Source organism: Lepisosteus oculatus, chromosome 9 (genome assembly GCF_040954835.1).
Source record: "Lepisosteus oculatus isolate fLepOcu1 chromosome 9, fLepOcu1.hap2, whole genome shotgun sequence".
Taxonomy (NCBI): domain Eukaryota; kingdom Metazoa; phylum Chordata; class Actinopteri; order Semionotiformes; family Lepisosteidae; genus Lepisosteus; species Lepisosteus oculatus.
In genome coordinates this window covers 23,444,143-24,597,575 of record NC_090704.1, presented here as the reverse complement: position 1 = coordinate 24,597,575, position 1,153,433 = coordinate 23,444,143, and the positions used below count along the sequence as shown (strand labels likewise).

Genomic DNA, 1,153,433 nt, shown 5'->3' with positions numbered 1-1,153,433 from the left:
CCAGGCCCCAAACCCTTTGAATAAAAATATGCATTTCCCTGTTTGGTAGATTATTTAAACCTATTATATTTTTTTAAAAATCCAAATAGTTTCCCCTAGTTCGTGTTTCACTACTCAATCTTATGAAGTGCACTAGGTCAGTAGCTTTGAGGATTTTGAATGCTTACAGTAAATCAGGTCTTGCTATAACTATGAATAGAATTATGAAGGCTAAGAATGTCTTATTTTTTTAATGGTGTAGTACACCAATAAGATATTTACAGACAACATTAAAACTAACATACCATTTTGTGATTTAGTTGAAAAGTGTCTGGTCATGGATGTGGTAGTGTGCTCACCTATTTGAATAACACAACTTTATACAAAAACATGAATGCAATTATTTTTATTTCAGAAACAGTAGTTCCCATCATTAAAACTCCTTTTTTGATTTTGCATTGCAAGGAGTTTCCCCTCCATGTTAAACATGTTTGATGGTGGCAGATGGATTATTACAGAAAGGCTCTGGATAAAGCAGTCGACATCTTCGACAGCAAAGATGGTTTTTTTGGCATCTTCCTGGAGTTTGGAATTCCAGGGATCCCTGGAAACACAGAGTGGTTTGACATGTCACTGTTCCAGTTTCTTTATTCCATGGCAGCAGGTCAGATAGACTTTGGATACAGTTCTACCCAGAGGCATCTTAACGTCAGGTTTATTCAATAAGAAGCTATTTGATTAAAGGTGTGTGATAATTTGGCTATTAGACAACTGTTTTTCAGTCATTTCAATCACATTCATAACTATTATTCCTGTCATCTTCTATTGGACTATTCACCCCTGATCTGTACTATTACCTGTCCCTTAACCAGTTCAATACACAAATTTCCCTAAATGCCTATTGCCTTTAATTTAAGAAGAAGATTACCAAAAGCATCTTTAAAATCTAATCATATCATTTTGTACGTTCTGTGTGTTTAGTGCTGTGACTTGTTTGAAGAATTTTAACAAGTTGGTAAAGGAAGAATGACCTTTTCTAAAACCATATTGACTACTGCTTGGGTCTTATTTTCATATGAGCGATCCTGTTGTTTAGTTCTAAAGTGGTTTTCATAACTTTACTTGTAAAAGAAGATGTATTAGCTTATATCTTGTCATATAAGTCACATTTAGTCATATTTACTAAACCGAGAGATACTGTAGAAGGGAATGAGGGAGGGCACTGAAAATGGAGAAAATAGAGTACTGTTGAAGAGGACTGCCAAAGATTGATGCACTGGACAATGGACTATTTAGAAGAAGAGAGATCAGGGTAGAGTAGAGGTGCACAGTTAACCACTTGATCAGAGTGGAGTTTGGAGTTCTGCCTCACCATTCCTATGGAGGTAGCAGTGTCAATAAAAAGTGACGTTTGCAGAAGTTTAAGGCCAATTTGTATAAAAATCAGTTTGTTTTTTAAAGGATTCTAAACTTAGATGAATTCCCCCATTCTACATAAATTCCATCCAATGTCTAATTCTGAACCACACTTGTCACTAATGTGCTACACAAAATAAAATCACAGTCACAAACTAAATACTCACCATCTGGAGTGTTCTGAGGCTTGTTCCTACTGAATCTGTCCAAACTAAAAACTTCTTTTTTGAAGAACTATGAGCACACAAAGAAAACAATTTAGGAATATTTCTTCCACAGGTATTATACTTGAACTGTTACGTACTGTATTGATCTTGATAAATTTGTAGTCATTATTCACACAGAACATTCAGCATTGGCCACCATTGCAGTTGCTATTCTTGTTGATTGCAATTAATAGGAATGTCTTCTAGAATGTTATTTGATGTACAAATGAGCATTCTATTCAAATAATTTCTGTAGTGTTAATATTAAAAACACAATAATGTCCAAATTAATTAATAATTAAAGTTTGGGTATCTAATCCATACCTTGTGTTTTTGAGGCTCGGTGTACTCATCAGGCACTTTAAATGGTCCAAAGCTTTCACAGCTCCCGCGTCCACTGGATGTTCCCTGGGCTCTTAAGTTTTCCAAAGATGGATTTGTTTCATTCTGAATTCTGACATCTTTTGACCTATTACCCATGATCTTATGCTTTAGCATGGAGCCAAACTTTTTCAAAGGATGTTTCTTGACTTTTTGGCTCACATTCACATCTTCATCCGGCGTATTAACTGCAAAGGGGATGTTGCTGTGCGAGAGAAGCCCTTTGCTCTCAGATGTTTTGGTCAGTTGCACTGGGGTCATGTAATGTTTTGCTATGTCAATGCGCAGACCACTCTTGCTTTGGGCTGGACTGAGATTTTTGTCCTTATTAAGGCTGGGAGTGTACACATACCAAGATGAGTGTCCGGGCAACTCCTGTCACAAAAAAAACAAAAAGTTACAGTTCAGTGATTGTTGTTTCATTTTTAAAAGTAAATCAAAACAAGTAACACTTCTCTTACGGAAAAGAAGATAAGGATTATGGGGTGTGTATATGTTTTTAGCACTGACGTTAACACTAGAATAAAGGCAGACAATGAAATATAAAATAAGAAATCAATGTGAATGTTTACAATTGCATGTATAGAAAATAATGCATCTCAATTTTTTTTATGATGCAGATATCAGTTTGGAAATGTAGACAATACTGTGAGCAAGTCTCTCCATAGTAGCATTAACTCACCTGATTGCTCTTGTACTAATTGAGTGATTAAGCTGACATCCACAGACAGGTGAGTTTAGTACGTATGCTATGAACTGACAATAGGGATATTTCTGAGATGTTATACAGTATTAGGGAAAACAAATCTGGATTTGTAGTTTTATTGTAAAGGAAAATGCACAACAAAACTATCATCATATTTACAAAATAAGAGTTCCATTTTCCAGTACTTTCTACACAAATGTCTGTTAATTAGGTACAGAACAGGTCCATCCTATTTTGATAAGAAACATTTTTACAGGTTTGGAACTGTTGGTCATACCTCATCAACCACATCATGCGAAGACGACTCCAGAAGTCGTGTTTTCATACAGTCTGGCCTCGAGGAGCTCTTCATAGTTTTCTTAACTGTCTTCCCTGAAGCCTTACACTGCTGTACTCCTTCTACATCCTGGACTCCTTGAGCCAAATAATCTCCAGGCTTCTCTGGGGTCTCAGAAGCAGAACAACCTTTTTTCTTATTAGAACAAGGTGTCACACCAACAGCTTCTCCTACGGAACGTGATGAGCAGGGCTTATCCATAGTGTCTTCTGGCTGGAAACTGTTTTCAAAAACACTTTGGACTGTTGGAGAAAAGCCCTTTGGAGACTTTTTCATAGAAGACTGTAGTTTTTTACCTCTGACTGTAGTTACGTTTGTGTCCACAATTTTGTCCTGTGTGGACTTACTGGTTTTCTGAGAAATGAGAGATTGTGAAGATGGAATTGAACACCCGCTTCGTAAACCATAATTTGCAATAGTTTCTTTAGCCACACAACAGGCCATTTCCTTGATCATTTCTGGATTCTGTGAGGCAATTCCTACTTGTAATACTTTCTTGCTGCCAATGGATTCCATCAGTTTGCTGTAAACAGAGCTAACGGTTTTCTTGATGGCTTGCTGTAATGGAAGATGTTCTTCAGCCTTTGGTTCACTGATGGTTAGAGTGGAAACCTTTGTCAATTCCTTCAGCGCATCTTTGGTGAGTTTCAGTGCCAGGTCCCTGACCTGAGACTCGGACAGCTCTTCCAGTTCCCCAGAATAATTTTCTGGGTTGGGGAATCCAGGGCGAATTTTCAAAAGCAGTTTTGCCATGATATTTTTCACTGCATCTGTTTGACACATAACAGGTGAAGGTTCTAACTGGTCCATTTTGGTGCACATGAGCTGCTCAGTGCTCAGGGTTTCCATATCAATGGCAGCTTGAGGAGCATCTGAAGACTCGATATCTGAATGCTGGAACTTCATAATTTCTCTCACAAGAGAATCAACTATCTTTTGGGCCAGGGCCTCACTCTTGGCTGCTACTGCTTGTTGTAAATTGTCTTTGGAACCAGCACTCTGCAGCAGTTCTCTGTAAATACAGCTGGCCACTTGTTTGACAGAAACCAGCTCACATTGGATATTGCTTCCCATTGTTGGATTACATTCTGAGGTATCTGGGGCTGTAAATAGTTTCTTCAGCACATTGTCAATAATGCCCACAGCAAATTCACTGAGCTCCCAACAAGATAAACTATCCATAATCTGTTCTTGTTTCTTCTCCCTCTTTGGAGAAACAGGATGAATTCTTAAGAGCAGCTTAGTTACAATTTTTTTCACAATATCTGAATATGGTAGGGGAATATCAGAAAGTGGTTGAATATCAGAAGCGGGCTCTGGAGGTGACATTCCCTTTTCTTGGCAACCAAGGTTAAAGGTGTCATTTTCACTGCTGTTCACATCATTAGTGGCTTCGTTTGTAATGAAGGAAGGAGAAGGACCTAAGGCTGAAGACTCAGCTGTTGAAAAGTAGAGCTTTGAGAGCTCTTTAACCAAAGATACAATAATGGCTTTGGACACTTCCTGATTTTTGGACATTATTGCATCGTTTAATGCAATAAGGGAGCCACTTTCTTGCAGCAAGTCATTGTACACTTTTTCAGTCATTTGGTCTGCATCCAAAGGCTGAATAAAGATGCATCTGTCATGGTCAGGTGTGCCTATAGTAATTCCTGGAACAGCTGACAACTGCATGATCACAGATTCAGTAATACTTATAACCATTTCACTCAAGGTTTGCAGAGGTCTCTTCAGATCTTCAGCACTGGACTCAGGGCTGGAACAGTTAAGCTGAATTTTCTTTAGCAGATTATCTGTGACTCCATGTACTATTTCAGAAGAAACAAGGGAAACTTCAGAAGACTGTGCTATGGGTGTTGCCTCTTTGTTGTGCTCACTACCGATTCTAATATCACTCATCAGCTCATCAACCTTCACATCATGCGAAGAGGACTCCAGAGGTTGTGTTTTCATACAGTCTGGGCTTGAGGAGCTCTTCTTAGTCTTCTTAACTGTCTTCCCTGAAGCCTTACACTGCTGTACTCCTTCTAGACCCTGGACTCTTTGAACCAGATAATCTCCAGGCTTCTCTGGGGTCTCAGAAGCTAAGCAATCTTTTTTCTTATTAGAACAAGGTGTCACACCAACAGCTTCTCCTAGGGAACGTGATGAGCAGGGCTTATCCATAGTGTCTTCTGGCTGGAAACTGTTTTCAAACCCACTTGGAACTGTTGGAGAAAAGCCTTTTGGAGACTTTGTCATAGGAGGCTGCAATTTTTTACTTCTGACTGTTCGACCAATAACAGGTGAAGGTTCTAACTGGTCCATTTTGGTGCACATGAGCTGCTCAGTGCTCCGGGTTTCCATATCAATGGCAGCTTGAGGAGTACTGGACTCAGGGCTGGAACAGTTTAGCTGAATTTTCTTTAGCAGATTATCTGTGACTCCATGTACTATTTCAGAAGAAACAAGAGAAACTTCAGAAGACTGAGCACTGGGTGTTGCCTCTTTGTTGTGCTCACTACCGATTCTAATATAACTCATCAGCTTATCAACCTTCACATCATGTGACGAGGACTCCAGAAGTTGTGTTTTCATACAGTCTGGGCTTGAGGAGCTCTTCTTAGTCTTCTTTACTGTCTTCCCTGAAGCCTTACAATGCTGTACTCCTTCTAGACCCTGGACTCTTTGAACCAGATAATCTCCAGGCTTCTCAGGGGTCTCAGAAGCTAAGCAATCTTTTCTCTTATTAGAACAAGGTGTCACACCAACAGCTTCTCCTAGGGAACGTGATGAGCAGGGCTTATCCATAGTGTCTTCTGGCTGGAAACTGTTATCAAACCCACTTGGAACTGTTGGAGAAAATCCTTTTGGAGACTTTGTCATAGAAGACTGCAGTTTTTTACTTCTGACTGTTCGACCAATAACAGGTGAAGGTTCTAACTGGTCCATTTTGGTACACATGAGCTGCTCAGTGCTCCGGGATTCCATATCAATGGCAGCTTGAGGAGTACTGGACTCAGGGCTGGAACAGTTTAGCTGAATTTTCTTTAGCAGATTATCTGTGACTCCATGTACTATTTCAGAAGAAACAAGGGAAACTTCAGAAGACTGAGCACTGGGTGTTGCCTCTTTGTTGTGCTCTCTAGCAATTCTAATATCACTCATCAGCTCATCAACCTTCACATCATGCGAAGAGGACTCCAGAGGTTGTGTTTTCATACAGTCTGGGCTTGAGGATCTCTTCTTAGTCTTCTTAACTGTCTTCCCAGAAGCCTTACACTGCTGTACTCCTTCTAGACCCTGGACTCTTTGAACCAGATAATCTCCAGGCTTCTCTGGGGTCTCAGAAGCTAAGCAATCCTTTTTCTTATTAGAACAAGGTGTCACACCAACAGCTTCTCCTAGGGAACGTGATGAGCAGGGCTTATCCATAGTGTCTTCTGGCTGGAAACTGTTTTCAAACCCACTTGGAACTGTTGGAGAAAAGCCTTGTGGAGACTTTGTCATAGGAGACTGCAGTTTTTTACTTCTGACTGTTCGACCAATAACAGGTGAAGGTTCTAACTGGTCCATTTTGGTGCACATGAGCTGCTCAGTGCTCCGGGATTCCATATCAATGGCAGCTTGAGGAATACTGGACTCAGGGCTGGAACAGTTTAGCTGAATTTTCTTTAGCAGATTATCTGTGACTCCATGTACTATTTCAGAAGAAACAAGGGAAACTTCAGAAGACTGAGCTCTGGGTGTTGCCTCTTTGTTGTGCTCACTACCGATTCTAATATAACTCATCAGCTCATCAACCTTCACATCATGCGTAGAGGACTCCAGAGGTTGTGTTTTCAAACAGTCTGGGCTTGAGGAGCTCTTCTTGGTCTTCTTAAATGTCTTCCCTGAAGCCTTACAATGCTGTACTCCTTCTAGACCCTGGACTCTTTGAACCAGATAATCTCCAGGCTTCTCTGGGGTCTCAGAAGCTAAGCAATCTTTTTTCTTATTAGAACAAGGTGTCACACCAACAGCTTCTCCTAGGGAACGTGATGAGCAGGGCTTATCCATAGTGTATTCTGGCTGGAAACTGTTTTCAAACCCACTTGGAACTGTTGGAGAAAAGTCTTTGGGAGACTTTGTCATAGGAGACTGCAGTTTTTTACTTCTGACTGTTCGACCAATAACAGGTGAAGGTTCTAACTGGTCCATTTTGGTGCACATGAGCTGCTCAGTGCTCCGGGTTTCCATATCATTGACAGCTTGAGGAGTACTGGACTCAGGGCTGGAACAGTTTAGCTGAATTTTCTTTAGCAGATTATCTGTGACTCCATGTACTATTTCAGAAGAAACAAGGGAAACTTCAGAAGACTGAGCACTGGGTGTTGCCTCTTTGTTGTGCTCTCTAGCAATTCTAATATCACTCATCAGCTCATCAACCTTCACATCATGCGAAGAGGACTCCAGAGGTTGTGTTTTCATACAGTCTGGGCTTGAGGAGCTCTTCTTAGTCTTCTTTACTGTCTTCCCTGAAGCCTTACAATGCTGTACTCCTTCTAGACCCTGGACTCTTTGAACCAGATAATCTCCAGGCTTCTCAGGGGTCTCAGAAGCTAAGCAATCTTTTCTCTTATTAGAACAAGGTGTCACACCAACAGCTTCTCCTAGGGAACGTGATGAGCAGGGCTTATCCATAGTGTCTTCTGGCTGGAAACTGTTATCAAACCCACTTGGAACTGTTGGAGAAAATCCTTTTGGAGACTTTGTCATAGAAGACTGCAGTTTTTTACTTCTGACTGTTCGACCAATAACAGGTGAAGGTTCTAACTGGTCCATTTTGGTACACATGAGCTGCTCAGTGCTCCGGGATTCCATATCAATGGCAGCTTGAGGAGTACTGGACTCAGGGCTGGAACAGTTTAGCTGAATTTTCTTTAGCAGACTATCTGTGACTCCATGTACTATTTCAGAAGAAACAAGGGAAACTTCAGAAGACTGAGCTCTGGGTGTTGCCTCTTTGTTGTGCTCACTACCGATTCTAATATAACTCATCAGCTCATCAACCTTCACATCATGCGTAGAGGACTCCAGAGGTTGTGTTTTCAAACAGTCTGGGCTTGAGGAGCTCTTCTTGGTCTTCTTAAATGTCTTCCCTGAAGCCTTACAATGCTGTACTCCTTCTAGACCCTGGACTCTTTGAACCAGATAATCTCCAGGCTTCTCTGGGGTCTCAGAAGCTAAGCAATCTTTTTTCTTATTAGAACACTGAATTTTCTTTAGCAGATTATCTGTGACTCCATGTACTATTTCAGAAGAAACAAGAGAAATTTCAGAAGACTGAGCACTGGGTGTTGCCTTTTTGTTGTGCTCACTAGTTATTTTAATATCACCCATCACCTTATCAATGATCTCACTTGCTTCTCTGCTAATACTGGTCTCTGGTGAAAGGGATGAACATTGGGAAGCTGAATGTGTCAGCTTGGAAATGTTGGTCACCATAGAACTGATTATGGTTTTGACCACTGTCTCATTTCTGGTGGCTACAGCTTTCTGTAGAACCTGTTGGGATCCAGTTTGACATAGCAATTCATTGTGAACAGAGCTGGCAACCTGCTGAATCTTGTGTGGTTCATGAAACACATCATTATCCTGTTTCACAACTGTTATCTCCTGGTTTTTGGACAAGTCCTGCAACACACTGTCAAAGAGGTCCACAGCTATCTGACTCAGCAAAGACACAGACATCTTCCCTGGGATTTCTGTAGAAGTTTCCTCTTTTATCAAAGTAGGGTATATCTGCAATAGCAGCTGTGTTATGATGTTTTCCACAGTCTCAGTACACACTAAAGTCATATTAAGTGATTCTGTTGATTTAGCCATAGAAATTTCCTGGAGCCCAACTGAGGAAACCGGTTCAATATTCAACATTTCTACAGGGACACTGAGTGGTTTGATTTCAGAATTGTTTTCAAGGTGGGAGTCTCTTTTCAGTTCCTCAGAAGAACTCTTCTCAATTTCTGATGTCACCCTGGCTGCTGGTATATTACCTATGTTAACAAAGAGCTTTTCATTTAATGATAGTGAAGCAAAATATCAGAAAGCATGAAACAAAAACTAAATTATATTGAGAAGTAACGAATGACAGGCATCACAAATTATTTGAGTATAAAGCTTCATGTTCCTGTAAAACTATTACATCTTGGAGCTCAGATAACTACAAACAAAGAAGCAGCCATATTCACAGATACGTTATATATGGCTTCTGAATATATGGCTATATTCACTCATTCTCTCATTCATAGTCATGGCCTACACTATATTGGTCTAAATACGTCAAAAACCTTTAAAAGATACAACAGATAGAAAATCAAGGTACTGTATATTTATATACAGTCACTACAGTTTTTAACTTGTACTTCATAGCAACTAAAATGTTAATACACTTTTAAATGATTTGATTTGATTTCCTTCTTACCTTGATTTTCACTCTCTTCAGGCTCCATTGATAAATCACATGCAGCAGACAAAACATCCATGACAGACTTTACAAGCAAGCTGGAAAGCTGATTAATTGCATCATGGTACATCTGTGAACTGGGCACTGATGGTTCAGTACTTTTCTGTGGTCTGTGATCCTTGACAGTCAGAGACACTTTCTCTGAAATCCTTTGGGAAGACTTCAATTCCGTATTTGTATCACAGTCTTGAAAAAGTGAAACATCCTTCTCATTTGTGTCAAACGTTGGAGAATCGGGAAAACTGAGGCACTGCTTCAACAGCCTTTTCACTGATTTCTCAGTAAATGAATACAACAACTGCATAGAAAGCTCCGGGGACTTTGGATGGGATAAATCCTGAACTACTAGGGGGCTCTTTAAAATTGGATCTGAATTAGATTTGTGAGCTGTGCCCAATTGTACTGCAATTCCCGATTTCAAAATTAAATGGAAAACATTTTTGACAAGTTCTTCTGAAAATACACGCAGAGATCCACTCGAGACAAGTTGTTCCACTTTCCTTTCAATAGGACTCATTGTAGGACTCTCTGTGGAGGTCCTGACTTGGTCCTTAGGCTCGTCTGAAACCCTTGTCTGCAGTGGGGGGAGATTGTGCTTTGCTGTGGCTCCTGGTACTTGAGATGCCCAGGACGCCTCTTCAGCTGAAAGCTTTTCAATGTTCAAATTAACATTATTGGAGTGGGTTTGAAATGCTATATTCTCAGTGACGAGACCAGCAGCACACTCCGATTTCTTTTGGCTTGCTCTAGACTTGCTTTTTGTATCTGAGGCCACCGTTACATCAAGTTTGCCCATAATAATGTCAACAATACCCATGGCAACAATTTCAATGTCAGACACTGCACACTCTGCACGGGCTATGTGTTCTGCTGAGAAGTCAAGCTTTGGTGAAATGAGAGGGCTTGGCTGGTCTCCTTCCTCAACATTGTCAACTGTTGTTTTCTCTGAGCCTCTCTTTTGTTCTGCAGCATTTAAGCTGTTTTGAGCTGTAAATGAATCATCTATCACATTGCTTCTGCAAGGAAGTTCCATGAACTCTTGTTCACCTAGTCCCATGTCATTTGCAGTAGAGGGTTTCTTCCAAACACGGGACCGGGGAACTCGATTGCTTTTACATGTCAATTCATTTTCTTGTTCTGCTGTAGGTGTAGGTTGATCCTGAAGCTTTGATGAAGCATCAGTCAAGGTTCTATAGGGAGTGTCCCGAGTCATGACTTCTGTGTCATCTGTATAAGAATCAATCACCATCCCAGGCACATTTATGGGTGGGAAACGTTGAACAGAATATTCTCTACGGTTACTTTTAGTGTATTCTTTATGGACAGTGTCTTCTGCACTAGACATCCTGTCTTTCCCATATTTTTCACCAGAGAGGTGCATTGTTTCATAATCTGGCTTTAAGACCACATCTGAAACTTTAAGATTTTCAAATGTAGATAAAACAGAATCCACCAGTTCACTTGCTTGAAGGGTTTCTTCTGAGGGTTTTGCTCTTGCTCCTGAGCAACATCCTTTGTCATCACCCCTATTTATTTCACTCCTGATTGTTTGCAATATCTGACTGCCAACATCCTTGGCACAGATGATTAAATTTGCCTGATTTTCCTGAGTAGTCCTGCTTTGCCTTGAGAAATCAACGTTCATTAACACACCTAAAGGTTCTGAATCTTCACTAAGATGCTTACGGGGTGCCGAGTTTGGTACTGACATGCTTTTCTTAGTCAAGTGTGGTTCACTAAAGCTCAGGTGTGAAACCTGGACTGAAGGAGGAAACATCTCAAGTGAATCTGCTGATCTCTGCTCTTTAGCAGATAAAACTTTCCTTGCTTTGAACAAAGACAGGCTCTTCTGATTCCAAAAGTGTTTCAGTTTGTTCTTCACAGTTTTGAAGAGTTCCTCAGTCATTGTCCTAAGGTGCTCAGCTCTTCTAGTATCAGTTTTAATTTCTGATGTTCCTGGTAACAGGGCTGTATCAGAACTTTCTAATTTATCTTTGTAGTCTGTTGAGAAAGAAATCTTCTCAAAGCATGTAGCGTAATGTAGTTTTTCTAAAACATCAACAACAATATCTGAAGCCAGTTCAGTGGTTTGCACATGAGAAGAAGAGTCTGAGGACATTGCTTCTTGAGCATGTTTTGTTGCATCCGGTGTTTTACATACATCATCAGCTGTACTGTTTGGTTGCTCTGGGAGATGGGCAAGTCCAGAAGATATAAATTTTGCAGCTGCTTTTTCAATAATTTCACTTATTATCCTTGTTGCTGTACGATGGAATACAGAGCTGGAGGTCCTCGGCATCTTCTCTGATCCTTCTCCATCTGATATGATGCTTTCTCCAGAAGAGGAAACACTCAAATTATCCTCAACCAAGTTCATGTCCATTTGCCCAATTTGCTGTTTTGAAGAAATGTTCTCAGATGACACCACCTTTGGAGGATATCTACAAATCTCCATTGTAATTTGATTAGGGACTTGTCCTGTTGCCTTATCAATATCAGATAATATGATTTCTTCAACAGGAGATATCTGGGATTTTGATTGATCTTGAATACTCTCCTCTCTTATAAATGTAGAAGCATCTCTCTCCCAGTCTTTAGGATATGGTGAAGGGCTTTTAATGGTGTCTAAAATATATTGCTCTTCAAGGTACTCCAAAACTGAAGTAACAACCTCTCTAGCCAGAAGGCTTTCATCTGAAGCCTTCTTTGCCACTGTTGTGCAATAAATCTCCTGGTCTAACTCTTTTTTCATTGCTTCACAAATGGCTCCAGCAGTTTCTACTGTATAGGTGCACAAATCTGAAATATCTGACACAGAATCAGAAAACACTGAAGTTTTTGATGAAGAGCTGACGCTTGAGCTCTTTGCATTGATTTGAGCAGGAGAACTGGAACTAGATACATCTTCTTTAGTCTGGGTGAGTAAAGACTTGAGCTTTCCAAATATAGTCCTTACGATGCCTTTTGCAACTGAACTAAAGTTAAAAGTATGATCAATGGATCCTCTTTCTGTGCTGCCTCTAGAAGTTTGAGGAGCAGCAGCAACATTTTTATTGGATTCTTGCAGATATTTATTTGTTTCAATACAATTCAGTGCAAACAAAACATTTTCAAAAACAGAATTTACAATGTCCTTGGCAATAACAGTGACCCTATTGTTGGGAATCTGAGATTTTGGACTTATGTTTTCCAAAATGGAGATTTCTGCAGCTTCTGGGAGCAATAATGACTCTTTTGAGTTACTCTCATGTAAATTGTTACCCACAGGGGTGAAATCCCACTTTGTTTTTTCAATGATCTGAGATACTATCTGCTCAGCAATTTCAATGATTTTGGCTTTAGAGATCCCAAAAGCAATATCACTGTTTGCTCTTTCCATTCCCACACTTGATTCCGAGGAGTGAGACTTTAATTTGAAAGATGGGGGGCTACTGCCATTTGTTCTTTTCTTAGTCACTTTTGCCTCATCTCTCTCATTCTGCTGGGCATCAGGACTCTGAAGAAGGTAGTTCTTCTCCACAGATAAGCTGGAGGAGGGTGAAATCGTTTCTAAATTTTTCAGAATTGCTGACACAAAGTCACTAATCGATTGGTTATCGCCTGAATATGTTTCTTTCACGTCACTCATCTTATTTTCAGTATTTGCTTTGCAGAATTCACTCTTGACTTCTTGTAAGACAGTACTGATTATTTCTGTTGCCGTGACAGCTAACTCCGCCTCATCATATTGTTCTGAGTGGAGTCTCTGGGATTGTCCTATGGCATGTAGGTCACCACCATGGCCACCCAGGAGTCTACAGGTTGACCCTGACTCAACAGCGCTTGTGAAAAAAGGCTGGAGTCTTCCAGAGACAACTTGTATAATCTCACTGGCAACCTCTGAGGCTACAGATTCTGTCTGTGCTTCTAGATTAACACGCACAGTCTTAGGGGTGGGAATTCTTTGCTTATTTTCTGACAAGGCAGAGATGACAAGTCCAAGAACAGCATCCACAAGTTCAGTGGCAAGGTTATTCGATCTGCAGCGGGTAATCAAGACACCTAACGCACAACACTGGGGTTCCATCAGCTGAGCAGGAAGCTGTGCTTCAATGAGGGCTCTGCTAAGGACATCCTGTACTATACGTTCTGCTTTTGTAATTATACTTGACTTAGTTATTCCAAAAAGGTCCTTCAAAGGTTCTGAGAGGGGCTTTCCAGCATCTTCTCCTCCATCAGCAACCACAATCTCCTTCGAGGGTGTTCTGGATTTTAAGCAGGGTGTATTTTTCCCTGTTTCTTCTCCTGAACTACCCGAGGACGAGAGGGGTGAAGGGAAAGGAGTGGAGATCCTGCATCTCGTTGACCAGAAGCTACTGCTCCTACTCTGGGACTGCCATGTGGACCCTGACTCAGTACCAAGCAGAGAATGAGAACTCAGGGTGGCCTCCTCACTACTGCTGAAGTAAACCGGGGACTCAAAGGAGCAGTGAGACACGCTCCTGCTCCTCTCTTCACTGTAAAGCGAGATGGCTGGAAGCAGCACTCTGATGATAGACGCTGCCACCCACACCACTATATTCTCCGCCATTTCGTTAAGCTCTTCTGTTGTTATCTGTTTTAAAGCAATAGTACAAAAGTAACCACAGAGCACGAAAAATGTTCAATATACAGTACACCTATCAATATAAGACCTACTTTTACTTACTTGTCAGGGTTCATTGTTTCCCATGTTAACATTTAGAAATTTGCAACCAAATTTTGAATGCCAGCACAGACGCAACTAATACAAATATACTGTTGTCTATACAGTATAGTAAATATCTATTATAGATATACTGTTGTATGTCTAGAAAAATATATACAGTACAGTATTTCTAATATATAAATGAAGCAAGAACAACAGAATACCAGTCTAACCAAAGAAATAGAATGGTCAGTATTGCATATTTTAAGTGGATCCCTTAATTTATAAATAATTAAATGTGCAGACCCCTGTTTCATTCCAGAGGAGGCAGTGTCAAAGGGTTCTTTTGGCATCGAGTCTATGGTAGAAAGTGGAACCTGGACAGCTTAATATTCTCTGGCAAAGAGGCGCAGACCTTTGGCATAGTGGAATATCTCTGCTCTGAGGAGTGGCTATGTGGCTCTGACGCCAGGGCAGCCACAATCAAAACCTAGTGGGAGCTGAGCTGAACATGTCAGGGAAGGAACCACTAAGCAACAGCAAGGTGGAGTAAATTTCAGGATTTACTGTACTGAAGGAACAAATTAACATATTTCTTTACATTTGTTCTTTAGTTATGACACTGTGCATTTTAACCTCAAGGAGCTATCTGGAAAAATAAAATGCATCCATTACATTCAGATAAGCAGTGTACCTTACCTGTCCATATAAACTTTTCTCAATCACCTTCCTTTCACTAAAAAACATTATGATAAAAATTAATTAGTGTGACATTGCTACTACATGGACAAAATACGAACTATATTTTGCAATATTAAAAAATGGTGACTAATTAACAATATATAGGCATCTTTTCTAGTGGCAGAACAATTAATCTATTTTAAAGCATATTCCTGTGTAAAAAAGATGGCCTCCTAACCACGATTGTGTTCGTACTTTTTCAATTTACCTACTGGATGTCTAAAACTTGCTTAGGTTTTTACTTTAATATGAGAGGCTTATAAAATAAAAATCACCACAACAAAATAGCACATTGGAAATGATAAATCTTAAACTTCAAACTGCAACTGTTCCATAACACTTTAGCGAGTATGGTATAATCGTGTTCCTATGTGAAGCAAGATCACTGGTAATTTACATCATTGTGTTTTCAACAACAACTACTTGGTCAGGCGCAATGTATCTAACCAGTTTCATACTGGGTACCTCATAACTGACACATGACAAATACAGTTCAATTCAGAAAATAAATAGTAATTCTGCATTGAAATGTGCAGAAATATGTCATGTTTGTACCCTGTTAACTTCATAGAGATTAGACCTTAGAGAATTTAAAGATTCTGTGAAACAGGCAGTTTGACCAGAGGTGCCCAAACGTTTGCATACAACTGTGTGTTGTTGCTGCATCTTTCAGGACAAAGCCCAAAATGCGTTTCCAACACATTTGATGACTTAGTGTTACTTAGTTGTTACTGCCCTCTGGTGGTTGTTGATTGAAACATAACATCCATTCAAACACGACCAGACATTTCTCCCACTGTCAATACTTCAGCAAAACTTCACATTTTATACCGGTGCCACAACAAATTGTTATAATGATAGAAATTTGTTTTAATATGACTAATATATTATTGTTGTAATGCAGTATGATCAGAGTTATACATAAGCACAATACAACAGTTTATTTTTGCGAAGGTTCAGTGTTCAATGTCAATGTTCTAGTCATTACAACAAAGCCAGTCTATGGTAAACTATATCTAGGATTTGGAAAAATGCACATGAGTTAACACAAAAATATGCACATGTTCTGTACTGTTAACAGACTGATTCATGCATTCGCAAAGAGAGAAAAAGCAATTTCACGAACTCAGCTGGGGAAGTGAGCTCAAAATAGAAAACAGTTGCTCTTTAAACATTTACGTATCACCATACTTAAAATGCTTAAAATAAAAACTTTATGTAAGCACTGATGCTTAACATACCACAACTGCAGAATGTAGGACTTACCCATCAGACAGCTGACTGATCAGAGGGACTTCATGAAACCATTTGGAATCAGTAGTCACCTCTTCAGTGGAGAGAAAAGAATTATTGTCGCATTAGAATTCTCATGGCATGCATAAAAAAGTGATCAATCCAATTAACATCCAAAAAAGGCAGAAAACATGTATTTATTCATAGATACAATTAGGATGCTGATTAAGATTTATTTATCTGTTTACCCATATAATTTAAATCATTTTCACACCTTAGCTCACAACACTTTTACTGCACCAGACTGTGGCACAATGGCTGCCCAGAGATCCCCAGACTTAATTGGAACCTTTTTCAGCCTTAACAGTAGATGTTACCAAAGCTTTCAAAACCCAACACTTGTGCATTAATCATTGACATGTTTTTATCTGAATTAGCTATACAAATAAAACTGAATTGAACTAAACTGATTTTTTGGATTATATGTTCCATTGTCTTTCACAATATCTTTCAGTATCTCAGCACCCACTGAATTTCTCTGCAGCTGCATTGGAAAATTTGTCAAAACATAACTTTTTTCAAAACCTTTATTTTTTCTAGAAACAAATGAAAATACTGACCTTTGGTGATTTTAGAACTTTTCTCATTAGCAATGGTAACATCTCTATTCTCCGTGCTAATGATCTCAGTAGAAGCTGTGCCACAAAGAAAACATCCTTTTAGTTGAATAGTTATTTCAGATAGTTTAGATCAATAGATACTGTAAATGTTTTTATAACAAAATGTGGATTACAGAAATGTTGAATATAATGTATGTACATGTTGTGGCTGGAAATTAAACAATCTGAAGATAATGAAGGATTCCTTCTTAATGTATTATTTTATGATACCTGCAACTTATTGCGTGTTTCCCTTTAAAACGTTTTGATCTCAGTACATACATATTATTCTTTTCATACAGACATATGATTGAAAAGCTTTGGAATTTTGTAATTGTAGGTGTTTATTAAACAAATTCTACAGTTCTGTAATCAGTAGTAAACCTGAAGATGTTGTCAACCTGCATCATTCTTTCTAGCCAACAAACTAAAACACATTAAATTGTGAACTTAATCATAGTTGCACCACTGCAAATTATTGGATCTAGAAGCTTACCTTGTTTTCCAGACTGAAGTATTTCATTAAAATATTGCCTTTTAATACGGTCTTGCATTTCTCTCTCAAAATCCTTCCTTTCCTGTAAACTCTCATTTAGCTTTTGCTGCTGGAGAGCAACCTTCCTTTTATAATATTCAAATGCCTGAGAATGACAGAAAACCTTTCACAAGTGGCTATTCTTTAATGAAAAAGGAAAGCCTCTCAACAAAAGATGAAAAGGTCCATCTCATTGTTGAACATCTTGTTGCTAGTAGAAAACTTCCCGTCCATAAGGTCACTACAGGAGACTCCAATCTCATCTCAATCTACAGCACCCTGAAGCTGGGAAGCTGGGTCTGGTCAGAGCTCAGAAGAAGAAAGGCTGGGTCCGACATTACTTGGATGAAAGACTCTGTGTGTAGTTCAGAACCTTGCAGGCTGGGTATAAGAGATTGAAGCAGCAATGTCTCTCCTCTAATGCTTGGGTAATGAAGAGGAGAGATCATCAACCACCCTCTTGGATCCTCTTGGGGAGATACCCCTGAGGGATACTTTAGAACAGCCAATTATGCAAAGCAGCATGTCTCTGGGATGTTACTTGGAATTAAAACCCACAACACACAGAATAAATGCCACACAGGGAGTTGCCCAAGGCTGGAGATAAACCATGGGCTTTGGAGATGCAGTGCTATAACCATGAATTGGAGGCACCAAACACTACCAGAATATGGTGTTTTGGCACCTCTGTAGCATATCTTGGCATAACCACCCTAGAGTAGATGCACAATATAAGAGGTGCCAACATACCATGCTCATTGTGGTCACCGAGGATCCAAAGGTATTAGTTTAGGTTATTAATTTAAACCTATAGGTGCTCATCTTGGAAATACAACAAAATATAGCTGCAAGGTCAGTGTCAAGTCCGGAATTTGCATGAAGAAAAGTTCACCTTAAGAGGATGAATCCAAACATTCATTACTCCAGTACCTTTTTGTGCCTTCTAGCTCTGGTCTGATTCTTCAGCTGGGCCTGTCGCACCTCCCTCCGGGCATCTTCCTCTATTCTCATATGTAAAGCCCTTTCTCTGATTTTCCACATCTGTAGAGCCGTCAGTGAAAAGGCAAAGCCGATGAGAAACAGCAGAAAGCTAGATTGTGTTGAGCACAGAACAGCTACGCTACTAGACATTTATATTTATATATGTCACCTGCTTATAGGTGGTACATTAAATATTGAGGAATCTGTTAGATCATTGAGGAATCTTTGGGCATTTTTCAGCATATTAGGAGCATTCAGCAGCTGAATGTGGTCTGGGAAGCCCAAAGACAAAATAACTGGGAAAATAACATACCATACAGCAATGTACAGTGAGAATGTGAAAAAAAAACAAGAAACATGATTAAGCTGATGTAGAAAACCGATGAGGCTAAATACTGTATATTGATAATGCCGGTGATCTGAAAGCTGATAAATCAATGAAAGGGGTGAATAAACTATGTGTTTCAAAAGTGAGTTAAGCTACAGTGTGAAATGTAAGATTCATAAAAGCGTATGAAAAGTGTCTGAAGTCTAAGTGTGACAATACAGTAACATGATTCACTAAGGGTATCCACTCTGCAGAAATCTGTTCGGCTGGAAGAGGCGTATACACTATAAGGTGAGATAATTTTTTTAATGAGCATTTTGCAACATAAATGCTTAATTACTTGTCAGAAACACAACATCTTTTAAAACAGTTATGCTAGAGATCCTGTTATCTTTTGCTTGCTCCCCAATCATGCTGTATTTACAGAGGTGTCACAAGGTCACTTGCCAGAGTGGATATAAATGTCTCTAATCAGTTTAAGATGCAGAAGGAAACCAGCTATTAAAGATCTCCCATCCAGGTGATGACCAGGAGCAGCCCTGGGTCAAAATAAATCAAACTGTATTCTCATACCTCAGCCTGTCTGCATATCTCCTCTGTTTTCGGAGCTCCTGCCTGGTGCCTTCATAAACAACAACAGCAAAGAAAGCTTCATCCACAAGGCAATCTCAGACAGCAGCAGAGGAATTTGTGAATGTGGTATTTCCGTAGAGCAGATGTTCATCTTTTGGAAAACTTTGACTCAGTCAAGACTTCCACTTGCTTGCACAATTAATTAACTTAAGGCAAACCTTTACTTACAGTTGTATTCTTGACATCTAATGTTTAAACATAACAGTAAAATATTTACACATATTTACAGCGAAACAAAAAAAAATGTGATACAAATACAACAAATCAGGAATCCAAAAGGCAGGAACTTGCTGTTAAAGAGTGAGGAGCTTCTGTATGTTATTACCTGTCTCTGGTAGCCATAAACTGGTCTGAAATATTCTTGGATCCTTCCTCCAGGAGCCATTCCCTCACATCGGTGAAGCTGATATCCCTGGGAATCTCGTTCTGCTCCTGGAGCTCCAAGAACTTCTTCACTATTGTTTTCTGAAAGCCAGCACAGCCTTTTACTAGAGTGCCACACTCCCTTCATTGCAAGGTTCTCCTAAGCACTATTATAGCCGAGTGTTCACTTCAAAACCAACACTGACTTTTTCCATTAGATTTTTAATTTGAACTCACACCGATAGAATGTGTTTGCATATGTATAAGAGTGAAGGCTGAGCTACTGTAGTTTGTTGATCTAAACATTTCAATTTAAGATGTACATCTTGGATACAGTGGTTAACCTTGTTATCTCGCAACACTGGTGCCAGGGGCTCTATTCTGGGCCTGAGGTGATTTATCTGTGTGGAGTTTGTATGGTCTCCCCATATTCACATGGGTTTTTCACGGTTTGCTCTGGTTTGCTCCCGCAGTCCAAAGCCATACTATACTGGTAGAAAAAAAGGTTTCTAGGAAAATTGGTTCTAGTGTGAATTTGTGTCTGTGTGTGCCTTGCAATGGACTAAATTCTGGTCAAGGGTGTATATCGTCTTAAGCCCGTTGCTTTCTGGGATAGGTCCCGGCTCCCTGCAGCCTTTAGATGAGGCAGTTAGATTAGATGACGTGGATGGAAAGGGATGGATGGAAGTTCAAGTCGTTTTTCAGCCTTGTCTGGCAAAGAAGACTTATAAATTCTGTTTTGGACTACACACAAAAGCTGCCTGTATTAACATGTGTTTGGAAAAATACATTTTTTTGCACTGAAAATGGATTAAAGTCTACAGAGCAGTACAGATAAGCAGTGAATGCTCCGATTCGGGTGGTACAATTAGTGGTTTTCCACAAAGAAAAACATCCAGATATATTGCCCAGCCTCAATGAATAAAAAAACTATCTTTTTTTAACTCTGTTATCGTGAACAGAGAAGACTACAAGGCGACCTGTTTCAAATATTCAAAATCCTCACAGTCAAGTCTGCTTGTTGAATGCTGACTTCTTTCAAGAAACAGCTGGATGAGACTCACAGACCAATTAGCAAGTAATTACCAAACAGGCTAAAGAGCTTCCTCTCATTCGTAACTTTTCTTATGATATGAAACCCATATCCTGCATGCAGAAAGGACTATATGGGCTATAAACAACACAAAGTATCATGAAAAGATATACAGTATGGCTGAACTAACAAGAAGAAGCTAAAATAGGCTAGAGCAGTGACAAACATAAGCAACAACATCGTCAGCGTCAAAACACTAAAACAGAAATGAGCTTCATAGCAATTAGAGAAGAAACTGAAAGAAAACATTGAAATTGATCCTTAGAATACAAACACAGTCAAGGTAGAGACTTCCTTGAAGATGACATGATGACAGCAGTATATTCAAAAGTGCATAATGGAGAGATCTTATGGAAGCCTTCATCTAGAAACGTTACTGATTGAGGGCTGGATAAAGGCAGAAGTCTATGATGAAGAGTCAGAATCAGATGGACGGTTGTTTAAAAACATCACACTTACCTGTTTAGTCACATAATTTTTGTCATACTGCAACTTCACATTGCTAAGGTAGTTATGATATTGATTGTATTCTTTCAAAGAGCAGAGGACCTGAAAACAGACAAAACATGTTTCAAGTACTGTCTAGGAGGTTAAATGTTTTTATTTTTATTTTACAAATCTAGAGCACAGTCAAGTACTCTGTGTTTGAATATCTATTGAGCATAAGGACTTTAGCACAAACCATAGGCCTGCTTTGATTACATCTACTATTACATGCTTTGATTACAACCAAAGGCCTGCCCACCGAATACATCTATGCTGGAGTGCAGACATGAGTTAAATCACGCTACTGGAAACTATTACAGCTAAATGAGCTAGAACCTGGTCTATTTTTTTTGACAACACCTCACTCCTTCACCATACCAAAAAAGCCTCATTCTTTGCACAAACTCCAAACAGCCTTACTTTCTTCTGCTCATTGATTAAGCCTCTGTTCTGCAGAGACTCCTGCATGCCCTTGCGATGGTAATAGGTGCGCAGGTGGGGGTCATGGAGGCTGTTGTACTTCGAATCCAAAAGGAAACCACGGGGATCAGTCAGAGTGAAGTCAGGAGATGGCTGGTGCAGCTGAAATAGAAGGTAAGTATTTTATTAAAGCATGATATGTACAGGTAAACACAGATATGTATCCCCCTATGTTTCTGAACATAAAAATGAGAATGTTTTTTTTCTCCCCCCTCTGAAGGCTGTCGCCAGTTTCTTGGAAGACTACTCCAGAATCGCTGTTATCATTTTTCCTACGTTCTTGAAAATCAAATTCCAATTTCTCAGTCATTGTAGCCAACTAAAAATATCTACATTGCAAAAAGACAGTAAGCACAATAAGCTTTAAGGCATACAGTACAGCTGAATTTCAATAATGTGATCAATATACTGCGTCTAGAAAAATATATAACCTTACTCCTGATGTTATATGCACAAAGATGTCAAGGGAAGACAGTTTGCTTACAGTTTAATCATTACAGCAACCACATTATACTAACACACACAGAAATGTGTTAATGTGTCCCAGGTATCATTTCATATTATACAATTTTACATGTTGGTTTACCCCTAAAAAGAAAGAAAACCATGAATAAACATGTCATTTTTTACAATTTAAATGTTTGGATTTAAATAAGAATAAATGTATTCATGCTTTTCATTTTAGGTTGCACTTACTTTCTCCGAAAGAGCAGTCCTGCAAAATTGAGGTTTAGACCCTGGGATTAACGGCAGTTTAGTGCCGACGGGTCTCTCCAACAGCTGCTGCTCTCCCTGCAGTGCATACAGCATGGTGTAGCAGCCCTGAAACACAGAACATAGCTATCGTACCTCACAGAACCACAGCCAAAACGCCAGAAAAAACAAGCAGAGCTGATGGCAGAAATGATTTCATCTGTCACAGAGTGAAATAAAATGGGTGTGGGGGCAACAGCAGGTATCAAGGACAATGTTGACTTTGCATAGAAGTTTGTATAGAATGACCAGTGACTTCAATGAGGGTGGTAATATGTGTCTTTCTTTGTTCTGGGGCTTCCTACTGATCAAAGATGCTATTGCAAACATTGTTAATTACCACACAGTTCAGAGAAGACACATGGCATGTCAAAACTGGCCTAGCCGAGCCTCAGACTGAGGAGGTGGATCTAGAACATAACAATTCTAGAAAATCTAGAATGTTCTAGAGCAATCTTACACCTGGCCATCTGTATATAGCCATTTGATCAATGAGCCCCAAGAAGTTAGCTCTGCTTACACCCAAAACTATCAACCCCCCCCCAAGAAAGGTAGGGGGGCTTTAATAACCCCAGTGACAGAGCACACAAAAACAGAAGAAACAGGAATAACCAATTTGTACCACAGCACCCAGGAGAGGGTTTGGACACCAGGGACTCTCTACAGTGAGCAAGGGAGGAAGGCTTTAGCATTTTCTTCCTCCCCTCTCTACTCAAAAAATTGACTCAGAGACAAATGGGGGGGGCATATTAAAAAACAGACTCAGTCGGGACTGAGGAGGATCCCTAAGACTACACAGAGTTTCTTTGCTATGACAGAAGCAGGCACACCAGGTCTCCAACTGGGGCTGGGTTTGGGAGAATATTTGCAGCTGGACTTTTCCTTTGGAACTCTGGTTTTGGTAACTGGGGTCAAATGGGGCTCTTGAGCTGGTCTGCAATGTGTTCTGTGAGTAAGTAAGTACCTCTGGTGGATAAGTTGTAATATTTGTTCTGTGGATTAGGCTATAATAGATACTGGAATTGCAAAGTACTGTAATAAAAATGTAAATGATGTAGGATGACTGTGTTCTCTGGTCTGTGGATGCACTAGTGGTTCTGGAAGATAAAAAGAACTTGTTGCTGGGGGAAAAGGTGTTTAGAATTGCTAGGTGGCATAATCAGCTACAAAACTAACTTTTAAAAGCAGTCCCTGCATTTAAAGGCCACGGTTCCTGACATATCTTTTTATAGATAGGTAAGAAGAGTTACCCTAGGGTGTTCAGAGGGCTAAATCAGTTCATAAGATTCTTTTTTTTTTCTTCTGCACAAACGAGTTGATTCTCTAAGTCTGTTTAGAGTTTTAGATTGGGAAGGCATATTCTCACCCAAGACATCTTAAGAGAACAAAAGAAAAGTACAGTACGTATATTCCCATAAAATACAGAAAGGGTTAACAATAAATTATTAACCCACGATTTCAGAAATAGAACACATAGCTGGAATTTTAAAATCATGTTCCATTTATTTTACCTTCTAGAGCTTTTAAAACAGTATTAGAAATATTACTACGAGGTGTACGTTTTTACTGTTTTACTAAACCTTACATTTTAAAGCTAAACTAATGCTGATTTTTTTTTTAAATTCACTACCTAAAAGTTCAAATATATAAACGTATGGATAGTACACTCACAGCTCCAGATCCCGGTTTCTTTCTCTCCATTTTTATCCCTGATCTCGTTCCATTAATCAATTAATCTATTTTGAAAACAAATCCGTCGTGTTCGTGAGCGGTAAAACTTTATTTTGTATAATACGGACTTGAGCATAAACCACGGTATAACCAAAATGTTGTCTATTACGTCAGATCTGCAAAGCAGTTGCCTTATCTGACGTATCCAGCGTGTACAAGTAAAGACGTCATTAAAAGCTGCAGCAGGGAAGCTACAGTATTCGTCCCTGTACGGACTTGTTTTATTATGTATATACTAATAATTAGGTTTTAATGAGAAAATCCAGACAAAAGGGCGATGTCCGATTTAATGTTTAATTTGAATGTCGCCATTCTAACTCAAAGCCTTCACGGTATCAAACCTGTGTGGTCACACGTCCCAAACAGTCTGGCTCTGCCAGTGGAGCCTAGAGACCCCAAAAATATAACACACGGTTTGCCTTTTAATAATTTACACCTCTAATCCTTTGGGATGGAAAAGAAGTGTAGAAATGCAATTTTAATTATGGTCAATTCTGGTATTGTAGCCATATATAGTTATACAGGTCTTGTCCTCAACAACTCAGGAGCTGGGTTCGAGCCAATGCAGTGAGGTACGAACTAGGGTGGGAGCGGCGAGGGCACAAGCCCTAGAACCCGAATCCGTTACAATAACAAAAGGACAGACAATGAAATATGGGCTATTTCGAACTCGCAAATGTGAGATATAAAGAGTTACTAAGTCAGAATTCAGAGTTGCTAAGTTGCAATTCTGAGATACCATAGCGCGTTTTTTTTTACTCCCTGGCGGAAACGGGCTTCCATAGAAAAGCCTGGAATGCAAGTGTAATCCTTACTTAAGGGGAGCCGGGTTTTAGAACTGGCTATAGTTGCTCACGGACATAGCGTTGGCTTTATGAACTACAACTCCCATAACGCACTACTCAAGTTTACGTCACAGTCCCTATTCTGCCTGGCTGTGGTGACCTCTAGCGGGTCCCTCTCAGTTCTGGCAGCTTTACCGTTGATCTTGTGCACTCACCGGCGTGCGCAAGAGGAGCTCATACACGGCTCCCTTTTTTAAAGTTTATTTTCTAAAAAATAGAAGAAAATAAGGGAGCGTTTCCAGAAATACGTACAAGTCAGGTTTACAGCAGGCTGGTAGCAAGAGTCTGACTCCTACCCTCGTACATGTTGTTTTCCCCTGTTTACTATAACACCATTTAAACGCGACACAACATAACAACTCAACTCACTAAGAAATTAACTCACAACACACAGACAGTTTTCATCTAGCGACTTAACACAGTTAGCTAACGAAGTTCAATTTCGTCTCTGATAACCCGCAGAGCCCGAATACACTTTTGATACTCTTAAAACAAATATAAACGAGTAAACCTTAAACCGAAACTATGACATCAGTAAACATAAATTTACAGACCTTTTAAAAAAGCCTTATTACTTCAGATCTTACCTAACAAATTAGAAAGAACCATGGGAGAGAAAGTCAGGCGGACAGCAGGCTGGAAGCGAGGGTCTACCAGCCCGCACGAGGCGCTGTTCCCGATTCCCGTGCCCAGCTGCACATCACCTGGTTGCACAAGCTTGACTTTTCATTTTCATTACTATATTTTCAGGTTGTGTTTTTCATACCACTACCGAATAAAAAACATATTTTAGAGGAAGATGTCAGCTTGATTAAAAAATATTGCTCCTTAAGCCTAGTCCCTTACTGTACTAATTCTGCCACCTACTGGACAAGGTAATAAATAAAACAAGAAGAAAATCATAGAATATAACACCCACATTACAGGCCAGCCAAGTAAAGGGTGTAAGATGACCAGGGGAAGGGTCATTCATAACAGGTATTTTCAGAATGACCTAGTTAAAATACTAGATATGGACCTGAGCAAAATGGCTGCCAAAAAGAATCAGCTGACCCGTATATGGAAAGGGTCTACCCTGAGAAACAATGAGACACAGCTGAGCCGCATCAGGAACCGAAATATAAGTGCCCCGGAGGCAGTGAACAGGGTGGAAGTCGATAAGGTGAATGCGGTTTGGAGGAAGAGAGAAGAAAGAGGTTTATGTTAAAGATTGGACTAAGGAATAATGGACTACTGAAATGAGAAAAGGTTTATGGTTTTTGGATTGCAGATATTGGATAAGGATACATCGCGGATTGGCTTTATTACGGACTTTTGGAACTCGGATCGGAACAGGATTAAGAGAGCGGATTACGGACTGGATTTGGAAGATAGTTGGAGGAAGAAACGCCACGAAACTCAGGAAAGAAAAGTGTGGTGTGAGTACTTCTCTCATTTGCATAAGCTTTCCCCCGGAGACACCACAAGGGATATCTGAAGGACTGAAAAGTGCACTGATTGTCACATTATCTAAGGTTGTCTTTTAAAATGTACTTGTATTCCATTAATAGCATCTATTGCATTGCCCGAGAAAATCAGAAATTACTGTATGTAAATTGTTGGAATTGGGTTCCTATGAAAGACATGTGAAGAAACCCAGCTGGGACTCAAAACCCTTGGTATCTCTTCAGAAGAAGAGAATGCAATGTGCCCCAAGCAGTATGATCTTCGAAACACGGATTTAGTACCAGAAACCAATTTGTAGCTATTTTGTGACCCAGTGGTGAATAGCGGAGTTATTCCAAATCCACTAGATGGCGGTTCCTGACGGTTGAGTCCAGCGTTCTGCGCATGGGCAGTAGGGACTAAGAAGCAGTGAGTTACCGTTAAAAAGAACCCGTAACTTCTACAGAGTCGTAACGGTAAATACGGTGTCATTTCCCTAAATGAGTATAGAGGGGTATTTCATAGGATTGAGACAAGATTAGCAAGATGGATATTGGATTTTAACGGAGTACACTGAAGCAGTAGAGTATTTAGGCAACTAACCGGGCTGGGGATATCTGTTTATTGGTTTGTTAGTAATGGGTTTCACATGCTCCTTGTATTTTCTCTTCCTTCATTCTTTACAGGGACTTATGTTTAGCACCGTGTAAGTGTTCGCAATTGTAGGTATCGTACTAATTATCGTAATGTAGTTCTCGGTGAGGGCTGAGAGGTGAGCGGCTTATTTCTGAACGCGCTGCGTGAACCACTGCCGTATTTTGTGTATATAGAAATATCGTTATGTCTTTTATTTTTTTAAACCAAGAACATATCAGACCACATAGTCGCCTAGAAATAAAGAACCCAAAATGTGTCCTGTGCTAATTATTCTTTGCCAGGCTACATTTATAAGAACCTTTCGTCTTGTGTTTTAATTGTAATACAGTGTATTAAAATGCACAATGCTTTGGTTTTGGGAGAGAGGTAAGAAGGGAAAGCAAATGGAAGAAAAGTCCAGAATAGGCTTCTAGGCTGTAGAAAAAATGAGAATAGAATATGACGTATTCCAAGGAGAAGTCGGGGAAAAATAAGACCTTAAAAGAAATCAGCCTATCACTGTTTGCTGGGAGAATGGATGAATCCTGTCTAATGCTCAGCTGACACCCTGTTAAAAGCAATAAAAGACAATGTTAGTCCTCCGTGGTTAACCTACATTTGTTGTTGCTTTAAAACAGATAACGATGGAAGAACTGAATGACATGGTGGCGTGGGTGGCAGTGTCCATTATCCGAGTGCTGCTCCCAGCCATCTCCCTGTATGATGAAAAGAGGAGCCGGAGGAGAGTCTCCTAATCACCTTGCCTCTGAATTGTGGATGGTGTTCTTGAATGTGTCAACTCTCCCTTATCGGCAAATAAGCCAAGAAGAAAGAATTCCCACCCCAGAGACTGTGCATCTTAATCATTCTGCAGACTCGGAGACTGACAGTGAGACTTTACAGGTTGTCTCTAAAAGCTTGAACCACTTTCACTGGATGTATTGAGTCAGTGTCAGTCTATGGTCTCCATATTAAATGAGATGTAAAGTCTCAAATTGTGCTTAATGAGTGTTTTCTTTAGTGTTTTAATGATCCTTTCTGGTAACCGAATGGATGTAGTGTTTTTTGCATGGAATGCGCAGCAGCACTGTTTCAGGAGGATATACAAAAGGTAAAATAGTTCATAGCTGAATGGATATGACTTAAAATTGCAGTGGTTTCCAGTACTAAAACTAGTGGTAAAAGGAAATAATTCTATAAAGGTTATGAAGGCTTTAATCCATCCATTTTCTAACTGCATTATCCAATACAGGGTTGCAGGAAAGCCAGAGGCAGGATTCACTCACACCAGGGACAATTTTCACAAAAGCCAATTACTTGAAGACAACCCAAGCAAACACTTGTAGAACATACAAGCCCCACGTCTGAGGATGAACTCATGGCCCCAGTGCTCTGAGACAGCACCACTGTGCCACTTCTTATGCTACTATATTCCAGTTAAATACCAGTGTTTACTGTTGCTTATTTTAGCCTGGAAGAGATGCATTATGATCATTTGATACTGGCAAATATTCTTGTAGCACAAGGAAAGCGGTGCAAACATATTTCCACTAGGGGGAACTGTCCTGCTTTGGCAACACAGTAAATTTATGGTATATATATTTATTATTTCTGGATAACCACTGTAAATATAATTTGTCTTCTATTTCCTAAAACAATTCCATATTCCCACTGTACTGCACACAGTATTTAGCCTTTAGAATGTAATTTGCTCAATGTTAGTCTTGAAGCATGTAGTTAATACGGTAGAGGTACTATCATTTAACAGCATTCATGAGATACATTCAAACAGAATATTAATTCCATTGGAAGAGGGCCAGGGGAAGGGTCATTTATAACTGGTATTTTCGTAACGAAACGCTGTCTATACTACTGTATAGACCTAGGCAAGATGGCCGCCACGGATACCCGGCTGACCCGCTGTTGGAAAAGATATATACGGCGAAACAATGAGACACAGGTGAGCTCCGTCAGGAAACGGAATAGAAATGCCACAGAAGCACTGAGCCGGGCGGAAGCTGGTAAGGTGAGAGCGTTTTGGAGGAACGAGAGATTTAGGAGTGTACTGGAAGGAATTTAAGAATAACGGACTATTGGATATGGGTTTTGGATACGGCGCGGAGAAGTGTGGACATTCCCATTTGGGAACTTAAGGATACTGGCAACGGATTGCGGAACGGATTTGGAGAGACAAACGGACGAAGAACACAGGTTCAGTGTGGTGTGAGTTAAATGTCTTTTACACCTATTTTCCCCTGTCGACGCCACACCATATATTCAATTGAATCTTTCAAAGAGAACAACCATTTCCCTGCAAAATTAGGCTTTTCTCTGTCACTTCTCAGGTGGCTCTGACAATCAGCTGCCGTTAAATTGTGGCTGGGGGCATCTGTTTCAATGGAGTTTGTACTCCCTCTTTAAGTGTGATATTAGAAATACATTTTTTTTTGCTAAAAAACTGCTCTTTACAAATTAAAGATACGGCTATAAACTAATATGACGTTTTTGTTGTGAAGCCTTCTTCAGGTGTGTGGAGACACGTATATTTTTAGACACATTTATTTAAAAACTAAGAGCTTTTTTTTAAATGGTAAGAATGGTAAATTGTGCCATGTGAAGTTCATTTTTCAGTTTCCACTGTCTACATTCCCGGGCACAGCTTATATGTGGGTTAATATTTACCTATCGGATTAGCAAAGGTTAAAATAAAACAATTGAAACAGGATGAGGAAATGTGCACACACTCCTCTGACATACTCATGAGAGAGAGTCTTTCCCCGCTTGACATGCTTTGAGCTTATAAAGAGAGATCACCCACTGGAGAAGAACACGACTGTGAGTGACATCACTGTGAGGTCACAGGCATTGAGCAGGTCAGAAAATCAAGACTTCAAGGGGAAACTCAATACTACCCAACATTAGAGACATGCCTACTTTTGCAAGTGCCAGCTTGATAATGGTTTAAGTTCCTCAGATATTTTTTAACTTCAGCTAGGTGTATGGCCTTTGACTTAAAAATCAGTAAATCATTAAGGAATGCTGGAAGGTTTAATAGAATTAAGATATTCTTACCGGATCGAAACACCAGCACGGCACTGTAACCTTATTCTTTATAAAAATGTGACTATAAACTCTCTCTTTTAAACTGTACAGGCCTATTACAAAGCCAGTCGAAGTGGACAGCTCCACAGAGTAAACAGTCATATAATCCAATGCTTCTAGTTGATCAATTATGTAGTAACTGTACTGTATATGAAGATGTGGTGATTGTTTTTATTTAACCTTATCCACCTGTTGCATAGGTTGTCTTGTGTTTTGCAATACGTAGTCTGTGGTGTTATTGATTTAGCTAGTAAAAATATATATATATTATTCATCCATTGTGTGGTTTCTGCGTAAAAAAAACCCCGCATCCACAGAAACAAAAATCACAGATATGTGCCGAACAGGACTACTAGTATCAATATAACGGCAGCGGCAGTTTTTGTGCTTGATATGAACTGCCTAATGGGGCCACAGGAATAATGGAAGGCAGGTCAGATCCAGCACTTTTATTACAAACAAGCCTTTAAAGAAACACAAACAGAAAGTACTTTTATGATTTGAAATATTTGTATATCGCCTCAGCAAAAATAATTTGCCTCCCCCCCCATATATTCAGTACTTAATTCAAAAAATGTTTTTTTAGATGCATGACTTTCTCATGATACATATCCTTCCAAAATACATTTTACTTTTGCTATTAAGGTCAGTAGTGAATAGTTTAGGAACATGTAAAGGTTTATTCCATGCTGAAAAAAGAAAAGAAACATTTCAGCTGTAGAGTCTTCTTCAGGTGTCCGTTCCCGTTTCTTTTCTTCTCCTTTGCGGCCTACGCGTGTTGACGCACTACCTACTTGAGCTACTGCAGAGTTTTTTTACATATTACTTACCACCATTTGCTTTGACTTGGAAAAACTATGCAGTATCTTTTGAAAACAGCCCTTTCTTGTTCGTCTATTTCTGCCAGCCACGTGTTACTGGCAGTCCTCAAATGTGTCAACTACTGTGAGGAAGGCCTTCCACACTCCAGGCCTGCTTGTGCACACAGCCCCGCCTCCTCTTCTCGTTTGACCGATCTCTCGGTTCGTGTCCGCGATGCAGGTCCAGTGCGGACCCCCACCCTTCGTCACACACCACTTGGAGTGGTCCACCATGATGCCGAAAGGCCTGGCCTCGGGCAGCTGCATCGTCTTCACGTTGTACACCTTGTGCGCCACAGAGCAATTTGACGGCAGAGGCTGATGAAGCTTCCCCCAGCTTTTGGCAAAGAAGTCGTCTCCTAAATAGTTAACCAGCAAACCTGAATAGAGATCTGAAATGGAACAGTGTCACAGGTTCCATGTTAGAATCTGTCCCAGACACACTTTCTACCCAACCAAAAACAGGAAGTGCACTTGCTACCAAAACGTCAAACTGGAACAGAGAACAAGTGAATGTGTATTTCTTCCCCCCCTCTCTGAATGCTGTACTGTATTGGTTGCTACCCAGAACGTTCTTTTTTAAATCAGCACCACCAATATACAGTAGATCAAGTGTGAAGTGTGACATATTGCTTTTGAAGGGCAGTGTTTGAAACTTACTGGATTGTTCCTTTTCTACATAACCTTTTTTTAAATATATTTAAATGACAACCGTTTCCAATAACCTTTAAAGTAACAGCAGAATGAGATCCTTGGATCAATTAATCAATTTATTTTCAAAACTAGTTGATTAATGGAACAAACTGCACATGTTATTTAAGTCCTGGTTCCTTTCAAGAAACAGCAGGATGAGATCCTTGAATTAACTACTAAGAAATTAGCTAAATGGGCCAAATGTAACCTCTCGTGTTCTTAGGTATTAAATGGTATCTAAAGAAGCTACACAAGTTATATTTTTATCCTTTCTTATGTTTAAATCAACATACCAAGAGAAAAACATTTGATTTAAATTGTTGTATAAATAAAAGATTGAAATATTCTATTAATCAATTTGTTCAAGAATTGGGCTTTACAGAATGTTAATAAAGCACCTACAAACTACCTCAGACACAAATCCTAAACCTAAATTACTACTGAATATAAATTGATGCTTTACTAACATCCCATAAAATCTCTTTTGAAAGAAAGCGATGCTATGAAACCTTAAATCTAAAGTGTAACCGCAGAAACATGTAGGAAAGTTCAGTTGCCAGGTGGCAGATTGAGAAAGTTTCACCAAAACAAAGTATGCTTTTTTATATAAATACATCTTCAATTGGGAAAGGCTTTGAGTAAAAATAAACTGGATATTGTTCCACAAAATCTTTGTGAGAAAGTGGGTCTTGCTGGCTAGAAACAGCCAACATACAATAGAGTTAGAATTTGTAAAAATTAAATAAATTCAGATTCTGAGAGGCTCAATAAGTGCTTGTTCAGAGTAAATCAGACATCGTTGTCCAAGTTTCAGCAGTGATACATAATTCACTGAATACCAACACCAACAGGGTTGGACACTTTGGGATATCCAAGCGATCTCAAACGCGTCCGATAACTGCAACCTCTATGACCAGCTGGGCACCAGTGCTCTTGTACTGTTGTCAGTGAAAGAAAAACCATTAGTACAACTTATGCCAACTCTGACACTTAGCATCACTGTGGGGCTGTTAAGCACATATTTTGAAGAAATAAGTACATTTCGTCATCTCTTCCAAGCTGGTTCAGGTCTGGAACTGTGATAATTAATTTGTGATTTTAAAATGTAGAGACATGCAAAAAATTAACTATTGATTCCAAATATCTAAAATGAGAAAAATAGCTGATGTGACATTTTCACTTCCCAGGAACAAACTGCAATAATGAAGCACAGAGATTGTTTATGGATCATGGCAACTGTGTTGTTCAATACTGTTTCTGTATTTTGAATTGGAGAATAGTTTCTAAAGAAGCAATCAGTTGGGAAACAAACGTGATCCATAGACTTTACTGATTTTTTTTTCTGCAGACTCTAGCTCTGCCTTGAGTGGTGCTCACCGTCATTAAATCTAGAGCATTTTGCAAAGCTGGTGAAAGTTTACCCTGCTAAAGATGTCAGGGGCTGCTGCTTAAACCAAGGCTCTTTCCTGGGATAGCATGTTCTCTGAGCCACACACTGAAGGTCTCTGTGGAAGGTTTGGGGGACGTGATAGTCAAAAGAGTATACATGGATATACTGGAGTTGCACAGCTGTAGAGACAAGAATGAAAAATAACCAAGAGTAAGCATGGCATTTTCATACATCCAGGTCAAATGCCCCCTTTCTTTTTCCATTAGTCTGGAGAGTTTCCTTTATTTATTTTCACTTGTTAAACTATCCTCCAAGTTCTAAAATGTTGACATACATTTTCAGCAGCCACAATACACATCATTTAGATTTAATTAGAAAGTCTAAGGCTATTTTGGTATTTATTTTCATCTGTATACACAATGAGGTGTAAGTCTATTAGTGTCCACCTATTCTCAGGGTTATATTAAGCTTGCATATGAAATTGAACCACCAACAGAAAATAACAGAATAGACTGGTTTTTGCCCACAGGTAAATTTAGAATAGGAAAAGAAAAGGTGCTCCAAACCAGAACAAGAACTGCAAATAACCAATACTTGAATCTTAAAATCTGGAAAAATTGTACCAAAGGCTTTCAGAAAGTGATAAACAGCTGTGATGTCAATGCCATGGACATACTAAAGCTCAGCAATCAAACTTGTTCAAGAAAAGGTTCACACAGCTGTATGTACATGTGAACGCCTACCTATGTCCTTGAAGGTGCTGTATGTGTAAGTCCCGCAGAAGAAGGTCTGTGCATTTTCATGCCCACTGGAGGGCAAGAATGATGTAGAATGATTTTGCACATCTGGAAGTTCTGGGGTGCTGTGAACCAGCCACACTCCTGTCTGTAACATCACAATCCCTGAAAAAGGTCACACAAGATATATTCAAATCTCTTATCGTTTTTGATCCGTCTGGTTTTTCAGTTTCAATGTTTTTAAAGGACAAGTCTGCTCTTTTTGAACAGAGTCCATTATCAAGCCTGCTTCCAGCTGACGAAGTCAATTAATCAATTAAGTTCAAGAATCAAACAAGAACTGTATAATTGATCAAACTAAACAAAAAATCTATTTTTCAGTTCTCTTAATCTGACTTTTGGCTTTTTTTGTCCAACCGAATTAAACTGAACATACTTCATGGCCAAAAATCAGATTAAGAGAATTGAAAACCATAGTCCAAAATAGGACTATTCTTAGTCCTATTAATTGTTTTCATTTCTATTCAACTGACAATTGGCCATGAAGTATGTACATTTATCTCTTAATCTCAACAGTTTAATTTACTGTATTCATTTAGAAATGGGCTACTGTAAATTCAATTCAATAGAGCCCACAACAAGCATCTTTAGTTTTGTTTTACCCAGCAGATGAATTTTTTATTATAAACATCAGTATTATATTGACTTACAGAAGTGTTTTTAAACTCAGTGATTTTCACCAGGAGAAAAAGCTTTGAAGGCAACAGATTTGTTCTTAGCTTATGTGATGCCTCAAAGAAATGTAAATGGGGAAAAAAAATAATGAACAAAAACAAGATGGAAATATATACTTTAAAGCTTTATGATTCAAGTTTTAAAACCAGAAAACACAGAAAGCTGGTGTTGGTATTCTAAAGACACAGTATATACTTCGGACGTGCCATCATGTCTTGACCATACACAGTAAATCCTAAAATAAATGTTTTCTACTGAATCAATGATTTGGACAACATCTGCAGAATCACACGTGTAAATGTTCTACCCTGAAATAGTGTAAATGTTAAAATATTTTATTTTAGATATATATAAAATGAACAATTCACATCCTGCATATGTAGCAAACATTGCACTTGGCTTTAATCATAGGAATAAGCAAGCAAACCCAGCAAGTATTACAGATACAATTCTATTGTTTGTTGTGCTGTCTATGATGTTTTTTCCCCCCCATTTTCTGTGACCTTCTGTCTTGTACATTATAAAATGTTACTTACCTTAAAGTTTGTATTTGTATTGCACAAAAGGCTTTTGAATTATAAGAGAAACCTGTGAAAATAAACAAATCGAAAAGACAATGTATATCCTGACCTCACTTTCTGGGAGATGACACAAATAATAAATAAAGGTTTCTTACCTTTTTATGAATGTAGGACAAAAAAGGCTGCAAAGTCTGCCCCATTGCACTCTTGGAGTCATTCACCAATTTCTTCCCATACACCCAGCCATTGGTATGGTCATCCATGTAGAGGTATCGCAGACCTCTTCCTTCATCGTGGTCTGGCAGCTTATACAGAAGAAACCTGTATGATTCCAAAAACACATAAAAGAGTATCACATCCTGTATACTGCTCTAGAACTGTGACACTGTACAATGTGTCCTGGGTGTTGGACAGTGTTAACTGTTGAGATCACTAGAAAATAAAAAGGGCACTTAAACAATACTAGTGTCTGTTGCCAGTCTGTGGGTGCACTGGTGCTTCTGGGACATGAACAGAACCTGTGGCAAGAGAAGAAGGGTCAAGCAGCCTTGATCATTTCTAGGTGATGTAGTGGCCTACAAAGCAAAAATAGCTCTTGTTTTTAGGGGTCGCCCATGTTTGACATGAGCATTGTGGCAAAACTGGAATAATCTTATGTGATTAGAGCTCATTTTCTGCATTTTAAACCAGCAGAGCTCTGTAGAACTGAACTGCAGCAGTTGACAAAGAGTCAACAGTTGACTAAAAGAAGCGAGGCAAGGCAAGCATCTCACAAACATTACTCTCCTCAAGAATACATTCTGGTGAATCGTTTCAAAACGAACTATTGAAAGGAAAAAAAAAACTTTCAAATCCAATAGTAATTTTTTTATGACAAAAAAATCAGACGTTGTACCCTGGATTTACAGATGCAGCCATTCAAAGTGCGCGGCCCAGGCACGTACCGGGGGTAATTGGCTATGTCATCGCGCATCGTGACGCGAGATGATGCAAAATACCGCGGTACGTGATTGGTTGACCGACGGGCACTCGTGGTGCGTTGATCGGTCGTAGAAAGATTTAAATGTCTTTACTGTGCCAGTTTAAGTATTGAATATCTATATGGAATTTTACCACTGAAGGGAAATCTTAGTAGCTGAGCATAAAAAGAATAGGAGCATACTGTAACGTCTGTGAAGGCCATAAATGATATTAATTTTGGAACATAAACATACAGTATATGGCTGGTCTCGGTACTAAACAATACACACCAGTATTTTTTCTCCCTAAACATTTTAAGCTTCGAAGTCTTTAACTAATGTGATACTGGAGTCAACAAGCATACTTTTAGAATTTGATTAAAAGGGAATATAATATGGAATTGTGTATCTAAAGAAATTAATAACGATATCAGTATATTCATATACCGCAACACAAGAATAGTACACGCTGTACATTGTCTGTTGATAATGTTTCTGTAGTGCTTTTTCAGCACTCTGCATATGACCTTGCCGGTGGCGCTGTGGGTTAGGTTCCTGACTCCCACTCTGATCGAATTTAAGTAATTTTAATAACAATGAATAGTCACCTATGCGTTACAATATAAACATTTATATTGATTTAAATCACGTTTTGATTTAAATCGCAAACGCGGGTTTCAATACATGTTTTGTGATTCACAATCAGACAAATGCAACATAAATTGATATCTTTGTCTTCTAAGTATCTTAATAAACTTTCAGCATAGCTTTCTCCCCGTTTAGATTCATTTTTTCTTGGGATCAAATGTGGAAAGATTATATTGTAACCATTTTTATTTTTTAAATACATTTTAGAAAAGTGTATTCTATACTAAAAAGCTGTACACCACCTCCTATAAAGATACATATTGTAATACTTTCGGGTTCGGATAGGACAGACACAAGAACTCAGACTTGCGGAGTCAAAGCAAGTTAAAGCCTTGATTTTATATATCACCTTTAAAAGTGGCATCTCAAAGCAAAGTAAATACCCAACACTGATTGTACCCATCTGTCCCCATTGTACCCAGAGAGCACAGCCAGGACAGACAGACAAATAAGATACACTCCACAGACATTCACAACAGCGAAATATCATAAAACGTTTGCACATGTAGTTTAATTATCTGTTTTTCAGGAAGTTAAAAAAACACTTGAATTACTTATCCAGTCTCTCGAAATAAAATTATTTTTCAAGCAATGCAACTAACGTCAGGCAACGTGTTTTTTTTAATCCAACATTGACAGCCACATCTTAAATCTTGTCATTCAGTTCTTTTTTCTCTATTTGAATTGTGGCGATTCAAACAACCTGGGATAACAAGTGGTCTCAAAGTCACCTAGCTCACAGAGCTTCAACAACAGATGACAATTCCCTTAGTCCTACCTTAGTCTTCCTGAAATTGTCAGATTATGAGTGAATAAAAGCATTTTATTAAAAACGTTTTAATCGCGTATCTAAGGAACTAGCAGTATAACCTTGTTCATGCACAAACAGTGGCATGTGACATTATTAATTTGGGTGTCTCCTCTTGCCAGAAAGCTCTAAATTGCATTTTGAGTGCGGTTTTTGACTTTTTTTAAATTGCAACCCATAAATAAAGCTGATACTGTTTAGACTTTTAATTATTTTAAACTGTATTACAGCAGCACAATGCACAATGCAACGTAAATCGCTATCTTTGTCTTCTGCGTAATAATGTTCACCTCTCTGTCCAGCAAATTAACAATAGTAATAATAATGAACTTTATTGTATATGGCGCCTTTAAAGGTGGCTCCTCAAAGCGCTTTACAGGATAAAAACAATAACAACAATAGTGTCAGGCTGGGCAAACGATTTTTTTATAGAAATACAAAATGAGATATAATGATGTGTTCCGGTTTAGACATTAACGAGTACAACCCCCCTCTCTGCGGGAGTGCTGGCTGTGACGAATTAAACCGGTTTCACAGGTATTTTCAAAGTAGAAGGGGGCAAGATTTCCAGCGAAAGACACCTCCCCCCCTCCAAAAGTACAGTTGTTACTAGTTAAGAAAGCTAGGCTCCTCAATGAAATCGCTTTAACATGCTAATACGTTGGTGTAACAGTCCGGGCGTGGCAAGCTTGTAATGTCAACCCGACATTTACGGCGAAAGGAACTTCTTTCACTGGAAGACAATGAACATATTCTGGCCCTAAATGAATTAATAGCAAATATGGTTTACATAAAAGACATTTTTCCAAGAAAGTTTAGCCTTTGTCACTAATGAAACCACTAAATAAAGACATAAATATAGAAATCTTAAGATTTTTAAAATACATGACTTTGCTAAACTTATTTAAAAATAAAAACGATTACAAAGGCCAGCGGAGAGAGACAACAGGGGAGGGATGTTGGTTTTACATAAGGGGCGGGGCTATGGAAATTAGGTCTATTTGGGAATGTGGAGTTACATGTTCTGGCTGTTTGTGAATTATCGTTATTGAGTATAGAGTGTTGATGTATTGATTTTGTGTAATGCTGTATGTTGAAAATTGGATTTTGAGGAGGGTTTAGTTTTGCATAAGGGGCAGGCTATGCTAATTGTAGGAATTTGAGAGAGTTTTTGGTTTGTATTACAAATAATTCGTACTAGATATTGAGATTTGTTGTTGTTTTGTTGAGATTTAACTCCGCAAATCTGAGTTCGTGTCCGTCCTATCTGAGCCCGAAAGTATTACAATATGTATCTTTATAGCAGGTGGTGTACAGCTTTTTAGTATAGATTACACTTTTCTAAAATGTATTTAAAAAATAAAATGATTAAAATCTAATCTTTCCACGTTTGATCCCAAGAAAAATAAATCTAAACAGAGAGAAAGCTATGCTGAAAGTTTATTAAGATACTTAGAAGACAAAGATATCAATTTATGTTGCACTTGTCTGATTGTGAATAAAAAAACACATAAATTTAAACCCTCGTTTGCGATTTAAATCAGTATAAATGTTTATATTGTAACGCATAGGTGACTATTATTATTATTATTAAAATGACTTAAATTCGATCATGTTGTGATATTTAGAAATATAAAAGTCAATTAATTGTCCATAATATTGCTATTCTATTTTTTCAAAGAAATGTCGCAATACACGAATATAATCATATCGTTACATCAGAAATTGAGAACAGTTCTTCTGAGGAACTGAAAAGAGACTCCCATCTTGAAAACAGTTCTGAAATCAAACCACTCAGTGTCCCTGTAGAACCGTTGAATATTGAACCGGTTTCCTTAGTTGGGCTCCAGGAAATGTCTATGGCTAAATCAACAGAATCACTTAATATGACTTTAGTGTGTACTGAGACTGTGGAAAACATCATAACACAGCTGCTATTGCAGATATACCCTACTTTGATAAAAGAGGAAACTTCTACAGAAATCCCAGGGAAGATGTCTGTGTCTTTGCTGAGTCAGATAGCTGTGGACCTCTTTGACAGTGTGTTGCAGGACTTGTCCGAAAACCAGGAGATAACAGTTGTGAAACAGGATAATGATGTGTTTCATGAACCACACAAGATTCAGCAGGTTGCTAGCTCTGTTCACAATGAATTGCTGTGCCAAACTGGATCCCAACAGGTTCTACAGAAAGCTGTAGCCACCAGAAATGAGACAGTGGTCAAAACCATAATCAGTTCTATGGTGACCAACATTTCCAAGCTGACACATTCAGCTTCCCGATGTTCATCCCTTTCACCAGAGACCAGTATTAGCAGAGAAGCAAGTGAGATCGTTGATGAGGTGAGGGGTGATACTAACATAACTAGTGAGCACAACAAAGAGGCAATACCCAGTCCTCAGTTTTCTGAAGTTTCTCTTGTTTCTTCTGAAATAGTACATGGAATCACACATAATCTGCTAAAGGAAATTCAGCTAAACTGTTCCAGCCCTGAGTCCAGTACTCCTCAAGCTGCCATTGATATGGAAACCCGGAGCACTGAGCAGCTCATGTGCACCAAAATGGACCAGTTAGAACCTTCACCTGTTATTTGTCGAACAGTCAGAAGTAAAAAACGACAGTCTTCTATGACAAAGTTTCCAAAAGGCTTTTCTCCAACAGTCCCAAGTGGTTTTGAAAACAGTTTCCAGCCAGAAGACACTATGGATAAGCCCTGCTCATCACGTTCCCTAGGAGAAGCTGTTGGTGTGACACCTTGTTAGCTTCTGAGACACGAGAGAAGCCTGGAGATTATCTGGTTCAAAGAGTCCAGGATCTAGAAGGAGTACAGCAGTGTAAGGCTTTAGGGAAGAAAAGCTCCTCGAGGCCAGACTGTATTAAAACACGACTTCTGGAGTCCTCTTAGCATGATGTGGTTGATGAGGTATGACCAACAGTTCCAAACCTGTAAAAATTTCTCTTATGAAAGTAGGATGGACCTGTTCTGTACCTAATTAACAGACATTTGTGTAGAAAGTACTGGAAAATGGAACTTTTATTTTGTAAATATGATGATAGTTATGTTGTGCATTTTCCTTTACAATAAAACTACAAATCCAGATTTGTTTTCCCTAATACTGTGTAACATCTCAGAAATATCCCTACTGTCAGTTCATAGCATACGTTCTAAACTCACGTGTCTGTGGATGTCAGCTTTATCACTTTCTTATTCAATTAGTACAAGAGCAATCAGGTGAGTTAATGCTACTATAGAGAGACTTGCTCAAAGTATTGTCTACATTTCCAAACTGATGTCTGCATCATAAAAAAAACTGAGATGCATTATTTTCTATACATGCAATTGTAAACATTCACATTGGTTTATTATTTTATATTTCATTGTCTGCCTTTATTCCAGTGTTAACGTCAGTGCTAAAAACATATACACACCCCATAATCCTTATCTTCTTTTCAGTAAGAGAAGTGTTACTTGTTTTGATTTACACTGAACAATCACTGAACTGTAACTTTTTGTTTTTTTGTGACAGGAGTTGCCCGGACACTCATCTTGGTATGTGTACAATCCCAGCCTTAATAAGGACAAAAATCTCAGTCCAGCCCAAAGCAAGAGTGGTCTGCGCATTGACATAGCAAAACATTACAGGACCCCAATGCAACTGACCAAAACTCTAAGAGCGAAGGGCTTCTCTCGCACAGCAACATCCCCTTTGCAGTTAATATGCCGGATGAAGATGTGAATGTGAGCCATGTAGAGAAAAGTGGTTCAGGGACGCCAAATAACGTAGATTATAGTGGCTCTCTGAAGGCACCAGTTCTGTAGGGTTTGGGCATGTACTGAGACAATTATTAATTGTAGCAGTAAATCACAAAGTTGATTCTTTTGGTGGCTTTAGAATCCAACCATGCGACATAACTCAAACAACGCGCACACACAGGTACTAATACACGAGGATACATTTATTAATACATAGAATATGCATATAAACCTAACAGATCTTATCGAGAGGGTTATCAGAATACAAAAGATATATATTCAATCAGTTACAAAGAGTTACACATCAAGAGGAAATACGTTCAGTATATCATTCATTAAGACCGTTTCGTAAAGTGAACTTGGTTACAACTTCTACATTAGATACTCAAACAAGTACATAACTCTTAGGAATTAAATTGATATCAACTGGTTTGGATAACAATTGAATTCTCAAGCTGTAATGCATTGAAGTTGAATACTCATCCAATCTCTGGGGATTCAGATCTCCTGCGGGCACAAAGAAACAGTTGCAGGCTGTTGCTGTCCAATCCGCGCTCTCTGGCTCGGTGCCAGGCTGTGCTGTGCGGCTTGCGACGGTGCGCTGCTGGTGCTCATTGTTGGCTTTAACTAGCAAAGTTTGTGCACAGGAGAAAAGATGACTGTGGGTCCCAGCAAGTCAGGAAGAGGACCGGTTCGTTCCTGATGAAGAGCTAGTTCTGAATAGCAATTCAGCTGTCCACAGTTCCGACCTGTTCACGAGGCCTGCTGCTGGTTACTCTCTGGCAACCTCCACTCTAGACTCTTAGAACAAAGGAAAGTTCTGGCACTCGGACACACTGGCCGTTCCGTGGTTGTCCGGGCTGAGTCTCAGGATGGTCAGGAGGCGCGCTGCGAGAATGTCCTGCCCTTGGGATTCTCCTTTGAATTCCCTTTAGAATTGTTGAATCTGAATCTGAATCTTGTTGAATCACTCAGGCTCTCTGTGTTGCCTGTTTTTACCTGGAGGAACTTCAGCTCATTGATTGGCTGAAAGTTCCATGGGCATCAGAGTCCCACGTGGGTTACTCGGCCCTACCAGTCCCTGATTGGTTGATCAAGGTGAGATATGAGTCACTTAGTCCTGACACTTAGGAATGCAATCCAGATGTCCAACTCGCACTCCCTAGACAGATAGGCACCAATGGATGACCATTGATCATGATAGCCAGGCTTAGCTAAGTGCATCCCCCTTTGGGAGCTGTCCTTGGACCTTAAATCACCTTGCATGAATGGTTTCTCTGTGGCTGCACCACAGAGATGAACAGAGAAATGAGGCCTAATTTGGGAAAGCTCAGAAACACTTAATTCTGCCTTATTATTAAGCCTCGCCGCTACATATCCCCCCTTTTTGAAGGTCACGAGGTCCTGAGGCGTTGTTGCCTTCAAAACAAAACAGAGTTAAGTGATGTCCCTTGCCATTAGAACATTAATCTTAAATGTCTACATTACTCCTCGAGAATTCATACCGGAACCAGCATTGGATACAAACAGGATGAATAACATCTGGAGTATGTATAAACACGGTAGGAGACATTATCTCAGTCTAGGAATTACACATCAGGAAGTTCACTGTCAATATCTGATACCTCTGTGGTAGATATTTGGGGAGAAGTCACTTCCTTTCTTTTGACATGCTACCTTTGACTCATTCATGCTACCCAGAGTACATCTTGATGTGAGAGTACATCATTCAGAGTACACTGTCAGTCATGATCCAGCTACCTGGCAGTAGTGTTACAATAACAACAGTTCCTGTTCCCAGCCCCCGATAAACCACAACACCTGTGTTGGGTATCTCCTAGGGTGGTTTGGAGGTTTGTTCCATTAAAGCAAACTAACTACCTGTCCCTCTTCAGGGCTTACTGTTTCTTGGATTTCTATCCAATTGAATAGTGTGGCACCTGAAGGCATCTTAGACCTCAAGTTTGGTCTTATATTGTCTGGTTCCAGACCGTACAGTGTTAAGTTACCATGCTGTACTATGGCCTCCTCGGGAACTTACAGGAAAACTATTGGTTAGATAGCTGCATTGTGGTAGCTGTATCATGCCCGTCACAAGTCATAGTGTCAGTTAAATGTGGTGTGCTGACCAGCCATTTACTTCCCACCTGCTCTTCATGGGGTTCATTAACCTCCCTCTGCTCATTAGTAGCTTTACACCCTTCATTGGTGAATCGTTTAGACACAGCCAATGGATAGCTTTGGTAGCCATACCCATCTCAAGATTTGGAACCGAATTCAATCTTGGATTGCCTTCTGGGTGAGCTATGAGCGATGGGGTTAATGTCACACACTCCTCTACTGAGAAGAGTGGAATCAAGTGGGTTGGGATTTGTGCCGTGGTTAGACTGGCTACAGTGGCACTAAACTCCCTTAACAGGTCTTGTGTCAACATTCTGGCCTGTTGCACACAAGCATATACCCACTGTATAACACCAACAATCATGTCCACTGTTTGGGGAATAAGGTTTAACCCTGTTGCATAGGAAGTTGCCTGTAGGGTTTTCCCTAAGCTTTCCAACTTTTGCTGCTGTCGATACAGTCTGTCACTACCCTCTGGCATCTCTGACACCTGCCTTCTTGGGGCAGTCAGGGTGAGAGTGCCAGTAGCACACAAACCTACCAGAAATAGCAAATGCACAACAGTGGTGGCAGCAATCAGTCCTCCCAAAAGTCTTTTCGGGTGGCTGATCCCAGTCATCTCCTTCTGAGTGACTGTTGCCTTTCTAAGCTGGCGCAGCATGTACATGGTGTCTTTCTCAGTATGCCCTGTGGCATCTTGGGCACCAACATCCTGGAAATCTGGGGAGATCTGACGCAGCGGCTGATGCTGCTCCTCCGTTTCCAGGGCATCTGCTTTTTCGATTTGTTCATGCCTGTGCTCTAGGAACCCTGCAGGGGGCGGTGCAGCGGTGGAGCATGCCTGACCCTCGGCTGAGTGGTCATCTGGAGCACCTGAGTGATCTGGGATTGTTATCCCATTCTCACTGTTCAGGTCCACCCTGCACACTTCCTGATTGAGGAATCCCTCTATCGGCATGTTTACAATCGTTCGCTGGGGGTAGGTGTAGGACACCTGCTCGCTCCCCCCTTCCCTCGCTAGGGGTTCAGGGAGCTGCCTCAGCACTGGGATAGCTAGTTCACTGTCTTTGAACTCACTATCACTCACCAGGCCCATGTCAGTGCATACGGGGATTCTGACACCTCTCTTTGCGATGTCCTGCACTGGCAGGCGGGTGACTTTACCATCCAGCTCCAGTCTGGCTGAACCACTGTTGGTCAGACTCAGACTGACAGACTGAGCTGGTGGCTGTAAGAAAACCGGCTCGGCTTTCATTCCCTGTCCCTTCTGGGGGACTGGGTGTGTTGGCAACCCTGCCGTTGAGGAAGGAGCAATCAGGTCAGTCTTACTCACTACCTGGTAGTTGTGAGAAATAATGTTACCTGACTGCAGGTTCCCTGGGTCACAGCAGAGGGAATCGGCATCTGGGATCAGGTGTGTCCACAGCGCAGTAGTCTCAGCGTCCAGCTGGACCTCCTGTCTAACCTGTGAATGTTGCACCAGGGGCACCTGGCGGTGGCCCTGTGACAGCTGCTCAAGCAGATCCTCACTAATAGAGGACCTCTCAGCGCTAAGGGTGAGGGCTACATCACCAACCTGCTCTCCTGCCATCTGGATCCCTTCCACCACTGCGGGGTGGTGTTCCTGAACCCTCTTGGGTGCCAGGGTGCACAGGGAAAGCTCCTTCTCATCGCCAGGTGGGGAGATCTGCTCCTCTTTAGGGATGTAAAAGGGGTGTGCTTTACCTGGTGGATCAGGCGGCTGCTCGGAGCAGCGCTCCTGTGGCATGGAGGCTGTTGGGACCTCAGCCGGAACACGACTTCCCTGTATATCTGGGGAACAAGGAAATATTTTTATTTCTTGTCCAGAGGGAACAGAAGGAATCTCCGCATGGGCTTCTGTGTTCGGTGGGCACTGTGTGAGCACAGTCTGCCTCTTGGCCCCCCTTTCCTTCTGTACAGAAGACTTAGGAGCCTTGACCTGTTTCCACACTTTGCCTTTCTGGTGATCCACCAAAGGTTCCTCTCTGAGTCGCATGCCCTTTTCTTTTTCTACCCGTTTGAGCTTGCCGTGTGACATCAAACACCTTTCAACCTCAGTGTCAATCAGTGTCTCACTGGGTAAGACATCTCCCATGGCAGCCTTGAGGTAAAAGCTTCTTGCTTTTCCTCTGCGTTTTACTGCCTGCTCTGTGACTTCAGGGGTGGAGTCAGCACTCACTTGGGAGTGGCTGACCTCATCCAGGCAGGAACTATTCCGCTCAATCAGATAGACTGAGGGAGGGAGAGGGGGCGGGTCTCCGCCTCCTCCATTGGAGAGTATCAGCTCATTCACGCTTCCGGCAGCCTTGGGGAGCGGTTGTCCCTGTCCTAATAAAGGTTGTTCAAGCCTGGCCAGGCGGGCGGCTACTGAATCCTTTTGTTCAGCTTTTTCTAGCCCTTTCCCTCCCCCGGTGTTCTCATGGCACTTAGGACGCTGGGTGCGGTCCTGTGTGAGTGCTTTGGAACGGGGCTTAGCCAGCTCAGGAGCCTGTGCTCCTTCGAGCAGGGGGGAATTAACCCTGCTGGCTCTGACGGTGAACGCAGTCGCTTTAGCAACTCTTTGCTCAGAGCGACTTTGGACATCATACTCCCAGGCTTTCTGCACGAATCTCTTGATATCAGTCATTTTCATGGTCTGTGCATCTGTATGCATTAAGATCATCTTTCTGACTGACGGGTGGAGATTCGCAATGAATAAACCCTTGAAATGTGTGTTCTCTTCGCAACCCTCATCATTTCGCCCTGCAAAATAAGTTCGTCTAAGTCTCTCGTAATATTCGCGAGGGGACTCTGCTCTCTCGTGCTTAATGTTAAGAGCGGCGGCTATCACAGCAGTCGGGTCAATAAACGCACTGTATTCTTCGATAAGTGCTTGACAAAGCTGCTCAAAATCATTACAGACTTCTTTCATCTGCCTAGCCATCCACTCATGTACAGCTCTGCTGGTAGTTTTTCTAACCAGAAACACTTTCTCCTGTTCTGTGGCGTTTGGCAGGTACTGCAGGTAATACCTGAGGTCTTGAATATAACTCTCGATATTATTCTCTGACACTGCGGGGTCAAATCTCTCTATGTCCTTCGCTAGCTCTCTCAGAGAATGGAGATTTATTCTCCTAGCTTCTCCGCTGACGGAGATATGGAAGAGATCGTGGTCAGACCTGTCGCTGCTAGAGAGAGTGCTTAATAGCGACTCGAATTCAGACCTTTTAGCAACCATCGTTAAACTTAAAGAGTATTACTTTTAAGTACGAAATCACAGTTTTACCACAGAAAACCACAAGATCATGTATGCAATCAACCCGGTAGATCGCAAAAGATCACAAAACAATCAAGCACTGCTTAAAGAGCAAGGGGAACTTTTTCTTTCGGCTTTCAGCACACTGTATTGTCGTGTATGAAACCCGCGGCGTTTTATATTGAATTATTCCGCTTGGTTGACTCATTTCAGTCTTGCCACGCCCACCCAGGGACGCCAAATAAATGTAGAGAAAAGTGGTTCAGGGACGCCAAATAACGTAGATTATAGTGGCTCTCTGAAGGCACCAGTTCTGTAGGGTTTGGGCATGTACTGAGACAATTATTAATTGTAGCAGTAAATCACAAAGTTGATTCTTTTGGTGGCTTTAGAATCCAACCATGCGACATAACTCAAACAACGCGCACACACAGGTACTAATACACGAGGATACATTTATTAATACATAGAATATGCATATAAACCTAACAGATCTTATCGAGAGGGTTATCAGAATACAAAAGATATATATTCAATCAGTTACAAAGAGTTACACATCAAGAGGAAATACGTTCAGTATATCATTCATTAAGACCGTTTCGTAAAGTGAACTTGGTTACAACTTCTACATTAGATACTCAAACAAGTACATAACTCTTAGGAATTAAATTGATATCAACTGGTTTGGATAACAATTGAATTCTCGAGCTGTAATGCATTGAAGTTGAATACTCATCCAATCTCTGGGGATTCAGATCTCCTGCGGGCACAAAGAAACAGTTGCAGGCTGTTGCTGTCCAATCCGCGCTCTCTGGCTCGGTGCCAGGCTGTGCTGTGCGGCTTGCGACGGTGCGCTGCTGGTGCTCATTGTTGGCTTTAACTAGCAAAGTTTGTGCACAGGAGAAAAGATGACTGTGGGTCCCAGCAAGTCAGGAAGAGGACCAGTTCGTTCCTGATGAAGAGCTAGTTCTGAATAGCAATTCAGCTGTCCACAGTTCCGACCTGTTCACGAGGCCTGCTGCTGGTTACTCTCTGGCAACCTCCACTCTAGACTCTTAGAACAAAGGAAAGTTCTGGCACTCGGACACACTGGCCGTTCCGTGGTTGTCCGGGCTGAGTCTCAGGATGGTCAGGAGGCGCGCTGCGAGAATGTCCTGCCCTTGGGATTCTCCTTTGAATTCCCTTTAGAATTGTTGAATCTGAATCTGAATCTTGTTGAATCACTCAGGCTCTCTGTGTTGCCTGTTTTTACCTGGAGGAACTTCAGCTCATTGATTGGCTGAAAGTTCCATGGGCATCAGAGTCCCACGTGGGTTACTCGGCCCTACCAGTCCCTGATTGGTTGATCAAGGTGAGATATGAGTCACTTAGTCCTGACACTTAGGAATGCAATCCAGATGTCCAACTCGCACTCCCTAGACAGATAGGCACCAATGGATGACCATTGATCATGATAGCCAGGCTTAGCTAAGTGCATCCCCCTTTGGGAGCTGTCCTTGGACCTTAAATCACCTTGCATGAATGGTTTCTCTGTGGCTGCACCACAGAGATGAACAGAGAAATGAGGCCTAATTTGGGAAAGCTCAGAAACACTTAATTCTGCCTTATTATTAAGCCTCGCCGCTACAGCCAGAAAGTCAAGAAACATCCTTTGAAAAAGTTTGGCTCCATGATAAAGCATAAGATCATGGGTAATAGGTCAAAAGACGTCAGAATTCAGAATGAAACAAATCCATCTTTGGAAACGTTAAGAGCCCAGGGAACATCCAGTGGACGTGGGAGCTGTGAAAGCTTTGGACCATTTAAAGTGCCTGATGAGTACAACAAGCCTCAAAAACACAAGGTATGGATTAGTTACCCAAACTTTAATTATTAATTTGGACATTGTATTTTTAATATTAGCACTACAGAAATTATTTGAATAGAATGCTCATTTGTACATCAAATAACATTCTAGAAGACATTCCTATTAATTGCAATCAACAAGAATAGCAACTGCTACTGTATGGTGGCCAATGCTGAATGTTCTGTATGAATAATACAAATTTATCAAGATCAATACAGTACGTAACAGTTCAAGTATAATAGCTGTGGAAGAAATATTCCTAAATTGTTTTCTTTGTGTGCTCATAGTTCTTCAAAAAAAGTTTTTAGTTTGGACAGATTCAGTAGGAATAAGCCTCAGAACACTCCATATGGTGAGTATTTAGTTTGTGACTTGGATTTTATTTTGTGTAGCACATTAGTGACAAGTGTGGTTCAGAATTAGACATTGGATGGAATTTATGTAGAATGGGGGAATTCATCCTAAATTTAGAATCCTTTAAAAAACAAACTGATTTGTATACAAATTGGCCTTGGTGTTCTGCAAACGTCAAGTTTTATTGACTCTGCTACCTCCATAGGAATGGTGAGGCAGAACTCTAAACTCCACTCTGATCAAGTGGTTACCTGTGCACCTCTACTCTTACCTGATCTCTCTTCTTCTAAATAGTCCATTGTCCAGTGCATCAATCTTTGGCAGTCCTCTTCAACAGTACTCTATTTTCTCCATTTTCAGTGCCCTCCCTCATTCCCTTCTACAGTATCTCTCGGTATAGTAAATATGACTAAATGTGACTTATATGATAGATATAAGATTTAAGCTAATACGTCTTCCTTCTTTTACAAGTAAAGTTATGAAAACCACTTTAGAACTAAACAACAGGATCGCTCATATGAAAATAAGACCCTAGCAGTAGTCAATATGGTTTTAGAAAAGGTCATTCTTCCTTTACCAACTTGTTAAAATTCTTCAAACAAGTCACAGCACTAAACACACAGAACGTACAAAATGATATGATTAGATTTTAAAGATGCTTTTGGTAATGTTCTTCTTAAATTAAAGGCAATAGGCATTTAGGGAAATTTGTGTATTGAACTGGTTAAGGGACAGGTAATAGTACAGATCAGGGGTGAATAGTCCAATAGAAGATGACAGGAATAATAGTTATGAATGTGATTGAAACGACTGAAAAACAGTTGTCTAATAGCCAAATTACCACACACCTTTAATCAAATAGCTTCTTATTGAATAAACCTGACATTCAGATGCCTCTGGGTAGAACTGTATCTAAAGTCTATCTTACCTGCTGCCATGGAATAAAGAAACTCGAACAGTGACATGTCAAACCACTCTGTGTTTCCAGGGATCCCTGTAATTCCAAATTCAGGAAGATGCCAAAAAAAACATCTTTGCTGTCGAAGATGTCGACTGCTTTATCCAGAGCCTTCCTGTAATAATCCATCTGCCATCATCAAACATGTTTAACATGGAGGGGAAACTCCTTGCAATGAAAACTCAAAAAAGGAGTTCTAATGATGGGAACCTCATTTGCCTAGCTGATCTACTGTTTCTGAAATAAAAATAATCGCATTCATGTTTTTGTATAATGTTGAGTTATTCAAATAGGTGAGCACACTACCACATGCATGACCAGACACTTTTCAACTAAATCACAAAATGGTTTGTTAGTTGTCTGTAAATATCTTATTGGTGTACTATACCATTAAAAAAATAAAACAGTCTTGGCCTTCATAATTCTATTCATAGTTATAGCAAGACCTGATTTACTGTAAGTATTCAAAATCCTCAAAGCTACTGACCTACAGTAGTGCACTTCATAAGATTTAGTAGTGCAGCACGAACTAGGGGAAACTATTTGGATTTAAAAAATATAAGAGGTTTAAATAATCTACCAAACAGGGAAATGCATATTTTTATTCAAAGGGTTTGGGGCCTGGAACAAACATCCCAACTATGATGTGGACGCCGATATCCTGACGTCCTTGAGGAAAGGGTTAGACTAGATACATGAATGAATTGGCTACTGAAAAACCAGGCAAGCCAGATGAACTATCAACGTTCTACTGTGCACCAACAAGTGCACCTAATGAACTTTCGTGTGATTGGCAAGTTGCAATGCCTCACTGCACAAGCTGTATTGCCGGTCAGAGGGCTTAAAACAAATTGGCAATTTATCTACTCTGTGTTTTTGGTTTCCCTTCGGACCGCTTAGGGGAGCGAACCGTTAACGGACCGCGGTGAGCAACAAGTCCCGAAACGGTTAGCCAGCATCTTGATACTGTCTGCAGGAGAGAGTAATTTTAATATAATTTGTGTTCCTGGAGATCGATTTAGATTATTCGGGAAATACAAACCACGATCATAACATTTATATTTATAGACATACTCCAATATGGCGTCTCGCTCTCCATTGTCTTCCCCCGACTCTGCTACGGGTTCAGGTACCGACCCGGCTCGGCCAGACACAGGAGAGCCGCTCGGTGGGTCAGATTCGGATTCAGACTTGGGTCTCGGGGAGGAAGGTTGCGGTGCTGGTGACCTGGGGTATCGCCTGGAAGAGACGGAGCTCGAAGCCGAGTTTGAAGCGGCAGCTGAGCGGCTCCGTGGACTGGTGCAGACAGCGAGCAGAGAACAGCTGCTTTACCTGTACGCCAGGTATAAACAGGTAAAGCGACCCCAAACCTTTGGCAACTCTTTAATAAACTGAAGCAAAGACGTGTTTGATGTGTTTTCGGGCTCAAGATCAATTAGTTTGAAACCTTAAAAATGTGCACTCAGCATGTGCATAATCAGCTGCTGTCATGTAGTTGGTGACCTTCGTGTTTATAAAGTACTGAGTACGTTTGGATGAAGAAACCACTAGCAATATTTTCTAGTTCCCCAAGGGATCGTTTTAACTGACGAATGTTGAATAGAAGTGTACAAAACGACTTTTCTGCTACTCTCCAAACATTTTGTATTACTGACAAACCTACTGGCCACGTATACTGAGTTATATACATTATTTATATGCAAAATTTAGAAATAAGCAGTTGGCATAAATGAACAGGGTAATAAAATATATATCAATATATATATATATCATATCTAGCACATTTAAAAAATAAATTGAATCATTTTCCACACAGTGAGCATATTGCCACTGTGAATTTAAAATAGGAATACAGTTAAATTCCAGTGGATTTGCTGTTTGAAACAGCCATTGTTATCCTGTGTTCACATGATGACTAGCTAATCATATTCTTAAAGTTTGCTTCTTCTCATTGATACCTTTTCAGTTGTTGAATATGTATTCCTTTTAGAAAGCGATAGCTAAAGTATTGTGCACAAACTCATTTTAAGTTACACAAGGCAAGAGACAAATCTGTGCGACTCCACAAACCCACACTAAATATAGGTTTCAGTGTTGTCCAGAAAAAAAGAAAGGTAAATGTGTGAACTTTCACAGATATTGTAAGAAACCCAACAGACCAGGGAGTGTAAGTAGGATTTCAGTTGTTAAAGGGTAAATAACATCCTAGGCAAGTAAGATCTGTCAGTCAACTTATGGGATAGACTATGACTAAATTACATACCCGAGAAGCTGAGTTCTAGCATTCACAATCTCCTTGCCGAACTGTATTAAAAATAAAAAACAAAACATTTGCCCTACTGAAAAGCGGTTAAGAGTTTCTACCAGCTGGGCTCTGTAAGGCTGCTGATGGGTTACACATTGTGCTGTGATGCTGCAGGCAGGCCTGGAAGCAGCTTGGGGACATGAGCAAAGAACAGGCCATGCAGGAGTATGTAGCGTGTGTGCATTCGCTGGACCCAGAAGGAGGCCAGAAGGTAGGGACTTCTGACTCAATTTCACTTAAACCTGCTATTTGTTTGGTGTCAGCTTTTGGGCGCCAGGATGATGTCATGCATTGAGAGGGCGAACTGTCTCTGGGACAAGCTGTCAGATTTGTTCTAGAGATAAACCTGTTCCTGGGATTCCTACAGTACAAGAGACAGTTTCACATGATTCATCAGTAAACTACTAGCTACTAGCAACCTAATGAATACGGTCACTTGAGCAGCCCACTTGTGTCTGTAACCTCTCTTGCGTTTTTCAGTTCTTGGCAGTTTGTATACTGAAGTAATTCTGGCAGTAATTTGTAACATTAACCTCTCTCAACACAGCACCGTCATCTTACCTAAACAAAACATGAATATTAATGATCAGAAACTAAGGCCCACTTTAAAAATCACAAATATGCTCCTTAAAAAAATCACAGAATCGGGTTCCAGATAGCTGCATGTTTTGCTTACTCAAAGAGCAAAAGGTCTGTTTTCTACCAAATGTTACCAAAAACATCCCTGCCCACTTGCAGCTGACAGGACTTGGCTGTTTCCCCATATATACTGTATGCCATATACAGTGCCTTGCGAAAGTATTCGGCCCCCTTGAACTTTTCAACCTTTTGCCACATTTCAGGCTTCAAACATAAAGATATAAATTTTTTATTTTATGTGAAGAATCACCAACAAGTGGGACACAATTGTGAAGTGGAACGAAATCTATTGGATTTTTGAAACTTTTTTAACTAATAAAAAAAATGAAAAGTGGGGCGTGCAAAATTATTCGGCCCCCTTGCGTTAATACTTTGTAGAGCCACCTTTTGCTGCGATTACAGCTGCAAGTCGCTTGGGGCATGTCTCTATCAGTTTTGCACATCGAGAGACTGAAATTCTTGCCCATTCTTCCTTGCAAAACAGCTCGAGCTCAGTGAGGTTGGATGGAGAGCGTTTGTGAACAGCAGTTTTCAGCTCTTTCCACAGATTCTCGATTGGATTCAGGTCTGGACTTTGACTTGGCCATTCAAACACCTGGATACGTTTATTTGTGAACCATTCCTTTGTAGATTTTGCTGTATGTTTGGGATCATTGTCTTGTTGGAAGATAAATCTCCGTCCCAGTTTCAGGTCTTTTGCAGACTCCAACAGGTTTTCATCCAGAATGGTCCTGTATTTGGCTGCATCCATCTTCCCCTCAATTTTAACCATCTTCCCTGTCCCTGCTGAAGAAAAGCAGGCCCAAACCATGATGCTGCCACCACCATGTTTGACAGTGGGGATGGTGTGTTGAGGGTGATGAGCTGTGTTGCTTTTATGCCAAACATATCGTTTTGCATTGTGGCCAAAAAGTTCGATTTTGGTTTCATCTGACCAGAGCACCTTCTTCCACATGTTTGGGGTGTCTCCCAGGTGGCTTGTGGCAAACTTTAGACGAGACTTTTTATGGATATCTTTGAGAAATGGCTTTCTTCTTGCCACTCTTCCATAAAGGCCAGATTTGTGCAGTGTAAGACTGATTGTTGTCCTATGGACAGACTCTCCCACCTCAGCTGTAGTTCTCTGCAGTTCATCCAGAGTGATCATGGGCCTCTTGGCTGCATCTCTGATCAGTCTTCTCCTTGTCTGAGCTGAAAGTTTAGAGGGACGGCCAGGTCTTGGTAGATTTGCAGTGGTCTGATACTCCTTCCATTTCAAGATGATCGCTTGCACAGTGCTCCTTGGGATGTTTGAAGCTTGGGAAATCGTTTTGTATCCAAATCCAGCTTTAAACTTCTCCACAACAGTATTACGGACCTGCCTGGTGTGTTCCTTGGTCTTCATGATGCTCTCTGCGCTTTCAACAGAACATTGAGACTATCACAGAGCAGGTGCATTTATACAGAGACTTGATTACACACAGGTGGATTCTATTTATCACCATCAGTCATTTAGGACAACATTGGATCATTCAGAGATCCTCGCTGAACTTCTGGAGTGAGTTTGCTGCACTGAAAGTAAAGGGGCCGAATAATTTTGCACGCCCCACTTTTCATTTTTTTATTAGTTAAAAAAGTTTCAAAAATCCAATAGATTTCGTTCCACTTCACAATTGTGTCCCACTTGTTGGTGATTCTTCACATAAAATAAAAAATTTATATCTTTATGTTTGAAGCCTGAAATGTGGCAAAAGGTTGAAAAGTTCAAGGGGGCCGAATACTTTCGCAAGGCACTGTACATTGTCTTTTCGATTTGTTTATTTTCACAGGTTTCTCTCATAATTCAAAAGCCTTTTGTGCAATACAAATACAAACTTTAAGGTAAGTAACATTTTATAATGTACAAGACAGAAGGACACAGAAAATGGGGGGGAAAACATCATAGACAGCACAACAAACAATAGAATTGTATCTGTAATACTTGCTGGGTTTGCTTGCTTATTCCTATGATTAAAGCCAAGTGCAATGTTTGCTACATATGCAGGATGTGAATTGTTCATTTTATATATATCTAAAATAAAATATTTTAACATTTACACTATTTCAGGGTAGAACATTTACACGTGTGATTTTGCAGATGTTGTCCAAATCATTGATTCAGTAGAAAACATTTATTTTAGGATTTCCTGTGTATGGTCAAGACATGATGGCACGTCCGAAGTATATACTGTGTCTTTAGAATACCAACACCAGCTTTCTGTGTTTTCTGGTTTTAAAACTTGAATCATAAAGCTTTAAAGTATATATTTCCATCTTGTTTTTGTTCATTATTTTTTTTCCCATTTACATTTCTTTGACTGAGGCATCACATAAGCTAAGAACAAATCTGTTGCCTTCAAAGCTTTTTCTCCTGGTGAAAATCACTGAGTTGAAAAACACTTCTGTAAGTCAATATAATACTGATGTTTGTAATAAAAAATTCATCTGCTGGGAAAAACAAAACTAAAGATGCTTGTTGTGGGCTCTATTGAATTGAATTTACAGTAGCCCATTTCTAAATGAATACAGTAAATTAAATTGTTGAGATTAAGAGATAGATGTACATACTTCATGGCCAATTGTCAGTTGAAGAGAAATGAAAACAATTAATAGGATTAAGAATAGTCCTATTTTGGACTATGGTTTTCAATTCTCTTAATCTGACCTTTGGCCATGAAGTATGTTCAGTTTAATTCGGTTGGACAAAAAAGCCAAAAGTCAGATTAAGAGAACTGAAAACTAGCCCAAAATAGAAGATCTTTTGTTTAGTTTGATCAATTATACAGTTCTTGTTTGATTCTTGAACTTAATTGATTAATTGACTTCGTCAGCTGGAAGCAGGCTTGATAATGGACTCTGTTCAAAAAGAGCAGACTTGTCCTTTAAAAACATTGAAACTGAAAAACCAGACGGATCAAAAACGATAAGAGATTTGAATATATCTTGTGTGACCTTTTTCAGGGATTGTGATGTTACAGACAGGAGTGTGGCTGGTTCACAGCACCCCAGAACTTCCAGATGTGCAAAATCATTCTACATCATTCTTGCCCTCCAGTGGGCATGAAAATGCACAGACCTTCTTCTGCGGGACTTACACATACAGCACCTTCAAGGACATAGGTAGGCGTTCACATGTACATACAGCTGTGTGAACCTTTTCTTGAACAAGTTTGATTGTTGAGCTTTAGTATGTCCATGGCATTGACATCACAGCTGTCTATCACTTTCTGAAAGCCTTTGGTACAATTTTTCCAGCTTTTAAGATTCAAGTATTGGTTATTTGCAGTTCTTGTTCTGGTTTGGAGCACCTTTTCTTTTCCTATTCTAAATTTACCTGTGGGCAAAAACCAGTCTATTCTGTTATTTTCTGTTGGTGGTTCAATTTCATATGCAAGCTTAATATAACCCTGAGAATAGGTGGACACTAATAGACTTACACCTCATTGTGTATACAGATGAAAATAAATACCAAAATAGCCTTAGACTTTCTAATTAAATCTAAATGATGTGTATTGTGGCTGCTGAAAATGTATGTCAACATTTTAGAACTTGGAGGATAGTTTAACAAGTGAAAATAAATAAAGAAAACTCTCCAGACTAATGGAAAAAGAAAGGGGGCATTTGACCTGGATGTATGAAAATGCCATGCTTACTCTTGGTTATTTTTCATTCTTGTCTCTACAGCTGTGCAACTCCAGTATATCCATGTATACTCTTTTGACTATCACGTCCCCCAAACCTTCCACAGAGACCTTCAGTGTGTGGCTCAGAGAACATGCTATCCCAGGAAAGAGCCTTGGTTTAAGCAGCTGCCCCTGACATCTTTAGCAGGGTAAACTTTCACCAGCTTTGCAAAATGCTCTAGATTTAATGACGGTGAGCACCACTCAAGGCAGAGCTAGAGTCTGCAGAAAAAAAATCAGTAAAGTCTATGGATCACGTTTGTTTCCCAACTGATCGCTTCTTTAGAAACTATTCTCCAATTCAAAATACAGAAACAGTATTGAACAACACAGTTGCCATGATCCATAAACAATCTCTGTGCCTCATTATTGCAGTTTGTTCCTGGGAAGTGAAAATGTCACATCAGCTATTTTTCTCATTTTAGATATTTGGAATCAATAGTTAATTTTTTGCATGCCTCTACATTTTAAAATCACAAATTAATTATCACAGTTCCAGACCTGTACCAGCTTGGAAGAGATGACGAAATGTACTTATTTCTTCAAAATATGTGCTTAACAGCCCCACAGTGATGCTAAGTGTCAGAGTTGGCATAAGTTGTACTAATGATTTTTCTTTCATTGACAACAGTACAAGAGCACTGGTGCCCAGCTGGTCATAGAGGTTGCAGTTATCGGACGCGTTTGAGATCGCTTGGATATCCCAAAGTGTCCAACCCTGTTGGTGTTGGTATTCAGTGAATTATGTATCACTGCTGAAACTTGGACAACAATGTCTGATTTACTCTGAACAAGCACTTATTGAGCCTCTCAGAATCTGAATTTATTTAATTTTTACAAAGTCTAACTCTATTGTATGTTGGCTGTTTCTAGGCAGCAAGACCCACTTTCTCACAAAGATTTTGTGGAACAATATCCAGTTTATTTTTACTCAAAGCCTTTCCCAATTGAAGATGTATTTATATAAAAAAGCATACTTTGTTTTGGTGAAACTTTCTCAATCTGCCACCTGGCAACTGAACTTTCCTACATGTTTCTGCGGTTACACTTTAGATTTAAGGTTTCATAGCATCGCTTTCTTTCAAAAGAGATTTTATGGGATGTTAGTAAAGCATCAATTTATATTCAGTAGTAATTTAGGTTTAGGATTTGTGTCTGAGGTAGTTTGTAGGTGCTTTATTAACATCCTGTAAAGCCCAATTCTTGAACAAATTGATTAATAGAATATTTCAATCTTTTATTTATACAACAATTTAAATCAAATGTTTTTCTCTTGGTATGTTGATTTAAACATAAGAAAGGATAAAAATATAACTTGTGTAGCTTCTTTAGATACTGTACCATTTAATACCTAAGAACACGAGAGGTTACATTTGGCCCATTTAGCTAATTTCTTAGTAGTTAATTCAAGGATCTCATCCTGCTGTTTCTTGAAAGGAACCAGGACTTAAATAACATGTGCAGTTTGTTCCATTAGAAATTGATTAATTGATCCAAGGATCTCATTCTGCTGTTACTTTAAAGGTTATTGGAAACGGTTGTCATTTAAATACATTTAAAAAAAGGTTATGTAGAAAAGGAACAATCCAGTAAGTTTCAAACACTGCCCTTCAAAAGCAATATGTCACACTTCACACTTGATCTACTGTATATTGGTGGTGCCGATTTAAAAAAGAACGTTCTGGGTAGCAACCAATACAGTACAGCATTCAGAGAGGGGGGGAAGAAATACACATTCACTTGTTCTCGGTTCCAGTTTGACGTTTTGGTAGCAAGTGCACTTCCTGTTTTTGGTTGGGTAGAAAGTGTGCCTGGGACAGATTCTTACAGGGAACCTGTGACTCTGTTCCGTTTCAGATCTCTACTCAGGTTTGCTGGTTAACTATTTAGGAGACGACTTCTTTGCCAAAAGCTGGGGGAAGCTTCATCGGCCTCTGCTGTCGAATTGCTCTGTGGCGCACAAGGTGTACAACGTGAAGACGATGCAGCTGCCAGAGGCCAGGCCTTTCGGCATCATGGTGGACCACTCCAAGTGGTGTGTGATGAAGGGTGGGGGTCCGCACTGGACCTGCATCGCGGACACGAACCGAGAGATCAGGCAAACGAGAAGAGGAGGCGGGGCTGTGTGCTCAAGCAGGCCTGGAGTGTGGAAGGCCTTCCTCACAGTAGTTGACACATTTGAGGACTGCCAGTAACACGTGGCTGGCACAAATAGACGAACAAGAAAGGGCTGTTTTCAAAATTTACTGCATAGTTTTTCCAAGTCAAAGCAAATGGTGGTAAGTAATATGTAAGAAAACTCTGCAGTAGCTCAAGTAGGTAGTGCGTCAACACGCGTAGGCCGCAAAGGAGAAGAAAAGAAACGGGAACTGACACCTGAAGAAGACTCTACAGCTGAAATGAATTTTTGAATTAAGTACTGAATATATGGGGGGTGGGGGGGGGAGAGTCAAATTATTTTTGCTGAGGCGATATACAAATATTTAAAATCATAAAAGTACATTCTGTTTGTGTTTCTTTAAAGGCTTGTTTGTAATAATGGATGGATATGACCAGCCTTCCATTATTCCTGTGGCCCCATTAGGCAGTTCATATCAAGCACAAAAAAGGACGCTGACGTTATATTGATACTAGTAGTCCTGTTCGGCACATATCTGTGATTTTTGTTTCTGTGGATTTTTTTTTTTACGCAGAAACCACACAATGGATGAATAATATATATATTTTTACTAGCTAAATCAATAACACCACAGACTACGTATTGCGAAACACAAGACAACCTATGCAACAGGTGGATAAGGTTAAATAAAAACAATCACCACATCTTCATATACAGTACAGTTACTACATTATTGATCAACTAGAAGCACTGGATTATATGACTGTTTACTCTGTGGAGCTGTCCACTTCGACTGGCTTTGTAATAGGCCTGTACAGTTTAAAAGAGAGAGTTTATGTTCACATTTTTATAAAGAATAAGGTTACAGTGCCATGCTGGTGTTTCGACCTGGTAAGAATATCTTAATTCTATTAAACCTTCCAGCATTCCTTAATGATTTACTGATTTTTAAGTCAAAGGCCATACACCTAGCTGAAGTTAAAAAATATCTGAGGAACTTAAACCATTATCAAGCTGGCACTTGCAAAAGTAGGCATGTCTCTAATGTTGGGTAGGATTGAGTTTCCCCTTGAAATCTTGATTTTCTGACCTGCTCAATGCCTGTGACCTTACAGTGATGTCACTCACAGTCGTGTTCTTCTCCAGTGGGTGATCTCTCTTTATAAGCTCAAAGCATGTCAAGCGGGGGAAGACTCTCTCTCATGAGTATGTCAGAGGAGTGTGTGCACATTTCCTCATCCTGTTTCAATTGTGTTATTTTACCCTTTGCTAATCCGATAGGTAAATATTAAACCACATATAAGCTGTGCCCGGGAATGTAGACAGTGGAAACTGAAAAATAAACTTCACTTGGCACAATTTACCATTCTTCCCATTTAAAAAATGGCTCTTAGTTTTTTAATAAATGCGTCTAAAAATATACCCGTCTCCACACACCTGAAGAAGGCTTCACAGCCAAAACGTCATATTAGTTTGTAGCCGTATCTTTAATTTGTAAAAAGCAGTTTTTTAGCAAAAAAATATATGTATTTCTAATATCACACTTAAAGAGGGAGTACAAAATCCATTGAAACAGATGCCCCCAGCCACAATTTAACGGCAGCTGATTGTCAGAGCCACCTGAGAAGTGACAGAGAAAAGCCTAATTTTGCAGGGAAATGGTTGTTCACTTTGAAAGATTCAATTGAATATATGGTGTGGCATCGCCGGGGGAAATGGGTGTAAAAGAGATTTAACTCACACCACACTGAACCTCTGTGTTCTTCGTCCGTATGTCTCTCCAAATCCGTTCCGCAATCCGTTGCCAGTATCCTTAAGTCCCCAAATGCGTATGTCCACACTTCTCCGCGCCGTATCCAAAACCCATATCCAATAGTCCGTTATTCTTAAATTCCTTCCAGTACACTCCTAAATCTCTCGTTCCTCCAAAACGCTCTCACCTTACCAGCTTCCGCCCGGCTCAGTGCTTCTGTGGCATTTCTATTCCGTTTCCTGACGGAGCTCACCTGTGTCTCATTGTTTCGCCGTATATATCTTTTCCAACAGCGGGTCAGCCGGGTATCCGTGGCGGCCATCTTGCCTAGGTCTATACAGTAGTATAGACAGCGTTTCGTTACGAAAATACCAGTTATAGATGACCCTTCCCCTGGCCCTCTTCCAATGGAATTAATATTCTGTTTGAATGTATCTCGATGAATGCTGTTAAATGATAGTACCTCTACCGTATTAACTACATGCTTCAAGACTAACATTGAGCAAATTACATTCTAAAGGCTAAATACTGTATGCAGTACAGTGGGAAATATTGAATTGTTTTAGGAAATAAAATTTGTCTTCTATTTACAGTGGTTATCCAGAAATAATAAATGTATATACCATATATTTACTGTGTGGCCAAAGCAGGACAGTTCCCCCTAGTTGAAATATGTTTGCACCGCTTTCCTTGTGCTACAAGAATATTTGCCAGTATCAAATGATCATAATGCATCTCTTCCAGGCTAAAATAAGCAACAGTAAACACTGGTATTTAACTGGAATATAGTAGCATAAGAAGTGGCACAGTGGTGCTGTCTCAGAGCACTGGGGCCATGAGTTCATCCTCAGACGTGGGGCTTGTATGTTCTACAGGTGTTTGCTTGGGTTGTCTTCAAGTAATTGGCTTTTGTGAAAATTGTCCCTGGTGTGAGTGAATCCTGCCTCTGGCTCTCCTGCAACCCTGTATTGGATAATGCAGTTAGAAAATGGATGGATTCAAGCCTTCATTACCTTTATAGAATTATTTCCTTTTACCACTAGTTTTAGTACTGGAAACCACTGCAATTTTAAGTCATATCCATTCAGCTATGAACTATTTTACCTTTTGTATACCCTCCTGAAACAGTGCTGCTGCGCATTCCATGCAAAAAACACTACATCCATTCGGTTACCAGAAAGGATCATTAAAACACTAAAGAAAACATACTCATTAAGCACAATTTGAGACTTTACATCTCATTTAATATGGAGACCATAGACTGACACTGACTCAATACATCCAGTGAAAGTGGGTCAAGCTTTTAGAGACAACCTGTAGAGTCTCACTGTCAGTCTCCGAGTCTGCAGAATGATTAAGATGCAGTCTCTGGGGTGGGAATTCTTTCTTCTTGGCTTATTTGCCGATAAGGGAGAGTTGACACATTCAAGAACACCATCCACAATTCAGAGGCAAGGTGATTAGAAGACTCTCCTCCGGCTCCTCTTTTCATCATACAGGGAGATGGCTGGGAGCAGCACTCGGATAATGGACACTGCCACCCACGCCACCATGTCATTCAGTTCTTCCATCGTTATCTGTTTTAAAGCAACAACAAATGTAGGTTAACCACGGAGGACTAACATTGTCTTTTATTGCTTTTAACAGGGTGTCAGCTGAGCATTAGACAGGATTCATCCATTCTCCCAGCAAACAGTGATAGGCTGATTTCTTTTAAGGTCTTATTTTTCCCCGACTTCTCCTTGGAATACGTCATATTCTATTCTCATTTTTCCACAGCCTAGAAGCCTATTCTGGACTTTTCTTCCATTTGCTTTCCCTTCTTACCTCTCTCCCAAAACCAAAGCATTGTGCATTTAAATACACTGTATTACAATTAAAACACAAGATGAAAGGTTCTTATAAATGTAGCCTGGCAAAGAATAATTAGCACAGGACACATTTTGGGTTCTTTATTTCTAGGCGACTATGTGGTCTGATATGTTCTTGGTTTAAAAAAATAAAAGACATAACGATATTTCTATATACACAAAATACGGCAGTGGTTCACGCAGCGCGTTCAGAAATAAGCCGCTCACCTCTCAGCCCTCACCGAGAACTACATTACGATAATTAGTACGATACCTACAATTGCGAACACTTACACGGTGCTAAACATAAGTCCCTGTAAAGAATGAAGGAAGAGAAAATACAAGGAGCATGTGAAACCCATTACTAACAAACCAATAAACAGATATCCCCAGCCCGAGTAGTTGCCTAAATACTCTACTGCTTCAGTGTACTCCGTTAAAATCCAATATCCATCTTGCTAATCTTGTCTCAATCCTATGAAATACCCCTCTATACTCATTTAGGGAAATGACACCGTATTTACCGTTACGACTCTGTAGAAGTTACGGGTTCTTTTTAACGGTAACTCACTGCTTCTTAGTCCCTACTGCCCATGCGCAGAACGCTGGACTCAACCGTCAGGAACCGCCATCTAGTGGATTTGGAATAACTCCGCTATTCACCACTGGGTCACAAAATAGCTACAAATTGGTTTCTGGTACTAAATCTGTGTTTTGAAAATCATACTGCTTGGGGCACATTGCATTCTCTTCTTCTGAAGAGATACCAAGGGTTTTGAGTCCCAGCTGGGTTTCTTCACAAGTCTTTCATAGGAACCCAATTCCAACAAATTACATACAGTAATTTCTGATTTTCTCGGGCAATGCAATAGATGCTATTAATGGAATACAAGTACATTTTAAAAGACAACCTTAGATAATGTGACAATCAGTGCACTTTTCAGTCCTTCAGATATCCCTTGTGGTGTCTCCGGGGGAAAGTTTATGCAAATGAGAGAAGTACTCACACCACACTTTTCTTTCCTGAGTTTCGTGGCGTTTCTTCCTCCAACTATCTTCCAAATCCAGTCCGTAATCCGCTCTCTTAATCCTGTTCCGATCCGAGTTCCAAAAGTCCGTAATAAACCATAAACCATAAACCATAAACCATAAACCATAAACCATAAACCATAAACCATAAACCTTTTCTCCCTTCAGTAGTCCGTTATTCCTTAGTCCGACCTTTCACATAAACCTCTTTCCTCTCTATCTTTCTCCCTGTTCACTGCCTCCGGGGCACTTATATTTCGGTTCCTGATGCGGCTCAGCTGTGTCTCATTGTTTCTCAGGGTAGACCCTTTCCATATACGGGTCAGCTGATTCTTTTTGGCAGCCATTTTGCTCAGGTCCATATCTAGTATTTTAACTAGGTCATTCTGAAAATACCTGTTATGAATGACCCTTCCCCTGGTCATCTTACACCCTTTACTTGGCTGGCCTGTAATGTGGGTGTTATATTCTATGATTTTCTTCTTGTTTTATTTATTACCTTGTCCAGTAGGTGGCAGAATTAGTACAGTAAGGGACTAGGCTTAAGGAGCAATATTTTTTAATCAAGCTGACATCTTCCTCTAAAATATGTTTTTTATTCGGTAGTGGTATGAAAAACACAACCTGAAAATATAGTAATGAAAATGAAAAGTCAAGCTTGTGCAACCAGGTGATGTGCAGCTGGGCACGGGAATCGGGAACAGCGCCTCGTGCGGGCTGGTAGACCCTCGCTTCCAGCCTGCTGTCCGCCTGACTTTCTCTCCCATGGTTCTTTCTAATTTGTTAGGTAAGATCTGAAGTAATAAGGCTTTTTTAAAAGGTCTGTAAATTTATGTTTACTGATGTCATAGTTTCGGTTTAAGGTTTACTCGTTTATATTTGTTTTAAGAGTATCAAAAGTGTATTCGGGCTCTGCGGGTTATCAGAGACGAAATTGAACTTCGTTAGCTAACTGTGTTAAGTCGCTAGATGAAAACTGTCTGTGTGTTGTGAGTTAATTTCTTAGTGAGTTGAGTTGTTATGTTGTGTCGCGTTTAAATGGTGTTATAGTAAACAGGGGAAAACAACATGTACGAGGGTAGGAGTCAGACTCTTGCTACCAGCCTGCTGTAAACCTGACTTGTACGTATTTCTGGAAACGCTCCCTTATTTTCTTCTATTTTTTAGAAAATAAACTTTAAAAAAGGGAGCCGTGTATGAGTTCCTCTTGCGCACGCCGGTGAGTGCACAAGATCAACGGTAAAGCTGCCAGAACTGAGAGGGACCCGCTAGAGGTCACCACAGCCAGGCAGAGTAGGGACTGTGACGTAAACTTGAGTAGTGCGTTATGGGAGTTGTAGTTCATAAAGCCAACGCTATGTCCGTGAGCAACTATAGCCAGTTCTAAAAGCCGGCTCCCCTTAAGTAAGGATTACACTTGCATTCCAGGCTTTTCTATGGAAGCCCGTTTCCGCCAGGTAGTAAAAAAAAACGCGCTATGGTATCTCAGAATTGCAACTTAGCAACTCAGAATTCTGACTTAGTAACTCTTTATATCTCACATTTGCGAGTTCGAAATAGCCCATATTTCATTGTCTGTCCTTTTGTTATTGTAACGGATTCGGGTTCTAGGGCTTGTGCCCTCGCCGCTCCCACCCTAGTTCGTACCTCACTGCATTGGCTCGAACCCAGCTCCTGAGTTGTTGAGGACAAGACCTGTATAACTATATATGGCTACAATACCAGAATTGACCATAATTAAAATTGCATTTCTACACTTCTTTTCCATCCCAAAGGATTAGAGGTGTAAATTATTAAAAGGCAAACCGTGTGTTATATTTTTGGGGTCTCTCGGCTCCACTGGCAGAGCCAGACTGTTTGGGACGTGTGACCACACAGGTTTGATACCGTGAAGGCTTTGAGTTAGAATGGCGACATTCAAATTAAACATTAAATCGGACATCGCCCTTTTGTCTGGATTTTCTCATTAAAACCTAATTATTAATATATATATAAAAAAACAAGTCCGTACAGGGACGAATACTGTAGCTTCCGTGCTGCAGCTTTTAATGACGTCTTTACTTGTACACGCTGGATACGTCAGATAAGGCAACTGCTTTGCAGATCTGACGTAATAGACAACATTTTGGTTATACCGTGGTTTATGCTCAGGTCCGTATTATACAAAATAAAGTTTTACCGCTCACGAACACGACGGATTTGTTTTCAAAATAGATTAATTAATTAATGGATTAATGGAACGATATCAGGGATAAAAATGGAGAGAAAGAAACCGGGATCTGGAGCTGTGAGTGTACTATCCATACGTTTATATATTTGAACTTTTAGGTAGTGAATTTAAAAAAAAAATCAGCATTAGTTTAGCTTTAAAATGTAAGGTTTAGTAAAACAGTAAAAACGTACACCTCGTAGTAATATTTCTAATACTGTTTTAAAAGCTCTAGAAGGTAAAATAAATGGAACATGATTTTAAAATTCCAGCTATGTGTTCTATTTCTGAAATCGTGGGTTAATAATTTATTGTTAACCCTTTCTGTATTTTATGGGAATATACGTACTGTACTTTTCTTTTGTTCTCTTAAGATGTCTTGGGTGAGAATATGCCTTCCCAATCTAAAACTCTAAACAGACTTAGAGAATCAACTCGTTTGTGCAGAAGAAAAAAAAAAGAATGTTATGAACTGATTTAGCCCTCTGAACACCCTAGGGTAACTCTTCTTACCTATCTATAAAAAGATATGTCAGGAACCGTGGCCTTTAAATGCAGGGACTGCTTTTAAAAGTTAGTTTTGTAGCTGATTATGCCACCTAGCAATTCTAAAGACCTTTTCCCCCAGCAACAAGTTCTTTTTATCTTCCAGAACAACTAGTGCATCCACAGACCAGAAGTCATCCTACACAATTTCCATTTGTATTACAGTACTTTGCAATTCCAGTATCTATCATAGCCTAATCCACAGAACAAATATTACAACTTATCCACCAGAGGTACTTACTTACTCACAGAACATATTGCAGACCAGCTCAAGAGCCCCATTTGACCCCAGTTACCAAAACCAGAGTTCCAAAGGAAAAGTCCAGCTGCAAATATTCTCCCAAACCCAGCCCCAGTTGGAGACCTGGTGTGCCTGCTTCTGTCATAGCAAAGAAACTCTGTGTAGTCTTAGGGATCCTCCTCAGTCCTGGCTGAGTCTGTTTTTTAATATGCCCCCCCCCATTTGTCTCTGAGTCAATTTTTTGAGTAGAGAGGGGAGGAAGAAAATGCTAAAGCCTTCCTCCCTTGCTCACTGTAGAGAGTCCCTGGTGTCCAAACCCTCTCCTGGGTGCTGTGGTACAAATTGGTTATTCCTTTTTGTTCTGTTTCTGTGTGCTCTGGCTCTGTCACTGGGGTTATTAAAGCCCCCCTACCTTTCTTGGGGGGGGGGGTTGATAGTTTTGGGTGTAAGCAGAGCTAACTTCTTGGGGCTCATTGATCAAATGGCTATATACAGATGGCCAGGTGTAAGATTGCTCTAGAACATTCTAGATTTTCTAGAATTGTTATGTTCTAGATCCACCTCCTCGGTCTGAGGCTCGGCTAGGCCAGTTTTGACATTCCATGTGTCTTCTCTGAACTGTGTGGTAATTAACAATGTTTGCAATAGCATCTTTGATCAGTAGGAAGCCCCAGAACAAAGAAAGACACATATTACCACCCTCATTGAAGTCACTGGTCATTCTATACAAACTTCTATGCAAAGTCAACATTGTCCTTGATACCTGCTGTTGCCCCCACACCCATTTTATTTCACTCTGTGACAGATGAAATCATTTCTGCCATCAGCTCTGCTTGTTTTTTCTGGCGTTTTGGCTGTGGTTCTGTGAGGTACGATAGTTATGTTCTGTGTTTCAGGGCTGCTACACCATGCTGTATGCACTGCAGGGAGAGCAGCAGCTGTTGGAGAGACCCGTCGGCACTAAACTGCCGTTAATCCCAGGGTCTAAACCTCAATTTTGCAGGACTGCTCTTTCGGAGAAAGTAAGTGTAACCTAAAATGAAAAGCATGAATACATTTATTCTTATTTAAATCCAAACATTTAAATTGTAAAAAATGACATGTTTATTCATGGTTTTCTTTCTTTTTAGGGGTAAACCAACATGTGAAATTGTATAATATGAAATGATACCTGGGACACATTAAGACATTTCTGTGTGTGTTAGTATAATGTGGTTGCTGTAATGATTAAACTGTAAGCAAACTGTCTTCCCTTGACATCTTTGTGCATATAACATCAGGAGTAAGGTTATATATTTTTCTAGACGCAGTATATTGATCACATTATTGAAATTCAGCTGTACTGTATGCCTTAAAGCTTATTGTGCTTACTGTCTTTTTGCAATGTAGTCATTTTTAGTTGGCTACAATGACTGAGAAATTGGAATTTGATTTTCAAGAACGTAGAAAAAAATGATAACGGCGATTCTGGAGTAGTCTTCCAAGAAACTGGCGACCGCCTTCGGAGGGGGGAGAAAAAAAACATTCTCATTTTTATGTTCAGAAACATAGGGGGATACATATCCTGTTTACCTGTACATATCATGTTTTAATAAAATACATACCTTCTATTTCAGCTGCACCAGCCATCTCCTGACTTCACTCTGACTGATCCCCGTGGTTTCCTTTTGGATTCGAAGTACAACAGCCTCCATGACCCCCACCTGCGCACCTATTACCATCGCAAGGGCATGCAGGAGTCTCTGCAGAACAGAGGCTTAATCAATGAGCAGAAGAAAGTAAGGCTGTTTGGAGTTTGTGCAAAGAATGAGTCTTTTTTGGTATGGTGAAGGAGTGAGGTGTTGTCAAAAAAAATAGACCAGGTTCTAGATCATTTAGCTGTAATAGTTTCCAGTAGCGTGATTTAACTCATGTCTGCACTCCAGCATAGATGTATTCGGTGGGCAGGCCTTTGGTTGTAATCAAAGCATGTAATAGTAGATGTAATCAAAGCAGGCCTATGGTTTGTGCTAAAGTCCTTATGCTCAATAAATATTCAAACACAGAGTACTTGACTGTGCTCTAGATTTGTAAAATAAAAATAAAAACATTTAACCTCCTAGACAGTACTTGAAACATGTTTTGTCTGTTTTCAGGTCCTCTGCTCTTTGAAAGAATACAATCAATATCATAACTACCTTAGCAATGTGAAGTTGCAGTATGACAAAAATTATGTGACTAAACAGGTAAGTGTGATGTTTTTAAACAACCGTCCATCTGATTCTGACTCTTCATCATAGACTTCTGCCTTTATCCAGCCCTCAATCAGTAACGTTTCTAGATGAAGGCTTCCATAAGATCTCTCCATTATGCACTTTTGAATATACTGCTGTCATCATGTCATCTTCAAGGAAGTCTCTACCTTGACTGTGTTTGTATTCTAAGGATCAATTTCAATGTTTTCTTTCAGTTTCTTCTCTAATTGCTATGAAGCTCATTTCTGTTTTAGTGTTTTGACGCTGACGATGTTGTTGCTTATGTTTGTCACTGCTCTAGCCTATTTTAGCTTCTTCTTGTTAGTTCAGCCATACTGTACATCTTTTCATGATACTTTGTGTTGTTTATAGCCCATATAGTCCTTTCTGCATGCAGGATATGGGTTTCATATCATAAGAAAAGTTACGAATGAGAGGAAGCTCTTTAGCCTGTTTGGTAATTACTTGCTAATTGGTCTGTGAGTCTCATCCAGCTGTTTCTTGAAAGAAGTCAGCATTCAACAAGCAGACTTGACTGTGAGGATTTTGAATATTTGAAACAGGTCGCCTTGTAGTCTTCTCTGTTCACGATAACAGAGTTAAAAAAAGAGTTTTTTTATTCATTGAGGCTGGGCAATATATCTGGATGTTTTTCTTTGTGGAAAACCACTAATTGTACCACCCGAATCGGAGCATTCACTGCTTATCTGTACTGCTCTGTAGACTTTAATCCATTTTCAGTGCAAAAAAATGTATTTTTCCAAACACATGTTAATACAGGCAGCTTTTGTGTGTAGTCCAAAACAGAATTTATAAGTCTTCTTTGCCAGACAAGGCTGAAAAACGACTTGAACTTCCATCCATCCCTTTCCATCCACGTCATCTAATCTAACCGCCTCATCTAAGGGCTGCAGGGAGCAGGGGCCTATCCCAGAAAGCAACGGGCTTAAGACGATATACACCCTTGACCAGAATTAAGTCCATTGCAAGACACACACAGACACAAATTCACTCTAGAACCAATTTTCCTAGAAACCTTTTTTTCTACCAGTATAGTATGGCTTTTGACTGTGGGAGAAAACCAGAGCAAACCGTGAAAAACCAATGTGAATATGGGGAGACCATACAAACTCCACACAGACAAATCACCTCAGGCTCAGAATAGAGCCCCTGGCCCCAGTGTTGCGAGATCACAAGGTTAACCACTGTATCCAAGATATACATCTTAAATTGAAATGTTTAGATCAACAAACTACAGTAGCTCAGCCTTCACTCTTATACATATGCAAACACATTCTATCGGTGTGAGTTCAAATTAAAAATCTAATGGAAAAAGTCAGTGTTGGTTTTGAAGTGAACACTCGGCTATAATAGTGCTTAGGAGAACCTTGCAATGAAGGGAGTGTGGCACTCTATTAAAAGGCTGTGCTGGCTTTCAGAAAACAATAGTGAAGAAGTTCTTGGAGCTCCAGGAGCAGAACGAGATTCCCAGGGATATCAGCTTCACCGATGTGAGGGAATGGCTCCTTGAGGAAGGATCCAAGAATATTTCAGACCAGTTTATGGCTACCAGAGACAGGTAATAACATACGGAAGCTCCTCACTCTTTAACAGCAAGTTCCTGCCTTTTGGATTCCTGATTTGTTGTATTTGTATCACATTTTTTTTTGTTTCGCTGTAAATATGTGTAAATATTTTACTGTTATGTTTAAACATTAGATGTCAAGAATACAACTGTAAGTAAAGGTTTGCCTTAAGTTAATTAATTGTGCAAGCAAGTGGAAGTCTTGACTGAGTCAAAGTTTTCCAAAAGATGAACATCTGCTCTACGGAAATACCACATTCACAAATTCCTCTGCTGCTGTCTGACATTGCCTTGTGGATGAAGCTTTCTTTGCTGTTGTTGTTTATGAAGGCACCAGGCAGGAGCTCTGAAAACAGAGGAGATATGCAGACAGGCTGAGGTATGAGAATACAGTTTGATTTATTTTGACCCAGGGCTGCTCCTGGTCATCACCTGGATGGGAGATCTTTAATAGCTGGTTTCCTTCTGCATCTTAAACTGATTAGAGACATTTATATCCACTCTGGCAAGTGACCTTGTGACACCTCTGTAAATACAGCATGATTGGGGAGCAAGCAAAAGATAACAGGATCTCTAGCATAACTGTTTTAAAAGATGTTCTCTTTCTGACAAGTAATTAAGCATTTATGTTGCAAAATGCTCATTAAAAAAATTATCTCACCTTATAGTGTATACGCCTCTTCCAGCCGAACAGATTTCTGCAGAGTGGATACCCTTAGTGAATCATGTTACTGTATTGTCACACTTAGACTTCAGACACTTTTCATACGCTTTTATGAATCCTACATTTCACACTGTAGCTTAACTCACTTTTGAAACACATAGTTTATTCACCCCTTTCATTGATTTATCAGCTTTCAGATCACCGGCATTATCAATATACAGTATTTAGCCTCATCGGTTTTCTACATCAGCTTAATCATGTTTCTTGTTTTTTTTTCACATTCTCACTGTACATTGCTGTATGGTATGTTATTTTCCCAGTTATTTTGTCTTTGGGCTTCCCAGACCACATTCAGCTGCTGAATGCTCCTAATATGCTGAAAAATGCCCAAAGGCCTCATTTGCTAAATTGTAAAAAGGGGAGAGATTCAGCTCCACATGATCTAACAGATTCCTCAATATTTAATGTACCACCTATAAGCAGGTGACATATAAATATAAATATCTAGTAGCGTAGCTGTTCTGTGCTCAACACAATCTAGCTTTCTGCTGTTTCTCATCGGCTTTGCCGTTTCACTGACGGCTCTACAGATGTGGAAAATCAGAGAAAGGGCTTTACAGATGAGGATAGAGGAAGATGCCCGGAGGGAGGTGCGACAGGCCCAGCTGAAGAATCAGACCAGAGCTAGAAGGCACAAAAAGGTACTGGAGTAAGGGATGTTTGGATTCATCCTCTTAAGGTGAACTTTTCTTCATGCAAATTCCGGACTTGACACTGACCTTGCAGCTATATTTTGTTGTATTTCCAAGATGAGCACCTATAGGTTTAAATTAATAACCTAAACTAATACCTTTGGATCCTCGGTGACCACAATAATCATGGTATGTTGGCACCTCTTATATTGTGCATCTACTCTAGGGTGGTTATGCCAAGATATGCTACAGAGGTGCCAAAACACCATATTCTGGTAGTGTTTGGTGCCTCCAATTCATGGTTATAGCACTGCATCTCCAAAGCCCATGGTTTATCTCCAGCCTTGGGCACCTCCCTGTGTGGCACTTATTCTGCGTGTTGTGGGTTTTAATTCCAAGTAACATCCCAGAGACATGCTGCTTTGCATAATTGGCTGTTCTAAAGTATCCCTCAGGGGTATCTCCCCAAGAGGATCCAAGAGGGTGGTTGATGATCTCTCCTCTTCATTACCTAAGCATTAGAGGAGAGACATTGCTGCTTCAATCTCTTATATCCAGCCTGCAAGGTTCTGAACTACACACAGAGTCTTTCATCCAAGTAATGTCTTTCTGTCATGTTTTCTGTCATTCTCAGGCATTTGAATATTATAAAAGGAAGGTTGCTCTCCAGCAGCAAAAGCTAAATGAGAGTTTACAGGAAAGGAAGGATTTTGAGAGAGAAATGCAAGACCGTATTAAAAGGCAATATTTTAATGAAATACTTCAGTCTGGAAAACAGGGTAAGCTTCTAGATCCAATAATTTGCAGTGGTGCAACTATGATTAAGTTCACAATTTAATGTGTTTTAGTTTGTTGGCTAGAAGGAATGATGCAGGTTGACCATCTTCAGGTTTACTACTGATTACAGAACTGTAGAATTTGTTTAATAAACACCTACAATTACAAAATTCCAAAGCTTTTCAATCATATGGCTGTATGAAAAGAATAATATGTATGTACTGAGATCAAAACTTTTTAAAGGGAAACACGCAATAAGTTGCAGGTATCATAAAATAATACATTAAGAAGGAATCCTTCATTATCTTCAGATTGTTTAATTTCCAGCCACAACATGTACATACATTATATTCAACATTTCTGTAATCCACATTTTGTTATAAAAACATTTACAGTATCTATTGATCTAATCTATTGATCCAACACATTCTTAGATTTCTTTAGTTCTAAGATTGACAACATCCGGCATCACATTCTCTCCACTACGGATATAATTTCCACACCTCCTCCCTCCTCATCCAACTTCTCTGGTTCCCGTCTCTCCAGCTTCTCTCTTCTTGACTCAGCATCCCTAAACAAACTAGTTACGCGCATGAAACCCACCACATCTATTTTAGATCCCATTCCCACCACTTTATTCCAGTCCTGTTTCTCTTCTCTCTGTCCCATTGTCCTCAATATAATACATGAATCCTTGAGCACCGGCATTGTACCAACGGTCCTCAAAACTGCTGCTATTACCCCAGTGCCAAAGAAGCCTAACATGGCTCTCGACAATCTTAACAACTTTCGCCCCATCTCCAACTTACCCTTTCTCTCTAAAATTCTAGAACGTGCTGTCACACTTCAGTTACATAACCACTTCATGACAAACAACCTTTTCGAACCCCTCCAATCTGGCTTCCGTCAACTTCACAGCACAGAAACCGCCCTAGTCAAAGTCACCAACGATCTCCTAATAGCTTCTGATTCTGGTTCTCTTTCCATACTCATCCTTCTTGATCTCAGTGCTGCCTTTGACACTGTTGACCATAACATCTTGCTTTCTCGTCTCGAGACTGTGTTTGGAGTCTCTGACACTGCCCTCAAATGGTTTAAGTCTTACCTCACTGATCGCTGTCACTTTGTCTCTCTCAATGGGTACAGGTCTGAAATTGGTCTTGTCAAGTCTGGTGTCCCTCAGGGCTCAATACTGGGCCCCTTGCTCTTCAGCATTTACATGTTCCCACTTGGTCAGCTTTTAAGATCACATGGCCTCAGCTTTCATTTTTACGCTGACGATACTCAAATATACATCCATACCAAACCCGACACTGATGTGGCTGTCTCTATTCTATCTAATTGCATCTCTGACATAAAAATGTGGATGACTCAAAACTTCCTTCATCTTAACTGTGACAAGACTGAAGTCATGCTTATTGGTACCCCCCATCAACTTCGTAAAGCCAGTCCTGTAACCCTGTCTGTAGATGGCTCTGTACTTGAGCTCCAATCAAAATTGAAAAACCTTGGGGTTATATTCGATTCTGGCTTAACATTCGACCCACATGTACAGCATACTGTCAAAACATCTTTTTTTCACCTTAGAAATATCGCAAGACTACGCCCTATGCTATCATTAACTGTGGCTGAAAAGCTGATCAACATATTTGTATTCTCTCGAATTGACTACTGCAATGCTCTGCTCCCTGGGGTATCTAAATCTACTCTGAACAAGCTGCAGTATGTCCAAAATTCAGCAGCCAGAATCCTGACCAGATCTAGTGCAAGTGTTCACATTACTCCTATCCTGGAGTCCTTGCACTGGCTTCCGGTCAAATTCTGCGTAGACTTTAAAATCCTCATGCTCACCTACAAGGCTTTACATGGCTTGGCACCTCAATACCTGTCTGAACTTTTATCGCCCTACTCCCCACCTCGCAACCTCCGCTCTTCAAATTCTGCCCTCCTTACTGTCCCCCAAGCCCGTCTACATTGTATGGGCGACAGGGCCTTCTCCTGCTATGCCCCCAAGCTCTGGAACTCCTTGCCCAAGGATATTAGAGAGTCACCTTCTCTAAACTCCTTCAAATCCAGACTCAAAACCCTCCTTTTCAGAAAAGCCTTTACTTAACTGCTTCCATTCTTCACCCCTCTGCTCTTCTTAATACCATCTTCCACGGTCTCCTCTATTGTTATTGTTGTATTGTTGTAATTATAATTGTGTCCTGTCTTGTGAAATTTTCTTATTTATTGTTGTAGTCTTCTTATTTATTGTTATTGTCATCCTGTAAAGCGCTTTGAGAAGCCACCTTTAAAGGCGCTATATAAAATAAAGTTTATTATTATTATTATTATAAACTATCTGAAATAACTATTCAACTAAAAGGATGTTTTCTTTGTGGCACAGCTTCTACTGAGATCATTAGCACGGAGAATAGAGATGTTACCATTGCTAATGAGAAAAGTTCTAAAATCACCAAAGGTCAGTATTTTCATTTGTTTCTAGAAAAAATAAAGGTTTTGAAAAAAGTTATGTTTTGACAAATTTTCCAATGCAGCTGCAGAGAAATTCAGTGGGTGCTGAGATACTGAAAGATATTGTGAAAGACAATGGAACATATAATCCAAAAAATCAGTTTAGTTCAATTCAGTTTTATTTGTATAGCTAATTCAGATAAAAACATGTCAATGATTAATTCACAAGTGTTGGGTTTTGAAAGCTTTGGTAACATCTACTGTTAAGGCTGAAAAAGGTTCCAGTTAAGTCTGGGGATCTCTGGGCAGCCATTGTGCCACAGTCTGGTGCAGTAAAAGTGTTGTGAGCTAAGGTGTGAAAATGATTTAAATTGTATGGGTAAACAGATAAATAAATCTTAATCAGCATCCTAATTGTATCTATGAATAAATACATGTTTTTTGCCTTGTTTGGATGTTAATTGGATTGATCACTTTTTTATGCATGCCATGAGAATTCTAATGCGACAATAATTCTTTTCTCTCCACTGAAGAGGTGACTACTGATTCCAAATGGTTTCATGAAGTCCCTCTGATCAGTCAGCTGTCTGATGGGTAAGTCCTACATTCTGCAGTTGTGGTATGTTAAGCATCAGTGCTTACATAAAGTTTTTATTTTAAGCATTTTAAGTATGGTGATACGTAAATGTTTAAAGAGCAACTGTTTTCTATTTTGAGCTCACTTCCCCAGCTGAGTTCGTGAAATTGCTTTTTCTCTCTTTGCGAATGCATGAATCAGTCTGTTAACAGTACAGAACATGTGCATATTGTTGTGTTAGCTCATGTGCATTTTTCCAAATCCTAGATATAGTTTACCATAGACTGACTTTGTTGTAATGACTAGAACATTGACATTGAACACTGAACCTTCGCAAAAATAAACTGTTGTATTGTACTTATGTATAACTCTGATCATACTGCATTACAACAATAATATATTAGTCATATTAAAACAAATTTCTATCATAATAACAATTTGTTGTGGCACCGGTATAAAATGTGAAGTTTTGCTGAAGTATTGACAGTGGGAGAAATGTCTGGTCGTGTTTGAATGGATGTTATGTTTCAATCAACAACCACCAGAGGGCAGTAACAACTAAGTAACACTAAGTCATCAAATGTGTTGGAAACGCATTTTGGGCCTTGTCCTGAAAGATGCAGCAACAACATACAGTTGTATGCAAACGTTTGGGCACCTCTGGTCAAACTGCCTGTTTCACAGAATCTTTAAATTCTCTAAGGTCTAATCTCTATGAAGTTAACAGGGTACAAACATAAACATGACATATTTCTGCACATTTCAATGCAGAATTACTATTTATTTTCTGAATTGAACTGTATTTGTCATGTGTCAATTATGAGGTACCCAGTATGAAACTGGTTAGATACATTGCGCCTGACCAAGTAGTTGTTGTTGAAAACACAATGATGTAAATTACCAGTGATCTTGCTTCACATAGGAACACGATTGTACCATACTCGCTAAAGTGTTATGGAACAGTTGCAGTTTGAAGTTTAAGATTTATCATTTCCAATGTGCTATTTTGTTGTGGTGATTTTTATTTTATAAGCCTCTCATATTAAAGTAAAAACCTAAGCAAGTTTTAGACATCCAGTAGGTAAATTGAAAAAGTACGAACACAATCGTGGTTAGGAGGCCATCTTTTTTACACAGGAATATGCTTTAAAATAGATTAATTGTTCTGCCACTAGAAAAGATGCCTATATATTGTTAATTAGTCACCATTTTTTATTATTGCAAAATATAGTTCGTATTTTGTCCATGTAGTAGCAATGTCACACTAATTAATTTTTATCATAATGTTTTTTAGTGAAAGGAAGGTGATTGAGAAAAGTTTATATGGACAGGTAAGGTACACTGCTTATCTGAATGTAATGGATGCATTTTATTTTTCCAGATAGCTCCTTGAGGTTAAAATGCACAGTGTCATAACTAAAGAACAAATGTAAAGAAATATGTTAATTTGTTCCTTCAGTACAGTAAATCCTGAAATTTAGTCCACCTAGCTGTTGCTTAGTGGTTCCTTCCCTGACATGTTCAGCTCAGCTCCCACTAGGTTTTGATTGTGGCTGCCCTGGCGTTAGAGCCACATAGCCACTCCTCAGAGCAGAGATATTCCACTATGCCAAAGGTCTGCGCCTCTTTGCCAGAGAATATTAAGCTGTCAAGGTTCCGAGGGGGTGACTTCACTTTCTACCATAGACTCGATGCCAAAAGAACCCTTTGACACTGCCTCCTCTGGAATGAAACAGGGGTCTGCACATTTAATTATTTATAAATTAAGGGATCCACTTAAAATGTGCAATACTGACCATTCTATTTCTTTGGTTAGACTGGTATTCTGTTGTTCTTGCTTCATTTATATATTAGAAATACTGTACTGTATATATTTTTCTAGACATACAACAGTATATCTATAATAGATTTTTACTATACTGTATAGACAACAGTATATTTGTATTAGTTGCGTCTGTGCTGGCATTCAAAATTTGGTTGCAAATTTCTAAATGTTAACATGGGAAACAATGAACCCTGACAAGTAAGTAAAAGTAGGTCTTATATTGATAGGTGTACTGTATATTGAACATTTTTCGTGCTCTGTGGTTACTTTTGTACTATTGCTTTAAAACAGATAACAACGGAAGAGCTTAACGAAATGGCGGAGAATATAGTGGTGTGGGTGGCAGCGTCTATCATCAGAGTGCTGCTTCCAGCCATCTCGCTTTACAGTGAAGAGAGGAGCAGGAGCGTGTCTCACTGCTCCTTTGAGTCCCCGGTTTACTTCAGCAGTAGTGAGGAGGCCACCCTGAGTTCTCATTCTCTGCTTGGTACTGAGTCAGGGTCCACATGGCAGTCCCAGAGTAGGAGCAGTAGCTTCTGGTCAACAAGATGCAGGATCTCCACTCCCTTCCCTTCACCCCTCTCGTCCTCGGGTAGTTCAGGAGAAGAAACAGGGAAAAATACACCCTGCTTAAAATCCAGAACACCCTCGAAGGAGATTGTGGTTGCTGATGGAGGAGAAGATGCTGGAAAGCCCCTCTCAGAACCTTTGAAGGACCTTTTTGGAATCACTAAGTCAAGTATAATTACAAAAGCAGAACGTATAGTACAGGATGTCCTTAGCAGAGCCCTCATTGAAGCACAGCTTCCTGCTCAGCTGATGGAACCCCAGTGTTGTGCGTTAGGTGTCTTGATTACCCGCTGCAGATCGAATAACCTTGCCACTGAACTTGTGGATGGAGTTCTTGGACTTGTCATCTCTGCCTTGTCAGAAAATAAGCAAAGAATTCCCACCCCTAAGACTGTGCGTGTTAATCTAGAAGCACAGACAGAATCTGTAGCCTCAGAGGTTGCCAGTGAGATTATACAAGTTGTCTCTGGAAGACTCCAGCCTTTTTTCACAAGCGCTGTTGAGTCAGGGTCAACCTGTAGACTCCTGGGTGGCCATGGTGGTGGCCTACATGCCTTAGGACAATCCCAGAGACTCCACTCAGAACAATATGATGAGGCGGAGTTAGCTGTCACGGCAACAGAAATAATCAGTACTGTCTTACAAGAAGTCAAGAGTGAATTCTGCAAAGCAAATACTGAAAATAAGATGAGTGACGTGAAAGAAACATATTCAGGCGATAACCAATCAATGAGTGACTTTGTGTCAGCAATTCTGAAAAATTTAGAAACGATTTCACCCTCCTCCAGCTTATCTGTGGAGAAGAACTACCTTCTTCAGAGTCCTGATGCCCTGCAGAATGAGAGAGATGAGGCAAAAGTGACTAAGAAAAGAACAAATGGCAGTAGCCCCCCATCTTTCAAATTAAAGTCTCACTCCTCGGAATCAAGTGTGGGAATGAAAAGAGCAAACAGTGATATTGCTTTTGGGATCTCTAAAGCCAAAATCATTGAAATTGCTGAGCAGATAGTATCTCAGATCATTGAAAAAACAAAGTGGGATTTCACCCCTGTGGGTAACAATTTACATGAGAGTAACTCAAAAGAGTCATTATTGCTCCCAGAAGCTGCAGAAATCTCCATTTTGGAAAAAAGAAGTCCAAAATCTCAGATTCCCAACAATAGGGTCACTGTTATTGCCAAGGACATTGTAAATTCTGTTTTTGAAAATGTTTTGTTTGCACTGAATTGTATTGAAACAAATAAATATCTGCAAGAATCCAATAAAAATGTTGCTGCTGCTCCTCAAACATCTAGAGGCAGCACAGAAAGAGGATCCATTGATCGTACTTTTGACTTTAGTTCAGTTGCAAAAGGCATCGTAAGGACTATATTTGGAAAGCTCAAATCTTTACTCACCCAGACTAAAGAAGATGTATCTAGTTCCAGTTCTCCTGCTCAAATCAATGCAAAGAGCTCAAGCGTGAGCTCTTCATCAAAAACTTCAGTGTTTTCTGATTCTGTGTCAGATATTTCAGATTTGTGCACCTATACAGTAGAAACTGCTGGAGCCATTTGTGAAGCAATGAAAAAAGAGTTAGACCAGGAGATTTATTGCACAACAGTGGCAAAGAAGGCTTCAGATGAAAGCCTTCTGGCTAGAGAGGTTGTTACTTCAGTTTTGGAGTACCTTGAAGAGCAATATATTTTAGACACCATTAAAAGCCCTTCACCATATCCTAAAGACTGGGAGAGAGATGCTTCTACATTTATAAGAGAGGAGAGTATTCAAGATCAATCAAAATCCCAGATATCTCCTGTTGAAGAAATCATATTATCTGATATTGATAAGGCAACAGGACAAGTCCCTAATCAAATTACAATGGAGATTTGTAGATATCCTCCAAAGGTGGTGTCATCTGAGAACATTTCTTCAAAACAGCAAATTGGGCAAATGGACATGAACTTGGTTGAGGACAATTTGAGTGTTTCCTCTTCTGGAGAGAGCATCATATCAGATGGAGAAGGTGAAGGATCAGAGAAGATGCCGAGGACCTCCAGCTCTGTATTCCATCGTACAGCAACAAGGATAATAAGTGAAATTATTGAAAAAGCAGCTGCAAAATTTATATCTTCTGGACTTGCCCATCTCCCAGAGCAACCAAACAGTACAGCTGATGATGTATGTAAAACACCGGATGCAACAAAACATGCTCAAGAAGCAATGTCCTCAGACTCTTCTTCTCATGTGCAAACCACTGAACTGGCTTCAGATATTGTTGTTGATGTTTTAGAAAAACTACATTACGCTACATGCTTTGAGAAGATTTCTTTCTCAACAGACTACAAAGATAAATTAGAAAGTTCTGATACAGCCCTGTTACCAGGAACATCAGAAATTAAAACTGATACTAGAAGAGCTGAGTACCTTAGGACAATGACTGAGGAACTCTTCAAAACTGTGAAGAACAAACTGAAACACTTTTGGAATCAGAAGAGCCTGTCTTTGTTCAAAGCAAGGAAAGTTTTATCTGCTAAAGAGCAGAGATCAGCAGATTCACTTGAGATGTTTCCTCCTTCAGTCCAGGTTTCACACCTGAGCTTTAGTGAACCACACTTGACTAAGAAAAGCATGTCAGTAACAAACTCGGCACCCCGTAAGCATCTTAGTGAAGATTCAGAACCTTTAGGTGTGTTAATGAACGTTGATTTCTCAAGGCAAAGCAGGACTACTCAGGAAAATCAGGCAAATTTAATCATCTGTGCCAAGGATGTTGGCAGTCAGATATTGCAAACAATCAGGAGTGAAATAAATAGGGGTGATGACAAAGGATGTTGCTCAGGAGCAAGAGCAAAACCCTCAGAAGAAACCCTTCAAGCAAGTGAACTGGTGGATTCTGTTTTATCTACATTTGAAAATCTTAAAGTTTCAGATGTGGTCTTAAAGCCAGATTATGAAACAATGCACCTCTCTGGTGAACAATATGGGAAAGACAGGATGTCTAGTGCAGAAGACACTGTCCATAAAGAATACACTAAAAGTAACCGTAGAGAATATTCTGTTCAACGTTTCCCACCCATAAATGTGCCTGGGATGGTGATTGATTCTTATACAGATGACACAGAAGTCATGACTCGGGACACTCCCTATAGACCCTTGACTGATGCTTCATCAAAGCTTCAGGATCAACCTACACCTACAGCAGAACAAGAAAATGAATTGACATGTAAAAGCAATCGAGTTCCCCGGTCCCGTGTTTGGAAGAAACCCTCTACTGCAAATGACATGGGACTAGGTGAACAAGAGTTCATGGAACTTCCTTGCAGAAGCAATGTGATAGATGATTCATTTACAGCTCAAAACAGCTTAAATGCTGCAGAACAAAAGAAAGGCTCAGAGAAAACAACAGTTGACAATGTTGAGGAAGGAGACCACCCAAGCCCTCTCATTTCACCAAAGCTTGACTTCTCAGCAGAACACATAGCCCGTGCAGAGTGTGCAGTGTCTGACATTGAAATTGTTGCCATGGGTATTGTTGACATTATTATGGGCAAACTTGATGTAACGGTGGCCTCAGATACAAAAAGCAAGTCTAGAGCAAGCCAAAAGAAATCGGAATGTGCTGCTGGTCTCGTCACTGAGAATATAGCATTTCAAACCCACTCCAATAATGTTAATTTGAACATTGAAAAGCTTTCAGCTGAAGAGGCGTCCTGGGCATCTCAAGTACCAGGAGCCACAGCAAAGCACAATCTCCCCCCACTGCAGACAAGGGTTTCAGAAGAGCCTAAGGACCAAGTCAGGACCTCCACAGAGAGTCCTACAATGAGTCCTATTGAAAGGAAAGTGGAACAACTTGTCTCGAGTGGATCTCTGCGTGTATTTTCAGAAGAACTTGTCAAAAATGTTTTCCATTTAATTTTGAAATCGGGAATTGCAGTACAATTGGGCACAGCTCACAAATCTAATTCAGATCCAATTTTAAAGAGCCCCCTAGTAGTTCAGGATTTATCCCATCCAAAGTCCTCAGAGCTTTCTATGCAGTTGTTGTATTCATTTACTGAGAAATCAGTGAAAAGGCTGTTGAAGCAGTGCCTCAGTTTTCCCGATTCTCCAACGTTTGACACAAATGAGAAGGATGTTTCACTTTTTCAAGACTGTGATACAAATACGGAATTGAAGTCTTCCCAAAGGATTTCAGAGAAAGTGTCTCTGACTGTCAAGGATCACAGACCACAGAAAAGTACTGAACCATCAGTGCCCAGTTCACAGATGTACCATGATGCAATTAATCAGCTTTCCAGCTTGCTTGTAAAGTCTGTCATGGATGTTTTGTCTGCTGCATGTGATTTATCAATGGAGCCTGAAGAGAGTGAAAATCAAGGTAAGAAGGAAATCAAATCAAATCATTTAAAAGTGTATTAACATTTTAGTTGCTATGAAGTACAAGTTAAAAACTGTAGTGACTGTATATAAATATACAGTACCTTGATTTTCTATCTGTTGTATCTTTTAAAAGTTTTTGACGTATTTAGACCAATATAGTGTAGGCCATGACTATGAATGAGAGAATGAGTAATATAGCCATATATTCAGAAGCCATATATAACGTATCTGTGAATATGGCTGCTTCTTTGTTTGTAGTTATCTGAGCTCCAAGATGTAATAGTTTTACAGGAACATGAAGCTTTATACTCAAATAATTTGTGATGCCTGTCATTCGTTACTTCTCAATATAATTTAGTTTTTGTTTCATGCTTTCTGATATTTTGCTTCACTATCATTAAATGAAAAGCTCTTTGTTAACATAGGTAATATACCAGCAGCCAGGGTGACATCAGAAATTGAGAAGAGTTCTTCTGAGGAACTGAAAAGAGACTCCCACCTTGAAAACAATTCTGAAATCAAACCACTCAGTGTCCCTGTAGAAATGTTGAATATTGAACCGGTTTCCTCAGTTGGGCTCCAGGAAATTTCTATGGCTAAATCAACAGAATCACTTAATATGACTTTAGTGTGTACTGAGACTGTGGAAAACATCATAACACAGCTGCTATTGCAGATATACCCTACTTTGATAAAAGAGGAAACTTCTACAGAAATCCCAGGGAAGATGTCTGTGTCTTTGCTGAGTCAGATAGCTGTGGACCTCTTTGACAGTGTGTTGCAGGACTTGTCCAAAAACCAGGAGATAACAGTTGTGAAACAGGATAATGATGTGTTTCATGAACCACACAAGATTCAGCAGGTTGCCAGCTCTGTTCACAATGAATTGCTGTGCCAAACTGGATCCCAACAGGTTCTACAGAAAGCTGTAGCCACCAGAAATGAGACAGTGGTCAAAACCATAATCAGTTCTATGGTGACCAACATTTCCAAGCTGACACATTCAGCTTCCCAATGTTCATCCCTTTCACCAGAGACCAGTATTAGCAGAGAAGCAAGTGAGATCATTGATAGGGTGATGGGTGATATTAAAATAACTAGTGAGCACAACAAAAAGGCAACACCCAGTGCTCAGTCTTCTGAAATTTCTCTTGTTTCTTCTGAAATAGTACATGGAGTCACAGATAATCTGCTAAAGAAAATTCAGTGTTCTAATAAGAAAAAAGATTGCTTAGCTTCTGAGACCCCAGAGAAACCTGGAGATTATCTGGTTCAAAGAGTCCAGGGTCTAGAAGGAGTACAGCAGTGTAAGGCTTCAGGGAAGACAGTTAAGAAGACTAAGAAGAGCTCCTCAAGCCCAGACTGTATGAAAACACAACCTCTGGAGTCCTCTTCGCATGATGTGAAGGTTGATGAACTGATGAGTGATATTAGAATCGCTAGTGAGCACAACAAAGAGGCAACACCCAGTGCTCAGTCTTCTGAAGTTTCTCTTGTTTCTTCTGAAATAGTACATGGAGTCACAGATAATCTGCTAAAGAAAATTCAGCTAAACTGTTCCAGCACTGAGTCCAGTACTCCTCAAGCTGCCATTGATATGGAAACCCGGAGCACTGGGCAGCTCATGTGCACCAAAATGGACGAGTTAGAACCTTCACCTGTTATTGGTCGAACAGTCAGAAATAAAAAACTGCAGTCTCCTATGACAAAGTCTCCAAAAGGCTTTTCTCCAACAGTTCCAAGTGGGTTTGAAAGCAGTTTCCAGCCAGAAGACACTATGGATAAGCCCTGCTCATCACGTTCCCTAGGAGAAGCTGTTGGTGTGACACCTTGTTCTAATAAGAAAAAAGATTGCTTAGCTTCTGAGACCCCAGAGAAGCCTGGAGATTATCTGGTTCAAAGAGTCCAGGGTCTAGAAGGAGTACAGCATTGTAAGGCTTCAGGGAAGACATTTAAGAAGACTAAGAAGAGCTCCTCAAGCCCAGACTGTATGAAAACACAACCTCTGGAGTCCTCTACGCATGATGTGAAGGTTGATGAGCTGATGAGTTATATTAGAATCGGTAGTGAGCACAACAAAGAGGCAACACCCAGAGTTCAGTCTTCTGAAGTTTCCCTTGTTTCTTCTGAAATAGTACATGGAGTCACAGATAATCTGCTAAAGAAAATTCAGCTAAACTGTTCCAGCCCTGAGTCCAGTACTCCTCAAGCTGCCATTGATATGGAATCCCGGAGCACTGAGCAGCTCATGTGCACCAAAATGGACCAGTTAGAACCTTCACCTGTTATTGGTCGAACAGTCAGAAGTAAAAATCTGCAGTCTCCTATGACAAAGTCTCCAAAAGGCTTTTCTCCAACAGTTCCAAGTTGGTTTGAAAACAGTTTCCAGCCAGAAGACACTATGGATAAGCCCTGCTCATCACGTTCCCTAGGAGAAGCTGTTGGTGTGACACCTTGTTCTAATAAGAAAAAAGATTGCTTAGCTTCTGAGACCCCAGAGAAGCCTGGAGATTATCTGGTTCAAAGAGTCCAGGGTCTAGAAGGAGTACAGCATTGTAAGGCTTCAGGGAAGACATTTAAGAAGACTAAGAAGAGCTCTTCAAGCCCAGACTGTATGAAAACACAACCTCTGGAGTCCTCTACGCATGATTTGAAGGTTGATGAGCTGATGAGTTATATTAGAATCGGTAGTGAGCACAACAAAGAGGCAACACCCAGAGCTCAGTCTTCTGAAGTTTCCCTTGTTTCTTCTGAAATAGTACATGGAGTCACAGATAATCTGCTAAAGAAAATTCAGCTAAACTGTTCCAGCCCTGAGTCCAGTACTCCTCAAGCTGCCATTGATATGGAAACCCGGAGCACTGAGCAGCTCATGTGCACCAAAATGGACCAGTTAGAACCTTCACCTGTTATTGGTCGAACAGTCAGAAGTAAAAAACTGCAGTCTCCTATGACAAAGTCTCCAAAAGGCTTTTCTCCAACAGTTCCAAGTGGGTTTGAAAACAGTTTCCAGCCAGAAGACACTATGGATAAGCCCTGCTCATCACGTTCCCTAGGAGAAGCTGTTGATGTGACACCTTGTTCTAATAAGAAAAAAGATTGCTTAGCTTCTGAGACCCCAGAGAAGCCTGGAGATTATCTGGTTCAAAGAGTCCAGGGTCTAGAAGGAGTACAGCATTGTAAGGCTTCAGGGAAGACAGTAAAGAGGACTAAGAAGAGCTCCTCAAGCCCAGACTGTATGAAAACACAACTTCTGGAGTCCTCGTCGCATGATGTGAAGGTTGATGAGCTGATGAGTGATATTAGAATCGCTAGTGAGCACAACAAAAAGGCAACACCCAGTGCTCAGTCTTCTGAAGTTTCTCTTGTTTCTTCTGAAATAGTACATGGAGTCACAGATAATCTGCTAAAGAAAATTCAGCTAAACTGTTCCAGCCCTGAGTCCAGTACTCCTCAAGCTGCCATTGATATGGAAACCCGGAGCACTGAGCAGCTCATGTGCACCAAAATGGACCAGTTAGAACCTTCACCTGTTATTGGTCGAACAGTCAGAAGTAAAAAACTGCAGTCTCCTATGACAAAGTCTCCAAAAGGCTTTTCTCCAACAGTTCCAAGTGGGTTTGAAAACAGTTTCCAGCCAGAAGACACTATGGATAAGCCCTGCTCATCACGTTCCCTAGGAGAAGCTGTTGGTGTGACACCTTGTTCTAATAAGAAAAAAGATTGCTTAGCTTCTGAGACCCCAGAGAAGCCTGGAGATTATCTGGTTCAAAGAGTCCAGGGTCTAGAAGGAGTACAGCAGTGTAAGGCATCAGGGAAGACAGTTAAGAAGACTAAGAAGAGCTCCTCAAGCCCAGACTGTATGAAAACACAACCTCTGGAGTCCTCTTCGCATGATGTGAAGGTTGATGAGCTGATGAGTGATATTAGAATCGGTAGTGAGCACAACAAAGAGGCAACACCCATAGCACAGTCTTCTGAAGTTTCCCTTGTTTCTTCTGAAATAGTACATGGAGTCACAGATAATCTGCTAAAGAAAATTCAGCTTAACTGTTCCTGCCCTGAGTCCAGTGCTGAAGATCTGAAGAGACCTCTGCAAACCCTGAGTGAAATGGTTATAAGTATTACTGAATCTGTGATCATGCAGTTATCAGCTGTTCCAGGAATTACTATAGGCACACCTGACCATGACAGATGCATCTTTATTCAGCCTTTGGATGCAGACCAAATGATTGAAAAAGTGTACAATGACTTGCTGCAAGAAAGTGGCTCCCTTATTGCATTATACGATGCAATAATGTCCAAAAATCAGGAAGTGTCCAATGCCATTATTGTATCTTTGGTTAAAGAGCTCTCAAAGCTTTTCTTTTCAACAGCTGAGTCTTCAGCCTTAGGTCCTTCTCCTTCCTTCATTACAAACGAAGCCACTAATGATGTGAACAGCAGTGAAAATGACACCTTTAACCTTGGTTGCCAAGAAAAGGGAATGTCACCTCCAGAGCCCGCTTCTGATATTCAACCACTTTCTGATATTCCCCTACCATATTCAGATATTGTGAAAAAAATTGTAACTAAACTGCTCTTAAGAATTCATCCTATTTCTCCAAAGAGGGAGAAGAAACAAGAACAGATTATGGATAGTTTATCTTGTTGGGAGCTCAGTGAATTTGCTGTGGGCATTATTGACAATGTGCTGAAGAAACTATTTACAGCCCCAGATACCTCAGAATGTAATCCAACAATGGGAAGCAATATCCAATGTGAGCTTGTTTCTGTCAAACAAGTGGCCAGCTGTATTTACAGAGAACTGCTGCAGAGTGCTGGTTCCAAAAACAACTTACAACAAGCAGTAGCAGCCAAGAGTGAGGCCCTGGCCCAAAAGATAGTTGATTCTCTTGTGAGAGAAATTATGAAGTTCCAACATTCAGATATCGAGTCTTCAGATGCTCCTCAAGCTGCCATTGATATGGAAACCCTGAGCACTGAGCAGCTCATGTGCACCAAAATGGACCAGTTAGAACCTTCACCTGTTATGTGTCAAACAGATGCAGTGAAAAATATCATGGCAAAACTGCTTTTGAAAATTCGCCCTGGATTCCCCAACCCAGAAAATTATTCTGGGGAACTGGAAGAGCTGTCCGAGTCTCAGGTCAGGGACCTGGCACTGAAACTCACCAAAGATGCGCTGAAGGAATTGACAAAGGTTTCCACTCTAACCATCAGTGAACCAAAGGCTGAAGAACATCTTCCATTACAGCAAGCCATCAAGAAAACCGTTAGCTCTGTTTACAGCAAACTGATGGAATCCATTGGCAGCAAGAAAGTATTACAAGTAGGAATTGCCTCACAGAATCCAGAAATGATCAAGGAAATGGCCTGTTGTGTGGCTAAAGAAACTATTGCAAATTATGGTTTACGAAGCGGGTGTTCAATTCCATCTTCACAATCTCTCATTTCTCAGAAAACCAGTAAGTCCACACAGGACACAATTGTGGACACAAACGTAACTACAGTCAGAGGTAAAAAACTACAGTCTTCTATGAAAAAGTCTCCAAAGGGCTTTTCTCCAACAGTTCCAAGTGGGTTTGAAAACAGTTTCCAGCCAGAAGACACTATGGATAAGCCCTGCTCATCACGTTCCATAGGAGAAGCTGTTGGTGTGACACCTTGTTCTAATAAGAAAAAAGGTTGTTCTGCTTCTGAGACCCCAGAGAAGCCTGGAGATTATTTGGCTCAAGGAGTCCAGGATGTAGAAGGAGTACAGCAGTGTAAGGCTTCAGGGAAGACAGTTAAGAAAACTATGAAGAGCTCCTCGAGGCCAGACTGTATGAAAACACGACTTCTGGAGTCGTCTTCGCATGATGTGGTTGATGAGGTATGACCAACAGTTCCAAACCTGTAAAAATGTCTCTTATCAAAGTAGGATGGACCTGTTCTGTACCTAATTAACAGACATTTGTGTAGAAAGTACTGGAAAATGGAACTCTTATTTTGTAAATATGATGATAGTTTTGTTGTGCATTTTCCTTTACAATAAAACTACAAATCCAGATTTGTTTTCCCTAATACTGTATAACATCTCAGAAATATCCCTATTGTCAGTTCATAGCATACGTACTAAACTCACCTGTCTGTGGATGTCAGCTTTATCACTCAATTAGTACAAGAGCAATCAGGTGAGTTAATGCTACTATGGAGAGACTTGCTCACAGTATTGTCTACATTTCCAAACTGATATCTGCATCATAAAAAAAAATTGAGATGCATTATTTTCTATACATGCAATTGTAAACATTCACATTGATTTCTTATTTTATATTTCATTGTCTGCCTTTATTCTAGTGTTAACGTCAGTGCTAAAAACATATACACACCCCATAATCCTTATCTTCTTTTCCGTAAGAGAAGTGTTACTTGTTTTGATTTACTTTTAAAAACGAAACAACAATCACTGAACTGTAACTTTTTGTTTTTTTTTGTGACAGGAGTTGCCCGGACACTCATCTTGGTATGTGTACAATCCCAGCCTTAATAAGGACAAAAATCTCAGTCCAGCCCAAAGCAAGAGTGGTCTGCGCATTGACATAGCAAAACATTACATGACCCCAGTGCAACTGACCAAAACATCTGAGAGCAAAGGGCTTCTCTCGCACAGCAACATCCCCTTTGCAGTTAATACGCCGGATGAAGATGTGAATGTGAGCCAGAAAGTCAAGAAACATCCTTTGAAAAAGTTTGGCTCCATGCTAAAGCATAAGATCATGGGTAATAGGTCAAAAGACGTCAGAATTCAGAATGAAACAAATCCATCTTTGGAAAACTTAAGAGCCCAGGGAACATCCAGTGGACGCGGGAGCTGTGAAAGCTTTGGACCATTTAAAGTGCCTGATGAGTACACCGAGCCTCAAAAACACAAGGTATGGATTAGATACCCAAACTTTAATTATTAATTAATTTGGGCATTATTGTATTTTTAATATTAACACTACAGAAATTATTTGAATAGAATGCTCATTTGTACATCAAATAACATTCTAGAAGACATTCCTATTAATTGCAATAAACAAGAATAGCAACTGCTATGGTGGCCAATGCTGAATGTTCTGTGTGAATAATGACTACAAATTTATCAAGATCAATACAGTACGTAACAGTTCAAGTATAATACCTGTGGAAGAAATATTCCTAAATTGTTTTCTTTGTGTGCTCATACTGTAGTTCTTCAAAAAAGAAGTTTTAAGTTTGGACAGATTCAGTAGGAACAAGCCTCAGAACACTCCAGATGGTGAGTATTTAGTTTGTGACTGTGATTTTATTTTGTGTAGCACATTAGTGACAAGTGTGGTTCAGAATTAGACATTGGATGGAATTTATGTAGAATGGGGGAATTCATCTAAATTTAGAATCCTTTAAAAAACAAACTGATTTTTATACAAATTGGCCTTAAACTTCTGCAAACGTCACTTTTTATTGACACTGCTACCTCCATAGGAATGGTGAGGCAGAACTCCAAACTCCACTCTGATCAAGTGGTTAACTGTGCACCTCTACTCTTCCCTGATCTCTCTTCTTCTAAATAGTTCATTGTCCAGTGCATCAATCTTTGGCAGTCCTCTTCAACGGTACTCTATTTTCTCCATTTTCAGTGCCCTCCCTCATTCCCTTCTACAGTATCTCTCGGTTTAGTAAATATGACTAAATGTGACTTATATGACAAGATATAAGCTAATACATCTTCTTTTACAAGTAAAGTTATGAAAACCACTTTAGAACTAAACAACAGGATCGCTCATATGAAAATAAGACCCTAGCAGTAGTCAATATGGTTTTAGAAAAGGTCATTCTTCCTTTACCAACTTGTTAAAATTCTTCAAACAAGTCACAGCACTAAACACACAGAACGTACAAAATGATATGATTAGATTTTAAAGATGCTTTTGGTAATGTTCTTCTTAAATTAAAGGCAATAGGCATTTAGGGAAATTTGTGTATTGAACTGGTTAAGGGACAGGTAATAGTACAGATCAGGGGTGAATAGTCCAATAGAAGATGACAGGAATAATAGTTATGAATGTGATTGAAATGACTGAAAAACAGTTGTCTAATAGCCAAATTATCACACACCTTTAATCAAATAGCTTCTTATTGAATAAACCTGACGTTAAGATGCCTCTGGGTAGAACTGTATCCAAAGTCTATCTGACCTGCTGCCATGGAATAAAGAAACTGGAACAGTGACATGTCAAACCACTCTGTGTTTCCAGGGATCCCTGGAATTCCAAACTCCAGGAAGATGCCAAAAAAACCATCTTTGCTGTCGAAGATGTCGACTGCTTTATCCAGAGCCTTTCTGTAATAATCCATCTGCCACCATCAAACATGCTTAACATGGAGGGGAATCAAAAAAGGAGTTTTAATGATGGGAACTACTGTTTCTGAAATAAAAATAATTGCATTCATGTTTTTGTATAAAGTTGTGTTATTCAAATAGGTGAGCACACTACCACATCCATGACCAGACACTTTTCAACTAAATCACAAAATGGTATGTTAGTTTTAATGTTGTCTGTAAATATCTTATTGGTGTACTACACCATTAAAAAAATAAGACATTCTTAGCCTTCATTATTCTATTCATAGTTATAGCAAGACCTGATTTACTGTAAGCATTCAAAATCCTCAAAGCTACTGACCTAGTGCACTTCATAAGATTGAGTAGTGAAACACGAACTAGGAAAACTATTTGGATTTTTAAAAAAATATAAGAGGTTTAAATAATCTACCAAACAGGGAAATGCATATTTTTATTCAAAGGGTTTGGGGCCTGGAACAAACATCCCAACTATGATGTGGACGCCGATATCCTGACGTCCTCAAAGAAAGGGTTATAACCTCATAGTTATTGTTTCATTTCAAATCCAATGTGCTGGAAAAGAGCCAAAACAGCAAAAAGTGTGTCACTGTCCAAATACTTATGAACTACACTGTATATTGGTTTTCTTTCTCACCGTACATCAGTTAAATATATAGTGTTTAAATGTCTTGGGTAATGTGTTGTGTCTATAAATGTATTATGTGTTATGTCTTTACCAGCCTGCAAAGCAAATTTCCCATCTGTGATTAAGTAAGAGACAGAAATCAAATTGGTTTCCGTAATGAACAAGTGCATTACTGGGACAAGTAATAGGTTTATTCCATGCTGAAAAGAGAAGAAAGAAAACAACATTTCGACCCTGAAGCCTTCTTTAGGTGTGACTTCAGGTGTGAGCAGGTAGCACCTGAAGAAGGCTCCACGGCCAAAATGTTGTTTTCTTTCTTCTCTTTTCAGCATGGAATAAACCTATTACTTGTTCCTTTGCAGCCTACGCATGCTGACGCAGTTACCCACCTGAACTACTTCCAGTACATTACTGTATGCACAAAAATCTTTCTTTAGAAAATAAAATCATGTTTATTTAACGGTTTATGTATATAGTGCCTTTTTCCCTCCAGTGAATGAGAAAAGAAAAAGATGATCACTTTATGTGGAATGTCTCCTCCGTGAATTTTTGTTTTTCAGTGAAATTAAATGTTCATTTTTGTACCTAAGAGCAAGGCTCCCTGAAATGGCATTAACTTCCATTTTAACAGTAACATTAGCAAATTACAGGACAGCTACTTTCATAGACTTTTTCTGAACAATACAATAATACATCATAATAGCCAAATGAAACATGCTTAATTGAACTAATTATTTCTAGTTTAATTCAATTTCAATATTTCATTCATTTTTAGTTCAATTTAGTTTATTTTAGTTGATTTAAAGAGATCTCTAAAAATGCCTGAGCTGTATCACACAACAGGAGTGAACCTGGCTGAGTGGGGAAGATCCAACCTTTCCAGCACAGGTTTTGCCAGCAGGTGGCAGTAAGTCACAAGACATGAAAACAATGTTTAACTACAGCAAAACACATTAACAATAGTAATGACAGAAAGACTTAGAACTATTGCTTAGATTCTCTGAGACCCATGATGTGATTTGACTTCATTTGGCTGGTGTCTTAATTTCAAAGTAACAATTTTACATTTCAAAATGAAAAACTAATTGAATACAGATGCAGCCATTCAAAGTTCGCGGTACAAACCCCATACCGCACGCAACTAAGCCCCCGCGCCGTACCGCGGTACGTGATTGGCTGGCCAAAATGATGACAGGGGCACTCGTGTGCATTGGTCGGTAGTGAAAAGATTTAATCATTAAATCTCTTTACTGTGCACGTTTCAATCCGCTTAGTATTGAATATTTATATGGAATTTTACAACTAAAGGGAAATTTTAGTAGCTGAGCATAAAAAGAATAGGAGCATAACGCATCTGAATGTCATAAACGATATTAATTTAGTAACATAAACATATTATGTAAACTGTATATTGCTGGTATTGGTAGTTTAAAGAAAAAATACACACCAGTATTCCATTTCTCCCTAAACATTTTAAGCATCAAAGTCTTACATGTGTTTATTTCGGAAATGTTTTTACGTCCTCCTTCTGACCATATTGCTGTGTGTTTATGTACTTTGTGAAAATGGATTGTTTTAACCTTTTCTGAGAACACGCTCGTTTCGGAGTAAACAAAAGCATACTTTTAGAATTTGATTAATAGGGAATATAATATGAAATCGGATAGCTAGCTAAAGAAATTAATAATAATATAACTATATTCATGTACTGTTGCACAAACAGTAGTATAAGACTTTCTATTGATATGTGTATGGCTGTTTCAGTACGTGATACGTGTCTGTTTCTGTTGCGTGATGGCTGAAATGACTGGCTTATAAGCCTGAGGGTGAGTGTTCAAATCCAGCCGTTGCTGTGAATTTTCATTTAACAAATAAACATTTATGAAAAACTAAAATATCAAATATTATGGGCACTATATTGTCTCTGTCTCTATCTCTGTCTGTCTTTCTGTGCTGGCTGTGCCAAATTTCAATCCACAGTCTGAGTCTCTGTGTCTACATTGTTTGTTAACAAACTGGTTTCACAAGCCTTTTTCAACTTATTCATTTTCAAGGTAGAATAGGGCAAGTCTTCCAATGAAAGACAGTCCACTTTCCCCCCACGGACAGACTGACACATGTTTTCTTAGAAAAATAGATCACAACGTGAACCTCTGTCAGTCTTCTGTGTAAAAAAAAATCGTCTTGAACAACGTGGGTGCTGTTTTTAATAAGCTGCTGAGTAAAGAATAGGAATTTTCCTGCTGTCAGCAGTATTGTGTATATAGCTTTATGTACAGGCTGTGAAAAGTTTCACAAGTAGAGGTCTTTAAAATTACGTGGGTTTGCGCCCTACAACCTGCAGTACCACTGTGTACATACTGTACAGTATGAACATGTTGTGATATTTAGAAATATAAAAAATTTCAATATAATGACAATAATATTTGCTATTTTAGTTTTCCAAAGAAATGTTTATTTGTTAAAAGAAAATTCATGTTGACAGCTGGGATCATACCTCCAACCTCAGCCTTATAAGTCAGTCACTTAAGCCATCACACCACAGAAAGTGACAGGTCATGCAGTGTAACAGCAATACAGATATCAATGGAAAGTCTTATACTACTTTTTGTGCAACAGTACATTAATATAATTATATCGTTATTAATTTATTTAGATATGCGATTCCATATTCTATTCCCTATTGATCAAATTCTAAAAGTATGCTTTTGTTTACTCCGATAACAAGCTTATTCGCAGAAAAGGTTAAAACGATCAATTTTCACAAAGTATATAAAACTACAATAATATGGTCAGAAGCAGCACATAAAACCGTTTCTGAAATAACCACATGTAAGACTTTGATGCTTAAAATGTTTAGGGAGAAATGGAATACTGGTGTGTAGTTGTTCTTTAAACTACCAAGACCAGCCATATACAGTATAGTTTACATACAGTGATCTGTTTATGTTCCTAAATTAGTATCTTTTATGAGCACGTGAAAGGCATAGTGAATCGGTGATTCTCAAGACTTTGTATGATTGAAAACGAATGTGTGATCGGATCAACGAAATGCTGTGGTGTTACTTTTTGTCAATGAAAAAATAAAGTCTTTTCGTTTACAAAGACGATTACAAAGAATGTGGACCAGGGTAATACTTTGAGTTTAAAGCTTGTCCGAAGTCATTCATTATTACTATTAGTAATATCTTGGTAAAGACTTTGATTAATAAAATATTTCTGCATAATTAAAATATTTATTATAAAGGTGGTAGACTGCGTACTCTTGTCCAACTGACCAATCTTGCTTTCATAAAATATACCAACTTTTTAATGTCTAATGATTAACATGCTGTAATACACAGTTTATATTTGAAAGTCTAAAGAGTATACAACTTAAATTCTTAACTGAGTAAAGATTGTCCTTCAGCAGTGAGCAGGATTCGAAACCAGTTTTTTTCTGGTGACAACTCAAATGCTGTACATGAAAGTTTTATTAGCTCCACCTGCCAGTTTTACAAGGTGATTCTGGATACTATTAACATAATATAATTTGCATACAGTAAAGGGCGGTATGACGCGAAATGACGTGTTATGACGGTATTTGATGCGATATGTCTACCGCGTTGTACCGCAGCGTACCCCGCTCATTTTGAATGGCTGCATCTGTAGTTATATAAATCACCTTTTGTCATGTGCCATAGTCCATTAGGATTGTATTGCCTTTTGAGCACTATTTAATTTTGTTTTACAAAAGGGAACAATAAAAACAAAAAAAAGTTCTGGAGCTCAGTTTTAAAAAAGCAAAAAGTTCTATTCTATGAGAACCAATGTAGACAAAAAATATACAAATTAGTCACATTGTGCAATGAAGTTCAGATTGCACTTAGTGATATACTGTATACTGCACATCAAAAGACAAATATGATAAATTGCATGTTTTAGAAAAAGTGTATAGAATTTGGATATTGAATAAATCTTTTGTATTATCGACTTCAGTGATCATGAGTAACCGTGAACACAGTTGAATCATGGTGACTGCTGCATAACCATTAAGTTGTCTCTATCTGAAAAAAACATATATAAAAGAACCACTGTGTCTAGCTTATGAAATTTATTGACAAGCTGGGCATAATGCCGAAGTACAGAGGCACCTTTGTGTCAGCAGTATATTGGGAGATGGATTAAGTAAGTGCATTTTAAACTGTAAGTAAACAAAAGGTATCTAACCTGGCAAGATCTTACAGTGAAATGAAGTCCATACAGTGATAGGCTACCATCATGCAGACTACGAGTCACACATCTTGCCAAGAGTTGCTCATCACTATCAACTGTGCTGGTCTGGAGAGGAGTGTCTAGTCACTACAGAACTCCACTTGTAGGAACTGATGCCAGCTTGACTACATGGACATGATACAGCATTGATGAAGTCCTGGCATCACACTTGCTTCCCCTCCAGTGACCTCAATCTGATGCGATCTGTTGTCCTGCTGGAATGTCATGTCCTCGTGCTGCTCAGGGAGCGTCTGTTTTCTCAAGTGCTGGGAATTGGACTGTTATTCTGTGGATGCCTTTCTCCCCAGACCCATGGAGCCCCATGGAACATCTGTGGGATGACTTTAGCATCCAGGGCAACAGAGATCAATGAACGGGCACATGCTTTTCCAGGTATTATGTGAGGAATGGGACAAAATCCCACAACACACCACCAGGAGCTGGAGCAAAGCATTGTCTTCAGCTCATTTTGCTTTCAACAGCACCAACACTCCTGTATCCCGAGGCTTAACAGTAGACACCCTGTTGATCAACCCAATTGGTTACAAATATTAAACAGCATAATTTGTAAATCCATAAATTGTCATTTTACTTAATACAGAATTTTTGCAATAACTTTAACATGAAAGTGTACATTCCAAAAAAATATATACAGTCGTTATCTACAACAAAAGCCATGAACATGACAAATGAATATTACAAAGACAACAACCCAGTGGTGTCAGATTTATTACTGTAGTGGGCTAGATTTGATTGATGTGCTTCAAGCAGGTCACACATACAATACATTAATGAAGTACTAGGTACCATTACATTATATTTGTCATGATTTGTGGTTTTAGTGTTTATACAATGACATACCCACCTTTTAAATCCTATTAGACGTCAGTGTTTGTTACATGCTAATTTAGAAAAAGTTACTCATTCTTCAGGTATGAGTAACTGAAGTTTTTTTAGCTTTATTCACTGTAATTATTTTAAATGTTAAAGTCATGATAAAGTTTGGTAATTCAGGAGCCTCATTCACAGTGCTTTAGTGTTGAAGTCAACGGTTTCTGTGACATGAAGACATATACAGAGGTTTGTCGTTTCCAGCATTTTTCCTGGAGATGACATGTGGTGAAGATAGATAGATATGACTTTATTGAACCCAAAGGCAAATTGATGTGTTACAGCAGTCCAGCCCAAGACAAGCAAAAACAGACATCAGAATAGTTATAAAACAAAAGACAACAAAATCAATAAATAAAAAATAAATACATAGGTGTGTGCAAAATGTGATGATCATAGTCACTGTAAAAACAATAAAATATGTGCAAAATGTGCATAGGTTTATACAGACTGATTGTCCAAAAAGTACAATGGAGCAAACATGCTGTCCATAGACGAGCAAATGAAGGGCTAACAGTCCTAGCCTAGGGCAGCGTTATACACCCTGACAGCCGCCGACCTGCGGAAACGTTCCCTTGAACACCGTAGCTGGAGCAGTCTGTTGCTAAAAGTACTCCGCTTTTAATAACAGTCCCATGAAACTGATGAGAGGCGTCGTTCATGATGGCTGTGAGCTTGGTCAGCATTCTCCTCTCAGCCACCACCTCCATGGGGTCAAGGCTCATCCCCAACACAGAGCCAGCCTTCTTGATAAGTTGATAAGATCAAGTCAGTTGTGCCTCTTGATGTTATAACTCTACACTGAAGCTCAACCAGGCATATTGTGAGTAAAGGTGTAGTGCTAGGGTGCACAACTACTAGCTGGAGATCCACAGTCCACCTGTTCTTTTTCAGTAGGTCTCTTTAAATCACCACCGAAACACCTGGGCACAGGGGTTAATCTGGTTTGTTTAGGCAAATAATTATGGCAATTTGCTAGTTAGGAAATGAAAGCCTTTAGACATTTCAAACCTTCAAGGCTGGAATTGTGCTCCCCTGGCACAGAAACTTAAGTGTTATAAGGAGAAAATGAAAACAAGCATTTTGAAAAACAAAAAAGGGTCCCTCTTATTTGGATTAATAGTTTCAAATACAAATGTTTTACCTTTGTAGTTTTTAGCCTGATTGAAAACTAGATATTTAGGAAAACATGAGACGTGTTACTGGAGTGCTGGGAATACTCTTTCTCTGGAACAGGCTGCCCTGCCAGATTAATGAGGCTGCTAAGCAAATAAATGCTCTGGGTGGGCCAAATGATTTCCTCATATTCGTGACTTTCCTTACATTGTCCAGAACCTGATGAAAACCATTAACATTTCCTAGGTGCCCAATTCAAAATCTTATTAGCCTGGAGTAAAGCATTCTGCATTTAAAAGAGAGAATAGAAGAAAACGTTTTAGCCCAAGAGTCAATACATGTATTACAATGTATTTTTTTAATCAAAGGGTTGCTATAAGAAGAGATCTGTCACAATAGTAAGGTTCATAAATAACAGTAGGTTTTACATAGTCCTGAATATAGGGATCTATCCTCTTTCTCTATCACAAGTGTGTGTGCAGCCTGGGCATTTTTGTTCCTTTCCATTCCCTAGTCCTTGTTGATGCAGATCCTTAATTCTTTAAGCAGTGAGTTAAAGAGTTAATCAATGGTCAGCTAAGTAAATCAAACAGGATGCAGTTGTTCATCCTTGCTATAGGAAGGAGGGGCACAATAGCTGCAAACCACAGTGATGCTGATAAGTCTTTAACACCTAGTCTTATTGTTAATGAGACCAAAATACCTGTAAATGTAACAAGAACCCACAAAAGAATGCATTAAACAGAAAGGTCTCCAGTTAAAAATGATTTTGCATCAGGTGGTTTCACCCTCAAATGACAGCTTGGAATCACTGGGCTTTGGAGGATCCCTTGGTGGTCTGTGATTAAAACAAAACACAACCACCCAAAACAACAGTCACAAGTGTGCTCTTTACATACCAAACTGCCCCCTGCATGGGCTGATGGGATTTCATGGCTCATCAGCCCTCCTGTCAGAGAGAGATCCTTTGTGGTGAAGCTCCCTCCCACCCTCTGGGAACCCCTGACCACCTGCAAACACAGCCCACTCCCCTGACACCAGGCTGCCTCCTGACTCCCTTTGCCACTGAACGCAATTAACACTCTCCTAATCTCCTGCCTGCTGTATGATTGTGCCTGTCGAACACAATTAGCATCTACAGGTCTTTGTCCTGACCAGAGCTATAAGGCTGGGGGCTTGCTGACAGAGTGTTGTGCTGTCAGGTCGCAGGGACGGTACACATTTCCTCCCCAGCAGATCAGAACCTGGCCGTTTTTCTTCTTGACCTGTTAACAGATTGACGTTATCTGTAGAGGCCCAAACAGAGGAAAAGGTGTAAATGCATTGTGCAGGTTCAGTAATTCACCTGTTAAATCTCAACGAAGTTCACCTTGGCGGATTTATTGTGGTTTTTGCACTTGCACTTTGGTTTTAAATCGTTTTGCTTCTGTTTCCTGTGGTTCTGACAAGGTTTCACAGTGCTTTATTATATTGGTCCATGGTATTACTACAGAGCACATTCCTTAAAAAAGTATACTATAGCATGGTATTCCCATAGTTCTGTGTAGGAAAGCACCATTCCGCATATTAAAACTACTCCAAAACTATAGTGAAGCCATTATTCTATTACAGCCTCTCTCATTTAATGCTAACCCTCCGCATTATGTCTGAACAATATTTCTTAAAATCAAAGTTTTAGTGAGAACTAATTAACCTTGTTTAATGGCTGCTTTTCTCAGCACTAGGCTCACACAGAAGTCAGGAATATTCCTGACAGGAATACACTATTAGGCATAAAATGTATATTGATGGAGTTGTGTTGACGTTGACAGAGCTATGAAAATGAGTGTCCACATGTTGCATCACATATTGTTTAATCCACTATGCAGTATAGATATAAAAACATGAATGGAAACAGATACCATTGTGAAATAACTTATGTTTATGTAACATTGTTTATTATACTTTATAAATTAGAGAATAACATTGCTGGAGGTGGAAGGGAACGATGATAATGTGAATGACGGTGACTGTGTGTCTATCTTTCTCTGGCATATAGATGACAGTTGCTAGGGGAAAATTGTATTTGTTTAAAAGTTAGCTGTGTTAAGCCTAGGACACAACCTGTTATTTTCTGTACCGTCGTGCTGGCACAGAGTAAAAAAAAATGGATGCAGTCTCTTTCTCTGTCTGAGGATGCATACTCGAAGTTATTTATCAAGAAGTCCCAATAACGATGTCTCTGAAGTGCTGACTTGTAGAGTAGAAGCAGGGTAGTTCTGATTTTGATCCAGAGGAAGATGAGGGAACATCAGTAAGCCGTGAAGTTAAAACCTTTTCTGGATTCTCCCTTTGCTTGAGGGCTAACCCCCACATTTGTAAATGGTAATATATGAATCTGTGGTGCCCAAAATGTGGGTCGATCCTTGGTTTAAAGTCTCATCCAAAATACGGCTTCTTCTGCAGCGTTGTACCTTGTAAATCTGTGAAGAAAAGGGTTTGAAATTTCTGAACCAGAAGAGTGCATCACACAGTGCATCACACCATCAGCAGTGGTGGATCGATCCCAGTATTGTCTAGTTGGATCCTTGCTTGCTTTAAGAGATCTGAGGATATCTGGCTCTATAACAGAATAAGCTGATGACTACTGTAGTTGTGTGTGATGTCTCCAGGTACACGCATGGTAGAAACATGCCACTGAAACCCCCTCTGTGTGCGATTCTGAAGGTTTTGAGGAAGTGCTTCGAGTCTCTTTCTTTCAGTTGTGTTGAGCAACTGCCTTGTTGTCATGCATGCTTGGGCTTGCTTTCATTTAGAGCTTTGCTTTGAAATCATTTATCCGGTAAATAATTCACCATTATTATAACAGCTTCTCAGCTGAGACTGGCGATACAGTAACAGCTGACAATTATACAGTTACAGGAAAGGAGCAGAGGCTCAGAAAATAAAGAATGACGCTTTGCTTCTCGTTTTCCATTCCAGCCGCCAGAGTGGGTGCTTTTGTGAACAGTGGGCCACAGACACAATAGACTGAATTTCACTGCCATTGTGCTTGTGTTTTGTTTCTTTGGTGTTATTGAGGTGTAAAGTTGTAAATGGGTATTTTTGGAATGCCACATGAGGGATATGGAAATAGGGTCTGAAAACAAAGATCTAATTTCAGATCGCTGACTGCTATAGCAATGGATTTGTTTTGATTTTTGCCCCAGAAAAGTAGAGGGGAATTTTCCCCTAGAAAGATACAGTTCCAGGCTCAACTTTATAAGATCACAGTGTCCTTACCACCACATCATGTCGTCCATTTTTGTCTTTTAACAGTTTTTCAGTTATGCCTTTGTGCTATGTTCAGTGAACTGAATTTGAGATAATGATGTCAATATAAATATACTCAACATAATTAATGCATAATGTTATTTTAATTTGTTAATTTAAAAAAAGGTGTATTGAAACACCTCTTATTCATATTCATTAATGAAACCCTATACTGACTTTAGAAGACCTTGCCACTCATTTCAGGATATTGTTAAGAAATGCATTTATTTGCATCCCAGCCTGAAGTGGTGAATGGACATTGATGTAAAGCATTTAGACATAATGCCAAAAACAATTGAAGACTTAAGTACTGTATCTAAGTCCTACTGTCATCTGAACTGTGCCATGCTTCTAAGCTTGCAAAACATTTCATGGGTATGGTAGTTCAGGCTTTGACTCTGTCTGCATTACCTTTGGAATACATCATTCCTGTGAATTTCAATTTCTATGCTGCCCAAGAATGCATTGATCTAATTTGGTGCATTATATTATGCATTATATGCACCAAATAATGATACATGTTCTTCCAACAGTCCTGTTTGTTGTGGTAATTTACAGGCAATGATTGGCAATCCACCCTGAAGCTTTTTCTATGTATTATTTCGCTTATATATTAGATATAAGCAGTTAGTCCGTTACAGTCAGTGCTAATTAGTGCTTATTTTCACAGATAGAAGCATAAACATCTTAAGTTGTAAACTAGGGCTCAGATTAAGTGAAAGCATTATGTTTGAGACTTGGTGGTCCTAAATTTGTTGTAATCTGCACTCAGTGGTGCACAAAATCACTAGACGTAGTTTTAACTAACATTTAAAATTGACATCCCTTAATGTGACCTTTACCGTTGCTGGCGCAACTCGCGTTTTATTTCCACTTCTACCAGCAGGTGGCAGTAGCCATAACAGACAGGAGTGAGATCTGCAGATACCAACTGCAAGGATTCATTGTACCAAGGCAACAGGTATTTCTTTTTTCTGTGTTGTTGTTGTGTGTTCCTTGTGGATACCTATATTTTTGCTCCTTTATCTACATTTATAGTGATGCTATCCTTTTTGTAATTGTGAGTAGCTATCGGAGTAATTCTGCATTTTTGACGAGCTGACTTTTTTGTCCGTAGTTGCATTGTTTACACGTTTAGGAGTCCCAAAAAAGGAATTATTAGTCTTTGGGCATAATGTAAACGTTCTTTCCTGTGTGCTGACCTCAAACTGCGCCTCTTCAGAAGTTTTATCTGTACAGCTGATGATTTCCTGCGGTCTCTGTACCGTCCATCTCTATTTTTGGAATACGTGTGTGTGGTATTAGTTGAAATGTACAGCTCCAGCATTCAGGTCTAAGCACTAGTGTTAAAAGTCCTTAGAAATAGGGTTTCATTCTTCCTTTTCTTTTCTCCTTTCTTCAGCCTGGACAACGGCTTCCACGTTTTCTCGCAGAGCTGCACACTATGGAACATCCTGTGGTCTACATCGTCGTTGGGAAACACAATTCCGGGATGTTTTAGGACGTTTATGCACTGGTCACACCTGCACTTTACATGAAATCTGTGTTTTTATTTATGTTTTGCATGTATTGCTGCTCGATTTCGTTACGTTTTCTGTGACAATGGAATCTATTTGCACACTTCTGTGTTAATTGTTCTTTCACAAATGACGGACTGATGACTTTGCAAGCTTTTCATTTTGCTTGCCTTTTGGAAGTTTCTATCTGTGATACATCGAGAAAGACCTTTATTTTTTAACATAAACCAGGAATCTTGTATGCCTACTAAATTCTGTCTCTAATAATTTCTTCCAACGACAGATTCGTTTACAGTGGTTTTCAGGTTTACTGTGTGCAGATAGGTAATGCTCTCCGCCTTCTTTCAGCGTTTATTAAACTTGTCATGTTCATGTACTGTAACATTGTGTTTTACTCACAAGGCCTTTAATTCATTGTCATACCTTTGTTTTATTTTTCTTCAGACAATATGAGTTTATGCAGGATACAGGAGCATTACCCTTCATGATGTGAATAATGTTGGTGTGCGTGGAACCTGTTAACCATGCCTGTTGCAATTCTAAATCCTCTAAAGCTCAGAAAAATTAAGACTGCCCAAAAAGATATGCTCCTTTTCATTTGTTTTGTGTGTTATGACAGTTTATTAATGCCACTAACCTGCAGGTTTGCAGGAATCCTTTATTTTGTATTTAGTTTCAGTATAATTTAGTTTCAGGCTTTATCCTTTGTGGTGTGTTTAATTTTCTCCTCTGGCTCCTCTTCTTCTTGCCATATTTTACCTATGTAATTTTGCTGACCTTGCCTCTGCTAATTAAATGGCAACCATCTTCAGCATTCTCTCATACAACTGTTGGTCAGGCTTGTATTTTAGAGGTGCTGACATTCAAATTCAAAGTAACAGGGAAATGTTAATTCCATCAAGAAAGGTAAAGAAAAGAAACACAAGGTTTCAGCTGTGGAGCCTTCTTAAGATGTGAGGGAGAGAGGGAAAGTAGCAGATAAATGAGGCGCAGGAGAAAACAAGACAGAGTAGGCACAAAGGGGTAGACAGCTGAGGGAAAATGAGCACAAAGCAGGTGAAAAACAGTGTCCAAACTCAGGTATAACAAGAGGAGATGTGTGGAAAGCCAAAATCTGCAAATTAATAATTTTGGTTTTGGGTATCTTTCTGCAATAGAAGTTCTAAAACATAAAACTGAAAGATTGTGTCTTTGATACTCACAGCTCTGACATGTTCCTTAAATGTATTAAAATTCAGACTCTTATTGAAATAACCTATGGATTACAGTATTGCCAAAGCATTAATATTTAACTAAACATCGACAAATCTAGTACAATAAATCTACTAAACTAAACTATTTGGAGGTTTATTCCCCAGTAGGATTGATAGCTGTTCTGATTTTGGGGAAGTACTGTATGTTTCTCTACCAGTGTAGCAGCACGTTTCTCTCCATCTCTGCTTCTCTCTGCCAGCAGTGGGAGCACTAAACATCTTCTTGCACTACGGCTACAATTAACCATTTTATTGCATCTCAATACACAATACAAGAAAAGTCAACCATGCAGGACTCAGACAGGGTGCATGGCTCCATTTAGCATGTTGTGGAAGGAATATTACTGAATGAAAATCCATTGTTTTGCCTCATAATTCATTCATAATATAGACAAAAGCAGGCTATTTCTGGTTAACCTTACCAGATTTTACAGTACAATAAGGGTTTTTCCTTAACTTTTGCATCATACTTTGTAAATGCATAATTATCTCATCTGATTGGTACTGTACACATGTGTACAAATTATTTATTTTATTAGCCTGTTTAAAGTTAAAAAAAAGTTATGAAACTATTTTTTACAGAGAATGATGACAATGTTATGTATTTATATTTAATCTTTTATATCAAGCCACAAAAATGTCATTTGTTTTAAGGCAATAAATGCCTTAGAAAGACAGTTATATGTTTTTAAATGTTTTTTTTTCCTGTTAACTGATTACAAATTCTTTGCACAGTATGTAAAATAAACTTTCAGATGATACTTCAAAGTTGTTCTTTTCTATTTCTCTGTGCATATCCTGCTTCTATATGTGATTATATCTAATTTCTTTGTAGCCTGAGGGATGTTACATTTACCAAAAGGATTTTTGACACTTAATAAAAATGGAAACATATTATATACACCATATTGATCTACATTTTTGAAAACCTACACCTATATTGAGCAGTAGTGCTTCATAAAATATTGAGTTCCAACATTTAAACATTGGACTCCTTTAAGCGATACACGTAAAAATGAAATATTCCAAAAAGCTGAAAGGTTTAACTACTAAAATAGAATTGTCCAATATGCACATCATAGTATTAATATTCAAATATTTTTTCCACGCTGAAAACATCCAGCATCTACACTCATTTTTTGTATCAAGACTGATTTTGCTGGACATTGCAGTTAAATACAAGCAAAGTTAATATTGTGTGAAATCTAAGGTATAGTAACATAATGTTACTTTTTACTCCACTGTGTAATTTGAGCTTTAGAATTCTGAATCCTGCAGTTTTTAGATATTCTAAGTATTGCAGTATGGTTTTAGCTTCATGTGAATTTAATAGTACTGTACTATTTATTAATACAGCTTCTAACTACTAATTAATACAGCTTCTAAACAGCTTAAACAGCTTCCTTATTGGGTATTAATAGTTGAAAGCAAATTTACAAATATGACACAAAAAAATAGAATTCAGCAGAACTCAGCTAACCTGTGATTAAGACCTTGGGTTCTTCCAGGACAAGGGAAGACAACCACTCTATTTAGTCAGCTATTGCTGTGCTTTTATATTTGCTGAATATCAGTAGAAGGAAAGAACTCTTGTACTATTTGGATTATGTTCTGGGAAAAGCAGCAGTTTGAGACTCTAGGAAAACCAATCCAACGCTGTGAAAAGCCACAACCTTTTTAATCATACACAGTACCAGTGTAATTAAAAGCAGCACCAAATTGCCTCTTTCAAACTGCTTAATCCATCTAATTAAAATCTGCTTTGAATTTCTCTTGCTTTTAGTCTGCCATGTCTTATATTTTGTATACCTGTAATTACTGTTTTCATTATAGTAGGGTATTAACACTCTCCATAAAGAGGCAGCAGGTTGCAGTTGTTGATGTGGACTAAAGGAGTGCCGGTCAGATTGAGAGAACCTTCCTCGCTCACAGACATCACTCTTCATCTGTTCATGAAGGCAGTGTTCTTGCACAGACCTGAAGCTATGCGGGGTGGTGCCACTACTCCACTGAGCCCATCACAGTATCCATTCTGGTAGTGATGAGCCCAACTAAGCTTGTGAGAGTCCTGTAGCTACTATATATTCGGCCCAATTACAGAAATATGAACACTTTTAAAAGGTTGAGGTGCACAACTCTAGTCATCAGGAACCACAATGCAACAGATTTTCCAGGCATTCTTAAATCAACAGCTGGAGACCTTGCTGGAGCAGTTATTATCCAAATGTTGAATCCTGCATCATATTTTGAGATGTCTAAAGTCAGAGCATGTTTTGAAGTTAAGAAGGGAAGGGAGTTACACAGTACTAAGATGAAATAATACATCTTGCATACATTAAAATAATCCACTTTATTGAACTTTACCTCTTTTATATTTACAACACTTAGAACTGTGTCCATGACAGTATCTTCTTGAAGGTTAAAAGAAAAACAAGGCAGTGAAGCAGTGTAATAACCACAGTACGTAACGGAAAGGAAAATAAAAACATTTGAGCTTACGATATTTTACACGCTAGTAATATCTTTCAAGGAATCATTCAAATATATTGAGCACACAAAAATATTTCAGAGAATTTCACATCTGATGTTCTATTATTTGGTACATTAGCATGTTCTTGCGAATATCCTTACTGAAAAAGGCCACTTAGAAAAATGCACGTCTTTCAAGTTGAGGCCACAAAACTCATTTCATATTCTGAGGCCCTCTAATAAATATAACAGTTCAAAAAAGGCATATTCACACCAGGTCATTATCTTGTCACTACTATGCCCTAGTTTGAACAGCATATTTTTTGGTCCTGTGCACTTTGTCTTGAGCTTCACAGTTGCATGATGCTGCACAACGCCTAGCTCTATGTTCAGATAAAGGTTCTTGAGACACAAACTACATGAGCCCCCAGCAATCCCCACCCTCTTGGTGGGCAGAAGCTTACTTGCAACTGAAACTGTGAAAATGGGAAGGTAGTCAGAAACTGAGACAGCACTGCATGCTGCAACTGCTTGATATGAACAGAAAAATGAAGATGTGTAGAACAAGCGAAGTTCCAAGTCCTTTTCACTTTTCAATGATAACAAAGCCGCAAAAGAATGAACTGTTCTTGACCCACTGCATGTTGCTTTTGCACCCAAGAGCATCTATTAAGGCCTTGTCATGTACAAGCTTAAGAGGCCACACCACTTTTTTCTGTACATCATTCTGACTTTTAATAAAGTCTGTCTTGGGTCAAAAGAGAAAAAGAGGTAAAGCTCTTAATGGGCTGAGTGTTCTCTAGTGAACCGATTGCACTTCAACCCATATTATCACACCGCTTCAAAGCAGGATGACTGACAAACACACTGTGTTCAGTAACATTCCAGTTCTACAAGGCACAAGTCCCTGGGTAAGCCATGCCGATGTAGAATTTATGACAAAAATGTATAAAAAATCCTCTCTAACTATATTGAATTCAATAAATAGAGCTATTGCAATAGTGCCTTTGGACAATTTTTAAATATATTACAAAATGGTACTCTTAACACTCGTGTTGAATTTCCATTACCTGGCATCTCCATAAATAAATAAAAAATGGCAGAATGATGTATCTAGAAACCGCCTGAGAAGCAACAGCGGTCATACGTTGCTGTCTTGTAAGAGTGGCTCCTTGGCCTCCCCAGGTGCCTGGGGGCTGTGGGGGTGGCTGTGGGCTGACAGATGCTTCTTCCAGGTGCTGCTCCGCGGGGCCATGTTAGTGTGCTCAGGGATGAACAGCGCCACCAGCAGGGCGAGCAGCACAGCACATGCCCCAAACAGGAACGGAGGACCAGGGATTATTGAACTCTGCGTGGACAGAAATAAATCACAAAGGGACGGTAATTAAAAAGTGCAGAATGAAGCCCGCCAAACCCAGGATTTTTAGGGGTATTATATATCTTAATCTTGAGACATTCAATGTGCTATGTGAAATGAAATATCCCCTGAAGACGTCTCAGCAGCTGAAATGTTGGATTTACCCCTGTTTTTCAGGCTGGGATTAACCAATACATGTCTCCTTGCAGCTAACACATACCAACGCAGCTACTCACTTGACCACAGTTTAGGTAAGACTGCACAGGGGGACCATGAGAGTGTGACCTGTACCCATACACTCCACAGACATCACATTTATAACTCCTGATACCAGCTATTAGTTGGCCAACATCAACTGCAAAAAAATGTTAGTGCCTCACTAAAAGTATCTGATCAACAGCAAAATCTGCATCCAAGTGTGTTAACCTAACCATTCTTACAATGTACTGCAAGTCATGAAAGACTCCTCTGGGATACTGGCATGACAGGTAACATGTCCTGCGAAGAATGATATTCCCTTTTATAAGATAGAGACAAGTTCTATGGTTACATAGAAACTGAACATCAAAATCCTACCTGTCTGGTTTCATATTTGTTTCACCATATACCATTTTGACTACATTTCACATTCCAGAGCATAATTCTGAGAGACTGACACCCAAACCTAAAGATGACGAGTTTCAATGACAATTCCATGAAGCTGAACACTGTACGTTACCTGATGATTGTGTTGAGAGTGATGTGATGATTCAGACTCAGCTCCTAGGCCACTGTTACTCACTGGGAGTTCATTAAGCTCCACATGGAATATATAGAAAATTAACCCGTACAGCGCCGGTCCCAGGCCATTACACAGCCCTCGAATCCCAGTGATCATCCCCTGAACCACACCTATAAGAGAACGAGACCGTCAGCCTTCCACACACCATTCACAAGAAGACTTAGGTAAGCAGAAATCTAGCAGGATCACATGAAGATACGTACAGGACAAACATGTAGGGTACATTTTAGTTTATTTTAAAAAGTCTTAACCCCCAATGCTGGCATTTAGCACAGGACAAGACATGGAACAGCCCCCTGACTAAAACTGCACCTAACCTCACTGACTGACTGCAAACATGTTGTGCTTCTCTTCACTGTCTCGCCAGTTCTAATGAGCAGGGAGAGCTAAGAACGCACAAGCACAGCACAAACATTAGATTAGCTAGTGCAACGATCAAGACAAGATCTTCTGCTCCAGCTCTCAAGGCCAAAAAGATTTCTGGGTTTTAGATCCCTAAAACTCCTAGTTACTGTATTAACAACTAATTACTAGCTTAAGCTAATTTAATTAGTTTCACAGGCCAATCTTTTGACAATCAAGAAACATACTGGATGCCCTCTAATCTAGCCATTACACTTAAGACTACTGAGCTCTCTCTTAGTGGATGGAGCATTGGATATTTATGAGCTTTTCAAACAGAACTGTCAAACCAAATGGGTGAAAGAATAGATCTGTCTGACTTCACGACAAAGCTTTGTGGCATAACAGAGAAGTTGCAAGATTACAAGTACAAGAAATACATAGTGCTTTCATTTTCAGATGGATGACAGAAACCAACAGCTGAGTTTCTGTACAAAGCGACTTTTTTCTTGCCCTGGGTACCTTGCTGGTCTGCTTCAGCTGTCCTGGATACAAGAGCACTGACTGCTGGGAAGGTATAGCTGCATAGCTGCAACTGCACCAGCAGCCCACATCATCCTGAGGAGAAACCAAGAAGGAAAACTAGTATCAAACTAGAAATATGCATAAAACAGCGACTGTATTTCAGGTTTATAAGATTAAATGTTTGGTTTAATAGTGACAGTACCTGCTTAATAATTTTAAATAACTCAAAATAGGACTGATATTAAAGGTTCACAAATTATGTTTGATGATCTGTGACCTACAGTGTCTGTTAGGAAAAGCTCCTGGGTTTTCTACTCCTACAGAATACAAGGCACATACCAGGGTTCTGATCCAAAGCCGTACCAAGCAAGTTGCAGAATCTGGAAGCCCAGGCCAAGTAAAATAGTGTTCTTGTTCCCAATGGACCGCATCAGTAAACTCAAGACTACAGTCTGTGAAGAGAAAGAGGCAAGAAATCAATACTTTTTTACCTTGTTGAGCCACATGTTTGCAGAGAAAACCTCATGTTTTACCTGTGTTTCAGTGTTACTGCTCTGTGAGGAATGCTAAACTGATGCCATGATTTCATTAAAGGGAACCTCTTATTGCATCCACCCCTGAGAGGGGGGAGAAATACACATTCACTTGTTCTCAGTTTCAGTTTGACGTTTTGGTAGCTACTGTAGTGCACTTCCTGTTTTTGGTTGGGTAGAAAGTGTGCCTGGGACAGATTCTAACATGGAACCTGTGACACTGTTCCATTTCAGATCTCTATTCAGGTTTGCTGGTTAACTATTTAGGAGACGACTTCTTTGCCAAAAGCTGGGGGAAGCTTCATCAGCCTCTGCCGTCAAATTGCTCTGTGGCGCACAAGGTGTACAACGTGAAGACGATGCAGCTGCCAGAGGCCAGGCCTTTCAGCATCATGGTGGACCACTCCAAGTGGTGTGTGACGAAGGGTGGGGGTCAGCACTGGACCTGCATCGCGGACACGAACTGAGAGATCGGTCAAACGAGAAGAGGAGGCGGGGCTGTGTGCACAAGCAGGCCTGGAGTGTGGAAGGCCTTCCTCACAGTAGTTGACACATTTGAGGACTGCCAGTAACACGTGGCTGGCACAAATAGACAAAGGGCTGTTTTTCAAAAGATACTGCATAGTTTTTCCAAGTCAAAGCAAATGGTGGTAAGTAATATGTAAGAAAACTCTGCAGTAGCTCAAGTAGGTAGTGCGTCAACACGCAGAGGCTGCAGAGGAACAAGTAAAGGTTTATTCCATGCTGAAAAGAGAAGAAAAGAAACTCAATGTTTCAGCTGTAGAGTCTTCTTCAGGTGTCAGTTCTTGTTTCTTTTCTTCTCTTTTCAGCATGGAATAAACCTTTACTTGTTCTTAAACTATTCAGTACTGACCTTAATAGCAAAAGTGAAATGTATTTAGAAAGGATATTTATCATGAGAAAGTCATGCATCTAAAAAAACATTTTTTAAATGAAGTACTGAATATATGACCCTCACTGTTGCTTAAGATCCAAAAGTCAGGAAACAACTTTGAACCTATACAGTCAAAGCCTAAAGTGGAGGGGGGGAAAAAAGTCAAATTATTTTTGCTGAGGCGATAAACAATTATTTCAAATCATAAAAGTACATTCTGTTTGTGTTTCTTTAAAGGCTTGTTTGTAATAAAAGTGCTGGATCTGACCTGCCTTCAATTATTCCTGTGGCCCCATTAGGCAGTTCGTATCAAGCACATTATATTGATACTAGTATTCCTGTTCGGCACATATCTGCGACTTCTGTTTCTGTGGATGCGGCTAAAGGGTTTGTTTATCAGGAGGACTGACATCGCGCAGTTTAATAATGGAATGGTTATGCTGTATTTTGATTTTACGACTCAAATCCGACTCCTTGGAGTTAACAGTATACACCCATGGATAGGTATATCCAACTACACGTGTGTATTAGCTTTCAACGCTACACTTTTCTCAAAATATGGCAAATCCAAGTGATCTCCAGTGTCTTTTAAACATAATCATTTAGTTTGTTTTCACAGCAGTTTTGTAATAAATTAATAGTATAATGCTGACAGCACTTTACACAGAAACCACGCAATGGATGAATATTAAATATATATTTTTACTAGCTAAATCAATAACACCACAGACTACGTATTCCAAAACACAAGAAAACCTATGCTTTTCAGAACAGGTGGTTAAGGTTAAATAAAAACAATCACCACATCTTCATATACAGTACAGTTACTACATTATTGATCAACTTGAGCATTGGATTTTATGACTGTTTACTCTGTGGAGCTGTCCACTTTGACTGGCTTTGTAATAGGCCTGTACAGTTTAAAAGAGAGAGTTTATGGTCACATTTTTATAAAGAATAAGGTTACAGTGCCATGCTGGTGTTTCGATCTGGTAAGAATATCTTAATTCTATTAAACCTTCCAGCATTCCTTAATGATTTACTGATTTTTAAGTCAAAGGCCATATGCCTAGCTGAAGTTAAAAAATATCTGAGGAACTTAAACCATTATCAAGATGGCACTTGAAAAAATAGGAATGTCTCTAATGTTGGGTAGTATTGAGTTTCCCCTTGAAGTCTTGATTTTCTGACCTGCTCAATGCCTATGACCTCACAGTGATGTCACTCACAGTCGTGTTCTTCTCCAGTGGGTTATCTCTCTTTATAAGCTCAAAGCATGTCAAGTGGGAAAAGACTCTCTCATGAGTATGCCAGAGGAGTGTGTGCACATTTCCTCACCCTGTTTCAATTGTGTCATTTTAACCTTTGCTAATCCGATAGGTAAATATTAATGCACATATAACCGTGCCCCGGAATGTAGACAGTGGAAACTGAAAAATGAACTTTTCATGGCACAATTTACCATTCTAGACTATTTTAGACAATAGTCTAGTTTTTATATAAATAAAGGTAAATGTAAAGGTGCTTTTTTTCCTGCACGAAACTGTCTTTCATAATGTAATATTATGCTGTGGATTAAAAACAAAAGATTCTTTAAGTATAAGTTGTTATAATTAGATGCTATATTCGTTTATAGCAGTGCAGATGGGTAGCTGTGTCACCATGCGTAGTCTGTAAAGGAACAATAGGTTTATCCCATGCTGAAAAGAGAAGAGAGAAAACACAAAGTTTCGGCTGTGAAGCCTTCTTCAGGTTTGTCTCACAGACCTTAAGAAGGCTTCACAGTCGAAACATCATATTAGTTTATAGCTGTATATTTAATTTGTAAAAAGACGTTTTTGAGCAAAAAAATATGTATTTCTAATATCACACTTAAAGAGGGAGTAGAAACTCCATTGAAACAGATGCCCACAGCCACAATTTAACGGCAGCTGATTGTCAGAGCCACCTGAGAAAAGACAGAGAAAAGCCTAATTTCGCAGGGAAATGGTTGTTCTCTTTGAAAGATTCAATTGAATATATGGAATTAATATTCTGTTTGAATGTATCTCATGAATGCTGTTAAATGATAGTACCTACACAGTACTAACTACATGCTTTAAGACTAACATCGAGCAAATTAAATTCTAGAGGCTAAATACTGTATGCAGTACAGTGGGAAATATTGAATTGTTTTGGGAAATAAAAGAAAAATTATATTTACAGTGACTACTGTTCAGGGGATAAAGTGAGCTCCTGAAGTGATTATCCAGAAATAACTAATTTATATACCATAAATATAGTGTTGCCAAAGCAGGACAGTTTAGTCCAAAAACCTACTGTTCCCCCTAGTGGAAATATAATGTTTGTACCGCTTCCCTTGTGCTACAAGAATATTTGCCAGTATTAAATGATCATAATGTATCTCTTCCAGGCTAAAATAAGGTCACTAGTCACTAGTCAGCTAGTAATAATAATAAATAATAATTGCTTACACTTATATAGTGCTTTTCTGGACACTCCACTCAAAGCACTTTACAGGTAATAGGGACTCCCCTCCACCACCACCAATGTGCAGTATACACCTGGATGATGCGACAGCAGCCATAGTGCGCCAAAACGCTCACCACACATCAGCGGGGAGGAGAGCAGAGTAATGAAGCCATTTCATAGATGGGGATTTATTAGGAGGCCATGATTGGTAAGGGCCAATGGGAACTTTGGCCAGGACGCCAGGGTTACACCCCTACTCTTTTCGAGAAACGCCCTGGGATTTTTAATGACCAGAGAGAGTCAGGACCTCGGTTTTTGGTCACAAATCCGAATGCAGATTATGTCCAAAAGAAAGGATAATCCTCTTGCAACTAAACAGATAAGCAGTATAATTGTTGATGACTGTAATTTTCTTTGCTCTCACACTGCAACAGAAATGAAGAAACTGACCTCTGGTAATTGCAGAGCCCTTCTCCACAGCATTGAATTGGATCAAGTGATTAGACAATGGATGGGTAATATTCCATGTGTCATGCTGCTGTGACTGAGAATATTGAGGACAACACCTGTATAACTATAAATGGCTACAATACCATAATTTACCATGATTAAAATTGCATTTCTACACTTCTTTTCCATCCCAAAGGATCCCAAAGTCCGTCACGCATTGTTCACCATTATACCAGCAGTTCCTCGGAGCTACAGATGAAAAGTGGTTGAAAAGTGAGAAATTTCTTTACCAATTATTTTAAGGAAAAACTTTAGGTAGGCCAGATTAAGAATTCCTGAGTGAAATCTAGCCAGAATATAGAGGGGTTAACACACCTATTCATATAAACGAGGATCTTAAATAACCAAGTATGAAATTTAAAGCACGGCATTGCTACCGTACAAATACCTTCAGCCAAACCGAAAACAACCAGAACACATCTCGAGACTGAAGAATTAAGAACCTCGTGAAATGGCCGTTCCGCTGTGACGTCATCCTACCGTCGCACCCAAAATGATGTCTGTACGTTTTCAATCCCTTTCTGCAGCTACCCAGCTACAGATACCATCTTACCAATTTAACAGCTTCTTCCTGCATATTAGGTGTCGTTTTAGACATATCTAGAAAAGACACATACAGACACATCAACCGCCAAAAAGCAAGACTGGGCAGAGAGAGGATGTTTTCATCCTTATTTCACCGGTGAAGCCCAACTGAAAGGAACTAGGAGACAGCAGAGTGCAAGAGTAGCATTATAAAACGCTTTAAAAAAAGGGTTTTATAAGACTATAAAACCTACTGTACATACAATATACTTCTATAGGAAATTAAGTCTGAAGGTGAACCGGACCCCTCGTCACATTACGAACACTACAAAAAGTAGTTATTTTTAGGATATTTTCTTCAGCAGCTCCACTTGCTTTCTATAACAAAGTTAGGAAATGGAAGGGCACATCGCAGTAGTCACTGAAAACTAGGTCTTGATATACAGAAAAAAGATATAGTTTTTAAATATAGTACAGTTGGAGATTTCCGTATGTACTGTGGCCACTGTCTTGTTATGTTGCTCTGTACAAATGACTAATCAGTCCGCGCTTTTAAAACAAGTGTTTATTACTTTGTATTATTATTATTATTATTATTATTATTATTATTATTATTATTATTATAGGTGTCAATTATTAAAAGGCAAACTGTGTGTTATATTTTGGGGTCTCTAGGCTCCACTGGCAGAGCCAGACTGTTTGGGACGTGTGACCACACAGGTTTGATACCGTGAAGGCTTTGAGTTAGAATGGCGACATTCAAATTAAACTTTAAATCGGACATCGCCTTTTTGTCTGGATTTTCTAATTAAAACCTAATTATAAATATATATAAAAAAACAAGTCCGTCCTGGGACGAATACTGTAGCTTCCCTGCTGCAGCTTTTAATGACGTTTTTACTTAACTTGTACACGCTGGATACGTCAGATAAGGCAACTGCTTTGCAGATCTGACGTTATCATAGACAACATTTTGGTTATACAGTGGTTTATGCTCAAGTCCGAATTATACAAAATAAAGTCTAAACGCTCACGAACACGACGGAATTGTTTTCTCAAAATAGATTAATTGATTAATGGATTAATGGAACGAGATCAGGGTTAAAATGGAGAGAAAGAAACCGGGATCTGGAGCTGTGAGTGTACTATCCATACTTTTAAATATTTGAACTTTTAGGTAGTGAATCGTAAAAAAATCAGCATTAGTTTAGCTTTAAAATGTAAGGTTTAGTAAAACAGTTAAAACGTACACCTCGTAGTAATATTTCTAATACTGTTTTAAATGCTCTAGAAGGTAAAATAAATGGAACGTGATTTTAAAAATTCCAGCTATGTGTTCTGTATTTTATGGGAATATATGTACTGTACTTTTCTTTTGTTGTCTTAAAATGTCTCGGGTGAGAATATGCCTTCCCAATCTAAAACTTTAAACAGACTTAGAGAATCAACTCGTTTGTGCAGAAGAAAAAAAAAAGAATGTTATGAACTGATTTAGCCCTCTGAACACCCTAGGGTAACTCTTCTTACCTATCTATAAAAAGATATGTCAGGAACCGTGGCCCTTAAATGCAGGGACTGCTTTTAAAAGTTAGTTTTGTAGCTGATTATGCCACCTAGCAATTCTAAAGACCTTTTCCCCCAGCAACAAGTTCTTTTTATCTTCCAGAACCACTAGTGCATCCACAGACCAGAAGTCATCCTACATAATTTCCATTTGTATTACAGTACTTTGCAATTCCAGTATCTATTATAGCCTAATCCACAGAACAAATATTACAACTTATCCACCAGAGGTACTTACTTACTCACAGAACATATTGCAGACCAGCTCAAGAGCCCCATTTGACCCCAGTTACCAAAACCAGAGTTCCAAAGGAAAAGTCCAGCTGCAAATATTCTCCCAAACCCAGCCCCAGTTGGAGACCTGGTGTGCCTGCTTCTGTCATAGCAAAGAAACTCTGTGTAGTCTTAGGGATCCTCCTCAGTCCTGGCTGAGTCCGTTTTTTAATATGCCCCCCCCATTTGTCTCTGAGTCAATTTTTTGAGTAGAGAGGGGAGGAAGACAATGCCTTCCTCCCTTGCTCACTGTAGAGAGTCCCTGGTGTCCAAACCCTCTCCTGGGTGCTGTGGTACAAATTGGTTATTCCTTTTTCTTCTGTTTCTGTGTGCTCTGGCTCTGTCACTGGGGTTATTAAAGCCCCCCTACCTTTCTTTGGGGGGGGGGGTTGATAGTTTTGGGTGTAAGGAGAGCTAACTTCTTGGGGCTCATTGATCAAATGGCTATATACAGATGGCCAGGTGTAAGATTGCTCTAGAACATTCTAGATTTTCTAGAATTGTTATGTTCTAGATCCACCTCCTCAGTCTGAGGCTCAGCTAGGCCAGTTTTGACATTCCACATGTCTTCTCTGAACTGTGTGGTAATTAACAATGTTTGCAATAGCATCTTTATCAGTAGGAAGCCCCAGAACAAAGAAAGACACATATTACCACCCTCATTGAAGTCACTGGTCATTCTATACAAACTTCTATGCAAAGTCAACATTGTCCTTGATACCTGCTGTTGCCCCCACACCCATTTTATTTCACTCTGTGACAGATGAAATCATTTCTGCCATCAGCTCTGCTTGTTTTTTCTGGCGTTTTGGCTGTTTTTCTGTGAGGTACGATAGCTATGTTCTGTGTTTCAGGGCTGCTACACCATGCTGTATGCACTGCAGGGAGAGCAGCAGCTGTTGGAGAGACCCGTCGGCACTAAACTGCCGCTAATCCCAGGGTCTAAACCTCAATTTTGCAGGACTGCTCTTTCGGAGAAAGTAAGTGTAACCTAAAATGAAAAGCATGAATACATTTATTCTTATTTAATCCAAACATTTAAATTGTAAAAAATGACATGTTTATTCATGGTTTTCTTTCTTTTTAAGGGTAAACCAACATGTAAAATTGTATAATATGAAATGATACCTGGGACACATTAACACATTTCTGTGTGTGTTAGTATAATGTGGTTGCTGTAATGATAAAACTGTAAGCAAACTGTCTTCCCTTGACATCTTTGTGCATATAACATCAGGAGTAAGGTTATATATTTTTCTAGACGCAGTATATTGATCACATTATTGAAATTCAGCTGTACTGTATGCCTTAAAGCTTATTGTGCTTACTGTCTTTTTGCAATGTAGTCATTTTTAGTTGGCTACAATGACTGAGAAATTGGAATTTGATTTTCAAGAACATAGAAAAAAATGATAACAGCGATTCTGGAGTAGTCTTCCAAGAAACTGGCGACAGCCTTCGGAGGGGGAAGAAAAAAAACATTCTCATTTTTATGTTCAGAAACATAGGGGGATACATATCTGTGTTTACCTATACATATCATGTTTTAATAAAATACTTACCTTCTATTTCAGCTGCACCAGCCATCTCCTGACTTCACTCTGACTGATCCCCGTGGTTTCCTTTTGGATTCGAAGTACAACAGCCTCCATGACCCCCACCTGCGCACCTATTACCATCGCAAGGGCATGCAGGAGTCTCTGCAGAACAGAGGCTTAATCAATGAGCAGAAGAAAGTAAGGCTGTTTGGAGTTTGTGCAAAGAATGAGGCTTTTTTAGTATGGTGAAGGAGTGAGGTGTTGTCAAAAAAAATAGACCAGGTTCTAGCTCATTTAGCTGTAATAGTTTCCAGTAGCGTGATTTAACTCATGTCTGCACTCCAGCATAGATGTATTCGGTGGGCAGGCCTTTGGTTGTAATCAAAGCATGTAATAGTAGATGTAATCAAAGCAGGCCTATGGTTTGTGCTAAAGTCCTTATGCTCAATAAATATTCAAACACAGAGTACTTGACTGTGCTCTAGATTTGTAAAATAAAAATAAAAACATTTAACCTCCTAGACAGTACTTGAAACATGTTTTGTCTGTTTTCAGGTCCTCTGCTCTTTGAAAGAATACAATCAATATCATAACTACCTTAGCAATGTGAAGTTGCAGTATGACAAAAATTATGTGACTAAACAGGTAAGTGTGATGTTTTTAAACAACCGTCCATCTGATTCTGACTCTTCATCATAGACTTCTGCCTTTATCCAGCCCACAATCAGTAACGTTTCTAGATGAAGGCTTCCATAAGATCTCTCCATTATGCACTTTTGAATATACTGCTGTCATCATGTCATCTTCAAGGAAGTCTCTACCTTGACTGTGTTTGTATTCTAAGGATCAATTTCAATGTTTTCTTTCAGTTTCTTCTCTAATTGCTATGAAGCTCATTTCTGTTTTAGTGTTTTGATGCTGATGATGTTGTTGCTTATGTTTGTCACTGCTCTAGCCTATTTTAGCTTCTTCTTGTTAGTTCAGCCATACTGTACATCTTTTCATGATACTTTGTGTTGTTTATAGCCCATATAGTCCTTTCTGCATGCAGGATATGGGTTTCATATCATAAGAAAAGTTACGAATGAGAGGAAGCTCTTAAGCCTGTTTGGTAATTACTTGCTAATTGGTCTGTGAGTCTCATCCAGCTGTTTCTTGAAAGAAGTCAGCATTCAACAAGCAGACTTGACTGTGAGGATTTTGAATATTTGAAACAGGTCGCCTTGTAGTCTTCTCTGTTCACGATAACAGAGTTAAAAAAAGATAGTTTTTTTATTCATTGAGGCTGGGCAATATATCTGGATGTTTTTCTTTGTGGAAAACCACTAATTGTACCACCCGAATCGGAGCATTCACTGCTTATCTGTACTGCTCTGTAGACTTTAATCCATTTTCAGTGCAAACAAATGTATTTTTCCAAACACATGTTAATACAGGCAGCTTTTGTGTGTAGTCCAAAACAGAATTTATAAGTCTTCTTTGCCAGACAAGGCTGAAAAACGACTTGAACTTCCATCCATCCCTTTCCATCCACGTCATCTAATCTAACCGCCTCATCTAAGGGCTGCAGGGAGCAGGGGCCTATCCCAGAAAGCAACGGGCTTAAGGCGATATACACCCTTGACCAGAATTAAGTCCATTGCAAGACACACACAGACACAAATTCACTCTAGAACCAATTAGACACCTTTTTTTCTACCAGTATAGTATGGCTTTGGACTGTGGGAGCAAACCAGAGCAAACCGTGAAAAACCCATGTGAATATGGGGAGACCATACAAACTCCACACAGACAAATCACCTCAGGCTCAGAATAGAGCCCCTGGCCCCAGTGTTGCGAGATAACAAGGTTAACCACTGTATCCAAGATATACATCTTAAATTGAAATGTTTAGATCAACAAACTACAGTAGCTCAGCCTTCACTCTTATACATATGCAAACACATTCTATCGGTGTGAGTTCAAATTAAAAATCTAATGGAAAAAGTCAGTGTTGGTTTTGAAGTGCACACTCGGCTATAATAGTGCTTAGGAGAACCTTGCAATGAAGGGAGTGTGGCACTCTAGTAAAAGGCTGTGCTGGCTTTCAGAAAACAATAGTGAAGAAGTTCTTGGAGCTCCAGGAGCAGAACGAGATTCCCAGGGATATCAGTTTCACCGATGTGAGGGAATGGCTCCTTGAGGAAGGATCCAAGAATATTTCAGACCAGTTTATGGCTAACAGAGACAGGTAATAACATATGGAAGCTCCTCACTCTTTAACAGCAAGTTCCTGCCTTTTGGATTCCTGATTTGTTGTATTTGTATCACATTTTTTTTTGTTTCGCTGTAAATATGTGTAAATATTTTACTGTTATGCTTAAACATTAGATGTCAAGAATACAACTGTAAGTAAAGGTTTGCCTTAAGTTAATTAATTGTGCAAGCAAGTGGAAGTCTTGACTGAGTCAAAGTTTTCCAAAAGATGAACATTTGCCCTACGGAAATACCACATTCACAAATTCCTCTGCTGCTGTCTGACATTGCCTTGTGGATTAAGCTTTCTTTTCTGTTGTTGTTTATGAAGGCACCAGGCAGGAGCTCCGAAAACAGAGGAGATATGCAGTGGTGAAATACAGCGTATGAGAGGTCTGCAGTACAGCAGACAGGATGAGGTATGAGAATACAGTTTGATTTATTTTGACCCAGGGCTGCTCCCGGTCATCACCTGGATGACAGATCTTTAATAGCTGGTTTCCTTCTGCATCTTAAACTGATTAGAGACATTTATATCAACTCTGGCAAGTGACCTTGTGACACCTCTGTAAATACAGCTTGATTGGGGAGCAAGCAAAAGATAACAGGATCTCTAGCATAACTGTTTTAAAAGATGTTCTCTTTCTGACAAGTAATTAAGCATTTTATGTTGCAAAATGCGAATTAAAAAAATTCTCTCACCTTATACTTTATACGCCTCTTCCAGCCGAACAGATTTCTGCAGAGTGGATACCCTTAGTGAATCATGTTACTGTATCGTCACACTTAGACTTCAGACACTTTTTATATGCTTTTATGAATCTTACATTCCACACTGTAGCTTAACTCACTTTTAAAACACATAGTTTATTCACCCCTTTCATTGATTTATCAGCTTTCAAATCACCAGCATTATCAATATATAGTATTTAGCCTCATCGGTTTTCTACATCAGTTTAATCATGTTTCTTGTTTTTTTTCACATTTTCACTGTACATTGCTGTATGGTATGTTATTTTCCCAGTTATTTTGTCTTTGGGCTTCCCAGACCACATTCAGCTGCTGAATGCTCCTAATATGCTGAAAAATGCCCAAAGGCCTCATATGCTAGATTGTAAAAAGGGGAGAGATTCAGCTCCACATGATCTAACAGATTCCTCAATATTTAATGTACCACCTATAAGCAGGTGACATATAAATATAAATGTCTAGTAGCGTAGCTGTTCTGTGCTCAACACAATCTAGCTTTCTGCTGTTTCTCATCGGCTTTGCCTTTTCACTGACGGCTCTACAGATGTGGAAAATCAGAGAAAGGGCTTTACAGATGAGGATAGAGGAAGATGCCCGGAGGGAGGTGCGACAGGCCCAGCTGAAGAAACAGACCAGAGCTAGAAGGCACAAAAAGGTACTGAAGTAAGGGATGTTTGGATTCATCCTCTTAAGGTGAACTTTTCTTCATGCAAATTCCGGACTTGACACTGACCTTGCAGGTATATTTTGTTGTATTTCCAAGATGACCACCTATAGGTTTAAATTAATAACCTAAACGAATACTTTTTGGATCCTCAGTGACCACAATGAGCATGGTATGTTGGCACCTCATTCAATTCATGGTTATAGCACTGCATCTCCAAAGCCCATAGTTTATCTCCAGCCTTGGGCACCTGCCTGTGGGGCATTTATTCTGCGTGTTGTGGATTTTAATTCCATGTAACATCCCAGAGACATGCTGCTTTGCATAATTGGCTGTTCTAAAGTATCCCTCAGGGGTATCTCCCCAAGAGGATCCAAGAGGGTGGTTGATGATCTCTCCTCTTCATTACCTAAGCATTAGAGGAGAGACATTGCTGCTTCAATCTCTTATACCCAGCCTGCAAGGTTCTGAACTACACACAGAGTCTTTCATCCAAGTAATGTTGGACCCAGCCTTTCTTCTTCTGAGCTCTGACCAGACCCAGCTTCCCAGCTTCAGGGTGCTGTAGATTGAGATGAGATCGGAGTCTCCTGTAGTTTTTACTTGAGCTGGAATTTCAGTGGTGCCCAACAGCTTCTGTCTGATACTAAATTAAAATGTGACCTTATGGACGGGAAGTTTTCTACTAGCAACATGTTGGGTTGCAAGCTAGTTCATTTGTCATTAAATACTAGAGTAATGGAAAAACATGTGCTTTTTAATACAAGATGTTCAACAATGAGATGGACCTTTTCATCTTTTGTTGAGAGGCTTTCCTTTTTCTTTAAAGAATAGCCACTTGTGAAAGGTTTTCTGTCATTCTCAGGCATTTGAATTATATGAAAGGAAGGTTGCTCTCCTGCAGCAAAAGCTAAATGAGAGTTTACAGGAAAGGAAGGATTTTGAGAGAGAAATGCAAGACAGTATTAAAAGGCAATATTTTAAAGAAGTACTTCAGTCTGGAAAACAGGGTAAGCTTCTAGATCCAATATTTTGCAGTGGTACAACTGAGATTTAGTTCACAATTTAATGTGTTTTAGTTTGTTGGCCAGACGGAATGATGCAGGTTGACAACATATTGATCTAAACTATCTGAAAGGACTATTCAACTAAAAGGATGTTTTCTCTGTGGCACAGCTTCTACTGAGATCGTTAGCACGGAGAAAAGAGATGTTACCGTTGCTAATGAGAAGAGTTCTAAAATCACCAAAGGTCAGTATTTTACTTTGTTTCTAGAAAAAATAAAGGTTTTGAAAAACGTTTTGTTTTGACAAATTTTCCAATGCAGCTGCAGAGAAATTAAGTGGGTGCTGATATTGGGTGAAAGATATTGTGAAAGACAATGGAACATATAATCCAAAAAATCAGTTTAATTCAATTCAGTTTTATTTGTATAGCTTACTCAGATAAAAACATGTCAATTGTTTTGTGTCATTTAATCAATATTAAATGATTAATGCACAAGTGTTGGGTTTTGAAAGCTTGGTAACATCTACTGTTAAGGTTGAGGAAGGTTCCAATTAAGTCTGGGGATCTCTGGGCAGCCATTGTGCCACAGTCTGGTGCAGTAAAATTGTTGTGAGCTAAGGTGTGAAAATGATTTAAATTATATGGGTAAACAGATAAATAAATCCTAATCAGCATCCTAATTTTATCTATGAATAAATACATGTTTTCTTCCTTTTTTGGATGTTAATTGGATTGATCACTTTTTTATGCATGCCATGAAAATTCTAATGCGACAATAATTCTTTTCTCTTGGGTCAGTTCATATTTCACCTGACTCCACTGAAGAGGTGACTACTGATTCCAACTGGTTTCATGAAGTCCCTCTGATCAGTCAGCTGTCTGATGGGTAAGTCCTACATGCTGCAGTTGTGGTATGTTAAGCATCAGTGCGTACATAAATTTTTTATTTTAATCATTTTAGTATGGTGATGTGTAAATGTTTAAAGAGGAACTGTTTTCTATTTTTAACTAACTTCCCCAGGTGCGTTCGTTAAATTGCTTTTTCTCTCTTTGGAAATGCATGAATCAGTCTGTTAACAGTACAGTACATGTGCACATTTTCGTGTTAGCTCATGTGCATTTTTCCAAATCCTAGATATAGTTTACCATAGACTGGCTTTGTTGTAATGACTAGAACATTGACTTTGAATATTGATATTGACAATGACTAGAGCAGCAGTCAAAATACACTAACTGAACCTTCGCAAAAATAAACTGTTGTATTGTACTTATGTATAACTCTGATCATACTGCATTACAACAATAATATATTAGTCATATTAAAACACATTTCTATCATAATAACTAACAATATGTTGTGGCACCGGTATAAAATGTTTAGTTTTGCTGAAGTATTGACAGTGGGAGAAATGTCTGGTCGTGTTTGAATGGATGTTATGTTTCAATCAACAACCACCAGAGGGCAGTAACAACTAAGTAACACTAAGTCATCAAATGTGTTGAAAACGCATTTTGGGCTTTGTCCTGAATGATGCAGCAGCAACATACAGTTGTATGCAAAAGTTTGGGCACCTCTGGTCAAAGTGCATGTTTCACAGAATCTTTAAATTCTCTAAGGTCTAATTTCTATGAAGTTAACAGGGTACAAACATAAACATGACATATTTCTGCACATTTCAATGAAGAATTGCTATTTATTTTCTGAATTTAACTGTATTTGTTATGTGTCAATTATGCAGTACCCAGTATGAAACTGGTTAGATACATTGCGCCTGACCAAGTAGTTGTTGTTGAAAACACAATGATGTAAATTACCAGTGATCTTGCTTCACATAGGAACACAATTGTACCATACTGGCAAAGTGTTATGGAACAGTTGCAGATTGAAGTTTAAGATTTATAATTTCCAATGTGCTATTTTGTTGCGGTGATTTTTATTTTATAAGCCTCTCATATTAAAGTTAAAAACCTAAACAAGTTTTAGACATTCAGTAGGTAAATTGAAAAAGTACGAACATAATCATGGTTAGGAGGCCATCTTTTTTACACAGGAATATGCTTTAAAATAGATTAATTGTTCTGCCACTAGAAAAGATGCCTATATATTTTTAATTAGTCACCATTTTTTAATATTGCAAAATAAAGTTAGTATTTTGTCCATGTAGTAGCAATGTCACACTAATTATTTTTTATCATAATGTTTTTGAATTAAAAATTTACAATAACAATAACAATAACAATAACAATTTATATGGACAGGTAAGGTACACTGCTTGTAATGTCTGAATGTAATGGATGCATTTTATTTTTCCAGATAGCTTCTTGAGGTTAAAATGCACAGTGTCATAACTAAAGAACAAATGTAAAGAAATATGTTAATTTGTTCCTTCAGTACAGTAAATCCTGAATTTTAGTCCTAGCTGTTGCTTAGTGGTTCCTTCCCTGACATGTTCAGATCAGCTCCCACTAGGTTTTGATTGAGAGAATATTAAGCTGTCCAGGTTCCAAGGGGGTGACTTCACTTTCTACCATAGACTCGATGCCAAAAGAACCCTTTGACACTGCCTCCTCTGGAATGAAACAGGGGTCTGCACACTTAATTATTTATAAATTAAGGGATCCACTTAAAATATGCAATACTGACCATTCTATTTCTTTGGTTAGACTGGTATTCTGTTGTTCTTGCTTCATTTATATATTAGAAATACTGTACTGTATATATTTTTCTATACATACAACCTATATCTATAATAGATTTTTACTATACTGTATAGACAACAGTATATTTGTATTAGTTGCATCTGTGCTGGCATTCAAAATTTGGTTGCAAATTTCTAAATGTTAACATGGGAAACAACGAACCCTGACAAGTAAGTAAAAATAGGTCTTATATTGATAGGTGATAAATGTTTTGTTTGCACTGAATTGTATTGAAACAAATAAATATCTGCAAGAATCCAATAAAAATGTTGCTGCTGCTCCTCAAACTTCTAGAGGCAGCACAGAAACAGAATCCATTGATCGTACTTTTGACTTGAGTTCAGTTGCAAAAGGCATTGTAAGGACTTTATTTGGAAAGCTCAAATCTTTACTCACCCAGACTGAAGAAGATGTATCTAGTTCCAGTTCTCCTGCTCAAAGCAATGCAAAGAGCTCAAGTGTCAGCTCTTCACCAACAAATTCAGTGTTTTCTGATTCTGTGTCAGATATTTCAGATTTGTGCACCTATACAGTAGAAACTGCTGGAGCCATTTGTGAAGCAATGAAAAAAGAGTTAGACCAGGAGGTTTATTGCACAACAGTGGCAAAGAAGGCTTCAGATGAAAGCCTTCTGGCTAGAGAGGTTGTTACTTCAGTTTTGGAGTACCTTGAAGAGCAATATATTTTAGACACCATTAAAAGCCCTTCACCATATCCTGAAGACTGGGAGAGATATCTTTCACTGCATCTGTTCGACCAATAACAGGTGAAGGTTCTAACTGGTCCATTTTGGTGCACATGAGCTGCTCGGTGCTCCGGGTTTCCATATCATTGTCAGCTTGAGGAGCATCTGAAGACTCGATATCTGAATGTTGGAACTTCATAATTTCTCTCACAAGAGAATCAACTATCTTTTGGGCCAGGGCCTCACTCTTGGCTGCTACTGCTTGCTGTAAGTTGTCTTTGGAACCAGCACTCTGCAGCAGTTCTCTGTAAATACGGCTGGCCACTTGTTTGACAGAAACCAGCTCACATTGGATATTGCTTCCCATTGTTGGATTACATTCTGAGGTATCTGGGGCTGTAAATAGTTTCTTCAGCACATTGTCAATAATGCCCACAGCAAATTCACTAAGCTCTCAACAAGATAAACTTTCCATAATCTGTTCTTGTTTCTCCTCCCTCTTTGGAGAAATAGGATGAATTCTTAAGAGCAGCTTAGTTAAAATTTGTTTCACAATATCTGAATATGGTAGCTGAGTATAGTGAGTAGACATCGCGAGACAACGGAACGGGAGAGTAGAAGGCGGGAATATATGGTGTAAGGGAGTGATCTGTGTAGTTAATAAAATAGTTAAAATAATATAAGAACGACTCTTTATTAAGTTACACAACATTTATTGCGACGAGAGATGAGTGCTTGGCGAACTCAAAGCGAGCAGAACACTGCAGATTTTAGTTCTCGTGCTGGTTGAAACGAACTCTTGAATTTTCGGACTGTTCGTTAAGCTTGCGCCATGGAAGATACGGCCGCCGCGCCGAGAAGTTTTGCTTATGCCCAGCTTTCTCCACCGCTTCCACTGAACCTCGGAGCTCCGGATTTGTATACGGAATACAAGACATGGATGAAGTCGTACAGATGTTTTGAAATAGCCAGTGGATCTACAGAAGCTCCGGATGCCTGAGACGGGCTGCATTACTGCACTGCATCGGGGCGCCCCTGCAGCGGATTTTCGCCAACCTCGCTGGAGAAAAAGGTACATATGAACAGACTAGCTGCCTTAGACGCTTACTTTACACCGCGGAGAAATGTGGTTTTGGTACGGCATAAATGTAGGAATTCGTCTCAGGACGAATCTGTTGATGCTTTTGTGAATTCACTAAGAGAACTGGCTAAATCGTGTGACTTGGGAGTATTGGAAGCTGACATGTTAAGAGATCAACTTGTGGGAAAATGTGCACATAAGAGACTGCGTGATAAATTGTTGTAGGAGGGCTGACTTTAGAAAGAGCTCTTACAGTCGCTTACAATTCATGAAGCTGCTCAAGCAGAATCAAGAAATGCTTTCTGACCACAGTGAGATACCATAGCGTGTTTTTTTTACTCCCTGGCGGAAACGGGCTTCCATACTTTTCAACCATCTTTTCCTTTTCCAACATTTCCTAAAAATTTGATTTTTTGTTAGTGTTTGATTGAAACAGTTCTTACATAAAAATAACACCATTTTTAAAAATCATTTAGAATAATATTTCAATAAACACGAAGGTGCATTCATCATTTATCATCATGCAGAAAGTTATCTTTTTAGAAATAAAATTGGTGAACGTGTTTGGGGGTCATTTAATTTGATTCCAGACGTGTGCACCTTATGTAGGGGGTTTGCGTGTTCTCCCTGCTTTCACATAATCTTTCTTTGGGTGATTCCCTTCAACTTCCATCTTCAACACATGCTTGTTCAGTTCACTGGAATGTCTATATCGCCCTGTGTGTTTGTGTATGTACCCTACAAGAGGACAAGTATACTACTAATGCTGAGTTACACCTCTGGGATTCTGGAATAGACTCCTGGTCAGCTAAACCCTTAAACAGGAATAAGTAGCCTTCTGATAAAGGGTGGATAAAAGACAATTAATCAAATAGATCTTAATTTCACAACCTGTTGTTCACCAGACTGCAGAATAAACACAAGCAGGACTAACAGTTCCCAACAGACAGTCAAGTAATGAAAGAGACTACTGGAAATGAATCAGATGCCAGTTCTTCAAAAATAAAATATTATAGAAACTGAGTTCTCGTATCCTGCAGGTGATCAGACCAGCAATGTGATTGTCAGCGGGACTAGGCTAAAAACAAGCATGTGCTCATTTCATACATTCAGGGTATTAGAATAATAATAATAATAATAATTACTTACACTTATATAGCGCTTTTCTGGACACTCCATTCAAAGCGCTTTAAGGTAATGGGGACTCCCCTCCACCACCACCAATGTGCAGCATCCACCTGGATGATGCGACGGCAGCCATAGTGCACCAGAACACTCACCACACATCAGCTGTCAGTGGGGAGGAGAGCAGAGTAATGAAGCCAATTCATAGATGGGGATTACTAGGAGGCCATGACTGGTAAGGGCCAATGGGAAATCTTACACCCCTACTCTTTTCAAGAAACGCCTTGGGATTTTTAATGACCACAGAGAGTCGGGACCTCGGTTTTATGTGTCATCCAAAGGATGGCGCCTGTGTACAATATAGTATCCCCGTCACTATACTGGGGCATTAGGACCCACATGGACCGCAGGGTGAGCGCCCCCTGCTGGCCCCACTAACACGTCTTCCAGCAGCAACCTTAGTTTTTGCCAGGAGGTCTCACAACCAGGTTCTGACCAGGATCACGCCTGCTGAGCTTCAGTGGGTTGCCAGTTGTGAGTTGCAGAGTGATCAAATGGATTGTATTCTCTTTATTTACTAGGGATGTGAATTTGAAGGACTGTATCCACATCTTATTGCACCCAGCCTGACCGTGTGGCTCTGCAGATCAATCAGTGAACACACATTTAGTTAGCTAATTTGATCCCTCTTTCATCCACTGAGTCTTTTTCAGACGTTCCAAGCTTTGGCATTTGTATTATGTAATCTTGGTCACAAATCCGAATGCAGATTCTGTCCAAAAGAAAGGATAATTCTCTTGCAACTGAACAGATAAGCAGTATAATTGTTGCAAATTTTCTTTGCTCTCACACTGCAACAGAAATAAAGAAACTGACCTCTGGTAATTGCAGAGCCCTTCTCCACAGCATTGAATTGGATCAAGTGATTAGACAATCGATGGATAATATTCCATGTGTCATGCTGCTGTGACTGAGAATATTGAGGACAACACCTGTATAACTATAAATGGCTACAATACCAGAATTGACCATAATTAAAATTGCATTTCTACACTTCTTTTCCATCCCAAAGGATCCCAAAGTCCATCACGCATTGTTCACCATTATACCAACAGTTCCTGGGAGCTACAGATGAAAAGTGGTTGAAAAGTGAGAAATGTCTTCACCAATTGTTTTAAGGAAAAACTTTAGGAAGGCCAGATTAAGAATTCCAGAGTGAAATCTAGCCAGAATACAGAGGGGTTAACACACCTATTCATTTAAACGGGGATCTGAAATAACCAAGTATGAAATTTAAAGCACGGCATTGCTACGGTACAAATACCTTCAGCCAAACCGCAAACAACCAGAACACATCTCGAGGCTGAGGAATTAGGAACCTCGTGAAATGGCCGTTCTGTTGTGACCTCATCCTACCGTCGCACCCAGATTAGTTTTTAAAAAGTTTCTGTCTGTACGTTTTTAATCCCTTTCTGCAGCTACCCAGCTACAGATACCATCTTACCAATTTAACCTTCTTCCTGCATATTAGGTGTCGTTTTAGACATATCTAGAAAAGACACATACAGACACATCAACCGCCAAAAAGCAAGACTGGGCAGAGAGAGGATGTTTTCATCCTTATTTCACCGGTGAAGCCCAACTGAAAGGAACTAGGAGACAGCAGAGTGCAAGAGTAGCATTATAAAATGCTTTGAAAAAAAAGTATTTTATAAGACTATAAAATCTACTGTATATACAATATACTTATATAAGAAATTAAGTCTGAAGGTGAACCGGACTCTCGTCACATTACGGACACTACAAAAAGTAGTTATTTTTAGGATATTTTCTTCAGCAGCACCACTTGCTTTCTATAACACAGTTAGGAAATGGAAGGGCACATCGCGGTAGTCACTGGAAACTAGGTCTTGATATACAGAAAAAAGACATTGTTTTTAAAAATAGTAATGTTGGAGATTTCCGTATGTACTGTGGCAACTGTTTTGTTATGTTGCTCTGTACAAATTACTAATCAGTCCATGCTTTTCAAATAAGGTGTTTATTACTTTGTATTATTATTATTATTATTATTAGGGGTGTAAATTCTTAAAAGGCAAACCGTGTGTTATATTTTTGGGGTCTCCAGGCTCCACTGGCAGAGCCAGACTGTTTGGGACGTGTGACCACACAGGTTTGATACCGTGAAGGCTTTGAGTTAGAATGGCGACATTCAAATTAGTATCCAAGATGTACTTCTTAAATTGAAATATTTAGATCAACAAACTACAGTAGCTCAGCCTTCACTCTTATACATATGCAAACACATTCGATCGGTGTGAGTTCAAATTAAAAATCTAATGGAAAAAGTCAGTGTTGGTTTTGAAGTGCACACTCAGCTATAATAGTGCTTAGGAGAACTTTGCAACGAAGGGAGTGTGACACTCTAGTAAAAGGCTGTGCTGGCTTTCAGAAAACAATAGTGAAGAAGTTCTTGGAGCTCCAGGAGCAGAACGAGATTCCCAGGGATATCAGCTTCACCGATGTGAGGGAATGGCTCCTGGAGGAAGGATCCAAGAATATTTCAGACCAGTTTATGGCTAACAGAGACAGGTAATGACATACGGAAGCTCCTCACTCTTTAACAGAATGTTCCTGCCTTTTAGATTCCCTGATTTGTTATATTTGTATCACATTTTTTTTTCGTTTCGCTGTAAATATTACTGTTATGTTAAAACATTGGATGTCAAGAATACAACTGTAAGTAAAGGTTTGCCTTAAGTTAATTAATTGTGCTAGCAAGTGGAAGTCTTGACTGAGTCAAAGTTTTCCAAAAGATAAACATTTATAATAATAATTGCTTACACTTACTGTATATAGCGCTTTTCTGGACACTCCACTCAAAGCGCTTTACAGGTAATGGGAACTCCCCTCCACCACCACCAATGTGCAGCATCCACCTGGATGATGCAACGGCAGCCATAGTGCGCCAGAACGCTCACCACACATCAGGTATCAGTGGGGAGGAGAGCAGAGTAATGAATTCATAGATGGGGATTATTAGGAGGCCATGATTGGTAAGGGCCAATGGGGAATTTGGCCAGGATGCCGGGGTTACACCCCTACTCTTTTCGCCCTGGGATTTTTAATGACCACAGACAGTCAGGACCTCGGTTTTACGTCTCATCCGAAGGACGGTGCCTGTTTACAGTATAGTGTCCCCGTCACTATACTGGGGCATTAGGATCCACATGGACCACAGGGTGAGCACCGCCTGCTGGTCCCACTAACACCTCTTCCAGCAGCAACCTTAGTTTTCCCCAGGAGGTCTTCCATCCAGGTACTGACCAGGCTCTGCCAGTTGTGAGTTGCAGAGTGATATGGCTGCTGGCATTTGCTCTACGGAAATACTACATTCACAAATTCCTCTGCTGCTGTCTGACATTTTGACCTTGCCTTGTGGATTAAGCTTTCTTTTCTGTTGTTGTTTATGAAGGCACCAGGCAGGATCTCCGAAAACAGAGGAGATATGCTGTGGTGAAATACAGCGTATGAGAGGTCTGCAGTACAGCAGACAGGATGAGGTATGAGAATACAGTTTGATTTATTTTGACCCAGGGCTGCTCCCGGTCATCACCTGGATGAGAGATCTTTAATAGCTGGTTTCCTTCTGCATCTTAAACTGATTAGAGACATTTATATCCACTCTGGCAAGTGACTTTGTGACACCTCTGTAAATACAGCATGATTGGGGAGCAAGCAAAATATAAAAGGATCTCTAGCATAACTGTTTTAAAAGATGTTGTCTTTCTGACAAGTAATTAAGCATTTATGTTGCATAATGCGAATTAAAAAAATTCTCTCACCTTATACTGTATACGCCTCTTCCAGCCGAACAGATTTCTGCAGAGTGGATACCCTTAGTGAATCATGTTACTGTATCGTCACACTTGGACTTCAGACACTTTTCATATGCTTTTATGAATCTTACAATTGTCATGGAAATATTAATTTTCAAGGAAGCCACAAGAGAGAGTTCTCACCTGAGTAAGGTCTTTATTTCAATATTGCAATATTGGGAGCCCTGTTGCCACTCTGCAAAGTGCATCAGAGACTCAATTTGTTACAAGCAGTACAGGGTTTTAATAAGATGTTGCGCTGTAAGAGAAAGCTCAACACTTTGTCCCTTCTAACACTTCCCCTTTCCCTAAGACCAAACAGATTACATCATAAAACGAAAGAAGCACCACTAGATTTGTTTTTCAAAGTTTATCAGTTACTTTCAGCTAATCTAATGACCCAGACAGCATATATTGTTTTGGTACACTGTCTTCTAAAGTAACCTAAACAAGGCGTACTTTGTTGATGCACTGTTTTCTAAAATTCTGCCCGTACCTCAGCGGTTACATCCTTGAAATGTACTTTCTAAAAGCACCAATATATATTTTTTGCAAAGCTCTCTACATTTTAAGAATCAATTTACTTATTAGATTTCCATTTCACATTCCACTCTATAGCTTAACTCACTTTTAAAACACAAAGTTTATTCACCCCTTTCATTGATTTATCAGCTTTCAAATCATCAGCATTATCAATATATAGTATTTAGCCTCATCGGTTTTCTACATCAGCTTAATCATGTTTCTTGTTTTTTTTCACATTCTCACTGTACATTGCTGTATGGTATGTTATTTTCCCAGTTATTTTGTCTTTTGGCTTCCCAGACCACATTCAGCTGCTGAATGCTCCTACTGTAATATGCTGAAAAATGCCCAAAGGCCTCAATTGCTAGATTGTAAAAAGGGGAGAGATTCAGCTCCACATGATCTAACAGAATCCTAAATATTTAATGTACCACCTATAAGCAGGTGACATATATAAATATAAATGTCTAGTAGCGTAGCTGTTTTGTGCTTAACACTATCTAGCTTTCTGCTGTTTGTCATCTGCTTTGCCTTTTCACTGACGGCTTTACAGATGTGGAAAATCAGAGAGAGGGCTTTTCAGATGAGGATAGAGGAAGATGCCCGGAGGGAGGTGCGACAGGCCCAGATGAAGAAAGAGACCAGACCTAGAAGGCACAAAAAGGTACTGGAGTAAGGGATGTTTGGATTCATCCTCTTAAGGTGAACTTTTCTTCATGCAAATTCCGGACCTGACACTGACCTTACAGCTATATTTTGTTGTATTTCCAAGATGACCACCTATAGGTTTAAATTAATAACCTAAACTAATACTTTTTGGATCCTCAGTGACCACAATGAGCATGGTATGTTGGCACCTCTTATATTGTGTGTCTACTCTAGGGTGGTTATGCCAAGATATGCTACAGAGGTGCCAAAGCACCATATTCTGGTAGTGTTTGGTTATAGCACTGACTCTCCAAAGCCCATGGTTTATCTCCAGCCTTGGGCACCTGCCATTTATTCTGCGTGTTGTGGGTTTTAATTCCAAGTAACATCCCAGAGACATGCTGCTTTGCATAATTGGCTGTTCTAAAGTATCCCTCAGGGGTATCTCCCCAAGAGGATCCAAGAGGGTGGTTGATGATCTCTCCTCTTCATTACCTAAGCATTAGAGGAGAGACATTGCTGCTTCAATCTCTTATACCCAGCCTGCAAGGTTCTAAACTACACACAGAGTCTTTCATCCAAGTAATGTCGGACCCAGCCTTTCTTCTGAGCTCTGACCAGACTCCAGGAGTCTCCTGTAGTTTTTACTTGAGCTGGAATTTCAGTGGTGCCCAACAGCTTCTGTCTGATACTAAATTAAACTGTGACCTTATGGATGGGAAGTTTTCTACTAGCAACATGTTGGGTTGCAAGCTAGTTCATTTGTCATTAAATACTAGAGTAATGGAAAAACATGTGCTTTTTAATACAAGATGTTCAACAATGAGATGGACCTTTTCATCTTTTGTTGAGAGGCTTTTCTTTTTCTTTAAAGAATAGCCACTTGTGAAAGGTTTTCTGTCATTCTCAGGCATTTTTAATTCTATAAAAGGAAGGTTGCTCTCCAGCAGCAATAGCTAAATGAGAGTTTACAGGAAAGGAAGGATTTTGAAAGAGAAATGCAAGACAGAATAAAAAGGCAATATTTTAATGAGATTCTTCAGTCTGGAAAACAGGGTAAGCTTCTAGATCCAATGGTGGTACAACTGAGATTTAGTTCACAATTTAATGTGTTTTAGTTTGTTGGCCAGAGGGAATGATGCAGGTTGACAACACCTTCAGGTTTACTACTGATTACAGAACTGTAGAATTTGTTTAAATTATATGGGTAAACAGATAAATAAATCCTAATCAGCATCCTAATTTTATCTATGAATAAATACATGTTTTCTGCCTATTTTGGATGTTAATTGGATTGATCACTTTTTTATGCATGCCATGAGAATTCTAATGCTGCAATAATTCTTTTCTCTTGGGTCAGTTCATATTTCACCTGACTCCACTGAAGAGGTGACTACTGATTCCAAATGGTTTCATGAAGTCCCTCTGATCAGTAGGCTGTCTGATGGGTAAGTCCTACATGCTGCAGTTGTGGTATGTTAAGCATCAGTACGTACAGAAAGTTTTTATTTTAATCATTTTAGTATGGTGATGTGTAAATGTTTAAAGAGGAACTGTTTTCTATTTTGAGCTCACTTCCCCAGCTGCGTTCGTTAAATTGCTTTTTCTCTCTTTGCGAATGCATGAATCAGTCTGTTAACAGTACAGTACATGTGCACATTTTTGTGTTAGCTCATGTGCATTTTTCCATATCCTAGATATAGTTTACCATAGACTGGCTTTGTTGTAATGACTAGAACATTGACATTGAATATTGATATTGACAATGACTAGAGCAGCAGTCAAAATACACTAACTGAACCTTCGCAAAAATAAACTGTTGTATTGTACTTATGTATAACTCTGATCATACTGCATTACAACAATAATATATTAGTCATATTAAAACACATTTCTATCATAATAACTAACAACATGTTGTGGCACCGGTATAAAATGTGAAGTTTTGCTGAAGTATTGACAGTGGGAGAAATGTCTGGTCGTGTTAGAATGGATGTTATGTTTCAATCAACAACCACCAGAGGGCAGTAACAACTAAGTAACACTAAGTCATCAAATGTGTTGGAAACGCATTTTGGGCTTTGTCCTGAATGATGCAGCAGCAACATACAGTTGTATGGAAAAGTTTGGGATCCTCTGGTCAAACTGCGTGTTTCACAGAATCTTCAAATTCTCTAAGGTCTAATCTCTATGAAGTTAACAGGGTACAAACATAAACATGACATATTTCTGCACATTTCAATATAGACTTATTATTTATTTTCTGAATTTAACTGTATTTGTTATGTGTCAATTATGAAGTACCCAGTATGAAACTGGTTAGATACATTGCGCCTGACCAAGTAGTTGTTGTTGAAAACACAATGATGTAAATTACCAGTGATCTTCCTTTACATAGGAACACGATTGTACCATACTTGCTAAAGTGTTATGGAACAGTTGCAGTTTGAAGTTAAAGATTTATAATTTCCAATGTCCTATTTTGTTGTGGTGATTTTTATTTTATAAGCCTCTCATATTAAAGTTAAAAACCTAAGCAAGTTTTAGACATCCAGTAGGTAAATTGAAAAAGTACGAACATAATCATTGAAGTAGAAAAACACACATATTGATGGAAAATATATATATATATGTATTCAACACTACAGTGTTGGTTCAGGCACATTGTGTAATATGTCGGGTGTTTTAACATTTCTTAAGCAGCTCCAACAATTACAGCTACGCATCAAAGGACAGGACTTCAGACAGGACCAACCGGTCAACTCATGCTACATATCAAAGGGCAAGACGAATACACATGAAGCTATGAAACAAAACAACTTCCTGAGATCATACTGTATATAAGAGCTGGGAAACCCTTGCGGTTCGTCTGTCCTGCAGGGCAGACCCAACGCGCGTTGATGTCATTATTGAGCTCAATAAAACAACTGAATTCCCAAAGACTGTGTCCTGCTCCTTGGTTGAAGGATTTCCCACAACATCATGGTTAGGAGGCCATCTTTTTTACACAGGAATGTGCTTTAAAATAGATTAATTGTTCTACCACTAGAAAAGATGCCTATATATTGTTAATTAGTCACCATTGTTTAATATTGCAAAATCTAGTTAGTATTTTGGCCATGTAGTAACAATGTCACACTAATTAATTTTTATCATAATGTTGTTTAGTGAAAGGAAGGTGATTGAGAAGAGTTTATATGGACAGGTAAGGTACACTGCTATCTGTGGAGAAGAACTACCTTCTTCAGAGTCCTGATGCCCAGCAGAATGAGAGAGATGAGGCGAAAGTGACTAAGAAAAGAACAAATGGCAGTAGCCCCCCATCTTTCAAATTAAAGTCTCACTCCTTGGAATCAAGTGTGGGAATGGAAAGAGCAAACAGTGATATTGCTTTTGGGATCTCTAAAGCCAAAATCATTGAAATTGCTGAACAGATAGTCTCTCAGATCGTTGAAAAAACAAAGCGGGATTTCACCCCTGCGGGTAACAATTTACATGAGAGTAACTCAAAAGAGTCATTATTGCTCCCAGAAGCTGCAGAAATCTCCATTTTGGAAAAAAGAAGTCCAAAATCTCAGATTCCCAACAATAGGGTCACTGTTATTGCCAAGGACATTGTAAATTCTGTTTTTGAAAATGTTTTGTTTGCACTGAATTGTATTGAAACAAATAAATATCTGCAAGAATCCAATAAAAATGTTGCTGCTGACTTCCGGTTAGAATGCGGATGGGAAAGGCAGCATAAATACGGATCTCCCAGCAACTTTGTAATAAAGCCCTGAAAAGTGTTTTTTTTTCTACATTACGTTTGAAAAAATAATAACTATGGCTGAAGGGGCTGTCAGGAGAAGCAGGAGAAAACTAACGACCGTGGAAAATGTCGAAATTGCAACTTCGGACCATAGTCGAAGTAGCTCAACGGACTCTGAACAAGATGGCGCAGACGCCAGTCTTCAGAAAATATTATACGAACTTAGAGACTTCAGATGGGATAATAAAGAGCAGCTTATGGATATTAAACAGGAGCTGAGCAAGGTTAATAAGAGACTGGATAAAGCAGAGGGACGAATCGAAGAAGTGGAAACAAGGGTCTTAACAAGAGAAACTGCGATAAAGAAACTCTTGCAACGACAAATTACTTTAGAAACTAAATTAACAGACCAGCAAGGAAGATCGCGCAGAGAAAACATTCGGATTTACGGAATCCCTGAAGAATCGGAGGGTCGCTGCATGGTCACCTTCCTTGAAAATCTGCTAGGGGGGGAACTTGATTTACCGAAGGACGTGGAACTGGGAATTGAAAGGCCGCATAGAGCGTTAGCGCCGAGACTTAAAGGCCCTGACGCCAAACCGCGCTCCATTGTCGCCACGTTTTTAAGCTACAAGATAAAAGAGTTAGTGTTGCGTAAAGCTTGGCAAAAGAAAGAACTCTTCCACAATAACAAACACTTTTAGGGTGATAATGATTACCCCCCGACAGTACTAAAAAAACGTATGGAATATTCTGAAGTAAAAAAGGAGCTGAAATCGCCGAAAATTAAATTTCAGACTCCATTTCCAGTGAGGTTGCGGGTGTTTTACGAAGACGGCACCTGCCTATACCATTCAGCAGCATCAAGCAACTGTTTACTTGGCAGAAGGCTGGAAGACAGGGTGGTCCTGGGAAAGACCATTCCTCAAAACAGCAATATCAGGAGAAATTACAGAGTTTCAGGAGAAGACCCCCCTCGCAAGATTGAAGAAATTTGATACAGTGAGTTGGTCGTGATTTAATAGTTAAGGGTTTTTATTTTTTAAATAAGTTTCCTGCGATGTTTTAAGAGAATTTGTACATATCGGGACAGATACTTGGTGATTACGACCAGAGTGACTTTTTATTTTTCTGGTTACACACCTTTTTTTTTCTCTTTATAATATAAGTTCGGATTTGCCACCGCCCCCTACTTAAGGGCCCTCCTCCAGAGGAGAAGGAGGATTTCCCTAACGGAGAGAAGCCCACATAGGGTTCGTTTGAAAAGAACCGCACAGTTGGAAGAAAGTACTCTGAAAGAGACGGAGATGGATACAGTTTTGTTTAAGATTGTTTGGTTAATGTCTTTGTTTATTGTGTTTTTTGATTGTGGTGCATTATTAGAAAAAAATTATAGGAAGAGGATGTTTAACAATATGAAACATATGTTGTATGGGAGAGATTTTGAAAGTTTTACCATTTACATAAAGTATGTCCAAGCAAGACCTTACAATAGTTACATTTAATGTTAATGGAGTGCTTAACCCTCTTAAGAGGAGTAAGATTTTGTCTAAAATGAAGAAAGGGGCTCATATTGCTTTTTTACAAGAAACACATTTGAGTGTATTGGAACATGAGAAATTAAGGAGAATGGGTTTCTCAAAAATCTATTTCTCCTCATATAAATCTGGCCATAGGAGAGGAGTGGCTATACTGATATCTCAAAAGGTTCAATTTGAGTTGCTTACAGAAGTTAAAGATAAGGAGGGGAGATATGTATTAGTATTGGGAAAAATTGAAGGGGAATTACTAACATTACTTAATGTATATGCTCCACCTGGTAGTGATTTTAATTTTTATTAAAAAATGGTCGATTTGATGGTTAATGCACAAGGGATACTGATTTGTGGGGATAATTGGAATGTGCGTCTTAACCCCAGGCTTGATTCTACAAATATACCTTCTCAGAGAGATTAGTCACTGTATAAAAAGATTAATGTACTGATGGGGGAAATGGGAATAATACATCTTTGGAGAGATTTCTATCCAAGTGGGTGGGATTACACTCACTATTCCTTCCCTCATTTGGAATATTCAAGGATTGATTATTTTTTTTTATACACAAGAGAGATAGACATAGGATCCAAGATTGTGATATTGGTAGAAGTAATTTTTCAGACCATGCTCCTATGTCATTGTCCATACGATTAAGTAATAATCGGGAAAATACAACATGGAGGATGAACTCAAGTCTGTTGAACAATCCACAATGTAAAGAACAGATAAAACAAGAAATAAAACTATTTTTGGAGGAGAATGATAATGGGGAAGTGAGACCAGAGATGATATGGGATACATTAAAGGCAGTTATAAGGGGGGAAATTATTGCTCTGAGTAGTCATAAGAAGAAGGTAAAGCAACTACAATTATATCATCTGACTATAAAGTTAAAAGAGTTGGAGAAAAAACATCAAGAAAAACAGGATTCACAAATCATGAAAGAAATAAAGAAGCTTAGAAACAAAATAGATGTCTTACATACACAGGAAATTGAAAAAAATATATATTTACTTGACAAAAATATTATGAATCAGGGTCAAAATCACTAAAGCTGTTGGCAAGAAAATTAAAAAAACAACAGACCGATAATACAATATATAAAATAAGGGACCAGAACTGTAATGGTGTATTATATAAATGGGAAGAAATTCAAAACACTTTAACACATTTTTACAGAAAATTATATACACAACCCCATTCAGAAAGTGAAGAAAAGATGGATACTTTTCTGGAATCTCTCAGTTTACCAACTCTTACGGAAGATCCAAATAATATATTAAAAACGACTATAACACGAGAAGAACTGAATTCAGTGATTACGAGCCTCAGAGCTAATAAATCACCTGGAACTCATGGTTTTAATTCAGAATGGTATAAAACCTTCCGAGCTGAATTGATATCAAATCTTCTTTCTGCTTGTAATTCGGTATTAATTGATGGGAAAATGCCCCCATCATGGAGAGAGGCTATCATCTCCGTTATCCCTAAGGAGGGGAAAGATAGATTGGATTGTGGATCGTTCAGACCAATCTCAGTCCTTAATGTGGATTATAAAATGTATACAGCAATACTGGCTAAAAGAATTGAAAAGATTCTCCCTCATTTGATACACTATGATCAAACAGGGTTTATTCAAAATAGACAAACCCATGATAATATTCGACACACATTGCATATCATATTCAGCAACATAATTTAGAAGCTTCTTTGATGAGCCTAGATGCTGAGAAAGCTTTTGACTCTGTTAGTTGGAAATACCTTTATAGGGTTTTAGGTAGGTTTGGGTTTTGTGAAAATATTATTAAAGGTATTCAAACTTTATATGATAGCCAACAGCACGAATTAAAATAAATGGTTATTTATCCGATAGAATAACTTTAGAAAGAGGGACTAGACAAGGCTGCCCTTTATCTCCATTGCTTTTTGCTCTATATATAGAGCCACAAGCCCAGTGGATACGACAAAATAACAAAATAAAAGGTATTTCTATACAAGGTAATGAGCAAAAGATAGCACCGTAGGCAGATGACGTTTTATTATATCTGGAGGATCCCACTAGTTCATTTCTAGAAGTAATGAAACTCTTAGATAGCTTTGGCTTGCTGGCAGGCTATAAGTTAAATGTTCAAAAAACACAAATTCTAACTTTTAATTACAACCCTCCTGATTTTTTAAAAGGCAAATACCACCTTAAGTGGGACCCAAAGTTCAATGAGATATTTAGGAGTCTATTTACCAAAAGATATTTCGGTATTATAATTGAATCTGTAAAAATGAATCTGCTGCCTCAGTTACTCTTTCTATTTCAAGCTCTCCCTGTAAAACTCTCTACAAAACAATTTTCGGAATGGGATAAGATGATTTCTAGGTTTATTTGGGAGGGGAGAAAATCTAGAATTAGTTTCAAAACATTGCAACTTTCAAAAGATAAAGGGGGTATGGCTTTACCAAATTTAAAAGATTATTATTATGCATCTCAGGTTAAACCTCTCATTAATTCCTGTAATCCAGAATATCAAGACAGATGGAAAGATATTGAATTGTCCCTTGTAAATAGCCCCCCAATTCAGACACTATTAGGTAATAGAAATTTAGACAAAATTACTGAAAAAATATTCAATCCATGGATAAAGTTTCAATTAGGACATGGAATATGATCACAAAAGAGTATAATTTAGGTGAGGCAATAAAGATACTCAGATGGTGCGCCTATGATACAGAGTTTAAACCAAATAAATTGGATAATAGATTTAAATTTTGGATTACAAAAGGAATAACTGCATTTTGTAATATAATGGATAAGAATCAGCTACAAAGTTTTCAGTTTGTAGCCATTATTTTAATAAGGAGATTATAAGGGGAGATTTAGATATTGTTAATGATGGAGTAGTGAAAATAGTTATAGAAGCCTACAAATCAGAATTAGGCAAAGGTATTAAATCTAGATTATATAAAAGTTTTATGGAAAAGAAATCATATTCTACAGAGAATATAAAAGATAAATGGGTGAAAGAAAGTGAAGTTAGAATTTCGAATGAAGAGTGGCTTAAAATTTGTGAATTTCAATGGAGATGTACTAACTCGCATTTATGGAGAGAGTTTTGCTGGGAAAACATTGTTCGATTTTTCATTACTCCGGGTCAGAAGGCGCACCATACTGAGGAAAACTCTAAGTGTTGGAGACAGTGCGGAAACCAAGGTAATCATTGGCATATATTCTGGAACTGCCCTAAAATAAGGCTTTTCTGGAATGAATTACATGAGGCCCTGGAAACTATATTTGAAAGGAATGTACCCTTTACATTTGAGGCTTTATATTTTGGTAAACTGGATTTTGATTGGAGGGGAACAGATGAATATTTGTTTGGAGTCCTTATATCAGCAGGGAAGAAAGCTATAACAAGAAAGTGGCTTCTCACAGATCTACCAACAATGAATGATTGGATTGAATTAATAAAAGAAATATATCTAATGGAAAAAATAACATTTTCTCTAAAATTACAAATGAAAAAAATGGTCAAATATTGGTTTAGATGGGTTCAGCACATTAAACCTTTAAGGTCAGATTTTGTTGAGATACAGAATAACTGAAATGTAATAAGATACATTTATATAGTCTACTTCCTTTTCATATTCATAAATGTATACATCTTCCTTCTTTTGAATGTATATAGTTTTGTTAAAAAGTTATGTAACTGTAAAAATTAGGGGAACAAACAGGAATTTGTGCCTGCAATGTAAGGCTGAATAATGGATGTTCATATATAAAATGGTTTGGTTTTGTTCTCTAAAAATAAAAAAATAAAAAAAAATGTTGCTGCTGCTCCTCAAACTTCTAGAGGCAGCACAGAAACAGGATCCATTGATCATACCTTTGACTTTAGTTCAGTTGCAAAAGGCATTGGAAGGACTATATTTGGAAAGCTCAAATCTTTACTCACCCAGACTGAAGATGTATCTAGTTCCAGTTCTCCTGCTCAAAGCAATGCAAAGAGCTCAAGTGTCAGCTCTTCACCAAAAACTTCAGTGTTTTCTGATTCTGTGTCAGATATTTCAGATTTGTGTACCTATACAGTAGAAACTGCTGGAGCCATTTGTGAAGCAATGAAAAAAGAGTTAGACCAGGAGATTTATTGCACAACAGTGGCAAAGAAGGCTTCAGATGAAAGCCTTCTGGCTAGAGAGGTTGTTACTTCAGTTTTGGAGTACCTTGAAGAGCAATATATTTTAGACACCATTAAAAGCCCTTCACCATATCCTAAAGACTGGGAGAGAGATGCTTCTACATTTATAAGAGAGGAGAATATTCCAGATCAATCAAAATCCCAGATATCTCCTGTTGAAGAAATCATATTATCTGATATTGATAAGGCAACAGGACAAGTCCCTAATCAAATTCCAATGGAGATTTGTAGATATCCTCCAAAGGTGGTGTTATCTGAAAACATTTCTTCAAAACAGCAAATTGGGAAAATGGACATGAACTTGGTTGAGGACAATTTAAGTGTTTCCTCTTCTGGACAGAGCATCATATCAGATGCAGAAAGTGAAGGGTCAGAGAAGATGCTGAGGACCTCCAGCTCTGTATTCCATAGTACAGCAACAAGGATAATAAGTGAAATGATTGAAAAAGCAGCTGCAAAATTTATATCTTCTGGACTTGCCCATCTCCCAGAGCAACCAAACAGTACAGCTGATGATGTATGTAAAACACCGGATGCAACAAAACATGATCAAGAAGCAATGTCCTCAGACTCTTCTTCTCATGTGCAAACCACTGAACTGGCTTCAGATATTGTTGTTGATGTTTAAGAAAGACTACATTACGCTACATGCATTTTGAAGATTTCTTTCTCAACAGACTACAAAGTTAAATGAGAAAGTTGTGATACAGCCCTGTTACCAGGAACATCAGAAATTAAAACTGATACTAGAACAGCTGAGCACCTTAGGACAATGACTGAGGAGCTCTTCAAAACTGTGAAGAACAAACTGAAACACTTTTGGAATCAGAAGAGCCTGTCTTTGTTCAAAGCAAGGAAAGTTTTATCTGCTAAAGAGCAGAGATCAGCAGATTCACTTGAGATGTTTCCTCCTTCAGTCCAGGTTTCACACCTGAGCTTTAGTGAACCACACTTGACTAAGAAAAGCATGTCAGTAACAAACTCGCCAGATTATGAAACAATGCACCTCTCTGGTGAACAATATGGGAAAGACAGGATGTCTAGTGGAGATGACACTGTCCATAAAGAGTACACTAAAAGTAACCGTAAAGAATATTCTGTTCAAATGTGCCTGGGATGTTGATTGATTCTTATACAGATGACACAGAAGTCATGAGTCGGGACGCTCCCTATAGAGTCCTGACTGATGCTTCATCAAAGCTTCAGGATCAACCTACACTACAGCAGAACAAGAAAATCAATTGACATGTAAAAGCAATTAAGTTCCCCGGTCCCATGTTTGGTGTGCTGCTGGTCTCGTCACTGAGAATATAGCATTTCAAACCCATTCCAATAATGTTAATTTGAACATTGAAAACCTTTCAGCTGAAGAGGCGCCCTGTGCATCTCAAGTACAAGGAGCCACAGCAAAGCATAATCTCTCCCCACTGCAGACAAGGGTTTCAGAAGAGCCTAAGGACCAAGTCATGACCTCCACAGAAAGTTCTACAATGAGTCCTATTGAAAGGAAAGTGGAACAACTTGTCTCGAGTGGATCTCTGCGTGTATTTTCAGAAGAACTTGTCAAAAATGTTTTCCATTTAATTTTGAAATCAGGAATTACAGTACAATTGGGCACAGCTCACAAATCTAATTCAGATCCAACTTTAAAGAGCTGTCTAGTAGTTCAGGATTTATCCCATCCAAAGTCCTCAGAGCTTTCTATGCAGTTGTTGTATTCATTTACTGAGAAATCAGTGAAAAGACTGTTGAAGCAGTGCCTCAGTTTTCCCGATTCTCCAATGTTTGACACAAATGAGAAGGATGTTTCACTTTTTCAAGACTGTGATACAAATACGGAATTGAAGTCTCCCAAAAGATTTCAGAGAAAATGTCTCTGACTGCCAAGGATCACAGACCACAGAAAAGTACTGAACCATCAGTGCCCAGTTCACAGATGTACCATGATGCAATTAATCAGCTTTCCAGCTTGCTTGTAAAGTCTGTCATGGATGTTTTGTCTGCTGCGTGTGATTTATCAACGAAGCCTGAAGACAGTGAAAATCAAGTTATGAAGGAAATCAAATCAAATCATTTAATAGTCTATAAACATTTTAGTTGCTATGAAGTACAAGTTAAAAAATGTAGTGACTGTATATAAATATACAGTACCTTGATTTTCTATCTGTTGTGTCTTTAAAAAGTTTTTGATGTATGTAGACCAAGATAGTGTAGGCCATGACTATGAATGAGAGAATGAGTAAATAAAGCCATATATTCAGTAGCCATACAGATGCAGCCATTCAAAGTGCGCGGCACAGACACGTACCGGAGGTAATTGGCTACGGCGTCGCGCATCGATGACGCAAAAAAACATCATCGGTACTTGAATGGTTGACCGAAAGGGGCACTCGTGGTCCATTGGTCGGTCGTAGAAAGATTTACAGTAAATGTCTTTACTGTGCCCGTTTTAGCATCCGTGTCACACCTGAAGAAGGCTCCACGGCCGAAACGTTGTGTTCTCTTTCTTCTTTTTTTCAGCATGGAATAAACCTATTACTTGTTCCTTTGCAGATACAATTCTATTGTTTGTTGTGTTGTCTATGATGTTTTTTTCCCCCCCATTTTCTGTGTCCTTCTGTCTTGTACATTATAAAATGTTACTTACCTTTGCTGTGTCCAAAAGATGAAGGAGCAGGTTTAAATGACTTTGGAGGTTGATCGTTGTATAGAAGATACCCAATGTCCACAGTCTTTTAGGAAGGAATATAAAAAATCCCAAAACAAAGTTTGTATTTGTATTGCACAAAAGGCTTTTGAATTATAAGAGAAACCTGTGAAAATAAACAAATCGAAAAGACAATGTATATCCTGACCTCACTTTCTGGGAGATGACACAAATAATAAATAAAGGTTTCTTACCTTTTAATGAATGTAGGACAAAAAAGGCTGCAAAGTCTGCCCCACTGCACTCTTGGAGTCATTCACCAATTTCTTCCCATATACCCAGCCATTGGTATGGTCATCCATGTAGAGGTATCGCAGACCTCTTCCTTCATCGTGGTCTGGCAGCTTATACAGAATAAACCTGTATGATTCCAAAAACACATAAAAGAGTATCACATCCTGTATACTGCTCTAGAACTGTGACACTGTACAATGTGTCCTGGGTGTTGGACAGTGTTAACTGTTGAGATCACTAGAAAATAAAAAGGGCACTTAAACAATACTAGTGTCTGTTGCCAGTCTGTGGGTGCACTGGTGCTTCTGGGAGATGAAGAGAACCTGTGGCAAGAGAAGAAGGGTCAAGCAGCCTTGATCATTTCTAGGTGATGTAGTGGCCTACAAAGAAAAATAGCTCTTGTTTTTAGGGGTCGTCCATGTTTGACATGAGCATTGTGGCACAACTGGAATAATCTTATGCGATTAGAGCTCATTTTCTGCATTTTAAACCAGCAGAGCTCTGTAGAACTGAACTGCAGCAGTTGACAAAAAGTCAACAGTTGACTAAAAGAAGCGAGGCAAGGCAAGCATCTCACAAACATTACTCTCCTCAAGAATACATTCTGGTGAATCGTTTCAAAACGAACTATGGAAAGGAAAAAAAATTTTTAAATCCAATAGTAATTTCTTTATGACAAAAAAAAATCATAGACACTGTACCCTGGATTTACAGATGCAGCCATTCAAAGTGCGCGGCACAGGCACGTACCGGGGGTAATTGGCTACGTCATCGCGCATCGTGACGCGAGATGATGCAAAATACCGCGGTGCGTGATTGGTTGACTGACAGGGGCAATCGTGGTGCGTTGATCGGTCGTAGAAAGATTTAAATGTCTTTACTGTGCCCGTTTAAGTATTGAATATTTATATGGAATTTTACCACTGAAGGGAAATCTTAGTAGCTGAGCATAAAAAGAATAGAAGCATACTGTAACATGTGTGAAGGCCATAAATGATATTAATTTTGGAACATAAACATACAGTATATGGCTGGTCTCGGTACTAAAAAATACACACCAGTATTTTATTTCTCCCTAAACATTTTAAGCTTCGAAGTCTTTAACTAACGTGATACCAGAGTCAACAAGCATACTTTTAGAATTTGATTAAAAGGGAATATAATATGGAATTGCGTATCTAAAGAAATTAATAACGATATCATTATATTCATGTACCGCAACACAAGAATAGTACACGCTGTACATTGTCTGTTGATAATGTTTCTGTAGTGCTTTTTCAGCACTCTGCATATGACCTTGCCGGTGGCGCTGTGGGTTAGGTTCCTGACTCCCACTCTGATAGAATTTAAGTAATTTTAATAACAATGAATAGTCACCTATGCGTTACAATATAAACATTTATATTGATTTAAATCACGTTTTGATTTAAATCGCAAACGCGGGTTTAAATATATGTGTTTTTTGATTCACAATCAGACAAATGCAACATAAATTGATATCTTTGTCATCTAAGTATCTTAATAAACTTTCAGCATAGCTTTCTCCCCGTTTAGATTTATTTTTCTTGGGATCTTGGGATCAAACGTGGAAAGATTAGATTGTAATCGTATTTATTTCTTAAATACATTTTAGAAAAGTGTAATCTATACTAAAAAGCTGTACACCACCTGCTATAAAGATACATATTGTAATACTTTCAGGCTCGGATAGGACGGACACAAGAACTCAGACTTGTGGAGTTAAATCTCAACAAAACAACAACAAATCTCAATATTTTGTACGAATTATTTGTAATACAAACCAAAAACTCTCTCAAATTCCTCCAATTAGCATAGCCCCGCCCCTTATGCAAAACCAAACCCTGCTACTGCAGATATACCCGACTTTGATAAAAGAGGAGGAGTGTCTTTGCTGAGTCAGATAGCTGTGGACCTCTTTGACAGTGTGTTGCAGGACTTGTCCGAAAACCAGGAGATAACAGTTGTGAAACAGGATAATGATGTGTTTCATGAACCACACAAGATTCAGCAGGTTGCCAGCTCTGTTCACAATGAATTGCTGTGTCAAACTGGATCCCAACAGGTTCTACAGAAAGTTGTAGCCACCAGAAATGAGACAGTGGTCAAAACCATAATCAGTTCTATGGTGACCAACATTTCCAAGCTGACACATTCAGCTTCCCGATGTTCATCCCTTTCACCAGAGACCAGTATTAGCAGAGAAGCAAGTGAGATCACTGATGAGGTGATGGGTGATATTAAAATAACTAGTGAGCACAGCAAAGAGGCAACACCCAGTGCTCTGTCTTCTGAAGTTTCTCTTGTTTCTTCTGAAATAGTACATGGAGTCACAGATAGTCTGCTAAAGAACATCCAGCTAAACTGTTCCAGCCCTGAGTCCAGTACTCCTCAAGCTGCCATTGATATGGAAACCCGGAGCACTGAGCAGCTCATGTGCACCAACATGGACCAGTTAGAACCTTCACCTGTTATTGGTCGAACAGTCAGAAGTAAAAAAACGACAGTCTTCTATGACAAAGTCTCCAAAAGGCTTTTCTCCAACACTCCCAAGTGGTTTTGAAAACAGTTTCCAGCCAGAAGACACTATGGATAAGCCCTGCTCATCAGCTGTTGGTGTGACACCTTGTTAGCTTCTGGGACCCGAGAGAAGCCTGGAGATTATATGATTATATGTCAGCCGTCCCCTGTTCTTCTATATCTCTAGCTTGACTGCGTCCGGCTGCTCGGCTTTTGTTTGTAAAGTTTGAACGAGCGCCCCGTTCACTGTTTCTTGTGAAGTAAACATGACTCTCTCTGGCTTTGTCACTGTGGTCAGAAAGCATTTCTTGATTCTGCTTGAGCCGCTTCATGAATTGTAAGCGACTGTAAGAGCTCTTTCTAAAGTCAGCCCTCCTACAACAATTTATCACGCAGTCTCTTATGTGCACATTTTCCCACAAGTTGATCTCTTAACATGTCAGCTTCCAATACTCCCAAGTCACACGATTTAGCCAGTTCTCTTAGTGAATTCACAAAAGCATCAACAGATTCGTCCTGAGACGAATTCCTACATTTATGCCGTACCAAAACCACATTTCTCCGCGGTGTAAAGTAAGCGTCTAAGGCAGCTAGTCTGTTCATATGTACCTTTTTCTCCAGCGAGGTTGGCGAAAATCCGCTGCAGGGGCGCCCCGATGCAGTGCAGTAATGCAGCCCGTCTCAGGCATCCGGAGCTTCTGTAGATCCACTGGCTATTTCAAAACATCTGTACGACTTCATCCATGTCTTGTATTCCGTATACAAATCCGGAGCTCCGAGGTTCAGTGGAAGCGGTGGAGAAAGCTGGGCATAAGCAAAACTTCTCGGCGCGGCGGCCGTATCTTCCATGGCGCAAGCTTAACGAACAGTCCGAAAATTCAAAAGTTCGTTTCAACCAGCACGAGAACTAAAATCTGCAGTGTTCTGCTCGCTTTGAGTTCGCCAAGCACTCATCTCTCGTCCCAATAAATGTTGTGTATCTTAATAAAGAGTCGTTCTTATATTATTTTAACTATTTTATTAACTACACAGATCACTCCCTTACACCATATATTCCCGCCTTCTACTCTCCCGTTCCGTTGTCTCGCGATGTCTACTCACTATACTCAGCTACCATATTCAGATATTGTGAAACAAATTTTAACTAAGCTGCTCTTAAGAATTCATCCTATTTCTCCAAAGGGGGGAGGAGAAACAAGAACAGATTATGGAAAGTTTATCTTGTTGGGAGCTTAGGGAATTTGCTGTGGGCATTATTGACAATGTGCCGAAGAAACTATTTACAGCCCCAGATACCTCAGAATGTAATCCAACAATGGGAAGCAATATCCAATGTGAGCTGGTTTCTGTCAAACAAGTGGCCAGCTGTATTTACAGAGAACTGCTGCAGAGTGCTGGTTCCAAAGACAACTTACAGCAAGCAGTAGCAGCCAAGAGTGAGAACCTGGCCAAAAAGATAGTTAATTCTCTTGGGAGAGAAATTATGAAGTTCCAACATTCAGATATCGAGTCTTCAGATGCTCCTCAAGCTGACAATGATATGGAAACCCGGAGCACCGAGCAGCTCATGTGCACCAAAATGGACCAGTTAGAACCTTCACCTGTTATTGGTCGAACAGATGCAGTGAAAGATATCTCTCCCAGTCTTCAGGATATGGTGAAGGGCTTTTAATGGTGTCTAAAATATATTGCTCTTCAAGGTACTCCAAAACTGAAGTAACAACCTCTCTAGCCAGAAGGCTTTCATCTGAAGCCTTCTTTGCCACTGTTGTGCAATAAACCTCCTGGTCTAACTCTTTTTTCATTGCTTCACAAATGGCTCCAGCAGTTTCTACTGTATAGGTGCACAAATCTGAAATATCTGACACAGAATCAGAAAACACTGAATTTGTTGCTGAAGAGCTGACACTTGAGCTCTTTGCATTGCTTTGAGCAGGAGAGATGGAACTAGATACATCTTCTTCAGTCTGGGTGAGTAAAGATTTGAGCTTTCCAAATAAAGTCCTTACAATGCCTTTTGCAACTGAACTCAAGTCAAAAGTACGATCAATGGATCCTGTTTCTGTGCTGCCTCTAGAAGTTTGAGGAGCAGCAGCAACATTTTTATTGGATTCTTGCAGATATTTATTTGTTTCAATACAATTCAGTGCAAACAAAACATTTATCACCTATCAATATAAGACCTATTTTTACTTACTTGTCAGGGTTCGTTGTTTCCCATGTTAACATTTAGAAATTTGCAACCAAATTTTGAATGCCAGCACAGATGCAACTAATACAAATATACTGTTGTCTATACAGTATAGTAAAAATCTATTATAGATATAGGTTGTATGTATAGAAAAATATATACAGTACAGTATTTCTAATATATAAATGAAGCAAGAACAACAGAATACCAGTCTAACCAAAGAAATAGAATGGTCAGTATTGCATATTTTAAGTGGATCCCTTAATTTATAAATAATTAAGTGTGCAGACCCCTGTTTCATTCCAGAGGAGGCAGTGTCAAAGGGTTCTTTTGGCATCGAGTCTATGGTAGAAAGTGAAGTCACCCCCTTGGAACCTGGACAGCTTAATATTCTCTCAATCAAAACCTAGTGGGAGCTGATCTGAACATGTCAGGGAAGGAACAACTAAGCAACAGCTAGGACTAAAATTCAGGATTTACTGTACTGAAGGAACAAATTAACATATTTCTTTACATTTGTTCTTTAGTTATGACACTGTGCATTTTAACCTCAAGAAGCTATCTGGAAAAATAAAATGCATCCATTACATTCAGACATTACAAGCAGTGTACCTTACCTGTCCATATAAATTGTTATTGTTATTGTTATTGTTATTGTAAATTTTTAATTAAAAAACATTATGATAAAAAATAATTAGTGTGACATTGCTACTACATGGACAAAATACTAACTTTATTTTGCAATATTAAAAAATGGTGACTAATTAAAAATATATAGGCATCTTTTCTAGTGGCAGAACAATTAATCTATTTTAAAGCATATTCCTGTGTAAAAAAGATGGCCACCTAACCACGATTGTGTTCGTACTTTTTCAATTTACCTACTGAATGTCTAAAACTTGCTTAGGTTTTTAACTTTAATATGAGAGGCTTATAAAATAAAAATCACCGCAACAAAATAGCACATTGGAAATTATAAATCTTAAACTTCAATCTGCAACTGTTCCATAACACTTTAGCGAGTATGGTACAATTGTGTTCCTATGTGAAGCAAGATCACTGGTATTTTACATCATTGTGTTTTCAACAACAACTACTTGGTCAGGCGCAATGTATCTCACCAGTTTCATAGTGGGTACTGCATAATTGACACATAACAAATACAGTTAAATTCAGAAAATAAATAGTAATTCTTCATTGAAATGTGCAGAAATATGTCATGTTTATGTTTGTACCCTGTTAACTTCATAGAAATTAGACCTTAGAGAATTTAAAGATTCTGTGAAACATGCACTTTGACCAGAGGTGCCCAAACTTTTGCATACAACTGTATGTTGCTGCTGCATCATTCAGGACAAAGCCCAAAATGCGTTTTCAACACATTTGATGACTTAGTGTTACTTAGTTGTTACTGCCCTCTGGTGGTTGTTGATTGAAACATAACATCCATTCAAACACGACCAGACATTTCTCCCACTGTCAAAACTTCAGCTAAATTTCACATTTTATACTGGTGCCACAACATATTGTTTGTTATTATGATAGAAATGTGTTTTAATATGACTAATTTATTATTGTTGTTGTAATGCAGTATGATCAGAGTTATACATAAGTACAATACAACAGTTTATTTTTGCGAAGGTTCAGTTAGTGTATTTTGACTGCTGCTCTAGTCATTGTCAATATCAATATTCAAAGTCAATGTTCTAGTCATTACAACAAAGCCAGTCTATGGTAAACTATATCTAGGATTTGGAAAAATGCACATGAGCTAACACGAAAATGTGCACATGTACTGTACTGTTAACAGACTGATTCATGCATTTGCAAAGAGAGAAAAAGCAATTTAACGAACGCAGCTGGGGAAGTGAGTTAAAAATAGAAAACAGTTCCTCTTTAAACATTTACACATCACCATACTAAAATGATTAAAATAAAAACTTTCTGTACGCACTGATGCTTAACATACCACAACTGCAGCATGTAGGACTTACCCATCAGACAGCTGACTGATCAGAGGGACTTCATGAAACCAGTTGGAATCAGTAGTCACCTCTTCAGTGGAGTCAGGTGAAATATGAACTGACCCAAGAGAAAAGAATTATTGTCGCATTAGAATTCTCATGGCATGCATAAAAAAAGTGATCAATCCAATTAACATCCAAAAAAGGCAGAAAACATGTATTTATTCATAGATAAAATTAGGATGCTGATTAGGATTTATTTATCTGTTTACCCATATAATTTAAATAATTTTCACACCTTAGCTCACAACAATTTTACTGCACCAGACTGTGGCACAATGGCTGCCCAGAGATCCCCAGACTTAATTGGAACCTTCCTCAACCTTAACAGTAGATGTTACCAAGCTTTCAAAACCCAACACTTGTGCATTAATCATTTAATATTGATTAAATGACACAAAACAATTGACATGTTTTTATCTGAGTAAGCTATACAAATAAAACTGAATTTAATTAAACTGATTTTTTGGATTATATGTTCCATTGTCTTTCACAATATCTTTCACCCAATATCAGCACCCACTTAATTTCTCTGCAGCTGCATTGGAAAATTTGTCAAAACATAACGTTTTTCAAAACCTTTATTTTTTCTAGAAACAAATTAAAATACTGACCTTTGGTGATTTTAAAACTCTTCTCATTAGCAACGGTAACATCTCTTTTCTCCGTGCTAACGATCTCAGTAGAAGCTGTGCCACAGAGAAAACATCCTTTTAGTTGAATAGTCCTTTCAGATAGTTTAGATCAATATGTTGTCAACCTGCATCATTCCCTCTGGCCAACAAACTAAAACACATTAAATTGTGAACTAAATCTCAGTTGTACCACTGCAAAATATTGGATCTAGAAGCTTTCCCTATTTTCCAGACTGAAGTACTTCTTTAAAATATTGCCTTTTAATACTGTCTTGCATTTCTCTCTCAAAATCCTTCCTTTCCTGTAAACTCTCATTTAGCTTTTGCTGCAGGAGAGCAACCTTCCTTTCATATAATTCAAATGCCTGAGAATGACAGAAAACCTTTCACAAGTGGCTATTCTTTAAAGAAAAAGGAAAGCCTCTCAACAAAAGATGAAAAGGTCCATCTCATTGTTGAACATCTTGTATTAAAAAGCACATGTTTTTCCATTACTCTAGTATTTAATGACAAATGAACTAGCTTGCAACCCAACATGTTGCTAGTAGAAAACTTCCCGTCCATAAGGTCACATTTTAATTTAGTATCAGACAGAAGCTGTTGGGCACCACTGAAATTCCAGCTCAAGTAAAAACTACAGGAGACTCCGATCTCATCTCAATCTACAGCACCCTGAAGCTGGGAAGCTGGGTCTGGTCAGAGCTCAGAAGAAGAAAGGCTGGGTCCAACATTACTTGGATGAAAGACTCTGTGTGTAGTTCAGAACCTTGCAGGCTGGGTATAAGAGATTGAAGCAGCAATGTCTCTCCTCTAATGCTTAGGTAATGAAGAGGAGAGATCATCAACCACCCTCTTGGATCCTCTTGGGGAGATACCCCTGAGGGATACTTTAGAACAGCCAATTATGCAAAGCAGCATGTCTCTGGGATGTTACATGGAATTAAAATCCACAACACGCAGAATAAATGCCCCACAGGCAGGTGCCCAAGGCTGGAGATAAACCATGGGCTTTGGAGATGCAGTGCTATAACCATGAATTGAATGAGGTGCCAACATACCATGCTCATTGTGGTCACTGAGGATCCAAAAAGTATTCGTTTAGGTTATTAATTTAAACCTATAGGTGGTCATCTTGGAAATACAACAAAATATACCTGCAAGGTCAGTGTCAAGTCCGGAATTTGCATGAAGAAAAGTTCACCTTAAGAGGATGAATCCAAACATTCATTACTCCAGTAACTTTTTGTGCCTTCTAGCTCTGGTCTGTTTCTTCAGCTGGGCCTGTCGCACCTCCCTCCAGGCATCTTCCTCTATTCTCATATGTAAAGCCCTCTCTCTGATTTTCCACATCTGTAGAGCCGTCAGTGAAAAGGCAAAGCAGATGAGAAACAGCAGAAAGCTAGATTGTGTTGAGCACAAAACAGCTACGCTACTAGACATTTATATTTATATATGTCACCTGCTTATAGGTGGTACATTAATTATTGAGGATTCTGTTAGATCATGTGGAGCTGAATCTCTCCCCTTTTTACAATCTAGCAATTGAGGCTTTTGGGCATTTTTCAGCATATTAGGAGCATTCAGCAGCTGAATGTGGTCTGGGAAGCCCAAAGACAAAATAACTGGGAAAATAACATACCATACAGCAATGTACAGTGAGAATGTGAAAAAAAACAAGAAACATGATTAAACTGATGTAGAAAACCGATGAGGCTAAATACTATATATTGATAATGCTGGTGATTTGAAAGCTGATAAATCAATGAAAGGGGTGAATAAACTATGTGTTTTAAAAGTGAGTTAAGCTACAGTGTGGAATGTAAGATTCATAAAAGCGTATGAAAAGTGTCTGAAGTCTAAGTGTGACGATACAGTAACATGATTCACTAAGGGTATCCACTCTGCAGAAATCTGTTCGGCTGGAAGAGGCGTATAAAGTATAAGGTGAGAGAATTTTTTTAATTCGCATTTTGCAACATAAAATGCTTAATTACTTGTCAGAAAGAGAACATCTTTTAAAACAGTTATGCTAGAGATCCTGTTATCTTTTGCTTGCTCCCCAATCATGCTGTATTTACAGAGGTGTCACAAGGTCACTTGCCAGAGTGGATATAAATGTCTCTAATCAGTTTAAGATGCAGAAGGAAACCAGCTATTAAAGATCTGTCATCCAGGTGATGACCGGGAGCAGCCCTGGGTCAAAATAAATCAAACTGTATTCTCATACCTCATCCTGTCTGCTGTACTGCAGACCTCTCATACGCTGTATTTCACCACTGCATATCTCCTCTGTTTTCGGAGCTCCTGCCTGGTGCCTTCATAAACAACAACAGAAAAGAAAGCTTAATCCACAAGGCAATGTCAGACAGCAGCAGAGGAATTTGTGAATGTGGTATTTCCGTAGAGCAAATGTTCATCTTTTGGAAAACTTTGACTCAGTCAAGACTTCCACTTGCTTGCACAATTAATTAACTTAAGGCAAACCTTTACTTACAGTTGTATTCTTGACATCTAATGTTTAAGCATAACAGTAAAATATTTACACATATTTACAGCGAAACAAAAAAAAATGTGATACAAATACAACAAATCAGGAATCCAAAAGGCAGGAACTTGCTGTTAAAGAGTGAGGAGCTTCCATATGTTATTACCTGTCTCTGTTAGCCATAAACTGGTCTGAAATATTCTTGGATCCTTCCTCAAGGAGCCATTCCCTCACATCGGTGAAGCTGATATCCCTGGGAATCTCGTTCTGCTCCTGGAGCTCCAAGAACTACTTCACTATTGTTTTCTGAAAGCCAGCACAGCCTTTTGCTAGAGTGCCACACTCCCTTCATTGCAAGGTTCTCCTAAGCACTATTATAGCCGAGTGTGCACTTCAAAACCAACACTGATTTTTTCCATTAGATTTTTAATTTGAACTCACACCGATAGAATGTGTTTGCATATGTATAAGAGTGAAGGCTGAGCTACTGTAGTTTGTTGATCTAAACATTTCAATTTAAGATGTATATCTTGGATACAGTGGTTAACCTTGTTATCTCGCAACACTGGGGCCAGGGGCTCTATTCTGAGCCTGAGGTGATTTGTCTGTGTGGAGTTTGTATGGTCTCCCCATATTCACATGGGTTTTTCACGGTTTGCTCTGGTTTGCTCCCACAGTCCAAAGCCATACTATACTGGTAGAAAAAAAGGTGTCTAATTGGTTCTAGAGTGAATTTGTGTCTGTGTGTGTCTTGCAATGGACTTAATTCTGGTCAAGGGTGTATATCGTCTTAAGCCCGTTGCTTTCTGGGATAGGCCCCTGCTCCCTGCAGCCCTTAGATGAGGCGGTTAGATTAGATGACGTGGATGGAAAGGGATGGATGGAAGTTCAAGTCGTTTTTCAGCCTTGTCTGGCAAAGAAGACTTATAAATTCTGTTTTGGACTACACACAAAAGCTGCCTGTATTAACATGTGTTTGGAAAAATACATTTGTTTGCACTGAAAATGGATTAAAGTCTACAGCGCAGTACAGATAAGCAGTGAATGCTCCGATTCGGGTGGTACAATTAGTGGTTTACCACAAAGAAAAACATCCAGATATATTGCCCAGCCTCAATGAATAAAAAAACTATCTTTTTTTAACTCTGTTATCGTGAACAGAGAAGACTACAAGGCGACCTGTTTCAAATATTCAAAATCCTCACAGTCAAGTCTGCTTGTTGAACGCTGACTTCTTTCAAGAAACAGCTGGATGAGACTCACAGACCAATTAACAAGTAATTACCAAACAGGCTAAAGAGCTTCCTCTCATTCGTAACTATTCTTATGATATGAAACCCATATCCTGCATGCAGAAAGGACTATATGGGCTATAAACAACACAAAGTATCATGAAAAGATGTACAGTATGGCTGAACTAACAAGAAGAAGCTAAAATAGGCTAGAGCAGTGACAAACATAAGCAACAACATCATCAGCGTCAAAACACTAAAACAGAAATGAGCTTCATAGCAATTAGAGAAGAAACTGAAAGAAAACATTGAAATTGATCCTTAGAATACAAACACAGTCAAGGTAGAGACTTCCTTGAAGATGACATGATGACAGCAGTATATTCAAAAGTGCATAATGGAGAGATCTTATGGAAGCCTTCATCTAGAAACGTTACTGATTGCGGGCTGGATAAAGGCAGAAGTCTATGATGAAGAGTCAGAATCAGATGGACGGTTGTTTAAAAACATCACACTTACCTGTTTAGTCACATAATTTTTGTCATACTGCAACTTCACATTGCTAAGGTAGTTATGATATTGATTGTATTCTTTCAAAGAGCAGAGGACCTGAAAACAGACAAAACATGTTTCAAGTACTGTCTAGGAGGTTAAATGTTTTTATTTTTATTTTACAAATCTAGAGCACAGTCAAGTACTCTGTGTTTGAATATCTATTGAGCATAAGGACTTTAGCACAAACCATAGGCCTGCTTTGATTACATCTACTATTACATGCTTTGATTACAACCAAAGGCCTGCCCACCGAATACATCTATGCTGGAGTGCAGACATGAGTTAAATCACGCTACTGGAAACTATTACAGCTAAATGAGCTAGAACCTGGTCTATTTTTTTTGACAACACCTCACTCCTTCACCGTACCAAAAAAGCCTCATTCTTTGCACAAACTCCAAACAGCCTTACTTTCTTCTGCTCATTGATTAAGCCTCTGTTCTGCAGAGACTCCTGCATGCCCTTGCGATGGTAATAGGTGCGCAGGTGGGGGTCATGGAGGCTGTTGTACTTCGAATCCAAAAGGAAACCGTGGGGATCAGTCAGAGTGAAGTCAGGAGATGGCTGGTGCAGCTGAAATAGAAGGTAAGTATTTTATTAAAACATGATATGTATAGGTAAACACAGATATGTATCCCCCTATGTTTCTGAACATAAAAATGAGAATGTTTTTTTTCTCCCCCCTCCGAAGGCTGTCGCCAGTTTCTTGGAAGACTACTCCAGAATCGCTGTTATCATTTTTTTCTATGTTCTTGAAAATCAAATTCCAATTTCTCAGTCATTGTAGCCAACTAAAAATGACTACATTGCAAAAAGACAGTAAGCACAATAAGCTTTAAGGCATACAGTACAGCTGAATTTCAATAATGTGATCAATATACTGCGTCTAGAAAAATATATAACCTTACTCCTGATGTTATATGCACAAAGATGTCAAGGGAAGACAGTTTGCTTACAGTTTTATCATTACAGCAACCACATTATACTAACACACACAGAAATGTGTTAATGTGTCCCAGGTATCATTTCATATTATACAATTTTACATGTTGGTTTACCCTTAAAAAGAAAGAAAACCATGAATAAACATGTCATTTTTTACAATTTAAATGTTTGGATTTAAATAAGAATAAATGTATTCATGCTTTTCATTTTAGGTTACACTTACTTTCTCCGAAAGAGCAGTCCTGCAAAATTGAGGTTTAGACCCTGGGATTAACGGCAGTTTAGTGCCGATGGGTCTCTCCAACAGCTGCTGCTCTCCCTGCAGTGCATACAGCATGGTATAGCAGCCCTGAAACACAGAACATAGCTATCATACCTCACAGAACCACAGCCAAAACGCCAGAAAAAACAAGCAGAGCTGATGGCAGAAATGATTTCATCTGTCACAGAGTGAAATAAAATGGGTGTGGGGGCAACAGCAGGTATCAAGGACAATGTTGACTTTGCATAGAAGTTTGTATAGAATGACCAGTGACTTCAATGAGGGTGGTAATATGTGTCTTTCTTTGTTCTGGGGCTTCCTACTGATAAAGATGCTATTGCAAACATTGTTAATTACCACACAGTTCAGAGAAGACACATGGCATGTCAAAACTGGCCTAGCCGAGCCTCAGACCGAGGAGGTAGATCTAGAACATAACAATTCTAGAAAATCTAGAATGTTCTAGAGCAATCTTACACCTGGCCATCTGTATATAGCCATTTGATCAATGAGCCCCAAGAAGTTAGCTCTGCTTACACCCAAAACTATCAACCCCCCCCCAAAGAAAGGTAGGGGGGCTTTAATAACCCCAGTGACAGAGCCAGAGCACACAGAAACAGAAGAAACAGGAATAACCAATTTGTACCACAGCACCCAGGAGAGGGTTTGGACACCAGGGACTCTCTACAGTGAGCAAGGGAGGAAGGCTTTAGCATTGTCTTCCTCCCCTCTCTACTCAAAAAATTGACTCAGAGACAAATGGGGGGGGCATATTAAAAAACGGACTCAGCCAGGACTGAGGAGGATCCCTAAGACTACACAGAGTTTCTTTGCTATGACAGAAGCAGGCACACCAGGTCTCCAACTGGGGCTGGGTTTGGGAGAATATTTGCAGCTGGACTTTTCCTTTGGAACTCTGGTTTTGGTAACTGGGGTCAAATGGGGCTCTTGAGCTGGTCTGCAATATGTTCTGTGAGTAAGTAAGTACCTCTGGTGGATAAGTTGTAATATTTGTTCTGTGGATTAGGCTATAATAGATACTGGAATTGCAAAGTACTGTAATACAAATGGAAATTATGTAGGATGACTGTGTTCTCTGGTCTGTGGATGCACTAGTGGTTCTGGAAGATAAAAAGAACTTGTTGCTGGGGGAAAAGGTCGTTAGAATTGCTAGGTGGCATAATCAGCTACAAAACTAACTTTTAAAAGCAGTCCCTGCATTTAAGGGCCACGGTTCCTGACATATCTTTTTATAGATAGGTAAGAAGAGTTACCCTAGGGTGTTCAGAGGGCTAAATCAGTTCATAACATTCTTTTTTTTTTCTTCTGCACAAACGAGTTGATTCTCTAAGTCTGTTTAGAGTTTTAGATTGGGAAGGCATATTCTCACCCGAGACATTTTAAGACAACAAAAGAAAAGTACAGTACGTATATTCCCATAAAATACAGAACACATAGCTGGAATTTTTAAAATCACGTTCCATTTATTTTACCTTCTAGAGCATTTAAAACAGTATTAGAAATATTACTACGAGGTGTACGTTTTAACTGTTTTACTAAACCTTACATTTTAAAGCTAAACTAATGCTGATTTTTTTACGATTCACTACCTAAAAGTTCAAATATTTAAAAGTATGGATAGTACACTCACAGCTCCAGATCCCGGTTTCTTTCTCTCCATTTTAACCCTGATCTCGTTCCATTAATCCATTAATCAATTAATCTATTTTGAGAAAACAATTCCGTCGTGTTCGTGAGCGTTTAGACTTTATTTTGTATAATTCGGACTTGAGCATAAACCACTGTATAACCAAAATGTTGTCTATTATAACGTCAGATCTGCAAAGCAGTTGCCTTATCTGACGTATCCAGCATGTACAAGTTAAGTAAAGACGTCATTAAAAGCTGCAGCAGGGAAGCTACAGTATTCGTCCCAGGACGGACTTGTTTTTTTATATATATTTATAATTAGGTTTTAATTAGAAAATCCAGACAAAAAGGCGATGTCCGATTTAATGTTTAATTTGAATGTCGCCATTCTAACTCAAAGCCTTCACGGTATCAAACCTGTGTGGTCACACGTCCCAAACAGTCTGGCTCTGCCAGTGGAGCCTAGAGACCCCAAAATATAACACACGGTTTGCCTTTTAATAATTTACACCTATAATAATAATAATAATAATAATAATAATAATACAAAGTAATAAACACTTGTTTTAAAAGCGCGGACTGATTAGTCATTTGTACAGAGCAACATAACAAGACAGTGGCCACAGTACATACGGAAATCTCCAACTGTACTATATTTAAAAACTATATCTTTTTTCTGTATATCAAGACCTAGTTTTCAGTGACTACTGCGATGTGCCCTTCCATTTCCTAACTTTGTTATAGAAAGCAAGTGGAGCTGCTGAAGAAAATATCCTAAAAATAACTACTTTTTGTAGTGTTCGTAATGTGACGAGGGGTCCGGTTCACCTTCAGACTTAATTTCCTATAGAAGTATATTGTATATACAGTAGGTTTTATAGTCTTATAAACCCTTTTTTTAAAGCGTTTTATAATGCTACTCTTGCACTCTGCTGTCTCCTAGTTCCTTTCAGTTGGGCTTCACCGGTGAAATAAGGATGAAAACACCCTCTCTCTGCCCAGTCTTGCTTTTTGGCGGTTGATGTGTCTGTATGTGTCTTTTCTAGATATGTCTAAAACGACACCTAATATGCAGGAAGAAGCTGTTAAATTGGAAAGATGGTATCTGTAGCTGGGTAGCTGCAGAAAGGGATTGAAAACGTACAGACATCATTTTGGGTGCGACGGTAGGATGACGTCACAGCGGAACGGCCATTTCACGAGGTTCTTAATTCCTCAGTCTCGAGATGCGTTCTGGTTGTTTTCGGTTTGGCTGAAGGTATTTGTACGGTAGCAATGCCGTGCTTTAAATTTCATACTTGGTTATTTAAGATCCTCGTTTATATGAATACACTATATTTATGGTATATAAATTAGTTATTTCTGGATAATCACTTCAGGAGCTCACTTTATCCCCTGAACAGTAGTCACTGTAAATATAATTTGTCTTTTATTTCCCAAAACAATTCAATATTTCCCACTGTACTGCATACAGTATTTAGCTTTAAGTTTTTCCTTAAAATAATTGGTAAAGAAATTTCTCACTTTTCAACCACTTTTCATCTGTAGCTCCGAGGAACTGCTGGTATAATGGTGAACAATGCGTGACAGACTTTGGGATCCTTTGGGATGGAAAAGAAGTGTAGAAATGCAATTTTAATCATGGTAAATTATGGTATTGTAGCCATTTATAGTTATACAGGTGTTGTCCTCAATATTCTCAGTCACAGCAGCATGACACATGGAATATTACCCATCCATTGTCTAATCACTTGATCCAATTCAATGCTGTGGAGAAGGGCTCTGCAATTACCAGAGGTCAGTTTCTTCATTTCTGTTGCAGTGTGAGAGCAAAGAAAATTACAGTCATCAACAATTATACTGCTTATCTGTTTAGTTGCAAGAGGATTATCCTTTCTTTTGGACATAATCTGCATTCGGATTTGTGACCAAAAACCGAGGTCCTGACTCTCTCTGGTCATTAAAAATCCCAGGGCGTTTCTCGAAAAGAGTAGGGGTGTAACCCTGGCGTCCTGGCCAAAGTTCCCATTGGCCCTTACCAATCATGGCCTCCTAATAAATCCCCATCTATGAAATGGCTTCATTACTCTGCTCTCCTCCCAGCTGATGTGTGGTGAGTGTTTTGGCGCACTATGGCTGCTGTCGCATCATCCAGGTGTATACTGCACATTGGTGGTGGTGGAGGGGAGTCCCTATTACCTGTAAAGTGCTTTGAGTGGAGTGTCCAGAAAAGCGCTATATAAGTGTAAGCAATTATTAATTATTATTATTACTAGCTGACTAGTGACTAGTGACCTTATTTTAGCCTGGAAGAGATACATTATGATCATTTAATACTGGCAAATATTCTTGTAGCACAAGGGAAGCGGTACAAACATTAGATTTCCACTAGGGGGAACAGTAGGTTTTTGGACTAAACTGTCCTGCTTTGGCAACACTATATTTATGGTATATAAATTAGTTATTTCTGGATAATCACTTCAGGAGCTCACTTTATCCCCTGAACAGTAGTCACTGTAAATATAATTTGTCTTTTATTTCCCAAAACAATTCAATATTTCCCACTGTACTGCATACAGTATTTAGCCTCTAGAATTTAATTTGCTCAATGTTAGTCTTGAAGCATGTAGTTAGTACTGTGTAGGTACTATCATTTAACAGCATTCATGAGATACATTCAAACAGAATATTAATTCCATATATTCAATTGAATCTTTCAAAGAGAACAACCATTTCCCTGCGAAATTAGGCTTTTCTCTGTCACTTCTCAGGTGGCTCTGACAATCAGCTGCCGTTAAATTGTGGCTGTGGGCATCTGTTTCAATGGAGTTTCTACTCCCTCTTTAAGTGTGATATTAGAAATACATATTTTTTGCTCAAAAACGTCTTTTTACAAATTAAATATACAGCTATAAACTAATATGATGTTTCGACTGTGAAGCCTTCTTAAGGTCTGTGAGACACACCTGAAGAAGGCTTCACAGCCGAAACTTTGTGTTTTCTCGGTTCTCTTTTCAGCATGGGATAAACCTATTGTTCCTTTACAGACTACGCATGCTGACACAGCTACCCATCTGCACTGCTATAAACGAATATAGCATACAATGGCATTTAATTATAACAACTTATACTTAAAGAATCTTTTGTTTTTAATCCACAGCATAATATTACATTATGAAAGACAGTTTCGTGCAGGAAAAAAAAGCACCTTTACATTTACCTTTATTTATATAAAAACTAGACTATTGTCTAAAATAGTGTAAATTGGTAAATTGTGCCATGAAAAGTTCATTTTTCAGTTTCCACTGTCTACATTCCCGGGCACGGCTTATATGTGCGTTAATATTTACCTATCGGATTAGCAAAGGTTAAAATGACACAATTGAAACAGGGTGAGGAAATGTGCACAAACTCCTCTGACATGCTCATGAGAGAGAGTCTTTCCCCTCTTGACATGCTTTGAGCTTATAAAAGAGAGATAACCCACTGGAGAAGAACACGACTGTGAGTGACATCACTGTGAGGTCATAGGCATTGAGCAGGTCAGAAAATCAAGACTTCAAGGGGAAACTCAATACTACCCAACATTAGAGACATTCCTATTTTTTCAAGTGCCATCTTGATAATGGTTTAAGTTCCTCAGATATTTTTTAACTTCAGCTAGGCGTATGGCCTTTGACTTAAAAATCAGTAAATCGTTAAGGAATGCTGGAAGGTTTAATAGAATTAAGATATTCTTACCAGATCGAAACACCAGCATGGCACTGTAACCTTATTCTTTATAGAAATGTGACCATAAACTCTCTCTTTTAAACTGTACAGGCCTATTACAAAGCCAGTCAAAGTGGACAGCTCCACAGAGTAAACAGTCATAAAATCCAATGCTTCAAGTTGATCAATAATGTAGTAACTGTACTGTATATGAAGATGTGGTGATTGTTTTTATTTAACCTTAACCACCTGTTCTGAAAAGCATAGGTTGTCTTGTGTTTTGGAATACGTAGTCTGTGGTGTTATTGATTTAGCTAGTAAAAATATATATTTAATATTCATCCATTGCGTGGTTTCTGTGTAAAGTGCTGTCAGCATTACACTATTAATTTATTACAAAACTGCTGTGAAAACAAACTGAATGATTATGTTTAAAAGACACTGGAGATCACTTGGATTTGCCATATTTTGAGAAAAGTGTAGCGTTGAAAGCTAATACACACGTGTAGTTGGATATACCTATCCATGGGTGTATACTGTTAACTCCAAGGAGTCGGATTTGAGTCATAAAATCAAAATACAGCATAACCATTACATTATTAAACTGCGCGATGTCATTACTCCTGATAAACAAACCCTTTAGCCGCATCCACAGAAACAGAAGTCGCAGATATGTGCCGAACAGGAATACTAGTATCAATATAATGTGCTTGATACGAACTGCCTAATGGGGCCACAGGAATAATTGAAGGCAGGTCAGATCCAGCACTTTTATTACAAACAAGCCTTTAAAGAAACACAAACAGAATGTACTTTTATGATTTGAAATAATTGTATATCGCCTCAGCAAAAATAATTTGACTTTTTTCCCCCCCTCCACTTTAGGCTTTGACTGTATAGGTTCAAAGTTGTTTCCTGACTTTTGGATCTTAAGCAACAGTGAGGGTCATATATTCAGTACTTCATTTAAAAAATGTTTTTTAGATGCATGACTTTCTCATGATAAATATCCTTTCTAAATACATTTCACTTTTGCTATTAAGGTCAGTACTGAATAGTTTAAGAACAAGTAAAGGTTTATTCCATGCTGAAAAGAGAAGAAAAGAAACAAGAACTGACACCTGAAGAAGACTCTACAGCTGAAACATTGAGTTTCTTTTCTTCTCTTTTCAGCATGGAATAAACCTTTACTTGTTCCTCTGCAGCCTATGCGTGTTGACGCACTACCTACTTGAGCTACTGCAGAGTTTTCTTACATATTACTTACCACCATTTGCTTTGACTTGGAAAAACTATGCAGTAAATTTTGAAAAACAGCCCTTTGTCTATTTCTGCCAGCCACGTGTTACTGGCAGTCCTCAAATGTGTCAACTACTGTGAGGAAGGCCTTCCACACTCCAGGCCTGCTTGTGCACACAGCCCCGCCTCCTCTTCTCGTTTGACCGATCTCTCGGTTCGTGTCCGCGATGCAGGTCCAGTGCTGACCCCCACCCTTCGTCACACACCACTTGGAGTGGTCCACCATGATGCTGAAAGGCCTGGCCTCTGGCAGCTGCATAGTCTTCACGTTGTACACCTTGTGCGCCACAGAGCAATTTGACGGCAGAGGCTGATGAAGCTTCCCCCAGCTTTTGGCAAAGAAGTCGTCTCCTAAATAGTTAACCAGCAAACCTGAGTAGAGATCTGAAATGGAACAGTGTCACAGGTTCCATGTTAGAATCTGTCCCAGGCACACTTTCTACCCAACCAAAAACAGGAAGTGCACTACAGTAGCTACCAAAACGTCAAACTGAAACTGAGAACAAGTGAATGTGTATTTCTCCCCCCTCTCAGGGGTGGATGCAATAAGAGGTTCTCTTTAATGAAATCATAGCTTCAGTTTAGCATTCCTCACAGAGCAGTAACACTGAAACACAGGTAAAACATGAGGTTTTCTCAGCAAACATGTGGCTCAACAAGGTAAAAAAGTATTGATTTCTTGCCTCTTTATCTTCACAGACTGTAGTCTTGAGTTTACTGATGCGGTCCATTGGGAACAAGAACACTATTTTACTTGGCCTGGGCTTCCAGATTCTGCAACTTGCTTGGTACGGCTTTGGATCAGAACCCTGGTATGTGCCTTGTATTCTGTAGGAGTAGAAAACCCAGGAGCTTTTCCTAACAGACACTGTAGGTCACAGATCATCAAACATAATTTGTTAACCTTTAATATCAGTCCTATTCTGAGTTATTTAAAATTATTAAGCAGGTACTGTCACTATTAAACCAAACATTTAATCTTATAAACCTGAAATACAGTCGCTGTTTTATGCATATTTCTAGTTTGATACTAGTTTTCCTTCTTGGTTTCTCCTCAGGATGATGTGGGCTGCTGGTGCAGTTGCAGCTATGCAGCTATACCTTCCCAGCAGTCAGTGCTCTTGTATCCAGGACAGCTGAAGCAGACCAGCAAGGTACCCAGGGCAAGAAAAAGTTGCTTTGTACAGAAACTCAGCTGTTGGTTTCTGTCATCCATCTGAAAATGAAAGCACTATGTATTTCTTGTACTTGTAATCTTGCAACTTCTCTGTTATGCCACAAAGCTGTGTCGTGAAGTCAGACAGATCTATTCTTTCACCCATTTGGTTTGACAGTTCTGTTTGAAAAGCTCATAAATATCCAATGCTCCATCCACTAAGAGAGAGCTCAGTAGTCTTAAGTGTAATGGCTAGATTAGAGGGCATCCAGTATGTTTCTTGATTGTCACAAAATTGGCCTGTGAAACTAATTAAATTAGCTTAAGCTAGTAATTAGTTGTTAATACAGTAACTAGGAGTTTTAGGGATCTAAAACCCAGAAATCTTTTTGGCCTTGAGAGCTGGAGCAGAAGATCTTGTCTTGATCGTTGCACTAGCTAATCTAATGTTTGTGCTGTGCTTGTGCGTTCTTAGCTCTCCCTGCTCATTAGAACTGGCGAGACAGTGAAGAGAAGCACAACATGTTTGCAGTCAGTCAGTGAGGTTAGGTGCAATTTTAGTCAGGGGGCTGTTCCATGTCTTGTCCTGTGCTAAATGCCAGCATTGGGGGTTAAGACTTTTTAAAATAAACTAAAATGTACCCTACATGTTTGTCCTGTACGTATCTTCATGTGATCCTGCTAGATTTCTGCTTACCTAAGTCTTCTTGTGAATGGTGTGTGGAAGGCTGACGGTCTCGTTCTCTTAAAGGTGTGGTTCAGGGGATGATCACTGGGATTCGAGGGCTGTGTAATGGCCTGGGACCGGCGCTGTACGGGTTAATTTTCTCCATATTCCATGTGGAGCTTAATGAACTCCCAGTGAGTAACAGTGGCCTAGGAGCTGAGTCTGAATCATCACATCACTCTCAACACAATCATCAGGTAACGTACAGTGTCCAGCTTCATGGAATTGTCATTGAAACTCGTCATCTTTAGGTTTGGGTGTCAGTCTCTCAGAATTATGCTCTGGAATGTGAAATGTAGTCAAAATGGTATATGGTGAAACAAATATGAAACCAGACAGGTAGGATTTTGATGTTCAGTTTCTATGTAACCATAGAACTTGTCTCTATCTTATAAAAGGGAATATCATTCTTCGCAGGACATGTTACCTGTCATGCCAGTATCCCAGAGGAGTCTTTCATGACTTGCAGTACATTGTAAGAATGGTTAGGTTAACACACTTGGATGCAGATTTTGCTGTTGATCTTCAGATACTTTTAGTGAGGCACTAACATTTTTTTGCAGTTGATGTTGGCCAACTAATAGCTGGTATCAGGAGTTATAAATGTGATGTCTGTGGAGTGTATGGGTACAGGTCACACTCTCATGGTCCCCCTGTGCAGTCTTACCTAAACTGTGGTCAAGTGAGTAGCTGCGTTGGTATGTGTTAGCTGCAAGGAGACATGTATTGGTTAATCCCAGCCTGAAAAACAGGGGTAAATCCAACATTTCAGCTGCTGAGACGTCTTCAGGGGATATTTCATTTCACATAGCACATTGAATGTCTCAAGATTAAGATATATAATACCCCTAAAAATCCTGGGTTTGGCGGGCTTCATTCTGCACTTTTTAATTACCGTCCCTTTGTGATTTATTTCTGTCCACGCAGAGTTCAATAATCCCTGGTCCTCCGTTCCTGTTTGGGGCATGTGCTGTGCTGCTCGCCCTGCTGGTGGCGCTGTTCATCCCTGAGCACACTAACATGGCCCCGCGGAGCAGCACCTGGAAGAAGCATGTCAGCCCACAGCCACCCCCACAACCCCCTGGCACCTGGGGAGGCCAAGGAGCCACTCTTACAAGACAGCAACGTATGACCGCTGTTGCTTCTCAGGCGGTTTCTAGATACATCATTCTGCCATTTTTTATTTATTTATGGAGATGCCAGGTAATGGAAATTCAACACGAGTGTTAAGAGTACCATTTTGTAATATATTTAAAAATTGTCCAAAGGCACTATTGCAATAGCTCTATTTATTGAATTCAATATAGTTAGAGAGGATTTTTTATACATTTTTGTCATAAATTCTACATCGGCATGGCTTACCCAGGGACTTGTGCCTTGTAGAACTGGAATGTTACTGAACACAGTGTGTTTGTCAGTCATCCTGCTTTGAAGCGGTGTGATAATATGGGTTGAAGTGCAATCGGTTCACTAGAGAACACTCAGCCCATTAAGAGCTTTACCTCTTTTTCTCTTTTGACCCAAGACAGACTTTATTAAAAGTCAGAATGATGTACAGAAAAAAGTGGTGTGGCCTCTTAAGCTTGTACATGACAAGGCCTTAATAGATGCTCTTGGGTGCAAAAGCAACATGCAGTGGGTCAAGAACAGTTCATTCTTTTGCGGCTTTGTTATCATTGAAAAGTGAAAAGGACTTGGAACTTCGCTTGTTCTACACATCTTCATTTTTCTGTTCATATCAAGCAGTTGCAGCATGCAGTGCTGTCTCAGTTTCTGACTACCTTCCCATTTTCACAGTTTCAGTTGCAAGTAAGCTTCTGCCCACCAAGAGGGTGGGGATTGCTGGGGGCTCATGTAGTTTGTGTCTCAAGAACCTTTATCTGAACATAGAGCTAGGCGTTGTGCAGCATCATGCAACTGTGAAGCTCAAGACAAAGTGCACAGGACCAAAAAATATGCTGTTCAAACTAGGGCATAGTAGTGACAAGATAATGACCTGGTGTGAATATGCCTTTTTTGAACTGTTATATTTATTAGAGGGCCTCAGAATATGAAATGAGTTTTGTGGCCTCAACTTGAAAGACGTGCATTTTTCTAAGTGGCCTTTTTCAGTAAGGATATTCGCAAGAACATGCTAATGTACCAAATAATAGAACATCAGATGTGAAATTCTCTGAAATATTTTTGTGTGCTCAATATATTTGAATGATTCCTTGAAAGATATTACTAGCGTGTAAAATATCGTAAGCTCAAATGTTTTTATTTTCCTTTCCGTTACGTACTGTGGTTATTACACTGCTTCACTGCCTTGTTTTTCTTTTAACCTTCAAGAAGATACTGTCATGGACACAGTTCTAAGTGTTGTAAATATAAAAGAGGTAAAGTTCAATAAAGTGGATTATTTTAATGTATGCAAGATGTATTATTTCATCTTAGTACTGTGTAACTCCCTTCCCTTCTTAACTTCAAAACATGCTCTGACTTTAGACATCTCAAAATATGATGCAGGATTCAACATTTGGATAATAACTGCTCCAGCAAGGTCTCCAGCTGTTGATTTAAGAATGCCTGGAAAATCTGTTGCATTGTGGTTCCTGATGACTAGAGTTGTGCACCTCAACCTTTTAAAAGTGTTCATATTTCTGTAATTGGGCCGAATATATAGTAGCTACAGGACTCTCACAAGCTTAGTTGGGCTCATCACTACCAGAATGGATACTGTGATGGGCTCAGTGGAGTAGTGGCACCACCCCGCATAGCTTCAGGTCTGTGCAAGAACACTGCCTTGATGAACAGATGAAGAGTGATGTCTGTGAGCGAGGAAGGTTCTCTCAATCTGACCGGCACTCCTTTAGTCCACATCAACAACTGCAACCTGCTGCCTCTTTATGGAGAGTGTTAATACCCTACTATAATGAAAACAGTAATTACAGGTATACAAAATATAAGACATGGCAGACTAAAAGCAAGAGAAATTCAAAGCAGATTTTAATTAGATGGATTAAGCAGTTTGAAAGAGGCAATTTGGTGCTGCTTTTAATTACACTGGTACTGTGTATGATTAAAAAGGTTGTGGCTTTTCACAGCGTTGGATTGGTTTTCCTAGAGTCTCAAACTGCTGCTTTTCCCAGAACATAATCCAAATAGTACAAGAGTTCTTTCCTTCTACTGATATTCAGCAAATATAAAAGCACAGCAATCGCTGACTAAATAGAGTGGTTGTCTTCCCTTGTCCTGGAAGAACCCAAGGTCTTAATCACAGGTTAGCTGAGTTCTGCTGAATTCTATTTTTTTGTGTCATATTTGTAAATTTGCTTTCAACTATTAATACTCAATAAGGAAGCTGTTTAAGCTGTTTAGAAGCTGTATTAATTAGTAGTTAGAAGCTGTATTAATAAATAGTACAGTACTATTAAATTCACGTGAAGCTAAAACCATACTGCAATACTTAGAATATCTAAAAACTGCAGGATTCAGAATTCTAAAGCTCAAATTACACAGTGGAGTAAAAAGTAACATTATGTTACTATACCTTAGATTTCACACAATATTAACTTTGCTTGTATTTAACTGCAATGTCCAGCAAAATCAGTCTTGATACAAAAAATGAGTGTAGATGCTGGATGTTTTCAGCGTGGAAAAAATATTTGAATATTAATACTATGATGTGCATATTGGACAATTCTATTTTAGTAGTTAAACCTTTCAGCTTTTTGGAATATTTCATTTTTACGTGTATCGCTTAAAGGAGTCTAATGTTTAAATGTTGGAACTCAATATTTTATGAAGCACTACTGCTCAATATAGGTGTAGGTTTTCAAAAATGTAGATCAATATGGTGTATATAATATGTTTCCATTTTTATTAAGTGTCAAAAATCCTTTTGGTAAATGTAACATCCCTCAGGCTACAAAGAAATTAGATATAATCACATATAGAAGCAGGATATGCACAGAGAAATAGAAAAGAACAACTTTGAAGTATCATCTGAAAGTTTATTTTACATACTGTGCAAAGAATTTGTAATCAGTTAACAGGAAAAAAAAACATTTAAAAACATATAACTGTCTTTCTAAGGCATTTATTGCCTTAAAACAAATGACATTTTTGTGGCTTGATATAAAAGATTAAATAAAAATACATAACATTGTCATCATTCTCTGTAAAAAATAGTTTCATAACTTTTTTTTTAACTTTAAATAGGCTAATAAAATAAATAATTTGTACACATGTGTACAGTACCAATCAGATGAGATAATTATGCATTTACAAAGTATGATGCAAAAGTTAAGGAAAAACCCTTATTGTACTGTAAAATCTGGTAAGGTTAACCAGAAATAGCCTGCTTTTGTCTATATTATGAATGAATTATGAGGCAAAACAATGGATTTTCATTCAGTAATATTCCTTCCACAACATGCTAAATGGAGCCATGCACCCTGTCTGAGTCCTGCATGGTTGACTTTTCTTGTATTGTGTATTGAGATGCAATAAAATGGTTAATTGTAGCCGTAGTGCAAGAAGATGTTTAGTGCTCCCACTGCTGGCAGAGAGAAGCAGAGATGGAGAGAAACGTGCTGCTACACTGGTAGAGAAACATACAGTACTTCCCCAAAATCAGAACAGCTATCAATCCTACTGGGGAATAAACCTCCAAATAGTTTAGTTTAGTAGATTTATTGTACTAGATTTGTCGATGTTTAGTTAAATATTAATGCTTTGGCAATACTGTAATCCATAGGTTATTTCAATAAGAGTCTGAATTTTAATACATTTAAGGAACATGTCAGAGCTGTGAGTATCAAAGACACAATCTTTCAGTTTTATGTTTTAGAACTTCTATTGCAGAAAGATACCCAAAACCAAAATTATTCATTTGCAGATTTTGGCTTTCCACACATCTCCTCTTGTTATACCTGAGTTTGGACACTGTTTTTCACCTGCTTTGTGCTCATTTTCCCTCAGCTGTCTACCCCTTTGTGCCTACTCTGTCTTGTTTTCTCCTGCGCCTCATTTATCTGCTACTTTCCCTCTCTCCCTCACATCTTAAGAAGGCTCCACAGCTGAAACCTTGTGTTTCTTTTCTTTACCTTTCTTGATGGAATTAACATTTCCCTGTTACTTTGAATTTGAATGTCAGCACCTCTAAAATACAAGCCTGACCAACAGTTGTATGAGAGAATGCTGAAGATGGTTGCCATTTAATTAGCAGAGGCAAGGTCAGCAAAATTACATAGGTAAAATATGGCAAGAAGAAGAGGAGCCAGAGGAGAAAATTAAACACACCACAAAGGATAAAGCCTGAAACTAAATACAAAATAAAGGATTCCTGCAAACCTGCAGGTTAGTGGCATTAATAAACTGTCATAACATACAAAACAAATGAAAAGGAGCATATCTTTTTGGGCAGTCTTAATTTTTCTGAGCTTTAGAGGATTTAGAATTGCAACAGGCATGGTTAACAGGTTCCACGCACACCAACATTATTCACATCACGAAGGGTAATGCTCCTGTATCCTGCATAAACTCATATTGTCTGAAGAAAAATAAAACAAAGGTATGACAATGAATTAAAGGCCTTTCAACGCCTTGTGAGTAAAACACAATGTTACAGTACATGAACATGACAAGTTTAATAAACGCTGAAAGAAGGCGGAGAGCATTACCTATCTGCACACAGTAAACCTGAAAACCACTGTAAACGAATCTGTCGTTGGAAGAAATTATTAGAGACAGAATTTAGTAGGCATACAAGATTCCTGGTTTATGTTAAAAAATAAAGGTCTTTCTCGATGTATCACAGATAGAAACTTCCAAAAGGCAAGCAAAATGAAAAGCTTGCAAAGTCATCAGTCCGTCATTTGTGAAAGAACAATTAACACAGAAGTGTGCAAATAGATTCCATTGTCACAGAAAACGTAACGAAATCGAGCAGCAATACATGCAAAACATAAATAAAAACACAGATTTCATGTAAAGTGCAGGTGTGACCAGTGCATAAACGTCCTAAAACATCCCGGAATTGTGTTTCCCAACGACGATGTAGACCACAGGATGTTCCATAGTGTGCAGCTCTGCGAGAAAACGTGGAAGCCGTTGTCCAGGCTGAAGAAAGGAGAAAAGAAAAGGAAGAATGAAACCCTATTTCTAGGGACTTTTAACACTAGTGCTTAGACCTGAATGCTGGAGCTGTACATTTCAACTAATACCACACACACGTATTCCAAAAATAGAGATGGACGGTACAGAGACCGCAGGAAATCATCAGCTGTACAGATAAAACGTCTGAAGAGGCGCAGTTTGAGGTCAGCACACAGGAAAGAACGTTTACATTATGCCCAAAGACTAATAATTCCTTTTTGGGACTCCTAAACGTGTAAACAGCCATATCACCCTGCAACTCACAACTGGCAACCCACTGAAGCTAAGCAGGTGTGAGCCTGGTCAGTACCTGGTCAGTACCTGGATGGGAGACCTCCTGGGGAAAAACTAAGGTTGCTGCTGGAAGAGGTGTAAGTGGGGCCAGCAGGGGGCGCTCACCCCGTGGTCCACGTGGGTCCTAATGCCCCAGTATTGTGACGGGGACACTATACTGTAAAAAGGCGCCGCCTTTCGAATGAGACGTAAAACCGAGGTCCTGACTCTCTGTGGTCATTAAAAATCCCAGGGCGCTTCTCGAAAAGAGTAGGGGTGTAACCCCGGTGTCCTGGCCAAATTTCCCCCCTGGCCTTTACCCCATCATGGCCTCCTAATAATCCCCCTCTATGAATTGGCTACATTACTCTGCTCTCCTCCCCACTGATAGCTGATGTGTGGTGAGCGTTCTGGCGCACTATGGCTGCCGTCGCATCATCCAGGTGGATGCTGCACATTGGTGGTGGTGGAGGGGAGACCCCATTACCTGTAAAGCGCTTTGAGTGGAGTGTCCAGAAAAGCGCTATATAAGTGTAAGCAATTATTATTATTATTATTAAACAATGCAACTACGGACAAAAAAGTCAGCTCGTCAAAAATGCAGAATTACTCCGATAGCTACTCACAATTACAAAAAGGATAGCATCACTATAAATGTAGATAAAGGAGCAAAAATATAGGTATCCACAAGGAACACACAACAACAACAACACAGAAAAAAGAAATACCTGTTGCCTTGGTACAATGAATCCTTGCAGTTGGTATCTGCAGATCTCACTCCTGTCTGTTATGGCTACTGCCACCTGCTGGTAGAAGTGGAAATAAAATGCGAGTTGCGCCAGCAACGGTAAAGGTCACATTAAGGGATGTCAATTTTAAATGTTAGTTAAAACTACGTCTAGTGATTTTGTGCACCACTGAGTGGAGATTACAACAAATTTAGGACCACCAAGTCTCAAACATAATGCTTTCACTTAATCTGAACCCTAGTTTACAACTTAAGATGTTTATGCTTCTATCTGTGAAAATAAGCACTAATTAGCACTGACTGTAACGGACTAACTGCTTATATCTAATATATAAGCGAAATAATACATAGAAAAAGCTTCAGGGTGGATTGCCAATCATTGCCTGTAAATTACCACAACAAACAGGACTGTTGGAAGAACATGTATCATTATTTGGTGCATATAATGCACCAAATTAGATCAATGCATTCTTGGGCAGCATAGAAATTGAAATTCACAGGAATGATGTATTCCAAAGGTAATGCAGACAGAGTCAAAGCCTGAACTACCATACCCATGAAATGTTTTGCAGGCTTAGAAGCATGGCACAGTTCAGATGACAGTAGGACTTAGATACAGTACTTAAGTCTTCAATTGTTTTTGGCATTATGTCTAAATGCTTTACATCAATGTCCATTCACCACTTCAGGCTGGGATGCAAATAAATGCATTTCTTAACAATATCCTGAAATGAGTGGCAAGGTCTTCTAAAGTCAGTATAGGGTTTCATTAATGAATATGAATAAGAGGTGTTTCAATACACCTTTTTTTAAATTAACAAATTAAAATAACATTATGCATTAATTATGTTGAGTATATTTATATTGACATCATTATCTCAAATTCAGTTCACTGAACATAGCACAAAGGCATAACTGAAAAACTGTTAAAAGACAAAAATGGACGACATGATGTGGTGGTAAGGACACTGTGATCTTATAAAGTTGAGCCTGGAACTGTATCTTTCTAGGGGAAAATTCCCCTCTACTTTTCTGGGGCAAAAATCAAAACAAATCCATTGCTATAGCAGTCAGCGATCTGAAATTAGATCTTTGTTTTCAGACCCTATTTCCATATCCCTCATGTGGCATTCCAAAAATACCCATTTACAACTTTACACCTCAATAACACCAAAGAAACACAACACAAGCACAATGGCAGTGAAATTCAGTCTATTGTGTCTGTGGCCCACTGTTCACAAAAGCACCCACTCTGGCGGCTGGAATGGAAAACGAGAAGCAAAGCGTCATTCTTTATTTTCTGAGCCTCTGCTCCTTTCCTGTAACTGTATAATTGTCAGCTGTTACTGTATCGCCAGTCTCAGCTGAGAAGCTGTTATAATAATGGTGAATTATTTACCGGATAAATGATTTCAAAGCAAAGCTCTAAATGAAAGCAAGCCCAAGCATGCATGACAACAAGGCAGTTGCTCAACACAACTGAAAGAAGGAGACTCAAAGCACTTCCTCAAAACCTTCAGAATCGCACACAGAGGGGGTTTCAGTGGCATGTTTCTACCATGCGTGTACCTGGAGACATCACACACAACTACAGTAGTCATCAGCTTATTCTGTTATAGAGCCAGATATCCTCAGATCTCTTAAAGCAAGCAAGGATCCAACTAGACAATACTGGGATCGATCCACCACTGCTGATGGTGTGATGCACTGTGTGATGCACTCTTCTGGTTCAGAAATTCCAAACCCTTTTCTTCACAGATTTGCAAGGTACAACGCTGCAGAAGAAGCCGTATTTTGGATGAGACTTTAAATCAAGGACCGACCCACATTTTGGGCACCACAGATTCATATATTACCATTTACAAATGTGGGGGTTAGCCCTCAAGCAAAGGGAGAATCCAGAAAAGGTTTTAACTTCACGGCTTACTGATGTTCCCTCATCTTCCTCTGGATCAAAATCTGAACTACCCTGCTTCTACTCTGCAAGTCAGCACTTCAGAGACATCGTTATTGGGACTTCTTGATAAATAACTTCGAGTATGCATCCTCAGACAGAGAAAGAGACTGCATCCATTTTTTTTTACTCTGTGCCAGCACGACGGTACAGAAAATAACAGGTTGTGTCCTAGGCTTAACACAGCTAACTTTTAAACAAATACAATTTTCCCCTAGCAACTGTCATCTATGTACCAGAGAAAGATAGACACCCAGTCACCGTCATTCACATTATCATCGTTCCCTTCCACCTCCAGCAATGTTATTCTCTAATTTATAAAGTATAATAAACAATGTTACATTAACATAAGTTATTTCACAATGGTATCTGTTTCCATTCATGTTTTTATATCTATACTGCATAGTGGATTAAACAATATGTGATGCAACATGTGGACACTAATTTTCATAGTTCTGTCAACGTCAACACAACTCCATCAATATACATTTTATGCCTAATAGTGTATTCCTCTCAGGAATATTCCTGACTTCTGTGTGAGCCTAGTGCTGAGAAAAGCAGCCATTAAACAAGGTTAATTAGTTCTCACTAAAACTTTGATTTTAAGAAATATTGTTCAGACATAATGCGGAGGGTTAGCATTAAATGAGAGAGGCTGTAATAGAATAATGGCTTCACTATAGTTTTGGAGTAGTTTTAATATGCGGAATGGTGCTTTCCTACACAGAACTATGGGAATACCATGCTACAGTATACTTTTTTAAGGAATGTGCTCTGTAGTAATACCATGGACCAATATAATAAAGCACTGTGAAACCTTGTCAGAACCACAGGAAACAGAAGCAAAATGATTTAAAACCAAAGTGCAAGTGCAAAAACCACAATAAATCCGCCAAGGTGAACTTCGTTGAGATTTAACAGGTGAATTACTGAACCTGCACAATGCATTTACACCTTTTCCTCTGTTTGGGCCTCTACAGATAACGTCAGATAACAGGTCAAGAAGAAAAACGGCCAGGTTCTGATCTGCTGGGGAGGAAATGTGTACCATCCCTGCGACCTGACAGCACAACACTCTGTCAGCAAGCCCCCAGCCTTATAGCTCTGGTCAGGACAAAGACCTGTAGATGCTAATGGTGTTCGACAGGCACAATCATACAGCAGGCAGGAGATTAGGAGAGTGTTAATTGCGTTCAGTGGCAAAGGGAGTCAGGAGGCAGCCTGGTGTCAGGGGAGTGGGCTGTGTTTGCAGGTGGTCAGGGGTTCCCAGAGGGTGGGAGGGAGCTTCACCACAAAGGATCTCTCTCTGACAGGAGGGCTGATGAGCCATGAAATCCCTTCAGCCCATGCAGGGGGCAGTTTGGTATGTAAAGAGCACACTTATGACTGTTGTTTTGGTTGGTTGTGTTTTGTTTTAATCACAGACCACCAAGGGATCCTCCAAAGCCCAGTGATTCCAAGCTGTCATTTGAGGGTGAAACCACCTGATGCAAAATCATTTTTAACTGGAGACCTTTCTGTTTAATGCATTCTTTTGTGGGTTCTTGTTACATTTACAGGTATTTTGGTCTCATTAACAATAAGACTAGGTGTTAAAGACTTATCAGCATCACTGTGGTTTGCAGCTATTGTGCCCCTCCTTCCTATAGCAAGGATGAACAACTGCATCCTGTTTGATTTACTTAGCTGACCATTGATTAACTCTTTAACTCACTACTTAAAGAATTAAGGATCTGCATCAACAAGGACTAGGGAATGGAAAGGAACAAAAATGCCCAGGCTGCACACACACTTGTGATAGAGAAAGAGGATAGATCCCTATATTCAGGACTATGTAAAACCTACTGTTATTTAAGAACCTTACTATTGTGACAGATCTCTTCTTATAGCAACCCTTTGATTAAAAAAATACATTGTAATACATGTATTGACTCTTGGGCTAAAACGTTTTCTTCTATTCTCTCTTTTAAATGCAGAATGCTTTACTCCAGGCTAATAAGATTTTGAATTGGGCACCTAGGAAATGTTAATGGTTTTCATCAGGTTCTGGACAATGTAAGGAAAGTCACGAATATGAGGAAATCATTTGGCCCACCCAGAGCATTTATTTGCTTAGCAGCCTCATTAATCTGGCAGGGCAGCCTGTTCCAGAGAAAGAGTATTCCCAGCACTCCAGTAACACGTCTCATGTTTTCCTAAATATCTAGTTTTCAATCAGGCTAAAAACTACAAATATATACAGTCGTTGTTGTAGATAACGACTGTATATATTTTTTTGGAATGTACACTTTCATGTTAAAGTTATTGCAAAAATTCTGTATTAAGTAAAATGACAATTTATGGATTTACAAATTATGCTGTTTAATTTGTATTTGAAACTATTAATCCAAATAAGAGGGACGCTTTTTTGTTTTTCAAAATGCTTGTTTTCATTTTCTCCTTATAACACTTAAGTTTCTATGCCGGGGGAGCACAATTCCAGCCTTGAAGGTTTGAAATGTCTAAAGGCTTTCATTTCCTAACTAGCAAATTGCCATAATTATTTGCCTAAACAAACCAGATTAACCCCTGTGCCCAGGTGTTTCGGTGGTGATTTAAAGAGACCTACTGAAAAAGAACAGGTGGACTGTGGATCTCCAGCTAGTAGTTGTGCACCCTAGCACTACACCTTTACTCACAATATGCCTGGTTGAGCTTCAGTGTAGAGTTATAACATCAAGAGGCACAACTGACTTGATCTTATCAACTTATCAAGAAGGCTGGCTCTGTGTTGGGGATGAGCCTTGACCCCATGGAGGTGGTGGCTGAGAGGAGAATGCTGACCAAGCTCACAGCCATCATGAACGACGCCTCTCATCCGCTTCATGGGACTGTTATTAAAAGCGGAGTACTTTAAGCAACAGACTGCTCCAGCTACGGTGTTCAAGGGAACATTTCCGCAGGTCGGCGGCTGTCAGGGTGTATAACGCTGCCCTAGGCTAGGACTGTTAGCCCTTCATTTGCTCGTCTATGGACAGCATGTTTGCTCCATTGTACTTTTTGGACAATCAGTCTGTATAAACCTATGCACATTTTGCACATATTTTATTGTTTTTACAGTGACTATGATCATCACATTTTGCACACCTATGTATTTATTTTTTATTTATTGATTTTGTTGTCTTTTGTTTTATAACTATTCTGATATCTGTTATTGCTTGTCTTGGACTGGACTGCTGTAACACATCAATTTGCCTTTGGGTTCAATAAAGTCATATCTATCTATCTTCACCACATGTCATCTCCAGGAAAAATGCTGGAAACGACAAACCTCTGTATATGTCTTCATGTCACAGAAACCGTTGACTTCAACACTAAAGCACTGTGAATGAGGCTCCTGAATTACCAAACTTTATCATGACTTTAACATTTAAAATAATTACAGTGAATAAAGCTAAAAAAACTTCAGTTACTCATACCTGAAGAATGAGTAACTTTTTCTAAATTAGCATGTAACAAACACTGACGTCTAATAGGATTTAAAAGGTGGGTATGTCATTGTATAAACACTAAAACCACAAAACATGACAAATATAATGTAATGGTACCTAGTACTTCATTAATGTATTGTATGTGTGACCTGCTTGAAGCACATCAATCAAATCTAGCCCACTACAGTTATGAATCTGACACCACTGGGTTGTTGTCTTTGTAATATTCATTTGTCATGTTCATGGCTTTTGTTGTAGATAACGACTGTATATATTTTTTTGGAATGTACACTTTCATGTTAAAGTTATTGCAAAAATTCTGTATTAAGTAAAATGACAATTTATGGATTTACAAATTATGCTGTTTAATATTTGTAACCAATTGGGTTGATCAACAGGGTGTCTACTGTTAAGCTTCGGGATACAGGAGTGTTGGTGCTGTTGAAAGCAAAATGAGCTGAAGACAATGGTTTGCTCCAGCTCCTGGTGGTGTGTTGTGGGATTTTGTCCCATTCCTCACATAATACCTGGAAAAGCATGTGCCCGTTCATTGATCTCTGTTGCCCTGGATGCTAAAGTCATCCCACAGATGTTCCATGGGGCTCCATGGGTCTGGGGAGAAAGGCATCCACAGAATAACAGTCCAATTCCCAGCACTTGAGAAAACAGACGCTCCCTGAGCAGCACGAGGACATGACATTCCAGCAGGACAACAGATCGCATCAGATTGAGGTCACTGGAGGGGAAGCAAGTGTGATGCCAGGACTTCATCAATGCTGTATCATGTCCATGTAGTCAAGCTGGCATCAGTTCCTACAAGTGGAGTTCTGTAGTGACTAGACACTCCTCTCCAGACCAGCACAGTTGATAGTGATGAGCAACTCTTGGCAAGATGTGTGACTCGTAGTCTGCATGATGGTAGCCTATCACTGTATGGACTTCATTTAGATACCTTTTGTTTACTTACAGTTTAAAATGCACTTACTTAATCCATCTCCCAATATACTGCTGACACAAAGGTGCCTCTGTACTTCGGCATTATGCCCAGCTTGTCAATAAATTTCATAAGCTAGACACAGTGGTTCTTTTATATATGTTTTTTTTCAGATAGAGACAACTTAATGGTTATGCAGCAGTCACCATGATTCAACTGTGTTCACGGTTACTCATGATCACTGAAGTCGATAATACAAAAGATTTATTCAATATCCAAATTCTATACACTTTTTCTAAAACATGCAATTTATCATATTTGTCTTTTGATGTGCAGTATACAGTATATCACTAAGTGCAATCTGAACTTCATCGCACAATGTGACTAATTTGTATATTTTTTGTCTACATTGGTTCTCATAGAATAGAACTTTTTGCTTTTTTAAAACTGAGCTCCAGAACTTTTTTTTGTTTTTATTGTTCCTTTTTGTAAAACAAAATTAAATAGTGCTCAAAAGGCAATACAATCCTAATGGACTATGGCACATGACAAAAGGTGATTTATATAACTACAGATGCAGCCATTCAAAATGAGCGGGGTACGCTGCGGTACAACGCGGTGGGCATATCGCATCAAATACCGTCATAACACGTCATTTCGCGTCATACCGCCCTTTACCGTATGCAAATTATATTATGTTAATAGTATCCAGAATCACCTTGTAAAACTGGCAGGTGGAGCTAATAAAACTTTCATGTACAGCATTTGAGTTGTCACCAGAAAAAAACTGGTTTTGAATCCTGCTCACTGCTGAAGGACAATCTTTACTCAGTTAAGAATTTAAGTTGTATACTCTTTAGACTTTCAAATATAAACTGTGTATTACAGCATGTTAATCATTAGACATTAAAAAGTTGGTATATTTTATGAAAGCAAGATTGGTCAGTTGGACAAGAGTACGCAGTCTACCACCTTTATAATAAATATTTTAATTATGCAGAAATATTTTATTAATCAAAGTCTTTACCAAGATATTACTAATAGTAATAATGAATGACTTCGGACAAGCTTTAAACTCAAAGTATTACCCTGGTCCACATTCTTTGTAATCGTCTTTGTAAACGAAAAGACTTTATTTTTTCATTGACAAAAAGTAACACCACAGCATTTCGTTGATCCGATCACACATTCGTTTTCAATCATACAAAGTCTTGAGAATCACCGATTCACTATGCCTTTCACGTGCTCATAAAAGATACTAATTTAGGAACATAAACAGATCACTGTATGTAAACTATACTGTATATGGCTGGTCTTGGTAGTTTAAAGAACAAATACACACCAGTTTTCCATTTCTCCCTAAACATTTTAAGCATCAAAGTCTTACATGTGGTTATTTCAGAAACGGTTTTATGTGCTGCTTCTGACCATATTATTGTAGTTTTATATACTTTGTGAAAATTGATCGTTTTAACCTTTTCTGCGAATAAGCTCGTTATCTGAGTAAACAAAAGCATACTTTTAGAATTTGATCAATAGGGAATAGAATATGGAATCGCATATCTAAATAAATTAATAACGATATAATTATATTAATGTACTGTTGCACAAAAAGTAGTATAAGACTTTCCATTGATATCTGTATTGCTGTTACACTGCATGACCTGTCACTTTCTGTGGTGTGATGGCTTAAGTGACTGACTTATAAGGCTGAGGTTGGAGGTATGATCCCAGCTGTCAACATGAATTTTCTTTTAACAAATAAACATTTCTTTGGAAAACTAAAATAGCAAATATTATTGTCATTATATTGAAATTTTTTATATTTCTAAATATCACAACATGTTCATACTGTACAGTATGTACACAGTGGTACTGCAGGGTGTACAAACAAACCCACGTAATTTTAAAGACCTCTACTTGTGAAACTTTTCACAGCCTGTACATAAAGCTATATACACAATACTGCTGACAGCAGGAAAATTCCTATTCTTTACTCAGCAGCTTATTAAAAACAGCACCCACGTTGTTCAAGACGATTTTTTTTTACACAGAAGACTGACAGAGGTTCACGTTGTGATCTATTTTTCTAAGAAAACATGTGTCAGTCTGTCCGTGGGGGGAAAGTGGACTGTCTTTCATTGGAAGACTTGCCCTATTCTACCTTGAAAATGAATAAGTTGAAAAAGGCTTGTGAAACCAGTTTGTTAACAAACAATGTAGACACAGAGACTCAGACTGTGGATTGAAATTTGGCACAGCCAGCACAGAAAGACAGACAGAGATAGAGACAGAGACAATATAGTGCCCATAATATTTGATATTTTAGTTTTTCATAAATGTTTATTTGTTAAAAGAAAATTCACAGCAACGGCTGGATTTGAACACTCACCCTCAGGCTTATAAGCCAGTCATTTCAGCCATCACGCAACAGAAACAGACACGTATCACGTACTGAAACAGCCATACACATATCAATAGAAAGTCTTATACTACTGTTTGTGCAACAGTACATGAATATAGTTATATTATTATTAATTTCTTTAGCTAGCTATCCGATTTCATATTATATTCCCTATTAATCAAATTCTAAAAGTATGCTTTTGTTTACTCCGAAACGAGCGTATTCTCAGAAAAGGTTAAAACAATCCATTTTCACAAAGTACATAAACACACAGCAATATGGTCAGAAGGAGGACGTAAAAACATTTCCGAAATAACCACATGTAAGACTTTGATGCTTAAAATGTTTAGGGAGAAATGGAATACTGGTGTGTATTTTTTCTTTAAACTACCAATACCAGCAATATACAGTTTACATAATATGTTTATGTTACTAAATTAATATCGTTTATGACATTCAGATGCGTTATGCTCCTATTCTTTTTATGCTCAGCTACTAAAATTTCCCTTTAGTTGCAAAATTCCATATAAATATTTAATACTAAGCGGATTGAAACGTGCACAGTAAAGAGATTTAATGATTAAATCTTTTCACTACCGACCACGAGTGCCCCTATCATCATTTTGGCCAGCCAATCACGTACCGCGGTACGGCGCGGGGGCTTGTGCATAGTTGCGTGCGGTATGGGGTTTGTACCGCGAACTTTGAATGGCTGCATCTGTATTCAATTAGTTTTTCATTTTGAAATGTAAAATTGTTACTTTGAAATTAAGACACCAGCCAAATGAAGTCAAATCACATCATGGGTCTCAGAGAATCTAAGCAATAGTTTTAAATCTTTCTGTCATTACTATTGTTAATGTGTTTTGCTGTAGTTAAACATTGTTTTCATGTCTTGTGACTTACTGCCACCTGCTGGCAAAACCTGCGCTGGAAAGGTTGGCTCTTCCCCACTCAGCCAGGTTCACTCCTGTTGTGTGATTCAGCTCAGGCATTTTTAGAGATCTCTTTAAATCAACTAAAATAAACTAAATTGAACTAAAAATGAATGAAATATTGAAATTGAATTAAACTAGAAATAATTAGTTCAATTAAGCATGTTTCATTTGGCTATTATGATGTATTATTGTATTGTTCAGAAAAAGTCTATGAAAGTAGCTGTCCTGTAATTTGCTAATGTTACTGTTAAAATGGAAGTTAATGCCATTTCAGGGAGCCTTGCTCTTAGGTACAAAAATGAACATTTAATTTCACTGAAAAACAAAAATTCACGGAGGAGACATTCCACATAAAGTGATCATCTTTTTCTTTTCTTATTCACTGGAGGGAAAAAGGCACTATATACATAAACCGTTAAATAAACATGATTTTATTTTCTAAAGAAAGATTTTTGTGCATACAGTAATGTACTGGAAGTAGTTCAGGTGGGTAACTGCGTCAGCATGCGTAGGCTGCAAAGGAACAAGTAATAGGTTTATTCCATGCTGAAAAGAGAAGAAAGAAAACATTTTGGCCGTGGAGCCTTCTTCAGGTGCTACCTGCTCACACCTGAAGTCACACCTAAAGAAGGCTTCAGGGTCGAAATGTTGTTTTCTTTCTTCTCTTTTCAGCATGGAATAAACCTATTACTTGTCCCAGTAATGCACTTGTTCATTACGGAAACCAATTTGATTTCTGTCTCTTACTTAATCACAGATGGGAAATTTGCTTTGCAGGCTGGTAAAGACATAACACATAATACATTTATAGACACAACACATTACCCAAGACATTTAAACACTATATATTTAACTGATGTACGGTGAGAAAGAAAACCAATATACAGTGTAGTTCATAAGTATTTGGACAGTGACACACTTTTTGCTGTTTTGGCTCTTTTCCAGCACATTGGATTTGAAATGAAACAATAACTATGAGGTTATAACCCTTTCTTTGAGGACGTCAGGATATCGGCGTCCACATCATAGTTGGGATGTTTGTTCCAGGCCCCAAACCCTTTGAATAAAAATATGCATTTCCCTGTTTGGTAGATTATTTAAACCTCTTATATTTTTTTAAAAATCCAAATAGTTTCCCCTAGTTCGTGTTTCACTACTCAATCTTATGAAGTGCACTAGGTCAGTAGCTTTGAGGATTTTGAATGCTTACAGTAAATCAGGTCTTGCTATAACTATGAATAGAATTATGAAGGCTAAGAATGTCTTATTTTTTTAATGGTGTAGTACACCAATAAGATATTTACAGACAACATTAAAACTAACATACCATTTTGTGATTTAGTTGAAAAGTGTCTGGTCATGGATGTGGTAGTGTGCTCACCTATTTGAATAACACAACTTTATACAAAAACATGAATGCAATTATTTTTATTTCAGAAACAGTAGTTCCCATCATTAAAACTCCTTTTTTGATTTGGCATTGCAAGGAGTTTCCCCTCCATGTTAAACATGTTTGATGGTGGCAGATGGATTATTACAGAAAGGCTCTGGATAAAGCAGTCGACATCTTCGACAGCAAAGATGGTTTTTTTGGCATCTTCCTGGAGTTTGGAATTACAGGGATCCCTGGAAACACAGAGTGGTTTGACATGTCACTGTTCAAGTTTCTTTATTCCATGGCAGCAGGTCAGATAGACTTTGGATACAGTTCTACCCAGAGGCATCTTAATGTCAGGTTTATTCAATAAGAAGCTATTTGATTAAAGGTGTGTGGTAATTTGGCTATTAGACAACTGTTTTTCAGTCATTTCAATCACATTCATAACCATTATTCCTGTCATCTTCTATTGGACTATTCACCCCTGATCTGTACTATTACCTGTCCCTTAACCAGTTCAATACACAAATTTCCCTAAATGCCTATTGCCTTTAATTTAAGAAGAACATTACCAAAAGCATCTTTAAAATCTAATCATATCATTTTGTACGTTCTGTGTGTTTAGTGCTGTGACTTGTTTGAAGAATTTTAACAAGTTGGTAAAGGAAGAATGACCTTTTCTAAAACCATATTGACTACTGCTAGGGTCTTATTTTCATATGAGCGATCCTGTTGTTTAGTTCTAAAGTGGTTTTCATAACTTTACTTGTAAAAGAAGATGTATTAGCTTATATCTTGTCATATAAGTCACATTTAGTCATATTTACTAAACCGAGAGATACTGTAGAAGGGAATGAGGGAGGGCACTGAAAATGGAGAAAATAGAGTACTGTTGAAGAGGACTGCCAAAGATTGATGCACTGGACAATGGACTATTTAGAAGAAGAGAGATCAGGGAAGAGTAGAGGTGCACAGTTAACCACTTGATCAGAGTGGAGTTTGGAGTTCTGCCTCACCATTCCTATGGAGGTAGCAGTGTCAATAAAAAGTGACGTTTGCAGAAGTTTAAGGCCAATTTGTATAAAAATCAGTTTGTTTTTTAAAGGATTCTAAATTTAGATGAATTCCCCCATTCTACATAAATTCCATCCAATGTCTAATTCTGAACCACACTTGTCACTAATGTGCTACACAAAATAAAATCACAGTCACAAACTAAATACTCACCATCTGGAGTGTTCTGAGGCTTGTTCCTACTGAATCTGTCCAAACTAAAAACTTCTTTTTTGAAGAACTATGAGCACACAAAGAAAACAATTTAGGAATATTTCTTCCACAGGTATTATACTTGAACTGTTACGTACTGTATTGATCTTGATAAATTTGTAGTCATTATTCACACAGAACATTCAGCATTGGCCACCATAGCAGTTGCTATTCTTGTTGATTGCAATTAATAGGAATGTCTTCTAGAATGTTATTTGATGTACAAATGAGCATTCTATTCAAATAATTTCTGTAGTGCTAATATTAAAAATACAATAATGCCCAAATTAATTAATAATTAAAGTTTGGGTATCTAATCCATACCTTGTGTTTTTGAGGCTCGGTGTACTCATCAGGCACTTTAAATGGTCCAAAGCTTTCACAGCTCCCGCGTCCACTGGATGTTCCCTGGGCTCTTAAGTTTTCCAAAGATGGATTTGTTTCATTCTGAATTCTGACGTCTTTTGACCTATTACCCATGATCTTATGCTTTAGCATGGAGCCAAACTTTTTCAAAGGATGTTTCTTGACTTTCTGGCTCACATTCACATCTTCATCCGGCGTATTAACTGCAAAGGGGATGTTGCTGTGCGAGAGAAGCCCTTTGCTCTCAGATGTTTTGGTCAGTTGCACTGGGGTCATGTAATGTTTTGCTATGTCAATGCGCAGACCACTCTTGCTTTGGGCTGGACTGAGATTTTTGTCCTTATTAAGGCTGGGATTGTACACATACCAAGATGAGTGTCCGGGCAACTCCTGTCACAAAAAAAACAAAAAGTTACAGTTCAGTGATTGTTGTTTCATTTTTAAAAGTAAATCAAAACAAGTAACACTTCTCTTACGGAAAAGAAGATAAGGATTATGGGGTGTGTATATGTTTTTAGCACTGACGTTAACACTAGAATAAAGGCAGACAATGAAATATAAAATAAGAAATCAATGTGAATGTTTACAATTGCATGTATAGAAAATAATGCATCTCAATTTTTTTTATGATGCAGATATCAGTTTGGAAATGTAGACAATACTGTGAGCAAGTCTCTCCATAGTAGCATTAACTCACCTGATTGCTCTTGTACTAATTGAGTGATTAAGCTGACATCCACAGACAGGTGAGTTTAGTACGTATGCTATGAACTGACAATAGGGATATTTCTGAGATGTTATACAGTATTAGGGAAAACAAATCTGGATTTGTAGTTTTATTGTAAAGGAAAATGCACAACAAAACTATCATCATATTTACAAAATAAGAGTTCCATTTTCCAGTACTTTCTACACAAATGTCTGTTAATTAGGTACAGAACAGGTCCATCCTACTTTGATAAGAGACATTTTTACAGGTTTGGAACTGTTGGTCATACCTCATCAACCACATCATGCGAAGACGACTCCAGAAGTCGTGTTTTCATACAGTCTGGCCTCGAGGAGCTCTTCATAGTTTTCTTAACTGTCTTCCCTGAAGCCTTACACTGCTGTACTCCTTCTACATCCTGGACTCCTTGAGCCAAATAATCTCCAGGCTTCTCTGGGGTCTCAGAAGCAGAACAACCTTTTTTCTTATTAGAACAAGGTGTCACACCAACAGCTTCTCCTCCGGAACGTGATGAGCAGGGCTTATCCATAGTGTCTTCTGGCTGGAAACTGTTTTCAAAAACACTTTGGACTGTTGGAGAAAAGTCCTTTGGAGACTTTTTCATAGAAGACTGTAGTTTTTTACTTCTGACTGTAGTTACGTTTGTGTCCACAATTTTGTCCTGTGTGGACTTACTGGTTTTCTGAGAAATGAGAGATTGTGAAGATGGAATTGAACACCCGCTTCGTAAACCATAATTTGCAATAGTTTCTTTAGCCACACAACAGGCCATTTCCTTGATCATTTCTGGATTCTGTGAGGCAATTCCTACTTGTAATACTTTCTTGCTGCCAATGGATTCCATCAGTTTGCTGTAAACAGAGCTAACGGTTTTCTTGATGGCTTGCTGTAATGGAAGATGTTCTTCAGCCTTTGGTTCACTGATGGTTAGAGTGGAAACCTTTGTCAATTCCTTCAGCGCATCTTTGGTGAGTTTCAGTGCCAGGTCCCTGACCTGAGACTCGGACAGCTCTTCCAGTTCCCCAGAATAATTTTCTGGGTTGGGGAATCCAGGGCGAATTTTCAAAAGCAGTTTTGCCATGATATTTTTCACTGCATCTGTATGACACATAACAGGTGAAGGTTCTAACTGGTCCATTTTGGTGCACATGAGCTGCTCAGTGCTCAGGGTTTCCATATCAATGGCGGCTTGAGGAGCATCTGAAGACTCGATATCTGAATGTTGGAACTTCATAATTTCTCTCACAAGAGAATCAACTATCTTTTGGGCCAGGGCCTCACTCTTGGCTGCTACTGCTTGTTGTAAGTTGTCTTTGGAACCAGCACTCTGCAGCAGTTCTCTGTAAATACAGCTGGCCACTTGTTTGACAGAAACCAGCTCACATTGGATATTGCTTCCCATTGTTGGATTACATTCTGAGGTATCTGGGGCTGTAAATAGTTTCTTCAGCACATTGTCAATAATGCCCACAGCAAATTCACTGAGCTCCCAACAAGATAAACTATCCATAATCTGTTCTTGTTTCTTCTCCCTCTTTGGAGAAATAGGATGAATTCTTAAGAGCAGTTTAGTTACAATTTTTTTCACAATATCTGAATATGGTAGGGGAATATCAGAAAGTGTTTGAATATCAGAAGCGGGCTCTGGAGGTGACATTCCCTTTTCTTGGCAACCAAGGTTAAAGGTGTCATTTTCACTGCTGTTCACATCATTAGTGGCTTCGTTTGTAATGAAGGAAGGAGAAGGACCTAAGGCTGAAGACTCAGCTGTTGAAAAGTAGAGCTTTGAGAGCTCTTTAACCAAAGATACAATAATGGCATTGGACACTTCCTGACTTTTGGACATTATTGCATCGTATAATGCAATAAGGGAGCCACTTTCTTGCAGCAAGTCATTGTACACTTTTTCAATCATTTGGTCTGCATCCAAAGGCTGAATAAAGATGCATCTGTCATGGTCAGGTGTGCCTATAGTAATTCCTGGAACAGCTGATAACTGCATGATCACAGATTCAGTAATACTTATAACCATTTCACTCAGGGTTTGCAGAGGTCTCTTCAGATCTTCAGCACTGGACTCAGGGCTGAAACAGTTTAGCTGAATTTTCTTTAGCAGATTATCTGTGACTCCATGTACTATTTCAGAAGAAACAAGGGAAACTTCAGAAGACTGTGCTATGGGTGTTGCCTCTTTGTTGTGCTCACTACCGATTCTAATATAACTCATCAGCTCATCAACCTTCACATCATGCGTAGAGGACTCCAGAGGTTGTATTTTCATACAGTCTGGGCTTGAGGAGCTCTTCTTAGTCTTCTTAAATGTCTTCCCTGAAGCCTTACAATGCTGTACTCCTTCTAAACCCTGGACTCTTTGAACCAGATAATCTCCAGGCTTCTCTGGGGTCTCAGAAGCTAAGCAATCTTTTTTCTTATTAGAACAAGGTGTCACACCAACAGCTTCTCCTAGGGAACGTGATGAGCAGGGCTTATCCATAGTGTCTTCTGGCTGGAAACTGTTTTCAAACCCACTTGGAACTGTTGGAGAAAAGCCTTTTGGAGACTTTGTCATAGGAGACTGCAGTTTTTTACTTCTGACTGTTCGACCAATAACAGGTGAAGGTTCTAACTGGTCCATTTTGGTGCACATGAGCTGCTCAGTGCTCCGGGATTCCATATCAATGGCAGCTTGAGGAGTACTGGACTCAGGGCTGGAACAGTTTAGCTGAATTTTCTTTAGCAGATTATCTGTGACTCCATGTACTATTTCAGAAGAAACAAGGGAAACTTCAGAAGACTGAGCACTGGGTGTTGCCTCTTTGTTGTGCTCTCTAGCAATTCTAATATCACTCATCAGCTCATCAACCTTCACATCATGCGAAGAGGACTCCAGAGGTTGTGTTTTCATACAGTCTGGGCTTGAGGAGCTCTTCTTAGTCTTCTTAACTGTCTTCCCTGAAGCCTTACACTGCTGTACTCCTTCTAGACCCTGGACTCTTTGAACCAGATAATCTCCAGGCTTCTCTGGGGTCTCAGAAGCTAAGCAATCTTTTTTCTTATTAGAACAAGGTGTCACACCAACAGCTTCTCCTAGGGAACGTGATGAGCAGGGCTTATCCATAGTGTCTTCTGGCTGGAAACTTTTATCAAACCCACTTGGAACTGTTGGAGAAAATCCTTTTGGAGACTTTGTCATAGAAGACTGCAGTTTTTTACTTCTGACTGTTCGACCAATAACAGGTGAAGGTTCTAACTGGTCCATTTTGGTGCACATGAGCTGCACAGTGCTCCGGGATTCCATATCAATGGCAGCTTGAGGAGTACTGGACTCAGGGCTGGAACAGTTTAGCTGAATTTTCTTTAGCAGACTATCTGTGACTCCATGTACTATTTCAGAAGAAACAAGGGAAACTTCAGAAGACTGAGCTCTGGGTGTTGCCTCTTTGTTGTGCTCACTACCGATTCTAATATAACTCATCAGCTCATCAACCTTCACATCATGCGTAGAGGACTCCAGAGGTTGTGTTTTCATACAGTCTGGGCTTGAGGAGCTCTTCTTAGTCTTCTTAAATGTCTTCCCTGAAGCATTACACTGCTGTACTCCTTCTAGACCCTGGACTCTTTGAACCAGATAATCTCCAGGCTTGTCTGGGGTCTCAGAAGCTAAGCAATCTTTTTTCTTATTAGAACAAGGTGTCACACCAACAGCTTCTCCTAGGGAACGTGATGAGCAGGGCTTATCCATAGTGTCTTCTGGCTGGAAACTGTTTTCAAACCCACTTGGAACTGTTGGAGAAAAGCCTTTTGGAGACTTTGTCATAGGAGACTGCAGTTTTTTACTTCTGACTGTTCGACCAATAACAGGTGAAGGTTCTAACTGGTCCATTTTGGTGCACATGAGCTGCTCAGTGCTCCGGGATTCCATATCAATGGCAGCTTGAGGAGTACTGGACTCAGGGCTGGAACAGTTTAGCTGAATTTTCTTTAGCAGATTATCTGTGACTCCATGTACTATTTCAGAAGAAACAAGGGAAACTTCAGAAGACTGAGCACTGGGTGTTGCCTCTTTGTTGTGCTCTCTAGCAATTCTAATATCACTCATCAGCTCATCAACCTTCACATCATGCGAAGAGGACTCCAGAGGTTGTGTTTTCATACAGTCTGGGCTTGAGGAGCTCTTCTTAGTCTTCTTAACTGTCTTCCCTGAAGCCTTACACTGCTGTACTCCTTCTAGACCCTGGACTCTTTGAACCAGATAATCTCCAGGCTTCTCTGGGGTCTCAGAAGCTAAGCAATCTTTTTTCTTATTAGAACAAGGTGTCACACCAACAGCTTCTCCTAGGGAACGTGATGAGCAGGGCTTATCCATAGTGTCTTCTGGCTGGAAACTTTTATCAAACCCACTTGGAACTGTTGGAGAAAATCCTTTTGGAGACTTTGTCATAGAAGACTGCAGTTTTTTACTTCTGACTGTTCGACCAATAACAGGTGAAGGTTCTAACTGGTCCATTTTGGTGCACATGAGCTGCACAGTGCTCCGGGATTCCATATCAATGGCAGCTTGAGGAGTACTGGACTCAGGGCTGGAACAGTTTAGCTGAATTTTCTTTAGCAGACTATCTGTGACTCCATGTACTATTTCAGAAGAAACAAGGGAAACTTCAGAAGACTGAGCTCTGGGTGTTGCCTCTTTGTTGTGCTCACTACCGATTCTAATATAACTCATCAGCTCATCAACCTTCACATCATGCGTAGAGGACTCCAGAGGTTGTGTTTTCATACAGTCTGGGCTTGAGGAGCTCTTCTTAGTCTTCTTAAATGTCTTCCCTGAAGCATTACACTGCTGTACTCCTTCTAGACCCTGGACTCTTTGAACCAGATAATCTCCAGGCTTGTCTGGGGTCTCAGAAGCTAAGCAATCTTTTTTCATATTAGAACAAGGTGTCACACCAACAGCTTCTCCTAGGGAACGTGATGAGCAGGGCTTATCCATAGTGTCTTCTGGCTGGAAACTGTTTTCAAACCCACTTGGAACTGTTGGAGAAAAGCCTTTTGGAGACTTTGTCATAGGAGACTGCAGTTTTTTACTTCTGACTGTTCGACCAATAACAGGTGAAGGTTCTAACTGGTCCATTTTGGTGCACATGAGCTGCTCAGTGCTCCGGGATTCCATATCAATGGCAGCTTGAGGAGTACTGGACTCAGGGCTGGAACAGTTTAGCTGAATTTTCTTTAGCAGATTATCTGTGACTCCATGTACTATTTCAGAAGAAACAAGGGAAACTTCAGAAGACTGAGCACTGGGTGTTGCCTCTTTGTTGTGCTCTCTAGCAATTCTAATATCACTCATCAGCTCATCAACCTTCACATCATGCGAAGAGGACTCCAGAGGTTGTGTTTTCATACAGTCTGGGCTTGAGGAGCTCTTCTTAGTCTTCTTAACTGTCTTCCCTGAAGCCTTACACTGCTGTACTCCTTCTAGACCCTGGACTCTTTGAACCAGATAATCTCCAGGCTTCTCTGGGGTCTCAGAAGCTAAGCAATCTTTTTTCTTATTAGAACAAGGTGTCACACCAACAGCTTCTCCTAGGGAACGTGATGAGCAGGGCTTATCCATAGTGTCTTCTGGCTGGAAACTTTTATCAAACCCACTTGGAACTGTTGGAGAAAATCCTTTTGGAGACTTTGTCATAGAAGACTGCAGTTTTTTACTTCTGACTGTTCGACCAATAACAGGTGAAGGTTCTAACTGGTCCATTTTGGTGCACATGAGCTGCTCAGTGCTCCGGGATTCCATATCAATGGCAGCTTGAGGAGTACTGGACTCAGGGCTGGAACAGTTTAGCTGAATTTTCTTTAGCAGACTATCTGTGACTCCATGTACTATTTCAGAAGAAACAAGGGAAACTTCAGAAGACTGAGCTCTGGGTGTTGCCTCTTTGTTGTGCTCACTACCGATTCTAATATAACTCATCAGCTCATCAACCTTCACATCATGCGTAGAGGACTCCAGAGGTTGTGTTTTCATACAGTCTGGGCTTGAGGAGCTCTTCTTAGTCTTCTTAAATGTCTTCCCTGAAGCATTACAATGCTGTACTCCTTCTAGACCCTGGACTCTTTGAACCAGATAATCTCCAGGCTTGTCTTGGGTCTCAAAAGCTAAGCAATCTTTTTTCTTATTAGAACAAGGTGTCACACCAACAGCTTCTCCTAGGGAACGTGATGAGCAGGGCTTATCCATAGTGTCTTCTGGCTGGAAACTGTTTTCAAACCCACTTGGAACTGTTGGAGAAAAGCCTTTTGGAGACTTTGTCATAGGAGACTGCAGTTTTTTACTTCTGACTGTTCGACCAATAACAGGTGAAGGTTCTAACTGGTCCATTTTGGTGCACATGAGCTGCTCAGTGCTCCGGGATTCCATATCAATGGCAGCTTGAGGAGTACTGGACTCAGGGCTGGAACAGTTTAGCTGAATTTTCTTTAGCAGATTATCTGTGACTCCATGTACTATTTCAGAAGAAACAAGGGAAACTTCAGAAGACTGAGCACTGGGTGTTGCCTCTTTGTTGTGCTCTCTAGCAATTCTAATATCACTCATCAGCTCATCAACCTTCACATCATGCGAAGAGGACTCCAGAGGTTGTGTTTTCATACAGTCTGGGCTTGAGGAGCTCTTCTTAGTCTTCTTAACTGTCTTCCCTGAAGCCTTACACTGCTGTACTCCTTCTAGACCCTGGACTCTTTGAACCAGATAATCTCCAGGCTTCTCTGGGGTCTCAGAAGCTAAGCAATCTTTTTTCTTATTAGAACAAGGTGTCACACCAACAGCTTCTCCTAGGGAACGTGATGAGCAGGGCTTATCCATAGTGTCTTCTGGCTGGAAACTGTTTTCAAACCCACTTGGAACTGTTGGAGAAAAGCCTTTTGGAGACTTTGTCATAGGAGACTGCAGTTTTTTACTTCTGACTGTTCGACCAATAACAGGTGAAGGTTCTAACTGGTCCATTTTGGTGCACATGAGCTGCTCAGTGCTCCGGGATTCCATATCAATGGCAGCTTGAGGAGTACTGAACTCAGGGCTGGAACAGTTTAGCTGAATTTTCTTTAGCAGACTATCTGTGACTCCATGTACTATTTCAGAAGAAACAAGGGAAACTTCAGAAGACTGAGCTCTGGGTGTTGCCTCTTTGTTGTGCTCACTACCGATTCTAATATAACTCATCAGCTCATCAACCTTCACATCATGCGTAGAGGACTCCAGAGGTTGTGTTTTCATACATTCTGGGCTTGAAGAGCTCTTCTTAGTCTTCTTAAATGTCTTCCCTGAAGCCTTACAATGCTGTACTCCTTCTAGACCCTGGACTCTTTGAACCAGATAATCTCCAGGCTTCTCTGGGGTCTCAGAAGCTAAGCAATCTTTTTTCTTATTAGAACACTGAATTTTCTTTAGCAGATTATCTGTGACTCCATGTACTATTTCAGAAGAAACAAGAGAAATTTCAGAAGACTGAGCACTGGGTGTTGCCTTTTTGTTGTGCTCACTAGTTATTTTAATATCACCCATCACCTTATCAATGATCTCACTTGCTTCTCTGCTAATACTGGTCTCTGGTGAAAGGGATGAACATTGGGAAGCTGAATGTGTCAGCTTGGAAATGTTGGTCACCATAGAACTGATTATGGTTTTGACCACTGTCTCATTTCTGGTGGCTACAGCTTTCTGTAGAACCTGTTGGGATCCAGTTTGACATAGCAATTCATTGTGAACAGAGCTGGCAACCTGCTGAATCTTGTGTGGTTCATGAAACACATCATTATCCTGTTTCACAACTGTTATCTCCTGGTTTTTGGACAAGTCCTGCAACACACTGTCAAAGAGGTCCACAGCTATCTGACTCAGCAAAGACACAGACATCTTCCCTGGGATTTCTGTAGACGTTTCCTCTTTTATCAAAGTAGGGTATATCTGCAATAGCAGCTGTGTTATGATGTTTTCCACAGTCTCAGTACACACTAAAGTCATATTAAGTGATTCTGTTGATTTAGCCATAGAAATTTCCTGGAGCCCAACTGAGGAAACCGGTTCAATATTCAACATTTCTACAGGGACACTGAGTGGTTTGATTTCAGAATTGTTTTCAAGGTGGGAGTCTCTTTTCAGTTCCTCAGAAGAACTCTTCTCAATTTCTGATGTCACCCTGGCTGCTGGTATATTACCTATGGTAACAAAGAGCTTTTCATTTAATGAGAGTAAATCAAAATATCAGAAAGTATGTACAATTGAAACAAAAACTAAATTATATTGAGAAGTAACGAATGACAGGCATCACAAAATATTTGAGTATAAAGCTTCATGTTCCTGTAAAACTATTACATCTTGGAGCTCAGGTAACTACAAACAAAGAAGCAGCCATATTCACAGATACGTTATATATGGCTACTGAATATATGGCTATATTCACTCATTCTCTCATTCATAGTCATGGCCTACACTATATTGGTCTAAATACATCAAAAACTTTTAAAGATACAACAGATAGAAAATCAAGGTACTGTATATTTACATACAGTCACTACAGTTTTTAACTTGTACTTCATAGCAACTAAAATGTTAATACACTTTTAAATGATTTGATTTAATTTCCTTCTTACCTTGATTTTCACTCTCTTCAGGCTCCATTGATAAATCACATGCAGCAGACAAAACATCCATGACAGACTTTACAAGCAAGCTGGAAAGCTGATTAATTGCATCATGGTACATCTGTGAACTGGGCACTGATGGTTCAGTACTTTTCTGTGGTCTGTGATCCTTGACAGTCAGAGACACGTTCTCTGAAATCCTTTGGGAAGACTTCAATTCCGTATTTGTATCACAGTCTTGAAAAAGTGAAACATCCTTCTCATTTGTGTCAAACGTTGGAGAATCGGGAAAACTGAGGCACTGCTTCAACAGCCTTTTCACTGATTTCTCAGTAAATGAATACAACAACTGCATAGAAAGCTCCGGGGACTTTGGATGGGATAAATCCTGAACTACTAGGGGGCTCTTTAAAATTGGATCTGAATTAGATTTGTGAGCTGTGCCCAATTGTACTGCAATTCCCGATTTCAAAATTAAATGGAAAACATTTTTGACAAGTTCTTCTGAAAATACACGCAGAGATCCACTCGAGACAAGTTGTTCCACTTTCCTTTCAATAGGACTCATTGTAGGACTCTCTGTGGAGGTCCTGACTTGGTCCTTAGGCTCGTCTGAAACCCTTGTCTGCAGTGGGGGGAGATTGTGCTTTGCTGTGGCTCCTGGTACTTGAGATGCCCAGGACGCCTCTTCAGCTGAAAGCTTTTCAATGTCCAAATTAACATTATTAGAGTGGGTTTGAAATGCTATATTCTCAGTGACGAGACCAGCAGCACACTCCGATTTCTTTTGGCTTGCTCTAGACTTGCTTTTTGTATCTGAGGCCACCATTACATCAAGTTTGCCCATAATAATGTCAACAATACCCATGGCAACAATTTCAATGTCAGACACTTCACACTCTGCATGGGCTATGTGTTCTGCTGAGAAGTCAAGGATTGGTGAAATGAGAGGGCTTGGCTGGTCTCCTTCCTCAACATTGTCAACTGTTGTTTTCTCTGAGCCTCTCTTTTGTTCTGCAGCATTTAAGCTGTTTTGAGCTGTAAATGAATCTTCTATCACATTGCTTCTGCAAGGAAGTTCCATGAACTCTTGTTCACATAGTCCCATGTCATTTGCAGTAAAGGGTTTCTTCCAAACACGGGACCGGGGAACTCGATTGCTTTTACATGTCAATTCATTTTCTTGTTCTGCTGTAGGTGTAGGTTGATCCTGAAGCTTTGATGAAGCATCAGTCAAGGCTCTATAGGGAGTGTCCCGAGTCATGACTTCTGTGTCATCTGTATAAGAATCAATCACCATCCCAGGCACATTTATGGGTGGGAAACGTTGAACAGAATATTCTCTACGGTTACTTTTAGTGTATTCTTTATGGACAGTGTCTTCTGCACTAGACATCCTGTCTTTCCCATATTGTTCACCAGAGAGGTGCATTGTTTCATAATCTGGCTTTAAGACTACATCTGAAACTTTAAGATTTTCAAATGTAGATAAAACAGAATCCACCAGTTCACTTGCTTGAAGGGTTTCTTCTGAGGGTTTTGCTCTTGCTCCTGAGCAACATCCTTTGTCATCACCCCTATTTATTTCACTCCTGATTGTTTGCAATATCTGACTGCCAACATCCTTGGCACAGATGATTAAATTTGCCTGATTTTCCTGAGTAGTCCTGCTTTGCCTTGAGAAATCAACGTTCATTAACACACCTAAAGGTTCTGAATCTTCACTAAGATGCTTACGGGGTGCCGAGTTTGGTACTGACATGCTTTTCTTAGTCAAGTGTGGTTCACTAAAGCTCAGGTGTGAAACCTGGACTGAAGGAGGAAACATCTCAAGTGAATCTGCTGATCTCTGCTCTTTAGCAGATAAAACTTTCCTTGCTTTGAACAAAGACAGGCTCTTCTGATTCCAAAAGTGTTTCAGTTTGTTCTTCACAGTTTTGAAGAGTTCCTCAGTCATTGTCCTAAGGTGCTCAGCTCTTCTAGTATCAGTTTTAATTTCTGATGTTCCTGGTAACAGGGCTGTATCAGAACTTTCTAATTTATCTTTGTAGTCTGTTGAGAAAGAAATCTTCTCAAAGCATGTAGCGTAATGTAGTTTTTCTAAAACATCAACAACAATATCTGAAGCCAGTTCAGTGGTTTGCACATGAGAAGGAGAGTCTGAGGACATTGCTTCTTGAGCATGTTTTGTTGCATCCGGTGTTTTACATACATCATCAGCTGTACTGTTTGGTTGCTCTGGGAGATGGGCAAGTCCAGAAGATATAAATTTTGCAGCTGCTTTTTCAATAATTTCACTTATTATCCTTGTTGCTGTACGATGGAATACAGAGCTGGAGGTCCTCGGCATCTTCTCTGATCCTTCACCTTCTCCATCTGATATGATGCTCTCTCCAGAAGAGGAAACACTCAAATTGTCCTCAACCAAGTTCATGTCCATTTGCCCAATTTGCTGTTTTGAAGAAATGTTCTCAGATGACACCACCTTTGGAGGATATCTACAAATCTCCATTGTAATTTGATTAGGGACTTGTCCTGTTGCCTTATCAATATCAGATAATATGATTTCTTCAACAGGAGATATCTGGGATTTTGATTGATCTTGAATACTCTCCTCTCTTATAAATGTAGAAGCATCTCTCTCCCTGTCTTTAGGATATGGTGAAGGGCTTTTAATGGTGTCTAAAATATATTGCTCTTCAAGGTACTCCAAAACTGAAGTAACAACCTCTCTAGCCAGAAGGCTTTCATCTGAAGCCTTCTTTGCCACTGTTGTGCAATAAATCTCCTGGTCTAACTCTTTTTTCATTGCTTCACAAATGGCTCCAGCAGTTTCTACTGTATAGGTGCACAAATCTGAAATATCTGACACAGAATCAGAAAACACTGAAGTTTTTGATGAAGAGCTGACGCTTGAGCTCTTTGCATTGATTTGAGCAGGAGAACTGGAACTAGATACATCTTCTTTAGTCTGGGTGAGTAAAGATTTGAGCTTTCCAAATATAGTCCTTACGATGCCTTTTGCAACTGAACTAAAGTCAAAAGTATGATCAATGGATCCTCTTTCTGTGCTGCCTCTAGAAGTTTGAGGAGCAGCAGCAACATTTTTATTGGATTCTTGCAGATATTTATTTGTTTCAATACAATTCAGTGCAAACAAAACATTTTCAAAAACAGAATGTACAATGTCCTTGGCAATAACAGTGACCCTATTGTTGGGAATCTGAGATTTTGGACTTATGTTTTCCAAAATGGAGATTTCTGCAGCTTCTGGGAGCAATAATGACTCTTTTGAGTTACTCTCATGTAAATTGTTACCCACAGGGGTGAAATCCCACTTTGTTTTTTCAATGATCTGAGATACTATCTGCTCAGCAATTTCAATGATTTTGGCTTTAGAGATCCCAAAAGCAATATCACTGTTTGCTCTTTCCATTCCCACACTTGATTCCGAGGAGTGAGACTTTAATTTGAAAGATGGGGGGCTACTGCCATTTGTTCTTTTCTTAGTCACTTTTGCCTCATCTCTCTCATTCTGCAGGGCATCAGGACTCTGAAGAAGGTAGTTCTTCTCCACAGATAAGCTGGAGGAGGGTGAAATCGTTTCTAAATTTTTCAGAATTGCTGACACAAAGTCACTCATTGATTGGTTATCGCCTGAATATGTTTCTTTCACGTCACTCATCTTATTTTCAGTATTTGCTTTGCAGAATTCACTCTTGACTTCTTGTAAGACAGTACTGATTATTTCTGTTGCCGTGACAGCTAACTCCGCCTCATCATATTGTTCTGAGTGAAGTCTCTGGGATTGTCCTATGGCATGTAGGTCACCACCATGGCCACCCAGGAGTCTACAGGTTGACCCTGACTCAACAGCGCTTGTGAAAAAAGGCTGGAGTCTTCCAGAGACAACTTGTATAATCTCACTGGCAACCTCTGAGGCTACAGATTCTGTCTGTGCTTCTAGATTAACACGCACAGTCTTAGGGGTGGGAATTCTTTGCTTATTTTCTGACAAGGCAGAGATGACAAGTCCAAGAACAGCATCCACAAGTTCAGTGGCAAGGTTATTCGATCTGCAGCGGGTAATCAAGACACCTAACGCACAACACTGGGGTTCCATCAGCTGAGCAGGAAGCTGTGCTTCAGTGAGGGCTCTGCTAAGGACATCCTGTACTATACGTTCTGCTTTTGTAATTATACTTGACTTAGTGATTCCAAAAAGGTCCTTCAAAGGTTCTGAGAGGGGCTTTCCAGCATCTTCTCCTCCATCAGCAACCACAATCTCCTTCGAGGGTGTTCTGGATTTTAAGCAGGGTGTATTTTTCCCTGTTTCTTCTCCTGAACTACCCGAGGACGAGAGGGGTGAAGGGAAGGGAGTGGAGATCCTGCATCTCGTTGACCAGAAGCTACTGCTCCTACTCTGGGACTGCCATGTGGACCCTGACTCAGTACCAAGCAGAGAATGAGAACTCAGGGTGGCCTCCTCACTACTGCTGAAGTAAACCGGGGACTCAAAGGAGCAGTGAGACACGCTCCTGCTCCTCTCTTCACTGTAAAGCGAGATGGCTGGAAGCAGCACTCTGATGATAGACGCTGCCACCCACACCACTATATTCTCCGCCATTTCGTTAAGCTCTTCCGTTGTTATCTGTTTTAAAGCAATAGTACAAAAGTAACCACAGAGCACGAAAAATGTTCAATATACAGTACACCTATCAATATAAGACCTACTTTTACTTACTTGTCAGGGTTCATTGTTTCCCATGTTAACATTTAGAAATTTGCAACCAAATTTTGAATGCCAGCACAGACGCAACTAATACAAATATACTGTTGTCTATACAGTATAGTAAAAATCTATTATAGATATACTGTTGTATATAAAAATATATACAGTACAGTATTTCTAATATATAAATGAAGCAAGAACAACAGAATACCAGTCTAACCAAAGAAATAGAATGGTCAGTATTGCAGATTTTGCAAATGGATCCCTTAATTTATAAATAATTAAATGTGCAGACCCCTGTTTCATTCCAGAGGAGGCAGTGTCAAAGGGTTCTTTTGGCATCGAGTCTATGGTAGAAAGTGAAGTCACCCCCTTGGAACCTGGACAGCTTAATATTCTCTGGCAAAGAGGCGCAGACCTTTGGCATAGTGGAATATCTCTGCTCTGAGGAGTGGCTATGTGGCTCTGACGCCAGGGCAGCCACAATCAAAACCTAGTGGGAGCTGAGCTGAACATGTCAGGGAAGGAACCACTAAGCAACAGCTAGGTGGACTAAATTTCAGGATTTACTGTACTGAAGGAACAAATTAACATATTTCTTTACATTTGTTCTTTAGTTATGACACTGTGCATTTTAACCTCAAGGAGCTATCTGGAAAAATAAAATGCATCCATTACATTCAGATAAGCAGTGTACCTTACCTGTCCATATAAACTTTTCTCAATCACCTTCCTTTCACTAAAAAACATTATGATAAAAATTAATTAGTGTGACATTGCTACTACATGGACAAAATACGAACTATATTTTGCAATATTAAAAAATGGTGACTAATTAACAATATATAGGCATCTTTTCTAGTGGCAGAACAATTAATCTATTTTAAAGCATATTCCTGTGTAAAAAAGATGGCCTCCTAACCATGATTATGTTCGTACTTTTTCAATTTACCTACTGGATGTCTAAAACTTGCTTAGGTTTTTAACTTTAATATGAGAGGCTTATAAAATAAAAATCACCGCAACAAAATAGCACATTGGAAATTATAAATCTTAAACTTCAATCTGCAACTGTTCCATAACACTTTAGCGAGTATGGTACAATTGTGTTCCTATGTGAAGCAAGATCACTGGTAATTTACATCATTGTGTTTTCAACAACAACTACTTGGTCAGGCGCAATGTATCTAACCAGTTTCATACTGGGTACCTCATAATTGACACATGACAAATACAGTTCAATTCAGAAAATAAATAGTAATTCTGCATTGAAATGTGCAGAAATATGTCATGTTTATGTTTGTACCCTGTTAACTTCATAGAGATTAGACCTTAGAGAATTTAAAGATTCTGTGAAACAGGCAGTTTGACCAGAGGTGCCCAAACGTTTGCATACAACTGTATGTTGTTGCTGCATCATTCAGGACAAAGCCCAAAATTCGTTTCCAACACATTTGATGACTTAGTGTTACTTAGTTGTTACTGCCCTCTGGTGGTTGTTGATTGAAACATAACATCCATTCAAACACGACCAGACATTTCTCCCACTGTCAATACTTCAGCAAAACTTCACATTTTATACCGGTGCCACAACAAATTGTTATAATGATAGAAATTTGTTTTAATATGACTAATATATTATTGTTGTAATGCAGTATGATCAGAGTTATACATAAGTACAATACAACAGTTTATTTTTGCGAAGGTTCAGTGTTCAATGTCAATGTTCTAGTCATTACAACAAAGTCAGTCTATGGTAAACTATATCTAGGATTTGGAAAAATGCACATGAGCTAACACAAAAATATGCACATGTTCTGTACTGTTAACAGACTGATTCATGCATTCGCAAAGAGAGAAAAAGCAATTTCACGAACTCAGCTGGGGAAGTGAGCTCAAAATAGAAAACAGTTGCTCTTTAAACATTTACACATCACCATACTTAAAATGCTTAAAATAAAAACTTTCTGTACGCACTGATGATTAACATACCACAACTGCAGCATGTAGGACTTACCCATCAGACAGCTGACTGATCAGAGGGACTTCATGAAACCATTTGGAATCAGTAGTCACCTCCTCAGTGGAGTCAGGTGAAATATGAACTGACCCAAGAGAAAAGAATTATTGTCGCATTAGAATTCTCATGGCATGCATTATAATGTGATTAATCCAATTAACATCCAAAAAAGGCAGAAAACATGTATTTATTCATAGATACAATTAGGATGCTGATTAAGATTTATTTATCTGTTTACCCATATAATTTAAATCATTTTCACACCTTAGCTCACAACACTTTTACTGCACCAGACTGTGGCACAATGGCTGCCCAGAGATCCCCAGACTTAATTGGAACCTTTTTCAGCCTTAACAGTAGATGTTACCAAAGCTTTCAAAACCCAACACTTGTGCATTAATCATTGACATGTTTTTATCTGAATTAGCTATACAAATAAAACTGAATTGAACTAAACTGATTTTTTGGATTATATGTTCCATTGTCTTTCACAATATCTTTCAGTATCTCAGCACCCACTGAATTTATCTGCAGCTGCATTGGAAAATTTGTCAAAACATAACTTTTTTCAAAACCTTTATTTTTTCTAGAAACAAATGAAAATACTGACCTTTGGTGATTTTAGAACTTTTCTCATTAGCAATGGTAACATCTCTATTCTCCGTGCTAATGATCTCAGTAGAAGCTGTGCCACAAAGAAAACATCCTTTTAGTTGAATAGTTATTTCAGATAGTTTAGATCAATAGATACTGTAAATGTTTTTATAACAAAATGTGGATTACAGAAATGTTGAATATAATGTATGTACATGTTGTGGCTGGAAATTAAACAATCTGAAGATAATGAAGGATTCCTTCTTAATGTATTATTTTATGATACCTGCAACTTATTGCGTGTTTCCCTTCAAAAAGTTTTGATCTCAGTACATACATATTATTCTTTTCATACAGCCATATGATTGAAAAGCTTTGGAATTTTGTAATTGTAGGTGTTTATTAAACAAATTCTACAGTTCTGTAATCAGTAGTAAACCTGAAGATGTTGTCAACCTGCATCATTCCTTCTAGCCAACAAACTAAAACACATTAAATTGTGAACTTAATCATAGTTGCACCACTGCAAATTATTGGATCTAGAAGCTTACCCTGTTTTCCAGACTGAAGTATTTCATTAAAATATTGCATTTTAATACGGTCTTGCATTTCTCTCTCAAAATCCTTCCTTTCCTGTAAACTCTCATTTAGCTTTTGCTGCTGGAGAGCAACCTTCCTTTCATAATATTCAAATGCCTGAGAATGACAGAAAACCTTTCACAAGTGGCTATTCTTTAATGAAAAAGGAAAGCCTCTCAACAAAAGATGAAAAGGTCCATCTCATTGTTGAACATGTTGCTAGTAGAAAACTTCCCGTCCATAAGGTCACTACAGGAGACTCCAATCTCATCTCAATCTACAGCACCCTGAAGCTGGGAAGCTGGGTCTGGTCAGAGCTCAGAAGAAGAAAGGCTGGGTCCGACATTACTTGGATGAAAGACTCTGTGTGTAGTTCAGAGCCTTGCAGGCTGGGTATAAGAGATTGAAGCAGCAATGTCTCTCCTCTAATGCTTAGGTAATGAAGAGGAGAGATCATCAACCACCCTCTTGGATCCTCTTGGGGAGATACCCCTGAGGGATACTTTAGAACAGCCAATTATGCAAAGCAGCATGTCTCTGGGATGTTACTTGGAATTAAAACCCACAACACGCAGAATAAATGCCACACAGGGAGGTGCCCAAGGCTGGAGATAAACCATGGGCTTTGGAGATGCAGTGCTATAACCATGAATTGGAGGCACCAAACACTACCAGAATATGGTGTTTTGGCACCTCTGTAGCATATCTTGGCATAACCACCCTAGAGTAGATGCACAATATAAGAGGTGCCAACATACCATGCTTATTGTGGTCACCGAGGATCCAAAGGTATTAGTTTAGGTTATTAATTTAAACCTATAGGTGCTCATCTTGGAAATACAACAAAATATAGCTGCAAGGTAAGTGTCAAGTCCGGAATTTGCATGAAGAAAAGTTCACCTTAAGAGGATGAATCCAAACATTCATTACTCCAGTACCTTTTTGTGCCTTCTAGCTCTGGTCTGTTTCTTCAGCTGGGCCTGTCGCACCTCCCTCCGGGCATCTTCCTCTATCCTCATATGTAAAGCCCTTTCTCTGATTTTCCACATCTGTAGAGCCGTCAGTGAAAAGGCAAAGCCGATGAGAAACAGCAGAAAGCTAGATTGTGTTGAGCACAGAACAGCTACGCTACTAGACATTTATATTTATATATGTCACCTGCTTATAGGTGGTACATTAAATATTGAGGAATCTGTTAGATCATTGAGGAATCTTTGGGCATTTTTCAGCATATTAGGAGCATTCAGCAGCTGAATGTGGTCTGGGAAGCCCAAAGACAAAATAACTGGGAAAATAACATACCATACAGCAATGTACAGTGAGAATGTGAAAAAAAAACAAGAAACATGATTAAGCTGATGTAGAAAACCGATGAGGCTAAATACTGTATATTGATAATGCCGGTGATCTGAAAGCTGATAAATCAATGAAAGGGGTGAATAAACTATGTGTTTCAAAAGTGAGTTAAGCTACAGTGTGAAATGTAAGATTCATAAAAGCGTATGAAAAGTGTCTGAAGTCTAAGTGTGACAATACAGTAACATGATTCACTAAGGGTATCCACTCTGCAGAAATCTGTTCGGCTGGAAGAGGCGTATACACTATAAGGTGAGATAATTTTTTTAATGAGCATTTTGCAACATAAATGCTTAATTACTTGTCAGAAACACAACATCTTTTAAAACAGTTATGCTAGAGATCCTGTTATCTTTTGCTTGCTCCCCAATCATGCTGTATTTACAGAGGTGTCACAAGGTCACTTGCCAGAGTGGATATAAATGTCTCTAATCAGTTTAAGATGCAGAAGGAAACCAGCTATTAAAGATCTCCCATCCAGGTGATGACCAGGAGCAGCCCTGGGTCAAAATAAATCAAACTGTATTCTCATACCTCAGCCTGTCTGCATATCTCCTCTGTTTTCGGAGCTACTGCCTGGTGCCTTCATAAACAACAACAGCAAAGAAAGCTTCATCCACAAGGCAATGTCAGACAGCAGCAGAGGAATTTGTGAATGTGGTATTTCCGTAGAGCAGATGTTCATCTTTTGGAAAACTTTGACTCAGTCAAGACTTCCACTTGCTTGCACAATTAATTAACTTAAGGCAAACCTTTACTTACAGTTGTATTCTTGACATCTAATGTTTAAACATAACAGTAAAATATTTACACATATTTACAGCGAAACAAAAAAAAATGTGATACAAATACAACAAATCAGGAATCCAAAAGGCAGGAACTTGCTGTTAAAGAGTGAGGAGCTTCCGTATGTTATTACCTGTCTCTGTTAGCAATAAACTTGTCTGAAATATTCTTGGATCCTTCCTCCAGGAGCCATTCCCTCACATCGGTGAAGCTGATATCCCTGGGAATCTCGTTCTGCTCCTGGAGCTCCAAGAACTTCTTCACTATTGTTTTCTGAAAGCCAGCACAGCCTTTTACTAGAGTGTCACACTCCCTTCATTGCAAGGTTCTCCTAAGCACTATTATAGCCGAGTGTGCACTTCAAAACCAACACTGACTTTTTCCATTAGATTTTTAATTTGAACTCACACCGATAGAATGTGTTTGCATATGTATAAGAGTGAAGGCTGAGCTACTGTAGTTTGTTGATCTAAACATTTCAATTTAAGATGTATATCTTGGATACAGTGGTTAACCTTGTTATCTCGCAACACTGGGGCCAGGGGCTCTATTCTGAGCCTGAGGTGATTTGTCTGTGTGGAGTTTGTATGGTCTCCCCATATTCATATGGGTTGTTCACGGTTTGCTCTGGTTTTCTCCCACAGTCAAAAGCCATACTATACTGGTAGAAAAAAAGGTTTCTAGGAAAATTGGTTCTAGAGTGAATTTGTGTCTGTGTGTGTCTTGCAATGGACTTAATTCTGGTCAAGGGTGTATATCGTCTTAAGCCCGTTGCTTTCTGGGATAGGCCCCTGCTCCCTGAAGCCCTTAGATTAGGCGGTTAGATTAGATGACGTGGATGGAAAGGGATGGATGGAAGTTCAAGTCGTTTTTCAGCCTTGTCTGGCAAAGAAGACTTATAAATTCTGTTTTGGACTACACACAAAAGCTGCCTGTATTAACATGTGTTTGGAAAAATACATTTGTTTGCACTGAAAATGGATTAAAGTCTACAGAGCAGTACAGATAAGCAGTGAATGCTCCGATTCGGGTGGTACAATTAGTGGTTTACCACAAAGAAAAACATCCAGATATATTGCCCAGCCTCAATGAATAAAAAAAACTATCTTTTTTTAACTCTGTTATCGTGAACAGAGAAGACTACAAGGCGACCTGTTTCAAATATTCAAAATCCTCACAGTCAAGTCTGCTTGTTGAACGCTGACTTCTTTCAAGAAACAGCTGGATGAGACTCACAGACCAATTAGCAAGTAATTACCAAACAGGCTAAAGAGCTTCCTCTCATTCGTAACTTTTCTTATGATATGAAACCCATATCCTGCATGCAGAAAGGACTATATGGGCTATAAACAACACAAAGTATCATGAAAAGATGTACAGTATGGCTGAACTAACAAGAAGAAGCTAAAATAGGCTAGAGCAGTGACAAACATAAGCAACAACATCGTCAGCGTCAAAACACTAAAACAGAAATGAGCTTCATAGCAATTAGAGAAGAAACTGAAAGAAAACATTGAAATTGATCCTTAGAATACAAACACAGTCAAGGTAGAGACTTCCTTGAAGATGACATGATGACAGCAGTATATTCAAAAGTGCATAATGGAGAGATCTTATGGAAGCCTTCATCTAGAAACGTTACTGATTGAGGGCTGGAGAAAGGCAGAAGTCTATGATAAAGAGTCAGAATCAGATGGACGGCTGTTTAAAAACATCACACTTACCTGTTTAGTCACATAATTTTTGTCATACTGCAACTTCACATTGCTAAGGTAGTTATGATATTGATTATATTCTTTCAAAGAACAGAGGACCTGAAAACAGACAAAACATGTTTCAAGTACTGTCTAGGAGGTTAAATGTTTTTATTTTTATTTTACAAATCTAGAGCACAGTCAAGTACTCTGTGTTTGAATATCTATTGAGCATAAGGACTTTAGCACAAACCATAGGCCTGCTTTGATTACATCTACTATTACATGCTTTGATTACAACCAAAGGCCTTCCCACCGAATACATCTATGCTGGAGTGCAGACATGAGTTAAATCACGCTACTGGAAACTATTACAGCTAAATGAGCTAGAACCTGGTCTATTTTTTTTGACAACACCTCACTCCTTCACCATACCAAAAAAGCCTCATTCTTTGCACAAACTCCAAACAGCCTTACTTTCTTCTGCTCATTGATTAAGCCTCTGTTCTGCAGAGACTCCTGCATGCCCTTGCGATGGTAATAGGTGCGCAGGTGGGGGTCATGGAGGCTGTTGTACTTCGAATCCAAAAGGAAACCGTGGGGATCAGTCAGAGTGAAGTCAGGAGATGGCTGGTGCAGCTGAAATAGAAGGTAAGTATTTTATTAAAACATGATATGTACAGGTAAACGCAGATATGTATCCCCCTATGTTTCTGAACATAAAAATGAGAATGTTTTTTTTCTCCCCCCTCCGAAGGCTGTCGCCAGTTTCTTGGAAGACTACTCCAGAATCGCTGTTATCATTTTTCCTACGTTCTTGAAAATCAAATTCCAATTTCTCAGTCATTGTAGCCAACTAAAAATATCTACATTGCAAAAAGACAGTAAGCACAATAAGCTTTAAGGCATACAGTACAGCTGAATTTCAATAATGTGATCAATATACTGCGTCTAGAAAAATATATAACCTTACTCCTGATGTTATATGCACAAAGATGTCAAGGGAAGACAGTTTGCATACAGTTTAATCATTACAGCAACCACATTATACTAACACACACAGAAATGTGTTAATGTGTCCCAGGTATCATTTCATATTATACAATTTTACATGTTGGTTTACCCCTAAAAAGAAAGAAAACCATGAATAAACATGTCATTTTTTACAATTTAAATGTTTGGATTTAAATAAGAATAAATGTATTCATGCTTTTCATTTTAGGTTACACTTACTTTCTCCGAAAGAGCAGTCCTGCAAAATTGAGGTTTAGACCCTGGGATTAACGGCAGTTTAGTGCCGACGGGTCTCTCCAACAGCTGCTGCTCTCCCTGCAGTGCATACAGCATGGTGTAGCAGCCCTGAAACACAGAACATAGCTATCGTACCTCACAGAACCACAGCCAAAACGCCAGAAAAAACAAGCAGAGCTGATGGCAGAAATGATTTCATCTGTCACAGAGTGAAATAAAATGGGTGTGGGGGCAACAGCAGGTATCAAGGACAATGTTGACTTTGCATAGAAGTTTGTATAGAATGACCAGTGACTTCAATGAGGGTGGTAATATGTGTCTTTCTTTGTTCTGGGGCTTCCTACTGATCAAAGATGCTATTGCAAACATTGTTAATTACCACACAGTTCAGAGAAGACACATGGAATGTCAAAACTGGCCTAGCCGAGCCTCAGACTGAGGAGGTGGATCTAGAACATAACAATTCTAGAAAATCTAGAATGTTCTAGAGCAATCTTACACCTGGCCATCTGTATATAGCCATTTGATCAATGAGCCCCAAGAAGTTAGCTCTGCTTACACCCAAAACTATCAACCCCCCCCCCCAAAGAAAGGTAGGGGGGCTTTAATAACCCCAGTGACAGAGCCAGAGCACACAGAAACAGACGAAAAAGGAATAACCAATTTGTACCACAGCACCCAGGAGAGGGTTTGGACACCAGGGACTCTCTACAGTGAGCAAGGGAGGAAGGCTTTAGCATTGTCTTCCTCCCCTCTCTACTCAAAAAATTGACTCAGAGACAAATTGGGGGGCATATTAAAAAACAGACTCAGTCAGGACTGAGGAGGATCCCTAAGACTACACAGAGTTTCTTTGCTATGACAGAAGCAGGCACACCAGGTCTCCAACTGGGGCTGGGTTTGGGAGAATATTTGCAGCTGGACTTTTCCTTTGGAACTCTGGTTTTGGTAACTGGGGTCAAATGGGGCTCTTGAGCTGGTCTGCAATATGTTCTGTGAGTAAGTAAGTACCTCTGGTGGATAAGTTGTAATATTTGTTCTGTGGATTAGGCTATAATAGATACTGGAATTGCAAAGTACTGTAATACAAATGGAAATGATGTAGGATGACTTCTGGTCTGTGGATGCACTAGTGGTTCTGGAAGATAAAAAGAACTTGTTGCTGGGGGAAAAGGTCTTTAGAATTGCTAGGTGGCATAATCAGCTACAAAACTAACTTTTAAAAGCAGTCCCTGCATTTAAAGGCCACGGTTCCTGACATATCTTTTTATAGATAGGTAAGAAGAGTTACCCTAGGGTGTACAGAGGGCTAAATCAGTTCATAACATTCTTTTTTTTTTCTTCTGCACAAACGAGTTGATTCTCTAAGTCTGTTTAGAGTTTTAGATTGGGAAGGCATATTCTCACCCAAGACATCTTAAGAGAACAAAAGAAAAGTACAGGACGTATATTCCCATAAAATACAGAAAGGGTTAACAATAAATTATTAACCCACGATTTCAGAAATAGAACACATAGCTGGAATTTTAAAATCATGTTCCATTTATTTTACCTTCTAGAGCTTTTAAAACAGTATTAGAAATATTACTACGAGGTGTTCGTTTTTACTGTTTTACTAAACCTTACATTTTAAAGCTAAACTAATGCTGATTTTTTTTTTAAATTCACTACCTAAAAGTTCAAATATATAAACGTATGGATAGTACACTCACAGCTCCAGATCCCGGTTTCTTTCTCTCCATTTTTATCCCTGATATCGTTCCATTAATCCATTAATTAATTAATCTATTTTGAAAACAAATCCGTCGTGTTCGTGAGCGGTAAAACTTTATTTTGTATAATACGGACTTGAGCATAAACCACGGTATAACCAAAATGTTGTCTATTACGTCAGATCTGCAAAGCAGTTGCCTTATCTGACGTATCCAGCGTGTACAAGTAAAGACGTCATTAAAAGCTGCAGCAGGGAAGCTACAGTATTCGTCCCTGTACGGACTTGTTTTTTTATATATATATTAATAATTAGGTTTTAATGAGAAAATCCAGACAAAAGGGCGATGTCCGATTTAATGTTTAATTTGAATGTCGCCATTCTAACTCAAAGCCTTCACGGTATCAAACCTGTGTGGTCACACGTCCCAAACAGTCTGGCTCTGCCAGTGGAGCCTAGAGACCCCAAAAATATAACACACGGTTTGCCTTTTAATAATTTACACCTCTAATCCTTTGGGATGGAAAAGAAGTGTAGAAATGCAATTTTAATTATGGTCAATTCTGGTATTGTAGCCATATATAGTTATACAGGTCTTGTCCTCAACAACTCAGGAGCTGGGTTCGAGCCAATGCAGTGAGGTACGAACTAGGGTGGGAGCGGCGAGGGCACAAGCCCTAGAACCCGAATCCGTTACAATAACAAAAGGACAGACAATGAAATATGGGCTATTTCGAACTCGCAAATGTGAGATATAAAGAGTTACTAAGTCAGAATTCTGAGTTGCTAAGTTGCAATTCTGAGATACCATAGCGCGTTTTTTTTACTCCCTGGCGGAAACGGGCTTCCATAGAAAAGCCTGGAATGCAAGTGTAATCCTTACTTAAGGGGAGCCGGGTTTTAGAACTGGCTATAGTTGCTCACGGACATAGCGTTGGCTTTATGAACTACAACTCCCATAACGCACTACTCAAGTTTACGTCACAGTCCCTATTCTGCCTGGCTGTGGTGACCTCTAGCGGGTCCCTCTCAGTTCTGGCAGCTTTACCGTTGATCTTGTGCACCCACCGGCGTGCGCAAGAGGAACTCATACACGGCTCCCTTTTTTAAAGTTTATTTTCTAAAAAATAGAAGAAAATAAGGGAGCGTTTCCAGAAATACGTACAAGTCAGGTTTACAGCAGGCTGGTAGCAAGAGTCTGACTCCTACCCTCGTACATGTTGTTTTCCCCTGTTTACTATAACACCATTTAAACATAACACACAACATAACAACTCAACTCACTAAGAAATTAACTCACAACACACAGACAGTTTTCATCTAGCGACTTAACACAGTTAGCTAACGAAGTTCAATTTCGTCTCTGATAACCCGCAGAGCCCGAATACACTTTTGATACTCTTAAAACAAATATAAACGAGTAAACCTTAAACCGAAACTATGACATCAGTAAACATAAATTTACAGACCTTTTAAAAAAGCCTTATTACTTCAGATCTTACCTAACAGATTAGAAAGAACCATGGGAGAGAAAGTCAGGCGGACAGCAGGCTGGAAGCGAGGGTCTACCAGCCCGCACGAGGCGCTGTTCCCGATTCCCGTGCCCAGCTGCACATCACCTGGTTGCACAAGCTTGACTTTTCATTTTCATTACTATATTTTCAGGTTGTGTTTTTCATACCACTACCGAATAAAAGACATATTTTAGAGGAAGATGTCAGCTTGATTAAAAAATATTGCTCCTTAAGCCTAGTCCCTTACTGTACTAATTCTGCCACCTACTGGACAAGGTAATAAATAAAACAAGAAGAAAATCATAGAATATAACACCCACATTACAGGCCAGCCAAGTAAAGGGTGTAAGATGACCAGGGGAAGGGTCATTTATAACAGGTATTTTCAGAATGACCTAGTTAAAATACTAGATATGGACCTGAGCAAAATGGCTGCCAAAGAGAATCAGCTGACCCGTATATGGAAAGGGTCTACCCTGAGAAACAATGAGACACAGCTGAGCCGCATCAGGAACCGAAATATAAGTGCCCCGGAGGCAGTGAACAGGGAGAAAGATAGAGAGGAAAGAGGTTTATGTTAAAGATCGGACTGAGGAATAACGGACTACTGAAGGGAGAAAAGGTTTATGGTTTATGGTTTATGGTTTATGGTTTATGGTTTATGGTTTATGGTTTATGGTTTATGGTTTATGGTTTATGGTTTATTACGGACTTTTGGAACTCGGATTGGAACAGGATTAAGAGAGCGGATTACGGACTGGATTTGGAAGATAGTTGGAGGAAGAAACGCCACGAAACTCAGGAAAGAAAAGTGTGGTGTGAGTACTTCTCTCATTTGCATAAACTTTCCCCCGGAGACACCACAAGGGATATCTGAAGGACTGAAAAGTGCACTGATTGTCACATTATCTAAGGTTGTCTTTTAAAATGTACTTGTATTCCATTAATAGCATCTATTGCATTGCCCGAGAAAATCAGAAATTACTGTATGTAATTTGTTGGAATTGGGTTCCTATGAAAAAGACTTGTGAAGAAACCCAGCTGGGACTCAAAACCCTTGGTATCTCTTCAGAAGAAGAGAATGCAATGTGCCCCAAGCAGTATGATTTTCGAAACACGGATTTAGTACCAGAAACCAATTTGTAGCTATTTTGTGACCCAGTGGTGAATAGCGGAGTTATTCCAAATCCACTAGATGGCGGTTCCTGACGGTTGAGTCCAGCGTTCTGCGCATGGGCAGTAGGGACTAAGAAGCAGTGAGTTACCGTTAAAAAGAACCCGTAACTTCTACAGAGTCGTAACGGTAAATACGGTGTCATTTCCCTAAATGAGTATAGAGGGGTATTTCATAGGATTGAGACAAGATTAGCAAGATGGATATTGGATTTTAACGGAGTACACTGAAGCAGTAGAGTATTTAGGCAACTACTCGGGCTGGGGATATCCGTTTATTGGTTTGTTAGTAATGGGTTTCACATGCTCCTTGTATTTTCTCTTCCTTCATTCTTTACAGGGACTTATGTTTAGCACCGTGTAAGTGTTCGCAATTGTAGGTATCGTACTAATTATCGTAATGTAGTTCTCGGTGAGGGCTGAGAGGTGAGCGGCTTATTTCTGAACGCGCTGCGTGAACCACTGCCGTATTTTGTGTATATAGAAATATCGTTATGTCATTATTTTTTTTAAACCAGGAACATATCAGACCACATACTCGCCTAGAAATAAAGAACCCAAAATGTGTCCTGTGCTAATTATTCTTTGCCAGGCTACATTTATAAGAACCTTTCGTCTTGTGTTTTAATTGTAATACAGTGTATTAAAATGCACAATGCTTTGGTTTTGGGAGAGAGGTAAGAAGGGAAAGCAAATGGAAGGAAAGTCCAGAATAGGCTTCTAGGCTGTAGAAAAAATGAGAATAGAATATGACGTATTCCAAGGAGAAGTCGGGGAAAAATAAGACCTTAAAAGAAATCAGCCTATCACTGTTTGCTGGGAGAATGGATGAATCCTGTCTAATGCTCAGCTGACACCCTGTTAAAAGCAATAAAAGACAATGTTAGTCCTCCGTGGTTAACCTACATTTGTTGTTGCTTTAAAACAGATAACGATGGAAGAACTGAATGACATGGTGGCGTGGGTGGCAGTGTCCATTATCCGAGTGCTGCTCCCAGCCATCTCCCTGTATGATGAAAAGAGGAGCCGGAGGAGAGTCTCCTAATCACCTTGCCTCTGAATTGTGGATGGTGTTCTTGAATGTGTCAACTCTCCCTTATCGGCAAATAAGCCAAGAAGAAAGAATTCCCACCCCAGAGACTGTGCATCTTAATCATTCTGCAGACTCGGAGACTGACAGTGAGACTTTACAGGTTGTCTCTAAAAGCTTGAACCACTTTCACTGGATGTATTGAGTCAGTGTCAGTCTATGGTCTCCATATTAAATGAGATGTAAAGTCTCAAATTGTGCTTAATGAGTATGTTTTCTTTAGTGTTTTAATGATCCTTTCTGGTAACCGAATGGATGTAGTGTTTTTTGCATGGAATGCGCAGCAGCACTGTTTCAGGAGGGTATACAAAAGGTAAAATAGTTCATAGCTCAATGGATATGACTTAAAATTGCAGTGGTTTCCAGTACTAAAACTAGTGGTAAAAGGAAATAATTCTATAAGGGTTATGAAGGCTTTAATCCATCCATTTTCTAACTGCATTATCCAGTACAGGGTTGCAGGAGAGCCAGAGGCAGGATTCACTCACACCAGGGACAATTTTCACAAAAGCCAATTACTTGAAGACAACCCAAGCAAACACTTGTAGAACATACAAGCCCCACATCTGAGGATGAACTCATGGCCCCAGTGCTCTGAGACAGCACCACTGTGCCACTTCTTATGCTACTATATTCCAGTTAAATACCAGTGTTTACTGTTGCTTATTTTAGCCTGGAAGAGATGCATTATGATCATTTGATACTGGCAAATATTCTTGTAGCACAAGGAAAGCGGTGCAAACATATTTCAACTAGGGGGAACTGTCCTGCTTTGGCAACACAGTAAATTTATGGTATATACATTTATTATTTCTGGATAACCACTGTAAATAGAAGACAAATTATATTTCCTAAAACAATTCAATATTTCCCACTGTACTGCATACAGTATTTAGCCTTTAGAATGTAATTTGCTCAATGTTAGTCTTGAAGCATGTAGTTAATACGGTAGAGGTACTATCATTTAACAGCATTCATGAGATACATTCAAACAGAATATTAATTCCATTGGAAGAGGGCCAGGGGAAGGGTCATTTATAACTGGTATTTTCGTAACGAAACGCTGTCTATACTACTATGTATAGGCAAGATGGCCGCCACGGATACTTGGCTGACCCGCTGTTGGAAAAGATATATCGGCGAAACAATGAGACACAGGTGAGCTCCGTCAGGAAACGGAATAGAAATGCCACAGAAGCACTGAGCCGGGCGGAAGCTGGTAAGGTGAGAGCGTTTTGGAGGAACGAGAGATTTAGGAGTGTACTGGAAGGAATTTAAGAATAACGGACTATTGGATATGGGTTTTGGATACGGCGCGGAGAAGTGTGGACATACGCATTTGGGGACTTAAGGATACTGGCAACGGATTGCGGAACGGATTTGGAGAGACAAACGGACGAAGAACACAGGTTCAGTGTGGTGTGAGTTAAATCTCTTTTACACCTATTTCCCCCGGCGATGCCACACCATATATTCAATTGAATCTTTCAAAGAGAACAACCATTTCCCTGCAAAATTAGGCTTTTCTCTGTCACTTCTCAGGTGGCTCTGACAATCAGCTGCCGTTAAATTGTGGCTGTGGGCATCTGTTTCAATGGAGTTTGTACTCCCTCTTTAAGTGTGATATTAGAAATACATATTTTTTTTTCTAAAAAACTGCTTTTTACAAATTAAAGATACGGCTATAAACTAATATGACGTTTTGGCTGTGAAGCCTTCTTCAGGTGTGTGGAGACGGGTATATTTTTAGACGCATTTATTAAAAAACTAAGAGCCATTTTTTAAATGGGAAGAATGGTAAATTGTGCCAAGTGAAGTTTATTTTTCAGTTTCCACTGTCTACATTCCCGGGCATGGCTTATATGTGGTTTAATATTTACCTATCGGATTAGCAAAGGGTAAAATAACACAATTGAAACAGGATGAGGAAATGTGCACACACTCCTCTGACATACTCATGAGAGAGAGTCTTTCCCCGCTTGACATGCTTTGAGCTTATAAAGAGAGATCACCCACTGGAGAAGAACACGACTGTGAGTGACATCACTGTAAGGTCACAGGCATTGAGCAGGTCAGAAAATCAAGATTTCAAGGGGAAACTCAATCCTACCCAACATTAGAGACATGCCTACTTTTGCAAGTGCCAGCTTGATAATGGTTTAAGTTCCTCAGATATTTTTTAACTTCAGCTAGGCGTATGGCCTTTGACTTAAAAATCAGTAAATCATTAAGGAATGCTGGAAGGTTTAATAGAATTAAGATATTCTTACCAGGTCGAAACACCAGCATGGCACTGTAACCTTATTCTTTATAAAAATGTGAACATAAAATGTGTTTCTGCATAAAAAAAAAAACCCCGCATCCACAGAAACAAAAATCACAGATATGTGCCGAACAGGACTACTAGTATCAATATAACGTCAGCGTCCGTTTTTGTGCTTGATATGAACTGCCTAATGGGGCCACAGGAATAATGGAAGGCTGGTCATATCCATCCATTATTACAAACAAGCCTTTAAAGAAACACAAACAGAATGTACTTTTATGATTTTAAATATTTGTATATCGCCTCAGCAAAAATAATTTGACTCTCCCCCCCCCCCCCACCCCCCATATATTCAGTACTTAATTCAAAAATTCATTTCAGCTGTAGAGTCTTCTTCAGGTGTCAGTTCCCGTTTCTTTTCTTCTCCTTTGCGGCCTACGCGTGTTGACGCACTACCTACTTGAGCTACTGCAGAGTTTTCTTACATATTACTTACCACCATTTGCTTTGACTTGGAAAAACTATGCAGTATTTTTTGAAAACAGCCCTTTCTTGTTCGTCTATTTGTGCCAGCCACGTGTTACTGGCAGTCCTCAAATGTGTCAACTACCGCGAGGAAGGCCTTCCACACTCCAGGCCTGCTTGTGCACACAGCCCCGCCTCCTCTTCTCGTTTGCCTGATCTCTCGGTTCGTGTCCGCGATGCAGGTCCAGTGCGGACCCCCACCCTTCGTCACACACCACTTGGAGTGGTCCACCATGATGCCGAAAGGCCTGGCCTCTGGCAGCTGCATAGTCTTCACGTTGTACACCTTGTGCGCCACAGAGCAATTCGACGGCAGAGGCCGATGAAGCTTCCCCCAGCTTTTGGCAAAGAAGTCGTCTTCTAAGTAGTTAACCAGCAAACCTGAATAGAGATCTGAAATGGAACAGTGTCACAGGTTCCCTGTAAGAATCTGTCCCAGACACACTTTCTACCCAACCAAAAACAGGAAGTGCACTTGCTACCAAAACGTCAAACTGGAACCGAGAACAAGTGAATGTGTATTTCTTCCCCCCCTCTCTGAATGCTGTACTGTATTGGTTGCTACCCAGAACGTTCTTTTTTAAATCAGCACCACCAATATACAGTAGATCAAGTGTGAAGTGTGACATATTGCTTTTGAAGGGCAGTGTTTGAAACTTACTGGATTGTTCCTTTTCTACATAACCTTTTTTTAAATGTATTTAAATGACAACCGTTTCCAATAACCTTTAAAGTAACAGCAGAATGAGATCCTTGGATCAAGTAATCAATTTCTAATGGAACAAACTGCACATGTTATTTAAGTCCTGGTTCCTTTCAAGAAACAGCAGGATGAGATCCTTGAATTAACTACTAAGAAATTAGCTAAATGGGCCAAATGTAACCTCTCGTGTTCTTAGGTATTAAATGGTACAGTATCTAAAGAAGCTACACAAGTTATATTTTTATCCTTTCTTATGTTTAAATCAACATACCAAGAGAAAAACATTTGATTTAAATTGTTGTATAAATAAAAGATTGAAATATTCTATTAATCAATTTGTTCAAGAATTGGGCTTTACAGGATGTTAATAAAGCACCTACAAACTACCTCAGACACAAATCCTAAACCTAAATTACTACTGAATATAAATTGATGCTTTACTAACATCCCATAAAATCTCTTTTGAAAGAAAGCGATGCTATGAAACCTTAAATCTAAAGTGTAACCGCAGATACATGTAGGAAAGTTCAGTTGCCAGGTGGCAGATTGAGAAAGTTTCACCAAAACAAAGTATGCTTTTTTATATAAATACATCTTCAATTGGGAAAGGCTTTGAGTAAAAATAAACTGGATATTGTTCCACAAAATCTTTGTGAGAAAGTGGGTCTTGCTGGCTAGAAACAGCCAACATACAATAGAGTTAGACTTTGTAAAAATTAAATAAATTCAGATTCTGAGAGGCTCAATTAGTGCTTGTTCAGAGTAAATCAGACATTGTTGTCCAAGTTTCAGCAGTGATACATAATTCACTGAATACCAACACCAACAGGGTTGGACACTTTGGGATATCCAAGCGATCTCAAACGCGTCCGATAACTGCAACCTCTATGACCTGCTGGGCACCAGTGCTCTTGTACTGTTGTCAATGAAAGAAAAATCATTAGTACAACTTATGCCAACTCTGACACTTAGCATCACTGTGGGGCTGTTAAGCACATATTTTGAAGAAATAAGTACATTTCGTCATCTCTTCCAAGCTGGTACAGGTCTGGAACTGTGATAATTAATTTGTGATTTTAAAATGTAGAGGTATGCAAAAAATTAACTATTGATTCCAAATATCTAAAATGAGAAAAATAGCTGATGTTACATTTTCACTTCCCAGGAACAAACTGCAATAATGAAGCACAGAGATTGTTTATGGATCATGGCAACTGTGTTGTTCAATACTGTTTCTGTATTTTGAATTGGAGAATAGTTTCTAAAGAAGCGATCAGTTGGGAAACAAACGTGATCCATAGACTTTACTGATTTTTTTTCTGCAGACTCTAGCTCTGCCTTGAGTGGTGCTCACCGTCATTAAATCTAGAGCATTTTGCAAAGCTGGTGAAAGTTTACCCTGCTAAAGATGTCAGGGGCAGCTGCTTAAACCAAGGCTCTTTCCTGGGATAGCATGTTCTCTGAGCCACACACTGAAGGTCTCTGTGGAAGGTTTGGGGGACGTGATAGTCAAAAGAGTATACATGGATATACTGGAGTTGCACAGCTGTAGAGACAAGAATGAAAAATAACCAAGAGTAAGCATGGCATTTTCATACATCCAGGTCAAATGCCCCCTTTCTTTTTCCATTAGTCTGGAGAGTTTTCTTTATTTATTTTCACTTGTTAAACTATCCTCCAAGTTCTAAAATGTTGACATACATTTTCAGCAGCCACAATACACATCATTTAGATTTAATTAGAAAGTCTAAGGCTATTTTGGTATTTATTTTCATCTGTATACACAATGAGGTGTAAGTCTATTAGTGTCCACCTATTCTCAGGGTTATATTAAGCTTGCATATGAAATTGAACCACCAAATTGAACCACTAAATTTACCTGTGGGGCAAAAAACAGTCTATTCAGAAAATAACAGAATAGACTGTTTTTTGCCCCACAGGTAAATTTAGAATAGGAAAAGAAAAGGTGCTCCAAACCAGAACAAGAACTGCAAATTAACCAATACTTGAATCTTAAAAGCTGGAAAAATTGTACCAAAGGCTTTCAGAAAGTGATAGACAGCTGTGATGTCAATGCCATGGACATACTAAAGCTCAACAATCAAACTTGTTCAAGAAAAGGTTCACACAGCTGTATGTACATGTGAACGCCTACCTATGTCCTTGAAGGTGCTGTATGTGTAAGTCCCGCAGAAGAAGGTCTGTGCATTTTCATGCCCACTGGAGGGCAAGAATGATGTAGAATGATTTTTCACATCTGGAAGTTCTGGGGTGCTGTGAACCAGCCACACTCCTGTCTGTCTAACATCACAATCCCTGAAAAAGGTCACACAAGATATATTCAAATCTCTTATCGTTTTTGATCCGTCTGGTTTTTCAGTTTCAATGTTTTTAAAGGACAAGTCTGCTCTTTTTGAACAGAGTCCATTATCAAGCCTGCTTCCAGCTGACGAAGTCAATTAATCAATTAAGTTCAAGAATCAAACAAGAACTGTATAATTGATCAAACTAAACAAAAGATCTTCTATTTTGGGCTAGTTTTCAGTTCTCTTAATCTGACTTTTGGCTTTTTTGTCCAACCGAATTAAACTGAACATACTTCATGGCCAAGTCAGATTAAGAGAATTGAAAACCATAGTCCAAAATAGGACTATTCTTAATCCTATTAATTGTTTTCATTTCTCTTCAACTGACAATTGGCCATGAAGTATGTACATCTATCTCTTAATCTCAACAATTTAATTTACTGTATTCATTTAGAAATGGGCTACTGTAAATTCAATTCAATAGAGCCCACAACAAGCATCTTTAGTTTTGTTTTTCCCAGCAGATGAATTTTTTATTACAAACATCAGTATTATATTGACTTACAGAAGTGTTTTTCAACTCAGTGATTTTCACCAGGAGAAAAAGCTTTGAAGGCAACAGATTTGTTCTTAGCTTATGTGATGCCTCAGTCAAAGAAATGTGAATGGGAAAAAAAATAATGAACAAAAACAAGATGGAAATATATACTTTAAAGCTTTATGATTCAAGTTTTAAAACCAGAAAACACAGAAAGCTGGTGTTGGTATTCTAAAGACACAGTATATACTTCGGACGTGCCATCATGTCTTGACCATACACAGTAAATCCTAAAATAAATGTTTTCTACTGAATCAATGATTTGGACAACATCTGCAGAATCACACGTGTAAATGTTCTACCCTGAAATAGTGTAAATGTTAAAATATTTTATTTTAGATGTATATAAAATGAACAATTCACATCCTGCATATGTAGCAAACATTGCACTTGGCTTTAATCATAGGAATAAGCAAGCAAACCCAGCAAGTATTACAGATACAATTCTATTGTTTGTTGTGTTGTCTATGATGTTTTCCCCCCCATTTTCTGTGTCCTTCTGTCTTGTACATTATAAAATGTTACTTACCTTAAAGTTTGTATTTGTATTGCACAAAAGGCTTTTGAATTATGAGAGAAACCTGTGAAAATAAACAAATCGAAAAGACAATGTACAGTGCCTTGCGAAAGTATTCGGCCCCCTTGAACTTTTCAACCTTTTGCCACATTTCAGGCTTCAAACAAAGATATAAATTTTTTATTTTATGTGAAGAATCACCAACAAGTGGGACACAATTGTGAAGTGGAACGAAATCTATTGGATTTTTGAAACTTTTTTAACTAATAAAAAAATGAAAAGTGGGGCGTGCAAAATTATTCGGCCCCTTTACTTTCAGTGCAGCAAACTCACTCCAGAAGTTCAGCGAGGATCTCTGAATGATCCAATGTTGTCCTAAATGACTGATGGTGATAAATAGAATCCACCTGTGTGTAATCAAGTCTCTGTATAAATGCACCTGCTCTGTGATAGTCTCAATGTTCTGTTGAAAGCGCAGAGAGCATCATGAAGACCAAGGAACACACCAGGCAGGTCCGTAATACTGTTGTGGAGAAGTTTAAAGCTGGATTTGGATACAAAACGATTTCCCAAGCTTCAAACATCCCAAGGAGCACTGTGCAAGCGATCATCTTGAAATGGAAGGAGTATCAGACCACTGCAAATCTACCAAGACCTGGCCGTCCCTCTAAACTTTCAGCTCAGACAAGGAGAAGACTGATCAGAGATGCAGCCAAGAGGCCCATGATCACTCTGGATGAACTGCAGAGAACTACAGCTGAGGTGGGAGAGTCTGTCCATAGGACAACAATCAGTCTTACACTGCACAAATCTGGCCTTTATGGAAGAGTGGCAAGAAGAAAGCCATTTCTCAAAGATATCCATAAAAAGTCTCGTCTAAAGTTTGCCACAAGCCACCTGGGAGACACCCCAAACATGTGGAAGAAGGTGCTCTGGTCAGATGAAACCAAAATCAAACTTTTTGGCCACAATGCAAAACGATATGTTTGGCGTAAAAGCAACACAGCTCATCACCCTCAACACACCATCCCCACTGTCAAACATGGTGGTGGCAGCATCATGGTTTGGGCCTGCTTTTCTTCAGCAGGGACAGGGAAGATGGTTAAAATTGAGGGGAAGATGGATGCAGCCAAATACAGGACCATTCTGGATGAAAACCTGTTGGAGTCTGCAAAAGACCTGAAACTGGGACGGAGATTTATCTTCCAACAAGACAATGATCCCAAACATACAGCAAAATCTACAAAGGAATGGTTCACAAATAAACGTATCCAGGTGTTTGAATGGCCAAGTCAAAGTCCAGACCTGAATCCAATCGAGAATCTGTGGAAAGAGCTGAAAACTGCTGTTCACAAACGCTCTCCATCCAACCTCACTGAGCTCGAGCTGTTTTGCAAGGAAGAATGGGCAAGAATTTCAGTCTCTCGATGTGCAAAACTGATAGAGACATACCCCAAGCGACTTGCAGCTGTAATCGCAGCAAAAGGTGGCTCTACAAAGTATTAACGCAAGGGGGCCGAATAATTTTGCACGCCCCACTTTTCATTTTTTTATTAGTTAAAAAAGTTTCAAAAATCCAATAGATTTCGTTCCACTTCACAATTGTGTCCCACTTGTTGGTGATTCTTCACATAAAATAAAAAATTTATATCTTTATGTTTGAAGCCTGAAATGTGGCAAAAGGTTGAAAAGTTCAAGGGGGCCGAATACTTTCGCAAGGCACTGTATATGGCATACAGTATATATGGGGAAACAGCCAAGTCCTGTCAGCTGCAAGTGGGCAGGGATGTTTTTGGTAACATTTGGTAGAAAACAGACCTTTTGCTCTTTGAGTAAGCAAAACATGCAGCTATCTGGAACCCGATTCTGTGATTTTTTTAAGGAGCATATTTGTGATTTTTAAAGTGGGCCTTAGTTTCTGATCATTAATATTCATGTTTTGTTTAGGTAAGATGACGGTGCTGTGTTGAGAGAGGTTAATGTTACAAATTACTGCCAGAATTACTTCAGTATACAAACTGCCAAGAACTGAAAAACGCAAGAGAGGTTACAGACACAAGTGGGCTGCTCAAGTGACCGTATTCATTAGGTTGCTAGTAGCTAGTAGTTTACTGATGAATCATGTGAAACTGTCTCTTGTACTGTAGGAATCCCAGGAACAGGTTTATCTCTAGAACAAATCTGACAGCTTGTCCCAGAGACAGTTCGCCCTCTCAATGCATGACATCATCCTGGCGCCCAAAAGCTGACACCAAACAAATAGCAGGTTTAAGTGAAATTGAGTCAGAAGTCCCTACCTTCTGGCCTCCTTCTGGGTCCAGCGAATGCACACACGCTACATACTCCTGCATGGCCTGTTCTTTGCTCATGTCCCCAAGCTGCTTCCAGGCCTGCCTGCAGCATCACAGCACAATGTGTAACCCATCAGCAGCCTTACAGAGCCCAGCTGGTAGAAACTCTTAACCGCTTTTCAGTAGGGCAAATGTTTTGTTTTTTATTTTTAATACAGTTCGGCAAGGAGATTGTGAATGCTAGAACTCAGCTTCTCGGGTATGTAATTTAGTCATAGTCTATCCCATAAGTTGACTGACAGATCTTACTTGCCTAGGATGTTATTTAGCCTTTAACAACTGAAATCCTACTTACACTCCCTGGTCTGTTGGGTTTCTTACAATATCTGTGAAAGTTCACACATTTACCTTTCTTTTTTTCTGGACAACACTGAAACCTATATTTAGTGTGGGTTTGTGGAGTCGCACAGATTTGTCTCTTGCCTTGTGTAACTTAAAATGAGTTTGTGCACAATACTTTAGCTATCGCTTTCTAAAAGGAATACATATTCAACAACTGAAAAGGTATCAATGAGAAGAAGCAAACTTTAAGAATATGATTAGCTAGTCATCATGTGAACACAGGATAACAATGGCTGTTTCAAACAGCAAATCCACTGGAATTTAACTGTATTCCTATTTTAAATTCACAGTGGCAATATGCTCACTGTGTGGAAAATGATTCAATTTATTTTTTAAATGTGCTAGATATGATATATATATATATTGATATATATTTTATTACCCTGTTCATTTATGCCAACTGCTTATTTCTAAATTTTGCATATAAATAATGTATATCTCAGTATACGTGGCCAGTAGGTTTGTCAGTAATACAAAATGTTTGGAGAGTAGCAGATAAGTCGTTTTGTACACTTCTATTCAACATTCGTCAGTTAAAACGATCCCTTGGGGAACTAGAAAATATTGCTAGTGGTTTCTACATTCAAACGTACTCAGTACTTTATAAACACGAAGGTCACCAACTACATGACAGCAGCTGATTATGCACATGCTGAGTGCACATTTTTAAGGTTTCAAACTAATTGATCTTGAGCCCGAAAACACATCAAACACGTCTTTGCTTCAGTTTATTAAAGAGTTGCCAAAGGTTTGGGGTCGCTTTACCTGTTTATACCTGGCGTACAGGTAAAGCAGCCGTTCTCTGCTCGCTGTCTGCACCAGTCCACGGAGCCGCTCAGCTGCCGCTTCAAACTCGGCTTCGAGCTCCGTCTCTTCCAGGCGATACCCCAGGTCACCAGCACCGCAACCTTCCTCCCCGAGACCCAAGTCTGAATCCGAATCTGACCCACCGAGCGGCTCTCCTGTGTCTGGCCGAGCCGGGTCGGTACCTGAACCCGTAGCAGAGTCGGGGGAAGACGATGGAGAGCGAGACGCCATATTGGAGTATGTCTATAAATATAAATGTTATGATCGTGGTTTGTATTTCCCGAATAATCTAAATCAATCTCCAGGAAGACAAATTATATTAAAATTACTCTCTCCTGCAGACAGTATCAAGATGCTGGCTAACCGTTTCGGGACTTGTTGCTCACCGCGGTCCGTTAACTGTTCGCTCCCCTAAGCGGTCCGAAGGGAAACCAAAAACACAGAGTAGATAAATTGCCAATTTGTTTTAAGCCCTCTGACCGGCAATACAGCTTGTGCAGTGAGGCATTGCAACTTGCCAATCACACGAAAGTTCATTAGGTGCACTTGTTGGTGCACAGTAGAACGTTGATAGTTCATCTGGCTTGCCTGGTTTTTCAGTAGCCAATTCATTCATGTATCTAGTCTAACCCTTTCCTCAAGGAGGTCAGGATATTGGCGTCCACATCACAGTTGGGATGTTTGTTCCAGGCCCCAAACCCTTTGAATAAAAATATGCATTTCCCTGTTTGGTAGATTATTTAAACCTCTTATATTTTTTAAATCCAAATAGTTTCCCCTAGTTCGTGCTGCACTACTAAATCTTATGAAGTGCACTACTGTAGGTCAGTAGCTTTGAGGATTTTGAATACTTACAGTAAATCAGGTCTTGCTATAACTATGAATAGAATTATGAAGGCCAAGACTGTTTTATTTTTTTAATGGTATAGTACACCAATAAGATATTTACAGACAACTAACAAACCATTTTGTGATTTAGTTGAAAAGTGTCTGGTCATGCATGTGGTAGTGTGCTCACCTATTTGAATAACACAACATTATACAAAAACATGAATGCGATTATTTTTATTTCAGAAACAGTAGATCAGCTAGGCAAATGAGGTTCCCATCATTAGAACTCCTTTTTTGAGTTTTCATTGCAAGGAGTTTCCCCTCCATGTTAAACATGTTTGATGGTGGCAGATGGATTATTACAGGAAGGCTCTGGATACAGCAGTCGACATCTTCGACAGCAAAGATGTTTTTTTTGGCATCTTCCTGAATTTGGAATTACAGGGATCCCTGGAAACACAGAGTGGTTTGACATGTCACTGTTCGAGTTTCTTTATTCCATGGCAGCAGGTCAGATAGACTTTGGATACAGTTCTACCCAGAGGCATCTGAATGTCAGGTTTATTCAATAAGAAGCTATTTGATTAAAGGTGTGTGGTAATTTGGCTATTAGACAACTGTTTTTCAGTCGTTTCAATCACATTCATAACTATTATTCCTGTCATCTTCTATTGGACTATTCACCCCTGATCTGTACTATTACCTGTCCCTTAACCAGTTCAATACATGAATTTCCCTAAATGCCTATTGCCTTTAATTTAAGAAGAACATTATCAAAAGCATCTTTAAAATCTAATCATATCATTTTGTACGTTCTGTGTGTGTTTACTGCTGTGACTTGTTTGAAGAATTTTAACAAGATGGTAAAGGAAGAATGACCTTTTCTAAAACCATATTGACTACTGCTAGGGTCTTATTTTCATATGAGCGATCCTGTTGTTTAGTTCTAAAGTGGTTTTCATAACTTTACTTGTAAAAGAAGGAAGACGTATTAGCTTAAATCTTATATCTATCATATAAGTCACATTTAGTCATATTTACTATACCGAGAGATACTGTAGAAGGGAATGAGGGAGGGCACTGAAAATGGAGAAAATAGAGTACTGTTGAAGAGGACTGCCAAAGATTGGTGCACTGGACAATGGACTATTTAGAAGAGAGATCAGGGAAGAGTAGAGGTGCACAGGTAACCACTTGATCAGAGTGGAGTTTAGAGTTCTGCCTCACCATTCCTATGGAGGTAGCAGAGTCAATAAAACTTGACGTTTGCAGAACACCAAGGCCAATTTGTATACAAATCAGTTTGTTTTTTAAAGGATTCTAAATTTAGGATGAATTCCCCCATTCTACATAAATTCCATCCAATGTCTAATTCTGAACCACACTTGTCACTAATGTGCTACACAAAATAAAATCCAAGTCACAAACTAAATACTCACCATATGGAGTGTTCTGAGGCTTATTCCTACTGAATCTGTCCAAACTAAAAACTTTTTTTGAAGAACTATGAGCACACAAAGAAAACAATTTAGGAATATTTCTTCCACAGCTATTATACTTGAACTGTTACGTACTGTATTGATCTTGATAAATTTGTAGTCATTATTCATACAGAACATTCAGCATTGGCCACCATACAGTAGCAGTTGCTATTCTTGTTGATTGCAATTAATAGGAATGTCTTCTAGAGTGTTATTTGATGTACAAATGAGCATTCTATTCAAATAATTTCTGTAGTGCTAATATTAAAAATACAATGTCCAAATTAATAATTTAAGTTTGGGTATCTAATCCATACCTTGTGTTTTTGAGGCTTGTTGTACTCATCAGGCACTTTAAATGGTCCAAAGCTTTCACAGCTCCCACGTCCACTGGATGTTCCCTGGGCTCTTAAGTTTTCCAAAGATGGATTTGTTTCATTCTGAATTCTGACGTCTTTTGACCTATTACCCATGATCTTATGCTTTATCATGGAGCCAAACTTTTTCAAAGGATGTTTCTTGACTTTCTGGCTCACATTCACATCTTCATCCGGCATATTAACTGCAAAGGGGATGTTGCTGTGCGAGAGAAGCCCTTCGCTCTTAGAGTTTTGGTCAGTTGCATTGGGGTCCTGTAATGTTTTGCTATGTCAATGCGCAGACCACTCTTGCTTTGGGCTGGACAGAGATTTTTGTCCTTATTAAGGCTGGGATTGTACACATACCAAGATGAGTGTCCGGGCAACTCCTGTCACAAAAAAACAAAAAGTTACAGTTCAGTGATTGTTCAGTGTAAATCAAAACAAGTAACACTTCTCTTACTGAAAAGAAGATAAGGATTATGGGGTGTGTATATGTTTTTAGCACTGACGTTAACACTGGAATAAAGGCAGACAATGAAATATAAAATAATAAACCAATGTGAATGTTTACAATTGCATGTATAGAAAATAATGCATCTCAGTTTTTTTTATGATGCAGACATCAGTTTGGAAATGTAGACAATACTTTGAGCAAGTCTCTCTATAGTAGCATTAACTCACCTGATTGCTCTTGTACTAATTGAATAAGAAAGTGATAAAGCTGACATCCACAGACACGTGAGTTTAGAACGTATGCTATGAACTGACAGTAGGGATATTTCTGAGATGTTACACAGTATTAGGGAAAACAAATCTGGATTTGTAGTTTTATTGTAAAGGAAAATGCACAACATAACTATCATCATATTTACAAAATAAAAGTTCCATTTTCCAGTACTTTCTACACAAATGTCTGTTAATTAGGTACAGAACAGGTCCATCCTACTTTCATAAGAGAAATTTTTACAGGTTTGGAACTGTTGGTCATACCTCATCAACCACATCATGCTAAGAGGACTCCAGAAGTCGTGTTTTAATACAGTCTGGCCTCGAGGAGCTTTTCTTCCCTAAAGCCTTACCACTGCTGTACTCCTTCTAGATCCTGGACTCTTTGAACCAGATAATCTCCAGGCTTCTCTCGTGTCTCAGAAGCTAACAAGGTGTCACACCAACAGCTTCTCCTAGGGAACGTGATGAGCAGGGCTTATCCATAGTGTCTTCTGGCTGGAAACTGTTTTCAAAACCACTTGGGACTGTTGGAGAAAAGCCTTTTGGAAACTTTGTCATAGAAGACTGTCGTTTTTTACTTCTGACTGTTCGACAAATAACAGGTGAAGGTTCTAACTGGTCCATTTTGGTGCACATGAGCTGCTCAGTGCTCCGGGTTTCCATATCAATGGCAGCTTGAGGAGTACTGGACTCAGGGCTGGAACAGTTTAGCTGAATTTCCTTTAGCAGATTATGTGTGATTCCATGTACTATTTCAGAAGAAACAAGAGAAACTTCAGAAAACTGAGGACTGGGTATTGCCTCTTTGTTGTGCTCACTAGTTATGTTAGTATCACCCCTCACCTCAACGATCTTACTTGCTTCTCTGCTAATACTGGTCTCTGGTGAAAGGGATGAACATCGGGAAGCTGAATGTGTCAGCTTGGAAATGTTGGTCACCATAGAACTGATTATGGTTTTGACCACTGTCTCATTTCTGGTGGCTACAGCTTTCTGTAGAACCTGTTGGGATCCAGTTTGGCACAGCAATTCATTGTGAACAGAGCTAGCAACCTGCTAAATCTTGTGTGGTTCATGAAACACATCATTATCCTGTTTCACAACTGTTATCTCCTGTTTTTCGGACAAGTCCTGCAACACACTGTCAAAGAGGTCCACAGCTATCTGACTCAGCAAAGACACAGACATCTTCCCTGGGATTTCTGTAGAAGTTTCCTCTTTTATCAAAGTAGGGTATATCTGCAATAGCAGCTGTGTTATGATGTTTTCCACAGTCTCAGTACACACTAAAGTCATATTAAGTGATTCTGTTGATTTAGCCATAGACATTTCCTGGAGCCCAACTAAGGAAACCGGTTCAATATTCAACGGTTCTACAGGGACACTGAGTGGTTTGATTTCAGAACTGTTTTCAAGATGGGAGTCTCTTTTCAGTTCCTCAGAAGAACTGTTCTCAATTTCTGATGTAACGATATGATTATATTCGTGTATTGCGACATTTCTTTGAAAAAATAGAATAGCAATATTATGGACAATTAATTGACTTTTATATTTCTAAATATCACAACATGATCGAATTTAAGTCATTTTAATAAACAATGAATAGTCACCTATGCGTTACAATATAAACATTTATACTGATTTAAATCGCAAACAAGGGTTTAAATTTATGTGTTTTTTTATTCACAATCAGACAAATGCAACATAAATTGATATCTTTGTCTTCTAAGTATCTTAATAAACTTTCAGCATAGCTTTCTCTCTGTTTAGATTTATTTTTCTTGGGATCAAACGTGGAAAGATTAGATTTTAATCATTTTATTTTTTAAATACATTTTAGAAAAGTGTAATCTATACTAAAAAGCTGTACACCACCTGCTATAAAGATACATATTGTAATACTTTCGGGCTCAGATAGGACGGACACGAACTCAGATTTGCGGAGTTAAATCTCAACAAAACAACAACAAATCTCAATATCTAGTACGAATTATTTGTAATACAAACCAAAAACTCTCTCAAATTCCTACAATTAGCATAGCCTGCCCCTTATGCAAAACTAAACCCTCCTCAAAATCCAATTTTCAACATACAGCATTACACAAAATCAATACATCAACACTCTATACTCAATAACGATAATTCACAAACAGCCAGAACATGTAACTCCACATTCCCAAACAGACCTAATTTCCATAGCCCCGCCCCTTATGTAAAACCAACATCCCTCCCCTGTTGTCTCTCTCCGCTGGCCTTTGTAATCGTTTTTATTTTTAAATTAGTTTAGCAAAGTCATGTATTTTAAAAATCTTAAGATTTCTATATTTATGTCTTTATTTAGTGGTTTCATTAGTGACAAAGGCTAAACTTTCTTGGAAAAATGTCTTTTATGTAAACCATATTTGCTATTAATTCATTTAGGGCTAGAATATGTTCATTGTCTTCCAATGAAAGAAGGGTTCCTTTCGCCGTAAATGTCGGGTTGACATTACAAGCTTGCCACGCCCGGACTGTTACACCAACGTATTAGCATGTTAAAGCGATTTCATTGAGTAGCCTAGCTTTCTTAACTAGTAAGTACTGTACTTTTGGAGGGGGGGAGGTGTCTTTCGCTGGAAATCTTGTCCCCTTCTACTTTGAAAATACCTGTGAAACCGGTTTAATTTGTCACAGCCAGCACTCCCGCAGAGAGGGGGGTTGTACTCGTTAATGTCTAAACCGGAACACATCATTATATCTCATTTTGTATTTCTATAAAAAAATCGTTTGCCCAGCCTGACACTATTGTTGTTATTGTTTTTATCCTGTAAAGCGCTTTGAGGAGCCACCTTTAAAGGCGCCATATACAATAAAGTTCATTATTATTACTATTGTTAATTTGCTGGACAGAGAGGTGAACATTATTACGCAGAAGACAAAGATAGCGATCTACGTTGCATTGTGCATTGTGCTGCTGTAATACAGTTTAAAATAATTAAAAGTCTAAACAGTATCACCTTTATTTATGGGTTGCAATTTAAAAAAAGTCAAAAACCGCACTCAAAATGCAATTTAGAGCTTTCTGGCAAGAGGAGACACCCAAATTAATAATGTCACATGCCACTGTTTGTGCATGAACAAGGTTATACTGCTAGTTCCTTAGATACGCGATTAAAACGTTTTTAATAAAATGCTTTTATTCACTCATAATCTGACAATTTCAGGAAGACTAAGGAAGGACTAAGGGAATTGTCATCTGTTGTTGAAGCTCTGTGAGCTAGGTGACTTTGAGGCCACTTGTTATCCCAGGTTGTTTGAATCGCCACAATTCAAATAGAGAAAAAAGAACTGACTGACAAGATTTAAGATGTGGCTGTCAATGTTGGATTAAAAAAAACACGTTGCCTGACGTTAGTTGCATTGCTTGAAAAATAATTTTATTTCGAGAGACTGGATAAGTAATTCAAGTGTTTTTTTAACTTCCTGAAAAACAAATAATTAAACTACATGTGCAAACGTTTTATGATATTTCGCTGTTGTGAATGTCTGTGGAGTGTATCTTATTTGCCTGTCTGTCCTGGCTGTGCTCTCTGGGTACAATGGGGACAGATGGGTACAATCAGTGTTGGGTATTTACTTTGCTTTGAGATGCCACTTTTAAAGGTGATATATAAAATCAAGGCTTTAACTTGCTTTGACTCCGCAAGTCTGAGTTCTTGTGTCTGTCCTATCCGAACCCGAAAGTATTACAATATGTATCTTTATAGGAGGTGGTGTACAGCTTTTTAGTATAGAATACACTTTTCTAAAATGTATTTAAAAAATAAAAATGGTTACAATATAATCTTTCCACATTTGATCCCAAGGTCCCAAGAAAAAATAAATCTAAACGGGGAGAAAGCTATGCTGAAAGTTTATTAAGATACTTAGAAGACAAAGATATCAATTTATGTTGCATTTGTCTGATTGTGAATCAAAAAACATTTATTTAAACCCACGTTTGCGATTTAAATCAAAACGTGATTTAAATCAATATAAATGTTTATATTGTAACGCATAGGTGACTATTCATTGTTATTAAAATTACTTAAATTCGATCAGAGTGGGAGTCAGGAACCTAACCCACAGCGCCACCGGCAAGGTCATATGCAGAGTGCTGAAAAAGCACTACAGAAACATTATCAACAGACAATGTACAGCGTGTACTATTCTTGTGTTGCGGTATATGAATATAATGATATCTTTATTAATTTCTTTAGATACACAATTCCATATTATATTCCCTTTTAATCAAATTCTAAAAGTATGCTTGTTGACTCCAGTATCACATTAGTTAAAGACTTGGAAGCTTAAAATGTTTAGGGAGAAAAAATACTGGTGTGTATTGTTTAGTACCGAGACCAGCCATATACTGTATGTTTATGTTCCAAAATTAATATCATTTATGGCCTTCACACACGTTACAGTATGCTCCTATTCTTTTTATGCTCAGCTACTAAGATTTCCCTTCAGTGGTAAAATTCCATATAAATATTCAATACTTAAACTGGCACAGTAAAGACATTTAAATCTTTCTACGACCGATCAACGCACCACGAGTGCCCGTCGGTCAACCAATCACGTACCGCGGTATTTTGCATCATCTCGCGTCACGATGCGCGATGACGTAGCCAATTACCCCCGGTACGTGCCTGTGCCACGCACTTTGAATGGCTGCATCTGTAAATCCAGGGTACAACGTCTGATTTTTTTGTCATAAAAAAATTACTATTGGATTTGAAAGTTTTTTTTTTCCTTTCAATAGTTCGTTTTGAAACGATTCACCAGAATGTATTCTTGAGGAGAGTAATGTTTGTGAGATGCTTGCCTTGCCTCGCTTCTTTTAGTCAACTGTTGACTCTTTGTCAACTGCTGCAGTTCAGTTCTACAGAGCTCTGCTGGTTTAAAATGCAGAAAATGAGCTCTAATCACATAAGATTATTCCAGTTTTGCCACAATGCTCATGTCAAACATGGGGGACCCCTAAAAACAAGAGCTATTTTTGCTTTGTAGGCCACTACATCACCTAGAAATGATCAAGGCTGCTTGACCCTTCTTCTCTTGCCACAGGTTCTGTTCATCTCCCAGAAGCACCAGTGCACCCACAGACTGGCAACAGACACTAGTATTGTTTAAGTGCCCTTTTTATTTTCTAGTGATCTCAACAGTTAACACTGTCCAACACCCAGGACACATTGTACAGTGTCACAGTTCTAGAGCAGTATACAGGATGTGATACTCTTTTATGTGTTTTTGGAATCATACAGGTTTATTCTGTATAAGCTGCCAGACCACGATGAAGGAAGAGGTCTGCGATACCTCTACATGGATGACCATACCAATGGCTGGGTATATGGGAAGAAATTGGTGAATGACTCCAAGAGTGCAGTGGGGCAGACTTTGCAGCCTTTTTTGTCCTTCATTCATAAAAAGGTAAGAAACCTTTATTTATTATTTGTGTCATCTCCCAGAAAGTGAGGTCAGGATATACATTGTCTTTTCGATTTGTTTATTTTCACAGGTTTCTCTTATAATTCAAAAGCCTTTTGTGCAATACAAATACAAACTTTAAGGTAAGTAACATTTTATAATGTACAAGACAGAAGGACACAGAAAATGGGGGGAAAAAACATCATAGACAGCACAACAAACAATAGAATTGTATCTGTAATACTTGCTGGGTTTGCTTGCTTATTCCTATGATTAAAGCCAAGTGCAATGTTTGCTACATATGCAGGATGTGAATTGTTCATTTTATATATTTCTAAAATAAAATATTTTAACATTTACACTATTTCAGGGTAGAACATTTACACGTGTGATTCTGCAGATGTTGTCCAAATCATTGATTCAGTAGAAAACATTTATTTTAGGATTTACTGTGTATGGTCAAGACATGATGGCACGTCCGAAGTATATACTGTGTCTTTAGAATACCAACACCAGCTTTCTGTGTTTTCTGGTTTTAAAACTTGAATCATAAAGCTTTAAAGTATATATTTCCATCTTGTTTTTGTTCATTATTTTTTTCCCCTTTACATTTCTTTGACTGAGGCATCACATAAGCTAAGAACAAATCTGTTGCCTTCAAAGCTTTTTCTCCTGGTGAAAATCACTGAGTTGAAAAACACTTCTGTAAGTCAATATAATACTGATGTTTGTAATAAAAAATTCATCTGCTGGGTAAAACAAAACTAAAGATGCTTGTTGTGGGCTCTATTGAATTGAATTTACAGTAGCCCATTTCTAAATGAATACAGTAAATTAAATTGTTGAGATTAAGAGATAAATGTACATACTTCATGGCCAATTGTCAGTTGAAAAGAAATGAAAACAATTAATAGGATTAAGAATAGTCCTATTTTGGACTGTGGTTTTCAATTCTCTTAATCTGACTTTTGGCCATGAAGTATGTTCAGTTTAATTCGGTTGGACAAAAAAGCCAAAAGTCAGATTAAGAGAACTGAAAACTAGCCCAAAATAGAAGATCTTTTGTTTAGTTTGATCAATTATACAGTTCGTTTGATTCTTGAACTTAATTGATTAATTGACTTCGTCAGCTGGAAGCAGGCTTGATAATAGACTCTGTTCAAAAAGAGCAGACTTGTCCTTTAAAAACATTGAAACTGAAAAACCAGACGGATCAAAAAGGATAAGAGATTTGAATATATCTTGTGTGACCTTTTTCAGGGATTGTGATGTTAGACAGACAGGAGTGTGGCTGGTTCACAGCACCCCAGAACTTCCAGATGTGAAAAATCATTCTACATCATTCTTGCCCTCCAGTGGGCATGAAAATGCACAGACCTTCTTCTGCGGGACTTACACATACAGCACCTTCAAGGACATAGGTAGGCGTTCACATGTACATACAGCTGTGTGAACCTTTTCTTGAACAAGTTTGATAGCTGAGCTTTAGTATGTCCATGGCATTGACATCACAGCTGTCTATCACTTTCTGAAAGCCTTTGGTACAATTTTTCCAGATTTTAAGATTCAAGTATTGGTTATTTGCAGTTCTTGTTCTGGTTTGGAGCACCTTTTCTTTTCCTATTCTAAATTTACCTGTGGGCAAAAAGCAGTCTATTCTGTTATTTTCTGTTGGTGGTTCAATTTCATATGGAAGCTTAATATAACCCTGAGAATAGGTGGACACTAATAGACTTACACCTCATTGTGTATACAGATGAAAATAAATACCAAAATAGCCTTAGACTTTCTAATTAAATCTAAATGATGTGTATTGTGGCTGCTGAAAATGTATGTCAACATTTTAGAACTTGGAGGATAGTTTAACAAGTGAAAATAAATAAAGAAAACTCTCCAGACTAATGGAAAAAGAAAGGGGGCATTTGACCTGGATGTATGAAAATGCCATGCTTACTCTTGGTTATTTTTCATTCTTGTCTCTACAGCTGTGCAACTCCAGTATATCCATGTATACTCTTTTGACTATCACGTCCCCCAAACCTTCCACAGAGACCTTCAGTGTGTGGCTCAGAGAACATGCTATCCCAGGAAAGAGCCTTGGTTTAAGCAGCTGCCCCTGACATCTTTAGCAGGGTAAACTTTCACCAGCTTTGCAAAATGCTCTAGATTTAATGACGGTGAGCACCACTCAAGGCAGAGCTAGAGTCTGCAGAAAAAAAAAAATCAGTAAAGTCTATGGATCACGTTTGTTTCCCAACTGATCGCTTCTTTAGAAACTATTCTCCAATTCAAAATACAGAAACAGTATTGAACACAGTTGCCATGATCCATAAACAATCTCTGTGCTTCATTATTGCAGTTTGTTCCTGGGAAGTGAAAATGTCACATCAGCTATTTTTCTCATTTTAGATATTTGGAATCAATAGTTAATTTTTTGCATGCCTCTACATTTTAAAATCACAAATTAATTATCACAGTTCCAGACCTGTACCAGCTTGGAAGAGATGATGAAATGTACTTATTTCTTCAAAATATGTGCTTCACAGCCCCACAGTGATGCTAAGTGTCAGAGTTGGCATAAGTTGTACTAATGGTTTTTCTTTCACTGACAACAGTACAAGAGCACTGGTGCCCAGCTGGTCATAGAGGTTGCAGTTATCGGACGCGTTTGAGATCGCTTGGATATCCCAAAGTGTCCAACCCTGTTGGTGTTGGTATTGGTATTCAGTGAATTATGTATCACTGCTGAAACTTGGACAACAATGTCTGATTTACTCTGAACAAGCACTTATTGAGCCTCTCAGAATCTGAATTTATTTAATTTTTACAAAGTCTAACTCTATTGTATGTTGGCTGTTTCTAACCAGCAAGACCCACTTTCTCACAAAGATTTTGTGGAACAATATCCAGTTTATTTTTACTCAAAGCCTTTCCCAATTGAAGATGTATTTATATAAAAAAGCATACTTTGTTTTGGTGAAACTTTCTCAATCTGCCACCTGGCAACTGAACTTTCCTACATGTTTCTGCGGTTACACTTTAGATTTAAGGTTTCATAGCATCGCTTTCTTTCAAAAGAGATTTTATGGGATGTTAGTAAAGCATCAATTTATATTCAGTAGTAATTTAGGTTTAGGATTTGTGTCTGAGGTAGTTTGTAGGTGCTTTATTAACATCCTGTAAAGCCCAATTCTTGAACAAATTGATTAATAGAATATTTCAATCTTTTATTTATACAACAATTTAAGTCAAATGTTTTTCTCTTGGTATGTTGATTTAAACATAAGAAAGGATAAAAATATAACTTGTGTAGCTTCTTTAGATACCATTTAATACCCAAGAACACGAGAGGTTACATTTGGCCCATTTAGCTAATTTCTTAGTAGTTAATTCAAGGATCTCATCCTGCTATTTCTTGAATGGAACCAGGACTTTAATAACATGTGCAGTTTGTTCCATTAATCTCAACTAGTTTTGAAAAGAAATTGATTAATTGATCCAAGGATCTCATTCTGCTGTTACTTTAAAGGTTATTGGAAACGGTTGTCATTTAAATACATTTAAAAAAAGGTTATGTAGAAAAGGAACAATCCAGTAAGTTTCAAACACTGCCCTTCAAAAGCAATATGTCACACTTCACACTTGATCTACTGTATATTGGTGGTGCTGATTTAAAAAAGAACGTTCTGGGTAGCAACCAATACAGTACAGCATTCAGAGAGGGGGGGGAAGAAATACACATTCACTGGTTCTCGGTTCCATTTTGACGTTTTGGTAGCAAGTGCACTTCCTGTTTTTGGTTGGGTAGAAAGTGTGCCTGGGACAGATTCTTACAGGGAACCTGTGACTCTGTTCCGTTTCAGATCTCTACTCAGGTTTGCTGGTTAACTATTTAGGAGACGACTTCTTTGCCAAAAGCTGGGGGAAGCTTCATCGGCCTCTGCCGTCGAATTGCTCTGTGGCGCACAAGGTGTACAACGTGAAGACGATGCAGCTGCCCGAGGCCAGGCCTTTCGGCATCATGGTGCACCACTCCAAGTGGTGTGTGACGAAGGGTGGGGGTCAGCACTGGACCTGCATCGTGAACACGAACCGAGAGATCAGTCAAAGGAGAAGAGGAGGCGGGGCTGTGTGCACAAGCAGGCCTGGAGTGTGGAAGGCCTTCCTCGCGGTAGTTGACACATTTGAGGACTGCCAGTAACACGTGGCTGGCACAAATAGACAAACAAGAAAGGGCTGTTTTCAAAAGATACTGCATAGTTTTTCCAAGTCAAAGCAAATGTAAGAAAACTCTGCAGTAGCTCAAGTAGGTAGTGCGTCAACACGCGTAGGCCGCAAAGGAGGAGAAAAGAAAAGGGAACGGACACCTGAAGAAGACTCTACAGCTGAAATGTTTCTTTTCTTTTTTCAGCATGGAATAAACCTTTACATGTTCCTAAACTATTCACTACTGACCTTAATAGCAAAAGTAAAATGTATTTTGGAAGGATATGTATCATGAGAAAGTCATGCATCTAAAAAAACATTTTTTGAATTAAGTACTGAATATATGGGGGGGGAGGCAAATTATTTTTGCTGAGGCGATATACAAATATTTCAAATCATAAAAGTACTTTCTGTTTGTGTTTCTTTAAAGGCTTGTTTGTAATAAAAGTGCTGGATCTGACCTGCCTTCCATTATTCCTGTGGCCCCATTAGGCAGTTCATATCAAGCACAAAAACTGACACTGACGTTATATTGATACTAGTAGTCCTGTTCGGCACATATCTGTGATTTTTGTTTCTGTGGATGCGGGTTTTTTTTTTTTACGCAGAAACCACACAATGGATGAATAATATATATATTTTTACTAGCTAAATCAATAACACCACAGACTACGTATTGCAAAACACAAGACAACCTATGCAACAGGTGGATAAGGTTAAATAAAAACAATCACCACATCTTCATATACAGTACAGTTACTACATTATTGATCAACTAGAAGCACTGGATTATATGACCGTTTACTCTGTGGAGCTGTCCACTTCGACTGGCTTTGTAATAGGCCTGTACAGTTTAAAAGAGCTTATGGTCACATTTTTATAATGAATAAGGTTACAGTGTCGTGCTGGTGTTTCGACCTGGTAAGAATATCTTAAGTCTATTAAACCTTCCAGCATTCCTTAATGATTTACTGATTTTTAAGTCAAAGGCCATACATGTCTCTAATGTCGGGTAGGATTGAGTTTCCCCTTGAAGTCTTGATTTTCTGACCTGCTCAATGCCTGTGACCTCACAGTGATGTCACTCACAGTCGTGTTCTTCTCCAGTGGGTGATCTCTCTTTATAAGCTCAAAGCATGTCAAGCGGGGAAAGACTCGCTCTCATGAGTATGTCAGAGGAGTGTGTGCACATTTCCTCATCCTGTTTCAATTGTGTTATTTTAACCTTTGCTAATCCGATAGGTAAATATTAAACCACATATAAGCCATGCCCGGGAATGTAGACAGTGGAAACTGAAAAATGAACTTCACATGGCACAATTTACCATTCTTACCATTTAAAAAATGGCTCTTAGTTTTTAAATAAATGCGTCTAAAAATATACGTGTCTCCACACACCTGAAGAAGGCTTCACAGCCAAAACGTCATATTAGTTTATAGATACCAAGGGTTTTGAGTCCCAGCTGGGTTTCTTCACAAGTCTTTTTCATAGGAACCCAATTCCAACAAATTACATACAGTAATTTCTGATTTTCTCGGGCAATGCAATAGATGCTATTAATGGAATACAAGTACATTTTAAAAGACAACCTTAGATAATGTGACAATCAGTGCACTTTTCAGTCCTTCAGATATCCCTTGTGGTGTCTCCGGGGGAAAGTTTATGCAAATGAGAGAAGTACTCACACCACACTTTTCTTTCCTGAGTTTCGTGGCGTTTCTTCCTCCAATTATCTTCCAAATCCAGTCCGTAATCCGCTCTCTTAATCCTGTTCCGATCCGAGTTCCAAAAGTCCGTAATAAAGCCAATCCGCAATCGAAAAACCATAAACCTTTTCTCCCTTCAGTAGTCCGTTATTCCTTAGTCCGACCTTTCACATAAACCTCTTTCCTCTCTATCTTTCTCCCTGTTCACTGCCTCCGGGGCACTTATATTTCGGTTCCTGATGCGGCTCAGCTGTGTCTCATTGTTTCTCAGGGTAGACCCTTTCCATATACGGGTCAGTTTATTCTTTTTGGCAGCCATTTTGCTCAGGTCCATATTTAGTATTTTAACTAGGTCATTCTGAAAATACCTGTTATGAATGACCCTTCCCCTGGTCATCTTACACCCTTTACTTGGCTGGCCTGTAATGTGGTTGTTATATTCTATGATTTTCTTCTTGTTTTATTTATTACCTTGTCCAGTAGGTGGCAGAATTAGTACAGTAAGGGACTAGGCTTAAGGAGCAATATTTTTTAATCAAGCTGACATCTTCCTCTAAAATATGTTTTTTATTCGGTAGTGGTATGAAAAACACAACCTGAAAATATAGTAATGAAAATGAAAAGTCAAGCTTGTGCAACCAGGTGATGTGCAGCTGGGCACGGGAATCGGGAACAGCGCCTCGTGCGGGCTGGTAGACCCTCGCTTCCAGCCTGCTGTCCGCCTGACTTTCTCTCCCATGGTTCTTTCTAATTTGTTAGGTAAGATCTGAACTAATAAGGCTTTTTTAAAAGGTCTGTACATTTATGTTTACTGATGTCATAGTTTCGGTTTAAGGTTTACTCGTTTATATTTGTTTTAAGAGTATCAAAAGTGTATTCGGGCTCTGCGGGTTCTCAGAGACGAAATTGAACTTCGTTAGCTAACTGTGTTAAGTCGCTAGATGAAAACTGTCTGTGTGTTGTGAGTTAATTTCTTAGTGAGTTGAGTTGTTATGTTGTGTCGCGTTTAAATGGTGTTATAGTAAACAGGGGAAAACAACATGTACGAGGGTAGGAGTCAGACTCTTGCTACCAGCCTGCTGTAAACCTGACTTGTACGTATTTCTGGAAACGCTCCCTTATTTTCTTCTATTTTTTAGAAAATAAACTTGAAAAAAGGGAGCCGTGTATGAGTTCCTCTTGCGCACGCCGGTGAGTGCACAAGATCAACGGTAAAGCTGCCAGAACTGAGAGGGACCCGCTAGAGGTCACCACAGCCAGGCAGAATAGGGACTGTGACGTAAACTTGAGTAGTGCGTTATGGGAGTTGTAGTTCATAAAGCCAACGCTATGTCCGTGAGCAACTATAGCCAGTTCTAAAACCCGGCTCCCCTTAAGTAAGGATTACACTTGCATTCCAGGCTTTTCTATGGAAGCCCGTTTCCGCCAGGGAGTAAAAAAAAACGCGCTATGGTATCTCAGAATTGCAACTTAGCAACTCAGAATTCTGACTTAGTAACTCTTTATATCTCACATTTGCGAGTTCGAAATAGCCCATATTTCATTGTCTGTCCTTTTGTTATTGTAACGGATTCGGGTTCTAGGGCTTGTGCCCTCGCCGCTCCCACCCTAGTTCGTACCTCACTGCATTGGCTCGAACCCAGCTCCTGAGTTGTTGAGGACAAGACCTGTATAACTATATATGGCTACAATACCAGAATTGACCATAATTAAAATTGCATTTCTACACTTCTTTTCCATCCCAAAGGATTAGAGGTGTAAATTATTAAAAGGCAAATCGTGTGTTATATTTTTGGGGTCTCTCGGCTCCACTGGCAGAGCCAGACTGTTTGGGACGTGTGACCACACAGGTTTGATACCGTGAAGGCTTTGAGTTAGAATGGCGACATTCAAATTAAACATTAAATCGGACATCGCCCTTTTGTCTGGATTTTCTCATTAAAACCTAATTATTAATATATATATATAAACAAGTCCGTACAGGGACGAATACTGCAGCTTTTAATGACGTCTTTACTTGTACACGCTGGATACGTCAGATAAGGCAACTGCTTTGCAGATCTGACGTAATAGACAACATTTTGGTTATACCGTGGTTTATGCTCAAGTCCGTATTATACAAAATAAAGTTTTACCGCTCACGAACACGACGGATTTGTTTTCAAAATAGATTAATTAATTAATGGATTAATGGAACGATATCAGGGATAAAAATGGAGAGAAAGAAACCGGGATCTGGAGCTGTGAGTGTACTATCCATACGTTTATATATTTGAACTTTTAGGTAGTGAATTTAAAAAAAAAATCAGCATTAGTTTAGCTTTAAAATGTAAGGTTTAGTAAAACAGTAAAAACGTACACCTCGTAGTAATATTTCTAATACTGTTTTAAAAGCTCTAGAAGGTAAAATAAATGGAACATGATTTTAAAATTCCAGCTATGTGTTCTATTTCTGAAATCGTGGGTTAATAATTTATTGTTAACCCTTTCTGTATTTTATGGGAATATACGTACTGTACTTTTCTTTTGTTCTCTTAAGATGTCTTGGGTGAGAATATGCCTTCCCAATCTAAAACTCTAAACAGACTTAGAGAATCAACTCGTTTGTGCAGAAGAAAAAAAAAGAACGTTATGAACTGATTTAGCCCTCTGAACACCCTAGGGTAACTCTTCTTACCTATCTATAAAAAGATATGTCAGGAACCGTGGCCTTTAAATGCAGGGACTGCTTTTAAAAGTTAGTTTTGTAGCTGATTATGCCACCTAGCAAGACCTTTTCCCCCAGCAACAAGTTCTTTTTATCTTCCAGAACCACTAGTGCATCCACAGACCAGAAGTCATCCTACATAATTTCCATTTGTATTACAGTACTTTGCAATTCCAGTATCTATCATAGCCTAATCCACAGAACAAATATTACAACTTATCCACCAGAGGTACTTACTTACTCACAGAACATATTGCAGACCAGATCAAGAGCCCCATTTGACCCCAGTTACCAAAACCAGAGTTCCAAAGGAAAAGTCCAGCTGCAAATATTCTCCCAAACCCAGCCCCAGTTGGAGACCTGGTGTGCCTGCTTCTGTCATAGCAAAGAAACTCTGTGTAGTCTTAGGGATCCTCCTCAGTCCTGACTGAGTCTGTTTGTTAATATGCCCCCCAATTTGTCTCTGAGTCAATTTTTTGAGTAGAGCGGGGGGGAAGACAATGCTAAAGCCTTCCTCCCTTGCTCACTGTAGAGAGTCCCTGGTGTCCAAACCCTCTCCTGGGTGCTGTGGTACAAATTGGTTATTCCTTTTTCTTCTGTTTCTGTGTGCTCTGGCTCTGTCACTGGGGTTATTAAAGCCCCCCTACCTTTCTTTGGGGGGGGGGTTGATAGTTTTGGGTGTAAGCAGAGCTAACTTCTTGGGGCTCATTGATCAAATGGCTATATACAGATGGCCAGGTGTAAGATTGCTCTAGAACATTCTAGATGTTCTAGAATTGTTATGTTCTAGATCCACCGCCTCGGTCTGAGGCTCGGCTAGGCCAGTTTTGACATGCCATGTGTCTTCTCTGAACTGTGTGGTAATTAACAATGTTTGCAATAGCATCTTTGATCAGTAGGAAGCCCCAGAACAAAGAAAGACACATATTACCACCCTCATTGAAGTCACTGGTCATTCTATACAAACTTCTATGCAAAGTCAACATTGTCCTTGATACCTGCTGTTGCCCCCACACCCATTTTATTTCACTCTGTGACAGATGAAATCATTTCTGCCATCAGCTCTGCTTGTTTTTTCTGGCGTTTTGGCTGTGGTTCTGTGAGGTACGATAGCTATGTTCTGTGTTTCAGGGCTGCTACACCATGCTGTATGCACTGCAGGGAGAGCAGCAGCTGTTGGAGAGACCCGTCGGCACTAAACTGCCGTTAATCCCAGGGTCTAAACCTCAATTTTGCAGGACTGCTCTTTCGGAGAAAGTAAGTGTAACCTAAAATGAAAAGCATGAATACATTTATTCTTATTTAAATCCAAACATTTAAATTGTAAAAAATGACATGTTTATTCATGGTTTTCTTTCTTTTTAGGGGTAAACCAACATGTAAAATTGTATAATATGAAATGATACCTGGGACACATTAACACATTTCTGTGTGTGTTAGTATAATGTGGTTGCTGTAATGATTAAACTGTAAGCAAACTGTCTTCCCTTGACATCTTTGTGCATATAACATCAGGAGTAAGGTTATATATTTTTCTAGACGCAGTATATTGATCACATTATTGAAATTCAGCTGTACTGTATGCCTTAAAGCTTATTGTGCTTACTGTCTTTTTGCAATGTAGATATTTTTAGTTGGCTACAATGACTGAGAAATTGGAATTTGATTTTCAAGAACGTAGAAAAAAATGATAACAGCGATTCTGGAGTAGTCTTCCAAGAAACTGGCGACCGCCTTCGGAGGGGGGAGAAAAAAAACATTCTCATTTTTATGTTCAGAAACATAGGGGGATACATATCTGTGTTTACCTGTACATATCATGTTTTAATAAAATACTTACCTTCTATTTCAGCTGCACCAGCCATCTCCTGACTTCACTCTGACTGATCCCCACGGTTTCCTTTTGGATTCGAAGTACAACAGCCTCCATGACCCCCACCTGCGCACCTATTACCATCGCAAGGGCATGCAGGAGTCTCTGCAGAACAGAGGCTTAATCAATGAGCAGAAGAAAGTAAGGCTGTTTGGAGTTTGTGCAAAGAATGAGGCTTTTTTGGTATGGTGAAGGAGTGAGGTGTTGTCAAAAAAAATAGACCAGGTTCTAGCTCATTTAGCTGTAATAGTTTCCAGTAGCGTGATTTAACTCATGTCTGCACTCCAGCATAGATGTATTCGGTGGGCAGGCCTTTGGTTGTAATCAAAGCATGTAATAGTAGATGTAATCAAAGCAGGCCTATGGTTTGTGCTAAAGTCCTTATGCTCAATAGATATTCAAACACAGAGTACTTGACTGTGCTCTAGATTTGTAAAATAAAAATAAAAACATTTAACCTCCTAGACAGTACTTGAAACATGTTTTGTCTGTTTTCAGGTCCTCTGCTCTTTGAAAGAATACAATCAATATCATAACTACCTTAGCAATGTGAAGTTGCAGTATGACAAAAATTATGTGACTAAACAGGTAAGTGTGATGTTTTTAAACAACCGTCCATCTGATTCTGACTCTTCATCATAGACTTCTGCCTTTATCCAGCCCTCAATCAGTAACGTTTCTAGATGAAGGCTTCCATAAGATCTCTCCATTATGCACTTTTGAATATACTGCTGTCATCATGTCATCTTCAAGGAAGTCTCTACCTTGACTGTGTTTGTATTCTAAGGATCAATTTCAATGTTTTCTTTCAGTTTCTTCTCTAATTGCTATGAAGCTCATTTCTGTTTTAGTGTTTTGACGCTGACGATGTTGTTGCTTATGTTTGTCACTGCTCTAGCCTATTTTAGCTTCTTCTTGTTAGTTCAGCCATACTGTACATCTTTTCATGATACTTTGTGTTGTTTATAGCCCATATAGTCCTTTCTGCATGCAGGATATGGGTTTCATATCATAAGAAAAGTTACGAATGAGAGGAAGCTCTTTAGCCTGTTTGGTAATTACTTGCTAATTGGTCTGTGAGTCTCATCCAGCTGTTTCTTGAAAGAAGTCAGCATTCAACAAGCAGACTTGACTGTGAGGATTTTGAATATTTGAAACAGGTCGCCTTGTAGTCTTCTCTGTTCACGATAACAGAGTTAAAAAAAGATAGTTTTTTTTATTCATTGAGGCTGGGCAATATATCTGGATGTTTTTCTTTGTGGAAAACCACTAATTGTACCACCCGAATCGGAGCATTCACTGCTTATCTGTACTGCTCAGTAGACTTTAATCCATTTTCAGTGCAAAAAAATGTATTTTTCCAAACACATGTTAATACAGGCAGCTTTTGTGTGTAGTCCAAAACAGAATTTATAAGTCTTCTTTGCCAGACAAGGCTGAAAAACGACTTGAACTTCCATCCATCCCTTTCCATCCACGTCATCTAATCTAACCGCCTCATCTAAGGGCTGCAGGGAGCCGGGGCCTATCCCAGAAAGCAACGGGCTTAAGACGATATACACCCTTGACCAGAATTAAGTCCATTGCAAGACACACACAGACACAAATTCACTCTAGAACCAATTTTCCTAGAAACCTTTTTTTCTACCAGTATAGTATGGCTTTTGACTGTGGGAGAAAACCAGAGCAAACCGTGAACAACCCATGTGAATATGGGGAGACCATACAAACTCCACACAGACAAATCACCTCAGGCTCAGAATAGAGCCCCTGGCCCCAGTGTTGCGAGATAACAAGGTTAACCACTGTATCCAAGATATACATCTTAAATTGAAATGTTTAGATCAACAAACTACAGTAGCTCAGCCTTCACTCTTATACATATGCAAACACATTCTATCGGTGTGAGTTCAAATTAAAAATCTAATGGAAAAAGTCAGTGTTGGTTTTGAAGTGAACACTCGGCTATAATAGTGCTTAGGAGAACCTTGCAATGAAGGGAGTGTGGCACTCTATTAAAAGGCTGTGCTGGCTTTCAGAAAACAATAGTGAAGAAGTTCTTGGAGCTCCAGGAGCAGAACGAGATTCCCAGGGATATCAGCTTCACCGATGTGAGGGAATGGCTCCTTGAGGAAGGATCCAAGAATATTTCAGACCAGTTTATGGCTAACAGAGACAGGTAATAACATACAGAAGCTCCTCACTCTTTAACAGCAAGTTCCTGCCTTTTGGATTCCTGATTTGTTGTATTTGTATCACATTTTTTTTTGTTTCGCTGTAAATATGTGTAAATATTTTACTGTTATGTTTAAACATTAGATGTCAAGAATACAACTGTAAGTAAAGGTTTGCCTTAAGTTAATTAATTGTGCAAGCAAGTGGAAGTCTTGACTGAGTCAAAGTTTTCCAAAAGATGAACATCTGCTCTACGGAAATACCACATTCACAAATTCCTCTGCTGCTGTCTGACATTGCCTTGTGGATGAAGCTTTCTTTGCTGTTGTTGTTTATGAAGGCACCAGGCAGGAGCTCTGAAAACAGAGGAGATATGCAGACAGGCTGAGGTATGAGAATACAGTTTGATTTATTTTGACCCAGGGCTGCTCCTGGTCATCACCTGGATGGGAGATCTTTAATAGCTGGTTTCCTTCTGCATCTTAAACTGATTAGAGACATTTATATCCACTCTGGCAAGTGACCTTGTGACACCTCTGTAAATACAGCATGATTGGGGAGCAAGCAAAAGATAACAGGATCTCTAGCATAACTGTTTTAAAAGATGTTGTGTTTCTGACAAGTAATTAAGCATTTATGTTGCAAAATGCTCATTAAAAAAATTATCTCACCTTATAGTGTATACGCCTCTTCCAGCCGAACAGATTTCTGCAGAGTGGATACCCTTAGTGAATCATGTTACTGTATTGTCACACTTAGACTTCAGACACTTTTCATACGCTTTTATGAATCTTACATTTCACACTGTAGCTTAACTCACTTTTGAAACACATAGTTTATTCACCCCTTTCATTGATTTATCAGCTTTCAGATCACCGGCATTATCAATATACAGTATTTAGCCTCATCGGTTTTCTACATCAGCTTAATCATGTTTCTTGTTTTTTTTTCACATTCTCACTGTACATTGCTGTATGGTATGTTATTTTCCCAGTTATTTTGTCTTTGGGCTTCCCAGACCACATTCAGCTGCTGAATGCTCCTAATATGCTGAAAAATGCCCAAAGGCCTCATTTGCTAAATTGTAAAAAGGGGAGAGATTCAGCTCCACATGATCTAACAGATTCCTCAATATTTAATGTACCACCTATAAGCAGGTGACATATAAATATAAATGTCTAGTAGCGTAGCTGTTCTGTGCTCAACACAATCTAGCTTTCTGCTGTTTCTCATCGGCTTTGCCTTTTCACTGACGGCTCTACAGATGTGGAAAATCAGAGAAAGGGCTTTACATATGAGAATAGAGGAAGATGCCCGGAGGGAGGTGCGACAGGCCCAGCTGAAGAATCAGATCAGAGCTAGAAGGCACAAAAAGGTACTGGAGTAATGAATGTTTGGATTCATCCTCTTAAGGTGAACTTTTCTTCATGCAAATTCCGGACTTGACACTGACCTTGCAGCTATATTTTGTTGTATTTCCAAGATGAGCACCTATAGGTTTAAATTAATAACCTAAACTAATACCTTTGGATGCTCGGTGACCACAATAAGCATGGTATGTTGGCACCTCTTATATTGTGCATCTACTCTAGGGTGGTTATGCCAAGATATGCTACAGAGGTGCCAAAACACCATATTCTGGTAGTGTTTGGTGCCTCCAATTCATGGTTATAGCACTGCATCTCCAAAGCCCATGGTTTATCTCCAGCCTTGGGCACCTCCCTGTGTGGCATTTATTCTGCGTGTTGTGGGTTTTAATTCCAAGTAACATCCCAGAGACATGCTGCTTTGCATAATTGGCTGTTCTAAAGTATCCCTCAGGGGTATCTCCCCAAGAGGATCCAAGAGGGTGGTTGATGATCTCTCCTCTTCATTACCTAAGCATTAGAGGAGAGACATTGCTGCTTCAATCTCTTATACCCAGCCTGCAAGGTTCTGAACTACACACAGAGTCTTTCATCCAAGTAATGTCGGACCCAGCCTTTCTTCTTCTGAGCTCTGACCAGACCCAGCTTCCCAGCTTCAGGGTGCTGTAGATTGAGATTAGATTGGAGTCTCCTGTAGTGACCTTATGGATGGGAAGTTTTCTACTGCTAACAAGATGTTCAACAATGAGATGGACCTTTTCATCTTTTGTTGAGAGGCTTTCCTTTTTCATTAAACAATAGCCACTTGTGAAAGGTTTTCTGTCATTCTCAGGCATTTGAATATTATAAAAGGAAGGTTGCTCTCCAGCAGCAAAAGCTAAATGAGAGTTTACAGGAAAGGAAGGATTTTGAGAGAGAAACGCAAGACCGTATTAAAAGGCAATATTTTAATGAAATACTTCAGTCTGGAAAACAGGGTAAGCTTCTAGATCCAATAATTTGCAGTGGTGCAACTATGATTAAGTTCACAATTTAATGTGTTTTAGTTTGTTGGCTAGAAGGAATGATGCAGGTTGACAACATCTTCAGGTTTACTACTGATTACAGAACTGTAGAATTTGTTTAATAAACACCTACAATTACAAAATTCCAAAGCTTTTCAATCATATGGCTGTATGAAAAGAATAATATGTATGTACTGAGATCAAAACTTTTTAAAGGGAAACACGCAATAAGTTGCAGGTATCATAAAATAATACATTAAGAAGGAATCCTTCATTATCTTCAGATTGTTTAATTTCCAGCCACAACATGTACATACATTATATTCAACATTTCTGTAATCCACATTTTGTTATAAAAACATTTACAGTATCTATTGATCTAAACTATCTGAAATAACTATTCAACTAAAAGGATGTTTTCTTTGTGGCACAGCTTCTACTGAGATCATTAGCACGGAGAATAGAGATGTTACCATTGCTAATGAGAAAAGTTCTAAAATCACCAAAGGTCAGTATTTTCATTTGTTTCTAGAAAAAATAAAGGTTTTGAAAAAAGTTATGTTTTGACAAATTTTCCAATGCAGCTGCAGAGAAATTCAGTGGGTGCTGAGATACTGAAAGATATTGTGAAAGACAATGGAACATATAATCCAAAAAATCAGTTTAGTTCAATTCAGTTTTATTTGTATAGCTAATTCAGATAAAAACATGTCAATGATTAATTCACAAGTGTGGGTTTTGAAAGCTTTGGTAACATCTACTGTTAAGGCTGAAAAAGGTTCCAATTAAGTCTGGGGATCTCTGGGCAGCCATTGTGCCACAGTCTGGTGCAGTAAAAGTGTTGTGAGCTAAGGTGTGAAAATGATTTAAATTATATGGGTAAACAGATAAATAAATCTTAATCAGCATCCTAATTGTATCTATGAATAAATACATGTTTTTTGCCTTTTTTGGATGTTAATTGGATTGATCACTTTTTTATGCATGCCATGAGAATTCTAATGCGACAATAATTCTTTTCTCTCCACTGAAGAGGTGACTACTGATTCCAACTGGTTTCATGAAGTCCCTCTGATCAGTCAGCTGTCTGATGGGTAAGTCCTACATTCTGCAGTTGTGGTATGTTAAGCATCAGTGCTTACATAAAGTTTTTATTTTAAGCATTTTAAGTATGGTGATACGTAAATGTTTAAAGAGCAACTGTTTTCTATTTTGAGCTCACTTCCCCAGCTGATTTCGTGAAATTGCTTTTTCTCTCTTTGCGAATGCATGAATCAGTCTGTTAACAGTACAGAACATGTGCATATTGTTGTGTTAGCTCATGTGCATTTTTCCAAATCCTAGATATAGTTTACCATAGACTGACTTTGTTGTAATGACTAGAACATTGACATTGAACACTGAACCTTCGCAAAAATAAACTGTTGTATTGTACTTATGTATAACTCTGATCATACTGCATTACAACAATAATATATTAGTCATATTAAAACAAATTTCTATCATAATAACAATTTGTTGTGGCACCGGTATAAAATGTGAAGTTTTGCTGAAGTATTGACAGTGGGAGAAATGTCTGGTCGTGTTTGAATGGATGTTATGTTTCAATCAACAACCACCAGAGGGCAGTAACAACTAAGTAACACTAAGTCATCAAATGTGTTGGAAACGCATTTTGGGCCTTGTCCTGAAAGATGCAGCAACAACATACAGTTGTATGCAAACGTTTGGGCACCTCTGGTCAAACTGCCTGTTTCACAGAATCTTTAAATTCTCTAAGGTCTAATCTCTATGAAGTTAACAGGGTACAAACATAAACATTACATATTTCTGCACATTTCAATGCAGAATTACTATTTATTTTCTGAATTGAACTGTATTTGTCATGTGTCAATTATGAGGTACCCAGTATGAAACTGGTTAGATACATTGCGCCTGACCAAGTAGTTGTTGTTGAAAACACAATGATGTAAATTACCAGTGATCTTGCTTCACATAGGAACACGATTGTACCATACTCGCTAAAGTGTTATGGAACAGTTGCAGTTTGAAGTTTAAGATTTATCATTTCCAATGTGCTATTTTGTTGTGGTGATTTTTATTTTATAAGCCTCTCATATTAAAGTAAAAACCTAAGCAAGTTTTAGACATCCAGTAGGTAAATTGAAAAAGTACGAACACAATCGTGGTTAGGAGGCCATCTTTTTTACACAGGAATATGCTTTAAAATAGATTAATTGTTCTGCCACTAGAAAAGATGCCTATATATTGTTAATTAGTCACCATTTTTTATTATTGCAAAATATAGTTCGTATTTTGTCCATGTAGTAGTAATGTCACACTAATTAATTTTTATCATAATTTTTTTTAGTGAAAGGAAGGTGATTGAGAAAAGTTTATATGGACAGGTAAGGTACACTGCTTATCTGAATGTAATGGATGCATTTTATTTTTCCAGATAGCTCCTTGAGGTTAAAATGCACAGTGTCATAACTAAAGAACAAATGTAAAGAAATATGTTAATTTGTTCCTTCAGTACAGTAAATCCTGAAATTTAGTCCACCTAGCTGTTGCTTAGTGGTTCCTTCCCTGACATGTTCAGCTCAGCTCCCACTAGGTTTTGATTGTGGCTGCCCTGGCGTCAGAGCCACATAGCCACTCCTCAGAGCAGAGATATTCCACTATGCCAAAGGTCTGCGCCTCTTTGCCAGAGAATATTAAGCTGTCAAGGTTCCAAGGGGGTGACTTCACTTTCTACCATAGACTCGATGCCAAAAGAACCCTTTGACACTGCCTCCTCTGGAATGAAACAGGGGTCTGCACATTTAATTATTTATAAATTAAGGGATCCACTTAAAATGTGCAATACTGACCATTCTATTTCTTTGGTTAGACTGGTATTTTGTTGTTCTTGCTTCATTTATATATTAGAAATACTGTACTGTATATATTTTTCTAGACATACAACAGTATATCTATAATAGATTTTTACTATACTGTATAGACAACAGTATATTTGTATTAGTTGCGTCTGTGCTGGCATTCAAAATTTGGTTGCAAATTTCTAAATGTTAACATGGGAAACAATGAACCCTGACAAGTAAGTAAAAGTAGGTCTTATATTGATAGGTGTACTGTATACTGAACATTTTTCGTGCTCTGTGGTTACTTTTGTACTATTGCTTTAAAACAGATAACAACGGAAGAGCTTAACGAAATGGCGGAGAATATAGTGGTCTGGGTGGCAGCGTCTATCATCAGAGTGCTGCTTCCAGCCATCTCGCTTTACAGTGAAGAGAGGAGCAGGAGCGTGTCTCACTGCTCCTTTGAGTCCCCGGTTTACTTCAGCAGTAGTGAGGAGGCCACCCTGAGTTCTCATTCTCTGCTTGGTACTGAGTCAGGGTCCACATGGCAGTCCCAGAGTAGGAGCAGTAGCTTCTGGTCAACGAGATGCAGGATCTCCACTCCCTTCCCTTCACCCCTCTCGTCCTCGGGTAGTTCAGGAGAAGAAACAGGGAAAAATACACCCTGCTTTAAATCCAGAACACCCTCGAAGGAGATTGTGGTTGCTGATGGAGGAGAAGATGCTGGAAAGCCCCTCTCAGAACCTTTGAAGGACCTTTTTGGAATCACTAAGTCAAGTATAATTACAAAAGCAGAACGTATAGTACAGGATGTCCTTAGCAGAGTCCTCATTGAAGCACAGCTTCCTGCTCAGCTGATGGAACCCCAGTGTTGTGCGTTAGGTGTCTTGATTACCCGCTGCAGATTGAATAACCTTGCCACTGAACTTGTGGATGCTGTTCTTGGACTTGTCATCTCTGCCTTGTCAGAAAATAAGCAAAGAATTCCCACCCCTAAGACTGTGCGTGTTAATCTAGAAGCACAGACAGAATCTGTAGCCTCAGAGGTTGCCAGTGAGATTATACAAGTTGTCTCTGGAAGACTCCAGCCTTTTTTCACAAGCGCTGTTGAGTCAGGGTCAACCTGTAGACTCCTGGGTGGCCATGGTGGTGGCCTACATGCCATAGGACAATCCCAGAGACTCCACTCAGAACAATATGATGAGGCGGAGTTAGCTGTCACGGCAACAGAAATAATCAGTACTGTCTTACAAGAAGTCAAGAGTGAATTCTGCAAAGCAAATACTGAAAATAAGATGAGTGACGTGAAAGAAACATATTCAGGCGATAACCAATCAATGAGTGACTTTGTGTCAGCAATTCTGAAAAATTTAGAAACGATTTCACCCTCCTCCAGCTTATCTGTGGAGAAGAACTACCTTCTTCAGAGTCCTGATGCCCTGCAGAATGAGAGAGATGAGGCAAAAGTGACTAAGAAAAGAACAAATGGCAGTAGCCCCCCATCTTTCAAATTAAAGTCTCACTCCTCGGAATCAAGTGTGGGAATGAAAAGAGCAAACAGTGATATTGCTTTTGGGATCTCTAAAGCCAAAATCATTGAAATTGCTGAGCAGATAGTATCTCAGATCATTGAAAAAACAAAGTGGGATTTCACCCCTGTGGGTAACAATTTACATGAGAGTAACTCAAAAGAGTCATTATTGCTCCCAGAAGCTGCAGAAATCTCCATTTTGGAAAAAATAAGTCCAAAATCTCAGATTCCCAACAATAGGGTCACTGTTATTGCCAAGGACATTGTAAATTCTGTTTTTGAAAATGTTTTGTTTGCACTGAATTGTATTGAAACAAATAAATATCTGCAAGAATCCAATAAAAATGTTGCTGCTGCTCCTCAAACTTCTAGAGGCAGCACAGAAAGAGGATCCATTGATCATACTTTTGACTTTAGTTCAGTTGCAAAAGGCATCGTAAGGACTATATTTGGAAAGCTCAAATCTTTACTCACCCAGACTAAAGAAGATGTATCTAGTTCCAGTTCTCCTGCTCAAATCAATGCAAAGAGCTCAAGCGTCAGCTCTTCATCAAAAACTTCAGTGTTTTCTGATTCTGTGTCAGATATTTTAGATTTGTGCACCTATACAGTAGAAACCGCTGGAGCCATTTGTGAAGCAATGAAAAAAGAGTTAGACCAGGAGATTTATTGCACAACAGTGGCAAAGAAGGCTTCAGATGAAAGCCTTCTGGCTAGAGAGGTTGTTACTTCAGTTTTGGAGTACCTTGAAGAGCAATATATTTTAGACACCATTAAAAGCCCTTCACCATATCCTAAAGACTGGGAGAGAGATGCTTCTACATTTATAAGAGAGGAGAGTATTCAAGATCAATCAAAATCCCAGATATCTCCTGTTGAAGAAATCATATTATCTGATATTGATAAGGCAACAGGACAAGTCCCTAATCAAATTCCAATGGAGATTTGTAGATATCCTCCAAAGGTGGTGTCATCTGAGAACATTTCTTCAAAACAGCAAATTGGGCAAATGGACATGAACTTGGTTGAGGACAATTTGAGTGTTTCCTCTTCTGGAGAGAGCATCATATCAGATGGAGAAGGTGAAGGATCAGAGAAGATGCCGAGGACCTCCAGCTCTGTATTCCATCGTACAGCAACAAGGATAATAAGTGAAATTATTGAAAAAGCAGCTGCAAAATTTATATCTTCTGGACTTGCCCATCTCCCAGAGCAACCAAACAGTACAGCTGATGATGTATGTAAAACACCAGATGCAACAAAACATGTTCAAGAAGCAATGTCCTCAGACTCTTCTTCTCATGTGCAAACCACTGAACTGGCTTCAGATATTGTTGTTGATGTTTTAGAAAAACTACATTACGCTACATGCTTTGAGAAGATTTCTTTCTCAACAGACTACAAAGATAAATTAGAAAGTTCTGATACAGCCCTGTTACCAGGAACATCAGAAATTAAAACTGATACTAGAAGAGCTGAGCACCTTAGGACAATGACTGAGGAACTCTTCAAAACTGTGAAGAACAAACTGAAACACTTTTGGAATCAGAAGAGCCTGTCTTTGTTCAAAGCAAGGAAAGTTTTATCTGCTAAAGAGCAGAGATCAGCAGATTCACTTGAGATGTTTCCTCCTTCAGTCCAGGTTTCACACCTGAGCTTTAGTGAACCACACTTGACTAAGAAAAGCATGTCAGTAACAAACTCGGCACCCCGTAAGCATCTTAGTGAAGATTCAGAACCTTTAGGTGTGTTAATGAACGTTGATTTCTCAAGGCAAAGCAGGACTACTCAGGAAAATCAGGCAAATTTAATCATCTGTGCCAAGGATGTTGGCAGTCAGATATTGCAAACAATCAGGAGTGAAATAAATAGGGGTGATGACAAAGGATGTTGCTCAGGAGCAAGAGCAAAACCCTCAGAAGAAACCCTTCAAGCAAGTGAACTGGTGGATTCTGTTTTATCTACATTTGAAAATCTTAAAGTTTCAGATGTGGTCTTAAAGCCAGATTATGAAACAATGCACCTCTCTGGTGAACAATATGGGAAAGACAGGATGTCTAGTGCAGAAGACACTGTCCATAAAGAATACACTAAAAGTAACCGTAGAGAATATTCTGTTCAACGTTTCCCACCCATAAATGTGCCTGGGATGGTGATTGATTCTTATACAGATGACACAGAAGTCATGACTCGGGACACTCCCTATAGACCCTTGACTGATGCTTCATCAAAGCTTCAGGATCAACCTACACCTACAGCAGAACAAGAAAATGAATTGACATGTAAAAGCAATCGAGTTCCCCGGTCCCGTGTTTGGAAGAAACCCTCTACTGCAAATGACATGGGACTAGGTGAACAAGAGTTCATGGAACTTCCTTGCAGAAGCAATGTGATAGATGATTCATTTACAGCTCAAAACAGCTTAAATGCTGCAGAACAAAAGAGAGGCTCAGAGAAAACAACAGTTGACAATGTTGAGGAAGGAGACCAGCCAAGCCCTCTCATTTCACCAAAGCTTGACTTCTCAGCAGAACACATAGCCCGTGCAGAGTGTGCAGTGTCTGACATTGAAATTGTTGCCATGGGTATTGTTGACATTATTATGGGCAAACTTGATGTAACGGTGGCCTCAGATACAAAAAGCAAGTCTAGAGCAAGCCAAAAGAAATCGGAGTGTGCTGCTGGTCTCGTCACTGAGAATATAGCATTTCAAACCCACTCCAATAATGTTAATTTGAACATTGAAAAGCTTTCAGCTGAAGAGGCGTCCTGGGCATCTCAAGTACCAGGAGCCACAGCAAAGCACAATCTCCCCCCACTGCAGACAAGGGTTTCAGACGAGCCTAAGGACCAAGTCAGGACCTCCACAGAGAGTCCTACAATGAGTCCTATTGAAAGGAAAGTGGAACAACTTGTCTCGAGTGGATCTCTGCGTGTATTTTCAGAAGAACTTGTCAAAAATGTTTTCCATTTAATTTTGAAATCGGGAATTGCAGTACAATTGGGCACAGCTCACAAATCTAATTCAGATCCAATTTTAAAGAGCCCCCTAGTAGTTCAGGATTTATCCCATCCAAAGTCCCCGGAGCTTTCTATGCAGTTGTTGTATTCATTTACTGAGAAATCAGTGAAAAGGCTGTTGAAGCAGTGCCTCAGTTTTCCCGATTCTCCAACGTTTGACACAAATGAGAAGGATGTTTCACTTTTTCAAGACTGTGATACAAATACGGAATTGAAGTCTTCCCAAAGGATTTCAGAGAAAGTGTCTCTGACTGTCAAGGATCACAGACCACAGAAAAGTACTGAACCATCAGTGCCCAGTTCACAGATGTACCATGATGCAATTAATCAGCTTTCCAGCTTGCTTGTAAAGTCTGTCATGGATGTTTTGTCTGCTGCATGTGATTTATCAATGGAGCCTGAAGAGAGTGTAAATCAAGGTAAGAAGGAAATTAAATCAAATTATTTAAAAGTGTATTAACATTTTAGTTGCTATGAAGTACAAGTTAAAAACTGTAGTGACTGTATGTAAATATACAGTACCTTGATTTTCTATCTGTTGTATCTTTAAAAGTTTTTGATGTATTTAGACCAATATAGTGTAGGCCATGACTATGAATGAGAGAATGAGTGAATATAGCCATATATTCAGTAGCCATATATAACGTATCTGTGAATATGGCTGCTTCTTTGTTTGTAGTTACCTGAGCTCCAAGATGTAATAGTTTTACAGGAACATGAAGCTTTATACTCAAATATTTTGTGATGCCTGTCATTCGTTACTTCTCAATATAATTTAGTTTTTGTTTCATGCTTTCTGATATTTTGCTTCACTATCATTAAATGAAAAGCTCTTTGTTAACATAGGTAATATACCAGCAGCCAGGGTGACATCAGAAATTGAGAAGAGTTCTTCTGAGGAACTGAAAAGAGACTCCCACCTTGAAAACAATTCTGAAATCAAACCACTCAGTGTCCCTGTAGAAATGTTGAATATTGAACCGGTTTCCTCAGTTGGGCTCCAGGAAATTTCTATGGCTAAATCAACAGAATCACTTAATATGACTTTAGTGTGTACTGAGACTGTGGAAAACATCATAACACAGCTGCTATTGCAGATATACCCTACTTTGATAAAAGAGGAAACGTCTACAGAAATCCCAGGGAAGATGTCTGTGTCTTTGCTGAGTCAGATAGCTGTGGACCTCTTTGACAGTGTGTTGCAGGACTTGTCCAAAAACCAGGAGATAACAGTTGTGAAACAGGATAATGATGTGTTTCATGAACCACACAAGATTCAGCAGGTTGCCAGCTCTGTTCACAATGATTTGCTGTGCCAAACTGGATCCCAACAGGTTCTACAGAAAGCTGTAGCCACCAGAAATGAGACAGTGGTCAAAACCATAATCAGTTCTATGGTGACCAACATTTCCAAGCTGACACATTCAGCTTCCCAATGTTCATCCCTTTCACCAGAGACCAGTATTAGCAGAGAAGCAAGTAAGATCATTGATAGGGTGATGGGTGATATTAAAATAACTAGTGAGCACAACAAAAAGGCAACACCCAGTGCTCAGTCTTCTGAAATTTCTCTTGTTTCTTCTGAAATAGTACATGGAGTCACAGATAATCTGCTAAAGAAAATTCAGTGTTCTAATAAGAAAAAAGATTGCTTAGCTTCTGAGACCCCAGAGAAACCTGGAGATTATCTGGTTCAAAGAGTCCAGGGTCTAGAAGGAGTACAGCAGTGTAAGGCTTCAGGGAAGACAGTTAAGAAGACTAAGAAGAGCTCCTCAAGCCCAGACTGTATGAAAACACAACCTCTGGAGTCCTCTTCGCATGATGTGAAGGTTGATGAACTGATGAGTGATATTAGAATCGCTAGTGAGCACAACAAAGAGGCAACACCCAGTGCTCAGTCTTCTGAAGTTTCTCTTGTTTCTTCTGAAATAGTACATGGAGTCACAGATAATCTGCTAAAGAAAATTCAGCTAAACTGTTCCAGCCCTGAGTCCAGTACTCCTCAAGCTGCCATTGATATGGAAACCCAGAGCACTGGGCAGCTCATGTGCACCAAAATGGACCAGTTAGAACCTTCACCTGTTATTGGTCGAACAGTCAGAAATAAAAAACTGCAGTCTCCTATGACAAAGTCTCCAAAAGGCTTTTCTCCAACAGTTCCAAGTGGGTTTGAAAGCAGTTTCCAGCCAGAAGACACTATGGATAAGCCCTGCTCATCACGTTCCCTAGGAGAAGCTGTTGGTGTGACACCTTGTTCTAATAAGAAAAAAGATTGCTTAGCTTCTGAGACCCCAGAGAAGCCTGGAGATTATCTGGTTCAAAGAGTCCAGGGTCTAGAAGGAGTACAGCATTGTAAGGCTTCAGGGAAGACATTTAAGAAGACTAAGAAGAGCTCCTCAAGCCCAGACTGTATGAAAACACAACCTCTGGAGTCCTCTACGCATGATGTGAAGGTTGATGAGCTGATGAGTTATATTAGAATCGCTAGTGAGCACAACAAAGAGGCAACACCCAGAGCTCAGTCTTCTGAAGTTTCCCTTGTTTCTTCTGAAATAGTACATGGAGTCACAGATAATCTGCTAAAGAAAATTCAGCTAAACTGTTCCAGCCCTGAGTCCAGTACTCCTCAAGCTGCCATTGATATGGAATCCCGGAGCACTGAGCAGCTCATGTGCACCAAAATGGACCAGTTAGAACCTTCACCTGTTATTGGTCGAACAGTCAGAAGTAAAAAACTGCAGTCTCCTATGACAAAGTCTCCAAAAGGCTTTTCTCCAACAGTTCCAAGTTGGTTTGAAAACAGTTTCCAGCCAGAAGACACTATGGATAAGCCCTGCTCATCACGTTCCCTTGGAGAAGCTGTTGGTGTGACACCTTGTTCTAATAAGAAAAAAGATTGCTTAGCTTCTGAGACCCCAGAGAAGCCTGGAGATTATCTGGTTCAAAGAGTCCAGGGTCTAGAAGGAGTACAGCATTGTAAGGCTTCAGGGAAGACATTTAAGAAGACTAAGAAGAGCTCTTCAAGCCCAGACTGTATGAAAACACAACCTCTGGAGTCCTCTACGCATGATTTGAAGGTTGATGAGCTGATGAGTTATATTAGAATCGGTAGTGAGCACAACAAAGAGGCAACACCCAGAGCTCAGTCTTCTGAAGTTTCCCTTGTTTCTTCTGAAATAGTACATGGAGTCACAGATAATCTGCTAAAGAAAATTCAGCTAAACTGTTCCAGCCCTGAGTCCAGTACTCCTCAAGCTGCCATTGATATGGAATCCCGGAGCACTGAGCAGCTCATGTGCACCAAAATGGACCAGTTAGAACCTTCACCTGTTATTGGTCGAACAGTCAGAAGTAAAAAACTGCAGTCTCCTATGACAAAGTCTCCAAAAGGCTTTTCTCCAACAGTTCCAAGTGGGTTTGAAAACAGTTTCCAGCCAGAAGACACTATGGATAAGCCCTGCTCATCACGTTCCCTAGGAGAAGCTGTTGGTGTGACACCTTGTTCTAATAAGAAAAAAGATTGCTTAGCTTCTGAGACCCCAGAGAAGCCTGGAGATTATCTGGTTCAAAGAGTCCAGGGTCTAGAAGGAGTACAGCATTGTAAGGCTTCAGGGAAGACAGTTAAGAAGACTAAGAAGAGCTCCTCAAGCCCAGACTGTATGAAAACACAACCTCTGAAGTCCTCTTCGCATGATGTGAAGGTTGATGAGCTGATGAGTGATATTAGAATTGCTAGAGAGCACAACAAAGAGGCAACACCCAGTGCTCAGTCTTCTGAAGTTTCCCTTGTTTCTTCTGAAATAGTACATGGAGTCACAGATAATCTGCTAAAGAAAATTCAGCTAAACTGTTCCAGCCCTGAGTCCAGTACTCCTCAAGCTGCCATTGATATGGAATCCCGGAGCACTGAGCAGCTCATGTGCACCAAAATGGACCAGTTAGAACCTTCACCTGTTATTGGTCGAACAGTCAGAAGTAAAAAACTGCAGTCTCCTATGACAAAGTCTCCAAAAGGCTTTTCTCCAACAGTTCCAAGTGGGTTTGAAAACAGTTTCCAGCCAGAATACACTATGGATAAGCCCTGCTCATCACGTTCCCTAGGAGAAGCTGTTGATGTGACACCTTGTTCTAATAAGAAAAAAGATTGCTTAGCTTTTGAGACCCCAGAGAAGCCTGGAGATTATCTGGTTCAAAGAGTCCAGGGTCTAGAAGGAGTACAGCATTGTAAGGCTTCAGGGAAGACAGTAAAGAAGACTAAGAAGAGCTCCTCAAGCCCAGACTGTATGAAAACACAACTTCTGGAGTCCTCGTCGCATGATGTGAAGGTTGATGAGCTGATGAGTGATATTAGAATCGCTAGTGAGCACAACAAAAAGGCAACACCCAGTGCTCAGTCTTCTGAAGTTTCTCTTGTTTCTTCTGAAATAGTACATGGAGTAACAGATAATCTGCTAAAGAAAATTCAGCTAAACTGTTCCAGCCCTGAGTCCAGTACTCCTCAAGCTGCCATTGATATGGAATCCCGGAGCACTGAGCAGCTCATGTGCACCAAAATGGACCAGTTAGAATCTTCACCTGTTATTGGTCGAACAGTCAGAAGTAAAAAACTGCAGTCTTCTATGACAAAGTCTCCAAAAGGATTTTTTCCAACAGTTCCAAGTTGGTTTGAAAACAGTTTCCAGCCAGAAGACACTATGGATAAGCCCTGCTCATCACGTTCCCTAGGAGAAGCTGTTGGTGTGACACCTTGTTCTAATAAGAGAAAAGATTGCTTAGCTTCTGAGACCCCTGAGAAGCCTGGAGATTATCTGGTTCAAAGAGTCCAGGGTCTAGAAGGAGTACAGCATTGTAAGGCTTCAGGGAAGACAGTAAAGAAGACTAAGAAGAGCTCCTCAAGCCCAGACTGTATGAAAACACAACTTCTGGAGTCCTCGTCGCATGATGTGAAGGTTGATGAGCTGATGAGTGATATTAGAATCGCTAGTGAGCACAACAAAAAGGCAACACCCAGTGCTCAGTCTTCTGAAGTTTCTCTTGTTTCTTCTGAAATAGTACATGGAGTAACAGATAATCTGCTAAAGAAAATTCAGCTAAACTGTTCCAGCCCTGAGTCCAGTACTCCTCAAGCTGCCATTGATATGGAAACCCGGAGCACTGAGCAGCTCATGTGCACCAAAATGGACCAGTTAGAACCTTCACCTGTTATTGGTCGAACAGTCAGAAGTAAAAAACTGCAGTCTCCTATGACAAAGTCTCCAAAAGGCTTTTCTCCAACAGTTCCAAGTGGGTTTGAAAACAGTTTCCAGCCAGAAGACACTATGGATAAGCCCTGCTCATCACGTTCCCTAGGAGAAGCTGTTGGTGTGACACCTTGTTCTAATAAGAAAAAAGATTGCTTAGCTTCTGAGACCCCAGAGAAGCCTGGAGATTATCTGGTTCAAAGAGTCCAGGGTCTAGAAGGAGTACAGCATTGTAAGGCTTCAGGGAAGACAGTTAAGAAGACTAAGAAGAGCTCCTCAAGCCCAGACTGTATGAAAACACAACCTCTGAAGTCCTCTTCGCATGATGTGAAGGTTGATGAGCTGATGAGTGATATTAGAATTGCTAGAGAGCACAACAAAGAGGCAACACCCAGTGCTCAGTCTTCTGAAGTTTCCCTTGTTTCTTCTGAAATAGTACATGGAGTCACAGATAATCTGCTAAAGAAAATTCAGCTAAACTGTTCCAGCCCTGAGTCCAGTACTCCTCAAGCTGCCATTGATATGGAATCCCGGAGCACTGAGCAGCTCATGTGCACCAAAATGGACCAGTTAGAACCTTCACCTGTTATTGGTCGAACAGTCAGAAGTAAAAAACTGCAGTCTCCTATGACAAAGTCTCCAAAAGGCTTTTCTCCAACAGTTCCAAGTGGGTTTGAAAACAGTTTCCAGCCAGAATACACTATGGATAAGCCCTGCTCATCACGTTCCCTAGGAGAAGCTGTTGATGTGACACCTTGTTCTAATAAGAAAAAAGATTGCTTAGCTTTTGAGACCCCAGAGAAGCCTGGAGATTATCTGGTTCAAAGAGTCCAGGGTCTAGAAGTAGTACAGCATTGTAAGGCTTCAGGGAAGACATTTAAGAAGACTAAGAAGAGCTCCTCAAGCCCAGACTGTATGAAAACACAACCTCTGGAGTCCTCTACGCATGATGTGAAGGTTGATGAGCTGATGAGTTATATTAGAATCGGTAGTGAGCACAACAAAGAGGCAACACCCAGAGCTCAGTCTTCTGAAGTTTCCCTTGTTTCTTCTGAAATAGTACATGGAGTCACAGATAGTCTGCTAAAGAAAATTCAGCTAAACTGTTCCAGCCCTGAGTCCAGTACTCCTCAAGCTGCCATTGATATGGAATCCCGGAGCACTGAGCAGCTCATGTGCACCAAAATGGACCAGTTAGAATCTTCACCTGTTATTGGTCGAACAGTCAGAAGTAAAAAACTGCAGTCTTCTATGACAAAGTCTCCAAAAGGATTTTTTCCAACAGTTCCAAGTTGGTTTGAAAACAGTTTCCAGCCAGAAGACACTATGGATAAGCCCTGCTCATCACGTTCCCTAGGAGAAGCTGTTGGTGTGACACCTTGTTCTAATAAGAGAAAAGATTGCTTAGCTTCTGAGACCCCTGAGAAGCCTGGAGATTATCTGGTTCAAAGAGTCCAGGGTCTAGAAGGAGTACAGCATTGTAAGGCTTCAGGGAAGACAGTAAAGAAGACTAAGAAGAGCTCCTCAAGCCCAGACTGTATGAAAACACAACTTCTGGAGTCCTCGTCGCATGATGTGAAGGTTGATGAGCTGATGAGTGATATTAGAATCGCTAGTGAGCACAACAAAAAGGCAACACCCAGTGCTCAGTCTTCTGAAGTTTCTCTTGTTTCTTCTGAAATAGTACATGGAGTAACAGATAATCTGCTAAAGAAAATTCAGCTAAACTGTTCCAGCCCTGAGTCCAGTACTCCTCAAGCTGCCATTGATATGGAAACCCGGAGCACTGAGCAGCTCATGTGCACCAAAATGGACCAGTTAGAACCTTCACCTGTTATTGGTCGAACAGTCAGAAGTAAAAAACTGCAGTCTCCTATGACAAAGTCTCCAAAAGGCTTTTCTCCAACAGTTCCAAGTGGGTTTGAAAACAGTTTCCAGCCAGAAGACACTATGGATAAGCCCTGCTCATCACGTTCCCTAGGAGAAGCTGTTGGTGTGACACCTTGTTCTAATAAGAAAAAAGATTGCTTAGCTTCTGAGACCCCTGAGAAGCCTGGAGATTATCTGGTTCAAAGAGTCCAGGGTCTAGAAGGAGTACAGCAGTGTAAGGCATCAGGGAAGACAGTTAAGAAGACTAAGAAGAGCTCCTCAAGCCCAGACTGTATGAAAACACAACCTCTGGAGTCCTCTTCGCATGATGTGAAGGTTGATGAGCTGATGAGTGATATTAGAATCGGTAGTGAGCACAACAAAGAGGCAACACCCATAGCACAGTCTTCTGAAGTTTCCCTTGTTTCTTCTGAAATAGTACATGGAGTCACAGATAATCTGCTAAAGAAAATTCAGCTTAACTGTTCCTGCCCTGAGTCCAGTGCTGAAGATCTGAAGAGACCTCTGCAAACCCTGAGTGAAATCGTTATAAGTATTACTGAATCTGTGATCATGCAGTTATCAGCTGTTCCAGGAATTACTATAGGCACACCTGACCATGACAGATGCATCTTTATTCAGCCTTTGGATGCAGACCAAATGATTGAAAAAGTGTACAATGACTTGCTGCAAGAAAGTGGCTCCCTTATTGCATTATACGATGCAATAATGTCCAAAAATCAGGAAGTGTCCAATGCCATTATTGTATCTTTGGTTAAAGAGCTCTCAAAGCTCTACTTTTCAACAGCTGAGTCTTCAGCCTTAGGTCCTTCTCCTTCCTTCATTACAAACGAAGCCACTAATGATGTGAACAGCAGTGAAAATGACACCTTTAACCTTGGTTGCCAAGAAAAGGGAATGTCACCTCCAGAGCCCGCTTCTGATATTCAACCACTTTCTGATATTCCCCTACCATATTCAGATATTGTGAAAAAAATTGTAACTAAACTGCTCTTAAGAATTCATCCTATTTCTCCAAAGAGGGAGAAGAAACAAGAACAGATTATGGATAGTTTATCTTGTTGGGAGCTCAGTGAATTTGCTGTGGGCATTATTGACAATGTGCTGAAGAAACTATTTACAGCCCCAGATACCTCAGAATGTAATCCAACAATGGGAAGCAATATCCAATGTGAGCTGGTTTCTGTCAAACAAGTGGCCAGCTGTATTTACAGAGAACTGCTGCAGAGTGCTGGTTCCAAAGACAACTTACAACAAGCAGTAGCAGCCAAGAGTGAGGCCCTGGCCCAAAAGATAGTTGATTCTCTTGTGAGAGAAATTATGAAGTTCCAACATTCAGATATCGAGTCTTCAGATGCTCCTCAAGCTGCCATTGATATGGAAACCCTGAGCACTGAGCAGCTCATGTGCACCAAAATGGACCAGTTAGAACCTTCACCTGTTATGTGTCAAACAGATGCAGTGAAAAATATCATGGCAAAACTGCTTTTGAAAATTCGCCCTGGATTCCCCAACCCAGAAAATTATTCTGGGGAACTGGAAGAGCTGTCCGAGTCTCAGGTCAGGGACCTGGCACTGAAACTCACCAAAGATGCGCTGAAGGAATTGACAAAGGTTTCCACTCTAACCATCAGTGAACCAAAGGCTGAAGAACATCTTCCATTACAGCAAGCCATCAAGAAAACCGTTAGCTCTGTTTACAGCAAACTGATGGAATCCATTGGCAGCAAGAAAGTATTACAAGTAGGAATTGCCTCACAGAATCCAGAAATGATCAAGGAAATGGCCTGTTGTGTGGCTAAAGAAACTATTGCAAATTATGGTTTACGAAGCGGGTGTTCAATTCCATCTTCACAATCTCTCATTTCTCAGAAAACCAGTAAGTCCACACAGGACACAATTGTGGACACAAACGTAACTACAGTCAGAAGTAAAAAACTACAGTCTTCTATGAAAAAGTCTCCAAAGGGCTTTTCTCCAACAGTCCAAAGTGTTTTTGAAAACAGTTTCCAGCCAGAAGACACTATGGATAAGCCCTGCTCATCACGTTCCATAGGAGAAGCTGTTGGTGTGACACCTTGTTCTAATAAGAAAAAAGGTTGTTCTGCTTCTGAGACCCCAGAGAAGCCTGGAGATTATTTGGCTCAAGGAGTCCAGGATGTAGAAGGAGTACAGCAGTGTAAGGCTTCAGGGAAGACAGTTAAGAAAACTATGAAGAGCTCCTCGAGGCCAGACTGTATGAAAACACGACTTCTGGAGTCGTCTTCGCATGATGTGGTTGATGAGGTATGACCAACAGTTCCAAACCTGTAAAAATGTCTCTTATCAAAGTAGGATGGACCTGTTCTGTACCTAATTAACAGACATTTGTGTAGAAAGTACTGGAAAATGGAACTCTTATTTTGTAAATATGATGATAGTTTTGTTGTGCATTTTCCTTTACAATAAAACTACAAATCCAGATTTGTTTTCCCTAATACTGTATAACATCTCAGAAATATCCCTATTGTCAGTTCATAGCATACATACTAAACTCACCTGTCTGTGGATGTCAGCTTTATCACTCAATTAGTACAAGAGCAATCAGGTGAGTTAATGCTACTATGGAGAGACTTGCTCACAGTATTGTCTACATTTCCAAACTGATATCTGCATCATAAAAAAAAATTGAGATGCATTATTTTCTATACATGCAATTGTAAACATTCACATTGATTTCTTATTTTATATTTCATTGTCTGCCTTTATTCTAGTGTTAACGTCAGTGCTGAAAACATATACACACCCCATAATCCTTATCTTCTTTTCCGTAAGAGAAGTGTTACTTGTTTTGATTTACTTTTAAAAATGAAACAACAATCACTGAACTGTAACTTTTTGTTTTTTTTGTGACAGGAGTTGCCCGGACACTCATCTTGGTATGTGTACAATCCCAGCCTTAATAAGGACAAAAATCTCAGTCCAGCCCAAAGCAAGAGTGGTCTGCGCATTGACATAGCAAAACATTACATGACCCCAGTGCAACTGACCAAAACATCTGAGAGCAAAGGGCTTCTCTCGCACAGCAACATCCCCTTTGCAGTTAATACGCCGGATGAAGATGTGAATGTGAGCCAGAAAGTCAAGAAACATCCTTTGAAAAAGTTTGGCTCCATGCTAAAGCATAAGATCATGGGTAATAGGTCAAAAGACGTCAGAATTCAGAATGAAACAAATCCATCTTTGGAAAACTTAAGAGCCCAGGGAACATCCAGTGGACGCGGGAGCTGTGAAAGCTTTGGACCATTTAAAGTGCCTGATGAGTACACCGAGCCTCAAAAACACAAGGTATGGATTAGATACCCAAACTTAAATTATTAATTAATTTGGGCATTATTGTATTTTTAATATTAACACTACAGAAATTATTTGAATAGAATGCTCATTTGTACATCAAATAACATTCTAGAAGACATTCCTATTAATTGCAATAAACAAGAATAGCAACTGCTATGGTGGCCAATGCTGAATGTTCTGTGTGAATAATGACTACAAATTTATCAAGATCAATACAGTACGTAACAGTTCAAGTATAATACCTGTGGAAGAAATATTCCTAAATTGTTTTCTTTGTGTGCTCATACTGTAGTTCTTCAAAAAAGAAGTTTTTAGTTTGGACAGATTCAGTAGGAACAAGCCTCAGAACACTCTATATGGTGAGTATGTAGTTTGTGACTGTGATTTTATTTTGTGTAGCACATTAGTGACAAGTGTGGTTCAGAATTAGACATTGGATGGAATTTATGTAGAATGGGGGAATTCATCTAAATTTAGAATCCTTTAAAAAACAAACTGATTTTTATACAAATTGGCCTTAAACTTCTGCAAACGTCACTTTTTATTGACACTGCTACCTCCATAGGAATGGTGAGGCAGAACTCCAAACTCCACTCTGATCAAGTGGTTAACTGTGCACCTCTACTCTTCCCTGATCTCTCTTCTTCTAAATAGTCCATTGTCCAGTGCATCAATCTTTGGCAGTCCTCTTCAACGGTACTCTATTTTCTCCATTTTCAGTGCCCTCCCTCATTCCCTTCTACAGTATCTCTCGGTTTAGTAAATATGACTAAATGTGACTTATATGACAAGATATAAGCTAATACATCTTCTTTTACAAGTAAAGTTATGAAAACCACTTTAGAACTAAACAACAGGATCGCTCATATGAAAATAAGACCCTAGCAGTAGTCAATATGGTTTTAGAAAAGGTCATTCTTCCTTTACCAACTTGTTAAAATTCTTCAAACAAGTCACAGCACTAAACACACAGAACGTACAAAATGATATGATTAGATTTTAAAGATGCTTTTGGTAATGTTCTTCTTAAATTAAAGGCAATAGGCATTTAGGGAAATTTGTGTATTGAACTGGTTAAGGGACAGGTAATAGTACAGATCAGGGGTGAATAGTCCAATAGAAGATGACAGGAATAATAGTTATGAATGTGATTGAAATGACTGAAAAACAGTTGTCTAATAGCCAAATTATCACACACCTTTAATCAAATAGCTTCTTATTGAATAAACCTGACGTTAAGATGCCTCTGGGTAGAACTGTATCCAAAGTCTATCTGACCTGCTGCCATGGAATAAAGAAACTGGAACAGTGACATGTCAAACCACTCTGTGTTTCCAGGGATCCCTGGAATTCCAAACTCCAGGAAGATGCCAAAAAAACCATCTTTGCTGTCGAAGATGTCGACTGCTTTATCCAGAGCCTTCCTGTAATAATCCATCTGCCACCATCAAACATGTTTAACATGGAGGGGAAACTCCTTGCAATGCAAAATCAAAAAAGGAGTTTTAATGATGGGAACTACTGTTTCTGAAATAAAAATAATTGCATTCATGTTTTTGTATAAAGTTGTGTTATTCAAATAGGTGAGCACACTACCACATCCATGACCAGACACTTTTCAACTAAATCACAAAATGGTATGTTAGTTTTAATGTTGTCTGTAAATATCTTATTGGTGTACTACACCATTAAAAAAATAAGACATTCTTAGCCTTCATTATTCTATTCATAGTTATAGCAAGACCTGATTTACTGTAAGCATTCAAAATCCTCAAAGCTACTGACCTAGTGCACTTCAAAAGATTGAGTAGTGAAACACGAACTAGGAAAACTATTTGGATTTTTAAAAAAATATAAGAGGTTTAAATAATCTACCAAACAGGGAAATGCATATTTTTATTCAAAGGGTTTGGGGCCTGGAACAAACATCCCAACTATGATGTGGACGCCGATATCCTGACGTCCTCAAAGAAAGGGTTATAACCTCATAGTTATTGTTTCATTTCAAATCCAATGTGCTGGAAAAGAGCCAAAACAGCAAAAAGTGTGTCACTGTCCAAATACTTATGAACTACACTGTATATTGGTTTTCTTTCTCACCGTACATCAGTTAAATATATAGTGTTTAAATGTCTTGGGTAATGTGTTGTGTCTATAAATGTATTATGTGTTATGTCTTTACCAGCCTGCAAAGCAAATTTCCCATCTGTGATTAAGTAAGAGACAGAAATCAAATTGGTTTCCGTAATGAACAAGTGCATTACTGGGACAAGTAATAGGTTTATTCCATGCTGAAAAGAGAAGAAAGAAAACAACATTTCGACCCTGAAGCCTTCTTTAGGTGTGACTTCAGGTGTGAGCAGGTAGCACCTGAAGAAGGCTCCACGGCCAAAATGTTGTTTTCTTTCTTCTCTTTTCAGCATGGAATAAACCTATTACTTGTTCCTTTGCAGCCTACGCATGCTGACGCAGTTACCCACCTGAACTACTTCCAGTACATTACTGTATGCACAAAAATCTTTCTTTAGAAAATAAAATCATGTTTATTTAACGGTTTATGTATATAGTGCCTTTTTCCCTCCAGTGAATGAGAAAAGAAAAAGATGATCACTTTATGTGGAATGTCTCCTCCGTGAATTTTTGTTTTTCAGTGAAATTAAATGTTCATTTTTGTACCTAAGAGCAAGGCTCCCTGAAATGGCATTAACTTCCATTTTAACAGTAACATTAGCAAATGACAGGACAGCTACTTTCATAGACTTTTTCTGAACAATACAATAATACATCATAATAGCCAAGTGAAACATGCTTAATTGAACTAATTATTTCTAGTTTAATTCAATTTCAATATTTCATTCATTTTTAGTTCAATTTAGTTTATTTTAGTTGATTTAAAGAGATCTCTAAAAATGCCTGAGCTGTATCACACAAGAGGAGTGAACCTGGCTGAGTGGGGAAGATCCAACCTTTCCAGCGCAGGTTTTGCCAGCAGGTGGCAGTAAGTCACAAGACATGAAAACAATGTTTAACTACAGCAAAACACATTAACGATAGTAATGACAGAAAGATTTAAAACTATTGCTTAGATTCTCTGAGACCCATGATGTGATTTGACTTCATTTGGCTGGTGTCTTAATTTCAAAGTAACAATTTTACATTTCAAAATGAAAAACTAATTGAATACAGATGCAGCCATTCAAAGTTCGCGGTACAAACCCCATACCGCATGCAACTATGCACAAGCCCCCGCGCCGTACCGCGGTACGTGATTGGCTGGCCAAAATGATGACAGGGGCACTCGTGTGCATTGGTCGGTAGTGAAAAGATTTAATCATTAAATCTCTTTACTGTGCACGTTTCAATCCGCTTAGTATTGAATATTTATATGGAATTTTACAACTAAAGGGAAATTTTAGTAGCTGAGCATAAAAAGAATAGGAGCATAACGCATCTGAATGTCATAAACGATATTAATTTAGTAACATAAACATATTATGTAAACTGTATATTGCTGGTATTGGTAGTTTAAAGAAAAAATACACACCAGTATTCCATTTCTCCCTAAACATTTTAAGCATCAAAGTCTTACATGTGGTTATTTCGGAAATGTTTTTACGTTTTTACGTCCTCCTTCTGACCATATTGCTGTGTGTTTATGTACTTTGTGAAAATGGATTGTTTTAACCTTTTCTGAGAATACGCTCGTTTCGGAGTAAACAAAAGCATACTTTTAGAATTTGATTAATAGGGAATATAATATGAAATCGGATAGCTAGCTAAAGAAATTAATAATAATATAACTATTCATGTACTGTTGCACAAACAGTAGTATAAGACTTTCTATTGTTATGTGTATGGCTGTTTCAGTACGTGATACGTGTCTGTTTCTGTTGCGTGATGGCTGAAATGACTGGCTTATAAGCCTGAGGGTGAGTGTTCAAATCCAGCCGTTGCTCTGAATTTTCTTTTAACAAATAAACATTTATGAAAAACTAAAATATCAAATATTATGGGCACTATATTGTCTCTGTCTCTATCTCTGTCTGTCTTTCTGTGCTGGCTGTGCCAAATTTCAATCCACAGTCTGAGTCTCTGTGTCTACATTGTTTGTTAACAAACTGGTTTCACAAGCCTTTTTCAACTTATTCATTTTCAAGGTAGAATAGGGCAAGTCTTCCAATGAAAGACAGTCCACTTTCCCCCCACGGACAGACTGACACATGTTTTCTTAGAAAAATAGATCACAACGTGAACCTCTGTCAGTCTTCTGTGTAAAAAAAAATCGTCTTGAACAACGTGGGTGCTGTTTTTAATAAGCTGCTGAGTAAAGAATAGGAATTTTCCTGCTGTCAGCAGTATTGTGTATATAGCTTTATGTACAGGCTGTGAAAAGTTTCACAAGTAGAGGTCTTTAAAATTACGTGGGTTTGCGCCCTACACCCTGCAGTACCACTGTGTACATACTGTACAGTATGAACATGTTGTGATATTTAGAAATATAAAACATTTCAATATAATGACAATAATATTTGCTATTTTAGTTTTCCAAAGAAATGTTTATTTGTTAAAATAAAATTCATGTTGACAGCTGGGATCATACCTCCAACCTCAGCCTTATAAGTCAGTCACTTAAGCCATCACACCACAGAAAGTGACAGGTCATGCAGTGTAACAGCAATACAGATATCAATGGAAAGTCTTATACTACTTTTTGTGCAACAGTACATTAATATAATTATATCATTATTAATTTATTTAGATATGCGATTCCATATTCTATTCCCTATTGATCAAATTATAAAAGTATGCTTTTGTTTACTCAGATAACGAGCTTATTCGCAGAAAAGGTTAAAATGATCAATTTTCACAAAGTATATAAAACTACAATAATATGGTCAGAAGCAGCACATAAAACCGTTTCTGAAATAACCACATGTAAGACTTTGATGCTTAAAATGTTTAGGGAGAAATGGAATACTGGTGTGTATTTGTTCTTTAAACTACCAAGACCAGCCATATACAGTATAGTTTACATACAGTGATCTGTTTATGTTCCTAAATTAGTATCTTTTATGAGCACGTGAAAGGCATAGTGAATCGGTGATTCTCAAGACTTTGTATGATTGAAAACGAATGTGTGATCGGATCAACGAAATGCTGTGGTGTTACTTTTTGTCAATGAAAAAATAAAGTCTTTTCGTTTACAAAGACGATTACAAAGAATGTGGACCAGGGTAATACTTTGAGTTTAAAGCTTGTCCGAAGTCATTCATTATTAATACTATTAGTAATATCTTGGTAAAGACTTTGATTAATAAAATATTTCTGCATAATTAAAATATTTATTATAAAGGTGGTAGACTGCGTACTCTTGTCCAACTGACCAATCTTGCTTTCATAAAATATACCAACTTTTTAATGTCTAATGATTAACATGCTGTAATACACAGTTTATATTTGAAAGTCTAAAGAGTATACAACTTAAATTCTTAACTGAGTAAAGATTGTCCTTCAGCAGTGAGCAGGATTCGAAACCAGTTTTTTTCTGGTGACAACTCAAATGCTGTACATGAAAGTTTTATTAGCTCCACCTGCCAGTTTTACAAGGTGATTCTGGATACTATTAACATAATATAATTTGCATACAGTAAAGGGCGGTATGACGCGAAATGACGTGTTATGACGGTATTTGATGCGATATGCCTACCGCGTTGTACCGCAGCGTACCCCGCTCATTTTGAATGGCTGCATCTGTAGTTATATAAATCACCTTTTGTCATGTGCCATAGTCCATTAGGATTGTATTGCCTTTTGAGCACTATTTAATTTTGTTTTACAAAAAGGAACAATAAAAACAAAAAAAAGTTCTGGAGCTCAGTTTTAAAAAAGCAAAAAGTTCTATTCTATGAGAACCAATGTAGACAAAAAATATACAAATTAGTCACATTGTGCAATGAAGTTCAGATTGCACTTAGTGATATACTGTATACTGCACATCAAAAGACAAATATGATAAATTGCATGTTTTAGAAAAAGTGTATAGAATTTGGATATTGAATAAATCTTTTGTATTATCGACTTCAGTGATCATGAGTAACCGTGAACACAGTTGAATCATGGTGACTGCTGCATAACCATTAAGTTGTCTCTATCTGAAAAAAACATATATAAAAGAACCACTGTGTCTAGCTTATGAAATTTATTGACAAGCTGGGCATAATGCCGAAGTACAGAGGCACCTTTGTGTCAGCAGTATATTGGGAGATGGATTAAGTAAGTGCATTTTAAACTGTAAGTAAACAAAAGGTATCTAACCTGGCAAGATCTTACAGTGAAATGAAGTCCATACAGTGATAGGCTACCATCATGCAGACTACGAGTCACACATCTTGCCAAGAGTTGCTCATCACTATCAACTGTGCTGGTCTGGAGAGGAGTGTCTAGTCACTACAGAACTCCACTTGTAGGAACTGATGCCAGCTTGACTACATGGACATGATACAGCATTGATGAAGTCCTGGCATCACACTTGCTTCCCCTCCAGTGACCTCAATCTGATGCGATCTGTTGTCCTGCTGGAATGTCATGTCCTCGTGCTGCTCAGGGAGCGTCTGTTTTCTCAAGTGCTGGGAATTGGACTGTTATTCTGTGGATGCCTTTCTCCCCAGACCCATGGAGCCCCATGGAACATCTGTGGGATGACTTTAGCATCCAGGGCAACAGAGATCAATGAACGGGCACATGCTTTTCCAGGTATTATGTGAGGAATGGGACAAAATCCCACAACACACCACCAGGAGCTGGAGCAAAGCATTGTCTTCAGCTCATTTTGCTTTCAACAGCACCAACACTCCTGTATCCCGAGGCTTAACAGTAGACACCCTGTTGATCAACCCAATTGGTTACAAATATTAAACAGCATAATTTGTAAATCCATAAATTGTCATTTTACTTAATACAGAATTTTTGCAATAACTTTAACATGAAAGTGTACATTCCAAAAAAATATATACAGTCGTTATCTACAACAAAAGCCATGAACATGACAAATGAATATTACAAAGACAACAACCCAGTGGTGTCAGATTCATTACTGTAGTGGGCTAGATTTGATTGATGTGCTTCAAGCAGGTCACACATACAATACATTAATGAAGTACTAGGTACCATTACATTATATTTGTCATGTTTTGTGGTTTTAGTGTTTATACAATGACATACCCACCTTTTAAATCCTATTAGACGTCAGTGTTTGTTACATGCTAATTTAGAAAAAGTTACTCATTCTTCAGGTATGAGTAACTGAAGTTTTTTTAGCTTTATTCACTGTAATTATTTTAAATGTTAAAGTCATGATAAAGTTTGGTAATTCAGGAGCCTCATTCACAGTGCTTTAGTGTTGAAGTCAACGGTTTCTGTGACATGAAGACATATACAGAGGTTTGTCGTTTCCAGCATTTTTCCTGGAGATGACATGTGGTGAAGATAGATAGATATGACTTTATTGAACCCAAAGGCAAATTGATGTGTTACAGCAGTCCAGCCCAAGACAAGCAAAAACAGACATCAGAATAGTTATAAAACAAAAGACAACAAAATCAATAAATAAAAAATAAATACATAGGTGTGTGCAAAATGTGATGATCATAGTCACTGTAAAAACAATAAAATATGTGCAAAATGTGCATAGGTTTATACAGACTGATTGTCCAAAAAGTACAATGGAGCAAACATGCTGTCCATAGACGAGCAAATGAAGGGCTAACAGTCCTAGCCTAGGGCAGCGTTATACACCCTGACAGCCGCCGACCTGCGGAAACGTTCCCTTGAACACCGTAGCTGGAGCAGTCTGTTGCTAAAAGTACTCCGCTTTTAATAACAGTCCCATGAAGCTGATGAGAGGCGTCGTTCATGATGGCTGTGAGCTTGGTCAGCATTCTCCTCTCAGCCACCACCTCCATGGGGTCAAGGCTCATCCCCAACACAGAGCCAGCCTTCTTGATAAGTTGATAAGATCAAGTCAGTTGTGCCTCTTGATGTTATAACTCTACACTGAAGCTCAACCAGGCATATTGTGAGTAAAGGTGTAGTGCTAGGGTGCACAACTACTAGCTGGAGATCCACAGTCCACCTGTTCTTTTTCAGTAGGTCTCTTTAAATCACCACCGAAACACCTGGGCACAGGGGTTAATCTGGTTTGTTTAGGCAAATAATTATGGCAATTTGCTAGTTAGGAAATGAAAGCCTTTAGACATTTCAAACCTTCAAGGCTGGAATTGTGCTCCCCTGGCACAGAAACTTAAGTGTTATAAGGAGAAAATGAAAACAAGCATTTTGAAAAACAAAAAAGGGTCCCTCTTATTTGGATTAATAGTTTCAAATACAAATGTTTTACCTTTGTAGTTTTTAGCCTGATTGAAAACTAGATATTTAGGAAAACATGAGACGTGTTACTGGAGTGCTGGGAATACTCTTTCTCTGGAACAGGCTGCCCTGCCAGATTAATGAGGCTGCTAAGCAAATAAATGCTCTGGGTGGGCCAAATGATTTCCTCATATTCGTGACTTTCCTTACATTGTCCAGAACCTGATGAAAACCATTAACATTTCCTAGGTGCCCAATTCAAAATCTTATTAGCCTGGAGTAAAGCATTCTGCATTTAAAAGAGAGAATAGAAGAAAACGTTTTAGCCCAAGAGTCAATACATGTATTACAATGTATTTTTTTAATCAAAGGGTTGCTATAAGAAGAGATCTGTCACAATAGTAAGGTTCTTAAATAACAGTAGGTTTTACATAGTCCTGAATATAGGGATCTATCCTCTTTCTCTATCACAAGTGTGTGTGCAGCCTGGGCATTTTTGTTCCTTTCCATTCCCTAGTCCTTGTTGATGCAGATCCTTAATTCTTTAAGCAGTGAGTTAAAGAGTTAATCAATGGTCAGCTAAGTAAATCAAACAGGATGCAGTTGTTCATCCTTGCTATAGGAAGGAGGGGCACAATAGCTGCAAACCACAGTGATGCTGATAAGTCTTTAACACCTAGTCTTATTGTTAATGAGACCAAAATACCTGTAAATGTAACAAGAACCCACAAAAGAATGCATTAAACAGAAAGGTCTCCAGTTAAAAATGATTTTGCATCAGGTGGTTTCACCCTCAAATGACAGCTTGGAATCACTGGGCTTTGGAGGATCCCTTGGTGGTCTGTGATTAAAACAAAACACAACCACCCAAAACAACAGTCACAAGTGTGCTCTTTACATACCAAACTGCCCCCTGCATGGGCTGATGGGATTTCATGGCTCATCAGCCCTCCTGTCAGAGAGAGATCCTTTGTGGTGAAGCTCCCTCCCACCCTCTGGGAACCCCTGACCACCTGCAAACACAGCCCACTCCCCTGACACCAGGCTGCCTCCTGACTCCCTTTGCCACTGAACGCAATTAACACTCTCCTAATCTCCTGCCTGCTGTATGATTGTGCCTGTCGAACACAATTAGCATGTACAGGTCTTTGTCCTGACCAGAGCTATAAGGCTGGGGGCTTGCTGACAGAGTGTTGTGCTGTCAGGTCGCAGGGACGGTACACATTTCCTCCCCAGCAGATCAGAACCTGGCCGTTTTTCTTCTTGACCTGTTAACAGATTGACGTTATCTGTAGAGGCCCAAACAGAGGAAAAGGTGTAAATTCATTGTGCAGGTTCAGTAATTCACCTGTTAAATCTCAACGAAGTTCACCTTGGCGGATTTATTGTGGTTTTTGCACTTGCACTTTGGTTTTAAATCGTTTTGCTTCTGTTTCCTGTGGTTCTGACAAGGTTTCACAGTGCTTTATTATATTGGTCCATGGTATTACTACAGAGCACATTCCTTAAAAAAGTATACTGTAGCATGGTATTCCCATAGTTCTGTGTAGGAAAGCACCATTCCGCATATTAAAACTACTCCAAAACTATAGTGAAGCCATTATTCTATTACAGCCTCTCTCATTTAATGCTAACCCTCCGCATTATGTCTGAACAATATTTCTTAAAATCAAAGTTTTAGTGAGAACTAATTAACCTTGTTTAATGGCTGCTTTTCTCAGCACTAGGCTCACACAGAAGTCAGGAATATTCCTGACAGGAATACACTATTAGGCATAAAATGTATGTTGATGGAGTTGTGTTGACGTTGACAGAGCTATGAAAATTAGTGTCCACATGTTGCATCACATATTGTTTAATCCACTATGCAGTATAGATATAAAAACATGAATGGAAACAGATACCATTGTGAAATAACTTATGTTTATGTAACATTGTTTATTATACTTTATAAATTAGAGAATAACATTGCTGGAGGTGGAAGGGAACGATGATAATGTGAATGACGGTGACTGGGTGTCTATCTTTCTCTGGCATATAGATGACAGTTGCTAGGGGAAAATTGTATTTGTTTAAAAGTTAGCTGTGTTAAGCCTAGGACACAACCTGTTATTTTCTGTACCGTCGTGCTGGCACAGAGTAAAAAAAATGGATGCAGTCTCTTTCTCTGTCTGAGGATGCATACTCGAAGTTATTTATCAAGAAGTCCCAATAACGATGTCTCTGAAGTGCTGACTTGCAGAGTAGAAGCAGGGTAGTTCTGATTTTGATCCAGAGGAAGATGAGGGAACATCAGTAAGCCGTGAAGTTAAAACCTTTTCTGGATTCTCCCTTTGCTTGAGGGCTAACCCCCACATTTGTAAATGGTAATATATGAATCTGTGGTGCCCAAAATGTGGGTCGGTCCTTGATTTAAAGTCTCATCCAAAATACGGCTTCTTCTGCAGCGTTGTACCTTGCAAATCTGTGAAGAAAAGGGTTTGGAATTTCTGAACCAGAAGAGTGCATCACACAGTGCATCACACCATCAGCAGTGGTGGATCGATCCCAGTATTGTCTAGTTGGATCCTTGCTTGCTTTAAGAGATCTGAGGATATCTGGCTCTATAACAGAATAAGCTGATGACTACTGTAGTTGTGTGTGATGTCTCCAGGTACACGCATGGTAGAAACATGCCACTGAAACCCCCTCTGTGTGCGATTCTGAAGGTTTTGAGGAAGTGCTTTGAGTCTCCTTCTTTCAGTTGTGTTGAGCAACTGCCTTGTTGTCATGCATGCTTGGGCTTGCTTTCATTTAGAGCTTTGCTTTGAAATCATTTATCCGGTAAATAATTCACCATTATTATAACAGCTTCTCACCTGAGACTGGCGATACAGTAACAGCTGACAATTATACAGTTACAGGAAAGGAGCAGAGGCTCAGAAAATAAAGAATGACGCTTTGCTTCTCGTTTTCCATTCCAGCCGCCAGAGTGGGTGCTTTTGTGAACAGTGGGCCACAGACACAATAGACTGAATTTCACTGCCATTGTGCTTGTGTTGTGTTTCTTTGGTGTTATTGAGGTGTAAAGTTGTAAATGGGTATTTTTGGAATGCCACATGAGGGATATGGAAATAGGGTCTGAAAACAAAGATCTAATTTCAGATCGCTGACTGCTATAGCAATGGATTTGTTTTGATTTTTGCCCCAGAAAAGTAGAGGGGAATTTTCCCCTAGAAAGATACAGTTCCAGGCTCAACTTTATAAGATCACAGTGTCCTTACCACCACATCATGTCGTCCATTTTTGTCTTTTAACAGTTTTTCAGTTATGCCTTTGTGCTATGTTCAGTGAACTGAATTTGAGATAATGATGTCAATATAAATATACTCAACATAATGAATGCATAATGTTATTTTAATTTGTTAATTTAAAAAAGGTGTATTGAAACACCTCTTATTCATATTCATTAATGAAACCCTATACTGACTTTAGAAGACCTTGCCACTCATTTCAGGATATTGTTAAGAAATGCATTTATTTGCATCCCAGCCTGAAGTGGTGAATGGACATTGATGTAAAGCATTTAGACATAATGCCAAAAACAATTGAAGCCTTAAGTACTGTATCTAAGTCCTACTGTCATCTGAACTGTGCCATGCTTCTAAGCCTGCAAAACTTTTCATGGGTATGGTAGTTCAGGCTTTGACTCTGTCTGCATTACCTTTGGAATACATCATTCCTGTGAATTTCAATTTCTATGCTGCCCAAGAATGCATTGATCTAATTTGGTGCATTATATTATGCATTATATGCACCAAATAATGATACATGTTCTTCCAACAGTCCTGTTTGTTGTGGTAATTTACAGGCAATGATTGGCAATCCACCCTGAAGCTTTTTCTATGTATTATTTCGCTTATATATTAGATATAAGCAGTTAGTCCGTTACAGTCAGTGCTAATTAGTGCTTATTTTCACAGATAGAAGCATAAACATCTTAAGTTGTAAACTAGGGCTCAGATTAAGTGAAAGCATTATGTTTGAGACTTGGTGGTCCTAAATTGTTGTAATCTGCACTCAGTGGTGCACAAAATCACTAGACGTAGTTATAACTAACATTTAAAATTGACATCCCTTAATGTGACCTTTACCGTTGCTGGCGCAACTCGCGTTTTATTTCCACTTCTACCAGCAGGTGGCAGTAGCCATAACAGACAGGAGTGAGATCTGCAGATACCAACTGCAAGGATTCATTGTACCAAGGCAACAGGTATTTCTTTTTTCTGTGTTGTTGTTGTGTGTTCCTTGTGGATACCTATATTTTTGCTCCTTTATCTACATTTATAGTGATGCTATCCTTTTTGTAATTGTGAGTAGCTATCGGAGTAATTCTGCATTTTTGACGAGCTGACTTTTTTGTCCGTAGTTGCATTGTTTACACGTTTAGGAGTCCCAAAAAAGGAATTATTAGTCTTTGGGCATAATGTAAACGTTCTTTCCTGTGTGCTGACCTCAAACTGCGCCTCTTCAGACGTTTTATCTGTACAGCTGATGATTTCCTGCGGTCTCTGTACCGTCCATCTCTATTTTTGGAATACGTGTGTGTGGTATTAGTTGAAATGTACAGCTCCAGCATTCAGGTCTAAGCACTAGTGTTAAAAGTCCCTAGAAATAGGGTTTCATTCTTCCTTTTCTTTTCTCCTTTCTTCAGCCTGGACAACGGCTTCCACGTTTTCTCGCAGAGCTGCACACTATGGAACATCCTGTGGTCTACATCGTCGTTGGGAAACACAATTCCGGGATGTTTTAGGACGTTTATGCACTGGTCACACCTGCACTTTACATGAAATCTGTGTTTTTATTTATGTTTTGCATGTATTGCTGCTCGATTTCGTTACGTTTTCTGTGACAATGGAATCTATTTGCACACTTCTGTGTTAATTGTTCTTTCACAAATGACGGACTGATGACTTTGCAAGCTTTTCATTTTGCTTGCCTTTTGGAAGTTTCTATCTGTGATACATCGAGAAAGACCTTTATTTTTTAACATAAACCAGGAATCTTGTATGCCTACTAAATTCTGTCTCTAATAATTTCTTCCAACGACAGATTCGTTTACAGTGGTTTTCAGGTTTACTGTGTGCAGATAGGTAATGCTCTCCGCCTTCTTTCAGCGTTTATTAAACTTGTCATGTTCATGTACTGTAACATTGTGTTTTACTCACAAGGAGTTGAAAGGCCTTTAATTCATTGTCATACCTTTGTTTTATTTTTCTTCAGACAATATGAGTTTATGCAGGATACAGGAGCATTACCTTTCGTGATGTGAATAATGTTGGTGTGCGTGGAACCTGTTAACCATGCCTGTTGCAATTCTAAATCCTCTAAAGCTCAGAAAAATTAAGACTGCCCAAAGAGATATGCTCCTTTTCATTTGTTTTGTATGTTATGACAGTTTATTAATGCCACTAACCTGCAGGTTTGCAGGAATCCTTTATTTTGTATTTAGTTTCAGTATAATTTAGTTTCAGGCTTTATCCTTTGTGGTGTGTTTAATTTTCTCCTCTGGCTCCTCTTCTTCTTGCCATATTTTACCTATGTAATTTTGCTGACCTTGCCTCTGCTAATTAAATGGCAACCATCTTCAGCATTCTCTCATACAACTGTTGGTCAGGCTTGTATTTTAGAGGTGCTGACATTCAAATTCAAAGTAACAGGGAAATGTTAATTCCATCAAGAAAGGTAAAGAAAAGAAACACAAGGTTTCAGCTGTGGAGCCTTCTTAAGATGTGAGGGAGAGAGGGAAAGTAGCAGATAAATGAGGCGCAGGAGAAAACAAGACAGAGTAGGCACAAAGGGGTAGACAGCTGAGGGAAAATGAGCACAAAGCAGGTGAAAAACAGTGTCCAAACTCAGGTATAACAAGAGGAGATGTGTGGAAAGCCAAAATCTGCAAATTAATAATTTTGGTTTTGGGTATCTTTCTGCAATAGAAGTTCTAAAACATAAAACTGAAAGATTGTGTCTTTGATACTCACAGCTCTGACATGTTCCTTAAATGTATTAAAATTCAGACTCTTATTGAAATAACCTATGGATTACAGTATTGCCAAAGCATTAATATTTAACTAAACATCGACAAATCTAGTACAATAAATCTACTAAACTAAACTATTTGGAGGTTTATTCCCCAGTAGGATTGATAGCTGTTCTGATTTTGGGGAAGTACTGTATGTTTCTCTACCAGTGTAGCAGCAAGTTTCTCTCCATCTCTGCTTCTCTCTGCCAGCAGTGGGAGCACTAAACATCTTCTTGCACTACGGCTACAATTAACCATTTTATTGCATCTCAATACACAATACAAGAAAAGTCAACCATGCAGGACTCAGACAGGGTGCATGGCTCCATTTAGCATGTTGTGGAAGGAATATTACTGAATGAAAATCCATTGTTTTGCCTCATAATTCATTCATAATATAGACAAAAGCAGGCTATTTCTGGTTAACCTTACCAGATTTTACAGTACAATAAGGGTTTTTCCCTAACTTTTGCATCATACTTTGTAAATGCATAATTATCTCATCTGATTGGTACTGTACACATGTGTACAAATTATTTAATTAGCCTATTTAAAGTTAAAAAAAAGTTACGAAACTATTTTTTACAGAGAATGATGACAATGTTATGTATTTTTATTTAATCTTTTATATCAAGCCACAAAAATGTCATTTGTTTTAAGGCAATAAATGCCTTAGAAAGACAGTTATATGTTTTTAAATGTTTTTTTTCCTGTTAACTGATTACAAATTCTTTGCACAGTATGTAAAATAAACTTTCAGATGATACTTCAAAGTTGTTCTTTTCTATTTCTCTGTGCATATCCTGCTTCTATATGTGATTATATCTAATTTCTTTGTAGCCTGAGGGATGTTACATTTACCAAAAGGATTTTTGACACTTAATAAAAATGGAAACATATTATATACACCATATTGATCTACATTTTTGAAAACCTACACCTATATTGAGCAGTAGTGCTTCATAAAATATTGAGTTCCAACATTTAAACATTGGACTCCTTTAAGCGATACACGTAAAAATGAAATATTCCAAAAAGCTGAAAGGTTTAACTACTAAAATAGAATTGTCCAATATGCACATCATAGTATTAATATTCAAATATTTTTTCCACGCTGAAAACATCCAGCATCTACACTCATTTTTTGTATCAAGACTGATTTTGCTGGACATTGCAGTTAAATACAAGCAAAGTTAATATTGTGTGAAATCTAAGGTATAGTAACATAATGTTACTTTTTACTCCACTGTGTAATTTGAGCTTTAGAATTCTGAATCCTGCAGTTTTTAGATATTCTAAGTATTGCAGTATGGTTTTAGCTTCACGTGAATTTAATAGTACTGTACTATTTATTATGAATAGTTATCCATTAAGCCTAATTAATACAGCTTCTAAACAGCTTCCTTATTGGGTATTAATAGTTGAAAGCAAATTTAAAAATATGACACAAAAAAAATAGAATTCAGCAGAACTCAGCTAACCTGTGATTAAGACCTTGGATTCTTCCAGGACAAGGGAAGACAACCACTCTATTTAGTCAGCTATTGCTGTGCTTTTATATTTGCTGAATATCAGTAGAAGGAAAGAACTCTTGTACTATTTGGATTATGTTCTGGGAAAAGCAGCAGTTTGAGACTCTAGGAAAACCAATCCAACGCTGTGAAAAGCCACAACCTTTTTAATCATACACAGTACCAGTGTAATTAAAAGCAGCACCAAATTGCCTCTTTCAAACTGCTTAATCCATCTAATTAAAATCTGCTTTGAATTTCTCTTGCTTTTAGTCTGCCATGTCTTATATTTTGTATACCTGTAATTACTGTTTTCATTATAGTAGGATATTAACACTCTCCATAAAGAGGCAGCAGGTTGCAGTTGTTGATGTGGACTAAAGGAGTGCCGGTCAGATTGAGAGAACCTTCCTCGCTCACAGACATCACTCTTCATCTGTTCATCAAGGCAGTGTTCTTGCACAGACCTGAAGCTATGCGGGGTGGTGCCACTACTTCACTGAGCCCATCACAGTATCCATTCTGGTAGTGATGAGCCCAACTAAGGTTGTGAGAGTCCTGTAGCTACTATATATTCGGCTCAATTACAGAAATATGAACACTTTTAAAAGGTTGAGGTGCACAACTCTAGTCATCAGGAACCACAATGCAACAGATTTTCCAGGCATTCTTAAATCAACAGCTGGAGACCTTGCTGGAGCAGTTATTATCCGAATGTTGAATCCTGCATCATATTTTGAGATGTCTAAAGTCAGAGCATGTTTTGAAGTTAAGAAGGGAAGGGAGTTACACAGTACTAAGATGAAATAATACATCTTGCATACATTAAAATAATCCACTTTATTGAACTTTACCTCTTTTATATTTACAACACTTAGAACTGTGTCCATGACAGTATCTTCTTGAAGGTTAAAAGAAAAACAAGGCAGTGAAGCAGTGTAATAACCACAGTATGTAACGGAAAGGAAAATAAAAACATTTGAGCTTACGATATTTTACACGCTAGTAATATCTTTCAAGGAATCATTCAAATATATTGAGCACACAAAAATATACAATTTCAGAGAATTTCACATCTGATGTTCTATTATTTGCTACATTAGCATGTTCTTGCGAATATCCTTACTGAAAAAGGCCACTTAGAAAAATGCACGTCTTTCAAGTTGAGGCCACAAAACTCATTTCATATTCTGAGGCCCTCTAATAAATATAACAGTTCAAAAAAGGCATATTCACACCAGGTCATTATCTTGTCACTACTATGCCCTAGTTTGAATAGCATATTTTTTGGTCCTGTGCACTTTGTCTTGAGCTTCAGAGTTGCATGATGCTGCACAACGCCTAGCTCTATGTTCAGATAAAGGTTCTTGAGACACAAACTACATGAGCCCCCAGCAATCCCCACCCTCTTGGTGGGCAGAAGCTTACTTGCAACTGAAACTGTGAAAATGGGAAGGTAGTCAGAAACTGAGACAGCACTGCATGCTGCAACTGCTTGATATGAACAGAAAAATGAAGATGTGTAGAACAAGCGAAGTTCCAAGTCCTTTTCACTTTTCAATGATAACAAAGCCGCAAAAGAATGAACTGTTCTTGACCCACTGCATGTTGCTTTTGCACCCAAGAGCATCTATTAAGGCCTTGTCATGTACAAGCTTAAGAGGCCACACCACTTTTTCTGTACATCATTCTGACTTTTAATAAAGTCTGTCTTGGGTCAAAAGAGAAAAAGAGGTAAAGCTCTTAATGGGCTGAGTGTTCTCTAGTGAACCGATTGCACTTCAACCCATATTATCACACCGCTTCAAAGCAGGATGATTGACAAACACACTGTCTTCAGTAACATTCCAGTTCTACAAGGCACAAGTCCCTGGGTAAGCCATGCCGATGTAGAATTTATGACAAAAATGTATAAAAAATCCTCTCTAACTATATTGAATTCAATAAATAGAGCTATTGCAATAGTGCCTTTGGACAATTTTTAAATATATTACAAAATGGTACTCTTAACACTCGTGTTGAATTTCCATTACCTGGCATCTCCATAAATAACTAAAAAATGGCAGAATGATGTATCTAGAAACCGCCTGAGAAGCAACAGCGGTCATACGTTGCTGTCTTGTAAGAGTGGCTCCTTGGCCTCCCCAGGTGCCTGGGGGCTGTGGGGGTGGCTGTGGGCTGACAGATGCTTCTTCCAGGTGCTGCTCCGCGGGGCCATGTTAGTGTGCTCAGGGATGAACAGCGCCACCAGTAGGGCGAGCAGCACAGCACATGCCCCAAACAGGAACGGAGGACCAGGGATTATTGAACTCTGCGTGGACAGAAATAAATCACAAAGGGACGGTAATTAAAAAGTGCAGAATGAAGCCCGCCAAACCCAGGATTTTTAGGGGTATTATATATCTTAATCTTGAGACATTCAATGTGCTATGTGAAATGAAATATCCCCTGAAGAAGTCTCAGCAGCTGAAATGTTGGATTTACCCCTGTTTTTCAGTCTGGGATTAACCAATACATGTCTCCTTGCAGCTAACACATACCAACGCAGCTACTCACTTGACCACAGTTTAGGTAAGACTGCACAGGGGGACCATGAGAGTGTGACCTGTACCCATACACTCCACAGACATCACATTTATAACTCCTGATACCAGCTATTAGTTGGCCAACATCAACTGCAAAAAAATGTTAGTGCCTCACTAAAAGTATCTGAAGATCAACAGCAAAATCTGCATCCAAGTGTGTTAACCTAACCATTCTTACAATGTACTGCAAGTCATGAAAGACTCCTCTGGGATACTGGCATGACAGGTAACATGTCCTGCGAAGAATGATATTCCCTTTTATAAGATAGAGACAAGTTCTATGGTTACATAGAAACTGAACATCAAAATCCTACCTGTCTGGTTTCATATTTGTTTCACCATCTCATACCATTTTGACTACATTTCACATTCCAGAGCATAATTCTGAGAGACTGACACCCAAACCTAAAGATGACGAGTTTCAATGACAATTCCATGAAGCTGGACACTGTACGTTACCTGATGATTGTGTTGAGAGTGATGTGATGATTCAGACTCAGCTCCCAGGCCACTGTTACTCACTGGGAGTTCATTAAGCTCCACATGGAATATGTAGAAAATTAACCCGTACAGCGCCGGTCCCAGGCCATTACACAGCCCTCGAATCCCAGTGATCATCCCCTGAACCACACCTATAAGAGAACGAGACCGTCAGCCTTCCACACACCATTCACAAGAAGACTTAGGTAAGCAGAAATCTAGCAGGATCACATGAAGATACGTACAGGACAAACATGTAGGGTACATTTTAGTTTATTTTAAAAAGTCTTAACCCCCAATGCTGGCATTTAGCACAGGACAAGACATGGAACAGCCCCCTGACTAAAACTGCACCTAACCTCACTGACTGACTGCAAACATGTTGTGCTTCTCTTCACTGTCTCGCCAGTTCTAATGAGCAGGGAGAGCTAAGAACGCACAAGCACAGCACAAACATTAGATTAGCTAGTGCAACGATCAAGACAAGATCTTCTGCTCCAGCTCTCAAGGCCAAAAAGATTTCTGGGTTTTAGATCCCTAAAACTCCTAGTTACTGTATTAACAACTAATTACTAGCTTAAGCTAATTTAATTAGTTTCACAGGCCAATCTTTTGACAATCAAGAACCATACTGGATGCCCTCTAATCTAGCCATTACACTTAAGACTACTGAGCTCTCTCTTAGTGGATGGAGCATTGGATATTTATGAGCTTTTCAAACAGAACTGTCAAACCAAATGGGTGAAAGAATAGATCTGTCTGACTTCACGACACAGCTTTGTGGCATAACAGAGAAGTTGCAAGATTACAAGTACAAGAAATACATAGTGCTTTCATTTTCAGATGGATGACAGAAACCAACAGCTGAGTTTCTGTACAAAGCGACTTTTTTCTTGCCCTGGGTACCTTGCTGGTCTGCTTCAGCTGTCCTGGATACAAGAGCACTGACTGCTGGGAAGGTATAGCTGCATAGCTGCAACTGCACCAGCAGCCCACATCATCCTGAGGAGAAACCAAGAAGGAAAACTAGTATCAAACTAGAAATATGCATAAAACAGCGACTGTATTTCAGGTTTATAAGATTAAATGTTTGGTTTAATAGTGACAGTACCTGCTTAATAATTTTAAATAACTCAGAATAGGACTGATATTAAAGGTTCACAAATTATACTTGATGATCTGTGACCTACAGTGTCTGTTAGGAAAAGCTCCTGGGTTTTCTACTCCTACAGAATACAAGGCACATAACAGGGTTCTGATCCAAAGCCATACCAAGCAAGTTGCAGAATCTGGAAGCCCAGGCCAAGTAAAATAGTGTTCTTGTTCCCAATGGACCGCATCAGTAAACTCAAGACTACAGTCTGTGAAGATAAAGAGGCAAGAAATCAATACTTTTTTACCTTGTTGAGCCACATGTTTGCAGAGAAAACCTCATTTTTTACCTGTGTTTCAGTGTTACTGCTCTGTGAGGAATGCTTAACTGAAGCTATGATTTCATTAAAGGGAACCTCTTATTGCATCCACCCCTGAGAGGGGGGAGAAATACACATTCACTTGTTCTCAGTTTCAGTTTGACGTTTTGGTAGCTAGTGCACTTCCTGTTTTTGGTTGGGTAGAAAGTGTGCCTGGGACAGATTCTAACATAGAACCTGTGACACTGTTCCATTTCAGATCTCTATTCAGGTTTGCTGGTTAACTATTTAGGAGACGACTTCTTTGCCAAAAGCTGGGGGAAGCTTCATCAGCCTCTGCCGTCGAATTGCTCTGTGGCGCACAAGGTGTACAACGTGAAGACGATGCAGCTGCCAGAGGCCAGGCCTTTCAGCATCATGGTGGACCACTCCAAGTGGTGTGTGACGAAGGGTGGGGGTCAGCACTGGACCTGCATCGCGGACACGAACCGAGAGATCGGTCAAACGAGAAGAGGAGGCGGGGCTGTGTGCACAAGCAGGCCTGGAGTGTGGAAGGCCTTCCTCACAGTAGTTGACACATTTGAGGACTGCCAGTAACACGTGGCTGGCAGAAATAGACGAACAAGAAAGGGCTGTTTTCAAAAGATACTGCATAGTTTTTCCAAGTCAAAGCAAATGGTGGTAAGTAATATGTAAGAAAACTCTGCAGTAGCTCAAGTAGGTAGTGCGTCAACACGCGTAGGCCGCAAAGGAGAAGAAAAGAAAAGGGAACGGACACCTGAAGAAGACTCTACAGCTGAAATGTTTCTTTTCTTTTTTCAGCATGGAATAAACCTTTACATGTTCCTAAACTATTCACTACTGACCTTAATAGCAAAAGTAAAATGTATTTGGAAAGGATATGTATCATGAGAAAGTCATGCATCTAAAAAAACATTTTTTGAATTAAGTACTGAATATATGGGGGGGGAGATATACAAATATTTCAAATCATAAAAGTACATTCTGTTTGTGTTTCTTTAAAGGCTTGTTTGTAATAAAAGTGCTGGATCTGACCTGCCTTCCATTATTCCTGTGGCCCCATTAGGCAGTTCATATCAAGCACAAAAACTGACGCTGCCGTTATATTGATACTAGTAGTCCTGTTCGGCACATATCTGTGATTTTTGTTTCTGTGGATGCGGGTTTTTTTTTTTACGCAGAAACCACACAATGGATGAATAATATATATATTTTTACTAGCTAAATCAATAACACCACAGACTACGTATTACAAAACACAAGACAACCTATGCAACAGGTGGATAAGGTTAAATAAAAACAATCACCACATCTTCATATACAGTACAGTTACTACATGGCCCCATTAGGCAGTTCATATCAAGCACAAAAACTGACACTGCCGTTATATTGATACTAGTAGTCCTGTTCGGCACATAGAAGCATTGGATTATATGACTGTTTACTCTGTGGAGCTGTCCACTTCGACTGGCTTTGTAATAGGCCTGTACAGTTTAAAAGAGAGTTTATGTTCACATTTTTATAAAGAATAAGGTTACAGTGCCGTGCTGGTGTTTCGACCTGGTAAGAATATCTTAAGTCTATTAAACCTTCCAGCATTCCTTAATGATTTACTGATTTTTAAGTCAAAGGCCATACACCTAGCTGAAGTTAAAAAATATCTAAGGAACTTAAACCATTATCAAGCTGGCACTTGCAAAAGTAGGCATGTCTCTAATGTTGGGTAGGATTGAGTTTCCCCTTGAAGTCTTGATTTACTGACCTGCTCAATGCCTGTGACCTTACAGTGATGTCACTCAGTCGTGTTCTTCTCCAGTGGGTGATCTCTCTTTATAAGCTCAAAGCATGTCAAGCGGGGAAAGACTCTCTCTCATGAGTATGTCAGAGGAGTGTGTGCACATTTCCTCATCCTGTTTCAATTGTTTTATTTTAACCTTTGCTAATCCGATAGGTAAATATTAACCCACATATAAGCTGTGCCCGGGAATGTAGACAGTGGAAACTGAAAAATGAACTTCACATGGCACAATTTACCATTCTTACCATTTAAAAAAAAGCTCTTAGTTTTTAAATAAATGTGTCTAAAAATATACGTGTCTCCACACACCTGAAGAAGGCTTCACAACCAAAACGTCATATTAGTTTATAGCCGTATCTTTAATTTGTAAAGAGCAGTTTTTTAGCAAAAAAAATGTATTTCTAATATCACACTTAAAGAGGGAGTACAAACTCCATTGAAACAGATGCCTACAGCCACAATTTAACGGCAGCCGATTGTAAGAGCCACCTGAGAAGTGACAGAGAAAAGCCTAGTTTTGCAGGGAAATGGTTGTTCTCTTTGAAAGATTCAATTGAATATATGGTGTGGCGTCGCCGGGGGAAATAGGTGTAAAAGAGATTTAACTCACACCACACTGAACCTGTGTTCTTCGTCCGTATGTCTCTCCAAATCCGTTCCGCAATCCGTTGCCAGTATCCTTAAGTTCCCAAATGCGTATGTCCACACTTCTCCGCGCCGTATCCAAAACCCATATCCAATAGTCCGTTATTCTGAAATTCCTTCCAGTACACTCCTAAATCTCTCGTTCCTCCAAAACGCTCTCACCTTACCAGCTTCCGCCCGGCTCAGTGCTTCTGTGGCATTTCTATTCCGTTTCCTGACGGAGCTCACCTGTCTCATTGTTTCGCCGTATATATCTTTTCCAACAGCGGGTCAGCCGGGTATCCGTGGCGGCCATCTTGCCTAGGTCTATACAGTAGTATAGACAGCGTTTCGTTGCGAAAATACCAGTTATAAATGACCCTTCCCCTGGCCCTCTTCCAATGGAATTAATATTCTGTTTGTATCTCATGAATGCTGTTAAATGATAGTACCTCTACCGTACTAACATTGAGCAAATTAAATTCTAAAGGCTAAATACTGTGCAGTACAGTGGGAAATATTGAATTGTTTTAGGAAATAGAAGACAAATTATATTTACAGTGGTTATCCAGAAATAATAAATGTATATACCATAAATTTACTGTTTTGCCAAAGCAGGACAGTTCCCCCTAGTGGAAATATGTTTGCACCGCTTTCCTTGTGCTACAAGAATATTTGCCAGTATCAAATGATCATAATGCATCTCTTCCAGGCTAAAATAAGCAACAGTAAACACTGGTATTTAACTGGAATATAGTAGCATAAGAAGTGGCACAGTGGTGCTGTCTCAGAGCACTGGGGCCATGAGTTCATCCTCAGATGTGGGGCTTGTATGTTCTACAAGTGTTTGCTTGGGTTGTCTTCAAGTAATTGGCTTTTGTGAAAATTGTCCCTGGTGTGAGTGAATCCTGCCTCTGGCTTTCCTGCAACCCTGTATTGGATAATGCAGTTAGAAAATGGATGGATTAAAGCCTTCATAACCTTTATAGAATTATTTCCTTTTACCACTAGTTTTAGTACTGGAAACCACTGCAATTTTAAGTCATATCCATTGAGCTATGAACTATTTTACCTTTTGTATATCCTCCTGAAACAGTGCTGCTGCACATTCCATTGCAAAAAACACTACATCCATTCGGTTACCAGAAAGGATCATTAAAACACTAAAGAAAACATACTCATTAAGCACAATTTGAGACCTTACATCTCATTTAATATGGAGACCATAGACTGACACTGACTCAATACATCCAGTGAAAGTGGTTCAAGCTTTTAGAGACAACCTGTAGAGTCTCACTGTCAGTCTCCGAGTCTGCAGAATGATTAAGATGCACAGTCTCTGGGGTGGGAATTCTTTCTTCTTGGCTTATTTGCCGATAAGGGAGAGTTGACACATTCAAGAACACCATCCACAATTCAGAGGCAAGGTGATTAGGAGACTCTCCTCCGGCTCCTCTTTTCATCATACAGGGAGATGGCTGGGAGCAGCACTCTGATAATGGGCACTGCCACCCACGCCACCATGTCATTCAGTTCTTCCATCGTTATCTGTTTTAAAGCAACAACAAATGTAGGTTAACCACGGAGGACTAACATTGTCTTTTATTGCTTTTAACAGGGTGTCAGCTGAGCATTAGACAGGATTCATCCATTCTCCCAGCAAACAGTGATAGGCTGATTTCTTTTAAGGTCTTATTTTTCCCCGACTTCTCCTTGCAATACGTCATATTCTATTCTCATTTTTTCTACAGCCTAGAAGCCTATTCTGGACTTTTCTTCCATTTGCTTTCCCTTCTTACCTCTCTCCCAAAACCAAAGCATTGTGCATTTTAATACACTGTATTACAATTAAAACACAAGACGAAAGGTTCTTATAAATGTAGCCTGGCAAAGAATAATTAGCACAGGACACATTTTGGGTTCTTTATTTCTAGGCGACTATGTGGTCTGATATGTTCCTGGTTTAAAAAAATAAAAGACATAACGATATTTCTATATACACAAAATACGGCAGTGGTTCACGCAGCGCGTTCAGAAATAAGCCGCTCACCTCTCAGCCCTCACCGAGAACTACATTACGATAATTAGTACGATACCTACAATTGCGAACACTTACACGGTGCTAAACATAAGTCCCTGTAAAGAATGAAGGAAGAGAAAATACAAGGAGCATGTGAAACCCATTACTAACAAACCAATAAACAGATATCCCCAGCCCGAGTAGTTGCCTAAATACTCTACTGCTTCAGTGTACTCCGTTAAAATCCAATATCCATCTTGCTAATCTTGTCTCAATCCTATGAAATACCCCTCTATACTCATTTAGGGAAATGACACCTTATTTACCGTTACGACTCTGTAGAAGTTACGGGTTCTTTTTAACGGTAACTCACTGCTTCTTAGTCCCTACTGCCCATGCGCAGAACGCTGGACTCAACCGTCAGGAACCGCCATCTAGTGGATTTGGAATAACTCCGCTATTCACCACTGGGTCACAAAATAGCTACAAATTGGTTTCTGGTACTAAATCTGTGTTTTGAAAATCATACTGCTTGGGGCACATTGCATTCTCTTCTTCTGAAGAGATACCAAGGGTTTTGAGTCCCAGCTGGGTTTCTTCACAAGTCTTTTTCATAGGAACCCAATTCCAACAAATTACATACAGTAATTTCTGATTTTCTCGGGCAATGCAATAGATGCTATTAATGGAATACAAGTACATTTTAAAAGACAACCTTAGATAATGTGACAATCAGTGCACTTTTCAGTCCTTCAGATATCCCTTGTGGTGTCTCCGGGGGAAAGTTTATGCAAATGAGAGAAGTACTCACACCACACTTTTCTTTCCTGAGTTTCGTGGCGTTTCTTCCTCCAACTATCTTCCAAATCCAGTCCGTTATCCGCTCTCTTAATCCTGTTCCGATCCGAGTTCCAAAAGTCCGTAATAAAGCCAATCCGCAATCGAAAAACCATAAACCTTTTCTCCCTTCAGTAGTCCGTTATTCCTTAGTCCGACCTTTCACATAAACCTCTTTCCTCTCTATCTTTCTCCCTGTTCACTGCCTCCGGGGCACTTATATTTCGGTTCCTGATGCGGCTCAGCTGTGTCTCATTGTTTCTCAGGGTAGACCCTTTCCATATACGGGTCAGCTGATTCTTTTTGGCAGCCATTTTGCTCAGTTTCATATCTAGTATTTTAACTAGGTCATTCTGAAAATACCTGTTATGAATGACCCTTCCCCTGGTCATCTTACACCCTTTACTTGGCTGGCCTGTAATGTGGGTGTTATATTCTATGATTTTCTTCTTGTTTTATTTATTACCTTGTCCAGTAGGTGGCAGAATTAGTACAGTAAGGGACTAGGCTTAAGGAGCAATATTTTTTAATCAAGATGACATCTTCCTCTAAAATATGTTTTTTATTCGGTAGTGGTATGAAAAACACAACCTGAAAATATAGTAATGAAAATGAAAAGTCAAGCTTGTGCAACCAGGTGATGTGCAGCTGGGCACGGGAATCGGGAACAGCGCCTCGTGCGGGCTGGTAGACCCTCGCTTCCAGCCTGCTGTCCGCCTGACTTTCTCTCCCATGGTTCTTTCTAATTTGTTAGGTAAGATCTGAAGTAATAAGGCTTTTTTAAAAGGTCTGTAAATTTATGTTTACTGATGTCATAGTTTCGGTTTAAGGTTTACTCGTTTATATTTGTTTTAAGAGTATCAAAAGTGTATTCTGGCTCTGCGGGTTATCAGAGACGAAATTGAACTTCGTTAGCTAACTGTGTTAAGTCGCTAGATGAAAACTGTCTGTGTGTTGTGAGTTAATTTCTTAGTGAGTTGAGTTGTTATGTTGTGTCGCGTTTAAATGGTGTTATAGTAAACAGGGGAAAACAACATGTACGAGGGTAGGAGTCAGACTCTTGCTACCAGCCTGCTGTAAACCTGACTTGTACGTATTTCTGGAACGCTCCCTTATTTTCTTCTATTTTTTAGAAAATAAACTTTAAAAAAGGGAGCCGTGTATGAGTTCCTCTTGCGCACGCCGGTGAGTGCACAAGATCAACGGTAAAGCTGCCAGAACTGAGAGGGACCCGCTAGAGGTCACCACAGCCAGGCAGAGTAGGGACTGTGACGTAAACTTGAGTAGTGCGTTATGGGAGTTGTAGTTCATAAAGCCAACGCTATGTCCGTGAGCAACTATAGCCAGTTCTAAAAGCCGGCTCCCCTTAAGTAAGGATTACACTTGCATTCCAGGCTTTTCTATGGAAGCCCGTTTCCGCCAGGGAGTAAAAAAAAACGCGCTATGGTATCTCAGAATTGCAACTTAGCAACTCTGAATTCTGACTTAGTAACTCTTTATATCTCACATTTGCGAGTTCGAAATAGCCCATATTTCATTGTCTGTCCTTTTGTTATTGTAACGGATTCGGGTTCTAGGGCTTGTGCCCTCGCCGCTCCCACCCTAGTTCGTACCTCACTGCATTGGCTCGAACCCAGCTCCTGAGTTGTTGAGGACAAGACCTGTATAACTATATATGGCTACAATACCAGAATTGACCATAATTAAAATTGCATTTCTACACTTCTTTTCCATCCCAAAGGATTAGAGGTGTAAATTATTAAAAGGCAAACCGTGTGTTATATTTTTGGGGTCTCTCGGCTCCACTGGCAGAGCCAGACTGTTTGGGACGTGTGACCACACAGGTTTGATACCGTGAAGGCTTTGAGTTAGAATGGCGACATTCAAATTAAACATTAAATCGGACATCGCCCTTTTGTCTGGATTTTCTCATTAAAACCTAATTATTAATATATATATAAAAAAACAAGTCCGTACAGGGACGAATACTGTAGCTTCCCTGCTGCAGCTTTTAATGACGTCTTTACTTGTACACGCTGGATACGTCAGATAAGGCAACTGCTTTGCAGATCTGACGTAATAGACAACATTTTGGTTATACCGTGGTTTATGCTCAAGTCCGTATTATACAAAATAAAGTTTTACCGCTCACGAACACGACGGATTTGTTTTCAAAATAGATTAATTAATTAATGGATTAATGGAACGATATCAGGGATAAAAATGGAGAGAAAGAAACCGGGATCTGGAGCTGTGAGTGTACTATCCATACGTTTATATATTTGAACTTTTAGGTAGTGAATTAAAAAAAAAAATCAGCATTAGTTTAGCTTTAAAATGTAAGGTTTAGTAAAACAGTAAAAACGTACACCTCGTAGTAATATTTCTAATACTGTTTTAAAAGCTCTAGAAGGTAAAATAAATGGAACATGATTTTAAAATTCCAGCTATGTGTTCTATTTCTGAAATCGTGGGTTAATAATTTATTGTTAACCCTTTCTGTATTTTATGGGAATATACGTACTGTACTTTTCTTTTGTTCTCTTAAGATGTCTTGGGTGAGAATATGCCTTCCCAATCTAAAACTCTAAACAGACTTAGAGAATCAACTCGTTTGTGCAGAAGAAAAAAAAAGAATGTTATGAACTGATTTAGCCCTCTGAACACCCTAGGGTAACTCTTCTTACCTATCTATAAAAAGATATGTCAGGAACCGTGGCCTTTAAATGCAGGGACTGCTTTTAAAAGTTAGTTTTGTAGCTGATTATGCCACCTAGCAATTCTAAAGACCTTTTCCCCCAGCAACAAGTTCTTTTTATCTTCCAGAACCACTAGTGCATCCACAGACCAGAAGTCATCCTACATAATTTCCATTTGTATTACAGTACTTTGCAATTCCAGTATCTATCATAGCCTAATCCACAGAACAAATATTACAACTTATCCACCAGAGGTACTTACTTACTCACAGAACATATTGCAGACCAGCTCAAGAGCCCCATTTGACCCCAGTTACCAAAACCAGAGTTCCAAAGGAAAAGTCCAGCTGCAAATATTCTCCCAAACCCAGCCCCAGTTGGAGACCTGGTGTGCCTGCTTCTGTCATAGCAAAGAAACTCTGTGTAGTCTTAGGGATCCTCCTCAGTCCTGACTGAGTCTGTTTGTTAATATGCCCCCCAATTTGTCTCTGAGTCAATTTTTTGAGTAGAGAGGGGGGGAAGACAATGCCTTCCTCCCTTGCTCACTGTAGAGAGTCCCTGGTGTCCAAACCCTCTCCTGGGTGCTGTGGTACAAATTGGTTATTCCTTTTTCTTCTGTTTCTGTGTGCTCTGGCTCTGTCACTGGGGTTATTAAAGCCCCCCTACCTTTCTTTGGGGGGGGGTTGATAGTTTTGGGTGTAAGCAGAGCTAACTTCTTGGGGCTCATTGATCAAATGGCTATATACAGATGGCCAGGTGTAAGATTGCTCTAGAACATTCTAGATTTTCTAGAATTGTTATGTTCTAGATCCACCTCCTCAGTCTGAGGCTCGGCTAGGCCAGTTTTGACATTCCATGTGTCTTCTCTGAACTGTGTGGTAATTAACAATGTTTGCACAAGCATCTTTGATCAGTAGGAAGCCCCAGAACAAAGAAAGACACATATTACTACCCTCATTGAACTCACTGGTCATTCTATGCAAACTTCAAGTCAACATTGTCCTTGATACCTGCTGTTGCCCCCACACCCATTTTATTTCACTCTGTGACAGATGAAATCATTTCTGCCATCAGCTCTGCTTGTTTTTTCTGGCGTTTTGGCTGTGGTTCTGTGAGGTACGATAGTTATGTTCTGTGTTTCAGGGCTGCTACACCATGCTGTATGCACTGCAGGGAGAGCAGCAGCTGTTGGAGAGACCCGTCGGCACTAAACTGCCGTTAATCCCAGGGTCTAAACCTCAATTTTGCAGGACTGCTCTTTCGGAGAAAGTAAGTGTAACCTAAAATGAAAAGCATGAATACATTTATTCTTATTTAAATCCAAACATTTAAATTGTAAAAAATGACATGTTTATTCATGGTTTTCATTCTTTTTAGGGGTAAACCAACATGTAAAATTGTATAATATGAAATGATACCTGGGACACATTAACACATTTCTGTGTGTGTTAGTATAATGTGGTTGCTGTAATGATTAAACTGTAAGCAAACTGTCTTCCCTTGACATCTTTGTGCATATAACATCAGGAGTAAGGTTATATATTTTTCTAGACGCAGTATATTGATCACATTATTGAAATTCAGCTGTACTGTATGCCTTAAAGCTTATTGTGCTTACTGTCTTTTTGCAATGTAGATATTTTTAGTTGGCTACAATGACTGAGAAATTGGAATTTGATTTTCAAGAACGTAGAAAAAAATGATAACAGCGATTCTGGAGTAGTCTTCCAAGAAACTGGCGACCGCCTTCGGAGGGGGGAGAAAAAAAACATTCTCATTTTTATGTTCAGAAACATAGGGGGATACATATCTGTGTTTACCTGTACATATCATGTTTTAATAAAATACTTACCTTCTATTTCAGCTGCACCAGCCATCTCCTGACTTCACTCTGACTGATCCCCGCGGTTTCCTTTTGGATTCGAAGTACAACAGCCTCCATGACCCCCACCTGCGCACCTATTACCATCGCAAGGGCATGCAGGAGTCTCTGCAGAACAGAGGCTTAATCAATGAGCAGAAGAAAGTAAGGCTGTTTGGAGTTTGTGCAAAGAATGAGGCTTTTTTGGTATGGTGAAGGAGTGAGGTGTTGTCAAAAAAAATAGACCAGGTTCTAGCTCATTTAGCTGTAATAGTTTCCAGTAGCGTGATTTAACTCATGTCTGCACTCCAGCATAGATGTATTCGGTGGGCAGGCCTTTGGTTGTAATCAAAGCATGTAATAGTAGATGTAATCAAAGCAGGCCTATGGTTTGTGCTAAAGTCCTTATGCTCAATAGATATTCAAACACAGAGTACTTGACTGTGCTCTAGATTTGTAAAATAAAAATAAAAACATTTAACCTCCTAGACAGTACTTGAAACATGTTTCGTCTGTTTTCAGGTCCTCTGCTCTTTGAAAGAATACAATCAATATCATAACTACCTTAGCAATGTGAAGTTGCAGTATGACAAAAATTATGTGACTAAACAGGTAAGTGTGATGTTTTTAAACAACCGTCCATCTGATTCTGACTCTTCATCATAGACTTCTGCCTTTATCCAGCCCGCAATCAGTAACATTTCTAGATGAAGGCTTCCATAAGATCTCTCCATTATGCACTTTTGAATATACTGCTGTCATCATGTCATCTTCAAGGAAGTCTCTACCTTGACTGTGTTTGTATTCTAAGGATCAATTTCAATGTTTTCTTTCAGTTTCTTCTCTAATTGCTATGAAGCTCATTTCTGTTTTAGTGTTTTGACGCTGACGATGTTGTTGCTTATGTTTGTCACTGCTCTAGCCTATTTTAGCTTCTTCTTGTTAGTTCAGCCATACTGTACATCTTTTCATGATACTTTGTGTTGTTTATAGCCCATATAGTCCTTTCTGCATGCAGGATATGGGTTTCATATCATAAGAAAAGTTACGAATGAGAAGAAGCTCTTTAGCCTGTTTGGTAATTACTTGCTAATTGGTCTGTGAGTCTCATCCAGCTGCTTCTTGAAAGAAGTCAGCATTCAACAAGCAGACTTGACTGTGAGGATTTTGAATATTTGAAACAGGTCGCCTTGTAGTCTTCTCTGTTCACGATAACAGAGTTAAAAAAAGATTTTTTTTTATTCATTGAGGCTGGGCAATATATCTGGATGTTTTTCTTTGTGGAAAACCACTAATTGTACCACCCGAATCGGAGCATTCACTGCTTATCTGTACTGCTCAGTAGACTTTAATCCATTTTCAGTGCAAAAAAATGTATTTTTCCAAACACATGTTAATACAGGCAGCTTTTGTGTGTAGTCCAAAACAGAATTTATAAGTCTTCTTTGCCAGACAAGGCTGAAAAACGACTTGAACTTCCATCCATCCCTTTCCATCCACGTCATCTAATCTAACCGCCTCATCTAAGGGCTGCAGGGAGCAGGGGCCTATCCCAGAAAGCAACGGGCTTAAGACGATATACACCCTTGACCAGAATTAAGTCCATTGCAAGACACACACAGACACAAATTCACTCTAGAACCAATTTTCCTAGAAACCTTTTTTTCTACCAGTATAGTATGGCTTTTGACTGTGGGAGAAAACCAGAGCAAACCGTGAAAAACCAATGTGAATATGGGGAGACCATATAAACTCCACACAGACAAATCACCTCAGGCTCAGAATAGAGCCCCTGGCCCCAGTGTTGCGAGATAACAAGGTTAACCACTGTATCCAAGATATACATCTTAAATTGAAATGTTTAGATCAACAAACTACAGTAGCTCAGCCTTCACTCTTATACATATGCAAACACATTCTATCGGTGTGAGTTCAAATTAAAAATCTAATGGAAAAAGTCAGTGTTGGTTTTGAAGTGAACACTCGGCTATAATAGTGCTTAGGAGAACCTTGCAATGAAGGGAGTGTGGCACTCTATTAAAAGGCTGTGCTGGCTTTCAGAAAACAATAGTGAAGAAGTTGTTGGAGCTCCAGGAGCAGAACGAGATTCCCAGGGATATCAGCTTCACCGATGTGAGGGAATGGCTCCTTGAGGAAGGATCCAAGAATATTTCAGACCAGTTTATGGCTAACAGAGACAGGTAATAACATACAGAAGCTCCTCACTCTTTAACAGCAAGTTCCTGCCTTTTGGATTCCTGATTTGTTGTATTTGTATCACATTTTTTTTTGTTTCGCTGTAAATATGTGTAAATATTTTACTGTTATGTTTAAACATTAGATGTCAAGAATACAACTGTAAGTAAAGGTTTGCCTTAAGTTAATTAATTGTGCAAGCAAGTGGAAGTCTTGACTGAGTCAAAGTTTTCCAAAAGATGAACATCTGCTCTACGGAAATACCACATTCACAAATTCCTCTGCTGCTGTCTGACATTGCCTTGTGGATGAAGCTTTCTTTGCTGTTGTTGTTTATGAAGGCACCAGGCAGGAGCTCTGAAAACAGAGGAGATATGCAGACAGGCTGAGGTATGAGAATACAGTTTGATTTATTTTGACCCAGGGCTGCTCCTGGTCATCACCTGGATGGGAGATCTTTAATAGCTGGTTTCCTTCTGCATCTTAAACTGATTAGAGACATTTATATCCACTCTGGCAAGTGACCTTGTGACACCTCTGTAAATACAGCATGATTGGGGAGCAAGCAAAAGATAACAGGATCTCTAGCATAACTGTTTTAAAAGATGTTGTGTTTCTGACAAGTACTTAAGCATTTATGTTGCAAAATGCTCATTAAAAAAATTATCTCACCTTATAGTGTATACGCCTCTTCCAGCCGAACAGATTTTTGCAGAGTGGATACCCTTAGTGAATCATGTTACTGTATTGTCACACTTAGACTTCAGACACTTTTCATACGCTTTTATGAATCCTACATTTCACACTGTAGCTTAACTCACTTTTGAAACACATAGTTTATTCACCCCTTTCATTGATTTATCAGCTTTCAGATCACCGGCATTATCAATATACAGTATTTAGCCTCATCGGTTTTCTACATCAGCTTAATCATGTTTTTTGTTTTTTTTTTCACATTCTCACTGTACATTGCTGTATGGTATGTTATTTTCCCAGTTATTTTGTCTTTGGGCTTCCCAGACCACATTCAGCTGCTGAATGCTTCTAATATGCTGAAAAATGCCCAAAGGCCTCATTTGCTAAATTGTAAAAAGGGGAGAGATTCAGCTCCACATGATCTAACAGATTCCTCAATATTTAATGTACCACCTATAAGCAGGTGACATATAAATATAAATGTCTAGTAGCGTAGCTGTTCAGTGCTCAACACAATCTAGCTTTCTGCTGTTTCTCATCGGCTTTGCCTTTTCACTGACGGCTCTACAGATGTGGAAAATCAGAGAAAGGGCTTTACATATGAGAATAGAGGAAGATGCCCGGAGGGAGGTGCGACAGGCCCAGCTGAAGAATCAGACCAGAGCTAGAAGGCACAAAAAGGTACTGGAGTAATGAATGTTTGGATTCATCCTCTTAAGGTGAACTTTTCTTCATGCAAATTCTGGACTTGACACTGACCTTGCAGCTATATTTTGTTGTATTTCCAAGATGAGCACCTATAGGTTTAAATTAATAACCTAAACTAATACCTTTGGATCCTCGGTGACCACAATAAGCATGGTATGTTGGCACCTCTTATATTGTGCATCTACTCTAGGGTGGTTATGCCAAGATATGCTACAGAGGTGCCAAAACACCATATTCTGGTAGTGTTTGGTGCCTCCAATTCATGGTTATAGCACTGCATCTCCAAAGCCCATGGTTTATCTCCAGCCTTGGGCACCTCCCTGTGTGGCATTTATTCTGCGTGTTGTGGGTTTTAATTCCAAGTAACATCCCAGAGACATGCTGCTTTGCATAATTGGCTGTTCTAAAGTATCCCTCAGGGGTATCTCCCCAAGAGGATCCAAGAGGGTGGTTGATGATCTCTCCTCTTCATTACCTAAGCATTAGAGGAGAGACATTGCTGCTTCAATCTCTTATATCCAGCCTGCAAGGTTCTGAACTACACACAGAGTCTTTCATCCAAGTAATGTCGGACCCAGCCTTTCTTCTTCTGAGCTCTGACCAGACCCAGCTTCCCAGCTTCAGGGTGCTGTAGATTGAGATGAGATTGGAGTCTCCTGTAGTGACCTTATGGACGGGAAGTTTTCTACTAGCAACAAGATGTTCAACAATGAGATGGACCTTTTCATCTTTTGTTGAGAGGCTTTCCTTTTTCATTAAAGAATAGCCACTTGTGAAAGGTTTTCTGTCATTCTCAGGCATTTGAATTCTATAAAAGGAAGGTTGCTCTCCAGCAGCAAAAGCTAAATGAGAGTTTACAGGAAAGGAAGGATTTTGAAAGAGAAATGCAAGACAGAATAAAAAGGCAATATTTTAATGAGATTCTTCAGTCTGGAAAACAGGGTAAGGTTCTAGATCCAATAATTTGCAGTGGTACAACTATGACTTAGTTCACAATTTAATGTGTTTTAGTTTGTTGGCTAGAAGGAATGATGCAGGTTGACAACATCTTCAGGTTTACTACTGATTACAGAACTGTAGAATTTGTTTAATAAACACCTACAATTACAAAATTCCAAAGCTTTTCAATCATATGTCTGTATGAAAAGAATAATATGTATGTACTGAGATCAAAACTTTTTAAAGGGAAACACGCAATAAGTTGCAGGTATCATAAAATAATACATTAAGAAGGAATCCTTCATTATCTTCAGATTGTTTAATTTCCAGCCACAACATGTACATACATTATATTCAACATTTCTGTAATCCACATTTACAGTATCTATTGATCTAAACTATCTGAAATAACTATTCAACTAAAATGATGTTTTCTTTGTGGCACAGCTTCTACTGAGATCATTAGCACGGAGAATAGAGACGTTACCATTGGTAATGAGAAAAGTTCTAAAATCACCAAAGGTCAGTATTTTCATTTGTTTCTAGAAAAAATAAAGGTTTTGAAAAAAGTTATGTTTTGACAAATTTTCCAATGCAGCTGCAGAGAAATTCAGTGGGTGCTGAGATATTGAAAGATATTGTGAAAGACAATGGAACATATAATCCAAAAAATCAGTTTAGTTCAATTCAGTTTTATTTGTATAGCTTATTCAGATAAAAACATGTCAATGATTAATTCACAAGTGTTGGGTTTTGAAAGCTTTGGTAACATCTACTGTTAAGGCTGAAAAAGGTTCCAATTAAGTCTGGGGATCTCTGGGCAGCCATTGTGCCACAGTCTGGTGCAGTAAAAGTGTTGTGAGCTAAGGTGTGAAAATGATTTAAATTATATGGGTAAACAGATAAATAAATCTTAATCAGCATCCTAATTGTATCTATGAATAAATACATGTTTTTTGCCTTGTTTGGATGTTAATTGGATTGATCACTTTTTTATGCATGCCATGAGAATTCTAATGCGACAATAATTCTTTTCTCTCCACTGAAGAGGTGACTACTGATTCCAAATGGTTTCATGAAGTCCCTCTGATCAGTCAGCTGTCTGATGGGTAAGTCCTACATTCTGCAGTTGTGGTATGTTAAGCATCAGTGCTTACATAAAGTTTTTATTTTAAGCATTTTAAGTATGGTGATACGTAAATGTTTAAAGAGCAACTGTTTTCTATTTTGAGCTCACTTCCCCAGCTGAGTTCGTGAAATTGCTTTTTCTCTCTTTGCGAATGCATGAATCAGTCTGTTAACAGTACAGAACATGTGCATATTGTTGTGTTAGCTCATGTGCACTTTTCAAAATCCTAGATATAGTTTACCATAGACTGGCTTTGTTGTAATGACTAGAACATTGACTTTGAATATTGATATTGACAATGACTAGAGCAGCAGTCAAAATACACTAACTGAACCTTCGCAAAAATAAACTGTTGTATTGAACTTATGTATAACTCTGATCATACTGCATTACAACAATAATATATTAGTCATATTAAAACACATTTCTATCATAATAACTAACAATATGTTGTGGCACCAGTATAAAATGTGACGTTTTGCTGAAGTATTGACAGTGGGAGAAATGTCTGGTCGTGTTTGAACGGATGTTATGTTTCAATCAACAACCACCAGAGGGCAGTAACAACTAAGTAACACTAAGTCATCAAATGCGTTGGAAACGCATTTTGGGCTTTGTCCTGAATGATGCAGCAGCAACATACAGTTGTATGCAAACGTTTGGGCACCTCTGGTCAAACTGCCTGTTTCACAGAATCTTTAAATTCTCTAAGGTCTAATCTCTATGAAGTTAACAGGGTACAAACATAAACATGACATATTTCTTCACATTTTAATGCAGAATTACTATTTATTTTCTGAATTTAACTGTATTTGTCATGTGTCAATTATGCAGTACCCAGTATGAAACTGGTTAGATACATTGCGCCTGACCAAGTAGTTGTTGTTGAAAACACAATGATGTAAATTACCAGTGATCTTGCTTCACATAGGAACACGATTGTACCATACTCGCTAAAGTGTTATGGAACAGTTGCAGTTTGAAGTTTAAGATTTATCATTTCCAATGTGCTATTTTGTTGTGGTGATTTTTATTTTATAAGCCTCTCATATTAAAGTTAAAAACCTAAGCAAGTTTTAGACATCCAGTAGGTAAATTGAAAAAGTACGAACACAATTGTGGTTAGGAGGCCATCTTTTTTACACAAGAATATGCTTTAAAATAGATTAATTGTTCTGCCACTAGAAAAGATGCCTATATATTGTTATTTAGTCACCATTTTTTAATATTGCAAAATATAGTTCGTATTTTGTCCATGTAGTAGCAATGTCACACTAATTAATTTTTATCATAATGTTTTTTAGTGAAAGGAAGGTGATTGAGAACAGTTTATATGGACAGGTAAGGTACACTGCTTATCTGAATGTAATGGGTGCATTTTATTTTTCCAGATAGCTCCTTGAGGTTAAAATGCACAGTGTCATAACTAAAGAACAAATGTAAAGAAATATGTTAATTTGTTCCTTCAGTACAGTAAATCCTGAAATTTAGTCCACCTAGCTGTTGCTTAGTGGTTCCTTCCCTGACATGTTCAGCTCAGCTCCCACTATGTTTTGATTGTGGCTGCCCTGGCGTCAGAGCCACATAGCCACTCCTCAGAGCAGAGATATTTCACTATGCCAAAGGTCTGCGCCTCTTTGCCAGAGAATATTAAGCTGTCCAGGTTCCAAGGGGGTGACTTCACTTTCTACTATAGACTCGATGCCAAAAGAACCCTTTGACACTGCCTCCTCTGGAATGAAACAGGGGTCTGCACATTTAATTATTTATAAATTAAGGGATCCACTTAAAATATGCAATACTGACCATTCTATTTCTTTGGTTAGACTGGTATTCTGTTGTTCTTGCTTCATTTATATATTAGAAATACTGTACTGTATATATTTTTCTATACATACAACAGTATATCTATAATAGATTTTTACTATACTGTATAGACAACAGTATATTTGTATTAGTTGCGTCTGTGCTGGCACTCAAAATTGGGTTGCAAATTTCTAAATGTTAACATGGGAAACAATGAACCCTGACAAGTAAGTAAAAGTAGGTCTTATATTGATAGGTGTACTGTATATTGAACATTTTTCGTACTCTGTTGTTACTTTTGTACTATTGCTTTAAAACAGATAACAACGGAAGAGCTTAACGAAATGGCGGAGAATATAGTGGTGTGGGTGGCAGCGTCTATCATCAGAGTGCTGCTTCCAGCCGTCTCGCTTTACAGTGAAGAGAGGAGCAGGAGCGTGTCTCACTGCTCCTTTGAGTCCCCGGTTTACTTCAGCAGTAGTGAGGAGGCCACCCTGAGTTCTCATTCTCTGCTTGGTACTGAGTCAGGGTCCACATGGCAGTCCCAGAGTAGGAGCAGTAGCTTCTTGTCAACGAGATGCAGGATCTCCACTCCCTTCCCTTCACCCCTCTCGTCCTCGGGTAGTTCAGGAGAAGAAACAGGGAAAAATACACCCTGCTTAAAATCCAGAACACCCTCGAAGGAGATTGTGGTTGCTGATGGAGGAGAAGATGCTGGAAAGCCCCTCTCAGAACCTTTGAAGGACCTTTTTGGAATCACTAAGTCAAGTATAATTACAAAAGCAGAACGTATAGTACAGGATGTCCTTAGCAGAGCCCTCACTGAAGCACAGCTTCCTGCTCAGCTGATGGAACCCCAGTGTTGTGCGTTAGGTGTCTTGATCACCCGCTGCAGATCGAATAACCTTGCCACTGAACTTGTGGATGGTGTTCTTGGACTTGTCATCTCTGCCTTGTCAGAAAATAAGCAAAGAATTCCCACCCCTAAGACTGTGCGTGTTAATCTAGAAGCACAGACAGAATCTGTAGCCTCAGAGGTTGCCAGTGAGATTATACAAGTTGTCTCTGGAAGACTCCAGCCTTTTTTCACAAGCGCTGTTGAGTCAGGGTCAACCTGTAGACTCCTGGGTGGCCATGGTGGTGACCTACATGCCTTAGGACAATCCCAGAGACTCCACTCAGAACAATATGATGAGGCGGAGTTAGCTGTCACGGCAACAGAAATAATCAGTACTGTCTTACAAGAAGTCAAGAGTGAATTCTGCAAAGCAAATACTGAAAATAAGATGAGTGACGTGAAAGAAACATATTCAGGCGATAACCAATCAATGAGTGACTTTGTGTCAGCAATTCTGAAAAATTTAGAAACGATTTCACCCTCCTCCAGCTTATCTGTGGAGAAGAACTACCTTCTTCAGAGTCCTGATGCCCTGCAGAATGAGAGAGATGAGGCAAAAGTGACTAAGAAAAGAACAAATGGCAGTAGCCCCCCATCTTTCAAATTAAAGTCTCACTCCTCGGAATCAAGTGTGGGAATGAAAAGAGCAAACAGTGATATTGCTTTTGGGATCTCTAAAGCCAAAATCATTGAAATTGCTGAGCAGATAGTATCTCAGATCATTGAAAAAACAAAGTGGGATTTCACCCCTGCGGGTAACAATTTACATGAGAGTAACTCAAAAGAGTCATTATTGCTCCCAGAAGCTGCAGAAATCTCCATTTTGGAAAACATAAGTCCAAAATCTCAGATTCCCAACAATAGGGTCACTGTTATTGCCAAGGACATTGTAAATTCTGTTTTTGAAAATGTTTTGTTTGCACTGAATTGTATTGAAACAAATAAATATCTGCAAGAATCCAATAAAAATGTTGCTGCTGCTCCTCAAACTTCTAGAGGCAGCACAGAAAGAGGATCCATTGATCATACTTTTGACTTTAGTTCAGTTGCAAAAGGCATCGTAAGGACTATATTTGGAAAGCTCAAATCTGTACTCACCCAGACTAAAGAAGATGTATCTAGTTCCAGTTCTCCTGCTGAAAGCAATGCAAAGAGCTCAAGTGTCAGCTCTTCACCAAAAACTTCAGTGTTTTCTGATTCTGTGTCAGATATTTCAGATTTGTGCACCTATACAGTAGAAACTGCTGGAGCCATTTGTGAAGCAATGAAAAAAGAGTTAGACCAGGAGATTTATTGCACAACAGTGGCAAAGAAGGCTTCAGATGAAAGCCTTCTGGCTAGAGAGGTTGTTACTTCAGTTTTGGAGTACCTTGAAGAGCAATATATTTTAGACACCATTAAAAGCCCTTCACCATATCCTAAAGACTGGGAGAGAGATGCTTCTACATTTATAAGAGAGGAGAGTATTCAAGATCAATCAAAATCCCAGATATCTCCTGTTGAAGAAATCATATTATCTGATATTGATAAGGCAACAGGACAAGTCCCTAATCAAATTACAATGGAGATTTGTAGATATCCTCCAAAGGTGGTGTCATCTGAGAACATTTCTTCAAAACAGCAAATTGGGCAAATGGACATGAACTTGGTTGAGGACAATTTGAGTGTTTCCTCTTCTGGAGAGAGCACCATATCAGATGGAGAAAGTGAAGGATCAGAGAAGATGCCGAGGACCTCCAGCTCTGTATTCCATCGTACAGCAACAAGGATAATAAGTGAAATTATTGAAAAAGCAGCTGCAAAATTTATATCTTCTGGACTTGCCCATCTCCCAGAGCAACCAAACAGTACAGCTGATGATGTATGTAAAACACCGGATGCAACAAAACATGCTCAAGAATCAATGTCCTCAGACTCTTCTTCTCATGTGCAAACCACTGAACTGGCTTCAGATATTGTTGTTGATGTTTTAGAAAAACTACATTACGCTACATGCTTTGAGAAGATTTCTTTCTCAACAGACTACAAAGATAAATTAGAAAGTTCTGATACAGCCCTGTTACCAGGAACATCAGAAATTAAAACTGATACTAGAAGAGCTGAGTACATTAGGACAATGACTGAGGAACTCTTCAAAACTGTGAAGAACAAACTGAAACACTTTTGGAATCAGAAGAGCCTGTCTTTGTTCAAAGCAAGGAAATTTTTAATTGCTAAAGAGCAGAGATCAGCAGATTCACTTGAGATGTTTCCTCCTTCAGTCCAGGTTTCACACCTGAGCTTTAGTGAACCACACTTGACTAAGAAAAGCATGTCAGTAACAAACTCGGCACCCCGTAAGCATCTTAGTGAAGATTCAGAACCTTTAGGTGTGTTAATGAACGTTGATTTCTCAAGGCAAAGCAGGACTACTCAGGAAAATCAGGCAAATTTAATCATCTGTGCCAAGGATGTTGGCAGTCAGATATTGCAAACAATCAGGAGTGAAATAAATCGGGGTGACGACAAAGGATGTTGCTCAGGAGCAAGAGCAAAACCCTCAGAAGAAACCCTTCAAGCAAGTGAACTGGTGGATTCTGTTTTATCTACATTTGAAAATCTTAAAGTTTCAGATGTGGTCTTAAAGCCAGATTATGAAACAATGCACCTCTCTGGTGAACAATATGGGAAAGACAGGATGTCTAGTGCAGAAGACACTGTCCATAAAGAATACACTAAAAGTAACCGTAGAGAATATTCTGTTCAACGTTTCCCACCCATAAATGTGCCTGGGATGGTGATTGATTCTTATACAGATGACACAGAAGTCATGACTCGGGACACTCCCTATAGAGCCTTGACTGATGCTTCATCAAAGCTTCAGGATCAACCTACACCTACAGCAGAACAAGAAAATGAATTGACATGTAAAAGCAATCGAGTTCCCCGGTCCCGTGTTTGGAAGAAACCCTCTACTGCAAATGACATGGGACTAGGTGAACAAGAGTTCATGGAACTTCCTTGCAGAAGCAATGTGATAGAAGATTCATTTACAGCTCAAAACAGCTTAAATGCTGCAGAACAAAAGAGAGGCTCAGAGAAAACAACAGTTGACAATGTTGAGGAAGGAGACCAGCCAAGCCCTCTCATTTCACCAAAGCTTGACTTCTCAGCAGAACACATAGCCCGTGCAGAGTCTGCAGTGTCTGACATTGAAATTGTTGCCATGGGTATTGTTGACATTATTATGGGCAAACTTGATGTAACGGTGGCCTCAGATACAAAAAGCAAGTCTAGAGCAAGCCAAAAGAAATCAAGAGTGTGCTGCTGGTCTCATCACTGAGAATATAGCATTTCAAACCCACTCCAATAATGTTAATTTGAACATTGAAAAGCTTTCAGCTGAAGAGGCGTCCTGTGCATCTCAAGTACCAGGAGCCACAGCAAAGCACAATCTCCCCCCACTGCAGACAAGGGTTTCAGAAGAGCCTAAGGACCAAGTCAGGACCTCCACAGAGAGTCCTACAATGAGTCCTATTGAAAGGAAAGTGGAACAACTTGTCTCGAGTGGATCTCTGCGTGTATTTTCAGAAGAACTTGTCAAAAATGTTTTCCATTTAATTTTGAAATCAGGAATTGCAGTACAATTGGGCACAGCTCACAAATCTAATTCAGATCCAATTTTAAAGAGCCCCCTAGTAGTTCAGGATTTATCCCATCCAAAGTCCTCAGAGCTTTCTATGCAGTTGTTGTATTCATTTACTGAGAAATCAGTGAAAAGGCTGTTGAAGCAGTGCCTCAGTTTTCCCGATTCTCCAACGTTTGACACAAATGAGAAGGATGTTTCACTTTTTCAAGACTGTGATACAAATACGGAATTGAAGTCTTCCCAAAGGATTTCAGAGAAAGTGTCTCTGACTGTCAAGGATCACAGACTACAGAAAAGTACTGAACCATCAGTGCCCAGTTCACAGATGTACCATGATGCAATTAATCAGCTTTCCAGCTTGCTTGTAAAGTCTGTCATGGATGTTTTGTCTGCTGCATGTGATTTATCAATGGAACCTGAAGAGAGTGAAAATCAAGGTAAGAAGGAAATCAAATCAAATCATTTAAAAGTGTATTAACATTTTAGTTGCTATGAAGTACAAGTTAAAAAATGTAGTGACTGTATGTAAATATACAGTACCTTGATTTTCTATCTGTTGTATTTTTAAAAGTTTTTGATGTATTTAGACCAATATAGTGTAGGCCATGACTATGAATGAGAGAATGAGTGAATATAGCCATATATTCAGTAGCCATATATAACGTATCTGTGAATATGGCTGCTTCTTTGTTTGTAGTTACCTGAGCTCCAAGATGTAATAGTTTTACAGGAACATGAAGCTTTATACTCAAATATTTTGTGATGCCTGTCATTCGTTACTTCTCAATATAATTTAGTTTTTGTTTCATGCTTTCTGATATTTTGCTTTACTATCATTAAATGAAAAGCTCTTTGTTAACATAGGTAATATACCAGCAGCCAGGGTGACATCAGAAATTGAGAAGAGTTCTTCTGAGGAACTGAAAAGAGACTCCCACCTTGAAAACAGTTCTGAAATCAAACCACTCAGTGTCCCTGTAGAAATGTTGAATATTGAACCGGTTTCCTCAGTTGGGCTCCAGGAAATTTCTATGGCTAAATCAACAGAATCACTTAATATGACTTTAGTGTGTACTGAGACTGTGGAAAACATCATAACACAGCTGCTATTGCAGATATACCCTACTTTGATAAAAGAGGAAACGTCTACAGAAATCCCAGGGAAGATGTCTGTGTCTTTGGTGAGTCAGATAGCTGTGGACCTCTTTGACAGTGTGTTGCAGGACTTGTCCAAAAACCAGGAGATAACAGTTGTGAAACAGGATAATGATGTGTTTCATGAACCACACAAGATTCAGCAGGTTGCCAGCTCTGTTCACAATGAATTGCTATGTCAAACTGGATCCCAACAGGTTCTACAGAAAGCTGTAGCCACCAGAAATGAGACAGTGGTCAAAACCATAATCAGTTCTATGGTGACCAACATTTCCAAGCTGACACATTTAGCTTCCCGATATTCATCCGTTTCACCAGAGACCAGTATTAGCAGAGAAGCAAGTGAGATCGTTGATGAGGTGATAGGTGATATTAAAATAACTAGTGAGCACAACAAAGAGGCAACACCCAGTGCTCAGTCTTCTGAAGTTTCTCTTGTTTGTTCTGAAATAGTACATGGAGTCACAGATAATCTGCTAAAGAAAATTCAGCTAAACTGTTCCAGCCCTGAGTCCAGTACTCCTCAAGCTGCCATTGACATGGAAACCCGGAGCACTGGGCAGCTCATGTGCACCAAAATGGACCAGTTAGAACCTTCACCTGTTATTGGTCGAACAGTCAGAAGAAGATAACTGCAGTCTTCTATGACAAAGTCTCCAAAAGGCTTTTCTCCAACAGTTCCAAGTGGGTTTGAAAACAGTTTCCAGCCAGAAGACACTATGGATAAGCCCTGCTCATCACGTTCCCTAGGAGAAGCTGTTGGTGTGACACCTTGTTCTAATAAGAAAAAAGATTTCTTAGCTTCTGAGACCCCAGAGAAGCCTGGAGATTATCTGGTTCAAATAGTCCAGGGTCTAGAAGGAGTACAGCAGTGTAAGGCTTCAGGGAAGACAGTTAAGAAGACTAAGAAGAGCTCCTCAAGCCCAGACTGTATGAAAACACAACCTATGGAGTCCTCTACGCATGATGTGAAGGTTGATGAGCTGATGAGTGATATTAGAATCGGTAGTGAGCACAACAAAGAGGCAACACCCAGAGCTCAGTCTTCTGAAGTTTCCCTTGTTTCTTCTGAAATAGTACATGGAGTCACAGATAGTCTGCTAAAGAAAATTCAGCTAAACTGTTCCAGCCCTGAGTCCAGTACTCCTCAAGCTGCCATTGATATGGAAACCCGGAGCACTGAGCAGCTCATGTACACCAAAATGGACCAGTTAGAACCTTCACCTGTTATTGGTCGAACAGTCAGAAGTAAAAAACTGCAGTCTCCTATGACAAAGTCTCCAAAAGGCTTTTCTCCAACAGTTCCAAGTGGGTTTGAAAACAGTTTCCAGCCAGAAGACACTATGGATAAGCCCTGCTCATCACGTTCCCTAGGAGAAGCTGTTGGTGTGACACCTTGTTCTAATAAGAAAAAATATTTCTTAGCTTCTGAGACCCCAGAGAAGCCTGGAGATTATCTGGTTCAAAGAGTCCAGGGTCTAGAAGGTGTACAGCAGTGTAAAGCTTCAGGGAAGACAGTTAAGAAGACTAAGAAGAGCTCCTCAATCCCAGACTGTATGAAAACAAAACCTCTGGAGTCCTCTTTGCATGATGTGAAGGTTGATGAGGTGATGAGTGATATTAGAATCACTAGTGAGCACAACAAAGAGGCAACAACCAGTGCACAGTCTTCTCAAATTTCTCTTGTATTTTCTGAAATAGTACATGGAGTCACAGATAATCTGCTAAAGAAAATTCAGCTTAACTGTTCCTGCCCTGAGTCCAGTGCTGAAGATCTGAAGAGACCTCTGCAAACCCTGAGTGAAATGGTTATAAGTATTACTGAATCTGTGATCATGCAGTTATCAGCTGTTCCAGGAATTACTATAGGCACACCTGACCATGACAGATGCATCTTTATTCAGCCTTCGGATGCAGACCAAATGATTGAAAAAGTGTACAATGACTTGCTGCAAGAAAGTGGCTCCCTTATTGCATTATACGATGCAATAATGTCCAAAAATCAGGAAGTGTCCAATGCCATTATTGTATCTTTGGTTAAAGAGCTCTCAAAGCTCTACTTTTCAACAGCTGAGTCTTCAGCCTTAGGTCCTTCTCCTTCCTCCATTACAAACGAAGCCACTCATGATGTGAACAGCAGTGAAAATGACACCTTTAATCTTTGTTGCCAAGAAAAGGGAATGTCACCTCCAGAGCCCCCTTCTGATATTCCCCTACCATATTCAGATATTGTGAAAAAAATTGTAACTAAGCTGCTCTTAAGAATTCATCCTATTTCTCCAAAGAGGGAGAAGAAACAAGAACAGATTATGGATAGTTTATCTTGTTGGGAGCTCAGTGAATTTGCTGTAGGCATTATTGAAAATGTGCTGAAGAAACTATTGTAGATTAAGCCAGTTCAGGGACGCCAATTATGTAATCATAGTGGCTCTCTGAAGGCACCAGTTCTGTAGGGTTTGGGCATTTACTGAGACAATTATTAATTGTAGCAGTAAATCACAAAGTTGATTCTTTTGATGGCTTTAGAATCCAACCATGCGACATAACTCAAACAACGCGCACACACAGGTACTAATACACGAGGATACATTTATTAATACATAGAATATGCATGTAAATCTAACCAATCTTATCGTGAGGGTTATCAGAATACAAAAGATATATATTCAATCAGTTACAAAGTGTTACACATATCAAGAGGACATACGTTCAGTATATCATTCATTAAGACCGTTTCGTAAAGTGAACTTGGTTACAACTTCTACATTAGATACTCAAACAAGTACATAACTCTTAGGAATTAAATTGATATCAACTGGTTGGGATAACAATTGAATTCTCGAGCTGTAATGCATTGAAGTTGAATACTCATCCAATCTTTGGGGATTCAGATCTCCTGCGGGCACAAAGAAACAGTTGCAGGCTGTTGCTGTCCAATCCGCGCTCTCTGGCTCTGTGCCAGGCTGTGCTGTGCGGCTTGCGACGGTGCGCTGCTGATGCTCATTGTTGGCTTTAACTAGCAAAGTTTGTGCACAGGAGAAAAGATGACTGTGGGTCCCAGCAAGTCAGGAAGAGGACCGGTTCGTTCCTGATGAAGAGCTAGTTCTGAATAGTGATTCAGCTGTCCACAGTTCCGACCTGTTCACGAGGCCTGCTGCTGGTTACTCTCTGGCAACCTCCACTCTAGACTCTTAGAACAAAGGAAAGTTCTGGCACTCGGACACACTGGCCGTTCCGTGGTTGTCCGGGCTGAGTCTCAGGATGGTCAGGAGGCGCGCGGCGAGAATGTCCTGCCCTTGGGATTCTCCTTTGAATTCCCTTTAGAATTGTTGAATCTGAATCTGAATCTGGATCTTGTTGAATCTGAATCTCACAGGCTCTCTGTGTTGCCTGTTTTTACCTGGAGGAACTTCAGCTCATTGATTGGCTGAAAGTTCCATGGGCATCAGAGTCCCACGTGGGTTACTCGGCCCTACCAGTCCCTGATTGGTTGATCAAGGCGAGATATGAGTCACTTATTCCTGACACTTAGTAATGCAGTCCAGATGTCCAACTGGCACTCCCTAAACAGATAGGCGCCAATGGATGACCATTGATCATGATAGCCAGGCTTAGCTAAGTGCATCCCCCTGTGGGAGCTGTCCTTATCAAAAGAAAACATCTTGCATGAATAGTTTCTCTGTGGCTGCACCACAGAGATGAACAGAGAAATGGGGCCTCGTTTGGGAAGCTCAGAAACACTTAATTCTGCCTTATTATTAAGCCTCGCCGCTACACTATTTACAGCCCCAGATACCTCAGAATGTAATCCAACAATGGGAAGCAATATCCAATGTGAGCTGGTTTCTGTCAAACAAGTGGCCAGCTGTATTTACAGAGAACTGCTGCAGAGTGCTGGTTCCAAAGACAACTTACAACAAGCAGTAGCAGCCAAGAGTGAGGCCCTGGCCCAAAAGATAGTTGATTCTCTTGTGAGAGAAATTATGAAGTTCCAACATTGAGATATCGAGTCTTCAGATGCTCCTCAAGCTGACAATGATATGGAAACCCGGAGCACCGAGCAGCTCATGTGCACCAAAATGGACCAGTTAGAACCTTCACCTGTTATTGGTCGAACAGATGCAGTGAAAGATATCTCTCCCAGTCTTTAGGATATGGTGAAGGGCTTTTAATGGTGTCTAAAATATATTGCTCTTCAAGGTACTCCAAAACTGAAGTAACAACCTCTCTAGCCAGAAGGCTTTCATCTGAAGCCTTCTTTGCCACTGTTGTGCAATAAACCTCCTGGTCTAACTCTTTTTTCATTGCTTCACAAATGGCTCCAGCAGTTTCTACTGTATAGGTGCACAAATCTGAAATATCTGACACAGAATCAGAAAACACTGAATTTGTTGGTTAAGAGCTGACACTTGAGCTCTTTGCATTGCTTTGAGCAGGAGAACTGGAACTAGATTCATCTTCTTCAGTCTGGGTGAGTAAAGATTTGAGCTTTCCAAATAAAGTCCTTACAATGCCTTTTGCAACTGAACTCAAGTCAAAAGTACGATCAATGGATCCTGTTTCTGTGCTGCCTCTAGAAGTTTGAGGAGCAGCAGCAACATTTTTATTGGATTCTTGCAGATATTTATTTGTTTCAATACAATTCAGTGCAAACAAAACATTTATCACCTATCAATATAAGACCTATTTTTACTTACTTGTCAGGGTTCGTTATTTCCCATGTTAACATTTAGAAATTTGCAACCAAATTTTGAATGCCAGCACAGATGCAACTAATACAAATATACTGTTGTCTATACAGTATAGTAAAAATCTATTATAGATATAGGTTGTATGTATAGAAAAATATATACAGTACAGTATTTCTAATATATAAATGAAGCAAGAACTAACCAAAGAAATAGAATGGTCAGTATTGCATATTTTAAGTGGATCCCTTAATTTATAAATAATTAAGTGTGCAGACCTCTGTTTCATTCCAGAGGAGGCAGTATCAAAGGGTTCTTTTGGCATCGAGTCTATGGTAGAAAGTGAAGTCACCCCCTTGGAACCTGGACAGCTTAATATTCTCTCAATCAAAACCTAGTGGGAGCTGATCTGAACATGTCAGGGAAGAAACCACTAAGCAACAGCTAGGTGGACTAAAATTCAGGATTTAATGTACTGAAGGAACAAATTAACATATTTCTTTACATTTGTTCTGTAGTTATGACACTGTGCATTTTAACCTCAAGAAGCTATCTGGAAAAATAAAATGCATCCATTACATTCAGACATTACAAGCAGTGTACCTTACCTGTCCATATAAATTGTTATTGTTATTGACCAACAGTTCCAAACCTGTAAAAATGTCTCTTATCAAATTAGGATGGACCTGTTCTGTACCTACTGTAATTAACAGACATTTGTGTAGAAAGTACTGGAAAATGGAACTCTTATTTTGTAAATATGATGATAGTTGTGTTGTGCATTTTCCTTTACAATAAAACTACAAATCCAGATTTGTTTTCCCTAATACTGTATAACATCTCAGAAATATCCCTATTGTCAGTTCATAGCATACATACTAAACTCACCTGTCTGTGGATGTCAGCTTTATCACTCAATTAGTACAAGAGCAATCAGGTGAGTTAATGCTACTATAGAGAGACTTGCTCACAGTATCGTCTACATTTCCAAACTGATATCTGCATCATAAAAAAACTGAGATGCATTATTTTCTATACATGCAATTGTAAACATTCACATTGATTTCTTATTTTATATTCCATTGTCTGCCTTTATTCTAGTGTTAACGTCAGTGCTAAAAACATATACACACCCCATAATCCTTATCTTCTTCTCCGTAAGAGAAGTGTTACTTGTTTTGATTTACTTTTAAAAATGAAACAACAGTCACTGAACTGTAACTTTTTGTTTTTTTGTGACAGGAGTTGCCCGGACACTCATCTTGGTATGTGTACAATCCCAGCTTTAATAAGGACAAAAATCTCAGTCCAGCCCAAAGCAAGAGTGGTCTGCGCATTGACATATCAAAACATTACATGACCCCAATGCAACTGACCAAAACATCTGAGAGCGAAGGGCTTCTCTCGCACAGCAACATCCCCTTTGCAGTTAATACGCCGGATGGAGATGTGAATGTGAGCCAGAAAGTCAAGAAACATCCTTTGAAAAAGTTTGGCTCCATGATAAAGCATAAGATCATGGGTAATAGGTCAAAAGACGTCAGAATTCAGAATGAAACAAATCCATCTTTGGAAAACTTAAGAGCCCAGGGAACATCCAGTGGACGCGGGAGCTGTGAAAGCTTTGGACCATTTAAAGTGCCTGATGAGTACACCGAGCCTCAAAAACACAAGGTATGGATTAGATACCCAAACTTTAATTATTAATTAATTTGGGCATTATTGTATTTTGAATATTAGCACTACAGAAATTATTTGAATAGAATGCTCATTTGTACATCAAATAACATTCTAGAAGACATTCCTATTAATTGCAATCAACAAGAATAGCAACTGCTATGGTGGCCAATGCTGAATGTTCTGTATGAATAATGACTACAAATTTATCAAGATCAATACAGTACGTAACAGTTCAAGTTTAATACCTGTGGAAGAAATATTCCTAAATTGTTTTCTTTGTGTGCTCATAGTTCTTCAAAAAAGAAGTTTTTAGTTTGGACAGATTCAGTAGGAACAAGCCTCAGAACACTCCAGATGGTGAGTATTTAGTTTGTGACTGTGATTTTATTTTGTGTAGCACATTAGTGACAAGTGTGGTTCAGAATTAGACATTGGATGGAATTTATGTAGAATGGGGGAATTCATCCTAAATTTAGAATCCTTTAAAAAACAAACTGATTTGTATACAAATTGGCCTTAGTGTTCTGCAAACGTCAAGTTTTATTGACTCTGCTACCTCCATAGGAATGGTGAGGCAGAACTCTAAACTCCACTCTGATCAAGTGGTCAACTGTGCACCTCTACTCTTCCCTGATCTCTCTTCTTCTAAATAGTCCATTGTCCAGTGCATCAATCTTTGGCAGTCCTCTTCAACAGTACTCTATTTTCTCCATTTTCAGTGCCCTCCCTCATTCCCTTCTACAGTATCTCTCGGTATAGTAAATATGACTAAATGTGACTTATATGATAGATATAAGATATAAGCTAATACGTCTTCCTTCTTTTACAAGTAAAGTTATGAAAACCACTTTAGAACTAAACAACAGGATCGCTCATATGAAAATAAGACCCTAGCAGTAGTCAATATGGTTTTAGAAAAGGTCATTCTTCCTTTACCATCTTGTTAAAATTCTTCAAACAAGTCACAGCAGTAAACACACACAGAACGTACAAAATGATATGATTAGATTTTAAAGATGCTTTTGATAATGTTCTTCTTAAATTAAAGGCAATAGGCATTTAGGGAAATTCATGTATTGAACTGGTTAAGGGACAGGTAATAGTACAGATCAGGGGTGAATAGTCCAATAGAAGATGACAGGAATAATAGTTATGAATGTGATTGAAATGACTGAAAAACAGTTGTCTAATAGCCAAATTACCACACACCTTTAATCAAATAGCTTCTTATTGAATAAACCTGACATTAAGATGCCTCTGGGTAGAACTGTATCCAAAGTCTATCTGACCTGCTGCCATGGAATAAAGAAACTGGAACAGTGACATGTCAAACCACTCTGTGTTTCCAGGGATCCTTGTAATTCAAAACTCCAGGAAGATGCCTAAAAAAACATCTTTGCTGTCGAAGATGTCGACTGCTTTATCCAGAGCCTTCCTGTAATAATCCATCTGCCACCATCAAACATGTTTCACATGGAGGGGAAACTCCTTGCAATGCAAAATCAAAAAAGGAGTTTTAATGATGGGAACTACTGTTTCTGAAATAAAAATAATTGCATTCATGTTTTTGTATAAAGTTGTGTTATTCAAATAGGTGAGCACACTACCACATCCATGACCAGACACTCAACTAAATCACAAAATGGTTTGTTAGTTTTAATGTTGTCTGTAAATGTCTTATTGGTGTACTACACCATTAAAAAAAAACAGTCTTAGCCTTCATAATTCTATTCATAGTTATAGCAAGACCTGATTTAGTCTAAGTATTCAAAATCCTCAAAGCTACTGACCCACAGTAGTGCACTTCATAAGATTTAGTAGTGCAGCACGAACTGTTCCGATCCGAGTTCCAAAAGTCTCTGTGCGAGTTCCTCTTGCGCACACCGGTGAGTGCACAAGATCAACGGTAAAGCTGCCAGAACTGAGAGGGACCCACTAGAGGTCACCACAGCCAGGCAGAATAGGGACTTGAGTAGTGCGTTATGGGAGTTGTAGTTCATAAAGCCAACGCTATGTCCGTGAGCAACTATAGCCAGTTCTAAAACCCGGCTCCCCTTAAGTGAGGATTACACTTGCATTCCAGGCTTTTCTATAGAAGCCCGTTTCCGCCAGGGAGTAAAAAAAAACTCGCTATGGTATCTCAGATTTGCGACTTAGTATCTCAGAATTGCGACTTAGTAACTCAGAATTGCGACTTAGCAACTCAGAATTGCAACTTTATATCTCACATTTGCGACAGCGGCGAGGGCACAAGCCCTAGAACCCAAATCCGTTACAAATCAAAAGGACAGACAATGAAATATGGGCTATTTCGAAGTCGCAAATGTGAGACACTAAGTCGGAATTCTGAGTTACTAAGTCGCAATTCTGAGATACTAAATCGGAATTCTGAGATACCATAGCGCATTTTTTTTTTTACTCCCTGGCGGAAACGGGCTTCCATACTTTTCAACCATCTTTTCCTTTTCCAACATTTCCTAAAATATTGGGGTTTTTTTTAAGTGCGTTTGATTGAAACAGTTCTTACATAAAAATAACACAATTTTCTAAAATCATTTTGAATTATATTTTAATAAAAACGAAGGTGCGTTCATCATTTATCATCATGCAGAAAGTTATCTTTTTAGAAATAAAATTGGTGAACGTGTTTGGGGGTAATTTAATTTGATTCCAGACGTGTGCACCTTATGTAGGGGGTTTGCGTGTTCTCCCTGCTTTCACATAATCTTTCTTTGGGTGATTCCCTCCATCTTCCATCTTCAACACATGCTTGTTCAGTTCACTGGAATGTCTATATGGATTGTATTCTCTTTTTTTACTAGGGATGTGAATTTGAAGGACTGTATCCACATCTTATTGCACCCAGCCTGACTGTGTGGCTCTGCAGATCAATCAGTGAACACACATTTAGTTAGTAAATTTGATCCCTCTGTCATCCGCTGTGTCTTTTTTAGACGTTCCAAGCTTTGGCATTTGTATGATGTAATCTTGGTCACAAATCCGAATACAGATTCTTTCCAAAAGAAAGGGTATCTTGCAACTAAACAGATAAGCAGTATAATTGTTGATGACTGTAATTTTCTTTGCTCTCACACTGCAACCGAAATGAAGAAACTGACCTCTGGTAATTGCAGAGCCCGTCTCCACAGCATTGAATTGGATCAAGTGATTAGACAATGGATGGGTAATATTCCATGTGTCATGCTGCTGTGACTGAGAATATTGAGGACAACACCTGTATAACTATAAATGGATATAATACCAGAATTGACCATAATTAAAATTGCATTTCTACACTTCTTTTCCATCCCAAAGGATCCCAAAATCCAGCACGCATTGTCCACCACTATACCAGCAGTTCCTCGGAGCTACAGATGAAAAGTGGTTAAAAAGTGAGAAATGTCTTCACCAATTGTTTTAAGGAAAAACTTTAGGAAGGCCAGATTAAGAATTCCAGAGTGAAATCTAGCCAGAATACAGAGGGGTTAACACACCTATTCATATAAACAGGGATCTTAAATAACCAAGTATGAAATTTAAAGCACAGCATTGCTACCGTACAAATACCTTCAGCCAAACCGCAAACAACCAGAACGCATCTCGAGGCTGAGGAATTAGGAACCTCGTGAAATGGCCGTTCCGTTGTGACCTCATCCTACCGTCGCACCCAGATTTGTTTTTAAAAAGTTTCTGTCTGTACGTTTTTAATCCTTTTCTGCAGCTACCCAGCTACAGATACCAGCTTACCAATTTAACAGCTTCTTCCTGCATATTAGGTGTCGTTTTAGACATATCTAGAAAAGACACATACAGACACATCAACCGCCAAAAAGCAAGACTGGGCAGAGAGGACGTTTTCATCCTTATTTCACCGGTGAAGCCCAACTGAAAGGAACTAGGAGACAGCAGAGTGCAAGAGTAGCATTATAAAACGCTTTGAAAAATATTTTATAAGACTATAAAACCTACTGTATATACAATATATTTATATAAGAAATTAAGTCTGAAGGTGAACCGGACCCCTCGTCACATTACGGACACTACAAAAAGTAGTTATTTTTAGGATATTTTCTTTAGCAGCGCCACTTGCTTTCTATAACACAGTTAGGAAATGGAAGGGCGCATCGCGGTAGTCACTGGAAACTAGGTCTTGATATACAGAAAAAAGACATAGTTTTTAAAAATAGTATAGTTGGAAATTTCCGTATGTACTGTGGCCACTGTTTTGTTATGTTGCTCTGTACAAATTACTAATCAGTCCGCGCTTTTCAAACAAGGTGTTTATTACTTTGTATTATTATTATTATTATTATTATTAGAGGTGTAAATTATTAAAAGGCAAACCGTGTGTTATATTTTTGGGGTCTCCAGGCTCCACTGGCAGAGCCAGACTGTTTGGGACGTGTGACCACACAGGTTTGATACCGTGAAGGCTTTGAGTTAGAATGGCGACATTCAAATTAGTATCCAAGATGCACTTCTTAAATTGAAATGTTTAGATCAACAACCTACAGTAGCTCAGCCTTCACTCTTATACATATACTGTACAAACACATTCTATCGTTGTGAGCTCAAATTAAAAATCTAATGGAAAAAGTCAGTGTTGGTTTTGAAGTGCACACTCAGCTATAATAGTGCTTAGGAGAACTTTGGAATGAAGGGAGTGTGACACTCTAGTAAAAGGCTGTGCTGGCTTTCAGAAAACAATAGTGAAGAAGTTCTTGGAGCTCCAGGAGCAGAACGAGATTCCCAGGGATATCAGCTTCACCGATGTGAGGGAATGGCTCCTGGAGGAAGGATCCAAGAATATTTCAGACCAGTTTATGGCTAACAGAGACAGGTAATGACATACGGAAGATCCTCACTCTTTAACAGCAAGTTCCTGCCTTTTAGATTCCCTGATTTGTTTTTTTTTTCGTTTCGCTGTAAATATTACTGTTATGTTAAAACATTGGATGTCAAGAATACAACTGTAAGTAAAGGTTTGCCTTAAGTTAATTAATTGTGCAAGCAAGTGAAAGTCTTGACTGAGTCAAGTTTTCCAAAAGATAAACATTTGCTCTACGGAAATACCACATTCACAAATTCCTCTGCTGCTGTCTGACAATTTGACCTTGCCTTGTGGATTAAGCTTTCTTTGCTGTTGTTGTTTATGAAGGCACCAGGCAGGAGCTCAGAAAACAGAGGGGATATGCAGTGGTGAAATACAGCGTATGAAAGGTCTGCAGTACAGCAGACAGGATGAGGTATGAGAATACAGTTTGATTTATTTTGACCCAGGGCTGCTCCTGGTCATCACCTGGATGAGAGATCTTTAATAGCTGGTTTCCTTCTGCATCTTAAACTGATTAGAGACATTTATATCCACTCTGGCAAGTGACTTTGAGACACCTCTGTAAATACAGCTTGATTGGGGAGCAAGCAAAAGATAACAGGATCTCTAGCATAACTATTTTAAAAGATGTCTTTCTGACAAGTAATTGCAATATTGGGAGCCCTGTTGCCACTCTGCAAAGTGCATCAGAGACTCAATTTGTTACAAGCAGTACAGGGTTTTAATAAGATGTTGCGCTGTAAGAGAAAGCTCAGCACTTTGTCCCTTCTAACACTTCCCCTTTCCCTAAGACAAAACAGATTACATCATAAAACGAAAGAAGAAGCACCACTAGATTTGTTTTTCAAAGTTTATCAGTTACTTTCAGCTAATCTAATGACCCAGACGGCATATATTGTTTTGGTACACTGTCTTCTAAAGTAACCTAAACAAGGCGTACTTTGTTGATGCACTGTTTTCTAAAATTCTGCCCGTACCTCAGCGGTTACATCCTTGAAATGTATTTTCTAAAAGCACCAATATATATTTTTTGCAAAGCTCTCTACATTTTAAGAATCAATTTACTTATTAGATTTCCATTTCAATTCCCTCCTTTTTATTCTTAAAATGTTTAAAAGTTAGATTCTTCATACGGATTCCCAGGAGGATCCCATACGTCGGATTCTTGCGTTCTTATCAGAATATACTGATGCGTAAACATATTCATTACCGTATTTCGAAGGATTGGAATAATACATGTCATACAGCAACATTAAAACAGGAAGACAAGTATCACAGCCCGTATAATCGGTGTTAGTAACTTAAAGAAAAACAATCCCCCTGGCCCAAACAGTGATTCTAACCAGGAGAGAAAAGCCGGTGTATCTTTAATGCCTCTCTCTTTACTCACCTAGTCTTTTAGTTCTTTCAAATGCTGAATAGCGAGCGTAATATTTCCGTAATCATCGTCATTAGCTGGAATATATGTACAGCAGGAGTCTCCTACTAAAGCACAGACTCCTCCAGATGCTGCATTTAGAAGGTCCAGCATGAACCTGTTCTGGAGTGCCATTAATCTAACTCCCCTTTGAGTAGGTTAAATATGTTATGGTAAAGGTGGGAAAAGATCTAGGGTCTGGCTTTGGAAATCCTGCCACTAGACTTATACATTCAGAAATGTGACTACCAACTGGTCGGGGGAAAAAGTCACATGGGTGAGGCTGTAGAATGAGGCATTAAAGCACATACATAACAAGATGCATTACATTTCTTTAACTTTACAGTATGATTTATAAATTTATACCACAAATTACTCATATCCCCCTCATTATCAGTTTCATTCAGCCAGTTTGTATACAAAGAGGCTTTGCATTTAGATTCTTCCTCTTTTGGGGTGGTGACAGGCTTCCACATAAAAAGGAAAAAGGCTGTGCACATCAGTCCCAAGCAGGTGATCCCCATCTGTCCTTGTGGAGACATCACTCCTGCGCTTTGCTCAGTTCGTTTGTGACCTTTTTACAGTGGGAAGCATGAATCCAGGGCATCCTTTCCGTGACCTTCACAGCAGTGGCAGTGGTCAGCAGCACCTGGTACGGTTTCTTTTTCCTGAAGTCTTTCACCAGAATCCAGTCTCCTTATTCACTCATCAGTTCTTACAGCACAGGTAAATCCTTGTGGGCTGGAGCCCAGCATAATCTTATGATTTTTTACAAGATTGGTCAACAACTGGGTAATAACTCTTAGAAAAATCTACACATTGTTCCCCTGCCTCAGCTGTGCCGTTTTGCAGAACAATTCTAGCTGAAGTTGTAAAATTTCTCTTTGTTCCGTTCCTGCAAAACATCTTATTATGAACAAACAAACCACAATAATCATTTGCATCTGAGGGAATCACACCCAAGGGTAACCCCCCTTAAAACTATATTGTTCTACCCATCAGGTTCTGCCACTAGATAAGAGAACCTTTCCCATGAAATCATTTTTTGACCTTCATGATCCCTTCAGGGCATACAATTAGCACAGAAGCAGCAGCTTAAGTCCAGATGTTTTTCAAGCAGGATATTAGCAATATGATCATAACGAATAATACCAGACCCACAAATATGTATTGAACCAGAGACCCTCTCCATGTTCCTAGCACAGACTGTAGCCATGCACCAATGCCCCAATCATCTGGATTATAATTATGATTTATATTTTTTCTTCATCATAGATGTGCTTTGCTAAGTCATTAATTTGCTCATAATTGTCTAGAATACAATTAGTACAAATATTACTGTTTAGTCTTTGCTCACCTAAATCACCCTAATAGAGAATGGCCTAGAACTGTGATTATAGCGAGGAGCATACAGTTCGTTCCATTCTAATACATTTGAGTTACCCATGCCAATAAACATAAATAATCACCTCTATCAAAGGGGATTACTTCCATGAGCATCTTTTATAGCAATACAAACCCAACATGAGCTCTGATTATTATTTGTGTTTTACTGATAAAGTATTGATTCCATATCCCCATATATCAAAGTAAAACTCCTTTTACTTAATACCCACACTGTCGCCCCCCCTCAGGAAGCTAGACAAACACAGAAACAGTAACAATATAATAATTAATGTTCACTCAGTCTCTGGTGCAGTGGTTCGGTGTCAGTGCAACGCGTAGATCCAGCGATCTTATCCTGTCACTCAGATGGCAGAGTCGGTAGTCAGTTGCACTTGATATGGTCCCTCCCCAGCGGGGTTGCAACATCTGGCAGGGTATATCATCCTCACCCACACCCACTCGCCAGGTATCAGGTCATATCTTCCCTCTACTGGAGGTCTCCAAGCGTCCAGCACCTGTCCACCACTTCAATTAACAACCTACAATACTACAATAGAGAATCAGCAAATTCAACATCCCATTAGCCAAATTCGTCCCTCCAGGAAGTTTCGTTGATTGGCCCGTGATGATATCAAACAGGCTCTGTTACACAGTTCTGTTTGATCCAGCCCGCATCCCATGGCGTTCCTTCAGTCTGATGTCTAGTCGATCTTTCAGAGTTTTGTTCCTTCATTCCACTGTTCCAGCAGACTGAGGGTGATCTCAGTCCATCTCACACCGAACAGATTATAAGAGCCAAGGTTTCCCTTTACAATTGTCAATTTGCCAGTGCATGAAAGGTTCCTCAGGAGCAGGCCTTTTGAGATGTAGCACCCGCACCTGAACTGTTGAGTTGAGTTCCTTCGATAAGCGTCACATTGAGATACCACATAAGTGGCTACTGCTTCAAACCCGGTTCTCACCCAGTTTTGGGTAACCGGCACACCATTTCTCACACCCAGGTGTCCGACAGAGTGCATTTGTCGAGCTACAAAAGGCATTAGGCTGTGAGGGCATGCAGGGCGTCCAGTGTGCTGGGAGCACCACATTCTTTTCTAACCATGTCCTTTTCTCTGCTTCAGAGCCTGAATATTTTTATGTAGCTGTCCCCTTTTCACTAACAGAGGTTTCACAGGGGTCTCAGACTCCTGTTCTACAAGTACTGCTCACCTGACAGCTGCATCTGCAAAGTTGTTCCCTCGAGTTACTGGAAACATTTCTTTATTATGTGATTTACACTTTACCACAGCTACTTCAGTCAGTAGCTGCAAAGCTTCTAACAGTTCAGAGACAAACCCAGCATTCTTAACTGGAGTCCCTGCCGTGTAGAGGAAATCCCTATTCCTTCACCGCCATCCAATATTGTGGCATACACCAAATGTATATTGTTACAACCCCAAGTGTCTAGGGGTAAAGGGGTGTAACATTTAGGATAATTCTTTTGGAAGCAGGGGGATTCTGGTGAGGGACTAGGAAGCGTGATAACAAGGGTAAGAAACTAGAGTGGTGCCAAAGGAAAGAAAATAACAAACAAAATGGAGCTGGCTAGGACAGTGAGGGAAAGCTAATCTGACTACAAAAGAAAACCCGAAACACACGGTCTTCGGCGTCTTCAACACCCTAGCTAACCTGCACTGACTACCCAAAACCATACCAGACAAATGGCACTCACCCGTACTAAACTAGTGTAATAATACAAAATCAACTAAGTGTGTAAAGTGTACCCAACAACCTAAACTAACCTTATATACAAAAGTTCACACAAAAACACAAGTGAACCAGGAAGACAAATAAGGGAGAACAAGAGTAATAAACAGGAGCAGGGTACAAAAGAACACAAAAGTTGAACATGTAACACTGGGGCAAGGAAATGACAAAACAAGGATGAACACACAAACGAAAGTACAAAGAAACTAACAAAAAACCAACAAAACAACAAAGCCGAAGCTATACGAAAATACACACACATACAAAGAAAAACAAACCAACAAACGAAGCCGAAGCAATAACCAGAAGCGAAGCAAAGCAAAGCGAAGCGAAACGGGACCAAAGTCAAACAAAAGGCCCCCTCTTCCTGAAAGCCTCCATGTTAAATAGTGAATAAGATGTGGAAACAGTGGAGTGATGGTGGGCCAATGGGGAAGGGAGAACAATCAAGGGTCACCAGTGTGGAACAATAGAAAAATAGAGTCTATATAAATCGCTACAATTTTCCATTTCGCATATTTACAAGTTTCAATTAAATCTTTTCATTCGGTCTGCTAGTTTTACACCAGATTATTCAGTTTATACAGCCAGGCAGGTAGCCTGCACAACACATAAACACGGCCCCTTGGCCACTGCATCAAGGGGTCCTGAATAACAATAACCCACCAGACGATGCCTATCTCCATGCTCCTGTACCAGCACAACAGCTCACAACCCATTTCTTTCACTTACATACAGATTACATACAGATGTCTGAGGGAATCCAGTCCAGGGCCAGTGCCTGCAAGAGCTTGTTTCAAAACATTAAAAACGGTTTCTGCTACAGGGGTCAAGGCAATTTTGTCTTTACACTGCACTAACCCCCTAAAGCCAATGCGTCACCAGACGAGCTCGTTCTGAGAGGGCATTCACCCTGGCTTTATCATGTAGTTGGTTTTATACTCCTTTTTTTCGTCTGAAGATCTAATACTTGGAGTAGCCCGGCCTTATGGATTCCCTCATTAGGTAAAACAATCACAATATCACATAACTCTATTGAGTTAGTTTACATAAATGCTATTTCATACAGGAATTCCTTATAAATGCTGCAGGACATCCCAGCCCAATAGGTCTGGGGTGTCCCCCACCCACATCAGTAGTTGAAACTGTACATCTTTTGCCAGGCAAACTGTGACAGCTTGTATCTGCTTTAAACACAACCCTTGCCCCCCCTTCTCCTGTAGCCTCCTGCTACCCGTTAGAAAACTTTATATCACATCTTTATGCTGTTTTAGTCTAAAAACAGGACAGCTGTGCTCCTGTCTCCCCCAGTTCCCGCACACTGTAAGATTATTTCACTTTTATTTAAACCCTGAGATACATTTAGGAAGGCTACAAAGGGGTTTACTAGATTAAATCTGTTAGTTCACGCATGGCTCTCGTTTCAGCTTCTGACATGTTCTTTAATTGTGAAATCAAGCCTCTTTCTTACAATTTCTCCAAAAAACACCCTTTTTTTTAGTAACTGCACACCAGCTTGTTCGTAGTTTTGTCTTTGGGGTCTTGCCCCCCTTTCCCCCAGGGCTAGTTAACTCACCCCCCATCTGGATATACCCAATCAGGGGATTTATCCCAGTCCTCATTATTTTCTTGAAGGGGTCTTATATCTTGGTATAATATTAAAGTCACACAATAATTGCGACAAACTGGCGGCTCCTTTTTCTCCTCCTTGGGAGTCTTTTTACCTCCCATTTGCAGCGCTAAATTCCGTCTGATAGTCCATATTTCTTTTTAAGTTTCACTTTGCATTAATCTAATTTTTTTTCTTCACACAAAACCATTATCACGTCTCCCACGCGCCCCGAGGAATCCCCCAGTCGAGACAAACTGACGAACTCTCACAATTCAGGAACACGGACCAGGTTCCAAATCCTGGCTTTAAACACACAACCATGTTCTTCTGCGAGTACAGTTCTAGTTACTACCTTCAGCCGTACTGCAGTCATGTACCAGGATGCAGCACCTGGATTTTTTCGCACAGGCAGGGCGAGACGCTATTCCTTCAGCCATCCCTCTTTTTCTACCCCACCTTCACAAAACAGGCATCTACAAACACATACACCATAAACTCACTTTTCTGTTGTACTCGCTTCAGCTTCAGAAAAACCCTGAACCCACCACAGCAACATGGAGAGGACAAGGGACTTTTTAGAAAAGAGGAGTCCTTACCTCTTTTTAGAAGCAGCCGCCTAACTTTTCCTCTCCATTTCCGTGTGGTTTAATTTAGATGGATACTTCTTCATCATTTGGGTCATGTATCCGCCAATCTGCCTCCTCCTTGTTAGAGGACATTGTAAACCTTTAGGAACAATGTGATCTAGCAACAAGGTTATGTCACTGTAATTAGGCTTAAGACAATCAAGAACAAGGCTTGCCTTTCTTTTAAATTCTTTATGATCATCAGGCAATTTAGGAAAAGGCTTGACTAATGCAAATAATTCACTAGGAGACCAAGGTCAATGTACATATGCTGGAGGTCCTTCTGGACCTGGAAAAGTGCACATTGGCATTTCACGAACAAGTCCAATTCACTTTCTTTCCTTTCTTCTACTTCTCTTCTAATTTTCCTGTTCTTCAGGAAACTTCTTTTTCCTAATTCCACTTTCCTCTGTCCATTCTGATTCACTTACAAAGATCCTTCATAGTTATGTGCCCCTAATTATCATATATAATTTATGTGCAAGTTCCCTTACACCTATTACCCTAGCTTTACAGTTCATGAACATACACATTTTTCCTTCTGCCGGGACTCTAACCCGGGCTATAATCGTTTACACCTATTCCTGCGTCTCTGAATTTGTCGTACATGTACTTTTGCTGGACTGCTCGGTCCCATTTTCGTCTTTGAATTTTCATTCCCCATTTTTACCGATCGGTGCCTTACTTAGAACCTTATCACAGTAACTACTCCGCAGAGCAAAAACCACACGTCTGTGTTAAGATATGTTCATTTCACGAGTCCCAGACTCGCCGGGTCCCAGACCCGTTATACTGTAAGTCCCTGACTTATCGAAGAGAACACCCCTGTGGCTCGCTTTTCAAACTATTAACTTTTTAAGGATCACTTACTGACGTCAGACAGCTGCCAATTCTCCAGACGCATCTCTGGAAGGATAAACAGTTTATCCCCCTGGGTTCGTCCAAATTGCTAAAATTGTCCGGGTCCAGATGGAGTTTCAGCAGCCGTCCGCACTCAGGTTTGTGATCCTGGACAAGCCCCCAAATTGTCATGGAAATATTAATTTTCAAGGAAGCCACAAGAGAGAGTTCTCACCTGAGTAAGGTCTTTATTTCAATATTGCAATATTGGGAGCCCTGTTGCCACTCTGCAAAGTGCATCAGAGACTCAATTTGTTACAAGCAGTACAGGGTTTAATAAGATGTTGCGCTGTAAGAGAAAGCTCAGCACTTTGTCCCTTCTAACACTTCCCCTTTCCCTAAGACAAAACAGATTACATCTTAAAACGAAAGAAGAAGCACCACTAGATTTGTTTTATTATATATATATAACATTACTTTATTAACCCTTTACAATTTCTTGCATTAGGAATTATCTTTTCGCATACCCCAGCTTGCTCTCCATGAGACACACAGACACACAGACAGGGAGAGAGCATGGGGTCAGAGCACAGGGTCTGCCATAGTACAGCGCCCCTAGAGCAGTTGGGGTTAAGGGCCTTGCTCAGGAGCCCAGCGGAGTAGGATTCCTCTGCCGGCTGCGGGCAACCTTCCAGCCACAGGCGCAGATCCTTAGCCACAGAGCCACCGCTCCGCCCTTTTTCAAAGCTTATCAGTTACTTTCGGCTAATCTAATGACCCAGACAGCATATATTGTTTTGGTACATTGTCTTCTAAAGTAACCTAAACAGGGTGCACTTTGTTGATGCACTTTTTTCTAAAATTCTGCCCGTAGCGGTCACATCCTTGAAATATATTTTCTAAAATATATTTTGCAAGGCTCTCTACATTTTAAGAATCAATTTACTTATTAGATTTCCATTTCACATTCCACACTGTAGCTTAACTCACTTTTAAAACACATAGTTTATTCACCCCTTTCATTAATTTATCAGCTGTTAAATCACCAGCATTATCAATATATAGTATTTAGCCTCATCGTTTTCTACATCAGCTTAATCATGTTTCTTGTTTTTTTTTCACATTCTCACTGTACATTGCTGTATGGTATGTTATTTTCCCAGTTATTTTGTCTTTGGGCTTCCCAGACCACATTCAGCTGCTGAATGCTCCTACTGTAATATGCTGAAAAATGCCCAAAGGCCTCAATTGCTAGATTGTAAAAAGGGGAGAGATTCAGCTCCACATGATCTAACAGAATCCTAAATAATTAATGTACCACCTATAAGCAGGTGACATATATAAATATAAATGTCTAGTAGCGTAGCTGTTTTGTGCTCAACACAATCTAGCTTTCTGCTGTTTGTCATCGGCTTTGCCTTTTCACTGACGGTTCTACAGATGTGGAAAATCAGAGAGAGAGCTTTACAGATGAGGATAGAGGAAAATGCCCTGAGGGAGGTGCGACAGGCCCAGCTGAAGAAAGAGATCAGAGCTAGAAGGCACAAAAAGGTACTGGAGTAATGGATGTTTGGATTCATCCTCTTAAGGTGAACTTTTCTTCATGCAAATTCCGGACCTGACACTGACCTTGCAGCTATATTTTGTTGTATTTCCAAGATGACCACCTATAGGTTTAAATTAATAACCTAAACTAATACTTTTTGGATCTTCAGTGACCACAATGAGCATAGTATGTTGGCACCTCTTATATTGTGTGTCTAATCTAGGGTGGTTATGCCAAGATATGCTACAGAGGTGCCAAAACACCATATTCTGGTAGCGTTTGGTGCCTCCAATTCATGGTTATAGCACTGCATCTCCAAAGCCCATGGTTTATCTCCAGCCTTGGGCACCTGCCTGTGTGGCATTTATTCTGCGTGTTGTGGGTTTTAATTCCAAGTAACATCCCAGAGACATGCTGCTTTGCATAATTGGCTGTTCTAAAGTATCCCTCAGGGGTATCTCCCCAAGAGGATCCAAGAGGGTGGTTGATGATCTCTCCTCCTCATTACCTAAGCATTAGAGGAGAGACATTGCTGCTTCAATCTCTTATACCCAGCCTGCAAGGTTCTGAACTACACACAGAGTCTTTCGTCCAAGTAATGTCAGACCCAGCCTTTCTTCTTCTGAGCTCTGACCAGACCCAGCTTCCCAGCTTCAGGGTGCTGTAGATTGAGATGAGATTGGAGTCTCCTGTAGTTTTTACTTGAGCTGGAATTTCAGTGGTGCCCAACAGTTTCTGTCTGATACTAAATTAAAATGTGACCTTATGGACGGGAAGTTTTCTACTAGCAACATGTTGGGTTGCAAGCTAGTTCATTTGTCATTAAATACTAGAGTAATGGAAAAACATGTGCTTTTTAATACAAGATGATCAACAATGAGATGGACCTTTTCATCTTTTGTTGAGAGGCTTTTCTTTTTCTTTAAAGAATAGCCACTTGTGAAAGGTTTTCTGTCATTCTCAGGCATTTGAATTCTATAAAAGGAAGGTTGCTCTCCTGCAGCAAAAGCTAAATAAGACTTTACAGGAAAGTAAGGATTTTGAAAGAGAAATGCAAGACAGAATAAAAAGGCAATATTTTAATGAGATTCTTCATTCTGGAAAACAGGGTAAGCTTCTAGATCCAATAATTTGCAGTGGTACAACTGTGATCTAGTTCACAATTTAATGTGTTTTAGTTTGTTGGCCAGAAGGAATGATGCAGGTTGACAACATCTTCAAGTTTACTACTGATTACAGAACCGTAGAATTTGTTTAATAAACACCTACAATTACAAAATTCCAAAGCTTTCCAATAATATGGCTGTATGAAAAGAATAATATTTATCAATTTACTTATTAGATTTCCATTTCACATTCCACACTGTAGCTTAACTCACTTTTAAAACACATAGTTTATTCACCCCTTTCATTGATTGATCAGCTGTTAAATCACCAGCATTATCAATATATAGTATTTAGCCTCATCGGTTTTCTACATCAGCTTAATCAAGTTTCTTGTTTTTTTTTTCACATTCTCACTGTACATTGCTGTATGGTATGTTTTTTTCCCAGTTATTTTGTCTTTGGGCTTCCCAGACCACATTCAGCTGCTGAATGCTCCTAATATGCTGAAAAATGCCCAAAGGCCCCAATTGCTAGATTGTAAAAAGGGGAGAGATTCAGCTCCACATGATCTAACAGAATCCTTAATATTTAATGTACCACCTATAAGCAGGTGACATATATAAATATAAATGTCTAGTAGCGTAGCTGTTTTGTGCTCAACACAATCTAGCTTTCTGCTGTTTCTCATCTGCTTTGCCTTTTCACTGACGGCTCTACAGATGTGGAAAATCAGAGAGAGAGCTTTACAGATGAGAATAGAGGAAGATGCCCGGAGGGAGGTGCGACAGGCCCAGCTGAAGAAAGAGATCAGAGCTAGAAGGCACAAAAAGGTACTGGAGTAATGAATGTTTGGATTCATCCTCTTAAGGTGAACTTTTCTTCATGCAAATTCCGGACCTGACACTGACCTTGCAGCTATATTTTGTTGTATTTCCAAGATGACCACCTATAGGTTTAAATTAATAACCTAAACTAATACTTTTTGGATCCTCAGTGACCACAATGAGCAAGGTATGTTGGCACCTCTTATATTGTGTGTCTACTCTAGGGTGGTTATGCCAAGATATGCTATAGAGGTGCCAAAGCACCAGATTCTGTTAGCGTTTTGTGCCTCCAATTCATGGTTATAGCACTGCATCTCCAAAGCCCATGGTTTATCTCCAGCCTTGGGCACCTACCTGTGTGGCATTTATTCTGCGTGTTGTGGGTTTTAATTCCAAGTAACATCCTAATTTTATCTATGAATAAATACATGTTTTCTGTCTATTTTGGATGTTAATTGGATTGATCACTTTTTTATGCATGCCATGAGAATTCTAATGCTGCAATAATTCTTTTCTCTTGGGTCAGTTCATATTTCACCTGACTCCACTGAAGAGGTGACTACTGATTCCAACTGGTTTCATGAAGTCCCTCTGATCAGTCAGCTGTCTGATGGGTAAATCCAACATGCTGCAGTTGTGGTATGTTAAGCATCAGTGCGAACATAAAGTTTTTATTTTAATCGTTTTAGTATGGTGATATGTAAATGTTTAAAGAGGAACTGTTTTCTATTTTGAGCTCACTTCACCAGCTGAGTTCATGAAATTGCTTTTTCTCTCTTTGCGAATGCATGAATCAGTCTGTTAACAGTACAGTACATGTGCACATTTTTGTGTTAGCTCATGTGCATTTTTCCAAATCCTAGATATAGTTTACCATAAACTGGCTTTGTTGTAATGCCTAGAACATTGACATTGAATATTGATATTGACGATGACTAGAGCAGCAGTCAAAATACACTAACTGAACCTTCGCAAAAATAAACTGTTGTATTGAACTTATGTATAACCCTGATTATACTGCATTACAACAATAATATTTTAGTCATATTAAAACAAATTTCTATCATAATAACTAACAATATGTTGTGGCACCGGTATAAAATGTGAAGTTTTGCTGAAGTATTGACAATGGGAGAAATGTCTGGTCGTGTTTGAATGGATGTTATGTTTCAATCAACAACCACCAGAGGGCAGTAACAACTAAGTAACACTAAGTCATCAAATGTATTGGAAACGCATTTTGGGCTTTGTCCTGAATGATGCAGCAGCAACATACAGTTGTATGCAAAGGTTTGGGCACCTCTGGTCAAACTGCATGTTTCACAGAATCTTTAAATTCTCTAAGGTCTAATCTCTGTGAAGTTAACAGGGTACAAACATAAACATGACATATTTCTGCACATTTCAATGCAGAATTACTATTTATTTTCTGAATTTAACTGTATTTGTCATGTGTCAATTATGAGGTACCCAGTATGAAACTGGTTAGATACATTGTGCATGTTTAAGTAGTTGTTGTTAAAAACACAATGATGTAAATTACCAGTGATCTTGCTTCACATAGGAACACGATTGTACCATACTCGCTAAAGTGTTATGGAACAGTTGCAGTTTGAAGTTTAAGATTTATCATTTCCAATGTGCTATTTTGTTGTGGTGATTTTTATTTTATAAGCCTCTCATATTAAAGTTAAAAACCTAAGCAAGTTTTAGACATCCAGTAGGTAAATTGAAAAAGTACGAACATAATCATTGAAGTAGAAAAACACTTATATATATCATAGATGGAAAATATATATATATAATTTATCTGTATTCAACACTACAGTGTTGGTTCAGGCACATTGTGTAATATGTCGGCTGTTTTAACATTTCTTAAGCAGCTCCAACAATTACAGCTACACATCAAAGGACAGGACTTCAGACAGGACCAACCGGTCAACTCATGCTACATATCAAAGGGCAAGACGAATACACATGAAGCTATGAAACAAAACTTCCTGAGATCATACTGTATATAAGAGCTGGGAAACCCTTGCGGTTCGTCTGTCCTGCGGGGCAGACCCAACGCGCATTCATGTCATTACTGAGCTCAATAAAACAACTGAATCCACAAAGACTGTGTCCTGCTCCTTGGTTGAAGGATTTCCCACAACATCATGGTTAGGAGGCAATTTTTTTTACACAGGAATGTGCTTTAAAATAGATTAATTGTTCTGCCACTAGAAAAGTTGCCTATATATTGTTAATTAGTCACCATTGTTTAATATTGCAAAATATAGTTCGTATTTTGGCCATGTAGTAACAATGTCACACTAATTTTTATCATAATGTTTTTTAGTGAAAGAAAGGTGATTGAGAAGAGTTTATATGGACAGGTAAGGTACACTGCTTGTCTGAATGTAATGGATGCATTTTATTTTTCCAGATAGCTCCTTGAGGTTAAAATGCACAGTGTCATAACTAAAGAACAAATGTAAAGAAATATGTTAATTTGTTCCTTCAGTACAGTAAATCCTGAAATGTAGTCCACCTAGCTGTTGCTTAGTGGTTCCTTCCCTGACATGTTCAGCTCAGCTCCCACTAGGATTTGATTGTGGCTGCCCTGTCGTCAGAGCCACATAGCCACTCCTCAGAGCAGAGATATTCCACTATGCCAAAGGTCTGTGCCTCTTTGCCAGAGAATATTAAGCTGTCCAGGTTCCAAGGGGGTGACTTCACTTTCTACCATAGACTCGATGCCAAAAGAACCCTTTGACACTGCCTCCTCTGGAATGAAACAGGGGTCTGCACATTTAATTATTTATAAATTAAGGGATCCATTTGCAAAATATGCAATACTGACCATTCTATTTCTTTGGTTAGACTGGTATTCTGTTGTTCTTGCTTCATTTATATATTAGAAATACTGTACTGTATATATTTTTCTATACATAACAACAGTATATCCATAAGAGATTTTTACTATACTGTATGGACAACAGTATATTTGTATTAGTTGCGTCTGTGCTGGCATTCAAAATTTGGTTGCAAATTTCTAAATGTTAACATGGGAAACAATGAACCCTGACAAGTAAGTAAAAGTAGGTCTTATATTGATAGGTGTACTGTATATTGAACTATTTTAGTGCTCTGTGGTTACTTTTGTACTATTGCTTTAAAACAGATAACAATGGAAGAGCTTAATGACACAGCGGAGAATATAGTGGTGTGGGTGGCAGCGTCTATCATCAGAGTGCTGCTTCCAGCCATCTCCCTTTACAATGAAGACAGAAGCAGGAGCGTGTCTCACTGCTCCTTTGAGTCCCCGGTTTACTTCAGCAGTAGTGAGGAGACACTACAGGCCACCCTGAGTTCTCATTCTCTGCTTGGTACTGAGTCAGGGTCCACATGGCAGTCCCAGAGTAGGAGCAGTAGCTTCAAGTCAACGAGATGCTGGATCTCCACTCCTTTCCCTTCACCCCTCTCATCCTCGGGTAGTTCAGGAGAAGAAACAGGGAAAAATACACCCTGCAGATTAAAATCCAGAACACCCTCGAAGGAGATTGTGGTTGCTGATGGAGGAGAAGATGCTGGAAAGCCCCTCTCAGAACCTTTGAAGGACCTTTTTGGAATCGCTAAGTCAAGTATAATTACAAAAGCAGAACGTATAGTACAAGATGTCTTTAGCAGAGCCCTCATTGAAGCACAGCTTCCTGCTCAGCTGATGGAACCCCAGTGTTCTGCGTTAGGTGTCTTGATTACCGCTGCAGATCGAATAACCTTGCCACTGAACTTGTGGATGGTGTTCTTGAACGTGTCAACTCTGCTTTGTCAGCAAATAAGCAAAGAATTCCCACCCCAAAGACTGTGCGTGTTATTCTAGAAGCACAGACAGACTTTGTAGCCTCAGAGGTTGCCAGTGAGATTATACAAGTTGTCTCTGGAAGACTCCAGCCTTTTTTCACAAGCGCTGTTGAGTCAGGGTCAACCTGTAGACTCCTGGGTGGCCATGGTGGTGGCCTACATGTAATAGGACAATCCCAGAGACTCCACTCAGAACAATATGATGAGGCGGAGTTAGCTGTCACGGCAACAGAAATAATCAGTACTGTCTTACAAGAAGTCAAGAGTGAAATCTGCAAATTGAAAATAAGATGAGTGACATGAAGGAAACACCTTCAGGGGATAACCAGTCAATGAGTGACTTTGTGTCAGCAATTCTGAAAAATTTAGAAACGATTTCACCCTCCTCCAGCTTATCTGTGGAGGAGAACTACCTTCTTCAGAGTCCTGATGCCCTGCAGAATGAGAGAGATGAGGCAAAAGTGACTAAGAAAAGAACAAATGGCAGTAGCCCCCCATCTTTCAAATTAAAGTCTCACTCCTCGGAATCAAGTGTGGGAATGGAAAGAGCAAACAGTGATATTGCTTTTGGGATCTCTAAAGCCAAAATCATTGAAATTGCTGAGCAGATAGTATCTCAGATCATTGAAAAAACAAAGTGGGATTTCACCCCTGTGGGTAACAATTTACATGAGAGTAACTCAAAAGAGTCATTATTGCTCCCAGAAGCTGCAGAAATCTCCATTTTGGAAAAAAGAAGTCCAAAATCTCAGATTCCCAACAATAGGGTCACTGTTATTGCCAAGGACATTGTAAATTCTGTTTTTGAAAATGTTTTGTTTGCACTGAATTGTATTGAAACAAATAAATATCTGCAAGAATCCAATAAAAATGTTGCTGCTGACTTCCGGTTAGAATGCGGACGGGAAAGGCAGCATAAATACGGATCGCCCGGCAACATTGTAAAAAAGCCCTGAAAAAGTGTTTTTTTTTTTCTACGTTACGTTTGAAAAAATAATAACTATGGCTGAAGGGGCTGTCAGGAGAAGCAGGAGAAAACTAACGACCGTGGAAAATGTCGAAATTGCAATTTCGGACCATAATCGAAGTAGCTCAACGGACTCTGAACAAGATGGCGCAGACGCCAGTCTTCAGAAAATATTATACGAACTTAGAGACTTCAGATGGGATAATAAAGAGCAGCTTATGGATATTAAACAGGAGCTGAGCAAGGTTAATAAGAGACTGGATAAAGCAGAGGGACGGATCGAAGAAGTGGAAACAAGGGTCTTAACAACAGAAACTGCGATAAAGAAACTCTTGCAACGACAAATTACTTTAGAAACTAAATTAACAGACCAGCAAGGAAGATCGCGCAGAGAAAACATTCGGATTTACGGAATCCCCGAAGAATCGGAGGGTCGCTGCATGGTCACCTTCCTTGAAAATCTGCTAAGGGGGGAACTTGATTTACCGAAGGACGTGGAACTGGGAATTGAAAGGCCGCATAGAGCGTTAGCGCCGAGACCTAAAGGCCCTGACGCCAAACCGCGCTCCATTGTCGCCACGTTTTTAAGCTACAAGATAAAAGAGGAAGTGTTGCGTAAAGCTTGGCAAAAGAAAGAACTATTCCACAATAACAAACGCTTTTATGGTAATAATGATTACCCCCCAACAGTACTAAAAAAACGTATGGAATATTCTGAAGTAAAAAAGGAGCTGAAATCGCCGAAAATAAAATTTCAGACTCCATTTCCAGCGAGGTTGAGGGTGTTTTACGAAGACGGCACCTGCCTATACCATTCAGCAGCATCAAGCGACTGTTTACTTGGCAGAAGGCTGGAAGACGGATTCGTCCTGGGAAAGACCAATCCTCAAAATAGCAATATCAGGAGAAATTACAGAATTTCAGGAGAAGACCCCCCTCGCAAGATTGATGAAATTTGATACAGTGAGTTGGTCGTGATTGAATAGTTAATGGTTTTTATTTTTTAAATAAGTTTCCTGCGATGTTTTAAGAGAATTTGTACATGTCGGGACAGATACTTGGTGATTACGACCAGAGTGACTTTTTATTTTTCTGATTACACACCTTTTTTTTTCTCTTTATAATATAAGTTCGGATTTGCCACCGAGGAGAAGGAGGATTTCCCTAATCGACTTCCCCCTTTTTTTTTTGTTTAAGAAAAAAAAGGAGAGAAGTCACATAGGATTCGTTTGAAAAGAACCGCACAGTTGGAAGAAAGTACTGTGAAAGAGACGGAGATGGATACAGTTTTGTTTAAGATTGTTTGGTTAATGTCTTTGTTTATTGTGTTTTTTGATTGTGGTGCATTATTAGAAAAAAATGATAGGAAGAGGATGTTTAACAATATGAAACATATGTTGTATGGGAGAGATTTCGAAAGTTTTACCATTTACATAAAATATGTCCAAGCAAGACCTTATAATAGTTACATTTAATGTTAATGGAGTACTTAACCCTCTTAAGAGGAGTAAAATTTTGTCTAAAATGAAGAAAGAAGGGGCTCATATTGCTTTTTTACAAGAAACACATTTGAGTGTATTGGAACATGAGAAATTAAGGAGAATGGGTTTCTCAAAAATCTATTTCTCCTCATATAAATCTGGCCATAGGAGAGGAGTGGCTATACTGATATCTCAAAAGGTTCAATTTGAGTTGCTTACAGACGTTAAAGATAAGGAGGGGAGATATGTATTAGTATTGGGAAAAATTGAAGGGGAATTACTAACATTACTTAATGTATATGCTCCACCTGGTAGTGATTTTAATTTTTATTAAAAAATGGTCGATTTGATGGTTAATGCACAAGGAATACTGATTTGTGGGGGTGATTGGGATGTGCGTCTTAACCCCAGGCTTGATTCTACAAATATATCTTCTCAGAGAGATTAGTCACTGTATAAAAAGATTAATGTACTGATGGGGGAAATGGGAATAATACATCTTTGGAGAGATTTCTATCCAAGTGGGTGGGATTACACTCACTATTCCTTCCCTCATTTGGAATATTCAAGGATTGATTATTTTTTTATACACAAGAGAGATAGACATAGGATCCAAGATTGTGATATTGGTAGAAGTAATTTTTCAGACCATGCTCCTATGTCATTGTCCATACGATTAAGTAATAATCGGGAAAATACAACATGGAGGATGAACTCAAGTCTGTTGAACAATCCACAATGTAAAGAACAGATAAAACAAGAAATAAAACGATTTTTGGAGGAGAATGATAATGGGGAAGTGAGACCAGAGATGATATGGGATACATTAAAGGCAGTTATAAGGGGGAAAATTATTGCTCTGAGCAGTCATAAGAAGAAGGTAAAGCAACTACAATTATATCATCTGACTATAAAGTTAAAAGAGTTGGAGAAAAAACATCAAGAAAAACAGGATTCACAAATCATGAAAGAAATAAAGAAGCTTAGAAACAAAATAGATGTCTTACATACACAGGAAATTGAAAAAAATATATATTTACTAGACAAAAATGTTATGAATCAGGGTCAAAATCCCTAAAGCTGTTGGAAAAAAAATTAAAAAAACAACAGACCGATAATACAATATATAAAATAAGGGACCAGAACTGTAATGGTGTATTATATAAATGGGAAGAAATTCAAAACACTTTAACACATTTTTACAGATAATTATATACACAACCCCATTCAGAAAGTGAAGAAAAGATGGATACTTTTCTGGAATCTCTCAGTTTACCAACTCTTACGGAAGATCCAAATAATATATTAAAAACGACTATAACACGAGAAGAACTGAATTCAGTGATTACGAGCCTCAGAGCTAATAAATCACCTGGAACTCATGGTTTTAATTCAGAATGGTATAAAACCTTCCGAGCTGAATTGATATCAAATCTTCTTTCTGCTTGTAATTCGGTATTAATTGATGGGAAAATGCCCCCATCATGGAGAGAGGCTATCATCTCAGTTATCCCTAAGGAGGGGAAAGATAGATTGGATTGTGGATCGTTCAGACCAATCTCAGTCCTTAATGTGGATTATAAAATTTATACAGCAATACTGGCTAAAAGAATTGAAAAGATTCTCCCTCATTTGATATACTATGATCAAACAGGGTATATTCAAAATAGACAAACCCATGATAACATTCGACGCACATTGCATATCATGAACCATATTCAGCAACATAATTTAGAAGCTTCTTTGATGAGCCTAGATGCTGAGAAAGCTTTTGACTCTGTTAGTTGGAAATACCTTTATAGGGTTTTAGGTAGGTTTGGGTTTTGTGAAAATATTATTAAAGGTATTCAAACTTTATATGATAGCCAACAGCACAAATTAAAATAAATGGTTATTTATCCGATAGAATAACTTTAGAAAGAGGGACTAGACAAGGCTGCCCTTTATCTCCATTCCTTTTTGCTCTATATATAGAGCCACAAGCCCAGTGGATACGACAAAATAACAAAATAAAAGGTATTTCTATACAAGGTAATGAGCAAAAGATAGCACCGTAGGCAGATGACGTTTTATTATATCTGGAAGATCCCACTAGTTCATTTCTAGAAGTAATGAAACTCTTAGATAGCTTTGGCTTGCTGGCAGGCTATAAGTTAAATGTTCAAAAAACACAAATTCTAACTTTTAATTACAACCCTCCTGATTTTTTAAAAGGCAAATACCACCTTAAGTGGGACCCAAAGTTCAATGAGATATTTAGGAGTCTATTTACCAAAAGATATTTCGGTATTATAATTGAATCTGTAAAAATGAATCTGCTGCCTCGGTTACTCTTTCTATTTCAAGCTCTCCCTGTAAAACTCTCTACAAAACAATTTTCGGAATGGGATAAGATGATTTCTAGGTTTATTTGGGAGGGGAGAAAATCTAGAATTAGTTTCAAAACATTGCAACTTTCAAAAGATAAAGGGGGTATGGCTTTACCAAATTTAAAAGATTATTATTATGCATCTCAGGTTAAACCTCTCATTAATTCCTGTAATCCAGAATATCAAGACAGATGGAAAGATATTGAATTGTCCCTTGTAAATAGCCCCCCAATTCAGACACTATTAGGTAATAGAAATTTAGACAAAATTACTGAAAAAATATTCAATCCATGGATAAAGTTTCAATTAAGGACATGGAATATGATCACAAAAGAGTATAATTTAGGTGAGGCAATAAAGATACTCAGATGGTGCGCCTCTGATACAGAGTTTAAACCAAATAAATTGGATAATAGATTTAAATTTTGGATTACAAAAGGAATAACTGCATTTTGTAATATAATGGATAAGAATCAGCTACAAAGTTTTCAGTTTGTAGCCATTATTTTAATAAGGAGATTATAAGGGGAGATTTAGATATTGTTAATGATGGAGTAGTGAAAATAGTTATAGAAGCCTACAAATCAGAATTAGGCAAAGGTATTAAATCTGGATTATATAAAAGAAATCATATCTACAGAGAATATAAAAGATAAATGGGTGAAAGAAAGTGAAGTTAGAATTTCGAATGAAGAGTGGCTTAAAATTTGTGAATTTCAATGGAGATGTACTAACTCGCATTTATGGAGAGAGTTTTGCTGGGAAAACATTGTTCGATTTTTCATTACTCCGGGTCAGAAGGCGCACCATACTGAGGAAAACTTAAGTGTTGGAGACAGTGCGGAAACCAAGGTAATCATTGGCATATATTCTGGAACTGCCCTAAAATAAGGCTTTTCTGGAATGAATTACATGAGGCCCTGTAATATAATATAGTGGAAACTATATTTGAAAGGAATGTACCCTTTACATTTGAGGCTTTATATTTTGGTAAACTGGATTTTGATTGGAGGGGAACAGATGAATATTTGTTTGGAGTCCTTATATCAGCAGGGAAGAAAGCTATAACAAGAAAGTGGCTTCTCACAGATCTACCAACAATGAATGATTGGATTGAATTAATAAAAGAAATATATCTAATGGAAAAAATAACATTTTCTCTAAAATTACAAATGAAAAAAATGGTCAAATATTGGTTTAGATGGGTTCAGCACATTAAACCTTTAAGGTCAGATTTTGTTGAGATACAGAATAACTGAAATGTAATAAGATACATTTATATAGTCTACTTCCTTTTCATATTCATAAATGTATACATCTTCCTTCTTTTGAATGTATATAGTTTTGTTAAAAAGTTATGTAACTGTAAAAATTAGGGGAACAAACAGGAATTTGTGCCTGCAATGTAAGGCTGAATAATGGATGTTCATATATAAAATGGTTTGGTTTTGTTCTCTAAAAATAAAATAATAAAAAAAAATGTTGCTGCTGCTCCCCAAACCTCTAGAGGCAGCAAAGAAACAGGATCCATTGATCATACTTTTGACTTTAGTTCAGTTGCAAAAGGCATTGGAAGGACTATATTTGGAAAGCTCAAATCTTTACTCACCCAGACTGAAGAAGATGTATCTAGTTCCAGTTCTCCTGCTCAAAGCAATGCAAAGAGCTCAAGTGTCTGCTCTTCACCAACAAATTCAGTGTTTTCTGATTCTGTGTCAGATATTTCAGATTTGTGCACCTATACAGTAGAAACTGCTGGAGCCATTTGTGAAGCAATGAAAAAAGAGTTAGACCAGGAGATTTATTGCACAACAGTGGCAAAGAAGGCTTCAGATGAAAGCCTTCTGGCTAGAGAGGTTGTTACTTCAGTTTTGGAGTACCTTGAAGAGCAATATATTTTAGACACCATTAAAAGCCCTTCACCATATCCTAAAGACTGGGAGAGAGATGCTTCTACATTTATAAGAGAGGAGAATATTCCAGATCAATCAAAATCCCAGATATCTCCTGTTGAAGAAATCATATTATCTGATATTGATAAGGCAACAGGACAAGTCCCTAATCAAATTACAATGGAGATTTGTAGATATCCTCCAAAGGTGGTGTTATCTGAAAACATTTCTTCAAAACAGCAAATTGGGAAAATGGACATGAACTTGGTTGAGGACAATTTAAGTGTTTCCTCTTCTGGACAGAGCATCATATCAGATGCAGAAAGTGAAGGGTCAGAGAAGATGCTGAGGACCTCCAGCTCTGTATTCCATAGTACAGCAACAAGGATAATAAGTGAAATGATTGAAAAAGCAGCTGCAAAATTTATATCTTCTGGACTTGCCCATCTCCCAGAGCAACCAAACAGTACAGCTGATGATGTATGTAAAACACCGGATGCAACAAAACATGATCAAGAAGCAATGTCCTCAGACTCTTCTTCTCATGTGCAAACCACTGAACTGGCTTCAGATATTGTTGTTGATGTTTAAGAAAGACTACATTACGCTACATGCATTTTGAAGATTTCTTTCTCAACAGACTACAAAGTTAAATGAGAAAGTTGTGATACAGCCCTGTTACCAGGAACATCAGAAATTAAAACTGTTACTAGAACAGCTGAGCACCTTAGGACAATGACTGAGGAACTCTTCAAAACTGTGAAGAACAAACTGAAACACTTTTGGAATCAGAAGAGCCTGTCTTTGTTCAAAGCAAGGAAAGTTTTATCTGCTAAAGAGCAGAGATCAGCAGATTCACTTGAGATGTTTCCTCCTTCAGTCCAGGTTTCACACCTGAGCTTTAGTGAACCACACTTGACTAAGAAAAGCATGTCAGTAACAAACTCGCCAGATTATGAAACAATGCACCTCTCTGGTGAACAATATGGGAAAGACAGGATGTCTAGTGGAGAAGACACTGTCCATAAAGAGTACACTAAAAGTAACCGTAAAGAATATTCTGTTCAAATGTGCCTGGGATGTTGATTGATTCTTATACAGATGACACAGAAGTCATGAGTCGGGACGCTCCCTATAGAGTCCTGACTGATGCTTCATCAAAGCTTCAGGATCAACCTACACTACAGCAGAACAAGAAAATCAATTGACATGTAAAAGCAATTAAGTTCCCCGGTCCCATGTTTGGTGTGCTGCTGGTCTCGTCAATGAGAATATAGCATTTCAAACCCATTCCAATAATGTTAATTTGAACATTGAAAAGCTTTCAGCTGAAGAGGCGCCCTGTGCATCTCAAGTACAAGGAGCCACAGCAAAGCATAATCTCTCCCCACTGCAGACAAGGGTTTCAGAAGAGCCTAAGGACCAAGTCATGACCTCCACAGAAAGTTCTACAATGAGTCCTATTGAAAGGAAAGTGGAACAACTTGTCTCGAGTGGATCTCTGCGTGTATTTTCAGAAGAACTTGTCAAAAATGTTTTCCATTTAATTTTGAAATCAGGAATTACAGTACAATTGGGCACAGCTCACAAATCTAATTCAGATCCAATTTTAAAGAGCCCCCTAGTAGTTCAGGATTTATCCCATCCAAAGTCCCCGGAGCTTTCTATGCAGTTGTTGTATTCATTTACTGAGAAATCAGTGAAAAGGCTGTTGAAGCAGTGCCTCAGTTTTCCCGATTCTCCAATGTTTGACACAAATGAGAAGGATGTTTCACTTTTTCAAGACTGTGATACAAATACGGAATTGAAGTCTCCCAAAAGATTTCAGAGAAAATGTCTCTGACTGCCAAGGATCACAGACCACAGAAAAGTACTGAACCATCAGTGCCCAGTTCACAGATGTACCATGATGCAATTAATCAGCTTTCCAGCTTGCTTGTAAAGTCTGTCATGGATGTTTTGTCTGCTGCGTGTGATTTATCAACGAAGCCTGAAGACAGTGAAAATCAAGTTATGAAGGAAATCAAATCAAATCATTTAATAGTCTATAAACATTTTAGTTGCTATGAAGTACAAGTTAAAAAATGTAGTGACTGTATATAAATATACAGTACCTTGATTTTCTATCTGTTGTATCTTTAAAAAGTTTTTGATGTATGTAGACCAAGATAGTGTAGGCCATGACTATGAATGAGAGAATGAGTGAATAAAGCCATATATTCAGTAGCCATACAGATGCAGCCATTCAAAGTGCGCGGCACAGACACGTACCGGAGGTAATTGGCTACGGCGTTGCGCATCGATGACGCAAAAAAACATCATCGGTACTTGAATGGTTGACCGAAAGGGGCACTCGTGGTCCGTTGGTCGGTCGTAGAAAGATTTACAGTAAATGTCTTTACTGTGCCCGTTTTAGCATCCGTGTCACACCTGAAGAAGGCTCCACGGCCGAAACGTTGCGTTCTCTTTCTTCTTTTTTTCAGCATGGAATAAACCTATTACTTGTTCCTTTTCAGATACAATTCTGTTTGTTGTGTTGTCTATGATGTTCCCCCCCCCCCCCATTTTCTGTGACCTTCTGTCTTGTACATTATAAAATGTTACTTACCTTTGCTGTGTCCAAAAGATGAAGGATTTAAAGGTTTAAATGACTTTGGAGGTTGATCGTTGTATAGAAGATACCCAATGTCCACAGTCTTTTAGGAAGGAATATAAAAAATCCCAAAACAAAGTTTGTATTTGTATTGCACAAAAGGCTTTTGAATTATAAGAGAAACCTGTGAAAATAAACAAATCGAAAAGACAATGTATATCCTGACCTCACTTTCTGGGAGATGACACAAATAATAAATAAAGGTTTCTTACCTTTTAATGAATGTAGGACAAAAAAGGCTGCAAAGTCTGCCCCACTGCACTCTTGGAGTCATTCACCAATTTCTTCCCATATACCCAGCCATTGGTATGGTCATCCATGTAGAGGTATCGCAGACCTCTTCCTTCATCGTGGTCTGGCAGCTTATACAGAATAAACCTGTATGATTCCAAAAACACATAAAAGAGTATCACATCCTGTATACTGCTCTAGAACTGTGACACTGTACAATGTGTCCTGGGTGTTGGACAGTGTTAACTGTTGAGATCACTAGAAAATAAAAAGGGCACTTAAACAATACTAGTGTCTGTTGCCAGTCTGTGGGTGCACTGGTGCTTCTGGGACATGAACAGAACCTGTGGCAAGAGAAGAAGGGTCAAGCAGCCTTGATCATTTCTAGGTGATGTAGTGGCCTACAAAGCAAAAATAGCTCTTGTTTTTAGGGGTCGTCCATGTTTGACATGATCATTGTGGCACAACTGGAATAATCTTATGCGATTAGAGCTCATTTTCTGCATTTTAAACCAGCAGAGCTCTGTAGAACTGAACTGCAGCAGTTGAAAAAAAGTCAACAGTTGACTAAAAGAAGCGAGGCAAGGCAAGCATCTCACAAACATTACTCTCCTCAAGAATACATTCTGGTGAATCGTTTCAAAACGAACTATTGAAAGGAAAAAAAACTTTTAAATCCAATAGTAATTTCTTTATGACAAAAAAAAATCATAGACACTGTACCCTGGATTTACAGATGCAGCCATTCAAAGTGCGCGGCACAGGCACGTACCGGGGGTAATTGGCTACGTCATCACGCATCGTGACGCGAGATGATGCAAAATACCGCGGTGCGTGATTGGTTGACCGACGGGCACTCGTGGTGCGTTGATCGGTCGTAGAAAGATTTAAATGTCTTTACTGTGCCCGTTTAAGTATTGAATATTTATATGGAATTTTACCACTGAAGGGAAATCTTAGTAGCTGAGCATAAAAAGAATAGAAGCATACTGTAACATGTGTGAAGGCCATAAATGATATTAATTTTGGAACATAAACATACAGTATATGGCTGGTCTCGGTACTAAAAAATACACACCAGTATTTTATTTCTCCCTAAACATTTTAAGCTTCGAAGTCTTTAACTAACGTGATACCGGAGTCAACAAGCATACTTTTAGAATTTGATTAAAAGGGAATATAATATGGAATTGCGTATCTAAAGAAATTAATAACGATATCATTATATTCATGTACCGCAACACAAGAATAGTACACGCTGTACATTGTCTGTTGATAATGTTTCTGTAGTGCTTTTTCAGCACTCTGCATATGACCTTGCCGGTGGCGCTGTGGGTTAGGTTCCTGACTCCCACTCTGATCGAATTTAAGTAATTTTAATAACAATGAATAGTCACCTATGCGTTACAATATAAACATTTATATTGATTTAAATCGCGATTTGATTTAAATCGCAAACGCGGGTTTAAATATATGTGTTTTTTTTATTCACAATCAGACAAATGCAACATAAATTGATATCTTTGTCAACTAAGTATCTTAATAAACTTTCAGCATAGCTTTCTCCCCATTTAGATTTATTTTTCTTGGGATCAAACGTGGAAAGATTAGATTGTAATCGCATTTATTTTTTAAATACTTTTTAGAAAAGTGTAATCTATACTAAAAAGCTGTACACCACCTGCTATAAAGATACATATTGTAATACTTTCGGGCTCAGATAGGACGGACACAAGAACTCAGACTTGTGGAGTTAAATCTCAACAAAACAACAAATCTCAATATCTTGTACGAAGTATTTGTAATACAACCCAAAAACTCTCTCAAATTCCTCCAATTAGCATAGCCCCTTATGCAAAACCAAACCCTGCTACTGCAGATATACCCGACTTTGATAAAAGAGGAGGAGTGTCTTTGTTGAGTCAGATAGCTGTGGACCTCTTTGACAGTGTGTTGCAGGACTTGTCCGAAAACCAGGAGATAACAGTTGTGAAACAGGATAATGATGTGTTTCATGAACCACACAAGATTCAGCAGGTTGCCAGCTCTGTTCACAATGAATTGCTGTGTCAAACTGGATCCCAACAGGTTCTACAGAAAGTTGTAGCCACCAGAAATGAGACAGTGGTCAAAACCATAATCAGTTCTATGGTGACCAACATTTCCAAGCTGACACATTCAGCTTCCCGATGTTCATCCCTTTCACCAGAGACCAGTATTAGCAGAGAAGCAAGTGAGATCATTGATGAGGTGATGGGTGATATTAAAATAACTAGTGAGCACAGCAAAGAGGCAACACCCAGTGCTCTGTCTTCTGAAGTTTCTCTTGTTTCTTCTGAAATAGTACATGGAGTCACAGATAATCTGCTAAAGAACATCCAGCTAAACTGTTCCAGCCCTGAGTCCAGTACTCCTCAAGCTGCCATTGATATGGAAACCCGGAGCACTGAGCAGCTCATGTGCACCAACATGGACCAGTTAGAACCTTCACCTGTTATTGGTCGAACAGTCAGAAGTAAAAAAACGACAGTCTTCTATGACAAAGTCTCCAAAAGGCTTTTCTCCAACACTCCCAAGTGGTTTTGAAAACAGTTTCCAGCCAGAAGACACTATGGATAAGCCCTGCTCATCAGCTGTTGGTGTGACACCTTGTTAGCTTCTGGGACCCGAGAGAAGCCTGGAGATTATATGATTATATGTCAGCCGTCCCCTGTTCTTCTATATCTCTAGCTTGACTGCGTCCGGCTGCTCGGCTTTTGTTTGTAAAGTTTGAACGAGCGCCCCGTTCACTGTTTCTTGTGAAGTAAACATGACTCTCTCTGGCTTTGTCACTGTGGTCAGAAAGCATTTCTTGATTCTGCTTGAGCAGCTTCATGAATTGTAAGCGACTGTAAGAGCTCTTTCTAAAGTCAGCCCTCCTACAACAATTTATCACGCAGTCTCTTATGTGCACATTTTCCCACAAGTTGATCTCTTAACATGTCAGCTTCCAATACTCCCAAGTCACACGATTTAGCCAGTTCTCTTAGTGAATTCACAAAAGCATCAACAGATTCGTCCTGAGACGAATTCCTACATTTATGCCCTTCCAAAACCACATTTCTCCGCGGTGTAAAGTAAGCGTCTAAGGCAGCTAGTCTGTTCATATGAACCTTTTTCTCCAGCGAGGTTGGCGAAAATCCGCTGCAGGGGCGCCCCGATGCAGTGCAGTAATGCAGCCCGTCTCAGGCATCCGGAGCTTCTGTAGATCCACTGGCTATTTCAAAACATCTGTACGACTTCATCCATGTCTTGTATTCCGTATACAAATCCGGAGCTCCGAGGTTCAGTGGAAGCGGTGGAGAAAGCTGGGCATAAGCAAAACTTCTCGGCGCGGCGGCCGTATCTTCCATGGCGCAAGCTTAACGAACAGTCCGAAAATTCAAAAGTTCGTTTCAACCAGCACGAGAACTAAAATCTGCAGTGTTCTGCTCGCTTTGAGTTCGCCAAGCACTCATCTCTCGTCGCAATAAATGTTGTGTATCTTAATAAAGAGTCGTTCTTATATTATTTTAACTATTTTATTAACTACACAGATCACTCCCTTACACCATATATTCCCGCCTTCTACTCTCCCGTTCCGTTGTCTCGCGATGTCTACTCACTATACTCAGCTACCATATTCAGATATTGTGAAACAAATTTTAACTAAGCTGCTCTTAAGAATTCATCCTATTTCTCCAAAGGGGGGAGGAGAAACAAGAACAGATTATGGAAAGTTTATCTTGTTGGGAGCTTAGTGAATTTGCTGTGGGCATTATTGACAATGTGCTGAAGAAACTATTTACAGCCCCAGATACCTCAGAATGTAATCCAACAATGGGAAGCAATATCCAATGTGAGCTGGTTTCTGTCAAACAAGTGGCCAGCTGTATTTACAGAGAACTGCTGCAGAGTGCTGGTTCCAAAGACAACTTACAGCAAGCAGTAGCAGCCAAGAGTGAGAACCTGGCCAAAAAGATAGTTAATTCTCTTGGGAGAGAAATTATGAAGTTCCAACATTCAGATATCGAGTCTTCAGATGCTCCTCAAGCTGACAATGATATGGAAACCCGGAGCACCGAGCAGCTCATGTGCACCAAAATGGACCAGTAAGAACCTTCACCTGTTATTGGTCGAACAGATGCAGTGAAAGCTATCTCTCCCAGTCTTCAGGATATGGTGAAGGGCTTATAATGGTGTCTAAAATATATTGCTCTTCAAGGTACTCCAAAACTGAAGTAACAACCTCTCTAGCCAGAAGGCTTTCATCTGAAGCCTTCTTTGCCACTGTTGTGCAATAAACCTCCTGGTCTAACTCTTTTTTCATTGCTTCACAAATGGCTCCAGCAGTTTCTACTGTATAGGTGCACAAATCTGAAATATCTGACACAGAATCAGAAAACACTGAATTTGTTGGTGAAGAGCTGACACTTGAGCTCTTTGCATTGCTTTGAGCAGGAGAACTGGAACAAGATACATCTTCTTCAGTCTGGGTGAGTAAAGATTTGAGCTTTCCAAATAAAGTCCTTACAATGCCTTTTGCAACTGAACTCAAGTCAAAAGTACGATCAATGGATCCTGTTTCTGTGCTGCCTCTAGAAGTTTGAGGAGCAGCAGCAACATTTTTATTGGATTCTTGCAGATATTTATTTGTTTCAATACAATTCAGTGCAAACAAAACATTTATCACCTATCAATATAAGACCTATTTTTACTTACTTGTCAGGGTTCGTTGTTTCCCATGTTAACATTTAGAAATTTGCAACCAAATTTTGAATGCCAGCACAGATGCAACTAATACAAATATACTGTTGTCTATACAGTATAGTAAAAATCTATTATAGATATAGGTTGTATGTATAGAAAAATATATACAGTACAGTATTTCTAATATATAAATGAAGCAAGAACAACAGAATACCAGTCTAACCAAAGAAATAGAATGGTCAGTATTGCATATTTTAAGTGGATCCCTTAATTTATAAATAATTAAGTGTGCAGACCCCTGTTTCATTCCAGAGGAGGCAGTGTCAAAGGGTTCTTTTGGCATCGAGTCTATGGTAGAAAGTGAAGTCACCCCCTTGGAACCTGGACAGCTTAATATTCTCTCAATCAAAACCTAGTGGGAGCTGATCTGAACATGTCAGGGAAGGAACCACTAAGCAACAGCTAGGACTAAAATTCAGGATTTACTGTACTGAAGGAACAAATTAACATATTTCTTTACATTTGTTCTTTAGTTATGACACTGTGCATTTTAACCTCAAGAAGCTATCTGGAAAAATAAAATGCATCCATTACATTCAGACATTACAAGCAGTGTACCTTACCTGTCCATATAAATTGTTATTGTTATTGTTATTGTAAATTTTTAATTAAAAAACATTATGATAAAAAATAATTAGTGTGACATTGCTACTACATGGACAAAATACTAACTTTATTTTGCAATATTAAAAAATGGTGACTAATTAAAAATATATAGGTATCTTTTCTAGTGGCAGAACAATTAATCTATTTTAAAGCACATTCCTGTGTAAAAAAGATGGCCTCCTAACCATGATTATGTTCGTACTTTTTCAATTTACCTACTGGATGTCTAAAACTTGCTTAGGTTTTTAACTTTAATATGAGAGGCTTATAAAATAAAAATCACCGCAACAAAATAGCACATTGGAAATTATAAATCTTAAACTTCAATCTGCAACTGTTCCATAACACTTTAGCGAGTATGGTACAATTGTGTTCCTATGTGAAGCAAGATCACTGGTAATTTACATCATTGTGTTTTCAACAACAACTACTTGGTCAGGCGCAATGTATCTAACCAGTTTCATACTGGGTACTGCATAATTGACACATAACAAATACAGTTAAATTCAGAAAATAAATAGTAATTCTTCATTGAAATGTGCAGAAATATGTCATGTTTATGTTTGTACCCTGTTAACTTCATAGAAATTAGACCTTAGAGAATTTAAAGATTCTGTGAAACAGGCACTTTGACCAGAGGTGCCCAAACTTTTGCATACAACTGTATGTTGCTGCTGCATCATTCAGGACAAAGCCCAAAATGCGTTTTCAACACATTTGATGACTTAGTGTTACTTAGTTGTTACTGCCCTCTGGTGGTTGTTGATTGAAACATAACATCCATTCAAACACGACCAGACATTTCTCCCACTGTCAATACTTCAGCTAAATTTCACATTTTATACTGGTGCCACAACATATTGTTAGTTATTATGATAGAAATGTGTTTTAATATGACTAATATATTATTGTTGTAATGCAGTATGATCAGAGTTATACATAAGTACAATACAACAGTTTATTTTTGCGAAGGTTCAGTTAGTGTATTTTGACTGCTGCTCTAGTCATTGTCAATATCAATATTCAAAGTCAATGTTCTAGTCATTACAACAAAGCCAGTCTATGGTAAACTATGTCTAGGATTTGGAAAAATGCACATGAGCTAAAACGAAAATGTGCACATGTACTGTACTGTTAACAGACTGATTCATGCATTTGCAAAGAGAGAAAAAGCAATTTAACGAACGCAGCTGGGGAAGTAAGTTAAAAATAGAAAACAGTTCCTCTTTAAACATTTAAACATCACCATACTAAAATGATTAAAATAAAAACTTTCTGTACGCACTGATGCTTAACATACCACAACTGCAGCATGTAGGACTTACCCATCAGACAGCTGACTGATCAGAGGGACTTCATGAAACCAGTTGGAATCAGTAGTCACCTCTTCAGTGGAGTCAGGTGAAATATGAACTGACCCAAGAGAAAAGAATTATTGCCGCATTAGAATTCTCATGGCATGCATAAAAAAGTGATCAATCCAATTAACATCCAAAAAAGGCAGAAAACATTTATTCATAGATAAAATTAGGATGCTGATTAGGATTTATTTATCTGTTTACCCATATAATGTAAATAATTTTCACACCTTAGCTCACAACACTTTTACTGCACCAGACTGTGGCACAATGGCTGCCCAGAGATCCCCAGACTTAATTGGAACCTTCCTCAACCTTAACAGTAGATGTTACCAAGCTTTCAAAACCCAACACTTGTGCATTAATCATTTAATATTGATTAAATGACACAAAACAATTGACATGTTTTTATCTGAGTAAGCTATACAAATAAAACTGAATTTAATTAAACTGATTTTTTGGATTATATGTTCCATTGTCTTTCACAATATCTTTCACCCAATATCAGCACCCACTTAATTTCTCTGCAGCTGCATTGGAAAATTTGTCAAAACATAACGTTTTTCAAAACCTTTATTTTTTCTAGAAACAAATTAAAATACTGACCTTTGGTGATTTTAGAACTCTTCTCATTAGCAACGGTAACATCTCTTTTCTCCGTGCTAACGATCTCAGTAGAAGCTGTGCCACAGAGAAAACATCCTTTTAGTTGAATAGTCCTTTCAGATAGTTTAGATCAATATGTTGTCAACCTGCATCATTCCCTCTGGCCAACAAACTAAAACACATTAAATTGTGAACTAAATCTCAGTTGTACCACTGCAAAATATTGGATCTAGAAGCTTACCCTATTTTCCAGACTGAAGTACTTCTTTAAAATATTGCCTTTTAATACTGTCTTGCATTTCTCTCTCAAAATCCTTCCTTTCCTGTAAACTCTCATTTAGCTTTTGCTGCAGGAGAGCAACCTTCCTTTCATATAATTCAAATGCCTGAGAATGACAGAAAACCTTTCACAAGTGGCTATTCTTTAAAGAAAAAGGAAAGCCTCTCAACAAAAGATGAAAAGGTCCATCTCATTGTTGAACATCTTGTATTAAAAAGCACATGTTTTTCCATTACTCTAGTATTTAATGACAAATGAACTAGCTTGCAACCCAACATGTTGCTAGTAGAAAACTTCCCGTCCATAAGGTCACATTTTAATTTAGTATCAGACAGAAGCTGTTGGGCACCACTGAAATTCCAGCTCAAGTAAAAACTACAGGAGACTCCAATCTCATCTCAATCTACAGCACCCTGAAGCTGGGAAGCTGGGTCTGGTCAGAGCTCAGAAGAAGAAAGGCTGGGTCCAACATTACTTGGATGAAAGACTCTGTGTGTAGTTCAGAACCTTGCAGGCTGGGTATAAGAGATTGAAGCAGCAATGTCTCTCCTCTAATGCTTAGGTAATGAAGAGGAGAGATCATCAACCACCCTCTTGGATCCTATTGGGGAGATACCCCGGAGGGATACTTTAGAACAGCCAATTATGCAAAGCAGCATGTCTCTGGGATGTTACATGGAATTAAAATCCACAACACGCAGAATAAATGCCCCACAGGCAGGTGCCCAAGGCTGGAGATAAACCATGGGCTTTGGAGATGCAGTGCTATAACCATGAATTGAATGAGGTGCCAACATACCATGCTCATTGTGGTCACTGAGGATCCAAAAAGTATTCGTTTAGGTTATTAATTTAAACCTATAGGTGGTCATCTTGGAAATACAACAAAATATACCTGCAAGGTCAGTGTCAAGTCCGGAATTTGCATGAAGAAAAGTTCACCTTAAGAGGATGAATCCAAACATCCATTACTCCAGTACCTTTTTGTGCCTTCTAGCTCTGGTCTGATTCTTCAGCTGGGCCTGTCGCACCTCCCTCCGGGCATCTTCCTCTATCCTCATCTGTAAAGCCCTTTCTCTGATTTTCCACATCTGTAGAGCCGTCAGTGAAAAGGCAAAGCAGATGAGAAACAGCAGAAAGCTAGATTGTGTTGAGCACAAAACAGCTACGCTACTAGACATTTATATTTATATGTCACCTGCTTATAGGTGGTACATTAATTATTGAGGATTCTGTTAGATCATGTGGAGCTGAATCTCTCCCCTTTTTACAATCTAGCAATTGAGGCCTTTGGGCATTTTTCAGCATATTAGGAGCATTCAGCAGCTGAATGTGGTCTGGGAAGCCCAAAGACAAAATAACTGGGAAAATAACATACCATACAGCAATGTACAGTGAAAATGTGAAAAAAAAAACAAGAAACATGATTAAACTGATGTAGAAAACCGATGAGGCTAAATACTATATATTGATAATGCTGGTGATTTGAAAGCTGATAAATCAATGAAAGGGGTGAATAAACTATGTGTTTTAAAAGTGAGTTAAGCTACAGTGTGGAATGTAAGATTCATAAAAGCATATAAAAAGTGTCTGAAGTCTAAGTGTGACGATACAGTAACATGATTCACTAAGGGTATCCACTCTGCAGAAATCTGTTCGGCTGGAAGAGGCGTATAAAGTATAAGGTGAGAGAATTTTTTTAATTCGCATTTTGCAACATAAAATGCTTAATTACTTGTCAGAAAGAGAACATCTTTTAAAACAGTTATGCTAGAGATCCTGTTATCTTTTGCTTGCTCCCCAATCAAGCTGTATTTACAGAGGTGTCACAAAGTCACTTGCCAGAGTTGATATAAATGTCTCTAATCAGTTTAAGATGCAGAAGGAAACCAGCTATTAAAGATCTGTCATCCAGGTGATGACCGGGAGCAGCCATGGGTCAAAATAAATCAAACTGTATTCTCATACCTCATCCTGTCTGCTGTACTGCAGACCTCTCATACGCTGTATTTCACCACTGCATATCTCCTCTGTTTTCGGAGCTCCTGCCTGGTGCCTTCATAAACAACAACAGAAAAGAAAGCTTAATCCACAAGGCAATGTCAGACAGCAGCAGAGGAATTTGTGAATGTGGTATTTCCGTAGAGCAAATGTTCATCTTTTGGAAAACTTTGACTCAGTCAAGACTTCCACTTGCTTGCACAATTAATTAACTTAAGGCAAACCTTTACTTACAGTTGTATTCTTGACATCTAATGTTTAAGCATAACAGTAAAATATTTACACATATTTACAGCGAAACAAAAAAAAAATGTGATACAAATACAACAAATCAGGAATCCAAAAGGCAGGAACTTGCTGTTAAAGAGTGAGGAGCTTCCGTATGTTATTACCTGTCTCTGTTAGCCATAAACTGGTCTGAAATATTCTTGGATCCTTCCTCAAGGAGCCATTCCCTCACATCGGTGAAGCTGATATCCCTGGGAATCTCGTTCTGCTCCTGGAGCTCCAAGAACTTCTTCACTATTGTTTTCTGAAAGCCAGCACAGCCTTTTACTAGAGTGCCACACTCCCTTCATTGCAAGGTTCTCCTAAGCACTATTATAGCCGAGTGTGCACTTCAAAACCAACACTGACTTTTTCCATTAGATTTTTAATTTGAACTCACACCGATAGAATGTGTTTGCAAATGTATAAGAGTGAAGGCTGAGCTACTGTAGTTTGTTGATCTAAACATTTCAATTTAAGATGTATATCTTGGATACAGTGGTTAACCTTGTTATCTCGCAACACTGGGGCCAGGGGCTCTATTCTGAGCCTGAGGTGATTTGTCTGTGTGGAGTTTGTATGGTCTCCCCATATTCACATGGGTTTTTCACGGTTTGCTCTGGTTTGCTCCCACAGTCCAAAGCCATACTATACTGGTAGAAAAAAAGGTGTCTAATTGGTTCTAGAGTGAATTTGTGTCTGTGTGTGTCTTGCAATGGACTTAATTCTGGTCAAGGGTGTATATCGCCTTAAGCCCGTTGCTTTCTGGGATAGGCCCCTGCTCCCTGCAGCCCTTAGATGAGGCGGTTAGATTAGATGACGTGGATGGAAAGGGATGGATGGAAGTTCAAGTCGTTTTTCAGCCTTGTCTGGCAAAGAAGACTTATAAATTCTGTTTTGGACTACACACAAAAGCTGCCTGTATTAACATGTGTTTGGAAAAATACATTTGTTTGCACTGAAAATGGATTAAAGTCTACAGCGCAGTACAGATAAGCAGTGAATGCTCCGATTCGGGTGGTACAATTAGTGGTTTACCACAAAGAAAAACATCCAGATATATTGCCCAGCCTCAATGAATAAAAAAAACTATCTTTTTTTAACTCTGTTATCGTGAACAGAGAAGACTACAAGGCGACCTGTTTCAAATATTCAAAATCCTCACAGTCAAGTCTGCTTGTTGAACGCTGACTTCTTTCAAGAAACAGCTGGATGAGACTCACAGACCAATTAACAAGTAATTACCAAACAGGCTTAAGAGCTTCCTCTCATTCGTAACTTTTCTTATGATATGAAACCCATATCCTGCATGCAGAAAGGACTATATGGGCTATAAACAACACAAAGTATCATGAAAAGATGTACAGTATGGCTGAACTAACAAGAAGAAGCTAAAATAGGCTAGAGCAGTGACAAACATAAGCAACAACATCATCAGCGTCAAAACACTAAAACAGAAATGAGCTTCATAGCAATTAGAGAAGAAACTGAAAGAAAACATTGAAATTGATCCTTAGAATACAAACACAGTCAAGGTAGAGACTTCCTTGAAGATGACATGATGACAGCAGTATATTCAAAAGTGCATAATGGAGAGATCTTATGGAAGCCTTCATCTAGAAACGTTACTGATTGCGGGCTGGATAAAGGCAGAAGTCTATGATGAAGAGTCAGAATCAGATGGACGGTTGTTTAAAAACATCACACTTACCTGTTTAGTCACATAATTTTTGTCATACTGCAACTTCACATTGCTAAGGTAGTTATGATATTGATTGTATTCTTTCAAAGAGCAGAGGACCTGAAAACAGACAAAACATGTTTCAAGTACTGTCTAGGAGGTTAAATGTTTTTATTTTTATTTTACAAATCTAGAGCACAGTCAAGTACTCTGTGTTTGAATATCTATTGAGCATAAGGACTTTAGCACAAACCATAGGCCTGCTTTGATTACATCTACTATTACATGCTTTGATTACAACCAAAGGCCTGCCCACCGAATACATTTATGCTGGAGTGCAGACATGAGTTAAATCACGCTACTGGAAACTATTACAGCTAAATGAGCTAGAACCTGGTCTATTTTTTTTGACAACACCTCACTCCTTCACCATACCAAAAAAGACTCATTCTTTGCACAAACTCCAAACAGCCTTACTTTCTTCTGCTCATTGATTAAGCCTCTGTTCTGCAGAGACTCCTGCATGCCCTTGCGATGGTAATAGGTGCGCAGGTGGGGGTCATGGAGGCTGTTGTACTTCGAATCCAAAAGGAAACCACGGGGATCAGTCAGAGTGAAGTCAGGAGATGGCTGGTGCAGCTGAAATAGAAGGTAAGTATTTTATTAAAACATGATATGTATAGGTAAACACAGATATGTATCCCCCTATGTTTCTGAACATAAAAATGAGAATGTTTTTTTTCTCCCCCCTCCGAAGGCTGTCGCCAGTTTCTTGGAAGACTACTCCAGAATCGCTGTTATCATTTTTTTCTACGTTCTTGAAAATCAAATTCCAATTTCTCAGTCATTGTAGCCAACTAAAAATGACTACATTGCAAAAAGACAGTAAGCACAATAAGCTTTAAGGCATACAGTACAGCTGAATTTCAATAATGTGATCAATATACTGTGTCTAGAAAAATATATAACCTTACTCCTGATGTTATATGCACAAAGATGTCAAGGGAAGACAGTTTGCTTACAGTTTAATCATTACAGCAACCACATTATACTAACACACACAGAAATGTGTTAATGTGTCCCAGGTATCATTTCATATTATACAATTTTACATGTTGGTTTACCCCTAAAAAGAAAGAAAACCATGAATAAACATGTCATTTTTTACAATTTAAATGTTTGGATTTAAATAAGAATAAATGTATTCATGCTTTTCATTTTAGGTTGCACTTACTTTCTCCGAAAGAGCAGTCCTGCAAAATTGAGGTTTAGACCCTGGGATTAACGGCAGTTTAGTGCCAAAGGGTCTCTCCAACAGCTGCTGCTCTCCCTGCAGTGCATACAGCATGGTGTAGCAGCCCTGAAACACAGAACATAGCTATCGTACCTCACAGAACCACAGCCAAAACGCCAGAAAAAACAAGCAGAGCTGATGGCAGAAATGATTTCATCTGTCACAGAGTGAAATAAAATGGGTGTGGGGGCAACAGCAGGTATCAAGGACAATGTTGACTTTGCATAGAAGTTTGTATAGAATGACCAGTGACTTCAATGAGGGTGGTAATATGTGTCTTTCTTTGTTCTGGGGCTTCCTACTGATCAAAGATGCTATTGCAAACATTGTTAATTACCACACAGTTCAGAGAAGACACATGGAATGTCAAAACTGGCCTAGCTGAGCCTCAGACCGAGGAGGTGGATCTAGAACATAACAATTCTAGAAAATCTAGAATGTTCTAGAGCAATCTTACACCTGGCCATCTGTATATAGCTATTTGATCAATGAGCCCCAAGAAAGGTAGGGGGGCTTTAATAACCCCAGTGACAGAGCACACAAAAACAGAAGAAACAGGAATAACCAATTTGTACCACAGCACCCAGGAGAGGGTTTGGACACCAGAGACTCTCTACAGTGAGCAAGGGAGGAAGGCTTTAGCATTTTCTTCCTCCCCTCTCTACTCAAAAAATTGACTCAGAGACAAATGGGGGGGGCATATTAAAAAACAGACTCAGCCAGGACTGAGGAGGATCCCTAAGACTACACAGAGTTTCTTTGCTATGACAGAAGCAGGCACACCAGGTCTCCAACTGGGGCTGGGTTTGGGAGAATATCTGCAGCTGGACTTTTCCTTTGGAACTCTGGTTTTGGTAACTGGGGTCAAATGGGGCTCTTGAGCTGCTCTGCAATGTGTTCTGTGAGTATGTAAGTACCTCTAGTGGATAAATTGTAATCTGTGTTCTGTGGATTAGGCTATAATAGATACTGGAATTGCAAAGTACTGTAATAAAAATGGAAATGATGTAGGATGACTGTGTTCTCTGGTCTGTGGATGCACTAGTGGTTCTGGAAGATAAAAAGAACTTGTTGCTGGGGGAAAAGGTCTTTAGAATTGCTAGGTGGCATAATCAGCTACAAAACTAACTTTTAAAAGCAGTCCCTGCATTTAAGGGCCACGGTTCCTGACATATCTTTTTATAGATAGGTAAGAAGAGTTACCCTAGGGTGTTCAGAGGGCTAAAGCAGTTCATAACATTCTTTTTTTTTTCTTCTGCACAAACGAGTTGATTCTAAAGTCTGTTTAGAGTTTTAGATTGGGAAGGCATATTCTCACCCAAGACATTTTAAGACAACAAAAGAAAAGTACAGTATGTATATTCCCATAAAATACAGAACACATAGCTGGAATTTTTAAAATCACTTTCCATTTATTTTACCTTCTAGAGCTTTTAAAACAGTATTAGAAATATTACTACGAGGTGTACGTTTTAACTGTTTTACTAAACCTTACATTTTAAAGCTAAACTAATGCTGATTTTTTTACGATCCACTACCTAAAAGTTCAAATATTTAAAAGTATGGATAATACACTCACAGCTCCAGATCCCGGTTTCTTTCTCTCCATTTTAACCCTGATCTCGTTCCATTAATCCATTAATCAATTAATCTATTTTGAGAAAACAATTCCGTCGTGTTCGTGAGCGTTTAGACTTTATTTTGTATAATTCGGACTTGAGCATAAACCACTGTATAACCAAAATGTTGTCTATGATAACGTCAGATCTGCAAAGCAGTTGCCTTATCTGACGTATCCAGCGTGTACAAGTTAAGTAAAAACGTCATTAAAAGCTGCAGCAGGGAAGCTACAGTATTCGTCCCAGGACGGACTTGTTTTTTTATATATATTTATAATTAGGTTTTAATTAGAAAATCCAGACAAAAAGGCGATGTCCGATTTAAAGTTTAATTTGAATGTCACCATTCTAACTCAAAGCCTTCACGGTATCAAACCTGTGTGGTCACACGTCCCAAACAGTCTGGCTCTGCCAGTGGAGCCTAGAGACCCCAAAAATATAACACACGGTTTGCCTTTTAATAATTTACACCTATAATAATAATAATAATAATAATAATAATAATAATACAAAGTAATAAACACTTGTTTGAAAAGCGCGGACTGATTAGTCATTTGTACAGAGCAACAGTTTTTGTACTGTGTTGTTCTGTACAAATGACAGTGGCCACAGTACATACGGAAATCTCCAACTGTACTATATTTAAAAACTATATCTTTTTTCTGTATATCAAGACCTAGTTTTCAGTGACTACTGCGATGTGCCCTTCCATTTCCTAACTTTGTTATAGAAAGCAAGTGGAGCTGCTGAAGAAAATATCCTAAAAATAACTACTTTTTGTAGTGTTCGTAATGTGACGAGGGGTCCGGTTCACCTTCAGACTTAATTTCCTATAGAAGTATATTGTATATACAGTAGGTTTTATAGTCTCATAAACCCTTTTTTTAAAGCGTTTTATAATGCTACTCTTGCACTCTGCTGTCTCCTAGTTCCTTTCAGTTGGGCTTCACCGGTGAAATAAGGATGAAAACATCCTCTCTCTGCCCAGTCTTGCTTTTTGGCGGTTTATGTGTCTGTATGTGTCTTTTCTAGATATGTCTAAAACGACACCTAATATGCAGGAAGAAGCTGTTAAATTGGTAAGATGGTATCTGTAGCTGGGTAGCTGCAGAAAGGGATTGAAAACGTACAGACATCATTTTGGGTGCGACGGTAGGATGACGTCACAGCGGAACGGCCATTTCACGAGGTTCTTAATTCCTCAGTCTCGAGATGTGTTCTGGTTGTTTTCGGTTTGGCTGAAGGTATTTGTACGGTAGCAATGCCGTGCTTTAAATTTCATACTTGGTTATTTAAGATCCTCGTTTATATGAATACACTATATTTATGGTATATAAATTAGTTATTTCTGGATAATCACTTCAGGAGCTCACTTTATCCCCTGAACAGTAGTCACTGTAAATATAATTTGTCTTTTATTTCCCAAAACAATTCAATATTTCCCACTGTACTGCATACAGTATTTAGCTTTAAGTTTTTCCTTAAAATAATTGGTAAAGAAATTTCTCACTTTTCAACCACTTTTCATCTGTAGCTCCGAGGAACTGCTGGTATAATGGTGAACAATGCGTGACGGACTTTGGGATCCTTTGGGATGGAAAAGAAGTGTAGAAATGCAATTTTAATCATGGTAAATTATGGTATTGTAGCCATTTATAGTTATACAGGTGTTGTCCTCAATATTCTCAGTCACAGCAGCATGACACATGGAATATTATCCATCCATTGTCTAATCACTTGATCCAATTCAATGCTGTGGAGACGGGCTCTGCAATTACCAGAGGTCAGTTTCTTCATTTCTGTTGCAGTGTGAGAGCAAAGAAAATTACAGTCATCAACAATTATACTGCTTATCTGTTTAGTTGCAAGAGGATTATCCTTACTTTTGGACAGAATCTGCATTCGGATTTGTGACCAAAAACCGAGGTCCTGACTCTCTCTGGTCATTAAAAATCCCAGGGCGTTTCTCGAAAAGAGTAGGGGTGTAACCCTGGCGTCCTGGCCAAAGTTCCCATTGGCCCTTACCAATCATGGCCTCCTAATAAATCCCCATCTATGAAATGGCTTCATTACTCTGCTCTCCTCCCCGCTGATGTGTGGTGAGCGTTTTGGCACACTATGGCTGCTGTCGCATCATCCAGGTGTATACTGCACATTGGTGGTGGTGGAGGGGAGTCCCTATTACCTGTAAAGTGCTTTGAGTGGAGTGTCCAGAAAAGCACTATATAAGTGTAAGCAATTATTAATTATTATTATTACTAGCTGACTAGTGACTAGTGACCTTATTTTAGCCTGGAAGAGATACATTATGATCATTTAATACTGGCAAATATTCTTGTAGCACAAGGGAAGCGGTACAAACATTATATTTCCACTAGGGGGAACAGTAGGTTTTTGGACTAAACTGTCCTGCTTTGGCAACACTATATTTATGGTATATAAATTAGTTATTTCTGGATAATCACTTCAGGAGCTCACTTTATCCCCTGAACAGTAGTCACTGTAAATATAATTTGTCTTTTATTTCCCAAAACAATTCAATATTTCCCACTGTACTGCATACAGTATTTAGCCTCTAGAATTTAATTTGCTCAATGTTAGTCTTGAAGCATGTAGTTAGTACTGTGTAGGTACTATCATTTAACAGCATTCATGAGATACATTCAAACAGAATATTAATTCCATATATTCAATTGAATCTTTCAAAGAGAACAACCATTTCCCTGCGAAATTAGGCTTTTCTCTGTCACTTCTCAGGTGGCTCTGACAATCAGCTGCCGTTAAATTGTGGCTGTTGGCATCTGTTTCAATGGAGTTTCTACTCCCTCTTTAAGTGTGATATTAGAAATACATATTTTTTTGCTCAAAAACGTCTTTTTACAAATTAAATATACAGCTATAAACTAATATGATGTTTTGACTGTGAAACCTTCTTAAGGTCTGTGAGACACACCTGAAGAAGGCTTCACAGCCGAAACTTTGTGTTTTCTCTCTTCTCTTTTCAGCATGGGATAAACCTATTGTTCCTTTACAGACTACGCATGCTGACACAGCTACCCATCTGCACTGCTATAAACGAATATAGCATACAATGGCATCTAATTATAACAACTTATACTTAAAGAATCTTTTGTTTTTAATCCACAGCATAATATTACATTATGAAAGACAGTTTCGTGCAGGAAAAAAAGCACCTTTACATTTACCTTTATTTATATAAAAACTAGACTATTGTCTAAAATAGTCTAGAATGGTAAATTGTGCCATGAAAAGTTTCCACTGTCTACATTCCGGGGCACAGTTATATGTGCGTTAATATTTACCTATCGGATTAGCAAAGGTTAAAATGACACAATTGAAACAGGGTGAGGAAATGTGCACACACTCCTCTGGCATACTCATGAGAGAGAGTCTTTTCCCACTTGACATGCTTTGAGCTTATAAAGAGAGATTACCCACTGGAGAAGAACACGACTGTGAGTGACATCACTGTGAGGTCATAGGCATTGAGCAGGTCAGAAAATCAAGACTTCAAGGGGAAACTCAATACTACCCAACATTAGAGACATTCCTATTTTTTCAAGTGCCATCTTGATAATGGTTTAAGTTCCTCAGATATTTTTTAACTTCAGCTAGGCGTATGGCCTTTGACTTAAAAATCAGTAAATCATTAAGGAATGCTGGAAGGTTTAATAGAATTAAGATATTCTTACCAGATCGAAACACCAGCATGGCACTGTAACCTTATTCTTTATAAAAATGTGACCATAAACTCTCTCTTTTAAACTGTACAGGCCTATTACAAAGCCAGTCAAAGTGGACAGCTCCACAGAGTAAACAGTCATAAAATCCAATGCTCAAGTTGATCAATAATGTAGTAACTATACTGTATATGAAGATGTGGTGATTGTTTTTATTTAACCTTAACCACCTGTTCTGAAAAGCATAGGTTGTCTTGTGTTTTGGAATACGTAGTCTGTGGTGTTATTGATTTAGCTAGTAAAAATATATATTTAATATTCATCCATTGCGTGGTTTCTGTGTAAAGTGCTGTCAGCATTACACTATTAATTTATTACAAAGCTGCTGTGAAAACAAACGAAATGATTATGTTTAAGAGACACTGGAGATCACTTGGATTTGCCATATTTTGAGAAAAGTGTAGCGTTGAAAGCTAATACACACGTGTAGTTGGATATACCTATCCATGGGTGTATACTGTTAACTCCAAGGAGTCGGATTTGAGTCATAAAATCAAAATACAGCATAACCATTACATTATTAAACTGCGCGATGTCATTACTCCTGATAAACAAACCCTTTAGCCGCATCCACAGAAACAGAAGTCGCAGATATGTGCCGAACAGGAATACTAGTATCAATATAATGTGCTTGATACGAACTGCCTAATGGGGCCACAGGAATAATTGAAGGCAGGTCAGATCCAGCACTTTTATTACAAACAAGCCTTTAAAGAAACACAAACAGAATGTACTTTTATGATTTGAAATAATTGTATATCGCCTCAGCAAAAATAATTTGACTTTTTTCCCCCCCTCCACTTTAGGCTTTGACTGTATAGGTTCAAAGTTGTTTCCTGACTTTTGGATCTTAAGCAACAGTGAGGGTCATATATTCAGTACTTCATTTAAAAAATGTTTTTTTAGATGCATGACTTTCTCATGATAAATATCCTTTCTAAATACATTTCACTTTTGCTATTAAGGTCAGTACTGAATAGTTTAAGAACAAGTAAAGGTTTATTCCATGCTGAAAAGAGACGAAAAGAAACAAGAACTGACACCTGAAGAAGACTCTACAGCTGAAACATTGAGTTTCTTTTCTTCTCTTTTCAGCATGGAATAAACCTTTACTTGTTCCTCTGCAGCCTACGCGTGTTGACGCACTACCTACTTGAGCTACTGCAGAGTTTTCTTACATATTACTTACCACCATTTGCTTTGACTTGGAAAAACTATGCAGTATCTTTTGAAAACAGCCCTTTGTCTATTTGTGCCAGCCACGTGTCACTGGCAGTCCTCAAATGTGTCAACTACTGTGAGGAAGGCCTTCCACACTCCAGGCCTGCTTGTGCACACAGCCCCGCCTCCTCTTCTCGTTTGACCGATCTCTCGGTTCGTGTCCGCGATGCAGGTCCAGTGCTGACCCCCACCCTTCGTCACACACCACTTGGAGTGGTCCACCATGATGCGGAAAGGCCTGGCCTCTGGCAGCTGCATAGTCTTCACGTTGTACACCTTGTGCGCCACAGAGCAATTCGACAGCAGAGGCTGATGAAGCTTCCCCCAGCTTTTGGCAAAGAAGTCGTCTCCTAAATAGTTAACCAGCAAACCTGAGTAGAGATCTGAAACGGAACAGAGTCACAGGTTCCATGTTAGAATCTGTCCCAGGCACACTTTCTACCCAACCAAAAACAGGAAGTGCACTAGCTACCAAAACGTCAAACTGAAACTGAGAACAAGTGAATGTGTATTTCTCCCCCCTCTCAGGGGTGGATGCAATAAGAGGTTCCCTTTAATGAAGTTTAGCATTCCTCACAGAGCAGTAACACTGAAACACAGGTAAAACATGAGGTTTCCTCTGCAAACATGTGGCTCAACAAGGTAAAAAAGTATTGATTTCTTGCCTCTTTATCTTCACAGACTGTAGTCTTGAGTTTACTGATGCGGTCCATCGGGAACAAAAACACTATTTTACTTGGCCTGGGCTTCCAGATTCTGCAACTTGCTTGGTACGGCTTTGGATCAGAACCCTGGTATGTGCCTTGTATTCTGTAGGAGTAGAAAACCCAGGAGCTTTTCCTAACAGACACTGTAGGTCACAGATCATCAAGCATAATTTGTGAACCTTTAATATAAGTCCTATTCTGAGTTATTTAAAATTATTAAGCAGGTACTGTCACTATTAAACCAAACATTTAATCTTATAAACCTGAAATACAGTCGCTGTTTTATGCATATTTCTAGTTTGATACTAGTTTTCCTTCTTGGTTTCTCCTCAGGATGATGTGGGCTGCTGGTGCAGTTGCAGCTACTGTATGCAGCTATACCTTCCCAGCAGTCAGTGCTCTTGTATCCAGGACAGCTGAAGCAGACCAGCAAGGTACCCAGGGCAAGAAAAAAGTCGCTTTGTACAGAAACTCAGCTGTTGGTTTCTGTCATCCATCTGAAAATGAAAGCACTATGTATTTCTTGTACTTGTAATCTTGCAACTTCTCTGTTACGCCACAAAGCTATGTCGTGATGTCAGACAGATCTATTCTTTCACCCATTTGGTTTGACAGTTCTGTTTGAAAAGCTCATAAATATCCAATGCTCCATCCACTAAGAGAGAGCTCAGTAGTCTTAAGTGTAATGGCTAGATTAGAGGGCATCCAGTGTGGTTCTTGATTGTCAAAAGATTGGCCTGTGAAACTAATTAAATTAGTTTAAGCTAGTAATTAGTTGTTAAGTACAGTAACTAGGAGTTTTAGGGATCTAAAACCCAGAAATCTTTTTGGCCTTGAGAGCTGGAGCAGAAGATCTTGTCTTGATCATTGCACTAGCTAATCTAATGTTTGTGCTGTGCTTGTGCGTTCTTAGCTGGTCTCTCTCTGCTCATTAGAACTGGCGAGACAGTGAAGAGAAGCACAACATGTTTGCAGTCAGTCAATGAGGTTAGGTGCAGTTTTAGTCATGTTCCATGTCTTGTCCTGTGCTAAATGCCAGCATTGGGGGTTAAGACTTTTTAAAATAAACTAAAATGTACCCTACATGTTTGTCCTGTACGTATCTTCATGTGATCCTGCTAGATTTCTGCTTACCTCAGTCTTCTTGTGAATGGCGTGTGGAAGGCTGACGGTCTTGTTCTCTTATACAGTGCCTTGCGAAAGTATTCGGCCCCCTTGAACTTTTCAACCTTTTGCCACATTTCAGGCTTCAAACATAAAGATATAAATTTTTTATTTTATGTGAAGAATCACCAACAAGTGGGACACAATTGTGAAGTGGAACGAAATCTATTGGATTTTTGAAACTTTTTTAACTAATAAAAAAATGAAAAGTGGGGCGTGCAAAATTATTCGGCCCCTTTACTTTCAGTGCAGCAAACTCACTCCAGAAGTTCAGCGAGGATCTCTGAATGATCCAATGTTGTCCTAAATGACTGATGGTGATAAATTAGAATCCACCTGTGTGTAATCAAGTCTCTGTATAAATGCACCTGCTCTGTGATAGTCTCAAGGTTCTGTTGATAGCGCAGAGAGCATCATGAAGACCAAGGAACACACCAGGCAGGTCCGTAATACTGTTGTGGAGAAGTTTAAAGCCGGATTTGGATACAAAAAGATTTCCCAAGCTTCAAACATCCCAAGGAGCACTGTGCAAGCGATCATCTTGAAATGGAAGGAGTATCAGACCACTGCAAATCTACCAAGACCTGGCCGTCCCTCTAAACTTTCAGCTCAGACAAGGAGAAGACTGATCAGAGATGCAGCCAAGAGGCCCATGATCACTCTGGATGAACTGCAGAGAACTACAGCTGAGGTGGGAGAGTCTGTCCATAGGACAACAATCAGTCTTACACTGCACAAATCTGGCCTTTATGGGAGAGTGGCAAGAAGAAAGCCATTTCTCAAAGATATCTATAAAAAGTCTCGTCTAAAGTTTGCCACAAGCCACCTGGGAGACACCCCAAACATGTGGAAGAAGGTGCTCTGGTCAGATGAAACCAAAATCGAACTTTTTGGCCACAATGCAAAACGATATGTTTGGCGTAAAAGCAACACAGCTCATCACCCTCAACACACCATCCCCACTGTCAAACATGGTGGTGGCAGCATCATGGTTTGGGCCTGCTTTTCTTCAGCAGGGACAGGGAAGATGGTTAAAATTGAGGGGAAGATGGATGCAGCCAAATACAGGACCATTCTGGATGAATACCTGTTGGAGTCTGCAAAAGACCTGAAACTGGGACGGAGATTTATCTTCCAACAAGACAATGATCCCAAACATACAGCAAAATCTACAAAGGAATGGTTCACAAATAAACGTATCCAGGTGTTTGAATGGCCAAGTCAAAGTCCAGACCTGAATCCAATCGAGAATCTGTGGAAAGAGCTGAAAACTGCTGTTCACAAACGCTCTCCATCCAACCTCACTGAGCTCGAGCTGTTTTGCAAGGAAGAATGGGCAAGAATTTCAGTCTCTCGATGTGCAAAACTGATAGAGACATACCCCAAGCGACTTGCAGCTGTAATCGCAGCAAAAGGTGGCTCTACAAAGTATTGACGCAAGGGGGCCGAATAATTTTGCACGCCCCACTTTTCATTTTTTTATTAGTTAAAAAAGTTTCAAAAATCCAATAGATTTCGTTCCACTTCACAATTGTGTCCCACTTGTTGGTGATTCTTCACATAAAATAAAAAATTTATATCTTTATGTTTGAAGCCTGAAATGTGGCAAAAGGTTGAAAAGTTCAAGGGGGCCGAATACTTTCGCAAGGCACTGTAGGTGTGGTTCAGGGGATGATCACTGGGATTCGAGGGCTGTGTAATGGCCTGGGACCGGCGCTGTACGGGTTAATTTTCTACATATTCCATGTGGAGCTTAATGAACTCCCAGTGAGTAACAGTGGCCTGAGAGCTGAGTCTGAATCATCACATCACTCTCAACACAATCATCAGGTAACGTACAGTGTCCAGCTTCATGGAATTGTCATTGAAACTCCTCATCTTTAGGTTTGGGTGTCAGTCTCTCAGAATTATGCTCTGGAATGTGAAATGTAGTCAAAATGGTATGAGATGGTGAAACAAATATGAAACCAGACAGGTAGGATTTTGATGTTCAGTTTCTATGTAACCATAGAACTTATCTCTATCTTATAAAAGGGAATATCATTCTTCGCAAGGACATGTTACCTGTCATTCCAGTATCCCAGAGGAGTCTTTCATGACTTGCAGTACATTGTAAGAATGGTTAGGTTAACACACTTGGATGCAGATTTTGCTGTTGATCTTCAGATACTTTTAGTGAGGCACTAACATTTTTTTGCAGTTGATGATGGCCAACTAATAGCTGGTATCAAGAGTTATAAATGTGATGTCTGTGGAGTGTATGGGTATAGGTCACATTTTCATGGTCCCCCTGTGCAGTCTTGCCTAAACTGTGGTCAAGTGAGTAGCTGCGTTGGTATGTGTTAGCTGCAAGGAGACATGTATTGGTTAATCCCAGCCTGAAAAATAGGGGTACATCCAACATTTCAGCTGCTGAGACGTCTTCAGGGGATATTTCATTTCACATAGCACGTTGAATGTCTCAAGATTAAGATATATAATACCCCTAAAAATCCTGGGTTTGGCGGGCTTCATTCTGCACTTTTTAATTACCGTCCCTTTGTGATTTATTTCTGTCCACGCAGAGTTCAATAATCCCTGGTCCTCCGTTCCTGTTTGGGGCATGTGCTGTGCTGCTCGCCCTGCTGGTGGCGCTGTTCATCCCTGAGCACACTAACATGGCCCCGCGGAGCAGCACCTGGAAGAAGCATCTGTCAGCCCACAGCCACCCCCACAACCCCCTGGCACCTGGGGAGGCCAAGGAGCCACTCTTACAAGACAGCAACGTATGACCGCTGTTGCTTCTCAGGCGGTTTCTAGATACATCATTCGGCCATTTTTTATGTATTTATGGAGATGCCAGGTAATGGAAATTCAACACGAGTGTTAAGAGTACCATTTTGTAATATATTTAAAAATTGTCCAAAGGCACTATTGCAATAGCTCTATTTATTGAATTCAATATAGTTAGAGAGGATTTGTTATACATTTTTGTCATAAATTCTACGTCGGCATGGCTTACCCAGGGACTTGTGCCTTGTAGAACTGGAATGTTACTGAACACAGTGTGTTTGTCAGTCATCCTGCTTTGAAGAGGTGTGATAATATGGGTTTTAGTGCAATCGGTTCACTAGAGAACACTCAGCCCATTAAGAGCTTTACCTCTTTTCCTCTTTTGACCCAAGACAGACTTTATTAAAAGTCAGAATGATGTACAGAAAAAGTGGTGTGGCCTCTTAAGCTTGTACATGACAAGGCCTTAATATATGCTCTTGGGTGCAAAAGCAACATGCAGTGGGTCAAGAACAGTTCATTCTTTTGCGGCTTTGTTATCATTGAAAAGTGAAAAGGACTTGGAACTTCGCTTGTTCTACACATCTTCATTTTTCTGTTCATATCAAGCAGTTGCAGCATGCAGTGCTGTCTCAGTTTCTGACTACCTTCCCATTTTCACAGTTTCAGTTGCAAGTAAGCTTCTGCCCACCAAGAGGGTGGGGATTGCTGGGGGCTCATGTAGTTTGTGTCTCAAGAACCTTTATCTGAACATAGAGCTAGGCGTTGTGCAGCATCATGCAACTCTGAAGCTCAAGACAAAGTGCACAGGACCAAAAAATATGCTGTTCAAACTAGGGCATAGTAGTGACAAGATAATGACCTGGTGTGAATATGCCTTTTTTGAACTGTTATATTTATTAGAGGGCCTCAGAATATGAAATGAGTTTTGTGGCCTCAACTTGAAAGACGTGCATTTTTCTAAGTGGCCTTTTTCAGTAAGGATGTACCAAATAATAGAACATCAGATGTGAAATTCTCTGAAATGGTATATTTTTGTGTGCTCAATATATTTGAATGATTCCTTGAAAGATATTACTAGCGTGTAAAATATCGTAAGCTCAAATGTTTTTATTTTCCTTTCCGTTACGTACTGTGGTTATTACACTGTTTCACTGCCTTGTTTTTCTTTTAACCTTCAAGAAGATACTGTCATGGACACAGTTCTAAGTGTTGTAAATCTAAAAGAGGTAAAGTTCAATAAAGGGGATTATTTTAATGTATGCAAGATGTATTATTTCATCTTAGTGCTGTGTAACTCCCTTCCCTTCTCAACTTCAAAACATGCTCTGACTTTAGACATCTCAAAATATGATGCAGGATTCAACATTCGGATAATAACTGCTCCAGCAAGGTCTCCAGCTGTTGATTTAAGAATGCCTGGAAAATCTGTTGCATTGTGGTTCCTGATGACTAGAGTTGTGCACCTCAACCTTTTAAAAGTGTTCATATTTCTGTAATTGGGCCGAATATATAGTAGCTACAGGACTCTCACAAGCTTAGTTGGGCTCATCACTACCAGAATGGATACTGTAATGGGCTCAGTGGAGTAGTGGCACCACCCCGCATAGCTTCAGGTCTGTGCAAGAACACTGCCTTGATGAACAGATGAAGAGTGATGTCTGTGAGCGAGGAAGGTTCTCTCAATCTGACCGGCACTCCTTTAGTCCACATCAACAACTGCAACCTGCTGCCTCTTTATGGAGAGTGTTAATACCCTACTATAATGAAAACAGTAATTACAGGTATACAAAATATAAGACATGGCAGACTAAAAGCAAGAGAAATTCAAAGCAGATTTTAATTAGATGGATTAAGCAGTTTGAAAGAGGCAATTTGGTGCTGCTTTTAATTACACTGGTACTGTGTATGATTAAAAAGGTTGTGGCTTTTCACAGCGTTGGATTGGTTTTCCTAGAGTCTCAAACTGCTGCTTTTCCCAGAACATAATCCAAATAGTACAAGAGTTCTTTCCTTCTACTGATATTCAGCAAATATAAAAGCACAGCAATAGCTGACTAAATAGAGTGGTTGTCTTCCCTTGTCCTGGAAGAACCCAAGGTCTTAATCACAGGTTAGCTGAGTTCTGCTGAATTCTATTTTTTTTGTGTCATATTTTTAAATTTGCTTTCAACTATTAATACCCAATAAGGAAGCTGTTTAGAAGCTGTATTGATTAGTAGTTAGAAGCTGTATTAATAAATAGTACAGTACTATTAAATTCACGTGAAGCTAAAACCATACTGCAATACTTAGAATATCTAAAAACTGCAGGATTCAGAATTCTAAAGCTCAAATTACACAGTGGAGTAAAAAGTAACATTATGTTACTATACCTTAGATTTCACACAATATTAACTTTGCTTGTATTTAACTGCAATGTCCAGCAAAATCAGTCTTGATACAAAAAATGAGTGTAGATGCTGGATGTTTTCAGCGTGGAAAAAATATTTGAATATTAATACTATGATGTGCATATTGGACAATTCTATTTTAGTAGTTAAACCTTTCAGCTTTTTGGAATATTTCATTTTTACGTGTATCGCTTAAAGGAGTCCAATGTTTAAATGTTGGAACTCAATATTTTATGAAGCACTACTGCTCAATATAGGTGTAGGTTTTCAAAAATGTAGATCAATATGGTGTATATAATATGTTTACATTTTTATTAAGTGTCAAAAATCCTTTTGGTAAATGTAACATCCCTCAGGCTACAAAGAAATTAGATATAATCACATATAGAAGCAGAATATGCACAGAGAAATAGATAAGAACAACTTTGAAGTATCATCTGAAAGTTTATTTTACATACTGTGCAAAGAATTTGTAATCAGTTAACAGGAAAAAAAACATTTAAAAACATATAACTGTCTTTCTAAGGCATTTATTGCCTTAAAACAAATGACATTTTTGTGGCTTGATATAAAAGATTAAATAAAAATACATTACATAACATTGTCATCATTCTCTGTAAAAAATAGTTTCATAACTTTTTTTTTTACTTTAAATAGGCTAATAAAATAAATAATTTGTACACATGTACAGTACCAATCAGATGAGATAATTATGCATTTACAAAGTATGATGCAAAAGTTAAGGAAAAACCCTTATTGTACTGTAAAATCTGGTAAGGTTAACCAGAAATAGCCTGCTTTTGTCTATATTATGAATGAATTATGAGGCAAAACAATGGATTTTCATTCAGTAATATTCCTTCCACAACATGCTAAATGGAGCCATGCACCCTGTCTGAGTCCTGCATGGTTGACTTTTCTTGTATTGTGTATTGAGATGCAATAAAATGGTTAATTGTAGCCGTAGTGCAAGAAGATGTTTAGTGCTCCCACTGCTGGCAGAGAGAAGCAGAGATGGAGAGAAACGTGCTGCTACACTGGTAGAGAAACATACAGTACTTCCCCAAAATCAGAACAGCTATCAATCCTACTGGGGAATAAACCTCCAAATAGTTTAGTTTAGTAGATTTATTGTACTAGATTTGTCGATGTTTAGTTAAATATTAATGCTTTGGCAATACTGTAATCCATAGGTTATTTCAATAAGAGTCTGAATTTTAATACATTTAAGGAACATGTCAGAGCTGTGAGTATCAAAGACACAATCTTTCAGTTTTATGTTTTAGAACTTCTATTGCAGAAAGATACCCAAAACCAAAATTATTCATTTGCAGATTTTGGCTTTCCACACATCTCCTCTTGTTATACCTGAGTTTGGACACTGTTTTTCACCTGCTTTGTGCTCATTTTCCCTCAGCTGTCTACCCCTTTGTGCCTACTCTGTCTTGTTTTCTCCTGCGCCTCATTTATCTGCTACTTTCCCTCTCTCCCTCACATCTTAAGAAGGCTCCACAGCTGAAACCTTGGGTTTCTTTTCTTTACCTTTCTTGATGGAATTAACATTTCCCTGTTACTTTGAATTTGAATGTCAGCACCTCTACAATACCAGCCTGACCAACAGTTGTATGAGAGAATGCTGAAGATGGTTGCCATTTAATTAGCAGAGGCAAGGTCAGCAAAATTACATAGGTAAAATATGGCAAGAAGAAGAGGAGCCAGAGGAGAAAATTAAACACACCACAAAGGATAAAGCCTGAAACTAAATTATACTGAAAATAAATACAAAATAAAGGATTCCTGCAAACCTGCAGGTTAGTGGCATTAATAAACTGTCATAACACACAAAACAAATGAAAAGGAGCATATCTTTTTGGGCAGTCTTAATTTTTCTGAGCTTTAGAGGATTTAGAATTGCAACAGGCATGGTTAACAGGTTCCACGCACACCAACATTATTCACATCACGAAGGGTAATGCTCCTGTATCCTGCATAAACTCATATTGTCTGAAGAAAAATAAAACAAAGGTATGACAATGAATTAAAGGCCTTTCAACGCCTTGTGAGTAAAACACAATGTTACAGTACATGAACATGACAAGTTTAATAAACGCTGAAAGAAGGCGGAGAGCATTACCTATCTGCACACAGTAAACCTGAAAACCACTGTAAACGAATCTGTCGTTGGAAGAAATTATTAGAGACAGAATTTAGTAGGCATACAAGATTCCTGGTTTATGTTAAAAAATAAAGGTCTTTCTCGATGTATCACAGATAGAAACTTCCAAAAGGCAAGCAAAATGAAAAGCTTGCAAAGTCATCAGTCCGTCATTTGTGAAAGAACAATTAACACAGAAGTGTGCAAATAGATTCCATTGTCACAGAAAACGTCACGAAATCGAGCAGCAATACATGCAAAACATAAATAAAAACACAGATTTCATGTAAAGTGCAGGTGTGACCAGTGCATAAACGTCCTAAAACATCCCGGAATTGTGTTTCCCAACGACGATGTAGACCACAGGATGTTCCATAGTGTGCAGCTCTGCGAGAAAACGTGGAAGCCGTTGTCCAGGCTGAAGAAAGGAGAAAAGAAAAGGAAGAATGAAACCCTATTTCTAGGGACTTTTAACACTAGTGCTTAGACCTGAATGCTGGAGCTGTACATTTCAACTAATACCACACACACGTATTCCAAAAATAGAGATGGACGGTACAGAGACCGCAGGAAATCATCAGCTGTACAGATAAAACGTCTGAAGAGGCGCAGTTTGAGGTCAGAACACAGGAAAGAACGTTTACATTATGCCCAAAGACTAATAATTCCTTTTTTGGGACTCCTAAACGTGTAAACAATGCAACTACGGACAAAAAAGTCAGCTCGTCAAAAATGCAGAATTACTCCGATAGCTACTCACAATTACAAAAAGGATAGCATCACTATAAATGTAGATAAAGGAGCAAAAATATAGGTATCCACAAGGAACACACAACAACAACAACACAGAAAAAAGAAATACCTGTTGCCTTGGTACAATGAATCCTTGCAGTTGGTATCTGCAGATCTCACTCCTGTCTGTTATGGCTACTGCCACCTGCTGGTAGAAGTGGAAATAAAACGCGAGTTACGCCAGCAACGGTAAAGGTCACATTAAGGGATGTCAATTTTAAATGTTAGTTAAAACTACGTCTAGTGATTTTGTGCACCACTGAGTGCAGATTACAACAAATTTAGGACCACCAAGTCTCAAACATAATGCTTTCACTTAATCTGAGCCCTAGTTTACAACTTAAGATGTTTATGCTTCTATCTGTGAAAATAAGCACTAATTGAAATGACTGTAACGGACTAACTGCTTATATCTAATATATAAGCGAAATAATACATAGAAAAAGCTTCAGGGTGGATTGCCAATCATTGCCTGTAAATTACCACAACAAACAGGACTGTTGGAAGAACATGTATCATTATTTGGTGCATATAATGCATAATATAATGCACCAAATTAGATCAATGCATTCTTGGGCAGCATAGAAATTGAAATTCACAGGAATGATGTATTCCAAAGGTAATGCAGACAGAGTCAAAGCCTGAACTACCATACCCATGAAATGTTTTGCAGGCTTAGAAGCATGGCACAGTTCAGATGACAGTAGGACTTAGATACAGTACTTAAGTCTTCAATTGTTTTTGGCATTATGTCTAAATCCTTTACATCAATGTCCATTCACCACTTCAGGCTGGGATGCAAATAAATGCATTTCTTAACAATATCCTGAAATGAGTGGCAAGGTCTTCTAAAGTCAGTATAGGGTTTCATTAATGAATATGAATAAGAGGTGTTTCAATACACCTTTTTTTAAATTAACAAATTAAAATAACATTATGCATTAATTATGTTGAGTATATTTATATTGACATCATTATCTCAAATTCAGTTCACTGAACATAGCACAAAGGCATAACTGAAAAACTGTTAAAAGACAAAAATGGACGACATGATGTGGTGGTAAGGACACTGTGATCTTATAAAGTTGAGCCTGGAACTGTATCTTTCTAGGGGAAAATTCCCCTCTACTTTTCTGGGGCAAAAATCAAAACAAATCCATTGCTATAGCAGTCAGCGATCTGAAATTAGATCTTTGTTTTCAGACCCTATTTCCATATCCCTCATGTGGCATTCCAAAAATACCCATTTACAACTTTACACCTCAATAACACCAAAGAAACACAACACAAGCACAATGGCAGTGAAATTCAGTCTATTGTGTCTGTGGCCCACTGTTCACAAAAGCACCCACTCTGGCGGCTGGAATGGAAAACGAGAAGCAAAGCGTCATTCTTTATTTTCTGAGCCTCTGCTCCTTTCCTGTAACTGTATAATTGTCAGCTGTTACTGTATCGCCAGTCTCAGCTGAGAAGCTGTTATAATAATGGTGAATTATTTACCGGATAAATGATTTCAAAGCAAAGCTCTAAATGAAAGCAAGCCCAAGCATGCATGACAACAAGGCCGTTGCTCAACACAACTGAAAGAAAGAGACTCAAAGCACTTCCTCAAAACCTTCAGAATCGCACACAGAGGGGGTTTCAGTGGCATGTTTCTACCATGCGTGTACCTGGAGACATCACACACAACTACAGTAGTCATCAGCTTATTCTGTTATAGAGCCAGATATCCTCAGATCTCTTAAAGCAAGCAAGGATCCAACTAGACAATACTGGGATCGATCCACCACTGCTGATGGTGTGATGCACTGTGTGATGCACTCTTCTGGTTCAGAAATTCCAAACCCTTTTCTTCACAGATTTACAAGGTACAAAGCTGCAGAAGAAGCCGTATTTTGGATGAGACTTTAAACCAAGGACCGACCCACATTTTGGGCACCACAGATTCATATATTACCATTTACAAATGTGGGGGTTAGCCCTCAAGCAAAGGGAGAATCCAGAAAAGGTTTTAACTTCACGGCTTACTGATGTTCCCTCATCTTCCTCTGGATCAAAATCTGAACCACCCTGCTTCTACTCTACAAGTCAGCACTTCAGAGACATCGTTATTGGGACTTCTTGATAAATAACTTCGAGTATGCATCCTCAGACAGAGAAAGAGACTGCATCCATTTTTTTTTACTCTGTGCCAGCACGACGGTACAGAAAATAACAGGTTGTGTCCTAGGCTTAACACAGCTAACTTTTAAACAAATACAATTTTCCCCTAGCAACTGTCATCTATATGCCAGAGAAAGATAGACACCCAGTCACCGTCATTCACATTATCATCGTTCCCTTCCACCTCCAGCAATGTTATTCTCTAATTTATAAAGTATAATAAACAATGTTACATAAACATAAGTTATTTCACAATGGTATCTGTTTCCATTCATGTTTTTATATCTATACTGCATAGTGGATTAAACAATATGTGATGCAACATGTGGACACTCATTTTCATAGCTCTGTCAACGTCAACACAACTCCATCAATATACATTTTATGCCTAATAGTGTATTCCTGTCAGGAATATTCCTGACTTCTGTGTGAGCCTAGTGCTGAGAAAAGCAGCCATTAAACAAGGTTAATTAGTTCTCACTAAAACTTTGATTTTAAGAAATATTGTTCAGACATAATGCGGAGGGTTAGCATTAAATGAGAGAGGCTGTAATAGAATAATGGCTTCACTATAGTTTTGGAGTAGTTTTAATATGCGGAATGGTGCTTTCCTACACAGAACTATGGGAATACCATGCTACAGTATACTTTTTTAAGGAATGTGCTCTGTAGTAATACCATGGACCAATATAATAAAGCACTGTGAAACCTTGTCAGAACCACAGGAAACAGAAGCAAAATGATTTAAAACCAAAGTGCAAGTGCAAAAACCACAATAAATCCGCCAAGGTGAACTTCGTTGAGATTTAACAGGTGAATTACTGAACCTGCACAATGCATTTACACCTTTTCCTCTGTTTGGGCCTCTACAGATAACGTCAGATAACAGGTCAAGAAGAAAAACGGCCAGGTTCTGATCTGCTGGGGAGGAAATGTGTACCATCCCTGCGACCTGACAGCACAACACTCTGTCAGCAAGCCCCCAGCCTTATAGCTCTGGTCAGGACAAAGACCTGTAGATCTTTGTCCTGTAGATCTTTGTAGATGCTAATTGTGTTCGACAGGCACAATCATACAGCAGGCAGGAGATTAGGAGAGTGTTAATTGCGTTCAGTGGCAAAGGGAGTCAGGAGGCAGCCTGGTGTCAGGGGAGTGGGCTGTGTTTGCAGGTGGTCAGGGGTTCCCAGAGGGTGGGAGGGAGCTTCACCACAAAGGATCTCTCTCTGACAGGAGGGCTGATGAGCCATGAAATCCCATCAGCCCATGCAGGGGGCAGTTTGGTATGTAAAGAGCACACTTGTGACTGTTGTTTTGGGTGGTTGTGTTTTGTTTTAATCACAGACCACCAAGGGATCCTCCAAAGCCCAGTGATTCCAAGCTGTCATTTGAGGGTGAAACCACCTGATGCAAAATCATTTTTAACTGGAGACCTTTCTGTTTAATGCATTCTTTTGTGGGTTCTTGTTACATTTACAGGTATTTTGGTCTCATTAACAATAAGACTAGGTGTTAAAGACTTATCAGCATCACTGTGGTTTGCAGCTATTGTGCCCCTCCTTCCTATAGCAAGGATGAACAACTGCATCCTGTTTGATTTACTTAGCTGACCATTGATTAACTCTTTAACTCACTGCTTAAAGAATTAAGGATCTGCATCAACAAGGACTAGGGAATGGAAAGGAACAAAAATGCCCAGGCTGCACACACACTTGTGATAGAGAAAGAGGATAGATCCCTATATTCAGGACTATGTAAAACCTACTGTTATTTAAGAACCTTACTATTGTGACAGATCTCTTCTTATAGCAACCCTTTGATTAAAAAAATACATTGTAATACATGTATTGACTCTTGGGCTAAAACGTTTTCTTCTATTCTCTCTTTTAAATGCAGAATGCTTTACTCCAGGCTAATAAGATTTTGAATTGGGCACCTAGGAAATGTTAATGGTTTTCATCAGGTTCTGGACAATGTAAGGAAAGTCACGAATATGAGGAAATCATTTGGCCCACCCAGAGCATTTATTTGCTTAGCAGCCTCATTAATCTGGCAGGGCAGCCTGTTCCAGAGAAAGAGTATTCCCAGCACTCCAGTAACACGTCTCATGTTTTCCTAAATATCTAGTTTTCAATCAGGCTAAAAACTACAAAGGTAAAACATTTGTATTTGAAACTATTAATCCAAATAAGAGGGACCCTTTTTTGTTTTTCAAAATGCTTGTTTTCATTTTCTCCTTATAACACTTAAGTTTCTGTGCCAGGGGAGCACAATTCCAGCCTTGAAGGTTTGAAATGTCTAAAGGCTTTCATTTCCTAACTAGCAAATTGCCATAATTATTTGCCTAAACAAACCAGATTAACCCCTGTGCCCAGGTGTTTCGGTGGTGATTTAAAGAGACCTACTGAAAAAGAACAGGTGGACTGTGGATCTCCAGCTAGTAGTTGTGCACCCTAGCACTACACCTTTACTCACAATATGCCTGGTTGAGCTTCAGTGTAGAGTTATAACATCAAGAGGCACAACTGACTTGATCTTATCAACTTATCAAGAAGGCTGGCTCTGTGTTGGGGATGAGCCTTGACCCCATGGAGGTGGTGGCTGAGAGGAGAAAGCTGACCAAGCTCACAGCCATCATGAACGACGCCTCTCATCAGCTTCATGGGACTGTTATTAAAAGCGGAGTACTTTTAGCAACAGACTGCTCCAGCTACGGTGTTCAAGGGAACGTTTCCGCAGGTCGGCGGCTGTCAGGGTGTATAACGCTGCCCTAGGCTAGGACTGTTAGCCCTTCATTTGCTCGTCTATGGACAGCATGTTTGCTCCATTGTACTTTTTGGACAATCAGTCTGTATAAACCTATGCACATTTTGCACATATTTTATTGTTTTTACAGTGACTATGATCATCACATTTTGCACACACCTATGTATTTATTTTTTATTTATTGATTTTGTTGTCTTTTGTTTTATAACTATTCTGATGTCTGTTTTTGCTTGTCTTGGGCTGGACTGCTGTAACACATCAATTTGCCTTTGGGTTCAATAAAGTCATATCTATCTATCTTCACCACATGTCATCTCCAGGAAAAATGCTGGAAACGACAAACCTCTGTATATGTCTTCATGTCACAGAAACCGTTGACTTCAACACTAAAGCACTGTGAATGAGGCTCCTGAATTACCAAACTTTATCATGACTTTAACATTTAAAATAATTACAGTGAATAAAGCTAAAAAAACTTCAGTTACTCATACCTGAAGAATGAGTAACTTTTTCTAAATTAGCATGTAACAAACACTGACGTCTAATAGGATTTAAAAGGTGGGTATGTCATTGTATAAACACTAAAACCACAAAACATGACAAATATAATGTAATGGTACCTAGTACTTCATTAATGTATTGTATGTGTGACCTGCTTGAAGCACATCAATCAAATCTAGCCCACTACAGTAATGAATCTGACACCACTGGGTTGTTGTCTTTGTAATATTCATTTGTCATGTTCATGGCTTTTGTTGTAGATAACGACTGTATATATTTTTTTGGAATGTACACTTTCATGTTAAAGTTATTGCAAAAATTCTGTATTAAGTAAAATGACAATTTATGGATTTACAAATTATGCTGTTTAATATTTGTAACCAATTGGGTTGATCAACAGGGTGTCTACTGTTAAGCCTCGGGATACAGGAGTGTTGGTGCTGTTGAAAGCAAAATGAGCTGAAGACAATGGTTTGCTCCAGCTCCTGGTGGGTTGTTGTGGGATTTTGTCCCATTCCTCACATAATACCTGGAAAAGCATGTGCCCGTTCATTGATCTCTGTTGCCCTGGATGCTAAAGTCATCCCACAGATGTTCCATGGGGCTCCATGGGTCTGGGGAGAAAGGCATCCACAGAATAACAGTCCAATTCCCAGCACTTGAGAAAACAGACGCTCCCTGAGCAGCACGAGGACATGACATTCCAGCAGGACAACAGATCGCATCAGATTGAGGTCACTGGAGGGGAAGCAAGTGTGATGCCAGGACTTCATCAATGCTGTATCATGTCCATGTAGTCAAGCTGGCATCAGTTCCTACAAGTGGAGTTCTGTAGTGACTAGACACTCCTCTCCAGACCAGCACAGTTGATAGTGATGAGCAACTCTTGGCAAGATGTGTGACTCGTAGTCTGCATGATGGTAGCCTATCACTGTATGGACTTCATTTCACTGTAAGATCTTGTCAGGTTAGATACCTTTTGTTTACTTACAGTTTAAAATGCACTTACTTAATCCATCTCCCAATATACTGCTGACACAAAGGTGCCTCTGTACTTCGGCATTATGCCCAGCTTGTCAATAAATTTCATAAGCTAGACACAGTGGTTCTTTTATATATGTTTTTTTCAGATAGAGACAACTTAATGGTTATGCAGCAGTCACCATGATTCAACTGTGTTCACGGTTACTCATGATCACTGAAGTCGATAATACAAAAGATTTATTCAATATCCAAATTCTATACACTTTTTCTAAAACATGCAATTTATCATATTTGTCTTTTGATGTGCAGTATACAGTATATCACTAAGTGCAATCTGAACTTCATTGCACAATGTGACTAATTTGTATATTTTTTGTCTACATTGGTTCTCATAGAATAGAACTTTTTGCTTTTTTAAAACTGAGCTCCAGAACTTTTTTTTGTTTTTATTGTTCCTTTTTGTAAAACAAAATTAAATAGTGCTCAAAAGGCAATACAATCCTAATGGACTATGGCACATGACAAAAGGTGATTTATATAACTACAGATGCAGCCATTCAAAATGAGCGGGGTATGCTGCGGTACAACGCGGTAGGCATATCGCATCAAATACCGTCATAACACGTCATTTCGCGTCATACCGCCCTTTATTGTATGCAAATTATATTATGTTAATAGTATCCAGAATCACCTTGTAAAACTGGCAGGTGGAGCTAATAAAACTTTCATGTACAGCATTTGAGTTGTCACCAGAAAAAAACTGGTTTCGAATCCTGCTCACTGCTGAAGGACAATCTTTACTCAGTTAAGAATTTAAGTTGTATACTCTTTAGACTTTCAAATATAAACTGTGTATTACAGCATGTTAATCATTAGACATTAAAAAGTTGGTATATTTTATGAAAGCAAGATTGGTCAGTTGGACAAGAGTACGCAGCCTACCACCTTTATAATAAATATTTTAATTATGCAGAAATATTTTATTAATCAAAGTCTTTACCAAGATATTACTAATAGTAATAATGAATGACTTCGGACAAGCTTTAAACTCAAAGTATTACCCTGGTCCACATTCTTTGTAATCGTCTTTGTAAACGAAAAGACTTTATTTTTTCATTGACAAAAAGTAACACCACAGCATTTCGTTGATCCGATCACACATTCGTTTTCAATCATACAAAGTCTTGAGAATCACCGATTCACTATGCCTTTCACATGCTCATAAAAGATACTAATTTAGGAACATAAACAGATCACTGTATGTAAACTATACTGTATATGGCTGGTCTTGGTAGTTTAAAGAACAAATACACACCAGTATTCCATTTCTCCCTAAACATTTTAAGCATCAAAGTCTTACATGTGGTTATTTCAGAAACGGTTTTATGTGCTGCTTCTGACCATATTATTGTAGTTTTATATACTTTGTGAAAATTGATCGTTTTAACCTTTTCTGCGAATAAGCTCGTTATCTGAGTAAACAAAAGCATACTTTTAGAATTTGATCAATAGGGAATAGAATATGGAATCGCATATCTAAATAAATTAATAACGATATAATTATATTAATGTACTGTTGCACAAAAAGTAGTATAAGACTTTCCATTGATATCTGTATTGCTGTTACACTGTATGACCTGTCACTTTCTGTGGTGTGATGGCTTAAGTGACTGACTTATAAGGCTGAGGTTGGAGGTATGATCCCAGCTGTCAACATGAATTTTCTTTTAACAAATAAACATTTCTTTGGAAAACTAAAATAGCAAATATTATTGTCATTATATTGAAATTTTTTATATTTCTAAATATCACAACATGTTCATACTGTACAGTATGTACACAGTGGTACTGCAGGGTGTAGAAACAAACCCACGTAATTTTAAAGACCTCTACTTGTGAAACTTTTCACAGCCTGTACATAAAGCTATATACACAATACTGCTGACAGCAGGAAAATTCCTATTCTTTACTCAGCAGCTTATTAAAAACAGCACCCACGTTGTTCAAGACGATTTTTTTTTACACAGAAGACTGACAGAGGTTCACGTTGTGATCTATTTTTCTAAGAAAACATGTGTCAGTCTGTCCGTGGGGGGAAAGTGGACTGTCTTTCATTGGAAGACTTGCCCTATTCTACCTTGAAAATGAATAAGTTGAAAAAGGCTTGTGAAACCAGTTTGTTAACAAACAATGTAGACACAGAGACTCAGACTGTGGATTGAAATTTGGCACAGCCAGCACAGAAAGACAGACAGAGATAGAGACAGAGACAATATAGTGCCCATAATATTTGATATTTTAGTTTTTCATAAATGTTTATTTGTTAAAAGAAAATTCACAGCAACAGCTGGATTTGAACACTCACCCTCAGGCTTATAAGCCAGTCACTTCAGCCATCACGCAACAGAAACAGACACGTATCACGTACTGAAACAGCCATACACATATCAATAGAAAGTCTTATACTACTGTTTGTGCAAAAGTACATGAATATAGTTATATTATTATTAATTTCTTTAGCTAGCTATCCGATTTCATATTATATTCCCTATTAATCAAATTCTAAAATTCTCAGAAAAGGTTAAAACAATCCATTTTCACAAAGTACATAAACACACAGCAATATGGTCAGAAGGAGGACGTAAAAACATTTCCGAAATAACCACATGTAAGACTTTGATGCTTAAAATGTTTAGGGAGAAATGGAATACTGGTGTGTATTTTTTCTTTAAACTACCAATACCAGCAATATACAGTTTACATAATATGTTTATGTTACTAAATTAATATCGTTTATGACATTCAGATGCGTTATGCTCCTATTCTTTTTATGCTCAGCTACTAAAATTTCCCTTTAGTTGTAAAATTCCATATAAATATTCAATACTAAGCGGATTGAAACGTGCACAGTAAAGAGATTTAATGATTAAATCTTTTCACTACCGACCAATGCACACGAGTGCCCCTGTCATCATTTTGGCCAGCCAATCACGTACCGCTGTACGGCGCGGGGGCTTGTGCATAGTTGCGTGCGGTATGGGGTTTGTACCGCGAACTTTGAATGGCTGCATCTGTATTCAATTAGTTTTTCATTTTGAAATGTAAAATTGTTACTTTTAAATTAAGACACCAGCCAAATGAAGTCAAATCACATCATGGGTCTCAGAGAATCTAAGCAATAGTTTTAAATCTTTCTGTCATTACTATTGTTAATGTGTTTTGCTGTAGTTAAACATTGTTTTCATGTCTTGTGACTTACTGCCACCTGCTGGCAAAACCTGCGCTGGAAAGGTTGGATCTTCCCCACTCAGCCAGGTTCACTCCTGTTGTGTGATACAGCTCAGGCATTTTTAGAGATCTCTTTAAATCAACTAAAATAAACTAAATTGAACTAAAAATGAATGAAATATTGAAATTGAATTAAACTAGAAATAATTAGTTCAATTAAGCATGTTTCATTTGGCTATTATGATGTATTATTGTATTGTTCAGAAAAAGTCTATGAAAGTATCTGTCCTGTCATTTGCTAATGTTACTGTTAAAATGGAAGTTAATGCCATTTCAGGGAGCCTTGCTCTTAGGTACAAAAATGAACATTTAATTTCACTGAAAAACAAAAATTCACGGAGGAGACATTCCACATAAAGTGATAATCTTTTTCTTTTCTCATTCACTGGAGGGAAAAAGGCACTATATACATAAACCGTTAAATAAACATGATTTTATTTTCTAAAGAAAGATTTTTGTGCATACAGTAATGTACTGGAAGTAGTTCAGGTGGGTAACTGCGTCATCATGCGTAGGCTGCAAAGGAACAAGTAATAGGTTTATTCCATGCTGAAAAGAGAAGAAAGAAAACAACATTTTGGCCGTGGAGCCTTCTTCAGGTGCTACCTGCTCACACCTGAAGTCACACCTAAAGAAGGCTTCAGGGTCGAAATGTTGTTTTCTTTCTTCTCTTTTCAGCATGGAATAAACCTATTACTTGTCCCAGTAATGCACTTGTTCATTACGGAAACCAATTTGATTTCTGTCTCTTACTTAATCACAGATGGGAAATTTGCTTTGCAGGCTGGTAAAGACATAACACATAATACATTTATAGATACAACACATTACCCAAGACATTTAAACACTATATATTTAACTGATGTACGGTGAGAAAGAAAACCAATATACAGTGTAGTTCATAAGTATTTGGACAGTGACACACTTTTTGCTGTTTTGGCTCTTTTCCAGCACATTGGATTTGAAATGAAACAATAACTATGAGGTTATAACCCTTTCTTTTAGGACGTCAGGATATCGGCATCCACATCATAGTTGGGATGTTTGTTCCAGGCCCCAAACCCTTTGAATAAAAATATGCATTTCCCTGTTTGGTAGATTATTTAAACCTCTTATATTTTTTTAAAAATCCAAATAGTTTTCCTAGTTCGTGTTTCACTACTCAATCTTATGAAGTGCACTAGGTCAGTAGCTTTGAGGATTTTGAATGCTTACAGTAAATCAGGTCTTGCTATAACTATGAATAGAATAATGAAGGCTAAGAATGTCTTATTTTTTTAATGGTGTAGTACACCAATAAGATATTTACAGACAACATTAAAACTAACATACCATTTTGTGATTTAGTTGAAAAGTGTCTGGTCATGGATGTGGTAGTGTGCTCACCTATTTGAATAACACAACTTTATACAAAAACATGAATGCAATTATTTTTATTTCAGAAACAGTAGTTCCCATCATTAAAACTCCTTTTTTGATTTTGCATTGCAAGGAGTTTCCCCTCCATGTTAAACATGTTTGATGGTGGCAGATGGATTATTACAGAAAGGCTCTGGATAAAGCAGTCGACATCTTCGACAGCAAAGATGGTTTTTTTGGCATCTTCCTGGAGTTTGGAATTCCAGGGATCCCTGGAAACACAGAGTGGTTTGACATGTCACTGTTCCAGTTTCTTTATTCCATGGCAGCAGGTCAGATAGACTTTGGATACAGTTCTACCCAGAGGCATCTTAACGTCAGGTTTATTCAATAAGAAGCTATTTGATTAAAGGTGTGTGATAATTTGGCTATTAGACAACTGTTTTTCAGTCATTTCAATCACATTCATAACTATTATTCCTGTCATCTTCTATTGGACTATTCACCCCTGATCTGTACTATTACCTGTCCCTTAACTAGTTCAATACACAAATTTCCCTAAATGCCTATTGCCTTTAATTTAAGAAGAACATTACCAAAAGCATCTTTAAAATCTAATCATATCATTTTGTACGTTCTGTGTGTTTAGTGCTGTGACTTGTTTGAAGAATTTTAACAAGTTGGTAAAGGAAGAATGACCTTTTCTAAAACCATATTGACTACTGCTAGTGTCTTATTTTCATATGAGCGATCCTGTTGTTTAGTTCTAAAGTGGTTTTCATAACTTTACTTGTAAAAGAAGATGTATTAGCTTATATCTTGTCATATAAGTCACATTTAGTCATATTTACTAAACCGAGAGATACTGTAGAAGGGAATGAGGGAGGGCACTGAAAATGGAGAAAATAGAGTACTGTTGAAGAGGACTGCCAAAGATTGATGCACTGGACAATGGACTATTTAGAAGAAGAGAGATCAGGGAAGAGTAGAGGTGCACAGTTAACCACTTGATCAGAGTGGAGTTGGAGTTCTGCCTCACCATTCCTATGGAGGTAGCAGTGTCAATAAAAAGTGACGTTTGCAGAAGTTTAAGGCCAATTTGAATAAAAATCAGTTTGTTTTTTAAAGGATTCTAAATTTAGATGAATTCCCCCATTCTACATAAATTCCATCCAATGTCTAATTCTGAACCACACTTGTCACTAATGTGCTACACAAAATAAAATCACAGTCACAAACTAAATACTCACCATCTGGAGTGTTCTGAGGCTTGTTCCTACTGAATCTGTCCAAACTAAAAACTTCTTTTTTGAAGAACTACAGTATGAGCACACAAAGAAAACAATTTAGGAATATTTCTTCCACAGGTATTATACTTGAACTGTTACGTACTGTATTGATCTTGATAAATTTGTAGTCATTATTCACACAGAACATTCAGCATTGGCCACCATAGCAGTTGCTATTCTTGTTTATTGCAATTAATAGGAATGTCTTCTAGAATGTTATTTGATGTACAAATGAGCATTCTATTCAAATAATTTCTGTAGTGTTAATATTAAAAATACAATAATGCCCAAATTAATTAATAATTTAAGTTTGGGTATCTAATCCATACCTTGTGTTTTTGAGGCTCGGTGTACTCATCAGGCACTTTAAATGGTCCAAAGCTTTCACAGCTCCCGCGTCCACTGGATGTTCCCTGGGCTCTTAAGTTTTCCAAAGATGGATTTGTTTCATTCTGAATTCTGACGTCTTTTGACCTATTACCCATGATCTTATGCTTTAGCATGGAGCCAAACTTTTTCAAAGGATGTTTCTTGACTTTCTGGCTCACATTCACATCTTCATCCGGCGTATTAACTGCAAAGGGGATGTTGCTGTGCGAGAGAAGCCCTTTGCTCTCAGATGTTTTGGTCAGTTGCACTGGGGTCATGTAATGTTTTGCTATGTCAATGCGCAGACCACTCTTGCTTTGGGCTGGACTGAGATTTTTGTCCTTATTAAGGCTGGGATTGTACACATACCAAGATGAGTGTCCGGGCAACTCCTGTCACAAAAAAAAACAAAAAGTTACAGTTCAGTGATTGTTGTTTCATTTTTAAAAGTAAATCAAAACAAGTAACACTTCTCTTACGGAAAAGAAGATAAGGATTATGGGGTGTGTATATGTTTTTAGCACTGACGTTAACACTAGAATAAAGGCAGACAATGAAATATAAAATAAGAAATCAATGTGAATGTTTACAATTGCATGTATAGAAAATAATGCATCTCAATTTTTTTTTATGATGCAGATATCAGTTTGGAAATGTAGACAATACTGTGAGCAAGTCTCTCCATAGTAGCATTAACTCACCTGATTGCTCTTGTACTAATTGAGTGATAAAGCTGACATCCACAGACAGGTGAGTTTAGTATGTATGCTATGAACTGACAATAGGGATATTTCTGAGATGTTATACAATATTAGGGAAAACAAATCTGGATTTGTAGTTTTATTGTAAAGGAAAATGCACAACAAAACTATCATCATATTTACAAAATAAGAGTTCCATTTTCCAGTACTTTCTACACAAATGTCTGTTAATTAGGTACAGAACAGGTCCATCCTACTTTGATAAGAGACATTTTTACAGGTTTGGAACTGTTGGTCATACCTCATCAACCACATCATGCGAAGACGACTCCAGAAGTCGTGTTTTCATACAGTCTGGCCTCGAGGAGCTCTTCATAGTTTTCTTAACTGTCTTCCCTGAAGCCTTACACTGCTGTACTCCTTCTACATCCTGGACTCCTTGAGCCAAATAATCTCCAGGCTTCTCTGGGGTCTCAGAAGCAGAACAACCTTTTTTCTTATTAGAACAAGGTGTCACACCAACAGCTTCTCCTATGGAACGTGATGAGCAGGGCTTATCCATAGTGTCTTCTGGCTGGAAACTGTTTTCAAACCCACTTGGAACTGTTGGAGAAAAGCCCTTTGGAGACTTTTTCATAGAAGACTGTAGTTTTTTACTTCTGACTGTAGTTACGTTTGTGTCCACAATTTTGTCCTGTGTGGACTTACTGGTTTTCTGAGAAATGAGAGATTGTGAAGATGGAATTGAACACCCGCTTCGTAAACCATAATTTGCAATAGTTTCTTTAGCCACACAACAGGCCATTTCCTTGATCATTTCTGGATTCTGTGAGGCAATTCCTACTTGTAATACTTTCTTGCTGCCAATGGATTCCATCAGTTTGCTGTAAACAGAGCTAACGGTTTTCTTGATGGCTTGCTGTAATGGAAGATGTTCTTCAGCCTTTGGTTCACTGATGGTTAGAGTGGAAACCTTTGTCAATTCCTTCAGCGCATCTTTGGTGAGTTTCAGTGCCAGGTCCCTGACCTGAGACTCGGACAGCTCTTCCAGTTCCCCAGAATAATTTTCTGGGTTGGGGAATCCAGGGCGAATTTTCAAAAGCAGTTTTGCCATGATATTTTTCACTGCATCTGTTTGACACATAACAGGTGAAGGTTCTAACTGGTCCATTTTGGTGCACATGAGCTGCTCAGTGCTCAGGGTTTCCATATCAATGGCAGCTTGAGGAGCATCTGAAGACTCGATATCTGAATGTTGGAACTTCATAATTTCTCTCACAAGAGAATCAACTATCTTTTGGGCCAGGGCCTCACTCTTGGCTGCTACTGCTTGTTGTAAGTTGTCTTTGGAACCAGCACTCTGCAGCAGTTCTCTGTAAATACAGCTGGCCACTTGTTTGACAGAAACCAGCTCACATTGGATATTGCTTCCCATTGTTGGATTACATTCTGAGGTATCTGGGGCTGTAAATAGTTTCTTCAGCACATTGTCAATAATGCCCACAGCAAATTCACTGAGCTCCCAACAAGATAAACTATCCATAATCTGTTCTTGTTTCTTCTCCCTCTTTGGAGAAATAGGATGAATTCTTAAGAGCAGTTTAGTTACAATTTTTTTCACAATATCTGAATATGGTAGGGGAATATCAGAAAGTGGTTGAATATCAGAAGCGGGCTCTGGAGGTGACATTCCCTTTTCTTGGCAACCAAGGTTAAAGGTGTCATTTTCACTGCTGTTCACATCATTAGTGGCTTCGTTTGTAATGAAGGAAGGAGAAGGACCTAAGGCTGAAGACTCAGCTGTTGAAAAGTAGAGCTTTGAGAGCTCTTTAACCAAAGATACAATAATGGCATTGGACACTTCCTGATTTTTGGACATTATTGCATCGTATAATGCAATAAGGGAGCCACTTTCTTGCAGCAAGTCATTGTACACTTTTTCAATCATTTGGTCTGCATCCAAAGGCTGAATAAAGATGCATCTGTCATGGTCAGGTGTGCCTATAGTAATTCCTGGAACAGCTGATAACTGCATGATCACAGATTCAGTAATACTTATAACCATTTCACTCAGGGTTTGCAGAGGTCTCTTCAGATCTTCAGCACTGGACTCAGGGCAGGAACAGTTAAGCTGAATTTTCTTTAGCAGATTATCTGTGACTCCATGTACTATTTCAGAAGAAACAAGGGAAACTTCAGAAGACTGTGCTATGGGTGTTGCCTCTTTGTTGTGCTCACTACCGATTCTAATATCACTCATCAGCTCATCAACCTTCACATCATGTGAAGAGGACTCCAGAGGTTGTGTTTTCATACAGTCTGGGCTTGAGGAGCTCTTCTTAGTCTTCTTAACTGTCTTCCCTGATGCCTTACAATGCTGTACTCCTTCTAGACCCTGGACTCTTTGAACCAGATAATCTCCAGGCTTCTCTGGGGTCTCAGAAGCTAAGCAATCTTTTTTCTTATTAGAACAAGGTGTCACACCAACAGCTTCTCCTAGGGAACGTGATGAGCAGGGCTTATCCATAGTGTCTTCTGGCTGGAAACTGTTTTCAAACCCACTTGGAACTGTTGGAGAAAAGCCTTTTGGAGACTTTGTCATAGGAGACTGCAGTTTTTTACTTCTGACTGTTCGACCAATAACAGGTGAAGGTTCTAACTGGTCACAGAAACATGATTAAGCTGATGTAGAAAACCGATGAGGCTAAATACTATATATTGATAATGCTGATGATTTTAAAGCTGATAAATCAATGAAAGGGGTGAATAAACTTTGTGTTTTAAAAGTGAGTTAAGCTATAGAGTGGAATGTGAAATGGAAATCTAATAAGTAAATTGATTCTTAAAATGTAGAGAGCTTTGCAAAAAATATATATTGGTGCTTTTAGAAAGTACATTTCAAGGATGTAACCGCTGAGGTACGGGCAGAATTTTAGAAAACAGTGCATCAACAAAGTACGCCTTGTTTAGGTTACTTTAGAAGACAGTGTACCAAAACAATATATGCTGTCTGGGTCATTAGATTAGCTGAAAGTAACTGATAAACTTTGAAAAACAAATCTAGTGGTGCTTCTTTCGTTTTATGATGTAATCTGTTTGGTCTTAGGGAAAGGGGAAGTGTTAGAAGGGACAAAGTGTTGAGCTTTCTCTTACAGCGCAACATCTTATTAAAACCCTGTACTGCTTGTAACAAATTGAGTCTCTGATGCACTTTGCAGAGTGGCAACAGGGCTCCCAATATTGCAATATTGAAATAAAGACCTTACTCAGGTGAGAACTCTCTCTTGTGGCTTCCTTGAAAATTAATATTTCCATGACAATTGTAAGATTCATAAAAGCATATGAAAAGTGTCTGAAGTCCAAGTGTGACGATACAGTAACATGATTCACTAAGGGTATCCACTCTGCAGAAATCTGTTCGGCTGGAAGAGGCGTATACAGTATAAGGTGAGAGAATTTTTTTAATTCGCATTATGCAACATAAATGCTTAATTACTTGTCAGAAAGACAACATCTTTTAAAACAGTTATGCTAGAGATCCTTTTATATTTTGCTTGCTCCCCAATCATGCTGTATTTACAGAGGTGTCACAAAGTCACTTGCCAGAGTGGATATAAATGTCTCTAATCAGTTTAAGATGCAGAAGGAAACCAGCTATTAAAGATCTCTCATCCAGGTGATGACCGGGAGCAGCCCTGGGTCAAAATAAATCAAACTGTATTCTCATACCTCATCCTGTCTGCTGTACTGCAGACCTCTCATACGCTGTATTTCACCACAGCATATCTCCTCTGTTTTCGGAGATCCTGCCTGGTGCCTTCATAAACAACAACAGAAAAGAAAGCTTAATCCACAAGGCAAGGTCAAAATGTCAGACAGCAGCAGAGGAATTTGTGAATGTAGTATTTCCGTAGAGCAAATGCCAGCAGCCATATCACTCTGCAACTCACAACTGGCAGAGCCTGGTCAGTACCTGGATGGAAGACCTCCTGGGGAAAACTAAGGTTGCTGCTGGAAGAGGTGTTAGTGGGACCAGCAGGCGGTGCTCACCCTGTGGTCCATGTGGATCCTAATGCCCCAGTATAGTGACGGGGACACTATACTGTAAACAGGCACCGTCCTTCGGATGAGACGTAAAACCGAGGTCCTGACTGTCTGTGGTCATTAAAAATCCCAGGGCGAAAAGAGTAGGGGTGTAACCCCGGCATCCTGGCCAAATTCCCCATTGGCCCTTACCAATCATGGCCTCCTAATAATCCCCATCTATGAATTCATTACTCTGCTCTCCTCCCCACTGATACCTGATGTGTGGTGAGCGTTCTGGCGCACTATGGCTGCCGTTGCATCATCCAGGTGGATGCTGCACATTGGTGGTGGTGGAGGGGAGTTCCCATTACCTGTAAAGCGCTTTGAGTGGAGTGTCCAGAAAAGCGCTATATACAGTAAGTGTAAGCAATTATTATTATAAATGTTTATCTTTTGGAAAACTTTGACTCAGTCAAGACTTCCACTTGCTAGCACAATTAATTAACTTAAGGCAAACCTTTACTTACAGTTGTATTCTTGACATCCAATGTTTTAACATAACAGTAATATTTACAGCGAAACGAAAAAAAAATGTGATACAAATATAACAAATCAGGGAATCTAAAAGGCAGGAACATTCTGTTAAAGAGTGAGGAGCTTACGTATGTCATTACCTGTCTCTGTTAGCCATAAACTGGTCTGAAATATTCTTGGATCCTTCCTCCAGGAGCCATTCCCTCACATCGGTGAAGCTGATATCCCTGGGAATCTCGTTCTGCTCCTGGAGCTCCAAGAACTTCTTCACTATTGTTTTCTGAAAGCCAGCACAGCCTTTTACTAGAGTGTCACACTCCCTTCGTTGCAAGGTTCTCCTAAGCACTATTATAGCCGAGTGTGCACTTCAAAACCAACACTGACTTTTTCCATTAGATTTTTAATTTGAACTCACACCGATCGAATGTGTTTGCATATGTATAAGAGTGAAGGCTGAGCTACTGTAGTTTGTTGATCTAAATATTTCAATTTAAGAAGTACATCTTGGATACTAATTTGAATGTCGCCATTCTAACTCAAAGCCTTCACGGTATCAAACCTGTGTGGTCACACGTCCCAAACAGTCTGGCTCTGCCAGTGGAGCCTGGAGACCCCAAAAATATAACACACGGTTTGCCTTTTAAGAATTTACACCCCTAATAATAATAATAATAATAATAATAATAATACAAAGTAATAAACACCTTATTTGAAAAGCATGGACTGATTAGTAATTTGTACAGAGCAACATAACAAAACAGTTGCCACAGTACATACGGAAATCTCCAACATTACTATTTTTAAAAACAATGTCTTTTTTCTGTATATCAAGACCTAGTTTCCAGTGACTACCGCGATGTGCCCTTCCATTTCCTAACTGTGTTATAGAAAGCAAGTGGTGCTGCTGAAGAAAATATCCTAAAAATAACTACTTTTTGTAGTGTCCGTAATGTGACGAGAGTCCGGTTCACCTTCAGACTTAATTTCTTATATAAGTATATTGTATATACAGTAGATTTTATAGTCTTATAAAATACTTTTTTTTCAAAGCATTTTATAATGCTACTCTTGCACTCTGCTGTCTCCTAGTTCCTTTCAGTTGGGCTTCACCGGTGAAATAAGGATGAAAACATCCTCTCTCTGCCCAGTCTTGCTTTTTGGCGGTTGATGTGTCTGTATGTGTCTTTTCTAGATATGTCTAAAACGACACCTAATATGCAGGAAGAAGGTTAAATTGGTAAGATGGTATCTGTAGCTGGGTAGCTGCAGAAAGGGATTAAAAACGTACAGACAGAAACTTTTTAAAAACTAATCTGGGTGCGACGGTAGGATGAGGTCACAACAGAACGGCCATTTCACGAGGTTCCTAATTCCTCAGCCTCGAGATGTGTTCTGGTTGTTTGCGGTTTGGCTGAAGGTATTTGTACCGTAGCAATGCCGTGCTTTAAATTTCATACTTGGTTATTTCAGATCCCCGTTTAAATGAATAGGTGTGTTAACCCCTCTGTATTCTGGCTAGATTTCACTCTGGAATTCTTAATCTGGCCTTCCTAAAGTTTTTCCTTAAAACAATTGGTGAAGACATTTCTCACTTTTCAACCACTTTTCATCTGTAGCTCCCAGGAACTGTTGGTATAATGGTGAACAATGCGTGATGGACTTTGGGATCCTTTGGGATGGAAAAGAAGTGTAGAAATGCAATTTTAATTATGGTCAATTCTGGTATTGTAGCCATTTATAGTTATACAGGTCTTGTCCTCAATATTCTCAGTCACAGCAGCATGACACATGGAATATTATCCATCGATTGTCTAATCACTTGATCCAATTCAATGCTGTGGAGAAGGGCTCTGCAATTACCAGAGGTCAGTTTCTTTATTTCTGTTGCAGTGTGAGAGCAAAGAAAATTTGCAACAATTATACTGCTTATCTGTTCAGTTGCAAGAGAATTATCCTTTCTTTTGGACAGAATCTGCATTCGGATTTGTGACCAAGATTACATAATACAAATGCCAAAGCTTGGAACGTCTGAAAAAGATGAAAGTGGATGAAAGAGGGATCAAATTAGCTAACTAAATGTGTGTTCACTGATTGATCTGCAGAGCCACATGGTCAGGCTGGGTGCAAAAAGATGTGGATACAGTCCTTCAAATTCACATCCCTAGTAAAAAAAGAGAATACAATCCATTTGATCACTCTGCAACTCACAACTGGCAACCCACTGAAGCTCAGCAGGCGTGATCCTGGTCAGTACCTGGTTGTGAGACCTCCTGGCAAAAACTAAGGTTGCTGCTGGAAGAGGTGTTAGTGGGGCCAGCAGGGGGCGCTCACCCTGCGGTCCATGTGGGTCCTAATGCCCCCGTATAGTGACGGGGATACTATATTGTACACAGGCGCCATCCTTTGGATGACACATAAAACCGAGGTCCCGACTCTCTGTGGTCATTAAAAATCCCAAGGCGTTTCTTGAAAAGAGTAGGGGTGTAGGATTTCCCATTGGCCCTTACCAGTCATGGCCTCCTAGTAATCCCCATCTATGAATTGGCTTCATTACTCTGCTCTCCTCCCCACTGACAGCTGATGTGTGGTGATTGTTCTGGTGCACTATGGCTGCCGTCGCATCATCCAGGTGGATGCTGCACATTGGTGGTGGTGGAGGGGAGTCCCCATTACCTTAAAGCGCTTTGAATGGAGTGTCCAGAAAAGCGCTATATAAGTGTAAGTAATTATTATTATTATTATTATTATTATTATTTTAATACCCTGAATGTATGAAATGAGCACATGCTTGTTTTTAGCCTAGTCCTGCTGACAATCACATTGCTGGTCTGATCACCTGCAGGATACGAGAACTCCGTTTCTATAATATTTTATCTTTGAAGAACTGGCATCCGATTCATTTCCAGTAGTCTCTTTCATTACTTGACTGTCTGTTGGGAACTGTTAGTCCTGCTTGTGTTTATTCTGCAGTCTGGTGAACAACAGGTTGTGAAATTAAGATCTATTTGATTAATTGTCTTTTATCCACCCTTTATCAGAAGGCTACTTATTCCTGTTTAAGGGTTTAGCTGACCAGGAGTCTATTCCAGAATCCCAGAGGTGTAACTCGGCATTAGTAGTATACTTGTCCTCTTGTAGGGTACATACACAAACACACAGGGCGATATAGACATTCCAGTGAACTGAACAAGCATGTGTTGAAGATGGAAGTTGAAGGGAATCACCCAAAGAAAGATTATGTGAAAGCAGGGAGAACACGCAAACCCCCTACATAAGGTGCACACGTCTGGAATCAAATTAAATGACCCCCAAACACGTTCACCAATTTTATTTCTAAAAAGATAACTTTCTGCATGATGATAAATGATGAATGCACCTTCGTGTTTATTGAAATATTATTCTAAATTATTTTTAAAAATGGTGTTATTTTTATGTAAGAACTGTTTCAATCAAACACAAAAAAACAATATTTTAGGAAATGTTGGAAAAGGAAAAGATGGTTGAAAAGTATGGAAGCCCGTTTCCGCCAGGGAGTAAAAAAAACACGCTATGGTATCTCACTGTGGTCAGAAAGCATTTCTTGATTCTGCTTGAGCCGCTTCATGAATTGTAAGCGACTGTAAGAGCTCTTTCTAAAGTCAGCCCTCCTACAACAATTTATCACGCAGTCTCTTATGTGCACATTTTCCCACAAGTTGATCTCTTAACATGTCAGCTTCCAATACTCCCAAGTCACACGATTTAGCCAGTTCTCTTAGTGAATTCACAAAAGCATCAACAGATTCGTCCTGAGACGAATTCCTACATTTATGCCGTACCAAAACCACATTTCTCCGCGGTGTAAAGTAAGCGTCTAAGGCAGCTAGTCTGTTCATATGAACCTTTTTCTCCAGCGAGGTTGGCGAAAATCCGCTGCAGGGGCGCCCCGATGCAGTGCAGTAATGCAGCCCGTCTCAGGCATCCGGAGCTTCTGTAGATCCACTGGCTATTTCAAAACATCTGTACGACTTCATCCATGTCTTGTATTCCGTATACAAATCCGGAGCTCCGAGGTTCAGTGGAAGCGGTGGAGAAAGCTGGGCATAAGCAAAACTTCTCGGCGCGGCGGCCGTATCTTCCATGGCGCAAGCTTAACGAACAGTCCGAAAATTCAAAAGTTCGTTTCAACCAGCACGAGAACTAAAATCTGCAGTGTTCTGCTCGCTTTGAGTTCGCCAAGCACTCATCTCTCGTCGCAATAAATGTTGTGTATCTTAATAAAGAGTCGTTCTTATATTATTTTAACTATTTTATTAACTACCCAGATCACTCCCTTACACCATATATTCCCGCCTTCTACTCTCCCGTTCCGTTGTCTCGCGATGTCTACTCACTATACTCAGCTACCATATTCAGATATTGTGAAACAAATTTTAACTAAGCTGCTCATAAGAATTCATCCTATTTCTCCAAAGGGGGGAGGAGAAACAAGAACAGATTATGGAAAGTTTATCTTGTTGGGAGCTTAGTGAATTTGCTGTGGGCATTATTGACAATGTGCCGAAGAAACTATTTACAGCCCCAGATACCTCAGAATGTAATCCAACAATGGGAAGCAATATCCAATGTGAGCTGGTTTCTGTCAAACAAGTGGCCAGCTGTATTTACAGAGAACTGCTGCAGAGTGCTGGTTCCAAAGACAACTTACAACAAGCAGTAGCAGCCAAGAGTGAGAACCTGGCCAAAAAGATAGTTAATTCTCTTGGGAGAGAAATTATGAAGTTCCAACATTCAGATATCGAGTCTTCAGATGCTCCTCAAGCTGACAATGATATGGAAACCCAGAGCACCGAGCAGCTCATGTGCACCAAAATGGACCGGTTAGAACCTTCACCTGTTATTGGTCGAACAGATGCAGTGAAAGATATCTCTCCCAGTCTTCAGGATATGGTGAAGGGCTTTTAATGGTGTCTAAAATATATTGCTCTTCAAGGTACTCCAAAACTGAAGTAACAACCTCTCTAGCCAGAAGGCTTTCATCTGAAGCCTTCTTTGCCACTGTTGTGCAATAAACCTCCTGGTCTAACTCTTTTTTCATTGCTTCACAAATGGCTCCAGCAGTTTCTACTGTATAGGTGCACAAATCTGAAATATCTGACACAGAATCAGAAAACACTGAATTTGTTGGTGAAGAGCTGACACTTGAGCTCTTTGCATTGCTTTGAGCAGGAGAACTGGAACTAGATACATCTTCTTCAGTCTGGGTGAGTAAAGATTTGAGCTTTCCAAATAAAGTCCTTACAATGCCTTTTGCAACTGAACTCAAGTCAAAAGTACGATCAATGGATCCTGTTTCTGTGCTGCCTCTAGAAGTTTGAGGAGCAGCAGCAACATGTTTATTGGATTCTTGCAGATATTTATTTGTTTCAATACAATTCAGTGCAAACAAAACATTTATCACCTATCAATATAAGACCTATTTTTACTTACTTGTCAGGGTTCGTTGTTTCCCATGTTAACATTTAGAAATTTGCAACCAAATTTTGAATGCCAGCACAGATGCAACTAATACAAATATAATGTTGTCTATACAGTATAGTAAAAATCTATTATAGATATAGGTTGTATGTATAGAAAAATATATACAGTACAATATTTCTAATATATAAATGAAGCAAGAACAACAGAATACCAGTCTAACCAAAGAAATAGAATGGTCAGTATTGCATATTTTAAGTGGATCCCTTAATTTATAAATAATTAAGTGTGCAGACCCCTGTTTCATTCCAGAGGAGGCAGTGTCAAAGGGTTCTTTTGGCATCGAGTCTATGGTAGAAAGTGAAGTCACCCCCTTGGAACCTGGACAGCTTAATATTCTCTCAATCAAAACCTAGTGGGAGCTGATCTGAACATGTCAGGGAAGGAACCACTAAGCAACAGCTAGGACTAAAATTCAGGATTTACTGTACTGAAGGAACAAATTAACATATTTCTTTACATTTGTTCTTTAGTTATGACACTGTGCATTTTAACCTCAAGAAGCTATCTGGAAAAATAAAATGCATCCATTACATTCAGACATTACAAGCAGTGTACCTTACCTGTCCATATAAATTGTTATTGTTATTGTTATTGTAAATTTTTAATTAAAAAACATTATGATAAAAAATAATTAGTGTGACATTGCTACTACATGGACAAAATACTAACTTTATTTTGCAATATTAAAAAATGGTGACTAATTAAAAATATATAGGCATCTTTTCTAGTGGCAGAACAATTAATCTATTTTAAAGCATATTCCTGTGTAAAAAAAGATGGCCTCCTAACCATGATTATGTTCGTACTTTTTCAATTTACCTACTGGATGTCTAAAACTTGCTTAGGTTTTTAACTTTAATATGAGGGGCTTATAAAATAAAAATCACCGCAACAAAATAGCACATTGGAAATTATAAATCTTAAACTTCAATCTGCAACTGTTCCATAACACTTTAGCGAGTATGGTACAATTGTGTTCCTATGTGAAGCAAGATCACTGGTAATTTACATCATTGTGTTTTCAACAACAACTACTTGGTCAGGCGCAATGTATCTAACCAGTTTCATACTGGGTACTGCATAATTGACACATAACAAATACAGTTCAATTCAGAAAATAAATAGCAATTCTTCATTGAAATGTGCAGAAATATGTCATGTTTATGTTTGTACCCTGTTAACTTCATAGAAATTAGACCTTAGAGAATTTAAAGATTCTGTGAAACATGCACTTTGACCAGAGGTGCCCAAACTTTTGCATACAACTGTATGTTGTTGCTGCATCTTTCAGGACAAAGCCCAAAATGCGTTTTCAACACATTTGATGACTTAGTGTTACTTAGTTGTTACTTCCCTCTGGTGGTTGTTGATTGAAACATAACATCCATTCAAACACGACCAGACATTTCTCCCACTGTCAATACTTCAGCAAAACTTCACATTTTATACCGGTGCCACAACAAATTGTTATTATGATAGAAATGTGTTTTAATATGACTAATATATTATTGTTGTAATGCAGTATGATCAGAGTTATACATAAGTACAATACAACAGTTTATTTTTGCGAAGGTTCAGTTAGTGTATTTTGACTGCTGCTCTAGTCATTGTCAATATCAATATTCAAAGTCAATGTTCTAGTCATTACAACAAAGCCAGTCTATGGTAAACTATATCTAGGATTTGGAAAAATGCACATGAGCTAACACGAAAATGTGCACATGTACTGTACTGTTAACAGACTGATTCATGCATTTGCAAAGAGAGAAAAAGCAATTTAACGAACGCAGCTGGGGAAGTGAGCTCAAAATAGAAAACAGTTCCTCTTTAAACATTTACACATCACCATACTAAAATGATTAAAATAAAAACTTTATGTACGCACTGATGCTTAACATACCACTGTTCGGCTGGAAGAGGCGTATAAAGAGGCGTATAAAGTATAAGGTGAGAGAATTTTTTTAATTAATTTAATTAATTTAATTAATTAATTTTTTTAATTCGCATTTTGCAACATAAAATGCTTAATTACTTGTCAGAAAGAGAACATCTTTTAAAACAGTTATGCTAGAGATCCTGTTATCTTTTGCTTGCTCCCCAATCATGCTGTATTTACAGAGGTGTCACAAGGTCACTTGCCAGAGTTGATATAAATGTCTCTAATCAGTTTAAGATGCAGAAGGAAACCAGCTATTAAAGATCTGTCATCCAGGTGATGACCGGGAGCAGCCCTGGGTCAAAATAAATCAAACTGTATTCTCATACCTCATCCTGTCTGCTGTACTGCAGACCTCTCATACGCTGTATTTCACCACTGCATATCTCCTCTGTTTTCGGAGCTCCTGCCTGGTGCCTTCATAAACAACAACAGAAAAGAAAGCTTCATCCACAAGGCAATGTCAGACAGCAGCAGAGGAATTTGTGAATGTGGTATTTCCGTAGAGCAGATGTTCATCTTTTGGAAAACTTTGACTCAGTCAAGACTTCCACTTGCTTGCACAATTAATTAACTTAAGGCAAACCTTTACTTACAGTTGTATTCTTGACATCTAATGTTTAAACATAACAGTAAAATATTTACACATATTTACAGCGAAACAAAAAAAAATGTGATACAAATACAACAAATCAGGAATCCAAAAGGCAGGAACTTGCTGTTAAAGAGTGAGGAGCTTCCGTATGTTATTACCTGTCTCTGTTAGCCATAAACTGGTCTGAAATATTCTTGGATCCTTCCTCAAGGAGCCATTCCCTCACATCGGTGAAGCTGATATCCCTGGGAATCTCGTTCTGCTCCTGGAGCTCCAAGAACTTCTTCACTATTGTTTTCTGAAAGCCAGCACAGCCTTTTAATAGAGTGCCACACTCCCTTCATTGCAAGGTTCTCCTAAGCACTATTATAGCCGAGTGTGCACTTCAAAACCAACACTGACTTTTTCCATTAGATTTTTAATTTGAACTCACACCGATAGAATGTGTTTGCATATGTATAAGAGTGAAGGCTGAGCTACTGTAGTTTGTTGATCTAAACATTTCAATTTAAGATGTATATCTTGGATACAGTGGTTAACCTTGTTATCTCGCAACACTGGGGCCAGGGGCTCTATTCTGAGCCTGAGGTGATTTGTCTGTGTGGAGTTTGTATGGTCTCCCCATATTCACATTGGTTTTTCACGGTTTGCTCTGGTTTGCTCCCACAGTCCAAAGCCATACTATACTGGTAGAAAAAAAGGTGTCTAATTGGTTCTAGAGTGAATTTGTGTCTGTGTGTGTCTTGCAATGGACTTAATTCTGGTCAAGGGTGTATATCGTCTTAAGCCCGTTGCTTTCTGGGATAGGCCCCGGCTCCCTGCAGCCCTTAGATTAGGCGGTTAGATTAGATGACGTGGATGGAAAGGGATGGATGGAAGTTCAAGTCGTTTTTCAGCCTTGTCTGGCAAAGAAGACTTATAAATTCTGTTTTGGACTACACACAAAAGCTGCCTGTATTAACATGTGTTTGGAAAAATACATTTGTTTGCACTGAAAATGGATTAAAGTCTACAGAGCAGTACAGATAAGCAGTGAATGCTCCGATTCGGGTGGTACAATTAGTGGTTTACCACAAAGAAAAACATCCAGATATATTGCCCAGCCTCAATGAATAAAAAAAACTATCTTTTTTTAACTCTGTTATCGTGAACAGAGAAGACTACAAGGCGACCTGTTTCAAATATTCAAAATCCTCACAGTCAAGTCTGCTTGTTGAATGCTGACTTCTTTCAAGAAACAGCTGGATGAGACTCACAGACCAATTAGCAAGTAATTACCAAACAGGCTTAAGAGCTTCCTCTCATTCGTAACTTTTCTTATGATATGAAACCCATATCCTGCATGCAGAAAGGACTATATGGGCTATAAACAACACAAAGTATCATGAAAAGATGTACAGTATGGCTGAACTAACAAGAAGAAGCTAAAATAGGCTAGAGCAGTGACAAACATAAGCAACAACATCGTCAGCGTCAAAACACTAAAACAGAAATGAGCTTCATAGCAATTAGAGAAGAAACTGAAAGAAAACATTGAAATTGATCCTTAGAATACAAACACAGTCAAGGTAGAGACTTCCTTGAAGATGACATGATGACAGCAGTATATTCAAAAGTGCATAATGGAGAGATCTTATGGAAGCCTTCATCTAGAAACGTTACTGATTGAGGGCTGGATAAAGGCAGAAGTCTATGATGAAGAGTCAGAATCAGATGGACGGTTGTTTAAAAACATCACACTTACCTGTTTAGTCACATAATTTTTGTCATACTGCAACTTCACATTGCTAAGGTAGTTATGATATTGATTGTATTCTTTCAAAGAGCAGAGGACCTGAAAACAGACAAAACATGTTTCAAGTACTGTCTAGGAGGTTAAATGTTTTTATTTTTATTTTACAAATCTAGAGCACAGTCAAGTACTCTGTGTTTGAATATCTATTGAGCATAAGGACTTTAGCACAAACCATAGGCCTGCTTTGATTACATCTACTATTACATGCTTTGATTACAACCAAAGGCCTGCCCACCGAATACATCTATGCTGGAGTGCAGACATGAGTTAAATCACGCTACTGGAAACTATTACAGCTAAATGAGCTAGAACCTGGTCTATTTTTTTTGACAACACCTCACTCCTTCACCATACCAAAAAAGCCTCATTCTTTGCACAAACTCCAAACAGCCTTACTTTCTTCTGCTCATTGATTAAGCCTCTGTTCTGCAGAGACTCCTGCATGCCCTTGCGATGGTAATAGGTGCGCAGGTGGGGGTCATGGAGGCTGTTGTACTTCGAATCCAAAAGGAAACCGTGGGGATCAGTCAGAGTGAAGTCAGGAGATGGCTGGTGCAGCTGAAATAGAAGGTAAGTATTTTATTAAAACATGATATGTACAGGTAAACACAGATATGTATCCCCCTATGTTTCTGAACATAAAAATGAGAATGTTTTTTTTCTCCCCCCTCCGAAGGCGGTCGCCAGTTTCTTGGAAGACTACTCCAGAATCGCTGTTATCATTTTTTTCTACGTTCTTGAAAATCAAATTCCAATTTCTCAGTCATTGTAGCCAACTAAAAATATCTACATTGCAAAAAGACAGTAAGCACAATAAGCTTTAAGGCATACATACAGCTGAATTTCAATAATGTGATCAATATACTGCGTCTAGAAAAATATATAACCTTACTCCTGATGTTATATGCACAAAGATGTCAAGGGAAGGCAGTTTGCTTACAGTTTAATCATTACAGCAACCACATTATACTAACACACACAGAAATGTGTTAATGTGTCCCAGGTATCATTTCATATTATACAATTTTACATGTTGGTTTACCCCTAAAAAGAAAGAAAACCATGAATAAACATGTCATTTTTTACAATTTAAATGTTTAGATTTAAATAAGAATAAATGTATTCATGCTTTTCATTTTAGGTTACACTTACTTTCTCCGAAAGAGCAGTCCTGCAAAATTGAGGTTTAGACCCTGGGATTAACGGCAGTTTAGTGCCGACGGGTCTCTCCAACAGCTGCTGCTCTCCCTGCAGTGCATACAGCATGGTGTAGCAGCCCTGAAACACAGAACATAGCTATCGTACCTCACAGAACCACAGCCAAAACGCCAGAAAAAACAAGCAGAGCTGATGGCAGAAATGATTTCATCTGTCACAGAGTGAAATAAAATGGGTGTGGGGGCAACAGCAGGTATCAAGGACAATGTTGACTTTGCATAGAAGTTTGTATAGAATGACCAGTGACTTCAATGAGGGTGGTAATATGTGTCTTTCTTTGTTCTGGGGCTTCCTACTGATAAAGATGCTATTGCAAACATTGTTAATTACCACACAGTTCAGAGAAGACACATGGCATGTCAAAACTGGCCTAGCCGAGCCTCAGACTGAGGAGGTGGATCTAGAACATAACAATTCTAGAAAATCTAGAATGTTCTAGAGCAATCTTACACCTGGCCATCTGTATATAGCCATTTGATCAATGAGCCCCAAGAAGTTAGCTCTGCTTACACCCAAAACTATCAACCCCCCCCCAAAGAAAGGTAGGGGGGCTTTAATAACCCCAGTGACAGAGCCAGAGCACACAGAAACAGAAGAAAAAGGAATAACCAATTTGTACCACAGCACCCAGGAGAGGGTTCGGACACCAGGGACTCTCTACAGTGAGCAAGGGAGGAAGGCTTTAGCATTGTCTTCCTCCCCTCTCTACTCAAAAAATTGACTCAGAGACAAATTGGGGGGCATATTAAAAAACAGACTCAGCCAGGACTGAGGAGGATCCCTAAGACTACACAGAGTTTCTTTGCTATGACAGAAGCAGGCACACCAGGTCTCCAACTGGGGCTGGGTTTGGGAGAATATTTGCAGCTGGACTTTTCCTTTGGAACTCTGGTTTTGGTAACTGGGGTCAAATGGGGCTCTTGAGCTGGTCTGCAATATGTTCTGTGAGTAAGTAAGTACCTCTGGTGGATAAGTTGTAATATTTGTTCTGTGGATTACGCTATAATAGATACTGGAATTGCAAAGTACTGTAATACAAATGGAAATTATGTAGGATGACTTCTGGTCTGTGGATGCACTAGTGGTTCTGGAAGATAAAAAGAACTTGTTGCTGGGGGAAAAGGTCTTTAGAATTGCTAGGTGGCATAATCAGCTACAAAACTAACTTTTAAAAGCAGTCCCTGCATTTAAGGGCCACGGTTCCTGACATATCTTTTTATAGATAGGTAAGAAGAGTTACCCTAGGGTGTTCAGAGGGCTAAATCAGTTCATAACATTCTTTTTTTTTTCTTCTGCACAAACGAGTTGATTCTCTAAGTCTGTTTAGAGTTTTAGATTGGGAAGGCATATTCTCACCCGAGACATTTTAAGACAACAAAAGAAAAGTACAGTACGTATATTTCCATAAAATACAGAACACATAGCTGGAATTTTTAAAATCACGTTCCATTTATTTTACCTTCTAGAGCATTTAAAACAGTATTAGAAATATTACTACGAGGTGTACGTTTTAACTGTTTTACTAAACCTTACATTTTAAAGCTAAACTAATGCTGATTTTTTTACGATTCACTACCTAAAAGTTCAAATATTTAAAAGTATGGATAGTACACTCACAGCTTCAGATCCCGGTTTCTTTCTCTCCATTTTAACCCTGATCTCGTTCCATTAATCCATTAATCAATTAATCTATTTTGAGAAAACAATTCCGTCGTGTTCGTGAGCGTTTAGACTTTATTTTGTATAATTCGGACTTGAGCATAAACCACTGTATAACCAAAATGTTGTCTATTATAACGTCAGATCTGCAAAGCAGTTGCCTTATCTGACGTATCCAGCGTGTACAAGTTAAGTAAAGACGTCATTAAAAGCTGCAGCAGGGAAGCTACAGTATTCGTCCCAGGACGGACTTGTTTTTTTATATATATTTATAATTAGGTTTTAATTAGAAAATCCAGACAAAAAGGCGATGTCCGATTTAAAGTTTAATTTGAATGTCGCCATTCTAACTCAAAGCCTTCACGGTATCAAACCTGTGTGGTCACACGTCCCAAACAGTCTGGCTCTGCCAGTGGAGCCTAGAGACCCCAAAAATATAACACACGGTTTGCCTTTTAATAATTTACACCTATAATAATAATAATAATAATAATAATAATAATAATAATAACAATAATAATAATACAAAGTAATAAACACTTGTTTTAAAAGCGCGGACTGATTAGTCATTTGTACAGAGCAACATAACAAGACAGTGGCCACAGTACATACGGAAATCTCCAACTGTACTATATTTAAAAACTACATCTTTTTTCTGTATATCAAGACCTAGTTTTCAGTGACTACTGCGATGTGCCCTTCCATTTCCTAACTTTGTTATAGAAAGCAAGTGGAGCTGCTGAAGAAAATATCCTAAAAATAACTACTTTTTGTAGTGTTCGTAATGTGACGAGGGGTCCGGTTCACCTTCAGACTTAATTTCCTATAGAAGTATATTGTATATACAGTAGGTTTTATAGTCTTATAAACCCTTTTTTTAAAGCGTTTTATAATGCTACTCTTGCACTCTGCTGTCTCCTAGTTCCTTTCAGTTGGGCTTCACCGGTGAAATAAGGATGAAAACATCCTCTCTCTGCCCAGTCTTGCTTTTTGGCGGTTGATGTGTCTGTATGTGTCTTTTCTAGATATGTCTAAAACGACACCTAATATGCAGGAAGAAGCTGTTAAATTGGTAAGATGGTATCTGTAGCTGGGTAGCTGCAGAAAGGGATTGAAAACGTACAGACATCATTTTGGGTGCGACGATAGGATGACGTCACAGCGGAACGGCCATTTCACGAGGTTCTTAATTCCTCAGTCTCGAGATGTGTTCTGGTTGTTTTCGGTTTGGCTGAAGGTATTTGTACGGTAGCAATGCCGTGCTTTAAATTTCATACTTGGTTATTTAAGATCCTCGTTTATATGAATACACTATATTTATGGTATATAAATTAGTTATTTCTGGATAATCACTTCAGGAGCTCACTTTATCCCCTGAACAGTAGTCACTGTAAATATAATTTGTCTTTTATTTCCCAAAACAATTCAATATTTCCCACTGTACTGCATACAGTATTTGGCTTTAAGTTTTTCCTTAAAATAATTGGTAAAGAAATTTCTCACTTTTCAACCACTTTTCATCTGTAGCTCCGAGGAACTGCTGGTATAATGGTGAACAATGCGTGACGGACTTTGGGATCCTTTGGGATGGAAAAGAAGTGTAGAAATGCAATTTTAATCATGGTAACTTATGGTATTGTAGCCATTTATAGTTATACAGGTGTTGTCCTCAATATTCTCAGTCACAGCAGCATGACACATGGAATATTATCCATCCATTGTCTAATCACTTGATCCAATTCAATGCTGTGGAGAAGGGCTCTGCAATTACCAGAGGTCAGTTTCTTCATTTCTGTTGCAGTGTGAGAGCAAAGAAAATTACAGTCATCAACAATTATACTGCTTATCTGTTTAGTTGCAAGAGGATTATCCTTTCTTTTGGACATAATCTGCATTCGGATTTGTGACCAAGATTACATCATACAAATGCCAAAGATTGGAACGTCTGAAAAAGACTCAGTGGATGACAGAGGGATCAAATTTGCTAACTAAATGTGTGTTCACTGATTGATCTGCAGAGCCACACGGTCAGGCTGGGTGCAATAAGATGTGGATACAGTCCTTCAAATTCACATCCCTAGTAAATAAAGAGCATACAATCCATTTTATCACTCTGCAACTCACAACTGGCAACCCACTGAAGCTAAGCAGGGACACTATACTGTAAACAGGCGCCGTCCTTCGGATGAGACATAAAACCGAGGTCCTGACTCTCTCTGGTCATTAAAAATCCCAGGGCGTTTCTCGAAAAGAGTAGGGGTGTAACCCTGGCGTCCTGGCCAAAGTTCCCATTGGCCCTTACCAATCATGGCCTCCTAATAAATCCCCATCTATGAAATGGCTTCATTACTCTGCTCTCCTCCCCGCTGATGTGTGGTGAGCGTTTTGGCGCACTATGGCTGCTGTCGCATCATCCAGGTGTATACTGCACATTGGTGGTGGTGGAGGGGAGTCCCTATTACCTGTAAAGTGCTTTGAGTGGAGTGTCCAGAAAAGCACTATATAAGTGTAAGCAATTATTAATTATTATTATTACTAGCTGACTAGTGACTAGTGACCTTATTTTAGCCTGGAAGAGATACATTATGATCATTTAATACTGGCAAATATTCTTGTAGCACAAGGGAAGCGGTACAAACATTAGATTTCCACTAGGGGGAACAGTAGGTTTTTGGACTAAACTGTCCTGCTTTGGCAGCACTATATTTATGGTATATAAATTAGTTATTTCTGGATAATCACTTCAGGAGCTCACTTTATCCCCTGAACAGTAGTCACTGTAAATATAATTTGTCTTTTATTTCCCAAAACAATTCAATATTTCCCACTGTACTGCATACAGTATTTAGCCTCTAGAATTTAATTTGCTCAATGTTAGTCTTGAAGCATGTAGTTAGTACTGTGTAGGTACTATCATTTAACAGCATTCATGAGATACATTCAAACAGAATATTAATTCCATATATTCAATTGAATCTTTCAAAGAGAACAACCATTTCCCTGCGAAATTAGGCTTTTCTCTGTCACTTCTCAGGTGGCTCTGACAATCAGCTGCCGTTAAATTGTGGCTGTGGGCATCTGTTTCAATGGAGTTTCTACTCCCTCTTTAAGTGTGATATTAGAAATACATATTTTTTGCTCAAAAACGTCTTTTTACAAATTAAATATACAGCTATAAACTAATATGATGTTTCGACTGTGAAGCCTTCTTAAGGTCTGTGAGACACACCTGAAGAAGGCTTCACAGCCGAAACTTTGTGTTTTCTCGGTTCTCTTTTCAGCATGGGATAAACCTATTGTTCCTTTACAGACTACGCATGCTGACACAGTTACCCATCTGCACTGCTATAAACGAATATAGCATACAATGGCATCTAATTATAACAACTTATACTTAAAGAATCTTTTGTTTTTAATCCACAGCATAATATTACATTATGAAAGACAGTTTCGTGCAGGAAAAAAAAGCACCTTTACATTTACCTTTATTTATATAAAAACTAGACTATTGTCTAAAATAGTATAAATTGGTAAATTGTGCCATGAAAAGTTCATTTTTCAGTTTCCACTGTCTACATTCCCGGGCACGGCTTATATGTGCGTTAATATTTACCTATCGGATTAGCAAAGGTTAAAATGACACAATTGAAACAGGATGAGGAAATGTGCACAAACTCCTCTGACATACTCATGAGAGAGAGAGTCTTTCCCCGCTTGACATGCTTTGAGCTTATAAAAGAGAGATAACCCACTGGAGAAGAACACGACTGTGAGTGACATCACTGTGAGGTCATAGGCATTGAGCAGGTCAGAAAATCAAGACTTCAAGGGGAAACTCAATACTACCCAACATTAGAGACATTCCTATTTTTTCAAGTGCCATCTTGATAATGGTTTAAGTTCCTCAGATATTTTTTAACTTCAGCTAGGCGTATGGCCTTTGACTTAAAAATCAGTAAATCGTTAAGGAATGCTGGAAGGTTTAATAGAATTAAGATATTCTTACCAGATCGAAACACCAGCATGGCACTGTAACCTTATTCTTTATAGAAATGTGACCATAAACTCTCTCTTTTAAACTGTACAGGCCTATTACAAAGCCAGTCAAAGTGGACAGCTCCACAGAGTAAACAGTCATAAAATCCAATGCTTCAAGTTGATCAATAATGTAGTAACTGTACTGTATATGAAGATGTGGTGATTGTTTTTATTTAACCTTAACCACCTGTTCTGAAAAGCATAGGTTGTCTTGTGTTTTGGAATACGTAGTCTGTGGTGTTATTGATTTAGCTAGTAAAAATATATATTTAATATTCATCCATTGCGTGGTTTCTGTGTAAAGTGCTGTCAGCATTACACTATTAATTTATTACAAAACTGCTGTGAAAACAAACTGAATGATTATGTTTAAAAGACACTGGAGATCACTTGGATTTGCCATATTTTGAGAAAAGTGTAGCGTTGAAAGCTAATACACACGTGTAGTTGGATATACCTATCCATGGGTGTATACTGTTAACTCCAAGGAGTCGGATTTGAGTCATAAAATCAAAATACAGCATAACCATTCCATTATTAAACTGCGCGATGTCATTACTCCTGATAAACAAACCCTTTAGCCGCATCCACAGAAACATAAGTCGCAGATATGTGCCGAACAGGAATACTAGTATCAATATAATGTGCTTGATACGAACTGCCTAATGGGGCCACAGGAATAATTGAAGGCAGGTCAGATCCAGCACTTTTATTACAAACAAGCCTTTAAAGAAACACAAACAGAATGTACTTTTATGATTTGAAATAATTGTATATCGCCTCAGCAAAAATAATTTGACTTTTTTCCCCCCCTCCACTTTAGGCTTTGACTGTATAGGTTCAAAGTTGTTTCCTGACTTTTGGATCTTAAGCAACAGTGAGGGTCATATATTCAGTACTTCATTTAAAAAATGTTTTTTTAGATGCATGACTTTCTCATGATAAATATCCTTTCTAAATACATTTCACTTTTGCTATTAAGGTCAGTACTGAATAGTTTAAGAACAAGTAAAGGTTTATTCCATGCTGAAAAGAGAAGAAAAGAAACAAGAACTGACACCTGAAGAAGACTCTACAGCTGAAACATTGAGTTTCTTTTCTTCTCTTTTCAGCATGGAATAAACCTTTACTTGTTCCTTTGCAGCCTATGCGTGTTGACGCACTACCTACTTGAGCTACTGCAGAGTTTTCTTACATATTACTTACCACCATTTGCTTTGACTTGGAAAAACTATGCAGTATCTTTTGAAAAACAGCCCTTTGTCTATTTGTGCCAGCCACGTGTTACTGGCAGTCCTCAAATGTGTCAACTACTGTGAGGAAGGCCTTCCACACTCCAGGCCTGCTTGTGCACACAGCCCCGCCTCCTCTTCTCGTTTGACCGATCTCTCGGTTCGTGTCCGCGATGCAGTTCCAGTGCTGACCCCCACCCTTCGTCACACACCACTTGGAGTGGTCCACCATGATGCTGAAAGGCCTGGCCTCTGGCAGCTGCATAGTCTTCACGTTGTACACCTTGTGCGCCACAGAGCAATTTGACGGCAGAGGCTGATGAAGCTTCCCCCAGCTTTTGGCAAAGAAGTCGTCTCCTAAATAGTTAACCAGCAAACCTGAATAGAGATCTGAAATGGAACAGTGTCACAGGTTCCATGTTAGAATCTGTCCCAGGCACACTTCCTACCCAACCAAAAACAGGAAGTGCACTATAGTAGCTACCAAAACGTCAAACTGAAACTGAGAACAAGTGAATGTGTATTTCTCCCCCCTCTCAGGGGTGGATGCAATAAGAGGTTCCCTTTAATGAAATCATGGCATCAGTTTAGCATTCCTCACAGAGCAGTAACACTGAAACACAGGTAAAACATGAGGTTTTCTCTGCAAACATGTGGCTCAACAAGGTAAAAAAGTATTGATTTCTTGCCTCTTTATCTTCACAGACTGTAGTCTTGAGTTTACTGATGCGGTCCATTGGGAACAAGAACACTATTTTACTTGGCTTGGGCTTCCAGATTCTGCAACTTGCTTGGTACGGCTTTGGATCAGAACCCTGGTATGTGCCTTGTATTCTGTAGGAGTAGAAAACCCAGGAGCTTTTCCTAACAGACACTGTAGGTCACAGATCATCAAGTATAATTTGTGAACCTTTAATATCAGTCCTATTCTGAGTTATTTAAAATTATTAAGCAGGTACTGTCACTATTAAACCAAACATTTAATCTTATAAACCTGAAATACAGTCGCTGTTTTATGCATATTTCTAGTTTGATACTAGTTTTCCTTCTTGGTTTCTCCTCAGGATGATGTGGGCTGCTGGTGCAGTTGCAGCTATGCAGCTATACCTTCCCAGCAGTCAGTGCTCTTGTATCCAGGACAGCTGAAGCAGACCAGCAAGGTACCCAGGGCAAGAAAAAAGTCGCTTTGTACAGAAACTCAGCTGTTGGTTTCTGTCATCCATCTGAAAATGAAAGCACTATGTATTTCTTGTACTTGTAATCTTGCAACTTCTCTGTTATGCCACAAAGCTGTGTCGTGAAGTCAGACAGATCTATTCTTTCACCCATTTGGTTTGACAGTTCTGTTTGAAAAGCTCATAAATATCCAATGCTCCATCCACTAAGAGAGAGCTCAGTAGTCTTAAGTGTAATGGCTAGATTAGAGGGCATCCAGTATGGTTCTTGATTGTCAAAAGATTGGCCTGTGAAACTAATTAAATTAGCTTAAGCTAGTAATTAGTTGTTAATACAGTAACTAGGAGTTTTAGGGATCTAAAACCCAGAAATCTTTTTGGCCTTGAGAGCTGGAGCAGAAGATCTTGTCTTGATCGTTGCACTAGCTAATCTAATGTTTGTGCTGTGCTTGTGCGTTCTTAGCTCTCCCTGCTCATTAGAACTGGTGAGACAGTGAAGAGAAGCACAACATGTTTGCAGTCAGTCAGTGAGGTTAGGTGCAGTTTTAGTCAAGGGGCTGTTCCATGTCTTGTCCTGTGCTAAATGCCAGCATTGGGGGTTAAGACTTTTTAAAATAAACTAAAATGTACCCTACATGTTTGTCCTGTAAGTATCTTCATGTGATCCTGCTAGATTTCTGCTTACCTAAGTCTTCTTGTGAATGGTGTGTGGAAGGCTGACGGTCTCATTCTCTTATAGGTGTGGTTCAGGGGATGATCACTGGGATTCGAGGGCTGTGTAATGGCCTGGGACCGGCGCTGTACGGGTTAATTTTCTACATATTCCATGTGGAGCTTAATGAACTCCCAGTGAGTAACAGTGGCCTGGGAGCCGAGTCTGAATCATCACATCACTCTCAACACAATCATCAGGTAACATACAGTGTCCAGCTTCATGGAATTGTCATTGAAACTCGTCATTGAAATTGTCAGTCTCTCAGAATTATGCTCTGGAATGTGAAATGTAGTCAAAATGGTATGAGATGGTGAAACAAATATGAAACCAGACAGGTAGGATTTTGATGTTCAGTTTCTATGTAACCATAGTACTTGTCTCTATCTTATAAAAGGGAATATCATTCTTCGCAGGACATGTTACCTGTCATGCCAGTATCCCAGAGGAGTCTTTCATGACTTGCAGTACATTGTAAGAATGGTTAGGTTAACACACTTGGATGCAGATTTTGCTGTTGATCTTCAGATACTTTTAGTGAGGCACTAACATTTTTTTGCAGTTGATGTTGGCCAACTAATAGCTGGTATCAGGAGTTATAAATGTGATGTCTGTGGAGTGTATGGGTACAGGTCACACTCTCATGGTCCCCCTGTGCAGTCTTACCTAAACTGTGGTCAAGTGAGTAGCTGCGTTGGTATGTGTTAGCTGCAAGGAGACATGTATTGGTTAATCCCAGCCTGAAAAACAGGGGTAAATCCAACATTTCAGCTGCTGAGACGTCTTCAGGGGATATTTCATTTCACATAGCACATTGAATGTCTCAAGATTAAGATATATAATACCCCTAAAAATCCTGGGTTTGGCGGGCTTCATTCTGCACTTTTTAATTACCGTTCCTTTGTGATTTATTTCTGTCCACGCAGAGTTCAATAATCCCTGGTCCTCCGTTCCTGTTTGGGGCATGTGCTGTGCTGCTCGCCCTGCTGGTGGCGCTGTTCATCCCTGAGCACACTAACATGGCCCCGCGGAGCAGCACCTGGAAGAAGCATGCCACCCCCACAGCCCACAGCCACCCCCACAGCCCCCAGGCACCTGGGGAGGCCAAGGAGCCACTCTTACAAGACAGCAACGTATGACCGCTGTTGCTTCTCAGGCGGTTTCTAGATACATCATTCTGCCATTTTTTATTTATTTATGGAGATGCCAGGTAATGGAAATTCAACACGAGTGTTAAGAGTACCATTTTGTAATATATTTAAAAATTGTCCAAAGGCACTATTGCAATAGCTCTATTTATTGAATTCAATATAGTTAGAGAGGATTTTTTATACATGTTTGTCATAAATTCTACATCGGCATGGCTTACCCAGGGACTTGTGCCTTGTAGAACTGGAATGTTACTGAAGACAGTGTGTTTATCAGTCATCCTGCTTTGAAGAGGTGTGATAATATGGGTTGAAGTGCAATCGGTTCACTAGAGAACACTCAGCCCATTAAGAGCTTTACCTCTTTTTCTCTTTTGACCCAAGACAGACTTTATTCAGAGTCAGAATGATGTACAGAAAAAGTGGTGTGGCCTCTTAAGCTTGTACATGACAAGGCCTTAATAGATGCTCTTGGGTGCAAAAGCAACATGCAGTGGGTCAAGAACAGTTCATTCTTTTGCGGCTTTGTTATCATTGAAAAGTGAAAAGGACTTGGAACTTCGCTTGTTCTACACATCTTCATTTTTCTGTTCATATCAAGCAGTTGCAGCATGCAGTACTGTCTCAGTTTCTGACTACCTTCCCATTTTCACAGTTTCAGTTGCAAGTAAGCTTCTGCCCACCAAGAGGGTGGGGATTGCTGGGGGCTCATGTAGTTTGTGTCTCAAGAACCTTTATCTGAACATAGAGCTAGGCGTTGTGCAGCATCATGCAACTGTGAAGCTCAAGACAAAGTGCACAGGACCAAAAAATATGCTGTTCAAACTAGGGCATAGTAGTGACAAGATAATGACCTGGTGTGAATATGCCTTTTTTGAACTGTTATATTTATTAGAGGGCCTCAGAATATGAAATGAGTTTTGTGGCCTCAACTTGAAAGACGTGCATTTTTCTAAGTGGCCTTTTTCAGTAAGGATATTCGCAAGAACATGCTAATGTACCAAATAATAGAACATCAGATGTGAAATTCTCTGAAATTGTATATTTTTGTGTGCTCAATATATTTGAATGATTCCTTGAAAGATATTACTAGCGTGTAAAATATCGTAAGCTCAAATGTTTTTATTTTCCTTTCCGTTACGTACTGTGGTTATTACACTGCTTCACTGCCTTGTTTTTCTTTTAACCTTCAAGAAGATACTGTCATGGACACAGTTCTAAGTGTTGTAAATCTAAAAGAGGTAAAGTTCAATAAAGTGGATTATTTTAATGTATGCAAGATGTATTATTTCATCTTAGTGCTGTGTAACTCCCTTCCCTTCTCAACTTCAAAACATGCTCTGACTTTAGACATCTCAAAATATGATGCAGGATTCAACATTCGGATAATAACTGCTCCAGCAAGGTCTCCAGCTGTTGATTTAAGAATGCCTGGAAAATGTGTTGCATTGTGGTTCCTGATGACTAGAGTTGTGCACCTCAACCTTTTAAAAGTGTTCATATTTCTGTAATTGGGCCGAATATATAGTAGCTACAGGACTCTCACAACCTTAGTTGGGCTCATCACTACCAGAATGGATACTGTGATGGGCTCAGTGGAGTAGTGGCACCACCCCGCATAGCTTCAGGTCTGTGCAAGAACACTGCCTTGATGAACAGATGAAGAGTGATGTCTGTGAGCGAGGAAGGTTCTCTCAATCTGACCGGCACTCCTTTAGTCCACATCAACAACTGCAACCTGCTGCCTCTTTATGGAGAGTGTTAATATCCTACTATAATGAGAACAGTAAATACAGGTATACAAAATATAAGACATGGCAGACTAAAAGCAAGAGAAATTCAAAGCAGATTTTAATTAGATGGATTAAGCAGTTTGAAAGAGGCAATTTGGTGCTGCTTTTAATTACACTGGTACTGTGTATGATTAAAAAGGTTGTGGCTTTTCACAGCGTTGGATTGGTTTTCCTAGAGTCTCAAACTGCTGCTTTTCCCAGAACATAATCCAAATAGTACAAGAGTTCTTTCCTTCTACTGATATTCAGCAAATATAAAAGCACAGCAATAGCTGACTAAATAGAGTGGTTGTCTTCCCTTGTCCTGGAAGAACCCAAGGTCTTAATCACAGGTTAGCTGAGTTCTGCTGAATTCTATTTTTTTTGTGTCATATTTTTAAATTTGCTTTCAACTATTAATACCCAATAAGGAAGCTGTTTAGAAGCTGTATTAATTAGTAGTTAGAAGCTGTATTAATAAATAGTACAGTACTATTAAATTCATGTGAAGCTAAAACCATACTGCAATACTTAGAATATCTAAAAACTGCAGGATTCAGAATTCTAAAGCTCAAATTACACAGTGGAGTAAAAAGTAACATTATGTTACTATACCTTAGATTTCACACAATATTAACTTTGCTTGTATTTAACTGCAATGTCCAGCAAAATCAGTCTTGATACAAAAAATGAGTGTAAATGCTGGATGTTTTCAGCGTGGAAAAAATATTTGAATATTAATACTATGATGTGCATATTGGACAATTCTATTTTAGTAGTTAAACCTTTCAGCTTTTTGGAATATTTCATTTTTACGTGTATCGCTCAAAGGAGTCCAATGTTTAAATGTTGGAACTCAATATTTTATGAAGCACTACTGCTCAATATAGGTGTAGGTTTTCAAAAATGTAGATCAATATGGTGTATATAATATGTTTACATTTTTATTAAGTGTCAAAAATCCTTTTGGTAAATGTAACATCCCTCAGGCTACAAAGAAATTAGATATAATCACATATAGAAGCAGGATATGCACAGAGAAATAGAAAAGAACAACTTTGAAGTATCATCTGAAAGTTTATTTTACATACTGTGCAAAGAATTTGTAATCAGTTAACAGGAAAAAAAACATTTAAAAACATATAACTGTCTTTCTAAGGCATTTATTGCCTTAAAACAAATGACATTTTTGTGGCTTGATATAAAAGATTAAATAAAAATACATTACATAACATTGTCATCATTCTCTGTAAAAAATAGTTTCATAACTTTTTTTTTTACTTTAAATAGGCTAATAAAATAAATAATTTGTACACATGTACAGTACCAATCAGATGGGATAATTATGCATTTACAAAGTATGATGCAAAAGTTAAGGAAAAACCCTTATTGTACTGTAAAATCTGGTAAGGTTAACCAGAAATAGCCTGCTTTTGTCTATATTATGAATGAATTATGAGGCAAAACAATGGATTTTCATTCAGTAATATTCCTTCCACAACATGCTAAATGGAGCCATGCACCCTGTCTGAGTCCTGCATGGTTGACTTTTCTTGTATTGTGTATTGAGATGCAATAAAATGGTTAATTGTAGCCGTAGTGCAAGAAGATGTTTAGTGCTCCCACTGCTGGCAGAGAGAAGCAGAGATGGAGAGAAACTTGCTGCTACACTGGTAGAGAAACATACAGTACTTCCCCAAAATCAGAACAGCTATCAATCCTACTGGGGAATAAACCTCCAAATAGTTTAGTTTAGTAGATTTATTGTACTAGATTTGTCGATGTTTAGTTAAATATTAATGCTTTGGCAATACTGTAATCCATAGGTTATTTCAATAAGAGTCTGAATTTTAATACATTTAAGGAACATGTCAGAGCTGTGAGTATCAAAGACACAATCTTTCAGTTTTATGTTTTAGAACTTCTATTGCAGAAAGATACCCAAAACCAAAATTATTCATTTGCAGATTTTGGCTTTCCACACATCTCCTCTTGTTATACCTGAGTTTGGACACTGTTTTTCACCTGCTTTGTGCTCATTTTCCCTCAGCTGTCTACCCCTTTGTGCCTACTCTGTCTTGTTTTCTCCTGCGCCTCATTTATCTGCTACTTTCCCTCTCTCCCTCACATCTTAAGAAGGCTCCACAGCTGAAACCTTGGGTTTCTTTTCTTCACCTTTCTTGATGGAATTAACATTTCCCTGTTACTTTGAATTTGAATGTCAGCACCTCTAAAATACAAGCCTGACCAACAGTTGTATGAGAGAATGCTGAAGATGGTTGCCATTTAATTAGCAGAGGCAAGGTCAGCAAAATTACATAGGTAAAATATGGCAAGAAGAAGAGGAGCCAGAGGAGAAAATTAAACACACCACAAAGGATAAAGCCTGAAACTAAATTATACTGAAACTAAATACAAAATAAAGGATTCCTGCAAACCTGCAGGTTAGTGGCATTAATAAACTGTCATAACATACAAAACAAATGAAAAGGAGCATATCTTTTTGGGCAGTCTTAATTTTTCTGAGCTTTAGAGGATTTAGAATTGCAACAGGCATGGTTAACAGGTTCCACGCACACCAACATTATTCACATCACGAAGGGTAATGCTCCTGTATCCTGCATAAACTCATATTGTCTGAAGAAAAATAAAACAAAGGTATGACAATGAATTAAAGGCCTTTCAACGCCTTGTGAGTAAAACACAATGTTACAGTACATGAACATGACAAGTTTAATAAACGCTGAAAGAAGGCGGAGGCACACAGTAAACCTGAAAACCACTGTAAACGAATCTGTCGTTGGAAGAAATTATTAGAGACAGAATTTAGTAGGCATACAAGATTCCTGGTTTATGTTAAAAAATAAAGGTCTTTCTCGATGTATCACAGATAGAAACTTCCAAAAGGCAAGCAAAATGAAAAGCTTGCAAAGTCATCAGTCCGTCATTTGTGAAAGAACAATTAACACAGAAGTGTGCAAATAGATTCCATTGTCACAGAAAACGTAACGAAATCGAGCAGCAATACATGCAAAACATAAATAAAAACACAGATTTCATGTAAAGTGCAGGTGTGACCAGTGCATAAACGTCCTAAAACATCCCGGAATTGTGTTTCCCAACGACGATGTAGACCACAGGATGTTCCATAGTGTGCAGCTCTGCGAGAAAACGTGGAAGCCGTTGTCCAGGCTGAAGAAAGGAGAAAAGAAAAGGAAGAATGAAACCCTATTTCTAGGGACTTTTAACACTAGTGCTTAGACCTGAATGCTGGAGCTGTACATTTCAACTAATACCACACACACGTATTCCAAAAATAGAGATGGACGGTACAGAGACCGCAGGAAATCATCAGCTGTACAGATAAAACGTCTGAAGAGGCGCAGTTTGAGGTCAGCACACAGGAAAGAACGTTTACATTATGCCCAAAGACTAATAATTCCTTTTTTGGGACTCCTAAACGTGTAAACAATGCAACTACGGACAAAAAAGTCAGCTCGTCAAAAATGCAGAATTACTCCGATAGCTACTCACAATTACAAAAAGGATAGCATCACTATAAATGTAGATAAAGGAGCAAAAATATAGGTATCCACAAGGAACACACAACAACAACAACAACACAGAAAAAAGAAATACCTGTTGCCTTGGTACAATGAATCCTTGCAGTTGGTATCTGCAGATCTCACTCCTGTCTGTTATGGCTACTGCCACCTGCTGGTAGAAGTGGAAATAAAACGCGAGTTGCGCCAGCAACGGTAAAGGTCACATTAAGGGATGTCAATTTTAAATGTTAGTTAAAACTACGTCTAGTGATTTTGTGCACCACTGAGTGCAGATTACAACAAATTTAGGACCACCAAGTCTCAAACATAATGCTTTCACTTAATCTGAGCCCTAGTTTACAACTTAAGATGTTTATGCTTCTATCTGTGAAAATAAGCACTAATTAGCACTGACTGTAACGGACTAACTGCTTATATCTAATATATAAGCGAAATACATAGAAAAAGCTTCAGGGTGGATTGCCAATCATTGCCTGTAAATTACCACAACAAACAGGACTGTTGGAAGAACATGTATCATTATTTGGTGCATATAATGCATAATATAATGCACCAAATTAGATCAATGCATTCTTGGGCAGCATAGAAATTGAAATTCACAGGAATGATGTATTCCAAAGGTAATGCAGACAGAGTCAAAGCCTGAACTACCATACCCATGAAAAGTTTTGCAGGCTTAGAAGCATGGCACAGTTCAGATGACAGTAGGACTTAGATACAGTACTTAAGGCTTCAATTGTTTTTGGCATTATGTCTAAATGCTTTACATCAATGTCCATTCACCACTTCAGGCTGGGATGCAAATAAATGCATTTCTTAACAATATCCTGAAATGAGTGGCAAGGTCTTCTAAAGTCAGTATAGGGTTTCATTAATGAATATGAATAAGAGGTGTTTCAATACACCTTTTTTTAAATTAACAAATTAAAATAACATTATGCATTCATTATGTTGAGTATATTTATATTGACATCATTATCTCAAATTCAGTTCACTGAACATAGCACAAAGGCATAACTGAAAAACTGTTAAAAGACAAAAATGGATGACATGATGTGGTGGTAAGGACACTGTGATCTTATAAAGTTGAGCCTGGAACTGTATCTTTCTAGGGGAAAATTCCCCTCTACTTTTCTGGGGCAAAAATCAAAACAAATCCATTGCTATAGCAGTCAGCGATCTGAAATTAGATCTTTGTTTTCAGACCCTATTTCCATATCCCTCATGTGGCATTCCAAAAATACCCATTTACAACTTTACACCTCAATAACACCAAAGAAACACAACACAAGCACAATGGCAGTGAAATTCAGTCTATTGTGTCTGTGGCCCACTGTTCACAAAAGCACCCACTCTGGCGGCTGGAATGGAAAACGAGAAGCAAAGCGTCATTCTTTATTTTCTGAGCCTCTGCTCCTTTCCTGTAACTGTATAATTGTAAGCTGTTACTGTATCGCCAGTCTCAGGTGAGAAGCTGTTATAATAATGGTGAATTATTTACCGGATAAATGATTTCAAAGCAAAGCTCTAAATGAAAGCAAGCCCAAGCATGCATGACAACAAGGCAGTTGCTCAACACAACTGAAAGAAAGAGACTCAAAGCACTTCCTCTAAACCTTCAGAATCGCACACAGAGGGGGTTTCAGTGGCATGTTTCTACCATGCGTGTACCTGGAGACATCACACACAACTACAGTAGTCATCAGCTTATTCTGTTATAGAGCCAGATATCCTCAGATCTCTTAAAGCAAGCAAGGATCCAACTAGACAATACTGGGATCGATCCACCACTGCTGATGGTGTGATGCACTGTGTGATGCACTCTTCTGGTTCAGAAATTCCAAACCCTTTTCTTCACAGATTTACAAGGTACAACGCTGCAGAAGAAGCCGTATTTTGGATGAGACTTTAAACCAAGGATCGACCCAGATTTTGGGCACCACAGATTCATATATTACCATTTACAAATGTGGGGGTTAGCCCTCAAGCAAAGGGAGAATCCAGAAAAGGTTTTAACTTCACGGCTTACTGATGTTCCCTCATCTTCCTCTGGATCAAAATCAGAACTACCCTGCTTCTACTCTACAAGTCAGCACTTCAGAGACATCGTTATTGGGACTTCTTGATAAATAACTTCGAGTATGCATCCTCAGACAGAGAAAGAGACTGCATCCATTTTTTTTTACTCTGTGCCAGCACGACGGTACAGAAAATAACAGGTTGTGTCCTAGGCTTAACACAGCTAACTTTTAAACAAATACAATTTTCCCCTAGCAACTGTCATCTATATGCCAGAGAAAGATAGACACACAGTCACCGTCATTCACATTATCATCGTTCCCTTCCACCTCCAGCAATGTTATTCTCTAATTTATAAAGTATAATAAACAATGTTACATAAACATAAGTTATTTCACAATGGTATCTGTTTCCATTCATGTTTTTATATCTATACTGCATAGTGGATTAAACAATATGTGATGCAACATTCATTTTCATAGCTCTGTCAACGTCAACACAACTCCATCAATATACATTTTATGCCTAATAGTGTATTCCTGTCAGGAATATTCCTGACTTCTGTGTGAGCCTAGTGCTGAGAAAAGCAGCCATTAAACAAGGTTAATTAGTTCTCACTAAAACTTTGATTTTAAGAAATATTGTTCAGACATAATGCGGAGGGTTAGCATTAAATGAGAGAGGCTGTAATAGAATAATGGCTTCACTATAGTTTTGGAGTAGTTTTAATATGCGGAATGGTGCTTTCCTACACAGAACTATGGGAATACCATGCTACAGTATACTTTTTTAAGGAATGTGCTCTGTAGTAATACCATGGACCAATATAATAAAGCACTGTGAAACCTTGTCAGAACCACAGGAAACAGAAGCAAAACGATTTAAAACCAAAGTGCAAGTGCAAAAACCACAATAAATCCGCCAAGGTGAACTTCGTTGAGATTTAACAGGTGAATTACTGAACCTGCACAATGCATTTACACCTTTTCCTCTGTTTGGGCCTCTACAGATAACGTCAATCTGTTAACAGGTCAAGAAGAAAAACGGCCAGGTTCTGATCTGCTGGGGAGGAAATGTGTACCGTCCCTGCGACCTGACAGCACAACACTCTGTCAGCAAGCCCCCAGCCTTATAGCTCTGGTCAGGACAAAGACCTGTAGATGCTAATTGTGTTCGACAGGCACAATCATACAGCAGGCAGGAGATTAGGAGAGTGTTAATTGCGTTCAGTGGCAAAGGGAGTCAGGAGGCAGCCTGGTGTCAGGGGAGTGGGCTGTGTTTGCAGGTGGTCAGGGGTTCCCAGAGGGTGGGAGGGAGCTTCACCACAAAGGATCTCTCTCTGACAGGAGGGCTGATGAGCCATGAAATCCCATCAGCCCATGCAGGGGGCAGTTTGGTATGTAAAGAGCACACTTGTGACTGTTGTTTTGGGTGGTTGTGTTTTGTTTTAATCACAGACCACCAAGAGATCCTCCAAAGCCCAGTGATTCCAAGCTGTCATTTGAGGGTGAAACCACCTGATGCAAAATCATTTTTAACTGGAGACCTTTCTGTTTAATGCATTCTTTTGTGGGTTCTTGTTACATTTACAGGTATTTTGGTCTCATTAACAATAAGACTAGGTGTTAAAGACTTATCAGCATCACTGTGGTTTGCAGCTATTGTGCCCCTCCTTCCTATAGCAAGGATGAACAACTGCATCCTGTTTGATTTACTTAGCTGACCATTGATTAACTCTTTAACTCACTGCTTAAAGAATTAAGGATCTGCATCAACAAGGACTAGGGAATGGAAAGGAACAAAAATGCCCAGGCTGCACACACACTTGTGATAGAGAAAGATGATAGATCCCTATATTCAGGACTATGTAAAACCTACTGTTATTTAAGAACCTTACTATTGTGACAGATCTCTTCTTATAGCAACCCTTTGATTAAAAAAATACATTGTAATACATGTATTGACTCTTGGGCTAAAACGTTTTCTTCTATTCTCTCTTTTAAATGCAGAATGCTTTACTCCAGGCTAATAAGATTTTGAATTGGGCACCTAGGAAATGTTAATGGTTTTCATCAGGTTCTGGACAATGTAAGGAAAGTCACGAATATGAGGAAATCATTTGGCCCACCCAGAGCATTTATTTGCTTAGCAGCCTCATTAATCTGGCAGGGCAGCCTGTTCCAGAGAAAGAGTATTCCCAGCACTCCAGTAACACGTCTCATGTTTTCCTAAATATCTAGTTTTCAATCAGGCTAAAAACTACAAAGGTAAAACATTTGTATTTGAAACTATTAATCCAAATAAGAGGGACCCTTTTTTGTTTTTCAAAATGCTTGTTTTCATTTTCTCCTTATAACACTTAAGTTTCTGTGCCAGGGGAGCACAATTCCAGCCTTGAAGGTTTGAAATGTCTAAAGGCTTTCATTTCCTAACTAGCAAATTGCCATAATTATTTGCCTAAACAAACCAGATTAACCCCTGTGCCCAGGTGTTTCGGTGGTGATTTAAAGAGACCTACTGAAAAAGAACAGGTGGACTGTGGATCTCCAGCTAGTAGTTGTGCACCCTAGCACTACACCTTTACTCACAATATGCCTGGTTGAGCTTCAGTGTAGAGTTATAACATCAAGAGGCACAACTGACTTGATCTTATCAACTTATCAAGAAGGCTGGCTCTGTGTTGGGGATGAGCCTTGACCCCATGGAGGTGGTGGCTGAGAGGAGAATGCTGACCAAGCTCCCAGCCATCATGAACGACGCCTCTCATCAGCTTCATGGGACTGTTATTAAAAGCGGAGTACTTTTAGCAACAGACTGCTCCAGCTACGGTGTTCAAGGGAACGTTTCCGCAGGTCGGCGGCTGTCAGGGTGTATAACGCTGCCCTAGGCTAGGACTGTTAGCCCTTCATTTGCTCGTCTATGGACAGCATGTTTGCTCCATTGTACTTTTTGGACAATCAGTCTGTATAAACCTATGCACATTTTGCACATATTTTATTGTTTTTACAGTGACTATGATCATCACATTTTGCACACACCTATGTATTTATTTTTTATTTATTGATTTTGTTGTCTTTTGTTTTATAACTATTCTGATGTCTGTTTTTGCTTGTCTTGGGCTGGACTGCTGTAACACATCAATTTGCCTTTGGGTTCAATAAAGTCATATCTATCTATCTTCACCACATGTCATCTCCAGGAAAAATGCTGGAAACGACAAACCTCTGTATATGTCTTCATGTCACAGAAACCGTTGACTTCAACACTAAAGCACTGTGAATGAGGCTCCTGAATTACCAAACTTTATCATGACTTTAACATTTAAAATAATTACAGTGAATAAAGCTAAAAAAACTTCAGTTACTCATACCTGAAGAATGAGTAACTTTTTCTAAATTAGCATGTAACAAACACTGACGTCTAATAGGATTTAAAAGGTGGGTATGTCATTGTATAAACACTAAAACCACAAAACATGACAAATATAATGTAATGGTACCTAGCACTTCATTAATGTATTGTATGTGTGACCTGCTTGAAGCACATCAATCAAATCTAGCCCACTACAGTAATGAATCTGACACCACTGGGTTGTTGTCTTTGTAATATTCATTTGTCATGTTCATGGCTTTTGTTGTAGATAACGACTGTATATATTTTTTTGGAATGTACACTTTCATGTTAAAGTTATTGCAAAAATTCTGTATTAAGTAAAATGACAATTTATGGATTTACAAATTATGCTGTTTAATATTTGTAACCAATTGGGATGATCAACAGGTGTCTACTGTTAAGCCTCGGGATACAGGAGTGTTGGTGCTTTTGAAAGCAAAATGAGCTGAAGACAATGCTTTGCTCCAGCTCCTGGTGGTGTGTTGTGGGATTTTGTCCCATTCCTCACATAATACCTGGAAAAGCATGTGCCCGTTCATTGATCTCTGTTGCCCTGGATGCTAAAGTCATCCCACAGATGTTCCATGGGGCTCCATGGGTCTGGGGAGAAAGGCATCCACAGAATAACAGTCCAATTCCCAGCACTTGAGAAAACAGAAGCTCCCTGAGCAGCACGAGGACATGACATTCCAGCAGGACAACAGATCGCATCAGATTGAGGTCACTGGAGGGGAAGCAAGTGTGATGCCAGGACTTCATCAATGCTGTATCATGTCCATGTAGTCAAGCTGGCATCAGTTCCTACAAGTGGAGTTCTGTAGTGACTAGACACTCCTCTCCAGACCAGCACAGTTGATAGTGATGAGCAACTCTTGGCAAGATGTGTGACTCGTAGTCTGCATGATGGTAGCCTATCACTGTATGGACTACATTTCACTGTAAGATCTTGCCAGGTTAGATACCTTTTGTTTACTTACAGTTTAAAATGCACTTACTTAATCCATCTCCCAATATAATGCTGACACAAAGGTGCCTCTGTACTTCGGCATTATGCCCAGCTTGTCAATAAATTTCATAAGCTAGACACAGTGGTTCTTTTATATATGTTTTTTTCAGATAGAGACAACTTAATGGTTATGCAGCAGTCACCATGATTCAACTGTGTTCACGGTTACTCATGATCACTGAAGTCGATAATACAAAAGATTTATTCAATATCCAAATTCTATACACTTTTTCTAAAACATGCAATTTATCATATTTGTCTTTTGATGTGCAGTATACAGTATATCACTAAGTGCAATCTGAACTTCATTGCACAATGTGACTAATTTGTATATTTTTTGTCTACATTGGTTCTCATAGAATAGAACTTTTTGCTTTTTTAAAACTGAGCTCCAGAACTTTTTTTTGTTTTTATTGTTCCTTTTTGTAAAACAAAATTAAATAGTGCTCAAAAGGCAATACAATCCTAATGGACTATGGCACATGACAAAAGGTGATTTATATAACTACAGATGCAGCCATTCAAAATGAGCGGGGTACGCTGCGGTACAACGCGGTAGGCATATCGCATCAAATACCGTCATAACACGTCATTTCGCGTCATACCGCCCTTTACTGTATGCAAATTATATTATGTTAATAGTATCCAGAATCACCTTGTAAAACTGGCAGGTGGAGCTAATAAAACTTTCATGTACAGCATTTGAGTTGTCACCAGAAAAAAACTGGTTTCGAATCCTGCTCACTGCTGAAGGACAATCTTTACTCAGTTAAGAATTTAAGTTGTATACTCTTTAGACTTTCAAATATAAACTGTGTATTACAGCATGTTAATCATTAGACATTAAAAAGTTGGTATATTTTATGAAAGCAAGATTGGTCAGTTGGACAAGAGTACGCAGTCTACCACCTTTATAATAAATATTTTAATTATGCAGAAATATTTTATTAATCAAAGTCTTTACCAAGATATTACTAATAGTAATAATGAATGACTTTGGACAAGCTTTAAACTCAAAGTATTACCCTGGTCCACATTCTTTGTAATCGTCTTTGTAAACGAAAAGACTTTATTTTTTCATTGACAAAAAGTAACACCACAGCATTTCGTTGATCCGATCACACATTCGTTTTCAATCATACAAAGTCTTGAGAATCACCGATTCACTATGCCTTTCACGTGCTCATAAAAGATACTAATTTAGGAACATAAACAGATCACTGTATGTAAACTATACTGTATATGGCTGGTCTTGGTAGTTTAAAGAACAAATACACACCAGTATTCCATTTCTCCCTAAACATTTTAAGCATCAAAGTCTTACATGTGGTTATTTCAGAAACGGTTTTATGTGCTGCTTCTGACCATATTATTGTAGTTTTATATACTTTGTGAAAATTGATCGTTTTAACCTTTTCTGCGAATAAGCTCGTTATCTGAGTAAACAAAAGCATACTTTTAGAATTTGATCAATAGGGAATAGAATATGGAATCGCATATCTAAATAAATTAATAACGATATAATTATATTAATGTACTGTTGCACAAAAAGTAGTATAAGACTTTCCATTGATATCTGTATTGCTGTTACACTGCATGACCTGTCACTTTCTGTGGTGTGATGGCTTAAGTGACTGACTTATAAGGCTGAGGTTGGAGGTATGATCCCAGCTGTCAACATGAATTTTCTTTTAACAAATAAACATTTCTTTGGAAAACTAAAATAGCAAATATTATTGTCATTATATTGAAATTTTTTATATTTCTAAATATCACAACATGTTCATACTGTACAGTATGTACACAGTGGTACTGCAGGGTGTAGAAACAAACCCACGTAATTTTAAAGACCTCTACCTGTGAAACTTTTCACAGCCTGTACATAAAGCTATATACACAATACTGCTGACAGCAGGAAAATTCCTATTCTTTACTCAGCAGCTTATTAAAAACAGCACCCACGTTGTTCAAGACGATTTTTTTTTACACAGAAGACTGACAGAGGTTCACGTTGTGATCTATTTTTCTAAGAAAACATGTGTCAGTCTGTCCGTGGGGGGAAAGTGGACTGTCTTTCATTGGAAGACTTGCCCTATTCTACCTTGAAAATGAATAAGTTGAAAAAGGCTTGTGAAACCAGTTTGTTAACAAACAATGTAGACACAGAGACTCAGACTGTGGATTGAAATTTGGCACAGCCAGCACAGAAAGACAGACAGAGATAGAGACAGAGACAATATAGTGCCCATAATATTTGATATTTTAGTTTTTCATAAATGTTTATTTGTTAAAAGAAAATTCACAGCAACGGCTGGATTTGAACACTCACCCTCAGGCTTATAAGCCAGTCATTTCAGCCATCACGCAACAGAAACAGACACGTATCACGTACTGAAACAGCCATACACATATCAATAGAAAGTCTTATACTACTGTTTGTGCAACAGTACATGAATATAGTTATATTATTATTAATTTCTTTAGCTAGCTATCCGATTTCATATTATATTCCCTATTAATCAAATTCTAAAAGTATGCTTTTGTTTACTCCGAAACGAGCGTATTCTCAGAAAAGGTTAAAACAATCCATTTTCACAAAGTACATAAACACACAGCAATATGGTCAGAAGGAGGACGTAAAAACATTTCCGAAATAACCACATGTAAGACTTTGATGCTTAAAATGTTTAGGGAGAAATGGAATACTGGTGTGTATTTTTTCTTTAAACTACCAATACCAGCAATATACAGTTTACATAATATGTTTATGTTACTAAATTAATATCGTTTATGACATTCAGATGCGTTATGCTCCTATTCTTTTTATGCTCAGCTACTAAAATTTCCCTTTAGTTGTAAAATTCCATATAAATATTCAATACTAAGCGGATTGAAACATGCACAGTAAAGAGATTTAATGATTAAATCTTTTCACTACCGACCAATGCACACGAGTGCCCCTGTCATCATTTTGGCCAGCCAATCACGGACCGCGGTACGGCGCGGGGGCTTGTGCATAGTTGCGTGCGGTATGGGGTTTGTACCGCGAACTTTGAATGGCTGCATCTGTATTCAATTAGTTTTTCATTTTGAAATCTAAAATTGTTACTTTGAAATTAAGACACCAGCCAAATGAAGTCAAATCACATCATGGGTCTCAGAGAATCTAAGCAATAGTTTTAAATCTTTCTGTCATTACTATTGTTAATGTGTTTTGCTGTAGTTAAACATTGTTTTCATGTCTTGTGACTTACTGCCACCTGCTGGCAAAACCTGCGCTGGAAAGGTTGGATCTTCCCCACTCAGCCAGGTTCACTCCTGTTGTGTGATACAGCTCAGGCATTTTTAGAGATCTCTTTAAATCAACTAAAATAAACTAAATTGAACTAAAAATGAATGAAATATTGAAATTGAATTAAACTAGAAATAATTAGTTCAATTAAGCATGTTTCATTTGGCTATTATGATGTATTATTGTATTGTTCAGAAAAAGTCTATGAAAGTAGCTGTCCTGTCATTTGCTAATGTTACTGTTAAAATGGAAGTTAATGCCATTTCAGGGAGCCTTGCTCTTTGGTACAAAAATGAACATTTAATTTCACTGAAAAACAAAAATTCACGGAGGAGACATTCCACATAAAGTGATCATCTTTTTCTTTTCTCATTCACTGGAGGGAAAAAGGCACTATATACATAAACCGTTAAATAAACATGATTTTATTTTCTAAAGAAAGATTTTTGTGCATACAGTAATGTACTGCAAGTAGTTCAGGTGGGTAACTGCGTCAGCATGCGTAGGCTGCAAAGGAACAAGTAATAGGTTTATTCCATGCTGAAAAGAGAAGAAAGAAAACAACATTTTGGCCGTGGAGCCTTCTTCAGGTGCTACCTGCTCACACCTGAAGTCACACCTAAAGAAGGCTTCAGGGTCGAAATGTTGTTTTCTTTCTTCTCTTTTCAGCATGGAATAAACCTATTACTTGTCCCAGTAATGCACTTGTTCATTACGGAAACCAATTTGATTTCTGTCTCTTACTTAATCACAGATGGGAAATTTGCTTTGCAGGCTGGTAAAGACATAACACATAATACATTTATAGACACAACACATTACCCAAGACATTTAAACACTATATATTTAACTGATGTACGGTGAGAAAGAAAACCAATATACAGTGTAGTTCATAAGTATTTGGACAGTGACACACTTTTTGCTGTTTTGGCTCTTTTCCAGCACATTGGATTTGAAATGAAACAATAACTATGAGGTTATGACCCTTTCTTTGAGGACGTCAGGATATCGGCGTCCACATCATAGTTGGGATGTTTGTTCCAGGCCCCAAACCCTTTGAATAAAAATATGCATTTCCCTGTTTGGTAGATTATTTAAACCTCTTATATTTTTTTAAAAATCCAAATAGTTTTCCTAGTTCGTGTTTCACTACTCAATCTTTTGAAGTGCACTAGGTCAGTAGCTTTGAGGATTTTGAATGCTTACAGTAAATCAGGTCTTGCTATAACTATGAATAGAATAATGAAGGCTAAGAATGTCTTATTTTTTTAATGGTGTAGTACACCAATAAGATATTTAAAGACAACATTAAAACTAACATACCATTTTGTGATTTAGTTGAAAAGTGTCTGGTCATGGATGTGGTAGTGTGCTCACCTATTTGAATAACACAACTTTATACAAAAACATGAATGCAATTATTTTTATTTCAGAAACAGTAGTTCCCATCATTAAAACTCCTTTTTTGATTTTGCATTGCAAGGAGTTTCCCCTCCATGTTAAACATGTTTGATGGTGGCAGATGGATTATTACAGAAAGGCTCTGGATAAAGCAGTCGACATCTTCGACAGCAAAGATGGTTTTTTTGGCATCTTCCTGGGGTTTGGAATTCCAGGGATACCTGGAAACACAGAGTGGTTTGACATGTCACTGTTCCAGTTTCTTTATTCCATGGCAGCAGGTCAGATAGACTTTGGATACAGTTCTACCCAGAGGCATCTTAACGTCAGGTTTATTCAATAAGAAGCTATTTGATTAAAGGTGTGTGATAATTTGGCTATTAGACAACTGTTTTTCAGTCATTTCAATCACATTCATAACTATTATTCCTGTCATCTTCTATTGGACTATTCACCCCTGATCTGTACTATTACCTGTCCCTTAACCAGTTCAATACACAAATTTCCCTAAATGCCTATTGCCTTTAATTTAAGAAGAACATTACCAAAAGCATCTTTAAAATCTAATCATATCATTTTGTACGTTCTGTGTGTTTAGTGCTGTGACTTGTTTGAAGAATTTTAACAAGTTGGTAAAGGAAGAATGACCTTTTCTAAAACCATATTGACTACTGCTAGGGTCTTATTTTCATATGAGCGATCCTGTTGTTTAGTTCTAAAGTGGTTTTCATAACTTTACTTGTAAAAGAAGATGTATTAGCTTATATCTTGTCATATAAGTCACATTTAGTCATATTTACTAAACCGAGAGATACTGTAGAAGGGAATGAGGGAGGGCACTGAAAATGGAGAAAATAGAGTACCGTTGAAGAGGACTGCCAAAGATTGATGCACTGGACAATGGACTATTTAGAAGAAGAGAGATCAGGGAAGAGTAGAGGTGCACAGTTAACCACTTGATCAGAGTGGAGTTTGGAGTTCTGCCTCACCATTCCTATGGAGGTAGCAGTGTCAATAAAAAGTGACGTTTGCAGAAGTTTAAGGCCAATTTGTATAAAAATCAGTTTGTTTTTTAAAGGATTCTAAATTTAGATGAATTCCCCCATTCTACATAAATTCCATCCAATGTCTAATTCTGAACCACACTTGTCACTAATGTGCTACACAAAATAAAATCACAGTCACAAACTAAATACTCACCATCTGGAGTGTTCTGAGGCTTGTTCCTACTGAATCTGTCCAAACTAAAAACTTCTTTTTTGAAGAACTACAGTATGAGCACACAAAGAAAACAATTTAGGAATATTTCTTCCACAGGTATTATACTTGAACTGTTACGTACTGTATTGATCTTGATAAATTTGTAGTCATTATTCACACAGAACATTCAGCATTGGCCACCATAGCAGTTGCTATTCTTGTTTATTGCAATTAATAGGAATGTCTTCTAGAATGTTATTTGATGTACAAATGAGCATTCTATTCAAATAATTTCTGTAGTGTTAATATTAAAAATACAATAATGCCCAAATTAATTAATAATTTAAGTTTGGGTATCTAATCCATACCTTGTGTTTTTGAGGCTCGGTGTACTCATCAGGCACTTTAAATGGTCCAAAGCTTTCACAGCTCCCGCGTCCACTGGATGTTCCCTGGGCTCTTAAGTTTTCCAAAGATGGATTTGTTTCATTCTGAATTCTGACGTCTTTTGACCGATTACCCATGATCTTATGCTTTAGCATGGAGCCAAACTTTTTCAAAGGATGTTTCTTGACTTTCTGGCTCACATTCACATCTTCATCCGGCGTATTAACTGCAAAGGGGATGTTGCTGTGCGAGAGAAGCCCTTTGCTCTCAGATGTTTTGGTCAGTTGCACTGGGGTCATGTAATGTTTTGCTATGTCAATGCGCAGACCACTCTTGCTTTGGGCTGGACTGAGATTTTTGTCCTTATTAAGGCTGGGATTGTACACATACCAAGATGAGTGTCCGGGCAACTCCTGTCACAAAAAAAAACAAAAAGTTACAGTTCAGTGATTGTTGTTTCATTTTTAAAAGTAAATCAAAACAAGTAACACTTCTCTTACGGAAAAGAAGATAAAGATTATGGGGTGTGTATATGTTTTTAGCACTGACGTTAACACTAGAATAAAGGCAGACAATGAAATATAAAATAAGAAATCAATGTGAATGTTTACAATTGCATGTATAGAAAATAATGCATCTCAATTTTTTTTTATGATGCAGATATCAGTTTGGAAATGTAGACAATACTGTGAGCAAATCTCTCCATAGTAGCATTAACTCACCTGATTGCTCTTGTACTAATTGAGTGATAAAGCTGACATCCACAGACAGGTGAGTTTAGTACGTATGCTATGAACTGACAATAGGGATATTTCTGAGATGTTATACAGTATTAGGGAAAACAAATCTGGATTTGTAGTTTTATTGTAAAGGAAAATGCACAACAAAACTATCATCATATTTACAAAATAAGAGTTCCATTTTCCAGTACTTTCTACACAAATGTCTGTTAATTAGGTACAGAACAGGTCCATCCTACTTTGATAAGAGACATTTTTACAGGTTTGTTGGTCATACCTCATCAACCACATCATGCGAAGACGACTCCAGAAGTCGTGTTTTCATACAGTCTGGCCTCGAGGAGCTCTTCATAGTTTTCTTAACTGTCTTCCCTGAAGCCTTACACTGCTGTACTCCTTCTACATCCTGGACTCCTTGAGCCAAATAATCTCCAGGCTTCTCTGGGGTCTCAGAAGCAGAACAACCTTTTTTCTTATTAGAACAAGGTGTCACACCAACAGCTTCTCCTATGGAACGTGATGAGCAGGGCTTATCCATAGTGTCTTCTGGCTGGAAACTGTTTTCAAAAACACTTTGGACTGTTGGAGAAAAACCCTTTGGAGACTTTTTCATAGAAGACTGTAGTTTTTTACTTCTGACTGTAGTTACGTTTGTGTCCACAATTTTGTCCTGTGTGGACTTACTGGTTTTCTGAGAAATGAGAGATTGTGAAGATGGAATTGAACACCCGCTTCGTAAACCATAATTTGCAATAGTTTCTTTAGCCACACAACAGGCCATTTCCTTGATCATTTCTGGATTCTGTGAGGCAATTCCTACTTGTAATACTTTCTTGCTGCCAATGGATTCCATCAGTTTGCTGTAAACAGAGCTAACGGTTTTCTTGATGGCTTGCTGTAATGGAAGATGTTCTTCAGCCTTTGGTTCACTGATGGTTAGAGTGGAAACCTTTGTCAATTCCTTCAGCGCATCTTTGGTGAGTTTCAGTGCCAGGTCCCTGACCTGAGACTCGGACAGCTCTTCCAGTTCCCCAGAATAATTTTCTGGGTTGGGGAATCCAGGGCGAATTTTCAAAAGCAGTTTTGCCATGATATTTTTCACTGCATCTGTTTGACACATAACAGGTGAAGGTTCTAACTGGTCCATTTTGGTGCACATGAGCTGCTCAGTGCTCAGGGTTTCCATATCAATGGCAGCTTGAGGAGCATCTGAAGACTCGATATCTGAATGTTGGAACTTCATAATTTCTCTCACAAGAGAATCAACTATCTTTTGGGCCAGGGCCTCACTCTTGGCTGCTACTGCTTGTTGTAAGTTGTCTTTGGAACCAGCACTCTGCAGCAGTTCTCTGTAAATACAGCTGGCCACTTGTTTGACAGAAACCAGCTCACATTGGATATTGCTTCCCATTGTTGGATTACATTCTGAGGTATCTGGGGCTGTAAATAGTTTCTTCAGCACATTGTCAATAATGCCCACAGCAAATTCACTGAGCTCCCAACAAGATAAACTTTCCATAATCTGTTCTTGTTTCTTCTCCCTCTTTGGAGAAATAGGATGAATTCTTAAGAGCAGTTTAGTTACAATTTTTTTCACAATATCTGAATATGGTAGGGGAATATCAGAAAGTGGTTGAATATCAGAAGCGGGCTCTGGAGGTGACATTCCCTTTTCTTGGCAACCAAGGTTAAAGGTGTCATTTTCACTGCTGTTCACATCATTAGTGGCTTCGTTTGTAATGAAGGAAGGAGAAGGACCTAAGGCTGAAGACTCAGCTGTTGAAAAGTATGGCTTTGAGAGCTCTTTAACCAAAGATACAATAATGGCATTGGACACTTCCTGATTTTTGGACATTATTGCATCGTATAATGCAATAAGGGAGCCACTTTCTTGCAGCAAGTCATTGTACACTTTTTCAATCATTTGGTCTGCATCCAAAGGCTGAATAAAGATGCATCTGTCATGGTCAGGTGTGCCTATAGTAATTCCTGGAACAGCTGATAACTGCATGATCACAGATTCAGTAATACTTATAACCATTTCACTCAGGGTTTGCAGAGGTCTCTTCAGATCTTCAGCACTGGACTCAGGGCAGGAACAGTTAAGCTGAATTTTCTTTAGCAGATTATCTGTGACTCCATGTACTATTTCAGAAGAAACAAGGGAAACTTCAGAAGACTGTGCTATGGGTGTTGCCTCTTTGTTGTGCTCACTACCGATTCTAATATCACTCATCAGCTCATCAACCTTCACATCATGCGAAGAGGACTCCAGAGGTTGTGTTTTCATACAGTCTGGGCTTGAGGAGCTCTTCTTAGTCTTCTTAACTGTCTTCCCTGATGCCTTACAATGCTGTACTCCTTCTAGACCCTGGACTCTTTGAACCAGATAATCTCCAGGCTTCTCTGGGGTCTCAGAAGCTAAGCAATCTTTTTTCTTATTAGAACAAGGTGTCACACCAACAGCTTCTCCTAGGGAACGTGATGAGCAGGGCTTATCCATAGTGTCTTCTGGCTGGAAACTGTTTTCAAACCCACTTGGAACTGTTGGAGAAAAGCCTTTTGGAGACTTTGTCATTGGAGACTGCAGTTTTTTACTTCTGACTGTTCGACCAATAACAGGTGAAGGTTCTAACTGGTCCATTTTGGTGCACATGAGCTGCTCAGTGCTCCGGGTTTCCATATCAATGGCAGCTTGAGGAGTACTGGACTCAGGGCTGGAACAGTTTAGCTGAATTTTCTTTAGCAGATTATCTGTGACTCCATGTACTATTTCAGAAGAAACAAGAGAAACTTCAGAAGACTGAGCACAGGGTGTTGCCTTTTTGTTGTGCTCACTAGCGATTCTAATATCACTCATCAGCTCATCAACCTTCACATCATGCGACGAGGACTCCAGAAGTTGTGTTTTCATACAGTCTGGGCTTGAGGAGCTCTTCTTAGTCTTCTTTACTGTCTTCCCTGAAGCCTTACAATGCTGTACTCCTTCTAGACCCTGGACTCTTTGAACCAGATAATCTCCAGGCTTCTCAGGGGTCTCAGAAGCTAAGCAATCTTTTCTCTTATTAGAACAAGGTGTCACACCAACAGCTTCTCCTAGGGAACGTGATGAGCAGGGCTTATCCATAGTGTCTTCTGGCTGGAAACTGTTATCAAACCCACTTGGAACTGTTGGAAAAAATCCTTTTGGAGACTTTGTCATAGAAGACTGCAGTTTTTTACTTCTGACTGTTCGACCAATAACAGGTGAAGATTCTAACTGGTCCATTTTGGTGCACATGAGCTGCTCAGTGCTCCGGGATTCCATATCAATGGCAGCTTGAGGAGTACTGGACTCAGGGCTGGAACAGTTTAGCTGAATTTTCTTTAGCAGACTATCTGTGACTCCATGTACTATTTCAGAAGAAACAAGGGAAACTTCAGAAGACTGAGCTCTGGGTGTTGCCTCTTTGTTGTGCTCACTACCGATTCTAATATAACTCATCAGCTCATCAACCTTCACATCATGCGTAGAGGACTCCAGAGGTTGTGTTTTCATACAGTCTGGGCTTGAGGAGCTCTTCTTAGTCTTCTTAAATGTCTTCCCTGAAGCCTTACAATGCTGTACTCCTTCTAGACCCTGGACTCTTTGAACCAGATAATCTCCAGGCTTCTCTGGGGTCTCAGAAGCTAAGCAATCTTTTTTCTTATTAGAACAAGGTGTCACATCAACAGCTTCTCCTAGGGAACGTGATGAGCAGGGCTTATCCATAGTGTATTCTGGCTGGAAACTGTTTTCAAACCCACTTGGAACTGTTGGAGAAGAGCCTTTTGGAGACTTTGTCATAGGAGACTGCAGTTTTTTACTTCTGACTGTTCGACCAATAACAGGTGAAGGTTCTAACTGGTCCATTTTGGTGCACATGAGCTGCTCAGTGCTCCGGGATTCCATATCAATGGCAGCTTGAGGAGTACTGGACTCAGGGCTGGAACAGTTTAGCTGAATTTTCTTTAGCAGATTATCTGTGACTCCATGTACTATTTCAGAAGAAACAAGGGAAACTTCAGAAGACTGAGCACTGGGTGTTGCCTCTTTGTTGTGCTCTCTAGCAATTCTAATATCACTCATCAGCTCATCAACCTTCACATCATGCGAAGAGGACTTCAGAGGTTGTGTTTTCATACAGTCTGGGCTTGAGGAGCTCTTCTTAGTCTTCTTAACTGTCTTCCCTGAAGCCTTACAATGCTGTACTCCTTCTAGACCCTGGACTCTTTGAACCAGATAATCTCCAGGCTTCTCTGGGGTCTCAGAAGCTAAGCAATCTTTTTTCTTATTAGAACAAGGTGTCACACCAACAGCTTCTCCTAGGGAACGTGATGAGCAGGGCTTATCCATAGTGTCTTCTGGCTGGAAACTGTTTTCAAACCCACTTGGAACTGTTGGAGAAAAGCCTTTTGGAGACTTTGTCATAGGAGACTGCAGTTTTTTACTTCTGACTGTTTGACCAATAACAGGTGAAGGTTCTAACTGGTCCATTTTGGTGCACATGAGCTGCTCAGTGCTCCGGGATTCCATATCAATGGCAGCTTGAGGAGTACTGGACTCAGGGCTGGAACAGTTTAGCTGAATTTTCTTTAGCAGATTATCTGTGACTCCACGTACTATTTCAGAAGAAACAAGGGAAACTTCAGAAGACTGAACTCTGGGTATTGCCTCTTTGTTGTGCTCACTAGCGATTCTAATATAACTCATCAGCTCATCAACCTTCACATCATGCGTAGAGGACTCCAGAGGTTGTGTTTTCATACAGTCTGGGCTTGAGGAGCTCTTCTTAGTCTTCTTAAGTGTCTTCCCTGAAGCCTTACAATGCTGTACTCCTTCTAGACCCTGGACTCTTTGAACCAGATAATCTCCAGGCTTCTCTGGGGTCTCAGAAGCTAAGCAATCTTTTTTCTTATTAGAACAAGGTGTCACACCAACAGCTTCTCCTAGGGAACGTGATGAGCAGGGCTTATCCATAGTGTCTTCTGGCTGGAAACTGCTTTCAAACCCACTTGGAACTGTTGGAGAAAAGCCTTTTGGAGACTTTGTCATAGGAGACTGCAGTTTTTTATTTCTGACTGTTCGACCAATAACAGGTGAAGGTTCTAACTGGTCCATTTTGGTGCACATGAGCTGCCCAGTGCTCCGGGTTTCCATATCAATGGCAGCTTGAGGAGTACTGGACTCAGTGCTGGAACAGTTTAGCTGAATTTTCTTTAGCAGATTATCTGTGACTCCATGTACTATTTCAGAAGAAACAAGAGAAACTTCAGAAGACTGAGCACTGGGTGTTGCCTCTTTGTTGTGCTCACTAGCGATTCTAATATCACTCATCAGTTCATCAACCTTCACATCATGCGAAGAGGACTCCAGAGGTTGTGTTTTCATACAGTCTGGGCTTGAGGAGCTCTTCTTAGTCTTCTTAACTGTCTTCCCTGAAGCCTTACACTGCTGTACTCCTTCTAGACCCTGGACTCTTTGAACCAGATAATCTCCAGGTTTCTCTGGGGTCTCAGAAGCTAAGCAATCTTTTTTCTTATTAGAACACTGAATTTTCTTTAGCAGATTATCTGTGACTCCATGTACTATTTCAGAAGAAACAAGAGAAATTTCAGAAGACTGAGCACTGGGTGTTGCCTTTTTGTTGTGCTCACTAGTTATTTTAATATCACCCATCACCCTATCAATGATCTCATTTGCTTCTCTGCTAATACTGGTCTCTGGTGAAAGGGATGAACATTGGGAAGCTGAATGTGTCAGCTTGGAAATGTTGGTCACCATAGAACTGATTATGGTTTTGACCACTGTCTCATTTCTGGTGGCTACAGCTTTCTGTAGAACCTGTTGGGATCCAGTTTGGCACAGCAAATCATTGTGAACAGAGCTGGCAACCTGCTGAATCTTGTGTGGTTCATGAAACACATCATTATCCTGTTTCACAACTGTTATCTCCTGGTTTTTGGACAAGTCCTGCAACACACTGTCAAAGAGGTCCACAGCTATCTGACTCAGCAAAGACACAGACATCTTCCCTGGGATTTCTGTAGAAGTTTCCTCTTTTATCAAAGTAGGGTATATCTGCAATAGCAGCTGTGTTATGATGTTTTCCACAGTCTCAGTACACACTAAAGTCATATTAAGTGATTCTGTTGATTTAGCCATAGAAATTTCCTGGAGCCCAACTGAGGAAACCGGTTCAATATTCAACATTTCTACAGGGAGTGGTTTGATTTCAGAATTGTTTTCAAGGTGGGAGTCTCTTTTCAGTTCCTCAGAAGAACTCTTCTCAATTTCTGATGTCACCCTGGCTGCTGGTATATTACCTATGTTAACAAAGAGCTTTTCATTTAATGATAGTGAAGCAAAATATCAGAAAGCATGAAACAAAAACTAAATTATATTGAGAAGTAACGAATGACAGGCATCACAAATTATTTGAGTATAAAGCTTCATGTTCCTGTAAAACTATTACATCTTGGAGCTCAGATAACTACAAACAAAGAAGCAGCCATATTCACAGATACGTTATATATTGCTTCTGAATATATGGCTATATTCACTCATTCTCTCATTCATAGTCATGGCCTACACTATATTGGTCTAAATACGTCAAAAACTTTTAAAAGATACAACAGATAGAAAATCAAGGTACTGTATATTTATATACAGTCACTACAGTTTTTAACTTGTACTTAATAGCAACTAAAATGTTAATACACTTTTAAATGATTTGATTTGATTTCCTTCTTACCTTGATTTTCACTCTCTTCAGGCTCCATTGATAAATCACATGCAGCAGACAAAACATCCATGACAGACTTTACAAGCAAGCTGGAAAGCTGATTAATTGCATCATGGTACATCTGTGAACTGGGCACTGATGGTTCAGTACTTTTCTGTGGTCTGTGATCCTTGACAGTCAGAGACACTTTCTCTGAAATCCTTTGGGAAGACTTCAATTCCGTATTTGTATCACAGTCTTGAAAAAGTGAAACATCCTTCTCATTTGTGTCAAACGTTGGAGAATCGGGAAAACTGAGGCACTGCTTCAACAGCCTTTTCACTGATTTCTCAGTAAATGAATACAACAACTGCACAGAAAGCTCCGGGGACTTTGGATGGGATAAATCCTGAACTACTAGGGGGCTCTTTAAAATTGGATCTGAATTAGATTTGTGAGCTGTGCCCAATTGTACTGCAATTCCCGATTTCAAAATTAAATGGAAAACATTTTTGACAAGTTCTTCTGAAAATACACGCAGAGATCCACTCGAGACAAGTTGTTCCACTTTCCTTTCAATAGGACTCATTGTAGGACTCTCTGTGGAGCTCCTGACTTGGTCCTTAGGCTCGTCTGAAACCCTTGTCTGCAGTGGGGGGAGATTGTGCTTTGCTGTGGCTCCTGGTACTTGAGATGCCCAGGACGCCTCTTCAGCTGAAAGCTTTTCAATGTTCAAATTAACATTATTGGAGTGAGTTTGAAATGCTATATTCTCAGTGACGAGACCAGCAGCACACTCCGATTTCTTTTGGCTTGCTCTAGACTTGCTTTTTGTATCTGAGGCCACCGTTACATCAAGTTTGCCCATAATAATGTCAACAATACCCATGGCAACAATTTCAATGTCAGACACTGCACACTCTGCACGGGCTATGTGTTCTGCTGAGAAGTCAAGCTTTGGTGAAATGAGAGGGCTTGGCTGGTCTCCTTCCTCAACATTGTCAACTGTTGTTTTCTCTGAGCCTCTCTTTTGTTCTGCAGCATTTAAGCTGTTTTGAGCTGTAAATGAATCATCTATCACATTGCTTCTGCAAGGAAGTTCCATGAACTCTTGTTCACCTAGTCCCATGTCATTTGCAGTAGAGGGTTTCTTCCAAACACGGGACCGGGGAACTCGATTGCTTTTACATGTCAATTCATTTTCTTGTTCTGCTGTAGGTGTAGGTTGATCCTGAAGCTTTGATGAAGCATCAGTCAAGGGTCTATAGGGAGTGTCCCGAGTCATGACTTCTGTGTCATCTGTATAAGAATCAATCACCATCCCAGGCACATTTATGGGTGGGAAACGTTGAACAGAATATTCTCTACGGTTACTTTTAGTGTATTCTTTATGGACAGTGTCTTCTGCACTAGACATCCTGTCTTTCCCATATTGTTCACCAGAGAGGTGCATTGTTTCATAATCTGGCTTTAAGACCACATCTGAAACTTTAAGATTTTCAAATGTAGATAAAACAGAATCCACCAGTTCACTTGCTTGAAGGGTTTCTTCTGAGGGTTTTGCTCTTGCTCCTGAGCAACATCCTTTGTCATCACCCCTATTTATTTCACTCCTGATTGTTTGCAATATCTGACTGCCAACATCCTTGGCACAGATGATTAAATTTGCCTGATTTTCCTGAGTAGTCCTGCTTTGCCTTGAGAAATCAACGTTCATTAACACACCTAAAGGTTCTGAATCTTCACTAAGATGCTTACGGGGTGCCGAGTTTGTTACTGACATGCTTTTCTTAGTCAAGTGTGGTTCACTAAAGCTCAGGTGTGAAACCTGGACTGAAGGAGGAAACATCTCAAGTGAATCTGCTGATCTCTGCTCTTTAGCAGATAAAACTTTCCTTGCTTTGAACAAAGACAGGCTCTTCTGATTCCAAAAGTGTTTCAGTTTGTTCTTCACAGTTTTGAAGAGTTCCTCAGTCATTGTCCTAAGGTGCTCAGCTCTTCTAGTATCAGTTTTAATTTCTGATGTTCCTGGTAACAGGGCTGTATCAGAACTTTCTAATTTATCTTTGTAGTCTGTTGAGAAAGAAATCTTCTCAAAGCATGTAGCGTAATGTAGTTTTTCTAAAACATCAACAACAATATCTGAAGCCAGTTCAGTGGTTTGCACATGAGAAGAAGAGTCTGAGGACATTGCTTCTTGAGCATGTTTTGTTGCATCCGGTGTTTTACATACATCATCAGCTGTACTGTTTGGTTGCTCTGGGAGATGGGCAAGTCCAGAAGATATAAATTTTGCAGCTGCTTTTTCAATAATTTCACTTATTATCCTTGTTGCTGTACGATGGAATACAGAGCTGGAGGTCCTCGGCATCTTCTCTGATCCTTCACCTTCTCCATCTGATATGATGCTCTCTCCAGAAGAGGAAACACTCAAATTGTCCTCAACCAAGTTCATGTCCATTTGCCCAATTTGCTGTTTTGAAGAAATGTTCTCAGATGACACCACCTTTGGAGGATATCTACAAATCTCCATTGTAATTTGATTAGGGACTTGTCCTGTTGCCTTATCAATATCAGATAATATGATTTCTTCAAAAGGAGATATCTGGGATTTTGATTGATCTTGAATACTCTCCTCTCTTATAAATGTAGAAGCATCTCTCTCCCAGTCTTTAGGATATGGTGAAGGGCTTTTAATGGTGTCTAAAATATATTGCTCTTCAAGGTACTCCAAAACTGAAGTAACAACCTCTCTAGCCAGAAGGCTTTCATCTGAAGCCTTCTTTGCCACTGTTGTGCAATAAATCTCCTGGTCTAACTCTTTTTTCATTGCTTCACAAATGGCTCCAGCAGTTTCTACTGTATAGGTGCACAAATCTGAAATATCTGACACAGAATCAGAAAACACTGAAGTTTTTGATGAAGAGCTGACGCTTGAGCTCTTTGCATTGATTTGAGCAGGAGAACTGGAACTAGATACATCTTCTTTAGTCTGGGTGAGTAAAGATTTGAGCTTTCCAAATATAGTCCTTACGATGCCTTTTGCAACTGAACTAAAGTCAAAAGTATGATCAATGGATCCTCTTTCGGTGCTGCCTCTAGAAGTTTGAGGAGCAGCAGCAACATTTTTATTGGAATCTTGCAGATATTTATTTGTTTCAATACAATTCAGTGCAAACAAAACATTTTCAAAAACAGAATTTACAATGTCCTTGGCAATAACAGTGACCCTATTGTTGGGAATCTGAGATTTTGGACTTCTTTTTTCCAAAAGGGAGATTTCTGCAGCTTCTGGGAGCAATAATGACTCTTTTGAGTTACTCTCATGTAAATTGTTACCCACAGGGGTGAAATCCCACTTTGTTTTTTCAATGATCTGAGATACTATCTGCTCAGCAATTTCAATGATTTTGGCTTTAGAGATCCCAAAAGCAATATCACTGTTTGCTCTTTTCATTCCCACACTTGATTCCGAGGAGTGAGACTTTAATTTGAAAGATGGGGGGCTACTGCCATTTGTTCTTTTCTTAGTCACTTTTGCCTCATCTCTCTCATTCTGCAGGGCATCAGGACTCTGAAGAAGGTAGTTCTTCTCCACAGATAAGCTGGAGGAGGGTGAAATCGTTTCTAAATTTTTCAGAATTGCTGACACAAAGTCACTCATTGATTGGTTATCGCCTGAATATGTTTCTTTCACGTCACTCATCTTATTTTCAGTATTTGCTTTGCAGAATTCACTCTTGACTTCTTGTAAGACAGTACTGATTATATCTGTTGCCGTGACAGCTAACTCCGCCTCATCATATTGTTCTGAGTGGAGTCTCTGGGATTGTCCTATGGCATGTAGGTCACCACCATGGCCACCCAGGAGTCTACAGGTTGACCCTGACTCAACAGCGCTTGTGAAAAAAGGCTGGAGTCTTCCAGAGACAACTTGTATAATCTCACTGGCAACCTCTGAGGCTACAGATTCTGTCTGTGCTTCTAGATTAACACGCACAGTCTTAGGGGTGGGAATTCTTTGCTTATTTTCTGACAAGGCAGAGAACACCATCCACAAGTTCAGTGGCAAGGTTATTCGATCTGCAGCGGGTAATCAAGACACCTAACGCACAACACTGGGGTTCCATCAGCTGAGCAGGAAGCTGTGCTTCAGTGAGGGCTCTGCTAAGGACATCCTGTACTATACGTTCTGCATTTGTAATTATACTTGACTTAGTGATTCCAAAAAGGTCCTTCAAAGGTTCTGAGAGGGGCTTTCCAGCATCTTCTCCTCCATCAGCAACCACAATCTCCTTCGAGGGTGTTCTGGATTTAAAGCAGGGTGTATTTTTCCCTGTTTCTTCTCCTGAACTACCCGAGGACGAGAGGGGTGAAGGGAAGGGAGTGGAGATCCTGCATCTCGTTGACCAGAAGCTACTGCTCCTACTCTGGGACTGCCATGTGGACCCTGACTCAGTACCAAGCAGAGAATGAGAACTCAGGGTGGCCTCCTCACTACTGCTGAAGTAAACCGGGGACTCAAAGGAGCAGTGAGACACGCTCCTGCTCCTCTCTTCACTGTAAAGCGAGATGGCTGGAAGCAGCACTCTGATGATAGACGCTGCCACCCACACCACTATATTCTCCGCCATTTCATTAAGCTCTTCCGTTGTTATCTGTTTTAAAGCAATAGTACAAAAGTAACCACAGAGCACGAAAAATGTTCAATATACAGTACACCTATCAATATAAGACCTACTTTTACTTACTTGTCAGGGTTCATTGTTTCCCATGTTAACATTTAGAAATTTGCAACCAAATTTTGAATGCCAGCACAGACGCAACTAATACAAATATACTGTTGTCTATACAGTATAGTAAAAATCTATTATAGATATACTGTTGTATGTCTAGAAAAATATATACAGTACAGTATTTCTAATATATAAATGAAGCAAGAACAACAGAATACCAGTCTAACCAAAGAAATAGAATGGTCAGTATTGCACATTTTAAGTGGATCCCTTAATTTATAAATAATTAAATGTGCAGACCCCTGTTTCATTCCAGAGGAGGCAGTGTCAAAGGGTTCTTTTGGCATCGAGTCTATGGTAGAAAGTGAAGTCACCCCCTTGGAACCTTGACAGCTTAATATTCTCTGGCAAAGAGGCGCAGACCTTTGGCATAGTGGAATATCTCTGCTCTGAGGAGTGGCTATGTGGCTCTAACGCCAGGGCAGCCACAATCAAAACCTAGTGGGAGCTGAGCTGAACATGTCAGGGAAGGAACCACTAAGCAACAGCTAGGTGGACTAAATTTCAGGATTTACTGTACTGAAGGAACAAATTAACATATTTCTTTACATTTGTTCTTTAGTTATGACACTGTGCATTTTAACCTCAAGGAGCTATCTGGAAAAATAAAATGCATCCATTACATTCAGATAAGCAGTGTACCTTACCTGTCCATATAAACTTTTCTCAATCACCTTCCTTTCACTAAAAAACATTATGATAAAAATTAATTAGTGTGACATTGCTACTACATGGACAAAATACGAACTATATTTTGCAATAATAAAAAATGGTGACTAATTAACAATATATAGGCATCTTTTCTAGTGGCAGAACAATTAATCTATTTTAAAGCATATTCCTGTGTAAAAAAGATGGCCTCCTAACCACGATTGTGTTCGTACTTTTTCAATTTACCTACTGGATGTCTAAAACTTGCTTAGGTTTTTACTTTAATATGAGAGGCTTATAAAATAAAAATCACCACAACAAAATAGCACATTGGAAATGATAAATCTTAAACTTCAAACTGCAACTGTTCCATAACACTTTAGCGAGTATGGTACAATCGTGTTCCTATGTGAAGCAAGATCACTGGTAATTTACATCATTGTGTTTTCAACAACAACTACTTGGTCAGGCGCAATGTATCTAACCAGTTTCATACTGGGTACCTCATAATTGACACATGACAAATACAGTTCAATTCAGAAAATAAATAGTAATTCTGCATTGAAATGTGCAGAAATATGTCATGTTTATGTTTGTACCCTGTTAACTTCATAGAGATTAGACCTTAGAGAATTTAAAGATTCTGTGAAACAGGCAGTTTGACCAGAGGTGCCCAAACGTTTGCATACAACTGTATGTTGTTGCTGCATCTTTCAGGACAAGGCCCAAAATGCGTTTCCAACACATTTGATGACTTAGTGTTACTTAGTTGTTACTGCCCTCTGGTGGTTGTTGATTGAAACATAACATCCATTCAAACACGACCAGACATTTCTCCCACTGTCAATACTTCAGCAAAACTTCACATTTTATACCGGTGCCACAACAAATTGTTATTATGATAGAAATTTGTTTTAATATGACTAATATATTATTGTTGTAATGCAGTATGATCAGAGTTATACATAAGTACAATACAACAGTTTATTTTTGCGAAGGTTCAGTGTTCAATGTCAATGTTCTAGTCATTACAACAAAGTCAGTCTATGGTAAACTATATCTAGGATTTGGAAAAATGCACATGAGCTAACACAACAATATGCACATGTTCTGTACTGTTAACAGACTGATTCATGCATTCGCAAAGAGAGAAAAAGCAATTTCACGAACTCAGCTGGGGAAGTGAGCTCAAAATAGAAAACAGTTGCTCTTTAAACATTTACGTATCACCATACTTAAAATGCTTAAAATAAAAACTTTATGTAAGCACTGATGCTTAACATACCACAACTGCAGAATGTAGGACTTACCCATCAGACAGCTGACTGATCAGAGGGACTTCATGAAACCATTTGGAATCAGTAGTCACCTCTTCAGTGGAGAGAAAAGAATTATTGTCGCATTAGAATTCTCATGGCATGCATAAAAAAGTGATCAATCCAATTAACATCCAAAAAAGGCAAAAAACATGTATTTATTCATAGATACAATTAGGATGCTGATTAAGATTTATTTATCTGTTTACCCATATAATTAAATCATTTTCACACCTTAGCTCACAACACTTTTACTGCACCAGACTGTGGCACAATGGCTGCCCAGAGATCCCCAGACTTAATTGGAACCTTTTTCAGCCTTAACAGTAGATGTTACCAAAGCTTTCAAAACCCACACTTGTGAATTAATCATTGACATGTTTTTATCTGAATTAGCTATACAAATAAAACTGAATTGAACTAAACTGATTTTTTGGATTATATGTTCCATTGTCTTTCACAATATCTTTCAGTATCTCAGCACCCACTGAATTTCTCTGCAGCTGCATTGGAAAATTTGTCAAAACATAACTTTTTTCAAAACCTTTATTTTTTCTAGAAACAAATGAAAATACTGACCTTTGGTGATTTTAGAACTTTTCTCATTAGCAATGGTAACATCTCTATTCTCCGTGTTAATGATCTCAGTAGAAGCTGTGCCACAAAGAAAACATCCTTTTAGTTGAATAGTTACTTCAGATAGTTTAGATCAATAGATACTGTAAATGTTTTTATAACAAAATGTGGATTACAGAAATGTTGAATATAATGTATGTACATGTTGTGGCTGGAAATTAAACAATCTGAAGATAATGCAGGATTAGTTCTTAATGTATTATTTTATGATACCTGCAACTTATTGCGTGTTTCCCTTTAAAAAGTTTTGATCTCAGTACATACATATTATTCTTTTCATACAGCCATATGATTGAAAAGCTTTGGAATTTTGTAATTGTAGGTGTTTATTAAACAAATTCTACAGTTCTGTAATCAGTAGTAAACCTGAAGATGGTCAACCTGCATCATTCCTTCTAGCCAACAAACTAAAACACATTAAATTGTGAACTTAATCATAGTTGCACCACTGCAAATTATTGGATCTAGAAGCTTACCCTGTTTTCCAGACTGAAGTATTTCATTAAAATATTGCCTTTTAATACGGTCTTGCATTTCTCTCTCAAAATCCTTCCTTTCCTGTAAACTCTCATTTAGCTTTTGCTGCTGGAGAGCAACCTTCCTTTTATAATATTCAAATGCCTGAGAATGACAGAAAACCTTTCACAAGTGGCTATTGTTTAATGAAAAAGGAAAGCCTCTCAACAGAAGATGAAAAGGTCCATCTCATTGTTGAACATCTTGTTGCTAGTAGAAAACTTCCCATCCATAAGGTCACTACAGGAGACTCCAATCTCATCTCAATCTACAGCACCCTGAAGCTGGGAAGCTGGGTCTGGTCAGAGCTCAGAAGAAGAAAGGCTGGGTCCGACATTACTTGGATGAAAGACTCTGTGTGTAGTTCAGAACCTTGCAGGCTGGATATAAGAGATTGAAGCAGCAATGTCTCTCCTCTAATGCTTAGGTAATGAAGAGGAGAGATCATCAACCACCCTCTTGGATCCTCTTGGGGAGATACCCCTGAGGGATACTTTAGAACAGCCAATTATGCAAAGCAGCATGTCTCTGGGATGTTACTTGGAATTAAAACCCACAACACGCAGAATAAATGCCACACAGGGAGGTGCCCAAGGCTGGAGATAAACCATGGGCTTTGGAGATGCAGTGCTATAACCATGAATTGGAGGCACCAAACACTACCAGAATATGGTGTTTTGGCACCTCTGTAGCATATCTTGGCATAACCACCCTAGAGTAGATGCACAATATAAGAGGTGCCAACATACCATGATTATTGTGGTCACCGAGGATCCAAAGGTATTAGTTTAGGTTATTAATTTAAACCTATAGGTGCTCATCTTGGAAATACAACAAAATATAGCTGCAAGGTCAGTGTCAAGTCCGGAATTTGCATGAAGAAAAGTTCACCTTAAGAGGATGAATCCAAACATTCATTACTCCAGTACCTTTTTGTGCCTTCTAGCTCTGGTCTGATTCTTCAGCTGGGCCTGTCGCACCTCCCTCCGGGCATCTTCCTCTATTCTCATATGTAAAGCCCTTTCTCTGATTTTCCACATCTGTAGAGCCGTCAGTGAAAAGGCAAAGCCGATGAGAAACAGCAGAAAGCTAGATTGTGTTGAGCACAGAACAGCTACGCTACTAGATATTTATATTTATATGTCACCTGCTTATAGGTGGTACATTAAATATTGAGGAATCTGTTAGATCATGTGGAGCTGAATCTCTCCCCTTTTTACAATTTAGCAAATGAGGCCTTTGGGCATTTTTCAGCATATTAGGAGCATTCAGCAGCTGAATGTGGTCTGGGAAGCCCAAAGACAAAATAACTGGGAAAATAACATACCATACAGCAATGTACAGTGAGAATGTGAAAAAAAACAAGAAACATGATTAAGCTGATGCAGAAAACCGATGAGGCTAAATACTGTATATTGATAATGCCGGTGATCTGAAAGCTGATAAATCAATGAAAGGGGTGAATAAACTATGTGTTTCAAAAGTGAGTTAAGCTACAGTGTGAAATGTAGGATTCATAAAAGCGTATGAAAAGTGTCTGAAGTCTAAGTGTGACAATACAATAACATGATTCACTAAGGGTATCCACTCTGCAGAAATCTGTTCGGCTGGAAGAGGCGTATACACTATAAGGTGAGATAATTTTTTTAATGAGCATTTTGCAACATAAATGCTTAATTACTTGTCAGAAACACAACATCTTTTAAAACAGTTATGCTAGAGATCCTGTTATCTTTTGCTTGCTCCCCAATCATGCTGTATTTACAGAGGTGTCACAAGGTCACTTGCCAGAGTGGATATAAATGTCTCTAATCAGTTTAAGATGCAGAAGGAAACCAGCTATTAAAGATCTCCCATCCAGGTGATGACCAGGAGCAGCCCTGGGTCAAAATAAATCAAACTGTATTCTCATACCTCAGCCTGTCTGCATATCTCCTCTGTTTTCAGAGCTCCTGCCTGGTGCCTTCATAAACAACAACAGCAAAGAAAGCTTCATCCACAAGGCAATGTCAGACAGCAGCAGAGGAATTTGTGAATGTGGTATTTCCGTAGAGCAGATGTTCATCTTTTGGAAAACTTTGACTCAGTCAAGACTTCCACTTGCTTGCACAATTAATTAACTTAAGGCAAACCTTTACTTACAGTTGTATTCTTGACATCTAATGTTTAAACATAACAGTAAAATATTTACACATATTTACAGCGAAACAAAAAAAAATGTGATACAAATACAACAAATCAGGAATCCAAAAGGCAGGAACTTGCTGTTAAAGAGTGAGGAGCTTCCGTATGTTATTACCTGTCTCTGTTAGCCATAAACTGGTCTGAAATATTCTTGGATCCTTCCTCAAGGAGCCATTCCCTCACATCGGTGAAGCTGATATCCCTGGGAATCTCGTTCTGCTCCTGGAGCTCCAAGAACTTCTTCACTATTGTTTTCTGAAAGCCAGCACAGCCTTTTAATAGAGTGCCACACTCCCTTCATTGCAAGGTTCTCCTAAGCACTATTATAGCCGAGTGTTCACTTCAAAACCAACACTGACTTTTTCCATTAGATTTTTAATTTGAACTCACACCGATAGAATGTGTTTGCATATGTATAAGAGTGAAGGCTGAGCTACTGTAGTTTGTTGATCTAAACATTTCAATTTAAGATGTATATCTTGGATACAGTGGTTAACCTTGTTATCTCGCAACACTGGGGCCAGGGGCTCTATTCTGAGCCTGAGGTGATTTGTCTGTGTGGAGTTTGTATGGTCTCCCCATATTCACATTGGTTTTTCACGGTTTGCTCTGGTTTTCTCCCACAGTCAAAAGCCATACTATACTGGTAGAAAAAAAGGTTTCTAGGAAAATTGGTTCTAGAGTGAATTTGTGTCTGTGTGTGTCTTGCAATGGACTTAATTCTGGTCAAGGGTGTATATCGTCTTAAGCCCGTTGCTTTCTGGGATAGGCCCCTGCTCCCTGCAGCCCTTAGATGAGGCGGTTAGATTAGAGGACGTGGATGGAAAGGGATGGATGGAAGTTCAAGTCGTTTTTCAGCCTTGTCTGGCAAAGAAGACTTATAAATTCTGTTTTGGACTTCACACAAAAGCTGCCTGTATTAACATGTGTTTGGAAAAATACATTTTTTTGCACTGAAAATGGATTAAAGTCTACAGAGCAGTACAGATAAGCAGTGAATGCTCCGATTGGGGTGGTACAATTAGTGGTTTTCCACAAAGAAAAACATCCAGATATATTGCCCAGCCTCAATGAATAAAAAAACTATCTTTTTTTAACTCTGTTATCGTGAACAGAGAAGACTACAAGGCGACCTGTTTCAAATATTCAAAATCCTCACAGTCAAGTCTGCTTGTTGAACGCTGACTTCTTTCAAGAAACAGCTGGATGAGACTCACAGACCAATTAGCAAGTAATTACCAAACAGGCTAAAGAGCTTCCTCTCATTCGTAACTTTTCTTATGATATGAAACCCATATCCTGCATGCAGAAAGGACTATATGGGCTATAAACAACACAAAGTAGCATGAAAAGATGTACAGTATGGCTGAACTAACAAGAAGAAGCTAAAATAGGCTAGAGCAGTGACAAACATAAGCAACAACATCGTCAGCGTCAAAACACTAAAACAGAAATGAGCTTCATAGCAATTAGAGAAGAAACTGAAAGAAAACATTGAAATTGATCCTTAGAATACAAACACAGTCAAGGTAGAGATTTCCTTGAAGATGACATGATGACAGCAGTATATTCAAAAGTGCATAATGGAGAGATCTTATGGAAGCCTTCATCTAGAAACGTTACTGATTGAGGGCTGGATAAAGGCAGAAGTCTATGATGAAGAGTCAGAATCAGATGGACGGTTGTTTAAAAACATCACACTTACCTGTTTAGTCACATAATTTTTGTCATACTGCAACTTCACATTGCTAAGGTAGTTATGATATTGATTGTATTCTTTCAAAGAGCAGAGGACCTGAAAACAGACAAAACCTGTTTCAAGTACTGTCTAGGAGGTTAAATGTTTTTATTTTTATTTTACAAATCTAGAGCACAGTCAAGTACTCTGTGTTTGAATATCTATTGAGCATAAGGACTTTAGCACAAACCATAGGCCTGCTTTGATTACATCTACTATTACATGCTTTGATTACAACCAAAGGCCTGCCCACCGAATACATTTATGCTGGAGTGCAGACATGAGTTAAATCACGCTACTGGAAACTATTACAGCTAAATGAGCTAGAACCTGGTCTATTTTTTTTGACAACACCTCACTCCTTCACCGTACCAAAAAAGACTCATTCTTTGCACAAACTCCAAACAGCCTTACTTTCTTCTGCTCATTGATTAAGCCTCTGTTCTGCAGAGACTCCTGCATGCCCTTGCGATGGTAATAGGTGCGCAGGTGGGGGTCATGGAGGCTGTTGTACTTCGAATCCAAAAGGAAACCGTGGGGATCAGTCAGAGTGAAGTCAGGAGATGGCTGGTGCAGCTGAAATAGAAGGTAAGTATTTTATTAAAACATGATATGTACAGGTAAACACAGATATGTATCCCCCTATGTTTCTGAACATAAAAATGAGAATGTTTTTTTTCTCCCCCCTCCGAAGGCGGTCGCCAGTTTCTTGGAAGACTACTCCAGAATCGCTGTTATCATTTTTTTCTACGTTCTTGAAAATCAAATTCCAATTTCTCAGTCATTGTAGCCAACTAAAAATATCTACATTGCAAAAAGACAGTAAGCACAATAAGCTTTAAGGCATACAGTACAGGTGAATTTCAATAATGTGATCAATATACTGCGTCTAGAAAAATATATAACCTTACTCCTGATGTTATATGCACAAAGATGTCAAGGGAAGACAGTTTGCTTACAGTTTAATCATTACAGCAACCACATTATACTAACACACACAGAAATGTGTTAATGTGTCCCAGGTATCATTTCATATTATACAATTTTACATGTTGGTTTACCCCTAAAAAGAAAGAAAACCATGAATAAACATGTCATTTTTTAACAATTTAAATGTTTGGATTTAAATAAGAATAAATGTATTCATGCTTTTCATTTTAGGTTGCACTTACTTTCTTCGAAAGAGCAGTCCTGCAAAATTGAGGTTTAGACCCTGGGATTAACGGCAGTTTAGTGCCGACGGGTCTCTCCAACAGCTGCTGCTCTCCCTGCAGTGCATACACCATGGTGTAGCAGCCCTGAAACACAGAACATAACTATCGTACCTCACAGAACCACAGCCAAAACGCCAGAAAAAACAAGCATAGCTGATGGCAGAAATGATTTCATCTGTCACAGAGTGAAATAAAATGGGTGTGGGGGCAACAGCAGGTATCAAGGACAATGTTGACTTTGCATAGAAGTTTGTATAGAATGACCAGTGACTTCAATGAGGGTGGTAATATGTGTCTTTCTTTGTTCTGGGGCTTCCTACTGATCAAAGATGCTATTGCAAACATTGTTAATTACCACACAGTTCAGAGAAGACACATGGAATGTCAAAACTGGCCTAGCCGAGCCTCAGACCGAGGAGGTGGATCTAGAACATAACAATTCTAGAAAATCTAGAATGTTCTAGAGCAATCTTACACCTGGCCATCTGTATATAGCCATTTGATCAATGAGCCCCAAGAAGTTAGCTCTGCTTACACCCAAAACTATCAACCCCCCCCCCCCCAAAGAAAGGTAGGGGGGCTTTAATAACCCCAGTGACAGAGCCAGAGCACACAGAAACAGAAGAAAAAGGAATAACCAATTTGTACCACAGCACCCAGGAGAGGGTTTGGACACCAGGGACTCTCTACAGTGAGCAAGGGAGGAAGGCTTTAGCATTGTCTTCCCCCCCTCTCTACTCAAAAAATTGACTCAGAGACAAATTGGGGGGCATATTAAAAAACGGACTCAGCCAGGACTGAGGAGGATCCCTAAGACTACACAGAGTTTCTTTGCTATGACAGAAGCAGGCACACCAGGTCTCCAACTGGGGCTGGGTTTGGGAGAATATTTGCAGCTGGACTTTTCCTTTGGAACTCTGGTTTTGGTAACTGGGGTCAAATGGGGCTCTTGAGCTGGTCTGCAATATGTTCTGTGAGTAAGTAAGTACCTCTGGTGGATAAGTTGTAATATTTGTTCTGTGGATTAGGCTATGATAGATACTGGAATTGCAAAGTACTGTAATACAAATGGAAATTATGTAGGATGACTTCTGGTCTGTGGATGCACTAGTGGTTCTGGAAGATAAAAAGAACTTGTTGCTGGGGGAAAAGGTCTTTAGAATTGCTAGGTGGCATAATCAGCTACAAAACTAACTTTTAAAAGCAGTCCCTGCATTTAAAGGCCACGGTTCCTGACATATCTTTTTATAGATAGGTAAGAAGAGTTACCCTAGGGTGTTCAGAGGGCTAAATCAGTTCATAACATTCTTTTTTTTTTCTTCTGCACAAACGAGTTGATTCTCTAAGTCTGTTTAGAGTTTTAGATTGGGAAGGCATATTCTCACCCAAGACATTTTAAGACAACAAAAGAAAAGTACAGTACGTATATTCCCATAAAATACAGAAAGGGTTAACAATAAATTATTAACCCACGATTTCAGAAATAGAACACATAGCTGGAATTTTAAAATCATGTTCCATTTATTTTACCTTCTAGAGCTTTTAAAACAGTATTAGAAATATTACTACGAGGTGTACGTTTTTACTGTTTTACTAAACCTTACATTTTAAAGCTAAACTAATGGTGATTTTTTTTTTAAATTCACTACCTAAAAGTTCAAATATATAAACGTATGGATAGTACACTCACAGCTCCAGATCCCGGTTTCTTTCTCTCCATTTTTATCCCTGATATCGTTCCATTAATCCATTAATTAATTAATCTATTTTGAAAACAAATCCGTCGTGTTCGTGAGCGGTAAAACTTTATTTTGTATAATACGGACTTGAGCATAAACCACGGTATAACCAAAATGTTGTCTATTACGTCAGATCTGCAAAGCAGTTGCCTTATCTGACGTATCCAGCGTGTACAAGTAAAGACGTCATTAAAAGCTGCAGCAGGGAAGCTACAGTATTCGTCCCTGTACGGACTTGTTTTTTTATATATATATTAATAATTAGGTTTTAATGAGAAAATCCAGACAAAAGGGCGATGTCCGATTTAATGTTTAATTTGAATGTCGCCATTCTAACTCAAAGCCTTCACGGTATCAAACCTGTGTGGTCACACGTCCCAAACAGTCTGGCTCTGCCAGTGGAGCCGAGAGACCCCAAAAATATAACACACGGTTTGCCTTTTAATAATTTACACCTCTAATCCTTTGGGATGGAAAAGAAGTGTAGAAATGCAATTTTAATTATGGTCAATTCTGGTATTGTAGCCATATATAGTTATACAGGTCTTGTCCTCAACAACTCAGGAGCTGGGTTCGAGCCAATGCAGTGAGGTACGAACTAGGGTGGGAGCGGCGAGGGCACAAGCCCTAGAACCCGAATCCGTTACAATAACAAAAGGACAGACAATGAAATATGGGCTATTTCGAACTCGCAAATGTGAGATATAAAGAGTTACTAAGTCAGAATTCTGAGTTGCTAAGTTGCAATTCTGAGATACCATACCGCGTTTTTTTACTCCCTGGCGGAAACGGGCTTCCATAGAAAAGCCTGGAATGCAAGTGTAATCCTTACTTAAGGGGAGCCGGGTTTTAGAACTGGCTATAGTTGCTCACGGACATAGCGTTGGCTTTATGAACTACAACTCCCATAACGCACTACTCAAGTTTACGTCACAGTCCCTATTCTGCCTGGCTGTGGTGACCTCTAGCGGGTCCCTCTCAGTTCTGGCAGCTTTACCGTTGATCTTGTGCACTCACCGGCGCGCGCAAGAGGAACTCATACACGGCTCCCTTTTTTCAAGTTTATTTTCTAAAAAATAGAAGAAAATAAGGGAGCGTTTCCAGAAATACGTACAAGTCAGGTTTACAGCAGGCTGGTAGCAAGAGTCTGACTCCTACCCTCGTACATGTTGTTTTCCCCTGTTTACTATAACACCATTTAAACGCGACACAACATAACAACTCAACTCACTAAGAAATTAACTCACAACACACAGACAGTTTTCATCTAGCGACTTAACACAGTTAGCTAACGAAGTTCAATTTCGTCTCTGATAACCCGCAGAGCCCGAATACACTTTTGATACTCTTAAAACAAATATAAACGAGTAAACCTTAAACCGAAACTATGACATCAGTAAACATAAATTTACAGACCTTTTAAAAAAGCCTTATTACTTCAGATCTTACCTAACAAATTAGAAAGAACCATGGGAGAGAAAGTCAGGCGGACAGCAGGCTGGAAGCGAGGGTCTACCAGCCCGCACGAGGCGCTGTTCCCGATTCCCGTGCCCAGCTGCACATCACCTGGTTGCACAAGCTTGACTTTTCATTTTCATTACTATATTTTCAGGTTGTGTTTTTCATACCACTACCGAATAAAAAACATATTTTAGAGGAAGATGTATAAAAAAATATTGCTCCTTTAGCCTAGTCCCTTACTGTACTAATTCTGTCACCTACTGGACAAGGTAATAAATAAAACAAGAAGAAAATCATAGAATATAACACCCACATTAAAGGCCAGCCAAGTAAAGGGTGTAAGATGACCAGGGGAAGGGTCATTCATAACAGGTATTTTCAGAATGACCTAGTTAAAATACTAGATATGAAACTGAGCAAAATGGCTGCCAAAAAGAATCAACTGACCCGTATATGGAAAGGGTCTACCCTGAGAAACAATGAGACACAGCTGAGCCGCATCAGGAACCGAAATATAAGTGCCCCGGAGGCAGTGAACAGGGAGAAAGATAGAGAGGAAAGAGGTTTATGTTAAAGATCGGACTTAGGAATAATGGACTACTGAAGGGAGAAAAGGTTTATGGTTTATGGTTTATGGTTTATGGTTTATGGTTTATGGTTTATGGTTTATGGTTTATGGTTTATGGTTTATGGTTTGCGGATTGGGTTTATTACGGACTTTTGGAGCTCGGATCGGAACAGGATTTAGAGAGCGGATTACGGACTGGATTTGGAAGATAGTTGGAGGAAGAAACGCCACGAAACTCAGGAAAGAAAAGTGTGGTGTGAGTACTTCTCTCATTTGCATAAACTTTCCCCCGGAGACACCACAAGGGATATCTGAAGGACTGAAAAGTGCACTGATTGTCACATTATCTAAGGTTGTCTTTTAAAATGTACTTGTATTCCATTAATAGCATCTATTGCATTGCCCGAGAAAATCAGAAATTACTGTATGTAAATTGTTGGAATTGGGTTCCTATGAAAAAGACTTGTGAAGAAACCCAGCTGGGACTCAAAACCCTTGGTATCTCTTCAGAAGAAGAGAATGCAATGTGCCCCAAGCAGTATGATTTTCAAAACACAGATTTAGTACCAGAAACCAATTTGTAGCTATTTTGTGACCCAGTGGTGAATAGCGGAGTTATTCCAAATCCACTAGATGGCGGTTCCTGACGGTTGAGTCCAGCGTTCTGCGCATGGGCAGTAGGGACTAAGAAGCAGTGAGTTACCGTTAAAAAGAACCCGTAACTTCTACAGAGTCGTAACGGTAAATACGGTGTCATTTCCCTAAATGAGTATAGAGGGGTATTTCATAGGATTGAGACAAGATTAGCAAGATGGATATTGGATTTTAACGGAGTACACTGAAGCAGTAGAGTATTTAGGCAACTACTCGGGCTGGGGATATCCGTTTATTGGTTTGTTAGTAATGGGTTTCACATGCTCCTTGTATTTTCTCTTCCTTCATTCTTTACAGGGACTTATGTTTAGCACCGTGTAAGTGTTCGCAATTGTAGGTATCGTACTAATTATCGTAATGTAGTTCTCGGTGAGGGCTGAGAGGTGAGCGGCTTATTTCTGAACGCGCTGCGTGAACCACTGCCGTATTTTGTGTATATAGAAATATCGTTATGTCTTTTATTTTTTTAAACCAAGAACATATCAGACCACATACTTGCCTAGAAATAAAGAACCCAAAATGTGTCCTGTGCTAATTATTCTTTGCCAGGCTACATTTATAAGAACCTTTCGTCTTGTGTTTTAATTGTAATAGTGTATTAAAATGCACAATGCTTTGGTTTTGGGAAAGAGGTAAGAAGGGAAAGCAAATGGAAGAAAAGTCCAGAATAGGCTTCTAGGCTGTAGAAAAAATGAGAATAGAATATGACGTATTGCAAGAAGTCGGGGAAAAATAAGACCTTAAAAGAAATCAGCCTATCACTGTTTGCTGGGAGAATGGATGAATCCTGTCTAATGCTCAGCTGACACCCTGTTAAAAGCAATAAAAGACCATGTTAGTCCTCTGTGGTTAACCTACATTTGTTGTTGCTTTAAAACCGATAACGATGGAAGAACTGAATGACATGGTGGCGTGGGTGGCAGTGTCCATTATCCGAGTGCTGATCCCAGCCATCTCCCTGTATGATGAAAAGAGGAGCCGGAGGAGAGTCTCCTAATCACCTTGCCTCTGAATTGTGGATGGTGTTCTTGAATGTGTCAACTCTCCCTTGTCGGCAAATAAGCCAAGAAGAAAGAATTCCCACCCCAGAGACTGTGCATCTTAATCATTCTGCAGACTCTGAGACTGACAGTGAGACTCTACAGGTTGTCTCTAAAAGCTTGAACCACTTTCACTGGATGTATTGAGTCAGTGTCAGTCTATGGTCTCCATATTAAATGAGATGTAAAGTCTCAAATTGTGCTTAATGAGTGTTTTCTTTAGTGTTTTAATGATCCTTTCTGGTAACCGAATGGATGTAGTGTTTTTTGCATGGAATGCGCAGCAGCACTGTTTCAGAGGGGTATACAAAAGGTAAAATAGTTCATAGCTGAATGGATATGACTTAAAATTGCAGTGGTTTCCAGTACTAAAACTAGTGGTAAAAGGAAATAATTCTATAAAGGTTATGAAGGCTTGAATCCATCCATTTTCTAACTGCATTATCCAATACAGGGTTGCAGGAGAGCCAGAGGCAGGATTCACTCACACCAGGGACAATTTTCACAAAAGCCAATTACTTGAAGACAACCCAAGCAAACGCCTGTAGAACATACAAGCCCCACGTCTGAGGATGAACTCATGGCCCCAGTGCTCTGAGACAGCACCACTGTGCCACTTCTTATGCTACTATATTCCAGTTAAATACCAGTGTTTACTGTTGCTTATTTTAGCCTGGAAGAGATGCATTATGATCATTTGATACTGGCAAATATTCTTGTACCACAAGGAAAGCGGTGCAAACATATTTCCACTAGGGGGAACTGTCCTGCTTTGGCAACACAGTAAATTTATGGTATATACATTTATTATTTCTGGATAACCACTGTAAATATAATTTGTCTTCTATTTCCTAAAACAATTCAATATTTCCCACTGTACTGCATACAGTATTTAGCCTCTAGAATTTAATTTGCTCAATGTTAGTCTTGAAGCATGTAGTTAATACGGTAGAGGTACTATCATTTAACAGCATTCATGAGATACTGTTGTAACAGAAGAAATAAGGTTCTTGATCCCGAGATGAAGTGAAACAGATGAGTTTATTGCATGCAAGGAACAATAAAGCCGAAGTCTTGTTTCCCGCAAGAAACAACAAAACCGAAGTATTGTTCAACGTACTGTTACAAACTTTTGGGTTATATAGTGTTTTCTTCTCCGTTTCTGACGTCACTCGGTATGATGGTAAAGAGGGGGGTTCATGGTATTTGGCCAGTTTACGATGTTCTGGGCAAATGGTCAGTTTAACATTACACCCAGGGGGGTTCCTAGCTGGCATCTGCAATCCTTATCAGTTAACCCCCTTTCCTGCCATAAACCCCTGCTTGTGACTTGGAAGTCTAAACCCCCTACAGAAAAGATTAAATTCAAACCCCCGTCTTCACATCTTTCTTCATTCCCCCCTTATAAAATATGGCATACGTCAGTGTAGCCTATTTTTATACATACAATGTCAGGGCAGATCTTTCCTTTCTTGGCGAACAGGTATGTATTGCCATGACATTGTACGTTCCACGGTTATGGCAAGATGTGATACATGTTTTTGTGCACGTGATGATTACAATTATACATATAAACAATACTACTCCTACAGATAAACACTATAAAAAGGTTCCACCCCAGGCCCCAAACACAGACTTTACCCAAAACCCAATTCCCCAAATTTCAGTATAATAGTCCTAATATTTCTGTCCCTCATTGTAAATGTGTTGGGCCAGATCTGAGATGTGCTCAGAATTATCAGGGATATATGTGCAGCATTCAGTGCCAATTACTGCACAAGTTCCTCCTTGGGCCGCCAGTACATAATCTAAAGCTAGTCGGTTCTGCATGGCCACTGTTCTGAGGGCTACCATCTCATCATTAACAGCCTTCAGACTAGATGAGGTAGAATTTGCTAATTCTTCTAAAGTCGAAGCCATTTGAATTAACTCTCGACTCAGAAAGTTCATGCCGGCTTGTGGAAATATTATACCTAAATAATATTCCCAATCAGCCAATTTTCTTTGTGGTCTGTGGTTAGGTCCGAAGGGGGTGTGGGTTTGAACACGGATATGAGGAACCACATATCCTAAATAACATGAGCCAGACCACTGGGCTGGCAACCATGGGTAGGCTCGTTTTCCACAAATGAAATATGTTCCGTTTGGCGCTCCCCATGCCTCTGAAAATAAGAAACTTATACCGAATTGTGGGGTGTGCCGATCCCATCCTGGAATTTGGAAGGTAGAGGTGGATATATTTGCAGCGATGGTAAGGTTGCAACGACTCCATCCAACCAAGTGCAGACCATTAGTGTGCTGAAAACATATGTTTCCCTCACGTTCCTTATTTAGAGTCAGGTATGGTGGTGTATGGCTTCTGTTATATTTAGGAGCGTAAGAGCCTGTGAAACTCGTGGGCTCTAAGCCTCGCTCCTGTAGATTCTGTAATGTTGTGCAGGTTAAAGTCGTGTTATGGCAACCCCCATAGTTTGTCATATTAAAATCTCCTAAATTATCCCTCCAAATGATCATGCCTATGACTTCCTCGAGACGCCAAGGAATGGCTCCCATAGGAAGTCCTCCCTGTACATATTTGGGTAATGCTGCACACACCCAGCAGGCACTTTGGTTGGTTTTCTTAGCTGTCAGATAGGAGAGGCCTAAAAAGGAATTAATTCCATGTTCTCCTTTGTTGGAGAGATGATCATTAATCCATGCGGAACATAGTTCTACAGCAACAATTATCATTATTGACAGAAATGATTTCATTCTGAGTCTGTAAATGGGGATGAGGCTCGTCGGCAGTGTGGCGCGTGGATCCAGCGATCTTTTCCTTCCACTCGAACCGCAGACTCGGTTGTCAACAGAATCTGGATCCCACCTGGGCTGGAGAACCTGTGAAGGAAATTTCCTGATCCACACCCACTCTCCTGGGATGAGGTTGTGCCCTCCTTCAGGTGGTGGTCCCCACGCCTCCAGGACCTGCTCGCGGGCTCCTTGGGTGGCCTCTGTCAGCTACTTGCAATAATACAAAGGAATGGTTGATCCCTCTGAGGAAACCCCAGTCTCAGCACCTGTAAGAGAACTTGTTTCAAATTATTAAAGGCGGCTTTTGCTGCAGGAACCAAGGCAATCTTGTCCTTGTACTGCACTCCCCCCTTAAGCAGATCTGTTAAGAGTTGTGCTCACCCTGTAAAAAACATATTACCCAGGCCCTGTTAAAATTCCACAATGCTAGACACAAAAGGGCCTTATCATAACTGCTTCTATTAGACACTCTAAAGCTGAAGCAACTCAGACTTGTGGGTTTCCTCGTCAGGGGAAGCACTCAGAATACCATCAACATACTGAGTGATCACAGCCAGTTGAAGCCACGTGATACCCTGTTCTGCATAGTCATTCTTTGTAATGCATAATATTTCAACCCAATAGATCTGGGATCAAACCACCCATTAAAATCTGGTACTCGGCAAGTAAAACTTGCTGTCCCAATACTCCTGTGGCCTCCTGCCATCTTCCCATATACATTGCTCTATAGTACACTGTTGAACAGAGGAGTGAAACAAGCAGGACAGTAGTGCTCCAGTATCCCCTACAGAAAAACCAACACTCCATTAACAGTACATTTTTATCCACTGGACTGGGACAGACTTAGGGAGGCTACAAGGGATTTACAGGATCTAATCGTTCGGTAAACAGATTTTCTCACAAGACGTTATTCTCCCCAGTCTCGATTCTAAACCTACAGCGTTTCAGCATGTCTGGTTTCGAGACATTCGAATAAAACCAAATTGTTTCCACTATTGCAACTAATTGTATAAATTACAATTTATAATAATTTATAATAATACAAAAACTGTTTAACTACTTTTACGTCCACCTGTACTGTACTTATACGTTTCAGACGCTCTTATATTTTCCAATCTCCTTAAGTCGATTTTCGTCAAGTCTCTTTAGTTACGTCTCTAGCCAGTCCCGCTGGCTAAACACACTCACACCGTCATTTAGTAGACCAAAACTCACAGTTACACACATACATGCCGGCACACAAATTCATTAAACACACATACACATCGAGAATATATTTTTCTCTTCGTAATACAATGTGCTGTATTCTTGTTTTACTTTTACATGAATCCTTTTAATTCCTGAAGCGCACTCCAGGTTCGCTGCATTTCTAATTTCGGGTGCGGTACTTTAGCCCACCGGTCAATATCTTACGGTTTTGGATTTGATCGTATGGGGGAAATCAGGGAAGGTAGGTGCGATTGCAGACCCCCTCGACGGGGTGCGAGACAGTGTTAGAGTGGCGCTGTCATCAACGGCGCCAGCCCCTGCTACATCAAGTCCTTTCCCACTTAGAGTGAGAGTACAGACCTGCGGGCGCCCTCCCTCTAACAGGGGAGACCCTGATCCGTCTTTATCACACTCATACCAAGTGTTATCCCAATCAGACCCCCCTTCTCCATATGGCCACTGAGGGAATTGATCCCAATTATTTTCGTTTCCTGCCTGTTTGTTCCCCTGTGGGAGAGCAGGACATAACTTAGTCGCCGGCTGCAGCACATTAACCAGTGCAGCGTGACCAGGAGTTAATTCTTTCTTTAGTTTCTCATTCTCCTGTACTGCCTCTTTTAGCTTTTTTTTCCCATACTCTTTCGTAGTGAGTAAAGTATATATTTTTTTTCCGGGTATTTATTTTCCCCGTAAACACACTTTTAAGTCACATCCCAATTTCTTTCTTTTTCGTCATGTATCTGCCACTACTGGTGCCGGCCGTGCACCCGGGTGGGAGCTACATGCTTGTGCTTTTGCCAATCAATACTCATATATGCTTTCTTTACAGGCGTCTTCGCCCCAAATTCCCTCTGACAAACTCAGCTTTTTCCATATTTTTCTCCTTCTTTTCCGTCAACTTACACTTTTCCGATATTTAAACGGACCCTTCCACCACTTTCTCAAACCATCAGTTAGCGCACATGTTCAGTCTCTTTAAGATTTACTTTTGTCGTGTGTGAGGTAACAGCTCATTCAGTAGGGGGATGTTTTCACTTGAAAAAACCTGTGCATTCCTGCACTCATTCAGCCAAGGGCGTCTGTTACCTCCGGATCTAAATACCTCTCAGAGACTTTAGAGAGGATTTACACCGCACTGTTCACAGGTAAGAAACGAGACCTCGAAAACCCCCTTTCTTGATCAGTAATTCACCATCCCCAGAACGCCAGCATCGCTGCTTTTGCCCCGGGGTGGACTTACGCACTGAGCTCAATCAGGGCGATTCTCGGGTCTCAACGTCCTTTAAATCCTGCTACTTAATGCTTTGCTCTTTTATTATGAGGTGTGTTTATGTTAGTGTAGTGCGTGTGTATATGTATTTCACAAACAAGGAAAACACCAAAAACATACATACATATATCTCCTCCACTCCTGCTTCCTTTAAAACAAAAAAAAACCACGCCACGCCAATCTGTGCACGATCAAGGCGTAGCTAATCTCAGGACCCCGGGCGTAATTAAAGCCCACACCAATCCTGGATTATACGTGCATTTAATGCACCACTCAGCTCCAGAACCCCGGGCGCAATTAAGGCCCACACCGATCCCGAGCCACAGAACTCCGGGTGCAATTAAGACCCACACCAGTTCTGACCTTCAGAACTCCGGGTGCAACTAAGACCCACACCAGTCCTGAACTACGTGCATTTAATGCACCACTTGCTCTAGAACCCCGGGCGCAATTAAGGCCCACACCGATTCAGAGCCTCAGAACTCCGGGTGCAATTAAGACCCAAACCAGTTCTGACCTTCAGAACTCCGGGTGCAATTAAGACCCACACCAGTCCTGACTTCACGGTAAGGGTCCAAAACCCGTTCAAAACTCCACGCGCAATTAAGGCATACACCAGCTTCGAACGCCTGTACACAATACCGCGGAACCCCTGCCAGACCAAATTCTGGGCTTACAGCAAACAACCCATTACATACACCGGTGCCTTCCCCGGGCCAGAGGAATTCAGAAACTCACGTTTACTCCGTCATCTCGGGCGATTCTCGCAGGGAGCAGAGATTTCCCAATCGGTCAGAGAGAGTCGGGACTTTTTTTTTAAAAAGAGGAGTCCTTACCTCTTTGTAATGTGAGCGCTGACCGTCTCTCCTGCCGATGGGAAGTTCTGCGCCTTCTGGAGCATCCTGCCGACTACGCCAAATTTGTTGTAACAGAAGAAATAAGGTTCTTGATCCCGAGATGAAGTGAAACAGATGAGTTTATTGCATGCAAGGAACAATAAAGCCGAAGTCTTGTTTCCCGCAAGAAACAACAAAACCGAAGTATTGTTCAACGTACTGTTACAAACTTTTGGGTTATATAGTGTTTTCTTCTCCGTTTCTGACGTCACTCGGTATGATGGTAAAGAGGGGGGTTCATGGTATTTGGCCAGTTTACGATGTTCTGGGCAAATGGTCAGTTTAACATTACACCCAGGGGGGTTCCTAGCTGGCATCTGCAATCCTTATCAGTTAACCCCCTTTCCTGCCATAAACCCCTGCTTGTGACTTGGAAGTCTAAACCCCCTACAGAAAAGATTAAATTCAAACCCCCGTCTTCACATCTTTCTTCAATACATTCAAACAGAATATTAATTCCATTGGAAGAGGGCCAGGGGAAGGGTCATTTATAACTGGTATTTTCGTAACGAAACGCTGTCTATACTACTGGATAGACCTAGGCAAGATGGCCGCCACCGATACCCGGCTGACCAGCTGTTGGAAAAGATATACGGCGAAACAATGAGACACAGGTGAGCTCCGTCGGGAAACGGAATAGAAATGCCACAGAAGCACTGAGCCGGGCGGAAGCTGGTAAGGTGAGAGTGTTTTGGAGGAACGAGAGATTTAGGAGTGTACTGGAAGGAATTTAAGAATAACGGACTATTGGATATGGGTTTTGGATATGGTGCGGAGAAGTGTGGACATACACATTTGGGACCTTAAGGATACTGGCAACGGATTGCGGAACGGATTTGGAGAGACATACGGACGAAGAACACAGAGGTTCAGTGTGGTGTGAGTTAAATGTCTTTTACACCTATTTCCCCCGGCGACGCCACACCATATATTCAATTGAATCTTTCAAAGAGAACAACCATTTCCCTGCAAAATTAGGCTTTTCTCTGTCACTTCTCAGGTGGCTCTGACAATCAGCTGCCGTTAAATTGTGGCTGTGGGCATCTGTTTCAATGGAGTTTGTACTCCCTCTTTAAGTGCGATATTAGAAATACATTTTTTTTTTTGCTAAAAAACTGCTTTTTACAAATTAAAGATACGGCTATAAACTAATATGACGTTTTGGCTGTGAAGCCTTCTTCAGGTGTGTGGAGACACGTATATTTTTAGACGCATTTATTTAAAAACTAAGAGCCATTTTTTTTAAATGGTAAGAATGGTAAATTGTGCCATGTGAAGTTCATTTTTCAGTTTCCACTGTCTACATTCCCGGGCAAGGCTTATATGTGGTTTAATATTTACCTATCGGATTAGCAAAGGTTAAAATAACACAATTGAAACAGGATGAGGAAATGTGTACACACTCCTCTGACATACTCATGAGAGAGAGTCTTTCCCCGCTTGACATGCTTTGAGCTTATAAAGAGAGATCACCCACTGGAGAAGAACACGACTGTGAGTGACATCACTGTGAGGTCACAGGCATTGAGCAGGTCAGAAAATCAAGACTTCAAGGGGAAACTCAATCCTACCCGACATTAGAGACATGTATGGCCTTTGACTTAAAAATCAGTAAATCATTAAGGAATGCTGGAAGGTTTAATAGACTTAAGATATTCTTACCAGGTCAAAACACCAGCACGACCCTGTAACCTTATTCTTTATAAAAATGTGACCATAAACTTTTTTAAACTGTACAGGCCTATTACAAAGCCAGTCGAAGTGGACAGCTCCACAGAGTAAACGGTCATATAATCCAGTGCTTCTAGTTGATCAATAATGTAGTAACTGTACTGTATATGAAGATGTGGTGATTGTTTTTATTTAACCTTATCCACCTGTTGCATAGGTTGTCTTGTGTTTTGCAATACGTAGTCTGTGGTGTTATTGATTTAGCTAGTAAAAATATATATATTATTCATCCATTGTGTGGTTTCTGCGTAAAAAAAAAACGCATCCACAGAAACAAAAATCACAGATATGTGCCGAACAGGACTACTAGTATCAATATAACGTCAGTGTCAGTTTTTGTGCTTGATATGAACTGCCTAATGGGGCCACAGGAATAATGGAAGGCTGGTCAGATCCAGCACTTTTATTACAAACAAGCCTTTAAAGAAACACAAACAGAATGTACTTTTATGATTTGAAATATTTGTATATCGCCTCAGCAAAAATAATTTGACTCCCCCCCCCACCCGCCATTTTCAGTACATATCCTTTCCAAATACATTTTACTATTGCTATTGTCAGTAGTGAATAGTGTAGGAACATGTAAAGGTTTATTCCATGCTGAAAAAAGAAAAGAAACATTTCAGCTGTAGAGTCTTCTTCAGGTGTCCGTTCCCGTTTCTTTTCTTCTCCTTTGCGGCCTACGCGTGTTGACGCACTACCTACTTGAGCTACTGCAGAGTTTTCTTACATATTACTTACCACCATTTGCTTTGACTTGGAAAAACTATGCAGTATCTTTTGAAAACAGCCCTTTCTTGTTCGTCTATTTCTGCCAGCCACGTGTTACTGGCAGTCCTCAAATGTGTCAACTACCGCGAGGAAGGCCTTCCACACTCCAGGCCTGCTTGTGCACACAGCCCCGCCTCCTCTTCTCGTTTGCCTGATCTCTCGGTTCGTGTCCGCGATGCAGGTCCAGTGCTGACCCCCACCCTTCGTCACACACCACTTGGAGTGGTCCACCATGATGCTGAAAGGCCTGGCCTCTGGCAGCTGCATAGTCTTCACGTTGTACACCTTGTGCGCCACAGAGCAATTCGACGGCAGAGGCTGATGAAGCTTCCCCCAGCTTTTGGCAAAGAAGTCGTCTCCTAAATAGTTAACCAGCAAACCTGAGTAGAGATCTGAAATGGAACAGTGTCACAGGTTCCCTGTAAGAATCTGTCCCAGACACACTTTCTACCCAACCAAAAACAGGAAGTGCACTTGCGACCAAAACGTCAAACTGGAACCGAGAACAAGTGAATGTGTATTTCTTCCCCCCCTCTCTGAATGCTGTACTGTACTGGTTGCTACCCAGAACGTTCTTTTTTAAATCAGCACCACCAATATACAGTAGATCAAGTGTGAAGTGTGACATATTGCTTTTGAAGGGCAGTGTTTGAAACTTACTGGATTGTTCCTTTTCTACATAACCTTTTTTTAAATGTATTTAAATGACAACCGTTTCCAATAACCTTTAAAGTAACAGCAGAATGAGATCCTTGGATCAAGTAATCAATTTCTTTTCAAAACTAGTTGAGATTAATGAAACAAACTGCACATGTTATTTAAGTCCTGGTTCCTTTCAAGAAACAGCAGGATGAGATCCTTGAATTAACTACTAAGAAATTAGCTAAATGGGCCAAATGTAACCTCTCGTGTTCTTAGGTATTAAATGGTATCTAAAGAAGCTACACAAGTTATATTTTTATCCTTTCTTATGTTTAAATCAACATACCAAGAGAAAAACATTTGATTTAAATTGTTGTATAAATAAAAGATTGAAATATTCTATTAATCAATTTGTTCAAGAATTGGGCTTTACAGAATGTTAATAAAGCACCTACAAACTACCTCAGACACACATCCTAAACCTAAATTACTACTGAATATAAATTGATGCTTTACTAACATCCCATAAAATCTCTTTTGAGAGAAAGCGATGCTATGAAACCTTAAATCTAAAGTGTAACCGCAGAAACATGTAGGAAAGTTCAGTTGCCAGCTGGCAGATTGAGAAAGTTTCACCAAAACAAAGTATGCTTTTTTATATAAATACATCTTCAATTGGGAAAGGCTTTGAGTAAAAATAAACTGGATATTGTTCCACAAAATCTTTGTGAGAAAGTGGGTCTTGCTGGCTAGAAACAGCCAACATACAATAGAGTTAGACTTTGTAAAAATTAAATAAATTCAGATTCTGAGAGGCTCAATAAGTGCTTGTTCAGAGTAAATCAGACATTGTTGTCCAAGTTTCAGCAGTGATACATAATTCACTGGATACCAACACCAACAGGGTTGGACACTTTGGGATATCCAAGCGATCTCAAACGCGTCCGATAACTGCAACCTCTATGACCAGCTGGGCACCAGTGCTCTTGTACTGTTGTCAGTGAAAGAAAAACCATTAGTACAACTTATGCCAACTCTGACACTTAGCATCACTGTGGGGCTGTTAAGCACATATTTTGAAGAAATAAGTACATTTGTCATCTCTTCCAAGCTGGTACAGGTCTGGAACTGTGATAATTAATTTGTGATTTTAAAATGTAGAGGCATGCAAAAAATTAACTATTGATCCCAAATATCTAAAATGAGAAAAATAGCTGATGTGACATTTTCACTTCCCAGGAACAAACTGCAATAATGAAGCACAGAGATTGTTTATGGATCATGGCAACTGTGTTGTTCAATACTGTTTCTGTATCTTGAATTGGAGAATAGTTTCTAAAGAAGCGCTCAGTTGGGAAATAAACGTGATCCATAGACTTTACTGATTTTTTTTTCTGCAGACTCTAGCTCTGCCTTGAGTGGTGCTCACCGTCATTAAATCTAGAGCATTTTGCAAAGCTGGTGAAAGTTTACCCTGCTAAAGATGTCAGGGGCAGCTGCTTAAACCAAGGCTCTTTCCTGGGATAGCATGTTCTCTGAGCCACACACTGAAGGTCTCTGTGGAAGGTTTGGGGGACGTGATAGTCAAAAGAGTATACATGGATATACTGGAGTTGCACAGCTGTAGAGACAAGAATGAAAAATAACCAAGAGTAGGCATGGCATTTTCATACATCCAGGTCAAATGCCCCCTTTCTTTTTCCATTAGTCTGGAGAGTTTCCTTTATTTATTTTCACTTGTTAAACTATCCTCCAAGTTCTAAAATGTTGACATACATTTTCAGCAGCCACAATACACATCATTTAGATTTAATTAGAAAGTCTAAGACTATTTTGGTATTTATTTTCATCTGTATACACAATGAGGTGTAAGTCTATTAGTGTCCACCTATTCTCAGGGTTATATTAAGCTTGCATATGAAATTGAACCACCAACAGAAAATAACAGAATAGACTGGTTTTTGCCCACAGGTAAATTTAGAATAGGAAAAGAAAAGGTGCTCCAAACCAGAACAAGAATGCAAATAACCAATACTTGAATCTTAAAATCTGGAAAAATTGTACCAAAGGCTTTCAGAAAGTGATAGACAACTGTGATGTCAATGCCATGGACATACTAAAGCTCAGCAATCAAACTTGTTCAAGAAAAGGTTCACACAGCTGTATGTACATGTGAACGCCTACCTATGTCCTTGAAGGTGCTGTATGTGTAAGTCCCGCAGAAGAAGGTCTGTGCATTTTCATGCCCACTGGAGGGCAAGAATGATGTAGAATGATTTTTCACATCTGGAAGTTCTGGGGTGCTGTGAACCAGCCACACTCCTGTCTGTAACATCACAATCCCTGAAAAAGGTCACACAAGATATATTCAAATCTCTTATCGTTTTTGATCCGTCTGGTTTTTCAGTTTCAATGTTTTTAAAGGACAAGTCTGCTCTTTTTGAACAGAGTCCATTATCAAGCCTGCTTCCAGCTGACGAAGTCAATTAATCAATTAAGTTCAAGAATCAAACGAACTGTATAATTGATCAAACTAAACAAAAAATCTTCTATTTTGGGCTAGTTTTCAGTTCTCTTAATCTGACTTTTGGCTTTTTTGTCCAACCGAATTAAACTGAACATACTTCATGGCCAAAAGTCAGATTAAGAGAATTGAAAACCATAGTCCAAAATAGGGCTTTTCTTAATCCTATTAATTGTTTTCATTTCTCTTCAACTGACAATTGGCCATGAAGTATGTACATCTATCTCTTAATCTCAACAATTTAATTTACTGTATTCATTTAGAAATCTGCTACTGTAAATTCAATTCAATAAAGCCCACAACAAGCATCTTTAGTTTTGTTTTACCCAGCAGATGAATTTTTTATTATAAACATCAGTGTTATATTGACTTACAGAAGTGTTTTTAAACTCAGTGATTTTCACCAGGAGAAAAAGCTTTGAAGGCAACAGATTTGTTCTTAGCTTATGTGATGCCTCAGTCAAAGAAATGGAAATGGGAAAAAAAATAATGAACAAAAACAAGATGGAAATATATACTTTAAAGCTTTATGATTCAAGTTTTAAAACCAGAAAACACAGAAAGCTGGTGTTGGTATTCTAAAGACACAGTATATACTTCGGACGTGCCATCATGTCTTGACCATACACAGTAAATCCTAAAATAAATGTTTTCTACTGAATCAATGATTTGGACAACATCTGCAGAATCACACGTGTAAATGTTCTACCCTGAAATAGTGTAAATGTTAAAATATTTTATTTTAGATATATATAAAATGAACAATTCACATCCTGCATATGTAGCAAACATTGCACTTGGCTTTAATCATAGGAATAAGCAAGCAAACCCAGCAAGTATTACAGATACAATTCTATTGTTTGTTGTGCTGTCTATGATGTTTCCCCCCCCATTTTCTGTGTCCTTCTGTCTTGTACATTATAAAATGTTACTTACCTTAAAGTTTGTATTTGTATTGCACAAAAGGCTTTTGAATTATAAGAGAAACCTGTGAAAATAAACAAATCGAAAAGACAATGTATATCCTGACCTCACTTTCTGGGAGATGACACAAATAATAAATAAAGGTTTCTTACCTTTTTATGAATGTAGGACAAAAAAGGCTGCAAAGTCTGCCCCACTGCACTCTTGGAGTCATTCACCAATTTCTTCCCATATACCCAGCCATTGGTATGGTCATCCATGTAGAGGTATCGCAGACCTCTTCCTTCATCGTGGTCTGGCAACTTATACAGAATAAACCTGTATGATTCCAAAAACACATAAAAGAGTATCACATCCTGTATACTGCTCTAGAACTGTGACACTGTACAATGTGTCCTGGGTGTTGGACAGTGTTAACTGTTGAGATCACTAGAAAATAAAAAGGGCACTTAAACAATACTAGTGTCTGTTGCCAGTCTGTGGGTGCACTGGTGCTTCTGGGAGATGAACAGAACCTGTGGCAAGAGAAGAAGGGTCAAGCAGCCTTGATCATTTCTAGGTGATGTAGTGGCCTACAAAGCGAAAATAGCTCTTGTTTTTAGGGATTGCCCATGTTTGACATGAGCATTGTGGCAAAACTGGAATAATCTTATGCGATTAGAGCTCATTTTCTGCATTTTAAACCAGCAGAGCTCTGTAGAACTGAACTGCAGCAGTTGACAAAGAGTCAACAGTTGACTAAAAGAAGCGAGGCAAGGCAAGCATCTCACAAACATTACTCTCCTCAAGAATACATTCTGGTGAATCGTTTCAAAACGAACTATTGAAAGGAAAAAAAGACTTAAAATCCAATAGTTATTCCATTTCTAAATTTGTCACAAGGGTGCTCACCAGCACCGCCAATGCAGACTTCTCTGAAGTCTTCATCGGAATGGACTCCGCTGTAGGGAATTACCCCCAGTTGCTCGCGGAATGGTGACGTTCCACATTCTAACGTATCAAGGCGGAAAGAAGTTGCCATGGAGAATAAAATATTCACGTATTGGTACAATTGAACTTTTTTTAAGTTTTAGAACTCATAATATTGTAACTCATACGGCCACCATTGGTTGTGAGAGCCGGCTTACCAGCGCGGTGACGTCCCCGCCCTTCCCTGTGAATAGCAGGGACCGCAGCCGCCGGGCTGATGGGAGATTTCCCTTTAGTTCAGCTGGCTGGGTCCCTGTCGAGTGCATCGGAGGCCCAGGTTCGAGTCCCCAATGGTGGGGGTTCGACCTGAGGTGGCAGAGGAGAGGGCGCATACCCACGTGAACCCCGGAGCGCTACAATTTTTTTGAAAAAACAAACTTCATTAGGCTACTTTAGATTTAAACTGTATGTATTCTACGTACAAAGTTTTGACAAACCTTTTATTTCGTCACCCCCATTTCAACTGATGTATATTTATTCATTTACCAGCTTTGTATTCTGTACACAGAACATTTAATGGTGCTCGTATTTTATAGTACAAGCTTTGAGGTATAGCCAAGTTTACCTTATTTAGTTGAATGAAAGCGTTATGTTCCTCATACTGTCATTTTGTACTGGGACAGACAATATGAAATGTATTTAATAGTACACAGCTTGGAATAAGCAGCAATATTGCCAGTGATTCCTTAGTTTACTTCGCCTGTTATGAATCGAGGTTAAGTTTACAACATGAATGAACACAGTATCACTACATTTGTACAGGGATTGACGAGATAAAATTCAATTTAATCAAACTGCAAGCAGACAACGAAATTTAACAGCCGACTTGGATTTTGACCCTCCTGAGCCGTGTGACAAAACAGTGACGTCACGCGAGGGTGTTTTTTACCTTTTTGTACTAGTGCGCCCTTTAATACTGGCGCACTTGAAGTCCACACTTGCGCTACATTACAGAAGTGCGGATTTGTAGAAATGGCTTAGGGCGCAGGTCAAGAATTGGGACATGGCTTTTATCTCTGAAGCACCCAGAGATTTGGGGAAGGACATTAAACCGTTGTGGCTAAGCAAATAATTAGATTAATTGGGTAGGTAAGAGCCGAGTTGGAATTGAAGATTCATTTAACTGGTGAGTAATTGAATACTGGAGTCACACCTGAAGAAGGCTCCATGGCCAAAACTTTTTTTCAGCATGGAATAAACCTATTACTTGTTCCTTTGCAGCCTACGCATGCTGACGCAGCTACCCACCTGAACTATCAATGTAACATTACTTTTTCACAACAACTTTATTATCAGAGAACAGATTATTTGATCAGAAATAGTTCCAGTTTGCTGTTTGATTGTTGTACTGTCTTTTAATTGTTTGAATCTTAATTTATGCATTTGTACACTTACCTTTTAAGTTGCTTTAAAAATAATGAGGTAGTGAACATCCCACCTACCTTGACAGGTAACAAACTCTTTGTTTTGTTTTTCTCACATTAAAATGTAGGAGAAAAATGTTTGACACTTCCAAATTTTGTTTAACCTGTTATTAACATTGACGCGTTTAGCCAATTTCCGCCTGAAATTTCCTCCTCCTTAAACACTTGTTATATCTCTGCAGCAGAACATAGCAGGAGCCTGGTTCAGGTCTTAAATTGAAGGTAACCCCCTTGGCTTTGAGGGTGAACAGTCAAATTCCTTATATTTCTTAACGTGTCCACTCAGCAGACAGACATATGAAAAAAAAACAAAAAAACAGCAGGCGACCATGTTTTTTTGGTCTTCAGAGGTCAGATTTTTTAACTTTATGCATGTCAAGAGCCTTGTTCTAGGTGACTACTAGCTTGGATACAAATCTGGGAAAAATTGATCAATTAGAAAAAATTCTACATCATGTTTTGTGAAGACTGAACCTGGAATGAAATTTCACGCCTATAATAAAAAATCCTAAAAATATTGAAAATAAGAATAATAACCATTGCAATTGCTATAAAAACTATTAGGCACTGCTAGAGAGCCTTTATCTGCTGTTATGCAATGAAAAAAAACCTCAGAGTTGCCTTCTGGTGTGAAAAAAAGGAGCACTGATAAAAAACTGATTGATTACCCCTTCTGAGTCAATGATTGACAGCTAAAAGGCAGGCGGAATGCAGCTCGAGGCTTCTAGAGGAAGTCTTACCCCCTAAGAGCTCTGAATGGCTGAAAATACAATGAATGAAAGCGGTTTTTACTAATCAGATCGCCTTATTTCTACCGGTCGTTCTTCAAACATTTACTATGAAGTCAATAACGTTCAAGTCTGGGTTATTTTGGATATATATCATGCTTCAGAATAAGGTAAAAACATGGCATATATATATATTTGCTGGTTTTTGCTTTTGCGGTTTTGTTGGTAAAAATGTATAATATTGACATACTGTGCTGGCCGGGTGTTTTTATTGGGATTCTGCTAGTTCATTAATTTATTGGTTTATTGCATAATAGTGTCATATCTGTGGAAACAAACATTATGGTTTTGTTGTGATGATATTGGAGAATACGTTCATGTGAGAATTTGTGGAGCGGTTTAAAAGAAACATGTCATCTGGGGGGACAGTGACCACGATCCGGGCAAACAGGTTTTTTCAATTTTTTTATTGATATCACATTACGTTATAAATTATAGAGCTTAACTTTCTGTATGCATCATATGAATATGTTTAGATATTTGTTCTATTTATAGAACACTGCATTAATAATTATTGAACTTAATTTTCTATGTGTGCTTCATATGAAAGAAACTGACCGAAATAACATCATATGTAAACTGACACATTGATGTACTGTACACATGTATGCATAGCCCGTGGGGTGTGATTAATGGGCATTTCGACATAAATTTCTAGTTACGTAAGGGTTTCTAAAACTGACCTAGGACCTCAAGCACTTAACTACCACTATGTACCACTAAGTTGCCTTTTCTCACAAAAACTCTGAAATGGACAATGCGACTTAATTCTAATTGCGTCTTGTATCTAATGAGCTCTTTGAACCTCTTCAGTTGGAGTTTGGATACACAGTACAGAAACTACCATTGTTAAGTCAGTTAATGATTTTCCAGTGGCTTCTGGATCACTTGATGTGCTTTTTATTCAACTAAAATGCTGCTGGTGTCAATCACAGTCCCACACTGGATCACATGGAAACTTATCTTGGGATATCTGGCACACCCCTTCCTTGGTTTAGCTCTTATTTATCAATACCACCACCAGAAACAAATTCATAAATCCTAGTTAAAAGTGATGTTATTGCACTAACCCGAGGTATTACATAGAGATTTGTACTGGAAACGTAACTATTTAATATTTATACACTGGCTCTTGGGCAACGTTTTTACCATTGTGGGCTTGGGTTTCACTGCTATCCTGCTGACAGATTAATTTGAAAATCAAATTCGATTACTACTATTCTGGTTTCTGTACTTTACAGGAGTCTGTCTGAAATTAAGACATAGATACAACAGAACATTTCTGAAAGCAAACCGTGACAAGACTGATATTAGCTCAACAACTGAAAAATTAATGCTATAACATTGATATGTGCCATTAGTTTTTTTGTGTATTATGTGTACTACTATAAGGAGCTTTGAGGGTTATTTAAAAACACTCAAAAATTAACATTATACTATTATTATTGTCCTTCAATGCATAGTCATGAGAATTGTGAAGAGAGAAAATCTCGCAATACTGCACTCACCAATCTGGGCAAGTTGTCAAATTTGCCAAGCATGAACTGCAACTAATAGCACCAATGATCATAAGAGACGCTGACACATCGAGGCCACTCTGCGTGGCCTCTATGAACTGGGCTGTTAAATCTACACTAGAGCTAATGCTGAATTCAAACAATTCGAATTCCTTAATGCCATATCCTCTTCATTAAAGTCCAGGCACTACTGTTTTGTAAATCCTTTAGTCACTTCAAAATTGATACCCAAAATATAAACAAATAATTGTTCCACATAGACATGGAATACTTGTTTATTCTGAAATATAACTGTTCTATCTACATACACTTCACACTTTAAACTATAAATCCCACCATTTTCTAACTGCTTTTTCCCAATACAGGGTTGCAGGGGAGCTGCAGCTTAGCGCAAGGTGGTATACACGCTGGAGGGGACACCAGTCTATCACAGGACACACACAGATAGACACACACAACCTCACACCAAGGCCAATTGCCCAGAAGCCAATTAAACTACCAGCGTGTCTTTGGACTGTGGGGGGAAACCCACGCAAACATGGGGAGAGCATACAAACTCCACGCAGACAGCACCCCAGGTCTGGAATTGAACCCAGGGCCCCAGTGCTACATGGCAGAAGCGCTATCCACTCCACACCCATGCTGGCCCTTTATATAGATTTTAATTTTCTTTTGATTGTGTTCCAGAGTACTTATTCTCAGTAGTCATAAAGGTAAGACAATGCAAACTGAAAAATTATTTTATTTTCTTAAATGTAGCACAAAAGGGACAACAGTGAACACTGATCCACCCCTCTTCATATTATACTCACTGGATATATATGGCATACAGTATATATGGGGAAACAGCCAAGTCCTGTCAGCTGCAAGTGGGCAGGGATGTTTTTGGTAACATTTGGTAGAAAACAGACCTTTTGCTCTTTGAGTAAGCAAAACATGCAGCTATCTGGAACCCGATTCTGTGATTTTTTTAAGGAGCATATTTGTGATTTTTAAAGTGGGCCTTAGTTTCTGATCATTAATATTCATGTTTTGTTTAGGTAAGATGACGGTGCTGTGTTGAGAGAGGTTAATGTTACAAATTACTGCCAGAATTACTTCAGTATACAAACTGCCAAGAACTGAAAAACGCAAGAGAGGTTACAGACACAAGTGGGCTGCTCAAGTGACCGTATTCATTAGGTTGCTAGTAGCTAGTAGTTTACTGACGAATCATGTGAAACTGTCTCTTGTACTGTAGGAATCCCAGGAACAGGTTTATCTCTAGAACAAATCTGACAGCTTGTCCCAGAGACAGTTCGCCCTCTCAATGCATGACATCATCCTGGCGCCCAAAAGCTGACACCAAACAAATAGCAGGTTTAAGTGAAATTGAGTCAGAAGTCCCTACCTTCTGGCCTCCTTCTGGGTCCAGCGAATGCACACACGCTACATACTCCTGCATGGCCTGTTCTTTGCTCATGTCCCCAAGCTGCTTCCAGGCCTGCCTGCAGCATCACAGCACAATGTGTAACCCATCAGCAGCCTTACAGAGCCCAGCTGGTAGAAACTCTTAACCGCTTTTCAGTAGGGCAAATGTTTTGTTTTCTATTTTTAATACAGTTCGGCAAGGAGACTGTGAATGCTAGAACTCAGCTTCTCGGGTATGTAATTTAGTCATAGTCTATCCCATAAGTTGACTGACAGATCTTACTTGCCTAGGATGTTATTTAGCCTTTAACAACTGAAATCCTACTTACACTCCCTGGTCTGTTGGGTTTCTTACAATATCTGTGAAAGTTCACACATTTACCTTTCTTTTTTTCTGGACAACACTGAAACCTATATTTAGTGTGGGTTTGTGGAGTCGCACAGATTTGTCTCTTGCCTTGTGTAACTTAAAATGAGTTTGTGCACAATACTTTAGCTATCGCTTACTGAAAGGAATACATATTCAACAACTGAAAAGGTATCAATGAGAAGAAGCAAACTTTAAGAATATGATTAGCTAGTCATCATGTGAACACAGGATAACAATGGCTGTTTCAAACAGCAAATCCACTGGAATTTAACTGTATTCCTATTTTAAATTCACAGGGGCAATATGCTCACTGTGTGGAAAATGATTCAATTTATTTTTTAAATGTGCTAGATATGATATATATATATTTTGATATATATTTTATTACCCTGTTCATTTATGCCAACTGCTTATTTCTAAATTTTGCATATAAATAATGTATATAACTCAGTTTACGTGGCCAGTAGGTTTGTCAGTAATACAAAATGTTTGGAGAGTAGCAGAAAAGTCGTTTTGTACACTTCTATTCAACGTTTGTCAGTTAAGATGATCCCTTGGGGAACTAGAAAATATTGCTAGTGGTTTCTTCATCCAAACGTACTCAGTACTTTATAAACACGAAGGTCACCAACTACATGACAGCAGCTGATTATGCACATGCTGAGTGCACATTTTTAAGGTTTCAAACTAATTGACCTTGAGCCCGAAAACACATCAAACACGTCTTTGCTTCAGTTTATTAAAGAGTTGCCAAAGTTTTGGGGTCGCTTTACCTGTTTATACCTGGCGTACAGGTAAAGCAGCTGTTCTCTGCTCGCTGTCTGTACCAGTCCACGGAGCCGCTCAGCTGCCGCTTCAAACTCGGCTTCGAGCTCCGTCTCTTCCAGGCGATACCCCAGGTCACCAGCACCGCAACCTTCCTCCCCGAGACCCAAGTCTGAATCCGAATCTGACCCACCGAGCGGCTCTCCTGTGTCTGGCCGAGCCGGGTCGGTACCTGAACCCGTAGCAGAGTCGGGGGAAGACAATGGAGAGCGAGACGCCATATTGGAGTATGTCTATAAATATAAATGTTATGATCGTAGTTTGAATTTCTCGAATAATCTAAATCAATCTCCAGGAAGACAAATTATATTAAAATTACTCTCTCCTGCAGACAGTATCAAGATGATGGCTAACCGTTTCAGGACTTGTTGCTCACCGCGGTCCGTTAACCGTTCGCTCCCCTAAGCGGTCCGAAGGGAAACCAAAAACACAGAGTAGATAAGTTCCTAGTCCATACAGTATATATACACAGTACAGATGGAAAAAAGAAACGCAACATTTTCTGGAATGAGAATACTATAGTTATAGCTTATGTACTTTCACAAAAAGTTGGCAATTTGTTTTAAGCCCTCTGACCAGGAATACAGCTTGTGCAGTGAGGCATTGCAACTTGCCAATCACACGAAAGTTCATTAGGTGCACTTGTTGGTGCACAGTAGAACGTTGATAGTTCATCTGGCTTGCCTGGTTTTTCAGTAGCCAATTCATTCATGTATCTAATCTAACCCTTTCTTCAGGGACGTCAGGATATCAGCGTCCACATCATAGTTGGGATGTTTGTTCCAGGCCCCAAACCCTTTGAATAAAAATATGCATTTCCCTGTTTGGTAGATTATTTAAACCTCTTATATTTTTTAAATCCAAATAGTTTCCCCTAGTTCGTGCTGCACTACTAAATCTTATGAAGTGCACTACTGTAGGTCAGTAGCTTTGAGGATTTTGAATACTTACAGTAAATCAGGTCTTGCTATAACTATGAATAGAATTATGAAGGCTAAGACTGTTTTATTTTTTTTAATGGTATAGTACACCAATAAGATATTTACAGACAACTAACAAACCATTTTGTGATTTAGTTTAAAAGTGTCTGGTCATGCATGTGGTAGTGTGCTCACCTATTTGAATAACACAACATTATACAAAAACATGAATGCGATTATTTTTATTTCAGAAACAGTAGATCAGCTAGGCAAATGAGGTTCCCATCATTAGAACTCCTTTTTTGAGTTTTCATTGCAAGGAGTTTCCCCTCCATGTGAAACATGTTTGATGGTGGCAGATGGATTATTACAGGAAGGCTCTGGATAAAGCAGTCGACATCTTCGACAGCAACGATGTTTTTTTTGGCATCTTCCTGGAGTTTGGAATTACAGGGATCCCTGGAAACACAGAGTGGTTTGACATGTCACTGTTCGAGTTTCTTTATTCCATGGCAGCAGGTAAGATAGACTTTGGATACAGTTCTACCCAGAGGCATCTTAATGTCAGGTTTATTCAATAAGAAGCTATTTGATTAAAGGTGTGTGGTAATTTGGCTATTAGACAACTGTTTTTCAGTCATTTCAATCACATTCATAACTATTATTCCTGAAATCTTCTATTGGACTATTCACCCCTGATCTGTACTATTACCTGTCCCTTAACCAGTTCAATACATGAATTTCCCTAAATGCCTATTGCCTTTAATTTAAGAAGAACATTATCAAAAGCATCTTTAAAATCTAATCATATCATTTTGTACGTTCTGTGTGTTTACTGCTGTCACTTGTTTGAAGAATCTTAACAAGATGGTAAAGGAAGAATGACCTTTTCTAAAACCATATTGACTACTGCTAGGGTCTTATTTTCATATGAGCGATCCTGTTGTTTAGTTCTAAAGTGGTTTTCATAACTTTACTTGTAAAAGAAGGAAGACGTATTAGCTTATATCTTATATCTATCATATAAGTCACATTTAGTCATATTTACTATACCGAGAGATACTGTAGAAGGGAATGAGGGAGGGCACTGAAAATTGAGAAAATAGAGTACTGTTGAAGAGGACTGCCAAAGATTGATGCACTGGACAATGGACTATTTAGAAGAAGAGAGATCAGGGAAGAGTAGAGGTGCACAGTTGACCACTTGATCAGAGTGGAGTTTAGAGTTCTGCCTCACCATTCCTATGGAGGTAGCAGAGTCAAAACTTGCCGTTTGCAGAACACTAAGGCCAATTTGTATACAAATCAGTTTGTTTTTTAAAGGATTCTAAATTTAGGATGAATTCCCCCATTCGACATAAATTCCATCCAATGTCTAATTCTGAACCACACTTGTCACTAATGTGCTACACAAAATAAAATCCAAGTCACAAACTAAATACTCACCATATGGAGTGTTCTGAGGCTTATTCCTACTGAATCTGTCCAAACTAAAAACTTTTTTTGAAGAACTATGAGCACACAAAGAAAACAATTTAGGAATATTTCTTCCACAGCTATTATACTTGAACTGTTACGTACTGTATTGATCTTGATAAATTTGTAGTCATTATTCATACAGAACATTCAGCATTGGCCACCATACAGTAGCAGTTGCTATTCTTGTTGATTGCAATTAATAGGAATGTCTTCTAGAATGTTATTTGATGTACAAATGAGCATTCTATTCAAATAATTTCTGTAGTGCTAATATTAAAAATACAATGTCCAAGTTAATAATTAAAGTTTGGGTAACTAATCCATACCTTGTGTTTTTGAGGCTTGTTGTACTCATCAGGCACTTGAAATGGTCCAAAGCTTTCACAGCTCCCACGTCCACTGGATGTTCCCTGGGCTCTTAACTTTTCCAAAGATGGATTTGTTTCATTCTGAATTCTGACGTCTTTTGACCTATTACCCATGATCTTATGCTTTATCATGGAGCCAAACTTTTTCAAAGGATGTTTCTTGACTTTCTGGCTCACATTCACATCTTCATCCGGCATATTAACTGCAAAGGGGATGTTGCTGTGAGAGAGAAGCCCTTCGCTCTTAGAGTTTTGGTCAGTTGCATTGGGGTCCTGTAATGTTTTGCTATGTCAATGCGCAGACCACTCTTGCTTTGGGCTGGACTGAGATTTTTGTCCTTATTAAGGCTGGGATTGTACACATACCAAGATGAGTGTCCGGGCAACTCCTGTCACAAAAAAACAAAAAGTTACAGTTCAATGATTGTTCAGTGTAAATCAAAACAAGTAACACTTCTCTTACTGAAAAGAAGATAAGGATTATGGGGTGTGTATATGTTTTTAGCACTGACGTTAACACTAGAATAAAGGCAGACAATGAACTATAAAATAATAAACCAATGTGAATGTTTACAATTGCATGTATAGAAAATAATGCATCTCAGTTTTTTTTATGATGCAGACATCAGTTTGGAAATGTAGACAATACTTTGAGCAAGTCTCTCTATAGTAGCATTAACTCACCTGATTGCTCTTGTACTAATTGAATAAGAAAGTGATAAAGCTGACATCCACAGACACGTGAGTTTAGAACGTATGCTATGAACTGACAGTAGGGATATTTCTGAGATGTTACACAGTGTTAGGGAAAACAAATCTGGATTTGTAGTTTTATTGTAAAGGAAAATGCACAACATAACTATCATCATATTTACAAAATAAAAGTTCCATTTTCCAGTACTTTCTACACAAATGTCTGTTAATTAGGTACAGAACAGGTCCATCCTACTTTCATAAGAGAAATTTTTACAGGTTTGGAACTGTTGGTCATACCTCATCAACCACATCATGCTAAGAGGACAGAAGTCGTGTTTTCATACAGTCTGGCCTCGAGGAGCTCTTCTTCCCTGAAGCCTTACACTGCTGTACTCCTTCTAGATCCTGGACTCTTTGAACCAGATAATCTCCAGGCTTCTCTCGTGTCTCAGAAGCTAACAAGGTGTCACACCAACAGCTTCTCCTAGGGAACGTGATGAGCAGGGCTTATCCATAGTGTCTTCTGGCTGGAAACTGTTTTCAAAACCACTTGGGACTGTTGGAGAAAAGCCTTTTGGAAACTTTGTCATAGAAGACTGTCGTTTTTTACTTCTGACTGTTCGACAAATAACAGGTGAAGGTTCTAACTGGTCCATTTTGGTGCACATGAGCTGCTCAGTGCTCCGGGTTTCCATATCAATGGCAGCTTGAGGAGTACTGGCTGGATCAGTTTAGCTGAATTTTCTTTAGCAGACTATCTGTGACTCCATGTACTATTTCAGAAGAAACAAGGGAAACTTCAGAAAACTGAGGACTGGGTATTGCCTCTTTGTTGTGCTCACTAGTTATGTTAATATCACCCCTCACCTCATCAACGATCTCACTTGCTTCTCTGCTAATACTGGTCTCTGGTGAAAGGGATGAACATCGGGAAGCTGAATGTGTCAGCTTGGAAATGTTGGTCACCATAGAACTGATTATGGTTTTGACCACTGTCTCATTTCTGGTGGCTACAGCTTTCTGTAGAACCTGTTAGGATCCAGTTTGGCACAGCAATTCATTGTGAACAGAGCTAGCAACCTGCTGAATCTTGTGTGGTTCATGAAACACATCATTATCCTGTTTCACAACTGTTATCTCCTGGTTTTCGGACAAGTCCTGCAACACACTGTCAAAGAGGTCCACAGCTATCTGACTCAGCAAAGACACAGACATCTTCCCTGGGATTTCTGTAGAAGTTTCCTCTTTTATCAAAGTAGGGTATATCTGCAATAGCAGCTGTGTTATGATGTTTTCCACAGTCTCAGTACACACTAAAGTCATATTAAGTGATTCTGTTGATTTAGCCATAGAAATTTCCTGGAGCCCAACTAAGGAAACCGGTTCAATATTCAACGGTTCTACAGGGACACTGAGTGGTTTGATTTCAGAACTGTTTTCAAGATGGGAGTCTCTTTTCAGTTCCTTAGAAGAACTGTTCTCAATTTCTGATGTAATGATATGATTATATTCGTGTATTGCAACATTTCTTTGAAAAAATAGAATAGCAATATTATGGACAATTAATTGACTTTTATATTTCTAAATATCACAACATGATCGAATTTAAGTCATTTTAATAAACAATGAATAGTCACCTATGCGTTACAATATAAACATTTATACTGATTTAAATCGCAAACGAGGGTTTAAATTTATGTGTTTTTTGATTCACAATCAGACAAATGCAACATTTGCAGAACTGGTCCTCACACTGAACGCATTCTCTTTCAATAATCTTTTTTACCAACAGGTCAGTGGAGTTGTCATGGGCACCAGAATGGGACTCAGCTATGCCAACATTTTTGTCGGCTGGGTAGAAGAACGCTTCTTCGCTTCCTACACTGGCTATGTCCCTGACCTCTACAAACGATATATCGATGACTGCGTCGGTGCCGCCACATGCTCCAACGATCAGCTTGAATTCTTCCTGCACCATTTCACCAACTTCCACCCGTCCCTCAAATATACGGTTAACATTTCTTCCACCACTCTTCCGTTTCTAGACATCCACTTGTCTATCAACTACCCCCGACTGTCCACTTCAGTTTATTACAAACCCACGGATTCACACAGCTACCTCCTGTACAGCTCATTTCACCCCAACCCCACTAAAAACTCTCTTCCTTTTTCACAGTTCCTTAGGTTACGACGATTATGCAGCGACGACATCGACTTCGAAAACCAAGCCCTCGAAATGTACTCATTTTTTATCAACAGAGGATACCCCAGCAGTGTGATTGACAGGGCCCTTGCCCGAGCCAAAAACACCCCCCGGACCATCAACCCGATCAGGAACTCCCGCCGTAACAACCGCATTCCTTTGGTGCTTCCTTACCACCCTAACACACTTCCTATCCCCAGGACCATTAACCAGAACTTTTCCATCCTACAGGATGATCCCTCCATTGGGGCCCTCTTTTCTGATCGCCCTATCATCTCATATCACCGACCACCTAATCTGCGTAACCTCCTTGTCCACAGCTCCCTTGACCGCCCTCAGCAACCATCCACACCAGGCACTTTCCCTTGCAAAAGAGCTCGCTGTACCACCTGCAAGTACACAGCCACCACCACACTCATTCAAGGCCCCTCAGGACAATTCCGGATCACCCAGACAGCATCTTGTACCTCCAGCAACCTTATTTACTGTATCTCTTGCAGTAAATGCCCAGCAATCTACATTGGGGAAACAGGAAGGAGACTCGGAGACCGCTTCAGAGAACACGTCAGGGCTGTGAAGATTAAAGATCTCTCCAAGCCCATTGTTTCTCATTTCACCTCTGACGGCCACGACCACTCTAATCTCTCCGTCTGTGTTCTCAAAGACGGTTTTCCGAACTCATACATCAGAAAGACCACCAAAACTAAAATTATTCTGCAGCTAGGATCACACATTCTCCCTTCCCTTAACGACAGATTACTGTTCTTTTAAATTTTCTCCATTCATTGGAAGTTTCATTTCACACCTCTCTGCACCCATTCTGACTTCACACCTCTTGATTGGCCTCTCTTTCTGTCCCCTGCTCCCGCCTCTCACTCCTCCTCCCTCTCAACCTTTGTTCTCCCGCTACTTTACCTTTGCCTACTGCCCTGTCTCTCTCACACCTGAAGAAGGCTCCACGGCCGAAACGTTGTGTTCTCTTTCTTCTTTTTTTCAGCATGGAATAAACCTATTACTTGTTCCTTTGCAGCCTACGCATGCTGACGCAGCTACCCACATAAATTGATATCTTTGTCTTCTAAGTATCTTAATAAACTTTCAGCATAGCTTTCTCCCCGTTTAGATTTATTTTTCTTGGGATCTTGGGATCAAACGTGGAAAGATTAGATTGTAATCATTTTATTTTTTAAATACATTTTAGAAAAGTGTAATCTATACTAAAAAGCTGTACACCACCTGCTATAAAGATACATATTGTAATACTTTCGGGCTCAGATAGGACGGACACAAGAACTCAGATTTGCGGAGTTAAATCTCAACAAAACAACAACAAATCTCAATATCTAGTACGAATTATTTGTAATACAAACCAAAAACTCTCAAATTCCTACAATTAGCATAGCCTGCCCCTTATGCAAAACTAAACCCTCCTCCCATCCCAGTTTATCCTCTTTATCATAAACAAAATCCAATTTTCAACATACAGCATTACACAAAATCAATACATCAACACTCTATACTCAATAACGATAATTCACAAACAGCCAGAACATGTAACTCCACATTCCCAAACAGACCTAATTTCCATAGCCCCGCCCCTTATGTAAAACCAACATCCCTCCCCTGTTGTCTCTCTCCGCTGGCCTTTGTAATCGTTTTTATTTTTAAATTAGTTTAGCAAAGTCATGTATTTTAAAAATCTTAAGATTTCTATATTTATGTCTTTATTTAGTGGTTTCATTAGTGACAAAGGCTAAACTTTCTTGGAAAAATGTCTTTTATGTAAATCATATTTGCTATTAATTCATTTAGGGCTAGAATATGTTCATTGTCTTCCAATGAAAGAAGGGTTCCTTTCGCCGTAAATGTCGGGTTGACATTACAAGCTTGCCACGCCCAGACTGTTACACCAACGTATTAGCATGTTAAAGCGATTTCATTGAGGAGCCTAGCTTTCTTAACTAGTAAGTACTGTACTTTTGGAGGGGGGGAGGTGTCTTTCGCTGGAAATCTTGTCCCCTTCTACTTTGAAAATACCTGTGAAACCGGTTTAATTTGTCACAGCCAGCACTCCCGCAGAGAGGGGGGTTGTACTCGTTAATGTCTAACCTGGAACACATCATTATATCTCATTTTGTATTTCTATAAAAAAATCGTTTGCCCAGCCTGACACTATTGTTGTTATTGTTTTTATCCTGTAAAGCGCTTTGAGGAGCCACCTTTAAAGGCGCCATATACAATAAAGTTCATTATTATTACTATTGTTAATTTGCTGGACAGAGAGGTGAACATTATTACGCAGAAGACAAAGATAGCGATTTACGTTGCATTGTGCATTGTGCTGCTGTAATACAGTTTAAAATAATTAAAAGTCTAAACAGTATCAGCTTTATTTATGGGTTGCAATTTAAAAAAAGTCAAAAACCGCACTCAAAATGCAATTTAGAGCTTTCTGGCAAGAGGAGACACCCAAATTAATAATGTCACATGCCACTGTTTGTGCATGAACAAGGTTATACTGCTAGTTCCTTAGATACGCGATTAAAACGTTTTTAATAAAATGCTCTTATTCACTCATAATCTGACAATTTCAGGAAGACTAAGGAAGGACTAAGGGAATTGTCATCTGTTGTTGAAGCTCTGTGAGCTAGGTGACTTTGAGACCACTTGTTATCCCAGGTTGTTTGAATCGCCACAATTCAAATAGAGAAAAAAGAACTGACTGACAAGATTTAAGATGTGGCTGTCAATGTTGGATTAAAAAAAACACGTTGCCTGACGTTAGTTGCATTGCTTGAAAAATAATTTTATTTCGAGAGACTGGATAAGTAATTCAAGTGTTTTTTTAACTTCCTGAAAAACAAATAATAATTAAACTACATGTGCAAACGTTTTATGATATTTCGCTGTTGTGAATGTCTGTGGAGTGTATCTTATTTGCCTGTCTGTCCTGGCTGTGCTCTCTGGGTACAATGGGGACAGATGGGTACACTCAGTGTTGGGTATTTACTTTGCTTTGAGATGCCACTTTTAAAGGTGATATATAAAATCAAGGCTTTAACTTGCTTTGACTCCGCAAGTCTGAGTTCTTGTGTCTGTCCTATCCGAACCCGAAAGTATTACAATATGTATCTTTATAGGAGGTGGTGTACAGCTTTTTAGTATAGAATACACTTTTCTAAAATGTATTTAAAAAATAAAAATGGTTACAATATAATCTTTCCACATTTGATCCCAAGAAAAAATAAATCTAAACGGGGAGAAAGCTACGCTATTTTATTAAGATACTTAGAAGATAAAGATATCAATTTATGTTGCATTTGTCTGATTATGAATCAAAAAACATGTATTTAAACCCGCGTTTGCGATTTAAATCAAAACGTGATTTAAATCAATATTAATGTTTATATTGTAACGCATAGGTGACTATTCATTGTTATTAAAATTACTTAAATTCGATCAGAGTGGGAGTCAGGAACCTAACCCACAGCGCCACCAGCAAGGTCATATGCAGAGTGCTGAAAGAGCACTACAGAAACATTATCAACAGACAATGTACAGCGTGTACTATTCTTGTGTTGCGGTATATGAATATAATGATATCTTTATTAATTTCTTTAGATACACAATTCCATATTATATTCCCTTTTAATCAAATTCTAAAAGTATGCTTGTTGACTCCAGTATCACATTAGTTAAAGACTTCGAAGCTTAAAATGTTTAGGGAGAAACAAAATACTTGTGTGTATTGTTTAGTACCGAGACCAGCCATATACTGTATGTTTATGTTCCAAAATTAATACCATTTATGGCCTTCGCACACGTTACAGTATGCTCCTATTCTTTTTATGCTCAGCTACTAAGATTTCCCTTCAGTGGTAAAATTCCATATAAATATTCAATACTTAAACTGGCACAGTAAAGACATTTAAATCTTTCTACGACCGATCAACGCACCACGAGTGCCCGTCGGTCAACCCATCACGTACCGCGGTATTTTGCATCATCTCGCGTCACGATGCGCGATGACGTAGCCAATTACCCCCGGTACGTGCCTGTGCCGCGCACTTTGAATGGCTGCATCTGTAAATCCAGGGTACAACGTCTATGATTTTTTTGTCATAAAGAAATTACTATTGGATTTTAAGTCTTTTTTTCCTTTCAATAGTTCGTTTTGAAACGATTCACCAGAATGTATTCTTGAGGAGAGTAATGTTTGTGAGATGCTTGCCTTGCCTCGCTTCTTTTAGTCAACTGTTGACTCTTTGTCAACTGCTACAGTTCAGTTCTACAGAGCTCTGCTGGTTTAAAATGCAGAAAATGAGCTCTAATCGCATAAGATTATTCCAGTTTTGCCACAATGCTCATGTCAAACATGGGCGACCCCTAAAAACAAGAGCTATTTTTGCTTTGTAGGCCACTACATCACCTAGAAATGATCAAGGCTGCTTGACCCTTCTTCTCTTGCCACAGGTTCTGTTCATCTCCCAGAAGCACCAGTGCACCCACAGACTGGCAACAGACACTAGTATTGTTTAAGTGCCCTTTTTATTTTCTAGTGATCTCAACAGTTAACACTGTCCAACACCCAGGACACATTGTACAGTGTCACAGTTCTAGAGCAGTATACAGTATGTAATACTCTTTTATGTGTTTTTGGAATCATACAGGTTTATTCTGTATAAGCTGCCAGACCACGATGAAGGAAGAGGTCTGCGATACCTCTACATGGATGACCATACCAATGGCTGGGTATATGGGAAGAAATTGGTGAATGACTCCAAGAGTGCAATGGGGCAGACTTTGCAGCCTTTTTTGTCCTACATTATAAAAAGGTAAGAAACCTTTATTTATAATCTGTGTCATCTCCCAGAATGTGAGGTAAGGATGTACATTATCTTTTCAATCTGTTTATTTTCACAGGTTTCTCCTATAATTCAGAAGCCTTTTGTGCAATACAAATACAAATATAAACTTTGTATTGGTATTTTTTATATTCCTTCCTAAAAGACTGTGGACATTGGGTATCTTCTATACAACGATCAACCTCCAAAGTCATTTAAACCTGCTCCTTCATCTTTTGGACACAGCAAAGGTAAGTAACATTTTATAATGTACAAGACAGAAGGACACAGAAAATGGGGGGGAAAAAAACATCATAGACAACACAACAAACAATAGAATTGTATCTGCAAAGGAACAAGTAATAGGTTTATTCCATGCTGAAAAAAAGAAGAAAGAGAACACAACGTTTCGGCCGTGGAGCCTTCTTCAGGTGTGACACGGATGCTAAAACGGGCACAGTAAAGACATTTACTGTAAATCTTTCTACGACCGACCAACGGACCACGAGTGCCCCTTTCGGTCAACCAATCAAGTACTGATGATGTTTTTTTGCGTCATCGATGCGCGACGCCGTAGCCAATTACCTCCGGTACGTGTCTGTGCCGCGCACTTTGAATGGCTGCATCTCTATGGCTACTGAATATATGGCTTTATTCACTCATTCTCTCATTCATAGTCATGGCCTACACTATCTTGGTCTACATACATCAAAAACTTTTTAAAGATACAACAGATAGAAAATCAAGGTACTGTATATTTATATACAGCCACTACATTTTTTAACTTGTACTTCATAGCAACTAAAATGTTTATACACTATTAAATGATTTGATTTGATTTCCTTCTTAACTTGATTTTCACTGTCTTCAGGCTCCGTTGATAAATCACACGCAGCAGACAAAACATCCATGACAGACTTTACAAGCAAGCTGGAAAGCTGATTAATTGCATCATGGTACATCTGTGAACTGGGCACTGATGGTGCAGTACTTTTCTGTGGTCTGTGATCCTTGGCAGTCAGAGACATTTTCTCTGAAATCCTTTGGGAAGACTTAAATTCCGTATTTGTATCACACTCTTGAAAAAGTGAAACATCTTTCTCATTTGTGTGAAAAGTTGGAGAATCTGGAAAACTGAGGCACTGCTTCAACAGCCTTTTCACTGATTTCTCAGTAAATGAATACAACAACTGCATAGAAAGCTCTGAGGACTTTGGATGGGATAAATCCTGAACTACTAGACGGCTCGTTAAAGTTGGATCTGAATTAGATTTGTGAGCTGTGCCCAATTGTACTGTTATTCCTGATTTCAAAATTAAATGGAAAACATTTTTGACATTTTCTTCTGAAAATACACGCAGAGATCCACTCGAGACAAGTTGTTCCACTTTCCTTTCAATAGGACTCATTGTAGAACTCTCTGTGGAGGTCCTGACTTGGTCCTTAGGCTCTTCTGAAACCCTTATCTGCAGTGGGGGGAGATTGTGCTTTGCTGTGGCTCCTGGTACTTGAGATGCACAGGACGCCTCTTCAGCTGAAAGCTTTTCAATGTTCAAGTTAACATTATTGGAATGGGTATGAAATGCTATATTCTCAGTGACGAGACCAGCAACACGCCAAACACGGGACCGGGGAACTTGATTGCTTTTACATGTCAATTCATTTTCTTGTTCTGCTGTAGTGTAGGTTGATCCTGAAGCTTTGATGAAGCATCAGTCAGGACTCTATAGGGAGTTTCCTGACTCATGACTTCTGTGTCATCTGTATAAGAATCAATCACCATCCCAGGCACATTTATGGGTGGGAAACGTTGAACAGAATATTCTCTACGGTTACTTTTAGTGTATTCTTTATGGACAGTGTCTTCTGCACTAGACATCCTGTCTTTCCCATATTGTTCACCAGAGAGGTGCATTGTTTCATAATCTGGCTTTAAGACCACATCTGAAACTTTAAGATTTTCAAATGTAGATAAAACAGAATCCACCAGTTCACTTGCTTAAAGGGTTTCTTCTGAGGGTTTTGCTTTGCTCCTGAGCAACATCCTTTGTCATCCCTATTTATTTCACTCCTGATTGTTTGCAATATCTAACTGCCAACATCCTTGGCACAGATGATTAAATTTGCCTGATTTTCCTGAGTAGTCCTGCTTTGCCTTGAGAAATCAACGTTCATTAACACACCTAAAGGTTCTGAATCTTCACTAAGATGCTTACGGGGTGCCGAGTTTGTTACTGACATGCTTTTCTTAGTCAAGTGTGGTTCACTAAAGCTCAGGTGTGAAACCTGGACTGAAGGAGGAAACATCTCAAGTGAATCTGCTGATCTCTGCTCTTTAGCAGATAAAACTTCCCTTGCTTTGAACAAAGACAGGCTCTTCTGATTCCAAAAGTGTTTCAGTTTCTTCTTCACAGTTTTGAAGAGTTCCTCAGTCATTGTCCTAAGGTGCTCAGCTGTTCTAGTATCAGTTTTAATTTCTGATGTTCCTGGTAACAGGGCTGTATCACAACTTTCTCATTTAACTTTGTAGTCTGTTGAGAAAGAAATCTTCTAAATGCATGTAGCGTAATGTAGTCTTTCTTAAACATCAACAACAATATCTGAAGCCAGTTCAGTGTTTTGCACATGAGAAGAAGAGTCTGAAGACATTGCTTCTTGAGCATGTTTTGTTGCATCCGGTGTTTTACATACATCATCAGCTGTACTGTTTGGTTGCTCAGGGAGATGGGCAAGTCCAGAAGATATATATTTTGCAGCTGCTTTTTCAATAATTTCACTTATTATCCTTGTTGCTGTTCTATGGAATACAGAGCTGGAGGTCCTCAGCATCTTCTCTGACCCTTCACTTTCTGCATCTGATTTAATGCTCTGTCCAGAAGGTACTCCAAAACTGAAGTAACAACCTCTCTAGCCAGAAGGCTTTCATCTGAAGCCTTCTTTGCCACTGTTGTGCAATAAATCTCCTGGTCTAACTCTTTTTTTCATTGCTTCACAAATGGCTCCAGCAGTTTCTACTGTATAGGTGCACAAATCTGAAATATCTGACACAGAATCAGAAAACACTGAATTTGTTGGTGAAGAGCAGACACTTGAGCTCTTTGCATTGCTTTGAGCACGAGAACTGGAACTAGATACATCTTCTTCAGTCTGGGTGAGTAAAGATTTGAGCTTTCCAAATATAGTCCTTCCAATGCCTTTTGCAACTGAACTAAAGTCAAAGGTATGATCAATGGATCCTGTTTCTGTGCTGCTTCTAGAAGTTTGAAGAGCAGCAGCAACATTTTTTTTATTTTATTTATTTTTAGAGAACAAAACCAAACCATTTTACATATGAACATCCATTATTCAGCCTTACATTGCAGGCACAAATTCCTGTTTGTTCCCCTAATTTTTACAATTATATAACTTTTTAACAAAACTATATACATTCAAAAGAAGGAAGATGTATACATTTATGAATATGAAAAGTAGACTATATAAATGTATCTTATTACATTTCAGTTATTCTGTATCTCAACAAAATCTGACCTTAAAGGTTTAATGTACTGAACCCATCTAAACCAATATTTGACCATTTTTTTCATTTGTAATTTTAGTGAAAATGTTATTTTTTCCATTAGATATATTTCTTTTATTAATTCAATCCAATCATTCATGTTGGTAGATCTGTGAGAAGCCACTTTCTTGTTATAGCTTTCTTCCCTGCTGATATAAGGACTCCAAACAAATATTCATCCGTTCCCCTCCAATCCAGTTTACCAAAATATAAAGCCTCAAATGTAAAGGGTACATTCCTTTCAAATATAGTTTCCAGGGCCTCATGTAATTCATTCCAGAAAAGCCTTATTTTAGGGCAGTTCCAGAATATATGCCAATGATTACCTTGGTTTCCGCACTGTCTCCAACACTTAGCGTTTTCCTCAGTATGGTGCGCCTTCTGACCCGGAGTAATGAAAAATCGAACAATGTTTTTCCAGCAAAACTCTCTCCATAAATGCCACTCTTCATTCGAAATTCTAACTTCACTTTCTTTCACCCATTTATCTTATATATTCTCTGTAGAATATGATTTCTTTTCCATAAAACTTTTATATAATCCAGATTTAATACCTTTGCCTAATTCTGATTTGTAGGCTTCTATAACTATTTTCACTACTCCATCATTAACAATATCTAAATCTCCCCTTATAATCTCCTTATTAAAATAATGGCTACAAACTGAAAACTTTGTAGCTGATTCTTATCCATTATATTACAAAATGCAGTTATTCCTTTTGTAATCCAAAATTTAAATCTATTATCCAATTGATTTGGTTTAAACTATATCATAGGCGCACCATCTGAGTATCTTTATTGCCTCACCTAAATTATACTCTTTTGTGATCATATTCAATGTCCTTAATTGAAACTTTATCCATGGATTGAATATTTTTTCAGTAATTTTGTCTAAATTTCTATTACCTAATAGTGCCTGAATTGGGGGGCTATTTACAAGGGACAATTCAATATCTTTCCATCTGGCTTGATATTCTGGATTACAGGAATTAATGAGAGGTTTAACCTGAGATGCATAATAATAATCTTTTAAATATGGTAAAGCCATACTCCCTTTATCTTTTGAAAGTTGCAATATTTTGAAACTAATTCTAGATTTTCTCCCCTCCCAAATAAACCTAGAAATCATCTTATCCCATTCTGAAAATTGTTTTGTAGAGAGTTTTACAGGGAGAGCTTGAAATAGAAAGAGTAACCGAGGCAGTAGACTCATTTTTACAGATTCAATTATAATACCAAAATATCTTTTGGTAAATAGACTCCTAAATATCTCATTGAACTTTGGGTCCCACTTAAGGTGGTATTTGCCTTTTAATAAATCAGGAGGGTTGTAATTAAAAGTTAGAATTTGTGTTTTTTGAACATTTAACTTATAGCCTGCCAGCAAGCCAAAGCTATCTAAGAGTTTCATTACTTCTAGAAATGAACTAGTGGGATCCTCCAGATATAATAAAACGTCATCTGCGTACAGTGCTATATTTTTGCTCATTACCTTGTGTAGTTATACCTTTTATTTTGTTATTTTGTCATATCCACTGGGCTTGTGGCTCTATATATAGAGCAAAAAGGAATGGAGATAAAGGGCAGCCTTGTCTAGTCCCTCTTTCTAAAGTTATTCTATCGGATAAATAACCATTTATTTTAATTTGTGCTGTTGGCTATCATATAAAGTTTGAATACCTTTAATAATATTTTCACAAAACCCAAACCTACCTCAAACCCTATAAAGGTATTTCCAACTAACAGAGTCAAAAGCTTTCTCAGCATCTAGGCTCATCAAAGAAGCTTCTAAATTATGTTGCTGAATATGGTTCATGATATGCAATGTGTGTCGAATGTTATCATGGGTTTGTCTATTTTGAATAAACCCTGTTTGATCATAGTATATCAAATGAGGGAGAATCTTTTCAATTCTTTTAGCCAGTATTGCTGTATACATTTTATAATCCACATTAAGGACTGAGATTGGTCTGAACGATCCACAATCCAATCTATCTTTCCCCTCCTTAGGGATAACGGAGATGATAGCCTCTCTCCATGATGGGGGCATTTTCCCATCAATTAATACCGAATTACAAGCAGAAAGAAGATTTGATATCAATTCAGCTCGGAAGGTTTTATACCATTCTGAATTAAAACCATGAGTTCCAGGTGATTTATTAGCTCTGAGGCTCGTAATCACTGAATTCAGTTCTTCTCGTGTTATAGTCGTTTTTAATATATTATTTGGATCTTCCGTAAGAGTTGGTAAACTGAGAGATTCCAGAAAAGTATCCATCTTTTCTTCACTTTCTGAATGGGGTTGTGTATATAATTTTCTGTAAAAATGTGTTAAAGTGTTTTGAATTTCTTCCCATTTATATAATACACCATTACAGTTCTGGTCCCTTATTTTATATATTGTATTATCGGTCTGTTGTTTTTTTAATTTTCTTGCCAACAGCTTTAGTGATTTTGACCCTGATTCATAATATTTTTGTCAAGTAAATATATATTGTTTTCAATTTCCTGTGTATGTAAGACATCTATTTTGTTTCTAAGCTTCTTTATTTCTTTCATGATTTGTGAATCCTGTTTTTCTTGATGTTTTTTCTCCAACTCTTTTAACTTTATAGTCAGATGATATAATTGTAGTTGCTTTACCTTCTTCTTATGACTACTCAGAGCAATAATTTCCCCCCTTATAACTGCCTTTAATGTATCCCATATCATCTCTGGTCTCACTTCCCCATTATCATTCTCCTCCAAAAATCATTTTATTTCTTGTTTTATCTGTTCTTTACATTGTGGATTGTTCAACAGACTTGAGTTCATCCTCCATGTTGTATTTTCCCGATTATTACTTAATCGTATGGACAATGACATAGGAGCATGGTCTGAAAAATTACTTCTACCAATATCACAATCTTGGATCCTATGTCTATCTCTCTTGTGTATAAAAAAAAATAATCAATCCTTGAATATTCCAAATGAGGGAAGGAATAGTGAGTGTAATCCCACCCACTTGGATAGAAATCTCTCCAAAGATGTATTATTCCCATTTCCCCCATCAGTACATTAATCTTTTTATACAGTGACTAATCTCTCTGAGAAGGTATATTTGTAGAATCAAGCCTGGGGTTAAGACGCACATTCCAATTATCCCCACAAATCAGTATCCCTTGTGCATTAACCATCAAATCGACCATTTTTTAATAAAAATTAAAATCACTACCAGGTGGAGCATATACATTAAGTAATGTTAGTAATTCCCCTTCAATTTTTCCCAATACTAATACATATCTCCCCTCCTTATCTTTAACTTCTGTAAGCAACTCAAATTGAACCTTTTGAGATATCAGTATAGCCACTCCTCTCCTATGGCCAGATTTATATGAGGAGAAATAGATTTTTGAGAAACCCATTCTCCTTAATTTCTCATGTTCCAATACACTCAAATGTGTTTCTTGTAAAAAAGCAATATGAGCCCCTTTCTTCATTTTAGACAAAATCTTACTCCTCTTAAGAGGGTTAAGCACTCCATTAACATTAAATGTAACTATTGTAAGGTCTTGCTTGGACATACTTTATGTAAATGGTAAAACTTTCAAAATCTCTCCCATACAACATATGTTTCATATTGTTAAACATCCTCTTCCTATAATTTTTTTCTAATAATGCACCACAATCAAAAAACACAATAAACAAAGACATTAACCAAACAATCTTAAACAAAACTGTATCCATCTCCGTCTCTTTCAGAGTACTTTCTTCCAACTGTGCGGTTCTTTTCAAACGAACCCTATGTGGGCTTCTCTCCGTTAGGGAAATCCTCCTTCTCCTCTGGAGGAGGGCCCTTAAGTAGGGGGCGGTGGCAAATCCGAACTTATATGATAAAGAGAAAAAAAAAGGAGTGTAACCAGAAAAATAAAAAGTCACCAAGAATCTGTCGTAATCACCAAGTATCTGTCCCGACATGTACAAATTCTCTTAAAACATGGCAGGAAACTTATTTTTTTTAAAAAACCCTTAACTATTAAATCATGACCAACTCACTATCAAATTTCTTCAATCTTGCGAGGGGGGTCTTCTCCTGAAACTCTGTAATTTCTCCTGATATTGCTGTTTTGAGGAATGGTCTTTCCCAGGACCACCCCGTCTTCCAGCCTTCTGCCAAGTAAACAGTCGCTTGATGCTGCTGAATGGTATAGGCAGGTGCCGTCTTCGTAAAACACCCGCAACCTCACTGGAAATGGAGTCTGAAATTTAATTTTCGGCGATTTCAGCTCCTTTTTTACTTCAGAATATTCCATACGTTTTTTTAGTACTGTCGGGGGGTAATCATTATCACCCTAAAAGTGTTTGTTATTGTGGAAGAGTTCTTTCTTTTGCCAAGCTTTACGCAACACTAACTCTTTTATCTTGTAGCTTAAAAACGTGGCGACAATGGAGCGCGGTTTGGCGTCAGGGCCTTTAAGTCTCGGCGCTAACGCTCTATGCGGCCTTTCAATTCCCAGTTCCACGTCCTTCGGTAAATCAAGTTCCCCCCTTAGCAGATTTTCAAGGAAGGTGACCATGCAGCGACCCTCCGATTCTTCAGGGATTCCGTAAATCCGAATGTTTTCTCTGCGCGATCTTCCTTGCTGGTCTGTTAATTTAGTTTCTAAAGTAATTTGTCGTTGCAAGAGTTTCTTTATCGCAGTTTCTCTTGTTAAGACCCTTGTTTCCACTTCTTCGATTCGTCCCTCTGCTTTATCCAGTCTCTTATTAACCTTGCTCAGCTCCTGTTTAATATCCATAAGCTGCTCTTTATTATCCCATCTGAAGTCTCTAAGTTCGTATAATATTTTCTGAAGACTGGCGTCTGCGCCATCTTGTTCAGAGTCCGTTGAGCTACTTCGACTATGGTCCGAAGTTGCAATTTCGACATTTTCCACGGTCGTTAGTTTTCTCCTGCTTCTCCTGACAGCCCCTTCAGCCATAGTTATTATTTTTTCAAACGTAATGTAGAAAAAAAAACACTTTTCAGGGCTTTATTACAAAGTTGCTGGGAGATCCGTATTTATGCTGCCTTTCCCATCCGCATTCTAACCGGAAGTCAGCAGCAACATTTTTATTGGATTCTTGCAGATATTTATTTGTTTCAATACAATTCAGTGCAAACAAAACATTTTCAAAAACAGAATTTACAATGTCCTTGGCAATAACAGTGACCCTATTGTTGGGAATCTGAGATTTTGGACTTCTTTTTTCCAAAATGGAGATTTCTGCAGCTTCTGGGAGCAATAATGACTCTTTTGAGTTACTCTCATGTAAATTGTTACCCGCAGGGGTGAAATCCCGCTTTGTTTTTTCAACGATCTGAGAGACTATCTGTTCAGCAATTTCAATGATTTTGGCTTTAGAGATCCCAAAAGCAATATCACTGTTTGCTCTTTCCATTCCCACACTTGATTCCAAGGAGTGAGACTTTAATTTGAAAGATGGGGGGCTACTGCCATTTGTTCTTTTCTTAGTCACTTTCGCCTCATCTCTCTCATTCTGCTGGGCATCAGGACTCTGAAGAAGGTAGTTCTTCTCCACAGATAGCAGTGTACCTTACCTGTCCATATAAACTCTTCTCAATCACCTTCCTTTCACTAAACAACATTATGATAAAAATTAATTAGTGTGACATTGTTACTACATGGCCAAAATACTAACTAGATTTTGCAATATTAAACAATGGTGACTAATTAACAATATATAGGCATCTTTTCTAGTGGTAGAACAATTAATCTATTTTAAAGCACATTCCTGTGTAAAAAAGATGGCCTCCTAACCATGATGTTGTGGGAAATCCTTCAACCAAGGAGCAGGACACAGTCTTTGGGAATTCAGTTGTTTTATTGAGCTCAATAATGACATCAACGCGCGTTGGGTCTGCCCTGCAGGACAGACGAACCGCAAGGGTTTCCCAGCTCTTATATACAGTATGATCTCAGGAAGTTGTTTTGTTTCATAGCTTCATGTGTATTCGTCTTGCCCTTTGATATGTAGCATGAGTTGACCGGTTGGTCCTGTCTGAAGTCCTGTCCTTTGATGCGTAGCTGTAATTGTTGGAGCTGCTTAAGAAATGTTAAAACACCCGACATATTACACAATGTGCCTGAACCAACACTGTAGTGTTGAATACATATATATATATATTTTCCATCAATATGTGTGTTTTTCTACTTCAATGATTATGTTCGTACTTTTTCAATTTACCTACTGGATGTCTAAAACTTGCTTAGGTTTTTAACTTTAATATGAGAGGCTTATAAAATAAAAATCACCACAACAAAATAGGACATTGGAAATTATAAATCTTTAACTTCAAACTGCAACTGTTCCATAACACTTTAGCAAGTATGGTACAATCGTGTTCCTATGTAAAGGAAGATCACTGGTAATTTACATCATTGTGTTTTCAACAACAACTACTTGGTCAGGCGCAATGTATCTAACCAGTTTCATACTGGGTACTTCATAATTGACACATAACAAATACAGTTAAATTCAGAAAATAAATAATAAGTCTATATTGAAATGTGCAGAAATATGTCATGTTTATGTTTGTACCCTGTTAACTTCATAGAGATTAGACCTTAGAGAATTTAAAGATTCTGTGAAACACGCAGTTTGACCAGAGGATCCCAAACTTTTCCATACAACTGTATGTTGCTGCTGCATCATTCAGGACAAAGCCCAAAATGCGTTTCCAACACATTTGATGACTTAGTGTTACTTAGTTGTTACTGCCCTCTGGTGGTTGTTGATTGAAACATAACATCCATTCTAACACGACCAGACATTTCTCCCACTGTCAATACTTCAGCAAAACTTCACATTTTATACCGGTGCCACAACATGTTGTTAGTTATTATGATAGAAATGTGTTTTAATATGACTAATATATTATTGTTGTAATGCAGTATGATCAGAGTTATACATAAGTACAATACAACAGTTTATTTTTGCGAAGGTTCAGTTAGTGTATTTTGACTGCTGCTCTAGTCATTGTCAATATCAATATTCAATGTCAATGTTCTAGTCATTACAACAAAGCCAGTCTATGGTAAACTATATCTAGGATTTGGAAAAATGCACATGAGCTAACACAAAAATGTGCACATGTACTGTACTGTTAACAGACTGATTCATGCATTCGCAAAGAGAGAAAAAGCAATTTAACGAACGCAGCTGGGGAAGTGAGCTCAAAATAGAAAACAGTTCCTCTTTAAACATTTACACATCACCATACTTAAATGATTAAAATAAAAACTTTCTGTACGTACTGATGCTTAACATACCACAACTGCAGCATGTAGGACTTACCCATCAGACAGCCTACTGATCAGAGGGACTTCATGAAACCAGTTGGAATCAGTAGTCACCTCTTCAGTGGAGTCAGGTGAAATATGAACTGACCCAAGAGAAAAGAATTATTGCCGCATTAGAATTCTCATGGCATGCATAAAAAAGTGATCAATCCAATTAACATCCAAAATAGGCAGAAAACATGTATTTATTCATAGATAAAATTAGGATGCTGATTAGGATTTATTTATCTGTTTACCCATATAATTTAAACAAATTCTACAGTTCTGTAATCAGTAGTAAACCTGAAGGTGTTGTCAACCTGCATCATTCCCTCTGGCCAACAAACTAAAACACATTGAATTGTGAACTAAATCTCAGTTGTACCACCATTGGATCTAGAAGCTTACCCTGTTTTCCAGACTGAAGAATCTCATTAAAATATTGCCTTTTTATTCTGTCTTGCATTTCTCTTTCAAAATCCTTCCTTTCCTGTAAACTCTCATTTAGCTATTGCTGCTGGAGAGCAACCTTCCTTTTATAGAATTAAAAATGCCTGAGAATGACAGAAAACCTTTCACAAGTGGCTATTCTTTAAAGAAAAAGAAAAGCCTCTCAACAAAAGATGAAAAGGTCCATCTCATTGTTGAACATCTTGTATTAAAAAGCACATGTTTTTCCATTACTCTAGTATTTAATGACAAATGAACTAGCTTGCAACCCAACATGTTGCTAGTAGAAAACTTCCCGTCCATAAGGTCACAGTTTAATTTAGTATCAGACAGAAGCTGTTGGGCACCACTGAAATTCCAGCTCAAGTAAAAACTACAGGAGACTCCTGGAGTCTGGTCAGAGCTCAGAAGAAAGGCTGGGTCCGACATTACTTGGATGAAAGACTCTGTGTGTAGTTTAGAACCTTGCAGGCTGGGTATAAGAGATTGAAGCAGCAATGTCTCTCCTCTAATGCTTAGGTAATGAAGAGGAGAGATCATCAACCACCCTCTTGGATCCTCTTGGGGAGATACCCCTGAGGGATACTTTAGAACAGCCAATTATGCAAAGCAGCATGTCTCTGGGATGTTACTTGGAATTAAAACCCACAACACGCAGAATAAATGGCAGGTGCCCAAGGCTGGAGATAAACCATGGGCTTTGGAGAGTCAGTGCTATAACCAAACACTACCAGAATATGGTGCTTTGGCACCTCTGTAGCATATCTTGGCATAACCACCCTAGAGTAGACACACAATATAAGAGGTGCCAACATACCATGCTCATTGTGGTCACTGAGGATCCAAAAAGTATTAGTTTAGGTTATTAATTTAAACCTATAGGTGCTCATCTTGGAAATACAACAAAATATAGCTGCAAGGTCAGTGTCAAGTCCGGAATTTGCATGAAGAAAAGTTCACCTTAAGAGGATGAATCCAAACATTCATTACTCCAGTACCTTTTTGTGCCTTCTAGCTCTGGTCTGATTCTTCAGCTGGGCCTGTCGCACCTCCCTCCGGGCATCTTCTTCTATCCTCATCTGTAAAGCTCTCTCTCTGATTTTCCACATCTGTAGAGCCGTCAGTGAAAAGGCAAAGCAGATGACAAACAGCAGAAAGCTAGATAGTGTTAAGCACAAAACAGCTACGCTACTAGACATTTATATTTATATATGTCACCTGCTTATAGGTGGTACATTAAATATTTAGGATTCTGTTAGATCATGTGGAGCTGAATCTCTCCCCTTTTTACAATCTAGCAATTGAGGCCTTTGGGCATTTTTCAGCATATTACAGTAGGAGCATTCAGCAGCTGAATGTGGTCTGGGAAGCCAAAAGTAAAAATAACTGGGAAAATAACATACCATACAGCAATGTACAGTGAGAATGTGAAAAAAAAAACAAGAAACATGATTAAGCTGATGTAGAAAACCGATGAGGCTAAATACTATATATTGATAATGCTGATGATTTTAAAGCTGATAAATCAATGAAAGGGGTGAATAAACTATGTGTTTTAAAAGTGAGTTAAGCTATAGAGTGGAATGTGAAATGGAAATCTAATAAGTAAATTGATTCTTAAAATGTAGAGAGCTTTGCAAAAAATATATATTGGTGCTTTTAGAAAGTACATTTCAAGGATGTAACCGCTGAGGTACGGGCAGAATTTTAGAAAACAGTGCATCAACAAAGTACGCCTTGTTTAGGTTACTTTAGAAGACAGTGTACCAAAACAATATATGCTGTCTGGGTCATTAGATTAGCTGAAAGTAACTGATAAACTTTGAAAAACAAATCTAGTGGTGCTTCTTTCGTTTTATGATGTAATCTGTTTGGTCTTAGGGAAAGGGGAAGTGTTAGAAGGGACAAAGTGTTGAGCTTTCTCTTACAGCGCAACATCTTATTAAAACCCTGTACTGCTTGTAACAAATTGAGTCTCTGATGCACTTTGCAGAGTGGCAACAGGGCTCCCAATATTGCAATATTGAAATAAAGACCTTACTCAGGTGAGAACTCTCTCTTGTGGCTTCCTTGAAAATTAATATTTCCATGACAATTGTAAGATTCATAAAAGCATATGAAAAGTGTCTGAAGTCCAAGTGTGACGATACAGTAACATGATTCACTAAGGGTATCCACTCTGCAGAAATCTGTTCGGCTGGAAGAGGCGTATACAGTATAAGGTGAGAGAATTTTTTTAATTCGCATTATGCAACATAAATGCTTAATTACTTGTCAGAAAGACAACATCTTTTAAAACAGTTATGCTAGAGATCCTTTTATATTTTGCTTGCTCCCCAATCATGCTGTATTTACAGAGGTGTCACAAAGTCACTTGCCAGAGTGGATATAAATGTCTCTAATCAGTTTAAGATGCAGAAGGAAACCAGCTATTAAAGATCTCTCATCCAGGTGATGACCGGGAGCAGCCCTGGGTCAAAATAAATCAAACTGTATTCTCATACCTCATCCTGTCTGCTGTACTGCAGACCTCTCATACGCTGTATTTCACCACAGCATATCTCCTCTGTTTTCGGAGATCCTGCCTGGTGCCTTCATAAACAACAACAGAAAAGAAAGCTTAATCCACAAGGCAAGGTCAAAATGTCAGACAGCAGCAGAGGAATTTGTGAATGTAGTATTTCCGTAGAGCAAATGCCAGCAGCCATATCACTCTGCAACTCACAACTGGCAGAGCCTGGTCAGTACCTGGATGGAAGACCTCCTGGGGAAAACTAAGGTTGCTGCTGGAAGAGGTGTTAGTGGGACCAGCAGGCGGTGCTCACCCTGTGGTCCATGTGGATCCTAATGCCCCAGTATAGTGACGGGGACACTATACTGTAAACAGGCACCGTCCTTCGGATGAGACGTAAAACCGAGGTCCTGACTGTCTGTGGTCATTAAAAATCCCAGGGCGAAAAGAGTAGGGGTGTAACCCCGGCATCCTGGCCAAATTCCCCATTGGCCCTTACCAATCATGGCCTCCTAATAATCCCCATCTATGAATTCATTACTCTGCTCTCCTCCCCACTGATACCTGATGTGTGGTGAGCGTTCTGGCGCACTATGGCTGCCGTTGCATCATCCAGGTGGATGCTGCACATTGGTGGTGGTGGAGGGGAGTTCCCATTACCTGTAAAGCGCTTTGAGTGGAGTGTCCAGAAAAGCGCTATATACAGTAAGTGTAAGCAATTATTATTATAAATGTTTATCTTTTGGAAAACTTTGACTCAGTCAAGACTTCCACTTGCTAGCACAATTAATTAACTTAAGGCAAACCTTTACTTACAGTTGTATTCTTGACATCCAATGTTTTAACATAACAGTAATATTTACAGCGAAACGAAAAAAAAATGTGATACAAATATAACAAATCAGGGAATCTAAAAGGCAGGAACATTCTGTTAAAGAGTGAGGAGCTTACGTATGTCATTACCTGTCTCTGTTAGCCATAAACTGGTCTGAAATATTCTTGGATCCTTCCTCCAGGAGCCATTCCCTCACATCGGTGAAGCTGATATCCCTGGGAATCTCGTTCTGCTCCTGGAGCTCCAAGAACTTCTTCACTATTGTTTTCTGAAAGCCAGCACAGCCTTTTACTAGAGTGTCACACTCCCTTCGTTGCAAGGTTCTCCTAAGCACTATTATAGCCGAGTGTGCACTTCAAAACCAACACTGACTTTTTCCATTAGATTTTTAATTTGAACTCACACCGATCGAATGTGTTTGCATATGTATAAGAGTGAAGGCTGAGCTACTGTAGTTTGTTGATCTAAATATTTCAATTTAAGAAGTACATCTTGGATACTAATTTGAATGTCGCCATTCTAACTCAAAGCCTTCACGGTATCAAACCTGTGTGGTCACACGTCCCAAACAGTCTGGCTCTGCCAGTGGAGCCTGGAGACCCCAAAAATATAACACACGGTTTGCCTTTTAAGAATTTACACCCCTAATAATAATAATAATAATAATAATAATACAAAGTAATAAACACCTTATTTGAAAAGCATGGACTGATTAGTAATTTGTACAGAGCAACATAACAAAACAGTTGCCACAGTACATACGGAAATCTCCAACATTACTATTTTTAAAAACAATGTCTTTTTTCTGTATATCAAGACCTAGTTTCCAGTGACTACCGCGATGTGCCCTTCCATTTCCTAACTGTGTTATAGAAAGCAAGTGGTGCTGCTGAAGAAAATATCCTAAAAATAACTACTTTTTGTAGTGTCCGTAATGTGACGAGAGTCCGGTTCACCTTCAGACTTAATTTCTTATATAAGTATATTGTATATACAGTAGATTTTATAGTCTTATAAAATACTTTTTTTTCAAAGCATTTTATAATGCTACTCTTGCACTCTGCTGTCTCCTAGTTCCTTTCAGTTGGGCTTCACCGGTGAAATAAGGATGAAAACATCCTCTCTCTGCCCAGTCTTGCTTTTTGGCGGTTGATGTGTCTGTATGTGTCTTTTCTAGATATGTCTAAAACGACACCTAATATGCAGGAAGAAGGTTAAATTGGTAAGATGGTATCTGTAGCTGGGTAGCTGCAGAAAGGGATTAAAAACGTACAGACAGAAACTTTTTAAAAACTAATCTGGGTGCGACGGTAGGATGAGGTCACAACAGAACGGCCATTTCACGAGGTTCCTAATTCCTCAGCCTCGAGATGTGTTCTGGTTGTTTGCGGTTTGGCTGAAGGTATTTGTACCGTAGCAATGCCGTGCTTTAAATTTCATACTTGGTTATTTCAGATCCCCGTTTAAATGAATAGGTGTGTTAACCCCTCTGTATTCTGGCTAGATTTCACTCTGGAATTCTTAATCTGGCCTTCCTAAAGTTTTTCCTTAAAACAATTGGTGAAGACATTTCTCACTTTTCAACCACTTTTCATCTGTAGCTCCCAGGAACTGTTGGTATAATGGTGAACAATGCGTGATGGACTTTGGGATCCTTTGGGATGGAAAAGAAGTGTAGAAATGCAATTTTAATTATGGTCAATTCTGGTATTGTAGCCATTTATAGTTATACAGGTCTTGTCCTCAATATTCTCAGTCACAGCAGCATGACACATGGAATATTATCCATCGATTGTCTAATCACTTGATCCAATTCAATGCTGTGGAGAAGGGCTCTGCAATTACCAGAGGTCAGTTTCTTTATTTCTGTTGCAGTGTGAGAGCAAAGAAAATTTGCAACAATTATACTGCTTATCTGTTCAGTTGCAAGAGAATTATCCTTTCTTTTGGACAGAATCTGCATTCGGATTTGTGACCAAGATTACATAATACAAATGCCAAAGCTTGGAACGTCTGAAAAAGACTCAGTGGATGAAAGAGGGATCAAATTAGCTAACTAAATGTGTGTTCACTGATTGATCTGCAGAGCCACACGGTCAGGCTGGGTGCAAAAAGATGTGGATACAGTCCTTCAAATTCACATCCCTAGTAAAAAAAGAGAATACAATCCATTTGATCACTCTGCAACTCACAACTGGCAACCCACTGAAGCTCAGCAGGCGTGATCCTGGTCAGTACCTGGTTGTGAGACCTCCTGGCAAAAACTAAGGTTGCTGCTGGAAGAGGTGTTAGTGGGGCCAGCAGGGGGCGCTCACCCTGCGGTCCATGTGGGTCCTAATGCCCCCGTATAGTGACGGGGATACTATATTGTACACAGGCGCCATCCTTTGGATGACACATAAAACCGAGGTCCCGACTCTCTGTGGTCATTAAAAATCCCAAGGCGTTTCTTGAAAAGAGTAGGGGTGTAGGATTTCCCATTGGCCCTTACCAGTCATGGCCTCCTAGTAATCCCCATCTATGAATTGGCTTCATTACTCTGCTCTCCTCCCCACTGACAGCTGATGTGTGGTGATTGTTCTGGTGCACTATGGCTGCCGTCGCATCATCCAGGTGGATGCTGCACATTGGTGGTGGTGGAGGGGAGTCCCCATTACCTTAAAGCGCTTTGAATGGAGTGTCCAGAAAAGCGCTATATAAGTGTAAGTAATTATTATTATTATTATTATTATTATTATTATTATTATTATTATTATTATTTTAATACCCTGAATGTATGAAATGAGCACATGCTTGTTTTTAGCCTAGTCCTGCTGACAATCACATTGCTGGTCTGATCACCTGCAGGATACGAGAACTCCGTTTCTATAATATTTTATCTTTGAAGAACTGGCATCCGATTCATTTCCAGTAGTCTCTTTCATTACTTGACTGTCTGTTGGGAACTGTTAGTCCTGCTTGTGTTTATTCTGCAGTCTGGTGAACAACAGGTTGTGAAATTAAGATCTATTTGATTAATTGTCTTTTATCCACCCTTTATCAGAAGGCTACTTATTCCTGTTTAAGGGTTTAGCTGACCAGGAGTCTATTCCAGAATCCCAGAGGTGTAACTCAGCATTAGTAGTATACTTGTCCTCTTGTAGGGTACATACACAAACACACAGGGCGATATAGACATTCCAGTGAACTGAACAAGCATGTGTTGAAGATGGAAGTTGAAGGGAATCACCCAAAGAAAGATTATGTGAAAGCAGGGAGAACACGCAAACCCCCTACATAAGGTGCACACGTCTGGAATCAAATTAAATGACCCCCAAACACGTTCACCAATTTTATTTCTAAAAAGATAACTTTCTGCATGATGATAAATGATGAATGCACCTTCGTGTTTATTGAAATATTATTCTAAATTATTTTTAAAAATGGTGTTATTTTTATGTAAGAACTGTTTCAATCAAACACAAAAAAACAATATTTTAGGAAATGTTGGAAAAGGAAAAGATGGTTGAAAAGTATGGAAGCCCGTTTCCGCCAGGGAGTAAAAAAAACACGCTATGGTATCTCACTGTGGTCAGAAAGCATTTCTTGATTCTGCTTGAGCCGCTTCATGAATTGTAAGCGACTGTAAGAGCTCTTTCTAAAGTCAGCCCTCCTACAACAATTTATCACGCAGTCTCTTATGTGCACATTTTCCCACAAGTTGATCTCTTAACATGTCAGCTTCCAATACTCCCAAGTCACACGATTTAGCCAGTTCTCTTAGTGAATTCACAAAAGCATCAACAGATTCGTCCTGAGACGAATTCCTACATTTATGCCGTACCAAAACCACATTTCTCCGCGGTGTAAAGTAAGCGTCTAAGGCAGCTAGTCTGTTCATATGAACCTTTTTCTCCAGCGAGGTTGGCGAAAATCCGCTGCAGGGGCGCCCCGATGCAGTGCAGTAATGCAGCCCGTCTCAGGCATCCGGAGCTTCTGTAGATCCACTGGCTATTTCAAAACATCTGTACGACTTCATCCATGTCTTGTATTCCGTATACAAATCCGGAGCTCCGAGGTTCAGTGGAAGCGGTGGAGAAAGCTGGGCATAAGCAAAACTTCTCGGCGCGGCGGCCGTATCTTCCATGGCGCAAGCTTAACGAACAGTCCGAAAATTCAAAAGTTCGTTTCAACCAGCACGAGAACTAAAATCTGCAGTGTTCTGCTCGCTTTGAGTTCGCCAAGCACTCATCTCTCGTCGCAATAAATGTTGTGTATCTTAATAAAGAGTCGTTCTTATATTATTTTAACTATTTTATTAACTACCCAGATCACTCCCTTACACCATATATTCCCGCCTTCTACTCTCCCGTTCCGTTGTCTCGCGATGTCTACTCACTATACTCAGCTACCATATTCAGATATTGTGAAACAAATTTTAACTAAGCTGCTCATAAGAATTCATCCTATTTCTCCAAAGGGGGGAGGAGAAACAAGAACAGATTATGGAAAGTTTATCTTGTTGGGAGCTTAGTGAATTTGCTGTGGGCATTATTGACAATGTGCCGAAGAAACTATTTACAGCCCCAGATACCTCAGAATGTAATCCAACAATGGGAAGCAATATCCAATGTGAGCTGGTTTCTGTCAAACAAGTGGCCAGCTGTATTTACAGAGAACTGCTGCAGAGTGCTGGTTCCAAAGACAACTTACAACAAGCAGTAGCAGCCAAGAGTGAGAACCTGGCCAAAAAGATAGTTAATTCTCTTGGGAGAGAAATTATGAAGTTCCAACATTCAGATATCGAGTCTTCAGATGCTCCTCAAGCTGACAATGATATGGAAACCCAGAGCACCGAGCAGCTCATGTGCACCAAAATGGACCGGTTAGAACCTTCACCTGTTATTGGTCGAACAGATGCAGTGAAAGATATCATGGCAAAACTGCTTTTGAAAATTCGCCCTGGATTCCCCAACCCAGAAGATTATTCTGGGGAATTGGAAGAGCTGTCTGAGTCTCAGGTCAGAGACCTGGCACTGAAACTCACCAAAGATGCTCTGAAGGAATTGTCAAAGGTTTCCACTCTAACCATCAGTGAACCAAAGGCTGAAGATCTTCCATTACAGCAAGCCATCAAGAATACTGTTTACTCTGTTTACAGCAAACTGATGGAATCCATTGGCAGCAAGAAAGTATTACAAGTAGGAATTGCCTCACAGAATCCAGAAATGATCAAGGAAATGGCCTGTTGTGTGGCTAAAGAAACTATTGCAAATTATGGTTTACGAAGCGGGTGTTCAATTCCATCTTCACAATCTCTCATTTCTCAGAAAACCAGTAAGTCCAAACAGGAGAAAATTGTGGACTCAAACGTAACTACAGTCAGAAGTAAAAAAACTACAATCTTCTATGAAAAAGTCTCCAAAGGGCTTTTCTCCAACAGTCCAAAGTGTTTTTGAAAACATTTTCCAGCCAGAAGACACAATGGATAAGTCCTGCTCATCACGTTCCCTAGGAGAAGCTGTTGGTGTGACACCTTGTTCTAATAAGAAAAAAGATTTCTTAGCTTCTGAGACCCCAGAGAAGCCTGGAGATTATTTGGCTCAAACAGTCCAGGATCAAGAAGTAGTACAGCAGTGTAAGGCTTCAGGGAAGACAGTTAAGAAGACTAAGAAGAGCTCCTCGATGCCAGACTTTATGAAAACACAACCTCTGGAGTCCTCTTTGCATGATGTGGTTGATGAGGTATGACCAACAGTTCCAAACATGTAAAAATTTCTCTTATGAAAGTAGGATGGACCTGTTCTGTACCTAATTAACAGACGTCTGTGTAGGATGTACTGGAAAATGGAACTCTTATTTTGTAAATATGATGATAGTTATGTTGTGCATTTTCCTTTACAATAAAACTACAAATCCAGATTTCTTTACCCTAATACTGTATAACATCTCAGAAATGTCAGTTCATAGCATACGTACTAAACTCACGTGTCTGTGGATTTCAGCTTTATCACTTTCTTATTCAATTAGTACAAGAGCAATCAGGTGAGTTAATGCTACTATAGAGAGACTTGCTCACAGTATTGTCTACCAGTATTTCCAAACTGATGTCTGCATCATACAAAAAATTGAGATGCATTTTTTTCTATACATGCAATTGTAAACATTCACATTGATTTCTTATTTTATATTTCATTGTCTGCCTTTATTCTAGTGTTAACGTCAGTGCTAAAAACATATACACACCCCATAATCCTTATCTTCTTTTCCGTAAGAGAAGTGTTACTTGTTTTGATTTACTTTTAAAAATGAAAAAAATTAACTGAACTGTAACTTTTTGTTTTTTTTTTTGACAGGAGTTGCCCGGACACTCATCTTGGTATGTGTACAATCCCAGCCTTAATAAGGACAAAAATCTCAGTCCAGTCCAAAGCAAGAGTGGTCTGCGCATTGACATAGCAAAACATTACATGACCCCAATGCAACTGACCAAAACATCTGAGAGCGAAGGGCTTCTCTCGCACAGCAACATCCCCTTTGCAGTTAATAGGCCGGATGAAGATGTGAATGTGAGCCAGAAAGTCAAGAAACATCCTTTGAAAAAGTTTGGCTCCATGATAAAGCATAAGATCATGGGTAATACTGTAGGTCAAAAGATGTCAGAACTCAGAATGAAACAAATCCATCTTTGGAAAAGTTAAGAGCCCAGGGAACATCCAGTGGACGTGGGAGCTGTGAAAGCTTTGGACCATTTAAAGTGCCTGATGAGTACAATGAGCCTCAAAAATTAAAGTTTGGGTATGGATTAGATACCCAAACTTTAATTATTAATTAATTTGGGCATTATTGTATTTTTAATATTAGCACTACAGAAATTATTTGAATAGAATGCTCATTTGTACATCAAATAATATTCTAGAAGACATTTCTATTAATTGCAATCAACAAGAATAGCAACTGCTATGGTGGCCAAAGCTGAATATTCTGTATGAATAATGACTACAAATTTATCAAGATCAATACAGTACGTAACAGTTTGAAGAAAGATGTGAAGACGGGGGTTTGAATTTAATCCTTTCTGTAGGGGGTTTAGACTTCTAAGTCACAAGCTGAGGTTTATGGCAGGAAAGGGGGTTAACTGATAAGGATTGCAGATGCAAGCTAGGAACCCCAATGGGGGTAATCTTAAACTGACCATTTTTTGTCCAGAACATCGTAAACTGGCCAAATACCATGAGCCCCCCTCTTTTCCATCAGACCGAGTGACGTCAGAAACGGAGAAGAAGACACTATATAACCCAAAAGTTTGTAACAGTACGGGGAACAATACTTTGGTTTTGTTGTTTCTTGCGGGAAACAAGACTTCGGCTTTATTGTTCCTTGCATGCAATAAACTCATCTGTTTTACTTCATCTCGGGATCAAGAACCTTATTCCTTCTGTTACAACAAGTTCAAGTATAATAGCTGTGGAAGAAATATTCCTAAATTGTTTTCTTTGTGTGCTCATAGTTCTTCAAAAAAGAAGTTTTTAGTTTGGACAGATTCAGTAGGAACAAGCCTCAGAACACTCCAGATGGTGAGTATTTAGTTTGTGACTGTGATTTTATTTTGTGTAGCACATTAGTGACAAGTGTGGTTCAGAATTAGACATTGGATGGAATTTATGTAGAATGGGGGAATTCATCCTAAATTTAGAATCCTTTAAAAAACAAACTGATTTGAATACAAATTGGCCTTAGTGTTCTGCAAACGGCAAGTTTTATTGACTCTGCTACCTCCATAGGAATGGTGAGGCAGAACTCTAAACTCCACTCTGATCTAGTGGTTAACTGTGCACCTCTACTCTTACCTGATCTCTCTTCTTCTAAATAGTCAATATGGTTTTAGAAAAGGTCATTCTTCCTTTACCAACTTGTTAAAATTCTTCAAACAAGTCACAGCAGTAAACACACAGAACGTACATAAATGATATGATTAGATTTTAAAGATGCTTTTGATAATGTTCTTCTTAAATTAAAGGCAATAGGCATTTAGGGAAATTCATGTATTGAACTGGTTAAGGGACTGGTAATAGTACAGATCAGGGGTGAATAGTCCAATAGAAGATGACAGGAATAATGTATATGAATGTGATTGAAATGATTGAAAAACTGTTGTCTAATAGCCAAATTACCACACACCTTTAATCAAATAGCTTCTTATTAAATAAACCTGACATTAAGATGCCTCTGGGTAGAACCGTATCCAAAGTCTATCTGACCTGCTGCCATGGAATAAAGAAACTTGAACAGTGACATGTCAAACCACTCTGTGTTTCCAGGGATCCCTGTAATTCCAAATTCAGGAAGATGCCAAAAAAAACATCTTTGCTGTCGAAGATGTCGACTGCTTTATCCAGAGCCTTTCTGTAATAATCCATCTGCTATCATCAAACATGTTTCACATGGAGGGGAAACTCCTTGCAATGAAAACTCAAAAAAGAGTTCTAATGATGGGAACCTCATTTGCCTAGCTGATCTACTGTTTCTGAAATAAAAATAATTGCATTCATGTTTTTTTTATAATGTTGTGTTATATAAATAGGTGAGAACACTACCACATCCATGACCAGACACTTTTCAACTAAATCAGAAAATGGTTGGTTAATTTTAATGTTGTCTTTAAATATCTTATTGGTGTACTACACCATTAAAAAAATAAAAGAGTTTTAGCCTTCATAATTCTATTCATAGTTATAGCAAGACCTGATTAACTGTAAGTATTCAAAATCCTCAAAGCTACTGACCTACAGTAGTGCACTTCATAAGATTTAGTAGTGCAGCATGAACTAGGGGAAACTATTTGGATTTAAAAAAAATATATAAAAGGTTTAAATAATCTACCAAACAGGGAAATGGATATTTTTATTCAAAGGGTTTGGGGCCTGGAAGAAACATACCAACTGCGATGTGGACGCCGATATCCTGACGTCCTTGAGGAAAGGGTTAGACTAGATACATGAATGAATTGGCTACTGAAAAACCAGGCAAGCCAGATGAACTATCAACGTTCTACTGTGCACCAACAAGTGCACCTAATGAACTTTCGTGTGATTGGCAAGTTGCAATGCCTCACTGCACAAGCTGTATTCCTGGTCAGAGGGCTTAAAACAAATTGCCAACTTTTTGTGAAAGTACATAAGCTATAACTATAGTATTCTCATTCCAGAAAGTGTTGCGTTTCTTTTTTCCATCTGTACTGTGTGTATATATATATACTGTATGGACCAGGAACTTATCTAGTCTCTTTTTGGTTTCCATTCGGACCGCTTAGGGGAGCGAACGGTAAACGGACCGCGGTGAGGAACAAGTCCCGAAACGGTTAGCCAGCATCTTGATACTGTCTGCAGGAGAGAGTAATTTTAATAGGCTGGGCAAACGATTTTTAAATTTTTTTAAAAAGAAATAAAAAATGAGATTTAATAATGTGTTCCTGCTCAACTTAGACATTGCACGACTTTAAAACCTATAAAAATGGGTTTCGAGAGTTAAAAACCACTTTTTATGCGCGAAAAATGGGTGATTTTTCTTCCTCGTGATCAGCTCAGAATCTCTGTGTACGCTGTAAGGTTTTTACTTCTTAATTAAACGTTTAAAATTCACGAATTTCATAAAGACAACACACGTTTCGAAGAGAAAAAATCCCATTATTTTCTCTTCCTGTTGTGTGAAACTCATCAGCAGGTCTTTTTTTCCCAATCAGAGGCTCTGAAAATAGCGTACCGCCCACTGCGCTCCGTCAGAGAGGGGCGCGGCACCGAGAGAGGGAGGAGGCGCGGAGCTCAGCAGCACAGAACGAACGTTCTACTGCCTGGAGCGCTTATGGCAGCGATCGCGTCTGCATTTATAACTTAGTTTTTAAAATTAATCAAGCAATATGAAGCATCTCTTTTTACTTTTAAGTAACTTAATTATCAAGCACAGCTTTCTCACCACCTAGACTACTTTTTGATACCATCCTTAGACAAAGCAGAAACTTCTTGTTCTGTCTAATGACATTACAATTGGAAAGATTACAGAATTTAATCGTCTTTAATTTTGTTACGTTATACATTTTAGAAACGTTTCATCCATACAAACACCACAAAACTATTCTCGATTGTATTTCTGAATGGTATGAGCACTGGGGTCCTAGATTCAATTCCTGCCATCCTGTGTGTGTGGGGTTTGCATGTTCTCTCTGGGTTACATGGTTTTTCTCCATATGTGTGATATGACTCCCTCTCGCACTCCAAAACATACTGGTAAGTTAATTGGTTTATGGGAAAACTGGCCCTGGTGTGTGTGTGTTTGTGTCTGTCTGTCCTGTGATGGACTGGCGCTATGTCCAGGGTGTATTCTGCCTTGTGTCCGTTGCTTACTGGGATAGGCTCCAAATCCTCTGTACTGGATAAAGAGATTAGAAATAGATGGAACTATACACAGTGTTAGAAACCCACTATGAAATGGCAGCATCTCACTGAGAATAAAATATTTTATAGTGCTGGCCTTTTCACCTCTCTTGCACATCAGTATCCATACCTAGTTATTTAAACAAATTACCTCTAATTATAAACATCTTAATATGCTGGCTCTGTGGATCCGCATCAGCTACAGTATGTTTGCCCATTCCTTCAATTCATGTGCATCCAACACACAGTTCAACACTAGTAACTGCACAAAATCTAAAATACAATCCTCATTTCAGTATCTATGTAAACATACAGTCTGTTAACTTCATCATCTTCATCAAAAGTATGCCTAACCCCATTAGGAAGTGTTCTTGTTATCAGTGTATTCCTTAGCTTTCCCAAAATTATCTTCTTCTTACCAACATCTCTAGTCTTTTATCCTGCAATAACTCAGCCAACACTTAAATCCCCAAAAGCTGCTTGTGTTAATTTCTTTAAATCACAAATATCATGTGTAAATACTGGCCATTTAATACTCTGCATTGTGGGATAATAGTTTATTTTAAAGGGAACTAGAGAAACTAAGAACTAGAGAAATTAAGAAAGGCTTTTTTTCCTAGAATTAATAAATGCACATCCTGTTCACTGGGGAAATTAAATCCACATTGAGCAATCTTCAATATGTTCAGAATATGACAGCGAGAATCCTATCAGGGATGCATTACACCTGTTTTCAAGTCCTTGCACTGGTTACCTATCAGGTTTCGAGTCAACTTCAAATTCCTCATCCTCATTCTGTACCTACAGTATATGGCTTATTATCTGTCTACTCCCCCACCTTTGTCCGTCTGACTCTGGTCTTCTAGCTGTCCTCAAGAACATCTACATTCTGTGGGTGACAGGGTCTTCTCTAGCTGCACCCCAGAGCTCTCAATTTGTATTCCCAGTGATATCAGTCACGTACCTTGAGTGCATTTAAATCTAACCTCAGAACCTTTCTTTTCAGAAGACTTAGTGTCTGTATCTGCTTCATTTTCTAATTTTGGTAGCACCTCTAACTGCTTGTCTTTCTTATATGTATTTACTTTGTAATCTGTGGTCCTTTTATCTGTTTTTACATCTACTGTATTGCTTTGAGATGCCACCTTTAATGGTAATATATAAAATAAAGTTTTTTATTATTGTTATAGGGAAACATGATCAGATTTTCCCTGGTTCAGAAAAAAAGATCTAAAGTATACTAGTTTGTCACTCTTCTCATTCCCTTTGCTAAATTACTTTTCATACTAATCTGATCAATCTAACTGCCAGTTTTCTGTGCTTTCTCTATCCTGCTAGATTTGCAATTATTCTGAAAATTTTCATCTTGAAATAACTCATTTCTAAATACCCTTTTCACTGTTAACATCTTATAGCAACTCTGCGACAAAATATACACTTAGCTCAACCTGACAGTTCATCCTGCTACCAACATTAAATAAAACAAATCTTAAGATTTCTATATTTATGTCTTTATTTAGTGGTTTCATTAGTGACAAAGGCTAAACTTTCTTGGAAAAATGTATTTTATGTGTTGCGGAAAAAACTGACTTGCTTTAACAAAATATGTTTACAAGTCCTTTCACCTGGCAGTTTACCTAAATGCCCAACTATCTGAGAAGCCCTCCATGAAACCATAGTTGCTATTAATTCATTTAGGGCTCACTGACAGAATTGCTGTTTTTTATGCATGCTAATTTCTGATTCCTCACTCTGTTTCATGTTTATAGATAAGACTATTGATCGCGAAGGGAAATTGATGTACATGTTTACATGTTCTTTTGTAACATACACCTTTTTGTGATTTTTTTGTATATCTAAGCAAGTGTTCCTGCATCCCTCTTCTGCACTATAGGCATGGCTTTTATTCTGTTTGCTCCATTTCTAAAACTTTTTGCTCATGTGCATTTTTGTATTTTTTTACACCTCTAGCACTTTAACGTCCTGAATTTTCATTTGCCTTAATTTGTAGAATGAATTTGAGTTTTAGCCTTAAAAATCTTAAGTTTTCACTATCTTTTGTTTCTTGTCCTACAACTGTTATTATTGATCACCATGACTTCATTCAGCCTTTCCTGAACGTCTATGACAGGCAGAGAGAGTGCTGTTTCTGGTGCGATCTTTTGCAGCTGACATTTCACTGTTTTAAACGAACAAGAAATTAGATTGCTCATAAATCACTTATTCTATATAAATACAGCGTAATTGCCCTCCGAAAATCCTCTTTTTCTTGTTCGTTTTAGAGACCTTGATCGAAACTGATTTTAGATGTCAGAAAGGATTTATTTTCTCTGTATTTCCTACATTGCTTTGTCGAGATTTTAACTTTATATTTAGGCTCAGATTTCAACTATAAATCGTACACTAATTAAAAGCAGTAAATACTGATGTTTTGCTCCCTCTTACCACAAAAATATATATGTTTTGTAGCTGGGATGAACTTTATTTCGTACGCGTAGCTACTGCGATTTGGACACGAAGCGGTTAAAGATGGCGGCAAATCAGGCACCCAGAGAGGGGGGGGGGGCGTCTTCTCGCCTCCATAACTAAAATGCCAAATAGGAGTGGCTTAAGCGACATACGCAGTCGTGTAACTGACAGTTTGTGGTAGCCTATCGTGTAAATTTCGCTTTGTTGCTGATAGGTTAAGCTTTCGAAACTCTGCCCCAAAGTCATGTGACTGATTTTTCGCCCTGGTTAAACGCAATGATCACAAGCATCACCATGGTTACTGGGATGTGTAGTTTTTAATTCCGTTTGAATTATAACTGTACGTACTGTCTTCATATTTGGCCAGGGCTTTAAAGAGAAGGCGCGCCAAAATATTTCGGTGCCGTTGTCTCGGCTTTAAAGGTACCCCCGTGCTGGAAGAATTTGACCTCGGAACGTTTTCCCAGCGTAATTTTAATATAATTTGTCTCCCTGGAGATCGATTTAGATTATTCGAGAAATTCAAACTACGATCATAACATTTATATTTATAGACATACTCCAATATGGCGTCTCGCTCTCCATCGTCTTCCCCCGACTCTGCTACGGGTTCAGGTACCGACCCGGCTCGGCCAGACACATTCTATCTGGTTTGACTTTTCAATTCAAAGTTGGAACATGTAACAGCAAAACCAGGGTCCATTGACTTTGAAGGACAAAGGAAATGGTAAGTTAGAATGAATTACAGTTAAACGGGTTAAATTGGAAACTGTCTTCTTAGATAATTGTAGAACTACATTGTGATTATAAGCATAATCCATCTAAAGTACCTCCTTGTAGTAGGGCTACATTGGACCTGTGACTTTATTTCTCCTGGTATTCTCCAAATATTTTGTATTACTGACAAACCTACTGGCCACATATACTGAGTTTTATACATTATTTATATGCAAAATTTAGAAATAAGCAGTAGGCATAAATGAACAGGGTAATAAAATATATCTATATATATATATCATATCAGGTACATTTAAAAAATAAATTGAATCATTTTCCACACAGTGAGCATATTGCCACTGTGAATTTAAAATAGGAATACAATTAAATACAGTTAAATTCCAGTGGATTTGCTGTTTGAAACAGCCATTGTTATCCTGTGTTCACATGATGACTAGCTAATCATATTCTTAAAGTTTGCTTCTTCTCATTGATACCTTTTCAGTTGTTGAATATGTATTCTTTTCAGTAAGCGATAGCTAAAGTATTGTGCACAAAGTCATTTTAAGTTACACGAGGCAAGAGACAAATCTTTGCGAGTCCACAAAACCCACACTAAATATAGGTTTCAGTGTTGTCCAGAAAAAAGAAAGGTAATTGTGCGAACTTTTACAGTGATTGTAAGAAACCCAACAGACCAGGGACTGTAAGTAGGGTTTCAGTTGTTAAAGGCTAAATAACATCCTAGGCAAGTAAGATCTGTCAGTCAACTTATGGGATAGACTATGACTAAATTACATACCCGAGAAGCTGAGTTCTAGTATTGACAGTCTCCTTGCCGAACTGTATTAAAAATAGAAAACAAAACATTTGCCCTACTGAAAAGTGGTTAAGAGTTTCTACCAGCTGGGCTCTGCAAGGCTGCTGATGGGTTACACATTGTGCTGTGATGTTGCAGGCAGGCCTGGAAGCAGCTTGGGGACATGAGCAAAGAACAGGCCAAGCAGGAGTATGTAGCGTGTGTGCATTCGCTGGACCCAGAAGGTAGGGACTTCCTTCTGACTCAATTTCACTTAAACCTGCTATTTGTTTGGCGTCAGCTTTTGGGCGCCAGGATGATGTCATGCATTGACAGGGTGAACTGTCTCTGGGACAAGCTGTCAGATTTGTTCTAGGGATAAACCTGTTCCTGGGATTCCTACAGTACAAGAGACACTTTCAGATGATTCATCAGTAAACTACTAGCTACTAGCAACCTAATGAATACAGTCACTTGAGCAACCCACTTGTGTCTGTAACCTCTCTTGCGTTTTTCTGTTCTTGGTAGTTTGTATACTGAAGTAATTCTGGCAGTAATTTGTAAAATTAACCTCTCTCAACACAGCAACAATGATAGTGACCGTCATCTTACCTAAACAAAACATGAATATTAATGATCAGAAACTAAGTCCCACTTTTAAAATCACAAATATGCTCCTTAAAAAAATCACAGAATCGGGTTCCAGATAGCTGCATGTTTTGCTTACTCAAAGAGCAAAAGGTCTGTTTTCTACCAAATGTTACCAAAAACATCCCTGCCCACTTGCAGCTGACAGGACTTGGCTGTTTCCCCATATATACTGTATGCCATATATATCCAGTGAGTATAATATGAAGAGGGGTGGATCAGGGATTTAGTGTTCACTGTTGTCCCTTTTGTGCTACATTTAAGAAAATAAAATAAGTTTTCAATATGCATTGTCTTACCTTTATGACTACCGAGAATAAGTACTCTGGGACACAATCATTCTTTTCAGAACAGGTGGATAAGGTTAAATAATAGTCATAAAGGTAAATAAAAACAATCACCACATCTTCATATACAGTACAGTTACTACATTTTTGATCAACTTGAAGCATTGGATTATACAGTATGACTGTTTACTCTGTGGAGCTGTCCACTTCGACTGGCTTTGTAATAGGCCTGTACAGTTTAAAAGAGAGAGTTTATGTTCACATTTTTACAAAGAATAAGGTTACAGTGCCGTGCTGGTGTTTCGATCCGGTAAGAATATCTTAAGTCTAATAAACCTTCCAGCATTCCTTAATGATTTACTGATTTTTAAGTCAAAGGCCATACACCTAGCTGAAGTTAAAAAATATCTGAGGAACTTAAACCATTATCAAGCTGGCACTTGCAAAAGTAGGCATGTCTCTAATGTCGGGTAGGATTGAGTTTCCCCTTGAAGTCTTGATTTACTGACCTGCTCAATGCCTGTGACCTTACAGTGATGTCACTCACAGTCGTGTTCTTCTCCAGTGGGTGATCTCTCTTTTATAAGCTCAAAGCATGTCAAGCGGGGAAAGACTCTCTCTCATGAGTATGTCAGAGGAGTGTGTACACATTTCCTCATCCTGTTTCAATTGTTTTATTTTAACCTTTGCTAATCCGATAGGTAAATATTAACCCACATATAAGCTGTGCCCGGGAATGTAGACAGTGGAAACTGAAAAATGAACTTCACATGGCACAATTTACCATTCTTACCATTTAAAAAAAAGCTCTTACTTTTTAAATAAATAAAGGAAAATGTAAAGGTGCTTTTTTTCTGCACAAAACTGTCTTTCATAATGTAATATTATGCTGTGGATTAAAAACAAACGATTCTTTAAAAATTCCCAAGTATATGTTGTTATAATTAGATGCCATTGTATGCTATATTCATTTATAGTAGTGCAGGTGGGTAGCTGCGTCAGCATGCGTAGTCTGTAAAGGAACAATAGGTTTATTCCATGCTGAAGAGAGAAGAGAGAAAAAACAGGTTCCCAAAACGTCATATTAGTTTAAAGCCATATCTTTAATTTGTAAAAAGCAGTTTTTTAGCAAAAAAAAAAGTATTTCTAATATCACACTTAAAGAGGGAGTAGAAACTCCATTGAAACAGATGCCAACAGCCACAATTTAACGGCAGCTGATTGTCAGAGCCACCTGAGAAGTGACAGAGAAAAGCCTAATTTCGCAGGGAAATGGTTGTTCTCTTTGAAAGATTCAATTGAATATATGGAATTAATAATCTATTTGAATGTATCTCATAAATGCTGTTAAATGATAGTACCTATACAGTACTAACTACATGCTTCTAGACTAACATTGAGCAAATTAAATTCTAGAGGCTAAATACTGTATGCAGTACAGTGGGAAATATTGAATTGTTTTGGGAAATAATAAAAGACAGATTATATTTACAGTGACTACTGGTCAGGGGATAAAGTGAGTTCCTGAAGTGATTATCTAGAAATAACTAATTTATATACCATAAATATACAGTGTTGGCAAAGCAGGACAGTTTAGTCCAAAAGCCTACTGTTCCCCCTAGTGGAAATATGTTTGTACCGCTTTCCTTGCGCTACAAGAATATTTGCCAGTATCAAATAATCATAATGTATCTCTTCCAGGCTAAAATAAGCAACAGTAAACACTGGTATTTAACTGGAATATAGTAGCATAAAAAAGTGGCACAGTGGTGCTGTCTCAGAGCACTGGGGCCATGAGTTCTTCCTCAGACCTGGGGTTTGTAGGTTCTACATGTGTTTGCTTGGGTTGTCTTCAGGTATTTGGCTTTTGTGAAAATTGTCCCTGGTGTGAGTGTGCGCTGTGATGGACTGGGGTCCAGTTCAGGGTAAATCATGACTCTGGCTCCCCTGCAACCCTGTATTGGGTAATGCAGTTAGAAAATGGATGGATTAAAACCTTCATAGAATTCTTTCCTTTTAACACTAATTTTACTACTGGAAACCACTGTAATTTTGAATCATATCCATTCACCTATCAACTATTTTACCACAATATTACAGTACATTTTACCTTTTGTATATCCTCCTGAAACAGTGCTGCTGCGCATTCCATTGCAAAAAACACTACATCCATTCTGTTACCAGAAAGTCTCATTAAAACACTAAAGAAAACATACTCATTAAGTGCAATTTGAGACTTTACATCTCATTTAATATGGAGACTGTAGACTGACACTGACTCAATACATCCAGTGAAAGTGGTTCAAGCTTTTAGAGACAACCTGTAGAATCTCACTGTCAGTCTCTGAGTCTGCAGATTGACCAAGACGCACAGTCTTTGGGGTGGGAATTCTTTCTTCTTGGCTTATTTGCTGACAAGGGAGAGTTGACACATTCAAGAACACCATCCACAATTCAGAGGCAAGGTTATTAGATCTGCAGCAGGTGATTAGGGGACACTTCTCTTCCATCTCCTCTTTTCATCGTACAGGGAGATGGCTGGGAGCAGCACTCTGATAATGGACACTCCCACCCACACCACTATATTCTCCGCCATGTCATTCACTTCTTCTATTGTTATCTGTTTTAAAGCAACAGCATAAATGTAGGTTAACCACGGAGGACTAACATTGTCTTTTATTGCTTTTAACAGGGTGTCAGCTGAGCATTAGACAGGATTCATCCATTCTCCCAGCAAACAGCGATAGGCTGATTTCTTTTTAAGGTCTTATTTTTCCCCGACTTCTCCTTGGAATACGTCATATTCTATTCTCATTTTTTCTACAGCCTACAGCCTATTCTGGACTATTCTTTTGTTTGCTTTCCCTTCTTACCTCTCTCCCTCCTATTCCTTCTCTTCCCAAAACCAAAGCATCGTGCATTTTAATACACTGTATTACAATTAAAACAAAAGATGAAAGGTTCGTATAAAATAGCTACACATTTTTTCTTTCTGGTACTAAATCTGTGTTTTGAAAATCATACTGCTTGGGGCACATTGCATTCTCTTCTTCTGAAGAGATACCAAGGGTTTTGAGTCCCAGCTGGGTTTCTTCACAAGTCTTTTTCATAGGAACCCAATTCCAACAAATTACATACAGTAATTTCTAATTTTCTCGGACAATGCAATAGATGCTATTAATGGAATACAAGTACATTTTAAAAGACAACCTTAGATAATGTGACAATCAGTGCACTTTTCAGTCCTTCAGATATCCCTTGTGATGCCTCCGGGGGAACGTTTATGCAAATGAGAGAAGTACTCACACCACACTTTTCTTTCCTGAGTTTCGTGGCGTTTCTTCCTCCAACTATCTTCAAAATCCAGTCCATAATCCGCTCTCTTAATCCTGTTCCGATCCGAGTTCCAAAAGTCTGTAATAAAGCCAATCCGCGATGTATCCTTATCCAATATCTGCAATCCAAAAACCATAAACCTTTTCTCATTTCAGTAGTCCATTATTCCTTAGTCCAATCTTTAACATAAACCTCTTTCTTCTCTCTTCCTCCAAACCGCATTCACCTTATCGACTTCCACCCTGTTCACTGCCTCCGGGGAACTTATATTTCGGTTCCTGATGCGGCTCAGCTGTGTCTCATTGTTTCTCAGGGTAGACCCTTTCCATATACGGGTCAGCTGATTCTTTTTGGCAGCCATTTTGCTCAGGTCCATATCTAGTATTTTAACTAGGTCATTCTGAAAATACCTGTTATGAATGACCCTTCCCCTGGTCATCTTACACCCTTTACTTGGCTGACCTGTAATGTGGGTGTTATATTCTATGATTTTCTCCTTGTTTTATTTATTACCTTGTCCAGTAGGTGGCAGAATTAGTACAGTAAGGGACTAGGCTTAAGGAGCAATATTTTTTTTTCCAAGCTGACATCTTCCTCTAAAATATGTTTTTTATTCGGTAGTGGTATGAAAAACACAACCTGAAAATATAGAAATGAAAATGAAAAGTCAAGCTTGTGCAACCAGGTGATGTGCAGCTGGGCACGGGAATCGGGAACAGCGCCTCGTGCGGGCTGGTAGACCCTCGCTTCCAGCCTGCTGTCCGCCTGACTTTCTCTCCCATGGTTCTTTCTAATTTGTTAGGTAAGATCTGATCTGAAGTAATAAGGCTTTTTTAAAAGGTCTGTAAATTTATGTTTACTGATGTCATAGTTTCGGTTTAAGGTTTACTCGTTTATATTTGTTTTAAGAGTATCAAAAGTGTATTCGGGCTCTGCGGGTTATCAGAGACGAAATTGAACTTCGTTAGCTAACTGTGTTAAGTCGCTAGATGAAAACTGTCTGTGTGTTGTGAGTTAATTTCTTAGTGAGTTGAGTTGTTATGTTGTGTCGCGTTTAAATGGTGTTATAGTAAACAGGGGAAAACAACATGTACGAGGGTAGGAGTCAGACTCTTGCTACCAGCCTGCTGTAAACCTGACTTGTACGTATTTCTGGAAACGCTCCCTTATTTTCTTCTATTTTTTAGAAAATAAACTTTAAAAAGGGAGCCGTGTATGAGTTCCTCTTGCGCGCGCCGGTGAGTGCACAAGATCAACGGTAAAGCTGCCAGAACTGAGAGGGACCCGCTAGAGGTCACCACAGCCAGGCAGAATAGGGACTGTGACGTAAACTTGAGTAGTGCGTTATGGGAGTTGTAGTTCATAAAGCCAACGCTATGTCCGTGAGCAACTATAGCCAGTTCTAAAACCCGGCTCCCCTTAAGTAAGGATTACACTTGCATTCCAGGCTTTTTCTAAACAAAATCAATATTTTAGGAAATGTTGGAAAATGCTGGAAAAGAAAAAGATGGTTGAAAAGTATGGAAGCCCGTTTCCGCCAGGGAGTAAAAAAATGCACTATGGTATCTCAGAATTGCGACTTTATATCTCACATTTGCGACAGCGGCGAGGGCACAAGCCCTAGAACCCAAATCTGTTACAATAACAAAAGGACAGACAATGAAATATGGGCTATTTCGAAGTCGCAAATGTGAGATACTATGCCTCAATTCTGAGATACCATAGCGTGTTTTTTTTACTCCCTGGCGGAAACGGGCTTCCATACTTTTCAACCATCTTTTCCTTTTCCAACATTTCCTAAAATATTGTTTTTTTGTGTTTGATTGAAACAGTTCTTACATAAAAATAACACCATTTTTAAAAATCATTTAGAATTATATTTTAATAAACACGAAGGTGCATTCATCATTTATCATAATGCAGAAAGTTATCTTTTTAGAAATAAAATTGGTGAACGTGTTTGGGGGTCATTTAATTTGATTCCAGACGTGTGCACCTTATGTAGGGGGTTTGCGTGTTCTCCCTGCTTTCACATAATCTTTCTTTGGGTGATTCCCTTCAACTTCCATCTTCAACACATGCTTGTTCAGTTCACTGGAATGTCTATATCGCCCTGTGTGTTTGTGTGTGTACCCTACAAGAGGACAAGTATACTACTAATGCCGAGTTACACCTCTGGGATTCTGGAATAGACTCCTGGTCAGCTAAACCCTTAAACAGGAATAAGTAGCCTTCTGATAAAGGGTGGATAAAAGACAATTAATCAAATAGAACTTAATTTCACAACCTGTTGTTCACCAGACTGCAGAATAAACACAAGCAGGACTAAGTTCCCAACAGACAGTCAAGTAATGAAAGAGACTACTGGAAATGAATCAGATGCCAGTTCTTCAAAGATAAAAAATTATAGAAACGGAGTTCTCGTATCCTGCAGGTGATCAGACCAGCAATGGGATTGTCAGCAGGACTAGGCTAAAAACAAGCATGTGCTCATTTCATACATTCAGGGTATTAAAATATTATTATTATTATTATTATTATTATTATTAACTTACACTTATATAGCGCTTTTCTGGACACTCCATTCAAAGCGCTTTAAGGTAATGGGGACTCCCCTCCACCACCACCAATGTGCAGCATTCACCTGGATGATGCGACGGCAGCCATAGTGCACCAGAACAATCACCACACATCAGCTGTCAGTGGGGAGGAGAGCAGAGTAATGAAGCCAATTCATAGATGGGGATTATTAGGAGGCCATGATTGGTAAGGGCCAATGGGGAATTTGGCCAGGATGCCGGGGTTACACCCCTACTCTTTTCGCCCTGGGATTTTTAATGACCACAGACTGTCAGGACCTCGGTTTTACATCTCATCCGAAGGACGGTGCCTGTTTACAGTATAGTGTCCCCGTCACTATACTGGGGCATTAGGATCCACATGGACCACAGGGTAAGCACCCTCTGCTGGTCCCACTAACACCTCTTCCAGCAGCAACCTTAGTTTTCCCCAGGAGGTCTCCCATCCAGGTACTGACCAGGCTCTGCCAGTTGTGAGTTGCAGAGTGATATGGCTGCTGGCATTTGCTCTACGGAAATACCACATTCACAAATTCCTCTGCTGCTGTCTGACATTTTGACCTTGCCTTGTGGATTAAGCTTTCTTTTCTGTTGTTGTTTATGAAGGCACCAGGCAGGAGCTCCGAAAACAGAGGAGATATGCAGTGGTGAAATACAGCGTATGAAAGGTCTGCAGTACAGCAGACAGGCTGAGGTATGAGAATACAGTTTGATTTATTTTGACCCAGGGCTGCTCCTGGTCATCACCTGGATGGGAGGTCTTTAATAGCTGGTTTCCTTCTGCATCTTAAACTGATTAGAGACATTTATATCCACTCTGGCAAGTGACTTTGTGACACCTCTGTAAATACAGCATGATTGGGGAGCAAGCAAAAGATAACAGGATCTCTAGCATAACTGTTTTAAAAGATGTTGTCTTTCTGACAAATAATTAAGCATTTATGTTGCAAAATGCGAATTAAAAAAATTCTCTCACCTTATACTGTATACGCCTCTTCCAGCCGAACAGATTTCTGCAGAGTGGATACCCTTAGTGAATCATGTTACTGTATCGTCACACTTGGACTTTAGACACTTTTCATACGCTTTTATGAATCTTACAATTGTCATGGAAATATTAATTTTCAAGGAAGCCACAAGAGAGAGTTCTCACCTGAGTAAGGTCTTTATTTCAATATTGCAATATTGGGAGCCCTGTTGCCACTCTGCAAAGTGCATCAAAGACTCAATTTGTTACAAGCAGTACAGGGTTTTAATAAGATGTTGCGCTGTAAGAGAAAGCTCAACACTTTGTCCCTTCTAACACTTCCCCTTTCCCTAAGACAAAACAGATTACATCATAAAACGAAAGAAGAAGCACCACTAGATTTGTTTTTCAAAGTTTATCAGTTACTTTCAGCTAATCTAATGACCCAGACAGCATATATTGTTTTGGTACACTGTTTTCTAAAGTAACCTAAACAAGGCGTACTTTGTTGATGCACTGTTTTCTAAAATTCTGCCCGTACCTCAGCGGTTACATCCTTGAAATGTATTTTCTAAAAGCACCAATATATATTTTTTGCAAAGCTCTCTACATTTTAAGAATCAATTTACTTATTAGATTTCCATTTCACATTCCACTCTATAGCTTAACTCACTTTTAAAACACATAGTTTATTCACCCCTTTCATTGATTTATCAGCTTTCAAATCATCAGCATTATCAATATATAGTATTTAGCCTCATCGGTTTTCTACATCAGCTTAATCATGTTTCTTGTTTTTTTTTCACATTCTCACTGTACATTGCTGTATGGTATGTTATTTTCCCAGTTATTTTTACTTTTGGCTTCCCAGACCACATTCAGCTGCTGAATGCTCCTACTGTAATATGCTGAAAAATGCCCAAAGGCCTCAATTGCTAGATTGTAAAAAGGGGAGAGATTCAGCTCCACATGATCTAACAGAATCCTAAATATTTAATGTACCACCTATAAGCAGGTGACATATATAAATATAAATGTCTAGTAGCGTAGCTGTTTTGTGCTTAACACAATCTAGCTTTCTGTTGTTTGTCATCTGCTTTGCCTTTTCACTGACGGCTCTACAGATGTGGAAAATCAGAGAGAGAGCTTTACAGATGAGGATAGAGGAAGATGCCCGGAGGGAGGTGCGACAGGCCCAGCTGAAGAAAGAGACCAGACCTAGAAGGCACAAAAAGGTACTGGAGTAATGAATGTTTGGATTCATCCTCTTAAGGTGAACTTTTCTTCATGCAAATTCCGGACCTGACACTGACCTTGCAGCTATATTTTGTTGTATTTCCAAGATGACCACCTATAGGTTTAAATTAATAACCTAAACTAATACTTTTTGGATCCTCGGTGACCACAATGAGCAAGGTATGTTGGCACCTCTTATATTGTGTGTCTACTCTAGGGTGGTTATGCCAAGATATGCTACAGAGGTGCCAAAGCACCATATTCTGGTAGTGTTTGGTGCCTCCAATTCATGGTTATAGCACTGCATCTCCAAAGCCCATGGTTTATCTCCAGCCTTGGGCACCTCCCTGTGTGGCATTTATTCTGCGTGTTGTGGGTTTTAATTCCAAGTAACATCCCAGAGACATGCTGCTTTGCATAATTGGCTGTTCTAAAGTATCCCTCAGGGGTATCTCCCCAAGAGGATCCAAGAGGGTGGTTGATGATCTCTCCTCTTCATTACCTAAGCATTAGAGGAGAGACATTGCTGCTTCAATCTCTTATACCCAGCCTGCAAGGTTCTGAACTACACACAGAGTCTTTCATCCAAGTAATGTCGGACCCAGCCTTTCTTCTGAGCTCTGACCAGACTCCAGGAGTCTCCTGTAGTTTTTACTTGAGCTGGAATTTCAGTGGTGCCCAACAGCTTCTGTCTGATACTAAATTAATATGTGACTTTATGGACGGGAAGTTTTCTACGAGCAACATGTTGGGTTGAAAGCTAGTTCATTTGTCATTAAATACTAGAGTAATGGAAAAACGTGCTTTTTAATACAAGATGTTCAACAATGAGATGGACCTTTTCATCTTTTGTTGAGAGGCTTTCCTTTTTCTTTAAAGAATAGCCACTTGTGAAAGGTTTTCTGTCATTCTCAGGCATTTGAATTCTATAAAAGGAAGGTTGCTCTCCAGCAGCAAAAGCTAAATGAGAGTTTACAGGAAAGGAAGGATTTTGAAAGAGAAATGCAAGACAGAATAAAAAGGCAATATTTTAATGAGATTCTTCAGTCTGGAAAACAGGGTAAGCTTCTAGATCCAATAATTTGCAGTGGTACAACTGAGATTTAGTTCACAATTTAATGTGTTTTAGTTTGTTGGCTAGAAGGAATGATGCAGGTTGACAACATCTTCAGGTTTACTACTGATTACAGAATTGTAGAATTTGTTTAATAAACACCTACAATTACAAAATTCCAAAGCTTTTCAATCATATGTCTGTATGAAAAGAATAATATGTATGTACTGAGATCAAAACTTTTTAAAGGGAAACACGCAATAAGTTGCAGGCATCAGAAAATAATACATTAAGAAGGAATCCTTCATTATCTTCAGATTGTTTAATTTCCAGCCACAATATGTAAAGACATTATATTCAATATTTCTGTAATCCACATTTTGCATGTTGTTATAAAAACATCTACAGCATCTATTGATCTAAACTATCTGAAAGGACAGTTCAACTAAAAGGATGTTTTCTCTGTGGCATAGCTTCTACTGAGATCATTAGCACGGAGGAAAGAGATGTTACCGTTGCTAATGAGAAGAGTTCTAAAATCACCAAAGGTCAGTATTTTCATTTGTTTCTAGAAAAAATAAAGGTTTTGAAAAACGTTATGTTTTGACAAATTTTCCAATGCAGCTGCAGAGAAATTCAGTGGGTGCTGATATTGGGTGAAAGATATTGTGAAAGACAATGGAACATATAATCCAAAAAATCAGTTTAGTTCAATTCAGTTTTATTTGTATAGCTTATTCAGATAAAAACATGTCAATGATTAATGCACAAGTGTTGGGTTTTGAAAGCTTGGTAACATCTACTGTTAAGGTTGAGGAAGGTTCCAATTAAGTCTGGGGGTCTCTGGGCAGCCATTGTGCCACAGTCTGGTGCAGTAAAATTGTTGTGAGCTAAGGTGTGAAAATGATTTAAATTATATGGGTAAACAGATAAATAAATCCTAATCAGCATCCTAATTTTATCTATGAATAAATACATGTTTTCTGCCTATTTTGGATGTTAATTGGATTGATCACTTTTTTATGCATGCCATGAGAATTCTAATGCGGCAATAATTCTTTTCTCTTGGGTCAGTTCATATTTCACCTGACTCCACTGAAGAGGTGACTACCGATTCCAACTGGTTTCATGAAGTCCCTCTGATCAGTCAGCTGTCTGATGGGTAAGTCCTACATGCTGCAGTTGTGGTATGTTAAGCATCAGTGCATACATAAAGTTTTTATTTTAATCATTTTAGTATGGTGATGTGTAAATGTTTAAAGAGGAACTGTTTTCTATTTTGAGCTCACTTCCCCAGCTGCGTTCGTTAAATTGCTTTTTCTCTCTTTGCAAATGCATGAATCAGTCTGTTAACAGTACAGTACATGTGCACATTTTCGTGTTAGCTCATGTGCATTTTTCCAAATCCTAGATATAGTTTACCATAGACTGGCTTTGTTGTAATGACTAGAACATTGACTTTGAATATTGAAATTGACAATGACTAGAGCAGCAGTCAAAATACACTAACTGAACCTTCGCAAAAATAAACTGTTGTACTGTACTTATGTATAACTCTGATCATACTGCATTACAACAATAATATATTAGTCATATTAAAACACATTTCTATCATAATAACTAACAATATGTTGTGGCACCGGTATAAAATGTGAAGTTTTGCTGAAGTATTGACAATGGGAGAAATGTCTGGTCATGTTAGAATGGATGTTATGTTTCAATCAACAACCACCAGAGGGCAGTAACAACTAAGTAACACTAAGTCATCAAATGCATTGGAAACGCATTTTGGGCTTTGTCCTGAATGATGCAGCAGCAACATACAGTTGTATGGAAAAGTTTGGGATCCTCTGGTCAAACTGCGTGTTTCACAGAATCTTTAAATTCTCTAAGGTCTAATCTCTATGAAGTTAACAGAGTACAAACATAAACATGACATATTTCTGCACATTTCAATATAGAATTATTATTTATTTTCTGAATTTAACTGTATTTTTTATGTGTCAATTATGAAGTACCCAGTATGAAACTGGTTAGATACATTGCGCCTGACCAAGTAGTTGTTGTTGAAAACACAATGATGTTAACTACCAGTGATCTTTCTTCACATAGGAACATGATTGTACCATACTTGCTAAAGTGTTATGGAACAGTTGCAGTTTGAAGTTAAAGATTTATAATTTCCAATGTCCTATTTTGTTGTGGTGATTTTTATTTTATAAGTCTCTCATATTAAAGTTAAAAACCTAAGCAAGTTTTAGACATCCAGTAGGTAAATTGAAAAAGTACGAACATAATCATTGAAGTAGAAAAACACTTATATATATATATCATTGATGGAAAATATATATATATCTGTATTCAACACTACAGTGTTGTTTCAGGCACATTGTGTAATATGTCGGGTGTTTTAACATTTCTTAAGCAGCTCCAACAATTACAGCTACGCATCAAAGGACAGGACTTCAGACAGGACCAACCGGTCAACTCATGCTACATATCAAAGGGCAAGACGAATACACATGAAGCTATGAAACAAAACAACTTCCTGAGATCATACTGTATATAAGAGCTGGGAAACCCTTGCGGTTCGTCTGTCCTGCGGGGCAGACCCAACGCGCGTTGATGTTATTATTGAGCTCAATAAAACAACTGAATCCACAAAGACTGTGTCCTGCTCCTTGGATGTAGGATTTCCCACAACATCATGGTTAGGAGGCCATCTTTTTTACACAGGAATGTGCTTTAAAATAGATTAATTGTTCTACCACTAGAAAAGATGCCTATATATTGTTAATTAGTCACCATTGTTTAATATTGCAAAATCTAGTTAGTATTTTGGCCATGTAGTAACAATGTCACACTAATTAATTTTTATCATAATGTTGTTTAGTGAAAGGAAGGTGATTGAGAAGAGTTTATATGGACAGGTAAGGTACACTGCTATCTGTGGAGAAGAACTACCTTCTTCAGAGTCCTGATGCCCTGCAGAATGAGAGAGATGAGGCAAAAGTGACTAAGAAAAGAACAAATGGCAGTAGCCCCCCATCTTTCAAATTAAAGTCTCACTCCTCGGAATCAAGTGTGGGAATGAAAAGAGCAAACAGTGATATTGCTTTTGGGATCTCTAAAGCCAAAATCATTGAAATTGCTGAGCAGATAGTCTCTCAGATCGTTGAAAAAACAAAGCGGGATTTCACCCCTGCGGGTAACAATTTACATGAGAGTAACTCAAAAGAGTCATTATTGCTCCCAGAAGCTGCAGAAATCTCCATTTTGGAAAAAAGAAGTCCAAAATCTCAGATTCCCAACAATAGGGTCACTGTTATTGCCAAGGACATTGTAAATTCTGTTTTTGAAAATGTTTTGTTTGCACTGAATTGTATTGAAACAAATAAATATCTGCAAGAATCCAATAAAAATGTTGCTGCTGACTTCCGGTTAGAATGCGGATGGGAAAGGCAGCATAAATACGGATCTCCCAGCAACTTTGTAATAAAGCCCTGAAAAAGTGTTTTTTTTTCTACATTACGTTTGAAAAAATAATAACTATGGCTGAATGGGCTGTCAGGAGAAGCAGGAGAAAACTAACGACCGTGGAAAATGTCGAAATTGCAACTTCGGACCATAGTCGAAGTAGCTCAACGGACTCTGAACAAGATGGCGCAGACGCCAGTCTTCAGAAAATATTATACGAACTTAGAGACTTCAGACGGGATAATAAAGAGCAGCTTATGGATATTAAACAGGAGCTGAGCAAGGTTAATAAGAGACTGGATAAAGCAGAGGGACGGATCGAAGAAGTGGAAACAAGGGTCTTAACAACAGAAACTGCGATAAAGAAACTCTTGCAACGACAAATTACTTTAGAAACTAAATTAACAGACCACCAAGGAAGATCGCGCAGAGAAAACATTTGGATTTACGGAATCCCCGAAGAATCGGAGGGTCGCTGCATGGTCACCTTCCTTGAAAATCTGCTAGGGGGGAACTTGATTTACCGAAGGACGTGGACCTGGGAATTGAAAGGCCGCATAGAGCGTTAGCGCCGAGACCTAAAGGCCCTGACGCCAAACCGCGCTCCATTGTCGCCACGTTTTTAAGCTACAAGATAAAAGAGTTAGTGTTGCGTAAAGCTTGGCAAAAGAAAGAACTCTTCCACAATAACAAACACTTTTAGGGTGATAATGATTACCCCCCGACAGTACTAAAAAAACGTATGGAATATTCTGAAGTAAAAAAGGAGCTGAAATCGCCGAAAATTAAATTTCAGACTCCATTTCCAGTGAGGTTGCGGGTGTTTTACGAAGACGGCACCTGCCTATACCATTCAGCAGCATCAAGCGACTGTTTACTTGGCAGAAGGCTGGAAGACGGGGTGGTCCTGGAAAAGACCATTCCTCAAAACAGCAATATCAGGAGAAATTACAGAGTTTCAGGAGAAGACCCCCCTCGCAAGATTGAAGAAATTTGATAGTGAGTTGGTCGTGATTTAATAGTTAAGGGTTTTTAAAAAAAAATAAGTTTCCTGCCATGTTTTAAGAGAATTTGTACATGTCGGGACAAATACTTGGTGATTACGACCAGAGTGACTTTTTATTTTTCTGGTTACACTCCTTTTTTTTTTCTCTTTATCATATAAGTTCGGATTTGCCACCGCCCCCTACTTAAGGGCCCTCCTCCAGAGGAGAAGGAGGATTTCCCTAACGGAGAGAAGCCCACATAGGGTTCGTTTGACAAGAACCGCACAGTTGGAAGAAAGTACTCTGAAAGAGACGGAGATGGATACAGTTTTGTTTAAGATTGTTTGGTTAATGTCTTTGTTTATTGTGTTTTTTGATTGTGGTGCATTATTAGAAAAAAATTATAGGAAGAGGATGTTTAACAATATGAAACATATGTTGTATGGGAGAGATTTTGAAAGTTTTACCATTTACATAAAGTATGTCCAAGCAAGACCTTACAATAGTTCCATTTAATGTTAATGGAGTGCTTAACCCTCTTAAGAGGAGTAAGATTTTGTCTAAAATGAAGAAAGGGGCTCATATTGCTTTTTTACAAGAAACACATTTGAGTGTATTGGAACATGAGAAATTAAGGAGAATGGGTTTCTCAAAAATCTATTTCTCCTCATATAAATCTGGCCATAGGAGAGGAGTGGCTATACTGATATCTCAAAAGGTTCAATTTGAGTTGCTTACAGAAGTTAAAGATAAGGAGGGGAGATATGTATTAGTATTGGGAAAAATTGAAGGGGAATTACTAACATTACTTAATGTATATGCTCCACCTGGTAGTGATTTTAATTTTTATTAAAAAATGGTCGATTTGATGGTTAATGCACAAGGGGTACTGATTTGTGGGGATGATTGGAATGTGCGTCTTAACCCCAGGCTTGATTCTACAAATATATCTTCTCAGAGAGATTAGTCACTGTATAAAAAGATTAATGTACTGATGGGGGAAATGGGAATAATACATCTTTGGAGAGATTTCTATCCAAGTGGGTGGGATTACACTCACTATTCCTTCCCTCATTTGGAATATTCAAGGATTGATTATTTTTTTATACACAAGAGAGATAGACATAGGATCCAAGATTGTGATATTGGCAGAAGTAATTTTTCAGACCATGCTCCTATGTCATTGTCCATACGATTAAGTAATCGGGAAAATACAACATGGAGGATGAACTCAAGTCTGTTGAACAATCCACAATGTAAAGAACAGATAAAACAAGAAATAAAACGATTTTTGGAGGAGAATGATAATGGGGAAGTGAGACCAGAGATGATATGGGATACATTAAAGGCAGTTATAAGGGGGAAAATGATTGCTCTGAGTAGTCATAAGAAGAAGGTAAAGCAACTACAATTATATCATCTGACTATAAAGTTAAAAGAGTTGGAGAAAAAACATCAAGAAAAACAGGATTCACAAATCATGAAAGAAATAAAGAAGCTTAGAAACAAAATAGATGTCTTACATACACAGGAAATTGAAAAAATATATATTTACTTGACAAAAATATTATGAATCAGGGTCAAAATCACTAAAGCTGTTGGCAAGAAAATTAAAAAAACAACAGACCGATAATACAATATATAAAATAAGGGACCAGAACTGTAATGGTGTATTATATAAATGGGAAGAAATTCAAAACACTTTAACACATTTTTACAGAAAATTATATACACAACCCCATTCAGAAAGTGAAGAAAAGATGGATACTTTTCTGGAATCTCTCAGTTTACCAACTCTTACGGAAGATCCAAATAATATATTAAAAACGACTATAACACGAGAAGAACTGAATTCAGTGATTACGAGCCTCAGAGCTAATAAATCACCTGGAACTCATGGTTTTAATTCAGAATGGTATAAAACCTTCCGAGCTGAATTGATATCAAATCTTCTTTCTGCTTGTAATTTGGTATTTATTGATGGGAAAATGCCCCCATCATGGAGAGAGGCTATCATCTCAGTTATCCCTAAGGAGGGGAAAGATAGATTGGATTGTGGATCGTTCAGACCAATCTCACTCCTTAATGTGGATTATAAAATGTATACAGCAATACTGGCTAAAAGAATTGAAAAGATTCTCCCTCATTTGATATACTATGATCAAACAGGGTTTATTCAAAATAGACAAACCCATGATAACATTCGACACACATTGCATATCATGAACCATATTCAGCAACATAATTTAGAAGCTTCTTTGATGAGCCTAGATGCTGAGAAAGCTTTTGACTCTGTTAGTTGGAAATACCTTTATAGGGTTTTAGGTAGGTTTGGGTTTTGTGAAAATATTATTAAAGGTATTCAAACTTTATATGATAGCCAACAGCACGAATTAAAATAAATGGTTATTTATCCGATAGAATAACTTTAGAAAGAGGGACTAGACAAGGCTGCCCTTTATCTCCATTGCTTTTTGCTCTATATATAGAGCCACAAGCCCAGTGGATACGACAAAATAACAAAATAAAAGGTATTTCTATACAAGGTAATGAGCAAAAGATAGCACCGTAGGCAGATGACGTTTTATTATATCTGGAAGATCCCACTAGTTCATTTCTAGAAGTAATGAAACTCTTAGATAGCTTTGGCTTGCTGGCAGGCTATAAGTTAAATGTTCAAAAAACACAAATTCTAACTTTTAATTACAACCCTCCTGATTTTTTAAAAGGCAAATACCACCTTAAGTGGGACCCAAAGTTCAATGAGATATTTAGGAGTCTATTTACCAAAAGATATTTCGGTATTATAATTGAATCTGTAAAAATGAATCTGCTGCCTCAGTTACTCTTTCTATTTCAAGCTCTCCCTGTAAAACTCTCTACAAAACAATTTTCGGAATGGGATAAGATGATTTCTAGGTTTATTTGGGAGGGGAGAAAATCTAGAATTAGTTTCAAAACATTGCAACTTTCAAAAGATAAAGGGGGTATGGCTTTACCAAATTTAAAAGATTATTATTATGCATCTCAGGTTAAACCTCTCATTAATTCCTGTAATCCAGAATATCAAGACAGATGGAAAGATATTGAATTGTCCCTTGTAAATAGCCCCCCAATTCAGACACTATTAGGTAATAGAAATTTAGACAAAATTACTGAAAAAATATTCAATCCATGGATAAAGTTTCAATTAGGACATGGAATATGATCACAAAAGAGTATAATTTAGGTGAGGCAATAAAGATACTCAGATGGTGCGCCTATGATACAGAGTTTAAACCAAATAAATTGGATAATAGATTTAAATTTTGGATTACAAAAGGAATAACTGCATTTTGTAATATAATGGATAAGAATCAGCTACAAAGTTTTCAGTTTGTAGCCATTATTTTAATAAGGAGATTATAAGGGGAGATTTAGATATTGTTAATGATGGAGTAGTGAAAATAGTTATAGAAGCCTACAAATCAGAATTAGGCAAAGGTATTAAATCTAGATTATATAAAAGTTTTATGGAAAAGAAATCATATTCTACAGAGAATATAAAAGATAAATGGGTGAAAGAAAGTGAAGTTAGAATTTCGAATGAAGAGTGGCTTAAAATTTGTGAATTTCAATGGAGATGTACTAACTCGCATTTATGGAGAGAGTTTTGCTGGGAAAACATTGTTCGATTTTTCATTACTCCGGGTCAGAAGGCGCACCATACTGAGGAAAACTCTAAGTGTTGGAGACAGTGCGGAAACCAAGGTAATCATTGGCATATATTCTGGAACTGCCCTAAAATAAGGCTTTTCTGGAATGAATTACATGAGGCCCTGGAAACTATATTTGAAAGGAATGTACCCTTTACATTTGAGGCTTTATATTTTGGTAAACTGGATTTTGATTGGAGGGGAACAGATGAATATTTGTTTGGAGTCCTTATATCAGCAGGGAAGAAAGCTATAACAAGAAAGTGGCTTCTCACAGATCTACCAACAATGAATGATTGGATTGAATTAATAAAAGAAATATATCTAATGGAAAAAATAACATTTTCTCTAAAATTACAAATGAAAAAAATGGTCAAATATTGGTTTAGATGGGTTCAGCACATTAAACCTTTAAGGTCAGATTTTGTTGAGATACAGAATAACTGAAATGTAATAAGATACATTTATATAGTCTACTTCCTTTTCATATTCATAAATGTATACATCTTCCTTCTTTTGAATGTATATAGTTTTGTTAAAAAGTTATGTAACTGTAAAAATTAGGGGAACAAACAGGAATTTGTGCCTGACATGTAAGGCTGAATAATGGATGTTCATATATAAAATGGTTTGGTTTTGTTCTCTAAAAATAAAAAAATAAAAAAAAATGTTGCTGCTGCTCCTCAAACTTCTAGAGGCAGCACAGAAACAGGATCCATTGATCGTACTTTTGACTTGAGTTCAGTTGCAAAAGGCATTGGAAGGACTATATTTGGAGAGCTCAAATCTTTACTCACCCAGACTGAAGATGTATCTAGTTCCAGTTCTCCTGCTCAAAGCAATGCAAAGAGCTCAAGTGTCAGCTCTTCACCAAAAACTTCAGTGTTTTCTGATTCTGTGTCAGATATTTCAGATTTGTGCACCTATACAGTAGAAACTGCTGGAGCCATTTGTGAAGCAATGAAAAAAGAGTTAGACCAGGAGATTTATTGCACAACAGTGGCAAAGAAGGCTTCAGATGAAAGCCTTCTGGCTAGAGAGGTTGTTACTTCAGTTTTGGAGTACCTTGAAGAGCAATATATTTTAGACACCATTAAAAGCCCTTCACCATATCCTAAAGACTGGGAGAGAGATGCTTCTACATTTATAAGAGAGGAGAATATTCCAGATCAATCAAAATCCCAGATATCTCCTGTTGAAGAAATCATATTATCTGATATTGATAAGGCAACAGGACAAGTCCCTAATCAAATTCCAATGGAGATTTGTAGATATCCTCCAAAGGTGGTGTTATCTGAAAACATTTCTTCAAAACAGCAAATTGGGAAAATGGACATGAACTTGGTTGAGGACAATTTAAGTGTTTCCTCTTCTGGACAGAGCATCATATCAGATGCAGAAAGTGAAGGGTCAGAGAAGATGCTGAGGACCTCCAGCTCTGTATTCCATAGTACAGCAACAAGGATAATAAGTGAAATGATTGAAAAAGCAGCTGCAAAATTTATATCTTCTGGACTTGCCCATCTCCCAGAGCAACCAAACAGTACAGCTGATGATGTATGTAAAACACCGGATGCAACAAAACATGATCAAGAAGCAATGTCCTCAGACTCTTCTTCTCATGTGCAAACCACTGAACTGGCTTCAGATATTGTTGTTGATGTTTAAGAAAGACTACATTACGCTACATGCATTTTGAAGATTTCTTTCTCAACAGACTACAAAGTTAAATGAGAAAGTTGTGATACAGCCCTGTTACCAGGAACATCAGAAATTAAAACTGATACTAGAACAGCTGAGCACCTTAGGACAATGACTGAGGAGCTCTTCAAAACTGTGAAGAACAAACTGAAACACTTTTGGAATCAGAAGAGCCTGTCTTTGTTCAAAGCAAGGAAAGTTTTATCTGCTAAAGAGCAGAGATCAGCAGATTCACTTGAGATGTTTCCTCCTTCAGTCCAGGTTTCACACCTGAGCTTTAGTGAACCACACTTGACTAAGAAAAGCATGTCAGTAACAAACTCGCCAGATTATGAAACAATGCACCTCTCTGGTGAACAATATGGGAAAGACAGGATGTCTAGTGGAGATGACACTGTCCATAAAGAGTACACTAAAAGTAACCGTAAAGAATATTCTGTTCAAATGTGCCTGGGATGTTGATTGATTCTTATACAGATGACACAGAAGTCATGAGTCGGGACGCTCCCTATAGAGTCCTGACTGATGCTTCATCAAAGCTTCAGGATCAACCTACACTACAGCAGAACAAGAAAATCAATTGACATGTAAAAGCAATTAAGTTCCCCGGTCCCATGTTTGGTGTGCTGCTGGTCTCGTCACTGAGAATATAGCATTTCAAACCCATTCCAATAATGTTAATTTGAACATTGAAAACCTTTCAGCTGAAGAGGCGCCCTGTGCATCTCAAGTACAAGGAGCCACAGCAAAGCATAATCTCTCCCCACTGCAGACAAGGGTTTCAGAAGAGCCTAAGGACCAAGTCATGACCTCCACAGAAAGTTCTACAATGAGTCCTATTGAAAGGAAAGTGGAACAACTTGTCTCGAGTGGATCTCTGCGTGTATTTTCAGAAGAACTTGTCAAAAATGTTTTCCATTTAATTTTGAAATCAGGAATTACAGTACAATTGGGCACAGCTCACAAATCTAATTCAGATCCAACTTTAAAGAGCTGTCTAGTAGTTCAGGATTTATCCCATCCAAAGTCCTCAGAGCTTTCTATGCAGTTGTTGTATTCATTTACTGAGAAATCAGTGAAAAGACTGTTGAAGCAGTGCCTCAGTTTTCCCGATTCTCCAATGTTTGACACAAATGAGAAGGATGTTTCACTTTTTCAAGACTGTGATACAAATACGGAATTGAAGTCTCCCAAAAGATTTCAGAGAAAATGTCTCTGACTGCCAAGGATCACAGACCACAGAAAAGTACTGAACCATCAGTGCCCAGTTCACAGATGTACCATGATGCAATTAATCAGCTTTCCAGCTTGCTTGTAAAGTCTGTCATGGATGTTTTGTCTGCTGCGTGTGATTTATCAACGAAGCCTGAAGACAGTGAAAATCAAGTTATGAAGGAAATCAAATCAAATCATTTAATAGTCTATAAACATTTTAGTTGCTATGAAGTACAAGTTAAAAAATGTAGTGACTGTATATAAATATACAGTACCTTGATTTTCTATCTGTTGTGTCTTTAAAAAGTTTTTGATGTATGTAGACCAAGATAGTGTAGGCCATGACTATGAATGAGAGAATGAGTAAATAAAGCCATATATTCAGTAGCCATACAGATGCAGCCATTCAAAGTGCGCGGCACAGACACGTACCGGAGGTAATTGGCTACGGCGTCGCGCATCGATGACGCAAAAAAACATCATCGGTACTTGAATGGTTGACCGAAAGGGGCACTCGTGGTCCATTGGTCGGTCGTAGAAAGATTTACAGTAAATGTCTTTACTGTGCCCGTTTTAGCATCCGTGTCACACCTGAAGAAGGCTCCACGGCCGAAACGTTGTGTTCTCTTTCTTCTTTTTTTCAGCATGGAATAAACCTATTACTTGTTCCTTTGCAGATACAATTCTATTGTTTGTTGTGTTGTCTATGATGTTTTTTTCCCCCCCATTTTCTGTGTCCTTCTGTCTTGTACATTATAAAATGTTACTTACCTTTGCTGTGTCCAAAAGATGAAGGAGCAGGTTTAAATGACTTTGGAGGTTGATCGTTGTATAGAAGATACCCAATGTCCACAGTCTTTTAGGAAGGAATATAAAAAATCCCAAAACAAAGTTTGTATTTGTATTGCACAAAAGGCTTTTGAATTATAAGAGAAACCTGTGAAAATAAACAAATCGAAAAGACAATGTATATCCTGACCTCACTTTCTGGGAGATGACACAAATAATAAATAAAGGTTTCTTACCTTTTAATGAATGTAGGACAAAAAAGGCTGCAAAGTCTGCCCCACTGCACTCTTGGAGTCATTCACCAATTTCTTAATGATGTGTTTCATGAACCACACAAGATTCAGCAGGTTGCCAGCTCTGTTCACAATGAATTGCTGTGTCAAACTGGATCCCAACAGGTTCTACAGAAAGTTGTAGCCACCAGAAATGAGACAGTGGTCAAAACCATAATCAGTTCTATGGTGACCAACATTTCCAAGCTGACACATTCAGCTTCCCGATGTTCATCCCTTTCACCAGAGACCAGTATTAGCAGAGAAGCAAGTGAGATCACTGATGAGGTGATGGGTGATATTAAAATAACTAGTGAGCACAGCAAAGAGGCAACACCCAGTGCTCTGTCTTCTGAAGTTTCTCTTGTTTCTTCTGAAATAGTACATGGAGTCACAGATAGTCTGCTAAAGAACATCCAGCTAAACTGTTCCAGCCCTGAGTCCAGTACTCCTCAAGCTGCCATTGATATGGAAACCCGGAGCACTGAGCAGCTCATGTGCACCAACATGGACCAGTTAGAACCTTCACCTGTTATTGGTCGAACAGTCAGAAGTAAAAAAACGACAGTCTTCTATGACAAAGTCTCCAAAAGGCTTTTCTCCAACACTCCCAAGTGGTTTTGAAAACAGTTTCCAGCCAGAAGACACTATGGATAAGCCCTGCTCATCAGCTGTTGGTGTGACACCTTGTTAGCTTCTGGGACCCGAGAGAAGCCTGGAGATTATATGATTATATGTCAGCCGTCCCCTGTTCTTCTATATCTCTAGCTTGACTGCGTCCGGCTGCTCGGCTTTTGTTTGTAAAGTTTGAACGAGCGCCCCGTTCACTGTTTCTTGTGAAGTAAACATGACTCTCTCTGGCTTTGTCACTGTGGTCAGAAAGCATTTCTTGATTCTGCTTGAGCCGCTTCATGAATTGTAAGCGACTGTAAGAGCTCTTTCTAAAGTCAGCCCTCCTACAACAATTTATCACGCAGTCTCTTATGTGCACATTTTCCCACAAGTTGATCTCTTAACATGTCAGCTTCCAATACTCCCAAGTCACACGATTTAGCCAGTTCTCTTAGTGAATTCACAAAAGCATCAACAGATTCGTCCTGAGACGAATTCCTACATTTATGCCGTACCAAAACCACATTTCTCCGCGGTGTAAAGTAAGCGTCTAAGGCAGCTAGTCTGTTCATATGTACCTTTTTCTCCAGCGAGGTTGGCGAAAATCCGCTGCAGGGGCGCCCCGATGCAGTGCAGTAATGCAGCCCGTCTCAGGCATCCGGAGCTTCTGTAGATCCACTGGCTATTTCAAAACATCTGTACGACTTCATCCATGTCTTGTATTCCGTATACAAATCCGGAGCTCCGAGGTTCAGTGGAAGCGGTGGAGAAAGCTGGGCATAAGCAAAACTTCTCGGCGCGGCGGCCGTATCTTCCATGGCGCAAGCTTAACGAACAGTCCGAAAATTCAAAAGTTCGTTTCAACCAGCACGAGAACTAAAATCTGCAGTGTTCTGCTCGCTTTGAGTTCGCCAAGCACTCATCTCTCGTCCCAATAAATGTTGTGTATCTTAATAAAGAGTCGTTCTTTATTATTTTAACTATTTTATTAACTACACAGATCACTCCCTTACACCATATATTCCCGCCTTCTACTCTCCCGTTCCGTTGTCTCGCGATGTCTACTCACTATACTCAGCTACCATATTCAGATATTGTGAAACAAATTTTAACTAAGCTGCTCTTAAGAATTCATCCTATTTCTCCAAAGGGGGGAGGAGAAACAAGAACAGATTATGGAAAGTTTATCTTGTTGGGAGCTTAGTGAATTTGCTGTGGGCATTATTGACAATGTGCCGAAGAAACTATTTACAGCCCCAGATACCTCAGAATGTAATCCAACAATGGGAAGCAATATCCAATGTGAGCTGGTTTCTGTCAAACAAGTGGCCAGCCGTATTTACAGAGAACTGCTGCAGAGTGCTGGTTCCAAAGACAACTTACAGCAAGCAGTAGCAGCCAAGAGTGAGGCCCTGGCCAAAAGGATAGTTGATTCTCTTGTGAGAGAAATTATGAAGTTCCAACATTCAGATATCGAGTCTTCAGATGCTCCTCAAGCTGACAATGATATGGAAAAAAAACTTTTAAATCCAATAGTAATTTCTTTATGACAAAAAAAAATCATAGACACTGTACCCTGGATTTACAGATGCAGCCATTCAAAGTGCGCGGCACAGGCACGTACCGGGGGTAATTGCCTACGTCATCACGCATCGTAACACGAGATGATGCAAAATACCGCGGTGCGTGATTGGTTGACCGACAGGGGCAATCGTGGTGCGTTGATCGGTCGTAGAAAGATTTAAATGTCTTTACTGTGCCCGTTTAAGTATTGAATATTTATATGGAATTTTACCACTGAAGGGAAATCTTAGTAGCTGAGCATAAAAAGAATAGAAGCATACTGTAACATGTGTGAAGGCCATAAATGATATTAATTTTGGAACATAAACATACAGTATATGGCTGGTCTCGGTACTAAAAAATACACACCAGTATTTTATTTCTCCCTAAACATTTTAAGCTTCGAAGTCTTTAACTAACGTGATACCGGAGTCAACAAGCATACTTTTAGAATTTGATTAAAAGGGAATATAATATGGAATTGCGTATCTAAAGAAATTAATAACGATATCATTATATTCATGTACCGCAACACAAGAATAGTACACGCTGTACATTGTCTGTTGATAATGTTTCTGTAGTGCTTTTTCAGCACTCTGCATATGACCTTGCCGGTGGCGCTGTGGGTTAGGTTCCTGACTCCCACTCTGATCGAATTTAAGTAATTTTAATAACAATGAATAGTCACCTATGCGTTACAATATAAACATTTATATTGATTTAAATCGCGATTTGATTTAAATCGCAAACGCGGGTTTAAATATATGTGTTTTTTTTATTCACAATCAGACAAATGCAACATAAATTGATATCTTTGTCAACTAAGTATCTTAATAAACTTTCAGCATAGCTTTCTCCCCGTTTAGATTTATTTTTCTTGGGATCAAACGTGGAAAGATTAGATTGTAATCGCATTTATTTTTTAAATACTTTTTAGAAAAGTGTAATCTATACTAAAAAGCTGTACACCACCTGCTATAAAGATACATATTGTAATACTTTCGGGCTCGGATAGGACGGACACAAGAACTCAGACTTGTGGAGTTAAATCTCAACAAAACAACAAATCTCAATATCTTGTACGAAGTATTTGTAATACAACCCAAAAACTCTCTCAAATTCCTCCAATTAGCATAGCCCCTTATGCAAAACCAAACCCTGCTACTGCAGATATACCCGACTTTGATAAAAGAGGAGGAGTGTCTTTGTTGAGTTAGATAGCTGTGGACCTCTTTGACAGTGTGTTGCAGGACTCGTCCGAAAACCAGGAGATAACAGTTGTGAAACAGGATAATGATGTGTTTCATGAACCACACAAGATTCAGCAGGTTGCCAGCTCTGTTCACAATGAATTGCTGTGTCAAACTGGATCCCAACAGGTTCTACAGAAAGTTGTAGCCACCAGAAATGAGACAGTGGTCAAAACCATAATCAGTTCTATGGTGACCAACATTTCCAAGCTGACACATTCAGCTTCCCGATGTTCATCCCTTTCACCAGAGACCAGTATTAGCAGAGAAGCAAGTGAGATCATTGATGAGGTGATGGGTGATATTAAAATAACTAGTGAGCACAACAAAAAGGCAACACCCAGTGCTCTGTCTTCTGAAGTTTCTCTTGTTTCTTCTGAAATAGTACATGGAGTCACAGATAATCTGTTAAAGAACATCCAGCTAAACTGTTCCAGCCCTGAGTCCAGTACTCCTCAAGCTGCCATTGATATGGAAACCCGGAGCACTGAGCAGCTCATGTGCACCAACATGGACCAGTTAGAACCTTCACCTGCTATTGGTCGAACAGTCAGAAGTAAAAAAACGACAGTCTTCTATGACAAAGTCTCCAAAAGGCTTTTCTCCAACACTCCCAAGTGGTTTTGAAAACAGTTTCCAGCCAGAAGACACTATGGATAAGCCCTGCTCATCAGCTGTTGGTGTGACACCTTGTTAGCTTCTGGGACCCGAGAGAAGCCTGGAGATTATATGATTATATGTCAGCCGTCCCCTGTTCTTCTATATCTCTAGCTTGACTGCGTCCGGCTGCTCGGCTTTTGTTTGTAAAGTTTGAACGAGCGCCCCGTTCACTGTTTCTTGTGAAGTAAACATGACTCTCTCTGGCTTTGTCACTGTGGTCAGAAAGCATTTCTTGATTCTGCTTGAGCAGCTTCATGAATTGTAAGCGACTGTAAGAGCTCTTTCTAAAGTCAGCCCTCCTACAACAATTTATCACGCAGTCTCTTATGTGCACATTTTCCCACAAGTTGATCTCTTAACATGTCAGCTTCCAATACTCCAAAGTCACACGATTTAGCCAGTTCTCTTAGTGAATTCACAAAAGCATCAACAGATTCGTCCTGAGACGAATTCCTACATTTATGCCGTACCAAAACCACATTTCTCCGCGGTGTAAAGTAAGCGTCTAAGGCAGCTAGTCTGTTCATATGTACCTTTTTCTCCAGCGAGGTTGGCGAAAATCCGCTGCAGGGGCGCCCCGATGCAGTGCAGTAATGCAGCCCGTCTCAGGCATCCGGAGCTTCTGTAGATCCACTGGCTATTTCAAAACATCTGTACGACTTCATCCATGTCTTGTATTCCGTATACAAATCCGGAGCTCCGAGGTTCAGTGGAAGCGGTGGAGAAAGCTGGGCATAAGCAAAACTTCTCGGCGCGGCGGCCGTATCTTCCATGGCGCAAGCTTAACGAACAGTCCGAAAATTCAAGAGTTCGTTTCAACCAGCACGAGAACTAAAATCTGCAGTGTTCTGCTCGCTTTGAGTTCGCCAAGCACTCATCTCTCGTCCCAATAAATGTTGTGTATCTTAATAAAGAGTCGTTCTTATATTATTTTAACTATTTTATTAACTACCCAGATCACTCCCTTACACCATATATTCCCGCCTTCTACTCTCCCGTTCCGTTGTCTCGCGATGTCTACTCACTATACTCAGCTACCATATTCAGATATTGTGAAACAAATTTTAACTAAGCTGCTCTTAAGAATTCATCCTATTTCTCCAAAGGGGGGAGGAGAAACAAGAACAGATTATGGAAAGTTTATCTTGTTGGGAGCTTAGGGAATTTGCTGTGGGCATTATTGACAATGTGCCGAAGAAACTATTTACAGCCCCAGATACCTCAGAATGTAATCCAACAATGGGAAGCAATATCCAATGTGAGCTGGTTTCTGTCAAACAAGTGGCCAGCTGTATTTACAGAGAACTGCTGCAGAGTGCTGGTTCCAAAGACAACTTACAGCAAGCAGTAGCAGCCAAGAGTGAGAACCTGGCCAAAAAGATAGTTAATTCTCTTGGGAGAGAAATTATGAAGTTCCAACATTCAGATATCGAGTCTTCAGATGCTCCTCAAGCTGACAATGATATGGAAACCCGGAGCACCGAGCAGCTCATGTGCACCAAAATGGACCAGTTAGAACCTTCACCTGTTATTGGTCGAACAGATGCAGTGAAAGATATCTCTCCCAGTCTTCAGGATATGGTGAAGGGCTTTTAATGGTGTCTAAAATATATTGCTCTTCAAGGTACTCCAAAACTGAAGTAACAACCTCTCTAGCCAGAAGGCTTTCATCTGAAGCCTTCTTTGCCACTGTTGTGCAATAAACCTCCTGGTCTAACTCTTTTTTCATTGCTTCACAAATGGCTCCAGCAGTTTCTACTGTATAAGTGCACAAATCTGAAATATCTGACACATAATCAGAAAACACTGAATTTGTTTCTGAAGAGCTGACACTTGAGCTCTTTGCATTGCTTTGAGCAGGAGAACTGGAACTAGATACATCTTCTTCAGTCTGGGTGAGTAAAGATTTGAGCTTTCCAAATAAAGTCCTTACAATGCCTTTTGCAACTGAACTCAAGTCAAAAGTACGATCAATGGATCCTGTTTCTGTGCTGCCTCTAGAAGTTTGAGGAGCAGCAGCAACATTTTTATTGGATTCTTGCAGATATTTATTTGTTTCAATACAATTCAGTGCAAACAAAACATTTATCACCTATCAATATAAGACCTATTTTTACTTACTTGTCAGGGTTCGTTGTTTCCCATGTTAACATTTAGAAATTTGCAACCAAATTTTGAATGCCAGCACAGATGCAACTAATACAAATATACTGTTGTCTATACAGTATAGTAAAAATCTATTATAGATATAGGTTGTATGTATAGAAAAATATATACAGTACAGTATTTCTAATATATAAATGAAGCAAGAACAACAGAATACCAGTCTAACCAAAGAAATAGAATGGTCAGTATTGCATATTTTAAGTGGATCCCTTAATTTATAAATAATTAAGTGTGCAGACCCCTGTTTCATTCCAGAGGAGGCAGTGTCAAAGGGTTCTTTTGGCATCGAGTCTATGGTAGAAAGTGAAGTCACCCCCTTGGAACCTGGACAGCTTAATATTCTCTCAATCAAAACCTAGTGGGAGCTGATCTGAACATGTCAGGGAAGGAACAACTAAGCAACAGCTAGGACTAAAATTCAGGATTTACTGTACTGAAGGAACAAATTAACATATTTCTTTACATTTGTTCTTTAGTTATGACACTGTGCATTTTAACCTCAAGAAGCTATCTGGAAAAATAAAATGCATCCATTACATTCAGACATTACAAGCAGTGTACCTTACCTGTCCATATAAATTGTTATTGTTATTGTTATTGTTATTGTAAATTTTTAATTAAAAAACATTATGATAAAAAATAATTAGTGTGACATTGCTACTACATGGACAAAATACTAACTTTATTTTGCAATATTAAAAAATGGTGACTAATTAAAAATATATAGGCATCTTTTCTAGTGGCAGAACAATTAATCTATTTTAAAGCATATTCCTGTGTAAAAAAGATGGCCACCTAACCACGATTGTGTTCGTACTTTTTCAATTTACCTACTGAATGTCTAAAACTTGCTTAGGTTTTTAACTTTAATATGAGAGGCTTATAAAATAAAAATCACCGCAACAAAATAGCACATTGGAAATTATAAATCTTAAACTTCAATCTGCAACTGTTCCATAACACTTTAGCGAGTATGGTACAATTGTGTTCCTATGTGAAGCAAGATCACTGGTATTTTACATCATTGTGTTTTCAACAACAACTACTTGGTCAGGCGCAATGTATCTCACCAGTTTCATAGTGGGTACTGCATAATTGACACATAACAAATACAGTTAAATTCAGAAAATAAATAGTAATTCTTCATTGAAATGTGCAGAAATATGTCATGTTTATGTTTGTACCCTGTTAACTTCATAGAAATTAGACCTTAGAGAATTTAAAGATTCTGTGAAACATGCACTTTGACCAGAGGTGCCCAAACTTTTGCATACAACTGTATGTTGCTGCTGCATCATTCAGGACAAAGCCCAAAATGCGTTTTCAACACATTTGATGACTTAGTGTTACTTAGTTGTTACTGCCCTCTGGTGGTTGTTGATTGAAACATAACATCCATTCAAACACGACCAGACATTTCTCCCACTGTCAAAACTTCAGCTAAATTTCACATTTTATACTGGTGCCACAACATATTGTTTGTTATTATGATAGAAATGTGTTTTAATATGACTAATTTATTATTGTTGTTGTAATGCAGTATGATCAGAGTTATACATAAGTACAATACAACAGTTTATTTTTGCGAAGGTTCAGTTAGTGTATTTTGACTGCTGCTCTAGTCATTGTCAATATCAATATTCAAAGTCAATGTTCTAGTCATTACAACAAAGCCAGTCTATGGTAAACTATATCTAGGATTTGGAAAAATGCACATGAGCTAACACGAAAATGTGCACATGTACTGTACTGTTAACAGACTGATTCATGCATTTGCAAAGAGAGAAAAAGCAATTTAACGAACGCAGCTGGGGAAGTGAGTTAAAAATAGAAAACAGTTCCTCTTTAAACATTTACACATCACCATACTAAAATGATTAAAATAAAAACTTTCTGTACGCACTGATGCTTAACATACCACAACTGCAGCATGTAGGACTTACCCATCAGACAGCTGACTGATCAGAGGGACTTCATGAAACCAGTTGGAATCAGTAGTCACCTCTTCAGTGGAGTCAGGTGAAATATGAACTGACCCAAGAGAAAAGAATTATTGTCGCATTAGAATTCTCATGGCATGCATAAAAAAAGTGATCAATCCAATTAACATCCAAAAAAGGCAGAAAACATGTATTTATTCATAGATAAAATTAGGATGCTGATTAGGATTTATTTATCTGTTTACCCATATAATTTAAATAATTTTCACACCTTAGCTCACAACAATTTTACTGCACCAGACTGTGGCACAATGGCTGCCCAGAGATCCCCAGACTTAATTGGAACCTTCCTCAACCTTAACAGTAGATGTTACCAAGCTTTCAAAACCCAACACTTGTGCATTAATCATTTAATATTGATTAAATGACACAAAACAATTGACATGTTTTTATCTGAGTAAGCTATACAAATAAAACTGAATTTAATTAAACTGATTTTTTGGATTATATGTTCCATTGTCTTTCACAATATCTTTCACCCAATATCAGCACCCACTGAATTTCTCTGCAGCTGCATTGGAAAATTTGTCAAAACATAACGTTTTTCAAAACCTTTATTTTTTCTAGAAACAAATTAAAATACTGACCTTTGGTGATTTTAAAACTCTTCTCATTAGCAACGGTAACATCTCTTTTCTCCGTGCTAACGATCTCAGTAGAAGCTGTGCCACAGAGAAAACATCCTTTTAGTTGAATAGTCCTTTCAGATAGTTTAGATCAATATGTTGTCAACCTGCATCATTCCCTCTGGCCAACAAACTAAAACACATTAAATTGTGAACTAAATCTCAGTTGTACCACTGCAAAATATTGGATCTAGAAGCTTACCCTATTTTCCAGACTGAAGTACTTCTTTAAAATATTGCCTTTTAATACTGTCTTGCATTTCTCTCTCAAAATCCTTCCTTTCCTGTAAACTCTCATTTAGCTTTTGCTGCAGGAGAGCAACCTTCCTTTCATATAATTCAAATGCCTGAGAATGACAGAAAACCTTTCACAAGTGGCTATTCTTTAAAGAAAAAGGAAAGCCTCTCAACAAAAGATGAAAAGGTCCATCTCATTGTTGAACATCTTGTATTAAAAAGCACATGTTTTTCCATTACTCTAGTATTTAATGACAAATGAACTAGCTTGCAACCCAACATGTTGCTAGTAGAAAACTTCCCGTCCATAAGGTCACATTTTAATTTAGTATCAGACAGAAGCTGTTGGGCACCACTGAAATTCCAGCTCAAGTAAAAACTACAGGAGACTCCGATCTCATCTCAATCTACAGCACCCTGAAGCTGGGAAGCTGGGTCTGGTCAGAGCTCAGAAGAAGAAAGGCTGGGTCCAACATTACTTGGATGAAAGACTCTGTGTGTAGTTCAGAACCTTGCAGGCTGGGTATAAGAGATTGAAGCAGCAATGTCTCTCCTCTAATGCTTAGGTAATGAAGAGGAGAGATCATCAACCACCCTCTTGGATCCTCTTGGGGAGATACCCCTGAGGGATACTTTAGAACAGCCAATTATGCAAAGCAGCATGTCTCTGGGATGTTACATGGAATTAAAATCCACAACACGCAGAATAAATGCCCCACAGGCAGGTGCCCAAGGCTGGAGATAAACCATGGGCTTTGGAGATGCAGTGCTATAACCATGAATTGAATGAGGTGCCAACATACCATGCTCATTGTGGTCACTGAGGATCCAAAAAGTATTCGTTTAGGTTATTAATTTAAACCTATAGGTGGTCATCTTGGAAATACAACAAAATATACCTGCAAGGTCAGTGTCAAGTCCGGAATTTGCATGAAGAAAAGTTCACCTTAAGAGGATGAATCCAAACATTCATTACTCCAGTACCTTTTTGTGCCTTCTAGCTCTGGTCTGTTTCTTCAGCTGGGCCTGTCGCACCTCCCTCCGGGCATCTTCCTCTATCCTCATCTGTAAAGCCCTTTCTCTGATTTTCCACATCTGTAGAGCCGTCAGTGAAAAGGCAAAGCAGATGAGAAACAGCAGAAAGCTAGATTGTGTTGAGCACAAAACAGCTACGCTACTAGACATTTATATTTATATATGTCACCTGCTTATAGGTGGTACATTAAATATTGAGGAATCTGTTAGATCATGTGGAGCTGAATCTCTCCCCTTTTTACAATCTAGCAATTGAGGCCTTTGGGCATTTTTCAGCATATTAGGAGCATTCAGCAGCTGAATGTGGTCTGGGAAGCCCAAAGACAAAATAACTGGGAAAATAACATACCATACAGCAATGTACAGTGAAAATGTGAAAAAAAACAAGAAACATGATTAAACTGATGTAGAAAACCGATGAGGCTAAATACTATATATTGATAATGCTGGTGATTTGAAAGCTGATAAATCAATGAAAGGGGTGAATAAACTATGTGTTTTAAAAGTGAGTTAAGCTACAGTGTGGAATGTAAGATTCATAAAAGCGTATGAAAAGTGTCTGAAGTCTAAGTGTGACGATACAGTAACATGATTCACTAAGGGTATCCACTCTGCAGAAATCTGTTCGGCTGGAAGAGGCGTATAAAGTATAAGGTGAGAGAATTTTTTTAATTCGCATTTTGCAACATAAAATGCTTAATTACTTGTCAGAAAGAGAACATCTTTTAAAACAGTTATGCTAGAGATCCTGTTATCTTTTGCTTGCTCCCCAATCATGCTGTATTTACAGAGGTGTCACAAGGTCACTTGCCAGAGTGGATATAAATGTCTCTAATCAGTTTAAGATGCAGAAGGAAACCAGCTATTAAAGATCTGTCATCCAGGTGATGACCGGGAGCAGCCCTGGGTCAAAATAAATCAAACTGTATTCTCATACCTCATCCTGTCTGCTGTACTGCAGACCTCTCATACGCTGTATTTCACCACTGCATATCTCCTCTGTTTTCGGAGCTCCTGCCTGGTGCCTTCATAAACAACAACAGAAAAGAAAGCTTAATCCACAAGGCAATGTCAGACAGCAGCAGAGGAATTTGTGAATGTGGTATTTCCGTAGAGCAAATGTTCATCTTTTGGAAAACTTTGACTCAGTCAAGACTTCCACTTGCTTGCACAATTAATTAACTTAAGGCAAACCTTTACTTACAGTTGTATTCTTGACATCTAATGTTTAAGCATAACAGTAAAATATTTACACATATTTACAGCGAAACAAAAAAAAATGTGATACAAATACAACAAATCAGGAATCCAAAAGGCAGGAACTTGCTGTTAAAGAGTGAGGAGCTTCCATATGTTATTACCTGTCTCTGTTAGCCATAAACTGGTCTGAAATATTCTTGGATCCTTCCTCAAGGAGCCATTCCCTCACATCGGTGAAGCTGATATCCCTGGGAATCTCGTTCTGCTCCTGGAGCTCCAAGAACTTCTTCACTATTGTTTTCTGAAAGCCAGCACAGCCTTTTACTAGAGTGCCACACTCCCTTCATTGCAAGGTTCTCCTAAGCACTATTATAGCCGAGTGTGCACTTCAAAACCAACACTGACTTTTTCCATTAGATTTTTAATTTGAACTCACACCGATAGAATGTGTTTGCATATGTATAAGAGTGAAGGCTGAGCTACTGTAGTTTGTTGATCTAAACATTTCAATTTAAGATGTATATCTTGGATACAGTGGTTAACCTTGTTATCTCGCAACACTGGGGCCAGGGGCTCTATTCTGAGCCTGAGGTGATTTGTCTGTGTGGAGTTTGTATGGTCTCCCCATATTCACATGGGTTTTTCACGGTTTGCTCTGGTTTGCTCCCACAGTCCAAAGCCATACTATACTGGTAGAAAAAAAGGTGTCTAATTGGTTCTAGAGTGAATTTGTGTCTGTGTGTGTCTTGCAATGGACTTAATTCTGGTCAAGGGTGTATATCGTCTTAAGCCCGTTGCTTTCTGGGATAGGCCCCTGCTCCCTGCAGCCCTTAGATGAGGCGGTTAGATTAGATGACGTGGATGGAAAGGGATGGATGGAAGTTCAAGTCGTTTTTCAGCCTTGTCTGGCAAAGAAGACTTATAAATTCTGTTTTGGACTACACACAAAAGCTGCCTGTATTAACATGTGTTTGGAAAAATACATTTGTTTGCACTGAAAATGGATTAAAGTCTACAGCGCAGTACAGATAAGCAGTGAATGCTCCGATTCGGGTGGTACAATTAGTGGTTTACCACAAAGAAAAACATCCAGATATATTGCCCAGCCTCAATGAATAAAAAAACTATCTTTTTTTAACTCTGTTATCGTGAACAGAGAAGACTACAAGGCGACCTGTTTCAAATATTCAAAATCCTCACAGTCAAGTCTGCTTGTTGAACGCTGACTTCTTTCAAGAAACAGCTGGATGAGACTCACAGACCAATTAACAAGTAATTACCAAACAGGCTAAAGAGCTTCCTCTCATTCGTAACTATTCTTATGATATGAAACCCATATCCTGCATGCAGAAAGGACTATATGGGCTATAAACAACACAAAGTATCATGAAAAGATGTACAGTATGGCTGAACTAACAAGAAGAAGCTAAAATAGGCTAGAGCAGTGACAAACATAAGCAACAACATCATCAGCGTCAAAACACTAAAACAGAAATGAGCTTCATAGCAATTAGAGAAGAAACTGAAAGAAAACATTGAAATTGATCCTTAGAATACAAACACAGTCAAGGTAGAGACTTCCTTGAAGATGACATGATGACAGCAGTATATTCAAAAGTGCATAATGGAGAGATCTTATGGAAGCCTTCATCTAGAAACGTTACTGATTGCGGGCTGGATAAAGGCAGAAGTCTATGATGAAGAGTCAGAATCAGATGGACGGTTGTTTAAAAACATCACACTTACCTGTTTAGTCACATAATTTTTGTCATACTGCAACTTCACATTGCTAAGGTAGTTATGATATTGATTGTATTCTTTCAAAGAGCAGAGGACCTGAAAACAGACAAAACATGTTTCAAGTACTGTCTAGGAGGTTAAATGTTTTTATTTTTATTTTACAAATCTAGAGCACAGTCAAGTACTCTGTGTTTGAATATCTATTGAGCATAAGGACTTTAGCACAAACCATAGGCCTGCTTTGATTACATCTACTATTACATGCTTTGATTACAACCAAAGGCCTGCCCACCGAATACATCTATGCTGGAGTGCAGACATGAGTTAAATCACGCTACTGGAAACTATTACAGCTACAGTGCCTTGCGAAAGTATTCGGCCCCCTTGAACTTTTCAACCTTTTGCCACATTTCAGGCTTCAAACATAAAGATATAAATTTTTTTATTTTATGTGAAGAATCACCAACAAGTGGGACACAATTGTGAAGTGGAACGAAATCTATTGGATTTTTGAAACTTTTTTAACTAATAAAAAAATGAAAAGTGGGGCGTGCAAAATTATTCGGCCCCCTTGCGTTAATACTTTGTAGAGCCACCTTTTGCTGCGATTACAGCTGCAAGTCGCTTGGGGTATGTCTCTATCAGTTTTGCACATCGAGAGACTGAAATTCTTGCCCATTCTTCCTTGCAAAACAGCTCGAGCTCAGTGAGGTTGGATGGAGAGCGTTTGTGAACAGCAGTTTTCAGCTCTTTCCACAGATTCTCGATTGGATTCAGGTCTGGACTTTGACTTGGCCATTCAAACACCTGGATACGTTTATTTGTGAACCATTCCTTTGTAGATTTTGCTGTATGTTTGGGATCATTGTCTTGTTGGAAGATAAATCTCCGTCCCAGTTTCAGGTCTTTTGCAGACTCCAACAGGTTTTCATCCAGAATGGTCCTGTATTTGGCTGCATCCATCTTCCCCTCAATTTTAACCATCTTTCCTGTCCCTGCTGAAGAAAAGCAGGCCCAAACCATGATGCTGCCACCACCATGTTTGACAGTGGGGATGGTGTGTTGAGGGTGATGAGCTGTGTTGCTTTTACGCCAAACATATCGTTTTGCATTGTGGCCAAAAAGTTCAATTTTGGTTTCATCTGACCAGAGCACCTTCTTCCACATGTTTGGGGTGTCTCCCAGGTGGCTTGTGGCAAACTTTAGACGAGACTTTTTATGGATATCTTTGAGAAATGGCTTTCTTTTTGCCACTCTTCCATAAAGGCCAGATTTGTGCAGTGTAAGACTGATTGTTGTCCTATGGACAGACTCTCCCACCTCAGCTGTAGTTCTCTGCAGTTCATCCAGAGTGATCATGGGCCTCTTGGCTGCATCTCTGATCAGTCTTCTCCTTGTCTGAGCTGAAAGTTTAGAGGGACGGCCAGGTCTTGGTAGATTTGCAGTGGTCTGATACTCCTTCCATTTCAAGATGATCGCTTGCACAGTGCTCCTTGGGATGTTTGAAGCTTGGGAAATCTTTTTGTATCCAAATCCGGCTTTAAACTTCTCCACAACAGTATTACGGACCTGCCTGGTGTGTTCCTTGGTCTTCATGATGCTCTCTGCGCTTTCAACAGAACCTTGAGACTATCACAGAGCAGGTGCATTTATACAGAGACTTGATTACACACAGGTGGATTCTATTTATCACCATCAGTCATTTAGGACAACATTGGATCATTCAGAGATCCTCGCTGAACTTCTGGAGTGAGTTTGCTGCACTGAAAGTAAAGGGGCCGAATAATTTTGCACGCCCCACTTTTCATTTTTTTATTAGTTTAAAAAGTTTCAAAAATCCAATAGATTTCGTTCCACTTCACAATTGTGTCCCACTTGTTGGTGATTCTTCACATAAAATAAAAAAATTATATCTTTATGTTTGAAGCCTGAAATGTGGCAAAAGGTTGAAAAGTTCAAGGGGGCCGAATACTTTCGCAAGGCACTGTAAATGAGCTAGAACCTGGTCTATTTTTTTTGACAACACCTCACTCCTTCACCGTACCAAAAAAGCCTCATTCTTTGCACAAACTCCAAACAGCCTTACTTTCTTCTGCTCATTGATTAAGCCTCTGTTCTGCAGAGACTCCTGCATGCCCTTGCGATGGTAATAGGTGCGCAGGTGGGGGTCATGGAGGCTGTTGTACTTCGAATCCAAAAGGAAACCGTGGGGATCAGTCAGAGTGAAGTCAGGAGATGGCTGGTGCAGCTGAAATAGAAGGTAAGTATTTTATTAAAACATGATATGTATAGGTAAACACAGATATGTATCCCCCTATGTTTCTGAACATAAAAATGAGAATGTTTTTTTTCTCCCCCCTCCGAAGGCTGTCGCCAGTTTCTTGGAAGACTACTCCAGAATCGCTGTTATCATTTTTTTCTATGTTCTTGAAAATCAAATTCCAATTTCTCAGTCATTGTAGCCAACTAAAAATGACTACATTGCAAAAAGACAGTAAGCACAATAAGCTTTAAGGCATACAGTACAGCTGAATTTCAATAATGTGATCAATATACTGCGTCTAGAAAAATATATAACCTTACTCCTGATGTTATATGCACAAAGATGTCAAGGGAAGACAGTTTGCTTACAGTTTTATCATTACAGCAACCACATTATACTAACACACACAGAAATGTGTTAATGTGTCCCAGGTATCATTTCATATTATACAATTTTACATGTTGGTTTACCCTTAAAAAGAAAGAAAACCATGAATAAACATGTCATTTTTTACAATTTAAATGTTTGGATTTAAATAAGAATAAATGTATTCATGCTTTTCATTTTAGGTTACACTTACTTTCTCCGAAAGAGCAGTCCTGCAAAATTGAGGTTTAGACCCTGGGATTAACGGCAGTTTAGTGCCGATGGGTCTCTCCAACAGCTGCTGCTCTCCCTGCAGTGCATACAGCATGGTATAGCAGCCCTGAAACACAGAACATAGCTATCATACCTCACAGAACCACAGCCAAAACGCCAGAAAAAACAAGCAGAGCTGATGGCAGAAATGATTTCATCTGTCACAGAGTGAAATAAAATGGGTGTGGGGGCAACAGCAGGTATCAAGGACAATGTTGACTTTGCATAGAAGTTTGTATAGAATGACCAGTGACTTCAATGAGGGTGGTAATATGTGTCTTTCTTTGTTCTGGGGCTTCCTACTGATAAAGATGCTATTGCAAACATTGTTAATTACCACACAGTTCAGAGAAGACACATGGCATGTCAAAACTGGCCTAGCCGAGCCTCAGACTGAGGAGGTAGATCTAGAACATAACAATTCTAGAAAATCTAGAATGTTCTAGAGCAATCTTACACCTGGCCATCTGTATATAGCCATTTGATCAATGAGCCCCAAGAAGTTAGCTCTGCTTACACCCAAAACTATCAACCCCCCCCCAAAGAAAGGTAGGGGGGCTTTAATAACCCCAGTGACAGAGCCAGAGCACACAGAAACAGAAGAAACAGGAATAACCAATTTGTACCACAGCACCCAGGAGAGGGTTTGGACACCAGGGACTCTCTACAGTGAGCAAGGGAGGAAGGCTTTAGCATTGTCTTCCTCCCCTCTCTACTCAAAAAATTGACTCAGAGACAAATGGGGGGGGCATATTAAAAAACGGACTCAGCCAGGACTGAGGAGGATCCCTAAGACTACACAGAGTTTCTTTGCTATGACAGAAGCAGGCACACCAGGTCTCCAACTGGGGCTGGGTTTGGGAGAATATTTGCAGCTGGACTTTTCCTTTGGAACTCTGGTTTTGGTAACTGGGGTCAAATGGGGCTCTTGAGCTGGTCTGCAATATGTTCTGTGAGTAAGTAAGTACCTCTGGTGGATAAGTTGTAATATTTGTTCTGTGGATTAGGCTATAATAGATACTGGAATTGCAAAGTACTGTAATACAAATGGAAATTATGTAGGATGACTGTGTTCTCTGGTCTGTGGATGCACTAGTGGTTCTGGAAGATAAAAAGAACTTGTTGCTGGGGGAAAAGGTCGTTAGAATTGCTAGGTGGCATAATCAGCTACAAAACTAACTTTTAAAAGCAGTCCCTGCATTTAAGGGCCACGGTTCCTGACATATCTTTTTATAGATAGGTAAGAAGAGTTACCCTAGGGTGTTCAGAGGGCTAAATCAGTTCATAACATTCTTTTTTTTTTCTTCTGCACAAACGAGTTGATTCTCTAAGTCTGTTTAGAGTTTTAGATTGGGAAGGCATATTCTCACCCGAGACATTTTAAGACAACAAAAGAAAAGTACAGTACGTATATTCCCATAAAATACAGAACACATAGCTGGAATTTTTAAAATCACGTTCCATTTATTTTACCTTCTAGAGCATTTAAAACAGTATTAGAAATATTACTACGAGGTGTACGTTTTAACTGTTTTACTAAACCTTACATTTTAAAGCTAAACTAATGCTGATTTTTTTACGATTCACTACCTAAAAGTTCAAATATTTAAAAGTATGGATAGTACACTCACAGCTCCAGATCCCGGTTTCTTTCTCTCCATTTTAACCCTGATCTCGTTCCATTAATCCATTAATCAATTAATCTATTTTGAGAAAACAATTCCGTCGTGTTCGTGAGCGTTTAGACTTTATTTTGTATAATTCGGACTTGAGCATAAACCACTGTATAACCAAAATGTTGTCTATTATAACGTCAGATCTGCAAAGCAGTTGCCTTATCTGACGTATCCAGCGTGTACAAGTTAAGTAAAGACGTCATTAAAAGCTGCAGCAGGGAAGCTACAGTATTCGTCCCAGGACGGACTTGTTTTTTTATATATATTTATAATTAGGTTTTAATTAGAAAATCCAGACAAAAAGGCGATGTCCGATTTAATGTTTAATTTGAATGTCGCCATTCTAACTCAAAGCCTTCACGGTATCAAACCTGTGTGGTCACACGTCCCAAACAGTCTGGCTCTGCCAGTGGAGCCTAGAGACCCCAAAATATAACACACGGTTTGCCTTTTAATAATTTACACCTATAATAATAATAATAATAATAATAATAATACAAAGTAATAAACACTTGTTTTAAAAGCACGGACTGATTAGTCATTTGTACAGAGCAACATAACAAGACAGTGGCCACAGTACATACGGAAATCTCCAACTGTACTATATTTAAAAACTATATCTTTTTTCTGTATATCAAGACCTAGTTTTCAGTGACTACTGCGATGTGCCCTTCCATTTCCTAACTTTGTTATAGAAAGCAAGTGGAGCTGCTGAAGAAAATATCCTAAAAATAACTACTTTTTGTAGTGTTCGTAATGTGACGAGGGGTCCGGTTCACCTTCAGACTTAATTTCCTATAGAAGTATATTGTATATACAGTAGGTTTTATAGTCTTATAAACCCTTTTTTTAAAGCGTTTTATAATGCTACTCTTGCACTCTGCTGTCTCCTAGTTCCTTTCAGTTGGGCTTCACCGGTGAAATAAGGATGAAAACACCCTCTCTCTGCCCAGTCTTGCTTTTTGGCGGTTGATGTGTCTGTATGTGTCTTTTCTAGATATGTCTAAAACGACACCTAATATGCAGGAAGAAGCTGTTAAATTGGAAAGATGGTATCTGTAGCTGGGTAGCTGCAGAAAGGGATTGAAAACGTACAGACATCATTTTGGGTGCGACGGTAGGATGACGTCACAGCGGAACGGCCATTTCACGAGGTTCTTAATTCCTCAGTCTCGAGATGTGTTCTGGTTGTTTTCGGTTTGGCTGAAGGTATTTGTACGGTAGCAATGCCGTGCTTTAAATTTCATACTTGGTTATTTAAGATCCTCGTTTATATGAATACACTATATTTATGGTATATAAATTAGTTATTTCTGGATAATCACTTCAGGAGCTCACTTTATCCCCTGAACAGTAGTCACTGTAAATATAATTTGTCTTTTATTTCCCAAAACAATTCAATATTTCCCACTGTACTGCATACAGTATTTAGCTTTAAGTTTTTCCTTAAAATAATTGGTAAAGAAATTGCTCACTTTTCAACCACTTTTCATCTGTAGCTCCGAGGAACTGCTGGTATAATGGTGAACAATGCGTGACAGACTTTGGGATCCTTTGGGATGGAAAAGAAGTGTAGAAATGCAATTTTAATCATGGTAAATTATGGTATTGTAGCCATTTATAGTTATACAGGTGTTGTCCTCAATATTCTCAGTCACAGCAGCATGACACATGGAATATTACCCATCCATTGTCTAATCACTTGATCCAATTCAATGCTGTGGAGAAGGGCTCTGCAATTACCAGAGGTCAGTTTCTTCATTTCTGTTGCAGTGTGAGAGCAAAGAAAATTACAGTCATCAACAATTATACTGCTTATCTGTTTAGTTGCAAGAGGATTATCCTTTCTTTTGGACATAATCTGCATTCGGATTTGTGACCAAAAACCGAGGTCCTGACTCTCTCTGGTCATTAAAAATCCCAGGGCGTTTCTCGAAAAGAGTAGGGGTGTAACCCTGGCGTCCTGGCCAAAGTTCTCATTGGCCCTTACCAATCATGGCCTCCTAATAAATCCCCATCTATGAAATGGCTTCATTACTCTGCTCTCCTCCCCGCTGATGTGTGGTGAGTGTTTTGGCGCACTATGGCTGCTGTCGCATCATCCAGGTGTATACTGCACATTGGTGGTGGTGGAGGGGAGTCCCTATTACCTGTAAAGTGCTTTGAGTGGAGTGTCCAGAAAAGCGCTATATAAGTGTAAGCAATTATTAATTATTATTATTACTAGCTGACTAGTGACTAGTGACCTTATTTTAGCCTGGAAGAGATACATTATGATCATTTAATACTGGCAAATATTCTTGTAGCACAAGGGAAGCGGTACAAACATTAGATTTCCACTAGGGGGAACAGTAGGTTTTTGGACTAAACTGTCCTGCTTTGGCAACACTATATTTATGGTATATAAATTAGTTATTTCTGGATAATCACTTCAGGAGCTCACTTTATCCCCTGAACAGTAGTCACTGTAAATATAATTTGTCTTTTATTTCCCAATTGTTCCCAAAACAATTCAATATTTCCCACTGTACTGCATACAGTATTTAGCCTCTAGAATTTAATTTGCTCAATGTTAGTCTTGAAGCATGTAGTTAGTACTGTGTAGGTACTATCATTTAACAGCATTCATGAGATACATTCAAACAGAATATTAATTCCATATATTCAATTGAATCTTTCAAAGAGAACAACCATTTCCCTGCGAAATTAGGCTTTTCTCTGTCACTTCTCAGGTGGCTCTGACAATCAGCTGCCGTTAAATTGTGGCTGTGGGCATCTGTTTCAATGGAGTTTCTACTCTCTCTTTAAGTGTGATATTAGAAATACATATTTTTTGCTCAAAAACGTCTTTTTACAAATTAAATATACAGCTATAAACTAATATGATGTTTCGACTGTGAAGCCTTCTTAAGGTCTGTGAGACACACCTGAAGAAGGCTTCACAGCCGAAACTTTGTGTTTTCTCGGTTCTCTTTTCAGCATGGGATAAACCTATTGTTCCTTTACAGACTACGCATGCTGACACAGCTACCCATCTGCGCTGCTATAAACGAATATAGCATACAATGGCATTTAATTATAACAACTTATACTTAAAGAATCTTTTGTTTTTAATCCACAGCATAATATTACATTATGAAAGACAGTTTCGTGCAGGAAAAAAAAGCACCTTTACATTTACCTTTATTTATATAAAAACTAGACTATTGTCTAAAATAGTGTAAATTGGTAAATTGTGCCATGAAAAGTTCATTTTTCAGTTTCCACTGTCTACATTCCCGGGCACGGCTTATATGTGCGTTAATATTTACCTATCGGATTAGCAAAGGTTAAAATGACACAATTGAAACAGGGTGAGGAAATGTGCACAAACTCCTCTGACATACTCATGAGAGAGAGTCTTTCCCCTCTTGACATGCTTTGAGCTTATAAAAGAGAGATAACCCACTGGAGAAGAACACAACTGTGAGTGACATCACTGTGAGGTCATAGGCATTGAGCAGGTCAGAAAATCAAGACTTCAAGGGGAAACTCAATACTACCCAACATTAGAGACATTCCTATTTTTTCAAGTGCCATCTTGATAATGGTTTAAGTTCCTCAGATATTTTTTAACTTCAGCTAGGCGTATGGCCTTTGACTTAAAAATCAGTAAATCGTTAAGGAATGCTGGAAGGTTTAATAGAATTAAGATATTCTTACCAGATCGAAACACCAGCATGGCACTGTAACCTTATTCTTTATAGAAATGTGACCATAAACTCTCTCTTTTAAACTGTACAGGCCTATTACAAAGCCAGTCAAAGTGGACAGCTCCACAGAGTAAACAGTCATAAAATCCAATGCTTCAAGTTGATCAATAATGTAGTAACTGTACTGTATATGAAGATGTGGTGATTGTTTTTATTTAACCTTAACCACCTGTTCTGAAAAGCATAGGTTGTCTTGTGTTTTGGAATACGTAGTCTGTGGTGTTATTGATTTAGCTAGTAAAAATATATATTTAATATTCATCCATTGCGTGGTTTCTGTGTAAAGTGCTGTCAGCATTACACTATTAATTTATTACAAAACTGCTGTGAAAACAAACTGAATGATTATGTTTAAAAGACACTGGAGATCACTTGGATTTGCCATATTTTGAGAAAAGTGTAGCGTTGAAAGCTAATACACACGTGTAGTTGGATATACCTATCCATGGGTGTATACTGTTAACTCCAAGGAGTCGGATTTGAGTCATAAAATCAAAATACAGCATAACCATTACATTATTAAACTGCGCGATGTCATTACTCCTGATAAACAAACCCTTTAGCCGCATCCACAGAAACAGAAGTCGCAGATATGTGCCGAACAGGAATACTAGTATCAATATAATGTGCTTCATACGAACTGCCTATTGGGGCCACAGGAATAATTGAAGGCAGGTCAGATCCAGCACTTTTATTACAAACAAGCCTTTAAAGAAACACAAACAGAATGTACTTTTATGATTTGAAATAATTGTATATCGCCTCAGCAAAAATAATTTGACTTTTTTCCCCCCCTCCACTTTAGGCTTTGACTGTATAGGTTCAAAGTTGTTTCCTGACTTTTGGATCTTAAGCAACAGTGAGGGTCATATATTCAGTACTTCATTTAAAAAATGTTTTTTTAGATGCATGACTTTCTCATGATAAATATCCTTTCTAAATACATTTCACTTTTGCTATTAAGGTCAGTACTGAATAGTTTAAGAACAAGTAAAGGTTTATTCCATGCTGAAAAGAGAAGAAAAGAAACAAGAACTGACACCTGAAGAAGACTCTACAGCTGAAACATTGAGTTTCTTTTCTTCTCTTTTCAGCATGGAATAAACCTTTACTTGTTCCTTTGCAGCCTATGCGTGTTGACGCACTACCTACTTGAGCTACTGCAGAGTTTTCTTACATATTACTTACCACCATTTGCTTTGACTTGGAAAAACTATGCAGTATCTTTTGAAAAACAGCCCTTTGTCTATTTGTGCCAGCCACGTGTTACTGGCAGTCCTCAAATGTGTCAACTACTGTGAGGAAGGCCTTCCACACTCCAGGCCTGCTTGTGCACACAGCCCCGCCTCCTCTTCTCGTTTGACCGATCTCTCGGTTCGTGTCCGCGATGCAGGTCCAGTGCTGACCCCCACCCTTCGTCACACACCACTTGGAGTGGTCCACCATGATGCTGAAAGGCCTGGCCTCTGGCAGCTGCATAGTCTTCACGTTGTACACCTTGTGCGCCACAGAGCAATTTGACGGCAGAGGCTGATGAAGCTTCCCCCAGCTTTTGGCAAAGAAGTCGTCTCCTAAATAGTTAACCAGCAAACCTGAGTAGAGATCTGAAATGGAACAGTGTCACAGGTTCCATGTTAGAATCTGTCCCAGGCACACTTTCTACCCAACCAAAAACAGGAAGTGCACTACAGTAGCTACCAAAACGTCAAACTGAAACTGAGAACAAGTGAATGTGTATTTCTCCCCCCTCTCAGGGGTGGATGCAATAAGAGGTTCTCTTTAATGAAATCATAGCTTCAGTTTAGCATTCCTCACAGAGCAGTAACACTGAAACACAGGTAAAACATGAGGTTTTCTCTGCAAACATGTGGCTCAACAAGGTAAAAAAGTATTGATTTCTTGCCTCTTTATCTTCACAGACTGTAGTCTTGAGTTTACTGATGCGGTCCATTGGGAACAAGAACACTATTTTACTTGGCCTGGGCTTCCAGATTCTGCAACTTGCTTGGTACGGCTTTGGATCAGAACCCTGGTATGTGCCTTGTATTCTGTAGGAGTAGAAAACCCAGGAGCTTTTCCTAACAGACACTGTAGGTCACAGATCATCAAACATAATTTGTTAACCTTTAATATCAGTCCTATTCTGAGTTATTTAAAATTATTAAGCAGGTACTGTCACTATTAAACCAAACATTTAATCTTATAAACCTGAAATACAGTCGCTGTTTTATGCATATTTCTAGTTTGATACTAGTTTTCCTTCTTGGTTTCTCCTCAGGATGATGTGGGCTGCTGGTGCAGTTGCAGCTATGCAGCTATACCTTCCCAGCAGTCAGTGCTCTTGTATCCAGGACAGCTGAAGCAGACCAGCAAGGTACCCAGGGCAAGAAAAAAGTCGCTTTGTACAGAAACTCAGCTGTTGGTTTCTGTCAACCATCTGAAAATGAAAGCACTATGTATTTCTTGTACTTGTAATCTTGCAACTTCTCTGTTATGCCACAAAGCTGTGTCGTGAAGTCAGACAGATCTATTCTTTCACCCATTTGGTTTGACAGTTCTGTTTGAAAAGCTCATAAATATCCAATGCTCCATCCACTAAGAGAGAGCTCAGTAGTCTTAAGTGTAATGGCTAGATTAGAGGGCATCCAGTATGTTTCTTGATTGTCACAAAATTGGCCTGTGAAACTAATTAAATTAGCTTAAGCTAGTAATTAGTTGTTAATACAGTAACTAGGAGTTTTAGGGATCTAAAACCCAGAAATCTTTTTGGCCTTGAGAGCTGGAGCAGAAGATCTTGTCTTGATCGTTGCACTAGCTAATCTAATGTTTGTGCTGTGCTTGTGCGTTCTTAGCTCTCCCTGCTCATTAGAACTGGCGAGACAGTGAAGAGAAGCACAACATGTTTGCAGTCAGTCAGTGAGGTTAGGTGCAATTTTAGTCAGGGGGCTGTTCCATGTCTTGTCCTGTGCTAAATGCCAGCATTGGGGGTTAAGACTTTTTAAAATAAACTAAAATGTACCCTACATGTTTGTCCTGTACGTATCTTCATGTGATCCTGCTAGATTTCTGCTTACCTAAGTCTTCTTGTGAATGGTGTGTGGAAGGCTGACGGTCTCGTTCTCTTATAGGTGTGGTTCAGGGGATGATCACTGGGATTCGAGGGCTGTGTAATGGCCTGGGACCGGCGCTGTACGGGTTAATTTTCTACATATTCCATGTGGAGCTTAATGAACTCCCAGTGAGTAACAGTGGCCTAGGAGCTGAGTCTGAATCATCACATCACTCTCAACACAATCATCAGGTAACGTACAGTGTCCAGCTTCATGGAATTGTCATTGAAACTCGTCATCTTTAGGTTTGGGTGTCAGTCTCTCAGAATTATGCTCTGGAATGTGAAATGTAGTCAAAATGGTATATGGTGAAACAAATATGAAACCAGACAGGTAGGATTTTGATGTTCAGTTTCTATGTAACCATAGAACTTGTCTCTATCTTATAAAAGGGAATATCATTCTTCGCAGGACATGTTACCTGTCATGCCAGTATCCCAGAGGAGTCTTTCATGACTTGCAGTACATTGTAAGAATGGTTAGGTTAACACACTTGGATGCAGATTTTGCTGTTGATCTTCAGATACTTTTAGTGAGGCACTAACATTTTTTTGCAGTTGATGTTGGCCAACTAATAGCTGGTATCAGGAGTTATAAATGTGATGTCTGTGGAGTGTATGGGTACAGGTCACACTCTCATGGTCCCCCTGTGCAGTCTTACCTAAACTGTGGTCAAGTGAGTAGCTGCGTTGGTATGTGTTAGCTGCAAGGAGACATGTATTGGTTAATCCCAGCCTGAAAAACAGGGGTAAATCCAACATTTCAGCTGCTGAGACGTCTTCAGGGGATATTTCATTTCACATAGCACATTGAATGTCTCAAGATTAAGATATATAATACCCCTAAAAATCCTGGGTTTGGCGGGCTTCATTCTGCACTTTTTAATTACCGTCCCTTTGTGATTTATTTCTGTCCACGCAGAGTTCAATAATCCCTGGTCCTCCGTTCCTGTTTGGGGCATGTGCTGTGCTGCTCGCCCTGCTGGTGGCGCTGTTCATCCCTGAGCACACTAACATGGCCCCGCGGAGCAGCACCTGGAAGAAGCATGTCAGCCCACAGCCACCCCCACAACCCCCTGGCACCTGGGGAGGCCAAGGAGCCACTCTTACAAGACAGCAACGTATGACCGCTGTTGCTTCTCAGGCGGTTTCTAGATACATCATTCTGCCATTTTTTATTTATTTATGGAGATGCCAGGTAATGGAAATTCAACACGAGTGTTAAGAGTACCATTTTGTAATATATTTAAAAATTGTCCAAAGGCACTATTGCAATAGCTCTATTTATTGAATTCAATATAGTTAGAGAGGATTTTTTATACATTTTTGTCATAAATTCTACATCGGCATGGCTTACCCAGGGACTTGTGCCTTGTAGAACTGGAATGTTACTGAACACAGTGTGTTTGTCAGTCATCCTGCTTTGAAGCGGTGTGATAATATGGGTTGAAGTGCAATCGGTTCACTAGAGAACACTCAGCCCATTAAGAGCTTTACCTCTTTTTCTCTTTTGACCCAAGACAGACTTTATTAAAAGTCAGAATGATGTACAGAAAAAAGTGGTGTGGCCTCTTAAGCTTGTACATGACAAGGCCTTAATAGATGCTCTTGGGTGCAAAAGCAACATGCAGTGGGTCAAGAACAGTTCATTCTTTTGCGGCTTTGTTATCATTGAAAAGTGAAAAGGACTTGGAACTTCGCTTGTTCTACACATCTTCATTTTTCTGTTCATATCAAGCAGTTGCAGCATGCAGTGCTGTCTCAGTTTCTGACTACCTTCCCATTTTCACAGTTTCAGTTGCAAGTAAGCTTCTGCCCACCAAGAGGGTGGGGATTGCTGGGGGCTCATGTAGTTTGTGTCTCAAGAACCTTTATCTGAACATAGAGCTAGGCGTTGTGCAGCATCATGCAACTGTGAAGCTCAAGACAAAGTGCACAGGACCAAAAAATATGCTGTTCAAACTAGGGCATAGTAGTGACAAGATAATGACCTGGTGTGAATATGCCTTTTTTGAACTGTTATATTTATTAGAGGGCCTCAGAATATGAAATGAGTTTTGTGGCCTCAACTTGAAAGACGTGCATTTTTCTAAGTGGCCTTTTTCAGTAAGGATATTCGCAAGAACATGCTAATGTACCAAATAATAGAACATCAGATGTGAAATTCTCTGAAATATTTTTGTGTGCTCAATATATTTGAATGATTCCTTGAAAGATATTACTAGCGTGTAAAATATCGTAAGCTCAAATGTTTTTATTTTCCTTTCCGTTACGTACTGTGGTTATTACACTGCTTCACTGCCTTGTTTTTCTTTTAACCTTCAAGAAGATACTGTCATGGACACAGTTCTAAGTGTTGTAAATATAAAAGAGGTAAAGTTCAATAAAGTGGATTATTTTAATGTATGCAAGATGTATTATTTCATCTTAGTACTGTGTAACTCCCTTCCCTTCTTAACTTCAAAACATGCTCTGACTTTAGACATCTCAAAATATGATGCAGGATTCAACATTTGGATAATAACTGCTCCAGCAAGGTCTCCAGCTGTTGATTTAAGAATGCCTGGAAAATCTGTTGCATTGTGGTTCCTGATGACTAGAGTTGTGCACCTCAACCTTTTAAAAGTGTTCATATTTCTGTAATTGGGCCGAATATATAGTAGCTACAGGACTCTCACAAGCTTAGTTGGGCTCATCACTACCAGAATGGATACTGTGATGGGCTCAGTGGAGTAGTGGCACCACCCCGCATAGCTTCAGGTCTGTGCAAGAACACTGCCTTGATGAACAGATGAAGAGTGATGTCTGTGAGCGAGGAAGGTTCTCTCAATCTGACCGGCACTCCTTTAGTCCACATCAACAACTGCAACCTGCTGCCTCTTTATGGAGAGTGTTAATACCCTACTATAATGAAAACAGTAATTACAGGTATACAAAATATAAGACATGGCAGACTAAAAGCAAGAGAAATTCAAAGCAGATTTTAATTAGATGGATTAAGCAGTTTGAAAGAGGCAATTTGGTGCTGCTTTTAATTACACTGGTACTGTGTATGATTAAAAAGGTTGTGGCTTTTCACAGCGTTGGATTGGTTTTCCTAGAGTCTCAAACTGCTGCTTTTCCCAGAACATAATCCAAATAGTACAAGAGTTCTTTCCTTCTACTGATATTCAGCAAATATAAAAGCACAGCAATCGCTGACTAAATAGAGTGGTTGTCTTCCCTTGTCCTGGAAGAACCCAAGGTCTTAATCACAGGTTAGCTGAGTTCTGCTGAATTCTATTTTTTTGTGTCATATTTGTAAATTTGCTTTCAACTATTAATACTCAATAAGGAAGCTGTTTAAGCTGTTTAGAAGCTGTATTAATTAGTAGTTAGAAGCTGTATTAATAAATAGTACAGTACTATTAAATTCACGTGAAGCTAAAACCATACTGCAATACTTAAAATATCTAAAAACTGCAGGATTCAGAATTCTAAAGCTCAAATTACACAGTGGAGTAAAAAGTAACATTATGTTACTATACCTTAGATTTCACACAATATTAACTTTGCTTGTATTTAACTGCAATGTCCAGCAAAATCAGTCTTGATACAAAAAATGAGTGTAGATGCTGGATGTTTTCAGCGTGGAAAAAATATTTGAATATTAATACTATGATGTGCATATTGGACAATTCTATTTTAGTAGTTAAACCTTTCAGCTTTTTGGAATATTTCATTTTTACGTGTATCGCTTAAAGGAGTCTAATGTTTAAATGTTGGAACTCAATATTTTATGAAGCACTACTGCTCAATATAGGTGTAGGTTTTCAAAAATGTAGATCAATATGGTGTATATAATATGTTTCCATTTTTATTAAGTGTCAAAAATCCTTTTGGTAAATGTAACATCCCTCAGGCTACAAAGAAATTAGATATAATCACATATAGAAGCAGGATATGCACAGAGAAATAGAAAAGAACAACTTTGAAGTATCATCTGAAAGTTTATTTTACATACTGTGCAAAGAATTTGTAATCAGTTAACAGGAAAAAAAAACATTTAAAAACATATAACTGTCTTTCTAAGGCATTTATTGCCTTAAAACAAATGACATTTTTGTGGCTTGATATAAAAGATTAAATAAAAATACATAACATTGTCATCATTCTCTGTAAAAAATAGTTTCATAACTTTTTTTTTAACTTTAAATAGGCTAATAAAATAAATAATTTGTACACATGTGTACAGTACCAATCAGATGAGATAATTATGCATTTACAAAGTATGATGCAAAAGTTAAGGAAAAACCCTTATTGTACTGTAAAATCTGGTAAGGTTAACCAGAAATAGCCTGCTTTTGTCTATATTATGAATGAATTATGAGGCAAAACAATGGATTTTCATTCAGTAATATTCCTTCCACAACATGCTAAATGGAGCCATGCACCCTGTCTGAGTCCTGCATGGTTGACTTTTCTTGTATTGTGTATTGAGATGCAATAAAATGGTTAATTGTAGCCGTAGTGCAAGAAGATGTTTAGTGCTCCCACTGCTGGCAGAGAGAAGCAGAGATGGAGAGAAACGTGCTGCTACACTGGTAGAGAAACATACAGTACTTCCCCAAAATCAGAACAGCTATCAATCCTACTGGGGAATAAACCTCCAAATAGTTTAGTTTAGTAGATTTATTGTACTAGATTTGTCGATGTTTAGTTAAATATTAATGCTTTGGCAATACTGTAATCCATAGGTTATTTCAATAAGAGTCTGAATTTTAATACATTTAAGGAACATGTCAGAGCTGTGAGTATCAAAGACACAATCTTTCAGTTTTATGTTTTAGAACTTCTATTGCAGAAAGATACCCAAAACCAAAATTATTAATTTGCAGATTTTGGCTTTCCACACATCTCCTCTTGTTATACCTGAGTTTGGACACTGTTTTTCACCTGCTTTGTGCTCATTTTCCCTCAGCTGTCTACCCCTTTGTGCCTACTCTGTCTTGTTTTCTCCTGCGCCTCATTTATCTGCTACTTTCCCTCTCTCCCTCACATCTTAAGAAGGCTCCACAGCTGAAACCTTGTGTTTCTTTTCTTTACCTTTCTTGATGGAATTAACATTTCCCTGTTACTTTGAATTTGAATGTCAGCACCTCTAAAATACAAGCCTGACCAACAGTTGTATGAGAGAATGCTGAAGATGGTTGCCATTTAATTAGCAGAGGCAAGGTCAGCAAAATTACATAGGTAAAATATGGCAAGAAGAAGAGGAGCCAGAGGAGAAAATTAAACACACCACAAAGGATAAAGCCTGAAACTAAATACAAAATAAAGGATTCCTGCAAACCTGCAGGTTAGTGGCATTAATAAACTGTCATAACATACAAAACAAATGAAAAGGAGCATATCTTTTTGGGCAGTCTTAATTTTTCTGAGCTTTAGAGGATTTAGAATTGCAACAGGCATGGTTAACAGGTTCCACGCACACCAACATTATTCACATCACGAAGGGTAATGCTCCTGTATCCTGCATAAACTCATATTGTCTGAAGAAAAATAAAACAAAGGTATGACAATGAATTAAAGGCCTTTCAACGCCTTGTGAGTAAAACACAATGTTACAGTACATGAACATGACAAGTTTAATAAACGCTGAAAGAAGGCGGAGAGCATTACCTATCTGCACACAGTAAACCTGAAAACCACTGTAAACGAATCTGTCGTTGGAAGAAATTATTAGAGACAGAATTTAGTAGGCATACAAGATTCCTGGTTTATGTTAAAAAATAAAGGTCTTTCTCGATGTATCACAGATAGAAACTTCCAAAAGGCAAGCAAAATGAAAAGCTTGCAAAGTCATCAGTCCGTCATTTGTGAAAGAACAATGAACACAGAAGTGTGCAAATAGATTCCATTGTCACAGAAAACGTCACGAAATCGAGCAGCAATACATGCAAAACATAAATAAAAACACAGATTTCATGTAAAGTGCAGGTGTGACCAGTGCATAAACGTCCTAAAACATCCCGGAATTGTGTTTCCCAACGACGATGTAGACCACAGGATGTTCCATAGTGTGCAGCTCTGCGAGAAAACGTGGAAGCCGTTGTCCAGGCTGAAGAAAGGAGAAAAGAAAAGGAAGAATGAAACCCTATTTCTAAGGACTTTTAACACTAGCGCTTAGACCTGAATGCTGGAGCTGTACATTTCAACTAATACCACACACACGTATTCCAAAAATAGAGATGGACGGTACAGAGACCGCAGGAAATCATCAGCTGTACAGATAAAACGTCTGAAGAGGCGCAGTTTGAGGTCAGCACAAGGGAAGAACGTTTACATTATGCCCAAAGACTAATAATTCCTTTTTTGGGACTCCTAAACGTGTAAACAATGCAACTACGGACAAAAAAGTCAGCTCGTCAAAAATGCAGAATTACTCCGATAGCTACTCACAATTACAAAAAGGATAGCATCACTATAAATGTAGATAAAGGAGCAAAAATATAGGTATCCACAAGGAACACACAACAACAACACAGAAAAAAGAAATACCTGTTGCCTTGGTACAATGAATCCTTGCAGTTGGTATCTGCAGATCTCACTCCTGTCTGTTATGGCTACTGCCACCTGCTGGTAGAAGTGGAAATAAAACGCGAGTTGCGCCAGCAACGGTAAAGGTCACATTAAGGGATGTCAATTTTAAATGTTAGTTAAAACTACGTCTAGTGATTTTGTGCACCACTGAGTGCAGATTACAACAAATTTAGGACCACCAAGTCTCAAACATAATGCTTTCACTTAATCTGAGCCCTAGTTTACAACTTAAGATGTTTATGCTTCTATCTGTGAAAATAAGCACTAATTAGCACTGACTGTAACGGACTAACTGCTTATATCTAATATATAAGCGAAATAATACATAGAAAAAGCTTCAGGGTGGATTGCCAATCATTGCCTGTAAATTACCACAACAAACAGGACTGTTGGAAGAACATGTATCATTATTTGGTGCATATAATGCATAATATAATGCACCAAATTAGATCAATGCATTCTTGGGCAGCATAGAAATTGAAATTCACAGGAATGATGTATTCCAAAGGTAATGCAGACAGAGTCAAAGCCTGAACTACCATACCCATGAAAAGTTTTGCAGGCTTAGAAGCATGGCACAGTTCAGATGACAGTAGGACTTAGATACAGTACTTAAGGCTTCAATTGTTTTTGGCATTATGTCTAAATGCTTTACATCAATGTCCATTCACCACTTCAGGCTGGGATGCAAATAAATGCATTTCTTAACAATATCCTGAAATGAGTGGCAAGGTCTTCTAAAGTCAGTATAGGGTTTCATTAATGAATATGAATAAGAGGTGTTTCAATACACCTTTTTTTAAATTAACAAATTAAAATAACATTATGCATTCATTATGTTGAGTATATTTATATTGACATCATTATCTCAAATTCAGTTCACTGAACATAGCACAAAGGCATAACTGAAAAACTGTTAAAAGACAAAAATGGACGACATGATGTGGTGGTAAGGACACTGTGATCTTATAAAGTTGAGCCTGGAACTGTATCTTTCTAGGGGAAAATTCCCCTCTACTTTTCTGGGGCAAAAATCAAAACAAATCCATTGCTATAGCAGTCAGCGATCTGAAATTAGATCTTTGTTTTCAGACCCTATTTCCATATCCCTCATGTGGCATTCCAAAAATACCCATTTACAACTTTACACCTCAATAACACCAAAGAAACACAACACAAGCACAATGGCAGTGAAATTCAGTCTATTGTGTCTGTGGCCCACTGTTCACAAAAGCACCCACTCTGGCGGCTGGAATGGAAAACGAGAAGCAAAGCGTCATTCTTTATTTTCTGAGCCTCTGCTCCTTTCCTGTAACTGTATAATTGTCAGCTGTTACTGTATCGCCAGTCTCAGGTGAGAAGCTGTTATAATAATGGTGAATTATTTACCGGATAAATGATTTCAAAGCAAAGCTCTAAATGAAAGCAAGCCCAAGCATGCATGACAACAAGGCAGTTGCTCAACACAACTGAAAGAAGGAGACTCAAAGCACTTCCTCAAAACCTTCAGAATCGCACACAGAGGGGGTTTCAGTGGCATGTTTCTACCATGCGTGTACCTGGAGACATCACACACAACTACAGTAGTCATCAGCTTATTCTGTTATAGAGCCAGATATCCTCAGATCTCTTAAAGCAAGCAAGGATCCAACTAGACAATACTGGGATCGATCCACCACTGCTGATGGTGTGATGCACTGTGTGATGCACTCTTCTGGTTCAGAAATTCCAAACCCTTTTCTTCACAGATTTGCAAGGTACAACGCTGCAGAAGAAGCCATATTTTGGATGAGACTTTAAACCAAGAACCGACCCACATTTTGGGCACCACAGATTCATATATTACCATTTACAAATGTGGGGGTTAGCCCTCAAGCAAAGGGAGAATCCAGAAAAGGTTTTAACTTCACGGCTTACTGATGTTCCCTCATCTTCCTCTGGATCAAAATCTGAACTACCCTGCTTCTACTCTGCAAGTCAGCACTTCAGAGACATCGTTATTGGGACTTCTTGATAAATAACTTCGAGTATGCATCCTCAGACAGAGAAAGAGACTGCATCCATTTTTTTTTACTCTGTGCCAGCACGACGGTACAGAAAATAACAGGTTGTGTCCTAGGCTTAACACAGCTAACTTTTAAACAAATACAATTTTCCCCTAGCAACTGTCATCTATGTACCAGAGAAAGATAGACACCCAGTCACCGTCATTCACATTATCATCGTTCCCTTCCACCTCCAGCAATGTTATTCTCTAGTTTATAAAGTATAATAAACAATGTTACATTAACATAAGTTATTTCACAATGGTATCTGTTTCCATTCATGTTTTTATATCTATACTGCATAGTGGATTAAACAATATGTGATGCAACATGTGGACACTAATTTTCATAGTTCTGTCAACGTCAACACAACTCCATCAATATACATTTTATGCCTAATAGTGTATTCCTCTCAGGAATATTCCTGACTTCTGTGTGAGCCTAGTGCTGAGAAAAGCAGCCATTAAACAAGGTTAATTAGTTCTCACTAAAACTTTGATTTTAAGAAATATTGTTCAGACATAATGCGGAGGGTTAGCATTAAATGAGAGAGGCTGTAATAGAATAATGGCTTCACTATAGTTTTGGAGTAGTTTTAATATGCGGAATGGTGCTTTCCTACACAGAACTATGGGAATACCATGCTACAGTATACTTTTTTAAGGAATGTGCTCTGTAGTAATACCATGGACCAATATAATAAAGCACTGTGAAACCTTGTCAGAACCACAGGAAACAGAAGCAAAATGATTTAAAACCAAAGTGCAAGTGCAAAAACCACAATAAATCCGCCAAGGTGAACTTCGTTGAGATTTAACAGGTGAATTACTGAACCTGCACAATGCATTTACACCTTTTCCTCTGTTTGGGCCTCTACAGATAACGTCAGATAACAGGTCAAGAAGAAAAACGGCCAGGTTCTGATCTGCTGGGGAGGAAATGTGTACCATCCCTGCGACCTGACAGCACAACACTCTGTCAGCAAGCCCCCAGCCTTATAGCTCTGGTCAGGACAAAGACCTGTAGATGCTAATGGTGTTCGACAGGCACAATCATACAGCAGGCAGGAGATTAGGAGAGTGTTAATTGCGTTCAGTGGCAAAGGGAGTCAGGAGGCAGCCTGGTGTCAGGGGAGTGGGCTGTGTTTGCAGGTGGTCAGGGGTTCCCAGAGGGTGGGAGGGAGCTTCACCACAAAGGATCTCTCTCTGACAGGAGGGCTGATGAGCCATGAAATCCCTTCAGCCCATGCAGGGGGCAGTTTGGTATGTAAAGAGCACACTTATGACTGTTGTTTTGGTTGGTTGTGTTTTGTTTTAATCACAGACCACCAAGGGATCCTCCAAAGCCCAGTGATTCCAAGCTGTCATTTGAGGGTGAAACCACCTGATGCAAAATCATTTTTAACTGGAGACCTTTCTGTTTAATGCATTCTTTTGTGGGTTCTTGTTACATTTACAGGTATTTTGGTCTCATTAACAATAAGACTAGGTGTTAAAGACTTATCAGCATCACTGTGGTTTGCAGCTATTGTGCCCCTCCTTCCTATAGCAAGGATGAACAACTGCATCCTGTTTGATTTACTTAGCTGACCATTGATTAACTCTTTAACTCACTGCTTAAAGAATTAAGGATCTGCATCAACAAGGACTAGGGAATGGAAAGGAACAAAAATGCCCAGGCTGCACACACACTTGTGATAGAGAAAGAGGATAGATCCCTATATTCAGGACTATGTAAAACCTACTGTTATTTAAGAACCTTACTATTGTGACAGATCTCTTCTTATAGCAACCCTTTGATTAAAAAAATACATTGTAATACATGTATTGACTCTTGGGCTAAAACGTTTTCTTCTATTCTCTCTTTTAAATGCAGAATGCTTTACTCCAGGCTAATAAGATTTTGAATTGGGCACCTAGGAAATGTTAATGGTTTTCATCAGGTTCTGGACAATGTAAGGAAAGTCACGAATATGAGGAAATCATTTGGCCCACCCAGAGCATTTATTTGCTTAGCAGCCTCATTAATCTGGCAGGGCAGCCTGTTCCAGAGAAAGAGTATTCCCAGCACTCCAGTAACACGTCTCATGTTTTCCTAAATATCTAGTTTTCAATCAGGCTAAAAACTACAAATATATACAGTCGTTGTTGTAGATAACGACTGTATATATTTTTTTGGAATGTACACTTTCATGTTAAAGTTATTGCAAAAATTCTGTATTAAGTAAAATGACAATTTATGGATTTACAAATTATGCTGTTTAATTTGTATTTGAAACTATTAATCCAAATAAGAGGGACGCTTTTTTGTTTTTCAAAATGCTTGTTTTCATTTTCTCCTTATAACACTTAAGTTTCTATGCCGGGGGAGCACAATTCCAGCCTTGAAGGTTTGAAATGTCTAAAGGCTTTCATTTCCTAACTAGCAAATTGCCATAATTTTTTGCCTAAACAAACCAGATTAACCCCTGTGCCCAGGTGTTTCGGTGGTGATTTAAAGAGACCTACTGTAAAAGAACAGGTGGACTGTGGATCTCCAGCTAGTAGTTGTGCACCCTAGCACTACACCTTTACTCACAATATGCCTGGTTGAGCTTCAGTGTAGAGTTATAACATCAAGAGGCACAACTGACTTGATCTTATCAACTTATCAAGAAGGCTGGCTCTGTGTTGGGGATGAGCCTTGACCCCATGGAGGTGGTGGCTGAGAGGAGAATGCTGACCAAGCTCACAGCCATCATGAACGACGCCTCTCATCCTCTTCATGGGACTGTTATTAAAAGCGGAGTACTTTAAGCAACAGACTGCTCCAGCTACGGTGTTCAAGGGAACGTTTCCGCAGGTCGGCGGCTGTCAGGGTGTATAACGCTGCCCTAGGCTAGGACTGTTAGCCCTTCATTTGCTCGTCTATGGACAGCATGTTTGCTCCATTGTACTTTTTGGACAATCAGTCTGTATAAACCTATGCACATTTTGCACATATTTTATTGTTTTTACAGTGACTATGATCATCACATTTTGCACACCTATGTATTTATTTTTTATTTATTGATTTTGTTGTCTTTTGTTTTATAACTATTCTGATATCTGTTATTGCTTGTCTTGGACTGGACTGCTGTAACACATCAATTTGCCTTTGGGTTCAATAAAGTCATATCTATCTATCTTCACCACATGTCATCTCCAGGAAAAATGCTGGAAACGACAAACCTCTGTATATGTCTTCATGTCACAGAAACCGTTGACTTCAACACTAAAGCACTGTGAATGAGGCTCCTGAATTACCAAACTTTATCATGACTTTAACATTTAAAATAATTACAGTGAATAAAGCTAAAAAAACTTCAGTTACTCATACCTGAAGAATGAGTAACTTTTTCTAAATTAGCATGTAACAAACACTGACGTCTAATAGGATTTAAAAGGTGGGTATGTCATTGTATAAACACTAAAACCACAAAACATGACAAATATAATGTAATGGTACCTAGTACTTCATTAATGTATTGTATGTGTGACCTGCTTGAAGCACATCAATCAAATCTAGCCCACTACAGTTATGAATCTGACACCACTGGGTTGTTGTCTTTGTAATATTCATTTGTCATGTTCATGGCTTTTGTTGTAGATAACGACTGTATATATTTTTTTGGAATGTACACTTTCATGTTAAAGTTATTGCAAAAATTCTGTATTAAGTAAAATGACAATTTATGGATTTACAAATTATGCTGTTTAATATTTGTAACCAATTGGGTTGATCAACAGGGTGTCTACTGTTAAGCTTCGGGATACAGGAGTGTTGGTGCTGTTGAAAGCAAAATGAGCTGAAGACAATGCTTTGCTCCAGCTCCTGGTGGTGTGTTGTGGGATTTTGTCCCATTCCTCACATAATACCTGGAAAAGCATGTGCCCGTTCATTGATCTCTGTTGCCCTGGATGCTAAAGTCATCCCACAGATGTTCCATGGGGCTCCATGGGTCTGGGGAGAAAGGCATCCACAGAATAACAGTCCAATTCCCAGCACTTGAGAAAACAGACGCTCCCTGAGCAGCACGAGGACATGACATTCCAGCAGGACAACAGATCGCATCAGATTGAGGTCACTGGAGGGGAAGCAAGTGTGATGCCAGGACTTCATCAATGCTGTATCATGTCCATGTAGTCAAGCTGGCATCAGTTCCTACAAGTGGAGTTCTGTAGTGACTAGACACTCCTCTCCAGACCAGCACAGTTGATAGTGATGAGCAACTCTTGGCAAGATGTGTGACTCGTAGTCTGCATGATGGTAGCCTATCACTGTATGGACTTCATTTAGATACCTTTTGTTTACTTACAGTTTAAAATGCACTTACTTAATCCATCTCCCAATATACTGCTGACACAAAGGTGCCTCTGTACTTCGGCATTATGCCCAGCTTGTCAATAAATTTCATAAGCTAGACACAGTGGTTCTTTTATATATGTTTTTTTTCAGATAGAGACAACTTAATGGTTATGCAGCAGTCACCATGATTCAACTGTGTTCACGGTTACTCATGATCACTGAAGTCGATAATACAAAAGATTTATTCAATATCCAAATTCTATACACTTTTTCTAAAACATGCAATTTATCATATTTGTCTTTTGATGTGCAGTATACAGTATATCACTAAGTGCAATCTGAACTTCATCGCACAATGTGACTAATTTGTATATTTTTTGTCTACATTGGTTCTCATAGAATAGAACTTTTTGCTTTTTTAAAACTGAGCTCCAGAACTTTTTTTTGTTTTTATTGTTCCTTTTTGTAAAACAAAATTAAATAGTGCTCAAAAGGCAATACAATCCTAATGGACTATGGCACATGACAAAAGGTGATTTATATAACTACAGATGCAGCCATTCAAAATGAGCGGGGTACGCTGCGGTACAACGCGGTAGGCATATCGCATCAAATACCGTCATAACACGTCATTTCGCGTCATACCGCCCTTTACCGTATGCAAATTATATTATGTTAATAGTATCCAGAATCACCTTGTAAAACTGGCAGGTGGAGCTAATAAAACTTTCATGTACAGCATTTGAGTTGTCACCAGAAAAAAACTGGTTTCGAATCCTGCTCACTGCTGAAGGACAATCTTTACTCAGTTAAGAATTTAAGTTGTATACTCTTTAGACTTTCAAATATAAACTGTGTATTACAGCATGTTAATCATTAGACATTAAAAAGTTGGTATATTTTATGAAAGCAAGATTGGTCAGTTGGACAAGAGTACGCAGTCTACCACCTTTATAATAAATATTTTAATTATGCAGAAATATTTTATTAATCAAAGTCTTTACCAAGATATTACTAATAGTAATAATGAATGACTTCGGACAAGCTTTAAACTCAAAGTATTACCCTGGTCCACATTCTTTGTAATCGTCTTTGTAAACGAAAAGACTTTATTTTTTCATTGACAAAAAGTAACACCACAGCATTTCGTTGATCCGATCACACATTCGTTTTCAATCATACAAAGTCTTGAGAATCACCGATTCACTATGCCTTTCACGTGCTCATAAAAGATACTAATTTAGGAACATAAACAGATCACTGTATGTAAACTATATTGTATATGGCTGGTCTTGGTAGTTTAAAGAACAAATACACACCAGTATTCCATTTCTCCCTAAACATTTTAAGCATCAAAGTCTTACATGTGGTTATTTCAGAAACGGTTTTATGTGCTGCTTCTGACCATATTATTGTAGTTTTATATACTTTGTGAAAATTGATCGTTTTAACCTTTTCTGCGAATAAGCTCGTTATCTGAGTAAACAAAAGCATACTTTTAGAATTTGATCAATAGGGAATAGAATATGGAATCGCATATCTAAATAAATTAATAACGATATAATTATATTAATGTACTGTTGCACAAAAAGTAGTATAAGACTTTCCATTGATATCTGTATTGCTGTTACACTGCATGACCTGTCACTTTCTGTGGTGTGATGGCTTAAGTGACTGACTTATAAGGCTGAGGTTGGAGGTATGATCCCAGCTGTCAACATGAATTTTCTTTTAACAAAAAAACATTTCTTTGGAAAACTAAAATAGCAAATATTATTGTCATTATATTGAAATTTTTTATATTTCTAAATATCACAACATGTTCATACTGTACAGTATGTACACAGTGGTACTGCAGGGTGTACAAACAAACCCACGTAATTTTAAAGACCTCTACTTGTGAAACTTTTCACAGCCTGTACATAAAGCTATATACACAATACTGCTGACAGCAGGAAAATTCCTATTCTTTACTCAGCAGCTTATTAAAAACAGCACCCACGTTGTTCAAGACGATTTTTTTTTACACAGAAGACTGACAGAGGTTCACGTTGTGATCTATTTTTCTAAGAAAACATGTGTCAGTCTGTCCGTGGGGGGAAAGTGGACTGTCTTTCATTGGAAGACTTGACCTATTCTACCTTGAAAATGAATAAGTTGAAAAAGGCTTGTGAAACCAGTTTGTTAACAAACAATGTAGACACAGAGACTCAGACTGTGGATTGAAATTTGGCACAGCCAGCACAGAAAGACAGACAGAGATAGAGACAGAGACAATATAGTGCCCATAATATTTGATATTTTAGTTTTTCATAAATGTTTATTTGTTAAAAGAAAATTCACAGCAACGGCTGGATTTGAACACTCACCCTCAGGCTTATAAGCCAGTCATTTCAGCCATCACGCAACAGAAACAGACACGTATCACGTACTGAAACAGCCATACACATATCAATAGAAAGTCTTATACTACTGTTTGTGCAACAGTACATGAATATAGTTATATTATTATTAATTTCTTTAGCTAGCTATCCGATTTCATATTATATTCCCTATTAATCAAATTCTAAAAGTATGCTTTTGTTTACTCCGAAACGAGCGTATTCTCAGAAAAGGTTAAAACAATCCATTTTCACAAAGTACATAAACACACAGCAATATGGTCAGAAGGAGGACGTAAAAACATTTCCGAAATAACCACATGTAAGACTTTGATGCTTAAAATGTTTAGGGAGAAATGGAATACTGGTGTGTATTTTTTCTTTAAACTACCAATACCAGCAATATACAGTTTACATAATATGTTTATGTTACTAAATTAATATCGTTTATGACATTCAGATGCGTTATGCTCCTATTCTTTTTATGCTCAGCTACTAAAATTTCCCTTTAGTTGCAAAATTCCATATAAATATTCAATACTAAGCGGATTGAAACGTGCACAGTAAAGAGATTTAATGATTAAATCTTTTCACTACCGACCAATGCACCACGAGTGCCCCTATCATCATTTTGGCCAGCCAATCACGTACCGCGGTACGGCGCGGGGGCTTGTGCATAGTTGCGTGCGGTATGGGGTTTGTACCGCGAACTTTGAATGGCTGCATCTGTATTCAATTAGTTTTTCATTTTGAAATGTAAAATTGTTACTTTGAAATTAAGACACCAGCCAAATGAAGTCAAATCACATCATGGGTCTCAGAGAATCTAAGCAATAGTTTTAAATCTTTCTGTCATTACTATTGTTAATGTGTTTTGCTGTAGTTAAACATTGTTTTCATGTCTTGTGACTTACTGCCACCTGCTGGCAAAACCTGCGCTGGAAAGGTTGGATCTTCCCCACTCAGCCAGGTTCACTCCTGTTGTGTGATACAGCTCAGGCATTTTTAGAGATCTCTTTAAATCAACTAAAATAAACTAAATTGAACTAAAAATGAATGGAATATTGAAATTGAATTAAACTAGAAATAATTAGTTCAATTAAGCATGTTTCATTTGGCTATTATGATGTATTATTGTATTGTTCAGAAAAAGTCTATGAAAGTAGCTGTCCTGTAATTTGCTAATGTTACTGTTAAAATGGAAGTTAATGCCATTTCAGGGAGCCTTGCTCTTAGGTACAAAAATGAACATTTAATTTCACTGAAAAACAAAAATTCACGGAGGAGACATTCCACATAAAGTGATCATCTTTTTCTTTTCTCATTCACTGGAGGGAAAAAGGCACTATATACATAAACCGTTAAATAAACATGATTTTATTTTCTAAAGAAAGATTTTTGTGCATACAGTAATGTACTGGAAGTAGTTCAGGTGGGTAACTGCGTCAGCATGCGTAGGCTGCAAAGGAACAAGTAATAGGTTTATTCCATGCTGAAAAGAGAAGAAAGAAAACAACATTTTGGCCGTGGAGCCTTCTTCAGGTGCTACCTGCTCACACCTGAAGTCACACCTAAAGAAGGCTTCAGGGTCGAAATCTTGTTTTCTTTCTTCTCTTTTCAGCATGGAATAAACCTATTACTTGTCCCAGTAATGCACTTGTTCATTACGGAAACCAATTTGATTTCTGTCTCTTACTTAATCACAGATGGGAAATTTGCTTTGCAGGCTGGTAAAGACATAACACATAATACATTTATAGACACAACACATTACCCAAGACATTTAAACACTATATATTTAACTGATGTACGGTGAGAAAGAAAACCAATATACAGTGTAGTTCATAAGTATTTGGACAGTGACACACTTTTTGCTGTTTTGGCTCTTTTCCAGCACATTGGATTTGAAATGAAACAATAACTATGAGGTTATAACCCTTTCTTTGAGGACGTCAGGATATCGGCGTCCACATCATAGTTGGGATGTTTGTTCCAGGCCCCAAACCCTTTGAATAAAAATATGCATTTCCCTGTTTGGTAGATTATTTAAACCTCTTATATTTTTTTAAAAATCCAAATAGTTTTCCTAGTTCGTGTTTCACTACTCAATCTTATGAAGTGCACTAGGTCAGTAGCTTTGAGGATTTTGAATGCTTACAGTAAATCAGGTCTTGCTATAACTATGAATAGAATAATGAAGGCTAAGAATGTCTTATTTTTTTAATGGTGTAGTACACCAATAAGATATTTACAGACAACATTAAAACTAACATACCATTTTGTGATTTAGTTGAAAAGTGTCTGGTCATGGATGTGGTAGTGTGCTCACCTATTTGAATAACACAACTTTATACAAAAACATGAATGCAATTATTTTTATTTCAGAAACAGTAGTTCCCATCATTAAAACTCCTTTTTTGATTTTGCATTGCAAGGAGTTTCCCCTCCATGTTAAACATGTTTGATGGTGGCAGATGGATTATTACAGAAAGGCTCTGGATAAAGCAGTCGACATCTTCGACAGCAAAGATGGTTTTTTTGGCATCTTCCTGGAGTTTGGAATTCACAGAGTGGTTTGACATGTCACTGTTCCAGTTTCTTTATTCCATGGCAGCAGGTCAGATAGACTTTGGATACAGTTCTACCCAGAGGCATCTTAACGTCAGGTTTATTCAATAAGAAGCTATTTGATTAAAGGTGTGTGATAATTTGGCTATTAGACAACTGTTTTTCAGTCATTTCAATCACATTCATAACTATTATTCCTGTCATCTTCTATTGGACTATTCACCCCTGATCTGTACTATTACCTGTCCCTTAACCAGTTCAATACACAAATTTCCCTAAATGCCTATTGCCTTTAATTTAAGAAAAACATTACCAAAAGCATCTTTAAAATCTAATCATATCATTTTGTACGTTCTGTGTGTTTAGTGCTGTGACTTGTTTGAAGAATTTTAACAAGATGGTAAAGGAAGAATGACCTTTTCTAAAACCATATTGACTACTGCTAGGGTCTTATTTTCATATGAGCGATCCTGTTGTTTAGTTCTAAAGTGGTTTTCATAACTTTACTTGTAAAAGAAGATGTATTAGCTTATATCTTGTCATATAAGTCACATTTAGTCATATTTACTAAACCGAGAGATACTGTAGAAGGGAATGAGGGAGGGCACTGAAAATGGAGAAAATAGAGTACTGTTGAAGAGGACTGCCAAAGATTGATGCACTGGACAATGGACTATTTAGAAGAAGAGAGATCAGGGAAGAGTAGAGGTGCACAGTTAACCACTTGATCAGAGTGGAGTTTGGAGTTCTGCCTCACCATTCCTATGGAGGTAGCAGTGTCAATAAAAAGTGACGTTTGCAGAAGTTTAAGGCCAATTTGTATAAAAATCAGTTTGTTTTTTAAAGGATTCTAAATTTAGATGAATTCCCCCATTCTACATAAATTCCATCCAATGTCTAATTCTGAACCACACTTGTCACTAATGTGCTACACAAAATAAAATCACAGTCACAAACTAAATACTCACCATCTGGAGTGTTCTGAGGCTTGTTCCTACTGAATCTGTCCAAACTAAAAACTTCTTTTTTGAAGAACTACAGTATGAGCACACAAAGAAAACAATTTAGGAATATTTCTTCCACAGGTATTATACTTGAACTGTTACGTACTGTATTGATCTTGATAAATTTGTAGTCATTATTCACACAGAACATTCAGCATTGGCCACCATAGCAGTTGCTATTCTTGTTTATTGCAATTAATAGGAATGTCTTCTAGAATGTTATTTGATGTACAAATGAGCATTCTATTCAAATAATTTCTGTAGTGTTAATATTAAAAATACAATAATGCCCAAATTAATTAATAATTTAAGTTTGGGTATCTAATCCATACCTTGTGTTTTTGAGGCTCGTTGTACTCATCAGGCACTTTAAATGGTCCAAAGCTTTCACAGCTCCCGCGTCCACTGGATGTTCCCTGGGCTCTTAAGTTTTCCAAAGATGGATTTGTTTCATTCTGAATTCTGACGTCTTTTGACCTATTACCCATGATCTTATGCTTTAGCATGGAGCCAAACTTTTTCAAAGGATGTTTCTTGACTTTCTGGCTCACATTCACATCTTCATCCGGCGTATTAACTGCAAAGGGGATGTTGCTGTGCGAGAGAAGCCCTTTGCTCTCAGATGTTTTGGTCAGTTGCACTGGGGTCATGTAATGTTTTGCTATGTCAATGCGCAGACCACTCTTACTTTGGGCTGGACTGAGATTTTTGTCCTTATTAAGGCTGGGATTGTACACATACCAAGATGAGTGTCCGGGCAACTCCTGTCACAAAAAAAAACAAAAAGTTACAGTTCAGTGATTGTTGTTTCATTTTTAAAAGTAAATCAAAACAAGTAACACTTCTCTTACGGAAAAGAAGATAAGGATTATGGGGTGTGTATATGTTTTTAGCACTGACGTTAACACTAGAATAAAGGCAGACAATGAAATATAAAATAAGAAATCAATGTGAATGTTTACAATTGCATGTATAGAAAATAATGCATCTCAATTTTTTTTTATGATGCAGATATCAGTTTGGAAATGTAGACAATACTGTGAGCAAGTCTCTCCATAGTAGCATTAACTCACCTAATTGCTCTTGTACTAATTGAGTGATAAAGCTGACATCCACAGACAGGTGAGTTTAGTACGTATGCTATGAACTGACAATAGGGATATTTCTGAGATGTTATACAGTATTAGGGAAAACAAATCTGGATTTGTAGTTTTATTGTAAAGGAAAATGCACAACAAAACTATCATCATATTTACAAAATAAGAGTTCCATTTTCCAGTACTTTCTACACAAATGTCTGTTAATTAGGTACAGAACAGGTCCATCCTACTTTGATAAGAGACATTTTTACAGGTTTGGAACTGTTGGTCATACCTCATCAACCACATCATGCGAAGACGACTCCAGAAGTCGTGTTTTCATACAGTCTGGCCTCGAGGAGCTCTTCATAGCTTTCTTAACTGTCTTCCCTGAAGCCTTACACTGCTGTACTCCTTCTACATCCTGGACTCCTTGAGCCAAATAATCTCCAGGCTTCTCTGGGGTCTCAGAAGCAGAACAACCTTTTTTCTTATTAGAACAAGGTGTCACACCAACAGCTTCTCCTATGGAACGTGATGAGCAGGGCTTATCCATAGTGTCTTCTGGCTGGAAACTGTTTTCAAACCCACTTGGAACTGTTGGAGAAAAGCCCTTTGGAGACTTTTTCATAGAAGACTGTAGTTTTTTACTTCTGACTGTAGTTACGTTTGTGTCCACAATTTTGTCCTGTGTGGACTTACTGGTTTTCTGAGAAATGAGAGATTGTGAAGATGGAATTGAACACCCGCTTCGTAAACCATAATTTGCAATAGTTTCTTTAGCCACACAACAGGCCATTTCCTTGATCATTTCTGGATTCTGTGAGGCAATTCCTACTTGTAATACTTTCTTGCTGCCAATGGATTCCATCAGTTTACTGTAAACAGAGCTAACGGTTTTCTTGATGGCTTGCTGTAATGGAAGATGTTCTTCAGCCTTTGGTTCACTGATGGTTAGAGTGGAAACCTTTGTCAATTCCTTCAGCGCATCTTTGGTGAGTTTCAGTGCCAGGTCCCTGACCTGAGACTCGGACAGCTCTTCCAGTTCCCCAGAATAATTTTCTGGGTTGGGGAATCCAGGGCGAATTTTCAAAAGCAGTTTTGCCATGATATTTTTCACTGCATCTGTATGACACATAACAGGTGAAGGTTCTAACTGGTCCATTTTGGTGCACATGAGCTGCTCAGTGCTCAGGGTTTCCATATCAATGGCGGCTTGAGGAGCATCTGAAGACTCGATATCTGAATGTTGGAACTTCATAATTTCTCTCACAAGAAAATCAACTATCTTTTGGGCCAGGGCCTCACTCTTGGCTGCTACTGCTTGTTGTAAGTTGTCTTTGGAACCAGCACTCTGCAGCAGTTCTCTGTAAATACAGCTGGCCACTTGTTTGACAGAAACCAGCTCACATTGGATATTGCTTCCCATTGTTGGATTACATTCTGAGGTATCTGGGGCTGTAAATAGTTTCTTCAGCACATTGTCAATAATGCCCACAGCAAATTCACTGAGCTCCCAACAAGATAAACTATCCATAATCTGTTCTTGTTTCTTCTCCCTCTTTGGAGAAATAGGATGAATTCTTAAGAGCAGTTTAGTTACAATTTTTTTCACAATATCTGAATATGGTAGGGGAATATCAGAAAGTGGTTGAATATCAGAAGCGGGCTCTGGAGGTGACATTCCCTTTTCTTGGCAACCAAGGTTAAAGGTGTCATTTTCACTGCTGTTCACATCATTAGTGGCTTCGTTTGTAATGAAGGAAGGAGAAGGACCTAAGGCTGAAGACTCAGCTGTTGAAAAGTAGAGCTTTGAGAGCTCTTTAACCAAAGATACAATAATGGCTTTGGACACTTCCTGATTTTTGGACATTATTGCATCGTATAATGCAATAAGGGAGCCACTTTCTTGCAGCAAGTCATTGTACACTTTTTCAATCATTTGGTCTGCATCCAAAGGCTGAATAAAGATGCATCTGTCATGGTCAGGTGTGCCTATAGTAATTCCTGGAACAGCTGATAACTGCATGATCACAGATTCAGTAATACTTATAACCAATTCACTCAGGGTTTGCAGAGGTCTCTTCAGATCTTCAGCACTGGACTCAGGGCAGGAACAGTTAAGCTGAATTTTCTTTAGCAGATTATCTGTGACTCCATGTACTATTTCAGAAGAAACAAGGGAAACTTCAGAAGACTGTGGTATGGGTGTTGCCTCTTTGTTGTGCTCACTACCGATTCTAATATCACTCATCAGCTCATCAACCTTCACATCATGCGAAGAGGACTCCAGAGGTTGTGTTTTCATACAGTCTGGGCTTGAGGAGCTCTTCTTAGTCTTCTTAACTGTCTTCCCTGATGCCTTACACTGCTGTACTCCTTCTAGACCCTGGACTCTTTGAACCAGATAATCTCCAGGCTTCTCTGGGGTCTCAGAAGCTAAGCAATCTTTTTTCTTATTAGAACAAGGTGTCACACCAACAGCTTCTCCTAGGGAACGTGATGAGCAGGGCTTATCCATAGTGTCTTCTGGCTGGAAACTGTTTTCAAACCCACTTGGAACTGTTGGAGAAAAGCCTTTTGGAGACTTTGTCATAGGAGACTGCAGTTTTTTACTTCTGACTGTTCGACCAATAACAGGTGAAGGTTCTAACTGGTCCATTTTGGTGCACATGAGCTGCTCAGTGCTCCGGGTTTCCATATCAATGGCAGCTTGAGGAGTACTGGACTCAGGGCTGGAACAGTTTAGCTGAATTTTCTTTAGCAGACTATCTGTGACTCCATGTACTATTTCAGAAGAAACAAGAGAAACTTCAGAAGACTGAGCACTGGGTGTTGCCTTTTTGTTGTGCTCACTAGCGATTCTAATATCACTCATCAGCTCATCAACCTTCACATCATGCGACGAGGACTCCAGAAGTTGTGTTTTCATACAGTCTGGGCTTGAGGAGCTCTTCTTAGTCTTCTTTACTGTCTTCCCTGAAGCCTTACAATGCTGTACTCCTTCTAGACCCTGGACTCTTTGAACCAGATAATCTCCAGGCTTCTCTGGGGTCTCAGAAGCTAAGCAATCTTTTTTCTTATTAGAACAAGGTGTCACATCAACAGCTTCTCCTAGGGAACGTGATGAGCAGGGCTTATCCATAGTGTATTCTGGCTGGAAACTGTTTTCAAACCCACTTGGAACTGTTGGAGAAAAGCCTTTTGGAGACTTTGTCATAGGAGACTGCAGTTTTTTACTTCTGACTGTTCGACCAATAACAGGTGAAGGTTCTAACTGGTCCATTTTGGTGCACATGAGCTGCTCAGTGCTCCGGGATTCCATATCAATGGCAGCTTGAGGAGTACTGGACTCAGGGCTGGAACAGTTTAGCTGAATTTTCTTTAGCAGATTATCTGTGACTCCATGTACTATTTCAGAAGAAACAAGGGAAACTTCAGAAGACTGAGCTCTGGGTGTTGCCTCTTTGTTGTGCTCACTACCGATTCTAATATAACTCATCAGCTCATCAACCTTCAAATCATGCGTAGAGGACTCCAGAGGTTGTGTTTTCATACAGTCTGGGCTTGAAGAGCTCTTCTTAGTCTTCTTAAATGTCTTCCCTGAAGCCTTACAATGCTGTACTCCTTCTAGACCCTGGACTCTTTGAACCAGATAATCTCCAGGCTTCTCTGGGGTCTCAGAAGCTAAGCAATCTTTTTTCTTATTAGAACAAGGTGTCACACCAACAGCTTCTCCTAGGGAACGTGATGAGCAGGGCTTATCCATAGTGTCTTCTGGCTGGAAACTGTTTTCAAACCAACTTGGAACTGTTGGAGAAAAGCCTTTTGGAGACTTTGTCATAGGAGACTGCAGATTTTTACTTCTGACTGTTCGACCAATAACAGGTGAAGGTTCTAACTGGTCCATTTTGGTGCACATGAGCTGCTCAGTGCTCCGGGATTCCATATCAATGGCAGCTTGAGGAGTACTGGACTCAGGGCTGGAACAGTTTAGCTGAATTTTCTTTAGCAGATTATCTGTGACTCCATGTACTATTTCAGAAGAAACAAGAGAAACTTCAGAAGACTGAGCACTGGGTGTTGCCTCTTTGTTAAGCTCACTAGCGATTCTAATATCACTCATCAGTTCATCAACCTTCACATCATGCGAAGAGGACTCCAGAGGTTGTGTTTTCATACAGTCTGGGCTTGAGGAGCTCTTCTTAGTCTTCTTAACTGTCTTCCCTGAAGCCTTACACTGCTGTACTCCTTCTAGACCCTGGACTCTTTGAACCAGATAATCTCCAGGTTTCTCTGGGGTCTCAGAAGCTAAGCAATCTTTTTTCTTATTAGAACACTGAATTTTCTTTAGCAGATTATATGTGACTCCATGTACTATTTCAGAAGAAACAAGAGAAATTTCAGAAGACTGAGCACTGGGTGTTGCCTTTTTGTTGTGCTCACTAGTTATTTTAATATCACCCATCACCCTATCAATGATCTCACTTGCTTCTCTGCTAATACTGGTCTCTGGTGAAAGGGATGAACATTGGGAAGCTGAATGTGTCAGCTTGGAAATGTTGGTCACCATAGAACTGATTATGGTTTTGACCACTGTCTCATTTCTGGTGGCTACAGCTTTCTGTAGAACCTGTTGGGATCCAGTTTGGCACAGCAAATCATTGTGAACAGAGCTGGCAACCTGCTGAATCTTGTGTGGTTCATGAAACACATCATTATCCTGTTTCACAACTGTTATCTCCTGGTTTTTGGACAAGTCCTGCAACACACTGTCAAAGAGGTCCACAGCTATCTGACTCAGCAAAGACACAGACATCTTCCCTGGGATTTCTGTAGAAGTTTCCTCTTTTATCAAAGTAGGGTATATCTGCAATAGCAGCTGTGTTATGATGTTTTCCACAGTCTCAGTACACACTAAAGTCATATTAAGTGATTCTGTTGATTTAGCCATAGAAATTTCCTGGAGCCCAACTGAGGAAACCGGTTCAATATTCAACATTTCTACAGGGAGTGGTTTGATTTCAGAATTGTTTTCAAGGTGGGAGTCTCTTTTCAGTTCCTCAGAAGAACTCTTCTCAATTTCTGATGTCACCCTGGCTGCTGGTATATTACCTATGTTAACAAAGAGCTTTTCATTTAATGATAGTGAAGCAAAATATCAGAAAGCATGAAACAAAAACTAAATTATATTGAGAAGTAACGAATGACAGGCATCACAAATTATTTGAGTATAAAGCTTCATGTTCCTGTAAAACTATTACATCTTGGAGCTCAGATAACTACAAACAAAGAAGCAGCCATATTCACAGATACGTTATATATGGCTTCTGAATATATGGCTATATTCACTCATTCTCTCATTCATAGTCATGGCCTACACTATATTGGTCTAAATACGTCAAAAACTTTTAAAAGATACAACAGATAGAAAATCAAGGTACTGTATATTTATATACAGTCACTACAGTTTTTAACTTGTACTTCATAGCAACTAAAATGTTAATACACTTTTAAATGATTTGATTTGATTTCCTTCTTACCTTGATTTTCACTCTCTTCAGGCTCCATTGATAAATCACATGCAGCAGACAAAACATCCATGACATACTTTACAAGCAAGCTGGAAAGCTGATTAATTGCATCATGGTACATCTGTGAACTGGGCACTGATGGTTCAGTACTTTTCTGTGGTCTGTGATCCTTGACAGTCAGAGACACTTTCTCTGAAATCCTTTGGGAAGACTTCAATTCCGTATTTGTATCACAGTCTTGAAAAAGTGAAACATCCTTCTCATTTGTGTCAAACGTTGGAGAATCGGGAAAACTGAGGCACTGCTTCAACAGCCTTTTCACTGATTTCTCAGTAAATGAATACAACAACTGCATAGAAAGCTCCGGAGACTTTGGATGGGATAAATCCTGAACTACTAGGGGGCTCTTTAAAATTGGATCTGAATTAGATTTGTGAGCTGTGCCCAATTGTACTGCAATTCCCGATTTCAAAATTAAATGGAAAACATTTTTGACAAGTTCTTCTGAAAATACACGCAGAGATCCACTCGAGACAAGTTGTTCCACTTTCCTTTCAATAGGACTCATTGTAGGACTCTCTGTGGAGGTCCTGACTTGGTCCTTAGGCTCGTCTGAAACCCTTGTCTGCAGTGGGGGGAGATTGTGCTTTGCTGTGGCTCCTGGTACTTGAGATGCCCAGGACGCCTCTTCAGCTGAAAGCTTTTCAATGTTCAAATTAACATTATTGGAGTGGGTTTGAAATGCTATATTCTCAGTGACGAGACCAGCAGCACACTCCGATTTCTTTTGGCTTGCTCTAGACTTGCTTTTTGTATCTGAGGCCACCGTTACATCAAGTTTGCCCATAATAATGTCAACAATACCCATGGCAACAATTTCAATGTCAGACACTGCACACTCTGCACGGGCTATGTGTTCTGCTGAGAAGTCAAGCTTTGGTGAAATGAGAGGGCTTGGCTGGTCTCCTTCCTCAACATTGTCAACTGTTGTTTTCTCTGAGCCTCTCTTTTGTTCTGCAGCATTTAAGCTGTTTTGAGCTGTAAATGAATCATCTATCACATTGCTTCTGCAAGGAAGTTCCATGAACTCTTGTTCACCTAGTCCCATGTCATTTGCAGTAGAGGGTTTCTTCCAAACACGGGACCGGGGAACTCGATTGCTTTTACATGTCAATTCATTTTCTTGTTCTGCTGTAGGTGTAGGTTGATCCTGAAGCTTTGATGAAGCATCAGTCAAGGCTCTATAGGGAGTGTCCCGAGTCATGACTTCTGTGTCATCTGTATAAGAATCAATCACCATCCCAGGCACATTTATGGGTGGGAAACGTTGAACAGAATATTCTCTACAGTTACTTTTAGTGTATTCTTTATGGACAGTGTCTTCTGCACTAGACATCCTGTCTTTCCCATATTGTTCACCAGAGAGGTGCATTGTTTCATAATCTGGCTTTAAGACCACATCTGAAACTTTAAGATTTTCAAATGTAGATAAAACAGAATCCACCAGTTCACTTGCTTGAAGGGTTTCTTCTGAGGGTTTTGCTCTTGCCCCTGAGCAACATCCTTTGTCATCACCCCTATTTATTTCACTCCTGATTGTTTGCAATATCTGACTGCCAACATCCTTGGCACAGATGATTAAATTTGCCTGATTTTCCTGAGTAGTCCTGCTTTGCCTTGAGAAATCAACGTTCATTAACACACCTAAAGGTTCTGAATCTTCACTAAGATGCTTACGGGGTGCTGAGTTTGTTACTGACATGCTTTTCTTAGTCAAGTGTGGTTCACTAAAGCTCAGGTGTGAAACCTGGACTGAAGGAGGAAACATCTCAAGTGAATCTGCTGATCTCTGCTCTTTAGCAGATAAAACTTTCCTTGCTTTGAACAAAGACAGGCTCTTCTGATTCCAAAAGTGTTTCAGTTTGTTCTTCACAGTTTTGAAGAGTTCCTCAGTCATTGTCCTAAGGTGCTCAGCTCTTCTAGTATCAGTTTTAATTTCTGATGTTCCTGGTAACAGGGCTGTATCAGAACTTTCTAATTTATCTTTGTAGTCTGTTGAGAAAGAAATCTTCTCAAAGCATGTAGCGTAATGTAGTTTTTCTAAAACATCAACAACAATATCTGAAGCCAGTTCAGTGGTTTGCACATGAGAAGAAGAGTCTGAGGACATTGCTTCTTGAGCATGTTTTGTTGCATCCGGTGTTTTACATACATCATCAGCTGTACTGTTTGGTTGCTCTGGGAGATGGGCAAGTCCAGAAGATATAAATTTTGCAGCTGCTTTTTCAATAATTTCACTTATTATCCTTGTTGCTGTACGATGGAATACAGAGCTGGAGGTCCTCGGCATCTTCTCTGATCCTTCACCTTCTCCATCTGATATGATGCTCTCTCCAGAAGAGGAAACACTCAAATTGTCCTCAACCAAGTTCATGTCCATTTGCCCAATTTGCTGTTTTGAAGAAATGTTCTCAGATGACACCACCTTTGGAGGATATCTACAAATCTCCATTGTTATTTGATTAGGGACTTGTCCTGTTGCCTTATCAATATCAGATAATATGATTTCTTCAACAGGAGATATCTGGGATTTTGATCGATCTTGAATACTCTCCTCTCTTATAAATGTAGAAGCATCTCTCTCCCAGTCTTTAGGATATGGTGAAGGGCTTTTAATGGTGTCTAAAATATATTGCTCTTCAAGGTACTCCAAAACTGAAGTAACAACCTCTCTAGCCAGAAGGCTTTCATCTGAAGCCTTCTTTGCCACTGTTGTGCAATAAATCTCCTGGTCTAACTCTTTTTTCATTGCTTCACAAATGGCTCCAGCAGTTTCTACTGTATAGGTGCACAAATCTGAAATATCTGACACAGAATCAGAAAACACTGAAGTTTTTGATGAAGAGCTGACGCTTGAGCTCTTTGCATTGATTTGAGCAGGAGAACTGGAACTAGATACATCTTCTTTAGTCTGGGTGAGTAAAGATTTGAGCTTTCCAAATATAGTCCTTACGATGCCTTTTGCAACTGAACTAAAGTCAAAAGTATGATCAATGGATCCTCTTTCTGTGCTGCCTCTAGAAGTTTGAGGAGCAGCAGCAACATTTTTATTGGATTCTTGCAGATATTTATTTGTTTCAATACAATTCAGTGCAAACAAAACATTTTCAAAAACAGAATTTACAATGTCCTTGGCAATAACAGTGACCCTATTGTTGGGAATCTGAGATTTTGGACTTCTTTTTTCCAAAATGGAGATTTCTGCAGCTTCTGGGAGCAATAATGACTCTTTTGAGTTACTCTCATGTAAATTGTTACCCACAGGGGTGAAATCCCACTTTGTTTTTTCAATGATCTGAGATACTATCTGCTCAGCAATTTCAATGATTTTGGCTTTAGAGATCCCAAAAGCAATATCACTGTTTGCTCTTTTCATTCCCACACTTGATTCCGAGGAGTGAGACTTTAATTTGAAAGATGGGGGGCTACTGCCATTTGTTCTTTTCTTAGTCACTTTTGCCTCATCTCTCTCATTCTGCAGGGCATCAGGACTCTGAAGAAGGTAGTTCTTCTCCACAGATAAGCTGGAGGAGGGTGAAATCGTTTCTAAATTTTTCAGAATTACTGACACAAAGTCACTCATTGATTGGTTATCGCCTGAATATGTTTCTTTCACGTCACTCATCTTATTTTCAGTATTTGCTTTGCAGAATTCACTCTTGACTTCTTGTAAGACAGTACTGATTATTTCTGTTGCCGTGACAGCTAACTCCGCCTCATCATATTGTTCTGAGTGGAGTCTCTGGGATTGTCCTATGGCATGTAGGTCACCACCATGGCCACCCAGGAGTCTACAGGTTGACCCTGACTCAACAGCGCTTGTGAAAAAAGGCTGGAGTCTTCCAGAGACAACTTGTATAATCTCACTGGCAACCTCTGAGGCTACAGATTCTGTCTGTGCTTCTAGATTAACACGCACAGTCTTAGGGGTGGGAATTCTTTGCTTATTTTCTGACAAGGCAGAGATGACAAGTCCAAGAACACCATCCACAAGTTCAGTGGCAAGGTTATTCGATCTGCAGCGGGTAATCAAGACACCTAACGCACAACACTGGGGTTCCATCAGCTGAGCAGGAAGCTGTGCTTCAATGAGGACTCTGCTAAGGACATCCTGTACTATACGTTCTGCTTTTGTAATTATACTTGACTTAGTGATTCCAAAAAGGTCCTTCAAAGGTTCTGAGAGGGGCTTTCCAGCATCTTCTCCTCCATCAGCAACCACAATCTCCTTCGAGGGTGTTCTGGATTTAAAGCAGGGTGTATTTTTCCCTGTTTCTTCTCCTGAACTACCCGAGGACGAGAGGGGTGAAGGGAAGGGAGTGGAGATCCTGCATCTCGTTGACCAGAAGCTACTGCTCCTACTCTGGGACTGCCATGTGGACCCTGACTCAGTACCAAGCAGAGAATGAGAACTCAGGGTGGCCTCCTCACTACTGCTGAAGTAAACCGGGGACTCAAAGGAGCAGTGAGACACGCTCCTGCTCCTCTCTTCACTGTAAAGCGAGATGGCTGGAAGCAGCACTCTGATGATAGACGCTGCCACCCACACCACTATATTCTCCGCCATTTCGTTAAGCTCTTCCGTTGTTATCTGTTTTAAAGCAATAGTACAAAAGTAACCACAGAGCACGAAAAATGTTCAGTATACAGTACACCTATCAATATAAGACCTACTTTTACTTACTTGTCAGGGTTCATTGTTTCCCATGTTAACATTTAGAAATTTGCAACCAAATTTTGAATGCCAGCACAGACGCAACTAATACAAATATACTGTTGTCTATACAGTATAGTAAAAATCTATTATAGATATACTGTTGTATGTCTAGAAAAATATATACAGTACAGTATTTCTAATATATAAATGAAGCAAGAACAACAGAATACCAGTCTAACCAAAGAAATAGAATGGTCAGTATTGCACATTTTAAGTGGATCCCTTAATTTATAAATAATTAAATGTGCAGACCCCTGTTTCATTCCAGAGGAGGCAGTGTCAAAGGGTTCTTTTGGCATCGAGTCTATGGTAGAAAGTGAAGTCACCCCCTTGGAACCTTGACAGCTTAATATTCTCTGGCAAAGAGGCGCAGACCTTTGGCATAGTGGAATATCTCTGCTCTGAGGAGTGGCTATGTGGCTCTAACGCCAGGGCAGCCACAATCAAAACCTAGTGGGAGGTGAGCTGAACATGTCAGGGAAGAAACCACTAAGCAACAGCTAGGTGGACTAAATTTCAGGATTTACTGTACTGAAGGAACAAATTAACATATTTCTTTACATTTGTTCTTTAGTTATGACACTGTGCATTTTAACCTCAAGGAGCTATCTGGAAAAATAAAATGCATCCATTACATTCAGATAAGCAGTGTACCTTACCTGTCCATATAAACTTTTCTCAATCACCTTCCTTTCACTAAAAAACATTATGATAAAAATTAATTAGTGTGACATTGCTACTACATGGACAAAATACGAACTATATTTTGCAATAATAAAAAATGGTGACTAATTAACAATATATAGGCATCTTTTCTAGTGGCAGAACAATTAATCTATTTTAAAGCATATTCCTGTGTAAAAAAAGATGGCCTCCTAACCACGATTGTGTTCGTACTTTTTCAATTTACCTACTGGATGTCTAAAACTTGCTTAGGTTTTTACTTTAATATGAGAGGCTTATAAAATAAAAATCACCACAACAAAATAGCACATTGGAAATGATAAATCTTAAACTTCAAACTGCAACTGTTCCATAACACTTTAGCGAGTATGGTACAATCGTGTTCCTATGTGAAGCAAGATCACTGGTAATTTACATCATTGTGTTTTCAACAACAACTACTTGGTCAGGCGCAATGTATCTAACCAGTTTCATACTGGGTACCTCATAATTGACACATGACAAATACAGTTCAATTCAGAAAATAAATAGTAATTCTGCATTGAAATGTGCAGAAATATGTCATGTTTATGTTTGTACCCTGTTAACTTCATAGAGATTAGACCTTAGAGAATTTAAAGATTCTGTGAAACAGGCAGTTTGACCAGAGGTGCCCAAACGTTTGCATACAACTGTATGTTGCTGCTGCATCATTCAGGACAAAGCCCAAAATGCGTTTCCAACACATTTGATGACTTAGTGTTACTTAGTTGTTACTGCCCTCTGGTGGTTGTTGATTGAAACATAACATCCATTCAAACACGACCAGACATTTCTCCCACTGTCAATACTTCAGCAAAACTTCACATTTTATACCGGTGCCACAACAAATTGTTATTATGATAGAAATTTGTTTTAATATGACTAATATATTATTGTTGTAATGCAGTATGATCAGAGTTATACATAAGTACAATACAACAGTTTATTTTTGCGAAGGTTCAGTGTTCAATGTCAATGTTCTAGTCATTACAACAAAGTCAGTCTATGGTAAACTATATCTAGGATTTGGAAAAATGCACATGAGCTAACACAACAATATGCACATGTTCTGTACTGTTAACAGACTGATTCATGCATTCGCAAAGAGAGAAAAAGCAATTTCACGAACTCAGCTGGGGAAGTGAGCTCAAAATAGAAAACAGTTGCTCTTTAAACATTTACGTATCACCATACTTAAAATGCTTAAAATAAAAACTTTATGTAAGCACTGATGCTTAACATACCACAACTGCAGAATGTAGGACTTACCCATCAGACAGCTGACTGATCAGAGGGACTTCATGAAACCATTTGGAATCAGTAGTCACCTCTTCAGTGGAGAGAAAAGAATTATTGTCGCATTAGAATTCTCATGGCATGCATAAAAAAGTGATCAATCCAATTAACATCCAAAAAAGGCAGAAAACATGTATTTATTCATAGATACAATTAGGATGCTGATTAAGATTTATTTATCTGTTTACCCATATAATTTAAATCATTTTCACACCTTAGCTCACAACACTTTTACTGCACCAGACTGTGGCACAATGGCTGCCCAGAGATCCCCAGACTTAATTGGAACCTTTTTCAGCCTTAACAGTAGATGTTACCAAAGCTTTCAAAACCCAACACTTGGGCATTAATCATTGACATGTTTTTATCTGAATTAGCTATACAAATAAAACTGAATTGAACTAAACTGATTTTTTGGATTATATGTTCCATTGTCTTTCACAATATCTTTCAGTATCTCAGCACCCACTGAATTTCTCTGCAGCTGCATTGGAAAATTTGTCAAAACATAACTTTTTTCAAAACCTTTATTTTTTCTAGAAACAAATGAAAATACTGACCTTTGGTGATTTTAGAACTTTTCTCATTAGCAATGGTAACATCTCTATTCTCCGTGCTAATGATCTCAGTAGAAGCTGTGCCACAAAGAAAACATCCTTTTAGTTGAATAGTTATTTCAGATAGTTTAGATCAATAGATACTGTAAATGTTTTTATAACAAAATGTGGATTACAGAAATGTTGAATATAATGTATGTACATGTTGTGGCTGGAAATTAAACAATCTGAAGATAATGAAGGATTCCTTCTTAATGTATTATTTTATGATACCTGCAACTTATTGCGTGTTTCCCTTTAAAAAGTTTTGATCTCAGTACATACATATTATTCTTTTCATACAGCCATATGATTGAAAAGCTTTGGAATTTTGTAATTGTAGGTGTTTATTAAACAAATTCTACAATTCTGTAATCAGTAGTAAACCTGAAGATGGTCAACCTGCATCATTCCTTCTAGCCAACAAACTAAAACACATTAAATTGTGAACTTAATCATAGTTGCACCACTGCAAATTATTGGATCTAGAAGCTTACCCTGTTTTCCAGACTGAAGTATTTCATTAAAATATTGCCTTTTAATACGGTCTTGCATTTCTCTCTCAAAATCCTTCCTTTCCTGTAAACTCTCATTTAGCTTTTGCTGCTGGAGAGCAACCTTCCTTTTATAATATTCAAATGCCTGAGAATGACAGAAAACCTTTCACAAGTGGCTATTGTTTAATGAAAAAGGAAAGCCTCTCAACAAAAGATGAAAAGGTCCATCTCATTGTTGAACATCTTGTTAGCAGTAGAAAACTTCCCATCCATAAGGTCACTACAGGAGACTCCAATCTCATCTCAATCTACAGCACCCTGAAGCTGGGAAGCTGGGTCTGGTCAGAGCTCAGAAGAAGAAAGGCTGGGTCCGACATTACTTGGATGAAAGACTCTGTGTGTAGTTCAGAACCTTGCAGGCTGGATATAAGAGATTGAAGCAGCAATGTCTCTCCTCTAATGCTTAGGTAATGAAGAGGAGAGATCATCAACCACCCTCTTGGATCCTCTTGGGGAGATACCCCTGAGGGATACTTTAGAACAGCCAATTATGCAAAGCAGCATGTCTCTGGGATGTTACTTGGAATTAAAACCCACAACACGCAGAATAAATGCCACACAGGGAGGTGCCCAAGGCTGGAGATAAACCATGGGCTTTGGAGATGCAGTGCTATAACCATGAATTGGAGGCACCAAACACTACCAGAATACGGTGTTTTGGCACCTCTGTAGCATATCTTGGCATAACCACCCTAGAGTAGATGCACAATATAAGAGGTGCCAACATACCATGCTTATTGTGGTCACCGAGGATCCAAAGGTATTAGTTTAGGTTATTAATTTAAACCTATAGGTGCTCATCTTGGAAATACAACAAAATATAGCTGCAAGGTCAGTGTCAAGTCCGGTATTTGCATGAAGAAAAGTTCACCTTAAGAGGATGAATCCAAACATTCATTACTCCAGTACCTTTTTGTGCCTTCTAGCTCTGGTCTGATTCTTCAGCTGGGCCTGTCGCACCTCCCTCCGGGCATCTTCCTCTATTCTCATATGTAAAGCCCTTTCTCTGATTTTCCACATCTGTAGAGCCGTCAGTGAAAAGGCAAAGCCGATGAGAAACAGCAGAAAGCTAGATTGTGTTGAGCACAGAACAGCTACGCTACTAGACATTTATATTTATATGTCACCTGCTTATAGGTGGTACATTAAATATTGAGGAATCTGTTAGATCATGTGGAGCTGAATCTCTCCCCTTTTTACAATTTAGCAAATGAGGCCTTTGGGCATTTTTCAGCATATTAGGAGCATTCAGCAGCTGAATGTGGTCTGGGAAGCCCAAAGACAAAATAACTGGGAAAATAACATACCATACAGCAATGTACAGTGAGAATGTGAAAAAAAAACAAGAAACATGATTAAGCTGATGTAGAAAACCGATGAGGCTAAATACTGTATATTGATAATGCCGGTGATCTGAAAGCTGATAAATCAATGAAAGGGGTGAATAAACTATGTGTTTCAAAAGTGAGTTAAGCTACAGTGTGAAATGTAAGATTCATAAAAGCGTATGAAAAGTGTCTGAAGTCTAAGTGTGACAATACAGTAACATGATTCACTAAGGGTATCCACTCAGCAGAAATCTGTTCGGCTGGAAGAGGCGTATACACTATAAGGTGAGATAATTTTTTTAATGAGCATTTTGCAACATAAATGCTTAATTACTTGTCAGAAACACAACATCTTTTAAAACAGTTATGCTAGAGATCCTGTTATCTTTTGCTTGCTCCCCAATCATGCTGTATTTACAGAGGTGTCACAAGGTCACTTGCCAGAGTGGATATAAATGTGTCTAATCAGTTTAAGATGCAGAAGGAAACCAGCTATTAAAGATCTCCCATCCAGGTGATGACCAGGAGCAGCCCTGGGTCAAAATAAATCAAACTGTATTCTCATACCTCAGCCTGTCTGCATATCTCCTCTGTTTTCAGAGCTCCTGCCTGGTGCCTTCATAAACAACAACAGCAAAGAAAGCTTCATCCACAAGGCAATGTCAGACAGCAGCAGAGGAATTTGTGAATGTGGTATTTCCGTAGAGCAGATGTTCATCTTTTGGAAAACTTTGACTCAGTCAAGACTTCCACTTGCTTGCACAATTAATTAACTTAAGGCAAACCTTTACTTACAGTTGTATTCTTGACATCTAATGTTTAAACATAACAGTAAAATATTTACACATATTTACAGCGAAACAAAAAAAAATGTGATACAAATACAACAAATCAGGAATCCAAAAGGCAGGAACTTGCTGTTAAAGAGTGAGGAGCTTCCGTATGTTATTACCTGTCTCTGTTAGCCATAAACTGGTCTGAAATATTCTTGGATCCTTCCTCAAGGAGCCATTCCCTCACATCGGTGAAGCTGATATCCCTGGGAATCTCGTTCTGCTCCTGGAGCTCCAAGAACTTCTTCACTATTGTTTTCTGAAAGCCAGCACAGCCTTTTAATAGAGTGCCACACTCCCTTCATTGCAAGGTTCTCCTAAGCACTATTATAGCCGAGTGTTCACTTCAAAACCAACACTGACTTTTTCCATTAGATTTTTAATTTGAACTCACACCGATAGAATGTGTTTGCATATGTATAAGAGTGAAGGCTGAGCTACTGTAGTTTGTTGATCTAAACATTTCAATTTAAGATGTATATCTTGGATACAGTGGTTAACCTTGTTATCTCGCAACACTGGGGCCAGGGGCTCTATTCTGAGCCTGAGGTGATTTGTCTGTGTGGAGTTTGTATGGTCTCCCCATATTCACATTGGTTTTTCACGGTTTGCTCTGGTTTTCTCCCACAGTCAAAAGCCATACTATACTGGTAGAAAAAAAGGTTTCTAGGAAAATTGGTTCTAGAGTGAATTTGTGTCTGTGTGTGTCTTGCAATGGACTTAATTCTGGTCAAGGGTGTATATCGTCTTAAGCCCGTTGCTTTCTGGGATAGGCCCCGGCTCCCTGCAGCCCTTAGATGAGGCGGTTAGATTAGATGACGTGGATGGAAAGGGATGGATGGAAGTTCAAGTCGTTTTTCAGCCTTGTCTGGCAAAGAAGACTTATAAATTCTGTTTTGGACTACACACAAAAGCTGCCTGTATTAACATGTGTTTGGAAAAATACATTTTTTTGCACTGAAAATGGATTAAAGTCTACTGAGCAGTACAGATAAGCAGTGAATGCTCCGATTCGGGTGGTACAATTAGTGGTTTTCCACAAAGAAAAACATCCAGATATATTGCCCAGCCTCAATGAATAAAAAAACTATCTTTTTTTAACTCTGTTATCGTGAACAGAGAAGACTACAAGGCGACCTGTTTCAAATATTCAAAATCCTCACAGTCAAGTCTGCTTGTTGAATGCTGACTTCTTTCAAGAAACAGCTGGATGAGACTCACAGACCAATTAGCAAGTAATTACCAAACAGGCTAAAGAGCTTCTTCTCATTCGTAACTTTTCTTATGATATGAAACCCATATCCTGCATGCAGAAAGGACTATATGGGCTATAAACAACACAAAGTATCATGAAAAGATGTACAGTATGGCTGAACTAACAAGAAGAAGCTAAAATAGGCTAGAGCAGTGACAAACATAAGCAACAACATCGTCAGCGTCAAAACACTAAAACAGAAATGAGCTTCATAGCAATTAGAGAAGAAACTGAAAGAAAACATTGAAATTGATCCTTAGAATATAAACACAGTCAAGGTAGAGACTTCCTTGAAGATGACATGATGACAGCAGTATATTCAAAAGTGCATAATGGAGAGATCTTATGGAAGCCTTCATCTAGAAACGTTACTGATTGCGGGCTGGATAAAGGCAGAAGTCTATGATGAAGAGTCAGAATCAGATGGACGGTTGTTTAAAAACATCACACTTACCTGTTTAGTCACATAATTTTTGTCATACTGCAACTTCACATTGCTAAGGTAGTTATGATATTGATTGTATTCTTTCAAAGAGCAGAGGACCTGAAAACAGACAAAACATGTTTCAAGTACTGTCTAGGAGGTTAAATGTTTTTATTTTTATTTTACAAATCTAGAGCACAGTCAAGTACTCTGTGTTTGAATATTTATTGAGCATAAGGACTTTAGCACAAACCATAGGCCTGCTTTGATTACATCTACTATTACATGCTTTGATTACAACCAAAGGCCTGCCCACCGAATACATCTATGCTGGAGTGCAGACATGAGTTAAATCACGCTACTGGAAACTATTACAGCTAAATGAGCTAGAACCTGGTCTATTTTTTTTGACAACACCTCACTCCTTCACCGTACCAAAAAAGCCTCATTCTTTGCACAAACTCCAAACAGCCTTACTTTCTTCTGCTCATTGATTAAGCCTCTGTTCTGCAGAGACTCCTGCATGCCCTTGCGATGGTAATAGGTGCGCAGGTGGGGGTCATGGAGGCTGTTGTACTTCGAATCCAAAAGGAAACCACGGGGATCAGTCAGAGTGAAGTCAGGAGATGGCTGGTGCAGCTGAAATAGAAGGTAAGTATTTTATTAAAACATGATATGTATAGGTAAACACAGATATGTATCCCCCTATGTTTCTGAACATAAAAATGAGAATGTTTATTTTCTCCCCCCTCCGAAGGCTGTCGCCAGTTTCTTGGAAGACTACTCCAGAATCGCTGTTATCATTTTTTTCTACGTTCTTGAAAATCAAATTCCAATTTCTCAGTCATTGTAGCCAACTAAAAATATCTACATTGCAAAAAGACAGTAAGCACAATAAGCTTTAAGGCATACAGTACAGCTGAATTTCAATAATGTGATCAATATACTGCGTCTAGAAAAATATATAACCTTACTCCTGATGTTATATGCACAAAGATGTCAAGGGAAGACAGTTTGCTTACAGTTTAATCATTACAGCAACCACATTATACTAACACACACAGAAATGTGTTAATGTGTCCCAGGTATCATTTCATATTATACAATTTTACATGTTGGTTTACCCCTAAAAAGAAAGAAAACCATGAATAAACATGTCATTTTTTACAATTTAAATGTTTGGATTTAAATAAGAATAAATGTATTCATGCTTTTCATTTTAGGTTGCACTTACTTTCTCCGAAAGAGCAGTCCTGCAAAATTGAGGTTTAGACCCTGGGATTAACGGCAGTTTAGTGCCGACGGGTCTCTCCAACAGCTGCTGCTCTCCCTGCAGTGCATACAGCATGGTGTAGCAGCCCTGAAACACAGAACATAGCTATCGTACCTCACAGAACCACAGCCAAAACACCAGAAAAAACAAGCAGAGCTGATGGCAGAAATGATTTCATCTGTCACAGAGTGAAATAAAATGGGTGTGGGGGCAACAACAGGTATCAAGGACAATGTTGACTTTGCATAGAAGTTTGTATAGAACGACCAGTGACTTCAATGAGGGTGGTAATATGTGTCTTTCTTTGTTCTGGGGCTTCCTACTGATCAAAGATGCTATTGCAAACATTGTTAATTACCACACAGTTCAGAGAAGACACATGGAATGTCAAAACTGGCCTAGCCGAGCCTCAGACTGAGGAGGTGGATCTAGAACATAACAATTCTAGAAAATCTAGAATGTTCTAGAGCAATCTTACACCTGGCCATCTGTATATAGCCATTTGATCAATGAGCCCCAAGAAGTTAGCTCTGCTTACACCCAAAACTATCAACCCCCCCCCCCCCCCCCAAGAAAGGTAGGGGGGCTTTAATAACCCCAGTGACAGAGCACACAAAAACAGAAGAAACAGGAATAACCAATTTGTACCACAGCACCCAGGAGAGGGTTTGGACACCAGGGACTCTCTACAGTGAGCAAGGGAGGAAGGCTTTAGCATTTTCTTCCTCCCCTCTCTACTCAAAAAATTGACTCAGAGACAAATTGGGGGGCATATTAAAAAACAGACTCAGTCGGGACTGAGGAGGATCCCTAAGACTACACAGAGTTTCTTTGCTATGACAGAAGCAGGCACACCAGGTCTCCAACTGGGGCTGGGTTTGGGAGAATATTTGCAGCTGGACTTTTCCTTTGGAACTCTGGTTTTGGTAACTGGGGTCAAATGGGGCTCTTGAGCTGGTCTGCAATGTGTTCTGTGAGTAAGTAAGTACCTCTGGTGGATAAGTTGTAATATTTGTTCTGTGGATTAGGCTATAATAGATACTGGAATTGCAAAGTACTGTAATACAAATGGAAATTATGTAGGATGACTTCTGGTCTGTGGATGCACTAGTGGTTCTGGAAGATAAAAAGAACTTGTTGCTGGGGGAAAAGGTCTTTAGAATTGCTAGGTGGCATAATCAGCTACAAAACTAACTTTTAAAAGCAGTCCCTGCATTTAAAGGCCACGGTTCCTGACATATCGTTTTATAGATAGGTAAGAAGAGTTACCCTAGGGTGTTCAGAGGGCTAAATCAGTTCATAACATTCTTTTTTTTTTCTTCTGCACAAACGAGTTGATTCTCTAAGTCTGTTTAGAGTTTTAGATTGGGAAGGCATATTCTCACCCAAGACATCTTAAGAGAACAAAAGAAAAGTACAGTACGTATATTCCCATAAAATACAGAAAGGGTTAACAATAAATTATTAACCCACGATTTCAGAAATAGAACACATAGCTGGAATTTTAAAATCATGTTCCATTTATTTTACCTTCTAGAGTTTTTAAAACAGTATTAGAAATATTACTACGAGGTGTACGTTTTTACTGTTTTACTAAACCTTACATTTTAAAGCTAAACTAATGCTGATTTTTTTTTTAAATTCACTACCTAAAAGTTCAAATATATAAACGTATGTATAGTACACTCACAGCTCCAGATCCCGGTTTCTTTCTCTCCATTTTTATCCCTGATATCGTTCCATTAATCCATTAATTAATTAATCTATTTTGAAAACAAATTCGTCGTGTTCGTGAGCGGTAAAACTTTATTTTGTATAATAAGGACTTGAGCATAAACCACGGTATAACCAAAATGTTGTCTATTACGTCAGATCTGCAAAGCAGTTGCCTTATCTGACGTATCCAGCGTGTACAAGTAAAGACGTCATTAAAAGCTGCAGCAGGGAAGCTACAGTATTCGTCCCTGTACGGACTTGTTTTTTTATATATATATTAATAATTAGGTTTTAATGAGAAAATCCAGACAAAAGGGCGATGTCCGATTTAATGTTTAATTTGAATGTCGCCATTCTAACTCAAAGCCTTCACGGTATCAAACCTGTGTGGTCACACGTCCCAAACAGTCTGGCTCTGCCAGTGGAGCCGAGAGACCCCAAAAATATAACACACGGTTTGCCTTTTAATAATTTACACCTCTAATCCTTTGGGATGGAAAAGAAGTGTAGAAATGCAATTTTAATTATGGTCAATTCTGGTATTGTAGCCATATATAGTTATACAGGTCTTGTCCTCAACAACTCAGGAGCTGGGTTCGAGCCAATGCAGTGAGGTACGAACTAGGGTGGGAGCGGCGAGGGCACAAGCCCTAGAACCCGAATCCGTTACAATAACAAAAGGACAGACAATGAAATATGGGCTATTTCGAACTCGCAAATGTGAGATATAAAGAGTTACTAAGTCAGAATTCAGAGTTGCTAAGTTGCAATTCTGAGATACCATAGCGCTTTTTTTTTACTGCCTGGCGGAAACGGGCTTCCATAGAAAAGCCTGGAATGCAAGTGTAATCCTTACTTAAGGGGAGCCGGGTTTTAGAACTGGCTATAGTTGCTCACGGACATAGCGTTGGCTTTATGAACTACAACTCCCATAACGCACTACTCAAGTTTACGTCACAGTCCCTATTCTGCCTGGCTGTGGTGACCTCTAGCGGGTCCCTCTCAGTTCTGGCAGCTTTACCGTTGATCTTGTGCACTCACCGGCGTGCGCAAGAGGAACTCATACACGGCTCCCTTTTTTAAAGTTTATTTTCTAAAAAATAGAAGAAAATAAGGGAGCGTTTCCGGAAATACGTACAAGTCAGGTTTACAGCAGGCTGGTAGCAAGAGTCTGACTCCTACCCTCGTACATGTTGTTTTCCCCTGTTTACTATAACACCATTTAAACGCGACACAACATAACAACTCAACTCACTAAGAAATTAACTCACAACACACAGACAGTTTTCATCTAGCGACTTAACACAGTTAGCTAACGAAGTTCAATTTCGTCTCTGATAACCCGCAGAGCCCGAATACACTTTTGATACTCTTAAAACAAATATAAACGAGTAAACCTTAAACCGAAACTATGACATCAGTAAACATAAATTTACAGACCTTTTAAAAAAGCCTTATTACTTCAGATCTTACCTAACAAATTAGAAAGAACCATGGGAGAGAAAGTCAGGCGGACAGCAGGCTGGAAGCGAGGGTCTACCAGCCCGCACGAGGCGCTGTTCCCGATTCCCGTGCCCAGCTGCACATCACCTGGTTGCACAAGCTTGACTTTTCATTTTCATTACTATATTTTCAGGTTGTGTTTTTCATACCACTACCGAATAAAAAACATATTTTAGAGGAAGATGTCAGCTTGATTAAAAAATATTGCTCCTTAAGCCTAGTCCCTTACTGTACTAATTCTGCCACCTACTGGACAAGGTAATAAATAAAACAAGAAGAAAATCATAGAATCTAACACCCACATTACAGGCCAGCCAAGTAAAGGGTGTAAGATGACCAGGGGAAGGGTCATTCATAACAGGTATTTTCAGAATGACCTAGTTAAAATACTAGATATGGACCTGAGCAAAATGGCTGCCAAAAAGAATAAGCTGACCCGTATATGGAAAGGGTCTACCCTGAGAAACAATGAGACACAGCTGAGCCGCATCAGGAACCGAAATATAAGTGCCCCGGAGGCAGTGAACAGGGAGAAAGATAGAGAGGAAAGAGGTTTATGTTAAAGATCGGACTGAGGAATAATGGACTACTGAAGGGAGAAAAGGTTTATGGTTTATGGATTGCGGATTGGGTTTATTACGGACTTTTGGAACTCGGATCGGAACAGGATTTAGAGAGCGGATTACGGACTGGATTTGGAAGATAGTTGGAGGAAGAAACGCCACGAAACTCAGGAAAGAAAAGTGTGGTGTGAGTACTTCTCTCATTTGCATAAACTTTCCCCCGGAGACACCACAAGGGATATCTGAAGGACTGAAAAGTGCACTGATTGTCACATTATCTAAGGTTGTCTTTTAAAATGTACTTGTAATCCATTAATAGCATCTATTGCATTGCCCGAGAAAATCAGAAATTACTGTATGTAAATTGTTGGAATTGGGTTCCTATGAAAAAGACTTGTGAAGAAACCCAGCTGGGACTCAAAACCCTTGGTATCTCTTCAGAAGAAGAGAATGCAATGTGCCCCAAGCAGTATGATTTTCGAAACACGGATTTAGTACCAGAAACCAATTTGTAGCTATTTTGTGACCCAGTGGTGAATAGCGGAGTTATTCCAAATCCACTAGATGGCGGTTCCTGACGGTTGAGTCCAGCGTTCTGCGCATGGGCAGTAGGGACTAAGAAGCAGTGAGTTACCGTTAAAAAGAACCCGTAACTTCTACAGAGTCGTAACGGTAAATACGGTGTCATTTCCCTAAATGAGTATAGAGGGGTATTTCATAGGATTGAGACAAGATTAGCAAGATGGATATTGGATTTTAACGGAGTACACTGAAGCAGTAGAGTATTTAGGCAACTAACCGGGCTGGGGATATCTGTTTATTGGTTTGTTAGTAATGGGTTTCACATGCTCCTTGTATTTTCTCTTCCTTCATTCTTTACAGGGACTTATGTTTAGCACCGTGTAAGTGTTCGCAATTGTAGGTATCGTACTAATTATCGTAATGTAGTTCTCGGTGAGGGCTGAGAGGTGAGCGGCTTATTTCTGAACGCGCTGCGTGAACCACTGCCGTATTTTGTGTATATAGAAATATCGTTATGTCATTCTTATTTTTTTAAACCAAGAACATATCAGACCACATAGTCGCCTAGAAATAAAGAACCCAAAATGTGTCCTGTGCTAATTATTCTTTGCCAGGCTACATTTATAAGAACCTTTCATCTTGTGTTTTAATTGTAATACAGTGTATTAAAATGCACAATGCTTTGGTTTTAGGAGAGAGGTAAGAAGGGAAAGCAAATGGAAGAAAAGTCCAGAATAGGCTTCTAGGCTGTAGAAAAAATGAGAATAGAATATGACGTATTCCAAGGAGAAGTCGGGGAAAAATAAGACCTTTAAAGAAATCAGCCTATCACTGTTTGCTGGGAGAATGGATGAATCCTGTCTAATGCTCAGCTGACACCCTGTTAAAAGCAATAAAAGACCATGTTAGTCCTCCGTGGTTAACCTACATTTGTTGTTGCTTTAAAACAGATAACGATGGAAGAACTGAATGACATGGTGGCGTGGGTGGCAGTGTCCATTATCCGAGTGCTGCTCCCAGCCATCTCCCTGTATGATGAAAAGAGGAGCCGGAGGAGAGTCTCCTAATCACCTTGCCTCTGAATTGTGGATGGTGTTCTTGAATGTGTCAACTCTCCCTTATCGGCAAATAAGCCAAGAAGAAAGAATTCCCACCCCAGAGACTGTGCATCTTAATCATTCTGCAGACTCGGAGACTGACAGTGAGACTTTACAGGTTGTCTCTAAAAGCTTGAACCACTTTCACTGGATGTATTGAGTCAGTGTCAGTCTATGGTCTCCATATTAAATGAGATGTAAAGTCTCAAATTGTGCTTAATGAGTGTTTTCTTTAGTGTTTTAATGATCCTTTCTGGTAACCGAATGGATGTAGTGTTTTTTGCATGGAATGCGCAGCAGCACTGTTTCAGGAGGATATACAAAAGGTAAAATAGTTCATAGCTGAATGGATATGACTTAAAATTGCAGTGGTTTCCAGTACTAAAACTAGTGGTAAAAGGAAATAATTCTATAAAGGTAATGAAGGCTTGAATCCATCCATTTTCTAACTGCATTATCCAATACAGGGTTGCAGGAGAGCCAGAGGCAGGATTCACTCACACCAGGGACAATTTTCACAAAAGCCAATTACTTGAAGACAACCCAAGCAAACACTTGTAGAACATACAAGCCCCACGTCTGAGGATGAACTCATGGCCCCAGTGCTCTGAGACAGCACCACTGTGCCACTTCTTATGCTACTATATTCCAGTTAAATACCAGTGTTTACTGTTGCTTATTTTAGCCTGGAAGAGATGCATTATGATCATTTGATACTGGCAAATATTCTTGTAGCACAAGGAAAGCGGTGCAAACATATTTCCACTAGGGGGAACTGTCCTGCTTTGGCAACACAGTAAATTTATGGTATATACATTTATTATTTCTGGATAACCACTGTAAATATAATTTGTCTTCTATTTCCTAAAACAATTCAATATTTCCCACTGTACTGCACACAGTATTTAGCCTTTAGAATTTAATTTGCTCAATGTTAGTCTTGAAGCATGTAGTTAATACGGTAGAGGTACTATCATTTAACAGCATTCATGAGATACATTCAAACAGAATATTAATTCCATTGGAAGAGGGCCAGGGGAAGGGTCATTTATAACTGGTATTTTCGTAACGAAACGCTGTCTATACTACTGTATAGACCTAGGCAAGATGGCCGCCACGGATACCCGGCTGACCAGCTGTTGGAAAAGATATATACGGCGAAACAATGAGACACAGGTGAGCTCCGCCAGGAAACGGAATAGAAATGCCACAGAAGCACTGAGCCGGGCGGAAGCTGGTAAAGTGAGAGTGTTTTGGAGGAACGAGAGATTTAGGAGTGTACTGGAAGGAATTTCAGAATAACGGACTATTGGATATGGGTTTTGGATACGGCGCGGAGAAGTGTGGACATACGCATTTGGGAACTTAAGGATACTGGCAACGGATTGCGGAACGGATTTGGAGAGACAAACGGACGAAGAACACAGGTTCAGTGTGGTGTGAGTTAAATGTCTTTTACACCTATTTTCCCCTGGCGACGCCACACCATATATTCAATTGAATCTTTCAAAGAGAACAACCATTTCCCTGCAAAATTAGGCTTTTCTCTGTCACTTCTCAGGTGGCTCTGACAATCAGCTGCCGTTAAATTGTGGCTGGGGGCATCTGTTTCAATGGAGTTTGTACTCCCTCTTTAAGTGTGATATTAGAAATACATTTTTTTTTGCTAAAAAACTGCTTTTTACAAATTAAAGATACGGCTATAAACTAATATGACGTTTTGGCTGTGAAGCCTTCTTCAGGTGTGTGGAGACACGTATATTTTTAGACGCATTTATTTAAAAACTAAGAGCCATTTTTTAAATGGTAAGAATGGTAAATTGTGCCATGTGAAGTTCATTTTTCAGTTTCCACTGTCTACATTCCCGGGCTTATATGTGGGTTAATATTTACCTATCGGATTAGCAAAGGTTAAAATAAAACAATTGAAACAGGATGAGGAAATGTGCACACACTCCTCTGACATACTCATGAGAGAGAGTCTTTCCCCGCTTGACATGCTTTGAGCTTATAAAAGAGAGATCACCCACTGGAGAAGAACACGACTGTGAGTGACATCACTGTGAGGTCACAGGCATTGAGCAGGTCAGAAAATCAAGACTTCAAGGGGAAACTCAATACTACCCAACATTAGAGACATGCCTACTTTTGCAAGTGCCAGCTTGATAATGGTTTAAGTTCCTCAGATATTTTTTAACTTCAGCTAGGTGTATGGCCTTTGACTTAAAAATCAGTAAATCATTAAGGAATGCTGGAAGGTTTAATAGAATTAAGATATTCTTACCGGATCGAAACACCAGCACGGCACTGTAACCTTATTCTTTATAAAAATGTGACTATAAACTCTCTCTTTTAAACTGTACAGGCCTATTACAAAGCCAGTCGAAGTGGACAGCTCCACAGAGTAAACAGTCATATAATCCAATGCTTCTAGTTGATCAATTATTTGGTAACTGTACTGTATATGAAGATGTGGTGATTGTTTTTATTTAACCTTATCCACCTGTTGCATAGGTTGTCTTGTGTTTTGCAATACGTAGTCTGTGGTGTTATTGATTTAGCTAGTAAAAATATATATATATTATTCATCCATTGTGTGGTTTCTGCGTAAAAAAAAACCCGCATCCACAGAAACAAAAATCACAGATATGTGCCGAACAGGACTACTAGTATCAATATAACGGCAGCGGCAGTTTTTGTGCTTGATATGAACTGCCTAATGGGGCCACAGGAATAATGGAAGGCAGGTCAGATCCAGCACTTTTATTACAAACAAGCCTTTAAAGAAACACAAACAGAAAGTACTTTTATGATTTGAAATATTTGTATATCGCCTCAGCAAAAATAATTTGCCCCCCCCCCCCATATATTCAGTACTTAATTCAAAAAATGTTTTTTTAGATGCATGACTTTCTCATGATACATATCCTTCCAAAATACATTTTACTTTTGCTATTAAGGTCAGTAGTGAATAGTTTAGGAACATGTAAAGGTTTATTCCATGCTGAAAAAAGAAAAGAAACATTTCAGCTGTAGAGTCTTCTTCAGGTGTCCGTTCCCGTTTCTTTTCTTCTCCTTTGCGGCCTACGCGTGTTGACGCACTACCTACTTGAGCTACTGCAGAGTTTTTTTACATATTACTTACCACCATTTGCTTTGACTTGGAAAAACTATGCAGTATCTTTTGAAAACAGCCCTTTCTTGTTCGTCTATTTCTGCCAGCCACGTGTTACTGGCAGTCCTCAAATGTGTCAACTACTGTGAGGAAGGCCTTCCACACTCCAGGCCTGCTTGTGCACACAGCCCCGCCTCCTCTTCTCGTTTGACCGATCTCTCGGTTCGTGTCCGCGATGCAGGTCCAGTGCTGACCCCCACCCTTCGTCACACACCACTTGGAGTGGTCCACCATGATGCTGAAAGGCCTGGCCTCGGGCAGCTGCATCGTCTTCACGTTGTACACCTTGTGCGCCACAGAGCAATTTGACGGCAGAGGCTGATGAAGCTTCCCCCAGCTTTTGGCAAAGAAGTCGTCTCCTAAATAGTTAACCAGCAAACCTGAATAGAGATCTGAAACGGAACAGAGTCACAGGTTCCATGTTAGAATCTGTCCCAGGCACACTTTCTACCCAACCAAAAACAGGAAGTGCACTTGCTACCAAAACGTCAAACTGGAACCGAGAACAAGTGAATGTGTATTTCTTCCCCCCCTCTCTGAATGCTGTACTGTATTGGTTGCTACCCAGAACGTTCTTTTTTAAATCAGCACCACCAATATACAGTAGATCAAGTGTGAAGTGTGACATATTGCTTTTGAAGGGCAGTGTTTGAAACTTATTGGATTGTTCCTTTTCTACATAACCTTTTTTTAAATGTATTTAAATGACAACCGTTTCCAATAACCTTTAAAGTAACAGCAGAATGAGATCCTTGGATCAATTAATCAATTTCTTTTCAAAACTAGTTGATTAATGGAACAAACTGCACATGTTATTTAAGTCCTGGTTCCTTTCAAGAAACAGCAGGATGAGATCCTTGAATTAACTACTAAGAAATTAGCTAAATGGGCCAAATGTAACCTCTCGTGTTCTTAGGTATTAAATGGTATCTAAAGAAGCTACACAAGTTATATTTTTATCCTTTCTTATGTTTAAATCAACATACCAAGAGAAAAACATTTGATTTAAATTGTTGTATAAATAAAAGATTGAAATATTCTATTAATCAATTTGTTCAAGAATTGGGCTTTACAGAATGTTAATAAAGCACCTACAAACTACCTCAGACACAAATCCTAAACCTAAATTACTACTGAATATAAATTGATGCTTTACTAACATCCCATAAAATCTCTTTTGAAAGAAAGCGATGCTATGAAACCTTAAATCTAAAGTGTAACCGCAGAAACATGTAGGAAAGTTCAGTTGCCAGGTGGCAGATTGAGAAAGTTTCACCAAAACAAAGTATGCTTTTTTATATAAATACATCTTCAATTGGGAAAGGCTTTGAGTAAAAATAAACTGGATATTGTTCCACAAAATCTTTGTGAGAAAGTGGGTCTTGCTGGCTAGAAACAGCCAACATACAATAGAGTTAGACTTTGTAAAAATTAAATAAATTCAGATTCTGAGAGGCTCAATAAGTGCTTGTTCAGAGTAAATCAGACATCGTTGTCCAAGTTTCAGCAGTGATACATAATTCACTGAATACCAACACCAACAGGGTTGGACACTTTGGGATATCCAAGCGATCTCAAACGCGTCCGATAACTGCAACCTCTATGACCAGCTGGGCACCAGTGCTCTTGTACTGTTGTCAGTGAAAGAAAAACCATTAGTACAACTTATGCCAACTCTGACACTTAGCATCACTGTGGGGCTGTTAAGCACATATTTTGAAGAAATAAGTACATTTCGTCATCTCTTCCAAGCTGGTTCAGGTCTGGAACTGTGATAATTAATTTGTGATTTTAAAATGTAGAGGCATGCAAAAAATTAACTATTGATTCCAAATATCTAAAATGAGAAAAATAGCTGATGTGACATTTTCACTTCCCAGGAACAAACTGCAATAATGAAGCACAGAGATTGTTTATGGATCATGGCAACTGTGTTGTTCAATACTGTTTCTGTATTTTGAATTGGAGAATAGTTTCTAAAGAAGCAATCAGTTGGGAAACAAACGTGATCCATAGACTTTACTGATTTTTTTTTTTTTCTGCAGACTCTAGCTCTGCCTTGAGTGGTGCTCACCGTCATTAAATCTAGAGCATTTTGCAAAGCTGGTGAAAGTTTACCCTGCTAAAGATGTCAGGGGCAGCTGCTTAAACCAAGGCTCTTTCCTGGGATAGCATGTTCTCTGAGCCACACACTGAAGGTCTCTGTGGAAGGTTTGGGGGACGTGATAGTCAAAAGAGTATACATGGATATACTGGAGTTGCACAGCTGTAGAGACAAGAATGAAAAATAACCAAAAGTAAGCATGGCATTTTCATACATCCAGGTCAAATGCCCCCTTTCTTTTTCCATTAGTCTGGAGAGTTTCCTTTATTTATTTTCACTTGTTAAACTATCCTCCAAGTTCTAAAATGTTGACATACATTTTCAGCAGCCACAATACACATCATTTAGATTTAATTAGAAAGTCTAAGGCTATTTTGGTATTTATTTTCATCTGTATACACAATGAGGTGTAAGTCTATTAGTGTCCACCTATTCTCAGGGTTATATTAAGCTTGCATATGAAATTGAACCACCAACAGAAAATAACAGAATAGACTGGTTTTTGCCCACAGGTAAATTTAGAATAGGAAAAGAAAAGGTGCTCCAAACCAGAACAAGAACTGCAAATAACCAATACTTGAATCTTAAAATCTGGAAAAATTGTACCAAAGGCTTTCAGAAAGTGATAAACAGCTGTGATGTCAATGCCATGGACATACTAAAGCTCAGCAATCAAACTTGTTCAAGAAAAGGTTCACACAGCTGTATGTACATGTGAACGCCTACCTATGTCCTTGAAGGTGCTGTATGTGTAAGTCCCGCAGAAGAAGGTCTGTGCATTTTCATGCCCACTGGAGGGCAAGAATGATGTAGAATGATTTTGCACATCTGGAAGTTCTGGGGTGCTGTGAACCAGCCACACTCCTGTCTGTAACATCACAATCCCTGAAAAAGGTCACACAAGATATATTCAAATCTCTTATCGTTTTTGATCCGTCTGGTTTTTCAGTTTCAATGTTTTTAAAGGACAAGTCTGCTCTTTTTGAACAGAGTCCATTATCAAGCCTGCTTCCAGCTGACGAAGTCAATTAATCAATTAAGTTCAAGAATCAAACAAGAACTGTATAATTGATCAAACTAAACAAAAAATCTTCTATTTTGGGCTAGTTTTCAATTCTCTTAATCTGACTTTTGGCTTTTTTGTCCAACCGAATTAAACTGAACATACTTCATGGCCAAAAGTCAGATTAAGAGAATTGAAAACCATAGTCCAAAATAGGACTATTCTTAATCCTATTAATTGTTTTCATTTCTCTTCAACTGACAATTGGCCATGAAGTATGTACATTTATTTCTTAATCTCAATCTTTACCCAGCAGATGAATTTTTTATTATAAACATCAGTATTATATTGACTTACAGAAGTGTTTTTCAACTCAGTGATTTTCACCAGGAGAAAAAGCTTTGAAGGCAACAGATTTGTTCTTAGCTTATGTGATGCCTCAGTCAAAGAAATGTAAATGGGGAAAAAAAATAATGAACAAAAACAAGATGGAAATATATACTTTAAAGCTTTATGATTCAAGTTTTAAAACCAGAAAACACAGAAAGCTGGTGTTGGTATTCTAAAGACACAGTATATACTTCGGACGTGCCATCATGTCTTGACCATACACAGTAAATCCTAAAATAAATGTTTTCTACTGAATCAATGATTTGGACAACATCTGCAGAATCACACGTGTAAATGTTCTACCCTGAAATAGTGTAAATGTTAAAATATTTTATTTTAGATATATATAAAATGAACAATTCACATCCTGCATATGTAGCAAACATTGCACTTGGCTTTAATCATAGGAATAAGCAAGCAAACCCAGCAAGTATTACAGATACAATTCTATTGTTTGTTGTGTTGTCTATGATGTTTTTTCCCCCCCATTTTCTGTGTCCTTCTGTCTTGTACATTATAAAATGTTACTTACCTTAAAGTTTGTATTTGTATTGCACAAAAGGCTTTTGAATTATAAGAGAAACCTGTGAAAATAAACAAATCGAAAAGACAATGTATATCCTGACCTCACTTTCTGGGAGATGACACAAATAATAAATAAAGGTTTCTTACCTTTTTATGAATGTAGGACAAAAAAGGCTGCAAAGTCTGCCCCATTGCACTCTTGGAGTCATTCACCAATTTCTTCCCATATACCCAGCCATTGGTATGGTCATCCATGTAGAGGTATCGCTGACCTCTTCCTTTATCGTGGTCTGGCAGCTTATACAGAATAAACCTGTATGATTCCAAAAACACATAAAAGAGTATCACATCCTGTATACTGCTCTAGAACTGTGACACTGTACAATGTGTCCTGGGTGTTGGACAGTGTTAACTGTTGAGATCACTAGAAAATAAAAAGGGCACTTAAACAATACTAGTGTCTGTTGCCAGTCTGTGGGTGCACTGGTGCTTCTGGGACATGAACAGAACCTGTGGCAAGAGAAGAAGGGTCAAGCAGCCTTGATCATTTCTAGGTGATGTAGTGGCCTACAAAGCAAAAATAGCTCTTGTTTTTAGGGGTCGCCCATGTTTGACATGAGCATTGTGGCAAAACTGGAATAATCTTATGTGATTAGAGCTCATTTTCTGCATTTTAAACCAGCAGAGCTCTGTAGAACTGAACTGCAGCAGTTGACAAAGAGTCAACAGTTGACTAAAAGAAGCGAGGCAAGGCAAGCATCTCACAAACATTACTCTCCTCAAGAATACATTCTGGTGAATCGTTTCAAAACGAACTATTGAAAGGAAAAAAAAAACTTTCAAATCCAATAGTAATTTTTTTATGACAAAAAAATCAGACGTTGTACCCTGGATTTACAGATGCAGCCATTCAAAGTGCGCGTCCCAGGCACGTACCGGGGGTAATTGGCTACGTCATCGCGCATCGTGACGCGAGATGATGCAAAATACCGCGGTGCGTGATTGGTTGACCGACGGGCACTCGTGGTGCGTTGATCGGTCGTAGAAAGATTTAAATGTCTTTACTGTGCCAGTTTAAGTATTGAATATTTATATGGAATTTTACCACTGAAGGGAAATCTTAGTAGCTGAGCATAAAAAGAATAGGAGCATACTGTAACATGTGTGAAGGCCATAAATGATATTAATTTTGGAACATAAACATACAGTATATGGCTGGTCTCGGTACTAAAAAATACACACCAGTATTTTTTCTCCCTAAACATTTTAAGCTTCGAAGTCTTTAACTAATGTGATACTGGAGTCAACAAGCATACTTTTAGAATTTGATTAAAAGGGAATATAATATGGAATTGTGTATCTAAAGAAATTAATAACGATATCAGTATATTCATATACCGCAACACAAGAATAGTACACGCTGTACATTGTCTGTTGATAATGTTTCTGTAGTGCTTTTTCAGCACTCTGCATATGACCTTGCCGGTGGCGCTGTGGGTTAGGTTCCTGATTCCCACTCTGATCGAATTTAAGTAATTTTAATAACAATGAATAGTCACCTATGCGTTACAATATAAACATTTATATTGATTTAAATCACGTTTTGATTTAAATCGCAAACGCGGGTTTCAATACATGTTTTGTGATTCACAATCAGACAAATGGAACATAAATTGATATCTTTGTCTTCTAAGTATCTTAATAAACTTTCAGCATAGCTTTCTCCCCGTTTAGATTCATTTTTTCTTGGGATCAAATGTGGAAAGATTATATTGTAACCATTTTTATTTTTTAAATACATTTTAGAAAAGTGTATTCTATACTAAAAAGCTGTCCACCACCTCCTATAAAGATACATATTGTAATACTTTCGGGTTCGGATAGGACAGACACAAGAACTCAGACTTGCGGAGTCAAAGCAAGTTAAAGCCTTGATTTTATATATCACCTTTAAAAGTGGCATCTCAAAGCAAAGTAAATACCCAACACTGATTGTACCCATCTGTCCCCATTGTACCCAGAGAGCACAGCCAGGACAGACAGACAAATAAGATACACTCCACAGACATTCACAACAGCGAAATATCATAAAACGTTTGCACATGTAGTTTAATTATCTGTTTTTCAGGAAGTTAAAAAAACACTTGAATTACTTATCCAGTCTCTCGAAATAAAATTATTTTTCAAGCAATGCAACTAACGTCAGGCAACGTGTTTTTTTTAATCCAACATTGACAGCCACATCTTAAATCTTGTCATTCAGTTCTTTTTTCTCTATTTGAATTGTGGCGATTCAAACAACCTGGGATAACAAGTGGTCTCAAAGTCACCTAGCTCACAGAGCTTCAACAACAGATGACAATTCCCTTAGTCCTACCTTAGTCTTCCTGAAATTGTCAGATTATGAGTGAATAAAAGCATTTTATTAAAAACGTTTTAATCGCGTATCTAAGGAACTAGCAGTATAACCTTGTTCATGCACAAACAGTGGCATGTGACATTATTAATTTGGGTGTCTCCTCTTGCCAGAAAGCTCTAAATTGCATTTTGAGTGCGGTTTTTGACTTTTTTTAAATTGCAACCCATAAATAAAGCTGATACTGTTTAGACTTTTAATTATTTTAAACTGTATTACAGCAGCACAATGCACAATGCAACGTAAATCGCTATCTTTGTCTTCTGCGTAATAATGTTCACCTCTCTGTCCAGCAAATTAACAATAGTAATAATAATGAACTTTATTGTATATGGCGCCTTTAAAGGTGGCTCCTCAAAACGCTTTACAGGATAAAAACAATAACAACAATAGTGTCAGGCTGGGCAAACGATTTTTTTATAGAAATACAAAATGAGATATAATGATGTGTTCCGGTTTAGACATTAACGAGTACAACCCCCCTCTCTGCGGGAGTGCTGGCTGTGACGAATTAAACCGGTTTCACAGGTATTTTCAAAGTAGAAGGGGGCAAGATTTCCAGCGAAAGACACCTCCCCCCCTCCAAAAGTACAGTACTTACTAGTTAAGAAAGCTAGGCTCCTCAATGAAATCGCTTTAACTTGCTAATACGTTGGTGTAACAGTCCGGGCGTGGCAAGCTTGTAATGTCAACCCGACATTTACGGCGAAAGGAACCCTTCTTTCATTGGAAGACAATGAACATATTCTAGCCCTAAATGAATTAATAGCAAATATGGTTTACATAAAAGACATTTTTCCAAGAAAGTTTAGCCTTTGTCACTAATGAAACCACTAAATAAAGACATAAATATAGAAATCTTAAGATTTTTAAAATACATGACTTTGCTAAACTAATTTAAAAATAAAAACGATTACAAAGGCCAGCGGAGAGAGACAACAGGGGAGGGATGTTGGTTTTACATAAGGGGCGGGGCTATGGAAATTAGGTCTATTTGGGAATGTGGAGTTACATGTTCTGGCTGTTTGTGAATTATCGTTATTGAGTATAGAGTGTTGATGTATTGATTTTGTGTAATGCTGTATGTTGAAAATTGGATTTTGTTTATGATAAAGAGGATAAACTGGGATGGGAGGAGGGCTTAGTTTTGCATAAGGGGCGGGCTATGCTAATTGTAGGAATTTGAGAGAGTTTTTGGTTTGTATTAGAAATAATTCGTACTAGATATTGAGATTTGTTGTTGTTTTGTTGAGATTTAACTCCGCAAATCTGAGTTCTTGTGTCCGTCCTATCTGAGCCCGAAAGTATTACAATATGTATCTTTATAGCAGGTGGTGTACAGCTTTTTAGTATAGATTACACTTTTCTAAAATGTATTTAAAAAATAAAAATGATTACAATCTAATCTTTCCATGTTTGATCCCAAGAAAAATAAATCTAAACGGAGAGAAAGCTATGCTGAAAGTTTATTAAGATACTTAGAAGACAAAGATATCAATTTATGTTGCATTTGTCTGATTGTGAATCAAAAAACACAAATTTAAACCCTCGTTTGCGATTTAAATCAGTATAAATGTTTATATTGTAACGCATAGGTGACTATTCATTGTTTATTAAAATGACAAATTCGATCATGTTGTGATATTTAGAAATATAAAAGTCAATTAATTGTCCATAATATTACTATTCTATTTTTTCAAAGAAATGTCACAGTACACGAATATAATCATATCGTTACATCAGAAATTGAGAAGAGTTCTTCTGAGGAACTGAAAAGAGACTCCCATCTTGAAAACAGTTCTGAAATCAAACCACTCAGTGTCCCTGTAGAACCGTTGAATATTGAACCGGTTTCCTCAGTTGGGCTCCAGGAAATTTCTATGGCTAAATCAACAGAATCACTTAATATGACTTTAGTGTGTACTGAGACTGTGGAAAACATCATAACACAGCTGCTATTGCAGATATACCCTACTTTGATAAAAGAGGAAACTTCTACAGAAATCCCAGGGAAGATGTCTGTGTCTTTGCTGAGTCAGATAGCTGTGGACCTCTTTGACAGTGTGTTGCAGGACTTGTCCGAAAACCAGGAGATAACAGTTGTGAAACAGGATAATGATGTGTTTCATGAACCACACAAGATTCAGCAGGTTGCCAGCTCTGTTCACAATGAATTGCTATGTCAAACTGGATCCCAACAGGTTCTACAGAAAGCTGTAGCCACCAGAAATGAGACAGTGGTCAAAACCATAATCAGTTCTATGGTGACCAACATTTCCAAGCTGACACATTCAGCTTCCCAATGTTCATCCCTTTCACCAGAGACCAGTATTAGGAGAGAAGGAAGTGAGATCGTTGATGAGGTGAGGGGTGATATTAACATAACTAGTGAGCACAACAAAGAGGCAATACCCAGTGCTCAGTCTTCTGAAGTTTATCTTGTTTCTTCTGAAATAGTACATGGAATCACACATAATCTGCTAAAGGAAATTCAGCTAAACTGTTCCAGCCAGTACTCCTCAAGCTGCCATTGATATGGAAACCCAGAGCACTGAGCAGCTCATGTGCACCAAAATGGACCAGTTAGAACCTTCACCTGTTATTTGTCGAACAGTCAGAAGTAAAAAACGACAGTCTTCTATGACAAAGTCTCCAAAAGGCTTTTCTCCAACAGTCCCAAGTGGTTTTGAAAACAGTTTCCAGCCAGAAGACACTATGGATAAGTCCTGCTCATCACGTTCCCTAGGAGAAGCTATTGGTGTGACACCTTGTTAGCTTCTGAGACACGAGAGAAGCCTGGAGATTATCTGGTTCAAAGAGTCCAGGATCTAGAAGGAGTACAGCAGTGTAAGGCTTCAGGGAAGAAGAGCTCCTCGAGGCCAGACTGTATGAAAACACGACTTCTGTCCTCTTAGCATGATGTGGTTGATGAGGTATGACCAACAGTTCCAAACCTGTAAAAATTTCTCTTATGAAAGTAGGATGGACCTGTTCTGTACCTAATTAACAGACATTTGTGTAGAAAGTACTGGAAAATGGAACTCTTATTTTGTAAATATGATGATAGTTATGTTGTGCATTTTCCTTTACAATAAAACTACAAATCCAGATTTGTTTTCCCTAATACTGTGTAACATCTCAGAAATATCCCTATTGTCAGTTCATAGCATACGTTCTAAACTCACGTGTCTGTGGATGTCAGCTTTATCACTTTCTTATTCAATTAGTACAAGAGCAATCAGGTGAGTTAATGCTACTATAGAGAGACTTGCTCACAGTATTGTCTACATTTCCAAACTGATGTCTGCATCATAAAAAAAACTAAGATGCATTATTTTCTATACATGCAATTGTAAACATTCACATTCGTTTATTATTTTATATCTCATTGTCTGCCTTTATTCTAGTGTTAACGTCAGTGCTAAAAACAAATACACACCCCATAATCCTTATCTTCTTTTCCGTAAGAGAAGTGTTACTTGTTTTGATTTACACTGAACAATCACTGAACTGTAACTTTTTGTTTTTTTGTGACAGGAGTTGCCCGGACACTCATCTTGGTATGTGTACAATCCCAGCCTTAATAAGGACAAAAATCTCAGTCCAGCCCAAAGCAAGAGTGGTCTGCGCATTGACATAGCAAAACATTACATGACCCCAGTGCAACTGACCAAAACATCTGAGAGCAAAGGGCTTCTCTCGCACAGCAACATCCCCTTTGCAGTTAATATGCCGGATGAAGATGTGAATGTGAGCCAGAAAGTCAAGAAACATCCTTTGAAAAAGTTTGGCTCCATGATAAAGCATAAGATCATGGGTAATAGGTCAAAAGACGTCAGAATTCAGAATGAAACAAATCCATCTTTGGAAACGTTAAGAGCCCAGGGAACATCCAGTGGACGTGGGAGCTGTGAAAGCTTTGGACCATTCAAAGTGCCTGATGAGTACAATGAGCCTCAAAAACACAAGGTATGGATTAGTTACCCAAACTTTAATTATTAATTTGGACATTATTGTATTTTTAATATTAGCACTACAGAAATTATTTGAATAGAATGCTCATTTGTATATTAAATAACATTCTAGAAGACATTCCTATTAATTGCAATCAACAAGAATAGCAACTGCTATGGTGGCCAATGCTGAATGTTCTGTATGAATAATGACTACAAATTTATCAAGATCAATACAGTACGTAACAGTTCAAGTATAATAGCTGTGGAAGAAATATTCCTAAATTGTTTTCTTTGTGTGCTCATAGTTCTTCAAAAAAGAAGTTTTTAGTTTGGACAGATTTAGTAGGAACAAGCCTCAGAACACTCCATATGGTGAGTATGTAGTTTGTGACTGTGATTTTATTTTGTGTAGCACATTAGTGACAAGTGTGGTTCAGAATTAGACATTGGATGGAATTTATGTAGAATGGGGGAATTCATCCTAAATTTAGAATCCTTTAAAAAACAAACTGATTTGTATACAAATTGGCCTTAGTGTTCTGCAAACGTCAAGTTTTATTGACTCTGGTCAATAGGAATGGTGAGGCAGAACTCTAAACTCCACTCTGATCAAGTGGTTACCTGTGCACCTCTACTCTTACCTGATCTCTCTTCTTCTAAATAGTCCATTGTCCAGTGCATCAATCTTTGGCAGTCCTCTTCAACAGTACTCTATTTTCTCCATTTTCAGTGCCCTCCCTCATTCCCTTCTACAGTATCTCTCGGTTTAGTAAATATGACTAAATGTGACTTATATGATGTATTAGCTTATATCTTATATCTGTCTTCCTTCTTTTACAAGTAAAGTTATGAAAACCACTTTAGAACTAAACAACAGGATCACTCATATGAACATAAGACCCTAGCAGTAGTCAATATGGTTTTAGAAAAGGTCATTCTTCCTTTACCATCTTGTTAAAATTCTTCAAACAAGTGACAGCAGTAAACACACAGAACGTACAAAATGATATGATTAGATTTTAAAGATGCTTTTGATAATGTTCTTCTTAAATTAAAGGCAATAGGCATTTAGGGAAATTTGTGTATTGAACTGGTTAAGGGACAAGTAATAGTACAGATCAGAGGTGAATAGTCCAATAGAAGACGACAGGAATAATAGTTATGAATGTGATTGAAATGACTGAAAAACAGTTGTCTAATAGCCAAATTACCACACACCTTTAATCAAATAGCTTCTTATTGAATAAACCTGACAGTAAGATGCCTCTGGGTAGAACTGTTTCCAAAGTCTATCTTACCTGCTGCCATGGAATAAAGAAACTCGAACAGTGACATGTCAAACCACTCTGCGTTTCCAGGGATCCCTGTAATTCCAAACTCCAGGAAGATGCCAAAAAAGCCATCGTTGCTGTCGAAGATGTCGACTGCTTTATCCAGAGCCTTCCTGTAATAATCCATCTGCCACCATCAAACATGTTTAACATGGAGGGGAAACTCCTTGCAATGAAAACTCAAAAAAGGAGTTCTAATGATGGGAACCTCATTTGCCTAGCTGATCTACTGTTTCTGAAATAAAAATAATCGCATTCATGTTTTTGTATAATGTTGTGTTATTCAAATAGGTGAGCACACTACCACATGCATGACCAGACACTTTTCAACTAAATCACAAAATGGTTTGTTAGTTGTCTGTAAATATTTTATTGGTGTACTATACCATTAAAAAAATAAAACAGTCTTAGCCTTCATAATTCTATTCATAGTTATAGCAAGACCTGATTTACTGTAAGTATTCAAAATCCTCAAAGCTACTGACCTACAGTAGTGCACTTCATAAGATTTAGTAGTGCAGCATGAACTAGGGGAAACTATTTGGATTTAAAAAATATAAGAGGTTTAAATAATCTACCAAATAGGGAAATGCATATTTTTATTCAAAGGGTTTGGGGCCTGGAACAAACATCCCAACTATGATGTGGACGCTGATATCCTGACATCCCTGAAGAAAGGGTTAGATTAGATACATGAATGAATTGGCTACTGAAAAACCAGGCAAGCCAGATGAACTATCAACGTTCTACTGTGCACCAACAAGTACACCTAATGAACTTTCGTGTGATTGGCAAGTTGCAATGCCTCACTGCACAAGCTGTATTCCTGGTCAGAGGGCTTAAAACAAATTGCCAACTTTTTGTGAAAGTACATAAGCTATAACTATAGTATTCTCATTCCAGAAAATGTTGCGTTTCTTTTTTCCATCTGTACTGTGTATATATACTGTATGGACTAGGAACTTATCTACTCTGTGTTTTTGGTTCCCTTCGGACCGCTTAGGGGAGCGAACAGTTAACGGACCGCGGTGAGCAACAAGTCCTGAAACGGTTAGCCAGCATCTTGATACTGTCTGCAGGAGAGAGTAATTTTAATATAATTTGTCTTCCTGGAGATTGATTTAGATTATTCGAGAAATACAAACTACGATCATAACATTTATATTTATAGACATACTCCAATATGGCGTCTCGCTCTCCATCGTCTTCCCCCGACTCTGCTACGGGTTCAGGTACCGACCCGGCTCGGCCAGACACAGGAGAGCCGCTCGGTGGTTCAGATTCAGATTCAGACTTGGGTCTCGGGGAGGAAGGTTGCGGTGCTGGTGACCTGGGGTATCGCCTGGAAGAGACGGAGCTCGAAGCCGAGTTTGAAGCGGCAGCTGAGCGGCTCCGTGGACTGGTGCAGACAGCGAGCAGAGAACAGCTGCTTTACCTGTACGCCAGGTATAAACAGGTAAAGCGACCCCAAACCTTTGGCAACTCTTTAACAAACTGAAGCAAAGACGTGTTTGATGTGTTTTCGGGCTCAAGGTCAATTAGTTTGAAACCTTAAAAATTTGCACTCAGCATGTGCATAATCAGCTGCTGTCATGTAGTTGGTGACCTTCGTGTTTATAAAGTACTGAGTACGTTTGGATGAAGAAACCACTAGCAATATTTTCTAGTTCCCCAAGGGATCGTTTTAACTGACGAACGTTGAATAGAAGTGTACAAAACGACTTTTCTGCCACTCTCCAAACATTTTGTATTACTGACAAACCTACTGGCCACGTATACTGAGTTATATACATTATTTATATGCAAAATTTAGAAATAAGCAGTTGGCATAAATGAACAGGGTAATAAAATATATATATCATATCTAGCACATTTAAAAAATAAATTGAATCATTTTCCACACAGTGAGCATATTGCCCCTGTGAATTTAAAATAGGAATACAGTTAAATTCCAGTGGATTTGCTGTTTGAAACAGCCAGTTATCCTGTGTTCACATGATGACTAGCTAATCATATTCTTAAAGTTTGCTTCTTCTCATTGATACCTTTTCAGTTGTTGAATATGTATTCCTTTTAGTAAGCGATAGCTAAAGTATTGTGCACAAACTCATTTTAAGTTACACAAGGCAAGAGACAAATCTGTGCGACTCCACAAACCCACACTAAATATAGGTTTCAGTGTTGTCCAGAAAAAAAGAAAGGTAAATGTGTGAACTTTCACAGATATTGTAAGAAACCCAACAGACCAGGGAGTGTAAGTAGGATTTCAGTTGTTAAAGGCTAAATAACATCCTAGGCAAGTAAGATCTGTCAGTCAACTTATGGGATAGACTATGACTAAATTACATACCCGAGAAGCTGAGTTCTAGCACTCACAGTCTCCTTGCCGAACTGTATTAAAAATAGAAAACAAAACATTTGCCCTACTGAAAAGCGGTTAAGAGTTTCTACCAGCTGGGCTCTGTAAGGCTGCTGATGGGTTACACATTGTGCTGTGATGCTGCAGGCAGGCCTGGAAGCAGCTTGGGGACATGAGCAAAGAACAGGCCATGCAGGAGTATGTAGCGTGTGTGCATTCGCTGGACCCAGAAGGAGGCCAGAAGGTAGGGACTTCTGACTCAATTTCACTTAAACCTGCTATTTGTTTGGTGTCAGCTTTTGGGCGCCAGGATGATGTCATGCATTGAGAGGGCGAACTGTCTCTGGGACAAGCTGTCAGATTTGTTCTAGAGATAAACCTGTTCCTGGGATTCCTACAGTACAAGAGACAGTTTCACATGATTCGTCAGTCAACTACTAGCTACTAGCAACCTAATGAATACGGTCACTTGAGCAGCCCACTTGTGTCTGTAACCTCTCTTGCGTTTTTCAGTTCTTGGCAGTTTGTATACTGAAGTAATTCTGGCAGTAATTTGTAACATTAACCTCTCTCAACACAGCACCGTCATCTTACCTAAACAAAACATGAATATTAATGATCAGAAACTAAGGCCCACTTTAAAAATCACAAATATGCTCCTTAAAAAAATCACAGAATCGGGTTCCAGATAGCTGCATGTTTTGCTTACTCAAAGAGCAAAAGGTCTGTTTTCTACCAAATGTTACCAAAAACATCCCTGCCCACTTGCAGCTGACAGGACTTGGCTGTTTCCCCATATATACTGTATGCCATATATATCCAGTGAGTATAATATGAAGAGGGGTGGATCAGTGTTCACTGTTGTCCCTTTTGTGCTACATTTAAATAAATAAAATAATTTTTCAGTTTGCATTGTCTTACCTTTTTGACTACTGAGAATAAGTACTCTGGAACACAATCAAAAGAAAATTAAAATCTATATAAAGGGCCAGCATGGGTGTGGAGTGGATAGCGCTTCTGCCATGTAGCACTGGGGCCCTGGGTTCAATTCCAGACCTGGGGTGCTGTCTGCATGGAGTTTGTATGCTCTCCCCATGTTTGCGTGGGTTTCCCCCCACAGTCCAAAGACACGCTGGTAGTTTAATTGGCTTCTGGGCAATTGGCCTTGGTGTGAGGTTGTGTGTGTCTATCTGTGTGTGTCCTGTGATAGACTGGTGTCCCCTCCAGCGTGTATACCACCTTGCGCTAAGCTGCAGCTCCCCTGCAACCCTGTATTGGGAAAAAGCAGTTAGAAAATGGTGGGATTTATAGTTTAAAGTGTGAAGTGTATGTAGATAGAACAGTTATATTTCAGAATAAACAAGTATTCCATGTCTATGTGGAACAATTATTTGTTTATATTTTGGGTATCGATTTTGAAGTGACTAAAGGATTTACAAAACAGTAGTGCCTGGACTTTAATGAAGAGGATATGGCATTAAGGAATTCGAATTGTTTGAATTCAGCATTAGCTCTAGTGTAGATTTAACAGCCCAGTTCATAGAGGCCACGCAGAGTGGCCTCGATGTGTCAGCGTCTCTTATGATCATTGGTGCTATTAGTCGCAGTTCATGCTTGGCAAATTTGACAACTTGCCCAGATTGGTGAGTGCAGTATTGCGAGATTTTCTCTCTTCACAATTCTCATGACTATGCATTGAAGGACAATAATAATAGTATAATGTTAATTTTTGAGTGTTTTTAAATAACCCTCAAAGCTCCTTATAGTAGTACACATAATACACAAAAAAACTAATGGCACATATCAATGTTATAGCATTAATTTTTCAGTTGTTGAGCTAATATCAGTCTTGTCACGGTTTGCTTTCAGAAATGTTCTGTTGTATCTATGTCTTAATTTCAGACAGACTCCTGTAAAGTACAGAAACCAGAATAGTAGTAATCGAATTTGATTTTCAAATTAATCTGTCAGCAGGATAGCAGTGAAACCCAAGCCCACAATGGTAAAAACGTTGCCCAAGAGCCAGTGTATAAATATTAAATAGTTACGTTTCCAGTACAAATCTCTATGTAATACCTCGGGTTAGTGCAATAACATCACTTTTAACTAGGATTTATGAATTTGTTTCTGGTGGTGGTATTGATAAATAAGAGCTAAACCAAGGAAGTTTCCATGTGATCCAGTGTGGGACTGTGATTGACACCAGCAGCATTTTAGTTGAATAAAAAGCACATCAAGTGATCCAGAAGCCACTGGAAAATCATTAACTGACTTAACAATGGTAGTTTCTGTACTGTGTATCCAAACTCCAACTGAAGAGGTTCAAAGAGCTCATTAGATACAAGACGCAATTAGAATTAAGTCGCATTGTCCATTTCAGAGTTTTTGTGAGAAAAGGCAACTTAGTAGTACATAGTGGTAGTTAAGTGCTTGAGGTCCTAGGTCAGTTTTAGAAACCCTTACGTAACTAGAAATTTATGTCGAAATGCCCATTAATCACACCCCACGGGCTATGCATACATGTGTACAGTACATCAATGTGTCAGTTTACATATGATGTTATTTCGGTCAGTTTCTTTCATATGAAGCACACATAGAAAATTAAGTTCAATAATTATTAATGCAGTGTTCTATAAATAGAACAAATATCTAAACATATTCATATGATGCATACAGAAAGTTAAGCTCTATAATTTATAACGTAATGTGATATCAATAAAAAAATTGAAAAAACCTGTTTGCCCGGATCGTGGTCACTGTCCCCCCAGATGACACGTTTCTTTTAAACCGCTCCACAAATTCTCACATGAACGTATTCTCCAATATCATCACAACAAAACCATAATGTTTGTTTCCACAGATATGACACTATTATGCAATAAACCAATAAATTAATGAACTAGCAGAATCCCAATAAAAACACCCGGCCAGCACAGCATGTCAATATTATACATTTTTACCAACAAAACCGCAAAAGCAAAAACCAGCAAATATATATATATATCCCATGTTTTTACCTTATTCTGAAGCATGATATATATCCAAAATAACCCAGACTTGAACGTTATTGACTTCATAGTAAATGTTTGAAGAACGACCGGTAGAAATAAGGCGATCTGATTAGTAAAAACCGCTTTCATTCATTGTATTTTCAGCCATTCAGAGCTCTTAGGGGGTAAGACTTCCTCTAGAAGCCTCGAGCTGCATTCCGCCTGCCTTTTAGCTGTCAATCATTGACTCAGAAGGGGTAATCAATCAGTTTTTTATCAGTGCTCCTTTTTTTCACACCAGAAGGCAAGTCTGAGGTTTTTTTCATTGCATAACAGCAGATAAAGGCTCTCTAGCAGTGCCTAATAGTTTTTATAGCAATTGCAATGGTTATTATTCTTATTTTCAATATTTTTAGGATTTTTTATTATAGGCGTGAAATTTCATTCCAGGTTCAGTCTTCACAAAACATGATGTAGAATTTTTTCTAATTGATCAATTTTTCCCAGATTTGTATCCAAGCTAGTAGTCACCTAGAACAAGGCTCTTGACATGCATAAAGTTAAAAAATCTGACCTCTGAAGACCAAAAAAACATGGTCGCCTGCTGTTTTTTTGTTTTTTTTTCATATGTCTGTCTGCTGAGTGGACACGTTAAGAAATATAAGGAATTTGACTGTTCACCCTCAAAGCCAAGGGGGTTACCTTCAATTTAAGACCTGAACCAGGCTCCTGCTATGTTCTGCTGCAGAGATATAACAAGTGTTTAAGGAGGAGGAAATTTCAGGCGGAAATTGGCTAAACGCGTCAATGTTAATAACAGGTTAAACAAAATTTGGAAGTGTCAAACATTTTTCTCCTACATTTTAATGTGAGAAAAACAAAACAAAGAGTTTGTTACCTGTCAAGGTAGGTGGGATGTTCACTACCTCATTATTTTTAAAGCAACTTAAAAGGTAAGTGTACAAATGCATAAATTAAGATTCAAACAATTAAAAGACAGTACAACAATCAAACAGCAAACTGGAACTATTTCTGATCAAATAATCTGTTCTCTGATAATAAAGTTGTTGTGAAAAAGTAATGTTACATTGATAGTTCAGGTGGGTAGCTGCTTCAGCATGCGTAGGCTGCAAAGGAACAAGTAATAGGTTTATTCCATGCTGAAAAAAAGTTTTGGCCATGGAGCCTTCTTCAGGTGTGACTCCAGTATTCAATTACTCACCAGTTAAATGAATCTTCAATTCCAACTCGGCTCTTACCTACCCAATTAATCTAATTATTTGCTTAGCCACAAAGGTTTAATGTCCTTCCCCAAATCTCTGGGTGCTTCAGAGATAAAAGCCATGTCCCAATTCTTGACCTGCGCCCTAAGCCATTTCTACAAATCCGCACTTCTGTAATGTAGCGCAAGTGTGGACTTCAAGTGCGCCAGTATTAAAGGGCGCACTAGTACAAAAACACCCTCGCGTGACGTCACTGTTTTGTCACACGGCTCAGGAGGGTCGAAATCCAAGTCGGCTGTTAAATTTCGTTGTCTGCTTGCAGTTTGATTAAATTGAATTTTATCTCGTCAATCCCTGTACAAATGTAGTGATACTGTGTTCATTCATGTTGTAAACTTAACCTCGATTCATAACAGGCGAAGTAAACTAAGGAATCACTGGCAATATTGCTGCTTATTCCAAGCTGTGTACTATTAAATACATTTCATATTGTCTGTCCCAGTACAAAATGACAGTATGAGGAACATAACGCTTTCATTCAACTAAATAAGGTAAACTTGGCTATACCTCAAAGCTTGTACTATAAAATACGAGCACCATTAAATGTTCTGTGTACAGAATACAAAGCTGGTAAATGAATAAATATACATCAGTTGAAATGGGGGTGACGAAATAAAAGCTTTGTCAAAACTTTGTACGTAGAATACATACAGTTTAAATCTAAAGTAGCCTAATGAAGTTTGTTTTTTCAAAAAAATTGTAACGCTCCGGGGTTCACGTGGGTATGCGCCCTCTCCTCTGCCGCCTCAGGTCGAACCCCCACCATTGGGGACTCGAACCTGGGCCTCCGTTGCACTCGACAGGGACCCAGCCAGCTGAACTAAAGAGAAATCTCCCATCAGCCCGGCGGCTGCGGTCCCTGCTATTCACAGGGAAGGGCGGGGACGTCACCGCGCTGGTAAGCCGGCTCTCACAACCAATGGTGGCCGTATGAGTTACAATATTATGAGTTCTAAAACTTAAAAAAAGTTCAATTGTACTAATACGTGAATATTTTATTCTCCATGGCAACTTCTCTCCGCCTTGATACGTTAGAATGTGGAACGTCACCATTCCGCGAGCAACTGGGGGTAATTCCCTCCAGCGGAGTCCATTCCGATGCAGACTTCAGAGAAGTCTGCATTGGCGGTGCTGGTGAGCACCCTTGTGACAAATTTAGAAATGGAATAACTATTGGATTTTAAGTCTTTTTTTCCTTTCAATAGTTCGTTTTGAAACGATTCACCAGAATGTATTCTTGAGGAGAGTAATGTTTGTGAGATGCTTGCCTTGCCTCGCTTCTTTTAGTCAACTGTTGACTCTTTGTCAACTGCTGCAGTTCAGTTCTACAGAGCTCTGCTGGTTTAAAATGCAGAAAATGAGCTCTAATCGCATAAGATTATTCCAGTTTTGCCACAATGCTCATGTCAAACATGGGCAACCCCTAAAAACAAGAGCTATTTTTGCTTTGTAGGCCACTACATCACCTAGAAATGATCAAGGCTGCTTGACCCTTCTTCTCTTGCCACAGGTTCTGTTCATCTCCCAGAAGCACCAGTGCACCCACAGACTGGCAACAGACACTAGTATTGTTTAAGTGCCCTTTTTATTTTCTAGTGATCTCAACAGTTAACACTGTCCAACACCCAGGACACATTGTACAGTGTCACAGTTCTAGAGCAGTATACAGGATGTGATACTCTTTTATGTGTTTTTGGAATCATACAGGTTTCTTCTGTATAAGCTGCCAGACCACGATAAAGGAAGAGGTCTGCGATACCTCTACATGGATGACCATACCAATGGCTGGGTATATGGGAAGAAATTGGTGAATGACTCCAAGAGTGCAGTGGGGCAGACTTTGCAGCCTTTTTTGTCCTACATTCATAAAAAGGTAAGAAACCTTTATTTATTATTTGTGTCATCTCCCAGAAAGTGAGGTCAGGATATACATTGTCTTTTTGATTTGTTTATTTTCACAGGTTTCTCTTATAATTCAAAAGCCTTTTGTGCAATACAAATACAAACTTTAAGGTAAGTAACATTTTATAATGTACAAGACAGAAGGACACAGAAAATGGGGGGGAAAACATCATAGACAGCACAACAAACAATAGAATTGTATCTGTAATACTTGCTGGGTTTGCTTGCTTATTCCTATGATTAAAGCCAAGTGCAATGTTTGCTACATATGCAGGATGTGAATTGTTAATTTTATATATATCTAAAATAAAATATTTTAACATTTACACTATTTCAGGGTAGAACATTTACACGTGTGATTCTGCAGATGTTGTCCAAATCATTGATTCAGTAGAAAACATTTATTTTAGGATTTACTGTGTATGGTCAAGACATGATGGCACGTCCGAAGTATATACTGTGTCTTTAGAATACCAACACCAGCTTTCTGTGTTTTCTGGTTTTAAAACTTGAATCATAAAGCTTTAAAGTATATATTTCCATCTTGTTTTTGTTCATTATTTTTTTTCCCATTTCCATTTCTTTGACTGAGGCATCACATAAGCTAAGAACAAATCTGTTGCCTTCAAAGCTTTTTCTCCTGGTGAAAATCACTTGAGTTTAAAAACACTTCTGTAAGTCAATATAATACTGATGTTTATAATAAAAAATTCATCTGCTGGGTAAAACAAAACTAAAGATGCTTGTTGTGGGCTCTATTGAATTGAATTTACAGTAGCAGATTTCTAAATGAATACAGTAAATTAAATTGTTGAGATTAAGAGATAGATGTACATACTTCATGGCCAATTGTCAGTTGAAGAGAAATGAAAACAATTAATAGGATTAAGAATAGTCCTATTTTGGACTATGGTTTTCAATTCTCTTAATCTGACTTTTGGCCATGAAGTATGTTCAGTTTAATTCGGTTGGACAAAAAAGCCAAAAGTCAGATTAAGAGAACTGAAAACTAGCCCAAAATAGAAGATTTTTTGTTTAGTTTGATCAATTATACAGTTCGTTTGATTCTTGAACTTAATTGATTAATTGACTTCGTCAGCTGGAAGCAGGCTTGATAATGGACTCCGTTCAAAAAGAGCAGACTTGTCCTTTAAAAACATTGAAACTGAAAAACCAGACGGATCAAAAACGATAAGAGATTTGAATATATCTTGTGTGACCTTTTTCAGGGATTGTGATGTTAGACAGACAGGAGTGTGGCTGGTTCACAGCACCCCAGAACTTCCAGATGTGAAAAATCATTCTACATCATTCTTGCCCTCCAGTGGGCATGAAAATGCACAGACCTTCTTCTGCGGGACTTACACATACAGCACCTTCAAGGACAAAGGTAGGCGTTCACATGTACATACAGCTGTGTGAACATTTTCAAGAACAAGTTTGATTGCTGAGCTTTAGTATGTCCATGGCATTGACATCACAGCTGTCTATCACTTTCTGAAAGCCTTTGGTACAATTTTTCCAGATTTTAAGATTCAAGTATTGGTTATTTGCAGTTCTTGTTCTGGTTTGGAGCACCTTTTCTTTTCCTATTCTAAATTTACCTGTGGGCAAAAACCAGTCTATTCTGTTATTTTCTGTTGGTGGTTCAATTTCATATGCAAACTTAATATAACCCTGAGAATAGGTGGACACTAATAGACTTACACCTCATTGTGTATACAGATGAAAATAAATACCAAAATAACCTTAGACTTTCTAATTAAATCTAAATGATGTGTATTGTGGCTAAATAAAGGAAACTCTCCAAACTAATGGAAAAAGAAAGGGGTCATTTGACCTGGATGTATGAAAATGCCATGCTTACTCTTGGTTATTTTTCATTCTTGTCTCTACAGCTGTGCAACTCCAGTATATCCATGTATACTCTTTTGACTATCACGTCCCCCAAACCTTCCACAGAGACCTTCAGTGTGTGGCTCAGAGAACATGCTATCCCAGGAAAGAGCCTTGGTTTAAGCAGCTGCCCCTGACATCTTTAGCAGGGTAAACTTTCACCAGCTTTGCAAAATACTCTAGATTTAATGACGGTGAGCACCACTCAAGGCAGAGCTAGAGTCTGCAGAAAAAAAATCAGTAAAGTCTATGGATCACGTTTTTTTCCCAACTGATCGCTTCTTTTGAAAATATTCTCCAATTCAAAATACAGAAACAGTATTGAACAACACAGTTGCCATTATCCATAAACAATATCTTAATTTTTTGCATGCCTCTACATTTTAAAATCACAAATTAATTATCACAGTTCCAGACCTGTACCAGCTTGGAAGAGATGACGAAATGTACTTATTTCTTCAAAATATGTGCTTAACACCCCCACAGTGATGCTAAGTGTCAGAGTTGGCATAAGTTGTACTAATGGTTTTTCTTTCACTGACAACAGTACAAGAGCACTGGTGCCCAGCTGGTCATAGAGGTTGCAGTTATCGGACGCGTTTGAGCTCGCTTGGATATCCCAAAGTGTCCAACCCTGTTGGTGTTGGTATTCAGTGAATTATGTATCACTGCTGAAACTTGGACAACAATGTCTGATTTACTCTGAACAAGCACTTATTGAGCCTCTCAGAATCTGAATTTATTTAATTTTTACAAAGTCTAACTCGATTGTATGTTGGCTGTTTCTAGCCAGCAAGACCCACTTTCTCACAAAGATTTTGTGGAACAATATCCAGTTTATTTTTACTCAAAGCCTTTCCCAATTGAAGATGTATTTATATAAAAAAAGCATACTTTGTTTTGGTGAAACTTTCTCAATCTGCCAGCTGGCAACTGAACTTTCCTACATGTTTCTGTGGTTACACTTTAGATTTAAGGTTTCATAGCATCGCTTTCTTTCAAAAGAGATTTTATGGGATGTTAGTAAAGCATCAATTTATACTCAGTAGTAATTTAGGTTTAGGATTTGTGTCTGAGGTAGTTTGTAGGTGCTTTATTAACATTCTGTAAAGCCCAATTCTTGAACAAATTGATTAATAGAATATTTCAATCTTTTATTTATACAACAATTTAAATCAAATGTTTTTCTCTTGGTATGTTGATTTAAACATAAGAAAGGATAAAAATATAACTTGTGTAGCTTCTTTAGATACCATTTAATACCTAAGAACACGAGAGGTTACATTTGGCCCATTTAGCTAATTTCTTAGTAGTTAATTCAAGGATCTCATCCTGCTGTTTCTTGAAAGGAACCAGGACTTAAATAACATGTGCAGTTTGTTCCATTAATCTCAACTAGTTTTGAAAAGAAATTGATTAATTGATCCAAGGATCTCATTCTGCTGTTACTTTAAAGGTTATTGGAAACGGTTGTCATTTAAATACATTTAAAAAAAGGTTATGTAGAAAAGGAACAATCCAGTAAGTTTCAAACACTGCCCTTCAAAAGCAATATGTCACACTTCACACTTGATCTACTGTATATTGGTGGTGCTGATTTAAAAAAGAACGTTCTGGGTAGCAACCAATACAGTACAGCATTCAGAGAGGGGGGGAAGAAATACACATTCACTTGTTCTCGGTTCCAGTTTGACGTTTTGGTAGCAAGTGCACTTCCTGTTTTTGGTTGGGTAGAAAGTGTGTCTGGGACAGATTCTTACAGGGAACCTGTGACTCTGTTCCATTTCAGATCTCTATTCAGGTTTGCTGGTTAACTATTTAGGAGACGACTTCTTTGCCAAAAGCTGGGGGAAGCTTCATCGGCCTCTGCCGTCGAATTGCTCTGTGGCGCACAAGGTGTACAACGTGAAGACGATGCAGCTGCCCGAGGCCAGGCCTTTCGGCATCATGGTGGACCACTCCAAGTGGTGTGTGATGAAGGGCGGGGGTCCGCACTGGACCTGCATCGCGAACACAAACCGAGAGATCAGTCAAAGGAGAAGAGGAGGCGGGGCTGTGTGCACAAGCAGGCCTGGAGTGTGGAAGGCCTTCCTCACAGTAGTTGACACATTTGAGGACTGCCAGTAACACGTGGCTGGCACAAATAGACAAAGGGCTGTTTTTCAAAAGATACTGCATAGTTTTTCCAAGTCAAAGCAAATGGTGGTAAGTAATATGTAAGAAAACTCTGCAGTAGCTCAAGTAGGTAGTGCGTCAACACGCGTAGGCCGCAAAGGAGAAGAAAAGAAACGGGAACGGACACCTGAAGAAGACTCTACAGCTGAAATGTTTCTTTTCTTTTTTCAGCATGGAATAAACCTTTACATGTTCCTAAACTATTCACTACTGACCTTAATAGCAAAAGTAAAATGTATTTAGAAAGGATATGTATCATGAGAAAGTCATGCATCTAAAAAAACATTTTTTGAATTAAGTACTGAATATATGGGGGGGAGATATACAAATAATTCAAATCATAAAAGTACATTCTGTTTGTGTTTCTTTAAAGGCTTGTTTGTAATAAAAGTGCTGGATCTGACCTGCCTTCCATTATTCCTGTGGCCCCATTAGGCAGTTCATATCAAGCACAAAAACTGACGCTGCCGTTATATTGATACTAGTAGTCCTGTTCGGCACATATCTGTGATTTTTGTTTCTGTGGATGCGGGGTTTTTTTTACGCAGAAACCACACAATGGATGAATAATATATATATTTTTACTAGCTAAATCAATAACACCACAGACTACGTATTGCAAAACACAAGACAACCTATGCAACAGGTGGTTAAGGTTAAATAAAAACAATCACCACATCTTCATATACAGTACAGTTACTACATAATTGATCAACTTGAAGCATTGGATTATATGACTGTTTACTCTGTGGAGCTGTCCACTTCGACTGGCTTTGTAATAGGCCTGTACAGTTTAAAAGAGAGTTTATGTTCACATTTTTATAAAGAATAAGGTTACAGTGCCGTGCTGGTGTTTCGACCTGGTAAGAATATCTTAATTCTATTAAGCCTTCCAGCATTCCTTAATGATTCACTGATTTTTAAGTCAAAGGCCATACACCTAGCTGAAGTTAAAAAATATCTAAGGAACTTAAACCATTATCAAGCTGGCACTTGCAAAAGTAGGCATGTCTCTAATGTTGGGTAGGATTGAGTTTCCCCTTGAAGTCTTGATTTTCTGACCTGCTCAATGCCTGTGACCTCACAGTGATGTCACTCACAGTCGTGTTCTTCTCCAGTGGGTGATCTCTCTTTATAAGCTCAAAGCATGTCAAGCGGGGAAAGACTCTCTCTCATGAGTATGTCAGAGGAGTGTGTGCACATTTCCTCATCCTGTTTCAATTGTTTTATTTTAACCTTTGCTAATCCGATAGGTAAATATTAACCCACATATAAGCTGTGCCCTGGAATGTAGACAGTGGAAACTGAAAAATGAACTTCACATGGCACAATTTACCATTCTTACCATTTAAAAAAAAGCTCTTACTTTTTAAATAAATGTGTCTAAAAATATACGTGTCTCCACACACCTGAAGAAGGCTTCACAACCAAAACGTCATATTAGTTTATAGCCGTATCTTTAATTTGTAAAAAGCAGTTTTTTAGCAAAAAAAATGTATTTCTAATATCACACTTAAAGAGGGAGTACAAACTCCACAAACTCCATCGAAACAGATGCCCACAGCCACAATTTAACGGCAGCCGATTGTCAGAGCCACCTGGGAAGTGACAGAGAAAAGCCTAATTTTGCAGGGAAATGGTGGTTCTCTTTGAAAGATTCAATTGAATATATGGTGTGGCGTCGCCGGGGGAAATAGGTGTAAACTCACACCACACTGAACCTCTGTGTTCTTCGTCCGTATGTCTCTCCAAATCCGTTCCGCAATCCGTTGCCAGTATCCTTAAGTCCCCAAATGGGAATGTCCACACTTCTCCGCGCCGTATCCAAAACCCATATCCAATAGTCCGTTATTCTGAAATTCCTTCCAGTACACTCCTAAATCTCTCGTTCCTCCAAAACGCTCTCACCTTACCAGCTTCCGCCCGGCTCAGTGCTTCTGTGGCATTTCTATTCCGTTTCCTGACGGAGCTCACCTGTGTCTCATTGTTTCGCCGTATATATCTTTTCCAACAGCGGGTCAGCCGGGTATCCGTGGCGGCCATCTTGCCTAGGTCTATACAGTAGTATAGACAGCGTTTCGTTGCGAAAATACCAGTTATAAATGACCCTTCCCCTGGCCCTCTTCCAATGGAATTAATATTCTGTTTGAATGTATCTCATGAATGCTGTTAAATGATAGTACCTCTACCGTACTAACATTGAGCAAATTAAATTCTAAAGGCTAAATACTGTGTGCAGTACAGTGGGAAATATTGAATTGTTTTAGGAAATAGAAGACAAATTATATTTACAGTGGTTATCCAGAAATAATAAATGTATATACCATAAATTTACTGTGTTGCCAAAGCAGGACAGTTCCCCCTAGTGGAAATATGTTTGCACCGCTTTCCTTGTGCTACAAGAATATTTGCCAGTATGAAATGATCATAATGCATCTCTTCCAGGCTAAAATAAGCAACAGTAAACACTGGTATTTAACTGGAATATAGTAGCATAAGAAGTGGCACAGTGGTGCTGTCTCAGAGCACTGGGGCCATGAGTTCATCCTCAGATGTGGGGCTTGTATGTTCTACAAGTGTTTGCTTGGGTTGTCTTCAAGTAATTGGCTTTTGTGAAAATTGTCCCTGGTGTGAGTGAATCCTGCCTCTGGCTTTCCTGCAACCCTGTATTGGATAATGCAGTTAGAAAATGGATGGATTAAAGCCTTCATAACCTTTATAGAATTATTTCCTTTTACCACTAGTTTTAGTACTGGAAACCACTGCAATTTTAAGTCATATCCATTGAGCTATGAACTATTTTACCTTTTGTATATCCTCCTGAAACAGTGCTGCTGCACATTCCATGCAAAAAACACTACATCCATTCGGTTACCAGAAAGGATCATTAAAACACTAAAGAAAACATACTCATTAAGCACAATTTGAGACTTTACATCTCATTTAATATGGAGACCATAGACTGACACTGACTCAATACATCCAGTGAAAGTGGTTCAAGCTTTTAGAGACAACCTGTAGAGTCTCACTGTCAGTCTCCGAGTCTGCAGAATGATTAAGATGCACAGTCTCTGGGGTGGGAATTCTTTCTTCTTGGCTTATTTGCCGATAAGGGAGAGTTGACACATTCAAGAACACCATCCACAATTCAGAGGCAAGGTGATTAGGAGACTCTCCTCCGGCTCCTCTTTTCATCGTACAGGGAGATGGCTGGGAGCAGCACTCGGATAATGGACACTGCCACCCACGCCACCATGTCATTCAGTTCTTCCATCGTTATCTGTTTTAAAGCAACAACAAATGTAGGTTAACCACGGAGGACTAACATTGTCTTTTATTGCTTTTAACAGGGTGTCAGCTGAGCATTAGACAGGATTCATCCATTCTCCCAGCAAACAGCGATAGGCTGATTTCTTTTTAAGGTCTTATTTTTCCCCGACTTCTCCTTGGAATACGTCATATTCTATTCTCATTTTTTCTACAGCCTACAGCCTATTCTGGACTATTCTTTTGTTTGCTTTCCCTTCTTACCTCTCTCCCTCCTATTCCTTCTCTTCCCAAAACCAAAGCATCGTGCATTTTAATACACTGTATTACAATTAAAACAAAAGATGAAAGGTTCGTATAAAATAGCTACAAATTTTTTCTTTCTGGTACTAAATCTGTGTTTTGAAAATCATACTGCTTGGGGCACATTGCATTCTCTTCTTCTGAAGAGATACCAAGGGTTTTGAATCCCAGCTGGGTTTCTTCACAAGTCTTTTTCATAGGAACCCAATTCCAACAATTTACATACAGTAATTTCTAATTTTCTCGGACAATGCAATAGATGCTATTAATGGAATACAAGTACATTTTAAAAGACAACCTTAGATAATGTGACAATCAGTGCACTTCTTTTCAGTCCTTCAGATATACCTTGTGATGCCTCCGGGGGAACGTTTATGCAAATGAGAGAAGTACTCACACCACACTTTTCTTTCCTGAGTTTCGTGGCGTTTCTTCCTCCAATTATCTTCCAAATCCAGTCCATAATCCGCTCTCTTAATCCTGCTCCGATCCGAGTTCCAAAAGTCTGTAATAAAGCCAATCCGCGATGTATCCTTATCCAATATCTGCAATCCAAAAACCATAAACCTTTTCTCATTTCAGTAGTCCATTATTCCTTAGTCCAATCTTTAACATAAACCTCTTTCTTCTCTCTCTTCCTCCAAACCGCATTCACCTTATCGACTTCCACCCTGTTCACTGCCTCCGGGGCACTTATATTTCGGTTCCTGATGCGGCTCAGCTGTGTCTCATTGTTTCTCAGGGTAGACCCTTTTCATATACGGGTCAGCTGATTCTTTTTGGCAGCCATTTTGCTCAGTTTCATATCTAGTATTTTAACTAGGTCATTCTGAAAATACCTGTTATGAATGACCCTTCCCCTGGTCATCTTACACCCTTTACTTGGCTGGCCTGTAATGTGGGTGTTATATTCTATGATTTTCTTCTTGTTTTATTTATTACCTTGTCCAGTAGGTGGCAGAATTAGTACAGTAAGGGACTAGGCTTAAGGAGCAATATTTTTTAATCAAGCTGACATCTTCCTCTAAAATATGTTTTTTATTCGGTAGTGGTATGAAAAACACAACCTGAAAATATAGTAATGAAAATGAAAAGTCAAGCTTGTGCAACCAGGTGATGTGCAGCTGGGCACGGGAATCGGGAACAGCGCCTCGTGCGGGCTGGTAGACCCTCGCTTCCAGCCTGCTGTCCGCCTGACTTTCTCTCCCATGGTTCTTTCTAATTTGTTAGGTAAGATCTGAACTAATAAGGCTTTTTTAAAAGGTCTGTAAATTTATGTTTACTGATGTCATAGTTTCGGTTTAAGGTTTACTCGTTTATATTTGTTTTAAGAGTATCAAAAGTGTATTCGGGCTCTGCGGGTTATCAGAGACGAAATTGAACTTCGTTAGCTAACTGTGTTAAGTCGCTAGATGAAAACTGTCTGTGTGTTGTGAGTTAATTTCTTAGTGAGTTGAGTTGTTATGTTGTGTCGCGTTTAAATGGTGTTATAGTAAACAGGGGAAAACAACATGTACGAGGGTAGGAGTCAGACTCTTGCTACCAGCCTGCTGTAAACCTGACTTGTACGTATTTCTGGAAACGCTCCCTTATTTTCTTCTATTTTTTAGAAAATAAACTTTAAAAAGGGAGCCGTGTATGAGTTCCTCTTGCGCGCGCCGGTGAGTGCACAAGATCAACGGTAAAGCTGCCAGAACTGAGAGGGACCCGCTAGAGGTCACCACAGCCAGGCAGAATAGGGACTGTGACGTAAACTTGAGTAGTGCGTTATGGGAGTTGTAGTTCATAAAGCCAACGCTATGTCCGTGAGCAACTATAGCCAGTTCTAAAACCCGGCTCCCCTTAAGTAAGGATTGCACTTGCATTCCAGGCTTTTCTATGGAAGCCCGTTCCCGCCAGGGAGTAAAAAAAACGCGCTATGGTATCTCAGAATTGCAACTTAGCAACTCAGAATTCTGACTTAGTAACTCTTTATATCTCACATTTGCGAGTTCGAAATAGCCCATATTTCATTGTCTGTCCTTTTGTTATTGTAACGGATTCGGGTTCTAGGGCTTGTGCCCTCGCCGCTCCCACCCTAGTTCGTACCTCACTGCATTGGCTCGAACCCAGCTCCTGAGTTGTTGAGGACAAGACCTGTATAACTATATATGGCTACAATACCAGAATTGACCATAATTAAAATTGCATTTCTACACTTCTTTTCCATCCCAAAGGATTAGAGGTGTAAATTATTAAAAGGCAAACCGTGTGTTATATTTTGGGGTCTCTAGGCTCCACTGGCAGAGCCAGACTGTTTGGGACGTGTGACCACACAGGTTTGATACCGTGAAGGCTTTGAGTTAGAATGGCGACATTCAAATTAAACATTAAATCGGACATCGCCCTTTTGTCTGGATTTTCTCATTAAAACCTAATTATTAGTATATATATAAAAAAACAAGTCCGTACAGGGACGAATACTGTAGCTTCCCTGCTGCAGCTTTTAATGACGTCTTTACTTGTACACGCTGGATACGTCAGATAAGGCAACTGCTTTGCAGATCTGACGTAATAGACAACATTTTGGTTATACCGTGGTTTATGCTCAAGTCCGTATTATACAAAATAAAGTTTTACCGCTCACGAACACGACGGATTTGTTTTCAAAATAGATTAATTAATTAATGGATTAATGGAACGAGATCAGGGATAAAAATGGAGAGAAAGAAACCGGGATCTGGAGCTGTGAGTGTACTATCCATACGTTTATATATTTGAACTTTTAGGTAGTGAATTATTATTAATTATTTTATTATTAAAAAATCAGCATTAGTTTAGCTTTAAAATGTAAGGTTTAGTAAAACAGTAAAAACGTACACCTCGTAGTAATATTTCTAATACTGTTTTAAAAGCTCTAGAAGGTAAAATAAATGGAACATGATTTTAAAATTCCAGCTATGTGTTCTATTTCTGAAATCGTGGGTTAATAATTTATTGTTAACCCTTTCTGTATTTTATGGGAATATACGTACTGTACTTTTCTTTTGTTCTCTTAAGATGTCTTGGGTGAGAATATGCCTTCCCAATCTAAAACTCTAAACAGACTTAGAGAATCAACTCGTTTGTGCAGAAGAAAAAAAAAAGAATCATATGAACTGATTTAGCCCTCTGAACACCCTAGGGTAACTCTTCTTACCTATCTATAAAAAGATATGTCAGGAACCGTGGCCTTTAAATGCAGGGACTGCTTTTAAAAGTTAGTTTTGTAGCTGATTATGCCACTTAGCAATTCTAAAGACCTTTTCCCCCAGCAACAAGTTCTTTTTATCTTCCAGAACCACTAGTGCATCCACAGACCAGAAGTCATCCTACATAATTTCCATTTGTATTACAGTACTTTGCAATTCCAGTATCTATTATAGCCTAATCCACAGAACAAATATTACAACTTATCCACCAGAGGTACTTACTCACAGAACACATTGCAGACCAGCTCAAGAGCCCCATTTGACCCCAGTTACCAAAACCAGAGTTCCAAAGGAAAAGTCCAGCTGCAAATATTCTCCCAAACCCAGCCCCAGTTGGAGACCTGGTGTGCCTGCTTCTGTCATAGCAAAGAAACTCTGTGTAGTCTTAGGGATCCTCCTCAGTCCCGACTGAGTCTGTTTTTTAATATGCCCCCCAATTTGTCTCTGAGTCAATTTTTTGAGTAGAGAGGGGAGGAAGACAATGCTAAAGCCTTCCTCCCTTGCTCACTGTAGAGAGTCCCTGGTGTCCAAACCCTCTCCTGGGTGCTGTGGTACAAATTGGTCATTCCTTTTTCTTCTGTTTCTGTGTGCTCTGGCTCTGTCACTGGGGTTATTAAAGCCCCCCTACCTTTCTTTGGGGGGGGGGTTGATAGTTTTGGGTGTAAGCAGAGCTAACTTCTTGGGGCTCATTGATCAAATGGCTATATACAGATGGCCAGGTGTAAGATTGCTCTAGAACATTCTAGATTTTCTAGAATTGTTATGTTCTAGATCCACCTCCTCAGTCTGAGGCTCGGCTAGGCCAGTTTTGACATTCCACATGTCTTCTCTGAACTGTGTGGTAGTTAACAATGTTTGCAATAGCATCTTTATCAGTAGGAAGCCCCAGAACAAAGAAAGACACATATTACCACCCTCATTGAAGTCACTGGTCATTCTATACAAACTTCTATGCAAAGTCAACATTGTCCTTGATACCTGCTGTTGCCCCCACACCCATTTTATTTCACTCTGTGACAGATGAAATCATTTCTGCCATCAGCTCTGCTTGTTTTTTCTGGCGTTTTGGCTGTGGTTCTGTGAGGTATGATAGCTATGTTCTGTGTTTCAGGGCTGCTACACCATGCTGTATGCACTGCAGGGAGAGCAGCAGCTGTTGGAGAGACCCATCGGCACTAAACTGCCGTTAATCCCAGGGTCTAAACCTCAATTTTGCAGGACTGCTCTTTCGGAGAAAGTAAGTGTAACCTAAAATGAAAAGCATGAATACATTTATTCTTATTTAAATCCAAACATTTAAATTGTAAAAAATGACATGTTTATTCATGGTTTTCTTTCTTTTTAGGGGTAAACCGACATGTAAAATTGTATAATATGAAATGATACCTGGGACACATTAACACATTTCTGTGTGTGTTAGTATAATGTGGTTGCTGTAATGATTAAACTGTAAGCAAACTGTCTTCCCTTGACATCTTTGTGCATATAACATCAGGAGTAAGGTTATATATTTTTCTAGACGCAGTATATTGATCACATTATTGAAATTCAGCTGTACTGTATGCCTTAAAGCTTATTGTGCTTACTGTCTTTTTGCAATGTAGATATTTTTAGTTGGCTACAATGACTGAGAAATTGGAATTTGATTTTCAAGAACGTAGGAAAAATGATAACAGCGATTCTGGAGTAGTCTTCCAAGAAACTGGCGACAGCCTTCGGAGGGGGGAGAAAAAAAACATTCTCATTTTTATGTTCAGAAACATAGGGGGATACATATCTGTGTTTACCTGTACATATCATGTTTTAATAAAATACTTACCTTCTATTTCAGCTGCACCAGCCATCTCCTGACTTCACTCTGACTGATCCCCACGGTTTCCTTTTGGATTCGAAGTACAACAGCCTCCATGACCCCCACCTGCGCACCTATTACCATCGCAAGGGCATGCAGGAGTCTCTGCTGAACAGAGGCTTAATCAATGAGCAGAAGAAAGTAAGGCTGTTTGGAGTTTGTGCAAAGAATGAGGCTTTTTTGGTATGGTGAAGGAGTGAGGTGTTGTCAAAAAAAATAGACCAGGTTCTAGCTCATTTAGCTGTAATAGTTTCCAGTAGCGTGATTTAACTCATGTCTGCACTCCAGCATAGATGTATTCGGTGGGCAGGCCTTTGGTTGTAATCAAAGCATGTAATAGTAGATGTAATCAAAGCAGGCCTATGGTTTGTGCTAAAGTCCTTATGCTCAATAGATATTCAAACACAGAGTACTTGACTGTGCTCTAGATTTGTAAAATAAAAATAAAAACATTTAACCTCCTAGACAGTACTTGAAACATGTTTTGTCTGTTTTCAGGTCCTCTGCTCTTTGAAAGAATACAATCAATATCATAACTACCTTAGCAATGTGAAGTTGCAGTATGACAAAAATTATGTGACTAAACAGGTAAGTGTGATGTTTTTAAACAACCGTCCATCTGATTCTGACTCTTCATCATAGACGTCTGCCTTTATCCAGCCCGCAATCAGTAACGTTTCTGGATGAAGGCTTCCATAATGTTACGATCCCTGCCTCTCGGCAACGGAGGAGGCAGAAGTAGGTGTAGCCCCTATCCATCAGTTCACCTATCAGTTTTCCCATTCACCACCACACTCCCGTCTCATCCTACTTAAACACCTGTCCTTCCCTACCGAGCTTCCTGGTTGCGCTTCTTCTACTCTGTGTTTGTCTTGGATTTCGGCTTACGGTTTTTCCCTTTGGACTTCGGCTTTTCGGATCTCGACTTGGATTGGTACTTTCGCTCTGTCTTTGATTACTGGCTACCTCTGGATTCTCGGATTGCTCTACGGACTACGACTTCGGATCACACTTCGGCTTCGGTACACGTTCCCTTTCGGATATCTTGCTCCCCCTGGACTCTCGGCTCGTTCCTACGATTACGGTTTGCTTTTGGTTTACGACTTGGCTTTGTTCGCTCCTGCAAGTGGGTTCACTCACTAGTTCGGTCCCTATTACCGAACTCGTAACACATAAGATCTCTCCATTATGCACTTTTGAATATACTGCTGTCATCATGTCATCTTCAAGGAAGTCTCTACCTTGACTGTGTTTGTATTCTAAGGATCAATTTCAATGTTTTCTTTCAGTTTCTTCTCTAATTGCTATGAAGCTCATTTCTGTTTTAGTGTTTTGACGCTGACGATGTTGTTGCTTATGTTTGTCACTGCTCTAGCCTATTTTAGCTTCTTCTTGTTAGTTCAGCCATACTGTACATCTTTTCATGATACTTTGTGTTGTTTATAGCCCATATAGTCCTTTCTGCATGCAGGATATGGGTTTCATATCATAAGAAAAGTTACGAATGAGAGGAAGCTCTTTAGCCTGTTTGGTAATTACTTGCTAATTGGTCTGTGAGTCTCATCCAGCTGTTTCTTGAAAGAAGTCAGCGTTCAACAAGCAGACTTGACTGTGAGGATTTTGAATATTTGAAACAGGTCGCCTTGTAGTCTTCTCTGTTCACGATAACAGAGTTAAAAAAAGATAGTTTTTTTTATTCATTGAGGCTGGGCAATATATCTGGATGTTTTTCTTTGTGGTAAACCACTAATTGTACCACCCGAATCGGAGCATTCACTGCTTATCTGTACTGCTCTGTAGACTTTAATCCATTTTCAGTGCAAACAAATGTATTTTTCCAAACACATGTTAATACAGGCAGCTTTTGTGTGTAGTCCAAAACAGAATTTATAAGTCTTCTTTGCCAGACAAGGCTGAAAAACGACTTGAACTTCCATCCATCCCTTTCCATCCACGTCATCTAATCTAACCGCCTCATCTAAGGGCTGCAGGGAGCCGGGACCTATCCCAGAAAGCAACGGGCTTAAGACGATATACACCCTTGACCAGAATTAAGTCCATTGCAAGACACACACAGACACAAATTCACTCTAGAACCAATTTTCCTAGAAACCTTTTTTTCTACCAGTATAGTATGGCTTTTGACTGTGGGAGAAAACCAGAGCAAACCGTGAACAACCCATGTGAATATGGGGAGACCATACAAACTCCACACAGACAAATCACCTCAGGCTCAGAATAGAGCCCCTGGCCCCAGTGTTGCGAGATAACAAGGTTAACCACTGTATCCAAGATATACATCTTAAATTGAAATGTTTAGATCAACAAACTACAGTAGCTCAGCCTTCACTCTTATACATATGCAAACACATTCTATCGGTGTGAGTTCAAATTAAAAATCTAATGGAAAAAGTCAGTGTTGGTTTTGAAGTGCACACTCGGCTATAATAGTGCTTAGGAGAACCTTGCAATGAAGGGAGTGTGGCACTCTATTAAAAGGCTGTGCTGGCTTTCAGAAAACAATAGTGAAGAAGTTCTTGGAGCTCCAGGAGCAGAACGAGATTCCCAGGGATATCAGCTTCACCGATGTGAGGGAATGGCTCCTTGAGGAAGGATCCAAGAATATTTCAGACCAGTTTATTGCTAACAGAGACAGGTAATAACATACGGAAGCTCCTCACTCTTTAACAGCAAGTTCCTGCCTTTTGGATTCCTGATTTGTTGTATTTGTATCACATTTTTTTTTGTTTCGCTGTAAATATGTGTAAATATTTTACTGTTATGTTTAAACATTAGATGTCAAGAATACAACTGTAAGTAAAGGTTTGCCTTAAGTTAATTAATTGTGCAAGCAAGTGGAAGTCTTGACTGAGTCAAAGTTTTCCAAAAGATGAACATCTGCTCTACGGAAATACCACATTCACAAATTCCTCTGCTGCTGTCTGACATTGCCTTGTGGATGAAGCTTTCTTTGCTGTTGTTGTTTATGAAGGCACCAGGCAGGAGCTCCGAAAACAGAGGAGATATGCAGACAGGCTGAGGTATGAGAATACAGTTTGATTTATTTTGACCCAGGGCTGCTCCTGGTCATCACCTGGATGGGAGATCTTTAATAGCTGGTTTCCTTCTGCATCTTAAACTGATTAGAGACATTTATATCCACTCTGGCAAGTGACCTTGTGACACCTCTGTAAATACAGCATGATTGGGGAGCAAGCAAAAGATAACAGGATCTCTAGCATAACTGTTTTAAAAGATGTTGTGTTTCTGACAAGTAATTAAGCATTTATGTTGCAAAATGCTCATTAAAAAAATTATCTCACCTTATAGTGTATACGCCTCTTCCAGCCGAACAGATTTCTGCAGAGTGGATACCCTTAGTGAATCATGTTACTGTATTGTCACACTTAGACTTCAGACACTTTTCATACGCTTTTATGAATCTTACATTTCACACTGTAGCTTAACTCACTTTTGAAACACATAGTTTATTCACCCCTTTCATTGATTTATCAGCTTTCAGATCACCGGCATTATCAATATACAGTATTTAGCCTCATCGGTTTTCTACATCAGCTTAATCATGTTTCTTGTTTTTTTTTCACATTCTCACTGTACATTGCTGTATGGTATGTTATTTTCCCAGTTATTTTGTCTTTGGGCTTCCCAGACCACATTCAGCTGCTGAATGCTCCTAATATGCTGAAAAATGCCCAAAGATTCCTCAATGATCTAACAGATTCCTCAATATTTAATGTACCACCTATAAGCAGGTGACATATATAAATATAAATGTCTAGTAGCGTAGCTGTTCTGTGCTCAACACAATCTAGCTTTCTGCTGTTTCTCATTGGCTTTGCCTTTTCACTGACGGCTCTACAGATGTGGAAAATCAGAGAAAGGGCTTTACAGATGAGGATAGAGGAAGATGCCCGGAGGGAGGTGCGACAGGCCCAGCTGAAGAATCAGATCAGAGCTAGAAGGCACAAAAAGGTACTGGAGTAATGAATGTTTGGATTCATCCTCTTAAGGTGAACTTTTCTTCATGCAAATTCCGGACTTGACACTGACCTTGCAGCTATATTTTGTTGTATTTCCAAGATGAGCACCTATAGGTTTAAATTAATAACCTAAACTAATACCTTTGGATCCTCGGTGACCACAATGAGCATGGTATGTTGGCACCTCTTATATTGTGCATCTACTCTAGGGTGGTTATGCCAAGATATGCTACAGAGGTGCCAAAACACCATATTCTGGTAGTGTTTGGTGCCTCCAATTCATGGTTATAGCACTGCATCTCCAAAGCCCATGGTTTATCTCCAGCCTTGGGCACCTCCCTGTGTGGCATTTATTCTGCGTGTTGTGGGTTTTAATTCCAAGTAACATCCCAGAGACATGCTGCTTTGCATAATTGGCTGTTCTAAAGTATCCCTCAGGGGTATCTCCCCAAGAGGATCCAAGAGGGTGGTTGATGATCTCTCCTCTTCATTACCTAAGCATTAGAGGAGAGACATTGCTGCTTCAATCTCTTATACCCAGCCTGCAAGGTTCTGAACTACACACAGAGTCTTTCATCCAAGTAATGTCGGACCCAGCCTTTCTTCTTCTGAGCTCTGACCAGACCCAGCTTCCCAGCTTCAGGGTGCTGTAGATTGAGATGAGATTGGAGTCTCCTGTAGTGACCTTATGGACGGGAAGTTTTCTACTAGCAACAAGATGTTCAACAATGAGATGGACCTTTTCATCTTTTGTTGAGAGGCTTTCCTTTTTCATTAAAGAATAGCCACTTGTGAAAGGTTTTCTGTCATTCTCAGGCATTTGAATATTATGAAAGGAAGGTTGCTCTCCAGCAGCAAAAGCTAAATGAGAGTTTACAGGAAAGGAAGGATTTTGAGAGAGAAATGCAAGACCGTATTAAAATGCAATATTTTAATGAAATACTTCAGTCTGGAAAACAGGGTAAGCTTCTAGATCCAATAATTTGCAGTGGTGCAACTATGATTAAGTTCACAATTTAATGTGTTTTAGTTTGTTGGCTAGAAGGAATGATGCAGGTTGACAACATCTTCAGGTTTACTACTGATTACAGAACTGTAGAATTTGTTTAATAAACACCTACAATTACAAAATTCCAAAGTTTTTCAATCATATGGCTGTATGAAAAGAATAATATGTATGTACTGAGATCAAAACTTTTTGAAGGGAAACACGCAAGTTGCAGGTATCATAAAATAATACATTAAGAAGGAATCCTTCATTATCTTCAGATTGTTTAATTTCCAGCCACAACATGTACATACATTATATTCAACATTTCTGTAATCCACATTTTGTTATAAAAACATTTACAGTATCTATTGATCTAAACTATCTGAAATAACTATTCAACTAAAAGGATGTTTTCTTTGTGGCACAGCTTCTACTGAGATCATTAGCACGGAGAATAGAGATGTTACCATTGCTAATGAGAAAAGTTCTAAAATCACCAAAGGTCAGTATTTTCATTTGTTTCTAGAAAAAATAAAGGTTTTGAAAAAAGTTATGTTTTGACAAATTTTCCAATGCAGCTGCAGATAAATTCAGTGGGTGCTGAGATACTGAAAGATATTGTGAAAGACAATGGAACATATAATCCAAAAAATCAGTTTAGTTCAATTCAGTTTTATTTGTATAGCTAATTCAGATAAAAACATGTCAATGATTAATGCACAAGTGTTGGGTTTTGAAAGCTTTGGTAACATCTACTGTTAAGGCTGAAAAAGGTTCCAATTAAGTCTGGGGATCTCTGGGCAGCCATTGTGCCACAGTCTGGTGCAGTAAAAGTGTTGTGAGCTAAGGTGTGAAAATGATTTAAATTATATGGGTAAACAGATAAATAAATCTTAATCAGCATCCTAATTGTATCTATGAATAAATACATGTTTTCTGCCTTTTTTGGATGTTAATTGGATTGATCACTTTTTTATGCATGCCATGAGAATTCTAATGCGACAATAATTCTTTTCTCTTGGGTCTGTTCATATTTCACCTGACTCCACTGAAGAGGTGACTACTGATTCCAAATGGTTTCATGAAGTCCCTCTGATCAGTCAGCTGTCTGATGGGTAAGTCCTACATGCTGCAGTTGTGGTATGTTAAGCATCAGTGCGTACAGAAAGTTTTTATTTTAAGCATTTTAAGTATGGTGATGTGTAAATGTTTAAAGAGCAACTGTTTTCTATTTTGAGCTCACTTCCCCAGCTGAGTTCGTGAAATTGCTTTTTCTCTCTTTGCGAATGCATGAATCAGTCTGTTAACAGTACAGAACATGTGCATATTTTTGTGTTAGCTCATGTGCATTTTTCCAAATCCTAGATATAGTTTACCATAGACTGACTTTGTTGTAATGACTAGAACATTGACATTGAACACTGAACCTTTGCAAAAATAAACTGTTGTATTGTACTTATGTATAACTCTGATCATACTGCATTACAACAATAATATATTAGTCATATTAAAACAAATTTCTATCATTATAACAATTTGTTGTGGCACCGGTATAAAATGTGAAGTTTTGCTGAAGTATTGACAGTGGGAGAAATGTCTGGTCGTGTTTGAATGGATGTTATGTTTCAATCAACAACCACCAGAGGGCAGTAACAACTAAGTAACACTAAGTCATCAAATGTGTTGGAAACGCATTTTGGGCTTTGTCCTGAATGATGCAGCAACAACATACAGTTGTATGCAAACGTTTGGGCACCTCTGGTCAAACTGCCTGTTTCACAGAATCTTTAAATTCTCTAAGGTCTAATCTCTATGAAGTTAACAGGGTACAAACATAAACATGACATATTTCTGCACATTTCAATGCAGAATTACTATTTATTTTCTGAATTGAACTGTATTTGTCATGTGTCAATTATGAGGTACCCAGTATGAAACTGGTTAGATACATTGCGCCTGACCAAGTAGTTGTTGTTGAAAACACAATGATGTAAATTACCAGTGATCTTTCTTCACATAGGAACACGATTGTACCATACTCGCTAAAGTGTTATGGAACAGTTGCAGTTTGAAGTTTAAGATTTATCATTTCCAATGTGCTATTTTGTTGTGGTGATTTTTATTTTATAAGCCTCTCATATTAAAGTAAAAACCTAAGCAAGTTTTAGACATCCAGTAGGTAAATTGAAAAAGTACGAACACAATCGTGGTTAGGAGGCCATCTTTTTTACACAGGAATATGCTTTAAAATAGATTAATTGTTCTGCCACTAGAAAAGATGCCTATATATTGTTAATTAGTCACCATTTTTTAATATTGCAAAATATAGTTCGTATTTTGTCCATGTAGTAGCAATGTCACACTAATTAATTTTTATCATAATGTTTTTTAGTGAAAGGAAGGTGATTGAGAAAAGTTTATATGGACAGGTAAGGTACACTGCTTATCTGAATGTAATGGATGCATTTTATTTTTCCAGATAGCTCCTTGAGGTTAAAATGCACAGTGTCATAACTAAAGAACAAATGTAAAGAAATATGTTAATTTGTTCCTTCAGTACAGTAAATCCTGAAATTTAGTCCACCTAGCTGTTGCTTAGTGGTTCCTTCCCTGACATGTTCAGCTCAGCTCCCACTAGGTTTTGATTGTGGCTGCCCTGGCGTTAGAGCCACATAGCCACTCCTCAGAGCAGAGATATTCCACTATGCCAAAGGTCTGCGCCTCTTTGCCAGAGAATATTAAGCTGTCCAGGTTCCAAGGGGGTGACTTCACTTTCTACCATAGACTCGATGCCAAAAGAACCCTTTGACACTGCCTCCTCTGGAATGAAACAGGGGTCTGCACATTTAATTATTTATAAATTAAGGGATCCATTTGCAAAATCTGCAATACTGACCATTCTATTTCTTTGGTTAGACTGGTATTCTGTTGTTCTTGCTTCATTTATATATTAGAAATACTGTACTGTATATATTTTTCTAGACATACAACAGTATATCTATAATAGATTTTTACTATACTGTATAGACAACAGTATATTTGTATTAGTTGCGTCTGTGCTGGCATTCAAAATTTGGTTGCAAATTTCTAAATGTTAACATGGGAAACAATGAACCCTGACAAGTAAGTAAAAGTAGGTCTTATATTGATAGGTGTACTGTATATTGAACATTTTTCGTGCTCTGTGGTTACTTTTGTACTATTGCTTTAAAACAGATAACAACGGAAGAGCTTAACGAAATGGCGGAGAATATAGTGGTGTGGGTGGCAGCGTCTATCATCAGAGTGCTGCTTCCAGCCATCTCGCTTTACAGTGAAGAGAGGAGCAGGAGCGTGTCTCACTGCTCCTTTGAGTCCCCGGTTTACTTCAGCAGTAGTGAGGAGGCCACCCTGAGTTCTCATTCTCTGCTTGGTACTGAGTCAGGGTCCACATGGCAGTCCCAGAGTAGGAGCAGTAGCTTCTGGTCAACAAGATGCAGGATCTCCACTCCCTTCCCTTCACCCCTCTCGTCCTCGGGTAGTTCAGGAGAAGAAACAGGGAAAAATACACCCTGCTTAAAATCCAGAACACCCTCGAAGGAGATTGTGGTTGCTGATGGAGGAGAAGATGCTGGAAAGCCCCTCTCAGAACCTTTGAAGGACCTTTTTGGAATCACTAAGTCAAGTATAATTACAAAAGCAGAACGTATAGTACAGGATGTCCTTAGCAGAGCCCTCATTGAAGCACAGCTTCCTGCTCAGCTGATGGAACCCCAGTGTTGTGCGTTAGGTGTCTTGATTACCCGCTGCAGATCGAATAACCTTGCCACTGAACTTGTGGATGGTGTTCTTGGACTTGTCATCTCTGCCTTGTCAGAAAATAAGCAAAGAATTCCCACCCCTAAGACTGTGCGTGTTAATCTAGAAGCACAGACAGAATCTGTAGCCTCAGAGGTTGCCAGTGAGATTATACAAGTTGTCTCTGGAAGACTCCAGCCTTTTTTCACAAGCGCTGTTGAGTCAGGGTCAACCTGTAGACTCCTGGGTGGCCATGGTGGTGGCCTACATGCCTTAGGACAATCCCAGAGACTCCACTCAGAACAATATGATGAGGCGGAGTTAGCTGTCACGGCAACAGAAATAATCAGTACTGTCTTACAAGAAGTCAAGAGTGAATTCTGCAAAGCAAATACTGAAAATAAGACGAGTGACGTGAAAGAAACATATTCAGGCGATAACCAATCGATTAGTGACTTTGTGTCAGCAATTCTGAAAAATTTAGAAACGATTTCACCCTCCTCCAGCTTATCTGTGGAGAAGAACTACCTTCTTCAGAGTCCTGATGCCCTGCAGAATGAGAGAGATGAGGCAAAAGTGACTAAGAAAAGAACAAATGGCATTAGCCCCCCATCTTTCAAATTAAAGTCTCACTCCTCGGAATCAAGTGTGGGAATGGAAAGAGCAAACAGTGATATTGCTTTTGGGATCTCTAAAGCCAAAATCATTGAAATTGCTGAGCAGATAGTATCTCAGATCATTGAAAAAACAAAGTGGGATTTCACCCCTGTGGGTAACAATTTACATGAGAGTAACTCAAAAGAGTCATTATTGCTCCCAGAAGCTGCAGAAATCCCCATTTTGGAAAACATAAGTCCAAAATCTCAGATTCCCAACAATAGGGTCACTGTTATTGCCAAGGACATTGTAAATTCTGTTTTTGAAAATGTTTTGTTTGCACTGAATTGTATTGAAACAAATAAATATCTGCAAGAATCCAATAAAAATGTTGCTGCTGCTCCTCAAACTTCTAGAGGCAGCACAGAAAGAGGATCCATTGATCATACTTTTGACTTTAGTTCAGTTGCAAAAGCCATCGTAAGGACTATATTTGGAAAGCTCAAATCTTTACTCACCCAGACTAAAGAAGATGTATCTAGTTCCAGTTCTCCTGCTCAAATCAATGCAAAGAGCTCAAGCGTCAGCTCTTCATCAAAAACTTCAGTGTTTTCTGATTCTGTGTCAGATATTTCAGATTTGTGCACCTATACAGTAGAAACTGCTGGAGCCATTTGTGAAGCAATGAAAAAAGAGTTAGACCAGGAGATTTATTGCACAACAGTGGCAAAGAAGGCTTCAGATGAAAGCCTTCTGGCTAGAGAGGTTGTTACTTCAGTTTTGGAGTACCTTGAAGAGCAATATATTTTAGACACCATTAAAAGCCCTTCACCATATCCTAAAGACTGGGAGAGAGATGCTTCTACATTTATAAGAGAGGAGAGTATTCAAGATCAATCAAAATCCCAGATATCTCCTGTTGAAGAAATCATATTATCTGATATTGATAAGGCAACAGGACAAGTCCCTAATCAAATTACAATGGAGATTTGTAGATATCCTCCAAAGGTGGTGTCATCTGAGAACATTTCTTCAAAACAGCAAATTGGGCAAATGGACATGAACTTGGTTGAGGACAATTTGAGTGTTTCCTCTTCTGGAGAGAGCATCATATCAGATGGAGAAGGTGAAGGATCAGAGAAGATGCCGAGGACCTCCAGCTCTGTATTCCATCGTACAGCAACAAGGATAATAAGTGAAATTATTGAAAAAGCAGCTGCAAAATTTATATCTTCTGGACTTGCCCATCTCCCAGAGCAACCAAACAGTACAGCTGATGATGTATGTAAAACACTGGATGCAACAAAACATGCTCAAGAAGCAATGTCCTCAGACTCTTCTTCTCATGTGCAAACCACTGAACTGGCTTCAGATATTGTTGTTGATGTTTTAGAAAAACTACATTACGCTACATGCTTTGAGAAGATTTCTTTCTCAACAGACTACAAAGATAAATTAGAAAGTTCTGATACAGCCCTGTTACCAGGAACATCAGAAATTAAAACTGATACTAGAAGAGCTGAGCACCTTAGGACAATGACTGAGGAACTCTTCAAAACTGTGAAGAACAAACTGAAACACTTTTGGAATCAGAAGAGCCTGTCTTTGTTCAAAGCAAGGAAAGTTTTATCTGCTAAAGAGCAGAGATCAGCAGATTCACTTGAGATGTTTCCTCCTTCAGTCCAGGTTTCACACCTGAGCTTTAGTGAACCACACTTGACTAAGAAAAGCATGTCAGTACCAAACTCGGCACCCCGTAAGCATCTTAGTGAAGATTCAGAACCTTTAGGTGTGTTAATGAATGTTGATTTCTCAAGGCAAAGCAGGACTACTCAGGAAAATCAGGCAAATTTAATCATCTGTGCCAAGGATGTTGGCAGTCAGATATTGCAAACAATCAGGAGTGAAATAAATAGGGGTGATGACAAAGGATGTTGCTCAGGAGCAAGAGCAAAACCCTCAGAAGAAACCCTTCAAGCAAGTGAACTGGTGGATTCTGTTTTATCTACATTTGAAAGTCTTAAAGTTTCAGATGTGGTCTTAAAGCCAGATTATGAAACAATGCACCTCTCTGGTGAACAATATGGGAAAGACAGGATGTCTAGTGCAGAAGACACTGTCCATAAAGAATACACTAAAAGTAACCGTAGAGAATATTCTGTTCAACGTTTCCCACCCATAAATGTGCCTGGGATGGTGATTGATTCTTATACAGATGACACAGAAGTCATGACTCGGGACACTCCCTATAGAGCCTTGACTGATGCTTCATCAAAGCTTCAGGATCAACCTACACCTACAGCAGAACAAGAAAATGAATTGACATGTAAAAGCAATCGAGTTCCCCGGTCCCGTGTTTGGAAGAAACCCTTTACTGCAAATGACATGGGACTAGGTGAACAAGAGTTCATGGAACTTCCTTGCAGAAGCAATGTGATAGAAGATTCATTTACAGCTCAAAACAGCTTAAATGCTGCAGAACAAAAGAGAGGCTCAGAGAAAACAACAGTTGACAATGTTGAGGAAGGAGACCAGCCAAGCCCTCTCATTTCACCAAAGCTTGACTTCTCAGCAGAACACATAGCCCGTGCAGAGTGTGCAGTGTCTGACATTGAAATTGTTGCCATGGGTATTGTTGACATTATTATGGGCAAACTTGATGTAACGGTGGCCTCAGATACAAAAAGCAAGTCTAGAGCAAGCCAAAAGAAATCGGAGTGTGCTGCTGGTCTCGTCACTGAGAATATAGCATTTCAAACCCACTCCAATAATGTTAATTTGAACATTGAAAAGCTTTCAGCTGAAGAGGCGTCCTGGGCATCTCAAGTACCAGGAGCCACAGCAAAGCACAATCTCCCCCCACTGCAGACAAGGGTTTCAGACGAGCCTAAGGACCAAGTCAGGACCTCCACGGAGAGTCCTACAATGAGTCCTATTGAAAGGAAAGTGGAACAACTTGTCTCGAGTGGATCTCTGCGTGTATTTTCAGAAGAACTTGTCAAAAATGTTTTCCATTTAATTTTGAAATCGGGAATTGCAGTACAATTGGGCACAGCTCACAAATCTAATTCAGATCCAATTTTAAAGAGCTCCCTAGTAGTTCAGGATTTATCCCATCCAAAGTCCCCGGAGCTTTCTATGCAGTTGTTGTATTCATTTACTGAGAAATCAGTGAAAAGGCTGTTGAAGCAGTGCCTCAGTTTTCCCGATTCTCCAACGTTTGACACAAATGAGAAGGATGTTTCACTTTTTCAAGACTGTGATACAAATACGGAATTGAAGTCTTCCCAAAGGATTTCAGAGAAAGTGTCTCTGACTGTCAAGGATCACAGACCACAGAAAAGTACTGAACCATCAGTGCCCAGTTCACAGATGTACCATGATGCAATTAATCAGCTTTCCAGCTTGCTTGTAAAGTCTGTCATGGATGTTTTGTCTGCTGCATGTGATTTATCAATGGAGCCTGAAGAGAGTGTAAATCAAGGTAAGAAGGAAATTAAATCAAATCATTTAAAAGTGTATTAACATTTTAGTTGCTATGAAGTACAAGTTAAAAACTGTAGTGACTGTATGTAAATATACAGTACCTTGATTTTCTATCTGTTGTATCTTTAAAAGTTTTTGATGTATTTAGACCAATATAGTGTAGGCCATGACTATGAATGAGAGAATGAGTGAATATAGCCATATATTCAGTAGCCATATATAACGTATCTGTGAATATGGCTGCTTCTTTGTTTGTAGTTACCTGAGCTCCAAGATGTAATAGTTTTACAGGAACATGAAGCTTTATACTCAAATAATTTGTGATGCCTGTCATTCGTTACTTCTCAATATAATTTAGTTTTTGTTTCATGCTTTCTGATATTTTGCTTCACTATCATTAAATGAAAAGCTCTTTGTTAACATAGGTAATATACCAGCAGCCAGGGTGACATCAGAAATTGAGAAGAGTTCTTCTGAGGAACTGAAAAGAGACTCCCACCTTGAAAACAATTCTGAAATCAAACCACTCAGTGTCCCTGTAGAAATGTTGAATATTGAACCGGTTTCCTCAGTTGGGCTCCAGGAAATTTCTATGGCTAAATCAACAGAATCACTTAATATGACTTTAGTGTGTACTGAGACTGTGGAAAACATCATAACACAGCTGCTATTGCAGATATACCCTACTTTGATAAAAGAGGAAACTTCTACAGAAATCCCAGGGAAGATGTCTGTGTCTTTGCTGAGTCAGATAGCTGTGGACCTCTTTGACAGTGTGTTGCAGGACTTGTCCAAAAACCAGGAGATAACAGTTGTGAAACAGGATAATGATGTGTTTCATGAACCACACAAGATTCAGCAGGTTGCCAGCTCTGTTCACAATGAATTGCTATGTCAAACTGGATCCCAACAGGTTCTACAGAAAGCTGTAGCCACCAGAAATGAGACAGTGGTCAAAACCATAATCAGTTCAATGGTGACCAACATTTCCAAGCTGACACATTCAGCTTCCCAATGTTCATCCCTTTCACCAGAGACCAGTATTAGCAGAGAAGCAAGTGAGATCATTGATAAGGTGATGGGTGATATTAAAATAACTAGTGAGCACAACAAAAAGGCAACACCCAGTGCTCAGTCTTCTGAAATTTCTCTTGTTTCTTCTGAAATAGTACATGGAGTCACAGATAATCTGCTAAAGAAAATTCAGTGTTCTAATAAGAAAAAAGATTGCTTAGCTTCTGAGACCCCAGAGAAGCCTGGAGATTATCTGGTTCAAAGAGTCCAGGGTCTAGAAGGAGTACAGCATTGTAAGGCTTCAGGGAAGACATTTAAGAAGACTAAGAAGAGCTCCTCAAGCCCAGACTGTATGAAAACACAACCTCTGGAGTCCTCTACGCATGATGTGAAGGTTGATGAGCTGATGAGTTATATTAGAATCGGTAGTGAGCACAACAAAGAGGCAACACCCAGAGCTCAGTCTTCTGAAGTTTCCCTTGTTTCTTCTGAAATAGTACATGGAGTCACAGATAGTCTGCTAAAGAAAATTCAGCTAAACTGTTCCAGCCCTGAGTCCAGTACTCCTCAAGCTGCCATTGATATGGAATCCCGGAGCACTGAGCAGCTCATGTGCACCAAAATGGACCAGTTAGAACCTTCACCTGTTATTGGTCGAACAGTCAGAAGTAAAAAACTGCAGTCTCCTATGACAAAGTCTCCAAAAGACTTTTCTCCAACAGTTCCAAGTGGGTTTGAAAACAGTTTCCAGCCAGAAGACACTATGGATAATCCCTGCTCATCACGTTCCCTAGGAGAAGATGTTGGTGTGACACCTTGTTCTAATAAGAAAAAAGATTGCTTAGCTTCTGAGACCCCAGAGAAGCCTGGAGATTATCTGGTTCAAAGAGTCCAGGGTCTAGAAGGAGTACAGCATTGTAAGGCTTCAGGGAAGACATTTAAGAAGACTAAGAAGAGCTCCTCAAGCCCAGACTGTATGAAAACACAACCTCTGGAGTCCTCTTCGCATGATGTGAAGGTTGATGAGCTGATGAGTGATATTAGAATTGCTAGAGAGCACAACAAAGAGGCAACACCCAGTGCTCAGTCTTCTGAAGTTTCCCTTGTTTCTTCTGAAATAGTACATGGAGTCACAGATAATCTGCTAAAGAAAATTCAGCTAAACTGTTCCAGCCCTGAGTCCAGTACTCCTCAAGCTGCCATTGATATGGAAACCCGGAGCACTGAGCAGCTCATGTGCACCAAAATGGACCAGTTAGAACCTTCACCTGTTATTGGTCGAACAGTCAGAAGTAAAAAACTGCAGTCTCCTATGACAAAGTCTCCAAAAGGCTTTTCTCCAACAGTTCCAAGTGGGTTTGATAAAAGTTTCCAGCCAGAAGACACTATGGATAAGCCCTGCTCATCACGTTCCCTAGGAGAAGCTGTTGGTGTGACACCTTGTTCTAATAAGAAAAAAGATTGCTTAGCTTCTGAGACCCCAGAGAAGCCTGGAGATTATCTGGTTCAAAGAGTCCAGGGTCTAGAAGGAGTACAGCATTGTAAGGCTTCAGGGAAGACAGTTAAGAAGACTAAGAAGAGCTCCTCAAGCCCAGACTGTATGAAAACACAACCTCTGGAGTCCTCTTCGCATGATGTGAAGGTTGATGAGCTGATGAGTGATATTAGAATCGGTAGTGAGCACAACAAAGAGGCAACACCCATAGCACAGTCTTCTGAAGTTTCCCTTGTTTCTTCTGAAATAGTACATGGAGTCACAGATAATCTGCTAAAGAAAATTCAGCTAAACTGTTTCAGCCCTGAGTCCAGTGCTGAAGATCTGAAGAGACCTCTGCAAACCTTGAGTGAAATGGTTATAAGTATTACTGAATCTGTGATCATGCAGTTATCAGCTGTTCCAGGAATTACTATAGGCACACCTGACCATGACAGATGCATCTTTATTCAGCCTTTGGATGCAGACCAAATGATTGAAAAAGTGTACAATGACTTGCTGCAAGAAAGTGGCTCCCTTATTGCATTATACGATGCAATAATGTCCAAAAATCAGGAAGTGTCCAATGCCATTATTGTATCTTTGGTTAAAGAGCTCTCAAAGCTCTACTTTTCAACAGCTGAGTCTTCAGCCTTAGGTCCTTCTCCTTCCTTCATTACAAACGAAGCCACTAATGATGTGAACAGCAGTGAAAATGACACCTTTAACCTTGGTTGCCAAGAAAAGGGAATGTCACCTCCAGAGCCCGCTTCTGATATTCAAACACTTTCTGATATTCCCCTACCATATTCAGATATTGTGAAAAAAATTGTAACTAAACTGCTCTTAAGAATTCATCCTATTTCTCCAAAGAGGGAGAAGAAACAAGAACAGATTATGGATAGTTTATCTTGTTGGGAGCTCAGTGAATTTGCTGTGGGCATTATTGACAATGTGCTGAAGAAACTATTTACAGCCCCAGATACCTCAGAATGTAATCCAACAATGGGAAGCAATATCCAATGTGAGCTGGTTTCTGTCAAACAAGTGGCCAGCTGTATTTACAGAGAACTGCTGCAGAGTGCTGGTTCCAAAGACAACTTACAACAAGCAGTAGCAGCCAAGAGTGAGGCCCTGGCCCAAAAGATAGTTGATTCTCTTGTGAGAGAAATTATGAAGTTCCAACATTCAGATATCGAGTCTTCAGATGCTCCTCAAGCCGCCATTGATATGGAAACCCTGAGCACTGAGCAGCTCATGTGCACCAAAATGGACCAGTTAGAACCTTCACCTGTTATGTGTCATACAGATGCAGTGAAAAATATCATGGCAAAACTGCTTTTGAAAATTCGCCCTGGATTCCCCAACCCAGAAAATTATTCTGGGGAACTGGAAGAGCTGTCCGAGTCTCAGGTCAGGGACCTGGCACTGAAACTCACCAAAGATGCGCTGAAGGAATTGACAAAGGTTTCCACTCTAACCATCAGTGAACCAAAGGCTGAAGAACATCTTCCATTACAGCAAGCCATCAAGAAAACCGTTAGCTCTGTTTACAGCAAACTGATGGAATCCATTGGCAGCAAGAAAGTATTACAAGTAGGAATTGCCTCACAGAATCCAGAAATGATCAAGGAAATGGCCTGTTGTGTGGCTAAAGAAACTATTGCAAATTATGGTTTACGAAGCGGGTGTTCAATTCCATCTTCACAATCTCTCATTTCTCAGAAAACCAGTAAGTCCACACAGGACAAAATTGTGGACACAAACGTAACTACAGTCAGAAGTAAAAAACTACAGTCTTCTATGAAAAAGTCTCCAAAGGACTTTTCTCCAACAGTCCAAAGTGTTTTTGAAAACAGTTTCCAGCCAGAAGACACTATGGATAAGCCCTGCTCATCACGTTCCGTAGGAGAAGCTGTTGGTGTGACACCTTGTTCTAATAAGAAAAAAGGTTGTTCTGCTTCTGAGACCCCAGAGAAGCCTGGAGATTATTTGGCTCAAGGAGTCCAGGATGTAGAAGGAGTACAGCAGTGTAAGGCTTCAGGGAAGACAGTTAAGAAAACTATGAAGAGCTCCTCGAGGCCAGACTGTATGAAAACACGACTTCTGGAGTCGTCTTCGCATGATGTGGTTGATGAGGTATGACCAACAGTTCCAAACCTGTAAAAATGTCTCTTATCAAAGTAGGATGGACCTGTTCTGTACCTAATTAACAGACATTTGTGTAGAAAGTACTGGAAAATGGAACTCTTATTTTGTAAATATGATTTGTTGTGCATTTTCCTTTACAATAAAACTACAAATCCAGATTTGTTTTCCCTAATACTGTATAACATCTCAGAAATATCCCTATTGTCAGTTCATAGCATACGTACTAAACTCACCTGTCTGTGGATGTCAGCTTAATCACTCAATTAGTACAAGAGCAATCAGGTGAGTTAATGCTACTATGGAGAGACTTGCTCACAGTATTGTCTACATTTCCAAACTGATATCTGCATCATAAAAAAAATTGAGATGCATTATTTTCTATACATGCAATTGTAAACATTCACATTGATTTCTTATTTTATATTTCATTGTCTGCCTTTATTCTAGTGTTAACGTCAGTGCTAAAAACATATACACACCCCATAATCCTTATCTTCTTTTCCGTAAGAGAAGTGTTACTTGTTTTGATTTACTTTTAAAAATGAAACATCAATCACTGAACTGTAACTTTTTGTTTTTTTTGTGACAGGAGTTGCCCGGACACTCATCTTGGTATGTGTACACTCCCAGCCTTAATAAGGACAAAAATCTCAGTCCAGCCCAAAGCAAGAGTGGTCTGCGCATTGACATAGCAAAACATTATATGACCCCAGTGCAACTGACCAAAACATCTGAGAGCAAAGGGCTTCTCTCGCACAGCAACATCCCCTTTGCAGTTAATAGGCCGGATGAAGATGTGAATGTGAGCCAGAAAGTCAAGAAACATCCTTTGAAAAAGTTTGGCTCCATGCTAAAGCATAAGATCATGGGTAATAGGTCAAAAGACGTCAGAATTCAGAATGAAACAAATCCATCTTTGGAAAACTTAAGAGCCCAGGGAACATCCAGTGGACGCTGGAGCTGTGAAAGCTTTGGACCATTTAAAGTGCCTGATGAGTACACCGAGCCTCAAAAACACAAGGTATGGATTAGATACCCAAACTTTAATTATTAATTAATTTGGGCATTATTGTATTTTTAATATTAGCACTACAGAAATTATTTGAATAGAATGCTCATTTGTACATCAAATAACATTCTAGAAGACATTCCTATTAATTGCAATCAACAAGAATAGCAACTGCTATGGTGGCCAATGCTGAATGTTCTGTGTGAATAATGACTACAAATTTATCAAGATCAATACAGTACGTAACAGTTCAAGTATAATACCTGTGGAAGAAATATTCCTAAATTGTTTTCTTTGTGTGCTCATAGTTCTTCAAAAAAGAAGTTTTTAGTTTGGACAAATTCAGTAGGAACAAGCCTCAGAACACTCCAGATGGTGAGTATTTAGTTTGTGACTGTGATTTTATTTTGTGTAGCACATTAGTGACAAGTGTGGTTCAGAATTAGACATTGGATGGAATTTATGTAGAATGGGGGAATTCATCTAAATTTAGAATCCTTTAAAAAACAAACTGATTTTTATACAAATTGGCCTTAAACTTCTGCAAACGTCACTTTTTATTGACACTGCTACCTCCATAGGAATGGTGAGGCAGAACTCCAAACTCCACTCTGATCAAGTGGTTAACTGTGCACCTCTACTCTTCCCTGATCTCTCTTCTTCTAAATAGTCCATTGTCCAGTGCATCAATCTTTGGCAGTCCTCTTCAACAGTACTCTATTTTCTCCATTTTCAGTGCCCTCCCTCATTCCCTTCTACAGTATCTCTCGGTTTAGTAAATATGACTAAATGTGACTTATATGACAAGATATAAGCTAATACATCTTCTTTTACAAGTAAAGTTATGAAAACCACTTTAGAACTAAACAACAGGATCGCTCATATGAAAATAAGACCCTAGCAGTAGTCAATATGGTTTTAGAAAAGGTCATTCTTCCTTTACCAACTTGTTAAAATTCTTCAAACAAGTCACAGCACTAAACACACAGAACGTACAAAATGATATGATTAGATTTTAAAGATGCTTTTGGTAATGTTCTTCTTAAATTAAAGGCAATAGGCATTTAGGGAAATTTGTGTATTGAACTGGTTAAGGGACAGGTAATAGTACAGATCAGGGGTGAATAGTCCAATAGAAGATGACAGGAATAATGGTTATGAATGTGATTGAAATGACTGAAAAACAGTTGTCTAATAGCCAAATTACCACACACCTTTAATCAAATAGCTTCTTATTGAATAAACCTGACATTAAGATGCCTCTGGGTAGAACTGTATCCAAAGTCTATCTGACCTGCTGCCATGGAATAAAGAAACTGGAACAGTGACATGTCAAACCACTCTGTGTTTCCAGGGATCCCTGGAATTCCAAACTCCAGGAAGATGCCAAAAAAACCATCTTTGCTGTCGAAGATGTCGACTGCTTTATCCAGAGCCTTTCTGTAATAATCCATCTGCCACCATCAAACATGTTTAACATGGAGGGGAAACTCCTTGCAATGCAAAATCAAAAAAGGAGTTTTAATGATGGGAACTACTGTTTCTGAAATAAAAATAATTGCATTCATGTTTTTGTATAAAGTTGTGTTATTCAAATAGGTGAGCACACTACCACATCCATGACCAGACACTTTTCAACTAAATCACAAAATGGTATGTTAGTTTTAATGTTGTCTGTAAATATCTTATTGGTGTACTACACCATTAAAAAAATAAGACATTCTTAGCCTTCATAATTCTATTCATAGTTATAGCAAGACCTAATTTACTGTAAGCATTCACAATCCTCAAAGCTACTGACCTATTGCACTTCATAAGATTGAGTAGTGAAACACGAACTAGGGGAAACTATTTGGATTTTTAAAAAAATATAAGAGGTTTAAATAATCTACCAAACAGGGAAATGCATATTTTTATTCAAAGGGTTTGGGGCCTGGAACAAACATCCCAACTATGATGTGGACGCCGATATCCTGACGTCCTCAAAGAAAGGGTTATAACCTCATAGTTATTGTTTCATTTCAAATCCAATGTGCTGGAAAAGAGCCAAAACAGCAAAAAGTGTGTCACTGTCCAAATACTTATGAACTACACTGTATATTGGTTTTCTTTCTCACAGTACATCAGTTAAATATATAGTGTTTAAATGTCTTGGGTAATGTGTTGTGTCTATAAATGTATTATGTGTTATGTCTTTACCAGCCTGCAAAGCAAATTTCCCATCTGTGATTAAGTAAGAGACAGAAATCAAATTGGTTTCCGTAATGAACAAGTGCATTACTGGGACAAGTAATAGGTTTATTCCATGCTGAAAAGAGAAGAAAGAAAACAACATTTCGACCCTGAAGCCTTCTTTAGGTGTGACTTCAGGTGTGAGCAGGTAGCACCTGAAGAAGGCTCCACGGCCAAAATGTTGTTTTCTTTCTTCTCTTTTCAGCATGGAATAAACCTATTACTTGTTCCTTTGCAGCCTAGGCATGCTGACGCAGTTACCCACCTGAACTACTTCCAGTACATTACTGTATGCACAAAAATCTTTCTTTAGAAAATAAAATCATGTTTATTTAACGGTTTATGTATATAGTGCCTTTTTCCCTCCAGTGAATGAGAAAAGAAAAAGATGATCACTTTATGTGGAATGTCTCCTCCGTGAATTTTTGTTTTTCAGTGAAATTAAATGTTCATTTTTGTACCTAAGAGCAAGGCTCCCTGAAATGGCATTAACTTCCATTTTAACAGTAACATTAGCAAATTACAGGACAGCTACTTTCATAGACTTTTTCTGAACAATACAATAATACATCATAATAGCCAAATGAAACATGCTTAATTGAACTAATTATTTCTAGTTTAATTCAATTTCAATATTTCATTCATTTTTAGTTCAATTTAGTTTATTTTAGTTGATTTAAAGAGATCTCTAAAAATGCCAGAGCTGAATCACACAACAGGAGTGAACCTGGCTGAGTGGGGAAGATCCAACCTTTCCAGCGCAGGTTTTGCCAGCAGGTGGCAGTAAGTCACAAGACATGAAAACAATGTTTAACTACAGCAAAACACATTAACGATAGTAATGACAGAAAGACTTAAAACTATTGCTTAGATTCTCTGAGACCCATGATGTGATTTGACTTCATTTGGCTGGTGTCTTAATTTCAAAGTAACAATTTTACATTTCAAAATGAAAAACTAATTGAATACAGATGCAGCCATTCAAAGTTCGCCGTACAAACCCCATACCGCACGCAACTATGCACAAGCCCCCGCGCCGTACCGCGGTACGTGATTGGCTGGCCAAAATGATGACAGGGGCACTCGTGGTGCATTGGTCGGTAGTGAAAAGATTTAATCATTAAATCTCTTTACTGTGCACGTTTCTGCTTAGTATTAAATATTTATATGGAATTTTGCAACTAAAGGGAAATTTTAGTAGCTGAGCATAAAAAGAATAGGAGCATAACGCATCTGAATGTCATAAACGATATTAATTTAGTAACATAAACATATTATGTAAACTGTATATTGCTGGTATTGGTAGTTTAAAGAAAAAATACACACCAGTATTCCATTTCTCCCTAAACATTTTAAGCATCAAAGTCTTACATGTGGTTATTTCGGAAATGTTTTTACGTCCTCCTTCTGACCATATTGCTGTGTGTTTATGTACTTTGTGAAAATGGATTGTTTTAACCTTTTCTGAGAATACGCTCGTTTCGGAGTAAACAAAAGCATACTTTTAGAATTTGATTAATAGGGAATATAATATGAAATCGGATAGCTAGCTAAAGAAATTAATAATAATATAACTATATTCATGTACTGTTGCACAAACAGTAGTATAAGACTTTCTATTGATATGTGTATGGCTGTTTCAGTACGTGCTACGTGTCTGTTTCTGTTGCGTGATGGCTGAAGTGACTGGCTTATAAGCCTGAGGGTGAGTGTTCAAATCCAGCTGTTGCTGTGAATTTTCTTTTAACAAATAAACATTTATGAAAAACTAAAATATCAAATATTATGGGCACTATATTGTCTCTGTCTCTATCTCTGTCTGTCTCTCTGTGCTGGCTGTGCCAAATTTAAATCCACAGTCTGAGTCTCTGTGTCTACATTGTTTGTTAACAAACTGGTTTCACAAGTCTTTTCTCAACTTATTCATTTTCAAGGTAGAATAGGGCAAGTCTTCCAATGAAAGACAGTCCACTTTCCCCCCACGGACAGACTGACACATGTTTTCTTAGAAAAATAAATCACAACGTGAACCTCTGTCAGTCTTCTGTGTAAAAAAAAATCGTCTTGAACAACGTGGGTGCTGTTTTTAATAAGCTGCTGAGTAAAGAATAGGAATTTTCCTGCTGTCAGCAGTATTGTGTATATAGCTTTATGTACAGGCTGTGAAAAGTTTCACAAGTAGAGGTCTTTAAAATTACGTGGGTTTGCGCCCTACACCCTGCAGTACCACTGTGTACATACTGTACAGTATGAACATGTTGTGATATTTAGAAATATAAAAAATTTCAATATAATGACAATAATATTTGCTATTTTAGTTTTCCAAAGAAATGTTTATTTGTTAAAAGAAAATTCAACGCCTACCGCGTTGACAGCTGGGATCATACCTCCAACCTCAGCCTTATAAGTCAGTCACTTAAGCCATCACACCACAGAAAGTGACAGGTCATGCAGTGTAACAGCAATACAGATATCAATGGAAAGTCTTATACTACTTTTTGTGCAACAGTACATTAATATAATTATATCGTTATTAATTTATTTAGATATGCGATTCCATATTCTATTCCCTATTGATCAAATTCTAAAAGTATGCTTTTGTTTACTCAGATAACGAGCTTATTCGCAGAAAAGGTTAAAACGATCAATTTTCACAAAGTATATAAAACTACAATAATATGGTCAGAAGCAGCACATAAAACCGTTTCTGAAATAACCACATGTAAGACTTTGATGCTTAAAATGTTTAGGGAGAAATGGAATACTGGTGTGTATTTGTTCTTTAAACTACCAAGACCAGCCATATACAGTATAGTTTACATACAGTGATCTGTTTATGTTCCTAAATTAGTATCTTTTATGAGCACGTGAAAGGCATAGTGAATCGGTGATTCTCAAGACTTTGTATGATTGAAAACGAATGTGTGATCGGATCAACGAAATGCTGTGGTGTTACTTTTTGTCAATGAAAAAATAAAGTCTTTTCGTTTACAAAGACGATTACAAAGAATGTGGACCAGGGTAATACTTTGAGTTTAAAGCTTGTCCGAAGTCATTCATTATTAATACTATTAGTAATATCTTGGTAAAGACTTTGATTAATAAAATATTTCTGCATAATTAAAATAATTTATTATAAAGGTGGTAGGCTGCGTACTCTTGTCCAACTGACCAATCTTGCTTTCATAAAATATACCAACTTTTTAATGTCTAATGATTAACATGCTGTAATACACAGTTTAAATTTGATAGTCTAAAGAGTATACAACTTAAATTCTTAACTGAGTAAAGATTGTCCTTCAGCAGTGAGCAGGATTCAAAACCAGTTTTTTTCTGGTGACAACTCAAATGCTGTACATGAAAGTTTTATTAGCTCCACCTGCCAGTTTTAGAAGGTGATTCTGGATACTATTAACATAATATAATTTGCATACAGTAAAGGGCGGTATGACGCGAAATGACGTGTTCTGACGGTATTTGATGCGATATGCCTACCGCGTTGTACCGCAGCGTACCCCGCTCATTTTGAATGGCTGCATCTGTAGTTATATAAATCACCTTTTGTCATGTGCCATAGTCCATTAGGATTGTATTGCCTTTTGAGCACTATTTAATTTTGTTTTACAAAAAGGAACAATAAAAACAAAAAAAAGTTCTGGAGCTCAGTTTTAAAAAAGCAAAAAGTTCTATTCTATGAGAACCAATGTAGACAAAAAATATACAAATTAGTCACATTGTGCAATGAAGTTCAGATTGCACTTAGTGATATACTGTATACTGCACATCAAAAGACAAATATGATAAATTGCATGTTTTAGAAAAAGTGTATAGAATTTGGATATTGAATAAATCTTTTGTATTATCGACTTCAGTGATCATGAGTAACCGTGAACACAGTTGAATCATGGTGACTGCTGCATAACCATTAAGTTGTCTCTATCTGAAAAAAACATATATAAAAGAACCACTGTGTCTAGCTTATGAAATTTATTGACAAGCTGGGCATAATGCCGAAGTACAGAGGCACCTTTGTGTCAGCAGTATATTGGGAGATGGATTAAGTAAGTGCATTTTAAACTGTAAGTAAACAAAAGGTATCTAACCTGGCAAGATCTTACAGTGAAATGAAGTCCATACAGTGATAGGCTACCATCATGCAGACTACGAGTCACACATCTTGCCAAGAGTTGCTCATCACTATCAACTGTGCTGGTCTGGAGAGGAGTGTCTAGTCACTACAGAACTCCACTTGTAGGAACTGATGCCAGCTTGACTACATGGACATGATACAGCATTGATGAAGTCCTGGCATCACACTTGCTTCCCCTCCAGTGACCTCAATCTGATGCGATCTGTTGTCCTGCTGGAATGTCATGTCCTCGTGCTGCTCAGGGAGCGTCTGTTTTCTCAAGTGCTGGGAATTGGACTGTTATTCTGTGGATGCCTTTCTCCCCAGACCCATGGAGCCCCATGGAACATCTGTGGGATGACTTTAGCATCCAGGGCAACAGAGATCAATGAACGGGCACATGCTCTTCCAGGTATTATGTGAGGAATGGGACAAAATCCCACAACACACCACCAGGAGCTGGAGCAAAGCATTGTCTTCAGCTCATTTTGCTTTCAACAGCACCAACACTCCTGTATCCCGAGGCTTAACAGTAGACACCCTGTTGATCAACCCAATTGGTTACAAATATTAAACAGCATAATTTGTAAATCCATAAATTGTCATTTTACTTAATACAGAATTTTTGCAATAACTTTAACATGAAAGTGTACATTCCAAAAAAATATATACAGTCGTTATCTACAACAAAAGCCATGAACATGACAAATGAATATTACAAAGACAACAACCCAGTGGTGTCAGATTCATTACTGTAGTGGGCTAGATTTGATTGATGTGCTTCAAGCAGGTCACACATACAATACATTAATGAAGTACTAGGTACCATTACATTATATTTGTCATGTTTTGTGGTTTTAGTGTTTATACAATGACATACCCACCTTTTAAATCCTATTAGACGTCAGTGTTTGTTACATGCTAATTTAGAAAAAGTTACTCATTCTTCAGGTATGAGTAACTGAAGTTTTTTTAGCTTTATTCACTGTAATTATTTTAAATGTTAAAGTCATGATAAAGTTTGGTAATTCAGGAGCCTCATTCACAGTGCTTAAGTGTTGAAGTCAACGGTTTCTGTGACATGAAGACATATACAGAGGTTTGTCGTTTCCAGCATTTTTCCTGGAGATGACATGTGGTGAAGATAGATAGATATGACTTTATTGAACCCAAAGGCAAATTGATGTGTTACAGCAGTCCAGCCCAAGACAAGCAAAAACAGACATCAGAATAGTTATAAAACAAAAGACAACAAAATCAATAAATAAAAAATAAATACATAGGTGTGTGCAAAATGTGATGATCATAGTCACTGTAAAAACAATAAAATATGTGCAAAATGTGCATAGGTTTATACAGACTGATTGTCCAAAAAGTACAATGGAGCAAACATGCTGTCCATAGACGAGCAAATGAAGGGCTAACAGTCCTAGCCTAGGGCAGCGTTATACACCCTGACAGCCGCCGACCTGCGGAAACGTTCCCTTGAACACCGTAGCTGGAGCAGTCTGTTGCTAAAAGTACTCCGCTTTTAATAACAGTCCCATGAAGCTGATGAGAGGCGTCGTTCATGATGGCTGTGAGCTTGGTCAGCATTCTCCTCTCAGCCACCACCTCCATGGGGTCAAGGCTCATCCCCAACACAGAGCCAGCCTTCTTGATAAGTTGATAAGATCAAGTCAGTTGTGCCTCTTGATGTTATAACTCTACACTGAAGCTCAACCAGGCATATTGTGAGTAAAGGTGTAGTGCTAGGGTGCACAACTACTAGCTGGAGATCCACAGTCCACCTGTTCTTTTTCAGTAGGTCTCTTTAAATCACCACCGAAACACCTGGGCACAGGGGTTAATCTGGTTTGTTTAGGCAAATAATTATGGCAATTTGCTAGTTAGGAAATGAAAGCCTTAGACATTTCAAACCTTCAAGGCTGGAATTGTGCTCCCCTGGCACAGAAACTTAAGTGTTATAAGGAGAAAATGAAAACAAGCATTTTGAAAAACAAAAAAGGGTCCCTCTTATTTGGATTAATAGTTTCAAATACAAATGTTTTACCTTTGTAGTTTTTAGCCTGATTGAAAACTAGATATTTAGGAAAACATGAGACGTGTTACTGGAGTGCTGGGAATACTCTTTCTCTGGAACAGGCTGCCCTGCCAGATTAATGAGGCTGCTAAGCAAATAAATGCTCTGGGTGGGCCAAATGATTTCCTCATATTCGTGACTTTCCTTACATTGTCCAGAACCTGATGAAAACCATTAACATTTCCTAGGTGCCCAATTCAAAATCTTATTAGCCTGGAGTAAAGCATTCTGCATTTAAAAGAGAGAATAGAAGAAAACGTTTTAGCCCAAGAGTCAATACATGTATTACAATGTATTTTTTTAATCAAAGGGTTGCTATAAGAAGAGATCTGTCACAATAGTAAGGTTCTTAAATAACAGTAGGTTTTACATAGTCCTGAATATAGGGATCTATCCTCTTTCTCTATCACAAGTGTGTGTGCAGCCTGGGCATTTTTGTTCCTTTCCATTCCCTAGTCCTTGTTGATGCAGATCCTTAATTCTTTAAGCAGTGAGTTAAAGAGTTAATCAATGGTCAGCTAAGTAAATCAAACAGGATGCAGTTGTTCATCCTTGCTATAGGAAGGAGGGGCACAATAGCTGCAAACCACAGTGATGCTGATAAGTCTTTAACACCTAGTCTTATTGTTAATGAGACCAAAATACCTGTAAATGTAACAAGAACCCACAAAAGAATGCATTAAACAGAAAGGTCTCCAGTTAAAAATGATTTTGCATCAGGTGGTTTCACCCTCAAATGACAGCTTGGAATCACTGGGCTTTGGAGGATCCCTTGGTGGTCTGTGATTAAAACAAAACACAACCACCCAAAACAACAGTCACAAGTGTGCTCTTTACATACCAAACTGCCCCCTGCATGGGCTGATGGGATTTCATGGCTCATCAGCCCTCCTGTCAGAGAGAGATCCTTTGTGGTGAAGCTCCCTCCCACCCTCTGGGAACCCCTGACCACCTGCAAACACAGCCCACTCCCCTGACACCAGGCTGCCTCCTGACTCCCTTTGCCACTGAACGCAATTAACACTCTCCTAATCTCCTGCCTGCTGTATGATTGTGCCTGTCGAACACAATTAGCATGTACAGGTCTTTGTCCTGACCAGAGCTATAAGGCTGGGGGCTTGCTGACAGAGTGTTGTGCTGTCAGGTCGCAGGGATGGTACACATTTCCTCCCCAGCAGATCAGAACCTGGCCGTTTTTCTTCTTGACCTGTTATCTGACGTTATCTGTAGAGGCCCAAACAGAGGAAAAGGTGTAAATGCATTGTGCAGGTTCAGTAATTCACCTGTTAAATCTCAACGAAGTTCACCTTGGCGGATTTATTGTGGTTTTTGCACTTGCACTTTGGTTTTAAATCATTTTGCTTCTGTTTCCTGTGGTTCTGACAAGGTTTCACAGTGCTTTATTATATTGGTCCATGGTATTACTACAGAGCACATTCCTTAAAAAAGTATACTGTAGCATGGTATTCCCATAGTTCTGTGTAGGAAAGCACCATTCCGCATATTAAAACTACTCCAAAACTATAGTGAAGCCATTATTCTATTACAGCCTCTCTCATTTAATGCTAACCCTCCGCATTATGTCTGAACAATATTTCTTAAAATCAAAGTTTTAGTGAGAACTAATTAACCTTGTTTAATGGCTGCTTTTCTCAGCACTAGGCTCACACAGAAGTCAGGAATATTCCCGACAGGAATACACTATTAGGCATAAAATGTATATTGATGGAGTTGTGTTGACGTTGACAGAGCTATGAAAATGAGTGTCCACATGTTGCATCACATATTGTTTAATCCACTATGCAGTATAGATATAAAAACATGAATGGAAACAGATACCATTGTGAAATAACTTATGTTTATGTAACATTGTTTATTATACTTTATAAATTAGAGAATAACATTGCTGGAGGTGGAAGGGAACGATGATAATGTGAATGACGGTGACTGTGTGTCTATCTTTCTCTGGCATATAGATGACAGTTGCTAGGGGAAAATTGTATTTGTTTAAAAGTTAGCTGTGTTAAGCCTAGGACACAACCTGTTATTTTCTGTACCGTCGTGCTGGCACAGAGTAAAAAAAAAAGGATGCAGTCTCTTTCTCTGTCTGAGGATGCATACTCGAAGTTATTTATCAAGAAGTCCCAATAACGATGTCTCTGAAGTGCTGACTTGTAGAGTAGAAGCAGGGTAGTTCTGATTTTGATCCAGAGGAAGATGAGGGAACATCAGTAAGCCGTGAAGTTAAAACCTTTTCTGGATTCTCCCTTTGCTTGAGGGCTAACCCCCACATTTGTAAATGGTAATATATGAATCTGTGGTGCCCAAAATGTGGGTCGGTCCTTGGTTTAAAGTCTCATCCAAAATACGGCTTCTTCTGCAGCGTTGTACCTTGTAAATCTGTGAAGAAAAGGGTTTGGAATTTCTGAACCAGAAGAGTGCATCACACAGTGCATCACACCATCAGCAGTGGTGGATCGATCCCAGTATTGTCTAGTTGGATCCTTGCTTGCTTTAAGAGATCTGAGGATATCTGGCTCTATAACAGAATAAGCTGATGACTACTGTAGTTGTGTGTGATGTCTCCAGGTACACGCATGGTAGAAACATGCCACTGAAACCCCCTCTGTGTGCGATTCTGAAGGTTTTGAGGAAGTGCTTTGAGTCTCTTTCTTTCAGTTGTGTTGAGCAACTGCCTTGTTGTCATGCATGCTTGGGCTTGCTTTCATTTAGAGCTTTGCTTTGAAATCATTTATCCGGTAAATAATTCACCATTATTATAACAGCTTCTCAGCTGAGACTGGCGATACAGTAACAGCTGACAATTATACAGTTACAGGAAAGGAGCAGAGGCTCAGAAAATAAAGAATGACGCTTTGCTTCTCGTTTTCCATTCCAGCCGCCAGAGTGGGTGCTTTTGTGAACAGTGGGCCACAGACACAATAGACTGAATTTCACTGCCATTGTGCTTGTGTTGTGTTTCTTTGGTGTTATTGAGGTGTAAAGTTGTAAATGGGTATTTTTGGAATGCCACATGAGGGATATGGAAATAGGGTCTGAAAACAAAGATCTAATTTCAGATCGCTGACTGCTATAGCAATGGATTTGTTTTGATTTTTGCCCCAGAAAAGTAGAGGGGAATTTTCCCCTAGAAAGATACAGTTCCAGGCTCAACTTTATAAGATCACAGTGTCCTTACCACCACATCATGTCGTCCATTTTTGTCTTTTAACAGTTTTTCAGTTATGCCTTTGTGCTATGTTCAGTGAACTGAATTTGAGATAATGATGTCAATATAAATATACTCAACATAATTAATGCATAATGTTATTTTAATTTGTTAATTTAAAAAAAGGTGTATTGAAACACCTCTTATTCATATTCATTAATGAAACCCTATACTGACTTTAGAAGACCTTGCCACTCATTTCAGGATATTGTTAAGAAATGCATTTATTTGCATCCCAGCCTGAAGTGGTGAATGGACATTGATGTAAAGCATTTAGACATAATGCCAAAAACAATTGAAGACTTAAGTACTGTATCTAAGTCCTACTGTCATCTGAACTGTGCCATGCTTCTAATCCTGCAAAACCTTTCATGGGTATGGTAGTTCAGGCTTTGACTCTGTCTGCATTACCTTTGGAATACATCATTCCTGTGAATTTCAATTTCTATGCTGCCCAAGAATGCATTGATCTAATTTGGTGCATTATATTATGCATTATATGCACCAAATAATGATACATGTTCTTCCAACAGTCCTGTTTGTTGTGGTAATTTACAGGCAATGATTGGCAATCCACCCTGAAGCTTTTTCTATGTATTATTTCGCTTATATATTAGATATAAGCAGTTAGTCCGTTACAGTCAGTGCTAATTAGTACTTATTTTCACAGATAGAAGCATAAACATCTTAAGTTGTAAACTAGGGCTCAGATTAAGTGAAAGCATTATGTTTGAGACTTGGTGGTCCTAAATTTGTTGTAATCTGCACTCAGTGGTGCACAAAATCACTAGACGTAGTTTTAACTAACATTTAAAATTGACATCCCTTAATGTGACCTTTACCGTTGCTGGCGCAACTCGCGTTTTATTTCCACTTCTACCAGCAGGTGGCAGTAGCCATAACAGACAGGAGTGAGATCTACAGATACCAACTGCAAGGATTCATTGTACCAAGGCAACAGGTATTTCTTTTTTCTGTGTTGTTGTTGTTGTTGTGTGTTCCTTGTGGATACCTATATTTTTGCTCATTTATCTACATTTATAGTGATGCTATCCTTTTTGTAATTGTGAGTAGCTATCGGAGTAATTCTGCATTTTTGACGAGCTGACTTTTTTGTCCGTAGTTGCATTGTTTACACGTTTAGGAGTCCCAAAAAAGGAATTATTAGTCTTTGGGCATAATGTAAACGTTCTTTCCTGTGTGCTGACCTCAAACTGCGCCTCTTCAGACGTTTTATCTGTACAGCTGATGATTTCCTGCGGTCTCTGTACCGTCCATCTCTATTTTTGGAATACGCGTGTGTGGTATTAGTTGAAATGTACAGCTCCAGCATTCAGGTCTAAGCACTAGTGTTAAAAGTCCCTAGAAATAGGGTTTCATTCTTCCTTTTCTTTTCTCCTTTCTTCAGCCTGGACAACGGCTTCCACGTTTTCTCGCAGAGCTGCACACTATGGAACATCCTGTGGTCTACATCGTCGTTGGGAAACACAATTCCGGGATGTTTTAGGACGTTTATGCACTGGTCACACCTGCACTTTACATGAAATCTGTGTTTTTATTTATGTTTTGCATGTATTGCTGCTCGATTTCGTTACGTTTTCTGTGACAATGGAATCTATTTGCACACTTCTGTGTTAATTGTTCTTTCACAAATGACGGACTGATGACTTTGCAAGCTTTTCATTTTGCTTGCCTTTTGGAAGTTTCTATCTGTGATACATCGAGAAAGACCTTTATTTTTTAACATAAACCAGGAATCTTGTATGCCTACTAAATTCTGTCTCTAATAATTTCTTCCAACGACAGATTCGTTTACAGTGGTTTTCAGGTTTACTGTGTGCAGATAGGTAATGCTCTCCGCCTTCTTTCAGCGTTTATTAAACTTGTCATGTTCATGTACTGTAACATTGTGTTTTACTCACAAGGCGTTGAAAGGCCTTTAATTCATTGTCATACCTTTGTTTTATTTTTCTTCAGACAATATGAGTTTATGCAGGATACAGGAGCATTACCCTTCGTGATGTGAATAATGTTGGTGTGCGTGGAACCTGTTAACCATGCCTGTTGCAATTCTAAATCCTCTAAAGCTCAGAAAAATTAAGACTGCCCAAAAAGATATGCTCCTTTTCATTTGTTTTGTGTGTTATGACAGTTTATTAATGCCACTAACCTGCAGATTTGCAGGAATCCTTTATTTTGTATTTAGTTTCAGTATAATTTAGTTTCAGGCTTTATCCTTTGTGGTGTGTTTAATTTTCTCCTCTGGCTCCTCTTCTTCTTGCCATATTTTACCTATGTAATTTTGCTGACCTTGCCTCTGCTAATTAAATGGCAACCATCTTCAGCATTCTCTCATACAACTGTTGGTCAGGCTGGTATTGTAGAGGTGCTGACATTCAAATTCAAAGTAACAGGGAAATGTTAATTCCATCAAGAAAGGTAAAGAAAAGAAACCCAAGGTTTCAGCTGTGGAGCCTTCTTAAGATGTGAGGGAGAGAGGGAAAGTAGCAGATAAATGAGGCGCAGGAGAAAACAAGACAGAGTAGGCACAAAGGGGTAGACAGCTGAGGGAAAATGAGCACAAAGCAGGTGAAAAACAGTGTCCAAACTCAGGTATAACAAGAGGAGATGTGTGGAAAGCCAAAATCTGCAAATGAATAATTTTGGTTTTGGGTATCTTTCTGCAATAGAAGTTCTAAAACATAAAACTGAAAGATTGTGTCTTTGATACTCACAGCTCTGACATGTTCCTTAAATGTATTAAAATTCAGACTCTTATTGAAATAACCTATGGATTACAGTATTGCCAAAGCATTAATATTTAACTAAACATCGACAAATCTAGTACAATAAATCTACTAAACTAAACTATTTGGAGGTTTATTCCCCAGTAGGATTGATAGCTGTTCTGATTTTGGGGAAGTACTGTATGTTTCTCTACCAGTGTAGCAGCACGTTTCTCTCCATCTCTGCTTCTCTCTGCCAGCAGTGGGAGCACTAAACATCTTCTTGCACTACGGCTACAATTAACCATTTTATTGCATCTCAATACACAATACAAGAAAAGTCAACCATGCAGGACTCAGACAGGGTGCATGGCTCCATTTAGCATGTTGTGGAAGGAATATTACTGAATGAAAATCCATTGTTTTGCCTCATAATTCATTCATAATATAGACAAAAGCAGGCTATTTCTGGTTAACCTTACCAGATTTTACAGTACAATAAGGGTTTTTCCTTAACTTTTGCATCATACTTTGTAAATGCATAATTATCTCATCTGATTGGTACTGTACACATGTGTACAAATTATTTTATTAGCCTATTTAAAGTTAAAAAAAAAGTTATGAAACTATTTTTTACAGAGAATGATGACAATGTTATGTATTTTTATTTAATCTTTTATATCAAGCCACAAAAATGTCATTTGTTTTAAGGCAATAAATGCCTTAGAAAGACAGTTATATGTTTTTAAATGTTTTTTTTTCCTGTTAACTGATTACAAATTCTTTGCACAGTATGTAAAATAAACTTTCAGATGATACTTCAAAGTTGTTCTTTTCTATTTCTCTGTGCATATCCTGCTTCTATATGTGATTATATCTAATTTCTTTGTAGCCTGAGGGATGTTACATTTACCAAAAGGATTTTTGACACTTAATAAAAATGGAAACATATTATATACACCATATTGATCTACATTTTTGAAAACCTACACCTATATTGAGCAGTAGTGCTTCATAAAATATTGAGTTCCAACATTTAAACATTAGACTCCTTTAGGCGATACACGTAAAAATGAAATATTCCAAAAAGCTGAAAGGTTTAACTACTAAAATAGAATTGTCCAATATGCACATCATAGTATTAATATTCAAATATTTTTTCCACGCTGAAAACATCCAGCATCTACACTCATTTTTTGTATCAAGACTGATTTTGCTGGACATTGCAGTTAAATACAAGCAAAGTTAATATTGTGTGAAATCTAAGGTATAGTAACATAATGTTACTTTTTACTCCACTGTGTAATTTGAGCTTTAGAATTCTGAATCCTGCAGTTTTTAGATATTCCAAGTATTGCAGTATGGTTTTAGCTTCACGTGAATTTAATAGTACTGTACTATTTATTAATACAGCTTCTAACTACTAATTAATACAGCTTCTAAACAGCTTAAACAGCTTCCTTATTGGGTATTAATAGTTGAAAGCAAATTTACAAATATGACACAAAAAAATAGAATTCAGCAGAACTCAGCTAACCTGTGATTAAGACCTTGGGTTCTTCCAGGACAAGGGAAGACAACCACTCTATTTAGTCAGCCATTGCTATGCTTTTATATTTGCTGAATATCAGTAGAAGGAAAGAACTCTTGTACTATTTGGATTATGTTCTGGGAAAAGCAGCAGTTTGAGACTCTAGGAAAACCAATCCAACGCTGTGAAAAGCCACAACCTTTTTAATCATACACAGTACCAGTGTAATTAAAAGCAGCACCAAATTGCCTCTTTCAAACTGCTTAATCCATCTAATTAAAATCTGCTTTGAATTTCTCTTGCTTTTAGTCTGCCATGTCTTATATTTTGTATACCTGTAATTACTGTTTTCATTATAGTAGGGTATTAACACTCTCCATAAAGAGGCAGCAGGTTGCAGTTGTTGATGTGGACTAAAGGAGTGCCGGTCAGATTGAGAGAACCTTCCTCGCTCACAGACATCACTCTTCATCTGTTCATCAAGGCAGTGTTCTTGCACAGACCTGAAGCTATGCGGGGTGGTGCCACTACTCCACTGAGCCCATCACAGTATCCATTCTGGTAGTGATGAGCCCAACTAAGCTTGTGAGAGTCCTGTAGCTACTATATATTCGGCCCAATTACAGAAATATGAACACTTTTAAAAGGTTGAGGTGCACAACTCTAGTCATCAGGAACCACAATGCAACAGATTTTCCAGGCATTCTTAAATCAACAGCTGGAGACCTTGCTGGAGCAGTTATTATCCAAATGTTGAATCCTGCATCATATTTTGAGATGTCTAAAGTCAGAGCATGTTTTGAAGTTAAGAAGGGAAGGGAGTTACACAGTACTAAGATGAAATAATACATCTTGCATACATTAAAATAATCCACTTTATTGAACTTTACCTCTTTTATATTTACAACACTTAGAACTGTGTCCATGACAGTATCTTCTTGAAGGTTAAAAGAAAAACAAGGCAGTGAAGCAGTGTAATAACCACAGTACGTAACGGAAAGGAAAATAAAAACATTTGAGCTTACGATATTTTACACGCTAGTAATATCTTTCAAGGAATCATTCAAATATATTGAGCACACAAAAATATTTCAGAGAATTTCACATCTGATGTTCTATTATTTGGTACATTAGCATGTTCTTGCGAATATCCTTACTGAAAAAGGCCACTTAGAAAAATGCACGTCTTTCAAGTTGAGGCCACAAAACTCATTTCATATTCTGAGGCCCTCTAATAAATATAACAGTTCAAAAAAGGCATATTCACACCAGGTCATTATCTTGTCACTACTATGCCCTAGTTTGAACAGCATATTTTTTGGTCCTGTGCACTTTGTCTTGAGCTTCACAGTTGCATGATGCTGCACAACGCCTAGCTCTATGTTCAGATAAAGGTTCTTGAGACACAAACTACATGAGCCCCCAGCAATCCCCACCCTCTTGGTGGGCAGAAGCTTACTTGCAACTGAAACTGTGAAAATGGGAAGGTAGTCAGAAACTGAGACAGCACTGCATGCTGCAACTGCTTGATATGAACAGAAAAATGAAGATGTGTAGAACAAGCGAAGTTCCAAGTCCTTTTCACTTTTCAATGATAACAAAGCCGCAAAAGAATGAACTGTTCTTGACCCACTGCATGTTGCTTTTGCACCCAAGAGCATCTATTAAGACCTTGTCATGTACAAGCTTAAGAGGCCACACCACTTTTTTCTGTACATCATTCTGACTTTTAATAAAGTCTGTCTTGGGTCAAAAGAGAAAAAGAGGTAAAGCTCTTAATGGGCTGAGTGTTCTCTAGTGAACCGATTGCACTTCAACCCATATTATCACACCGCTTCAAAGCAGGATGACTGACAAACACACTGTGTTCAGTAACATTCCAGTTCTACAAGGCACAAGTCCCTGGTTAAGCCATGCCGATGTAGAATTTATGACAAAAATGTATAAAAAATCCTCTCTAACTATATTGAATTCAATAAATAGAGCTATTGCAATAGTGCCTTTGGACAATTTTTAAATATATTACCAAATGGTACTCTTAACACTCGTGTTGAATTTCCATTACCTGGCATCTCCATAAATAAATAAAAAATGGCAGAATGATGTATCTAGAAACCGCCTGAGAAGCAACAGCGGTCATACGTTGCTGTCTTGTAAGAGTGGCTCCTTGGGCTCCCCAGGTGCCTGGGGGCTGTGGGGGTGGCTGTGGGCTGACAGATGCTTCTTCCAGGTGCTGCTCCGCGGGGCCATGTTAGTGTGCTCAGGGATGAACAGCGCCACCAGCAGGGCGAGCAGCACAGCACATGCCCCAAACAGGAACGGAGGACCAGGGATTATTGAACTCTGCGTGGACAGAAATAAATCACAAAGGGACGGTAATTAAAAAGTGCAGAATGAAGCCCGCCAAACCCAGGATTTTTAGGGGTATTATATATCTTAATCTTGAGACATTCAATGTGCTATGTGAAATGAAATATCCCCTGAAGACGTCTCAGCAGCTGAAATGTTGGATTTACCCCTGTTTTTCAGGCTGGGATTAACCAATACATGTCTCCTTGCAGCTAACACATACCAACGCAGCTACTCACTTGACCACAGTTTAGGTAAGACTGCACAGGGGGACCATGAGAGTGTGACCTGTACCCATACACTCCACAGACATCACATTTATAACTCCTGATACCAGCTATTAGTTGGCCAACATCAACTGCAAAAAAATGTTAGTGCCTCACTAAAAGTATCTGAAGATCAACAGCAAAATCTGCATCCAAGTGTGTTAACCTAACCATTCTTACAATGTACTGCAAGTCATGAAAGACTCCTCTGGGATACTGGCATGACAGGTAACATGTCCTGCGAAGAATGATATTCCCTTTTATAAGATAGAGACAAGTTCTATGGTTACATAGAAACTGAACATCAAAATCCTACCTGTCTGGTTTCATATTTGTTTCACCATCTCATACCATTTTGACTACATTTCACATTCCAGAGCATAATTCTGAGAGACTGACAATTTCAATGACGAGTTTCAATGACAATTCCATGAAGCTGGACACTGTACGTTACCTGATGATTGTGTTGAGAGTGATGTGATGATTCAGACTCGGCTCCCAGGCCACTGTTACTCACTGGGAGTTCATTAAGCTCCACATGGAATATGTAGAAAATTAACCCGTACAGCGCCGGTCCCAGGCCATTACACAGCCCTCGAATCCCAGTGATCATCCCCTGAACCACACCTATAAGAGAATGAGACCGTCAGCCTTCCACACACCATTCACAAGAAGACTTAGGTAAGCAGAAATCTAGCAGGATCACATGAAGATACGTACAGGACAAACATGTAGGGTACATTTTAGTTTATTTTAAAAAGTCTTAACCCCCAATGCTGGCATTTAGCACAGGACAAGACATGGAACAGCCCCTTGACTAAAACTGCACCTAACCTCACTGACTGACTGCAAACATGTTGTGCTTCTCTTCACTGTCTCACCAGTTCTAATGAGCAGGGAGAGCTAAGAACGCACAAGCACAGCACAAACATTAGATTAGCTAGTGCAACGATCAAGACAAGATCTTCTGCTCCAGCTCTCAAGGCCAAAAAGATTTCTGGGTTTTAGATACCTAAAACTCCTAGTTACTGTATTAACAACTAATTACTAGCTTAAGCTAATTTAATTAGTTTCACAGGCCAATCTTTTGACAATCAAGAACCATACTGGATGCCCTCTAATCTAGCCATTACACTTAAGACTACTGAGCTCTCTCTTAGTGGATGGAGCATTGGATATTTATGAGCTTTTCAAACAGAACTGTCAAACCAAATGGGTGAAAGAATAGATCTGTCTGACTTCACGACACAGCTTTGTGGCATAACAGAGAAGTTGCAAGATTACAAGTACAAGAAATACATAGTGCTTTCATTTTCAGATGGATGACAGAAACCAACAGCTGAGTTTCTGTACAAAGCGACTTTTTTCTTGCCCTGGGTACCTTGCTGGTCTGCTTCAGCTGTCCTGGATACAAGAGCACTGACTGCTGGGAAGGTATAGCTGCATAGCTGCAACTGCACCAGCAGCCCACATCATCCTGAGGAGAAACCAAGAAGGAAAACTAGTATCAAACTAGAAATATGCATAAAACAGCGACTGTATTTCAGGTTTATAAGATTAAATGTTTGGTTTAATAGTGACAGTACCTGCTTAATAATTTTAAATAACTCAGAATAGGACTGATATTAAAGGTTCACAAATTATACTTGATGATCTGTGACCTACAGTGTCTGTTAGGAAAAGCTCCTGGGTTTTCTACTCCTACAGAATACAAGGCACATACCAGGGTTCTGATCCAAAGCCGTACCAAGCAAGTTGCAGAATCTGGAAGCCCAGGCCAAGTAAAATAGTGTTCTTGTTCCCAATGGACCGCATCAGTAAACTCAAGACTACAGTCTGTGAAGATAAAGAGGCAAGAAATCAATACTTTTTTACCTTGTTGAGCCACATGTTTGCAGAGGAAACCTCATGTTTTACCTGTGTTTCAGTGTTACTGCTCTGTGAGGAATGCTAAACTGATGCCATGATTTCATTAAAGGGAACCTCTTATTGCATCCACCCCTGAGAGGGGGGAGAAATACACATTCACTTGTTCTCAGTTTCAGTTTGACGTTTTGGTAGCTACTGTAGTGCACTTCCTGTTTTTGGTTGGGTAGAAAGTGTGTCTGGGACAGATTCTAACATGGAACCTGTGACACTGTTCCATTTCAGATCTCTATTCAGGTTTGCTGGTTAACTATTTAGGAGACGACTTCTTTGCCAAAAGCTGGGGGAAGCTTCATCAGCCTCTGCCGTCGAATTGCTCTGTGGCGCACAAGGTGTACAACGTGAAGACTATGCAGCTGCCAGAGGCCAGGCCTTTCAGCATCATGGTGGACCACTCCAAGTGGTGTGTGACGAAGAGTGGGGGTCAGCACTGGAACTGCATCGCGGACACGAACCGAGAGATCGGTCAAACGAGAAGAGGAGGCGGGGCTGTGTGCACAAGCAGTCCTGGAGTGTGGAAGGCCTTCCTCACAGTAGTTGACACATTTGAGGACTGCCAGTAACACGTGGCTGGCACAAATAGACAAAGGGCTGTTTTTCAAAAGATACTGCATAGTTTTTCCAAGTCACAGCAAATGGTGGTAAGTAATATGTAAGAAAACTCTGCAGTAGCTCAAGTAGGTAGTGCGTCAACACGCATAGGCTGCAAAGGAACAAGTAAAGGTTTATTCCATGCTGAAAAGAGAAGAAAAGAAACTCAATGTTTCAGCTGTAGAGTCTTCTTCAGGTGTCAGTTCTTGTTTCTTTTCTTCTCTTTTCAGCATGGAATAAACCTTTACTTGTTCTTAAACTATTCAGTACTGACCTTAATAGCAAAAGTGAAATGTATTTAGAAAGGATATTTATCATGAGAAAGTCATGCATCTAAAAAAACATTTTTTAAATGAAGTACTGAATATATGACCCTCACTGTTGCTTAAGATCCAAAAGTCAGGAAACAACTTTGAACCTATACAGTCAAAGCCTAAAGTGGAGGGGGGAAAAAAGTCAAAGGCGATATACAATTATTTCAAATCATAAAAGTACATTCTGTTTGTGTTTCTTTAGAGGCTTGTTTGTAATAAAAGTGCTGGATCTGACCTGCCTTCAATTATTCCTGTGGCCCCATTAGGCAGTTCGTATCAAGCACATTATATTGATACTAGTATTCCTGTTCGGCACATATCTGCGACTTCTGTTTCTGTGGATGCGGCTAAAGGGTTTGTTTATCAGGAGTACTGACATCGCGCAGTTTAATAATGGAATGGTTATGCTGTATTTTGATTTTATGACTCAAATCCGACTCCTTGGAGTTAACAGTATACACCCATGGATAGGTATATCCAACTACACGTGTGTATTAGCTTTCAACGCTACACTTTTCTCAAAATATGGCGAATCCAAGTGATCTCCAGTGTCTTTTAAACATAATCATTCAGTTTGTTTTCACAGCAGTTTTGTAATAAATTAATAGTGTAATGCTGACAGCACTTTACACAGAAACCACGCAATGGATGAATATTAAATATATATTTTTACTAGCTAAATCAATAACACCACAGACTACGTATTCCAAAACACAAGACAACCTATGCTTTTCAGAACAGGTGGTTAAGGTTAAATAAAAACAATCACCACATCTTCATATACAGTATAGTTACTACATTATTGATCAACTTGAAGCATTGGATTTTATGACTGTTTACTCTGTGGAGCTGTCCACTTTGACTGGCTTTGTAATGGGCCTGTACAGTTTAAAAGAGAGAGTTTATGGTCACATTTCTATAAAGAATAAGGTTACAGTGCCATGCTGGTGTTTCGATCTGGTAAGAATATCTTAATTCTATTAAACCTTCCAGCATTCCTTAACGATTTACTGATTTTTAAGTCAAAGGCCATACGCCTAGCTGAAGTTAAAAAATATCTGAGGAACTTAAACCATTATCAAGATGGCACTTGAAAAAATAGGAATGTCTCTAATGTTGGGTAGTATTGAGTTTCCCCTTGAAGTCTTGATTTTCTGACCTGCTCAATGCCTATGACCTCACAGTGATGTCACTCACAGTCGTGTTCTTCTCCAGTGGGTTATCTCTCTTTTATAAGCTCAAAGCATGTCAAGAGGGGAAAGACTCTCTCTCATGAGCATGTCAGAGGAGTTTGTGCACATTTCCTCACCCTGTTTCAATTGTGTCATTTTAACCTTGGCTAATCCGATAGGTAAATATTAACGCACATATAAGCCGTGCCCGGGAATGTAGACAGTGGAAACTGAAAAATGAACTTTTCATGGCACAATTTACCAATTTAGACTATTTTAGACAATAGTCTAGTTTTTATATAAATAAAGGTAAATGTAAAGGTGCTTTTTTTTCCTGCACGAAACTGTCTTTCATAATGTAATATTATGCTGTGGATTAAAAACAAAAGATTCTTTAAGTATAAGTTGTTATAATTAAATGCCATTGTATGCTATATTCGTTTATAGCAGTGCAGATGGGTAGCTGTGTCAGCATGCGTAGTCTGTAAAGGAACAATAGGTTTATCCCATGCTGAAAAGAGAACCGAGAAAACACAAAGTTTCGGCTGTGAAGCCTTCTTCAGGTGTGTCTCACAGACCTTAAGAAGGCTTCACAGTCGAAACATCATATTAGTTTATAGCTGTATATTTAATTTGTAAAAAGACGTTTTTGAGCAAAAAATATGTATTTCTAACATCACACTTAAAGAGGGAGTAGAAACTCCATTGAAACAGATGCCCACAGCCACAATTTAACGGCAGCTGATTGTCAGAGCCACCTGAGAAGTGACTTAGAAAAGCCTAATTTCGCAGGGAAATGGTTGTTCTCTTTGAAAGATTCAATTGAATATATGGAATTAATATTCTGTTTGAATGTATCTCATGAATGCTGTTAAATGATAGTACCTACACAGTACTAACTACATGCTTCAAGACTAACATTGAGCAAATTAAATTCTAGAGGCTAAATACTGTATGCAGTACAGTGGGAAATATTGAATTGTTTTGGGAAATAAAAGACAAATTATATTTACAGTGACTACTGTTCAGGGGATAAAGTGAGCTCCTGAAGTGATTATCCAGAAATAACTAATTTATATACCATAAATATAGTGTTGCCAAAGCAGGACAGTTTAGTCCAAAAACCTACTGTTCCCCCTAGTGGAAATCTAATGTTTGTACCGCTTCCCTTGTGCTACAAGAATATTTGCCAGTATTAAATGATCATAATGTATCTCTTCCAGGCTAAAATAAGGTCACTAGTCACTAGTCAGCTAGTAATAATAATAATTAATAATTGCTTACACTTATATAGTGCTTTTCTGGACACTCCACTCAAAGCACTTTACAGGTAATAGGGACTCCCTTCCACCACCACCAATGTGCAGTATACACCTGGATGATGCGACAGCAGCCATAGTGTGCCAAAACGCTCACCACACATCAGCGGGGAGGAGAGCAGAGTAATGAAGCCATTTCATAGATGGGGATTTATTAGGAGGCCATGATTGGTAAGGGCCAATGGGAACTTTGGCCAGGACGCCAGGGTTACACCCCTACTCTTTTCGAGAAACGCCCTGGGATTTTAAATGACCAGAGAGAGTCAGGACCTCGGTTTTATGTCTCATCTGAAGGACGGCGCCTGTTTACAGTATAGTGTCCCTGCTTAGCTTCAGTGGGTTGCCAGTTGTGAGTTGCAGAGTGATAAAATGGATTGTATGCTCTTTATTTACTAGGGATGTGAATTTGAAGGACTGTATCCACATCTTATTGCACCCAGCCTGACCGTGTGGCTCTGCAGATCAATCAGTGAACACACATTTAGTTAGCAAATTTGATCCCTCTGTCATCCACTGAGTCTTTTTCAGACGTTCCAATCTTTGGCATTTGTATGATGTAATCTTGGTCACAAATCCGAATGCAGATTATGTCCAAAAGAAAGGATAATCCTCTTGCAACTAAACAGATAAGCAGTATAATTGTTGATGACTGTAATTTTCTTTGCTCTCACACTGCAACAGAAATGAAGAAACTGACCTCTGGTAATTGCAGAGCCCTTCTCCACAGCATTGAATTGGATCAAGTGATTAGACAATGGATGGATAATATTCCATGTGGCATGCTGCTGTGACTGAGAATATTGAGGACAACACCTGTATAACTATAAATGGCTACAATACCATAATTTACCATGATTAAAATTGCATTTCTACACTTCTTTTCCATCCCAAAGGATCCCAAAGTCTGTCACACATTGTTCACCATTATACCAGCAGTTCCTCGGAGCTACAGATGAAAAGTGGTTGAAAAGTGAGAAATTTCTTTACCAATTATTTTAAGGAAAAATTTAAGGTAGGCCAGATTAAGAATTCCTGAGTGAAATCTAGCCAGAATATAGAGGGGTTAACACACCTATTCATATAAACGAGGATCTTAAATAACCAAGTATGAAATTTAAAGCACGGCATTGCTACCGTACAAATACCTTCAGCCAAACCGCAAACAACCAGAACACATCTCGAGACTGAGGAATTAAGAACCTCGTGAAATGGCCGTTCCGCTGTGACGTCATCCTACCGTCGCACCCAAAATGATGTCTGTACGTTTTCAATCCCTTTCTGCAGCTACCCAGCTACAGATACCATCTTTCCAATTTAACAGCTTCTTCCTGCATATTAGGTGTCGTTTTAGACATATCTAGAAAAGACACATACAGACACATCAACCGCCAAAAAGCAAGACTGGGCAGAGAGAGGGTGTTTTCATCCTTATTTCACCGGTGAAGCCCAACTGAAAGGAACTAGGAGACAGCAGAGTGCAAGAGTAGCATTATAAAACGCTTTAAAAAAAGGGTTTATAAGACTATAAAACCTACTGTATATACAATATACTTCTATAGGAATTTAAGTCTGAAGGTGAACCGGACCCCTCGTCACATTACGAACACTACAAAAAGTAGTTATTTTTAGGATATTTTCTTCAGGAGCTCCACTTGCTTTCTATAACTAAGTTAGGAAATGGAAGGGCACATCGCAGTAGTCACTGAAAACTAGGTCTTGATATACAGAAAAAAGATATAGTTTTTAAATATAGTACAGTTGGAGATTTCCGTATGTACTGTGGCCACTGTCTTGTTATGTTGCTCTGTACAAATGACTAATCAGTCCGCGCTTTTAAAACAAGTGTTTATTACTTTGTATTATTATTATTATTATTATTATTATTATTATTATTATTATTATTATTATTATAGGTGTAAATTATTAAAAGGCAAACCGTGTGTTATATTTTGGGGTCTCTAGGCTCCACTGGCAGAGCCAGACTGTTTGGGACGTGTGACCACACAGGTTTGATACCGTGAAGGCTTTGAGTTAGAATGGCGACATTCAAATTAAACATTAAATCGGACATCGCCTTTTTGTCTGGATTTTCTAATTAAAACCTAATTATAAATATATATAAAAAAACAAGTCCGTCCTGGGACGAATACTGTAGCTTCCCTGCTGCAGCTTTTAATGACGTCTTTACTTAACTTGTACACGCTGGATACGTCAGATAAGGCAACTGCTTTGCAGATCTGACGTTATAATAGACAACATTTTGGTTATACAGTGGTTTATGCTCAAGTCCGAATTATACAAAATAAAGTCTAAACGCTCACGAACACGACGGAATTGTTTTCTCAAAATAGATTAATTGATTAATGGATTAATGGAACGAGATCAGGGTTAAAATGGAGAGAAAGAAACCGGGATCTGGAGCTGTGAGTGTATTATCCATACTTTTAAATATTTGAACTTTTAGGTAGTGAATCGTAAAAAAATCAGCATTAGTTTAGCTTTAAAATGTAAGGTTTAGTAAAACAGTAAAAACGTACACCTCGTAGTAATATTTCTAATACTGTTTTAAAAGCTCTAGAAGGTAAAATAAATGGAACGTGATTTTAAAAATTCCAGCTATGTGTTCTGTATTTTATGGGAATATACGTACTGTACTTTTCTTTTGTTGTCTTAAAATGTCTCGGGTGAGAATATGCCTTCCCAATCTAAAACTCTAAACAGACTTAGAGAATCAACTCGTTTGTGCAGAAGAAAAAAAAAAGAATGTTATGAACTGATTTAGCCCTCTGAACACCCTAGGGTAACTCTTCTTACCTATCTATAAAAAGATATGTCAGGAACCGTGGCCCTTAAATGCAGGGACTGCTTTTAAAAGTTAGTTTTGTAGCTGATTATGCCACCTAGCAATTCTAAAGACCTTTTCCCCCAGCAACAAGTTCTTTTTATCTTCCAGAACCACTAGTGCATCCACAGACCAGAGAACACAGTCATCCTACATCATTTCAATTTTTATTACAGTACTTTGCAATTCCAGTATCTATTATAGCCTAATCCACAGAACACAGATTACAACTTATCCACTAGAGGTACTTACATACTCACAGAACACATTGCAGACCAGCTCAAGAGCCCCATTTGACCCCAGTTACCAAAACCAGAGTTCCAAAGGAAAAGTCCAGCTGCAAATATTCTCCCAAACCCAGCCCCAGTTGGAGACCTGGTGTGCCTGCTTCTGTCATAGCAAAGAAACTCTGTGTAGTCTTAGGGATCCTCCTCAGTCCTGGCTGAGTCCGTTTTTTAATATGCCCCCCCCATTTGTCTCTGAGTCAATTTTTTGAGTAGAGAGGGGAGGAAGACAATGCCTTCCTCCCTTGCTCACTGTAGAGAGTCCCTGGTGTCCAAACCCTCTCCTGGGTGCTGTGGTACAAATTGGTTATTCCTTTTTCTTCTGTTTCTGTGTGCTCTGGCTCTGTCACTGGGGTTATTAAAGCCCCCCTACCTTTCTTTGGGGGGGGGGGGGGTTGATAGTTTTGGGTGTAAGCAGAGCTAACTTCTTGGGGCTCATTGATCAAATGGCTATATACAGATGGCCAGGTGTAAGATTGCTCTAGAACATTCTAGATTTTCTAGAATTGTTATGTTCTAGATCCACCTCCTCAGTCTGAGGCTCGGCTAGGCCAGTTTTGACATGCCATGTGTCTTCTCTGAACTGTGTGGTAATTAACAATGTTTGCAATAGCATCTTTATCAGTAGGAAGCCCCAGAACAAAGAAAGACACATATTACCACCCTCATTGAAGTCACTGGTCATTCTATACAAACTTCTATGCAAAGTCAACATTGTCCTTGATACCTGCTGTTGCCCCCACACCCATTTTATTTCACTCTGTGACAGATGAAATCATTTCTGCCATCAGCTCTGCTTGTTTTTTCTGGCGTTTTGGCTGTGGTTCTGTGAGGTATGATAGCTATGTTCTGTGTTTCAGGGCTGCTATACCATGCTGTATGCACTGCAGGGAGAGCAGCAGCTGTTGGAGAGACCCATCGGCACTAAACTGCCGTTAATCCCAGGGTCTAAACCTCAATTTTGCAGGACTGCTCTTTCGGAGAAAGTAAGTGTAACCTAAAATGAAAAGCATGAATACATTTATTCTTATTTAAATCCAAACATTTAAATTGTAAAAAATGACATGTTTATTCATGGTTTTCTTTCTTTTTAAGGGTAAACCAACATGTAAAATTGTATAATATGAAATGATACCTGGGACACATTAACACATTTCTGTGTGTGTTAGTATAATGTGGTTGCTGTAATGATAAAACTGTAAGCAAACTGTCTTCCCTTGACATCTTTGTGCATATAACATCAGGAGTAAGGTTATATATTTTTCTAGACGCAGTATATTGATCACATTATTGAAATTCAGCTGTACTGTATGCCTTAAAGCTTATTGTGCTTACTGTCTTTTTGCAATGTAGTCATTTTTAGTTGGCTACAATGACTGAGAAATTGGAATTTGATTTTCAAGAACATAGAAAAAAATGATAACAGCGATTCTGGAGTAGTCTTCCAAGAAACTGGCGACAGCCTTCGGAGGGGGGAGAAAAAAAACATTCTCATTTTTATGTTCAGAAACATAGGGGGATACATATCTGTGTTTACCTATACATATCATGTTTTAATAAAATACTTACCTTCTATTTCAGCTGCACCAGCCATCTCCTGACTTCACTCTGACTGATCCCCACGGTTTCCTTTTGGATTCGAAGTACAACAGCCTCCATGACCCCCACCTGCGCACCTATTACCATCGCAAGGGCATGCAGGAGTCTCTGCAGAACAGAGGCTTAATCAATGAGCAGAAGAAAGTAAGGCTGTTTGGAGTTTGTGCAAAGAATAAGGCTTTTTTGGTATGGTGAAGGAGTGAGGTGTTGTCAAAAAAAATAGACCAGGTTCTAGCTCATTTAGCTGTAATAGTTTCCAGTAGCGTGATTTAACTCATGTCTGCACTCCAGCATAGATGTATTCGGTGGGCAGGCCTTTGGTTGTAATCAAAGCATGTAATAGTAGATGTAATCAAAGCAGGCCTATGGTTTGTGCTAAAGTCCTTATGCTCAATAAATATTCAAACACAGAGTACTTGACTGTGCTCTAGATTTGTAAAATAAAAATAAAAACATTTAACCTCCTAGACAGTACTTGAAACATGTTTTGTCTGTTTTCAGGTCCTCTGCTCTTTGAAAGAATACAATCAATATCATAACTACCTTAGCAATGTGAAGTTGCAGTATGACAAAAATTATGTGACTAAACAGGTAAGTGTGATGTTTTTAAACAACCGTCCATCTGATTCTGACTCTTCATCATAGACTTCTGCCTTTATCCAGCCCGCAATCAGTAACGTTTCTAGATGAAGGCTTCCATAAGATCTCTCCATTATGCACTTTTGAATATACTGCTGTCATCATGTCATCTTCAAGGAAGTCTCTACCTTGACTGTGTTTGTATTCTAAGGATCAATTTCAATGTTTTCTTTCAGTTTCTTCTCTAATTGCTATGAAGCTCATTTCTGTTTTAGTGTTTTGACGCTGATGATGTTGTTGCTTATGTTTGTCACTGCTCTAGCCTATTTTAGCTTCTTCTTGTTAGTTCAGCCATACTGTACATCTTTTCATGATACTTTGTGTTGTTTATAGCCCATATAGTCCTTTCTGCATGCAGGATATGGGTTTCATATCATAAGAAAAGTTACGAATGAGAGGAAGCTCTTAAGCCTGTTTGGTAATTACTTGTTAATTGGTCTGTGAGTCTCATCCAGCTGTTTCTTGAAAGAAGTCAGCGTTCAACAAGCAGACTTGACTGTGAGGATTTTGAATATTTGAAACAGGTCGCCTTGTAGTCTTCTCTGTTCACGATAACAGAGTTAAAAAAAGATAGTTTTTTTTATTCATTGAGGCTGGGCAATATATCTGGATGTTTTTCTTTGTGGTAAACCACTAATTGTACCACCCGAATCGGAGCATTCACTGCTTATCTGTACTGCGCTGTAGACTTTAATCCATTTTCAGTGCAAACAAATGTATTTTTCCAAACACATGTTAATACAGGCAGCTTTTGTGTGTAGTCCAAAACAGAATTTATAAGTCTTCTTTGCCAGACAAGGCTGAAAAACGACTTGAACTTCCATCCATCCCTTTCCATCCACGTCATCTAATCTAACCGCCTCATCTAAGGGCTGCAGGGAGCCGGGGCCTATCCCAGAAAGCAACGGGCTTAAGGCGATATACACCCTTGACCAGAATTAAGTCCATTGCAAGACACACACAGACACAAATTCACTCTAGAACCAATTAGACACCTTTTTTTCTACCAGTATAGTATGGCTTTGGACTGTGGGAGCAAACCAGAGCAAACCGTGAAAAACCCATGTGAATATGGGGAGACCATACAAACTCCACACAGACAAATCACCTCAGGCTCAGAATAGAGCCCCTGGCCCCAGTGTTGCGAGATAACAAGGTTAACCACTGTATCCAAGATATACATCTTAAATTGAAATGTTTAGATCAACAAACTACAGTAGCTCAGCCTTCACTCTTATACATTTGCAAACACATTCTATCGGTGTGAGTTCAAATTAAAAATCTAATGGAAAAAGTCAGTGTTGGTTTTGAAGTGCACACTCGGCTATAATAGTGCTTAGGAGAACCTTGCAATGAAGGGAGTGTGGCACTCTAGTAAAAGGCTGTGCTGGCTTTCAGAAAACAATAGTGAAGAAGTTCTTGGAGCTCCAGGAGCAGAACGAGATTCCCAGGGATATCAGCTTCACCGATGTGAGGGAATGGCTCCTTGAGGAAGGATCCAAGAATATTTCAGACCAGTTTATGGCTAACAGAGACAGGTAATAACATACGGGAGCTCCTCACTCTTTAACAGCAAGTTCCTGCCTTTTGGATTCCTGATTTGTTGTATTTGTATCACATTTTTTTTTTGTTTCGCTGTAAATATGTGTAAATATTTTACTGTTATGCTTAAACATTAGATGTCAAGAATACAACTGTAAGTAAAGGTTTGCCTTAAGTTAATTAATTGTGCAAGCAAGTGGAAGTCTTGACTGAGTCAAAGTTTTCCAAAAGATGAACATTTGCTCTACGGAAATACCACATTCACAAATTCCTCTGCTGCTGTCTGACATTGCCTTGTGGATTAAGCTTTCTTTTCTGTTGTTGTTTATGAAGGCACCAGGCAGGAGCTCCGAAAACAGAGGAGATATGCAGTGGTGAAATACAGCGTATGAGAGGTCTGCAGTACAGCAGACAGGATGAGGTATGAGAATACAGTTTGATTTATTTTGACCCAGGGCTGCTCCCGGTCATCACCTGGATGACAGATCTTTAATAGCTGGTTTCCTTCTGCATCTTAAACTGATTAGAGACATTTATATCAACTCTGGCAAGTGACTTTGTGACACCTCTGTAAATACAGCATGATTGGGGAGCAAGCAAAAGATAACAGGATCTCTAGCATAACTGTTTTAAAAGATGTTCTCTTTCTGACAAGTAATTAAGCATTTTATGTTGCAAAATGCGAATTAAAAAAATTCTCTCACCTTATACTTTATACGCCTCTTCCAGCCGAACAGATTTCTGCAGAGTGGATACCCTTAGTGAATCATGTTACTGTATCGTCACACTTAGACTTCAGACACTTTTCATACGCTTTTATGAATCTTACATTCCACACTGTAGCTTAACTCACTTTTAAAACACATAGTTTATTCACCCCTTTCATTGATTTATCAGCTTTCAAATCACCAGCATTATCAATATATAGTATTTAGCCTCATCGGTTTTCTACATCAGTTTAATCATGTTTCTTGTTTTTTTTTCACATTTTCACTGTACATTGCTGTATGGTATGTTATTTTCCCAGTTATTTTGTCTTTGGGCTTCCCAGACCACATTCAGCTGCTGAATGCTCCTAATATGCTGAAAAATGCCCAAAGGCCTCAATTGCTAGATTGTAAAAAGGGGAGAGATTCAGCTCCACATGATCTAACAGATTCCTCAATAATTAATGTACCACCTATAAGCAGGTGACATATATAAATATAAATGTCTAGTAGCGTAGCTGTTTTGTGCTCAACACAATCTAGCTTTCTGCTGTTTCTCATCTGCTTTGCCTTTTCACTGACGGCTCTACAGATGTGGAAAATCAGAGAAAGGGCTTTACAGATGAGGATAGAGGAAGATGCCCGGAGGGAGGTGCGACAGGCCCAGCTGAAGAATCAGACCAGAGCTAGAAGGCACAAAAAGGTACTGGAGTAATGGATGTTTGGATTCATCCTCTTAAGGTGAACTTTTCTTCATGCAAATTCCGGACTTGACACTGACCTTGCAGGTATATTTTGTTGTATTTCCAAGATGACCACCTATAGGTTTAAATTAATAACCTGAACGAATACTTTTTGGATCCTCAGTGACCACAATGAGCATGGTATGTTGGCACCTCATTCAATTCATGGTTATAGCACTGCATCTCCAAAGCCCATGGTTTATCTCCAGCCTTGGGCACCTGCCTGTGGGGCATTTATTCTGCGTGTTGTGGATTTTAATTCCATGTAACATCCCAGAGACATGCTGCTTTGCATAATTGGCTGTTCTAAAGTATCCCTCCGGGGTATCTCCCCAATAGGATCCAAGAGGGTGGTTGATGATCTCTCCTCTTCATTACCTAAGCATTAGAGGAGAGACATTGCTGCTTCAATCTCTTATACCCAGCCTGCAAGGTTCTGAACTACACACAGAGTCTTTCATCCAAGTAATGTTGGACCCAGCCTTTCTTCTTCTGAGCTCTGACCAGACCCAGCTTCCCAGCTTCAGGGTGCTGTAGATTGAGATGAGATTGGAGTCTCCTGTAGTTTTTACTTGAGCTGGAATTTCAGTGGTGCCCAACAGCTTCTGTCTGATACTAAATTAAAATGTGACCTTATGGACGGGAAGTTTTCTACTAGCAACATGTTGGGTTGCAAGCTAGTTCATTTGTCATTAAATACTAGAGTAATGGAAAAACATGTGCTTTTTAATACAAGATGTTCAACAATGAGATGGACCTTTTCATCTTTTGTTGAGAGGCTTTCCTTTTTCTTTAAAGAATAGCCACTTGTGAAAGGTTTTCTGTCATTCTCAGGCATTTGAATTATATGAAAGGAAGGTTGCTCTCCTGCAGCAAAAGCTAAATGAGAGTTTACAGGAAAGGAAGGATTTTGAGAGAGAAATGCAAGACAGTATTAAAAGGCAATATTTTAAAGAAGTACTTCAGTCTGGAAAATAGGGTAAGCTTCTAGATCCAATATTTTGCAGTGGTACAACTGAGATTTAGTTCACAATTTAATGTGTTTTAGTTTGTTGGCCAGAGGGAATGATGCAGGTTGACAACATATTGATCTAAACTATCTGAAAGGACTATTCAACTAAAAGGATGTTTTCTCTGTGGCACAGCTTCTACTGAGATCGTTAGCACGGAGAAAAGAGATGTTACCGTTGCTAATGAGAAGAGTTCTAAAATCACCAAAGGTCAGTATTTTAATTTGTTTCTAGAAAAAATAAAGGTTTTGAAAAACGTTATGTTTTGACAAATTTTCCAATGCAGCTGCAGAGAAATTAAGTGGGTGCTGATATTGGGTGAAAGATATTGTGAAAGACAATGGAACATATAATCCAAAAAATCAGTTTAATTAAATTCAGTTTTATTTGTATAGCTTACTCAGATAAAAACATGTCAATTGTTTTGTGTCATTTAATCAATATTAAATGATTAATGCACAAGTGTTGGGTTTTGAAAGCTTGGTAACATCTACTGTTAAGGTTGAGGAAGGTTCCAATTAAGTCTGGGGATCTCTGGGCAGCCATTGTGCCACAGTCTGGTGCAGTAAAATTGTTGTGAGCTAAGGTGTGAAAATTATTTAAATTATATGGGTAAACAGATAAATAAATCCTAATCAGCATCCTAATTTTATCTATGAATAAATACATGTTTTCTGCCTTTTTTGGATGTTAATTGGATTGATCACTTTTTTATGCATGCCATGAGAATTCTAATGCGACAATAATTCTTTTCTCTTGGGTCAGTTCATATTTCACCTGACTCCACTGAAGAGGTGACTACTGATTCCAACTGGTTTCATGAAGTCCCTCTGATCAGTCAGCTGTCTGATGGGTAAGTCCTACATGCTGCAGTTGTGGTATGTTAAGCATCAGTGCGTACAGAAAGTTTTTATTTTAATCATTTTAGTATGGTGATGTTTAAATGTTTAAAGAGGAACTGTTTTCTATTTTTAACTTACTTCCCCAGCTGCGTTCGTTAAATTGCTTTTTCTCTCTTTGCAAATGCATGAATCAGTCTGTTAACAGTACAGTACATGTGCACATTTTCGTTTTAGCTCATGTGCATTTTTCCAAATCCTAGACATAGTTTACCATAGACTGGCTTTGTTGTAATGACTAGAACATTGACTTTGAATATTGATATTGACAATGACTAGAGCAGCAGTCAAAATACACTAACTGAACCTTCGCAAAAATAAACTGTTGTATTGTACTTATGTATAACTCTGATCATACTGCATTACAACAATAATATATTAGTCATATTAAAACACATTTCTATCATAATAACTAAGAATATGTTGTGGCACCAGTATAAAATGTGAAATTTAGCTGAAGTATTGACAGTGGGAGAAATGTCTGGTCGTGTTTGAATGGATGTTATGTTTCAATCAACAACCACCAGAGGGCAGTAACAACTAAGTAACACTAAGTCATCAAATGTGTTGAAAACGCATTTTGGGCTTTGTCCTGAATGATGCAGCAGCAACATACAGTTGTATGCAAAAGTTTGGGCACCTCTGGTCAAAGTGCCTGTTTCACAGAATCTTTAAATTCTCTAAGGTCTAATTTCTATGAAGTTAACAGGGTACAAACATAAACATGACATATTTCTGCACATTTCAATGAAGAATTACTATTTATTTTCTGAATTTAACTGTATTTGTTATGTGTCAATTATGCAGTACCCAGTATGAAACTGGTTAGATACATTGCGCCTGACCAAGTAGTTGTTGTTGAAAACACAATGATGTAAATTACCAGTGATCTTGCTTCACATAGGAACACAATTGTACCATACTCGCTAAAGTGTTATGGAACAGTTGCAGATTGAAGTTTAAGATTTATAATTTCCAATGTGCTATTTTGTTGCGGTGATTTTTATTTTATAAGCCTCTCATATTAAAGTTAAAAACCTAAGCAAGTTTTAGACATCCAGTAGGTAAATTGAAAAAGTACGAACATAATCATGGTTAGGAGGCCATCTTTTTTACACAGGAATGTGCTTTAAAATAGATTAATTGTTCTGCCACTAGAAAAGATACCTATATATTTTTAATTAGTCACCATTTTTTAATATTGCAAAATAAAGTTAGTATTTTGTCCATGTAGTAGCAATGTCACACTAATTATTTTTTATCATAATGTTTTTTAATTAAAAATTTACAATAACAATAACAATAACAATTTATATGGACAGGTAAGGTACACTGCTTGTAATGTCTGAATGTAATGGATGCATTTTATTTTTCCAGATAGCTTCTTGAGGTTAAAATGCACAGTGTCATAACTAAAGAACAAATGTAAAGAAATATGTTAATTTGTTCCTTCAGTACAGTAAATCCTGAATTTTAGTCCTAGCTGTTGCTTAGTGGTTCCTTCCCTGACATGTTCAGATCAGCTCCCACTAGGTTTTGATTGAGAGAATATTAAGCTGTCCAGGTTCCAAGGGGGTGACTTCACTTTCTACCATAGACTCGATGCCAAAAGAACCCTTTGACACTGCCTCCTCTGGAATGAAACAGGGGTCTGCACACTTAATTATTTATAAATTAAGGGATCCACTTAAAATATGCAATACTGACCATTCTATTTCTTTGGTTAGACTGGTATTCTGTTGTTCTTGCTTCATTTATATATTAGAAATACTGTACTGTATATATTTTTCTATACATACAACCTATATCTATAATAGATTTTTACTATACTGTATAGACAACAGTATATTTGTATTAGTTGCATCTGTGCTGGCATTCAAAATTTGGTTGCAAATTTCTAAATGTTAACATGGGAAACAACGAACCCTGACAAGTAAGTAAAAATAGGTCTTATATTGATAGGTGATAAATGTTTTGTTTGCACTGAATTGTATTGAAACAAATAAATATCTGCAAGAATCCAATAAAAATGTTGCTGCTGCTCCTCAAACTTCTAGAGGCAGCACAGAAACAGGATCCATTGATCGTACTTTTGACTTGAGTTCAGTTGCAAAAGGCATTGTAAGGACTTTATTTGGAAAGCTCAAATCTTTACTCACCCAGACTGAAGAAGATGTATCTTGTTCCAGTTCTCCTGCTCAAAGCAATGCAAAGAGCTCAAGTGTCAGCTCTTCACCAACAAATTCAGTGTTTTCTGATTCTGTGTCAGATATTTCAGATTTGTGCACCTATACAGTAGAAACTGCTGGAGCCATTTGTGAAGCAATGAAAAAAGAGTTAGACCAGGAGGTTTATTGCACAACAGTGGCAAAGAAGGCTTCAGATGAAAGCCTTCTGGCTAGAGAGGTTGTTACTTCAGTTTTGGAGTACCTTGAAGAGCAATATATTTTAGACACCATTATAAGCCCTTCACCATATCCTGAAGACTGGGAGAGATAGCTTTCACTGCATCTGTTCGACCAATAACAGGTGAAGGTTCTAACTGGTCCATTTTGGTGCACATGAGCTGCTCGGTGCTCCGGGTTTCCATATCATTGTCAGCTTGAGGAGCATCTGAAGACTCGATATCTGAATGTTGGAACTTCATAATTTCTCTCCCAAGAGAATTAACTATCTTTTTGGCCAGGTTCTCACTCTTGGCTGCTACTGCTTGCTGTAAGTTGTCTTTGGAACCAGCACTCTGCAGCAGTTCTCTGTAAATACAGCTGGCCACTTGTTTGACAGAAACCAGCTCACATTGGATATTGCTTCCCATTGTTGGATTACATTCTGAGGTATCTGGGGCTGTAAATAGTTTCTTCGGCACATTGTCAATAATGCCCACAGCAAATTCACTAAGCTCCCAACAAGATAAACTTTCCATAATCTGTTCTTGTTTCTCCTCCCCCCTTTGGAGAAATAGGATGAATTCTTAAGAGCAGCTTAGTTAAAATTTGTTTCACAATATCTGAATATGGTAGCTGAGTATAGTGAGTAGACATCGCGAGACAACGGAACGGGAGAGTAGAAGGCGGGAATATATGGTGTAAGGGAGTGATCTGTGTAGTTAATAAAATAGTTAAAATAATATAAGAACGACTCTTTATTAAGATACACAACATTTATTGCGACGAGAGATGAGTGCTTGGCGAACTCAAAGCGAGCAGAACACTGCAGATTTTAGTTCTCGTGCTGGTTGAAACGAACTCTTGAATTTTCGGACTGTTCGTTAAGCTTGCGCCATGGAAGATACGGCCGCCGCGCCGAGAAGTTTTGCTTATGCCCAGCTTTCTCCACCGCTTCCACTGAACCTCGGAGCTCCGGATTTGTATACGGAATACAAGACATGGATGAAGTCGTACAGATGTTTTGAAATAGCCAGTGGATCTACAGAAGCTCCGGATGCCTGAGACGGGCTGCATTAATGCACTGCATCGGGGCGCCCCTGCAGCGGATTTTCGCCAACCTCGCTGGAGAAAAAGGTACATATGAACAGACTAGCTGCCTTAGACGCTTACTTTACACCGCGGAGAAATTTGGTTTTGGTACGGCATAAATGTAGGAATTCGTCTCAGGACGAATCTGTTGATGCTTTTGTGAATTCACTAAGAGAACTGGCTAAATCGTGTGACTTTGGTGTATTGAAAGCTGACATGTTAAGAGATCAACTTGTGGGAAAATGTGCACATAAGAGACTGCGTGATAAATTGTTGTAGGAGGGCTGACTTTAGAAAGAGCTCTTACAGTCGCTTACAATTCATGAAGCTGCTCAAGCAGAATCAAGAAATGCTTTCTGACCACAGTGAGATACCATAGCGTGTTTTTTTTACTCCCTGGCGGAAACGGGCTTCCATACTTTTCAACCATCTTTTCCTTTTCCAACATTTCCTAAAATTTTGATTTTTTGTTAGTGTTTGATTGAAACAGTTCTTACATAAAAATAACACCATTTTTAAAAATCATTTAGAATAATATTTCAATAAACACGAAGGTGCATTCATCATTTATCATCATGCAGAAAGTTATCTTTTTAGAAATAAAATTGGTGAACGTGTTTGGGGGTCATTTAATTTGATTCCAGACGTGTGCACCTTATGTAGGGGGTTTGCGTGTTCTCCCTGCTTTCACATAATCTTTCTTTGGGTGATTCCCTTCAACTTCCATCTTCAACACATGCTTGTTCAGTTCACTGGAATGTCTATATCGCCCTGTGTGTTTGTGTATGTACCCTACAAGAGGACAAGTATACTACTAATGCCGAGTTACACCTCTGGGATTCTGGAATAGACTCCTGGTCAGCTAAACCCTTAAACAGGAATAAGTAGCCTTCTGATAAAGGGTGGATAAAAGACAATTAATCAAATAGATCTTAATTTCACAACCTGTTGTTCACCAGACTGCAGAATAAACACAAGCAGGACTAACAGTTCCCAACAGACAGTCAAGTAATGAAAGAGACTACTGGAAATGAATCAGATGCCAGTTCTTCAAAAATAAAATATTATAGAAACTGAGTTCTCGTATCCTGCAGGTGATCAGACCAGCAATGTGATTGTCAGCGGGACTAGGCTAAAAACAAGCATGTGCTCATTTCATACATTCAGGGTATTAGAATAATAATAATAATAATAATAATTACTTACACTTATATAGCGCTTTTCTGGACACTCCATTCAAAGCGCTTTAAGGTAATGGGGACTCCCCTCCACCACCACCAATGTGCAGCATCCACCTGGATGATGCGACGGCAGCCATAGTGCACCAGAACAATCACCACACATCAGCTGTCAGTGGGGAGGAGAGCAGAGTAATGAAGCCAATTCATAGATGGGGATTACTAGGAGGCCATGACTGGTAAGGGCCAATGGGAAATCTTACACCCCTACTCTTTTCAAGAAACGCCTTGGGATTTTTAATGACCACAGAGAGTCGGGACCTCGGTTTTATGTGTCATCCAAAGGATGGCGCCTGTGTACAATATAGTATCCCCGTCACTATACTGGGGCATTAGGACCCACATGGACCGCAGGGTGAGCGCCCCCTGCTGGCCCCACTAACACGTCTTCCAGCAGCAACCTTAGTTTTTGCCAGGAGGTCTCACAACCAGGTACTGACCAGGATCACGCCTGCTGAGCTTCAGTGGGTTGCCAGTTGTGAGTTGCAGAGTGATCAAATGGATTGTATTCTCTTTTTTTACTAGGGATGTGAATTTGAAGGACTGTATCCACATCTTATTGCACCCAGCCTGACCGTGTGGCTCTGCAGATCAATCAGTGAACACACATTTAGTTAGCTAATTTGATCCCTCTTTCATCCACTGAGTCTTTTTCAGACGTTCCAAGCTTTGGCATTTGTATTATGTAATCTTGGTCACAAATCCGAATGCAGATTCTGTCCAAAAGAAAGGATAATTCTCTTGCAACTGAACAGATAAGCAGTATAATTGTTGCAAATTTTCTTTGCTCTCACACTGCAACAGAAATAAAGAAACTGACCTCTGGTAATTGCAGAGCCCTTCTCCACAGCATTGAATTGGATCAAGTGATTAGACAATGGATGGATAATATTCCATGTGTCATGCTGCTGTGACTGAGAATATTGAGGACAAGACCTGTATAACTATAAATAGCTACAATACCAGAATTGACCATAATTAAAATTGCATTTCTACACTTCTTTTCCATCCCAAAGGATCCCAAAGTCCATCACGCATTGTTCACCACTATACCAGCAGTTCCTGGGAGCTACAGATGAAAAGTGGTTGAAAAGTGAGAAATGTCTTCACCAATTGTTTTAAGGAAAAACTTTAGGAAGGCCAGATTAAGAATTCCAGAGTGAAATCTAGCCAGAATACAGAGGGGTTAACACACCTATTCATTTAAACGGGGATCTGAAATAACCAAGTATGAAATTTAAAGCACGGCATTGCTACGGTACAAATACCTTCAGCCAAACCGCAAACAACCAGAACACATCTCGAGGCTGAGGAATTAGGAACCTCGTGAAATGGCCGTTCCGTTGTGACCTCATCCTACCGTCGCACCCAGATTAGTTTTTAAAAAGTTTCTGTCTGTACGTTTTTAATCCCTTTCTGCAGCTACCCAGCTACAGATACCATCTTACCAATTTAACCTTCTTCCTGCATATTAGGTGTCGTTTTAGACATATCTAGAAAAGACACATACAGACACATCAACCGCCAAAAAGCAAGACTGGGCAGAGAGAGGATGTTTTCATCCTTATTTCACCGGTGAAGCCCAACTGAAAGGAACTAGGAGACAGCAGAGTGCAAGAGTAGCATTATAAAATGCTTTGAAAAAAAAGTATTTTATAAGACTATAAAATCTACTGTATATACAATATACTTATATAAGAAATTAAGTCTGAAGGTGAACCGGACTCTCGTCACATTACGGACACTACAAAAAGTAGTTATTTTTAGGATATTTTCTTCAGCAGCGCCACTTGCTTTCTTTAACACAGTTAGGAAATGGATGGGCACATCGCGGTAGTCACTGGAAACTAGGTCTTGATATACAGAAAAAAGACATTGTTTTTAAAAATAGTAATGTTGGAGATTTCCGTATGTACTGTGGCAACTGTTTTGTTATGTTGCTCTGTACAAATTACTAATCAGTCCATGCTTTTCAAATAAGGTGTTTATTACTTTGTATTATTATAATTATTATTATTATTATTATTATTATTATTATTATTAGGGGTGTAAATTCTTAAAAGGCAAACCGTGTGTTATATTTTTGGGGTCTCCAGGCTCCACTGGCAGAGCCAGACTGTTTGGGACGTGTGACCACACAGTTTTGATACCGTGAAGGCTTTGAGTTAGAATGGCGACATTCAAATTAGTATCCAAGATGTACTTCTTAAATTGAAATGTTTAGATCAACAAACTACACTAGCTCAGCCTTCACTCTTATACATATACTGTACAAACACATTCTATTGTTGTGAGCTCAAATTAAAAATCTAATGGAAAAAGTCAGTGTTGGTTTTGAAGTGCACACTCGGCTATAATAGTGCTTAGGAGAACTTTGCAACGAAGGGAGTGTGGCACTCTATTAAAAGGCTGTGCTGGCTTTCAGAAAACAATAGTGAAGAAGTTCTTGGAGCTCCAGGAGCAGAACGAGATTCCCAGGGATATCAGCTTCACCGATGTGAGGGAATGGCTCCTGGAGGAAGGATCCAAGAATATTTCAGACGTTTATGGCTAACAGAGACAGGTAATGACATACGGAAGCTCCTCACTCTTTAACAGAAGGTTCCTGCCTTTTAGATTCCCTGATTTGTTATATTTGTATCACATTTTTTTTTCGTTTCGCTGTAAATATTACTGTTATGTTAAAACATTGGATGTCAAGAATACAACTGTAAGTAAAGGTTTGCCTTAAGTTAATTAATTGTGCAAGCAAGTGGAAGTCTTGACTGAGTCAAAGTTTTCCAAAAGATAAACATTTATAATAATAATTGCTTACACTTACTGTATATAGCGCTTTTCTGGACACTCCACTCAAAGCGCTTTACAGGTAATGGGAACTCCCCTCCACCACCACCAATGTGCAGCATCCACCTGGATGATGCAACGGCAGCCATAGTGCGCCAGAACGCTCACCACACATCAGGTATCAGTGGGGAGGAGAGCAGAGTAATGAATTCATAGATGGGGATTATTAGGAGGCCATGATTGGTAAGGGCCAATGGGGAATTTGGCCAGGATGCCGGGGTTACACCCCTACTCTTTTCGCCCTGGGATTTTTAATGACCACAGACAGTCAGGACCTCGGTTTTACGTCTCATCCGAAGGACGGTGCCTGTTTACAGTATAGTGTCCCCGTCACTATACTGGGGCATTAGGATCCACATGGACCACAGGGTGAGCACCGCCTGCTGGTCCCACTAACACCTCTTCCAGCAGCAACCTTAGTTTTCCCCAGGAGGTCTCCCATCCAGGTACTGACCAGGCTCTGCCAGTTGTGAGTTGCAGAGTGATATGGCTGCTGGCATTTGCTCTACGGAAATACTACATTCACAAATTCCTCTGCTGCTGTCTGACATTTTGACCTTGCCTTGTGGATTAAGCTTTCTTTTCTGTTGTTGTTTATGAAGGCACCAGGCAGGAGCTCAGAAAACAGAGGAGATATGCAGTGGTGAAATACAGCGTATGAGAGGTCTGCAGTACAGCAGACAGGCTGAGGTATGAGAATACAGTTTGATTTATTTTGACCCAGGGCTGCTCCTGGTCATCACCTGGATGAGAGATCTTTAATAGCTGGTTTCCTTCTGCATCTTAAACTGATTAGAGACATTTATATCAACTCTGGCAAGTGACTTTGTGACACCTCTGTAAATACAGCATGATTGGGGAGCAAGCAAAAGATAACAGGATCTCTAGCATAACTGTTTTAAAAGATGTTGTCTTTCTGACAAGTAATTAAGCATTTATGTTGCAAAATGCGAATTAAAACAATTCTCTCACCTTATACTGTATACGCCTCTTCCGGCCGAACAGATTTCTGCAGAGTGGATACCCTTAGTGAATCATGTTACTGTATCGTCACACTTAGACTTCAGACACTTTTCATATGCTTTTATGAATCTTACAATTGTCATGGAAATATTAATTTTCAAGGAAGCCACAAGAGAGAGTTCTCACCTGAGTAAGGTCTTTATTTCAATATTGCAATATTGGGAGCCCTGTTGCCACTCTGCAAAGTGCATCAGAGACTCAATTTGTTACAAGCAGTACAGGGTTTTAATAAGATGTTGCGCTGTAAGAGAAAGCTCAGCACTTTGTCCCTTCTAACACTTCCCCTTTCCCTAAGACAAAACAGATTACATCATAAAACGAAAGAAGAAGCACCACTAGATTTGTTTTTCAAAGTTTATCAGTTACTTTCAGCTAATCTAATGACCCAGACGGCATATATTGTTTTGGTACACTGTCTTCTAAAGTAACCTAAACAAGGCGTACTTTGTTGATGCACTGTTTTCTAAAATTCTGCCCGTACCTCAGCGGTTACATCCTTGAAATGTACTTTCTAAAAGCACCAATATATATTTTTTGCAAAGCTCTCTACATTTTAAGAATCAATTTACTTATTAGATTTCCATTTCACATTCCACTCTATAGCTTAACTCACTTTTAAAACACATAGTTTATTCACCCCTTTCATTAATTTATCAGCTTTCAAATCACCAGCATTATCAATATATAGTATTTAGCCTCATCGTTTTCTACATCAGCTTAATCATGTTTCTTGTTTTTTTTTCACATTCTCACTGTACATTGCTGTATGGTATGTTATTTTCCCAGTTATTTTTACTTTTGGCTTCCCAGACCACATTCAGCTGCTGAATGCTCCTACTGTAATATGCTGAAAAATGCCCAAAGGCCTCAATTGCTAGATTGTAAAAAGGGGAGAGATTCAGCTCCACATGATCTAACAGAATCCTAAATATTTAATGTACCACCTATAAGCAGGTGACATATATAAATATAAATGTCTAGTAGCGTAGCTGTTTTGTGCTTAACACAATCTAGCTTTCTGTTGTTTGTCATCTGCTTTGCCTTTTCACTGACGGCTCTACAGATATGGAAAATCAGAGAGAGAGCTTTACAGATGAGGATAGAGGAAGATGCCCGGAGGGAGGTGCGACAGGCCCAGCTGAAGAAAGAGACCAGACCTAGAAGGCACAAAAAGGTACTGGAGTAATGAATGTTTGGATTCATCCTCTTAAGGTGAACTTTTCTTCATGCAAATTCCGGACCTGACACTGACCTTGCAGCTATATTTTGTTGTATTTCCAAGATGACCACCTATTTTTTTTTTTTTTTTCGATTTTTAAGAACTTTATTTTCTTTTCACAAAAAAATACAGGAAATCACAAATCAGAAAGCTTTACATTAATATACATACTTAAAACAGTATATATGATCACATCTCATTACATTTTGACACGGTAACAGTTACATAGCAACAATTTTCTTTTTTTCTGGTGCAAATCACATTCTTTATTTAAACATGATAATGTTTTTCACAGTTTCTTGAGATATTGACCTATGCTCTCTATTTCCCACAGATTTTCTGCTTCCTCCCTCCCTTCTCTCCACAGATCTCTGAGGTAATAGTTCTCTCGGGTGATGAACAGGGCCAGGCTACCTGCTGCCTTGACTGGGACCTCGATGCCTTTGAACAGCCCCATGTTCCTCACTCTCCACAGGGCGTCTTTCCCACTGTTCACCACGGCCCAGATCCTGTCAAACACGTCAGGGGGAAGCTTGACAGGAGAGACACAGACACACAGACAGGGAGAGAGCATGGGGTCAGAGCACAGGGTCTGCCATAGTACAGCGCCCCTAGAGCAGTTGGGGTTAAGGGCCTTGCTCAGGAGCCCAACGGAGTAGGATTCCTCTGCCGGCTGCGGGCAACCTTCCAGCCACAGGCGCAGATCCTTAGCCACAGAGCCACCGCTCCGCCCTTTTTCAAAGCTTATCAGTTACTTTCGGCTAATCTAATGACCCAGACAGCATATATTGTTTTGGTACATTGTCTTCTAAAGTAACCTAAACAGGGTGCACTTTGTTGATGCACTGTTTTCTAAAATTCTGCCCGTAGCGGTCACATCCTTGAAATATATTTTCTAAAATATATTTTGCAAGGCTCTCTACATTTTAAGAATCAATTTACTTATTAGATTTCCATTTCACATTCCACACTGTAGCTTAACTCACTTTTAAAACACATAGTTTATTCACCCCTTTCATTAATTTATCAGCTTTCAAATCAACAGCATTATCAATATATAGTATTTAGCCTCATCGTTTTCTACATCAGCTTAATCATGTTTCTTGTTGTTTTTTTTTCTCGCATTCTCACTGTACATTGCTGTATGGTATGTTATTTTCCCAGTTATTTTGTCTTTGGGCTTCCCAGACCACATTCAGCTGCTGAATGCTCCTACTGTAATATGCTGAAAAATGCCCAAAGGCCTCAATTGCTAGATTGTAAAAAGGGGAGAGATTCAGCTCCACATGATCTAACAGAATCCTAAATATTTAATGTACCACCTATAAGCAGGTGACATATATAAATATAAATGTCTAGTAGCGTAGCTGTTTTGTGCTCAACACAATCTAGCTTTCTGCTGTTTGTCATCTGCTTTGCCTTTTCACTGACGGCTCTACAGATGTGGAAAATCAGAGAGAGAGCTTTACAGATGAGGACAGAGGAAGATGCCCAGAGGGAGGTGCGACAGGCCCAGCTGAAGAAAGAGATCAGAGCTAGAAGGCACAAAAAGGTACTGGAGTAATGGATGTTTGGATTCATCCTCTTAAGGTGAACTTTTCTTCATGCAAATTCCGGACCTGACACTGACCTTGCAGCTATATTTTGTTGTATTTCCAAGATGACCACCTATAGGTTTAAATTAATAACCTAAACTAATACTTTTTGGATCCTCAGTGACCACAATGAGCAAGGTATGTTGGCACCTCTTATATTGTGTGTCTACTCTAGGGTGGTTATGCCAAGATATGCTACAGAGGTGCCAAAGCACCATATTCTGGTAGTGTTTGGTGCCTCCAATTCATGGTTATAGCACTGCATCTCCAAAGCCCATGGTTTATCTCCAGCCTTGGGCACCTCCCTGTGTGGCATTTATTCTGCGTGTTGTGGGTTTTAATTCCAAGTAACATCCCAGAGACATGCTGCTTTGCATAATTGGCTGTTCTAAAGTATCCCTCAGGGGTATCTCCCCAAGAGGATCCAAGAGGGTGGTTGATGATCTCTCCTCTTCATTACCTAAGCATTAGAGGAGAGACATTGCTGCTTCAATCTCTTATACCCAGCCTGCAAGGTTCTGAACTACACACAGAGTCTTTCATCCAAGTAATGTCGGACCCAGCCTTTCTTCTTCTGAGCTCTGACCAGACTCCAGGAGTCTCCTGTAGTTTTTACTTGAGCTGGAATTTCAGTGGTGCCCAACAGCTTCTGTCTGATACTAAATTAATATGTGACCTTATGGACGGGAAGTTTTCTACTAGCAACATGTTGGGTTGCAAGCTAGTTCATTTGTCATTAAATACTAGAGTAATGGAAAAACGTGCTTTTTAATACAAGATGTTCAACAATGAGATGGACCTTTTCATCTTTTGTTGAGAGGCTTTCCTTTTTCTTTAAAGAATAGCCACTTGTGAAAGGTTTTCTGTCATTCTCAGGCATTTGAATTCTATAAAAGGAAGGTTGCTCTCCAGCAGCAAAAGCTAAATGAGAGTTTACAGGAAAGGAAGGATTTTGAAAGAGAAATGCAAGACAGAATAAAAAGGCAATATTTTAATGAGATTCTTCAGTCTGGAAAACAGGGTAAGGTTCTAGATCCAATAATTTGCAGTGGTACAACTGAGATTTAGTTCACAATTTATTGTGTTTTAGTTTGTTGGCCAGAGGGAATGATGCATGTTGACAACATCTTCAGGTTTACTACTGATTACAGAATTGTAGAATTTGTTTAATAAACACCTACAATAAGAAATTCCAAAGCTTTTCAATCATATGTCTGTATGAAAAGAATAATATGTATGTACTGAGATCAAAACTTTTTAAAGGGAAACACGCAATAAGTTGCAGGCATCAGAAAATAATACATTAAGAAGGAATCCTTCATTATCTTCAGATTGTTTAATTTCCAGCCACAATATGTAGATACATTATATTCAATATTTCTGTAATCCACATTTTGCATGTTGTTATAAAAACATTTACAGCATCTATTGATCTAAACTATCTGAAAGGACAGTTCAACTAAAAGGATGTTTTCTCTGTGGCACAGCTTTTACTGAGATCATTAGCACGGAGGAAAGAGATGTTACCGTTGCTAATGAGAAGAGTTCTAAAATCACCAAAGGTCAGTATTTTCATTTGTTTCTAGAAAAAATAAAGGTTTTGAAAAACGTTATGTTTTGACAAATTTTCCAGTGCAGCTGCAGAGAAATTCAGTGGGTGCTGATATTGGGTGAAAGATATTGTGAAAGACAATGGAACATATAATCCAAAAAATCAGTTTAGTTCAGTTCAGTTTTATTTGTATAGCTTATTCAGATAAAAACATGTCAATGATTAATGCACAAGTGTTGGGTTTTGAAAGCTTGGTAACATCTACTGTTAAGGCTGAAGAAGGTTCCAAATAAGTCTGGGGATCTCTGGGCAGCCATTGTGCCACAGTCTGGTGCAGTAAAAGTGTTGTGAAAATGATTTAAATTATATGGGTAAACCGATAAATAAATCTTAATCAGCATCCTAATTGTATCTATGAATAAATACATCTTTTCTGCCTTTTTTGGATGTTAATTGGATTGATCACTTTTTTATGCATGCCATGAGAATTCTAATGCGGCAATAATTCTTTTCTCTTGGGTCAGTTCATATTTCACCTGACTCCACTGAAGAGGTGACTACTGATTCCAACTGGTTTCATGAAGTCCCTCTGATCAGTCAGCTGTCTGATGGGTAAGTCCTACATGCTGCAGTTGTGGTATGTTAAGCATCAGTGCGTACATAAAGTTTTTATTTTAATCATTTTAGTATGGTGATGTGTAAATGTTTAAAGAGGAACTGTTTTCTATTTTGAGCTCACTTCCCCAGCTGCGTTCGTTAAATTGCTTTTTCTCTCTTTGCAAATGCATGAATCAGTCTGTTAACAGTACAGTACATGTGCACATTTTCGTGTTAGCTCATGTGCATTTTTCCAAATCCTAGATATAGTTTACCATAGACTGGCTTTGTTGTAATGACTAGAACATTGACTTTGAATATTGATATTGACAATGACTAGAGCAGCAGTCAAAATACACTAACTGAACCTTCGCAAAAATAAACTGTTGTATTGTACTTATGTATAACTCTGATCATACTGCATTACAACAATAATATATTAGTCATATTAAAACACATTTCTATCATAATAACTAACAATATGTTGTGGCACCGGTATAAAATGTTTTGCTGAAGTATTGACAATGGGAGAAATGTCTGGTCATGTTAGAATGGATGTTATGTTTCAATCAACAACCACCAGAGGGCAGTAACAACTAAGTAACACTAAGTCATCAAATGCATTGGAAACGCATTTTGGGCTTTGTCCTGAATGATGCAGCAGCAACATACAGTTGTATGGAAAAGTTTGGGATCCTCTGGTCAAACTGCGTGTTTCACAGAATCTTTAAATTCTCTAAGGTCTAATCTCTATGAAGTTAACAGAGTACAAACATAAACATGACATATTTCTGCACATTTCAATATAGAATTATTATTTATTTTCTGAATTTAACTGTATTTGTTATGTGTCAATTATGAAGTACCCAGTATGAAACTGGTTAGATACATTGCGCCTGACCAAGTAGTTGTTGTTGAAAACACAATGATGTTAACTACCAGTGATCTTTCTTCACATAGGAACATGATTGTACCATACTTGCTAAAGTGTTATGGAACAGTTGCAGTTTGAAGTTAAAGATTTATAATTTCCAATGTCCTATTTTGTTGTGGTGATTTTTATTTTATAAGTCTCTCATATTAAAGTTAAAAACCTAAGCAAGTTTTAGACATCCAGTAGGTAAATTGAAAAAGTACGAACATAATCATTGAAGTAGAAAAACACATATATATATATCATTGATGGAAAATATATATATATATCTGTATTCAACACTACAGTGTTGGTTCAGGCACATTGTGTAATATGTCGGGTGTTTTAACATTTCTTAAGCAGCTCCAACAATTACAGCTACGCATCAAAGGACAGGACTTCAGACAGGACCAACCGGTCAACTCATGCTACATATCAAAGGGCAAGACGAATACACATGAAGCTATGAAACAAAACAACTTCCTGAGATCATACTGTATATAAGAGCTGGGAAACCCTTGCGGTTCGTCTGTCCTGCGGGGCAGACCCAACGCGCGTTGATGTTATTATTGAGCTCAATAAAACAACTGAATCCACAAAGACTGTGTCCTGCTCCTTGGATGTAGGATTTCCCACAACATCATGGTTAGGAGGCCATCTTTTTTACACAGGAATGTGCTTTAAAATAGATTAATTGTTCTACCACTAGAAAAGATGCCTATATATTGTTAATTAGTCACCATTGTTTAATATTGCAAAATCTAGTTAGTATTTTGTCCATGTAGTAACAATGTCACACTAATTTTTATCATAATGTTGTTTAGTGAAAGGAAGGTGATTGAGAAGAGTTTATATGGACAGGTAAGGTACACTGCTATCTGTGGAGAAGAACTACCTTCTTCAGAGTCCTGATGCCCTGCAGAATGAGAGAGATGAGGCAAAAGTGACTAAGAAAAGAACAAATGGCAGTAGCCCCCCATCTTTCAAATTAAAGTCTCACTCCTCGGAATCAAGTGTGGGAATGAAAAGAGCAAACAGTGATATTGCTTTTGGGATCTCTAAAGCCAAAATCATTGAAATTGTTGAGCAGATAGTCTCTCAGATCGTTGAAAAAACAAAGCGGGATTTCACCCCTGTGGGTAACAATTTACATGAGAGTAACTCAAAAGAGTCATTATTGCTCCCAGAAGCTGCAGAAATCTCCATTTTGGAAAAAAGAAGTCCAAAATCTCAGATTCCCAACAATAGGGTCACTGTTATTGCCAAGGACATTGTAAATTCTGTTTTTGAAAATGTTTTGTTTGCACTGAATTGTATTGAAACAAATAAATATCTGCAAGAATCCAATAAAAATGTTGCTGCTGACTTCCGGTTAGAATGCGGATGGGAAAGGCAGCATAAATACGGATCTCCCAGCAACTTTGTAATAAAGCCCTGAAAAAGTGTTTTTTTTTCTACATTACGTTTGAAAAAATAATAACTATGGCTGAAGGGGCTGTCAGGAGAAGCAGGAGAAAACTAACGACCGTGGAAAATGTCGAAATTGCAACTTCGGACCATAGTCGAAGTAGCTCAACGGACTCTGAACAAGATGGCGCAGACGCCAGTCTTCAGAAAATATTATACGAACTTAGAGACTTCAGACGGGATAATAAAGAGCAGCTTATGGATATTAAACAGGAGCTGAGCAAGGTTAATAAGAGACTGGATAAAGCAGAGGGACGGATCGAAGTGGAAACAAGGGTCTTAAGAGAAATTGCGATAAAGAAACTCTTGCAACGACAAATTACTTTAGAAACTAAATTAACAGACAAGCAAGGAAGATCGCGCAGAGAAAACATTTGGATTTACGGAATCCCCGAAGAATCGGAGGGTCGCTGCATGGTCACCTTCCTTGAAAATCTGCTAAGGGGGGAACTTGATTTACCGAAGGACGTGGAACTGGGAATTGAAAGGCCGCATAGAGCGTTAGCGCCGAGACCTAAAGGCCCTGACGCCAAACCGCGCTCCATTGTCACCACGTTTTTAAGCTACAAGATAAAAGAGGAAGTGTTGCGTAAAGCTTGGCAAAAGAAAGAACTCTTCCACAATAACAAACGCTTTTATGGTAATAATGATTACCCCCCAACAGTACTAAAAAAACATATGGAATATTCTGAAGTAAAAAAGGAGCTGAAATCGCCGAAAATAAAATTTCAGACTCCATTTCCAGCGAGGTTGCGGGTGTTTTACCAAGACGGCACCTGCCTATACCATTCAGCAGCATCAAGCGACTGTTTACTTGGCAGAAGGCTGGAAGACGGGGTGGTCCTGGGAAAGACCAATCCTCAAAACAGCAATATCAGGAGAAATTACAGAGTTTCAGGAGAAGACCCCCCTCGCAAGATTGAAGAAATTTGATAGTGAGTTGGTCGTGATTTAATAGTTAAGGGTTTTTAAAAAAAAATAAGTTTCCAGCCATGTTTTAAGAGAATTTGTACATGTCGGGACAGATACTTGGTGATTACGACCAGAGTGACTTTTTATTTTTCTGGTTACACTCCTTTTTTTTTCTCTTTATCATACAAGTTCGGATTTGCCACCGCCCCCTACTTAAGGGCCCTCCTCCAGAGGAGAAGGAGGATTTCCCTAACGGAGAGAAGCCCACATAGGGTTCGTTTGAAAAGAACCGCACAGTTGGAAGAAAGTACTCTGAAAGAGACGGAGATGGATACAGTTTTGTTTAAGATTGTTTGGTTAATGTCTTTGTTTATTGTGTTTTTTGATTGTGGTGCATTATTAGAAAAAAATTATAGGAAGAGGATGTTTAACAATATGAAACATATGTTGTATGGGAGAGATTTTGAAAGTTTTACCATTTACATAAAGTATGTCCAAGCAAGACCTTACAATAGTTCCATTTAATGTTAATGGAGTGCTTAACCCTCTTAAGAGGAGTAAGATTTTGTCTAAAATGAAGAAAGGGGCTCATATTGCTTTTTTACAAGAAACACATTTGAGTGTATAGGAACATGAGAAATTAAGGAGAATGGGTTTCTCAAAAATCTATTTCTCCTCATATAAATCTGGCCATAGGAGAGGAGTGGCTATACTGATATCTCAAAAGGTTCAATTTGAGTTGCTTACAGAAGTTAAAGATAAGGAGGGGAGATATGTATTCGTATTGGGAAAAATTGAAGGGGAATTACTAACATTACTTAATGTATATGCTCCACCTGGTAGTGATTTTAATTTTTATTAAAAAATGGTCGATTTGATGGTTAATGCACAAGGGGTACTGATTTGTGGGGATGATTGGAATGTGCGTCTTAACCCCAGGCTTGATTCTACAAATATATCTTCTCAGAGAGATTAGTCAATGTATAAAAAGATTAATGTACTGATGGGGGAAATGGGAATAATACATCTTTGGAGAGATTTCTATCCAAGTGGGTGGGATTACACTCACTATTCCTTCCCTCATTTGGAATATTCAAGGATTGATTATTTTTTTATACACAAGAGAGATAGACATAGGATCCAAGATTGTGATATTGGTAGAAGTAATTTTTCAGACCATGCTCCTATGTCATTGTCCATACGATTAAGTAATCGGGAAAATACAACATGGAGGATGAACTAAAGTCTGTTGAACAATCCACAATGTAAAGAACAGATAAAACAAGAAATAAAACGATTTTTGGAGGAGAATGATAATGGGGAAGTGAGACCAGAGATGATATGGGATATATTAAAGGCAGTTATAAGGGGGAAAATTATTGCTCTGAGTAGTCATAAGAAGAAGGTAAAGCAACTACAATTATATCATCTGACTATAAAGTTAAAAGAGTTGGAGAAAAAACATCAAGAAAAACAGGATTCACAAATCATGAAAGAAATAAAGAAGCTTAGAAACAAAATAGATGTCTTACATACACAGGAAATTGAAAACAATATATATTTACTTGACAAAAATATTATGAATCAGGGTCAAAATCACTAAAGCTGTTGGCAAGAAAATTAAAAAAACAACAGACCGATAATACAATATATAAAATAAGGGACCAGAACTGTAATGGTGTATTATATAAATGGGAAGAAATTCAAAACACTTTAACACATCTTTACAGAAAATTATATACACAACCCCATTCAGAAAGTGAAGAAAAGATGGATACTTTTCTGGAATCTCTCAGTTTACCAACTCTTACGGAAGATCCAAATAATATATTAAAAACGACTATAACACGAGAAGAACTGAATTCAGTGATTACGAGCCTCAGAGCTAATAAATCACCTGGAACTCATGGTTTTAATTCAGAATGGTATAAAACCTTCCGAGCTGAATTGATATCAAATCTTCTTTCTGCTTGTAATTTGGTATTTATTGATGGGAAAATGCCCCCATCATGGAGAGAGGCTATCATCTCAGTTATCCCTAAGGAGGGGAAAGATAGATTGGATTGTGGATCGTTCAGACCAATCTCAGTCCTTAATGTGGATTATAAAATGTATACAGCAATACTGGCTAAAAGAATTGAAAAGATTCTCCCTCATTTGATATACTATGATCAAACAGGGTTTATTCAAAATAGACAAACCCATGATAACATTCGACACACATTGCATATCATGAACCATATTCAGCAACATAATTTAGAAGCTTCTTTGATGAGCCTAGATGCTGAGAAAGCTTTTGACTCTGTTAGTTGGAAATACCTTTATAGGGTTTTAGGTAGGTTTGGGTTTTGTGAAAATATTATTAAAGGTATTCAAACTTTATATGATAGACCAACAGCACGAATTAAAATAAATGGTTATTTATCCGATAGAATAACTTTAGAAAGAGGGACTAGACAAGGCTGCCCTTTATCTCCATTGCTTTTTGCTCTATATATAGAGCCACAAGCCCAGTGGATACGACAAAATAACAAAATAAAAGGTATAACTACACAAGGTAATGAGCAAAAATATAGCACTGTACGCAGATGACGTTTTATTATATCTGGAGGATCCCACTAGTTCATTTCTAGAAGTAATGAAACTCTTAGATAGCTTTGGCTTGCTGGCAGGCTATAAGTTAAATGTTCAAAAAACACAAATTCTAACTTTTAATTACAACCCTCCTGATTTATTAAAAGGCAAATACCACCTTAAGTGGGACCCAAAGTTCAATGAGATATTTAGGAGTCTATTTACCAAAAGATATTTCGGTATTATAGTTGAATCTGTAAAAATGAGTCTACTGCCTCGGTTACTCTTTCTATTTCAAGCTCTCCCTGTAAAACTCTCTACAAAACAATTTTCAGAATGGGATAAGATGATTTCTAGGTTTATTTGGGAGGGGAGAAAATCTAGAATTAGTTTCAAAACATTGCAACTTTCAAAAGATAAAGGGAGTATGGCTTTACCATATTTAAAAGATTATTATTATGCATCTCAGGTTAAACCTCTCATTAATTCCTGTAATCCACAATATCAAGCCAGATGGAAAGATATTGAATTGTCCCTTGTAAATAGCCCCCCAATTCAGGCACTATTAGGTAATAGAAATTTAGACAAAATTACTGAAAAAATATTCAATCCATGGATAAAGTTTCAATTAAGGACATTGAATATGATCACAAAAGAGTATAATTTAGGTGAGGCAATGAAGATACTCAGATGGTGCGCCTATGATACAGAGTTTAAACCAAATAAATTGGATAATAGATTTAAATTTTGGATTACAAAAGGAATAACTGCATTTTGTAATATAATGGATAAGAATCAGCTACAAAGTTTTCAGTTTGTAGCCATTATTTTAATAAGGAGATTTTAAGGGGAGATTTAGATATTGTTAATGATGGAGTAGTGAAAATAGTTATAGAAGCCTACAAATCAGAATTAGGCAAAGGTATTAAATATAGATTATATAAAAGTTTTATGGAAAAGAAATCATATTCTACAGAGAATATAAAAGATAAATGGGTGAAAGAAAGTGAAGTTAGAATTTCGAATGAAGAGTGGCATTTATGGAGAGAGTTTTGCTGGAAAAACATTGTTCGATTTTTCATTACTCCGGGTCAGAAGGCGCACCATACTGAGGAAAACGCTAAGTGTTGGAGACAGTGCGGAAACCAAGGTAATCATTGGCATATATTCTGGAACTGCCCTAAAATAAGGCTTTTCTGGAATGAATTACATGAGGCCCTGGAAACTATATTTGAAAGGAATGTACCCTTTACATTTGAGGCTTTATATTTTGGTAAACTGGATTTTGATTGGAGGGGAACGGATGAATATTTGTTTGGAGTCCTTATATCAGCAGGGAAGAAAGCTATAACAAGAAAGTGGCTTCTCACAGATCTACCAATGAATGATTGGATTGAATTAATAAAAGAAATATATCTAATGGAAAAAATAACATTTTCTCTAAAATTACAAATGAAAAAAATGGTCAAATATTGGTTTAGATGGGTTCAGTACATTAAACCTTTAAGGTCAGATTTTGTTGAGATACAGAATAACTGAAATGTAATAAGATACATTTATATAGTCTACTTCCTTTTCATATTCATAAATGTATACATCTTCCTTCTTTTGAATGTATATAGTTTTGTTAAAAAGTTATATAATTGTAAAAATTAGGGGAACAAACAGGAATTTGTGCCTGCAATGTAAGGCTGAATAATGGATGTTCATATGTAAAATGGTTTGGTTTTGTTCTCTAAAAATAAATAAAATAAAAAAAATGTTGCTGCTGCTCCTCAAACTTCTAGAGGCAGCACAGAAACAGGATCCATTGATCATACTTTTGACTTTAGTTCAGTTGCAAAAGGCATTGGAAGGACTATATTTGGAAAGCTCAAATCTTTACTCACCCAGACTGAAGAAGATGTATCTAGTTCCAGTTCTCGTGCTCAAAGCAATGCAAAGAGCTCAAGTGTCTGCTCTTCACCAACAAATTCAGTGTTTTCTGATTCTGTGTCAGATATTTCAGATTTGTGCACCTATACAGTAGAAACTGCTGGAGCCATTTGTGAAGCAATGAAAAAAAGAGTTAGACCAGGAGATTTATTGCACAACAGTGGCAAAGAAGGCTTCAGATGAAAGCCTTCTGGCTAGAGAGGTTGTTACTTCAGTTTTGGAGTACCTTCTGGACAGAGCATTAAATCAGATGCAGAAAGTGAAGGGTCAGAGAAGATGCTGAGGACCTCCAGCTCTGTATTCCATAGTACAGCAACAAGGATAATAAGTGAAATTATTGAAAAAGCAGCTGCAAAATATATATCTTCTGGACTTGCCCATCTCCCTGAGCAACCAAACAGTACAGCTGATGATGTATGTAAAACACCGGATGCAACAAAACATGCTCAAGAAGCAATGTCCTCAGACTCTTCTTCTCATGTGCAAAACACTGAACTGGCTTCAGATATTGTTGATGATGTTTAAGAAAGACTACATTACGCTACATGCATTTAGAAGATTTCTTTCTCAACAGACTACAAAGTTAAATGAGAAAGTTGTGATACAGCCCTGTTACCAGGAACATCAGAAATTAAAACTGATACTAGAACAGCTGAGCACCTTAGGACAATGACTGAGGAACTCTTCAAAACTGTGAAGAACAAACTGAAACACTTTTGGAATCAGAAGAGCCTGTCTTTGTTCAAAGCAAGGAAAGTTTTATCTGCTAAAGAGCAGAGATCAGCAGATTCACTTGAGATGTTTCCTCCTTCAGTCCAGGTTTCACACCTGAGCTTTAGTGAACCACACTTGACTAAGAAAAGCATGTCAGTACCAAACTCGGCACCCCGTAAGCATCTTAGTGAAGATTCAGAACCTTTAGGTGTGTTAATGAATGTTGATTTCTCAAGGCAAAGCAGGACTACTCAGGAAAATCAGGCAAATTTAATCATCTGTGCCAAGGATGTTGGCAGTCAGATATTGCAAACAATCAGGAGTGAAATAAATAGGGATGACAAAGGATGTTGCTCAGGAGCAAAGCAAAACCCTCAGAAGAAACCCTTAAGCAAGTGAACTGGTGGATTCTGTTTTATCTACATTTGAAAATCTTAAAGTTTCAGATGTGGTCTTAAAGCCAGATTATGAAACAATGCACCTCTCTGGTGAACAATATGGGAAAGACAGGATGTCTAGTGCAGAAGACACTGTCCATAAAGAGTACACTAAAAGTAACCGTAGAGAATATTCTGTTCAACGTTTTCCACCCATAAATGTGCCTGGGATGGTGATTGATTCTTATACAGATGACACAGAAGTCATGAGTCAGGACACTCCCTATAGAGTCCTGACTGATGCTTCATCAAAGCTTCAGGATCAACCTACACTACAGCAGAACAAGAAAATGAATTGACATGTAAAAGCAATCAAGTTCCCCGGTCCCGTGTTTGGCGTGTTGCTGGTCTCGTCACTGAGAATATAGCATTTCATACCCATTCCAATAATGTTAACTTGAACATTGAAAAGCTTTCAGCTGAAGAGGCGTCCTGTGCATCTCAAGTACCAGGAGCCACAGCAAATTGTCTGTAGCCGTCTAGTAGTTCAGGATTTATCCCATCCAAAGTCCTCGGAGCTTTCTATGCAGTTGTTGTATTCATTTACTGAGAAATCAGTGAAAAGGCTGTTGAAGCAGTGCCTCAGTTTTCCAGATTCTCCAACTTTTCACACAAATGAGAAAGATGTTTCACTTTTTCAAGAGTGTGATACAAATACGGAATTTAAGTCTTCCCAAAGGATTTCAGAGAAAATGTCTCTGACTGCCAAGGATCACAGACCACAGAAAAGTACTGCACCATCAGTGCCCAGTTCACAGATGTACCATGATGCAATTAATCAGCTTTCCAGCTTGCTTGTAAAGTCTGTCATGGATGTTTTGTCTGCTGCGTGTGATTTATCAACGGAGCCTGAAGACAGTGAAAATCAAGTTAAGAAGGAAATCAAATCAAATCATTTAATAGTGTATAAACATTTTAGTTGCTATGAAGTTAAAAAATGTAGTGACTGTATATAAATATACAGTACCTTGATTTTCTATCTGTTGTATCTTTAAAAAGTTTTTGATGTATGTAGACCAAGATAGTGTAGGCCATGACTATGAATGAGAGAATGAGTGAATAAAGCCATATATTCAGTAGCCATAGAGACGCAGCCATTCAAAGTGCGCGGCACAGACATGTACCGGAGGTAATTGGCTACGGCGTCGCGCATCGATGACGCAAAAAAACATCATCAGTACTTGATTGGTTGACCGAAAGGGGCACTCGTGGTCCGTTGGTCGGTCGTAGAAAGATTTACAGTAAATGTCTTTACTGTGCCCGTTTTAGCATCCGTGTCACACCTGAAGAAGGCTCCACGGCCGAAACGTTGTGTTCTCTTTCTTCTTTTTTTCAGCATGGAATAAACCTATTACTTGTTCCTTTGCAGATACAATTCTATTGTTTGTTGTGCTGTCTATGATGTTTTTTTCCCCCCCATTTTCTGTGTCCTTCTGTCTTGTACATTATAAAATGTTACTTACCTTTGCTGTGTCCAAAAGATGAAGGAGCAGGTTTAAATGACTTTGGAGGTTGATCGTTGTATAGAAGATACCCAATGTCCACAGTCTTTTAGGAAGGAATATAAAAAATACCAATACAAAGTTTATATTTGTATTTGTATTGCACAAAAGGCTTCTGAATTATAGGAGAAACCTGTGAAAATAAACAGATTGAAAAGATAATGTACATCCTTACCTCACATTCTGGGAGATGACAGATTATAAATAAAGGTTTCTTACCTTTTTATAATGTAGGACAAAAAAAGGCTGCAAAGTCTGCCCCACTGCACTCTTGGAGTCATTCACCAATTTCTTCCCATATACCCAGCCATTGGTATGGTCATCCATGTAGAGGTATCGCAGACCTCTTCCTTCATCGTGGTCTGGCAGCTTATACAGAATAAACCTGTATGATTCCAAAAACACATAAAAGAGTACTACATACTGTATACTGCTCTAGAACTGTGACACTGTACAATGTGTCCTGGGTGTTGGACAGTGTTAACTGTTGAGATCACTTGAAAATAAAAAGGGCACTTAAACAATACTAGTGTCTGTTGCCAGTCTGTGGGTGCACTGGTGCTTCTGGGAGATGAACAGAACCTGTGGCAAGAGAAGAAGGGTCAAGCAGCCTTGATCATTTCTAGGTGATGTAGTGGCCTACAAAGCAAAAATAGCTCTTGTTTTTAGGGGTCGTCCATGTTTGACATGAGCATTGTGGCAAAACTGGAATAATCTTATGCGATTAGAGCTCATTTTCTGCATTTTAAACCAGCAGAGCTCTGTAGAACTGAACTGCAGCAGTTGACAAAGAGTCAACAGTTGACTAAAAGAAGCGAGGCAAGGCAAGCATCTCACAAACATTACTCTCCTCAAGAATACATTCTGGTGAATCGTTTCAAAACGAACTATTGAAAGGAAAAAAAGACTTAAAATCCAATAGTAATTTCTTTATGACAAAAAAATCATAGACGTTGTACCCTGGATTTACAGATGCAGCCATTCAAAGTGCGCGGCACAGGCACGTACCGGGGGTAATTGGCTACGTCATTGCGCATCGTGACGCGAGATGATGCAAAATACCGCGGTACGTGATGGGTTGACCGACGGGCACTCGTGGTGCGTTGATCGGTCGTAGAAAGATTTAAATGTCTTTACTGTGCCAGTTTAAGTATTGAATATTTATATGGAATTTTACCACTGAAGGGAAATCTTAGTAGCTGAGCATAAAAAGAATAGGAGCATACTGTAACGTGTGCGAAGGCCATAAATGGTATTAATTTTGGAACATAAACATACAGTATATGGCTGGTCTCGGTACTAAACAATACACACCAGTATTTTGTTTCTCCCTAAACATTTTAAGCTTCGAAGTCTTTAACTAATGTGATACTGGAGTCAACAAGCATACTTTTAGAATTTGATTAAAAGGGAATATAATATGGAATTGTGTATCTAAAGAAATTAATAAAGATATCATTATATTCATATACCGCAACACAAGAATAGTACACGCTGTACATTGTCTGTTGATAATGTTTCTGTAGTGCTTTTTCAGCACTCTGCATATGACCTTGCTGGTGGCGCTGTGGGTTAGGTTCCTGACTCCCACTCTGATCGAATTTAAGTAATTTTAATAACAATGAATAGTCACTTATGCGTTACAATATAAACATTAATATTGATTTAAATCACGTTTTGATTTAAATCGCAAACGCGGGTTTCAATACATGTTTTGTGATTCATAATCAGACAAATGCAACATAAATTGATATCTTTATCTTCTAAGTATCTTAATAAAATAGCGTAGCTTTCTCCCCGTTTAGATTTATTTTTTCTTGGGATCAAATGTGGAAAGATTATATTGTAACCATTTTTATTTTTTAAATACATTTTAGAAAAGTGTATTCTATACTAAAAAGCTGTACACCACCTCCTATAAAGATACATATTGTAATACTTTCGGGTTCGGATAGGACAGACACAAGAACTCAGACTTGCGGAGTCAAAGCAAGTTAAAGCCTTGATTTTATATATCACCTTTAAAAGTGGCATCTCAAAGCAAAGTAAATACCCAACACTGAGTGTACCCATCTGTCCCCATTGTACCCAGAGAGCACAGCCAGGACAGACAGGCAAATAAGATACACTCCACAGACATTCACAACAGCGAAATATCATAAAACGTTTGCACATGTAGTTTAATTATTATTTGTTTTTCAGGAAGTTAAAAAAACACTTGAATTACTTATCCAGTCTCTCGAAATAAAATTATTTTTCAAGCAATGCAACTAACGTCAGGCAACGTGTTTTTTTTAATCCAACATTGACAGCCACATCTTAAATCTTGTCAGTCAGTTCTTTTTTCTCTATTTGAATTGTGGCGATTCAAACAACCTGGGATAACAAGTGGTCTCAAAGTCACCTAGCTCACAGAGCTTCAACAACAGATGACAATTCCCTTAGTCCTTCCTTAGTCTTCCTGAAATTGTCAGATTATGAGTGAATAAGAGCATTTTATTAAAAACGTTTTAATCGCGTATCTAAGGAACTAGCAGTATAACCTTGTTCATGCACAAACAGTGGCATGTGACATTATTAATTTGGGTGTCTCCTCTTGCCAGAAAGCTCTTAATTGCATTTTGAGTGCGGTTTTTGACTTTTTTTAAATTGCAACCCATAAATAAAGCTGATACTGTTTAGACTTTTAATTATTTTAAACTGTATTACAGCAGCACAATGCACAATGCAACGTAAATCGCTATCTTTGTCTTCTGCGTAATAATGTTCACCTCTCTGTCCAGCAAATTAACAATAGTAATAATAATGAACTTTATTGTATATGGCGCCTTTAAAGGTGGCTCCTCAAAGCGCTTTACAGGATAAAAACAATAACAACAATAGTGTCAGGCTGGGCAAACGATTTTTTTATAGAAATACAAAATGAGATATAATGATGTGTTCCGGTTTAGACATTAACGAGTACAACCCCCCTCTCTGAGGGAGTGCTGGCTGTGACAAATTAAACCGGTTTCACAGGTATTTTCAAAGTAGAAGGGGACAAGATTTCCAGCGAAAGACACCTCCCCCCCTCCAAAAGTACAGTACTTACTAGTTAAGAAAGCTAGGCTCCTCAATGAAATCGCTTTAACATGCTAATACGTTGGTGTAACAGTCCGGGCGTGGCAAGCTTGTAATGTCAACCCGACATTTACGGCGAAAGGAACCCTTCTTTCATTGGAAGACAATGAACATATTCTAGCCCTAAATGAATTAATAGCAAATATGATTTACATAAAAGACATTTTTCCAAGAAAGTTTAGCCTTTGTCACTAATGAAACCACTAAATAAAGACATAAATATAGAAATCTTAAGATTTTTAAAATACATGACTTTGCTAAACTAATTTAAAAATAAAAACGATTACAAAGGCCAGCGGAGAGAGACAACAGGGGAGGGATGTTGGTTTTACATAAGGGGCGGGGCTATGGAAATTAGGTCTGTTTGGGAATGTGGAGTTACATGTTCTGGCTGTTTGTGAATTATCGTTATTGAGTATAGAGTGTTGATGTATTGATTTTGTGTAATGCTGTATGTTGAAAATTGGATTTTGTTTATGATAAAGAGGATAAACTGGGATGGGAGGAGGGTTTAGTTTTGCATAAGGGGCAGGCTATGCTAATTGTAGGAATTTGAGAGTTTTTGGTTTGTATTACAAATAATTCGTACTAGATATTGAGATTTGTTGTTGTTTTGTTGAGATTTAACTCCGCAAATCTGAGTTCTTGTGTCCGTCCTATCTGAGCCCGAAAGTATTACAATATGTATCTTTATAGCAGGTGGTGTACAGCTTTTTAGTATAGATTACACTTTTCTAAAATGTATTTAAAAAATAAAATGATTACAATCTAATCTTTCCACGTTTGATCCCAAGATCCCAAGAAAAATAAATCTAAACAGAGAGAAAGCTATGCTGAAAGTTTATTAAGATACTTAGAAGACAAAGATATCAATTTATGTGGGTAGCTGCGTCAGCATGCGTAGGCTGCAAAGGAACAAGTAATAGGTTTATTCCATGCTGAAAAAAAGAAGAAAGAGAACACAACGTTTCGGCCGTGGAGCCTTCTTCAGGTGTGAGAGAGACAGGGCAGTAGGCAAAGGTAAAGTAGCGGGAGAACAAAGGTTGAGAGGGAGGAGGAGTGAGAGGCGGGAGCAGGGGACAGAAAGAGAGGCCAATCAAGAGGTGTGAAGTCAGAATGGGTGCAGAGAGGTGTGAAATGAAACTTCCAATGAATGGAGAAAATTTAAAAGAACAGTAATCTGTCGTTAAGGGAAGGGAGAATGTGTGATCCTAGCTGCAGAATAATTTTAGTTTTGGTGGTCTTTCTGATGTATGAGTTCGGAAAACCGTCTTTGAGAACACAGACGGAGAGATTAGAGTGGTCGTGGCCGTCAGAGGTGAAATGAGAAACAATGGGCTTGGAGAGATCTTTAATCTTCACAGCCCTGACGTGTTCTCTGAAGCGGTCTCCGAGTCTCCTTCCTGTTTCCCCAATGTAGATGGCTGGGCATTTACTGCAAGAGATACAGTAAATAAGGTTGCTGGAGGTACAAGATGCTGTCTGGGTGATCCGGAATTGTCCTGAGGGGCCTTGAATGAGTGTGGTGGTGGCTGTGTACTTGCAGGTGGTACAGCGAGCTCTTTTGCAAGGGAAAGTGCCTGGTGTGGATGGTTGCTGAGGGCGGTCAAGGGAGCTGTGGACAAGGAGGTTACGCAGATTAGGTGGTCGGCGATATGAGATGATAGGGCGATCAGAAAAGAGGGCCCCAATGGAGGGATCATCCTGTAGGATGGAAAAGTTCTGGTTAATGGTCCTGGGGATAGGAAGTGTGTTAGGGTGGTAAGGAAGCACCAAAGGAATGCGGTTGTTACGGCGGGAGTTCCTGATCGGGTTGATGGTCCGGGGGGTGTTTTTGGCTCGGGCAAGGGCCCTGTCAATCACACTGCTGGGGTATCCTCTGTTGATGAAAAAGGAGTACATTTCGAGGGCTTGGTTTTCGAAGTCGATGTCGTCGCTGCATAATCGTCGTAACCTAAGGAACTGTGAAAAAGGAAGAGAGTTTTTAGTGTGGTTGGGGTGAAATGAGCTGTACAGGAGGTAGCTGTGTGAATCCGTGGGTTTGTAATAAACTGAAGTGGACAGTCGGGGGTAGTTAATAGACAAGTGGATGTCTAGAAACGGAAGAGTGGTGGAAGAAATGTTAACCGTATATTTGAGGGACGGGTGGAAGTTGGTGAAATGGTGCAGGAAGAATTCAAGCTGATCGTTGGAGCATGTGGCGGCACCAACGCAGTCATCGATATATCGTTTGTAGAGGTCAGGGACATAGCCAGTGTAGGAAGCGAAGAAGCGTTCTTCTACCCAGCCGACAAAAATGTTGGCATAGCTGGGTCCCATTCTGGTGCCCATGGCAACTCCACTGACCTGTTGGTAAAAAAGATTATTGAAAGAGAATGCGTTCAGTGTGAGGACCAGTTCTGCAAATGTTGCATTTGTCTGATTGTGAATCAAAAAACACATAAATTTAAACCCTCGTTTGCGATTTAAATCAGTATAAATGTTTATATTGTAACGCATAGGTGACTATTCATTGTTTATTAAAATGACTTAAATTCGATCATGTTGTGATATTTAGAAATATAAAAGTCAATTAATTGTCCATAATATTGCTATTCTATTTTTTCAAAGAAATGTCGCAATACATGAATATAATCATATCGTTACATCAGAAATTGAGAACAGTTCTTCTGAGGAACTGAAAAGAGACTCCCATCTTGAAAACAGTTCTGAAATCAAACCACTCAGTGTCCCTGTAGAACCGTTGAATATTGAACCGGTTTCCTTAGTTGGGCTCCAGGAAATTTCTATGGCTAAATCAACAGAATCACTTAATATGACTTTAGTGTGTACTGAGACTGTGGAAAACATCATAACACAGCTGCTATTGCAGATATACCCTACTTTGATAAAAGAGGAAACTTCTACAGAAATCCCAGGGAAGATGTCTGTGTCTTTGCTGAGTCAGATAGCTGTGGACCTCTTTGACAGTGTGTTGTAGGACTTGTCCGAAAACCAGGAGATAACAGTTGTGAAACAGGATAATAATGTGTTTCATGAACCACACAAGATTCAGCAGGTTGCTAGCTCTGTTCACAATGAATTGCTGTGCCAAACTGGATCCCAACAGGTTCTACAGAAAGCTGTAGCCACCAGAAATGAGACAGTGGTCAAAACCATAATCAGTTCTATGGTGACCAACATTTCCAAGCTGACACATTCAGCTTCCCGATGTTCATCCCTTTCACCAGAGACCAGTATTAGCAGAGAAGCAAGTGAGATCGTTGATGAGGTGAGGGGTGATATTAACATAACTAGTGAGCACAACAAAGAGGCAATACCCAGTCCTCAGTTTTCTGAAGTTTCCCTTGTTTCTTCTGAAATAGTACATGGAGTCACAGATAGTCTGCTAAAGAAAATTCAGCTAAACTGTTCCAGCCAGTACTCCTCAAGCTGCCATTGATATGGAAACCCGGAGCACTGAGCAGCTCATGTGCACCAAAATGGACCAGTTAGAACCTTCACCTGTTATTTGTCGAACAGTCAGAAGTAAAAAACGACAGTCTTCTATGACAAAGTTTCCAAAAGGCTTTTCTCCAACAGTCCCAAGTGGTTTTGAAAACAGTTTCCAGCCAGAAGACACTATGGATAAGCCCTGCTCATCACGTTCCCTAGGAGAAGCTGTTGGTGTGACACCTTGTTAGCTTCTGAGACACGAGAGAAGCCTGGAGATTATCTGGTTCAAAGAGTCCAGGATCTAGAAGGAGTACAGCAGTGTAAGGCTTTAGGGAAGAAAAGCTCCTCGAGGCCAGACTGTATTAAAACACGACTTCTGGAGTCCTCTTAGCATGATGTGGTTGATGAGGTATGACCAACAGTTCCAAACCTGTAAAAATTTCTCTTATGAAAGTAGGATGGACCTGTAAATCAAATCTACTGTACCTAATTAACAGACATTTGTGTAGAAAGTACTGGAAAATGGAACTTTTATTTTGTAAATATGATGATAGTTATGTTGTGCATTTTCCTTTACAATAAAACTACAAATCCAGATTTGTTTTCCCTAACACTGTGTAACATCTCAGAAATATCCCTACTGTCAGTTCATAGCATACGTTCTAAACTCACGTGTCTGTGGATGTCAGCTTTATCACTTTCTTATTCAATTAGTACAAGAGCAATCAGGTGAGTTAATGCTACTATAGAGAGACTTGCTCAAAGTATTGTCTACATTTCCAAACTGATGTCTGCATCATAAAAAAAACTGAGATGCATTATTTTCTATACATGCAATTGTAAACATTCACATTGGTTTATTATTTTATATTTCATTGTCTGCCTTTATTCTAGTGTTAACGTCAGTGCTAAAAACATATACACACCCCATAATCCTTATCTTCTTTTCAGTAAGAGAAGTGTTACTTGTTTTGATTTACACTGAACAATCACTGAACTGTAACTTTTTGTTTTTTTGTGACAGGAGTTGCCCGGACACTCATCTTGGTATGTGTACAATCCCAGCCTTAATAAGGATAAAAATCTCAGTCCAGCCCAAAGCAAGAGTTGTCTGCGCATTGACATAGCAAAACATTACAGGACCCCAATGCAACTGACCAAAACTCTAAGAGCGAAGGGCTTCTCTCTCACAGCAACATCCCCTTTGCAGTTAATATGCCGGATGAAGATGTGAATGTGAGCCAGAAAGTCAAGAAACATCCTTTGAAAAAGTTTGGCTCCATGATAAAGCATAAGATCATGGGTAATAGGTCAAAAGACGTCAGAATTCAGAATGAAACAAATCCATCTTTGGAAAAGTTAAGAGCCCAGGGAACATCCAGTGGACGTGGGAGCTGTGAAAGCTTTGGACCATTTCAAGTGCCTGATGAGTACAACGAGCCTCAAAAACACAAGGTATGGATTAGTTACCCAAACTTTAATTATTAATTTGGACATTGTATTTTTAATATTAGCACTACAGAAATTATTTGAATAGAATGCTCATTTGTACATCAAATAACATTCTAGAAGACATTCCTATTAATTGCAATCAACAAGAATAGCAACTGCTACTGTATGGTGGCCAATGCTGAATGTTCTGTATGAATAATGACTACAAATTTATCAAGATCAATACAGTACGTAACAGTTCAAGTATAATAGCTGTGGAAGAAATATTCCTAAATTGTTTTCTTTGTGTGCTCATAGTTCTTCAAAAAAAGTTTTTAGTTTGGACAGATTCAGTAGGAATAAGCCTCAGAACACTCCATATGGTGAGTATTTAGTTTGTGACTTGGATTTTATTTTGTGTAGCACATTAGTGACAAGTGTGGTTCAGAATTAGACATTGGATGGAATTTATGTAGAATGGGGGAATTCATCCTAAATTTAGAATCCTTTAAAAAACAAACTGATTTGTATACAAATTGGCCTTAGTGTTCTGCAAACGGCAAGTTTTGACTCTGCTACCTCCATAGGAATGGTGAGGCAGAACTCTAAGCTCCACTCTGATCAAGTGGTCAACTGTGCACCTCTACTCTTCCCTGATCTCTCTTCTTCTAAATAGTCCATTGTCCAGTGCATCAATCTTTGGCAGTCCTCTTCAACAGTACTCTATTTTCTCAATTTTCAGTGCCCTCCCTCATTCCCTTCTACAGTATCTCTCGGTATAGTAAATATGACTAAATGTGACTTATATGATAGATATAAGATATAAGCTAATACGTCTTCCTTCTTTTACAAGTAAAGTTATGAAAACCACTTTAGAACTAAACAACAGGATCGCTCATATGAAAATAAGACCCTAGCAGTAGTCAATATGGTTTTAGAAAAGGTCATTCTTCCTTTACCATCTTGTTAAAATTCTTCAAACAAGTGACAGCAGTAAACACACAGAACGTACAAAATGATATGATTAGATTTTAAAGATGCTTTTGATAATGTTCTTCTTAAATTAAAGGCAATAGGCATTTAGGGAAATTCATGTATTGAACTGGTTAATGGACAGGTAATAGTACAGATCAGGGGTGAATAGTCCAATAGAAGATGACAGGAATAATAGTTATGAATGTGATTGAAATGACTGAAAAACAGTTGTCTAATAGCCAAATTACCACACACCTTTAATCAAATAGCTTCTTATTGAATAAACCTGACATTAAGATGCCTCTGGGTAGAACTGTATCCAAAGTCTATCTTACCTGCTGCCATGGAATAAAGAAACTGGAACAGTGACATGTCAAACCACTCTGTGTTTCCAGGGATCCCTGTAATTCCAAACTCCAGGAAGATGCCAAAAAAACCATCGTTGCTGTCGAAGATGTCGACTGCTTTATCCAGAGCCTTCCTGTAATAATCCATCTGCCACCATCAAACATGTTTCACATGGAGGGGAAACTCCTTGCAATGAAAACTCAAAAAAGGAGTTCTAATGATGGGAACCTCATTTGCCTAGCTGATCTACTGTTTCTGAAATAAAAATAATCGCATTCATGTTTTTGTATAATGTTGTGTTATTCAAATAGGTGAGCACACTACCACATGCATGACCAGACACTTTTAAACTAAATCACAAAATGGTTTGTTAGTTGTCTGTAAATATCTTATTGGTGTACTATACCATTAAAAAAATAAAACAGTCTTAGCCTTCATAATTCTATTCATAGTTATAGCAAGACCTGATTTACTGTAAGTATTCAAAATCCTCAAAGCTACTGACCTACAGTAGTGCACTTCATAAGATTTAGTAGTGCAGCACGAACTAGGGGAAACTATTTGGATTTAAAAAATATAAGAGGTTTAAATAATCTACCAAACAGGGAAATGCATATTTTTATTCAAAGGGTTTGGGGCCTGGAACAAACATCCCAACTATGATGTGGACGCTGATATCCTGACGTCCCTGAAGAAAGGGTTAGATTAGATACATGAATGAATTGGCTACTGAAAAACCAGGCAAGCCAGATGAACTATCAACGTTCTACTGTGCACCAACAAGTGCACCTAATGAACTTTCGTGTGATTGGCAAGTTGCAATGCCTCACTGCACAAGCTGTATTCCTGGTCAGAGGGCTTAAAACAAATTGCCAACTTTTTGTGAAAGTACATAAGCTATAACTATAGTATTCTCATTCCAGAAAATGTTGCGTTTCTTTTTTCCATCTGTACTGTGTATATATACTGTATGGACTAGGAACTTATCTACTCTGTGTTTTTGGTTTCCCTTCGGACCGCTTAGGGGAGCGAACGGTTAACGGACCGCGGTGAGCAACAAGTCCTGAAACGGTTAGCCATCATCTTGATACTGTCTGCAGGAGAGAGTAATTTTAATATAATTTGTCTTCCTGGAGATTGATTTAGATTATTCGAGAAATTCAAACTACGATCATAACATTTATATTTATAGACATACTCCAATATGGCGTCTCGCTCTCCATCGTCTTCCCCCGACTCTGCTACGGGTTCAGGTACCGACCCGGCTCGGCCAGACACAGGAGAGCCGCTCGGTGGTTCAGATTCGGATTCAGACTTGGGTCTCGGGGAGGAAGGTTGCGGTGCTGGTGACCTGGGGTATCGCCTGGAAGAGACGGAGCTCGAAGCCGAGTTTGAAGCGGCAGCTGAGCAGCTCCGTGGACTGGTGCAGACAGCGAGCAGAGAACAGCTGCTTTACCTGTACGCCAGGTATAAACAGGTAAAGCGACCCCAAAACTTTTTCAACTCTTTAATAAACTGAAGCAAAGACGTGTTTGATGTGTTTTCGGGCTCAAGGTCAATTAGTTTGAAACCTTAAAAATGTGCACTCAGCATGTGCATAATCAGCTGCTGTCATGTAGTTGGTGACCTTCGTGTTTATAAAGTACTGAGTACGTTTGGATGAAGAAACCACTAGCAATATTTTCTAGTTCCCCAAGGGATCGTTTTAACTGACGAACGTTGAATAGAAGTGTACAAAACGACTTTTCTGCTACTCTCCAAACATTTTGTATTACTGACAAACCTACTGGCCACGTAAACTGAGTTATATACATTATTTATATGCAAAATTTAGAAATAAGCAGTTGGCATAAATGAACAGGGTAATAAAATATATATCAATATATATATATATCATATCTAGCACATTTAAAAAATAAATTGAATCATTTTCCACACAGTGAGCATATTGCCCCTGTGAATTTAAAATAGGAATACAGTTAAATTCCAGTGGATTTGCTGTTTGAAACAGCCATTGTTATCCTGTGTTCACATGATGACTAGCTAATCATATTCTTAAAGTTTGCTTCTTCTCATTGATACCTTTTCAGTTGTTGAATATGTATTCCTTTCAGTAAGCGATAGCTAAAGTATTGTGCACAAACTCATTTTAAGTTACACAAGGCAAGAGACAAATCTGTGCGACTCCACAAACCCACACTAAATATAGGTTTCAGTGTTGTCCAGAAAAAAAGAAAGGTAAATGTGTGAACTTTCACAGATATTGTAAGAAACCCAACAGACCAGGGAGTGTAAGTAGGATTTCAGTTGTTAAAGGCTAAATAACATCCCAGGCAAGTAAGATCTGTCAGTCAACTTATGGGATAGACTATGACTAAATTACATACCCGAGAAGCTGAGTTCTAGCATTCACAGTCTCCTTGCCGAACTGTATTAAAAATAGAAAACAAAACATTTGCCCTACTGAAAAGCGGTTAAGAGTTTCTACCAGCTGGGCTCTGTAAGGCTGCTGATGGGTTACACATTGTGCTGTGATGCTGCAGGCAGGCCTGGAAGCAGCTTGGGGACATGAGCAAAGAACAGGCCATGCAGGAGTATGTAGCGTGTGTGCATTCGCTGGACCCAGAAGGAAGCCAGAAGGTAGGGACTTCTGACTCAATTTCACTTAAACCTGCTATTTGTTTGGTGTCAGCTTTTGGGCGCCAGGATGATGTCATGCATTGAGAGGGCGAACTGTCTCTGGGACAAGCTGTCAGATTTGTTCTAGAGATAAACCTGTTCCTGGGATTCCTACAGTACAAGAGACAGTTTCACATGATTCATCAGTAAACTACTAGCTACTAGCAACCTAATGAATACGGTCACTTGAGCAGCCCACTTGTGTCTGTAACCTCTCTTGCGTTTTTCAGTTCTTGGCAGTTTGTATACTGAAGTTACCTAAACAAAACATGAATATTAATGATCAGAAACTAAGGCCCACTTTAAAAATCACAAATATGCTCCTTAAAAAAATCACAGAATCGGGTTCCAGATAGCTGCATGTTTTGCTTACTCAAAGAGCAAAAGGTCTGTTTTCTACCAAATGTTACCAAAAACATCCCTGCCCACTTGCAGCTGACAGGACTTGGCTGTTTCCCCATATATACTGTATGCCATATATATCCAGTGAGTATAATATGAAGAGGGGTGGATCAGTGTTCACTGTTGTCCCTTTTGTGCTACATTTAAGAAAATAAAATAATTTTTCAGTTTGCATTGTCTTACCTTTATGACTACTGAGAATAAGTACTCTGGAACACAATCAAAAGAAAATTAAAATCTATATAAAGGGCCAGCATGGGTGTGGAGTGGATAGCGCTTCTGCCATGTAGCACTGGGGCCCTGGGTTCAATTCCAGACCTGGGGTGCTGTCTGCATGGAGTTTGTATGCTCTCCCCATGTTTGCGTGGGTTTCCCCCCACAGTCCAAAGACACGCTGGTAGTTTAATTGGCTTCTGGGACAATTGGCCTTGGTGTGAGGTTGTGTGTGTCTATCTGTGTGTGTCCTGTGATAGACTGGTGTCCCCTCCAGCGTGTATACCACCTTGCGCTCACTGCATGCCAGGATAAGCTGCAGCTCCCCTGCAACCCTGTATTGGGAAAAAGCAGTTAGAAAATGGTGGGATTTATAGTTTAAAGTGTGAAGTGTATGTAGATAGAACAGTTATATTTCAGAATAAACAAGTATTCCATGTCTATGTGGAACAATTATTTGTTTATATTTTGGGTATCAATTTTGAAGTGACTAAAGGATTTACAAAACAGTAGTGCCTGGACTTTAATGAAGAGGATATGGCATTAAGGAATTCGAATTGTTTGAATTCAGCATTAGCTCTAGTGTAGATTTAACAGCCCAGTTCATAGAGGCCACGCAGAGTGGCCTCGATGTGTCAGCGTCTCTTATGATCATTGGTGCTATTAGTCGCAGTTCATGCTTGGCAAATTTGACATCTTGCCCAGAGTGGTGAGTGCAGTATTGCGAGATTTTCTCTCTTCACAATTCTCATGACTATGCATTGAAGGACAATAATAATAGTATAATGTTAATTTTTGAGTGTTTTTAAATAACCCTCAAAGCTCCTTATAGTAGTACACATAATACACAAAAAAACTAATGGCACATATCAATGTTATAGCATTAATTTTTCAGTTGTTGAGCTAATATCAGTCTTGTCACGGTTTGCTTTCAGAAATGTTCTGTTGTATCTATGTCTTAATTTCAGACAGACTCCTGTAAAGTACAGAAACCAGAATAGTAGTAATCGAATTTGATTTTCAAATTAATCTGTCAGCAGGATAGCAGTGAAACCCAAGCCCACAATGGTAAAAACGTTGCCCAAGAGCCAGTGTATAAATATTAAATAGTTACGTTTCCAGTACAAATCTCTATGTAATACCTCGGGTTAGTGCAATAACATCACTTTTAACTAGGATTTATGAATTTGTTTCTGGTGGTGGTATTGATAAATAAGAGCTAAACCAAGGAAGTTTCCATGTGATCCAGTGTGGGACTGTGATTGACACCAGCAGCATTTTAGTTGAATAAAAAGCACATCAAGTGATCCAGAAGCCACTGGAAAATCATTAACTGACTTAACAATGGTAGTTTCTGTACTGTGTATCCAAACTCCAACTGAAGAGGTTCAAAGAGCTCATTAGATACAAGACGCAATTAGAATTAAGTCGCATTGTCCATTTCAGAGTTTTTGTGAGAAAAGGCAACTTAGTGGTACATAGTGGTAGTTAAGTGCTTGAGGTCCTAGGTCCTAGTTTTAGAAACCTTTACGTAACTAGAAATTTATGTCGAAATGCCCATTAATCACACCCCACGGGCTATGCATACATGTGTACAGTACATCAATGTGTCAGTTTACATATGATGTTATTTCGGTCAGTTTCTTTCATATGAAGCACACATAGAAAATTAAGTTCAATAATTATTAATGCAGTGTTCTATAAATAGAACAAATATCTAAACATTCATATGATGCATACAGAAAGTTAAGCTCTATAATTTATAACGTAATGTGATATCAATAAAAAAATTGAAAAAACCTGTTTGCCTGGATCGTGGTCACTGTCCCCCCAGATGACACGTTTCTTTTAAACCGCTCCACAAATTCTCACATGAACGTATTCTCCAATATCATCACAACAAAACCATAATGTTTGTTTCCACAGATATGACACTATTATGCAATAAACCAATAAATTAATGAACTAGCAGAATCCCAATAAAAACACCCGGCCAGCACAGCATGTCAATATTATACATTTTTACCAACAAAACCGCAAAAGCAAAAACCAGCATATATATATATATATCCCATGTTTTTACCTTATTCTGAAGCATGATATATATCCAAAATAACCCAGACTTGAACATTATTGACTTCATAGTAAATGTTTGAAGAACGACCGGTAGAAATAAGGCGATCTGATTAGTAAAAACCGCTTTCATTCATTGTATTTTCAGCCATTCAGAGCTCTTAGGGGGTAAGACTTCCTCTAGAAGCCTCGAGCTGCATTCCGCCTGCCTTTTAGCTGTCAATCATTGACTCAGAAGGGGTAATCAATCAGTTTTTTATCAGTGCTCCTTTTTTTCACACCAGAAGGCAACTCTGAGGTTTTTTTCATTGCATAACAGCAGATAAAGGCTCTCTAGCAGTGTCTAATAGTTTTTATAGCAATTGCAATGGTTATTATTCTTATTTTCAATATTTTTAGGATTTTTTATTATAGGCGTGAAATTTCATTCCAGGTTCAGTCTTCACAAAACATGATGTAGAATTTTTTCTAATTGATCAATTTTTCCCAGATTTGTATCCAAGCTAGTAGTCACCTAGAACAAGGCTCTTGACATGCATAAAGTTAAAAAATCTGACCTCTGAAGACCAAAAAAACATGGTCGCCTGCTGTTTTTTTTGTTTTTTTTTCATATGTCTGTCTGCTGAGTGGACACGTTAAGAAATATAAGGAATTTGACTGTTCACCCTCAAAGCCAAGGGGGTTACCTTCAATTTAAGACCTGAACCAGGCTCCTGCTATGTTCTGCTGCAGAGATATAACAAATGTTTAAGGAGGAGGAAATTTCAGGCGGAAATTGGCTAAACGCGTCAATGTTAATAACAGGTTAAACAAAATTTGGAAGTGTCAAACATTTTTCTCCTACATTTTAATGTGAGAAAAACAAAACAAAGAGTTTGTTACCTGTCAAGGTAGGTGGGATGTTCACTACCTCATTATTTTTAAAGCAACTTAAAAGGTAAGTGTACAAATGCATAAATTAAGATTCAAACAATTAAAAGACAGTACAACAATCAAACAGCAAACTGGAACTATTTCTGATCAAATAATCTGTTCTCTGATAATAAAGTTGTTGTGAAAAAGTAATGTTACATTGATAGTTCAGGTGGGTAGCTGCGTCGGCATGCGTAGGCTGCAAAGGAACAAGTAATAGGTTTATTCCATGCTGAAAAAAAGTTTTGGCCATGGAGCCTTCTTCAGGTGTGACTCCAGTATTCAATTACTCACCAGTTAAATGAATCTTCAATTCCAACTCGGCTCTTACCTACCCAATTAATCTAATTATTTGCTTAGCCACAACGGTTTAATGTCCTTCCCCAAATCTCTGGGTGCTTCAGAGATAAAAGCCATGTCCCAATTCTTGACCTGCGCCCTAAGCCATTTCTACAAATCCGCACTTCTGTAATGTAGCGCAAGTGTGGACTTCAAGTGCGCCAGTATTAAAGGGCGCACTAGTACAAAAAGGTAAAAAACACCCTCGCGTGACGTCACTGTTTTGTCACACGGCTCAGGAGGGTCGAAATCCAAGTCGGCTGTTAAATTTCGTTGTCTGCTTGCAGTTTGATTAAATTGAATTTTATCTCGTCAATCCCTGTACAAATGTAGTGATACTGTGTTCATTCATGTTGTAAACTTAACCTCGATTCATAACAGGCGAAGTAAACTAAGGAATCACTGGCAATATTGCTGCTTATTCCAAGCTGTGTACTATTAAATACATTTCATATTGTCTGTCCCAGTACAAAATGACAGTATGAGGAACATAACGCTTTCATTCAACTAAATAAGGTAAACTTGGCTATACCTCAAAGCTTGTACTATAAAATACGAGCACCATTAAATGTTGTGTGTACAGAATACAAAGCTGGTAAATGAATAAATATACATCAGTTGAAATGGGGGTGACGAAATAAAAGCTTTGTCAAAACTTTGTACGTAGAATACATACAGTTTAAATCTAAAGTAGCCTAATGAAGTTTGTTTTTTCAAAAAAATTGTAACGCTCCGGGGTTCACGTGGGTATGCGCCCTCTCCTCTGCCGCCTCAGGTCGAACCCCCACCATTGGGGACTCGAACCTGGGCCTCCGTTGCACTCGACAGGGACCCAGCCAGCTGAACTAAAGGGAAATCTCCCATCAGCCCGGCGGCTGCGGTCCCTGCTATTCACAGGGAAGGGCGGGGACGTCACCGCGCTGGTAAGCCGGCTCTCACAACCAATGGTGGCCGTATGAGTTACAATATTATGAGTTCTAAAACTTAAAAAAAGTTCAATTGTACCAATACGTGAATATTTTATTCTCCATGGCAACTTCTCTCCGCCTTGATACATTAGAATGTGGAACGTCACTGTTCTGCGAGCAACTGGGGGTAATTCCCTCCAGTGGAGTCCATTCCGATGAAGACTTCAGAGAAGTCTGCATTGGCGGTGCTGGTGAGCACCCTTGTGACAAATTTAGAAATGGAATAACTATTGGATTTTAAGTCTTTTTTTCCTTTCAATAGTTCGGTTTGAAACGATTCACCAGAATGTATTCTTGAGGAGAGTAATGTTTGTGAGATGCTTGCCTTGCCTCGCTTCTTTTAGTCAACTGTTGACTCTTTGTCAACTGCTGCAGTTCAGTTCTACAGAGCTCTGCTGGTTTAAAATGCAGAAAATGAGCTCTAATCGCATAAGATTATTCCAGTTTTGCCACAATGCTCATGTCAAACATGGGCAACCCCTAAAAACAAGAGCTATTTTTGCTTTGTAGGCCACTACATCACCTAGAAATGATCAAGGCTGCTTGACCCTTCTTCTCTTGCCACAGGTTCTGTTCATCTCCCAGAAGCACCAGTGCACCCACAGACACTAGTATTGTTTAGGTGCCCTTTTTATTTTCTAGTGATCTCAACAGTTAACACTGTCCAACACCCAGGACACATTGTACAGTGTCACAGTTCTAGAGCAGTACACAGGATGTGATACTCTTTTATGTGTTTTTGGAATCATACAGGTTTCTTCTGTATAAGCTGCCAGACCACGATGAAGGAAGAGGTCTGCGATACCTCTACATGGATGACCATACCAATGGCTGGGTATATGGGAAGAAATTGGTGAATGACTCCAAGAGTGCAGTGGGGCAGACTTTGCAGCCTTTTTTGTCCTACATTCATAAAAAGGTAAGAAACCTTTATTTATTATTTGTGTCATCTCCCAGAAAGTGAGGTCAGGATATACATTGTCTTTTCGATTTGTTTATTTTCACAGGTTTTTCTTATAATTCAAAAGCCTTTTGTGCAATACAAATACAAACTTTAAGGTAAGTAACATTTTATAATGTACAAGACAGAAGGACACAGAAAATGGGGGGAAAAAACATCATAGACAGCACAACAAACAATAGAATTGTATCTGTAATACTTGCTGGGTTTGCTTGCTTATTCCTATGATTAAAGCCAAGTGCAATGTTTGCTACATATGCAGGATGTGAATTGTTCATTTTATATATATCTAAAATAAAATATTTTAACATTTACACTATTTCAGGGTAGAACATTTACACGTGTGATTCTGCAGATGTTGTCCAAATTATTGATTCAGTAGAAAACATTTATTTTAGGATTTACTGTGTATGGTCAAGACATGATGGCACGTCCGAAGTATATACTGTGTCTTTAGAATACCAACACCAGCTTTCTGTGTTTTCTGGTTTTAAAACTTGAATCATAAAGCTTTAAAGTATATATTTCCATCTTGTTTTTGTTCATTATTTTTTTTCCCCATTTACATTTCTTTGACTGAGGCATCACATAAGCTAAGAACAAATCTGTTGCCTTCAAAGCTTTTTCTCCTGGTGAAAATCACTGAGTTTAAAAACACTTCTGTAAGTCAATATAATACTGATGTTTATAATAAAAAAATCATCTGCTGGGTAAAACAAAACTAAAGATGCTTGTTGTGGGCTCTATTGAATTGAATTTACAGTAGCCCATTTCTAAATGAATACAGTAAATTAAATTGTTGAGATTAAGTGATAAATGTACATACTTCATGGCCAATTGTCAGTTGAAAAGAAATGAAAACAATTAATAGGATTAAGAATAGTCCTATTTTGGACTGTGGTTTTCAATTCTCTTAATCTGACTTTTGGCCATGAAGTATGTTCAGTTTAATTCGGTTGGACAAAAAAGCCAAAAGTCAGATTAAGAGAACTGAAAACTAGCCCAAAATAGAAGATTTTTTGTTTAGTTTGATCAATTATACAGTTCGTTTGATTCTTGAACTTAATTGATTAATTGACTTCGTCAGCTGGAAGCAGGCTTGATAATGGACTCCGTTCAAAAAGAGCAGACTTGTCCTTTAAAAACATTGAAACTGAAAAACCAGACGGATCAAAAACGATAAGAGATTTGAATATATCTTGTGTGACCTTTTTCAGGGATTGTGATGTTAGACAGACAGGAGTGTGGCTGGTTCACAGCACCCCAGAACTTCCAGATGTGCAAAATCATTCTACATCATTCTTGCCCTCCAGTGGGCATGAAAATGCACAGACCTTCTTCTGCGGGACTTACACATACAGCACCTTCAAGGACATAGGTAGGCGTTCACATGTACATACAGCTGTGTGAACCTTTTCTTGAACAAGTTTGATTGCTGAGCTTTAGTATGTCCATGGCATTGACATCACAGCTGTCTATCACTTTCTGAAAGCCTTTGGTACAATTTTTCCAGATTTTAAGATTCAAGTATTGGTTATTTGCAGTTCTTGTTCTGGTTTGGAGCACCTTTTCTTTTCCTATTCTAAATTTACCTGTGGGCAAAAACCAGTCTATTCTGTTATTTTCTGTTGGTGGTTCAATTTCATATGCAAACTTAATATAACCCTGAGAATAGGTGGACACTAATAGACTTACACCTCATTGTGTATACAGATGAAAATAAATACCAAAATAGCCTTAGACTTTCTAATTAAATCTAAATGATGTGTATTGTGGCTGCTGAAAATGTATGTCAACATTTTAGAACTTGGAGGATAGTTTAACAAGTGAAAATAAATAAAGGAAACTCTCCAAACTAATGGAAAAAGAAAGGGGGCATTTGACCTGGATGTATGAAAATGCCATGCTTACTCTTGGTTATTTTTCATTCTTGTCTCTACAGCTGTGCAACTCCAGTATATCCATGTATACTCTTTTGACTATCACGTCCCCCAAACCTTCCACAGAGACCTTCAGTGTGTGGCTCAGAGAACATGCTATCCCAGGAAAGAGCCTTGGTTTAAGCAGCTGCCCCTGACATCTTTAGCAGGGTAAACTTTCACCAGCTTTGCAAAATGCTCTAGATTTAATGATGGTGAGCACCACTCAAGGCAGAGCTAGAGTCTGCAGAAAAAAAATCAGTAAAGTCTATGGATCACGTTTGTTTCCCAACTGATCGCTTCTTTAGAAACTATTTTCCAATTCAAGATAAAGAAACAGTATTGAACAACACAGTTGCCATGATCCATAAACAATCTCTGTGCTTCATTATTGCAGTTTGTTCCTGGGAAGTGAAAATGTCACATCAGCTATTTTTCTCATTTTAGATATTTGGAATCAATAGTTAATTTTTTGCATGCCTCTACATTTTAAAATCACAAATTAATTATCACAGTTCCAGACCTGTACCAGCTTGGAAGAGATGATGAAATGTACTTATTTCTTCAAAATATGTGCTTAACAGCCCCACAGTGATGCTAAGTGTCAGAGTTGGCATAAGTTGTACTAATGGTTTTTCTTTCACTGACAACAGTACAAGAGCACTGGTGCCCAGCTGGTCATAGAGGTTGCAGTTATCGGACGCGTTTGAGATCGCTTGGATATCCCAAAGTGTCCAACCCTGTTGGTGTTGGTATTCAGTGAATTATGTATCACTGCTGAAACTTGGACAACGATGTCTGATTTACTCTGAACAAGCACTTATTGAGCCTCTCAGAATCTGAATTTATTTAATTTTTACAAAGTCTAACTCTATTGTATGTTGGCTGTTTCTAGCCAGCAAGACCCACTTTCTCACAAAGATTTTGTGGAACAATATCCAGTTTATTTTTACTCAAAGCCTTTCCCAATTGAAGATGTATTTATATAAAAAAGCATACTTTGTTTTGGTGAAACTTTCTCAATCTGCCAGCTGGCAACTGAACTTTCCTACATGTTTCTGCGGTTACACTTTAGATTTAAGGTTTCATAGCATCGCTTTCTTTCAAAAGAGATTTTATGGGATGTTAGTAAAGCATCAATTTATACTCAGTAGTAATTTAGGTTTAGGATTTGTGTCTGAGGTAGTTTGTAGGTGCTTTATTAACATTCTGTAAAGCCCAATTCTTGAACAAATTGATTAATAGAATATTTCAATCTTTTATTTATACAACAATTTAAATCATATGTTTTTCTCTTGGTATGTTGATTTAAACATAAGAAAGGATAAAAATATAACTTGTGTAGCTTCTTTAGATACCATTTAATACCTAAGAACACGAGAGGTTACATTTGGCCCATTTAGCTAATTTCTTAGTAGTTAATTCAAGGATCTCATCCTGCTGTTTCTTGAAAGGAACCAGGACTTAAATAACATGTGCAGTTTGTTCCATTAATCTCAACTAGTTTTGAAAAGAAATTGATTAATTGATCCAAGGATCTCATTCTGCTGTTACTTTAAAGGTTATTGGAAACAGTTGTCATTTAAATACATTTAAAAAAAGGTTATGTAGAAAAGGAACAATCCAGTAAGTTTCAAACACTGCCCTTCAAAAGCAATATGTCACACTTCACACTTGATCTACTGTATATTGGTGGTGCTGATTTAAAAAAGAACGTTCTGGGTAGCAACCAATACAGTACAGCATTCAGAGAGGGGGGGAAGAAATACACATTCACTTGTTCTCGGTTCCAGTTTGACGTTTTGGTAGCAAGTGCACTTCCTGTTTTTGGTTGGGTAGAAAGTGTGTCTGGGACAGATTCTTACAGGGAACCTGTGACTCTGTTCCGTTTCAGATCTCTATTCAGGTTTGCTGGTTAACTATTTAGGAGACGACCTCTTTGCCGAAAGCTGGGGGAAGCTTCATCGGCCTCTGCCGTCGAATTGCTCTGTGGCGCACAAGGTGTACAACGTGAAGACGATGCAGCTGCCAGAGGCCAGGCCTTTCGGCATCATGGTGGACCACTCCAAGTGGTGTGTGATGAAGGGCGGGGGTCCGCACTGGACCTGCATCGTGAACACGAACCGAGAGATCGGTCAAAGGAGAAGAGGAGGCGGGGCTGTGTGCACAAGCAGGCCTGGAGTGTGGAAGGCCTTCCTCGCGGTAGTTGACACATTTGAGGACTGCCAGTAACACGTGGCTGGCAGAAATAGACGAACAAGAAAGGGCTGTTTTTCAAAAGATACTGCATAGTTTTTCCAAGTCAAAGCAAATGGTGGTAAGTAATATGTAAGAAAACTCTGCAGTAGCTCAAGTAGGTAGTGCGTCAACACGCGTAGGCCGCAAAGGAGAAGAAAAGAAAAGGGAACGGACACCTGAAGAAGACTCTACAGCTGAAATGTTTCTTTTCTTTTTTCAGCATGGAATAAACCTTTACATGTTCCTAAACTATTCACTACTGACCTTAATAGCAAAAGTAAAATGTATTTGGAAAGGATATGTATCATGAGAAAGTCATGCATCTAAAAAAACATTTTTTGAATTAAGTACTGAATATATGGGGGGGGAGATATACAAATATTTCAAATCATAAAAGTACATTCTGTTTGTGTTTCTTTAAAGGCTTGTTTGTAATAAAAGTGCTGGATCTGACCTGCCTTCCATTATTCCTGTGGCCCCATTAGGCAGTTCATATCAAGCACAAAAACTGACGCTGCCGTTATATTGATACTAGTAGTCCTGTTCGGCACATATCTGTGATTTTTGTTTCTGTGGATGCGGGTTTTTTTTTTTACGCAGAAACCACACAATGGATGAATAATATATATATTTTTACTAGCTAAATCAATAACACCACAGACTACGTATTACAAAACACAAGACAACCTATGCAACAGGTGGATAACGTTAAATAAAAACAATCACCACATCTTCATATACAGTACAGTTACTACATGGCCCCATTAGGCAGTTCATATCAAGCACAAAAACTGACACTGCCGTTATATTGATACTAGTAGTCCTGTTCGGCACATAGAAGCATTGGATTATATGACTGTTTACTCTGTGGAGCTGTCCACTTCGACTGGCTTTGTAATAGGCCTGTACAGTTTAAAAGAGAGTTTATGTTCACATTTTTATAAAGAATAAGGTTACAGTGCCGTGCTGGTGTTTCGACCTGGTAAGAATATCTTAAGTCTAATAAACCTTCCAGCATTCCTTAATGATTTACTGATTTTTAAGTCAAAGGCCATACACCTAGCTGAAGTTAAAAAATATCTAAGGAACTTAAACCATTATCAAGCTGGCACTTGCAAAAGTAGGCATGTCTCTAATGTTGGGTAGGATTGAGTTTCCCCTTGAAGTCTTGATTTTCTGACCTGCTCAATGCCTGTGACCTCACAGTGATGTCACTCACAGTCGTGTTCTTCTCCAGTGGGTGATCTCTCTTTATAAGCTCAAAGCATGTCAAGCGGGGAAAGACTCTCTCTCATGAGTATGTCAGAGGAGTGTGTGCACATTTCCTCATCCTGTTTCAATTGTTTTATTTTAACCTTTGCTAATCCGATAGGTAAATATTAACCCACATCTAGGCTGTGCCCGGGAATGTAGACAGTGGAAACTGAAAAATGAACTTCACATGGCACAATTTACCATTCTTACCATTTAAAAAAAAGCTCTTAGTTTTTAAATAAATGTGTCTAAAAATATACGCGTCTCCACACACCTGAAGAAGGCTTCACAACCAAAACGTCATATTAGTTTATAGCCGTATCTTTAATTTGTAAAGAGCAGTTTTTTAGCAAAAAAAAAATGTATTTCTAATATCACACTTAAAGAGGGAGTACAAACTCCATTGAAACAGATGCCCACAGCCACAATTTAACGGCAGCCGATTGTCAGAGCCACCTGGGAAGTGACAGAGAAAAGCCTAATTTTGCAGGGAAATGGTTGTTCTCTTTGAAAGATTCAATTGAATATATGGTGTGGCGTCGCCGGGGGAAATAGGTGTAAAAGAGATTTAACTCACACCACACTGAACCTCTGTGTTCTTCGTCCGTATGTCTCTCCAAATCCGTTCCGCAATCCGTTGCCAGTATCCTTAAGTCCCCAAATGTGTATGTCCACACTTCTCCGCGCCGTATCCAAAACCCATATCCAATAGTCCGTTATTCTTAAATTCCTTCCAGTACACTCCTAAATCTCTCGTTCCTCCAAAACGCTCTCACCTTACCAGCTTCCGCCCGGCTCAGTGCTTCTGTGGCATTTCTATTCCGTTTCCTGACGGAGCTCACCTGTGTCTCATTGTTTCGCCGTATATATCTTTTCCAACAGCGGGTCAGCCGGGTATCCGTGGCGGCCATCTTGCCTAGGTCTATACAGTAGAATAGACAGCGTTTCGTTACGAAAATACCAGTTATAAATGACCCTTCCCCTGGCCCTCTTCCAATGGAATTAATATTCTGTTTGAATGTATCTCATGAATGCTGTTAAATGATAGTACCTCTACCGTATTAACTACATGCTTCAAGACTAACATTGAGCAAATTACATTCTAAAGGCTAAATACTGTATGCAGTACTGTGGGAAATATTGAATTGTTTTAGGAAATATAATTTGTCTATTTACAGTGGTTATCCAGAAATAATAAATGTATATACCATAAATTTACTGTGTTGCCAAAGCAGGACAGTTCCCCCTAGTGGAAATATGTTTGCACCGCTTTCCTTGTGCTACAAGAATATTTGCCAGTATCAAATGATCATAATGCATCTCTTCCAGGCTAAAATAAGCAACAGTAAACACTGGTATTTAACTGGAATATAGTAGCATAAGAAGTGGCACAGTGGTGCTGTCTCAGAGCACTGGGGCCATGAGTTCATCCTCAGATGTGGGGCTTGTATGTTCTACAAGTGTTTGCTTGGGTTGTCTTCAAGTAATTGGCTTTTGTGAAAATTGTCCCTGGTGTGAGTGAATCCTGCCTCTGGCTTTCCTGCAACCCTGTATTGGATAATGCAGTTAGAAAATGGATGGATTAAAGCCTTCATAACCTTTATAGAATTATTTCCTTTTACCACTAGTTTTAGTACTGGAAACCACTGCAATTTTAAGTCATATCCATTGAGCTATGAACTATTTTACCTTTTGTATATCCTCCTGAAACAGTGCTGCTGCACATTCCATTGCAAAAAACACTACATCCATTCGGTTACCAGAAAGGATCATTAAAACACTAAAGAAAACACTCATTAAGCACAATTTGAGACTTTACATCTCATTTAATATGGAGACCATAGACTGACACTGACTCAATACATCCAGTGAAAGTGGTTCAAGCTTTTAGAGACAACCTGTAGAGTCTCACTGTCAGTCTCCGAGTCTGCAGAATGATTAAGATGCACAGTCTCTGGGGTGGGAATTCTTTCTTCTTGGCTTATTTGTCGATAAGGGAGAGTTGACACATTCAAGAACACCATCCACAATTCAGAGGCAAGGTGATTAGGAGACTCTCCTCCGGCTCCTCTTTTCATCATACAGGGAGATGGCTGGGAGCAGCACTCGGATAATGGACACTGCCACCCACGCCACCATGTCATTCAGTTCTTCCATCGTTATCTGTTTTAAAGCAACAACAAATGTAGGTTAACCACGGAGGACTAACATTGTCTTTTATTGCTTTTAACAGGGTGTCAGCTGAGCATTAGACAGGATTCATCCATTCTCCCAGCAAACAGTGATAGGCTGATTTCTTTTAAGGTCTTATTTTTCCCCGACTTCTCCTTGGAATACGTCATATTCTATTCTCATTTTTCCACAGCCTAGAAGCCTATTCTGGACTTTTCTTCCATTTGCTTTCCCTTCTTACCTCTCTCCCAAAACCAAAGCATTGTGCATTTTAATACACTGTATTACAATTAAAACACAAGATGAAAGGTTCTTATAAATGTAGCCTGGCAAAGAATAATTAGCACAGGACACATTTTGGGTTCTTTACTCTCCTAGAAATATGTGGTCTGATATGTTCCTGGTTTAAAAAAATAAAAAAGACATAACGATATTTCTATATACACAAAATACGGCAGTGGTTCACGCAGCACGTTCAGAAATAAGCCGCTCACCTCTCAGCCCTCACCGAGAACTACATTACGATAATTAGTACGATACCTACAATTGCGAACACTTACACGGTGCTAAACATAAGTCCCTGTAAAGAATGAAGGAAGAGAAAATACAAGGAGCATGTGAAACCCATTACTAACAAACCAATAAACAGATATCCCCAGCCCGAGTAGTTGCCTAAATACTCTACTGCTTCAGTGTACTCCGTTAAAATCCAATATCCATCTTGCTAATCTTGTCTCAATCCTATGAAATACCCCTCTATACTCATTTAGGGAAATGACACCGTATTTACCGTTACGACTCTGTAGAAGTTACGGGTTCTTTTTAACGGTAACTCACTGCTTCTTAGTCCCTACTGCCCATGCGCAGAACGCTGGACTCAACCGTCAGGAACCGCCATCTAGTGGATTTGGAATAACTCCGCTATTCACCACTGGGTCACAAAATAGCTACAAATTGGTTTCTGGTACTAAATCTGTGTTTTGAAAATCATACTGCTTGGGGCACATTGCATTCTCTTCTTCTGAAGAGATACCAAGGGTTTTGAGTCCCAGCTGGGTTTCTTCACAAGTCTTTTTCATAGGAACCCAATTCCAACAAATTACATACAGTAATTTCTGATTTTCTCGGGCAATGCAATAGATGCTATTAATGGAATACAAGTACATTTTAAAAGACAACCTTAGATAATGTGACAATCAGTGCACTTTTCAGTCCTTCAGATATCCCTTGTGGTGTCTCCGGGGGAAAGTTTATGCAAATGAGAGAAGTACTCACACCACACTTTTCTTTCCTGAGTTTCGTGGCGTTTCTTCCTCCAATTATCTTCCAAATCCAGTCCGTAATCCGCTCTCTTAATCCTGTTCCGATCCGAGTTCCAAAAGTCCGTAATAAAGCCAATCCGCAATCGAAAAACCATAAACCTTTTCTCCCTTCAGTAGTCCGTTATTCCTTAGTCCGACCTTTCACATAAACCTCTTTCCTCTCTATCTTTCTCCCTGTTCACTGCCTCCGGGGCACTTATATTTCGGTTCCTGATGCGGCTCAGCTGTGTCTCATTGTTTCTCAGGGTAGACCCTTTCCATATACGGGTCAGCTGATTCTTTTTGGCAGCCATTTTGCTCAGGTCCATATCTAGTATTTTAACTAGGTCATTCTGAAAATACCTGTTATGAATGACCCTTCCCCTGGTCATCTTACACCCTTTACTTGGCTGGCCTGTAATGTGGGTGTTATATTCTATGATTTTCTTCTTGTTTTATTTATTACCTTGTCCAGTAGGTGGCAGAATTAGTACAGTAAGGGACTAGGCTTAAGGAGCAATATTTTTTAATCAAGCTGACATCTTCCTCTAAAATATGTTTTTTATTCGGTAGTGGTTTGAAAAACACAACCTGAAAATATAGTAATGAAAATGAAAAGTCAAGCTTGTGCAACCAGGTGATGTGCAGCTGGGCACGGGAATCGGGAACAGCGCCTCGTGCGGGCTGGTAGACCCTCGCTTCCTGACTTTCTCTCCCATGGTTCTTTCTAATTTGTTAGGTAAGATCTGAAGTAATAAGGCTTTTTTAAAAGGTCTGTAAATTTATGTTTACTGATGTCATAGTTTCGGTTTAAGGTTTACTCGTTTATATTTGTTTTAAGAGTATCAAAAGTGTATTCGGGCTCTGCGGGTTATCAGAGACGAAATTGAACTTCGTTAGCTAACTGTGTTAAGTCGCTAGATGAAAACTGTCTGTGTGTTGTGAGTTAATTTCTTAGTGAGTTGAGTTGTTATGTTGTGTCGCGTTTAAATGGTGTTATAGTAAACAGGGGAAAACAACATGTACGAGGGTAGGAGTCAGACTCTTGCTACCAGCCTGCTGTAAACCTGACTTGTACGTATTTCTGGAAACGCTCCCTTATTTTCTTCTATTTTTTAGAAAATAAACTTGAAAAAAGGGAGCCGTGTATGAGTTCCTCTTGCGCACGCCGGTGAGTGCACAAGATCAACGGTAAAGCTGCCAGAACTGAGAGGGACCCGCTAGAGGTCACCACAGCCAGGCAGAATAGGGACTGTGACGTAAACTTGAGTAGTGCGTTATGGGAGGTGTAGTTCATAAAGCCAACGCTATGTCCGTGAGCAACTATAGCCAGTTCTAAAAGCCGGCTCCCCTTAAGTAAGGATTACACTTGCATTCCAGGCTTTTCTATGGAAGCCCGTTTCCGCCAGGGAGTAAAAAAAAACGCGCTATGGTATCTCAGAATTGCAACTTAGCAACTCTGAATTCTGACTTAGTAACTCTTTATATCTCACATTTGCGAGTTCGAAATAGCCCATATTTCATTGTCTGTCCTTTTGTTATTGTAACGGATTCGGGTTCTAGGGCTTGTGCCCTCGCCGCTCCCACCCTAGTTCGTACCTCACTGCATTGGCTCGAACCCAGCTCCTGAGTTGTTGAGGACAAGACCTGTATAACTATATATGGCTACAATACCAGAATTGACCATAATTAAAATTGCATTTCTACACTTCTTTTCCATCCCAAAGGATTAGAGGTGTAAATTATTAAAAGGCAAATCGTGTGTTATATTTTTGGGGTCTCTCGGCTCCACTGGCAGAGCCAGACTGTTTGGGACGTGTGACCACACAGGTTTGATACCGTGAAGGCTTTGAGTTAGAATGGCGACATTCAAATTAAACATTAAATCGGACATCGCCCTTTTGTCTGGATTTTCTCATTAAAACCTAATTATTAATATATATATATAAACAAGTCCGTACAGGGACGAATACTGCAGCTTTTAATGACGTCTTTACTTGTACACGCTGGATACGTCAGATAAGGCAACTGCTTTGCAGATCTGACGTAATAGACAACATTTTGGTTATACCGTGGTTTATGCTCAAGTCCGTATTATACAAAATAAAGTTTTACCGCTCACGAACACGACGGATTTGTTTTCAAAATAGATTAATTAATTAATGGATTAATGGAACGATATCAGGGATAAAAATGGAGAGAAAGAAACCGGGATCTGGAGCTGTGAGTGTACTATCCATACGTTTATATATTTGAACTTTTAGGTAGTGAATTTAAAAAAAAAATCAGCATTAGTTTAGCTTTAAAATGTAAGGTTTAGTAAAACAGTAAAAACGTACACCTCGTAGTAATATTTCTAATACTGTTTTAAAAGCTCTAGAAGGTAAAATAAATGGAACATGATTTTAAAATTCCAGCTATGTGTTCTATTTCTGAAATCGTGGGTTAATAATTTATTGTTAACCCTTTCTGTATTTTATGGGAATATACGTACTGTACTTTTCTTTTGTTCTCTTAAGATGTCTTGGGTGAGAATATGCCTTCCCAATCTAAAACTCTAAACAGACTTAGAGAATCAACTCGTTTGTGCAGAAGAAAAAAAAAAGAATGTTATGAACTGATTTAGCCCTCTGAACACCCTAGGGTAACTCTTCTTACCTATCTATAAAAAGATATGTCAGGAACCGTGGCCTTTAAATGCAGGGACTGCTTTTAAAAGTTAGTTTTGTAGCTGATTATGCCACCTAGCAATTCTAAAGACCTTTTCCCCCAGCAACAAGTTCTTTTTATCTTCCAGAACCACTAGTGCATCCACAGACCAGAAGTCATCCTACATAATTTCCATTTGTATTACAGTACTTTGCAATTCCAGTATCTATCATAGCCTAATCCACAGAACAAATATTACAACTTATCCACCAGAGGTACTTACTTACTCACAGAACATATTGCAGACCAGCTCAAGAGCCCCATTTGACCCCAGTTACCAAAACCAGAGTTCCAAAGGAAAAGTCCAGCTGCAAATATTCTCCCAAACCCAGCCCCAGTTGGAGACCTGGTGTGCCTGCTTCTGTCATAGCAAAGAAACTCTGTGTAGTCTTAGGGATCCTCCTCAGTCCTGACTGAGTCTGTTTTTTAATATGCCCCCCAATTTGTCTCTGAGTCAATTTTTTGAGTAGAGAGGGGGGGAAGACAATGCTAAAGCCTTCCTCCCTTGCTCACTGTAGAGAGTCCCTGGTGTCCAAACCCTCTCCTGGGTGCTGTGGTACAAATTGGTTATTCCTTTTTCTTCTGTTTCTGTGTGCTCTGGCTCTGTCACTGGGGTTATTAAAGCCCCCCTACCTTTCTTTGGGGGGGGGGTTGATAGTTTTGGGTGTAAGCAGAGCTAACTTCTTGGGGCTCATTGATCAAATGGCTATATACAGATGGCCAGGTGTAAGATTGCTCTAGAACATTCTAGATTTTCTAGAATTGTTATGTTCTAGATCCACCTCCTCGGTCTGAGGCTCGGCTAGGCCAGTTTTGACATGCCATGTGTCTTCTCTGAACTGTGTGGTAATTAACAATGTTTGCAATAGCATCTTTGATCAGTAGGAAGCCCCAGAACAAAGAAAGACACATATTACCACCCTCATTGAAGTCACTGGTCATTCTATACAAACTTCTATGCAAAGTCAACATTGTCCTTGATACCTGCTGTTGCCCCCACACCCATTTTATTTCACTCTGTGACAGATGAAATCATTTCTGCCATCAGCTCTGCTTGTTTTTTCTGGCGTTTTGGCTGTGGTTCTGTGAGGTACGATAGTTATGTTCTGTGTTTCAGGGCTGCTACACCATGCTGTATGCACTGCAGGGAGAGCAGCAGCTGTTGGAGAGACCCGTCGGCACTAAACTGCCGTTAATCCCAGGGTCTAAACCTCAATTTTGCAGGACTGCTCTTTCGGAGAAAGTAAGTGTAACCTAAAATGAAAAGCATGAATACATTTATTCTTATTTAAATCCAAACATTTAAATTGTAAAAAATGACATGTTTATTCATGGTTTTCTTTCTTTTTAGGGGTAAACCAACATGTAAAATTGTATAATATGAAATGATACCTGGGACACATTAACACATTTCTGTGTGTGTTAGTATAATGTGGTTGCTGTAATGATTAAACTGTAAGCAAACTGTCTTCCCTTGACATCTTTGTGCATATAACATCAGGAGTAAGGTTATATATTTTTCTAGACGCAGTATATTGATCACATTATTGAAATTCAGCTGTACTGTATGCCTTAAAGCTTATTGTGCTTACTGTCTTTTTGCAATGTAGATATTTTTAGTTGGCTACAATGACTGAGAAATTGGAATTTGATTTTCAAGAACGTAGAAAAAAATGATAACAGCGATTCTGGAGTAGTCTTCCAAGAAACTGGCGACCGCCTTCGGAGGGGGGAGAAAAAAAACATTCTCATTTTTATGTTCAGAAACATAGGGGGATACATATCTGTGTTTACCTGTACATATCATGTTTTAATAAAATACTTACCTTCTATTTCAGCTGCACCAGCCATCTCCTGACTTCACTCTGACTGATCCCCACGGTTTCCTTTTGGATTCGAAGTACAACAGCCTCCATGACCCCCACCTGCGCACCTATTACCATCGCAAGGGCATGCAGGAGTCTCTGCAGAACAGAGGCTTAATCAATGAGCAGAAGAAAGTAAGGCTGTTTGGAGTTTGTGCAAAGAATGAGGCTTTTTTGGTATGGTGAAGGAGTGAGGTGTTGTCAAAAAAAATAGACCAGGTTCTAGCTCATTTAGCTGTAATAGTTTCCAGTAGCGTGATTTAACTCATGTCTGCACTCCAGCATAGATGTATTCGGTGGGCAGGCCTTTGGTTGTAATCAAAGCATGTAATAGTAGATGTAATCAAAGCAGGCCTATGGTTTGTGCTAAAGTCCTTATGCTCAATAGATATTCAAACACAGAGTACTTGACTGTGCTCTAGATTTGTAAAATAAAAATAAAAACATTTAACCTCCTAGACAGTACTTGAAACATGTTTTGTCTGTTTTCAGGTCCTCTGCTCTTTGAAAGAATACAATCAATATCATAACTACCTTAGCAATGTGAAGTTGCAGTATGACAAAAATTATGTGACTAAACAGGTAAGTGTGATGTTTTTAAACAACCGTCCATCTGATTCTGACTCTTCATCATAGACTTCTGCCTTTATCCAGCCCTCAATCAGTAACGTTTCTAGATGAAGGCTTCCATAAGATCTCTCCATTATGCACTTTTGAATATACTGCTGTCATCATGTCATCTTCAAGGAAGTCTCTACCTTGACTGTGTTTGTATTCTAAGGATCAATTTCAATGTTTTCTTTCAGTTTCTTCTCTAATTGCTATGAAGCTCATTTCTGTTTTAGTGTTTTGACGCTGACGATGTTGTTGCTTATGTTTGTCACTGCTCTAGCCTATTTTAGCTTCTTCTTGTTAGTTCAGCCATACTGTACATCTTTTCATGATACTTTGTGTTGTTTATAGCCCATATAGTCCTTTCTGCATGCAGGATATGGGTTTCATATCATAAGAAAAGTTACGAATGAGAAGAAGCTCTTTAGCCTGTTTGGTAATTACTTGCTAATTGGTCTGTGAGTCTCATCCAGCTGTTTCTTGAAAGAAGTCAGCATTCAACAAGCAGACTTGACTGTGAGGATTTTGAATATTTGAAACAGGTCGCCTTGTAGTCTTCTCTGTTCACGATAACAGAGTTAAAAAACGATAGTTTTTTTTATTCATTGAGGCTGGGCAATATATCTGGATGTTTTTCTTTGTGGAAAACCACTAATTGTACCACCCGAATCGGAGCATTCACTGCTTATCTGTACTGCTCAGTAGACTTTAATCCATTTTCAGTGCAAAAAAATGTATTTTTCCAAACACATGTTAATACAGGCAGCTTTTGTGTGTAGTCCAAAACAGAATTTATAAGTCTTCTTTGCCAGACAAGGCTGAAAAACGACTTGAACTTCCATCCATCCCTTTCCATCCACGTCATCTAATCTAACCGCCTCATCTAAGGGCTGCAGGGAGCAGGGGCCTATCCCAGAAAGCAACGGGCTTAAGACGATATACACCCTTGACCAGAATTAAGTCCATTGCAAGACACACACAGACACAAATTCACTCTAGAACCAATTTTCCTAGAAACCTTTTTTTCTACCAGTATAGTATGGCTTTTGACTGTGGGAGAAAACCAGAGCAAACCGTGAAAAACCAATGTGAATATGGGGAGACCATATAAACTCCACACAGACAAATCACCTCAGGCTCAGAATAGAGCCCCTGGCCCCAGTGTTGCGAGATAACAAGGTTAACCACTGTATCCAAGATATACATCTTAAATTGAAATGTTTAGATCAACAAACTACAGTAGCTCAGCCTTCACTCTTATACATATGCAAACACATTCTATCGGTGTGAGTTCAAATTAAAAATCTAATGGAAAAAGTCAGTGTTGGTTTTGAAGTGAACACTCGGCTATAATAGTGCTTAGGAGAACCTTGCAATGAAGGGAGTGTGGCACTCTATTAAAAGGCTGTGCTGGCTTTCAGAAAACAATAGTGAAGAAGTTCTTGGAGCTCCAGGAGCAGAACGAGATTCCCAGGGATATCAGCTTCACCGATGTGAGGGAATGGCTCCTTGAGGAAGGATCCAAGAATATTTCAGACCAGTTTATGGCTAACAGAGACAGGTAATAACATACAGAAGCTCCTCACTCTTTAACAGCAAGTTCCTGCCTTTTGGATTCCTGATTTGTTGTATTTGTATCACATTTTTTTTTGTTTCGCTGTAAATATGTGTAAATATTTTACTGTTATGTTTAAACATTAGATGTCAAGAATACAACTGTAAGTAAAGGTTTGCCTTAAGTTAATTAATTGTGCAAGCAAGTGGAAGTCTTGACTGAGTCAAAGTTTTCCAAAAGATGAACATCTGCTCTACGGAAATACCACATTCACAAATTCCTCTGCTGCTGTCTGACATTGCCTTGTGGATGAAGCTTTCTTTGCTGTTGTTGTTTATGAAGGCACCAGGCAGGAGCTCTGAAAACAGAGGAGATATGCAGACAGGCTGAGGTATGAGAATACAGTTTGATTTATTTTGACCCAGGGCTGCTCCTGGTCATCACCTGGATGGGAGATCTTTAATAGCTGGTTTCCTTCTGCATCTTAAACTGATTAGAGACATTTATATCCACTCTGGCAAGTGACCTTGTGACACCTCTGTTAATACAGCATGATTGGGGAGCAAGCAAAAGATAACAGGATCTCTAGCATAACTGTTTTAAAAGATGTTGTGTTTCTGACAAGTAATTAAGCATTTATGTTGCAAAATGCTCATTAAAAAAATTATCTCACCTTATAGTGTATACGCCTCTTCCAGCCGAACAGATTTCTGCAGAGTGGATACCCTTAGTGAATCATGTTACTGTATTGTCACACTTAGACTTCAGACACTTTTCATACGCTTTTATGAATCCTACATTTCACACTGTAGCTTAACTCACTTTTGAAACACATAGTTTATTCACCCCTTTCATTGATTTATCAGCTTTCAGATCACCGGCATTATCAATATACAGTATTTAGCCTCATCGGTTTTCTACATCAGCTTAATCATGTTTCTTGTTTTTTTTTCACATTCTCACTGTACATTGCTGTATGGTATGTTATTTTCCCAGTTATTTTGTCTTTGGGCTTCCCAGACCACATTCAGCTGCTGAATGCTCCTAATATGCTGAAAAATGCCCAAAGGCCTCATTTGCTAAATTGTAAAAAGGGGAGAGATTCAGCTCCACATGATCTAACAGATTCCTCAATATTTAATGTACCACCTATAAGCAGGTGACATATAAATATAAATGTCTAGTAGCGTAGCTGTTCTGTGCTCAACACAATCTAGCTTTCTGCTGTTTCTCATCGGCTTTGCCTTTTCACTGATGGCTCTACAGATGTGGAAAATCAGAGAAAGGGCTTTACAGATGAGAATAGAGGAAGATGCCCGGAGGGAGGTGCGACAGGCCCAGCTGAAGAATCAGACCAGAGCTAGAAGGCACAAAAAGGTACTGGAGTAATGAATGTTTGGATTCATCCTCTTAAGGTGAACTTTTCTTCATGCAAATTCCGGACTTGACACTGACCTTGCAGCTATATTTTGTTGTATTTCCAAGATGAGCACCTATAGGTTTAAATTAATAACCTAAACTAATACCTTTGGATGCTCGGTGACCACAATAAGCATGGTATGTTGGCACCTCTTATATTGTGCATCTACTCTAGGGTGGTTATGCCAAGATATGCTACAGAGGTGCCAAAACACCATATTCTGGTAGTGTTTGGTGCCTCCAATTCATGGTTATAGCACTGCATCTCCAAAGCCCATGGTTTATCTCCAGCCTTGGGCACCTCCCTGTGTGGCATTTATTCTGCGTGTTGTGGGTTTTAATTCCAAGTAACATCCCAGAGACATGCTGCTTTGCATAATTGGCTGTTCTAAAGTATCCCTCAGGGGTATCTCCCCAAGAGGATCCAAGAGGGTGGTTGATGATCTCTCCTCTTCATTACCTAAGCATTAGAGGAGAGACATTGCTGCTTCAATCTCTTATATCCAGCCTGCAAGGTTCTGAACTACACACAGAGTCTTTCATCCAAGTAATGTCGGACCCAGCCTTTCTTCTTCTGAGCTCTGACCAGACCCAGCTTCCCAGCTTCAGGGTGCTGTAGATTGAGATTAGATTGGAGTCTCCTGTAGTGACCTTATGGATGGGAAGTTTTCTACTGCTAACAAGATGTTCAACAATGAGATGGACCTTTTCATCTTTTGTTGAGAGGCTTTCCTTTTTCATTAAACAATAGCCACTTGTGAAAGGTTTTCTGTCATTCTCAGGCATTTGAATATTATAAAAGGAAGGTTGCTCTCCAGCAGCAAAAGCTAAATGAGAGTTTACAGGAAAGGAAGGATTTTGAGAGAGAAACGCAAGACCGTATTAAAAGGCAATATTTTAATGAAATACTTCAGTCTGGAAAACAGGGTAAGTTTCTAGATCCAATAATTTGCAGTGGTGCAACTATGATTAAGTTCACAATTTAATGTGTTTTAGTTTGTTGGCTAGAAGGAATGATGCAGGTTGACAACATCTTCAGGTTTACTACTGATTACAGAACTGTAGAATTTGTTTAATAAACACCTACAATTACAAAATTCCAAAGCTTTTCAATCATATGGCTGTATGAAAAGAATAATATGTATGTACTGAGATCAAAACTTTTTAAAGGGAAACACGCAATAAGTTGCAGGTATCATAAAATAATACATTAAGAAGGAATCCTTCATTATCTTCAGATTGTTTAATTTCCAGCCACAACATGTACATACATTATATTCAACATTTCTGTAATCCACATTTTGTTATAAAAACATTTACAGTATCTATTGATCTAAACTATCTGAAATAACTATTCAACTAAAAGGATGTTTTCTTTGTGGCACAGCTTCTACTGAGATCATTAGCACGGAGAATAGAGATGTTACCATTGCTAATGAGAAAAGTTCTAAAATCACCAAAGGTCAGTATTTTCATTTGTTTCTAGAAAAAATAAAGGTTTTGAAAAAAGTTATGTTTTGACAAATTTTCCAATGCAGCTGCAGAGAAATTCAGTGGGTGCTGAGATACTGAAAGATATTGTGAAAGACAATGGAACATATAATCCAAAAAATCAGTTTAGTTCAATTCAGTTTTATTTGTATAGCTAATTCAGATAAAAACATGTCAATGATTAATGCACAAGTGTTGGGTTTTGAAAGCTTTGGTAACATCTACTGTTAAGGCTGAAAAAGGTTCCAATTAAGTCTGGGGATCTCTGGGCAGCCATTGTGCCACAGTCTGGTGCAGTAAAAGTGTTGTGAGCTAAGGTGTGAAAATGATTTAAATTATATGGGTAAACAGATAAATAAATCTTAATCAGCATCCTAATTGTATCTATGAATAAATACATGTTTTTTGCCTTTTTTGGATGTTAATTGGATTGATCACTTTTTTATGCATGCCATGAGAATTCTAATGCGACAATAATTCTTTTCTCTCCACTGAAGAGGTGACTACTGATTCCAAATGGTTTCATGAAGTCCCTCTGATCAGTCAGCTGTCTGATGGGTAAGTCCTACATGCTGCAGTTGTGGTATGTTAAGCATCAGTGCTTACATAAAGTTTTTATTTTAAGCATTTTAAGTATGGTGATACGTAAATGTTTAAAGAGCAACTGTTTTCTATTTTGAGCTCACTTCCCCAGCTGAGTTCGTGAAATTGCTTTTTCTCTCTTTGCGAATGCATGAATCAGTCTGTTAACAGTACAGAACATGTGCATATTGTTGTGTTAGCTCATGTGCATTTTTCCAAATCCTAGATATAGTTTACCATAGACTGACTTTGTTGTAATGACTAGAACATTGACATTGAACACTGAACCTTCGCAAAAATAAACTGTTGTATTGTACTTATGTATAACTCTGATCATACTGCATTACAACAATAATATATTAGTCATATTAAAACAAATTTCTATCATAATAACAATTTGTTGTGGCACCGGTATAAAATGTGAAGTTTTGCTGAAGTATTGACAGTGGGAGAAATGTCTGGTCGTGTTTGAATGGATGTTATGTTTCAATCAACAACCACCAGAGGGCAGTAACAACTAAGTAACACTAAGTCATCAAATGTGTTGGAAACGCATTTTGGGCCTTGTCCTGAAAGATGCAGCAACAACATACAGTTGTATGCAAACGTTTGGGCACCTCTGGTCAAACTGCCTGTTTCACAGAATCTTTAAATTCTCTAAGGTCTAATCTCTATGAAGTTAACAGGGTACAAACATAAACATGACATATTTCTGCACATTTCAATGCAGAATTACTATTTATTTTCTGAATTGAACTGTATTTGTCATGTGTCAATTATGAGGTACCCAGTATGAAACTGGTTAGATACATTGCGCCTGACCAAGTAGTTGTTGTTGAAAACACAATGATGTAAATTACCAGTGATCTTGCTTCACATAGGAACACGATTGTACCATACTCGCTAAAGTGTTATGGAACAGTTGCAGTTTGAAGTTTAAGATTTATCATTTCCAATGTGCTATTTTGTTGTGGTGATTTTTATTTTATAAGCCTCTCATATTAAAGTAAAAACCTAAGCAAGTTTTAGACATCCAGTAGGTAAATTGAAAAAGTACGAACACAATCGTGGTTAGGAGGCCATCTTTTTTACACAGGAATATGCTTTAAAATAGATTAATTGTTCTGCCACTAGAAAAGATGCCTATATATTGTTAATTAGTCACCATTTTTTATTATTGCAAAATATAGTTCGTATTTTGTCCATGTAGTAGCAATGTCACACTAATTAATTTTTATCATAATGTTTTTTAGTGAAAGGAAGGTGATTGAGAAAAGTTTATATGGACAGGTAAGCTACACTGCTTATCTGAATGTAATGGATGCATTTTATTTTTCCAGATAGCTCCTTGAGGTTAAAATGCACAGTGTCATAACTAAAGAACAAATGTAAAGAAATATGTTAATTTGTTCCTTCAGTACAGTAAATCCTGAAATTTAGTCCACCTAGCTGTTGCTTAGTGGTTCCTTCCCTGACATGTTCAGCTCAGCTCCCACTAGGTTTTGATTGTGGCTGCCCTGGCGTTAGAGCCACATAGCCACTCCTCAGAGCAGAGATATTCCACTATGCCAAAGGTCTGCGCCTCTTTGCCAGAGAATATTAAGCTGTCAAGGTTCCAAGGGGGTGACTTCACTTTCTACCATAGACTCGATGCCAAAAGAACCCTTTGACACTGCCTCCTCTGGAATGAAACAGGGGTCTGCACATTTAATTATTTATAAATTAAGGGATCCACTTAAAATGTGCAATACTGACCATTCTATTTCTTTGGTTAGACTGGTATTCTGTTGTTCTTGCTTCATTTATATATTAGAAATACTGTACTGTATATATTTTTCTAGACATACAACAGTATATCTATAATAGATTTTTACTATACTGTATAGACAACAGTATATTTGTATTAGTTGCGTCTGTGCTGGCATTCAAAATTTGGTTGCAAATTTCTAAATGTTAACATGGGAAACAATGAACCCTGACAAGTAAGTAAAAGTAGGTCTTATATTGATAGGTGTACTGTATACTGAACATTTTTCGTGCTCTGTGGTTACTTTTGTACTATTGCTTTAAAACAGATAACAACGGAAGAGCTTAACGAAATGGCGGAGAATATAGTGGTGTGGGTGGCAGCGTCTATCATCAGAGTGCTGCTTCCAGCCATCTCGCTTTACAGTGAAGAGAGGAGCAGGAGCGTGTCTCACTTCTCCTTTGAGTCCCCGGTTTACTTCAGCAGTAGTGAGGAGGCCACCCTGAGTTCTCATTCTCTGCTTGGTACTGAGTCAGGGTCCACATGGCAGTCCCACAGTAGGAGCAGTAGCTTCTGGTCAACGAGATGCAGGATCTCCACTCCCTTCCCTTCACCCCTCTCGTCCTCGGGTAGTTCAGGAGAAGAAACAGGGAAAAATACACCCTGCTTTAAATCCAGAACACCCTCGAAGGAGATTGTGGTTGCTGATGGAGGAGAAGATGCTGGAAAGCCCCTCTCAGAACCTTTGAAGGACCTTTTTGGAATCACTAAGTCAAGTATAATTACAAAAGCAGAACGTATAGTACAGGATGTCCTTAGCAGAGTCCTCATTGAAGCACAGCTTCCTGCTCAGCTGATGGAACCCCAGTGTTGTGCGTTAGGTGTCTTGATTACCCGCTGCAGATCGAATAACCTTGCCACTGAACTTGTGGATGGTGTTCTTGGACTTGTCATCTCTGCCTTGTCAGAAAATAAGCAAAGAATTCCCACCCCTAAGACTGTGCGTGTTAATCTAGAAGCACAGACAGAATCTGTAGCCTCAGAGGTTGCCAGTGAGATTATACAAGTTGTCTCTGGAAGACTCCAGCCTTTTTTCACAAGCGCTGTTGAGTCAGGGTCAACCTGTAGACTCCTGGGTGGCCATGGTGGTGCCCTACATGCCATAGGACAATCCCAGAGACTCCATTCAGAACAATATGATGAGACGGAGTTAGCTGTCACGGCAACAGAAATAATCAGTACTGTCTTACAAGAAGTCAAGAGTGAATTCTGCAAAGCAAATACTGAAAATAAGATGAGTGACGTGAAAGAAACATATTCAGGCGATAACCAATCAATGAGTGACTTTGTGTCAGCAATTCTGAAAAATTTAGAAACGATTTCACCCTCCTCCAGCTTATCTGTGGAGAAGAACTACCTTCTTCAGAGTCCTGATGCCCTGCAGAATGAGAGAGATGAGGCAAAAGTGACTAAGAAAAGAACAAATGGCAGTAGCCCCCCATCTTTCAAATTAAAGTCTCACTCCTCGGAATCAAGTGTGGGAATGAAAAGAGCAAACAGTGATATTGCTTTTGGGATCTCTAAAGCCAAAATCATTGAAATTGCTGAGCAGATAGTATCTCAGATCATTGAAAAAACAAAGTGGGATTTCACCCCTGTGGGTAACAATTTACATGAGAGTAACTCAAAAGAGTCATTATTGCTCCCAGAAGCTGCAGAAATCTCCATTTTGGAAAAAAGAAGTCCAAAATCTCAGATTCCCAACAATAGGGTCACTGTTATTGCCAAGGACATTGTAGATTCTGTTTTTGAAAATGTTTTGTTTGCACTGAATTGTATTGAAACAAATAAATATCTGCAAGAATCCAATAAAAATGTTGCTGCTGCTCCTCAAACTTCTAGAGGCAGCACAGAAAGAGGATCCATTGATCATACTTTTGACTTTAGTTCAGTTGCAAAAGGCATCGTAAGGACTATATTTGGAAAGCTCAAATCTTTACTCACCCAGACTAAAGAAGATGTATCTAGTTCCAGTTCTCCTGCTCAAATCAATGCAAAGAGCTCAAGCGTCAGCTCTTCATCAAAAACTTCAGTGTTTTCTGATTCTGTGTCAGATATTTCAGATTTGTGCACCTATACAGTAGAAACTGCTGGAGCCATTTGTGAAGCAATGAAAAAAGAGTTAGACCAGGAGATTTATTGCACAACAGTGGCAAAGAAGGCTTCAGATGAAAGCCTTCTGGCTAGAGAGGTTGTTACTTCAGTTTTGGAGTACCTTGAAGAGCAATATATTTTAGACACCATTAAAAGCCCTTCACCATATCCTAAAGACTGGGAGAGAGATGCTTCTACATTTATAAGAGAGGAGAGTATTCAAGATCAATCAAAATCCCAGATATCTCCTGTTGAAGAAATCATATTATCTGATATTGATAAGGCAACAGGACAAGTCCCTAATCAAATTACAATGGAGATTTGTAGATATCCTCCAAAGGTGGTGTCATCTGAGAACATTTCTTCAAAACAGCAAATTGGGCAAATGGACATGAACTTGGTTGAGGACAATTTGAGTGTTTCCTCTTCTGGAGAGAGCATCATATCAGATGGAGAAGGTGAAGGATCAGAGAAGATGCCGAGGACCTCCAGCTCTGTATTCCATCGTACAGCAACAAGGATAATAAGTGAAATTATTGAAAAAGCAGCTGCAAAATTTATATCTTCTGGACTTGCCCATCTCCCAGAGCAACCAAACAGTACAGCTGATGATGTATGTAAAACACCGGATGCAACAAAACATGCTCAAGAAGCAATGTCCTCAGACTCTTCTTCTCATGTGCAAACCACTGAACTGGCTTCAGATATTGTTGTTGATGTTTTAGAAAAACTACATTACGCTACATGCTTTGAGAAGATTTCTTTCTCAACAGACTACAAAGATAAATTAGAAAGTTCTGATACAGCCCTGTTACCAGGAACATCAGAAATTAAAACTGATACTAGAAGAGCTGAGCACCTTAGGACAATGACTGAGGAACTCTTCAAAACTGTGAAGAACAAACTGAAACACTTTTGGAATCAGAAGAGCCTGTCTTTGTTCAAAGCAAGGAAAGTTTTATCTGCTAAAGAGCAGAGATCAGCAGATTCACTTGAGATGTTTCCTCCTTCAGTCCAGGTTTCACACCTGAGCTTTAGTGAACCACACTTGACTAAGAAAAGCATGTCAGTAACAAACTCGGCACCCCGTAAGCATCTTAGTGAAGATTCAGAACCTTTAGGTGTGTTAATGAACGTTGATTTCTCAAGGCAAAGCAGGACTACTCAGGAAAATCAGGCAAATTTAATCATCTGTGCCAAGGATGTTGGCAGTCAGATATTGCAAACAATCAGGAGTGAAATAAATAGGGGTGATGACAAAGGATGTTGCTCAGGAGCAAGAGCAAAACCCTCAGAAGAAACCCTTCAAGCAAGTGAACTGGTGGATTCTGTTTTATCTACATTTGAAAGTCTTAAAGTTTCAGATGTGGTCTTAAAGCCAGATTATGAAACAATGCACCTCTCTGGTGAACAATATGGGAAAGACAGGATGTCTAGTGCAGAAGACACTGTCCATAAAGAATACACTAAAAGTAACCGTAGAGAATATTCTGTTCAACGTTTCCCACCCATAAATGTGCCTGGGATGGTGATTGATTCTTATACAGATGACACAGAAGTCATGACTCGGGACACTCCCTATAGACCCTTGACTGATGCTTCATCAAAGCTTCAGGATCAACCTACACCTACAGCAGAACAAGAAAATGAATTGACATGTAAAAGCAATCGAGTTCCCCGGTCCCGTGTTTGGAAGAAACCCTTTACTGAAAATGACATGGGACTAGGTGAACAAGAGTTCATGGAACTTCCTTGCAGAAGCAATGTGATAGAAGATTCATTTACAGCTCAAAACAGCTTAAATGCTGCAGAACAAAAGAGAGGCTCAGAGAAAACAACAGTTGACAATGTTGAGGAAGGAGACCAGCCAAGCCCTCTCATTTCACCAAAGCTTGACTTCTCAGCAGAACACATAGCCCGTGCAGAGTGTGCAGTGTCTGACATTGAAATTGTTGCCATGGGTATTGTTGACATTATTATGGGCAAACTTGATGTAACGGTGGCCTCAGATACAAAAAGCAAGTCTAGAGCAAGCCAAAAGAAATCGGAGTTTGCTGCTGGTCTCGTCACTGAGAATATAGCATTTCAAACCCACTCCAATAATGTTAATTTGAACATTGAAAAGCTTTCAGCTGAAGAGGCGTCCTGGGCATCTCAAGTACCAGGAGCCACAGCAAAGCACAATCTCCCCCCACTGCAGACAAGGGTTTCAGACGAGCCTAAGGACCAAGTCAGGACCTCCACAGAGAGTCCTACAATGAGTCCTATTGAAAGGAAAGTGGAACAACTTGTCTCGAGTGGATCTCTGCGTGTATTTTCAGAAGAACTTGTCAAAAATGTTTTCCATTTACTTTTGAAATCGGGAATTGCAGTACAATTGGGCACAGCTCACAAATCTAATTCAGATCCAATTTTAAAGAGCCCCCTAGTAGTTCAGGATTTATCCCATCCAAAGTCCCCGGAGCTTTCTATGCAGTTGTTGTATTCATTTACTGAGAAATCAGTGAAAAGGCTGTTGAAGCAGTGCCTCAGTTTTCCCGATTCTCCAACGTTTGACACAAATGAGAAGGATGTTTCACTTTTTCAAGACTGTGATACAAATACGGAATTGAAGTCTTCCCAAAGGATTTCAGAGAAAGTGTCTCTGACTGTCAAGGATCACAGACCACAGAAAAGTACTGAACCATCAGTGCCCAGTTCACAGATGTACCATGATGCAATTAATCAGCTTTCCAGCTTGCTTGTAAAGTCTGTCATGGATGTTTTGTCTGCTGCATGTGATTTATCAATGGAGCCTGAAGAGAGTGTAAATCAAGGTAAGAAGGAAATTAAATCAAATCATTTAAAAGTGTATTAACATTTTAGTTGCTATGAAGTACAAGTTAAAAACTGTAGTGACTGTATGTAAATATACAGTACCTTGATTTTCTATCTGTTGTATCTTTAAAAGTTTTTGATGTATTTAGATGTATAGTGTAGGCCATGACTATGAATGAGAGAATGAGTGAATATAGCCATATATTCAGTAGCCATATATAACGTATCTGTGAATATGGCTGCTTCTTTGTTTGTAGTTACCTGAGCTCCAAGATGTAATAGTTTTACAGGAACATGAAGCTTTATACTCAAATATTTTGTGATACCTGTCATTCGTTACTTCTCAATATAATTTAGTTTTTGTTTCATGCTTTCTGATATTTTGCTTCACTATCATTAAATGAAAAGCTCTTTGTTAACATAGGTAATATACCAGCAGCCAGGGTGACATCAGAAATTGAGAAGAGTTCTTCTGAGGAACTGAAAAGAGACTCCCACCTTGAAAACAATTCTGAAATCAAACCACTCAGTGTCCCTGTAGAAATGTTGAATATTGAACCGGTTTCCTCAGTTGGGCTCCAGGAAATTTCTATGGCTAAATCAACAGAATCACTTAATATGACTTTAGTGTGTACTGAGACTGTGGAAAACATCATAACACAGCTGCTATTGCAGATATACCCTACTTTGATAAAAGAGGAAACTTCTACAGAAATCCCAGGGAAGATGTCTGTGTCTTTGCTGAGTCAGATAGCTGTGGACCTCTTTGACAGTGTGTTGCAGGACTTGTCCAAAAACCAGGAGATAACAGTTGTGAAACAGGATAATGATGTGTTTCATGAACCACACAAGATTCAGCAGGTTGCCAGCTCTGTTCACAATGATTTGCTGTGCCAAACTGGATCCCAACAGGTTCTACAGAAAGCTGTAGCCACCAGAAATGAGACAGTGGTCAAAACCATAATCAGTTCTATGGTGACCAACATTTCCAAGCTGACACATTCAGCTTCCCAATGTTCATCCCTTTCACCAGAGACCAGTATTAGCAGAGAAGCAAGTGAGATCATTGATAGGGTGATGGGTGATATTAAAATAACTAGTGAGCACAACAAAAAGGCAACACCCAGTGCTCAGTCTTCTGAAATTTCTCTTGTTTCTTCTGAAATAGTACATGGAGTCACAGATAATCTGCTAAAGAAAATTCAGTGTTCTAATAAGAAAAAAGATTGCTTAGCTTCTGAGACCCCAGAGAAACCTGGAGATTATCTGGTTCAAAGAGTCCAGGGTCTAGAAGGAGTACAGCAGTGTAAGGCTTCAGGGAAGACAGTTAAGAAGACTAAGAAGAGCTCCTCAAGCCCAGACTGTATGAAAACACAACCTCTGGAGTCCTCTTCGCATGATGTGAAGGTTGATGAACTGATGAGTGATATTAGAATCGCTAGTGAGCACAACAAAGAGGCAACACCATGTGCTCAGTCTTCTGAAGTTTCTCTTGTTTCTTCTGAAATAGTACATGGAGTCACAGATAATCTGCTAAAGAAAATTCAGCTAAACTGTTCCAGCCCTGAGTCCAGTACTCCTCAAGCTGCCATTGATATGGAAACCCGGAGCACTGGGCAGCTCATGTGCACCAAAATGGACCAGTTAGAACCTTCACCTGTTATTGGTCGAACAGTCAGAAATAAAAAACTGCAGTCTCCTATGACAAAGTTTCCAAAAGGCTTTTCTCCAACAGTTCCAAGTGGGTTTGAAAGCAGTTTCCAGCCAGAAGACACTATGGATAAGCCCTGCTCATCACGTTCCCTAGGAGAAGCTGTTGGTGTGACACCTTGTTCTAATAAGAAAAAAGATTGCTTAGCTTCTGAGACCCCAGAGAAGCCTGGAGATTATCTGGTTCAAAGAGTCCAGGGTCTAGAAGAAGTACAGCATTGTAAGGCTTCAGGGAAGACATTTAAGAAGACTAAGAAGAGCTCCTCAAGCCCAGACTGTATGAAAACACAACCTCTGGAGTCCTCTACGCATGATGTGAAGGTTGATGAGCTGATGAGTTATATTAGAATCGCTAGTGAGCACAACAAAGAGGCAACACCCAGAGCTCAGTCTTCTGAAGTTTCCCTTGTTTCTTCTGAAATAGTACATGGAGTCACAGATAATCTGCTAAAGAAAATTCAGCTAAACTGTTCCAGCCCTGAGTCCAGTACTCCTCAAGCTGCCATTGATATGGAATCCCGGAGCACTGAGCAGCTCATGTGCACCAAAATGGACCAGTTAGAACCTTCACCTGTTATTGGTCGAACAGTCAGAAGTAAAAAACTGCAGTCTCCTATGACAAAGTCTCCAAAAGGCTTTTCTCCAACAGTTCCAAGTGGGTTTGAAAACAGTTTCCAGCCAGAAGACACTATGGATAAGCCCTGCTCATCACGTTCCCTAGGAGAAGCTGTTGGTGTGACACCTTGTTCTAATAAGAAAAAAGATTGCTTAGCTTCTGAGACCCCAGAGAAGCCTGGAGATTATCTGGTTCAAAGAGTCCAGGGTCTAGAAGGAGTACAGCATTGCAAGGCTTCAGGGAAGACAGTTAAGAAGACTAAGAAGAGCTCCTCAAGCCCAGACTGTATGAAAACACAACCTCTGAAGTCCTCTTCGCATGATGTGAAGGTTGATGAGCTGATGAGTGATATTAGAATTGCTAGAGAGCACAACAAAGAGGCAACACCCAGTGCTCAGTCTTCTGAAGTTTCCCTTGTTTCTTCTGAAATAGTACATGGAGTCACAGATAATCTGCTAAAGAAAATTCAGCTAAACTGTTCCAGCCCTGAGTCCAGTACTCCTCAAGCTGCCATTGATATGGAATCCCGGAGCACTGAGCAGCTCATGTGCACCAAAATGGACCAGTTAGAACCTTCACCTGTTATTTGTCGAACAGTCAGAAGTAAAAAACTGCAGTCTCCTATGACAAAGTCTCCAAAAGGCTTTTCTCCAACAGTTCCAAGTGGGTTTGAAAACAGTTTCCAGCCAGAATACACTATGGATAAGCCCTGCTCATCACGTTCCCTAGGAGAAGCTGTTGATGTGACACCTTGTTCTAATAAGAAAAAAGATTGCTTAGCTTTTGAGACCCCAGAGAAGCCTGGAGATTATCTGGTTCAAAGAGTCCAGGGTCTAGAAGGAGTACAGCATTGTAAGGCTTCAGGGAAGACATTTAAGAAGACTAAGAAGAGCTCCTCAAGCCCAGACTGTATGAAAACACAACCTCTGGAGTCCTCTACGCATGATGTGAAGGTTGATGAGCTGATGAGTTATATTAGAATCGGTAGTGAGCACAACAAAGAGGCAACACCCAGAGCTCAGTCTTCTGAAGTTTCCCTTGTTTCTTCTGAAATAGTACATGGAGTCACAGATAGTCTGCTAAAGAAAATTCAGCTAAACTGTTCCAGCCCTGAGTCCAGTACTCCTCAAGCTGCCATTGATATGGAATCCCGGAGCACTGAGCAGCTCATGTGCACCAAAATGGACCAGTTAGAATCTTCACCTGTTATTGGTCGAACAGTCAGAAGTAAAAAACTGCAGTCTTCTATGACAAAGTCTCCAAAAGGATTTTTTCCAACAGTTCCAAGTTGGTTTGAAAACAGTTTCCAGCCAGAAGACACTATGGATAAGCCCTGCTCATCACGTTCCCTAGGAGAAGCTGTTGGTGTTACACCTTGTTCTAATAAGAGAAAAGATTGCTTAGCTTCTGAGACCCCTGAGAAGCCTGGAGATTATCTGGTTCAAAGAGTCCAGGGTCTAGAAGGAGTACAGCATTGTAAGGCTTCAGGGAAGACAGTAAAGAAGACTAAGAAGAGCTCCTCAAGCCCAGACTGTATGAAAACACAACTTCTGGAGTCCTCGTCGCATGATGTGAAGGTTGATGAGCTGATGAGTGATATTAGAATCGCAAGTGAGCACAACAAAAAGGCAACACCCAGTGCTCAGTCTTCTGAAGTTTCTCTTGTTTCTTCTGAAATAGTACATGGAGTAACAGATAATCTGCTAAAGAAAATTCAGCTAAACTGTTCCAGCCCTGAGTCCAGTATTCCTCAAGCTGCCATTGATATGGAAACCCGGAGCACTGAGCAGCTCATGTGCACCAAAATGGACCAGTTAGAACCTTCACCTGTTATTGGTCGAACAGTCAGAAGTAAAAAACTGCAGTCTCCTATGACAAAGTCTCCAAAAGGCTTTTCTCCAACAGTTCCAAGTGGGTTTGAAAACAGTTTCCAGCCAGAAGACACTATGGATAAGCCCTGCTCATCACGTTCCCTAGGAGAAGCTGTTGGTGTGACACCTTGTTCTAATAAGAAAAAAGATTGCTTAGCTTCTGAGACCCCAGAGAAGCCTGGAGATTATCTGGTTCAAAGAGTCCAGGGTCTAGAAGGAGTACAGCAGTGTAAGGCATCAGGGAAGACAGTTAAGAAGACTAAGAAGAGCTCCTCAAGCCCAGACTGTATGAAAACACAACCTCTGGAGTCCTCTTCGCATGATGTGAAGGTTGATGAGCTGATGAGTGATATTAGAATCGGTAGTGAGCACAACAAGGAGGCAACACCCATAGCACAGTCTTCTGAAGTTTCCCTTGTTTCTTCTGAAATAGTACATGGAGTCACAGATAATCTGCTAAAGAAAATTCAGCTTAACTGTTCCTGCCCTGAGTCCAGTGCTGAAGATCTGAAGAGACCTCTGCAAACCCTGAGTGAAATGGTTATAAGTATTACTGAATCTGTGATCATGCAGTTATCAGCTGTTCCAGGAATTACTATAGGCACACCTGACCATGACAGATGCATCTTTATTCAGCCTTTGGATGCAGACCAAATGATTGAAAAAGTGTACAATGACTTGCTGCAAGAAAGTGGCTCCCTTATTGCATTATACGATGCAATAATGTCCAAAAATCAGGAAGTGTCCAATGCCATTATTGTATCTTTGGTTAAAGAGCTCTCAAAGCTCTACTTTTCAACAGCTGAGTCTTCAGCCTTAGGTCCTTCTCCTTCCTTCATTACAAACGAAGCCACTAATGATGTGAACAGCAGTGAAAATGACACCTTTAACCTTGGTTGCCAAGAAAAGGGAATGTCACCTCCAGAGCCCGCTTCTGATATTCAACCACTTTCTGATATTCCCCTACCATATTCAGATATTGTGAAAAAAATTGTAACTAAACTGCTCTTAAGAATTCATCCTATTTCTCCAAAGAGGGAGAAGAAACAAGAACAGATTATGGATAGTTTATCTTGTTGGGAGCTCAGTGAATTTGCTGTGGGCATTATTGACAATGTGCTGAAGAAACTATTTACAGCCCCAGATACCTCAGAATGTAATCCAACAATGGGAAGCAATATCCAATGTGAGCTGGTTTCTGTCAAACAAGTGGCCAGCTGTATTTACAGAGAACTGCTGCAGAGTGCTGGTTCCAAAGACAACTTACAACGAGCAGTAGCAGCCAAGAGTGAGGCCCTGGCCCAAAAGATAGTTGATTCTCTTGTGAGAGAAATTATGAAGTTCCAACATTCAGATATCGAGTCTTCAGATGCTCCTCAAGCTGCCATTGATATGGAAACCCTGAGCACTGAGCAGCTCATGTGCACCAAAATGGACCAGTTAGAACCTTCACCTGTTATGTGTCAAACAGATGCAGTGAAAAATATCATGGCAAAACTGCTTTTGAAAATTCGCCCTGGATTCCCCAACCCAGAAAATTATTCTGGGGAACTGGAAGAGCTGTCCGAGTCTCAGGTCAGGGACCTGGCACTGAAACTCACCAAAGATGCGCTGAAGGAATTGACAAAGGTTTCCACTCTAACCATCAGTGAACCAAAGGCTGAAGAACATCTTCCATTACAGCAACCCATCAAGAAAACCGTTAGCTCTGTTTACAGCAAACTGATGGAATCCATTGGCAGCAAGAAAGTATTACAAGTAGGAATTGCCTCACAGAATCCAGAAATGATCAAGGAAATGGCCTGTTGTGTGGCTAAAGAAACTATTGCAAATTATGGTTTACGAAGCGGGTGTTCAATTCCATCTTCACAATCTCTCATTTCTCAGAAAACCAGTAAGTCCACACAGGACAAAATTGTGGACACAAACATAACTACAGTCAGAAGTAAAAAACTACAGTCTTCTATGAAAAAGTCTCCAAAGGGCTTTTCTCCAACAGTCCAAAGTGTTTTTGAAAACAGTTTCCAGCCAGAAGACACTATGGGTAAGCCCTGCTCATCACGTTACGTAGGAGAAGCTGTTGGTGTGACACCTTGTTCTAATAAGAAAAAAGGTTGTTCTGCTTCTGAGACCCCAGAGAAGCCTGGAGATTATTTGGCTCAAGGAGTCCAGGATGTAGAAGGAGTACAGCAGTGTAAGGCTTCAGGGAAGACAGTTAAGAAAACTATGAAGAGCTCCTCGAGGCCAGACTGTATGAAAACACGACTTCTGGAGTCGTCTTCGCATGATGTGGTTGATGAGGTATGACCAACAGTTCCAAACCTGTAAAAATGTCTCTTATCAAAGTAGGATGGACCTGTTCTGTACCTAATTAACAGACATTTGTGTAGAAAGTACTGGAAAATGGAACTCTTATTTTGTAAATATGATGATAGTTTTGTTGTGCATTTTCCTTTACAATAAAACTACAAATCCAGATTTGTTTTCCCTAATACTGTATAACATCTCAGAAATATCCCTATTGTCAGTTCATAGCATACATACTAAACTCACCTGTCTGTGGATGTCAGCTTTATCACTCAATTAGTACAAGAGCAATCAGGTGAGTTAATGCTACTATGGAGAGACTTGCTCACAGTATTGTCTACATTTCCAAACTGATATCTGCATAATAAAAAAAAATTGAGATGCATTATTTTCTATACATGCAATTGTAAACATTCACATTGATTTCTTATTTTATATTTCATTGTCTGCCTTTATTCTAGTGTTAACGTCAGTGCTGAAAACATATACACACCCCATAATCCTTATCTTCTTTTCCGTAAGAGAAGTGTTACTTGTTTTGATTTACTTTTAAAAATGAAACAACAATCACTGAACTGTAACTTTTTGTTTTTTTTTGTGACAGGAGTTGCCCGGACACTCATCTTGGTATGTGTACAATCCCAGCCTTAATAAGGACAAAAATCTCAGTCCAGCCCAAAGCAAGAGTGGTCTGCGCATTGACATAGCAAAACATTACATGACCCCAGTGCAACTGACCAAAACATCTGAGAGCAAAGGGCTTCTCTCGCACAGCAACATCCCCTTTGCAGTTAATACGCCGGATGAAGATGTGAATGTGAGCCAGAAAGTCAAGAAACATCCTTTGAAAAAGTTTGGCTCCATGCTAAAGCATAAGATCATGGGTAATAGGTCAAAAGACGTCAGAATTCAGAATGAAACAAATCCATCTTTGGAAAACTTAAGAGCCCAGGGAACATCCAGTGGACGCGGGAGCTGTGAAAGCTTTGGACCATTTAAAGTGCCTGATGAGTACACCGAGCCTCAAAAACACAAGGTATGGATTAGATACCCAAACTTAAATTATTAATTAATTTGGGCATTATTGTATTTTTAATATTAACACTACAGAAATTATTTGAATAGAATGCTCATTTGTACATCAAATAACATTCTAGAAGACATTCCTATTAATTGCAATAAACAAGAATAGCAACTGCTATGGTGGCCAATGCTGAATGTTCTGTGTGAATAATGACTACAAATTTATCAAGATCAATACAGTACGTAACAATTCAAGTATAATACCTGTGGAAGAAATATTCCTAAATTGTTTTCTTTGTGTGCTCATACTGTAGTTCTTCAAAAAAGAAGTTTTTAGTTTGGACAGATTCAGTAGGAACAAGCCTCAGAACACTCCAGATGGTGAGTATTTAGTTTGTGACTGTGATTTTATTTTGTGTAGCACATTAGTGACAAGTGTGGTTCAGAATTAGACATTGGATGGAATTTATGTAGAATGGGGGAATTCATCTAAATTTAGAATCCTTTAAAAAACAAACTGATTTTTATACAAATTGGCCTTAAACTTCTGCAAACGTCACTTTTTATTGACACTGCTACCTCCATAGGAATGGTGAGGCAGAACTCCAAACTCCACTCTGATCAAGTGGTTAACTGTGCACCTCTACTCTTCCCTGATCTCTCTTCTTCTAAATAGTCCATTGTCCAGTGCATCAATCTTTGGCAGTCCTCTTCAACGGTACTCTATTTTCTCCATTTTCAGTGCCCTCCCTCATTCCCTTCTACAGTATCTCTCGGTTTAGTAAATATGACTAAATGTGACTTATATGACAAGATATAAGCTAATACATCTTCTTTTACAAGTAAAGTTATGAAAACCACTTTAGAACTAAACAACAGGATCGCTCATATGAAAATAAGACCCTAGCAGTAGTCAATATGGTTTTAGAAAAGGTCATTCTTCCTTTACCAACTTGTTAAAATTCTTCAAACAAGTCACAGCACTAAACACACAGAACGTACAAAATGATATGATTAGATTTTAAAGATGCTTTTGGTAATGTTCTTCTTAAATTAAAGGCAATAGGCATTTAGGGAAATTTGTGTATTGAACTGGTTAAGGGACAGGTAATAGTACAGATCAGGGGTGAATAGTCCAATAGAAGATGACAGGAATAATAGTTATGAATGTGATTGAAATGACTGAAAAACAGTTGTCTAATAGCCAAATTATCACACACCTTTAATCAAATAGCTTCTTATTGAATAAACCTGACGTTAAGATGCCTCTGGGTAGAACTGTATCCAAAGTCTATCTGACCTGCTGCCATGGAATAAAGAAACTGGAACAGTGACATGTCAAACCACTCTGTGTTTCCAGGGATCCCTGGAATTCCAAACTCCAGGAAGATGCCAAAAAACCCATCTTTGCTGTCGAAGATGTCGACTGCTTTATCCAGAGCCTTCCTGTAATAATCCATCTGCCACCATCAAACATGTTTAACATGGAGGGGAAACTCCTTGCAATGCAAAATCAAAAAAGGAGTTTTAATGATGGGAACTACTGTTTCTGAAATAAAAATAATTGCATTCATGTTTTTGTATAAAGTTGTGTTATTCAAATAGGTGAGCACACTACCACATCCATGACCAGACACTTTTCAACTAAATCACAAAATGGTATGTTAGTTTTAATGTTGTCTGTAAATATCTTATTGGTGTACTACACCATTAAAAAAATAAGACATTCTTAGCCTTCATTATTCTATTCATAGTTATAGCAAGACCTGATTTACTGTAAGCATTCAAAATCCTCAAAGCTACTGACCTAGTGCACTTCATAAGATTGAGTAGTGAAACACGAACTAGGAAAACTATTTGGATTTTTAAAAAAATATAAGAGGTTTAAATAATCTACCAAACAGGGAAATGCATATTTTTATTCAAAGGGTTTGGGGCCTGGAACAAACATCCCAACTATGATGTGGACGCCGATATCCTGACGTCCTCAAAGAAAGGGTTATAACCTCATAGTTATTGTTTCATTTCAAATCCAATGTGCTGGAAAAGAGCCAAAACAGCAAAAAGTGTGTCACTGTCCAAATACTTATGAACTACACTGTATATTGGTTTTCTTTCTCACCGTACATCAGTTAAATATATAGTGTTTAAATGTCTTGGGTAATGTGTTGTGTCTATAAATGTATTATGTGTTATGTCTTTACCAGCCTGCAAAGCAAATTTCCCATCTGTGATTAAGTAAGAGACAGAAATCAAATTGGTTTCCGTAATGAACAAGTGCATTACTGGGACAAGTAATAGGTTTATTCCATGCTGAAAAGAGAAGAAAGAAAACAACATTTCGACCCTGAAGCCTTCTTTAGGTGTGACTTCAGGTGTGAGCAGGTAGCACCTGAAGAAGGCTCCACGGCCAAAATGTTGTTTTCTTTCTTCTCTTTTCAGCATGGAATAAACCTATTACTTGTTCCTTTGCAGCCTACGCATGCTGACGCAGTTACCCACCTGAACTACTTCCAGTACATTACTGTATGCACAAAAATCTTTCTTTAGAAAATAAAATCATGTTTATTTAACGGTTTATGTATATAGTGCCTTTTTCCCTCCAGTGAATGAGAAAAGAAAAAGATGATCACTTTATGTGGAATGTCTCCTCCGTGAATTTTTGTTTTTCAGTGAAATTAAATGTTCATTTTTGTACCTAAGAGCAAGGCTCCCTGAAATGGCATTAACTTCCATTTTAACAGTAACATTAGCAAATGACAGGACAGCTACTTTCATAGACTTTTTCTGAACAATACAATAATACATCATAATAGCCAAGTGAAACATGCTTAATTGAACTAATTATTTCTAGTTTAATTCAATTTCAATATTTCATTCATTTTTAGTTCAATTTAGTTTATTTTAGTTGATTTAAAGAGATCTCTAAAATGCCTGAGCTGTATCACACAACAGGAGTGAACCTGGCTGAGTGGGGAAGATCCAACCTTTCCAGCGCAGGTTTTGCCAGCAGGTGGCAGTAAGTCACAAGACATGAAAACAATGTTTAACTACAGCAAAACACATTAACGATAGTAATGACAGAAAGATTTAAAACTATTGCTTAGATTCTCTGAGACCCATGATGTGATTTGACTTCATTTGGCTGGTGTCTTAATTTCAAAGTAACAATTTTACATTTCAAAATGAAAAACTAATTGAATACAGATGCAGCCATTCAAAGTTCGCCGTACAAACCCCATACCGCACGCAACTATGCACAAGCCCCCGCGCCGTACCGCGGTACGTGATTGGCTGGCCAAAATGATGACAGGGGCACTCGTGTGCATTGGTCGGTAGTGAAAAGATTTAATCATTAAATCTCTTTACTGTGCACGTTTCAATCCGCTTAGTATTGAATATTTATATGGAATTTTACAACTAAAGGGAAATTTTAGTAGCTGAGCATAAAAAGAATAGGAGCATAACGCATCTGAATGTCATAAACGATATTAATTTAGTAACATAAACATATTATGTAAACTGTATATTGCTGGTATTGGTAGTTTAAAGAAAAAATACACACCAGTATTCCATTTCTCCCTAAACATTTTAAGCATCAAAGTCTTACATGTGGTTATTTCGGAAATGTTTTTACGTCCTCCTTCTGACCATATTGCTGTGTGTTTATGTACTTTGTGAAAATGGATTGTTTTAACCTTTTCTGAGAATACGCTCGTTTCGGAGTAAACAAAAGCATACTTTTAGAATTTGATTAATAGGGAATATAATATGAAATCGGATAGCTAGCTAAAGAAATTAATAATAATATAACTATATTCATGTACTGTTGCACAAACAGTAGTATAAGACTTTCTATTGATATGTGTATGGCTGTTTCAGTACGTGATACGTGTCTGTTTCTGTTGCGTGATGGCTGAAATGACTGGCTTATAAGCCTGAGGGTGAGTGTTCAAATCCAGCCGTTGCTGTGAATTTTCTTTTAACAAATAAACATTTATGAAAAACTAAAATATCAAATATTATGGGCACTATATTGTCTCTGTCTCTATCTCTGTCTGTCTTTCTGTGCTGGCTGTGCCAAATTTCAATCCACAGTCTGAGTCTCTGTGTCTACATTGTTTGTTAACAAACTGGTTTCACAAGCCTTTTTCAACTTATTCATTTTCAAGGTAGAATAGGGCAAGTCTTCCAATGAAAGACAGTCCACTTTCCCCCCACGGACAGACTGACACATGTTTTCTTAGAAAAATAGATCACAACGTGAACCTCTGTCAGTCTTCTGTGTAAAAAAAAATCGTCTTGAACAACGTGGGTGCTGTTTTTAATAAGCTGCTGAGTAAAGAATAGGAATTTTCCTGCTGTCAGCAGTATTGTGTATATAGCTTTATGTACAGGCTGTGAAAAGTTTCACAAGTAGAGGTCTTTAAAATTACGTGGGTTTGTTTCTACACCCTGCAGTACCACTGTGTACATACTGTACAGTATGAACATGTTGTGATATTTAGAAATATAAAAAATTTCAATATAATGACAATAATATTTGCTATTTTAGTTTTCCAAAGAAATGTTTATTTGTTAAAAGAAAATTCATGTTGACAGCTGGGATCATACCTCCAACCTCAGCCTTATAAGTCAGTCACTTAAGCCATCACACCACAGAAAGTGACAGGTCATGCAGTGTAACAGCAATACAGATATCAATGGAAAGTCTTATACTACTTTTTGTGCAACAGTACATTAATATAATTATATCGTTATTAATTTATTTAGATATGCGATTCCATATTCTATTCCCTATTGATCAAATTCTAAAAGTATGCTTTTGTTTACTCAGATAACGAGCTTATTCGCAGAAAAGGTTAAAACGATCAATTTTCACAAAGTATATAAAACTACAATAATATGGTCAGAAGCAGCACATAAAACCGTTTCTGAAATAACCACATGTAAGACTTTGATGCTTAAAATGTTTAGGGAGAAATGGAATACTGGTGTGTATTTGTTCTTTAAACTACCAAGACCAGCCATATACAGTATAGTTTACATACAGTGATCTGTTTATGTTCCTAAATTAGTATCTTTTATGAGCACGTGAAAGGCATAGTGAATCGGTGATTCTCAAGACTTTGTATGATTGAAAACGAATGTGTGATCGGATCAACGAAATGCTGTGGTGTTACTTTTTGTCAATGAAAAAATAAAGTCTTTTCGTTTACAAAGACGATTACAAAGAATGTGGACCAGGGTAATACTTTGAGTTTAAAGCTTGTCCGAAGTCATTCATTATTACTATTAGTAATATCTTGGTAAAGACTTTGATTAATAAAATATTTCTGCATAATTAAAATATTTATTATAAAGGTGGTAGACTGCGTACTCTTGTCCAACTGACCAATCTTGCTTTCATAAAATATACCAACTTTTTAATGTCTAATGATTAACATGCTGTAATACACAGTTTATATTTGAAAGTCTAAAGAGTATACAACTTAAATTCTTAACTGAGTAAAGATTGTCCTTCAGCAGTGAGCAGGATTCGAAACCAGTTTTTTTCTGGTGACAACTCAAATGCTGTACATGAAAGTTTTATTAGCTCCACCTGCCAGTTTTACAAGGTGATTCTGGATACTATTAACATAATATAATTTGCATACAGTAAAGGGCGGTATGACGCGAAATGACGTGTTATGACGGTATTTGATGCGATATGCCTACCGCGTTGTACCGCAGCGTACCCCGCTCATTTTGAATGGCTGCATCTGTAGTTATATAAATCACCTTTTGTCATGTGCCATAGTCCATTAGGATTGTATTGCCTTTTGAGCACTATTTAATTTTGTTTTACAAAAAGGAACAATAAAAACAAAAAAAAGTTCTGGAGCTCAGTTTTAAAAAAGCAAAAAGTTCTATTCTATGAGAACCAATGTAGACAAAAAATATACAAATTAGTCACATTGTGCAATGAAGTTCAGATTGCACTTAGTGATATACTGTATACTGCACATCAAAAGACAAATATGATAAATTGCATGTTTTAGAAAAAGTGTATAGAATTTGGATATTGAATAAATCTTTTGTATTATCGACTTCAGTGATCATGAGTAACCGTGAACACAGTTGAATCATGGTGACTGCTGCATAACCATTAAGTTGTCTCTATCTGAAAAAAACATATATAAAAGAACCACTGTGTCTAGCTTATGAAATTTATTGACAAGCTGGGCATAATGCCGAAGTACAGAGGCATCTTTGTGTCAGCAGTATATTGGGAGATGGATTAAGTAAGTGCATTTTAAACTGTAAGTAAACAAAAGGTATCTAACCTGGCAAGATCTTACAGTGAAATGAAGTCCATACAGTGATAGGCTACCATCATGCAGACTACGAGTCACACATCTTGCCAAGAGTTGCTCATCACTATCAACTGTGCTGGTCTGGAGAGGAGTGTCTAGTCACTACAGAACTCCACTTGTAGGAACTGATGCCAGCTTGACTACATGGACATGATACAGCATTGATGAAGTCCTGGCATCACACTTGCTTCCCCTCCAGTGACCTCAATCTGATGCGATCTGCTGTCCTGCTGGAATGTCATGTCCTCGTGCTGCTCAGGGAGCTTCTGTTTTCTCAAGTGCTGGGAATTGGACTGTTATTCTGTGGATGCCTTTCTCCCCAGACCCATGGAGCCCCATGGAACATCTGTGGGATGACTTTAGCATCCAGGGCAACAGAGATCAATGAACGGGCACATGCTTTTCCAGGTATTATGTGAGGAATGGGACAAAATCCCACAACAACCCACCAGGAGCTGGAGCAAAGCATTGTCTTCAGCTCATTTTGCTTTCAACAGCACCAACACTCCTGTATCCCAAAGCTTAACAGTAGACACCCTGTTGATCAACCCAATTGGTTACAAATATTAAACAGCATAATTTGTAAATCCATAAATTGTCATTTTACTTAATACAGAATTTTTGCAATAACTTTAACATGAAAGTGTACATTCCAAAAAAATATATACAGTCGTTATCTACAACAAAAGCCATGAACATGACAAATGAATATTACAAAGACAACAACCCAGTGGTGTCAGATTCATTACTGTAGTGGGCTAGATTTGATTGATGTGCTTCAAGCAGGTCACACATACAATACATTAATGAAGTACTAGGTACCATTACATTATATTTGTCATGTTTTGTGGTTTTAGTGTTTATACAATGACATACCCACCTTTTAAATCCTATTAGACGTCAGTGTTTGTTACATGCTAATTTAGAAAAAGTTACTCATTCTTCAGGTATGAGTAACTGAAGTTTTTTTAGCTTTATTCACTGTAATTATTTTAAATGTTAAAGTCATGATAAAGTTTGGTAATTCAGGAGCCTCATTCACAGTGCTTTAGTGTTGAAGTCAACGGTTTCTGTGACATGAAGACATATACAGAGGTTTGTCATTTCCAGCATTTTTCCTGGAGATGACATGTGGTGAAGATAGATAGATATGACTTTATTGAACCCAAAGGCAAATTGATGTGTTACAGCAGTCCAGCCCAAGACAAGCAAAAACAGACATCAGAATAGTTATAAAACAAAAGACAACAAAATCAATAAATAAAAAATAAATACATAGGTGTGTGCAAAATGTGATAATCATAGTCACTGTAAAAACAATAAAATATGTGCAAAATGTGCATAGGTTTATACAGACTGATTGTCCAAAAAGTACAATGGAGCAAACATGCTGTCCATAGACGAGCAAATGAAGGGCTAACAGTCCTAGCCTAGGGCAGCGTTATACACCCTGACAGCCGCCGACCTGCGGAAACGTTCCCTTGAACACCGTAGCTGGAGCAGTCTGTTGCTAAAAGTACTCCGCTTTTAATAACAGTCCCATGAAGCTGATGAGAGGCGTCGTTCATGATGGCTATGAGCTTGGTCAGCATTCTCCTCTCAGCCACCACCTCCATGGGGTCAAGGCTCATCCCCAACACAGAGCCAGCCTTCTTGATAAGTTGATAAGATCAAGTCAGTTGTGCCTCTTGATGTTATAACTCTACACTGAAGCTCAACCAGGCATATTGTGAGTAAAGGTGTAGTGCTAGGGTGCACAACTACTAGCTGGAGATCCACAGTCCACCTGTTCTTTTTCAGTAGGTCTCTTTAAATCACCACCGAAACACCTGGGCACAGGGGTTATTCTGGTTTGTTTAGGCAAATAATTATGGCAATTTGCTAGTTAGGAAATGAAAGCCTTTAGACATTTCAAGCCTTCAAGGCTGGAATTGTGATCCCCTGGCACAGAAACTTAAGTGTTATAAGGAGAAAATGAAAACAAGCATTTTGAAAAACAAAAAAGGGTCCCTCTTATTTGGATTAATAGTTTCAAATACAAATGTTTTACCTTTGTAGTTTTTAGCCTGATTGAAAACTAGATATTTAGGAAAACATGAGACGTGTTACTGGAGTGCTGGGAATACTCTTTCTCTGGAACAGGCTGCCCTGCCAGATTAATGAGGCTGCTAAGCAAATAAATGCTCTGGGTGGGCCAAATGATTTCCTCATATTCGTGACTTTCCTTACATTGTCCAGAACCTGATGAAAACCATTAACATTTCCTAGGTGCCCAATTCAAAATCTTATTAGCCTGGAGTAAAGCATTCTGCATTTAAAAGAGAGAATAGAAGAAAACGTTTTAGCCCAAGAGTCAATACATGTATTACAATGTATTTTTTTAATCAAAGGGTTGCTATAAGAAGAGATCTGTCACAATAGTAAGGTTCTTAAATAACAGTAGGTTTTACATAGTCCTGAATATAGGGATCTATCCTCTTTCTCTATCACAAGTGTGTGTGCAGCCTGGGCATTTTTGTTCCTTTCCATTCCCTAGTCCTTGTTGATGCAGATCCTTAATTCTTTAAGCAGTGAGTTAAAGAGTTAATCAATGGTCAGCTAAGTAAATCAAACAGGATGCAGTTGTTCATCCTTGCTATAGGAAGGAGGGGCACAATAGCTGCAAACCACAGTGATGCTGATAAGTCTTTAACACCTAGTCTTATTGTTAATGAGACCAAAATACCTGTAAATGTAACAAGAACCCACAAAAGAATGCATTAAACAGAAAGGTCTCCAGTTAAAAATGATTTTGCATCAGGTGGTTTCACCCTCAAATGACAGCTTGGAATCACTGGGCTTTGGAGGATCCCTTGGTGGTCTGTGATTAAAACAAAACACAACCACCCAAAACAACAGTCACAAGTGTGCTCTTTACATACCAAACTGCCCCCTGCATGGGCTGATGGGATTTCATGGCTCATCAGCCCTCCTGTCAGAGAGAGATCCTTTGTGGTGAAGCTCCCTCCCACCCTCTGGGAACCCCTGACCACCTGCAAACACAGCCCACTCCCCTGACACCAGGCTGCCTCCTGACTCCCTTTGCCACTGAACGCAATTAACACTCTCCTAATCTCCTGCCTGCTGTATGATTGTGCCTGTCGAACACAATTAGCATCTACAGGTCTTTGTCCTGACCAGAGCTATAAGGCTGGGGGCTTGCTGACAGAGTGTTGTGCTGTCAGGTCGCAGGGATGGTACACATTTCCTCCCCAGCAGATCAGAACCTGGCCGTTTTTCTTCTTGACCTGTTATCTGACGTTATCTGTAGAGGCCCAAACAGAGGAAAAGGTGTAAATGCATTGTGCAGGTTCAGTAATTCACCTGTTAAATCTCAACGAAGTTCTCCTTGGCGGATTTATTGTGGTTTTTGCACTTGCACTTTGGTTTTAAATCATTTTGCTTCTGTTTCCTGTGGTTCTGACAAGGTTTCACAGTGCTTTATTATATTGGTCCATGGTATTACTACAGAGCACATTCCTTAAAAAAGTTTACTGTAGCATGGTATTCCCATAGTTCTGTGTAGCAAAGCACCATTCCGCATATTAAAACTACTCCAAAACTATAGTGAAGCCATTATTCTATTACAGCCTCTCTCATTTAATGCTAACCCTCCGCATTATGTCTGAACAATATTTCTTAAAATCAAAGTTTTAGTGAGAACTAATTAACCTTGTTTAATGGCTGCTTTTCTCAGCACTAGGCTCACACAGAAGTCAGGAATATTCCTGACAGGAATACACTATTAGGCATAAAATGTATATTGATGGAGTTGTGTTGACGTTGACAGAGCTATGAAAATGAGTGTCCACATGTTGCATCACATATTGTTTAATCCACTATGCAGTATAGATATAAAAACATGAATGGAAACAGATACCATTGTGAAATAACTTATGTTTATGTAACATTGTTTATTATACTTTATAAATTAGAGAATAACATTGCTGGAGGTGGAAGGGAACGATGATAATGTGAATGACGGTGACTGGGTGTCTATCTTTCTCTGGCATATAGATGACAGTTGCTAGGGGAAAATTGTATTTGTTTAAAAGTTAGCTGTGTTAAGCCTAGGACACAACCTGTTATTTTCTGTACCGTCGTGCTGGCACAGAGTAAAAAAAAATGGATGCAGTCTCTTTCTCTGTCTGAGGATGCATACTCGAAGTTATTTATCAAGAAGTCCCAATAACGATGTCTCTGAAGTGCTGACTTGTAGAGTAGAAGCAGGGTAGTTCAGATTTTGATCCAGAGGAAGATGAGGGAACATCAGTAAGCCGTGAAGTTAAAACCTTTTCTGGATTCTCCCTTTGCTTGAGGGCTAACCCCCACATTTGTAAATGGTAATATATGAATCTGTGGTGCCCAAAATGTGGGTCGGTCCTTGGTTTAAAGTCTCATCCAAAATACGGCTTCTTCTGCAGCTTTGTACCTTGTAAATCTGTGAAGAAAAGGGTTTGGAATTTCTGAACCAGAAGAGTGCATCACACAGTGCATCACACCATCAGCAGTGGTGGATCGATCCCAGTATTGTCTAGTTGGATCCTTGCTTGCTTTAAGAGATCTGAGGATATCTGGCTCTATAACAGAATAAGCTGATGACTACTGTAGTTGTGTGTGATGTCTCCAGGTACACGCATGGTAGAAACATGCCACTGAAACCCCCTCTGTGTGCGATTCTGAAGGTTTTGAGGAAGTGCTTTGAGTCTCTTTCTTTCAGTTGTGTTGAGCAACTGCCTTGTTGTCATGCATGCTTGGGCTTGCTTTCATTTAGAGCTTTGCTTTGAAATCATTTATCCGGTAAATAATTCACCATTATTATAACAGCTTCTCAGCTGAGACTGGCGATACAGTAACAGCTGACAATTATACAGTTACAGGAAAGGAACAGAGGCTCAGAAAATAAAGAATGACGCTTTGCTTCTCGTTTTCCATTCCAGCCGCCAGAGTGGGTGCTTTTGTGAACAGTGGGCCACAGACACAATAGACTGAATTTCACTGCCATTGTGCTTGTGTTGTGTTTCTTTGGTGTTATTGAGGTGTAAAGTTGTAAATGGGTATTTTTGGAATGCCACATGAGGGATATGGAAATAGGGTCTGAAAACAAAGATCTAATTTCAGATCGCTGACTGCTATAGCAATGGATTTGTTTTGATTTTTGCCCCAGAAAAGTAGAGGGGAATTTTCCCCTAGAAAGATACAGTTCCAGGCTCAACTTTATAAGATCACAGTGTCCTTACCACCACATCATGTCGTCCATTTTTGTCTTTTAACAGTTTTTCAGTTATGCCTTTGTGCTATGTTCAGTGAACTAAATTTGAGATAATGATGTCAATATAAATATACTCAACATAATGAATGCATAATGTTATTTTAATTTGTTAATTTAAAAAAAGGTGTATTGAAACACCTCTTATTCATATTCATTAATGAAACCCTATACTGACTTTAGAAGACCTTGCCACTCATTTCAGGATATTGTTAAGAAATGCATTTATTTGCATCCCAGCCTGAAGTGGTGAATGGACATTGATGTAAAGCATTTAGACATAATGCCAAAAACAATTGAAGACTTAAGTACTGTATCTAAGTCCTACTGTCATCTGAACTGTGCCATGCTTCTAAGCCTGCAAAACTTTTCATGGGTATGGTAGTTCAGGCTTTGACTCTGTCTGCATTACCTTTGGAATACATCATTCCTGTGAATTTCAATTTCTATACTGCCCAAGAATGCATTGATCTAATTTGGTGCATTATATTATGCATTATATGCACCAAATAATGATACATGTTCTTCCAACAGTCCTGTTTGTTGTGGTAATTTACAGGCAATGATTGGCAATCCACCCTGAAGCTTTTTCTATGTATTATTTCGCTTATATATTACAGTAGATATAAGCAGTTAGTCCGTTACAGTCAGTGCTAATTAGTGCTTATTTTCACAGATAGAAGCATAAACATCTTAAGTTGTAAACTAGGGCTCAGATTAAGTGAAAGCATTATGTTTGTGACTTGGTGGTCCTAAATTTGTTGTAATCTGCACTCAGTGGTGCACAAAATCACTAGACGTAGTTTTAACTAACATTTAAAATTGACATCCCTTAATGTGACCTTTACCGTTGCTGGCGCAACTCGCGTTTTATTTCCACTTCTACCAGCAGGTGGCAGTAGCCATAACAGACAGGAGTGAGATCTGCAGATACCAACTGCAAGGATTCATTCTACCAAGGCAACAGGTATTTCTTTTTTCTGTGTTGTTGTTGTTGTGTGTTCCTTGTGGATACCTATATTTTTGCTCCTTTATCTACATTTATAGTGATGCTATCCTTTTTGTAATTGTGAGTAGCTATCGGAGTAATTCTGCATTTTTGACGAGCTGACTTTTTTGTCCGTAGTTGCATTGTTTACACGTTTAGGAGTCCCAAAAAAGGAATTATTAGTCTTTGGGCTTAAAGTTTATAGTCATGGCCTACACTATATTGGTCTAAATACGTCAAAAACTTTTAAAAGATACAACAGATAGAAAATCAAGGTACTGTATATTTATATGTGACTTTTAAAATCACAATATGGACGTCCTGTGCATCTCAAGTACCAGGAGCCACAGCAAAGCACAATCTCCCCCCACTGCAGACAAGGGTTTCAGAAGAGCCTAAGGACCAAGTCAGGACCTCCACAGAAAGTTCTACAATGAGTCCTATTGAAAGGAAAGTGGAACAACTTGTCTCGAGTGGATCTCTGCGTGTATTTTCAGAAGAAAATGTCAAAAATGTTTTCCATTTAATTTTGAAATCAGGAATTGCAGTACAATTGGGCACAGCTCACAAATCTAATTCAGATCCAACTTTAAAGAGCTGTCTAGTAGTTCAGGATTTATCCCATCCAAAGTCCTCAGAGCTTTCTATGCAGTTGTTGTATTCATTTACTGAGAAATCAGTGAAAAGGCTGTTGAAGCAGTGCCTCAGTTTTCCCGATTCTCCAATGTTTGACACAAATGAGAAGGATGTTTCACTTTTTCAAGACTGTGATACAAATACGGAATTGAAGTCTCCCAAAAGATTTCAGAGAAAATGTCTCTGACTGCCAAGGATCACAGACCACAGAAAAGTACTGAACCATCAGTGCCCAGTTCACAGATGTACCATGATGCAATTAATCAGCTTTCCAGCTTGCTTGTAAAGTCTGTCATGGATGTTTTGTCTGCTGCGTGTGATTTATCAACGAAGCCTGAAGACAGTGAAAATCAAGTTATGAAGGAAATCAAATCAAATCATTTAATAGTGTATAAACATTTTAGTTGCTATGAAGTACAAGTTAAAAAATGTAGTGACTGTATATAAATATACAGTACCTTGATTTTCTATCTGTTGTATCTTTAAAAAGTTTTTGATGTATGTAGACCAAGATAGTGTAGGCCATGACTATGAATGAGAGAATGAGTGAATAAAGCCATATATTCAGTAGCCATAGAGATGCAGCCATTCAAAGTGCGCGGCACAGACACGTACCGGAGGTAATTGGCTACGGCGTCGCGCATCGATGACGCAAAAAAACATCATCGGTACTTGATTGGTTGACCGAAAGGGGCACTCGTGGTCCATTGGTCGGTCGTAGAAAGATTTACAGTAAATGTCTTTACTGTGCCCGTTTTAGCATCCGTGTCACACCTGAAGAAGGCTCCACGGCCGAAACGTTGTGTTCTCTTTCTTCTTTTTTTCAGCATGGAATAAACCTATTACTTGTTCCTTTGCAGATACAATTCTATTGTTTGTTGTGTTGTCTATGATGTTTTTTTCCCCCCCATTTTCTGTGTCCTTCTGTCTTGTACATTATAAAATGTTACTTACCTTTGCTGTGTCCAAAAGATGAAGGAGCAGGTTTAAATGACTTTGGAGGTTGATCGTTGTATAGAAGATACCCAATGTCCACAGTCTTTTAGGAAGGAATATAAAAAATCCCAAAACAAAGTTTGTATTTGTATTGCACAAAAGGCTTCTGAATTATAAGAGAAACCTGTGAAAATCAGATCGAAAAGATAATGTACATCCTGACTTCACTTTCTGGGAGATGACACAGATAATAAATAAAGGTTTCTTACCTTTTTATAATGTAGGACAAAAAAGGCTGCAAAGTCTGCCCCATTGCACTCTTGGAGTCATTCACCAATTTCTTCCCATATACCCAGCCATTGGTATGGTCATCCATGTAGAGGTATCGCAGACCTCTTCCTTCATCGTGGTCTGGCAGCTTATACAGAAGAAACCTGTATGATTCCAAAAACACATAAAAGAGTATCACATCCTGTATACTGCTCTAGAACTGTGACACTGTACAATGTGTCCTGGGTGTTGGACAGACAGTGTTAACTGTTGAGATCACTAGAAAATAAAAAGGGCACTTAAACAATACTAGTGTCTGTTGCCAGTCTGTGGGTGCACTGGTGCTTCTGGGAGATGAACAGAACCTGTGGCAAGAGAAGAAGGGTCAAGCAGCCTTGATCATTTCTAGGTGATGTAGTGGCCTACAAAGCAAAAATAGCTCTTGTTTTTAGGGGTCGTCCATGTTTGACATGAGCATTGTGGCAAAACTGGAATAATCTTATGCGATTAGAGCTCATTTTCTGCATTTTAAACCAGCAGAGCTCTGTAGAACTGAACTGCAGCAGTTGACAAAGAGTCAACAGTTGACTAAAAGAAGCGAGGCAAGGCAAGCATCCCACAAACATTACTCTCCTCAAGAATACATTCTGGTGAATCGTTTCAAAACGAACTATTGAAAGGAAAAAAACTTTCAAATCCAATAGTAATTTCTTTATGACAAAAAAAAATCATAGACACTGTACCCTGGATTTACAGATGCAGCCATTCAAAGTGCGCGGCACAGGCACGTACCGGGGGTAATTGGCTACGTCATCGCGCATCGTGACGCGAGATGATGCAAAATAGTGCGGTACGTGATTGGTTGACCGACAGGGGCAATCGTGGTGCGTTGATCGGTCGTAGAAAGATTTAAATGTCTTTACTGTGCCCGTTTAAGTATTGAATATTTATATGGAATTTTACCACTGAAGGGAAATCTTAGTAGCTGAGCATAAAAAGAATAGAAGCATACTGTAACGTGTGTGAAGGCCATAAATGGTATTAATTTTGGAACATAAACATACAGTATATGGCTGGTCTCGGTACTAAATAATACACACCAGTATTTTATTTCTCCCTAAACATTTTAAGCTTCGAAGTCTTTAACTAATGTGATACTGGAGTCAACAAGCATACTTTTAGAATTTGATTAAAAGGGAATATAATATGGAATTGTGTATGTAAAGAAATTAATAACGATATCATTATATTCATATACCGCAACACAAGAATAGTACACGCTGTACATTGTCTGTTGATAATGTTTCTGTAGTGCTTTTTCAGCACTCTGCATATGACCTTGCCGGTGGCGCTGTGGGTTAGGTTCCTGACTCCCACTCTGATCGAATTTAAGTAATTTTAATAACAATGAATAGTCACCTATGCGTTACAATATAAACATTTATATTGATTTAAATCGCGTTTTAATTTAAATCGCAAACGCGGGTTTAAATATATGTGTTTTTTGATTCACAATCAGACAAATACAACATAAATTGATATCTTTGTCATCTAAGTATCTTAATAAACTTTCAGCATAGCTTTCTCCCCGTTTAGATTTATTTTTCTTGGGATCTTGGGATCAAACGTGGAAAGATTAGATTGTAATCGTATTTATTTTTTAAATACATTTTAGAAAAGTGTAATCTATACTAAAAAGCTTTACACCACCTGCTATAAAGATACATATTGTAATACTTTCGGGCTCGGATAGGACGGACACAAGAACTCAGACTTGTGGAGTTAAATCTCAACAAAACAACAAATCTCAATATCTTGTACGAATTATTTGTAATACAAACCAAAAACTCTCTCAAATTCCTCCAATTAGCATAGCCCCGCCCCTTATGCAAAACCAAACCCTGCTACTGCAGATATACCCGACTTTGATAAAAGAGGAGGAGTGTCTTTGCTGAGTCAGATAGCTGTGGACCTCTTTGACAGTGTGTTGCAGGACTTGTCCGAAAACCAGGAGATAACAGTTGTGAAACAGGATAATGATGTGTTTCATGAACCACACAAGATTCAGCAGGTTGCCAGCTCTGTTCACAATGAATTGCTGTGTCAAACTGGATCCCAACAGGTTCTACAGAAAGTTGTAGCCACCAGAAATGAGACAGTGGTCAAAACCATAATCAGTTCTATGGTGACCAACATTTCCAAGCTGACACATTCAGCTTCCCGATGTTCATCCCTTTCACCAGAGACCAGTATTAGCAGAGAAGCAAGTGAGATCGTTGATGAGGTGATGGGTGATATTAAAATAACTAGTGAGCACAGCAAAGAGGCAACACCCAGTGCTCTGTCTTCTGAAGTTTCTCTTGTTTCTTCTGAAATAGTACATGGAGTCACAGATAATCTGCTAAAGAACATCCAGCTAAACTGTTCCAGCCCTGAGTCCAGTACTCCTCAAGCTGCCATTGATATGGAAACCCGGAGCACTGAGCAGCTCATGTGCACCAACATGGACCAGTTAGAACCTTCACCTGTTATTGGTCGAACAGTCAGAAGTAAAAAAACGACAGTCTTCTATGACAAAGTCTCCAAAAGGCTTTTCTCCAACACTCCCAAGTGGTTTTGAAAACAGTTTCCAGCCAGAAGACACTATGGATAAGCCCTGCTCATCAGCTGTTGGTGTGACACCTTGTTAGCTTCTGGGACCCGAGAGAAGCCTGGAGATTATATGATTATATGTCAGCCGTCCCCTGTTCTTCTATATCTCTAGCTTGACTGCGTCCGGCTGCTCGGCTTTTGTTTGTAAAGTTTGAACGAGCGCCCCGTTCACTGTTTCTTGTGAAGTAAACATGACTCTCTCTGGCTTTGTCACTGTGGTCAGAAAGCATTTCTTGATTCTGCTTGAGCAGCTTCATGAATTGTAAGCGACTGTAAGAGCTCTTTCTAAAGTCAGCCCTCCTACAACAATTTATCACGCAGTCTCTTATGTGCACATTTTCCCACAAGTTGATCTCTTAACATGTCAGCTTCCAATACTCCCAAGTCACACGATTTAGCCAGTTCTCTTAGTGAATTCACAAAAGCATCAACAGATTCGTCCTGAGACGAATTCCTACATTTATGCCGTACCAAAACCACATTTCTCCGCGGTGTAAAGTAAGCGTCTAAGGCAGCTAGTCTGTTCATATGTACCTTTTTCTCCAGCGAGGTTGGCGAAAATCCGCTGCAGGGGCGCCCCGATGCAGTGCAGTAATGCAGCCCGTCTCAGGCATCCGGAGCTTCTGTAGATCCACTGGCTATTTCAAAACATCTGTACGACTTCATCCATGTCTTGTATTCCGTATACAAATCCGGAGCTCCGAGGTTCAGTGGAAGCGGTGGAGAAAGCTGGGCATAAGCAAAACTTCTCGGCGCGGCGGCCGTATCTTCCATGGCGCAAGCTTAACGAACAGTCCGAAAATTCAAGAGTTCGTTTCAACCAGCACGAGAACTAAAATCTGCAGTGTTCTGCTCGCTTTGAGTTCGCCAAGCACTCATCTCTCGTCGCAATAAATGTTGTGTATCTTAATAAAGAGTCGTTCTTATATTATTTTAACTATTTTATTAACTACACAGATCACTCCCTTACACCATATATTCCCGCCTTCTACTCTCCCGTTCCGTTGTCTCGCGATGTCTACTCACTATACTCAGCTACCATATTCAGATATTGTGAAACAAATTTTAACTAAGCTGCTCATAAGAATTCATCCTATTTCTCCAAAGGGGGGAGGAGAAACAAGAACAGATTATGGAAAGTTTATCTTGTTGGGAGCTTAGTGAATTTGCTGTGGGCATTATTGACAATGTGCCGAAGAAACTATTTACAGCCCCAGATACCTCAGAATGTAATCCAACAATGGGAAGCAATATCCAATGTGAGCTGGTTTCTGTCAAACAAGTGGCCAGCTGTATTTACAGAGAACTGCTGCAGAGTGCTGGTTCCAAAGACAACTTACAGCAAGCAGTAGCAGCCAAGAGTGAGAACCTGGCCAAAAAGATAGTTAATTCTCTTGGGAGAGAAATTATGAAGTTCCAACATTCAGATATCGAGTCTTCAGATGCTCCTCAAGCTGACAATGATATGGAAACCCAGAGCACCGAGCAGCTCATGTGCACCAAAATGGACCGGTTAGAACCTTCACCTGTTATTGGTCGAACAGATGCAGTGAAAGATATCTCTCCCAGTCTTCAGGATATGGTGAAGGGCTTTTAATGGTGTCTAAAATATATTGCTCTTCAAGGTACTCCAAAACTGAAGTAACAACCTCTCTAGCCAGAAGGCTTTCATCTGAAGCCTTCTTTGCCACTGTTGTGCAATAAACCTCCTGGTCTAACTCTTTTTTCATTGCTTCACAAATGGCTCCAGCAGTTTCTACTGTATAGGTGCACAAATCTGAAATATCTGACACAGAATCAGAAAACACTGAATTTGTTGGTGAAGAGCTGACACTTGAGCTCTTTGCATTGCTTTGAGCAGGAGAACTGGAACTAGATACATCTTCTTCAGTCTGGGTGAGTAAAGATTTGAGCTTTCCAAATAAAGTCCTTACAATGCCTTTTGCAACTGAACTCAAGTCAAAAGTACGATCAATGGATCCTGTTTCTGTGCTGCCTCTAGAAGTTTGAGGAGCAGCAGCAACATGTTTATTGGATTCTTGCAGATATTTATTTGTTTCAATACAATTCAGTGCAAACAAAACATTTATCACCTATCAATATAAGACCTATTTTTACTTACTTGTCAGGGTTCGTTGTTTCCCATGTTAACATTTAGAAATTTGCAACCAAATTTTGAATGCCAGCACAGATGCAACTAATACAAATATAATGTTGTCTATACAGTATAGTAAAAATCTATTATAGATATAGGTTGTATGTATAGAAAAATATATACAGTACAATATTTCTAATATATAAATGAAGCAAGAACAACAGAATACCAGTCTAACCAAAGAAATAGAATGGTCAGTATTGCATATTTTAAGTGGATCCCTTAATTTATAAATAATTAAGTGTGCAGACCCCTGTTTCATTCCAGAGGAGGCAGTGTCAAAGGGTTCTTTTGGCATCGAGTCTATGGTAGAAAGTGAAGTCACCCCCTTGGAACCTGGACAGCTTAATATTCTCTCAATCAAAACCTAGTGGGAGCTGATCTGAACATGTCAGGGAAGGAACCACTAAGCAACAGCTAGGACTAAAATTCAGGATTTACTGTACTGAAGGAACAAATTAACATATTTCTTTACATTTGTTCTTTAGTTATGACACTGTGCATTTTAACCTCAAGAAGCTATCTGGAAAAATAAAATGCATCCATTACATTCAGACATTACAAGCAGTGTACCTTACCTGTCCATATAAATTGTTATTGTTATTGTTATTGTAAATTTTTAATTAAAAAACATTATGATAAAAAATAATTAGTGTGACATTGCTACTACATGGACAAAATACTAACTTTATTTTGCAATATTAAAAAATGGTGACTAATTAAAAATATATAGGCATCTTTTCTAGTGGCAGAACAATTAATCTATTTTAAAGCATATTCCTGTGTAAAAAAAGATGGCCTCCTAACCATGATTATGTTCGTACTTTTTCAATTTACCTACTGGATGTCTAAAACTTGCTTAGGTTTTTAACTTTAATATGAGGGGCTTATAAAATAAAAATCACCGCAACAAAATAGCACATTGGAAATTATAAATCTTAAACTTCAATCTGCAACTGTTCCATAACACTTTAGCGAGTATGGTACAATTGTGTTCCTATGTGAAGCAAGATCACTGGTAATTTACATCATTGTGTTTTCAACAACAACTACTTGGTCAGGCGCAATGTATCTAACCAGTTTCATACTGGGTACTGCATAATTGACACATAACAAATACAGTTCAATTCAGAAAATAAATAGCAATTCTTCATTGAAATGTGCAGAAATATGTCATGTTTATGTTTGTACCCTGTTAACTTCATAGAAATTAGACCTTAGAGAATTTAAAGATTCTGTGAAACATGCACTTTGACCAGAGGTGCCCAAACTTTTGCATACAACTGTATGTTGTTGCTGCATCTTTCAGGACAAAGCCCAAAATGCGTTTTCAACACATTTGATGACTTAGTGTTACTTAGTTGTTACTTCCCTCTGGTGGTTGTTGATTGAAACATAACATCCATTCAAACACGACCAGACATTTCTCCCACTGTCAATACTTCAGCAAAACTTCACATTTTATACCGGTGCCACAACAAATTGTTATTATGATAGAAATGTGTTTTAATATGACTAATATATTATTGTTGTAATGCAGTATGATCAGAGTTATACATAAGTACAATACAACAGTTTATTTTTGCGAAGGTTCAGTTAGTGTATTTTGACTGCTGCTCTAGTCATTGTCAATATCAATATTCAAAGTCAATGTTCTAGTCATTACAACAAAGCCAGTCTATGGTAAACTATATCTAGGATTTGGAAAAATGCACATGAGCTAACACGAAAATGTGCACATGTACTGTACTGTTAACAGACTGACTCATGCATTCGCAAAGAGAGAAAAAGCAATTTAACGAACGCAGCTGGGGAAGTGAGTTAAAAATAGAAAACAGTTCCTCTTTAAACATTTACATATCACCATACTAAAATGATTAAAATAAAAAATTTATGTACGCACTGATGCTTAACATACCACAACTGCAGCATGTAGGACTTACCCATCAGACAGCTGACTGATCAGCGGGACTTCATGAAACCAGTTGGAATCAGTAGTCACCTCTTCAGTGGAGTCAGGTGAAATATGAACTGACCCAAGAGAAAAGAATTATTGCCGCATTAGAATTCTCATGGCATGCATAAAAAAGTGATCAATCCAATTAACATCCAAAAAAGGCAGAAAACATGTATTTATTCATAGATAAAATTAGGATGCTGATTAGGATTTATTCATCTGTTTACCCATATAATTTAAATCATTTTCACACCTTAGCTCACAACAATGTTACTGCACCAGACTGTGGCACAATGGCTGCCCAGAGATCCCCAGACTTAATTGGAACCTTCCTCAACCTTAACAGTAGATGTTACCAAGCTTTCAAAACCCAACACTTGTGCATTAATCATTTAATATTGATTAAATGACACAAAACAATTGACATGTTTTTATCTGAGTAAGCTATACAAATAAAACTGAATTGAATTAAACTGATTTTTTGGATTATATGTTCCATTGTCTTTCACAATATCTTTCACCCAATATCAGCACCCACTGAATTTCTCTGCAGCTGCATTGGAAAATTTGTCAAAACATAACGTTTTTCAAAACCTTTATTTTTTCTAGAAACAAATTAAAATACTGACCTTTGGTGATTTTAGAACTCTTCTCATTAGCAACGGTAACATCTCTTTTCTCCGTGCTAATGATCTCAGTAGAAGCTGTGCCACAGAGAAAACATCCTTTTAGTTGAATAGTCCTTTCAGATAGTTTAGATCAATATGTTGTCAACCTGCATCATTCCCTCTGGCCAACAAACTAAAACACATTAAATTGTGAACTAAATCTCAGTTGTACCACTGCAAATTATTGGATCTAGAAGCTTACCCTATTTTCCAGACTGAAGTACTTCTTTAAAATATTGCCTTTTAATACTGTCTTGCATTTCTCTCTCAAAATCCTTCCTTTCCTGTAAACTCTCATTTAGCTTTTGCTGCAGGAGAGCAACCTTCCTTTCATATAATTCAAATGCCTGAGAATGACAGAAAACCTTTCACAAGTGGCTATTCTTTAAAGAAAAAGGAAAGCCTCTCAACAAAAGATGAAAAGGTCCATCTCATTGTTGAACATCTTGTATTAAAAAGCACATGTTTTTCCATTACTCTAGTATTTAATGACAAATGAACTAGCTTGCAACCCAACATGTTGCTAGTAGAAAACTTCCCGTCCATAAGGTCACATTTTAATTTAGTATCAGACAGAAGCTGTTGGGCACCACTGAAATTCCAGCTCAAGTAAAAACTACAGGAGACTCCGATCTCATCTCAATCTACAGCACCCTGAAGCTGGGAAGCTGGGTCTGGTCAGAGCTCAGAAGAAGAAAGGCTGGGTCCAACATTACTTGGATGAAAGACTCTGTGTGTAGTTCAGAACCTTGCAGGCTGGGTATAAGAGATTGAAGCAGCAATGTCTCTCCTCTAATGCTTAGGTAATGAAGAGGAGAGATCATCAACCACCCTCTTGGATCCTCTTGGGGAGATACCCCTGAGGGATACTTTAGAACAGCCAATTATGCAAAGCAGCATGTCTCTGGGATGTTACATGGAATTAAAATCCACAACACGCAGAATAAATGCCCCACAGGCAGGTGCCCAAGGCTGGAGATAAACCACGGGCTTTGGAGATGCAGTGCTATAACCATGAATTGAATGAGGTGCCAACATACCATGCTCATTGTGGTCACTGAGGATCCAAAAAGTATTCGTTTAGGTTATTAATTTAAACCTATAGGTGGTCATCTTGGAAATACAACAAAATATACCTGCAAGGTCAGTGTCAGGTCCGGAATTTGCATGAAGAAAAGTTCACCTTAAGAGGATGAATCCAAACATTCATTACTCCAGTACCTTTTTGTGCCTTCTAGCTCTGGTCTCTTTCTTCATCTGGGCCTGTCGCACCTCCCTCCGGGCATCTTCCTCTATCCTCATCTATAAAGCCCTTTCTCTGATTTTCCACATCTGTAGAGCCGTCAGTGAAAAGGCAAAGCCGATGAGAAACAGCAGAAAGCTAGATTGTGTTGAGCACAAAACAGCTACGCTACTAGACATTTATATTTATATATGTCACCTGCTTATAGGTGGTACATAAATTATTGAGGATTCTGTTAGATCATGTAGAGCTGAATCTCTCCCCTTTTTACAATCTAGCAATTGAGGCCTTTGGGCATTTTTCAGCATATTAGGAGCATTCAGCAGCTGAATGTGGTCTGGGAAGCCCAAAGACAAAATAACTGGGAAAATAACATACCATACAGCAATGTACAGTGAAAATGTGAAAAAAAACAAGAAACATGATTAAATTGATGTAGAAAACCGATGAGGCTAAATACTATATATTGATAATGCTGGTGATTTGAAAGCTGATAAATCAATGAAAGGGGTGAATAAACTATGTGTTTTAAAAGTGAGTTAAGCTACAGTGTGGAATGTAAGATTCATAAAAGCATATAAAAAGTGTCTGAAGTCTAAGTGTGACGATACAGTAACATGATTCACTAAGGGTATCCACTCTGCAGAAATCTGTTCGGCTGGAAGAGGCGTATAAAGTATAAGGTGAGAGAATTTTTTTAATTCGCATTTTGCAACATAAAATGCTTAATTACTTGTCAGAAAGAGAACATCTTTTAAAACAGTTATGCTAGAGATCCTGTTATCTTTTGCTTGCTCCCCAATCATGCTGTATTTACAGAGGTGTCACAAGGTCACTTGCCAGAGTTGATATAAATGTCTCTAATCAGTTTAAGATGCAGAAGGAAACCAGCTATTAAAGATCTGTCATCCAGGTGATGACCGGGAGCAGCCCTGGGTCAAAATAAATCAAACTGTATTCTCATACCTCATCCTGTCTGCTGTACTGCAGACCTCTCATACGCTGTATTTCACCACTGCATATCTCCTCTGTTTTCGGAGCTCCTGCCTGGTGCCTTCATAAACAACAACAGAAAAGAAAGCTTCATCCACAAGGCAATGTCAGACAGCAGCAGAGGAATTTGTGAATGTGGTATTTCCGTAGAGCAGATGTTCATCTTTTGGAAAACTTTGACTCAGTCAAGACTTCCACTTGCTTGCACAATTAATTAACTTAAGGCAAACCTTTACTTACAGTTGTATTCTTGACATCTAATGTTTAAACATAACAGTAAAATATTTACACATATTTACAGCGAAACAAAAAAAAATGTGATACAAATACAACAAATCAGGAATCCAAAAGGCAGGAACTTGCTGTTAAAGAGTGAGGAGCTTCCGTATGTTATTACCTGTCTCTGTTAGCCATAAACTGGTCTGAAATATTCTTGGATCCTTCCTCAAGGAGCCATTCCCTCACATCGGTGAAGCTGATATCCCTGGGAATCTCGTTCTGCTCCTGGAGCTCCAAGAACTTCTTCACTATTGTTTTCTGAAAGCCAGCACAGCCTTTTAATAGAGTGCCACACTCCCTTCATTGCAAGGTTCTCCTAAGCACTATTATAGCCGAGTGTGCACTTCAAAACCAACACTGACTTTTTCCATTAGATTTTTAATTTGAACTCACACCGATAGAATGTGTTTGCATATGTATAAGAGTGAAGGCTGAGCTACTGTAGTTTGTTGATCTAAACATTTCAATTTAAGATGTATATCTTGGATACAGTGGTTAACCTTGTTATCTCGCAACACTGGGGCCAGGGGCTCTATTCTGAGCCTGAGGTGATTTGTCTGTGTGGAGTTTGTATGGTCTCCCCATATTCACATTGGTTTTTCACGGTTTGCTCTGGTTTGCTCCCACAGTCCAAAGCCATACTATACTGGTAGAAAAAAAGGTGTCTAATTGGTTCTAGAGTGAATTTGTGTCTGTGTGTGTCTTGCAATGGACTTAATTCTGGTCAAGGGTGTATATCGCCTTAAGCCCGTTGCTTTCTGGGATAGGCCCCGGCTCCCTGCAGCCCTTAGATGAGGCGGTTAGATTAGATGACGTGGATGGAAAGGGATGGATGGAAGTTCAAGTCGTTTTTCAGCCTTGTCTGGCAAAGAAGACTTATAAATTCTGTTTTGGACTACACACAAAAGCTGCCTGTATTAACGTGTTTGGAAAAATACATTTGTTTGCACTGAAAATGGATTAAAGTCTACAGAGCAGTACAGATAAGCAGTGAATGCTCCGATTCGGGTGGTACAATTAGTGGTTTACCACAAAGAAAAACATCCAGATATATTGCCCAGCCTCAATGAATAAAAAAAACTATCTTTTTTTAACTCTGTTATCGTGAACAGAGAAGACTACAAGGCGACCTGTTTCAAATATTCAAAATCCTCACAGTCAAGTCTGCTTGTTGAATGCTGACTTCTTTCAAGAAACAGCTGGATGAGACTCACAGACCAATTAGCAAGTAATTACCAAACAGGCTTAAGAGCTTCCTCTCATTCGTAACTTTTCTTATGATATGAAACCCATATCCTGCATGCAGAAAGGACTATATGGGCTATAAACAACACAAAGTATCATGAAAAGATGTACAGTATGGCTGAACTAACAAGAAGAAGCTAAAATAGGCTAGAGCAGTGACAAACATAAGCAACAACATCGTCAGCGTCAAAACACTAAAACAGAAATGAGCTTCATAGCAATTAGAGAAGAAACTGAAAGAAAACATTGAAATTGATCCTTAGAATACAAACACAGTCAAGGTAGAGACTTCCTTGAAGATGACATGATGACAGCAGTATATTCAAAAGTGCATAATGGAGAGATCTTATGGAAGCCTTCATCTAGAAACGTTACTGATTGAGGGCTGGATAAAGGCAGAAGTCTATGATGAAGAGTCAGAATCAGATGGACGGTTGTTTAAAAACATCACACTTACCTGTTTAGTCACATAATTTTTGTCATACTGCAACTTCACATTGCTAAGGTAGTTATGATATTGATTGTATTCTTTCAAAGAGCAGAGGACCTGAAAACAGACAAAACATGTTTCAAGTACTGTCTAGGAGGTTAAATGTTTTTATTTTTATTTTACAAATCTAGAGCACAGTCAAGTACTCTGTGTTTGAATATCTATTGAGCATAAGGACTTTAGCACAAACCATAGGCCTGCTTTGATTACATCTACTATTACATGCTTTGATTACAACCAAAGGCCTGCCCACCGAATACATCTATGCTGGAGTGCAGACATGAGTTAAATCACGCTACTGGAAACTATTACAGCTAAATGAGCTAGAACCTGGTCTATTTTTTTTGACAACACCTCACTCCTTCACCATACCAAAAAAGCCTCATTCTTTGCACAAACTCCAAACAGCCTTACTTTCTTCTGCTCATTGATTAAGCCTCTGTTCTGCAGAGACTCCTGCATGCCCTTGCGATGGTAATAGGTGCGCAGGTGGGGGTCATGGAGGCTGTTGTACTTCGAATCCAAAAGGAAACCGTGGGGATCAGTCAGAGTGAAGTCAGGAGATGGCTGGTGCAGCTGAAATAGAAGGTAAGTATTTTATTAAAACATGATATGTACAGGTAAACACAGATATGTATCCCCCTATGTTTCTGAACATAAAAATGAGAATGTTTTTTTTCTCCCCCCTCCGAAGGCGGTCGCCAGTTTCTTGGAAGACTACTCCAGAATCGCTGTTATCATTTTTTTCTACGTTCTTGAAAATCAAATTCCAATTTCTCAGTCATTGTAGCCAACTAAAAATGACTACATTGCAAAAAGACAGTAAGCACAATAAGCTTTAAGGCATACATACAGCTGAATTTCAATAATGTGATCAATATACTGCGTCTAGAAAAATATATAACCTTACTCCTGATGTTATATGCACAAAGATGTCAAGGGAAGGCAGTTTGCTTACAGTTTAATCATTACAGCAACCACATTATACTAACACACACAGAAATGTGTTAATGTGTCCCAGGTATCATTTCATATTATACAATTTTACATGTTGGTTTACCCCTAAAAAGAAAGAAAACCATGAATAAACATGTCATTTTTTACAATTTAAATGTTTGGATTTAAATAAGAATAAATGTATTCATGCTTTTCATTTTAGGTTACACTTACTTTCTCCGAAAGAGCAGTCCTGCAAAATTGAGGTTTAGACCCTGGGATTAACGGCAGTTTAGTGCCGACGGGTCTCTCCAACAGCTGCTGCTCTCCCTGCAGTGCATACAGCATGGTGTAGCAGCCCTGAAACACAGAACATAGCTATCGTACCTCACAGAACCACAGCCAAAACGCCAGAAAAAACAAGCAGAGCTGATGGCAGAAATGATTTCATCTGTCACAGAGTGAAATAAAATGGGTGTGGGGGCAACAGCAGGTATCAAGGACAATGTTGACTTTGCATAGAAGTTTGTATAGAATGACCAGTGACTTCAATGAGGGTGGTAATATGTGTCTTTCTTTGTTCTGGGGCTTCCTACTGATAAAGATGCTATTGCAAACATTGTTAATTACCACACAGTTCAGAGAAGACACATGGCATGTCAAAACTGGCCTAGCCGAGCCTCAGACTGAGGAGGTGGATCTAGAACATAACAATTCTAGAAAATCTAGAATGTTCTAGAGCAATCTTACACCTGGCCATCTGTATATAGCCATTTGATCAATGAGCCCCAAGAAGTTAGCTCTGCTTACACCCAAAACTATCAACCCCCCCCCAAAGAAAGGTAGGGGGGCTTTAATAACCCCAGTGACAGAGCCAGAGCACACAGAAACAGAAGAAAAAGGAATAACCAATTTGTACCACAGCACCCAGGAGAGGGTTCGGACACCAGGGACTCTCTACAGTGAGCAAGGGAGGAAGGCTTTAGCATTGTCTTCCTCCCCTCTCTACTCAAAAAATTGACTCAGAGACAAATTGGGGGGCATATTAAAAAACAGACTCAGCCAGGACTGAGGAGGATCCCTAAGACTACACAGAGTTTCTTTGCTATGACAGAAGCAGGCACACCAGGTCTCCAACTGGGGCTGGGTTTGGGAGAATATTTGCAGCTGGACTTTTCCTTTGGAACTCTGGTTTTGGTAACTGGGGTCAAATGGGGCTCTTGAGCTGGTCTGCAATATGTTCTGTGAGTAAGTAAGTACCTCTGGTGGATAAGTTGTAATATTTGTTCTGTGGATTACGCTATAATAGATACTGGAATTGCAAAGTACTGTAATACAAATGGAAATTATGTAGGATGACTTCTGGTCTGTGGATGCACTAGTGGTTCTGGAAGATAAAAAGAACTTGTTGCTGGGGGAAAAGGTCTTTAGAATTGCTAGGTGGCATAATCAGCTACAAAACTAACTTTTAAAAGCAGTCCCTGCATTTAAGGGCCACGGTTCCTGACATATCTTTTTATAGATAGGTAAGAAGAGTTACCCTAGGGTGTTCAGAGGGCTAAATCAGTTCATAACATTCTTTTTTTTTTCTTCTGCACAAACGAGTTGATTCTCTAAGTCTGTTTAGAGTTTTAGATTGGGAAGGCATATTCTCACCCGAGACATTTTAAGACAACAAAAGAAAAGTACAGTACGTATATTTCCATAAAATACAGAACACATAGCTGGAATTTTTAAAATCACGTTCCATTTATTTTACCTTCTAGAGCATTTAAAACAGTATTAGAAATATTACTACGAGGTGTACGTTTTAACTGTTTTACTAAACCTTACATTTTAAAGCTAAACTAATGCTGATTTTTTTACGATTCACTACCTAAAAGTTCAAATATTTAAAAGTATGGATAGTACACTCACAGCTCCAGATCCCGGTTTCTTTCTCTCCATTTTAACCCTGATCTCGTTCCATTAATCCATTAATCAATTAATCTATTTTGAGAAAACAATTCCGTCGTGTTCGTGAGCGTTTAGACTTTATTTTGTATAATTCGGACTTGAGCATAAACCACTGTATAACCAAAATGTTGTCTATTATAACGTCAGATCTGCAAAGCAGTTGCCTTATCTGACGTATCCAGCGTGTACAAGTTAAGTAAAGACGTCATTAAAAGCTGCAGCAGGGAAGCTACAGTATTCGTCCCAGGACGGACTTGTTTTTTTATATATATTTATAATTAGGTTTTAATTAGAAAATCCAGACAAAAAGGCGATGTCCGATTTAAAGTTTAATTTGAATGTCGCCATTCTAACTCAAAGCCTTCACGGTATCAAACCTGTGTGGTCACACGTCCCAAACAGTCTGGCTCTGCCAGTGGAGCCTAGAGACCCCAAAAATATAACACACGGTTTGCCTTTTAATAATTTACACCTATAATAATAATAATAATAATAATAATAATAATAATAATAATAATAACAATAATAATAATACAAAGTAATAAACACTTGTTTTAAAAGCGCGGACTGATTAGTCATTTGTACAGAGCAACATAACAAGACAGTGGCCACAGTACATACGGAAATCTCCAACTGTACTATATTTAAAAACTACATCTTTTTTCTGTATATCAAGACCTAGTTTTCAGTGACTACTGCGATGTGCCCTTCCATTTCCTAACTTTGTTATAGAAAGCAAGTGGAGCTGCTGAAGAAAATATCCTAAAAATAACTACTTTTTGTAGTGTTCGTAATGTGACGAGGGGTCCGGTTCACCTTCAGACTTAATTTCCTATAGAAGTATATTGTATATACAGTAGGTTTTATAGTCTTATAAACCCTTTTTTTAAAGCGTTTTATAATGCTACTCTTGCACTCTGCTGTCTCCTAGTTCCTTTCAGTTGGGCTTCACCGGTGAAATAAGGATGAAAACATCCTCTCTCTGCCCAGTCTTGCTTTTTGGCGGTTGATGTGTCTGTATGTGTCTTTTCTAGATATGTCTAAAACGACACCTAATATGCAGGAAGAAGCTGTTAAATTGGTAAGATGGTATCTGTAGCTGGGTAGCTGCAGAAAGGGATTGAAAACGTACAGACATCATTTTGGGTGCGACGATAGGATGACGTCACAGCGGAACGGCCATTTCACGAGGTTCTTAATTCCTCAGTCTCGAGATGTGTTCTGGTTGTTTTCGGTTTGGCTGAAGGTATTTGTACGGTAGCAATGCCGTGCTTTAAATTTCATACTTGGTTATTTAAGATCCTCGTTTATATGAATACACTATATTTATGGTATATAAATTAGTTATTTCTGGATAATCACTTCAGGAGCTCACTTTATCCCCTGAACAGTAGTCACTGTAAATATAATTTGTCTTTTATTTCCCAAAACAATTCAATATTTCCCACTGTACTGCATACAGTATTTGGCTTTAAGTTTTTCCTTAAAATAATTGGTAAAGAAATTTCTCACTTTTCAACCACTTTTCATCTGTAGCTCCGAGGAACTGCTGGTATAATGGTGAACAATGCGTGACGGACTTTGGGATCTTTTAGGATGGAAAAGAAGTGTAGAAATGCAATTTTAATCATGGTAAATTATGGTATTGTAGCCATTTATAGTTATACAGGTGTTGTCCTCAATATTCTCAGTCACAGCAGCATGACACATGGAATATTATCCATCCATTGTCTAATCACTTGATCCAATTCAATGCTGTGGAGACGGGCTCTGCAATTACCAGAGGTCAGTTTCTTCATTTCTGTTGCAGTGTGAGAGCAAAGAAAATTACAGTCATCAACAATTATACTGCTTATCTGTTTAGTTGCAAGAGGATTATCCTTTCTTTTGGACATAATCTGCATTCGGATTTGTGACCAAGATTACATCATACAAATGCCAAAGATTGGAACGTCTGAAAAAGACTCAGTGGATGACAGAGGGATCAAATTTGCTAACTAAATGTGTGTTCACTGATTGATCTGCAGAGCCACACGGTCAGGCTGGGTGCAATAAGATGTGGATACAGTCCTTCAAATTCACATCCCTAGTAAATAAAGAGCATACAATCCATTTTATCACTCTGCAACTCACAACTGGCAACCCACTGAAGCTAAGCAGGGACACTATACTGTAAACAGGCGCCGTCCTTCGGATGAGACATAAAACCGAGGTCCTGACTCTCTCTGGTCATTAAAAATCCCAGGGCGTTTCTCGAAAAGAGTAGGGGTGTAACCCTGGCGTCCTGGCCAAAGTTCCCATTGGCCCTTACCAATCATGGCCTCCTAATAAATCCCCATCTATGAAATGGCTTCATTACTCTGCTCTCCTCCCCGCTGATGTGTGGTGAGCGTTTTGGCGCACTATGGCTGCTGTCGCATCATCCAGGTGTATACTGCACATTGGTGGTGGTGGAGGGGAGTCCCTATTACCTGTAAAGTGCTTTGAGTGGAGTGTCCAGAAAAGCACTATATAAGTGTAAGCAATTATTAATTATTATTATTACTAGCTGACTAGTGACTAGTGACCTTATTTTAGCCTGGAAGAGATACATTATGATCATTTAATACTGGCAAATATTCTTGTAGCACAAGGGAAGCGGTACAAACATTAGATTTCCACTAGGGGGAACAGTAGGTTTTTGGACTAAACTGTCCTGCTTTGGCAGCACTATATTTATGGTATATAAATTAGTTATTTCTGGATAATCACTTCAGGAGCTCACTTTATCCCCTGAACAGTAGTCACTGTAAATATAATTTGTCTTTTATTTCCCAAAACAATTCAATATTTCCCACTGTACTGCATACAGTATTTAGCCTCTAGAATTTAATTTGCTCAATGTTAGTCTTGAAGCATGTAGTTAGTACTGTGTAGGTACTATCATTTAACAGCATTCATGAGATACATTCAAACAGAATATTAATTCCATATATTCAATTGAATCTTTCAAAGAGAACAACCATTTCCCTGCGAAATTAGGCTTTTCTCTGTCACTTCTCAGGTGGCTCTGACAATCAGCTGCCGTTAAATTGTGGCTGTGGGCATCTGTTTCAATGGAGTTTCTACTCCCTCTTTAAGTGTGATATTAGAAATACATATTTTTTGCTCAAAAACGTCTTTTTACAAATTAAATATACAGCTATAAACTAATATGATGTTTCGACTGTGAAGCCTTCTTAAGGTCTGTGAGACACACCTGAAGAAGGCTTCACAGCCGAAACTTTGTGTTTTCTCGGTTCTCTTTTCAGCATGGGATAAACCTATTGTTCCTTTACAGACTACGCATGCTGACACAGTTACCCATCTGCACTGCTATAAACGAATATAGCATACAATGGCATCTAATTATAACAACTTATACTTAAAGAATCTTTTGTTTTTAATCCACAGCATAATATTACATTATGAAAGACAGTTTCGTGCAGGAAAAAAAAGCACCTTTACATTTACCTTTATTTATATAAAAACTAGACTATTGTCTAAAATAGTATAAATTGGTAAATTGTGCCATGAAAAGTTCATTTTTCAGTTTCCACTGTCTACATTCCCGGGCACGGCTTATATGTGCGTTAATATTTACCTATCGGATTAGCAAAGGTTAAAATGACACAATTGAAACAGGATGAGGAAATGTGCACAAACTCCTCTGACATACTCATGAGAGAGAGTCTTTCCCCGCTTGACATGCTTTGAGCTTATAAAAGAGAGATAACCCACTGGAGAAGAACACGACTGTGAGTGACATCACTGTGAGGTCATAGGCATTGAGCAGGTCAGAAAATCAAGACTTCAAGGGGAAACTCAATACTACCCAACATTAGAGACATTCCTATTTTTTCAAGTGCCATCTTGATAATGGTTTAAGTTCCTCAGATATTTTTTAACTTCAGCTAGGCGTATGGCCTTTGACTTAAAAATCAGTAAATCGTTAAGGAATGCTGGAAGGTTTAATAGAATTAAGATATTCTTACCAGATCGAAACACCAGCATGGCACTGTAACCTTATTCTTTATAGAAATGTGACCATAAACTCTCTCTTTTAAACTGTACAGGCCTATTACAAAGCCAGTCAAAGTGGACAGCTCCACAGAGTAAACAGTCATAAAATCCAATGCTTCAAGTTGATCAATAATGTAGTAACTGTACTGTATATGAAGATGTGGTGATTGTTTTTATTTAACCTTAACCACCTGTTCTGAAAAGCATAGGTTGTCTTGTGTTTTGGAATACGTAGTCTGTGGTGTTATTGATTTAGCTAGTAAAAATATATATTTAATATTCATCCATTGCGTGGTTTCTGTGTAAAGTGCTGTCAGCATTACACTATTAATTTATTACAAAACTGCTGTGAAAACAAACTGAATGATTATGTTTAAAAGACACTGGAGATCACTTGGATTTGCCATATTTTGAGAAAAGTGTAGCGTTGAAAGCTAATACACACGTGTAGTTGGATATACCTATCCATGGGTGTATACTGTTAACTCCAAGGAGTCGGATTTAAGTCATAAAATCAAAATACAGCATAACCATTCCATTATTAAACTGCGCGATGTCATTACTCCTGATAAACAAACCCTTTAGCCGCATCCACAGAAACATAAGTCGCAGATATGTGCCGAACAGGAATACTAGTATCAATATAATGTGCTTGATACGAACTGCCTAATGGGGCCACAGGAATAATTGAAGGCAGGTCAGATCCAGCACTTTTATTACAAACAAGCCTTTAAAGAAACACAAACAGAATGTACTTTTATGATTTGAAATAACTGTATATCGCCTCAGCAAAAATAATTTGACTTTTTTCCCCCCCTCCACTTTAGGCTTTGACTGTATAGGTTCAAAGTTGTTTCCTGACTTTTGGATCTTAAGCAACAGTGAGGGTCATATATTCAGTACTTCATTTAAAAAATGTTTTTTTAGATGCATGACTTTCTCATGATAAATATCCTTTCTAAATACATTTCACTTTTGCTATTAAGGTCAGTACTGAATAGTTTAAGAACAAGTAAAGGTTTATTCCATGCTGAAAAGAGAAGAAAAGAAACAAGAACTGACACCTGAAGAAGACTCTACAGCTGAAACATTGAGTTTCTTTTCTTCTCTTTTCAGCATGGAATAAACCTTTACTTGTTCCTTTGCAGCCTATGCGTGTTGACGCACTACCTACTTGAGCTACTGCAGAGTTTTCTTACATATTACTTACCACCATTTGCTTTGACTTGGAAAAACTATGCAGTATCTTTTGAAAAACAGCCCTTTGTCTATTTGTGCCAGCCACGTGTTACTGGCAGTCCTCAAATGTGTCAACTACTGTGAGGAAGGCCTTCCACACTCCAGGCCTGCTTGTGCACACAGCCCCGCCTCCTCTTCTCGTTTGACCGATCTCTCGGTTCGTGTCCGCGATGCAGTTCCAGTGCTGACCCCCACCCTTCGTCACACACCACTTGGAGTGGTCCACCATGATGCTGAAAGGCCTGGCCTCTGGCAGCTGCATAGTCTTCACGTTGTACACCTTGTGCGCCACAGAGCAATTTGACGGCAGAGGCTGATGAAGCTTCCCCCAGCTTTTGGCAAAGAAGTCGTCTCCTAAATAGTTAACCAGCAAACCTGAATAGAGATCTGAAATGGAACAGTGTCACAGGTTCCATGTTAGAATCTGTCCCAGGCACACTTCCTACCCAACCAAAAACAGGAAGTGCACTATAGTAGCTACCAAAACGTCAAACTGAAACTGAGAACAAGTGAATGTGTATTTCTCCCCCCTCTCAGGGGTGGATGCAATAAGAGGTTCCCTTTAATGAAATCATGGCATCAGTTTAGCATTCCTCACAGAGCAGTAACACTGAAACACAGGTAAAACATGAGGTTTTCTCTGCAAACATGTGGCTCAACAAGGTAAAAAAGTATTGATTTCTTGCCTCTTTATCTTCACAGACTGTAGTCTTGAGTTTACTGATGCGGTCCATTGGGAACAAGAACACTATTTTACTTGGCTTGGGCTTCCAGATTCTGCAACTTGCTTGGTACGGCTTTGGATCAGAACCCTGGTATGTGCCTTGTATTCTGTAGGAGTAGAAAACCCAGGAGCTTTTCCTAACAGACACTGTAGGTCACAGATCATCAAGTATAATTTGTGAACCTTTAATATCAGTCCTATTCTGAGTTATTTAAAATTATTAAGCAGGTACTGTCACTATTAAACCAAACATTTAATCTTATAAACCTGAAATACAGTCGCTGTTTTATGCATATTTCTAGTTTGATACTAGTTTTCCTTCTTGGTTTCTCCTCAGGATGATGTGGGCTGCTGGTGCAGTTGCAGCTATGCAGCTATACCTTCCCAGCAGTCAGTGCTCTTGTATCCAGGACAGCTGAAGCAGACCAGCAAGGTACCCAGGGCAAGAAAAAAGTCGCTTTGTACAGAAACTCAGCTGTTGGTTTCTGTCATCCATCTGAAAATGAAAGCACTATGTATTTCTTGTACTTGTAATCTTGCAACTTCTCTGTTATGCCACAAAGCTGTGTCGTGAAGTCAGACAGATCTATTCTTTCACCCATTTGGTTTGACAGTTCTGTTTGAAAAGCTCATAAATATCCAATGCTCCATCCACTAAGAGAGAGCTCAGTAGTCTTAAGTGTAATGGCTAGATTAGAGGGCATCCAGTATGGTTCTTGATTGTCAAAAGATTGGCCTGTGAAACTAATTAAATTAGCTTAAGCTAGTAATTAGTTGTTAATACAGTAACTAGGAGTTTTAGGGATCTAAAACCCAGAAATCTTTTTGGCCTTGAGAGCTGGAGCAGAAGATCTTGTCTTGATCGTTGCACTAGCTAATCTAATGTTTGTGCTGTGCTTGTGCGTTCTTAGCTCTCCCTGCTCATTAGAACTGGTGAGACAGTGAAGAGAAGCACAACATGTTTGCAGTCAGTCAGTGAGGTTAGGTGCAGTTTTAGTCAAGGGGCTGTTCCATGTCTTGTCCTGTGCTAAATGCCAGCATTGGGGGTTAAGACTTTTTAAAATAAACTAAAATGTACCCTACATGTTTGTCCTGTAAGTATCTTCATGTGATCCTGCTAGATTTCTGCTTACCTAAGTCTTCTTGTGAATGGTGTGTGGAAGGCTGACGGTCTCGTTCTCTTATAGGTGTGGTTCAGGGGATGATCACTGGGATTCGAGGGCTGTGTAATGGCCTGGGACCGGCGCTGTACGGGTTAATTTTCTACATATTCCATGTGGAGCTTAATGAACTCCCAGTGAGTAACAGTGGCCTGGGAGCCGAGTCTGAATCATCACATCACTCTCAACACAATCATCAGGTAACATACAGTGTCCAGCTTCATGGAATTGTCATTGAAACTCGTCATTGAAATTGTCAGTCTCTCAGAATTATGCTCTGGAATGTGAAATGTAGTCAAAATGGTATGAGATGGTGAAACAAATATGAAACCAGACAGGTAGGATTTTGATGTTCAGTTTCTATGTAACCATAGTACTTGTCTCTATCTTATAAAAGGGAATATCATTCTTCGCAGGACATGTTACCTGTCATGCCAGTATCCCAGAGGAGTCTTTCATGACTTGCAGTACATTGTAAGAATGGTTAGGTTAACACACTTGGATGCAGATTTTGCTGTTGATCTTCAGATACTTTTAGTGAGGCACTAACATTTTTTTGCAGTTGATGTTGGCCAACTAATAGCTGGTATCAGGAGTTATAAATGTGATGTCTGTGGAGTGTATGGGTACAGGTCACACTCTCATGGTCCCCCTGTGCAGTCTTACCTAAACTGTGGTCAAGTGAGTAGCTGCGTTGGTATGTGTTAGCTGCAAGGAGACATGTATTGGTTAATCCCAGCCTGAAAAACAGGGGTAAATCCAACATTTCAGCTGCTGAGACGTCTTCAGGGGATATTTCATTTCACATAGCACATTGAATGTCTCAAGATTAAGATATATAATACCCCTAAAAATCCTGGGTTTGGCGGGCTTCATTCTGCACTTTTTAATTACCGTTCCTTTGTGATTTATTTCTGTCCACGCAGAGTTCAATAATCCCTGGTCCTCCGTTCCTGTTTGGGGCATGTGCTGTGCTGCTCGCCCTGCTGGTGGCGCTGTTCATCCCTGAGCACACTAACATGGCCCCGCGGAGCAGCACCTGGAAGAAGCATGCCACCCCCACAGCCCACAGCCACCCCCACAGCCCCCAGGCACCTGGGGAGGCCAAGGAGCCACTCTTACAAGACAGCAACGTATGACCGCTGTTGCTTCTCAGGCGGTTTCTAGATACATCATTCTGCCATTTTTTATTTATTTATGGAGATGCCAGGTAATGGAAATTCAACACGAGTGTTAAGAGTACCATTTTGTAATATATTTAAAAATTGTCCAAAGGCACTATTGCAATAGCTCTATTTATTGAATTCAATATAGTTAGAGAGGATTTTTTATACATGTTTGTCATAAATTCTACATCGGCATGGCTTACCCAGGGACTTGTGCCTTGTAGAACTGGAATGTTACTGAAGACAGTGTGTTTATCAGTCATCCTGCTTTGAAGAGGTGTGATAATATGGGTTGAAGTGCAATCGGTTCACTAGAGAACACTCAGCCCATTAAGAGCTTTACCTCTTTTTCTCTTTTGACCCAAGACAGACTTTATTAAAAGTCAGAATGATGTACAGAAAAAGTGGTGTGGCCTCTTAAGCTTGTACATGACAAGGCCTTAATAGATGCTCTTGGGTGCAAAAGCAACATGCAGTGGGTCAAGAACAGTTCATTCTTTTGCGGCTTTGTTATCATTGAAAAGTGAAAAGGACTTGGAACTTTGCTTGTTCTACACATCTTCATTTTTCTGTTCATATCAAGCAGTTGCAGCATGCAGTGCTGTCTCAGTTTCTGACTACCTTCCCATTTTCACAGTTTCAGTTGCAAGTAAGCTTCTGCCCACCAAGAGGGTGGGGATTGCTGGGGGCTCATGTAGTTTGTGTCTCAAGAACCTTTATCTGAACATAGAGCTAGGCGTTGTGCAGCATCATGCAACTGTGAAGCTCAAGACAAAGTGCACAGGACCAAAAAATATGCTGTTCAAACTAGGGCATAGTAGTGACAAGATAATGACCTGGTGTGAATATGCCTTTTTTGAACTGTTATATTTATTAGAGGGCCTCAGAATATGAAATGAGTTTTGTGGCCTCAACTTGAAAGACGTGCATTTTTCTAAGTGGCCTTTTTCAGTAAGGATATTCGCAAGAACATGCTAATGTACCAAATAATAGAACATCAGATGTGAAATTCTCTGAAATTGTATATTTTTGTGTGCTCAATATATTTGAATGATTCCTTGAAAGATATTACTAGCGTGTAAAATATCGTAAGCTCAAATGTTTTTATTTTCCTTTCCGTTACGTACTGTGGTTATTACACTGCTTCACTGCCTTGTTTTTCTTTTAACCTTCAAGAAGATACTGTCATGGACACAGTTCTAAGTGTTGTAAATCTAAAAGAGGTAAAGTTCAATAAAGTGGATTATTTTAATGTATGCAAGATGTATTATTTCATCTTAGTGCTGTGTAACTCCCTTCCCTTCTCAACTTCAAAACATGCTCTGACTTTAGACATCTCAAAATATGATGCAGGATTCAACATTCGGATAATAACTGCTCCAGCAAGGTCTCCAGCTGTTGATTTAAGAATGCCTGGAAAATGTGTTGCATTGTGGTTCCTGATGACTAGAGTTGTGCACCTCAACCTTTTAAAAGTGTTCATATTTCTGTAATTGAGCCGAATATATAGTAGCTATAGGACTCTCACAACCTTAGTTGGGCTCATCACTACCAGAATGGATACTGTGATGGGCTCAGTGGAGTAGTGGCACCACCCCGCATAGCTTCAGGTCTGTGCAAGAACACTGCCTTGATGAACAGATGAAGAGTGATGTCTGTGAGCGAGGAAGGTTCTCTCAATCTGACCGGCACTCCTTTAGTCCACATCAACAACTGCAACCTGCTGCCTCTTTATGGAGAGTGTTAATATCCTACTATAATGAGAACAGTAAATACAGGTATACAAAATATAAGACATGGCAGACTAAAAGCAAGAGAAATTCAAAGCAGATTTTAATTAGATGGATTAAGCAGTTTGAAAGAGGCAATTTGGTGCTGCTTTTAATTACACTGGTACTGTGTATGATTAAAAAGGTTGTGGCTTTTCACAGCGTTGGATTGGTTTTCCTAGAGTCTCAAACTGCTGCTTTTCCCAGAACATAATCCAAATAGTACAAGAGTTCTTTCCTTCTACTGATATTCAGCAAATATAAAAGCACAGCAATAGCTGACTAAATAGAGTGGTTGTCTTCCCTTGTCCTGGAAGAACCCAAGGTCTTAATCACAGGTTAGCTGAGTTCTGCTGAATTCTATTTTTTTTGTGTCATATTTTTAAATTTGCTTTCAACTATTAATACCCAATAAGGAAGCTGTTTAGAAGCTGTATTAATTAGTAGTTAGAAGCTGTATTAATAAATAGTACAGTACTATTAAATTCATGTGAAGCTAAAACCATACTGCAATACTTAGAATATCTAAAAACTGCAGGATTCAGAATTCTAAAGCTCAAATTACACAGTGGAGTAAAAAGTAACATTATGTTACTATACCTTAGATTTCACACAATATTAACTTTGCTTGTATTTAACTGCAATGTCCAGCAAAATCAGTCTTGATACAAAAAATGAGTGTAAATGCTGGATGTTTTCAGCGTGGAAAAAATATTTGAATATTAATACTATGATGTGCATATTGGACAATTCTATTTTAGTAGTTAAACCTTTCAGCTTTTTGGAATATTTCATTTTTACGTGTATCGCTCAAAGGAGTCCAATGTTTAAATGTTGGAACTCAATATTTTATGAAGCACTACTGCTCAATATAGGTGTAGGTTTTCAAAAATGTAGATCAATATGGTGTATATAATATGTTTACATTTTTATTAAGTGTCAAAAATCCTTTTGGTAAATGTAACATCCCTCAGGCTACAAAGAAATTAGATATAATCACATATAGAAGCAGGATATGCACAGAGAAATAGAAAAGAACAACTTTGAAGTATCATCTGAAAGTTTATTTTACATACTGTGCAAAGAATTTGTAATCAGTTAACAGGAAAAAAAACATTTAAAAACATATAACTGTCTTTCTAAGGCATTTATTGCCTTAAAACAAATGACATTTTTGTGGCTTGATATAAAAGATTAAATAAAAATACATTACATAACATTGTCATCATTCTCTGTAAAAAATAGTTTCATAACTTTTTTTTTTACTTTAAATAGGCTAATAAAATAAATAATTTGTACACATGTACAGTACCAATCAGATGAGATAATTATGCATTTACAAAGTATGATGCAAAAGTTAAGGAAAAACCCTTATTGTACTGTAAAATCTGGTAAGGTTAACCAGAAATAGCCTGCTTTTGTCTATATTATGAATGAATTATGAGGCAAAACAATGGATTTTCATTCAGTAATATTCCTTCCACAACATGCTAAATGGAGCCATGCACCCTGTCTGAGTCCTGCATGGTTGACTTTTCTTGTATTGTGTATTGAGATGCAATAAAATGGTTAATTGTAGCCGTAGTGCAAGAAGATGTTTAGTGCTCCCACTGCTGGCAGAGAGAAGCAGAGATGGAGAGAAACTTGCTGCTACACTGGTAGAGAAACATACAGTACTTCCCCAAAATCAGAACAGCTATCAATCCTACTGGGGAATAAACCTCCAAATAGTTTAGTTTAGTAGATTTATTGTACTAGATTTGTCGATGTTTAGTTAAATATTAATGCTTTGGCAATACTGTAATCCATAGGTTATTTCAATAAGAGTCTGAATTTTAATACATTTAAGGAACATGTCAGAGCTGTGAGTATCAAAGACACAATCTTTCAGTTTTATGTTTTAGAACTTCTATTGCAGAAAGATACCCAAAACCAAAATTATTCATTTGCAGATTTTGGCTTTCCACACATCTCCTCTTGTTATACCTGAGTTTGGACACTGTTTTTCACCTGCTTTGTGCTCATTTTCCCTCAGCTGTCTACCCCTTTGTGCCTACTCTGTCTTGTTTTCTCCTGCGCCTCATTTATCTGCTACTTTCCCTCTCTCCCTCACATCTTAAGAAGGCTCCACAGCTGAAACCTTGTGTTTCTTTTCTTCACCTTTCTTGATGGAATTAACATTTCCCTGTTACTTTGAATTTGAATGTCAGCACCTCTAGAATACAAGCCTGACCAACAGTTGTATGAGAGAATGCTGAAGATGGTTGCCATTTAATTAGCAGAGGCAAGGTCAGCAAAATTACATAGGTAAAATATGGCAAGAAGAAGAGGAGCCAGAGGAGAAAATTAAACACACCACAAAGGATAAAGCCTGAAACTAAATTATACTGAAACTAAATACAAAATAAAGGATTCCTGCAAACCTGCAGGTTAGTGGCATTAATAAACTGTCATAACATACAAAACAAATGAAAAGGAGCATATCTTTTTGGGCAGTCTTAATTTTTCTGAGCTTTAGAGGATTTAGAATTGCAACAGGCATGGTTAACAGGTTCCACGCACACCAACATTATTCACATCACGAAGGGTAATGCTCCTGTATCCTGCATAAACTCATATTGTCTGAAGAAAAATAAAACAAAGGTATGACAATGAATTAAAGGCCTTTCAACGCCTTGTGAGTAAAACACAATGTTACAGTACATGAACATGACAAGTTTAATAAACGCTGAAAGAAGGCGGAGAGCATTACCTATCTGCACACAGTAAACCTGAAAACCACTGTAAACGAATCTGTCGTTGGAAGAAATTATTAGAGACAGAATTTAGTAGGCATACAAGATTCCTGGTTTATGTTAAAAAATAAAGGTCTTTCTCGATGTATCACAGATAGAAACTTCCAAAAGGCAAGCAAAATGAAAAGCTTGCAAAGTCATCAGTCCGTCATTTGTGAAAGAACAATTAACACAGAAGTGTGCAAATAGATTCCATTGTCACAGAAAACGTAACGAAATCGAGCAGCAATACATGCAAAACATAAATAAAAACACAGATTTCATGTAAAGTGCAGGTGTGACCAGTGCATAAACGTCCTAAAACATCCCGGAATTGTGTTTCCCAACGACGATGTAGACCACAGGATGTTCCATAGTGTGCAGCTCTGCGAGAAAACGTGGAAGCCGTTGTCCAGGCTGAAGAAAGGAGAAAAGAAAAGGAAGAATGAAACCCTATTTCTAGGGACTTTTAACACTAGTGCTTAGACCTGAATGCTGGAGCTGTACATTTCAACTAATACCACACACACGTATTCCAAAAATAGAGATGGACGGTACAGAGACCGCAGGAAATCATCAGCTGTACAGATAAAACGTCTGAAGAGGCGCAGTTTGAGGTCAGCACACAGGAAAGAACGTTTACATTATGCCCAAAGACTAATAATTCCTTTTTTGGGACTCCTAAACGTGTAAACAATGCAACTACGGACAAAAAAGTCAGCTCGTCAAAAATGCAGAATTACTCCGATAGCTACTCACAATTACAAAAAGGATAGCATCACTATAAATGTAGATAAATGAGCAAAAATATAGGTATCCACAAGGAACACACAACAACAACAACAACACAGAAAAAAGAAATACCTGTTGCCTTGGTACAATGAATCCTTGCAGTTGGTATCTGCAGATCTCACTCCTGTCTGTTATGGCTACTGCCACCTGCTGGTAGAAGTGGAAATAAAACGCGAGTTGCGCCAGCAACGGTAAAGGTCACATTAAGGGATGTCAATTTTAAATGTTAGTTAAAACTACGTCTAGTGATTTTGTGCACCACTGAGTGCAGATTACAACAAATTTAGGACCACCAAGTCACAAACATAATGCTTTCACTTAATCTGAGCCCTAGTTTACAACTTAAGATGTTTATGCTTCTATCTGTGAAAATAAGCACTAATTAGCACTGACTGTAACGGACTAACTGCTTATATCTACTGTAATATATAAGCGAAATAATACATAGAAAAAGCTTCAGGGTGGATTGCCAATCATTGCCTGTAAATTACCACAACAAACAGGACTGTTGGAAGAACATGTATCATTATTTGGTGCATATAATGCATAATATAATGCACCAAATTAGATCAATGCATTCTTGGGCAGCATAGAAATTGAAATTCACAGGAATGATGTATTCCAAAGGTAATGCAGACAGAGTCAAAGCCTGAACTACCATACCCATGAAAAGTTTTGCAGGCTTAGAAGCATGGCACAGTTCAGATGACAGTAGGACTTAGATACAGTACTTAAGGCTTCAATTGTTTTTGGCATTATGTCTAAATGCTTTACATCAATGTCCATTCACCACTTCAGGCTGGGATGCAAATAAATACATTTCTTAACAATATCCTGAAATGAGTGGCAAGGTCTTCTAAAGTCAGTATAGGGTTTCATTAATGAATATGAATAAGAGGTGTTTCAATACACCTTTTTTTAAATTAACAAATTAAAATAACATTATGCATTAATTATGTTGAGTATATTTATATTGACATCATTATCTCAAATTCAGTTCACTGAACATAGCACAAAGGCATAACTGAAAAACTGTTAAAAGACAAAAATGGACGACATGATGTGGTGGTAAGGACACTGTGATCTTATAAAGTTGAGCCTGGAACTGTATCTTTCTAGGGGAAAATTCCCCTCTACTTTTCTGGGGCAAAAATCAAAACAAATCCATTGCTATAGCAGTCAGCGATCTGAAATTAGATCTTTGTTTTCAGACCCTATTTCCATATCCCTCATGTGGCATTCCAAAAATACCCATTTACAACTTTACACCTCAATAACACCAAAGAAACACAACACAAGCACAATGGCAGTGAAATTCAGTCTATTGTGTCTGTGGCCCACTGTTCACAAAAGCACCCACTCTGGCGGCTGGAATGGAAAACGAGAAGCAAAGCGTCATTCTTTATTTTCTGAGCCTCTGCTCCTTTCCTGTAACTGTATAATTGTAAGCTGTTACTGTATCGCCAGTCTCAGGTGAGAAGCTGTTATAATAATGGTGAATTATTTACCGGATAAATGATTTCAAAGCAAAGCACTAAATGAAAGCAAGCCCAAGCATGCATGACAACAAGGCAGTTGCTCAACACAACTGAAAGAAAGAGACTCAAAGCACTTCCTCAAAACCTTCAGAATCGCACACAGAGGGGGTTTCAGTGGCATGTTTCTACCATGCGTGTACCTGGAGACATCACACACAACTACAGTAGTCATCAGCTTATTCTATTATAGAGCCAGATATCCTCAGATCTCTTAAAGCAAGCAAGGATCCAACTAGACAATACTGGGATCGATCCACCACTGCTGATGGTGTGATGCACTGTGTGATGCACTCTTCTGGTTCAGAAATTCCAAACCCTTTTCTTCACAGATTTACAAGGTACAACGCTGCAGAAGAAGCCGTATTTTGGATGAGACTTTAAACCAAGGATCGACCCACATTTTGGGCACCACAGATTCATATATTACCATTTACAAATGTGGGGGTTAGCCCTCAAGCAAAGGGAGAATCCAGAAAAGGTTTTAACTTCACGGCTTACTGATGTTCCCTCATCTTCCTCTGGATCAAAATCAGAACTACCCTGCTTCTACTCTACAAGTCAGCACTTCAGAGACATCGTTATTGGGACTTCTTGATAAATAACTTCGAGTATGCATCCTCAGACAGAGAAAGAGACTGCATCCATTTTTTTTTACTCTGTGCCAGCACGACGGTACAGAAAATAACAGGTTGTGTCCTAGGCTTAACACAGCTAACTTTTAAACAAATACAATTTTCCCCTAGCAACTGTCATCTATATGCCAGAGAAAGATAGACACACAGTCACCGTCATTCACATTATCATCGTTCCCTTCCACCTCCAGCAATGTTATTCTCTAATTTATAAAGTATAATAAACAATGTTACATAAACATAAGTTATTTCACAATGGTATCTGTTTCCATTCATGTTTTTATATCTATACTGCATAGTGGATTAAACAATATGTGATGCAACATGTGGACACTCATTTTCATAGCTCTGTCAACGTCAACACAACTCCATCAATATACATTTTATGCCTAATAGTGTATTCCTGTCAGGAATATTCCTGACTTCTGTGTGAGCCTAGTGCTGAGAAAAGCAGCCATTAAACAAGGTTAATTAGTTCTCACTAAAACTTTGATTTTAAGAAATATTGTTCAGACATAATGCGGAGGGTTAGCATTAAATGAGAGAGGCTGTAATAGAATAATGGCTTCACTATAGTTTTGGAGTAGTTTTAATATGCGGAATGGTGCTTTCCTACACAGAACTATGGGAATACCATGCTACAGTATACTTTTTTAAGGAATGTGCTCTGTAGTAATACCATGGACCAATATAATAAAGCACTGTGAAACCTTGTCAGAACCACAGGAAACAGAAGCAAAACGATTTAAAACCAAAGTGCAAGTGCAAAAACCACAATAAATCCGCCAAGGTGAACTTCGTTGAGATTTAACAGGTGAATTACTGAACCTGCACAATGCATTTACACCTTTTCCTCTGTTTGGGCCTCTACAGATAACGTCAATCTGTTAACAGGTCAAGAAGAAAAACGGCCAGGTTCTGATCTGCTGGGGAGGAAATGTGTACCGTCCCTGCGACCTGACAGCACAACACTCTGTCAGCAAGCCCCCAGCCTTATAGCTCTGGTCAGGACAAAGACCTGTAGATGCTAATTGTGTTCGACAGGCACAATCATACAGAAGGCAGGAGATTAGGAGAGTGTTAATTGCGTTCAGTGGCAAAGGGAGTCAGGAGGCAGCCTGGTGTCAGGGGAGTGGGCTGTGTTTGCAGGTGGTCAGGGGTTCCCAGAGGGTGGGAGGGAGCTTCACCACAAAGGATCTCTCTCTGACAGGAGGGCTGATGAGCCATGAAATCCCATCAGCCCATGCAGGGGGCAGTTTGGTATGTAAAGAGCACACTTGTGACTGTTGTTTTGGGTGGTTGTGTTTTGTTTTAATCACAGACCACCAAGAGATCCTCCAAAGCCCAGTGATTCCAAGCTGTCATTTGAGGGTGAAACCACCTGATGCAAAATCATTTTTAACTGGAGACCTTTCTGTTTAATGCATTCTTTTGTGGGTTCTTGTTACATTTACAGGTATTTTGGTCTCATTAACAATAAGACTAGGTGTTAAAGACTTATCAGCATCACTGTGGTTTGCAGCTATTGTGCCCCTCCTTCCTATAGCAAGGATGAACAACTGCATCCTGTTTGATTTACTTAGCTGACCATTGATAAACTCTTTAACTCACTGCTTAAAGAATTAAGGATCTGCATCAACAAGGACTAGGGAATGGAAAGGAACAAAAATGCCCAGGCTGCACACACACTTGTGATAGAGAAAGATGATAGATCCCTATATTCAGGACTATGTAAAACCTACTGTTATTTAAGAACCTTACTATTGTGACAGATCTCTTCTTATAGCAACCCTTTGATTAAAAAAATACATTGTAATACATGTATTGACTCTTGGGCTAAAACGTTTTCTTCTATTCTCTCTTTTAAATGCAGAATGCTTTACTCCAGGCTAATAAGATTTTGAATTGGGCACCTAGGAAATATTAATGGTTTTCATCAGGTTCTGGACAATGTAAGGAAAGTCACGAATATGAGGAAATCATTTGGCCCACCCAGAGCATTTATTTGCTTAGCAGCCTCATTAATCTGGCAGGGCAGCCTGTTCCAGAGAAAGAGTATTCCCAGCACTCCAGTAACACGTCTCATGTTTTCCTAAATATCTAGTTTTCAATCAGGCTAAAAACTACAAAGGTAAAACATTTGTATTTGAAACTATTAATCCAAATAAGAGGGACCCTTTTTTGTTTTTCAAAATGCTTGTTTTCATTTTCTCCTTATAACACTTAAGTTTCTGTGCCAGGGGAGCACAATTCCAGCCTTGAAGGTTTGAAATGTCTAAAGGCTTTCATTTCCTAACTAGCAAATTGCCATAATTATTTGCCTAAACAAACCAGATTAACCCCTGTGCCCAGGTGTTTCGGTGGTGATTTAAAGAGACCTACTGAAAAAGAACAGGTGGACTGTGGATCTCCAGCTAGTAGTTGTGCACCCTAGCACTACACCTTTACTCACAATATGCCTGGTTGAGCTTCAGTGTAGAGTTATAACATCAAGAGGCACAACTGACTTGATCTTATCAACTTATCAAGAAGGCTGGCTCTGTGTTGGGGATGAGCCTTGACCCCATGGAGGTGGTGGCTGAGAGGAGAATGCTGACCAAGCTCACAGCCATCATGAACGACGCCTCTCATCAGCTTCATGGGACTGTTATTAAAAGCGGAGTACTTTTAGCAACAGACTGCTCCAGCTACGGTGTTCAAGGGAACGTTTCCGCAGGTCGGCGGCTGTCAGGGTGTATAACGCTGCCCTAGGCTAGGACTGTTAGCCCTTCATTTGCTCGTCTATGGACAGCATGTTTGCTCCATTGTACTTTTTGGACAATCAGTCTGTATAAACCTATGCACATTTTGCACATATTTTATTGTTTTTACAGTGACTATGATCATCACATTTTGCACACACCTATGTATTTATTTTTTATTTATTGATTTTGTTGTCTTTTGTTTTATAACTATTCTGATGTCTGTTTTTGCTTGTCTTGGGCTGGACTGCTGTAACACATCAATTTGCCTTTGGGTTCAATAAAGTCATATCTATCTATCTTCACCACATGTCATCTCCAGGAAAAATGCTGGAAACGACAAACCTCTGTATATGTCTTCATGTCACAGAAACCGTTGACTTCAACACTAAAGCACTGTGAATGAGGCTCCTGAATTACCAAACTTTATCATGACTTTAACATTTAAAATAATTACAGTGAATAAAGCTAAAAAAACTTCAGTTACTCATACCTGAAGAATGAGTAACTTTTTCTAAATTAGCATGTAACAAACACTGACGTCTAATAGGATTTAAAAGGTGGGTATGTCATTGTATAAACACTAAAACCACAAAACATGACAAATATAATGTAATGGTACCTAGTACTTCATTAATGTATTGTATGTGTGACCTGCTTGAAGCACATCAATCAAATCTAGCCCACTACAGTAATGAATCTGACACCACTGGGTTGTTGTCTTTGTAATATTCATTTGTCATGTTCATGGCTTTTGTTGTAGATAACGACTGTATATATTTTTTCGGAATGTACACTTTCATGTTAAAGTTATTGCAAAAATTCTGTATTAAGTAAAATGACAATTTATGGATTTACAAATTATGCTGTTTAATATTTGTAACCAATTGGGTTGATCAACAGGTGTCTACTGTTAAGCCTCGGGATACAGGAGTGTTGGTGCTGTTGAAAGCAAAATGAGCTGAAGACAATGCTTTGCTCCAGCTCCTGGTGGTGTGTTGTGGGATTTTGTCCCATTCCTCACATAATACCTGGAAAAGCATGTGCCCGTTCATTGATCTCTGTTGCCCTGGATGCTAAAGTCATCCCACAGATGTTCCATGGGGCTCCATGGGTCTGGGGAGAAAGGCATCCACAGAATAACAGTCCAATTCCCAGCACTTGAGAAAACAGAAGCTCCCTGAGCAGCACGAGGACATGACATTCCAGCAGGACAACAGATCGCATCAGATTGAGGTCACTGGAGGGGAAGCAAGTGTGATGCCAGGACTTCATCAATGCTGTATCATGTCCATGTAGTCAAGCTGGCATCAGTTCCTACAAGTGGAGTTCTGTAGTGACTAGACACTCCTCTCCAGACCAGCACAGTTGATAGTGATGAGCAACTCTTGGCAAGATGTGTGACTCGTAGTCTGCATGATGGTAGCCTATCACTGTATGGACTTCATTTCACTGTAAGATCTTGCCAGGTTAGATACCTTTTGTTTACTTACAGTTTAAAATGCACTTACTTAATCCATCTCCCAATATACTGCTGACACAAAGGTGCCTCTGTACTTCGGCATTATGCCCAGCTTGTCAATAAATTTCATAAGCTAGACACAGTGGTTCTTTTATATATGTTTTTTTCAGATAGAGACAACTTAATGGTTATGCAGCAGTCACCATGATTCAACTGTGTTCACGGTTACTCATGATCACTGAAGTCGATAATACAAAAGATTTATTCAATATCCAAATTCTATACACTTTTTCTAAAACATGCAATTTATCATATTTGTCTTTTGATGTGCAGTATACAGTATATCACTAAGTGCAATCTGAACTTCATTGCACAATGTGACTAATTTGTATATTTTTTGTCTACATTGGTTCTCATAGAATAGAACTTTTTGCTTTTTTAAAACTGAGCTCCAGAACTTTTTTTTGTTTTTATTGTTCCTTTTTGTAAAACAAAATTAAATAGTGCTCAAAAGGCAATACAATCCTAATGGACTATGGCACATGACAAAAGGTGATTTATATAACTACAGATGCAGCCATTCAAAATGAGCGGGGTACGCTGCGGTACAACGCGGTAGACATATCGCATCAAATACCGTCATAATACGTCATTTCGCGTCATACCGCCCTTTACTGTATGCAAATTATATTATGTTAATAGTATCCAGAATCACCTTGTAAAACTGGCAGGTGGAGCTAATAAAACTTTCATGTACAGCATTTGAGTTGTCACCAGAAAAAAACTGGTTTCGAATCCTGCTCACTGCTGAAGGACAATCTTTACTCAGTTAAGAATTTAAGTTGTATACTCTTTAGACTTTCAAATATAAACTGTGTATTACAGCATGTTAATCATTAGACATTAAAAAGTTGGTATATTTTATGAAAGCAAGATTGGTCAGTTGGACAAGAGTACGCAGTCTACCACCTTTATAATAAATATTTTAATTATGCAGAAATATTTTATTAATCAAAGTCTTTACCAAGATATTACTAATAGTAATAATGAATGACTTCGGACAAGCTTTAAACTCAAAGTATTACCCTGGTCCACATTCTTTGTAATCGTCTTTGTAAACGAAAAGACTTTATTTTTTCATTGACAAAAAGTAACACCACAGCATTTCGTTGATCCGATCACACATTCGTTTTCAATCATACAAAGTCTTGAGAATCACCGATTCACTATGCCTTTCACGTGCTCATAAAAGATACTAATTTAGGAACATAAACAGATCACTGTATGTAAACTATATTGTATATGGCTGGTCTTGGTAGTTTAAAGAACAAATACACACCAGTATTCCATTTCTCCCTAAACATTTTAAGCATCAAAGTCTTACATGTGGTTATTTCAGAAACGGTTTTATGTGCTGCTTCTGACCATATTATTGTAGTTTTATATACTTTGTGAAAATTGATCGTTTTAACCTTTTCTGCGAATAAGCTCGTTATCTGAGTAAACAAAAGCATACTTTTAGAATTTGATCAATAGGGAATAGAATATGGAATCGCATATCTAAATAAATTAATAACGATATAATTATATTAATGTACTGTTGCACAAAAAGTAGTATAAGACTTTCCATTGATATCTGTATTGCTGTTACACTGCATGACCTGTCACTTTCTGTGGTGTGATGGCTTAAGTGACTGACTTATAAGGCTGAGGTTGGAGGTATGATCCCAGCTGTCAACATGAATTTTCTTTTAACAAATAAACATTTCATTGGAAAACTAAAATAGCAAATATTATTGTCATTATATTGAATTTTTTTATATTTCTAAATATCACAACATGTTCATACTGTACAGTATGTACACAGTGGTACTGCAGGGTGTAGGGTGCAAACCCACGTAATTTTAAAGACCTCTACTTGTGAAACTTTTCACAGCCTGTACATAAAGCTATATACACAATACTGCTGACAGCAGGAAAATTCCTGTTCTTTACTCAGCAGCTTATTAAAAACAGCACCCACGTTGTTCAAGACGATTTTTTTTACACAGAAGACTGACAGAGGTTCACGTTGTGATCTATTTTTCTAAGAAAACATGTGTCAGTCTGTCCGTGGGGGGAAAGTGGACTGTCTTTCATTGGAAGACTTGCCCTATTCTACCTTGAAAATGAATAAGTTGAGAAAAGACTTGTGAAACCAGTTTGTTAACAAACAATGTAGACACAGAGACTCAGACTGTGGATTGAAATTTGGCACAGCCAGCACAGAGAGACAGACAGAGATAGAGACAGAGACAATATAGTGCCCATAATATTTGATATTTTAGTTTTTCATAAATGTTTATTTGTTAAAAGAAAATTCACAGCAACAGCTGGATTTGAACACTCACCCTCAGGCTTATAAGCCAGTCACTTCAGCCATCACGCAACAGAAACAGACACGTATTACGTACTGAAACAGCCATACACATATCAATAGAAAGTCTTATACTACTGTTTGTGCAACAGTACATGAATATAGTTATATTATTATTAATTTCTTTAGCTAGCTATCCGATTTCATATTATATTCCCTATTAATCAAATTCTAAAAGTATGCTTTTGTTTACTCCGAAACGTGCGTATTCTCAGAAAAGGTTAAAACAATCCATTTTCACAAAGTACATAAACACACAGCAATATGGTCAGAAGGAGGACGTAAAAACATTTCCGAAATAACCACATGTAAGACTTTGATGCTTAAAATGTTTAGGGAGAAATGGAATACTGGTGTGTATTTTTTCTTTAAACTACCAATACCAGCAATATAAAGTTTACATAATATGTTTATGTTACTAAATTCATATCGTTTATGACATTCAGATGCGTTATGCTCCTATTCTTTTTATGCTCAGCTACTAAAATTTCCCTTTAGTTGTAAAATTCCATATAAATATTCAATACTAAGCGGATTGAAACGTGCACAGTAAAGAGATTTAATGATTAAATCTTTTCACTACCGACCAATGCACCACGAGTGCCCCTGTCATAATTTTGGCCAGCCAATCACGTACCGCGGTACGGCGCGGGGGCTTGTGCATAGTTGCGTGCGGTATGGGGTTTGTACCGCGAACTTTGAATGGCTGCATCTGTATTCAATTAGTTTTTCATTTTGAAATGTAAAATTGTTACTTTGAAATTAAGACACCAGCCAAATGAAGTCAAATCACATCATGGGTCTCAGAGAATCTAAGCAATAGTTCTAAGTCTTTCTGTTAATGTGTTTTGCTGTAGTTAAACATTGTTTTCATGTCTTGTGACTTACTGCCACCTGCTGGCAAAACCTGCGCTGGAAAGGTTGGATCTTCCCCACTCAGCCAGGTTCACTCCTGTTGTGTGATACAGCTCAGGCATTTTTAGAAATCTCTTTAAATCAACTAAAATAAACTAAATTGAACTAAAAATGAATGAAATATTGAAATTGAATTAAACTAGAAATAATTAGTTCAATTAAGCATGTTTCATTTGGCTATTATGATGTATTATTGTATTGTTCAGAAAAAGTCTATGAAAGTAGCTGTCCTGTAATTTGCTAATGTTACTGTTAAAATGGAAGTTAATGCCATTTCAGGGAGCCTTGCTCTTAGGTACAAAAATGAACATTTAATTTCACTGAAAAACAAAAATTCACGGAGGAGACATTCCACATAAAGTGATCATCTTTTTCTTTTCTCATTCACTGGAGGGAAAAAGGCACTATATACATAAACCGTTAAATAAACATGATTTTATTTTCTAAAGAAAGATTTTTGTGCATACAGTAATGTACTGGAAGTAGTTCAGGTGGGTAACTGCGTCAGCATGCGTAGGCTGCAAAGGAACAAGTAATAGGTTTATTCCATGCTGAAAAGAGAAGAAAGAAAACAACATTTTGGCCGTGGAGCCTTCTTCAGGTGCTACCTGCTCACACCTGAAGTCACACCTAAAGAAGGCTTCAGGGTCGAAATGTTGTTTTCTTTCTTCTCTTTTCAGCATGGAATAAACCTATTACTTGTCCCAGTAATGCACTTGTTCATTACGGAAACCAATTTGATTTCTGTCTCTTACTTAATCACAGATGGGAAATTTGCTTTGCAGGCTGGTAAAGACATAACACATAACACATTTATAGACACAACACATTACCCAAGACATTTAAACACTATATATTTAACTGATGTACGGTGAGAAAGAAAACCAATATACAGTGTAGTTCATAAGTATTTGGACAGTGACACACTTTTTGCTGTTTTGGCTCTTTTCCAGCACATTGGATTTGAAATGAAACAATAACTATGAGGTTATAACCCTTTCTTTGAGGACGTCATGATATCGGCGTCCACATCATAGTTGGGATGTTTGTTCCAGGCCCCAAACCCTTTGAATAAAAATATGCATTTCCCTGTTTGGTAGATTATTTAAACCTATTATATTTTTTTAAAAATCCAAATAGTTTCCCCTAGTTCGTGTTTCACTACTCAATCTTATGAAGTGCACTAGGTCAGTAGCTTTGAGGATTTTGAATGCTTACAGTAAATCAGGTCTTGCTATAACTATGAATAGAATTATGAAGGCTAAGAATGTCTTATTTTTTTAATGGTGTAGTACACCAATAAGATATTTACAGACAACATTAAAACTAACATACCATTTTGTGATTTAGTTGAAAAGTGTCTGGTCATGGATGTGGTAGTGTGCTCACCTATTTGAATAACACAACTTTATACAAAAACATGAATGCAATTATTTTTATTTCAGAAACAGTAGTTCCCATCATTAAAACTCCTTTTTTGATTTTGCATTGCAAGGAGTTTCCCCTCCATGTTAAACATGTTTGATGGTGGCAGATGGATTATTACAGAAAGGCTCTGGATAAAGCAGTCGACATCTTCGACAGCAAAGATGGTTTTTTTGGCATCTTCCTGGAGTTTGGAATTCCAGGGATCCCTGGAAACACAGAGTGGTTTGACATGTCACTGTTCCAGTTTCTTTATTCCATGGCAGCAGGTCAGATAGACTTTGGATACAGTTCTACCCAGAGGCATCTTAACGTCAGGTTTATTCAATAAGAAGCTATTTGATTAAAGGTGTGTGATAATTTGGCTATTAGACAACTGTTTTTCAGTCATTTCAATCACATTCATAACTATTATTCCTGTCATCTTCTATTGGACTATTCACCCCTGATCTGTACTATTACCTGTCCCTTAACCAGTTCAATACACAAATTTCCCTAAGTGCCTATTGCCTTTAATTTAAGAAGAAGATTACCAAAAGCATCTTTAAAATCTAATCATATCATTTTGTACGTTCTGTGTGTTTAGTGCTGTGACTTGTTTGAAGAATTTTAACAAGTTGGTAAAGGAAGAATGACCTTTTCTAAAACCATATTGACTACTGCTTGGGTCTTATTTTCATATGAGCGATCCTGTTGTTTAGTTCTAAAGTGGTTTTCATAACTTTACTTGTAAAAGAAGATGTATTAGCTTATATCTTGTCATATAAGTCACATTTAGTCATATTTACTAAACCGAGAGATACTGTAGAAGGGAATGAGGGAGGGCACTGAAAATGGAGAAAATAGAGTACTGTTGAAGAGGACTGCCAAAGATTGATGCACTGGACAATGGACTATTTAGAAGAAGAGAGATCAGGGTAGAGTAGAGGTGCACAGTTAACCACTTGATCAGAGTGGAGTTTGGAGTTCTGCCTCACCATTCCTATGGAGGTAGCAGTGTCAATAAAAAGTGACGTTTGCAGAAGTTTAAGGCCAATTTGTATAAAAATCAGTTTGTTTTTTAAAGGATTCTAAACTTAGATGAATTCCCCCATTCTACATAAATTCCATCCAATGTCTAATTCTGAACCACACTTGTCACTAATGTGCTACACAAAATAAAATCACAGTCACAAACTAAATACTCACCATCTGGAGTGTTCTGAGGCTTGTTCCTACTGAATCTGTCCAAACTAAAAACTTCTTTTTTGAAGAACTATGAGCACACAAAGAAAACAATTTAGGAATATTTCTTCCACAGGTATTATACTTGAACTGTTACGTACTGTATTGATCTTGATAAATTTGTAGTCATTATTCACACAGAACATTCAGCATTGGCCACCATTGCAGTTGCTATTCTTGTTGATTGCAATTAATAGGAATGTCTTCTAGAATGTTATTTGATGTACAAATGAGCATTCTATTCAAATAATTTCTGTAGTGTTAATATTAAAAACACAATAATGTCCAAATTAATTAATAATTAAAGTTTGGGTATCTAATCCATACCTTGTGTTTTTGAGGCTCGGTGTACTCATCAGGCACTTTAAATGCTCCAAAGCTTTCACAGCTCCCGCGTCCACTGGATGTTCCCTGGGCTCTTAAGTTTTCCAAAGATGGATTTGTTTCATTCTGAATTCTGACATCTTTTGACCTATTACCCATGATCTTATGCTTTAGCATGGAGCCAAACTTTTTCAAAGGATGTTTCTTGACTTTCTGGCTCACATTCACATCTTCATCCGGCGTATTAACTGCAAAGGGGATGTTGCTGTGCGAGAGAAGCCCTTTGCTCTCAGATGTTTTGGTCAGTTGCACTGGGGTCATGTAATGTTTTGCTATGTCAATGCGCAGACCACTCTTGCTTTGGGCTGGACTGAGATTTTTGTCCTTATTAAGGCTGGGAGTGTACACATACCAAGATGAGTGTCCGGGCAACTCCTGTCACAAAAAAAACAAAAAGTTACAGTTCAGTGATTGTTGTTTCATTTTTAAAAGTAAATCAAAACAAGTAACACTTCTCTTACGGAAAAGAAGATAAGGATTATGGGGTGTGTATATGTTTTTAGCACTGACGTTAACACTAGAATAAAGGCAGACAATGAAATATAAAATAAGAAATCAATGTGAATGTTTACAATTGCATGTATAGAAAATAATGCATCTCAATTTTTTTTATGATGCAGATATCAGTTTGGAAATGTAGACAATACTGTGAGCAAGTCTCTCCATAGTAGCATTAACTCACCTGATTGCTCTTGTACTAATTGAGTGATTAAGCTGACATCCACAGACAGGTGAGTTTAGTACGTATGCTATGAACTGACAATAGGGATATTTCTGAGATGTTATACAGTATTAGGGAAAACAAATCTGGATTTGTAGTTTTATTGTAAAGGAAAATGCACAACAAAACTATCATCATATTTACAAAATAAGAGTTCCATTTTCCAGTACTTTCTACACAAATGTCTGTTAATTAGGTACAGAACAGGTCCATCCTATTTTGATAAGAAACATTTTTACAGGTTTGGAACTGTTGGTCATACCTCATCAACCACATCATGCGAAGACGACTCCAGAAGTCGTGTTTTCATACAGTCTGGCCTCGAGGAGCTCCTCATAGTTTTCTTAACTGTCTTCCCTGAAGCCTTACACTGCTGTACTCCTTCTACATCCTGGACTCCTTGAGCCAAATAATCTCCAGGCTTCTCTGGGGTCTCAGAAGCAGAACAACCTTTTTTCTTATTAGAACAAGGTGTCACACCAACAGCTTCTCCTACGGAACGTGATGAGCAGGGCTTATCCATAGTGTCTTCTGGCTGGAAACTGTTTTCAAAAACACTTTGGACTGTTGGAGAAAAGCCCTTTGGAGACTTTTTCATAGAAGACTGTAGTTTTTTACCTCTGACTGTAGTTACGTTTGTGTCCACAATTTTGTCCTGTGTGGACTTACTGGTTTTCTGAGAAATGAGAGATTGTGAAGATGGAATTGAACACCCGCTTCGTAAACCATAATTTGCAATAGTTTCTTTAGCCACACAACAGGCCATTTCCTTGATCATTTCTGGATTCTGTGAGGCAATTCCTACTTGTAATACTTTCTTGCTGCCAATGGATTCCATCAGTTTGCTGTAAACAGAGCTAACGGTTTTCTTGATGGCTTGCTGTAATGGAAGATGTTCTTCAGCCTTTGGTTCACTGATGGTTAGAGTGGAAACCTTTGTCAATTCCTTCAGCGCATCTTTGGTGAGTTTCAGTGCCAGGTCCCTGACCTGAGACTCGGACAGCTCTTCCAGTTCCCCAGAATAATTTTCTGGGTTGGGGAATCCAGGGCGAATTTTCAAAAGCAGTTTTGCCATGATATTTTTCACTGCATCTGTTTGACACATAACAGGTGAAGGTTCTAACTGGTCCATTTTGGTGCACATGAGCTGCTCAGTGCTCAGGGTTTCCATATCAATGGCAGCTTGAGGAGCATCTGAAAACTCGATATCTGAATGTTGGAACTTCATAATTTCTCTCACAAGAGAATCAACTATCTTTTGGGCCAGGGCCTCACTCTTGGCTGCTACTGCTTGTTGTAAATTGTCTTTGGAACCAGCACTCTGCAGCAGTTCTCTGTAAATACAGCTGGCCACTTGTTTGACAGAAACCAGCTCACATTGGATATTGCTTCCCATTGTTGGATTACATTCTGAGGTATCTGGGGCTGTAAATAGTTTCTTCAGCACATTGTCAATAATGCCCACAGCAAATTCACTGAGCTCCCAACAAGATAAACTATCCATAATCTGTTCTTGTTTCTTCTCCCTCTTTGGAGAAACAGGATGAATTCTTAAGAGCAGCTTAGTTACAATTTTTTTCACAATATCTGAATATGGTAGGGGAATATCAGAAAGTGGTTGAATATCAGAAGCGGGCTCTGGAGGTGACATTCCCTTTTCTTGGCAACCAAGGTTAAAGGTGTCATTTTCACTGCTGTTCACATCATTAGTGGCTTCGTTTGTAATGAAGGAAGGAGAAGGACCTAAGGCTGAAGACTCAGCTGTTGAAAAGTAGAGCTTTGAGAGCTCTTTAACCAAAGATACAATAATGGCTTTGGACACTTCCTGATTTTTGGACATTATTGCATCGTTTAATGCAATAAGGGAGCCACTTTCTTGCAGCAAGTCATTGTACACTTTTTCAATCATTTGGTCTGCATCCAAAGGCTGAATAAAGATGCATCTGTCATGGTCAGGTGTGCCTATAGTAATTCCTGGAACAGCTGACAACTGCATGATCACAGATTCAGTAATACTTATAACCATTTCACTCAAGGTTTGCAGAGGTCTCTTCAGATCTTCAGCACTGGACTCAGGGCTGGAACAGTTAAGCTGAATTTTCTTTAGCAGATTATCTGTGACTCCATGTACTATTTCAGAAGAAACAAGGGAAACTTCAGAAGACTGTGCTATGGGTGTTGCCTCTTTGTTGTGCTCACTACCGATTCTAATATCACTCATCAGCTCATCAACCTTCACATCATGCGAAGAGGACTCCAGAGGTTGTGTTTTCATACAGTCTGGGCTTGAGGAGCTCTTCTTAGTCTTCTTAACTGTCTTCCCTGAAGCCTTACACTGCTGTACTCCTTCTAGACCCTGGACTCTTTGAACCAGATAATCTCCAGGCTTCTCTGGGGTCTCAGAAGCTAAGCAATCTTTTTTCTTATTAGAACAAGGTGTCACACCAACAGCTTCTCCTAGGGAACGTGATGAGCAGGGCTTATCCATAGTGTCTTCTGGCTGGAAACTGTTTTCAAACCCACTTGGAACTGTTGGAGAAAAGCCTTTTGGAGACTTTGTCATAGGAGGCTGCAATTTTTTACTTCTGACTGTTCGACCAATAACAGGTGAAGGTTCTAACTGGTCCATTTTGGTGCACATGAGCTGCTCAGTGCTCCGGGTTTCCATATCAATGGCAGCTTGAGGAGTACTGGACTCAGGGCTGGAACAGTTTAGCTGAATTTTCTTTAGCAGATTATCTGTGACTCCATGTACTATTTCAGAAGAAACAAGAGAAACTTCAGAAGACTGAGCACTGGGTGTTGCCTCTTTGTTGTGCTCACTACCGATTCTAATATAACTCATCAGCTTATCAACCTTCACATCATGTGACGAGGACTCCAGAAGTTGTGTTTTCATACAGTCTGGGCTTGAGGAGCTCTTCTTAGTCTTCTTTACTGTCTTCCCTGAAGCCTTACAATGCTGTACTCCTTCTAGACCCTGGACTCTTTGAACCAGATAATCTCCAGGCTTCTCTGGGGTCTCAGAAGCTAAGCCATCTTTTCTCTTATTAGAACAAGGTGTCACACCAACAGCTTCTCCTAGGGAACGTGATGAGCAGGGCTTATCCATAGTGTCTTCTGGCTGGAAACTGTTATCAAACCCACTTGGAACTGTTGGAGAAAATCCTTTTGGAGACTTTGTCATAGAAGACTGCAGTTTTTTACTTCTGACTGTTCGACCAATAACAGGTGAAGGTTCTAACTGGTCCATTTTGGTGCACATGAGCTGCTCAGTGCTCCGGGATTCCATATCAATGGCAGCTTGAGGAGTACTGGACTCAGGGCTGGAACAGTTTAGCTGAATTTTCTTTAGCAGATTATCTGTGACTCCATGTACTATTTCAGAAGAAACAAGGGAAACTTCAGAAGACTGAGCACTGGGTGTTGCCTCTTTGTTGTGCTCTCTAGCAATTCTAATATCACTCATCAGCTCATCAACCTTCACATCATGCGAAGAGGACTCCAGAGGTTGTGTTTTCATACAGTCTGGGCTTGAGGATCTCTTCTTAGTCTTCTTAACTGTCTTCCCAGAAGCCTTACACTGCTGTACTCCTTCTAGACCCTGGACTCTTTGAACCAGATAATCTCCAGGCTTCTCTGGGGTCTCAGAAGCTAAGCAATCCTTTTTCTTATTAGAACAAGGTGTCACACCAACAGCTTCTCCTAGGGAACGTGATGAGCAGGGCTTATCCATAGTGTCTTCTGGCTGGAAACTGTTTTCAAACCCACTTGGAACTGTTGGAGAAAAGCCTTGTGGAGACTTTGTCATAGGAGACTGCAGTTTTTTACTTCTGACTGTTCGACCAATAACAGGTGAAGGTTCTAACTGGTCCATTTTGGTGCACATGAGCTGCTCAGTGCTCCGGGATTCCATATCAATGGCAGCTTGAGGAGTACTGGACTCAGGGCTGGAACAGTTTAGCTGAATTTTCTTTAGCAGATTATCTGTGACTCCATGTACTATTTCAGAAGAAACAAGGGAAACTTCAGAAGACTGAGCTCTGGGTGTTGCCTCTTTGTTGTGCTCACTACCGATTCTAATATAACTCATCAGCTCATCAACCTTCACATCATAAGTAGAGGACTCCAGAGGTTGTGTTTTCAAACAGTCTGGGCTTGAGGAGCTCTTCTTGGTCTTCTTAAATGTCTTCCCTGAAGCCTTACAATGCTGTACTCCTTCTAGACCCTGGACTCTTTGAACCAGATAATCTCCAGGCTTCTCTGGGGTCTCAGAAGCTAAGCAATCTTTTTTCTTATTAGAACAAGGTGTCACACCAACAGCTTCTCCTAGGGAACGTGATGAGCAGGGCTTATCCATAGTGTATTCTGGCTGGAAACTGTTTTCAAACCCACTTGGAACTGTTGGAGAAAAGTCTTTGGGAGACTTTGTCATAGGAGACTGCAGTTTTTTACTTCTGACTGTTCGACCAATAACAGGTGAAGGTTCTAACTGGTCCATTTTGGTGCACATGAGCTGCTCAGTGCTCCGGGTTTCCATATCATTGACAGCTTGAGGAGTACTGGACTCAGGGCTGGAACAGTTTAGCTGAATTTTCTTTAGCAGATTATCTGTGACTCCATGTACTATTTCAGAAGAAACAAGGGAAACTTCAGAAGACTGAGCACTGGGTGTTGCCTCTTTGTTGTGCTCTCTAGCAATTCTAATATCACTCATCAGCTCATCAACCTTCACATCATGCGAAGAGGACTCCAGAGGTTGTGTTTTCATACAGTCTGGGCTTGAGGAGCTCTTCTTAGTCTTCTTTACTGTCTTCCCTGAAGCCTTACAATGCTGTACTCCTTCTAGACCCTGGACTCTTTGAACCAGATAATCTCCAGGCTTCTCAGGGGTCTCAGAAGCTAAGCAATCTTTTCTCTTATTAGAACAAGGTGTCACACCAACAGCTTCTCCTAGGGAACGTGATGAGCAGGGCTTATCCATAGTGTCTTCTGGCTGGAAACTGTTATCAAACCCACTTGGAACTGTTGGAGAAAATCCTTTTGGAGACTTTGTCATAGAAGACTGCAGTTTTTTACTTCTGACTGTTCGACCAATAACAGGTGAAGGTTCTAACTGGTCCATTTTGGTACACATGAGCTGCTCAGTGCTCCGGGATTCCATATCAATGGCAGCTTGAGGAGTACTGGACTCAGGGCTGGAACAGTTTAGCTGAATTTTCTTTAGCAGACTATCTGTGACTCCATGTACTATTTCAGAAGAAACAAGGGAAACTTCAGAAGACTGAGCTCTGGGTGTTGCCTCTTTGTTGTGCTCACTACCGATTCTAATATAACTCATCAGCTCATCAATCTTCACATCATGCGTAGAGGACTCCAGAGGTTGTGTTTTCAAACAGTCTGGGCTTGAGGAGCTCTTCTTGGTCTTCTTAAATGTCTTCCCTGAAGCCTTACAATGCTGTACTCCTTCTAGACCCTGGACTCTTTGAACCAGATAATCTCCAGGCTTCTCTGGGGTCTCAGAAGCTAAGCAATCTTTTTTCTTATTAGAACACTGAATTTTCTTTAGCAGATTATCTGTGACTCCATGTACTATTTCAGAAGAAACAAGAGAAATTTCAGAAGACTGAGCACTGGGTGTTGCCTTTTTGTTGTGCTCACTAGTTATTTTAATATCACCCATCACCTTATCAATGATCTCACTTGCTTCTCTGCTAATACTGGTCTCTGGTGAAAGGGATGAACATTGGGAAGCTGAATGTGTCAGCTTGGAAATGTTGGTCACCATAGAACTGATTATGGTTTTGACCACTGTCTCATTTCTGGTGGCTACAGCTTTCTGTAGAACCTGTTGGGATCCAGTTTGACATAGCAATTCATTGTGAACAGAGCTGGCAACCTGCTGAATCTTGTGTGGTTCATGAAACACATCATTATCCTGTTTCACAACTGTTATCTCCTGGTTTTTGGACAAGTCCTGCAACACACTGTCAAAGAGGTCCACAGCTATCTGACTCAGCAAAGACACAGACATCTTCCCTGGGATTTCTGTAGAAGTTTCCTCTTTTATCAAAGTAGGGTATATCTGCAATAGCAGCTGTGTTATGATGTTTTCCACAGTCTCAGTACACACTAAAGTCATATTAAGTGATTCTGTTGATTTAGCCATAGAAATTTCCTGGAGCCCAACTGAGGAAACCGGTTCAATATTCAACATTTCTACAGGGACACTGAGTGGTTTGATTTCAGAATTGTTTTCAAGGTGGGAGTCTCTTTTCAGTTCCTCAGAAGAACTCTTCTCAATTTCTGATGTCACCCTGGCTGCTGGTATATTACCTATGTTAACAAAGAGCTTTTCATTTAATGATAGTGAAGCAAAATATCAGAAAGCATGAAACAAAAACTAAATTATATTGAGAAGTAACGAATGACAGGCATCACAAATTATTTGAGTATAAAGCTTCATGTTCCTGTAAAACTATTACATCTTGGAGCTCAGATAACTACAAACAAAGAAGCAGCCATATTCACAGATACGTTATATATGGCTTCTGAATATATGGCTATATTCACTCATTCTCTCATTCATAGTCATGGCCTACACTATATTGGTCTAAATACGTCAAAAACCTTTAAAAGATACAACAGATAGAAAATCAAGGTACTGTATATTTATATACAGTCACTACAGTTTTTAACTTGTACTTCATAGCAACTAAAATGTTAATACACTTTTAAATGATTTGATTTGATTTCCTTCTTACCTTGATTTTCACTCTCTTCAGGCTCCATTGATAAATCACATGCAGCAGACAAAACATCCATGACAGACTTTACAAGCAAGCTGGAAAGCTGATTAATTGCATCATGGTACATCTGTGAACTGGGCACTGATGGTTCAGTACTTTTCTGTGGTCTGTGATCCTTGACAGTCAGAGACACTTTCTCTGAAATCCTTTGGGAAGACTTCAATTCCGTATTTGTATCACAGTCTTGAAAAAGTGAAACATCCTTCTCATTTGTGTCAAACGTTGGAGAATCGGGAAAACTGAGGCACTGCTTCAACAGCCTTTTCACTGATTTCTCAGTAAATGAATACAACAACTGCATAGAAAGCTCCGGGGACTTTGGATGGGATAAATCCTGAACTACTAGGGGGCTCTTTAAAATTGGATCTGAATTAGATTTGTGAGCTGTGCCCAATTGTACTGCAATTCCCAATTTCAAAATTAAATGGAAAACATTTTTGACAAGTTCTTCTGAAAATACACGCAGAGATCCACTCGAGACAAGTTGTTCCACTTTCCTTTCAATAGGACTCATTGTAGGACTCTCTGTGGAGGTCCTGACTTGGTCCTTAGGCTCGTCTGAAACCCTTGTCTGCAGTGGGGGGAGATTGTGCTTTGCTGTGGCTCCTGGTACTTGAGATGCCCAGGACGCCTCTTCAGCTGAAAGCTTTTCAATGTTCAAATTAACATTATTGGAGTGGGTTTGAAATGCTATATTCTCAGTGACGAGACCAGCAGCACACTCCGATTTCTTTTGGCTTGCTCTAGACTTGCTTTTTGTATCTGAGGCCACCGTTACATCAAGTTTGCCCATAATAATGTCAACAATACCCATGGCAACAATTTCAATGTCAGACACTGCACACTCTGCACGGGCTATGTGTTCTGCTGAGAAGTCAAGCTTTGGTGAAATGAGAGGGCTTGGCTGGTCTCCTTCCTCAACATTGTCAACTGTTGTTTTCTCTGAGCCTCTCTTTTGTTCTGCAGCATTTAAGCTGTTTTGAGCTGTAAATGAATCATCTATCACATTGCTTCTGCAAGGAAGTTCCATGAACTCTTGTTCACCTAGTCCCATGTCATTTGCAGTAGAGGGTTTCTTCCAAACACGGGACCGGGGAACTCGATTGCTTTTACATGTCAATTCATTTTCTTGTTCTGCTGTAGGTGTAGGTTGATCCTGAAGCTTTGATGAAGCATCAGTCAAGGCTCTATAGGGAGTGTCCCGAGTCATGACTTCTGTGTCATCTGTATAAGAATCAATCACCATCCCAGGCACATTTATGGGTGGGAAACGTTGAATGGAATATTCTCTACGGTTACTTTTAGTGTATTCTTTATGGACAGTGTCTTCTGCACTAGACATCCTGTCTTTCCCATATTGTTCACCAGAGAGGTGCATTGTTTCATAATCTGGCTTTAAGACCACATCTGAAACTTTAAGATTTTCAAATGTAGATAAAACAGAATCCACCAGTTCACTTGCTTGAAGGGTTTCTTCTGAGGGTTTTGCTCTTGCTCCTGAGCAACATCCTTTGTCATCACCCCTATTTATTTCACTCCTGATTGTTTGCAATATCTGACTGCCAACATCCTTGGCACAGATGATTAAATTTGCCTGATTTTCCTGAGTAGTCCTGCTTTGCCTTGAGAAATCAACGTTCATTAACACACCTAAAGGTTCTGAATCTTCACTAAGATGCTTACGGGGTGCCGAGTTTGGTACTGACATGCTTTTCTTAGTCAAGTGTGGTTCACTAAAGCTCAGGTGTGAAACCTGGACTGAAGGAGGAAACATCTCAAGTGAATCTGCTGATCTCTGCTCTTTAGCAGATAAAACTTTCCTTGCTTTGAACAAAGACAGGCTCTTCTGATTCCAAAAGTGTTTCAGTTTGTTCTTCACAGTTTTGAAGAGTTCCTCAGTCATTGTCCTAAGGTGCTCAGCTCTTCTAGTATCAGTTTTAATTTCTGATGTTCCTGGTAACAGGGCTGTATCAGAACTTTCTAATTTATCTTTGTAGTCTGTTGAGAAAGAAATCTTCTCAAAGCATGTAGCGTAATGTAGTTTTTCTAAAACATCAACAACAATATCTGAAGCCAGTTCAGTGGTTTGCACATGAGAAGAAGAGTCTGAGGACATTGCTTCTTGAGCATGTTTTGTTGCATCCGGTGTTTTACATACATCATCAGCTGTACTGTTTGGTTGCTCTGGGAGATGGGCAAGTCCAGAAGATATAAATTTTGCAGCTGCTTTTTCAATAATTTCACTTATTATCCTTGTTGCTGTACGATGGAATACAGAGCTGGAGGTCCTCGGCATCTTCTCTGATCCTTCTCCATCTGATATGATGCTTTCTCCAGAAGAGGAAACACTCAAATTATCCTCAACCAAGTTCATGTCCATTTGCCCAATTTGCTGTTTTGAAGAAATGTTCTCAGATGACACCACCTTTGGAGGATATCTACAAATCTCCATTGTAATTTGATTAGGGACTTGTCCTGTTGCCTTATCAATATCAGATAATATGATTTCTTCAACAGGAGATATCTGGGATTTTGATTGATCTTGAATACTCTCCTCTCTTATAAATGTAGAAGCATCTCTCTCCCAGTCTTTAGGATATGGTGAAGGGCTTTTAATGGTGTCTAAAATATATTGCTCTTCAAGGTACTCCAAAACTGAAGTAACAACCTCTCTAGCCAGAAGGCTTTCATCTGAAGCCTTCTTTGCCACTGTTGTGCAATAAATCTCCTGGTCTAACTCTTTTTTCATTGCTTCACAAATGGCTCCAGCAGTTTCTACTGTATAGGTGCACAAATCTGAAATATCTGACACAGAATCAGAAAACACTGAAGTTTTTGATGAAGAGCTGACGCTTGAGCTCTTTGCATTGATTTGAGCAGGAGAACTGGAACTAGATACATCTTCTTTAGTCTGGGTGAGTAAAGATTTGAGCTTTCCAAATATAGTCCTTACGATGCCTTTTGCAACTGAACTAAAGTTAAAAGTATGATCAATGGATCCTCTTTCTGTGCTGCCTCTAGAAGTTTGAGGAGCAGCAGCAACATTTTTATTGGATTCTTGCAGATATTTATTTGTTTCAATACAATTCAGTGCAAACAAAACATTTTCAAAAACAGAATTTACAATGTCCTTGGCAATAACAGTGACCCTATTGTTGGGAATCTGAGATTTTGGACTTATGTTTTCCAAAATGGAGATTTCTGCAGCTTCTGGGAGCAATAATGACTCTTTTGAGTTACTCTCATGTAAATTGTTACCCACAGGGGTGAAATCCCACTTTGTTTTTTCAATGATCTGAGATACTATCTGCTCAGCAATTTCAATGATTTTGGCTTTAGAGATCCCAAAAGCAATATCACTGTTTGCTCTTTCCATTCCCACACTTGATTCCGAGGAGTGAGACTTTAATTTGAAAGATGGGGGGCTACTGCCATTTGTTCTTTTCTTAGTCACTTTTGCCTCATCTCTCTCATTCTGCTGGGCATCAGGACTCTGAAGAAGGTAGTTCTTCTCCACAGATAAGCTGGAGGAGGGTGAAATCGTTTCTAAATTTTTCAGAATTGCTGACACAAAGTCACTAATCGATTGGTTATCGCCTGAATATGTTTCTTTCACGTCACTCATCTTATTTTCAGTATTTGCTTTGCAGAATTCACTCTTGACTTCTTGTAAGACAGTACTGATTATTTCTGTTGCCGTGACAGCTAACTCCGCCTCATCATATTGTTCTGAGTGGAGTCTCTGGGATTGTCCTATGGCATGTAGGTCACCACCATGGCCACCCAGGAGTCTACAGGTTGACCCTGACTCAACAGCGCTTGTGAAAAAAGGCTGGAGTCTTCCAGAGACAACTTGTATAATCTCACTGGCAACCTCTGAGGCTACAGATTCTGTCTGTGCTTCTAGATTAACACGCACAGTCTTAGGGGTGGGAATTCTTTGCTTATTTTCTGACAAGGCAGAGATGACAAGTCCAAGAACAGCATCCACAAGTTCAGTGGCAAGGTTATTCGATCTGCAGCGGGTAATCAAGACACCTAACGCACAACACTGGGGTTCCATCAGCTGAGCAGGAAGCTGTGCTTCAATGAGGGCTCTGCTAAGGACATCCTGTACTATACGTTCTGCTTTTGTAATTATACTTGACTTAGTTATTCCAAAAAGGTCCTTCAAAGGTTCTGAGAGGGGCTTTCCAGCATCTTCTCCTCCATCAGCAACCACAATCTCCTTCGAGGGTGTTCTGGATTTTAAGCAGGGTGTATTTTTCCCTGTTTCTTCTCCTGAACTACCCGAGGACGAGAGGGGTGAAGGGAAGGGAGTGGAGATCCTGCATCTCGTTGACCAGAAGCTACTGCTCCTACTCTGGGACTGCCATGTGGACCCTGACTCAGTACCAAGCAGAGAATGAGAACTCAGGGTGGCCTCCTCACTACTGCTGAAGTAAACCGGGGACTCAAAGGAGCAGTGAGACACGCTCCTGCTCCTCTCTTCACTGTAAAGCGAGATGGCTGGAAGCAGCACTCTGATGATAGACGCTGCCACCCACACCACTATATTCTCCGCCATTTCGTTAAGCTCTTCTGTTGTTATCTGTTTTAAAGCAATAGTACAAAAGTAACCACAGAGCACGAAAAATGTTCAATATACAGTACACCTATCAATATAAGACCTACTTTTACTTACTTGTCAGGGTTCATTGTTTCCCATGTTAACATTTAGAAATTTGCAACCAAATTTTGAATGCCAGCACAGACGCAACTAATACAAATATACTGTTGTCTATACAGTATAGTAAATATCTATTATAGATATACTGTTGTATGTCTAGAAAAATATATACAGTACAGTATTTCTAATATATAAATGAAGCAAGAACAACAGAATACCAGTCTAACCAAAGAAATAGAATGGTCAGTATTGCATATTTTAAGTGGATCCCTTAATTTATAAATAATTAAATGTGCAGACCCCTGTTTCATTCCAGAGGAGGCAGTGTCAAAGGGTTCTTTTGGCATCGAGTCTATGGTAGAAAGTGGAACCTGGACAGCTTAATATTCTCTGGCAAAGAGGCGCAGACCTTTGGCATAGTGGAATATCTCTGCTCTGAGGAGTGGCTATGTGGCTCTGACGCCAGGGCAGCCACAATCAAAACCTAGTGGGAGCTGAGCTGAACATGTCAGGGAAGGAACCACTAAGCAACAGCAAGGTGGAGTAAATTTCAGGATTTACTGTACTGAAGGAACAAATTAACATATTTCTTTACATTTGTTCTTTAGTTATGACACTGTGCATTTTAACCTCAAGGAGCTATCTGGAAAAATAAAATGCATCCATTACATTCAGATAAGCAGTGTACCTTACCTGTCCATATAAACTTTTCTCAATCACCTTCCTTTCACTAAAAAACATTATGATAAAAATTAATTAGTGTGACATTGCTACTACATGGACAAAATACGAACTATATTTTGCAATATTAAAAAATGGTGACTAATTAACAATATATAGGCATCTTTTCTAGTGGCAGAACAATTAATCTATTTTAAAGCATATTCCTGTGTAAAAAAGATGGCCTCCTAACCACGATTGTGTTCGTACTTTTTCAATTTACCTACTGGATGTCTAAAACTTGCTTAGGTTTTTACTTTAATATGAGAGGCTTATAAAATAAAAATCACCACAACAAAATAGCACATTGGAAATGATAAATCTTAAACTTCAAACTGCAACTGTTCCATAACACTTTAGCGAGTATGGTATAATCGTGTTCCTATGTGAAGCAAGATCACTGGTAATTTACATCATTGTGTTTTCAACAACAACTACTTGGTCAGGCGCAATGTATCTAACCAGTTTCATACTGGGTACCTCATAACTGACACATGACAAATACAGTTCAATTCAGAAAATAAATAGTAATTCTGCATTGAAATGTGCAGAAATATGTCATGTTTGTACCCTGTTAACTTCATAGAGATTAGACCTTAGAGAATTTAAAGATTCTGTGAAACAGGCAGTTTGACCAGAGGTGCCCAAACGTTTGCATACAACTGTGTGTTGTTGCTGCATCTTTCAGGACAAAGCCCAAAATGCGTTTCCAACACATTTGATGACTTAGTGTTACTTAGTTGTTACTGCCCTCTGGTGGTTGTTGATTGAAACATAACATCCATTCAAACACGACCAGACATTTCTCCCACTGTCAATACTTCAGCAAAACTTCACATTTTATACCGTTGCCACAACAAATTGTTATAATGATAGAAATTTGTTTTAATATGACTAATATATTATTGTTGTAATGCAGTATGATCAGAGTTATACATAAGTACAATACAACAGTTTATTTTTGCGAAGGTTCAGTGTTCAATGTCAATGTTCTAGTCATTACAACAAAGCCAGTCTATGGTAAACTATATCTAGGATTTGGAAAAATGCACATGAGCTAACACAAAAATATGCACATGTTCTGTACTGTTAACAGACTGATTCATGCATTCACAAAGAGAGAAAAAGCAATTTCACGAACTCAGCTGGGGAAGTGAGCTCAAAATAGAAAACAGTTGCTCTTTAAACATTTACGTATCACCATACTTAAAATGCTTAAAATAAAAACTTTATGTAAGCACTGATGCTTAACATACCACAACTGCAGCATGTAGGACTTACCCATCAGACAGCTGACTGATCAGAGGGACTTCATGAAACCATTTGGAATCAGTAGTCACCTCTTCAGTGGAGAGAAAAGAATTATTGTCGCATTAGAATTCTCATGGCATGCATAAAAAAGTGATCAATCCAATTAACATCCAAAAAAGGCAGAAAACATGTATTTATTCATAGATACAATTAGGATGCTGATTAAGATTTATTTATCTGTTTACCCATATAATTTAAATCATTTTCACACCTTAGCTCACAACACTTTTACTGCACCAGACTGTGGCACAATGGCTGCCCAGAGATCCCCAGACTTAATTGGAACCTTTTTCAGCCTTAACAGTAGATGTTACCAAAGCTTTCAAAACCCAACACTTGTGCATTAATCATTGACATGTTTTTATCTGAATTAGCTATACAAATAAAACTGAATTGAACTAAACTGATTTTTTGGATTATATGTTCCATTGTCTTTCACAATATCTTTCAGTATCTCAGCACCCACTGAATTTCTCTGCAGCTGCATTGGAAAATTTGTCAAAACATAACTTTTTTCAAAACCTTTATTTTTTCTAGAAACAAATGAAAATACTGACCTTTGGTGATTTTAGAACTTTTCTCATTAGCAATGGTAACATCTCTATTCTCCGTGCTAATGATCTCAGTAGAAGCTGTGCCACAAAGAAAACATCCTTTTAGTTGAATAGTTATTTCAGATAGTTTAGATCAATAGATACTGTAAATGTTTTTATAACAAAATGTGGATTACAGAAATGTTGAATATAATGTATGTACATGTTGTGGCTGGAAATTAAACAATCTGAAGATAATGAAGGATTCCTTCTTAATGTATTATTTTATGATACCTGCAACTTATTGCGTGTTTCCCTTTAAAACGTTTTGATCTCAGTACATACATATTATTCTTTTCATACAGACATATGATTGAAAAGCTTTGGAATTTTGTAATTGTAGGTGTTTATTAAACAAATTCTACAGTTCTGTAATCAGTAGTAAACCTGAAGATGTTGTCAACCTGCATCATTCTTTCTAGCCAACAAACTAAAGCACATTAAATTGTGAACTTAATCATAGTTGCACCACTGCAAATTATTGGATCTAGAAGCTTACCTTGTTTTCCAGACTGAAGTATTTCATTAAAATATTGCCTTTTAATACGGTCTTGCATTTCTCTCTCAAAATCCTTCCTTTCCTGTAAACTCTCATTTAGCTTTTGCTGCTGGAGAGCAACCTTCCTTTTATAATATTCAAATGCCTGAGAATGACAGAAAACCTTTCACAAGTGGCTATTCTTTAATGAAAAAGGAAAGCCTCTCAACAAAAGATGAAAAGGTCCATCTCATTGTTGAACATCTTGTTGCTAGTAGAAAACTTCCCGTCCATAAGGTCACTACAGGAGACTCCAATCTCATCTCAATCTACAGCACCCTGAAGCTGGGAAGCTGGGTCTGGTCAGAGCTCAGAAGAAGAAAGGCTGGGTCCGACATTACTTGGATGAAAGACTCTGTGTGTAGTTCAGAACCTTGCAGGCTGGGTATAAGAGATTGAAGCAGCAATGTCTCTCCTCTAATGCTTGGGTAATGAAGAGGAGAGATCATCAACCACCCTCTTGGATCCTCTTGGGGAGATACCCCTGAGGGATACTTTAGAACAGCAGAATAAATGCCACACAGGGAGTTGCCCAAGGCTGGAGATAAACCATGGGCTTTGGAGATGCAGTGCTATAACCATGAATTGGAGGCACCAAACACTACCAGAATATGGTGTTTTGGCACCTCTGTAGCATATCTTGGCATAACCACCCTAGAGTAGATGCACAATATAAGAGGTGCCAACATACCATGCTCATTGTGGTCACCGAGGATCCAAAGGTATTAGTTTAGGTTATTAATTTAAACCTATAGGTGCTCATCTTGGAAATACAACAAAATATAGCTGCAAGGTCAGTGTCAAGTCCGGAATTTGCATGAAGAAAAGTTCACCTTAAGAGGATGAATCCAAACATCCCTTACTCCAGTACCTTTTTGTGCCTTCTAGCTCTGGTCTGATTCTTCAGCTGGGCCTGTCGCACCTCCCTCCGGGCATCTTCCTCTATTCTCATATGTAAAGCCCTTTCTCTGATTTTCCACATCTGTAGAGCCGTCAGTGAAAAGGCAAAGCAGATGAGAAACAGCAGAAAGCTAGATTGTATTGAGCACAGAACAGCTACGCTACTAGACATTTATATTTATATATGTCACCTGCTTATAGGTGGTACATTAAATATTGAGGAATCTGTTAGATCATTGAGGAATCTTTGGGCATTTTTCAGCATATTAGGAGCATTCAGCAGCTGAATGTGGTCTGGGAAGCCCAAAGACAAAATAACTGGGAAAATAACATACCATACAGCAATGTACAGTGAGAATGTGAAAAAAAAACAAGAAACATGATTAAGCTGATGTAGAAAACCGATGAGGCTAAATACTGTATATTGATAATGCCGGTGATCTGAAAGCTGATAAATCAATGAAAGGGGTGAATAAACTATGTGTTTCAAAAGTGAGTTAAGCTACAGTGTGAAATGTAAGATTCATAAAAGCGTATGAAAAGTGTCTGAAGTCTAAGTGTGACAATACAGTAACATGATTCACTAAGGGTATCCACTCTGCAGAAATCTGTTCGGCTGGAAGAGGCGTATACACTATAAGGTGAGATAATTTTTTTAATGAGCATTTTGCAACATAAATGCTTAATTACTTGTCAGAAACACAACATCTTTTAAAACAGTTATGCTAGAGATCCTGTTATCTTTTGCTTGCTCCCCAATCATGCTGTATTTACAGAGGTGTCACAAGGTCACTTGCCAGAGTGGATATAAATGTCTCTAATCAGTTTAAGATGCAGAAGGAAACCAGCTATTAAAGATCTCCCATCCAGGTGATGACCAGGAGCAGCCCTGGGTCAAAATAAATCAAACTGTATTCTCATACCTCAGCCTGTCTGCATATCTCCTCTGTTTTCGGAGCTCCTGCCTGGTGCCTTCATAAACAACAACAGCAAAGAAAGCTTCATCCACAAGGCAATCTCAGACAGCAGCAGAGGAATTTGTGAATGTGGTATTTCCGTAGAGCAGATGTTCATCTTTTGGAAAACTTTGACTCAGTCAAGACTTCCACTTGCTTGCACAATTAATTAACTTAAGGCAAACCTTTACTTACAGTTGTATTCTTGACATCTAATGTTTAAACATAACAGTAAAATATTTACACATATTTACAGCGAAACAAAAAAAAATGTGATACAAATACAACAAATCAGGAATCCAAAAGGCAGGAACTTGCTGTTAAAGAGTGAGGAGCTTCTGTATGTTATTACCTGTCTCTGTTAGCCATAAACTGGTCTGAAATATTCTTGGATCCTTCCTCCAGGAGCCATTCCCTCACATCGGTGAAGCTGATATCCCTGGGAATCTCGTTCTGCTCCTGGAGCTCCAAGAACTTCTTCACTATTGTTTTCTGAAAGCCAGCACAGCCTTTTACTAGAGTGCCACACTCCCTTCATTGCAAGGTTCTCCTAAGCACTATTATAGCCGAGTGTGCACTTCAAAACCAACACTGACTTTTTCCATTAGATTTTTAATTTGAACTCACACCGATAGAATGTGTTTGCATATGTATAAGAGTGAAGGCTGAGCTACTGTAGTTTGTTGATCTAAACATTTCAATTTAAGATGTACATCTTGGATACAGTGGTTAACCTTGTTATCTCGCAACACTGGTGCCAGGGGCTCTATTCTGGGCCTGAGGTGATTTATCTGTGTGGAGTTTGTATGGTCTCCCCATATTCACATGGGTTTTTCACGGTTTGCTCTGGTTTGCTCCCACAGTCCAAAGCCATACTATACTGGTAGAAAAAAAGGTTTCTAGGAAAATTGGTTCTAGTGTGAATTTGTGTCTGTGTGTGCCTTGCAATGGACTAAATTCTGGTCAAGGGTGTATATCGTCTTAAGCCCGTTGCTTTCTGGGATAGGTCCCGGCTCCCTGCAGCCTTTAGATGAGGCAGTTAGATTAGATGACGTGGATGGAAAGGGATGGATGGAAGTTCAAGTCGTTTTTCAGCCTTGTCTGGCAAAGAAGACTTATAAATTCTGTTTTGGACTACACACAAAAGCTGCCTGTATTAACATGTGTTTGGAAAAATACATTTTTTTGCACTGAAAATGGATTAAAGTCTACAGAGCAGTACAGATAAGCAGTGAATGCTCCGATTCGGGTGGTACAATTAGTGGTTTTCCACAAAGAAAAACATCCAGATATATTGCCCAGCCTCAATGAATAAAAAAACGATCTTTTTTTAACTCTGTTATCGTGAACAGAGAAGACTACAAGGCGACCTGTTTCAAATATTCAAAATCCTCACAGTCAAGTCTGCTTGTTGAATGCTGACTTCTTTCAAGAAACAGCTGGATGAGACTCACAGACCAATTAGCAAGTAATTACCAAACAGGCTAAAGAGCTTCCTCTCATTCGTAACTTTTCTTATGATATGAAACCCATATCCTGCATGCAGAAAGGACTATATGGGCTATAAACAACACAAAGTATCATGAAAAGATATACAGTATGGCTGAACTAACAAGAAGAAGCTAAAATAGGCTAGAGCAGTGACAAACATAAGCAACAACATCGTCAGCGTCAAAACACTAAAACAGAAATGAGCTTCATAGCAATTAGAGAAGAAACTGAAAGAAAACATTGAAATTGATCCTTAGAATACAAACACAGTCAAGGTAGAGACTTCCTTAAAGATGACATGATGACAGCAGTATATTCAAAAGTGCATAATGGAGAGATCTTATGGAAGCCTTCATCTAGAAACGTTACTGATTGAGGGCTGGATAAAGGCAGAAGTCTATGATGAAGAGTCAGAATCAGATGGACGGTTGTTTAAAAACATCACACTTACCTGTTTAGTCACATAATTTTTGTCATACTGCAACTTCACATTGCTAAGGTAGTTATGATATTGATTGTATTCTTTCAAAGAGCAGAGGACCTGAAAACAGACAAAACATGTTTCAAGTACTGTCTAGGAGGTTAAATGTTTTTATTTTTATTTTACAAATCTAGAGCACAGTCAAGTACTCTGTGTTTGAATATTTATTGAGCATAAGGACTTTAGCACAAACCATAGGCCTGCTTTGATTACATCTACTATTACATGCTTTGATTACAACCAAAGGCCTGCCCACCGAATACATCTATGCTGGAGTGCAGACATGAGTTAAATCACGCTACTGGAAACTATTACAGCTAAATGAGCTAGAACCTGGTCTATTTTTTTTGACAACACCTCACTCCTTCACCATACCAAAAAAGCCTCATTCTTTGCACAAACTCCAAACAGCCTTACTTTCTTCTGCTCATTGATTAAGCCTCTGTTCTGCAGAGACTCCTGCATGCCCTTGCGATGGTAATAGGTGCGCAGGTGGGGGTCATGGAGGCTGTTGTACTTCGAATCCAAAAGGAAACCACGGGGATCAGTCAGAGTGAAGTCAGGAGATGGCTGGTGCAGCTGAAATAGAAGGTAAGTATTTTATTAAAGCATGATATGTACAGGTAAACACAGATATGTATCCCCCTATGTTTCTGAACATAAAAATGAGAATGTTTTTTTTCTCCCCCCTCTGAAGGCTGTCGCCAGTTTCTTGGAAGACTACTCCAGAATCGCTGTTATCATTTTTCCTACGTTCTTGAAAATCAAATTCCAATTTCTCAGTCATTGTAGCCAACTAAAAATATCTACATTGCAAAAAGACAGTAAGCACAATAAGCTTTAAGGCATACAGTACAGCTGAATTTCAATAATGTGATCAATATACTGCGTCTAGAAAAATATATAACCTTACTCCTGATGTTATATGCACAAAGATGTCAAGGGAAGACAGTTTGCTTACAGTTTAATCATTACAGCAACCACATTATACTAACACACACAGAAATGTGTTAATGTGTCCCAGGTATCATTTCATATTATACAATTTTACATGTTGGTTTACCCCTAAAAAGAAAGAAAACCATGAATAAACATGTCATTTTTTACAATTTAAATGTTTGGATTTAAATAAGAATAAATGTATTCATGCTTTTCATTTTAGGTTGCACTTACTTTCTCCGAAAGAGCAGTCCTGCAAAATTGAGGTTTAGACCCTGGGATTAACGGCAGTTTAGTGCCGACGGGTCTCTCCAACAGCTGCTGCTCTCCCTGCAGTGCATACAGCATGGTGTAGCAGCCCTGAAACACAGAACATAGCTATCGTACCTCACAGAACCACAGCCAAAACGCCAGAAAAAACAAGCAGAGCTGATGGCAGAAATGATTTCATCTGTCACAGAGTGAAATAAAATGGGTGTGGGGGCAACAGCAGGTATCAAGGACAATGTTGACTTTGCATAGAAGTTTGTATAGAATGACCAGTGACTTCAATGAGGGTGGTAATATGTGTCTTTCTTTGTTCTGGGGCTTCCTACTGATCAAAGATGCTATTGCAAACATTGTTAATTACCACACAGTTCAGAGAAGACACATGGCATGTCAAAACTGGCCTAGCCGAGCCTCAGACTGAGGAGGTGGATCTAGAACATAACAATTCTAGAAAATCTAGAATGTTCTAGAGCAATCTTACACCTGGCCATCTGTATATAGCCATTTGATCAATGAGCCCCAAGAAGTTAGCTCTGCTTACACCCAAAACTATCAACCCCCCCCCAAGAAAGGTAGGGGGGCTTTAATAACCCCAGTGACAGAGCACACAAAAACAGAAGAAACAGGAATAACCAATTTGTACCACAGCACCCAGGAGAGGGTTTGGACACCAGGGACTCTCTACAGTGAGCAAGGGAGGAAGGCTTTAGCATTTTCTTCCTCCCCTCTCTACTCAAAAAATTGACTCAGAGACAAATGGGGGGGGCATATTAAAAAACAGACTCAGTCGGGACTGAGGAGGATCCCTAAGACTACACAGAGTTTCTTTGCTATGACAGAAGCAGGCACACCAGGTCTCCAACTGGGGCTGGGTTTGGGAGAATATTTGCAGCTGGACTTTTCCTTTGGAACTCTGGTTTTGGTAACTGGGGTCAAATGGGGCTCTTGAGCTGGTCTGCAATGTGTTCTGTGAGTAAGTAAGTACCTCTGGTGGATAAGTTGTAATATTTGTTCTGTGGATTAGGCTATAATAGATACTGGAATTGCAAAGTACTGTAATAAAAATGTAAATGATGTAGGATGACTGTGTTCTCTGGTCTGTGGATGCACTAGTGGTTCTGGAAGATAAAAATAACTTGTTGCTGGGGGAAAAGGTGTTTAGAATTGCTAGGTGGCATAATCAGCTACAAAACTAACTTTTAAAAGCAGTCCCTGCATTTAAAGGCCACGGTTCTTGACATATCTTTTTATAGATAGGTAAGAAGAGTTACCCTAGGGTGTTCAGAGGGCTAAATCAGTTCATAAGATTCTTTTTTTTTTCTTCTGCACAAACGAGTTGATTCTCTAAGTCTGTTTAGAGTTTTAGATTGGGAAGGCATATTCTCACCCAAGACATCTTAAGAGAACAAAAGAAAAGTACAGTACGTATATTCCCATAAAATACAGAAAGGGTTAACAATAAATTATTAACCCACGATTTCAGAAATAGAACACATAGCTGGAATTTTAAAATCATGTTCCATTTATTTTACCTTCTAGAGCTTTTAAAACAGTATTAGAAATATTACTACGAGGTGTACGTTTTTACTGTTTTACTAAACCTTACATTTTAAAGCTAAACTAATGCTGATTTTTTTTTTTAATTCACTACCTAAAAGTTCAAATATATAAACGTATGGATAGTACACTCACAGCTCCAGATCCCGGTTTCTTTCTCTCCATTTTTATCCCTGATCTCGTTCCATTAATCAATTATTCTATTTTGAAAACAAATCCGTCGTGTTCGTGAGCGGTAAAACTTTATTTTGTATAATACGGACTTGAGCATAAACCACGGTATAACCAAAATGTTGTCTATTACGTCAGATCTGCAAAGCAGTTGCCTTATCTGACGTATCCAGCGTGTACAAGTAAAGACGTCATTAAAAGCTGCAGCAGGGAAGCTACAGTATTCGTCCCTGTACGGACTTGTTTTATTATGTATATACTAATAATTAGGTTTTAATGAGAAAATCCAGACAAAAGGGCGATGTCCGATTTAATGTTTAATTTGAATGTCGCCATTCTAACTCAAAGCCTTCACGGTATCAAACCTGTGTGGTCACACGTCCCAAACAGTCTGGCTCTGCCAGTGGAGCCGAGAGACCCCAAAAATATAACACACGGTTTGCCTTTTAATAATTTACACCTCTAATCCTTTGGGATGGAAAAGAAGTGTAGAAATGCAATTTTAATTATGGTCAATTCTGGTATTGTAGCCATATATAGTTATACAGGTCTTGTCCTCAACAACTCAGGAGCTGGGTTCGAGCCAATGCAGTGAGGTACGAACTAGGGTGGGAGCGGCGAGGGCACAAGCCCTAGAACCCGAATCCGTTACAATAACAAAAGGACAGACAATGAAATATGGGCTATTTCGAACTCGCAAATGTGAGATATAAAGAGTTACTAAGTCAGAATTCTGAGTTGCTAAGTTGCAATTCTGAGATACCATAGCGCGTTTTTTTTACTCCCTGGCGGAAACGGGCTTCCATAGAAAAGCCTGGAATGCAAGTGTAATCCTTACTTAAGGGGAGCCGGGTTTTAGAACTGGCTATAGTTGCTCACGGACATAGCGTTGGCTTTATGAACTACAACTCCCATAACGCACTACTCAAGTTTACGTCACAGTCCCTATTCTGCCTGGCTGTGGTGACCTCTAGCGGGTCCCTCTCAGTTCTGGCAGCTTTACCGTTGATCTTGTGCACTCACCGGCGCGCGCAAGAGGAACTCATACACGGCTCCCTTTTTTCAAGTTTATTTTCTAAAAAATAGAAGAAAATAAGGGAGCGTTTCCAGAAATACGTACAAGTCAGGTTTACAGCAGGCTGGTAGCAAGAGTCTGACTCCTACCCTCGTACATGTTTTTTTCCCCTGTTTACTATAACACCATTTAAACGCGACACAACATAACAACTCAACTCACTAAGAAATTAACTCACAACACACAGACAGTTTTCATCTAGCGACTTAACACAGTTAGCTAACGAAGTTCAATTTCGTCTCTGATAACCCGCAGAGCCCGAATACACTTTTGATACTCTTAAAACAAATATAAACGAGTAAACCTTAAACCGAAACTATGACATCAGTAAACATACATTTACAGACCTTTTAAAAAAGCCTTATTACTTCAGATCTTACCTAACAAATTAGAAAGAACCATGGGAGAGAAAGTCAGGCGGACAGCAGGCTGGAAGCGAGGGTCTACCAGCCCGCACGAGGCGCTGTTCCCGATTCCCGTGCCCAGCTGCACATCACCTGGTTGCACAAGCTTGACTTTTCATTTTCATTACTATATTTTCAGGTTGTGTTTTTCATACCACTACCGAATAAAAAACATATTTTAGAGGAAGATGTCAGCTTGATTAAAAAATATTGCTCCTTAAGCCTAGTCCCTTACTGTACTAATTCTGCCACCTACTGGACAAGGTAATAAATAAAACAAGAAGAAAATCATAGAATCTAACACCCACATTACAGGCCAGCCAAGTAAAGGGTGTAAGATGACCAGGGGAAGGGTCATTCATAACAGGTATTTTCAGAATGACCTAGTTAAAATACTAGATATGGACCTGAGCAAAATGGCTGCCAAAAAGAATCAGCTGACCCGTATATGGAAAGGGTCTACCCTGAGAAACAATGAGACACAGCTGAGCCGCATCAGGAACCGAAATATAAGTGCCCCGGAGGCAGTGAACAGGGAGAAAGATAGAGAGGAAAGAGGTTTATGTTAAAGATCGGACTTAGGAATAATGGACTACTGAAGGGAGAAAAGGTTTATGGTTTATGGTTTGCGGATTGGGTTTATTACGGACTTTTGGAACTCGGATCGGAACAGGATTAAGAGAGCGGATTACGGACTGGATTTGGAAGATAGTTGGAGGAAGAAACGCCACGAAACTCAGGAAAGAAAAGTGTGGTGTGAGTACTTCTCATTTGCATAAGCTTTCCCCCGGAGACACCACAAGGGATATCTGAAGGACTGAAAAGTGCACTGATTGTCACATTATCTAAGGTTGTCTTTTAAAATGTACTTGTATTCCATTAATAGCATCTATTGCATTGCCCGAGAAAATCAGAAATTACTGTATGTAATTTGTTGGAATTGGGTTCCTATGAAAGACTTGTGAAGAAACCCAGCTGGGACTCAAAACCCTTGGTATCTCTTCAGAAGAAGAGAATGCAATGTGCCCCAAGCAGTATGATTTTCGAAACACGGATTTAGTACCAGAAACCAATTTGTAGCTATTTTGTGACCCAGTGGTGAATAGCAGAGTTATTCCAAATCCACTAGATGGCGGTTCCTGACGGTTGAGTCCAGCGTTCTGCGCATGGGCAGTAGGGACTAAGAAGCAGTGAGTTACCGTTAAAAAGAACCCGTAACTTCTACAGAGTCGTAACGGTAAATACGGTGTCATTTCCCTAAATGAGTATAGAGGGGTATTTCATAGGATTGAGACAAGATTAGCAAGATGGATATTGGATTTTAACGGAGTACACTGAAGCAGTAGAGTATTTAGGCAACTACTCGGGCTGGGGATATCTGTTTATTGGTTTGTTAGTAATGGGTTTCACATGCTCCGTGTATTTTCTCTTCCTTCATTCTTTACAGGGACTTATGTTTGGCACCGTGTAAGTGTTCGCAATTGTAGGTATCGTACTAATTATCGTAATGTAGTTCTCGGTGAGGGCTGAGAGGTGAGCGGCTTATTTCTGAACGCGCTGCGTGAACCACTGCCGTATTTTGTGTATATAGAAATATCGTTATGTCATTATTTTTTGAAACCAGGAACATATCAGACCACATTTCTAGGCGAGTAAAGAACCCAAAATGTGTCCTGTGCTAATTATTCTTTGCCAGGCTACATTTATAAGAACCTTTCATCTTGTGTTTTAATTGTAATACAGTGTATTAAAATGCACAATGCTTTGGTTTTGGGAGAGAGGTAAGAAGGGAAAGCAAATGGAAGAAAAGTCCAGAATAGGCTTCTAGGCTGTAGAAAAAATGAGAATAGAATATGACGTATTCCAAGGAGAAGTCGGGGAAAAATAAGACCTTAAAAGAAATCAGCCTATCACTGTTTGCTGGGAGAATGGATGAATCCTGTCTAATGCTCAGCTGACACCCTGTTAAAAGCAATAAAAGACAATGTTAGTCCTCCGTGGTTAACCTACATTTGTTGTTGCTTTAAAACAGATAACGATGGAAGAACTGAATGACATGGTGGCGTGGGTGGCAGTGTCCATTATCCGAGTGCTGCTCCCAGCCATCTCCCTGTATGATGAAAAGAGGAGCCGGAGGAGAGTCTCCTAATCACCTTGCCTCTGAATTGTGGATGGTGTTCTTGAATGTGTCAACTCTCCCTTATCGGCAAATAAGCCAAGAAGAAAGAATTCCCACCCCAGAGACTGTGCATCTTAATCATTCTGCAGACTCGGAGACTGACAGTGAGACTTTACAGGTTGTCTCTAAAAGCTTGAACCACTTTCACTGGATGTATTGAGTCAGTGTCAGTCTATGGTCTCCATATTAAATGAGATGTAAAGTCTCAAATTGTGCTTAATGAGTGTTTTCTTTAGTGTTTTAATGATCCTTTCTGGTAACCGAATGGATGTAGTGTTTTTTGCATGGAATGCGCAGCAGCACTGTTTCAGGAGGATATACAAAAGGTAAAATAGTTCATAGCTGAATGGATATGACTTAAAATTGCAGTGGTTTCCAGTACTAAAACTAGTGGTAAAAGGAAATAATTCTATAAAGGTTATGAAGGCTTGAATCCATCCATTTTCTAACTGCATTATCCAATACAGGGTTGCAGGAAAGCCAGAGGCAGGATTCACTCACACCAGGGACAATTTTCACAAAAGCCAATTACTTGAAGACAACCCAAGCAAACACTTGTAGAACATACAAGCCCCACGTCTGAGGATGAACTCATGGCCCCAGTGCTCTGAGACAGCACCACTGTGCCACTTCTTATGCTACTATATTCCAGTTAAATACCAGTGTTTACTGTTGCTTATTTTAGCCTGGAAGAGATGCATTATGATCATTTGATACTGGCAAATATTCTTGTAGCACAAGGAAAGCGGTGCAAACATATTTCCACTAGGGGGAACTGTCCTGCTTTGGCAACACAGTAAATTTATGGTATATACATTTATTATTTCTGGATAACCACTGTAAATATAATTTGTCTTCTATTTCCTAAAACAATTCCATATTTCCCACTGTACTGCACACAGTATTTAGCCTTTAGAATGTAATTTGCTCAATGTTAGTCTTGAAGCATGTAGTTAATACGGTAGAGGTACTATCATTTAACAGCATTCATGAGATACATTCAAACAGAATATTAATTCCATTGGAAGAGGGCCAGGGGAAGGGTCATTTATAACTGGTATTTTCGTAACGAAACGCTGTCTATACTACTGTATAGACCTAGGCAAGATGGCCGCCACGGATACCCGGCTGACCCGCTGTTGGAAAAGATATATACGGCGAAACAATGAGACAGGTGAGCTCCGTCAGGAAACGGAATAGAAATGCCACAGAAGCACTGAGCCGGGCGGAAGCTGGTAAGGTGAGAGCGTTTTGGAGGAACGAGAGATTTAGGAGTGTACTGGAAGGAATTTCAGAATAACGGACTATTGGATATGGGTTTTGGATACGGCGCGGAGAAGTGTGGACATACGCATTTGGGGACTAAGGATACTGGCAACGGATTGCGGAACGGATTTGGAGAGACAAACGGACGAAGAACACAGGTTCAGTGTGGTGTGAGTTAAATGTCTTTTACACCTATTTTCCCCTGTCGACGCCACACCATATATTCAATTGAATCTTTCAAAGAGAACAACCATTTCCCTGCAAAATTAGGCTTTTCTCTGTCACTTCTCAGGTGGCTCTGACAATCAGCTGCCGTTAAATTGTGGCTGGGGGCATCTGTTTCAATGGAGTTTGTACTCCCTCTTTAAGTGTGATATTAGAAATACATTTTTTTTTGCTAAAAAACTGCTCTTTACAAATTAAAGATACGGCTATAAACTAATATGACGTTTTTGTTGTGAAGCCTTCTTCAGGTGTGTGGAGACACGTATATTTTTAGACACATTTATTTAAAAACTAAGAGCTTTTTTTTAAATGGTAAGAATGGTAAATTGTGCCATGTGAAGTTCATTTTTCAGTTTCCACTGTCTACATTCCCGGGCACAGCTTATATGTGGGTTAATATTTACCTATCGGATTAGCAAAGGTTAAAATAAAACAATTGAAACAGGATGAGGAAATGTGCACACACTCCTCTGACATACTCATGAGAGAGAGTCTTTCCCCGCTTGACATGCTTTGAGCTTATAAAGAGAGATCACCCACTGGAGAAGAACACGACTGTGAGTGACATCACTGTGAGGTCACAGGCATTGAGCAGGTCAGAAAATCAAGACTTCAAGGGGAAACTCAATCCTACCCAACATTAGAGACATGCCTACTTTTGCAAGTGCCAGCTTGATAATGGTTTAAGTTCCTCAGATATTTTTTAACTTCAGCTAGGTGTATGGCCTTTGACTTAAAAATCAGTAAATCATTAAGGAATGCTGGAAGGTTTAATAGAATTAAGATATTCTTACCGGATCGAAACACCAGCACGGCACTGTAACCTTATTCTTTATAAAAATGTGACTATAAACTCTCTCTTTTAAACTGTACAGGCCTATTACAAAGCCAGTCGAAGTGGACAGCTCCACAGAGTAAACAGTCATATAATCCAATGCTTCTAGTTGATCAATTATGTAGTAACTGTACTGTATATGAAGATGTGGTGATTGTTTTTATTTAACCTTATCCACCTGTTGCATAGGTTGTCTTGTGTTTTGCAATACGTAGTCTGTGGTGTTATTGATTTAGCTAGTAAAAATATATATATATATTATTCATCCATTGTGTGGTTTCTGCGTAAAAAAAAACCCGCATCCACAGAAACAAAAATCACAGATATGTGCCGAACAGGACTACTAGTATCAATATAACGGCAGCGGCAGTTTTTGTGCTTGATATGAACTGCCTAATGGGGCCACAGGAATAATGGAAGGCAGGTCAGATCCAGCACTTTTATTACAAACAAGCCTTTAAAGAAACACAAACAGAAAGTACTTTTATGATTTGAAATATTTGTATATCGCCTCAGCAAAAATAATTTGCCTCCCCCCCCATATATTCAGTACTTAATTCAAAAAATGTTTTTTTAGATACATGACTTTCTCATGATACATATCCTTCCAAAATACATTTTACTTTTGCTATTAAGGTCAGTAGTGAATAGTTTAGGAACATGTAAAGGTTTATTCCATGCTGAAAAAAAAAAAGAAACATTTCAGCTGTAGAGTCTTCTTCAGGTGTCCGTTCCCGTTTCTTTTCTTCTCCTTTGCGGCCTACGCGTGTTGACGCACTACCTACTTGAGCTACTGCAGAGTTTTTCTACATATTACTTACCACCATTTGCCTTAACTTGGAAAAACTATGCAGTATCTTTTGAAAACAGCCCTTTCTTGTTCGTCTATTTCTGCCAGCCACGTGTTACTGGCAGTCCTCAAATGTGTCAACTACTGTGAGGAAGGCCTTCCACACTCCAGGCCTGCTTGTGCACACAGCCCCGCCTCCTCTTCTCGTTTGACCGATCTCTCGGTTCGTGTCCGCGATGCAGGTCCAGTGCGGACCCCCACCCTTCGTCACACACCACTTGGAGTGGTCCACCATGATGCCGAAAGGCCTGGCCTCGGGCAGCTGCATCGTCTTCACGTTGTACACCTTGTGCGCCACAGAGCAATTTGACGGCAGAGGCTGATGAAGCTTCCCCCAGCTTTTGGCAAAGAAGTCGTCTCCTAAATAGTTAACCAGCAAACCTGAATAGAGATCTGAAATGGAACAGTGTCACAGGTTCCATGTTAGAATCTGTCCCAGACACACTTTCTACCCAACCAAAAACAGGAAGTGCACTTGCTACCAAAACGTCAAACTGGAACCGAGAACAAGTGAATGTGTATTTCTTCCCCCCCTCTCTGAATGCTGTACTGTATTGGTTGCTACCCAGAACGTTCTTTTTTAAATCAGCACCACCAATATACAGTAGATCAAGTGTGAAGTGTGACATATTGCTTTTGAAGGGCAGTGTTTGAAACTTACTGGATTGTTCCTTTTCTACATAACCTTTTTTTAAATATATTTAAATGACAACCGTTTCCAATAACCTTTAAAGTAACAGCAGAATGAGATCCTTGGATCAATTAATCAATTTATTTTCAAAACTAGTTGATTAATGGAACAAACTGCACATGTTATTTAAGTCCTGGTTCCTTTCAAGAAACAGCAGGATGAGATCCTTGAATTAACTACTAAGAAATTAGCTAAATGGGCCAAATGTAACCTCTCGTGTTCTTAGGTATTAAATGGTATCTAAAGAAGCTACACAAGTTATATTTTTATCCTTTCTTATGTTTAAATCAACATACCAAGAGAAAAACATTTGATTTAAATTGTTGTATAAATAAAAGATTGAAATATTCTATTAATCAATTTGTTCAAGAATTGGGCTTTACAGAATGTTAATAAAGCACCTACAAACTACCTCAGACACAAATCCTAAACCTAAATTACTACTGAATATAAATTGATGCTTTACTAACATCCCATAAAATCTCTTTTGAAAGAAAGCGATGCTATGAAACCTTAAATCTAAAGTGTAACCGCAGAAACATGTAGGAAAGTTCAGTTGCCAGGTGGCAGATTGAGAAAGTTTCACCAAAACAAAGTATGCTTTTTTATATAAATACATCTTCAATTGGGAAAGGCTTTGAGTAAAAATAAACTGGATATTGTTCCACAAAATCTTTGTGAGAAAGTGGGTCTTGCTGGCTAGAAACAGCCAACATACAATAGAGTTAGAATTTGTAAAAATTAAATAAATTCAGATTCTGAGAGGCTCAATAAGTGCTTGTTCAGAGTAAATCAGACATCGTTGTCCAAGTTTCAGCAGTGATACATAATTCACTGAATACCAACACCAACAGGGTTGGACACTTTGGGATATCCAAGCGATCTCAAACGCGTCCGATAACTGCAACCTCTATGACCAGCTGGGCACCAGTGCTCTTGTACTGTTGTCAGTGAAAGAAAAACCATTAGTACAACTTATGCCAACTCTGACACTTAGCATCACTGTGGGGCTGTTAAGCACATATTTTGAAGAAATAAGTACATTTCGTCATCTCTTCCAAGCTGGTTCAGGTCTGGAACTGTGATAATTAATTTGTGATTTTAAAATGTAGAGGCATGCAAAAAATTAACTATTGATTCCAAATATCTAAAATGAGAAAAATAGCTGATGTGACATTTTCACTTCCCAGGAACAAACTGCAATAATGAAGCACAGAGATTGTTTATGGATCATGGCAACTGTGTTGTTCAATACTGTTTCTGTATTTTGAATTGGAGAATAGTTTCTAAAGAAGCAATCAGTTGGGAAACAAACGTGATCCATAGACTTTACTGATTTTTTTTTCTGCAGACTCTAGCTCTGCCTTGAGTGGTGCTCACCGTCATTAAATCTAGAGCATTTTGCAAAGCTGGTGAAAGTTTACCCTGCTAAAGATGTCAGGGGCAGCTGCTTAAACCAAGGCTCTTTCCTGGGATAGCATGTTCTCTGAGCCACACACTGAAGGTCTCTGTGGAAGGTTTGGGGGACGTGATAGTCAAAAGAGTATACATGGATATACTGGAGTTGCACAGCTGTAGAGACAAGAATGAAAAATAACCAAGAGTAAGCATGGCATTTTCATACATCCAGGTCAAATGCCCCCTTTCTTTTTCCATTAGTCTGGAGAGTTTCCTTTATTTATTTTCACTTGTTAAACTATCCTCCAAGTTCTAAAATGTTGACATACATTTTCAGCAGCCACAATACACATCATTTAGATTTAATTAGAAAGTCTAAGGCTATTTTGGTATTTATTTTCATCTGTATACACAATGAGGTGTAAGTCTATTAGTGTCCACCTATTCTCAGGGTTATATTAAGCTTGCATATGAAATTGAACCACCAACAGAAAATAACAGAATAGACTGGTTTTTGCCCACAGGTAAATTTAGAATAGGAAAAGAAAAGGTGCTCCAAACCAGAACAAGAACTGCAAATAACCAATACTTGAATCTTAAAATCTGGAAAAATTGTACCAAAGGCTTTCAGAAAGTGATAAACAGCTGTGATGTCAATGCCATGGACATACTAAAGCTCAGCAATCAAACTTGTTCAAGAAAAGGTTCACACAGCTGTATGTACATGTGAACGCCTACCTATGTCCTTGAAGGTGCTGTATGTGTAAGTCCCGCAGAAGAAGGTCTGTGCATTTTCATGCCCACTGGAGGGCAAGAATGATGTAGAATGATTTTGCACATCTGGAAGTTCTGGGGTGCTGTGAACCAGCCACACTCCTGTCTGTAACATCACAATCCCTGAAAAAGGTCACACAAGATATATTCAAATCTCTTATCGTTTTTGATCCGTCTGGTTTTTCAGTTTCAATGTTTTTAAAGGACAAGTCTGCTCTTTTTGAACAGAGTCCATTATCAAGCCTGCTTCCAGCTGACGAAGTCAATTAATCAATTAAGTTCAAGAATCAAACAAGAACTGTATAATTGATCAAACTAAACAAAAAATCTATTTTTCAGTTCTCTTAATCTGACTTTTGGCTTTTTTTGTCCAACCGAATTAAACTGAACATACTTCATGGCCAAAAATCAGATTAAGAGAATTGAAAACCATAGTCCAAAATAGGACTATTCTTAGTCCTATTAATTGTTTTCATTTCTATTCAACTGACAATTGGCCATGAAGTATGTACATTTATCTCTTAATCTCAACAGTTTAATTTACTGTATTCATTTAGAAATGGGCTACTGTAAATTCAATTCAATAGAGCCCACAACAAGCATCTTTAGTTTTGTTTTACCCAGCAGATGAATTTTTTATTATAAACATCAGTATTATATTGACTTACAGAAGTGTTTTTAAACTCAGTGATTTTCACCAGGAGAAAAAGCTTTGAAGGCAACAGATTTGTTCTTAGCTTATGTGATGCCTCAAAGAAATGTAAATGGGGAAAAAAAATAATGAACAAAAACAAGATGGAAATATATACTTTAAAGCTTTATGATTCAAGTTTTAAAACCAGAAAACACAGAAAGCTGGTGTTGGTATTCTAAAGACACAGTATATACTTCGGACGTGCCATCATGTCTTGACCATACACAGTAAATCCTAAAATAAATGTTTTCTACTGAATCAATGATTTGGACAACATCTGCAGAATCACACGTGTAAATGTTCTACCCTGAAATAGTGTAAATGTTAAAATATTTTATTTTAGATATATATAAAATGAACAATTCACATCCTGCATATGTAGCAAACATTGCACTTGGCTTTAATCATAGGAATAAGCAAGCAAACCCAGCAAGTATTACAGATACAATTCTATTGTTTGTTGTGCTGTCTATGATGTTTTTTCCCCCCCATTTTCTGTGTCCTTCTGTCTTGTACATTATAAAATGTTACTTACCTTAAAGTTTGTATTTGTATTGCACAAAAGGCTTTTGAATTATAAGAGAAACCTGTGAAAATAAACAAATCGAAAAGACAATGTATATCCTGACCTCACTTTCTGGGAGATGACACAAATAATAAATAAAGGTTTCTTACCTTTTTATGAATGTAGGACAAAAAAGGCTGCAAAGTCTGCCCCATTGCACTCTTGGAGTCATTCACCAATTTCTTCCCATACACCCAGCCATTGGTATGGTCATCCATGTAGAGGTATCGCAGACCTCTTCCTTCATCGTGGTCTGGCAGCTTATACAGAATAAACCTGTATGATTCCAAAAACACATAAAAGAGTATCACATCCTGTATACTGCTCTAGAACTGTGACACTGTACAATGTGTCCTGGGTGTTGGACAGTGTTAACTGTTGAGATCACTAGAAAATAAAAAGGGCACTTAAACAATACTAGTGTCTGTTGCCAGTCTGTGGGTGCACTGGTGCTTCTGGGACATGAACAGAACCTGTGGCAAGAGAAGAAGGGTCAAGCAGCCTTGATCATTTCTAGGTGATGTAGTGGCCTACAAAGCAAAAATAGCTCTTGTTTTTAGGGGTCGCCCATGTTTGACATGAGCATTGTGGCAAAACTGGAATAATCTTATGTGATTAGAGCTCATTTTCTGCATTTTAAACCAGCAGAGCTCTGTAGAACTGAACTGCAGCAGTTGACAAAGAGTCAACAGTTGACTAAAAGAAGCGAGGCAAGGCAAGCATCTCACAAACATTACTCTCCTCAAGAATACATTCTGGTGAATCGTTTCAAAACGAACTATTGAAAGGAAAAAAAAAAACTTTCAAATCCAATAGTAATTTTTTTATGACAAAAAAATCAGACGTTGTACCCTGGATTTACAGATGCAGCCATTCAAAGTGCGCGGCCCAGGCACATACCGGGGGTAATTGGCTATGTCATCGCGCATCGTGACGCGAGATGATGCAAAATACCGCGGTACGTGATTGGTTGACCGACGGGCACTCGTGGTGCGTTGATCGGTCGTAGAAAGATTTAAATGTCTTTACTGTGCCAGTTTAAGTATTGAATATTTATATGGAATTTTACCACTGAAGGGAAATCTTAGTAGCTGAGCATAAAAAGAATAGGAGCATACTGTAACGTCTGTGAAGGCCATAAATGATATTAATTTTGGAACATAAACATACAGTATATGGCTGGTCTCGGTACTAAACAATACACACCAGTATTTTTTCTCCCTAAACATTTTAAGCTTCGAAGTCTTTAACTAATGTGATACTGGAGTCAACAAGCATACTTTTAGAATTTGATTAAAAGGGAATATAATATGGAATTGTGTATCTAAAGAAATTAATAACGATATCAGTATATTCATATACCGCAACACAAGAATAGTACACGCTGTACATTGTCTGTTGATAATGTTTCTGTAGTGCTTTTTCAGCACTCTGCATATGACCTTGCCGGTGGCGCTGTGGGTTAGGTTCCTGACTCCCACTCTGATCGAATTTAAGTAATTTTAATAACAATGAATAGTCACCTATGCGTTACAATATAAACATTTATATTGATTTAAATCACGTTTTGATTTAAATCGCAAACGCGGGTTTCAATACATGTTTTGTGATTCACAATCAGACAAATGCAACATAAATTGATATCTTTGTCTTCTAAGTATCTTAATAAACTTTCAGCATAGCTTTCTCCCCGTTTAGATTCATTTTTTCTTGGGATCAAATGTGGAAAGATTATATTGTAACCATTTTTATTTTTTAAATACATTTTAGAAAAGTGTATTCTATACTAAAAAGCTGTACACCACCTCCTATAAAGATACATATTGTAATACTTTCGGGTTCGGATAGGACAGACACAAGAACTCAGACTTGCGGAGTCAAAGCAAGTTAAAGCCTTGATTTTATATATCACCTTTAAAAGTGGCATCTCAAAGCAAAGTAAATACCCAACACTGATTGTACCCATCTGTCCCCATTGTACCCAGAGAGCACAGCCAGGACAGACAGACAAATAAGATACACTCCACAGACATTCACAACAGCGAAATATCATAAAACGTTTGCACATGTAGTTTAATTATCTGTTTTTCAGGAAGTTAAAAAAACACTTGAATTACTTATCCAGTCTCTCGAAATAAAATTATTTTTCAAGCAATGCAACTAACGTCAGGCAACGTGTTTTTTTTAATCCAACATTGACAGCCACATCTTAAATCTTGTCATTCAGTTCTTTTTTCTCTATTTGAATTGTGGCGATTCAAACAACCTGGGATAACAAGTGGTCTCAAAGTCACCTAGCTCACAGAGCTTCAACAACAGATGACAATTCCCTTAGTCCTACCTTAGTCTTCCTGAAATTGTCAGATTATGAGTGAATAAAAGCATTTTATTAAAAACGTTTTAATCGCGTATCTAAGGAACTAGCAGTATAACCTTGTTCATGCACAAACAGTGGCATGTGACATTATTAATTTGGGTGTCTCCTCTTGCCAGAAAGCTCTAAATTGCATTTTGAGTGCGGTTTTTGACTTTTTTTAAATTGCAACCCATAAATAAAGCTGATACTGTTTAGACTTTTAATTATTTTAAACTGTATTACAGCAGCACAATGCACAATGCAACGTAAATCGCTATCTTTGTCTTCTGCGTAATAATGTTCACCTCTCTGTCCAGCAAATTAACAATAGTAATAATAATGAACTTTATTGTATATGGCGCCTTTAATGGTGGCTCCTCAAAGCGCTTTACAGGATAAAAACAATAACAACAATAGTGTCAGGCTGGGCAAACGATTTTTTTATAGAAATACAAAATGAGATATAATGATGTGTTCCGGTTTAGACATTAACGAGTACAACCCCCCTCTCTGCGGGAGTGCTGGCTGTGACGAATTAAACCGGTTTCACAGGTATTTTCAAAGTAGAAGGGGGCAAGATTTCCAGCGAAAGACACCTCCCCCCCTCCAAAAGTACAGTTGTTACTAGTTAAGAAAGCTAGGCTCCTCAATGAAATCGCTTTAACATGCTAATACGTTGGTGTAACAGTCCGGGCGTGGCAAGCTTGTAATGTCAACCCGACATTTACGGCGAAAGGAACTTCTTTCACTGGAAGACAATGAACATATTCTGGCCCTAAATGAATTAATAGCAAATATGGTTTACATAAAAGACATTTTTCCAAGAAAGTTTAGCCTTTGTCACTAATGAAACCACTAAATAAAGACATAAATATAGAAATCTTAAGATTTTTAAAATACATGACTTTGCTAAACTTATTTAAAAATAAAAACGATTACAAAGGCCAGCGGAGAGAGACAACAGGGGAGGGATGTTGGTTTTACATAAGGGGCGGGGCTATGGAAATTAGGTCTATTTGGGAATGTGGAGTTACATGTTCTGGCTGTTTGTGAATTATCGTTATTGAGTATAGAGTGTTGATGTATTGATTTTGTGTAATGCTGTATGTTGAAAATTGGATTTTGAGGAGGGTTTAGTTTTGCATAAGGGGCAGGCTATGCTAATTGTAGGAATTTGAGAGAGTTTTTGGTTTGTATTACAAATAATTCGTACTAGATATTGAGATTTGTTGTTGTTTTGTTGAGATTTAACTCCGCAAATCTGAGTTCGTGTCCGTCCTATCTGAGCCCGAAAGTATTACAATATGTATCTTTATAGCAGGTGGTGTACAGCTTTTTAGTATAGATTACACTTTTCTAAAATGTATTTAAAAAATAAAATGATTAAAATCTAATCTTTCCACGTTTGATCCCAAGAAAAATAAATCTAAACAGAGAGAAAGCTATGCTGAAAGTTTATTAAGATACTTAGAAGACAAAGATATCAATTTATGTTGCACTTGTCTGATTGTGAATAAAAAAACACATAAATTTAAACCCTCGTTTGCGATTTAAATCAGTATAAATGTTTATATTGTAACGCATAGGTGACTATTCATTGTTTATTAAAATGACTTAAATTCGATCATGTTGTGATATTTAGAAATATAAAAGTCAATTAATTGTCCATAATATTGCTATTCTATTTTTTCAAAGAAATGTCGCAATACACGAATATAATCATATCGTTACATCAGAAATTGAGAACAGTTCTTCTGAGGAACTGAAAAGAGACTCCCATCTTGAAAACAGTTCTGAAATCAAACCACTCAGTGTCCCTGTAGAACCGTTGAATATTGAACCGGTTTCCTTAGTTGGGCTCCAGGAAATGTCTATGGCTAAATCAACAGAATCACTTAATATGACTTTAGTGTGTACTGAGACTGTGGAAAACATCATAACACAGCTGCTATTGCAGATATACCCTACTTTGATAAAAGAGGAAACTTCTACAGAAATCCCAGGGAAGATGTCTGTGTCTTTGCTGAGTCAGATAGCTGTGGACCTCTTTGACAGTGTGTTGCAGGACTTGTCCGAAAACCAGGAGATAACAGTTGTGAAACAGGATAATGATGTGTTTCATGAACCACACAAGATTCAGCAGGTTGCTAGCTCTGTTCACAATGAATTGCTGTGCCAAACTGGATCCCAACAGGTTCTACAGAAAGCTGTAGCCACCAGAAATGAGACAGTGGTCAAAACCATAATCAGTTCTATGGTGACCAACATTTCCAAGCTGACACATTCAGCTTCCCGATGTTCATCCCTTTCACCAGAGACCAGTATTAGCAGAGAAGCAAGTGAGATCGTTGATGAGGTGAGGGGTGATACTAACATAACTAGTGAGCACAACAAAGAGGCAATACCCAGTCCTCAGTTTTCTGAAGTTTCTCTTGTTTCTTCTGAAATAGTACATGGAATCACACATAATCTGCTAAAGGAAATTCAGCTAAACTGTTCCAGCCCTGAGTCCAGTACTCCTCAAGCTGCCATTGATATGGAAACCCGGAGCACTGAGCAGCTCATGTGCACCAAAATGGACCAGTTAGAACCTTCACCTGTTATTTGTCGAACAGTCAGAAGTAAAAAACGACAGTCTTCTATGACAAAGTTTCCAAAAGGCTTTTCTCCAACAGTCCCAAGTGGTTTTGAAAACAGTTTCCAGCCAGAAGACACTATGGATAAGCCCTGCTCATCACGTTCCCTAGGAGAAGCTGTTGGTGTGACACCTTGTTAGCTTCTGAGACACGAGAGAAGCCTGGAGATTATCTGGTTCAAAGAGTCCAGGATCTAGAAGGAGTACAGCAGTGTAAGGCTTTAGGGAAGAAAAGCTCCTCGAGGCCAGACTGTATTAAAACACGACTTCTGGAGTCCTCTTAGCATGATGTGGTTGATGAGGTATGACCAACAGTTCCAAACCTGTAAAAATTTCTCTTATGAAAGTAGGATGGACCTGTTCTGTACCTAATTAACAGACATTTGTGTAGAAAGTACTGGAAAATGGAACTTTTATTTTGTAAATATGATGATAGTTATGTTGTGCATTTTCCTTTACAATAAAACTACAAATCCAGATTTGTTTTCCCTAATACTGTGTAACATCTCAGAAATATCCCTACTGTCAGTTCATAGCATACGTTCTAAACTCACGTGTCTGTGGATGTCAGCTTTATCACTTTCTTATTCAATTAGTACAAGAGCAATCAGGTGAGTTAATGCTACTATAGAGAGACTTGCTCAAAGTATTGTCTACATTTCCAAACTGATGTCTGCATCATAAAAAAAACTGAGATGCATTATTTTCTATACATGCAATTGTAAACATTCACATTGGTTTATTATTTTATATTTCATTGTCTGCCTTTATTCCAGTGTTAACGTCAGTGCTAAAAACATATACACACCCCATAATCCTTATCTTCTTTTCAGTAAGAGAAGTGTTACTTGTTTTGATTTACACTGAACAATCACTGAACTGTAACTTTTTGTTTTTTTGTGACAGGAGTTGCCCGGACACTCATCTTGGTATGTGTACAATCCCAGCCTTAATAAGGACAAAAATCTCAGTCCAGCCCAAAGCAAGAGTGGTCTGCGCATTGACATAGCAAAACATTACAGGACCCCAATGCAACTGACCAAAACTCTAAGAGCGAAGGGCTTCTCTCGCACAGCAACATCCCCTTTGCAGTTAATATGCCGGATGAAGATGTGAATGTGAGCCATGTAGAGAAAAGTGGTTCAGGGACGCCAAATAACGTAGATTATAGTGGCTCTCTGAAGGCACCAGTTCTGTAGGGTTTGGGCATGTACTGAGACAATTATTAATTGTAGCAGTAAATCACAAAGTTGATTCTTTTGGTGGCTTTAGAATCCAACCATGCGACATAACTCAAACAACGCGCACACACAGGTACTAATACACGAGGATACATTTATTAATACATAGAATATGCATATAAACCTAACAGATCTTATCGAGAGGGTTATCAGAATACAAAAGATATATATTCAATCAGTTACAAAGAGTTACACATCAAGAGGAAATACGTTCAGTATATCATTCATTAAGACCGTTTCGTAAAGTGAACTTGGTTACAACTTCTACATTAGATACTCAAACAAGTACATAACTCTTAGGAATTAAATTGATATCAACTGGTTTGGATAACAATTGAATTCTCGAGCTGTAATGCATTGAAGTTGAATACTCATCCAATCTCTGGGGATTCAGATCTCCTGCGGGCACAAAGAAACAGTTGCAGGCTGTTGCTGTCCAATCCGCGCTCTCTGGCTCGGTGCCAGGCTGTGCTGTGCGGCTTGCGACGGTGCGCTGCTGGTGCTCATTGTTGGCTTTAACTAGCAAAGTTTGTGCACAGGAGAAAAGATGACTGTGGGTCCCAGCAAGTCAGGAAGAGGACCGGTTCGTTCCTGATGAAGAGCTAGTTCTGAATAGCAATTCAGCTGTCCACAGTTCCGACCTGTTCACGAGGCCTGCTGCTGGTTACTCTCTGGCAACCTCCACTCTAGACTCTTAGAACAAAGGAAAGTTCTGGCACTCGGACACACTGGCCGTTCCGTGGTTGTCCGGGCTGAGTCTCAGGATGGTCAGGAGGCGCGCTGCGAGAATGTCCTGCCCTTGGGATTCTCCTTTGAATTCCCTTTAGAATTGTTGAATCTGAATCTGAATCTTGTTGAATCACTCAGGCTCTCTGTGTTGCCTGTTTTTACCTGGAGGAACTTCAGCTCATTGATTGGCTGAAAGTTCCATGGGCATCAGAGTCCCACGTGGGTTACTCGGCCCTACCAGTCCCTGATTGGTTGATCAAGGTGAGATATGAGTCACTTAGTCCTGACACTTAGGAATGCAATCCAGATGTCCAACTCGCACTCCCTAGACAGATAGGCACCAATGGATGACCATTGATCATGATAGCCAGGCTTAGCTAAGTGCATCCCCCTTTGGGAGCTGTCCTTGGACCTTAAATCACCTTGCATGAATGGTTTCTCTGTGGCTGCACCACAGAGATGAACAGAGAAATGAGGCCTAATTTGGGAAAGCTCAGAAACACTTAATTCTGCCTTATTATTAAGCCTCGCCGCTACATATCCCCCCTTTTTGAAGGTCACGAGGTCCTGAGGCGTTGTTGCCTTCAAAACAAAACAGAGTTAAGTGATGTCCCTTGCCATTAGAACATTAATCTTAAATGTCTACATTACTCCTCGAGAATTCATACCGGAACCAGCATTGGATACAAACAGGATGAATAACATCTGGAGTATGTATAAACACGGTAGGAGACATTATCTCAGTCTAGGAATTACACATCAGGAAGTTCACTGTCAATATCTGATACCTCTGTGGTAGATATTTGGGGAGAAGTCACTTCCTTTCTTTTGACATGCTACCTTTGACTCATTCATGCTACCCAGAGTACATCTTGATGTGAGAGTACATCATTCAGAGTACACTGTCAGTCATGATCCAGCTACCTGGCAGTAGTGTTACAATAACAACAGTTCCTGTTCCCAGCCCCCGATAAACCACAACACCTGTGTTGGGTATCTCCTAGGGTGGTTTGGAGGTTTGTTCCATTAAAGCAAACTAACTACCTGTCCCTCTTCAGGGCTTACTGTTTCTTGGATTTCTATCCAATTGAATAGTGTGGCACCTGAAGGCATCTTAGACCTCAAGTTTGGTCTTATATTGTCTGGTTCCAGACCGTACAGTGTTAAGTTACCATGCTGTACTATGGCCTCCTCGGGAACTTACAGGAAAACTATTGGTTAGATAGCTGCATTGTGGTAGCTGTATCATGCCCGTCACAAGTCATAGTGTCAGTTAAATGTGGTGTGCTGACCAGCCATTTACTTCCCACCTGCTCTTCATGGGGTTCATTAACCTCCCTCTGCTCATTAGTAGCTTTACACCCTTCATTGGTGAATCGTTTAGACACAGCCAATGGATAGCTTTGGTAGCCATACCCATCTCAAGATTTGGAACCGAATTCAATCTTGGATTGCCTTCTGGGTGAGCTATGAGCGATGGGGTTAATGTCACACACTCCTCTACTGAGAAGAGTGGAATCAAGTGGGTTGGGATTTGTGCCGTGGTTAGACTGGCTACAGTGGCACTAAACTCCCTTAACAGGTCTTGTGTCAACATTCTGGCCTGTTGCACACAAGCATATACCCACTGTATAACACCAACAATCATGTCCACTGTTTGGGGAATAAGGTTTAACCCTGTTGCATAGGAAGTTGCCTGTAGGGTTTTCCCTAAGCTTTCCAACTTTTGCTGCTGTCGATACAGTCTGTCACTACCCTCTGGCATCTCTGACACCTGCCTTCTTGGGGCAGTCAGGGTGAGAGTGCCAGTAGCACACAAACCTACCAGAAATAGCAAATGCACAACAGTGGTGGCAGCAATCAGTCCTCCCAAAAGTCTTTTCGGGTGGCTGATCCCAGTCATCTCCTTCTGAGTGACTGTTGCCTTTCTAAGCTGGCGCAGCATGTACATGGTGTCTTTCTCAGTATGCCCTGTGGCATCTTGGGCACCAACATCCTGGAAATCTGGGGAGATCTGACGCAGCGGCTGATGCTGCTCCTCCGTTTCCAGGGCATCTGCTTTTTCGATTTGTTCATGCCTGTGCTCTAGGAACCCTGCAGGGGGCGGTGCAGCGGTGGAGCATGCCTGACCCTCGGCTGAGTGGTCATCTGGAGCACCTGAGTGATCTGGGATTGTTATCCCATTCTCACTGTTCAGGTCCACCCTGCACACTTCCTGATTGAGGAATCCCTCTATCGGCATGTTTACAATCGTTCGCTGGGGGTAGGTGTAGGACACCTGCTCGCTCCCCCCTTCCCTCGCTAGGGGTTCAGGGAGCTGCCTCAGCACTGGGATAGCTAGTTCACTGTCTTTGAACTCACTATCACTCACCAGGCCCATGTCAGTGCATACGGGGATTCTGACACCTCTCTTTGCGATGTCCTGCACTGGCAGGCGGGTGACTTTACCATCCAGCTCCAGTCTGGCTGAACCACTGTTGGTCAGACTCAGACTGACAGACTGAGCTGGTGGCTGTAAGAAAACCGGCTCGGCTTTCATTCCCTGTCCCTTCTGGGGGACTGGGTGTGTTGGCAACCCTGCCGTTGAGGAAGGAGCAATCAGGTCAGTCTTACTCACTACCTGGTAGTTGTGAGAAATAATGTTACCTGACTGCAGGTTCCCTGGGTCACAGCAGAGGGAATCGGCATCTGGGATCAGGTGTGTCCACAGCGCAGTAGTCTCAGCGTCCAGCTGGACCTCCTGTCTAACCTGTGAATGTTGCACCAGGGGCACCTGGCGGTGGCCCTGTGACAGCTGCTCAAGCAGATCCTCACTAATAGAGGACCTCTCAGCGCTAAGGGTGAGGGCTACATCACCAACCTGCTCTCCTGCCATCTGGATCCCTTCCACCACTGCGGGGTGGTGTTCCTGAACCCTCTTGGGTGCCAGGGTGCACAGGGAAAGCTCCTTCTCATCGCCAGGTGGGGAGATCTGCTCCTCTTTAGGGATGTAAAAGGGGTGTGCTTTACCTGGTGGATCAGGCGGCTGCTCGGAGCAGCGCTCCTGTGGCATGGAGGCTGTTGGGACCTCAGCCGGAACACGACTTCCCTGTATATCTGGGGAACAAGGAAATATTTTTATTTCTTGTCCAGAGGGAACAGAAGGAATCTCCGCATGGGCTTCTGTGTTCGGTGGGCACTGTGTGAGCACAGTCTGCCTCTTGGCCCCCCTTTCCTTCTGTACAGAAGACTTAGGAGCCTTGACCTGTTTCCACACTTTGCCTTTCTGGTGATCCACCAAAGGTTCCTCTCTGAGTCGCATGCCCTTTTCTTTTTCTACCCGTTTGAGCTTGCCGTGTGACATCAAACACCTTTCAACCTCAGTGTCAATCAGTGTCTCACTGGGTAAGACATCTCCCATGGCAGCCTTGAGGTAAAAGCTTCTTGCTTTTCCTCTGCGTTTTACTGCCTGCTCTGTGACTTCAGGGGTGGAGTCAGCACTCACTTGGGAGTGGCTGACCTCATCCAGGCAGGAACTATTCCGCTCAATCAGATAGACTGAGGGAGGGAGAGGGGGCGGGTCTCCGCCTCCTCCATTGGAGAGTATCAGCTCATTCACGCTTCCGGCAGCCTTGGGGAGCGGTTGTCCCTGTCCTAATAAAGGTTGTTCAAGCCTGGCCAGGCGGGCGGCTACTGAATCCTTTTGTTCAGCTTTTTCTAGCCCTTTCCCTCCCCCGGTGTTCTCATGGCACTTAGGACGCTGGGTGCGGTCCTGTGTGAGTGCTTTGGAACGGGGCTTAGCCAGCTCAGGAGCCTGTGCTCCTTCGAGCAGGGGGGAATTAACCCTGCTGGCTCTGACGGTGAACGCAGTCGCTTTAGCAACTCTTTGCTCAGAGCGACTTTGGACATCATACTCCCAGGCTTTCTGCACGAATCTCTTGATATCAGTCATTTTCATGGTCTGTGCATCTGTATGCATTAAGATCATCTTTCTGACTGACGGGTGGAGATTCGCAATGAATAAACCCTTGAAATGTGTGTTCTCTTCGCAACCCTCATCATTTCGCCCTGCAAAATAAGTTCGTCTAAGTCTCTCGTAATATTCGCGAGGGGACTCTGCTCTCTCGTGCTTAATGTTAAGAGCGGCGGCTATCGCAGCAGTCGGGTCAATAAACGCACTGTATTCTTCGATAAGTGCTTGACAAAGCTGCTCAAAATCATTACAGACTTCTTTCATCTGCCTAGCCATCCACTCATGTACAGCTCTGCTGGTAGTTTTTCTAACCAGAAACACTTTCTCCTGTTCTGTGGCGTTTGGCAGGTACTGCAGGTAATACCTGAGGTCTTGAATATAACTCTCGATATTATTCTCTGACACTGCGGGGTCAAATCTCTCTATGTCCTTCGCTAGCTCTCTCAGAGAATGGAGATTTATTCTCCTAGCTTCTCCGCTGACGGAGATATGGAAGAGATCGTGGTCAGACCTGTCGCTGCTAGAGAGAGTGCTTAATAGCGACTCGAATTCAGACCTTTTAGCAACCATCGTTAAACTTAAAGAGTATTACTTTTAAGTACGAAATCACAGTTTTACCACAGAAAACCACAAGATCATGTATGCAATCAACCCGGTAGATCGCAAAAGATCACAAAACAATCAAGCACTGCTTAAAGAGCAAGGGGAACTTTTTCTTTCGGCTTTCAGCACACTGTATTGTCGTGTATGAAACCCGCGGCGTTTTATATTGAATTATTCCGCTTGGTTGACTCATTTCAGTCTTGCCACGCCCACCCAGGGACGCCAAATAAATGTAGAGAAAAGTGGTTCAGGGACGCCAAATAACGTAGATTATAGTGGCTCTCTGAAGGCACCAGTTCTGTAGGGTTTGGGCATGTACTGAGACAATTATTAATTGTAGCAGTAAATCACAAAGTTGATTCTTTTGGTGGCTTTAGAATCCAACCATGCGACATAACTCAAACAACGCGCACACACAGGTACTAATACACGAGGATACATTTATTAATACATAGAATATGCATATAAACCTAACAGATCTTATCGAGAGGGTTATCAGAATACAAAAGATATATATTCAATCAGTTACAAAGAGTTACACATCAAGAGGAAATACGTTCAGTATATCATTCATTAAGACCGTTTCGTAAAGTGAACTTGGTTACAACTTCTACATTAGATACTCAAACAAGTACATAACTCTTAGGAATTAAATTGATATCAACTGGTTTGGATAACAATTGAATTCTCGAGCTGTAATGCATTGAAGTTGAATACTCATCCAATCTCTGGGGATTCAGATCTCCTGCGGGCACAAAGAAACAGTTGCAGGCTGTTGCTGTCCAATCCGCGCTCTCTGGCTCGGTGCCAGGCTGTGCTGTGCGGCTTGCGACGGTGCGCTGCTGGTGCTCATTGTTGGCTTTAACTAGCAAAGTTTGTGCACAGGAGAAAAGATGACTGTGGGTCCCAGCAAGTCAGGAAGAGGACCGGTTCGTTCCTGATGAAGAGCTAGTTCTGAATAGCAATTCAGCTGTCCACAGTTCCGACCTGTTCACGAGGCCTGCTGCTGGTTACTCTCTGGCAACCTCCACTCTAGACTCTTAGAACAAAGGAAAGTTCTGGCACTCGGACACACTGGCCGTTCCGTGGTTGTCCGGGCTGAGTCTCAGGATGGTCAGGAGGCGCGCTGCGAGAATGTCCTGCCCTTGGGATTCTCCTTTGAATTCCCTTTAGAATTGTTGAATCTGAATCTGAATCTTGTTGAATCACTCAGGCTCTCTGTGTTGCCTGTTTTTACCTGGAGGAACTTCAGCTCATTGATTGGCTGAAAGTTCCATGGGCATCAGAGTCCCACGTGGGTTACTCGGCCCTACCAGTCCCTGATTGGTTGATCAAGGTGAGATATGAGTCACTTAGTCCTGACACTTAGGAATGCAATCCAGATGTCCAACTCGCACTCCCTAGACAGATAGGCACCAATGGATGACCATTGATCATGATAGCCAGGCTTAGCTAAGTGCATCCCCCTTTGGGAGCTGTCCTTGGACCTTAAATCACCTTGCATGAATGGTTTCTCTGTGGCTGCACCACAGAGATGAACAGAGAAATGAGGCCTAATTTGGGAAAGCTCAGAAACACTTAATTCTGCCTTATTATTAAGCCTCGCCGCTACAGCCAGAAAGTCAAGAAACATCCTTTGAAAAAGTTTGGCTCCATGATAAAGCATAAGATCATGGGTAATAGGTCAAAAGACGTCAGAATTCAGAATGAAACAAATCCATCTTTGGAAACGTTAAGAGCCCAGGGAACATCCAGTGGACGTGGGAGCTGTGAAAGCTTTGGACCATTTAAAGTGCCTGATGAGTACAACAAGCCTCAAAAACACAAGGTATGGATTAGTTACCCAAACTTTAATTATTAATTTGGACATTGTATTTTTAATATTAGCACTACAGAAATTATTTGAATAGAATGCTCATTTGTACATCAAATAACATTCTAGAAGACATTCCTATTAATTGCAATCAACAAGAATAGCAACTGCTACTGTATGGTGGCCAATGCTGAATGTTCTGTATGAATAATACAAATTTATCAAGATCAATACAGTACGTAACAGTTCAAGTATAATAGCTGTGGAAGAAATATTCCTAAATTGTTTTCTTTGTGTGCTCATAGTTCTTCAAAAAAAGTTTTTAGTTTGGACAGATTCAGTAGGAATAAGCCTCAGAACACTCCATATGGTGAGTATTTAGTTTGTGACTTGGATTTTATTTTGTGTAGCACATTAGTGACAAGTGTGGTTCAGAATTAGACATTGGATGGAATTTATGTAGAATGGGGGAATTCATCCTAAATTTAGAATCCTTTAAAAAACAAACTGATTTGTATACAAATTGGCCTTGGTGTTCTGCAAACGTCAAGTTTTATTGACTCTGCTACCTCCATAGGAATGGTGAGGCAGAACTCTAAACTCCACTCTGATCAAGTGGTTACCTGTGCACCTCTACTCTTACCTGATCTCTCTTCTTCTAAATAGTCCATTGTCCAGTGCATCAATCTTTGGCAGTCCTCTTCAACAGTACTCTATTTTCTCCATTTTCAGTGCCCTCCCTCATTCCCTTCTACAGTATCTCTCGGTATAGTAAATATGACTAAATGTGACTTATATGATAGATATAAGATTTAAGCTAATACGTCTTCCTTCTTTTACAAGTAAAGTTATGAAAACCACTTTAGAACTAAACAACAGGATCGCTCATATGAAAATAAGACCCTAGCAGTAGTCAATATGGTTTTAGAAAAGGTCATTCTTCCTTTACCATCTTGTTAAAATTCTTCAAACAAGTCACAGCAGTAAACACACACAGAACGTACAAAATGATATGATTAGATTTTAAAGATGCTTTTGATAATGTTCTTCTTAAATTAAAGGCAATAGGCATTTAGGGAAATTTGTGTATTGAACTGGTTAAGGGACAGGTAATAGTACAGATCAGGGGTGAATAGTCCAATAGAAGATGACAGGAATAATAGTTATGAATGTGAACAGTTGTCTAATAGCCAAATTACCACACACCTTTAATCAAATAGCTTCTTATTGAATAAACCTGACATTCAGATGCCTCTGGGTAGAACTGTATCCAAAGTCTATCTGACCTGCTGCCATGGAATAAAGAAACTCGAACAGTGACATGTCAAACCACTCTGTGTTTCCAGGGATCCCTGTAATTCCAAATTCAGGAAGATGCCAAAAAAAACATCTTTGCTGTCGAAGATGTCGACTGCTTTATCCAGAGCCTTCCTGTAATAATCCATCTGCCATCATCAAACATGTTTAACATGGAGGGGAAACTCCTTGCAATGAAAACTCAAAAAAGGAGTTCTAATGATGGGAACCTCATTTGCCTAGCTGATCTACTGTTTCTGAAATAAAAATAATCGCATTCATGTTTTTGTATAATGTTGAGTTATTCAAATAGGTGAGCACACTACCACATGCATGACCAGACACTTTTCAACTAAATCACAAAATGGTTTGTTAGTTGTCTGTAAATATCTTATTGGTGTACTATACCATTAAAAAAATAAAACAGTCTTGGCCTTCATAATTCTATTCATAGTTATAGCAAGACCTGATTTACTGTAAGTATTCAAAATCCTCAAAGCTACTGACCTACAGTAGTGCACTTCATAAGATTTAGTAGTGCAGCACGAACTAGGGGAAACTATTTGGATTTAAAAAATATAAGAGGTTTAAATAATCTACCAAACAGGGAAATGCATATTTTTATTCAAAGGGTTTGGGGCCTGGAACAAACATCCCAACTATGATGTGGACGCCGATATCCTGACGTCCTTGAGGAAAGGGTTAGACTAGATACATGAATGAATTGGCTACTGAAAAACCAGGCAAGCCAGATGAACTATCAACGTTCTACTGTGCACCAACAAGTGCACCTAATGAACTTTCGTGTGATTGGCAAGTTGCAATGCCTCACTGCACAAGCTGTATTGCCGGTCAGAGGGCTTAAAACAAATTGGCAATTTATCTACTCTGTGTTTTTGGTTTCCCTTCGGACCGCTTAGGGGAGCGAACCGTTAACGGACCGCGGTGAGCAACAAGTCCCGAAACGGTTAGCCAGCATCTTGATACTGTCTGCAGGAGAGAGTAATTTTAATATAATTTGTGTTCCTGGAGATCGATTTAGATTATTCGGGAAATACAAACCACGATCATAACATTTATATTTATAGACATACTCCAATATGGCGTCTCGCTCTCCATTGTCTTCCCCCGACTCTGCTACGGGTTCAGGTACCGACCCGGCTCGGCCAGACACAGGAGAGCCGCTCGGTGGGTCAGATTCGGATTCAGACTTGGGTCTCGGGGAGGAAGGTTGCGGTGCTGGTGACCTGGGGTATCGCCTGGAAGAGACGGAGCTCGAAGCCGAGTTTGAAGCGGCAGCTGAGCGGCTCCGTGGACTGGTGCAGACAGCGAGCAGAGAACAGCTGCTTTACCTGTACGCCAGGTATAAACAGGTAAAGCGACCCCAAACCTTTGGCAACTCTTTAATAAACTGAAGCAAAGACGTGTTTGATGTGTTTTCGGGCTCAAGATCAATTAGTTTGAAACCTTAAAAATGTGCACTCAGCATGTGCATAATCAGCTGCTGTCATGTAGTTGGTGACCTTCGTGTTTATAAAGTACTGAGTACGTTTGGATGAAGAAACCACTAGCAATATTTTCTAGTTCCCCAAGGGATCGTTTTAACTGACGAATGTTGAATAGAAGTGTACAAAACGACTTTTCTGCTACTCTCCAAACATTTTGTATTACTGACAAACCTACTGGCCACGTATACTGAGTTATATACATTATTTATATGCAAAATTTAGAAATAAGCAGTTGGCATAAATGAACAGGGTAATAAAATATATATCAATATATATATATATATCATATCTAGCACATTTAAAAAATAAATTGAATCATTTTCCACACAGTGAGCATATTGCCACTGTGAATTTAAAATAGGAATACAGTTAAATTCCAGTGGATTTGCTGTTTGAAACAGCCATTGTTATCCTGTGTTCACATGATGACTAGCTAATCATATTCTTAAAGTTTGCTTCTTCTCATTGATACCTTTTCAGTTGTTGAATATGTATTCCTTTTAGAAAGCGATAGCTAAAGTATTGTGCACAAACTCATTTTAAGTTACACAAGGCAAGAGACAAATCTGTGCGACTCCACAAACCCACACTAAATATAGGTTTCAGTGTTGTCCAGAAAAAAAGAAAGGTAAATGTGTGAACTTTCACAGATATTGTAAGAAACCCAACAGACCAGGGAGTGTAAGTAGGATTTCAGTTGTTAAAGGGTAAATAACATCCTAGGCAAGTAAGATCTGTCAGTCAACTTATGGGATAGACTATGACTAAATTACATACCCGAGAAGCTGAGTTCTAGCATTCACAGTCTCCTTGCCGAACTGTATTAAAAATAAAAAACAAAACATTTGCCCTACTGAAAAGCGGTTAAGAGTTTCTACCAGCTGGGCTCTGTAAGGCTGCTGATGGGTTACACATTGTGCTGTGATGCTGCAGGCAGGCCTGGAAGCAGCTTGGGGACATGAGCAAAGAACAGGCCATGCAGGAGTATGTAGCGTGTGTGCATTCGCTGGACCCAGAAGGAGGCCAGAAGGTAGGGACTTCTGACTCAATTTCACTTAAACCTGCTATTTGTTTGGTGTCAGCTTTTGGGCGCCAGGATGATGTCATGCATTGAGAGGGCGAACTGTCTCTGGGACAAGCTGTCAGATTTGTTCTAGAGATAAACCTGTTCCTGGGATTCCTACAGTACAAGAGATAGTTTCACATGATTCATCAGTAAACTACTAGCTACTAGCAACCTAATGAATACGGTCACTTGAGCAGCCCACTTGTGTCTGTAACCTCTCTTGCGTTTTTCAGTTCTTGGCAGTTTGTATACTGAAGTAATTCTGGCAGTAATTTGTAACATTAACCTCTCTCAACACAGCACCGTCATCTTACCTAAACAAAACATGAATATTAATGATCAGAAACTAAGGCCCACTTTAAAAATCACAAATATGCTCCTTAAAAAAATCACAGAATCGGGTTCCAGATAGCTGCATGTTTTGCTTACTCAAAGAGCAAAAGGTCTGTTTTCTACCAAATGTTACCAAAAACATCCCTGCCCACTTGCAGCTGACAGGACTTGGCTGTTTCCCCATATATACTGTATGCCATATACAGTGCCTTGCGAAAGTATTCGGCCCCCTTGAACTTTTCAACCTTTTGCCACATTTCAGGCTTCAAACATAAAGATATAAATTTTTTATTTTATGTGAAGAATCACCAACAAGTGGGACACAATTGTGAAGTGGAACGAAATCTATTGGATTTTTGAAACTTTTTTAACTAATAAAAAAAATGAAAAGTGGGGCGTGCAAAATTATTCGGCCCCCTTGCGTTAATACTTTGTAGAGCCACCTTTTGCTGCGATTACAGCTGCAAGTCGCTTGGGGCATGTCTCTATCAGTTTTGCACATCGAGAGACTGAAATTCTTGCCCATTCTTCCTTGCAAAACAGCTCGAGCTCAGTGAGGTTGGATGGAGAGCGTTTGTGAACAGCAGTTTTCAGCTCTTTCCACAGATTCTCGATTGGATTCAGGTCTGGACTTTGACTTGGCCATTCAAACACCTGGATACGTTTATTTGTGAACCATTCCTTTGTAGATTTTGCTGTATGTTTGGGATCATTGTCTTGTTGGAAGATAAATCTCCGTCCCAGTTTCAGGTCTTTTGCAGACTCCAACAGGTTTTCATCCAGAATGGTCCTGTATTTGGCTGCATCCATCTTCCCCTCAATTTTAACCATCTTCCCTGTCCCTGCTGAAGAAAAGCAGGCCCAAACCATGATGCTGCCACCACCATGTTTGACAGTGGGGATGGTGTGTTGAGGGTGATGAGCTGTGTTGCTTTTATGCCAAACATATCGTTTTGCATTGTGGCCAAAAAGTTCGATTTTGGTTTCATCTGACCAGAGCACCTTCTTCCACATGTTTGGGGTGTCTCCCAGGTGGCTTGTGGCAAACTTTAGACGAGACTTTTTATGGATATCTTTGAGAAATGGCTTTCTTCTTGCCACTCTTCCATAAAGGCCAGATTTGTGCAGTGTAAGACTGATTGTTGTCCTATGGACAGACTCTCCCACCTCAGCTGTAGTTCTCTGCAGTTCATCCAGAGTGATCATGGGCCTCTTGGCTGCATCTCTGATCAGTCTTCTCCTTGTCTGAGCTGAAAGTTTAGAGGGACGGCCAGGTCTTGGTAGATTTGCAGTGGTCTGATACTCCTTCCATTTCAAGATGATCGCTTGCACAGTGCTCCTTGGGATGTTTGAAGCTTGGGAAATCGTTTTGTATCCAAATCCAGCTTTAAACTTCTCCACAACAGTATTACGGACCTGCCTGGTGTGTTCCTTGGTCTTCATGATGCTCTCTGCGCTTTCAACAGAACATTGAGACTATCACAGAGCAGGTGCATTTATACAGAGACTTGATTACACACAGGTGGATTCTATTTATCACCATCAGTCATTTAGGACAACATTGGATCATTCAGAGATCCTCGCTGAACTTCTGGAGTGAGTTTGCTGCACTGAAAGTAAAGGGGCCGAATAATTTTGCACGCCCCACTTTTCATTTTTTTATTAGTTAAAAAAGTTTCAAAAATCCAATAGATTTCGTTCCACTTCACAATTGTGTCCCACTTGTTGGTGATTCTTCACATAAAATAAAAAATTTATATCTTTATGTTTGAAGCCTGAAATGTGGCAAAAGGTTGAAAAGTTCAAGGGGGCCGAATACTTTCGCAAGGCACTGTACATTGTCTTTTCGATTTGTTTATTTTCACAGGTTTCTCTCATAATTCAAAAGCCTTTTGTGCAATACAAATACAAACTTTAAGGTAAGTAACATTTTATAATGTACAAGACAGAAGGACACAGAAAATGGGGGGGGAAAAAACATCATAGACAACACAACAAACAATAGAATTGTATCTGTAATACTTGCTGGGTTTGCTTGCTTATTCCTATGATTAAAGCCAAGTGCAATGTTTGCTACATATGCAGGATGTGAATTGTTCATTTTATATATATCTAAAATAAAATATTTTAACATTTACACTATTTCAGGGTAGAACATTTACACGTGTGATTTTGCAGATGTTGTCCAAATCATTGATTCAGTAGAAAACATTTATTTTAGGATTTCCTGTGTATGGTCAAGACATGATGGCACGTCCGAAGTATATACTGTGTCTTTAGAATACCAACACCAGCTTTCTGTGTTTTCTGGTTTTAAAACTTGAATCATAAAGCTTTAAAGTATATATTTCCATCTTGTTTTTGTTCATTATTTTTTTTCCCATTTACATTTCTTTGACTGAGGCATCACATAAGCTAAGAACAAATCTGTTGCCTTCAAAGCTTTTTCTCCTGGTGAAAATCACTGAGTTGAAAAACACTTCTGTAAGTCAATATAATACTGATGTTTGTAATAAAAAATTCATCTGCTGGGAAAAACAAAACTAAAGATGCTTGTTGTGGGCTCTATTGAATTGAATTTACAGTAGCCCATTTCTAAATGAATACAGTAAATTAAATTGTTGAGATTAAGAGATAGATGTACATACTTCATGGCCAATTGTCAGTTGAAGAGAAATGAAAACAATTAATAGGATTAAGAATAGTCCTATTTTGGACTATGGTTTTCAATTCTCTTAATCTGACCTTTGGCCATGAAGTATGTTCAGTTTAATTCGGTTGGACAAAAAAGCCAAAAGTCAGATTAAGAGAACTGAAAACTAGCCCAAAATAGAAGATCTTTTGTTTAGTTTGATCAATTATACAGTTCTTGTTTGATTCTTGAACTTAATTGATTAATTGACTTCGTCAGCTGGAAGCAGGCTTGATAATGGACTCTGTTCAAAAAGAGCAGACTTGTCCTTTAAAAACATTGAAACTGAAAAACCAGACGGATCAAAAACGATAAGAGATTTGAATATATCTTGTGTGACCTTTTTCAGGGATTGTGATGTTACAGACAGGAGTGTGGCTGGTTCACAGCACCCTAGAACTTCCAGATGTGAAAAATCATTCTACATCATTCTTGCCCTCCAGTGGGCATGAAAATGCACAGACCTTCTTCTGCGGGACTTACACATACAGCACCTTCAAGGACATAGGTAGGCGTTCACATGTACATACAGCTGTGTGAACCTTTTCTTGAACAAGTTTGATTGTTGAGCTTTAGTATGTCCATGGCATTGACATCACAGCTGTCTATCACTTTCTGAAAGCCTTTGGTACAATTTTTCCAGCTTTTAAGATTCAAGTATTGGTTATTTGCAGTTCTTGTTCTGGTTTGGAGCACCTTTTCTTTTCCTATTCTAAATTTACCTGTGGGCAAAAACCAGTCTATTCTGTTATTTTCTGTTGGTGGTTCAATTTCATATGCAAGCTTAATATAACCCTGAGAATAGGTGGACACTAATAGACTTACACCTCATTGTGTATACAGATGAAAATAAATACCAAAATAGCCTTAGACTTTCTAATTAAATCTAAATGATGTGTATTGTGGCTGCTGAAAATGTATGTCAACATTTTAGAACTTGGAGGATAGTTTAACAAGTGAAAATAAATAAAGAAAACTCTCCAGACTAATGGAAAAAGAAAGGGGGCATTTGACCTGGATGTATGAAAATGCCATGCTTACTCTTGGTTATTTTTCATTCTTGTCTCTACAGCTGTGCAACTCCAGTATATCCATGTATACTCTTTTGACTATCACGTCCCCCAAACCTTCCACAGAGACCTTCAGTGTGTGGCTCAGAGAACATGCTATCCCAGGAAAGAGCCTTGGTTTAAGCAGCTGCCCCTGACATCTTTAGCAGGGTAAACTTTCACCAGCTTTGCAAAATGCTCTAGATTTAATGACGGTGAGCACCACTCAAGGCAGAGCTAGAGTCTGCAGAAAAAAAATCAGTAAAGTCTATGGATCACGTTTGTTTCCCAACTGATCGCTTCTTTAGAAACTATTCTCCAATTCAAAATACAGAAACAGTATTGAACAACACAGTTGCCATGATCCATAAACAATCTCTGTGCCTCATTATTGCAGTTTGTTCCTGGGAAGTGAAAATGTCACATCAGCTATTTTTCTCATTTTAGATATTTGGAATCAATAGTTAATTTTTTGCATGCCTCTACATTTTAAAATCACAAATTAATTATCACAGTTCCAGACCTGTACCAGCTTGGAAGAGATGACGAAATGTACTTATTTCTTCAAAATATGTGCTTAACAGCCCCACAGTGATGCTAAGTGTCAGAGTTGGCATAAGTTGTACTAATGATTTTTCTTTCATTGACAACAGTACAAGAGCACTGGTGCCCAGCTGGTCATAGAGGTTGCAGTTATCGGACGCGTTTGAGATCGCTTGGATATCCCAAAGTGTCCAACCCTGTTGGTGTTGGTATTCAGTGAATTATGTATCACTGCTGAAACTTGGACAACAATGTCTGATTTACTCTGAACAAGCACTTATTGAGCCTCTCAGAATCTGAATTTATTTAATTTTTACAAAGTCTAACTCTATTGTATGTTGGCTGTTTCTAGGCAGCAAGACCCACTTTCTCACAAAGATTTTGTGGAACAATATCCAGTTTATTTTTACTCAAAGCCTTTCCCAATTGAAGATGTATTTATATAAAAAAGCATACTTTGTTTTGGTGAAACTTTCTCAATCTGCCACCTGGCAACTGAACTTTCCTACATGTTTCTGCGGTTACACTTTAGATTTAAGGTTTCATAGCATCGCTTTCTTTCAAAAGAGATTTTATGGGATGTTAGTAAAGCATCAATTTATATTCAGTAGTAATTTAGGTTTAGGATTTGTGTCTGAGGTAGTTTGTAGGTGCTTTATTAACATCCTGTAAAGCCCAATTCTTGAACAAATTGATTAATAGAATATTTCAATCTTTTATTTATACAACAATTTAAATCAAATGTTTTTCTCTTGGTATGTTGATTTAAACATAAGAAAGGATAAAAATATAACTTGTGTAGCTTCTTTAGATACTGTACCATTTAATACCTAAGAACACGAGAGGTTACATTTGGCCCATTTAGCTAATTTCTTAGTAGTTAATTCAAGGATCTCATCCTGCTGTTTCTTGAAAGGAACCAGGACTTAAATAACATGTGCAGTTTGTTCCATTAGAAATTGATTAATTGATCCAAGGATCTCATTCTGCTGTTACTTTAAAGGTTATTGGAAACGGTTGTCATTTAAATACATTTAAAAAAAGGTTATGTAGAAAAGGAACAATCCAGTAAGTTTCAAACACTGCCCTTCAAAAGCAATATGTCACACTTCACACTTGATCTACTGTATATTGGTGGTGCCGATTTAAAAAAGAACGTTCTGGGTAGCAACCAATACAGTACAGCATTCAGAGAGGGGGGGAAGAAATACACATTCACTTGTTCTCGGTTCCAGTTTGACGTTTTGGTAGCAAGTGCACTTCCTGTTTTTGGTTGGGTAGAAAGTGTGCCTGGGACAGATTCTTACAGGGAACCTGTGACTCTGTTCCGTTTCAGATCTCTACTCAGGTTTGCTGGTTAACTATTTAGGAGACGACTTCTTTGCCAAAAGCTGGGGGAAGCTTCATCGGCCTCTGCTGTCGAATTGCTCTGTGGCGCACAAGGTGTACAATGTGAAGACGATGCAGCTGCCAGAGGCCAGGCCTTTCGGCATCATGGTGGACCACTCCAAGTGGTGTGTGATGAAGGGTGGGGGTCCGCACTGGACCTGCATCGCGGACACGAACCGAGAGATCAGGCAAACGAGAAGAGGAGGCGGGGCTGTGTGCACAAGCAGGCCTGGAGTGTGGAAGGCCTTCCTCACAGTAGTTGACACATTTGAGGACTGCCAGTAACACGTGGCTGGCACAAATAGACGAACAAGAAAGGGCTGTTTTCAAAAGATACTGCATAGTTTTTCCAAGTCAAAGCAAATGGTGGTAAGTAATATGTAAGAAAACTCTGCAGTAGCTCAAGTAGGTAGTGCGTCAACACGCATAGGCCGCAAAGGAGAAGAAAAGAAACGGGAACTGACACCTGAAGAAGACTCTACAGCTGAAATGAATTTTTGAATTAAGTACTGAATATATGGGGGGTGGGGGGGGGAGAGTCAAATTATTTTTGCTGAGGCGATATACAAATATTTAAAATCATAAAAGTACATTCTGTTTGTGTTTCTTTAAAGGCTTGTTTGTAATAAAAGTGCTGGATCTGACCTGCCTTCCATTATTCCTGTGGCCCCATTAGGCAGTTCATATCAAGCACAAAAAAGGACGCTGACGTTATATTGATACTAGTAGTCCTGTTCGGCACATATCTGTGATTTTTGTTTCTGTGGATGCGGGGTTTTTTTTTTTACGCAGAAACCACACAATGGATGAATAATATATATATTTTTACTAGCTAAATCAATAACACCACAGACTACGTATTGCGAAACAAGACAACCTATGCAACAGGTGGATAAGGTTAAATAAAAACAATCACCACATCTTCATATACAGTACAGTTACTACATTATTGATCAACTAGAAGCACTGGATTATATGACTGTTTACTCTGTGGAGCTGTCCACTTCGACTGGCTTTGTAATAGGCCTGTACAGTTTAAAAGAGAGAGTTTATGTTCACATTTTTATAAAGAATAAGGTTACAGTGCCGTGCTGGTGTTTCGATCCGGTAAGAATATCTTAATTCTATTAAACCTTCCAGCATTCCTTAATGATTTACTGATTTTTAAGTCAAAGGCCATACACCTAGCTGAAGTTAAAAAATATCTGAGGAACTTAAACCATTATCAAGCTGGCACTTGCAAAAGTAGGCATGTCTCTAATGTTGGGTAGTATTGAGTTTCCCCTTGAAGTCTTGATTTTCTGACCTGCTCAATGCCTGTGACCTCACAGTGATGTCACTCACAGTCGTGTTCTTCTCCAGTGGGTGATCTCTCTTTATAAGCTCAAAGCATGTCAAGCGGGGAAAGACTCTCTCATGAGTATGTCAGAGGAGTGTGTGCACATTTCCTCATCCTGTTTCAATTGTGTTATTTTACCCTTTGCTAATCCGATAGGTAAATATTAAACCACATATAAGCCATGCCCGGGAATGTAGACAGTGGAAACTGAAAAATAAACTTCACTTGGCACAATTTACCATTCTTCCCATTTAAAAAATGGCTCTTAGTTTTTTAATAAATGCGTCTAAAAATATACCCGTCTCCACACACCTGAAGAAGGCTTCACAGCCAAAACGTCATATTAGTTTGTAGCCGTATCTTTAATTTGTAAAAAGCAGTTTTTTAGCAAAAAAATATATGTATTTCTAATATCACACTTAAAGAGGGAGTACAAAATCCATTGAAACAGATGCCCCCAGCCACAATTTAACGGCAGCCGATTGTCAGAGCCACCTGAGAAGTGACAGAGAAAAGCCTAATTTTGCAGGGAAATGGTTGTTCTCTTTGAAAGATTCAATTGAATATATGGTGTGGCATCGCCGGGGGAAATAGGTGTAAAAGAGATTTAACTCACACCACACTGAACCTCTGTGTTCTTCGTCCGTATGTCTCTCCAAATCCGTTCCGCAATCCGTTGCCAGTATCCTTAAGTCCCCAAATGCGTATGTCCACACTTCTCCGCGCCGTATCCAAAACCCATATCCAATAGTCCGTTATTCTGAAATTCCTTCCAGTACACTCCTAAATCTCTCGTTCCTCCAAAACGCTCTCACCTTACCAGCTTCCGCCCGGCTCAGTGCTTCTGTGGCATTTCTATTCCGTTTCCTGACGGAGCTCACCTGTGTCTCATTGTTTCGCCGTATATATCTTTTCCAACAGCGGGTCAGCCAAGTATCTGTGGCGGCCATCTTGCCTAGGTCTATACAGTAGTATAGACAGCGTTTCGTTACGAAAATACCAGTTATAAATGACCCTTCCCCTGGCCCTCTTCCAATGGAATTAATATTCTGTTTGAATGTATCTCATGAATGCTGTTAAATGATAGTACCTCTACCGTATTAACTACATGCTTCAAGACTAACATTGAGCAAATTACATTCTAAAGGCTAAATACTGTATGCAGTACTGTGGGAAATATTGAATTGTTTTAGGAAATATAATTTGTCTTCTATTTACAGTGGTTATCCAGAAATAATAAATGTATATACCATAAATTTACTGTGTTGCCAAAGCAGGACAGTTCCCCCTAGTGGAAATATGTTTGCACCGCTTTCCTTGTGCTACAAGAATATTTGCCAGTATCAAATGATCATAATGCATCTCTTCCAGGCTAAAATAAGCAACAGTAAACACTGGTATTTAACTGGAATATAGTAGCATAAGAAGTGGCACAGTGGTGCTGTCTCAGAGCACTGGGGCCATGAGTTCATCCTCAGACGTGGGGCTTGTATGTTCTACAGGTGTTTGCTTGGGTTGTCTTCAAATAATTGGCTTTTGTGAAAATTGTCCCTGGTGTGAGTGAATCCTGCCTCTGGCACTCCTGCAACCCTGTATTGGATAATGCAGTTAGAAAATGGATGGATTCAAGCCTTCATTACCTTTATAGAATTATTTCCTTTTACCACTAGTTTTAGTACTGGAAACCACTGCAATTTTAAGTCATATCCATTCAGCTATGAACTATTTTACCTTTTGTATACCCTCCTGAAACAGTGCTGCTGCGCATTCCATGCAAAAAACACTACATCCATTCGGTTACCAGAAAGGATCATTAAAACACTAAAGAAAACATACTCATTAAGCACAATTTGAGACTTTACATCTCATTTAATATGGAGACCATAGACTGACACTGACTCAATACATCCAGTGAAAGTGGGTCAAGCTTTTAGAGACAACCTGTAGAGTCTCACTGTCAGTCTCCGAGTCTGCAGAATGATTAAGATGCACAGTCTCTGGGGTGGGAATTCTTTCTTCTTGGCTTATTTGCCGATAAGGGAGAGTTGACACATTCAAGAACACCATCCACAATTCAGAGGCAAGGTGATTAGGAGACTCTCCTCCGGCTCCTCTTTTCATCATACAGGGAGATGGCTGGGAGCAGCACTCGGATAATGGACACTGCCACCCACGCCACCATGTCATTCAGTTCTTCCATCGTTATCTGTTTTAAAGCAACAACAAATGTAGGTTAACCACGGAGGACTAACATTGTCTTTTATTGCTTTTAACAGGGTGTCAGCTGAGCATTAGACAGGATTCATCCATTCTCCCAGCAAACAGTGATAGGCTGATTTCTTTTAAGGTCTTATTTTTCCCCGACTTCTCCTTGGAATACGTCATATTCTATTCTCATTTTTTCTACAGCCTAGAAGCCTATTCTGGACTTTTCTTCCATTTGCTTTCCCTTCTTACCTCTCTCCCAAAACCAAAGCATTGTGCATTTTAATACACTGTATTACAATTAAAACACAAGATGAAAGGTTCTTATAAATGTAGCCTGGCAAAGAATAATTAGCACAGGACACATTTTGGGTTCTTTACTCGCCTAGAAATGTGGTCTGATATGTTCCTGGTTTCAAAAAATAATGACATAACGATATTTCTATATACACAAAATACGGCAGTGGTTCACGCAGCGCGTTCAGAAATAAGCCGCTCACCTCTCAGCCCTCACCGAGAACTACATTACGATAATTAGTACGATACCTACAATTGCGAACACTTACACGGTGCCAAACATAAGTCCCTGTAAAGAATGAAGGAAGAGAAAATACACGGAGCATGTGAAACCCATTACTAACAAACCAATAAACAGATATCCCCAGCCCGAGTAGTTGCCTAAATACTCTACTGCTTCAGTGTACTCCGTTAAAATCCAATATCCATCTTGCTAATCTTGTCTCAATCCTATGAAATACCCCTCTATACTCATTTAGGGAAATGACACCGTATTTACCGTTACGACTCTGTAGAAGTTACGGGTTCTTTTTAACGGCAACTCACTGCTTCTTAGTCCCTACTGCCCATGCGCAGAACGCTGGACTCAACCGTCAGGAACCGCCATCTAGTGGATTTGGAATAACTCCGCTATTCACCACTGGGTCACAAAATAGCTACAAATTGGTTTCTGGTACTAAATCCGTGTTTCGAAAATCATACTGCTTGGGGCACATTGCATTCTCTTCTTCTGAAGAGATACCAAGGGTTTTGAGTCCCAGCTGGGTTTCTTCACAAGTCTTTTTCATAGGAACCCAATTCCAACAAATTACATAAAGTAATTTCTGATTTTCTCGGGCAATGCAATAGATGCTATTAATGGAATACAAGTACATTTTAAAAGACAACCTTAGATAATGTGACAATCAGTGCACTTTTCAGTCCTTCAGATATCCCTTGTGGTGTCTCCGGGGGAAAGTTTATGCAAATGAGAGAAGTACTCACACCACACTTTTCTTTCCTGAGTTTCGTGGCGTTTCTTCCTCCAACTATCTTCCAAATCCAGTCCGTAATCCGCTCTCTTAATCCTGTTCCGATCCGAGTTCCAAAAGTCCGTAATAAACCATAAACCATAAACCATAAACCATAAACCATAAACCATAAACCATAAACCATAAACCATAAACCTTTTCTCCCTTCAGTAGTCCGTTATTCCTTAGTCCGACCTTTCACATAAACCTCTTTCCTCTCTATCTTTCTCCCTGTTCACTGCCTCCGGGGAACTTATATTTCGGTTCCTGATGCGGCTCAGCTGTGTCTCATTGTTTCTCAGGGTAGACCCTTTCCATATACGGGTCAGCTGATTCTTTTTGGCAGCCATTTTGCTCAGTTTCATATCTAGTATTTTAACTAGGTCATTCTGAAAATATGTTCTGTTATGAATGACCCTTCCCCTGGTCATCTTACACCCTTTACTTGGCTGGCCTGTAATGTGGGTGTTATATTCTATGATTTTCTTCTTGTTTTATTTATTACCTTGTCCAGTAGGTGGCAGAATTAGTACAGTAAGGGACTAGGCTTAAGGAGCAATATTTTTTAATCAAGCTGACATCTTCCTCTAAAATATGTTTTTTATTCGGTAGTGGTATGAAAAACACAACCTGAAAATATAGTAATGAAAATGAAAAGTCAAGCTTGTGCAACCAGGTGATGTGCAGCTGGGCACGGGAATCGGGAACAGCGCCTCGTGCGGGCTGGTAGACCCTCGCTTCCAGCCTGCTGTCCGCCTGACTTTCTCTCCCATGGTTCTTTCTAATTTGTTAGGTAAGATCTGAAGTAATAAGGCTTTTTTAAAAGGTCTGTAAATGTATGTTTACTGATGTCATAGTTTCGGTTTAAGGTTTACTCGTTTATATTTGTTTTAAGAGTATCAAAAGTGTATTCGGGCTCTGCGGGTTATCAGAGACGAAATTGAACTTCGTTAGCTAACTGTGTTAAGTCGCTAGATGAAAACTGTCTGTGTGTTGTGAGTTAATTTCTTAGTGAGTTGAGTTGTTATGTTGTGTCGCGTTTAAATGGTGTTATAGTAAACAGGGGAAAACAACATGTACGAGGGTAGGAGTCAGACTCTTGCTACCAGCCTGCTGTAAACCTGACTTGTACGTATTTCTGGAAACGCTCCCTTATTTTCTTCTATTTTTTAGAAAATAAACTTGAAAAAAGGGAGCCGTGTATGAGTTCCTCTTGCGCACGCCGGTGAGTGCACAAGATCAACGGTAAAGCTGCCAGAACTGAGAGGGACCCGCTAGAGGTCACCACAGCCAGGCAGAGTAGGGACTGTGACGTAAACTTGAGTAGTGCGTTATGGGAGTTGTAGTTTATAAAGCCAACGCTATGTCCGTGAGCAACTATAGCCAGTTCTAAAACCCGGCTCCCCTTAAGTAAGGATTACACTTGCATTCCAGGCTTTTCTATGGAAGCCCGTTTCCGCCAGGGAGTAAAAAAAAACGCGCTATGGTATCTCAGAATTGCAACTTAGCAACTCTGAATTCTGACTTAGTAACTCTTTATATCTCACATTTGCGAGTTCGAAATAGCCCATATTTCATTGTCTGTCCTTTTGTTATTGTAACGGATTCGGGTTCTAGGGCTTGTGCCCTCGCCGCTCCCACCCTAGTTCGTACCTCACTGCATTGGCTCGAACCCAGCTCCTGAGTTGTTGAGGACAAGACCTGTATAACTATATATGGCTACAATACCAGAATTGACCATAATTAAAATTGCATTTCTACACTTCTTTTCCATCCCAAAGGATTAGAGGTGTAAATTATTAAAAGGCAAACCGTGTGTTATATTTTTGGGGTCTCTCGGCTCCACTGGCAGAGCCAGACTGTTTGGGACGTGTGACCACACAGGTTTGATACCGTGAAGGCTTTGAGTTAGAATGGCGACATTCAAATTAAACATTAAATCGGACATCGCCCTTTTGTCTGGATTTTCTCATTAAAACCTAATTATTAATATATATATATAAAAAAACAAGTCCGTACAGGGACGAATACTGTAGCTTCCCTGCTGCAGCTTTTAATGACGTCTTTACTTGTACACGCTGGATACGTCAGATAAGGCAACTGCTTTGCAGATCTGACGTAATAGACAACATTTTGGTTATACCGTGGTTTATGCTCAAGTCCGTATTATACAAAATAAAGTTTTACCGCTCACGAACACGACGGATTTGTTTTCAAAATAGATTAATTAATTAATGGATTAATGGAACGATATCAGGGATAAAAATGGAGAGAAAGAAACCGGGATCTGGAGCTGTGAGTGTACTATCCATACGTTTATATATTTGAACTTTTAGGTAGTGAATTAAAAAAAAAATCAGCATTAGTTTAGCTTTAAAATGTAAGGTTTAGTAAAACAGTAAAAACGTACACCTCGTAGTAATATTTCTAATACTGTTTTAAAAGCTCTAGAAGGTAAAATAAATGGAACATGATTTTAAAATTCCAGCTATGTGTTCTATTTCTGAAATCGTGGGTTAATAATTTATTGTTAACCCTTTCTGTATTTTATGGGAATATACGTACTGTACTTTTCTTTTGTTCTCTTAAGATGTCTTGGGTGAGAATATGCCTTCCCAATCTAAAACTCTAAACAGACTTAGAGAATCAACTCGTTTGTGCAGAAGAAAAAAAAAAGAATCTTATGAACTGATTTAGCCCTCTGAACACCCTAGGGTAACTCTTCTTACCTATCTATAAAAAGATATGTCAGGAACCGTGGCCTTTAAATGCAGGGACTGCTTTTAAAAGTTAGTTTTGTAGCTGATTATGCCACCTAGCAATTCTAAAGACCTTTTCCCCCAGCAACAAGTTCTTTTTATCTTCCAGAACCACTAGTGCATCCACAGACCAGAAGTCATCCTACACAATTTCCATTTGTATTACAGTACTTTGCAATTCCAGTATCTATCATAGCCTAATCCACAGAACAAATATTACAACTTATCCACCAGAGGTACTTACTTACTCACAGAACATATTGCAGACCAGCTCAAGAGCCCCATTTGACCCCAGTTACCAAAACCAGAGTTCCAAAGGAAAAGTCCAGCTGCAAATATTCTCCCAAACCCAGCCCCAGTTGGAGACCTGGTGTGCCTGCTTCTGTCATAGCAAAGAAACTCTGTGTAGTCTTAGGGATCCTCCTCAGTCCCGGCTGAGTCTGTTTTTTAATATGCCCCCCAATTTGTCTCTGAGTCAATTTTTTGAGTAGAGAGGGGAGGAAGAAAATGCTAAAGCCTTCCTCCCTTGCTCACTGTAGAGAGTCCCTGGTGTCCAAACCCTCTCCTGGGTGCTGTGGTACAAATTGGTTATTCCTTTTTCTTCTGTTTCTGTGTGCTCTGGCTCTGTCACTGGGGTTATTAAAGCCCCCCTACCTTTCTTTGGGGGGGGGGGGGTTGATAGTTTTGGGTGTAAGCAGAGCTAACTTCTTGGGGCTCATTGATCAAATGGCTATATACAGATGGCCAGGTGTAAGATTGCTCTAGAACATTCTAGATTTTCTAGAATTGTTATGTTCTAGATCCACCTCCTCAGTCTGAGGCTCGGCTAGGCCAGTTTTGACATTCCACATGTCTTCTCTGAACTGTGTGGTAGTTAACAATGTTTGCAATAGCATCTTTATCAGTAGGAAGCCCCAGAACAAAGAAAGACACATATTACCACCCTCATTGAAGTCACTGGTCATTCTATACAAACTTCTATGCAAAGTCAACATTGTCCTTGATACCTGCTGTTGCCCCCACACCCATTTTATTTCACTCTGTGACAGATGAAATCATTTCTGCCATCAGCTCTGCTTGTTTTTTCTGGCGTTTTGGCTGTGGTTCTGTGAGGTATGATAGCTATGTTCTGTGTTTCAGGGCTGCTACACCATGCTGTATGCACTGCAGGGAGAGCAGCAGCTGTTGGAGAGACCCATCGGCACTAAACTGCCGTTAATCCCAGGGTCTAAACCTCAATTTTGCAGGACTGCTCTTTCGGAGAAAGTAAGTGTAACCTAAAATGAAAAGCATGAATACATTTATTCTTATTTAAATCCAAACATTTAAATTGTAAAAAATGACATGTTTATTCATGGTTTTCTTTCTTTTTAGGGGTAAACCGACATGTAAAATTGTATAATATGAAATGATACCTGGGACACATTAACACATTTCTGTGTGTGTTAGTATAATGTGGTTGCTGTAATGATTAAACTGTAAGCAAACTGTCTTCCCTTGACATCTTTGTGCATATAACATCAGGAGTAAGGTTATATATTTTTCTAGACGCAGTATATTGATCACATTATTGAAATTCAGCTGTACTGTATGCCTTAAAGCTTATTGTGCTTACTGTCTTTTTGCAATGTAGATATTTTTAGTTGGCTACAATGACTGAGAAATTGGAATTTGATTTTCAAGAACGTAGGAAAAATGATAACAGCGATTCTGGAGTAGTCTTCCAAGAAACTGGCGACAGCCTTCGGAGGGGGGAGAAAAAAAACATTCTCATTTTTATGTTCAGAAACATAGGGGGATACATATCTGTGTTTACCTATACATATCATGTTTTAATAAAATACTTACCTTCTATTTCAGCTGCACCAGCCATCTCCTGACTTCACTCTGACTGATCCCCACGGTTTCCTTTTGGATTCGAAGTACAACAGCCTCCATGACCCCCACCTGCGCACCTATTACCATCGCAAGGGCATGCAGGAGTCTCTGCTGAACAGAGGCTTAATCAATGAGCAGAAGAAAGTAAGGCTGTTTGGAGTTTGTGCAAAGAATGAGGCTTTTTTGGTATGGTGAAGGAGTGAGGTGTTGTCAAAAAAAATAGACCAGGTTCTAGCTCATTTAGCTGTAATAGTTTCCAGTAGCGTGATTTAACTCATGTCTGCACTCCAGCATAGATGTATTCGGTGGGCAGGCCTTTGGTTGTAATCAAAGCATGTAATAGTAGATGTAATCAAAGCAGGCCTATGGTTTGTGCTAAAGTCCTTATGCTCAATAGATATTCAAACACAGAGTACTTGACTGTGCTCTAGATTTGTAAAATAAAAATAAAAACATTTAACCTCCTAGACAGTACTTGAAACATGTTTTGTCTGTTTTCAGGTCCTCTGCTCTTTGAAAGAATACAATCAATATCATAACTACCTTAGCAATGTGAAGTTGCAGTATGACAAAAATTATGTGACTAAACAGGTAAGTGTGATGTTTTTAAACAACCGTCCATCTGATTCTGACTCTTCATCATAGACGTCTGCCTTTATCCAGCCCGCAATCAGTAACGTTTCTGGATGAAGGCTTCCATAATGTTACGATCCCTGCCTCTCGGCAACGGAGGAGGCAGAAGTAGGTGTAGCCCCTATCCATCAGTTCACCTATCAGTTTTCCCATTCACCACCACACTCCCGTCTCATCCTACTTAAACACCTGTCCTTCCCTACCGAGCTTCCTGGTTGCGCTTCTTCTACTCTGTGTTTGTCTTGGATTTCGGCTTACGGTTTTTCCCTTTGGACTTCGGCTTTTCGGATCTCGACTTGGATTGGTACTTTCGCTCTGTCTTGGATTACTGGCTACCTCTGGATTCTCGGATTGCTCTACGGACTACGACTTCGGATCACACTTCGGCTTCGGTACACGTTCCCTTTCGGATATCTTGCTCCCCCTGGACTCTCGGCTCGTTCCTACGATTACGGTTTGCTTTTGGTTTACGACTTGGCTTTGTTCGCTCCTGCAAGTGGGTTCACTCACTAGTTCGGTCCCTATTACCGAACTCGTAACACATAAGATCTCTCCATTATGCACTTTTGAATATACTGCTGTCATCATGTCATCTTCAAGGAAGTCTCTACCTTGACTGTGTTTGTATTCTAAGGATCAATTTCAATGTTTTCTTTCAGTTTCTTCTCTAATTGCTATGAAGCTCATTTCTGTTTTAGTGTTTTGACGCTGACGATGTTGTTGCTTATGTTTGTCACTGCTCTAGCCTATTTTAGCTTCTTCTTGTTAGTTCAGCCATACTGTACATCTTTTCATGATACTTTGTGTTGTTTATAGCCCATATAGTCCTTTCTGCATGCAGGATATGGGTTTCATATCATAAGAAAAGTTACGAATGAGAGGAAGCTCTTTAGCCTGTTTGGTAATTACTTGCTAATTGGTCTGTGAGTCTCATCCAGCTGTTTCTTGAAAGAAGTCAGCGTTCAACAAGCAGACTTGACTGTGAGGATTTTGAATATTTGAAACAGGTCGCCTTGTAGTCTTCTCTGTTCACGATAACAGAGTTAAAAAAAGATAGTTTTTTTTATTCATTGAGGCTGGGCAATATATCTGGATGTTTTTCTTTGTGGTAAACCACTAATTGTACCACCCGAATCGGAGCATTCACTGCTTATCTGTACTGCTCTGTAGACTTTAATCCATTTTCAGTGCAAACAAATGTATTTTTCCAAACACATGTTAATACAGGCAGCTTTTGTGTGTAGTCCAAAACAGAATTTATAAGTCTTCTTTGCCAGACAAGGCTGAAAAACGACTTGAACTTCCATCCATCCCTTTCCATCCACGTCATCTAATCTAACCGCCTCATCTAAGGGCTGCAGGGAGCCGGGACCTATCCCAGAAAGCAACGGGCTTAAGACGATATACACCCTTGACCAGAATTAAGTCCATTGCAAGACACACACAGACACAAATTCACTCTAGAACCAATTTTCCTAGAAACCTTTTTTTCTACCAGTATAGTATGGCTTTTGACTGTGGGAGAAAACCAGAGCAAACCGTGAACAACCCATGTGAATATGGGGAGACCATACAAACTCCACACAGACAAATCACCTCAGGCTCAGAATAGAGCCCCTGGCCCCAGTGTTGCGAGATAACAAGGTTAACCACTGTATCCAAGATATACATCTTAAATTGAAATGTTTAGATCAACAAACTACAGTAGCTCAGCCTTCACTCTTATACATATGCAAACACATTCTATCGGTGTGAGTTCAAATTAAAAATCTAATGGAAAAAGTCAGTGTTGGTTTTGAAGTGCACACTCGGCTATAATAGTGCTTAGGAGAACCTTGCAATGAAGGGAGTGTGGCACTCTATTAAAAGGCTGTGCTGGCTTTCAGAAAACAATAGTGAAGAAGTTCTTGGAGCTCCAGGAGCAGAACGAGATTCCCAGGGATATCAGCTTCACCGATGTGAGGGAATGGCTCCTTGAGGAAGGATCCAAGAATATTTCAGACCAGTTTATTGCTAACAGAGACAGGTAATAACATACGGAAGCTCCTCACTCTTTAACAGCAAGTTCCTGCCTTTTGGATTCCTGATTTGTTGTATTTGTATCACATTTTTTTTTGTTTCGCTGTAAATATGTGTAAATATTTTACTGTTATGTTTAAACATTAGATGTCAAGAATACAACTGTAAGTAAAGGTTTGCCTTAAGTTAATTAATTGTGCAAGCAAGTGGAAGTCTTGACTGAGTCAAAGTTTTCCAAAAGATGAACATCTGCTCTACGGAAATACCACATTCACAAATTCCTCTGCTGCTGTCTGACATTGCCTTGTGGATGAAGCTTTCTTTGCTGTTGTTGTTTATGAAGGCACCAGGCAGGAGCTCCGAAAACAGAGGAGATATGCAGACAGGCTGAGGTATGAGAATACAGTTTGATTTATTTTGACCCAGGGCTGCTCCTGGTCATCACCTGGATGGGAGATCTTTAATAGCTGGTTTCCTTCTGCATCTTAAACTGATTAGAGACATTTATATCCACTCTGGCAAGTGACCTTGTGACACCTCTGTAAATACAGCATGATTGGGGAGCAAGCAAAAGATAACAGGATCTCTAGCATAACTGTTTTAAAAGATGTTGTGTTTCTGACAAGTAATTAAGCATTTATGTTGCAAAATGCTCATTAAAAAAATTATCTCACCTTATAGTGTTCCAGCCGAACAGATTTCTGCAGAGTGGATACCCTTAGTGAATCATGTTACTGTATTGTCACACTTAGACTTCAGACACTTTTCATACGCTTTTATGAATCTTACATTTCACACTGTAGCTTAACTCACTTTTGAAACACATAGTTTATTCACCCCTTTCATTGATTTATCAGCTTTCAGATCACCGGCATTATCAATATACAGTATTTAGCCTCATCGGTTTTCTACATCAGCTTAATCATGTTTCTTGTTTTTTTTTCACATTCTCACTGTACATTGCTGTATGGTATGTTATTTTCCCAGTTATTTTGTCTTTGGGCTTCCCAGACCACATTCAGCTGCTGAATGCTCCTAATATGCTGAAAAATGCCCAAAGATTCCTCAATGATCTAACAGATTCCTCAATATTTAATGTACCACCTATAAGCAGGTGACATATATAAATATAAATGTCTAGTAGCGTAGCTGTTCTGTGCTCAATACAATCTAGCTTTCTGCTGTTTCTCATCTGCTTTGCCTTTTCACTGACGGCTCTACAGATGTGGAAAATCAGAGAAAGGGCTTTACATATGAGAATAGAGGAAGATGCCCGGAGGGAGGTGCGACAGGCCCAGCTGAAGAATCAGACCAGAGCTAGAAGGCACAAAAAGGTACTGGAGTAATGAATGTTTGGATTCATCCTCTTAAGGTGAACTTTTCTTCATGCAAATTCCGGACTTGATACTGACCTTGCAGCTATATTTTGTTGTATTTCCAAGATGAGCACCTATAGGTTTAAATTAATAACCTAAACTAATACCTTTGGATCCTCGGTGACCACAATGAGCATGGTATGTTGGCACCTCTTATATTGTGCATCTACTCTAGGGTGGTTATGCCAAGATATGCTACAGAGGTGCCAAAATGCCATATTCTGGTAGTGTTTGGTGCCTCCAATTCATGGTTATAGCACTGCATCTCCAAAGCCCATGGTTTATCTCCAGCCTTGGGCACCTCCCTGTGTGGCATTTATTCTGCGTGTTGTGGGTTTTAATTCCAAGTAACATCCCAGAGACATGCTGCTTTGCATAATTGGCTGTTCTAAAGTATCCCTCAGGGGTATCTCCCCAAGAGGATCCAAGAGGGTGGTTGATGATCTCTCCTCTTCATTACCTAAGCATTAGAGGAGAGACATTGCTGCTTCAATCTCTTATACCCAGCCTGCAAGGTTCTGAACTACACACAGAGTCTTTCATCCAAGTAATGTCGGACCCAGCCTTTCTTCTTCTGAGCTCTGACCAGACCCAGCTTCCCAGCTTCAGGGTGCTGTAGATTGAGATGAGATTGGAGTCTCCTGTAGTGACCTTATGGACGGGAAGTTTTCTACTAGCAACAAGATGTTCAACAATGAGATGGACCTTTTCATCTTTTGTTGAGAGGCTTTCCTTTTTCATTAAAGAATAGCCACTTGTGAAAGGTTTTCTGTCATTCTCAGGCATTTGAATATTATGAAAGGAAGGTTGCTCTCCAGCAGCAAAAGCTAAATGAGAGTTTACAGGAAAGGAAGGATTTTGAGAGAGAAATGCAAGACCGTATTAAAATGCAATATTTTAATGAAATACTTCAGTCTGGAAAACAGGGTAAGCTTTTAGATCCAATAATTTGCAGTGGTGCAACTATGATTAAGTTCACAATTTAATGTGTTTTAGTTTGTTGGCTAGAAGGAATGATGCAGGTTGACAACATCTTCAGGTTTACTACTGATTACAGAACTGTAGAATTTGTTTAATAAACACCTACAATTACAAAATTCCAAAGTTTTTCAATCATATGGCTGTATGAAAAGAATAATATGTATGTACTGAGATCAAAACTTTTTGAAGGGAAACACGCAAGTTGCAGGTATCATAAAATAATACATTAAGAAGGAATCCTTCATTATCTTCAGATTGTTTAATTTCCAGCCACAACATGTACATACATTATATTCAACATTTCTGTAATCCACATTTTGTTATAAAAACATTTACAGTATCTATTGATCTAAACTATCTGAAATAACTATTCAACTAAAAGGATGTTTTCTTTGTGGCACAGCTTCTACTGAGATCATTAGCACGGAGAATAGAGATGTTACCATTGCTAATGAGAAAAGTTCTAAAATCACCAAAGGTCAGTATTTTCATTTGTTTCTAGAAAAAATAAAGGTTTTGAAAAAAGTTATGTTTTGACAAATTTTCCAATGCAGCTGCAGATAAATTCAGTGGGTGCTGAGATACTGAAAGATATTGTGAAAGACAATGGAACATATAATCCAAAAAATCAGTTTAGTTCAATTCAGTTTTATTTGTATAGCTAATTCAGATAAAAACATGTCAATGATTAATGCACAAGTGTTGGGTTTTGAAAGCTTTGGTAACATCTACTGTTAAGGCTGAAAAAGGTTCCAATTAAGTCTGGGGATCTCTGGGCAGCCATTGTGCCACAGTCTGGTGCAGTAAAAGTGTTGTGAGCTAAGGTGTGAAAATGATTTAAATTATATGGGTAAACAGATAAATAAATCTTAATCAGCATCCTAATTGTATCTATGAATAAATACATGTTTTCTGCCTTTTTTGGATGTTAATTGGATTGATCACTTTTTTATGCATGCCATGAGAATTCTAATGCGACAATAATTCTTTTCTCTTGGGTCTGTTCATATTTCACCTGACTCCACTGAAGAGGTGACTACTGATTCCAACTGGTTTCATGAAGTCCCTCTGATCAGTCAGCTGTCTGATGGGTAAGTCCTACATGCTGCAGTTGTGGTATGTTAAGCATCAGTGCGTACAGAAAGTTTTTATTTTAAGCATTTTAAGTATGGTGATGTGTAAATGTTTAAAGAGCAACTGTTTTCTATTTTGAGCTCACTTCCCCAGCTGAGTTCGTGAAATTGCTTTTTCTCTCTTTGCGAATGCATGAATCAGTCTGTTAACAGTACAGAACATGTGCATATTTTTGTGTTAGCTCATGTGCATTTTTCCAAATCCTAGATATAGTTTACCATAGACTGACTTTGTTGTAATGACTAGAACATTGACATTGAACACTGAACCTTTGCAAAAATAAACTGTTGTATTGTACTTATGTATAACTCTGATCATACTGCATTACAACAATAATATATTAGTCATATTAAAACAAATTTCTATCATTATAACAATTTGTTGTGGCACCGGTATAAAATGTGAAGTTTTGCTGAAGTATTGACAGTGGGAGAAATGTCTGGTCGTGTTTGAATGGATGTTATGTTTCAATCAACAACCACCAGAGGGCAGTAACAACTAAGTAACACTAAGTCATCAAATGTGTTGGAAACGCATTTTGGGCTTTGTCCTGAATGATGCAGCAACAACATACAGTTGTATGCAAACGTTTGGGCACCTCTGGTCAAACTGCCTGTTTCACAGAATCTTTAAATTCTCTAAGGTCTAATCTCTATGAAGTTAACAGGGTACAAACATAAACATGACATATTTCTGCACATTTCAATGCAGAATTACTATTTATTTTCTGAATTGAACTGTATTTGTCATGTGTCAATTATGAGGTACCCAGTATGAAACTGGTTAGATACATTGCGCCTGACCAAGTAGTTGTTGTTGAAAACACAATGATGTAAATTACCAGTGATCTTTCTTCACATAGGAACACGATTGTACCATACTCGCTAAAGTGTTATGGAACAGTTGCAGTTTGAAGTTTAAGATTTATCATTTCCAATGTGCTATTTTGTTGTGGTGATTTTTATTTTATAAGCCTCTCATATTAAAGTAAAAACCTAAGCAAGTTTTAGACATCCAGTAGGTAAATTGAAAAAGTACGAACACAATCGTGGTTAGGAGGCCATCTTTTTTACACAGGAATATGCTTTAAAATAGATTAATTGTTCTGCCACTAGAAAAGATGCCTATATATTGTTAATTAGTCACCATTTTTTAATATTGCAAAATATAGTTCGTATTTTGTCCATGTAGTAGCAATGTCACACTAATTAATTTTTATCATAATGTTTTTTAGTGAAAGGAAGGTGATTGAGAAAAGTTTATATGGACAGGTAAGGTACACTGCTTATCTGAATGTAATGGATGCATTTTATTTTTCCAGATAGCTCCTTGAGGTTAAAATGCACAGTGTCATAACTAAAGAACAAATGTAAAGAAATATGTTAATTTGTTCCTTCAGTACAGTAAATCCTGAAATTTAGTCCACCTAGCTGTTGCTTAGTGGTTCCTTCCCTGACATGTTCAGCTCAGCTCCCACTAGGTTTTGATTGTGGCTGCCCTGGCGTCAGAGCCACATAGCCACTCCTCAGAGCAGAGATATTCCACTATGCCAAAGGTCTGCGCCTCTTTGCCAGAGAATATTAAGCTGTCCAGGTTCCAAGGGGGTGACTTCACTTTCTACCATAGACTCGATGCCAAAAGAACCCTTTGACACTGCCTCCTCTGGAATGAAACAGGGGTCTGCACATTTAATTATTTATAAATTAAGGGATCCATTTGCAAAATCTGCAATACTGACCATTCTATTTCTTTGGTTAGACTGGTATTCTGTTGTTCTTGCTTCATTTATATATTAGAAATACTGTACTGTATATATTTTTCTAGACATACAACAGTATATCTATAATAGATTTTTACTATACTGTATAGACAACAGTATATTTGTATTAGTTGCGTCTGTGCTGGCATTCAAAATTTGGTTGCAAATTTCTAAATGTTAACATGGGAAACAATGAACCCTGACAAGTAAGTAAAAGTAGGTCTTATATTGATAGGTGTACTGTATATTGAACATTTTTCGTGCTCTGTGGTTACTTTTGTACTATTGCTTTAAAACAGATAACAACGGAAGAGCTTAACGAAATGGCGGAGAATATAGTGGTGTGGGTGGCAGCGTCTATCATCAGAGTGCTGCTTCCAGCCATCTCGCTTTACAGTGAAGAGAGGAGCAGGAGCGTGTCTCACTGCTCCTTTGAGTCCCCGGTTTACTTCAGCAGTAGTGAGGAGGCCACCCTGAGTTCTCATTCTCTGCTTGGTACTGAGTCAGGGTCCACATGGCAGTCCCAGAGTAGGAGCAGTAGCTTCTGGTCAACAAGATGCAGGATCTCCACTCCCTTCCCTTCACCCCTCTCGTCCTCGGGTAGTTCAGGAGAAGAAACAGGGAAAAATACACCCTGCTTAAAATCCAGAACACCCTCGAAGGAGATTGTGGTTGCTGATGGAGGAGAAGATGCTGGAAAGCCCCTCTCAGAACCTTTGAAGGACCTTTTTGGAATCACTAAGTCAAGTATAATTACAAAAGCAGAACGTATAGTACAGGATGTCCTTAGCAGAGCCCTCATTGAAGCACAGCTTCCTGCTCAGCTGATGGAACCCCAGTGTTGTGCGTTAGGTGTCTTGATTACCCGCTGCAGATCGAATAACCTTGCCACTGAACTTGTGGATGGTGTTCTTGGACTTGTCATCTCTGCCTTGTCAGAAAATAAGCAAAGAATTCCCACCCCTAAGACTGTGCGTGTTAATCTAGAAGCACAGACAGAATCTGTAGCCTCAGAGGTTGCCAGTGAGATTATACAAGTTGTCTCTGGAAGACTCCAGCCTTTTTTCACAAGCGCTGTTGAGTCAGGGTCAACCTGTAGACTCCTGGGTGGCCATGGTGGTGGCCTACATGCCTTAGGACAATCCCAGAGACTCCACTCAGAACAATATGATGAGGCGGAGTTAGCTGTCACGGCAACAGAAATAATCAGTACTGTCTTACAAGAAGTCAAGAGTGAATTCTGCAAAGCAAATACTGAAAATAAGACGAGTGACGTGAAAGAAACATATTCAGGCGATAACCAATCGATTAGTGACTTTGTGTCAGCAATTCTGAAAAATTTAGAAACGATTTCACCCTCCTCCAGCTTATCTGTGGAGAAGAACTACCTTCTTCAGAGTCCTGATGCCCTGCAGAATGAGAGAGATGAGGCAAAAGTGACTAAGAAAAGAACAAATGGCATTAGCCCCCCATCTTTCAAATTAAAGTCTCACTCCTCGGAATCAAGTGTGGGAATGGAAAGAGCAAACAGTGATATTGCTTTTGGGATCTCTAAAGCCAAAATCATTGAAATTGCTGAGCAGATAGTATCTCAGATCATTGAAAAAACAAAGTGGGATTTCACCCCTGTGGGTAACAATTTACATGAGAGTAACTCAAAAGAGTCATTATTGCTCCCAGAAGCTGCAGAAATCCCCATTTTGGAAAACATAAGTCCAAAATCTCAGATTCCCAACAATAGGGTCACTGTTATTGCCAAGGACATTGTAAATTCTGTTTTTGAAAATGTTTTGTTTGCACTGAATTGTATTGAAACAAATAAATATCTGCAAGAATCCAATAAAAATGTTGCTGCTGCTCCTCAAACTTCTAGAGGCAGCACAGAAAGAGGATCCATTGATCATACTTTTGACTTTAGTTCAGTTGCAAAAGCCATCGTAAGGACTATATTTGGAAAGCTCAAATCTTTACTCACCCAGACTAAAGAAGATGTATCTAGTTCCAGTTCTCCTGCTCAAATCAATGCAAAGAGCTCAAGCGTCAGCTCTTCATCAAAAACTTCAGTGTTTTCTGATTCTGTGTCAGATATTTCAGATTTGTGCACCTATACAGTAGAAACTGCTGGAGCCATTTGTGAAGCAATGAAAAAAGAGTTAGACCAGGAGATTTATTGCACAACAGTGGCAAAGAAGGCTTCAGATGAAAGCCTTCTGGCTAGAGAGGTTGTTACTTCAGTTTTGGAGTACCTTGAAGAGCAATATATTTTAGACACCATTAAAAGCCCTTCACCATATCCTAAAGACTGGGAGAGAGATGCTTCTACATTTATAAGAGAGGAGAGTATTCAAGATCAATCAAAATCCCAGATATCTCCTGTTGAAGAAATCATATTATCTGATATTGATAAGGCAACAGGACAAGTCCCTAATCAAATTACAATGGAGATTTGTAGATATCCTCCAAAGGTGGTGTCATCTGAGAACATTTCTTCAAAACAGCAAATTGGGCAAATGGACATGAACTTGGTTGAGGACAATTTGAGTGTTTCCTCTTCTGGAGAGAGCATCATATCAGATGGAGAAGGTGAAGGATCAGAGAAGATGCCGAGGACCTCCAGCTCTGTATTCCATCGTACAGCAACAAGGATAATAAGTGAAATTATTGAAAAAGCAGCTGCAAAATTTATATCTTCTGGACTTGCCCATCTCCCAGAGCAACCAAACAGTACAGCTGATGATGTATGTAAAACACCGGATGCAACAAAACATGCTCAAGAAGCAATGTCCTCAGACTCTTCTTCTCATGTGCAAACCACTGAACTGGCTTCAGATATTGTTGTTGATGTTTTAGAAAAACTACATTACGCTACATGCTTTGAGAAGATTTCTTTCTCAACAGACTACAAAGATAAATTAGAAAGTTCTGATACAGCCCTGTTACCAGGAACATCAGAAATTAAAACTGATACTAGAAGAGCTGAGCACCTTAGGACAATGACTGAGGAACTCTTCAAAACTGTGAAGAACAAACTGAAACACTTTTGGAATCAGAAGAGCCTGTCTTTGTTCAAAGCAAGGAAAGTTTTATCTGCTAAAGAGCAGAGATCAGCAGATTCACTTGAGATGTTTCCTCCTTCAGTCCAGGTTTCACACCTGAGCTTTAGTGAACCACACTTGACTAAGAAAAGCATGTCAGTACCAAACTCGGCACCCCGTAAGCATCTTAGTGAAGATTCAGAACCTTTAGGTGTGTTAATGAATGTTGATTTCTCAAGGCAAAGCAGGACTACTCAGGAAAATCAGGCAAATTTAATCATCTGTGCCAAGGATGTTGGCAGTCAGATATTGCAAACAATCAGGAGTGAAATAAATAGGGGTGATGACAAAGGATGTTGCTCAGGAGCAAGAGCAAAACCCTCAGAAGAAACCCTTCAAGCAAGTGAACTGGTGGATTCTGTTTTATCTACATTTGAAAATCTTAAAGTTTCAGATGTGGTCTTAAAGCCAGATTATGAAACAATGCACCTCTCTGGTGAACAATATGGGAAAGACAGGATGTCTAGTGCAGAAGACACTGTCCATAAAGAATACACTAAAAGTAACCGTAGAGAATATTCTGTTCAACGTTTCCCACCCATAAATGTGCCTGGGATGGTGATTGATTCTTATACAGATGACACAGAAGTCATGACTCGGGACACTCCCTATAGAGCCTTGACTGATGCTTCATCAAAGCTTCAGGATCAACCTACACCTACAGCAGAACAAGAAAATGAATTGACATGTAAAAGCAATCGAGTTCCCCGGTCCCGTGTTTGGAAGAAACCCTTTACTGCAAATGACATGGGACTAGGTGAACAAGAGTTCATGGAACTTCCTTGCAGAAGCAATGTGATAGAAGATTCATTTACAGCTCAAAACAGCTTAAATGCTGCAGAACAAAAGAGAGGCTCAGAGAAAACAACAGTTGACAATGTTGAGGAAGGAGACCAGCCAAGCCCTCTCATTTCACCAAAGCTTGACTTCTCAGCAGAACACATAGCCCGTGCAGAGTGTGCAGTGTCTGACATTGAAATTGTTGCCATGGGTATTGTTGACATTATTATGGGCAAACTTGATGTAACGGTGGCCTCAGATACAAAAAGCAAGTCTAGAGCAAGCCAAAAGAAATCGGAGTGTGCTGCTGGTCTCGTCACTGAGAATATAGCATTTCAAACCCACTCCAATAATGTTAATTTGAACATTGAAAAGCTTTCAGCTGAAGAGGCGTCCTGGGCATCTCAAGTACCAGGAGCCACAGCAAAGCACAATCTCCCCCCACTGCAGACAAGGGTTTCAGACGAGCCTAAGGACCAAGTCAGGACCTCCACGGAGAGTCCTACAATGAGTCCTATTGAAAGGAAAGTGGAACAACTTGTCTCGAGTGGATCTCTGCGTGTATTTTCAGAAGAACTTGTCAAAAATGTTTTCCATTTAATTTTGAAATCGGGAATTGCAGTACAATTGGGCACAGCTCACAAATCTAATTCAGATCCAATTTTAAAGAGCTCCCTAGTAGTTCAGGATTTATCCCATCCAAAGTCCCCGGAGCTTTCTATGCAGTTGTTGTATTCATTTACTGAGAAATCAGTGAAAAGGCTGTTGAAGCAGTGCCTCAGTTTTCCCGATTCTCCAACGTTTGACACAAATGAGAAGGATGTTTCACTTTTTCAAGACTGTGATACAAATACGGAATTGAAGTCTTCCCAAAGGATTTCAGAGAAAGTGTCTCTGACTGTCAAGGATCACAGACCACAGAAAAGTACTGAACCATCAGTGCCCAGTTCACAGATGTACCATGATGCAATTAATCAGCTTTCCAGCTTGCTTGTAAAGTCTGTCATGGATGTTTTGTCTGCTGCATGTGATTTATCAATGGAGCCTGAAGAGAGTGTAAATCAAGGTAAGAAGGAAATTAAATCAAATCATTTAAAAGTGTATTAACATTTTAGTTGCTATGAAGTACAAGTTAAAAACTGTAGTGACTGTATGTAAATATACAGTACCTTGATTTTCTATCTGTTTTATCTTTAAAAGTTTTTGATGTATTTAGACCAATATAGTGTAGGCCATGACTATGAATGAGAGAATGAGTGAATATAGCCATATATTCAGTAGCCATATATAACGTATCTGTGAATATGGCTGCTTCTCTGTTTGTAGTTACCTGAGCTCCAAGATGTAATAGTTTTACAGGAACATGAAGCTTTATACTCAAATATTTTGTGATGCCTGTCATTCGTTACTTCTCAATATAATTTAGTTTTTGTTTCATGCTTTCTGATATTTTGCTTCACTATCATTAAATGAAAAGCTCTTTGTTAACATAGGTAATATACCAGCAGCCAGGGTGACATCAGAAATTGAGAAGAGTTCTTCTGAGGAACTGAAAAGAGACTCCCACCTTGAAAACAATTCTGAAATCAAACCACTCAGTGTCCCTGTAGAAATGTTGAATATTGAACCGGTTTCCTCAGTTGGGCTCCAGGAAATTTCTATGGCTAAATCAACAGAATCACTTAATATGACTTTAGTGTGTACTGAGACTGTGGAAAACATCATAACACAGCTGCTATTGCAGATATACCCTACTTTGATAAAAGAGGAAACTTCTACAGAAATCCCAGGGAAGATGTCTGTGTCTTTGCTGAGTCAGATAGCTGTGGACCTCTTTGACAGTGTGTTGCAGGACTTGTCCAAAAACCAGGAGATAACAGTTGTGAAACAGGATAATGATGTGTTTCATGAACCACACAAGATTCAGCAGGTTGCCAGCTCTGTTCACAATGAATTGCTATGTCAAACTGGATCCCAACAGGTTCTACAGAAAGCTGTAGCCACCAGAAATGAGACAGTGGTCAAAACCATAATCAGTTCTATGGTGACCAACATTTCCAAGCTGACACATTCAGCTTCCCAATGTTCATCCCTTTCACCAGAGACCAGTATTAGCAGAGAAGCAAGTGAGATCATTGATAAGGTGATGGGTGATATTAAAATAACTAGTGAGCACAACAAAAAGGCAACACCCAGTGCTCAGTCTTCTGAAATTTCTCTTGTTTCTTCTGAAATAGTACATGGAGTCACAGATAATCTGCTAAAGAAAATTCAGTGTTCTAATAAGAAAAAAGATTGCTTAGCTTCTGAGACCCCAGAGAAGCCTGGAGATTATCTGGTTCAAAGAGTCCAGGGTCTAGAAGGAGTACAGCATTGTAAGGCTTCAGGGAAGACATTTAAGAAGACTAAGAAGAGCTCCTCAAGCCCAGACTGTATGAAAACACAACCTCTGGAGTCCTCTACGCATGATGTGAAGGTTGATGAGCTGATGAGTTATATTAGAATCGGTAGAGAGCACAACAAAGAGGCAACACCCAGAGCTCAGTCTTCTGAAGTTTCCCTTGTTTCTTCTGAAATAGTACATGGAGTCACAGATAATCTGCTAAAGAAAATTCAGCTAAACTGTTCCAGCCCTGAGTCCAGTACTCCTCAAGCTGCCATTGATATGGAAACCCGGAGCACTGAGCAGCTCATGTGCACCAAAATGGACCAGTTAGAACCTTCACCTGTTATTGGTCGAACAGTCAGAAGTAAAAAACTGCAGTCTCCTATGACAAAGTCTCCAAAAGGCTTTTCTCCAACAGTTCCAAGTGGGTTTGATAAAAGTTTCCAGCCAGAAGACACTATGGATAAGCCCTGCTCATCACGTTCCCTAGGAGAAGCTGTTGGTGTGACACCTTGTTCTAATAAGAAAAAAGATTGCTTAGCTTCTGAGACCCCAGAGAAGCCTGGAGATTATCTGGTTCAAAGAGTCCAGGGTCTAGAAGGAGTACAGCATTGTAAGGCTTCAGGGAAGACAGTTAAGAAGACTAAGAAGAGCTCCTCAAGCCCAGACTGTATGAAAACACAACCTCTGGAGTCCTCTTCGCATGATGTGAAGGTTGATGAGCTGATGAGTGATATTAGAATCGGTAGTGAGCACAACAAAGAGGCAACACCCATAGCACAGTCTTCTGAAGTTTCCCTTGTTTCTTCTGAAATAGTACATGGAGTCACAGATAATCTGCTAAAGAAAATTCAGCTAAACTGTTTCAGCCCTGAGTCCAGTGCTGAAGATCTGAAGAGACCTCTGCAAACCTTGAGTGAAATGGTTATAAGTATTACTGAATCTGTGATCATGCAGTTATCAGCTGTTCCAGGAATTACTATAGGCACACCTGACCATGACAGATGCATCTTTATTCAGCCTTTGGATGCAGACCAAATGATTGAAAAAGTGTACAATGACTTGCTGCAAGAAAGTGGCTCCCTTATTGCATTATACGATGCAATAATGTCCAAAAATCAGGAAGTGTCCAATGCCATTATTGTATCTTTGGTTAAAGAGCTCTCAAAGCTCTACTTTTCAACAGCTGAGTCTTCAGCCTTAGGTCCTTCTCCTTCCTTCATTACAAACGAAGCCACTAATGATGTGAACAGCAGTGAAAATGACACCTTTAACCTTGGTTGCCAAGAAAAGGGAATGTCACCTCCAGAGCCCGCTTCTGATATTCAAACACTTTCTGATATTCCCCTACCATATTCAGATATTGTGAAAAAAATTGTAACTAAACTGCTCTTAAGAATTCATCCTATTTCTCCAAAGAGGGAGAAGAAACAAGAACAGATTATGGATAGTTTATCTTGTTGGGAGCTCAGTGAATTTGCTGTGGGCATTATTGACAATGTGCTGAAGAAACTATTTACAGCCCCAGATACCTCAGAATGTAATCCAACAATGGGAAGCAATATCCAATGTGAGCTGGTTTCTGTCAAACAAGTGGCCAGCTGTATTTACAGAGAACTGCTGCAGAGTGCTGGTTCCAAAGACAACTTACAACAAGCAGTAGCAGCCAAGAGTGAGGCCCTGGCCCAAAAGATAGTTGATTCTCTTGTGAGAGAAATTATGAAGTTCCAACATTCAGATATCGAGTCTTCAGATGCTCCTCAAGCCGCCATTGATATGGAAACCCTGAGCACTGAGCAGCTCATGTGCACCAAAATGGACCAGTTAGAACCTTCACCTGTTATGTGTCATACAGATGCAGTGAAAAATATCATGGCAAAACTGCTTTTGAAAATTCGCCCTGGATTCCCCAACCCAGAAAATTATTCTGGGGAACTGGAAGAGCTGTCCGAGTCTCAGGTGAGGGACCTGGCACTGAAACTCACCAAAGATGCGCTGAAGGAATTGACAAAGGTTTCCACTCTAACCATCAGTGAACCAAAGGCTGAAGAACATCTTCCATTACAGCAAGCCATCAAGAAAACCGTTAGCTCTGTTTACAGCAAACTGATGGAATCCATTGGCAGCAAGAAAGTATTACAAGTAGGAATTGCCTCACAGAATCCAGAAATGATCAAGGAAATGGCCTGTTGTGTGGCTAAAGAAACTATTGCAAATTATGGTTTACGAAGCGGGTGTTCAATTCCATCTTCACAATCTCTCATTTCTCAGAAAACCAGTAAGTCCACACAGGACAAAATTGTGGACACAAACGTAACTACAGTCAGAAGTAAAAAACTACAGTCTTCTATGAAAAAGTCTCCAAAGGACTTTTCTCCAACAGTCCAAAGTGTTTTTGAAAACAGTTTCCAGCCAGAAGACACTATGGATAAGCCCTGCTCATCACGTTCCGTAGGAGAAGCTGTTGGTGTGACACCTTGTTCTAATAAGAAAAAAGGTTGTTCTGCTTCTGAGACCCCAGAGAAGCCTGGAGATTATTTGGCTCAAGGAGTCCAGGATGTAGAAGGAGTACAGCAGTGTAAGGCTTCAGGGAAGACAGTTAAGAAAACTATGAAGAGCTCCTCGAGGCCAGACTGTATGAAAACACGACTTCTGGAGTCGTCTTCGCATGATGTGGTTGATGAGGTATGACCAACAGTTCCAAACCTGTAAAAATGTCTCTTATCAAAGTAGGATGGACCTGTTCTGTACCTAATTAACAGACATTTGTGTAGAAAGTACTGGAAAATGGAACTCTTATTTTGTAAATATGATGATAGTTTTGTTGTGCATTTTCCTTTACAATAAAACTACAAATCCAGATTTGTTTTCCCTAATACTGTATAACATCTCAGAAATATCCCTATTGTCAGTTCATAGCATACGTACTAAACTCACCTGTCTGTGGATGTCAGCTTAATCACTCAATTAGTACAAGAGCAATCAGGTGAGTTAATGCTACTATGGAGAGACTTGCTCACAGTATTGTCTACATTTCCAAACTGATATCTGCATCATAAAAAAAATTGAGATGCATTATTTTCTATACATGCAATTGTAAACATTCACATTGATTTCTTATTTTATATTTCATTGTCTGCCTTTATTCTAGTGTTAACGTCAGTGCTAAAAACATATACACACCCCATAATCCTTATCTTCTTTTCCGTAAGAGAAGTGTTACTTGTTTTGATTTACTTTTAAAAATGAAACATCAATCACTGAACTGTAACTTTTTGTTTTTTTTGTGACAGGAGTTGCCCGGACACTCATCTTGGTATGTGTACACTCCCAGCCTTAATAAGGACAAAAATCTCAGTCCAGCCCAAAGCAAGAGTGGTCTGCGCATTGACATAGCAAAACATTATATGACCCCAGTGCAACTGACCAAAACATCTGAGAGCAAAGGGCTTCTCTCGCACAGCAACATCCCCTTTGCAGTTAATAGGCCGGATGAAGATGTGAATGTGAGCCAGAAAGTCAAGAAACATCCTTTGAAAAAGTTTGGCTCCATGCTAAAGCATAAGATCATGGGTAATAGGTCAAAAGACGTCAGAATTCAGAATGAAACAAATCCATCTTTGGAAAACTTAAGAGCCCAGGGAACATCCAGTGGACGCGGGAGCTGTGAAAGCTTTGGACCATTTAAAGTGCCTGATGAGTACACCGAGCCTCAAAAACACAAGGTATGGATTAGATACCCAAACTTTAATTATTAATTAATTTGGGCATTATTGTATTTTTAATATTAGCACTACAGAAATTATTTGAATAGAATGCTCATTTGTACATCAAATAACATTCTAGAAGACATTCCTATTAATTGCAATCAACAAGAATAGCAACTGCTATGGTGGCCAATGCTGAATGTTCTGTGTGAATAATGACTACAAATTTATCAAGATCAATACAGTACGTAACAGTTCAAGTATAATACCTGTGGAAGAAATATTCCTAAATTGTTTTCTTTGTGTGCTCATAGTTTTTCAAAAAAGAAGTTTTTAGTTTGGACAAATTCAGTAGGAACAAGCCTCAGAACACTCCAGATGGTGAGTATTTAGTTTGTGACTGTGATTTTATTTTGTGTAGCACATTAGTGACAAGTGTGGTTCAGAATTAGACATTGGATGGAATTTATGTAGAATGGGGGAATTCATCTAAATTTAGAATCCTTTAAAAAACAAACTGATTTTTATACAAATTGGCCTTAAACTTCTGCAAACGTCACTTTTTATTGACACTGCTACCTCCATAGGAATGGTGAGGCAGAACTCCAAACTCCACTCTGATCAAGTGGTTAACTGTGCACCTCTACTCTTCCCTGATCTCTCTTCTTCTAAATAGTCCATTGTCCAGTGCATCAATCTTTGGCAGTCCTCTTCAACAGTACTCTATTTTCTCCATTTTCAGTGCCCTCCCTCATTCCCTTCTACAGTATCTCTCGGTTTAGTAAATATGACTAAATGTGACTTATATGACAAGATATAAGCTAATACATCTTCTTTTACAAGTAAAGTTATGAAAACCACTTTAGAACTAAACAACAGGATCGCTCATATGAAAATAAGACCCTAGCAGTAGTCAATATGGTTTTAGAAAAGGTCGTTCTTCCTTTACCAACTTGTTAAAATTCTTCAAACAAGTCACAGCACTAAACACACAGAACGTACAAAATGATATGATTAGATTTTAAAGATGCTTTTGGTAATGTTCTTCTTAAATTAAAGGCAATAGGCATTTAGGGAAATTTGTGTATTGAACTGGTTAAGGGACAGGTAATAGTACAGATCAGGGGTGAATAGTCCAATAGAAGATGACAGGAATAATGGTTATGAATGTGATTGAAATGACTGAAAAACAGTTGTCTAATAGCCAAATTACCACACACCTTTAATCAAATAGCTTCTTATTGAATAAACCTGACATTAAGATGCCTCTGGGTAGAACTGTATCCAAAGTCTATCTGACCTGCTGCCATGGAATAAAGAAACTCGAACAGTGACATGTCAAACCACTCTGTGTTTCCAGGGATCCCTGGAATTCCAAACTCCAGGAAGATGCCAAAAAAACCATCTTTGCTGTCGAAGATGTCGACTGCTTTATCCAGAGCCTTTCTGTAATAATCCATCTGCCACCATCAAACATGTTTAACATGGAGGGGAAACTCCTTGCAATGCAAAATCAAAAAAGGAGTTTTAATGATGGGAACTACTGTTTCTGAAATAAAAATAATTGCATTCATGTTTTTGTATAAAGTTGTGTTATTCAAATAGGTGAGCACACTACCACATCCATGACCAGACACTTTTCAACTAAATCACAAAATGGTATGTTAGTTTTAATGTTGTCTGTAAATATCTTATTGGTGTACTACACCATTAAAAAAATAAGACATTCTTAGCCTTCATAATTCTATTCATAGTTATAGCAAGACCTAATTTACTGTAAGCATTCACAATCCTCAAAGCTACTGACCTATTGCACTTCATAAGATTGAGTAGTGAAACACGAACTAGGGGAAACTATTTGGATTTTTAAAAAAATATAAGAGGTTTAAATAATCTACCAAACAGGGAAATGCATATTTTTATTCAAAGGGTTTGGGGCCTGGAACAAACATCCCAACTATGATGTGGACGCCGATATCCTGACGTCCTCAAAGAAAGGGTTATAACCTCATAGTTATTGTTTCATTTCAAATCCAATGTGCTGGAAAAGAGCCAAAACAGCAAAAAGTGTGTCACTGTCCAAATACTTATGAACTACACTGTATATTGGTTTTCTTTCTCACAGTACATCAGTTAAATATATAGTGTTTAAATGTCTTGGGTAATGTGTTGTGTCTATAAATGTATTATGTGTTATGTCTTTACCAGCCTGCAAAGCAAATTTCCCATCTGTGATTAAGTAAGAGACAGAAATCAAATTGGTTTCCGTAATGAACAAGTGCATTACTGGGACAAGTAATAGGTTTATTCCATGCTGAAAAGAGAAGAAAGAAAACAACATTTCGACCCTGAAGCCTTCTTTAGGTGTGACTTCAGGTGTGAGCAGGTAGCACCTGAAGAAGGCTCCACGGCCAAAATGTTGTTTTCTTTCTTCTCTTTTCAGCATGGAATAAACCTATTACTTGTTCCTTTGCAGCCTACGCATGCTGACGCAGTTACCCACCTGAACTACTTCCAGTACATTACTGTATGCACAAAAATCTTTCTTTAGAAAATAAAATCATGTTTATTTAACGGTTTATGTATATAGTGCCTTTTTCCCTCCAGTGAATGAGAAAAGAAAAAGATGATCACTTTATGTGGAATGTCTCCTCCGTGAATTTTTGTTTTTCAGTGAAATTAAATGTTCATTTTTGTACCTAAGAGCAAGGCTCCCTGAAATGGCATTAACTTCCATTTTAACAGTAACATTAGCAAATTACAGGACAACTACTTTCATAGACTTTTTCTGAACAATACAATAATACATCATAATAGCCAAATGAAACATGCTTAATTGAACTAATTATTTCTAGTTTAATTCAATTTCAATATTTCATTCATTTTTAGTTCAATTTAGTTTATTTTAGTTGATTTAAAGAGATCTCTAAAAATGCCAGAGCTGAATCACACAACAGGAGTGAACCTGGCTGAGTGGGGAAGATCCAACCTTTCCAGCGCAGGTTTTGCCAGCAGGTGGCAGTAAGTCACAAGACATGAAAACAATGTTTAACTACAGCAAAACACATTAACGATAGTAATGACAGAAAGACTTAAAACTATTGCTTAGATTCTCTGAGACCCATGATGTGATTTGACTTCATTTGGCTGGTGTCTTAATTTCAAAGTAACAATTTTACATTTCAAAATGAAAAACTAATTGAATACAGATGCAGCCATTCAAAGTTTGCGGTACAAACCCCATACCGCACGCAACTATGCACAAGCCCCCGCGCCGTACCGCGGTACGTGATTGGCTGGCCAAAATGATGACAGGGGCACTCGTGGTGCATTGGTCGGTAGTGAAAAGATTTAATCATTAAATCTCTTTACTGTGCACGTTTCTGCTTAGTATTAAATATTTATATGGAATTTTGCAACTAAAGGGAAATTTTAGTAGCTGAGCATAAAAAGAATAGGAGCATAACGCATCTGAATGTCATAAACGATATTAATTTAGTAACATAAACATATTATGTAAACTGTATATTGCTGGTATTGGTAGTTTAAAGAAAAAATACACACCAGTATTCCATTTCTCCCTAAACATTTTAAGCATCAAAGTCTTACATGTGGTTATTTCGGAAATGTTTTTACGTCCTCCTTCTGACCATATTGCTGTGTGTTTATGTACTTTGTGAAAATGGATTGTTTTAACCTTTTCTGAGAATACGCTCGTTTCGGAGTAAACAAAAGCATACTTTTAGAATTTGATTAATAGGGAATATAATATGAAATCGGATAGCTAGCTAAAGAAATTAATAATAATATAACTATATTCATGTACTGTTGCACAAACAGTAGTATAAGACTTTCTATTGATATGTGTATGGCTGTTTCAGTACGTGCTACGTGTCTGTTTCTGTTGCGTGATGGCTGAAGTGACTGGCTTATAAGCCTGAGGGTGAGTGTTCAAATCCAGCTGTTGCTGTGAATTTTCTTTTAACAAATAAACATTTATGAAAAACTAAAATATCAAATATTATGGGCACTATATTGTCTCTGTCTCTATCTCTGTCTGTCTCTCTGTGCTGGCTGTGCCAAATTTAAATCCACAGTCTGAGTCTCTGTGTCTACATTGTTTGTTAACAAACTGGTTTCACAAGTCTTTTCTCAACTTATTCATTTTCAAGGTAGAATAGGGCAAGTCTTCCAATGAAAGACAGTCCACTTTCCCCCCACGGACAGACTGACACATGTTTTCTTAGAAAAATAAATCACAACGTGAACCTCTGTCAGTCTTCTGTGTAAAAAAAAATCGTCTTGAACAACGTGGGTGCTGTTTTTAATAAGCTGCTGAGTAAAGAATAGGAATTTTCCTGCTGTCAGCAGTATTGTGTATATAGCTTTATGTACAGGCTGTGAAAAGTTTCACAAGTAGAGGTCTTTAAAATTACGTGGGTTTGCGCCCTACACCCTGCAGTACCACTGTGTACATACTGTACAGTATGAACATGTTGTGATATTTAGAAATATAAAAAATTTCAATATAATGACAATAATATTTGCTATTTTAGTTTTCCAAAGAAATGTTTATTTGTTAAAAGAAAATTCAACGCCTACCGCGTTGACAGCTGGGATCATACCTCCAACCTCAGCCTTATAAGTCAGTCACTTAAGCCATCACACCACAGAAAGTGACAGGTCATGCAGTGTAACAGCAATACAGATATCAATGGAAAGTCTTATACTACTTTTTGTGCAACAGTACATTAATATAATTATATCGTTATTAATTTATTTAGATATGCGATTCCATATTCTATTCCCTATTGATCAAATTCTAAAAGTATGCTTTTGTTTACTCAGATAACGAGCTTATTCGCAGAAAAGGTTAAAACGATCAATTTTCACAAAGTATATAAAACTACAATAATATGGTCAGAAGCAGCACATAAAACCGTTTCTGAAATAACCACATGTAAGACTTTGATGCTTAAAATGTTTAGGGAGAAATGGAATACTGGTGTGTATTTGTTCTTTAAACTACCAAGACCAGCCATATACAGTATAGTTTACATACAGTGATCTGTTTATGTTCCTAAATTAGTATCTTTTATGAGCACGTGAAAGGCATAGTGAATCGGTGATTCTCAAGACTTTGTATGATTGAAAACGAATGTGTGATCGGATCAACAAAATGCTGTGGTGTTACTTTTTGTCAATGAAAAAATAAAGTATTTTCGTTTACAAAGACGATTACAAAGAATGTGGACCAGGGTAATACTTTGAGTTTAAAGCTTGTCAGAAGTCATTCATTATTAATACTATTAGTAATATCTTGGTAAAGACTTTGATTAATAAAATATTTCTGCATAATTAAAATAATTTATTATAAAGGTGGTAGGCTGCGTACTCTTGTCCAACTGACCAATCTTGCTTTCATAAAATATACCAACTTTTTAATGTCTAATGATTAACATGCTGTAATACACAGTTTAAATTTGAAAGTCTAAAGAGTATACAACTTAAATTCTTAACTGAGTAAAGATTGTCCTTCAGCAGTGAGCAGGATTCAAAACCAGTTTTTTTCTGGTGACAACTCAAATGCTGTACATGAAAGTTTTATTAGCTCCACCTGCCAGTTTTACAAGGTGATTCTGGATACTATTAACATAATATAATTTGCATACGGTAAAGGGAGGTATGACGCGAAATGACGTGTTATGACGGTATTTGATGCGATATGCCTACCGCGTTGTACCGCAGCGTACCCCGCTCATTTTGAATGGCTGCATCTGTAGTTATATAAATCACCTTTTGTCATGTGCCATAGTCCATTAGGATTGTATTGCCTTTTGAGCACTATTTAATTTTGTTTTACAAAAAGGAACAATAAAAACAAAAAAAAGTTCTGGAGCTCAGTTTTAAAAAAGCAAAAAGTTCTATTCTATGAGAACCAATGTAGACAAAAAATATACAAATTAGTCACATTGTGCAATGAAGTTCAGATTGCACTTAGTGATATACTGTATACTGCACATCAAAAGACAAATATGATAAATTGCATGTTTTAGAAAAAGTGTATAGAATTTGGATATTGAATAAATCTTTTGTATTATCGACTTCAGTGATCATGAGTAACCGTGAACACAGTTGAATCATGGTGACTGCTGCATAACCATTAAGTTGTCTCTATCTGAAAAAAACATATATAAAAGAACCACTGTGTCTAGCTTATGAAATTTATTGACAAGCTGGGCATAATGCCGAAGTACAGAGGCACCTTTGTGTCAGCAGTATATTGGGAGATGGATTAAGTAAGTGCATTTTAAACTGTAAGTAAACAAAAGGTATCTAACCTGGCAAGATCTTACAGTGAAATGAAGTCCATACAGTGATAGGCTACCATCATGCAGACTACGAGTCACACATCTTGCCAAGAGTTGCTCATCACTATCAACTGTGCTGGTCTGGAGAGGAGTGTCTAGTCACTACAGAACTCCACTTGTAGGAACTGATGCCAGCTTGACTACATGGACATGATACAGCATTGATGAAGTCCTGGCATCACACTTGCTTCCCCTCCAGTGACCTCAATCTGATGCGATCTGTTGTCCTGCTGGAATGTCATGTCCTCGTGCTGCTCAGGGAGCGTCTGTTTTCTCAAGTGCTGGGAATTGGACTGTTATTCTGTGGATGCCTTTCTCCCCAGACCCATGGAGCCCCATGGAACATCTGTGGGATGACTTTAGCATCCAGGGCAACAGAGATCAATGAACGGGCACATGCTTTTCCAGGTATTATGTGAGGAATGGGACAAAATCCCACAACAACCCACCAGGAGCTGGAGCAAAGCATTGTCTTCAGCTCATTTTGCTTTCAACAGCACCAACACTCCTGTATACCGAGGCTTAACAGTAGACACCTGTTGATCAACCCAATTGGTTACAAATATTAAACAGCATAATTTGTAAATCCATAAATTGTCATTTTACTTAATACAGAATTTTTGCAATAACTTTAACATGAAAGTGTACATTCCAAAAAAATATATACAGTCGTTATCTACAACAAAAGCCATGAACATGACAAATGAATATTACAAAGACAACAACCCAGTGGTGTCAGATTCATTACTGTAGTGGGCTAGATTTGATTGATGTGCTTCAAGCAGGTCACACATACAATACATTAATGAAGTACTAGGTACCATTACATTATATTTGTCATGTTTTGTGGTTTTAGTGTTTATACAATGACATACCCACCTTTTAAATCCTATTAGACGTCAGTGTTTGTTACATGCTAATTTAGAAAAAGTTACTCATTCTTCAGGTATGAGTAACTGAAGTTTTTTTAGCTTTATTCACTGTAATTATTTTAAATGTTAAAGTCATGATAAAGTTTGGTAATTCAGGAGCCTCATTCACAGTGCTTAAGTGTTGAAGTCAACGGTTTCTGTGACATGAAGACATATACAGAGGTTTGTCGTTTCCAGCATTTTTCCTGGAGATGACATGTGGTGAAGATAGATAGATATGACTTTATTGAACCCAAAGGCAAATTGATGTGTTACAGCAGTCCAGCCCAAGACAAGCAAAAACAGACATCAGAATAGTTATAAAACAAAAGACAACAAAATCAATAAATAAAAAATAAATACATAGGTGTGTGCAAAATGTGATGATCATAGTCACTGTAAAAACAATAAAATATGTGCAAAATGTGCATAGGTTTATACAGACTGATTGTCCAAAAAGTACAATGGAGCAAACATGCTGTCCATAGACGAGCAAATGAAGGGCTAACAGTCCTAGCCTAGGGCAGCGTTATACACCCTGACAGCCGCCGACCTGCGGAAACGTTCCCTTGAACACCGTAGCTGGAGCAGTCTGTTGCTAAAAGTACTCCGCTTTTAATAACAGTCCCATGAAGCTGATGAGAGGCGTCGTTCATGATGGCTGTGAGCTTGGTCAGCATTCTCCTCTCAGCCACCACCTCCATGGGGTCAAGGCTCATCCCCAACACAGAGCCAGCCTTCTTGATAAGTTGATAAGATCAAGTCAGTTGTGCCTCTTGATGTTATAACTCTACACTGAAGCTCAACCAGGCATATTGTGAGTAAAGGTGTAGTGCTAGGGTGCACAACTACTAGCTGGAGATCCACAGTCCACCTGTTCTTTTTCAGTAGGTCTCTTTAAATCACCACCGAAACACCTGGGCACAGGGGTTAATCTGGTTTGTTTAGGCAAATAATTATGGCAATTTGCTAGTTAGGAAATGAAAGCCTTAGACATTTCAAACCTTCAAGGCTGGAATTGTGCTCCCCTGGCACAGAAACTTAAGTGTTATAAGGAGAAAATGAAAACAAGCATTTTGAAAAACAAAAAAGGGTCCCTCTTATTTGGATTAATAGTTTCAAATACAAATGTTTTACCTTTGTAGTTTTTAGCCTGATTGAAAACTAGATATTTAGGAAAACATGAGACGTGTTACTGGAGTGCTGGGAATACTCTTTCTCTGGAACAGGCTGCCCTGCCAGATTAATGAGGCTGCTAAGCAAATAAATGCTCTGGGTGGGCCAAATGATTTCCTCATATTCGTGACTTTCCTTACATTGTCCAGAACCTGATGAAAACCATTAACATTTCCTAGGTGCCCAATTCAAAATCTTATTAGCCTGGAGTAAAGCATTCTGCATTTAAAAGAGAGAATAGAAGAAAACGTTTTAGCCCAAGAGTCAATACATGTATTACAATGTATTTTTTTAATCAAAGGGTTGCTATAAGAAGAGATCTGTCACAATAGTAAGGTTCTTAAATAACAGTAGGTTTTACATAGTCCTGAATATAGGGATCTATCCTCTTTCTCTATCACAAGTGTGTGTGCAGCCTGGGCATTTTTGTTCCTTTCCATTCCCTAGTCCTTGTTGATGCAGATCCTTAATTCTTTAAGCAGTGAGTTAAAGAGTTAATCAATGGTCAGCTAAGTAAATCAAACAGGATGCAGTTGTTCATCCTTGCTATAGGAAGGAGGGGCACAATAGCTGCAAACCACAGTGATGCTGATAAGTCTTTAACACCTAGTCTTATTGTTAATGAGACCAAAATACCTGTAAATGTAACAAGAACCCACAAAAGAATGCATTAAACAGAAAGGTCTCCAGTTAAAAATGATTTTGCATCAGGTGGTTTCACCCTCAAATGACAGCTTGGAATCACTGGGCTTTGGAGGATCCCTTGGTGGTCTGTGATTAAAACAAAACACAACCACCCAAAACAACAGTCACAAGTGTGCTCTTTACATACCAAACTGCCCCCTGCATGGGCTGATGGGATTTCATGGCTCATCAGCCCTCCTGTCAGAGAGAGATCCTTTGTGGTGAAGCTCCCTCCCACCCTCTGGGAACCCCTGACCACCTGCAAACACAGCCCACTCCCCTGACACCAGGCTGCCTCCTGACTCCCTTTGCCACTGAACGCAATTAACACCCTCCTAATCTCCTGCCTGCTGTATGATTGTGCCTGTCGAACACAATTAGCATCTACAGGTCTTTGTCCTGACCAGAGCTATAAGGCTGGGGGCTTGCTGACAGAGTGTTGTGCTGTCAGGTCGCAGGGACGGTACACATTTCCTCCCCAGCAGATCAGAACCTGGCCGTTTTTCTTCTTGACCTGTTATCTGACGTTATCTGTAGAGGCCCAAACAGAGGAAAAGGTGTAAATGCATTGTGCAGGTTCAGTAATTCACCTGTTAAATCTCAACGAAGTTCACCTTGGCGGATTTATTGTGGTTTTTGCACTTGCACTTTGGTTTTAAATCATTTTGCTTCTGTTTCCTGTGGTTCTGACAAGGTTTCACAGTGCTTTATTATATTGGTCCATGGTATTACTACAGAGCACATTCCTTAAAAAAGTATACTGTAGCATGGTATTCCCATAGTTCTGTGTAGGAAAGCACCATTCCGCATATTAAAACTACTCCAAAACTATAGTGAAGCCATTATTCTATTACAGCCTCTCTCATTTAATGCTAACCCTCCGCATTATGTCTGAACAATATTTCTTAAAATCAAAGTTTTAGTGAGAACTAATTAACCTTGTTTAATGGCTGCTTTTCTCAGCACTAGGCTCACACAGAAGTCAGGAATATTCCTGACAGGAATACACTATTAGGCATAAAATGTATATTGATGGAGTTGTGTTGACGTTGACAGAGCTATGAAAATGAGTGTCCACATGTTGCATCACATATTGTTTAATCCACTATGCAGTATAGATATAAAAACATGAATGGAAACAGATACCATTGTGAAATAACTTATGTTTATGTAACATTGTTTATTATACTTTATAAATTAGAGAATAACATTGCTGGAGGTGGAAGGGAACGATGATAATGTGAATGACGGTGACTGTGTGTCTATCTTTCTCTGGCATATAGATGACAGTTGCTAGGGGAAAATTGTATTTGTTTAAAAGTTAGCTGTGTTAAGCCTAGGACACAACCTGTTATTTTCTGTACCGTCGTGCTGGCACAGAGTAAAAAAAAATGGATGCAGTCTCTTTCTCTGTCTGAGGATGCATACTCGAAGTTATTTATCAAGAAGTCCCAATAACGATGTCTCTGAAGTGCTGACTTGTAGAGTAGAAGCAGGGTAGTTCTGATTTTGATCCAGAGGAAGATGAGGGAACATCAGTAAGCCGTGAAGTTAAAACCTTTTCTGGATTCTCCCTTTGCTTGAGGGCTAACCCCCACATTTGTAAATGGTAATATATGAATCTGTGGTGCCCAAAATGTGGGTCGGTCCTTGGTTTAAAGTCTCATCCAAAATACGGCTTCTTCTGCAGCGTTGTACCTTGTAAATCTGTGAAGAAAAGGGTTTGGAATTTCTGAACCAGAAGAGTGCATCACACAGTGCATCACACCATCAGCAGTGGTGGATCGATCCCAGTATTGTCTAGTTGGATCCTTGCTTGCTTTAAGAGATCTGAGGATATCTGGCTCTATAACAGAATAAGCTGATGACTACTGTAGTTGTGTGTGATGTCTCCAGGTACACGCATGGTAGAAACATGCCACTGAAACCCCCTCTGTGTGCGATTCTGAAGGTTTTGAGGAAGTGCTTTGAGTCTCTTTCTTTCAGTTGTGTTGAGCAACTGCCTTGTTGTCATGCATGCTTGGGCTTGCTTTCATTTAGAGCTTTGCTTTGAAATCATTTATCCGGTAAATAATTCACCATTATTATAACAGCTTCTCAGCTGAGACTGGCGATACAGTAACAGCTGACAATTATACAGTTACAGGAAAGGAGCAGAGGCTCAGAAAATAAAGAATGACGCTTTGCTTCTCGTTTTCCATTCCAGCCGCCAGAGTGGGTGCTTTTGTGAACAGTGGGCCACAGACACAATAGACTGAATTTCACTGCCATTGTGCTTGTGTTGTGTTTCTTTGGTGTTATTGAGGTGTAAAGTTGTAAATGGGTATTTTTGGAATGCCACATGAGGGATATGGAAATAGGGTCTGAAAACAAAGATCTAATTTCAGATCGCTGACTGCTATAGCAATGGATTTGTTTTGATTTTTGCCCCAGAAAAGTAGAGGGGAATTTTCCCCTAGAAAGATACAGTTCCAGGCTCAACTTTATAAGATCACAGTGTCCTTACCACCACATCATGTCGTCCATTTTTGTCTTTTAACAGTTTTTCAGTTATGCCTTTGTGCTATGTTCAGTGAACTGAATTTGAGATAATGATGTCAATATAAATATACTCAACATAATTAATGCATAATGTTATTTTAATTTGTTAATTTAAAAAAAGGTGTATTGAAACACCTCTTATTCATATTCATTAATGAAACCCTATACTGACTTTAGAAGACCTTGCCACTCATTTCAGGATATTGTTAAGAAATGCATTTATTTGCATCCCAGCCTGAAGTGGTGAATGGACATTGATGTAAAGCATTTAGACATAATGCCAAAAACAATTGAAGACTTAAGTACTGTATCTAAGTCCTACTGTCATCTGAACTGTGCCATGCTTCTAAGCCTGCAAAACATTTCATGGGTATGGTAGTTCAGGCTTTGACTCTGTCTGCATTTCCTTTGGAATACATCATTCCTGTGAATTTCAATTTCTATGCTGCCCAAGAATGCATTGATCTAATTTGGTGCATTATATTATGCATTATATGCACCAAATAATGATACATGTTCTTCCAACAGTCCTGTTTGTTGTGGTAATTTACAGGCAATGATTGGCAATCCACCCTGAAGCTTTTTCTATGTATTATTTCGCTTATATATTAGATATAAGCAGTTAGTCCGTTACAGTCAGTGCTAATTAGTGCTTATTTTCACAGATAGAAGCATAAACATCTTAAGTTGTAAACTAGGGCTCAGATTAAGTGAAAGCATTATGTTTGAGACTTGGTGGTCCTAAATTTGTTGTAATCTGCACTCAGTGGTGCACAAAATCACTAGACGTAGTTTTAACTAACATTTAAAATTGACATCCCTTAATGTGACCTTTACCGTTGCTGGCGCAACTCGCGTTTTATTTCCACTTCTACCAGCAGGTGGCAGTAGCCATAACAGACAGGAGTGAGATCTGCAGATACCAACTGCAAGGATTCATTGTACCAAGGCAACAGGTATTTCTTTTTTCTGTGTTGTTGTTGTTGTGTGTTCCTTGTGGATACCTATATTTTTGCTCCTTTATCTACATTTATAGTGATGCTATCCTTTTTGTAATTGTGAGTAGCTATCGGAGTAATTCTGCATTTTTGACGAGCTGACTTTTTTGTCCGTAGTTGCATTGTTTACACGTTTAGGAGTCCCAAAAAAGGAATTATTAGTCTTTGGGCATAATGTAAACGTTCTTTCCTGTGTGCTGACCTCAAACTGCGCCTCTTCAGACGTTTTATCTGTACAGCTGATGATTTCCTGCGGTCTCTGTACCGTCCATCTCTATTTTTGGAATACGTGTGTGTGGTATTAGTTGAAATGTACAGCTCCAGCATTCAGGTCTAAGCACTAGTGTTAAAAGTCCCTAGAAATAGGGTTTCATTCTTCCTTTTCTTTTCTCCTTTCTTCAGCCTGGACAACGGCTTCCACGTTTTCTCGCAGAGCTGCACACTATGGAACATCCTGTGGTCTACATCGTCGTTGGGAAACACAATTCCGGGATGTTTTAGGACGTTTATGCACTGGTTACACCTGCACTTTACATGAAATCTGTGTTTTTATTTATGTTTTGCATGTATTGCTGCTCGATTTCGTTACGTTTTCTGTGACAATGGAATCTATTTGCACACTTCTGTGTTAATTGTTCTTTCACAAATGACGGACTGATGACTTTGCAAGCTTTTCATTTTGCTTGCCTTTTGGAAGTTTCTATCTGTGATACATCGAGAAAGACCTTTATTTTTTAACATAAACCAGGAATCTTGTATGCCTACTAAATTCTGTCTCTAATAATTTCTTCCAACGACAGATTCGTTTACAGTGGTTTTCAGGTTTACTGTGTGCAGATAGGTAATACTCCCCGCCTTCTTTCAGCGTTTATTAAACTTGTCATGTTCATGTACTGTAACATTGTGTTTTACTCACAAGGCGTTGAAAGGCCTTTAATTCATTGTCATACCTTTGTTTTATTTTTCTTCAGACAATATGAGTTTATCCAGGATACAGGAGCATTACCCTTCGTGATGTGAATAATGTTGGTGTGCGTGGAACCTGTTAACCATGCCTGTTGCAATTCTAAATCCTCTAAAGCTCAGAAAAATTAAGACTGCCCAAAAAGATATGCTCCTTTTCATTTGTTTTGTATGTTATGACAGTTTATTAATGCCACTAACCTGCAGGTTTGCAGGAATCCTTTATTTTGTATTTAGTTTCAGTATAATTTAGTTTCAGGCTTTATCCTTTGTGGTGTGTTTAATTTTCTCCTCTGGCTCCTCTTCTTCTTGCCATATTTTACCTATGTAATTTTGCTGACCTTGCCTCTGCTAATTAAATGGCAACCATCTTCAGCATTCTCTCATACAACTGTTGGTCAGGCTTGTATTTTAGAGGTGCTGACATTCAAATTCAAAGTAACAGGGAAATGTTAATTCCATCAAGAAAGGTAAAGAAAAGAAACACAAGGTTTCAGCTGTGGAGCCTTCTTAAGATGTGAGGGAGAGAGGGAAAGTAGCAGATAAATGAGGCGCAGGAGAAAACAAGACAGAGTAGGCACAAAGGGGTAGACAGCTGAGGGAAAATGAGCACAAAGCAGGTGAAAAACAGTGTCCAAACTCAGGTATAACAAGAGGAGATGTGTGGAAAGCCAAAATCTGCAAATTAATAATTTTGGTTTTGGGTATCTTTCTGCAATAGAAGTTCTAAAACATAAAACTGAAAGATTGTGTCTTTGATACTCACAGCTCTGACATGTTCCTTAAATGTATTAAAATTCAGACTCTTATTGAAATAACCTATGGATTACAGTATTGCCAAAGCATTAATATTTAACTAAACATCGACAAATCTAGTACAATAAATCTACTAAACTAAACTATTTGGAGGTTTATTCCCCAGTAGGATTGATAGCTGTTCTGATTTTGGGGAAGTACTGTATGTTTCTCTACCAGTGTAGCAGCACGTTTCTCTCCATCTCTGCTTCTCTCTGCCAGCAGTGGGAGCACTAAACATCTTCTTGCACTACGGCTACAATTAACCATTTTATTGCATCTCAATACACAATACAAGAAAAGTCAACCATGCAGGACTCAGACAGGGTGCATGGCTCCATTTAGCATGTTGTGGAAGGAATATTACTGAATGAAAATCCATTGTTTTGCCTCATAATTCATTCATAATATAGACAAAAGCAGGCTATTTCTGGTTAACCTTACCAGATTTTACAGTACAATAAGGGTTTTTCCTTAACTTTTGCATCATACTTTGTAAATGCATAATTATCTCATCTGATTGGTACTGTACACATGTGTACAAATTATTTATTTTATTAGCCTATTTAAAGTTAAAAAAAAAGTTATGAAACTATTTTTTACAGAGAATGATGACAATGTTATGTATTTTTATTTAATCTTTTATATCAAGCCACAAAAATGTCATTTGTTTTAAGGCAATAAATGCCTTAGAAAGACAGTTATATGTTTTTAAATGTTTTTTTTTCCTGTTAACTGATTACAAATTCTTTGCACAGTATGTAAAATAAACTTTCAGATGATACTTCAAAGTTGTTCTTTTCTATTTCTCTGTGCATATCCTGCTTCTATATGTGATTATATCTAATTTCTTTGTAGCCTGAGGGATGTTACATTTACCAAAAGGATTTTTGACACTTAATAAAAATGGAAACATATTATATACACCATATTGATCTACATTTTTGAAAACCTACACCTATATTGAGCAGTAGTGCTTCATAAAATATTGAGTTCCAACATTTAAACATTAGACTCCTTTAAGCGATACATGTAAAAATGAAATATTCCAAAAAGCTGAAAGGTTTAACTACTAAAATAGAATTGTCCAATATGCACATCATAGTATTAATATTCAAATATTTTTTCCACGCTGAAAACATCCAGCATCTACACTCATTTTTTGTATCAAGACTGATTTTGCTGGACATTGCAGTTAAATACAAGCAAAGTTAATATTGTGTGAAATCTAAGGTATAGTAACATAATGTTACTTTTTACTCCACTGTGTAATTTGAGCTTTAGAATTCTGAATCCTGCAGTTTTTAGATATTCTAAGTATTGCAGTATGGTTTTAGCTTCACGTGAATTTAATAGTACTGTACTATTTATTAATACAGCTTCTAACTACTAATTAATACAGCTTCTAAACAGCTTAAACAGCTTCCTTATTGGGTATTAATAGTTGAAAGCAAATTTACAAATATGACACAAAAAAATAGAATTCAGCAGAACTCAGCTAACCTGTGATTAAGACCTTGGGTTCTTCCAGGACAAGGGAAGACAACCACTCTATTTAGTCAGCGATTGCTGTGCTTTTATATTTGCTGAATATCAGTAGAAGGAAAGAACTCTTGTATTATTTGGATTATGTTCTGGGAAAAGCAGCAGTTTGAGACTCTAGGAAAACCAATCCAACGCTGTGAAAAGCCACAACCTTTTTAATCATACACAGTACCAGTGTAATTAAAAGCAGCACCAAATTGCCTCTTTCAAACTGCTTAATCCATCTAATTAAAATCTGCTTTGAATTTCTCTTGCTTTTAGTCTGCCATGTCTTATATTTTGTATACCTGTAATTACTGTTTTCATTATAGTAGGGTATTAACACTCTCCATAAAGAGGCAGCAGGTTGCAGTTGTTGATGTGGACTAAAGGAGTGCCGGTCAGATTGAGAGAACCTTCCTCGCTCACAGACATCACTCTTCATCTGTTCATCAAGGCAGTGTTCTTGCACAGACCTGAAGCTATGCGGGGTGGTGCCACTACTCCACTGAGCCCATCACAGTATCCATTCTGGTAGTGATGAGCCCAACTAAGCTTGTGAGAGTCCTGTAGCTACTATATATTCGGCCCAATTACAGAAATATGAACACTTTTAAAAGGTTGAGGTGCACAACTCTAGTCATCAGGAACCACAATGCAACAGATTTTCCAGGCATTCTTAAATCAACAGCTGGAGACCTTGCTGGAGCAGTTATTATCCAAATGTTGAATCCTGCATCATATTTTGAGATGTCTAAAGTCAGAGCATGTTTTGAAGTTAAGAAGGGAAGGGAGTTACACAGTACTAAGATGAAATAATACATCTTGCATACATTAAAATAATCCACTTTATTGAACTTTACCTCTTTTATATTTACAACACTTAGAACTGTGTCCATGACAGTATCTTCTTGAAGGTTAAAAGAAAAACAAGGCAGTGAAGCAGTGTAATAACCACAGTACGTAACGGAAAGGAAAATAAAAACATTTGAGCTTACGATATTTTACACGCTAGTAATATCTTTCAAGGAATCATTCAAATATATTGAGCACACAAAAATATTTCAGAGAATTTCACATCTGATGTTCTATTATTTGGTACATTAGCATGTTCTTGCGAATATCCTTACTGAAAAAGGCCACTTAGAAAAATGCACGTCTTTCAAGTTGAGGCCACAAAACTCATTTCATATTCTGAGGCCCTCTAATAAATATAACAGTTCAAAAAAGGCATATTCACACCAGGTCATTATCTTGTCACTACTATGCCCTAGTTTGAACAGCATATTTTTTGGTCCTGTGCACTTTGTCTTGAGCTTCACAGTTGCATGATGCTGCACAACGCCTAGCTCTATGTTCAGATAAAGGTTCTTGAGACACAAACTACATGAGCCCCCAGCAATCCCCACCCTCTTGGTGGGCAGAAGCTTACTTGCAACTGAAACTGTGAAAATGGGAAGGTAGTCAGAAACTGAGACAGCACTGCATGCTGCAACTGCTTGATATGAACAGAAAAATGAAGATGTGTAGAACAAGCGAAGTTCCAAGTCCTTTTCACTTTTCAATGATAACAAAGCCGCAAAATAATGAACTGTTCTTGACCCACTGCATGTTGCTTTTGCACCCAAGAGCATCTATTAAGGCCTTGTCATGTACAAGCTTAAGAGGCCACACCACTTTTTTCTGTACATCATTCTGACTTTTAATAAAGTCTGTCTTGGGTCAAAAGAGGAAAAGAGGTAAAGCTCTTAATGGGCTGAGTGTTCTCTAGTGAACCGATTGCACTTCAACCCATATTATCACACCGCTTCAAAGCAGGATGACTGACAAACACACTGTCTTCAGTAACATTCCAGTTCTACAAGGCACAAGTCCCTGGGTAAGCCATGCCGATGTAGAATTTATGACAAAAATGTATAAAAAATCCTCTCTAACTATATTGAATTCAATAAATAGAGCTATTGCAATAGTGCCTTTGGACAATTTTTAAATATATTACAAAATGGTACTCTTAACACTCGTGTTGAATTTCCATTACCTGGCATCTCCATAAATAAATAAAAAATGGCAGAATGATGTATCTAGAAACCGCCTGAGAAGCAACAGCGGTCATACGTTGCTGTCTTGTAAGAGTGGCTCCTTGGCCTCCCCAGGTGCCTGGGGGCTGTGGGGGTGGCTGTGGGCTGACAGATGCTTCTTCCAGGTGCTGCTCCGCGGGGCCATGTTAGTGTGCTCAGGGATGAACAGCGCCGCCAGCAGGGCGAGCAGCACAGCACATGCCCCAAACAGGAACGGAGGACCAGGGATTATTGAACTCTGCGTGGACAGAAATAAATCACAAAGGGACGGTAATTAAAAAGTGCAGAATGAAGCCCGCCAAACCCAGGATTTTTAGGGGTATTATATATCTTAATCTTGAGACATTCAATGTGCTATGTGAAATGAAATATCCCCTGAAGACGTCTCAGCAGCTGAAACGTTGGATTTACCCCTATTTTTCAGGCTGGGATTAACCAATACATGTCTCCTTGCAGCTAACACATACCAACGCAGCTACTCACTTGACCACAGTTTAGGTAAGACTGCACAGGGGGACCATGAGAGTGTGACCTGTACCCATACACTCCACAGACATCACATTTATAACTCCTGATACCAGCTATTAGTTGGCCAACATCAACTGCAAAAAAATGTTAGTGCCTCACTAAAAGTATCTGAAGATCAACAGCAAAATCTGAATCCAAGTGTGTTAACCTAACCATTCTTACAATGTACTGCAAGTCATGAAAGACTCCTCTGGGATACTGGCATGACAGGTAACATGTCCTGCGAAGAATGATATTCCCTTTTATAAGATAGAGACAAGTTCTATGGTTACATAGAAACTGAACATCAAAATCCTACCTGTCTGGTTTCATATTTGTTTCATCATCTCATACCATTTTGACTACATTTCACATTCCAGAGCATAATTCTGAGAGACTGACACCCAAACCTAAAGATGACGAGTTTCAATGACAATTCCATGAAGCTGGACACTGTACGTTACCTGATGATTGTGTTGAGAGTGATGTGATGATTCAGACTCAGCTCCCAGGCCACTGTTACTCACTGGGAGTTCATTAAGCTCCACATGGAATATGTAGAAAATTAACCCGTACAGCGCCGGTCCCAGGCCATTACACAGCCCTCGAATCCCAGTGATCATCCCCTGAACCACACCTATAAGAGAACGAGACCGTCAGCCTTCCACACACCATTCACAAGGAGACTTAGGTAAGCAGAAATCTAGCAGGATCACATGAAGATACGTACAGGACAAACATGTAGGGTACATTTTAGTTTATTTTAAAAAGTCTTAACCCCCAATGCTGGCATTTAGCACAGGACAAGACATGGAACACCCCCTGACTAAAACTGCACCTAACCTCACTGACTGACTGCAAACATGTTGTGCTTCTCTTCACTGTCTCGCCAGTTCTAATGAGCAGGGAGAGCTAAGAACGCACAAGCACAGCACAAACATTAGATTAGCTAGTGCAACGATCAAGACAAGATCTTCTGCTCCAGCTCTCAAGGCCAAAAAGATTTCTGGGTTTTAGATCCCTAAAACTCCTAGTTACTGTACTTAACAACTAATTACTAGCTTAAACTAATTTAATTAGTTTCACAGCCCAATCTTTTGACAATCAAGAACCATACTGGATGCCCTCTAATCTAGCCATTACACTTAAGACTACTGAGCTCTCTCTTAGTGGATGGAGCATTGGATATTTATGAGCTTTTCAAACAGAACTGTCAAACCAAATGGGTGAAAGAATAGATCTGTCTGACTTCACGACACAGCTTTGTGGCATAACAGAGAAGTTGCAAGATTACAAGTACAAGAAATACATAGTGCTTTCATTTTCAGATGGATGACAGAAACCAACAGCTGAGTTTCTGTACAAAGCGACTTTTTTCTTGCCCTGGGTACCTTGCTGGTCTGCTTCAGCTGTCCTGGATACAAGAGCACTGACTGCTGGGAAGGTATAGCTGCATAGCTGCAACTGCACCAGCAGCCCACATCATCCTGAGGAGAAACCAAGAAGGAAAACTAGTATCAAACTAGAAATATGCATAAAACAGCGACTGTATTTCAGGTATATAAGATTAAATGTTTGGTTTAATAGTGATAGTACCTGCTTAATAATTTTAAATAACTCAGAATAGGACTGATATTAAAGGTTCACAAATTATGCTTGATGATCTGTGACCTACAGTGTCTGTTAGGAAAAGCTCCTGGGTTTTCTACTCCTACAGAATACAAGGCACATACCAGGGTTCTGATCCAAAGCTGTACCAAGCAAGTTGCAGAATCTGGAAGCCCAGGCCAAGTAAAATAGTGTTCTTGTTCCCAATGGACCGCATCAGTAAACTCAAGACTACAGTCTGTGAAGATAAAGAGGCAAGAAATCAATACTTTTTTACCTTGTTGAGCCACATGTTTGCAGAGAAAACCTCATGTTTTACCTGTGTTTCAGTGTTACTGCTCTGTGAGGAATGCTAAACTGAAGCCATGATTTCATTAAAGGGAACCTCTTATTGCATCCACCCCTGAGAGGGGGGAGAAATACACATTCACTTGTTCTCAGTTTCAGTTTGACGTTTTGGTAGCTACTGTAGTGCACTTCCTGTTTTTGGTTGGGTAGAAAGTGTGCCTGGGACAGATTCTAACATGGAACCTGTGACTCTGTTCCATTTCAGATCTCTATTCAGGTTTGCTGGTTAACTATTTAGGAGACGACTTCTTTGCCAAAAGCTGGGGGAAGCTTCATCAGCCTCTGCCGTCAAATTGCTCTGTGGCGCACAAGGTGTACAACGTGAAGACTATGCAGCTGCCAGAGGCCAGGCCTTTCAGCATCATGGTGGACCACTCCAAGTGGTGTGTGACGAAGGGTGGGGGTCAGCACTGGACCTGCATCGCGGACACGAACCGAGAGATCGGTCAAACGAGAAGAGGAGGCGGGGCTGTGTGCACAAGCAGGCCTGGAGTGTGGAAGGCCTTCCTCACAGTAGTTGACACATTTGAGGACTGCCAGTAACACGTGGCTGGCACAAATAGACAAAGGGCTGTTTTTCAAAAGATACTGCATAGTTTTTCCAAGTCAAAGCAAATGGTGGTAAGTAATATGTAAGAAAACTCTGCAGTAGCTCAAGTAGGTAGTGCGTCAACACGCATAGGCTGCAAAGGAACAAGTAAAGGTTTATTCCATGCTGAAAAGAGAAGAAAAGAAACTCAATGTTTCAGCTGTAGAGTCTTCTTCAGGTGTCGGTTCTTGTTTCTTTTCTTCTCTTTTCAGCATGGAATAAACCTTTACTTGTTCTTAAACTATTCAGTACTGACCTTAATAGCAAAAGTGAAATGTATTTAGAAAGGATATTTATCATGAGAAAGTCATGCACCTAAAAAAACATTTTTTAAATGAAGTACTGAATATATGACCCTCACTGTTGCTTAAGATCCAAAAGTCAGGAAACAACTTTGAACCTATACAGTCAAAGCCTAAAGTGGAGGGGGGGAAAAAAGTCAAATTATTTTTGCTGAGGCGATATACAATTATTTCAAATCATAAAAATACATTCTGTTTGTGTTTCTTTAAAGGCTTGTTTGTAATAAAAGTGCTGGATCTGACCTGCCTTCAATTATTCCTGTGGCCCCATTAGGCAGTTCGTATCAAGCACATTATATTGATACTAGTATTCCTGTTCGGCACATATCTGCGACTTATGTTTCTGTGGATGCGGCTAAAGGGTTTGTTTATCAGGAGTAATGACATTGCGCAGTTTAATAATGGAATGGTTATGCTGTATTTTGATTTTATGACTCAAATTCGACTCCTTGGAGTTAACAGTATACACCCATGGATAGGTATATCCAACTACACGTGTGTATTAGCTTTCAACGCTACACTTTTCTCAAAATATGGCAAATCCAAGTGATCTCCAGTGTCTTTTAAACATAATCATTCAGTTTGTTTTCACAGCAGTTTTGTAATAAATTAATAGTGTAATGCTGACAGCACTTTACACAGAAACCACGCAATGGATGAATATTAAATATATATTTTTACTAGCTAAATCAATAACACCACAGACTACGTATTCCAAAACACAAGACAACCTATGCTTTTCAGAACAGGTGGTTAAGGTTAAATAAAAACAATCACCACATCTTCATATACAGTACAGTTACTACATTATTGATCAACTTGAAGCATTGGATATTATGACTGTTTACTCTGTGGAGCTGTCCACTTTGACTGGCTTTGTAATAGGCCTGTACAGTTTAAAAGAGAGAGTTTATGGTCACATTTCTATAAAGAATAAGGTTACAGTGCCATGCTGGTGTTTCGATCTGGTAAGAATATCTTAATTCTATTAAACCTTCCAGCATTCCTTAATGATTTACTGATTTTTAAGTCAAAGGCCATACGCCTAGCTGAAGTTAAAAAATATCTGAGGAACTTAAACCATTATCAAGATGGCACTTGAAAAAATAGGAATGTCTCTAATGTTGGGTAGTATTGAGTTTCCCCTTGAAGTCTTGATTTTCTGACCTGCTCAATGCCTATGACCTCACAGTGATGTCACTCACAGTCCTGTTCTTCTCCAGTGGGTGATCTCTCTTTATAAGCTCAAAGCATGTCAAGTGGGAAAAGACTCTCTCATGAGTATGCCAGAGGAGTGTGTGCACATTTCCTCACCCTGTTTCAATTGTGTCATTTTAACCTTTGCTAATCCGATAGGTAAATATTAATGCACATATAACCGTGCCCCGGAATGTAGACAGTGGAAACTGAAAAATGAACTTTTCATGGCACAATTTACCATTCTAGACTATTTTAGACAATAGTCTAGTTTTTATATAAATAAAGGTAAATGTAAAGGTGCTTTTTTTCCTGCACGAAACTGTCTTTCATAATGTAATATTATGCTGTGGATTAAAAACAAAAGATTCTTTAAGTATAAGTTGTTATAATTAGATGCCATTGTATGCTATATTCGTTTATAGCAGTGCAGATGGGTAGCTGTGTCAGCATGCGTAGTCTGTAAAGGAACAATAGGTTTATCCCATGCTGAAAAGAGAAGAGAGAAAACACAAAGTTTCGGCTGTGAAGCCTTCTTCAGGTGTGTCTCACAGACCTTAAGAAGGCTTCACAGTCGAAACATCATATTAGTTTATAGCTGTATATTTAATTTGTAAAAAGACGTTTTTGAGCAAAAAAATATGTATTTCTAATATCACACTTAAAGAGGGAGTAGAAACTCCATTGAAACAGATGCCCACAGCCACAATTTAACGGCAGCTGATTGTCAGAGCCACCTGAGAAGTGACAGAGAAAAGCCTAATTTCGCAGGGAAATGGTTGTTCTCTTTGAAAGATTCAATTGAATATATGGAATTAATATTCTGTTTGAATGTATCTCATGAATGCTGTTAAATGATAGTACCTACACAGTACTAACTACATGCTTCAAGACTAACATTGAGCAAATTAAATTCTAGAGGCTAAATACTGTATGCAGTACAGTGGGAAATATTGAATTGTTTTGGGAAATAAAAGACAAATTATATTTACAGTGACTACTGTTCAGGGGATAAAGTGAGCTCCTGAAGTGATTATCCAGAAATAACTAAATTATATACCATAAATATAGTGTTGCCAAAGCAGGACAGTTTAGTCCAAAAACCTACTGTTCCCCCTAGTGGAAATATAATGTTTGTACCGCTTCCCTTGTGCTACAAGAATATTTGCCAGTATTAAATGATCATAATGTATCTCTTCCAGGCTAAAATAAGGTCACTAGTCACTAGTCAGCTAGTAATAATAATAATTAATAATTGCTTACACTTATATAGTGCTTTTCTGGACACTCCACTCAAAGCACTTTACAGGTAATAGGGACTCCCCTCCACCACCACCAATGTGCAGTATACACCTGGATGATGCGACAGCAGCCATAGTGCGCCAAAACGCTCACCACACATCAGCGGGGAGGAGAGCAGAGTAATGAAGCCATTTCATAGATGGGGATTTATTAGGAGGCCATGATTGGTAAGGGCCAATGGGAACTTTGGCCAGGACGCCAGGGTTACACCCCTACTCTTTTCGAGAAATGCCCTGGGATTTTTAATGACCAGAGAGAGTCAGGACCTCGGTTTTATGTCTCATCCGAAGGACGGCGCCTGTTTACAGTATAGTGTCCCTGCTTAGCTTCAGTGGGTTGCCAGTTGTGAGTTGCAGAGTGATAAAATGGATTGTATGCTCTTTATTTACTAGGGATGTGAATTTGAAGGACTGTATCCACATCTTATTGCACCCAGCCTGACCGTGTGGCTCTGCAGATCAATCAGTGAACACACATTTAGTTAGCAAATTTGATCCCCCTGTCATCCACTGAGTCTTTTTCAGACGTTCCAATCTTTGGCATTTGTATGATGTAATCTTGGTCACAAATCCGAATGCAGATTATGTCCAAAAGAAAGGATAATCCTCTTGCAACTAAACAGATAAGCAGTATAATTGTTGATGACTGTAATTTTCTTTGCTCTCACACTGCAACAGAAATGAAGAAACTGACCTCTGGTAATTGCAGAGCCCGTCTCCACAGCATTGAATTGGATCAAGTGATTAGACAATGGATGGATAATATTCCATGTGGCATGCTGCTGTGACTGAGAATATTGAGGACAACACCTGTATAACTATAAATGGCTACAATACCAGAATTTACCATGATTAAAATTGCATTTCTACACTTCTTTTCCATCCCAAAGGATCCCAAAGTCCGTCACGCATTGTTCACCATTATACCAGCAGTTCCTCGGAGCTACAGATGAAAAGTGGTTGAAAAGTGAGAAATTTCTTTACCAATTATTTTAAGGAAAAACTTTAGGTAGGCCAGATTAAGAATTCCTGAGTGAAATCTAGCCAGAATATAGAGGGGTTAACACACCTATTCATATAAACGAGGATCTTAAATAACCAAGTATGAAATTTAAAGCACGGCATTGCTACCGTACAAATACCTTCAGCCAAACCGAAAACAACCAGAACACATCTCGAGGCTGAGGAATTAAGAACCTCGTGAAATGGCCGTTCCGTTGTGACCTCATCCTACCGCCGCACCCAAAATGATGTCTGTACGTTTTCAATCCCTTTCTGCAGCTACCCAGCTACAGATACCATCTTACCAATTTAACAGCTTCTTCCTGCATATTAGGTGTCATTTTAGACATATCTAGAAAAGACACATACAGACACATAAACCGCCAAAAAGCAAGACTGGGCAGAGAGAGGATGTTTTCATCCTTATTTCACCGGTGAAGCCCAACTGAAAGGAACTAGGAGACAGCAGAGTGCAAGAGTAGCATTATAAAACGCTTTAAAAAAAGGGTTTATAAGACTATAAAACCTACTGTATATACAATATACTTCTATAGGAAATTAAGTCTGAAGGTGAACCGGACCCCTCGTCACATTACGAACACTACAAAAAGTAGTTATTTTTAGGATATTTTCTTCAGCAGTTCCACTTGCTTTCTATAACAAAGTTAGGAAATGGAAGGGCACATCGCAGTAGTCACTGAAAACTAGGTCTTGATATACAGAAAAAAGATATAGTTTTTAAATATAGTACAGTTGGAGATTTCCGTATGTACTGTGGCCACTGTCATTTGTACAGAGCAACACAGTACAAAAACTGTTGCTCTGTACAAATGACTAATCAGTCCGCGCTTTTAAAACAAGTGTTTATTACTTTGTATTATTATTATTATTATTATTATTATTATTATAGGTGTAAATTATTAAAAGGCAAACCGTGTGTTATATTTTGGGGTCTCTAGGCTCCACTGGCAGAGCCAGACTGTTTGGGACGTGTGACCACACAGGTTTGATACCGTGAAGGCTTTGAGTTAGAATGGCGACATTCAAATTAAACTTTAAATCGGACATCGCCTTTTTGTCTGGATTTTCTAATTAAAACCTAATTATAAATATATATAAAAAAACAAGTCTGTCCTGGGACGAATACTGTAGCTTCCCTGCTGCAGCTTTTAATGACGTTTTTACTTAACTTGTACACGCTGGATACGTCAGATAAGGCAACTGCTTTGCAGATCTGACGTTATCATAGACAACATTTTGGTTATACAGTGGTTTATGCTCAAGTCCGAATTATACAAAATAAAGTCTAAACGCTCACGAACACGACGGAATTGTTTTCTCAAAATAGATTAATTGATTAATGGATTAATGGAACGAGATCAGGGTTAAAATGGAGAGAAAGAAACCGGGATCTGGAGCTGTGAGTGTACTATCCATACTTTTAAATATTTGAACTTTTAGGTAGTGAATCGTAAAAAAATCAGCATTAGTTTAGCTTTAAAATGTAAGGTTTAGTAAAACAGTTAAAACGTACACCTCGTAGTAATATTTCTAATACTGTTTTAAAAGCTCTAGAAGGTAAAATAAATGGAACGTGATTTTAAAAATTCCAGCTATGTGTTCTGTATTTTATGGGAATATACGTACTGTACTTTTCTTTTGTTCTCTTAAGATGTCTTGGGTGAGAATATGCCTTCCCAATCTAAAACTCTAAACAGACTTAGAGAATCAACTCGTTTGTGCAGAAGAAAAAAAAAAGAATGTTATGAACTGATTTAGCCCTCTGAACACCCTAGGGTAACTCTTCTTACCTATCTATAAAAAGATATGTCAGGAACCGTGGCCCTTAAATGCAGGGACTGCTTTTAAAAGTTAGTTTTGTAGCTGATTATGCCACCTAGCAATTCTAAAGACCTTTTCCCCCAGCAACAAGTTCTTTTTATCTTCCAGAACCACTAGTGCATCCACAGACCAGAAGTCATCCTACATAATTTCCATTTGTATTACAATACTTTGCAATTCCAGTATCTATTATAGCCTAATCCACAGAACAAATATTACAACTTATCCACCAGAGGTACTTACTTACTCACAGAACATATTGCAGACCAGCTCAAGAGCCCCATTTGACCCCAGTTACCAAAACCAGAGTTCCAAAGGAAAAGTCCAGCTGCAAATATTCTCCCAAACCCAGCCCCAGTTGGAGACCTGGTGTGCCTGCTTCTGTCATAGCAAAGAAACTCTGTGTAGTCTTAGGGATCCTCCTCAGTCCTGGCTGAGTCCGTTTTTTAATATGCCCCCCCCCATTTGTCTCTGAGTCAATTTTTTGAGTAGAGAGGGGAGGAAGACAATGCCTTCCTCCCTTGCTCACTGTAGAGAGTCCCTGGTGTCCAAAACCTCTCCTGGGTGCTGTGGTACAAATTGGTTATTCCTTTTTCTTCTGTTTCTGTGTGCTCTGGCTCTGTCACTGGGGTTATTAAAGCCCCCCTACCTTTCTTTGGGGGGGGGGTTGATAGTTTTGGGTGTAAGCAGAGCTAACTTCTTGGGGCTCATTGATCAAATGGCTATATACAGATGGCCAGGTGTAAGATTGCTCTAGAACATTCTAGATTTTCTAGAATTGTTATGTTCTAGATCCACCTCCTCGGTCTGAGGCTCGGCTAGGCCAGTTTTGACATGCCATGTGTCTTCTCTGAACTGTGTGGTAATTAACAATGTTTGCAATAGCATCTTTATCAGTAGGAAGCCCCAGAACAAAGAAAGACACATATTACCACCCTCATTGAAGTCACTGGTCATTCTATACAAACTTCTATGCAAAGTCAACATTGTCCTTGATACCTGCTGTTGCCCCCACACCCATTTTATTTCACTCTGTGACAGATGAAATCATTTCTGCCATCAGCTCTGCTTGTTTTTTCTGGCGTTTTGGCTGTGGTTCTGTGAGGTATGATAGCTATGTTCTGTGTTTCAGGGTTGCTACACCATGCTGTATGCACTGCAGGGAGAGCAGCAGCTGTTGGAGAGACCCGTCGGCACTAAACTGCCGTTAATCCCAGGGTCTAAACCTCAATTTTGCAGGACTGCTCTTTCGGAGAAAGTAAGTGTAACCTAAAATGAAAAGCATGAATACATTTATTCTTATTTAAATCCAAACATTTAAATTGTAAAAAATGACATGTTTATTCATGGTTTTCTTTCTTTTTAAGGGTAAACCAACATGTAAAATTGTATAATATGAAATGATACCTGGGACACATTAACACATTTCTGTGTGTGTTAGTATAATGTGGTTGCTGTAATGATAAAACTGTAAGCAAACTGTCTTCCCTTGACATCTTTGTGCATATAACATCAGGAGTAAGGTTATATATTTTTCTAGACGCAGTATATTGATCACATTATTGAAATTCAGCTGTACTGTATGCCTTAAAGCTTATTGTGCTTACTGTCTTTTTGCAATGTAGTCATTTTTAGTTGGCTACAATGACTGAGAAATTGGAATTTGATTTTCAAGAACATAGAAAAAAATGATAACAGCGATTCTGGAGTAGTCTTCCAAGAAACTGGCAACAGCCTTCGGAGGGGGGAGAAAAAAAACATTCTCATTTTTATGTTCAGAAACATAGGGGGATACATATCTGTGTTTACCTATACATATCATGTTTTAATAAAATACTTACCTTCTATTTCAGCTGCACCAGCCATCTCCTGACTTCACTCTGACTGATCCCCACGGTTTCCTTTTGGATTCGAAGTACAACAGCCTCCATGACCCCCACCTGCGCACCTATTACCATCGCAAGGGCATGCAGGAGTCTCTGCAGAACAGAGGCTTAATCAATGAGCAGAAGAAAGTAAGGCTGTTTGGAGTTTGTGCAAAGAATGAGGCTTTTTTGGTATGGTGAAGGAGTGAGGTGTTGTAAAAAAAAATAGACCAGGTTCTAGCTCATTTAGCTGTAATAGTTTCCAGTAGCGTGATTTAACTCATGTCTGCACTCCAGCATAGATGTATTCGGTGGGCAGGCCTTTGGTTGTAATCAAAGCATGTAATAGTAGATGTAATCAAAGCAGGCCTATGGTTTGTGCTAAAGTCCTTATGCTCAATAAATATTCAAACACAGAGTACTTGACTGTGCTCTAGATTTGTAAAATAAAAATAAAAACATTTAACCTCCTAGACAGTACTTGAAACATGTTTTGTCTGTTTTCAGGTCCTCTGCTCTTTGAAAGAATACAATCAATATCATAACTACCTTAGCAATGTGAAGTTGCAGTATGACAAAAATTATGTGACTAAACAGGTAAGTGTGATGTTTTTAAACAACCGTCCATCTGATTCTGACTCTTCATCATAGACTTCTGCCTTTATCCAGCCCGCAATCAGTAACGTTTCTAGATGAAGGCTTCCATAAGATCTCTCCATTATGCACTTTTGAATATACTGCTGTCATCATGTCATCTTCAAGGAAGTCTCTACCTTGACTGTGTTTGTATTCTAAGGATCAATTTCAATGTTTTCTTTCAGTTTCTTCTCTAATTGCTATGAAGCTCATTTCTGTTTTAGTGTTTTGACGCTGATGATGTTGTTGCTTATGTTTGTCACTGCTCTAGCCTATTTTAGCTTCTTCTTGTTAGTTCAGCCATACTGTACATCTTTTCATGATACTTTGTGTTGTTTATAGCCCATATAGTCCTTTCTGCATGCAGGATATGGGTTTCATATCATAAGAAAAGTTACGAATGAGAGGAAGCTCTTAAGCCTGTTTGGTAATTACTTGCTAATTGGTCTGTGAGTCTCATCCAGCTGTTTCTTGAAAGAAGTCAGCGTTCAACAAGCAGACTTGACTGTGAGGATTTTGAATATTTGAAACAGGTCGCCTTGTAGTCTTCTCTGTTCACAATAACAGAGTTAAAAAAAGATAGTTTTTTTATTCATTGAGGCTGGGCAATATATCTGGATGTTTTTCTTTGTGGTAAACCACTAATTGTACCACCCGAATCGGAGCATTCACTGCTTATCTGTACTGCTCTGTAGACTTTAATCCATTTTCAGTGCAAACAAATGTATTTTTCCAAACACATGTTAATACAGGCAGCTTTTGTGTGTAGTCCAAAACAGAATTTATAAGTCTTCTTTGCCAGACAAGGCTGAAAAACGACTTGAACTTCCATCCATCCCTTTCCATCCACGTCATCTAATCTAACCGCCTCATCTAAGGGCTGCAGGGAGCCGGGGCCTATCCCAGAAAGCAACGGGCTTAAGGCGATATACACCCTTGACCAGAATTAAGTCCATTGCAAGACACACACAGACACAAATTCACTCTAGAACCAATTAGACACCTTTTTTTCTACCAGTATAGTATGGCTTTGGACTGTGGGAGCAAACCAGAGCAAACCATGAAAAACCCATGTGAATATGGGAAGACCATACAAACTCCACACAGACAAATCACCTCAGGCTCAGAATAGAGCCCCTGGCCCCAGTGTTGCGAGATAACAAGGTTAACCACTGTATCCAAGATATACATCTTAAATTGAAATGTTTAGATCAACAAACTACAGTAGCTCAGCCTTCACTCTTATACATATGCAAACACATTCTATCGGTGTGAGTTCAAATTAAAAATCTAATGGAAAAAGTCAGTGTTGGTTTTGAAGTGCACACTCGGCTATAATAGTGCTTAGGAGAACCTTGCAATGAAGGGAGTGTGGCACTCTATTAAAAGGCTGTGCTGGCTTTCAGAAAACAATAGTGAAGAAGTTCTTGGAGCTCCAGGAGCAGAACGAGATTCCCAGGGATATCAGCTTCACCGATGTGAGGGAATGGCTCCTTGAGGAAGGATCCAAGAATATTTCAGACCAGTTTATGGCTAACAGAGACAGGTAATAACATATGGAAGCTCCTCACTCTTTAACAGCAAGTTCCTGCCTTTTGGATTCCTGATTTGTTGTATTTGTATCACATTTTTTTTTGTTTCGCTGTAAATATGTGTAAATATTTTACTGTTATGCTTAAACATTAGATGTCAAGAATACAACTGTAAGTAAAGGTTTGCCTTAAGTTAATTAATTGTGCAAGCAAGTGGAAGTCTTGACTGAGTCAAAGTTTTCCAAAAGATGAACATTTGCTCTACGGAAATACCACATTCACAAATTCCTCTGCTGCTGTCTGACATTGCCTTGTGGATTAAGCTTTCTTTTCTGTTGTTGTTTATGAAGGCACCAGGCAGGAGCTCCGAAAACAGAGGAGATATGCAGTGGTGAAATACAGCGTATGAGAGGTCTGCAGTACAGCAGACAGGATGAGGTATGAGAATACAGTTTGATGTATTTTGACCCAGGGCTGCTCCCGGTCATCACCTGGATGACAGATCTTTAATAGCTGGTTTCCTTCTGCATCTTAAACTGATTAGAGACATTTATATCCACTCTGGCAAGTGACCTTGTGACACCTCTGTAAATACAGCATGATTGGGGAGCAAGCAAAAGATAACAGGATCTCTAGCATAACTTTTTTAAAAGATGTTCTCTTTCTGACAAGTAATTAAGCATTTTATGTTGCAAAATGCGAATTAAAAAAATTCTCTCACCTTATACTTTATACGCCTCTTCCAGCCGAACAGATTTCTGCAGAGTGGATACCCTTAGTGAATCATGTTACTGTATCGTCACACTTAGACTTCAGACACTTTTTATATGCTTTTATGAATCTTACATTCCACACTGTAGCTTAACTCACTTTTAAAACACATAGTTTATTCACCCCTTTCATTGATTTATCAGCTTTCAAATCACCAGCATTATCAATATATAGTATTTAGCCTCATCGGTTTTCTACATCAGTTTAATCATGTTTCTTGTTTTTTTTCACATTTTCACTGTACATTGCTGTATGGTATGTTATTTTCCCAGTTATTTTGTCTTTGGGCTTCCCAGACCACATTCAGCTGCTGAATGCTCCTAATATGCTGAAAAATGCCCAAAGGCCTCAATTGCTAGATTGTAAAAAGGGGAGAGATTCAGCTCCACATGATCTAACAGAATCCTCAATAATTAATGTACCACCTATAAGCAGGTGACATATATAAATATAAATGTCTAGTAGCGTAGCTGTTTTGTGCTCAACACAATCTAGCTTTCTGCTGTTTCTCATCTGCTTTGCCTTTTCACTGACGGCTCTACAGATGTGGAAAATCAGAGAAAGGGCTTTACAGATGAGAATAGAGGAAGATGCCCGGAGGGAGGTGCGACAGGCCCAGCTGAAGAATCAGACCAGAGCTAGAAGGCACAAAAAGGTACTGGAGTAATGAATGTTTGGATTCATCCTCTTAAGGTGAACTTTTCTTCATGCAAATTCCGGACTTGACACTGACCTTGCAGGTATATTTTGTTGTATTTCCAAGATGACCACCTATAGGTTTAAATTAATAACCTAAACGAATACTTTTTGGATCCTCAGTGACCACAATGAGCATGGTATGTTGGCACCTCATTCAATTCATGGTTATAGCACTGCATCTCCAAAGCCCATGGTTTATCTCCAGCCTTGGGCACCTGCCTGTGGGGCATTTATTCTGCGTGTTGTGGATTTTAATTCCATGTAACATCCCAGAGACATGCTGCTTTGCATAATTGGCTGTTCTAAAGTATCCCTCAGGGGTATCTCCCCAAGAGGATCCAAGAGGGTGGTTGATGATCTCTCCTCTTCATTACCTAAGCATTAGAGGAGAGACATTGTTGCTTCAATCTCTTATACCCAGCCTGCAAGGTTCTGAACTACACACAGAGTCTTTCATCCAAGTAATGTTGGACCCAGCCTTTCTTCTTCTGAGCTCTGACCAGACCCAGCTTCCCAGCTTCAGGGTGCTGTAGATTGAGATGAGATCGGAGTCTCCTGTAGTTTTTACTTGAGCTGGAATTTCAGTGGTGCCCAACAGCTTCTGTCTGATACTAAATTAAAATGTGACCTTATGGACGGGAAGTTTTCTACTAGCAACATGTTGGGTTGCAAGCTAGTTCATTTGTCATTAAATACTAGAGTAATGGAAAAACATGTGCTTTTTAATACAAGATGTTCAACAATGAGATGGACCTTTTCATCTTTTGTTGAGAGGCTTTCCTTTTTCTTTAAAGAATAGCCACTTGTGAAAGGTTTTCTGTCATTCTCAGGCATTTGAATTATATGAAAGGAAGGTTGCTCTCCTGCAGCAAAAGCTAAATGAGAGTTTACAGGAAAGGAAGGATTTTGAGAGAGAAATGCAAGACAGTATTAAAAGGCAATATTTTAAAGAAGTACTTCAGTCTGGAAAATAGGGTAAGCTTCTAGATCCAATATTTTGCAGTGGTACAACTGAGATTTAGTTCACAATTTAATGTGTTTTAGTTTATTGGCCAGAGGGAATGATGCAGGTTGACAACATATTGATCTAAACTATCTGAAAGGACTATTCAACTACAAGGATGTTTTCTCTGTGGCACAGCTTCTACTGAGATCGTTAGCACGGAGAAAAGAGATGTTACCGTTGCTAATGAGAAGAGTTCTAAAATCACCAAAGGTCAGTATTTTAATTTGTTTCTAGAAAAAATAAAGGTTTTGAAAAACGTTATGTTTTGACAAATTTTCCAATGCAGCTGCAGAGAAATTAAGTGGGTGCTGATATTGGGTGAAAGATATTGTGAAAGACAATGGAACATATAATCCAAAAAATCAGTTTAATTAAATTCAGTTTTATTTGTATAGCTTACTCAGATAAAAACATGTCAATTGTTTTGTGTCATTTAATCAATATTAAATGATTAATGCACAAGTGTTGGGTTTTGAAAGCTTGGTAACATCTACTGTTAAGGTTGAGGAAGGTTCCAATTAAGTCTGGGGATCTCTGGGCAGCCATTGTGCCACAGTCTGGTGCAGTAAAATTGTTGTGAGCTAAGGTGTGAAAATTATTTAAATTATATGGGTAAACAGATAAATAAATCCTAATCAGCATCCTAATTGTATCTATGAATAAATACATGTTTTCTGCCTTTTTTGGATGTTAATTGGATTGATCACTTTTTTATGCATGCCATGAGAATTCTAATGCGGCAATAATTCTTTTCTCTTGGGTCAGTTCATATTTCACCTGACTCCACTGAAGAGGTGACTACTGATTCCAACTGGTTTCATGAAGTCCCTCTGATCAGTCAGCTGTCTGATGGGTAAGTCCTACATGCTGCAGTTGTGGTATGTTAAGCATCAGTGCGTACAGAAAGTTTTTATTTTAATCATTTTAGTATGGTGATGTGTAAATGTTTAAAGAGGAACTGTTTTCTATTTTTAACTCACTTCCCCAGCTGCGTTCGTTAAATTGCTTTTTCTCTCTTTGCAAATGCATGAATCAGTCTGTTAACAGTACAGTACATGTGCACATTTTCGTGTTAGCTCATGTGCATTTTTCCAAATCCTAGATATAGTTTACCATAGACTGGCTTTGTTGTAATGACTAGAACATTGACTTTGAATATTGATATTGACAATGACTAGAGCAGCAGTCAAAATACACTAACTGAACCTTCGCAAAAATAAACTGTTGTATTGTACTTATGTATAACTCTGATCATACTGCATTACAACAATAATATATTAGTCATATTAAAACACATTTCTATCATAATAACTAACAATATGTTGTGGCACCAGTATAAAATGTGAAATTTAGCTGAAGTATTGACAGTGGGAGAAATGTCTGGTCGTGTTTGAATGGATGTTATGTTTCAATCAACAACCACCAGAGGGCAGTAACAACTAAGTAACACTAAGTCATCAAATGTATTGAAAACGCATTTTGGGCTTTGTCCTGAATGATGCAGCAGCAACATACAGTTGTATGCAAAAGTTTGGGCACCTCTGGTCAAAGTGCATGTTTCACAGAATCTTTAAATTCTCTAAGGTCTAATTTCTATGAAGTTAACAGGGTACAAACATAAACATGACATATTTCTGCACATTTCAATGAAGAATTACTATTTATTTTCTGAATTTAACTGTATTTGTTATGTGTCAATTATGCAGTACCCAGTATGAAACTGGTTAGATACATTGCGCCTGACCAAGTAGTTGTTGTTGAAAACACAATGATGTAAATTACCAGTGATCTTGCTTCACATAGGAACACGATTGTACCATATTCGCTAAAGTGTTATGGAACAGTTGCAGATTGAAGTTTAAGATTTATCATTTCCAATGTGCTATTTTGTTGCGGTGATTTTTATTTTATAAGCCTCTTATATTAAAGTTAAAAACCTAAGCAAGTTTTAGACATCCAGTAGGTAAATTGAAAAAGTACGAACATAATCATGGTTAGGAGGCCATCTTTTTTACACAGGAATGTGCTTTAAAATAGATTAATTGTTCTGCCACTAGAAAAGATGCCTATATATTTTTAATTATTCACCATTTTTTAATATTGCAAAATAAAGTTAGTATTTTGTCCATGTAGTAGCAATGTCACACTAATTATTTTTTATCATAATGTTTTTTAATTAAAAATTTACAATAACAATAACAATAACAATTTATATGGACAGGTAAGGTACACTGCTTGTAATGTTTGAATGTAATGGATGCATTTTATTTTTCCAGATAGCTTCTTGAGGTTAAAATGCACAGTGTCATAACTAAAGAACAAATGTAAAGAAATATGTTAATTTGTTCCTTCAGTACAGTAAATCCTGAATTTTAGTCCACCTAGCTGTTGCTAAGTGGTTCCTTCCCTGACATGTTCAGATCAGCTCCCACTAGGTTTTGATTGAGAGAATATTAAGCTGTCCAGGTTCCAAGGGGGTGACTGCACTTTCTACCATAGACTCGATGCCAAAAGAACCCTTTGATACTGCCTCCTCTGGAATGAAACAGGGGTCTGCACACTTAATTATTTATAAATTAAGGGATCCACTTAAAATATGCAATACTGACCATTCTATTTCTTTGGTTAGACTGGTATTCTGTTGTTCTTGCTTCATTTATATATTAGAAATACTGTACTGTATATATTTTTCTATACATACAACCTATATCTATAATAGATTTTTACTATACTGTATAGACAACAGTATATTTGTATTAGTTGCATCTGTGCTGGCATTCAAAATTTGGTTGCAAATTTCTAAATGTTAACATGGGAAACAACGAACCCTGACAAGTAAGTAAAAATAGGTCTTATATTGATAGGTGATAAATGTTTTGTTTGCACTGAATTGTATTGAAACAAATAAATATCTGCAAGAATCCAATAAAAATGTTGCTGCTGCTCCTCAAACTTCTAGAGGCAGCACAGAAACAGGATCCATTGATCGTACTTTTGACTTGAGTTCAGTTGCAAAAGGCATTGTAAGGACTTTATTTGGAAAGCTCAAATCTTTACTCACCCAGACTGAAGAAGATGTATCTAGTTCCAGTTCTCCTGCTCAAAGCAATGCAAAGAGCTCAAGTGTCAGCTCTTCACCAACAAATTCAGTGTTTTCTGATTCTGTGTCAGATATTTCAGATTTGTGCACCTATACAGTAGAAACTGCTGGAGCCATTTGTGAAGCAATGAAAAAAGAGTTCGACCAGGAGGTTTATTGCACAACAGTGGCAAAGAAGGCTTCAGATGAAAGCCTTCTGGCTAGAGAGGTTGTTACTTCAGTTTTGGAGTACCTTGAAGAGCAATATATTTTAGACACCATTAAAAGCCCTTCACCATATCCTGAAGACTGGGAGAGATATCTTTCACTGCATCTGTTCGACCAATAACAGGTGAAGGTTCTAACTGGTCCATTTTGGTGCACATGAGCTGCTCGGTGCTCCGGGTTTCCATATCATTGTCAGCTTGAGGAGCATCTGAAGACTCGATATCTGAATGTTGGAACTTCATAATTTCTCTCCCAAGAGAATTAACTATCTTTTTGGCCAGGTTCTCACTCTTGGCTGCTACTGCTTGCTGTAAGTTGTCTTTGGAACCAGCACTCTGCAGCAGTTCTCTGTAAATACAGCTGGCCACTTGTTTGACAGAAACCAGCTCACATTGGATATTGCTTCCCATTGTTGGATTACATTCTGAGGTATCTGGGGCTGTAAATAGTTTCTTCGGCACATTGTCAATAATGCCCACAGCAAATTCACTAAGCTCCCAACAAGATAAAATTTCCATAATCTGTTCTTGTTTCTCCTCCCCCCTTTGGAGAAATAGGATGAATTCTTATGAGCAGCTTAGTTAAAATTTGTTTCACAATATCTGAATCTGGTAGCTGAGTATAGTGAGTAGACATCGCGAGACAACGGAACGGGAGAGTAGAAGGCGGGAATATATGGTGTAAGGGAGTGATCTGTGTAGTTAATAAAATAGTTAAAATAATATAAGAACGACTCTTTATTAAGATACACAACATTTATTGCGACGAGAGATGAGTGCTTGGCGAACTCAAAGCGAGCAGAACACTGCAGATTTTAGTTCTCGTGCTGGTTGAAACGAACTTTTGAATTTTCGGACTGTTCGTTAAGCTTGCGCCATGGAAGATACGGCCGCCGCGCCGAGAAGTTTTGCTTATGCCCAGCTTTCTCCACCGCTTCCACTGAACCTCGGAGCTCCGGGTTTGTATACGGAATACAAGACATGGATGAAGTCGTACAGATGTTTTGAAATAGCCAGTGGATCTACAGAAGCTCCGGATGCCTGAGACGGGCTGCATTACTGCACTGCATCGGGGCGCCCCTGCAGCGGATTTTCGCCAACCTCGCTGGAGAAAAAGGTTCATATGAACAGACTAGCTGCCTTAGACGCTTACTTTACACCGCGGAGAAATGTGGTTTTGGTACGGCATAAATGTAGGAATTCGTCTCAGGACGAATCTGTTGATGCTTTTGTGAATTCACTAAGAGAACTGGCTAAATCTTGTGACTTGGGAGTATTGGAAGCTGACATGTTAAGAGATCAACTTGTGGGAAAATGTGCACATAAGAGACTGCGTGATAAATTGTTGTAGGAGGGCTGACTTTAGAAAGAGCTCTTACAGTCGCTTACAATTCATGAAGCTGCTCAAGCAGAATCAAGAAATGCTTTCTGACCACAGTGAGATACCATAGCGTGTTTTTTTTACTCCCTGGCGGAAACGGGCTTCCATACTTTTCAACCATCTTTTCCTTTTCCAACATTTCCTAAAATTTTGATTTTTTGTTAGTGTTTGATTGAAACAGTTCTTACATAAAAATAACACCATTTTTAAAAATCATTTAGAATAATATTTCAATAAACACGAAGGTGCATTCATCATTTATCATCATGCAGAAAGTTATCTTTTTAGAAATAAAATTGGTGAACGTGTTTGGGGGTCATTTAATTTGATTCCAGACGTGTGCACCTTATGTAGGGGGTTTGCGTGTTCTCCCTGCTTTCACATAATCTTTCTTTGGGTGATTCCCTTCAACTTCCATCTTCAACACATGCTTGTTCAGTTCACTGGAATGTCTATATCGCCCTGTGTGTTTGTGTACAGTATGTACCCTACAAGAGGACAAGTATACTACTAATGCCGAGTTACACCTCTGGGATTCTGGGATAGACTCCTGGTCAGCTAAACCCTTAAACAGGAATAAGTAGCCTTCTGATAAAGGGTGGATAAAAGACAATTAATCAAATAGATCTTAATTTCACAACCTGTTGTTCACCAGACTGCAGAATAAACACAAGCAGGACTAACAGTTCCCAACAGACAGTCAAGTAATGAAAGAGACTACTGGAAATGAATCAGATGCCAGTTCTTCAAAAATAAAATATTATAGAAACTGAGTTCTCGTATCCTGCAGGTGATCAGACCAGCAATGTGATTGTCAGCGGGACTAGGCTAAAATCAAGCATGTGCTCATTTCATACATTCAGGGTATTAGAATAATAATAATAATAATAATAATAATTACTTACACTTATATAGCGCTTTTCTGGACACTCCATTCAAAGCGCTTTAAGGTAATGGGGACTCCCCTCCACCACCACCAATGTGCAGCATCCACCTGGATGATGCGACGGCAGCCATAGTGCACCAGAACAATCACCACACATCAGCTGTCAGTGGGGAGGAGAGCAGAGTAATGAAGCCAATTCATAGATGGGGATTACTAGGAGGCCATGACTGATAAGGGCCAATGGGAAATCTTACACCCCTACTCTTTTCAAGAAACGCCTTGGCATTTTTAATGACCACAGAGAGTCGGGACCTCGGTTTTATGTGTCATCCAAAGGATGGCGCCTGTGTACAATATAGTATCCCCGTCACTATACTGGGGCATTAGGACCCACATGGACCGCAGGGTGAGCGCCCCCTGCTGGCCCCACTAACACGTCTTCCAGCAGCAACCTTAGTTTTTGCCAGGAGGTCTCACAACCAGGTACTGACCAGGATCACGCCTGCTGAGCTTCAGTGGGTTGCCAGTTGTGAGTTGCAGAGTGATCAAATGGATTGTATTCTCTTTTTTTACTAGGCATGTGAATTTGAAGGACTGTATCCACATCTTATTGCACCCAGCCTGACCGTGTGGCTCTGCAGATCAATCAGTGAACACACATTTAGTTAGCTAATTTGATCCCTCTTTCATCCACTGAGTCTTTTTCAGACGTTCCAAGCTTTGGCATTTGTATTATGTAATCTTGGTCACAAATCCGAATGCAGATTCTGTCCAAAAGAAAGGATAATTCTCTTGCAACTGAACAGATAAGCAGTATAATTGTTGCAAATTTTCTTTGCTCTCACACTGCAACAGAAATAAAGAAACTGACCTCTGGTAATTGCAGAGCCCTTCTCCACAGCATTGAATTGGATCAAGTGATTAGACAATGGATGGATAATATTCCATGTGTCATGCTGCTGTGACTGAGAATATTGAGGACAAGACCTGTATAACTATAAATAGCTACAATACCAGAATTGACCATAATTAAAATTGCATTTCTACACTTCTTTTCCATCCCAAAGGATCCCAAAGTCCATCACGCATTGTTCACCACTATACCAGCAGTTCCTGGGAGCTACAGATGAAAAGTGGTTGAAAAGTGAGAAATGTCTTCACCAATTGTTTTAAGGAAAAACTTTAGGAAGGCCAGATTAAGAATTCCAGAGTGAAATCTAGCCAGAATACAGAGGGGTTAACACACCTATTCATTTAAACGGGGATCTGAAATAACCAAGTATGAAATTTAAAGCACGGCATTGCTACGGTACAAATACCTTCAGCCAAACCGCAAACAACCAGAACACATCTCGAGGCTGAGGAATTAGGAACCTCGTGAAATGGCCGTTCCGTTGTGACCTCATCCTACCGTCGCACCCAGATTAGTTTTTAAAAAGTTTCTGTCTGTACGTTTTTAATCCGTTTCTGCAGCTACCCAGCTACAGATACCATCTTACCAATTTAACCTTCTTCCTGCATATTAGGTGTCGTTTTAGACATATCTAGAAAAGACACATACAGACACATCAACCGCCAAAAAGCAAGACTGGGCAGAGAGAGGATGTTTTCATCCTTATTTCACCGGTGAAGCCCAACTGAAAGGAACTAGGAGACAGCAGAGTGCAAGAGTAGCATTATAAAATGCTTTGAAAAAAAAGTATTTTATAAGACTATAAAATCTACTGTATATACAATATACTTATATAAGAAATTAAGTCTGAAGGTGAACCGGACTCTCGTCACATTACGGACACTACAAAAAGTAGTTATTTTTAGGATATTTTCTTCAGCAGCGCCACTTGCTTTCTATAACACAGTTAGGAAATGGATGGGCACATCGCGGTAGTCACTGGAAACTAGGTCTTGATATACAGAAAAAAGACATTGTTTTTAAAAATAGTAATGTTGGAGATTTCCGTATGTACTGTGGCAACTGTTTTGTTATGTTGCTCTGTACAAATTACTAATCAGTCCATGCTTTTCAAATAAGGTGTTTATTACTTTGTATTATTATAATTATTATTATTATTATTATTATTATTATTATTATTATTATTATTATTATTATTAGGGGTGTAAATTCTTAAAAGGCAAACCGTGTGTTATATTTTTGGGGTCTCCAGGCTCCACTGGCAGAGCCAGACTGTTTGGGACGTGTGACCACACAGGTTTGATACCGTGAAGGCTTTGAGTTAGAATGGCGACATTCAAATTAGTATCCAAGATGTACTTCTTAAATTGAAATATTTAGATCAACAAACTACACTAGCTCAGCCTTCACTCTTATACATATACTGTACAAACACATTCTATTGTTGTGAGCTCAAATTAAAAATCTAATGGAAAAAGTCAGTGTTGGTTTTGAAGTGCACACTCGGCTATAATAGTGCTTAGGAGAACCTTGCAATGAAGGGAGTGTGACACTCTAGTAAAAGGCTGTGCTGGCTTTCAGAAAACAATAGTGAAGAAGTTCTTGGAGCTCCAGGAGCAGAACGAGATTCCCAGGGATATCAGCTTCACCGATGTGAGGGAATGGCTCCTGGAGGAAGGATCCAAGAATATTTCAGACGTTTATGGCTAACAGAGACAGGTAATAACATACGGAAGCTCCTCACTCTTTAACAGAAGGTTCCTGCCTTTTAGATTCCCTGATTTGTTATATTTGTATCACATTTTTTTTTCGTTTCGCTGTAAATATTACTGTTATGTTAAAACATTGGATGTCAAGAATACAACTGTAAGTAAAGGTTTGCCTTAAGTTAATTAATTGTGCAAGCAAGTGGAAGTCTTGACTGAGTCAAAGTTTTCCAAAAGATAAACATTTATAATAATAATTGCTTACACTTACTGTATATAGCGCTTTTCTGGACACTCCACTCAAAGCGCTTTACAGGTAATGGGAACTCCCCTCCACCACCACCAATGTGCAGCATCCACCTGGATGATGCAACGGCAGCCATAGTGCGCCAGAACGCTCACCACACATCAGGTATCAGTGGGGAGGAGAGCAGAGTAATGAATTCATAGATGGGGATTATTAGGAGGCCATGATTGGTAAGGGCCAATGGGGAATTTGGCCAGGATGCCGGGGTTACACCCCTACTCTTTTCGCCCTGGGATTTTTAATGACCACAGACAGTCAGGACCTCGGTTTTACGTCTCATCCGAAGGACGGTGCCTGTTTACAGTATAGTGTCCCCGTCACTATACTGGGGCATTAGGATCCACATGGACCACAGGGTGAGCACCGCCTGCTGGTCCCACTAACACCTCTTCCAGCAGCAACCTTAGTTTTCCCCAGGAGGTCTCCCATCCAGGTACTGACCAGGCTCTGCCAGTTGTGAGTTGCAGAGTGATATGGCTGCTGGCATTTGCTCTACGGAAATACTACATTCACAAATTCCTCTGCTGCTGTCTGACATTTTTACCTTGCCTTGTGGATTAAGCTTTCTTTTCTGTTGTTGTTTATGAAGGCACCAGGCAGGAGCTCAGAAAACAGAGGAGATATGCAGTGGTGAAATACAGCGTATGAGAGGTCTGCAGTACAGCAGACAGGCTGAGGTATGAGAATACAGTTTGATTTATTTTGACCCAGGGCTGCTCCTGGTCATCACCTGGATGAGAGATCTTTAATAGCTGGTTTCCTTCTGCATCTTAAACTGATTAGAGACATTTATATCAACTCTGGCAAGTGACTTTGTGACACCTCTGTAAATACAGCATGATTGGGGAGCAAGCAAAAGATAACAGGATCTCTAGCATAACTGTTTTAAAAGATGTTGTCTTTCTGACAAGTAATTAAGCATTTATGTTGCAAAATGCGAATTAAAACAATTCTCTCACCTTATACTGTATACGCCTCTTCCGGCCGAACAGATTTCTGCAGTGTGGATACCCTTAGTGAATCATGTTACTGTATCGTCACACTTAGACTTCAGACACTTTTCATATGCTTTTATGAATCTTATAATTGTCATGGAAATATTAATTTTCAAGGAAGCCACAAGAGAGAGTTCTCACCTGAGTAAGGTCTTTATTTCAATATTGCAATATTGGGAGCCCTGTTGCCACTCTGCAAAGTGCATCAGAGACTCAATTTGTTACAAGCAGTACAGGGTTTTAATAAGATGTTGCGCTGTAAGAGAAAGCTCAGCACTTTGTCCCTTCTAACACTTCCCCTTTCCCTAAGACAAAACAGATTACATCATAAAACGAAAGAAGAAGCACCACTAGATTTGTTTTTCAAAGTTTATCAGTTACTTTCAGCTAATCTAATGACCCAGACGGCATATATTGTTTTGGTACATTGTCTTCTAAAGTAACCTAAACAAGGCGTACTTTGTTGATGCACTGTTTTCTAAAATTCTGCCCGTACCTCAGCGGTTACATCCTTGAAATGTACTTTCTAAAAGCACCAATATATATTTTTTGCAAAGCTCTCTACATTTTAAGAATCAATTTACTTATTAGATTTCCATTTCACATTCCACTCTATAGCTTAACTCACTTTTAAAACACATAGTTTATTCACCCCTTTCATTGATTTATCAGCTTTCAAATCATCAGCATTATCAATATATAGTATTTAGCCTCATCGGTTTTCTACATCAGCTTAATCATGTTTCTTGTTTTTTTTTCACATTCTCACTGTACATTGCTGTATGGTATGTTATTTTCCCAGTTATTTTTACTTTTGGCTTCCCAGACCACATTCAGCTGCTGAATGCTCCTACTGTAATATGCTGAAAAATGCCCAAAGGCCTCAATTGCTAGATTGTAAAAAGGGGAGAGATTCAGCTCCACATGATCTAACAGAATCCTAAATATTTAATGTACCACCTATAAGCAGGTGACATATATAAATATAAATGTCTAGTAGCGTAGCTGTTTTGTGCTCAACACAATCTAGCTTTCTGCTGTTTGTCATCTGCTTTGCCTTTTCACTGACGGCTCTACAGATGTGGAAAATCAGAGAAAGGGCTTTACAGATGAGAATAGAGGAAGATGCCCGGAGGGAGGTGCGACAGGCCCAGCTGAAGAAACAGACCAGAGCTAGAAGGCACAAAAAGGTACTGGAGTAATGAATGTTTGGATTCATCCTCTTAAGGTTAACTTTTCTTCATGCAAATTCCGGACCTGACACTGACCTTGCAGCTATATTTTGTTGTATTTCCAAGATGAGCACCTATAGGTTTAAATTAATAACCTAAACTAATACTTTTTGGATCCTCAGTGACCACAATGAGCATGGTATGTTGGCACCTCTTATATTGTGCATCTACTCTAGGGTGGTTATGCCAAGATATGCTACAGAGGTGCCAAAGCACCATATTCTGGTAGTGTTTGGTGCCTCCAATTCATGGTTATAGCACTGCATCTCCAAAGCCCATGGTTTATCTCCAGCCTTGGGCAGCTGCCTGTGTGGCATTTATTCTGCGTGTTGTGGGTTTTAATTCCAAGTAACATCCCAGAGACATGCTGCTTTGCATAATTGGCTGTTCTAAAGTATCCCTCAGGGGTATCTCCCCAAGAGGATCCAAGAGGGTGGTTGATGATCTCTCCTCTTCATTACCTAAGCATTAGAGGAGAGACATTGCTGCTTCAATCTCTTATACCCAGCCTGCAAGGTTCTGAACTACACACAGAGTCTTTCATCCAAGTAATGTCGGACCCAGCCTTTCTTCTTCTGAGCTCTGACCAGACCCAGCTTCCCAGCTTCAGGGTGCTGTAGATTGAGATGAGATTGGAGTCTCCTGTAGTTTTTACTTGAGCTGGAATTTCAGTGGTGCCCAACAGCTTCTGTCTGATACTAAATTAAAATGTGACCTTATGGACGGGAAGTTTTCTACTAGCAACATGTTGGGTTGCAAGCTAGATCATTTGTCATTAAATACTAGAGTAATGGAAAAACATGTGCTTTTTAATACAAGATGATCAACAATGAGATGGACCTTTTCATCTTTTGATGAGAGGCTATTCTTTTTCTTTAAAGAATTGTAAAACCTTGTAAAACCGCCAGGGGGAGCTTAACCTCTCATGTACAGCATTTGAGCCTTTAATTTTGAACTGTGTATTACAGAATGTTCATCATCAGTCATTAAAATGTTGGTATATTTTATGAAAGCAAGATTGCTCATTTGGACAAAAGTAAACAACCTACCTTTATCAGAAATATTTATGCATCAAAGCCTTTACTGAAGATATTACTAATAGTATTAATAATGGATGACTTTGGACAAGCTGTATACTCAAAGTATAATTTCTTTAGCACATTTGTACAAGCACTTGGAATCTGTCTAAGCCATACTTTGTCAGGCATTTTGTTTTACTTCAACGGGCATAAAAACTTCCTTGCTTTTAACAGGGCGTTTCATAATTTCTAGCTAAATGCGACACCTATCATTCAACTAGAGCTTAAAATATCACAAGGAAAAATACACACCGGTATTCCATTTCTCCCTAAACATTGTAAGCTTCGAAGTCTTTAACTAACGTGATACCGGAGTCAACAAGCATACTTTTAGAATTTGATTAAAAGGGAATATAATATGGAATCGCGTATCTAAAGAATTTAATAACGGTATGATTATATCCGTGTATTGCGACAGGGCTGTGTAGAGCTGTTTCGCCTGCCTGATCATGCGAGCTGTCTTGTAGCCTACTGGTCTAGATGTGTGACTACCAACTGGCAGGTTGTGTGTTCGAATCCAGCTGGTGCTGGACTTTTATTTTAACAAACATTTCTTCGAAAAAATAGGTAAGCGATATTATGGACAATCGATTGACTTTTATATTTCAAAATATCGCAACATGATCGATATTTGCGATATTTTGAACATATCTTCCCTTCTGACAGCGGTTCCTGCTTCTATTGTGTGTGTGTGTGCAACAGAGTAAATTTTTATAGAGAAATGGAGGCTGGACAGTATGCGTTACAATATAAACATTTATATTGATTTAAATCGTGTTCTGATTTAAATCGCAAACGCGTGTTTAATTATGTGTTTTTTAATCATAATCAGGCTAATGCATTTCTACATTTTCTGTATGAACCAGCTTAGAGGTTCATACAGAACAAGTTTACAGCACAGTACAATAATAAATGTTAGTTTCCTGACTCCCATTATTTAAACTGCGACACTGATCATTCATCTCTAAATAAACTTTATTTTATATAGCGTTTTAAGCGAATAGGTAATTAGATTGCTCATAAACCTAATCGCTTTTTCTACATAAACACAGCGTGATTGCTCTCTGAAAATGCTTTTCCTTTATTTTTAAAGTAGGCTCAGATTTCAACTATAGATCGTATTATTATAAACTTTCTTGGAAAAATGTATTTTATGTAAACCATGTTTGCTATTAATTCATTTAGGGCTAAAATACGTTCATTGTCTTCCAATCGAGTCGAGTTGACATTGGAAGCCTGCCACACCCAGACTGTTAAACCAACACATTAGCACGTCAAAGCCCATTGAGCCAGTATTGGCTTTAGTATTCCCCCCTTCTCCCCTCAAGTCTTAAGTCTTTTTAATAACAATGAATAGTCACCTATGCGTTACAAAATAAACATTTATATTGATTTGAATCGCGTTTTGATTTAAATCGTAAACACGTGTTTAAATATGTGTTTAAAGGCAATATACTGTATAAAAGCGCTGATTCTTATGGAGTGTGTTCCGTCGGTGATTCAAAAAATTTATTTTTTTAATCGCGTATCTAAGGAAAATTGCAGTATAACCTTGTTCATGCACAAACAGTGGCATGTTACATTATAATTTGGGTGTCTCCTCTTGCCAGAAAGCTCTAAATTGCATTTTGAGTGCGTTTTTTGACTTTTTCTAAATTGCAACCCATAAATAAAGCTGATAAAGCTTAGACTAACTGTATTCTAAACTGTATTACAACAGCACATTGGACAATGCAACGTAAATTGCAAAAATGCACTTGGAATCTGTCTAAGCCCTCCTACGAAAATTATTTAAACTGCGACACTGATCATTCATCTCTAAATAAACTTTATTTTATATAGCTTTTTAAGCGAATAGGTAATTAGATTGCTCATAAACCTAATCGCTTTTTCTACATAAACACAGCGTGATTGCTCTCTGAAAATGCTTTTCCTTTATTTTTAAAGTAGGCTCAGATTTCAACTATAGATCGTATTATTATAAACTTTCTTGGAAAAATGTATTTTATGTAAACCATGTTTGCTTTTAATTCATTTAGGGCTAAAATACGTTCATTGTCTTCCAATCGAGTCGAGTTGACATTGGAAGCCTGCCACTCCCGGACTGTTACACCAACGCATTAGCATGTTAAAGCGATTTCATTAAGGAGCCCAGCTACCAGTTAACACTGTACTTCCTACTTTGAAAATACCTGTGAAACTGGTTTAATTCGTCACAGCCAGCACACCGGCAGAGAGGGGGTTGTACTTGTAAAGTAGAAGCAGGCGAGATTTCCAGCGAAAGACACCTCCCCCCCCAAAAAAAAAACCCAGTAAGCAGTAATGCTTTATGTTGTAAATTGAGGTGGATTTTGTTTATGATAAAGAGGATAAACTGGGATGGGAGGAGGGTTTAATAAGGGGTTTAATAAGGGGCGGGATTATGATAATTGGTGGAAATTGCGAGAGTATAATGGTTTGATATATTTGATTTTGTATTGTGGTCGTTAGCTATGTTTTTGGTTGGTATTATGTTTATATGGTTGTTTTTGTTGGTTGGTTGTTATTATGGTTATTAATAATACGATCTATAGTTGAAATCTGAGCCTAAATAAAAAGAAAAAGCAAGTGATTAGGTTTATGAGCAATCTAATTACTTATTCGTTTAAAACGCTATATAAAATAAAGTTTATTATTAATTTGCTGGACAGAGCGGTGAACATTATTATGCATAAGACAAAGATAACGATCCTGATCATTTTAGAAATCTGTGTATGCTGTAAGGTTTTTACTTCTTAAACTTTTAAAATACACGTTTCGTATAGAAAGAAATCCTCTTCCTGGTACAGTCGCATGAAGAGAGAGGCGAAACAGCCCTACACAGCCCTGTCGCAGTACACGAATATAATCAGATCGTTTTTAAATTCTTTAGATACGCGATTCCATATTATATTAGCAGAAAAGCTTAAAACTACCACTTTTTCACACGCTATTTCACATGTTAGTTAAATTTAATTTATTTATATATTATATATTTATATCTCTGACCAAGGGAAAAGTCTCATTTTTTCAAAGAAATGTTTGTTTGTTGATTGTTATCAAAAATGACTTAGAATCGATCATGTTGTGATATTTTGAAATATAAAAGTCAATTGATTGTCCATAATATCACTATTCTATTTTTTTGAAGAAATGTTTGTTAAAAGAAAAGTCCAGCACCAGCTAGATTTGACCACACAACCTGTGAGGTGTTAGTCAGGCACGTAGACTAGTAGGCTACAAGGGAAGTCGCATGAAGGGGGAGGCGAAACAGCCCTACACAGCCCTGTCGCAGTACACGAATATAATCATATCGTTATTAAATTCTTTAGATACGCGATTCCATATTATATTCCCTATTAATCAAATTCTAAAAGTATGCTTGTTGACTCCGGTATCTCTTTAGTTAAAGACTTCGATGCTTAAAATGTTTAGGGAGAAATGGAATACTGGTGTGTATTTTTTACTTTAAAGTACCAAGACCAGCCATATACTGTATGTTTAAGTTCCAAAATTAATATTGTTTATGGTATGCTCCTATTCTTTTTATGCTCAGGCACTAAGATTTCCCTTCAGTGGTAAAATTCCATATAAAGATTAAATACTACAACGGGCACAGTAAAGACGTTTACTGTAAATCTTTCTACGACAGACCAACGGACCACGAGTGCCCCTGTCGGTCAACCAATCACGTACCGCGGTAACCCGCGTCATCTTGCGTCACGATGCGCGACGCCGTAGCCAATTACCTCCGGTACATGTCTGTTCCGCGCACTTTGAATGGCTGCATCTGTATGTGTAAGTCCCGCAGAAGAAGGTCTGTGCATTTTCATGCCCACTGGAGGGCAAGAATGATGTAGAATAATTTTTCACATCTGGAAGCTCTGGGGTGCTGTGAACCAGCCACACTCCTGTCTGTCTGTCTAACATCACAATCCCTGAAAAAGGTCACACAAGATAAATTCAAATCTTTTATCATTTTTGATCCGTCTGGTTTTTCAGTTTCAATGTTTTTAAAGGACAAGTCTGCTCTTTTTGAACGGAGTCCATTATCAAGCCTGCTTCCAGCTGACGAAGTCAATTAATCAATTAAGTTCAAGAATCAAACAAGAACTGTATAATTGATCAAACTAAACAAAAAATCTTCTATTTTGGGCTAGTTTTCAATTCTCTTAATCTGACTTTTGGCTTTTTTGTCCAACCGAATTAAACTGAATATACTTCATGGCCAAAAGTCAGATTAAGAGAATTGAAAACCATAGTCCAAAATAGGACTATTCTTAATCCTATTAATTGTTTTCATTTCTCTTCAACTGACAATTGGCCATGAAGTATGTACATTTATTTCTTAATCTCAACAACTTAATTTACTGTATTCATTTAGAAATGGGCTACTGTAAATTCAATTCAATAGAGCCCACAACAAGCATCTTTAGTTTTGTTTTACCCAGCAGATGATTTTTTTATTATAAACATCAGTATTATATTGACTGACAGAAGTTTTTTAAACTCATTGATTTTCACCAGGAGAAAAAGCTTTGAAGGCAACAGATTTGTTCTTAGCTTATGTGAAGCCTCAGTCAAAGAAATGTAAATGGGGAAAAAAAATAATGAACAAAAACATTATTTTTATTTTTTTTTAATCACAGAAAGCTGGTGTTGGTATTCTAAAGACACAGTATATACTTCGGACGTGCCATCATGTCTTGACCATACACAGTAAATCCTAAAATAAATATTTTCTACTGAATCAATGATTTGGTCAAAATCTGCAGAATCACACGTGTAAATGTTAAAATATTTTATTTTAGAAATATATAAAATGAACAATTCACATCCTGCATATGTAGCAAACATTGCACTTGGCTTTAATCATAGGAATAAGCAAGCAAACCCAGCAAGTATTACAGATACAATTCTATTGTTTGTTGTGCTGTCTATGATGTTTTTCCCCCCCATTTTGTGTCCTTCTGTCTTGTACATTATAAAATGTTACTTACCTTAAAGTTTGTATTTGTATTGCACAAAAGGCTTTTGAATTATAAGAGAAACCTGTGAAAATAAACAAATCCGAAAGACAATGTATATCCTGACCTCACTTTCTGGGAGATGACACAGATAATAAATAAAGGTTTCTTACCTTTTTATAATGTAGGACAAAAAAGGCTGCAAAGTCTGCCCCATTGCACTCTTGGAGTCATTCACCAATTTCTTCCCATATACCCAGCCATTGGTATGGTCATCCATGTAGAGGTATCGCAGACCTCTTCCTTCATCGTGGTCTGGCAGCTTATACAGAATAAACCTGTATGATTCCAAAAACACATTAAAGAGTATCACATCCTGTATACTGCTCTAGAACTGTGACACTGTACAATGTGTCCTGGGTGTTGGACAGTGTTAACTGTTGAGATCACTAGAAAATAAAAAGGGCACTTAAACAATACTAGTGTCTGTTGCCAGTCTGTGGGTGCACTGGTGCTTCTGGGAGATGAACAGAACCTGTGGCAAGAGAAGAAGGGTCAAGCAGCCTTGATCATTTCTAGGTGATGTAGTGGCCTACAAAGTGAAAATGGCTCTTGTTTTTAGGGGTCGCCCATGTTTGACATGAACATTGTGGCAAAACTGGAATAATCTTATGCGATTAGAGCTCATTTTCTGCATTTTAAACCAGCAGAGCTCTGTAGAACTGAACTGCAGCAGTTGACAAAGAGTCAACAGTTGACTAAAAGAAGCGAGGCAAGGCAAGCATCTCACAAACCTTACTCTCCTCAAGAATACATTCTGGTGAATCGTTTCAAAACGAACTATTGAAAGGAAAAAAAGACTTAAAATCCAATAGTTATTCCATTTCTAAATTTGTCACAAGGGTGCTCACCAGCACCGCCAATGCAGACTTCTCTGAAGTCTGCATCGGAATGGACTCCACTGGAGGGAATTACCCCCAGTTGCTCGCGGAATGGTGACGTTCCACATTCTAACGTATCAAGGCGGAGAGAAGTTGCCATGGAGAATAAAATATTCACGTATTAGTACAATTGAACTTTTTTTAAGTTTTAGAACTCATAATATTGTAACTCATACGGCCACCATTGGTTGTGAGACCCGGCTTACCAGCGCGGTGACGTCACCGCCCTTCCCTGTGAATAGCAGGGACCGCAGCCGCCGGGCTGATGGGAGATTTCCCTTTAGTTCAGCTGGCTGGGTCCCTGTCGAGTGCAACGGAGGCCCGGGTTCGAGTCCCCGATGGTGGGGGTTCGACCTGAGGCGGCAGAGGAGAGGGCGCATACCCACGTGAACCCCGGAGCGCTACAATTTTTTTGAAAAAACAAACTTCATTAGGCTACTTTAGATTCAAACTGTATGTATTCTACGTACAAAGTTTTGACATAAAGCTTTTATTTCGTCACCCCCATTTCGACTGATGTATATTTATTCATTTACCAGCTTTGTATTCTGTACACAGAGCATTTAATGGTGCTCGTATTTTATAGTACAAGCTTTGAGGTATAGCCAAGTTTACCTTATTTAGTTGAATGAAAGCGTTATGTTCCTCATACTGTCATTTTTGTACTGGGACAGACAATATGAAATGTATTTAATAGTACACAGCTTGGAATAAGCAGCATTATTGCCAGTGATTCCTTAGTTTACTTCGCCTGTTATGAATCGAGGTTAAGTTTACAACATGAATGAACACAGTGTCACTACATTTGTACAGGGATTGACGAGATAAAATTCAATTTAATCAAACTGCAAGCAGACAACGAAATTTAACAGCCGACTTGGATTTCGACCCTCCTGAGCCGTGTGACAAAACAGTGACGTCACGCGAGGGTGTTTTTTACCTTTTTGTACTAGTGCGCCCTTTAATACTGGCGCACTTGAAGTCCACACTTGCGCTACATCACAGAAGTGCGGATTTGTAGAAATGCCTTATGGCGCAGGTCAAGAATTGGGACATGGCTTTTATCTCTGAAGCACCCAGAGATCTGGGGAAGGACATTAAACCGTTGTGGCTAAGCAAATAATTAGATTAATTGGGTAGGTAAGAGCCGAGTTGGAATTGAAGATTCATTTAACTGTTGAGTAATTGAATACTGGAGTCACACCTGAAGAAGGCTCCACGGCCGAAACTTTTTTTCAGCATGGAATAAACCTATTACTTGTTCCTTTGCAGCTTACGCATGCTGACGCAGCTCCCCATCTGAACTATCAATGTAACATTACTTTTTCACAACAAATTTATTATCAGAGAACAGATTATTTGATCAGAAATAGTTCCAGTTTGCTGTTTGATTGTTGTACTGTCTTTTAATTGTTTGAATCTTAATTTATGCATTTGTACACTTACCTTTTAAGTTGCTTTAAAAATAATGAGGTAGTGAACATCCCACCTACCTTGACAGGTAACAAACTCTTTGTTTTGTTTTTCTCACATTAAAATGTAGGAGAAAAATGTTTGACACTTCCAAATTTTGTTTAACCTGTTATTATTAACATTGACACATTTAGCCAATTTCCGCCTGAAATTTCCTCCTCCTTAAACATTTGTTATATCTCTGCAGCAGAACATAGCAGGAGCCTGGTTCAGGTCTTAAATTGAAGGTAACCCCCTTGGCTTTGAGGGTGAACAGTCAAATTTCTTATATTTCTTAATGTGTCCACTCAGCAGACAGACATATGAAAACAAAACAAAAAAACAGCAGGCGACCATGTTTTTTTGGTCTTCAGAGGTCAGATTTTTTAACTATATGCATGTCAAGAGCCTGGGAATGATTTGAAAACCTTGTTCTAGGTGACTACTAGCTTGGATACAAATCTGGAAAAAATTGATCAATTAGAAAAAATTCTACATCATGTTTTGTGAAAACTGAACCTGGAATGAAATTTCACGCTTATAATAAAAAATCCTAAAAATATTCAAAATAAGAATAATAACCATTGCAATTGCTATAAAAACTATTAGACACTGCTAGAGAGCCTTTATCTGCTGTTATGCAATGAAAAAAAACCTCAGAGTTGCCTTCTGGTGTGAAAAAAAGGAGCACTGATAAGAAACTGATTGATTACCCCTTCTGAGTCAATGATTGACAGCTAAAAGGCAGGCGGAATGCAGCTCGAGGCTTCTAGAGGAAGTCTTACCCCCTAAGAGCTCTGAATGGCTGAAAATACAATGAATGAAAGCGGTTTTTACTAATCAGATCGCCTTATTTCTACCGGTCGTTCTTCAAACATTTACTATGAAGTCAATAACATTCAAGTCTGGGTTATTTTGGATATATATCATGCTTCAGAATAAGGTAAAAACATGGGATTGTGGTGTACCCGGGGGATAGTTTATGTAAACGAAGGTAGTACTTACACCACACTTTACTGTCCTCAGATCCGTGGCGTTTCTTCCAACAACTGTCTTCCTAATACAGTCCGTAATCCGTTCCCTTAGTCCTGATTCGTTCCGAGTTCCAAAAGTTCGTAATAAAGACAATCCGCGATGTATCCTAAACCAGTGTCCGTAATCCAAAATCATAAACCTTTCTCCTTGCAGTCGTTCGTTGTTCCTTAGCCCGATCCGTAACAAACACCTCTTTCCACTCTTTTCCTCCGAAACGCATTCACCTTACCGGCTTCCGCCCTGTTCACTGCCTCCGGGCCACTTATATTCCGGTTCCTGATGCGTCTCAGCTGTGTCTCGTTGTTTCTTAAGGTAGACCCTTTCCATCTACTGGTCAGCTGATTCTTTATGTCCGCCATCTTGCTAAGGTCAATCTTCAGCATTTTCAGCGTTTCGTTTCGGAAATACCTGTTAGAGATGACCCTTCCCCGTGTCCTCTTACAGAATATATATTTTTGCTGGTTTTTGCTTTTGCGGTTTTGTTGGTAAAAATGTATAATATTGACATGCTGTGCTGGCCGGGTGTTTTTATTGGGATTCTGCTAGTTCATTAATTTATTGGTTTATTGCATAATAGTGTCATATCTGTGGAAACAAACTTTATGGTTTTGTTGTGATGATATTGGAGAATACGTGCATGTGAGAAAATTTGTGGAGCGGTTTAAAAGAAACGTGTCATCTGGGGGGACAGTGACCACGATCCGGGCAAACAGGTTTTTTCAATTTGTTTATTGATATCACATTACGTTATTAATTATAGAGCTTAACTTTCTGTATGCATCATATGAATATGTTTAGATATTTGTTCTATTTATAGAACACTACATTAATAATTATTGAACTTAATTTTCTATGTGTGCTTCATATGAAAGAAACTGACCGAAATATCATCATATGTAAACTGACACATTGATGTACTGTACACATGTATGCATAGCCCGTGGGGTGTGATTAATGGGCATTTCGACATAAATTTCTAGTTACGTAAAGGTTTCTAAAACTGACCTAGGACCTCAAGCACTTAACTACCACTATGTACTACTAAGTTGCCTTTTCTCACAAAAACTCTGAAATGGACAATGCGACTCAATTCTAATTGCGTCTTGTATCTAATGAGCTCTTTGAACCTCTTCAGTTGGAGTTTGGATACACAGTACAGAAACTACCATTGTTAAGTCAGTTAATGATTTTCCAGTGGCTTCTGGATCACTAAATGTGCTTTTTATTCAACTAAAATGCTGCTGGTGTCAATCACAGTCCCACACTGGATCACATGGAAACTTATCTTGGGATATCTGGCACATCCCTTCCTTGGTTTAGCTCTTATTTATCAATACCACCACCAGAACAAATTCATAAATCCTAGTTAAAAGTGATGTTATTGCACTAACCCGAGGTATTACATAGAGATTTGTACTGGAAACGTAACTATTTAATATTTATACACTGGCTCTTGGGCAACGTTTTTACCATTGTGGGCTTGGGTTTCACTGCTATCCTGCTGACAGATTAATTTGAAAATCAAATTCGATTACTACTATTCTGCTTTCTGTACTTTACAGGTGTCTGTCTGAAATTAAGACATAGATACAACAGAACATTTCTGAAAGCAAACCGTGACAAGACTGATATTAGCTCAACAGCTGAAAAATTAATGCTATAACATTGATATGTGCCATTATTTTTTGTGTATTATGTGTACTACTGTAAGGAGCTTTGAGGGTTATTTAAAAACACTCAAAAATTAACATTATACTATTATTATTGTCCTTCAATGCATAGTCATGAGAATTGTGAAGAGAGAAAATCTCGCAACACTGCACTCACCACTCTGGGCAAGATGTCAAATTTGCCAAGCATGAACTGCAACTAAATAGCACCAATGATCATAAGAGACGCTGACACATCGATGCCACTCTGCGTGGCCTCTATGAACTGGGCTGGTAAATCTACACAAGAGCTAATGCTGAATTCAAACAATTCGAATTCCTTAATGCCATATCCTCTTCATTAAAGTCCAGGCACTACTGTTTTGTAAATCCTTTAGTCACTTCAAAATTGATACCCAAAATATAAACAAATAATTGTTCCACATAGACATGGAATACTTGTTTATTCTGAAATATAACTGTTCTATCTACATACACTTCACACTTTAAACTATAAATCCCACCATTTTCTAACTGCTTTTTCCAATACAGGGTTGCAGGGGAGCTGCAGCTTATCCTGGCATGCAGTGAGCGCAAGGTGGTATACACGCTGGAGGGGACACCAGTCTATCACAGGACACACACAGATAGACACACACAACCTCACACCAAGGCCAATTGTCCCAGAAGCCAATTAAACTACCAGCGTGTCTTTGGACTGTGGGGGGAAACCCACGCAAACATGGGGAGAGCATACAAACTCCATGCAGACAGCACCCCAGGTCTGGAATTGAACCCAGGGCCCCAGTGCTACATGGCAGAAGCGCTATCCACTCCACACCCATGCTGGCCCTTTATATAGATTTTAATTTTCTTTTGATTGTGTTCCAGAGTACTTATTCTCAGTAGTCATAAAGGTAAGACAATGCAAACTGAAAAAATATTTTATTTTCTTAAATGTAACACAAAAGGGACAACAGTGAACACTGATCCACCCCTCTTCATATTATACTCACTGGATATATATGGCATACAGTATATATGGGGAAACAGCCAAGTCCTGTCAGCTGCAAGTGGGCAGGGATGTTTTTGGTAACATTTGGTAGAAAACAGACCTTTTGCTCTTTGAGTAAGCAAAACATGCAGCTATCTGGAACCCGATTCTGTGATTTTTTCTAAGGAGCATATTTGTGATTTTTAAAGTGGGCCTTAGTTTCTGATCATTAATATTCATGTTTTGTTTAGGTAAGATGACTGTCACTATCATTGTTGCTGTGTTGAGAGAGGTTAATGTTACAAATTACTGCCAGAATTACTTCAGTATACAAACTGCCAAGAACAGAAAAACGCAAGAGAGGTTACAGACACAAGTGGGCTGCTCAAGTGACCGTATTCATTAGGTTGCTAGTAGCTAGTAGTTTACTGATGAATCATGTGAAACTGTCTCTTGTATTGTAGGAATCCCAGGAACAGGTTTATCTCTAGAACAAATCTGACAGCTTGTCCCAGAGACAGTTCGCCCTGTCAATGCATGACATCATCCTGGCGCCCAAAAGCTGACACCAAACAAATAGCAGGTTTAAGTGAAATTGAGTCAGAAGTCCCTACCTTCTGGCCTCCTTCTGGGTCCAGCGAATGCACACACGCTACATACTCCTGCATGGCCAGTTCTTTGCTCATGTCCCCAAGCTGCTTCCAGGCTTGCCTGCAACATCACAGCACAATGTGTAACCCATCAGCAGCCTTACAGAGCCCAGCTGGTAGAAACCACACTCTTAACCGCTTTTCAGTAGGGCAAATGTTTTGTTTTCTATTTTTTATACAATTCGGCAAGGAGACTGTCAATGCTAGAACTCAGCTTCTCAGGTCTGTAATCTAGTCACAGTCTATCCCATAAGTTGACTGACAGATCTTACTTGCCTAGGATGTTATTTAGCCTTTAACAACTGAAATCCTACTTACAGTCCCTGGTCTGTTGGGTTTCTTACAATCACTGTAAAAGTTCGCACATTTACCTTTCTTTTTTTCTGGACAACACTGAAACCTATATTTAGTGTGGGTTTTGTGGACTCGCACAGATTTGTCTCTTACCTCGTGTAACTTAAAATGAGTTTGTGCACAATAATTGAGCTATCGCTTACTAAAAGGAATACATATTCAACAACTGAAAAGGTATCAATGAGAAGAAGCAAACTTTAAGAATATGATTAGCTAGTCATCATGTGAACACAGGATAACAATGGCTGTTTCAAACAGCAAATCCACTGGAATTTCACTGTATTCCTATTTTAAATTCACAGTGGCAATATGCTCACTGTGTGAAATATGATTTGATTTATTTTTTAAATATGCTTGATATGATATATATATATATTATTACCCTGTTCATTTATGCCAACTGCTTATTTCTAAATTTTGCATATAAATAATGTATGTAACTCAGTATATGTGGCCAGGAGGTTTGTCAGTAATACAAAATTTTTGGAGAATACCAGGAGAAATAATGTCACAGGTGCAATGTAGTACTACTACAAGGAGGTACTGTAGATGGATTATGCTTATAATCACAATGTAGTTATACAAACAATTATCTAAGAAGACAATTTCCAGTTAAACCAGTTTAACTGTAATTCATTCTAACTTACCATTTCCTTTGTCCTTCAAAGTCGAAGAACCCTGGTTTTGCTGTTGTAATCATAGCCGGCCCAGGGACGCCAAATATGTAATGTTGCCATAGCCAAAATGTAAATGTAGTGGCTCTCTGAAGGCACCAGTTCTATAGGGTTTGGGCATTTACTGGGACAATTATTAATTGTAACAGTAAATCACAAAATTGATTCTTTTGATGGCTTTAGAATCCAACCATGCGACATAACTCAAACAACGCACACACACAGGTAATAATACACAAGGATACATTTATTAATACATACAATATGCATATAAACCTAACAGATCTTATCGAGAGGGTTATCAGAATACAAAAGATATATATTCAATCAGTTACACAGAGTTACGTATATCAAGAGGACATACGTTCAGTATATCATTCATTTAAACCGTTTCATAAATGAACTTGGTTATAACTTCTACGTTAAATACTCAAAACAAGTACATAACTCTTAGGAATTAAATTGATATCAACTGGTTGGGATAACAATTGAATTCTTGAGCTATAATGCATTGAAGTTGAATACTCATCCAATCTCTGGGGATTCAGATCTCCTGCGGGCACAAAAAAACAGTTACAGGCTTGTTGCTGTCCAATCCGCGCTCTCTGGGTCGGCACCAGGCTGTGCTGTGCGGCTTGCGACGGTGCGCTGCTGATGCTCACTGACCGGCTAGTTAGTGTTGGCTTTAACTAGCAAAGTTTGCGCACAGGAGAAAAGATGACTGTGGGTCCCAGCAAGTCAGGAAGAAGACCGGTTCGTTCCTGATGAAGAGCTAGTTCTGAATAGTGATTCAGCTTTCCACAGTTCCGACCTGTTCACGAGGCCTGCTGCTGGTGCTAACCTCGGGTGGATCCTCTGGTTACTCTCTGGCAATCTCCACTTTAGACTCTTAGATGAAGGAAAGTTCTGGCACTCAGACACACTGGCCATTCCGTGGTTGTCCGGGCTGAGTCTCAGGATGGTCAGGAGGCGCGCTGCGAGAATGTCCTGCCCTTGGGAGCCTTCTGCTCCTGGGCCGTCCTGCCCTGGAATTCTCCTTTGAATTCCATTTAGAATTGTCCATAGAATTCTCCTGAATCTCTCAGGCTCTCTGTGTTGCCTGTTTTTACCTGGAGGAACTTCAGCTCGTTTATTGGCTGAAAGTTCCATGGGCATCAGAGTCCCACGTGGGTTACTCGGCCCTACTAGTCCCTGATTTAGATGATCAAGGTGAGATATGAGTCACTTACTCCTGACACTTAGGAATGCAGTCCAGATGTCCAACTGGCACTCCCTAGACAGATAGGCGCCAATGGATGACCATTGATCATGATAGCCAGGCTTAGCTAAGTGCATCCCCCTTTGGGAGCTGTCCTTTATCAAAGGAACCTTAAATCAGCCTGCATGAATAGTTTCTCTGTGGCTGCACCACAAAGATGAACAGAGAGATGAGGCCTAATTTGGGAAAGCTCAGAAACACTTAATTCTGGCTTGTTAATAAGCCTTGCCGCTACACTGTGTTACATGTTCCAACTTTGACCTGAAAAGTCAAACCAGATAGAATTTGAAACCTGAAATAAAGTTTTATCACATACAATTAATTTACAGTTTCTATTGCTAGAAAGCATATTCATAAAGTGCTTAACAAATTTTAGTCCAAGCTGCAAACATTGTACTGTATCAAGACAATGAAAACAATGTTTGAGGTCATTCTGCAGGAAATACAGGACTGAATTTAAAAATGGCAGTAAGAAGGTGAAAACTTTTTTAAAAAAACTTATTTTAAGCACTTTCTACAAATTTCAAGAATTAAGAGAAAGAAAAAATAAGCACTGAAGTGAACAAATATAACAATAATTATTCAAGACAAAACTGGTTAAAGAATTTATTAAGCGATGTCGATCTCATGAAGCAGAGCAAGTCCTGAGCTTCTATTCTCCTGTACGTCACAAGAGCTTGCTGCCATCAGCAGCATGGAAATAGAACATTTTGAGATTATGCTCAAAATGAGAATGTGTCCTTGGAAACACAAACAGCGTGTGATGTCATTGCCTTTATCGTTGCTCATTTTATTCAATTTAAATAGTTCAGCATGTCTCAGATAGGCGTATTTGGCTCAAATAAGGATTAACGTTCAAATATTAATTTGCATTCACAGACTGGATTCACATCTTGTTACTGCTACTTCCAAATTCTCCAGACCAGAGCTGCTTTCCAATCTGATTCCTACACATTTAGTGGCTTACAATCATAGTACTTATCCCTGTGTCACATGTTTTTATCATGCCATTGAAAACTCTATTATTGGTGTCCACACAAATATCTTTTAAAATAGCTGTGTAAAGTATTTATTTCTGCACTATACATTTTCCATATCTGATGTCACACGAGAGTTTCTTTTCATTAATGATTTTAAAGCACTTTCATATTCCTCACATTAAAATTGCGAATTTAAACAGGTATCATCCAAGTCTTCTGCCGATCAAATCTTTGACGACTTCAAAGATGTCATTAGGAAATTGCTTCTTGCCAGTTGTTGTCTTGAAGATGTAAAGTGGGAACTTTCTCCCGTCACAGACTTCAAGAAAAGCAACAACAAGCTAACCCGTTGTTGCGCACAAATTGCGACTTCAGAAAAGTCGTTTTGTACACTTCTATTCAACGTTCGTCAGTTAAAAGGATCCCTTGGGAAACTAGAAAATATTGCTAGTGGTTTCTACATTCAAACGTACTCAGTACTTTATAAACACGAAGGTCACCAACTACATGACAGCAGCTGATTATGCACATGCTGAGTGTACATTTTTAAGGTTTCAAACTAATTGATCCTGAGCCCGAAAACACATCAAACACGTCTTTGCTTCAGTTTATTAAAGAGTTGCCAAAGGTTTGGGGTTGCTTTACCTGTTTATACCTGGCGTACAGGTAAAGCAGCTGTTCTCTGCTCGCTGTCTGCACCAGTCCAAGGAGCCGCTCAGCTGCCGCTTCAAACTCGGCTTCGAGCTCCGTCTCTTCCAGGCGATACCCCAGGTCACCAGCACCGCAACCTTCCTCCCCGAGACCCACGTCTGAATCTGAATCTGAACCACCGAGCGGCTCTCCTGTGTCTGGCCGAGCCGGGTCGGTACCTGAACCCGTAGCAGAGTCGGGGGAAGACAATGGAGAGCGAGACGCCATATTGGAGTATGTCTATAAATATAAATGTTATGATCGTAGTTTGTATTTCTCGAATAATATAAATCAATCTCCAGGAAGACAAATTATATTAAAATTACTCTCTCCTGCAGACAGTATCAAGATGATGGCTAACCTTTTCAGGACTTGTTGCTCACCGCGGTCCGTTAACCGTTCGCTCCCCTAAGCGGTCCGAAGGGAAACCAAAAACACAGAGTAGATAAGTTCCTAGTCCATACAGTATATATACACAGTACAGATGGAAAAAAGAAACGCAACATTTTCTGGAATGAGAATACTAAAGTTATAGCTTATGTACTTTCACAAAAAGTTGGCAATTTGTTTTAAGCCCTCTGACCAGGAATACAGCTTGTGCAGTGAGGCATTGCAACTTCCCAATCACACGAAAGTTCATTAGGTGCACTTGTTGGTGCACAGTAGAACGTTGATAGTTCATCTGGCTTGCCTGGTTTTTCAGTAGCCAATTCATTCATGTATCTAATCTAACCCTTTCTTCAGGGACGTCAGGATATCGGCGTCCACATCATAGTTGGGATGTTTGTTCCAGGCCCCAAACCCTTTGAATAAAAATATGCATTTCCCTGTTTGGTAGATTATTTAAACCTCTTATATATTTTTCAAAATCCAAATAGTTTCCCCTAGTTTGTGCTGCACTACTAAACCTTATGAAGTGCACTACTGTAGGTCAGTAGCTTTGAGGATTTTGAATACTTACAGTAAATCAGGTCTTGCTATAACTATGAATAGAATTATGAAGGCTAAGACTGTTTTATTTTTTTAATGGTGTAGTACACCAATAAGACATTTACAGACAACATTAACACTAACAAACCATTTTGTGATTTAGTTGAAAAGTGTCTGGTCATGGATGTGGTAGTGTGCTCACCTATTTGAATAACACAACATTATACAAAAACATGAATGCGATTATTTTTATTTCAGAAACAGTAGATCAGCTAGGCAAATGAGGTTCCCATCATTAGAACTCCTTTTTTGAGTTTTCATTGCAAGGATTTTCCCCTCCATGTTAAACATGTTTGATGATGGCAGATGGATTATTACAGGAAGGCTCTGGAAAAAGCAGTCGACATTTTCGACAGCAAAGATGTTTTTTCTGGCATCTTCCTGGAGTTTGGAATTACAGGGATCCCTGGAAACACAGAGTGGTTTGACATGTCACTGTTCGAGTTTTTTTTATTCCATGACAGCAGGTCAGATAGACTTTGGATACAGTTCTACCCAGAGGCATCTTAATGTCAGGTTTATTTAATAAGAAGCTATTTGATTAAAGGTGTGTGGTAATTTGGCAATTAGACAACTGTTTTTCAGTCATTTCAATCACATTCGTATATATTATTCCTGTCATCTTCTATTGGACTATTCACCCCTGATCTGTACTATTACCTGTCCCTTAACCAGTTCAATACATGAATTTCCCTAAATGCCTATTGCCTTTAATTTAAGAAGAACATTACCAAAAGCATCTTTAAAATCTAATCATATCATTTTGTACGTTCTGTGTGTTTAGTGCTGTGACTTGTTTGAAGAATTTTAACAAGTTGGTAAAGGAAGAATGACCTTTTCTAAAACCATATTGACTACTGCTAGGGTCTTATTTTCATATGAGCGATCCTGTTGTTTAGTTCTAAAGTGGTTTTCATAACTTTACTTGTAAAAGAAGTAAGACGTATTAGCTTATATCTTCTCATATAAGTCACATTTAGTCATATTTACTATACCGAGAGATACTGTAGAAGGGAATGAGGGAGGGCACTGAAAATGGAGAAAATAGAGTACTGTTGAAGAGGACTGCCAAAGATTGATGCACTGGACAATGGACTATTTAGAAGAAGAGAGATCAGGGAAGAGTACTCATCAGGCACTTTAAATGGTCCAAAGCTTTCACAGCTCCCGCGTCCACTGGATGTTCCCTGGGCTCTTAATTTTTCCAAAGATGGATTTGTTTCATTCTGAGTTCTGACGTCTTTTGACCTATTACCCATGATTTTATGCTTTATCATGGAGCCAAACTTTTTCAAAGGATGTTTCTTGACTTTCTGGCTCACATTCACATCTTCATCCGGCCTATTAACTGCAAAGGGGATGTTGCTGTGCGAGAGAAGCCCTTCGCTCTCAGATGTTTTGGTCAGTTGCATTGGGGTCATGTAATGTTTTGCTATGTCAATGCACAGACCACTCTTGCTTTGGACTGGACTGAGATTTTTGTCCTTATTAAGGCTGGGATTGTACACATACCAAGATGAGTGTCCGGGCAACTCCTGTCACAAAAAAAAACAAAAAGTTACAGTTCAGTTAATTTTTTTCATTTTTAAAAGTAAATCAAAACAAGTAACACTTCTCTTACGGAAAAGAAGATAAGGATTATGGGGTGTGTATATGTTTTTAGCACTGATGTTAACACTAGAATAAAGGCAGACAATGAAATATAAAATAAGAAATCAATGTGAATGTTTACAATTGCATGTATAGAAAATAATGCATCTCAATTTTTTTTATGATGCAGACATCAGTTTGGAAATGTAGACAATACTGTGAGCAAGTCTCTCTATTGTAGCATTAACTCACCTGATTGCTCTTGTACTAATTGAATAAAAAAGTGATAAAGCTGACATCCACAGACTGGTGAGTTTAGTACGTACGCTATGAACTGACAATAGGGATATTTCTGAGATGTTATACAGTATTAGGGAAAACAAATCTGGATTTGTAGTTTTATTGTAAAGGAAAATGCACAACATAACTATCATCATATTTACAAAATAAGAGTTCCATTTTCCAGTACTTTCTACACAAATGTCTGTTAATTAGGTACAGAACAGGTTCATCCTACTTTGATAAGAGAAATTTTTACAGGTTTGGAACTGTTGGTCATACCTCATCAACCACATCATGCGAAGACGACTCCAGAAGTCGTGTTTTCATACAGTCTGGCCTCGAGGAGCTCTTCATAGTTTTCTTAACTGTCTTCCCTGAAGCCTTACACTGCTGTACTCCTTCTACATCCTGGACTCCTTGAGCCAAATAATCTCCAGGCTTCTCTGGGGTCTCAGAAGCAGAGCAACCTTTTTTCTTATTCGAACAAGGTGTCACACCAACAGCTTCTCCTTGGGAACGTGATGAGCAGGGCTTATCCATAGTGTCTTCTGGCTGGAAACTGTTTTCAAAAACACTTTGGACTGTTGGAGAAAAGCCCTTTGGAGACTTTTTCATAGAAGACTAGTTTTTTACTTCTCACTGTAGTTACGTTTGTGTCCACAATTTTGTCCTGTTTGGACTTACTGGTTTTCTGAGAAATGAGAGATTGTGAAGATGGAATTGAACGCCCACTTCTTAAACCTTGAATTGCAATAGTTTCTTTAGCCACACAACAGGCCATTTCCTTGATCATTTCTGGATTCTGTGAGGCAATTCCTACTTGTAATACTTTCTTGCTGCCAATCGATTCCATCAGTTTGCTGTAAACAGAGCTAACAGTTTTATTGATGGCTTGCTGTAATGGAAGATGTTCTTCAGCCTTTGGTTCACTGATGGTTAGAGTGGAAACCTTTGACAATTCCTTCAGCACATCTTTGGTGAGTTTCAGTGCCAGGTCCCTGACCTGAGACTCGGACAGCTCTTCCAGTTCCCCAGAATAATTTTCTGGGTTGGGGAATCCAGGGCGAACTTTCAAAAGCAATTTTGCCATGATATCTTTCACTGCATCTGTTCAACACATAACAGGTGAAGGTTCTAACTGGTCCATTTTGGTGCACATGAGCTGCTCAGTGCTCTGGGTTTACATATCAATGTCAGCTTGAGGAGCATCTGAAGACTCGATATCTGAATGTTGGAACTTCATAATTTCTCTCACAAGAGAATCAACTATCTTTTGGGCCAGGGCCTCACTCTTGGCTGCTACTGCTTGTTGAAAGTTGTCTTTCGAACCAGCACTCTGCAGCAGTTCTCTGTAAATACAGCTGGCCACTTGTTTGACAGAAACCAGCTCACATTGGATATTGCTTCTCTTTGTTGGATTGCATTCTGAGGTATCTGGGGCTGTAAATAGTTTCTTCAGCACATTGTCAATAATGCCCACAGCAAATTCACTGAGCTCCTAACAAGAAACTTTCCATAATCTGTTCTTGTTTCTCCTCCCCCTTTGGAGAAACAGGATGAATTCTTAAGAGCAGCTTAGTTACAATTTCTTTCACAATATCTGAATATGGTAGTGGAATATCAGAAGGTGGGTGAATATCAGAAGGGGGCTCTGAAGATGATATTCCCCTTTTTTGGCAACCAAGGTTCAAGGTGTCATTTTCACTGCTGTTCACGTCATTAGTGGCATCGTTTGTAATGGAGGAAGGAGAAGGACCTGAGGCTGAAGACTCAGCTGTTCAAAAGTAGAGCTTTGAGAGCTCTTTAACCAAAGATACAATAATGGTATTGGACACTTCCTGATTTTTGGACATTACTGCTTTGTATAATAAGGGAACCACTTTCTTGCAGCAAGTCATTGTAAACTTTTTCAATCATTTGCTCTGCATCCGAAGGCTGAATAAAGATGCATCTGTCATGGTCAGGTGTGCCTATAGTAATTCCTGGAACAGCTGATAACTGCATGATCACAGATTCAGTAATACTTATAACCATTTCACTCAAGGTTTGCAGAGGTTTCTTCAGATCTTCACTACTGGACTCAGGGCTGGAACAGTTTAGCTGAATTTTCTTTAGCAGTTTATCTGTGACCCCATGTACTATTTCAGAAGAAACAAGAGAAATTTCAGAAGACTGTGCACTGGGTGTTGCCTCTTTGTTGTGCTCAGTAGCGATTCTAATATCACTCATCAGCTCATCAACCTTCACATCATGCGAAGAGGACTCCAGAGGTTGTGTTTTCATACAATCTGGGCTCGAGGAGCTCTTCTTAGTCTTCTTAACTGTCTTCCCTGAAGCCTTACACTGCTGTACTCCTTCTAGACCCTGTACTATTTGAACCAGATAATCTCCAGGCTTCTCTGGGGTCTCAGAAGCTAAGCAATCTTTTTTCTTATTAGAAGAAGGTGTCACACCAACAGGTTCTCCTAGGGAAAGTGATGAGCAGGGCTTATCCATAGTGTCTTCTGGCTGGAAAACCATTTGGGACTGTTGGAGAAAAGCCTTTTGGAGACTCAGTCATAGAAGACTGCAGTTTTTTACTTCTGACTGTTCGACCAATAACAGGTGAAGGTTCTAACTGGTCCATTTTGGTGCACATGAGCTGCTCAGTGCTCCGGGTTTCCATATCAATGGCAGCTTGAGGAGTACTGGACTCAGGGCTGGAACAGTTTAGCTGAATTTTCTTTAGCAGATTATCTGTGACTCCATGTACTATTTCAGAAGAAAGAAGAGAAACTTCAGAAGACTGAGCACTGGGTGTTGCCTCTTTGTTGTGCTCACTAGTTATTTTAATATCACCCATCACCTCATCAACGATCTCACTTGCTTCTCTGCTAATACTGATCTCTGGTGAAACGGATGAATATCGGGAAGCTGAATGTGTCAGTTTGGAAATGTTGGTCACCATAGAACTGATTATGGTTTTGACCACTGTCTCATTTCTGGTGGCTACAGCTTTCTGTAGAACCTGTTGGGATCCAGTTTGACACAGCAATTCGTTGTGAACAGAGCTGGCAACCTGCTGAATCTTGTTTGGTTCATGAAACACATCATTATCTTGTTTCACAACTGTTATCTCCTGGTTTTCGGACAACTCCTTCAACACACTGTCAAAGAGGTCCACAGCTATCTGACTCAGCAAAGACACAGACATCTTCCCTGGGATTTCTGTAGAAGTTTCCTCTTTTATCAAAGTAGGGTACATCTGCAATAGCAGCTGTGTTATGATGTTTTCCACAGTCTCAGTACACACTAAAGTCATATTAAGTGATTCTGTTGATTTAGCCATAGAAATTTCCTGGAGCCCAACTGAGGAAACCGGTTCAATATTCAACGGTTCTACAGGGACACTGAGTGGTTTGATTTCAGAACTGTTTTCAAGGTGGGAGTCTATTTTCAGTTCTTTAGAAGAACTCTTCTCAATTTCTGATGTCACCCTGGCTGCTGGTATATTACCCATGGTAACAAAGAGCTTTTCATGTAATGATAGTAAAACAAAATATCAGAAAGTATGTACAATTGAAACAAAAACTAAATTATATTGAGAAGTAATGAATGACAGGCATAAAAAATATTTGAGTATAAAGCTTCATGTTCCTGTAAAACTATTACATCTTGGAGCTCAGGTAACTACATACAAAGAAGCAGCCATATTCACAGATACTGTATATATGGCTACTGAATATATGGCTTTATTCACTCATTCTCTCATTCATAGTCATGGCCTACACTATCTTGGTCTAAATACATCAAAAACTTTTTAAAGATACAACAGATAGAAAATCAAGGTACTGTATATTTATATACAGTCACTACATTTTTTAACTTGTACTTCATAGGAACTAAAATGTTTATACACTATTAAATGATTTAATTTGATTTACTTCTTACCTTGTTTTTCACTGTCTTCAGGCTCCATTGATAAATCACAGGCAGCAGACAAAACATCCATGACAGACATTACAAGTAAGCTGGAAAGCTGATTCATTGCATCATGGTAGACCTGTGAACTGGGCACTGATGGTTCAGTACTTTTCTGTGGTCTGTGATCCATGGCAGTCAGAGACACTTTCTCTGAAATCCTTTGGGAAGACTTAAAGTCCGTATTTGTATCAAACTCTTGAAAAAGTGAAACATCTTTCTCATTTGTGTGAAAAGTTGGAGAATCTGGAAAACTGAGGCACTGCTTCAACAGCCTTTTCACTGATTTCTCAGTAAATGAATACAACAACTGCATAGAAAGTTCTGAGGACTTTGGATGGGATAAATCCTGAACTATTAGATGGCTCTTTAAAGTTGGATCTGTATTAGATTTGTGAGCTGTGCCCAATTGTACTGCAATTCCCGATTTCAAATTTAAATGGAAAACATTTTTGACAAGTTCTTCTGAAAATACACGCAGAGATCCACTCGAGACAAGTTGTTTCACTTTCCTTTCAATAGGACTCATTGTAGAACTCTCTGTGGAGGTCCTGACTTGGTCCTTAGGCTCTTCTGAAACCCTTGTCTGCAGTGGGGGGAGATTGTGCTTTGCTGTGGCTCCTGGTACTTGAGATGCCCAGGACGCCTCTTCAGCTGAAAGCTTTTCAATGTTCAAATTAACATTATTGGAGTGGGTTTGAAATGCTATATTCTCAGTGATGAGACCAGCAGCACACTCTTGATTTCTTTTGGCTTGTTCTAGACTTGCTTTTTGTATCTGAGGCCTCCTTTACATCAAGTTCGCCCATAATAATGTCAACAATACCCATGGCAACAATTTCAATGTCAGACACTGCAGACTCTGCACGGGCTCTGTGTTCTGCTGAGAAGTCAAGCTTTGGTGAAATGAGAGGGCTTGGCTGGTCTCCTTCCTCAACATTGTCAAGTGTTGTTTTCTCTGAGCCTCTCTTTTGTTCTGCAGCATTTAACCTGTTTTGATCTGTAAATGAATCTTCCATCACATTGCTTCTGCAAGGAAGTTCCATGAACTCTTGTTCACCTAGTCCCATGTCATTTGCAGTAAAGGGTTTCTTCCAAACACGGGACTGGGGAACTCGATTGCTTTTACATGTCAATTCATTTTCTAGTTCTGCTGTAGGTGTAGGTTGATCCTGAAGCTTTGATGAAGCATCAGTCAGGGCTCTATAGGGAGTGTCCCGACTCATGACTTCTGTGTCATCTGTATAAGAATCAATCACCATCCCAGGCACATTTATGGGTGGGAAACGTTGAACAGAATATTCTCTACGGTTATGGTTAGTGTACTCTTTATGGACAGTGTCTTCTGCACTAGACATCCTGTCTTTCCCATATTGTTCACCAGAGAGGTGCATTGTTTCATAATCTGGCTTCAAGACCACATCTGAAAATTTAAGATTTTCAAATGTAGATAAAACAGAATCCACCAGTTCAGTCGCTTGAAGGGTTTCTTCTGAGGGTTTTGCTCTTGCTCCTGAGCAACATCCTTTGTCATCACCCCTATTTATTTCACTCCTGATTGTTTGCAATATCTGACTGCCAACATCCTTGGCACAGATGATTAAATTTGCCTGATTTTCCTGAGTAGTCCTGCTTTGCCTTGAGAAATCAACGTTCATTAACACACCTAAAGGTTCTGAATCTTCACTAAGATGCTTACGGGGTGCCGAGTTTGTTACTGACATGCTTTTCTTAGTCAAGTGTAGTTCACTAAAGCTCAGGTGTGAAACCTGGACTGAAGGAGGAAACATCTCAAGTGAATCTGCTGATCTCTGCTCTTTAGCTGATAAAACTTTCCTTGCTTTGAACAAAGACAGGCTCTTCTGATTCCAAAAGTGTTTCAGTTTGTTCTTCACAGTTTTGAAGAGTTCCTCAGTCATTGTCCTAAGGTGCTCAGCTGTTCTAGTATCAGTTTTAATTTCTGATGTTCCTGGTAACAGGGCTGTGTCACAACTTTCTAATTTATCTATGTAGTCTGTTGAGAAAGAAATCTTCTCAAAGCATGTAGCGTAATGTAGTTTTTCTAAAACATCAACAACAATATCTGAAGCCAGTTCAGTGGTTTGCACATGAGAAGAAGAGTCTGAGGACATTGCTTCTTGAACATGTTTTGTTGCATCCGGTGTTTTACATACATCATCAGCTGTACTGTTTGGTTGCTCTGGGAGATGGGCAAGTCCAGAAGATATACATTTTGCAGCTGCTTTTTTAATCATTTCACTTATTATCCTTGTTGCTGTACTATGGAATACAGAGCTGGAGGTCCTCAGCATCTTCTCTGACCCTTCACTTTCTGCATCTGATATGATGCTCTGTCCAGAAGAGGAAACACTCAAATTGTCCTCAACCAAGTTCATGTCCATTTGCCCAATTTGCTGTTTTGAAGAAATGTTCTCAGATGACACCACCTTTGGAGGATATCTACAAATCTCCATTGGAATTTGATTAGGGACTTGTCCTGTTGCCTTATCAATATCAGATAATATGATTTCTTCAACAGGAGATATCTGGGATTTTGATTGATCTGGAATACTCTCCTCTCTTATAAATGTAGAAGCATCTCTCTCCTAGTCTTTAGGATATGGTGAAGGGCTTTTAATGGTGTCTAAAATATATTGCTCTTCAAGGTACTCCAAAACTGAAGTAACAACCTCTCTAGCCAGAAGGCTTTCATCTGAAGCCTTCTTTGCCACTGTTGTGCAATAAATCTCCTGGTCTAACTCTTTTTTCATTGCTTCACAAATGGCTCCAGCAGTTTCTACTGTATAGGTGCACAAATCTGAAATATCTGACACAGAATCAGAAAACACTGAATTTGTTGGTGAAGAGCTGACACTTGAGCTCTATGCATTGCTTTGAGCAGGAGAACTGGAACTAGATACATCTTCAGTCTGGGTGAGTAAAGATTTGAGCTTTCCAAATATAGTCCTTACAATCCCTTTTGCAACTGAACTCAAGTCAAAAGTATGATCAATGGATCCTGTTTCTGTGCTGCCTCTAGAAGTTTGAGGAGCAGCAGCAACATTTTTATTGGATTCTTGCAGATATTTATTTGTTTCAATATAATTCAGTGCAAACAAAACATATTCAAAAACAGAATTTACAATGTCCTTGGCAATAACAGTGACCCTATTGTTGGGAATCTGAGATTTTGGACTTATTTGTTCCAAAATGGAGATTTTTGCAGCTTCTGAGAGCAATAATGACTCTTTTGAGATACTCTCCTGTAAATTGTTACCCACAGGGCAGAAATCCTGCTTTGTTTTTTCAACGATCTGAGATACTATTTGTTCAGCAATTTCAATGATTTTGGCTTTAGAGATCCCAAAAGCAATATCACTGTTTGTTCTTTTCATTCCCACACTTGATTCCGAGGAGTGAGACTTTAATTTGAAAGATGGGGAGCTACTGCCATTTGTTCTTTTCTTAGTCACTTTTGCCTCATCTCTCTCATTCTGCTGGGCATCAGGACTCTGAAGAAGGTAGTTTTTCTCCACAGATAAGCTGGAGGAGGGTGAAATCGTTTCTAAATTTTTCAGAATTGCTGACGCAAAGTCACTCATGGACTGGTTATCGCCTGAATATGTTTCCTTCACGTCACTCATCTTATTTTCAGTATTTGCTTTGCAGAATTCACTCTTGACTTCTTGTAAAACAGTACTGATTATTTCTGTTGCCATAACAGCTAACTCCGCCTCATCATATTCTTCTGAGTGGAGTCTCTGGGATTGTCCTAAGGCATGTAGGTCACCACCATGGCCACCCAGGAGTCTACAGGTTGACCCTGACTCAACAGCGCTTGTGAAAAAAGGCTGGAGTCTTCCAGAGACAACTTGTATAATCTCACTGGCAACCTCTGAGGCTACAGATTCAGACAGAAGCACAGACAGTGCTTCTAGATTAACACGCACACTCTTTGGGGTGGGAATTCTTTGCTTATTTGCTGACAAAGCAGAGTTGACACGTTCAAGAACACCATCCACACGTTCAGTGGCAAGGTTATTCGATCTGCAGTGGGTATTCAAGACACCTAACGCACAACACTGGGGTTCCATCAGCTGAGCAGGAAGCTGTGCTTCAATGAGGGCTCTGCTAAAGACATCCTGTACTATACGTTCTGCTTTTGTAATTATACTAGACTTAGCGATTCCAAAAAGGCCCTTCAAAGGTTCCGAGAGGGGCTTTCCAGCATCTTCTCCTCCATTAGCAACCACAATCTCCTTCGAGGGTGTTCTGGATTTTAATCTGCAGGGTGTATTTTTCCCTGTTTCTTCTCTTGAACTACCCGAGGACGAGAGGGGTGAAGGGAAAGGAGTGGAGATCCTGCATCTCGTTGACATGAAGCTACTGCTCCTACTCTGGGACTGCCATGTGGACCCTGACTCAGTACCAAGCAGAGAATGAGAACTCAGGGTGGCCTGTAGTGTCTCCTCACTACTGCTGAAGTAAACCGGGGACCCAAAGGAGCAGTGAGACACGCTCCTGCTCCTCTCTTCATTGTAAAGCGAGATGGCTGGGAGCAGCACTCTGATGATAGACGCTGCCACCCACACCACTATATTCTCCGCCGTGTCATTAAGCTCTTCCATTGTTATCTGTTTTAAAGCAATAGTACAAAAGTAACCACAGAGCACTAAAATAGTTCAATATACAGTACACCTATCAATATAAGACCTACTTTTACTTACTTGTCAGGGTTCATTGTTTCCCATGTTAACATTTAGAAATTTGCAACCAAATTTTGAATGCCAGCACAGACGCAACTAATACAAATATACTGTTGTCCATACAGTATAGTAAAAATTTATTATAGATATACTGTTGTATGTATAGAAAAATATATACAGTACAGTATTTCTAATATATAAATGAAGCAAGAACAGCAGAATACCAGTCTAACCAAAGAAATAGAATGGTCAGTATTGCAGATTTTGCAAATGGATCCCTTAATTTATAAATAATTAAATGTGCAGACCCCTGTTTCATTCCAGAGGAGGCAGTGTCAAAGGGTTCTTTTGGCATTGAGTCTATGGTAGAAAGTGAAGTCACCCCCTTGGAACCTGGACAGCTTAATATTCTCTGGCAAAGAGGCGCAGACCTTTGGCATAGTGGAATATCTCTGCTCTGAGGAGTGGCTATGTGGCTCTGACGCCAGGGCAGCCACAATCAAAACCTAGTGGGAGCTGAGCTGAACATGTCAGGGAAGGAACCACTAAGCAATAGATAGGTGGACTAAATTTCAGGATTTACTGTACTGAAGGAACAAATTAACATATTTCTTTACATTTGTTCTTTAGTTATGACACTGTGCATTTTAACTTCAAGGAGCTATCTGGAAAAATCAAATGCATCCATTACATTCAGACAAGCAGTGTACCTTACCTGTCCATATAGATTGTTCTCAATCACCTTTCTTTCACTAAAAAACATTATGATAAAAATTAATAAGTGTGACATTGTTACTACATGGACAAAATACTAACTAGATTTTGCAATATTAAACAATGGTGACTAATTAACAAAATATAGGCATCTTTTCTAGTGGCAGAACAATTAATCTATTTTAAAGCACATTCCTGTGTAAAAAAGATAGCCTCCTAACCATGATGTTGTGGGAAATCCTTCAACCAAGGAGCAGGACACAGTCTTTGTGGATTCAGTTGTTTTATTGAGCTCAATTATAACATCAACGCGCGTTGGGTCTGCCCCGCAGGACAGACGAACCGCAAGGGTTTCCCAGCTCTTATATACGGTATGATTTCAGGAAGTTGTTTTGTTTCATAGCTTCATGTGTATTCGTCTTGCCCTTTGATATGTAGCATGAGTTGACCGGTTGGTCCTGTCTCAGGTCCTGTCCTTTGATGTGTAGCTGTAATTGTTGGAGCTGCTTAAGAAATGTTTAAACACCCGACATATTACACAATGTGCCTGAACCAACACTGTAGTGTTGAATACAGATATATATTTTCCATCAATGATATATATATATATGTGTTTTTCTACTTCAATGATTATGTTCGTACTTTTTCAATTTACCTACTGGATGTCTAAAACTTGCTTAGGTTTTTAACTTTAATATGAGAGGCTTATAAAATAAAAATCACCACAACAAAATAGGACATTGGAAATTATAAATCTTTAACTTCAAACTGCAACTGTTCCATAACACTTTAGCAAGTATGGTACAATCGTGTTCCTATGTGAAGGAAGATCACTGGTAATTTTACATCATTGTGTTTTCAACAACAACTACTTGGTCAGGCGCAATGTATCTAACCAGTTTCATACTGGGTACTTCATAATTGACACAACAAATATAGTTAAGTTCAGAAAATAAATAGTAATTCTGCATTGAAATGTGCAGAAATATGTCATGTTTATGTTTGTACCCTGTTAACTTCATAGAGATTAGACCTTAGAGAATTTAAAGATTCTGTGAAACAGGCAGTTTGACCAGACGTGCCCAAACCTTTGCATACAACTGTATGTTGCTGCTGCATCATTCAGGACAAAGCCCAAAATGCGTTTCCAACACATTTGATGACTTAGTGTTACTTAGTTGTTACTGCCCTCTGGTGGTTGTTGATTGAAACATAACATCCATTCAACACGACCAGACATTTCTCCCATTGTCAATACTTCAGCAAAACTTCACATTTTATACCGGTGCCACAACATATTGTTAGTTATTATGATAGAAATAGAAAATATGACTAATATATTATTGTTGTAATGCAGTTTGATCAGGGTTATACATAAGTACAATACAACAGTTTATTTTTGTGAAGGTTCAGTTAGTGTATTTTGACTGCTGCTCTGGTCATCGTCAATATCAATATTCAATGTCAATGTTCTAGTCATTACAACAAAGCCGGTTTATGGTAAACTATATCTAGGATTTGGAAAAATGCACATGAGCTAACACAAAAATGTCCACATGTACTGTACTGTTAACAGACTGATTCATGCATTCGCAAAGAGAGAAAAAGCAATTTCATGAACTCAGCTGGTGAAGTGAGCTCAAAATAGAAAACAGTTCCTCTTTAAACATTTACATAGTACCATACTAAAATGATTAAAATAAAAACTTTATGTAAGCACTGATGATTAACATACCACAACTGCAGAATGTAGGACTTACCCATCAGACAGCTGACTGATCAGAGGGACTTCATGAAACCATTTGGAATCAGTAGTCACCTCTTCAGTGGAGGCAGGTGAAATATGAACTGACCCAAGAGAAAAGAATTATTGTCGCATTAGAATTCTCATGGCATGCATAAAAAAGTGATCAATCCAATTAACATCCAAAATAGGCAGAAAACATGTATTTATTCATAGATAAAATTAGGATGCTGATTAGGATTTATTTATCTGTTTACCCATATAATTTAAATCATTTTCACACCTTAGCTCACAACAATGTTACTCCACCAGACTGTGGCACAATGGCTGCCCAGAGATCCCCAGACTTAATTGGAACCTTCTTCAGCCTTAACAGTAGATGTTACCAAGCTTTCAAAACCCAACACTTGTGCATTAATCATTTAATATTGATTGAATGACACAAAACAATTGACATGTTTTTATCTGAATAAGCTATACAAATAAAACTGAATTGAATTAAACTGATTTTTTGGATTATATGTTCCATTGAAGCTGTGCCACAAAGAAAACATCCTTTAAGTTGAATAGTCCTTTCAGATAGTTTAGATCAATAGATGCTATAGATGTTTTAATAACAAAATGCAAAATGTGGATTACAGAAATATTGAATATAATGTATTTACATGTAGTGGCTGGAAATTAAACAATCTGAAGATAATGAAGGATTCCTTCTTAATGTATTATTTTATGATGCCTGCAACTTATTGCGTGTTTCCCTTTAAAAAGTTTTGACCTCAGTACATACATATTATTCTTTTCATACAGACATATGATTGAAAAGCTTTGGAATTTTGTAATTGTAGGTGTTTATTAAACAAATTCTACAGTTCTATAATCAGTAGTAAACCTGAAGATGTTGTCAACCTGCATCATTCCTTCTGGCCAACAAACTAAAACGTATTAAATTGTGAACTAAATCACAGTTGTACCACTGCAAATTATTGGATCTAGAAGCTTACCCTGTTTTCCAGACTGAAGTATTTCATTAAAATATTGCCTTTTAATACTGTCTCTCTCAAAATCCTTCATTTCCTGTAAACTCTCATTTAGCTTTTGCTGCAGGAGAGCAACCTTCCTTTCATATAATTCAAATGCCTGAGAATGACAGAAAACCTTTCACAAGTGGCTATTCTTTAAAGAAAAAGGAAAGCCTCTCAACAAAAGATGAAAAGGTCCATCTCATTGTTGAACATCTTGTATTAAAATGCACATGTTTTTCCTTTACTCTAGTATTTAATGACAAATGATCTAGCTTGCAACCCAACATGTTGCTAATTTAAAACTTCCCGTCCATAAGGTCACATTTTAATTTAGTATCAGACAGAAGCTGTTGGGCACCACTGAAATTCCAGCTCAAGTCAAAACTACAGGAGACTCCAATCTCATCACAATCTACAGCACCTTGAAGCTGGGAAGCTGGGTCTGGTCAGAGCTCAGAAGAAGAAAGGCTGGGTCCAACATTACTTGGATGAAAGACTCTGTGTGTAGTTCAGAACCTTGGAGGCTGGGTATAAGAGATTGAAGCAGCAATGTCTCTCTCTAATGCTTAGGTAATGAAGAGAAGAGATCATCAACCACCCTCTTGGATCCTCTTGGGGAGATACCCCTGAGGGATACTTTAGAACAGCCAATTATGTAAAGCAGCATGTCTCTGGGATGTTACTTGGAATTAAAACCCACAACACGCAGAATAAATGCCACACAGGCAGGTGCCCAAGGCTGGAGATAAACCATGGGCTTTGGAGATGCAGTGCTATAACCATGAATTGGAGGCACCAAACACTACCAGAATATGGTGTTTTGGCACCTCTGTAGCATATCTTGGCATAACCACCCTAGAGTAGACGCACAATATAAAAGGTGCCAACATACCATGCTCATTGTGGTCACTGAGGATCCAAAAAGTATTAGTTTAGGTTATTAATTTAAACCTATAGGTGGTCATCTTGGAAATACAACAAAATATAGCTGCAAGGTCAGTGTCAGGTCCGGAATTTGCATGAAGAAAAGTTCACCTTAAGAGGATGAATCCAAACATCCATTACTCCAGTACCTTTTTGTGCCTTCTAGCTTTGGTCTCTTTCTTCAGCTGGGCCTGTCGCACCTCCCTCTGGGCATCTTCCTCTATCCTCATCTGAAAAGCTCTCTCTCTGATTTTTCACATCTGTAGAGCCGTCAGTGAAAAGGCAAAGCAGATGACAAACAGCAGAAAGCTAGATTGTGTTGAGCACAAAACAGCTACGCTACTAGACATTTATATTTATATATGTCACCTGCTTATAGGTGGTACATTAAATATTAAGAATTCTGTTAGATCATGTGGAGCTGAATCTCTTCCCTTTTTACAATCTAGCAATTGAGGCCTTTGGGCATTTTTCAGCATATTACAGTAGGAGCATTCAGCAGCTGAATGTAGTCTGGGAAGCCCAAAGTCAAAATAACTGGGAAAATAACATACCATACAGCAATGTACAGTGAGAATGTGAAAAAAAAAACAAGAACCATGATTTAGCTGATGTAGAAAACCGATGAGGCTAAATACTATATATTGATAATGCTGGTGATTTGAAAGCTGATAAATCAATGAAAGGGGTGAATAAACTATGTGTTTTAAAAGTGAGTTAAGCTACAGAGTGGAATGTGAAATGGAAATCTAATAAGTAAACTGATTCTTAAAATGTAGAGAGCTTTGCAAAAAATATATATTGGTGCTTTTAGAAAATACATTTCAAGGATGTAACCGCTGTGCTACGGGCAGAATTTTAGAAAACAGTGCATCAACAAAGTGCACCCTGTTTAGGTTACTTTAGAAGACAATGTACCAAAACAATATATGCTGTCTGGGTCATTAGATTAGCCGAAAGTAACTGATAAGCTTTGAAAAAGGGCGGAGCAGTGGCTCTGTGGCTAAGGATCTGCGCCTGTGGCTGGAAGGTTGCCCGCAGCCGGCAGAGGAATCCTACTCCGTTGGGCTCCTGAGCAAGGCCCTTAACCCCAACTGCTCTAGGGGCGCTGTACTATGGCAGACCCTGTGCTCTGACCCCATGCTCTCTCCCTGTCTGTGTGTCTGTGTGTCTCATGGAGAGCAAGCTGGGGTATGCGAAAAGATAATTCCTAATGCAAGAAATTGTAAAGGGTTAATAAAGTAATGTTATATATATATAATAAAACAAATCTAGTGGTGCTTCTTCTTTTGTTTAAGATGTAATCTGTTTTGTCTTAGGGAAAGGGGAAGTGTTGAAGGGACAAAGTGCTGAGCTTTCTCTTACAGCGCAACATCTTATTAAAACCCTGTACTGCTTGTAACAAATTGAGTCTCTGATGCACTTTGCAGAGTGGTAACAGGGCTCCCAATATTGCAATATTGAAATAAAGACCTTACTCAGGTGAGAACTCTCTCTTGTGGCTTCCTTGAAAATTAATATTTCCATGACAATTTGGGGGCTTGTCCAGGATCACAAACCTGAGCGCGGACGGCTGCTGAAACTCCATCTGGACCCGGACAATTTTAGCAATTTGGACGAACCTAGGGGGATAAACTGTTTATCCTTCCAGAGATGCGTCTGGAGAATTGGCAGCTGTCTGACGTCAGTAAGTGATCCTTAAAAAGTTAATAGTTTGAAAAGCAAGCCACAGGGGTGTTCTCTTCGATAAGTCAGGGACTTATAACGGGTCTGGGACCCGGCGAGTCTGGGACTCGTGAAATGAACATATCTTAACACAGACGTGTGGTTTTTGCTCTGTGGAGTAGTAAATGTGATAAGGTTCTAAGTAAGGCACCGATCGGTAAAAATGGGGAATGAAAATTCAAAGACGAAAATGGGACCAAGCAGTCCAGCAAAAGTACATGTACTACAAATTCAGAGAAGCAGGAATAGGTGTAAACGATTATAGCCCGGGTTAGAGTCCCGGCAGAAGGAAAAATGTGTATGTTCATGAACTGTAAAGCTAGGGTAATAGGTGTAAGGGAACTTGCACATAAATTATATATGATAATTAGGGGCACATAACTATGAAGGATCTTTGTAAGTGAATCAGAATGGACAGAGGAAAGTGGAATTAGGAAAAAGAAGTTTCCTGAAGAACGGGAAAATTAGAAGAGAAGTAGAAGAAAGGAAAGAAAGTGAATTGGAAATCTCCACCGAAATTAGAAAGCGTCCGGAGCCAAAGCCTTTTCACTTGTTCGTGAAATGCCAATGTGCACTTTTCCAGGTCCAGAAGGAACTCCAGCATATGTACATTGACCTTGGTCTCCTAGTGAATTATTTGCATTAGTCAAGTCTTTTCCTAAATTGCCTGATGATCATAAAGAATTTAAAAGAAAGGCAAGCCTTGTTCTTGATTGTCTTAAGCCTAATTACAGTGACATAACCTTGTTGGTAGATCACATTGTTCCTAAAGGTTTACAACGTCCTCTAACAAGGAGGAGGCAGATTGGCGGATACATGACCCAAATGATGAAGAAGTATCCATCTAAATTAAACCACAGGGACATGGAAAGGAAAAGTTAGGCGGCCGCTTCTAAAAAGAGGTACAATAAGGACTCCTCTTTTCTAAAAAGTCCCTTGTCCTCTCCATGTTGCTGTGGTGGGTGCAGGGTTTTTCTGAAGCTGAAGCGAGTACAACAGAAAAGTGAGTTTATGGTGTATGTGTTTGTAGATGCCTGTTTTGTGAAGGTGGGGTAGAAAAAGAGGGATGGCTGAAGGAATAGCGTCTCGCCCTGCCTGTGCGAAAAAATCCAGGTGCTGCATCCTGGTACATGACTGCAGTACGGCTGAAGGTAGTAACTAGAACTGTACTCGCAGAAGAACATGGTTGTGTGTTTAAAGCCAGGATTTGGAACCTGGTCCGTGTTCCTGAATTGTGAGAGTTCGTCAGTTTGTCTCGACTGGGGGATTCCTCGGGGCGCGTGGGAGACGTGATAATGGTTTGGTGTGAAGAAAAAAAATTAGATTAATGCAAAGTGAAACTTAAAAAGAAATATGGACTATCAGACGGAATTTAGCGCTGCAAATGGGAGGTAAAAAGACTCCCAAGGAGGAGAAAAAGGAGCCGCCAGTTTGTCGCAATTATTGTGCGACTTTAATATTATACCAAGATATAAGACCCCTTCAAGAAAATAATGAGGACTGGGATAAATCCCCTGATTGGGTATATCCAGATGGGGGGTGAGTTAACTAGCCCTGGGGGAAAGGGGGGCAAGACCCCAAAGACAAAACTACTAACAAGCTGGTGTGCAGTTACTAAAAAAAAGGGTGTTTTTTGGAGAAATTGTAAGAAAGAGGCTTGATTTCACAATTAAAGAACATGTCAGAAGCTGAAACGAGAGCCATGCGTGAACTAACAGATTTAATCTAGTAAACCCCTTTGTAGCCTTCCTAAATGTATCTCAGGGTTTAAATAAAAGTGAAATAATCTTACAGTGTGCGGGAACTGGGGGAGACAGGAGCACAGCTGTCCTGTTTTTAGACTAAAACAGCATAAAGATGTGATATAAAGTTTTCTAACGGGTAGCAGGAGGCTACAGGAGAAGGGGGGGCAAGGGTTGTGTTTAAAGCAGATACAAGCTGTCACAGTTTGCCTGGCAAAAGATGTACAGTTTCAACTACTGATGTGGGTGGGGGACACCCCAGACCTATTGGGCTGGGATGTCCTGCAGCATTTATAAGGAATTCCTGTATGAAATAGCATTTATGTAAACTAACTCAATAGAGTTATGTGATATTGTGATTGTTTTACCTAATGAGGGAATCCATAAGGCCGGGCTACTCCAAGTATTAGATCTTCAGACGAAAAAAAGGAGTATAAAACCAACTACATGATAAAGCCAGGGTGAATGCCCTCTCAGAACGAGCTCGTCTGGTGACGCATTGGCTTTAGGGGGTTAGTGCAGTGTAAAGACAAAATTGCCTTGACCCCTGTAGCAGAAACCGTTTTTAATGTTTTGAAACAAGCTCTTGCAGGCACTGGCCCTGGACTGGATTCCCTCAGACGGATCATCTGTATGTAATCTGTATGTAAGTGAAAGAAATGGGTTGTGAGCTGTTGTGCTGGTGCAGGAGGCATGGAGATAGGCATCGTCTGGTGGGTTATTATTATTCAGGACCCCTTGATGCAGTGGGCAAGGGGCCGTGTTTATGTGTTGTGCAGGCTACCTGCCTGGCTGTATAAACTGTGAATAATCTGGTGTAGAACTAGCAGACCGAATGAAAAGATTTAATTGAAACTTGTAAATATGCTAAATGGAAAATTGTAGCGATTTATATAGACTCTATTTTATTATGTTCCACACTGCTGACCCTTGATTGTTTTCCCTTCCCCATTGGCCCACCATCACTCCACTGTTTCAGTATGATGTCGTCATTAATTAGCTCTCAGCCAATCAGAACACATCTTATTCACTATTTAACATGGAAGCTTTCAGGAAGAGGGGGCCTTTTGTTTGACTTTGGTCCCGTTTCGCTTCGCTTCACTTCGGGTTTTCTTTTGTAGTCAGATTAGCTTTCCCTCACTGTCCTAGCCAGCTCCATTTTGTTTGTTATTTTCTTTCCTTTGGCACCACTCTAGTTCCTTACCCTTGTTATCACGCTTCCTAGTCCCTCACCAGAATCCCCCTGCTTCCAAAAGAATTATCCTAAATGTTACACCCCTTTACCCCTAGACACTTGGGGTTGTAACAATATAAATTTGGTGTATGCCACAATATTGGATGGCGGTGAAGGAATAGGGATTTCCTCTACACGGCAGGGACTCCAGTTAAGAATGCTGGGTTTGTCTCTGAACTGTTAGAAGCTTTGCAGCTACTGACTGAAGTAGCTGTGGTAAAGTGTAAATCACATAATAAAGAAATGTTTCCAGTAACTCGAGGGAACAACTTTGCAGATGCAGCTGTCAGGTGAGCAGTACTTGTAGAACAGGAGTCTGAGACCCCTGTGAAACCTCTGTTAGTGAAAAGGGGACAGCTACATAAAAATATTCAGGCTCTGAAGCAGAGAAAAGGACATGGTTAGAAAAGAGTGTGGTGCTCCCAGCACACTGGACGCCCTGCATGCCCTCACACCCTAATGCCCTTTGTAGCTCGACAAATGCACTCTGTCGGACACCTGGGTGTGAGAAATGGTGTGCCGGTTACCCAAAACTGGGTGAGAACTGGGTTTGAAGCAGTAGCCACTTATGTGGTATCTCAATGTGACGCTTATCAAAGGAACTCAACTCAACAGTTCAGGTGCGGGTGCTACATCTCAAAAGGCCTGCTCCTGAGGAACCTTTCATGCACTGGCAAATTGACAATTGTAAAGGGAAACCTTGGCTCTTATAATCTGTTCGGTGTGAGATGGACTGAGATCACCCTCAGTCTGCTGGAACAGTGGAATGAAGGAACAAAAGTCTGAAAGATCGACTAGACATCAGACTGAAGGAACGCCATGGGATGCGGGCTGGATCAAACAGAACTGTGTAACAGAGCCTATTTGATATCATCACGGGCCAATCAACGAAACTTCCTGGAGGGACGAATTTGGCTAATGGATTGTTGAATTTGCTGATTCCCTATTGTAGTATTGTAGGTTGTTTATTGAAGTGGTGCATGGGGCTGGTGAACAGGTGCTGGATGCTTGGAAACCTCCAGTAGAGGGAAGACACGACCTGATACCTGGCGAGTGGGTGTGGGTGAGGATGATATACCCTGCCAGATGTTGCAACCCCGCTGGGGAAGGACCATATCAAGTGCAACTGACTACCGACTCTGCCATCTGAGTGACAGGATGAGATCGCTGGATCTACGCGTTGCACTGACACCGAACCACTGCACTAGAGACTGAGTGAACATTAATTATTATATTGTTACTGTTTCTGTGTTTGTTGAGCTTCCTGAGGGGGGGCGACAGTGTGCCTATTAAGTAAAAGGAGTTTTACTTTGATATATGGGGATATGGAATCAATACTTTATCAGTCAGACACAAATAATAATCAGATCTCATGTTGGGTTTGTATTGCTATAAAAGATGCTTATGGAAGTAATCCCCTTTGATAGAGGTGATTATTTAAGTTTATTGGCATGGGTAACTCAAATGTATTAGAATGGAACGAACCGTATGCTCCTCGCTATAATCACAGTTCTAGGCCATTCTCTATTAGGGTGATAGACAGCTGTTTAGGTGAGCAAAGACTAAACGGTAATATTTGTACTAATTGTATTCTAGACAATTATGAGCAAATTAATGACTTAGCAAAGCACATCTATGATGAAGAAAAAATATAAATCATAATTATAATCCAGATGATTGGGGCATTGGTGCATGGCTACAGTCTGTGCTAGGAACATGGAGAGGGTCTCTGGTTCAATACGTATTTGTGGGTCCGGTATTATTCATTATGATTATATTGCTAATATCCTGCTTGAAAAACATCTGGACTTAAGCTGCTGCTTCTGTGCTAATTGTATGCCCTGAAGGGATCAAGATGAAGGTCAAAAAATGATTTCATGGGAAAGGTTCTCTTATCTAGTGGCAGAACCTGATGGGTAGAACAAAATAGTTTTAAGGGGGGTTACCCTTGGGTGTGATTCCCTCAGATGCAAATGATTATTGTGGTTTGTTTGTTCATAATAAGATGTTTTGCAGGAACGGAACAAAGAGAAATTTTACAACTTCAGCTAGAATTGTTCTGCAAAGTGGCACAGCTGAGGCAGGGGAACAATGTGTAGATTTTTCTAAGGGTTATTACCCAGTTGTTGACCAATCTCGTAAAAAAAACCTAAGGTAATGCTGGGCTCCAGCCCACAAGGATTTACCTGTGCTGTAAGAACTAATGAGTGAATAAGGAGACTGGATTCTGGTGAAAGACTTCAGGAAAAAGAAACCGTACCAGGTGCTGCTGACCACTGCCACTGCTATGAAGGTCACGGAAAGGATGCCCTGGATTCATGCTTCCCACTGTAAAAAGGTCACAAACGAACTGAGCAAAGCGCAGGAGTGATGTCTCCACAAGGACAGATGGGGATCACCTGCTTGGGACTGATGTGCACAGCCTTTTTCCTTTTTATGTGGAAGCCTGTCACCACCCCAAAAGAGGAAGAATCTAAATGCGAAGCCTCTTTGTATACAAACTGGCTGAATGAAACTGATAATGAAGGGGATATGAGTAATTTGTGGTATAAATTTATAAATCATACTGTAAAGTTAAAGAAATGTAATGCATCTTGTTATGTATGTGCTTTAATGCCTCATTCTACAGCCTCACCCATGTGACTTTTTCCCCCGACCAGTTGGTAGTCACATTTCTGAATGTATAAGTCTAGTGGCAGGATTTCCAAAGCCAGACCCTAGATCTTTTCCCACCTTCAGCATAACATATTTAACCTACTCAAAAGGGAGTTAGATTAATGGCACTCCAGAACAGGTTCATGCTGGACCTTCAAAATGCAGCATCTGGAGGAGTCTGTGCTTTAGTAGGAGACTCCTGCTGTACATATATTCCAGCTAATGACGATGATTACAGAATTCTTACGCTCGCTATTCAGCATTTGAAAGAACTAAAAGACTAGGTGAGTAAAGAGAGAGGCATTAAAGATACACCGGCTTTTCTCTCCTAGTTAGAATCACTGTTTGGGCCAGGGGGATTGTTTTTCTTTAAGTTACTAACACCGATTATACGGGCTGTGATACTTGTCTTCCTGTTTTAATGTTGCTGTATGACATGTATTATTCCAATCCTTAGAAATATGGTAATGAATATGTTTACGCATCAGTATATTTTGATAAGAACGCAAGAATCCGACGTATGGGAGCCTCCTGGGAATCCGTTTGAAGAATCTAACTTTTAAACATTTTAAGAATAAAAAGGAGGGAATTGAAATGGAAATCTAATAAGTAAATTGATTCTTATAATGTAGAGAGCTTTGCAAAAAATATATATTGGTGCTTTTAGAAAACATATTTCAAGGATGTAACCGCTGAGCTACAGGCAGAATTTTAGAAAACAGTGCATCAACAAAGTACGCCTTGTTTAGGTTACTTTAGAAGACAATGTACCAAAACAATATATGCTGTCTGGGTCATTAGATTAGCTAAAAGTAACTGATAAACTTTGAAAAACAAATCTAGTGGTGCTTCTTCTTTCGTTTTATGATGTAATCTGTTTTGTCTTAGGGAAAGGGGAACTGTTAGAAGGGACAAAGTGCTGAGCTTTCTCTTACAGCGCAACATCTTATTAAAACCCTGTACTGCTTGTAACAAATTGAGTCTCTGATGCACTTTGCAGAGTGGCAACAGGGGTCCCAATATTGCAATATTGAAATAAAGACCTTACTCAGGTGAGAACTCTCTCTTGTGGCTTCCTTGAAAATTAATATTTCCATGACAATTGTAAGATTCATAAAAGCATATAAAAAGTGTCTGAAGTCTAAGTGTGACGATACTAAGGGTATCCACGCTGCAGAAATCTGTTCGGCTGGAAGAGGCGTATACAGTATAAGGTGAGAGAATTGTTTTAATTCGCATTTTGCAACATAATTGCTTAATTACTTGTCAGAAAGACAACATCTTTTAAAACAGTTATGCTAGAGATCCTGTTATCTTTTGCTTGCTCCCCAATCATGCTGTATTTACAGAGGTGTCACAAGGTCACTTGCCAGAGTGGATATAAATGTCTCTAATCAGTTTAACATGCAGAAGGAAACCAGCTATTAAAGATCTCTCATCCAGGTGATGACCAGGAGCAGCCCTGGGTCAAAATAAATCAAACTGTATTCTCATACCTCATCCTGTCTGCTGTACTGCAGACCTTTCATACGCTGTATTTCACCACTGCATATCCCCTCTGTTTTCTGAGCTCCTGCCTGGTGCCTTCATAAACAACAACAGCAAAGAAAGCTTAATCCACAAGGCAATGTCAGACAGCAGCAGAGGAATTTGTGAATGTGGTATTTCCGTAGAGCAAATGTTTATGTTTTGGTAAACTTTGACTCAGTCAAGACTTCCACTTGCTTGCACAATTAATTAACCTAAGGCAAACCTTTACTTACAGTTGTATTATTGACATCCAATGTTTTAACATAACAGTAATATTTACAGCGAAACGAAAAAAAAATGTGATACAAATATAACAAATCAGGGAATCTAAAAGGCAGGAACTTGCTGTTAAAGAGTGAGGAGCTTCCGTATGTCATTACCTGTCTCTGTTAGCCATAAACTGGTCTGAAATATTCTTGGATCCTTCCTCCAGGAGCCATTCCCTCACATCGGTGAACCTGATATCCCTGGGAATCTCGTTCTGCTCCTGGAGCTCCAAGAACTTCTTCACTATTGTTTTCTAAAAGCCAGGACAGCCTTTTACTAGAGTGTCACACTCCCTTCATTGCAAAGTTCTCCTAAGCACTATTATAGCCGAGTGTGCACTTCAAAACAAACACTGACTTTTTCCATTAGATTTTTAATTTGAGCTCACAACAATAGAATGTGTTTGTACAGTATATGTATAAGAGTGAAGGCTGAGCTACTGTAGTTTGTTGATCTAAACATTTCAATTTAAGATGTACATCTTGGATACTAATTTGAATGTCGCCATTCCAACTCAAAGCCTTCACGGTATCAAATCAAAAGACCCCAAAAATATAACACACGGTTTGCCTTTTAATAATTTACACCTCTATTAATAATAATAATAATACAAAGTAATAAACACCTTATTTGAAAAGCGCGGACTGATTAGTAATTTGTACAGAGCAACATAAAACAGTGGCCACAGTACATACGGAAATTTCCAACTGTACTATATTTAAAAACTAGATCTTTTTTCTGTATATCAAGACCTAGTTTCCAGTGACTACCGCGATGCGCCCTTCCATTTCCTAACTGTGTTATAGAAAGCAAGTGGCGCTGCTAAAGGAAAATATCCAAAAAATATTTTGTAGTGTCCGTAATGTGACGAGGGGTCCGGTTCACCTGTCTCCTAGTTCCTTTCAGTTGGACTTCACCGGTGAAATAAGGATGAAAACATCCTCTCTCTGCCCAGTCTTGCTTTTTGGCGGTTGATGTGTCTGTATGTGTCTTTTCTAGATATGTCTAAAACAACACCTAATATGCAGGAAGAAGCTGTTAAATTGGTAAGCTGGTATCTGTAGCTGGGTAGCTGCAGAAAAGGATTAAAAACGTACAGACAGAAACGTTTTAAAAACAAATCTGGGTGCGACGGTAGGATGAGGTCACAACGGAACGGCCATTTTACGAGGTTCCTAATTCCTCAGCCTCGAGATGTGTTCTGGTTGTTTGCAGTTTGGCTGAAGGTATTTGTACGGTAGCAATGCCGTGCTTTAAATTTCATACTTGGTTATTTAAGATCCCTGTTTATATGAATAGGTGTGTTAACCCCTCTGTATTCTGGCTAGATTTCACTCTGGAATTCTTAATCTGGCCTTCCTAAAGTTTTTCCTTAAAACAATTGGTGAAGACATTTCTCACTTTTTAACCACTTTTCATCTGTAGCTCCGAGGAACTGCTGGTATAGTGGTGGACAATGCGTGATGGATTTTGGGATCCTTTGGGATGGAAAAGAAGTGTAGAAATGCAATTTTAATTATGGTCAATTCTGGTATTGTAGCCATTTATAGTTATACAGGTCTTGTCCTCAATATTCTCAGTCACAGCAGCATGACACATGGAATATTATCCATCCATTGTCTAATCACTTGATCCAATTCAATGCTGTGGAGAAGGGCTCTGCAATTACCAGAGATCAGTTTCTTCATTTCTGTTGCAGTGTGAGAGCAAAGAAAATTACAGTCATCAACAATTATACTGCTTATCTGTTTAGTTGCAAGAGAATTATCCTTTCTTTTGGACAGAATCTGCATTCGGATTTGTGACCAAGATTACATAATACAAATGCCAAAGCTTGGAATGTCTGAAAAAGACTCAGTGGATGAAAGAGGGATCAAATTTGCTAAGTGTGTGTTCACTGATTGATCTGCAGAGCCACACGGTCAGGCTGGGTGCAATAAGATGTGGATACAGTCCTTCAAATTCACATCCCTAGTAAAAAAAGAGAATACAATCCATTTTATCCAGCAGCCATATCACTCTGCAACTCACAACTGGCAACCCACTGAAGCTCAGCAGGCGTGAGCCTGGTCAGTACCTGGTTGTGAGACCTCCTGGCAAAAACTAAGGTTGCTGCTGGAAGAGGTGTTAGTGGGGCCAGCATGGGGCGCTCACCCTGCGGTCCATGTGGGTCCTAATGCCCCAGTATAGTGACGGGGACACTATATTGTACACAGGCGCTGTCTTTTGGATGACACATAAAACCGAGGTCCTGACTCTCTGTGGTCATTAAAAATCCCAAGGCGTTTCTTGAAAAGAGTAGGGGTGTAGGATTTCCCATTGGCCCTTACCAGTCCTGGCCTCCTAGTAATCCCCATCTATGAATTGGCTTCATTACTCTGTTCTCCTCCCCACTGATAGCTGATGTGTGGTGAGTGTTCTGGTGCGCTATGGTTGCCGTTGCATCATCCAAGTGGATGCTGCACATTGGTGGTGGTGGAGGGGTCCCCCATTACTTGTAAAGCGCTTTGAGTGAAGTGTCTAGAAAAGCGCTATATAAGTGTAAGTAATTATTATTATTATTCTGTAGCGGCGAGGCTTATTAATAAGGCAGAATTAAGTGTTTCTGAGCTTTCCCAAATTAGGCCTCATCTCTCTGTTCATCTCTGTGGTGCAGCCACAGAGAAACGATTCATGCAGGCTGATTTAAGGTTTCCTAGGACAGCTCCCAAAGGGGGATGCACTTAGCTAAGCCTGGCTATCATGATCAATGGTCATCCATTGGCACCTATCTGTCTAGGGAGTGCCAGTTGGACATCTGGATTGCATTACTAAGTGTCAGGAGTAAGTGACTCATATCTCACCTTGATCAACCAATCAGGGACTGGTAGGGCCGAGTAACCCACGTGGGACTCTGATGCCCATGGAACTTTCAGCCAATCAACGAGCTGAAGTTCCTCCAGGTAAAAACAGGCAACACAGAGAGCCTGAGAGATTCAGTAAGATTCAGAAGGAAGGGATTCAGGAGAATTCTGTGGACTTTTCTAAAGGGAATTCAAAGGAGAATCCCAAGGGCAGGACGGCCCAGGAGCAGAAGGCTCCCAAGGGCAGGACATTCTCGCAGCGCGCCTCCTGACCATCCTAAGACTCAGCCAGGACAACCACGGAACGGCCAGTGTGTCCGAGTGCCAGAACTTTTCTTTGTTCTAAGAGTCTAGAGCGGAGGTTGCCAGAGAATAACCAGAGGATCCACCCCAGGTTAGCACCAGCAGCAGGCCTCGTGAACAGGTCTGAACTGTAAAAAGCTGAATCTAGTTAAAGCCAACAGTGAGCATCAGCAGCGCACCGTCGCGAGCCAGACAGCGCGGATTGGACAGCAACAAGCCTGCAACTGTTTCTTTGTGCCCGCAGGAGATCTGAATCCCCAGAGATTGGATGAGAATTCAACTTCAGTGCATTACAGCTCGAGAATTCAATTGTTATCCCAACCAGTTGATATCAATTTAATTCCTAAGAGTTATGTACTTGTTTTGAGTATCTAATGTAGAAGTTATAACCAAGTTCATTTACGAAACGGTCTTAATGAATGATATACTGAACGTATGTCCTCTTGATATGTGTAACACTTTGTAACTGACTGAATATATATCTTTTGTATTCTGATAACCCTCTCGATAAGATCTGTTAGTTTTACATGCATATTCTATGTATTAATAAATGTATCCTCGTGTATTAGTACCTGTGTGTGCGCGTTGTTTGAGTTATGTTGCATGGTTGGATTCTAAAGCCATCAAAAGAATCAACTTTGTGATTTACTGCTACAATTAATAATTGTTCCAGTAAATGCCCAAACCCTACAGAACTGGTGCCTTCAGAGCCACTACATTTAATTTTGCTATGGCAACATTACATATTTGGCGTCCCTGGGCCGGCTATGATTACAATTCTAATACCCTGAATGTATGAAATGAGCACATGCTTGTTTTTAGCCTAGTCTTGCTGAGAATCACATTGCTGGTCTGATCACCTGCAGGATACGAGAGCTCCGTTTCTATAATATTTTGTCTTTGAAGAACTGGCATCTGATTCATTTCCAGTAGTCTCTTTCATTACTTGACTGTCTGTTGGGAACTGTTAGTCCTGCTTTTGTTTATTCTGCAGTCTGGTGAACAACAGGTTGTGAATTAAGATCTATTTGATTAATTGTCTTTTATCCACCCTTTATCAGAAGGCTACGTAATCCTGTTTAAGGGTTTAGCTGACCAGGCGTCTATTCCAGAATCCCAGAGGTGTAACTCTGCATTAGTAGTATACTTGTCCTCTTGTAGGGTACATACACAAACACACAGGGTGATATAGACATTCCAGTGAACTGAACAAGCATGTGTTGAAGATGGAAGTTGAAGGGAATCACCCAAAGAAAGATTATGTGAAAGCAGGGAGAACACGCAAACCCCCTACATAAGGTGCACACGTCTGGAATCAAATTAAATGACCCCCAAACACGTTCACCAATTTTATTTCTAAAAAGATAACTTTCTGCATTATGATAAATGATGAATGCACCTTCGTGTTTATTAAAATATTATTCTAAATGATTTTTAAAAAATGGTTTATTTATTTTTTTGTAAGAACTGTTTCAATCAAACGCACTAAAAAAAACCAATATTTTAGGAAATATTGGAAAAGGAAAAGATGGTTGAAAAGTATGGAAGCCCGTTTCCGCCAGGGAGTAAAAAAACGCGCTATGGTATCTCAGAATTGCAACTTAGTGACTCAGAATTGCAACTTAGTAACTCAGAATTCCGACTTAGTATCTGACATTTGCGACTTCGAAATAGCCCATATTTCATTGTCTGTCCTTTTGTTATTGTAACGGATTTGGGTTCAAGGGCTTGTGCCCTCGCCGCTGTCACAAATGTGAGATATAAAGTCGCAATTCTGAGTTGCTAAGTCGCAATTCTGAGATACTAAGTCGCAATTCTGAGATACCATAGCGCGTTTTTTTTACTCCCTGGCGGAAACGGGCTTCCATAGAAAAGCCTGGAATGCAAGTGTAATCCTCACTTAAGGGGAGCCGGGTTTTAGAACTGGCTATAGTTGCTCACGGACATAGTGTTGGCTTTATGAACTACAACTCCCATAACACACTACTCAAGTTTACGTCACAGTCCCTATTCTGCCTGGCTGTGGTGACCTCTAGCGGGTCCCTCTCAGTTCTGGCAGCTTTACCGTTGATCTTGTGCACTCACCGGCGCGCGCAAGAGGAACTCACACACAGACTTTTGGAACTCGGATCGGAACAGTTCGTGCTGCACTACTAAATCTTATGAAGTGCACTACTGTGGGTCAGTAGCTTTGAGGATTTTGAATACTTACAGTAAATCTGGTCTTGCTATAACTATGAATAGAATTATGAAGGCTAAGACTGTTTTATTTTTTTAATGGTGTAGTACACCAATAAGACATTTAAAGACAACATTAACACTAACAAACCATTTTGTGATTTAGTTGAGTGTCTGGTCATGGATGTGGTAGTGTGCTCACCTATTTGAATAACACAACATTATACAAAAACATGAATGCGATTATTTTTATTTCAGAAACAGTAGATCAGCTAGGCAAATGAGGTTCCCATCATTAGAACTCCTTTTTTGAGTTTTCATTGCAAGGAGTTTCCCCTCCATGTTAAACATGTTTGATGGTGGCAGATTAATTATTACAGGAAGGCTCTCGATAAAGCAGTCGACATCTTCGACAGCAAAGATGTTTTTTTTGGCATCTTCCTGGAGTTTGGAATTACAGGGATCCCTGGAAACACAGAGTGGTTTGACATGTCACTGTTCGAGTTTCTTTATTCCATGGCAGCAGGTCAGATAGACTTTGGATACAGTTCTACCCAGAGGCATCGTAATGTCAGGTTTATTCAATAAGAAGCTATTTGATTAAAGGTGTGTGGTAATTTGGCTATTAGACAACTGTTGTTCAGTCATTTCAATCACATTCGTATATATTATTCCTGTCATCTTCTATTGGACTATTCACCCCTGATCTGTACTATTACCTGTCCCTTAACCAGTTCAATACATGAATTTCCCTAAATGCCTATTGCCTTTAATTTAAGAAGAACATTATCAAAAGCATCTTTAAAATCTAATCATATCATTTTGTACGTTCTGTGTGTTTACTGCTGTGACTTGTTTGAAGAATTTTAACAAGTTAGTAAAGGAAGAATGACCTTTTCTAAAACCATATTGACTTCTGCTAGGGTCTTATTTTCATATGAGCGATCCTGTTGTTTAGTTCTAAAGTGGTTTTCATAACTTTACTTGTAAAAGAAGTAAGACGTATTAGCCTATATCTTGTCATACAAGTCACATTTAGTCATATTTACTAGACCGAGAGATACTGTAGAAGGGAATGAGGGAGGGCACTGAAAATGGAGAAAATAAAGTACTGTTGAAGAGGACTGCCAAAGATTGATGCACTGGACAATGGACTATTCAGAAGAAGAGAGATCAGGGAAGAGTAGAGGTGCACAGTTGACCACTTGATCAGAGTGGAGTTTAGAGTTCTGCCTCACCATTCCTATGGAGGTAGCAGAGTCAATAAAACTTGACGTTTGCAGAACACTAAGGCCAATTTGTATACAAATCAGTTTGTTTTTTAAAGGATTCTAAATTTAGGATGAATTCCCCCATTCTACATAAATTCCATCCAATGTCTAATTCTGAACCACACTTGTCACTAATGTGCTACACAAAATAAAATCACAGTCACAAACTAAATACTCACCATCTGGAGTGTTCTGAGGCTTGTTCCTCCTAAATCTGTCCAAACTAAAAACGTCTTTTTTTAAGAACTATGAGCACACAAAGAAAACAATTTAGGAATATTTCCTCCACAGCTATTATACTTGAACTGTTACATGCTGTATTGATCTTGATAAATTTGTAGTCATTATTCATACAGAATATTCAGCATTGGCCACCATAGCAGTTGCTATTCTTGTTGATTGCAATTAATAGGAATGTCTTCTAGAATGTTATTTGATGTACAAATGAGCATTCTATTCAAATCATTTCTGTAGTGCTAATATTAAAAATACAATAATGCCCAAATTAATTAATAATTAAAGTTTGGGTATCTAATCCATACCTTGTGTTTTTGAGGCTTGTTGTACTCATCAGGCACTTTAAATGGTCCAAAGCTTTCACAGCTCCCGCGTCCACTGGATGTTCCCTGGGCTCTTAACTTTTCCAAAGATGGATTTGTTTCATTCTGAATTCTGACATCTTTTGACCTATTACCCATGATCTTATGCTTTATCATGGAGCCAAACTTTTTCAAAGGATGTTTCTTGACTTTCTGCCTCACATTCACATCTTCATCCGGCCTATTAACTGCAAAGGGGATGTTGCTGTGCGAGAGAAGCCCTTTGCTCTCAGATGTTTTGGTCAGTTGCATTGGGGTCATGTAATGTTTTGCTATGTCAATGCGCAGACCACTCTTGCTTTGGGCTGGACTGAGATTTTTGTCCTTATTAAGGCTGGGATTGTACACATACCAAGATGAGTGTCCGGGCAACTCCTGTCACAAAAAAAACAAAAAGTTACCGTTCAGTGACTGTTGTTTCATTTTTAAAAGTAAATCAAAACAAGTAACACTTGTCTTACGGAAAAGAAGATAAGGATTATGGGGTGTGTATATGTTTTTAGCACTGACGTTAATACTAGAATAAAGGCAGACAATGAAATATAAAATAATAAACCAATGTCAGTGTTTACAATTGCATGTATAGCAAATAATGCATCACAATTTTTTTATGACGCAGACATCAGTTTGGAAATGTAGACAATACTGTGAGCAAGTCTCTCTATTGTAGCATTAACTCACCTGATTGCTCTTGTAATAATTGAATAAGAAAGTGATAAAGCTGACATCCACAGACAGGTGAGTTTAGTACGTACGCTATGAACTGACAATAGGGGTACTTCTGAGATGTTATACAGTATTAGGGTAAACAAATATGGATTTGTAGTTTTATTGTAAAGGAAAATGCACAACATAACTATCATCATATTTACAAAATAAGAGTTCCATTTTCCAGTACTTTCTACACAAATGTCTGTTAATTAGGTACAGAACAGGTCCATCCTACTTTGATAAGAGACATTTTTACAGGTTTGGAACTGTTGGTCATACCTCATCAACCACATCATGCGAAGAGGACTCCAGAAGTCGTGTTTTCATACAGTCTGGCCTCAAGGAGCTCTTTTTAGTCTTCTTAACTGTCTTCCCTGAAGCCTTACACTGCTGTACTCCTTCTACATCCTGGACTCTTTGAGCCAAATAACCTCCAGGCTTCTCTGGGGTCTCAGAAGCAGAGCAACCTTTTTTCTTATTAGAACAAGGTGTCACACCAACAGCTTCTCCTAGGGAATGTGATGAGCAGGGCTTATCCATAGTGTCTTCTGGCTGGAAACTGTTTTCAAAAACACTTTGGACTGTTGGAGAAAAGCCCTTTGGAGACTTTTTCAATAGTTTCTTTAGCCACACAGCAGGCCATTTCCTTGATCATTTCTGGATTCTGTGAGGCAATTCCTACTTGTAATACTTTCTTGCTGCCAATCGATTCCATCAGTTTGCTGTAAACAGAGCTAACAGTTTTCTTGATGGCTTGCTGTGATGGAATATGTCCTTCAGCCTTTGGTTCACTGATGGTTAGAGTGGAAACCTTTGACAATTCCTTCAGCACATCTTTGGTGAGTTTCAGTGCCAGTTCCCTGACCTGAGACTCAGACAGCTCTTCCAATTCCCCAGAATAATCTTCTGGTTTGGGGAATCCAGGGCGAATTTTCAAAAGCAGTTTTGCCATGATATCTTTCACTATATCTGTTCGACCAATAACAGGTGAAGGTTCTAACTGGTCTGTTTTGGTGCACATGAGCTGCTCAGTGCTCCGGGTTTCCATATCAATGGCAGCTTGAGGAGTACTGGACTCAGGGCTGGAACAGTTTAGCTGAATGTTCTTTAGCAGATTATCTGTGACTCCATGTACTATTTCAGAAGAAACAAGAGAAACTTCAGAAGACTGAGCACTGGGTGTTGCATCTTTGTTGCTCACTAGCAATTCTAATATAACTCATCAGCTCATCAACCTTCACATCATGCAAAGAGGACTCCAGAGCTTGTGTTTTCATACAGTCTGGGCTCGAGGAGCTCTTCTTAGTCTTCTTAACTGTTTTCCCTGAAGCCTTACACTGCTGTACTCCTTCTAGACCCTGGACTCTTTGAACCAGATAATCTCCAGGCTTCTCTGGGGTCTCAGAAGCTAAGCAATCTTTTTTCTTATTAGAACAAGGTGTCACACCAACAGCTTCTCCTAGGGAACGTGATGAGCAGGGCTTATCCATAGTGTCTTCTGGCTGGAAACTGTTTTTAAAACCATTTGGGACTGTTGGAGAAAAGCCTTTTGGAGACTTTGTCATAGAAGACTGCAGTTTTTTACTTCTGACTGTTCGACCAATAACAGGTGAAGGTTCTTACTGGTCCATTTTGGTGCACATGAGCTGCTCAGTGCTCCGGGTTTCCATATCAATGGCAGCTTGAGGAGTACTGGACTCAGGGCTGGAACAGTTTAGCTGAATTTTCTTTAGCAGATTATCTGTGACTCCATGTACTATTTCATAAAATACAAGAGAAACTTCAGAAGACTGAGCACTGGGTGTTGCCTCTTTGTTGTGCTCACTAGTTATTTTAATATCACCCATCACCTTATCAACGATCTCACTTGTTTCTCTGCTAATACTGGTCTCTGGTGAAAGGGATGAACATCAGGAAGCTCCTGCAACACACTGTCAAAGAGGTCCACAGCTATCTGACTCAGCAAAGACAAAGATATCTTCCCTGGGATTTCTGTAGAAGTTTCCTCCTTTATCAAAGTAGGGTATATCTGCAATAGCAGCTGTGTTATGATGTTTTCCACAGTGACTCAGTACACACTAAAGTCAAATTAAGTGATTCTGTTGATTTAGCCATAGAAATTTCCTGGAGCCCAACTGAGGACACCGGTTCAATATTCATCGGTTCTACAGGGACACTGAGTGGTTTGATTTCAGAACTTTCAAGGTGGGAGTCTCTTTTCAGTTCCTCAGAAGAACTCTTCTCAATTTCTGATGTCACCCTGGCTGCTGGTATATTACCTATGGTAACAAAGAGCTTTTCATTTAATAAGAGTAAATCAAAATATCAGAAAGTATGTACAATTGAAACAAAAACTAAATTATATTGAGAAGTAACGAATGACAGGCATCACAAAATATTTGAGTATAAAGCTTCATGTTCCTGTAAAACTATTACATCTTGGAGCTCAGGTAACTACATACAAAGAAGCAGCCATATTCACAGATACTGTATACAGTATATGGCTACTGAATATATGGCTATATTCACTCATTCTCTCATTCAAAGTCATAGCCTACACTATCTTGGTCTAAATACATCAAAAACCTTTTAAAGATACAACAGATAGAAAATCAAGGTACTGTATATTTCTATACAGTCACTACATTTTTTAACTTGTTCTTCATAGCAACAAAATGTTTATACACTATTAAATGATTTGATTTGATTTCCTTCTTACCTTGATTTTCACTGTCTTCAGGCTCCATTGAAATCACACGCAGCAGACAAAACACCAATGACAGACTTTACAAGTAAGCTGGAAAGCTGATTAATTGCATCATGGTACATCTGTGAACTGGGCACTGATGGTTCAGTATTTTTCTGTAGTCTGTGATCCTTGGCAGTCAGAGACACTTTCTCTGAAATCCTTTGGGAAGACTTAAATTCCGTATTTGTATCACACTCTTGAAAAAGTGAAACATCTTTCTCATTTGTGTCAAAAGTTGGAGAATCTGGAAAACTGAGGCACTGCTTCAACAGCCTTTTCACTGATTTCTCAGTAAATGAATACAACAACTGCATAGAAAGCTCTGAGGACTTTGGATGGGATAAATCCTGAACTACTAGATGGCTCTTTAAAGTTGGATCTGAATTAGATTTGTGAGCTGTTACCAATTGTACTGCAATTCCCGATTTCAAAATTAAATGGAAAACATTTTTGACAAGTTGCTTTGCTGACATTGCTTCTGCAAGGAAGTTCCATGAACTCTTGTTCACCCAGTCCCATGTCATTTGAAGTAGAGGGTTTCTTCCAAACACGGGACCGGGGAACTCGATTGCTTTTACATGTCAATTCATTTTCTTGTTCTGCTGTAGGTGTAGGTTGATCCTGAAGCTTTGATGAAGCATCAGTCAAGGCTCTATAGGGAGTGTCCCGAGTCATGACTTCTGTGTCATCTGTATAAGAATCAATCACCATCCCTGGCACATTTATGGGTGGGAAACGTTGAACAGAATATTCTCTACGGTTACTTTTAGTGTACTCTTTATGGACAGTGTCTTCTGCACTAGACATCCTGTCTTTCCCATATTGTTCACCAGAGAGGTGCATTGTTTCATAATCTGGCTTTAAGACCACATCTGAAACTTTAAGATTTTCAAGATGCTTATGGGGTGCCGAGTTTGGTACTGACATGCTTTTCTTAGTCAAGTGTGGTTCACTAAAGCTCAGGTGTGAAACCTGGACTGAAGGAGGAAACATCTCAAGTGAATCTGCTGATCTCTGCTCTTTAGCAGATAAAACTTTCCTTGCTTTGAATAAAGACAGGCTCTTCTGATTCCAAAAGTGTTTCAGTTAGTTCTTCACAGTTTTGAAGAATTCCTCAGTCATTGTCCTAAGGTGCTCAGCTGTTCTAGTATCAGTTTTAATTTCTGATGTTCCTGGTAACAGGGCTGTGTCACAACTTTCTAATTTATCTATGTAGTCTGTTGAGAAAGAAATCTTCTCAAAGCATGTAGCGTAATGTAGTTTTTCTAAAACATCAACAACAATATCTGAAGCCAGTTCAGTGGTTTGCACATGAGAAGAAGAGTCTGAGGACATTGCTTCTTGAACATGTTTTGTTGCATCCGGTGTTTTACATACATCATCAGCTGTACTGTTTTGGTTCCTCTGGGAGATGGGCAAGTCCAGAAGATATACATTTTGCAGCTGCTTTTTCAATAATTTCACTTATTATCCTTGTTGCTGTACTATGGAATACACAGCTGGAGGTCCTCAGCATCTTCTCTGATCCTTCACTTTCTGCATCTGATATGATGCTCTGTCCAGAAAAGGAAACACTTAAATTGTCCTCAACCAAGTTCATGTCCATTTGCCCAATTTGCTGTTTTGAAGAAATGTTCTCAGATAACACCACCCTTGGAGGATATCTACAAATCTCCATTGTAATTTGATTAGGGACTGCATCCACTTCAGTCTGGGTGAGTAAAGATTTGAGCTTTCCAAATATAGTCCTTACAATGCCTTTTGCAACTGAAAACTAAAGTCAAAAGTATGATCAATGGATCCTGTTTCTGTGCTGCCTCTAGACGTTTGAGGAGCAGCAGCAACATTTTTATTGGATTCTTGCAGATATTTATTTGTTTCAATACAATTCAGTGCAAACAAAACATTTTCAAAAACAGAATTTACAATGTCCTTGGCAATAACAGTGACCATATTGTTGGGAATCTGAGATTTTGGACTTATTTTTTCCAAAATGGAGATTTCTGCAGCTTCTGGGAGCAATAAGGACTCTTTTGAGTTACTCTCATGTAAATTGTTACCCACAGGGGTGAAATCCCGCTTTGTTTTTTCAACGATCTGAGATACTATTTGTTCAGCAATTTCAATGATTTTGGCTTTAGAGATCCCAAAAGCAAAAATCACTGTTTGCTCTTTTCATTCCCACACTTGATTCCGAGGAGTGAGACTTTAATTTGAAAGATGGGGAGCTACTGCCATTTGTTCTTTTCTTAGTCACTTTTGCCTCATCTCTCTCATTCTGCAGGGCATCAGGTCTCTGAAGAAGGTAGTTCTTCTCCACAGATAAGCTGGAGGAGGGTGAAATCATTTCTAAATTTTTCAGAATTGCTGACACAAAGTCACTCATTGACTGGTTATTGCCTGAATATGTTTCCTTCACGTCACTCATCTTATTTTCAGTATTTGCTTTGCAGAATTCACTCTTGACTTCTTGTAAAACAGTACTGATTATTTCTGTTGCCGTGACAGCTAACTCCGCCTCATCATATTCTTCTGAGTGGAGTCTCTGGGATTGTCCTAATGCATGTAGGTCACCACCATGGCCACCCAGGAGTCTACAGGTTGACCCTGACTCAACAGTGCTTGTGAAAAAAGGCTGGAGTCTTCCAGAGACAACTTGTATAATCTCACTGGCAACCTCTGAGGCTACAGATTCTGTCTGTGCTTCTAGATTAACACGCACAGTCTTAGGGGTGGGAATTCTTTGCTTATTTTCTGACAAGGCAGAGATGACAAGTCCAAGAACACCATCCACAAGTTCAGTGGCAAGGTTATTCGATCTGCAGCGGGTATTCAAGACACCTAACGCACAACACTGGGGTTCCATCAGCTGAGCAGGAAGCTGTGCTTCAATGAGGGCTCTGCTAAAGACATCCTGTACTATACGTTCTGCTTTTGTAATTATACTAGACTTAGCGATTCCAAAAAGGTCCTTCAAAGGTTCCGAGAGGGGCTTTCCAGCATCTTCTCCTCCATCAGCAACCACAATCTCCTTCGAGGGTGTTCTGGATTTTAATCTGCAGGGTGTATTTTTCCCTGTTTCTTCTCCTGAACTACCTGAGGACGAGAGGGGTGAAGGGAAGGGAGTGGAGATCCTGCATCTCGTTGACATGAAGCTACTGCTCCTACTCTGGGACTGCCATGTGGACCCTGACTCAGTACCAAGCAGAGAATGAGAACTCACGGTGGCCTGTAGTGTCTCCTCACTACTGCTGAAGTAAACCGGGGACTCAAAGGAGCAGTGAGACACGCTCCTGCTCCTCTCTTCATTGTAAAGGGAGATGGCTGGGAGCAGCACTCTGATAATGGACGCTGCCACCCACACCACTATATTCTCCGCCGTGTCATTAAGCTCTTCCGTTGTTATCTGTTTTAAAGCAATAGTACAAAAGTAACCACAGAGCACTAAAATAGTTCAATATACAGAACACCTACCAATATAAGACCTACTTTTACTTACTTGTCAGGGTTCATTGTTTCCCATGTTAACATTTAGAAATTTGCAACCAAATTTTGAATGCCAGCACAGACGCAACTAATACAAATATACTGTTGTCCATACAGTATAGTAAAAATTTATTATAGATATACTGTTGTATGTATAGAAAATTATATACAGTACAGTATTTCTAATATATAAATGAAGCAAGAACAACAGAATACCAGTCTAACCAAAGAAATAGAATGGTCAGTATTGCATATTTTAAGTGGATCCCTTAATTTATAAATAATTAAATGTGCAGACCCCTGTTTCATTCCAGAGGAGGCAGTGTCAAAGGGTTCTTTTGGCATCGAGTCTATGGTAGAAAGTGAAGTCACCCCCTTGGAACCTGGACAGCTTAATATTCTCTGGCAAAGAGGCACAGACCTTTGGCATAGTGGAATATCTCTGCTCTGAGGAGTGGCTATGTGGCTCTGACGCCAGGGCAGCCAAAATCAAAACCTAGTGGGAGCTGAGCTGAACATGTCAGGGAAGGAACCACTAAGCAACAGATAGGTGGACTAAATTTCAGGATTTACTGTACTGAAGGAACAAATTAACATATTTCTTTACATTTGTTCTTTAGTTATGACACTGTGCATTTTAACCTCAAGGAGCTATCTGGAAAAATAAAATGCATCCTTTACATTCAGATAAGCAGTGTACCTTACCTGTCCATATAAACTGTTCTCCATCACCTTTTTTTTTACTAAAAAACATTATGATAAAAATTAATTAGTGTGACATTGTTACTACATGGACAAAATACTAACTAGATTTTGCAATATTAAAAAATGGTGACTAATTAGCAATATATAGGCATCTTTTCTAGTGGCAGAACAATTAATCTATTTTAAAGCATATTCCTGTGTAACAAAAGGTGGCCTCCTAACCATGATTATGTTTGCACTTTTTCAATTTACCTACTGGATGTCTAAAACTTGCTTAGGTTTTTAACTTTAATATGAGAGGCTTATAAAATAAAAATCACCACAACAAAATAGGACATTGGAAATAATAAATAATTAAACTTCAAACTGCAACTGTTCCATAACACTTTAGTGAGTATGGTACATTTGTGTTCCTATGTGAAGCAAGATCACTGGTAATTTTCAGCATTGTGTTTTCAACAACAACTACTTGGTCAGGCGCAATGTATCTAACCAGTTTCATATTGGGTACTGCATAATTGACACATGACAAATACAGTTCAATGCAGAAAATAAATAGTAATTCTGCATTGAAATGTGCAGACATATGTCATGTTTATGTTTGTAGCCTGTTAACTTCAAAGAGATTAGACCTTAGAGAATTTAAAGATTCTGTGAAACATGCAGACCAGAGCAGAGGTGCCCAAACTTTTGCATACAACTGTATGTTGCTGCTGCATCATTCACGACAAAGCCCAAAATGCGTTTCCAACACATTTGATGACTTAGTGTTACTTAGTTGTTACTGCCCTCTGGTGGTTGTTGATTGAAACATAACATCCATTCAAACACGACCAGACATTTCTCCCACTGTCAATACTACAGCAAAACTTCACATATTATACCGGTGCCACAACATATTGTTAGTTATTATGATAGAAATGTGTTTTAATATGACTAATATATTATTGTTGTAATGGAGTATGATCAGAGTTATAAATAAGTACATAAGGTTCAGTTAGTGTATGCTGCTCTAGTCATCGTCAATATCAATATTCAATGTCAATGTTCTAGTCATTACAACAAAGCCAGTATATGGTAAACTATATCTTAATTGGAACCTTCTTCAACCTTAACAGTAGATGTTACCAAGCTTTCAAAACCCAACACTTGTGCATTAATCATTTAATATTGATTTAATGACACAAAACAATTGACATGTTTTTATCTGAATAAGCTATACAAATTAAATTGAATTGAATTAAACTGATTTTTTGGATTATATGTTCCATTGTCTTTCACAATACCTTTCAGTATATCAGCACCCACTGAATTTTTCTGCAGCTGCATTGGAAAATTTGTCAAAACATAACTTTTTTCAAAACCTTTACTTTTTCTAGAAACAAATTAAAATACTGACCTTTGGTGATTTTAGAACTCTTCTCATTAGCAATGGTAACATCTCTATTCTCCGTGCTAATGATCTCAGTAGAAGCTGTGCCACAAAGAAAACATCCTTTTAGATGAACAGTCCTTTCAGATAGTTTAGATCAACAGATGCTGTAGATGTTTTTATAATATAATGCAAAATGTGGATTACAGAAATATTGAATATAATGTATTTACATGTTGTGGCTGGAAATTAAACAATCTGAAGATAATGAAGGATTCCTTCTTAATCTATTATTTTATGATGCCTGCAACTTATTGTGTGTTTCCCTTTAAAAAGTTTTGACCTCAGTACATACATATTATTCTTTTCATACAGACATATGATTGAAAAGCTTTGGAATTTTGTAATTGTAGGTGTTTATGAAACGAATTCTACAGTTCTGTAATCAGTAGTAAACCTGAAGATGTTGTCAACCTGCATCATTCCTTCTGGCCAACAAACTAAAACACATTAAATTGTGAACTAAATCACAGTTGTACCACTGCAAATTATTGGATCTAGAAGCTTACCCTGTTTTCCAGACTGAAGTATTTCATTAAAATATTGCCTTTTAATACTGTCTCTCTCAAAATCCTTCCTTTCCTGTAAACTCTCATTTAGCTTTTGCTGCAGGAGAGCAACCTTCCTTTCATATAATTCAAATGCCTGAGAATGACAGAAAACCTTTCACAAGTGGCTATTCTTTAAAGAAAAAGGAAAGCCTCTCAACAAAAGATGAAAAGGTCCATCTCATTGTTGAACATCTTGTATTAAAATGCACATGTTTTTCCTTTACTCTAGTATTTAATGACAAATGATCTAGCTTGTAACCCAACATGTTGCTAATTTAAAACTTCCCGTCCATAAGGTCACATTTTAATTTAGTATCAGACAGAAGCTGTTTGGCACCACTGAAATTCCAGCTCAAGTAAAAACTACAGGAGACTCCAATCTCATCTCAATCTACAGCACCCTGAAGCTGGGAAGCTGGGTCTGGTCAGAGCTCAGAAGAAGAAAGGCTGGGTCCGACATTTCTTGGATGAAAGACTCTGTGTGTAGTTCAGAACCTTGCAGGCTGGGTATAAGAGATTGAAGCAGCAATGTCTCTCCTCTAATGCTTAGGTAATGAAGAGGAGAGATCATCAACCACCCTCTTGGATCCTCTTGGGGAGATACCCCTGAGGGATACTTTAGAACAGCCAATTATGCAAAGCAACATGTCTCTGGGATGTTACTTGGAATTAAAACCCACAACACACAGAATAAATGCCACACAGGCAGGTGCCCAAGGCTGGAGATAAACCATGGGCTTTGGAGATGCAGTGCTATAACCATGAATTGGAGGCACCAAACACTACCAGAATATAGTGTTTTGATACCTCTGTAGCATATTTTGGCATAACCACCCTAGAGTAGACGCACAATATAAGAGATGCCAACATACCATGCTCATTCTGGTCACTGAGGATCCAAAAAGTATAAGTTTAGGTTATTAATTTAAACCTATAGGTGGTCATCTTGGAAATACAACAAAATATAGCTGCAAGGTCAGTGTCAGGTCTGGAATTTGCATGAAGAAAAGTTCACCTTAAGAGGATGAATCCAAACATCCATTACTCCAGTACCTTTTTGTGCCTTCTAGCTCTGATCTCTTTGTTCAGCTGGGCCTGTCGCACCTCCCTCCGGGCATCTTCCTCTATCCTCATCTGAAAAGCTCTCTCTCTTGATTTTCCACATCTGTAGAGCCGTCAGTGAAAAGGCAAACCAGATGACAAAAAGCAGAAAGGTAGATTGTGTTGAGCACAAAACAGCTACGCTACTAGACATTTATATTTATATATGTCACCTGCTTATAGGTGGTACATTAAATATTGAGGATTCTGTTAGATCATGTGGAGCTGAATCTCTCCCCTTTTTACAATCTAGCAAATGAGGCCTTTGGGCATTTTTCAGCATATTAGGAGCATTCAGCAGTTGAATGTGGTCTGGGAAGCCCAAAGACAAAATAACTGGGAAAATAACGTACCATACAGCAATGTACAGTGAGAATGTGAAAAAAAAACAAGAAACATGATTAAGTTGATGTAGAAAACCGATGAGGCTAAATACTATATATTGATAATGCCGGTAATTTGAAAGCTGATAAATCAATGAAAGGGGTGAATAAACTATGCGTTTTAAAAGTGAGTTAAGCTACAGTGTGGAAACCAGCTATTAAAGATCTCTCATCCAGGTGATGACCAGGAGCAGCCCTGGGTCAAAATAAATCAAACTGTATTCTCATACCTCATCCTGTCTGCTGTACTGCAGACCTTTCATACGCTGTATTTCACCACTGCATATCTCCTCTGTTTTCGGAGCTCCTGCCTGGTGCCTTCAGAAACAACAACAGAAATGAAAGCTTAATCCACAAGGCAAGGTCAAAATGTCAGACAGCAGCAGAGGAATTTGTGAATTTGGTATTTCCGTAAAGGAAATGTTTATCTTTTGGAAAACTTTGACTCAGTCCACTTGCTTGCACAATTAATTAACTTAAGGCAAACCTTTACTTACAGTTGTATTCTTGACATCCAATGTTTCAACATAACAGTAATATTTACAGCGAAACTGAAAAAAAATGTGATACAAATATAACAAATCAGGGAATCTAAAAGGCAGGAACTTTCTGTTAAAGAGTGAGGAGCTTCCGTATGTTATTACCTGTCTCTGTTAGCCATAAACTGGTCTGAAATATTCTTGGATCCTTCCTCCAGGAGCCATTCCCTCACATCGGTGAAGCTGATATCCCTGGGAATCTCGTTCTGCTCCTGGAGCTCCAAGAACTTCTTCACTATTGTTTTCTGAAAGCCAGCACAGCCTTTTACTAGAGTGTCACACTCCCTTCATTGCAAAGTTCTCCTAAGCACTATTATAGCCGAGTGTGCACTTCAAAACCAACACTGACTTTTTCCATTAGATTTTTAATTTGAACTCACACCGATAGAATGTGTTTGTATATGTATAAGAGTGAAGGCTGAGCTACTGTAGTTTGTTGATCTAAACATTTCAATTTAAGATGTACATCTTGGATACAGTGGTTAACCTTGTTATCTCGCAACACTGGGGCCAGGGGCTCTATTCTGGTCAAGGGTGTATATCGTCTTAAGGCCGTTGCTTTCTGGGATAGGCCCCGGCTCCCTGCAGCCCTTAGATGAGGCGGTTAGATTAGATGACGTGGATGGAAAGGGATGGATGGAAGTTCAAGTCGTTTTTCAGCCTTGTCTGGCAAAGAAGACTTATAAATTCTGTTTTGGACTACACACAAAAGCTGCCTGTATTAACATGTGTTTGGAAAAATACATTTGTTTGCACTGAAAATGGATTACAGTCTACAGAGCAGTACAGATAAGCAGTGAATGCTCCGATTCGGGTGGTACAATTAGTGGTTTACCACAAAGAAAAACATCCAGATATATTGCCCAGCCTAAGTGAATAAAAAACACTCTCTTTTTTTAACTCTGTTATCTTGAACAGAGAAGACTACAAGGAGACCTGTTTCAAATATTCAAAATCCTCACAGACAAGTCTGCTTGTTGAACGCTGACTTCTTTCAAGAAACAGCTGGATGAGACTCACAGACCAATTAGCAAGTAATTACCAAACAGGCTAAAGAGCTTCCTCTCATTCGTAACTATTCTTATGATATCAAACCCATATTCTGCATGCAGAAAGGACAATATGGGCTATAAACAACACAAAGTAGCATGAAAAAATGTACAGTATGGTTGAACTAACAAGAAGAAGCTAAAATAGGCTAGAGCAGTGACAAACATAAGCAACAACATCATCAGTGTCAAAACACTAAAACAGAAATGAGCTTTATAGCAATTAGAGAAGAAACTGAAAGAAAAAACTGAATTTGATCCTTAGAATACAAACACAGTCAAGGTAAAGACTTCCTTAAAGATGACATGATGACAGCAGTATATTCAAAGGTGCATAATGGAGAGATCTTATGGAAGCCTTCATCCAGATATGTTACTGATTGAGGGCTGGATAAAGGCAGAAGTCTATGATGAAGAGTCAGAATCAGATAGACGGTTGGTTAAAAACATCACACTTACCTGTTTAGTCACATAATTTTTGTCATACTGCAACTCCACATTGCTTAGGTAGTTATGATATTGATTGTATTCTTTCAAAGAGCAGAGGACCTGAAAACAGACAAAACATGTTTCAAGTACTGTCTAGGAGGTTAAAGAAAATGTTTTTATTTTTATTTTACAAATCTAGAGTACAGTCAAGTCTCTGTGTTTGAATATTTATTTAGCATAAGGACTTTAGCACAAACCATAGGCCTGCTTTGATTACATCTACTATTACATGCTTTGATTACAACCATAGGCCTGCCCACCGAATACATCTATGCTGTAGTGCAGACATGAGTTAGATCACACTACTGGAAACTATTACAGCTAAATGAGCTAGAACCTGGTCTATTTTTTTTTACAACACCTCACTCCTTCACCATACCAAAAAAGCCTCATTCTTTGCACAAACTCTAAACAGCCTTACTTTCTTCTGCTCATTGATTAAGCCTCTGTTCTGCAGAGACTCCTGCATGCCCTTGCGATGGTAATAGGTGCGCAGGTGGGGGTCATGGAGGCTGTTGTACTTCGAATCCAAAAGGAAACCGTGGGGATCAGTCAGAGTGAAGTCAGGAGATGGCTGGTGCAGCTGAAATAGAAGGTAAGTATTTTATTAAAACATGATATGTACAGGTAAACACAGATATGTATCCCCCTATGTTTCTGAACATAAAAATGAGAATGTTTTTTTTCTCCCCCCTCCGAAGGCTGTCGCCAGTTTCTTGGAAGACTACTCCAGAATCACTGTTATCATTTTTCCTACGTTCTTGAACATCAAATTCCAATTTCTCAGTCATTGTAGCCAACTAAAAATGACTAAACTGCAAAAAGACAGTAAGCACAATAAGCTTTAAGGCATACAGTACAGCTGAATTTCAATAATGTCATCAATATATGGTGTCTAGAAAAATATATAACCTTACTCCTGATGTTATATGCACAAAGATGCCAAGGGAGGACAGTTTGCTTACAGTTTAATCATTACAGCAACCACATTATACTAACACACACAGAAATGTGTTAATGTGTCCCAGGTATCATTTCATATTATAAAATTTTACATGTTGGTTTACCCCTAAAAAGAAAGAAAACCATGAATAAACATGTCATTTCTTACAATTTAAATGTTTGGAATTAAATAAGAACAAATGTATTCATGCTTTTCATTTTAGGTTACACTTACTTTCTCCGAAAAAGAGCAGTCCTACAAAATTGAGGTTTAGACCCTAGGATTAACGGCAGTTTAGTGCCGATGGGTCTCTCCAACAGCTGCTGCTCTCCCTGCAGTGCATACAGCATGGTGTAGCAGCCCTGAAACACAGAACATAGCTATCGTACCTCACAAAACCACAGCCAAAACGCCAGAAAAAACAAGCAGAGCTGATGGCAGAAATGATTTCATCTGTCACAGAGTGAAATAAAATGGGTGTGGGGGCAACAGCAGGTATCAAGGACAATGTTGACTTGAAGTTTGCATAGAATGACCAGTGAGTTCAATGAGGGTAGTAATATGTGTCTTTCTTTGTTCTGGGGCTTCCTACTGATCAAAGATGCTTGTGCAAACATTGTTAATTACCACACAGTTCAGAGAAGACACATGGAATGTCAAAACTGGCCTAGCCGAGCCTCAGACTGAGGAGGTGGATCTAGAACATAACAATTCTAGAACATCTAGAATGTTCTAGAGCAATCTTACACCTGGCCAAATGTATATACCCATTTGATCAATGAGCCCCAAGAAGTTAGCTATAATAATAATAATACAAAGTAATAAACACCTTGTTTGAAAAGCGCGGACTGATTAGTCATTTGTACAGAGCAACATAACAAAACAGTGGCCACAGTACATACGGAAATCTCCAACTATACTATTTTTAAAAACTATATATTTTTTCTGTATATCAAGACCTAGTTTCCAGTGACTACCGCAATAGGCCTGTCTTATAGAAAGCAAGTGGAGCTGCTGATGAAAATATCCTAAAAATAACTACTTTTTTGTAGTGTTCGTAATGTGACGAGGGGTCCGGTTCACCTTCAGACTTAATTTCCTATAGAAGTATATTGTATATACAGTAGGTTTTATAGTCTTATAAACCCTTTTATTAAAGCGTTTTATAATGCTACTCTTGCACTCTGCTGTCTCCTAGTTCCTTTCAGTTGGGCTTCACCGGTGAAATAAGGATGAAAACACCCTCTCTCTGCCCAGTCTTGCTTTTTGGCGGTTTATGTGTCTGTATGTGTCTTTTCTAGATATGTCTAAAACGACACCTAATATGCAGGAAGAAGCTGTTAAATTGGTAAGATGGTATCTGTAGCTGGGTAGCTGCAGAAAGGGATTGAAAACGTACAGACATCATTTTGGGTGCGACGGTAGGATGACGTCACAGCGGAACGGCCATTTCACGAGGTTCTTAATTCCTCAGTCTCGAGATGTGTTCTGGTTGTTTTCGGTTTGGCTGAAGGTATTTGTACGGTAGCAATGCCGTGCTTTAAATTTCATACTTGCTTATTTAAGATCCCTGTTTATATGAATAGGTGTGTTAACCCCTCTGTATTCTGGCTAGATTTCACTCAGGAATTCTTAATCTGGCCTTCCTAAAGTTTACAGGTGTTGTCCTCAATATTCTCAGTCACAGCAGCATGACACATGGAATATTATCCATCCATTGTCTAATCACTTGATCCAATTCAATGCTGTGGAGACGGGCTCTGCAATTACCAGAGATCGGTTTCTTCATTTCTGTTGCAGTGTGAGAGCAAAGAAAATTTGCAACAATTATACTGCTTATCTGTTTAGTTGCAAGAGCATTATCCTTTCTTTTGGACAGAATCTGCATTCAGATTTGTGACCAAGATTACATCATACAAATGCCAAAGATTGGAACGTCTGAAAAAGACTCAGTGGATGACAGAGGGATCAAATTTGCTAACTAAATGTGTGTTCACTGATTGATCTGCAGAGCCACACGGTCAGGCTGGGTGCAATAAGATGTGGATACAGTCCTTCAAATTCACATCCCTAGTAAAAAAAGAGAATACAATCCATTTAATCCAGCAGCCATATCACTCTAGAACTCACAACTGGCGACCTACTGAAGCTAAGCAGGGACACTATACTGTAAACAGGCGCCATCCTTCGAATGAAATGTAAAACTGAGGTCCTGACTCTCTGTGGTCATTAAAAATCCCAGGGCATTTCTCGAAAAGAGTACGGGTGTAACCCCAGTGTCCCGGCCAAATTTCCCGTTGGCCCTTACCAGTCATGGCCTCCTAATAATCCCCCTCTATGAATTGGCTACATTACTCTGCTCTCCTCCCCACTGACAGCTGATGTGTGGTGAGTGTTCTGGTGCACTATGGCTGCCGTCGCATCATCCAGGTGGATGCTGCACATTGGTGGTGGTGGAGGGGAGTCCCCATTACCTGTAAAGCGCTTTGAGTGGAGTGTCTAGAAAAGCGCTATATAAGTGTAAGCAATTATTATTATTATTTTAGTATTCTGAATGTATTAAATGAGCACATGCTTGTTTTTAGCCTAGTCCTGCTGACAATCACATTGCTGGTCTGATCACCAGCAGGATATGAGAACTCCGTTTCTATAATATTTTGTCTTTGAAGAACTGGCATCTGATTCATTTCCAGTAGTCTCTTTCATTACTTGACTGTCTGTTGGGAACTCTTAGTCCTGTTTGTGTTTATTCTGCAGTCTGGTGAACAAGAGGTTGTGAAATTAAGATCTATTTGATTAACTGTCTTTTATCCACCCTTTATCAGAAGGCTACTTATTCCTGTTTAAGGGTTTAGCTGACCAGGAGTCTATCCCAGAATCCCAGAGGTGTAACTCTGCATTAGTAGTATACTTGTCCTCTTGTAGGGTACATACACAAACACACAGGGCGATATAGACATTCCAGTGAACTGAACAAGCATGTGTTGAAGATGGAAGATGGAGGGAATCACCCAAAGAAAGATTATGTGAAAGCAGGGAGAACACCCAAACCCCCTACATAAGGTGCACACGTCTGGAATCAAATTAAATGACCCCCAAACACGTTCACCAATTTTATTTCTAAAAAGATAACTTTCTGCATTATGATAAATAATGAATGCACCCTCGTGTTCATTAAAATATAATTCTAAATGGTTTTTAAAAATTGTGTTATTTTTATGTAAGAACTGTTTCAATCAAATGCACTAGAAAAAAATCAATATTTTAGGAAATGTTGGAAAGGGAAAAGATGGTTGAAAAGCTTGGAATGCAAGTGTAATCCTCACTTAAGGGGAGCCGGGTTTTAGAACTGGCTATAGTTGCTCACGGACATAGCGTTGGCTGTATGAACTACAACTCCCATGACGCACTACTCAAGTTTACGTCACAGTCCCTATTCTGCCTGGCTGTGGTGACCTCTAGCGGGTCCCTCTCAGTTCTGGCAGCTTTACCGTTGATCTTGTGCACTCACCGGCGCGCGCAAGAGGAACTCATATACGGCTCCCTTTTTTAAAGTTTATTTTCTACAAAAAATAGAAAACAGGGGAGGGTTTCCAGAAATACGTACAAGTCAGGTTTACAGCAGGCTGGTAGCAAGAGTCTGACTCCTACCCTCGTACATGTTGTTTTCCCCTGTTTACTATAACACCATTTAAACGCGACACAACATAACAACTCAACTCACTAAGAAATTAACTCACAACACACAGACAGTTTTCATCTAGCGACTTAACACAGTTAGCTAACGAAGTTCAATTTCGTCTCTGATAACCCACAGAGCCCGAATACACTTTTGATACTCTTAAAACAAATATAAACGCGTAAACCTTAAACCGAGATGACATCAGTAAACAAAAACATACCTTTTAAAAAAACCGTATTACTTCAGATCTTACCTAACAAATTAGAAAGAACCATGGGAGAGAAAGTCAGGCGGACAGCAGGCTGGAAGCGAGGGTCTACCAGCCCGCACGAGACGCTGTTCCCGATTCCCGTGCCCAGCTGCACATCACCTGGTTGCACAAGCTTTGACTTTTCATTTTCATTACTAAATTTTCAGGTTGTTTTTCAAACCACTACCGAAAAAAAAAAACATTTTAGAGGAAGATGTGAGCTTGGTTAAAAACATATTGCTCCTTAAGCCTAGTTCTTTACTTTGCTAATTCTGCCACCTGCTGGACAAGGCAATAAATACAACAAGGAGAAAATAATCGTAGAATATAATTTTTTCTATTAGTAACACCCACATTACAGGCCAGCCAAGTAAAGGGATATCTGAAGGACTGAAAAGAAGTGCACTTATTGTCACATTACCCGAGAAAATTAGAAATTACTGTATGTAATTTGTTTGAATTGGGTTCCTATGAAAAAGACTTGTAAAGAAACCCAGCTTGGACTCAAAACCCTTGATATCTTGTCAGAAGAAGAGAATGCAATGTGCCCCAAGCAGTATGATTTTCAAAACACAGATTCAGCAACAGAAACAAATAATTTGTAGCTATTTTATAAGAACCTTTCATCTTGTGTTTTAATTGTAATACAGTGTATTAAAATGCACAATGGTTTGGTTTTGGGGAGTGAAGGAATACGAGGGAGAGAGGTAAGAAGGGAAAGCAAACGAAAGAAAAGTCCAGAATAGCCTGTAGGCTGTAGTAAAAATGAGAATAGAATATGACATATTCCAAGGAGAAGTCGGGGAAAAATAAGACCTTAAAAAGAAATCAGCCTATCACTGTTTGCTGGGAGAATGGATGAATCCTGTCTAATGCTCAGCTGACATCCTGTTTAAAGCAATAAAAGACAATGTTAGTCCTCTGTGGTTAACCTACATTTATGCTGTTGCTTTAAAACAGAGAACAATGGAAGAACTGAATGACATGGTGGAGAATGGGTGGCAGTGTCCATTATCAGAGTGCTGCTCCCAGCCATCTCCCTGTACAAGCCGGAGAAGAGTCTCTTAATCACCTGCTGCAGATCTAATAACCTTGCCTCTGAATTGTGGATGGTATTCTTGAATGTGTCAACTCTCCCTGGTCAGCAAATAAGCCAATAAGAAAGAATTCCCACCCCAAAGACTGTGCGTCTTAATCAATCTGCAGACTCAGAGACTGACAGTGAGATTTTACAGGTTGTCTCTACTTTCACTATATGTTTTGAGTCAGTGTCAGTCTACGGTCTCCATATTAAATGAGATATAAAGTCTCAAATTGCACTTAATGAGTATGTTTTCTTTAGTGTTTTAATTTAATGAGACTTTCTGGTCGCTGAATGTATGTAGTGTTTTTTTTTGCAATGGAATGGACAGCAGCACTGTTTCAGAAGGATATACAAAAGGTAAAATGTAATATTGTGGTAAAATAGTTGATAACTGAATGGATATAATTTAAAATTACAGTGGTTTCCAGTAGTAAAATTAGTGATAAAGGAAATAATTCTATAAAGGTTATGAAGGTTTTAATCCATCCATTTTCTAACTGCATTATCCAGTACAGGGTTGCAGGAGAGCCAGAGGCAGGATTCACTCACACCAGGGACAATTTTCACAAAAGCCAAATACCTGAGGACCAAGCAAACACATGTAGAACCTACAACCACCACTGCACCACTTTTTATGCTACTATATTCCAGTTAAATACCAGTGTTTACTGTTGCTTATTTTAGCCTGGAAGAGATACATTATGATCAGTTGATACTGGCAAACATTCTTGTAGCACAAGGAAAGTGGTACAAACATTATATTTCCACTAGGGGGAACAGTAGGTTTTTGGACTAAACTGTCCTGCTTTGGCAACACTGTATATTTATGGTATATAAATTAGTTATTTCACTTCAGGAGCTCACTTTATCCCCTGAACAGTAGTCACTGAAAATATAATCTGTCTTTTATTATTTCTGAAAACAATTCAATATTTCCCACTGTAGTGCATACAGTATTTCGCCTCTAGAATTTAATTTGCTCAATGTTCATCTTGAAGAATATAGTTAGTACTGTATAGGTACTATCATTTAACAGCATTCATGAGATACATTCAAACAGAATATTAATTCCATATATTCAATTGAATCTTTCAAAGAGAACAACCATTTCCCTGTGAAATTAGGCTTTTCTCTGTCACTTCTCAGGTGGCTCTGACAATCAGCTGCCGTTAAATTGTGGCTGTGGGCATCTGTTTCGATGGAGTTTCTACTCCCTCTTTAAGTGTGATATTATAAATACATATTTTTTTGCTCAAAAACTTCTTTTTACAAATTAAAGATACGGCTATAAACTAATATGACGTTTTGGCTGTGAAGCCTTCTTCAGGTGTGTGGAGACACACCTGAAGAAGGCTTCACAGCCGAAACGTTGTGTTTTCTCTCTTCTCTTTTCAGCATGGAATAAACCTATTGTTCCTTTACAGACTACGCATGCTGACGCAGCTACCCACCTGCACTACTATAAACGAATATAGCATACAATGGCATCTAATTATAACAACTTATACTTGGGATTTTTTAAAGAATCTTTTGTTTTTAATCCACAGCCTAATATTACATTATGAAAGACAGTTTCGTGCAAGAAAAAAAAAACACTTTTACATTTTCCTTTATTTATATAAAAATTAGACTATTGGTCTAAAATAGTCTAGAATGGTAAATTGTGCCAAGTGAAGTTCATTTTTCAGTTTCCACTGTCTACATTCTCAGGCATGGCTGATATGTGGGTTAATATTTACCTATCGGATTAGCAAAGGTTAAAATGACAAAATTGAAACAGGAGGAGGAAATGTGCACAAACGCCTCTGACATACTCATGAGAGAGAGTCTTTCCCCGCTTGACATGCTTTGAGTTTATAAAGAGAGATCACCCACTGGAGAAGAACACGACTGTAAGTGACATCACTGTGAGGTCATAGGCATTGAGCAGGTTAGAAAATCAAGACTTCAAGGGGAAACTCAATCCTACCGGACATTAGAGACATGCCTACTTTTGCAAGTGCCAGCTTGATAATGGTTCAAGTTCCTCAGATATTTTTTAAGTTCAGCTAGGTGTATGGCCTTTGACTTAAAAATCAGTAAATCATTAAGGAATGCTGGAAGGTTTAATAGACTTAAGATATTCTTACCAGATCGAAACACCAGCACGGCACCATAACCTTATTCTTTATAAAAATGTGAATATAAACTCTCTCTTTTAAACTGTACAGGCCTATTACAAAGCCAGTTGAAGTGGACAGCTCCACAGAGTAAACAATCATATAATCCAATGCTTCAAGTTGATCAATAATGTAGTTACTATACTGTATATGAAGATGTGGTGATTGTTTTTATTTAACCTTAACCACCTGTTCTGAAAAGCATAGGTTGTCTTGTGTTTTGGAATATGTAGTTTGTGGTGTTATTGATTTAGCTAGTAAAAATGTATATATTATTCATCCATTGTGTGGTTTCTGTGTAAAGTGTTGTCAGCATTACACTATTAATTTATTACAAAACTGTTGTGAAAACATTTGCCATATTTTGAGAAAAGTGTAGCGTTGAAAGCTAATAGACACGTGTTGTTGGATATACCTATCCATGGGTGTATACTGTTAACTCCAAGGAGTCGGATTTGAGTCATAAAATCGAAATACAGCATAACCATTCCATTATTAAACTGCGCGATGTCAGTACTCCTGATAAACAAACCCTTTAGCCGCATCCACAGAAACAGAAATCACAGATATGTGCCAAACAGGAATACTAGTATCAATATAACGTCAGTGTCAGTTTTTGTGCTTGATATGAACTGCCTAATGGGGCCACAGGAATAATTGAAGGCAGGTCAGATCCAGCACTTTTATTACAAACAAGCCTTTAAAGAAACACAAACAGAATTAACTTTTATGATTTTAAATATTTGTATATCGCCTCAGCAAAAATAATTTGACTTTCCTCCCCCCCTCCACTTTAGGCTTTGACTGTATAGGTTCAAAGTTGTTTCCTGACTTTTGGATCTTAAGCAACAGTGAGGGTCATATATTCAGTACTTCATTTAAAAAATGTTTTTTTAGATGCATGACTTCCTCATGATAAATATCCTTTCTAAATACATTTCACTTTTGCTATTAAGGTCAGTACTGAATAGTTTAGGAACAAGTAAAGGTTTATTCCATGCTGAAAAGAGAAGAAAAGAAACAAGAACTGACACCTGAAGAAGACTCTACAGCTGAAACACTGAGTTTCTTTTCTTCTCTTTTCAGCATGGAATAAACCTTTACTTGTTCTTTTGCAGCCTACGCATGTTGACACACTACCTACTTGAGCTACTGCAGAGTTTTCTTACATATTACTTACCACCATTTGCTTTGACTTGGAAAAACTATGCAGTATCTTTTGAAAACAGCCCTTTCTTGTTCGTCTATTTCTGCCAGCCACGTGTTACTGGCAGTCCTCAAATGTGTCAACTACTGTGAGGAAGGCCTTCCACACTCCAGGCCTGCTTGTGCACACAGCCCCGCCTCCTCTTCTCATTTGACTGATCTCTCGGTTCGTGTCTGCGATGCAGGTCCAGTGCTGACCCCCACCCTTCGTCACACACCACTTGGAGTGGTCCACCATGATGCTGAAAGGCCTGGCCTCTGGTAGCTGCATCGTCTTCACGTTGTACACCTTGTGCGCCACAGAGCAATTCGACGGCAGAGGCTGATGAAGCTTCCCCCAGCTTTTGGCAAAGAAGTCGTCTCCTAAATAGTTAACCAGCAAACCTGAGTAGAGATCTGAAACGGAACAGAGTCACAGGTTCCCTGTTAGAATCTGTCCCAGGCACACTTTCTACTCAACCAAAAACAGGAAGTGCACTTGCTACCAAAACGTCAAACTGAAACTGAGAACAACTGATTGTGTATTTCTTCCCCCCCTCTCTGAATGCTGTACTGTACTGGTTGCTACCCAGAAGGTTCTTTTTTAAATCAACACCACCAATATACAGTAGATCAAGTGTGAAGTGTGACATATTGCTTTTGAAGGGCAGTGTTTGAAACTTACTGGATTGTTCCTTTTCTACGTAACCTTTTTTTTAAATGTATTTAAATAAAATATGAAAACCGTTTCCAATAACCTTTAAAGTAACAGCAGAATGAGATCCTTGGATCAATTAATCAATTTCTTTTCAAAACGAGTTGAGATTAATGGAACGAACTGCACATGTTATTTAAGTCCTGGTTCCTTTCAAGAAACAGCAGGATGAGATCCTTGAATTAACTACTAAGAAATTAGCCAAATGGGCCAAATGTAACCTCTCGTGTTTTTAGGTATTAAATAGTATCTAAAGAAGCTACACAAGTTATATTTTTATCTGCTATGTTTAATTCAACATACCAAGAGAAAAACATGTTTTAGATGGTTGTATAAATAAAAGATTGAAATATATTATTAATCAATTTGCTCAAGAATTAGGCTTTACAGAATGTTAATAAAGCGCCTACAAACTACCTCAGACAAATCCTAAACCTAAAGTACTACTGAATATAAATGAATGCTTTACTAACATCCCATAAAATCTCTGTTGAAAGAAAGCGATGCTATGAAACCTTAAATCTAAAGTGTAACCGCAGAAACATGTAGGAAAGTTCAGTTGCCAGGTGGCAGATTGATAAAGTTTCACCAAAACAAAGTCAGCTTTTTTATATAAATACATCTTCAATTGGGAAAGGCTTTGACTAAAAATAAACTGGATATTGTTCCAACAAAATCTTTGTGAGAAAGTGGCTGGCTAGAAACGGCCAACATACAATAGAGTTAGACTTTGTAAAAATTAAATTCAGATTCTGAGAGGCTCAATAAGTGCTTGTTCAGAGTAAATCAGACATTGTTGTCCAAGTTTCAGCAGTGATACATAATTCACTGAATACCAACACCAACAGGGTTGGGCACTTTGGGATATCCAAGCAATCTCAAACGCGTCCGATAACTGCAACCTCTATGACCAGCTGGGCCCCAGTGCTCTTGTACTGTTGTCAGTGAAAGGAAAATCATTGGTACAACTTATGCCAGCTCCGACACTTAGCATCACTGTGGGGCTGTTAAGCACGTATTTTGAAGGAATAAGTACATTTCGTCATCTCTTCCAAGCTGGTACTGGTCTGGAACTGTGATAATTCATTTGTGATTTTAAAATGTAGAGGCATGCAAAAAAGTAACTATTGATTCCAAATATCTAAAATGAGAAAAATAGCTGATGTGACATTTTCACTTCTCCAGGAACAAACTGCAATAATGAAGCACAGAGATTGTTTATGGATCATGGCAACTGTGTTGTTCACTACTGTTTCTGTATTTTGAATTGGAGAGTAGTTTCTAAAGAAGCGATCTGTCACGCCCTCTGCAGCCAGAGGGCGCTCCTTCTCTGTCCTGTCCCTAGTTTCCGGTCTGCTGTCCTTCCTGTCCCTCTCTTTCCCTTGGGCTATATATTTCCGGGTCTTGCACTCTGTCCTCGCTCAGCATTGATGTTCGGATGTCCTGAGACCCGCCTAGCACCAGGGCGCCCCACATCCGCTCCCTGAGGGCATAGGTTTCTATACGGCATTCCTGAACTCTTTGCACTAATGAGCCCGGGCCTTTTTCCCGTCTCGCCGCTACGCATATGGGTCTTTTTCCGCTCTCCTGCTCCCCACGGTTTGTCCCTTTGGACGTCCGTGACACGATCAGTTGGGAAACAAACGTGATCAATAGACTTTACTGATTTTTTTTTGCAGACTCTAGCTCTGCCTTGGCTTTCTTTTTCTGAACACTGACAGGTTTTGTGCCTTCGCAATGTTGTTCCCCCCCCCATCCCACACATTGTTTGAGCAGCTTTTGAAAAGAAATGCAAATGAAGGGGGATGTCTGAAGTAAGTTGTAGAACAGAAAAATACATTTTGTTTAATCTTTAAACCAATATCTGGCATTGGCATGGGTGGTAGTGCCATTTGCATAAGGGAAATTTCAGATCGACTTGCATTTATCAGAAACTTCATGAAAAGGAATTGAGATTCGAGAGGGAAGAAGTGGTGCTCACCGTCGTTAAATCTAGAGTATTTTGCAAAGCTGGTGAAAGTTTTCCCTGCTAAAGATGTCAGGGGCAGCTGCTTAAACCAAGGCTCTTTCCTGGGATAGCATGTTCTCTGAGCCACACACTGAAGGTCTCTGTGGAAGGTTTGGGGGACGTGATAGTCAAAAGAGTAAACATGGATATACTGGAGTTGCACAGCTGTGGAGACAAGAATGAAAAATAACCAAGAGTAGGCATGGCATTTTCATACATCCAGGTCAAATGCCCCCTTTCTTTTTTCATTAGTTTGGAGAGTTTCCTTTATTTATTTTCACTTGTTAAACTATCCTCCAAGTTCTAAAATGTTGACATACATTTTCAGCAGCCACAATACACATCATTTAGATTTAATTAGAAAGTCTAAGGCTATTTCTGCATTTATTTTCATCTGTATACACAATGAGGTCCACCTATTCTCAGGGTTTGATTAAGTGTCCATATGAAATTGAACCACCGCAACAGAAAATAACAGAATAGATTGGTTTTTGCCCCACAAGTAAATTTAAAATAGGAAAAGAAAAGGTGCACCAAACCAGAACAAATAGCCAATACTTGAATCTTAAAATCTGGAAAAATTGTACCAAAGGCTTTCAGAAAGTGATAGACAGCTGTGATGTCAATGCCATGGACATACTAAAGCTCAGCAATCAAACTTGTTCAAGAAAAGGTTCACACAGCTGTATGTACATGTGAACGCCTACCTACCTATGTCCTTGAAGGTGCTGTATGTGTAAGTCCCGCAGAAGAAGGTCTGTGCATTTTCATGCCCACTGGAGGGCCAGAATGATGTAGAATTATTTTTCACATCTGGAAGCTCTGGGGTGCTGTGAACCAGCCACACTCCTGTCTGTCTGTCTAACATCACAATCCCTGAAAAAGGTCACACAAGATACATTCAAATCTCAAAATTTGATAGTTTTTGATCCATCTGGTTTTCCAGTTCCAATGTTTTTAAAGGTCAAGTCTGCTCTTTTTGAACAGAGTCCATTAACAAGCCTGCTTCCAGCTGACGAAGTCAATTAATCAATTAAATTCAAGAATCAAACGAACCGTATAATTGATCAAACTAAACAAAAAAACTCATATTTTGGGCTAGTTTTCAATTCTCTTAATCTGACTTTTGGCTTTTTTGTCCAACTGAATTAAACTGAACATACTTCATGGCCAAAAGCCAGATTAAGATAATTGAAAACCATAGGCCAAAATAGGACTATTCTTAATCCTATTAATTATTTTCAGTTCTCTTGAACTGACAATTGGCCATGAAGTATGTAGATTTATTTCTTAACCTCAACAATTTAATTTACTGTATTCATTTAGAAATGGGCTACTGTAAATTCAATTCAATAGAAACTTAGAGCCCAAAACAAGCATCTTTATTTTTTTTTTTACCCAGCAGATGAATCTTTTATTATAACATCAGTATTATATTGACTTACAGTAGTGTTTTTAAACTCAGTGATTTTCACCAGAACAAAAAGCTCTGATGGCAACAGATTTGTTCTTAGCTTATGTGATGCCTCAATCAAAGAAACATGAATGAAAAAAAAATGAACAAAAACAAGATGGAAATATATACTTTAAATCTTTATGATTCAAGTTTTAAAACCAGAAAACACAGAAAGCAGGTGTTAGTATTCTTCCGATACAGTATATACTTTGGACGTGCCATCATGTCTTGACCATACACAGTAAATCCTAAAATAAATGTTTTCTACTGAATCAATGATTTGGACAACATCTGCAGAATCACACGTGTAAATGTTCTACCCTGAAATAGTGTAAATGTTAAAATATTTTATTTTAGATATATATATAAAATGAACAATTCACATCCTGCATATGTAGCAAACATTGCACTTGGCTCTAATCATAGGAATAAGCAAGCAAACCCAGCAAGTATTACAGATACAATTATATAGTTTGTTGTGCTGTCAATGATGTTTTTTCTCCCCAATTTTCTGTGTCCTTCTGTTTTGTACATTGTAAAATGTTACTTACCTTTGCTGTGTCCAAAAGATGAAGGAGCAGGTTTAAATGACTTTGGAGGTTGATCGTTGTATAGAAGATACCCAAAGTCCACAGTCTTTTAGGAAGGAATATAAAAAAATATCAATATAAAGTTTGTGTTTGTATTTGTATTGCACAAAAGGCTTTTGATTTATAAGAGAAACCTGTGAATTTAACAGAATGAGAAGTCAATGTATATCCTGACATTATAAATACATTTATAAATAAAGGTTTCTTACCTTTTTATGAATGTAGGACAAAAAAGGCTGCAAAGTCTGCCCCACTGCACTCTTGGAGTCATTCACCAATTTCTTCCCATATACCCAGCCATTGGTATGGTCATCCATGTAGAGGTATCGCAGACCTCTTCCTTCATCGTGGTCTGGCAGCTTATACAGAATAAACCTGTATGATTCCAAAAACATATAAAAGAGTATTACATACTGTATACTGCTCTAGAACTGTGACACTGTACAATGTGTCCTGGGTGTTGGACAGACAGTGTTAACTGTTGAGATCACTAGAAAATTAAAAGGACACTTAAACAATGCTAGTGTCTGTTGCCAGTCTGTAGGTGCACCGGTGCTTCTGGGAGATGAACAGAACCTGTGGCAAGAGAAGAAGGGTCAAGCAGCCTTCATCATTTCTAGGTGATGTAGTGGCCTACAAAGCAAAAATAGCTCCTGTTTTTAGGGGTCGCCCATGTTTGACATGAGCATTGTGGCAAAACTGGAATAATCTTGTGCAATTAGAGCTCATTTTCTGCATTTTAAACCAGCAGAGCTCTGTAGAACTTAACTGCAGCAGTTCACAAAGTCAACAGTTGACTAAAAGAAGCAAGGCAAGACGCAAGGTAAGCATCTCACAAACATTACTCTCCTCAAGAATACATTCTGGTGAATTGTTTCAAAACTCTATTGAAAGGAAAAAAAAACGTTAAAATCCAAAAGTTATTTCTTTAGGACAAAAAAATCATGGAAACTGTACCCTGGATTAATCAAACTATTCTAGTGGTGTCATTCCAGCCCTGGAGAGCTGCAAGTATGCAAATTTAATTCCAACTTGGCTCTTACCTACCCAATTAATCTAATTATTTGCTTAGCCACAACGGTTTAATGTCCTTCCCCAAATCTCTGGGTGCTTCAGAGATAAAAGCCATGTCCCAATTCTTGACCTTCGCCCTAAGCCATTTCTACAAATCCGCACTTCTGTGAAGTAGCGCAAGTGTGGACTTCAAGTACGCCAGTATTAAAGGGCGCACTAGTACAAAAGGTAAAAAACACCCTCGCTGTTTTGTCACGTCACTGTTTTGTCACACGGCTCAGGAGGGTCGAAATGCAAGTCGGACGTTAATTTTTTCATTGTCTGCTTGCAGTTTGGTTAAATTGAATTTAATCTCGTCAATCCCTGTACAAATGTACTGACACTGTGTTCATTCATGTTGTAAACTTAACCTCGATTCATAACAGGCAAAGTAAACTAAGGAATCACTGGGAATATCGCTGCTTATCCCAAGCTGTGTCCTATTAAATACATTTTATATCGTCTGTCCCAGTACAAAAATAACAGTACGAGGAACATAATGCTTTCATTCAACTAAATAAGGTAAACTTGGCTATACCTCAAAGCTTGTACTATTAAATACGAGCACCATTAAATACTGTGTACAAAATACAAAACAGGGAAACGAATAAATATACATCAGTTGAAATGGGGGTGACGAAATAAAAGCTTTATGTCAAAACTTCGTACGTAGAATACATGCAGTTTGAATCTAAAGCAGCCAAATGAAGTTTTTTTCAAAGAAATATTGTAGCGCTCCTGAGTTCATGTGGGTATGCGCCGTCGCCTCTGCCGCATCAGGATGGCCCCCCACCGTCGGGGACTCAAACCTGGGCCTCCGGCGTCACTCAACAGGGCCCAGCCAGCTGAACTAAAGGGAAATCTCCCATCAGCCCGGTGGCTGCCGTCCCTGCTATTCACTGGGAAGGGCGGTGACGTCACCGTGCTGGTAAGCCGGCTCTCACAACCAATGGTGGCCGTATGCGTTACAATATTATGAGTTCTAAAACTTAAAAAAATTTCAATTTTACTAATACATGAATATTTTATTCTCCATGGTAACTTCTCTCCACCTTGATATGTTAGAACGTGGAACGTCACCATTCCGCGAGCAATTGGGGGTAATTCCCTTCAGCGGAGTCCACTCCGATGTGGACTTCAGAGAAGTCTGCATTGGCGGTGCTGGTGAGCACCCTTGTGACAAATTTAGAAATGGAACACCCTAAGCCCTTGCATATTGGGACACGGCCAAAGCAACCCGAGATCTGCTGGATCATGGCATCCAGAACTATAGTTGGACACACATGCTTTAAGCTGGTTCTCTTTTTTCAGCTTTTATTTATTTTAAATTGTAATGTTTAATACACGCAATGAAAGAATGTGTCCATCTACTGTTTATTACAATTTACATCTCTTTACTGTTGCATGTGTACTGGGGAATTAGTAAAGGCAGAAAAACCACTCACCAGTCCACAGACTCCCCCTGCTCGTTCCTGCAGGACACGGCTGCACCAGCAGTGAGTCCACTGTGTACAAATATCATCAGCGGCCAGATCAGTAGCATCCAAACAGCATCCTAATGGAAACAAGGGCTCAAGAAATCTGGTTTGTCCTTCTCAATTGTCTACAATCAAACCATCGGATTTTACAGAAAAATGCAATAATAAATCAGTACCAAACTGTTTTCCTTCATTATAAAATGCCTAGCATTTTTTCAAACCTAGAAGCTTAACCTTTTAAGACAAATTTGCATGTAGTAACAAATGTATTCATGTTGAGTCAAACCTTTCCAGCTTGTACTATATCTCATGCTTAAGGCTGGCACACAAGACAAAGTAATATTTCAGTTCACACTTCACTTCATACACAGCATTTACGGTCTATTTCCTGTGGCTTTTATTTTTTTCAAGTTACAGCGCAGTTCTTTCTTGGATTAATGTGTAATTTATTGTAGTGCAATATGGATGAAGTGCTATGCTATCAGTCATTAAATGGACATTCAGCATTTTCTATTATGCTTTCATTCCCAACAAACAAAGGTAAAAGTGTATGTGAATTCTTGAGAGATTTCCAATAAAGCCATCCCATAGTCATTTTCTAGTTTATAAGTCCAGAACAACCCCAATGATAGAAAATGAAATTTAGGCTATATGTTAATAGTTGCAAAAATAACAATGCAATAATGATGGAGTAATAAGGGACTCAAAGGCTACATAACTAAAGGCTAAAGTTAGGAGCCCAGATGACAACTTAAGCAAGACAATCCTCAACTCGTACTGCTGAGGGTGAGTAAACGCGGCTTGTGAACGATACTTCTTGTGTGACTAAATTCAATCACGGAACATTCTAATTCAATTTTCAAAACTAATGAAAGAAAAACAGACACTTACCATGAGTGTGGCCTTGAAGCAGGTTTTAGTCTTTCAAGACTAAGGAGAGACAATACAGGCAGCTACTTCAGTTTTCTCACTTCTCCAATTCAGGCCACGAAACCCGAAAGTGTTGCCAGACCGAAACTTGCCTAAAAGAATGCACACAATGCCAAAAAAGGCATTTTGCAATTGACCTTGAAAGACAAGGAACTATTTGCAGTTCTGATTTTCCGGTATATTCAGTATTAGTTACGTGAAAGGACACTGTAAATCAGACTATGATCTAGAACAGAATTTCTCAGTTAGGATTATTTTTACATCATTAAAGCAGTTTAAAATAATATCATCACAAACTGCTATTGTTACATTTGTGAATCAAAATAACATATCAATGAGTGTTCATTTTATAACAGTCTTGATGTTCTTTCACCACAACAGGGTTTTAATTAAATTAAAAATACATTCTGTGTCCTAACTCCCAACATACGAGGACATGGACAGTGATTTTGCCCAATCAATGCAACTCACATAGGCTTAAAAAGACCTGCTGAGCGATTGCTGTATCCAATTGCTCTTTCTTTAAATCTGTGCTACTATTCATTTCAGGAACCAAAGAATTTTAATAGGCCAGTGAGAGCACATTTCACCTCTATTTAAAGAAGCTCTCAAATACAACAGTGTGGTGGGTCAGCAGTGTTGATGCACTAGTTTAAGCTGAGGGGGTTCAGGCCTCAATCATGTGTACATAGACCCACGTGGGGGTGAATTAGCTAATAAGTTAAGGGTGAGAGGCACATTCTCAAATGGTTTCAATTAGCCTAGGTTTGGTACAGTTTCTAAATAGTTCTATGGGAGGATTTTTTGTTGTTGTTGTTGGTGGTGGGGCAGCTTGTGACAATTTTTTTTCTGCAGTATTTCCTTTCTGTTGTGGCTTGTCCATATGCTGAGGCCTAATGAGGTCTGAAGAGGCTGGCTTGTCTAAGACAGCTATTTCAGTCTTCCTTTTATTAGCTTGTATTCATATTGTTTTTTAATACAGAGAACAATTACTTTATTGCATATTACAAATGGGCATATTGGCAAGCTAAAGATAAAATGTAGGAGTCCTTATATTAAAAGAGCATTACAATAATTGACATTGGAAACAGTCTAAGGAAGAGAAACCAGAATAACTCCCACATTGAAAGGTACAGTATTGTGTTGTAAACTGAGAGGTTAAAAAAACTTTATCACTTTTGGCTGGAGGATTGAAGATGTGGAGACTTGAGTATTCAAAATCCTGAAAAGAACTGAGAATTTGGACTCGGACAGCTACAGTACTTCACATTCAACATGGGGGGTGGGAGAGAATTTGAAGTCTGTGATGGAAAAGACGTGCTGTGCAATCCAATTCACAGGAGTGTTACAAAGAATCTTTTATCAATAGTTACTATCAACCAACAGAAAAGTTGGGCAGAATATCTTTCTCTCGCTTGTAACCTTTTAACATTCCTGGGCTAGAACTTTATCAAAATTGAAAGTTTAAAACCGTACATTGAGGAAGCAGCTGTGCTCAAGGTATAAGTCCCTTCACCCAGTTTTGCATAAGCGGAGTTTTTTCTGGGTTTACACTTTCAGACCAATATTTGAAATCCGTTCCTACTTACAATTTTGTTCATACAGACCCACAAAATCAAGCTCAATAATTAATTGCTAACACTTATATTGCACTTTACAGGTAATGGGGACTCCCCTCTGCCACCACCAATATGCAGCATCCACCTGGATGATCTTAGCAATCATCTACAAACAGTGCAAAGCGGTTTTCACTTTCTTCAAATATCAGTGATGCATTAAAATTGGACTGAACACTATACTTCCAAGAACAGAAGTTAGTGTTTTTAGTGTTTTTCTTGGTGTGTAATAGTGATTCTATTTATCTAAGCAGGTAGGTACAGTGGGCTCAAGAATTATTGCCCCCCTGATAAAGTTGAACAAAACAAGCTGTATAAAATACACAGCACAGATAATGAGTCTATCTTATGCCCAGACAATGGGAATTATTTCAAAACAAATGTTTAAAATGAGTAATACATGTTTTTTCCAGAAACATTAATTTCAAAATTATTAGATCCCCCACCTTTCTTTAAGAAAACTGAACAAAATAAAATCTGAAATGAAGTTCTGCTTTTTTAAATATTACTCAGTCAAAAGGAACATTTTCTGGACTTGCTGTTTCACCAGGGTATAAAAAGAGGTAAACACACATAAACACTTTGGCCATCCACCACCATGGGGAAAGGCAAAGAAGTGACAAATTAGTATTGATCTTCACAAATGGTAAAGAATCCAAGGGTCACAGCTGGAGAACTGCAGAGTCTGGTTGCATCTTGGAGTCCTTGAGTCTCTAAATCAATAATTAGATGGTACATCCATGCCAAAAAGCTATTTGGAAGGGTTGCCAGAAGTAATTGATAACAAGAAACAAACTGAAGTGTCTGGAGTTTGCCAAATGCCATTGGTGAACTCGGTGCTATGGTCGGGTGAGACCAAAATTGAAGTGTGTGGCCACTCACACCACCAGTACGTTTGGCGTTGGAGAGGGATGCATACTCACACAAAAAAACGTATATTCACTGTGAAATATGGGGGTGGAACATTGATGTTGTGGGGTGGTTGTGATGCCACTGGGGCCCTTATTAAGGACAAAGGTATCATAATCTCTACTAAATATCAGGATATTCTGGGCAAAAATCTGGCTGCCTATGCCAGAAAGCTACATCACGATTTGGTCTCTGGTGGACCTCCCAGCATGACAATGATCCTAAACACACCATTTAAAAATCAATGTTTTTCACTAGTTTACCCAGTTTTGGGGTATATAAAATATAACTAATTATCTGTGCTGTTTATTTTATATGTGGTTTTTTGTTCTTCATTAAGGGTGACAATAATTTGTGAGCGCACTGTAAGGTGGTAGAAGAAAACGGGAAGAAAAACAGTGCCAACAGGAAAAATAAGATATTTGAGGAACACAGCACAAGATGCTAGTAGAAACGTTTTTTTAGAAGAAATCATGTTGTGCACATTTTTTCCCTAGGCAAATATGACCCAGCTCCACCAACAATGGAAGTCAGGAATATCTGCGTGCCTCAGCAAATAATATGCTGTTATCTTAACTTATTGATTAGAGATTAGATGCACACAACAAAAGAGTGCTGGTAGACCAGGAATTCCACCAATCTTAATATATTCAGAGCTGCGAGCACCATCATTTATTGGCTGTGGATGGGATCCGCACAACAGAAGACAAAAGCACAAAATGAGGAAAGATTTCACGGAACTGCTGGTGGTAACCCAACCAAACCTATAAAGAAAAAACATTTGCGCAACATAATTATAATTGACATTTACAACCAGTTTCCTCTTATTTTAAATGAAGAGCTTTGCCACTACATTTCAAAGGAAAAAAAGCTATTTTCTGATAATAGATGAATGGATTGATAATTGCAGTCATTGGGTGTTTATTCTTTTGTGTTAGCCATCAACCCATGTTTAAACCTATACATTTTAGTTGTTCTGGAAAGAAATACATTTGCATTTGAGCTTTTCAGCAAACATTAGCTTCAAAATATCAAGCGGCATTTGCTAAACCTGAGCGCAATTAACATTGCTCTGCATTTGCAACAAATAGATACAGAAAGAGTCAGCGTACTGTAACTGAATTGCAACAATAGGGTCAAACATTCCCCCTCTTACAGTTTAAACATGTCTCTGCACCTAACAAACCAGGACACAGCCCCCCTGAAAGCGTGGTAGATAATAGGGTTTTGTGAACAAATAAGTCCTCCACTTTTCCACTGCTGGCAGTCCTCTCTGTTTAGATCTCCAATGCAGATCCACTGGTCTTCATACTCCTGGGATACACACCACTTGGCATGATCAAAGTGAGACCAGAACTCCACAGGTCCCGGCAGTTTAATTCTTTTGATATTTAAAACGTGTTCAGGAAGGGAGCAGTTCGAAGGCAGTTCATGCTCTTTTCGTTGCCAGGTTTCCGTCAACAGAGTAGTCTTTAAAACTTGAGCAGCCCAGCCAGTGTAGATGTCTGTAAAAGACAACCCTCAAGTATGTAAACAAAGTAGAGATATAAGGCATTTAACAGCATCTACAATGGCTCTCCAGACAGGGCTCTTTCTTGGTTTAAAGAGAAAGGAAACACTCTGTGAAAAGTAAAAAAAAAGCTCTTACCGGTCTGGAATTTAATTTTACTGCCATTTTCACATTGTATAATGAAACATTTCCCGTTACTAAATGGTTTTCGGTGCTTTATTTTCCAATTAAGTTCTTTCAGAACTTTTTATGTTTTAATAACAATCACAACAGAACAACATAAAAGAGCTACTGGTAGTGATTGGAAAGCCCTTGTAGCAAGACAGTTTTAGAAGCGCAACATGTGTTTCTGCCCTACAGATGTGAACTACAAATCTGCAGTTTGTATGTTCTCCCCGTGTTTGCAGGGGTTTCCTCTGGGTGCTCCAGTTTTTGGTCCCACAGTCCAAAAACAACAGACTAGTTGGGTTAATTGGCTTTTGGGAAAATTGACTCTTGGGTAAGTGCTGTGTGTTTTTGTCTCTGTATGCACTGTGATGGCCTGGCATCCTGTCCAGTGTGTATCCTGCCTTTTCCCCTTTGCTTGCTGGGATAGGCTCTGGCTCCCCAGTGACTTTATAGTGGTTAAAGTGGTTAGAACACTGATGGATGATTCACTGTAGGTAGAGTGGATTTTTCATCTCAAAACTATGCGAACTCTGTTAAATGATTATTTTGAACCTAGGTCTTGTTTTCTTGGGATGTATTCTGCTTCTAGCAATATTACACACTTTGCAGTTTATTGCTGGTGATATACTATCGAATATGATGTTTTATGTTATTGCAAGATTATGAAAACAGACACATATACTGTATGGTTTAAATATTTTTCCATTCTGATATTATTATTATTGCATCTAATCTGAAATTGATTTTTAACTAAGCTTAGTTAAAAATGATCAAACTAAGATTGTTTTTTTGCCAAATCTGATAAAGTTTGTTTCAGTTTATATATTATATTGGTGGCTAATATACCATTATATAAACTCATTGTACCATGTAATGGATAGCTTTGAATAAAGTCAAGACCAAATTGTTTTCTCTTTTCGCTGTCTGCATTTTATTTTTAATGTTTGTCTGGGATGAAAAAATGTAATTTGTCTCGTTCTTCTTCTGTCATTTTCATGTTTGGCTCTTAACAATGTGCGGCCTTTTGGAAACCTGTACATGCAACCACTGGCCAAAATATAAGCAAAGCCCAATTCTGTAAAGAGTAAAAACTATGACCAGGAAGTGGCATGTACAGTATCTCACTGGTTCTGAAATATCTGTAGCATCTTGTAGTCGCATTGCTTTACAGGATTTGCAATCTTTACAATAACAATTGCAGCAGAGGTTGTGATGACAGTAAGGTGTGCAGGACTGAGCTATGTTTTTAATAGGACCAAAATCTGGGCAATTTTCTTGCCTGTGAAAGGTGATGGAAGTCTCTGTCATGTTTCTCAAGACGACCAAGCCACACTTTTAATGTGAGAGCACAGGAATTCAAAGGGCATTTAGCTAGCTTGTTTTTAGGTCTTAAAAGTGCATTTACTTGGGTTGCCTCCACACTTCCATAAAGAAGAGAATACGTGCTAAAAATGAATATGCATTTGGCAGTGGCCTGGCAACAGACGACTGCAAGGGCAGAAGACTATAATACATCGCTAAGACAACACATTAAATCTGAATAAGTTCAAAGGGGCCACTTTGAATTGCAAATCACTGGAACGTAAGCATAACTACCATGGAGTATTTCAACATCTTTAAATGTGAATATATTTCTGGACGTTTAGAGAGTCAGAATCGACTGTTTTTATCTGACTCTCATCCTCAGTGCAGAATGCAAATCAGTGCTGTCGAGGAAGGTTTCTGAACTTTAACCAACTCCAAAATCAATGGGAAACCTACGTGACCAAACAAATGCTCAATTCCAGGAAAAAGATTCCAAATGCATATCCTGGTACAGAACCTTTGAAAAGGACAGTTGATATGTCAGATTGTAGTGGGTGTTTCATCACAGATCTTTTTGTACAGTCTTCGTGGTTTTAAAAGAAAACCACTCTCACCATCCACAAAGAAGCGAGACTTGGCAAGGCTGAGGAAGGTTTCTCCCTGAGCTGACAGCAGTTTCCCCATCCTCCTCCCCTGCACCCAGGGCTTTACAGAGCCCTCGCAAATGCAGCTCATTCTGGGCAGTTCGTGGCGAAAGACTTCAGGCAAGGAGCAGTTGTACACGCGGGGGTTATAATACAACAGTTGCTCGGCTGAGGAAAAAGAAAGGAAAACAACTTTATTGTTGGCTAAATCGCATCCTCACTTGCAATGCAAACACCTTATGTTGTTACAACAGTAACCATTATACCCGGGCCAGAACACCCACAGCCCACAGAGGTGCTGGAGGGCTTCGGCTTTATTTTTTCATACCTTCATGTCACTGAACTGTGAGGAAAAATAAACTGTTCATTTTTGTATGATTAAAATCAATAAATACAAAACTGAGGAAGGTAACACTACAAACTGTCTTCTGTGGAATAAGGAGACAAAGAAGCTAGAAGGGGAAATTGTGTTCTCCATTGAGAAGAGAAACATTAAGTTTTTTGATGCAGAAGCAGTTAATTTGGATTTCCCCAGCTTCTTAACACTGCCTGCTATATCTGAAGACCCACCACACTCAATAATTCCATTGTAGTGCTGGGCTACAGCACAAGTCTGCAGTCCTATGAAGCAAGGACTACACATTCAATTTACCCCACACATTTCATTCTATGGCTCGGCTCACGGTTATGAAGAAAAAAAAAATCTAAGCTGGCCCAACAAATATTGAATCTGGTAAATGGCCTCGCAGATAAAACGTCATTGTCGTCTCTTTCAATTTGAACTGAGCAATACAAATAAAAATAAAATGGTATTTTGCTATTAGCATCATGCTAGCTTCCCTATGTTGCGCACCTATCTGAGAGAATTGTGTCGATTTGTAAGTGATACAGAGTGCGGTCTGGCCGTTCAGTTTCCCCGAGGAAGGCCAGCTGTACCCCCTTTCTGGGAATGGAGGGAAGTGGGGGACACTGTGACTGAGCCAGAAACCCTGAGTCTTGTCAAAGTGTAGGACTCCTGTGTGGACACACAAAGAGATATTACAACACAGTGAGATAACAGATCACATTCTATGAATTCATATTTACAATGAACAGCAGTTATCTATTTATGAAGAGTCAGTAGATGATGGATTGCAAGTTATTACCCTTAACACAGTACTTTGAAAAGGTCAATAATAATAATAATAATAATAATAATTCCTTACACTTTTATAGTGCTTTTCTGGACACTCCACTTAAAGGTCTTTCCAGGTAATGGGGACTCTCCTCCACCACCACCAATGTGAAGCCAAAGTGTACACAGAACGCTCACCACACACCAGCTATTTAGTGGGGAGGAGAGCGGAGTAATGAAGCCAATTCATAGATAGGAATTATTAGGAGGCCATGACTGGTAAGGGCCAATGGGAAATTTGGCCAGGATGCTGGGGTAACGACTATACTCTTTGAGAAATGCCCTGGGATTTTTAATGAGCACAGAGAGTCAGGACCTTGGTTTTATGTCTCATCCAAAAGGACAGTGCCCTTTTAAAGTATAGTGTCCCCGTAACTATGCTGGGGTATTAGGACTCACATAGACTGCAGGGTGAGCACCCCTGCTGGCCCCACTTACACGTCTTCCCAGGAGGTCTCCCATCCAGGTACTGACCAGGCTCACAGCTGCTGAGCTTTAGTGGGCTGCCAGTTGTGAGTTGCAGGGTGACATGGCTGCTTTCTAAATGTATAACAGGTTGATTTATACATTGTGTTTAAATTAGTAGTGGCAATGATAAAGATGATACTGATGTTTGTATCCCTGGAAGCAATGGGCACAAGGAAGGTGACACCCTGGACAAGAAGCCAATTAATCACAGGGCAGATGCTGACAGTGACGCGCACACTAGAGCTAATCTTTTCTCAGAAGCCAATCAGCCAACCAGTATATTTTTGGACCGGGGCAGGAAACTGGAGCACCCAGAGGAAACCCTGGGAGAAAAGACAAGATGGCATCCTGAGTCCAAAATTGAGCCCAGGGCCCCAGTGCTGTAAGGTAGCAATGCTAACCACTGTACTACTGTGCTGGCTGGTTAGCAGCAGCAGCAGCAGCAGCAGTGGTAATTTTATACCCACCCAAACTAGAATTGGCGATTTTATCTGTACATTTCTGCTCACGCCCATGACCTTTGACCCAAGGTTTGTCCAACCTCTCTTACACAGTCATACACCTATTGACCCTACACAATGATGTACAGGACTTTTCCAGCCCATCAAAGAACGTGTATTCCCAGTGCTGAGCCACTTATACTCCACTACTTTCGAAATTCTAATTGCCATAACATGGTCTTTTATAATTAATAATTATAAGTCTTTAGAAGACATTAAATCTAATAAACAATGAATCAATGTTAATTTTATACTGATTTTATTATATAATTTCTATTATAGTTTAATATAGAAAAATTGATTATGTTTTTGAAAGAATATTCGTAATATAGTGATACAAATGCATCACTTTCTATGCTATGCTGTGCTTTTCTATGAAATGCTAAGAAACACTTTCAAACAAAAATAACTAGTATCTAATTAGCAGGGTTCATACTAGTGTTATCTCGCTAACTTGCTAAAATATCCTGTAGAATTCTTTAAACATCTTTCTCACAATGATTTCATTATCCTAAAAAAACCCAACAATACCTCTTTATCAAAAGAGGGGCAAGAAGAAAGTGATCAGGCAACTCTTTAAAGTTATTTAAAAGTGAGATGATTTGATAAGTTTTACAAAGAATACTTTAAAAAAAGTTCTTCTGATTGGTTTCTTTCTACATAAATAGAAGCATATTACCAGGAATATGAAGATACAGGCTTGCAAACACTTTTATGTGCAAGCAGTTCAGGTGGGTAGCTGCGTCAGCATGTGTAGTCTTCAGAGGAACAAGTAATAGGTTTATTCCATGCTGAAAAGAGAAGAGAGAAACACATTTCAGCTGTGAAGCCTTCTTCAGGTTTGCTAAAGAAGAAGGCACACCTGCACACCTGAAGAAGGCTTCACAGCTGAAACGTTGTGTTTTCTCTCTTCTCTTTTCATCATGGAATAAACCTATTACTTGTCACTTATATGTGCATGTGTGTTTATTTGCTTGGACCTCATGATACTTCTGTAATGAATGGACAGTGTTAACCTTAGAAACAAAGGCACAATCCTTATAAAAGAACTCTGAAAGCAATCAAATCCAGTTAAAAGATGTTATTGTTATTCTGCTATCATACAGTGTATTGTAATTATGTGTTTCAAGAAAATTAGTTTGAAGGCTTACCAAACCACACAACAAGATTATGATATAGTGTTGCTTACTGTAGTAAACTATGATGAGAACAGTAGATTAACTAGAGAAGCTTCTGGGAACTTAATTTAACTTGATTTATCATGTTAAATGCAGGCTTGGAGCACAAAATATTCTCATGGATTTGCCTTCACAAAAGTCAAACTATTCAATACCATTCACACCCGATCATAACTATCATAACTTTTTGTAAGTAAGGATTCCATTATACCAGTACATGTACATGCAATAAGGTTCAAGTTCTATGTCAATATGCAAGAACATATAAACTATTATCAAGGAAACAAGGCTTGATTAATACAGTAAAGATCATTTCTAAAGATAGTGTTAAACAGATTGTTACAGAAATTTAGTGCTTTGTAATCTGGAGATCTGAACTCAAATAAATAGTACAATTCCTGTTGTTTCATAATTGAAATTAATAGAAACTATGGCATAAAACAGCCTCTTCCTATACAATAGGAAAGAAGTAAATAAAGTTTCTTTGGTAGAGTGTATTACACTACGCACAACATTTACAGGCACATTTGCTTTTTACAGCATAAACTGGAACCTGTTTAACTTAATCCATTTTGTCAACATTGGTAATCTGGCCTGAGGTCCTTGTCCTCCTCCTCCCCCTAAGAATTTAACAGCATTGGCTCTTGACATGCTTCATCAGAGCAGAGGGGTGGAATGTAAATTGTTTTACAAACGCTGCGTGAAGCCGAAAGTGGACCCAAATGTGACGTACTGTAACAATCAAACAATCCTGTTTAGGTAGCATGAGGCTTAGAAAATTAAATAAAGAGAAAGGAAAATAAACTGTCTAGTAATTTAAATTCAGTTTGCATCAATATAACATTACTTTTTCACTACAATTCTGTTGACAGAGAACAGATTATTTGATCAGAAATAGTTCCAGTTTGCTGTTTGATTGTTGTACTGTCTTTTGATTGTTTGAATATTAATTTATGCATTTGTACACTTAAGTTTTAAATTGCTTTAAAAATAATGAGGTAGTGAACCCACCTACCCTGACAGGTAACAAACTCTTTGTTTTGTTTTTCTCACATAAAAATGTAGGAGAAAAAAATGTTTGACACTTCCACTTTTTGTTTAAGAGCATGCCTCTTAATCTTTGTGATTTTAATCTCATATGTTTATGAATCTTGGAATAATCTTTGTGTTTTTAATCATGTATGTTTATGAATCTTGGCATAATCCTTAAAAAGCCAACCAGACAACCCGCTTATAAATTCCATTTTATACATGCAGCATGTTCAGAGGTGATTCAACATATTCATTTGCCTAGATTAATATGACAGTATAATTAGCAGGATTTTGAAAAAGTACCTTTTGTGTGTCCATAGTGCACTATATAATCCAGAGAAGGAGGGGCATCATTATACAGCATATATGCAGAGTTGTTTGACTATTGAAGGAGAACAAAAAAAATGAGATGGCTTTATTTCATGTTTTAAACATCAAAGATTCACAAGACAATAAACTGAATGTACTCTCAAACTCGCCTTACAAGTAGTCTATAGTCTGTATTAAAAATTGATTTAAATTTGGAAAGATCTCACTTTTTGTTTTTCTGTTATGCATAGGCTAGGTGAAAAAATCAATAATTAAGGTGGGTTCACTACTGTGAAGAATTCAGTTCGACTTAGTTCCTTTTTGTTAAGAATGCTGGCAGTACATCCATTGTATGACTCTGACAGTAATTATTTGACAGCTGAACCTTTGTAATGTTTGCAATGTCCAAAGATATTTTTTTTCATAACACAACAATTATGGTAACAAAGGATGCTGTCTAGGCTACAAAAAAGAACCTAGAATTGCCTGAATTTAGGAGCTTAGAGAATGAGAGAAGTCTGGTGTCTCTCTGCTCAGCTTTCTGGAGGGCATTTGTAATAATTGTTTTCAATACCACATTGAGCTGCTCTGTCACATTTTGCATTCCTGTAGTTAACATGGTAAATGAAAAACACATTTTTTTCATGAAATTCATATTTAATTGAATTTTAAGATTACACTGCCTGGTTTTACAGGTGTATAAAAGAACAAATGTTGGTCCTGTGTGATCTTTGACCTCCAATAATTGCGTTTGCCCCACATTGTGATGTCTTAAATGATGTATTGAGTATTTCAATATTAAATTAAGTAAAGCTACTACATTTTATTGATTGGATTTGTAAATTTAATTTTTGATCTAGTCACATCCTTAACTATTTCAAAACAGAGTTTTAGGTAATGTATATGAAACACCTAATGAATTTAATAATTTACTATGTTGCTAACAACGTACCCACCCTAGAAGGATTTAAGGGGACCTAGACTACCCCACAGAAACAATTATCTCTTGAAGTTTACCACTGGTTTAGACCTTAAATAAACAGCTACAGATGTTATTCTCCAGAGCAGTGCTTTGTTCAATGTGCTAATGCACTAAACGTCTGGAATTTAAGTTTCAAAATTTCAACCATTAACCTGGCCTGGCCTGGCCTGGCCTGGCCTGGGCACCAAACCTCCATAGATGGCAGACACAGCACCACTCATTACTATTCCTAGATGGAGGAGAAAGATCGGAAAGAGATGTGGGGAATATTTCCCAGGGCTTTGTGTGAACGCCAGTTTCCACTGCTTTGGACAGAATAGGGGTGCACCTTCACCGTACTGTTCCTTTACTATAATATTTGGGTAGGGTAGTATTTCTGTCAGTGTCTAACCTTACAGCACACAGACAATAATACAGTAATAATAGTGGTGTTTTTTTTTGTTAGCCATGTATGCACTGTACTCTGTGCTGTGTCTCACCTTGTGTTTGTGCTCCTGGTACAGATGTTCCAGTGTTTTGCCAACGGCCGACTGACTTGTATTCACCAAGAACTTACTCAGTTGCCATTCTTTAACCGTAGGGTCCAAGTACATGTACTCGAGCCCACTTCCAACACTTCCAATTTTGTACTTGGGCAACTTGTAAATGATGAACCTGGAGGCAAACACAGTCAAAGTAAACATCATCAGCTGATAAGACTGAGAATGCAGCTGAAAGAAAAGGACAGATCATGTTGAAATACAGGTACTGTAGGTCAGGAACTGCAGGTAATGTGATACCCGCAGTTCCCAGAGACACACAAACCTCACAGTTGCTGAAGACAAGCTCAAAAGAGAAAAAGTGTAAAACCCCCTTTTCTCTGTTTAGCTGAAAAACAAAAGCTGTTAACTTATAATTATATAATTGCATTCATATAACACTTTTCAATTAAAGGGATCCCAAAATGTTTAACACACAACTGGATACCTACTTCATCCACTACTGCACTTCTGAGGTATAAAAGTGAAAAACTGGAACATAAATTGAATTAATGAGACGTTTCAGGAAGCCAGAGTATAGGCTCATATGGTATTTACCAAGGATATACAGGTGAACCTTTAATCTTAAGAACAACTATACTTCTAATTATATTTACAATAAAACAGGCTGAATTTTACATTTTTTTATTCCAGAGTAATTCACTGCAAATATTTGTGAAATAGTAGGCAAAACTTGTAAAATAGCATGTAGCGTATGAAAAAAGAAAATGATTGTTCTAATCAGTTTTTGAAAACTAGCTGGGTAGTGCAGAAAAAAAGTGGAGCAAATCTTGTGCTGAGGGAATTAAGTGTCTCACTGATACTGTACACATTGTGAGTTACATTGGAGCAACAACTAGTTGGTGAATATGATCTTCAGTACAATCAATTTAAAGTGCACATATAATGAAGTCTCCATAAGGAAACTTGGAATGACAAAAAATACAGTAGTGGTGTGATGAGTTTTTCTACTGTGAGAAAAGAAAGGCTTGTTCATATAGCTGGCTTTGTTTAAGAACAGATCCTACCCTCTGGATACCAATGTAATTTATTTTTTGATTATTTCAGTCTATTTTTGGCTCTCCCTCTAAAGGGTACTTTTTCTGCGTTGTCACGGCAACAACATGTGAAGTTTCCAAAAGAAGCCAGTAACCATGCTTTGTTCTCCTCAGGGAAAAGCCATCATTTCTATAAAGCCTATCTGGGTCACTCAGCATTAAAGGATTCCCACATTCAAAAATACATGCAATACTGAGGTTTTTTTTGCTGTATTACCGTCTATGTTTATCTTCCAAGCAGGTTCAATAAGAATAAAAACCTAAATAATAAGAAGCCTGAAAGACTAATGAGTGATAATAATTTTTAACTCATAGTTACTTAATTAATAAACAAATGTGTGTTTTCAACTATGTTTTATCCTGGAATGGAAAGGTTTTATGATATGTTTTTTAAAGAATATTATGTATTATTGTAAAACTATTGAGACCAAAAACATTTACATACTGTACATATATAACATTACAAACATAACTTATTACATCATACAACAATCATAACAATAAAAGCCCTACAATTGTTGACTTCCTCTACCTCCTACCCTTACGCAAACATTCAAATTCCATCTGAGGCTTGCATTACATCTCCACATATTCTTTAAAATTGTATAGTCCAATGTCTTTCCACTGCCCAACTTTTTCACTTCCTAAAAGTACAATAAATGTGTATACTTGCAAACTTGGTACTACAGTTGATTTCCCATATTGCAACAGGAGTTTCTTTAAAATTATAGCAGAGTAAATAAGAACTCAAACTAATGGGTATCTCAAAGAATGGCCATATACCGTATCTTGTAATAAGCATTGTGATAAGGTTAAAACAATATTACATTTGAGAGTGAGGGATAGCCCACTCTCTAATTGTACCTCCTATTTACAAACTTTCCAGTATTCCCAAACGGAATGAATCAGTAAATCACTTTTTATTTCACATTTAATACATAAATCCAATGTTTTAACATCAAATTTATTCGCTTTAGCTCATTCAAATACTGTGTTGATATTTGTGTTCCAACTAAAAGAATTAAGTCATACCCCAATCAAAAACCATGGTTCAACAATAACATCAAAACCAAGCTGAAGGAGCAGTTTGTGGCCTTCAACCCTGGGCTGTATAGGAAAGCCAGGTATGACCTGGAGAGGGCCATCAGACATGCGAAAACCGACCACAGAGACAGGCTTTAATCACAATGTGGGGGCATTAACACAATCTCCGGAATGGCCTGAGGGCTATCACTAATTACAAAGGACAAATGGGTGTTATAACAGCAGCTGATGATTCACTGCCTGACCACCTAAACAACTTCTATGCGAGGTTTGATACTCACAATACGGACCCTTCACCTGAAACACCCAGTGAGTCTGGGGAATTTGTGCTGCAGCTGTCTGAACAGGTACGGAGAGCTTTTGGAAAGGTGAAGCCATGCAAGGCTGCCAGTCCTGATGGCATCCCCTCCTGTGTTCTAAAGGCATGCGGAACACAGCTGACCCCTGTCTTCACTGTAATATTTAACATGTCACTATCCCTGTCTATTGTCCCACTGTGCTTCAAGAGGACTACTATCCTGCCACTGCCTAAAGCAACCAAGGTGTCATATCTGAATGAATACCGCCCGGTGGCACTCACCTCAGTAGTCATGAAGTGCATGGAGAAACTGGTGATGGGACACATCAACAGTATTGCCCTGGACTCCCTGGCCCTTCACACCACTCTTGAGCACTTGGACAAGAGGAACACCTATGCCAGGATGTTATTTATTGACTTCAGCTCAGCCTTCAACACAATTGTACCAGGCAGGCTGGTGGTCAAGGTCAGGGGTCTGGGCCTCAGCAACTCTATCTGCAACTGGGCACTGGACTTCCTGACAGGCAGACCCCAAGGGGGGTCAATACAGGGCCCCCCCCAGGACTGCTGCCTGAACCCCCGGCTGTATTCTCTATTTACACATGATTGTGTGGCTAAATTTAACAGCAACCACATCAAGTTTGCTGATGACACCACAGTAATTGGTCTTATCAGCAACAATGATGAAACCGCCTACAGGAGTGAGGTAGCATAGCTGGTGGAGTGGTGCCACAACGACAACCTCACACTTGACATCAGCAAAACAAAAGAGATTATAGTGGACTTCAGGAGGCACGGTGGACATCACACACCCATCATCATTCAGGGGGCTCCAGTCAAAACTATCAGCACCTTCAGGTTCCTTGGCCTTCGGATCTCTGAGAGGCTGAGCTGGTCAGAGAACACTGCTGCCATCCTCACTAAAGCCCACCAATGCCTTCACTTCCTGAAACAATTCCAATTTTCACCGTAATACCATTGAGAGTGTCCTGACCGGTGGTATTATGGTGTGGTATGGTGGACACAGTACAGGACAGAAAAGCCATACAGAGGGTTGTGAGGTCCGCACAGAAAATCACTGGGACTGAGCTACCCTCCATCGACCGGATATATCTCGACCGCTGTCACAACTGGGCTTGAGCTATATTTCGGGACCTGATTCACCCTGGCCATGATCTGTTTTCACCCCTGGGTTCTAATATGAGGTATCGCAGTATCAGAACACTAATAGATTCAAAAACAGTTTCTTCACCCAAGCAGTCTGCATCATAAACAGCTCAAATTAGCACCTGCACAAATTAGCACCTGCACTTTAAGGTACTGCACTGTTTTCACTATGTCCTGTCTTGGCTGTATTATAACCTCTATTGTCTAAATTTATTGTCCATGTCTGTTTGTCATTCGTGCCTATTTGTTTTCTTTTACTGAGTACGGCTGAATGAGTAAGCATTCCAATACACTTGTTGTACTGTATTTGGCAAATAAAAAATCTTGAATCTTGAATGTTATTATTTCATATTGCATTGACTGTAAATCTATTAAATCATTAATAGTAATATCTACAGTAGTCATATCCAAACACTTAATAGCATGATTCTGCTATTATTAAACCTATCCAAATCTTCATTCCATTAAATCCATCTTTTCCAGATGAGAACTTTTTGAATACAATTTTTGCAATCTGCCTGTAATTCTAGATGCAGTCTGAGAGTCAAAATGTATGTTATTTATTTGGCTAAACTTAAATTATTCAAAATTATTCAAAGTTATGATATATAACAATCCCGATTTGAAGTGATTTAAAAGTATCTGTATTAGTTAAATTTAGTTTATTTTTCAATTCTGGAAAGAAGGTGATGTTCTTCAATAAGATCCTGTATGAATTGTATATCACCAAATTCCCATTTTGGCCATGAAGTTTTTTCTGTCTGTATGGTCATCTATGGATTATTCTATAACACAGTGTTATCCAGAACTTAATGGGTTCTTTTCATTTTAAACTATGATTTAATCATATTTTTAATACAATCTTACAAGGAAAGAAAATGTGGTGAACGCTTTTAAAACTCCAAAAATTCTAAACCAAGCAACTCTTGACCAGCAGCATCTAGTTACTCAATCTGGTTTATCTTAAGCATTGTAAAACATGAGGGCATGTCTCGAACTCTACACGCAGCTCAGAGCAAAATAACAACACAACCTACCAGTCCACAGGTCTGCCAGCTTCATTCCTGCAGGAAATCTCTCCATAAGAAAAATGGAAACTCCAAAGGACTGCAGGAAGTAGAAACAGCCACATTATCCCAGAGTCTATTCCAAAACTGACTGGGGCTGATCAGTAGGATCGAATATACCCCAAACTGCTTTTTATTAAAATAGGGAAGTACTGCTTTTGATACAGTATCTGCTTCCTTTTTCTAGAAAAAAGCTGACATGTGCTTTAAGTAGGTAAGAGCCTGTTAGCAGTTGTCATAAAATACTTTCAGATATGTAACAGAGGAGAAGATAGGAGTTTCAAGATTGTCTTTGTTCTTTTTATTGTGTAGCACAGTAACTTTGACATTAACAGGCCACTGAAAAACTTGAATATTATCTTAAGTCTTAATGCTTGCTACAGAAATAAAACAAAAACACTGAGAAATGTTACTTTAAGCCAAGATAAAGACCTCTCTGGGGGAAAAAAATTACAGAAATCAAATGCATATTCTCAATTCTTTAAGAATTCAGTCATGTAAGGCTGTCTAAAAAGTTGTGTTTCTCTCATGATTCCACTCAAACAGTGTTAACACACATTAATGAACAAATCAGGAGTATACATGATTTGTTTCCACTATGCAACACCTGCAAACATTGAATCATTTAGAAAGATTGCTTTAAGAAACCCTTCTGTCCTATTCCTAAAAAACAAAAACAAACCCAAACACTTAAATCCCACTGTGTAAAAGGGAGCATTAAAGAAGCATTAAACGTTTCCCTGTCTTTGTCATGGTGAGCCCTGTGTCTATGGGTTTTTATTCCTGCTGTACTCCCAGTTTCTTAATAGAAAACTTAATTGAACTAATCTAGCATAAAATAGAAATGTATCATTGTGTCTGGACACTAAAATATTGCAGAATTACTTTAAAAATGTGATCATTAACTTGACATTTCTAAAAGTTTAAGGACTAGGAATACTTAAGTAGTTCAAATTAATCAAAATATAAATTAGATTAAATGATGAATTAAGGACCTGAGAGCTAAGCCGCAATGATGCAACAATGAAACCCAGCGAAAATGGGGATTCCAGGACCAAGACTGGGCAGCCCTACACACAAGGCGGAATTATATCATTGGTCAGTTTTAAATATACCATATCATATAATCTCATATCATTACATATCCTATAATTTCTTTGTATCCATTACTGCTACTGCTGGTTAAAGACTAACCAATGAAAAAGATTAATCTTATCTTACCAAATAAGTAAGTTACAGGTTTCTATGTATGCCCTGGTTCAAATTAAAGCTGACCATGGAAAAAAACAGAACACCAGTTTGTTCTGCATGGCGCAATGAGGGGTGGAGCTGCTCTTGGACCCTGGACTGGGTTCAGCTCCTGACTGGGACTCTCTCCGTGCTCATTGGAGTTTTCTCTGCCTGCTGTGGTTTCTTCCACCGTTCTAAAACATGCTAGCTACATGAATCAAAGTCTGTTGATTGTCCCTGTACGTATGTATGTCTTGGCCATGGACTGTCATTCTGTCCAGGGCTTTTGTTGGGCTGTTGAGCATTAGTTTCCAGGCCTTCTTATAATGGATGTTAGGATGAATGGAAGTATCAGATTTTATCACAGACCTGGGTATTCTGACAAATAAGCCACCAAGTACCTTTTCCACAAAGCAGCCCTAGCATGTATTCCAAATGTAATCCTTTGACGTCATAATATATTACACTTTACTTCAAAGATCACCGAGGACTAAGGCTGTCACCCGTATAACAATACATTGAAAAGTAAAAGCCAGTAACGGCTGAAGTTAAACTAAAGAACATATAGAATGGTGTGAAATGGCAGTTATGTAAGGAAACCTGTTTCTCTAGCATACATATGTAAAGTGCACCCAGAAGCACAAAAAATTTAAATCTGGACCTCCCATCCAGCTTAAAACCAAGGCCATGTCGCTGTTTCAGTCAAGACGGGACACGAGAGAGTCATTCTGAACCGGAGCAGATCTAGGACACACAATGGCACACAACCTCTCAACTACTGAATACAATAAGGTAGTATTAATGAAATTATTTTCATTTTTTATCCTTATTACTGAATGTAGATGTGTGTTTCCATGTGTTCACATTGTTTGTTACAAAAGCAGTATAGGCAAAACAATCTTAAAAAGTAAACATAAAAGTAAAATGTAATGTCACTATGTAGGGTCTACATAATTAATAATGAAGACTACAGTTTACATTTTCTAAGCTATCATTATTCTTATCATTATTATCTCAGTTATCTCCACTGTGTGGCTACAAATTTATTTTATAGAGAAAAAAAAATATTTTGTGAAAGAAATAAAATACTTACATACTTTATCATGACCAGCTTAAAAAAAGTAGTGAGACACAAACAATTCATATCCTGCTCAGAAATCATTCACAATTATTTTCGTATTTTAAAATTTTCAAACTGCTGTGACTTGTTGTTACGTATCAAAGGGATAGTTTCAAAAACTAAAGGAATTAACTTTTAAGTCCAAACTTTTTGAAGAAGGATTTATACAGGACCAGCAGTGAGATATTTAAAAATCAAATGCTTTTTTAATCAATCAATACCTAATCTTTTCATAGAAGTGCAATCACAAAGTATTTTAAACAACTCACAATACAGAACATCTGGTTAACAGTGCACAGTAAATTTATTAATTATGTACCTTTTTAAAAGTACCTTTTACCTTTCACACCATGATACAGGTATCATATGTATTCCAAGAACACTCACTTCTAACTGGAAAAAGTATTCTAAGGGAAAACAATGTTATTAACTTACATATTCCCTTTTTTATCCCAGATGGAATATTTGTTTTGCAGGCAGGTAAAAGAACAACAGAATAAAACAACACACAATACAAGTAATAGGTTTATTCCATGCTGAAAAAAAAAGAAGAAAGAAAACCCATCTGAACTGAAAAAAACCCCACCTGAACAAATACACAATACATTTAACATGACATGGACCAATTACCAAACAAGAAACATACAGTATATGCATAAGATGACAAAAACAATTTAACAGCTTAAGTAATCTTCACAATCTCCAAATAAAATTAAATTTAAATATTGGGTCAGTGAGTGAAACCGCCACATACGTAACCTTATGAAAAAAAAAGTAGTTTAAATAATTCAAAACTTCCACTCTGTTAGCTCTCAGTGTAAATTACAGGGCCTGATGATAAAATGTGAAAATAAACCGTCACACAAAATGTAGCTGCCCCAAAGCAGGCACTTTGAGGTTAACCATGAAGGTTCCTGTTTTAAATTAACTGTACAAGACCTTGCCAACATTATAAAATCACATTTTATTAAATAAATGCAGTTAAAATGAATTTGAAAATTAAATTCAAAGAGCTTGGCTTCCGAAGAACAAACAAGCTCTCAGGGCTACAATATAAAGCACCAGCTGTAAAATTGGAATAAACGTGTCTTTTCACCTTTCCCCTTCTCTCAACGACAGACTTGTATTCTTCTAATTCTCTGTATTCTTTTGTAGGTTTCGTTTCACACCTCTCCTCACCTCTCTCGACCTCGCACCACTTGATTGGCCACTCTGCCTCTCCCCTGCTCCTCTCTCCTGGCTTGTTTTCCCATGCTATATCATCTTTGCTGCCTGCCCCACCTTTCTTACACCCGAAGAAGGCTCCCCAGCTGAATCGCTGTGTTTTCTTCCTCCTCTTTTCAGAAAGGAATAAACCTTTACTTGTTCCTTTGCAGCCTACGCATGCTGACGCAGCAACCCACCTGAACATTTTTTTTATGTTTGTTAATTTTTATAGAACCAGAATGAAAGCAAGAACATTTAGTTAACCTAATCAGTTATTTAAAAAATGAAATTACCTCAGAACACATTTAATATGATCCTTAAACTGAGCTGATTTTGAGCCTTACTCTCCCTTTCAGTGTAAGCTGAACTTTGGAGTAATGATCAGGTCAGGTTGAAGTAGTTTGTCAGACTAACAACGCTTAGACAACACCTAATGCTGTAAAGTCACCTCAAGACATAAGTAAGGCTACATGAGAGGAAGCCATTCAGCCCTCGTTTTGTTGCTAGCAGCTAATGAATTCCAAAACCTCATCCAGACATTTTTGGAAACTGGCGTGTCAGTTTTAATAACTTGGCTCAGCAAGTTCACAAACGTAGTTTGTTTTTATTCACAAAAGAAGGAAGTCAGCTTCTGTTTTCAAAAACACATCCATAAATCCTGCTTAAGATGCTGCAAGTATGACATTTGAGAAAGCTGTCCAAATATGCTTTCAGCGGATAGCACCTGCATTCCTTTCAGTAGCTTGCTTCCTTTTAAGACCAGTATGCCTAATAAAGCTCATAGCTTCGTTTCAAGTAGTCCCAGAAATAGCGCGTTTTTTTCATAGCTCTCAATATTGCATTCTTAATATGCTCTAAAGCTGGTGAGTCATACTGCTCTCATTGCTTTATGGTATGGATTTTACAACTTTCATTCATTTAGCAGGCAAAAATACCTCACAGAGACATCGAATAAATTGCAAGCTTGGTTCATAAAAATGAACGTGTATCGAACAAACAACAAGGGTGCAGGGGTGAAGGGGGTTCAGTGCTTTTTGCAGCAGAGTAAATTTGTTCCCCGTTTCTCAGATTAGATTATGAAAGTGTGCGAATCAAATCAGCATGAAAAAGAGATGTTTTTCTGCATTGGGACAAATTTATCAAGAGAGCAAAAAAAAGTTGTGGAAATTGTTCTGATATTTCAGTGGGATACAGAATTCTCAAATAGAGGTCCTTACAACTGCAAAGTTACAAAACTCCATTATCCAAGACCTCCTGGTCCCGGGAGCCACTAGTACCAATTTTGCTGCTCATGAAATAAATAATAATAGTCACACGGTGTAGAATGAGACTGTTACTGTGATGTCAACACCTCAGGTCTCTCAAGTGCATAAACGACTCTCTGCTGCAAGGTCTAGTCTGATCACATTCACTATGATCCTGAGGAGACTGGATCGCTGTCTGAAGCTAGAAACCTGTTGCAGGATGTGGAGTTTGTGCACACTGGCTATGGGAAGAATACAGTGAAGGTGATGCATGTCAGACGAGAAGGGAGGCAACACTACATTAAAGAGATCAAGGCAGATGTGGAGCTGACTTTAAGGACACGCAAGGACTACCTGGCTGGGGACAACTCGGACATCATTCCCACTGACACCATGAAGAACACTGTCCACGCACTGGCAAAACTGAAAGGGGTAAGTTTCAAAGAATGGCCTTCACCAATAAGGGAAAGTGGGACCACGTTTCTTGTTATATTTCCGGTGGACACACAATGGCGGAAAAAGACTGTGGACTGAAAGAGCCAATAGATAAGTGGCATGGTGGCGCAGTGGTTAGTGCTAGTGGGATCAATTCCATGCTATCTGCATGGAGTTTGTATGTTCTCCCTGTGTTCATGTGGGTTTCCTCCCACAGTCTAGAGACAAACTGTTTGGTTAATTGACTTCTGGGAAAACTGTCCCTGTTGTATCCCATCCAGCGTGTATCCTACCTTGTGCCCGTTGCATGCTGGGATGGGCTCCGGCTCCCCTGCGACCCAGTATTGCCTCAAGTGGTTAGAAAACAGATGGATGTTTACATTACACACCTGTAAGAGCTACACTAGAAGCCTGAGGCACAGCGCACAGCTTGGTGGTGTGCATCAGGGTAACCCTCGTTCACCATGCGCAGGGACAAGGGCTGCGTCAGTGAGCCAAGTCAATCATCATTTGGTGATTTCAAATAAAAAAATAAAGCATTGTTAGGTGATAGGTTTCAGCAAGGACAAAGGATAAGGCAAGAAAAAGAGGTATTGTCACAAATTAAGTCAGGGCCTTAGTTTATTCAGTCAAAAATAATAACCTCAAAAGCACATTCACCTAGAAATAAAAGGAATTTGGCATTTCCTAAATCTTCCTAAGAATGCAATGATTTCAAAGAATGATAAAATCATCATTGGCAATAGTAAATTATTATACTCAGCCTGCTCCTATGCTCTCTACCCACAATGAAGGGATACAGTATATGGAAGTTACATTCCCAACATTTTAAAAAGCGAAGCACTGAACACACCCCAGCAAAACAGAATGTTATGAGGGATAATGAAACAAGAAAACCAAAAACTAGTAAGGAGATGTGTGATTAAAGATGATCAGTGCATCAGAAAACACCCAAAACCTCTGATGTTCCTTGTTCCATATTAAATAGGTCCCTTTCCTTAAAGGCTCAGTGCATTTCTGTGTTCTATTTTGGCAGATCCGGACCATTGAAATATTTGCCATGGATATATGTGACCACTTCTTAACAAACTTCAAGCATGTTACACGAGCCAAGGTTTACATTGAGGAGGCTCCATGGAAACGCCTGGAGAGGGTAAGGATGTGAGTGATGTCTGCTAGCCGGAGCCCTGAATGTTGTTTTCACTTGTGTTAAAATGTTTTCTCTAATAGGACTTTAAATCAGTGCACAGGAAATAAAGAGAAAGGATTCTCTTTGGTCAAAAAAGAGATCATACCTCTGCTAAATCAGGTCTCCCTTGGGCAGTCACTGACAGAAAATTATACTGTCTCGCCTTCTTCCAACAATATGATAAACAAGAGCTGGTTGCTAGGTTCTTTCATCACAAACTCATTTTTTTTGTTCATCACACGTCTCCTGTTTTTACATAATGCAGCCTGCAGCATTCTGCATGGCAGTAATTTTTATTTTTCATTCGATGTACTGTTCTTCCTCACAAGGCACCTAATAAAGATATTTACATGCTGGTTTAAGAGTCTGCTTTGATGTAACAGCATAAAAGAGATGTAACCAAAGCACTGTTTACTCCACAGAATGGCACTGAGCATGTCCATGCCTTCATTTACAACCAGGAATCCATTCACTTCTGTGAAGTTGAACAGAAACAAAATGGTGAGCTGCTGTTAGCAATTTACTGTTTCTGCAAATATCTTTGTTCCTAAAAACTACAAAATTACCACAACACGTTTATTACATTTGTGACTGATGAATGAAATAGATTTTTCTAGACATTTTGAGAAATTGTGTACTGTAACTTGCATGTTACTCATCAGTACTTGTTATGAAACATGCAGGCATACTTACCTTTTTTACAACTTTTACAGTTTTTAACAAAAATGCATTGCAGTAATTATTTTATATGTATATTTAAATGTATAATTTAAATCATAAAACATTTTTTGTTTTATGACAAGAAGGTTCAATATAATTTAAATATCACTTTCATTATAAAGAATGACATAAACTGGTTTAAATTATTTCAAGGCAAGGTACCTGTAGTGTTACTAGAAGTTCTGGTGGGTAGCTGCGTCAGCATGCGTAGGCTGCAAAGGAACAAGTAAAGATTTATTCCATGCTGAAAAGAGAAGAAAGGAAACACAGCGTTTCGGCCGTGGAGCCTTCTTCAGGAGCTACCTGCTCACACCCAAAGAAGGCTTTGCGGCCAAAACGTTGTGTTTTCTTTCTTTTCTTTTCAGCATGGAATAAACCTGTTACTTGTTCCTTTGTAGTGCTACGAGTTATTCTTTATTATACTTCTTAATTAGGTAACTAAACCGTTTACTTATTTGGATTAATCAATGTCTCTTCCCAGACAGATAATAGCAGATAATGATTTAGACAGGCCTGTAAAGCTACCCTTTGGGTCCTGAGGCCTAGTGTGCCTTACACTTCAGTAATCCTGTGCTGCTCTTTGTTCTTCAGAGAGCCCAGTGGTCCATGCAGGTCTGAAAGACATGAAAATCCTGAAGACCACCAAGTCGGGCTTTACAGGTTTTTTGAAGGACAGGTTCACAACACTGCCTGAAACCCAGGACAGGTTCTTCTGCACAGCTGTCTATGCAAAGTGGCGCTACAACAAGTTCAGGAACTTCTCCTTCGACACAGCATGGTGATTTGCATTGACAAAAATGTCCTATACATATGGTGACGTTGCATCCATGAAATTCAACCGGCAATTTTGAGAACAACATTTAGAGCTTCAGAGATAATGTAGATCAACATTATGATTTACGCTATACCATAAACAAAAAACACAAGACAAATACAACACCTTCACAAAGGCTACACAAATATAAAGAGATACTCTATGTCATTTATTAAAAAGGGGCCAGGGCTGGAATCTTCTGAGAAGTAGATTTTATGGCACAACTGGTTCAATTTAGTATCAATTTGTTATGTGAGTGCATGTCCCCTCGGTGTTCGTGTTAATGTGGTAAACAAAGAAGTATTTTATGTACTGGCATGTATTTAAAGCAAATCAGGTGTAAGTTTAAAAAAAGAACTTATATTCAGTGAATACATGTAATCATTTAGTTTGTTTGTTTTTCAGGAAAACTGTGAAAGAGACCATTATTGAAAGGTTTGCAGGCCCCTATGACAAGGGTGAATTCTCACCTTCAGTTCAGAAGACTCTCTATGAAGCCCAGGTTCTCATCCTGCAGAGAGTACCAGAGGTCAGTTGCATACTGAAAGATCACATTGAAACAATACATCTATGTTCTGGTCAGACCATTCATAAGAAAGGAAAGGTTATAAACAAGAGGATCACTTGAAGGCACCCCTGGTGCAAGCTGATGCTAGTTTTGAACATTTTTTCAGTCATTTTTATCTACAAGATTCATGGGAATCACACACTGACCTTGAAAGGGTTTTCCATGTGGAATTGTCCACTGTGGACAGTGAATCATGGATAGTGATATATCAATAGCTCACCCTACCCTCCCATTACAAATTTCAAACATGTTGATGAAGGAAAATGTTCTGTCAGACACTTCTTCATGTGTGTCCAATTAAAAGAAATGAAACCTAACAATTGGCAGGTGGGCCAAGTCTTTTATCTAATCTTGGATGAGAACAAATTGGCAAGACATTAAAATATGCCAAGCATATGTACGTCCATGCACAAAATATAAATTAAATTGAAAATTTAAACAATAAATGTCAACCCACTTCAAATGTATGAGATTGTACTTTTTCATATATGTAAAAGCCTCTAATCCTCTTATCCTGTAATATGTGAATTTAACTGCATAACATATAACACATATACATATATGTGACAGCATGGCAGACTTTGATGCCAGATGAAGTTTTAATTTGTAACAGTGTGTTCACTACCTCTAGAAACTGAATTGGTTGAAAACTGTAAATGATTTTGATGACATGAGGTGAACTGTTAAAATATAGCAAGTTCCTTGTAACCCTGTTACTAATTTTAGATATCTTTGAACAAACAATCATTTTGCTTTTCCAGGTTGAGGAGATTGAGATTGTTATGCCAAACCAACATTATTTCACCATAGACATGACAAAAATGGGACTTGAAAACAAAGATGAAGTGAGTATTGTTTTTCATTAACAAAGTGAAGGAAAAAACGACCCACCATACTCAAGGAGCATTGTTAACTGAATTTGTAGTCTCCAGCAATCTTGTGTTGCCCACATATTAGCAGAAGGGACTTTGTGAATGAAATCAGTGGTATTACCTAGAACACAAACTGCACTGGTGGCCATACTAAGACAAGTCATTTTCATTTGCTATTCATTAAAGCATTGTAATAAGTAAACTTCTTTAATTGATAAGGAAACTTGCTATACGTTTTGTTGAGTTCCTGACTATTATGAAGTATCAGACTTACATGAATTAACATAACCAATCTTGAATTCCAATGAAAACAAAATGACCTAAAAAGATGTGATGTTCCAGTATTGTGCCTCGGGCATTCATTGTTCATTATACCACTCTGGTCTTTATTTTTAGCAAAACAGTATGATGAGCAATCTTTTAACTGGCACAGGGGGTGATACAGAGCAACAGTGACTAATCATATCACTGGCAGGAATGGTGAAGCAAACAGACATCTCTGTTAATCAAAACACTCCCAAGCCCTTGACTACCACAATACAACCTTTCTATTAATGATACGAACTCTTTAGCTATGTCTAAATACCAAAATAAAAAATTGTGTTAAGTTCTTAAAGCAAAGCAGACATGGAGAATGGACTGAAACGTCATTTTAACAAATTCAGCCTTGATATAAAAAATCTTACCAGTTTTTGAAACTTGCTAAGAAAAACAATTCAACTGATTATGAGCCAATGTCTGACTAGGTCTAATGTAATTCACTTCAATTTCAGAGACAATAAGGTATTGCCCAGGTCCCCTGTGGATGCAAAACTAATTATGACAGTCTCTGACTGAATTTATACGTTCTGTCCACAAGGTGGAGCTGATGTACAGGCATTTTAATACAAGGGAGTGCAAAGAGCAAAAACATGACTTGTGATATTAATTCAGGGGCCCTTTCAAAACAAACGGCAAGTTCACCAAGGAATAAAGCAGAGTTTAGTCAGAGAAACGCTTGAAGGACTGTACCCTTGAGCACAGATTCATCTGTAAATGGGTATTGCAAAAGTCATTAACAAGATTTTGTTCTAAATTAACTCACCTAGGTAAATAAGTGGTTATTATTATCATGAAAGAAGGTCATTTGACCCCTATAGCTTGTTGGTTGTGAACAGCTAATCGATCTGATGAAAGAAACCAGGGAATCAGTTTTAACGTGCCTGGGTATCATGTTCCAGACTCTCCCAACCCTTTGTGTAATATACAGTAAGGGCCCACATTACTCAGTTGTAAATGCACTTTGCCATAGTTAACACTTGTTTCCTCTTCTGCATGTTTCACTTTTGATTCTGACATATTTGTAAATACTTCTGAGAATTTCAAATCAGGCCTGGACGTAAATCTTCCATGTAACAGGAATAAAGCCATTTGGTTTGTATTTATTTGTTTCAGTTTTGTTACCGTTTTAAAGGAAAACAGCAATTGTCCAGACAATGAGTAGTACCTCTATCTTCTTCAAGAGCTCTGCCTGAAAGGTTTTAAGTCATTTAAGACATTAGTATTTCTTTTACCTTTAACACTTTTGCTTCTTCCATGCTGATGCTATTTAATTTAGAACATTGTCTTTTCTGAGGTACAGAGGTGTCGGTTTTTTCCTTAGTAAACAACTGACTGAAATATTCATTAAATACATTAGCCATTTCCTTGTCAATTCACATTTCCCATTATCTCAGACACCTTACTTGATGTTTGACTGTATTGTAAAAATTAAGATTGTTTACTTAAGCCTGCATTTCAATATGACCTTTTCTCTCTCTTGACCTAATAATCTTTATCAGTTAAGGTAAAAAAAAAAGTTATGTTATAACTGAACAAGATTTGCACAATAAGAAAACTAAAAGAGGGATGCAGAAACAGCCATATAATCCATTGCAACAGTGCAATCACCCCGTTTCATTTGTGATTCAATTTATGATGGAGAGCATCAGTCTTAAGTAGACTTTGTTTATTGAACAATCTAAAACAACACACAACCAAACCAAATAAAAAGAAGTCTAATAAAATGACATTCCACACATTTTCATAACTGCTCCTTTGTTTCCAGAATGAAAAGGAGTGATTTTCTAAAGCTTATCTGCACAGTTCTTCTAAGTGATACATTTCCATATGGGGCTCTCTGAACAGAGGAAAAGTTGACCGGTGTTTGAGGTTTTGGCACTTGTTAAAGTACCACTAAGTTTACAGCTCAAGCCCTGGCTCCTCTGCTGACTCACTGTGCAAAACACTAAATCCCTAAACCACCTTGTTCTTAGGTGGTCAGTTACTTAGTTTGGGTTCATAATTCCAATTTCCCAGTGGTGGACAGCTAACGTGGTTGCTGGAGCTTTACAAACAAGAAGGTGCTTTGTTTTAACCACACAAACAGCATGAGCTGTCAACATTAACTGTGTTTACTGTCTCTTCAGGTACTGCTGCCACTTGACAACCCATCAGGGAATATTACAGGCACGGTGCGGAGAAAACAGTGGTCTCGACTTTGAAGAGCAGAAGAGGAGACTTTATACAGCGGGGGGAAAAGGTGGCACCTACAAACCTTTTTGCACACTTACCACGACGGCATCTTAACCAGAAAAGGCTTGTTTGGTTTAATTCATCCCACGTGAAAAACATAACAATAGCAACAGGCTTGTTTACGGCTTGGAATAAAATGTTTATTGGAGGTTAACGCACTGTGTGCTTTACCAGTTACAGCTGATTAACTGTGCTGCCAATAAAGCTGAATTAATTACGTTTTGTGGACACGGTTCACTGTGCTAATTTATTACAAGATTATCATAGCAGCCACACAGAGCCTTCACCTACCCCAAACCAAAATTTGGGGGCCATCAGGTGAAAAGGGTTGTCTTTGGTTCCCTGGACCAGTATATTTTTAAAAAGTCTACAAATCTAGGCTCAAATTTTTTTTTCAGAAAAATGTGCAGAATTTATCGTGCCACCAATGACAAAGGACACCGCTTTTTACATAGTTTTTAAGCCATGTAACAAATGTAAAGTCAACCACACAATACAAACAAGAACAACTTTTCACTGTTACAATATACAAACTTAAGAAACACAATGGTATTTGGATTTATTTACAAAGAAAAAAAATCTTTTTCGGTTTTGAAAATAAGTTTAGAATAGTTTAACAACCTAGTTTTTATTCCTTGTACAGGTTAAAGTTTTAAAAAAATGAAACATGAATAACAAGTCTTGATTACCAGACCAATACAAATAAATAAGTCAAGAAATTGCTGAAAAGAACGTCTCAGTTTAAGTGCTGAAGAGAAGCAGCCAAGTGCCTTTGTACTGGCTCTTTGCCACAGAGAGTTCATACATTTTAGTATTAAGCTTTTAAAATTATGCTAGTATCACCCTATTTTTCACACAATATAAAGATCTTACTTTTAGAAGTCAAATTCAGTGCAAAACAGAACATACTGAATATTTCATTAATAGTACAAACGGTTAGATTAGCTGGCTTCAGCTCACTGCAGTGTTGGTAACTTTTTACTTGACTAGAATTTCTGTGGAACCACCTGAACAATGTCAAGCTGCATATGCAGTACTAGATTTTTCATTTTATACCCACCGTAGTTGGCATTACCAATTGTTCATCAACATGGCTTCCAGCTACATCACACAAGGGGAATGAGGACCTGTGAACATATCTCCAATGCAACCACCTGTCCAAACCTTTCTGCTGTTCGACACACTGCAACCACCACCGGCTCCTTGTAGGAGATGTGTCTTATCTGGAAGTGGGACGTGTCTCTCACTGATGTCAGTGGGAACTCACAGGTGGCCACCCCAGGTGCTAGTTTTTGTTGTGCAGAAACTCTGGCTGTCTCCAGACCCCACCCAATACCAACAGTGTGCTGCCACCTAGGCAATCCCTGTAAAGCTGACTAAAAGACACAGCCAAAACGCAATCCAGCAAAGGCTGGGCTTCAGGGCTCAACCGCGGCTACAAGTCAGTGCCTTCACTAGATGAGTCAGTTGGTAGCGTGATCACATTGCTTAGCTATAACTTCTGTGGGGAACATTGGGGCCATATCAAAATCCCACATACAAAGCACATCATCTCAAAGGTTTAGCTCAGAGGATTCAGGCCTGTATGCACTACAAAAAAGGTTATCCTTTTACAGGGAAAAAATGCTGATTTGTACAAATAGAAAAAATATAATACAGTATTTTCTGAAGTAGTCATGTGGAGAAATCCACAGAAATTTTAGATGAAATCATTGCACACACAGGTTATGCCATAGATACAAACTCCCTGTGAAGAGTTTAAAATAGCAGCACAATACAGTATAGGAGTAGGTTCTTGAGTCAAAGCATCCACTGTTTGCACAACAATTGATAAGATACAAATTTGAGTATTTTACAAGTTTTAGTCACCAGAAAAGTGCAAAAAAAAATCAATTTACTTCTAATTCTGTTTAAAACTAGCCCAGGACAATATGGTTCTTAAAGAAAGGTTTGCAGATTCACAATGTAATTAAACAATCAAGGTTCGTAATACAACTGAAACAATCTTTCTCTCTCAGATAGAATGCATCAGCTCATTTAATTTTACTGACCAGATGTAAAATTAAACAACTTTCCTTTGAAACTTTCTAAGAAACCATGTTCAGGAACAGTGAATAGAAAGATCATATCTGTACACGTCCTGTAAGCTTCCAGTGCCTTCAGAAAATGGCAGTGAAAAAGATCGCTGTACCTGCTGCCTGGACCATGAAAGGTTCTGTAAATGCTTTTTAAGCAACTGTTTTAGTTTGTTTTCTTTATAGTGACAGTGGTCTGAAGGTTTAATGTCTGGACAGTTAGGTTGCAAAATACATTATGTTGTGCACTGCCAAGCACATGGTAAGGGGTGCATCTGTAGGGCCAAAGTACTGCATTAGGAGGCAGTCCACATTGTATGTAGTTCCCAATATGATTTTTAATACAGTTTATTTTTATTAGGCTGTTGTGCATGACATCAGTGGTCTATCCTATGGACAGTATGGAGATTAACATATGGACTATAGAGAACTACCATGAAAACAAAACAAAAAACTTGTCACTTGGGGCAACATGTTGCTATGACATCTGAAGATATTTAAATCCAACTTCTACACAAGATGTGGGATCAGATATTTTCATCCTTCCAATGCTAATCTAATGTTGTCCATGATTAGTTCCATTGATGTTGAAAATGACTTAATTCAGGTTTTGACTGGCTAATGCAAAGCCAGCAGACAGTGGAAGTGGGGAAAAGGTAGCCCCACTTTCAATACAGAGGGTACACCTCTGTGGCTGAAGGTTGCTAGTGCAATGCTGCACTAGTTTGTCAAGCAACGCAGAAAAGCAATGTGGACAGTTCTCGTGGGAAAGTACAAGCCAGTGCCGTGCAAAACCGCACTACAGCGTCGGTCCAGACCTTAACACTGCAAAAGTCTGAGCGCTGGGATAAGCAAAGCAGTACAAGCTAGAGGGCACCTTGGCTGCTAATTCAGTTTCTGTACTGAACAAAGAAAATAAGCAACTGACTCACACATCTATCGAAACACTTAAAAAAAATCCCTCTATCTGTGCTTGAAGAACACAGTTTCAAGATTCTTTAGTCTTTGAAGCCACGCTTAGGCCTAATAATAGAGCAATGCCTGATGTTTGTCAGAATAAGCACCATTTAAATACCTGCAGATTTCAACCAGGGAGAGCTCAGCCTTGTTTTTTTCCTGTGTTCAAAGACAAAGTCCCTACAGCCTGAGGTACATTATAGTCATTCATGTGAGGAGCAATCCTGTAGCTCAGGCAAAATACAGAATACCCCTTTAGGCCATTAAAGCACCACTAGTAATAAAAAGTAGCAGAAACGTTTACAATTTTAGCTAAAAGCCAGAATTAATGCTTTTTAACTCTGAAAGTTTTATAAGCACTACTTTCTTCTCAATGGTTAAAAACCATAGCATTTGTAAAAATAAAACTCCAGATATGACAAATTCTTCCAACAAATATTAGGTATAATGCTGCCCATGTTATATACAGTTATAACTTGCAAAGGAAGTAGGTGCACAAGTATGTTTTTGTTTGCTTTGTATTTTTAATTTGATAAATTTTGATTTTTTTATATTTTTTTCTTTTCTAAAATATAAAAAGTCCTCAGATGTCAAGTAAAAAGGTTTTGTATTCAGCATTCTCCTTTATACACTTGACTATACAGTGGCTTGCACTCCATTTCATCTCCTGAAACAGTATTAGATGGTATGTACAATGGTAGTGTGACAAACATAGTCCCAAAATTAACGATCGTAATTTTATGTATTTTCTCAAGCAGGACAGTCTTTCAAACTGGAGCGTTAGTCCAACACTATTCAGAACATTCCTTGACTAAGAACATTCAGTTTTATGTAGTCCATTGCTTCAGGCTGTTGAACAACTGCTTGAAATTGAGTTTTTATTAATATGTTTGCCTTTGAATATAAATGATTTGACAGATCAGAACTGATTATTTTTCTATGAATGTGACCCCCCCCCACACACACACACACAAATGAAATTAATACATTGTTGTATTTCAATGAAATCACATGGTATTTTAGAAATCACATTTGTATGTAACAATGTAACCGATTCACATTAATACCTTTTAAAGAAAACAGACCCCTCCCCACCACCACCAACCGGAAATCTTTCCAGAAGAAGTTAAGAGGCAAGCTAAATACAGGATTTTGATCCACTTTGGTCAAAACAAAAACAAATTTTGCAAGGACTGTCCCCTTTCACGGTAGTCCCAAAATTCAGAGCCAGCTGGTGTAGAGAAAGAACAGCGGCAAGGCAGATTCTCCAGCAGAAGCTTTCCTCTACAGTCCTTTGAATAAAATCTGGAAACCGCAGCAGGTCAAAGCCATTGACCTGCAAAATCACAGGCCCGCAAGTCTTGTGAATGGCTAGAAAGCACACAAAATGCTTTTCTTTGAACTTCAAGTAAAATTGCATAAGACACACATCCACTAACAGATGAGCCTTGCTTCTTTCTTCCTCATTTGAGATTTGGGATTACCTTGTCAACTCCTTCAATGATTGTCTTCCTCACTGGAGACCTGTGTTGCGACAGACAGCGCCGTGCCCCAGGCCCTGTGTTGCCATGCTACGATGTGCTGTTCTTCATGTGCTGCGTTTGAAGAGGCTTTACATGATACTCATAAATTTTAAGCGCGGGCCCCAGCTTTATCGAAAGCCCGGTCAAGACATCGTTCCGAGTCATTAGCAGCAGGGATTTGCCATCAATTTCCTGGAAGAAAAAACAAAAACAAAACCGATCTCTCTCTAAAAAACGATGTTGATGAAAAGGTTGAAGCAGCAGTGCGGGAAAAGCTCAGAGTGCATCGAACATCATTTGATAATGATGGCGTCCATGACATTGTGGTGACAGAAGAGAATGGGTGTACAAGGTAACTACAGTTTGTTGAAAAAAATCAGACTTTCCCCTTCATCGGTGAAGATCTTTGGATAGTTCCGTATATACTTCACCTGTTGGCTTTTGGCTCATAATAACTCCAACCCAGGAAATTTATTTGTTCATTTAAATAGGACTAATCAACAGAGGCTAGCGTGTCAGTTAATTGGTCAGGATCAAGAGGTTCCTAAGCTAAATTCTGAAATAACCAACAAGGCCTGGGTTTTCAATTTCCTTTATGTAAATTAAAAGTAAAAGGGCAAAAGTACAATAAATGGGTGAAAATCATCAGCGGTTCTTTGGATTAACAAGTCATGGTGATCTGGAAAAAAGTGCACAACTGCACAAAGAGGCATCTAGTTCGGCCTGTGGTCTCAGCCCTTTTCAAGTCTTTCCCTCTGCCACATTGAAATGTGATCACATTTTTTATTTTTGATTTTATGGGTGGATAGCCTACAACACCGAAAAGCAGAGATTTATTTCACCTTCTTAATCATAACCCACATTTCCATATGACACATTCTAATTATTTTTATTATTGCCATTTGTTCTTGCAGCGAAAGCAATTTGCATTAAGGTACACTACTGGACAATAACACTGGTAATGGTAACAGATTTCATTAAGTCAACAAAGAATTAGTGGTAAGCCAAGCATGGTTTGGTGGGCAGAAAATAAAATAAAAAGACTATCGAGCAGAATGCAGATATGAATGATTGAGTACTCTGCTGCTGAAAATGTAACACTCAAGTGCGAACTCAAAGTCTCCGTTTCCCCATCTCCTATACACTTTTACAGTAAGAGTGAACAGAATATAAAGAAGGGAACAAGATCTACAACATAAAAATTGTCCATATGCATCTCAAAAACTCTAATTTGAATGAATGATATAATGAATGACCATGGACATGCACATTTTTAATTGCTTTTCAAAGTATGTTACATATTTAAGATCTACAGTGTATTTAAAGCAATTTACACTTTGAACTGAACAAAGTGCATTTTTACCTACAAGGCCCCACTTCACTATTAACTTGCCTTTTAAGTTCCTTTCAAACCTTTTGTTACTTTTTCTTTTTGTTTTCTATACTAACTAAATCATTCAGGTACAAAAAATCTAATCTTGGCATGTACAATAAATACATGAGCCCACGTAAATTACATTAATATATTTCTGTGTCTTTAGACATGTGTAATCGGTTTCAATCTTCACAGTACAATGAATGTAATTTTTAGTGAACAAAGTAGCATAAATGCTTTTAGTAATGTCTATTTTTTCAAATGTGCTATTGTTCCATTAACGTCTGGAAATGCAGAAACTCTGACCTGCAGATGAATGCTGGCAATGAGTGACTTTTGTTTTTATTTATAGTTTATGCATCTGCTACCTGCGTGCAACACTCTAGTCTTCATTAAATATAAGCTGCTAGGCATTTGTTTAGCCTTGAATTTTCCTGCACTGTCTTGAAATAGCTGATGGTTCTCTGGACCGAAACACTTGTGAATGTCGCTAACCTCCTGTATAGATGGAGAAGATATTCCAGCAGCAGAAATTACAAGAGTTTGACTTCAGAAGACAAAAAAGAGAACTTGAACTTGTATTCAAGGGGTTACGTACACTGGGCATGATTCCAGAGAGCGCCCAGTGAGCCTATATTTCAGCACTCTCATCTTAGCAGCAACCCAAGCACAGAATCACGTTGTGGGTTTGTGGTTAGCCAGACTGCGGGCATAAAATACGAGCTGCATTAACTAAAAGGTCATTCATCTTCAGCCCTCACTCCGTCACTGCAATGTCATATGACATACAAATGGATCATTTTGGGAGGTCTCTCGGCACGTGCAGGCAAGAGGAAGCGTGTTATTAAATCCCCTGTACTGTTCTCGTACAAAAAGCAGTCATTCAAGACACTGTGAGGAGAATGACACCTTACGACGTGACCCCCGTTTCTAGGGAAGGCAAGTTTGGCCCGGTTTTTCTCTTTACCAGTTTCATCACTTCCAATAATAGGGGAATAAATAAAAGTAAATGCTTCTCAACACTGAGCCAGGAGCATATTTTTGACTGCCCCCCTTTTTTCCTTTGTGGAAAACTCAATTACAATAGGTGTCTTAACACCTGCAAATTTTACATTTCTGAATTTGCATATACGGTTCGGTCTGGTGAGCGAGGTCTTGGATGGAAGAGGAGCAGAGCAGGATGAAACCAAGCCCAAGGCCTGTTAAGCACAACTTTCAAATGAGCAGCACAACAGATTAGGATTGTAAAACACATCAATGTTATCAATGTTATTTTAAGTCTGCCAAATCAGTGGTACTTAATTATCATATAAGGGAGGGTTATTTATGTCTTTAACCATACATATACTGTAGTACATTATGCAATGGTATAGGGAATTTAGTTATACAAATGATGCTATTCGCAATGGTTCTTTGCACTGAACCTTGCTAATGTAGAGACCCAGAATATGTCCATGATTTACATCTACTTACTGGAGCCACCTTAAAGGAGGCTTGTAAGAAGGGGACTGGAGGACAATGAAACATACTGTCAATATTTTATAGTTTCGACAGTGCAGAGTAAAAGTTTGTGAACCCCCAATATCATTATGTGAATTTCACTTTTTTCTCTTCTTCAATTGGTAATAATTAATAATAATTATTAATTGCTTACACTTGCTTACTATTGCTTACATAGTGCTTTTCTGAGCACTCCACTCAAAGCGCTTTACAGGTAATGGGGACTCCCCTCCACCACCACCAATGTGCAGCATCCACCTGGATGATGCGACGGCAGCCATAGTGCGCCAGAACGCTCACCACACACCAGCTATCAGTGGGGAGGAGAGCAGAGTAATGAACCCAATTCATAGAGGGGGATTGTTAGGTCATGATCATGACAAAATTATTTTTAAACATTTGGGGCTCCATCCATTCACTGTCTACAAATGGAAAATATTCTAGACAATGCTGACTAAAGATTGGTCATCCGGTTGAGACTTCTTCAAGAATAACCCTGAAAACTATCTAAGATGTCAAAAGAAAGCCAGACGAACAGCTAAAGATCCGCAGACCTCTCTCACTGCAGCTAAGGACATTGCGTTTGACTTCGGCGAAAAAAAAACTGTATGGGAATGGTTTTCAGGCAAGGACAGCCAGGAAAAACCATGGCTCTCTAAAATGAGCACTGCATCCTGTCTGAGGTTTGCCAAGGAGCACCTGGATGATCCACAAGAATACTGAAAGAATCCTCTCTGGACAGACAAATCAAAAGTAGAACTTACTGGTCACACAGAAAAATGTTTTGTGGGCAAAAACTAAACCAAAAACTGAAGAACCTTATCTAGACCGTCAAGAACAGTATGAAAGTGGGAGGATAATGACTTGAGGCTGCTTTGCTGCCTCAGGACCCAGGCGGTTTGCCATCACTGACAGAAACAGAATTTGCATTGTATCAGCAGATTCTTCAGAAGAATATCAGGCCATCTATTTGTCAGCTGAAGCCGAGCTGAAACTGGGTCATGTGACAAGACAAATATACAAGCGGATCTGTAACAGAGTTCCATAAAGGGGCTGAAGAGATTTTGCCTTGTGGATCGGCCAAGTTAAAGACTGGACTTAATCCCATTTGAAAGACATTTCCTGTAACTGTCCTTGCTGCTCCAAGAGGTGTTAGTGACTGAATCTAAGAGTTCAAATACTTATTCCTTAGTGAACAGTTACTGTTGGATCATTTTGCTAATTAAGGAATTCAAATAAATCTTATGTCTTTGTGTTACATATTTATATATTTTGTGTTTCAGGGTTTATATTTATCTTTTATAAAGACTTTCTTGAAGCTCTAATTAGAGGTTAGGCCTTAAAATACAAAAAATAATACAGATTAGCCAAGGGGGTTCACAAATGGTGTTCGGCACTGAAAAGAAGCTTGTACTGTAAGTTGAATTTGCAAGGTGCTAACTTGGTTTCAAAGTATTTCCTTATCCTGCTGTTCCTAAATCTACCCTATTCAGAAGTGAAAACACATAGAAGTATCTATGCTGGGTAAAATGTTGCTGGCTACAATCATCTGCTCATGATAAACTAAAGCTTGACAAGGATAGAACTTAGTTGGCATGAACAAACACTGTGGTGTGGCAGTTAGCACCTTTGCCTCAAGGGACTTGAGCCCTGGGTTTGATTCTGACCTGAAGAACTGTGTAGAGTTTGCATGTATCCTCCAATTTTTCCTGCAAAGTTTTTTTTCCAGGTGCTCCAGTTTCTTCTCAACTCTCAAAGACACCCTGGCTAGGTTAACGTGCCTCTAAACTGTTTTCTGAAATAACAGACCGATTTCCTGTCCAAGGCATAATCCCACTTGGTGCCAAATGCTTTAAGGATGGACTCTGAGATGCTGCAACACACACAGCTTTCTGATACTGAACGGTTATATAAGATAGGGCAGGAACACTTAAAAAGTGTTCACAATTTAATCATGCTTCAGAAGTCTTGATATACTGAACAGAAGTTTTTTATGTCTGTGTTGGATAATTTGTCATTGAAAAGGATGTTTTTCATCATTTCGCCTTACATTAGTGACCGTTTAACACATTCCATGAGAAAAGATGCTGACAAAAGTACTTTCCAAATGCACTCCTATAGAAATGACAATTTAAACAATTCCTTTTGGGAGCCTGATGTCTGCAGCAGAACTAGCAGGGAACAACTTCAAGTTCAGAACAAAAAAAAATCTTCTAGGAAAGCCTCAACAGACTGTTGGACCTCTTAGGAACAATTAAAAACTTTGTGCAAAAAACATTTTGTTGAATTCAAACTAAAACAGAAAGAACTGTCATTGAAGTAATGAAACCCTTTATATTGTTTTCTTACATATTTGTCTTTTAATGTGCGATGATAACATCACCTCTTTACTGTATGCAAGATGAAAGCCGTGCAGCTTGGGAACAGGTGAATACCTGCAATTCTCACATTCAAAGAACAGTTTCTCTGAGCAGAACAAAAAGAACCCCTTTAAAGCTTAACCAGGAGAAACAGAAGTGACAGCAAAACAACTTTCTGTGATAATCTAAAGTATATGGAGCTTCTAAAAGGTCAGGTCTTATTGTTTTCAAATCTTAACCACTATGTATTTGACAAATATGCGTGTTTAGTATTATACATCTCATCTCCACAAAGAAAACACAAGAACAGAAAAACCTTAATTTGAATATTTAAACAGCTCTGTATACCCTAATAATAGAAACACTTTGAAATGCATGGACACAACTAGGAAAACATCAAGTAATGTAGTCCACACAGCAAAAATACTATAAAAACCCTTATTTAAATCTGCATAACTTTCATCACAAAGGATCTCAAAGTGCTTCATGTAACTCAGTTAAGAAGTGAAGTGCAATATCCTCTTATGTGTCCAGCAGCTTTTATTCATCAGCACTCCCATTACATGACAGGAGGTGTGAGAAATTACTTCAGCACCTGAATGAAGAGGGGCATTTAGAGTGACCAAATCATGCAAGCTGTAACTGGAATTTAGTCAGGAGCATGGGGTTAACACCCTAACTCCTTCAAAACAGTCCCTAGGGTTCTATAATGAGCACGTATTCAGGCTCTTGGTTTAATGTCTCATCTAAAGAATGTACCTACTCGAATAAAGCAGCTCAGGTGGGTAGCTGCGCCAGCATGTGTAGGCTGCAAAGGAACATTTGTAGGTTTCGTTTCACACCTCTCCTCACCTCTCTCGACCTCGCACCACTTGATTGGCCACTCTGCCTCTCCCCTGCTCCTCTCTCCTGGATTTTGTTTTCCCATGCTATATCATCTTTTCTGCCTGCCCCACCTTTCTTACACCCAAAGAAGGCTCCCCAGCTGAAACGCTGTGTTTTCTTTCTTCTCTTTTCAGCAAGGAATAAAACTCTTACTTGTTCCTTTACTCTAATAAAGTATCCCTAGGGAACTGGTTGGAAAACTCTTGTCCATGAAGAAATGTCACCTAGTGATTCACTACTGCAACTCACAGTATACAGTATACAGTATACAGTATTTTACCATATGGGTGGTATATTACAGTAAACCAAAAAACATATACTGTACCTTGCATACTGACACTTCAATGAGGTCTTGAATGCTGAGGTGCTTAATTCAGGTATTGGCCATTTATCTCAGGTTAAGTTAACGCGTTTTTTAGCCATTTCCAAAATAGTAAAAAACTGCACTGCATATCTTTAATGAAAACATCAGAGACGTCTTATGCTCCATTTGATTCAGCATGCTACTGCACATGCTTACAGCACAACTGTAATATTATTCATTTGACCATTATTCCACCTTGGAGAAATATTGGTAAAAGCAGCAATTTACTGCACTTTTTGTCTCCTGCACTGTAGCCACAAACTAGCCCAGTTGGCACCCTTTGGTTGAATACATGGAAGAAGCAGCTCATTTAGGATAATTTTAACAGAAATGAGTACTGCCCAGCAATGAAAGCCATTTTATCCACTGATGTAACAATGAACTTTCACTGCACAGCTATCTGTCAGTTTCTGTCTATGCTGTGGCTATAAAGCACTACTGAGAAGGAAGGGAGACAGAAAGAGATAGGATGTTTCCCAACCTGGTCCTGGAAAGCAATGGCTTGCTCCTCAAATCCTGCGGCTTTAAAATAATTGACGACATCTGATACAGCCCATTCCTGAGGGTCAGGGAGCTGCCCATTCTCCACAGGGCTGCAACACAAGAGAAAGATTTGTATTAGGAAGGAACAGCAGTGGACACAACAAATCTTCGAGCGGGTAGATGACGGAAGATGACGGTTCTTTCTGGTGTCTGCGCTGCAATGTGTAAAAGCCGTAACACAAACAAAGCAGAGTTATTCATCATTTCTTTCTCCATTGCCATTTCCTGCAGATGTGCCTACGTAACAGCTGCTTGCTGAAGGTCTCCACACCTCTATGGCTGTACTGATAAAACAGGTTTTATGTGTAAACCGGGTGATAAAAGTAAAACTCCAAACAGCCAGTCACAATCGGCTTAGTATGAAAAGTGACCTTTGCGAGAGCATACACTAAATTCAGAAAGTCAAGGAAACTAGTGGAAATCTAACTGGTGTGAAAACTGCAAATAGGTTTTGGCTTAACTGCACGTGAAAACTGAGGTTCCTTTTTGTCTGCACCCGTCTCTAGTTCATCCTTCACCAAGCAATTTCTTTCTTTCTGAAAAAGCCGTAGAGGTGAAACTGATAATAAGATCATGACAACAATTACCAATGAGGAGGACATTTAGCCCATCTAACCCCTTCGGTGGTTAACAGTTATTTGACCCAAGAACCTCATGCAGACTTCTCTTGAAAGAATCCAGCTCAAAGAACAGCTTTGGGAAGTTTGTGCTATACTGCACAGCCCTTTTGTCTCTTAACATTTTCTTTAAAACAAAATTGTATTTTACATTTGGCCTAATTGATTTCTCAAACAATCTGGGATATTGTTTAATTTTTTTTGCTTTTGAGTCAATTCAAACTCCTGCCAACTGTCAGAAGGAACCCTCAGTTTCCTCAGAGAGCTTGTTCAGTCATGTCAGTGGTAAAGACACAGCCCACTGAGTTCTACAACAGCATAACATTAAAAGAAAGCAGTGTAGGGCACTGTTTGTCCCTGCCTAGATGCACCCAAAATCTATTGCTATGCTTAAATGTAGAGCAGAACACAAATAGATAAATGCTTAAGTTTTGGTATTACATGATAATAAATATCTCAGTGCTATTTTACAACAATTCCTCTGCAATTCTCTATATCTCAAGGCAAAAGTCTCTTGGAACGTAATTAATGTACCACAGCAAGGTGACTGGAAGAACACAGAACAAGAGGGAAAAGAGTACAATCCAACATATTAAAAAAATAATTAAAAGACTTAATTCTTACATCAGCCTCTGAGTAAAGACACATCAGCCCAGTAGCAACAAATGAGAACTAACCCCAGATTTCTCCCTATAAAATCCAGGCTATAAGGCTCAGTTCTAATCACGCATTAAATGATCAGAAAATGCTTCATTTGAGAGCTATTATACTGTAGTGAAGCATATTTAATGGACAAAATCGAACTGCTATGGAAGTGCCACTGAAAATTAGCTCAGTTATATATAGCCTCTGAAAACCCACCATGTGCACATATACCCTGTGGGCTGGATATATGATCTGGTTCATGTCATATTGCTAATCCAGGATGTTAGAACAACTTGGGAAGTTTGATGCCAAGTTTGAAAGAAAGGACGAGCCACTTCATTTGAATGGTTTGGAAGGGATTAAATCTTTTATAAGACAGATTTAGATCTTTTATAAGAGAGATTTGTCTCACCTGTGCCTTCCAGTTAATTCATATCTTACAGATGTACTCAATGAAAACCCTTAATTAACTACTGTGCTTGTAACTTCCAATCCAGAAATGTTTTGATTTAATCTAGGTCTTAGTCTATGTACAGCAACAATGTCCAAAAAGATGTATTTTGAGGTCTTTTCTGGGGTTGCTAGAAGAAATGCTGTTTCATGTAACTTAATGACCTTTAATTTCCATTTGCAAAATGACAAACTATGTAATACATGAATTCCTTAGAACCAAGCACACTGGAATTCGGGACTGCATAAGAAATGCTAACAAATGTACTAACAAAAAAAAAACTATGGTATAAATATGTGAACAATTATTTGGAAATCTGCCTAGTAGCATACATAGTTTACATTTATGATTGAGTTTCGTAACTTATTTAAGATAAAAACATTCAGGCCAAAGTTATGCGCTTCATAACAACACATTACCTATTTTAACCATGTTTCTAGATTGGTGTGTTTTAATATTAATGAAAACAGGAATGAAAAAAATGAATTAAGATTTTTTTTTGTATGATATTTTTAAACTGAAAGAAGAATGTGTTAGATTTGTCTTCTACAACTTACAGTTCTATTCAACAGACCTGCACACATGAATAACTTCTGTATATTCATCTGGAGGCTCATTAAACATCTGTGTCGGTTTTGTTCAAATAAAAAAACGTGATACACAATACAAACAGTGCCACACTGTGAAGAGAAGACTCATTTTACCTGCAGCTGTTAGTTTTGTTATAAATATCAAATGTGCTTCAACATTTTTTGACAACATTCCAATAATTCTAAAACCGATCGTTCTTTCCAATATTTTCAACATTTTCCTTCCTGGAAACCTGTAGGGTAAAACAAACTTATGAATACTTGCTTTTGATCCAGGGCCTAACTTGTTCTGTAGCAGATGAACAAAACAAAATCAATGTTTTAGTGGAAAAAAAAGGCATTTTGATCCTTCAACATTTTTTGCCAGATCCTGACAGCAGGGATTTGCTAAAGGCTACAGCAGACAGACTGATCCAGCAGGCAAAACATCTGTCACAACCCTTGCAATGTTCACACTAATTTACTTCAAAAGGCATACCTACAATACACTGCCATTCATGCTGGTACTTTTCATATGTTCAACTGATATCCTCACAAATGTTAGGTAGGTATTTTGTTAAAGTAAATAAATGCTATACCCATTTTTAGACAAAAATGAAGGTTTCGAAATCTACACAGTTCCCCAGCATTAGCTGGTATGAATATAAACATGTTATGGTCTATCCAAAGTTGTATTTCACACCTGTCCTCTTCTCGTTTGGCCTTTTCTAGAGGTGTTCCGAGTACTGTTTCTGAAAAAGGCCTGCACCTCCTTCCAACCCCACTGGACACTCCCCTCAAAGAGCTTTACAGGTAATGGGGACTCCCCTCCACCACTAGCCAATTCATAGAGGGGGATTATTAGGAGCCCAGTATTGGTAAGGGCCAATGGGAAATTTGGCCAGGACGTTGGGGTTACACCCCTACTCTTTTTGAGAAACGCCCTGGGATTTTTAATAAACACAGAAAGTCAGGACCTAGCTTTTACGTCTCATCCGAAAGGACGGCACCTTTTTACAGTACATTGTCCCCATCACTATACTGGGGCATTAGGACTCACATAGACTGCAGGGTGCAACAGCGTATGTCAAAAGAATTTAACAGTAATCAAAACATTTCCTTCAAAATGGTGCTGAAATTGTAGAACTCAATTTTATCCACACCAGCTTTTGCTTTCAAAGGTATGCACTTTCAGAGTTTGCCTTCCTTCTCAAAACGCAGCTGCCTCCTTTTGAAAACATTACATATTATGAGAAGTAACTTTTCACCCTGTTATTGTGCTGAAGGGGCATTTTTAAGCAAACAAAAAACCTGTGACCAAGAGGAAAAGAGAGATCCTGCTTTGTTTAATATCTACACGATATTATAAAAAAACATTACATATTCTTCTGCCTTCAGCCTCATGGAATCAACTAAGATTAATTTCTGTTCAGGACTTTCCACAGTACACAATAAAATAATGTCAAAATTAAAATCGCTTACTTTTTGATGTCCACTGAGCCATTTGCCTTGTTCTCCATGCCACCTGGAACAAAACAAAAACCCAAGACAGTTATTGTGAGTGACCATTCACATGCCTCACAAAAAATGTAAAGTTCTCAGGAACATTATGAGGAAAATAGTGCTTGCTCTAACATTTGTGTAATACTCTGCAATGCAAATTCAAATTCTCTAAATTTAAGGTTTTAAAGGAATAGCAATTCTGATGCTTTTCAAAACAGAATAAGCCAAGAAAAAAAATGATTATTTTGATCTGGAAAACTGTTGATCAAATCCATTTTTGGCCCAGAAATAATTTAGTGGCACTCAGAACATCTTGCAAGGTTCAGGTGGGATGGGGAATTGTGAAGTTAGGCATGATGCATCACAAGAGGAAGCAGTCTAGGGAGTGCAGTCATTCTCTTATCTCAGTTACACTGCTCACTTCCTCATTTCATCATTGACTGAGGAGAAAGTTTTGGGATTAAAAGGTTATTCTTCCTATACAAACCCTCACAATCTGAAAATGTGGTGATATATTTAAAAGCCTGCTCTGCTATTACAGAGACAGAGAAAGAGGGAGGGAGAGAGAGAGAAGGAACATGCATAATTTGACTGGAGCGTCGTCTCATTTGTGAGCCAATCTTCTGTGCACTTTGAAGGAAAACCAAAACAAAACAAAACCCACCTATACAGATTTAATCAAGAAAATGATGTTCTCTTCATGAGAACACAAATAACTTCCTAGGTATCCCTTCAATAAGGAGGCAGATTTTTTTATAGTGAGTAAAAAAAACAGCTTGGATTTCAGCCAAATTGACATCACAAACCACACATTGCCTGCGCCAACTGCCTTATATCTCTATGGCTGATTTTTTAAAGAGACAGCTCATCTAGTCAAAAGATTTTAAAAAAAGCTTACTCCTGCTGCAGAAGCAAGGCTATCGTTTCTTATAATATCTACTGATGACTGTGGATGAGTATGTATGGTTCTGTACAGCAAAATAACCTTGTCTCCATCTTGACTTTAGAACAGAAATATCTTCAAAAAACAAACCATATGGCTCTTCATGGCTGTGCTCAGTGCTTAGGTTGTTAAAAATCCAGTGAATGGAGAGTGGAGATGGAGATTGTAAAACAGGGGTGTCGACCTGCTTAAAAAACCTTTTAAAACAAAGAATAGTGGAGCAAAATGTGTTTAATTTTTAAACTCATCAACTTCCAACTGAATTCTAGAACCCCTTTTCAAAACTACACTAAATTTGTTTTATTCTCTTTTTCAGAAAATTAATAATTTTCTATATTCCCACGCTCTGCTCTTTTAAATACACGCATAAGACATACAAGCACAGTACATTAGGTGAGACCTTATGGTATAAATAATCGAACTGAAAAATTAATACACACAATAAATAGGACACAGAGGAGACAGCTGACAGCTGTATATTGACCTTATCAGCAATAATTGTCATCAGTAATAATAATTCACACAGAGCCATTCATAAATGTTACTGACCAAGCAGCACTGAAAAAAATGAACATATTCATGAATCACAAGATACTAAGAAAGAGCAAAACACTATCTCCTGTTCTTCCTAACCAGCTGTGCTGAAATCCAAGCAGGATTCACAAACTGTGATTAAACATTCCGTGAATATATATATATCTATAAATAACACTACACAGTCATGAAAACATTAGCCAACAAAATGTAGGATTCTTTTAGATTTACGCATTGTCTTGAAACCCTGCTGTCAGCTTCCCAACAAATAGCAAGACCTCTGGTTATGATGAACAGGAAACCACTCTGGCAAGAAGCACACATTGACTTCCACAGAAAATTATTTAACTCATAAAGAATCCTACTTCCTTCATCTTGTCGTCTCTGGTCCATTTTTCTTCATTGTGCAGGTTTTACAGATCTACTGAAAGGACTGTGCCCTGTGGATTGCAGGGCATGCCCCTTGTCTCATGGAATAAAACACTACCAAGCTCCTGAACCATTGCATTACAGACCAAATGAAAAGTATAAATATTGCTACTGTTGTATGGTGTTGCCCCATAAAGTAAAACAGCACTGAGGCTTAATCACCACATTTTTCCCCCTGCACAACTATGAGATGTTCAAGCTAGGAGGTGACTGAAAATGTTATTTAAATCTGCAGGTTTGATGTAACTCATGTGCATGTAAAAATGCTTAATCTTAAAGCAGGAATCCCACATCTACACTGGGCCAATTCTATCCAATTCCGGCCCCTGAGAGTTTGTCCTTATCCCCATAATGGAGACCCATCTTATTCTTGGGGAGAATTCTGTGCCATTGCAGAACCAGATATCAGAATATTCTGAATCACATGCTAATAGAAATCCAATTGATCAGAAAACACTAAAATACAGTTAAGCCAAAAATGTGAGTGGGAGGAAAGGGTATGGAGGTGTCAAAAATGAATTTGTTCTCCCTTTTGTTTTGCGTTGTTATGAAGATACTATTAGGCCACCGATGTGCCATGTGCATTTTTAGACAATCTAATCAGCAGAAGCAAGGTGGCAGGAAAGGCAGGCACTAGGTGCACATCAATAGGAGACTACGAATTTCGGAGAGTAGCATACCCTTGAAGCTTGAATGCTGCACTAGACATATTAAAAAAAGCCCATTTCATCTGCAAGACTTTAGACACGCTTCAAAATCAAAAGGGTTTTTAACTCTTTGATTGCAGGGCCTAGAAAAAGCCCCATTTAATATACCATACAAATCCCTAGGAAAATGCTTCTTTAAAGCTTCTAAAATTCCATAGACTGAAAATGACTTAAAATTTTATTTTATTTTGATGCCTGCTTTTGATTATTGTTTAGGAAAGTAATAAAAACTTTATAAAATCACCTTTTTTTTCATCACTATGCAAGACCATTTTTCGTCACAGTAAGCCTAAAAAAACTGCTAGAGAAATGTAAGAGAAATTTATTCGGGTGGCTATTTCTTTCTGTTTTCTCTTGTTCTGAAATTCAAGAATTACCTTGAATAACAATCAGAAACAGCATATCAAAAATAATAGCAACGGAAACACTAAATATCCTTCTCTCAAAACATGAGCTGCATTCACTGTATTTTTATCTTATTCTGGAGTAGACTGTAAACTGCTTAAAGGCTCCTTCTCCCTTGATCAACTCCAAACAGGAGGAATTTCCACATCTTCTTTTTCCATTGGGACTCATTTAGGAAACGCAGACTGAAAGCTTTTTCACTGTTTGTATTTGCTTGCAAGGATGTGTGTGACAGAATGTGTGCAATTGCGCGTTTTTTGCACGTTTCTACAATAACACTCAAGCTTGTTGCTTAGCAACCTGGAAGAGAAGCACTTGTTGACGTACAACAGGTAATAAGAAACAATGAATATATAGTCTGCAATTGCAAAAGAACTCCCAGTGTAATTGGTGATCAATTGCTGTACCCAAAAACAGAAACGGAGCCACCAAGCAGAAGACAATGTCATGCTTCCTTGAATGGGAAATTGAACATTTCCTGGAATGAGGATGTCAGCAACTGTTTTTTAGGAGAAATAATGCTGACAATTAAGCACTGGAAACACTCTAGGGTTTGCTTTTTTTCCATCACAATATATCTGCTAATTTAAGATGGTATTACACTGAGATTAACACAGACAAGTTAGCAGCAGGGCACATTAATGAAAAAAACATATTAGATGCTTAAAAAGAAGCAGCAATGGTAAAGATGGTAGCTTTATCAATTGCGTTTTAGCCTGAAAAGAAAAAATGTTTGGCTAATTTAACTGCTGATTATTTATGAACAGCCCTGGTTGCAGGGATCAGAACATGTTTAAAAAGTGAACCTTCACACGGAAAAAGAAATACAGACAAAAATAGACAAAAAGGTTGATGTTTTAGTGGAGGTTTATCATTAGAACAACAGATTAAATAGACTATCTACAGCCTATATGCATGTTGACATCATAATACAGTTCAGACTAGAATAGTTTGAAATACACGTATGACGTAAACTCACTTTTCACTGAAAGTGCACGAGTTTATGAAATTCTGGATCAGAAACTGCTGCACTAACACAGGCCATTCTGGCAATACAGCTTGACTTATATAATATTACAGCACATTAGTTCAAGACACACAAATGCATGCTTTTGCTAATTGTGGTCTACACTAAATCCACAAAGTAATTAACAACAATGCAGTGAATGATTTTGCATACTGTTACTGTAATGCTAAAAGAAACTGCCTTTCAGAACTTTTATAGCATGTAAAATGTAAATACTAAGAGGTCAACATATTGGAATTTTGTTAACTCTTTCTACAAAACACATATCTAAGTCTTTAAAGTAAAAAACATCATGGTTCAAAATAAATTAATTTAACAAAATGTGCAGCCAATGATAGCATATGGCAGTCAGTCAAGCACTGGTATCAAAGGACAGCATCTCTCTTATGTGCACAGACATCTTTCAAATGGAGGGCACTTCAAGCAGTTATTTTCATGATTTAATGCTGCTTTTTAAATAAGATTCCAAACTGAAAAGCATGGAAAATAAGAATGGCTAACATCACTGTGACCCAGCAGAGCTGCAATGTTCTTAAAAATGCACACAGACTGTAAACAATTAACAGCGCAGCCCTAGATATAGATTCCAAGAGTGGCCTTTCACGCCCACTTCTCTGCATACGCCCTGCTCTCATTACTCAGTTCAGCTCTCCTCCCACCTTCGACATCCACTACTGTGAGTTATATAACACTAGAAACCGATTACATAAAAGAGGCCAGCAACTCTTGGAGGCATAAAATGTTATCACACTAGTGCAAAAAGCTATACAGCACTCAAGCAGACAGAAAGGTACATTTGCAGTGGAACTCCTGTCGAATTTTAAAATGGTGGCTTACACATGGCCAGGCTAACACATCAACGAGCTGCTATTATTTAGTCTGCTTCATTGGCACCTCCTTTTCCCCATCCATTTCTTCTACCAGAAGCAAACAGCCCGCATTCAACCCAAAACCTCTCAAGTAACATTACGTCCTTAAAGCTGCTGCTCCTGACCTTCAGTTTCCAGCCCCCCATAGTTGGAAATTAAGCCACATTCCCATTGTAATATGACGGGGGCTCACAATAGGTGTGAGAATTTCAGAGTTTCAAATATTCAGTTTCAAAGGTTCACAATAATTTTCCTTATTCTGAGCCTTATTGTTCACTTAGAGGAAAATAAAACTGACATTTCTTCAAAAAAGGGGAAAAAACAGGCAAGTCTCACAAAACATTCTGTACAATATATTCTCAGTTCTGAACGATATAGACAGTCTAATAATATATATGATACATAACCAAGGTAGCAAAATCCTAACTCTGCTTTTGTGTATAACATAAAATACAGGAGGAATGCAATAGATAACAGTATGATCCAAATGGGAAAGGAAGGCTGGAGCTTGCATAGCAATTGTGGAATTGGAAGAAATATTTAAATCTGCATAAAACTACTAGTTCACCTTTACAGTCATGTGAAAAATAAAGTACACCCTCTTTCAATTCTATGGTTTTATATATCACCACATAACAAAAAATCATCTGGTCCTAACCAGGTCCTAGAATTAGGTAAATCTAACCTCAGGTGACAAACAACACACAACAGATTCCACTATGTCATTATTTAACACAAAATAAGCCAACATGCAGAGGCCATGTGTGAAAAACTAAATACACCCCATGATTCAGTAGCTTGTAGAACCACCTTTAGGAGCAATAACTCGAAGTAATCATTTCCTCTATGAGTTTATCAGTCTCTCGCATCATTTGAGGAATTTTGGCTCACTCTTCTGTACAACATTGCTTCAGTTCATTGATGTCTGAGGGCATTTGTTTATGCACAGCTCTCTTAAGTTCCCGCCACAGCATCTCAATGTGGTTGGGGTCTAGACTTTGACTTGGCCATTCCAATACCTTGATTCTTTTCTTTTTCAGCCATTCAGTTGTAGATTTGCTGGTGTGCTTGGGATCACTGTCCTGTTGCATGACCCAATTTTGTCCAAGCTTTAGCTGTCAGACAGATGTCCTTATTTGTCTCTAGAATACTTTGGTATAAAGAGCATTTCATAGTCGACTCGATGACTGCAAGGTGCCCAGGTCCTGTGGCTGCAAAACAAGCCCAAATCATCACCCCTCCACCACCGTGCTTGACGGTCGGTATGAGGTGTTTGTGGTGATACGCTGTGTTTGGTTTTCACCAAACATGGTGTTGTGCATAATGACCAAACATCTCCACTTTGGTCTTGTCTGTCCAAAAGACACTGTTCCAGAAATCTTGTGGTTTACAGGCCCTCACAGACTACAAAAGGAAGGACATCCGTGCACCTGCCCATGATGCCATCCTGCCTAATGAGCTCAACACCTTCTATGATAGATTTGAAGTCAGCAACACAGAACCAGTCAACAGAGCTGCACCCTCTGCAGCTGACCAGGTGAGGTGAGGAGATCTCTGCTAAAAGTGAAGAGACGCAAGGCTACAGGACCTGACGGCATACCCAGTCACGTCCTCAGAGCTTGCGCCAATCAATTGGCAGGTGTATTCACAGACATGTTCAACATGTCTCTGGCCCAAGCTGTAGTCCCCACCTGTTTCAAGACAACCACCATCATCCCAATACCGAAGAAAACCACAGTGACATGCCTTAATGACTACCGCCTGTTGGCATTAACTCCTGTTATCATGAAGTGCTTTGAGAAGCTGGCCATGGGCCACATTAAGGACACCATTCCAGACACACTGGACGCATACCAATTCACCTACCAGCCCAACAGATCCACAGATGACATAATCTCCATTGCCATACACACTGCCCTATCCCATCTGGATAAAAAGAACACATACGCAAGACGACTATTCATCGACTTCAGCTCAGCTTTTAACACCATCATTCCAGAGAAACTAGTCAAGAGACTCAGTGCACTGGGTTTTGACACCACCATCTGCAACTGGATTGGGGACTTTCTGACAGGCAGACCTCAGGCTGTCAGGCTTGGAAACCACACCTCTGGCACACTAACTCTGAACACTGGGGTTCCCCAGGGGTGTGTGCTTAGTCCATTGCTCTACTCCCTCTATACCCACGACTGTAAGGCCAAACATAACACCAACTCCATCATCAAGTTTGCCGACGACACCACAGTTGTAGGTCTGATCACAGACAATGATGAGAGGGCCTACAGGGAGGAGGTCAATCTCCTTACAAGGTGGTGTGAAGACAAAAACCTCACCCTCAACATCAGCAAAACCGAGGAGATGATCGTTGATTTCAGAAAACTGCAAAACGGACATGCCCCTATCCACATCAACGGGACTGAAGTGGAAAGGGTCAGTAACTTGAAATTCCATATCACTAAGGAACTCACGTGGTCTCTCAACGCCACCTGTCTGATCAAGAAAGTGCAACAGTGCCTGTACTTCCTAAGATGGTTGAAGAAGGCTAAGATATGTCCCCAGATCCTCAATAACTTTTACAGATACACTACAGAAAGCACACTGACGGTTGCATCACAGTGTGGTATGGCAACTGCAGTATTGCTGACCGCAAAGCCCTACAGTGGGAGGTGAAAACTGCCCAGTCCATCACTGGGGATGCTCTCCCATCTATCCAGGACATTTAAGACAAACGGTGCTAGAGGAAAGCTCCCTCCCTCACTGTTTGACCCTCTACCATCTGGAAAAGAGTACCGGAGCATTTGGGCCTGGACTACCAGACTCAGTTTTTACCCCTGCACTATCAAACTATTGAACTCCCAGCCTCTCTCACCTATGATCTGAACCCTCACAGTGCCTTCTCTCTTTATAAAAACGCAAACACACATTGAAATCTACCTTCATGGCAAGAAGTTAAGTCCCCATAATTTTCTATCTTTATTTCATTCTGTTGATGTATGATTTTGCACAACTGATGTTGTTTTGCACATTGCCTGTTTTCTCTGTCTTTCTTTTCTTATACAATTGTATTGTTGTTTCTGTTGTACTGCTTACCATCTGAGAACTTGCTAAATAGCACTTTGTTATACCATATACCTGTGTATGAGTATAATGACAAACTTGAACTTGAACTTGTTTGTTTAGATGCAACTTTGCAAACCGAAGCTGTGCTGCCATGTTATTTTTGGAGAGAAGGGGCTTTCTCCTGGCTACCCTTCCATGAAAGGCATACTTGTTCAGTCTTTTTCTAATCGTACTGTCCTGAACTTTAACATGTTAACCGAGGCCTGTAGGTCCCTAGATGTAGATCTTGGGTTCTTTGCGATTTCTCTGAGCATTATACCTTGGGGTGAATTTGATGGGGCGCCCACTCCTGGGAAGACTGGCAACTGTCTTGAATGTTCTTCATTTGTAAATAATCCTTTGCACTGTATCTTGAGAATATATCAAAAATGTTCTTTGTTAGATTGAAACTGCACCCTAGAATTTTGCTTCTGGGACAAACACCAGATGAACTGCCATCAGAGGCAAAGAAAGACTTGTTTAGAATTGTCAGAATTGCAGCCATGAAACAAATCACCAGAAAGTGCTCCAAACCAGACAGGCCTTGTGTTTAAATATGGAAGGTCTCTATGAATGAACTATATCTCATGAAGAAAAGTACCCACAGAATTAGAAATCAAAAACATATATTTATAAAATGTTAGCCAAAATGGGAAAGATATGTACAGGTGCTCTCTTGGTAATGCAATAGCACAAAAATGCAGCAGAAAATTAGAACTTCTATAAAAAAAGTATTTTAACTTATTTTCATTTTCGAGTGTATATGCTCTGCCTTTGTACTTATTTTTAATGCTATTTTTACTACATAATAGCATATAAATATTTATCTGATTTTAAAACTATCTTATAGACTAAATCTCGATACCACAATCGACCTGCACTACCTCGTGAAGCAGCCTTTCCATTTAGCAATCTGATCTTAACAGATCCCTGAAGCTAAGAAAAGCAGGGCAGAGAGAGACCTGCAGTGAAAATCACATCTCTACTCAAGTGCTGTAGGATGTGCTGTCCTGCGGATGAGACATTCAACTGAGGTCCTGACCACTTGGTCATTAAAAGCCCCATGAAACTCTGGGAAGAGTAGGGGGCCTGAAAACCAACGCTCTGGTTACATTCCACTGGGCCTGCACGATCTGATCTTTCTCATTTTCACCTTTAAAGCAACTGCTGAAGTATTTCCTTCTCCATCTGATCAGCTGTGCCTGGGGCAGCTGCACATCAACTGAAGTTAACAGGTTTTAAAGCGGGTCTCTTACTATATGTCTTTTGGGATGAAGAGCACTATACAAATGCAAGTTATTATTTAACCATGATGGGCTGCAGTGTTACAGCTACGGGATTTCTTACAGCCTCTGTTTTCAAAGGACCTATTTGCATACAAATTGAAATCCCAGTCTATACTACTATTCCCCTCAAGTGTACACTACTGATGTCATACTCCAGCATGGTTTCATTTTGAGGTTTCAAAAAGGAGTAGCCTTTTATTATATTCAACTAAGCTTTTTTTAAAGCGGTATTACTGCAATATTGTTTCAGTGTTTTTACATGGTGATTATGGGAATTCTTTAACAAATGGTCTGAAAGGGAGTTCTGGATCATGACGCAACCAAATGAGCAAATATATAACCTTTGAGCTGAATACAAGCAGAAACTGCAGAGGAACAAAAACAACAAACTGAAGGCTGGCAAGGTGATGCAATCTTTTTAGAACCCCAAATGAAGCGGGTGAAAAGATACAGTAATACGTAATTTTTCGTTTTTGGTTTTCTACTGGTTGGAAAATGGACCTAATAGTACCTATAACAAACTTTTGATCCATGAAAGCTTTCTCTCAGAGCACGGGCTGAGGCCCACTGCCTGCTGTGGGTGCTCTGAGCCTGCACCATCGGGATGGGTATTAACGGTTTCTGGTGCAACAGGTACGCTTGAGACCTGCTGTCTAGTTGAAACCAGAGACCTGGCACCAAGTGATGATTAATATCTTACAGTTCAGAGTGTTTCCAAACAGAGCAGAGACCAGTTTATTATAGCAAGACCTGAGCAGAGTGTTAAGAGAAGTTGAAATTCTATACGTTAGATTACTAAAAGATGTTAAGCGGTAACCAGTTTAAACCACTTCATGGCACTACACTACACTTTATATTGGAACTTCCGCTATAAAGGAGAGATAAAACTAAGCATTTAACTTTGTCCACCAGTTCTGCGAATTTTTTCTAAAACTGTTTGACGTTTCTACCATTTCCTCCTCAATTCAAATGATTACGGGCCTTCTATTGTCCTCTAAAGCAAAAATTTCATCACAGTGCAAGCTTTTGAATAAGTGTTAGAGGTACATTCATCATTAAATCATTAGAGCTTTTCTTTTAGTGCAATCAACACAAATGGATACAAAGCTTAGCACACACATGAGCATTTTACATTCAAAAAGTAAAATCCTAAGAATGTTAACGCTGTTGGATGCATGTAAGGTCCAAATGACACCAGCAAGAGATGCACTGCTCCTCCAACCAGCTCTCCCGCAATGCTTAATGGAGGGAGCCAGAGGCTGCTATACTTCAACTATGGCTGTAAAGCAGTTGTAGGCGTCCTTCTTTCCCAAGGCTGAGACAGCTCAAGGCTGTGCAAAAGCACCACCAAATTAAAACCTGGAGTAATGCCATACTGGTTTTAGCAAACCCTGTTTCAATGAATAAATTCCAGAAAGCACTGTTGTGCATCCAGATCAAGGTTTCCCACCTCTGTTGTAAAGCCTAGCAGACAAACAACGATAAAAGTAAAAATGTTCTTGGTCTGGCAAACTTCTCAACCTTTCTTGTTAGAGTAATGACTATGTCTGCTTGAAAGATATTACTTGATGGATAAAGACCAGTAGTTGGGTAGCAGTGGTCCCTTACCGGTCTCCTTGTTGCTCGAAGTCGATTTTTCATTTGATGTCCTCAGCCTCAACACTTCGTCGCAGGAGGCTCTTTCCACCAGAAGCATCGTTCCTTTAGTTTTTCTGCCTCAGGTCCTGCATGTCACCTTGCTCCTGGTGCCATCAATCATCTTGAAACAAAGCCACTGTTAACTTCCTGTCAGATGGTTGATAAAAAACAAGAACTGCTTTAAATCACCCCACACAATAAATATATTGCAGTTGTCTCACTAGCTTCAAAAATGCCATTATGGCTTAGATACATTCCTGAAGAGACTTTAACACTAACAAGACATTTCACATTTAAAATTCTGTGCTATTCTAATAACAGCTTGCAAGATTCCTAGACTCTTGATGAAAATGTCAATGTTACAGTTATTGTAAGGCCTAATTTATAGTGCTGTACATTAGGAGTTTTTGCACTGTTCCTTGATTATACTGGATGTGAACAGCATTGGAAGAAGGTGTCTGTTAAAATAATATTAAAAGACACTTGTTGTCTCTCCTTCCATCTGAGTAAGGATGAACTGTACGCAATTTGAAACCCAAGGCACTGGAAGATTTTGCCTAAGGTATAAATGACAGAATTATAGTCAAACCTGCTTGAACCACACCCTATAAAGGCCATCTTAAGGGTTCCTTTAATATTGTGCAATCCAGTCACACCTAACAATGGTTAACAAAAAACAATAAAGCTTTTTATCCAATTAGCAAAGAAAAGCTGTTTACAACTAGTAGGAAACCCATTTGAGATAGCCTGACACAGAGATTCCTCTCACTCATTAATACTGTAGATCACACACAGAAATCTCTTCAAGGTACAGAGCATTTGCTGCAGAAAAACATCTTAAAAAATGTAAATCATCTTGGCACACAAAAGGACAGCAAATGTGTAAAGTCTACGAGGAACCTTTAAGAAAAGAACCTCACAGTGCATACGAGGAGCCCTTCACTCAGTTTTAATTATGTAGAAACATGATAAAAGGGGAAAAAAACAAAACCAAAACAGACCAGAGATAAAGCCTGTGACAGGTGAAATATCGAAAGAGGAAAACTGCATAGAGATTAAATCAAAAACCGTTAACACCCTCACTTAATCCTACAACAATTTTTTTTTCCCTAAGGAAAGCATAAATTAAATGGTTCAACCCAGACAGCCTGCTTCTTTAGTTTGGTATTTATGTCATTCTCAGGCCATGTGATTGAAATGTTGAAGGGCCCAGAATCTGCAACTCATTTCTTGGCTAAAAGAAGGATTTCTGGAATCATTTTGGGATAACAATCGAAAAGAAAGGATTATCTTTCCAAACCATTTAATGTAATGTACTGTATGGTTCAAACCATGCTGCATTTGCACAGCTCTGATCCTCAGGTAATAAACATGATTAAATTAAAACTGATCAAATTAAATGAACACAATATATTACCCAACTTTACTGGTTGAAAATAAATATTCTGGTGTGGGACCATACAGCAAGTACCATGGAATGCGCTATATAAAATAAAAACATATTATTAGTAATACATAATTATTAGAGATCGACCCCTTGCCTTGATCCTTGACTGCATTGATCAATAAACCTGCAAGCCAATCCAAGCAATTTGATATGGTGATCATGACTCATCCTCATACTTTTTTGAGGGGGTTCCGTGCCAGATCACCTTTAAAATGCTGTAGTACGGAGTAGTGGTTAGGGCTCTGGGCCCCGGGCTGCAAGGCTATGGGTGTGAATCCCAGTTAGGATGTCGATGTTGGGACTTTGAGAAAAGTACTTCACTCACACCACCGTAGTAACTATATACTGCAGTATAAAAGGGTCTTCAGATAATTACAATAAATGAAAATGTATTCTCAATTGTCTTCCTTGTAAAATAGGACTACATAATAAAAACAGGTCCCAGAAATATTTAGACCTAATTGATAAGTAATGCTTACATTACTAAATCGGTCTGGAAGGCCAAATCAAACGCAATTTGGTCACACGTTTCACAGTTTTCAAGGCTAGTCTCTGCTACTCAGAACATAAACAGATGCTTCTGTGCAACAACATCTGTCTGCTCTTAAACCAAGGTATCCTGTAAGAAGAAATACAAACTTCAGAAACCTGCCAGTGGGTGCAAAATAAACTGCATAGACACAGACGCTGTCAGTTAAAAACTAATCACAAGATCAAACTTGCATTTCAATGGCATTTTAATGAAAATGAAAACATGAGTACAAGTATTTTGAATTTCCCAGTACTTTGTACAATGTGTTCATTGCATAAAGGATCCAAGTACTGTACTTAATTATACATTAATTAATATTTCACATGAGATTTTTTTTTTTACATGCGTTTCGTTCTGTTAAAAGGTTTGCGGCCACAGCCGACAACTAAAAGTTATTTTCCCTCACAGAGCAACACTTTGAGTTCCTGGCATGAACCATCACCTATTCTTCTTGCCATTTCTTCATCATCAAACTAAATAAAGGACCCTGAATCCGTTCTACAAAGAGCTTACCCTCTTTACAATACTGATATATTTCTGTCCATATTTTACAACAGGCCATGTTACTGGTACATACAACTAGTGCTATTTGATAAGAACATCTCAAAGCTCAGGGATTTTCAGCTTATACAGGAAAAAACTAAAATATTTGCAGACTAGTACTTGTTTGCTGTGCTGAGCTTAATGGACTGGCAGATCACTACATTCTTTCCATCAGGCTGCTAACAGTGTTAAACGATGATACTCACAGCCTGCTTTTTTCGCCATGGCAACCAGTGTTCTTGACACAAAAACCAAATGGGCAACAATAGTTACTATATGCAGAAATAGCCCAGTATTAAGGCAGACACAGGTATTTTACTGCTGTCTACATACTCTATATCAGTTTTCAAATAAGAAACCCAGTGTAAATTTCAACACTAAAGGTTCCATTGGTATCTAGTGGTGATTAATATCTTCCAGTATAGAGTGTTTCAAAATCCAGCAGACCAGTTTATCACAGCAGGACCTTCACCAAATTTTGAGAGGTTGAAATTCTATATATTACCAGAAGATGCTAATTGGTAAACAGTTTAAACCTCTTCATGACAATACATGACAATTCAGATCATTAGAAACCAGACAAAATTAAGCTTGACCTTTTCCCCCAGTTCTGCAGACGTTGTCTTATAATGTTTGATGTTTCTACCATTTCCTCCTTAATTCAAATGATTACGGACCATTAACATATCTTCTCTACTCGTCCAAAGCAGAAATGTCAGCATAGCGCAAGCTTTTGCATAAGTGTTAGGCGTACATTCATTATTAAATCATTTTAAGAGCTTTTATTACAAATCAGTTAAAACCGATACAAAGCTTAGCACATATTGGGGCATTTTACTGTCAAAAAGTAAAATCTTAATAATTATAAAGCTAGCAAGAACAAAATAGACTAATTTAGGTTTCCCATGGGAACACATTTTTCACCGTCGTTCTTGCTACATATGATTCAGAAAGTTATAGTATCAAATCATCAAATACCGGCGGCTAACCCTGACTGCTCCTGTCAATGTTCTTCTGTGACAAACTGTAAGGAGCATTTAGAAAGAACAAAGTGTGACCCAAATTCCTTAGAGATCGGTCCAGAACCTGAGGCTTTATTCTGCTAGAGCTGACATTACGCAATCTGTTGTAGCTTCATGTGCAACATAATACAAAGGACAGGCTAAAATGTTGCCCTTCGTTGAAAATGTAGAACCGAACTCCTTAAAATATCGCAGTGCTCAAAGGTTCAAATGTGGCAATAAATACGCCATAAAAGTTGCTTTGTGCTCTGCCTTACTAGTTGATATTTAATGATTGCTCGAACTTGCACCCATTATTACTATTCATTATTATTTTATTTGCTTAGCAGGCGTCTCACCAAAGGGCATCTGTTATTAAAATGGTGAACAGTGCTTACCGAACTTAACAAAAAAAAAAGTAACCGAGTGTAACTCACTGTGAGGGTATAGTACGGTGTTGGTTATGTATTTTAGCTTTTTTAGCAGTGAAGCGCCAGCGGAAAACAGCAGATATCTAAAAAAAAACTTACAAAGTATCTGTAGAAGCACTGTATAATTTGCGCTAAACTCATTTTCTATTTCAACTTATTCTCTATAATGTTTTAAACCCGAACATTTCTCAAATAAAATGTGTTGTCTTTAATGATGTAACTATATAAAAAAGACGTTTAAGCCACAATTTAAAAAAAAAACTTGAAACGTTATCTTAGTAAAAAGGTAAGTCCTTAAGTAATTATATTAGTGTGCTGCAAAATGGATGTTTTCAAACAGACGTGGTATGTGAGAAATATCAATCTTTTACAAAAGAACAAAATATGATACCCTTATCTTATAATGACATTTATTGTATTGCAAATGTTTTATCTAGAGTGAATATCACCTGAACAAAAATGCACTGCATATGCATGAAGCTTTATATAAAAAGCACAACATGGAAAAAGTCTAAATATGTTCATTTTAAATACTGCCATCGTCTTATTTCATTGCTAGCAGGAGCAGCATGGGTTATACCACAGCATGTGATACTAAACTGCTTTCAAATTAATGTATAAACATATATAAATATGAATAAAAAATACAATAGACTTTTGAATTAATGACTACATACGCAGCAATAATTATTTAAAACAGATCTAGTTTCCTTTCATCGGAAAATAAATGCACTTACCTTTTTCTGATTAGTGTAGATTCTGAGAATAGCTTCCTCCCAGAACTACACTCACATGCAGCGTTCCCAACAAGATCGCCCGCTGTAGCCAATGACAATGGACCTGTGGCATACAAAGGATTCTGGATATTGAAGTTCTTCCCAAGGTTAGGGCTGGTACGCAGACTAAAACGAGAAATATGAATTATGAAGCAAACAACTGTGCACGGCATACGAATTTATATAGTAATTCAATCGGCTCCTTTGCTATGAAACATTATGAAAAGGGCGTTACAAATGCACACATCATTTTTTTGTGCTTTATCTACTAATTGTTGTTTGGGAAAACACTTTACATGACGGAACCGATGCAATCAAAACCTGTTTCCGTTTCGTTTGAATATAAAGAAGACAATGCAATGATACTATGAGTTATTTCAACTCATTGTTTTATGTGTGAAGTCAACGTGCAACTTCAGTGTGAAAATTTACGAATTCTGATGAGCAGTGTAATATTCAATCATGGGAATAATAAAGTTTCAAATGAATATTTGAACTGATACGGTGCAAATTGCAATTCCACCCTCTTCCATTAAATCAGTTAATCGTGTGACAACGGGGAGAAAACCAATATGCAGGCAAACAAATTAATCTTTCTGGTTCCGTACATGCCTAAATATGCATATACTTGACACAAAACTTCACACAGAAGTAAACATGACACCAAATTTTTAGCATGTCCGAACCTGGACAGGAGTTAAAACAGTCGTTAAGTGACACCTGTGTATTTTCACTCGAAGCCTTTTAGCCATCCAAATAACCGATCTAAATAATGTGCAGTGGAGACATCTGTAGGTCGCGAAAATGAAAGAGGTTTTATATTGGCAGTCAAATCATTTAAAATCCATCGGTCAACAATAGTAGATGAACTTAAAAAAAGGCATAGCAATATGAGGTTTTATTCATTCATCAATGAAAAGCTTTCATAAAATTAAGATAGTCAAGTCAAGACTTCAAATAAGGAGAAGAAATGAAGTTTTTTTAAGAAAGCCACCTCTTTTGTAACACTGCATAGTGACCACAAGAGGACACTCAAATCTTTTTATCTTTCTGACGTTAACAATTAGAGGCCTTTTACTGTACCTTCGATAAATCTTGAACCACCCCTGATACTGTTATTAAAGGCAGATACATTCAATCTTTGCATTCTCTTTGTCCATATTTTTTTAAAATAAACTACTGTAATTGAAAAACAAAAACAATCACCAATCTATATTTTGAGAATTTCCTTTTTTCATGCGTTTCTTTCTGCTAAAAGGGTCGTGGCCACAGTCGACAACTAAAACTTATTTTTCCTCACAATTTTAGTCCCTGGCAGCCTAAACAACTGGCACCATCCCACATCCCCACATTCCACTGAATAAATGGGCATCATGGATCTTCATCCTTATACTGCACATGATGGAATGTGGGCCAAAATAAAATCTAAAGTAAATTAAAGAAATAACATTAGGAACATTATAAATCAAAATGAGATCGTCCAGCCCATGGTTTACTTGTAACACGTAGCCAAGGACCTCATCCAGTTGTTTTTGAAGCATCTTATCTGATCCAGACACCCACAAGTCTTGGTGTGGAGAAATGTCACCTATGGGTGGTCCTGAATTCATACCCACTTAATTTTCTTGGCTGTTTTTCTCACTAGAGATCCCAATGTAGTCTGCCAGATGACTTTGTCAATACTTTTGAACATTTCCATGTATTTCAGGTCCCCCTATAATAATAATTATGATTCTCTTAAGGGCCACACTTGATCTCATACTTCTTTAAGTGGATTTCAGAGAGGCAATTCTTTGCAATATGTCATGTCATTTTCCAAACCGCTTTTATACCATAAAGTGTCGTGGGAAGCTGGAGCCTACCTGCAAACAACGAGCGTAAGGCAGGGTTCACCCTGGCCAGGGCGCCAGTCCATCGCAGGGCAAGTGCAAGCCAGTCATACATAGGGACAATTTGTAGGCCATGGTAAAGGCTGAGGGGGGAAATTTGGCCAGGAAGCCTCCCATCAACATCACCACTCCCTACGCCCTTCAGTTTTATATACTGACATCAAAAGATATTTACCACTTAACTGCAGCCAGTTCACAAAGCCATCAAGAACATGAGAATCATTTTTGGGCATAAGTAGTTCAGGTGGGTAGCTATGCCAGCATGCATAGGGTGCAAAGGAACAAGTAAAGGTTTATTCCATGCTGAAAAGAGAATAAAGGAAACACAATATTTTGGCTATGGAGCATTCATTGGGCATAGGTACAATTACAAGCTACTAAACAGATCCATCCATTCTCTAACCAATGTATCCAATATAGGGTTGAGGGGAAACTGGAGCCTATCCTAGAAAGCAATGGGTGCAAGCATACACAGGATACCAGTCCATCGCAGAGCTTGCACAGATATGCACACACTCACCAAGAGCAAGCCCCATTCATCTACCAATATAGCCTTGGGCTATGGTAGGAAACCAGAGCACCCAGAGGAAAGACAGGGAGAACACAGAACTCCACACAGATAGCACCTCAGGAATTGAACCCAGTGCCCCAGTGCAGCACGGCAGCAAAGCTAACCACTTTGCCACCCCACAAATATGATATACAATTTCATTATAATAAATAACATTTGTCATTAACAGGGATAATCAACACCATTACAGATAATGGCATGCACAGCCAGCGTTGGAAGTAGTCCAAGTTGTACACCGATGGTATATGTTCTGCACACAAGATTCCTGATGCTGTTCCATTCCTTTAAGAGAGCCAGGAAAAGCACTTGTCTCTGAGCCCAAGATGGCATATCCTAAGTTCATCTCACAAATGCTGACTGGAGCTCACATCTGTCAAGTAGGGATTTGACAGCATCACGGTTGTAGTTACACAGGCAGATGTGCTTTGCCCTGCTGGGTGAACCTGCAGGAAGGGAAGCAAGCGATGACCCAGTACTTGACCAATCTTACCGACTGCATTAAGTTGTCTTGACTTATAGTGTTACAGATCATGGCCCGATATTGACAGATTGTGTTAGGCTGTAACATCTTGCCTGATTAAAAAATGCTGGCTAGTGTGCTTAGACTTAGTCCCGTTTCTAACGTACCAGTGACATAAAGACACTGTACTCTTTGCAAGGGGAGTGTATTATTTTCTTCCTGTGCTTTTTCTTCTTGATTTTCACCATGCTTATCATTTAATAGGTTAAATCAGCCCAAAACAAGTCTCAGCCATGAATGATCAATTAACCAAAACAAAATTACATTTACTCAGTATCCAAAATAAGTATACTTTATTTATCTAAAAACATACATGCATAGAGTGACAGTTTTGGTTTGATATACAGTATACCTTGTCTATGTTTTTTCATCAAAATTCATATATTGCTCCCTAATAAATGGTCCTGTGTGGCCTTTATAGGCAGATTATCTTTAAATCCCAGAAAACTGTTGTCTTGATAAGTTTACTGATAGTGGAACTTCTTGAGTGATGTAGACTCCAGATACTTCCAGATGCTGGGTTTGATCTAAGTCCCAATAGTAAATGTGTATCAACACCTTTAAAGAGACAGTCCCAATGGTTGACTGGATCCTCAGTTAAGATTTCTTAAAGCTACTCTCCCGATTCCTTCCAATAGCACCAATCTTGTGTGCTGAGGCGTCAGGGTATCCATTTTGTAGAGGCTTTCGGCAAGCTTAAATATGAAGATAATGTCTAAAATACTTCCAACAGAAATCCCAATCTCTTATCTGTCACAATGTGATGCCATTATTAAGGTTACTGGCATTCATATTTTCTGCAATGATACCAGCAGGGTATTTGGACCCACACTCACACCTGAGTACACATTAGCAGGTCCAATCATACCCAATACTCTAACCAAAAAGAGGATATTAAAAAAATATCATTATCATGTACTGTATTTACAGTACAAGACAAATATTCCAATGGCAGCTGATGTAACGGCAATTAGAATTCACTACACTGTGAATAGTACTGACATCACTGATCACCTATCCATTTTTGAGGGTCACAAAAAAGTTGCAGCTCATGTTTTGCTTTTTTATCCAATAGATCCAAGGTGATGTACTGTAGCTGTACCTATTTTTTTAAAACGCACTAACTGAATCCAGGGCACTTTAAAACCCTGATGAAAAGATTGATACGTGGAGCAGAAGATGTGTTGTTTCTGATTTTTTATATTCTCTCCATCCCTTTTCATAACACAGAGCTGGCTTCTTCTTTCTGTGACTACATACTAGAAAGAAGAACCATCTTGTTTTCCCGTCTTGAAACCTTGCTCTTCATTACACTACAGGTTTTGGTTCCTGTCTTGCTCAAGCATTAGTGTAAAACTGCAGAATCTGCAAAAGAGAAGTCAGAGGTTGTCTGATTTCCATAAAAATATCTTTACAGTCAAGGGTGAAATTAACCAAAAGTAGCAAGGCTCATCATTCCGTGTTATGGAAACTAAAAAAAAAGCAAACCTTAATGCCCTATGGCTTTGTTCTGTAAACATTTACTGTGCCCTAGTGCAACATGGGTCATTGCAGTATGCTTTGTGACAGCACCTACCCAGGGAAACCACTCCAAAACACAGCAACCTATTGGTTGACTTCCTCTAACTGGCATGTCTGATAACGAGCACAGAGTGAAAGGAAATCAGAGCAGTACTGATGTCAGTGAGGCAACATGAGTAATGAGTAATGAGTACTGAACCACAAGAAATAACTTTTAAAAGCTAATGGAGGTTCCCATTTAAAAGAACTCAGTTTTGGCTTGTATTGGCTTACCTCTGAAAAATGCTGAGGATTGGTGTGGTGACTGGATCCAGTTTACGTCAGTAACTCAGTGAGGAATTTGGGGTTCTGACAGACAGTCCCAGGGAAAACCAGTCTTGCCAAAGCACAACCATTAGGTTGAACAAATGACAGGAAAATTCAGGTTGATGACGAACCCGGTTGGCTGTTCACCTACGCATCCAGTGGCTGTCACTGTGGGATGCAACTTGATTTCATTTTCAGAATAAAAAAGATTTTTTGCTCCAGGTGAAAAACCTTTGTCTCCAGGCCACTATTCAACAAAGGCCATCGAGCTAATTGTCAAGATGTATAAAATGAAAACATTTCAGATTTTCATCATAAAAAATGGGTGAGCTCATAAAAAATTATCTGCTGTTTGCTATAAAACATCTAGTTGTAGCGGCAATTTCATACCATTATCTGTACATCTCAAACATTCTTGGTCGTTTTCCGTATGAAGATAACTTTGCCTTAAATTAATAGTTTTTGTAATCGTCCGTTTTGTTTGTAAGAAAGTCTGTGCTACAATTTGTTAGAAAATGGCTAACTTGCATAACCATGTTGATGATCTAAATAAAATATATAAGGTTAAAAAAGTCTTGTAACAGGGATAAGTTGAAAGACACCCAGATGTAGTTTGTTTTTAGGGTGTTTCATACATTAAGTGATCTAATTTTTTTCTGTAACAGCTATAAAAAGTCCATTTCAATCATGTGGTTGGGTTTCGCTTTTGCAGTGCAGACTCTGACTGAGGTGTCTGCGAGGACACATGCAAGCGAGCCTAGCCCCGCAAACTCATCAACCTTGACCACTGACCTGAAATTAGTTTGCTTGCAAAAGAAAACCCACATAGTCTCTTTGCACACCAAGTGTTACTTCTTCTGTTCTTGGGCAAGATATTCCATTAACACTGTTTTGGAAACAAATATTTGTAGCTCTTATAGAATAAAGCCCACAATGGTGCAAGTGTTTTGCAAATGCCATATTATTTCCTAAAGGTGAGGTCAGCAGCCCTGTAGCATCCTAATATAGAATCGGTACCTCACTGCACTGAAAGGAAATACAAAGTTTAGACTGTGGCTGATCACATACAGTAGGTGAGGCAAATGATTTTGTTGCAGTGCATTCACCTTAAGATAAAAAAATGTTATAAAAAGAACAAGGGTACATACTAAATTTGCCATTAACTCTCTCAGCTCCTGTCCACTGACACTTTGCATGGTCCTATTCACATTCCAAAAGGCCTCTTACAAATGTGTTTCTACAGTCTGACATACAACAGGCTGAAGCCTGTTACCAAAAGCATGAATTCAGTAAGATGCAAACATAGTGACAATCCTTGGTGATCTCACTAATGCACAACAAAGATTAAGTTAGGATCTTACCAAACCTAAACTAACAGAAGGAGGAAACAGGCTTTTCAGATAGTAATAATGGACAGACTCCAAAGACAGAAACATCTTCAGAGCAAACGGAAAAGGAAACTAGTGTTCATAAAAGATAAGCTTTGAGAGTGCTCATTTTAAGTATTTCAAGTTTAAAAAAGGAAATGTTAACTATTTTTTTTAGCAACAAAAGAGGACCTGGTCTTGAAACACAGGCGTTGTACTAAAAAAAACAGAACATTATTTTAATCTTTTCCTGAATTAGAAAGCGGCAGAGTGGTAAAGGGGATTCCCATTAGCCACAAATATGTTACCTTCCACCTTCAGGAAGATGACACTTGAGAATAATCTTTATATGTATGCTTACGGTGGGAACAATTCAGCAAGAGCGAAATAAATTACTTCAACCAACAACAGAAATTAAGAAGTACAGCCATTATGAAGAAATTGCCTTTTTGCTTACAGTTGGTTTCTATTTGAACTCTTTTCCATGAAAGAGAAAAGGTCAGAATGACTTTCCTTTCACTTCTGTATTTTACACAAATACAAGGATTCATGTTTTTTGTTGTTGTTGTTGTGGTCCTTAACACATTTTAATTATGTTGGTCAGAATATCTCTATTAAGGACTAATGTGCTAAACTTGTATTTACTCCTAAATCAAGCATATTACTGTGGTTTCCTTAAACTTATAATTCTATTAAGTTAGGTCAACAGTTTCCAGGGGGGAGACACACAAAAAAACATCTAAAACCCTAAGTACTGTTTTATCACATCTTCATCATTTTGTAGTCTTGCAGTCAACTGTCTTGCTGGGCATCAGACATGATATTCATAAACCATTTGCAACCTCTTCCAACAGGTGCTGACAGAGTAATAATACCCCGTAACTGTAAACTAGCTAATGTAGCACCCATCTATAGAAAAAAGTGAAAATGTTGACCAAATAGTCTGATTTTTTTATAATGCATCTATTGTGTTTGAGGTTATAGAAGTGATAGCTCTGATTCAAGGGTATAGTCAATGTTGATTTAAAAAATACTCAACAACTAAGATGTCTTTGAACCTGCAAGAGCAGTAATGCAGACCATGTGACAAGATATAACTCCCAGACAAGATAGATTTTCCAAAGACTTTTGACAAAGTTATACATTAAATATCAATTCTCAGATGGTAGGCATTCAAGGTAATGTATGTTGTCTAAAAAAGAGCACTGAAATGGGATCTCCAGTTGTAGAGATGTAATTAAGTGAAGAGTCACACAAATCTATATTAGTACCACTGCTCTTCCTAATTTTAAACATCTAGATTTTGTTAAACTAAAGTCTGCAGATGATACCACATGGGGAGGATAAGTAAAGCTTAAAAAATAAGACAAAATGGACAAAACTGCTAAATGGTATTTAACGCAGACAATGCTAAACACAGGTAGCACAAATTATGACTAGATACAAGACGGGAAAAAAGAAGCTACATGTAAAAAAGATTGTCTATGCTGATACAGATTTATCGCCCATCAGTTCAAGACAATGTGGGAGAATCCATAAAAAAATGAGAACATAATGTTAGGACATGTAGCTTAAAGTGCAGGATTTAACAACATCACTTTATTAGCCATATACAATTTCTTGCATTAGGAATTCATCTTTTCACATACCCCGGCTTGCTCTCCATAAGACACAGACAGGGAGAGAGAAGCTTGGGGTCAGAGCACAGGGTCAGCCATTGTACAGCGCCCCTGGAGCAGTTGGGGTTAAGGGCCTTGCTCAGGGGCCCAACGGAGTAGGATTCCTCTGCAAGCTGTGGGATTTGAAACGGCAACCTTCCGGCCACAAGTGCAGATCCTTCGCCACAGAGCCACCAATCCACCCAAATCGAGGGATGTTATGTTAAAATTGTTCAATGTACTAATGAGACTTAATTAAGAATATTTTGTTTAAATTTGGCCACCACACAAAAATATTACTGCTCTGTAAGCAATAGAGAGAAGACTGACCAGATACATTGCAGCACTCAAAGGAATATCATACAATAGACTAAAAGACTGAGATAAGATGAAAGATATCTACCCGACAGGTTCAGAATAGTGAAACGTGTTTCAGGGTCATGAGAGTGAAGAGTATTTAAAAAGGAGGCATTTTCTTAGACAAAAAAATTGCTGGAGTGGGGAACAAAGAGCCCATCTATGTTATACAGTAGATGCTGATACTCCGATAAGAAATGGCTGGATTAGACCCTTGGACTCACTTATTAGCAACCGGACAAGATAGACAGGCCAAAAGCTTTTCTCTCATTGCATCCCTTCATATGTTCTTAGATCTATTATCTGAATAGCACATACCCAGGACATCCACCTGTTGAGTACTGGAGATAGCCATGCACCAGGTGACCTTTGTAAGTTGAGGATACAAGAACACATACTTTAATAGACATCCACTTTAACAAAGGACATAAATACTGAGGAAAGGATGAGAATGTGCCTATGGATTTTGCTGAATGGACATTCATACTTACCTGGCCAGTTTCAGGACATTTCATCTCACAAAAGTGAGAAATCCCTCCAGAAGCATTCTTGGTTCTAATCTACTCAGCAGTATTATGATGTTGATGTCATGTTTTAACAGTTTGTAAGGAATGCATGATAAGAGAACCAGTTCAAATCATAAAGGTATTTTAAACTTAATCTTACAAACATGATGCTGTAATTACGACAAGAATTCTGCAGCATTTACAGGAACTTCTTTTGCCAGATGAGAGACATTTCAGTCACTGCATTCTTCTTTCACTACTGGTAGGAACATTACTTCATTACCTTCAAGGATGTGAAGCAGTGCACTTTAACCAGTTTTTCTTTCTCAGTTTTCACTAATGCAATCTTACAATTCCATTTCTAAACCAAAAAAAATAATAATGACTTACTTTACTCATCAAAGAAAATCTAAAATTCTAAAACAGATGGGAAATGTGATCTCCAGCGTTTATTAAAATCTTTATGTCCATAAACGACAACAAAGTTACTGTAGAATTTATCGCATACAGCTAGCATACAACAGCATGTCCTCAGTCTAAATGAAATACAAAAGATTTTAACATTTTCATACAAAGGATTTTTTTAAAATTTATTAATGTGACGTATATATCTTTTGTTACATAAAATCTGCTACAGCAAAGTATCTTATACTTCCCTTGCACATACAAGTAAATATGGGTGGACAAAAACTGCTGTCAGTGTCAGCCTTCTAATGACATTGTTGTGCAAAATATCCAAGAAACTAAATACATAGAGAATTGATAGTAGAGCCCATACTGGTAATGTAAGATGACTACAAAGGAGATTTATTTCCAGGAGTGTCACATAGCTTAGGAGGAAGTGCTATCAGTGATGTAACACTCACTGACACACCAACGAGTATGATGGCTAGATACTGATGTGTGTCTGTTTCATGTTTAAACCATATTATTTCACACTTACAGTATTAAAATGGATCTTCCAAAGACAGCAAGAACTATGCCATTTTTAACCGTTCAAAATTAAATTTATTAGACAGCATCTTTCCCTAATACGTGTATAAATAAAAACAAATATATATGAAAACGCAAATGTGTCTGATGAAATGAGTTTTGACAGACTGAATTAAACGTGATAGAAAGGTGCTGAAGCTTGCACACATCAGCTTTTGAAATTGTTTTAGTTGGTGTGTGAATATAACTTAAAATCAAGCAAAAATAATATACATAGCTACTAGTTGCAATTCTACATTCTGTCATAAGAATGAAATAAACCAAGACAGAAATGCAAGAGTAAAAATGGAAAACGTAGAAATATGGCAGTTTTACAGATCTCTTTTGAGAACTTTGCAAAACGACGTAAGCATTAAAAACTCATAATGGAGTGAAAACTGTTAATGCACATGCCCAGTCCAGTTTTACCAACACTGTGCCACAGGCAAAACTTGGCAGATAACCTTTTCGTACACTTTATACCAAACAATGGACCATTCACTTTAGCAATTCACTCCAAATAGAGGTTTTTTGCAAATATTATTCCTTTTAATTTGAACATACCTAATAGTGGAGCAATACAGTGATGCAGAAGGATATCAATTTAAGGGGTCTTAATTCTTTTACGTCCCTCAAATTTTCTCGTTTTCTTGTGTCTCATTTTCTAGCTTTAATTGCCAAAAACATTTTAATACATGGAAAACAGGAGTTTAAAGACAACTATCTAAGAGTTGACAGACTGGTAAAAACATCGCTAGAAATGATACAAAGACCTATCTAGTTTTGAGGGTCTTCTGCTTTTGTAATTAGGTTTGCCACTCTCAGCAGTATGCAGCTGTACAATGGCAAGAACACCGCTTCAGAGAAGAAAGAAAAAGTCGTGGGGTTAGTGGTACTGAATTCAGGAGAAAAGGACAAAGGGCAGAGGGCAAAGGGCATTGTCCACCTGGTTCTACCATTCATTGAATTCTAATTTTGGTCATGCTTTGAACACGCAAGGTGTTCGAAACCTTATTTGATTGATGTACAGATACACACGAAGAACAAGTACTACTTCCGAAAGATGCCGAAAAAAAGTTGTCTAGATTCTAGTCTGAGCAAAAAGATTTTTCAGCTTGCAACTCTTCTTAAAAAGTCTCAGACATGTAACAGACAAAAACTGTTAGATGGCACACACTAGAAGCAACACCTATCTTTCAAGTTGACCTGAATCACACACCAATTCCGACATCTCCTGGTACAACTGATCACTTAATCATTACACGTCAAAATCAAAGGGTGTGTATTACCGATTTTGTCTTTTGACTTTTTCTGTAAAATACCACTTTGTAAAAAAAGGGGGAGATACAACATTCAAGACAAAGACGACTGCTTTGAAACTCAAAAAAGAGAAAAGAAAGGATAAGAAAGTGGTCTAGTTGTGTGGCAGCACAAGGAGTGACTGCTTAAATGTGCCTGTGTATGAGAGTTAGTGCTAACTGCACACAAGGATCATGGCAATAAGGACCTCATTCAGCCTTGTGGAATGAAGGAACTAGGTATTGTTTGAACAAATATGATGGTCTCAGCTCCACCCCATCTCTTAGCAGAGTGCAAAGATCCCATATACGAGCCCTGATGCAACCTCACTCTCACACTCTAAAATTCTGAAAACTCTTTTGCACATTTTTCTGTAACAGAGACACGGATGTCCTCCTCTTCATAGTCGTCAAAGTTGCTTGTATCGCCAGGGCCTCTGCATTTTGGTATGAAAGGAGCTTCCACCTGTAAGCAAAAATGTGTTTTAGACTGAAGCTATAACAGAGAGGCTACTGCTGCTATTTCTGAACTTAATACTACTAGAACCGATCAGATGAACACTGTCATCAATGTACAACCAGATTCAGAGAGGAACCATGAAACAGAAATAAATACCAAAATATTTTTAATGAAATATAATTTCAATAATTAGAAATATTAAAATAGCTGAAACATCAGATTTGGAAATCAGATTTTATCTGGTGTCAGAAAAATATGGTAGTTTATGCTACCGTTAAATGTGAACCTAAACGTCTAAGCAAAATAAGTACCACGTTCTTCTTAAAGGTCATATGGAAAAAAAAATCAATATGAATTTTTTTTGTGTGTTTATATCCTGTGTTATGTTAGCAAACTACTGAAGTTTATGTCAATGTTTATAAATATGCATCTCTGTATTTCTTCTGTATTTCACACAGGGAGTTCCAGTCCACAGGTTTTGCATGCACTTTGCTCTTATTGACAATGTATGACAGTGAATAGGTATTGCAATCACTGAACTACTGATGTGGCTGTAGTGATGCACCTAACCTAACCATAGGGAAGCACTTGAGACTGACATGTTTACAAATGTATAAATCTTTGAAAACTGTAAATCGTAGCATTATTATGCAAATGACAAATTGGTTATAAAAACATATGGAATACAAAATGCTACAGTTTCAAATCTAAGTTATAGTACCTTTTTAAATATACATATACTTAACATGCATAAAAATATAAAAGGGAACCATCTATGCTTGTTTGTTTCTAGGGAATTAACAGAATACCATCCTGTTATCTACGTGACAAGTGACAGGATACTTAGCCAACTATGGAGAGAGTGGTCATCTCAATTATTCAAAAGGTGCACAATCTTAGTACAGATAAGACTTAAAGGGATTTTAATACCCCCACAAAATAACTTTTTAAAAATAAACACTGCAAGCTCTTCCACAGACTTTAACAGCTATAATTCGTTTTCCTTCCTGTGTAGACAAATTTCTGCCCAGCCAACACAAAGCTATGGGTAACTTCCATACCTAAACTTTGAATTTAGCACAACTTGATTTACTCCACTGAAGTTATCATTCATAACTTCTACAAATTTGACAAATACTAAGCTTACCTTTCTCTCATAGATGGCAATCCAATCCGTTGTGGCAAACCACTTGTGGTTTTTAATGTCATTTACACCATTCTTCAGATTGCCATACCGTTTGGTCAGGTCTACCTGAAGCAAATTCCTCAGAAGGTCTTTCAAGTCTGAGCTGAAGTGAGACGGGAATCGTACCTAAAAGTCAAAATGTAAGTGTGCTTAATACAAAACAGAAACTGCTTTCTGACTTTAATGCTACAAATGTGGTCATGGAACTCAATCAAGAGATAAAGGTCTACTACTGTAACTTAATGTTTTTTTTCCTTGGTGTTTTACAATCATTCAAAATGTCAACATAACTTTTCTCTCTTCAAGGGGGTAACTAATTCCATGTAATGCGTATTATGATCAGCAAACAGCAGCAAACAGGCACAGGGGGGATTTATTCCAAATCTTCTGAGCGGAAGCTTCTTGGTTTCTGACAATATTGTATAGAATGACCGGACGAGCACAGCATTTTTGTTGTACATGAGGGAACAGTACTGGCCAAAGTAAATAATGAAGAGAATCACCAAAACAATATAGGGCCTCCTAAACAAAGGAAAAAAACTGGTAACAAGTCTGCACTACATATATTTTACAACTAATAAGACCTTCATATTCTATTTTTAAGAGAACTATTTAGCATTTAAACTAAACATTTAATGAAAAAGGCTTATAATCAGTTGGAAATAACAGGACATTCAAGGCATGCAGCCATACCTTGCCAGAGACAATTTTTTCATATATCTGAATAGGCTGATCTGCGAAGAATGGAGGATAGCCAGCTGCCATTTCATAGATTAGAACCCCTAATGCCCACCAGTCCACAGCTTTGTTGTAGCCCTAAAACAAAATTGCACTTTAGTCATACACAGCTACAAAAAATGAATAAAAACCAACTGAAGCCCACACCACCCACCCACATGGTTTCAATAACTGATAGTACTACTAGCTAATGTACGAGGTGTAAATCAATATAAAATGTTCACAATGGCACTTAGATGTCAGCCTACAGCATATTAAATAACATAATATTAAATAAGCATGATAAGAGAAGTGTTTACAACCAAGATGGTTTGAAGAAGACTAGCTTGCTTGGACAACTTTAGAGCAGTCTTATTTAGTTCTGCATTAATAGTAGCCAAATGATTTTACTAAATAAAATACAAAAATAATACAGGTAACCATTTTAATTACATCCATAAGCAGCAAAACATAGCACCAACCACACCTTATACATGCCAGCAATGAGTATAACCCATTAAAACCATTAAGAATGAATTTACTATTTATTATGACTTAGTCGGATACAATGTTGAAAAGTATTAACACCCACCTTGCTGAGGATAATCTCTGGTGCCAGATATTCTGGAGTTCCACACAATGTCCAAGTCCTGCCCTTTACTCTTTTGGCAAAGCCAAAATCTGTGACCTACATTAAAGAAGACTACCTGTTATTCAACATAATGGGATCGCCAACAAACAGAAAAAACTCAGAAACAGAGATTTAATTAACAATAATTCATTAAGAGTCATTATTTTCCTCAATTGCATTACAGTTCTATAACTGTTATAGAAGTATAACAATCCTTAAATCGTGAGTATTTCCAATATAAACACTGGTTACTTACCTGGATGTACCCATGTTGATCGATTAAAAGGTTTTCAGGTTTCAGATCTCTGTAGATGAGGTCTAGTGAATGGAGGTACTCAAATGTCAGTACTATCTGAGCTGCATAAAATCGTGCATGAGGTTCACTAAGGGAAGACAGCCACAGAAACAGTTAAGCCTCAGGGGATAATGCAATGCATTCATCACATTTAAAATGTGCATTGACGTTTTAATTTTTGCAGGTTGCATTTCAGGTTTAATCATCAGATTTTTAACTTTTCCCCAATTAACATATGTTAGATTATGAATAATTATCATTTTATTTTGGATAAATATAAATAAAAAAATGTTTTTCAAATTCAATTTAAATTAGTAAAAAAGATTTTCCCAAGGGTAAAGGGGACTGGTTATTACTGGTTTATTCTTGCTTGCTATATTTGTACTTATACCACTGTTTCTATAATTAACTGCAATGTAGAGCATGCTATTCTTATTGTGTATACTTAGAAATACTGTTCTGGGGAACTACAATATAATGTTCTCTACTCTCAAGTTAACATTTTCTTCAGGCATGATGTTAAGGAGATAGAAACAGAAGTTATGTAATGACAAATGTAGACCGTATCTTACACAGTCTTATTTACTTATTAAACTTATTTAACAAGTTATAAAAAAGACCTCCTACCTAAAATGATAAAATATATGGATTTGCCATTATGGCTAACAAGTTTATATTTCTCGTCTCTTTGCCATAATTACACCAAGAGTGGTGGGTTTTATTACTATTCCTGTATTGAAATAAAACTGAAACACCATTATATGCTGTTTATAAATTCACAACAAATATTTTTTCTACATTTCCACCTCAAAGTTAGGATGGCATTTCAAAATTCTCTATATTAGAGTATGCAAGCAAGCAGATCTCATTCATTTCCACCCAGCTAACGAATAATACTGAGTATTTCACTTACCTAAACCTTCCAATTCTTCTAAGATGTGAAAACATTTCTCCTCCTGGAACATACTCCATCACCATATACAAATTAGAGTTATCCTACAATCAAGGAAAAAAGGGGATTTGGGTAAGACAAGCAGTTTGCACTGCACTGTCCTTTAAACTTGTAAGACACCAATTTTATATCTAACTCAGTCCTACAAAGAAGACCCAGCAGCTACGAACATAGAGGTCACCTTGTTCTTTCTAACTATAATATATAATCTTATTAGAAGCATATTATTAGAGCACATTGTGATAAGTAATATAACCATTACATTAATTTACAGATAAGCATATCAGGGTCTTGAAAAAAATGTTTGCATATTCAGATATTGTGTGAAACGCTTGAGTGTTTTGAACTAACTTTGACTTCTTACAGTACTACAGTCAAATGCATTTGCTGCTTCACAAAAGATGTGACAAAAGATGAGACTGGGCTTCATCAACAGTGGATTTTTAAACAACAAAGAACTTTGACGTGGTGCACCAGTGTTATCGTAACAGAAATATACTAAGAGAACAGGTATATTTGTGTGTAATTTGTATGAACAAAAACCTTTTTTTCCCCCTGAATACTGAATAAGTCAAAGCATTCAAACAGGAGTTAAATTTCAATGGGTCACCTACTCAGAAGATGATTCTAACAATAAGTGCTTTTTATGTGATAAGACCTGTTTTTTCAGTATACGTTGCCTCAAATGTAGAAGAACTGACTTCTACAGTTTCGTCTGCAGACTTCTGTAGGTAAATAGATGAACTTTTGGTCTTCAATTAAAAAAAAAATTATAATTCATGACTGAACTAAAGAATCAATTGGCCTAAAATAATGTAAGACCCCTTGAAGTATACTGTACTTGTGGTTATATTGCATATTTCATGTGTTATTGGTTAATGCTAGTCTTCTAAACATCCATTAATATACATTTACCTTAAAGGCATACTCCAACCTTACAAGAAATGGAAAGGACACAGCCTGCAATATTCTCTTTTCATTTAATGTGTGTTCTATCTGCTTCAGCTTTACAACCTACAAAACAAGGACACAAAAAGGTGAACACATGCAGCACCAATTAATAAGAATAAATTCCAACAAGTTAAGATTTCTATGATAAGTAAATGTGTAACACAGTAATATTGCAGCAGAGATAGAACATTTGGCAAAATTTGCTGAAGCTCCTCTGTGCATTATTTTCTACCCTGATATGAGACTTGTTGAATTTTATATTTAACCTCTACAAATTCTTAATGCATTCATATGTGATAGATACTGTATGTACATATAAGAGAGTTAAGCACTCTCCTACAGTTATTTTTAATCAATGTACATAAGGCAGACCTCACAGTTGACTATAACTGGCTGCAAGTTAACCGTTCATGACTTCTGTTTATTTAGATGGAAGAAATTGCTTTGGGATATAAGAGCAAAGATATATTAAAAAGATGCTTTAAAGGGTATTTGTAAAAAATACAGTGTAACTTTTTTGTATTAAAATAAATCAGATGATATATGGAAATTGCTGAAACATTAAGAGATGACTGAAAAGGTACAAGTTTTTAACACATTTAAAATTGTATTATCATTAAGTTTTACTTGAGAAAAAAATTAAAAACTATTACAAGTTTTAATTTATACAAAACATGGGTTGATAAACACTGACACCTCTTCTTCCACCATTCAATACTAAGCTACATAACTTTCATTTAGAAAAATCACACCTTTTGTATTTTTAGCTCTTAGCCAGTAAAGACTGAAAGAACTACTATTAGTTTTACTAATAGTGAAGCACACATCTCCTGGCCCTGATGACATTTTGGATAGAAAAGGAACAGGCAAAAGTTCACCTGCACAGTCTGGGGGTATGCTACAATCTTAACATGACTTTGCTTTTCTGTTACGTGTAAACTGAATAAAAGTTATATGGGAATGCAGTGTGATACAGAAGGAAGAGTATACAGTACATTTTCAAGACTGCTTTTTTGTGATTAATCATTTCACCTGCTTGACTAAATGACCAATCACATTGTTGTGAGCTATGCAGGGATTCAAAAACCACTTGAAAAGATGTCAGATATGTTTGAAGTTCTCTGGGTGTTTGACATTTTCCAGTATGACCTTTCAAAGGTTTTTGCAGAGACAACCAGCCAAAAGGTCACAAGAGGGAGAATACACCCATTAATATTACAGAAACGCTTGAGAAACAGGGATGTTAACCTATGTTATTCAATCTTTTTCTAATATGCTTCAATACAAAAATCACAATTGATGTAATTTATTAAAAATGCCCAACAGACAGCTGCTTTATCATAATAACTAAAATACAGTACCAAAGCCAAAGGCTCAGCAAGGTTAATAATAATAATAATAATAATAATAATAATAATAATAATAATAATAATGGGTACTGTCGATATAAAAAAAGCTCAGATATAAATAGCATGGGAAGAGTAAGGTGTTTGAAATTGTACATTTCCATTTTAGAATGTAAATATTCTGCAGTACTTTTTATTTTTAAGAGATATTTTAAAACATTTCCCTGTAATGCTTTGTAGGGAATTCTTGTTAGTTTAAAACAAGCAATGTTATTTTCAAGGATCTGTATGGTAGAATGATCAGCCATCATTTTTTAATAAATGATCAAACAAAAGTGATGATTCTGTCTATTACAATTATACTTAATTCAAATTAAGAGAATACTCATCTTGAACAAAAAACTGATGGAATGAATTAAGTACTTGTTATATAATTTAGCGCTTTAAATTAAGTAAGGTTAAACTATATTTTCATTTTAGCTTATTTGATTATGGGGGGATTATCATATTACTAGTGTTACTGTATTAATCTTGTAAGAGCAAAATGAACCCACGGTTAAGATAATGCCCTAGAAGTAGCCAGCCCTAATAACCCACACTCTGTTCTTAGTTTTTATCTAAACCCTTACAGCCCTAACTTCTACTGGGCTTGATTAGATAAAAGAAATTCAGTTTATCATTTCATAACCAAAACAACTTCAGAAATGACAGCATCATGGGTCTATATGGATCAACCAAATTCACTTAATTTTGAATCATTATGTTTCAAAACGGCTCACGTTCAGTTAATGATACTTAAATCCTAATTCTCATGTTGTGCAATAAAACATGTTTTTTTTTTCATTTGTTTCAATTGTCATTAACATGAAAAAAGTCAGTTTACAACCAGACAAGAATGATTGCAGATCATACCAGAATGTATGACTGACTCTGCATGCAGAATTTGGATGTTATGTTTTCCACATGGTTTGTTACAATAAGCACTACACACTTTGTAGCAGCTCAGATCTCTACATCACAGGAGTAAACATACCACAAGATGCTACCAATCACTGAGTATCATAGAGAATAGAGCTCAATGTTGACATTTGTTACAGTCAAATGTCAAAAGAAACGCAGTTCTGTAATTTTGACAATGAGGTGTCTCAAATTTAAACTAATACTCATATAGAATGAGGCCAAGATTTCATGGTGAAGCTGAAATTTCATGGTCTGTCCTCTTTTTAACAGCCATAAAATAGGTAGGGCCTTCTCTACAACCAATGAATCTTTAGAATAGGTTAGTAATCAAGTTTCACATTAGTAATAAAATGTATTAGTATATAGTGTTTGCCATTAACATTGTGGCATAGAACATACAAAATGGCAAACCTGTCTTTAGACTCACTACCTGTTTCAACTAAGTAGAGAGAGAGACAGAGAGAGATAGCAATGTTAAGACTTTAAGATGCCAAAATATGTAATTTTAGAAATAAGATTTCCTTTCTGATTTCATGGTACAAACAGATTCAGATAAATTATAATGGTGTGTTTTCCTTAAAATGCCACCACCTTTGCATTTATGAGATATCATGAAACTACAGAGTCAAAAGCAATCAATAGGTTGCACAATGGTGTGTGAATAGGAATGCTCCGATTTTGATACAAAGAGTGCTGTAGTACAAGCAGCATCTAGATATGGATGCTTATTCTTCTTAAAGCAGAACAAAGTCTTAAATTCTTCTTTGCTTCAATCTCACTTGAGAGCTAATCAAGCCTTTTCCACAAGACACTGTTTTAGGTTATCCTGTATTTACGAAGAATCTCCTCTGACCACAAAACTTTTTTTGGTTTCATGTTTTAAGAATCTTCAAAATTGAATGCAAGGTTCCTAAAAATATACTAAATTAGTTTTACGTCTATGTTTAGCTTTAACTGGGCACAGCATTAAAAACATATGATTTAAATCTTCTGCAGTTAAATTATCACTTCAATCTCCGTGTGTAACTGAAGGCAGTAAATTCCATTTATGGTAGCTTTTCCTTCTCTTTTCTATACAGATATTGTAGTGAAAGTTTGTTAACTTCCTTATTTTTCTATGTCTGCCAGAAAGCAGTTACTTATTTGTACTGACAACACCCTAAGTTTGGAACCAAAATAGAAATGTGCTTAATATTATTACAGGAGTCATTTCCCATTTCTTGGGTGCACTGGTTTAATTCTGAAGGTATCTGTTAATTGTTTCCCACAGGATTTCTGTATCGAGCACATTAATCACACTTGCGCAACACTTCTGTGTAATGTATTTTTGGATAGTAAAAAAACCTTAGGCAAGTGACAACAACATTCCACAACTGCCCTTTTACATTTTAATAATAAGGTGGAAGAAATAAATCAGTTTCACTGTCTTAAGTTAACTATTGCATTTCTAAACGTAAGAGCACCTCAAAAACCAACATTACACTTACTTGACACTTGACTTAGAAAATATGAATTTATAATGTTAAAGTTATTACTGTGGAATAAATAATCATTCTGTCATCAAATACAAACACATAGGAAATTAGGACACTTAAAAATAGTTAATTGGTCTTTACTCAATTTTAAGATTAATAAGAAATTTAATTACATTCAGGAACTACAAATCAGTGTCGTGTAAGCATAAAACTGTCAATATCAGCAATAAGAAAAAATTGATTATCAATAAAGATTGAATTAAAGTTGACATCTCTCTAACATGCACATCATTATGATGTTTCACTAGTATTCTGATATTCTAAGAAAATATATGACCCAGTAACTGATAAGATTAGCCACAGAACATATGCGATGCAAGTAAATTATGCAACACTTTAATCTAGATCTATTGATTATTGATCTAGGAGAAACCAAGTGAGAAAACAAAACTTGACAAATTAAAAAAAATAAAAATCATTTAACTTTTATGAGGAAGATGCATCCCTGAAAAATGTTGTGTAATTAAAAAAATGTGATTAAAAGTGCATGTCCATTAAAAATGCATGCAAATAGGAGAGATGGTGCATTATGGGTCCATTCTAAAACAAGAGATGAAAACTCTAGTCAGACTTTATTTGGGTAAGCTGTCTATCTAGTTCTACAAAAGTTATTTTTAAACAGAGTGGTTGTTAATGTTTGTCAATGTAATGTAAAATGTGAAGGGATGACCGTTGTTATAGGTGAATGGTGAATAGTGCTCACATCTGGACTTAGCTCTCTAGTCCTTTTACTCCAAGTGAGCCTTTAAAATGCCATTTAACTTAAATTCTCTAATGTCATATTACAAACATTTTTTCCTTATTAATGAGGGCATTTCTGATGATTAATAATTATAGGCTGGTTGCTTTTAAAGAATTTAAATTATTCACAGCTTATTTTTCGCAGTAATATATTTTTTTAGGGTTTAGCAATTTTACAATATACACATGAGGTACATCCTATTACAAAGACATGTTACAGTATTGTTTAGTAAGTGTGACACAATGGGTAATGGACAGTGGCTGGAAGAACACTGAAACTGCCCAGCTACCTGTCACCCAAGTGATTCTATTCATCCTGACAGGCAACTGGGTATAAGCAGCATATACTGTCTTCAACACTCCGTCATGCTTTCTGTTGCCGACTGTAGCTAAGAGTATTAAAGTGACAACTGATTTTTTCTGAATTACAAAATAGTGTACTGTATATTTTGAGTCACATTTAAACAAAAACTTGATATTAAGAGAGTGTATATGGAGAATGTGTTTCTTACTATTTCCATTTAATTTCTGAGGGAACATTGCACATTTCTGCATTCTACAAATGCATTCCTCAGGTTTACCTTTATGTTTAGGTTTAAATTGCACAGTTTCACAAATGTGCTAGAAAAGGTTTAACAAATATCAAAATAACAGCAGCTGCTGTGCTTTTTTATAGTAGTTTTTGAGTACAAATCAGGCTGCAGTATGGTAATAACTGCATTGTACTAAGTGCTAGAAATGATTGTAAAACAAACATCATCTCCTCTTATCCAAAGGTTATGTCATTTCTGCATGTCCCTATAAAGCATGATGAATGTGATTGTAACATTTTGTGGAGCAATAATGAAGGTATTATGAGGCCATGATTCAACAACATTCAGGTAATGTTACCGTAATTTCTAACGAGCAAGTCTGTATTTGTTATATTTCATTAAAGGGCTAAGCAAAACTCATCCCGAACACATTCGGCTTAAGCTGATTTGCATGTCATTTCAGATACAGTCATCCAGCCTAGGGATGTGTGATGACAGCTTTGCTGCGTTAGATCTATGCAATAAAAACAAATCATAATATCAGGTTTACTGGAAATCAGGATGGTCACATTACTGCATTACACATAGGCCTGATACTTCATTAAATACTGTCAGAAATTGATGAACTGCCCATAAAAGAAAGGATAGCTTCATCAATATAAGGAACCCATAATTCTTGCAGAGTTTGCAAAGCAGTTATGTGCACATCAGATAAATAGATAACAGTGTCTTATACAAATAAAGCTTCTAAATTGGATGAGCACAAAATTAAACATTTTTAAAATGTAATTATTAATGTAATGCAAACCAATGTGTCAGAATGAGTAAAGTGAACAAGTTTATTTTTAAACACCATTTTTTAATACTTATCTTGAACTAAACAGGAAAGACATTTTCTTTTCTACCAACCTTCTGCTTGTCCAGTATCTTCATGGCATAGTACTGCTCTGCTCCTTTATGTTTTACCAACATAACTCTTCCGAAAGAGCCTGTGCCGAGGGTTTTTTGCCTCTCAAAGTCATCTAGACCAGCCGTGCTCTGGAAAAAAATACATGGCCAATCAGTTTGGCAACAAGGTGGCGGCATTAGGAAACAAGTCACGTGAAATCTGTTTGACCCTCCTGGGTGATTAGCAGGAACCAATTTTCATTCACAATTGAAGGCTGGGAGGGAGTGATCACTACATGGGGGGGGGGGGAGAATGGCACAAGAGCCACTTGAATAGCTGAAGCGGTAAAAGTGCTCAGTCGGGTGGTGGAAAAGCCCCATGACTGCAGGTTCGTGTCCGAGCCTTACCACTAGCAGACTGTGACTAGGATCCCCTTACGCGGCAGGGCTCAACTGGCTGAGTGTGTCAAGGACAGGGTGGGATTCGTCGGCCATCTTCTCCCAGTGACCCCTGCAGCCTCCTGGGTGCTTGTAAGCATGTTATGTTGTGAGGTAATGGACACACTTTCTTCCAGTCGGCACTTTTGTCCTGATACGGGGCTGTGTCATGACTCCTCTAGGCTTGGACCAGAGGAGTAAACCTACACTTCATTTTCACTTGTGTGTGGTAACGGGGATCATAGCTGTCAGATGAGATTTGAAAAACAGGCTAAAAAAAGTAAGAAAAAGCTGTGCAAATATGAAACCTCTGTCATGTGATCTATGTTCACTTTAACACATCAGATAAGTTAACAGTTTTTTGTGTAATCCACTTTACTTGTCTAGTTGGTATAAGTAGGCACTGGAAAACCCAGAATACCACACATTTTATATACACTGAGTAAAAATATTTAGAGGCAATGTATGAAATTTTGCCACATGGAACTTTTTTGTGATAAATATGTTTTGTACAAAGGACTGTCAGCTACTGAAATATCAGCAATTGTTTTTCAAAATGCAGAGATTATTAAATGATACCCCCATTAACAATAGCCACTATATATCCTAAAGTAGTATCTGAAGAGGTTTCAAAGCAATCCTTTGAAGACAATGGCACAAAGATCAACTGTGTGCAGCACTACATCTCAGTGAACGCTTAATGGATGTGTTAGAATACACAGCAATAAACATCAACATGTAAAAAAACGATATTTCAGAAAATATTTTCCAATTACCAACTTAAACGTTTTTACTTGGCTCAAATTGTATAAAACATTACCTTTCCAAATATTTGTCAATGTCCTCAATGACAAGAAATCCTTTTTATTTTGCAATAATGGTGTAAAGACATTGCTACTTGATTTTCATTATGAGGTTTACCTGTGGTGGACATTCCCATTTTCGTAAGAAATCTTCTTTGGCTTTGGCTAAGAACTCTTTCACTGAAAGAAGGAGAAACGAGTGTGCAATTAGTACATGTAGTTCCAGGTTGTTCCACAGCCTTTACAAATCCATGTACATAAGGTTTGGTGGGCAACAGAGAAAACATAATGTTAGTGGGAGTTTATCCACAGGCAAGACATGACGATTTTTAAGAAAAATTTTAAGAAAACATCAATTTCTAAGCTCCCATCTACATTATGTTTTAACAAAATGTAGTTCCACCGTGATCAAAAACACTATTATAATAAGATTAAGAAGAAACCCACAGAAACACCCAGGCAAGCAATCTCAAGAGTGATGCCAAGAGCTCAGACGTCTTTCCAGATGAACCAAACTGCTTGGAAAGGAGTGACATCCAAGTCAGGAACTGCACCGTTTTAGACACAGAACTGTTGGGCATCACTTTTAAAGTAATACTGTCAAAAAATAAAGCTGAGGTCTGAAAAGCACAGTATTACTACAAGCAAAGACACTAGAGCTACATGAAAAAACACAGCAGACTCGAGCTACCCATAGTCACAGAGATCAAGTGGCGATTTGCACTGTCAGGGATCACATCAATCTAAAAATTTATCTGGGGGAAAACAATCTGGCACCACTGTCATAACAGGCTCTGAAAAGAGCCAAGTGGGTGTTTAAACTTCAAATTGCAGTTTTAGACTCATATCACAGAATTTGTAGGTTATTGGATTGAGAATGAATCACAATTAAGTATCTTTGAATAAGTAATTCAAACATGCAAGATTAGTTTTTTTTTTCCTTTTCTGTGACTTTGTGCATCTTATGAAAGAATGAGCATACCAAAAGTCTCTATAGTTCACCAAGGGTTTGCAGGAACATTCACCCACATGGATGGGATGATTAGAAGGAGAGAGAAAGAGAGAGAGAAGGTTTATGTTTTTAACAACAAGCACATAAGATAAAAAAGTGGATTACATACACAGAGAATACAAGTATTTAAGTACAACAGACAGAAAGAGAAATACATAACAAATATGGTTTCCCTTGTTCATTTGACTTTTTTAAAAAATATATTTGAATCTCTTTAGCTATTACTGAGGTTTTTCTCTCCAGATAGATTACAAAGAGCATCAGGATTTTTGACAGAATCAAAAGAATTGATTTTATCTTCTTTCACAACACTAGATCTATCTATTATTGCTTATCAGAATAAAGAATGTCACGTGCAGATGTGAAACAAAGGAGTGGTAGCTTTTAATTTAATGACAGCAATTTATTATTTACATTGTATCTATAATATTTGCTTTACAGTTCAAATTAGGAATTTTCAAATCAATGTAAAGGCCCAGATTTCCTCTGTGCTGCACTGTGCTACTGCATGTTTTACAGACTGCAGCTCTGCATCATACAGCATGCAGAGGTCAGCTGTACATGAGCAGAGCACGAGTGGATTCTCCAGCTGCCTTCAGTGAATCCTGGTGGCTCTTGGTCACTTCAGCCACACTTGTGGTGACACACTCACAACTGATGAACAGCATCTCAGTACTCCAGGGTAAGATTTTAGAGATAGAGAGAGATCACTTTATTGGAACAGTTGGGATTAAGGGCCTTGCTCAGGGGTCCAACGGAGTAGGATTCCTCTGCCGGCCACGGGATTTGAACCGGCAACCTTCCAGCCACAGGCACAGTTCCTTAGCCACAGTTCCTTAGCCACCACTCCGCCTGAGCTATAAGCTAATCTTTTATTTAATTTTTAGATAAAGACAGTTCTAAAATTGGCCTCAAATATTCATTTAGTATTTTAATCCTAAAGCTCTCTTTGAATCAACTGGAATAACACACCACTGAAGAAACCTCTCAAGGGTTAACAGATTTTAGCATTATTACGGAAATCACGTGTTATTTGGTCATCTTAAAAATACTGCAGAAGCAGACGGCTTCTCACTAGCATCTAAAAAAAATTGTGATTTCTGTAATACACATCACAGCAGAAATGCAAGACAACACAAAGAGGACTTAAGACAGTTAAAGATACTGAATCTGACAGATGTGATAGAGGAAAAAAAGAGGGGGGAAACTCATTCAAAAACCATGATACACTTACTAATCCCAGCTTCAAATTCAAATAAGCTACAAATTATTTTTTTTATCACAGGCCTTTGTTACATCAAAAAACGTGAATCCATCATTGGTTTATCCATTGTTTTTCACAGTACAATATATTTTTCTGCATGCAAAACATGAGAATGTGTTGAAAGTTTGTTAATGTTAGGCCAAGCAATTTCTGAGCCGAAATAGAATACCAAAACCATGCAGTAATAAAGTCATAAAGGATAAAAAGATTTCCAAATTTTAAAGATACCCTTACTCTGTTGAAGTAGAACTCTGTAGAACTTCTGGAATTTTTCAGAATCCACTGAGTGTGTTACATGATACCAAATAAGCCCCAACATGTTGCACACTTTACATTAACATTTTCATATCTTGCCAAAATACTTCACATTTACACTATACTGTACGAGGAAGAAAACATCCATGCACATTTGCCTACAACTAAAGATGTTAAAAAGTATTTTTCAAATTAGTATTAGAAATATTATTTCTCAAAAAAAGTAAAGCTTTGATTATTTAAGCCCTTATTAAAAGGATGTTTTAAAAGTCAGCATTCGATTGCAACAATATGACTGGTTCAAGGCAAGCATGCAATGTCTCTGTCTTTTTACAGTGTCCAGTGTAGTAAGGCATGTCTGAATGGGGAACTAAAAGATATTACTGTTCCATGTACCCAGCTTCAGTTAACCATAATGTTTATGGTTTTATACCTTTAACTGGAGAGGTTGTTTGGTTCACATTCATAGCAGCAAAGCTAGCAAAAACATATAAAAGCACTGAAACCATGATTGCTTTTTTCAATAGGAACTTAAGCAATATTAGTTGTAGTTACATTTTGATATACACACCAAGTCCAAGTCTATTTCTAAGTCTAAGTCTATTATAGTCTTTGTAAATAGTTATTAAAACCAACACTAGTCTTACCACTTTTAAAAACCAAGACACAGCACATCTCAGATGTATTCAATTACAGTGTAAGAGCACATTCTAATGGATCTAATTACACATTAACATGCCAATGCAAAAGAAAAACCTGTGAATATATGAGATCTTTAAAACATTTAACAAAAACCCAAGTGTACACTAATGTGGATCTTGTCAACATGGATCACCTTTAAATACAGCAACAAAAGGCAGATGGGGAGTGGAGTAAACCCTGCTCTCTCCTACCCCAGCCCTTATACAGATCTTCTGAAAAGGAATATTGAACATCTTCATCAATACAAATTCAAACCCTGTGAACGCCCAAGCATAAAACTGAAAATAAATCTAAACTGTATGGACCTGTTGAAAAGGGTGTAAGGGGGATAATGGAATTGCTCTCCTTTAATATTGCTTTCTCACCCACCTCCCAAAAAATAACTCAGGTCTGGACCTCAGCAATACATGTTATTGATGTTTCATTTTTGTTTCTAAATCAATAAGACCCTAAGGCTTTTTACTTCTAAGCTGTTGTCAAATATGCAGAAATATGCAGAGAAAGAATACAGACAATGGCACTGGACATAAATTTGTTTTCTGCAACATGCATATTAAACACTATTCACCATATGCATGTACAGGCAACTATATATATATATCAAATACACATTGCTTATTTTTCATAAACTAATGACAATTTCCCATTTTTGTAAGTCTGGAGATAGCATGGACTCAGTACAATCTCTCTCTAGGCTTCCAGGTTATGATTTTGTTCCAGAACTACACACCCCCACACCCCACTATCAAGGGACTTCAAGCTCAAAACGCCCCCCTATCATGAAAACCTGTGTCCACCCTTAGGAACAAAATTATCGGAAGGATACAGGAAATACTGTTTTGACACTTTAAAGTTCTTTTACTGTCTGTGGTCATCATGAAATTTGTTATGTAACGGAACATCCCAGCATTGAACCAGAGTTAGCAGACAAATATTGCTGTTTTAGATCTACAAATAGAATATTCTAAATGGCTGCTGCTTCATGACAAAATGTGTCTTTGCTTCTAAATCGTTTTCTTACGATTTTGTAGCACAATGTCCTGCTTGCCACTCAAATCCCTTTTACTTTCCACCCACAGCCATCACACACTCACACAAAATCACTGCAGGATTTAACACTACCTACCACAATCTCAGTACTATCGTTTTACTTTTACTCTTTTTAAGAAACCGAATTGTGACAGAATAAAAAAGATGAAAAATACTATGCAAAAACCATTCACTTTATCAATTACTGATAATTGTCATTACTTGGTTCTTAGATAAACAAAATGATCATACAAGCATCTTTTTTGTCTTTCAAGGACAGGCTTAGATAAAAAATGTACTCACCATTCATTTTGGATCTGAATCCCCAGAAACATTCTTTGCTAAGAAATTATCCAAGTGTCTCTGCACAAATGGCAAATAAAGCACTAATTCCATACAGTAACCAACCACAAAACAGCTTTAACAGAACTATCATGCAGAATGTGCCAGGTACACATTTGCCTTCTGCATAGATTTAGAGATCTGACATTTTTCGAGTGCTAGCATCTAAGTCGAAGTTTAGATGACCGATCCAAAAGACAAAAATAAAACAACAATATCCCCAGATTGCTAAATGACTAGCTTGTTCTAAAGGGAAGTTGAAACAGCTCTGAGGATGCTAGCACACCATGATGCAAAAAGATGTTTGCAATTAGATCAAGCATAGGGCATTGCTATGGTAACACGATCTGTACAGAATTAACACTTGACTTCAAGCTGTAGCAGTGCCTAGTCAAAGGGTGGGTTTTAACCCATTAAGAACTGCTGCTTTGCAGGTCTTTAGAAATGAGTGAGAGATAATCCCTGAGCCACACAACGCAGTAGCAGCAACTGGGTTGGAAAGTTAAGGAACACAAAGAAAAACATTTCTATTCAGATAACAAAAGATACAAAATGGTTCAGGTTCTACATAATGTAAACAAGACATGCGAGACTGGAAAGAAAAAAAAAAACAACATAACACTTAATGTGTGCGTTGTTCACATGCATACTAATGTTGTTTTTCTATTCCAGTATTAAAACAGGAAAATACAGCTTGGCCACAAAGGGAACCATCCAGATGCTATAAGATTCCAACACAGCTGAAGATAGACAAGACAGTCATGCCTGCTTTGTCCAAATTCAGCACAGTGATGCTTAGTATGAGCACCTCACTAATGTTACCAGACGTCACAGAAGAGACAGTGGAAACTGTTTTTTTTAATCAGCAACCTGAAGTCATTTGGTCATATGATTACACTGTTGATTGAGACAATTATAAAATGATTCTAAAAAAAACTAAAATTAAAGGGGTTGTTGTATGAAAGGACATTGGCCAGCTTTAACAAATGAATCTGTTGCAAGACAGTTAGTTACTTCTAGCTTGCCAATCATTTCATATTAAATGCATGGTAAAACTATAATGTGCTAAGGAGAATGCGTCATGATTTTTTGCATGTGAAAATACACACTAGCTAAATTACAAACTGGACCTGCAAGTCTACAAACCGATATATAACCACGGAACACTTGCCTCCCATTTTTATGTTGCTTGCGTTTATACAGTAAGGCCACATTTTCTGTGATGTCACTTTTTAGACTATTCATATGGGGACAAAATCTGTATAGACTAACACAAACAACAATCATTGTTGTTCTTTTGAAGGATATGTTGAATTAAAATTGTACAGTAATTATCCACAACTTCCTGCCATATTTATCTGTTGTGGACACTTTCACCAAACTGGAATATTTTGATTCCATTTCTTTTCATCTCATATAGCCCTTGTCTAAATTACACTCTTTTAGTATGGACTCCTAAAACCTTGTTTATCAGAGTTAGGTTAAAAGGCTGGCACAATGCAATGCTTTAGCAATACCACTGAAACCGTTGCAACATTTCTAAACCACTTTACAAGATACAAGTGAATACACTGGAAAAAAAACATGATAAAAGTGGCACTTTCACACATTAATTATTAGAGAATATGAAACTCCAAATGTACCACATTCTGGCTCTGCTGTAGAAGTATAAGATTATTCAAAATACTTGGCATTATTTTTTAGTCATTTGTTTCTGGCATGTACAGCAATCATTACACCTACACTTTTGGTATTTTTACATTCTGTTAATAGTCATGCAACTGAAAAATCGACCTTTTCCTCCATGCCATATTGGGAAATGCTTCCTTAATAGAAGACTCCTATCCTAGAAAATACATATTTTTAATAAATATGATTAAAACTATTGCTCCTTTACATGGCAATGATTAGGATCAAAGCATGTAAAAGACCAGGAAAAACTGTTTGCATGTGGAATTTTAATTTGTTTTAGCTATTTTAAGCATTACTAACATATTCTATTTTATATTCTAGTTTATCATCTAATTCAATTACTGATTCTCTATACCATATAACTATTTGTTTTAGTTTACTAGTTTTAACAAATCAGCAAAAATCCATCTCTAAGAAAATCTGATGATGCAATGATCCATCAGTTTACAGTATCACTTCATCATGATCAAAACTGCGTTGATTTGTTTTGCTGAAGCTGTAAGACTGTGAAGTTTGTCAGAGCAAAAGACCTGTCACCTTCCACCATTTTGCATACAACAGAAAATAAAGCTGTTCTTATATATACAAAATGGTGCAATTCAGTTATGTATTAACAACACTACAATGTAATGTCCAGTTCCACACGTATTACTGTGCTATTAGCACATGCCTTTTAATAACATTATATACATAAACGTTTTAGGAAAATAGTATTCTTGTAGCAGAAAATCAGGCATCATGCAAGTCTTCCTCTTAAATACTTGTGACACCTTATAGAGCCATAACACTACTGCGTCTGTAGCGACTACTTTATAATTAAAAATCCTCTGCCAGTTCGTAAGAGTATTTAGCTAGGACCCTAGGGTGAACTCCAATTTGAGGTTTCTCCCTTAAATCAACTGGTTAAATATTTTTTGACTGTTTACTAACCTCCAGTAGGGCTGCTGGCACATAATGACTGCCAAATGTCACTCTGGAAGGTGTTGTACTTCATCGGAGGATGAAGTGAATCCCTTCTTATATGTAATGTACTTCAGGGTCTTATAGAGGTTAAAAGCCATATAGAAAAACAAGCATTTATTATCATTGAGCCGATTATTCCCAATATGTTCTGTTTTGGTGTCCTGTTGCATGATATTTGTTTTTTGATCCAGGTATCATTTATTCAACTTGCAGTATATAACGAGCAGAAGTGAACACTATTTTCTCTGATTTAGTTTCACACTAAAATTAATTGTAAGCCATAGGTTAAGTGTAGAATGCAACCAAAACAGCATTTTTTTATTTTTCAAGAAGTGGCATTTCCTTCGCAACCAATCAATTGGTATAGTCATAGTTACAATTCTGTAAAAAAAAAATTTCAGTTTTTCAGAATTGTTGAATATTTTCAGTAGTAGCTGTGAATATTATCAGAGCATCACGTGATTTATAAACGGGAATTTAAGTGAACAAATAACACCACAATTTGCTGCTTCACTTATTTCGTTAACAGTAATCTAACATCCTAAGTCCCTGTGTGAAAAAGTTAGCTTCAGTAACTGGTTGCATCATCTTTAGCTGCAATAACTGTGACCAAACCCTTTTTGTAATTGCTTATCGGTCTCTCACATCGCTGTGCAGGAGTTCTGGCCCATTCCTCCTTGAACTCAGTAATATGAGGGTTTTCTAGCATAAACTGCTTGTTCGACACAACATTTCAATGGTGTTTATGTCTGGACTTTGTCTTGGTCATTCTAAAACACTGAATTTGTTCTTCTTCATCCATCCTCTTATAGACTTGTTTGTATATTTGGTATCATTGTCTTGTTGCATGACCCAACTGCTCCTCAACTGGCAAGATAGTCTGATATGCTCCAATACAAAGAACATGTATCATCCAGGTCCTGAGGTAGCGAAACATCCCTAAACCATGACACAACTACCACCATGCTTGACAACTGGTATAAGGTTCTTACTGTGGAACGCAGTTTTGACTTTTTACCAGATATAAAGGCACCCATGTTGCCTAAAAGGATCTTCTTTTGACTAATCTATCCATTGAACATTCCTCCAGAAGCCTGGGTGGTCATCCAGGTGCTTTAGTGGACAAGCATCAATGTTCTTCTTAATGAGCAATGGTTTTCACCTTGCTGCTCTTCAGTGAAATTCCATTTTTACCCAATGCTTTTCTGATGGTAGAGTCAGGAACATCGACTTTAGTCAAAGTGAGAGAGGCCTGCAGATGCTTGGATGTTGTTCTGGAGATTTTTGGCGACTTCCTTGATGATTTTATGCTGCGCTTGGGAATAGTGTCCCAAATCGTCTCCTTTTCAACTGTGGATCAGTGGAGTCCCATAGCTTTTGAAATGGTTTTGTAACCTTTTCCAGACTGACAAGCATCAAAAGAACTTCACTGTAATGATAAAAGCCAAGGTTTGTGAGTTTTAAATAGAACAGGGCTGGCCCAAATAAGGTATATAATAAGGTATTCACACAGCTAGCCCTAGCTAACCCTTTCATTGACTTGACTGAACTAGGGAGGCATAACCATTTTCACATGGGGACATTGGATGGTGGATGACTGTTTACAGAATAAATTAAACAAGCACCCTATTTTGGAGTTATCTGTTCACTCAGGTTTGCTTTATACATCACTAGGACCCTTAAAGGCTCACATAATAGTCAAATGGTGCAAAAATTCTGAAAATCTGAAAGCGGGCAAATACTTTTTGACAGAACTGTAGTGATCCGTCAGTACAGATAGATACTTTATTGATCCCATGAGGGAAATTGCAGTGCAACAGCAGCTTAACACAGTCAACACTATCAAGGATAGTGCTGCACGTAAGTCTGAAATACTGATAAGACGCATACTTCCACATTTATAAATCGAAAAAAAAACTAGCTTTGGGGTGTAAAAAGGTGTTATTTCTCCTTTACATTAAAATGACACAACTAACATTAGCAAAGAGCTTTGGCAGGACATGTCTTTACATTAACGTAGGAATGATTATTCTAAAAAAGCGATAAAAGGACTTCTAATCTTTCTGGCAAACTGATCTGCAAACGCCTTAAGTTATTCTATCACAAACTTAACCGTTTCTAACAGCGGAATCACAAGAAACAGTTGGTGAGTTTGTACAAATTACACATACAAATAAGTTAAAAGACGGCTGTCTTCTTTAAGTAGATTAAATAGATCAAATGAAAAACCTACTGTCCTGAAAAGCAAGATTAGTAACACTCTGTCTTAATGTATACTTCTTGGGAACATCTTTACTCAAAATAACTTCTAACAGAATTCATGATACCACTTCAAGAAAAAAAAATAAAAGGACCAGACATTTCTTTTCAACACGTTTCAGAGATCAAATATTTTTAGCTCAATTTTACAGAAGTCTATTCCAATGGAACAGTCTGCCGACAAAAGAAGTTCAGAATTATTTGCTACATGCGAGCTGCAACTTGTCTGATCAATTCTGAGATTCTGGCACTTACTCCATCTGTCCCAACATATGGTGAACTCCGAGACATGCGGCCCCTCGTTTTCTGAAGCCTTCTGCTCCTGGGTCCCCTTGCGGTGTCGGTGAAAAATACGGCTGGCCAAATCTTCCAGTTTGTGACGACCTGAACTGGTGCCTGTGCACTGGTTGCACTGCAGCTCCTTCGCTAAAGCCATTCCACAGCTCTGACAGTGTTTAGCAACACTGAGCAACTGCAGTGCAAAGGTAACTCAAAGTTTCTGTTCTGACTCACAGGAGCGCGATACAAGCTTCCTGTTTGCAAGCACTGTGCTGCTACTTGGCTTACCGCATGCTGAATTGGTTTTGCTTCCTGTCAGAGATAATATGCTTAATTTCTTTTCAAAAAGGTTCTAGACAAGTAATAAATATGGCAGTATGTAACGTTCACTTGATACGCAAGTGAAGTCTCCTGTATTTGTTCAGTGTTATAATCTGATTTGTTGCTATTAACATTCCAAAAATAGTCCACTTTCATATACAAGTTTTTTTTTCCATACCGCTCTCCAGTATGTTATTCCACTGTGACTATGCCATCCTGTGAAAAGTACAAGAATGCAACTGGTTTTCAGCTACAGAACTGGAATTTTCATGACACATTCCTCAGGTTTTTGTAAGGTACTATGGCTTGGAAGCACGCAGTAAATTGGAACCACGAAAAGAAGACAACAAAATAGGAAGTGTGTAGGAGGCACCAAAACAAAGCTGCCGTTTAAAATGGCTATCAAAATCTGTCCCAGCAGAAAAATCAAAATGTCTTGACAGTATTAAAATGTCTACATTTTAGATGCAGGCAGATACTAATGCCATTCAGAACACTGAAAAGCACTCCGCTATTATACAATAGACTACACACATTTTACAGATACCCTGTCAGTTACTGACTTTTGATTCCAATATAGCTAGCCAAATACTAAGGCATATTTTACATACTGTTTATTAGGTACAACAGGAATATTGTTTTAGTACTATTTGCTGCTTTCCTGTTTTTTTTTTGCTATGCATTTACAAAGTCACCCACTTGATCCTGTCCACAAGACACACTTTGCATGCTGACATTGTGATTGTGCAATGACAAGATTGTGCAACGATGTTTTACTCAATATCAGATGCAGGCCTGCTTAATAACATAAACAGCATGCTATGCTTCCATACCAGGGACTGACACAGGGAGAAATCTCATTGTTCTTCTTGATAATGAAAGTGAAGTGAAAAAAATAATTATTCATCTAGCTTGTATAAAACAAAACACTTACTGTATCTCTTAATCCAACAACTTGAACTTCAGAGAAGTCAAGAGCTACAAAACAAGATTAACTTGTTCAATTAGTGGGGAGTGGGAGAGATTTTCTAAGGATTGCTTGAATATTTATACCATGAACCTTCAAGTATATAACATGAAATATTCTCATCAGTCAAAGGCAGGTCTTGCATGACTTGTACACTTTAAAACCAAATCTCTGTGCCGTCATCAATAACCTCGGCAATCTCAAGTCTGAAAGGTCTATCTTACGATGTCTGCTGAAAATGGGCTGCAAGCAGCACACAGTAAGCAGTCAGTCTAATCTTAATAATCCACACTTCCTCCTTGTGTGGTTTTCATCAGAAACTCCCTTCAGCGAATGTTTTCTTGCATTACAAAACAAAGCCAATAATCTTTAAAATACTGAGGAAAAAAATAGCTCTTTAAAAACTAATTAAAAACATCTGATCTGGAAAATGTTATTAGATCTCTGATATTTAAGTCTAATACTGTACATCTACTGCTTTTCAATGAGGATTTGATGTAAACTCCTTCCTTTCTGTAGTTTTACAGTGCTTCTACAGCCCTACCCTCCTGCAAGATGCCCTACATTAAGAAAGTTGTAGCACACTGCAGTACACTCCGCAGATTAACATGGTACATATTCAGATGAATATGTTCCTTTGCAGCCTACACATGCTGACGCAGCTACCTGCTTGAACTACATCTTCAAATGACCAAGCACATGTGGGAATCACCATTTCACCTAAGAGAATCTGCTTGTTTCTTAGTACTGACCTGAACTTTCTTGGTGACTTGTATGACCCCTCCCCCCCACTCACCCAAACAAAACACAGGCTCAAGAAAAATAACTTTCGGACCAAACGGCAGCAATACACAAAACTCAGTCGTGAGCTGTAGACTCGTGGCCTTTCCTGTCCAAAACTCACATTTATTGTGCTTAACTAAATGAAACTCATGGCCAATTTCTACTGTGGAAGTGGACTTAATCAAAGTCATTTATGGCACAACTATACAGAAAATGGTGGGTATTGCAAGTACTTTGCCTCCAAAGTCTATTTTATAAAAGAAAACCTTCAGCCAGTATTATTCTATACATTACTCATATCCATTACTGTATAACATTAACAGCAGAGCCCCTCAAAAATGACAGAAAGGACGCACTAACAGTTTTTCAAACTTATCAACAGTAATGATGGGAAGGACAACAGTACAGGAGTTAGTTTGTGCATTAGAATTCACAAATATTGCCTTCGGTTGTTGTACTTTTATCCCTAAAAATAAAGATCTTAAAATTACATATGAGAATAATGATTCTCCTATATTCAGTCTTTTTAAGGTGGTACATCATGTCTTATTCATATAACAGATTTATGCTTTCATTAAACAAAAGTAGAGACACAAAAATACACATCTACTGAAGTCACAGAACACACATGCAATCCTGTGAAGAGACAGCTAAAAGGGAATTAATTTAATGTTTCCTCAAGAAATAATGGACTTATTTTTATGGCATCTTTGAGGTCTGACTCAAGGCTTTGAGGGTTGTGTAATGGGAAAACCAAACATTACTGAACTTCTCCTATGACAGCGTAACTTAGCTAAGAAATACAACAGCACAGTCTCCTTACAATTACACGTACTCTAGTGCCATCTAGTGGCTTCATATGACAAGGACTAAAAAGATTAAAAATAGAATTTGAATAATCAACCCTTGCAGCCAAAAATCTCTGATCTCTAATTTCACTTTATCCCTAGCAAACAGTAAAGCTTTATGCTTTCATGTTGCTCAAGAAGAACAAAGAATTGCAAAAATGGTTTTAAAAGTGATGTACAACATGTAAGAAATATGAAGATTTTTGGTTTGAAATTTGACAGTTCTGTAACAACTCCCTGAAATTAACTGAATTTCTCAAGTTCTCAAAAACACTGTTCAACATACAATTTCAAGCAAACTAATCTCTTCTTTAATTGTGAGACAACTATTTAATTAACTTCCAGAACAGCGTGCCAAAATTCAACAAAGATGCACAATCAGATAAGTTGGGCCTGACAGTCCAGAGATTAATAAAACAATAACAAATTAACAGTTTTTTAAAAAAATACATGGCATGATGTGTGGGGAACGGACTGGTGCACTATGGCTGCCACTGCATCATCCAGGTGGGGCTGCACATTGGTGGTGGTACAGAAGAGTCCTCATGACCTGTAAAGCGCTTTAAGTGGAGTGTCCAGAAAAGCACTAATAAGTGTAAGGATTATTACAATATGCAACAATATGCAATATGTTATAATGGAGGCTTCCTACATAACAGCAGTCTCTATTGGTGTTTTGGGGTATTAAAGTTTTGATTAATACAGAAGAAATTAAAACAAACACCCATGTAACAAGAACATAAGAAGATTCCGAATTTGGCTTGGAAGCAGAAAAAATACAGCAATCTCATTAGAGGAGCACATTAAGCAGGTGCCGCAAAAAATAAAGAACTGAATGGCTAAGTAAAATAAATATCACTTTTACTTTTATCATTTTCCCCCAACCTATATTCTGCACTGGTGAGATTCTAAGACACAAGGACTGGTTATGTGATTTTTAACTTTACCATTTCTACATCTTGCTTTTTATCTTTCTCACATTTCAATATCAGTTAAAACAAATTTGACAAAAAAGAAAAAAAGCTGAGTAGTGAACTGTTACTGTTTATTGTATTTATAAATCTATCCATGAACACAGGATATGACACTAAATCACAATGACAGCTTTTATACTATAGAAAATAACTTATAAGGAGCATACACGCTGCTCCTGGTGAAAGGGGTGGGCTGACAACCCACCTGTTACTCCAGTCGGTATGGGTGTCTGCTCACATATCAGAAGAAGGTGCAGAGAGAGCTCACAGATCTGGAGTTAAGGATGGTCTCTCTTTCTATAGCATGGGTATCCCTCCCATTTTCCAAAGTTTGGTTTCATAAAGGAAACAATAAACACCCATCTTTGTGTTTCAAAATAGCAGAGTTGAAGATCAACTGGAAAATGCTGAAATGTGTTTCCTCCCTGGGACAATACACTTCAGAAACAAAATCACTCTTGTTCTATTTGTGACTGAACCGAGCATGTTCAGTTTCCTAACAGCAGCGCTACCTTAGTGACAAATGCCAGAATACATTTAGATTGGAAGGCTTTTGATAACTTATCTGGCTGACCTTTTACCAGAAGATCACTTTATTGGCCATATACAATTTCTTGCATTAGGAATTTGTATTTTTGCATACCCCAGCTTGCTCTCCATGAGACAGACAGGGGAGAGAAGCAACTTACATTTTACACATATTTACACATTTTACTGTTGCAATCAGGAGCAGTGAAATACCTTGCTCAAGGGTATAGTCGCAGCACCTTGCAAATATGTGTCCAGCACCCTACTACTCCATACAGCTGCCCTGTTCCTTATAAAAGATCCGCTCTCAAACTGACAGTAGTGCACATCAATGAAAGGCAAGCATTTGGACTGAAAACTAATGAATGAAACACATTGTAGATAATAGGTAAATGCTCAAAGTGCATTTCCCACCCCTCATTTACACCAGAATCCAGATAACAAAATAATTACAGATTTTAAACAATTATCACATTCACTGTTCTCAAAAATGAGTGTCAGCAACTACTATAGAAGGTGCAAATACAGAATTTGAGACTGAATAAACATTTTATTGAACTGAGGTCTGTCTGTCCCTTTGCATATTTTGCTGCATCTTAAACCATTCTGTTTCTCCGTGCTATTTTTTAAATTCCTGTCTTTGTTTATGCTTTACCTGCAAAGCACGTTGAGGAAATACTATATAAAAAACATTATTATTTGGTAGAACACAGAAGATAATGTAGATGTAATGTGATATGTATTGATTTTCACATTGCCTAAGATGGGAAATAGCTTTAAGAAGGTGCTTATCAAAAAGGCTTAGACATCTATGTGAAAACAAAATGTTCATCATCTAGACAATGTGGGGAAGCAATAAGTACCATGAAACACAGCTACAAGTGTTCAATTTCAGTCAGGTCATGTTAAAATTTTACAACACAAATAATAATAATAATAATAATAATAATAATAATAATAATAATAATAATAATAATAATTGCTTACACTTATATAGCGCTTTTCTGGACATTCCACTCAAAGCGCTTTACAGGTAATGGGGACTCCCCTCCACCACCACCAATGTGCAGCATCCACCTGGATGATTCGACGGCAGCCATAGTGCACCAGAACACTCACCACACACCAGCTATCAGTGGGGAGGAGAGCAGAGTAATGTAGCCAATTCATAGAGGCGGATTATTAGGAGGCCATGATTGGTAAGGGCCAATGGGAAATTTGGCCAGGACGCCGGGGTTACACCCCCTACTCTTTTCGAGAAACGCCCTGGGATTTTTAATGACCACAGAGAGTCAGGACCTCGGTTTTACGTCTCATCCGAAGGACGGCACCTGTTTTACAGTATAGTGTCCCCGTCACTATACTTGGGCATTAGGACCCACATGGACCGCAGGGTGAGCACCCCCTGCTGGCCCCACTAACACCTCTTCCAGCAGCAACCTTAGTTTTTCCCAGGAGGTCTTCCATCCAGGTACTGACCAGGCTCACACCTGCTTAGCTAATAAGACTCTTGTGTGCAATTGTGGTCATCATGTTGGATGAAAGAACAATCTTTCTAGCGCTGAAGAGAGAAGACTACAAAACTAAACTGAGAAAAAAAAGAGCTTCTTTTTTACATAAAATGAAGTAGGAATTTGAAGCAAGCTACCCAGTCCTTCAGAAACTGGCTGGATTATAGCCACAGGTAACTTGGCTACTGACAACCAAATGAGCTCAATGAACTGAATACCCTCTCTTCATCTGGAACGTCTCTTATGTGCTGGTAATTCCTCAAACAGGACACAGAAATTGGCCATATTAACGTAGCCCCAAAAGAGAAGCATGTTATAGTAATAGTAATTTACGAACTTCACATACTCTTGTACTAGACTAAGTAGACTTAGAAACTCACAGATCTGTCAAAACACTTCACCTTGATGAACTGCAACTGAATGTCAGGGTGACTCATGCAGTAAAAACTGTGATCCAGTTCAAAGCAAGAATAAAAATGCAAAACCAATCTCTTTATCTAGTTCGACCTGGACCGTGGCTTTGTGCTAGGCTGGGCCCTCCTCAGCCCTGAACATGGTACTGTCAGTGTTCCATGCCAGAGAGCAGCAGGCCATGCCTGGGTAAGGTAGCTCCTGTGAAGTCTGCCATGGACAACTGCCAATTGAAAAGGAGGTCAGGTTATCCATTATTGCAGTAAGGCTTAGTAATTTTGTTAAACCAGAACACGCCTTTAGATCCAGGTGAGAGAACAAATTATGAAACTTATGAAACAAAAGCATCATCAAAAAAATAGATGGCCTGTGGCTTTGGCAATGGAAAGCAATCAGAATTTAAAAAAAACCTAGTTCTTTCCTAAAGTTTCCCAAATATATATGCGATAATCAATGATATACACAACATATATAACTATATTAAAAGGTAAATTTCCCTAATGACACTTAGATTTCACTCTTTTAATTTAGGCAATTGCATATACAGTACTCCTGTTCCACCCCCCACCCCCCCAAAGCCCAGATAAATATTTAAGGAACACAGATCCAAGTTACTGCCCAATTTTCAATGCAATGTAGTTCAACAGTTTATAGTTATGGTTTTATTTATTAGTCTTTAAAAACATTTAGCACTTGGAGATTACAGAAGAAGAGAACCAGTCCTCCTTAAAAGAAATACACTTGTGGCATTCAGACAATCTTTACTGGCACTTCTCCTGAGTTGCTATGAGACGCAAATGTAACACTTTAAAACTCTGTCTTATCGCTCTTGACTGCTTCTCTTTAGCTTCAATGATTTGTTACACAGGCAAATCTGGAACAAATACTACAGTAACTGCCCGTCACAGTAAAGCAGAAGGCTATTTGCTTCTAAACGAAACAGGGGTAGCACCCTCTCTGCATGTGTTGCTCCGCCTTGTCTGCTTTTTTCTTGGAAGGCCCTGTTTATACTGGGGCTAGCAGAGTGAAACGGGAGCAGAGGCCCTTTTAGGACACAAAATGAGTGAGAGAGGCCATATATGCAACACAAAACGCTGGAACGAGAGAGCTATACATAGAGCTACCATGTCATAGAGCGCGCTCTTGCCTACATACATACAGTAAATCTCCAGATTCTGTGCAAGCCTTCAGTTCCTGGAAACTCCTCTTGGGAATATTCCACAGGAATATTCTCTTCAGACTATAAACCAAATACATCACAAGATGGTGCTTATATTATTACGACAAGACATGCCGAGCGCTAAGTCTGCAAAATGATATCCAAAACAAAGTGAAACAATAGTCTGTGCTAAACAGCTTAAACTCTATTCAGCTTTTGTAAACGACTTGTACCACTGAAGCTTTGCCACTGGTTCCTGGTTTAAAACTGCCAGGAGTATATTAAAGTTAGGCCTGCAGGATGAAAGCAGTCATGAATGGTCTTTATCTTCACTAAAGTGATGAATCTCAAACTGGATAACAACTGCAAAATGAGACAAAATAGATATGCCAGGAGGATTTTCTTAATGGAAACAAAACTTGAATAAGTTACAAGAGTAATTGAAAACATCTGGCCTTTACTGTTGGTCCCTGAAGAGCTTAAGACAAACAAGGCATCCAAACAGCAAAAGTTTTTTTTCTTCTGTATTAGACAGTCCCCCAACAGATTTCAACAAAGGAATGCAGCTGTTACTTTGTTTCAGCACATATAACACTGCATCCAAACTGGAGGCTGAAGAAAAATTAGTGCATTCTAAATCAGCTTCCAGATTTCAACATAGCAATTTTATAATAGCATGTCAACTGTTCAAATTTTCTCTGGGCTAGTGCTCAATGACAGGAAATGTGGAGTGCTGAAGAAGTGTATTGAGGGACTTTGAAATCTTAAAAAGAATGCAGTTTGGTCCTGGCAAGTTGAAAACCCTGAAGACGTAACTATCCACAATCATTTGGTGTATTTCTCACACCTCTCAGAATATACTATCTGCTTAAGACTTGAAATGAAATAGCTTTTAAAAGGAGGAATAAGTACTGAAGTAACCAGAGTCCCTGTTCCTTTCCAGCCAGTTGTATGCCTCACAGGGAACCAACTACTAAGTACTTCATCAGTCTAGTCACAGGGTAATACAGAGATCGTGACTGTGGGAAAGTTTGCTGGTGGCAGCACACTGCTTTTGTCTGACACAGTGCAGTCCCCAAAAGGCTAAACCATGGGAAGCTTGCAACCAGGGAATGTTTTAATACAGTGTTACGTTATATGTGCATTTTGAAATCATTCCAAATACAAATTGTCAAGCCCCCATATTCATTCTCTGGCATTTGCATTTCTTTGAGAATACCACCTCTGCAAAAAAAATAGTCAAGCAAACAAACAAATCTGAAACTACACCTTCCCAAGGTTACGAGGAACAGCTACGAACATGTACAGTTTTAGCCAGAGCACCACAGCTATGAGAGTGGAATGAAGAAGCAGTTCGCTTCAGAAGAAGAGACAAGGGTTTATTTCTTAAAGTTCATACAAAGGAATTTTAAAGCTAGGACTTGCGCATACATGGGGATGCCATTATAAATAAAACACTGCAAATCTGACAATAACCAGAAACAACGTTCTTGATCTGCATTTAACCCTTTACTGTTAGACTGTGTCTCTGTTTAGCTCACTCAGGATAAAAGGATGCACTGATAAAATACTTTTAGTAAAGCTTTGAATTCATATGTCTTAATTAAAGGTTTTTAGCTACAGCCTCAGTGTTACTATGCTAAAGACAGAAGTCAAAGAATGTACCTACAGAGTACCTACAAAGACAATGTACCGACAGCTATGAATTTCAGGTATTAACTTTTTTACATACCTTTACCAAAGATTCAGAAATAATATTTGATAGATAATTTAATATGATAGTTTAAGTTCCAGCTTCTGCATCACGTAAAAGTAATAATCATTTAATCCCACATATTAAAATAGGATCTTAATCTGAAATAAAGCTGTCAAACCACTATCCATATATGTAAAAGCACTGTGAAATGTACTTAACTACTGTTTCTATAATTAACTCTTAGCTGAAGTACTGTAAATGTTGAAGGCAGATCAACTTGGAAGAACAGGTTCTATAATAATGTTAATGTGAACAATGATGGCTATACAGGTCTTAACATGGCAAAAAAATATTCTATAATTAAAAAAAATTAAATCATTGCTACACAAGTGTGTAAAAATTTTAGGGACACAATTTTATTATAAATGGAAGTCAAAACAAATTGCTTCTGCTCTATACAGTATGTCTGGTTATAGCCTGACTCAAGAGCTGTGGTACATCTAACAATGAATTCACACGTTATATTCTTAATTTATGTTCTAATGTCCCATATATATCTCACCCTACTATATTCAGGTTCTAAACTCTTAATCGGGAATTATAATAAAGCAAAATATTCTCAAGACCCTTTTCTTTTTTGGTACCAAAACAATTAGGTTGCCCTTAATTAAAATGAAACTTCCAACTATCTATCTGCAAAAACTCCAAATTTAACCAACTGTTGTTGAGTCTGAAACTGCCTTCATTCTGCTGTCAGAACTGCAAAATACATGGGTTCCCAGGCAAACCTGTTGCAAGATTTCAAAAGTCAAAAAACATTTTATAAATGCTTCAGTTCATCTCGCTGAAGGTTTATCTGTAGGCTGTGTTATGACAATTCACTCTATATTTTCTTATTTCAATCTCTTTCCATAAAACATACATTTGTGTCATAAGACTATATCTAAACCCACTCAAGGCTGAAAACTGTTCTCTCGGAATAAATACGGTATTGCATTAGTCTTTGTATTTTGCAATTTCTACATAAAGTGTAGCCTAATAATACCGTGGATGTGTACATAATTTGATTTGGTTCCTTACACAATAAAGATAGAAATGATCATAACCAAAACAACAGCAACTATTAAAAAATTGTTGCAAATTCAATTATTGGTGAAGCGTTTTGACAATCCTCTGCTTTAAGCCGATGTAGTTAATAGCCAGTAAGACGAGTACAACGTGATGATATTGTGACCATCTGGAACGAGCTGCAGTGCGAGGTTAAAGACTGCCCCAGTAATGCACTTGACAAATCTGCCCAGTGCACTGTGTCAGCTTATAGGGGTTTAAACACAACAAAGCTTAGGACTGTAATGTTGCGGCCCAGAGAGGGCCTTGTCAAACGTATACATGCTTACGTGGATAGAGGTGGAGTTTAAGAAGATGACACTTACTTTATTTAAATACTATTTAACAAAGTATGTACCGTACATCTTTTCCTCCTCTAACTATTGTATCACAACAACAGTCCTGTACTATTTACATATAAATTCAACATCAGAATCCTCTCAACTGATTTTTGAGTTCCTTCCACAAAAAAAACTACTATCACTTTCTTGAAGGAACTGGAAACCAATATTGATATTTGTTTTGATGAAAAAGATGTTATGTTTCAGCCCCATCGAAAACGATATTAAAATATCGTTCGTAATAAATTTAATTATTATAATGGCACGTTATTATATACATAAAATGAAGGGGATGTAAGGGAGTATTTGCAGACTATTTCAAAGTGCAAAAATATGAAACCCGTGCGGATGTTATTTTTATTTAATTTGTTTAATCTTTTTTCATATCTTGAGTTTATGTTGTAATATGTACCCCTGACGATCTTTTTGTCTTGAAATGTTGTTTGTATTGTAATTTTTGTTATGAATAAATAAAATACAAAACAACTTTCTTGAAGGAATTTACTAGGTTCATCTTAAAACTATAATCCCATTCGAAACAAAATCCTACAGAAAGCACTTTCATTTTAATTCTTCAACTGACTTTTTTCTTTTATTTTTCCTTTGAATTGGGATTCTTTAATGCATAATACAAATCGTTACAAAAATATTTATTTCTTATCATGCCTTAATGTGAAAAGTTATAAATAACCAGAAAAATATCTTTTGCCCCAGTCAGAAGTACGAAAGGAAAAAAATACCATCAAAATGAAAGGGCATTAAATGTTCACATACAGGTTCATTAACCTGCAAGGAACACTACAGTAAAATGGTGCTGATGATCAATGACAGCAAAATTTAGTTTGGTAACTTCAGCACAAAAGTTTTCTTACTAACACCAAGCAGGCAAACTCAACCACATCACAGACGGATGGTGATCTACCCATAATTGTTACGCAAACAGCCAGCGGAAAAATGTTCAGACAGAATGTGTTTTCATTAAGAATGCTTGCCTATTAAACACTCATAGTTTACCAATCCACAGAGAACCCAAGTTTGAAACAGGCTCCCGCAAGCTGCTGTGGCTGTTTGGAGAAAATGAATGGATCGTGCCATGCTATAAATCAGCTATCAGCATATGTGAAAGTACATAGTGCCAATTAATAGAGACCCAGGGCTGATTGCGTCAAGCCTTTCAAAGCTTGTAATTACATTTAGCCTCTGACGAAGGTTCGATGACAAGCTGTTCCAGTCAATGACAAACGGGGGACCTGTCAGGCCTTCACTGCATACAAGATAAACAGAGGGTGGTATCTTTAGGCTGAGCAAATAGTAGTGGAATAAATCACTAAAGGTTGTGATTTCACTGCTTTTATGAATGAGCCACACTAAAGATCTTTCACCTTCTTAGACCACAATACTGTAACAACGCCATAAACAGGTGCATACAAGCTCATGATAATGGTTGCCATGTATTGAATACTAATCATACACTTCCATGTCTTTAGAAAAACAAAAACAGTGAAAAATAAACTTAACAGAACTTTGGCACTGTTCGTCATTCAGAATGGATTTAACACTGTTGGAACTGCTACGTCAAGTATACAAAACACACTGGAATTTAGTCTGTAAAAAACATGAAATGGTCAGAGAGTTCTCCCCAAAGTATTAAAATTAGAAATGCTTAACCTGAGCTATAACCTGAACATGCATGCTCATTTTGTTTAATATAAACTCTGAACAAGGAATAGAACTTCTGTGGTACATGATTCTCCGGGTCTGGTATCGCACTCATACAGCTGCAAGCTGCGATACACCAAGGAAACCCATGTGGTAAAACACAAGAGAATATCAACCTGAGCATACGCAAGAGTAAGCATAGCAAAGACACTTCTTAAACTGCAAGCTGTAATACTCGCCTGTGAACTTACACTAAAAACCATTCAAAGCAAGTACTGAAAAACACGACAGAATTCACAGCGGTAGAATCGGAACTAGGTGAGCCGATTCAATGGGTTCAGCTGCCCAATAGTCCAACTCACATTATGTGTAAAACAAGGAAACTTCATAATTTGTTTAAAAATATGCATCTGAAGGGATGGCACAGTAACATTGGCTCCGTGAAGTGCTAGGTTCAAGTCTGGACCTGGGGTGCTATCTGTGTGGTTTGTATGTTTTCGCTGCGTTTGTGTGGGTTTTCTCCATGTTCTCTGGTTACGTCCCAATTTGTACAAACTGGCCCTGGAATGAGTGTGTACATGTTTGTCTCTGTGTGTGCCTTGTGGTGGACTGGCGTCCCGTCAAGTGTGTATCCTGCCCTGCACCCAATGCTTCCTGGGATAGGCTCTAGGCCACAGTGACACTGTAGTGCAGAAGTGGTTATCAAAAGTGATGTGTGATGTGTGATGTGTGATGGTGGATATGCAACCTATCAGATTCTAGTTACAACGAAGAGAGCAAAGGGAAAATACAAAGGAAATGAGTTTTTGTTTTTTAAAAACATAAAAAAGATATCCAGAGAAGTTGGGCTGGGATGATGATGATTAAACAGCTTGCAAAACAAAACAACTTCTAAGAACTGGAAGGGAAACGGCTTTTCCGATAAGACTTGCTTACACTCGTGCAGCAGCAGAGCAGCAAACAAAACTTGGAAAATTGGTCAGTGCCCCAGCCCTACCAAGATGATCGGATAAATGTGCACCCGAGCTCAGGTTGGAAGATGCATCAAGAAGAGAGAAATGATTTCATTTTGACACTTTAAAAGAGAACAGTGTCTATTAACCTAAGCATTTGAAACAAACAAACCACCCGCTAAAGGAAAAACATCTCTATGCAACTGCATTGAGCAATATTGAAATCTTTACCTTCTTAATCCCATGGAACCTCATTCTAAAAAATTACACCATCAACAAATGAATGATGTGTAAAATTATCAACTTGTCATGCATGTAAGAATCATTATGTAAACAGTCTAGGCCTTTCTTTTTTAACAGCAGCCCACATTTGAACAAACGAAGCTCCAATCTGACCCCTTACTTTTACTCGTGCATTTCATACTAAAACATTATTGCACATAAAACTTATGGACGGAAATTAGTCGCAAAATTCCACAATAGCACTCATATCCCTCCAGGACAGCATACATTTCAGTACTTTTTAGTAAAAAGCATGCCAATATTCCAACTATTCAATCATTTTTTCCTCCCATAATGCGATATATAGACCTTTAATGCATTCAAGTATTGTTTTCATACTGTGTGTTCAGGTATTAGTACAACACATTCTTTAGGCATCACATAAAACAGAGACTAGATAGATTTAACCAACATAAAGACAAAACACATACGCATATAAAAAAAACAATTCTAACATAATTTGAAATGCAGATTAAAAGTACAACACATCATTTAGTATATTCATTTTCACTTTAACTGAACAAATGAATACACAATAATGCTGAAAGTTTTAGTAAATTTTACTCAATAGGACAAAACATCATGGATAACTGATCATCTATCAACAGCACAATACCATCTCATTAAACCAAATTCAGAATTTGTGTTTTCCCTGACTTGTAATTAAGAAAAGTCTTCACTGGTTCAGCAAAATGTAGTGTGCATATGCAACTATATCTGTATTTCATTTTTCTATTTACATTCACTAAAAGCTTAACACTCAAGGGCTGTTATATAAAGCTCTGTCACTGCTGTTCAAGTCTTAGTTTTCTTAGTGTTAGTGCATAGCTGAATTATGTCTAAATGAACAAACTGTAATCATGAGCAACCTGTCCCAAAACTCTTTCCTAAACAACTACACCTTCGATATCCCCCGAGTAATTCACCAGCTAAAGCTTCCTGGTCAGTTTCAAACTCCACTTGGAAATCAGGACAATTCCAACTTAAAATTAGTAAACAGGTCCACACCTACGTTTTAAAACCAGGTCCCTGTAAATGTAACTTATCCCACTGTTTACCAAGAGGAAGAAGCAGCTCATTCCTCTGAGTGGTTTATTGGAACAGGCGCTCACCTGAGAGCAGGCTGAGCTCGGTGGACACACGTTCAAGCCTGGGTCACGGCACAAGCTGACTGTGACTGGGATTCTCCAGGTGGCAGCACAAAATTGGCTAAAGACCGGGTAGGACATCTTGACCACAGCTCTGTTGGTTCTCAGTCACACAGGCACTTACATGCATGTGGTGCTAACAGTGAGGATCAATTTAGTTTCAATTATATTGAAATGCTGGTTGGGGGCATAGAGAACAAGAGCAGAGAGCTGTTGCGTGAAACTAAAAAAATCTACTCTACGCCATGGCCATGTTACTCTCTGCCAGGAGCAAAACTACATCCATTAAGAACCGGAATCTCCCAAATCATTCATTTAGTTTTTTTTAAAAAGCCCACGTCCCTGTTCCATTACTTCAAACTTATACTTCAAGTTACACGGAAAAGAATAACACATATCATCACTTTATAATGTACCGCGATGGACTGGGTGAACCCCATCTTGCGCTCGCTGTTTGCCAGGTAGGCTCCAGCTTCCTGTGAAACCGCATGGTATAAAGCGGTTTGGTAAATGACATGACTGTATGATGTATTTCATTTTTTCACCAGACCATGCTAATTTAGTGTCCGAATGGCCCATTTGACCCCCCAAAATGATAGGATGCTTGTTAGGATGCTGACAAATTGTCGTCATTTGAAGCCTTGTGAATGAAGCAGATAACCTGTTAAAACAATTTAAACGATGGCATCACACCACGTCTCTGATCCGAGCTGAAAGAATTATTTTAAAGACGAGTGACTGAAAAATTGATTTTATTTTCTGTAATTAATTTATTGTTGAAGTGGAGTACAGAGAGCTCTACGCCCCCAAAAAGTCCTTCATAAAATGACATCACAAAACAATCTCAAAGGCCATTTCGTCAGCCCCAAATTCACAAAGCAAGTAGTGTATTTTGTAATCCACATGACAATACTATTACAGAATTAAACCAAATGTCATTACTTTTATATAGCTATTGAATACAGTGTTTGGTTTTACAGTTGGAAGTATCCATGCTTTACCGTTATATTACTGACAGCAAAAGAAATAGTGGAAAATGTGTAGGAGCTCACGTGCACAACAGGCTGCAGAAACGGATACACTTTGGAGAGGAAAATAGTTTAGATTACCAGCAGTGCAAGAAACACTACGAGAGCAACACTACATGCTAGCAGCGAAGATTCAGCTTAATTCTGCCTCCCCAGCCCTTCTTAGGCCTCATCATTGTGGCATAGCTAACGTGGACATACATTTGAATGTTTATCTGAACCATTAAAAGAGATTTTTGCATCTCAGTTTACCAAAGTATTGTGTTTTTTTCATCATTTCAATTCAGATGCATTAAAATTACAGTTTCAATTTTCTGGATTGAATAGCTGCCCTTAAAGCAAGTACCCATGATTTTATTGAAATCACAGCACAAACTGCTTTGCGATTCATTATCATTACTATATACCTGTGAAAATGGCCCTGTAAATGACTTGATTTATTAAGATATAAATTGAAAAGTGGGGGGAGGGAATCTGAATATACAAACATCACAGCACCTGGTGACTCTTTTAGAGTCTTAGTCTAAAATAAGAAATTGCAAGAGTGGATATCCTCATCAGCAACTGCATTGTGCAGACACAGAGAACCCTAGTTATTTGTCATCCAGGATGAAACATGTAGCCTATATACAATTCGCAACATTCTTCACCTCTACACAAGATCTTGGGTTTGCACAATGCAGAACAGTGCCATATCTGCAAGTTAAGTCCATATGTAAATAGTATGTTTAAAGAGAACACCAATGTACTCTGGAACCACAGATAAAACTGCGAAAAGGTGTTCAATAACTTTTTCAACGCTGCCCTTTGCTTTGCAACGCAGCCATGTACTCCCAGAGTGTGAACAGGGGCAGTCGGGCAAAACAAAGTCCTGATCATCTTTCCTTGTTTGCGGCAGGTCGGCATGAGCCAGAGGAACATCTTGAACAGAAACACAGCTCCCCTTGGATCAGGGGCCTGAATCAATCCGAGCAGGCCAATGCAAGCCTACCATAGCCTTGTCTGTCATGAACTCCGCTGAGCAGGGGTGGGCTTTCCTCAAGCCCAACCTTGAGAAAGCATCCCCGCAAACAGACACCACGGGATTCCTTTATTCACCAGCACTGCCAGGAATGGGCTGCAAATCACAGATGAGAAATGCTAATCTTGTCCTCATACAGAGTAAACACGGTGGGTCTCAATTCAAGAAAAAGGCAAAACCAAACAGTACTAACCATGCTCAAATTTCACTAGACCTACTAAAGAGCAAACTGGTGCTTTTCCTATATCTAAGGTTTCTATTTAATATTCAAAGTTCCATATACGAGGCCAAGACATGCCATGAAAACTTAACACCTGATCACAAACAGCAGGTACTTCCAGAAAACACACCGTACAGAGTGATGTGAATAATCAGCTAATGTGTTTTTAAATCATATCTGAAAATAGTTATACAATAATAACTGCAATAACACAGGGCTTCATTTTCAAGCGAATCGTAAAGTGCAAGTTACTGATTTACTTTAATAAGGATTTTGCTTATATGCTATTTCTAGTTTAATTGAACTTCGCTCATTAAGTGTACAACTTCCTTTTGTTTTCATATGTAGTTGCACAATACCCATAGCTTGCTTTTTCATAAAAAGCAGTACCTACTAAGAACAAAACCGTACAGACGCTTCAAACGAGCTGAAGAGGAAAAGCAGGAAATGTTTGCTTCCTAGGTGAGTAACGCTTCAATTGCACTGCTGCACAGATTTCTAATGCATTAACTTAACTTCCCCACTGCATGCAAGCTGCAGGTTTCCAACACTGATGTAGATTTGATCAGTTCTCATAAACAAATCAAGGCTGAACACATCACCATTGCCTCCAACGAAAAATCACATTCTGTTATAATAAAATGTGGGTGCCCTCTCTCTTTTTAGGCCACATCTAAATGCCCTTGCATGAGGTTAGGAGACACTGCTGCAGGAGAATCTGACCTGATGATTAGATATAAACTATGAAACCTCATTATTTATCAATAGTTTATAGGTCACACCAGTGAATTTATACCTACAATATTTTATTTCAGTAACTCAATAACATTTGGGAAGTCTCAAAGTATTTGCAACCAAAGTCCATCACAAATCCCAATTTCAAACATATAAACATGAAAAAAGTTGAAAATGAGGAAAAAGACTTGAATGTAGAAACCCTTAAAATCTTTATCATTATTTAATGAACAACAGTGAAAAAACGAGGGAGCCTAACTATTTGGTTGCGTTTAATCTTAAAATCAAAGTAAAAGTATGAAATTTCATTTCACCTTTAAAAATATTCTTGTGATAACTGAGTGTTCATCTTAACATCACAGACTACAACTTTCATCCCTCTTGGATAAAACCTGTTTAGCTATGTTACCTTATTTAAAATGAATGAGAAAGACCTACAGGAATCTCAAATTATTCTCCAACTGATACTTTGTAGTTGGTTGCTCTCTTAACACATTCTCAAAAACACACTTAAGATTTAAAACTGCAACTACTTAATTGAACCGATTATTATCATACATTATCTAGACACAGATGAACAAATATTGCAACAATATATTCAGTTCTATTTTATTGGTATTTTGCTATTAAAATAAGAAACAGGTTAAAATACTTAAGGTACTTGAACAGTTTTAAAAGGCCTGATTGTTTTCATTATCTTCAGAAATGAGTAGCCTGTGCCATGTCTAATCAGTTTTGTCCACTAAATTTTTATTTAGCTTTAAGTCAGGCAGTGCCAAACAATATTGAGCCCTGTACTTGTTAACGTGGAAGCAGACTGGTATTGGTTATAACAAATGAGCTTTGCATGAATTTTAATATATATATAGTCACAACATTACAGTACACAATAATTTTACAATACAACACCTGACTCTTTAAAAAGAGTCTAAAAAGATCCAACACCTTGACTTTACAGTTGGGAAAATAAATTAATACAAAATTCCAGCACTATCACTTCAATCATTTGATGTTCAAGAAATGGATTTAGAAACAGGTTTTATTTTAACATCAGATCATGACTTCACTTGGTTCATATCATTTCTCATGATAATAATATACATGACAGTAACAAGTTTATCATGGTCAGAGACAACATGAAAAACAGAAGGAAATAAATCTATGCTGGTTTATTTGGAAGTGTTTCCCAGTTATTACTGAAAAGTATACTAAAATTCAGTGGCCTCAGTCGGTCTCGACCTTGCCATCTCTGGTGCCATGTGTTTACAGACTTATCAAGACATTTTAAGAGCAATGAATTACAAACACAGAAATCAGAAGAAATCTCTAGCTCAAGAAGACAAAAACTAAACTAAAAGCAAGTCTCTAGAATGTACAGATTAAGAGGAAGCATGACATTTTCATAAAGTCACAAAACTGATCAACTAAGAATTTCAGATAGCGAGTCCAACTGGCTGCCTTTGTGTAACAAAACTATAGAATGTTATGTCCAAAGAACTCAGCACAAGTAACTTATTCCTTTATTTTACACTGTAAATCAGTTAAGAACAAAATCTCATTTGCAATGAAGACCCAGAGACCCACTTATACTGCAGGGATTTTATAGGAGTATGTTGAGTGAACTACTTCATTCAAGGGTCCAACAGCTGTCTCCCACCACAGCCCTCCAGCACAAACCCCTAACCACTACTTCATGGACTGCCTACAGTTATACAGTAACTCTACGGCTTATCAGACTAATACCCCATAAGTCATGAATAACGTTTTTAACCCAAAAACACACTATTATGTGAGATATATATATATGATTTTTGGATATACCAACTAACTTTTTTAATCAACATTACTCAAAAGTGTTCACTTGCCATTTTATCATACTGTACATATACAATCTCTTAATTTCACATTGTACACATACTGCAAAACTAGTGGTAAAAATATGAATCACACACATCATAAGTAATTGACCATTGATATACCTGAATTTTATTTAAGCATATTGTTTGTGCTTTTCATAGAGCTTTTTTTTAGCATTATAGTATTTTTAAAATTAATTTTTCAAATCACTAAAGCACACAAACCCATTGGAAGTAATTCACCTAACCTATACCAATTGCTCTATACTTTGTTATTGCAAGGAAAGCCTGGTATTTACTAGTTTACAAAATTCCCCTTTAGCAGATTCTATCCATTAAAGTGAAGTCCATTAAACTGAGGGTTCACTGTAATACTTTATTTACAACAATTTACAGTACAGCCAGAAAAACACTTGAATTTGTCAGGAAACTCTCTTAAATGCGCGCTATACAAAAATAAAAACCTCACCGTCTCCATCTTTGTTTCCATGTACTGTAAATGCCAATGTCTGAGCTATATCTTTTGCTGATGTACTAGCTTACACTGAAAACCTGCTTCTTATATGCAGTTTAATGCAAACATGCTGATCCTTTAACTGCATTTGTGTTTATCATAATATTTCTCAGTAACCAGTAGAAACAGAGAAGCTTTGGTAACAGGAAGGGGGAGAGAAGTGTCCAACTCCACCTTATCGTTAGAAGATAATCTGCATTGATAAAAGAAGAAAATTGACATGGTGAACTAGGAACCATTGATATTTGATTAACAGTCCTGAAATGAAATTATTCTCACAAGGTATAACTTTAATGACAATTCCAGTATCTCACATGTGAGAAAAAGTTCAAGATTTCTGTAGAAGTCAAATGCTTATTTTTTTCCCCACACTCTATTGAGTTTAACAGAGGACGCCCAACGTGGAAAACTAGTTTCAGCTAAGCACAAACAAATGCAAAGTTATCTGCTTTTTCACCCCCAAAAGAGCCTGCATAATTGGGATCAGCTGTTATAACTTTAATATTCAGCTTCACCGGTGTATTTAACCGCTGCATACGTGATCAGAGCATTGTTACCTTAAAAAAGCAAGAGTGTTGCTAGACTAAAGTCCCATAGACAGATTTTGGTGAGGTGTATGTGGTTGTGTAGTAGTGGTGGTCACTGTGGTGAAGCAGAAGGTGGGTATTGCTGCCACTAATAGCTGACATTTCTGAATGAACAGAAAAAAGAGAGAGACAGGCAAGCACACTTAACCTTTTCAGATGTAGAAGCTATGCTCTGTTTAATAAGGACAACCCAGCTGCTGGACATTTCAATCTAAATTTCCACATACAGTCACATGTAGTCTAGACTACATTAAATGTTTTGATTTTGTAGCTTTAATAGCATCTGGCTGCAAGACCTGAAAGGGATCAAGCTGATAGGCAATGATACCCCATTCTTTTTTTTTCCTGAAAAGTTTATGTTCACCTAAATAACATATTCTACCTGTTTTACAGGAATAATAGTGCAGTCTCTGCATTTTGTAAAGATGTGAAACTAAATCTTCAAAGGGCCTATAAAAAGAAATAAAAGATAATACCCTGAAGGTCCCAAACAAAATACATCTTGGCAGTCCCTACAAGTAATGCTCTGAACTCTTTTCAGGGGTAGAAGAAGGCAATGATAATAAGAAACAAGACAAATGAAGCTGGCCTGAAAATGTGCAGTTAAATCAAACAATAACCGAAATCTTCAAACTGTTATGCCAAAAATAATTCCACATGACAATCCAGCTCAAACTTCCAATGGTCTATGTTGAATTTTCCATTCTCAGGGCCTCTATGAGAGCTGGTTCATAGTACACCACTTCAGCAAATGTAGAGACATTGAAGGTTTCCTCTTACCTCTTCCATCTGCCAAAATACAGTAAAAACAAATGTTTTGAATCTAAATCTCTAGACATAAAATGGTTTTTGAGAGGTCAGGGAGAGGAGCTGCATTAGCTTGTAAACTGACAAGGAACAAGTAGAGGTTAATTCCTCTCTAAAAAGTAAAAAATGAATAAGCAATGTTTCAATTATGGGAGTGAGGTTCAGCAACTAATATGTTTTGTCTTCTTTTTACTTTTTACCATGTTTTCATTTTTTAAATGAGTGTAAAGTTTATTTTTAAATAATAAGAACTGAAAAATGTAATAAGAAACTCACCCATTTAAAACATACTTTACAACCACCTATGAATCCCCCATCGGGAGTAACAAACTATTAATGAGAATATTCCAGTCATATCTGATACTAAATTAGTGGTAACCATACTGAAGTTTGTGGTTTTACTTTAAATCAATAATGTTCCTATCAAATCACAAACAAGTTATATAAACCATAAGGTTCTACAGTATTCATATCTTAGCCTTTAAGATTTTTCAGTCAAGAGGTGATCAACTCAATGCATAAATGAATCTCTAACAATCTCTCTTTACCCTATTAGAAACCTGAAACCTTTTTATCAAGAACAATGTTCTATAGGCTATTTCTGCTTTTGATACTCTGTTATCTATTTAAAAGCTGAAATCCTAACCACAAATCTGAGCAAAAAGAGGAACCGTGAACTTGAGATAAAGGATGCACACAGCTCAGCCAACACTATTAGAGCTTTTGAAAATCTGGGGAAAAAAAACGTTATATCTGAAAGTGAAAGCTGTGACTTTTCACATTGATAAACACGTGAACTACACTTAAAAGTATTCTTAAAAGTCCGTTAAGCATGTAAAATTAGATCTATCAAAATCAAACTCTGCTCTCATAAACGTGGATCTACAATATGTAATGAGAAAATCTAAAACTAAACAGAACTGAATGATTTTTGACAGAATACAGAGATCCTACTTAAACTTCTGTCATGTACACTGCACAGAGTGGACTTAAGTTTATACTCGATGAAACCGACCTGAGTGTGTCGTTATATTAAACCAGATCCGTAATATATGGTAGTAGCATACAATCATGGGATTGGGCTTGCGAATTTTGGTTTTACCCGCAAAAGGTCGGAAGGTTATGACAAGTCGAAAAGCTTGTTCGTAGCTCAAAGATCGTGATGAAGAGTTTGGATCATCATTTAAAGTCCGTGCTCTTAAAAGTACCACAAACTTTTCGTGGCCCTCGAAGTAGTTTTTTGCATGCGATACAGTATTTAAAGGCATCTCAAAAGGCCTTCGACCTCGGCAGCAGATCTGAAATAAACTTCGCCGAACTGGCCTTAACTACAGAAAGCAGTAACCAAGTACACACCGCGCCGCAGCACTTTGAGACGCGTAAAATCGGGGTTATTTTCTTCCTTCTGTTGCATTTACGATTGTCTTCTTCTGCCATCTACAGCGGTGTGAATTACCGCACAATATCCAGTCACTGGTGGACTGTACTGTCTGGAGTCAAAACAACAGGCCTCTCGTCAGAATTGCCTAAGTGTATGCGCTATCGCCGAATAATAAGGTCAAGCGTCTTTCAAGCAGTAACAGTAATATGACCATCGCCACCAACTGTGGTGTCGTTGTGCAATATGAGGGGATCGGACACCGATACGAGATTTGAAGAAAAGTACGGAGATTAAATAAGTGACTAAACCAGAGGCTGGCAGGCCTATGCTCAGGTCCCTTGCATTAATCCTTATCCCAGCTTTTTGTACTGGAGCTCGGTGTGGTTGTGCAATGCTCAAACACAACACAGCTCGTCGGATCTACGGGGAAAGGCGACATTAGGACCGCCTAAATGAAATGATCTGGTTTATACTCAGATGTCACTTGGCCAGCCGGCTAGGGACAGACCACTCCTGCCTGCGTTTTCATCTTCGCGTGTGTCTTCACCCCGTCTTCTTTCTGTTCCGAGCCCTCTTTCTTTTTTTTTTTTTCGGACACATAAACACACCCCCTCCTCCATCCCTACCGTGCCCTCCCTACATTGTGTGCGTTAGGTGTATGTGTATGTGTGTGTGTGGGGGGGGTGTTATGTGTAAAGATGTTTACTCCGGCTGGAATGAATGAGCCTATGCCCTCCCAACGCTTCTCCAGCGACCCCCCCCCTCCTCCTCTCTCCCCTCGACTCGTCTGCTCCTGCCCCCCGGTCTCTCCGCTCTCACTCACCGCTCTCCAGCTCGTTGCCTTTCTTGGCGGTAGCAGCGTTTCCCATCGTAAGGAAGACACAGCAGTGGCTCGGAGTGCAGGAGATGGCGATACTGCTTGCTGGAAGGGGTTCCTCGTCGTATTCCTCGTCTTCGCTCTTGTATTTGTTATATGTCTATATATATATGTATATATCAGAGGGGGGAATTCAGATCCTGGTTTGCCAGCCCCTTTCTTCCTCTTGATCTTTTTTTTTTGTCTTGCTGTCGGGGAACCTCTCGTCTTTACCTCGCTAGCATATAGTCACACTCTTTTTTTTCCCCCTCAGCCTCCACTGTTGATTCTCATCCACCACAAAAAAAACACACACACTCAGAGCACACACCGGAAGTGACGGTAGGTCAAGGAGAGGAACTACAGCGACACCTGGCGACCAAGTCCCATACAGTAGGGAGACAGCGGCGCGCTGGACGTGACACAGACCGGGGTGCACAATAGCCAAATCACTACCAATTGATTGACTCTTACCGCTGTGACGCAATTGTGAACCAAGCCAACAGAAGAGCTTCCAAAGTACAAAACTGAACCAAACCAAATAAACACCGCGGCAGGGCTTTTTACCGAGAGGTGAAAATGCAGGGATTCCCCCCAAAAGAAAATGAGAACAATTTTAATCCCAGATCCTCTGTAGTGTGTACAAATAACATTCACATAGATCTTTTCTGACAGCGTGAACTGGGTGTCTGTTGACCATCTCTTAGGCTTAATGTTTTAAAAACTAACGTCATCATTAACAGTAAAGGTTTAAGATTGATTTTATTAGTACATTTTAACTTATAATCTAACAATTGTTTTATATTTTTATCTTCATTAGAACATACTTCTTCAAAAAGTTACATGAAAGCCTTCTGTTTTAAAGAGGGAAATTGAGAAATCTGGTGGTTCAGAACTTCTGTGGAATTGACAATCACTGCCTGAGCCACTGAGGTGGGACTATTTTGCATATCAAACTCTTTGAACTCGGGAGACAACATCATACTCGTGGCAAAACAATACAAAACTACCAGGGGGGAGAATCTAAACATATCAAATCGATTACACCCAATTTGAACTTTCAGTTGTTGCGGCTTCAAATAAAACCTGATACGTGTAATTTGAGGGGCTTTATGTCAAACATTAAAAACACAACTAGCTAACTATCGTTTTACAAATCAGAAGTCAGTCTAATACACCTGTTCTTACGGCCTACCTTGATTCATTTTGAGACAGATAAGGGTTTCATCCCTCGGCATCAGACCCAGCGAGTACCCGCGGGGGCGCGAGAGGGCGGCGCGACCGCTCCATTGCCGTTAAACCGGAGACGCCGGTCACCTGGCAGTGCGGCGCTAACTGACATAACAACAGCTAATTACAGCCGCCTACTGGGGTTTAGCAAGGTGTGTGCTTTCCTCTTGGTCTTGGGGTTTGGAGTTAAGGCTCAGTTTTGTTAAGATTTCCTTATGCACGTTGTTATTTTTATTTGCAAAAGTAAAAAATATAAATAGACGGGTACGATTCAAGATCACCGTTGTCAATCCCGCTGAATAATCAGATGTGATATTCATTTAATGGTTTGTTTTTTAAAAAAAAACACGATAGGCGAT

At 38.7% G+C, this 1,153,433-nt stretch overlaps 10 protein-coding genes, 13 long non-coding RNA genes and 8 pseudogenes across 30 annotated transcripts; 14 read left to right on the top strand and 17 right to left on the bottom strand.

Annotated features, from left to right (window-relative positions):
• The first annotated feature begins 55,628 nt into the window (after positions 1–55,628).
• Positions 55,629–58,679, top strand: LOC138241284 (deoxyribonuclease-2-alpha-like; annotated as a pseudogene).
• A 46,950-nt stretch (positions 58,680–105,629) lies between these two features.
• LOC138241283 (hippocampus abundant transcript 1 protein-like) lies at positions 105,630–109,756 on the bottom strand (annotated as a pseudogene).
• Positions 109,757–165,012: 55,256 nt separating this feature from the next.
• LOC138241143 (hippocampus abundant transcript 1 protein-like) lies at positions 165,013–168,616 on the top strand (annotated as a pseudogene).
• A 48,147-nt stretch (positions 168,617–216,763) lies between these two features.
• On the bottom strand, positions 216,764–346,108 carry LOC138241282 (deoxyribonuclease-2-alpha-like; annotated as a pseudogene).
• On the bottom strand, positions 225,413–226,836 carry LOC138241142 (uncharacterized). Its single transcript, XR_011190321.1, has 2 exons — positions 226,633–226,836; positions 225,413–225,643 (listed from the first exon to the last, which is right to left on the bottom strand). It is a non-coding gene; the product is annotated as an uncharacterized lncRNA (long non-coding RNA).
• On the top strand, positions 258,212–287,144 carry LOC138241249 (uncharacterized). The gene is made up of 6 exons (XM_069194365.1): positions 258,212–261,241; positions 261,866–264,541; positions 264,914–265,084; positions 265,694–266,125; positions 284,269–284,413; positions 286,807–287,144. The coding sequence occupies exons 1-6, from the start codon at positions 258,311–258,313 to the stop codon at positions 287,142–287,144; spliced, it is 6,693 nt and encodes a 2,230-aa protein (XP_069050466.1). The 5' UTR covers positions 258,212–258,310.
• A 44,841-nt stretch (positions 346,109–390,949) lies between the features above and the next one.
• Positions 390,950–396,978, top strand: LOC138241223 (uncharacterized). The gene is made up of 3 exons (XR_011190408.1): positions 390,950–391,636; positions 395,327–395,467; positions 396,643–396,978. It is a non-coding gene; the product is annotated as an uncharacterized lncRNA (long non-coding RNA).
• A 14,460-nt stretch (positions 396,979–411,438) lies between these two features.
• On the top strand, positions 411,439–415,003 carry LOC138241141 (hippocampus abundant transcript 1 protein-like; annotated as a pseudogene).
• Positions 415,004–466,195: 51,192 nt separating this feature from the next.
• LOC138241278 (deoxyribonuclease-2-alpha-like) lies at positions 466,196–471,587 on the bottom strand (annotated as a pseudogene).
• A 4,426-nt stretch (positions 471,588–476,013) lies between these two features.
• Positions 476,014–972,695, bottom strand: LOC138241222 (acyl-CoA-binding domain-containing protein 6-like). 3 transcript variants are annotated; one of them, XM_069194291.1, is made up of 5 exons: positions 971,970–972,695; positions 970,585–970,605; positions 969,060–969,103; positions 968,023–968,119; positions 962,515–962,632 (listed from the first exon to the last, which is right to left on the bottom strand). In XM_069194291.1, exons 1-5 carry the CDS (start codon positions 972,240–972,242, stop codon positions 962,564–962,566), a joined length of 504 nt encoding a protein of 167 aa, XP_069050392.1. In that variant the 5' UTR covers positions 972,243–972,695; the 3' UTR covers positions 962,515–962,563. The 3 variants fall into 3 exon arrangements, with proteins under 3 accessions (XP_069050391.1, XP_069050392.1, XP_069050390.1); XM_069194290.1 differs by lacking the exons at positions 962,515–962,632; positions 968,023–968,119 and adding an exon at positions 476,014–476,751; XM_069194289.1 differs by lacking the exon at positions 962,515–962,632 and having other exon boundaries at positions 967,920–968,119.
• LOC138241220 (uncharacterized) lies at positions 500,888–507,345 on the top strand. The gene is made up of 3 exons (XR_011190405.1): positions 500,888–501,928; positions 505,615–505,755; positions 506,952–507,345. It is a non-coding gene; the product is annotated as an uncharacterized lncRNA (long non-coding RNA).
• Positions 516,284–530,219, top strand: LOC138241221 (uncharacterized). 2 transcript variants are annotated; one of them, XR_011190407.1, is made up of 5 exons: positions 516,284–516,658; positions 517,607–517,692; positions 526,389–526,499; positions 527,416–527,560; positions 529,983–530,219. It is a non-coding gene; the product is annotated as an uncharacterized lncRNA (long non-coding RNA). The 2 variants fall into 2 exon arrangements; XR_011190406.1 differs by lacking the exon at positions 529,983–530,219 and adding an exon at positions 528,028–528,143.
• LOC138241247 (deoxyribonuclease-2-alpha-like) lies at positions 610,930–730,424 on the bottom strand (annotated as a pseudogene).
• Positions 638,600–640,491, bottom strand: LOC138241140 (uncharacterized). Its single transcript, XR_011190320.1, has 2 exons — positions 639,654–640,491; positions 638,600–638,966 (listed from the first exon to the last, which is right to left on the bottom strand). It is a non-coding gene; the product is annotated as an uncharacterized lncRNA (long non-coding RNA).
• Positions 658,645–683,872, top strand: LOC138241248 (uncharacterized). Its single transcript, XM_069194361.1, has 5 exons — positions 658,645–661,817; positions 662,419–662,850; positions 663,147–663,213; positions 680,949–681,143; positions 683,535–683,872. Exons 1-5 carry the CDS (start codon positions 658,788–658,790, stop codon positions 683,870–683,872), a joined length of 4,062 nt encoding a protein of 1,353 aa, XP_069050462.1. The 5' UTR covers positions 658,645–658,787.
• LOC138241217 (uncharacterized) lies at positions 700,095–706,697 on the bottom strand. Its single transcript, XR_011190401.1, has 3 exons — positions 705,501–706,697; positions 701,653–701,793; positions 700,095–700,479 (listed from the first exon to the last, which is right to left on the bottom strand). It is a non-coding gene; the product is annotated as an uncharacterized lncRNA (long non-coding RNA).
• On the top strand, positions 700,419–705,241 carry LOC138241218 (uncharacterized). Its single transcript, XR_011190402.1, has 3 exons — positions 700,419–700,491; positions 704,110–704,247; positions 705,131–705,241. It is a non-coding gene; the product is annotated as an uncharacterized lncRNA (long non-coding RNA).
• LOC138241216 (uncharacterized) lies at positions 707,608–710,022 on the top strand. Its single transcript, XR_011190400.1, has 3 exons — positions 707,608–708,322; positions 709,242–709,386; positions 709,853–710,022. It is a non-coding gene; the product is annotated as an uncharacterized lncRNA (long non-coding RNA).
• LOC138241219 (uncharacterized) lies at positions 710,154–712,027 on the top strand. 2 transcript variants are annotated; one of them, XR_011190403.1, is made up of 2 exons: positions 710,154–710,529; positions 711,791–712,027. It is a non-coding gene; the product is annotated as an uncharacterized lncRNA (long non-coding RNA). The 2 variants fall into 2 exon arrangements; XR_011190404.1 differs by having other exon boundaries at positions 711,788–712,027.
• Positions 746,032–747,370, bottom strand: LOC138241139 (uncharacterized). The gene is made up of 2 exons (XR_011190319.1): positions 747,198–747,370; positions 746,032–746,398 (listed from the first exon to the last, which is right to left on the bottom strand). It is a non-coding gene; the product is annotated as an uncharacterized lncRNA (long non-coding RNA).
• Positions 856,672–861,667, bottom strand: LOC138241245 (deoxyribonuclease-2-alpha-like; annotated as a pseudogene).
• LOC138241243 (deoxyribonuclease-2-beta-like) lies at positions 881,178–884,228 on the top strand. The gene is made up of 3 exons (XM_069194356.1): positions 881,178–881,470; positions 882,014–882,182; positions 883,946–884,228. The coding sequence occupies exons 1-3, from the start codon at positions 881,320–881,322 to the stop codon at positions 884,226–884,228; spliced, it is 603 nt and encodes a 200-aa protein (XP_069050457.1). The 5' UTR covers positions 881,178–881,319.
• LOC138241138 (uncharacterized) lies at positions 887,122–888,320 on the bottom strand. Its single transcript, XR_011190318.1, has 2 exons — positions 888,284–888,320; positions 887,122–887,488 (listed from the first exon to the last, which is right to left on the bottom strand). It is a non-coding gene; the product is annotated as an uncharacterized lncRNA (long non-coding RNA).
• LOC138241214 (uncharacterized) lies at positions 948,876–955,050 on the bottom strand. The gene is made up of 3 exons (XR_011190398.1): positions 954,183–955,050; positions 950,140–950,280; positions 948,876–948,958 (listed from the first exon to the last, which is right to left on the bottom strand). It is a non-coding gene; the product is annotated as an uncharacterized lncRNA (long non-coding RNA).
• On the top strand, positions 948,885–953,752 carry LOC138241215 (uncharacterized). Its single transcript, XR_011190399.1, has 3 exons — positions 948,885–948,970; positions 952,615–952,752; positions 953,636–953,752. It is a non-coding gene; the product is annotated as an uncharacterized lncRNA (long non-coding RNA).
• A 29,962-nt stretch (positions 972,696–1,002,657) lies between the features above and the next one.
• LOC138241213 (uncharacterized) lies at positions 1,002,658–1,015,712 on the bottom strand. Its single transcript, XM_069194287.1, has 8 exons — positions 1,015,642–1,015,712; positions 1,014,981–1,015,092; positions 1,013,344–1,013,418; positions 1,011,945–1,011,982; positions 1,007,724–1,011,159; positions 1,005,284–1,007,283; positions 1,004,237–1,004,668; positions 1,002,658–1,002,889 (listed from the first exon to the last, which is right to left on the bottom strand). The coding sequence occupies exons 6-8, from the start codon at positions 1,005,542–1,005,544 to the stop codon at positions 1,002,878–1,002,880; spliced, it is 705 nt and encodes a 234-aa protein (XP_069050388.1). The 5' UTR covers positions 1,005,545–1,007,283; positions 1,007,724–1,011,159; positions 1,011,945–1,011,982; positions 1,013,344–1,013,418; positions 1,014,981–1,015,092; positions 1,015,642–1,015,712; the 3' UTR covers positions 1,002,658–1,002,877.
• Positions 1,015,713–1,026,274: 10,562 nt separating this feature from the next.
• On the bottom strand, positions 1,026,275–1,035,201 carry LOC107078406 (deoxyribonuclease-2-alpha-like). The gene is made up of 7 exons (XM_069194286.1): positions 1,034,983–1,035,201; positions 1,034,059–1,034,168; positions 1,031,770–1,031,935; positions 1,031,522–1,031,606; positions 1,030,226–1,030,390; positions 1,029,488–1,029,679; positions 1,026,275–1,027,208 (listed from the first exon to the last, which is right to left on the bottom strand). Exons 1-7 carry the CDS (start codon positions 1,034,983–1,034,985, stop codon positions 1,026,871–1,026,873), a joined length of 1,059 nt encoding a protein of 352 aa, XP_069050387.1. The 5' UTR covers positions 1,034,986–1,035,201; the 3' UTR covers positions 1,026,275–1,026,870.
• A 2,990-nt stretch (positions 1,035,202–1,038,191) lies between these two features.
• On the bottom strand, positions 1,038,192–1,052,308 carry dnase2b (deoxyribonuclease II beta). The gene is made up of 6 exons (XM_006634981.3): positions 1,051,939–1,052,308; positions 1,047,296–1,047,470; positions 1,045,829–1,045,907; positions 1,042,027–1,042,188; positions 1,041,144–1,041,341; positions 1,038,192–1,039,051 (listed from the first exon to the last, which is right to left on the bottom strand). The coding sequence occupies exons 1-6, from the start codon at positions 1,052,031–1,052,033 to the stop codon at positions 1,038,699–1,038,701; spliced, it is 1,062 nt and encodes a 353-aa protein (XP_006635044.2). The 5' UTR covers positions 1,052,034–1,052,308; the 3' UTR covers positions 1,038,192–1,038,698.
• A 1,425-nt stretch (positions 1,052,309–1,053,733) lies between these two features.
• On the top strand, positions 1,053,734–1,064,147 carry uox (urate oxidase). Its single transcript, XM_015355736.2, has 8 exons — positions 1,053,734–1,053,990; positions 1,056,988–1,057,200; positions 1,058,240–1,058,356; positions 1,058,815–1,058,893; positions 1,059,704–1,059,890; positions 1,060,332–1,060,455; positions 1,061,256–1,061,339; positions 1,063,814–1,064,147. Exons 1-8 carry the CDS (start codon positions 1,053,955–1,053,957, stop codon positions 1,063,886–1,063,888), a joined length of 915 nt encoding a protein of 304 aa, XP_015211222.1. The 5' UTR covers positions 1,053,734–1,053,954; the 3' UTR covers positions 1,063,889–1,064,147.
• samd13 (sterile alpha motif domain containing 13) lies at positions 1,063,337–1,095,060 on the bottom strand. Its single transcript, XM_006634977.3, has 5 exons — positions 1,094,915–1,095,060; positions 1,090,194–1,090,370; positions 1,079,266–1,079,308; positions 1,075,440–1,075,551; positions 1,063,337–1,068,666 (listed from the first exon to the last, which is right to left on the bottom strand). The coding sequence occupies exons 2-5, from the start codon at positions 1,090,279–1,090,281 to the stop codon at positions 1,068,523–1,068,525; spliced, it is 387 nt and encodes a 128-aa protein (XP_006635040.2). The 5' UTR covers positions 1,090,282–1,090,370; positions 1,094,915–1,095,060; the 3' UTR covers positions 1,063,337–1,068,522.
• A 9,022-nt stretch (positions 1,095,061–1,104,082) lies between these two features.
• Positions 1,104,083–1,153,129, bottom strand: prkacba (protein kinase, cAMP-dependent, catalytic, beta a). Of its 4 annotated transcripts, none has more exons than XM_015355709.2 (10): positions 1,153,040–1,153,129; positions 1,118,473–1,118,534; positions 1,117,135–1,117,263; positions 1,111,075–1,111,173; positions 1,110,121–1,110,203; positions 1,109,169–1,109,295; positions 1,108,874–1,108,969; positions 1,108,258–1,108,380; positions 1,107,526–1,107,690; positions 1,104,083–1,106,384 (listed from the first exon to the last, which is right to left on the bottom strand). In XM_015355709.2, exons 1-10 carry the CDS (start codon positions 1,153,080–1,153,082, stop codon positions 1,106,259–1,106,261), a joined length of 1,053 nt encoding a protein of 350 aa, XP_015211195.1. In that variant the 5' UTR covers positions 1,153,083–1,153,129; the 3' UTR covers positions 1,104,083–1,106,258. The 4 variants fall into 4 exon arrangements, with proteins under 4 accessions (XP_015211195.1, XP_015211194.1, XP_006635041.1 ...); XM_015355708.2 differs by lacking the exon at positions 1,153,040–1,153,129 and adding an exon at positions 1,151,812–1,152,166; XM_006634978.3 differs by lacking the exon at positions 1,153,040–1,153,129 and adding an exon at positions 1,128,128–1,128,382.
• Between the last annotated feature and the right edge of the window lie 304 nt (positions 1,153,130–1,153,433).

Excerpts from the sequence above, each read along its gene's own strand:
- LOC138241248 (XM_069194361.1), top strand. The coding sequence starts at position 658,788 with ATGGAATCCCGGAGCACTGAGCAGCTCATGTGCACCAAAATGGACCAG. Across the intron at positions 662,851-663,146 it reads CCGAGCCTCAAAAACACAAG|TTCTTCAAAAAAGAAGTTTT; the intron begins GTATGGATTAGA and ends GTGTGCTCATAG. Across the intron at positions 663,214-680,948 it reads GCCTCAGAACACTCCAGATG|GTGCCTGGGGGCTGTGGGGG; the intron begins GTGAGTATTTAG and ends TGGGCTCCCCAG.
- prkacba (XM_006634978.3), bottom strand. The coding sequence starts at position 1,128,308 with ATGGCTTTAGCGAAGGAGCTGCAGTGCAACCAGTGCACAGGCACCAGT. Across the intron at positions 1,111,174-1,117,134 it reads AGATACTGGACAAGCAGAAG|GTTGTAAAGCTGAAGCAGAT; the intron begins GTTGGTAGAAAA and ends CTTGTTTTGTAG. Across the intron at positions 1,110,204-1,111,074 it reads GGTTGGAGTATGCCTTTAAG|GATAACTCTAATTTGTATAT; the intron begins GTAAATGTATAT and ends CCTTGATTGTAG.
- samd13 (XM_006634977.3), bottom strand. The coding sequence starts at position 1,090,281 with ATGCTTCTGGTGGAAAGAGCCTCCTGCGACGAAGTGTTGAGGCTGAGG. Across the intron at positions 1,075,552-1,079,265 it reads GGCTCAGTGGACATCAAAAA|CCCTGTGGAGAATGGGCAGC; the intron begins GTAAGCGATTTT and ends CTTGTGTTGCAG. Across the intron at positions 1,068,667-1,075,439 it reads CCATTGCTTTCCAGGACCAG|GAAATTGATGGCAAATCCCT; the intron begins GTTGGGAAACAT and ends TTTTTCTTCCAG.
- LOC138241213 (XM_069194287.1), bottom strand. The coding sequence starts at position 1,005,544 with ATGGATAAGCCCTGCTCATCACATTCCCTAGGAGAAGCTGTTGGTGTG. Across the intron at positions 1,004,669-1,005,283 it reads CGCATGATGTGGTTGATGAG|GAGTTGCCCGGACACTCATC; the intron begins GTATGACCAACA and ends TTTTTGTGACAG.
- LOC138241249 (XM_069194365.1), top strand. The coding sequence starts at position 258,311 with ATGGAATCCCGGAGCACTGAGCAGCTCATGTGCACCAAAATGGACCAG. Across the intron at positions 265,085-265,693 it reads CGCATGATGTGGTTGATGAG|GAGTTGCCCGGACACTCATC; the intron begins GTATGACCAACA and ends TTTTTGTGACAG. Across the intron at positions 266,126-284,268 it reads CCGAGCCTCAAAAACACAAG|GTGCTGCTCCGCGGGGCCAT; the intron begins GTATGGATTAGA and ends TGCTTCTTCCAG.
- LOC138241222 (XM_069194290.1), bottom strand. The coding sequence starts at position 972,242 with ATGGCGTCTCGCTCTCCATTGTCTTCCCCCGACTCTGCTACGGGTTCA. Across the intron at positions 969,104-970,584 it reads TCAAAGTTGGAACATGTAAC|ACAGCAAAACCAGGGTTCTT; the intron begins ACAGTGTAGCGG and ends GCTATGATTACA. Across the intron at positions 476,752-969,059 it reads TTTGAAGGACAAAGGAAATG|GCAGGCCTGGAAGCAGCTTG; the intron begins GTAAGTTAGAAT and ends GTGATGCTGCAG.
- LOC107078406 (XM_069194286.1), bottom strand. Across the intron at positions 1,031,607-1,031,769 it reads TGTCCTACATTCATAAAAAG|ACTGTGGACTTTGGGTATCT; the intron begins GTAAGAAACCTT and ends CCTTCCTAAAAG. Across the intron at positions 1,029,680-1,030,225 it reads CAGCACCTTCAAGGACATAG|CTGTGCAACTCCAGTATATC; the intron begins GTAGGTAGGCGT and ends TTGTCTCCACAG.
- LOC138241243 (XM_069194356.1), top strand. The coding sequence starts at position 881,320 with ATGTTACAGACAGGAGTGTGGCTGGTTCACAGCACCCTAGAACTTCCA. Across the intron at positions 881,471-882,013 it reads CAGCACCTTCAAGGACATAG|TTTTCATTCTTGTCTCTACA; the intron begins GTAGGCGTTCAC and ends ACTCTTGGTTAT. Across the intron at positions 882,183-883,945 it reads CCCCTGACATCTTTAGCAGG|CTGGGGGAAGCTTCATCGGC; the intron begins GTAAACTTTCAC and ends CTTTGCCAAAAG.
- dnase2b (XM_006634981.3), bottom strand. The coding sequence starts at position 1,052,033 with ATGTGGCTGTTTCTACTTCCTGCAGTCCTTTGGAGTTTCCATTTTTCT. Across the intron at positions 1,045,908-1,047,295 it reads ACCAGGAGCACAAACACAAG|TCAAACAACTCTGCATATAT; the intron begins GTGAGACACAGC and ends CTCCTTCAATAG. Across the intron at positions 1,039,052-1,041,143 it reads GTCTCGCTTCTTTGTGGATG|ACATCTACACTGGCTGGGCT; the intron begins GTGAGAGTGGTT and ends TGTCTTTTACAG.
- uox (XM_015355736.2), top strand. The coding sequence starts at position 1,053,955 with ATGGCACACAACCTCTCAACTACTGAATACAATAAG. Across the intron at positions 1,057,201-1,058,239 it reads CACTGGCAAAACTGAAAGGG|ATCCGGACCATTGAAATATT; the intron begins GTAAGTTTCAAA and ends CTATTTTGGCAG. Across the intron at positions 1,061,340-1,063,813 it reads GACTTGAAAACAAAGATGAA|GTACTGCTGCCACTTGACAA; the intron begins GTGAGTATTGTT and ends CTGTCTCTTCAG.